The 963,043-nt window shown below is 51.7% G+C and overlaps 373 protein-coding genes across 373 annotated transcripts; 191 read left to right on the top strand and 182 right to left on the bottom strand.

Moving 5' to 3' along the window:
- Window positions 1–2,961: 2,961 nt before the first annotated feature.
- EDD37DRAFT_615019 (minichromosome maintenance protein 10) lies at window positions 2,962–5,502 on the bottom strand. Its single transcript, XM_062815571.1, has one exon. It carries the CDS (start codon window positions 5,312–5,314, stop codon window positions 3,020–3,022), a length of 2,295 nt encoding a protein of 764 aa, XP_062674590.1. The 5' UTR covers window positions 5,315–5,502; the 3' UTR covers window positions 2,962–3,019.
- A 124-nt stretch (window positions 5,503–5,626) lies between these two features.
- On the top strand, window positions 5,627–7,366 carry EDD37DRAFT_17124 (ribonuclease H2, subunit B). Its single transcript, XM_062809862.1, has one exon. It carries the CDS (start codon window positions 5,674–5,676, stop codon window positions 6,976–6,978), a length of 1,305 nt encoding a protein of 434 aa, XP_062674589.1. The 5' UTR covers window positions 5,627–5,673; the 3' UTR covers window positions 6,979–7,366.
- Window positions 7,367–8,323: 957 nt separating this feature from the next.
- On the top strand, window positions 8,324–10,414 carry EDD37DRAFT_17100 (uncharacterized protein). Its single transcript, XM_062809860.1, has one exon. It carries the CDS (start codon window positions 8,683–8,685, stop codon window positions 10,390–10,392), a length of 1,710 nt encoding a protein of 569 aa, XP_062674588.1. The 5' UTR covers window positions 8,324–8,682; the 3' UTR covers window positions 10,393–10,414.
- Window positions 10,415–11,036: 622 nt separating this feature from the next.
- EDD37DRAFT_670591 (ABC drug exporter AtrF) lies at window positions 11,037–15,885 on the top strand (the record flags this gene model as incomplete). Its single annotated transcript, XM_062819371.1, has 5 exons — window positions 11,037–11,116; window positions 11,153–12,177; window positions 12,224–12,831; window positions 12,884–13,159; window positions 13,210–15,885. The coding sequence occupies 5 exons, from the start codon at window positions 11,037–11,039 to the stop codon at window positions 15,883–15,885; spliced, it is 4,665 nt and encodes a 1,554-aa protein (XP_062674587.1).
- EDD37DRAFT_17063 (Isochorismatase-like protein) lies at window positions 15,580–16,924 on the bottom strand. Its single transcript, XM_062809859.1, has one exon. It carries the CDS (start codon window positions 16,642–16,644, stop codon window positions 16,000–16,002), a length of 645 nt encoding a protein of 214 aa, XP_062674586.1. The 5' UTR covers window positions 16,645–16,924; the 3' UTR covers window positions 15,580–15,999.
- Window positions 16,925–18,871, bottom strand: EDD37DRAFT_17017 (uncharacterized protein). The gene is made up of 3 exons (XM_062809857.1): window positions 18,205–18,871; window positions 17,633–18,150; window positions 16,925–17,575 (listed from the first exon to the last, which is right to left on the bottom strand). Exons 1-3 carry the CDS (start codon window positions 18,649–18,651, stop codon window positions 17,206–17,208), a joined length of 1,335 nt encoding a protein of 444 aa, XP_062674585.1. The 5' UTR covers window positions 18,652–18,871; the 3' UTR covers window positions 16,925–17,205.
- Window positions 18,872–19,308: 437 nt separating this feature from the next.
- EDD37DRAFT_689468 (aspartate-semialdehyde dehydrogenase) lies at window positions 19,309–20,825 on the top strand. The gene is made up of 3 exons (XM_062819979.1): window positions 19,309–19,586; window positions 19,634–19,873; window positions 19,925–20,825. The coding sequence occupies exons 1-3, from the start codon at window positions 19,532–19,534 to the stop codon at window positions 20,728–20,730; spliced, it is 1,101 nt and encodes a 366-aa protein (XP_062674584.1). The 5' UTR covers window positions 19,309–19,531; the 3' UTR covers window positions 20,731–20,825.
- Window positions 20,826–20,970: 145 nt separating this feature from the next.
- On the top strand, window positions 20,971–22,070 carry EDD37DRAFT_670586 (40S ribosomal protein S4; the record flags this gene model as incomplete). Its single annotated transcript, XM_062819370.1, has 4 exons — window positions 20,971–21,078; window positions 21,130–21,458; window positions 21,532–21,826; window positions 21,879–22,070. 4 exons carry the CDS (start codon window positions 20,971–20,973, stop codon window positions 21,936–21,938), a joined length of 792 nt encoding a protein of 263 aa, XP_062674583.1. The 3' UTR covers window positions 21,939–22,070.
- A 131-nt stretch (window positions 22,071–22,201) lies between these two features.
- EDD37DRAFT_644482 (uncharacterized protein) lies at window positions 22,202–22,738 on the bottom strand (the record flags this gene model as incomplete). Its single annotated transcript, XM_062817519.1, has 1 exon — window positions 22,202–22,738. The coding sequence occupies one exon, from the start codon at window positions 22,736–22,738 to the stop codon at window positions 22,202–22,204; it is 537 nt and encodes a 178-aa protein (XP_062674582.1).
- A 310-nt stretch (window positions 22,739–23,048) lies between these two features.
- EDD37DRAFT_614989 (checkpoint serine/threonine-protein kinase) lies at window positions 23,049–27,604 on the top strand. The gene is made up of 2 exons (XM_062815569.1): window positions 23,049–24,139; window positions 24,269–27,604. Exons 1-2 carry the CDS (start codon window positions 23,147–23,149, stop codon window positions 27,389–27,391), a joined length of 4,116 nt encoding a protein of 1,371 aa, XP_062674581.1. The 5' UTR covers window positions 23,049–23,146; the 3' UTR covers window positions 27,392–27,604.
- Window positions 27,605–27,786: 182 nt separating this feature from the next.
- EDD37DRAFT_16923 (uncharacterized protein) lies at window positions 27,787–30,293 on the top strand. Its single transcript, XM_062809843.1, has 3 exons — window positions 27,787–29,218; window positions 29,272–29,792; window positions 29,872–30,293. The coding sequence occupies exons 1-3, from the start codon at window positions 28,182–28,184 to the stop codon at window positions 30,009–30,011; spliced, it is 1,698 nt and encodes a 565-aa protein (XP_062674580.1). The 5' UTR covers window positions 27,787–28,181; the 3' UTR covers window positions 30,012–30,293.
- A 719-nt stretch (window positions 30,294–31,012) lies between these two features.
- On the top strand, window positions 31,013–32,154 carry EDD37DRAFT_16910 (uncharacterized protein). Its single transcript, XM_062809838.1, has one exon. It carries the CDS (start codon window positions 31,181–31,183, stop codon window positions 31,949–31,951), a length of 771 nt encoding a protein of 256 aa, XP_062674579.1. The 5' UTR covers window positions 31,013–31,180; the 3' UTR covers window positions 31,952–32,154.
- Window positions 32,155–32,739: 585 nt separating this feature from the next.
- EDD37DRAFT_16917 (uncharacterized protein) lies at window positions 32,740–34,281 on the top strand. Its single transcript, XM_062809842.1, has 2 exons — window positions 32,740–33,087; window positions 33,293–34,281. The coding sequence occupies exons 1-2, from the start codon at window positions 32,962–32,964 to the stop codon at window positions 34,175–34,177; spliced, it is 1,011 nt and encodes a 336-aa protein (XP_062674578.1). The 5' UTR covers window positions 32,740–32,961; the 3' UTR covers window positions 34,178–34,281.
- Window positions 34,282–36,912: 2,631 nt separating this feature from the next.
- On the top strand, window positions 36,913–39,564 carry EDD37DRAFT_16898 (uncharacterized protein). Its single transcript, XM_062809837.1, has one exon. It carries the CDS (start codon window positions 37,210–37,212, stop codon window positions 39,454–39,456), a length of 2,247 nt encoding a protein of 748 aa, XP_062674577.1. The 5' UTR covers window positions 36,913–37,209; the 3' UTR covers window positions 39,457–39,564.
- Window positions 39,565–40,271: 707 nt separating this feature from the next.
- EDD37DRAFT_16883 (putative fungal-specific transcription factor) lies at window positions 40,272–42,702 on the top strand. The gene has a single exon (XM_062809833.1). The coding sequence runs from the start codon at window positions 40,385–40,387 to the stop codon at window positions 42,590–42,592; it is 2,208 nt and encodes a 735-aa protein (XP_062674576.1). The 5' UTR covers window positions 40,272–40,384; the 3' UTR covers window positions 42,593–42,702.
- Window positions 42,703–43,503, top strand: EDD37DRAFT_16886 (uncharacterized protein). Its single transcript, XM_062809835.1, has one exon. The coding sequence runs from the start codon at window positions 42,813–42,815 to the stop codon at window positions 43,344–43,346; it is 534 nt and encodes a 177-aa protein (XP_062674575.1). The 5' UTR covers window positions 42,703–42,812; the 3' UTR covers window positions 43,347–43,503.
- Window positions 43,409–45,681, bottom strand: EDD37DRAFT_16881 (uncharacterized protein). Its single transcript, XM_062809832.1, has 2 exons — window positions 43,665–45,681; window positions 43,409–43,607 (listed from the first exon to the last, which is right to left on the bottom strand). The coding sequence occupies exons 1-2, from the start codon at window positions 45,365–45,367 to the stop codon at window positions 43,472–43,474; spliced, it is 1,839 nt and encodes a 612-aa protein (XP_062674574.1). The 5' UTR covers window positions 45,368–45,681; the 3' UTR covers window positions 43,409–43,471.
- Window positions 45,682–45,903: 222 nt separating this feature from the next.
- EDD37DRAFT_689459 (chaperonin 10-like protein) lies at window positions 45,904–47,809 on the bottom strand. Its single transcript, XM_062819978.1, has 4 exons — window positions 47,181–47,809; window positions 47,032–47,126; window positions 46,314–46,979; window positions 45,904–46,260 (listed from the first exon to the last, which is right to left on the bottom strand). The coding sequence occupies exons 1-4, from the start codon at window positions 47,349–47,351 to the stop codon at window positions 46,077–46,079; spliced, it is 1,116 nt and encodes a 371-aa protein (XP_062674573.1). The 5' UTR covers window positions 47,352–47,809; the 3' UTR covers window positions 45,904–46,076.
- Window positions 47,810–50,375: 2,566 nt separating this feature from the next.
- On the top strand, window positions 50,376–52,280 carry EDD37DRAFT_16837 (MFS transporter). Its single transcript, XM_062809823.1, has one exon. It carries the CDS (start codon window positions 50,600–50,602, stop codon window positions 52,091–52,093), a length of 1,494 nt encoding a protein of 497 aa, XP_062674572.1. The 5' UTR covers window positions 50,376–50,599; the 3' UTR covers window positions 52,094–52,280.
- EDD37DRAFT_16836 (uncharacterized protein) lies at window positions 52,281–54,010 on the bottom strand. The gene is made up of 2 exons (XM_062809822.1): window positions 53,197–54,010; window positions 52,281–53,136 (listed from the first exon to the last, which is right to left on the bottom strand). The coding sequence occupies exons 1-2, from the start codon at window positions 53,645–53,647 to the stop codon at window positions 52,469–52,471; spliced, it is 1,119 nt and encodes a 372-aa protein (XP_062674571.1). The 5' UTR covers window positions 53,648–54,010; the 3' UTR covers window positions 52,281–52,468.
- Window positions 54,011–54,793: 783 nt separating this feature from the next.
- Window positions 54,794–56,261, top strand: EDD37DRAFT_16775 (MAGE family-domain-containing protein). The gene has a single exon (XM_062809818.1). It carries the CDS (start codon window positions 54,991–54,993, stop codon window positions 56,062–56,064), a length of 1,074 nt encoding a protein of 357 aa, XP_062674570.1. The 5' UTR covers window positions 54,794–54,990; the 3' UTR covers window positions 56,065–56,261.
- Window positions 56,262–56,523: 262 nt separating this feature from the next.
- EDD37DRAFT_16686 (uncharacterized protein) lies at window positions 56,524–59,318 on the bottom strand. The gene is made up of 2 exons (XM_062809813.1): window positions 58,066–59,318; window positions 56,524–58,018 (listed from the first exon to the last, which is right to left on the bottom strand). The coding sequence occupies exons 1-2, from the start codon at window positions 59,177–59,179 to the stop codon at window positions 56,562–56,564; spliced, it is 2,571 nt and encodes an 856-aa protein (XP_062674569.1). The 5' UTR covers window positions 59,180–59,318; the 3' UTR covers window positions 56,524–56,561.
- A 470-nt stretch (window positions 59,319–59,788) lies between these two features.
- EDD37DRAFT_16753 (acid phosphatase-domain-containing protein) lies at window positions 59,789–60,729 on the top strand. The gene has a single exon (XM_062809816.1). The coding sequence runs from the start codon at window positions 59,917–59,919 to the stop codon at window positions 60,619–60,621; it is 705 nt and encodes a 234-aa protein (XP_062674568.1). The 5' UTR covers window positions 59,789–59,916; the 3' UTR covers window positions 60,622–60,729.
- A 538-nt stretch (window positions 60,730–61,267) lies between these two features.
- EDD37DRAFT_603601 (SIT4 phosphatase-associated protein-domain-containing protein) lies at window positions 61,268–64,724 on the bottom strand (the record flags this gene model as incomplete). The annotated part of the gene is made up of 3 exons (XM_062814665.1): window positions 61,268–62,008; window positions 62,051–62,743; window positions 62,796–64,724. 3 exons carry the CDS (start codon window positions 64,722–64,724, stop codon window positions 61,268–61,270), a joined length of 3,363 nt encoding a protein of 1,120 aa, XP_062674567.1.
- A 1,221-nt stretch (window positions 64,725–65,945) lies between these two features.
- EDD37DRAFT_644466 (Snf7 family) lies at window positions 65,946–66,648 on the top strand (the record flags this gene model as incomplete). Its single annotated transcript, XM_062817518.1, has 2 exons — window positions 65,946–66,011; window positions 66,067–66,648. 2 exons carry the CDS (start codon window positions 65,946–65,948, stop codon window positions 66,646–66,648), a joined length of 648 nt encoding a protein of 215 aa, XP_062674566.1.
- Window positions 66,649–66,661: 13 nt separating this feature from the next.
- On the bottom strand, window positions 66,662–67,687 carry EDD37DRAFT_16662 (GINS complex subunit 3). The gene is made up of 4 exons (XM_062809812.1): window positions 67,483–67,687; window positions 67,370–67,434; window positions 67,120–67,309; window positions 66,662–67,027 (listed from the first exon to the last, which is right to left on the bottom strand). The coding sequence occupies exons 1-4, from the start codon at window positions 67,591–67,593 to the stop codon at window positions 66,848–66,850; spliced, it is 546 nt and encodes a 181-aa protein (XP_062674565.1). The 5' UTR covers window positions 67,594–67,687; the 3' UTR covers window positions 66,662–66,847.
- Window positions 67,688–67,814: 127 nt separating this feature from the next.
- EDD37DRAFT_16647 (trimeric LpxA-like protein) lies at window positions 67,815–68,950 on the top strand. Its single transcript, XM_062809811.1, has 2 exons — window positions 67,815–68,599; window positions 68,648–68,950. The coding sequence occupies exon 1, from the start codon at window positions 67,873–67,875 to the stop codon at window positions 68,530–68,532; it is 660 nt and encodes a 219-aa protein (XP_062674564.1). The 5' UTR covers window positions 67,815–67,872; the 3' UTR covers window positions 68,533–68,599; window positions 68,648–68,950.
- Window positions 68,951–69,241: 291 nt separating this feature from the next.
- On the top strand, window positions 69,242–72,296 carry EDD37DRAFT_16642 (uncharacterized protein). Its single transcript, XM_062809810.1, has 3 exons — window positions 69,242–69,372; window positions 69,441–71,964; window positions 72,028–72,296. The coding sequence occupies exons 2-3, from the start codon at window positions 69,509–69,511 to the stop codon at window positions 72,176–72,178; spliced, it is 2,607 nt and encodes an 868-aa protein (XP_062674563.1). The 5' UTR covers window positions 69,242–69,372; window positions 69,441–69,508; the 3' UTR covers window positions 72,179–72,296.
- Window positions 72,297–72,776: 480 nt separating this feature from the next.
- EDD37DRAFT_644462 (uncharacterized protein) lies at window positions 72,777–77,399 on the bottom strand (the record flags this gene model as incomplete). Its single annotated transcript, XM_062817517.1, has 1 exon — window positions 72,777–77,399. The coding sequence occupies one exon, from the start codon at window positions 77,397–77,399 to the stop codon at window positions 72,777–72,779; it is 4,623 nt and encodes a 1,540-aa protein (XP_062674562.1).
- A 1,094-nt stretch (window positions 77,400–78,493) lies between these two features.
- EDD37DRAFT_16532 (LMBR1-like membrane protein-domain-containing protein) lies at window positions 78,494–80,895 on the top strand. Its single transcript, XM_062809802.1, has one exon. The coding sequence runs from the start codon at window positions 78,637–78,639 to the stop codon at window positions 80,701–80,703; it is 2,067 nt and encodes a 688-aa protein (XP_062674561.1). The 5' UTR covers window positions 78,494–78,636; the 3' UTR covers window positions 80,704–80,895.
- A 1-nt stretch (window position 80,896) lies between these two features.
- EDD37DRAFT_16541 (SUR7/PalI family-domain-containing protein) lies at window positions 80,897–83,842 on the bottom strand. Its single transcript, XM_062809803.1, has 3 exons — window positions 83,292–83,842; window positions 81,760–83,236; window positions 80,897–81,712 (listed from the first exon to the last, which is right to left on the bottom strand). Exons 1-3 carry the CDS (start codon window positions 83,476–83,478, stop codon window positions 81,001–81,003), a joined length of 2,376 nt encoding a protein of 791 aa, XP_062674560.1. The 5' UTR covers window positions 83,479–83,842; the 3' UTR covers window positions 80,897–81,000.
- A 1,592-nt stretch (window positions 83,843–85,434) lies between these two features.
- Window positions 85,435–88,095, top strand: EDD37DRAFT_16552 (potassium channel, subfamily K). The gene is made up of 4 exons (XM_062809806.1): window positions 85,435–85,822; window positions 85,876–86,746; window positions 86,794–87,355; window positions 87,401–88,095. Exons 1-4 carry the CDS (start codon window positions 85,524–85,526, stop codon window positions 87,994–87,996), a joined length of 2,328 nt encoding a protein of 775 aa, XP_062674559.1. The 5' UTR covers window positions 85,435–85,523; the 3' UTR covers window positions 87,997–88,095.
- Window positions 88,096–89,076: 981 nt separating this feature from the next.
- EDD37DRAFT_16512 (cyclohexanone monooxygenase) lies at window positions 89,077–91,299 on the top strand. The gene is made up of 3 exons (XM_062809800.1): window positions 89,077–89,323; window positions 89,379–90,842; window positions 90,901–91,299. Exons 1-3 carry the CDS (start codon window positions 89,247–89,249, stop codon window positions 90,989–90,991), a joined length of 1,632 nt encoding a protein of 543 aa, XP_062674558.1. The 5' UTR covers window positions 89,077–89,246; the 3' UTR covers window positions 90,992–91,299.
- A 138-nt stretch (window positions 91,300–91,437) lies between these two features.
- On the bottom strand, window positions 91,438–93,956 carry EDD37DRAFT_614954 (uncharacterized protein). The gene is made up of 2 exons (XM_062815568.1): window positions 92,722–93,956; window positions 91,438–92,627 (listed from the first exon to the last, which is right to left on the bottom strand). Exons 1-2 carry the CDS (start codon window positions 93,815–93,817, stop codon window positions 91,681–91,683), a joined length of 2,043 nt encoding a protein of 680 aa, XP_062674557.1. The 5' UTR covers window positions 93,818–93,956; the 3' UTR covers window positions 91,438–91,680.
- Window positions 93,957–94,533: 577 nt separating this feature from the next.
- Window positions 94,534–98,299, bottom strand: EDD37DRAFT_660741 (uncharacterized protein; the record flags this gene model as incomplete). Its single annotated transcript, XM_062819118.1, has 9 exons — window positions 94,534–95,239; window positions 95,289–96,418; window positions 96,468–97,339; window positions 97,399–97,514; window positions 97,574–97,770; window positions 97,822–97,894; window positions 97,956–98,006; window positions 98,059–98,091; window positions 98,172–98,299. 9 exons carry the CDS (start codon window positions 98,297–98,299, stop codon window positions 94,750–94,752), a joined length of 3,090 nt encoding a protein of 1,029 aa, XP_062674556.1. The 3' UTR covers window positions 94,534–94,749.
- A 1,276-nt stretch (window positions 98,300–99,575) lies between these two features.
- Window positions 99,576–100,557, top strand: EDD37DRAFT_16259 (histone 3). Its single transcript, XM_062809759.1, has 4 exons — window positions 99,576–99,712; window positions 99,843–100,013; window positions 100,066–100,248; window positions 100,297–100,557. The coding sequence occupies exons 2-4, from the start codon at window positions 99,857–99,859 to the stop codon at window positions 100,407–100,409; spliced, it is 453 nt and encodes a 150-aa protein (XP_062674555.1). The 5' UTR covers window positions 99,576–99,712; window positions 99,843–99,856; the 3' UTR covers window positions 100,410–100,557.
- Window positions 100,251–104,040, bottom strand: EDD37DRAFT_16183 (DNA polymerase phi subunit). The gene is made up of 2 exons (XM_062809744.1): window positions 102,952–104,040; window positions 100,251–102,902 (listed from the first exon to the last, which is right to left on the bottom strand). The coding sequence occupies exons 1-2, from the start codon at window positions 103,895–103,897 to the stop codon at window positions 100,705–100,707; spliced, it is 3,144 nt and encodes a 1,047-aa protein (XP_062674554.1). The 5' UTR covers window positions 103,898–104,040; the 3' UTR covers window positions 100,251–100,704.
- A 239-nt stretch (window positions 104,041–104,279) lies between these two features.
- EDD37DRAFT_655141 (Phox domain-containing protein) lies at window positions 104,280–104,871 on the top strand (the record flags this gene model as incomplete). The annotated part of the gene is made up of 3 exons (XM_062818742.1): window positions 104,280–104,357; window positions 104,463–104,787; window positions 104,843–104,871. 3 exons carry the CDS (start codon window positions 104,280–104,282, stop codon window positions 104,869–104,871), a joined length of 432 nt encoding a protein of 143 aa, XP_062674553.1.
- A 527-nt stretch (window positions 104,872–105,398) lies between these two features.
- On the bottom strand, window positions 105,399–107,507 carry EDD37DRAFT_16180 (uncharacterized protein). Its single transcript, XM_062809743.1, has one exon. It carries the CDS (start codon window positions 107,269–107,271, stop codon window positions 105,493–105,495), a length of 1,779 nt encoding a protein of 592 aa, XP_062674552.1. The 5' UTR covers window positions 107,272–107,507; the 3' UTR covers window positions 105,399–105,492.
- Window positions 107,508–109,964: 2,457 nt separating this feature from the next.
- Window positions 109,965–113,746, top strand: EDD37DRAFT_16043 (uncharacterized protein). Its single transcript, XM_062809731.1, has one exon. It carries the CDS (start codon window positions 110,235–110,237, stop codon window positions 113,652–113,654), a length of 3,420 nt encoding a protein of 1,139 aa, XP_062674551.1. The 5' UTR covers window positions 109,965–110,234; the 3' UTR covers window positions 113,655–113,746.
- A 1,059-nt stretch (window positions 113,747–114,805) lies between these two features.
- On the bottom strand, window positions 114,806–117,125 carry EDD37DRAFT_603584 (P-loop containing nucleoside triphosphate hydrolase protein; the record flags this gene model as incomplete). Its single annotated transcript, XM_062814664.1, has 2 exons — window positions 114,806–116,529; window positions 116,579–117,125. 2 exons carry the CDS (start codon window positions 117,123–117,125, stop codon window positions 114,806–114,808), a joined length of 2,271 nt encoding a protein of 756 aa, XP_062674550.1.
- A 4,909-nt stretch (window positions 117,126–122,034) lies between these two features.
- On the bottom strand, window positions 122,035–123,520 carry EDD37DRAFT_15911 (uncharacterized protein). The gene is made up of 3 exons (XM_062809716.1): window positions 123,341–123,520; window positions 122,288–123,292; window positions 122,035–122,238 (listed from the first exon to the last, which is right to left on the bottom strand). Exons 1-3 carry the CDS (start codon window positions 123,405–123,407, stop codon window positions 122,090–122,092), a joined length of 1,221 nt encoding a protein of 406 aa, XP_062674549.1. The 5' UTR covers window positions 123,408–123,520; the 3' UTR covers window positions 122,035–122,089.
- On the bottom strand, window positions 123,501–125,805 carry EDD37DRAFT_584994 (beta-xylosidase; the record flags this gene model as incomplete). The annotated part of the gene is made up of 6 exons (XM_062814444.1): window positions 123,501–123,866; window positions 123,924–124,242; window positions 124,294–124,600; window positions 124,650–125,211; window positions 125,289–125,448; window positions 125,500–125,805. 6 exons carry the CDS (start codon window positions 125,803–125,805, stop codon window positions 123,748–123,750), a joined length of 1,773 nt encoding a protein of 590 aa, XP_062674548.1. The 3' UTR covers window positions 123,501–123,747.
- Window positions 125,806–126,142: 337 nt separating this feature from the next.
- EDD37DRAFT_15882 (flavin-containing amine oxidoreductase) lies at window positions 126,143–128,761 on the bottom strand. The gene is made up of 3 exons (XM_062809712.1): window positions 126,812–128,761; window positions 126,453–126,755; window positions 126,143–126,370 (listed from the first exon to the last, which is right to left on the bottom strand). Exons 1-3 carry the CDS (start codon window positions 128,531–128,533, stop codon window positions 126,344–126,346), a joined length of 2,052 nt encoding a protein of 683 aa, XP_062674547.1. The 5' UTR covers window positions 128,534–128,761; the 3' UTR covers window positions 126,143–126,343.
- Window positions 128,762–129,391: 630 nt separating this feature from the next.
- EDD37DRAFT_15880 (DNA repair and recombination protein RAD52) lies at window positions 129,392–131,432 on the bottom strand. The gene is made up of 2 exons (XM_062809711.1): window positions 131,188–131,432; window positions 129,392–131,138 (listed from the first exon to the last, which is right to left on the bottom strand). The coding sequence occupies exons 1-2, from the start codon at window positions 131,193–131,195 to the stop codon at window positions 129,524–129,526; spliced, it is 1,623 nt and encodes a 540-aa protein (XP_062674546.1). The 5' UTR covers window positions 131,196–131,432; the 3' UTR covers window positions 129,392–129,523.
- Window positions 131,433–131,459: 27 nt separating this feature from the next.
- On the bottom strand, window positions 131,460–133,886 carry EDD37DRAFT_614914 (NUC169 domain-containing protein). Its single transcript, XM_062815567.1, has one exon. It carries the CDS (start codon window positions 133,844–133,846, stop codon window positions 131,510–131,512), a length of 2,337 nt encoding a protein of 778 aa, XP_062674545.1. The 5' UTR covers window positions 133,847–133,886; the 3' UTR covers window positions 131,460–131,509.
- A 119-nt stretch (window positions 133,887–134,005) lies between these two features.
- Window positions 134,006–135,718, top strand: EDD37DRAFT_614913 (uncharacterized protein). Its single transcript, XM_062815566.1, has 2 exons — window positions 134,006–134,280; window positions 134,330–135,718. The coding sequence occupies exons 1-2, from the start codon at window positions 134,103–134,105 to the stop codon at window positions 135,655–135,657; spliced, it is 1,506 nt and encodes a 501-aa protein (XP_062674544.1). The 5' UTR covers window positions 134,006–134,102; the 3' UTR covers window positions 135,658–135,718.
- On the bottom strand, window positions 135,719–137,206 carry EDD37DRAFT_614911 (minor allergen Alt a 7). The gene is made up of 3 exons (XM_062815565.1): window positions 136,788–137,206; window positions 136,639–136,724; window positions 135,719–136,571 (listed from the first exon to the last, which is right to left on the bottom strand). The coding sequence occupies exons 1-3, from the start codon at window positions 136,812–136,814 to the stop codon at window positions 136,070–136,072; spliced, it is 615 nt and encodes a 204-aa protein (XP_062674543.1). The 5' UTR covers window positions 136,815–137,206; the 3' UTR covers window positions 135,719–136,069.
- Window positions 137,207–137,673: 467 nt separating this feature from the next.
- Window positions 137,674–140,874, bottom strand: EDD37DRAFT_15741 (DNA polymerase theta subunit). Its single transcript, XM_062809693.1, has one exon. The coding sequence runs from the start codon at window positions 140,615–140,617 to the stop codon at window positions 137,807–137,809; it is 2,811 nt and encodes a 936-aa protein (XP_062674542.1). The 5' UTR covers window positions 140,618–140,874; the 3' UTR covers window positions 137,674–137,806.
- A 2,272-nt stretch (window positions 140,875–143,146) lies between these two features.
- On the top strand, window positions 143,147–148,388 carry EDD37DRAFT_603575 (bromodomain and PHD finger-containing protein 3; the record flags this gene model as incomplete). The annotated part of the gene is made up of 2 exons (XM_062814663.1): window positions 143,147–143,873; window positions 143,926–148,388. The coding sequence occupies 2 exons, from the start codon at window positions 143,147–143,149 to the stop codon at window positions 148,386–148,388; spliced, it is 5,190 nt and encodes a 1,729-aa protein (XP_062674541.1).
- A 260-nt stretch (window positions 148,389–148,648) lies between these two features.
- On the bottom strand, window positions 148,649–150,803 carry EDD37DRAFT_614904 (Leo1-like protein-domain-containing protein). The gene has a single exon (XM_062815564.1). The coding sequence runs from the start codon at window positions 150,546–150,548 to the stop codon at window positions 149,100–149,102; it is 1,449 nt and encodes a 482-aa protein (XP_062674540.1). The 5' UTR covers window positions 150,549–150,803; the 3' UTR covers window positions 148,649–149,099.
- A 40-nt stretch (window positions 150,804–150,843) lies between these two features.
- On the top strand, window positions 150,844–152,201 carry EDD37DRAFT_15138 (Mob1/phocein). Its single transcript, XM_062809665.1, has 4 exons — window positions 150,844–150,957; window positions 151,108–151,388; window positions 151,439–151,553; window positions 151,602–152,201. Exons 1-4 carry the CDS (start codon window positions 150,935–150,937, stop codon window positions 152,149–152,151), a joined length of 969 nt encoding a protein of 322 aa, XP_062674539.1. The 5' UTR covers window positions 150,844–150,934; the 3' UTR covers window positions 152,152–152,201.
- Window positions 152,202–152,795: 594 nt separating this feature from the next.
- On the bottom strand, window positions 152,796–154,888 carry EDD37DRAFT_670534 (major facilitator superfamily-domain-containing protein; the record flags this gene model as incomplete). The annotated part of the gene is made up of 3 exons (XM_062819369.1): window positions 152,796–153,517; window positions 153,572–153,836; window positions 153,889–154,888. The coding sequence occupies 3 exons, from the start codon at window positions 154,886–154,888 to the stop codon at window positions 153,211–153,213; spliced, it is 1,572 nt and encodes a 523-aa protein (XP_062674538.1). The 3' UTR covers window positions 152,796–153,210.
- A 1,075-nt stretch (window positions 154,889–155,963) lies between these two features.
- On the top strand, window positions 155,964–158,054 carry EDD37DRAFT_670532 (protein-tyrosine phosphatase; the record flags this gene model as incomplete). Its single annotated transcript, XM_062819368.1, has 3 exons — window positions 155,964–155,966; window positions 156,042–156,108; window positions 156,165–158,054. The coding sequence occupies 3 exons, from the start codon at window positions 155,964–155,966 to the stop codon at window positions 157,715–157,717; spliced, it is 1,623 nt and encodes a 540-aa protein (XP_062674537.1). The 3' UTR covers window positions 157,718–158,054.
- On the top strand, window positions 158,042–159,553 carry EDD37DRAFT_15079 (uncharacterized protein). Its single transcript, XM_062809661.1, has one exon. The coding sequence runs from the start codon at window positions 158,305–158,307 to the stop codon at window positions 159,424–159,426; it is 1,122 nt and encodes a 373-aa protein (XP_062674536.1). The 5' UTR covers window positions 158,042–158,304; the 3' UTR covers window positions 159,427–159,553.
- A 126-nt stretch (window positions 159,554–159,679) lies between these two features.
- Window positions 159,680–161,722, bottom strand: EDD37DRAFT_644437 (permease for cytosine/purines, uracil, thiamine, allantoin-domain-containing protein; the record flags this gene model as incomplete). The annotated part of the gene is made up of 6 exons (XM_062817516.1): window positions 159,680–160,463; window positions 160,586–160,715; window positions 160,763–160,964; window positions 161,015–161,376; window positions 161,442–161,475; window positions 161,540–161,722. 6 exons carry the CDS (start codon window positions 161,720–161,722, stop codon window positions 159,680–159,682), a joined length of 1,695 nt encoding a protein of 564 aa, XP_062674535.1.
- Window positions 161,723–162,195: 473 nt separating this feature from the next.
- EDD37DRAFT_15526 (amidase signature domain-containing protein) lies at window positions 162,196–165,151 on the top strand. The gene is made up of 2 exons (XM_062809685.1): window positions 162,196–163,797; window positions 163,854–165,151. Exons 1-2 carry the CDS (start codon window positions 162,541–162,543, stop codon window positions 164,775–164,777), a joined length of 2,181 nt encoding a protein of 726 aa, XP_062674534.1. The 5' UTR covers window positions 162,196–162,540; the 3' UTR covers window positions 164,778–165,151.
- On the top strand, window positions 165,119–167,926 carry EDD37DRAFT_15084 (transcriptional regulatory protein). Its single transcript, XM_062809662.1, has 4 exons — window positions 165,119–165,192; window positions 165,258–165,862; window positions 165,956–166,063; window positions 166,144–167,926. Exons 2-4 carry the CDS (start codon window positions 165,525–165,527, stop codon window positions 167,708–167,710), a joined length of 2,013 nt encoding a protein of 670 aa, XP_062674533.1. The 5' UTR covers window positions 165,119–165,192; window positions 165,258–165,524; the 3' UTR covers window positions 167,711–167,926.
- Window positions 167,926–169,757, top strand: EDD37DRAFT_15436 (MFS transporter, MCP family, solute carrier family 16, member 10). The gene has a single exon (XM_062809684.1). The coding sequence runs from the start codon at window positions 168,142–168,144 to the stop codon at window positions 169,591–169,593; it is 1,452 nt and encodes a 483-aa protein (XP_062674532.1). The 5' UTR covers window positions 167,926–168,141; the 3' UTR covers window positions 169,594–169,757.
- On the top strand, window positions 169,685–170,740 carry EDD37DRAFT_15200 (uncharacterized protein). The gene has a single exon (XM_062809670.1). It carries the CDS (start codon window positions 169,922–169,924, stop codon window positions 170,603–170,605), a length of 684 nt encoding a protein of 227 aa, XP_062674531.1. The 5' UTR covers window positions 169,685–169,921; the 3' UTR covers window positions 170,606–170,740.
- On the top strand, window positions 170,693–171,502 carry EDD37DRAFT_644433 (rho-like protein rac1A; the record flags this gene model as incomplete). Its single annotated transcript, XM_062817515.1, has 4 exons — window positions 170,693–170,732; window positions 170,833–171,092; window positions 171,155–171,387; window positions 171,442–171,502. 4 exons carry the CDS (start codon window positions 170,693–170,695, stop codon window positions 171,500–171,502), a joined length of 594 nt encoding a protein of 197 aa, XP_062674530.1.
- Window positions 171,503–171,823: 321 nt separating this feature from the next.
- EDD37DRAFT_644432 (uncharacterized protein) lies at window positions 171,824–172,753 on the bottom strand (the record flags this gene model as incomplete). The annotated part of the gene is made up of 1 exon (XM_062817514.1): window positions 171,824–172,753. One exon carries the CDS (start codon window positions 172,751–172,753, stop codon window positions 171,824–171,826), a length of 930 nt encoding a protein of 309 aa, XP_062674529.1.
- Window positions 172,754–172,993: 240 nt separating this feature from the next.
- Window positions 172,994–176,287, top strand: EDD37DRAFT_15045 (AP2-associated kinase). Its single transcript, XM_062809659.1, has one exon. The coding sequence runs from the start codon at window positions 173,194–173,196 to the stop codon at window positions 176,137–176,139; it is 2,946 nt and encodes a 981-aa protein (XP_062674528.1). The 5' UTR covers window positions 172,994–173,193; the 3' UTR covers window positions 176,140–176,287.
- On the top strand, window positions 176,288–177,660 carry EDD37DRAFT_15046 (transcription factor subunit Med10 of mediator complex-domain-containing protein). Its single transcript, XM_062809660.1, has one exon. It carries the CDS (start codon window positions 176,436–176,438, stop codon window positions 177,564–177,566), a length of 1,131 nt encoding a protein of 376 aa, XP_062674527.1. The 5' UTR covers window positions 176,288–176,435; the 3' UTR covers window positions 177,567–177,660.
- A 723-nt stretch (window positions 177,661–178,383) lies between these two features.
- Window positions 178,384–180,159, top strand: EDD37DRAFT_614881 (peptidase M24, structural domain-containing protein). Its single transcript, XM_062815563.1, has 2 exons — window positions 178,384–178,467; window positions 178,654–180,159. The coding sequence occupies exon 2, from the start codon at window positions 178,698–178,700 to the stop codon at window positions 180,072–180,074; it is 1,377 nt and encodes a 458-aa protein (XP_062674526.1). The 5' UTR covers window positions 178,384–178,467; window positions 178,654–178,697; the 3' UTR covers window positions 180,075–180,159.
- On the bottom strand, window positions 180,160–181,693 carry EDD37DRAFT_614880 (acetylornithine deacetylase). The gene has a single exon (XM_062815562.1). The coding sequence runs from the start codon at window positions 181,369–181,371 to the stop codon at window positions 180,184–180,186; it is 1,188 nt and encodes a 395-aa protein (XP_062674525.1). The 5' UTR covers window positions 181,372–181,693; the 3' UTR covers window positions 180,160–180,183.
- Window positions 181,694–182,737: 1,044 nt separating this feature from the next.
- On the bottom strand, window positions 182,738–183,865 carry EDD37DRAFT_603558 (2-methylbutyraldehyde reductase; the record flags this gene model as incomplete). The annotated part of the gene is made up of 6 exons (XM_062814662.1): window positions 182,738–182,771; window positions 182,822–182,937; window positions 183,015–183,293; window positions 183,323–183,476; window positions 183,524–183,749; window positions 183,811–183,865. The coding sequence occupies 6 exons, from the start codon at window positions 183,863–183,865 to the stop codon at window positions 182,738–182,740; spliced, it is 864 nt and encodes a 287-aa protein (XP_062674524.1).
- An 824-nt stretch (window positions 183,866–184,689) lies between these two features.
- EDD37DRAFT_14991 (chalcone-flavanone isomerase-domain-containing protein) lies at window positions 184,690–186,237 on the top strand. Its single transcript, XM_062809658.1, has one exon. The coding sequence runs from the start codon at window positions 184,766–184,768 to the stop codon at window positions 185,981–185,983; it is 1,218 nt and encodes a 405-aa protein (XP_062674523.1). The 5' UTR covers window positions 184,690–184,765; the 3' UTR covers window positions 185,984–186,237.
- Window positions 186,238–186,606: 369 nt separating this feature from the next.
- Window positions 186,607–187,789, top strand: EDD37DRAFT_644425 (uncharacterized protein; the record flags this gene model as incomplete). Its single annotated transcript, XM_062817513.1, has 2 exons — window positions 186,607–186,746; window positions 187,081–187,789. The coding sequence occupies 2 exons, from the start codon at window positions 186,607–186,609 to the stop codon at window positions 187,787–187,789; spliced, it is 849 nt and encodes a 282-aa protein (XP_062674522.1).
- Window positions 187,790–189,363: 1,574 nt separating this feature from the next.
- Window positions 189,364–190,782, top strand: EDD37DRAFT_14908 (uncharacterized protein). The gene has a single exon (XM_062809652.1). The coding sequence runs from the start codon at window positions 189,543–189,545 to the stop codon at window positions 190,473–190,475; it is 933 nt and encodes a 310-aa protein (XP_062674521.1). The 5' UTR covers window positions 189,364–189,542; the 3' UTR covers window positions 190,476–190,782.
- Window positions 190,601–191,875, bottom strand: EDD37DRAFT_14925 (uncharacterized protein). The gene is made up of 5 exons (XM_062809653.1): window positions 191,714–191,875; window positions 191,256–191,666; window positions 191,130–191,211; window positions 190,965–191,076; window positions 190,601–190,917 (listed from the first exon to the last, which is right to left on the bottom strand). Exons 1-5 carry the CDS (start codon window positions 191,719–191,721, stop codon window positions 190,727–190,729), a joined length of 804 nt encoding a protein of 267 aa, XP_062674520.1. The 5' UTR covers window positions 191,722–191,875; the 3' UTR covers window positions 190,601–190,726.
- Window positions 191,876–192,382: 507 nt separating this feature from the next.
- On the top strand, window positions 192,383–194,714 carry EDD37DRAFT_684368 (uncharacterized protein; the record flags this gene model as incomplete). The annotated part of the gene is made up of 10 exons (XM_062819870.1): window positions 192,383–192,684; window positions 192,753–192,795; window positions 192,843–193,087; window positions 193,151–193,404; window positions 193,455–193,591; window positions 193,647–193,745; window positions 193,789–193,931; window positions 193,986–194,095; window positions 194,151–194,371; window positions 194,427–194,714. 10 exons carry the CDS (start codon window positions 192,383–192,385, stop codon window positions 194,682–194,684), a joined length of 1,812 nt encoding a protein of 603 aa, XP_062674519.1. The 3' UTR covers window positions 194,685–194,714.
- A 102-nt stretch (window positions 194,715–194,816) lies between these two features.
- Window positions 194,817–195,826, bottom strand: EDD37DRAFT_614869 (uncharacterized protein). Its single transcript, XM_062815561.1, has one exon. It carries the CDS (start codon window positions 195,546–195,548, stop codon window positions 194,928–194,930), a length of 621 nt encoding a protein of 206 aa, XP_062674518.1. The 5' UTR covers window positions 195,549–195,826; the 3' UTR covers window positions 194,817–194,927.
- Window positions 195,827–196,054: 228 nt separating this feature from the next.
- Window positions 196,055–197,145, top strand: EDD37DRAFT_684367 (putative short-chain dehydrogenase; the record flags this gene model as incomplete). Its single annotated transcript, XM_062819869.1, has 5 exons — window positions 196,055–196,104; window positions 196,164–196,488; window positions 196,532–196,535; window positions 196,606–196,936; window positions 196,990–197,145. 5 exons carry the CDS (start codon window positions 196,055–196,057, stop codon window positions 197,063–197,065), a joined length of 786 nt encoding a protein of 261 aa, XP_062674517.1. The 3' UTR covers window positions 197,066–197,145.
- Window positions 197,146–197,384: 239 nt separating this feature from the next.
- Window positions 197,385–199,412, bottom strand: EDD37DRAFT_14895 (putative amino acid permease). The gene is made up of 5 exons (XM_062809651.1): window positions 198,977–199,412; window positions 198,756–198,923; window positions 198,349–198,698; window positions 197,570–198,292; window positions 197,385–197,499 (listed from the first exon to the last, which is right to left on the bottom strand). Exons 1-5 carry the CDS (start codon window positions 199,227–199,229, stop codon window positions 197,440–197,442), a joined length of 1,554 nt encoding a protein of 517 aa, XP_062674516.1. The 5' UTR covers window positions 199,230–199,412; the 3' UTR covers window positions 197,385–197,439.
- Window positions 199,413–200,021: 609 nt separating this feature from the next.
- EDD37DRAFT_14888 (phytanoyl-dioxygenase family protein) lies at window positions 200,022–201,699 on the bottom strand. The gene is made up of 4 exons (XM_062809650.1): window positions 201,004–201,699; window positions 200,605–200,917; window positions 200,468–200,542; window positions 200,022–200,407 (listed from the first exon to the last, which is right to left on the bottom strand). Exons 1-4 carry the CDS (start codon window positions 201,474–201,476, stop codon window positions 200,303–200,305), a joined length of 966 nt encoding a protein of 321 aa, XP_062674515.1. The 5' UTR covers window positions 201,477–201,699; the 3' UTR covers window positions 200,022–200,302.
- A 410-nt stretch (window positions 201,700–202,109) lies between these two features.
- Window positions 202,110–204,385, top strand: EDD37DRAFT_670524 (copper amine oxidase; the record flags this gene model as incomplete). The annotated part of the gene is made up of 3 exons (XM_062819367.1): window positions 202,110–202,710; window positions 202,772–204,195; window positions 204,237–204,385. The coding sequence occupies exons 1-3, from the start codon at window positions 202,319–202,321 to the stop codon at window positions 204,383–204,385; spliced, it is 1,965 nt and encodes a 654-aa protein (XP_062674514.1). The 5' UTR covers window positions 202,110–202,318.
- A 121-nt stretch (window positions 204,386–204,506) lies between these two features.
- Window positions 204,507–206,418, bottom strand: EDD37DRAFT_644416 (uncharacterized protein; the record flags this gene model as incomplete). The annotated part of the gene is made up of 3 exons (XM_062817512.1): window positions 204,507–205,350; window positions 205,413–206,306; window positions 206,360–206,418. The coding sequence occupies 3 exons, from the start codon at window positions 206,416–206,418 to the stop codon at window positions 204,507–204,509; spliced, it is 1,797 nt and encodes a 598-aa protein (XP_062674513.1).
- A 288-nt stretch (window positions 206,419–206,706) lies between these two features.
- EDD37DRAFT_14857 (fungal-specific transcription factor domain-containing protein) lies at window positions 206,707–208,673 on the bottom strand. The gene is made up of 2 exons (XM_062809647.1): window positions 207,760–208,673; window positions 206,707–207,712 (listed from the first exon to the last, which is right to left on the bottom strand). Exons 1-2 carry the CDS (start codon window positions 208,408–208,410, stop codon window positions 206,879–206,881), a joined length of 1,485 nt encoding a protein of 494 aa, XP_062674512.1. The 5' UTR covers window positions 208,411–208,673; the 3' UTR covers window positions 206,707–206,878.
- Window positions 208,674–208,720: 47 nt separating this feature from the next.
- EDD37DRAFT_614857 (fungal-specific transcription factor domain-containing protein) lies at window positions 208,721–210,635 on the top strand. Its single transcript, XM_062815560.1, has 4 exons — window positions 208,721–209,279; window positions 209,326–209,612; window positions 209,668–209,801; window positions 209,849–210,635. Exons 1-4 carry the CDS (start codon window positions 208,760–208,762, stop codon window positions 210,579–210,581), a joined length of 1,674 nt encoding a protein of 557 aa, XP_062674511.1. The 5' UTR covers window positions 208,721–208,759; the 3' UTR covers window positions 210,582–210,635.
- A 485-nt stretch (window positions 210,636–211,120) lies between these two features.
- EDD37DRAFT_603545 (uncharacterized protein) lies at window positions 211,121–211,765 on the top strand (the record flags this gene model as incomplete). Its single annotated transcript, XM_062814661.1, has 3 exons — window positions 211,121–211,378; window positions 211,412–211,528; window positions 211,607–211,765. The coding sequence occupies 3 exons, from the start codon at window positions 211,121–211,123 to the stop codon at window positions 211,763–211,765; spliced, it is 534 nt and encodes a 177-aa protein (XP_062674510.1).
- A 2,197-nt stretch (window positions 211,766–213,962) lies between these two features.
- EDD37DRAFT_614843 (rhamnose mutarotase) lies at window positions 213,963–214,705 on the top strand. The gene is made up of 2 exons (XM_062815559.1): window positions 213,963–214,240; window positions 214,319–214,705. The coding sequence occupies exons 1-2, from the start codon at window positions 214,093–214,095 to the stop codon at window positions 214,555–214,557; spliced, it is 387 nt and encodes a 128-aa protein (XP_062674509.1). The 5' UTR covers window positions 213,963–214,092; the 3' UTR covers window positions 214,558–214,705.
- Window positions 214,706–214,831: 126 nt separating this feature from the next.
- Window positions 214,832–215,883, bottom strand: EDD37DRAFT_644413 (uncharacterized protein; the record flags this gene model as incomplete). The annotated part of the gene is made up of 2 exons (XM_062817511.1): window positions 214,832–215,622; window positions 215,685–215,883. 2 exons carry the CDS (start codon window positions 215,881–215,883, stop codon window positions 214,832–214,834), a joined length of 990 nt encoding a protein of 329 aa, XP_062674508.1.
- A 401-nt stretch (window positions 215,884–216,284) lies between these two features.
- Window positions 216,285–216,668, bottom strand: EDD37DRAFT_603542 (glutaredoxin 3; the record flags this gene model as incomplete). The annotated part of the gene is made up of 2 exons (XM_062814660.1): window positions 216,285–216,442; window positions 216,518–216,668. 2 exons carry the CDS (start codon window positions 216,666–216,668, stop codon window positions 216,285–216,287), a joined length of 309 nt encoding a protein of 102 aa, XP_062674507.1.
- Window positions 216,669–217,215: 547 nt separating this feature from the next.
- Window positions 217,216–219,330, bottom strand: EDD37DRAFT_14735 (uncharacterized protein). The gene is made up of 2 exons (XM_062809636.1): window positions 219,152–219,330; window positions 217,216–219,083 (listed from the first exon to the last, which is right to left on the bottom strand). Exons 1-2 carry the CDS (start codon window positions 219,239–219,241, stop codon window positions 217,542–217,544), a joined length of 1,632 nt encoding a protein of 543 aa, XP_062674506.1. The 5' UTR covers window positions 219,242–219,330; the 3' UTR covers window positions 217,216–217,541.
- An 864-nt stretch (window positions 219,331–220,194) lies between these two features.
- Window positions 220,195–222,757, bottom strand: EDD37DRAFT_14586 (uncharacterized protein). The gene has a single exon (XM_062809616.1). The coding sequence runs from the start codon at window positions 222,288–222,290 to the stop codon at window positions 220,332–220,334; it is 1,959 nt and encodes a 652-aa protein (XP_062674505.1). The 5' UTR covers window positions 222,291–222,757; the 3' UTR covers window positions 220,195–220,331.
- A 3,759-nt stretch (window positions 222,758–226,516) lies between these two features.
- EDD37DRAFT_584971 (protein phosphatase) lies at window positions 226,517–229,981 on the bottom strand. Its single transcript, XM_062814443.1, has 3 exons — window positions 229,774–229,981; window positions 229,224–229,709; window positions 226,517–229,167 (listed from the first exon to the last, which is right to left on the bottom strand). The coding sequence occupies exons 1-3, from the start codon at window positions 229,804–229,806 to the stop codon at window positions 226,891–226,893; spliced, it is 2,796 nt and encodes a 931-aa protein (XP_062674504.1). The 5' UTR covers window positions 229,807–229,981; the 3' UTR covers window positions 226,517–226,890.
- Window positions 229,982–230,364: 383 nt separating this feature from the next.
- Window positions 230,365–233,160, bottom strand: EDD37DRAFT_14221 (tyrosine-protein phosphatase). The gene is made up of 2 exons (XM_062809574.1): window positions 233,071–233,160; window positions 230,365–232,917 (listed from the first exon to the last, which is right to left on the bottom strand). The coding sequence occupies exon 2, from the start codon at window positions 232,770–232,772 to the stop codon at window positions 230,520–230,522; it is 2,253 nt and encodes a 750-aa protein (XP_062674503.1). The 5' UTR covers window positions 232,773–232,917; window positions 233,071–233,160; the 3' UTR covers window positions 230,365–230,519.
- Window positions 233,161–234,933: 1,773 nt separating this feature from the next.
- EDD37DRAFT_603537 (uncharacterized protein) lies at window positions 234,934–235,371 on the bottom strand (the record flags this gene model as incomplete). Its single annotated transcript, XM_062814659.1, has 1 exon — window positions 234,934–235,371. The coding sequence occupies one exon, from the start codon at window positions 235,369–235,371 to the stop codon at window positions 234,934–234,936; it is 438 nt and encodes a 145-aa protein (XP_062674502.1).
- Window positions 235,372–236,463: 1,092 nt separating this feature from the next.
- EDD37DRAFT_603536 (uncharacterized protein) lies at window positions 236,464–239,295 on the bottom strand (the record flags this gene model as incomplete). The annotated part of the gene is made up of 1 exon (XM_062814658.1): window positions 236,464–239,295. One exon carries the CDS (start codon window positions 239,293–239,295, stop codon window positions 236,464–236,466), a length of 2,832 nt encoding a protein of 943 aa, XP_062674501.1.
- Window positions 239,296–240,061: 766 nt separating this feature from the next.
- EDD37DRAFT_14334 (Metallo-dependent phosphatase-like protein) lies at window positions 240,062–241,816 on the top strand. The gene has a single exon (XM_062809595.1). The coding sequence runs from the start codon at window positions 240,442–240,444 to the stop codon at window positions 241,636–241,638; it is 1,197 nt and encodes a 398-aa protein (XP_062674500.1). The 5' UTR covers window positions 240,062–240,441; the 3' UTR covers window positions 241,639–241,816.
- EDD37DRAFT_14269 (acetylornithine deacetylase) lies at window positions 241,666–243,254 on the bottom strand. Its single transcript, XM_062809583.1, has 3 exons — window positions 242,344–243,254; window positions 242,062–242,269; window positions 241,666–241,967 (listed from the first exon to the last, which is right to left on the bottom strand). The coding sequence occupies exons 1-3, from the start codon at window positions 243,146–243,148 to the stop codon at window positions 241,694–241,696; spliced, it is 1,287 nt and encodes a 428-aa protein (XP_062674499.1). The 5' UTR covers window positions 243,149–243,254; the 3' UTR covers window positions 241,666–241,693.
- Window positions 243,255–243,400: 146 nt separating this feature from the next.
- On the bottom strand, window positions 243,401–244,682 carry EDD37DRAFT_14202 (cysteine dioxygenase). The gene has a single exon (XM_062809567.1). The coding sequence runs from the start codon at window positions 244,385–244,387 to the stop codon at window positions 243,653–243,655; it is 735 nt and encodes a 244-aa protein (XP_062674498.1). The 5' UTR covers window positions 244,388–244,682; the 3' UTR covers window positions 243,401–243,652.
- A 734-nt stretch (window positions 244,683–245,416) lies between these two features.
- On the top strand, window positions 245,417–247,187 carry EDD37DRAFT_14204 (ribosome-interacting GTPase 1). The gene is made up of 2 exons (XM_062809568.1): window positions 245,417–246,570; window positions 246,626–247,187. The coding sequence occupies exons 1-2, from the start codon at window positions 245,608–245,610 to the stop codon at window positions 246,764–246,766; spliced, it is 1,104 nt and encodes a 367-aa protein (XP_062674497.1). The 5' UTR covers window positions 245,417–245,607; the 3' UTR covers window positions 246,767–247,187.
- An 8,617-nt stretch (window positions 247,188–255,804) lies between these two features.
- Window positions 255,805–257,173, bottom strand: EDD37DRAFT_603530 (uncharacterized protein; the record flags this gene model as incomplete). Its single annotated transcript, XM_062814657.1, has 2 exons — window positions 255,805–256,267; window positions 256,470–257,173. 2 exons carry the CDS (start codon window positions 257,171–257,173, stop codon window positions 255,805–255,807), a joined length of 1,167 nt encoding a protein of 388 aa, XP_062674496.1.
- Window positions 257,174–258,294: 1,121 nt separating this feature from the next.
- On the bottom strand, window positions 258,295–259,704 carry EDD37DRAFT_644400 (PXA domain-containing protein; the record flags this gene model as incomplete). The annotated part of the gene is made up of 2 exons (XM_062817510.1): window positions 258,295–259,124; window positions 259,182–259,704. The coding sequence occupies 2 exons, from the start codon at window positions 259,702–259,704 to the stop codon at window positions 258,295–258,297; spliced, it is 1,353 nt and encodes a 450-aa protein (XP_062674495.1).
- A 178-nt stretch (window positions 259,705–259,882) lies between these two features.
- Window positions 259,883–261,284, top strand: EDD37DRAFT_13992 (DNA glycosylase). Its single transcript, XM_062809538.1, has 3 exons — window positions 259,883–260,133; window positions 260,199–260,206; window positions 260,255–261,284. The coding sequence occupies exons 1-3, from the start codon at window positions 260,061–260,063 to the stop codon at window positions 261,275–261,277; spliced, it is 1,104 nt and encodes a 367-aa protein (XP_062674494.1). The 5' UTR covers window positions 259,883–260,060; the 3' UTR covers window positions 261,278–261,284.
- On the bottom strand, window positions 261,285–263,059 carry EDD37DRAFT_14054 (adenosine deaminase/editase). The gene has a single exon (XM_062809550.1). The coding sequence runs from the start codon at window positions 262,603–262,605 to the stop codon at window positions 261,292–261,294; it is 1,314 nt and encodes a 437-aa protein (XP_062674493.1). The 5' UTR covers window positions 262,606–263,059; the 3' UTR covers window positions 261,285–261,291.
- Window positions 263,060–263,906: 847 nt separating this feature from the next.
- On the top strand, window positions 263,907–267,290 carry EDD37DRAFT_655117 (fungal-specific transcription factor domain-containing protein; the record flags this gene model as incomplete). The annotated part of the gene is made up of 1 exon (XM_062818741.1): window positions 263,907–267,290. One exon carries the CDS (start codon window positions 263,907–263,909, stop codon window positions 267,288–267,290), a length of 3,384 nt encoding a protein of 1,127 aa, XP_062674492.1.
- A 384-nt stretch (window positions 267,291–267,674) lies between these two features.
- On the bottom strand, window positions 267,675–269,099 carry EDD37DRAFT_614798 (cation-dependent mannose-6-phosphate receptor, variant). Its single transcript, XM_062815558.1, has one exon. It carries the CDS (start codon window positions 268,693–268,695, stop codon window positions 267,805–267,807), a length of 891 nt encoding a protein of 296 aa, XP_062674491.1. The 5' UTR covers window positions 268,696–269,099; the 3' UTR covers window positions 267,675–267,804.
- Window positions 269,100–269,240: 141 nt separating this feature from the next.
- EDD37DRAFT_13909 (delta14-sterol reductase) lies at window positions 269,241–271,252 on the top strand. The gene is made up of 2 exons (XM_062809530.1): window positions 269,241–269,580; window positions 269,631–271,252. The coding sequence occupies exons 1-2, from the start codon at window positions 269,513–269,515 to the stop codon at window positions 271,039–271,041; spliced, it is 1,479 nt and encodes a 492-aa protein (XP_062674490.1). The 5' UTR covers window positions 269,241–269,512; the 3' UTR covers window positions 271,042–271,252.
- Window positions 271,253–273,539, top strand: EDD37DRAFT_13906 (major facilitator superfamily domain-containing protein). The gene is made up of 4 exons (XM_062809529.1): window positions 271,253–271,711; window positions 271,764–272,171; window positions 272,224–273,036; window positions 273,101–273,539. Exons 1-4 carry the CDS (start codon window positions 271,463–271,465, stop codon window positions 273,335–273,337), a joined length of 1,707 nt encoding a protein of 568 aa, XP_062674489.1. The 5' UTR covers window positions 271,253–271,462; the 3' UTR covers window positions 273,338–273,539.
- An 80-nt stretch (window positions 273,540–273,619) lies between these two features.
- EDD37DRAFT_644393 (3-oxoacyl-reductase) lies at window positions 273,620–274,745 on the bottom strand (the record flags this gene model as incomplete). The annotated part of the gene is made up of 4 exons (XM_062817509.1): window positions 273,620–273,888; window positions 273,948–274,185; window positions 274,260–274,356; window positions 274,414–274,745. 4 exons carry the CDS (start codon window positions 274,743–274,745, stop codon window positions 273,620–273,622), a joined length of 936 nt encoding a protein of 311 aa, XP_062674488.1.
- Window positions 274,746–275,092: 347 nt separating this feature from the next.
- On the bottom strand, window positions 275,093–277,013 carry EDD37DRAFT_584964 (4-coumarate-CoA ligase; the record flags this gene model as incomplete). The annotated part of the gene is made up of 3 exons (XM_062814442.1): window positions 275,742–277,013; window positions 275,546–275,682; window positions 275,093–275,440 (listed from the first exon to the last, which is right to left on the bottom strand). The coding sequence occupies exons 1-3, from the start codon at window positions 276,916–276,918 to the stop codon at window positions 275,093–275,095; spliced, it is 1,662 nt and encodes a 553-aa protein (XP_062674487.1). The 5' UTR covers window positions 276,919–277,013.
- A 385-nt stretch (window positions 277,014–277,398) lies between these two features.
- EDD37DRAFT_660687 (alpha-methylacyl-CoA racemase) lies at window positions 277,399–278,605 on the top strand (the record flags this gene model as incomplete). The annotated part of the gene is made up of 2 exons (XM_062819117.1): window positions 277,399–277,435; window positions 277,518–278,605. 2 exons carry the CDS (start codon window positions 277,399–277,401, stop codon window positions 278,603–278,605), a joined length of 1,125 nt encoding a protein of 374 aa, XP_062674486.1.
- Window positions 278,606–278,628: 23 nt separating this feature from the next.
- EDD37DRAFT_670474 (cytochrome P450) lies at window positions 278,629–280,577 on the bottom strand (the record flags this gene model as incomplete). The annotated part of the gene is made up of 4 exons (XM_062819366.1): window positions 278,629–278,951; window positions 279,001–279,990; window positions 280,038–280,118; window positions 280,194–280,577. The coding sequence occupies 4 exons, from the start codon at window positions 280,575–280,577 to the stop codon at window positions 278,754–278,756; spliced, it is 1,653 nt and encodes a 550-aa protein (XP_062674485.1). The 3' UTR covers window positions 278,629–278,753.
- A 611-nt stretch (window positions 280,578–281,188) lies between these two features.
- Window positions 281,189–284,709, bottom strand: EDD37DRAFT_644389 (SNF2 family N-terminal domain-containing protein; the record flags this gene model as incomplete). Its single annotated transcript, XM_062817508.1, has 11 exons — window positions 281,189–281,209; window positions 281,264–281,362; window positions 281,457–281,607; window positions 281,693–281,881; window positions 281,939–282,830; window positions 282,880–283,076; window positions 283,125–283,155; window positions 283,207–283,418; window positions 283,495–283,572; window positions 283,627–284,198; window positions 284,332–284,709. 11 exons carry the CDS (start codon window positions 284,707–284,709, stop codon window positions 281,189–281,191), a joined length of 2,820 nt encoding a protein of 939 aa, XP_062674484.1.
- Window positions 284,710–287,767: 3,058 nt separating this feature from the next.
- EDD37DRAFT_660684 (cytochrome P450 oxidoreductase) lies at window positions 287,768–289,782 on the top strand (the record flags this gene model as incomplete). The annotated part of the gene is made up of 6 exons (XM_062819116.1): window positions 287,768–288,164; window positions 288,232–288,323; window positions 288,416–288,679; window positions 288,737–289,360; window positions 289,411–289,545; window positions 289,594–289,782. Exons 1-6 carry the CDS (start codon window positions 287,936–287,938, stop codon window positions 289,780–289,782), a joined length of 1,533 nt encoding a protein of 510 aa, XP_062674483.1. The 5' UTR covers window positions 287,768–287,935.
- EDD37DRAFT_13835 (class I glutamine amidotransferase-like protein) lies at window positions 289,644–290,936 on the bottom strand. The gene has a single exon (XM_062809517.1). The coding sequence runs from the start codon at window positions 290,739–290,741 to the stop codon at window positions 289,860–289,862; it is 882 nt and encodes a 293-aa protein (XP_062674482.1). The 5' UTR covers window positions 290,742–290,936; the 3' UTR covers window positions 289,644–289,859.
- Window positions 290,904–291,820, bottom strand: EDD37DRAFT_644386 (Clr5 domain-containing protein; the record flags this gene model as incomplete). Its single annotated transcript, XM_062817507.1, has 3 exons — window positions 290,904–291,102; window positions 291,153–291,259; window positions 291,305–291,820. 3 exons carry the CDS (start codon window positions 291,818–291,820, stop codon window positions 290,904–290,906), a joined length of 822 nt encoding a protein of 273 aa, XP_062674481.1.
- A 1,957-nt stretch (window positions 291,821–293,777) lies between these two features.
- Window positions 293,778–294,653, bottom strand: EDD37DRAFT_603516 (SUR7/PalI family-domain-containing protein; the record flags this gene model as incomplete). The annotated part of the gene is made up of 3 exons (XM_062814656.1): window positions 293,778–294,033; window positions 294,089–294,587; window positions 294,644–294,653. The coding sequence occupies 3 exons, from the start codon at window positions 294,651–294,653 to the stop codon at window positions 293,778–293,780; spliced, it is 765 nt and encodes a 254-aa protein (XP_062674480.1).
- Window positions 294,654–295,479: 826 nt separating this feature from the next.
- EDD37DRAFT_603515 (RAVE subunit 2/Rogdi) lies at window positions 295,480–296,577 on the top strand (the record flags this gene model as incomplete). The annotated part of the gene is made up of 3 exons (XM_062814655.1): window positions 295,480–295,545; window positions 295,606–295,791; window positions 295,846–296,577. 3 exons carry the CDS (start codon window positions 295,480–295,482, stop codon window positions 296,575–296,577), a joined length of 984 nt encoding a protein of 327 aa, XP_062674479.1.
- A 75-nt stretch (window positions 296,578–296,652) lies between these two features.
- On the top strand, window positions 296,653–299,176 carry EDD37DRAFT_13673 (uncharacterized protein). Its single transcript, XM_062809500.1, has one exon. The coding sequence runs from the start codon at window positions 297,118–297,120 to the stop codon at window positions 299,014–299,016; it is 1,899 nt and encodes a 632-aa protein (XP_062674478.1). The 5' UTR covers window positions 296,653–297,117; the 3' UTR covers window positions 299,017–299,176.
- Window positions 299,177–301,564, bottom strand: EDD37DRAFT_13582 (fatty-acyl-CoA synthase). The gene has a single exon (XM_062809483.1). The coding sequence runs from the start codon at window positions 301,275–301,277 to the stop codon at window positions 299,337–299,339; it is 1,941 nt and encodes a 646-aa protein (XP_062674477.1). The 5' UTR covers window positions 301,278–301,564; the 3' UTR covers window positions 299,177–299,336.
- Window positions 301,565–302,166: 602 nt separating this feature from the next.
- On the top strand, window positions 302,167–303,848 carry EDD37DRAFT_13505 (acetyl-CoA acyltransferase). Its single transcript, XM_062809475.1, has 3 exons — window positions 302,167–302,463; window positions 302,513–303,524; window positions 303,586–303,848. Exons 1-3 carry the CDS (start codon window positions 302,353–302,355, stop codon window positions 303,726–303,728), a joined length of 1,266 nt encoding a protein of 421 aa, XP_062674476.1. The 5' UTR covers window positions 302,167–302,352; the 3' UTR covers window positions 303,729–303,848.
- Window positions 303,849–304,119: 271 nt separating this feature from the next.
- On the bottom strand, window positions 304,120–304,971 carry EDD37DRAFT_644380 (RmlC-like cupin domain-containing protein; the record flags this gene model as incomplete). Its single annotated transcript, XM_062817506.1, has 5 exons — window positions 304,120–304,212; window positions 304,281–304,538; window positions 304,630–304,654; window positions 304,771–304,812; window positions 304,859–304,971. 5 exons carry the CDS (start codon window positions 304,969–304,971, stop codon window positions 304,120–304,122), a joined length of 531 nt encoding a protein of 176 aa, XP_062674475.1.
- An 82-nt stretch (window positions 304,972–305,053) lies between these two features.
- On the bottom strand, window positions 305,054–307,352 carry EDD37DRAFT_614756 (beta-glucosidase). Its single transcript, XM_062815556.1, has 4 exons — window positions 306,925–307,352; window positions 306,214–306,875; window positions 305,576–306,161; window positions 305,054–305,527 (listed from the first exon to the last, which is right to left on the bottom strand). Exons 1-4 carry the CDS (start codon window positions 306,990–306,992, stop codon window positions 305,389–305,391), a joined length of 1,455 nt encoding a protein of 484 aa, XP_062674474.1. The 5' UTR covers window positions 306,993–307,352; the 3' UTR covers window positions 305,054–305,388.
- EDD37DRAFT_614755 (major facilitator superfamily domain-containing protein) lies at window positions 307,353–309,992 on the bottom strand. The gene is made up of 2 exons (XM_062815555.1): window positions 309,165–309,992; window positions 307,353–309,115 (listed from the first exon to the last, which is right to left on the bottom strand). Exons 1-2 carry the CDS (start codon window positions 309,742–309,744, stop codon window positions 307,659–307,661), a joined length of 2,037 nt encoding a protein of 678 aa, XP_062674473.1. The 5' UTR covers window positions 309,745–309,992; the 3' UTR covers window positions 307,353–307,658.
- Window positions 309,993–310,062: 70 nt separating this feature from the next.
- Window positions 310,063–310,970, top strand: EDD37DRAFT_614752 (uncharacterized protein). Its single transcript, XM_062815554.1, has 4 exons — window positions 310,063–310,419; window positions 310,471–310,528; window positions 310,638–310,730; window positions 310,778–310,970. The coding sequence occupies exons 1-4, from the start codon at window positions 310,382–310,384 to the stop codon at window positions 310,853–310,855; spliced, it is 267 nt and encodes an 88-aa protein (XP_062674472.1). The 5' UTR covers window positions 310,063–310,381; the 3' UTR covers window positions 310,856–310,970.
- Window positions 310,971–312,374, bottom strand: EDD37DRAFT_614747 (succinyl-CoA ligase subunit alpha, mitochondrial). The gene is made up of 5 exons (XM_062815553.1): window positions 312,040–312,374; window positions 311,906–311,983; window positions 311,767–311,854; window positions 311,626–311,716; window positions 310,971–311,577 (listed from the first exon to the last, which is right to left on the bottom strand). The coding sequence occupies exons 1-5, from the start codon at window positions 312,271–312,273 to the stop codon at window positions 311,070–311,072; spliced, it is 999 nt and encodes a 332-aa protein (XP_062674471.1). The 5' UTR covers window positions 312,274–312,374; the 3' UTR covers window positions 310,971–311,069.
- Window positions 312,375–313,144: 770 nt separating this feature from the next.
- Window positions 313,145–314,925, top strand: EDD37DRAFT_13216 (uncharacterized protein). The gene has a single exon (XM_062809441.1). The coding sequence runs from the start codon at window positions 313,417–313,419 to the stop codon at window positions 314,761–314,763; it is 1,347 nt and encodes a 448-aa protein (XP_062674470.1). The 5' UTR covers window positions 313,145–313,416; the 3' UTR covers window positions 314,764–314,925.
- On the bottom strand, window positions 314,926–315,764 carry EDD37DRAFT_13215 (uncharacterized protein). The gene is made up of 2 exons (XM_062809440.1): window positions 315,471–315,764; window positions 314,926–315,407 (listed from the first exon to the last, which is right to left on the bottom strand). Exons 1-2 carry the CDS (start codon window positions 315,556–315,558, stop codon window positions 315,088–315,090), a joined length of 408 nt encoding a protein of 135 aa, XP_062674469.1. The 5' UTR covers window positions 315,559–315,764; the 3' UTR covers window positions 314,926–315,087.
- Window positions 315,615–317,833, bottom strand: EDD37DRAFT_13200 (uncharacterized protein). The gene has a single exon (XM_062809434.1). The coding sequence runs from the start codon at window positions 317,510–317,512 to the stop codon at window positions 315,971–315,973; it is 1,542 nt and encodes a 513-aa protein (XP_062674468.1). The 5' UTR covers window positions 317,513–317,833; the 3' UTR covers window positions 315,615–315,970.
- A 658-nt stretch (window positions 317,834–318,491) lies between these two features.
- Window positions 318,492–319,239, top strand: EDD37DRAFT_644373 (endothelin-converting enzyme; the record flags this gene model as incomplete). Its single annotated transcript, XM_062817505.1, has 3 exons — window positions 318,492–318,686; window positions 318,746–319,012; window positions 319,066–319,239. 3 exons carry the CDS (start codon window positions 318,492–318,494, stop codon window positions 319,237–319,239), a joined length of 636 nt encoding a protein of 211 aa, XP_062674467.1.
- Window positions 319,240–319,346: 107 nt separating this feature from the next.
- Window positions 319,347–320,620, bottom strand: EDD37DRAFT_13211 (uncharacterized protein). Its single transcript, XM_062809438.1, has one exon. The coding sequence runs from the start codon at window positions 320,478–320,480 to the stop codon at window positions 319,443–319,445; it is 1,038 nt and encodes a 345-aa protein (XP_062674466.1). The 5' UTR covers window positions 320,481–320,620; the 3' UTR covers window positions 319,347–319,442.
- A 328-nt stretch (window positions 320,621–320,948) lies between these two features.
- On the bottom strand, window positions 320,949–322,860 carry EDD37DRAFT_13388 (cercosporin toxin biosynthesis protein). Its single transcript, XM_062809467.1, has one exon. It carries the CDS (start codon window positions 322,650–322,652, stop codon window positions 321,417–321,419), a length of 1,236 nt encoding a protein of 411 aa, XP_062674465.1. The 5' UTR covers window positions 322,653–322,860; the 3' UTR covers window positions 320,949–321,416.
- Window positions 322,789–324,747, bottom strand: EDD37DRAFT_13312 (major facilitator superfamily domain-containing protein). Its single transcript, XM_062809454.1, has 2 exons — window positions 322,967–324,747; window positions 322,789–322,909 (listed from the first exon to the last, which is right to left on the bottom strand). Exon 1 carries the CDS (start codon window positions 324,515–324,517, stop codon window positions 322,982–322,984), a length of 1,536 nt encoding a protein of 511 aa, XP_062674464.1. The 5' UTR covers window positions 324,518–324,747; the 3' UTR covers window positions 322,789–322,909; window positions 322,967–322,981.
- A 403-nt stretch (window positions 324,748–325,150) lies between these two features.
- EDD37DRAFT_13169 (T5orf172 domain-containing protein) lies at window positions 325,151–326,916 on the bottom strand. Its single transcript, XM_062809432.1, has one exon. The coding sequence runs from the start codon at window positions 326,536–326,538 to the stop codon at window positions 325,198–325,200; it is 1,341 nt and encodes a 446-aa protein (XP_062674463.1). The 5' UTR covers window positions 326,539–326,916; the 3' UTR covers window positions 325,151–325,197.
- A 582-nt stretch (window positions 326,917–327,498) lies between these two features.
- EDD37DRAFT_614735 (uncharacterized protein) lies at window positions 327,499–330,491 on the bottom strand. The gene has a single exon (XM_062815552.1). The coding sequence runs from the start codon at window positions 330,218–330,220 to the stop codon at window positions 327,761–327,763; it is 2,460 nt and encodes an 819-aa protein (XP_062674462.1). The 5' UTR covers window positions 330,221–330,491; the 3' UTR covers window positions 327,499–327,760.
- Window positions 330,492–330,734: 243 nt separating this feature from the next.
- EDD37DRAFT_614729 (uncharacterized protein) lies at window positions 330,735–332,765 on the top strand. The gene is made up of 2 exons (XM_062815551.1): window positions 330,735–331,398; window positions 331,450–332,765. Exons 1-2 carry the CDS (start codon window positions 331,180–331,182, stop codon window positions 332,479–332,481), a joined length of 1,251 nt encoding a protein of 416 aa, XP_062674461.1. The 5' UTR covers window positions 330,735–331,179; the 3' UTR covers window positions 332,482–332,765.
- Window positions 332,766–332,877: 112 nt separating this feature from the next.
- Window positions 332,878–335,862, bottom strand: EDD37DRAFT_13007 (uncharacterized protein). The gene has a single exon (XM_062809420.1). It carries the CDS (start codon window positions 335,509–335,511, stop codon window positions 333,274–333,276), a length of 2,238 nt encoding a protein of 745 aa, XP_062674460.1. The 5' UTR covers window positions 335,512–335,862; the 3' UTR covers window positions 332,878–333,273.
- Window positions 335,863–338,293: 2,431 nt separating this feature from the next.
- On the top strand, window positions 338,294–340,422 carry EDD37DRAFT_12984 (uncharacterized protein). The gene has a single exon (XM_062809418.1). It carries the CDS (start codon window positions 338,520–338,522, stop codon window positions 340,041–340,043), a length of 1,524 nt encoding a protein of 507 aa, XP_062674459.1. The 5' UTR covers window positions 338,294–338,519; the 3' UTR covers window positions 340,044–340,422.
- Window positions 340,423–342,132, bottom strand: EDD37DRAFT_12983 (uncharacterized protein). The gene is made up of 2 exons (XM_062809417.1): window positions 342,022–342,132; window positions 340,423–341,889 (listed from the first exon to the last, which is right to left on the bottom strand). The coding sequence occupies exon 2, from the start codon at window positions 341,720–341,722 to the stop codon at window positions 340,802–340,804; it is 921 nt and encodes a 306-aa protein (XP_062674458.1). The 5' UTR covers window positions 341,723–341,889; window positions 342,022–342,132; the 3' UTR covers window positions 340,423–340,801.
- A 177-nt stretch (window positions 342,133–342,309) lies between these two features.
- On the top strand, window positions 342,310–346,151 carry EDD37DRAFT_13015 (uncharacterized protein). Its single transcript, XM_062809424.1, has 3 exons — window positions 342,310–342,905; window positions 342,954–343,254; window positions 343,304–346,151. Exons 1-3 carry the CDS (start codon window positions 342,411–342,413, stop codon window positions 345,865–345,867), a joined length of 3,360 nt encoding a protein of 1,119 aa, XP_062674457.1. The 5' UTR covers window positions 342,310–342,410; the 3' UTR covers window positions 345,868–346,151.
- A 2,307-nt stretch (window positions 346,152–348,458) lies between these two features.
- EDD37DRAFT_614726 (uncharacterized protein) lies at window positions 348,459–349,053 on the bottom strand. Its single transcript, XM_062815550.1, has one exon. It carries the CDS (start codon window positions 348,777–348,779, stop codon window positions 348,483–348,485), a length of 297 nt encoding a protein of 98 aa, XP_062674456.1. The 5' UTR covers window positions 348,780–349,053; the 3' UTR covers window positions 348,459–348,482.
- Window positions 349,054–349,319: 266 nt separating this feature from the next.
- Window positions 349,320–349,853, bottom strand: EDD37DRAFT_644362 (uncharacterized protein; the record flags this gene model as incomplete). The annotated part of the gene is made up of 1 exon (XM_062817504.1): window positions 349,320–349,853. One exon carries the CDS (start codon window positions 349,851–349,853, stop codon window positions 349,320–349,322), a length of 534 nt encoding a protein of 177 aa, XP_062674455.1.
- A 1,127-nt stretch (window positions 349,854–350,980) lies between these two features.
- On the bottom strand, window positions 350,981–352,420 carry EDD37DRAFT_644361 (2-dehydropantoate 2-reductase; the record flags this gene model as incomplete). The annotated part of the gene is made up of 1 exon (XM_062817503.1): window positions 350,981–352,420. The coding sequence occupies one exon, from the start codon at window positions 352,418–352,420 to the stop codon at window positions 350,981–350,983; it is 1,440 nt and encodes a 479-aa protein (XP_062674454.1).
- Window positions 352,421–352,822: 402 nt separating this feature from the next.
- On the top strand, window positions 352,823–354,306 carry EDD37DRAFT_12058 (Sas10/Utp3/C1D family-domain-containing protein). The gene is made up of 3 exons (XM_062809329.1): window positions 352,823–353,121; window positions 353,171–353,343; window positions 353,396–354,306. Exons 1-3 carry the CDS (start codon window positions 352,935–352,937, stop codon window positions 354,059–354,061), a joined length of 1,026 nt encoding a protein of 341 aa, XP_062674453.1. The 5' UTR covers window positions 352,823–352,934; the 3' UTR covers window positions 354,062–354,306.
- A 245-nt stretch (window positions 354,307–354,551) lies between these two features.
- On the bottom strand, window positions 354,552–356,084 carry EDD37DRAFT_603490 (uncharacterized protein; the record flags this gene model as incomplete). The annotated part of the gene is made up of 1 exon (XM_062814654.1): window positions 354,552–356,084. The coding sequence occupies one exon, from the start codon at window positions 356,082–356,084 to the stop codon at window positions 354,552–354,554; it is 1,533 nt and encodes a 510-aa protein (XP_062674452.1).
- A 1,684-nt stretch (window positions 356,085–357,768) lies between these two features.
- Window positions 357,769–358,116, top strand: EDD37DRAFT_644358 (uncharacterized protein; the record flags this gene model as incomplete). Its single annotated transcript, XM_062817502.1, has 1 exon — window positions 357,769–358,116. One exon carries the CDS (start codon window positions 357,769–357,771, stop codon window positions 358,114–358,116), a length of 348 nt encoding a protein of 115 aa, XP_062674451.1.
- An 11,257-nt stretch (window positions 358,117–369,373) lies between these two features.
- EDD37DRAFT_644356 (syntaxin 5) lies at window positions 369,374–370,509 on the top strand (the record flags this gene model as incomplete). Its single annotated transcript, XM_062817501.1, has 3 exons — window positions 369,374–369,623; window positions 369,674–370,422; window positions 370,474–370,509. 3 exons carry the CDS (start codon window positions 369,374–369,376, stop codon window positions 370,507–370,509), a joined length of 1,035 nt encoding a protein of 344 aa, XP_062674450.1.
- A 516-nt stretch (window positions 370,510–371,025) lies between these two features.
- Window positions 371,026–371,578, bottom strand: EDD37DRAFT_644355 (reactive mitochondrial oxygen species modulator 1-domain-containing protein; the record flags this gene model as incomplete). Its single annotated transcript, XM_062817500.1, has 5 exons — window positions 371,026–371,158; window positions 371,210–371,300; window positions 371,362–371,391; window positions 371,447–371,473; window positions 371,545–371,578. 5 exons carry the CDS (start codon window positions 371,576–371,578, stop codon window positions 371,026–371,028), a joined length of 315 nt encoding a protein of 104 aa, XP_062674449.1.
- An 874-nt stretch (window positions 371,579–372,452) lies between these two features.
- On the top strand, window positions 372,453–374,615 carry EDD37DRAFT_558787 (uncharacterized protein; the record flags this gene model as incomplete). The annotated part of the gene is made up of 2 exons (XM_062813764.1): window positions 372,453–373,460; window positions 373,509–374,615. 2 exons carry the CDS (start codon window positions 372,453–372,455, stop codon window positions 374,613–374,615), a joined length of 2,115 nt encoding a protein of 704 aa, XP_062674448.1.
- Window positions 374,616–375,434: 819 nt separating this feature from the next.
- On the top strand, window positions 375,435–377,267 carry EDD37DRAFT_603485 (NADH dehydrogenase; the record flags this gene model as incomplete). The annotated part of the gene is made up of 3 exons (XM_062814653.1): window positions 375,435–375,627; window positions 375,681–376,604; window positions 376,660–377,267. 3 exons carry the CDS (start codon window positions 375,435–375,437, stop codon window positions 377,265–377,267), a joined length of 1,725 nt encoding a protein of 574 aa, XP_062674447.1.
- A 1,055-nt stretch (window positions 377,268–378,322) lies between these two features.
- On the top strand, window positions 378,323–379,246 carry EDD37DRAFT_644352 (uncharacterized protein; the record flags this gene model as incomplete). Its single annotated transcript, XM_062817499.1, has 1 exon — window positions 378,323–379,246. The coding sequence occupies one exon, from the start codon at window positions 378,323–378,325 to the stop codon at window positions 379,244–379,246; it is 924 nt and encodes a 307-aa protein (XP_062674446.1).
- Window positions 379,247–379,409: 163 nt separating this feature from the next.
- EDD37DRAFT_12072 (uncharacterized protein) lies at window positions 379,410–383,664 on the top strand. Its single transcript, XM_062809330.1, has 4 exons — window positions 379,410–380,013; window positions 380,062–381,992; window positions 382,092–383,300; window positions 383,352–383,664. Exons 1-4 carry the CDS (start codon window positions 379,778–379,780, stop codon window positions 383,426–383,428), a joined length of 3,453 nt encoding a protein of 1,150 aa, XP_062674445.1. The 5' UTR covers window positions 379,410–379,777; the 3' UTR covers window positions 383,429–383,664.
- Window positions 383,664–384,659, bottom strand: EDD37DRAFT_11823 (uncharacterized protein). Its single transcript, XM_062809297.1, has 2 exons — window positions 384,433–384,659; window positions 383,664–384,370 (listed from the first exon to the last, which is right to left on the bottom strand). The coding sequence occupies exons 1-2, from the start codon at window positions 384,505–384,507 to the stop codon at window positions 383,900–383,902; spliced, it is 546 nt and encodes a 181-aa protein (XP_062674444.1). The 5' UTR covers window positions 384,508–384,659; the 3' UTR covers window positions 383,664–383,899.
- Window positions 384,660–385,153: 494 nt separating this feature from the next.
- EDD37DRAFT_689357 (glyoxal oxidase N-terminus-domain-containing protein) lies at window positions 385,154–388,296 on the top strand (the record flags this gene model as incomplete). The annotated part of the gene is made up of 3 exons (XM_062819977.1): window positions 385,154–385,686; window positions 385,812–386,570; window positions 386,785–388,296. Exons 1-3 carry the CDS (start codon window positions 385,453–385,455, stop codon window positions 388,294–388,296), a joined length of 2,505 nt encoding a protein of 834 aa, XP_062674443.1. The 5' UTR covers window positions 385,154–385,452.
- A 501-nt stretch (window positions 388,297–388,797) lies between these two features.
- On the top strand, window positions 388,798–389,358 carry EDD37DRAFT_603480 (uncharacterized protein; the record flags this gene model as incomplete). The annotated part of the gene is made up of 1 exon (XM_062814652.1): window positions 388,798–389,358. One exon carries the CDS (start codon window positions 388,798–388,800, stop codon window positions 389,356–389,358), a length of 561 nt encoding a protein of 186 aa, XP_062674442.1.
- A 900-nt stretch (window positions 389,359–390,258) lies between these two features.
- EDD37DRAFT_644346 (uncharacterized protein) lies at window positions 390,259–392,037 on the bottom strand (the record flags this gene model as incomplete). Its single annotated transcript, XM_062817498.1, has 1 exon — window positions 390,259–392,037. One exon carries the CDS (start codon window positions 392,035–392,037, stop codon window positions 390,259–390,261), a length of 1,779 nt encoding a protein of 592 aa, XP_062674441.1.
- Window positions 392,038–393,089: 1,052 nt separating this feature from the next.
- EDD37DRAFT_12046 (uncharacterized protein) lies at window positions 393,090–395,926 on the bottom strand. The gene is made up of 5 exons (XM_062809321.1): window positions 395,364–395,926; window positions 394,588–395,317; window positions 394,298–394,543; window positions 393,231–394,249; window positions 393,090–393,123 (listed from the first exon to the last, which is right to left on the bottom strand). Exons 1-4 carry the CDS (start codon window positions 395,651–395,653, stop codon window positions 393,362–393,364), a joined length of 2,154 nt encoding a protein of 717 aa, XP_062674440.1. The 5' UTR covers window positions 395,654–395,926; the 3' UTR covers window positions 393,090–393,123; window positions 393,231–393,361.
- A 924-nt stretch (window positions 395,927–396,850) lies between these two features.
- EDD37DRAFT_655102 (cytochrome P450) lies at window positions 396,851–398,429 on the top strand (the record flags this gene model as incomplete). Its single annotated transcript, XM_062818740.1, has 3 exons — window positions 396,851–397,195; window positions 397,245–398,060; window positions 398,109–398,429. 3 exons carry the CDS (start codon window positions 396,851–396,853, stop codon window positions 398,427–398,429), a joined length of 1,482 nt encoding a protein of 493 aa, XP_062674439.1.
- Window positions 398,430–399,712: 1,283 nt separating this feature from the next.
- On the bottom strand, window positions 399,713–400,228 carry EDD37DRAFT_603476 (uncharacterized protein; the record flags this gene model as incomplete). The annotated part of the gene is made up of 1 exon (XM_062814651.1): window positions 399,713–400,228. One exon carries the CDS (start codon window positions 400,226–400,228, stop codon window positions 399,713–399,715), a length of 516 nt encoding a protein of 171 aa, XP_062674438.1.
- A 978-nt stretch (window positions 400,229–401,206) lies between these two features.
- Window positions 401,207–403,962, bottom strand: EDD37DRAFT_670432 (uncharacterized protein; the record flags this gene model as incomplete). The annotated part of the gene is made up of 2 exons (XM_062819365.1): window positions 401,207–402,041; window positions 403,649–403,962. The coding sequence occupies 2 exons, from the start codon at window positions 403,960–403,962 to the stop codon at window positions 401,414–401,416; spliced, it is 942 nt and encodes a 313-aa protein (XP_062674437.1). The 3' UTR covers window positions 401,207–401,413.
- Window positions 403,963–405,823: 1,861 nt separating this feature from the next.
- Window positions 405,824–408,169, bottom strand: EDD37DRAFT_11706 (amino acid permease-domain-containing protein). The gene is made up of 3 exons (XM_062809295.1): window positions 407,639–408,169; window positions 406,891–407,582; window positions 405,824–406,839 (listed from the first exon to the last, which is right to left on the bottom strand). The coding sequence occupies exons 1-3, from the start codon at window positions 407,813–407,815 to the stop codon at window positions 406,023–406,025; spliced, it is 1,686 nt and encodes a 561-aa protein (XP_062674436.1). The 5' UTR covers window positions 407,816–408,169; the 3' UTR covers window positions 405,824–406,022.
- Window positions 408,170–409,480: 1,311 nt separating this feature from the next.
- On the bottom strand, window positions 409,481–412,363 carry EDD37DRAFT_11687 (DEAD/DEAH box RNA helicase). The gene is made up of 11 exons (XM_062809293.1): window positions 412,231–412,363; window positions 411,567–411,945; window positions 411,459–411,516; window positions 411,274–411,409; window positions 410,860–411,220; window positions 410,734–410,813; window positions 410,525–410,676; window positions 410,276–410,469; window positions 410,155–410,226; window positions 410,024–410,100; window positions 409,481–409,971 (listed from the first exon to the last, which is right to left on the bottom strand). Exons 1-11 carry the CDS (start codon window positions 412,280–412,282, stop codon window positions 409,580–409,582), a joined length of 1,953 nt encoding a protein of 650 aa, XP_062674435.1. The 5' UTR covers window positions 412,283–412,363; the 3' UTR covers window positions 409,481–409,579.
- A 182-nt stretch (window positions 412,364–412,545) lies between these two features.
- On the top strand, window positions 412,546–413,245 carry EDD37DRAFT_603471 (uncharacterized protein; the record flags this gene model as incomplete). Its single annotated transcript, XM_062814650.1, has 2 exons — window positions 412,546–412,676; window positions 412,762–413,245. 2 exons carry the CDS (start codon window positions 412,546–412,548, stop codon window positions 413,243–413,245), a joined length of 615 nt encoding a protein of 204 aa, XP_062674434.1.
- Window positions 413,246–413,724: 479 nt separating this feature from the next.
- EDD37DRAFT_11624 (40S ribosomal protein S3) lies at window positions 413,725–415,154 on the top strand. Its single transcript, XM_062809286.1, has 3 exons — window positions 413,725–414,128; window positions 414,182–414,495; window positions 414,555–415,154. The coding sequence occupies exons 1-3, from the start codon at window positions 413,975–413,977 to the stop codon at window positions 414,873–414,875; spliced, it is 789 nt and encodes a 262-aa protein (XP_062674433.1). The 5' UTR covers window positions 413,725–413,974; the 3' UTR covers window positions 414,876–415,154.
- EDD37DRAFT_11608 (beta subunit of phenylalanyl-tRNA synthetase) lies at window positions 415,014–417,070 on the bottom strand. Its single transcript, XM_062809285.1, has one exon. The coding sequence runs from the start codon at window positions 416,919–416,921 to the stop codon at window positions 415,113–415,115; it is 1,809 nt and encodes a 602-aa protein (XP_062674432.1). The 5' UTR covers window positions 416,922–417,070; the 3' UTR covers window positions 415,014–415,112.
- A 589-nt stretch (window positions 417,071–417,659) lies between these two features.
- On the top strand, window positions 417,660–420,191 carry EDD37DRAFT_670426 (protein phosphatase 2 regulatory subunit A; the record flags this gene model as incomplete). The annotated part of the gene is made up of 5 exons (XM_062819364.1): window positions 417,660–417,701; window positions 417,779–417,884; window positions 417,939–418,090; window positions 418,141–419,331; window positions 419,382–420,191. 5 exons carry the CDS (start codon window positions 417,660–417,662, stop codon window positions 419,730–419,732), a joined length of 1,842 nt encoding a protein of 613 aa, XP_062674431.1. The 3' UTR covers window positions 419,733–420,191.
- On the bottom strand, window positions 420,139–422,283 carry EDD37DRAFT_11544 (glycosyl transferase family 90-domain-containing protein). The gene is made up of 2 exons (XM_062809271.1): window positions 420,371–422,283; window positions 420,139–420,313 (listed from the first exon to the last, which is right to left on the bottom strand). Exons 1-2 carry the CDS (start codon window positions 422,152–422,154, stop codon window positions 420,262–420,264), a joined length of 1,836 nt encoding a protein of 611 aa, XP_062674430.1. The 5' UTR covers window positions 422,155–422,283; the 3' UTR covers window positions 420,139–420,261.
- A 134-nt stretch (window positions 422,284–422,417) lies between these two features.
- On the bottom strand, window positions 422,418–425,104 carry EDD37DRAFT_614657 (L-ascorbate oxidase). Its single transcript, XM_062815549.1, has 7 exons — window positions 424,988–425,104; window positions 424,411–424,928; window positions 424,100–424,353; window positions 423,366–424,031; window positions 423,037–423,300; window positions 422,775–422,980; window positions 422,418–422,721 (listed from the first exon to the last, which is right to left on the bottom strand). Exons 2-7 carry the CDS (start codon window positions 424,684–424,686, stop codon window positions 422,555–422,557), a joined length of 1,833 nt encoding a protein of 610 aa, XP_062674429.1. The 5' UTR covers window positions 424,687–424,928; window positions 424,988–425,104; the 3' UTR covers window positions 422,418–422,554.
- A 1,611-nt stretch (window positions 425,105–426,715) lies between these two features.
- On the top strand, window positions 426,716–428,075 carry EDD37DRAFT_11453 (uncharacterized protein). The gene is made up of 2 exons (XM_062809258.1): window positions 426,716–426,811; window positions 426,863–428,075. Exon 2 carries the CDS (start codon window positions 426,983–426,985, stop codon window positions 428,018–428,020), a length of 1,038 nt encoding a protein of 345 aa, XP_062674428.1. The 5' UTR covers window positions 426,716–426,811; window positions 426,863–426,982; the 3' UTR covers window positions 428,021–428,075.
- On the bottom strand, window positions 428,076–429,673 carry EDD37DRAFT_11461 (15-hydroxyprostaglandin dehydrogenase). The gene is made up of 2 exons (XM_062809261.1): window positions 428,553–429,673; window positions 428,076–428,498 (listed from the first exon to the last, which is right to left on the bottom strand). The coding sequence occupies exons 1-2, from the start codon at window positions 429,280–429,282 to the stop codon at window positions 428,131–428,133; spliced, it is 1,098 nt and encodes a 365-aa protein (XP_062674427.1). The 5' UTR covers window positions 429,283–429,673; the 3' UTR covers window positions 428,076–428,130.
- EDD37DRAFT_11480 (uncharacterized protein) lies at window positions 429,580–431,049 on the top strand. Its single transcript, XM_062809265.1, has 2 exons — window positions 429,580–429,895; window positions 429,949–431,049. The coding sequence occupies exons 1-2, from the start codon at window positions 429,877–429,879 to the stop codon at window positions 430,989–430,991; spliced, it is 1,062 nt and encodes a 353-aa protein (XP_062674426.1). The 5' UTR covers window positions 429,580–429,876; the 3' UTR covers window positions 430,992–431,049.
- Window positions 431,050–431,583: 534 nt separating this feature from the next.
- EDD37DRAFT_11458 (uncharacterized protein) lies at window positions 431,584–432,440 on the bottom strand. Its single transcript, XM_062809259.1, has 2 exons — window positions 431,659–432,440; window positions 431,584–431,605 (listed from the first exon to the last, which is right to left on the bottom strand). The coding sequence occupies exon 1, from the start codon at window positions 432,311–432,313 to the stop codon at window positions 431,756–431,758; it is 558 nt and encodes a 185-aa protein (XP_062674425.1). The 5' UTR covers window positions 432,314–432,440; the 3' UTR covers window positions 431,584–431,605; window positions 431,659–431,755.
- On the bottom strand, window positions 432,441–434,519 carry EDD37DRAFT_11437 (uroporphyrin-III C-methyltransferase). The gene has a single exon (XM_062809256.1). The coding sequence runs from the start codon at window positions 434,291–434,293 to the stop codon at window positions 432,569–432,571; it is 1,725 nt and encodes a 574-aa protein (XP_062674424.1). The 5' UTR covers window positions 434,294–434,519; the 3' UTR covers window positions 432,441–432,568.
- An 825-nt stretch (window positions 434,520–435,344) lies between these two features.
- EDD37DRAFT_644330 (elongator complex protein 3) lies at window positions 435,345–437,072 on the bottom strand (the record flags this gene model as incomplete). Its single annotated transcript, XM_062817497.1, has 1 exon — window positions 435,345–437,072. The coding sequence occupies one exon, from the start codon at window positions 437,070–437,072 to the stop codon at window positions 435,345–435,347; it is 1,728 nt and encodes a 575-aa protein (XP_062674423.1).
- Window positions 437,073–437,448: 376 nt separating this feature from the next.
- On the top strand, window positions 437,449–438,747 carry EDD37DRAFT_11417 (uncharacterized protein). The gene is made up of 3 exons (XM_062809253.1): window positions 437,449–437,923; window positions 437,980–438,302; window positions 438,356–438,747. Exons 1-3 carry the CDS (start codon window positions 437,564–437,566, stop codon window positions 438,456–438,458), a joined length of 786 nt encoding a protein of 261 aa, XP_062674422.1. The 5' UTR covers window positions 437,449–437,563; the 3' UTR covers window positions 438,459–438,747.
- On the bottom strand, window positions 438,481–439,234 carry EDD37DRAFT_644328 (uncharacterized protein; the record flags this gene model as incomplete). The annotated part of the gene is made up of 2 exons (XM_062817496.1): window positions 438,481–438,580; window positions 439,074–439,234. 2 exons carry the CDS (start codon window positions 439,232–439,234, stop codon window positions 438,481–438,483), a joined length of 261 nt encoding a protein of 86 aa, XP_062674421.1.
- A 237-nt stretch (window positions 439,235–439,471) lies between these two features.
- On the top strand, window positions 439,472–440,535 carry EDD37DRAFT_11378 (protein-S-isoprenylcysteine O-methyltransferase). Its single transcript, XM_062809248.1, has 2 exons — window positions 439,472–440,378; window positions 440,434–440,535. The coding sequence occupies exons 1-2, from the start codon at window positions 439,604–439,606 to the stop codon at window positions 440,520–440,522; spliced, it is 864 nt and encodes a 287-aa protein (XP_062674420.1). The 5' UTR covers window positions 439,472–439,603; the 3' UTR covers window positions 440,523–440,535.
- EDD37DRAFT_11391 (uncharacterized protein) lies at window positions 440,468–441,538 on the bottom strand. Its single transcript, XM_062809252.1, has 2 exons — window positions 441,308–441,538; window positions 440,468–441,227 (listed from the first exon to the last, which is right to left on the bottom strand). The coding sequence occupies exons 1-2, from the start codon at window positions 441,364–441,366 to the stop codon at window positions 440,549–440,551; spliced, it is 738 nt and encodes a 245-aa protein (XP_062674419.1). The 5' UTR covers window positions 441,367–441,538; the 3' UTR covers window positions 440,468–440,548.
- A 671-nt stretch (window positions 441,539–442,209) lies between these two features.
- EDD37DRAFT_559378 (ubiquitin thiolesterase) lies at window positions 442,210–449,817 on the top strand (the record flags this gene model as incomplete). Its single annotated transcript, XM_062813788.1, has 2 exons — window positions 442,210–442,524; window positions 442,564–449,817. 2 exons carry the CDS (start codon window positions 442,210–442,212, stop codon window positions 449,815–449,817), a joined length of 7,569 nt encoding a protein of 2,522 aa, XP_062674418.1.
- Window positions 449,818–451,127: 1,310 nt separating this feature from the next.
- On the top strand, window positions 451,128–452,177 carry EDD37DRAFT_644324 (uncharacterized protein; the record flags this gene model as incomplete). The annotated part of the gene is made up of 1 exon (XM_062817495.1): window positions 451,128–452,177. The coding sequence occupies one exon, from the start codon at window positions 451,128–451,130 to the stop codon at window positions 452,175–452,177; it is 1,050 nt and encodes a 349-aa protein (XP_062674417.1).
- Window positions 452,178–452,497: 320 nt separating this feature from the next.
- Window positions 452,498–454,600, bottom strand: EDD37DRAFT_557877 (uncharacterized protein; the record flags this gene model as incomplete). Its single annotated transcript, XM_062813729.1, has 1 exon — window positions 452,498–454,600. The coding sequence occupies one exon, from the start codon at window positions 454,598–454,600 to the stop codon at window positions 452,498–452,500; it is 2,103 nt and encodes a 700-aa protein (XP_062674416.1).
- A 1,129-nt stretch (window positions 454,601–455,729) lies between these two features.
- On the bottom strand, window positions 455,730–456,707 carry EDD37DRAFT_603455 (DHS-like NAD/FAD-binding domain-containing protein; the record flags this gene model as incomplete). Its single annotated transcript, XM_062814649.1, has 1 exon — window positions 455,730–456,707. One exon carries the CDS (start codon window positions 456,705–456,707, stop codon window positions 455,730–455,732), a length of 978 nt encoding a protein of 325 aa, XP_062674415.1.
- Window positions 456,708–457,349: 642 nt separating this feature from the next.
- On the top strand, window positions 457,350–459,080 carry EDD37DRAFT_644321 (uncharacterized protein; the record flags this gene model as incomplete). The annotated part of the gene is made up of 1 exon (XM_062817494.1): window positions 457,350–459,080. The coding sequence occupies one exon, from the start codon at window positions 457,350–457,352 to the stop codon at window positions 459,078–459,080; it is 1,731 nt and encodes a 576-aa protein (XP_062674414.1).
- Window positions 459,081–459,302: 222 nt separating this feature from the next.
- On the bottom strand, window positions 459,303–461,618 carry EDD37DRAFT_11362 (uncharacterized protein). Its single transcript, XM_062809245.1, has 5 exons — window positions 461,476–461,618; window positions 460,638–461,425; window positions 460,400–460,585; window positions 459,930–460,353; window positions 459,303–459,877 (listed from the first exon to the last, which is right to left on the bottom strand). Exons 1-5 carry the CDS (start codon window positions 461,579–461,581, stop codon window positions 459,525–459,527), a joined length of 1,857 nt encoding a protein of 618 aa, XP_062674413.1. The 5' UTR covers window positions 461,582–461,618; the 3' UTR covers window positions 459,303–459,524.
- Window positions 461,619–461,991: 373 nt separating this feature from the next.
- EDD37DRAFT_614636 (50S ribosomal protein L6) lies at window positions 461,992–463,045 on the top strand. Its single transcript, XM_062815548.1, has 2 exons — window positions 461,992–462,488; window positions 462,551–463,045. Exons 1-2 carry the CDS (start codon window positions 462,209–462,211, stop codon window positions 463,036–463,038), a joined length of 768 nt encoding a protein of 255 aa, XP_062674412.1. The 5' UTR covers window positions 461,992–462,208; the 3' UTR covers window positions 463,039–463,045.
- Window positions 463,046–464,526, bottom strand: EDD37DRAFT_614633 (3',5'-bisphosphate nucleotidase). The gene has a single exon (XM_062815547.1). It carries the CDS (start codon window positions 464,401–464,403, stop codon window positions 463,102–463,104), a length of 1,302 nt encoding a protein of 433 aa, XP_062674411.1. The 5' UTR covers window positions 464,404–464,526; the 3' UTR covers window positions 463,046–463,101.
- Window positions 464,527–466,078: 1,552 nt separating this feature from the next.
- EDD37DRAFT_11246 (uncharacterized protein) lies at window positions 466,079–468,196 on the top strand. Its single transcript, XM_062809233.1, has 2 exons — window positions 466,079–466,215; window positions 466,654–468,196. Exons 1-2 carry the CDS (start codon window positions 466,201–466,203, stop codon window positions 467,935–467,937), a joined length of 1,299 nt encoding a protein of 432 aa, XP_062674410.1. The 5' UTR covers window positions 466,079–466,200; the 3' UTR covers window positions 467,938–468,196.
- On the bottom strand, window positions 468,194–470,090 carry EDD37DRAFT_11238 (mannose-1-phosphate guanylyltransferase). Its single transcript, XM_062809232.1, has 3 exons — window positions 469,831–470,090; window positions 469,724–469,780; window positions 468,194–469,650 (listed from the first exon to the last, which is right to left on the bottom strand). The coding sequence occupies exons 1-3, from the start codon at window positions 469,897–469,899 to the stop codon at window positions 468,451–468,453; spliced, it is 1,326 nt and encodes a 441-aa protein (XP_062674409.1). The 5' UTR covers window positions 469,900–470,090; the 3' UTR covers window positions 468,194–468,450.
- Window positions 470,047–471,655, bottom strand: EDD37DRAFT_614624 (uncharacterized protein). Its single transcript, XM_062815546.1, has one exon. It carries the CDS (start codon window positions 471,261–471,263, stop codon window positions 470,529–470,531), a length of 735 nt encoding a protein of 244 aa, XP_062674408.1. The 5' UTR covers window positions 471,264–471,655; the 3' UTR covers window positions 470,047–470,528.
- A 20-nt stretch (window positions 471,656–471,675) lies between these two features.
- EDD37DRAFT_11235 (major facilitator superfamily domain-containing protein) lies at window positions 471,676–473,669 on the bottom strand. Its single transcript, XM_062809231.1, has 2 exons — window positions 473,291–473,669; window positions 471,676–473,237 (listed from the first exon to the last, which is right to left on the bottom strand). Exons 1-2 carry the CDS (start codon window positions 473,456–473,458, stop codon window positions 471,855–471,857), a joined length of 1,551 nt encoding a protein of 516 aa, XP_062674407.1. The 5' UTR covers window positions 473,459–473,669; the 3' UTR covers window positions 471,676–471,854.
- A 2,300-nt stretch (window positions 473,670–475,969) lies between these two features.
- EDD37DRAFT_644313 (uncharacterized protein) lies at window positions 475,970–477,781 on the bottom strand (the record flags this gene model as incomplete). Its single annotated transcript, XM_062817493.1, has 4 exons — window positions 475,970–476,012; window positions 476,074–476,107; window positions 476,159–476,221; window positions 476,272–477,781. 4 exons carry the CDS (start codon window positions 477,779–477,781, stop codon window positions 475,970–475,972), a joined length of 1,650 nt encoding a protein of 549 aa, XP_062674406.1.
- A 148-nt stretch (window positions 477,782–477,929) lies between these two features.
- Window positions 477,930–479,757, bottom strand: EDD37DRAFT_614616 (pyruvate dehydrogenase E1 component subunit alpha, mitochondrial). Its single transcript, XM_062815545.1, has 3 exons — window positions 479,517–479,757; window positions 479,325–479,458; window positions 477,930–479,273 (listed from the first exon to the last, which is right to left on the bottom strand). Exons 1-3 carry the CDS (start codon window positions 479,646–479,648, stop codon window positions 478,313–478,315), a joined length of 1,227 nt encoding a protein of 408 aa, XP_062674405.1. The 5' UTR covers window positions 479,649–479,757; the 3' UTR covers window positions 477,930–478,312.
- EDD37DRAFT_614614 (non-specific serine/threonine protein kinase) lies at window positions 479,758–481,683 on the bottom strand. The gene is made up of 2 exons (XM_062815544.1): window positions 481,171–481,683; window positions 479,758–481,114 (listed from the first exon to the last, which is right to left on the bottom strand). Exons 1-2 carry the CDS (start codon window positions 481,429–481,431, stop codon window positions 480,143–480,145), a joined length of 1,233 nt encoding a protein of 410 aa, XP_062674404.1. The 5' UTR covers window positions 481,432–481,683; the 3' UTR covers window positions 479,758–480,142.
- Window positions 481,684–482,342: 659 nt separating this feature from the next.
- Window positions 482,343–487,390, bottom strand: EDD37DRAFT_11200 (uncharacterized protein). The gene is made up of 2 exons (XM_062809219.1): window positions 487,272–487,390; window positions 482,343–487,222 (listed from the first exon to the last, which is right to left on the bottom strand). The coding sequence occupies exon 2, from the start codon at window positions 486,954–486,956 to the stop codon at window positions 482,358–482,360; it is 4,599 nt and encodes a 1,532-aa protein (XP_062674403.1). The 5' UTR covers window positions 486,957–487,222; window positions 487,272–487,390; the 3' UTR covers window positions 482,343–482,357.
- Window positions 487,391–489,201: 1,811 nt separating this feature from the next.
- EDD37DRAFT_11069 (glutathione-dependent formaldehyde-activating GFA) lies at window positions 489,202–490,290 on the top strand. The gene is made up of 2 exons (XM_062809209.1): window positions 489,202–489,567; window positions 489,617–490,290. Exons 1-2 carry the CDS (start codon window positions 489,467–489,469, stop codon window positions 490,047–490,049), a joined length of 534 nt encoding a protein of 177 aa, XP_062674402.1. The 5' UTR covers window positions 489,202–489,466; the 3' UTR covers window positions 490,050–490,290.
- A 368-nt stretch (window positions 490,291–490,658) lies between these two features.
- EDD37DRAFT_660621 (uncharacterized protein) lies at window positions 490,659–492,007 on the top strand. Its single transcript, XM_062819115.1, has 2 exons — window positions 490,659–491,045; window positions 491,168–492,007. Exons 1-2 carry the CDS (start codon window positions 490,913–490,915, stop codon window positions 491,818–491,820), a joined length of 786 nt encoding a protein of 261 aa, XP_062674401.1. The 5' UTR covers window positions 490,659–490,912; the 3' UTR covers window positions 491,821–492,007.
- Window positions 492,008–494,832: 2,825 nt separating this feature from the next.
- EDD37DRAFT_644307 (uncharacterized protein) lies at window positions 494,833–495,985 on the bottom strand (the record flags this gene model as incomplete). The annotated part of the gene is made up of 2 exons (XM_062817492.1): window positions 494,833–495,532; window positions 495,594–495,985. 2 exons carry the CDS (start codon window positions 495,983–495,985, stop codon window positions 494,833–494,835), a joined length of 1,092 nt encoding a protein of 363 aa, XP_062674400.1.
- A 129-nt stretch (window positions 495,986–496,114) lies between these two features.
- Window positions 496,115–498,217, bottom strand: EDD37DRAFT_614597 (uncharacterized protein). Its single transcript, XM_062815543.1, has one exon. The coding sequence runs from the start codon at window positions 497,946–497,948 to the stop codon at window positions 496,293–496,295; it is 1,656 nt and encodes a 551-aa protein (XP_062674399.1). The 5' UTR covers window positions 497,949–498,217; the 3' UTR covers window positions 496,115–496,292.
- A 187-nt stretch (window positions 498,218–498,404) lies between these two features.
- On the top strand, window positions 498,405–499,119 carry EDD37DRAFT_644305 (50S ribosomal protein L7/L12; the record flags this gene model as incomplete). The annotated part of the gene is made up of 2 exons (XM_062817491.1): window positions 498,405–498,677; window positions 498,790–499,119. The coding sequence occupies 2 exons, from the start codon at window positions 498,405–498,407 to the stop codon at window positions 499,117–499,119; spliced, it is 603 nt and encodes a 200-aa protein (XP_062674398.1).
- Window positions 499,120–500,092: 973 nt separating this feature from the next.
- Window positions 500,093–501,261, top strand: EDD37DRAFT_10863 (CTD kinase subunit gamma CTK3-domain-containing protein). The gene has a single exon (XM_062809186.1). The coding sequence runs from the start codon at window positions 500,288–500,290 to the stop codon at window positions 501,062–501,064; it is 777 nt and encodes a 258-aa protein (XP_062674397.1). The 5' UTR covers window positions 500,093–500,287; the 3' UTR covers window positions 501,065–501,261.
- Window positions 501,245–502,772, bottom strand: EDD37DRAFT_644303 (histone acetyltransferase 1; the record flags this gene model as incomplete). Its single annotated transcript, XM_062817490.1, has 2 exons — window positions 501,245–502,695; window positions 502,751–502,772. 2 exons carry the CDS (start codon window positions 502,770–502,772, stop codon window positions 501,245–501,247), a joined length of 1,473 nt encoding a protein of 490 aa, XP_062674396.1.
- Window positions 502,773–503,075: 303 nt separating this feature from the next.
- EDD37DRAFT_614590 (DNA repair protein RAD50) lies at window positions 503,076–505,441 on the bottom strand. Its single transcript, XM_062815542.1, has 4 exons — window positions 504,902–505,441; window positions 504,707–504,807; window positions 504,454–504,647; window positions 503,076–504,358 (listed from the first exon to the last, which is right to left on the bottom strand). The coding sequence occupies exons 1-4, from the start codon at window positions 505,079–505,081 to the stop codon at window positions 503,136–503,138; spliced, it is 1,698 nt and encodes a 565-aa protein (XP_062674395.1). The 5' UTR covers window positions 505,082–505,441; the 3' UTR covers window positions 503,076–503,135.
- A 531-nt stretch (window positions 505,442–505,972) lies between these two features.
- EDD37DRAFT_10795 (mitogen-activated protein kinase) lies at window positions 505,973–509,151 on the top strand. The gene is made up of 3 exons (XM_062809183.1): window positions 505,973–506,534; window positions 506,582–506,609; window positions 506,882–509,151. The coding sequence occupies exons 1-3, from the start codon at window positions 506,095–506,097 to the stop codon at window positions 508,766–508,768; spliced, it is 2,355 nt and encodes a 784-aa protein (XP_062674394.1). The 5' UTR covers window positions 505,973–506,094; the 3' UTR covers window positions 508,769–509,151.
- Window positions 509,152–509,533: 382 nt separating this feature from the next.
- On the top strand, window positions 509,534–510,508 carry EDD37DRAFT_644300 (uncharacterized protein; the record flags this gene model as incomplete). The annotated part of the gene is made up of 1 exon (XM_062817489.1): window positions 509,534–510,508. One exon carries the CDS (start codon window positions 509,534–509,536, stop codon window positions 510,506–510,508), a length of 975 nt encoding a protein of 324 aa, XP_062674393.1.
- Window positions 510,509–511,012: 504 nt separating this feature from the next.
- Window positions 511,013–512,628, top strand: EDD37DRAFT_10797 (ZIP zinc transporter-domain-containing protein). The gene has a single exon (XM_062809184.1). It carries the CDS (start codon window positions 511,197–511,199, stop codon window positions 512,439–512,441), a length of 1,245 nt encoding a protein of 414 aa, XP_062674392.1. The 5' UTR covers window positions 511,013–511,196; the 3' UTR covers window positions 512,442–512,628.
- Window positions 512,629–513,160: 532 nt separating this feature from the next.
- On the top strand, window positions 513,161–516,117 carry EDD37DRAFT_10643 (F-box and WD-40 domain-containing protein CDC4). The gene is made up of 4 exons (XM_062809180.1): window positions 513,161–513,391; window positions 513,435–514,194; window positions 514,247–515,587; window positions 515,649–516,117. The coding sequence occupies exons 2-4, from the start codon at window positions 513,646–513,648 to the stop codon at window positions 515,802–515,804; spliced, it is 2,046 nt and encodes a 681-aa protein (XP_062674391.1). The 5' UTR covers window positions 513,161–513,391; window positions 513,435–513,645; the 3' UTR covers window positions 515,805–516,117.
- Window positions 516,118–516,756: 639 nt separating this feature from the next.
- On the bottom strand, window positions 516,757–517,729 carry EDD37DRAFT_558152 (MC family mitochondrial carrier protein; the record flags this gene model as incomplete). The annotated part of the gene is made up of 3 exons (XM_062813744.1): window positions 516,757–516,808; window positions 516,872–516,995; window positions 517,054–517,729. The coding sequence occupies 3 exons, from the start codon at window positions 517,727–517,729 to the stop codon at window positions 516,757–516,759; spliced, it is 852 nt and encodes a 283-aa protein (XP_062674390.1).
- Window positions 517,730–518,306: 577 nt separating this feature from the next.
- EDD37DRAFT_10436 (uncharacterized protein) lies at window positions 518,307–521,694 on the bottom strand. Its single transcript, XM_062809139.1, has 3 exons — window positions 520,902–521,694; window positions 518,765–520,852; window positions 518,307–518,703 (listed from the first exon to the last, which is right to left on the bottom strand). The coding sequence occupies exons 1-3, from the start codon at window positions 521,445–521,447 to the stop codon at window positions 518,608–518,610; spliced, it is 2,730 nt and encodes a 909-aa protein (XP_062674389.1). The 5' UTR covers window positions 521,448–521,694; the 3' UTR covers window positions 518,307–518,607.
- An 843-nt stretch (window positions 521,695–522,537) lies between these two features.
- On the top strand, window positions 522,538–524,344 carry EDD37DRAFT_660609 (RNA polymerase II-binding domain-containing protein; the record flags this gene model as incomplete). The annotated part of the gene is made up of 2 exons (XM_062819114.1): window positions 522,538–522,992; window positions 523,045–524,344. The coding sequence occupies exons 1-2, from the start codon at window positions 522,895–522,897 to the stop codon at window positions 524,342–524,344; spliced, it is 1,398 nt and encodes a 465-aa protein (XP_062674388.1). The 5' UTR covers window positions 522,538–522,894.
- Window positions 524,345–524,656: 312 nt separating this feature from the next.
- EDD37DRAFT_10448 (mannosyl-oligosaccharide alpha-1,2-mannosidase) lies at window positions 524,657–527,018 on the bottom strand. Its single transcript, XM_062809140.1, has one exon. The coding sequence runs from the start codon at window positions 526,772–526,774 to the stop codon at window positions 524,969–524,971; it is 1,806 nt and encodes a 601-aa protein (XP_062674387.1). The 5' UTR covers window positions 526,775–527,018; the 3' UTR covers window positions 524,657–524,968.
- On the top strand, window positions 527,019–528,297 carry EDD37DRAFT_10714 (mediator complex, subunit Med20). The gene has a single exon (XM_062809182.1). The coding sequence runs from the start codon at window positions 527,262–527,264 to the stop codon at window positions 528,000–528,002; it is 741 nt and encodes a 246-aa protein (XP_062674386.1). The 5' UTR covers window positions 527,019–527,261; the 3' UTR covers window positions 528,003–528,297.
- EDD37DRAFT_10399 (thiamine pyrophosphate enzyme) lies at window positions 528,159–530,546 on the bottom strand. The gene has a single exon (XM_062809133.1). It carries the CDS (start codon window positions 530,055–530,057, stop codon window positions 528,315–528,317), a length of 1,743 nt encoding a protein of 580 aa, XP_062674385.1. The 5' UTR covers window positions 530,058–530,546; the 3' UTR covers window positions 528,159–528,314.
- Window position 530,547: 1 nt separating this feature from the next.
- Window positions 530,548–533,636, top strand: EDD37DRAFT_10452 (uncharacterized protein). The gene is made up of 2 exons (XM_062809143.1): window positions 530,548–531,068; window positions 531,122–533,636. Exons 1-2 carry the CDS (start codon window positions 530,780–530,782, stop codon window positions 533,473–533,475), a joined length of 2,643 nt encoding a protein of 880 aa, XP_062674384.1. The 5' UTR covers window positions 530,548–530,779; the 3' UTR covers window positions 533,476–533,636.
- Window positions 533,637–538,661: 5,025 nt separating this feature from the next.
- On the top strand, window positions 538,662–539,857 carry EDD37DRAFT_644290 (homeobox KN domain-containing protein; the record flags this gene model as incomplete). Its single annotated transcript, XM_062817488.1, has 3 exons — window positions 538,662–538,796; window positions 538,846–539,682; window positions 539,741–539,857. The coding sequence occupies 3 exons, from the start codon at window positions 538,662–538,664 to the stop codon at window positions 539,855–539,857; spliced, it is 1,089 nt and encodes a 362-aa protein (XP_062674383.1).
- Window positions 539,858–549,274: 9,417 nt separating this feature from the next.
- On the top strand, window positions 549,275–551,200 carry EDD37DRAFT_603424 (reductase; the record flags this gene model as incomplete). Its single annotated transcript, XM_062814648.1, has 1 exon — window positions 549,275–551,200. One exon carries the CDS (start codon window positions 549,275–549,277, stop codon window positions 551,198–551,200), a length of 1,926 nt encoding a protein of 641 aa, XP_062674382.1.
- Window positions 551,201–552,039: 839 nt separating this feature from the next.
- Window positions 552,040–556,140, bottom strand: EDD37DRAFT_644288 (ubiquitin thiolesterase; the record flags this gene model as incomplete). Its single annotated transcript, XM_062817487.1, has 1 exon — window positions 552,040–556,140. One exon carries the CDS (start codon window positions 556,138–556,140, stop codon window positions 552,040–552,042), a length of 4,101 nt encoding a protein of 1,366 aa, XP_062674381.1.
- Window positions 556,141–557,154: 1,014 nt separating this feature from the next.
- EDD37DRAFT_655079 (deoxyhypusine synthase) lies at window positions 557,155–558,344 on the bottom strand (the record flags this gene model as incomplete). The annotated part of the gene is made up of 3 exons (XM_062818739.1): window positions 557,155–557,223; window positions 557,289–558,071; window positions 558,129–558,344. 3 exons carry the CDS (start codon window positions 558,342–558,344, stop codon window positions 557,155–557,157), a joined length of 1,068 nt encoding a protein of 355 aa, XP_062674380.1.
- A 1,332-nt stretch (window positions 558,345–559,676) lies between these two features.
- EDD37DRAFT_670387 (nuclear receptor co-repressor 2) lies at window positions 559,677–565,740 on the top strand (the record flags this gene model as incomplete). The annotated part of the gene is made up of 2 exons (XM_062819363.1): window positions 559,677–563,366; window positions 563,413–565,740. The coding sequence occupies 2 exons, from the start codon at window positions 559,677–559,679 to the stop codon at window positions 565,738–565,740; spliced, it is 6,018 nt and encodes a 2,005-aa protein (XP_062674379.1).
- Window positions 565,741–566,096: 356 nt separating this feature from the next.
- EDD37DRAFT_614548 (uncharacterized protein) lies at window positions 566,097–569,770 on the top strand. Its single transcript, XM_062815541.1, has one exon. The coding sequence runs from the start codon at window positions 566,477–566,479 to the stop codon at window positions 569,516–569,518; it is 3,042 nt and encodes a 1,013-aa protein (XP_062674378.1). The 5' UTR covers window positions 566,097–566,476; the 3' UTR covers window positions 569,519–569,770.
- Window positions 569,771–570,586: 816 nt separating this feature from the next.
- EDD37DRAFT_9679 (pyridine nucleotide-disulfide oxidoreductase-domain-containing protein) lies at window positions 570,587–572,190 on the top strand. Its single transcript, XM_062820392.1, has 3 exons — window positions 570,587–570,936; window positions 571,040–571,277; window positions 571,328–572,190. Exons 1-3 carry the CDS (start codon window positions 570,788–570,790, stop codon window positions 572,138–572,140), a joined length of 1,200 nt encoding a protein of 399 aa, XP_062674377.1. The 5' UTR covers window positions 570,587–570,787; the 3' UTR covers window positions 572,141–572,190.
- Window positions 572,191–573,348: 1,158 nt separating this feature from the next.
- On the top strand, window positions 573,349–574,753 carry EDD37DRAFT_603418 (3-isopropylmalate dehydrogenase; the record flags this gene model as incomplete). The annotated part of the gene is made up of 2 exons (XM_062814647.1): window positions 573,349–573,626; window positions 573,703–574,753. 2 exons carry the CDS (start codon window positions 573,349–573,351, stop codon window positions 574,751–574,753), a joined length of 1,329 nt encoding a protein of 442 aa, XP_062674376.1.
- Window positions 574,754–575,185: 432 nt separating this feature from the next.
- On the bottom strand, window positions 575,186–576,047 carry EDD37DRAFT_644282 (calcineurin subunit B; the record flags this gene model as incomplete). The annotated part of the gene is made up of 5 exons (XM_062817486.1): window positions 575,186–575,196; window positions 575,251–575,585; window positions 575,636–575,709; window positions 575,760–575,812; window positions 575,915–576,047. The coding sequence occupies 5 exons, from the start codon at window positions 576,045–576,047 to the stop codon at window positions 575,186–575,188; spliced, it is 606 nt and encodes a 201-aa protein (XP_062674375.1).
- A 968-nt stretch (window positions 576,048–577,015) lies between these two features.
- EDD37DRAFT_644281 (enhancer of polycomb-like-domain-containing protein) lies at window positions 577,016–578,842 on the top strand (the record flags this gene model as incomplete). The annotated part of the gene is made up of 3 exons (XM_062817485.1): window positions 577,016–577,165; window positions 577,277–578,071; window positions 578,126–578,842. The coding sequence occupies 3 exons, from the start codon at window positions 577,016–577,018 to the stop codon at window positions 578,840–578,842; spliced, it is 1,662 nt and encodes a 553-aa protein (XP_062674374.1).
- Window positions 578,843–578,989: 147 nt separating this feature from the next.
- On the bottom strand, window positions 578,990–580,784 carry EDD37DRAFT_9667 (SET domain-containing protein 6). The gene is made up of 3 exons (XM_062820391.1): window positions 580,544–580,784; window positions 579,907–580,493; window positions 578,990–579,851 (listed from the first exon to the last, which is right to left on the bottom strand). Exons 1-3 carry the CDS (start codon window positions 580,692–580,694, stop codon window positions 579,138–579,140), a joined length of 1,452 nt encoding a protein of 483 aa, XP_062674373.1. The 5' UTR covers window positions 580,695–580,784; the 3' UTR covers window positions 578,990–579,137.
- A 1-nt stretch (window position 580,785) lies between these two features.
- Window positions 580,786–582,267, top strand: EDD37DRAFT_9687 (glycoprotein endopeptidase kae1). The gene has a single exon (XM_062820394.1). The coding sequence runs from the start codon at window positions 580,998–581,000 to the stop codon at window positions 582,045–582,047; it is 1,050 nt and encodes a 349-aa protein (XP_062674372.1). The 5' UTR covers window positions 580,786–580,997; the 3' UTR covers window positions 582,048–582,267.
- Window positions 582,122–583,997, bottom strand: EDD37DRAFT_9788 (regulatory beta subunit of 5'-AMP-activated protein kinase). Its single transcript, XM_062820409.1, has 3 exons — window positions 583,032–583,997; window positions 582,297–582,879; window positions 582,122–582,247 (listed from the first exon to the last, which is right to left on the bottom strand). Exons 1-3 carry the CDS (start codon window positions 583,820–583,822, stop codon window positions 582,197–582,199), a joined length of 1,425 nt encoding a protein of 474 aa, XP_062674371.1. The 5' UTR covers window positions 583,823–583,997; the 3' UTR covers window positions 582,122–582,196.
- Window positions 583,998–585,271, top strand: EDD37DRAFT_9850 (uncharacterized protein). The gene is made up of 2 exons (XM_062820416.1): window positions 583,998–584,619; window positions 584,671–585,271. The coding sequence occupies exons 1-2, from the start codon at window positions 584,173–584,175 to the stop codon at window positions 585,070–585,072; spliced, it is 849 nt and encodes a 282-aa protein (XP_062674370.1). The 5' UTR covers window positions 583,998–584,172; the 3' UTR covers window positions 585,073–585,271.
- EDD37DRAFT_660592 (aarF domain-containing kinase) lies at window positions 585,089–587,692 on the bottom strand (the record flags this gene model as incomplete). Its single annotated transcript, XM_062819113.1, has 2 exons — window positions 586,495–587,692; window positions 585,089–586,432 (listed from the first exon to the last, which is right to left on the bottom strand). The coding sequence occupies exons 1-2, from the start codon at window positions 587,488–587,490 to the stop codon at window positions 585,089–585,091; spliced, it is 2,340 nt and encodes a 779-aa protein (XP_062674369.1). The 5' UTR covers window positions 587,491–587,692.
- EDD37DRAFT_9693 (urease accessory protein) lies at window positions 587,686–589,028 on the top strand. Its single transcript, XM_062820396.1, has one exon. It carries the CDS (start codon window positions 587,813–587,815, stop codon window positions 588,710–588,712), a length of 900 nt encoding a protein of 299 aa, XP_062674368.1. The 5' UTR covers window positions 587,686–587,812; the 3' UTR covers window positions 588,713–589,028.
- On the top strand, window positions 588,826–589,247 carry EDD37DRAFT_9714 (uncharacterized protein). The gene has a single exon (XM_062820401.1). It carries the CDS (start codon window positions 588,939–588,941, stop codon window positions 589,149–589,151), a length of 213 nt encoding a protein of 70 aa, XP_062674367.1. The 5' UTR covers window positions 588,826–588,938; the 3' UTR covers window positions 589,152–589,247.
- Window positions 589,028–591,453, bottom strand: EDD37DRAFT_9784 (uncharacterized protein). Its single transcript, XM_062820408.1, has one exon. It carries the CDS (start codon window positions 591,369–591,371, stop codon window positions 589,344–589,346), a length of 2,028 nt encoding a protein of 675 aa, XP_062674366.1. The 5' UTR covers window positions 591,372–591,453; the 3' UTR covers window positions 589,028–589,343.
- A 261-nt stretch (window positions 591,454–591,714) lies between these two features.
- Window positions 591,715–593,958, top strand: EDD37DRAFT_557871 (E3 ubiquitin-protein ligase BRE1; the record flags this gene model as incomplete). The annotated part of the gene is made up of 2 exons (XM_062813727.1): window positions 591,715–591,903; window positions 591,973–593,958. The coding sequence occupies 2 exons, from the start codon at window positions 591,715–591,717 to the stop codon at window positions 593,956–593,958; spliced, it is 2,175 nt and encodes a 724-aa protein (XP_062674365.1).
- Window positions 593,959–594,550: 592 nt separating this feature from the next.
- Window positions 594,551–595,768, bottom strand: EDD37DRAFT_644273 (short chain dehydrogenase; the record flags this gene model as incomplete). The annotated part of the gene is made up of 1 exon (XM_062817484.1): window positions 594,551–595,768. The coding sequence occupies one exon, from the start codon at window positions 595,766–595,768 to the stop codon at window positions 594,551–594,553; it is 1,218 nt and encodes a 405-aa protein (XP_062674364.1).
- A 721-nt stretch (window positions 595,769–596,489) lies between these two features.
- On the top strand, window positions 596,490–597,612 carry EDD37DRAFT_9586 (1,2-dihydroxy-3-keto-5-methylthiopentene dioxygenase). The gene is made up of 3 exons (XM_062820382.1): window positions 596,490–596,712; window positions 596,790–597,161; window positions 597,241–597,612. The coding sequence occupies exons 1-3, from the start codon at window positions 596,683–596,685 to the stop codon at window positions 597,370–597,372; spliced, it is 534 nt and encodes a 177-aa protein (XP_062674363.1). The 5' UTR covers window positions 596,490–596,682; the 3' UTR covers window positions 597,373–597,612.
- Window positions 597,613–598,078: 466 nt separating this feature from the next.
- On the top strand, window positions 598,079–599,910 carry EDD37DRAFT_670367 (uncharacterized protein; the record flags this gene model as incomplete). Its single annotated transcript, XM_062819362.1, has 3 exons — window positions 598,079–598,513; window positions 598,581–599,068; window positions 599,116–599,910. 3 exons carry the CDS (start codon window positions 598,079–598,081, stop codon window positions 599,855–599,857), a joined length of 1,665 nt encoding a protein of 554 aa, XP_062674362.1. The 3' UTR covers window positions 599,858–599,910.
- EDD37DRAFT_9592 (uncharacterized protein) lies at window positions 599,789–601,443 on the bottom strand. The gene has a single exon (XM_062820383.1). The coding sequence runs from the start codon at window positions 601,262–601,264 to the stop codon at window positions 599,963–599,965; it is 1,302 nt and encodes a 433-aa protein (XP_062674361.1). The 5' UTR covers window positions 601,265–601,443; the 3' UTR covers window positions 599,789–599,962.
- A 984-nt stretch (window positions 601,444–602,427) lies between these two features.
- EDD37DRAFT_644269 (uncharacterized protein) lies at window positions 602,428–603,057 on the bottom strand (the record flags this gene model as incomplete). The annotated part of the gene is made up of 1 exon (XM_062817483.1): window positions 602,428–603,057. One exon carries the CDS (start codon window positions 603,055–603,057, stop codon window positions 602,428–602,430), a length of 630 nt encoding a protein of 209 aa, XP_062674360.1.
- Window positions 603,058–603,265: 208 nt separating this feature from the next.
- Window positions 603,266–604,603, bottom strand: EDD37DRAFT_9439 (uncharacterized protein). The gene is made up of 4 exons (XM_062820378.1): window positions 604,130–604,603; window positions 604,018–604,062; window positions 603,935–603,967; window positions 603,266–603,877 (listed from the first exon to the last, which is right to left on the bottom strand). The coding sequence occupies exons 1-4, from the start codon at window positions 604,257–604,259 to the stop codon at window positions 603,474–603,476; spliced, it is 612 nt and encodes a 203-aa protein (XP_062674359.1). The 5' UTR covers window positions 604,260–604,603; the 3' UTR covers window positions 603,266–603,473.
- A 345-nt stretch (window positions 604,604–604,948) lies between these two features.
- Window positions 604,949–606,876, bottom strand: EDD37DRAFT_603402 (thiamine diphosphate-binding protein; the record flags this gene model as incomplete). Its single annotated transcript, XM_062814646.1, has 5 exons — window positions 604,949–605,429; window positions 605,518–605,529; window positions 605,586–606,516; window positions 606,566–606,731; window positions 606,790–606,876. The coding sequence occupies 5 exons, from the start codon at window positions 606,874–606,876 to the stop codon at window positions 604,949–604,951; spliced, it is 1,677 nt and encodes a 558-aa protein (XP_062674358.1).
- EDD37DRAFT_9363 (alpha-acetolactate decarboxylase) lies at window positions 606,739–608,112 on the top strand. The gene has a single exon (XM_062820375.1). The coding sequence runs from the start codon at window positions 607,230–607,232 to the stop codon at window positions 607,932–607,934; it is 705 nt and encodes a 234-aa protein (XP_062674357.1). The 5' UTR covers window positions 606,739–607,229; the 3' UTR covers window positions 607,935–608,112.
- Window positions 607,892–608,956, top strand: EDD37DRAFT_9474 (uncharacterized protein). The gene is made up of 2 exons (XM_062820379.1): window positions 607,892–608,178; window positions 608,231–608,956. Exons 1-2 carry the CDS (start codon window positions 607,989–607,991, stop codon window positions 608,911–608,913), a joined length of 873 nt encoding a protein of 290 aa, XP_062674356.1. The 5' UTR covers window positions 607,892–607,988; the 3' UTR covers window positions 608,914–608,956.
- Window positions 608,791–611,596, bottom strand: EDD37DRAFT_9385 (uncharacterized protein). Its single transcript, XM_062820376.1, has 3 exons — window positions 611,130–611,596; window positions 610,787–611,078; window positions 608,791–610,739 (listed from the first exon to the last, which is right to left on the bottom strand). The coding sequence occupies exons 1-3, from the start codon at window positions 611,465–611,467 to the stop codon at window positions 609,000–609,002; spliced, it is 2,370 nt and encodes a 789-aa protein (XP_062674355.1). The 5' UTR covers window positions 611,468–611,596; the 3' UTR covers window positions 608,791–608,999.
- Window positions 611,597–612,045: 449 nt separating this feature from the next.
- On the bottom strand, window positions 612,046–613,166 carry EDD37DRAFT_614484 (uncharacterized protein). The gene has a single exon (XM_062815540.1). It carries the CDS (start codon window positions 612,954–612,956, stop codon window positions 612,237–612,239), a length of 720 nt encoding a protein of 239 aa, XP_062674354.1. The 5' UTR covers window positions 612,957–613,166; the 3' UTR covers window positions 612,046–612,236.
- A 333-nt stretch (window positions 613,167–613,499) lies between these two features.
- Window positions 613,500–614,255, bottom strand: EDD37DRAFT_644263 (uncharacterized protein; the record flags this gene model as incomplete). Its single annotated transcript, XM_062817482.1, has 1 exon — window positions 613,500–614,255. One exon carries the CDS (start codon window positions 614,253–614,255, stop codon window positions 613,500–613,502), a length of 756 nt encoding a protein of 251 aa, XP_062674353.1.
- A 2,210-nt stretch (window positions 614,256–616,465) lies between these two features.
- Window positions 616,466–617,280, bottom strand: EDD37DRAFT_603397 (uncharacterized protein; the record flags this gene model as incomplete). Its single annotated transcript, XM_062814645.1, has 2 exons — window positions 616,466–616,565; window positions 616,622–617,280. 2 exons carry the CDS (start codon window positions 617,278–617,280, stop codon window positions 616,466–616,468), a joined length of 759 nt encoding a protein of 252 aa, XP_062674352.1.
- A 3,179-nt stretch (window positions 617,281–620,459) lies between these two features.
- Window positions 620,460–622,230, top strand: EDD37DRAFT_7513 (ferritin-like domain-containing protein). The gene is made up of 2 exons (XM_062820238.1): window positions 620,460–621,125; window positions 621,201–622,230. Exons 1-2 carry the CDS (start codon window positions 620,589–620,591, stop codon window positions 622,047–622,049), a joined length of 1,386 nt encoding a protein of 461 aa, XP_062674351.1. The 5' UTR covers window positions 620,460–620,588; the 3' UTR covers window positions 622,050–622,230.
- Window positions 622,231–622,410: 180 nt separating this feature from the next.
- On the bottom strand, window positions 622,411–623,409 carry EDD37DRAFT_644260 (glucan endo-1,3-beta-D-glucosidase; the record flags this gene model as incomplete). Its single annotated transcript, XM_062817481.1, has 1 exon — window positions 622,411–623,409. The coding sequence occupies one exon, from the start codon at window positions 623,407–623,409 to the stop codon at window positions 622,411–622,413; it is 999 nt and encodes a 332-aa protein (XP_062674350.1).
- Window positions 623,410–623,603: 194 nt separating this feature from the next.
- EDD37DRAFT_7077 (uncharacterized protein) lies at window positions 623,604–625,273 on the bottom strand. The gene has a single exon (XM_062820206.1). The coding sequence runs from the start codon at window positions 625,035–625,037 to the stop codon at window positions 623,709–623,711; it is 1,329 nt and encodes a 442-aa protein (XP_062674349.1). The 5' UTR covers window positions 625,038–625,273; the 3' UTR covers window positions 623,604–623,708.
- Window positions 625,274–625,611: 338 nt separating this feature from the next.
- On the bottom strand, window positions 625,612–626,286 carry EDD37DRAFT_603394 (uncharacterized protein; the record flags this gene model as incomplete). Its single annotated transcript, XM_062814644.1, has 1 exon — window positions 625,612–626,286. The coding sequence occupies one exon, from the start codon at window positions 626,284–626,286 to the stop codon at window positions 625,612–625,614; it is 675 nt and encodes a 224-aa protein (XP_062674348.1).
- A 757-nt stretch (window positions 626,287–627,043) lies between these two features.
- On the top strand, window positions 627,044–629,089 carry EDD37DRAFT_7048 (uncharacterized protein). The gene has a single exon (XM_062820198.1). It carries the CDS (start codon window positions 627,266–627,268, stop codon window positions 628,754–628,756), a length of 1,491 nt encoding a protein of 496 aa, XP_062674347.1. The 5' UTR covers window positions 627,044–627,265; the 3' UTR covers window positions 628,757–629,089.
- EDD37DRAFT_603392 (coproporphyrinogen III oxidase) lies at window positions 628,949–630,064 on the bottom strand (the record flags this gene model as incomplete). Its single annotated transcript, XM_062814643.1, has 1 exon — window positions 628,949–630,064. The coding sequence occupies one exon, from the start codon at window positions 630,062–630,064 to the stop codon at window positions 628,949–628,951; it is 1,116 nt and encodes a 371-aa protein (XP_062674346.1).
- A 1,129-nt stretch (window positions 630,065–631,193) lies between these two features.
- On the top strand, window positions 631,194–631,664 carry EDD37DRAFT_603391 (microtubule-associated protein; the record flags this gene model as incomplete). Its single annotated transcript, XM_062814642.1, has 3 exons — window positions 631,194–631,283; window positions 631,345–631,577; window positions 631,631–631,664. The coding sequence occupies 3 exons, from the start codon at window positions 631,194–631,196 to the stop codon at window positions 631,662–631,664; spliced, it is 357 nt and encodes a 118-aa protein (XP_062674345.1).
- A 1,989-nt stretch (window positions 631,665–633,653) lies between these two features.
- Window positions 633,654–635,649, top strand: EDD37DRAFT_644254 (uncharacterized protein; the record flags this gene model as incomplete). The annotated part of the gene is made up of 2 exons (XM_062817480.1): window positions 633,654–633,892; window positions 633,945–635,649. The coding sequence occupies 2 exons, from the start codon at window positions 633,654–633,656 to the stop codon at window positions 635,647–635,649; spliced, it is 1,944 nt and encodes a 647-aa protein (XP_062674344.1).
- A 951-nt stretch (window positions 635,650–636,600) lies between these two features.
- On the bottom strand, window positions 636,601–637,758 carry EDD37DRAFT_655072 (beta-lactamase; the record flags this gene model as incomplete). The annotated part of the gene is made up of 1 exon (XM_062818738.1): window positions 636,601–637,758. The coding sequence occupies one exon, from the start codon at window positions 637,756–637,758 to the stop codon at window positions 636,601–636,603; it is 1,158 nt and encodes a 385-aa protein (XP_062674343.1).
- Window positions 637,759–638,497: 739 nt separating this feature from the next.
- Window positions 638,498–639,851, top strand: EDD37DRAFT_6776 (Phosphoenolpyruvate/pyruvate domain-containing protein). Its single transcript, XM_062819610.1, has one exon. The coding sequence runs from the start codon at window positions 638,756–638,758 to the stop codon at window positions 639,674–639,676; it is 921 nt and encodes a 306-aa protein (XP_062674342.1). The 5' UTR covers window positions 638,498–638,755; the 3' UTR covers window positions 639,677–639,851.
- Window positions 639,852–640,453: 602 nt separating this feature from the next.
- Window positions 640,454–642,623, top strand: EDD37DRAFT_6778 (uncharacterized protein). Its single transcript, XM_062819618.1, has one exon. The coding sequence runs from the start codon at window positions 640,651–640,653 to the stop codon at window positions 642,553–642,555; it is 1,905 nt and encodes a 634-aa protein (XP_062674341.1). The 5' UTR covers window positions 640,454–640,650; the 3' UTR covers window positions 642,556–642,623.
- On the bottom strand, window positions 642,586–644,355 carry EDD37DRAFT_6876 (uncharacterized protein). The gene is made up of 2 exons (XM_062819945.1): window positions 642,709–644,355; window positions 642,586–642,657 (listed from the first exon to the last, which is right to left on the bottom strand). Exons 1-2 carry the CDS (start codon window positions 644,024–644,026, stop codon window positions 642,617–642,619), a joined length of 1,359 nt encoding a protein of 452 aa, XP_062674340.1. The 5' UTR covers window positions 644,027–644,355; the 3' UTR covers window positions 642,586–642,616.
- Window positions 644,356–644,848: 493 nt separating this feature from the next.
- On the top strand, window positions 644,849–647,405 carry EDD37DRAFT_6781 (uncharacterized protein). Its single transcript, XM_062819629.1, has 3 exons — window positions 644,849–645,007; window positions 645,063–645,170; window positions 645,223–647,405. The coding sequence occupies exons 2-3, from the start codon at window positions 645,063–645,065 to the stop codon at window positions 647,317–647,319; spliced, it is 2,205 nt and encodes a 734-aa protein (XP_062674339.1). The 5' UTR covers window positions 644,849–645,007; the 3' UTR covers window positions 647,320–647,405.
- Window positions 647,406–649,108: 1,703 nt separating this feature from the next.
- On the top strand, window positions 649,109–650,586 carry EDD37DRAFT_6785 (uncharacterized protein). Its single transcript, XM_062819648.1, has one exon. It carries the CDS (start codon window positions 649,240–649,242, stop codon window positions 650,473–650,475), a length of 1,236 nt encoding a protein of 411 aa, XP_062674338.1. The 5' UTR covers window positions 649,109–649,239; the 3' UTR covers window positions 650,476–650,586.
- A 394-nt stretch (window positions 650,587–650,980) lies between these two features.
- On the top strand, window positions 650,981–653,651 carry EDD37DRAFT_614444 (tryptophan synthase). The gene is made up of 2 exons (XM_062815539.1): window positions 650,981–651,408; window positions 651,460–653,651. The coding sequence occupies exons 1-2, from the start codon at window positions 651,273–651,275 to the stop codon at window positions 653,538–653,540; spliced, it is 2,217 nt and encodes a 738-aa protein (XP_062674337.1). The 5' UTR covers window positions 650,981–651,272; the 3' UTR covers window positions 653,541–653,651.
- On the bottom strand, window positions 653,606–656,116 carry EDD37DRAFT_660563 (MFS transporter). The gene is made up of 4 exons (XM_062819112.1): window positions 655,346–656,116; window positions 655,143–655,243; window positions 654,646–655,065; window positions 653,606–654,590 (listed from the first exon to the last, which is right to left on the bottom strand). The coding sequence occupies exons 1-4, from the start codon at window positions 655,725–655,727 to the stop codon at window positions 653,844–653,846; spliced, it is 1,650 nt and encodes a 549-aa protein (XP_062674336.1). The 5' UTR covers window positions 655,728–656,116; the 3' UTR covers window positions 653,606–653,843.
- Window positions 656,117–656,375: 259 nt separating this feature from the next.
- Window positions 656,376–657,890, top strand: EDD37DRAFT_6741 (uncharacterized protein). The gene has a single exon (XM_062819495.1). It carries the CDS (start codon window positions 656,805–656,807, stop codon window positions 657,648–657,650), a length of 846 nt encoding a protein of 281 aa, XP_062674335.1. The 5' UTR covers window positions 656,376–656,804; the 3' UTR covers window positions 657,651–657,890.
- EDD37DRAFT_6742 (uncharacterized protein) lies at window positions 657,891–658,692 on the top strand. Its single transcript, XM_062819501.1, has one exon. It carries the CDS (start codon window positions 658,131–658,133, stop codon window positions 658,593–658,595), a length of 465 nt encoding a protein of 154 aa, XP_062674334.1. The 5' UTR covers window positions 657,891–658,130; the 3' UTR covers window positions 658,596–658,692.
- Window positions 658,693–664,591: 5,899 nt separating this feature from the next.
- Window positions 664,592–667,352, bottom strand: EDD37DRAFT_684317 (uncharacterized protein). Its single transcript, XM_062819868.1, has 9 exons — window positions 667,140–667,352; window positions 666,910–667,084; window positions 666,682–666,860; window positions 666,234–666,492; window positions 665,801–666,179; window positions 665,544–665,750; window positions 665,336–665,444; window positions 665,255–665,286; window positions 664,592–665,198 (listed from the first exon to the last, which is right to left on the bottom strand). Exons 2-9 carry the CDS (start codon window positions 667,073–667,075, stop codon window positions 664,625–664,627), a joined length of 1,905 nt encoding a protein of 634 aa, XP_062674333.1. The 5' UTR covers window positions 667,076–667,084; window positions 667,140–667,352; the 3' UTR covers window positions 664,592–664,624.
- Window positions 667,353–667,524: 172 nt separating this feature from the next.
- EDD37DRAFT_6690 (CoA-transferase family III domain-containing protein) lies at window positions 667,525–670,023 on the top strand. The gene is made up of 7 exons (XM_062819334.1): window positions 667,525–667,928; window positions 667,983–668,020; window positions 668,099–668,948; window positions 669,018–669,060; window positions 669,124–669,206; window positions 669,275–669,353; window positions 669,436–670,023. The coding sequence occupies exons 1-7, from the start codon at window positions 667,627–667,629 to the stop codon at window positions 669,793–669,795; spliced, it is 1,755 nt and encodes a 584-aa protein (XP_062674332.1). The 5' UTR covers window positions 667,525–667,626; the 3' UTR covers window positions 669,796–670,023.
- EDD37DRAFT_6700 (fungal trichothecene efflux pump) lies at window positions 669,801–672,105 on the bottom strand. Its single transcript, XM_062819351.1, has 4 exons — window positions 671,188–672,105; window positions 671,037–671,111; window positions 670,308–670,977; window positions 669,801–670,232 (listed from the first exon to the last, which is right to left on the bottom strand). The coding sequence occupies exons 1-4, from the start codon at window positions 672,010–672,012 to the stop codon at window positions 670,135–670,137; spliced, it is 1,668 nt and encodes a 555-aa protein (XP_062674331.1). The 5' UTR covers window positions 672,013–672,105; the 3' UTR covers window positions 669,801–670,134.
- Window positions 672,106–673,469: 1,364 nt separating this feature from the next.
- On the top strand, window positions 673,470–674,892 carry EDD37DRAFT_6683 (15-hydroxyprostaglandin dehydrogenase). Its single transcript, XM_062819322.1, has 2 exons — window positions 673,470–673,761; window positions 673,834–674,892. The coding sequence occupies exons 1-2, from the start codon at window positions 673,717–673,719 to the stop codon at window positions 674,644–674,646; spliced, it is 858 nt and encodes a 285-aa protein (XP_062674330.1). The 5' UTR covers window positions 673,470–673,716; the 3' UTR covers window positions 674,647–674,892.
- Window positions 674,893–675,357: 465 nt separating this feature from the next.
- On the bottom strand, window positions 675,358–677,260 carry EDD37DRAFT_670344 (uncharacterized protein; the record flags this gene model as incomplete). Its single annotated transcript, XM_062819360.1, has 3 exons — window positions 677,017–677,260; window positions 676,802–676,950; window positions 675,358–676,739 (listed from the first exon to the last, which is right to left on the bottom strand). Exons 1-3 carry the CDS (start codon window positions 677,235–677,237, stop codon window positions 675,358–675,360), a joined length of 1,752 nt encoding a protein of 583 aa, XP_062674329.1. The 5' UTR covers window positions 677,238–677,260.
- Window positions 677,261–679,230: 1,970 nt separating this feature from the next.
- EDD37DRAFT_655063 (acyl-CoA dehydrogenase family member 10) lies at window positions 679,231–680,622 on the top strand (the record flags this gene model as incomplete). The annotated part of the gene is made up of 2 exons (XM_062818737.1): window positions 679,231–679,545; window positions 679,603–680,622. 2 exons carry the CDS (start codon window positions 679,231–679,233, stop codon window positions 680,620–680,622), a joined length of 1,335 nt encoding a protein of 444 aa, XP_062674328.1.
- Window positions 680,623–681,357: 735 nt separating this feature from the next.
- Window positions 681,358–681,669, bottom strand: EDD37DRAFT_603373 (uncharacterized protein; the record flags this gene model as incomplete). Its single annotated transcript, XM_062814640.1, has 1 exon — window positions 681,358–681,669. The coding sequence occupies one exon, from the start codon at window positions 681,667–681,669 to the stop codon at window positions 681,358–681,360; it is 312 nt and encodes a 103-aa protein (XP_062674327.1).
- Window positions 681,670–683,618: 1,949 nt separating this feature from the next.
- Window positions 683,619–686,147, top strand: EDD37DRAFT_644236 (flavin-containing monooxygenase; the record flags this gene model as incomplete). Its single annotated transcript, XM_062817479.1, has 10 exons — window positions 683,619–684,378; window positions 684,433–684,557; window positions 684,613–684,783; window positions 684,838–684,934; window positions 684,985–685,056; window positions 685,112–685,150; window positions 685,200–685,207; window positions 685,314–685,556; window positions 685,622–685,892; window positions 685,945–686,147. The coding sequence occupies 10 exons, from the start codon at window positions 683,619–683,621 to the stop codon at window positions 686,145–686,147; spliced, it is 1,989 nt and encodes a 662-aa protein (XP_062674326.1).
- Window positions 686,148–688,274: 2,127 nt separating this feature from the next.
- EDD37DRAFT_644235 (malate dehydrogenase, NAD-dependent) lies at window positions 688,275–689,571 on the top strand (the record flags this gene model as incomplete). Its single annotated transcript, XM_062817478.1, has 6 exons — window positions 688,275–688,340; window positions 688,400–688,517; window positions 688,579–688,728; window positions 688,778–688,872; window positions 688,926–689,466; window positions 689,519–689,571. 6 exons carry the CDS (start codon window positions 688,275–688,277, stop codon window positions 689,569–689,571), a joined length of 1,023 nt encoding a protein of 340 aa, XP_062674325.1.
- A 298-nt stretch (window positions 689,572–689,869) lies between these two features.
- EDD37DRAFT_603370 (uncharacterized protein) lies at window positions 689,870–691,023 on the bottom strand (the record flags this gene model as incomplete). Its single annotated transcript, XM_062814639.1, has 3 exons — window positions 689,870–690,236; window positions 690,282–690,418; window positions 690,472–691,023. The coding sequence occupies 3 exons, from the start codon at window positions 691,021–691,023 to the stop codon at window positions 689,870–689,872; spliced, it is 1,056 nt and encodes a 351-aa protein (XP_062674324.1).
- A 669-nt stretch (window positions 691,024–691,692) lies between these two features.
- On the top strand, window positions 691,693–693,707 carry EDD37DRAFT_614412 (uncharacterized protein). Its single transcript, XM_062815538.1, has 2 exons — window positions 691,693–692,574; window positions 692,628–693,707. Exons 1-2 carry the CDS (start codon window positions 692,013–692,015, stop codon window positions 693,527–693,529), a joined length of 1,464 nt encoding a protein of 487 aa, XP_062674323.1. The 5' UTR covers window positions 691,693–692,012; the 3' UTR covers window positions 693,530–693,707.
- Window positions 693,708–694,925: 1,218 nt separating this feature from the next.
- Window positions 694,926–697,121, top strand: EDD37DRAFT_557698 (P-loop containing nucleoside triphosphate hydrolase protein; the record flags this gene model as incomplete). Its single annotated transcript, XM_062813720.1, has 1 exon — window positions 694,926–697,121. A coding segment is annotated over one exon (2,196 nt), but the record flags the coding sequence as incomplete, so codon positions are not given.
- Window positions 697,122–697,313: 192 nt separating this feature from the next.
- On the bottom strand, window positions 697,314–698,320 carry EDD37DRAFT_655061 (short chain dehydrogenase/reductase SDR; the record flags this gene model as incomplete). The annotated part of the gene is made up of 2 exons (XM_062818736.1): window positions 697,314–697,607; window positions 697,703–698,320. The coding sequence occupies 2 exons, from the start codon at window positions 698,318–698,320 to the stop codon at window positions 697,314–697,316; spliced, it is 912 nt and encodes a 303-aa protein (XP_062674321.1).
- A 591-nt stretch (window positions 698,321–698,911) lies between these two features.
- EDD37DRAFT_6178 (uncharacterized protein) lies at window positions 698,912–700,590 on the bottom strand. Its single transcript, XM_062815767.1, has 2 exons — window positions 699,813–700,590; window positions 698,912–699,754 (listed from the first exon to the last, which is right to left on the bottom strand). The coding sequence occupies exons 1-2, from the start codon at window positions 700,332–700,334 to the stop codon at window positions 698,984–698,986; spliced, it is 1,293 nt and encodes a 430-aa protein (XP_062674320.1). The 5' UTR covers window positions 700,335–700,590; the 3' UTR covers window positions 698,912–698,983.
- Window positions 700,591–700,851: 261 nt separating this feature from the next.
- Window positions 700,852–704,872, bottom strand: EDD37DRAFT_614405 (uncharacterized protein). Its single transcript, XM_062815537.1, has one exon. It carries the CDS (start codon window positions 704,623–704,625, stop codon window positions 701,116–701,118), a length of 3,510 nt encoding a protein of 1,169 aa, XP_062674319.1. The 5' UTR covers window positions 704,626–704,872; the 3' UTR covers window positions 700,852–701,115.
- EDD37DRAFT_614404 (Dopey, N-terminal-domain-containing protein) lies at window positions 704,873–710,362 on the bottom strand. Its single transcript, XM_062815536.1, has one exon. The coding sequence runs from the start codon at window positions 710,049–710,051 to the stop codon at window positions 705,024–705,026; it is 5,028 nt and encodes a 1,675-aa protein (XP_062674318.1). The 5' UTR covers window positions 710,052–710,362; the 3' UTR covers window positions 704,873–705,023.
- A 314-nt stretch (window positions 710,363–710,676) lies between these two features.
- On the top strand, window positions 710,677–712,470 carry EDD37DRAFT_655058 (trafficking protein Mon1-domain-containing protein; the record flags this gene model as incomplete). Its single annotated transcript, XM_062818735.1, has 1 exon — window positions 710,677–712,470. One exon carries the CDS (start codon window positions 710,677–710,679, stop codon window positions 712,468–712,470), a length of 1,794 nt encoding a protein of 597 aa, XP_062674317.1.
- Window positions 712,471–712,525: 55 nt separating this feature from the next.
- On the bottom strand, window positions 712,526–714,603 carry EDD37DRAFT_6172 (tyrosine decarboxylase). Its single transcript, XM_062815713.1, has one exon. The coding sequence runs from the start codon at window positions 714,154–714,156 to the stop codon at window positions 712,582–712,584; it is 1,575 nt and encodes a 524-aa protein (XP_062674316.1). The 5' UTR covers window positions 714,157–714,603; the 3' UTR covers window positions 712,526–712,581.
- Window positions 714,604–714,608: 5 nt separating this feature from the next.
- Window positions 714,609–716,784, bottom strand: EDD37DRAFT_614402 (uncharacterized protein). Its single transcript, XM_062815535.1, has 2 exons — window positions 716,085–716,784; window positions 714,609–716,030 (listed from the first exon to the last, which is right to left on the bottom strand). Exons 1-2 carry the CDS (start codon window positions 716,492–716,494, stop codon window positions 714,839–714,841), a joined length of 1,602 nt encoding a protein of 533 aa, XP_062674315.1. The 5' UTR covers window positions 716,495–716,784; the 3' UTR covers window positions 714,609–714,838.
- Window positions 716,785–717,138: 354 nt separating this feature from the next.
- EDD37DRAFT_5286 (beta-N-acetylhexosaminidase) lies at window positions 717,139–719,456 on the top strand. The gene has a single exon (XM_062813643.1). It carries the CDS (start codon window positions 717,272–717,274, stop codon window positions 719,156–719,158), a length of 1,887 nt encoding a protein of 628 aa, XP_062674314.1. The 5' UTR covers window positions 717,139–717,271; the 3' UTR covers window positions 719,159–719,456.
- Window positions 719,457–719,551: 95 nt separating this feature from the next.
- EDD37DRAFT_6031 (cytochrome P450 alkane hydroxylase) lies at window positions 719,552–721,581 on the top strand. Its single transcript, XM_062814625.1, has 4 exons — window positions 719,552–720,102; window positions 720,160–720,172; window positions 720,231–720,576; window positions 720,628–721,581. Exons 1-4 carry the CDS (start codon window positions 719,944–719,946, stop codon window positions 721,481–721,483), a joined length of 1,374 nt encoding a protein of 457 aa, XP_062674313.1. The 5' UTR covers window positions 719,552–719,943; the 3' UTR covers window positions 721,484–721,581.
- A 1-nt stretch (window position 721,582) lies between these two features.
- On the top strand, window positions 721,583–726,299 carry EDD37DRAFT_5235 (uncharacterized protein). Its single transcript, XM_062813640.1, has 2 exons — window positions 721,583–724,962; window positions 725,015–726,299. The coding sequence occupies exons 1-2, from the start codon at window positions 721,953–721,955 to the stop codon at window positions 725,998–726,000; spliced, it is 3,996 nt and encodes a 1,331-aa protein (XP_062674312.1). The 5' UTR covers window positions 721,583–721,952; the 3' UTR covers window positions 726,001–726,299.
- A 26-nt stretch (window positions 726,300–726,325) lies between these two features.
- On the top strand, window positions 726,326–729,608 carry EDD37DRAFT_6021 (ATP-dependent RNA helicase). The gene has a single exon (XM_062814622.1). The coding sequence runs from the start codon at window positions 726,598–726,600 to the stop codon at window positions 729,208–729,210; it is 2,613 nt and encodes an 870-aa protein (XP_062674311.1). The 5' UTR covers window positions 726,326–726,597; the 3' UTR covers window positions 729,211–729,608.
- A 220-nt stretch (window positions 729,609–729,828) lies between these two features.
- Window positions 729,829–731,256, bottom strand: EDD37DRAFT_603356 (uncharacterized protein; the record flags this gene model as incomplete). Its single annotated transcript, XM_062814637.1, has 1 exon — window positions 729,829–731,256. One exon carries the CDS (start codon window positions 731,254–731,256, stop codon window positions 729,829–729,831), a length of 1,428 nt encoding a protein of 475 aa, XP_062674310.1.
- A 1,859-nt stretch (window positions 731,257–733,115) lies between these two features.
- On the bottom strand, window positions 733,116–735,298 carry EDD37DRAFT_557412 (phosphoenolpyruvate carboxykinase [ATP]; the record flags this gene model as incomplete). The annotated part of the gene is made up of 3 exons (XM_062813702.1): window positions 733,116–734,456; window positions 734,917–735,193; window positions 735,249–735,298. 3 exons carry the CDS (start codon window positions 735,296–735,298, stop codon window positions 733,116–733,118), a joined length of 1,668 nt encoding a protein of 555 aa, XP_062674309.1.
- On the top strand, window positions 735,176–736,245 carry EDD37DRAFT_5469 (uncharacterized protein). Its single transcript, XM_062813668.1, has one exon. It carries the CDS (start codon window positions 735,423–735,425, stop codon window positions 736,077–736,079), a length of 657 nt encoding a protein of 218 aa, XP_062674308.1. The 5' UTR covers window positions 735,176–735,422; the 3' UTR covers window positions 736,080–736,245.
- EDD37DRAFT_5259 (peroxisomal biogenesis factor 11) lies at window positions 736,158–737,527 on the bottom strand. Its single transcript, XM_062813642.1, has 3 exons — window positions 737,179–737,527; window positions 736,637–737,123; window positions 736,158–736,574 (listed from the first exon to the last, which is right to left on the bottom strand). The coding sequence occupies exons 1-3, from the start codon at window positions 737,243–737,245 to the stop codon at window positions 736,412–736,414; spliced, it is 717 nt and encodes a 238-aa protein (XP_062674307.1). The 5' UTR covers window positions 737,246–737,527; the 3' UTR covers window positions 736,158–736,411.
- A 616-nt stretch (window positions 737,528–738,143) lies between these two features.
- On the top strand, window positions 738,144–740,132 carry EDD37DRAFT_5221 (4-coumarate-CoA ligase). Its single transcript, XM_062813638.1, has 3 exons — window positions 738,144–738,347; window positions 738,396–739,327; window positions 739,382–740,132. Exons 1-3 carry the CDS (start codon window positions 738,251–738,253, stop codon window positions 740,006–740,008), a joined length of 1,656 nt encoding a protein of 551 aa, XP_062674306.1. The 5' UTR covers window positions 738,144–738,250; the 3' UTR covers window positions 740,009–740,132.
- Window positions 740,133–740,982: 850 nt separating this feature from the next.
- On the top strand, window positions 740,983–742,580 carry EDD37DRAFT_558385 (major facilitator superfamily protein; the record flags this gene model as incomplete). The annotated part of the gene is made up of 3 exons (XM_062813751.1): window positions 740,983–741,150; window positions 741,207–741,614; window positions 741,666–742,580. 3 exons carry the CDS (start codon window positions 740,983–740,985, stop codon window positions 742,578–742,580), a joined length of 1,491 nt encoding a protein of 496 aa, XP_062674305.1.
- Window positions 742,581–743,918: 1,338 nt separating this feature from the next.
- EDD37DRAFT_5095 (uncharacterized protein) lies at window positions 743,919–746,314 on the top strand. Its single transcript, XM_062813591.1, has 2 exons — window positions 743,919–744,385; window positions 744,436–746,314. Exons 1-2 carry the CDS (start codon window positions 744,190–744,192, stop codon window positions 745,938–745,940), a joined length of 1,701 nt encoding a protein of 566 aa, XP_062674304.1. The 5' UTR covers window positions 743,919–744,189; the 3' UTR covers window positions 745,941–746,314.
- A 1-nt stretch (window position 746,315) lies between these two features.
- EDD37DRAFT_4961 (putative isochorismatase domain-containing protein) lies at window positions 746,316–748,143 on the top strand. The gene is made up of 5 exons (XM_062813399.1): window positions 746,316–746,587; window positions 746,769–746,784; window positions 746,883–746,936; window positions 747,024–747,055; window positions 747,167–748,143. Exons 1-5 carry the CDS (start codon window positions 746,392–746,394, stop codon window positions 747,652–747,654), a joined length of 786 nt encoding a protein of 261 aa, XP_062674303.1. The 5' UTR covers window positions 746,316–746,391; the 3' UTR covers window positions 747,655–748,143.
- On the bottom strand, window positions 748,144–749,624 carry EDD37DRAFT_5104 (uncharacterized protein). The gene is made up of 3 exons (XM_062813603.1): window positions 749,503–749,624; window positions 749,163–749,449; window positions 748,144–749,102 (listed from the first exon to the last, which is right to left on the bottom strand). Exons 2-3 carry the CDS (start codon window positions 749,383–749,385, stop codon window positions 748,633–748,635), a joined length of 693 nt encoding a protein of 230 aa, XP_062674302.1. The 5' UTR covers window positions 749,386–749,449; window positions 749,503–749,624; the 3' UTR covers window positions 748,144–748,632.
- Window positions 749,625–750,537: 913 nt separating this feature from the next.
- Window positions 750,538–753,096, bottom strand: EDD37DRAFT_5068 (nucleolar complex-associated protein-domain-containing protein). The gene has a single exon (XM_062813551.1). It carries the CDS (start codon window positions 753,028–753,030, stop codon window positions 750,985–750,987), a length of 2,046 nt encoding a protein of 681 aa, XP_062674301.1. The 5' UTR covers window positions 753,031–753,096; the 3' UTR covers window positions 750,538–750,984.
- A 192-nt stretch (window positions 753,097–753,288) lies between these two features.
- Window positions 753,289–753,855, top strand: EDD37DRAFT_644211 (60S ribosome subunit biogenesis protein NIP7; the record flags this gene model as incomplete). The annotated part of the gene is made up of 1 exon (XM_062817477.1): window positions 753,289–753,855. One exon carries the CDS (start codon window positions 753,289–753,291, stop codon window positions 753,853–753,855), a length of 567 nt encoding a protein of 188 aa, XP_062674300.1.
- An 830-nt stretch (window positions 753,856–754,685) lies between these two features.
- Window positions 754,686–756,816, top strand: EDD37DRAFT_4405 (Alpha/Beta hydrolase protein). Its single transcript, XM_062812747.1, has one exon. The coding sequence runs from the start codon at window positions 755,101–755,103 to the stop codon at window positions 756,727–756,729; it is 1,629 nt and encodes a 542-aa protein (XP_062674299.1). The 5' UTR covers window positions 754,686–755,100; the 3' UTR covers window positions 756,730–756,816.
- A 617-nt stretch (window positions 756,817–757,433) lies between these two features.
- Window positions 757,434–758,804, bottom strand: EDD37DRAFT_644209 (uncharacterized protein; the record flags this gene model as incomplete). Its single annotated transcript, XM_062817476.1, has 1 exon — window positions 757,434–758,804. One exon carries the CDS (start codon window positions 758,802–758,804, stop codon window positions 757,434–757,436), a length of 1,371 nt encoding a protein of 456 aa, XP_062674298.1.
- Window positions 758,805–759,456: 652 nt separating this feature from the next.
- EDD37DRAFT_603345 (biphenyl-2,3-diol 1,2-dioxygenase, variant) lies at window positions 759,457–759,888 on the top strand (the record flags this gene model as incomplete). Its single annotated transcript, XM_062814636.1, has 1 exon — window positions 759,457–759,888. The coding sequence occupies one exon, from the start codon at window positions 759,457–759,459 to the stop codon at window positions 759,886–759,888; it is 432 nt and encodes a 143-aa protein (XP_062674297.1).
- A 3,034-nt stretch (window positions 759,889–762,922) lies between these two features.
- On the top strand, window positions 762,923–764,759 carry EDD37DRAFT_670307 (velvet factor-domain-containing protein; the record flags this gene model as incomplete). The annotated part of the gene is made up of 3 exons (XM_062819359.1): window positions 762,923–763,308; window positions 763,361–763,609; window positions 763,658–764,759. 3 exons carry the CDS (start codon window positions 762,923–762,925, stop codon window positions 764,349–764,351), a joined length of 1,329 nt encoding a protein of 442 aa, XP_062674296.1. The 3' UTR covers window positions 764,352–764,759.
- A 1,860-nt stretch (window positions 764,760–766,619) lies between these two features.
- On the bottom strand, window positions 766,620–768,068 carry EDD37DRAFT_603343 (uncharacterized protein; the record flags this gene model as incomplete). Its single annotated transcript, XM_062814635.1, has 1 exon — window positions 766,620–768,068. One exon carries the CDS (start codon window positions 768,066–768,068, stop codon window positions 766,620–766,622), a length of 1,449 nt encoding a protein of 482 aa, XP_062674295.1.
- Window positions 768,069–768,198: 130 nt separating this feature from the next.
- On the top strand, window positions 768,199–769,273 carry EDD37DRAFT_4375 (YEATS domain-containing protein 4). Its single transcript, XM_062812720.1, has one exon. It carries the CDS (start codon window positions 768,495–768,497, stop codon window positions 769,230–769,232), a length of 738 nt encoding a protein of 245 aa, XP_062674294.1. The 5' UTR covers window positions 768,199–768,494; the 3' UTR covers window positions 769,233–769,273.
- Window positions 769,274–770,745, bottom strand: EDD37DRAFT_4374 (D-amino-acid oxidase). The gene has a single exon (XM_062812719.1). The coding sequence runs from the start codon at window positions 770,380–770,382 to the stop codon at window positions 769,315–769,317; it is 1,068 nt and encodes a 355-aa protein (XP_062674293.1). The 5' UTR covers window positions 770,383–770,745; the 3' UTR covers window positions 769,274–769,314.
- Window positions 770,746–774,389: 3,644 nt separating this feature from the next.
- Window positions 774,390–775,792, bottom strand: EDD37DRAFT_614335 (SYF2 splicing factor-domain-containing protein). Its single transcript, XM_062815534.1, has one exon. The coding sequence runs from the start codon at window positions 775,692–775,694 to the stop codon at window positions 774,669–774,671; it is 1,026 nt and encodes a 341-aa protein (XP_062674292.1). The 5' UTR covers window positions 775,695–775,792; the 3' UTR covers window positions 774,390–774,668.
- Window positions 775,793–775,912: 120 nt separating this feature from the next.
- EDD37DRAFT_603339 (uncharacterized protein) lies at window positions 775,913–776,838 on the top strand (the record flags this gene model as incomplete). Its single annotated transcript, XM_062814634.1, has 2 exons — window positions 775,913–776,022; window positions 776,070–776,838. The coding sequence occupies 2 exons, from the start codon at window positions 775,913–775,915 to the stop codon at window positions 776,836–776,838; spliced, it is 879 nt and encodes a 292-aa protein (XP_062674291.1).
- Window positions 776,839–777,363: 525 nt separating this feature from the next.
- On the bottom strand, window positions 777,364–778,114 carry EDD37DRAFT_644202 (Tim17/Tim22/Tim23/Pmp24 family-domain-containing protein; the record flags this gene model as incomplete). The annotated part of the gene is made up of 2 exons (XM_062817475.1): window positions 777,364–777,414; window positions 777,467–778,114. 2 exons carry the CDS (start codon window positions 778,112–778,114, stop codon window positions 777,364–777,366), a joined length of 699 nt encoding a protein of 232 aa, XP_062674290.1.
- A 224-nt stretch (window positions 778,115–778,338) lies between these two features.
- EDD37DRAFT_4285 (phosphatidylinositol glycan, class A) lies at window positions 778,339–783,401 on the top strand. Its single transcript, XM_062812639.1, has 4 exons — window positions 778,339–779,473; window positions 779,535–780,612; window positions 780,663–780,867; window positions 780,919–783,401. The coding sequence occupies exons 1-4, from the start codon at window positions 778,465–778,467 to the stop codon at window positions 783,295–783,297; spliced, it is 4,671 nt and encodes a 1,556-aa protein (XP_062674289.1). The 5' UTR covers window positions 778,339–778,464; the 3' UTR covers window positions 783,298–783,401.
- Window positions 783,402–783,765: 364 nt separating this feature from the next.
- On the top strand, window positions 783,766–784,759 carry EDD37DRAFT_4337 (uncharacterized protein). Its single transcript, XM_062812700.1, has one exon. The coding sequence runs from the start codon at window positions 784,063–784,065 to the stop codon at window positions 784,678–784,680; it is 618 nt and encodes a 205-aa protein (XP_062674288.1). The 5' UTR covers window positions 783,766–784,062; the 3' UTR covers window positions 784,681–784,759.
- A 450-nt stretch (window positions 784,760–785,209) lies between these two features.
- EDD37DRAFT_614327 (sorting nexin-41) lies at window positions 785,210–787,811 on the top strand. Its single transcript, XM_062815533.1, has 5 exons — window positions 785,210–785,456; window positions 785,508–785,767; window positions 785,815–786,081; window positions 786,135–787,322; window positions 787,378–787,811. The coding sequence occupies exons 1-5, from the start codon at window positions 785,363–785,365 to the stop codon at window positions 787,471–787,473; spliced, it is 1,905 nt and encodes a 634-aa protein (XP_062674287.1). The 5' UTR covers window positions 785,210–785,362; the 3' UTR covers window positions 787,474–787,811.
- Window positions 787,812–793,061, top strand: EDD37DRAFT_614325 (ubiquitin thiolesterase). The gene is made up of 2 exons (XM_062815532.1): window positions 787,812–791,933; window positions 791,984–793,061. The coding sequence occupies exons 1-2, from the start codon at window positions 788,156–788,158 to the stop codon at window positions 792,760–792,762; spliced, it is 4,557 nt and encodes a 1,518-aa protein (XP_062674286.1). The 5' UTR covers window positions 787,812–788,155; the 3' UTR covers window positions 792,763–793,061.
- On the top strand, window positions 793,062–795,212 carry EDD37DRAFT_614322 (actin-like protein 4). Its single transcript, XM_062815531.1, has 2 exons — window positions 793,062–793,298; window positions 793,388–795,212. Exons 1-2 carry the CDS (start codon window positions 793,244–793,246, stop codon window positions 794,743–794,745), a joined length of 1,413 nt encoding a protein of 470 aa, XP_062674285.1. The 5' UTR covers window positions 793,062–793,243; the 3' UTR covers window positions 794,746–795,212.
- EDD37DRAFT_4263 (uncharacterized protein) lies at window positions 794,850–795,335 on the top strand. Its single transcript, XM_062812620.1, has one exon. It carries the CDS (start codon window positions 794,955–794,957, stop codon window positions 795,213–795,215), a length of 261 nt encoding a protein of 86 aa, XP_062674284.1. The 5' UTR covers window positions 794,850–794,954; the 3' UTR covers window positions 795,216–795,335.
- Window positions 795,336–795,975: 640 nt separating this feature from the next.
- On the top strand, window positions 795,976–797,511 carry EDD37DRAFT_4189 (S-adenosyl-L-methionine-dependent methyltransferase). The gene has a single exon (XM_062812556.1). The coding sequence runs from the start codon at window positions 796,117–796,119 to the stop codon at window positions 797,197–797,199; it is 1,083 nt and encodes a 360-aa protein (XP_062674283.1). The 5' UTR covers window positions 795,976–796,116; the 3' UTR covers window positions 797,200–797,511.
- Window positions 797,512–798,574: 1,063 nt separating this feature from the next.
- On the bottom strand, window positions 798,575–802,284 carry EDD37DRAFT_644195 (cortical protein marker for cell polarity-domain-containing protein; the record flags this gene model as incomplete). The annotated part of the gene is made up of 2 exons (XM_062817474.1): window positions 798,575–798,810; window positions 798,858–802,284. The coding sequence occupies 2 exons, from the start codon at window positions 802,282–802,284 to the stop codon at window positions 798,575–798,577; spliced, it is 3,663 nt and encodes a 1,220-aa protein (XP_062674282.1).
- Window positions 802,285–803,729: 1,445 nt separating this feature from the next.
- EDD37DRAFT_614318 (N-glycosylase/DNA lyase) lies at window positions 803,730–805,297 on the bottom strand. Its single transcript, XM_062815530.1, has one exon. The coding sequence runs from the start codon at window positions 805,217–805,219 to the stop codon at window positions 803,918–803,920; it is 1,302 nt and encodes a 433-aa protein (XP_062674281.1). The 5' UTR covers window positions 805,220–805,297; the 3' UTR covers window positions 803,730–803,917.
- Window positions 805,298–805,371: 74 nt separating this feature from the next.
- Window positions 805,372–807,337, bottom strand: EDD37DRAFT_684296 (amino acid/polyamine transporter I; the record flags this gene model as incomplete). Its single annotated transcript, XM_062819867.1, has 6 exons — window positions 805,372–806,106; window positions 806,155–806,229; window positions 806,281–806,400; window positions 806,447–806,484; window positions 806,541–806,826; window positions 806,876–807,337. The coding sequence occupies 6 exons, from the start codon at window positions 807,335–807,337 to the stop codon at window positions 805,486–805,488; spliced, it is 1,602 nt and encodes a 533-aa protein (XP_062674280.1). The 3' UTR covers window positions 805,372–805,485.
- Window positions 807,338–808,239: 902 nt separating this feature from the next.
- EDD37DRAFT_603328 (fungal-specific transcription factor domain-containing protein) lies at window positions 808,240–809,851 on the top strand (the record flags this gene model as incomplete). The annotated part of the gene is made up of 2 exons (XM_062814633.1): window positions 808,240–808,333; window positions 808,434–809,851. The coding sequence occupies 2 exons, from the start codon at window positions 808,240–808,242 to the stop codon at window positions 809,849–809,851; spliced, it is 1,512 nt and encodes a 503-aa protein (XP_062674279.1).
- Window positions 809,852–811,244: 1,393 nt separating this feature from the next.
- EDD37DRAFT_644191 (Gly-Xaa carboxypeptidase) lies at window positions 811,245–812,953 on the top strand (the record flags this gene model as incomplete). The annotated part of the gene is made up of 6 exons (XM_062817473.1): window positions 811,245–811,492; window positions 811,548–811,653; window positions 811,700–811,987; window positions 812,035–812,179; window positions 812,236–812,490; window positions 812,586–812,953. 6 exons carry the CDS (start codon window positions 811,245–811,247, stop codon window positions 812,951–812,953), a joined length of 1,410 nt encoding a protein of 469 aa, XP_062674278.1.
- Window positions 812,954–813,624: 671 nt separating this feature from the next.
- Window positions 813,625–814,158, top strand: EDD37DRAFT_644190 (YkoF-like protein; the record flags this gene model as incomplete). Its single annotated transcript, XM_062817472.1, has 2 exons — window positions 813,625–813,796; window positions 813,986–814,158. 2 exons carry the CDS (start codon window positions 813,625–813,627, stop codon window positions 814,156–814,158), a joined length of 345 nt encoding a protein of 114 aa, XP_062674277.1.
- Window positions 814,159–814,458: 300 nt separating this feature from the next.
- EDD37DRAFT_3975 (uncharacterized protein) lies at window positions 814,459–816,271 on the top strand. Its single transcript, XM_062812296.1, has one exon. The coding sequence runs from the start codon at window positions 814,730–814,732 to the stop codon at window positions 816,110–816,112; it is 1,383 nt and encodes a 460-aa protein (XP_062674276.1). The 5' UTR covers window positions 814,459–814,729; the 3' UTR covers window positions 816,113–816,271.
- Window positions 816,272–816,590: 319 nt separating this feature from the next.
- EDD37DRAFT_1742 (mitochondrial import inner membrane translocase subunit tim-17) lies at window positions 816,591–817,575 on the top strand. Its single transcript, XM_062809895.1, has 3 exons — window positions 816,591–816,769; window positions 816,820–817,163; window positions 817,212–817,575. Exons 1-3 carry the CDS (start codon window positions 816,691–816,693, stop codon window positions 817,260–817,262), a joined length of 474 nt encoding a protein of 157 aa, XP_062674275.1. The 5' UTR covers window positions 816,591–816,690; the 3' UTR covers window positions 817,263–817,575.
- Window positions 817,546–821,845, top strand: EDD37DRAFT_1737 (ubiquitin-protein ligase E3 A). Its single transcript, XM_062809883.1, has one exon. The coding sequence runs from the start codon at window positions 817,889–817,891 to the stop codon at window positions 821,654–821,656; it is 3,768 nt and encodes a 1,255-aa protein (XP_062674274.1). The 5' UTR covers window positions 817,546–817,888; the 3' UTR covers window positions 821,657–821,845.
- A 510-nt stretch (window positions 821,846–822,355) lies between these two features.
- EDD37DRAFT_644186 (histidine phosphatase superfamily) lies at window positions 822,356–823,276 on the bottom strand (the record flags this gene model as incomplete). The annotated part of the gene is made up of 1 exon (XM_062817471.1): window positions 822,356–823,276. One exon carries the CDS (start codon window positions 823,274–823,276, stop codon window positions 822,356–822,358), a length of 921 nt encoding a protein of 306 aa, XP_062674273.1.
- A 646-nt stretch (window positions 823,277–823,922) lies between these two features.
- On the top strand, window positions 823,923–824,232 carry EDD37DRAFT_644185 (uncharacterized protein; the record flags this gene model as incomplete). The annotated part of the gene is made up of 2 exons (XM_062817470.1): window positions 823,923–824,049; window positions 824,114–824,232. 2 exons carry the CDS (start codon window positions 823,923–823,925, stop codon window positions 824,230–824,232), a joined length of 246 nt encoding a protein of 81 aa, XP_062674272.1.
- On the top strand, window positions 824,028–825,449 carry EDD37DRAFT_614291 (PLC-like phosphodiesterase). The gene has a single exon (XM_062815529.1). The coding sequence runs from the start codon at window positions 824,257–824,259 to the stop codon at window positions 825,349–825,351; it is 1,095 nt and encodes a 364-aa protein (XP_062674271.1). The 5' UTR covers window positions 824,028–824,256; the 3' UTR covers window positions 825,352–825,449.
- EDD37DRAFT_614290 (uncharacterized protein) lies at window positions 825,450–827,735 on the bottom strand. Its single transcript, XM_062815528.1, has one exon. The coding sequence runs from the start codon at window positions 827,410–827,412 to the stop codon at window positions 825,550–825,552; it is 1,863 nt and encodes a 620-aa protein (XP_062674270.1). The 5' UTR covers window positions 827,413–827,735; the 3' UTR covers window positions 825,450–825,549.
- Window positions 827,736–827,747: 12 nt separating this feature from the next.
- On the bottom strand, window positions 827,748–829,104 carry EDD37DRAFT_3203 (uncharacterized protein). The gene is made up of 3 exons (XM_062811436.1): window positions 829,019–829,104; window positions 828,341–828,967; window positions 827,748–828,287 (listed from the first exon to the last, which is right to left on the bottom strand). The coding sequence occupies exons 2-3, from the start codon at window positions 828,758–828,760 to the stop codon at window positions 827,988–827,990; spliced, it is 720 nt and encodes a 239-aa protein (XP_062674269.1). The 5' UTR covers window positions 828,761–828,967; window positions 829,019–829,104; the 3' UTR covers window positions 827,748–827,987.
- Window positions 829,105–830,447: 1,343 nt separating this feature from the next.
- On the top strand, window positions 830,448–831,400 carry EDD37DRAFT_614287 (60S ribosomal protein L30). The gene is made up of 3 exons (XM_062815527.1): window positions 830,448–830,658; window positions 830,726–830,880; window positions 830,969–831,400. Exons 1-3 carry the CDS (start codon window positions 830,583–830,585, stop codon window positions 831,065–831,067), a joined length of 330 nt encoding a protein of 109 aa, XP_062674268.1. The 5' UTR covers window positions 830,448–830,582; the 3' UTR covers window positions 831,068–831,400.
- A 239-nt stretch (window positions 831,401–831,639) lies between these two features.
- Window positions 831,640–832,760, top strand: EDD37DRAFT_614284 (60S ribosomal protein L10-A). Its single transcript, XM_062815526.1, has 3 exons — window positions 831,640–831,836; window positions 831,886–832,049; window positions 832,102–832,760. The coding sequence occupies exons 1-3, from the start codon at window positions 831,780–831,782 to the stop codon at window positions 832,550–832,552; spliced, it is 672 nt and encodes a 223-aa protein (XP_062674267.1). The 5' UTR covers window positions 831,640–831,779; the 3' UTR covers window positions 832,553–832,760.
- A 1,016-nt stretch (window positions 832,761–833,776) lies between these two features.
- On the top strand, window positions 833,777–835,393 carry EDD37DRAFT_644179 (uncharacterized protein; the record flags this gene model as incomplete). Its single annotated transcript, XM_062817469.1, has 1 exon — window positions 833,777–835,393. The coding sequence occupies one exon, from the start codon at window positions 833,777–833,779 to the stop codon at window positions 835,391–835,393; it is 1,617 nt and encodes a 538-aa protein (XP_062674266.1).
- A 560-nt stretch (window positions 835,394–835,953) lies between these two features.
- On the top strand, window positions 835,954–838,169 carry EDD37DRAFT_644178 (Man1-Src1p-C-terminal domain-containing protein; the record flags this gene model as incomplete). The annotated part of the gene is made up of 2 exons (XM_062817468.1): window positions 835,954–837,479; window positions 837,587–838,169. The coding sequence occupies 2 exons, from the start codon at window positions 835,954–835,956 to the stop codon at window positions 838,167–838,169; spliced, it is 2,109 nt and encodes a 702-aa protein (XP_062674265.1).
- Window positions 838,170–838,714: 545 nt separating this feature from the next.
- EDD37DRAFT_603315 (uncharacterized protein) lies at window positions 838,715–839,717 on the top strand (the record flags this gene model as incomplete). The annotated part of the gene is made up of 4 exons (XM_062814632.1): window positions 838,715–838,939; window positions 838,980–839,046; window positions 839,105–839,331; window positions 839,364–839,717. The coding sequence occupies 4 exons, from the start codon at window positions 838,715–838,717 to the stop codon at window positions 839,715–839,717; spliced, it is 873 nt and encodes a 290-aa protein (XP_062674264.1).
- Window positions 839,718–840,552: 835 nt separating this feature from the next.
- On the top strand, window positions 840,553–841,750 carry EDD37DRAFT_1758 (uncharacterized protein). The gene is made up of 3 exons (XM_062809907.1): window positions 840,553–841,300; window positions 841,358–841,442; window positions 841,495–841,750. Exons 1-3 carry the CDS (start codon window positions 840,719–840,721, stop codon window positions 841,659–841,661), a joined length of 834 nt encoding a protein of 277 aa, XP_062674263.1. The 5' UTR covers window positions 840,553–840,718; the 3' UTR covers window positions 841,662–841,750.
- Window positions 841,751–841,838: 88 nt separating this feature from the next.
- EDD37DRAFT_603313 (uncharacterized protein) lies at window positions 841,839–842,432 on the top strand (the record flags this gene model as incomplete). Its single annotated transcript, XM_062814631.1, has 1 exon — window positions 841,839–842,432. The coding sequence occupies one exon, from the start codon at window positions 841,839–841,841 to the stop codon at window positions 842,430–842,432; it is 594 nt and encodes a 197-aa protein (XP_062674262.1).
- Window positions 842,433–842,552: 120 nt separating this feature from the next.
- Window positions 842,553–844,553, bottom strand: EDD37DRAFT_660496 (NCS1 nucleoside transporter; the record flags this gene model as incomplete). The annotated part of the gene is made up of 8 exons (XM_062819111.1): window positions 842,553–842,706; window positions 842,764–843,007; window positions 843,062–843,186; window positions 843,236–843,305; window positions 843,360–843,509; window positions 843,560–843,658; window positions 843,715–844,117; window positions 844,272–844,553. 8 exons carry the CDS (start codon window positions 844,551–844,553, stop codon window positions 842,553–842,555), a joined length of 1,527 nt encoding a protein of 508 aa, XP_062674261.1.
- Window positions 844,554–844,619: 66 nt separating this feature from the next.
- EDD37DRAFT_2877 (uncharacterized protein) lies at window positions 844,620–845,863 on the top strand. Its single transcript, XM_062811103.1, has one exon. It carries the CDS (start codon window positions 845,096–845,098, stop codon window positions 845,846–845,848), a length of 753 nt encoding a protein of 250 aa, XP_062674260.1. The 5' UTR covers window positions 844,620–845,095; the 3' UTR covers window positions 845,849–845,863.
- On the bottom strand, window positions 845,864–847,394 carry EDD37DRAFT_3462 (chitin deacetylase 1). The gene has a single exon (XM_062811717.1). It carries the CDS (start codon window positions 846,983–846,985, stop codon window positions 845,879–845,881), a length of 1,107 nt encoding a protein of 368 aa, XP_062674259.1. The 5' UTR covers window positions 846,986–847,394; the 3' UTR covers window positions 845,864–845,878.
- Window positions 847,395–847,651: 257 nt separating this feature from the next.
- Window positions 847,652–849,383, bottom strand: EDD37DRAFT_551055 (transcriptional activator protein DAL81; the record flags this gene model as incomplete). Its single annotated transcript, XM_062813686.1, has 2 exons — window positions 847,652–848,019; window positions 848,075–849,383. Coding segments are annotated over 2 exons (1,677 nt in total), but the record flags the coding sequence as incomplete, so codon positions are not given.
- Window positions 849,384–849,559: 176 nt separating this feature from the next.
- EDD37DRAFT_614271 (protein btn1) lies at window positions 849,560–851,518 on the top strand. The gene is made up of 3 exons (XM_062815525.1): window positions 849,560–849,874; window positions 849,956–851,323; window positions 851,468–851,518. The coding sequence occupies exons 1-2, from the start codon at window positions 849,760–849,762 to the stop codon at window positions 851,182–851,184; spliced, it is 1,344 nt and encodes a 447-aa protein (XP_062674257.1). The 5' UTR covers window positions 849,560–849,759; the 3' UTR covers window positions 851,185–851,323; window positions 851,468–851,518.
- Window positions 851,519–854,209: 2,691 nt separating this feature from the next.
- On the top strand, window positions 854,210–857,323 carry EDD37DRAFT_1648 (histone deacetylation protein Rxt3-domain-containing protein). The gene has a single exon (XM_062809792.1). The coding sequence runs from the start codon at window positions 854,514–854,516 to the stop codon at window positions 857,133–857,135; it is 2,622 nt and encodes an 873-aa protein (XP_062674256.1). The 5' UTR covers window positions 854,210–854,513; the 3' UTR covers window positions 857,136–857,323.
- A 154-nt stretch (window positions 857,324–857,477) lies between these two features.
- Window positions 857,478–859,677, bottom strand: EDD37DRAFT_614266 (NADH-ubiquinone oxidoreductase 51 kDa subunit, mitochondrial). Its single transcript, XM_062815523.1, has 3 exons — window positions 859,123–859,677; window positions 858,082–859,069; window positions 857,478–857,995 (listed from the first exon to the last, which is right to left on the bottom strand). The coding sequence occupies exons 1-3, from the start codon at window positions 859,474–859,476 to the stop codon at window positions 857,826–857,828; spliced, it is 1,512 nt and encodes a 503-aa protein (XP_062674255.1). The 5' UTR covers window positions 859,477–859,677; the 3' UTR covers window positions 857,478–857,825.
- Window positions 859,678–859,771: 94 nt separating this feature from the next.
- Window positions 859,772–862,551, bottom strand: EDD37DRAFT_614265 (uncharacterized protein). Its single transcript, XM_062815522.1, has 2 exons — window positions 861,466–862,551; window positions 859,772–861,411 (listed from the first exon to the last, which is right to left on the bottom strand). The coding sequence occupies exons 1-2, from the start codon at window positions 862,098–862,100 to the stop codon at window positions 859,911–859,913; spliced, it is 2,136 nt and encodes a 711-aa protein (XP_062674254.1). The 5' UTR covers window positions 862,101–862,551; the 3' UTR covers window positions 859,772–859,910.
- Window positions 862,552–863,014: 463 nt separating this feature from the next.
- EDD37DRAFT_644167 (beta-alanine synthase) lies at window positions 863,015–864,497 on the top strand (the record flags this gene model as incomplete). Its single annotated transcript, XM_062817467.1, has 3 exons — window positions 863,015–863,744; window positions 863,795–864,380; window positions 864,431–864,497. The coding sequence occupies 3 exons, from the start codon at window positions 863,015–863,017 to the stop codon at window positions 864,495–864,497; spliced, it is 1,383 nt and encodes a 460-aa protein (XP_062674253.1).
- A 157-nt stretch (window positions 864,498–864,654) lies between these two features.
- Window positions 864,655–866,048, bottom strand: EDD37DRAFT_1542 (mannan polymerase II complex MNN11 subunit). The gene is made up of 2 exons (XM_062809683.1): window positions 865,534–866,048; window positions 864,655–865,481 (listed from the first exon to the last, which is right to left on the bottom strand). Exons 1-2 carry the CDS (start codon window positions 865,841–865,843, stop codon window positions 864,676–864,678), a joined length of 1,116 nt encoding a protein of 371 aa, XP_062674252.1. The 5' UTR covers window positions 865,844–866,048; the 3' UTR covers window positions 864,655–864,675.
- EDD37DRAFT_614256 (enoyl reductase) lies at window positions 866,042–867,439 on the bottom strand. Its single transcript, XM_062815521.1, has 2 exons — window positions 867,317–867,439; window positions 866,042–867,267 (listed from the first exon to the last, which is right to left on the bottom strand). The coding sequence occupies exons 1-2, from the start codon at window positions 867,354–867,356 to the stop codon at window positions 866,384–866,386; spliced, it is 924 nt and encodes a 307-aa protein (XP_062674251.1). The 5' UTR covers window positions 867,357–867,439; the 3' UTR covers window positions 866,042–866,383.
- A 239-nt stretch (window positions 867,440–867,678) lies between these two features.
- EDD37DRAFT_670252 (fatty acid oxygenase) lies at window positions 867,679–871,319 on the top strand (the record flags this gene model as incomplete). The annotated part of the gene is made up of 2 exons (XM_062819358.1): window positions 867,679–868,770; window positions 868,954–871,319. Exons 1-2 carry the CDS (start codon window positions 868,152–868,154, stop codon window positions 871,317–871,319), a joined length of 2,985 nt encoding a protein of 994 aa, XP_062674250.1. The 5' UTR covers window positions 867,679–868,151.
- A 995-nt stretch (window positions 871,320–872,314) lies between these two features.
- EDD37DRAFT_614252 (E3 ubiquitin-protein ligase HUWE1) lies at window positions 872,315–884,454 on the top strand (the record flags this gene model as incomplete). Its single annotated transcript, XM_062815520.1, has 3 exons — window positions 872,315–872,362; window positions 872,415–884,260; window positions 884,313–884,454. The coding sequence occupies 3 exons, from the start codon at window positions 872,315–872,317 to the stop codon at window positions 884,452–884,454; spliced, it is 12,036 nt and encodes a 4,011-aa protein (XP_062674249.1).
- Window positions 884,455–884,907: 453 nt separating this feature from the next.
- On the top strand, window positions 884,908–886,598 carry EDD37DRAFT_614249 (60S ribosomal protein L7a). Its single transcript, XM_062815519.1, has 5 exons — window positions 884,908–885,053; window positions 885,352–885,426; window positions 885,480–885,562; window positions 885,616–885,844; window positions 885,901–886,598. Exons 1-5 carry the CDS (start codon window positions 885,051–885,053, stop codon window positions 886,297–886,299), a joined length of 789 nt encoding a protein of 262 aa, XP_062674248.1. The 5' UTR covers window positions 884,908–885,050; the 3' UTR covers window positions 886,300–886,598.
- EDD37DRAFT_660483 (armadillo-type protein) lies at window positions 886,575–890,191 on the bottom strand. Its single transcript, XM_062819110.1, has 3 exons — window positions 889,999–890,191; window positions 887,078–889,891; window positions 886,575–887,022 (listed from the first exon to the last, which is right to left on the bottom strand). The coding sequence occupies exons 2-3, from the start codon at window positions 889,814–889,816 to the stop codon at window positions 886,996–886,998; spliced, it is 2,766 nt and encodes a 921-aa protein (XP_062674247.1). The 5' UTR covers window positions 889,817–889,891; window positions 889,999–890,191; the 3' UTR covers window positions 886,575–886,995.
- Window positions 890,192–890,260: 69 nt separating this feature from the next.
- Window positions 890,261–892,240, top strand: EDD37DRAFT_614245 (nuclear distribution protein PAC1). Its single transcript, XM_062815518.1, has one exon. It carries the CDS (start codon window positions 890,715–890,717, stop codon window positions 892,038–892,040), a length of 1,326 nt encoding a protein of 441 aa, XP_062674246.1. The 5' UTR covers window positions 890,261–890,714; the 3' UTR covers window positions 892,041–892,240.
- Window positions 892,241–892,945: 705 nt separating this feature from the next.
- On the top strand, window positions 892,946–896,016 carry EDD37DRAFT_936 (uncharacterized protein). The gene is made up of 3 exons (XM_062820374.1): window positions 892,946–893,587; window positions 893,664–893,809; window positions 893,870–896,016. The coding sequence occupies exons 1-3, from the start codon at window positions 893,188–893,190 to the stop codon at window positions 895,988–895,990; spliced, it is 2,667 nt and encodes an 888-aa protein (XP_062674245.1). The 5' UTR covers window positions 892,946–893,187; the 3' UTR covers window positions 895,991–896,016.
- Window positions 896,017–898,794: 2,778 nt separating this feature from the next.
- Window positions 898,795–900,953, bottom strand: EDD37DRAFT_1205 (uncharacterized protein). The gene is made up of 4 exons (XM_062809323.1): window positions 900,343–900,953; window positions 900,135–900,289; window positions 899,558–900,082; window positions 898,795–899,507 (listed from the first exon to the last, which is right to left on the bottom strand). The coding sequence occupies exons 1-4, from the start codon at window positions 900,835–900,837 to the stop codon at window positions 898,928–898,930; spliced, it is 1,755 nt and encodes a 584-aa protein (XP_062674244.1). The 5' UTR covers window positions 900,838–900,953; the 3' UTR covers window positions 898,795–898,927.
- A 2,357-nt stretch (window positions 900,954–903,310) lies between these two features.
- On the bottom strand, window positions 903,311–904,497 carry EDD37DRAFT_557941 (ribose-phosphate pyrophosphokinase; the record flags this gene model as incomplete). Its single annotated transcript, XM_062813733.1, has 3 exons — window positions 903,311–904,173; window positions 904,259–904,350; window positions 904,427–904,497. 3 exons carry the CDS (start codon window positions 904,495–904,497, stop codon window positions 903,311–903,313), a joined length of 1,026 nt encoding a protein of 341 aa, XP_062674243.1.
- A 333-nt stretch (window positions 904,498–904,830) lies between these two features.
- EDD37DRAFT_614234 (40S ribosomal protein S6-A) lies at window positions 904,831–906,165 on the bottom strand. The gene is made up of 4 exons (XM_062815517.1): window positions 905,965–906,165; window positions 905,838–905,894; window positions 905,509–905,768; window positions 904,831–905,437 (listed from the first exon to the last, which is right to left on the bottom strand). Exons 1-4 carry the CDS (start codon window positions 906,106–906,108, stop codon window positions 905,179–905,181), a joined length of 720 nt encoding a protein of 239 aa, XP_062674242.1. The 5' UTR covers window positions 906,109–906,165; the 3' UTR covers window positions 904,831–905,178.
- On the bottom strand, window positions 906,166–908,365 carry EDD37DRAFT_614232 (anthranilate synthase component I). The gene is made up of 2 exons (XM_062815516.1): window positions 908,235–908,365; window positions 906,166–908,186 (listed from the first exon to the last, which is right to left on the bottom strand). Exons 1-2 carry the CDS (start codon window positions 908,235–908,237, stop codon window positions 906,612–906,614), a joined length of 1,578 nt encoding a protein of 525 aa, XP_062674241.1. The 5' UTR covers window positions 908,238–908,365; the 3' UTR covers window positions 906,166–906,611.
- A 17-nt stretch (window positions 908,366–908,382) lies between these two features.
- Window positions 908,383–909,750, top strand: EDD37DRAFT_698 (uncharacterized protein). The gene has a single exon (XM_062820169.1). It carries the CDS (start codon window positions 908,643–908,645, stop codon window positions 909,627–909,629), a length of 987 nt encoding a protein of 328 aa, XP_062674240.1. The 5' UTR covers window positions 908,383–908,642; the 3' UTR covers window positions 909,630–909,750.
- A 103-nt stretch (window positions 909,751–909,853) lies between these two features.
- On the bottom strand, window positions 909,854–912,102 carry EDD37DRAFT_603290 (WD40-repeat-containing domain protein; the record flags this gene model as incomplete). Its single annotated transcript, XM_062814630.1, has 5 exons — window positions 909,854–909,880; window positions 909,928–911,694; window positions 911,749–911,897; window positions 911,952–911,968; window positions 912,023–912,102. 5 exons carry the CDS (start codon window positions 912,100–912,102, stop codon window positions 909,854–909,856), a joined length of 2,040 nt encoding a protein of 679 aa, XP_062674239.1.
- Window positions 912,103–912,990: 888 nt separating this feature from the next.
- EDD37DRAFT_701 (eukaryotic integral membrane protein-domain-containing protein) lies at window positions 912,991–914,475 on the top strand. Its single transcript, XM_062820189.1, has one exon. It carries the CDS (start codon window positions 913,203–913,205, stop codon window positions 914,295–914,297), a length of 1,095 nt encoding a protein of 364 aa, XP_062674238.1. The 5' UTR covers window positions 912,991–913,202; the 3' UTR covers window positions 914,298–914,475.
- Window positions 914,476–915,020: 545 nt separating this feature from the next.
- Window positions 915,021–916,367, top strand: EDD37DRAFT_703 (ribonuclease T2). The gene is made up of 3 exons (XM_062820193.1): window positions 915,021–915,249; window positions 915,306–916,042; window positions 916,112–916,367. The coding sequence occupies exons 1-3, from the start codon at window positions 915,150–915,152 to the stop codon at window positions 916,256–916,258; spliced, it is 984 nt and encodes a 327-aa protein (XP_062674237.1). The 5' UTR covers window positions 915,021–915,149; the 3' UTR covers window positions 916,259–916,367.
- A 998-nt stretch (window positions 916,368–917,365) lies between these two features.
- Window positions 917,366–918,022, top strand: EDD37DRAFT_644149 (uncharacterized protein; the record flags this gene model as incomplete). Its single annotated transcript, XM_062817466.1, has 1 exon — window positions 917,366–918,022. One exon carries the CDS (start codon window positions 917,366–917,368, stop codon window positions 918,020–918,022), a length of 657 nt encoding a protein of 218 aa, XP_062674236.1.
- An 873-nt stretch (window positions 918,023–918,895) lies between these two features.
- Window positions 918,896–920,771, top strand: EDD37DRAFT_603286 (uncharacterized protein; the record flags this gene model as incomplete). Its single annotated transcript, XM_062814629.1, has 4 exons — window positions 918,896–918,968; window positions 919,024–919,093; window positions 919,148–919,368; window positions 919,429–920,771. The coding sequence occupies 4 exons, from the start codon at window positions 918,896–918,898 to the stop codon at window positions 920,769–920,771; spliced, it is 1,707 nt and encodes a 568-aa protein (XP_062674235.1).
- A 1,225-nt stretch (window positions 920,772–921,996) lies between these two features.
- On the top strand, window positions 921,997–923,788 carry EDD37DRAFT_568 (uncharacterized protein). The gene has a single exon (XM_062814175.1). The coding sequence runs from the start codon at window positions 922,123–922,125 to the stop codon at window positions 923,659–923,661; it is 1,539 nt and encodes a 512-aa protein (XP_062674234.1). The 5' UTR covers window positions 921,997–922,122; the 3' UTR covers window positions 923,662–923,788.
- On the bottom strand, window positions 923,789–925,961 carry EDD37DRAFT_503 (uncharacterized protein). The gene is made up of 2 exons (XM_062813508.1): window positions 924,615–925,961; window positions 923,789–924,563 (listed from the first exon to the last, which is right to left on the bottom strand). Exons 1-2 carry the CDS (start codon window positions 925,585–925,587, stop codon window positions 923,917–923,919), a joined length of 1,620 nt encoding a protein of 539 aa, XP_062674233.1. The 5' UTR covers window positions 925,588–925,961; the 3' UTR covers window positions 923,789–923,916.
- Window positions 925,962–926,761: 800 nt separating this feature from the next.
- On the top strand, window positions 926,762–927,740 carry EDD37DRAFT_301 (uncharacterized protein). Its single transcript, XM_062811209.1, has one exon. It carries the CDS (start codon window positions 926,807–926,809, stop codon window positions 927,332–927,334), a length of 528 nt encoding a protein of 175 aa, XP_062674232.1. The 5' UTR covers window positions 926,762–926,806; the 3' UTR covers window positions 927,335–927,740.
- A 460-nt stretch (window positions 927,741–928,200) lies between these two features.
- On the bottom strand, window positions 928,201–928,542 carry EDD37DRAFT_603282 (uncharacterized protein; the record flags this gene model as incomplete). Its single annotated transcript, XM_062814628.1, has 1 exon — window positions 928,201–928,542. The coding sequence occupies one exon, from the start codon at window positions 928,540–928,542 to the stop codon at window positions 928,201–928,203; it is 342 nt and encodes a 113-aa protein (XP_062674231.1).
- Window positions 928,543–928,584: 42 nt separating this feature from the next.
- EDD37DRAFT_614200 (nuclear protein 96-domain-containing protein) lies at window positions 928,585–935,715 on the bottom strand. The gene is made up of 6 exons (XM_062815515.1): window positions 935,295–935,715; window positions 935,114–935,230; window positions 931,348–934,865; window positions 930,898–931,125; window positions 929,131–930,843; window positions 928,585–929,075 (listed from the first exon to the last, which is right to left on the bottom strand). The coding sequence occupies exons 1-6, from the start codon at window positions 935,401–935,403 to the stop codon at window positions 928,974–928,976; spliced, it is 5,787 nt and encodes a 1,928-aa protein (XP_062674230.1). The 5' UTR covers window positions 935,404–935,715; the 3' UTR covers window positions 928,585–928,973.
- Window positions 935,716–938,671, bottom strand: EDD37DRAFT_614197 (acetyl-coenzyme A synthetase). Its single transcript, XM_062815514.1, has 4 exons — window positions 938,284–938,671; window positions 938,206–938,234; window positions 936,673–938,146; window positions 935,716–936,621 (listed from the first exon to the last, which is right to left on the bottom strand). Exons 1-4 carry the CDS (start codon window positions 938,323–938,325, stop codon window positions 936,154–936,156), a joined length of 2,013 nt encoding a protein of 670 aa, XP_062674229.1. The 5' UTR covers window positions 938,326–938,671; the 3' UTR covers window positions 935,716–936,153.
- Window positions 938,672–939,367: 696 nt separating this feature from the next.
- On the bottom strand, window positions 939,368–940,367 carry EDD37DRAFT_689177 (uncharacterized protein; the record flags this gene model as incomplete). Its single annotated transcript, XM_062819976.1, has 3 exons — window positions 939,368–939,445; window positions 939,505–940,102; window positions 940,192–940,367. The coding sequence occupies 3 exons, from the start codon at window positions 940,365–940,367 to the stop codon at window positions 939,368–939,370; spliced, it is 852 nt and encodes a 283-aa protein (XP_062674228.1).
- A 266-nt stretch (window positions 940,368–940,633) lies between these two features.
- EDD37DRAFT_286 (3-oxoacyl-reductase) lies at window positions 940,634–941,846 on the top strand. The gene is made up of 2 exons (XM_062811076.1): window positions 940,634–941,467; window positions 941,529–941,846. The coding sequence occupies exons 1-2, from the start codon at window positions 940,926–940,928 to the stop codon at window positions 941,761–941,763; spliced, it is 777 nt and encodes a 258-aa protein (XP_062674227.1). The 5' UTR covers window positions 940,634–940,925; the 3' UTR covers window positions 941,764–941,846.
- An 83-nt stretch (window positions 941,847–941,929) lies between these two features.
- On the bottom strand, window positions 941,930–942,720 carry EDD37DRAFT_603277 (centrin-2; the record flags this gene model as incomplete). The annotated part of the gene is made up of 2 exons (XM_062814627.1): window positions 941,930–942,385; window positions 942,442–942,720. The coding sequence occupies 2 exons, from the start codon at window positions 942,718–942,720 to the stop codon at window positions 941,930–941,932; spliced, it is 735 nt and encodes a 244-aa protein (XP_062674226.1).
- Window positions 942,721–943,079: 359 nt separating this feature from the next.
- On the top strand, window positions 943,080–944,917 carry EDD37DRAFT_644139 (DNA polymerase iota subunit; the record flags this gene model as incomplete). The annotated part of the gene is made up of 2 exons (XM_062817465.1): window positions 943,080–943,426; window positions 943,480–944,917. 2 exons carry the CDS (start codon window positions 943,080–943,082, stop codon window positions 944,915–944,917), a joined length of 1,785 nt encoding a protein of 594 aa, XP_062674225.1.
- A 1,210-nt stretch (window positions 944,918–946,127) lies between these two features.
- EDD37DRAFT_644138 (uncharacterized protein) lies at window positions 946,128–946,931 on the top strand (the record flags this gene model as incomplete). The annotated part of the gene is made up of 1 exon (XM_062817464.1): window positions 946,128–946,931. The coding sequence occupies one exon, from the start codon at window positions 946,128–946,130 to the stop codon at window positions 946,929–946,931; it is 804 nt and encodes a 267-aa protein (XP_062674224.1).
- Window positions 946,932–948,603: 1,672 nt separating this feature from the next.
- On the top strand, window positions 948,604–952,754 carry EDD37DRAFT_94 (uncharacterized protein). The gene is made up of 4 exons (XM_062820377.1): window positions 948,604–949,091; window positions 949,152–949,562; window positions 949,612–951,055; window positions 951,108–952,754. Exons 1-4 carry the CDS (start codon window positions 948,825–948,827, stop codon window positions 952,676–952,678), a joined length of 3,693 nt encoding a protein of 1,230 aa, XP_062674223.1. The 5' UTR covers window positions 948,604–948,824; the 3' UTR covers window positions 952,679–952,754.
- Window positions 952,755–953,637: 883 nt separating this feature from the next.
- Window positions 953,638–956,521, top strand: EDD37DRAFT_614175 (Metallo-peptidase family M12-domain-containing protein). The gene has a single exon (XM_062815513.1). It carries the CDS (start codon window positions 953,781–953,783, stop codon window positions 956,292–956,294), a length of 2,514 nt encoding a protein of 837 aa, XP_062674222.1. The 5' UTR covers window positions 953,638–953,780; the 3' UTR covers window positions 956,295–956,521.
- A 142-nt stretch (window positions 956,522–956,663) lies between these two features.
- On the top strand, window positions 956,664–958,560 carry EDD37DRAFT_614164 (aminotransferase class I and II). Its single transcript, XM_062815512.1, has 3 exons — window positions 956,664–957,067; window positions 957,148–957,338; window positions 957,408–958,560. The coding sequence occupies exons 1-3, from the start codon at window positions 956,781–956,783 to the stop codon at window positions 958,358–958,360; spliced, it is 1,431 nt and encodes a 476-aa protein (XP_062674221.1). The 5' UTR covers window positions 956,664–956,780; the 3' UTR covers window positions 958,361–958,560.
- A 59-nt stretch (window positions 958,561–958,619) lies between these two features.
- Window positions 958,620–960,563, top strand: EDD37DRAFT_13 (ATPase). The gene has a single exon (XM_062809419.1). It carries the CDS (start codon window positions 958,775–958,777, stop codon window positions 960,428–960,430), a length of 1,656 nt encoding a protein of 551 aa, XP_062674220.1. The 5' UTR covers window positions 958,620–958,774; the 3' UTR covers window positions 960,431–960,563.
- Window positions 960,563–961,373, bottom strand: EDD37DRAFT_24 (Mss4-like protein). The gene is made up of 2 exons (XM_062810589.1): window positions 961,153–961,373; window positions 960,563–961,100 (listed from the first exon to the last, which is right to left on the bottom strand). Exons 1-2 carry the CDS (start codon window positions 961,216–961,218, stop codon window positions 960,696–960,698), a joined length of 471 nt encoding a protein of 156 aa, XP_062674219.1. The 5' UTR covers window positions 961,219–961,373; the 3' UTR covers window positions 960,563–960,695.
- Window positions 961,374–961,645: 272 nt separating this feature from the next.
- EDD37DRAFT_603270 (uncharacterized protein) lies at window positions 961,646–962,440 on the bottom strand (the record flags this gene model as incomplete). The annotated part of the gene is made up of 1 exon (XM_062814626.1): window positions 961,646–962,440. The coding sequence occupies one exon, from the start codon at window positions 962,438–962,440 to the stop codon at window positions 961,646–961,648; it is 795 nt and encodes a 264-aa protein (XP_062674218.1).
- Between the last annotated feature and the right edge of the window lie 603 nt (window positions 962,441–963,043).

The raw sequence follows: 963,043 nt of genomic DNA, 5'->3' as shown, positions 1-963,043 counted from the left end.
ATGGGAACCAACCTACGCTGCCGCTGCGTTGTGAGGGTACTGATATCTGATGTAGGGCGATTTCACAGATGAGATGGAACGCTACCCTCATCAAAACATCGAATGGCCGCTCGAGCAAGCCAATGAGTTCGCAAGCCCGTGGGAATAATCGGTGAAAAACGGGTATTGGAGAGAAGTCTGATGTTGTGTCCCATCACCAGTAGCGGCCGACGCACTCCGTGACGCATTGCAACAGATCACCGGTGTCGGGGCTGCGATTCGGCCGCGGTTATGTGTTCGGATGATAGGCCTTGACGAAACACACACAAGTCCGGCACTATACTTCGAGTCCCATGCAAGAAATGTGGTGTCCCTTCCCAGGAAGTTCGACGTGGCAGGGTGCACCACTGGTATATATATCGAGAGGCGTCCTCCCGCATATCGACATGTGGTTCGAGGAGGTTTCAACCTCCTATAGAGAGGCCATCGTTGTGAGATGTTGTGACGAGGACCTACCACGGCGCGGCACCGTGCTTGCCTGCACTTCCTGAGTCCAAAGCCCAAGAGGCAGATTATCTTGTGCACAATGATATTGTGGACAAGGACGATAACGAGGGGACCGCTTCTTATCAGGTACTCGCCGAAGCGTATACGTACGCTCTCTCAACTCTTTTAACGAGATGTTACCTGAGAAGACGCATAAGGAAGTCTGGAACTTTCAAGGAAAAGAACAACAACGTGGAAAGACTGTCACAGGCCTGATGGCGCGTTCCCCGACCAAAGTCGTCGAGGAGGGTACTAGAACGAGACACCTCTGTCCGGTAACAAGCCCATGGCTGGCCCCTAACAAGATGAGGGCCGCGCATCTCGTCCCATGCGCACTTGGAGAAGGGGTGACAAGGCCGCCGGCGAAGACAACGAGACGGTGGATGACGATGAGGAGGACGAAAACGATGAATACGAAAACGATGAAGGCAACGAGGCTGAGTCGACCTGGGACTGGGTGATGAGTGTTCGAGAACAACAAGAGGTGTTGAATGAGAATCGAGGGGGACCATTTTACCTTGCAGAGCCTATGACGGTTGCCATCTTAGACACAAGATATCGTTCTCGAGTCATTGATAGTGCCAGCACTGCCAGTGACTCGGATGAGGATGTTGGCCACCAGCACAAAGGACGAAAGCGGTGGGGAAACCGATGCGGATGAATGGGTCCAAAAGATCATGGTGATCTTGCCGATTCTCGCGAGTGCGGATCGCTGTTGCGACGGTGAGTGTGATCCGCGGATCAAAAGTCTCTCTTGGACGTCTCGAAGCCTCTAGATCATCTGCACGGCAAACGCTAGGCAACGAGATCGGCTGGAAGGCATTGTTCACCATCAAAGACGACGTAACCCTCGAAAGTCCGACCCAGCTGAATCGCGAGCAGTATTGTCAGAGTTCCTTGTTGTCAGCAAAACAGCGTCGAGTCTCAGCACAATTCGAGGGTATTGGTTTCTACCCTCCAATACTTGATTCATCAATATTTCTGCATAGTCATTCGTCTTTGGGATTCGCATTATTTCCATCATCATCAAACCGAATCCGATCACTTGATTTATCTTCTGAACGTCTGTCGTTTCTCCTGTCGCTCACGTCTGATCCTCATTGCATTTTGACCGCATCCTTAAATGGCACAAGCGATCTTTACACGAGCTATATCAGCCGTAAAAAATAGCAAATATACAAGAGATTGTAGAATGGTCTTCGTCGCCTCGGTCGGAGCTGAAGTCACACGTCGCACCTAGTCCATCATATTTCCTCCGGAGTCCGATGACATCTGATAAGATACACTTAAGAAGTTGGTCGAAGCAGAACACTAAATGGCTATCGTGGAGAACATCAGACGACATGAAGCAGATACCACTCGACATAATTAGCTGCTCGAGCGGCTGGATAGACGCGACAACATATGGCCATGGCGATGGCTATGGGCTGATGCCCAGAGTCGTGCTGAGAGAGAGTAGCTCGGCATTTGAGCCTGTGATGCTATTCAGTGGTCAGAATGTCAAGCCAAGTACTCCGGTGTATATATACAGCTACAAGGACGCTGTAGACTTCACGCATGCACTTTGGATCATGAACAAGGGCCCCTTTGCGCACGGAATGCGATACAATCTCACCATATCAGCTTATCCCCGATACAAGCATGTGAAAGAACAGGACGACGGCCAGGTAGCCGGTCAGAGCTCAAGGCAGCGAGCAAGAGACCCAAACCTGTCCCCAGGACCGGGCAGGGCACATATCCATTCTCCCCGACGATGGTCCACCACTTTCGAAGTTGCTGCTGCAGCATCCGAAGGGTCCCGAGTCGGTCCCAGGGTTTCTGCAACACCCATCGAAGGTCATCGTCGACCCAGCTACGACGCTATGAGGCTACAAGGCTGTGGGCATCCAATTTAGATAGGGGAGGATGTGATTATTCAGCCACCTTGGCCCTGCCAAGGAAGGTAAAGACGGTCAACGACCGTCAACTGACTCAACAGGGGCGTCGTACCAGTTGTACGACCCTCGAAAACCTATATAGTCTGACAGGCCCCTACGGCCCTTGAGTAATGACAAGTCCTCCGTGAAATCACATCAATCCCCATGTCCGAGAGCGACTATGAGTCAAGAGAAGTCGCCGAAATCGACCAGCAACTTTGATGTGACGATACAGCGTCTCCTCGGCATAGCGCTACAAGTTGCATGCATTTCCCGGTGGGGCGACATTGTACGAAATCAACGGTACCGTGCTTCTTGAAACGACGACCCAAACAAAGAAAAAGACTTTCATGATGATGGCTTTGGGTGCGGGAGTCTTCAAGCCACAGCAGTACAAGAGACGAGGTCCCGTCCGGAATGTTTGTTGCATGCGGCACAAGGAGACGCTATATATACGAGAGACGACAAGAGTGCCGGGTGCACGGTCTGCTCAATCACGCGGTTGTATACCATATGCTCGCTGCAGATCCAAGATTGGCATACAAGCGGACATAATAAATCTATTCATTAGTTGCATATCATACAATTTCCAAGTCGTCATCACTCTCATCAGTACGTCGACGTCCTACCGCGACGCCCAAGCTTTCTCTGCCTGCTTCGCGAATACCTCTTTCCGTAACGAACCGAGTCTTTTTCACTGGAGACAATCGTACATCTTCCGCCGTACGTTTCCGTCCATTGCCATTACCTCTGAGTGCACTCGACGGCGCGCCAGACAAGATGCTAGCAGTGACCTGCGATGCTGTCGTGCGCTCCTCATCCATAACCCTGGACGTACGCTCGCCCTTGGCCGTGGCAGTACCTGTGCCAGCTCTTTGTGTATCTCCAGTCTTGACCTGTAGTTTGAGATATTCCGCACCAGCACTGCCAACTCCAAACCCCTGCCCATGCCCTGCAGCGCCCAATTTCTCGGCGATTTCACGTTCCTTCTGTCGCGCGACCATGTGTTTTCGCACACGTGCCTCACGGTCGCGAGACAGGTTTCCCTCAGGGATAGATGGACCGCCGTCGAACATGCCACCACGGTGAGCACTTCCACCTGTACCTGTAGCTGCACTAGCGTTCGACGTGGCAATGTAGAAATGGGATCCGGTATATCTATCGAATTTGTGCCCATCCTTGGGAAGCAGCCCATCTCTGCCGCCAGACTTGTCGAACGCCTTGCGCGAACCGGTCTCGCCGAAGCCATTCGTGCCAGTATTCACGCCCATACGCTTCGCCCTCGTCTTTTCGAGTTGGGCATTGAGATGCCATTCGCAGATTTCTGTCTTGGACGCGTTGAGCCAGCTGCCGCACGGTTTTCCATCCTTTTTCGTGGTCTTGCAGTACCCTAGATCACGAGCCGTACCGATTTCGAGAACCGTTTCATCGCCATTGCCCAGATTCAGACTGAATGCACCGGTGTCGGTCTTACCAGACTTCGGTGGCATGATGCCTGGATTGAGAATGGCGACCACAGTTCCGGGCGTGAGGCGGTGGTAACGTGGTACGGCCGTGCCGAAGAGATATAAGTCGATGCTCCATTTGAGATCAGTGAGCGTGAAGACCATGAAGCGCCGCGAGTTCTGCGACCCGTCTTCCCATTGGCGTTCCCAGTCCTTGGTGCTGGTAGTCTTGGTGTCTGGAGGAGCCTTTTTCTGGTCCATGGGCGAAGACTTGCTGGCGATCACGCCGAAGACGACATAGTCGCACACCGAGTCCGGGAGGTCGAACGAAGGAGAGGTGATATTCTTGAGGAGATCGGGAACACGGTAGATTGTGAATCGATCGGTTGGAAGGGTTCGTTTGAGGAAGGAATGAGGGAGGACACGCGAGGAGAGATGCAAGCCGGAGAAGCCTTCGAATAAAGAGGCATCTCCGACCGGAGCGCTCAGATTGTTGCTATCTTGTGAAGATGACCTAGAATCGTGTAGGTCGGGCATGGTGCGACTCTTCTCAAGAGGTCGTGTGGCGGTATTTGCCTCGGCGGTCCCATGGATGATTTGTTCACGAGTATATCCTGGTTCAGCGGGTGGAGTGGTTGATTGCGCCGGTTCTGCAGCGAGGAGACGGTACTTCTCGAGTTCTGCTCCATCTAATTCGAAGCCTTTGCTACGTTGACGATTCTTGTTTTCGCGCCTCTGTTCGTGGCTCTTCTCTCGATCGCGGGCTTCGCTCATCCGCTCGCTGAAGGTCTTTCTGCTCTCTGTGGAAATGCCTGTGCGAGCTGATCCAAATACCGCTGGTCGTAAGGGCTCAGTGGATGAGAGATTGCTTCTATGGTGGGCGTTGCTGGTGACAGATTTCGCCCTACGGAGAGAGATATCGGTGCCCCTGACACCTTTATCAATCCCTAGCAGGACTCGAGATGGTGACTTAGGCTGTGACACAGGTGCCGGTCGCCTCATCGGCGATTTCGGTACTTCAACACGCGGAGGCGGTAGTGTAGGCTCTTGGTACCCGAACATAGACTTGGAAATGGTAGAATTAGGACCATGCGACGAATTGGGTCGGGAGGAAGTTCTGTCTGGAGTGCCAGCTCGGGCCTTCTTTTGTTGCAACTTCTTCAATTTCAGCTTGGCTTCAATGGCAGCCAGCTGCAGTTGTAGTGTCTCTTCATCGTCGTCTGCCTCGTCTTGAATCTCGATGCCTTCCACTGGTACGTCGTGGCCTTTACGAACCGCTCGCAGTCTATCGACAAGGCTTGGTGTTGTTGCTGATCGCTTGATCGGTGATGAGGAATTTTTGTATGCTTCGTATTTCTTGCGTCCGCTGGGAGAGCTCAGAAGCGCGGCGTGAGGCGACACTGGTGGCCATGATGCATCATGCGACATGTCTTGAGGTTGTTTTGATTGAAGTTAAGAAATCGGGATGGGGGTTATTGCGTCTGCGCCTGCGCATCTGCCGCTGCGTATTGTTTATCAGTGGTAATATCTGTTCACATTATTACTCTGCCGTTACTCGTGCGCCTTTCGTGTCCTAAGATGCCATTGCTGTCCTTGCTGGTCGTGGGCATTGGACGAATATCGAAGTGTGGTTGTAAGGAGCCTTCCCTTCTCCGATTGGTTTATGAGCACGCGTCAGGAAAAGAGACGCGTCTAAATGGGATCAGACTGCGGCACTCATCAATCAACTCTCCATCGCCTGCCTCAATGCCCGCTACAGATACTACTGCAATATCGCAGCATCCAACATGGTTACAACGACACGCTCTGCTACGAGCAGCCCTGTGAAAAAGCAGTCAAGCAATACTTCGATCAATGATAGCAAGAAGCAGATAGAACCCCTCACACATTTTATTATCCCGAGAGACACTTCCGGTCGAGCACGATTTGTCCTGTTGAAACATCCAAGGGATTCGAGCATACGACGTTTCCTCTTCTCCCCAGAAAAAGGCCTCTATGAATTTACCAAACTCTCTACAACCTCCACAGATCCCAGAAGCCTTTTCTTCGACGGGTCCGAGCAGGAGAAAGACATAACTGGATCGGCAGTAGCAACAGAGCAACCCAATGAGACATTTGGACCCGGATATATCAGCAGGAGCGCGGAAATATTTGTAGCCACTGCATTCGATGTCGCCTTTCTACTCATCCCACTTGTGCTACCGGTCAAGGCACAGTCTGGGAGGATGCTCTTCCAGCCCTTGGACGACATCTTTGAGCAACACGTAGAGAACGACAAGCATCTACGTTATATTCTCGAAAACGGACGGGACGTGGTCGAAACAGCGATGTCAAGATTCTGTGATACAATGGAGGCTGGAGACGAGCAGATGTATCGGCCAAATGAAGATCAAACATTACGAATGCTACTGCAAAAGGTTGACAGTGCAATTGAAAAAGGGTTACCCCCAAGTATGGAAGAGAAGTTTGTGGCAAGAGCATTGGAAGCACCCGTGCTAAGTGTCAAACGGGAAGATACCATCATTTCTACTACGAGATCGGAGTCACTTGCACAAGAAGAGAACGATGCTGCTTCCGACAGTTTTGACTCGCAGTCCACCTCAGCCAGCTCCGCCCCATCAGCAGTCTTCTCGGAAGTGTCCGTTGCCAGCTCGGTCAGCACCGTGGTTTCAATATCAGAAACAGTATCTAAAGAGCTGATCGATCTACGAAAGCAAAGCATGATTCTTGATTTCATTCTGGCATCATACCTGCCGACATCGATAGCAGACCGCCTAAAAGCCCGATTGAGTGCCAAGGACTCGCCGATCAACTTAGCACCGCTCGAAGAGCACATGAAGTCACTTGCTGCCCTGAGGGCGGAGGCGATGGCATCCAGGTCAATTGGAGACTTTTCTCGGAAACGAGGACTTGACGACGAGGAAACAGCAGATTTCCGAGCCGAGAAGAAGCGCAAACAAGAGGAGGAGGATCGAAAGAAGAAGTTGAGTGAGTCAAGAGGTGTCCGAGACCTGAAAAAAGTCAACGTGTCGGGCATGAAGAAGATGAGCGATTTCTTTGGCAAGAAACCTGTTGCAAAGGCCAAAGGGTGAACATTTGTGGATTGTGGCATCTTTCCACTTATCGAGGGACGGTGTGCTTTACCGAGAGGACTTTCACTCAGTTTGCGAGAAGCCCATGAGCGGACGATGAACCCGTGCATCCAACGCCAGCCATGGTGGTATTTCACTCCATTACATCTTCGACATCGCGGCTTCCGCCTCACCCTGTAGCACCGATACAGGAAGTGCACATGCTTGTCTGCACCCCAGCAAGGCAGGTTCCTCAGGCCTCAGGATACCGGCCTGTGGTAACGGAAGCAACTCCATTTGCACGATGGTTCAGCCTTCCTCGAGCCCGGGAGTTATTCGTCGGGTCCGAGGACTCTCCGGTAACGGTTTACCCTCGTCCGGATAATCCACCTGTCCAACTGAAAGGGCAAGGAAATCTGGGCCGCGTCAGTAGATCACATCAGCGCAATACGGCTAAAGGCAGAGCTGAAGGAAAACGTCTCATCGCTATTGCAAGAGAACTGTTGAGTCATAGTCATGAAGAAGGACGGTTTTTTTGGAGCATCGCATTGACCACTTCTCTCATCATCTCCGGAGATTGCGGCTCTCGGCTTCGGCTTCGGACGACAGTCTTGCAATGATTGGTCAGAGCGGCGATAACAATAGGGTGGTATGCAAATGCTCCCAGTCTGACTTTCATATCCAACTCGATATTTAATGTATCGCCTTGTTCCGGGCCCGTGGTTTTCTGCTCAAATGCATACATATCGTGTGTCCGCTAGTCCAAGCACGATTTCGGCCGAGAACACTTCTCAAACATGCCACGACCGTTGGGTTGGCAAAGTGATCGTCCAGGGACAGGGATCCAAAGACGTAGAAGGCCAGCACACAGTTGCGTTGAGTGTCGAAGGAGGAAAGTAAAGGTAAGGCGATACATCAAGCTGGTTTGCAGAAAAAGTGGCATTGTCTGATGGAGAGTACATCGATCGATGAAACTCCGAACCCCAGCAGGTTGACAGCCGAGCATGGCACTAGTCTTGATTGAACAGTGGCCTCCTCGGTATCATGTATGAATGGTATGACCATGCACGGAGATCAGAAGCCGTCGATCAAGTTCATCCCATTGACGTGACGAGCCACGCGACCAGACAATACCACTTTTCTCTGGATGCCGACTTCATATTCCATGTTTTCACAGTGCTTCACGACTAACAGCTATAGTGCGACAGGCTTCAGCCTTGCAATCACTGTACCTCTTCGAGGAGACCTAAAGCATGCACCTATACCACCCCGTTCACGCAAGAGTCTGGGACGCGACAGCAGCACGTTCCCTCCAGTCAGCCCTTACAGCCATCCTACCCAAGCCCGGAATCAGCCACTGGTACTGGGATTAAGCCAGTGCACCTCGCACAGATACTGGATGGAGCCAGTCGCAGTCCGCACGAGTCGGTGCAGACTAGCACTGCTCAGACAGACAATCAGGCAGGAAGCCAGGCCACGTCAGCTCGGTCCAACGACAACAGCTCCGACTTCTTGCTGGAGCGCATCGAAAAGCTGGAACATTTGTTCTCTGCCTCCAACAAGGGGCCCGTCGACTCTTACCTGGACCCTCCAACGCTCCATGAGCTTCAAGACGGCCGGGCATTTCTAAACAAAAGCAGAATATTTGGTCGGAGTCATTGGACATCGACTGTGCACGCGGTAGGAACGATCCGTTTCTTCGAAGGCACCTCAGAGTACTAATTGATGCAGTTCAAATGGGAGAAAATGCGGTTCTGCGTATCGCAAGATGCAGTCGACATAACCGGCAGCGGAGAACTCAAATCCATGAAACTGGAGGTACGGTCCCTACTACAGAAGTGCAAGGTCCTTGCCAAAACGACCAAAGTCTGCCGGCCTAGTCGCTGCCTCTCATGTCCTGAACTCATGAATTTTTCGCGTCCATCCAGAGACATGGCAGATGCGTTTACAAGGCTATACCTTTCCAAGTTCGAGTCGTCATTTCGCATAGTGCATGTGCCATCATTCTGGTCCGAGTACGAGCAATATTGGATCACTCCGACTACTGTGTCTGCCGGACACCAACTCAAGGTGCAACTGGTCATGGCCATTGGATCTAGCCTCTATCGCTCTGAGGGCGCAAAAGGATCCATCCGTGCAATGGCCTCCAATAGCGTGTATGCTGCCCAAAATTGGCTGGCGGGACCTCTGGAAAAAGACCGCCTCACCATGGATGGGCTACAGGTACATTGCCTGCTTATTCTTGCTCGACAGATCTGGTGCGTTGGTGGTGACCTGATCTGGGTTTCCATGGGTACCCTAATCCGCACCGCAATGGTGATGGGACTCCACCGCGACCCTAAACACTTTCCAGAGATGTCTGTGTTGCAAGCTGAGACTAGAAGAAGATTGTGGGCGACGATTCTGGAGATGACTGTACAGTCCTCGGTCGACTGGGGAATGCCGCCAATGCTCTCATTTGAAGACTTCGACACCGAGCCACCGTCCAACAATAATGATGACGAGATGGATGATACCACCAAGACCCTACCACAACACCCAAAAGACATAGCGACCGACACATCTGCACAGTTAATTCTACTTACTTCTATGCGCTGTCGATTTCGAGCAGCTCGATGCTGGAACGGTCTCGGTTTGGATATGCTATATGATGAAGTACTAACCATCAGCACCGAGATTGGACGAGCCTGCCGCGAATGCAGCGTTCTCGCAGAGAAACGTCAACCTTCAGATTCAGCCATATTTCACCAGAACATGACCGACTTCCTACTACGTCGCTTCCTGCTTCCCCTACATCGACCTTTCGCCAATCGTGCAGCCACGAATCCTCTCTTCTTCTTTTCCAGGAAAGTCAGCCTGGATACCGCCATGGCCATTCTTTCCCCAGAGCCAGACGAAGATTTCTCTCGTCTGTCGCGACTCAGTGGTGGCTTCGTCAAAGGATACATAATTTACGCTTGTTTCGCGCTCGCGATTGAGATTGCAACAGAGTTTGAAGATGAGGGGCTGGAAACGGGCATGCAGAGGCGGAATGTCCGTCAATCATTGATACGTGCTCTGAAGGGTGCTATTTCGTTGGCATCAGACCGCATACGTTTGGGAGAGACCAACGTGAAATTGCACTTGATGCTCAGCGCGGTACTGGGGCAAGTCACGTCTTTGGAAAGTGGCATTCCCATGGAGCTGAGCGTCACACAAGCTGCAAAAAAGGCTCTGGAGGAGTCTTATGGAATTTTGCAGGCGAACCTCTCTTCCAACTCTGACCAATCAGTCAACAACGAGACCGACATGACCTTCTTTGATATGGGACAGGAGAATATGGACATTGATTATCGTTTTGATGATCTCTTGATGGATGCCGATGGGATGAGTGGGATATTTGAACCCTTCCAGCTCGGCATCGACATGGGCAGCAGAGGTCATTTCAATGCCTGAGTTATCAGGTATCCGTAAAATGTAACATCAATGTAGACTCTTCTCAGTTCCGGATGATGCCGCTGTTGCACGGATGAAGACGTACTCGGCGTATTCGTATTTTGGGGTGTATGCAGATGGCAAGGATGGTATTTGTAGAAGATCCATATAAAGAGGAGACCAAAGTCGGAATCGGTAGAAAAACCCTCCGAGGACACACTAATTGAATTTGGATCATCATCATAGATTGATGCTTGTCTCCCTTGTTGACTGCACGAACCGCTTTTTCCCTCCAACCATCACACAGTAAATCTTCCGTGATGCCGCATCTGCCAGATCTGAGAGGCTTTTGATTGTCAAGCAATGCATGTGATTTCCGGAGCTTCTGTCGGCCGTGTTGTGCTATCCAAGTGACATAATGTGTTGGGTCTATCTCAAAGACTGTCTCTTTCCCAGCAGTTTTTCCTATCCTTCTTACCAGGTGAGAGGTGATCTCTGATTGCAACAACTACAGGTATCAATATGCTCGTATTGTTCACGATTCACCCCACTATGGCCGACGTCCCCTCGACGACTGTGTAACCTCCAATTCAGTGGCCATTTAAGACTTCTAGTGCCGCGATCACGTCCGTGATTCCCTCTCGGAGCACCGTTCATCATTCAAGATGGCAGAACATACCGGATCAGCAAACACCAACGGACTGGGAGGTTCAGGAGCGTCATCCGCTGAAGCAAGCGACAAGCTGTTCACCCATCATGGAACTAACGCCCATTCCACCAGTGCCAGCACTGGAGATCAAGCTGTGGCTCCATTCTACGACATAGTAACAGCATCAACACCACATGGCGAAGTTCCTCCCACTACTGGCTTGGATACCACTCAATCGCCTAGAACAAACGAGAGGTCTTCTATGTCCTCCGGTACCGACATCTCCGAAGACTCGCCTGTCGCACGAAATGGCTCCAGATTCGAGCCCCTCAAAACAGTCCCTACGGCTAGAGATGAACGGCCAGAGTACGTCACGAGGAAAAGTATCCAGACCGACGACGATCTATTCAGGGTCTTGTCCAAGCGACGGACTAGCGCTTCAGGAAAATCCCATGCCGAACTTCAGGAGGAAGACGACGAGATCGAGCGTCTCATGTCCCGCATGTTCGGTAGGGCTCGCCAGGAGCACAGTGAAGAGGAGAAGACACGCCACAGTGGTGTTGTCTTCAGAAATCTTACTGTGAAAGGTGTTGGTTTAGGAGCGAGCCTTCATGCTACCGTCGGTGACCTCTTTATGGGATTACCTCGCACGATAAAGACACTTCTGAGGAGAGGTCCGAAGGCCGCTTCCGGAAAACCTCCCGTCCGCGACCTTCTGAGCAGTTTTGATGGTTGCGTTCGTCCTGCCGAAATGCTACTAGTTCTAGGAAGGCCAGGCTCGGGTTGCTCAACCTTCCTCAAAGCTTTCTGTAATCAGCGAGAAGGGTTCGAAGCGGTTGAAGGAGATGTCAGCTATGGTGGAACCGATGCCAAAACAATGAAAAAGGACTTCCGAGGTGAGGTCATCTACAACCCCGAAGATGATCTGCATTACGCCACTCTCACGGTCAAACGCACCTTGTCGTTCGCGCTAAAGACTAGAACGCCCGGCAAAGAGTCTAGAATGGAAGGCGAATCACGAGCAGACTACATGAAAGAGTTCCTGCGTGTTGTCACCAAATTGTTCTGGATTGAGCACACACTGAACACCAAAGTCGGTGATGAATTTGTGCGAGGTGTTTCTGGTGGTGAAAAGAAACGAGTCAGCATTGCAGAAGGCAAGTTCCCTTTTGCCAATGATCAATCCAATACTGACTGTAGCAGCTATGATCACGAGGGCGTCAGTCCAAGGGTGGGACAATTCAAGCCGAGGTCTCGACGCCAGTACAGCCTTGGAGTACGTCCAGTCCATTCGAACGTTGACCAACATGGCGCATACCTCGACGGCGGTCTCCCTGTACCAAGCCGGCGAGTCTTTGTACGAACTGGTGGACAAGGTCCTCCTAATCGACGAAGGGAAATGTCTTTACTTTGGTCCATCAGACACCGCCAAACAATACTTCCTCGATTTAGGATTCGACTGCCCGGCGCGATGGACGACGGCTGATTTCCTCACTTCTGTCACCGATGTACATGCCCGATCAATTCGGGAGGGCTGGGAAGACCGCATTCCGCGCAATGCAGCCGAATTCTCGGCTTTGTACCGCAAAAGTGATGTATACCAGCGCAATCTGGAAGACATCACAGATTTCGAATCGCAACTTGAGCAACAGCGTCAGACCCGGGCCGACAACACATCGAAGAAGAACAAGAAGAAGAATTACACGATTCCGTTCCACAAGCAGGTCATTGCTTGTACAGAGCGTCAATTCCTGGTGATGATTGGAGATCGGGCTTCCTTGTTTGGCAAATGGGGTGGTATCGTTTTCCAGGTAAGCTGTTCACGCAGTTTTGCAACAGAGATACCTCTAACGCGAGCTACAGGGTCTTATCGTCGGAAGCTTGTTCTGGCAAATGCCCAAAACGTCAGCCGGTGCTTTCCCACGTGGTGGTGCCATTTTCTTCGTCCTGCTTTTCAACGCGTTGCTGGCTTTGGCCGAGATGACTGCTGCTTTCTCCTCGAAACCTATCCTTCTCAAGCACAAGTCATTCTCGTTCTATCGTCCTGCAGCATACGCCATCGCTCAGACCGTCGTCGATGTACCTCTCGTGGCCATCCAGGTATTCCTGTTCAATGTTATTATCTATTGGATGGGCGGAGTAAGTTGTTCATTATTGATTTCCTCGCAACTCTGCTAACCCCGATATAGCTCGCTGCATCAGCGTCTCAATTCTTCATTTCATGTCTGATCATCTGGATAACGACCATGACTACCTATGCATTCTTCAGATCGATATCAGCCCTCTGCAAGACTCTCGACGATGCTACGAGATTCACCGGCGTTTCGATTCAGATCCTTGTCGTCTACACAGGCTATCTGATTCCTCCGAGTCAGATGCATCCGTGGTTTAGCTGGCTGCGATGGATCAACTGGATCCAGTACGGTTTCGAATGTCTTATGGCAAACGAATTCACTGGACTGAGCATGGCTTGTGAACCACCTTATCTGGTTCCCACCGGCGTGCCAAATGTCCAGTCTCAATACCAGTCCTGCGCATTGGCCGGCAGTGTCGCTGGCCAGACCAATGTGAGTGGTGCACGATATATCTTGGAGTCGTTCACGTACACTCGCGCCCATCTATGGCGGAACTTCGGCTTCATCTGGGCATTCTTCTTCTTCTTCCTTGCCGTCACCGCCTTAGGTATGGAGATCATGAAGCCGAATGCCGGAGGAGGCGCTATTACCGTCTTCAAACGTGGCCAGGTCCCGAAGAAGGTTGAGGAATCAATTGAAACGGGCGGCCGAGAGAAGAACACCAATGCAGATGAAGAGTCGGCGGCTGCTGGGACCAACGAGAAACTGACCAACACCAGCAACGACAGCAGTGGATCATCCAGCACGAAACAAGAAGACACAACCATGCAGCATGTCGCAAAGAACGAAACGATCTACACCTTCAGAGACGTGAACTATGTCATTCCCTATGAAAAGGGCGAACGGAAACTTCTATCAAATGTCCAGGGCTACGTCCGTCCGGGCAAGCTCACCGCACTAATGGGCGCCAGTGGAGCCGGCAAGACCACCCTCCTCAACACGCTGGCTCAACGCATGAACTTCGGTACCGTCACCGGCGAGTTTCTGGTCGATGGCAGGCCTCTCCCCAAATCGTTCCAACGCGCCACCGGTTTCGCCGAGCAAATGGATGTGCACGAGCCAACGTCCACTGTTCGAGAAGCACTTCGCTTTTCGGCCCTCCTCCGTCAGCCGCGCGAAGTGCCCACCGAAGAGAAGTACGCGTACTGCGAGACCATCATCGACCTCCTAGAAATGCGCGACATCGCCGGCGCCACCATCGGCATGATCGGCGAAGGTCTCAACCAAGAACAACGCAAACGTCTGACAATTGGGGTCGAACTCGCCAGTAAGCCCGAACTACTCATGTTTCTCGACGAGCCAACCTCAGGTCTTGACTCGGGCGCAGCCTTCAACATCGTCCGGTTCCTCCGCAAACTCGCCGACGCAGGGCAAGCCATTCTGTGTACCATCCATCAGCCGTCCGCCGTCCTGTTCGAACACTTCGACGAACTCCTACTGCTCAAATCTGGTGGGCGGGTGGTCTACCATGGACCATTAGGTCAAGACTCGCAAGACCTGATAGGCTACTTCGAGGGCAATGGCGGCAACAAATGTCCCAAGGACGCCAATCCGGCAGAGTACATGCTCGAGGTCATCGGCGCAGGCGACCCCAATTACAAGGGTAAAGACTGGGGCGACGTCTGGGAGAACAGCCCGAACCACAAACAACGCGCGGACGAGATCGCAGATATGATTTCCCGCAGAAAATCCACAGAACAATCCAAGAACATACGGGATGATCGCGAGTACGCCATGCCCCTGACGACACAGACTGCAGCCGTTGTGCGCAGGGCGTTTATCTCCTACTGGCGCACGCCAAATTATATCGTCGGCAAATTCATGCTGCATGCCATGACTGGACTGTTCACCACCTTCACATTCTACCATCTCGGCTATGCGACCATCGATTTCCAGTCGAGGTTGTTCGCAGTGTTCATGACGCTCACGATTTCTCCACCACTGATTCAGCAGCTACAGCCTGTCTTTTTGAACTCCAGAAATATCTTCCAGAGCCGCGAGAATAAAGCCAAGATCTACAGCTGGGCCGCTTGGACCACGGGCGCGATCGTCGTCGAGATCCCGTACTCGTTGATCGCGGGCACAGTGTACTACTGCTGCTGGTGGTTCGGGTTCCAGGGCTACCGCCACACCACCACCAGTTTCACCTCGGGATTCTTGTTCCTGTGTATATGTCTGTTCGAGCTATACTACGTCAGTTTCGGGCAGGCGATCGCCTCATTCTCACCGAATGAGTTGCTGGCCAGTCTATTGGTGCCGGTGTTTTTCCTGTTCGTCGTGAGTTTCTGCGGCGTGGTGGTTCCACCGGCGCAGCTGCCTTATTTCTGGCGGAGTTGGATGTATTGGCTTACACCGTTCCACTACCTTCTCGAAGCGATGCTCGGGGTCATCATCCACGACCAACCCGTACAATGCAAGGGTAGCGAATTCGCGCGCTTCTCCGCCCCACCGGGCGAGACGTGCGCGTCCTACGTTGACCCTTACATCAAATTGGCAGGAGGGTACGTGCAAGTCGCGTCGGACGGGCTCTGCGAGTTCTGCCAGTACGCGACGGGCGATCAATTCGGAGAGGGGTTTAGTATCTATTACTCGCACAAGTGGCGTGATTTCGGCATCTTTTTGGGCTTTATCGCCTTCAATTACGCTGTTGTCTACTTTGCGACGTATTTGAGGTTCAAGGCTAAGAATCCGGTGAGCAGTCTGTTACAGAAGCGGAAATCGAAGGGCTAGACTTGCTATGGACTGGGTAGGACAGGCCAGATACCAGGTATCGTTACAGAAGTCAAGTCACGGGGACTTATTCTTATGATGCGAGGGGGAAAATGTTCAATCGTCGAAGGCTATTCATAGAATCCTCCATGCATCACGCACTTCACTGGCCGTCGCTACATGTGCGGTGGTGGGCAATACATGATTGACCAACATCCCATGCAGTCCTGGGACTGGGTCGAAGCAAGCGTCTTCCACCACCGTGACGATGAAGCCTTGATCGGACGCTGCCCGAGTAGTACTCAGTACAGCTCCCGATGTAGAAAGTCCGCATATGAGGAGCGACTTGATCTGCTTCTCGTACAATTCTGCTTTGAGCCCTGTGGATTCCAATGCCGAGACGATCCCTGGCGTTCGGAATGCAGTCCTTTCCAGCAGGTTTGTTCCTTTGACTGCCAGAACATCTGCCTCGTCGCCTAGAGTGGGCATAGCCGCGAGTTTCTCCTCGTACAGTCTCCAACGAGTGGACATTTTGCTGCGCATAGGAGGCTTGACGCCGGGTCGCGTGTCGATGAGACAGTGATATATGGGCACGGATTTGGAGATTGCCCAATCGCGCATTTGGCTGGCGACATTTAGAACGCTGGGTGCTGCATCACCGAGACGGGGGAGGATCAGGTTTTGGTAGTCTATCAGTAGGAGTGCGGTTTCTGCTGGTGAGATGGATAGAGGGGAGCTAGCATCGCTTGGGGAGAAGGTGGCCTTGCCGGAGGATGTCATTGTTACTGAGTGGATGGCAGAGCGTCCTTGTGGATGTGTCTCCTTGCTACATGGTCCGAAAGACACTCTGTATTAAAAATAATGTTCTCAAGCTGCTCTGGGGGAAGGTAGGTATGCCCAATATCGATATATTGATGCCGGAGATAAGCTTGGTCAAAAGCCATAAGGCCGGTATCGGATTGCATAGCGGGGCTTTGGATGCATATGCACGAACCAAGTATCTTGTACTGAGTTTATGCATTGCTTTTCTTCGGTCTGGAGATAACAGATAGGATCTGAGCAACTACGTCCAGTAGAACCGCTCTGAAAATTGCTTAGGACGTGGTAGAGGGCGGTGCTAAAATGTGTGTAGGTCGGGAACGGCCGCGCACTGACGAAGTCAAACAGGTTGGAGGAGCTCGTCCCGGACAACCCTGAGACGCCCACTGCTGCCAGATAATGGTCGTGGTTGTCTGGGAAGGAGGCCTTTCGTTCTAGACGGCGGATGGAAGAGTCTTATATCCATATAGGAACGTTGGCTCCCTGGTCGTCCGGTGATTCCAGGGCGGTTAAGGTGCTACCCTACTCTGGCTTCAGTGCAGACTCCAGTGCTCGTTCGAAGGCAGCATCCAGATCATCCTCCCATATCCACTTCATTCTGCCTATCACTTTGTCTTTGAAGACAGGCAGAGATTCTTCGAAAGAAAGTCCTTTGTATTCAGGGGAATGAAACTCGTAAAGATTACCAGCTTCCCTGGAGGTGACTTGGACCCGTTGAGCTCGTGGGAGCCGGACGTCCTGATAAACAGTCATAAGGCGTTTGAGGAGATCGGGTGGAGGCTCAGCGACATTGCCACCACTGCTGCCGTATGATTTGATGGTTTTGAGGTATTGTTGTAGACTTCGGGCCAGAATATAACCATCTTCGATAGTCTGACCAGCTCCTGCACCTCTTTAAAGCGACAATGATTAGTGGTGTGACATACAATAAATCCTTGGAGGAGCTTACTGATGTGGCACCAATGCGTGAGCTGCATCTCCCAATAGCACCACATGGCCGTCAGCAAACACCCATTGATCAAGTGGATTCCTGTCGTTAATCTTCCATTTGTCTATCACGTCGGGTGTCAGTTCAATCACTCGTCTGGCATCTTCACAAAAGTCGGCCATATCTCTCAGGAATTCCTCGCGTCGGCCTTTTGAGGTCCAGCTTTCCCCCAAGGTACCTAGTTGCTCTTCAGGTACGGTGACAAAACCGACAAAGGTCAATAACCTATCTCGACTGATCGGATACACGAGGAGGTGGGCGCCTGGACGACACCACGCAACCGAAACTGGTAGCTTCCACCAAGGCTTGATCTTGTCCATGTCTATTACGCCTCGGTAGGATATCAATCCACTGTACAACGCTTTGTCGCTGACGTACGTTTCCCTGACTGCTGAGTGAATGCCGTCGGCGCCAATGACAAGATCAGCCATGGCATTGGAGCCATCACGAAAATCGATTCGAATGCCGTTGTCGGTTTCCTATGATGTGTGTGAGCAGGACCAATGATAAGTTGCCTCCAGAGGTCGTCTCACCGTGACGCCAGCACATTTTTTGTTCACATGGAGATTAGCAGCATTTCGTTCCTGGACGATCTTCACTAGAACGTCCAAGAGCTCGGACCTTAGCACGGAGGCTCTTCTGATCTCTCCACGAGCAGCATTGGGGACTCCAACTATTTCACTGCCGTCATCGTAGCGGCGGAAGCTGATCCAGATGTCGTGATGTTCGTCTCCCCTGTCAGGACCGGATCCTCCTATATCGTTAAGCCGTTCACCAAGCCCGAGGCGATAAAATAGCTTCGCTGCATTCGGGCCCAGTCCGAGACCGGCGCCAATCTCACTGTACTGGCGTGCTTGCTCGTAGACGTCGACCTGCAAGTCGTAGTCCGAACAGAAATGATTGATCGCGATGGCGGCGAAAAGTCCTCCTATGCCTCCACCCACAATGGCAATACGGAATGGTTGAGACGAGGAACCCATCGCAACAATTCTTTAGGAATGACGAAAGACCGATCCTGATTCGCGAATTGTGCTGAATCACTGTCAAGGTTATGGCGTTCAAGAACAACGAGTCTCGGGTTCAAGCTCAGCAGATGAACTTGAGGTATCAGACGCACGAGCGAGGTAAGGACCGAGGCTACCAAGGTCGCTCGACGAATATGTCTGCATCATTGAACTTACCGTCAAGCCTCTGTTAGAGGTCGGCAGTTGGCCGACTGTACGCATCCGAGCGGAGGCAGCCCCAGACAAGGTAGAAACAGCCGCAACACTTTTGCCATCTTCCCCGCAAGGATCGCCATTTCTTCAGGCGTTGCGCGTATCTCCAACATCACGTACGAGTATGGTTCACTAAGCCGTGCCTGCCTTCAAAGTACAGTAGAGTGCAGGAGACTCGGAACATCTTGCAGCATCACTTCTCTTGCCGTGGCTTCGACCTACACAGCGAGCAATAAACATGATCCAGAAGAGATGTTCATTCTGCAGCTGTAAAGGGAACTCATCGCGGGCCAGTAAAAAGGCAAGGACAATAGGCTTCGGGGTTGTGCTTGGCATCAGCCGAGCCGCTTACATAACAACTTACATAACAAGGCTGTCAGTCAATGCTGTGAGTCAAAGTTTTTCCATCTATCAGACCGACAAAAGGATAACTCATCTCGAAAGCAATCCTCCGGTCTGTCGCTCACGCAAAGGAACCCATTCGACTGTGGAAACTGATTCAGTGTTGTCATTCCGGTGTCTGCTCAGAGCCTCCGGCGTTTGCTCTGGTGTCTGCTCTAGGAGCTTCAAAATCCTACATTAGACGCTCACATATCCCATACTAAGCCAGCAAAACCAAGTCACACTTTACGTACGGCACAACATGTCAACGACAGAATCCCAGAGCAAGAAGAAATGCGCGGTCCTGGGTGCAACAGGTATGTCAGCTTGGTGTTCGTTGACGTTTCAAGTCTGATGAGAACAGGATCTGTCGGGCAGAGATTCATCCTCTTGCTTGCTGATCACCCCATGCTCCATCTACAAGCGGTGGGCGCCTCGTCAAGATCCGCTGGCAAGCAGTACAAGGATGCTGCTCGGTGGAAACAACAGAGGCAAATGTCTAGCGACTTAGCCAAGCTGGTAGTCAGGGAGTGCAAAGCCAGCAACTTCTCCGATTGTGATTTGGTCTTTTCCGGTCTGGACAGCGACGTTGCTGGAGAAGTTGGTGTGTCCTTCAGTTCACCTTTGTCGACGCTCTGTACTGACGTGGCTCTAGAAATGGAATTTCTCAAAGCAGAAATCCCTGTCTTTTCCAATGCCAAAAACTATAGGAGGGATCCAATCGTACCATTAGTGGTACCCACAGTCAACATCTCTCATCTAGGACTCATTCCTCACCAGCGGAAACACTTCGGCCTCAAGAAGGGTTTCCTCGTCTGCAACTCCAACTGTGCAGTGATTGGCATTGTCATTCCGTTTGCAGCATTACAGGCCAAATTTGGGGAGGTCGAGGATGTAGAAGTCTTCACGGAGCAAGCAGTATCTGGAGCAGGATATCCTGGTGTCCCCACTATGGACATCATGGACAATGTTATCCCATATATTGCCGGAGAGGAGGACAAGTTGGAAACAGAAGCTCAGAAGATTCTGGGCTCGATCAACTCAGAAGCAACAGCATTTGAAGAGCAATCAGGTCTTACAGTTGGCGCCACCTGCACGCGAGTGGGAGTTACCGATGGTCATATGGCTTTCGTCTCTCTCCGATTCAAACAAAGGCCTCCACCAAGCGCCGAACAGGTCAAGCAAGCTATGAGGGACTACGTGGCCGAAGCACAGAAGCTGGGTTGTCCATCAGCTCCCGAGAAAGCCATTGTTGTTTTCGATGAACCAGATCGACCACAGCCACGACTTGACCGGGACATTTCAGGTGGCTACGCCGTCAGTGTGGGAAGGGTCCGGGAGGCTGCCAAGGGGTCACACTTCGACATCAGGTTTGCTGCTCTGAGCCACAATACCGTGATTGGAGCAGCGGGATCTAGTATACTCAACGCAGAGGCGGCCATCATACAAGGTCTGATATAAGATGTATGTGGTAGTAAGATAGAAATGTAGATTAGTCTAAAGATGCAGCTGAAGATACTCCGACTCTTCAAATGACACGCCATCTGTCTTTTGAACCGTTCATCCCAAATGAGGATTAGCCCACAATCAATTCGGAAATCTTGGCGAAAGGTTGCACTTTCCTCGACTTTGCAAATTCGAACCTTCTCCAGTCGCAATTGAGATCAACTTGTTTCCCATTCTCTACAACAACACTTCAAGATGGGTCGCGGTCCGAAGAAGCATCAGAAGCGTCTCAGTGCGCCATCGCACTGGCTGTTGGACAAGCTCTCGGGCGCCTACGCCCCGAAGGCGTCCCCTGGTCCTCACGTCGGTTTTCAATATTCTCATGCTCAGGGCGCAAAGCTGACGAACTAATAGAAAACACGAGACTGCCTTCCTCTGATCATCTTCCTCCGAAACCGTCTGAAGTACTCCCTAAACAACCGCGAGACCACCGCTATCATGATGCAACGTCTCATCAAGGTTGATGGCAAGGTCCGAACGGATATCACTTATCCTGCCGGTTACATGGATGTCATCTCCATTGACAAGACTGGTGAACACTTCCGTCTGGTCTACGATACCAAGGGCCGTTTCGCCGTCCACAGAATCGAACAAGCCGAGGCAGAATACAAACTTGGCAAGGTCAAGCGTGTTCAACTTGGAAGAGGCGGTATCCCATACTTGGTTACGCATGATGCTCGCACGTAAGTCGCCTGTGTCTATCAGCCGTTGGGCCAAGATTTGGTTGGAAAAATCAGGAAGCTGATGGGTTTATAGTATCCGATATCCCGACCCGGCCATCAAGGTCAACGACACAATCAAGATCGACCTGACAACTGGAAAGATTACCGACTTTATCCGATTCGACACTGGTGTGATTGCCATGGTTACTGGTGGTCGTAACATGGGTCGTGTTGGTGTCATCACTCACCGTGAGAGACACGATGGTGGTTTCAACATTGTCCACATCAAGGACGCCATTGACAACTCCTTCGCTACCCGGGAAAGCAACGTCTTTATCATTGGTAAGGAGAAGCCATGGATCAGTCTGCCCAAGGGCAAGGGTGTCAAGGTACGTGAATCGAGTCAAGTATCCTCAAGGGTAATGCTAACCTATGTCACAGCTGTCTATTGCTGAGGAGAGAGATCGTCGCCGTGCTGTCCAAGCTGCCAACGTGCACTAAATGTATTCGTTACTGGAGGCTAGCACGATGCACATGATCATTGCCTTTTTCGAGAAGGAAATTCGGCGCCCGGGAATGCAAGAATGATGTAGATGTGAGCGACGTTCTGCGACACGTTAGGCAAGAGATCTAGCTGTTGCAAGCCCACAGTTCCCAGGAGCTCAGGGCCTCTCTTCGCCTTGCTGGCAAAGATGAGAAAAATTGAATACCCAGAATGACCAGAGATTGTGCTGCGTGCGATGTTTTTTTTTAGATCAGCTCTTCTATTGCTTCTTTCTGCCATCACGGGTAAGGGAACCAAGTTTTCCAAACGCGCCGGCAATTGTCAACCACCTGTTGATATGCAGAAATGCACTGGCTCCAATGTTTCCATAAGCCATATCGTTCCACTGTGTCGGGTCCCAAAAGGTACTGTCACCCAGACCACGATATGCAGCATATATATGACCCAGATCCGCGAGTGCAACGACGATTAAGTATCTCCGCGACATTTCTGGATGGATAGTCCAGCAGCAGATGATGGCGACAGCAGCCAACAACAACAGGACATTACCCAGCTGCAGGGTCAACGAGAGTGCTTGAGAGGTGAAGACGAGTTTCGACAGCTCAGCGTTCGGAGTCTGATCGGCATAGTACTGTGCTGGACTACGCAAAACCGTTATGTAGCCCCATATACTGCCGACCGTCAGCACAAGCCGTTTCTCGTAGGCCCAGAAGACACGAAAATTTACACACAGCGCAACAGGTTCGAGTATGCCGAAGAGGATCAATGGCCAAGTAGGGAGGGCGGAGTAGGCCATTGTGGTGGGTTGCGGCATGTTCAGGCTCTGCAATGCTGTGAAGCTGAATTGCTGACAGGAGAATATGAATGTCGCCTCAAGGTTACAGACTCTACGGACCTACCCAGAGAATGCGACAGAGGGTGCCAGTGCCATATGCGCAAAGTACTGCAATGCCTTCATTGACCGCAGGTGGCCCTAGGATGGTGCACAGCAGCTAACGTTAGGCGCAACCTTAGAGGCCGTTACCGCTGCCGCTTAAACTTCGGCCCTGGCAATTGTTTGTTGACGCTTGTTACCCGATTCGTATCATTTCTTTCACAGATTCATTGACTCTTCTCTTACTCAATTACTCTGTCGCAAGTCTTTTGGCGGTTCGCATCAGCATGTTAATCAGACAGGAATAAGTTACAGCGAAGTAATACAGCAATGGCAGACCTCATTAATTTCGACATAATAGAAGACCACAAAGAGAACATACAAGCCCTCCCTGGTGGACGTTCCGCAAAGCAGCTCGCAGCGATACTCACACCTGTACCATCGGGCAGGCCTGGCAGAGATTCAACACCGACTCTGAACGAGACAAAGACTCTCAACGACGCGATACGACAAGAATATGAGATTGAATTGCAGTCGATAGCAGAGGCGGACGACCCTTTAGACGTCTACGACCGATACGTCAGATGGACACTCAATGCCTACCCTTCTGCACAAGCAACACCACAGTCACAGCTCCTGCCTTTGCTGGAACGCGCGACCAAGGCTTTCCTCACATCCACGCATTACAAGAATGATCCCCGCTATCTCAAGCTTTGGCTGCACTATATCCGCCTGTTCTCTGACACCCCTCGAGAGACATTCGCATTCCTGGCTCGACATGGTATCGGCGAGGGGCTCGGTTTGTTCTATGAGGAGTTTGCCGCCTGGCTAGAAGGTGCAAGTCGGTGGGTGCAGGCCGAAGAAGTATACAAACTAGGGATTGAAAGAGAGGCTCGACCAGCAGAAAGACTGGTTCGGAAGTACAATCAATTCCAACAACGCTTTGAGGCAAGACCTCAGGTCGATAAGGAGCCAAATTCACCTGCTCTGCCAACAGTACGGCCAGCCCTTGCAGCAAAGATTGATCCCTTCGCATCAGCACACCGGAGTGACGAGTCCCAGGCTCCCCGGCATCAGCAAGCAGGAGGAGGCTCTGCACCAACATCGCGTTCAGGCAAGCCCAAGATGGCCATATTCTCGGACGCCGACAGCGCTGCGCCACCGCCGGGAACATCAAGTGCCGGCAAGGGCTGGGATAGCATTGGCTCAATGAAAGAGCGGAAGAAGGAGAACACAATCGAGGCTCGTCCTTGGGCCGGGGAGAAGCTGAAGGCAGGAGGCAAAGTAGGCACGGTGCCAAAAATGGAGATATTCAAAGACTCGGTATGATTGATCTCTTTGTTTGCGCCTAGCTCAGGGTCATATTCAATGCCAATACCCATTCAAGTCCATCTTCCTGGTGCTCCTTGCCTTCCTTAGGTACGTGTATGCTGACCAGTTTTGGGTGAACAGGTATCACAAGGAACACCAGCAGACAATGGCTCGTCCAGATCTCAGGGCTTGTCCCAGCCGGGGGATGTCGTCAACCCACGGACGGGTCGCGTTGAGCGTGTCTTTGTCGACCTGGACGCCATCTATCCTCCCAGCAGCGACCAAGAATTCAGCTTCGAAGAATTGCGAGCCATGTCGAGAGGATGGTCGCGAAAGGATTGGAGACCACAGCAGCAACACTCACCAGCAAAGCCACCGAGTCCGCTCAAGGGCACAAGTGGAAACACACGACCGTCATCCACAGCACAACCTAAGGCCACCAAATCCGAGCCGGAGGACATCGAGAACTTGAGTCAGTCATTCCAGCAACAGATTGACCTCAACAACACATCCAGTGGCAATCTCAGTATTCATGATGTATCAACACAATCTATGGTCGGCATGCCACAATCGCAGATGCAGCCACCGGCACAGAAGCCGAAAGAAAAGAATATCAAGATCAGAGAGGTCAAACAGGAGACCCAGACAGTCAAAACGCGCCTTGAATCGCCCACGGGCAGAAAAGTCAAGAGGAAGAATGCGACCGCTGAGCCCACCATGACTTTCCATTCCAAGGCTGCAACTAATGATATCTACGACATGTTCAATCAACCACTCCGTAAACCAGAAGTAGCACAAGATGACACGCAAAGTGGGGAAGAGACAGATTTTACCGAAGAAGTAGATGATGGATATAGCACCACGGGCGATGGTGAGAGTACGGGCACGGGGAGGGTGTCCGCACCTAGTAGTGAATTTGGTGACGATACATTGTCCTCAAATCGACACGATCTCACAGAAAACCGAACACAAAGCGAAAGTCGGCCAGACAGCCTTTCGCCCTGGTCTGACTTCACGACAAGCAAGCACGTTCCTCATCTGGCTCCTCCAACCAAGGCTTCTAGCAAAGGCTCAAGAAAAGGACAGAGGAGAACAAAGCTTGAACACAGACAAAAGCATTCGCTGACTGCTGAAGACGTGACAGAAAGCATGGATTCGTCAAGCCGGGACGCAACTCAATCGCCAGGTTTTGATGACGGCTTTGATACTCAGGCTATTGCTGCCATTGCCAACGGCAACTTTGACGACATGAATACCATGGCAATTGCCAGGATCGCTGGAGATGTCGACGTCGACGACGATGAGCATTCAGAGGGCGAGGGGCAGATCACTGATGTTGTGGGCTCAGAGGCCGCGGGCGCGGGCGCGGTCCAAAACGAAGAGGAAGAAGAACAACAAGCCGCGGGCCACAACAATCACAGACTCACTCAAGAAGAACTTGCAACACCTGTCGACGACGTCTTCAGCGAGCATGGGGAGATTCCACACAAGACATCCTTTGTCCCAATCCTGCCGGAGGATTATGAGCCCACACCAATGCGACCGTTTCGAGACCCAGCCTTGCTTGCACAGAACAAATTGCCCTTCATGACACCGATTGTGGAGAGAACCGAGAGCTCAATGGCCCCTTCAACCATCTTCCAAGACCCGGACTACTTCAATTCCAAAACACCGAGTAGATTGGCCAAAGGCAAATATGACAGCCCTTCGAAGTTGCAGCAGCAGCTGGACGAGTTGTTGATGAGCACTCCCGAGAAACAGAGAGGCACTCCATTGTCTTCGATCAAGAGAAAGCTAGAGCTGGCTGGCGCTACGGAAGAACAGATTTTGACTTCGTCGCCAAAGCAGAAGAAGGTGGCTGGATCTAGACCCGCTGAGCTCAACTCACCCGTCACCAAGTCTCCAGCGCGTGCAATCCTTCAAGAGACCACGAGACACAAAGGGCCAATCGTTGCAGACTTGCAATGCAACCCGTGCGATGATACCATTCGGCAGCAGATCTTATCGGCAGTTCACCCACCGCTTTCTTCGCATGCCGGCTACTATGACCACTCGAGCCAGGTCCTGAACAATTACCCTGTCCTGAAGTCGTACGCAGAGAAGATGGCAAAGACAAAGAGCAAGGCTAGTCCGAGAAAGAGTCAGGGTGAGAAAGGATCGAAGGCTGTGCCACCGCTCCTCAAGTTCACTGGAACTACTCGAGTCTATGCTGTGAAGCGAGAACTCGGAGCAGGCGCATTTGCACCAGTGTACCTGGTCGAGAGCTATGATCCTAGCGAGAATGCGATCGATGACGAAGAACAAGACAAAGAGAACGTCGCTCCAAAGTCCTCCACGGACATTGTAGATCGTCAGCAGCTCGAGGCCCTCAAGATTGAGTCTCCACCTGGCACGCTGGCTTGGGAATTCCACATCTTGCGACTTGTGCGTCAACGCCTCGGACATGCCTCGCGAACCATGCAGTCAGTTATCATGGCGCATGAGTGTCACCTGTACCGCGACGAAGCGTACATTGTGCTTTCGTACAGTCCACAAGGCACGTTGCTCGACCTAGTCAACCTTGCTAGAAGTGAGAATTTGAAAGCTGGAAAGCCTGCTGAAGGCCTTGACGAGATTCTTGCAATGTGGTTCGGCGTCGAGTTGCTCCGGACCATGGAAGAATTGCACCGCGTTGGCATCCTGCACGGCGACTTGAAGGGCGACAACTGTCTTGTTCGATTCGAGTCTGATGTTGAGGTCACTGGCCCGTATGACCCGGAGGGCACACACGGCTGGAGCGCGAAGGGATTGAAGGTGATAGACTTTGGACGTGGAATTGACGTGAAGATGTTCAAGCCCGCGGCTCAATTCATTGCGGATTGGCCTTCATGCCCACAGGACTGTGCGGAGATTCGCGAGTGTCGACCTTGGAAGTGGCAGATTGATTACCATGGAGCGGCGGGCGTGATTCACAGCTTATTGTTTGGCAAGTACATTGAGACCGTGCCCATGAGCAGTGCATTGGGACCAGGCCAGAAGAAGGAGTGGAAGTTGAAGGAGAGCCTGAAACGATACTGGGAGAAGGAGATCTGGGGAGATCTTTTCAGTGTGTTGCTCAATCCTGGATCTGTTGCTGATGGAGAGATGATGCCGATTCAGGGAAATCTGAGGAGAGTGAGAATGAGGATGGAGAAGTGGCTCGTGGAAGAGGCGGAGCGAGGTGGAAGGGATTTGAGAGGAAGTTTGAGAAAGATGGAACGATTGGTGAGTTCCGGCAACAAGTGAGCATGGACTTACCTTTACCAAGGCATGTGGTTGAGATTGGAAATTGGCGATTGAAGATTGGATATGGATACCTATTGGATTTGCCACTTCGGTTCAGCGATGGCGTTGGAGGTGTTTTGAGTATGCCACCATGTTGTGTGAGGATCTCGAAGCTATGGAGTGCGATAAGACGGATTCATTATTGTCGCTATCAATCAGACCAAAGAATTCGCAGTACTTTTTCTTGGCCTTCTTTCCATCGGTGGTTGTCCACGCTGACGACCAAGGATCTTACGTCAAGTATGGTCTTGGGAGACAAACCCATTCATACAAAGTTCCTCTTCTGAAATGCTTTGACCATTTTGCATTGGTCACACCGACTAATTTACTACATCGCCGAACTCACGGCTCCAGCATAACGTCTGTCCAGCCTTGGTCAAGCAAAGCAACGCATCACGCCAGCGGACTAGTCTCAACACCTTTGGGCGACCTCGGGGGTACCTGACCCGGGATTATGTCTATTGAATCGCTAGCCACCAGTGCGTAGCATGGGCAAACAGCACTAGCGTTCAAGATATGATGTCTAATCCAACTCCGCAAAAAGTCTTTGTTGAGGCTGGCCAGACCTACACAGGCTCTCTTCCCCTCCCAGTTGCGGCACCGTCTGGCAACGAGACCGCGAATCCCAGTGTCAAGGCAACCCCATTCCTTGCCGCCGTGTTGGTCGCAAAGACCTCAACAACTAATGAAAGTGCCACTGTCGTGGACTGTGATCCATCTACGGTGCAGCTCATAACCAGTACTGTATCAAATGACACCATATCTTGGACGGCACCAGATGACGGTACATACATCCTGGTGGCAGCTTATGGGCGTGGTACCGGACACCATCCTGTCAGATGAGCTTGGTGCTTATGGCGTGACATGGAGGTTTCTCTTGGGCACATACAACTTGGACGCGTCGTTGAGTGTCAGTCAAGGCGTCATTCACGGGTTCCCTTATCGAGATTCTCCTGATAGCCAGTGGCCAGGATTCGCACCTTTCACTCCCCTCGGAACTTCCAACGGGTTTGCCGACGCATGGGGACCTCGACAGCCGCACTGGTTGTTTGCCAACAATGCAAGCCTGTACATGGCGAATGCCGCAAAGCTTCTTCAAGACGGCGGGCCTTCGGTTGACATCGCCATCCTCAACCAGGATTGGGGCGTCACAGCCACATGGGCTGATACCTCTCTCAATGACGGAGGGTATTCCTACCAATTCCCCAGTCCAGGATTGCTCTCCAACAATAATGTCACAGTTGATAATGCTCGACTGGCACCCAATGGGCCTAACTACAGGGCATTGCTCGTCAACGAAACCGCAATGGATGTCAGCACAGCGGAACTATTGCTGTCGTATGCCAAGGCAGGGCTACCGATCATCTTCTTGGACCAGCTCCCAAACACCACATTTTCCTTCTATTCTCAGCAGGAGACTGCCGATGCCACTCTGGCTTCCGTACTATCGCAGATTCAAGGTTTGTCGACCACAAAGCTGCTTTCAAACACTACCAGCCTTGTCAGCATTTTGAAGGGACTGGGAGCTCCGCCTTCCGTGCAATACACGTCAGGTTACAATGTGAGTTTCATCACCCACAGGCGGACTATGGACTCGGGCTATCTATATTGGATCTACAACAACGGAGATGGCGAATCCACCCAAAGCGTCAGCCTGGAAGGCACAGGATCACCGTATGCTATCAACCTATGGACTGGAGACGTGGAGCCAATTGCCTCATACCCCAGTGTTGAAAGCTATGTCACGCTCAATGTCACTCTAGCGGCTACCGCGGCTGCTGCCATCTAGTGAGTTGCACCTTCGCGAGAACTTATCCCACTGTGTACTCACTGCCTCATAGTGTCGGAACCACCAAGACATTCAATGCACCAACCCTGCAACAGTATCTCGTCTCGACAGATTGTGGCAACTATGTCGACGGCACTACCATTCACTTGATCTCCAACGTCAGTTGTTCGGCAACTACATCTGCTGGTAAGACTGTAAGTGTTTCTCCTCAAGTTGAGGAGCCTGTAACTCTCACGGATTGGACTTTGGTAGTGCAAGACTGGGGTCCAGCTGCTATCAACGAGACCGGCTTGAACTCATCACTTACTGTCAAGACGACACTCCCGGCTGTATCTCTCACATCGCTGGCCGCCTGGCCGAATATCACGGGCCTTCAATATGCCAGTGGACTTGGCTATTACAACACGACGGCTTCTTTGAACCTGTCCGGCAGTGACGTTCGTGTTCTCTTCGGCATTGGCTCCGTGGACGGTGAATGGAGTCTCACCATAAATGGGAAGTCTGTTCCTGGCATCGATCAATTTAGCAGTGTCCCACTTGATGTGACGGACTATGTGGTAGACGGTGACAACAGTAAGTGATGTCCTGTTGTCCTCTAGAATTTGATTGCTATGGGTGTGTATTGTGGGAGACTAATTGTACCCATCTCCAGATATCGAGATCCTGGTTGCGACCACGCTCTGGAACAAACTCATTGAGGTCTGGCCGGCGATTTATGGCACCTTTGAAGAACAGCTTATTGGCCTGCTTGGACCGGTCACGCTCACGTACGTCCAGGACGTGACTGTCTAATCAAGCCACCTCTGGCTCAGATAATCGTGGTGATACTGATGGAGCGGCTTATGTTCTGTCCATACCCTCAGCGGGTTGACTAAGTGGCCTGAACTGAGATATAGGGATCGGCTGAAGTCAACAGGCAAGGGTCGTTCTCGATGCAAAACGGTGGAGATCGTGGTCCGATGGCGGCCGCGTAGCTCCAATTCAATTGGTGGTCCGACTACGTAGTGCCTGCCTTTTCATAAAAGTATTCTGTCTAGATGACATTCGATCTTTGACCTACATTGATAAGCAGCGCCTCGTGCCAGTAAGGGGGCCTTGCAAAACTCGCTTACGGTTCTCCTGGATCGAATCAAACCAGCCTACAATGTGATGCAGCGAGAGGGGCACAGGTCAGTGATGACTTTTGGGGGCCATCGAAAGCTTCATTAGGTAAGTCGCTGGGACAGACTGGAGTAAGAGATGCACTCCACGTCCACCCCCTTCAGGTTTATATACTTGCTTGCTCTTCAATTCCTAGCCGTGCAATGCGGCCACGCCAGATCTTCGCATTTCGTGGACGCTTTCATTACCTGCTGTGGCATCAAGGAGCTGAGGACGAAATATGAAAGGCACCATGGGCAAAAGCGCCTTGTCGCGTCTTTGGGTGAGGGATCACCCCTCGCTTATGATGGCTTCAGCCTGTTGTCTCTCGCAGAATTGACACTTTCTCTCTGCCCTATCCCAGATATGGCCTTTGCAGCTGTTCGCCAGCCTTCAAATTGGGGGCCGCCGGCCACCTTTGGTGGCGTACCGAGTTGGGCTCCTTCTCTATTCGCGACTAATTCGTCCGCTCAAGTTTGCCCACGCTACGAGTGTGACATTTCGACTGATCTGCGCTCAGCCTGACCGGCATTGTCGGCCAGCCACTGGAGCTGAGCCTCTAGGACGACGCAAGATGCAAGCCCCTCTTGGACTCGCACATGAAGGACAGAAAGACGGCGATTGCAATCTGATCATTTCCGTGCTGGTTTCTTCCTCTTAATGCAGACATATCCTCTCGCAAAGCTTCTTCCTTCCTCTCGGAAACCAGACTACTACGCCCCAACTTCGCACCTTCTCTCTAAGGACTCTGCGAGCCTCGTGCCGGACTGTCCAATATCTATTTCAATCGGACTATACAGTGTCAGGCTCAGCCTTGGAAAATGAAGCCCAACACGTATGAGACGGTTGCTGCGATGGACGATCCAATGCGCCGAGCAGGCACTGCTGGAAAGGAGTTATATCGTGTACCCCGAACGGTCATACTTCTCATCCTGGCTATCGCTGCATATGGCCTGGTATCTGTGGGATTCACCATCTATATACTCAGATGTCCAAGCGAAGGTGCAGCCTTCCGCGTGCTTCTTACCGGTGGCCAACCCCAGCTGCAGACTGCACTTATGTTTGATTCACGAGCGACAAATCCCAACGAGCTCCGAGTGCCACTACTCACAGACTACAACAGTATGTACGGCCTGGTAGCAGATTCGATGAACACTGTGGCCTCCGCTGGGTATTACGGTACGGCCACAGTCCCAACAAGAGGTAGTCGACCATACCCAGTGTATCTCCTCCGCACCTACATTCTCGCGGTCGTCGTCGTTATTTTGGTCCTGACGCCGTGCCTCGCTGCCTTGCTGATCTGTCTCACCCACTTCATACTCCGTGCAACGCTCCGCCGGACGACTTTCTTGACTATCGCCAACGCTGTCCGCGGACCTTGGTGGGATGCGACTCTATGGGGTACTTGTCTCATGTCTCCAAGTGAGCTGAGAAACGCGGTCAGGGGAACCAAAGTCACGTTTGGCAACACCGTGAATGTTGATTCGCAGGACGAAACCGAAACTCCAAACAAGCATTTTGGCCTGGCGCAGCACGTTGTGTCTGTGAAGCATGACCAGAAATACTTTGGCACCAAAGTGAAATCATTATGAGAATGCGCGACCAGAAAGAGGCGATCCGATGGCTGTGACTGCGATTGACTTCGAAGCACATTAGACGAGGTTGGTAGGGATATGGCAATGACGACTGTATCATTCCCAGGAGAGGCTTTGTTCGATAAGTGAATAAATCTTCCTGTCACAATCCTTGATCGTCATTGTGATGCTTCTTCCTGAGCAATAACTAGTAGTAATCATAGAGGTGTAGTCATTAGAAGATACAAGATGATCATCTATCTATCTTATCGTGGCCGTCAAGAGTGGAGTGTTGGGGAGAATGGCGATGGCGCAAGGTGACAGGCCGATCTAACGCATCAAGACTCGGCACAGTCGGTAAACCTCGTTGATGGCAAATGCTTGATTGATTGACTTTCAGCCGCCCACGAGATCACCCTCGTGAGTGGCACTGGTAGTGGCGCCCGCGGTGGACTGCCCTGCCCGATCGTACTTGCGTGAATCCCACCGGAGAAATAGCGAGAAGCGAGAAAGCGATGAGTCGTGTGTCAGTGTCATGATTTATTGCATCAGACGGACACACGTTTTCGGCAATCGATCGCATTCAATATATCACTTCCCCCATCCCTTCCTTTCACATTCCTTGCAGGATTCGTTAGGCATATCCTCCACGGCTTGTCAAACTTGATCCAAGTCGTTGAGAACTCCTCCGTTCCCTATGCGTCGCGAATCCGGAAAGTGCTGACACTGACTTGCACTCCGCTGATCCGATCAGACACACGAGGCCTTGAACGTGACTCTGTCATACTCTTCTGCCTCTGACTTCCGTCCGCCGCTCGCCTTCGAAGCAACAAACAGTTTAGGGTGAATTGCGTGACTACCCGGACGAACGCCGTCCTCCATCCAGACAACCTACGTACCGCCTTCGAGCGGACAACTCCTACCGCATCAATTCGGATATCATACACCGATATTGACGGGACCACTTCAGAACACAAAAGCCAAAGGTTTAAGAGCAGGGAGGAATAGACTCCTGCGAGACTTATACCATGGGTGACGCAGGCCCGCCCTCGCCGCCGCCATTTCTGGCTGGGGGCGCAACTGCGCGGAACGCAGTCGAGGCGCAAGATGCACAGCCGCCGAGGGAGGTGAAGGTGCTTGTCACAGGCTTCGGGGTAGGTCATATCTTTTCTTACTCTTGACGATGATGTGTTGCAAACCCAAAGGCAAGGCAGAAAAGAGTGCCCGTGACAGACACGAGAGGAGGTTCGAGCCTTGAGCTTGCTTTTCAGCAAGAGCCATGTTCACATTCTCGTTGAGATATGCCCAACAATCATAAATGAATACATGATCCCATACTGATATTGACCAATTGAGCAGCCCTTCAAATCCTTCCTCATCAACCCATCATGGCTGATCGCCTCAGCACTACCCGACGAACTCTACCCTACCACAGAATCTACAGGAAAACCAGCCTACAAGATAAAACTAATAATACACCCCTCCCCCGTCCGCGTATCCTATAGCGTCGTCGCGGAAACCATGGCAACCCTGATTGCGCAGCACAATCCCGACTACATAGTGCACATCGGCATGGCCGGCGGACGAGATTGCTACTCGCTGGAAACACGTGGCCACCGGGACGGGTACCGGATAAAAGACGTCGACTGTAACGACGGGTTCCTTCCTGGCGAAGCTGTGTGGAAGAAAGAAGGTGTGCCCGACGTGCTGAGCGTGAGGTGGGATGAGGCAGATGTCTTGTCGCGGTGGGAACGAAGTGTGAAAGAAGGTCTCGAACAGCGAGGTTTTCTGGGAAAGGCGCCTGGTAAGGACGATGAGACGCCGATCATGCCGGGAACGCCACTCTTTATGGTCACGATGAGTAGGGCCGAAGAGAATAAACGAAAAGCGGTGGTCAAGCTGTCGCGTGATGCGGGTCGGTTTTTGTGCGAGTATGCACTTTTCACGAGTCTTAGTCGAAAGTGGCTTGACGCGAACCCCCAAGCTGGCGAGCAAGAGTCGAGTCCGGAGGAAATGGACAGTCAAGACAAAGAGCTCGCACAGGAGAGACTGGGGAAGGTAGCGTTTCTGCATGTGCCGGGCTGGACGGGAGTGGAGGACGTCAATCGCGGCGTCATGATTGCCGAGGAAGCTATACGGGCGTTGGTGGGCAGTTGGGAAGATGGACGGAGATCGAAAGCTGGTGGTGACGGTGCTAAGAGCTTTACAAATCAGCACTCTGAGCTTGCAGGCGTGAGTCGATGAAATGGTGCTACGAGGTGCTAGGAGCAGTACAAGGGCTGTATATAGGCAGAGTTGCTATGGGTGTGAAGACGACGAACGGGGCACATGAGTATCGCGGTATGGGGTCAAGCGGTATTGCGTACGGGCACATGAGTTGCCGATGCATGTGGTCTGCAGCCAGCATTGTCTCAGTGGAAGACACTATGTTCTGAACATCATTATCGATTGTCAGTGGAGCCTGACGTGCTTTTGACTTGTTTGCGTTGCATAGCTGGCTGTGGGCACTATAGAGCGATAGAGATATGTGGACGGACGCGATGACAATGCTAGATGAAGTGTAATCACATTGAGCACATAAACTGTCTCGAACATTCACCCCGGATCGACATCTGAGCTGTATGAAGCATGCTTTGGATGGACGACTCATGGACTGAATGTATTGAACATTATGACGACGAGCGTAGTTTCCAGCATTTCTCTTATATTGGAGCGACAGTTTGGGGTCAGATACTACCCTGCGCAAGTGAGTACCTTAAGAGCTTGCAGTGTCAGTGGTGTTCCATGGAACTGGAAAAGTCGAAGACGATTTGAGTTCCAATTCGATTGGAATACATGACGGAAAGTCATGCTGGTCCCATGGGGTCTGCAGCGTGCACAGTTCAATGTCAGGCAGTTCACTGCAGTTCTGATCCCAAGACCCGAGTCCTCGGTATCGACCCTCGTCATGGATCATGGCAGGTTTGTTCCAAGTTCCTGTTCTGATCAAAATCGAGCCATGAAAATGGGCCCAAGCCTGAAGTGTGGCGTCCTTGGTTCCCGACGATGCTGAACTGGACCATGCTTGTTCCATTCATAGACACGAGATCTGCTGGGATATTCCATTCAAGGAGCGAACCCAGTGTCCTACCTTGTTCATGAGGCAAGGGGAATGATACTTCCAACAAAGACATTGTAACTCTCTGACTCTCCCTTGCGTGTCATTGTTTGTTTACACTCTTAAAGAACGTGTCTTCCTTCGAGGCCAACACCCGTTATGGAGTGTTTCAGGTTGGCGACATGAAGTCATTTGCAAACAATCTGTCAGGACCTCGACGGGAGCCGAGGAGAGAACGGCGGTGGTTTCAAGGCAACTTTGATCGAAGAGATGGAGTTAGTCCATTAGATGGATATCCTGGTCAAGGCTTTTTGGATGGGGTCAATGCAAGGCATTTCTCGGTGGCTCAGCCGAACAGACGAGCGATTGGACGATCCTTGACGGCTGAGGCGCAATGGCAACCACTGGATTTGAAGTTCGCTTGTTTTGTTAGCGTGTTCTGTTCGCGTTTTGCAAAGCTTGACGCGTCGTAGTTTCCTGATGTCAATGAGCACACGACAGCATGACAGCCGCCCAATAGCCCAAAATAACTGGCCAGAGAAAGTTGGCTGTGTAGAGATCAGCTGGCAGCTATATTGGGCTTCAACTTGCAGGCCTCGTCTTGCTGCAGAGGAGTGGATGAAGCCAGAACATGTGGCTCTTCAATAGCCATAGGGACAAACAGGTCTGGTATAGCAACCGTGACAGTCTGCACCTACTTGTACCCTGCAGTAGACTATGACGACAGTAGAATTGAAGGAAGCAGTGAGGAGCAAACGCGGCTCGAGACGATATGGCGCAATGAAGCGAATCCCATGGGGCAGGACTTTGCTAGCCAGTGGTTTGGGTGGGTTGAACAAGGTCAGGCGAGAAGAAGTGAGAAGCACAGTTGAATCCACTCGAATGCAGGATGCAGGTGAGACAGTAGTTGTTGATATAGAAAAGGCGGTAGGAGTTATCGATAGATGCACGTTGTCTATCGATTGTGATGATTGTTGATCCCTTACTTTGCGCGCGCTCATCGCAAAGCTGAAGTTGAAAGGCAATAGTTTCTACAGGTGCGCCTGAGGCCTGAACTCACTAAAAAGAGGCCTTACCAACGGCCACCCTCAATCTATCCTCCTTCAATTTCACCTCACTTGCAACCTCACTTCAATCTCATCATCTCATCTTCTATTCTTCATCTCTATCATCTTTCCTTCTCAAAAGTGATTGTTTGTTTGTTGTGACTCCGCCTGTCAATCCCTCCCCTCCTGCGAGTACCATACTTTTTCCCACACGTCTCAGACATCTTTCGCCGCCGAGTTTCCACAGACTGGGCAGTGATAGGCGCTTCGGGTCTTTCACGACGCGCGCACAGGCCTCGTGAACCGAGTCGCTCTCTCCACTGTGCTGGCTTCCAAACGGGGGCCAGTCCACTGAGTCCAGAAGTGAAAAAGAGTGCCCACGAGTGCCCTGGCACAGCTGCAGCCCAGCTTTCAACTCCCGGGCCCTCTCCCTCTGAAGTCTCCTCCCTCCTCCTCTTATTCTCAGATCTACCCACACCAAGCCAACACCCTCACGCTTCGACATCCTCTCCGCCCACTTTGCAACATTCCAGTCCATCCACCTCCCGCAACAAACGCTTCGCCTTCTCCTTCACTTTCACGTCAGCTGTAAACAAGCAGAAAGATATTTCAACAATCCTTCCTTTTCATACTTGTACCGCCTGGACGCTCAAACGAACTTCGCTCATTTCTCGTCAAGCAAACCCTAGCCGCAGTCGACCCTGGTCCCCCAATTTCGTCCCCTGCGTCTTCCCAGCCACCATCATTTTTCCACCTCTCGAACTTCGACTACTGCACCCTCCCGACTGACAGGTAGCCTGCGCGTCCGGCACGTCTCTACTGTCGCAACTCACAATCGCGCCGACAATCACGTCGATACTCTCTGCCGTCCTTGACAGCACTCTTTCGTAACGGATCTTACGGACAATTAATCCGCAACGCGCTCGGGCGCTGTCAGTCAATTCTCCTCGCGCATCTCATCAGCTTCGTCGACCACAGCACCTCACAACCGACCAACGCGTCTGCAGCATGAGCCGTTGAACTCTCGATTCAAACTCGACCCAAGCCTACACTGTTCAGGTGACTGCGCAGTTCGTCGCCGTCGCGCCGCCGTTCTCGGCCTGCTCAATCAGGAACCGCGCGCGCTCGAAAACATGGACGACCGCGAAGCTTCTCCCACACTCATGGCCTCGTCGGCGCTGCGCAAGCAACAAATGTCCATAACCCTTCCTCGAAATTTCGCTCCTCTACGCCTTGACGGAAGTGACAACCCAAGGACGCCCGATCAGACCTTTGCTGAGCTCAAGCTTCCACCTCCACCTCATCACTCCACGGTTCGAGTACGACGCAGCAGAATTACCACGGACAATTTTCAAACGCGTAACAACGCCCTTCCCTCCGCCCTCTTCGCGTCAGATATCCCAATTCCCTCCAGCGCTCAGTCTGTACAAACCGAGTTCAACATGGACGCCGACGTTCCCATACCTACAATTGAAGCGCCATTCCTAAGTACCAGACCACAATACACACACAGTATCACAGATCCATCACCGAGCGATAGATTGAAAGTGTCCGCCTTCAGAGATCTCCAGCAGCCAAGGACTCCAATAGGACAAACCAATGTGGTCTCTTCAGAGTACAAGAACAACGTGTGGGATATGCACCGTTCTTCCTCTGAGTGCTCTATCCGGTCAGACTCATCAGAGTCATCTTCTGAGACCTTCACCACGCGTCCAACATCGTTCAGTGGCAGCGCGACCAGTCCCGATTTAGATTCACAGGACCCATTTTCACCTGCGAAGGTCAATATCATCCCAGACACGCCTTCACGAAAGAGCAAGAAATTGAGGATCAACACTTTCACGTCCAAGGCCAATGTGCAGTGGAGTATTGAAATGGACAATCACTTGTTCAATGTCTACCAGATGTATCTGGCTGATCCAACCGTGACGCCTTTCAAGACAGTCCCAGGAAGCGTTCCTCCTACAGGCGTATGTCACCGTGTCGCCCGAAAAGCCAAGGAGACCTGGCCGAAAGCAAGTAGAGTTGCGAGGCCGATCGTCCGCCGATATAAGATGCGCAACGTCATTGAGACTCGCAACTTCATTCGAGACACAACGCCAGAGCCTAACGACTTTTTGCGGACCGACAACAATGATGCGAGAACCGTCTGGCCCTCTGAGTCTGCTACACGAAAGCGCCTGAAGCAATTGTGCAAGGAGAAGTTCACGATTACAGCTCACTATCAACGCTTGCGTGAGTCCAGGAGCCCGTCACCCTTCCACGAGCAATTCAGCCGCCGGCCGCCGTCGAGAGTGTCCAGGTCAATGTCACGTCAAGCCGATCCGGATGCTTCCACTGCGTACGCTACACGAGAGCTTGGTATCTCTTTGGTCGCCAGTAGTGCTACTGCTCCTTTGGCTCAGCTAGTGACAGGAGACTCGCCCTTGGCGCAGCAAATGTCAGATGACTGGTTCAATACTCCGCTGACCACCTCATCCGATGCCATGTCGCTCTCAACACCTTCTGCTGTGGCTCCGGAGACGCAGGTGAGCAGGCTCAAAGTTGCCAACGACATCCCCCGGCTGGCATCGCCATTCAACTACAGCACTTGGAATGGATCCAGCAATTCGAATCACAAGCATCGTCGCGGCATGAGTCATCATCAATTTGACACGGTACATGCTACAGGGTCGAGGTTGCTGTCACCGTTCAAGATCGAGCCCGACGTGTCACTCAACGTCAACAAACGACGCGCTCAGCACAACCTGGAGGATGAATTGAGTCCTAGCGGCAGCAACATCAACAACATGAGCGCCATCCCGGACCTCAAAATTCCCACACCAAGCACGTTCCACCCGGAGTCCAAACCCCGACCGGAGCTTGTATTTACTGGTGCTGGTGACATCAATCAACGTAGAATCCGGGTCCGCAACCGGGGCGCGACATTGGGTGCCGTCAACAACCGGGAGACTCTCGAACGCTTCTTTACACCACCGACTATCAATGTTCCTTCCGCGGATGGTTCTGATGAGGCGGCTGGTATCCCTCCAGTTCCTCCATTGCCGGCGTCCCTCACGTCCTTGGCGAACCCTCACATGAGAACCTTTCCCTCACGTTTGGCTCCGCCAGAGCCAGACCCAACGCAGAAGCGACTTGGCAGTCCATTCGAGCTCGACCCAAACAAGCGAAATTATCGTGTCAAGAGTCCCAGACACGTCCCGAGTCTCAGCGACCCTTTTATCAACACTAGTGCTTTTGCAACGACACCAAGTCGTGGTCACGGTCATACTAGCAGTATGAGTATCGGTGAAAGATTGGCCATGTTCAGTACTTTTCACCCAAGTCATTTTCAACGAAACGTGCCAAGTCAACAGCCGAGGGATGATCCTTTCACATGATCAGAAGATGCACAATTTCACTTATCTGGAGTATACAGGCCAATATCAAGGAGTTCATCGGTGTTGAATAACGAATTGGATGCTGTTTGCATTTATCATGCATGGTTGCTCTATTCACTTTTGGTCGAGGTCTTTTGACCTGGCAGTTTAGTGAAGCGGCGAGCTGGCGTTGTCGGTTTATGGCTGTGAGAGTCTCGCCAACATCATTTTTGGCGTCAAGAATTTTTGCGATGGTGCACATCAGGAAGCAAATGACTGGAGGTTACAGACAATAAGTGACACAGACTTGGCACATGAAAAGAGGCAGGGTGATACAGACTAGGAGTCGGCGACTTCACAGTGCTTGTTGCATAGGAGTTGGACGAGTAATGACAGAGGGCTATCTCGATTGCATGGGGCTGGCCATCTGTTGCCACTGCACAAACGGAGTTGATATGAGAGCTGACATGACTGGGAATTGAGCATTCAGTACTAGTAGAGCTTATGAGAGGGGTGATCATCATTGACATGTTAACGAGACCATGAAATCAAAATACGAGAATGAGAACAAAACATTGAGTAATCTGTTTCTTGAACGTTCTGCTCTCACTCCCTCTGCTCATGTCTGTCGTCTGTTAAACATGATCGTGGGCAGCATATGACTTCCCCAGACTCCGCGGTGCCCCAATATTTTGAGCTAGCATGAGTATGGCGTGATTTTCAAGATAGAGTACGGGACCTCGGCGTGTTTGTGGTCAATGCTGAACATCTCCCCGCCTTATAGTGAGCTTTGGAAGGAATTTAATTGGTGTTCTTTTGGGTCACATTTTCACTATTTGACATCCCGAGTACGACTTCTTCTACTCTTGCCACTCCCTTTACTCGACGCTCATGGCTTGTTGTGCTAACAGGACATTTTGCGCCCACCTGCACTCGTCTTCGTTCCAGAATGGCCGACGACAACAAGCAGACGGCGTGCGATCGCTGTCACAAGAGAAAAGCGCGCTGTGACAAACTCCAACCAGCGTGTTCCTCATGCATCAAGGCTGAAACATCATGTGTCTATACCACACGCGATCCCGCCATTCGCCGGCAAGATCTAGAAAAGCTCGAAAGAAGATTACGCCAAATGGAGGCCAAGAATGAGGCCTTGACCAGTCAATTGAGAGACGCGAACTATCGTGCAACTCTCAATAACTCGGCAGGAGCTGTTGGGGCGGCTTCCAGCAGTCAACCCACCAGTGCACTATTGGCCAACGGCAGCAATAACAACACCACTTCGAGCAACAATGAAGTCGCGAGTCAAGTGTCGTTTCTCAGTTTGAGTGCTGGCGGAGAGCGACAATTTCTGGGATCTGCCAGTGGTTTACTTCTTGCCAGCCTACTGCAGGCCGACAGCCGGGCTAAAGGGCGAGGTGCTATCCAAGACGAGGATCATCACAACGCCACACGCCGGTTCAGCAGTACTGTTGCTCGTCCGGGAACAATGACACCAGACGTTACTGCTTTGCCCCCTAATATGCTCGCAAGAAGTCTTGTCTCTGCATATCTTGCTCACGACCATCTGGCGTATCCATTCCTACATGCAGGAAGATTACTGCAGATCCTCGAAGCGGTCTATAATGACGATACATTCTACAGAACACATCCATACGAAGCGTTCACTTTGGACATGGTTTTGGCAATCGCAACTGCTCAAGTATCCAAATTCGACTGGCAAGTCATGCCTGATGCCGAGACACATCACGATCGTGCTATGAACAGGCTCGGCGTGGTGCTCGGCAGCGGCGGTAGTCTGGACGCATTACAGGCTATCTTGCTGATTTGTCAGTACCGAGTAGGAAGTGGTCTTTACGACGCATCGGCGAGCTTATGGCATCTCGTCGGCATTGCGGCAAGGATGTGCTTTGAGCTTGGCTTGCACCGCGAATCTGTTTATTACTCTCCGGAGGATGGGGCCTCGGGGCTCGATGAAGCGGCACTGGAACGGTCTGAAATGAAGAGGAGATGCTTTTGGTGTGTTGTCGCCATGGACAGAGTCACCAGTATCACACTTGGAAGACCACTCGCCATTCACCTCGAAGACTGTGATACGGAGCTGCCTCGCGCCGAGGCAAACATCGTCCTCAGTCCGGACAACAGCTTGTCTCCCACGGAACCGATCGGCAGTCCGCCCTGGCAGCTACGCACCGCGATCTTCGTGCATATAGTGCGCTATCGCCTGCTTTGCGGCAAGATCCTGAGTTCATTGCACAACGTCATCAAATCAAGGATGACCGCGTCATTTGACTATGAGAATGTGCGTCGACAACTCACAGAAGAGCTTGAGGGCTGGCGCTCAGATATCCTCAGCCTGCCTCTGGGCGCGTTACCCACGGAATCGGACCGCTCGAGCTTTAGGTCTCGCGAGTGGTATGATCTACTGTACCAAAATGGAATCCTGATGCTTTACCGGCCATCACCGTCTTTGCACGAGGTCTCCCTGAACAACGACACACTGCAAAGGATCTTTGACGCTGCGCAGAAATCCATCAGCATATACGCCTACCTGCACAAGTCGCGGCGTATCAACTATTCGTGCATCACATTGCACGCCGTGTTCATTGCGGGTTTGTCATATATCTACGCCGTGCGCTCGCACTTCCAGAACCGCCGCCGCCAAATGCGTGGGTCGATGGACCAGCCGTCCCTCCCTGCTTGTCTCGCCACAGACCCAAGCATAAATCAAATCGTCAACACGACACGAGACTGCTCGAATGTCTTGGTAGCTGTCTCCGAACGCTGGAGCACAGCGCGAAACGCGCACCAAGTATTTGGCCGGCTTAGTGACGCGCTGCTCACGGATGTAATTGAGTTCCAGACCCAAAGTCGCAATCCCTACACCGCAATGACGCCCCAGCAACAGTATACCGCTCCCATGGCGCCTACGATGCCCACCATGAACGGTATGACGACGACGCCCACGATGCAGCAGTCCTTCCCATCGGTGGCATCTTCACATGACCTGGATTTCAGTTATCAGGAGTGCTTTGACGATCTGCAGAATCTTTACACTAGTTATGATTTTGGGAATGTGTCCATGATGCAGGCATCGCAGGATTGGCTCTTTGAGATACAGTCTTTGGATCAGAGCTACCCAACACATCTGGGACAGTGAAAAAATTTAGCTGTACCACGGGAAGGCCACCAAAGAACTACAGAACCATGGTTGATGCTTTGGGAACCCAGTGTTCGCCTTTGGTTCACACCGCCACCTGCACTTGGCAACTGAGGACCGGGGAGTTTATCAGGTATAAAACCATGACGGGTGTCTTCCTCGAACATCATTCAGCACACACATTCCCCGTTGCTGGATTTACCCCCTCATCAAAGCAATCATGGCCAACACATCTGCCAGACAAACTGCCGCATTAATGGCCCTGCGAGATGCCAGACAAATTGCACAATGGACTCCGGTAAACAAGCCGAGAGACGAACACGAGATGACTCGACCAGAGGAGAACAACGCCGCTGGAGGCGAGACCAGGCTTTTAGATGTTAATCCACTGTTGGAGAATGTTGAACGTCACCCACGTGACCACGAGAGAGCGCTCCGAGAGGCCAGACAACGACTCGACGCCATTGACAATCGACCCCTTTCTTTCGCAAAATCCCTCTTCTGGCTCTTCGTCGGTCATCTCATCGCACGATTACTGGTCCTTGGGCTGCAAGCTTTCATCACAGTTGGTCTGCCTGCTTGGGTTGATTTTCTTCGGGGGATCATCCTTCTCGTGGTCTCCTTTCTCTGGATCAACGTCTCTCCTATCCTCTGCTTCGCTGGCGGAATGATAGCCATCTATGGGGTGAATGCGTTGTCTCGGCGTTTGACCAGACTGACTGGGGGCACTCCACTTGGTGCCGCGATGGACTAAATTGATACGCGACCCGCGTATCCTGTTCACAGCGCGGCTGGTGTCAAGACCATATTTTTTGGCTGCGGCGGGAGGCCTGCTGGTATGATCTGGGACCACCTCCTCAGTTTTCGTAGGTAGAACCCTCAAATCCAAACACGCTCCAAGAATTTCGTAGGAACATCAACGTGCCTACTTCTCAAGTATTCACCGATGCCCTTACCCAGACCATCGATTCGGTCCGACGAAGCGATACCTCCATTCAGATTGTCTAGCACACGACTACCAAAAGAGATTAGTTTCCAGGCATCACACTCGAGTCGTGGGAGAAGTACTCACAAATGCACAGCAAGAATATTCGGAAACTCGACCCGTTCCACCCTCCGATTCGGATCGCACTTGAACCAGTCCTCGCCGAACAACTCCTTGAGTTTCTCGACAGTCAATAGTGTTTTCAACCAAGGATACTCATCTTCATGGCGCACGAAGAAGCCTATGTTCGAGTTATCCGCTTTATCACCTGATCGTGCATGCACGATACTGCCTAGCGGTGCTTTCATCGTGGGACCTAATGAGTCCAAGGTGATTGGGTCGGCGGTCTCATACGACGGTCTCACGGCAGGATACTCAGCCGTCTTCTTCGCTGTGGGTATCGAAATCGTCTTGCTCCCGCCAACATCGACGCGGTGCTGGATCACAGACAGTGGAATTGTTGCTGGGAAAATCTCCATGAACGGCTTGGGGTCCATGGTCCGGAAGTCCAAGTTCATGTGGTATCCTGGGTAGGATTGCATGCGCAGCGCGTATATTGGGGTCTTGAACTTTTCGGCGACCATATCCTTCTTGTCACGGGCTTGTGCGAAGACGCGTAACTGGACTGTACCTGCTTGTTGGGATGATGGATTTGAGATCTCGGTGCCGTACAGCTCGATGGACAACGTGGAAAAGTTGTGGTTGCGGAAAATGTGCTTGAGTTGGTCACGCATCATGCGCGCTTTGGCGTCGACGTCGAGCCCGTTGATGAAGAAGGTTGCTTCGGCTTGGTGGCCGCCTGGCGCCGCGAACATGACTTTCGTTGTGGCCGGTGGAGGAAGGCCTGTCATTCCGGAGACACGCACCCTATTCTTGCTGTCTTCATCTTCGGATTCTGGCTCGACGCGGATTTGTGACAGGTCCGCGACGACGTCTGGGTTCAAGTACAAGTGGCCTTGCAGCTCATACAAAGTCTGAGCCTTGACTGTTTCGGGCGTGACTCGACCGCCGCCCTCTGCCGTTTTGGTGATGATGCATCGGCCTTGACTGTCGATTTCGGCGATGGGAAAGGCCAGATCGACTAAGGGGTCGTCGAGGAAAGGTTTGAAGCCGGAGAAGTTGGCGCCAACGACGTAGGCTCCACACTCGATCAAGTGGCCTGCCGTCAGGGCGCCGGCGAGCTCGTCATAGCTGGAATCCATGTCCCAGCCGAAATACCAGGCCGCGGCGCCCATGACGGGGGAAGCATCGGTGCAGCGCCCGCAGATTACGATTGACGCACCCGCGTTGAGGGCCTCGACAATGCCTCTGCAGCCAATGTATGCGGCACCGCAGACTGGGGTCAACGACCATTCATCGAGTGTTTGGTCGGTGTGGTCTAAGTGCGGAAATTTGAAGGCCGAGCGTTGGTCAGGATTGGCTAGGAGGTCGGAGATGTCGTCGCCCAGGACGGCTGCGACGGTAATGTTATGGCCCTTGGAGGCGACGAGGGCGCGAACCTTGCGGGTTAGACTGGCTGTGTTGAGGGCGCCGGCATTGGTGACGACTTTGATGTTTTTGGCTACGATGTCGTCGAGGCACGATTCGAGTTGTGTGTAGAAGCCGTTTTCGTAGCCCAATTCGGGGTTTGTAGACTTGGTGATGGCGTTCCAGGCGATGTTCATTTCGGAGAGCCAGTCGCCGGTTATGATGTCGATGTTAGGCTCGGCGACCATGCGCGACATGGCGGTGGGCATGTCGCCTGTTGCGCCGGAGACGTTGCCTACTCTTAGGGGGCGTTTGGATATCATGATGCCGATGTTTGAGTAAGATGGTGTTAGTTGTGCCGGTATGAAATCAATTTGAGATCATGCAGTCTTTGCGGTGCTGCTGGGTTTGTGGGACGTCGAAAGTCAGCCTCCCAAAAGAGGCTTGCGGTGTTGATGGGCCGGACGTGGCCCAGGACTCCCTAGGAAGGCTAGACGGATAGTGCCGGCAGATACTGTAAGTGGCAGTTGAGTCGGGCAAATACTGAGTATGCCTTGTATCATCAGGGAGCCCTGGTGAAGGCTATAAGCATGTCTCCTGCGGGAGATGATATGCCGAAGGAATGCCAGGGCCAGAGGACAGTTGTGGTGTTTCGGCTCTCCCTCCGATGCCGCATTATGTATCGGCGCCGGGCTGTGGCCGGGTTGGCAACTATAGTTACTAGGTATCTAGGACCACCGTGTCAGATGTACCTAGGTACCTAGACACCGAACAGGTGCTGTTGTGATCGTTTGTCGCATTGTATGCTCCGAAGGTTGTGGAACGCCGGACTTGACTGAGGTTGTCATGCCTCGGTGGTGCCAATAGTTCCATGCTTGCTGACCTAAAGGGCTTTGTATGGAACTTGAGTGGGATGGCAGAGAGGCTGTCGGACAAAATCCGAATTCTATGCACATGGTACAAGTTACGTCTAGACTCTAATAATGGCTAAGTATACATGCAAGATTCCACTCAGACACGAGGGATCGACGGTCATTGTCCTGGTATCAAGATGACCTTCCGAGCCTGCTGTTTCTCGAAGATGTCGTATCCGTGTGCTGCTTGAGACAGGGGTAATCGATGCGTTATCATACCGGACAGTTTGTCTTTGTTTGCGACAACCACCTCGAGTGCTTCGTCGTACACTGTCCGTACTGGAGCCCGCCCCAGATTAATGCTAGAGCAGGTGTTAGCAGTGTGCGTGAGAGCCAGCGGGAGAAGATAGCTTACTTCAAGTTCTTTTGATAGCACTCCAGAGCCGTAAAGGGGAGGTCACCCTGGTGGAAACCCAACGACGATAATACGCCGGCAGGGCGGAGGAGATCAAATGCTGATCTCATAGCAGTAGTGTTGCCAACAACCTCGATAACGGCGTCTGCTCCGCGCCCACCTGTGGCTTCTTTGATAATAGCTGGTATATCATCTCGGCCCAGTTTCAAGGGGATACCACCAAGCTTGGCTGCTTGCTCGAGTCGGTCATCAACGCTGTCCACCACATATATCGTCCTTACACCCTTGGAGCGAGCTGTGAGGATAGCGCAGAGGCCGACCGGACCACAACCAAGACAAACGAAGATGGCTTTGTCTAAAGTCTGCATCTTCAAGGAGAGAGCAGCGTGAGTTCCAGAGTCGCCGTTCAGTTCGCCGGATGATGATGATGTTGGGGCGAAATATTCGATTGCTCGCATTGCTCCATAGTAGCCGGTAGGGAAGATATCGGACATCATGATCAAAAGGTCTTCGGGCACCGTCTCAGGAGCAGGTTGAAGGGTGCCATCAGCATATGGCACGCGGACGTAGTCTGCTTGGCCACCCGCCAGACCCTGTGTGCCGAACGGCGCTGTTCCTACTGGACAGCGATTGGTGTATCCGTTCTTGCAGAAGAAACAAGACAGACTGACATGATGGTCAGCAGGGTACATCTAGTGTCGGCGCAAGTGAGGCATACCAAACAGGCGAGAATGTGCAGACCACTTTCTGGCCGATCTTGTAATTGGTTACGGACAAGCCAATCTCTTCGACATATCCTACAAACTCGTGCCCCTATGCATAAGTGTCAGTCAGGTAGTCCATAGCGGGAGATAGTAGACTTCTCACCATTATATGGCCTGTAGCGGTTTTTTGATGACCTCGATACATGTGTAGCTCTGAGCCGCAAACGCCGGCGACGGTTACCTTGACGATTGCATCGGTAGGTTCGAGCAATGTTGGCTTCGGGCGCTTCTCAACGTCGATCTTGAAGGGACCATTGAAGATGACTGCGTCCATTGTGATGATTGAGCAATGTGAGATAGCTTCGAATCTCCTTGCGGTAGAAATATGCGTTCCAGTCGTGAGTAGTGCTGGGGCTCAACAAAAGATGTCTTCCACTTGGTAAGATGTTGTTTGCAAGGCTCGCTAGATCCCGGACAGACTATATCGTGAAGGCACAGAACCAGAAATGTCACTTACCTCTGACGGAATCACAATCGCAGTGTTGGCCGGTCCTGCCTCGGTATCATTCCGTGGAACAGGAAGAGCAGAGAACAGGTCACTCTCATCAACTGCTCCAGTCCGCATTCGAAGATACCGTGGATTTGGTCACCACTCACACTCTCAATCTGAGCGTCAGCGGAGCCTCAGCCGCGGCCATGTGCGAGGGAAGAGCCAATGTAGACGTTGGTATTGTTAAGAGTGGTACCTCCGTACCATAGGGAATGATGACGGCGGCAGTCATCGCACTTTCTCCCACGCGGCACAACCAAATTCGGAGCGGCTCCCGACGCCGAAATCATCTTCAACCTCCCCCATTCTCGACCCATACACTTCTCCACGAGCCTTCATCGCTCCTCGCCGTCAACGCCGCAGATATACTTCTTTCCACGGCAGATGTGGTGAACGACTTCGGCCACCGGAACGACCGAAGTCTCACGCCCCTCGGCCGGTGCATAATCGTGAATAAAAATGGCTTCACAGGCATCCGGCGGACGCGTCAACATGCAGGGAGACGTGCTGATCGACTTGATCAAGCAGTCGAAAATCCCGAGATTCGAGAAAGTGCCCTGGCACGCTGGCCAAATACCACGTTCTCCGAAACCAAAATGATTAGCTTGGATGCCTCATGCGTCTCACTTCTGAGCAGCTGGTTGACCCAGCCATGGAGGATCTCGAGACAGGCGGTCTCTTCTGGACACATTGGGGGCTTCGTCAAATAAGGTGCCACCTTTCTATCGAAGACAGCTTGAACACAAGATGCTGAGCACAAGAGAATCAATCAAGGCAAGAGGCGCCGAAGGGTGAACTAATACTCAGGGAATACGAGCTGGAAAGTAGCGGGCTCGATCTGGTGACTAGCTCGTAATCAATACCCAGGCTCGCCAGGCAGGCAGCCGAGACATTGGTCTGGACCTATGGCCCTGTCCTAGGATATCGCTCCCTAGGACGACGTACTCAGTAGGGTGTCAACAAGAATGATCCATGGCAGGTCCAACGTCTCTGACCTGTGGCCGTGTTCACAAGCAAAACGCTGGACGAGATGGGGCGCCGTTGGCCGGGGTCTCTCCATCGAACACTCATGGAATACCAAGTGACTACGATCAGTAGCTCCATCGCAGAACACTACCGATATCAAGACTATAACACCGGATCAAGGCATTAACCTCATTGCAGGAGGTCTCTTGTTGAGCACTACTGGATGAGCCCATCGATTTGCTCACTTCATGGAGGGTGCTGATCGAGTACGAAATTCCAGGCACTATTAAGAATCTTCAGATTCTAATGCTAGTATGTCAATGGACGAGCTTCAGGCCGTCGTGGCCAGGCTAGCATGTCGTTCCCAAGTAGGGCCTAGACGGATCTGTGGAAACCCCGTGCTGGCTGTGGAATATGCAGGTCGCAACCCTCCGCCGCCGACGATCCACGTGTTCGAGCACAAGGTGCCCGTTTCTATGTTTGCAGTGAGCATCACCACGTGCACGAATTCAGAGTCTTTGGATTCTCCCTCCCCATCCGTGCGTGTTGTTCGATTTGAGACAAGTGGCTCGAAGATGCGAAAGACAGTAACTCATTATTTATTCGTCACGATCATGCCGCTTACCGTGTCTGGAGCCGTGTGAAGTCTACAATTCTACTTGCAGGGGAGCGGATATGAACTTAGGCTCCACAAGAGCCGCTCACACCATTCAAATGGCGGCACCAGTGGTTCGTGTACCATCGGCAACAGTTCCTGCTGCCGGTCAACAGGTCCTACGGCCTTGTATTCAACTTGCGCTCCTCTGCAGGACATGCTTTCCTGGTCTGTACGACGCGTCTTCGACGCGGGAAGCACAGTACGACCATTCCTCCGGTCTAGTTGGGTACCAACGACTCGACTGACCTCGGCTCATTCAGTCTTTCAACAAACAACCTGTTCTGCACCGCAGGCCGACGTCGCTCTCGTCATGTCCCGGGAGAAAGGCCCAAGATGCATTTCAGTGTAGCCGCACTCCTATCGAACAAAGGCTCAATTTCAAGAAAGCCGGGCAACTCTCGATATCTCGATTTGAGCGAAGGCCAAATGCGGCGTATGGACCCCGACTTGATCTCTCTGTGGTCATGTCTGTAACCATACTGGGGACCCCAGTATTCCACCGGACCGATCTTTGCTTTTCGAATGGCCTTGTTTGGACCATGGGGAAAGACTCGAGAAAGCAACCTATTATCTCCTCTCCAGTATCACAGTGGGAACCCCGGCCGGCAGGCCACCCCCACGTTAATCAGATAACTGACCATTAGGCGGGGACACCGAGAAGTTGGCACCCATACGGAGTGTTCCGCCGGAGCACTTTTCCTTGCCACCTGACCATGAGGGTGCCCGTAGCGGGAAGCTTCGTATCACTCCTTCAGACCACCAAAAATTCGCTCTGCATCGTCTCCAACTGGGCTCCAACTGGGCTGGAGACACATGGAGCAATTCCCTCAACTTGGGACACTATAAAAAATGGGAGAGGAACCGGGTCCGCTCTTGGTGCGCGTGGGCGATGACCGGATTTCAAACTCAGAGACTGACAAGCCATGGCCCACCGGACCAACTCAACCAGATACCAACCCATATCCTGATTGGCACAGCACCTTTGAATCGTCCACCTTTGGCAAGGCCGTGCTCCCGTCTAGATGTCCCCCATCGGAGACAAAGACTCCGCATTGGTTTCTCCAGGGGATCAGGATTGGGCCTGTGCATATGGGTCTCCCATGGCGTTGCCCACCGTCTTCGGTTCCAAAGGCCGGCCGCCCCAGCGGCATACGCTGCCTCTCGCAAATTTTGTCTTCAACGCACACACGTGAACGGGCTCGAAATTGGAAGCCTCGGTCGACAATTCGAATACTGCCAGCCCTTGCAGTCCCACAGGTCTGGTGCTTGACTCGACTCTAGTCGTATAAAACTTCAGTCCCCCAGGCCCCCGGGTTTCCCCAGAGATTCTTCTCTTCTCAATTCTTTCTCTCTGTCGCATACCATAGTTGACATTGGGCAGACTCTCAAGGTCCAGCAACCCACCACCATGGCGCTCTCTCCATCAGTCATCCGTTTTGTGATCGTCCTCTTCGTGGCCCTCGGTTCCCTCACCTACGGCTACTGCAGCAGTATCATTGCCACAACACTTGGCCAGCCCAGCTTCCTCACTTACTTCGAGCTTGACACTCGCCCCAATGCTACACAATTGGAGGGCGCAATCAATGGTCTCTACCAAGCAGGAGGTCTCTTTGGATCTCTCTCCATGATCTGGTTTCCCGATTGGCTCGGTCGACGCAAGGCGCTCCTGCTGTATGCCATTATCACCATCATCGGTGGCGCGTTGCAGGCTGGCTCGGTCAACATTGGAATGTACATCGCCATGAGATTCATCACCGGCTTTGGCATAGGCGCTCTCGTCGCCTTGGTGCCTTTGTACCAATCAGAGATGTCCCCGCCCCGAATTCGAGGCTTGCTGGTCGGCATGCACGGTGTCATGATTTGTGTCGGCTACACCTTTGCCAGCTGGATCGGCTTCGGCTTCTACTTTGTCAACGCCGGTGGCGCGCAGTGGCGTTTGCCCCTGGCTATTCAGTGCTTGCCACCATTATTGCTCGCCTTCGGGGTCCTCTTGCTGCCCGAATCGCCTCGTTGGCTCATCGACCACGATCGTGTGGAGGATGCGTACAAGTCTTTCAAGGCTGTCCGCGCTGAAACAAGTGACAACATCGTCCACAACGAAGAAGCCATGCAAGAGGAATTCAGGCTGCTTCAGGGCCAGATTTTGCACGAGCGAACAGAGGCTGTCTCGTTCTGGGATCTCTTGAGACTGCCTCACTTCCGCAAGCGTTGCATCGTCGGTTTCCTAATTCTGTTTGGTTGCCAGGGAACTGGTACGCTGGTCATCAACAACTATGGCCCTACGCTCTACAAAGCCCTGGGGTACGGCACCGTCCCCCAGCTTCTGTTATCAGCCGCCTGGATTACGGTCTGCCCATTCGGCAACCTGATCAATGCTCTGCTAGTGGACAAGGTTGGCCGCACACGCATGGTCATGTTCGGGTACGCGGGCTGCGTCATCGCTTTGATTGGTGAATGCATCACGGTCAGCCAATTCAACAAGACCGGAGACAAGGGACTCGCCAAGGCTGCCGTCTTTTTCCTCTTCCTGCACATCGGCTTCTTCTCCTCGTCCTGCGATGCCACTTCATACATCTACGCGTCCGAAATCTTCCCGACTCCAGTCCGAGCCAAGGGCCTCGCCATCTCGGTTTCAGGCCTATTTTGCGCCACCATCATCTTCTTGCAGGCTGCGCCTACCGCTTTCGCAGCCATCGGCTGGAAATATTATATCGTCTTCATCGTCATCACCACCCTCATCGGCATTGTCGTCTTCTTCTACTTCCCGGAGACCAAGGGCCGCTCGCTTGAGGATATTGGTGAGCTGTTTGGCGATTCCGTCGAGCCAATTATGGATGATAAGAAGAACGTCCATCCCACCGCCGAAAGGGTTGAAGATATGCCGTACAACGAGATGGAATGAACAACGACCGCTGTATCATGTGGCGATGGCCAGGATCAATGGTGAATGGCAACTGGTCTTTTAGAACCGAGGATCGACATGATCATAGACCCACGACATATATTGTATATTGGTCTGTCTAGATTAGACTGCAGACAATTTTGATGCTTGACTGCTTCTTTCAGCCACTACTCCACGTTTTGTTTCGGACGCTTCTCCCTCCATTTGACGCCTCGTAGATCAGGTCTTGAAGTGGACTAGGTCTTACAGCGTCGGAGCATGGCCCGGCTACCGATATCAGCAACGGGGGACATCAAAGTTAAACAAGACCGTTGAGTAATTATCCCACCGACAAAAAGGAAACAAGACTAAAACAGGCATCTCTTGCCCACGACATCACTCTGTGAAGACCTTCCCAGCGGTAATGACATCGAAAGCCTTGTTCGTATGAGCCCACACCTGCTCCCTCACTTCATCCTTCTGGATTTTCTCATACGCCTCGTGCACATCCTTGATATTGCTCTTATGCCAGAGAGAGTACACACCGCTCCCTGCCTTCCCGTCGAAACCTTCCGCCACTTGATCACCACTGGCGGTAGCCGCCCCACGTGCCGCAAACTTAGGCGTGGCAAGGTACAGCATCCTCGCGCCGGCTTCTTGCGCGGGAACACCGATCAACCAGATCAGCGGCCTGCCTATAATTGGGAACAACACTTTGAACCAGAAAGGCAACTCGGGGTTCTTGAAGCCAGGCGTGAAGACTAGACCGGGGAAGACGTGGCAGAAGCTGATTTTGCCGGGGTATCGCGATCCTAATTTGTCCATGAACAGCGATTTCATGTACACCATGTGCGAGCGCGCCGTGTTGTAGTCGAAGTGTCCTGGCTGGCGGAGCGATAGGTCCTCGGTCCACAGTTTGTCCTCTGAGCCCGCAGCGTAGATTGAGACAATGTGCGCGCCTGAGGATATCTTGGACTCGAGGAGTGGTGGGAGGAGGTTGACCACGAAGCGCATGCGCGAATAGTACATCAGTGCCATCATTTTGTCGAGGCCTTCTGTCGTGTCTGTTTTGATAGTCAGCTACAGTGTCCGGAGGTTCAGCTCGGGAAGAGGATATCACAGACCGTGTCGCACGCCAGTGATTGCACCGGCCTGACTCATGTACAGAAGGTCGACCCTGGGGGCTGTGTTGGGGTTTTCGGCCTTCTCTAAGCTGACAATCTCATTGCAGACTCGGTCGACATCTTTGATCAGTGAGAGATCTTCGGCCTTGACGAAGGTGAACTTGGCGCTGGGCAGCAGTCTCCGGCAGTCGGATATGGTCACGTTCGCAGCTTTGGCGTTGCGGCCGACGATGTATAGCCGGAGGTTGGGCGCGTGTCCATTCTTTTTGCTCACGGAGGCTGTGGTCGATACTAGAGCGCGAAGAGCGTACTCACAGATACCAGAGGTGCCGCCGACGAAGACGCCGACAATTGGTTCAGTCAGGGATTCGATGAAAGCGGCATTGGACGCTTGCACGGCAGGTAAGGATACTGCTCGGCTGGGGGAGATGAATTCTTTGAGCGCCGACATGGTGGGTGAAGGTTTGTAGACTTTGTGCAGGAGAGAGGGTCAGGTTGGAGGGTGAGCAGGTCCATTAAGTATGCAGCTAAAAGTGCCGTTGAGGCTCATCGTTCAGCAGACGGGGCAACATGGCATCCGGATCAGTATTCGTGTATCACATTCTTGCTGTGCTCGGGGCCGACCACCCACTCGAGATTTCAGGATCCTCAGTTGTGATTACCTGATGCCCGGATGGAGAACCAGGATATCGAGCCATAGATAGTGGTAAACAAGTCCGTCTAGCCACAGATCGTATAAACAGCTGTTCATGGGCTAGCATGGCATGATTTGACTGGCTGTTTATGGTCTAAGACGCCCAGGGGCCCTTTGCATATTGATCCGAGCTCCGTAGAGACTAACCTCTTCTCGTATTCATGATAGGATGCAGTAAGGTATAGGCTAGCCTTGACAGGCTAATGGCACAATGACGTCTTCCTTAACGAAAGTAAATACTAGTATGCTTCTGCGTGCATTACCACTTCACACCTGGCTGGAAGGAGCCTTCAAGATGAGGCGAGCAAGTGATCAGTCGTCTTTGGCGGATTGCAGCTGTCCTCTCGGTTTGGGCAAGCGCTGTCCCATTGCGGCGGTTCTCATCAGAACGCCCTTGCGCAGCATTTCCCAGGCATCTCTCATCAGCGAGATGGCAACGTATATATTGATACATAATAGGAAAAGCCACGTGCTAGCTAAGCCATGCAAGGCATCACAAGTCAAGGCCAACGATTCTGGGAGAGCCTTGTTGCACAGCGGTCAGCCTTTACTGCCGCACCGCACAATACGTACTTTATATTCCGGTCACCGCGACTTTCCTTTCGAAATTGACTGAAGGTAGAGGCTCAACTTGATACTCAGCCCTCAAGCCCTCGTGGCTAAATGGGTAAGTATTTTGAGATTCCCCCTTGATAAGTACTAGTAGGTCAATTCTCAATAAGGGTTGTTGGTGGGCGGGGCCTTCTATGGGCTTGAAAAAGTTGAGATAATATCTCGAATGGGAATCCGTCAAGACCGAAGGCATGATCAGAGCCTCGTCCGCGCAATCTTTTTGCAATTTCAAAACCCTTGACAGAGATGGATTTTGTGGTGTGCTATATGTGTAGAGGTGTATGTTGAAGGAGGTGCGGCAGTATTTATGCTTCTAAAGGAGGAACCAAGTTTCCCCAATCTACGCGTCGACGCGTTACTGCAAGGCTGAACGTCATATTTCGTTGCACTGTCCCTAACTTCGTGACCATCAACACTTTCTTCTAAAGCTGGCTAATCTCTGTCTGCTATCTCTTCCCGCTACGGCTGTCTTCTACCTACGCCTCACCATGCCTCTCAAACGTCGTTCTGATGCGATTTCGCGTGACCAATCCGACTCTGAATCGGACAACGTACAAACCCAGACCCAACGCCGCCGCCAGCGATCCTCGTCAGCCTCATCCGCGCAGTCGTCCGCATCCTCCGTCGGATATGAAGGCGGCACTCAGAACCAAGAACAAACCCTCATTAAGAAACTCGTCCGCCTTGCCTTATCCACCGAATACTCGCGCACACCCCTCCGCCGCGGCGACATCTCCACCAAAGTCTTCAAAGAAAACAACTCTTCCGGACGAGGCTTCAAGGCGGTATTCGAAGGCGCACAGCGCATACTACAAGATACATTCGGCATGCAATTGGTGGAACTCCCCTCAAAAGAAAAGACCGCTCTGAAAGACCGGCGGAACCAGGCTACGCAAACAAAAGCAACCTCAGGCAGTTCATCCAAGAGCTGGATATTGATTTCTATACTCCCCAACGAACTCAAGACGAACCCAGCCATTGCGCAACCCGCGAGAGCCCCCACTCTCGAAACAGAGGCGTCATATACCGCACTCTATACCTTCATACTGTCGCTAATCTACTTGAACAACAATTCTCTCACGGACCAGAAACTAAATCGCTACCTGAAACGTGTCAACGCAGACACTTATACTCCCTTTGGCAGTCTGGACAAATTGCTCCAGCGGCTAATCCGTGAAGGCTACATCGAGAAGAGAAGAGACACAAGTAGCGGCGAAGAGGTCATTGAGTGGGTGCCTGGTCCCAGAGGGAAAGTCGAAGTCGGTATGCGAGGTGTTACGGGGCTAGTACGCAGTGTATATGGATGGGGTGCAGTCAGCTTGTCTAAGGGACGCGATGACGAAGGTCAAGGTGGACGCCTCGTTAAGATCGAGGAGGACGAGCTAAACGCGAAGTTGTCGAGGAGCTTGGGGGTCAAGGTCGGAGAGAAGACGCAGCGCGATCCAGAGAAGGACGCTGATGAGGGTGATGTTGCGGAAGTAGATCAGGGATCGTCGAGACAGCAGCAGCGGCAACCTACAAGAGCTCGAGGAAGACGTGCACGAGATGAGGATGAAGATTAACTGAGTTCGCGATACTCCTGAATGGGTCTGGACGAAGCGTGTGCAAAATGGCCACTATGGAGGAAATCCGCTTCATTGTCTAAGTAATCTGGTATGCTGCCATGCGACACGAGAAGGGCTTTTTGACCGTTTCCCATGTTCCCGAGAAAGAGTAAAGACAGAACGAATTGCAACCTTCGCCAACACCAGGCGCTATGCCATGCCATGATGCAACGGATTAGAAGCTGAAAAGAGAGATGGCGAAAACCACTCCCAACCTCATTCCGTTTCTCGAACACAACCTCGATACATTCTCCTCTCTTCGCTTCGGCATATGCAGATCTCCCGCCAAGAACAGACCTCGTCCTCAGGCGGGAGAGTGCTCTTCTGACCACTGTCGACAGCTAAAGTTGTCTCGAATGGTCGTTCTGCGCCTCAGCTGATCACCTGTATTGTTCCAGGTCTCCGTCTTCTCAGAAGCTGTTGCGCTGCCTTCATCTCAGACGGCCATCCCACGATCAACCAAAAGGCGAATAACCACCTCGGCCACCACCGTTTTGGAATCTAAACCCACCACCTCCGCCTCCACCAAATGGACTGCCACCGCCGCCACCACCGCCGCCGCCGTTCATCATATTAAACAGCATCTCCGGGTCGATCTGCATGCCACCGCCGCCACCCATGCCTCCCATGCCGCCGAAGCCACCCATACCACCAGGGAATCCTCCACCCATGCCACCCATTCCGGGCTCCATGAGGTCCGCGCCGGAATCGTAAATCTGCCTCTTCTGCGGATCAAGCAAGGTCTCTTTCGCCTCCAAACAGTCCTTGAATTCCTCTTCTTTCACCTTGTCTCCCTGCGTCTTATCCGGATGTAGCACGGCAGCCCTACGTTTGTAAGCTCGTTCAATGTCCTTGTCACCCGCGTCCTTGTCCACGCCGAGGATCTTGTAGTAGTCCTTCCGCTTGGACTTCTTCAATTCAAGCTCGGCGTTGCGCAGCTCTTTGCTTAATTCTGGGTCGCCTGGGTTGTCCTCGGCGAGGGACTTGTAATCCTTGACTGCTTGCTCCCAATCACCAGACTCCCCAGTCGCTTTGGCACGAGTCCGCCGGGCCTTGCTGTATGTTGGGTCGAGTTTGAGAGCCTGGTCGCAGTCGGCTTTCGCTTCGTCAAATTCTTTGATCTTGATCCGAGCCATGGCACGGTTGCCCAGCAGTTTGGCGTTGGTGACTTTGTTTGAAGGATCAATGGTAAGAGCCTCGGTATAAGCTGGCACAGCATCCGAATATCGTCCTCTCTTGAACATATCGTTGGCCTCTGTCCTGGCTCTGTCCAACTTCTTCATTGTGCGCAAGCAATTTCGTGCATCAGCGTTGTCTGGGTCCAGCGATAGAGCTTGTCTGAAATAATCTTCGGCCCGTTCGTAATCGCTTTTTCCATGTCGGGGCTTGTCATCCTTCAGGTAGAATGCTCGGCCAGCAAGCGCGATAGCCTCAGCGTCCATGGGATTCTCCCGCATCAGGCTCTGTGAGATAGCTTGTACCTCACCCAACGAATTAGCAGTTGCGGACTTGAGGTTCGCTTTTGCTCTCAAAATCTGCCAACTTCTCGGTGTTGGTGTGCCTGCTCCCAGTGTCTGCTTCGCCTGATCAATGCTCCATAGCGCCATATTGCCGTTGCCATCTTCCGAGTTGATCTGTTTCTCTGCCATCTCTATTGATTGCAGTGCCTTTCGAGCGGCCGCGGTGTCGGTTGCCGAGGCATTTGGAATTTTCGCATAAGTATCCAATGCATCCTGAGGGCGGCCCAGCGATGTGTATATTCGAGCAAGACGGTGCAGGATTTTATCGTTGTTGGGGTCAAGTCGGTTGGCTTGTAATGAATCGCCGAGTGCTTGACTGTATTTGTTTGCTGAGATGTATGCCGCAGCTCGGTTGGACAAGTAGGTAGGATTGGAAGGTTCCGCATCGACAGCTGGGGAATGTCAGCTCAGATTCCATGGAGTACTCTGTAAGACATACCTTTTGTGTATTCCGCAATTGCTCGGTCATAATCTTTGGCTTTGAAGAATTTGTTACCTGCGGCTTTGCAGGCCTCGGGGTCTACCTTTGGTGCGGGTGGTTCTTTATGAGGGGGAGGAGTAGGACTTCGTTCCTCATGGCCATCAGTGGTGCCATTGCTGGCGACATTTGTGTCTTCAGGAAAGGCTCCTGGTGTATCTTGTGAGGGCGTGGCGGGTGGTGATGACCCATTTGGCACTGCATTATCATTGTTTGCCTCTGAGAGGTCTCTGTCCACAGACATGGACTCTCTGTTGGCTTCAGCCTCTTGTCGAGCCATTTGAGCCTGCAATTGGCGCAATTGGTCTGGAGGCAGGTTTAGAGGATGTGTGTCTGGATCGAGTTTGGCCTTCTTCTTTTCCTTATCCTTGTCGCTCTTTTTGGGATATTTTGACTTCGGCATGGGCGACGATGGACGGAATTTTGCACCAGTAGTCGTTGCGGCGGCTGTGGGTGGGGCAGAGGCACCGAGACTGACACTGGGACGGGATCGTGCGTGGGCGTGGGCGTAGGTGGTAGTCTGAGATCTGCTCGGCGGCTTCGTACTGCTGCCGCTGCTACCCTCCTTGTTGAGGGAGCGCAGTAGGTTCCGAAGGTTGGCCTCAGTTAAAGGTGCAGGCTCGGACTGGTCACGATTAGGCTTTGACGTTTCGGCGAGAAGCGGGAGAGGCGCCGTATACGACGTTGATCGATTAGTAGTGATTGTCGACTTCGTCGGACGAGGTTCTTGTGCTCTGGAATTTAGCGATGAAACTCGATCTCTTTGCTGATTATCGTTCTGTTCGAATTTTCTCGAATCCTTGTGGCTTTGAGCGGGACTTTGGTTAGAGCCGCCGAAATCTCCTCGCGGGTCTCTAATTTGGTGATTTTCGGGGCCGTTGTTCTTGTCGATAGGCGTACTTGACCCCTGTCGTGCCGGACTTGGGTGTTCTTCAGCCTTGACTGGTTGGCGATTGCCTCGAGGCATGTTGTGGTTGCTCGCTCGTCGTTTCGCTTGTGAGATTGTGGATTCTTCAGGCTCTGATCCATCAGCAAGTTCAACAGTACATGACTTTCTCTTTTTGCCGTGCGACATAGTGAACGATGAGTGCGCGAGACTAGTTATAGCTTCTAGGCCATTTAGAGCGCGACGTCGGCTTGGTTACAAACGACAGAGGCTGTGTGCACGATCAAGCAGTGTGAACGAAGGCGGACAGCGACATCAAGAGAAATTCTGCCAGACCGCTCAGGATGCAGAAAGCATGGCCCGTTATGTCTGCTTCAGAGACATTTGTCTCCGTGCTTCACGTTCTCAATTCCATGAGCATCGTTATGCAAGCCTGATCAGCACCATCATGCAAGCCTGTTCAGCGCTCAGCATGCATTCATTCGTTGAGGCTTGCTCGACGTCCCATGCCGGCGAAGGAGCCTCCTACTGGCTAGAGTGCCACCTGCTGTAGACGTCCCGCATGAAGCAGACATCGAGCAGTATGACAAGGCTTCACGACACCACTGATATGATGGCGCTGTCGTGTGCCAGATCATCTTCATACCCCAGATTTTCGTGCAAGGCTCCATGTTTATCTCTACGTGACTTCTCTTATCTCAACACATTTCGTCATCAATCTCAGAAAATGTTCAGCCTCGTCTCCTCAATGACAATCTCGCCTCCATCATTCTTCAACTTCTTCCCTCCCAACACCCTTCTCACCTCAATCCTTCACCATTCCTCCCACCTTGAACCTCACCTTGCGCTCTTCCATCCCACATATACTCATCCTCCTCCTCTGTATAGCCGTGCCCCTCCTCATCCCGACATACCCTCCATCAATCATGCCTCGCTCCAAATCCAAATCACAACCACAAGACCCTCAACCACCCCCTCCCATTTCCGCACCCTCCACATTCACCGACTCCCTCCCCCTCCCCACAATCATAGTCTTCGACCTCGATTACACCCTTTGGCCCTTCTGGGTCGACACCCACGTCTCCGCGCCCGTCAAACCCGCGACTCCCCCTCCCGCCCACAACACCCGCATGCTCGACCGCTGGGGCGAGTCCTTCGGCTTCTACTCAGATATTCCAGGCATTCTCGCCTCCGGCCACGAACGGGGCATCACAATGTCCCTCGCTAGCCGGACCCACGCGCCAGATCTTGCAAGGGACATGCTCCGCGGCCTGACCGTACCCTCAAACAGCGCTGCCACAGACTCCTCCAAGGCCAAACCTCTTCGCGCGATAGACTTCTTCGTCCACGCGCAGATATATCCCGGCACCAAGACCACGCATTTCAAGCGGATACAAGCGGCCACCGAAAAGGCAGGCAGCGAAGTCCCGTTCGAAGACATGCTGTTCTTCGACGACGAAGGGCGCAACCGCAACGTCGAGACCGAGTTGGGCGTTACATTCTGGCTGGTCCCCCACGGTGTGACCAAGGACGAGGTTGACAACGGTGTCTGGGAGTGGAGGAAACGGAGAGGGATAACCAGGAAAGATTTGCCTGCAAAAGAAAGCCATGCTGCCGAGTTAGAAGGTTGAATGGCCGCAGAAGACTTATAAACCGGATTTACTATAAAGAGGGGGTTTCGCTTTTAACTTGCTTTTTGGAGCAAGAAAATAGACAAGATGCGTGGATTTGACGAATTCTTTTCTAGCGAGGCGTCTTGGGACAACCGTGTCAGCATTCCTCGTTTATATCACAATAACCATAGACGAATTGCAAAAGTGTGGTAGATGGCGTCACACCATGAAAGCATTACAGTGGTTGAATTGTCTTTAGACCTTCTCTGCTATTCGTTATCGTACACATCGCCGAACCCCAAGACACCTCGTCTCCACGAGTCGGTCCACGATCCTGACGGCTCCAGTGAACCGTCACAAGACAGGCCCCCCGAAATATTAATCTTCGCCCGTGTCCAAGACTGCTTTTGGTCCTGTTCAGAACCATAGTCTTCGACCTGAAAAAAAAAGGGTCGTACACCGCTCATGTACTGCAAGTAGGTCGTCCCCGAACCAGGTCGCCCTATGCCGTTTCCCTGTACAGTACGGCTGCATTGTTGGGGTATCAAGAAGATTCAATAGTTGTACAAGTGTGATTCGTTTCCCCGAAGTTGAGCGGCTTGTTGATCAACCATCGCCAGCAATTGTAACGCGACGATCGATGTCCGCCTGTCAAGTGATCCTCTCAACCTCTTGACCGTCTCTTCGAGCTGGCGGGCATCGCGATTTCGACAAGTTGGTCTCCATCGTCATCATCATCGTGATCGTCTTGACCCGCGAACTCTGAGGACTGTTCATCAGGATCACTCATATCAAATGTACCGCCCAACTTTTCTTTCTCCATTAGACTCAGCACCTCTTCATCCGAGCTGTTACTCTCCTCGGTTGGCGCCACCATCTCGCCCATCTCTTCATCCTCGAAAACTTCCAGTGGGCGTCGTTCAAGACTGGTTCGTGCCTCCAAGGGCGGATTCTCGGGCTCGGCATCTGAACCTGAGTCGGACGACGAATCATCTATCGTCCCGTCGAAGTCATCGTGCGAGGATGAGCCATGGCCATCGTGATTGGACGTCGAAAAAAGACTCGTCAGACCTCGACTCATCGAAAAGGCATGGTGATCCCCGGTACTCTGATTCAATGTGTTGGCATTGTTTCGCTTACCAAACGTGGTGATATCCTGCTCTTCTTCATCCAATGAAAATGGATCACCAGATTCATTGTCATCCGCGTTGCCTAACGCAGCGAATGGGTCGTCTGCTTCCGATCCAAACTCGGATGCAGCAACTTCTTGCTCAGCGTCTTGCTTGTGTCTTGCTAAGCGATCGGCCAATCGTCGACGAGCACGGGAAGGCTCAATGTTGAGTGGTGCTGGTGGAGGTGGTAGTAATGGTACGGGCTGGTCAGACTGTAAAGCAACATTATCAGCCTAAGAAATGAACAGTCGTCGCATTGCATAAGTCGCACTCACATTCTCCGATACAAGGCCGGTATCAGCTGCTGCAAGCTGAGTAGCCGCTCGGCCATGCTCGTCATCTTCTGCATCATCCATGTCCTCGTCTTCATCATCGGATGAGCTTCCGAACCCACTCGAAAGTGATCCATTCGAGTTGTACCCTGCACTAGTGGCACTTCCATTATTCGACAGATCGATGCTGTCTAGGGCATGTTGACCAGCACCCAATCCGGCGGCAGCCAGACCAGTCGAGGCACCAAATGTCTGACCAGCATTCACAGCGTTCAGTACAGCCTGCCTAGGGCCGAGACCGTTGTCAGGTCTAAAGCCTCCCAGGATTGCATTATCTCGTTCTCTGGTGTCCGCAAGTGTCTTAGTAACGTATTCTTCCCAGGATTGGGAATAGATGGAGTCCTGGACCACAGGCGACAGTAATTCTCTGGGATGACGTTCGCCGAATTTGACGACTTCTTCAGCGACTAATGTCAGGTGACCCATGTAGCCAAGGCGCATATTCTTGGTCTGCTGCTCCTCATCGCTTCGTCGTTGACCTTCGATGATGGCATCAGTGATCCGACCTGTCTCAAAGAGATCAAAGGCCAGGGATCTGTTCTGGCCTCTGTCCATAGGACCATTGAAAACTTGTTGGACAACATCATATACAACGTTGTGCAGAAAATTGTTCCACGGAAAGCGGAAGAAGAAATTCTGTATACGGGTTAGGAGGGAAATCTTCGAAGCTGGGTCAGTATGTACTTACCAGAATAGTTGGTACCACCTTGTTCTCGACGAACATGACCTTCAGGTAATCTCCCACCACCGGTGATTCTCCGCTCTGCTTTTCGAGTTCTGCGACGTGCATCGTGTCATCTTGTGCAGTCTGGAAAGAGTCTCCGACCAGCTGGCTACTTTCGCTAATTTCACTCGTCTGGCCCTCGGAAGAGCTCTTCGTGGGTTCTGGACTGGTTGCCGTTGGTGTCTTGTTGGGATCGGAAGCTTGCGAGAATAGCGGTGCTGGCTTGTCTTCTGTGCGAGAAGAGATATCACCAGGCGGAATTGCGGATGCAGAACTGGATTCGTGTTGCTCAGGGGAAGAGGTCATGACGGTGTCCTCGTTGTTATCCAGGCTCAAACGTCGCACAGTTTCATCCAGATTCCCTGTGGGTGTGGTTGGCTCTTTAGAAGTCGAGTGAGGTTCTGAGCGGCGAGGAGATTGCGGTTGTTCCGCACCGTCATCTTTTGGAGACTCTGTCACATCGGAAACGCCTACTTTCTCAAACTCGTCTTCGTCACCGAGGTTGGAGATTCGCAGCTCCTCAGTAGACGTAGACGCCGAAGGAGTGAAAGCATTCTCGAATTTCGAGGAACTGACCGAGATGTCGACCGCCGATTCTTCCGACTGTTTGGTAGACAGGAAAGCTCCTTGTTGTCTTAATCGTTCCCGCTCGGCATCTCTCTGTTGAATCAGCTCTTCACTACCTGGTTCGTTCAATAACCCCATATTGCTGCAATGCAGCAACTCAGCCATCAGCTCGCAAGTCTTGAACCGGTCAAAGCCCAGAGGCTCAATTTGGGTTCCCCAAGCAGACTTCAAGTGGCCTCGTTCCTCTACGCTCGTCGTTTCACCTTTCGTGACTGTGTGCTTTGAGCTGAGGATAAGGTGCATGAAGTCGGGGACATATTGAGCAAATAATTTCAAGAGTGTGCCGAGGTAGATGGGATCGTGGTTCGTGGGAGGGGTGTCTGAGCCATGACTTTGATCGGGATCGTAGTCGGAATTGTTCTTACGGATGACTTCGATCACAATACCGACACCAACCGTGAGTGGATTGCCACCCTTGAGCATGTACGAAATGAGCTGTTGGATACACTTCTCAGAGACAAGTTGACGCGTAAGACTGTTCGGGCCGATACAAGATTGTTGATCCTGGGCTGCATTTGCTGAGATGGTGATGATGGCCTTCAAGAAGTCACCAGCGGAAGTCTGAGTCGAGGAGTTGCAGTCCGGAGACAGGTTTGAAAGCAACATTGGTATCAGATCCTGGTCGTGCAACCAGTCCACGATTCCCATACCACCATCCGACTTTTCCAGACTAATGATCTTCAGGAGCAAGTCCATGACCATAGGGCAATCCACATGCTGCAAAATGGCTGGCACAATGCCTGGTAGCGACTTGAAGAAGTCCAGCATGTCCTCTGTTTTCTTTTCCAGAAGTGTTTCGTTGACTTTGGTGAAATACCCGGCCTGTAATGGATCGAGTGGAGCTGGTTGACGAAGGAAATCCCAAAAATCGGTCAGATAGGGCGTGTTGGCCATCAAAGACTCGGTGATGGACCAGGTCTCGCAAGACAATATCTCACAAGCCACAAAGGCATATTTCAACCTCTTCTTCTCAGCCTTCTCTTGCTCCTCATCGGATGGCTTGTCGGCATCCCGGGCGTCTTCTTTGACTGTTTCGTCATCTTCATTGTCTTCCGACTCCATCGACGGCCCTGGCGCTATCACATATTTCAGGAGAGTATGGAGGTTGTTTTCTTCGCGCAGAAACTCTATCAGCTTTGTGTGGTGTGACTTGAGCTCCTGAATGAGGTCAGACTCCTCCAGCAGGTCCTCAAGTTTAACATTGGGCTTGTCGAGAAGGGTGTCAATTGTTGATATGTTGGAGTAGCCTCCAAAGCGCCAGAACATTTTCACAAATTCCTCTTCAATGAGGTCGGCGATTTCTTAGTAGTGGTACAGACGTGAAGGTGTGTGATTGTGGTATAACAGGCCGTAGGCAGTCGTGAGTCGTAGTTCGAAGACTAAGCAAGACATAGAAATGCGGTCCAGGGCTACATTCGCTAAAGTCAGCTGGTACTCTTTGTGCGGCGAGACAAAGATAAGAGGGTTGAAGTCCAATCCTGTTCGATGCGCGACAGCAGGTCTAAGAGATAGGCTCACCTGTTTGTTGAAAGGAGTGACTGGAGTAGACGTCAGATGACAGGGCTGAGGCTGCGATATTCGAGCCGGCGCCTTTTGTTGTGCAAGCAGAGGTGAAGTCGCGCGTGAAAGAATGGCGTCAAGGCAGTTGTTGGATGGAGGTGTGCATGCGGTGGACACGAGATGCTGCGAATTGAGTGCGTAGCCTACGGAACTGCGGACTTGACCTCGGGCGGCTGGATGCGCATGCGCTGTTCAATCAATCCGCCTGTCGGGTACCGAACACAGATGCCTGGCGAAGTTATGTTTTTCTAGCTGGCACTCTCATAGCAAGATCTCAGGTAGGCTTCTAAGAATAAACTAGATTGTGTGACGCGCAATATACCTAAATTACTACTTGAGGTTCCGGCAAATACAGTTCGATCTAGGAGGGCGAATAAACGCTGCTTTAAGCAGTACTTCATCTGTTCAAATACCTAGATATCACATTCCGGCAGGGCTGGATGGATTCAACTACATTGATCGTGCCCATCCGATAAACCTTCATACATGGCGACCTTGGCTGACGCTGCGGTGGACAGATTGTGTTGGCGTTCTGTTGTGGAAAGTACGGCCTACACGAACGAGGCCGTGCCACGAGGCTCCCTGAGCTTCCGTCGGTAGTTTCAGCCTCATGGCGATCAAGAACAATGAAGATCAGCTTTGGGACGATACCTACGTTGCGCATGGACATAATTAAGAAGACGGGATCGTCTTCGCGTAGTAGATGCCAGAAAGGTTCTTGTTGACCATGACTGCAAATTGGAACAAGTCAGCCTTGTTCAAGCCGTACACGACATCTTTACCGGCTAAACCTCGGACGTAACTGATCATGTTGTTTCTCTGGCGGGAATGACGCAGGCTGCCTTTCTTTCATTCTTGCAGACAAGAAGCATATCCTCAGAGATCGCCTACTCGCACCGGCTATAGACGAGCCACAACATCGCAAAGATGAATCGGCTATTTGGGTCCAAGAATAATGCTCCAAAGCCGACCCTGAACAGTGCCATCCAAAATGTACTGCCACTACGTTCCTTGTCCAGACCCTTCCCATATTCTAACGATTGAACAGGTTGAGACAAGGATCGATTCAATCGACGTCAAGTTGGCCAAAATCAATGCCGAGCTCTCCACATACCAGCAGAAGCTGGGCAAAATGCGCGACGGACCGGGCAAGCAAGCCATCAAACAGAAAGCCCTCAAAGTACTGCAACAGCGCAAGATGTATGAGTCGCAGAGAGACCAATTACAACAGCAGTCGTGGAACATGGAACAAGCTGGGGTGATGCAGGACAACCTGAAAAATGTCATGACTACGGTAGACGCAATGAAGACCACAAACAAAGCACTGAAACAACAATATGGGAAGATCAATATCGACAAGATTGAACAGATGCAGGATGAGATGGCGGATCTGATGGAAGTCGGCAATGAGATCAACGAGAGTATAAGTCGAGCATACGACGTACCCGAAGATGTAGACGAGGCAGAGTTGGATGCCGAACTTGAAGCCCTTGGAGAAGACATGATGTTTGAGCAAGCAGGCGCGGAAAGCGCGCCAGGCTTCTTACAAGATGAAGTCGCGCCACCCCAGTTTGTTGATGAACCTCCGGAAAACACCAAAGTCAAAGAAGCCGCTGGTGGCGTTGGCTAAGAAGACATCGCGCCAGAAGGAACCATTCCTCCACATTATGAAGCTTTAGCGACTGGGCGGATTCTCTCCCTACGAGAGATCTTGTTGTATTTGTTTTCTGGTTTCAGGCCAGGCGTCAGGGTGGGTGTGGCGTCGAATAATTCAATATGATACCGTGATGCAACTCAAGTCCGTCCTCCGCAAAGAACCCCTGCCACTCTCATGAATTCTTCTTCTGATCCTGCGTCCAAGCCTTTACGGCTTTAGGTCCCTCGTGGGCCGCTTTGAAGAGCTGGCGCTCGGTCTCATCCAGGCCCCTCAGAAACTCAGCACCATCTCCGAGGGCACCTCGCGGGTTGTGCGCTTGATCAGCAATTTCTGACGCTCGTGCTTTGAATGTCTGATAATGTCGTCAGCGTCGCATCTGCCGTAAACAAGCTGCACCAACAAAACCGCAGAAACTCATTGAGAGACTGCCCGTAAAGTACTTACATCCAACAAAGTGTCTAAGACAGCTTGATCATCAAATAACTCCATAATACGAGCACCAAGCGCGTAAAAATGTGGTGCTTGCGCTCGTAGATCGACCGTCTTCGGGTCTGCTTTTAGAGCATTGATCACCCGCTGCTGAAGCGGCGTAGGGAAGTTGAGGGTGACCAGCTGGGATGCTCCGGGTGTAGCTCTGAGCGACATCGTCAGTCCCTAGATAGGCTGAAACCATGAAGCTGAAACTATTACTCACCCAGTCGAGACTGCAAGCATTACTCCTAACCACATTGGTAACTCTATAGTCGTGCCAGATTTGACCTATGGAAGTCTCAGCGTTGTTTCTCGGAATCCAAAGTTGATACTGACAGTACCGCCGGCATTGCCGTCCAAATAGCCCAGTCCTGGTACATCGAGCTGGAAAGTACAAGGCAGTTTCTGGGTGTCGGTCAAGATGGCGTCAATATCGTAGTAGGACATTGCCCTTTCTTTTTCATCTCGAGTGCTTCTTCAATGTAGCTTGACTCAAGAAAGATACTGACCGCTATATCATTCTATGGTACGGTACAAGGAACTAAGTGAGTATGAGAGAAAGGGAGTCGTTCCAGAACAGCCAATCAACGCGTCAACCTCAGCCTTGCCGACGCGTCTTTACATTGATTGTCAGACGAGGCTGCGCTACTCTTCCTTAATCTTGTACGGTCCAAACATCTGCTTCATCATCACCAATGTCTTCTCCCCTTCGTTGTTATTTCGACTATGAGCACTCAAGCTGCTCAACCAGCTCCGCAGTCAACCTCGTCGTCACGCCCACCGGTATCACTTGGTCAAACCACACATCTTGACCCGGGTGCCTACGTTCGCGGCAGTCACGCTATCACACTCGGTGAGCATAGTCTGGTACATCCACGCGCTCACCTTGTAGCGATTCATGGTCCAATATCAATCGGCGACGGGTGCATCATCTCCGAGAAGTGCGTGATCGGTGGTCCGGTGCAAGGCTCAGCTAGTCCAGGACTACCTCAAAGCCCTGAGACTGAGCACAACGAGTCTGATCCATCGAAGACCACAATTGGTGCAAATGTCTACATTCAAGCAAATGCACAGATCCATGCGGGAGCCACCATTCAAGATGCCGTGCTGATTGAGGCACATGCCGTGGTTCTGTTAGGTGTCACTGTCGGTTCGCATGCCAAAGTTTGCGCAGGAGTTACGCTAGAACGGGATCTTGAGGATTGGGCAGTCGTGTATGGCCATGGAGATGTCAAACGATCGAGGAAACCGAGTGCCGATGCTGGCGCGGAACAGGCAGATCTCGTCGAGACGGTGAGGCTAAAAGCTATGGACAAAGAGCGGGAAGGTACGGCTGCTATCTTGAAGTTGGCTTCACGAATGGCCAGTGTGGCAAAGAAGAAATGAGCGGCCGCATAATCCTATCATCCATGAGCCAGAGAGATCTGAAAGCACTTGGTGTTGTGAGTCTAGGGTGCGCCCAGTCCTTCTACGACTTCCTGGGCGCAAGTGCTGACCGAAGCTCGCCGCTTTCTTTTCAAGAGGAGGTCCACCATCAACACGTCGAGTTTGCCGCACCCATCACACGGTGTCCCACAGACTTCTTAGTCTGTATGAAATCAACTTTGTTGGCCAGGCATCAGATGGCTTTGTCTGATGTCGTTGAGGAGATACTCACATCTCAGATCCAGATCCTTCGGTTCTATGACCGTGCTATATGTCGGCAGAAAGACTTCGCGGTCAGAGCGGTGCTTGGCAGCTTGCAGGCGCAAAGTAACAGGGGCATGAGTACGAATGCGGTTCTGGATCAACGCTACACGAGGTTGAGACGCTCTTCGATCGAGAACCAAGACAGCAGAACAGACGTACGGCGGATCCGCACCGAGGGACGTTGACTCGATGCACGCGTTCGCCATACTCGGTGAGAGACGTCCAATATAACGGAGCTACCAGTACTGAGTATGTTCCTGTCAATGTCTAGCTCCTAAATTGACTCGGCCATGCTGTTTCGAGCACATGGTACCATGATCCTACAGAGCGACGGGTCTCTACTAGTCAAAAGCTGACCCAGAAGTGCCGAGGGCAAGTGTCCCTGCAAAATTGTGGACGAAAGCGGTGAAAACTCATAGTAGCCATGATGCAGTAAAATCTACAGGAAGTAAACCTTACGACATGCGCCTTGATGGTCTTTTTGAGTGAAGGACAGGGGTGATTCGTTGTTTGTTTACTTTGGCTTCACCTAAACGCGTAAGTGAATGCCAAGCCTCTCCTGCAAGCTACCCTCCGCAAAACATCACTCATCACTCCGCATACAGCTCCTTTAGGGTTAATAACCCTAGATCCATCCTTCCAGAGGTCATCACCAGCGTCAAATACTCTCATCATGCCACCTCGACGAAGTGCACGCTCGGTGAGCAGAAGGAGCTCTCCTCTCTCGGCTCGGGTCGCTCTTCCAGCTACCAGCAATGATGCGACGCAGAGCCAACGAGCCACAAGATCCTCAAGTCGCGAAGTCAACACTGCACAACAACAGCTGCAGAACATCACCAATGTCCTGCAACCCGTCAGTGAAGATCTTGAATCGCAGGATGTAGATGAACTCGATGACCCCGACGACCCCGACGATTCTCTTTCGCGGGTAACCAGTTCTTCGGGGACGCGGAGTCAGCTCGCCGACCTGGACCGGGAGGCCATAATTGAATTCCTCGTGGACCTCTATGACGATTCGACAAAGCTGATCGTTCTGTTTGAAGGCCTCGATGACAACGAACTGCGAGAACAATGCGAAAGAATACGGCAACCACAGTCAATACAGCGGCGACGCTTCGAAGGCCGAGAGAAACACCTGCTGACCAGCGGAGAGCCCTACGTGAGCGTCGACTTCATCAGATTCGATCACATCCTCATGAAGATCGCTGAACTCGCTCGTTCAGATGATCTGGAAAGTCTGGGCGATGGCGACTGGCGACCGGATCCGGTTCTCTACCTTGCAAATCTTGCTGTACAATTGCTCAAAGTCTTCAGCCTGTCACCTGATGATCGCGCTAACTACGTCCACTACATGTACCAGAGCTTCCCAAACCTATTTGCAGGCAAACGGTCCTTCCCCATCGAACCAGAGCTATTCGATAGTACTGTCGACCTGAGCATTGATATTCTTACCCAATTCTTTATACAGGACGCAGCTGGAAGTGCAACCGAGGCGGCATTCGATCCGGACGAACTTGCGAACATGATATTTTTGGGAGTTGATGAAGAGCCGAGTAAGGCCTTCCCACACACAACCACCCGGGAAAGGTCCGTGAAACGTCTGCAGTCGATCAGAGAGCATTTCAGTACGGATCCACAACATGCTGTGGACTTCGGCGCTCTCAGGCAGCAGTTCTCTTGGTCTGACTTTCTTTTCTCCGTGGTCAAGTGGACAGTCGCTCGCAAGGCCCAGATACAAGAGGCCATCAAGGCCAGGGGAGGCGTCGAGGGGATTCAGGAAAGGCTGCGCTCCGGGGATTTCTTGCATGATGCAGACTTACTGGCAGGAGCTAGCCCTGAACCTGGGTCAGCTGCAAGTACAGGCGAAGATGACGTGGTTGTTACTGGTAAGGTGATAGAAACACCGCTGCGACAAACAACTTGGAAAGGTCCCGCAACCGGCAAATCCCTGCGACTCGAGTCACATAGACTCAAGGAGCTTAGACAAAAGTGGGCTGCCCGCACATCCGGCCTCAGTGCCGATCCCGTACTGGACGACCCTCCGGAGACCGAACGAGTAATACCCCAATCACCTACGCCGGTCGAGCAAGCTGAGGACGAGCCCGCTGGTGCAGACGAGGAAGTTGAACAAGTGGAAAGGATAGAAGAAGTGCCTGCAGACGCAGTATATGGGGATGGCGAAGCCGAAGAACAAGTGGAACTGGATGAAGGGAATGACGAGCCCGAGGAACCGACTGTGAGACCTGCTGAGGAAGAGATCGTTCCCACACAACAGACACAAATAATCATGGCAACACTTCGTAGGCAGCAAGAACAAAGCGAAAAGGAGAACAAGCAACAAGGACCCATGGCAAGTCAAAAATCAACACAGCCTTCCAAGAAACGTTCTTTGCTTGACCGCCAGGCGAATGCACAGAAGGTCCCATGGAGCGAAGTACCTGAGGAACCATCGCCCCCTCCTGCTAGACCTCACAAACGTCTAAGGACAGGGTCTTCGCATTCAGAGGATTCAGAGGATGACGACTTTCAAGTAGACACGCGTATAGCGCAAGTCCTCCGATCCAGCGCAGAAGGTAGCACCCGCCGAAGACCAGCACCGCTCAATCCCATCCGAGAACGACTACGACCTGCTGTCGAAGAGAGTATCCACCGCGCTCTACCACCACGAACAGCACTCTCATCGAATCCTCAACGACACACCACCCTACCATCAGCATCGCAACCATTGCAATCACGATCCAGCACACAACCACAGAAAGCACAAAGACCGGTTCAATCAAGCCGTCCCACTCCCGAAACCCGCCTGCCTGCTTCCACTGCTCCAGTACACTCTCTAGCATCAGCGCCTCGATCTCCACCTCCGCCGAACGTTGACTACGAACGCATCAATCGCGAAGCAAAGCTCAAGACCCAGCAATACAGAATGTTAAAGGGACCGAAGATCCAAGCCCGCAAATTCTGGGAAGTGGATGAATGCCAGCGTTTGATCGAGCTCATCGAATTGTGCAGCACCAGTTATTCGAGGATCTTGAGTGAAGACTTGGCTCATCCCGATGGACCGCTATTGCAGTCCAGAAATCAGGGCCAATTAAAGGACAAGGCGCGGAACATGAAGATGGATTATTTAAAGTACGTACTCATGCACGTCATACACTTCATTGAGTTGTGTTACTAACACAGCCTGTTCTTCAGAGCGCGACAACGTCTCCCGATAAACTTCGAGCACGTCGGCATTGGCCAACGACTGGTCGACCAGCTGAAGGAACAGGGTATCGACTATGTCCAGGGACGATTTGAGGGTCAAACCCCCCAAGACGATGGTCTGGAGGATTTCGACGAATAAGAATTGTCCTCACTATTGTCTTTTGATGCTTCAGGGATAACGGTTGGCCTCGGAAAAGGGACATGTTTGCAATAGCGGGATAATGTTGGACAGCGTAGGCGCAGGAGGGATTGCTTCAAGCCAGCAGGGGACGTGACTTAAAGGCTGTCTTTGGTGCCTTCGTTGTATACTACGGATGATGACTGGACGTGCCGCAGTCGAAAGAACTGTTTAACGTCTGAACATCAGTACAACGTATGATGCCGCCGTCTCGACGTCCAAAATATTATTTGGCTGCCACTCCGGTCACCCGACGCGTTGCATACAAGCTATCAATATCGATGGGCTACTGTTGCTTCGAATTCCCATCCCCTAAGGAGAGAAAGATCCAAGATGTTATACAAGTCGAAACAAAAGTCGGTGAACCGCCTCCGCCATCATAGATAGTCCTGAGCATGCCAGCTCCAAAACCAGGGTCATCATCAAGTCATAAGTGTGAATGCAACAACCACAACCCAGGTCGCATAATCCAGGACGCCATGCTGGAGACGACTTGGGAAAGGGGCAAGTGTTCGTACCCAACGATAAAAAGAGAAAACTCTCAACGCCAGCCGCTTGTTCACGAATGTAGCAAAAAGTCCGCCAACTCCTTGTCCGCTTCCGACCAGTTTCCCGGATTGTCAACATCCAGGCCCATATGCCGTGCCATGCGCTCTCCCGCCGACATCTTCTTGTTCTCGACAGCCTCGAAAGGAGACCCGTTGTCGCCCATCACGACATCCTGATCGATTTCCTCAAATGGAGACAAGTCCTCGAGATCGAGACCATCAATGCCCTCGAGACTGACCATCCAAGGATCATCCTCTGTGACCTTTTCCGCCGTGGCTTGTTGGTCTTGCGCTGCGGGAAGTTCCTTGTCGCTAGCAATCTCTGGACTCTTGGATTTGTCGGTGGATGTATCGGTAAGATGGCCGTTGGGACCTTCTACTATCTTTCTCCACCTGTCGCTCGTGTTGCGGTACGCCTCGTAAAACTTCCGTTGTTCTTCCTGTTGCTTTTCCTGCGAGGCGAAAAGCTCGTCCCATTCGTCACCACCAAAGATGACACTTAGTTGATCAAGTGTAATATTGCTATGTCTCCAAGGATCGCCTTCTTCTTTCACTGTAGATTCATTGATTTTTGCAGAAGCACCAGTCGCGGTCTGGCTCGGAATCCTGGCCATATCAGTAGGAGTGGCTGCACCGCCTTCGCCTTTGACATTGGCAACCACTGCGGCTTTGCTCTCTGGCTTTGGTAGAGACTTCTTGATCTGCTTGAGGTTTTCATCCAAGTTAAAAGCAGACCGTAAAGACTCATGCAGAAAAGCCAGAGGGTCAGTGACTGGCTCCATATCCAACTTGTGTGCGAGATTGTGGTGCTGATCCAGCTCAACTTGCGTGGTAAAGCCTTTAAGTTGATGCTCGCAGCCTTGCACAGAACACTTGAATACCTCTGCTGGCTTTGGAGCTTTTGCCGCCTGTGGGGAAGTAGTGACCGAAGGTGTGCCAGCAGCACTAGGCGCGGTGGGTTGAGTCTTCTTACGTCTCTTCGGGTCCGCTGGAAGCTTGAGGTCTTCTTGTTTGAGTCCCGCATTTCCGTACCAAGCCGGGGCTCCTTGTCCTGGTTGAGCCCCAAGTTGAAATGGAGGCTGTGAGGAAGTTGGAGCAGGGGGAACCTGGTTCCCAGTTGATTTCTTGCGTTCTTGATCCTGCAGAAGGCTCAAGTTCTCTGGAGTCAATTGTGCAGGCTGTTGACGTTGTTTGTTGGGGATTTGTGCCATGGTCTGCTGAAATCTGGCAGTGATATTGTTGATGATCGCCTCTACATTATCAGCGGTGATGCTGAAATGATCTGCCAATTCAAAGGTCCTGTTTGGCAATGACGACTGCTTGAACTGGAAAAACAACTGGAATTTCTGCAGTTGAAGTTGTTTGATGGCCCCATCATCCGGTTCCATACGATAGATTGCCATGAGGAACGCATCGAACCTTCCCAGCATGTTCTTGACGTTGTCGGAAGTCAAGATCCTGGCAATTCGTTGTCTACTGGCCGCGTCCATATTCGTGATTGGGCGCAGCTTCGGCATGTTGGCCCTAACCTCGTTGCCCAGCTCAGCTACCTTCCTTGCCGCCGCCTGCTGCCGCTGCAAGTTGATGAATTGTTGCTTCTTGGTCGGATCCAGGGCATTGAATTGCTCCTTGCTCATTTGTGATGGCATCTTGTTGGCATCGATCTGTGGTTGAGATTGCTTGTTGATATTCGGATTAGGCACTTCCATCAAGTCATCATCGCTTAATCGCTTTGCTGCTTTGCCATCCGGCAGGCCCGGCGTTCCTAGAGGTCGGGTTTGCCCTGTTGCTTGGGCTGAAGCTGGCCGTTGCTGCTGTTGCTGGCCTTGCATAGGAGCACCTTGGTTCTGTGGCTGTTGTTGTTGCATTGCAAATTGCTGGCCCTGTTGAGATGACGTGGGTTGCATCGGCTGAGTCATTCCTTGGGCCGCCTGCTGCTGCATGGCTTTCTGTTGCATTTGTTGGCGATGACGCTGCAGGATCATTGCACGAATTTGGTCGTCGGAATGGTTTGCTAGTTTGGGGTTTGCGAGTCGAACCTTCTGTATATCTGCTTGAGTCGGCATACGAGGCTGCATTGGACCAGAAGGACCAGAAGGAGCAACAGGCGCTTGGCCAGGAACGCCTTGCATTGGCATTTGTGGCGTCTGTTGCATCTGTTGCATCTGCTGCATCTGCTGCATCTGTTGCATTTGTTGCATCTGTTGCATTTGTTGTGATTGCTGGTTCTGGCCTTGCGGCGCGTTGTTCTGTTGTTGTTGCATACTTCGGGTCTTCATGATATGGGCGAAATGAGTGGCCTGGATGTCAAGAACATGGGAGACTGGCCAATTTTGCACGGGGTTTTGAATGAGCCACTGCTTGAGTTGATACCATGTTTTCATATCTGGCAAGGGTGTATGCTGTCTGATGTTGTTGAACACCGCAGGGGGCACTGGCTGTTGGTCCATGATCTTCATCTGCGGTTGAGTTAACTGTTGACGAGAAGCTTGAGGTTGTCCCTGCTGGTTCTGCGGAGGCGGCTGCTGCTGCTCCTGTTGTAGCTGCTGTTGCTTCGACTGTTGCATCTGCATTTGGCGTGTTTGTTGTCTCATCATGTCTGGGGCTTGGGGGCCTAGCATACTCATATCTGGGGCCATCTGCGTCGTGGCACCTTGGGACAGTGACTGCGACATAGGCAAAGCACCTGGAAGGAAAGCGCCTTTCTGCATCTGGGCCATAGGCTGGGGCTGCTGCTGCTGTTGAGGCTGTTGCTGTTGCTGTTGCTGTTGCTGATGTTGCTGTTGCTGTTGCTGATGTTGCTGTGGCTGCGGCTGTTGTTTTTGCGGTTGCATACCTTGAGGCTGTTGTGACAAACTTCTCCTCATATTCCCACTCTGTTGGAACTGTTGCAGAATATTACGCCACTCACTTTGTGGTTTCTGGCGGAGGATCGCTTGAAGTGGAGCAGGGAAGTTTGCCAGAGCTTGCTCTTTCGAATTCGTCTGTTGTGGCTGTTGTTGTTGTGGCTGCTGCTGCTGCTGTTGTTGTTGGCCCTGCTGTTGCATGGCATTGTTCATTGGCATTTGCTGATTCATCATAGGCGTACTCGAGGGTGGACGAGGTATTGTCTGAGGACTCGCTCCTGTAACATTGGGATTGACCGGGCGGTTGATGGCTTGAAGAGGGGTGCTCGTCTGCGGTTTACCTTGTCCTTGACCACGTTGTCCATTCATCTGTGCCTGCGCAGCAGCAGCTTGAGCCTGGGCCTGGGCTTGAGCACGCGCCTGCGCCTGCGCCTGATTTTGAGCTTGTAATTGTGCTTGCTGCATCTTCGTCGCTTGCGCTCGTTGCAGATGTTGTTGCTGTTGGAGATATGCCGGGTTCATAGTGTTCTGACCTTGCTGTCCCATTCTTTGGTTGGCCATCATCTGTTGTTGGATACGCAGTTGATCCGGCATCATGCTCTGACTGGTGCTCGCGGGGACAACGAGTTCACCTGTCTCTTGAGATCGCAATCCTTCTGCTTGCTGTCCCTGGAATCTGCCCATGTCTGTCAGAAGCCCATTCGCATTTCCATTCATGCCTTGACTCGTCGCGTTCTGAGGGGTTGCACTCTGTTGCTGGCCCATCATATTGGCGTTGTTATTCATCTGTGGTCCTCCCATCCCTGCTTCCATCTGCTTTTGTCTCCTAAATTCTTTGGTGGCAAGCATGCGGAAATAGTATATGATAGGATCTACCGACTTCTGAGTCAAACTTTGACGCAACTGCGGATTCATCTTCTCGACAATGTTTCGCATCTCGTCCTTTGCTGTGCTCTTAGCTAGTTCGGCGGCTCTAAGGTTGATAGTTTTGTTGTCTTCCGCTGTCAGTTCAGGTACTCCATTCTGTTGCTGCTGTTGCTTTGGTTGATTGTTTGCCTGCATCATGCCGGCTTGACCTTGGTTCATCTTTGGCATGCCTTGGTTCATCATCATTTGAGGTTGATTGAACATTGGCGAGCTTTGCATCTGCTGTTGCATGTGTTGAGGCATGCCCATGTTAGGGTTCATGTTCTGTTGCATTTGCTGCATCTGCGCGAAATTCTGGTTGGTCATTTGCATGTTTTGTTGCATAGGCATCTGCATGCCCTGCATCATAGCGGCGGCGCCCTGGTTAACTTGCTGAGCTCGTTGGTCCCGTATCCTGCCCAACTTCTCGCTGCATTCTTTCACGTAGTCTTCTCTGCTGGCGCTTTGCGTGAAACATTTACGTTCGAATTGTAGAGCAACCTCAATTGCACGAGGTAGTTCGACAGGAGGTCTGACCAAACGAAGCGAGTCGACCAGCAACTTGATCTGTCCGGCTCGATCTCTGATACCGACATTGGCCTGCCATCCGGTGAATGGCCCTTGACTATTCAGCATGTCAAAGATATGCTGCTGAACCGAAGGATGGCTTAGGCTCATTTGTCCGCCCATCTGCTGAGACATTGCCCTCGGCATCTGACCTCCCATCTGGCCAGCCATTTGCCCGCCCATCTGCCCTCCCATTTGCCCGCCCATTTGACCATTCAACTGCCCTCCCATCTGTGGTCCCATTTGGCCAGCCATCTGCTGAGCCATGGTCATCTGCTGCATGTTATTTGGCATCCCACGACCCATGCCCGCCATATTTTGGAATTGTTGTGGATTCATGGTTTAGATAGAGTCGCCGTGGCGGCCAGAACGTGCCTTCTACGGCATTCGACCTTTCCGAGCCGGACTATCACTTGGTAGACAGGGCGTGACACACCTCGAAGTCCCGGCCAGCCGGAATAGTGAAGTGATCGCGGCGAGAAGCGAACGCAGGTAGGGAGGTAGTAGTAGGGGTCTGGTGAAAGTCACACAACTCGTACTCCAAAACTGAGTCAGGCTGAACGACGAAAAGGTCTTGGTGACACGATCCGCGACCAGAAGTCGAGCACGGACTAGGCTTGTGAAGAGGGTGGAGGCCGGCGAGATCTCGAGGATTCAGGCATAAGGATAGGAAGAGGATATCTTCAGGCAGGATAAAATGGGTGAAGGGATAGTCGGACTGCAGTCAATACTGGACTCGAGGCTTAGAGCAGCTGGAGTAGAAGTATGGCGCCTGAAGAGTCAGATGTGATGTGGTTGGGCGCCAGTAAGGCGCGTCGTATAGAGTCAAGCCAATGTTTCCACGATATTTTGACCGGTACTGGTGTTTTATTGGTCTCGTGGTTGGAACTTTAGCGGGTAAGGAAGTGATAGGTATTGGGTTGGCCGACGTATAAACAGTACAAGTTGTGGTAGAGTCAAACAGGTGAAGGTGAAGAGTTGTCAATGCGAAATAGTTCGACTAACGACGCACATGTAAGTATAGGTATGGAGTTATGGATTCTTGCAGGTGACGAGCGCAGGAAGGAAGAAGCCACGGGAGGGTGGGGAATGAGCAAGGCTCGACTAAGTTATCCATCTTCCCAAACTTTCAGGCTTTGCTGGCGTTCGCCTGGCACGCATGGGGACAGGGTTTATTACTTTAAGGAAGGACGCAATTCTAACTTAGGGGCTAACGGGGTTAGAAGATCGCCTAGCGATTGCCCTTCCCAAGCCGGTCTAACTTAAGCAACGTCACTCAACACCTTGCAACACCATTGCTGTACAGTAAAAGTCGCGCATGACCACTCCGCAACCATCCGCGCACTTCGCTCTTCTGCGATACTCGCATAGAGAGTTGAAAGGGGCACAAGAGCCGCTCGTCACCGATTACGAGTAAAGGGCTGCGACACTTCTCCCTCCTTATCCTTGTCGCACCATTGCTTATTGACTCCGGACGTTGCGACATGATCAATCACCCTTATACGAGCGACCATTGACGGGCTCTCCTGGTCGCATTTGTACAACTAGCAATATGGCCTCTTCGGTAGGCTCAGATGTGTTTGCGCTGTTGGCATTCTTGATGATCTCGATCGCGGTCCTCCTTCTTCTACGACATTACCTTCCTCTACGAACGACTCCTGCGTTCCTACTAGTTCCGATATACCTCGCCCTTGTCCTTCCCGTCAGTGCTATCCTTCTAGTCCCGATCGACCTCGCTTCCAGTGCGCATGAGCAAGAACATGGCGACAAAGGGATATGGCTACCAGCCAGGGCGGTCCTGGTTTCGTGGAGGATCGTATACTGGCTGACCTTCATGTTGACATGGGTGGTGCTGCCTCTCTTAGCAGAATACATGGATGCTGGATACCGCGACCCTAAGGCTCGCATGATATACTCTCTACGGTCCAATGGCAAATACCAACTCATCGTCATCTCATGCGGTGTCGTCGGCTTGATCTACATGATCTTCTCCTACGGATTCGACTTCACGGCCATAAGGGGGTTGGTTATGGCGCTGGCATATGTATGGGGCTTGATGCTTGCCATTTACCTCATGGGTCATGGTCTCGTCGCGATACCCAGGAAGATGTTCCGCAAAGCAGACATTGCCGGTAGTTTGCGCCGTGTGCAAGCCCAGGCGCCTAAGGTTCACGAAAAGTTGGAAGAAGCCATTGTCGCATTGGATGAACTGGAGGCGCAAGTTATGCAATTGAAGCAAAGGAAGACGGGAACAGCTCGCGACTTTCAGGAATGGATAGACGAATTGGTCGATATGACCGGTCAGCCCGAGAGTCGAATTTTCGCAAACCTGACCACCATTGACGCTTCGGCCAAAGTCCCAGCGGTCATCACGGAACGATATCTAGCCGACCTGACTCGAAGGCTCGTACGAGCACGACATCGCCGAGCCAGATACATCCATGAATGGGACAGCATCGTCCAGACAGCGTCCGATCTACAAACGATCATGGACTCCAAAGCCTCCAGAAAGTTGGACTTTGGCCGATCATCATCGCGCTTAAACTTCATGACGCCGTTCATGCGCTACCACCTACACGTCCACATCATACCAGCACTTCATATCGTCTTGGGAGGCATTTTATCCCTCGCCTCCGTCGCCGTGATATGGTCCGAAATCATCAAATTCCCAGCACCTCAACTCTCAGTCGTCAGTCTGACAGTCATCCACCACCCCAGCAACAAGAACTACCTAATCGGTCTGGGCGGCCAACTCCTGGCATCCATGTGGATCACATACATGTGCGTATGTGCCCTCAGCAGCGTCAACGACGTTCCGACCTGGAATCAACGAGCCCTCGTCAAGCGCAACACATACGCCGAGTCGGCATGCTGGTACGCCGGACAAATCGCCAAATTGACAGTGCCATTAGCCTACAACTTCCTCACTTTTCTGCCGGAAGACGTTCAGAAAGCATCCACATTCTACCAGTTCCTCGGTCGACTGATCAATTTGACTCCGTTGGGGACATGGTTCGACTATTTGTTCCCCATCTTCGTTTTGATACCCGTCTGTGCCGCACTGTTCAACTTGTACGGCCGAATCAAGAACGTTTTCGGGTTTGATATTCTCGAGGACGACGAGGAGGCCGAGAATCCATCTGGTTATGGGACCGGCGGGTGGCGTGAAGGCCGCGACCTGATCGCGCGTGATCTTCAGGGTAATCGGACGACAACACTGGGTCTAAGCGACTCGCCGCGGCCGTCGCTTGACACTGCGCGACCTTCAGGGGCACCGACGAGATGGGTTCCGCCTGCACAGCGCAGTGCCGCCATAGGGGGCGCGACGTCTTCCAGACCAACTGCTCGAGCGGCGCTCGATCCGGAGCCCGACGAGGAGAACTTCTTTACGCTTTTTGGCCGCAGAGTCAAGAATACGATTGACACGATCGACACGCCGAAATGGATGCAGCCTTCTTCCCGGTCCGGATCAGGCTTCAAGGTGCCGAAATGGATGGGCGGATCTGCATCTGGGAATGCTGATAACGACTCTGCGCCTTCGAGTAATCAATCTGGTCAGAGTAATAACGTCCTCGGGCTGTTTGGCTCGCGGAATGCTGATGGACGGATCATGTTATAACATTTGATATAGAGATTACTTTAGACATTGTGCAGCAATACTAATGATTGACGTCTTTCACATATTCAACAAACTTCTGGCTTCTGACCAACACGATCATCATCTTGAGTACTCCTTACTACAAGCTTGAGATCATTACCTGTACATTGTACATTGTGGATTGATACTGCAACCCCTTAGCGAAGACCTAATGAAATGTCAAACATCAATCTCGCATAATCGTAATCTCATTGTTTGTTATCCTCCAGAAGCGTTATTAATTAATCTTTGGCCGTAGTTACATACAATTCATCGCTATTATATTTCTCTCATGCCACCCGTTAGTCCTGGTGACTCTGGCCCCATTGGGTATCTGCCATCCGCTCCCGCTCCAACAGCGCTGGCGGGTATAGGCCGAGGAGGCCCTCCACCCAGGCCACCTCTCATACCGGGTCCGCCTCGCGTCCGCGGTCCTGCACGGGGAGCACCACTCATGCCGGGGATTTCAAAGTCGGGATTTCCTGCAAGCAGGACATCACGCTTCGCCTGGTGTTGCCGTCTCGCGGGACCAAGTGAGCTGAACTCCCCACCGTTACCTGGTCGCCAATTGGGATTGACTCCTCGCTGGCTGACGGAGGTGAAGTTACTGGCTTCGCTCTCGGCAGGCGACCGAGCGCCTGGCAGGTCTTCGTAGGAATTTGTTTGTGGCAGTCTGGTGACCGAGTCCGGTCGGTATGGTCCAGGTGTCAAAAGAGGAGGCACTCTTGATTGGTTTTGTAGCGGAGGGTTTTGTGGCATGGGTGGCATGGTATCGGGGTCGGAGGCAAAACGCGGGTCGACATCTTCATAATATACATCACTCTGACCACCAGAATTTACACGGTTCTTTCGGGGTCCGGGGGGGTAGCCTCCCACGTGGCTTCCACTGGTAGGGAGCTCAATTGCAGACCCTTGATAGCGCCCTGGAGACCCGGGCTGAGCAAAGTCGTTGGTGGACGTATTGTTCCATGCAGCACGCGGAGGAACGTATCTGCGAAAGTCAGTTTCAGATAACATGCTTGACCGCTTCTCACTTACTGATCTTGAATTTGTGATCTTGAATTAGACTCTCTCGAAGTGCTCGGCAACTCTGCAGCTTGAGATGGAAGAGGGGGCATGGCTGGAGGTAAAGAAGGTTGACGAGCAGTTCCACTCGGAGACTGCAGTCGGCTTCCGTAGGATGGCATCCGTTGTCCTCCGGGAGACTGTGCGCGGGCGCCGTACGGAACAGCTTGCTCTTCACCACTGGTCACGGTAGTATATACAGACGGACTGATTGTGTCACCCCTGTTGGGCGATCCGTTTTCGATGTATGGTGTCGAATTGGCAATGGGCCCGAACGGTCCCATTCTATCCTGATAGTCCTCGGGTGGTGTGACTCTGTCCGGTCCATTGCCTCTGTAACCTGGCGGAGGACGACCTTGCCCACCTGCCATCATTGCACCGGCTGCCATAGCTCCCCCAACAGCGCCAGCGGCACCCGGCGGAGGATAGCCACCTCTACCACGTCCGCCATAATTTCCTCTCATTTCCGTCGAGAATCCACCGCGACCAGGGTAGCCTTGAGGTGGTGGAGGTCCCCTGGGACCATAACCGCCACGTTGAGGGTAACCTCCCCGAGAGGGATGGCCACCCCTGCCACGTCCGCCGTAGGTTCGACTACCCGGTGGAGGGACCGAGCCGTCGCGGTAAGGACCTTGAGGAGGTACAGAGCCATCGCGGTAGGTTGCTGGTGGTGGGACGGATCCTGATCGATAAGCACCACCGGGGTTTCGTTCTTCTCCGGATCTTCTGCCTTGGGGAGTCATCGCGGCGCCGACAGGAACTGGAGGAACGTTTCCGAACTGATCTGTCGGTCCGCTGTAAGGGGGTCGACTGCTTGCTCGAGAACCAGGAGGGTAGAAGCGTTCCGAAGCACCGTCCCTTGTGGTCGCTCCATCGGTAGACAATGCTTGTGATCTCAGGGGCTGAAGTTCTTCATCAGGCCTATGGTTCGCGTCATATGTCGCAAAGTTTGGCAACCTGTCTCCGCCAGGAGCACCATTGACCATGGGCATTGTGGGCTCTGCTGTGGTGAAGGTATTGGTCTTGCTCTCCTGCGCCTGTCTGTTGTAGAAATTCTCCCCGCTCATTTCGGCATTCTCTGCGATTCTCTTCTTGCGCGCCTTGCGCGAGACCAAAGTTCTCCTCATGGCACAGGTGACCACCCCCGAAGCCGCGATCAAGATTGTCGAGGCGAGCACGATCCATCCTGCCCATTGTAAATGCGGGACAAACAAGAGGATATCAACCAAGAAAGCCAGGAGTGTGACGAGTAAAGTTGGCAGCAGGAGGATCAGAAGGCCCAGCAAATATCGGGCAGAGTGCGATGGAGAATGCAAGTGAGCGGCTGCAGCCAAGGCAAGGCAAACCAAGTTCATGAACGCAGCGACCGGGTGGACGATGAGGAGCGACGATAAGGAATGCCTGGTGCTCGACGGCAAGCTGAAGTCTGAACTAGAGCTGGACAAGTCATCTGCAGGGATGTCAGTGATCTTTTGTGCCATCTACGGGTCAGAATTGGTCATTACCCGTTGTATATCCCACTCTTATACCACTGCATCCTGTGGTAGTACAATAACCGAAGACACCAAAGTTGACACCCTTATAGGTTGCGATAGGGATTCCTTTGACCACGGGAGTGGATATGACGGAGAGGAGTAGAAGGACGAAGGATATGAACAGTAGGACCGTCAGAGGAGTCGCGGGTTTCAACATTTTTGGAAGTCGCAAAGTGGGATGCCGTTGGAGGATGCACGGGTGCACCACAGGATGATTTGTTCAAGTGAATGGCGCGATTGCGCCGAGTCGAGTAAGGAGAGAGGTGCGCATGGATGAATGGTGATATGGAACGAGCGAAAGTGGTGGGTGTTGAGAGTGAGTGCAAGTATAGCACAGAGGCTACAAGTTTTACTGTGATAGACTGTACTGTACAATAAGTGAATGGATCGGCAGCGTGGAGAGAATGAGGTGGTGGTGGTGGTGGTGGTGTTGAAGCGAAAGAGGCTGTGCAGTGGTGCAGAGTGCATGCGGTTTTGAGATCCAAAACCGGGAAAGGAGTGGATTTCTGGGTTTACTGTGGCCCTCCACTGGGTCACTGGGAGGCTGCTTCAGATTGGAAGTTGCGTCTACCAAGTGGAGGAGAATCGTCCAAGACTCGTCGACATTGTCCGGCCGACAGTTGAGCCACGGACCTTAGTAGCTTAGCACTGCTTAGGTTGATGCGTGGGAAACATGGTTCAAAGTGTAAAAAGGAACAGACCAGCCCCCAGCAGTATGTCCGTCCCATTGTGTGTAGATGTTTGGATACCTCAAGATGATGGCCTCACGCACATCATGATACATACAGTACATAGTCTCCGTTGTCAATGACTCTGATGCTGACGTTGACAGTGAAGAAGGACAAACGGCTTTCGTGGGTCAAACATGTTTCGAGGTCCCCGTCCACGTCCACGTCCACTTCAACTTCAACACGCGAGAACCTGGAAGATTACAGCGCGCAATCTCCTCCAAGGAAATTGGTCACGTGTAGGCCGCGTTGGTGGCATGATGATTGAAAGAACCAGCTTGGATCTGTGGTACTCTACACGCAAGAGCCATCAACGACATAGTCCGTATTTTCTATTCAAAATGCAGTCAGTTATTCAATGGGAGATCTAGGGTCCGTCTCGAACCAGGGTCGAACCTTTAACTCCGAACACTTAAGGGCTGATGGCTTTATCTATCAAGATCAGTGACCTGTTGTCATTGTTGTTGGCTGTCATGAACATGCTGAAATCCGACGTAATATTGACGATGTTCTTCCCGCAGAACAGAATCAATTCATGCCCTATAAGAGGAAACCCGCTCGCCAAATGCCAGCCTGTGAATCCATAATCGCTCACTGTACAGGGAGCAACAGTGACCATACAGCCAAAGTGGTGGTCACTCTCGGGAGTAGCCCATTGCAGATGATTCGAATATCATGCGCGCAAAGCATCCTCTGAGCACACCACCTTTTCCATGGATGCTCGGCGGTCCGCAATGAACTCCCAATGTCATGGGAACCATAACTCAGCACGAGGGAAGGCCCCCAGAAAAAAGCGGTAGTGGTTACCAGGTCAGTTCGGTTCTCTAACTCTTCTAAATACAACTACCTAGTCAACTAGCCCAAGGCATTGACCATATTCTTCTTGGCCCGAAAACGAACAATTCGCCGAACCATATGGACAGCGGGGTCTGTATGCATTCATTGCAAAAGAGATCAGGCAAGCAGTACCCCGTACATCTTGATTAATGCGCTACCCAGGACTCTGCGACGAGGCATCTCTAGGTTACAGTCGCACGCAAGATTCGTGTTCTTGTCCTGGGACAAACTTTTCTAGGCGTGCACCGCTTCCAGGTTATTTCGATAAGCGAGCCCAATCGCTATGGGCACGGGGCCCCTATAAGCACGGTGCGACGTCATTCCGTAAGATCTGGGGGGCATGACAAAGACAAGGATGGGTTTTTGGGGCGTGGATGCCAAAAGCATGGGTACCCCTCCTCCGATTTTCGATCTTTTTGACATCTGCAAGACATATCTTTCCCGCAATTCTACGAGCATCAACACTGCATTGCATGTGGTTGATTTTCAAGCCTCACTTTCTTTCTTTGCTGCGCTGCTGACCACCACTGTCGTTCACGACCGTCTCTTACTACTTTACTCAATAGCAGTAGGAACAAGGGATGCGCGCGTCGAGTGTGAAAGAGTCACTTCGCACTAATCCTCCCCCAACGATACAATGAACGACCCTGGCCTTGATGGACCGATCGACGATGCCTACGATCAGGTCAGAGAAAATGTCATCGAAGCCAAGGATAAAGAGCATCCTCAGGATGACATGGATGAGGAAGAGGAGGAAAGAAACTTCTTGATGCCTGCAAGATGGTGGTATGCGTCGACCGGATTCCCTCTCGTTGCCGGCACGTTCGGCCCAATGGCCAATGCATTCAGTGTCTGTGCCTTGGTAGAGAATTGGAGAGTCTCGATCCCGCCAGGTGGCACAGAGGAACACGGTAAAGACATAAAGGACCCAGGATGGTATGCCACCCATCTCTCCTTTGGCGCCCTATGGCTCATACGTGACACTACAGGCTCATTGCTGTGAACGCCGTCTCACTCGTTTGCGCCTTGATCGCCAACATGTCACTCCTCCTTAACATGGCTCGCCGAGTGCCCTTCAAGATTGCCCAACCCATAACCATCCTAGGCTTCTGGTTTGCCTCCGTCCTCCTCATCGCCCTCGTTGCCGTGGCCGCTCACGACTTCCACGCACCCGGGGTGAAAGATCAGGCACTATCCCAAGCATATTACTATGCTATCTTCGCTGCCGGCCTATACCAGATCATCTCCTATCTGATGTGTTGTACCGTGTACGGTGCTTACAAAGGCTACTATAGCAGGGAATTCAAGCTCACCGTCGCTCAACGCACGTTGATGCTGCAAACCATTGCATACTTGGTCTATCTGCTTCTGGGAGCACTGGTGTATTCCAAAATCGAAGGGTGGAGGTTTTTGGATGCTGTGTTTTGGGCCGACTTCACCACTCTCACTATCGGCATTGGTGATGATTATACTCCGTCGACTCATCTGGGTCGAAGCTTAATCTTTCCGTTCGCCATTGGTGGTATCATCATTCTGGGTCTTGTGGTCGGGTCGATCAGATCACTCATTTTAGATAGAGGAAAGAAGAAAATGTCTGCTCGATTGACCGAGAAGAGCCGTGCTCGACTGGTCAAGGAGATCGCGAAAGCCACGCAGAGGAGAGACAAGCAGCGCAAGACCATCATGGGTATCAAAGGAGATACCGCAGCCGCATTGCAGGTCAAGCCAGGCGAAGAGAAAATTGCAGAACTCGACCGAAGGGCTGCCGAGTTTGAGGCCATGCGGAACGTCCAGGCCCGAGCCGCTACAGAACGCAAGTATATGAGCCTTGGGATCTCCGCCTTTGCATTTACATTCTTGGTATGTTGCACAATCAGCCCATAGAGGCGTTGGCTGACCATCTGCAGTGGACCATTGGGGCACTCGTTTTCTTCAAGGCAGAGCGGAATCAGGACTGGAGCTATTTTGAGGCTTTTTACTTCTCTTACACAACCCTCTTGACTATCGGATATGGAGACTTTCAGCCTATCAGCAACAGCGGCAAACCCTTCTTTGTGTTTTGGTCATTGCTGGCCGTACCCTCTTTGACGATCTTGATATCCGATATGGGCGATACTGTTGTCAAAACCATCAAAGACGTCACCATCTGGTTGGGTGAGATTTCTGTCCTGCCTAGCGATGAGAACAGCACGAAGGAGAGGTTGAAACATGGTATCTACAAAGCCACCCTGGGAAAGGCAGCTTCGCCTCACGAGGACGTCGAAAACGGCGCCGACGAGGCTGGTACGTCCGGATACCAAGAATTGCACCCCGGCTTAACGAAGCTGTTCAAGAGAGGTGGAGGAAGAAGGCGGCAACCAGAATCTAGAAAGGATCGCGCCAACCAAGACCACATGGCCAAAGACTTTGAGGACGCAGAAAAGAAAGACGAGGGTGAAGCTCGCGACAAAGGAGATCGCTGGGAAGAGGGTAAGAGTACTTTCCCTCCAGAGAATTGACGACTGACATACGTAGATGAACATCATTACCGACACGTCCTCATCAGTGCAATCCGACGAGTCTACGAAGACACCACAGCATCGACTCCGAAGGAATACCGATATGACGAATGGGTATATTTCCTGAGGCTGCTGGGCGAGGATGAGCACGATGCATCGGCCCACCGACATGCCGCGGACATTGAAAACGATTTTAGTGGACATGATGATGATACCACTCAGGCAAAAGCATTGGAGTTGAGCGGACAAGAAGGTGCGTTCGCATCGGGGACTGACAAAGCCCCGAACCAGAAAGGAGAGAAAGTCAAATGGAGCTGGATTGGCAACCGAAGCCCACTGATGGGCGACAAGGAAGAAGCTGAATGGCTTTTGGAAAAGTTGTTCATTCGACTGGAAGAGAGTCTTCGAGGAGAAGGAAATGAGAAGGAAGAACAAGTTAAGGGCGAAACAAAGAGGAATCATCCGCAAGAGGACGGGACGAACGAGCAGAGAGAAGCGACTGAGAAGCACATGCAGAGTAAAGAACAGGACAAAGATCCGGAAGAAAGGAAGAAACACGAGGAAGAAGACGAAGAAGGCTCGAGTGAAAAAACTGTGACAGGCGACGAATAATGGCTAGGGTGGTGTTGAGGCAAACAATGAAGAGTCGGACAAGGCTGACGGCGTTTGGATGTTCCCATTTGGGAAGCTTTTGTCGCTAATGATCTCCTTTTCTGGTTGGAATTGGGTAACACACAGGTTTTGAATTTAGCGAAGGCGTCGGAGGTCTTGTTTCGAAGGCATTGAAGGGCCAAAATCTGCATATCGGTATGTTTTTGGCTATTGGGAAGCATTGCCGGTCTTTGAGGCTGGATACTCAGGTGTCGATATCCATAGTCGTATACTGTACAAAGGAAGCACGAAGACTATTACGACTTACCTGGTAGGTATGCATTGTTCCATTCTCCCGTAATCAGAGTATCTTATCTCTCGGTATAAATGTACCCCGATAGTAAGTCGTCATCAGGCAGAGACCACCCCCAAGATCTCACGCCACCGCCGCATACACCCCACCCCGCCTTGCATCCCTCTCGCTCTCGAAAAGTCCGGGGCTACTGTAAGTCGACGTAACCGAGGTCACTCGATACGAGGACATCCCCCAGCATTTCCAACTCGAGGAGTCTTCACCTAGAGGCATGTAGATACGAGAACCTCGTACTCGCACCTGACCTTCTATCAACTACACTCATGGAGAACGCCTAGATATGATGTTCATAGGGAGGGTTCAACAAGTCCTGCGAAGGCCAGCCTATCGCGAAGTGAATCATCGATAACTGCCTGGCATTCCAGATTCATATGTGCGAGACGCACCTCGGTATAACTCGAAATGTGCTGGTGTTTGCCTGACATCCGGTTTCGCCGCTCGGTCCATCTCAGGTCATCACTGCAGCATCACTCCACCATTCACAAATCCTGGAGTCTGTCGCCAGTCGACTCCGGGCGGCTCCCCACCCCATACTTACCTATGGACACACCTCACTGACAGCGCTTGAAATTGCTCGAATTTATAAACATCCACATGTCGATCACTTCCGCCACCACCCCCATGTGTTTCAACCAGGATCATGTCATACGTGCAACACTCCTTTGGCCCGCCTACGAACCCCTCACGAGGCCATCGCACGGACTTCGGAATATGATCCGGTGCCTTTTGCCCTTGGAAACCCATCCGGGGGAAATCGAGACGCGGGGTTATAAATACGCACATAACGACTTGCATATGATCTTGCGAGATCGGCACATCTACCTCCGTTGCACGTTGTCCTTTGTTGTTGCTTCAAAAATCGAAGGCATAAGCTGAACAAGGCCAAAATACCTGAAAGATGGGCTCTCATCAAATAGAAGAGGTAGATGTCCTGCTCGTCGGGGCTGGATTCGCTTCCTTTACCCTGCTAAATCGGTAAGCTCGAGGCCCCAAGCAATACCCACCTCACGAGTCCGCTAACATGCCACAGACTCCGCAAGCTCGGATACTCTGTGCGTATCTTCGAAAAAGGTGCTGCCAGTGGAGGCATCTGGTACTGGAATTGCTACCCAGGCGCTCGTGTCGACACTGACACACCTATCTACCAACTTTTCGACAAGGAATTATGGGAAGACTTCACCTTCCACGAACGGTACGCCGGCTGGAAAGAACTCCGGCGATACTTTGACCACGTCGAGAAGAAATGGCACGTTCGAGACTACACCTCCTTCAACAAGAACGTCGACAGCGCCGCCTTTGACGAAGACCGGCAACAATGGCTCATCGAATGCGCGGACGGCACTGAGATCTACGCACGCTGGTTCCTGCCGTGTATCGGCTTCGCAAGCAAACGATATACACCACCCTTCCCTGGTCTGGGTAACTTCCGAGGCGACATTTACCACACAGCCGTCTGGCCCCAGCACGGCGTCAACCTCAAAGGTAAGCGTGTTGCCGTTGTCGGCACAGGCGCTTCTGGCATTCAATGCATTCAAGAGCTGGGCGATATAACGAAGGAAATGACGATCTACATGCGCACACCAAACATGTGTCTGCCCATGAACCAACGACAACTCGACGAGAAAGAGGAAGAAGAAAAGAAGAAGAACGGCTGGTACGAGCAACAAATTGAAGCCACACGCCACACCTTCGCCGGCTTCACATACGACTTCGTCCAGCGCAAGACCTTCGACGACACCCCCGAAGAGCGCGAGAAGTTCTACCACGAGCTCATGGTCGAAAAGGGCGGTTTCAACTTCTGGCTCGCCACATACAAGGACATGCTCTTCGACCTTAAAGCCAATGAAGAAGCCTACAACTTCTGGCGCAAACAGATCCTAAAACGACTCAAGGACCCTGAAAAGCAAGCGCTGTTCGCGCCCGAGGTCCCGCCTCACCCATGGGGCACGAAGCGTCCATCCCTCGAACAGCGGTTTTACGAAGTTGTCGACCAGCCGCACGTCAAGGTCGTCGACGTCAATAAAGCGCCCATCGAGGAAGTCACGGCCACCGGCCTCAAGACGAGCCAGGGCCAAGTCGATGTCGACGTCATCATTCTGGCGACAGGCTTCGACAGCGTCACTGGATCCCTAGCCCAGCTGAATATCCAGGGGACCAAGGGCGGGACTATAGCCGATCACTGGAAAGATGGTACAAAAACGGCAATGGGAATCGCCATGCCCGAGTTTCCTAACATGTTCTTCCTTTATGGTCCGCAGGCGCCTACCGCGTTCAGTTCGGGACCAAGTTGTACGCAGTTCCAGGCTGAGTGGGTGGAGAAGGCGTTTAAGATAATCAAGGAGAAGGGTATCACGAGACTGGAGGCCACCCAGGAGAGTGAAGATGACTGGTGTAGACGTTTGAGAGAGGAGTGGGATGCTACGTTGTTTCCTATGGCGAAGAGTTGGTATCAGGGTGCCAATATCCCTGGACGGAAGGTTGAGCCTTTGAATTGGTGAGTCTTTACTTCACCCTTCACTATATCACGAAAGTATCTGCTAACAGAAAGACAGGGCTGGTGGCATGGTTGAATATGTGGGTACCCTGAATCGGAGTCTGGAGAATGATTTGCAGGGCTGGAAGGTTGAGACTGGCAAGTCATAAACTCGACTCCTGTTAGCCTGTAGCATGATGGTTGGCGACGCGTATACTGCTCCGCTCAGTGTAAGGCAGTTGATGGGACAGATTAGCGATTGATCTACATCGCAGGTCAGAAAAAGACAAGACAAGATGGGATAAGACGGCGCGCTGGTTTGGTGTACCTCAGGACGAAAGTATTGCAATGTGACTGAGTCATGAAATGGTGAAGAGGGACTTGGTATCACAGTTACCCTATATCCTCGAAATCGAAAAGACTGTTCGCATTTATGGGTTAGCCTTATTCGAATGGTAAATATTGACTGTCTGCCTCCCGACGTGGTATTGGTAAGAGTAGAAACAACAATTTCTTGATCTCATCGGAAAGGGGCGCGCAGCCTTGTATTATGTAAGCAACCCCTTTTCATCATTCGGTGCACTATTTCAACGTCATAGGCGTCCTCCCTAGTTCGATCCAGTCTGCTGATGATCACGGACGCCGTTGTTGCAAATCTACTCATACTGAGTGTTGGTAATTGATCTACTCCTAACGTCAATCAGCCTCTTGAAGGCCGCCATCCCAAAGAGGCACGCCCAATCATCCGGTGACTCGTTGGCTCATAGACTCCTGCCCGCTCAAAATGATACACAGCACACTTTCGCGCCTCGCGGGCGTCCCGACATCTTCATTGTCTTCTTCTTCGAACATCAATTTCTCAGTCGATCCAGCCATCAGTAGCTTGTCGTTGCTTCTTGATTCGTCTCCGCGCCGCGTTCTTGCAGGACCGACAGTTGATGACGCCGCAACGTGAACATTCGAAGGCCTGCTTCTCTTTGGCAACCTCTCTTTCTGGAGACTTGTTGACGGCGGAGGTCTCAACCTGGACGCTGATCTTGCCGTGGCCTTCGTTCTTCTTGTTTGCCGAACTTCCATCCGAGAGCCTCGCCTTCTGGAAACAAGTCATACATTCAACCTCGACGATCTCATCTTTCAATGGATCGACTCCAACGAGCCAGCGCTTCGGAACTTCTTCCCTGTCAAGTTCGCGAAAGTGATGGGTGCAGCCCCAGACATCCCAATTCTCATCAGTTGGCTCCTCTCCAAAATCAACGGACTGCACTTCCCAGTCAATCTCGTGAGGATCGTCCAAGTTTGCAGGAGCAGTAACGGTAGGTACCGCCTCAGCCTCATTTGCCTCAGCAGGGGCAGACACTGGAGTGCTGCCGATAAGTGTGGAGGCTGCCTGGACAAGGTCGACTTCCGCAGGATCGACAGAGTAAAGCGCAAGGGGGCCAGCTGTAAACTCGGTTCCTGAACTCCCACCAATCTGTGCCACCAGCTCACCCAAGCGGTTCAGGTTCGCACTCTGCATTTCCATGGCTGTGAGAAGCGCCGCCATGCCAGGTGCGTGGGTATCGTCGACAGTCCTGTCTCCAGTAGTCGGGACAGGGTCAACCTGTTGTTGTGTTTCATCCGCATTGATTGGTTCGACTATTTCTGGTTGTTCGATGGATTCCCGTGGTTCATTTTCAGACTCGACATCGCCCTCCTCTTCCCCTTGAGACTCCTCGCCGTCCTCTCGAGCAGCGCTGCAGGGCTTCGATCGACATACCTTAATGGCTCGACCACACTCCCAGCAAAAATGCGCACCACAAGGGCATCCTGTCAAAGTCAGAAAGCTGTGTCGGTGAACACTGGGACAATGCAAAAGACTCGTGCTTCAATGGCATAGGTTTTCGCTGGAAAGGATACTTACTGATATGATCGCAACCATACATTCTCATTACGCCGGTACCACATCTTGGACAGGGTCTGTAATCGAATGTGTCGATGATGAATTCCCGCCCAGCATCTTTTGCGCAGGTGTGGTCCTCCGCGGCGAGCTGCTTACATTTCAGACAGATGGAAGCCTGGCAGACGTGGCAGTTGACTCTGGTGGCGTCCGCCTTGAACATGCGACGAGGTATGAAAGTTGAGCAGGTTGGGATCGGGCAGTAAAGCGGGTTCACGTCGTTCACTTCGTCCATTTTGGATTTGTAGATTTCGAGCTCGGCTGCGGACAAGATACCTCGAGCAACCTCGTGGTGTACGACTGTGCTACAACATTTGACAGGGAACCGTGTCATGTCGTTCATAGCATGCTGGAAATCCTCTTTGAGACAGGTGTAACAACATGGTTCTTTGCATCGTCTGCAAGGTGTCGAAAAGGGCTCATTGTTGGGGAATTCACAAAAGCAGATTTTGCAAACTGTCATGCCTGTCATTGGCATCGTTTTCGCACGCTTGCGAGGTGCCGTATCAGAATCTCGAGCAGGTTCCGTGACATGATATCGAGGATCACCAAAATCGCCATCGTGAGAAGCAACAGGATAAGATCGACCGGCGATAGAGATTTCGGGGTGTGTGCTAAGTGAGTTTGCCGCATCTGCGGCGGTAGCGAAGTGGAAAACAAAGTCTTGGATAATTCGTCCGCGCCTCTCAGCTCTTGTTCCCGAAACCGTAGCGCTCAGATATCCTTCCGAGGCCGAGAAGTGCCGTTCAATATCGCCCAGCGAGGTGACAGGGTCGAAGAGGACGCCTTGGACTATGAGCGACGTGGGACCTTGTCCGGCCATGGTGTTCAGGAGGCGTAGAGTGTCGTTGTCATCATGTGGTGGTGTTTCTGTGAGGGTTGGTGCTTCGTCTGATTTCGAGGTGGTTTCTTTTGATGCACGAAGGCGGCGCAGGAGAGTGAAGTGATGATGTGAAGTGTTGGGCGCAAAGGCGGTGGCAGAAGAGGTGTGGTGGATTTGGTGAAGACGTGGGGTGAGATGAAGGCCGCGAAGGAAGCGAGTAATTGACGCAGTGGCCATGGTGAAGTAGAAGGACTCCCTGGTACTGTATTTGGTAGCCAAGGCTGAGGGTGATGAGTATGGGATCTGGGGTATGATATAGGCAACCGGACTAGGCAGCTGGGACTAACAACCCCCCTGCAGACAATGTACTTACTGCGCAGCTCTCAATCAATGATTATCTACTGATCAAGTAGATATCTCTGGCTCTTTATAACAGTTTTAGATTGGATAAAAGAGTCCGTTCACCAGATATTGTATTTGAGTCATGTTTGCTGGTAGGTCAGCCTAGTGGATATGAGGCTGTACGATACTAGGCCACACAAATGCAGCGCTGCCTAAGTCCATCATGCAGGAGATGCTTATTGGTTCGCTTACGGATTGTTTGAATGCATATGACTCCCAAATGATCTATGGCCACGAGTTTCACATATCATAAAGCAAACCGGAGGTTGAAAGAGAAACATCTGAATCATATCAAAGGATTCAGCCCCGAAGCTTAAGACCTGCCGCGGCAAGCAAGATGATTGGCTGATACATGGTATCAATAGGCTCCCATCAGTCTGAATATCAGACAAGTTTGTCTCCAGTTCCGACGCAGAGTACATCAAAGCAGCAACTGGGGGCAACCTTGAACGCCTGGAAAGTCGTTGGCAATGATCCCAACAACGGCGTCATCCTGAACTCCAACACGTTCACGTTCACCGCAGTGGAAGCCTTGACCGCAAAGCACTAGATGATACTGATAGGAATGCTGGCCTTCCAAGTGTCATTGCTCTAAGGTACGGCCTAATGTACAGAAAACTCCAGAAAGCTAATAAGCAGTTATATTACAATGTACTTGACAAGTCCCAAGAATCAGACAGTGCCACTTTTGCTAGAAACCAGCTTCAAGGACAACGCAGTAACTCATCCTGATGCACCATGCCCATCAACCACCAGTCATCAACTCATCAATCCTCCTTGGACCTGGCAGCCGCCGCACCCGCAACAGGCCCCGACCCAACCTCCTTCTCGTAGTCTCTTTGAACGACATCCAACTCAAAGTCAGCCTCGCCCACCAATTTCTTCGCATCGGCCAACAAATCCGCCAAATCCTCCGCCAACATAGTCGTGGACACCTGCATCACAGCGAAGGCCGAGTAGCCCGGCTCACAAACGTGTCTGGTGTTCAGGATATCCGCATCTACCGAAGTCAACATTTCGCCTAGGCGATACCGTTCCGGAGCCCTCAAGTACGGAGGTAATGGCTTCCCAGTGCCGATCGCACCAGAAAGTATAGCGAGCATCGACGTGACGTGGTGAGAGGTGACTTCTAGCGATGCGACAACATTCTTGAAGTCCTGAAGCCATGTGTTCGCGTCTCCCTCCACGTGCGCATCATCAGGTAACTCTTTGAATGTCTTGGTAACGTACGCGATCATGCCCGTGAAGCGGAGCATGCTATGATCTCTTGTCAGCATAGCACCTTGACTTGTTGAGCGAAACTCACTTCTGCGTATGATTGAGCAACCTCTCGTACAATTCCTTGGGAAACCGACCACCAAAGGTAGGCTCCCACTTGATGAAATGCAGATGATTCTTCATCGCTTGGATCAAGATCAGTTCTTTGGCGAAGAGCTTGACGCGGACCTTCTCCACCCGTCGAATGGGACTGTGCTTGTCCTGGACGTCCCCCTCCAGGCCCTTCAACCGAAGTGCTACCGACTTGTGCGTGAGACTGTAGTAATGGCCAAGCAAGTACAAAGTATTGCCCAAGTCCCTTCGCATCTCGCTTCTGGCAGTCGTTACCGACGGGAAGTACGTCAGAAGACAAGCCACGCCGACACCACCAAGCACACATGCCAATCTGTACGGCGCCAACTCGTAGATTGGATGAAAGACCTGCCCGTTTGATTCCGAGATTGCCAGTCCGACCTGTTTGACTTGGAGTTCATACCCTACGATCAGGCAGACGGTGATCATTCCAATCATTGGTATGACAGGGTCATCTGGCTTCGTGATCAGAAGATAGTGGTAGAGGAACATGGTGACGCCGAAGAAAACAATGACTCCAGCAGTATCGCCGTTGACGATGTACCAGTCGATGTACGAGAAGACCATGGCCAGAAAGGTGCCGAACACCCTCATAGATTGGCCGTACATACCTGAGCCAGCGGTCTGGGTCATACTGATTGCAACCACGAGCGCTCCCCATATAAGGCGCTGTTGGATGTAGAAGTGTTGCGAGTTTCTGAGGTAGGCTGTCACTGCGATGAACATGGTGCCCGTGGCCACTTTGAAGCCGAACCATGATTCCTTGGAGCCGAAGATCTTGGGGATAATCCGGAAGTAGTCGGTAAATTTCTCCCACCAGCTCTCAGGAGGTAGATGCTCGGGATCTCTTTCCACTCCTAGAGCGTCGCCTAGGTAGACGGTCGGAGTGCCACTGCGGTAGCTGTATGACTGGTAGTCCAGATTGCTGTCTTCTCGCGTGACCAGTGACGCAGCCCAGTTTCTCAGAACTTTCCACGTGGGCACAATAAGGCGCTTGTGCTTCATTGTCCCGTCTTCGATTTTCGAATCTGCAAACCGGACAAGATCAAGAATGGCTTGGGCGGTCTTTATGAAGGAAAACTCGAACTGCCCTATTCGTCAGCATCTTCCTCCTAGTGACAGACAGCTTACTCACATCGAGAACAAGATATAGCTGGGAGCGCTGGCGCTGAAAACCCATTTGTCCTGAAGAATGTTTGGTGAGGCTCTCCAATCCATTAATCTGGCACCATTGTCTCAAGGGTGCTTCCCGTGCCTTCAAAAAGTCGTCAATGGACTTTTCCAAGTATCTGGCAAACCCTTTCCCATCCGGACACTCGGCTGCCCGTGCTTCGAATTCGGCCTTGGTGCTAAACATCGGCTTCCGAGTGAACTGTAGAGTGAGAAATGCGTAGTCAAGACCTTCAACCATTGCAGCCATCAAGGTCAGCAAGGGCTGCCTCAATTGTCCAAATAGCCAGGTCCATGATTCTTTCTCGTCCGCAGGCTCGCCAAGAGCTGAAGCAACACCCTTGGGCAATTCCATGGCTGACCATCCTCCCATCTTCTCGACACGATTACTGGCTTGAATGATGGTCTCGACACCACCTAATGGAACCAGAATATTTCGCAGCATGTTTGTCACACATTCATAGTCTCCTGCTCTCAGTTTACTGTAGGCAAACTCCCGTTTGACATAGCGGAGCTCCGACTGGATCTTGACCTGACACTCGGTGGCTGCTGCAATGGCTTTCCTCCACATACTCGCTTCCGGCCATGCTGAGTTCGCGTCTTCAGAAAGGTTGCTGTCACTCTCGCTCCCAACAACGCGAACGTGATTGCCACCAGTCTCACGAGAGGGGAGTGAATGAATAAGCTGGGCTTGTGCGTCCAGGACCGACTTAAGGTAATGCAGATATTCGTTCAAGATAAGACCAACCAGATCTCGTGATGTGACCGGTAGTACTATGAAATGCACGGCAGTTGCAATGCCGAAACCGACAAAGAAAGTGTCAAGTAGGCGCCTAGCTGCACGTTCAAAAACTTAGCCTTCACATTTTGTAGTCTTGGGGGAAGATGCGTCTTACTCAGAGTGTACGCTTGTTCCATCGTAGGGAAGACGCAGCCGTACGTTGCAGTGATGTTGAGAAAAATTGAGAAGACGATCAGGGGCAGGAAGTATTGAGGCCTGTATGCACGGAAGCTGGAGTCATTTCGTCAACAAGTGTACAATGCAGAATTTGGGTTGTTGTTGAAACATACGTGTTGAACGCCCACAGCCAGAAAAAGAACCAGACTGCCAAACATGCGCTGGCTGCCGCATTGTATGGGACTACCTCGGCGCCAGGGACAGGGCCACTGCTTTGTTGTTCGGCCGATAAATGGGTCGTGTTCTCTCGAGCCTTTATCGCAGTCCACATGAAGAGAAGTGAAATAGCAGCAGCAAAACATGTCAGAAACTGGAGCCCCGATCAGCTGCAGGCCAGCATGACTGGGCGATGAATACAGACACAAGTGACGAAGAGACCCTGGAGAAACCTGGCTCGGGGCATGATCGGTACGACGAATATTGACATAATAGGGCTGTAGACCGTCAGAAGAGCTTCAACTCGTTCTAGGTGCAAATGAAGTCAAGAAGACTGACATGAGATATCCGATGGTAGAGTAGTGATTTGCGACACGGTCGCTCTGATATCTGCCCATCAGTGAGTCGATGATCCAATGGAGACGTGTAGGATCGTGCATACATTGCAAGACCGATCGTAGGAGCGACAGCACCCCTGGTCAACGTCGTCAGCATATGTACAGTACGGGAACCATGATATGCGAAGCAGTCAATGGATAGGTTTGGGAGTGATACCCTCCATATGCGCTGAAGGGTGTAAAGAGAACATACTTGGCCATTAAAAAGATGGTCGGGAGGTTCAACTTCAACCCAAGTCTGTCCATGATTCGCTTGAGCCTCGAGGGTCGCTTTGATTCTGCCATTATGTCGCCTGATACTCGAACAGCTAGTCCTCGTTGGCCAGTAAGGTGTGTTCGTCAAGCTGTAAACTGCTTTAACCAAAGCGTGGACAGCCTGGGACTTGGAGCGTGGGCCACTATAAGACAGCCAGGACACGGAGAGTAAGCCTGGATAAGAGATACCAGCAGAACTGAAGGGTTTCCAAGTCCTCAATACCGCGAGTCCAGAACTGAACCTTCAAAGTGAGCATCAGGTTAGGAGCGCAGGAAGAAAGAGTAGTCAAGGAGCACAGCAGAAACATTATCGGAAGGTTAGCTTGAATCCATACGAAATCAGACGGTCAACACCAAGCCTACCCCGTATAATGATAGATGCGTCTGTCTCAGGTAAGCCATGCGCTAAGCATAGTGCACGTACTGAATTCGGCAAAGGCCGGACAGGCTTGCCCACAAGAAAAGTGTTCATGCCAATAATGTCGTCTCGCTTCCAGTCCACAGTGGTATGATTTCTTCAAAGTCAATGGTCCATTCGCCGGGGGGTCGATCACATAAGGATGAGAAGGGAAAAAGGGCGTCCACTGATTGAACAGTAAGCAGTTCCACCTAACCAATCCGGGCATAGCCCCTGATGAGTCACCCACGAAAGACGAACAGTCCTCAATAATCCGCCTTGACATTCATGTCAGAATAAGTAACATTATGCACACCTTCCCACTTCTTCATTGGTATCATATCTTCGGACCAAGCGTCGAGATAGGCGGCCATAACCTCGTCCTGTTGATCGGTACCTATCTACCAGGTACATGGGACCCGTACGATTTTAACCCTTTAGCGATGGCGTGCACCCGTTGGACAACAATGCGAATTCCTAGACGATGTTACAGCTTATTTTTCCGCCATCGAGGTGCACCGTTCGCCCGTGTCGATGACAACGACATATCTGCTTCGATTTTCAGCTCATCTCATCCCTTGTTTTTCCCGCTTTCTAGATATCTCGTTATGCTGGGTGCGCTACAACGATATATCGATGACATTATTTCGAATGGTCTTGGTGCCACTTCTCGATCAGCCGTTCTGCGCGATGTATGGCTTTCTCTGCCTCCTTTTTCTTCCGGTACTGCTCACGACTCTGGACAGTCTGCTTCTTGACCGAGTATTGGTCGAAATGCTTTGCACTTTCGATTGGCACCACTTCCCGGTCTGCGGCCTCGTTTCTTGGGTCCACCAAGGGAACAGAAGCCATAAGGGAGATATTAGGATTGAAGTAAAGTGAAGTGAAGTGAAGTGAGGTGAAAATGAAATCTTGAAACCAAGTGAATACAGATCGACATTTTCACTTCTCCTTCGTCCATATCCCGTACCTGGATTGTCTTCATCTCTTAATGAGCACAGCTTCCCTATACACCATCTCACTTGCCCTTTAGCTCGGATCAATCGGTAAGCATCTCCCAGTCCCTTACTTGATGTGCAGCCTTGTCTTGTCGCACCGCAGATCCGCTCACCTGCACTCTTTCCTTGCATTTTTGGAGTATCTCGCTTTGAGCCACAGCCACTGACAGCTTTTCAGATCTCCTCATCGTCATGGCTCGGACACAGGCGACTGCTAAGAGCACCGGTAGCAGGCGAATCAAGCTCGCAACCAGCAAAGCTCCAACATCAGCAAGCAAAACGAAGGCGAGGATGCCAGCCAAGATCAAGAGGACCAAGAAGTCAAGCGGACGTGACTACAAGCCGGGCGGTTCGTCTCTGCTTGTTACAATACGTGTTGCAATTCTGACATACTGCTTTAGCTGCCGCACTGAGAGAAATCATGCGTTACCAAAAGAGTGCAGAACTGCTGATAGACAGGAACGCATTTGGCCGACTTGCCCAGGAGATCCTTCAAGACCGGAAGCCCGACTTCCGTTTCCAAGCATCCGCCGTAGGAGTCATACAGGAGTTCGCTGAGGCATTTCTTGTTGGGCTTTTTGAAGGTAGGTCTCACCTTATCGTCTGAACTGCTATCACTGACCCAGTATAAGACACGAACCTGTGTGCCATCCGTACCAAACCGGTCACCATCCGTACCAAACCGGTCACCATCCAGGCAAGAGATATGCAGTTGGCCGTACGTCTTCGGGCAGAGAAGGAATGAGATTGGAGAGTGACAATGCAGTAGAGTTGCTGATTTTGCCCCATTTGTGGCTTCCCACCCCAAGAAAGCATGGGTCTCGGCAATACAGGCCAACAGAAATGAAATGGGGGAGCACAGTGGAAGACGAGCAGGCAATACATGGACCGGGAAGCTGAAGATGGGAATATGTATTCACTGGGTATTATGAGGAAATCGCCCAAGGACAGGTAGCTTCCGTGCCCAAAGAGGTCGGAAAAGTCATACTGCACAACATTTTCTTTCCGCAATGCGGACAAGGCGTTTGCTGGGCCCATCATCACCCAGCAATCTTCCCTCTGGCAGTCTGACACCAGTTGTTCCAGTCCGTAAAGAACCCTGGTAAGACGCGGCACTTTTGATCGGTCAATTGTCTCAGCCTCGTTGCCGCGTAAATCTCAATGATTGATCCGATGTTTGCCGGCTCATATTCAACGAGTGTCTTGACGAGGAGGATGCTCGTATGACTGGTGGCAGTGGAGTGTATACTCGATGACTCCATACATGCTTCGTCATGGACGGATTGCAGGATAGAAATGGCCTCTTGAACTTCGGAATCTGTACTCAGCGTTGGCACGTTGGATCCTTTGCAGCGACTCCAGTATTGTTGAAGTGTGTTGAACCCGCGATCTCCAAGCTGCTTCGTCTGGGTTGTTCTGATGAGCCCGAGTAATGGCAGGATCAGATGAACACACAAGCCATTCTGTTGTTGATGCTTCAAGTACGATTCCATAAGGTCGAGAACACGATTTTTGAAGTTGACGACGTTCTCCTTTGCGTCTTTCGCTTCTTTCTTCTTGTTCTTCGAAGACTGCTCATTGCGGCCACGGAATACTTCTGCAAGTTTGGAGTCCAATTCCATCATCTCATCATCGTCCATATCAGCGTCTGACGACGATTCGGACCCGTCATCTGCTGCTTCGACATCATTCTGATCCAGACGCCGAGTGCCTAGAGCAGATGCAAGTGCAGCATCGAACGCGGCAAGCTCCTCGTCTTCATCTGCGGAACCTTCCTCGTCACTCGAGGCGTCTGCAGAGTCCTCGTCTGAGTCTTCTGATGATGATGCCGACTTTGCCTCTTCCGAGTTCGATGCATCGGCGGATATCGATTCAACTTCCACAGCAGAGTCCAAAGACTCCTCGTCCTGGTTGGTGCTCGCATCATCACCATCTTGCATGTCAACATCCTCTGCCTGAAACATTTCCTGCTGACCCTGCGCATTTTCCTTCGTGGCCAATATGCGGCTCAGAGACTCTAAGCCATTGCGAGTCACGTGAGGTGCAAAAGCGTCGAATATCTGAACTGTGATTCTCTTCAGAAATTTCGAAGGCCTTGATGCGAAGCTCAGGATGATCTCCATCATGGCATCGGCAGGGTCGGCCCCCTCCTCATTGGCCACCTTCTTCTCCTTACTCTCAGTCCAGCGCGCTTGAGAATCGAGCAGGTCCTGCAATATCTCGACAGCATCGTGTTCGCCTGTGTATATCTGGAACAACACCAGGCAATACAGCAGACATAGGCCGTCAGTAAAAGTTGGAAAAGGCGCCTCTGCCGATTCACCGGCCGTATCGCTGCTCGCTTTCCCTGGTCCTGACTTTACAGATGATGTTTCAGTCGTGGCGTCGAAGGAAATTGAGAGGCTCTTCAAACGCTGCCACGCTTGTCGCACCAAGTCGCTCACATCTTCCTCGAACAAGGTGGACGTAAGTTTGTGCTGCTTTTCCATTGAGTGTAGTTCAAGCACTGTATCCCGCAAAATGCTGCACCCAGCTGGCCCTAGTCTTAGCGCTTGTTGGAGTCCCAAGGTCAATCGTTCCTTCATGAACTCTCGGCCGTCACTCATCAACTTGGGCGCGAAGTGTGTTTTGGCAGCCTTGAGCGATTCCGAATGCGCAGAGATACAAGCGTCCCGAGTCCATACCTTCATGATGGAGCGGGCAGTCGTTGCCGTTTCACCCTTTCCCGAAGCTTCACTGTGCTCCGCATTCCGGAGAGAGGTTGTGACCACTTTATATTGAAGGTTGAGTAGCGCTTTTTGACGAGTAAGTAGCTGCTTGTCGTCCTCTTCTGGAATAGTCTCGGCTGCAAGAGACATCAAAGTCGAGGCGATGACCATCAATACGCCTTCGTCATCGACGTCTGTCAAGCTTTGCATAGTTTTCGATTTTGTGATTAGATCAAAGTCACCATAAGAGACACTTTGAAGGAGTGCCCTGATGCATGCACGTGTGAAACCTTGAAAAGGCGCATCTGCGTCGGTAGCCGCCAAACGAGTGTGGAAGGTCTGGGAGACCTTTACAGCATGCCTCTGTAAATGCCGTTCTGAGCTTTTCAGCGAGTTGGAGAGACAGGAAGTAGCTTGTGGTGTAAATGTGCTCTGCAACAACTCTCCTGGGGCCACCTCTAGAACCTTCTTCCACAGCGCGAACCCCCAAGCTTTGCGTTCCGTGCTACTAGTAGGTGAGAAAAGGCTTTCTAGAAGTCTGTTAGTGACGAGTGCGATCAAAAGGCAAAGCGCACTCACCATCCACCACCTTTTTCCAGAATATGTCGAAGGTTATTCTCTCGTTCTTTTTGGTTCCGTTGGTGGCATTCTTGTTGCCGTCCACAGGAGGGGAAGACTCTCGAATTAGTTCGCCCAAAACAACATCCCAGGCGAAATGCAGACTGGCTGACCATCGAGCAGAACCCTGGGCTTCAGAGTCCGAATCAGCTTCGGGCTGAGTCCGTGCATCCTTGAGGATATCTGCGAGAAGAACAACGTCCTTCTTGGCTAGAGGATCACCATGCTTCCAGGTTGACTTGGGCAGCTTGGCATGAGGAAAGACTCTCACGGTCGTCAACCAGATGGCCACGCCTTCCGGTGTCCGGATCAGTTTATTGGCGGAGAGTGTCTCGATAGCATCAACAGCGAATGCTTGTGCAGTCTCGCCGGAACTCGAAGCGATGCAAGTTGCTAGCAGCCAGCCACACTCTTGTCGGAGCCATGGTTTCCTGATTGCCAACGCACAGAGTATTTCGAGCATACGTAGCCACTGATCTCGCTGAGGCTTTTGAAAGAGCATGCCAGATTTGAGAACTGCGTCAGCAGCGAACACCCGTCCAAAGTAGTGATCACGCTCATCCTGGCGCGAAGTGCCACCTTCCGGCACAGTCTGGGACTCGAGGATGTCAACAATAGCAGAGGCAGACAGTTCTTCCCCAATGGTCGGTTCCGATGATAGTTGTGAGAGTAGTTCCGTGAGGGCAACCGAGAATCCGAGACGGGCAGCCTTGCGACCACTACATAGCCCGCGAAAGAGACGAGTCAGGATCGTCCTGGTCTGTTCATCGCTGGTGACGCCTGGTTTGAATATTTTCGACACCAGGGTATGGGCTGCTTTCAGGCGGGTAGGTTCATCCTCATCCGCCAGATGCTCATACACCTGTATAAGTTCGACATCGACTTCTCTCTTCCGCTTCTTCGACATTTTGACAATTGGTTGGAACGGAGAATCTGCACTGATTACTTTGATGTGAAACTTGCATGGAACTTTTTTTCGATGCCAAGAGATGAGAAGCGGGGTGCAGCTGCCTTCAGAAACGGGTACAAGCCCCGAATTAGAAAGCGCAGCAATCAGGTGCTGAACAGGGAAAGTTCCAGACTTCGCAGACGCCAGAAGATCGTCAAAGCAACATTGAACATATTGTCTTCACTTCTTCTCATCGCCTACTCGATCCTACAACCTCGACTACAACAGCAATACCTGATCGCCTCCGTTAAACACCTACACACCTCGAAACTCGTAGTTCTACCAGCGCACGCGACTGCTTACCTCGTTTCTACCCTGCTTGAACCCCACCATCGTCGCAATGCAGGCCCTTCCCGAGTCACGTCAACAGACGTTTGAAGAGATCTATGGCGCGCCCGAGAACTTCCTTGAAATTGAGGTATGTTTACGCTCCGGCCGAGCTCGAATACCTCCAGCTCCACAGCTGGGCTCTCCGCGCTGGTATTTTTCTCGATTCGAAGGGCTCGGCTAAACAGCAGCACAGGTGAAGAACCCACAAACACATGGCTCCTCGCCTCGGAACATGTATACCTCATACGAGATTCACACACGCACGAACATACCCGCCTTCAAGCTGCGCCACTCCGTTGTGCGCCGCCGCTATTCAGACTTCGAGTATTTCCGAGATATCCTGGAACGAGAGAGCGCAAGAGTTACCATACCTCCACTACCAGGGAAAGTGTTCACCAATCGGTTCTCCGACGATGTGATTGAACACAGAAGGGAAGGTCTGCAACGATTCCTCCAGATTGTGGTAGGCCACCCGCTTCTACAAACAGGCAGCAAAGTGCTCGGGCCATTTATACAAGGTAAGATCTCAAAGCAGACTCATTGAACGCTATCATGTGTTGACAGCGTACGCAGACCCCAATTGGGACCGCAATGCGTGGTAAAGAAAGCGAAGACGAGCTTGTCGACAATTTTCGCGATCGACACCTTGGAAGAGATGTGCCACGACAAGACACGAATTAACGAGCAGCAGCATCCTGGTGGACGACACGCATAATAACGTCTTTCCTTTCATCCACGGCCATTGCCTTGCCAAAATGTCTGAGCGTATTGTACCGCGGACGCACGATCCGGGCGATGAGAGCCGAGGATCAGGCGAAGAGGATTTCTGGATTCATTATACGAGCTGCCTCGGATCGCGGCAAGACCATATCGATTCTGACTGAACTTTGGGGTTTGCGACCGCATGGAACGACGAACGCAATTGAGTCAAATGCGGGCAAAGAGACAGAACGAGAATTCTTTTCCATCACATTGCTTCAGCATACGCCACCAGGATGCGAAAAAGCATGCAATTACAACAGAGGGTATCACTAAAAGCTTCGATAACATATAAGAAAGCGCCACAACCCTTGAGCAAGGGGCCTCAACACCAGCTCCTTCCACGGACGCCGTTCCCATCTGGTCTGATCTGTCAATGATAACCCACTTCTATCTCATCGATGTCCCGAAGATGCAAAGTACGCCCGTAGATCCGACATGCATTGTTAAATCCATGTTGCTTTTCAGATTCCAACGTCATCCCAATCGTGAACCGGAGCAAGAGTGTTATTGCCCCAGTCCATGTCGTCCACGTCCAGCGTGAAACTTGGCAGTGTTACGCCAGGTTGATCCTTCTGTCTGTCCCTTTCCCTGTCTTTGTCGTGCTTGTCCCTGTCCCTGGCGTCGTCGCGATCACTGTCATGGTGGAGCAGCATCGTCATGGTTGGACGGTGGCTGTACCCATCAGCACCTCGATCAGGAGTAGGCGTGCTTGTATTTGACTGTGCGGACGCCTCTCCTGCCAGAACGGCACGAGTGTCAGGAAGTTTGACGGGCGTTACAGCAGCGGCAGTGTCGACTGAAGGAGCCCCAGATGGAGAGACACGGCGCTTCCCTGCCTTTTTGACTTCGGATTTCAGGGGCGCAGTTTCAGCATGTCTGTACCCATCCGGGAATTTATTGCGGATTCTGTCGCGGAGGTCGGTCGCACGGCGATGCCGAAGGTCAAGTTCAGGGTCATCGTGGATGGCTGTCCATTGAAAGCCATGCTTCGCCACGCCTTTGAGCAAATTTGTGTCCTCGTAATCGGTCCAAGCACGACGTCTGCGTCGCTGCTTCTGGCTCAGACCTTGCTCGGTGGGCGACGTTGGTGCCGGAGCATTTTCAGACGACGTGGTGTGCTGTGAAACTTCGACGAGCTCGCTTGTCGCTTTCGACTCGGCATCAGGCGGGCTGCCATTTGGTGAGGAACCACCGAGTCTCGTTACATGGTTGTTGTCTGTACAGACTTTGTAGCGATACCCACATACTCTGTAGCGATCTTTGAGGTCGACTGAACTTCGATCGGGTAGATGAAACGAGGGATCGTCTAGTATTTGCTTCCATTTGCCTACACCGTACTTCTTCACGCCAGCGATCAGTTCCCTAGTCTCTTCGTCGGTCCATTTCCGCCGTTGTCTCCGGACCTGCTTTTTCTCGTCCCATGCTGTTGCAGATGTGTTGATCTCCGTATCGGCATGAATTTCTCCTCCTGGGCGAGCTAAATGCGAGTCAGCGTCAGCCTTTCGTGTCGCCGGCTCTGGTGCGGGAGCGATATGAGGGAGGGTTGTTGATGGTGTCCTTGTATTGCTCTCGGCAGTGAGAATGTCCTTGACGTGGATCTTGGAAGTTGTGCCAGTCCGTGAGATGGTAGGGCGTGATTCGACATCGATGGATGGTAGCAGGGCTGCCGAGGGAGGCGGCTCATGTAAGCCCGTGACCATCGCCGGCAAAAGCGGTGCTGGTCTGTTTGGCCGCTCATCTTTCTGAGCGGGTCGAGGTAATCTTCTGATCAAGTCCAAAGATATGTGATCCGCTTCGACATCGAGTCTAGAACGTCTTTGTCCCTGTGAATATTCCAGCGATGTGGGGGCCTGAACAGGAGACTTTTCGACCACAGACAGGCTTATGAATGAAGGCAGATGAGTCGGAGCGAATTCTGGACCATTGTTGGCATCAAGCAGCTCACTGATGGCCAAGTGCGGCTTCTTTGCTTCTCGAGCCAGTAGAACATCGTTTGGTGTGATCTTGGGACCCCGTTTCCTCTCATTATGGTCTTCACCAGGCTTCTTGCTCTTGCTACTTCGACTGTTGTTAAGGATGTTATCTGTCAGAGGTTCGAGAGGTGATGGGACATTTGCGTGACGTGTTGGGGCAGGGTTGCGCAACGGGGCAATTTGAAAGTTGGTCAAAGCAGGCAGATCTGTTATCTGGAACTGGGGATCATCAAGGAGGCCAGGTAACGGCTCCGTGATACCGTTCATGGTGGTCGTGGACACTCATTGCCAACAATGTTGGGCAATAGCGCAGAGATGGAGGTTGTAGCAATTGACGCTGAAGTAGGTAGGTGATATCATGAGGAGAGCAAGCGCCCCAGCGTGCAAGTGCAAGATGGAGCGAGTGGAAGGCCACGATATGACCTCTCGTGATGGTCGGTCCTCGAGGAAAGATTGTCAGTATCATTAAATGGCTCGCAGGTGATATTCGTCGAATGCCCCTCAGATTATAACTTAAAACCTATGGAGGCCTCTAAGTTAAGGGCGATCAGGGAAAAGGTTTATTCTCCAACCACTCTTCGACCTAATCTACCTACCTAACCTCTCTGTATCAAAGTCTACGCATTGCGCACATGGCTTGATCCGTATAATTTACAATTGGCCACTGGACGGCATCAATGGTTTCAGTAGCCATGCACGACTCTTGATCTTGGGACGTCTTGCCGCGATTGTGCCAGATCATCCCAGCAACTACAGTGGACCGCGTTGTAAAGGCCACGTCCAGCAAAGACTAATGAAGAACGAACCGGACATTGACGTAAAATAGCATGCGTCCTGATGCTGCTATCTGATCTCGAGTCTTGACCAGTATCAGTGCAAGAGGTTGCAACGTCAAGAGTGAGACCTTGCCATTAGGTTCATTGTTGATTGATGGGCGGCGGACGAGTGGCATGCTTGATGGTTAAACCGAATCCCAGAGAAAGTGGTATATCAAGTAGCGAGCATGTTTGCCACATGACATGATTTTCTCAGAAGATATAGACAGCGGCTGCATGGCTTCAATTTAGTAGATGCATGTTGTAGTTCACGGCCTTTTGAATGTCCAGGAGATATACGACGAGGGTATATTGGGGATCCGCAGGCATACTAGGTACCCAGATACATTATATGAGGATGACAGGCTCCCAAGGTCAAACAATGCCAGCTTCTCTGAGAATCAGCTTGCCGTCCTTGGGTGGCTTTCATCAGGCCGTCCTCTACGAGAGAAAAGCAAGAAGTACGTAGCCCTCGACAAGGCTGTAACTCCAAGAACCCCACCACGATGCTCAAACAGAAAAACCTTGCTGTGTGTCATAAGCCTCACTAGCCTGTGGTAGCTCTTGCATGCACGTCCTCGCATCAGTGGACTTGTTACTGCATTCTCTTTCTCATCGTTGGCATAAGTTACTTGACTGCCTTTCCAGGCTACAGCGAATTGTCGTTAAACCTCGTGGAATCGTTCTCGCAGTCATCCTAAGTCGCAATTCAGACGACATGAGATCGCCCAAGCCCGGGGCGTTACACCTCACTCTGTGATAATTATGCAGCTGCAGAAGAGCGGCAACTTAACGCGCGTCGTCAGTGATGTGATATGCGAAGAAGAACGCCGTCAGGTCCATGGACGCCAATCGACAACTGCAAAAAGGCCTGACAAGGAAGTCAGATGCAGCTTTCAGGGGCATTTTGGGTCAGCAGCCAGTACGATCCCCGCAAAACGGGAAGTATAGGTAAAATAGCAGGGCACAGACGCGCTTTTTCTTCAGCGAGTCGCGTGCGTGAATGTCAAAGTCCGATGTGTCGATGCTTTGCGAACGGTGGAACCCGGTTGGTCAGGCCAGTGTTTCAGACTTCTGTCACCTCCAACAGGACCAAAAGTCTCCAAGCCAGGGATCCTGGACCTGGCAAGGCACAACCCGACTCCTCTGTGCAGAGATTTTGTGGAAAGCTGAAGCCTATGATGATTGAAAATTCTTCGCCGAAATCTCAAAATCAGGACGATGGCTGAAATTGAACATCATGGGCAACAGACAGAGAATGTTTCATGCGCACGGGTAGTCGTTTGATACCAGCGGAATGCTAGATAGCCATAGGTCGCCCTGCCAGTACCTAGGTAGAGAACCAGACCGACTAGACAGTATCCCGGTCGCCCTCCCTGGGTATGTGTCTCTCCGGCAAGTTTTGCAACTCATCTGCTGCAAATGGCGGAAGCAAGGAATAATGACCCAGATGGAGGTGATAGGTGTGAGCGGCAGTCCCTTGCTCGAGGTGTCTGCGACGCTGCCGCCCTTATGAAGTGCTTACACAGTAAGCTTGGCAGGAACCGTCACTATTATACCTAGGTAAAGACGAAGAGCATGCATGGATGAAGCAAGTAACATCAGGCTGGCTCTTGTGCTGGGTAGATGATACTATTGGAAGTTATGAAACGCTGCAGAGAAGCCCAAATAGAAATGCTTACCTAGGTATGGAGGCTCCCGTCACCCCTGTCTCGATTTCCATCGTCCAACGCGCTGCTCTCCCGAGAACTCTTTCTCCACGCTCCATCATACACTAAATAAACCGCCCGCTGCTCTAGCTGTACGTGACGGATGGGATCATACCGTACTCGATTCAACCTGCACCTTTCACCCCTAACCCAAACCCAACCCATTCTTCACCTTCTCTCTAATCCTTTTGCAATTCCATACTCATACTTGCTCTCCTAATGTCAAATCAGCCCTGGGGTGCTGTTTCAATTCTCGGTCTCTCTTGTGTTATTATTCCAGGTCAACGACTCTTCACACCGATCATGTCCATCGCCCACTAAAGTAATATCTTGTCCCTACCACCGTCGTCATTCCTACTCACCGAAACTCGAACACTTGCGGACGGACGACCACAACTCCTTCCTAGTACCTTTCATGCAGCGAGAATAAATCTCTTGCACACTTCGAAAGTCCTAGGACTGAGCGACTGGCCGGAGCCCCCTAGCAAACCCTATAACAACGGCGGAACCGACATTGATCGAACGATCTTTGAACCTGTCCCTCGCACGACTTTAATACAGTTTCTGTTCTTGCAAGAGGAGGGAATCGAGCTTCAATTGCATACTTTCAAGGACAGCAAGCCTAGCTTTTCATGAGAAGCTTCTTGGGCATAATCCTACGACACCCTCTCACACGAAAGCTCACCTTACTCGACAGTCACCGAATATGGCGCCTACACGGCCAGAAGGCCAGCTCAATATCAACCTGTCTGGACTGGGCACAATCACTGAACCCTCTTCCATTCCCACCACAAAGTCTCCGTTTGGAGCTACCAAGTCATCGTCTGCCCTGACGGGCTTGTCAAGTGCAAGGGTCGGAGCTGGCTCCCCTCTGCACGAACAAGGCTCAAGACTATTTCCCAAGCGCACTCGAGAACTGCAGTCGCAGAACACCTTGACCTCGAACATCTGGGGCCCACCCACAAGCGGGACTTCTACGCCTCTATTTGAGATACCGGAGTCTCCCTCGCAAGATGGCTTTCCAGATCTCGTTCCCTTGACTGAGACTGGAATCAACAGTCCTGCCAGAAGAGGTCGAGCTGGCACACTGCCGTCGAGAATTTCCCCAGTCGGCACAATCAACGGTGTTAACGTGCTGACTTCAAAGACGTCCCGCCCAACTCCAACTACAAGTCCATTCCGGCCCAGTTCTACCTCTGCGGCCGAGTCAGCATTCTATTCGACATCTTCAACCACCCCTAACTCTGGGAATGCCGCTCTACTGTCCAGGCTTCGCGCAGGTAGCATGCCCCAGCGTGCAAGCCTACTAGGCTCCTCCACGGGCTTTGGACAGAATGCCTTCGGGGGTTCGAGTTGGGGCAATAGGTCTCGTGCTGCCACTCTGACAAGTATCAGTTCCGCCGAGGACCCTACGTCCCCCAACCTTTCTGGTTTCAAGGACGGAATGTCAGATTCTGGCGTACGGACACTCGACTATCTTGGTCTAGCTGAAACTCCGCAACAAGCAAGACTATCCGATCTGCGTCCTGGCAATGATGATTCTCATGGTCAGGAGCCCAGTCTATCTGACGTCCTCACGAACCTTGGTATTCGCAACTCGAGCCGATTTAGGTCTTTTTCCGTCAACACAGAGCCCAAATTCGGGGCAGAAAATCAAGATCCGGCCTATCAAATGTTCTCTAGTGGCACGTTGACGCCAACAGCGGCAGCGGCTCTGGAGGCAGAGTATGAACGTGTTCAAGAGAAGGTCCGGCTGCACAACCAGGCCGTTCAGGCTTTCGCCGTGAATGCAACTGCTGCTCGGCCACGCGCTCGAACTGCCGGTCTAGTCGAGACACCACAACGCTCTTCCCTTCGTAATTTGGTTCAGGCCACCCCGGATTCCATGGATTTCAACTTCGACATGCAAGGTGGCAACAGTATTGACGAGCCCTCCTTCGCTGAAGCACTGCATAATCTCAACATTGGTGATAATGCTCACCTGGGATTCGAAGGAATGGACGATCCTGATAACCAGGTCTCGCGATCTCTGTGGATAGGGTCTATCCCAAATTCGACTACGATGTCATCCTTGGATGCCATATTCAGTCGCTACGGCCACATCGAGTCCACCAGAGTCCTCACTCATAAAAATTGTGGGTTTGTCAATTTCGAGACTGTCGAACATGCCGTCCGCGCTCGGCAGCTTCTCAATGGCAAAGAGATATTCCCAGGTGCGGGGCCCGTTAGGATCGGGTTTGCTAAAGCTCCGAGTGCCTCCGTCTCTTTGACTCCTATCGACAATGTCACACCTCCCCCAGGCGTCAATGGACATCAAGATCCGTTTGCCTCTTTCCAGCCAAAGGATGGCAATGCGAGCCCCAATGATCCGGCGAATGGACAACAAGGCCTGAACATGCCGGAAAGTCTCGCGGATCTACAGTCTGACATCCTACAAATTGTGGCTGATTTTGGTGGCCAACAGGCCGATCTGTCCATCATTTCCACAAGCATTGACAATTCGATCAATTATCAACAACTGGAGAATGAAATTCCTCCTATTCCCGAGCCATCTGCTACCAGGATGTACGACGCACCCAGATTACGAGATATCAGGAAACGAATAGACAACGGAGCTTGTGGTCTGCAAGAAATCGAGCAGACTGCCATTGATATGTTGCCAGAGATCGCCGAACTTTCCTCCGATTATCTCGGAAATACCGTGGTCCAAAAACTTTTCGAGTTCTGTTCAGAACAGACCAAGGAAGAGATGCTGAGTTGCATCTCGCCTCATCTTGCTGAGATTGGGGTCCACAAGAACGGCACGTGGGCTGCTCAGAAGATCATCGAAGTTTGCAAGACTGAGAATCAGACACGCATGATCATCAATGCTTTGCGCCCGTACACTGTTCCTCTGTTCCTCGATCAGTATGGAAATTATGTCCTGCAATGTTGCCTTAGGTTTGGGCCACCTTACAATGACTTTATCTTCGAAACCATGCTCAGCCAGCTGTGGGAAATTGCACAAGGTCGATTTGGTGCTCGGGCCATGAGAGCGTGTCTGGAGGCTCATCATGCTACCAAGAACCAACAGCGGATGATGGCTGCCGCTATTGCCCTGCACAGTGTTCAGCTCGCACAGAATGCCAACGGCGCACTGTTGTTGACTTGGCTTCTCGATACTTGCACATTCCCAAGACGGCGTTCTGTTCTCGCTCCAAGACTCGTGCCTCATCTTGTCCAGCTTTGCACTCACAAGGTTGCTTATCTGACTGTGCTCAAAGTCATCAACCAGCGCAATGAGCCCGAAGCTAGGGATGTGGTGTTGAAAGCTCTGTTTTTCAGTCCCGAGGATAGAGTACTTGAGCAGATCCTTTGCGATCAGACATCAGGGGTTACGTTGATCTTCAAGATCTTGACCACGCCATTCCTTGACGATAATATGCGGCCCGACGTTGTACACAATGTCTCCAAAGTCCTCACCAAAATCAAGGCTCAACCTAACCAAGGCTACAAGAGGATAATGGATGAAGTAGGCATGTCATCCCGACCTGGTCCGCCTCAAGCACAAACGTATTCTTCTCACGCGCATCCCATCAATGACCGTGGACACCAGATGTCCCAGCCTGTTAATGGAATACAACAGCAAGGCTATCAACGCTCGTACAACACCAACTTTGTGCCCAATGTCAACACGAACACTTATGAGAACGGCATGAGCCCTATGCGAAGTGGCTCGGCTGATTCGTTCGGTTACGCTTCTTACAATCCCAACAGCTTCCAACCACAGCAGTCATACCCTCAAGTACCCTATCATCAAATGGCGCAACCACAATTTCAAAACTATGGTACAACACAAAGAGCCAACAACGGCTTCATGAATAATGGATATGCGGGTTATGCAACTCCTCCTTCGTCTGTCGACCCTTTCCGCACCATGCCGAACCCATCAGCATCGCCTATCTCTTTTACTACGCAGATGAGCCCTGTCATTGGCTCTGGAGGGTTTGCGCCTCAAAATTACCCTCAAACTATGCCCAACAACATGTACAACTATTCGCCGCAACAGCAACAGCAATATTTCTTTACGCCACCAATGCAGAATGGCCATCCTGGTGGACGTGGCCGAAGAGTAAGCAGGACCTGATCATCGTTCTGGTTCGGTACTAATGCGTGCACAGAGAGTCATTTCTTGAGTCCATCTACATGGTACAACTATAAGTCGACTGTGCGCGGCTGAATTGATGGTCTTTATGTGCTCTGGCATTTCAGCACGAGATCGATCACCACATTTTGCTTGCCATGGGGTCGATGCTGCCATCTCAACGTTTTATGTCAAACATGTGGCTGGTAGTTGCATGAAGTGCCAAAGTTGATCTTGGACTGGGGTGTATATGATTTCGGGAGAAAATCGGGAAATGGCATATATGGGCGTTGAACCCCTAAATCCTGAGTAGTAACGGCCTTCTTTCAAAAATGTCTTGATACTCATATTCAAAGAGGTAATGCAGACAGCTAGACGGGACAAACCTGGGAAAGGGGCATTGGCGCAACATGTAGCATTGAACGAGCCAGGCCTTGACCGTCCAATACAATAAGAATCACGTCGATGAGCAAGAAGTGGGAATCTTTCCTTTCGCTTTGGTCCTCCTCGTCGGTAGCATGATGGCACGGCGCCTGTGCTCGTGGCGCATATCTCATCCTTCCTTCGCATCCTTGTCTCTATACTTGTTCAGCAACATTTTTGATAGGCCACGTGCTGGACGCAACATCATGATATGGACTTGACCTGCGCCATCGCTCGCCTGATGATCCTCAGAATGAACGAACAACCCCCAAACCCTGATCTCAAAAGAAGACACGCCTCCCGACTGCAGATATCATGCTGCATTCCATAGCTGTCCTCAGAATGTGAAGTTTGCAGAATGCAATTGCGAACTAATGACAGCATCAACATCACTTATCAATTTGCCATAAGGATTCAACAGTCTCTTGACACCGAGCTGGCCTTTAGAGAAAGTGGTACCGTCTGAGCGCCGAGGCCTCCTCAAAGTCCAATAAATATTGTACCTTCTTGTCACACCGGAGTCCTTCCCTCATAATAGTATAACGTTAGCTGTCAAATGGGAAAAGGCCTTGAGCTTCAGCGTATGTCCAACTGGCCCGCTATCAAGGCACCCGCTATTGTGAACCTGCTGAATTTTGAACTTATATCGTCGACCTGCCCCCTCTTAGACGGAGCCCCTTTTTCTGGAGACGGGTTCGACACCTCAATAATACCATCTTCGCCGGGGTTCGTTAACATGATCTATTACTCCTGTGCTGGAAAGTGATGTGTCGGCAGCGTCTCCCAAGTCCAGCTGCTGAAGGTTGTAGCACACCATTCGCGTGTGATAATGCTCTGGTCCCAGTGATTTTTGGAAGCCTTCGAGCAGCGCCTGCGTTGCCTTGCTCAGCGTTTAAGAGTCCCAGATTGTTGAGCACCCCTGAAACGAAGTAATGATGTCTCCCCTGAGCTACAGTGATCCCAGTCAAAGCTTGTTCGTAGAGTGCTTCGGCTTTTTCCAATTTACCCTGCTCACAGTAGAGATTGGCCAAATTGTTGAATGCGTCAAGGGGGTCGATGTGGTTTGCTCCCAATGTACGTCTGAGCCCAGAAACTGTATCGTGGTACACACTCTCGGCTCTGGATAGCTCTCCCCGTAGACAGAATATAGTTCCAATGTTCATGAGAATCACCAGTGGCGACCGGAGGTTCAAGCCGAGCTCCTTCTCCTGGCCGACTAGTGCTCGTTTATACATCTTCTCCGCTTCGTCCAGCCTCCCTTGGTCACGATACACATCACCGAGGTTCTTGACGGAATCGAGCGTAGACTTATGTACCAACCCCAGTGACTTCTCCCCCGCGGCTAGCGCTCGTGGGTTCATCGTTTCCGCCTCGCCTAGCTTACCTTGAGCAAGATATATCACACCAAGACTGACGACCGAACTGAGTGTCAATCGGTGGTCTGGTCCCAACAAATTCTCCCTTCCAGCCAGCGCTCGTAAGCACATCGTCTCCGCCTCTTTCAACTTACCTAGATCACTATAAAGCATACTGAGGTTATGGACGACGAAAATCGTCGATTCGTGGTCCACTCCTAGTACCTTCTCCAGCCCGACCAGCGCTCGTATGTACATCGTCTCTGCCTTGCCCAGCTTACCTTGATGAGTATAAAGAATCCCAAGACTATGGACGACGTCGAGCGTCGACGCGTGAGCCACCCCAAGTCCCTTCTCGTAATGCTCCAGTGCCCACGAGTATATTTGCTCAGCTGCGTCGTACTGCACGCGCTGCAAAAGAAGGTGTCCTAAATTCACCATCCTGTTCAATCGACTCTTGATGAACCGCTGTTGGAATGCCGCGGCACGAAATCGCGGGTGCACCAGCCGCTTGGCGTGCCCAGTGAACCGTAGATATCGGATCGAGGACAGATCGTCCCAGTGGGCATTGTCAGTGTGGTGTGTAACGCAGTCAAACGCCAGCCAGTATTGCGTCGTGCCGATCTTATAGTTCAACGCATTCAGCGTCCAGTCGTGTACGCACGGGTGTAGACTATACGACCCGGTCTGATGACACGTCTCCACGAGGCAGTAACGGGTGAGTGTCTGCATCGCATCCTCAAACATGAACACGTCGCCTTCGACTTCGGCGAACCATGCAGGTCGGGTTCCTGCTCGCCCGCAGTGTAAGAGTTCGAACCAGATGTCTCGATGGTCGAGATACGCCAGGAATCGCAACAACTTCGCTGCTCTCGGGTTCTGTTGCTCGATGTGCATGAATGATAGATACCACGTGCTGTAGAGCGTACGAGAAGGGTAGTCGGGCAACTCCTCCATCGCATCACTGATAGTCCACCGCTCTTCGTATCGTCGTAAATACTGACCAAAGCTGATCGCAGACTGACTCAGAAATGCTCCAGCCGTAGCCAGTGCTAGCGGGTGGCCGTCCAGCCTCTGAGCAAGTCGTGGAGCATCTGGGTCTGCCAATGATTAGACACCAACGTGCAGCATTTAGTAGGTATCTCCCACCTGATCCCACGTTCTCGCGTTCTGACCGACGAGCCAAGATACGAAGGCTGTCGTCCTCTTTGCTTAATGATCGCACCCGGACCTTGTCCCCAAGGACGCGATCCGGTTGTCGCGTGGTGATAATGACTGAGCCATGTGCCACAGATGGGAGATATTTGCACACCGAGTACTGTTCTGGATCGTCGTAGTTGTCGAAAATCAGTAGCCATCGAGTATTCTGGTCCTCCGAGAGCCAGTTGGAGAGGTAGGATGACATTCGCTCATCGTCAAAGTCGCCAATCGTGCTGGGAGGTAATGCTCGGTGGGCCACGTTGCGTAACCTCGTCTTGAGGCTCAGTTCAGAAGTGGCATCGAGCCAGAAGATAGACGTATAGCTTGTACGATGTCGTTTGGCATAGCTAACCGCGAGTTGAGTCTTGCCAATCCCACCCATGCCGCCGAGGACGAGCAGCTTTCGGCTTGCGCCGAGAACGTCTGACAGAGGTTGCAAGATTGATTCCATCTGTTGGATCTCGGCCTGTCGACCACAAAAGAGATCGTCGCCCATATCAGGGGCATCGTAGAGATTGAGACCACGGTTATGTTCTAATCATCCTTTAGTATTTCTGTACAAAGCAGGGAGTCAAACATCGTGTCGTCAAAATTCTGCATCCATCCGGCAAACCGGTTCCAGAACAAGTGGGACCATTGGGCAGGGAGCAAATCTCCTCATAAGCTGGAATTCCAGAGCATATTGACCATGGGAACCCGGGATTCAATCTAACATCACCACGCCTTTGGAATAGACGGCCTTCTTGATGTGTAGGGTGATTTATCCGACGTTGTAGATGAAGAATTCCGCGGAGACATCAAGTAGGTAGTACCATCTAAGTCCGACGGGCTCCCAAGGTCAGACTGTGTCACTTTTTCTGATAACGGGCATGCCGGGCATCGAACACAACGGGCTCAAGGAGATAGTTTACAGGACTTACTCGTCGCCTCAGTGGCATGTTTCACGTTGGTCACCTCTGCTGTCTTGACAATTAAAGCAGGCAAGAGTACCATTGGATACTGGACATCAGCCGAGCATCTCGCTACACTGCACGTGACCGCATCCAGAAACGGTAGCTGTACGCTCTTACCTTCGACAAGCCGTGCCTTACCTGCCCTCGGCAAGGACTTACAGATAGGATTGAGGTTGGACCAGACAGGTTTGCGTCAGAGAACGCCCTGGAGACAATCCCATAGGAACAAGAAGAGGGGAGCAGCGGTGTAATTTCACTGGGGGCATACTGTTCTCTCTCTCTTGGTGTCGTGAAAGTGTCACAGAGAGGAATGCACTAGGCAACCGTGCCGTAGAAATACTCTGTCAGAGAGGCAGGCTGACTTTTCTTTTGTAAGCTTCCCATCTGCACACCGTGCTTCTGGTTTTAGTCCTTCTCCAGGGTTTTGAGCTGCCTTTCCTTCAGCGAACGCCGACGCAGCTGGGAGCTAGCACATTCATAGTGGGAAAGAGAAAAAAAAGCAGCAAGGGAATAGCGCTATGCCAGAAGGCAGGTCTTCAAGGTGAACAGTGTCTCGCAGCTCTTGACAGCTATGTCGGCATTGTCACTCGCAGTAAAGAGGTCGCCAGCGAGTGGGAGCAAAGAAGGCAGGGCTCCTTACGGCCAACGAACGCTGCCACTTGACAGATAGGTCAGAAGAAGGAAGGGGATGCACACTAAGTCCGTGAGAGTGCCGGATTCCGATCTGGCGAGTGTTCTGTTTCCGATCTTCCTTCAAGGCCTCGTATCGATGCCTGTGCATCAAAGACATCCACCGAGATGACCCACTCGCATTCCTCCCAGCCTCTCAAGGCTGTTCACTTGACGTGTCACAAGCCTGCACTCGGTTTGCCATGTCAAACCCAGTCGTCGAAATTGGATGGTCCCTTCGTATCGAGCTTCAGACAAAGAAACGGAAAAAGCGCTCGGAGGGCAAGCGACAGTGCGTGGTGGCGCAGAGATTCGGAATTGAAGGCTAGATCGAACGTCTGACAAGTTCAGCTACAAGCCCTGCGGATAGATGAAACTCGTTTTCCAGGGTTGTTCACACCAGCAGGCACTCGTAGTCAAGGCCGGCCAGGATTGTGGACGCTCAAACCATGTTGCCATGCTGAGAAAGTCGAAAGTTGCGGCCTGTGCTGGTCCTGATCAAGGAGGCAGAAGAAAGTGCCTTTCAATGTGACATGTGCTAGCCTGGATAAGTGTTTTCAGGTTTCGGCGACTTCTAAACGCTGATCATATCGCAAGGAGCTGCGTATTCAACTCGATTGCCCCGAATAACAAGGGTGCAGGGTGTGACCTTCACATGAGCAAGGAAGAGAACAAAGAAAGGCAGAACTCGGAAGAACTAGTCTTCCTATCCACAACTCCACTGTATGACTCGAGCAGATGCGATCAATGGGTCGGCCTTAATCGCATCAACAAAAGTGCGCAGAAGACGTGGATTTGAGTTCTTGTTCATGGGCTTGTGAGACCAGATGTCCATTATCGCTCTCGCATTTGCGACAGTCGTATCCTTCCGATGCTCTGATAGCAGTCGTGGTAAGGTTGCTCTGTATTGGCATAGCCAGTGGCATCCTTGATCTGAAGACGATGGGACCCACGCACTTGTGGCCAACCCCTCTCAACGGAAGATGCCGTTTCTGATGGTCAAAGGGGACAACTCTGGCTCTGTACGAGTACGAAGGCAAGGCGGCTGGCAGAGGGCAACCAGATAATCCGTCATTCGTTGCATACAGCTTTTCTGCTTTCGACCAGAGATGACCAGGTGAGAGGCACCTGAAGAAGCAGGCCACGCTTCTGATTGCGTAGTGACAATCTTCCGCCCAATCACACTCTTGTTCGAGGGGTGAAAGATCCGGGCAGAACTTGCTGTGAGTAGGATGTGTGAGGCGGCCTGTGCAAGACTTATTCCAATAGTACGATGATCAGGTGCGTCTCAACTTCCCTTGCAGCAGTGATGGGCGATTTCTTCGAATCGCAAGTGAGGATGAGTCCCAGTACCATGGTTCGTCCAAATGGTGCAGGACGTCCATTTAATACTCCCTTCTCAAACAAGGGAGGAGGTTTGCCTTCATGCGGCGCTAGCGCAGCCACCTTGCAGGGGAGTGATCCGATTTCAGCGAGGGTCCGTGCTCTAGACTTTGGTGACCGTTGACAGGAACAACGTAGACGAAAGTACAGCTGCCAGCCCCAACTACCACAAGGAAAGCCCTTGCTTCCGCTGACAATCGAGACGAGAGATGGGGCTCTGATTGCCTTTGACTTTAGCTAGTAAGAGACTAGAACATGATCCGTCACGTCCGTCCGGGTAGGGCAGATGTGACTGACAATGACTGAAATAATGTGTACGATCGAAGTCCCGGTGCTTTACCGGCGATCTATGGTCCAGGCACACCAGCGGCATTGATCGTGAATCGAATCGGCGTAAATTACTGCCGAGGGACACTCTTTCTTCACCTTAGATATTTGCGCCGATTGGGACCCCGGATTGGATCCCACCTGAATCGACTTTCTGATGGCAGCGGAGGACGTCCTAGCCATGGAAACCTATGTCAGAACGCCTTTGTCAGTCCTGACTTTGGCGACAGGGGTCTCAAGGGCCCTTGTCAAGCTTTATCTTAGCATGTACAAGTAAATAGACGTGTGTACTCGTATGATGAAACGCCGTCACATTAAGCTAAAGTGATCGACTCACAAGGTTCGACTTCAGTGATCTGGTTCTGGAACGGGCCCGAGCTTGCCAGCCGAGCAGGAAGTTTCTTTGGAGGATCTGAGAAGGCATCTAACATCTTGAGCAAAGGCGAGACTTCTGCCATTGAACTGTTGGTCATCATGTCAGAAGCTGTATTTGACTTCAAACTCTGTCCCAAAGTAACCCTGCGGAACACATGCGAAACAATAAATCAACTGATCATCGAAGTTAAGGCTCCAAGCAGAACTGGCGCTCACATGATAGGTATTTCAAGTGGGCGGATCGGGAGTCAGAGCGTTGGATCCTGGCAGGAGCACGGGTGTGTTACACAACGTCTCTACCCCTTGCCCCTTTGATGATTCGTTGGTCGTTATGGCCTTTTTACCACATTGATTAACATCCACCTTGGACCTTCGAACAACAACCCACCATCGCGTGGCGGAGATGCCGAAGATCTCGGATTTGGCCAGGATCTGCCACTCCTCTTCTTCATACCTAGATTGGGGATCTGGACATTCTGCGGAACTGCCCCATGTTTGAGCGGCGTCTAGCACCGTTCGGTCGTTAGGTGTGGACGCAGTGAGTGCAATGCCCTGTATGAGAACGCTGGTTGAGTGGCTCCGACGTACTTCTGCAGGACTAGTGTCGCATACCCCAGTACAGAGGTGCATCGCGAACCGTGTGAACGTACGTCGTACAAGTTGCTCCTTCTGACTCTGAGATGCTTCCATCAGAAGCATATTGCGCTATGCCTTCCTGGCGTTATCCCATGCTGCGACGGGTCATCGTCCCGACAGGCCCCAGACAGTTGTAGGGACGCCACACCTGTACAACCGCTTTCCAACCACGAACAATACCACGTCAGGGTCAAGGTCTTGTCATGGTCGTCCTCAGACAGCGGAGAGCAGGAGACATTTCGGATTGGAGCGAAGATCCGTATATATCGAACCAGCAACTAACCTTTTGAGAGTGGCAGGGATAGTCACCAGGGTGGTCCGCGCCATGCATCCATTTCGATTGTCCATACACCGTATACCTCTCTGCTCTGAATGAGTGTAGTATATGTTGTAGACTGTGTATCGCGCCCTTGACTGTGAACCAGACTGTCGGGTCAAGCTGGGCGGTATTTATGTCCACTACTTTCTGCAATGGATTCTTCTCATCATCTGTCTCAATTCTTCACTTGTACTGCCGATTTCCAAGCCCCTTCGAGCTGATTTGCGTCGAACTTCAATCAATCGTCAATTCCAACATGGCACAAAACTTCAACCACCTTTGCCGGAATCTCAAGTTTGCAGACGTCATGAGGATTTCATATGTCCTCAATGACGATCATCACTCTTCAGCAAGTACATCTGCCCGGCAAAAGTACCAAGACGAGCAAAGCTTCTTTATATGGTATCATCGTACAGATTTGGGGCTCCCATGGGATCAGGTGATGGAGATGTATCGACGATATTGGAAGGAGGACAGGGAGAAGAGTGGTTTACAATGCAAGTTTTATCGCATTTTAGATCAGTATAATGTGGACAAGGTACGGAAGCAGACGAAGATGGGGCGGTCGAGTGCGAGGGAGAAGAAGGGAAAGTTTGGTGTGCTCCAGCGGACAAATCGAAGATTTCCCTGGATGAAGCCTGATCATTTGGGTCATCGTCGAATGCCCGTACTGCGGGCCAAGCTTTGAAGACCATCCATGTGGAATGTTGTGGTCTAAACATGTATGATTGTGTATTTCTGTCGGCGGAGGTCTTGAAAAAGCTCGTCAGGGATGTGAGGTCTATCGCTAGGACAGGGTCACCATTTGCTGGTACCGTCGGCGTCTTCGTCCTCGTCAAACGCCTCGTCATCGGAAGCTTGGCGACGGTATTTGTAGGCGTTGTATCCATACTCATCGTCCGAACTGACTTCGTCTTCCGGATAATCATTTGCCGGATTGTCCTCAGCTTGACATCAATTAGCATTTACTTGACAGTTGGAGACGCTTTGCCCTACCATTAGAGTCTTCGTCGTCCCAGTCTGAGTCGTCGTCACTGTCGACATATTTTAGCCACAAATCCTCATCTTCCTCGGTGATAACCAAAACGCCAATATTGTTCGGGGACAGGTCTAGTGTGTGTTGTGTTTTATCGTCGTAAGGCACACGAATATAAGTTTCGTAAATGTATTCATCTTCTCGGTCTGATGAGGTCATCACAGTGTCCGTCGTGTTCTTCAGTGGTGTTGGAGGATCTTGTCCTTCAACCTTGTGTTCTACTTCAGGGTCGAGCTCCATTGCCAGAGCTGCCAACTCATCCGCGAGTTGGTCTGACTCCTGATCCCAGGTGCTTGGATGATCCATGATTGAAGTGCCCTTCTTCGCTCCCTTCGCCGTTGCTTGGAGGAAAGTGTTGGTGGCATTCCGATGAGACGTGCGCAAGGTCTCCAAATCTGGATCTTGTACGCCTTCAGATACTCCATTTTTCAAGTTTCCAACCTTGCTTGTGTCCAATATTTTGTCCACAGGTTCGCCTCGGTATAACGGGTTGTTTTCATGACTGAACGTGGCACCATGTTTCTCTACGAATGTCGCAAGTGGAGGGCGAATTCCGCTTTTCTGCTTTCTTATGCCACCGGAAGAGTTTGGGCTGAGTACAGACGAGAGGTTGCGGGCTAGATGGAAACGCCTTGCAGCTTGCAGGCTTTCGGTCGAAATGGGAGTCGCTGGCGCAGACTGACTGCCCGTGGCCGCATCTTGGGAATGCCTCGCATTGGTGCCTGCGGTATCTGTGTTCGCTTGGGCTTTCAAACTTGCTTTCAACTTCTCATAATCCCGTTTTTCGTCCCCGGGAGATGTCCATCGGACTGTAGGTACACCGGGAATTACGCGTGGAGATGCTTTCGGAGGTGGTTCAGTTTTTTCTCGAAGTGATATGGGGGCGATCGTGCGGTCCCGAACTCGTTGGAAGTAGAAGTCTGTTACTCTTCGCTTTTTGACCACAGCGCTGCCATGTTCAAGATCTGTAGAAAGTCAGTATGGTCAGTGGCCGTGGGAAAGATGAGGTATACAAAGAGTCTCTGGCGGAAGATCATTTCTCTTGCGCTTGATCGAGATGCGTTCTGGAACAGAAGACATCTTGAAGGCAAGATGCCGTAGAGAATTGTTCAAATGGATTCATGTAGCGCATAAGTTCAGATTGAGTTTACCGCATTGTATGGAAGTTTCACACCAGTTTAGTTTCGATTTGACTTAACTGACACGCGCGCCTAAATTTCCCTAAAAATGACGTACATAGGCAGCCCTAGCCTCGCCCGTGGCCCCGCAGCCTCAGCCTTGCCTGCCAGTCTTTGGGGAGACGGTCCACAAGCAGTCTTACATTTGTGACATTCGATGGAGCACGATATTCATGCACGTCTGAGGAGCTGCAATGGCCCAATACTACCACGTCTTTGGGAGAATCGACTTGCTGTACCTCCTAGCTCATAAACTGTCCCTGAGGTGTGTACTTCCAGTCAGAAATGTATGCTGGAGCGCCTGGTGACGAGGAGTTGACAATACGTCCATTCGTAGTGCCATAGACACCGAGCAGTGTTCCTGAAAACTTGTATCAACCAAGTTGTTCAAACATTCCAGAGATTTAGCTTGACTTACCAGTAAACCCAAAACTAACATCCGCAGCAGGAGCAGTCCCGATCGTCAGCAGGTCCGACATACTCTCAATTGGTCCGGCTGAGAATGCATAATGGGTAAGGTTGATGGCTTTGATTTCCAGATACAAGTTGAGCGTGGTGACCGACGTATTCGACAATGACGTATAATTGGGATACGATGCGTGGACCGGAACCAACAGTGGTGGCGGGACAGTGAGATAGGACGTTGCAGAGAACCGGAAGTACGGCACCAACGGCTGTGGTGATGATGACGATGTTGTGTTTGCCAGGAGAACAACCCCAAGATCAATGTGATGATTCTGCTTGTTTCAGTACCAGTGATAGTTACTCCATGTGCAGGACTAAAATACCTGTGTGAGGAAGACACTGACTCCAGCTTCATCGCCTTCTGTCTGAGGTGTGAGCTGCATGTTGACACTATAAGTGAATAGTGTATCTGTTTGACGTCGTCCCACAAACGTCTGTCCCTCAGGACCAGCATAATTGCCATCGTAACCGGTCAGGTTAAGCCTTGACGGACTCAGTCGGAGAGTGTTAGCATAGCCAGGCGGAGAAATAGTGTAGGAGGTGTTGATGGGAATACGCCAATGGACTAGATGTATCGGTAGACTGGAGTTTGGTGGGAAGGTGATGTGGTCGGCGGCGTCTGTGAAAGGGCTGCGCGCCGATTCAGTATATGCGCAGACGGTGGACTGCTGTCACTCACCCTTCTCCTGCAATGCTGAGGTTGGTGGTCGGCATCTGCCATCCACTCATTTGTCCACGGACAGGTTGCAGTATTGGCCAGTCGCCAGTCTGCCAGGTGACAGGAAACATCACAGTTTCCCGTCCCATAGGATAGACCAAGAACTCTGGACCAGAACGGGTAGAGAGACAAACACCCCACCAGCTCCCCGAAGGATCCTGAAACAGATCAGCATGACCTACTGTTTGGAAGTATTGCGTTGTATTAGCATTGGTGATGATCGGGTTGGCGGGATCAGGCATGTAGGGACCACCGATCGTTTTCGATCGCGCGAGAGTCTCCATGTGGTTCAATCCCGTACCACCCTCAGCTATCATGAGATAGTACCAGCCGTCCTTGTTGTAGATATGAGGCCCTTCTGGTGCTTCACCGCCGGTGCCGTTCCAGATATAACGTAGGTCAGATCCGACGGCTCCTGTAGTCAGATTGACGGTGGTCTGCGTGATGCCTGGGGTAACCTCCCACGGGTGAGAGCCAGTCACATAGACAGTACCATTGTCTGCCCAGTATGGAGAAGTATCATCTGAAGATAGTCAGAAAAGGAGTAGAACGAAAGACTCGTGCCCTCGTGGCACAGTCTCTCGTGACAGAACCACTGACAGCCAGTAAAGTTGAAGTGCACTGGGTCTGACCATGACGAAGATTCAAAGGGATTTGTAGACTGGAAGATCATATTGTCCCAACGGGAAAAGTTCGTCTGAGCCTGGTCGTCAAAAACCAGGGTGGTCATGATGAAGAATATCCCTTCATGGTATCGTATCTGTTGTGTATGAGTACCACACGGTGATCAGTCGGCTTCCGCTGCACTTACTGTCGATGCCCAGATACCGCTGGTAGACTTGTTCGTAATAGCCAAATCTGGCAGCTGTTCGGGTCTGCTTAGGACATTGCTAACCAACCTCCAGTTCGCTAAATCCTTGCTGGCATGAATAGGGATTCCGGGGAACACCGAGAAGGAGCTGGAAGCACAAAAAAATGTGTTGTCCCATTCTGGAACGAAGATGCAGCTTGGGTCAGGGAAGAAGCCAGGGAAGATGGGATTGGAATAAGTGGAATTTGCAGCATTCACAGCCAGGGGAATGCCGAGGGCAAGCGCCCAGTGGCCAAACAGAGTCATCAGCATCTTACCAAGTGGTCTTACCTTGAGCTCTTTTCAGCTCCCACAGAGCTTCCGCTCGCCCTTATAAGCCGTCACTTCATAGTAAGTCATAGAGTGAGTGCCAAAGAGCCTGGGGTTCTCCGCAGAACGAACAGGCTAAATCCTAGAAAAAGATCGACAGGAACCGAGTAAACGTGATAGGATGAGAGGGGTACTATGCCGGCTAAAACATCTCGAAGCCCCCCTCAGGTTCGGTGCAACTTCTCCCGAATGTCGCAGACTGTAGCTGCGGTGGTCTTCAGAAAAGTTAGGGAGAAGAAGAGAAGAAAGAGAAACGAAGAGAGAGAAGGAATTCCGATGTCAATTCCTCAATCTCGTTAAGGCTAAACCTTGGGCCGGTCAGGGCCGCCGCTAAGCATGTTTAGGTCTTTTAAAAGACCCAATCGAGTTATTCTCGACATTACTCAAAAGAACGACAAACTACGACAGTAAGATATGGCCTGTAAGGACATCTCTGTATATTGTGGGTGCCAAATTCACGCCTAGAAGAGACACCTCAAACATCGATCCATCTCGCCATCCACTAGAGTGAAGGTCAGCATCATCACTCCCTTAAACGGCACTTTTTCCCCACGCGGTCGGGCGATATAAAGTGAACGACTTACCTTGTCAACGACAGCCTTAGCTTCGTCCGCCAAACCCAGCTCAAGCAACAGCTGGGTAGCTGCTCTCACCCCACTCTCAAGGGCACTCGCAATCCAGGAACTCGTATAACTCGTTCCCTCACCACTCATAATGATACCTTTCTCCGTCTGAAAGAAGGCCGGGATGAACGCCTTCCTCATACCAGCATCCGGACTCGCCCAGCTGATCGTCTCGTACTGGTCCAAGATCCAGCACCGGCGATTGTAATTGCCCGTATACTGGTCGTATACAACTTGACCATGAATTTCGGCCATGGCGTCAACCTTTATAGCGGTCAGCAAGACCAGACCCAATGCCTAGACAGATTGAACAAACTTACCACATACTGCACGTGCACGTCTTCTGGGATAGACGCCCATCTCAGGCCGTCATCCGACGAGGTATAACTGGCCAGCATAACCCCTTTTCCTGTCGAATTGATATCGTAGCTCGGATAGCAGATACTTCCTATTCCTGGAATGTCCGTAGTAGTGCTACACGACCCGTATATCGGAAGGGCAAAGTGCTCCCAGAAGCGCGTTTCGAACTGCAGAGCAACTTTACACACCTGCGAGTACGGGTAAATGTCGATGGCGGTCGTCAACGTATCCGAGAATCCTGGCAACCTCCACGTCCTGACGAGTGGCATTGGAACTGTCACGATAGCAAAGTCGTAACTTGCATTCTGAAAGCTCCGATCGAGAGGCTGCGCTTTCCACTGCAGTGTGACTCTTTGCGTACTTTCGTTGAATTGCACCCTCTGGATTTTGCGATTCATGTAGGTGACGCTGTCAACCAAAGGGTGGAATGCCGAAGGAAGTCGAGTCAGCCCGCCATCGATCGTCCGCCAGTCTGTAGCAGAGAAGTACATTGACTCGTACAGATTATCCCAAAAGGATTCGCTACCGGGATCACCAATCGCAACAAAGCTATCATTCAAGGCATATTTGAGATAGTTGTGCACGTAACCGAACTCGGACCAGTCGTCGCCACCGAGACCACCGAGTCCCTGATCCAAGAATGTCTTGTGTGCTTGATATACATTCTTCGCCATTTGTGTTATGAAGGATTCGTTGCCAATGATGTTGTCGATGGTAGTGTCGAGCGCATCGAGCGAAGGATCGTCTTCGGTAGACGAGGCGCCTGCCAGAGAGGCATTCGCGGTGACTTGCGACACTGTTGGGACAGTACCATTGGCGAAGCGAGAGCCGTTGACATAGTAAAGTCCATTGGGATCTGTCTGGTACCACTTGATGAAATTGACGGTGAAGTTGCTGTTATTCCCGTTCAGGTTATTGACTTCGTCGGCAAGTTGGAAAACAATACGGTGATCCTGAATCTGCAGTGTTTCATTCGTTTCAGAGGACGTGATGGACAGAGGGAAGCGCATGGGGCCCATCTCCTGGTACTGCCTCTCGCTCGGGTCTCCAAAGTAGGCGGTGTGAACTCTACCACCCAATCTCTGGCCGGCTTCGATGATTGACAAATTGGTCATTCCTGATTGATTTAAGGCCAACCAAGTTATCAAACCAGCCATCCCAGCTCCAACGATGGCGATCTCCTTGGCCTTGGCCTCCTGCGCATTGACGGCACTGATCTCCTTGTTCTTGAGGAGGGCAACTCCATCGTACCAGGGGCCTTCAGCGTCGATGCCACTGGAATTGTCCATCGGGATGGCGAAGTCTTGTCGCTTCTTAAGGCATCGTCGAGTAGTCCTGCCATTTGGGGTGATAGCTATCGGGGCGCTGCGACCTATCAAGCTCTGCTTGCTGTCCCAGACTGAAAGACATTGTCCTGTTGGAGCATAGTCGGGTACTTTCCACAATAGCCTGTCATGGTTGCAGTCCTTTGCACGACCGACAAGATGATGAGCCTCTCCAGGAGACTTGGCCTGACAAGAACCGTATGTAAAGACAACTTCAGCATGGACTGGCTCGTCGTAGGACACATGGATGTTAGCAAGTCCCGAGTCAACGGCACGCCTGACGTGTAGGTTGACTGGCAAGCTTACTGCAATAGCCGAAGAACATAATAATGCTGTTATGATGGCGCGGCAAGCCATAGTGATAGACCAGTCCACTGCCTGTAGATATGAAAGAAGGTGATGCTGGCGAGCTCGCCGTCAAGCCAAAACATTTGAATTACATTCATGTTGCGCTTCCCTAAGGAATCATTCGCAAGCTAGGCTGCACCATAGACTCTGCGTTATGCATTCGTAGAGCTTTTCTGGGAAGAACGTCGTCCAAGTCCGACATCCAACAGCATTTGCCATTCGTCAAGATTAGCAGGTTACATGGAGCGTGAGTTTGACGGACATGGACTGCCCAATATGATTACAGCCAAGACTGCGTAAGACGCAGATCAATTCTTAGCGACCTGATACCGACAGCGATGTGCCCGAAAGATTGAACTTGCGGGACCATCGGGTGCAGCGGATGTTATTTTGCTTGCCAATGCATACAAAAGTCTTGATGTACTCGAATTAACAGCTAGATCAAGGATAGCTTTTCTGGCCATCTCAAGTGCTCACCTTGAGTTCGGGTTTGCCGTGCACAAGTGCGGGGGAGACGCAAGGGAAGGGAGCTGCCGCATTCCCTGAGAGTGGACATGTTGAAGTCTTACTTGCTGCTTCGTTCATCCTGTGGAGAGCGTCTGATGATACTTGCAGCATGACTGGGGCCATTCGGATCGCTCTGAGGTTCTGCCTGCCGGAGAATGAACGATTTTCGCAAGTTGTTGAAAGGGCGGACGTCGGTTCATTGATAGCCGAGAAATCATCAGAGGACATTGAGTCGCACTACGGAGAACAACACTCTTGTTCATAACATAGCTAGCAAGCGGTATCAACATGACCATCCTCGTCCATTTTCATCGTCAAGTCAAAGCCTTTGCCTGGTGGCTGGCACTCGAAGTTCGCCGAAAGAACAAGTTCAGGAAGAATGCTTCGTACCTCATAACTCCACGCTATTCTACTGATGCTCATCCGCATTATTGCCCAAAGAAAATCGTCGTTCAACAAGTGTAGCCTGGCTCTTCTCACAAGCAACCGCATTTAGCCACTGTTCTTGTTTTCGTTTACCGGACCATTTCCTCCCTCGTAGCCAGGATCCAGCACTCTTTGCCTTTTCGCATCTGCACCATCGACAGTTACAGCCGTAACACTATGCTGGATGTTGCTGACATCACCGAGGGGCATTCTTCTGGCTGCCTGTAAATTCTGCTCTGATCCGCCATCTGCAGGACTCTGTATAGTAACGCCCGTCATTTCAGGACCTCGCCTCGTAGGAGGTCGATATGAAGATGTGCCACCACGTATGCCTCCAACAAGACTGTTTGGACTCGGTGCTCCGACCTTGCGACCTTGATCCAATTGCGGGTTGATGACATTGGTCGTGACTTGAGAGGTATCTGGTTTCAGATCGCGCTTTAGAGGAACTGATCTATTGTGATCCACACCCGATGTCTTGCGGATCGATGGACTTTCTGCATGAGGATTGAACTTGAGTGCGGTTGGAGGAGCTGCAGCGGTGATATTGTTGTGTTCATCAATATTTTCGGCAACTCTGGCTGAGTAGAAACCAGTGGGCCGAGCTGACGGTGCTGTTGCTGGGCCATTCCTGCCGGATGGCTGTTGAGGGAAGTGCTCGGAAGGTACATGGGGAGATGGCGGCCGAGAAGGTTCGACGGGAGGCATTCGGGAATCTGTTATGGGGAGGGCTTTGGCAGTTTGGGCCGGCAGAGCCTGGCCACGCTGCCCGGGTAGTGGTTGAGGCACAATGTTTGGAGCAGTGGCTGAGGCCGATCTTGTCGCTACAGGTCGAGGTATCGGCACGGGCGGCTTGGACGGTGTGGTCAGGTTTGTCCTTGACGGTGGTGGCATGCGTTCAGCAGCGCCATTGACTGGTTTCCGTACCGCGTCTTCTAGTTCTGCAGACAGCGATACCTCGTCAGGACCAGCCATCTCAATGGCATCGAAGTCTTCCAGCTCAAAGTCGTCCACGTCGAAAGTATCGTCGAACTCATTTGAAACTTCTCGCGCTGGAGCTGACAGATTGCGTCTGACTTCCTCTTCTGGCTTCTTGCTGGCGAAATCGTGATGGCGGTGCAGCTGGTTCGGATCCCATTTCGCAGGCGCAGTCTTCATTTTCGTGACGTTGGCCAGGTATGTTTTGTCGTATAGGCAGTTTCCGAGCACGTTGCCAAAATTTCGCAGCGTTCGTTTCAATGCATCTGTGGTGCCCTGCTTTTTCGCCTTCTCGAAAGCCATTGCTTTTCCCTTGACGTTCTCGGCTGTCCCATAGCCAACGTCTTCATGATAAGTTCCATCTTTCAAGGTAACTCGTACGATCACTGACAGGCCTAATGAGACCTTTCCAGTCTGTGGGTTCTCGTCCACAAAGTCGATCTGTATGTTTTGTATTGAACTGCTCCAGCCATTGAACCCGAAGACATCGTTTGCAAGACTGATGACCTTTTCGCCCGGCAGATATGGTACTTTCGAGCCACCAGGCCCTGCCCTTGTCAAGATATATTCGGGTCCAAGCTGTTTCTCTAGTCTGCTCTGCAGTGTTGCTATTTCTTGTGCCGTATATCCTGAGATAGTGTGTTTGTGGTCTTCGAACGGGTTTGCCGTGCTGCTGCTATTCGGCTTGTGTTGATCACCGACACTGTTTAATTGTCAGAAGGAGTTTCATCAGATAATACTGTAGCACTTACGCAGGCATTTTGTCAACTTCTCATGATGACACTCTCCGGAAAAGGATTATGGTGTCGATTTCGAGCACGCGGAATGGAGCGTGTTAGAAGCTGCAGCCTTGCCTTCGTTGTTGCACGCGTCCAAGTTCACAAGCGGAGCAGCGCGTCATGTTGAAACGCGAAAGTCGCATGCATGCACGTGACGCTTAAGGCTTACTCAGCATGGACATGAGGCTTACACTGTGGGCTGAATACTTCTCCTTCTGACTAGATGGGAGCGAAGAAAACTGGGATCGTGATAATGTTCAATTTTCTTTCCTCTGTACAGGCTACTTCCAAGACTTTAAGAAACCCATAATCTACAAGTTCCGTCGCCGCCTGCACTTACAAGCCATGGATGTTGAGGATGCCAATCCAGGTCCATAACACCCAACCCACCGGTAATCTTGTGTCCACGGAGGACTTTGAGAGGCACTATCTGAGCGTTGCTCATCATGTCACTCGTGACCTGCCCATGGAAGACTTGTATACTTCCGTCGTCGCTGCCGTCGGCGAACAACGGGTATTTGTTGGTGGCAGGGTGAAACCTGACGGATCTGATGGCCTTCTCATGGAAGCGCAAGGTCTTATATGGTCGAGGGGACAGATCCAAATCCATCCACAGCAGTCTTCGATCGTAGGAACCCACGATGAGATTGTCTGAACCTGCGGTTGAAGAGCTTGTCGGGTGAACGTCAAAGCTGCTAATCCATCGTGCGCCCGGCTGAATGATTTTCAGCAGTGTTTGCTTGGACAAGTCGTACGCCCGAATAACTCTTTGGTTGGCAACGAACAGAATAGGCTTGCTCGGGTGGAAATGTGCGTCTTGTGATGTGCCACCACCCTTCAGTCGCTTTCGGAATGGCAGTTGTGTCTGGTGCTTGGCGATGGTGTGTATGGCAATCGCCTGAGACGCCGGCACCGTAGTGGCAGAACATATCGTGACGAAGTGGTTACCGGCTGAATGGAAAGACAATGTTTTCGCGGTGTGTCCAAGGCTAATAACAGCTGCGACACCTCTATCTCGTTGAGTGGACGAAGGTCGGCTCCATTTAACACTGGAAGATTTCGACGTGCTGCTCTCGGATGCAGCATATCCCCACCCGGCGTCAAGGACGGTCTGAGCTGCTTCTGTCTCTGGGCCAGATTCTGTGCCCAAGTGAGGCACACAAAGATAGATGTCATCACCGGCGCAGACAGCGAGGACTGGAGCGTCTTTCCCAGGTCTCCACCGTACCACGTTGACGGCGGAATCAGATGACAACGATACTGACCAGATCTCCCGTTGAGGCTCGATCGTCCACACTCTTGCTGTGCCATCGTCTCCGCCAGTCGCCAGATATTGTCCGGTAGGATCAATGGCCAGAGACCGCACCCTGCCTTTGTGACCGTGGAACCGACCAGCTTCATGCGTGGGGAATGGTCGTAGCTCGTCGGGACTTGGCAATTTGGGCAACAGTGATTCAGGATCGATATTGAGTTTGATCCGACGGACACGAGGAGCCAGGTAAAGATCCAAGCAGCGGTCGAACTTCTCTTTGACAAAGCGATCATAGCCTGGAACCTTCCGTAACGCAGGGTAATCTGCTGGAAGAAAGTCCTTGTCTCGATCTTCCTCGTCGGCCTTCTCCCAAGTCTCCTTCTCTTTCTTGTCTGGCAAGTATTCAGCCGGTGGGTGATAGCTTTCATCAAAACCAGGCGGTGGAAGTTTTGGTGCGGGCATATGCATAGCGTGATCTGCTCTAGGCTGCTCATCAGCCCATATATCGTAATTTGGAACATCTTCCGCATCTTCATCTGCCTCCTTTGGAGGTCTGTATGGCAGAATGCGCCCTTCTCGTATGGCCCGGACGATCTTCATGACACGCTTGGCCTCGTGCTTAGATGGCACGAATCGTCGTTTTGGTTCTGGTGCACTGTTCAAAGGCATGGTCTCCGTCTTGCTGGTGAACCACTCAACAGTTGGTTCGTATGGATCGTAACCATCAGTGGGTATCTCGTTCATTTGCACTTTCTTCAACAATTGCAACTCTTGGCGAGTGAGCTCCAGGGGTTTCCCAGTCGCCGGATCTGTTAGACCAGTCCAACCTTTGGGCACTTCGATACTGTCAAGGAGTGCATCGAGAGCCTTTCCAGTCGCCGGCCTCATGATCTTTTTTCCATTGATGTTGTAGCCGATATGAGGGTAAGAGTCGTAAAATGACAATGGTATTTCGCCAATGGTATTGGCTTCGTTGTCAGGGACAGAGTAGTCGGAGTCATCGCCGGGATCGATCTCGTCGTAAACGTATCTGTCGTTTCCGTCTGCACCTTTGACCACTTTGTAGTTCGGCTTGTCCTCTTCTTCTCTTGATACGGCGCCATCTCCCACTGTTGTATCAACTTCTCGTGCCGTCTGAGCATCTTTCGGTTTCAGGAAGTCCTCCTCATCTTCTGAAGGCACCTCATCACTTCCGATTGAAACAGCATCGCTCTGATCTTCTCCACCGCTTGACAAATCCTCAACATCACTGCCACTTGCAGATTCGTCGTCGGAGAGAGTACCGTCCAGTTGGCCAAAATCGAACTCGTCTCCTGAGACCACAGCCGCGTCTGCATCGACGTCTTTAGTGACGGCCTTTCGCTTCTTTGAATCGGCCATTGTGTGGTGAATATATAGTCCGAAACCGTAGAGGTTTGCGAGGAACAATTATTCTGAAGCGCAGTTCTCGAATTTTTTTGGAATTTTGATCGGGGTTAATTATGCCGTGCCTCCGATCGGCAACTCCACCAGTACCGCAACTCCAACTGACTGCGACGTCAGGCGCCCACCGCGTACCGTCTGTAGATCTCGACTCACAACAGTCTCAGGAAAGTGAGATGCAGAGGGAAGTAATACACTTGCCCCTTGAGCAACAATGGCGTATTCGGATATGGCTGCCAACATGATAGCAGCATACGGCAACTACCCCGTCGCAAGCACATTCTCAATGACCGATACAGTCCCTAACCTGCCTGACTCTGAAGTCCCCTCCTACAGTGCCGCCTACGATGCTGACCCATCCGCGAAGAGACATGCAGCGTGTGACGAATGTCGTACGTGACAACCAATATCGCGACCTATACAAGAGTTGACAGTTCCTAGGGAAGCGCAAGTTGAAATGCTCCGGCGACCCCACTGGCTGTGGGCGATGCATCAAACAACACCTAACATGTCACTACTCGGTTCAGTCCAAGATGGGACGTCCACGGAAGCGACAGAAGACAGATACGACCCCTGACCAAGACACGCAACCTGATCAGCCTCGAGATCAGCGTCAACACACCCCTACGCAGTCTGCGCCCGATCCTCCCAGACAGAAACAGTGTCAGAAAGCCATGGAAAGAACCGAATTCGAGAACGTCTGCAATGCACCCATGGCCCAGTCCATTCGACGTACAACCGCTCTCAGCCACTCCGCGAACCTGAATACTCAATCCTCGAACGACTCGTCGTCGTCCGATGCCTCTCGCACGCCTTCAGATCGCGACGTGGCGGCCGGTGTCTCTTACCCAGTAGACGTGGCCCAATGGCCTGACTTTTCCGATTTGACACAGCTCCCCATGTTGGTGCAGGACAGCCATGAACACGAAAAGCAGATGTCATCAGATGTGAATCAGTCGAACGGCACCATCGATCCAAACCTTTACACCTCGCCATACCCCAACGACCTCGGCGCCCATCCATCCTACCTATCCCAGCTTCCTGCAATACCTGCCTGTCCCTGTCTCCCAAATTTATACCTCACTCTTTCCACATTGTCCACGTTGTCTGCTTTCCCTGTTTCCTCCGGCACGATCGAGTCACTTCTCAATGCGCACCGCACCGGCCGTGCCGTCATCTACTGCAATGTGTGTCCGCAAAAGTTTCAAACTGGGTCACAGAACGTCATGCTGTCCAGCATGCTGATCACGGTATTGTCGGACCATTGGCACAGGGTAAGGAAGGCCACAGCGAAAGAGTTGAAAGCCGGCTTCACCAACGAAAGCACAAGCTCAGTGCCTGAATCTGGGTCAACTGCGGAATCGGGTGGAATGTCACCACGAGAAGATCTCGAATGGCGCACGTTTGGCTATCGAGTCGTCCGCGCATGCGTGTACGGCGAGGATTGCGTTCCTAGCACCCCAGGCACGAATGGCGGACCAATTTGTACGGAACAACCATACACACTGTCCGATCTGTGCAGTGCGCTCGAACGGCGGCAGAAACAATGGCATGAGGTGGAGCCTACGACGGGTGAGTTCCCTGCAAGGATGCAGGGTGATTTGGGTCACGGGCCTACACTGGGCATGACCTTGGATGAACTCGACAAATGCGAGAAGGACGCGCGCACACAAGGCGACGATGGACTACTGTGCCTGCGCATCGTCAAGTATGCGAGGCAAATCATGTCGAGTCTCGATAATGGCCCTCCAAGGCTGGGAGTTCCCTGAGAAAAGTATGCATGTCAATGGTGTGAGACACTCTTGACCCCGCCGGAGTTTCAATCAAACGATCATGTTCTCAATGCAATTCATTTCATATCAGGGTGGTATCTAGCGCTATCCGGCTGCGTTCTATATGTGAACGTCGCCTTCTTTTCTTGAGTTTCGTATTTTCTTCCATATCTGGTGCCCTCCTGCCTTCATGGGATTATAGGATGACACAGTTCTTAGGCAATCCACAGGGCCCGCTCTTCTCTTCCTTGTCATCCGTGTTCAAAGGCTGACTGGGCTGGCCGGCACTGGCTGTGGTTGCTGGCTTCGTCGTCGCAGGTGTAGCTGATGTTGTCGTGCTTTGTGTCTGTGTCTGCGGCTGCTTCTCTTCTTTTGCTACCGCCGGCTTTGCTGCTGCGCTGCCATCTAGTCAAGCAAAGTTGACCTTGCTAACGTGCTCGTAGAAGCCCTTGCCCTGGGCCTGCGCGAGCTCGAGTTCCTGGGCGCTGGGTTGACGAGAACCGTCACCGCCAGAGAAGGTGCCCGCACCCCAGGGCGAGCCACCACGCACCTCGTCGAGCCCAGCCAACAAGCTGAATGTAGTCGCGTAGCCGAGGGGTACGTAGATCATGCCCTGGTGCACCCAGCTGCTCAGGGCGTTCATGCAGGTCGACTCTTGCCCACCTCCCGCGGTGCCCGTGCTGACGAACATGCCGAAATATTTGCCGTACAGGGCGCCGGATTGCCACAGTTGGCCGAGGTGGTCGATGAATGTCTTCCACTGGGCGGAAAAGTTGCCGTAGCGGGTGGGGATGCCGAAGAGGAAGGCGTCGTAGGTCTTGAAGATGTCCGGGGTGATGAAGGGGACGCTCTCGTCTTGAGGAGGGGCGTACATCTTGCTGAGGACTTCTTGGGGGAGGGTCTCTTTGATCCTGGGCGTCCTGTTAGTCTGCGGTCACTGGCTACCACGGATCAGGGTGAGGGTTGAGGTAGGCTTACTGGAAGAGATCCGCCTTGCCGCCGGCTTGCTCAATGCCTTTCAACTCGGCTTGGGCCAGCTTGGCGACGTGGCCGTACATGGAGTACTATTTCGCAATGTTAGTAGGGTGCTGGCATTGGAAGCGTGGACGAGGACTGCCAGAACGTACGTAGACGATTGCGATCTTGGGAGCCATGGTGATTGAGTTGGGTTTTGGATGAGCAACAGATGGGAAGGGAGTGTAAGATGGTATGAGAAAAGGAAAAGAAAGTCGAGCCGCAGAAGGTAGGGGGTCAGGGAGTCTTTTGTATCCGCAGGTTCACTACAGGTAAGTTACTCCGTGAATGCAGATGGATAAATGCACCGCGATAGGCGAGGCGAGACTTTGACCAGACAACCATACACACAGAAACCCCGCTCCAGTCTCTAGTCTATTTCATGACGCATTCTTAGCAACGCAGGACACTACTGTGTTGCGACAGAGTACAATGATTTCGAATGTATTAGCAGATGATTACCGAATCGCGGTCAATTCACCATTGTTGCCCGGGCGTACACCTTGCTGGATGGCGCATAGGAGAATGAGACCCAGCAGGGTCCATGGTTATCCTATTGGAGGGGCTTCACAGGTACAAACGCCAACGGTGTCCACCACATCGACCCCGCTAGGCCCTGAGCTTTTAGTGCGCATCCAGAGCAGTGTGAGCTTATCAAAAGCTGACAGAGAATTGTCAAAGCATACCAATCGTGAGGCTCCACCCACTTGCCTGCGCGGAATGGTCCCTCCCCTTGTGGGACCATGCTTGTCATCCCCCGTCCTCTTTGTCAGCGACATTTTCTTCGACAACACAGCTCTTGCTTCACATGGATGCTCGTTGAATGACCACGCGCTGGCTCTCCTTGCGAAGTGGCATCATTTATAAGCTTGAAAAAAGCTAAACTCCTAACAGTACAACAGGGCGGCGACGGTGACAGATAATGCGACCGGCCATCGGCCGGTGCCGTGGTAGGAGAGCAGAGAACGGGCACCCGCTGCTTGTTTCCCTGCCATTCCCCTTACGAAATTGATGCAGACTATTACACTTGAAGTTGCTGGCTGGATTGAGCCAACTGATTTCCGTGCGAAGAGAAATCGTTTTCTTTGGGCCGGGCGTGGGCAGCAGGGGAGTATGAAGAGCACCGTCCATATCATTCTTCTTCCCACTCAACAATCTGCTGTTTCTCCCACAGCCTGCTCGCACTACTCACGATGATCTCGGCTTTGGCCAACAGCTTCGCCTTGACCCTTTCAGCTGCTTCGCCCTGCAACTTCATCTTGCGGGCTTGGGCCTGCAGCATAACCGGCACCAAGGTTTGAGGATCGGCCTCACTGAGAGCTCTGACGGTCTTCAACCCATTCTCCCAGAACATTCGTGCCATGCGGCTCTTGACAAATGCCACTTGAGCCATGTCAAGCAGATCCGCCCTTGCGCCAGCACGAAGACGATCAAGCATATGCTCTAACACAGCAGAGAGCATTCCCCATCCCATCTTCTCGCAAAATTTGATCATCCCCGCCGCAAAACCATGACAAGTCTGGGCGAGGTTCTGGATTTGTCCTCGTGGGACCGAATACTTCAGACTGACCTCGTGGACGGGCATCTCATTGCATAGGTCTCTTAGCTGGAATGCAGAATATGCTCTACGGTAGATCCGGGCCAGCCGAAGCTCGTCAGGCGTATTTTCCTTGAGTTCTGCACCACTGTTGACGAGCCGATTGACGAAAGCTGGATTGACCCCGACCAGTTGCAAGGCTCGTAGACCACTCTCGTCGAGGCTCTCGACCTGGTTACGAAACGTCAACCAAGATATTTCACCCAGGCCAGCGGTCTGCACAGGAGTGAAGAGGTAGAAAATGTGCATATCACCATCCATGACGAATGATTCGAGCGCTCGGCGCAACTCTGAATGGACAAAAACCCCATCTTCGGGACTCAGGCCAGACGCAACGACCGCCATGCCCAGCTTGGTAGGTTCGAGACAATTTTCGAATGCAGTTGTTTGGATGAGCTCGTTTGCAAGCAAATCCCGAAGCGAGTCCTCCACCATTTCAAACACAATCTGACGGTCCATGGTGTGCCAGAGCAGAGATGACTGGACATATTGATCCACTGCGCTCCGACTCGAAGCCATACGGATAGCAACAATCTCCAGTAGCGCCCTTTTGATGCCTTGCTTCTCCGGAGTCAAACAGCTTGTAACCGGCGGCAACTCAGCTTCGAGTAATTCGGCCACCGCCTCAAGGTCGGGCTTGTGACAGCACAGGAAGGTCTCGCCAAGTTCATCCTTGCCTTTCCGGCCAGCACGGCCACGCATCTGTCGCAACATGGCGGGCCCGACCAGATCCCGACCCATGCGAGCTCCATTCAAAATCACCCTGCGAGCCGGAAGATTGATGCCGGCCGCAAGACTACAGGTAGCCACCATGACCTTGAGAATTCCAGCATCGTACGCCTCCGCAACCAGGTTCCGTTCCTCTATGGTCAGCCCGGCATGATGGAACCCAACACCACACAGTATGGTCTTGGAGAAAGAGGCCTCGAAGCCTCCAGGCAGCGCACGTAATGAAGCAATGAGGTCTTGTCGCTTTGCATGCGCGTCGTGATCGCAACAGTCAAGGGGCATGGCATCACTGATCAGTACAGCAGTCCTCTCCACGCCCATCCGGCTGCTACAAAAGACCAAGGCGCCATGCCCGGATACAGCAGTCTCGACAGATAGTGCGACCACAGCGTTGATCATCGGATTACCCAGGTCCTTGTGGTCTGATTTGGTGATGGTTCTGCATGCTTGAGGCCGAGGTGTAGAAATAGAGTCTTCAGCGGTTAGTTGGCTGGCTGTCCGAAAGAACTCTTTGGCACTGGCTGTGGGATATATCTCATTCTCGTAGACCAGGTGTTCCTCGATTGGTATGGGCCGGTATTTCGCAATGTAGAATTTTGACTTCAGCCATGTAGCAAGGAGCTGCGGATTCGGTAACGTCGCGCTCATTCCCACAATCTGAATACCACAGTCCAAGGACATCAACTTGGTTGCGAGTAGTTCCATGAGATATCCACGGTGCTCGTCATTGATCATGTGTAGCTCATCAAGAACGACCACAGCGATTTCGCCGTGTTTGCCCTCCTCGATGGCCGAGTTGACTAGAGAGTTTGCCTTCTCGATTGTGCATACAGCCACGTCGCAGTCCGCCCACTGGACTGTGGGTCTGCTGCCACCGAAGAATCCGGCCACCCGGATCACGGGGCTCGGTCGTCGCCAGGTGGGGTTGGGAGGTTCATCGGACAACTCAACTTGTTTGCTTACTCCGTCTGTCAAAGCTCGCAACCACTTCAACTTTTCCTGGACAAGGGCAACATAAGGGAGAACCAGAATTGACTTCTTCTGCGGGTTCTCGATGATTTTCTTGAGCAGCAAAACGTCTGCGACTAAAGACTTTCCACCGCCCGTTGGAGCGGTGTAGACAAGGTTTTGTTCTCCGCTCAGCAAGCCCCTGCCTAGGAGACACGACGATTGCCATGGGTAGATGGATCGCACTCCAAGCGATTCTAGGTTGTCAAGCAATTTGGTGGGAAGATCGTAACGCGAATGTCGAAGGGTAAGAAGAGGATTCTGAGATGGTCCTGGAGTTGATGATATGATCGGAGGTAGTGGGTTCGGAGGCACATATCCAGTAGGGCGACTGTGACCGGAACCCTCAGCCGGTAAAATGCAGCTTGCTTGAAGACGGGGCGGAGGTGGTGCTGGAGGCTTCTGCTGGTCGACACCTGAGTTTGCTAGTGGCGGTTGCCTGAACGACAAACTCTGATGAAATGGCCGTTGGTGGTGGAATGAGTCGACGTGACCGTAGGGACGTTTGACGCCGGCCAGTGCCTGGACGTTATATTTCTGATTCTGAGCGATATCGACAGATGTGGCAGGTGCATATGTGACGGCTGCACCTGGCCATGAAGTAGCCATGGGAAAGTTGGATCATGCCGTCGTTACAGGCAGAAAGGGATTGGATCAGTTATACAATGATCCTTGCATCACTCACAAAGCACAGAGACAAGTTGATCTGATGATAATTGTGCCGTTGTGCCGGTAATAGTGGTGGTGATGACTGATGAGCAGGGTACGATTATGCGCCACGCACGCGTTGGGATGTAAATAGCCGAACCCCAGAAAGGGAAGGCGCCAAAACTCATTCTGGGCCCCTACCTTTGGGTTCGCCAAGCCAGCGTTGACTTCACTCGGAGAAGAGGTCCAGCTGCAAGGGAATGATCACACAGCAATAAGAGTCGACTCAATGCAAGACAGAAGAAACAGCGGAATTCTTACCATGGATGCCCCTGATGAAAAGGTTGACCGGTAAGAAGCTGGAAAGTGTGGTTGCTGACATGCAAGCGTCGGACATTTATTGGTGAAGATCGACTTGTGCGGGAATATTCAGTGAAGGGCAACAGTGAGAACGGGAAGCCTAGAAAAGATGATTTTAGGGTGATGACAGGTTGAGTGCGATTAAGAGGCGACGAGTGGGGGAGGAAGATGTGGCCTGGAGCTGGAAAGCTGTCGTGCTGGAGGTGACGGGACTGATCGATGCATGAGACGAACACGAGATGAAAAGATGAGATGCATGCACGATATCAACCGAAATCTGGTTTTCGAATGGAAAGAAGTTGATCCTGCATACCCTGACCATCTTAATTGGGCTTGGGCCAAAGACGCGGCTGTTCTGGGCTATCGATGGTCCAAGTCACCGTGCCAGAATTGAGATGTGGTTGATTTTAGAGACAAAGAGCATCAAGGGCATAATCAGGTGATCGCCAAGGCTGCCGGGCGCTAAGACAAGCCTAGTGGCCCATGTGGAGGCTAGGAGGCCCCTGCAGCCCGTCCCATCCACGACTTTCGACCTCACTCGACTCTGGCCAAAGCAGAGTATGGACAAGCCTCACCCAATACCACATGATCCAACGGCCGATGAATCATGACAGGCATATGCTTACCTGTCCCAATAGGTTATACCCGATTTGAAGAGGTTTGCTCAAGACTTCAGTGCTTGTCGTGGCATGTTGATAAGGCTGATTCGCAGGAATGGGAGTTGGTTAATGCCACTTAATGGGGGAGAATAGTCGGCGCTCGAGGGAGAAATAACCCGACCTCCACGGATAATCGTCTGCAAGATTTGACACCCGTTCAAGAGCATATCATGGGCTCAATTATCACTCCCACAAGGATACTTATCCAGCAATTGAGCTCGAACCAGTATCTGCCTTCTCTTCCACTTCCCTCGCCTTGAGCGACGACCAAGACACTAGCCTCGCTGGCACATAGCTAACTTGGTTACCTATTTGGTCCCCGACCGTTGTCATTTCTTGCCTTTGGTCTTGTCTTTTGCCTTGCCAGCATAGCATCATCATCATGATTATTATTATTATTATTTGCACGCAATGCATCCTGCCAGTCATTCCGTCTCCACAAATTCCCTTTGTTAAAGATTTTCCTTTTGTCCTCGTGTCTGGGTGTCCACTATTTCCTGTCGGTCCAACCCTACCGCCCTCGTTCGTTGGTGTTCCCTTTCCCCTCTGGTCTGGTGCCTCCGCTGCCTGACAAGAGGAAACACACTCACTGTAATTAGCTGCCGGTCTACTGACTACGCGACCTGACCTTACGTATACCCTGCTCTTCGTCGCCTTGTCCATTCTAAGCCGCCCGCCTCCCACTCTCTCCTCTCTTCAACCTCTCACGAACAGGGCCAAAAGATGAAACTCGCAGTAACTTGATCATCACTCCTAAGTAGGTAGTTTTAGACTCGCAGTATTTCGGCTTGTCATCCGGTGTCCGCGTCCATTCATTCTTCTTGGTAAAGGGACAATCAACCTGCCACTTTGACTAGTATGACCTATTGCTAAACCTCGCTACTACCATCGACTACTTGACTAGGGCCACATTTCTGGCACTTCCTCCTGCCGATTTCTGTCCTTCCCCATCTTTTCCCTTCTTCACTTTCTTGTCGTCCATCCTTCCTTCACTCTCATTTCTCACTATTTCACCATATCCGTACTCTTTTGGCGATCTGATTGATTTTGTCTGCTTACCTTCTCGATATTTCCACCACCTTCCTCCTCCTCATCACTCCGAGTTCGGTCCCTTGCTGGCAAGCAGCGGCTAGTACATTGTAACCCCCATCGCACAGGCGCGTGCCTTTCAGATATCGCCCGGCTCGCCGCCCACGCCGTTTGCCTCTCACATCGTAGAATCATCATCTGTGCCGACGATCCCCACGACTTAGATTTCAACGAGATTCACCTCCATAACGACGCCGGCCGAGTCTGCACTATTATTTGTGCTTTTTACGACGCATCTCAGGTGACTGGGTTGGCTGATCCAAACCTCGGAGTAGCCGTCCCTGGCCCAGCCGACGCGGCTTCCACGTCTACGCCCGCCATGCGATAGAAACAAAGCTCAACCATCCCGACTGTCATCGTGCGATCTCGCCTTGACAAAGTCATGTCGGCTACCGACAATTTTGTACAGGCAAAGGCGCGCTCGAATTCTCCAGTCGAAAAGCAAGTCGATGCCCCCTCAGAGAACAAAAATGGTGTACCGCCAAGCGGGCCGGCAAACAGCACTCCTACGACTAGCGTGGAGGTATCGCCTGCTCCCGAGACTGCGCTCCCCCTCGAAACGCCTCAGTCGCAGCCTATGACCGCTACCGCGTCTTCGTCCTCACAAAACCCTCCCCAAGAAAATGGTGGCGCTTCTGCTGCTGGTTCATATGGGACTCGATCACGACATCGTACAGGTACACGTCCTAACTATGCCGAAGACAAAGATTTGGACGTAGAATTGGATGCGTCGCCCAAAGTCAGTCGTGCGAGCAAGAGATCATCTGCAGCGAACGAGCAACACACCACGGCCACGTCGTCAGGCTTTGCAGCCATCAACCACTCCGCGAGCGAGAATCCCTCCGACAATGTGCCAACGGGTGGTACGTCGACTCCTGTCCCCTCTGCGACCCCTGCGTCTTCAAAGAAGAGGAAGCACCCTGGTAGCAGTCACCCTGTTGCCTCCACACATCACACCATGCCTGCCAACGCGCGCTCTAGACATGCCGTTTCGGTACCCTTGAAGGGCTTCGTCGAGACGAACATGATGAGCTTCAACAAGTGCGGCCGCAAGCTGAATGCGAAGAAGCAATTGGTGTCTGATGACGGGTCCACGGTGCAAGCAAATGGTATGTTGGGAGCCAGCTATTATGTAGCATGAGCCGCTCTAATCTCTCCTAGATCACGTCTATATGGTCTGCGAACCACCCGGCGAGCCCTACTACCTTGCGCGCATCATGGAATTCTTGCATGCGAAGAACGATCCCGAAGGTCCCGTCGACGCGTTACGAGTGAATTGGTATTACAGACCGAAAGACATCCAACGCCGCGTGCAAGATACTCGCGTTGTGTTCGCCTCGATGCATTCAGATACGTGTCCACTCAACTCCATACGCGGAAAATGTAATATTCAGCATCTGTCCGCTATCTCGAATATGGATGATTACCGCAGTCAGCAGGATTCCTTTTGGTTTGACAAACTATTTGACCGGTACATGCTCCGTTATTACGAGGTCATTCCAACTACAAGAGTCGTCAACGTTCCTCAGCACGTTAAAGCAGTCCTCGACGAGCGATGGAAATTTGTTCTTGTCGAGATAGGACGAGGTCGTGAATTGACCAGCGAGAGTAAGAAGTGTACAAGATGCGAGCAATTCGCCAGCAACCATGACTCGGTCGACTGTGCAGTCTGCAAAAGAACATACCACATGCAGTGCGTCAGACCTCCACTGTTGAAAAAGCCTGCTCGGGGGTTTGCTTGGGCTTGTGCTGCATGCAGTCGGGCGCAAGAGATGAAGATGGATGCTCGACATACACCTGCAGGCTCGGAGGCTGCGCACGGTGATGACGACGATTTCATGGACGAGGATGACGACGAGCCCGCGAACAAGGCTCAAGAGACTCGTGAGAGCAGCGTCGCACACGAGTCGCATCCACAACCAACTCCGGCGCAAATCGCTCAGGCAAATCTGTGGCCATGGCGGTATCTTGGAGTCCATTCGCGTCCCGAGGATGCATTGGACTATGATGACCGGATATATCCCCGTGCGAGTTCTCGGTTGGGTCCTCGTCATCAAGCCAACATCAATGTCTGGCATGGTCGGCCTGTCGAAATGGTGAAGCCAGCGGAAATCAAGAAGAAATACAAGAACACCGACCGGAAAAGTGGCAAGTCATCCAAAGATGTGGCAGCCGATATCGATAAAGATCTGCGGCTTAAGCGTCCAAAATGGGTGGTCGATGAACCAGTAGGGTATATTGCTCGTGGCCATGATGAAGCCATCGAAATCAAGGGCAAGAAGGAACACACTGCGCAACTCATCTTCAAAATGCCAGATCAACTCGAAATGTCGGAAAGAGGGACTGACGACGTAGTACGACCACCAAACGCCGAAGAGCTTGTGGACGAGTTCATGAAGAGGGTCAAACCTATTGCAGCGCAGTACAACTTGTTGGACTCCTCGGTCGACTTCCTGACAAAAGCGGTAGAAAAGTTGGAGGAAAACGACTTCAACATTGACAAAGCTCTGGACGCGATGAAGGGATTGTCGTTGAGGGCAGATTTGAAACAACCAGACTTGAACCGAGAAGAGATCAAACGCTTCGAAGAGGGTGTTTCAAAATATGGAAGTGAGCTACATGCAGTTTCTCGTCATGTTGGATCAAGTGTCAAAGAATCCCGAATTGTGCGTTATTACTACATGTGGAAGAAAACTGACAAAGGCCGACAAATCTGGGGCAACTTCGAGGGAAGGCGCTCGAAGAAGGAATCAAAGCGCGTTGACAAAGATGGCAACGTTATCAAAACACTCGATGACGTTGCAGACGATCAAGACGATTCTGCTTTTGACGAGGAGAAAGCGGCTCAGAAAAAACGTGGATTTGTGTGCAAGTTCTGTGCCACACACCACTCGAGACAATGGCGACGCGCACCAGCCACGCCTCCTGGCACGCTCGTACCCAAAGATCCCAGCGCGAAGAATAGCAAAGATAAAAGCGGTTGGCTTACTCTGGCATTGTGTGGAAGATGTGCATACCTGTGGCGCAAATATGCCGTACAGTATGAGGACATTGAGGAGGTTTCCAAGAAGATCGCGTCATCGGGCAGCCGTGCTGCGAAGCGAAAGGTCGATGAGGAATTACTGCGCCTCATTCTCGAAGCGCACCAAATGTCGGGAGATCCAATACCTCCACGAGCGGTGGATGAGGTCAACAAAGCTGGTCTCGAAGTGCCTCATAATATCATTCAGCCCGACGAGCCTCCAAAGAAGAAAGGCAAAACAGACAAAGACGGTGCGCACGGGACACCGGACGTTGTGCCAGAGAAAAAGAAAGCACCCGAAAAGCCCCAGGAACCTCCCCCAATCGAGCCAGATCCACCCAAGGTCAAGATTCATCCCTGCGCAGTCTGTCGTGTTATCGACGTTCCTGGGCAGGAGCTACTCAAATGTCGTGATTGCAGACTACACGTACATGGCTCTTGCTATGGCGTTGGCCCCAACAATAACACCAAGCCTTGGTTTTGTGACATGTGCCGGAACGATCACAACCTTCAGGTCTCAACCACCTACGAATGCGTCCTCTGCCCTATCAAATACACGGCCCAAGAGCTCATGGAACCGCTCAGGCCTACTCACAAGAAGAAGACGGAGCGAGATCGCGAAAAAGAGCGAATCGAGCGCGAAATCATCCAGGAGGCGAGCCGTCGATGGAGAATGGAGCAAGAAGCCGCTGGTCGTCCGGTCAATCCCCGAGAAGCACTCAAGAGGACCGCATGGAACAACTGGATGCATATCACATGTGCGCTATGGACGAAGGAGATCAAATTTGGCAACGCCGAATTATTGGACGATGCTGAGGGTGTTGGCTTTATTCCGGCTGAGCGGTTTGAGCCACCTTGCAAGATCTGCAAGCAAGCAGGATACCCGACCGTAAAGTGCCAGCAGTCAAACTGCAACAGCTTTTTCCATATCGGCTGTGCTCATCAGTCAGAGTACGTCTTCGGCTTTGATGTGGCTCCAGTAAAGAGCAGCCGACGAGATTCAACGATCGTTATGAAACTCGACTCAGAAGCCGGCATCGTCACCGCAGGTATCTGGTGTCCCACTCATCTCCCGACGACGTTCGTTCACAACATCCTGGAACCGACAGAGGCAGGCTTGACTGCCATGCAATTGTTTGCTCGAACCTATAAGCAAGTTGACAATTCTGTCACTGGGACAGTCCGCCGGGCAGCCCAGTTCACAGCCAACTTACCGACTACAGCAACAACAACAGCAGTCCAGCCAGCTCAGAGACGCGATTCGCTGGTGAATGGACTATGCAATGGCACAAATGGACAAGTCGACAGGATTACTGATGCAAATGCCGCTGAGTCGCCTCGCGAGCTGGAGGATGAACCACTTGAGTCAAGGCCCGTTCAAAGCACAAGCAAGAAGACGTCTGCTCAAAAGAAGTGTTGTACTTGTCTAGTTGATGTGAGCCCTCGCTGGTGGCCTCTGGAACGCGCAGAAATGGCCCCAGCAGTCACGAATGGATTTCGCTCTGAACCAGGTGCTGAGCATGGCGCATTGGACGCCTCCCAAGACGTTGTGATGACCAACGGCATCGTCAAAGCCGAGCCTGCAGACACCAATGCGCTTGGAAGTATAAGCGAAATCAAGGATCGGGTCATGTGGCAATGTCATAAATGCCACATCCTGAAACGAACACCACCTCCATCGCCATCGCAGGTCCGACCTCGTCAGCTTTCACCGGAACGTCTTCCAGAGCCTGTCGCCTACCAATCATCCTATGCAGTACCCCCACCACCGGCATTCCCTCTCAGTCGACCATCAATGGACACAGCATTACCACCGCCGCACTCTCACCCACCTCCGCTTGGGGCGCCTCCTCCACAGCCTCCTTCTTGGCAGAACAATCCTGGCGGCTGGTCATCTTCTTCACTTAGTAGTGGACGTCGACCATCCCCTCCACCTCTTGGGGGAGGATATCCGTCCGCTTACAGACAACCGCCTCACGATGCTCCGGCATACAACAGACCACCACATCATTCCTGGAGCACTGTTCCCCCTCCACCTCCACCACCACCTGCTGCCGGACATTTGGCTCAGCATTCTCCACCACCCGCGCCATACGGGTCCGCAACTCATCACCACCCTGCTCCCGTGCCAACAGCGCCACCGGCAAACCGTGGGCTTTCCCCGCCGCGGTATGATCGAGTACCGATGCCTTCACCACATCTGGGTTTGCAGCAGTCGATCCTGTCTCGATCTTTTGCACCTGAACCGCCTCGTCAACCAAGCCTAGGCTCGCCCGTCAATGGCTACGCAGCACCACATTCGACAGCACCAAGACTTTTCAGTCAAGCGCCTCCACCTCCTCCACCGCCATCCTCGCTAGCAAGACATTCGCCCTCGACCCAATCATTAGCTCACATTGCTCAAGCCGCTGCTGACCAAGGTGGACTGACGCACTCGAGGCAGGCTAGTGTAGATGGTACGCCGAGATTCGGAGCCAGAGCGATACCAGAGAGTCCTCAGCAAAGACCGATCACTCCTGCAGGACCGCCAGCGTTAAAGGAAGAGAGGAAGGAGGGACCTGGTGCAAGTGCTAGTCCCAGCCTGAGGAATTTGTTGAGCTAGTGAGGCAGAGAGCGAGACTGTACGCCCGGTTCAGGATGATGTGGATGCGGTGTCACTGTTCTACGTGGAAGGGTCTCGAACAGTCACAATATCTATCCCAATGCCTTATGTGGAATGATGAGACGTTATAGCAATTGTGAGGGCTCACAATTTTGAAAAGACCATTATTATGCTCTTAGCCATAACAAGCAGGGCATGAGAAGGAAGTGTATGTGTAGAATACTGAGAAAAATGAGATCATTCACTAGGCCATGATGTTGTTTACTGAACTCGTTGCATTGTTACAGAGTATGTGTTTCTGGGCGCTGCCTCTTTTCGATGAGCTGGCGACGAGGAACACTCTTTGCCAATTCCCTCGTTGGAACTATGGTCGTGTCAAGAGCAGCAGCGGCGCTGAAGCTCCGTTGCGATGACGAGCACGCCTATACGAGTTTGTCTCACACTAAATGCGCTCCGATCCAAACAGCAGCAGCTGCCCGATCCTCGAATGCAGTTGTCCTGGACCAACAGCCAGGACACAAGGGGGGAGATTGATCTGACAGCCATTTGCTCTCGTTGTCTGGTCGAAATTTCCCGAAAGCCATTTGAACCCACGGTATCGTGACGAGTGCAGCAAGAAGCTGCCCCAAGCTATGCGACCATAGTAATATCCTGTGTGTGAGCTCTTCCGTCCTGGAATCATGCCGTAGCATGTCCGATAACGGGTCGTGTTTACTCATCCTCATCGTCATCAATAACACGTCTCTTCTTCCTAGCCTGTGGAGTGCCCTGCGGCGCAACTTCATCGTCGTCATCCGTAGCAGCACGCTTCGGCGTCGAATCTCTATCGCGATCTCGTTGGCCTCCTCTCGTCCGGTTATTGATGACCGTCTCACGGCCTTCGATCTCCAGATCGTCCACGTCGGGGTCATCATCCTCTTCGGCCTCCACTTCCGCACCACCCTCGTCATCGTATATCTCGGGCTCCTCGTCGCTGTTGGCAAGGAAGCCATCGTCGCGATCGTACTCGTCTTCACGGCCACGACCGCGTGGGTAGTCTTCGTCCTCGTCGTCCGAGTAGATGTCGCCTCTACGGTTGGGTCTGCGGGCACGGGCTTTGGCCTTGGTTCCGCGCGCGGAGGGCATGCCGTCGTCGTCTTCGAGGCCGGCAAGTGTGAGACCGCCTCCGCTGCGACCGAGACCGGACCGACCGAGGACTCTGTCTCGGCGTATGAGTAGACGGTCTTCGGCACCTTCTCGCTTGCGTATCGCACGTGACTGCTCTTTCTCGAATTGTTCTGCTCGTTTCTTCGCATTTTCGGGATCTTCCTTGACGCTTTTGATGGTGTTGAGAGGGTCGTGGGTTTGCGCGGCTGCTGCGAGGGATTTTTGGAGTAGGAGGACGGACTCGTCTGCCAGATCACCTGTGGGTTGGATCTTCATGGACGCGTCGAATGGGGCGACGATTTCCATGTCGACACCGACTGTGGAGTGACCGACTGCGAGGTAATTGTGTGTGTCTCTGTTGGGGTCATAGTCTGGTTGAGGCTGGCCGGGCTTCTTTGGCCAGCCTTGTCTCAGGGCGGTCGTGGATATTCGGTAGTGATCTTTGGGCGATGAGGCGATTTGGAGGGTCAAGCTGCCGTCGGACCAGCGGACGAGGCGGGAGTTGGACTGGAGGAGCTCTGGGTTCTTGGGGTCGCGGCGCCAGAAGAATTGACTGGCGGCTGTTGAGAATTGAGAGAATTTGACGGTTGGGTCGATAGCTGGGTCTCGCCCGTCGTGCGGCTTGTTGGGGATCTCGTATGTGGCTGGGTTGAAGTTTTGATGTTTGATGCCTAGGAAGGGAGGCATGTTGAGGAGGTAGAGCTCTTCTCCTTCTGGGAACTTTACTCGGTGCATGTCCACGTCAAGTAGTTTTAATTGTTTCTGTTCTCCGTAGACTTCCTCCTCGTCCTCCACTGTCGCCGCAATCCGGTCTGCTCTGCCTTCATCGTCTCCGGAGTCGAGTTCGGAGTCGTCTAGTTTTTTGTTCAGGTCGTTACCCTGGTCAAGCTCTTCGTCGTCATCGTCGCCGAACAAGTCTCCATCATCGCCGGACGCGTCATCTCCGTTCAGGTTGTCTGGGATATCGTCTCCGAGGTCGCCATTTTGAGGTATTGATTCCACCTCTGCAGACATTGTGAGATGGTGGTCGGGGTGTAGTGTAGTCGAGCGAAGGAATGCTGCGAGGAGCGGACAAAGGGAAAAGGATATCTGAAGCTGGCCTGGCTTCCAAAATCACGCGTGTAGCCAACGTCGTTATGTGGAGCGCTCAGGTACACGGTGAGGGTCAGTAGCCCGCTGTGAGGTGGACAACAAAAGCGCAGTTGTCGAGAATCGAAATAGTGAAGATTACCTGATCGGGCTAGTTCAGGGTCGGCTATGTTGCCTCAGGGGATTTCAATGCATGTTTCAATGCCAGTGTCTCCTGCCAGATGAAGTGAACCTCAACTCCTTTCTTAGTGTAATTGTGATATTGACTCAGTTGAAAACGAGTTGAGAGGTCTTGTGCAAAAGTTCACAAGATGGCGACGTTCTTCCAGAGCGTGTAAGTTGCCCCTACTTCACTCCACGGCTTCGATCCCGTTACCGCTTGAACACGCAGTCCACCGAGAGCCCCCTGCGTGCGACATGAAGAAAGCAAATTCGAAAGCTCAATGGTCTTTTAACGGTTTTCGGTTGCTGACAAGTCGTATAGTCGTCAAGGCTTCACCAGAAGCAACACGAAAAGCAATCAAAACCTCAGAAGCCAACACAATGGCACTCAGTCACCAAACCAGCAACATGCTCCCCCTATGCCCCCGTTACCAAGTTCACCTTCGCTGTCCTCCACCTTCAGTCAAGAAGGCGCCTACCAAGAACAAGAGCCCAAGAAGTTCTTGAACGAGAAATACGTAAAATGTTCGGTCAAAGGAAACTTCTTGACTCTGGCCGCACAGCCGAAGAATGTTGAGTTGGGAGAGTGGCTGGCGCATCAATGTGAGCGGCGTTGATCGAGATATGCAGGGAACGGCGCTAACAGGCTACAGTGGTCGAGATGAATAGGTTACTCACGGCCATGATTCTGGTCATTCAAGAGGTGGATATGAATACTGGAGCGCCTTTGTGCAATGAAGTTAGCTGCCCTACAATGTCTGCTGGACGGTATGTAAGCTTGAGTGTCTTCCTTGATGCATGTCTGAATGTGCATAGTCTCACATATACCTGGCTCGAGAATGGAAGACCGGCTAAGATCCCAGCCCCGTCCTATATCGTTCGAGTACAAAGATGGATTGTCGGCAAGATCCACGACGAGAAGACCTTCCCAACCGTACCGCCACCCAACATCGCCAACACGGCCTACGCATCTGGAGACACCGATGCAACGCCAACATCAGCATCTACTCCAATCCCAGCTGGCCCTACCAGTCTCAATCAATCCCTGACTAGTTTGGCGGGTCTCCAGGATGAGTGGATCGGGAAGTCATCTGGCTTCCCTCAGCACTATCACCAGGATGTCAAGAGTATCGTCAAGCAGATGTTCCGATGCTACGCTCATCTATACCACAACCACTGGGACAACCCGTTCTGGCATATTAATCGTCACCTGGAACTCAACAGTTGTTTCGTGCACTTCATCACGGTGGCCATGTACTATGACCTGTTGCCGAAGAAGGACATGGAACCACTTCAAGGACTCATTGATATCTTCACTGCGCAAGGTGTTGTTCCCAAGGAGGCGGTGCAGCAACATGTCAGTTAGGCTCTTGAAGGCACTCTCGCAGTGACGATTGACCAGCAACCATGATTACGGCAGCATTACGAATTAAAGTGCATGCATTTAGCGATGATGACAGGCGTTTCAGGGCGGATACGAAAGGAGACAGGCACGATATGTGCGTTGAGTCAAGTTACAGTGAGCATTGAAATCGTGTGGACAATGAATGATATTGATTATTGCTTGGGGTATGACTGAGCTTGACAATCACTTACCTTGTGCTTTGTCTCATTGTTGCCGACTTACCTATCTGAGCCCTTGACTCTCTTTGTGGCCATGCCGACAAAGGACTTACCTGATCATTGTGTACTGTTGTCTGACACGTGCGAATCTAGGAGAAGCAAGCTTCTTCTGGATCGTGACCATCACCGCAGTAGGGACAAGTGGACCAACCTGGCTCTTTCTCATTTGTCATTGCCTTGATGGTAGTGGTAGTGGTAGTGGTACTCTTGATGTTGTTGGCTTTGAAGGCTGCTTGGTTGGAAGACTGATGAGCTGCCATAGCCGATGATTTGACTGGAGTGCACATTTTGATTTGATTTGTTGAAGAATGTATTTGGATTTGTTGAGTAGTTGAGTGGAAGCTTGTCTTGTTGTTAGCAGATTGAACTTTTGGGTTGTGGTTGTCTGCTGTGGATAGTGTTGTTGTGTGATGGAGAAGAAATTACGGAAAGGCATGATCCTGGTGGCCTATTTGAAGGCCTTCGAGCAGCAAAGCTGCTGTAAACTGCTAAGGCAGTCTGATTGTGACGATGAGACACGATATCTTTGCCCGATTATGGCACTGAGACATGCCATCTTTGTAAGGCATGTTTGCTATGGACATGCATAGCAAACTTGTGAAGGGTGAGGTCGAAGGTTCAATGGGGACAAAGAAAACCTGAGTGAAACATTCGGCTTGGTGCCTTTGTGGAAGCAATAAGCCTTTGTTGGGATATCTCAGATTGGAAGGCATAGGTCTACACGACTCATTTGAGTGTTCGCGACAAAATTGGAATCTCATTCTAGCATACTCGATTGTGAAAGAGGAGTAGCAGCATTTCCCTACTTCTCTCGTGCAGCTTTCCTGTCTATCCAAGATCCTCGGGCCCAGAAGATGATGCTGACAACCAGTCCCGCACCTGCGAGGCCAATGCCCAAATACAATGCTCCTCGGTAGCCTCGCAAGACGTCATCGGGCGTCTTCCCTCCCCTATCAACGTTGACCTCAACGGTACCGGCAAAGCCGAGGCCCAGAGATATACTGTAGTTGACCACGGTGTTGATCAGACTTGCTGCTATACCCTGATGTCGCTTCTTGACGCTGTTACTTAAGATGATTGTCGCGGCTGGGAAGGACATGTCCATACCCCTGGATAGAAGGTCAGTTGGCGGTGTACGTAATCAGCGGCAAAGAAGAACTTACCATGGGATGACTATTGTGCACACAAACGTCTGAGCCCAGTACGATTGGTTCACAGGCGTCGTTGCGATCAGGATCTGCCCAACGGTGAATGCTGTGAGGGCAATAGTCATCACGACCGCCGGACGAAGCTTGGACAGGATAAGACCTGTACAGATCGAGGCGCAGGCTCCTGACACGGCGACTGGACTTAGATGCGCCACTGTGAGTAAGGGAGAATTGCCGCGTAGATTCTCCATGAAGCTGGTAGTGTAGTAGACCCAGATACCTTATGATATTAGTTTTGGTTTGCTGAAGAAGAGGATTGTGGAGAAGATTACCAAAAGACGACCACCCGCAAGCTATGCATGCGATAACAAAACCAACGTCGGCAGACAGTGCGTCGAATGGCACGAGGGGTGACTTGGATACGCGCAGTTCGATGTAGAAGAACACCGGGACTAGGAGTACGCCGATGATCAGGAGCACATAGACGTACGGCTTTCCCCATCCCACAATCGGCGCTTGGTTCCAGGCGAAGTTGAAGAGCACTAGTGCTAAGATCCCAACAAAAGCACCGGGAAGATCGAGCATTTTGATCTTGTCTCGGACGGAGAGGTTCTCACGGGATCTTTGTGGCGGCTCCGGGATAACGTAACTCGCGACGACGACGATGACCGCCAGAACGATGGACAGAGACCAAAATGTCCATGGCCACCAGGCTAGGGCGAATAGTCCGGCGAAAGCACCTCCCACTATCGAGCCACCTGGAGCACAAGCACCGAAAAGTGAAAACACCATGTCTTTCCGTTTGCCGGGCGCGTATGTGGCGCCCAACAAGGCCAATCCATTAGGTAGGGTGATTGCTGGTCCGATGCCTTGGAGCACCCTTGCGAACACGAATAGGACATGGTTTGAATAGACTGCTAGGCCGGCGACCATTGACCAGATCGAGAACCAGGTGAAGCCGATCATGAGCATACGCTTGTAGCCGAATAGATCGCCCATACGACCGGAAAGGAGGATGAAGGTGCCCACGGTCAAGCTGTATCCGGCGATGAGCCAACTATAATCGCTGGGATCGGTAAGACCAAAACTTTTACCGATGATGGGGAGAATGAGTAGTGTTGAGCCCAGGCCGACTTGGGTGGTGAATTGAGCAAGACATATTATGCCGACGAACATTATTTCCTTGCCCAGAGGCATCTGTTCGGCGATGGAGGACTTTGTTTGCTGTAATGTGACACCATTGTCGCCGGCGCTCGTTTCCTTCTCGATGGCGACTTCATCGTTACTCGCGGGACTTTGGGCTTCCTGGTCGCTATGAGTAGGATCGGCCATGGCGGGATAAGTGGCGGCTTCGTCGAATGCTTGCTTTGCTGGATTCGGTGGTGGTGTTTTGGTAGTTATGGTGAATAAACAGACGCCATGGATTGATAAGATGAGATTTGCCTCACCGGTACATATCCTGGAAGAGTCTAGATGGAAAGAAATGTCTGTTCGTACGAAGAAACCATTTTCAATCGTCGAAGGCGGACGTCACAAGGGAAGCATTTGACAAAAGGCCTGTGGAACCGGCAGATCAATCCTGAGTGCAAAACTATGGACATGTCGGTGGAGCAATATCTCGTCTGTCAAGGTCTTTCAGACTTTTAGTGGCCTCCTTGGGCGAGACGGTGCCCGGAAATGGTGATCCATCTTGTCAGACACCACCTGTACCTAATAGTACAAGTCTCCGCTGCAAGGGTGCTAATAACGATACCGATGGGGCCGGTGGTGACGGGCTTCGAAGTCATGCCGTGCTTATTCAGAAAAGAGCCTTCCCGCAATTGCCGCTGACCTAGCACGCGGAAGAAGCCCGCAAAGACTAGTAGGTGATAAAGCACAGGCACATGCTGTACAAGTTGCTCTTTCATACTCGTCTGCAACGCCGAATCCCTGTGCGATCGTTGCGCTTGATCGGTGATTTGGTGGTGTCAAGACCATATCTTTCTCCGATCGAGGCAAGTTTCAGAGATATTCAAGGGCATCCCCCGCATCAACGCGGAGGGGCTGGAAGCGGATGTGACGGATCATCGATAGGTATCTGTGAAGAAGTTGTGTATGCCACATGATGGATGAGTAACATATAGGCTATGGCATCCAACAACTTGACCATGTTAGGCTTGCCCAGGATCTGCGTAGATGCCCATACTGTGATGTTTTCTGCATGCTTATGGTGGTGACGTCAAGGCCTACTGTTTTGCGGGTGCATGCGCGAAAGGTCTGGATTCAAGGCCTGGGCGAACTCATTTGCTCCAAAATGATGTGGTTGCAAAAGTCCCTATTTTGAGTTGAACTACGATGCATTGTGAGTTCCAGCATTCGTCCATGATCATGATACAGTAGCACATATCACATTGTTTGTGAGCGGGACATGGTGAGTCCTTGACCTGCGATGTGTTGCATGCACGACTAATGGAGTCTACTTCTTCAGGCTTCACTCTTGCGGCAGATAGTTGCAGGACCACGCGCCAGACATCCTCAAGCCGGCCTAGACTTGTGCTATGTGACCGATTACAGTGAGTCAGATTTGACGTTTTTGGGGATTTCCACGATTATGCTGACTTTCTCTCAGTCGTCGTCACTTCAGGTCCTAGCGGAGTCTGGCCAAAGAAGGCATATCGAAATCCTTTAGATCAACTGGTGGCATGGTTGGATCGCAAACATGGGCAAGATTGGACAATATTCGAGTTTCGAGCAGAAGGAACAGGATATCCAGACTCCGAGGTGTACGGCAGGATTCACCATTTTCCATGGCCTGATCACCACCCTCCGCCTTTTGCGGTCATGCCAAATCTCATGGCCGCCATGCGCAATTGGATCCAACGATTAGACGAGGCAGGCGTTAATGATACCGAGAAGAAATCAAAAAGAGTGGCTGTTGTACACTGCAAAGCTGGCAAAGGGCGGAGTGGCACTGTCGCGTGCTCCTACCTGATCAGCGAGGAAGGCTGGAAGAGAGAAGATGCTCTGCAGCGCTTCACCGAAAGACGTATGCGCACTGGTTTCGGGCAGGGAGTAAGCATACCAAGTCAGCTGAGATACGTCGGTTATGTGGATCGTTGGACAAACAGTATGGGCAAAACGTACGTCGAACGCCCGGTAGAAATACTGGAGGTCCACATCTGGGGTCTAAGAGATGGTGTGAAAGCGGCGATCAGGGGCTTTGTCGACCACGGCAAGAAGATACGTCAGTTCCATACCTTTACCCGCGAGGAGAAGCATATCGTCGATGGAGGCGATATAACCTCCAAGAAAACACACCTATCAGACTTGAAGAAGGAGTCCAACGTTCTCAGCACTCCTGATCACGTCACACCGAACTCTTCCACCTTCAGCTTAAACAGCCCAGCCAGCAATACTCAGACAGTCATTCTCAAGCCTTCTAAGCCAGTGATATTACCGACCAGCGATGTCAACATCGATTTTGAACGACGGAACAAAGCCACTGCGGGCTTCACTATGGTCACTAGTATCGCCCATGTATGGTTCAATTGCTACTTTGAGGGCGGGTACGAAGGTCACGATTCTGGTGTCTTTGCCATCGAATGGGAAGCTATGGACGGCATCAAGGGAAGCTATCGAAAGGGCACCACGTCTTTGGACAGGCTGAAAGTAGTCTGGAGGTACGCAACGACGGACGGAGATGCTGCACCTCTTGAGCAAGTCATCACCGAGCCTGCAAAGGGTGAACCTGTACCTGAAGTTTCGCCTCCCAATTGGCGTGGCGAAGAAGACCCAGAGAGCAAGCCTACCGATGGCTTTGACAGTGGCCGATCTGGAGGCTCAGCAATCACAATGGGTGCCATGATCAATTCTGGCGCCGAGTCACTGGGCAAAGAGTTGGGTTTGAGGAAGTCGCGACCGGACTCAGCCAACGTTAGCCGAGCGTCGAGTATCAAGAAGGAGGATCATGAGGAGACCCCTGCCTGTGCGAGCGCAGATGTGAAGGAGGCACAAGCATATGACTCCAGTGAAGAAGGTGTCAAAACGTATGGTGTACAAGAAGAAAACGAAGCAAGGCAGGATACCAAAGTTGGGCATGCGATGGAGACTGGCCTGGCCAAAGCCGCTCATGTCGTGTCGAAGATGAAGCGTGACGGTCACGATGGTGATCACCAAGGCTGAGCGGAGCCAAGAGCATCTGGCATGGAGTTTATGGTGCATAGCATTGATACCCCCGTTAACGTTGAGAGGCATTGATGATATACGCATCGCACCCCAAAGAACGCGCTTAAGTTTATGAGCCGAGGAGAATCCGGTCCTTTTTCTCGGGGCACATCAAACCGAGTTCCAGGCGAGGTCCAGCGGGCCATGTGCCAAGTCCACCAAGCTGTACCACCTACGTACCTAGGTAGTGTTGCTCCCCAGGATAATCACGCTGATTTTCTTGTTTTCGTTGTGCATATTTCGTGGTTGCAGCTGCATTGCTGACCGCTGAACGTGACAGCACGAGCGACACATGCTGTAGATGTCTCCGATTTGATGAGTTCACACCAAGAGATGCAAGCATATCAGGCCACTGCTTGGTGATCTCAGCAAGCCTACCACTGAGAAATCGGACTAGTTAACTTGCCGCCTACTGGAACCGTGTGAAAGCTGGGTGAGGACGGGACGGCACCATCCTCCCGGTGTGGCAGGTTAGCGGCATATATCACGAACTTGCCCAAATTGCAAATGTTCAGGTTCTCAATCGTCATCTGAAAGACCTCAACATGCCGTCACGCGGAGGTGATCGTGGCTACAAGGTGGTCTATTCTAGTCGAGTACGGGAGATCGATGATGCCGACGATCACATCACCCGTCAAAGGTCGAGCCGCGACAATAATTACAACGACGACTCTCGCAGCTCTCGCGATGATCGAACAGAGGTTGACAGAAGCAGTCGAGCAAGTGATAGCCGGAGTGACCTTCAGGGTAACAGCAGCAAGACGACATACAAAGTTGGTCGGAACAGAGACTCCAACGCCTACGTGAAAAGGCCCGATGCTTCCAGTTCTTCTGTCACTTCCATCACCGAGCGGCCAATTGATCGTGGGCGCTCAGAGTATGAGGTCCTTCGGCCTCAAAAGAGAGACGACGGTGTCTACGTGGTGGACCTTGGTGCATCGCCAGACTACGGTGACCGTGATTCAAACGGCTATGGCGCCCCACGTGGTTCACGATATTACGATACTGAGACTCGATCTAGACGAAACGAGGACGTTGTTTACGACACATCACGCTCGGTTAGGGATGATCGATCCGCCAGGAATCTGACCTACAAGGACGTCCAGGTCACAGAAGATGTTGATGAAGAGACCAGCTACGGACGTCGTGGTCGAGGGTCAGAAGCCTACAACGAAACTGCACCTTCCAAGCGCCACCGAAGCGCGATGAGGGGTAGGAACAATTCTCCTCCGGAATTTCACCAACGCCGGAGAGAGCAGAGCGTGGGCTTTTATCGCGATCAAATCAGCCATCACGACGCCAGCGAGAGCCGACATGAAAAGCCAGGCGCGGAGGCACATGTCGCCGGCCGATACCTTGTCGATCATAGAGGAGAGTACGTCGAAATCGACGAGGAAGAATATAGGAGCCGCCCTGGGAGACGATATGCCTCACAACAAATGAGTGATTCCCGGATCAATAATCGAGAAGAACGCGATGACGACAAACGGACTTACACTGGAGAAACGATGCGCAGTTATGAGTATGAGGACGACCAACGCCGAAAGCCTTATCCCCCGCAAAGATCACGGTCCAGAAGGCGGCAGCGCCGTCACGATGATGATGATCGACGAAGTTATTCTGAACATGAATATGAGACTCGAATGGTCCGGGAGGAGTACTACTGATGCTTTACGATTGTCACGACATGTCAATTCACTTTCACCAGACAAGCAAAGGCCTTCTTAGCCTTCGACGCTCTCTTTGCTACATTCGACATATCTCGTTGCATACAATCAACAGCCTATCTTACTTGCCTAAACTATCAGCGCCTGATTCAATTCGCCATCAAAAGAGGCAAAATTCACCAAAGACATTCGTCAGTCGCACAAACGCAACCTTTCGAGTACTCCACAGCAAATCCTCCAGGATGTTCCTCCATCAGACATTCAACTCCTTGGCTCCAACAGCGACCTCGACACCTCCAACCTTCTCTCCATATACATCTTGCTCAGAAGCTGCACTCTGGACTTCCAAATCTCCACCCCGTGGCGTGGATGGCGGATACACTGCTTCGTCGATCATGGCGGATCCGAGACCTGACACATATGTGCAGGTGACCCAGTATACCAGTCCTGACACAGTGAAGCCATAGAGGCAGGAGAAAGTATACACCTGCCACACTTTGCCCAAGTTGAGGTTGTTGTTGATGCTTTTTGCAAAGCCTGGTACCAAGGGAGCAATGGCGACAAAGAAGGCAAAGAATGCTCTCCAGTTCACGCCGATCTTGTTGTACCGGTAGATGCCGTCTCCGTTGTACATTTCGTGGATGTTCAGCTTCTTCTTCACGATGATATAATAGTGACAGCATACCACGCCGCAGATTGCTCCCATGAACATACTATAGCCTGAAAGAAAGGCGAGTAGTCCGCTGGCGTTCTTGATGATCTGCCATGGGTTCGAGACGACACAGAAGACGGAGATAATCAAGGTCGCTCGGAAGATGTTGATATACTTGGGGCAGAGACCCGAGACATCGTTCGAAAAGGGGTATGTCCCAGCTGCAACCTGGTTCCCAATGGTCGCAAGGATGAAGCTGAAGGCCGTGAAGAACTTCGCGGCACGGGAGTCGAATTGTGCGATGACGGCCGGCATATACCACTGGAATGTTCCATGTTGGTAACTGTGTGCTGCGGTGACAAAGATTGGACAGAGGGCGCCCAGACTGGAATTCTCAATTGTCAGCTTTCATTCAAAGGAATATGCAGCAAAATCACATGCAGTGAAGCTCCCTGTCACGTGACGAAGGGCTCTGGGAATTTACAACGCTCAACACAGCGCACTTACGTCCCAATGATCGGAAGAGCAAACACTTGGTTGTAACCGGCGAGGTTATTCTTGCTGAAACGGCTGAAATCGGCGAAGTTCACGGCCATTGATGAGAAGAGGCCGATGATGCTGTTCAAGGCTGTCAAAGCTTCGCAAGTCAGTACTGGAAGAGGCTCAAGAGGGTGGATGAATTACCTGAGAAGGCGGTGTTCATGTATGGACTGGTCATTTTTGATGGACCGGTGACAAGCGGACCACCACCATGAGTGACAATGGCACCCCAGAGGAAGAGCGCTGCAAACGTGGGAGGAACGACTATCCCCTTGATGAGGAACAGAAGACGCAACTTTCTGATCGGCATACAGGCCAAGATGGTCTGGAAGATCCAGTACAGCATCTGGAGGCTTTGGTCAGCGACAAACCATGTGACAAGAGCTTTGAACTTACAAAGCACAAGAGTGAGGCCGAAGTTATACCCCCACTTTCTGGAAGATGGTTGGGAAAGTTTGCAAAACTCGGCCAAATGGCAGTGATGCAGTTGTTCAGGAAGTCTCCTGCTTGAACACAAAGCAATGCCGTCCACATGGCAGCGACGAAAGCGCGAAGCACAATGACTGGGTAGCTGCCGTACATGCCGAAGATGGAACGGACCAGAACGGGAAAAGGGATATGATATGTGGCACCAATCTTTCCCGTCAATGTCAGAGCACCCGAGCACAAGAGGAAGCCGCAGAACGTGATGGGGATTGTCTGACGGGCGGTGAAGCCCAGACTCATGACGGCGGAGATGGTGGATGCTAGAGGTGGTGCTGCAGTGCAAAGAGGTCAACGTCAACCTGATCCTTGGTCAAGTGAACTGTGAAGGGTCACTCACCGAGTAGATCGCTGCACCAGTACGCCCAGTAGTCCTGAAAGGAGCGGAAATTAGTCATGACGGACACAAGCAGCGAGGAACATGGCTCGCAGACATACCAACGCACCCCATGTGCGATCCTCTGGCTTGATGGGATCCAAGTCCGGGTTGGACCAACGCGGATCTTTGTACACCCCTTTCTCCATGGGGACTTGCAAGTGCAGTTGAGGCTCGATCCTAGCCTTGATGCGACTGGGAGAGAGGCGCTTTGGGGAAAAGCGCTCGGCTGAAATGTTCAACATTTTGGATTGGAGTCTGGGCAGCGAAGATCTGGAAGAGAAGAGTGTTGGACAAGTTGAGGAATCACTTGATACCCCTGGAGGTACACAACCCTTTTATAGACGCAGTCTTCAGCTCATGATCCAAATCTTTGCATATCATGAGGCTGGACCCTCGGTTTGATAGAGGAGAACATGCAGAGATAATCTTGATAGACAGGGATTACCACGAGGAACAGGGAAGATAGGCACGACGGCGACGGTCGAAGGCCCGCCGCCACGTTTAGAGCCAGGTCGAGACCGGGGAAGATGATCTGGAGCATAGTTTCAGCGACCCATCATGGGGGAAAGTTACAGATACACTAAGATAGGGCACATATTGGTGTGATAGTGCCGGAGGCATAGTCAGCGTGCCGACGGCGGCGCCTACGATATTGGGCCACGTGCCGTCTCATCGCTTACAACGCTTACAATACCGCCGACGGCGCCCCAGCCAAAATGGTGCCTACGGTCGCCGGCCCATGAAACGATACTGCAAAAGTGGTACGGAGCTAGCCAGTTTGGAGTCTCAGTGCCTATGGCGTTATCTGTTTATCAGCTTGCGCACTCAGTTGGGTTCTTCTCGTGTAATGCAATGCTACCGTCCTCATCATCTCTTGCAGACTGGAGCCTCTAGTGGTCTGGAATGGAGAATGACCGAGGAGAGGAAGGAATGATCGCCGACCTTCGTTGTTGCTACATTTGATGGATATAAAGGCATGCGCTTCCCACGGAAAGTGTAGGTCTCAGCATCAACATCGCTCTGGTTACTACATTGAGTGACTTCGACACCAAAGACAGTCATGGGCGCTCTCACGGATCAAGCAGGTGTCCTCACCATCGAAGCAAAGCCTTACCCCTTCACATTTCCCTTGAAAAGCACAGCTTTACTTGTCATTGATATGCAGCGCGACTTCATCTTACCCGGAGGCTTTGGAGATATCCAAGGTGGAAACCTTGAAGCTGTTCAGGCTGCAATCGCTCCTACCAAGGCTTTACTTCAAGCCTGCCGCAATGCAGGAATCCATATCTTCCATACAAGGGAAGGTCAGGTACCTTCGTTGGCTGATTGCCCTTCTTCGAAACTCATTAGGCAGGCCGCTGCTCCTGGCAACTCTCAGCACTTCAAAGTCATTGGTGACAAGGGCGAAATGGGCCGCTTACTCGTTCGTGGAGAATACGGTCACGACATAGTTGATGAGTTACAACCTCTGCCTTCAGAAGTGGTTATCGACAAGCCAGGAAAGGGGTCTTTCTGGAACACGCCCATTCTGCACAAGCTGAAAGCAAAAGGCATCACTCACATGCTCGTCTCGGGAGTCACGACCGAATGCTGCTTCTCGACTACGATCAGAGAGGCTAACGACCGCGGTTTTGAAGCCGTGGGCATTGTCGAGAGCACGGCCGGTTACAACCCGTCGTTCAAGACTGCTTCCCTTGACATGCTGTCCTGGTCACAAGGACTGTTCGGGTTTGTGGCAAATCTGGAACCTGTGCTTGACGCGCTGGCTCCATGGCAGAGGCAGACCCACGGCGTCAGTACACCACCACAAACCCCACCTGTCTGGGACGGCAAGTTGGCGATCCCCAACCTGCAGACTTCTTACCAAAAGGGAGTGTCTCCACTGGTTGTGGTCAATGAACTGTTTGACCGTATCGAAAAGTACGATGCCATCGATGCAGCCGTTTGGATCAAGCGCCAATCAAGAGAAGATGTTCTCAAGGCTGTTGAAGAGTTCGTGCAGCGGTATCCAGACAGGAATGCACTACCGCCGTTGTTTGGAATACCTTTCACGGTGAAGGATAGCATCGATGTGCAAGGCATCGAGACGACCACAGCTTGCCCGCCACTAGCTTTTGTAGCCACGAAGTCTGCAGCCTGCTATCAGAAAGTTATCGATGCAGGTGCCTTATACCTGGGAAAGGTTAACCTAGACCAGTTGGCGACAGGATTGAGTGGTTGTCGATCTCCCTACGGAATCACTCATTCAGTGTACAGCAAAGATCATGTGTCTGGTGGTTCGAGTTCGGGAAGTTGTGTCAGTGTTGGCGCAGACTTGGTACGTTGTCCGTGCGACTTGTGGTAGTAGTGTCATTTTACTGACCGTATCATCAGGCCACATTCTCCCTTGCGACAGACACCGCCGGATCTGGACGAGTTCCAGCAGGACTCAACAACGTGGTAGGCTATAAGCCAACTCGAGGTTTGGTATCCTTTGAAGGAATCACACCCGCTTGTCTTTCCCTTGATTGCATTGCTTTCACCGCAAAAACTGTTGAGGATGCGAGAACACTATGGCAAGTGTGCGAAGGTTTCGACCTCAACGACCGCTATGCAAGAGACACATTTCCCGCCGAAAGGCACGTCAACTCCCTGGGGAATCAACGAGAGGCGTTTCGCTTTGGCATTCCTCCACCGGAGATTCTCGAGGTCTGCTCTCCGACTTACCGCAGGTTATTCAACGAAGCAGTCCAGCGCTTGCAGAGCATTGGTGGCATCTTGTGCCCTGTCGACTGGACTCCCTTCCAAGAAGCAGGAGACCTACTTTATTCGGGCACGTTTGTGTCTGAACGACTGGCGAGCTTACCTGATGACTTCGTCAACAAGAATCGAGAGCACCTGCACCCGGTCATAAGGGAATTGTTCGACCAAGTCATAGCCAGGCAGAGTACGGCAGCGCAGGTATTTCGAGAGCTCCAAGCCAAAGCGCTGTATACCCGACAAGCGACTGCGCAGTTCGCATCTGCAGATACCGTTGGCATCGATGTGTTGATCGTCCCCACAACCACTGAACATCCGACGATCGCAGCGATGCTGGAAGATCCCATCAAACTCAACGCCAAACTCGGTACATTTACGCATTTTGCGAATGTGCTCGACATGAATGGTATAGCGGTGCCTTCCGGGTTCTATTCAGCGGGCGAGGCTGGCCCCCGGCTACCTTTCAGCATAACCTTATTGGGGGCTCGATGCAGGGACAGTGAAGTCCTCCGAATAGCTTCCCATTACCAGCAAGACGTCATTGCGCATGATAGCTGATTCGAGATGAAAGATCCCCATCACACCGCTGTTTGACGGCGATAGGGACGGCTTGACTGTGAAGGTCTGAAGACCTGATCCATTCATTACCTTATATTTCGGTGATATTTATGACATGCGACAATGAGGGTTTGGATTGATAAAGGAATGCCACGGACTGATCACAACGAGGCCTGCCCCATTCAGCCGCACAAATGATAAAATCCCACCTTTATCGTAATCCGAAAGGGGCACGGCCTATCAGACGGTTGTTCCTTATCTTCGCGGACCCGAGAAGCCTTGCACTAAGACCTCTTCAACGACACACGGTGGTAAACTCTTACTCAATCAATTGCTGCTGCTTAAGTGACAGTGACCAGGATATGGTTGAGTCCCCTAGTAGCTGCACGGATCATCGTCCAATTTGAGACTACTGGTATTCCCCGGGCCATCATGTCCAGATCTGCCTCTACCACTTTCAGGTTAACCCCGACTTGTTAGTTGTTACCGACAACATCCAACACAAATGAGAGACGCCTATCTTTATCTTCGACGTGCCTCCGCCGACGCCGACTCGACAGGCCTTCGCATAATCAGAAACGAAAGCCACACTCTGTACTCCGCCCATACTTGGCCTTCGGACTATCAGTCGTGATGCAGGCAAAGCAATAATAAGCAATCACTCCTCGGTACTGATATGCTCCCGCCTGGACTTATCACCTGTGGCAGTCAAGGCCATCATTCCCGGGCCAAACCCACATAATAATCATGCTCTCGACGATGTCGCATTCCTATCAACCCGAAACTACGTTTCCAGGTCTCCCAGGCACTGGAAGCGGCAGTCTGAGCGCTATGTCATCTCCCGTCTCTGGTCGCGTGGGTGACAATGGGTCAGCGACCAACTCCGTGGTCAGACCTGATCGGCCTTGCGATGCATGTAGACGTCGCAAGAGTCGCTGCGTCATCAATTCCGACTCGACCGCCTGTGTGATGTGCCAGTTCCACTCACAACCATGTACCTTTATCGAAGAAGCAGCTCCGAGGCGACGAAAACAGACAAATCCTGGTGATAACAGTGCCGGGTCCATGTCTCGCCAGAGGCGATCGTAAGACCCCTCCTCCCTTTTCGAGAATATCGGTCTACTCCATTTCTGGATATCTTTGGCATCTTCCTATCAATCAAGCTAACCAGATAACAGAGGCTCCGATGGCAACGCCCCACGACGGCCATCTGCAGAAGCTGGCCCTGTTATCGTCGACGATTACGCGAACTTGGCTGGTGAATCGCTACTGAAAAAGACTCTTGGGTACGTCTATCAGCCGTTTGATATCTTCTAATGCCCTTTTTAACCTCTCCCTCCCCATGGCTGACCATGTCTGGCTGCAGTCTTCAAAACCACCGATATGCAAAGTATATCGGCCCGACCGACGAACATGACTTTGCTTTATTAGATCTAAGGTTATATGACGACCTCAGGAACGAAGCACCTGCAGATCTAGGGTCGTTCCGCAAAGTCGGGCCGAACGAATTCTTTCATCAGTATGCCGATGCGGATTCTCCCAGTTATGTCGGCGAGGTCGAGATACTCGACAGGATTGAGCGTATTGTCGCTCCCCATGGTGAAGCTCTGATCAGACTTTATTTCAGAATTGTGCATCCTAGCTTTCCCATCTTACACAAGAAGGTGTACCTAGAGAAATATGGCAGGACACATCGGGAATTTTCCCCACCATTACTCGCCGCCGTCTACATTTTGGCGCTGAACTGGTGGTCCTACAGCTCCGAACTCGCAAGGTCGGCCAAACCGGATGTTGCCCAACTTGAAGACATTGCATACAACACATTGCAAGATGTCTCCCAACGAGCAAAGTTGTCGACCGTCCAGGCAGGTCTTTTACTGCTTCAACGACCGGGCAGCAACCAGGCCTGGCAACTCACATCCCAGCTCGTCGCCATTGGACAAGATCTGGGCCTGCACCTCGATTGCACAAACTGGCGAGTACCAAGCTGGGAGAAAGGACTTCGAAAACGGTTGGCATGGGCACTGTTCATGCAAGATACTTGGTCTGCTCTGATCTATGGCCGACCGCCGCACATCTCCGAGACGAACTGGGCCGTCCAGCCTGTCATCGGCAGCGACTTTCCGGAGAGCGCCGCAGACGAGGACGAGGAAGAGGGAAGCACCGAAGTCGACAAAGGTCGCACGCTGTTCAGTGCCATGATTGCGCTCACGAAAATGCTGGCAGAAGTGCTGGAGAAACTCTACTCACTGAAAGCGGAAACTGAGGTCAAGAACTCGTACGATACAACCAAAGCCATCCTCGAGAGAGCCAAGCCTATCCAGCTAAAGCTAAGGTCGTGGTATGCTGAGATGCCGGAAGCACTTCGAATGGATGCAACAAGAGTGGGCAAGCTGAGTTCAGTCGGCTATCTGCACCTGGCGTATTTTGCGACGGAAATCACTTTGCACCGGCGCATCTTGCGCTCTTTGTCGCACAACACCGACCCATATCTAGTTCAGATATGTCGCTCTGCAGCCAAGGCGCGACTCATCAGTGCGATGGACTTTTTCAATCGCCTGAAACCCGAGCATTTGCAGTCGTTCTGGTACTTTGCCTCCAAGTTCAACTTCGCGCTCATCGGCACATTTGCCGGACTATGTTTCGTCACATCGGTGAGTCAAGAAGAGGCCGAGTTCTACCAGAGACGACTGCTAGAGTACCGCTGGACGCTGAGGGTGTCGAACAAGAGCGCCGAGTTCCTGGAGATTGCCAGTGGAATTCTGGAATCAGCGGTCGGGTCTTTGTTGAAGGCTGCCGACTCAATTGACAGTCGGGGCTTCTCGTTTCCTATGCTTCAACCACATGCAGAGGATGGAGACGCTTCCATGGACCACGAGAATTTTTCTCCTGTTGCTGAGTATGGTTACTACGATACTCAGATGGAGCCCTGAGATGATCAGGTGAAAGCATCCTTAAGACGACCTGGTCACGCTCGTTCTTTCTTGAACGACCGAACTGATCTTGGATGAGAGTTGATATCCGGCTGCGCAAGAACTGGTGGAAGGGTTAGGTAGGTGTCAACAGCATTGTCGCTATCGCTACCACCGTCTCTTCTCAGTGCGCGGACTTGACCGGCAGGATGCCTAAGAGCCTCCGGAATTGATACCCGCGGCGCCAATCCGAATGAAAAGGGCACAAAACAGCCAAGCAGCGACTTACATACGCCCTTTGACGTTAGAAATCGCAAGTCCTTTCTGGGCAGCGCGAGTCATTTTGACATCATTGCTCTTCTTTGTCAAATCTTTCAACACTTCTTCTCTCAAACTCCGCCGTTCCTCAGACGTCCACACAGGGGCAACAGACACAAGGCAACGCGATCAAAATGTCCACGACAACACAGACCCAACTCCGGACATCCCTGCACTCAAACGATTATGATTTACAGCCCATCCCGACCGAGGGACTCTCATCAATCAATCCAACCCCCCAGGAAGCATCTTTTGCACTATCAACTGCAGATGCAGACACAGAAGCCGACCCCGAACCGACCAACGTCGCCAATGTCGCCCCAGACGGCGGCTATGGCTGGGTCGTTGTCGCCTCCTCTGCCCTCTTAACATTCTGGTTCAACGGCATAATGGCATCCTGGGGCGTGATTCAAGCGGCCTTGCTCCGCTCCAACCTCCGCACAACCTCAACATCGACAATCTCCTTTGTCGGCACACTCGGCCTCGCCGCAACAGTAGCCTTTGGGTTGTTCGGCGTGCGCGTAATGCGCCTATTGGGCGGCAGAACAACCGGGCTCGTCGGCGTCGCGTTCCTCTCAATGTCGCAGATCCTCTCAAGTTTCACCGTCGGCAACATCGGCGGGTTATTCGGCACGGCAGGCGTGCTCATGGGCCTGGGCTCATGTCTCTGCTATTCCCTATCCAACACGATCCCAACACAATACTTCACGAGTAAACTCGGTCTTGCCTCTGGACTAGTCAAATTTGGAGGAGGCGTCGGTGCCGCGGTTCTGAGTGTCGCGCTGAACGCCATGATCGACCGCGTCGGCGTTGCCTGGACGTTCCGTATCCTGGGCTTCATGATTCTGGCGACAGGTGGGCCAGCGGCCTGGTTCATACGAGAGCGTGTACCGATCGGGACTGCCGCCTTTCTGGATCTGTCTATGTTCAAGAACCTACCGTTCACGGCGGTGTTTTGCGCCGGCGCAATCGGCACGTTCGCACTGTTCGTTCCACCTTATTTCCTGCCTCTGGTCGCGCAGACTATTGGCCTGAGTTCTACGACCGGCGCATCGCTTGTCGCCGGGTTCAACGGGTGCACTGCCATCGGACGGCTATTGTCGGGATGGGGCTCAGATTCCGTGGGACCAGTCAATATGTTTCTTTGCACTTTGGTGCTCAATGCCGTGAGTATGCTTGCTATTTGGCCTTTTTCGGATAGCTTGGCACCGCTGATCGCTTTCGCCATGCTGAATGGACTGGCGAATGGGGCGTTCTTCACGCTGTATCCTGTTGTCGTGACGAGCACGGCGAGCAGGATTGATAGCAGGACTAATAGTCCGGCTGTGGCTATGGGCATGGCTATCACGGGCTGGACGGGTGGGTATTTGCTGGGTGCGCCGATAGCAGGATATCTTCTGCAAGCGGAGGGCGTGGGCATTGGAGCATTTTCTGCGAGTGATGCTACAGCTGGGAAGGACATACCGACGTCCATGGACCCGTTCCGCCCGGCCATCTTTTACGCGGGCGGTGTTATGCTCGCGGCTGCAGGCTTTGTTCTGGTTGCTAGGATGAAGTTGGGCCAGGGGTTGAAGCAGAAGGTCTAAAGCCCAGGGTCAATGAACGATATCTTCTGGTATAAGGCTACAAATCAAGGCCGTAGTGAATATAAAATGAGACCAACGACCGATACATATCGTCTTGTTGTCGGTACCAATCCCGCATACATGGCGCATGTCGTTGTCTTGCGGCCTTTGGTAATTCCTGTCACGATTTGAACGCCTATCAGTAATTCCAGACTCATCGGTGTTCTCAGCAGATGAGCAAAATGTAGGACAGTGCTGTCAAAATGCGACAATCTGGTCAGCTGAACGCCGAGAGACAGGTGTAGAAACGCCAGAGTTAGTCGCTCAAGCCATCATCGACTCTTGCCGCATGTGGCACATGTTTGTAGCACCAGTGGAGATGGACTTGGAGAGATTGGTCGCTTCAGAGTTTGAAGAACAACCCATGGGCCATGGCAACAGGTCGAAGGGCTCTGCATATCGATTGGTTCCAAGTCTGTCACATAATCCAAACCCAAGTGTGTCTCAGGAAGTGCATCACATACTCCGTACAGTAGTAAGAGACTACTCCCGCAGCGAGTGTGCTGCCGCCGTCGCGCCTCAAAGGTCAAAGCGGCGGCCACTGCCGAACAAAGAGGATCCCTCCAAGGCTTCTAAGCTTCCTATGGACCTAGGGTTCCCACCTGCATGGGCCCATTATTGCTCTCCCGCTGGGTTCTCTAGCCCCTGGGACCCCGAATTCTCATCGCTTTCCCTTCCATTTGGCTTTCTGTACTATATTGCATGCGTCTGCGTCTGTTCTGCAGTCAGTCTTGCATCTGCACCACCATCCTCTCACCACCCGATTCCCGAGGCACTGCCTGCTGTTGCCCAGCTTCGGACAAATTGCTGGACCTGCATTTACCTGGTACAACATCGGCCCTGTGGGCTTGTGCTTGTCCAACTTCACCCTTGGAGAACGCGCCCACCGCTGGACACGGTTCGCGTCGTTTTTGAGTCAACACTTACCGCCCGTTGGGGGCTGAGACAAAAGAATATCAACCAGCGCCGTTAACCTCGGACTGCAACGAGGCTACGATACGGGAACCGCTCTCCAGTCAGAGGCTGAGCAGGCAGCAATATAAGTCGGTGTGCATAAGAGATGGCGCAGGCAACCCAGTCTATAAAATGCGTGGTGACAGGTTAGTCCTCCGGCGCCAAAAAAATGGCCGCCTCATTCGATTTTGGGATGGGGGAAATCAAGATCTTCAGGCGTCATGTTATTCTGACACGGTGCACTAGGTGATGGTGCGGTGGGAAAGACCTGTTTGCTCATATCCTACACGACCAATGCCTTCCCTGGCGAATACATCCCGACCGTTTTCGACAACTACTCTGCGAGTGTCATGGTCGATGGCAAGCCTGTCTCTCTCGGTCTATGGGATACGGCCGGTCAGGAAGATTACGACAGATTGCGCCCTCTCTCCTACCCTCAGACCGATGTCTTTCTGATTTGTTTTTCTATTGTTTCGCCTCCCAGTTTTGACAACGTCAAAGCAAAGGTAAGCGAGTCTCCATATGTACACACAACGAGCAACCAGACTGACGTTCCGTGTCGGAATAGTGGTACCCCGAAATCGAGCATCACGCCCCTGGCGTACCCATCATCCTGGTCGGCACCAAGCTTGATCTAAGAGAGGACAAGGCTACGGCCGATAACCTGCGGTCGAAGAAAATGGAGCCTGTCTCATATGAGCAGGCTCTTGCAGTTGCCAAAGAGATCAAGGCAGTCAAATATTTGGAGTGCTCGGCGCTGACACAACGAAATCTGAAGAGTGTCTTTGATGAGGCCATTAGGTGAGGCACACCGCAAAAAGTACTGAGTACAGCATGCTGAACAATCTTCGTTAGGGCCGTTCTCAATCCTCGCCCGACCACGACCAAGAAGAAATCGAAATGCACCATTCTCTAGGAGGTTTTTGACACAGGTGCTGATTTTGGAGTTCGCAAGCGGTCACAATCGAATGCATTGCGGAAAGCGGACGTAGACTTCCACGCTTCGCTGCCTCTTTTCCCCATCAGTATGCTATTTGTCGGCAATCGACACATATGCAGTTCAAGGTCGGATTGCGGGAAGATATCCCTCACACGACTAATCAAGCTGCAATTGAGCTGGGAGATGGGCGTTTTATACATGGCATGACCCAAAATCTTTCCAACCATGCATCACTTTTCAGACAAAGTAACAGGTTCTCAAACCCGCGGGTCAATGCTGATCCACATCAATGAGCGATCAATGTTGCATTTGCCTCAATCGACTTGGGTGAATCGCACCGTTGCCTGGACCGCCTGACTCGCTCGCTCCAGCAGCATTTGCACCGGTGCCAGGAGCTGCTTTCTTCTTGTGTGCCGTTTTCTCCTTCTCTTCCTTCTCCTTGGTTCTCTGTCTCGCCCTCTCCTCGTCCAGCTTTTCGTTCTTCGTTCTTATCTTCGCCTTACGGTCTTTGCTCTTCCCTCCTCCTCCGCCGGCCGTCAGCTCGACATTGATCTTCCTGCCCTTCTTCCTCTCGTCGTGCGTCGGCTCCTGACCGTCCTCATCGCCAGTTTTGCCTGACGGGTCGAAGATCGAATGGTGGTACAATTTGAGGCACGTCTTCATTTTGTCGTAAGCATCAAACTCCAAGAACGCAAAGCCTTTGGAGCGTCCGGTTTGCTTGTCCGTGGTTAGCCGCACACTGCTCGGTGCAATCTTGATGAAGTGTTGCCGAATCTGATCTGCCGTCACATCGTAGGGCAAGTTGCCAACGAAGACGATGAAACGAGCCTCGGCCTTCGGTTTCTCCTTCCCACCTGGCTGTTTCTCCTTCTTTGACTTCTTCTTGGTTGCGGGTTGCTCTACTATTGGTTGTAATGCATCTGCGCGCTCTTGCTCGTTGCCCGCTGCGTTCTCGATCAAGTTACCCGCGCCGTCGGCTTCATCGGCTTCCTCGGTGTCCTGGGTGTCTGCATCAGGCTGCTCTTTCGTTTTCCGCTTCTTGGTAGATCTTCGTTCCGACCGCTCCTGTCGAGACTGGCCTTTGGACTTGGACTTCTTTACAGGCTTCTGGCCGTCGGCGGCTTGCGACGCTGAGCCTGCGGAGGCTTTGTCGCTCGTAGGGGCCGGTTGCGACTGTTCAGCAACATTGTCCGATTCAATCTGGTCTGCCTTCCTCTTTTTGGCCATGATAGTATTCAGCAACTCACTCAGCAAGCGCAACAATAAATGCAATGATCATAAGAAGACGCAAATGGTCGACCCAAAATTTTGGTCCGAAATGGCTTTTCTGGGAATGGTGAAAAAGTATCTGCGGCAAGTCGGCTGCTGGTGCACGTCATGCCCCCGACGAGTCCGATGGTGGGTTTTGGGGGCGCTAGTCAAGGCCCAATGCAGCGTCCCATGTTGCTGGAGACGCCCCGAGATCGACTTCGACCACATACTCGACTTCAGCTTTGGAGGTTGCCTTGGCCTTGTGCCTCAAACACCAACGTGTTCTGAATCTCCCAGCGTATGCCTGTCGCTTCTTCGTTGCTTCACCTCCATTCCCAATATGAAGGTGCGATAGGCCACATTTCCGCACCACCCCCCACGTACGAGCGGTGCTGCTCCCCTCCCGCGACCTCATCATGGCCGTCTATGCCTCCCAACTCGGGGCCAAAGGGCCATTCGCAACCACTGCTCCTCCCACGGTGCCGACCCATGCGCCGCCTGCCGGTACATTCCTCCCTGGCACAAAAGTGCAGGTTGGTGGTCACAGAGTCATCATCGACCGGTACCTGTCCGAGGGCGGCTTTGCCCATGTCTACGTTGTCACCCTGCCGCGCCCCGTCGATGGCAATACGAAAGCGGTACTGAAGAGGGTGGCAGTCCCGGACAAGGACAATTTGGCCAACATGAGGACAGAGGTTGAGACCATGAAGAGGCTCCGGGGTCAGAAACCAATCGTGAAGTACATTGATTCTCACGCCTCTCAGTTGAAGGGCGGAGGCTATGAGGTCTTCCTTCTCATGGAGTTTTGCCAGGGTGGAGGTCTCATCGACTTCATGAATACAAGATTACAGAACAGGTTAACCGAGCCGGAGATATTGAAGATATTCACAGATGTGGCCGAGGGAGTGGCTTGTATGCACTATTTGAAACCACCTCTGATGCACCGAGATATCAAGGTCGAGAACGTGCTGATAGCAGGGGTGGGCTCATCCAGGATTTTCAAGTTATGTGATTTTGGTTCAGCGGCCGTTGCTAGGCCAGCTGCGACAACCGCTGCCGAAGGGCGTTTGATCGAGGATGATATAAATCGACATACCACTCTTCAGTATCGGAGTCCAGAAATGATAGATGTCTACCGGAAACAACCGATCGACGAGAAGGCCGATATATGGGCTTTGGGAGTATTCCTCTACAAGCTCTGTTATTATACTACGCCGTTTGAAGAGGCTGGACAGATGGCTATTTTGAATGCGCGATTCAAATTTCCAGGCTACCCTCGCTTCTCAGATGAGCTGAAGCTATTGATCGCTTCTATGCTCCGTGAGAAACCCTCGGAACGACCCAACATATACCAGGTGTTACAAAAAGCATGCAAGATGGATGGTCGCGAGCTCCCTGTTGACGATATCTATGCACGACGGACACAATCGGAAGGTCGCAAAGACAAAACCCTCCCTCCGCAGCCTTCGAGCACCAAATCCAGAGCTGGTGCAACGCTATCTCCGCCTAAGCAAGACGCTGCTCCTGTGATTCCTCAAATCGAACCTATGCGTCGCGGACGACCGACAAAACCTGTATCCCATCATGGATCAGCCAAGCCGAGCCCGTCCCCTTTACGCATCATGGACACCGCAGATCCTTTTGCCGTTTTGGATGGCAACAAGCCTTCGGTGGAAGATGAACTTTCTCATCGCTTCCCAACGCTGGATCAATTTTCCTTGATGACCGACAAGGGCCAGAATTTCGCATTCGACCCCAAGACCGAAAAGAAGCCTGATCCTCTGGCTCAGAGAGTGACAAATGCTCTGGCCGATGATGCTTTCGCCAGGCCGCCAAGTCCAGTAGAAGTCAACGCAATGGGCGAGAAGCCTGCTACAGCTGCGAAGTCCCAGCATGTGCTAGAACACAAGAGGTCTCTTGAGTCTCAGAAAGTCTCGACACGGACAAATGTGCCTCCAGTGGCAGCACCGAAATCGTCCATGGTGTCTCAAGGAACCATGACGTCCGATTCAGCTGAGGCGCCGAAAGCAAAACCATATACGCAACGGCCTGTTCAGCAAATTCCTCTTGCTGACCATCCTGCAAGATCATCCAGTCTCAACCAAAATTCGGCCCGGACCCAAAAGCCCGACACAAGCCAAAGCGGCTCGAGGTTGGCGAGCCTCCTGCGAATGGACGCCTATCGATCCCAACTGGCAGACGATTTCGAACCCAGATCTCCCACGTCTTCTCGACCATCACTGGAAGGCGGTCGTCCTTCTGCTCGTGATCTTGGCTCCGGAGTCCACAGGTCTCAGTCATTGAACATGAGGAATCGACCGGTCAGCGTTAATATTGGGGCAGGGCCGACGCATATCAAGGACCGCGAAATCAAGCCGCTTGACTATGAAACGATGTTTACCAGTGCGGAGCCTGAGATGGCTCCGTTGTCACATGCAGAATCGGCGACGAACATTACATCTGACGTGGATTTCTTGAGAGCTCGAGAAGAGGAAGAGAAAGAACGCAAGCATCACCATAAACGACTGGGTAGTGGGTCTAGACACAACAAACGTGCCAGTCTTCCATCTATAGGTATTTCTGGTACAACGAAACTCATAGCAGGCAAGTTTGGAGATGCGTTCAAAATGTTTGAGAACAACGATTCGAATAATCATCATCATCGACAACGAAGCGACTCTCCGTCCGGAGAGCCTATCAATGGCCTGACGCCGATTGCTGGCTCCGAGGCTACAGACCTTAGTGATGATCGACAGCCATTCGACGAGACCGAAGATTTGTCGCCCGAGATGAGGCGCGAACTAGAGAAGCGGAAACTCGAAGCAGAAGAACGCAGGGTTACCAATGCTGCTGCAGAGTACAGACAGCGCGTGGCCGCCCGAGGAGGTGGAAATGCCGGACAAGCCAAAGCTGCCTCGATACAAAACCGAGTGCAGTCGTTGTTGGGCGAAGGTGACAGGCCAGCCCAGAAGACTGCCACGGGGTATGGCCGATACACAGCGTCTACAACGCCGCAAGAAGGCCTGGGTGAGGGACCACCGGGTTCACCATATAAGGTGCCTGGTGGTCAGGCCAGTGCACTTCACCACAGTGTATCTGCTCCAACATCCGTTGTCGATCTTTCACAAACCACTTCCCGCACTCAAAGACCCATGGCACCTCCCAAACCAAAGGTGCTTCGGTCTACTGCTGGCGATGCCGGCAGTATGAGAGCCAGCCAGGAAACTGCTGCTGGTCCTGTGGATGAGGACTGGGAGGCGAACTTCAGCAAAAAGTATCCCAGCCTTTCTGGACTTGAGATGGTGGAAACATCATTGACTGGGCCCAGGCCGACTCCCACTATACGGACGAAGGAAGTGTGAAGTGAATTGATATGACGTTCGACAAATGTAGATGTAAATATATGAGTATACCTTAGGCATCACTTGGTACAAAGCAGGTGAAGTGAAAGTGAAGTTGGAAGTGCTTGTTGGTATGGCAGTATTCGCGCCTGCTGCCTACAGAGACCGCCTCTCAATCTTTGTCCTGACTTCAACACCGTCACTCATACAAACCTGAGCCTCACTCTTCCTACGCTTGTGTCTACTGTGCAATCTCTTCAATTTCTCGGTTCTCATAAGGAGATACTGACAGGACAACGATATCAAGGTTCAAGAACATGGCGCCGAGAGGCCGTGTCATAATTCTGCGACGTGGGGCGGCCACTGCGGGCGATCGTGCAACCAGCAATAACCACGACGAAGCCCATGCGCCACAATCCAACGGCAATGCAGGTCCGAGCCGAATCCTTAGCCGTGGCGGTGGGGGAGCCAGAGGACGGGGACCAAGACCGAGAGGCCAAAATGCTCATTCTCAAAATGTCCATCAACATCAACAACAGCTATCCACCACTACCCAGCGCTCTACCACAATACACCTTTCTCCCGAAGCACTGCGAGAGTTCCCCCCAGGATCCTGCGGCCCATTCATCACACTCAAGCTCAAGAAGCGAGACCAGCAAGCAGTGCCGGGTTTTCGCAAGTTTTTCTCAGAGTCACCACCAGTTTTGTCGTCAGGCGATACATCGTCGCACACAGATCAAGGACCCAGCCCAGAGACTCCAGCTCCGGATCATTCCTCCCCTGATTTCGTGCAGCTGGTTGATCCTGCGGATACAGATACGGCGGATCATCAACCTTCACAGCATACTGTCGACGTTGAGCCCCCAGCAATCGTCGATAACGACAACGGCAACAGCCTTGTACAAGGATTTGCGACTACCGGTACTGGCGAACCCGACCTGGGTCCCCAGAACTCGGCAACCACAATGGCCCCCGTCAAAGATACATCCAGCGTCCACCTAACCATCAAAGACATAATCCAACATCTCTCGGATATCCAATTCCAAACGCACGGCTATGTCCCCGAGACTCAGGATCTGATGGTCGATAAAATGACCGACCTCGCACAATCACTCGCTCGTCTACAGTCTTTGACGTCCACAACAGCAAGCCCGAACAATCATGTCCACAGTATATCCATTGCGCCTGAGATCGTGGACTATGTCGACGATGGACGCAACCCCGATATCTTTACTAGGGATTTCGTGGAGAATGTCCAGCGCGGAAATGCTGTGATCAATGGCAAGCAGCAGGCTTTCAGGGATTTTACGGAGATATATGCGAAGGCGCTGAAGGATGGTGTGCCGGGTGTGAGGAGGCAGGTTGATAGGGTTATGGAGAATGCTGGATTCGAGATTGAACACGGCGATGCGGCGAACGGGGCAGGACAGGGAGAGTCACATTCATGAATGGAACGGATGGTATGCTGCGGACTAGTCTGTTCTTCAGGAATGATTTAGTTGACGAGGAGTATTGGTCAAAACATGCATAGCGAGATGAAATCGTGTGCTCACGAGTACGGCGCTGTTAGGGTGATTGGGTCTGGGCATGGCGACATGGGTGTTTATCAAGAGTTGCTCCGGATTCGCAATGGCAGTCATATTGCTTTCTGCTCTTCTACTAACACATGATCAACGGAGTACGATTCAGACGAGGCTAGGGTCAGACAGCCAATATCGGAAAGCGCAATAAGGCTGGGGGACAATCCGTTGGTGGCAGGAGCGCGACGGCGTGGGCAGTATAGGCAGCGCCGTCGTGCAACCGGCCCTAACAGGCTAGTAACAGCCCAACCCGTCGAGCTTTCTTCGTTGAGTTGCCCCAGACACGCGTGAATTGAATTGAGAGTCGAGAACCGAAAAGAGTGTCCAGTCCGCGTTTCTTGCCTCAAGAACGGAATACTGCGTAGCCTCACCATTCTTCCTTATCCGTCCGACCTGCGGGCTGTACCGGTCACAGCCATTTACAGTAGTTAGTGAAGAGTGGTCCCCCAATCCCTATCTATTAGGGACTAACTTAAGCTTCAGGTAAGCGCGTAATTGTGGTTGACGCCCTGCAGCAACCCGCTGGGTCCTGCCAAACCCGTCAACTTGTCCTTGGTGCGCCAGACCCCGCACTTATCAGTCGGCGAGTGTCGCTGGCTCTTGCTCAATTCAGAGACTTTGGAGTGCCGCAGTCATTACAACCTGGATTCTGAAGCTTTCCAAGCTTATCTTCATGCCAAATTCACGGTTATTCGGGGCACTATCAGTAAGAACAGCGTAGTCTGCCGTTACCGATGGCGCGAGCAGGCAAGGAGAGTTCTATGCAGAGGTGGGTAGAATGCACATCTCCGAAGCCAGGTGTCGTAGGTTCGAGCAGGGACTACCGGAGTTCTTATGAGGGCGCATTCGCCATATTCACATGGATGGCAAGTCCCAACGACGCCCCAGCTGTTTTATAAGACACCGGACTGGACTTTGCATGCATTGATAACTCTGACAATCAAGTGATTCACAGAGAGAATACACAGTCGTCAACGTCGAGTCAAACCAATCGCGAAAATGGTCGAGGTCAAGACCCCCCAGCCTTTCAAAAAGGCCCTTTGGTTCTCTGAGGAAGAGTTCGCTCAGCGACGACAGAAGGCCTTGGAGCTCATGAAACGAGAGAACCTGGATGGCTTCTTGATAACCAAGCAAGAATCCATGTACTACTTTACCGGCTATGATACCACTGGCTTTGTCTTCTTCCAAGCCATGTACTTCCACAACGACGGGTCCTTGAAATTGATCACTCGACTACCGGATCTCCGCCAGGCTCTCTACACGTCCGTCTTGGAGGAAAAGGACATCGTGATCCGGTCGGACGATGCTTCTGCGAACCCAGTTTCCTTGGTTCCCGAAGTCTTGAAAGAATACGGCATCAATTCTCCTTCCAAGCGCATCGGCTATGAACCAGATTCAGTCAGCTTGCCTCTACGCGTTGGCAAGTTGCTGGAAGAATCGGTAGAGGGAGTGTGTACCTTGGTCGACCATAGCTTCCTGTTCTCTATGGAGCTGCGCCTCGTCAAATCTGAGGCCGAGTTGCGCAAGATCCGGAAGGCGGCCTATCTTGCCGACTTTGCACACGCTCGCGCACTGAAAGTGGCCAAGGCTGGGGCATACGAAGGTGACGTGTGGCGAGAGCTCGAGGGTACCGTCTACGAAGGCGGTGGTGATAGTCCCTCTATGCGAAACGTCCTTGTGGCGGGCAACAAAGCCGTCCTTACACGATACTCGACCGGCCGAGACAAGATCGACCGACAGCTGACTCTCGAGCACGCCGCTGTCTACAAGCACTACCACTGCTGCCTAATGCGGACTACCCACTACGGCGGAGTGACCAAACTGGCACGACGAATGTTCGAAGCCAACGTCAAGCAGATGAAAGAGGCTATGGAAGCACTCAAGCCCGGCCGCGAACTCGGAGACGTGTTCGAAGCGTATGCTCGTGTAAGCGCTGAATACGGCTTCGAAGATGGACGACTCAACGCCTGTGGATACAGTTTGGGCGCCACGTTCCCGCCCAACTGGATGGATTACCCCATGTTCGCTCGAGGTCAGAAGATCATCGCCAAGCCTGGAATGGTCTTCTTCATCCACATGATCCTGTTGGACAAAGCCACAGACACGGCCACCTCGTTTGGACAGACCGTCGAGGTCACTCAAGACGGGTGCCGCGCCCTTTCCAAGTTGGCCCCATACATGACGCGGAAACAGACCCTCGCGGCCTTCAAGAAGATTCGAAAGGAAGACTACGGCTTCACCTCCGCCGAAGAAGACGAAGGTGAGAACATTCAAGACGTTGAGTTGTCGGACGGTGATGTGGATGCGGACGATTACGAGATTGAATATGACTTCAGCAACTACCAGCCGGCGGCAAACCCAAATCTGAAGGCTTAGACCTCTTAAATATAGTGATGGGGCAGCCATAGTCCCATGTCGTAGACACTTGAGACTATAACGAACAATGGAATCGACATTTTTTGAACACTGATCCCGATCGATACCTCTAACTACAAAACTCTTCCATAGTCGACTTGAATGCGTCACTGAGTTGGCGCAGCGACTCGACCTCCACCCACTCCTTCTCCGAGTGCAATCCATATCCCCTGGGACCAAGGATCACTGATGGAATATCCACGTCCGACAACAAAGCTGCATCCGTCCAATACTTCTCTGCTCGGATCGTGATCGAGGCGCCGCCCATCGCCGTCGTCAAATGCCCCTCCACCAACTTGATGAAAGCATGGTCGCGTGGGAGATAGTAGGGCGGTCGGAAGAACGTGCTGCGAAGCTCGTATTTGAAATCCGGCACCGTAGCCACCGGGTTCTCGAGGATGACTTCCAGCTCCGTTGTGATGCCTTCTTGCGTTTCGCCCGCAATGTTTCGTCGTTCGATGTGGATTGTGCATTTGGCCGGATAGGACGCCACTTCCTCGCGGCCCTTGATGATTCCGCAGTGAATGCTAGGCGCACCGGTCTCCGGTGGATTAGCCTCTTTGTCGAAGCGACGTTGGAGCTGGTGGGCGAATTTGTCTAATTCGACGAGGAAGTACCCGGCTTTGGCGATCGCGTCGATCCCTAGGTCTGGTCGTGATCCGTGGGAAGCTTTCCCATGGATGTCGACTTCAAAGAGCGCGAAGCCCTTGTGCGTGTTTATGATGTCCGTTCCCGTGGGCTCGGCAATGATAGCGGCGTCGGCGCGCCATCCTGCTGCCAGCAGCTGTTCGGTGCCGCGACTTTCGGATTCCTCGTCGGCGACGGCCGCAAGAATCACGTCGCCTTTGAGATTGAGGGTCTTGGCGTGGAGGAGTGCCAGCATAGCGGCTGCGAGACCACTCTTCATGTCGGCTGTGCCGCGGCCGTACATGTTGCCGTCGATGATTTGGGCACCGAGGGCATCGCCATCGTAACCTAGTAGAGTTACGGTGTCGATGTGGCCGTTGAACATGAGGCTCTTGCCGCCACCGGAGCCCCGTACGATACCGACGACTGAAGGTCGGCCCTTGGTCTGCTCGATCCAGTGAGTCTCAATGTCGCGGTGTTGAAGCCATGCGTTGATGTACGTCGCGATCGCTGTCTCACCGGGACCGCCAGTGGAACCAAAGTCTGGGTTGGAGGAGTCGATCTGAACAGGCGTTTGAGTCAAAGCCACGACCTCTTCGATTGATACATCCTTAGGGGCTTCGGCAGGCATGATGAGGTCGTAGCGTGCGTGAGACTCGATGTCGAGTGATGAGGGCTGTTAGCCTTGTAGATACTACAGTATGTGAATGTTTTGATGTCCATGCCTGACTGAGTAGCCTCGTGAAGCTAGCTCGGCCATTCATGGTCTGGTCCTCTCAGGCCTGTTGGACCCTCTGAGGCGGCCAAAGACCTCGTCAGACTCTCCTGGTTGGTGCTCCTTGATGAGAGAAGTGTGGACACGCACGACGTGCAGCCCCCAATCCAGAACCCAGATGGACTGAGGATGGAGGCTGTTTGACGATTGAAATGACGAAGTGAGACTGAGGGACGACAGACCTCAATCAGCGGTAATGTCCAGGGGCTTATCATTTCATGGAAAACTCCGCACTCTGTGATAGATCTGCGCAAGACGAAGCCGTCACACGCCGTCAAGTCCGGGATTTTCCATTCGTGCCTTTACTCTCTTTTCCCCAATCGCTTCACGGCAAGCCGGTTCCTAGAAAAAGTGGCACCGCCTGAAGGGCAGTACATCGACCATTCAATTGAAGTTTTGCAGGTTCGCGACAACGGGTTCCTTGACAGCAAGCCAGTAGCGATACACGATAGAGCTGATGGCCTCCTTTCTGACAATGCATAAAGCTCTATCGTTATGTGCGAAGGACTTCGAGACGACAACAAGGAACAATACTCATTTGCACCTGACGAGCGACACTGGTCAGACCGTGCCACTTTTCTGGAAACAGGCTCGCGACCAAGGTTGAAGTTCTGTGGCAAGAATGTTGTTGTGGAGGGGGGATGCTCAAGTCTGCCACGCTCCACCTACGTGTGAGCTGGTTAACCAAGGCCTGGAGAAGCCCGAGGAGCCTGAGCTTCCATCCCCAGACACGAATTCATGGGCATGCCCAGCTCTTTCACCATTGGCTTGTGCCACCGCCAACAAGGACTTGAGTTCGGCTTTGCCCGGCCACAACTCTACCACCCAGTTTGGTCAGCACTCCATTGTGTGCCTCTTGTTGTTCTAATGTGATGTGGGATCCCAGACGTTTGGAGAGACTTCAAGAGCGATATGTGCATAGTGAAAGTAAGTCGCGCTGAGGCTCGGCGACGTCTTTTTCCAGTCGCCATCAGCCCCTTTTTCCGCAGCCTTATAATCTTGGAGTAAGGACATGTTCTCTGAGTACGCCTGGAAGATAGATTTTGTTTTATTCTCGTCCGTCGCGATGCGTAACAAGATCCTGTCTCCTGGGTTATTCGCTATGTACACAATATATAGATACCTAGGCTGACTGTGGCCTTCGCCCAGAGAGCTCCAGGCTGACGAGACGTCGATACAGGGGTGATCTGACCATCAAATACCATAGTCCCTATACCAATCATCATGACTCGTCGAGAAAAACACCCTTTGCAGCCCTAGAAGAGGTCAGTCTGCCATCTTTTACTGAGGAAGAGAGAGAACATACCAAGCCGGCGTACAATAACGTTTGGGCGCCGACAATCCAACATCACGGATAGCTTGCATCTCTCCTTCTGTCAGATCGACGAGTTTGAGATTGTCGGTCATTCTTCGGGGTGAAGTCTATCATCGACAAATGATTATCAGTCCACTGAACTCGCGATTTGTCTCTTTCCGAGCATGTATTGACAAGAACTCACCGTCTTCGGAATGACTCCATAGCCCCTTGCCAAAGCCCAGTTGATCAACAAGTTGGCGACGCCGATGCCATTTCCTTTGCTTTCAGCCAGTGTTTTCAGCTTTGGGTTGGTCAAAACCGTGCTCTGCGGACTTCCCAGTGGACTATATGCCACGACTGCGATATTCTTCTGCCGGCAGAATTCGATTACCTTGTCCTGCGGCAGTTGCGGGTGGATCTCGATCTGGTTGACCGCAGGGACCACACTGCCGGCCTCGAGGGTTGCGAGAGATGCCATGTGCTGCAATTGGAGACGCCAATCGCGCGGACTTTGGATGGATATTTGCGAAACGCACTCTCCATTGATAGCCACGTGTCTACAAACGTGAAAGGCGAGGAAGAAGTCCCAGTGTAGTAATCGGGGCTGCCATCCGGCAGCTTCGGGAGTTTCCAGTCATTTCCTTCGGGGTTCAAGGGAACGGGCCTGCAATTATGAGCACACAATGCCCACATTCTGAGCTTCTCACTCACCAATGCATCAGCCAGAGATGCCGATAGTCGGTCCCCAACTCTTCGAGAGTTTCTTCAAGGGCCTCCTCAGCCCTCGTATGCCTTGTGCTGATTAACTTGTCGCACAGGAAGATCTCAGATCGAGGAACACCGGATTCTTTGATCCCCTTTCCAATTGCACCTCCATTTCGATATTGCCAAGCGGTATCGATATGTCTGTAACCCAACTGCAACGCCGTTTTTACAGCTAGTCCTTGATAAGCCAGGGGATGTTGTGAGATCAGTGTTAGCCATGATCATCAACATACCTTCACTGGCAACTTGATCGGTCGCCGTCCACGTCCCCAGGCCCACTAGCGGCATCCGGGCGCCGGTGTTGAGCGTCGCTGCTGGTACTTTCCCCTCATCATTCCTCGAAGATTGGGAACAGGTCGTCTGGCAAAATAAATGCAACACTGAAAAGCAAAACGTCTGTTAAGAGTTCATCTCCTTGATGTCGCAGATTGAAAGAGCCTTGCCGCAAGGCCATCGGCCTCACGAGGCTAGGCACATCGAAGCCGATGCTAGAGGTCGGATTTCCCCGAAGACTGGCTTCGACGGTCGGCTATCTCCAAGCGGACGGTAGGTCAAGAAATAGTTGCCCTCCGATTTGCTGCTGCCCATGGGGACAAGAAAGGGTCTTTTAATTCATATTGATATGCTCATTATGTAAAGCCGGAGAATATGAGGGCGGTCTGTGTCTGTCATTGCAGAATAGGAACCGTTGGTGACAGAAGGCGGACTTGAAAGCAGTTCTGGGAAAATGCACGAACGTGGCCTCACTTACTTACGCTTCTACTACGGATAGAGCCAGAAAACCAGCAATCAAGCAGACGGCAAACGGTCCTTGAGGGACATTGCGAACAGCCAAGCTGGTAAAGCAGGAAATGAGGCATTCTCAAGATATATACCAGGCAGTATCTGTCGCCAAAGTCTAGGGGAAATGGGGGGTTTGTTGGTGCAAGCCTACACTATGGGCGGTCAAGGCCATTCTTATAGGGGTCAGGCCTGGCACACGAGGCCTACACTAGCCTAAACGCGCAGGGTGGTCTTCCATGCAAGCAACTTTCAACTAGAGCGAGTCGCGGAGCAGTTTTCCCCGACCTTGGCGTCATCGAGCTCGGCGTTGCGTGATCCATCTGTTGCACCTCGAAACCTCACGTTAACATCAGTCACTTTCCCTGTGCCAGGAGACATTTCTCTGGACAGAAGGGCATCTTCATAATGCAGGCTTCACCACTTCGTACCCTCCTTTCTCGGCGGCTGTGTTGCTGCCAGCCGTCCCATCTACCATACCATCCTAGCTCGGTTGGCCGCCTTCTTTCAACCAGCACCAAGTCCAATGCCTCCCAAACCGCAACTCCTTTGCCGACCTACGGGTCATCCGAACTGCTAAAACGCCGTTATCAGAAGCGAACCACGCCGCAAGATGATGCAAAGACGGAGCGAGCACAAACCATAAAACGCATGAAATTGTCCGGTTTGGGTATCGCATTCTGTACACTGGCGATCTTTGGCACAATCGCCCTCTATCCCCAGGAGGGACAGAAGAAGCAAGCATCAGAAAAGACTGGGGTTGTTCAACTCGACGCTGCACCTTCTATAGCAGGCACTGTCGAGATTCCAAAGGACGCAGAAGGAGAAACAGTTCCGACTGGTACTTCCACAATTCCAACCTTCCCCAAAACCATATACATTTCGACCGACGCCCCCAGGTCTACCCCTGCTGCGGCCAACGAAGGAACACAGAAAGATGTCGAGTATCACTTGGTCGGTCTGGGTGTTCGTACAGTGTCTTTTATCAGCATCCAAGTTTACGTTGTTGGATTGTACATTGCGGTCAGCGACATTGCAGGTTTGCAAGAAAGACTAGTCCACGCGGTGGCTGATCCTGTTGCGACGACATTGGTGCCAGGCGAGAAGGGCCAATTACGAGAATTCCTGCTGGATCCTGATCACGGCGAAGAGATATGGAATGACATTGTCAAGGACGGCCAATTGCGAACGGCCTTCCGCATAGTGCCCACCCGCAACACCGACTTCATGCACCTGCGCGATGGCTTTACGCGAGGCATCACGGCACGCAGCTCTCATTTCGCAAAAGACAAGCAAGATCTTTCCTTCCAGGATGAGACTTTCGGTAGCTCGCTCAATGACTTCAAGCAGGCATTCGGTGGCGGAGCCAGGAAAGCCCTGAAGAAGGGAGAAACCCTGCTGCTTTCGCGAGATGCTCAAGGCAGAATGACAGTGTGGGAAGAAGACTTGAAAGGTGTCCGCTTCAAGATGGGAGAGGTCGCTGATGAGAGAGTGGGAAGACTACTATGGCTAAATTACCTCGCCGGCAAGACGGTAGCCAGTGAACCCGCCAGACAAAGCGTGATTGACGGTGTTATGGAGTTCGTTGAACGGCCGGTCGGCACAGTCGCTACGCAGGTGCTATAATGTGTCAACCCAAGCAATCAACAGCGTACGCGAAACGACTTAGCAAGGAAATCCCCAGATGCTTTTGTATGAACAGGATTGCTGTCAAACATCTTTCAGTCTGTACATACTTTCGGACCGCTCAAAAGTTGTTTTGCCAAACAACTGATTCTGGTTCCTGGGGTCCGGAATTGCGCAGCAGGGCCTACTTACCTCACATCTATTGTCTTCTTTGACTGTGATTTTATCAATGATACTGACAAACAATCCCCATGGCTATATAGCTGGGACAATCCTCCCAGGTGAGTTTTGAGGATCACGCATGCATTCACTCTTCAGCAAGTTCTGTTATACATACATAGGTCGAGGCAGTTGTTTCACTGCCTCTCTTCTTCCATTATTGTTGTGTACACCTCCTGGTGAAGTGTTTATAGGTTTCAATGTCTGTGAGGCAGTGTGGTGTGACCGAAATGATATTCACTCTACATACCATCACATATCTATTCTCAGACAGCATGCAGGATCACAAGCAGAAACCATTTCGATTTCTCGATTGCAATCCGCCATTGATTAACAAGTGTTTTGAAAGACCTTCTGTTTACCCCCGAGCTACGACGTCCGCTACCGTCCTGCTGCAGATTACGATGGCCGTGATCCAACAAGATTTCAACCCACAACCCGACACAGACCTCTTCTCTTCCCCAGGCACAAGTGGATCCGCGGAAAGACAGACCGACCTGCAAGAAGAAGTTTCAGGCTCCGAGAGCGATGATGAGCCACGAAGGTACGTCAGGTTTGAGTAGAGACCATTCCTTCTTGTTATGGCGGAGTCCTTGGCACACAACGATATAGCTTCAGCTCTTGACAGCGGGAAGGTCGTCAGTTCTACCATATGATCCTACCAGGCTTGGAGTCAAGGTACGCGCTGTCACGAACTTGCTGGGCCATGGACTCATGTCGTTGATGTCTCCCCGTCAGAGGGGGTGCCAATTTTTCTGGAAACAGGCTCGCAGACTAGTGTTTTGTGCAGCTTCACAGCAGATCCCGTTGTCACCGTGATCGTTGGCAGCAAGCGCAAGATCTATACATTGCACCCACCGAAGCTTACTGTTGAAGAGTCCTTTCTTCGCTGGGTGCCTCACATCTGGGATGCGCGAGCAGCAGAACCAGGAAATTGTTTTGCCAGAAGACCAGTGTCGTGGCTTTGACTATGTTGCCGACTGGATCTACAACGAGAAAGTCCGAAGTATCCCAGCAGGAGACAAACGAGAGCTCCATTCAGGAATCATTGCCTATGTTCTGGCCGACAAATACTGCATGCCAGCATTGCAGAACGCATTAACCGATGAGCTTGCTGATCACTTTGCCTGGACGTATTTCAACCCTGACAATATCACATTGCTGGCAAAGCTTGGGGTTGAGACTGGCCCCCTTTGTGATCTCATGCTCGCTAAATTGGCGTATGACCTGGTCAATTATCCGTCGACATATTACCCCCGCCCGGATGATGGTGGTGAAGAAGTGAGACACTCTGACTTGGAAGAGTCAGAAAGTTCAGACGGTCTAAGTGACTTGGACGATGGAGACACCATGCCAGGTTGGCTCGAGGCACTTGAACGAGTTCTCGCTCATCCCGCACTATCGACGAAACTATTGCGCAATGCGGCGAGAACCAAGAAGTTAGGACCGAATCCAGCAGAGTCGTCGACACAGAGATATCACGTTGCTGTTGACGCCAACCTTGGAAGGGGCCAGAAGAGAAAGGCGGACGAACTGCAGAATGGCTCGAACGGTAGCATTGAAGGAACATCGAATATGGACATATAATTGGACAACAGCGGAATATGACGTTGTCAACATTGGTCGTTGGAACAGATATGACTCAGAGCACCAAGGCAAAGGCGTTGGGTATGTGATGGTTGGGTTGATGCACCACGACGTGTATACCAAAAGTTTGTTCGAGTATCACGGAACAGGGGGGATGTTTGCAGATCATAGCACACAGGGATACCATACATCATTTTCAAATCTTTTCGCGTTCCGGAAATGTGTCTCTGGCTTATCAACACATGATACCTCCCTTGCTCGGTTCACTGGCTTCTTCAATGATTACCAAGGATGAGGATACGAGCGATACGAGAATTCGACGTCCAGCTGAACCTCCTATACGGTTTCCAATACGAAATCTTCGATCGTACCTTCGTGGATAAGCAGTCGTCTCGTAAAGATCTCGCCCACCACAGCCTACGACTTGAGAACATAATAAGCGCTCTCTCGTTGCGGCAAGGAGCACCCTCCTCAACCTTTGTTTGCGTCCAAGTGTGCAAGTTTCGTTGATCCAGCATTGACCCAGTAATTACTCATATACATAACATGGCTGGAGCTGGTCCCCTTCCTGGTCCTAACCTGCCGAGGATATATGGTTCAACTGGTTCGAACTCACGCCGGTAGAGGTAGAATATAATGAACTTAAGGTATACGTACCAATATGGGCTTTTGGAAGACTATTTAAGAATAGTAGATCGCCATTGACGAGGTTGATTGTGGAACATGAATCCAGTGACGATTGAACGTGCTATGGAAGCGAAAGGTCTCAGACGCCGGGACGCCATGATTGAACATGTCGTCGACTCACTACCGTATGGCTACCGCTGTACAACAGGCCGCCGATGCAGGATTTCTGGGTCTCATGAGGCTTCTCTGGTCTCTGCAGAATATACTGTACCTACGGTACTTCGATCAGACTGGAGACTGAAGACATCGATCTCTCCAAAGTAGCCATTCATCAACAGATGCAAGCCTGACACCCTGCTCCGTTCGTAAAAGCAAGATAGGGTACATTGATTCGACATATATTGACGGTCCTTCATCAATGTATTGAAGTGACCGCCACTCACGTCATGCCTAGGCGGTACTACAGTATTTATCCAGGCAGAAATCAATCCCGTCTGTGCAATCATGCGTGTCACAAAATCTTCGGATGAGGATTTGGAGGTTGGGATTACAGTACCTAAAGACCAAGGTCGAACCACCAGGTGAACTTAATGACGTCTTGCTTCGTGAAACACTTCTACCCCGTCTTACTCACCAATTGACACCCCGTCCTCCTACTGTATTCGGCCTTGACATGCCTTTCCCAAACTCGTGCTGGGTTGCTCGTTCCGCTATCTTTGGGTCTAGCATTGCTCTGTTTGGCGGCAATGGTTTTGCGGGACGACGATGAACCGAGTCCTTGGACTGTGAATGGCGGGCATGATCGGGGAAATGCAAGATAAGCGCGATACAGCACCAAGAGCGACAGGTACGCGGTGGCGCGGTGCGCGCTCCTTATCGCAGCGCCGCAACATACCTGATTGGGAACCTGCCTTGCCTACGGTTCGCTCTGGGTGCCATTACGAGTACTCGTACCCAGAAATCCAACTCGACCACACATAAGCTGCAAACCACCACATTTGATCTGGTCGAAGCTGGTGGCCTTCCACCAATTGCAATGGCCTACACCATAGCGTACAAAAAGTACTTCTGGTTATGACAAAAAGGTCTCATCAAAGACTTTCAAGCACGCACAGAGACCGGCGTCATGGCCACCTACCACGAACAGTTCTCGGTTTCCGTGCTAGGCATGGGGTCCATGGGATCAGCAATTGCCCGAGTTTTCCTCAAGCATGGCTGGCGGACTACAATTTGGAACCGAACCACCTCCAAAACTGTACCCCTCGTCGAGCTTGGTGCGAGCGCCGCATCGTCCGCGGCAGAATGCATAGCAGCGAGCAAGTTGATCATTTTGCTCCTAACCGACACCGAGGCCTTCCAGCATGTCGCCAAAGGCCTAGAGCCCAGTTCGTGCAGGGGTCGGGTTCTACTCGACTACATGACAGCGACGGCATCGCAGGTCTCAGAGACTCAGCGTACAGCCAGGGAAATCCTTGGCTTCGACGCCTACGTGCACGGCGCCATCATGACCATGCCCCCTTTTGTGGAGGATCCCACGGCCATGATCTTTTACAGTGGCGACAACAAGGCCTATACCGAGGAGGATCAGACGGATGGCGCAGCAGGAATGGCGTCCGCGGTGAAGTTGATAGGAAAGGCTATCTGGATAGACGATGACCCGGCGTCTTCGGCTTTGCAGGACGTGATGGTCTTGACGCATTGGTACACGTTTGCGTCAGGCTTTCTCCAGACTGCTGCGCTGCTCAAAAAGACCAAGCAGTTCAAGCCCCATTCGAAGTCGATGCAAAGATTTTGGGCCGATTTTGTGAGACCTTTTTACGATGCACTTTTCATGCAATTTGAGGATGTTGCGAGGCAAATTGATGAGGAAGATTATGTTTCACGAGGCGATGGAGCCTTGATCAATCTGCACCTGCATGCTATCGAAAGCCTCATCAAGGCATATGAGGATAAGAACATATCAGTGGCTCTGCTTACACCAATGAGGGATCTCTTTGCAAAAGCAGTCACTAATGGCCACGGTGACGAAGAAATTGGTGGGATCCTCCCCCTGTTGTAGACGATACACACGTCACAATGGAAATTGAGAGACAAGAAACCATTTACTGGCCCATTGATTCGGGCATCACTTGCTGAACGTGAATTTTCGGCGAGATGTAAGCACGCGTTGGTCATCGCATGGAAAGCTTCGAACTGTCGAACGGGATGGGATTGGTTGTGGACATGCACACTATCAAATTGCCAGAAAGTCTTACCAGTGTGCGAACTTGTTCACATGTTGTCTACCACTCACTTAAATTGCGTGACAGACTACCACTGACTTTTATGCACGGCGCCCCCGTCTATCAGGACATCCACGCCGTTGACATAGCTTGCTTTCTCACTGCAGAGAAACACGACAACCTCGGCAATTTCGGCCGGGTCAGCCCAGCGGCCTATGGGAACGGCGTTGCTAGGTCCTTCTTCGCTGTATGTGCCTAGCTTGAGCTGTTCTTCGATAACTTCCGAGATCAGCCACTGAATCAGAGGAATGAGTACCAGGACATACGAGGCGTCTTGACAGCTCCTGGCAAAACAGAATTGACACGAATACCGTCTCTTCCGTATGCTATCGCATCACAGCGGGAAAGGCCCACGACTCCTGCCTTCGTGGCCACATACTGTTGACGTTGGTTAATATCCACGCACAAAGTCACCGAAGGGAAGCACATACTGCCACACAGCGCGGATGAGCAGCCTGCGCGAATATTGACGACATGTTGACGATGGCTCCTCTCTGGGGAGGCGTGCGAGACCTGACCAGGTCAGCATGATCTTTGTAAGCAGTGTAGTGACGGACCGTGGCTGCAAATCGAGACCCTGTTTCAACATCTGTCTGAGCTCTGCTCGCTGGCAAATCCATACTCCTCGCAGGTTTATGGCCTGCACGCGGTCAAAGGATTCGACCTCAAGCTCATGGGTTCTGAGTTTCGGGCTGCTTGGAATGCCGGCATTGTTCACACAATAGTGTATTGCGCCAAATGCTTTGACCCCTTCAGCTACCATCCTTTCGACATCAAGTTCGTTCGAAACATCGCAAGTGACGAGGCAAGTCTGTACAGCTGAGTCGAGTCCCTTCAACTCCTCCGCCACCGTGTTTAAGCCATCGCCATTCAAATCAGAGAGAACGAGTCGCGTACATCCTTCAAGCACAAACACATGCGCCACTGCTCGGCCAATCCCAGACGCAGCTCCCGTTACCAATGCAACACTAGCGAATCAGTCACAATTTGCAAATCCTCCTCGTAGAAGTCTTACCCTTTCATCCTGCGAAGCCTGCTGCCTTTGCGTAGTTTCTTAGTTATCGACACTGGAGGTGCTGACCTAAATCAAGAATTGATCACATCTCTGAGGTCAAACAACACGCCGCGGTACGTCTACCAAAACGGCCTAGTACGGACACCGACCTTTCAAAACGTGAAGATGGGGATCAATCCAGCGCGCTTCTTACTATGGGGTCACCACGTAATGGACTGGGCACTTCCGATGAGAAATTGTCTTTCTTGTCGAGTGCCACAACTCCGAAAACATTCCGCTTCTCATTGTCCTCCCAGATTGACTGAAGAGTACTAGTCCGATCAGCGTGCCACTAGTTTTCTACATGTACATAATCTTTCGACATGCGGGACACAGCATCGGTGCAGCCGTCATGCGGCTCACGTAACGGAGGCGGGCCCGATTTCATAAAAGCCCCCTGGTTGTACACACGTAAGTAAACTGGGGCCAGACAGTGACCCACACTTCGCCAGACCGAGAGAGGCTACGTAGCAAACAGTGACCAGGAGAGAGTGAGGTTGGATCAATACTGCCAAACACATCAGACAGTGGAGGAGGTGGGTGTTTGTTCGCATCAGCTTTCTGAAGACTGGAATTTCTTTTTTGCTCCTCCACGACGTTGCCATCCCCTCTATCTCCATTATCACAACCATGCCCGTAGCAACTACTCACGAAGGGCAGCACCGGCCGGCACATGCCGTTCCAACATTGGTTGGCCAATTGCCAGATTTCGAGAAGAGCCCTGATCTATATGGGTGGCCACGTCAGAACGCGCAAGGTTACAGAATACAAGAACAGCTCGTCGGTTCGTCGAAGCCTATCAGGGTGATCCATGTTGGAGCTGGCATCTCGGGGATTTGTCTGGCCAAGTTCTTGCCTGAGCGCCTCATCAACGCCACTCTCACCTGCTACGACAGGAATCCCGATATTGGAGGAACATGGCTAGAAAACAGGCATGTGGCTTTCCTCTTTGCGACAGAGACTGAGCGTCGTAACAAGATGGCTGACCTGGACATGACAGATATCCAGGATGCGCGTGTGATATCCCTTCTGTGAACTATCAGGTGGGTGACTTGCTCTCTTTCCACAGTATATGACTAGACAACACCAGTACACCTGGGCGAGAAATCCAGATTGGTCGAGATTTTACTCCTACGCCCCCGAAATCTGGCAGTACCTTCGAGATGTTTGCGAGCGGTTCGATCTCTTGAAATATATGAAATTGAATCACGAAGTCAAGTCTGCGGACTGGGATGACGAGTCTGCAACATGGACGGTGAGGGTCGAGGACCTTTCGACAGGAGAAATTATCATCGATACGGCAGAAGTCCTGATCAATGGCACAGGAATTCTCAAGTAGGTTCTATGAGATCGACATGCAAGGAAAACCTTGGATACTGTAACTAACTACGGGAAAAGTGACTGGAAGTGGCCTGAGATCGAAGGCCTACATTCATTTCAAGGATCACTGAATCATACAGCCCGCTATGACACTTCCCTCGACCTAAAGGGCAAGCGAGTCGCAGTGATAGGGGTTGGGAGCAGCGGCATACAAGTTACGGCCGAGATTGCTGCACAGGTCGGCCAGCTCTATACCTGGGTCAGATCACCAACATGGGTCACTGCTGGCTTCGCTCAGAACTATGCAGGCCCAAATGGCGCCAACTTTGAATGTTAGAGGTCTTTATCGTGGTCACGGTGGACGCTGGCTGATTCCATTCAGACTCTACGGAGCAAAAGGCCAAATTTGCCAGTGACCCAGCGTCATATCTGCAATATTGTAAAGAAATCGAAAGTGAGCTGAACCGACGGTTCAAGTTCATTTTGAACGGAACTCAGGAAGCCATCGAAGCCAAATCGGTATGTCGTCCAGGACCAGAACTGGCCCAGACCATGCTATTGACACGGGTCGCAGTTCGCCACCAACCAGATGAAGCAGAAGCTGGGTCACAAGCAAGATCTCATCGACCAACTAATACCCACTGGCTTCAACGTCGGCTGCCGACGACCAACGGTATGTTTATACTTCTTAAGGCGAATCCACTAACCCTCTTCAGCCCGGCAATGGCTTCCTGGAGGCTCTGACACGGGACAACGTGCACACGTTCACCACGACTGGCATCCAGAAAGTCACTCCACGCGGATTCATGAATACGGACGGCCAAGAGTATGAAGTGGATGTGATCATCTGCGCCACTGGGTAGGTATCTCTGCTACTAGCCTCCATCTACCATTGCGCTAATCCAAAGCGGAGGTTCAACACCAACTGGGTGCCTCGTTTTCCGATTGTCGCGAATGGCAGGAATGTCCAAGACATGATGAAGCAGGAGACACTTTCGTATCTCTCCATTGGTATACCTGGAAGTAAGTTTTTCTCTGGTCTTTGAATTCAAGGACGTCCCGCTTAAATACAGCTCAGTACCTAACTACTGGATGGGAAACGGGCCGTACGGGCCTCTTGGCCATGGCTCATTCATTCCCATCGTCGAGCATTCCCTGTCGAACATCCTGCAGGTGATCAAGAAGATGCAACAAGAAAATATACGGTCACTTGCTCCACGCCGGGAGGTTTGCGAGGCCTTCGCCGAGCATGCGGACTTGTTCCTTCAAAGAACAGCATGGTCTGGGGATTGCCCCAGCGTAGGTTTATCGTTACTATGATCGTGTCCTTTAGGGTTGCTAACATATGTCACAGTGGTTCAAACAAGGTACCAGGGATGGCAAGTTGACGATATGGCCTGGCTCGCGGCTGACCTACTTCGAATTGCTCAGGTCACCGCGTTACGAGGACTACTCCATTGTATATGATCAGGACAATCCATTCTCGTTTCTCGGCAACGGATTCAGCACCCGGGAGTTTGATGGTAGTGATTTGGCATACTATCTCGGCTCGATTGAGGATCCAGTTGGCCTTCTACCAAGAGCGGCAGATGGCGGAGAGAAATGCAATTAGCTACTTGAAATCCAGAACACAAGAAGACGATGCTCTACTCGGTCAGCCACATGATGTGGTCCAATGTGGTTTTTGCGATGAAGTAGTTTGGATTTAATTTCGCCCTAGGACTGGAAAATTGTGTGTTCCGAACAAGTTTCTCATTGCGAGCTATAGGAGCCTACCCTGGACGAAAGATGTTCATACTCTGCCATCTATCCCAATGATGATGTTCACAAGAGAAGTCCGAACCCCTTAAAGTCATCAACTGTTGCCACTATCGGGAATGAGGTTCTTTGCGTGACCGAGGTCCTCTCCGAGAACCTGATTGCTAAGCTTGATTGGCTTGCTGGCTTGCAAGACGAAGACCATCCTCGCCCATTCGGACGAACTGGCGTTTTTCCAAGCGTGCATCGTCCCGCGCTGGACCGCGATATCGCCTCGCTTCAAAGTTTGCACCTCACCCGAATCGAGGTGCAGTTCGATCTCGCCTTCGATGACGATACCGTAGTCGAGAGATTGCGTTCGGTGCATGAGACTTGGGCCAAGGGGCTTGAAGTCAACCGTCCTGCAGACCGTCCCGTTGGGTCTGACCAATCCAAGATTTCCACCCGCCATGACCCTATCGTGTTCGCGAATATCGGCATTGTTATGCATGTCGACGAGGAACTCGGAGGTGGTGAAGCTGACCGTGTAGAAGTTTGTGTTTCGCACAAAGTGCCATTCGGCTGGCTTGATCGATTGATATACGGCGGTGCCGTTCTCGGCATTGTGGCCAGTCACATATGTTTTGGTGTCTCGGAGCGGCGTGCTTGCGGACGAGGTGTGTGTGCTGACGGGGTCGTCTGTGGCCATCATCTTGCTGCCACCGAGGCCTTTGTCCATTGAGCTTTGCGACGAGGAAGCGTCCGAGGAGGAATGAGGAGAGACGGATAGACAACTACTCCCCGTCCACTGGTGCTCCAACTTACGTGATTCGAGATCTCTTCCTGTACATAATGGCGGGGACGCTGACGTGTTTGAAGGTCCCCCACGAGGAACTAAGGCAGACCGATCGAGTAATCCACCTCCGATGTTTGCGTAACGCCTCCTAATGAGAAGAATTGAGGAACGATAACGTACTATCAATGGCAATAGTGCAATTTGCTTCACGAGGAAAGGAGTACAACGATCCAACCCTATTCGGGAAATGCCAGCAGCGGCGAAGCGCGCTCTCGGGACCAAGAGTGGGCCACTAAGATAGGCACCGCGGCAAGTCACTCCAGCTAGCGTGATGATACTCGACATGTGCCGGTTGTTGGTCTACTACAACCAAGGTCAAGGCATTCAATCGTACAAGGCTTGGAATATTCAGGATTGTGTTACAGAACACCACCGCAAGAGACAACAAAATGACTCGGGATTTCGCAGGCAAGACGGCCATAGTTACAGGCTCTGCAAGGTAAGATGATTCCTTTTGACACTGTGTACGTCGTCGACACTGACCGTGGCCGAAAAAAGAGGTATTGGAGCCGCCATTGCTATCCATCTTGGCCAAAGAGGTGCCAACGTACTGGTGAACTACACCAGTGATCGAAGCAAAGAAGCCGCCGATCAGGTCGGCAGCAAAGTCAGCAACTCCGGTGCCAGAGCTGCTGTGATTCAGGCCGATGTATCGAAATCAGAGGGTAGAGAAGCCATGGTGCAGAGAGCCCTGGAGCTTTCTGGGTCCGAGAGGAAAATAGACATCCTTGTCCATAATGCTGCTGTAGGCGATGATTGTGGTCTGGCAGACCTTTCGGACGAACTTTATGATCGAATTAACGACACCAATATTAAAGGCAAGGTAACCCCCTGATTAGAACTTGTTATTGGTATATCGACGAGAGTTTAGTGGGCCTAACTATATGTCGACGAAATGCTGAGGAGGGATGATAATTGCTGACACCACTATCTCTTCCAGGCGTTGCCTTCCTCACGAAAGCAGTCTTACCGCATATCGCCAGAAACGGCAGGATTGTCTTAATGTCCTCAATATTTGCGAGACAGGGCAATCCTTTGACATGTCTCTACTCGGCATCCAAGGCCTCGCTTGAGGCGTTCGCACGAGTCTGGGCCACAGAGCTCGGTCAAAAGTACGGAGTCACCGTCAATTGTGTCAACCCTGGCCCAGTCGCCACGGATATGTGGTTCTCGACCGACAAAGAGCTCCTTGATGCTATGCAGCCGACGATTGAGGCCACTCCAGCTGCACCACGAGTCGGCGAAGTGGAGGATATTGCTCCCATTGTCGGGTAAGTTTCATAATTGGCCATCTTGATGCCATGTGCTAACTCGTGGTGGGCAGATTCCTTTGCTCAGAAGAAAGTAGATGGGTCACTGGAAATGTTATCTGTGCCAACGGCGGAATGTTGTTCCACTGAGAAGGCAGTTCTGTTCTCAGGTGGCTACCAAAGCAATCAATGCCCATGAATAGAGTCATATTATCATCTATGTAGTAAACAACCAAGCAGATGACTAGAACGAATGCCCTATTGAAGGGTCATAACCACCGTTGCATGATGAGGGAGACGCTTGGCATATGCCTGCCAATTGAAGGGACTCACGTCCATTCTCTCTTTGCTACTACAGAAAGATTACCCAGAAAAAATCAAAGATCAAGTGATGATACACAATTTACTCGGTGAAAGCCTAAGGATGTTCCTTTGTCGCCCCCAAGTAGGTCCAACTTCCGATCACTAAATAACACTTCATCCAGAGAATAAGGTCAGTGGTACAGCTGCATTGACCTCGACAACTATTTCTCCTTTGTCGTTGTGGTAATTTGAGTCTCGGCTGGCTCGATACCCTGAATGTGCTAGCATAAAAGATACATCAGCAGTGGCCTTTCCTTCACGTTGGAATATTCCGATGATCAAGTTACTTACCGGGCCTGTGAAAGTCTTCCTTTTGCCGCCGTACCAGGCGATCAGGATGAGTAGAATGATGCCAACCGCAACCGGACTGAGATAGTTCATGTCGCCGGTGGTGGGAGGGATGAAGATAGGAAAACAGAAAATTACACTGTAGAAAGCAACCCATAAGAACGAAAACCCATTCACAAAGTTTCCAATCCGGTGTCCAAGTCTGAAAGACCGAGCCGGGAGAACCTTTGAACGTCCTCGGAGCAGCACTATGCCCTGTGGGATAACATAGGTGACGTTGAGGGCTAGGATGGACAACGAAATGATGCTGTTGAAGGCAGTTGTGGAGCCGATGTATATCAATCCATAGAGAACTTGGAACACCAGACAAGCAATTGTTGCCCTGATCGGGGTCTTTTTGGTTGGACTGACTTTTGCAAAGAATGGGGAGAAAGGAATCCCATTGTCGCGAGCGAAAGCCCAGACCAACCGGCCGACGGTCGCCACGCAACCGATGGTAGCACCGAAGTAATTCAGCATGATCCAGATCGTTAGAGCCGCCGTTGCAGCTTGGTTGCCTGTAGCCTGTTGATATAACGTAAGGATCGGTAAGGATGAGTTGGCAACAGCTTCCAGATCGGTCGCTGAGAACATGATGACCAGCAGATAGGGTATCGTGGATATGACGCCGATCACTGGAGTGAGCCACATTATTCTGGGGATGTTAAAACCTGGATTCGGAACTTCCTGGAGATCTTGTCAATGTTGATTCGAAGCGCATTTGGGAAAAGCGTGGACTGTACCTCTGCCAGATGAGTGGCTGAATCTGTGGAAACAAAAGTGTACATGCTAGTTCCGATGCCAATGATGAAAGCGAATCCGTTGCTCCAGCCCGTAACATTCTGATCTTCGACAAAGATTACCCTAGCCGGTTGTTTGGGGCCACTAAGGGCACCAATGACGATGGTACTGATCAGACAGGCTAGAAGGCTGCTCCATAACGAGATCACTTCGATCTTAGGAAGAAGCTGGGGCGCCACGCAGACAATCAAAGTGGCGAGGGTATTGATCGCAACGAATAGCAGATAAATCTGCCAACGTTCGAACACGAGAGTCTCGTCGAAAAACGTGGCAATGCCTGCGATGAGCTGGGCTGCCAATGCAGTTAGCAAAGTCCGATGTATGACTTCCGTTCATGTCCTCGACCTACCGACGTAGACTCCTGCAGACACTGTGACCAGTCCCCACGCAAGGGAGCTAAGCCAGCCCATCACGAATGCGCTGGCAGCTCGGTATTTGGGTGACGATACCATGAAAGTGAAATGATACTGTCCACCGGCCGAGGGGTAAGCAGATGCTAGTTCAGCAAGTCCGATAGCTAAGCAGCATTGGGTCAGCAGCATAAGGACGCTTGGGTTGTGATAACCTCACTGATGATGGAGCAAACCACGAAAGCAATAATGCTGCCCCAAAAGACTCCCGGACCGCCACCAGCCAGCAACGCTGTTCCAAAAGTTGCAGCGAAGCCTACCCAGGAGTTGGTGATAACAAATGCGAGTGATAGCACCGACAGCCTTGAGAAACGCCGTGGCAGCTCGGGCTCATGGCCCTGCGCTCTCAGAACCAAGTCATCGTCGGTTAGTGCTGGCACAGCCGCAACTTCGATGGTGTCGTTGTCTGTCATTGTCGGAGAATAGCACAGTGCGGATTGTGACTGGATTCTCAGCTCTGGCTAGACCTGATCGTGATATGTTGTTCTTGGGAAAGGGTCGGGGGCGGAAGGCGACACTTATCTATCCCGGAGGTGAGAAAGTCAAGGCCTGATCAAGGCTCCTGGCTCGACCCCCTTCGATATCAAATTGCTGGAGAATGAACGTAGTGAGCTTGTTCTTATCTCGCTATCTTGGTTGTTCGGTGATAAAGCAAAACTACGTTTCTGCACGGTTGTGGGCAGCGGTTGACTTTTCTGCATTGGGATAGCTTCATCGCGCTCCGCACCTGAGATAGGCCTCTGCGGGGCTAATCGCTGACCCGACTTAATTTGATTCCATCACGCCCCATTCTCTCGAGATAACGCCTGCCGGACTCTGTAGTACCCTTTACGTGGCTGTCCGTAGATGCAATGCAGCACACGTAAATAGAGGGGGGAGCCAGAAAGGTCCTTGCCGCATGACTTGCCACATGACTTGCGCATTGTGTTTTCGGGGCACACCATCAAGATCTCTGACAAAGTGGCGTAGCGTCAATCTTTTTTAATCATGCTGCAAGTGCTCGACTACCTAGATTGCTCATTCCGGATAGTGCACGAGCAACGTCGTCAGATCCGGGAAAGGACGGGCGAGGACCACGCGGTGGCGACTGGCTTTCAGCCCGGACATGAAGACCACTGCGTCTGGGCAAGACCGCGCCATCACGAGGAGAGATCAGGAGGAGCGGGAGCCTTCTCCAGTAATGGCACGTCAGATGGGTCTGCTCGGCTCAGTCGACTCGAGACGGGTGTAACAGTACGAAAGTAAGCATCAACGATCCTCATCTTATTGCCTACAGTAACAGACTATTGATTGAGGGCAGTGGCGGCTGTAGTAGCAGTAGATTCAGCAACAGTAAGAAGCTCGAGATTAGTTCCAATTCCAATATGTCATTCAATACCGCCGTCTCCCTTTCAGAATGTTGCTAGTGTACTTCCAATGAAGGTTGAAACAAGTGAGTGAACAAGCGAGACAAGCTCATGCTTAACAGAAGTTCTCTGGACAACAACTAGAACAAATCTGTGTTGCTGGGAAGATCTGGGTAGAGCAACTTCAATGGGTGATGCTGGTCAACCCAACCAAGGAATGGAGAGCTGAGATTCCATCCGATGAGCTGCAAAGCTTGTGTCAGCACATACAACTCCAATCGGCGAGGAAGAGATGGTCATCATACTTTCAAGATTTCCATGTCGTTGTTATACAACTCTTTGAGCACCTTCCCGTCATTGGCGAGGTATTGATTTTCTTCCTGTTCATCAGAAGAAGTATCATCAATCTCAATCCCACAATGACTGGACGGAGTTTACTTACCTGGCGTAGATAACCACGAGTCATGAAAGAACAGTATACGAGACGTTCTTCATCCTTTGTTGTGTTGGCGGAACCCGCGTGATAACACGAAGATAACATCATGAAGCAATCGCCTGGCTCAAGCTCCGCATAGAAGGCAAGGGACTCGTCTGGCGGTATCTCAGAATCCCAGAGGTGAGATCCTGGAATGTATCTGGTGGCACCATTGGCTCTGGTCGTCTTCTTACCAGCCACGAACCAGCCAATTCCCGCTTCACGGGAAAACGTCCATTGGTCGGGAGTGATGTCCTCGGAAACATAGTTATGGTGAATCCTGGTAAGCTTGATTAGCATTGAGTCCATATGTGGGCTTACAGGGGTGAGGGTGAAAGGGCCGTTGCAAGACCCGAGTCGACATACATATCATCTCGATGCAGATCTTGAGGCTTTGCCCCGGGTCCAATTGAGAAGATGACCGTGGTGTTGAGCTGCGGCTTGGAAACCGTCTCTTCTCTCTTTTGGCCCACCCATGGATAGCTGGTCCTGCTAAGGATCCTGTCGCAAGCCTGCTGGTAGATAGGATGCATGACGAAGGACTTCATGTAGGTCGGCGACTTCTGTGCGAGTCCATGTGCGCGACGAGTTTCCCTAGGGAAGAATCCTCCCTCTTCCCATGGCACGTCGGCGTCGAGCCAGGGACGCACGTCTTTCTCAATCTGGTTGACGTCCTTGACTGGGACGGCTCCACGAATAACACATCCCCCAGCAACTCGAAGGGCATCGATAACCTCTTCAAGTTTCACACTGTCATTGTGAAATGCGGGTACCTCAGGAGCGGTTCTTTTCCCGCTAACCGGTGGGTAGGTTGGATCTTCCACTCCTATCGAGCCCATTATAGTGATATGAGTCTGATAGGAATGATCAAGTGTCGGGATGATACTGGCCAACTTAATCTAGAGTCGAGGAATAAGCTGTGTTAGAGACTTAAGTTGGTGCAGGCTGAGGGAGCAGAGCGATCTGTAGACTTTTATAGCCGAACTTCACAAGACTGTAGGTGTTTCGAGTGTTACTTCTGCGCGGTGCGAGCTTCCCGACCCGGGGCGACCTCAGACAGTGGCGCGCTGCTTGTGTGATAGATAAGGCAGGCCAACGAAAATCTACTGTATGCAGGATGGTTTGATGAAACACGCTTCGCTCAGACTGTCAAAAGCCCTTGACTAGTCGCATTTGGGAAAGAAGACGAGCAGCCACAAACCTCGGCGGGCTTGCCTGCCCTTTTGGGATGTTGGACGCAAGTACAATTCATAAACACGGATTTACCAGAGCATTTTGTACCGCATCAAGCGCAAAAGTCTAGTTTCGAGAGTATTCTCCGCTTGAAGCTTGGATTAGCAAGATTTGGTAAGATACGTGTACCGCGGTCCAGGCGACAATATTTCGGAACTAAGGTATCTTCGAAGTCGTGTAATGCATGCTTACGGGGGCATGTGGGACATTTGGGGACGTGTTCGCGGACGTGAGCTTGCCATACTGTCCATAAACGGAGATCCATTGATATGACAGAAGCTGTGGATATGGGTGGACGTGCTTGGTCGCTCTGATCTGGGGACTATCTTGTAGAAATGCAGCTCTCTACACATTAAAGATAGTGGTTTGCATCCAAGGGTTGGATCTCATTTCTTTGATCACACTTTTGGGTATTCTTCAGGTCGATAATTGGCATTCCAGGTCCATCATGGCAGCCATACATCCTCTCGATCCTATACAGCCGCAAGAGATACGAAATGCTGCATTACTGTTGCAGAAAAGGTTCCCACAGGCCACGATTCGCTTCAAAGTCATCGATATGTTTGAACCACCCAAAAATGAGGTCTTCGCTCACATCCAGATGGGAAAGAAGCCCAGTGGCTCGTCTGATCGTCGAGCTCAAATATATTTCCACCGCGACAAATCCTCTGTGATGTCAAAAGCGATCGTGAACGTTTCACAGGCCACTGTGGAAAAGGTCGAAGATCTACCAGACGTGCAAGGTCCAGTAGATCTGGAAGAATGGGAAGCTGTGCATGATGCTTGCAACAGCCACCCAAAGGTCCAAGAGGAGATTGCGAAATTGAGGTTACCACCGGGGTAAGTACACACGCTTTTTTCCTGTCCGTGAATGTCCAAGTGAAGTCTCATGAATTCGCAGAGCCAAGGTCATCAATGACCCATGGGCATTTGGAACCGACAATGTCGAGGAACGAAGACGTCTATTTCAATGCTACATGTACATTGTGCTCAGCGATGACCCAGAAAGCAACCACTACTCGATACCTGCACCGATATCGCCTGTTTTCGACGCAAATACGCTCGAGCTTCTCTGGATCGATAGGCTTCCTCTGGGCTCTGGTTCCGAGGCAGACCAAGAAACTCAACCATGGCTCCCAACCAAGCCTATCGAATACAGTGCTTCAATTCTGGGCGACGCTTACTTTAGACGAGATCTAAAACCACTCCAGATCGTTCAACCAGAGGGACCGTCATTCTCTGTCGAGAAAAACATCATTTCCTGGCAAAAGTGGCGATTTCATCTAGGTTGGACACTGCGTGAAGGGCCTGTTATTCAGAACGTTACCTACGACGGCCGCTCCCTCTTCTATCGAGTGTCCATGAGCGAGATGACCGTACCATACGGTGACCCACGAACTCCATACCACCGAAAACAGGCCTTTGACCTCGGAGATTCCGGTTTCGGCATTATGTCCAATAGTCTACGTCTGGGCTGTGACTGCCTCGGCCTGATCAAGTATTTCGACGGCTGGAGATGTACGAGCAAAGGAGAGCCCGTATTGATGAAGAATGTCGTCTGTATGCATGAGGTGGACAACGGCATCGGCTGGAAACACACCAACTATCGCAACGGAGAGACCTCGGTCGTCCGTGACCGACAACTAGTGATTCAATGCACCGCGACGCTGGCCAACTACGAATACATACTGGCCTTCGTGTTCGACCAGGCTGCCAATCTCCGTGTCGAGGTCAGAGCGACAGGCATCGTCTCTACAATGCCAATCCGCTCCGGCATTCACTCAGACTGGGGCACCGTCGTGGCTCCAGGCGTCCTTGCCGTCCACCATCAACACATCTTCAGTGTCCGCATTGACCCTGCTCTTGACGGACAGGCGAATTCTATCCTTTACGAGGATTGTGTGCCGCTTGCGGATCCCGAATCTGATCCATTTGGATGCGCTTTCAAAGTCCAGAGCAATACCATCACGAAGCCAGGAGGCTACGAGCTCGATCTCACCAAGGCGAGAACCTACAAGATTGTGAATTCAGCCTACCATAATCCCATCTCCAAGAAACCGGTCTCTTATAAGCTTCATGCTTTGCCTTCACAGATGATGATGATGGGCGAAAAGGGTTTCAACCGTAAACGAGCTCTTTTTGCTACTAAGCCCATATGGGTCACCAAATACGGTGACGACGAGTTGTACGCGGCCGGCGAATTCACGAACCAGAGCCGCGAAGACACGGGTCTTGCGGTCTGGACGAAGAGGCCAGACCTGGTCAGCGACGAAGACGTGGTACTTTGGCACACATTCGCCATCACCCATGTTACCAGGCCTGAAGGTACGCAGCCCACAGTAATGTTGAGAAAGGCACTTTTTCAGCTAACATGCACCCCTTCTACGCAGATTTCCCCGTGATGCCCCACGAAGGCATGTCAATCATGTTGAAACCAAGCAACTTCTTCGAGTCGAATCCCAGCAACGATGTTCCCAGATCCAGCCAGGCTGTCCACCACTCGGCCCGTCTTTGATGTTGTGCAAGGATGGCGCTTACACTAACGCACGCCGACGTGGGTGGCCAAATTTGTCATTGTCCATAATAACTGGGCAGCGTTCCACTAGATGAGCAGATGAAGTCTCATCCTGTACCACTTATTCAGCTCCTCCATTTGCTCCCATATCAGTCTTGCCGAGTATCATTTTGTAGTTCAGAATGGCCTTACGACTCAGCGCTTTCGGGCCCGGGACTTCGCCCGCGTAGCCCCGCAACGTACAATCAATCCCTCGCGCAATGATACTCGGGTCATCGCACAACTCGGGATGAGCTGTTGCGAAAAGCGGATCCAGTTTCATGGCTCTGCGATCGTCCATGCGAAGTAGTCTGAACAACCTCAACGCGGTCTGAGGATTGTGGAAGATGTCCTCGAGCGACATTCTCGTGCACTGTTCGTCCTGACTTGGCGTTTCCGTTCCAAAGGGGTTGGCGTCCCCTTCAAATACGTCTGAATCGTCGCAGGTCTCGTGGCCGAACCAGGCCGTTGTAGTACTTGGGCCGGTTGCCGAGCCAGAGACCAGGTGGTCTCGACGCGAAATCGTTTGCACAATGTCCCAGACATGAAAATAACCTCGCCGACTTGGGAAGTGTTCAATGTCTGTAATGATGTTGTCCAAGTCGGTTTCAACGACGTAAGCTTTGACAAGCTCACGTAACAGATCATCCAACTGCCAGCTCTGTGAGTATAGCTCGATCAGCTTGTCGCGGACGGATGGGAAAAATACCCAGTCGATAACCGCGGGATGTGCTGTACACATCTGCAACGCGGTGGGCCGATGAGTGCTCGGTATGGCCTGGTACGTCTCCAGACACTGATCGAGTTTCCAGCACAAGAGCTTTTCCACCACTCTCGACGATTGAAAGTACGTCCACCATGTGCGGTTCTCGGGCCAACAAGTGTCGACAAAACTATGCACCATTGTGGTGACAAGTTTGGCAAATCTAGCACCACGAAGATCAGCCAAGACCTCACAACAAACCACCCATGCTGGGACAAGGCTTACGCTTCCTTCCCACCAGATTGTCGTCGGTCTTTATAGGCTTGATTATGCTTTGCAAAGAATTCGCAAACGGCCAAATGTGCCGAGAAGGTCGATGGAAAGGATGGAGTTCCTGGTGGATAGATCTGCTTCATCCGATATTGGTCATGATTTCCCTCGTCGGACCGCGGAAGAATCCTGGGAGGCCACGGTCCAGACGTGGGTGCGCAGAGGACGTCTGCAGAATCGTTGGGCCCGAGCCATTGCAATGAAACTTGGTTCTCGTGGACTGGGTGAGGCAAGTCGGAAGTCTGAAAGAGGTTGGTGGTATCCATGGCTGGTGGGCATGTTCCGACACTGGTGAACAAGGACTGAATGTCGAGGGCATGACTAGTGTCTTGCTCGAATTGAGTCCAGTCATCTTGCGGCTGATGACCTAGATCAAGGGCAAAATCCTCGGCAACCAGCACATCCTCCATTGTCGCCATTGAATCCCGCAGTCCTCCAGCGTCAGACCCAGCTGTTTGAGGAGATGGATCAGTCCCATAGTGACTGGACTGGGAGGTGGAAGTTGGCAGATTAGCCAACGATTCCGAGTTGAGACTTGACGATACCGTCTCGGATGCACGGTCTTCCATGGTCGCTGAGGCTTCGGGTCTCGGATCAGTGTGATTCTCTACCGTTGTTCCAATCGTTTGAGCAATGTCAGTGGCAAGGCCAGACAAGCATGAAACGAGTCTGTCGATACGCCTCTGCGCAGCGGTTACCTGTTCGCGTAGTCGTTGACATTCATCGTGAGAAGGTTTGAGTCGAGCACTTTCGTCCTGCCAGGACTCCGCTACCTTCCTCTCCAGATCTTTTAGGTAGCGTGCTTGACGGTCCCGGAACGATTTTTGAGATATGCGATTACGAGCCCTCCTATAACAAACGTCAATATTCGCATTTGGCACCTGGCTATTGAACAGACGTACCTCTTTGCGATGGCCGATTGCGTTTGGTCTTCGCCGCCTTGCAGCATGAACATCGCCATTGACTTCTCTGCCCTTACCTTACGCGGAGACCAGGATAGGATCGCAGGACCAGTGACTATCAAACGCACGAGTATGAGGAGCGAAAAGAGCCAACCACGTTGATGTAGGGTTGTCATCGACTCAAAGGGACCAACACAGGGGCCGTCTTTTGCGGGGAAGTCTTTGGCGCCTTCTGGTACCTTTCTGGGTTAGCCAGTTCTCGGTTTCGGTGCGCGCTTTAGCTGCTCTTGGCCTTTCGGACCCCTAACTTTGTCAGAAGCTGGCGGTGGCGCTCGCCCACTGACTGTGGCACGGAGTGTTCTGCCCTCTTGTGAACACGCCGACCGAAATCCCGGTCCAAAGCTCGTCGAGTGAGCGCGCCTAACCGCACAAAGGGCGTCCATATGTCGCTTGACCGCGCCCGCGCGTTGTTCTCAAAGTTGTATGAGGAGACCGTAAGTGGACCACTCGGCGTAGCGTTCAAGTAAGTGGAAAGACTCGACCTTTTTCACTCATAATCTGCTCGAGATCCCATGCGTCCACATACGCCTCGCTCGTAGATTCCCAGATGTTTTTGATCAGGCTCAAGCTGGAAGCAACGCTGGTCATCTTGATCCTTTCAAACAACGCCTCCAGGTGACGTTGAATGGCTTCTTGGTGTTGGGTGTCTCGGGCACTGATCCCTAGTATGACAAGTGGCCAAACCGTGATGGTGGCAATTGGACCGTCAGCTGGCAAGAGTCTAAGGGCTTGCATGGCAGCGTCGATGCATCTATGAACGAATGGCCTCAGGTGGAGTCTTCGGTATAAGACGTGGTCATGCCTTCGAAATGCGGTTTCCAGATGCACCAGCAACGCCTGTCGATATAACTCACCACACAGTACGTCTTGCTCGTTGGTGACGCCGGCGGGTACGCTCCATTTGAGGATACATTGCCGCAGAGAGTGGAACCGGGACAGACACTGCGGCGAGCATGTCCCCAGCGCTTTTTGATCCAGTTCTCGTTCGGAAGCAAGCGACGCCACGGAATGGATCAACGGAAAGAGATCCTGATGGCTACCAAGGAGGAATCCAGCACGGCGATGAGCGAGCACGTTGGTCGTATATAGTTTCGAGTCTTCGTCGTTCAGCAAATCCACCCAGGTTGGATTCGAAGATATTCTGTAGGCTGATGCGGTGTAGAGATAAAGTTCTGCCAGAAACCCGACGGTATCTGAGTCTGCTCTGCTCGAGGGTAGGCTGAGGAGTTCATTGAGCAGTAACCTGGCACCTGCGAGGTGTTGCGCCATATGATTTTCATTGGGATTCGTGTTCTTTGAGTCAAGTCAGCGGAAAGTAGAACACGGTGGCAGGCACCCACCTCTGTCAAGCACAGCATCAACGTTGTCGCTAGTAAGGCTGTGACCCCGGATCGATCTCCTTGGATGTATCTCTCAACCCCCGATCGAATTTCCGAGATCGCTGTGGAATAGTGTGTCCAGATGACAGGGCTCATTTGCTTGTTGGTTCGGATCACCAAATGCTGCCCACTGAACGCGAGAACGGCATGCATCAAGCCTCGATTATCCTGGGCGATGGGTAGGATCTCGGTAACAAAAGGATTGATAGGATCTCTCCTCGTCGTCAAGCACTGGGCTGTTTCGTGGATGTAGTGTTGCAGTAATGTTCTCGACAGAGGTTCGGTCAAGATTCCGCCAAAATTGGGAATTTGAAGTTGCACAGTGTCTTTGTGAATCTGAATGTTGCAAGACAGTGGGAGGGAGATGGTGAATGGCGACGGGCAAGGCATGCTAGACTCCGGCTCAGGTTCAGTTTGTCGGCTGACTTGATCTCCCTCTGGAAATCCCCCAGAGGCGTCAGGTGTAGACATATGCCGCTCGGATGACCAGGTGCAGGCCAAACTGTTCCTCTGGCATGCAAGACAAGTCGTCTTCCTTTCATCGCACTTTTTCCTGCGCCGCCTGCAGGTCAGACAGCCTGTCTTGGTCCTGCGGATCTTGGAAGCGATCATTGAGAGACGAGCGGCGCATGCACTTTCCCAGCTTCGCACAATGTATGTGTAGAAGAATGAGTGTCTCTCTGGGCAAGATGGCCCTTACCCCGGCAGAGATGAGACGTCAACACGCTGCCAGGGACGGAACTGCCAGATACTGTAGCTGCTATCTTTCAGCCCAGCCCTGGTATCGCCCTTGTTGCGGGGTAAAGATAAGCACATCCCTCGTATTAGTGGCTCGCCAGCGCCAATGGCCGACGAAGTAAAGTGCCTGGCCGGTGCCCAGCCCAGCCCCATTTTGTGATAAAGATTAATAAGTCCTTTCACAGGCACAAGGTCTGTAAGATCGGAGGGCAATTCGCCCTTTATGACTTCTCATTCCAACCATGTAATAATGCCAACCGTTGACCAACCTGGTAATATTGAAGAACTCCAAACCTCAACGCGGGGACCTGCCTGCTTCGGATGTCGTAAGCGATCGAAGAAATGCGACCGAGCCCGCCCTGAGTGTCGCAACTGCACGGCACGAGGCCTCCGTTGCGAGGGTTACCCTCCAAAGTATAGGTTTCGCCTGGAAAACGCCATTACCCGCAAGACGCCACAAGAAGTTCTTGCAGGTCGTGCAGCGACAGCAACAGCAACAATCCTGCCGCCCTCGGAGAGCTTGCCTAACTCTTCATCTCGCGGGGAAGGAGCCCCCTGCAGGAGCACCTCAGATGACGACAGGCATAGTGCTCGTCAGGCATCGGAAGCCACCGATTGGGAACCGACTGAAAGTCCGCGAGATGAGAGGCCGAATCTTCCCAAAACCAGCAACTTGCCAGCCTTCATTGCGCCAAAGGACGAGGTACTGGCTTTACCACAATCGCAAAGGCTTCTTTCCTACTGTGAGAGATGCCACACGCATGCAAGGGCTATATTGACCTCCTGTAGACGACGAGATCGTCTGTGATGCGGTCGTCATTGTAAACGATCGGACTCTCAATCCATTCCGAGAGCACATTCTTCCCCTTGCCTATCAAAATGCGGCAGTGTTGCAGTCGATATTGTTGTTGTCTGCACATCATGAGCTGAAATGTACCACGCACGGTATAAGCACCGATGTGGCACACAACCAGGGTCTTGCCGACATGGGTGAAGCGCTTTCGAGGTCACTCCAAAGCACTTCGCCTGATGACAAGACTATCCTGGTCGTGACGTTGCACCTAGCTCTCGACGATGTGAGTGTTTCTCTGCTGAGTCAACCAGGGCAAGCCTAATCCAATGGATATGCAGATGTACGGCACCGGCGTCGCAGCTGCAGAAACAAGGGCCTACCTTTCCCAAACCAGCGCGGTATGCGAAAAGCTGGCGGCCAAGGCGAGTCTTCTAGATCCATGCGAGGCTTTCCTCGTCGCCGCTCATACATGGTATGCCATATCATATGCTCGAACGATGTCTTGTTCACATGTTCTAGGATCCGGACGTTGAGCTTGATTTTCGCCTTACCGAAAACGACCGTTACCCGCGACCCCTGCACCAAAGTGATATCTTTAGACAACCAAAACATTGACGAGCTCACGGGCTGCCCCAAGATGATCTTTTCATGGATTATAGACACTCTGTGGGACAAGTCAAGGTACTCCCGCGGCGAGATCTCCAGAGGAATGCTCCATGAAGCTCTCATGGAGCGTAGACATGTTCTCAAGACCTGGGATGTCCTAGACGGTTTTACCTCAGGGCCGAAGACAGCTTTGGAAAAGTCTTTCCAACATGCTTGCCTGCTGCTTATCTTAGGAATGCTACCTCGTCATGGCCTCGAAGGTGTCGTTGTTGATGAGAATATCGACGTGGCGGAGGAAATCATGGTGTCCATTTCCACGATACTCGACACCGCAGCGAGGATTCCCGAGAATTCGAGTTCTCACAAAAAGGTGCTGATACCGTTATGTATTGCGGGCTTCTACACCACCATCCCACACCAGCAGCACTACATTGAGCTGTCCATCCAGGAAATCGCCCAGCAGACAGGATGCAGCGACCACTTACTCTGGAAAAGCGTCGCTCAAGATCTTCACGTAAGAAGGGATGCCGGCGGGTCACTCTCAAGTACTTTCCAGTGGCAGACATCAGGGAATCCTGGACCATGTCGGTCTTCTGATGGGCAGCACTTGAGCACTCTAGACGAACAATTGTATATCACATTTTGAATGCTGCACAAAGACTCAGTCACTGAGTAGTGAGTAGTGTGTGGTGCTTTTGCTCCTGTATGGTTGCCTTCAGCATCACGTCATGCCTAGGCGGTGCTGACTTGACTAATTTAGTTAAGGTCGTAGTCTTGGGGGTGTGGTGGGCTTGGTGGGCATACTTTTACCCCAGAAATCTGGGAGGAGGGGCAACAGGTCTTGCAAGTCGTCAGTGACCTGGTGGGGAAGATATTACTGTGACCATCGCCCAATACTGCAGCAGTCTGGTACTGTAACAGTCCCTCCTCCTCCTTCCCTCCTTACACCCACGAGATACACAGTACATTATCGTCCTGTCCTGTTCCATCCCTGCGCTAAATCCGCTTGACCTCAACTCATTCAGCTCACCACCGCCACCACCATCACCACCGACCCAGGTCATTGCTACTACCATTGAGCCCTCCCAAATACCCTGACCCTCTGCCGCGATCTAGTCCTACCGTGCCCTCCCAACGTTACCCCAGATAAGTCACCTCCACAAGGGCAACCCAAGTCATCTCATCATGTCCTCACCATCATCCTGGCAAGACCGCCGCTTCATGTTCCCCGCCGGCCGCGAAGTCCACCAAGGCAGCCGTCGGTACTCAGGCAGCAAAGGCTCCGACACGGATACGACTCTCTCGCCAACGACCTTAAACACCGCTCCACCACCGCCGGCCCCGACACCGATCGCAGAGGAACCCCCAGCGACCACCACGGGTGGCATCGTCCACCCACCCTGGGAAGGAGACCGACGCTTCATGTTCCCCGCCGGAAAAGAAGTGCATCAACCCGCTGTCCGACGTGGCTCATAGTCGTCGGGCGATAAAACAACCGATGCCGCCGCCACTCCTGTCCGCACCTCAGGGTCGCCGCCCGCTTCATCAGGAGGAGGAGGAGGCATTGCCGCTGCTATCGCGGGAAGAAGACGGGTAAGCATGCATGATCACTCCTTAAACACTTTAAACAAAAGTAACTAATATATACTGATGAAACCCTCTTCCATATAGTCCTCCGTATCGAGCCAGGGCGTCTTCAGCGGCCTCATGGGCGCGCGTGGCTCGGAAAGCTATGAACAACGCCGACAGGGTTGGGAAGATATGAAGTCGCCCGGCGGCATTGGCGGATTCCTTAGCAATTGGGTCAACAAGCCGGCGGAGAAGAAGTGAGGCTACCTGGCATTATTCTTGTCATGATGAAGTGATTGGAAACGACTCCCGTACGGTCTGGAACCCATAATAAATGCTTGATGACCGTTGTCGATGAGAATGACGAAACTGAGGGAGACAAGGTGTAAAGGAAAGGCTGACGATTCAAGGTTGGGTTTCACGAACCAAGATGGCGCTCCATTGGCCTGTCCTCTAACCCTTGCTATTCACTTGCAAGCGCTAGACGGCAAGAATCCGGAGTTGCACTCTCCTTCGACATCCTCCGATGAGGTGATGGAAAGCCGGAGTCATTATTGATGGAACAGGTGGAAGAAGGAAAGCGTCGGGTTAGACCACAGTTGTCCTATCCGAGTTCTACTCTCGACTCTCCTAGGACTTTTGACCCTGCTTGAGACTGGTTTGAGTTGAGGCGATACGAGGTGAGAAGCGATACAGACCGAAACGATGCACTGGATGATAACGATACGAGCAAGGCGCCTTCTCCCGGCCAGTCTGGACCATAATAACCTTTTGTCTTCAGCTGAGGGTGCCGATAACATGGTTCTGGCAAGATACGCCATACTGGGTGAGTGGCACGTACCCATGTGAGGTTGATTCGTGATAAACGACATGCAATCAAATTCCCCATCTCAATGGGCATATCGTTTTCTCTGAATCACAGTCAAGAGGCCAGAGTTTGAGGACCAGCGAATTGCGTAGGGTGTGGAAGCGACGATAGCGAAACATTAACTTGGTTGGTTTTCCTGAAAAGCCTGATTCAATTCTACTTCGAATATCCGTGAAGAGGCTTGGGTACCCGACATAGCATAAACCCGCAGCCAGAGATGGACCACAATGTAAAACTGCACCCTCACCATAAGCATGTTTGTCCGGCAAAACAGGAGTAATGTCTCTCGCATTGCCAGCGACTCGATATCGGCTTTGCGCTGGACCAGTATTGTCGAGGACCTGCTCTAACATGCGAGCTGCCTTGGAGCAAAGCGAAACTTTGATGGTCTGTAGATATGTATTGCCCTTGCTTTTCTCATACGATCAACTCCTAAGATTACAAGGCCTGCTCTTCCCTATCTCTTCTAATGCTCGTGATGTGGTTCGCCGTGGTATTCGACAACCTTGAGTCTTCCAAGCATTTCACCCACAGTAAAGAAACCTAAAGCCTCAGCAAAGACGATGCCCACGGTGGTCAACTGTCGTGAATTGACATTTCGGACGCTGCTGAGGAATGATTCAGGGTTGACGGAGCTCGCTAGGGAGCTGACGCTTGAACCGATCGCTCGAGGATTCCGGAACATATTGATCAGAGGTTAGAAGTAGGATTGAAACTGTGATAGAGGCCTAATATCCATTAGTCACAAAACATTTAACATGACTTAGTTATACTTACGGAGGTGCTATGTTCTGTCCCTTGAAGACAATTCTCGTAAGCTCCAATCCGACGCGGGAATAGTAAACAGTAGGAGATATTAACGCTAAATCACTATTAGTTTCGTGTCTAAATCTACTGGCTGTTATCTCTCTGCCCTGTTCACGTTGCTATATATCCCAATCCCGGCAAAGAAGCCCGCACCCTCGAAGTGGCAAAGCAGCACGCCGAACAAGTCAAGGCCCACGAGCCATGGATCTCCTTGTACCGCGTGGTAGCCGGGAAAGTTATCGACGGCAAACCCGAAGCTTATTTCGTTGTTTCTCGGTTCGTGCACGTCTGTTCTGCATGTTGGGTCGAGTTCCGCTGATTGATGTCGACAGGCTGGACGACATGAGTAAGATACACACGCGCAGGGAAATGGAGCATCACCAGGTCACGCTCAAAGCGATCCAGGATGAGGATCTGCTTAGGGAGCCGCTGAAATTCTCCATCTTGGAAGATGTGACGGTGTGGATGAGATGAAGTGCTACTTGACACTAAGTAGCTTTCGCGGAATGGTGATATTTGGGGTCGGCTTCACGTAACAGCAAGGTTCCAGATGGCAATGTGCTGCCTACATGTCGATTCAAGTACTTACTCTCGAAACTTGTCCTAGAGCGGTCGTGACGTTGATTATGGCTTCAGTCCACTTCCCATGAGAGTTGTAGTTGGTTGAGACATGCCATTGTGATAATGCAATGCTGTTCCATCCTCGTTGCCGGTCACCATTGACCCGAACCGCCGAAGTAAACAATATATTTTGTCTCGTCATAACTCTACGGCATCGATTGTGAATACTCACCAAATTGACTCTGCAACCATACCCTCTTAATATTTACAAGTCTATCTCGCATCCCGGTTCAAATCACAGTACACCATCGTAGTCCGCCCAAGTCTTCATAAGGTCCCTGGGACAAGCAGCATGACTTCATCAACCATCAAACCCGCCGCGAAAAGAATCCACCAAATCATCAAACTCAAACCCGAACACTACGAAGCATACAAAGACTGCCACGCAAAGGTCTGGCCCGAAGTTCTCCAGCGTATCAAGGGTTCACATATTGAGGACTGTGTGTGACCCTCTTTAACCAAGCATCAAGCACAGATTGCACCTGCCCAGTCACAAAGCTAACTCGGGGTGTTTTGAGACTCAATATCCTACGACTCCTCAACAGGTATCCTCTTCGCCAGTTTCAAGTACACTGGCACCAATTTCGAAGAGGACATGGAAGCCGTACGCCAGGACGCCAAGACTAGAGAGTGGTGGAAGATGACGGACGGGTATCAGGAGAGTTTGAATCCGGGGGCGGTGAGTTCGGAAATGGGTGGTGTAAATGGGACGCCGGCGTGGTGGAAGGAGTTGGAGGAGGTGTTTTATATTGCTTGATCTCAACCTCGTGCTATGGGCTGGTATGACGAGATAAAGGATCAGGCAATGCACTGAGACTAAAAGCACGCATGATTGTGGCATAATGCATGATGGTAGTGGTGTTTTATGATACAATATCCAAAAACTTTTTGTTCCGCATGGAACATAACAGCTCGCCTTGCCACCACAGGGCTTCATGATAGCCTTAACCTGCTTCAATATCCAGGATTCAGGACGCCATATTTGCCGCAATCTGTCACGACATGGTTTTCGCTTTCACCAGACCACATATTCATTTCCGTGGTTTCTTCTTGTCTTTCGCGCCATGTTCCAGCTCATCCGCCTTCCTCTTGTGATTCTGGGTGTTCTCATTTTCGACAGCGACGTGATACTTGTGGGGGGATTTTGCTGGTTTCGGTCCTCCCTTCTCAATCATTGCTACTTTTCTTAGTAGGTCATATGCTAGTCCGGGACGTGCAAGGACTTGGTCAAGTGCCTCTGCCCAATCGCCAGTACTGTCCGGGTACTCACCTCCACCATGGACAGAGCACTGAGCATCACCACTAGTAGAGCCTTTTTCGTAAACCCAAGTAGAGTCTCCATCTTCATCTTCACTGCAGTTATCGGAAGACCGTGCGTAGGCATCAGGGACCTTGATAAGGTTGTAGACCAATTGATCAAGCATAAGCTTGTAAAGAGGGCAACTCTCATTAGTGAGCTCTGCCACTACTACCATATAGGTAGGGTGGAGGAACCATACTTCCCAATGTGCAGCAAGCTTGTCTACCAATGCATTTTGTAACTCTGGCATGCCATACTTGTCGGCCATCACATAAGCGCAAATACTCAGCCCAATGTCTTCGTTTGGCGTGATTTCTTGGACTTTTCCGTAGTAAAACCAGTCGGCCAGGATGTCAAAGGCGCCACATAAATCTTCAGGCAATACTATCTCGCTTGTCTCCTGCTCGAGCATCCCAGAACTTAGGCATTTTGCAAAGAAGGGACTCTTCTTCACGAGAAGACTTCGATGCAGCTTGTAGAGCTTTTTCTGCTGGCCAACAACTACGTTGACGATGGGACTGACTGTGAAACTGTATATTGTATGAGATTGATATCGCGCATCTTATAGGGAGTGATAGAGTTACCTTTCACACGTACAGCCGCTCTCGTGGCCCAAGGAGTCGTTCGCCATTTCTCTCTCGGTCTGAGATCGACTTGTGTCTGGTGAGAGATGAGCCATACAACACTGGCAGCTAGAGATTGGTATAGCTGACCGTCGAGATTAGTGAGGGGTTTGTCGATGCTGTGGTAGGTCAGCAAGAGGGCATTGTCCGAACGGTCCATGGTCCGGATAATAGCTGAAGTCAATATTAGAAGACTCTGGCTCGGGAGAGGTTTCGTGATGGACTTCGAGTTGGAAGTGAAAGCCAAGTGAAGAGAAGCTCAACCTGACCTCAAATTTGCCAATGATCATTTGAAACCGCAGTCACTTTAGTGTGCGGTAAGTCCAACAACGCCTGGATCCCAGGATATAGAATAGTGACAGAACTGTCTCGAGTAGGGGCTGTGAATGCGATATGCAAGTAAACTTGGTAACGTATGATTTTTTCATTCAGGTGTGGTGATGACTTGTTGAGGGACTCCCACCCCAATGAACCTGCGTTCTTATATCTGATTGAGGTCACATATGTGACTTGCTCTTCCCATCAGACGGCGGCTACCGGCCCTTGACCCAAAAATCACATCTAGACAGCACCAGCGCCCTGCAACAGCCCATCAAGCTGTCCCTTCTTGCTCTGCAAATCCGAGTTTCCACCAATATGCTTGTGTCCGATGAAAATGTTAGGCACGCTTCGTTGGCCGGTGATCTCCTCGAGCGCATCTTGGATCGCGGCTCCGTCATCTACATCACACACAGCAACGTCAGTCCACATCCCCATCCGTCAAGAACACACACTCATGGTGCCGGGGTACATACCAACTTCATCCAGCTCCAACAGGAAGTACTTCGCGTGCTTCTCGTTCAACAGCGACTTTGTAGCGCGGCAATAAGGGCAGTAGGACTTTGAGAAGACGACGACGGCATTGTCGTCAATGATTTGCTGGGCCTTTTGCTTTGCGGCGGACATGGCGGCGGGTGAAGTTGGAGAAGACCAAAAGGCGCGGGTGATGGTACGGAATGGGGCGAAGAGTGAGGAAGCTATGTTTGCGGTGTTGTGTTGGTATATAGGAATGAAGGAGGGGTGCGGGCGATGGAGGGTTCTATTATATGCTTGCCGACTGAAGGACGAAGTCTGATGGCAAAAAGTATTTGAATACCGAGGGGTCACTAGACGAGTATGGCGCAGCATTGACAAATCCTCATGGAGAAGTGGCCATGGGAAGCGATGATGTGATCGTCTGCTACCTAAGTTAGAACGGCGATGGATGACCTCACCAGGGTCTCGTCACGTGACATATTATTATGTCAGAGCAAGACATGTGAGACGAAGGGTTAACGATGAATGTGCTCAAAGATGTCGTTGCTTCATCAACGATGAAACTTGACACAGCCTGAGGCCTAAAAGGCTGCTATATTCCTCCCGACCGCCGTATCAAAAGGGTTCCCGGTCGGCCAGGACGAATGTTGCTGCTCTCGACCACAGCTCGGTACCTGCTGACAAGGCTGTGATGCTGGACGAAGTATCCAGTCTATCACCCATCCAAGCGGTTTTGCCTGTGTTAGCCTCTGTCCAGTCTAAAAATGCTGGTCATCTTGTCACCCTTTTCCAAGTCACTCTCATAGACCGTCCCCTTGAACAATACCATCTCTGCAAACCCTCGGCTGTGGGTTGATCCAAGCCCAATACACCATCGGCCATCCCTAATGTAGACGAATACAACAAACCAAGTCAAGCCCGCTAAAATTGCATCAACGAAAAAAGGCTCATCCTGGCACAAATGAAACAAAACGCTCTGTCGTGTACAGAAGTTCATGATCCTCCTCCTTCGGCTGCTGGTGCTTACATCACAATGCAGCACCCGCAGCTCTTGTCCTTGACTTTTTCGTCCATATCATTGTGTTGCAGTCGCCGAACTTGCGGATTGCTGGGTTGAGTCGGGGTGCTGGATATATTTCCCATTCTCGGACTTTGTATGATGGCTGGACTTGTGACTCTCGGCATCGTGCTGTAACCCCCATTCGTGCTGCCACTAGTTCCGGGTCGACCATTGGCAGAATTTCTTGCACTTGGTAATGGTCTCAATGGCCATGAAGTGTTATCCTTGCTACTGTCTGGCACAGGGGATGAAGGCGACGGCAACACTGGAGACGCCCCCTTCACAACACCGTTGCCCGTGTGAATTGCCAACGGTGAGAAATTGCGATCATATGTTGTGGGAACCTCCCCGGCATCTTCCCATTGCGCCTGTTGCTGCCGTCGAGCATGAGTTGGGATGATCTGTTCATCCGGCGGCAGCATTGGATCTGGCTTATACATGGTGGCCAGCCAGGGGGGATCCACCTCGGGTCTGTTGATGGCGGTCCGAGGTCGGTCCAAGTCCCCAGACCTGGTCCCAGGCCTTTGATTCGGTGATGGAGTTGCCATAGCTTTGGTTGTGGTGGACGATTTTCTCATGGATGCAGTCCCTGACGCCTTTCTTCCGGCAGATGTTCCAGGTGGTGATGAGGGTGCTATTTTCGGTGTAGTCTTCATAGGTGCTGGCTGCTTAAGGGAAGGTAACCTGGTATCATTTGTGATTCCAGGCGAGTCACTTTCGTCAAGCAATTGCGTACTTCCCGTGCTGCCCTTCCGCAGTCTCGTCTTCAAGACAGGCAAACCCTCCTCGGGGCTCATGGAATTGCTGACAGCGCGTTTCCTAGGCAAAGGTGTGTCTCGTTCAATCCGTTCGTGTGGTATTGGTAGTGGACTTGACGTCAAGACCGGTATTTTAGAGCCCGCCTTTCGCACCACAGGGTACGAGTAGGACTGTGGTGGTATGGGGTCGGCGGCAATCTCTTCTGGAGTGCGCAAGTCCCAATTCGATCGCTCGTCTTCCTCTTCAACGGCTTCTGGCCTGTCGTCGTCAGTCTCGTTTCTGCGAGCGTCCGGCGGACTGCGTTCCTCCCTTTGTCGGCCCTGGCTCGTATCTCTCTCTGTACTCTTGTTTGGGTTGCGCCGCGCACTGGCGAGGTTGATTCCTGCAGCTTGCAATTCTTCACTTTCAATCTTGGCCAGTTTGTCTCTGTGGATCCATCCTGGATCGTTCCGATCAGGTCGGTACATGTTCTCGGGGATGTCATTGTCGTTGTCCTTGGATTGCTCGCCAGTATTCGGACCGCTGTCGTCGCCCTTGTAAAGATCAAGCAGGCTGTCTGCCTCACTGTCACTTCGTATCAGCGGCTGTCTTTCTGTTTGACCCAGTTCCTCCACCCTGCTGTGAGTGACGCGACCGGTGCCATTAGTGTCTTTGCGGTTTGGGGCGACGCTAGATAACGGGGCGCGACTTGAGCTCGTGGCATTTTGTCGAGGGTCGGTAGGAGTTCGTTTACTTGAGATCGGGTTCTGATGCCATCATGTGTCAGTACTCGGCGCCAGCCTTTTTACGTGACGTGTAACATGTTCCAACGCACCTCTTGACTAGAAGATCCCGCCACGGCATATCCGATGCCTGAGCCGTTGACGACAGTTGTCGCTGTTCCTGCAGAAGCCACTCCTGCCATGTCCACCGCTGTCAACTTCCAGACCTTGACGGGGTTCCCCTCAGTTCAGGGTGAAAACGCCATGCATGCCGTGCCCAGTGATCAGAGCCATCCAAGTCAGGACGCGCCGATGTTCTTTTGGAGATCACTGGTAATGCCTTTCTTTCCTATCGTCTCAATCTCAGGCTACGTCCGGGGCGATGTGCAGCAGGGGGTCAGCCGCGAAGCTGGCAGAGGAGCACGCTGGGGGGCAAAGGTGTGGTACAAATCGGAGAATGCCTGCAACAACGTCGAACAAGTCGGAAGCACGTCGTCATCAACATACAATGCTAGGCGATTATGGAATGGAACAATGCAGATTCAATGAACAGGGAAGTATCGATTTGGAAAAGTATCGTGCTGAAACGTGTAGGGAGATGCAGCCATGTACTGCTGTAGATTCGGGTCCATTTTCGCTTAATGGGACTAAGTCCATATCCATGTCAACAAACCGTTTCCAGCTTGGCGAGTTTCCGGCAGTTTGGACGTTCATGAATGTACAGAAGTATCTTAGATCTTGTTCACAATTGCACATGAATACATTTATCGTCGTGTCTGGGAAAATTCATGAACAAGCGAAAAGATGATTCGTCGGCAACACAAGTTTCTTTCATTTCATTATTCATCAATTCCTCAGAGGAATGGTATAGCAAAATGTACAAATCAGCCCCATCTTCGAGGAAGGCGAGATGATATATTCGTTTCTGTCATGAGAGACCATACGCTCTTGCGTAGGTCTTTGAAATGTTGTCCTGTCGACCTGGGTTCACGGTTTCCGAACCGACCTCAGATGCAATGATATTAATGTGATCCTTCCAATATCACCCGATGCTCGTTCTGCTGCCACACCAGGTCATGCAGAGACTCCAACGCCCACAAACCGTTCTCTCCAGGCAATACACCATGTAAGCTCCGTGTCCCTAAGTGATAGTAGAGAATTGAATGTAGTCATCTCCAATATGTACGTAGAGGTTGTGCCAAAAGTCATGACAATCAACTCGGATGGCGAGGTCAAAACGTCGATATCAAACAGACAGATCCCCATGATGGCATCGTAAGGATCCCAATGCAATCAGTATGCCCCCACGCTAACAGCTGAGGGTCGTCTGGTAGTTCGATGGCCGTCACGCATACGTGGGCTATAATCGCTCTCGCGGTACTCAGCCGGGTCTCGTGAGTAGTTGGAATACTGTGGTTCCCTCCGGGGGGTAATGTGGACCTTATCCTCAGAATAAGGCCGGCTGTATCGCGAAGCCTCACGCTCGTCTGGCGACATCTCACCGAACAATTTTTCGCGGCCACTATTGTTACGTGTGACGGGAGGTGTGTCTCGCGGAGAGCGAGGCGAAGGAACGTCCTCATACCGCCCCGAACCGCTTCGTCGAACAGGAGTTGGAACGAATTCTTGCATCAAAGAAGCGCCGCGCGAAGACTGTTTGCGTCCTGAGTCAAGCGTAGGACGTTCGGGCCTCTCTCTAGGACGGTCGGACTCTCGGGGTAGTGGTTCTCTTTTGATGGCTTCTGGACTGCGGTGAAGTCCCCTGTCATACCGGGAGGGTCCGTAGTCGTCGTTGATCTTGTTCAGCCGTGGAGTCCTTGAGAGGTCCTCGTCATCCATGTCTGGGTTAACACGATATTTGGTAGAAGTAGTCGAAGGATACCGAGTTTTGCTAGGCCGTGACGGACTTTTCTCTCTCGTCTCTGGAGTGTGTGGGCTCGGACCGCTGCCATAGCCAGAGTCATGCATGTGAGTCTCTCCGTGCTTCAGATTAGAACCTTTCGCGGGTGCCGTGTCCTTCTTGGGCATCTTGAGAATCGGTGTGGTTTCCGCACGACGCAAATTAGGAGGCACCCCTTTCCGATGATCGCGATCTCTTTCTCGGTCGCGGGAGCGCGGCCGGTCCCGATCGCGTTCACGCTCACGCTCGCGTGTTGTTCCCACGCTAGACCTGGGTGCACGTTCCTCGACATGAGCATTGAGAGCGCTCGGGGAGGACGTGGACTTGGCGAAAGGCGGGGTGAAGTAATCTTCGGCCTGTGTGCGACGGCCCTTGGACGAACCAGGTCTTCGCTCACCGTCCTCGTCACTCCTCCTGCCACCGCCTCTGGCTTCTCCATTCCAATATTGGTAGGCGTCAGATCCAGTTCGTTCAAGGGCGGGGCGGTTAGCAGCCTTGGAGATGTACTTCTTGCTCTCCTGATGATGTCTTTCCCACTTTTCCTCGACACTCTCTTCGTCATAATCGCGGGATTTGGAAGTTCGTGGAGAGGACCTTCGGGCGTATTCTGCACTGGACTCGAATTGAGAGGTCGTCTTGGAGCGAGCGCTGGGTTTAGGCCTTATCTCGGGAATTTCAACTTCACTGTCACTCTCCGCATACGTCCGATATTTGTCTCTTCTATCGCGTCTCTTCTCCCGATCTGTCATCTTCTCATCTGCTTTGCTCGTCTTCGTCTTGTCCGCTTGGACCTTGGACTTTGCTCCGGCCATGGCTCTTTCCCAAGCAGCCGACGGTTTCTTTGATTTCTCGGCTGGCCTAGGAGGCGGAGCAGGCCTTCTCTCGTAATCAGTATTCTTCCGAGCATTCGGGCGTGGGATTGGCTCTTCATCGTATATGTCTCGATATTCGTATGCTGAAGCGTTTCTTGGTTGGCGGACTTCCTCGAAGAAATTTCCATCATCGCGATATTCCCTCGTAGACGTCGGGGCTGGTTGCGGAGCTGGTCGCATGGGATATGACCTGGTAGAGGAAGGTGGCGGTGGTTCTCTCATCATGGCCTCTTTCCGAAGCTCTGCTAGTCGGACACGGTCGTCATATCTCGATCTCCGTACAGGATCACTGAGGATTTCGTAGGCTTGCTGGATCTTTTGGAACTCATCTTTGCCTTTTTCCCGAAGCGCCTCGTCCTGGATTCGATCGGGGTGGAATTTGAGGGCGAGTTTTCGGTGAGCGCTGCGGATGGCTGATACATCGGCATCTTTGGACACACCCAAAGCTTGGTAGGGATCTGGAGGTAGTGGTGATGCCATGAGTGATCTCTAGTACACAGGAAAGGAAAGGAAATTGTAGGTGGCGGGTTGAGTTCGTTGTTTTGTACAGGTCAACAGGTGGTGACCGTGGCGTGCATTTCTGCTGGCCTTTCCCGGGGGTCGGACTTTGTTGGTTCGGTGGTTGGTAAAACCGCAGTTGCCAACGAACGAATTAAGTAAGATATGCTTGGAAGAATAACAACAAGTATGCAATCGTTAGGTCGTTTGACGGGTGCGGACGGACTAAGCCGCTGACGTCTGGTGTTTTATTCAAGAATTGAAGGAGGGTGATGCGGAAGAATAATGCTAAAGTACTGTGAACCTGTCACTGCAGGCCCCCAAAAAAGAACTCGTTGCGGTGACTCCGAATTCGTTTTTTGATTGCGAGGGATTATGTAACTTGGGTTACTAGGGGTTCTCTTTGTACGAGATAGGTTTTGCGGCAATTCTCAAAACTTGAGATGTGTCGGGAGAGTGAGTGGCACCAGGCCGCGGAATCATCTGGGGGTGTGTTGGCGGTGTTGGCTGTGAGATTTGATATAACCAGACACCACTGCCACAGGTACAAATGGAGAAGAAGATGCGAGGTCAGGTCAAGTCAGGCCATCCGTTGGCATACGGCAGTGGATATAACAGACTGTTGATCTCTCGGACAGTTCTTGCAAGCGACCAGCGACTGGTGGTTTTCCACCTCCCCATTCCGTGACTTTCAACTGTCACGAGTTACCGTGAGTGAGATGCCCTCCACCCAAGAGATTTCCTAACCTCGATTTGGGGGCCTGTTGAGTTTCCATTCGGGTGTGCTGGAGACTACCCGTACGACGCCTAAAAACCAGGCTGTCGTCATTTCTCGCCGCTTGCCGCATGCCGCTCTCTGGGGGCTGACGAGAACCCGTCGTAATAAATGGGGCCTCTTTAGCCCGCCCAAAAAGCAATGCAGCATTTCGCTCTAGGCACCAACCGGCGCCTACCGTACCGAGCACTTTTGCCCCCTTCTTTCCTCGTTGTTCCTGACACTTCTTTGCTTTTTGCAATGTTCTTCCGTCTTTCCGCAGACGAAACGTGGCGTGGTCGATCAGACAGACTCAAGACATGGCACCACTTCCAACATTTGTTTCATCAATTTGTTACCGATATCGACACAATTAAGCCATGATTCGTACATCTGTACGAATACTCGGATCCCAATTGATGCCTCATAGATGCACCCGCACGAGCCTCATTTGCTCTCCCCACGCAACTCATCTTTGTCTGCCAGTTGCTACCCAGCCATGTCAGCACCAATCCACATGATGGTGACCTCAGTTTCCACCTTGAGTGACAGAGTTTAAAGATAGCATAGGGAAATGTCCACCAGCCGGAGAGCGTTCCTGTCGTCACAGCCAAGCTGACTCGTATTCAATATCCTTATTTTGCGCGGGCGTTCACCAAAGAGTTCGGTTCAACTGGCGGTCTCCACCCATATCTCAACAGACCCAGCTACTTCAAGCCGCCAGGCAGAATCCAGCCTCAATTCCTTCAAAAGCCCATTGTCCCCGATCAAATACGCGCCTTGAGTTGCCTACCAGCATAGAAGTGTCACGCTTCACATCGATCAAGGTCATTTAGTGGTAGGCTGACCTCCATCTCAACATCCACATATGCAGGAGAAAGAAGTCGTCGTGCTGGAATACCAATGATCGAGATGCATGGGGATGCATGACCTGGATTCTACTCGTCCACGTCGTGCCACCACACCCATTGTCTGGCCACTGAAGCGAGGCCATCCAGAGCCGTGGAGAAGAGCCTGCATGAGTCCACTTGGGGAACGCGAGCACGGTATTGGGCCAGACCGCTCCGCTTATACCTGGCTCGGCCATAGTTTACAGGGCGCAGTCAACTTTGTTCAACACTACTATCAGACAACTTACACCAACGGGATAAAAATGATGTGATTCGAAGACCGTTTTGCACAAGGGAAGATACTCTTGGTCATTGTTCGCTTCACCCATCTGCAAAGTCAGACCCTCATGCGGCCTCGACGGTAGCTTCGACGGGGACAATGGTCTGTGCTGGCCGTATCTGCTCCACCAAAAGCCAACCGCCGGCGGACCGCCCCCAGACCCGACATCTTAGTTTGCTGTATCCACCAAAAGTCAATAACGGCACCCCTCCTGATGTTCAGATCGGTGGAGGACATTCCCGACTCGAAAGAATTCTGCACAACAAGAAAACAAGGAAGCTGGCATCCGTCTGAGGCCACTTATCAGCGTGGACAAGCTGTCTATGATGGTCAGGCCATGATGAAACGAAGAGAATGTGACCCATGATCGCATCCAACCCCGCACTATCAGGTGGCATGCAATCGAGACTATTGCTGCCCAAGACTTGGCAGGCATATCTTCTTTGTCCAATCTAGATGAACCTGGAACAGCTTCTCGAATCCTGCATATATTATTCGCGAACAAGGTTGCTACACCCAATTACCATCCACCCATCAAACGACTTGCCGCCTAGTCATTCCCAGTCTCGCACCCTTTTCGGCCCTAAAATCACACAACTAATGCATATGTTTCAGGCACAGCAAGGCATTCGTCTATAGCGACCGTGAAGATGTGACTGAACCATCAAACAAGAGATGTAACGACAGCACCGCCTGATCGAGGTGTCATTGGACACCAACAGCGGTGTTGTGGATGATGTCCTCGTTCCACATACTCTCGTGTCCAGATCCACTACTGCCATCAACGGAGACTCCAGTATCACAGAGTATATTTCGAGGGTTCGTTGTTCCCCAACCCATGTGCATCTGATTCGATAAGTAAAACGCCCGACCCAAGCCCAGGCATCTATACGTGGCGGTGCTACACAGCATTGCATGGCGAACACAGCTTGAGACACCTCAATGACGCGTGGTACAGATCTACTGTGCTACGATGAACGACATATTGTTCGAACGCAATGTATGAGGACATGTGCTTACTTGACGGGATTCGTCCCCTTCGATACCGAGGCATCTGCTGCCATGCGAGCTGCTGTCGAACTCGAAATTTTGCCGCCGTAGGCGTGGCTGAGTCGACTCGTGCATACGCTATGCACACGTCTATCACATTCGGGACAGTAGAAAGCACAACAGGGCACAGCGGCCGTGATCGCTTTCCCAAGGCCGTCAGCCGGCATATCCATACCATGCATCCCTACGCGGCCCTTTTGTGCCTCTTCAAGGAGCCAGGCAGACAATGTAGATCGGTTCGAGAAGTTCTCCGAGTACAATCTATCACCAAGGGGCAATGCCAGTCCCAATGGATGGCGGATCTCAATCACTATCCGTGGGATTCCTGATGTTAACGAATGGAAACAAAAAGTCAATATGCACCTCGCACGGGACATCTCCATAGGTTTCATCTGCACACGATCCATGACCTTTCAGTCGTGACAAGGACCCTGGTTCCACACATCCTTCTTTCGGCACGACTCGCACAATTAGCTACCATGGTTGGCTGTACTTTGGACAACCAGCCAAATATTTAGTCCCTCAGGCACCGCGCGTTGGAAGACGATCCCTCACATCATACGGATCATATCTCCTTTTCAAAGTTTTTCTCTCCAAATCGCCACCACCATTTGTCCACGAATGACGAAAGGTCTGATGTTGCTTTCTTTTTCATTGCCATATCGGTATATTCCCTTGTGGCTTCCCTTGTGGCTTTCAATTGGTCGAGACGAAACCATTCATGCAGACATTCGCCCCGGGGATGGTGGAGGGGCGGCATAGGCAACCAGCGCCATTGCCTCTTTTCCTCTTTGATACCCTTGCTCCGCAACATATGAATTTCCCCCCGCCATTCCCTGGGTTGGATCTCCGCTGGTATCAGGGGTTGTTCGGGACCACATGTAACAAAAGTGCTCGGCATCCCAGCCTCATGGCTCCAGGTTCAAGTGGGAAAACTATAACCTAAATCGACCAGAAGCGCGAGGGTACTTGTGGCCACCGCAGTGCACAGCCTTATCCAATGCGCACACCAGCAAGGACAGCTTGGACTTTCATTCTCCGAAGTGGCAAACACTGAACCTTGCACCTCTCGGCATACTGCTATGCGATGCTTCTGCAAACAATCTAGGTAAGTCTCGTCATATCGAGAAACATAAGACACGAGGAGGCGAACTACGTACTCGTATCTACGAGGCTGTGGCGGATCATTTGCGAGCGGTACGTATCCGTACCGAAGCCTGCCCTTTACACACCTGTTAAGTTTCCTCGAGTCGAAGCAATGCAAGCAAAGAAAGCAGATATCACAGCGGACTAAAGTTTTTTCAATGTCTCTTTGGTGCACATCCTCAGTGCCGGTGGCGCTCGCTGTCCAAGCTCTAGCTATCATTTCACAGCTGCATCTTGCAAGCTGCATCCCAGGGATTGGACCCAAATCCAGTATTCATAACATCGTGATCAACGCAGACAAGATGGGTGTGCTGCAAGGTGATATTGACACCCCGACCCGGACCTAGGGGTCTAGCCTTGAAATACTCGAGCCATCCATGGGATGAATGGCATGCAGTAAGGCGGAATCTCCTTCTCGTACATTTCGTATCATCCCATCTTCCAAGCTCAGTTCAGTTCGCTTCACTTCATCAACAGTTCCATCTGCTCGCGCCTCCTCTCCATCGCGGTTTGCGCCCGTTTCGACTGAGATACGTGGTCCTTAACTTCACCTATCCCAAGTGGATCGAGGTCATCGGCCCACGCTTGCATATCATCTTGTGGTGTAGCCTCTGTCTCGTTGATTTCGTGTGGTTCATCTCGAGGGACGTCGTGGACTGCGTCGTTGCCGTTCGGAGTAGTCTGCGTCATTGGGTCATCTGCAGCGTCTGCCTCAGCATTGCCAGCTTTTGCAGTCTCTGCGCCGTCTTCTGAACGCTCCGGAGGCAGCTCTGGCTTCAGATCTATCGGCATCGTATCACCGCGTCTGTCGAACTGCGCTAGTATCGGCTGGGACGTTTTGATCCTAGCCATCTGTTCCGTTGGCCATTGAGGATCCTTACCAGGACTGCCACTTAGGACGAGCGTCACAGGCGTTCCCATCGTAGCAGAGTCCTGCTCGTGCGATTTTCCAGGCGACGTCAATCCCACGGTCGCTTCGTGAGTTTCGACGCCCACAAGCACCGGCGTTCTAGCTCTAGACACTGGCATCGAGGCCTGGCCAGATCCGGTTCCGGACTGCGACTGCGACTGCGACTGCGACTGCGACTGCGACTGCGACCCAACGGACGTCCACAACTCGGTCTCACCATCACTCACACCATTAACCTGAGCTTTGGACCTGCCATTCATCTCATCATCAGTCCGTCCAAATAATTCGTTCCACCACCGCACCTCCACTGTCCTGGGAAATATCAATCTCTCTTTTCCCCGGACATTATCATCCACGACCGGGTCGTACTTCGGATTGAGAAACTCCTTCTGCCGCGACTGGAAGTAATCCCAGACACTTTTCGTGCGGTCACTCAACCTCGCTTCTTTCCGCTCCTTTTCGCTGTCCAGCAGGAACGTCCCGTACTGGCACGAATACAAATGATACAGTAAACGTCGTAGAAACCTCTCCGTGAACTCAAAACGGGTGGGATGCTGGTGCAGAAGCTGGTACGTCGCGTCGAGGAATTGGTGAAAAATCGGGGCGGTCTCTTTGACCTTTGTAATCATCTTCTCCTTCTCCTTCTTGGGATTGCCGGAGACTATCCGCCGTGCCACCTGGGATTCAGAGTCATAGTTGTTGCCAGTTGCATCGGCGTCGGACTCGACATTGATCGACTCTCGGCTGTCATTGTGTTTAGCATTCGAGAAGAAGCCCTTGGCGCTCAAGAAGGCATTCTCAAACGCCTTTTGAGCTCCGGACATGGCGCCATCTTTTCCTTCCACGTCTTCACCAGTGCCCCTACTGATCCGCTCGTTTTCGATGTGGAACCACTTCTCCGAGCTCAGAAATCCGGACCGGTGCTTAAACATGTGTCCGAAACTAAGCCAGTCTTTTTCGACGAGCACGATGAAGCCTTCCATCGTTCTGTAGTAGGGATCGAGACAAAGTTGACTCAAAGCTGACAATTGGCTTGTCCTGTCCCATCCATCGCTACAATGGATCAGGACATGGCTGTGTTGAAGTCCGACCTGTCGAGCAATCAAACCCACTCCATCAAGAACGTTGGCGATATGTTTGAGCCAGTCGCTCTTGGCTAGTAGCTCTCGATTTGGGCCTAACGGCGTCAAATCCGAGTCTTTGAGTGCTTCGATGACCTTTCCAAGACTATCTCGCATAACGTGAATGTTGTCAATTCCAAGGTACACCTTGGTGGCGAACTTGTAGTTACTCATATCCTCGGATCCCATGCCCGTGGCATGATTTGCCAAGGCGTTGATAGAAGGTCGTGCGTCGACAATCATGTTCCGTTGCTGAGCGCCGTATACCATGGCCGGTTTCTCGTTGGAATCTTGCGACTGTGACAGCTCGTCGTCGCCTCGCATTTTCGATATGACGGCATCTTCGAGCGCTTCTGGGTCGGTGCTTTGAACGTCACTTTCTAATGACGACGCAAGGTTGGACATGTTCGTGTCTTTGCTCGATCCTGAGTCTTCTCGTTCTGGCGGTGGAGAGATGAATGCTGACAAAGGCCGTTCGGCCCTGGTGGTATCGAAGATCGCCGCCAAAAGTTTCTCATCCTGAATGCTTCGATTTCCTCGCACTCCTACGAGAGGCTGCGACGAACGAGAGATTGAACAGTCGTTGACCGGGTGGAGGTACGTCAACACCGGTATCCGGGCTCTCGACCGGTAGCTTTTGGCGTAGTTCAGCGTCGCATCTGAAATCGAAGCAGGCACCGGCAACAGAGCAGGATATGTCGGCGAAAACTGTCAACTAGTCAGCCTTTTTCCCGTTTTCCAAGCACTGACCGAGGCCAACTCACCGAGTAATCCTGGTTTATGGTTGATATCCTCCACTGCTGCTTCTTGCTAAGGTCGCCGATCCCCATCCTCCGCCATTCCCGCATTGGGTCATACAACGCCCATCCCTTTGGAGAGACATCTTTTTCCGGCCCTTGTGGCTGGTACGAAAACGCATACAGCTTTTCAATCCCGCTCAATTTACAAGTCCAAGCCTTGATGCTGTCATACATGTCCCTCGCCTTCCGGTCGTCGCTGAAGTAGAAGCAGACAAAGGTGAAATCGCGACAGCGTAGACGAATAGAGCTGGGTTGACGAGATGCGGCAGGGGTTGGACGGAGAGTACATAGTTGAATGATAGGGTATGTTATCCATAGCTCGCGCGGACGGACTGGCTTGCTGTTCTCGTCGTCTGCGGGAGGATTGTGGACGAAGATGAGATGGTGAGGCGTGAGATGAAGTGTACCTGTAACGTGTTCGCCGCGACGCGAGAGTGTGACATTATCAACCTGACAGTCCCCTGTTAGTATTCTGTCTAGCAACGTCTCGGCGTTGTGTTAACACCCAACTCACCTTCGCGATACGCGTACGCTCCATCGCCGCCATTGAGCGGTGACTTGTGATCTCAAAACACACGCCACTTTCTCACGCGAAGCTAGATCATGACTAACGTCGGTCAAGAAAGAGACCACTTCATTCAACGACAGGTTGAGACAGTGTTTGTATGGTATAAGAAGTGCGAAAGATGAGACTGTAGTGGGTATCAAAGGCCAAGTGGGATGATTTGGTTGTCAGTTCAAATCTACGTCAGACCGAAAACGCCGCAGTTGCCAATGTCTTACAGGTACTAGTGCAGCCTTGTCCGGCCTTTCTTCATACTTGTCCGGTCCATGTCAGCACTTATGCCATTATTCAAGAAGATACGTGTGAGGATTGATTTACTCTTGTCTTGGAGCGAGCCAGAGACAATGTCAGCTATACTAAGACAATGGCTGGCCCGTCTGTCCATCTATCGTCCTTACACAATATGGCAGCTAATTCTCAGCCCGTTCCACCAATGTGCACACAAGCCCGTTTCATTTCGAGCCAGTCCTGTATGTCATCGCCCACCAAGCACATCCATTCATGACTATTGATACAAGTCAAGTCGACTGTTCATGTTCCATTTTTCCTGGTCACAGCAGATTCATGCAATGCACTTCCATAAACATAATTCTTCTTCCCAGAACGCCATGCTGTATTCCCAAGAAATGCTTCAATGTCCATTTCATTCAGACATTATTCCAAGTTCCATGCTCGCTACTACCCATAGGGTCGTCTTATAAAAAGTCATCAATGTTTCTCAATATTTCTGGAGCTTCCCCCTGTTGATGAGGGCTTCTTGGATCAATCCTCGTGGGTATCTGATCGTCTGTCGGGTCGGATGGCGGATCCATCACCCGCTGGAGAGGAACAAGTAGACCCTTCGAGGGCTTTGATTTGAGGCTGGGTACAGCGAGATCTCCTGCAGTGGTAATGCCGAAAGGCGAAGCCATGAATTCCGTGGCTCGTGGCGAAAAAAGTGATGGAGTTTCCGGTACATCGTGCATGGCAAGGTCCATTCGTGGTGAGCTGGTCAGAATGCCGAGATTTGTAGGCTTTGATGGAACAGATGTCGGCTGAACACTTGATGGCATATCAAAGCGTTCGCGGAATGGAAGCGGTCTGGGAGACACACTTCGAGAAGCACTGGTCGATTCAGTGGTGGGCCGCAACTCTGATTGTGCTTCCTGCTCAGTATCTTGCTGTGCAATGCCTCCTAGAATACCCTTCAACTTCACAGGTGTAGCCAGGGTATCGGCTTGATCCTCCTTCGGGAACAGAGGCACTGGAGGCAGGATCTTGTGGAGCCAAGGCTGCATCTCATCCTTCATCCCAGGTATTAACTCGGGTTTGCGCGATTCGGTGAAAGCACTAGAAGTCTCTTGCTGCGGCGCAGATTGCTGCCGCAAAGGTCTTTTGGCGACTGGAGTGTCCATGACAGGAGACGTTGATGCCTGTGACTTCCACCACGCTGGGGGAGGGAGGTAAGAGTTCTCAGCATAGACGCCTTTGACCACCTTTGACCGGAAGTCCGTCAACTGATAGATCAGACTCATGTTGGGTCCAACCCATTGGCTCCTCTGCTTGACACTCATGTACATGGAATGAAAATCAGGTTGGTAGCCCTTGTACAGGCCATAAGCAATCACCAACGAAGCTGATCGGGACACACCCAGCTGACAGTGTATCAGGACCTTTTTGCCGGCCTGGACTCGTTCATCGATGATCCGACATAATGAGTATAGATCCTCTAATATCTCGGAGTTATGATCCCAAGGTATATGCAGGTACTCGGGTTGTTTCTTCTGATTGAAATCGCCGGGCTTCGGTGTGGTGGGTGTTGGCGTCTCCCCTGCTCGTGGCCACTCCCAAGCAGACTTGAAAGACATTTCCGAGATGGCAGTTTGTGGTTCTGACACCGCCGGTTCCACAATGATAGTTTCAAATGGCGTTTTGATTTCCTTGGCCACGTTGATGACAGTATCAAAATTACTGGCCTCTTCAGCAGTCGGCTCGAGATACAAGTACACACCGCTGTCATATATCAGCACAGGGCCTTTAGGATACCCTTTCTCCTGTGTCTCTTGTGACCTCTGTGGGCGAAACTCGTCTTCCTCTTTCAATTCCGGAAGTGCGCCGTTAGCAGAATGACTCGAACTGCTAGAATCAGAGCCAGATCCGGAGTGCAAATCTCCATTTGGGGGCAAACGAAGGAATAACCCTTGTGGAGGAGGTTTGGCGGGAGATGCTAGCGCAGCGAGAGCGGGTGAAGACTGCATGTGGTGCAATGATGGTCTCGAGCTGGGTGTTGGAGGCACATCCAGTGCTCGAGGAAACGACAGCTGCTGGAAGCCAGGGGTTCTGATGGTGAGGTTGGCGGGCTTCCTTCGTCCTGTTCTGGGAGTATCTTTCAACGGTGAGGTGGGAGCAGAGAAAGCATGCGAGATCTCGAGACCTTTCCCTGTCGCCGGACGAGGTAGGACTACGGCATTGATGTTAAGTGAAAGATTCTTGAGATTCTTGGGAGACTCGATAGGGCCCGTCGGCTCCGCTGAGTTGTCGGTTGAGGTTTCAAAAGGTTTGGAATTTTGTTGTTGTCGGTCTGAAGGCAAGACCTCAGCATGAGATGCCATTATGTTCCTGAAAGGTGATGTCGAAGGAAGAGATGTCGCGGATTCTGGTGAAGAGGACGGTGAAGGGTCTGACAACAGTGGGGAGTCAAAGGTGGAATTTGTAGTTGTAGGTGATGATTCAGTCGAGGCAGTCGTTATCGAGGTGACACTGTCTCGATGGTGTAAGGACTGTGTAGGTGGCTGCAGTGTTCTAGAGGGAGGTTTGGCGTCTGTGACTAGTATCTGTGTATCGCTTTGTATCGAATCTGGCATGGGAATCTCGTCCATATCCTTCGTAATGCGCCCGTCGCTCTCCCCAACAATTGACATCAGAGATGGGAAAGGTGTAGACATGATCGCGCCGACCCCGATCGGCATACTCGAGTATTTGATCAGCGGAGGTCGTCTCTTGTTGGAATCGGGGCGGAGGCGATCTATCGACGAGGCTGAGGCCGTGTGATCATGGCGGCGCGGGCGTTGCAAGGCAGTCAGGTGCGGGTTTTCGTTGACAACGTCAAAGGATCTTTTGCGCCGATGTGTGTCAGCAGTACTTCTTGATTGAGGCAGCATTGTTCTGGCTTGCGATACAGGACGATTGCACGCCTGTCGCCATGGAGCACATCCAAGGCGTTGCGAGTGGGAGGACAAAGGAAAAGAGGTCTCGGAATCCACGCACCAAGATCAAAACAAACCAGAACAGAGATGCCGCAGCGCATGCGACAAAGACGAGGTGATGCCTGCTCGAGGGGCTCCTCTCGCAGTTTCAGATAAGTTATGGCGCGTATCCAAGGTGCGGCGCAGTAAAGTCGCCTGAGGCTTTCGTCCGACCCAATGCTCCACCACTGGAGTATTGCGAGGTAACACGGATTTTGGAATATCGAATTCGATGCGAAGGGTACCCTGCTCTTGCGAGAGCTTGCGCACAGGCTGGAGTATGAACTCTATATCGTGTCTAGTAGGAGAAGTCGTAGAGAAGAGTCGGTCGCGGCGGTGGCAGCGCAGATGAAGGTAAGGTCTGGTTTGCAGGCTCGAGGGATTCGAGTGGGAATGCGGAGTGGGCTCTTAGGGTCAAATGAAAATGGATCGAGAGGCGCGGGATATTGCGCAATGAGAAGAGCGCCAGAGGGAATACAGTATGAAAGCAAAGACGGTGTGTGCCAGTGTCCAGGTGTATCCTGGACTGGACTCTGCGTGTAACAGAATAGAGAAATTGAGTAAGTAGTAGGAGTGCAAATAATGGATCAATGTTCCTTCGCAGCGTCTCCCTCCCTGGGCCTCCCCTTGGGCGCTTTGACAGAAGTGCAAGTGCCTGGGGGTGGTATTGGTTGCTGGGCCTTTCTGGGGGGCTTCATCTGTGGGATGCGATTGGTGACAGGCCTGAAGTCGCCTACCGATTCTGAAACCATGCCAATGCTGCTATAAATAAGCCTTCAACGCTGGACAAGGACAAATTTGCCGCGCGCATCCATCCACCAGATCGACGGGGACTGGGCCCGAGGCGGCCATGGACCAGACCATCAGACGAACCCAACCACTACCACCATTTCCTTTCAGCCATATCATCAATGCAATGCTGACTGTTGCAGATGACAAAAACTGAAGTCGATATCTGAGTACGGTCGACTTGACCATTTTCCTGCTTATACAAGATTACCTGTACATGCAGATCAGCATGTCAGAGATGAATGGGAAAGTGCCCCCAAATTGGATCGCGTTTCAGATTGCTACACCAAGTCGACACGTCAGTCCGTGCGCCACTCAAGGCACAGGCAGTCAAATAAAGACTTCTGGCCGCCCACGGACGGACAGCCCAGAAGAACAATCAAGCCATGTTCCCAGCCACAAGCGTTTTCGTACACCACACTACCTTATTACACATCTTCGGTTCCTCCGAGTTCATGGGTGGGTGAGATCTGTTAAGATGAACACATATCGTCTCCTCTGGCATTCTCACCATGATTACACTTGTCTGGCACAATGTCACATGAAACCACAAGACGCACAATTTCTGACCGACAAAAATGTTATTCATTGCCCATAAAAGGGCTGAGTGGTATCAAGTATTGTGAACTGTCTGCAGTAGGAAGCCCCTGGCAACTGCTGTACTGTGACTGAGGGATCCTTCCATCCATCAAAAAGGTATCCAAGAATAAGTCATCCATCACTCGGCTCGCAGTAGGCCGTACCCGCACATTGAACGCCGGAACTTTTGTTGGAGGTGCGAGGTGTCATCCTCAACGCATGACCTGTGGTACGCCTTGCCCAAATCCCCCTAAATTATGATGCGGCCCAGTGTCGAAACGATGGTGATGATGATGATGATGATGATGATACCGCGAGGCTGAACCCTTATGTACTGGAAAAATCCCGCTTCGCCTGGCCATGGCGATGTCGTGAATGTGGAGAGAAGATGTGAAGATGAACAGAGAAGGAAACCCATGAATTATCCACTATGCGCCGTGTCCGCTATGCTTTCGTTGCGAGTGCCCCGTCCTCTTCAATATTTCCGTGCGTCAGCCCTGTTCTTGACGTATAACTCTCAAATACCCGTCCTCTGCTTGTTCACTTTGTTCCGAGCATTGACGGCGGCGGAGTAATGACTGAAGGAGAAATTTGACCAATCTCGATAATCTCGGGTAGGACTCGACACCTCGACCACCTTGGTCAGCTTCTTCTGAGGCTTGTCGTACGTGAAGATATCCTCAAAGTCGAAGTCCTGTGACGACAGGTCCAGGGAGTCGAAGTTGGCCTTGTTCATCAACTCCCTCTCCACATCCGAGAAAGATATATCAAAACTGGCTGTCCGGGCATAGGGCACCAGTTGGACTTTGGGAGCCAGCCCAGGAGACACGGGTGCGGATGACTTGGTGGACATATAGGAGTACTTCCGCTCGGCGGATGATCGACCGGAGTCTGAATCCACGGACCGGGGGCTATAAGCAGCAGGTTCGGAGACTTGTTTGTCGTACGAAGGCATGGACGATGGACGATGGCTTTGTCTGGAAGGATTGAGGCTTGGACAACGACCGAATGAGCAGTCGAAGACGAAGTTGATGTGTCGAGAACGTTGAACTCTGAGTCACACAGAGGTTGCGTGATTTTATGTATTCTTTCGATGATGAGAATGTCGTAACCTGGTCGTGCTCAGTTGTGCACCCAGAGGTACATAAGCAGAGGTTCCCTTTGATGTCAGTGATGTTTCGGATTGTGCTGTGACCTCTGATTCGGTCGTGCACGCGTCCTCCCGGTCTTACGTGTACAACGGTTCCTTGTATGAGCAGGATATTTCGAAGGCACTGTGGGAATCTCGATTGCTTATATCGTGGCAGAAGGGTAAGGGCAGGGAAACACACATGCCATCTCTATTGGTGATGGCGACATCGCACGGGGCGAATAAAGTTAAGGTACTCACTGCGGGTTAAGGTGCTCATTGCTCTTATTGCCCAAACATGATGGCAGATGGCGTCTTCCTGGAGTGTTCCCACCTGGCACAACTAGGCAGGGCAACACACACCTGGCAAGACTGGCAAATATGCCAGCCGCGGACCACAGAAAATGCGTGATTCCGCAACGACTTGCGTGGTTGTTAGTCATTGGAATCCTCCGGATGCTTGCGGTGGAATGATGTAGATGCATAACTGGATGGTGGAGAAGGACAAGACGCAGTGTTGGCCTCTTGATGTGGAAAATTTCGACAGCACGTGGTTTAGGCCTCTGGCGCCATAAGGGGACTTTTACGAGGAATATGGCATCAAATCACCGCAGACAGCCGCCATGGCCCGTCATCTACTAATCAGCATTCAGCATGTAGGGAACACATAAAAAAGGAGGACAAGCGTGAAGACCTCAACACCATACACATCATCGGACACGGACACGCGTGCGAGACCGCTTTTTCTGTATATTTTGGTCCAGTCCAGACGACTCCGTACGTGTCGGCAAGTCTCCTTTTCGCGTCAACACCTGCGAGTACTACTCTTCGGGAGGATGTCTCAATCCAATGTCCTCCTAATGACTCACAAGTTGTATACACATACATATGATACAAGGGCTGCTGGGATTGGCGTCATCACGAACCCGAGCTTTGTCCTGAATCTTGCCTACCAAACGCCATATTATCCAATTCTTGGTCCGATGGTGCAATGTCTCTAGGTGACTCCATACTATCTCTCATGTTCACATTATTGCGCTCTGCCTTGACTGCTCGTAATCGACTGCTGACACTGCTGATTCTGCTCGCGAATCCCATGCTTCTTCGTGAGTTGGACGGACGTAATGACCCCTGACTCTCGGGAGTTGCTTCGATAGGACTGGACGTGGCAGCAGGAATGATCGAGATCCGACCCCAATGTTCTTTTGGCGTCACTGGTGTCCGTTCGTGCGTGCCCATATTGCTGGCTGGCGACGTGTGTTTACGTCGTGATACAAAATTCGTGCTCACATTCGAAGGCATGGAGCTCCTGGTCGCATTGCTTGGCTCATGTGGCGAATGCCTCGGGTGTTGTGGCAGTGGGTGTTGAGCGGTGTAATCTCTGGAATATGCGGCTGGGTCTCTGACCAGGAGCCGGTGCGTGCCCAGCTCGGTCATGGCTCGACTCAAGGGCCGCGCCGAAGGACTAGCAACCTCTTCATCAGTAGTCCCATCTAATTGTCCTGGTATTCTGCGTTTGCGCGTCAACGTGGATGTGCGCCCTAATCTGGACGAAGACGTTGTCTGAATTTGCGGCAAAGCCGTGGGCGACGACTCCTGACCGCTTCCAGGCGTCGCCACATGTGTGCTGAACGTGGTACCAAGCCCAATGCTGGTTCGTCGGTTATCAAGCCGTGACTGCACTCTTGAGCTCACTGGAGGACGATCACTGGTCTCGTTGCTGTACCGACGACTGCGCAGACCTACGGAGGACGAAGCGTAAGCATCTCTACTGACCGGTCGAGCGGCAGATGATGGTGCTTGTTTGCTGTCAGCGAGCATCGCAATAACCAGCTCTGTGAGACTTCTGCACATGCTTTCCGTGCGCCTACGGACCTGCCGTTCGGATAACGAGGATCCACCAACAGTACTGCCAGTATACCCTTCGGGGCTCATCATCACGGAGAGCTGCAAGGCATCATGCGCAGTAGCCTGCAATTTCTGGTAGAGATCATTACTGACCACTGCTTTGGCAGTGCCGAGAGCCTCGTGTAAATTAGGATGAATTGTGGATGGAATGCCTTCAATGGCGGACTGCAGTTGGACAGTTGCCGGCTTGTGTCTCGGAGAGGATGAGAGAGTCGTTGCTGCTGTTGTTGCAGTCTTCGGTCTATCAGATGTAGCCATTGCCGCAGCAGAGGACGGCGGAAGCTTTCCAGTCAGCTCTAATTTGCGGATCCTCGACTTCAGATCGTCCAATTCGTCAAAAATAGTCGAAGGAGCAGTCGTAGAGATCGTGGACTCGGTTGCATTATGTTCCAACGGCGGTCTTGTTCGTTCGGTGAAGCCAGCTTCTGACACTAAGCGACTGTTGCGGGTTGTACTCGGTCGCTGCGAATGTCGAGCAGTTTCGGCAGGATTGTTCGTATTTGTATTTGAGTAGCGTCTTGAAAGCGCTGCTCGAGGCAGATCGCCATTGCGAATACTTCGACTGTCTTGCTGGAGACCAGCATCTCCGGCTCGTAGCGTGTGTATTGTGTCTTGCGTATATGCGCGTGACAACGCTCCAGGCACATGCCCACCAAGTGATGCCCGCTTGCTGTAGTATCTCAAAGCCTCTGAGCGGCCAGATACACTCGCCGTATCAAATCTGTCCTGAACAGGCGATGATTTGGTGTAACTCGTAGCTGGTCGAGCACCGGAAAAGAAGGGTAGAGAAATCCGAGATCGTCTTTTGTCTATTCGCGAAGGTGGCTGACCGACTTGCGAGGCGTCTGTCTTTGCGATATTCAAGAACAAATCCTCGCTCTTCCGCTCATCGCTACTTGAGCCCTTACTCTCCTCGTCGGTAGGCAATGACAAGTTTCTATCGTCATCTGGGCTTTCCTGTTCCGCGTAGATGCGACTCGAGGCCATGGCTGGCAGTTTTCCCACGGTGGGCGAGTGCAAGCTATTTGAACTCTGTGTATCCGGAGTCGTGTCTGCAGTTTCGGGGCTGGAGGCCTCCACAGTGTTGGCCTCGTCTGCCGACGACTCGGTACTCGAGGGAAGGGAAGTTTCGTGCTCTAAGGGCGCAGTCTGGTTAGGTAGTCGTTGGAAATCTTGTATCGGGTCATTGAATCTATTCGAAGACGCGTCGTGTGTGTTACTGCTTGTTCCTTTCTGACCAGGCTCCAGGTAAAGATGTCTTATTTTATCCTCGGATCGAGTTCTTTGAGTGCTGTACGAAGGAGGCGGTCCGCAGGTTGTTTCAACGCCGTGACTGCTGTGCGACTCAGGAGGCCTTTTGTGCGAGGGAGATCGTTGTAACGGAAGAGAGTCGGTGCGTTGCAGGGGTGTCGGAGGCTGGCTGACAACGTTCGTGATAGGGAGAGGACTGAGGGCGCCGAGGGTGTTGTTCGAGGAAGGTACGCTGGAGACTTTGGTGATGGCTGGCGACTTTGACATGCCAGTGTTCAGTGAATTTTCCTGCGTTCTGACGTCGAGGGCCGTCGTGATCAATTTGGGCTTTTTCCGGAGTGGTGGACGCCAGGATGTCAAACCGTCTTTGACAGGCGGATGGCTATCGATGATGCGCACGTTGTAGCGATGCGGGTCGCCCGAACGCGTTGGCAATGCATCCGACGTGTAAGCAGCAGGATCATGCCGGTCCGAGGCTGAGTATGGAAAAGAATAGTATGGGAAAACAGTCCTGTTGGCCGCTGAGATGGGATGTGGGAGGACGCGATTCGGAGATGGAGGTGAAGACCAGATCCTCGACGTGTCTTCCATGTGCAGTGGCTAAACACTCAGGACCACGACCCCTTGCTAGTCACTTCTCGCTTGCCAATGGTGAGGTATTGGCTTCCAAAGGCGACCAGTACACCTATACTCCTCTTGTTCAAAAGGTCGAGTACACGATAGTATCCTCAATGCTTCGACTACGAGGACGCAGAGAATGAAGTCTACATTGCGTTATGGATCCTTCATCCTCATAATTAATCCACTAATGGCTGATGTGGTTCTGGTCTGTGTGATCTGCTTCTCCTCCCGTCCTTAGCAACTAAAAAGCTCGGGAAGAAATGTGATGCCCACAGCCATATACGCCCTGTGGCCGGGTATGATGTTCCCCGGACGGTGTGCTGCTCGTTTCCTGTGACCCCTCCGGCTTCAAGCATCGAAACTCATGAAGAGGGGAGGGTTAACATGTTGAACGATTCGACTCGTCAAAAAGAAGCAACTTCAACGTTACTCGTAAAAAGAGTTGTTTCATTCACCTCGAAGCACTACGCTATGCCTACGCAAGCGAAGCGCAGTTGATGAGGAGCAACTCTGATGCTTAGTGACCCCTATCGCTGCAGGGCTCCCTAGGCCCGCTTCACTGTTGAATGCAGATCCAAGATCATCACTTCTATGGGTTTTCACTGTCTGACACCATTGAAGAGTCTCCAGGCTGATGGTGTCCGAGTGTGGTCTCTGAGTCTCCCATAGAGTTACCAGTGTGCCTTGCTGCGATTGCCAATCGCCCAGCAGAGGGGCATTCGCAAGTCCAATGCCTACCTAAGTTAGGTAGGTAACCTCAACGGTGGCTGCACCGGGACTTTCGGGGTATGCGCAACTAAAAAATGTCCTAATGCAAGGGCCCAAGGCTAGCCCTGATGATCATTCACTCGTACACCGATGCATCGATTTGCGTTAGCCTAGCTACACTATTCCTATGCTGACTTCACGCACAAAGTGGAACAAGATCAAAGTTCTAGCTTGGGAAGTATCAAAGATATAGGTAAAGATGCTCTTGGGGAGGCAACCGCCATCCGCAGGTGGCCTCAACCACAGGCAGCAACGCGGACGTGACTCCTCGGTCAACGACCTGAACTCACTCAACTCGATGTCAGGCATCTTCTTCTCCATTTACACACCATCATTACAGACACAACAATGATGCCGACTAGGCGTACGCGAATAGTTTGCATCTCTGATACGCACAACCAGACGCCAAAACTGCCTGCTGGCGACATTCTCATCCACGCAGGAGATCTCACAAATCAGGGCACCTACTCGGAACTTAGGAAGGCGACCAAGTGGTTACAGCAGGCAGACTTCAAGGTCAAGATCGTCATCTGCGGGAACCACGATGTCACTTGCGACATTCCCTTCTACCAAGAACATGGGAAGTATTTCCATAACCAAGACCTGGAAGATCCTCAGCAATGCATTGCTCTCCTCCAGTCAGATCCTTCTGTTGTCTACCTGAAGCACAAATCAAAGCATATCCGCTTTACTCGTGAAGATGGTGCTGTGACCTCTTTGAAAGTGTTCGGGTCTCCATACTCACCTGCAAGAGGATTGTGGGCCTTTGGATATGCACCAGAAGAAGCATTGGGGCTCTGGGACAAAATACCCCTCGACTCAGACATTGTGGTCACTCATACTCCGGCCAAATTTCACCGCGATGAATGTAGCGAGCGCGGAACCGCTGGCTGCGAAGTACTTCGGGAGACACTATGGCGAGTCCGCCCTCGGTTGTTTGTTTGCGGACATGTACATGAGGCTTACGGGGTTGAGGTTGTGGAGTGGGACTTATCGTCCCTAAATGTCGGCTTCAAAGAGGCAGAAGTCCGGTATTGGGATGACCCTCAGGCTTCAACGAAGAAGCAATACACCGTTGACATATCTTCGAGGGCAAGGTCCGTGGCTCTACGAAACGATGGCAGCGTTGGAGATCTGGTCGGTACCGGACAGCTTCCCCGTGTTCGTGGCATTGAGGTTGATGGTCCCGCGGATGATGTGCTACATGTTCCTGAAGGGAGGAAAGCTACGCTGCCGAACCCCCCAGAGCCCTGCCAACCACCTTTCCGCGACTTTGAGAAGGCACAGATTCCTATATCTGCAGAACCGGAACGTATCCATATCAAGCAACTCGCAACTCGGGGGCACGGCGGTCTGGCCTCGAGTGCTCGCTCTGACCAAGAAGCAATTTCCGGGCGGGAAGGAAGGATCGAAAGCTGTATTGTGAATGCAGCTTACATGGCGAACAATTGGCCTCACAAAGCTGGAAAGAGATTCCACAAGCCTATCGTTATTGATCTTGAATTGAGTACAGAACCTCCACCTTCGCCACAAGCTAGAGATTGAAGGCTCTCACCATGCCTGGCAAGCAGGCGATTATCTCAATGAGAGGACTTCCACCCTATATCTCCTCGACTCCGCACCATTCCGCAATGAACAGTGCAATTGCTGTTGTCGTTCTTTTCAAGCTTTCGATGCTTACCCACTCATCAACACCATGGATGTTCCCCGACACATTTCCGTACACCAATGCTGGAATTCGGTCGTATAAGGTGTGAATCCGGGCATCAAGATAAGCAGTCGATGTCTGATACTCGAGCTCCTGCCCGGTCACCTTCTGGTGTGCCTTGCGGAGGAGTTCTTCAGCCTCGGTGCCCGGCTCGAGCACATAACCCCTGCAGTTGTGTCAGGAAGATGTCTGATTAACGAAAACGGCCAATTATAACGCGTTTTCATACTTGGACCACCGTGAAGCGCAGGGAGACTTACTCAGAGAAGAAACCATTCCACGTCAACTTCGGAGTATTCTTGCTTAGGAACGCATCTGCACTCGCAAAGTCTGCCACCTTCTTCTCTATCTCATCTGCAGCCGATTTTGCACTGACACCAGGAGCGATTGCGATGCGACAATCGAATCGGCACCAGGAGGGAACTGAGCTTGCCCAATCGCCGCCGTTCACAATAGCAACATTCAAGTCTATGAGAATGGTGTTAGTCAATTGTGACTGTCTTGACTGCTCGACACTGGCGTGGGAGAAGGGGGAAACTTACTTAGAGGATGGGGTTCCTTCTCGAAGTATAATTTTCCAATGTTTCTCTTGTTCCAGTCTTCCTCCAACTCTCTCAACGTACCAACAACCTTCCAACAAGCATCAATGGCGTTGACTCCATTGGCCATCTCTCTCACGTGCGTTGGTCGCCCGCGGACCTCGACCTGGAACCATAAAACACCCACATTTGCCCGCACCAACTTCTCCTGAACCGGCTCTGGTATCAGAACAGCGTCGGCCTTGTATCCTTTCAGATGCGTCATCAGTGTCCCGTTGCCCGTGGATTCTTCCTCCACGACGGACTCGATGATGACTTCTGCGGCGGGCTGGAGCCCGGCTTGATGCAATGCACTCATTGCCCACAGCATCGACGCATGGCCTCCTTTCATGTCACCACCACCTCTACCGTAAATGCGATCTCCCTCAATATGGCCGCTGTACGGATCCCGAGCCCACATATCGACCGGTCCAGTCGGAACCACATCGATATGCCCATTCAAGATCAAGCTCTTCCCTTTCGTTGTCTTCGGTTTGTGCACGCCAACCACAATCGGCGCCCGGGAGTGTGTGGGGCTGAACTTGCCTGCCCCAACGTGAGCCGCGAGTGCTTCCTCGTCCATCTCGAATTTGACCGGATTCCACCCTTTGTCGGCAAATTGCTGAAAAATGAACTCTTGGATCTCCGTCTCGTCGCCTCGCTGCCCCCCAAATTGGATCAGCTTCTGGGTGTATGCGACTTGCTGATCGAAGCCATCCGATACGGATTTGGTGATAGCCTCGACTATGTCACTTGATAGTTCTGGCATCGTGAGATTGGGTTTCCTTCGACGGCTGTGTTAGATTCCTTTCGAATCCGAGTGATCCCTCTGGCGAGCTCAGCAATACCAGAAGATCAAAACAGGAACTCAAAGCCTACACCTCTGAATGAGACGATCAATTGGGTTTATATCATTTCGTCGGCATCCAGGTCCGTCTCCGCACGGGCATCTCCATGCCAATCCTCCACCTTTTAGGTTTGTCAAGGCCGGTCAACGGGCGCTTGTGTTGCTGATTCGTCGACACCCTGCCTTCTCAATGGGGCAGAGAAGCTATCAATTATCTGTGTGAGAAGAATGCAGACCATAGCCGTTGGATTACGGGTGATGAGGAACGTAGAATGGTATCTCGAGTCAATATATATCGTGTCGATGCTTAGATGAGACTTTCGCATCATATTAAAAGACATGGGCACACCCGTAATATCAATCCGAAGCCCGATACGCCTGTCGCAATGCATTCTCCCAGAGTCACTCACTGACCCTGTGCCACAATCACATTGGCCCAGAATTGTGTTTATCACAAACTTGGCCTCGATCGGAGTAGAAACCTGCTTGATGGATATGCGTCGCTTTCCCAGTCTTCTCGTCAAAGAGATTGAAGCCAAAGTTGGCGGCGTGCGGTGGCGTGTACAGATGTAGCGACACCGCGACTTCGCTCGACGATGGGTTGAAGACTTTATGCAGGCCAATCTTATCGGAGACATACGTGACTTGATTCTCACTGTATGTGCTCTCTCTGACTGGTTGTGGAGGCGTCGAACTTCTCTGCGTCTCTGTCTCCACCTCCACTTGGGTCTCTGACGGCATGGCGTATAAGGTCTCCCTGAGCGTTCCTTTGAGGATCTTCATTACACAGTGGGCGTTGGCGTGGTCGTGGATCGGGCTGCCTTTGCCGGGATTCCATACAATGACCAAAAGATTGGATTTGGAATTACCCTCGTCGACGAGATTGCGTGTGTAGTTTCGGCTGGGGTCGGCGAAGGCATATTGGTGCCATTGACTTTCATCGGAGATGTATCTTTCCATTAGGCGGATTAGGTCGTTTTCGTCGACGTCGTCTGAGTTGATGCCCGAGGATGGGCCTAGGAGGTCGGACAGAGACCGGATGAGATGGTGGAAGTCATCGGATCGGTCGATTGAGTGAATCTTGGCCTGGTGCTGGGCTGGATAGTGCTCGGGACGGAGGTGTCGCTCGACGATGTGCGGCGATTGTTGGTGGGATATCATTTCGGCGTAAGACGGGGAGATAGGTGTTTGAAAGGCCGAAGTAGGAGTTTGAGGTTGTTGGAGTAGAAGATCGAGAGAGTATTTGAAAAGGATGGTATGAAGGTCAATCAAGCGATACGTGACACGAAGTCTGCGGGTCTTCCCAGAGTGCCAATATAAATTGACCACGCCCTTCGATGGCGGTGTACGTGTACACCTGATCTTATCACAAGGATGCAGTTTCTGGAAAATAACTTGCGAGGTGGTGAAGTTAAGAATCCTCCAATCACCACACTATTGCCTACGTAAAGAAATGGTCGTATTGACTCACGGATTGGACAATGAAGCCTGGTGTACTGCTAGTGTTGATATAAGATCCTTGATCTGATCGGGCTTCTCGGAGTCGGGGATCAAAGAAGAATTGTATATCTTGAGATTCTTGACCTCGACGCGTACGTGAGTGGTCTGACTTGCGGCTCAGGTAGTGTTCCATAGATAAGGACAACAATCAATGCGATGTCTTAACTAGTATCCTCGATGGCGAAGCGTAAACGTGCTCATCAGCGTCGTAGTATTGTACTAGAACAGATTTTTCCAGCCTGATGGAGCCTCAGGGCACAAATAGTGAGAAGTTATGGCCTGCACGCGCCACGCAATGCCACCTTAGCGAGTCTTTAGCTTCGTTTTGAGCCTTAAATAAAGGCTCTCCAGGCACCCTGGACTTGGTCACGGGACTTGGATCCAGGTTTGACCATCACCAAGGCGAGTCCAGCAAATTAGGCTAACGGCTCCCCTCGCGTTTAGGTGCCCAACGTCCCTGAAGCACTCAGGACCGGCTTTCCCCTGCGGCGATGACATTCATCAGGCTTTCCACTCCGTACCTTGCCTCTGGCAATGCGGGGCAAATCTTTCTCACAACTTTTCTCGACAACACTCGCCTGCAACGCCCATCATCATCATTGATTATCCCAACACACCGGCGCCATTACCAGTCCTCCGTCACACAAACTATCACAAAGGCTGGTTACACAACGGCAAACATAGTCGACGTACCTCTCACTCTCCGAGTCATCCCCCTAACCGATCCCCAGGGAAGGTTGTCTCGACCACAACCACAGCCACGGAAAATCGAGATAATCCAGGGCCAAATCCACCAGATTTTCCCTTCGCCTAACCGTCCCGTCCTTCTCCTCTCCTCATATTCATTTCTCCCAACTCGGTAACTACCCCCTTCGGACAAGATGGCGACCACCGTGGACAAGATCAAGGACATTGAGGCCGAAATGGCCAAAACTCAAAAGAACAAAGCCACATCGTTCCATCTTGGTCAACTCAAGGCAAAATTGGCCAAATTGAAGAGAGAGCTGTTGACGCCCACGTCATCCGGCGGAGGCGGTGGCAGTGGCTTCGATGTTGCAAGGACCGGTGTCGCTTCGGTGGGGTTCATTGGGTTCCCTTCCGTGGGCAAGTCCACCCTCATGAGTCGCTTGACAGGCCAGCACTCCGAGGTCGCAGCCTACGAATTTACTACGCTCACGACCGTGCCTGGTCAAGTCATGTATAACGGCGCCGCCATTCAGATGCTGGATCTGCCCGGTATCATTCAGGGAGCCAAAGACGGCAAAGGTCGTGGTCGTCAAGTCATTGCCGTTGCCAAAACGTGTCATTTGATATTCATCGTCCTTGACGTGAACAAGCCACTCACAGACAAACGTGTTATCGAGAACGAGCTGGAGGGCTTTGGCATTCGCATCAACAAAGAGCCGCCGAATATCGTGTTTAAGAAGAAAGACAAGGGCGGCTTGAACATCACCAGTACCGTCCCTCTCTCTCATATCGATCATGACGAGATCAAAGCCGTCATGAACGAATACAAGATATCATCGGCCGATATCGCCATTCGATGCGATGCCACCATTGACGATCTGATCGATATACTTGAGGCCAAAAGCAGAAGTTACATACCAGTCATATATGCCCTCAACAAAATCGACGCTATCTCTATCGAGGAATTGGACCTGCTTTATCGTATCCCCAATGCTTGTCCAATCAGCTCTGAACACGGTTGGAACATTGATGAACTGCTTGAGCAGATGTGGGAAAAGCTGCAACTCAGACGTGTATACACCAAGCCCAAAGGAAAGCAACCAGACTACAGCGCCCCCGTGGTCCTCAGAAGGAACGCATCCACCGTGGAAGACTTCGTAAGTCGATGTGTTTGGCCTTTTGCTTATGCAACCTTGCTAACATCCCTCTCAGTGCAACCAAATCCACAAGAGCATCGTCGAACAATTCAAAGGGGCCATCGTTTATGGTCGCTCTGTTAAGCATCAACCGCAGAGGGTCGGCCTATCCCACGAATTGGCAGACGAAGACATCGTCACCATCATCAAAAAGTGATAGATCCAACTGATGCTCTGCACCTTTTGCGGACAAGGACACGGCAATTCGCAAAGTCCAGAACCTATCATCGCCGTCGACTGCATCGCTCGAATCGATTGAAGCACGCTCAAGGTTTCAATCCGTTGCATGCCGGACCCGTTTTCGGCTCAATAAGGCTTAGATGGCTGGACTTCCGCTGGTCCCCGCGCCCCTGCAGCCAACTTCCTATCGGTCGCCCTAGCACTGATCTGCACCAGGGGCTTTACAACATTGAAAAAAGCAAGCAAGAAAAGACCGTGCACCGAGTGTTGAAAGCCCTTTTCACTCGATTATTCGGTTACTGGGCCTGTTGGGCTGAGTCAGGGTATCCGGTGCAAGGCGCATCTTTTTGTCTGGCGGCTAGGCGGTTCTACTTGTCGTGCCACCAGCCTGGACGGAAATCGAATTCATTTTCCCTCCCGTCCGCGTCAATGCTCATATTGACCGCGTACGAGAGACTGCTTGATCTAGTCCTGGTACCGGTCGTGGCACTTCACGACTTGAGGAGCCTCGGTCTTTTGGGTAGCTTCAAACATGTCGGTCAAGCTGAAATGAAGAGGTACGAGACTGCTCGGGCGCTCTAGCAAGATGCATCAAGTCTCAGGAAATCTTTCCCTTGTGAACTATCGATCCGTCATGCCTGCAGCATTTATGTTACGCTTGCGCTTCCGACGACAGGCATGAAAAAGATTGGGAAGAAATGAACAAGCTCACGGTACAACTACGCGCTTATTGGCTGCCACGAGAAAGACGGTTTGGCGTGCATAAGGCGAGCAGCAGTCTTCGTGTCGAGGACGTTATTCTTGTATGTTGCAAGCCAGATGTGCGCCACAAGGAACACTGCAGCTGTCAAACTCGTGGATGTCGTGGATGGGTGTACGACATGTGTCAACTTTAACGAGCCAGCTCCCCTCCGGTCCATCTGGAGACATGTGGACTTTGGTGGCTTGACAATCCTTGCTGATAATAATGTCGGGCATTGTTTGTCAAATAACATCGCTCTCGGCTGGTTGATCCAAAAGCCCCTCCAGCCTGCTGCCAATAGGCGTTCTGACAAGAACCGCCCGGAGGAACCCCGTCAATGGAGTTTCGCACATTGCGATGCCAGGTTCCCGACACTATGGAGAAATGCAGCTTTACATTTGTCGCTTCGCCATGGTTGAAAGAAGTAGACAATAGAAATACCATCAGCAAAATAGCGGCATGGCCAGGTACAATCCAGGCGGTACGAGTAGTGTCAGCCTACTTATGGCAAGTCCACCATACTAGTAACTTAATATGATCGCAAGCAACAAATGAACAAAGATGAAACATGTTAGCTTCGTAGCTGCAGATGGCAGGTGTCAGATCAACAACCCGCGGCGGGAAGGTGCAGTGGTCAGTGCCTCTCGACATCGAATTCCACCATCATTGACTGACGTTAAACGTCTTTGCAAATGTCTATTTTCCCCTCTTTCAACTCACCCACCGAGATTTGATCACCCTATTTCTCCTTCTGCATTATATCATGCGCAGCGAATGACGGCGACGTGATCAAGCACATCATGCAGTGGCTTCCTCCTCTAGTTTCAATGCCCGAGAATTTACTCGCGTGCCGAATTCGGCGTCTTCATGAGACAATATTCTATCTCGAGCTAGTACCCTCCTTCTCGTCCGATTTGTCCTTGTCTCCTGTCTTGCCGCCGACCATCAACCATGCTCCCCAAGCCTCGTTTCGACTCGCTCGTCTAGCTGCCCCTGCTATCCCCTGTTCCTGAACGCCCGCCATACTCGCACGAAGAAACTTGCCATCCCTCCCACCACAAGTCGCTAACCAGAAGAGGGCGCCTGCGGTCACTCGAGGTACAAAGGCCATCGACACTAAGGCATAATTGGCCTAACCAGCACTCCGACCACGGCGAGCACCTCGACCTTTCGCCTTGTTCGTCCAGCGAGCACCGCCCAACGCAAGCCAGACAATTGGGCTTGCTACCCCTCGACTCATGCATATTACTGTTGCACAATACATGGTGGTTGGCATTGTGGACTGTGGCTCTGACCATGGATTTTCCTGGACCCCCACGACGGAAACATACCATGGTACCTCAGATCAGTGAAACCGTACGGTCACCTTGCGGATCCGTAATTACAATACGTACAGGAAATCTTTAGCACGCGGAAAGGTCAACAAATGGCTGGCAGACCATCCACTGTCTGGCACGAATACCATGTCCTCCAACGTGCCGTGATTTACCCCAGTGTTCTTTCTTCATGCGATTTGTGCAGCTGAGAGATCCTGTGGACCGAATGATCGCTGCGAAGCCTAAGATCACCCGCGTCATTGCGTCGGCTGGGGGCGGTCCGCCCAGAAGGCTAGACGGCTCGACGGGAGGCCGAAGCCTCTCTTGCTAGGCCTCGATAGACTCGAGACCTCTGCTGAAGCTTCTGTCTAGATTGGGGTTGCCATTCGGTGCTGTCCGGCCTACGCTGCATCATCTGCGTGGGGCATGTCCAATACTAGTTGTACTTGGATGAAGGAGGATAAAGCAAGATAAGTCCAATAGGGGGGTCTGGCGCGAAAGGGCACTTCTACATTTGAACAAAACAGTCCCTCGCTTCGCCGTTTGTCTTCCTCACTTTATCTATATTTCCCTCCTTGGTCTCGACCAGTCCGCCATTATTGCGACCCAAAGTCCTCGACCTGCCCAAGGCCCAAGGGTACCGTGGTAGCCGACATTCAAGGCAAGACTCCACGCCTCACACAGTGACGATCTGGACCGTAACTGCCAATTTCTGCCGACGACATATTTGAGCCAACAAAAAGCCAGTAGTGGCTGCCAGGGATCAACACATCAGGGCGGGTCCTTCGACGAGGGAGGACTTGCTGACAAAACGGTATGGTTCACCCGATATCTGTTCATGATTTTAACAGTGAGCGTTCTGACGGTAACCTAATGAGGTGCTAATTGAATGAGCCTTTAGGAAGTTTAGGGCCGTCCCTCCTACCTGCCGGCCACTAGTCTCCCCTAAGCTTCCCGCTTCATAGGCCCGACTGCCGCCCGTTGCTCTTAGCACCCACACCCACATCCACATCCTCACACTTACGAGTCTTTACCTCGAACACGAGTTCATCTCGAAAACTGGTCTCTCAAGAGAACCATCTGCCGGAAGACTCTCGTCAGGATCAACGGTTCTGGCCGAGGCACGAGCAGAACTCTTTGATCTGTCGCTCGTCGACATTCTCCAACCCCAGCTCGTCCTCCATTGAAATATCGACCCTTCAACCGACCCTGCTTCGACCACCTGCAGCCTAAGCTCACAAAGCAAAGCCCCTCACGCTCACACCCAGGCCCTTGTCGAGCCCGCTTTAAGCCCTGCCCGACCTGGCCCATCGAACCACCCTGGTCTAGCATTTTGCTGCCTCAGGTCGACTAATTCGGCGTGCACAAGAATCTCTGATTCGTCCTCAGACGTCGGTCCTGCATCCCGCATACTCCACACCACCCATACCTGAGACGACCGTTCTCTTTCATATGCTCTTTCCTTTCTCTCAATTCGAGACTGTGGTAACTACGACCCCATATTGCCGCCCTTTCCATTCCAACCTTTCCTAAGTCTTGAAGCGTTTTGAAGATCAGAGCTTCCGGCCTTGGTGGAGTTTACATTGAGGCTGTTGCGGGTACTTGCATTGCTCAGCAGCAGCGGCGCCACTTTGGCATGTATCTGCCAGAGCAGCTGGGCATTTGCTTGACTACAACGGCTCCCAGGACTTGAAGCTCAATGCAGGTCTTGATGAATATGCCACCAGATCAGGACTCACACCATTCTGGCTACGGCCAGCATGGCTGGATGAATGTCCCTGGTGCATACACCTCCAGCCCTCAAACGTCCATGTCGCCGATGCACGAGCTGCCTGGATTCGACTATCATCCGACCACCCCGATGCCAATGGAGCCAGCGTACAATATGCATCGCCCATCACCGTTTGCTGCATCGCATGCGCAGATGCCACCGCCGTTGATCATGCCACACAGTGGTCTGTGGCCCAGCATGTTGGCAAGTCAGCCGCAAACGGCCTTTCAAACACCCATCCTGCCTGCTGGGCCACTGCAAACTCCTTTGTCAGCCAGCACGGGCTCTGACATGACACCGACCAGCGCCAAAACCACGACTTCTCGCCGCAAATTGACGGATGATGAACGCCGTCAGATGTGCATCGAGGCCGAACAGAATCCGAACATGAAGCAGACTCAGATAGGAGGTATGTAACTGTGAATTCGCAACGATCTAGTCTGACCTCTTTGTAGCCAAGTTCAATGTGGAGAGGAGGTGCGCCATAGCTGCCGGATTTGTTGGTTTATGCTGACATGTCACAGCACTGTATCGAAAATCTTGCGTCAGCGGGACAAATATATGCATCCGCAACCGAAGGAAGAGAGTGCGAGTCCGGGGAAAAAATCCAAGGCAAAGCTACCAGACTTCGAAAAGACCCTCACCAACTGGGTCAGAAATCAGCAGAAAAAGGGACTGCCCATCACAGATGAAGACCTTCGGAAGCAGGCCCAAGTATTCTCCTTCAGCAGGAGCGACCAGGTCGTAGTCTCCAGCATTGCCTGGCTTGAAAAGTTCAAGCGCAAGAACCATCTCGCTGCTGCATCTAAAAGCGACGGGAATGGCACTCTGCCAGATTCGAGCAATGCTTCAGCAGCGCAATCGCCTCTTGAGGCATCTCCAGGCTCCTCCGACGGCCTTGTGTCACCTCCAATGTCAACGATAGATGAATTGGGACACGATGCAGCTACGAAATCCGAACATACACAGGACTTTTTCGATTTTGACAAAGCAAAGGCATCGTTTGGCCATTCTCCAACTCTGGACCAGGATTTCCAAGACAGTCTGGAGCAAGCAAGCGAGAATGTTCTGTCTCCTATGTCGCCCGAAATCGTGGAGAGCGCCTTGGCATTGTTAGATATGCCTGAGGGTGCTATTGGAATACCCAGTCGCCAGAGGAGCCAGACCTACCCCCATGTCCCAAGCTTTGGAACGAGCTCGAGTCCGTCTTCGTCGCATCAGAAGGCACCAGCCTTGCCTATGCGATCTTTGACATCTGTATCTGAGACTGCGCCATCCGCGATTGACCCTCGACAGATGATGAAGAGGCATAAGAGCGTGCCGGACATACACTATCCTGAGCAGCCACGCTTTTCCTCTATGCAGCCGCCTCCACTACCAAGGTCCGCCGACACATCGCCCGTCGGCGATCCTCTATCACCATTGGAAGATGATAACATCCGGGCCCTCAAAGCTATCAAAGAGCTTTTGCAACGGAATCCCAGCGTGGCGGAACCGGATGACTACATGGCTATTGGAAAACTGATGGAGAAGCTCAGGATTCTCCGACCAGCTGCAGCGACGCTTCCAGGTGGGATGCATCCTATCGATATGGTGGACAGTCCCAGGCTCTCCAAGAAGAGGACTTTTCTCGGCATTTCGACATAGGCTTATCTGTATATCTTCGATACTTCGAGGCATTCCACCCATCTTTCCTTGACACAATCCTTGAAACAGATATCAATGTTGAATGTGGTTCGGTTATCCACAAGTGACACGACGCAAATGTCATATATATCCAGGCCAGGTCCCAGGAGAAAGGGGTCTTTGGACTCGCAAGAGGTCATGTGGTTCCCTGCAACGTCAATGGCGTGGTAAGCACAGGGAAACAGCATGAACAGGCAGTTGCAATCTGCCTGATCCGATTGGACTCACCCCGACGGTGTCATTTTGGAAGAGCCTGTGGGCTCTAGGAATCTTTTTCAATTCTTCGGTCACAGAACGCACCAGCGATTGCAGGTGATGATCTTTTAGACATACCCCAAGCCTCGTGGCAAAATCTCCTTTTTCTCTTTACGAGGGCATGTCTGCATCAGGGAGAGAAGGACAGAGCGCAAGCGGGTGAGAGACCGATATGATCCGAGAGGCTTTCTCTCTCGTTTCGAACTACTTTGATCTGTGTGAAGATTGTAGGATAATACTGGGATTTCCTTTCTCTTTCTTTGTATGAGCTTTGGAAGACAGGCAACGATGCCTGATGGGAAATGCCGGGCAACGTGTTGGACGTTGTGGTTCTGGATTTACGAGCATATAGGGGTTCTCTTTCTTCCTCTCTTTTCCCAGGACACATGTTGGACCATGTGTTTCCTTGATGGGCTTCTGCATGACTTTCTGTAATGGAAAACGATTCGAAGTATGAATGAACTGTGTCTGCGCAGGACACGTACGGCCTCGGCAGAGAACGTCTGACATAAAGGCATCTACTTAGGCCTCAGGGATGAGTCATGGTTGCAGGTTTTGCAGTCAGCAGTCCAAGTACAGTAGCATGGTCCTTCTGGAAGAACATTGCAGATGGAGATTTTCTTGTCGAGGCGAGACAATTGCAAACCTCGCCGATCGGTCGACCATTTCCGTATAAAACGTCCCGGGGTTGGGCTTTCCCTGTGGAGGAAGTGAGGCTCGCGAGATCTCAAAGCAGCCAGGATTGACGTCGACGTACCTGCCGATCAGATGAGGCAAAAAAGACCTCAAACACCCCAACGAGACTTCCCTTCTGTATTCTGACTCTTTGTCCACCTGTCAATTTCGCATCATTCATGGCGTCCTGGTCGATCAGAGTCTACTGCACTGTTCTAACGGGTATCCGACGGGCTCTAGGCCCGGGAGGAATGGCATGTTCCACCATTTGTCACCTGTGAGTCTAGCTGACGTCCCGTTTCACCTTGATGCCCAACCACATTCACCGCCGAGCATACTGCACGAGCAATGGTTAGAACGAGATTGCCCAAGAATCTCTCCTGCCATCATACACAGGTCTGTCGCATCTTGCCACGGAATCACTGCCCTTCCGTGCATTTGTGCTACCAGACTCCTGAACGCCTCCATCAGGGTGGCTGACTGCTCGCCACTGAACAAGCACCATTCAGCTTCACTTTACCAACAGAGGAACTTCACGCAGCTTCTTTTTTCTTGCCTTGCTTTTTGATCATCTTGGCTTTCCCTTGTCTCATACATACTGCAATGCAGGCTATCTCCTTCGCGATCAGCCTTCTCCCTTCAGCGGTCCCCTGTCATCTCCTCTCACAGCCAATATCACACTGTGGATCTATCCCACGCAGCTTCTGGGTGGAAGAACGGTACCCGCTTCCGCTGCGCCTCGCGTTGTCCAAAAGAGCTAGGACCTTCGGAACAAGAGCAGACAGGACTGACAGACTAGGGGAGACCAGTTCTCCACGGCGATAGCTCGAGGGACTGGCAGAAGGATGCCGGGTATCTTCTCCCAGCTGCAAAAGGCCCATTCGGAAAGGAACGATCCTTCAATCAAGCTAGTGGTGGGCCACACATGCCTTGCGGCCGTGGGGGGACTGGAATGAGACCGTCACTCCTGAACGAATTCCAGAATCAGTCTCGCCTTACTCTGCCAATTTAGAGGCATCCTTACCTCGATACAATGTGCAGCAGGTGGTCAAAAATGCACGAGGTACCCCGCGAGCCTGTTTCCAGAAAAAGTGGCACGGTCTGACCAGTGTCGCTCGTCAACTGCAAAGGAGTGTTGTGTCTTATTGTCGTCTCGAAGTCCTTCGCACACAACGAGAGAGCTTTATGCATTGTCAGAAAGGATGTCACCAGCTCCATCGTGTATCCCTACTGGCTTGCTGTAAAGGCACCCGTTGTCGCCAACCTGCAGAAGTTCATTTTAAATGGTCGATGGGCTCCCTGTCAGACGGTGCCACTTTTTCTGGAAATCGGCTTGCCTGTCAATGTCATTCTGACCTGGTCTCTGCAGACTTGTCCTTCACCGTGCCACGCAGCTCTATCCAAATCTACCCCAGCCTGGCAGAACCAACAGTCATGTGGCCTGAGGTACGGTAATCGTACAGCAAGACAATATCACTGACACTCGAAGGCTCCTCGTTGGTCCTGCTGGTCCACAAGTGGGCGCGGAAGGCTCCGGTTGGACGTTCGATGTCAAGGATCGTATCATGCGAGTGAAGCTAGAAACACGCGCACTGATGACCCCAGGGCTCAGGGACTCAGTGGCTGCAGACCATCTCCGCTAGGAGACATGCAGGTATAGTAGGTAGATACGTAGCAAGGCCTACCTGCACGATAGACATGCCCACGTCGTATGCACACATGTGTCTGCATTACGCCCAAGGTGGCAGAGGGCTTGTTCTTACAGAGCACCAAGGAAAAGGGCTGCCGCAAACATTGCCATTGGCAATCTAACAGGCATCCATTGGATCAATCGCATAAACATCAATGCTGCTGATACGTAGAGCCGACCGAACGTGTTCTAGCCCTCCTGTCATGCTCATGAGCTTGCATTCGGGCAAGATCCTGAGCGAAGCTCTACCCTAGAACGCAAGGATTGACACGTTGTCGGCCCTTTGGACAACAGATAATCGTAGCAGTACAAGGATATGGATTGCCATCGAAGCCAAAATTCCCATCAACAATGTGGCTCGACAGGACTGAGCACAGTAGTCTCTTTGCCTGTATTGCTGTTCTGTATATACACTTTACCACATCTTCCACCATCTTCTGTGCATTACGACACTCTTCTTGGTGGTGGTAATCTGTAGTTCGTCGACCGTTAAGACGCGGAGGCTGGGAGGTTCATGCTCATCTCCTGGCAAGGCCTCTAAGTGATCTACGCATGATGCGACAGTGAGGCTCGAAAAGTGGGCTGTAAAGAGACCACCGCCATGGATAGCAACGCTACTCAAACGCGCCAGGAGCTCTTAAGCTTCTCGTAAGTTAAAGAAGATAATTCAGTGACTGGGTGCTATGTGAGCAGAACCTTGACGGGGGTTGCCTATATGCATGAGATCTTGTACAAATTATACAGAGCAAGCAAAGAGACAGGCACATAGACAAATGGCGTTGATCAATTATGAAAGAATAGAGGCAATAGACCAGGTTGTATTCGGGCACTAGGTTGGACTGGTACTATGCTAATGACCTTGTTCGCTGCAGAGGACTCACTACTTTTCGCCATTGATAGTGACTACTACGTCTTCTCCAGCGGCATCGCCACATACAAGAACACCCCTTTCAGCCAAAAGCTCGCTGGGGGTCTTGTGCTGCATCTCTGGCACGAGCCTTACCAAGACATGTTCAAGTATAGAATACACAAGATACTTGTTCATTTCGACATCGCTTGTCCAAGATAGCATGCTTTCCTCGATTTCGAGACGCATAGCTCCATCTTCGTCGTCTCGTGCATGGGAAACAGCTAAGAACACTCGCGCAATGGGTTTGGGAATGATCGACAGTATATCGCTGGCGGCCTGGCAGCGGATGAGTCGCGCTTCTTCTTCTGTTGGTGGTGGAGGAGCCGCAGGACCGAGTGTGTTATTTGGAAAGAGTATGGCTCGAGTCTGTAGGAGCAAAGGCGGCAGTAGTGAGGATGGGAAGACTTGCGTGGCAAGAGTGTTGTGTAGAAATCTGTACGAAGAACATGCGTGATTAGCATTCTCTCAGCACCCGAAATAGATGTGCTCATGGTAAACACGCGCGAATGCAATGCTAGACTGCGCTGGAAGCGGCTCTCAGGACTGCCGCAAAGAAGCGTGCTTCGTTGTGGCAGCTTGCGACAGCAAGACGCCTCCCAGGGTTCTGCCAAACTTGCCCCGTCTCAGGCCATTACATTGATGCCTCTTCTCTCTCGAAAGTGCCCAACTTGCTCGCCACCGCCCAAGATTGTCCATTGTTCGGACCTGGATTGCAAGACTCAGTCCAACCCACGTGACTCGGTGCATGTGTCTGCGCAGATTCGCGCGAAAAGCCTTGCGGGAACTCGTGACGGCCCAGGTTAGGCGGGTAGAGTACGCAGCCGTGATCGAGAGCATGTGTTCGCCAACTGGTGGGAGCATTGTCCGTTGCAAGAAAGGTAGTCATGCGAGGATAGGGCCTCCAAAACGTTCTAAATTGTAGGCACGTTCTGGCCAACAGGCGTGAAAGGTAGCCCCGAAAAGGTTGCAAACCAGACATCACTATCCCAGGATCAAGGTCTTTGAACGACAAGTGCAGAATATGCAACGACCCATGTTGTGGTGTGAAGATTTCCACCCAAAGGCTAGACAGCAAGTCAAGTCGAACCTCGAAGCGCCACTTGCGACAATGATCAAGTTTAGAGGCGAAGTTCACCACGAGATGTTGGACAACTTTGTCCAGGCCCAAGTTGGAAAGCTCAAGGACGGTGTTGAGTCCGAGGACGCAAACTAATGAACGTTGTAGGCCTGTTGGAGTAAGACCGGAGAACCCGCTTGTGCAGTCCACTTGGAGGCATGTTCTTGAACCAGCAACCGAAAGATAACGGGACCCCAGAGGATCACCTGTCAACGAATCCATGGTTGATGTAACACTCAGGTGACGTAAAAGGATAATGTACACATGGTGATCATCTTCAATTGCGGAGCCCTTGTATTATCGGCAAGCCCCGTAGGATGCTGGCCTCGGCCAAGTGCATGGGAAAGGTCTCGAATTCGGTCATCAGACCAGCAAGTCATGAGCAGAAAACAAGTTGTCGCAACCAATAGCGCGGAAGAACCGGTCGATTTTTCGAAAAATGCCGCAGCCTGGTCAGACCATTGGTCCGTGATGCTGAATTATCTGCTTTTTTTGGGAATTTCCCGCTGGCTGAGAGCTTCACTCGTTCCAAGGCGGAAATTGAAGAGCTTCGAAACCACGAAAGTCATTACGTCGGGGTGGTTGGTCGAGAATGGTCGCAACGCTCAAGACTTCAGGAAGCGGCACCTCGTGGAGGCACAAAGAAGCGAGGGCGGGGCCAATCCTTGTCGCCTCCTTCTTGCTGTTTGGAAAAGTGAAAAGTCTCCTTGTCCGAAGAGAAAAGTGTGAATTTCCAGGTGCTGATTGGCAGCATCGCTGGTTGCTTTTTCTCCTTCTGCCATATTTGCCAACCGATTGTCGATGGGGCCGATCTTAGACAAAGATTTCTGACGGCGAATTGGTGCCCAGAAGACCACGACGACTTGCAGGCCTGGTCCACCCTTCAAAGGATGATGGGGCCGATGACCATGAGGACAAGTGTAGGAGGTGCAAATCAGTCGAATTTGGCAAGGCGCGCATCAAGGAGCGTGTCCAATGAAATGGTGTATACACAGTCTTGACAATACAGGGGCCGGTACTTGTCATGACCTGTAACAGCTGTCATTGGTCGAGGCTGGAAAGTCCTAGTGTTGCTCGAGGTTCCACACCCTCCTTGACTCGAAAGGTGCATGACGAACGAGAAGACTCTCCCCAGCACATGTCTGAAACATGGCTGATAGCATGGGCCATTGGCTGGACATCTTCTGCACCATATCATATGACCATATGCTGATGCGACTTGACTGATAACATATTGTGGAATACTCACCAATCTGTAGAGTTTGTGGTACGGGCAAAAGAGCATGTATCTCCAGTAGAAAAAGCAATGCGCTAGGCCAAGGGTAAAAGGAAAGAAGTGGTACTTACTTGTCCAAGGTCGAGTTCGTGGCACCGTAACCCCCCGGGCCCGCGTTGAGGACGTGCTGCCACCAAGCCAACGAGCTCGCCAGCCACGGCATGCGTGTGGACAGATCGAGGACAGCTGAGACGCAGGAGAACACCCTATAATTGATTACCGCTCTTGGGGATCGACCTTGGGCATCCGGTGCACTCGGTGATGCGACAAGGGGCGGCTTCTGTGTGGACGACAATGAAGTGGAGGCGTTGGCCTGGCGATGTCGGATTCTCTGGGGCAAATGGTGCGCGTGAACCATGCCGACGAGCATGAAGCGCAAAGACTGGTACGCGATGTAGGCGTACTGAAGCAGTCCCCAAAACCACGCACTAAGCGTTGATTGGTGACGCGCCGACGAATGATGCTCTTGATCAGCCAGATTTGCAGATAATAGGCCAAACTTTTCAAGACGACTCTGTCGGTCCCTCTCGTGAACGGATGCCTCAAGGTCGGCGGCGTGCGAAGAATTCGATGTCACAATCCCCACCAGTTTTGAGACAGTGCCGTGCAGAAACCATGGCTGGCATAATTTTTCAGCCAGTGCCTGACCCAAGATTAGGTCGGCGATGATGTCGGTCACCAGTGTTCTGAGACATGTGTTCGCAAGGTCTTCGGTTGGGAGCAGCACCGCGAGAGCCCCTTGGATCAGCAGCTGTCGGTACGCGGCTTCGTAGTCTTGTCGCTCGGTCCGTGGAAGGGAAGGATCGAGAGCTGGGTGTGGATTCAACGAGTGGTAGATTCGTCGGGGGCTTTCTCCGTATTGCAAAACGGCTTGAGCCGTTGTAGCTGTCCTGTATGCTGTGGCGGAATTTGGTCAACATAGAACGACGGCAGTTTCTTTTATGCCAAACATACCCTCAATGTGCCTCTCGACCAACACTGGCAGCTCATCCAGTATCAATTCTGTTATGTCAATTTGTCTTAGTCTCTGTTCGAGGGCCCGACTGCAGTGAGCAATAATCTGGATCACCTCATCCACGAAAGCGTGGTCCGGGGTTATTTTGGAATACCACGAATTGACAAAGTCTTTGATGACGATGGCGACGATGGCATAGAGCTGCACGTCTATCTCGTTTGAGCTAGTGAGTGGTGGTAAGATCCCTTCGATTGGCGCGGGCGTCGCTCTCAAGTCTGTTCCGTTCCTTCCATCTGCCACCAAAGTCCTCCTGATCAGGGAGAGAGTCGCTCTTTCCGAGGTAGCGTCTTGGGCTGTGCCATCCTGACGCGAAGTACTGTTCGGAGGAACCCGCGAGGAGGTGCGAGGTGCGCAAGTGTTCTTGTCGCTGGCGATGACGTTCAATCGAGAAGACTGAGCGGTCGACGAAGACTTGGTCGCTATGGTGGGTAGAGGTGGTCTTGACGAGGAGGAAGTGGTCATTTCAGGACCACAGCAAAGAGCAGCATCGCGCAGATCTTTGTAGTCGTCGTAGGGGATGTCTGCCACTGCCACGCTGGCAATGCAGGGGGCAGCGAGCAATTCTCACCGGTTTGTTCGACGAGCGGTGTGTCAACGTATGATTGGCTCGTCCTTGTCAATTGCTCGAGGCTGCGCGTGTAACGACGAGGATGTTGGACGATTTGGAGATGCGCCAACTAGACTCGGAAAAGTTTCCTTTACAGTCTTATCACAATCGTCCATGTTAGATACGGGTTGAACGATCAATATCATACAACTCCGTGTCTGATGAATATCTTTTACTACCTGCTATAGCATTAGCGGCTGGATGCTAGCACATGATGGAAGACGAGTTCGAGGAAGAGCTGCAAGACCCTTCGAAAATCCCCATATGGCTTGATTGCGATCCAGGTATGAGAATTCCTAGTGACACGTCCTGGTTGTTTACTTCCGCTTACTCATGACCATCCCAACAGGTCATGATGTGAGCTTGTTGTTTGGAAGATTCCGAATTGATACTCACCTCTTCTAGGATGCTTGTGCCATTCTCCTAGCGGCATATCATCCTGCTTTTTGCCTACTAGGCATCTCCACTGTGCATGGTAATGCTTCCTTAGACAAATGCACATATAATGCCCTCAGCGTCCTCGAAGGAATTGGAAAATCCCAGGTTCCAGTCTTCCCAGGCTCGTCACGGCCATTCTGCCGGATGGTACATACAGCGTCTGATATCCACGGAGCCAGCGGACTGGCTGGAACATCTCTCTTGCCTCAACCAACCCGCTCCGCTCTGGCGCACTGCAACGCCATCCTGGAGATGCGCGATGCTCTTCTCGCACAGCCAAAAGGCAAAGCCTATTTGGTTGCCACAGGTCCGTTGACCAACGTTGCTCTTCTTTTCGCCCTGTGTCCAGATCTCGCCAGCCACATCGCTGGGCTGTCCATCATGGGTGGTGCCGTGGGCTCTGGTTTTACCCATGTGTCTATGGGACCAAGCTACCTGGACCCGAATGGTGTCTCGCACGACCGCATTGGCAATTGGACTCCATTTGCAGAATTCAACATTTGGGCCGATGCCGAATCTGCTCGAGCTGTACTGAGCAATCCTCTCCTAAGCCCCAAAACAACGCTCATCCCTCTGGACCTCACGCATCAAGCTTATGCCACGCCGCAGATTCAGAACATGTTGCTCAACCATAGACGTCCAACACGGCTGCGCACAATGTTCAATGAGCTGCTGATGTTCTTCGCCCACACATATGCGGAGGTCTTTGGGCTAAATGAGGGTCCACCACTGCATGACCCGCTTGCCGTTGCTGTCTTGCTGGACAACCATTTCGAGTCTAACGTTGCCATTGCATTCAACGATAAGGGGGGTGAGAGATGGAATGTGGACGTCATCCTTGAAGGCGAACAGATAGGTCGCACAGTTGCCACCAAGTCGGAGACCGGAGAAGGAATACGGATACCAAGAGCCTTGGACCTGGAAAGATTTTGGCACACGCTAGAATCCTGCATGGCCGCAGCAGACGAGGCCACAGGTTTTGAAAATTGAACGAGGTTGTCGTATCAACTAGAGGGCAATTGTGTCAAACCCCAAACACCATCGCCGTCATTGCTGGTCCAGTTCCCCATAGTATCAGTGATATATCCCTTCGTTGCTTGACGATCCTGCCTTAGTGATACGGATTTTGCATCGGCATAACTGGGAGCCGATAATGACTGACGCACACCAAGCGTCCAAATTTCGTCAAGCATTTGTGGCTTCACATCTCCACCATTGTTTATGCCCTCATCCGACATGGAGATGTCGATGGTATAGGCGAGCTGCCATAAATTCCGTCGAGAAACGACGCTGGCCTTTGCCGTTCGTGTGTCCCATTGTTTGAAACCTTGCTTGACTCCATTGATCAGGACTTCGAGAATGTCATTTTGGCCTGCGGTACTCTTTATCCACAACGTCGAGATATTACTTGCTTTGGCCTTCAGTCGGCCCTTTGTGTCTGGATTTGGTGAAGTTCTCTCGAAAGAAAATCTCGGAAATGCTGTAAAAAGCTGTTGGATCTGGAAAAACCGACCAGAGCCCGCAACAGCAGAAAGCCTCCCAGAGGACCCGAATGCACGCTCGTACCCAGTGGAATTGAACTTGTCGGCATATACTACCACACTTTCGATGTGTGCATTGATGGTTCGTTGAACAAATAGGTCAGCGGGAAAGGATAAGATGCTGGTGAACTGCTTGACGGATAATTTGTCAGTGCAAGATTTAGATAGACTGGGCTCCGCGTCTGCCCGAGCTGGTTTACGCCGGACATAGCCCAGCATCGAGAAATGACCTCGACCTTGCAATGCTGTGATGTCTGGGTGGTCGGTGGGCCAAGGTTGGGCTTCACCTGTGGGCAAAGATTCCATCAATATCTCCATGGATGCATCACCACAGGGAGCTTCTGTGGTGAAAAAGTGGACGGAGACTTGGCTTTTCAATCTGAAAGGTGCTTGTGATTCGTGCTGGTGATTGTTGGCCGAGCCCGTTTCGAAGGCTGCTTCAAGAAATGGTGATTGATATGCCGGATTAGCCAGAATGGCTTGCACTTCGCGAAGCAACCAGTGGTTGAAACCTCTCAAAGCAAGGACTTCTGCATGAGAGTCGTGAAGAACCAAACCTCGACATTTAGGCAATGCGGAGGCAGCCAGGCATTTTGTTCCCGTTGCTAAAGATGCGCAGGTCAAGTCGGCAGGTCCATCTCCTGTCGCCAGGACCACAGCTGCCATAGGGGTCCATTCTCTCCTGCCGTCTTCCAATCTCCGAGGTTTGCATCTTGGTGGCAGAGCATCAAATGTCGAGAGGGCAAGATGGGCTATGCCTTGTGCAAGAGTGGTCATGAAGGGAAGAAGGATGCGGACACAGCAAGACCCTCTCCATAGCCAGACAGCAACAGCTAGTCGGAGTGAATGTCCAGATGTCGAGCACAGAAGAGGTGAGATTGTTCGAAGAGAGACAAGCAGGGTTTGGAAATGCAAAGATGTCAGACAGCGACGATACAGTGGGAAAATGGATCATCCGCAATTGTCTTTTGTCCGTCATTCAACTGTTTTTCCTGCGGAGAAGAATGTGCCGAGATCAGGGCAGGTTTACCGAGTACGATGGTGCACAAGCGCTGCTTTGACTTGTTGGGCGGCGCATAAGTACCTGAGTTCTGTGAGAAGTTTCACAGCGCATCGACTGTCATATAGCCGTCGTTGAGGAGGGATCGGAGCCATCAAGCTAACTTAAACAAGACATACGTACTACAGAAGGGGTGGACAAGTCAGACTTCTCTTGAGCCTTGACATGTATCGTACTCCTTCTAGCCTCGGGGGGCTGTTTTTCCTGTGGGAGTATTATCAATCATCCGTGCGCGGAGGTTTGGCCCAAACAGGCAGGTCCTGTCTTTTTCTCTTTTTCTCGCCATCATCACCAGCGCCATCATCGACGACGTTGTCTCTCCCATATTCGTACATGCTATCGCATCGAGGCGCTTTGAAGGACTCCGATTGAAATCTTGACTTGCAAACCGCATATACTTATCCGGCATCCCCGCCCAAGAGCTGCTTGCTGACTTGCCAACATCTCCGCCGGTGGGTGGTCTGAACGCCACACATCCATCATTCGTCAGATATCTGGTGGTGTCCAGTGTCCTTGCCCTAGGCCCAAATCTCAGGAAGCTTTCATTCAACCGCTGTACCCCGGGTTTTTGCCGCTACTCACCTTTCCCACAATCGATTCGAGCTTGGCCGGCCGGACTCCAAATCATCAACCTCAACCTCCACCTCTTCCGCCGTCATCATCGTCGATTTTACAGCCTTGTCATTGAACTCAGTTCCTCGAGCACAGGTGTAACCACACTTTCACCAGCACTGGTAATTACCAATTCCGCTTCCTGTCACGGCAGCACCATCCCTGTACCAATCCTGTGGGCGGAACTGATAGCTATCGGGTTTTGATTATCTCCACATTCTTCAGTAGCTGTCATCCACCTTGGGGTCATGAAGTTCACCATCGACCTGCCATCATCAATTGCTTCGGCAATATGACCAGCTCATCCAATCAGAATGGACTGTCCATTGATGACCAGCGCACCACATCGCTATCAAAAGCTGGATATGTTATGCCAGATGCGCGCAATCCCCGGATTGAGTCATTGATGAATTCCCAAGCTCAACCCTCGTCGTCAAACCCGTCGGCATTCGACACTTCATCGCCAGGATCAATTGACTTCAATTTTCCTTTCGCGGGCAGCCCGCATGGGAGCAGCAATAGTGGTATTGACGTCCCTCCAGACTTTCGCGCGACCCAAGGTCAGGGTTTCGCCAATCGAGGTTCTGGGCCGGATGCTGCACGATATGCTCCTGCCAGAGTCCCCAGTCCGCAGCACCGGCCTAGTCTAGCCAGCATTGACTCCGCCTTTGATCGCGACCTGTTTGGAACTGCGGCACTGAACCAATGGACTCCAACCACCTCAGCCAACCAGGCTGTCAGCAATGCAGATTCTTCACCAAAGCATGCAAGCACCACTGACCCGGACAAGAAACTGGTGCCAGACGATGGGAATGCTCCAGCATGGAGTGAGCTGAAAACGAAGGCTGGAAAGGAAAGAAAACGCCTACCCCTGGCCTGTATCGCATGTCGACGCAAGAAGATAAAATGCTCGGGAGAGAAGCCCGCTTGCAAGCACTGCCTACGCGCGAGGATCCCTTGCGTCTACAAGGTCACCACCAGGAAAGCAGCACCACGAACCGATTACATGGCCATGCTGGACAAGCGATTAAAACGAATGGAAGATCGAGTCATTCGCGTGATTCCAAAAGAGGAACTGCCAGACTTTGCCACTACCGGACGCGCTTCCGTTCGCCCGCCAATACCTGGGTCCGCGGTGAAGAAGGAGAAAAACCAACCCAAGAAACGTTCCGCCGATGAAGCCTTCACTCAGGAATTGAGCGACTGGAGGAGTTCCCGGGAGAAACAGACTTTGCTCGACCCAATAGCAGGGCTCAACCAACAGCGCGAAGGCGAAAACAAGCTTTTCATCGAAGGCTCCGAGTCTCTCCCACCTCAGCATATCCAGGAACATCTAGCGGAGGTCTTCTTTGACTGTGTCTACGGGCAATCCTATCTGCTCCTCCACAAACCGAGCTTCACGCGCAAGCTGAAAGCGGGCACAATCCCACCTGTCTTGATCCTGGCCGTCTGCGCCATCTCAGCTCGATTCTCGACTCATCCACAAGTCAGCACTGAACCAGCCTTCCTCCGTGGCGAACAATGGGCAACACCTGCCCGTCGGATTGTAGAAAAGCGCCATTACGAGCCCAACATCACCATCCTCACCGCCATGCTCATGCTGGGCTTGCACTACTTTGGCACATGCGAGGGCGGTTTATCCTGGTCTTTCGGTGGTCAAGCAATGCGCATGGGTTACGCCTTACAGCTCCACCGTGAACTCGAGCACGACCCTCTGGGTCGGAGCCAGATCGCCAACTCGAATGACTCGAGCAAGAGAGGTCCCAAACCACCCGAATTGTCCTTCACCGATCGCGAGATCCGTCGCCGCACAATGTGGGCATGCTACCTGATGGACACGTTCAACTCTTCCGGCACCGAACGCCCATCTTTCCTAAATGAAGATTACTACCAGATCCAGCTGCCGATCAAAGAGTCGCATTTCCAAATGGAAGTCCCCGGTCCGACCGAGGACCTGTACGGGAACATTCCCATGTCGAACAAAAACTCACTTGACAACACCGGCGACGATGCCGCCGAAGCCAAAGCCAACATGGGTGTATCAGCGTATATCGTGCGCGGCGTCGTCCTCTGGAAACGCATAGTCAAGTACCTCAACTTAGGCGGCAAGGACAAAGACCCACACCCAATCTGGGACTCACTCTCGCAATTCGCGACGCTGCAGCGGCAGATAACCCAGCTGAAAACATCATTGCCCGACGATCTATCCTACACGCCCGAGAACCTCGCGGCACACGCATCAGAGCGTCTCGCCAACCAATTCCTCTTCTTGCACATCGTCCTGGCACAAACATCGCTATTTCTGCACCGCTTCGCCATCCCGACCGTGCCATCCCGCCGACCACACCACCACGCTTACACGGCGGCTGGCATGCCCAAGACATTCCTGTCCAACAGCGCCAACACGGTCATCGAGGCTGCGAGCCTCATCTCCAAGATCATCGCGGATAGCGCAGGGCACACCCTCACCGTGCCCTTCGCAGGGTACTGCGCTTACGCCGCGGCCACAGTCCATGTCTGGGGCATCTTCAGCAAGAACCCCGGGCTCGAGAACGCGTCCAAGGAGAACCTGCGGCACAACTATAAATACTTGACCCGCATGAAGCGCTACTGGGGCATGTTCCACTACATGGCAGAGAGCGTCAAGGAGAATTACCGCGCGTTTGCCGACGCCGCGATGCGTATGCGTGGCAATCCGTCAAATGGGCTACGCTCAGAGATCCTCCTGCGTCACCAGGGGTCTGGGTCCAACGAGATCAGTATCCCCATGGACCTCGACGCGGTGCAAGGCTCGACAAACCCGCCTTCACGCGCCGAGACGCCCGGTGCCGATCCCAAGCACGGCATGACTTCCTCTGGGGGTTCCAGCAAGGCCATGTTCCAGTACGGCGACTGGTTCGACAAGTACCCGCACGGCGTCAGCGAGAGCGAGTGGGAGAAGTCGCACCTCGAGTATCGTCGCGAAGCGGGCACCGCCGAGGCCGTCATGAGTCAGCGCAGTGATCTACAATCTGTGGAGGAGTTCTTTGCCAGCTTGAGTCCGCCGAGTAAGGCCGACGACGGACCTGGTGCGCAGCGAGGCAAGAAAATCGCACGAAGGCGAGGAAAGAGCGTGGCGGACAACAAGAAAGACGCGAGCAAGAATTCTTCAGCTATTGTTACTTCAGCCGGTCCATCGACTGCGGCTGGACCATCGCAAGCCCAATCTGCAACACAACAAACCAAGCCACTATCAGGTGCAAACGTGGTTCAACCATTCAACCCGGCCGACTTTGACATTACATCGCCGACATTGTACCAAACGCCACAGATCGGTGGGCAGCAGTCATCACAAGCAGGTGACCCCTACACATTTGGGGACTCGACATTGCCGTACGGGCCTTTCAGTTGGATCAACACTCTTCCAGCCATCGACAGACAAATGGTCTTCGGTGCCTATACCGGCATTGATCCTTCAAATGACTCCAACCAAGGCGCTTCCACCCTGACCAATCTCAACCATGATTCGCCTACTCTGGGAAACTTTGGCAGTACAAATCCTTGGGACCAGTTGGACCTCAATGGATTTGGTTACAACGACCCTCTTGCCGGCGGGACTGCTATGATGGACACAGGTTCTTCAGCCTGGATGTTGCCCTTCAACGTCGAGCCGCCGAGTTTTGGTGGTGGGCTGGAAGACTTTGGGAACTCCGCGCTGGATGGCATGGATTTCAGCGACATGTCTGGAACTGGAGGCTTAGGAGGTGGTGAGACTGGTAGTCAGTTCCCAGACCAGAAATCGGGTTCCTGAAGGCCTCTCCGAATGTGAAAGCAGAGATGCTCGTATAGTGTTGCACATAGCTTCAACAGGATTCTTCCAGTACAGATTGTCCCTGGTTACTTCTTTGTGGTTGACATAGCATGTCATGGAATGCCGTATCAGCATTGAAGTCATGATGGATTTAAACTCCTTGTTAGACAGGATGTTTAGGCCCAAAAGAAATCGCGGGTAAGTCCCGACTTGTGTGTTTCTAATCTTCCCACTCTTCGTCCAGTTGATCAATCAACCTGTTCTCGTCGTCGGGATCGCGTCCCTGATGTGCAGCAGCGCGTGAGTCATCGGTGCCCACACGGTGATAGCCTCGTCGACCGGCGAAAAGTTGAGTAAGTCCTGGCATTCGCTGAAAGCAGGATGAAAAGAGAATGATAAACATGTCCTATATAGCCGAGATGAAAATGTGGAGTCAGCGAGGCAATGGCAAGGTGGGTTTGGCATCGTAGAGTCCTGCATCGGAGAATTTGCGGCGACGTTGAACGCAAGGCGCCTATGGAGAGCACAGTGTGTAAGGGCATGGACAGTAGATTCTCGGAGATCTTTGTGAAAAGAGCGAGGAGAGGAGAAGACTTACCGAAATGAAACTGAACAGTCCCGCCCAGACGGCATAGTTGGGTACTTGTTTCCACCCTCGCTGATGCATGACGTTACGCTGGTAGACCACACCTCCGATCAGGTAGACCAGCAGAGCGATGCCCAGGATGACACCAAAGACGCCGCCAGGTCCTAGTGTGCCTTTCTCTTCTGATTGCGTAGTACCACCGCAAGCATATCGCGAGCGTACTTCAAAGATGTAGGTGCAGTGGTCAGGAGATCCGAGGAAGGAGATGGCGGGCTTCGTCGAGAGCAGTGGAGAGGTGTCGCAGATGAAGGACATGAGGGTCGATTTGCGTCGTTGGGGGACTTTGCGGGCCGCGAAATCCGAGTCAATGGGTACACCGTCTTCGTCAAGTTCTGGACACGGCGAGCCATTTGTATAATTCAGGAGCAGTTTCTTGCCTCGGAATATTGGCTGGTCATTCTGCTGTCCGATGCTGTAAAGCTCCCCCTTTTGGTTCTTGTAGAATGCAGATATGTTCGCAACTCGGTTTGATGGAATTCCATCGACGTCATCGAGAGTCTCAACAACTGAGTCACAGAAGTTGATGGAGAAGTTGGCAGGGTAGTCGTACCCTCGAGCGTGGAAGGACTCATTGACCGCGGATTGATATTTTGAGCCGTCCAGCGTCAATTGTAGCGGCCGCAGGTCGAAGAACGAGCCAGTGGTTGTAGAATGGATCGTACATGGCTTTAGAGGTGGCCTGGTCGTTTCTGGTGCAGCAGAGAACCCGAAAGGTATGGAGGAGAGGAAGAGCAGCGTCAACGCGGTGGGCGTATACATTGTTGTCGTAGATTGAGGGTGTACTCGAAGAGGCTGTTGACTTCTATACACTGGAGGTTTTTGAAAAGGGGAAGCAGCGAACGAAAGATCTCAGGGCTGAACAGTCAATGTCGTGCCTGATGAGAAGTACGTTACAATCTGATGAAGAAGGACGAAGAATAGTGTATAGGATGATGTCCTCAAATCTTTGGGAAATGAATGGAGATAAGGATCTGCTGTTCACAATAATGAAATGGTGCAATGGTACTGTGCAGTCTCAGCTGTCAACGAAATGATTTTGGTGGCGCCGGCGATGCTTTGGGTGGTTCCTGCAGGAGCATCGATAGGGACCACGCTCTCAGGCTGGTTGGTTAGGTGGGCATAATTGCGTTGTGTGCCCCCGGACCGGTTTCGCCGGGTTTGCAGCTAATCAATGATAAGGCTGTTTAGCGCCTCTAAGTTACGAGTAAGCTCCGGGTCATTTATCGGTTGGTTCCATCGACGAGATTCGGATAAATTCGTGCCGATTCTTGCAAACGCGATCAGAAACACGCGCGAGAGCGACGCGTAAGGACAACTGCGCAGTAGCTTAGCAGTCGACTTTGTATGATCTCACTCGGCTGGTGGATCCTCCGAACAATCGTTCTGTGACAGCTTTTGTACATCAATGATGCGCAGCCAACTCCAGTCACAATGTAAAGAATCACATTATTTGTCTTACCCACTTTCTTTTCGGATTTCAAAGGTTTCTCTGTGCGACTCGGGAAATACGGGTTGATCAGTTCGTGTTCAGGACAAGCTTGATCACGAACACGACGAGTTTGTTTCAACTGCAGAGATGGGCATCAAATCTGGGGAAGCACCAAGTGCGGCTATCGAGAAGCACGGGTATGAGTTTGGAGGCCCGTAAGTCGTTTTGTGCGATGCGACACTGTCAAGTTGCTGACAACCAGCAGTCTGGGTGCCGCTGGCATAGTCTTCGGCCTGCCTTTACTCGTCTACACGACCGTCTTCCTTTGCAACGACGTTTCAGGATGCCCAGCCCCAGCTCTTTTGAACCCAAAGACCTTGACCCTAGCGAAGTTGAAAGCTCAAACACCATGGCCCGAGGATGGTCTGTCAGGGCTGTTTGATGTCCAAGTCATCGCATGGACGCTGGCATACTATGCACTGAGTCTGGCGTTACAACTTTTTCTGCCGGGAGAAGAGGTTGAGGGCACAACTTTGCGCAGTGGCGGCAGACATCACTACAAGTTCAATGCGTTCAATTCTGCTGTGCTCATATTGGCTGGCCTGGCTATTGGAACTGCAATCCAAGGCTCTGATTTTGTGGTGTGGACATTCATTTGGGGCAACCTGCCTCAATTGGTCACGGCAAACCTGCTGGTCTCCTACGTCCTCGCCATCTATGTTTACCTAGCCTCTTTCGGTGTCCCTCGTCACGGTCAATCAAACACTGAGAATCGCGAACTGGCGGAGGGAGGAGTGAGTGGCAACATATTGTACGACTTTTTCATAGGTCGTGAGTTGAACCCTCGCATGGCTGTCCCTCAATGGGTTCCTGTCGCTGGCGGTCAGGTTATTGACATCAAGGCCTTCATGGAGATGAGGCCTGGACTCCTGGGATGGTTGATCCTTGATCTAGCCTTCATCGCTCACCAATACAAAGCGCACGGCTTTGTCTCGGACTCCATCATTCTGATCACGCTCTTCCAAGGGTTGTATGTCCTCGACGCTCTCTACATGGAGCCAGCCATTCTCACCACGATCGACCTCATCCAAGATGGCTTCGGCTTCATGCTTTCCTTTGGAGATGTGGTATGGGTGCCCTTCATCTACAGCCTACAAGCACGTTACCTCGCGGTCTACCCACTCACATTGGGCATCACTGGCGTTGCTGGTGTTCTGTCGATCCAGGCCTTGGGTTATTACATTTTCCGGTCGGCCAACAACCAGAAGAACAGGTTCCGTACGAATCCCAACGATCCTCGCGTGTCAGACCTAGAAACAATCACCACGGAATCTGGCTCCAAGCTGCTAGTTTCGGGCTGGTGGGGAACGGCTCGACATATCAACTACCTTGGGGACTGGATTATGTCATATAGCTATTCTTTGCCGACGGGCATTGCAGGATACATTATCCACAACTATCAGAACCCCGTCACGGGTGCTGTGACCCGGGAGGTTGAGCAAGGCCAAGCACGTGGCTGGGGAATGCTGTTCACCTACTTCTATGTGGTATACTTTGGCGTTTTACTCATTCACAGGGAGAGGAGAGATGATGAGAAGTGTCGCAAGAAGTACGGCAAGGACTGGGAGAAATACTGCAAGCGAGTCCCTTCGAGGATCCTGCCTGGTGTATACTAGCACTGTCACCTTGTCGCTCTGAAACCATATCCGGCCGAAGGTTTCCTGGCGCAGGATGGGAACCAGATATTGATCTATCTCTTTTCTAACCGAGAACCAACAAGGGCCTAGGCCCGATCACCAGACCGTCGGTACCAGTAGTTCCCCACTACTGCCCAGACTTTCATATCCCGTCGGGGCCCCCTGTTCTCCGGATAAAGCCCACCTGAGTTGCTGTGGTGCCCCGACCTTGGTGAATGCAAATTTCCCCAATATCCTGGGGAACCAGCCCCATGGAACACCCAGACCACGTTTACCCCTCCAAGCTCAACTCAAAACTACAAATGTCCTGGAAGCTCCGGGGGTCTGATCTTTGTCTCCTGCTTCCCTTCTTCTTCTTCAACCCCGATCAGCCTTTACATTGTGAACACACGCAGCAGTAATGGGTCTTGGAATCCTCGAATCGTCCACCCCGGGCCATGTCCCTGGCACAGTCCTGCTTGATCAAATAGCTGCTCATTCTGAGCAACAGACTGGTCGCCTCAAGCATGGCAGTGGCAAAGCTGCAAATCTCGTCCTCGCACCTCAGCCGTCCGAAGACCCCAATGACCCCTTGAACTGGTCTAGCTGGAAGAAGCATATGGTCTTGGCGGTCATCTTCTTCGGTGTCGTGATTCATGGTTGTGTGCCCGTGAGTATTCGAGCGTCTTCCATTACTTGGTGTCCCTTCTAACGAGGTATAGTCTCCACTCCTGAACGCTGGTGTCGTCGAGGTGGCTGCAGATCTCAAGAGAACCCCAACGGCCGTCGCCCAAATCTCTGGTTATATGCTCCTTTGCACTGGTGCCGTTGGTCCCTTTGTCTCTGCTATTGGTCGAAAGTATGGCAAACGACCTGTCTACGTCGTCTCATCACTCTTTGGAACCCTCGGTATCATCATCAGCGAAAGCGCCAGTGGATACAGCACACTTTTGGCAGGTCGCATCTTGCAGGGTGTAGGCATAGCTGCATACGAAGCACTGGTAATCGCGACAATTGGCGATATCTTCTTCGTGCATGAGCGCGGACCTCGTGTCGCTGTTGCCATGTTTCTTCTGGCTGCTATTTCCAACGGTGTGTCCATTATCGCTGGCGTCATCACCGCGAATCTGGTAAGTCATCCTCCTACCCCTACTATCCGAGCCTTGCTAATGTCTTGTGCAGGGGTGGCATTACAACTTCTATATCTGTCTGCCATTTGGAGCTCTGCAAACTATCCTGGTCATCCTCTTTGCACCTGAGACCATGTACAGACGCAGGGCAATCTATGAAATTGATACCGCTGGTTCAGAAGAGAACCTTGAGAAGCTTGCTCAAGTCGAAATGCGCCACGTTGAACATTCCAGAGACATTAGCCCCGACGGCGAATCAAAAGACATCGAGAGAACCACTACTGCCATTTCTTCTGTGGGTTCCATCCCAGCCAAGAAAACTTTTGTCCAGGAGCTTGCCTTGTACACTGGAACATACGTCGATGACCCGCTTTGGAAAATGGTTGTGGCATCTGTCGCTATCCTTCTCAACGTTGGCTGTCTTTACCAGATCGTTATGACCGGACTCATCATCGCTTGGTACGTCGCCGTTGCAATCACGTCCGGCGTTATCTTTGCCTCTCCACCCTATCTTCTCGGTTCCGCGACAATCGGCTATATGTCCGCCGGTCCTCTTATTGGGGGCTTTTTCGGCGCCTTGTTTCCATTCTTCACAGCGGAACCCCTGGTCAAATTCATGACCAAGAGAAATCGTGGCGTCTACGAGCCAGAATTCTGTCTCTTGCCAGTCATGTCCATTGGTATGGTCTGCGCTGTTGCCGGCCTTGCGGGTTGGGGTCGAGTTGTGTCCCAAGGTGCCTCTATTTACCTTGTCTGCTTCCTCTGGGGAGTCATGCTCTTCGGCATGACTACGATTGCCTCATTCTGCACACAATGGTCGCTTGATGCATATCGCCAACACAGCACTGAGTTGTTCATCATGAACGTGAGTACCCCAATTAATCCTTTGATCGATCTTCGAGTACATGCTGACATCGTGGCTCTATCAGATGGTCTTCAAAAACTTTTTCTTCTATGGCTTGACAAACTACGTGATTGATTGGTGGGTCAAGGACGGTTCCATGGACATGGCAGGTATTATGGCAGGCCTTACTGCCGCTCTATGCCTCCTGTCCGTCCCAATTTACATCTTCGGAAAGAGGTACCGCAACTTCTGGCACCACAACAATCTCCTGAAGAAACTTCACCTGGAGACGACCAACACCGAAGCCGTAGGTGGACATTGAAGGAGCTCTGCAGGCCGATGAACAGGAAGGTCTTGACATGGAGTGGTCGTTGTCGAAAGAGTAGTGGGTGTTGACTGGAAGTCTTGTTACCTAAGGCTCGGGGAGGCGAGTGGCACTGAAATATCTCTTACGCTCTCGACAAGTACATAAACTCTTTGCTCTCTTTGATCACGCTTTGACCTCGTGCATGTTCAATCAACATGATTTGACAAGCTCAGAGAGATCATGAGGTTGATTGTGCAATTCTGAGTCATTGAATTCTTTTCGTCGCACTCGTCACTATCAAGGCTCGTTCTTATAACCCTCCAGGAAGTCGATCTTGAGCGTGTACAAGAAGTCCTTCTGCAGTTTCTCCCGTCCGACAGCCTGTATCCGCTCAAGGTCTTGCCTGCAATCTATATACATGCCCCTCAGCTCCTTGGCCTTGCCTGCAGCGAGATACGCCGCAACAGCACCGCAAAGCTCCGGAGGGTCCTTGAACAGATTTTTGAAATCAGGAGTCGCCTCTTGCAGGGAGGGGTACTTTTTCAAGATCTCCGGGTTCATCTCGCCTGCCATTGCCATATCATCAGCGCGCGGCTTTTGTTTTCGTGGGAGAAGGGAGACTTACGACTTGACATTGCCGTGGGCACGCCGCCGGGATGCAAAGCATACATTTGAACATCCAATTCGTCGAGGTCAAGCTCCTCCTGCAACGTTGACGTGGCTCTCGTAACGGCGCACTTACTGGAATTATAACCGGTAGAGAATGGAAAGTCCACTGTCGCAGCACGAGATGCAATGTTGACGATGACGCCGGACTTGCGCTCTCGCATGCCTGGCAGGACGGCCCAGGTTGTGAGCATATGCTAGATTGTTCATCTCATGTCAGCAAGAGCGTCATGAGGTCCACTTGACGGACGTGGGGCGGACAAGGACCTACGCTTTTGAAGTTGATCTCGATGGTCCGCCAGAACTCCTCAAAGCTTTCCATCCACTGAGGCTTGCCAGGTGCGACGCCGGCATTGTTCACCAGGATTCTGCGCAGCAACTAAAGTCAATGTATGCCCAGAATGTGAGGTTGATAGGGGACTGACTCGATGGGGCCCAAATCTTGCTCGACCTCTTTCAAGATGGCCGTCAAGCGCGCAACGTCCGTCACATCACAGGGGTAAGTCTTGACGGTAACACCATACTTCTCGCATATGGACTTCGTCTCCTGCAATGGGTCGGGAAGGAGGTCGATGATTGCCAGGTTTGCTCCTGAGTTCGCAAGATTCTCAGATATCGCACGGCCGATGCCTCGTGCTGCCCCAGTGACTACGGCGACTTTGCCCTTGTTCGCACCTTTCAGCTTCTCAGGCACGATCGGTCCATACGGTGCATGTTTGAGTGGCACAGACGAGATGCCGTACTTTGCTGGATCCATGATTACTTTTTATTTGTCAATTGAATGTATTATTGTCCTGCCGCGTATTTCCTCGAGGGACAGCCTTCTTGACTTATCACAACATACAAAGTTTGGATCGGCATTGCACCTCCCACCAGGCTCGTCTGCGTTGTCCACACATGAGTAGTGGTCCTCCATAACCCCACATTCACCTACACGAACTGGAGATTGAGATTGTGGGGTAGGAGGCCGGCACGGACAGTCAGCCTGGCTTCTCCAAATCGACCTCTTCGAGATACCTTGTGGGTAAAGTCTGGTTCCTGCCACCGGTGAAAGTCTGTCTAGAAGGAGGTCTACCATTACATGCCAGGTGACGGATATTGAGTTTACAGCTTCGCCCTGCCGTTATTCTGGACATCCTTCTCGGCCCACTCTTTCAAGACATTCCGCATAATCTTACCGTTATGGTTTCGTGGAATCTCCTTGACAAAAGCAATACCGGCCCTTAGACGCTTGTACGAGCTCACTTTGGGATTCAGGAATTCATGGATGTCCTTCTCCGTCACTGACCCTGGCTGGCTGGTCTGTGAAATGACGACGTACGCCCGCGGCAGATCATTGGCATTACCGTCAGGAACGCCAATGATGCCGACATCAGCAATACCAGGAAATAAACCCAGGACGCCTTCCAACTCGGTAGGAGATATCTGGTGGCTTTTATACTTGAGAAGTTCCTGTACCACAATCAGTAAGCACGGCTCTGCAACACTGTAACAGTACATCTTCCTCGAAACGGGAAGTAGCAGAAAGCGCACGGTAAGCAGGCTAGCACCACTTACCTTGGAACGTCCGACAATGAAAAGTTTCCCATCTTCCGAGAAATGCGCGACATCACCAGTACGGAACCAGCCGTCCGGTGTGAAGGCACTCTTCGTAGCTTCCGGATTCTTGAAGTATTCACGAATGATATTGGGTCCTGCAGCACCACGGATTAGCATTTCACGTCCTTTCGCCCAAATATTTCATCATGCTCACCCTTCACACACAATTCTCCGTCCTCATTGACTCCAAGTGTCTCTCCGTTACCACCGAGAATAACTGCCTGCAAGTTCGGCAGCAATCGCCCAGAACTGCCCTCCGTGTCGACTTCTGTAGGCGCAGGCTGAGCCGCACCCGTCGTAGTCTCCGTCATGCCCCAGTTGACTCTGAGCATGACACCCTCAGGCAGCATCTCCTGCACCTTGAGTTGCAAAGGCAGCGGCAGCGGCGACGCCCCACTCATGCAGAATCGAGATGACGCCAGATCTTCCTTTGAGCACTCATTCGATATCCTGTTCCAGACGGCAGGAACCATAAAGAACGTGGAGAACTTGTAGGTGCGTATGCACTGAATCAGATAGTCGAAGTCGAATTTCTTGAACATGTACACTTGTATGCCGCACTGCAAGGCCATCATGGTCTGCACGGTAATACCGAGGACCACAGCGTTCTGCATGATGCCAGGCATGCGGAGATATTCGCCTTCCGCGATGGCTTTGCCTGCGAAGTGATCGAAGTGGTAAGCCATCTGGCATAGGTTGGCCACAATATTTGACTGGGTGATTCGTACACCTTTTGGCACGCCCGTAGTGCCACTCGAATAGACTAGGCATGCCGTTGTATTCTCCAGGACCGATGGGTCCGTCATCCTCCGCCATTGTAAATGTTTGTCACTGATGATGGACTTGCCGCTCGCATCCACGATATCTAACGACTCCGACATCATGACAAGAAGTTTGATATTGTTGTTGCCAGCTTGCGATATCGCTTCCTCAGCGACCTTTCGCGTCTGTGGTGAGCATATCAGAATCTTCGGACCGCTCAGCTTTATTTGCCGGGCGAGCTCGAACGCCGTTGCCGTCATGGGACATGTCGCGTGGATGCCTGATGCACATAAGACGCCAAATGTGGTCGGCGCAACCATAACTTGGTTCTCAATGTACGAGAGGACAATGTCCTCGCTGCCATCTTTGCTCCCGATACCGAGGTCTCGGAGACCCTGGCCGATACGTTGTGTGAGCTCTTTGGCTTTAGCGAGTGTCACGTTGAGTTTTGGGTTGATGGCGTCGAGCCATATCGGGTCGTTGTTCTTGAAGGGCGTCTTGGTGAATAGAAAAGTGAGTATGTCCTGCTTAGGGATGTCTATTTGATAATCTGAATTAAATATCGTCATGGCTTGTGAGAAATCTGTGGTTCAACGGTCCAATGTGACAGACAATATTCGAAGTGACTTCCGGAGGCACAAGGCTGAGCCTCGGCGGTGTGTATATTGTTCTTAGGAACAAATGCCAGAGGTAAGCAGAAATTGGGGGACGAAATTGTCCACTCACCGAACTTTGCTTGGTCGTCGGGAAGCATATCGTCTGGAGATGTCTCCATCTCATCCCACCTGTGAACTCAGATCGAAAGCGGTAGTTTGCCTTACTCCATAATCTCCACACTTGGCGAGAGCTTGAAAGTCGGGGAAGTGGAGGCATGGCTGCACACACATGTGGGGCGGTCTGGAAATTGGAGCTCTCGTGAACGTGCACGGGGTAGACCTACAAGGCTCAGGCCAGCATTGGGGCCATGCCGTGGCAATGATTCAAGGTAAGAAGGTGTGAAGGTAAGGAAGAACGTGAGTATCTGAGCAGGAATCCTCAATTGTGAGCTGATGGCGGCAAATGTTCCACCCTTGAAAGGGCTCAAAGGTAAGTACCCCCGACTAAAACCATGTGACATCAAGCCGGAAGGCTACTTACCGTATGCAAGACTGACGTTTTTGATATTCAGTCCTCGAGTTGGGAGGTCTCGCACCCTCACCATTCGCAGGTCTGATTTTAGCCGACTATGGCGCCGACGTGGTCAGAGTCGACCGGCTTGTCACGCCATTCGGCCCTCCTCGCGACACACTATGTCGTCACAAACGCTCGATAGTAATCGATTTGAAACACGACACCTCACGTCGCGCATTCTTAGAGCTCGTCAAAGTTGCCGACGTGCTCATCGACCCATATCGCCCCGGCGTAATGTCCCGTCTGGGTCTCGGTCCTGAGACGCTGCGGCAAATCAATCCCAGGCTGATCTACGCACATCTACACGGCTTCCGGCCGGACGGCATGTATGGCAAGCGAGCGGGCCACGACATCAATTACTTGGCCGTCTCTGGGATATTGTCTCTCCTGGGACGAAAGGGCGAAAAGCCTGCGCCGCCGTGTAACATCCTAGGCGACTTTGCGGGCGGAGGTCTCGTCTGCGTGACGGGCATCCTCATGGCGCTACTTCATCGCTCGGTCACGGGCCAAGGACAGGTTGTCACGGCAAATATGGTTGACGGGAGTGCTTATCTTGCAACCTTCCCTAGGCAGCAGTTGGGACACACCAATATGGATAAGCCGCGGGGCGAGAATCTGTTGGATGGCGCCGCGCCGTTTTATGAGGTATATGAGACGAAAGATGGCAGGTTCGTCGCCGTAGGAGCACAGGAGCCCCAATTTTTCAGTCTGCTTTTAGCCGGGCTAGGGTTGGAGGAGAAAGATCTGCCGAAGCAGTGGGACCGGGAGAGATGGCCGGAGTTGAAGGCTGTTTTTACGGAGGTGTTTGCTCGGAAGACGATGGTGGAGTGGCGCGCTGTGTTTGATGATACCGACGGTTGTGTCTCGCCGGTGCTTGAGATGGGCGAGACCGAGAGGCCATATAAGCCGCTTGTCGAGATGTCTGGGTCACCGAGCTTAAATGTCGATGTGCAGGAGGATTACCCTGAGTTGAAGAAGGGGGAGGGGTGTCAAGAGGTCTTGCACGAGTGGGTACCGGGGCTGGAGAAGGCCATGGACGTTGATGCTACGTCGAAGTTGCTAACTCTGGCGAGGGCCAAGTTATGATCATAAATATAACATTGCTTTGACACCTCAGACATTACGTGTGAGTAGTGAAAGCGAATGTCTGCACATTGTCATGTTACGCCGTCATTCGAAAGCGCCTCCAACATCCATGTCAATTAAGCGGGCTCCGTAGAGTTGAGTGCCCACCTCAAGGTACATTCTCCATAGTCAACCTCGTCTCGCCGTCGAAAACAGTAAGTTCTTTCCTGGCACGAGTTGCCTCTTTCAGAATGATCTCCGCAATGTCTTTAGATCTCGGGATGAAACGTGCCTTGAAAGGCTCAGCTCTCATATTCTCACTCTTGGTGAACGCATCAATGCTGGTGTCCAGCTTCAACTCATTTCCCTATCGAATAGTTAGTATCACCACATAGTCTGGCTTTGGTCGCACTCACATTCTCATCCAAACCCGGTCGGATGTCAAACGCCCACAAGAGCGTAGCGATGGTCATGAAGAGACCCTGCTCAGCGAGTGGCTGGCCGCTACATACACGTCGACCCCATCCAAAGGCATTGTGACCCTGCTTGTTGGGATACGGCCGCTCGAGGCCGCCGAGAAATCTTTCCGGTCTGAAGACATCGGGCTCCGGGAAGTCTCGTGGATTACGATGGATAGCCCACACATTCCCCGTGATAGAAGTCCCCTTGGGGATTGAATACCCGCGATATTCATCATCTTGGATTGGAGCGTGCGGGATACCACCAAGAATAGTGACGGTTCTCCAGCGGAGAGCTTCGCTCATGATGGCTTTGACGTAAGGTAGCGAATTCTCATCATTCCAGTCTGGAACCCTATCCTGGCCAACCACCTTGTCGAGCTCTTCATGAGCCTTTTGCTGGACATCCGGGAAAGCGCACATGGCCAGAAGGAAAGCGATCGTGGTACCACTGGTCGTGTCGACGCCTCCACCGATCAAGTTAGAGGTCAGAGTCGCTATTTCGGCGTCATCCAGCCCGTTCTGTTCCTTTTCCCTGTACAGCCGTTTCGCAAAATTGTCTTCGAGAGCTCCAGTACCCTCCTTAGATAGCGCGGCAAAGTATCGTTGTACATGCAGAGACAACTGGAACACTGTTTGTGGCCAGGGATAGATCCAGTTCAACAGCTTCGGAAGTCGCGCCAGCAGAGGTATGGACTCTATGATAAATAGCCCCGGAATGATCAAGTCTACTCCCTCCATGACTTTCAGCGCCATTTGTCCGACGTAGTCGTTGATCTTGTCAATGCGGCGACCCCAACCGATGATCGAAACGACCGAGGTAGAATACCGCTCGATGGAGAGGACATAATCATCGGGCTTTTCCATCAGATCTCGGACCAAGATTTTCGACTCATGAGCTTGAATGTGCCGTATTGGTCTAACAGCCTGCGATCCTACAGCTGTGTGCTTCAAGGATTAGTCGGGTAGTGACGAACATATGAGATCATGCATACCATGAGACGCCGGTGCAGCCGCCAACGGTCACCATACACGAGACAGACTTGGTTGTTCTCCGTTGCATTAATTATGTCGCCCTGGGCAGAGTGTTAGCACACTTGACCGCTACCATCATCCAGAAAATGACCGCTATGATAGAAGTGGGGTATTACCATTGCGATCATCCTTGGGCGACTACTATAGATGTTGGCTCTCTTGTCCAACAACTCCGAGATGGTCCAAGCATCGTTGCACATAATGGTAGGGCGATGACCTTGCCAGATGGTGGTCATGGGGTTGTTGTAATACTGAGCCCATTGTTCAAACTGAATCCAGGGCTTGTACTTTGAGATGGTGAAGAAATTGCCAAAAAGTGGTAGAGGAAAAGGTCCGGGAGGCAATTTTTGACGGAGTCGAAGAACCCGAACATAGTCGATGAGAATCCAGAGCAGAGGGATGGCAACAACACCCAGTACGGAGAGCTTCACAATGTCAAAGACTGAGAGGGAAAGTTTCCCGCCTTGTTCGGCGTCCGAGATGTCCTGAAGTACGCCCATTGTTCATACGGTATTCAATAGATGTATGTAAAACCTGTACCTATGTTGGCTTTGAGAGGTTGAAAAGGATTGTGCCTCGATATCATCACATCAGACATGTAACACCGAAAGCGATGTGACGGGACGGAGTACAGAGGACGTTATAGCCGACAGATTCGGGCACCACATGTGGGTTTTCCTCTGCGGGTGTGCCTCTGTGGGTGTGCCCCAGCTTTCATGTTGGGGAACACCCCAAGCCGAGCCGTGCTAGCTACAGTATTAACATTCTTCGGCTCGCCCGGCCTCTACGGTACGCGTCGATTAGGCACCCCGGAGAGTTTCCGAATACCTGAGGCTGCACGTCGTGCACGTACTACAAAGTACCTTCCCGTTAATGTTCCAATGATGATACCCCCCACGAAGCCGTACTCGTTGGCGTAAGGAGGAAGTATTGGACCGCGATGAGTGCCAGATTTGTCCTTCAGTCGTAGGTAGCCACTACTTCTGGGACAGACTGTGTGAATTCGCGTGACCCTGGGGTCGAGCTGAGAAGCAACTGACCACATGTTAACCGGGAGGCGATTTCGGCCTGGATGGCCATGACCTCCTCCATGCTAATCATTGTCTCGTCTCTAGAAAGCATCCCGGAACTCCTGAAATCACAAGGTCTCAGCACTACAGACTGTTCAGGTGATTACTGTCCTTACCTGCAGCCGACTCGACTTGCTCAATCCACTGGCTGGCAAATCGCTGGAAAAGGCACCAGCCGCGATATCCCTCTTCATATCCTGGATCATCGCCACTTTCTACCTCACAGTTAGTGTCTCGATCGGGGACGCAGCAACCTTCAACCTGCACGCTTTTGTGGGCTGAGTTCGGTGGGGAACAAGCATAACTCACCTCTTCGAATGAATTGCGGACGCGGTATCTGATCGTGTTCACTTCTTTGGTCTGGCCCAAGCGATGGATGGGGGAGAGAGCTTGTTCTTCGATCATCGGGTTCCACTGGGGCTCAAGTAGATATGCTCGCGAAGCAGCTGTTAGATCGAGGCTGGAAGGAAATGTGTCAGCGTATACTTTTAAGCCACCCAGGGCAGAACATCTGCACTGGGTCCTGAGGGGCGTGCACAACATACCCAGTTCCACCACAAGTGATGGAGACCAAGATGACACGCACAGAGTCATCCGTCTGAAACCGCTGGATTGCCTGCTCACGCCTAGCCCCCGAAAGGTTGCCATCGATTCTCGCATATGGAATGCTCGTATGTTGGCGCAGTAATGACTCGATGATGTCGAGTGTATAGGTCCAGAACGAGAACACCACACTGTAACGTACGTGTCAATGACCTGTGCAGGGTCACCATGGGCAAGGCCAACAATACCTTTTTTCTGCCTTTTCATGCTGCTTAAGGTCCTGTAGAAGCGTCCTCAACTTGGTCGAGACTTTCTTTTCTTCTATCGTGGGGAGTCCAGCTTCCGCAGGTCTATTCGAGGTTTCTGGGGCCCAGGACACTTCGGCTTTAGGACAGGCCGGGTTGCAGCCGCATCCTGGGACTTGCTCACCGTTCAAGCGATTCTGAATACAAGAACTGCAGATGACGGTCATGCATCTGGATAGTGATGGTTTGGAATGCTCGAGACTGTCGGCCTCACCGGTCCCGGCTGCCATGTTGGCCTGACATAGTTTGCAGATCGCCGAGCCGGCGTCCACCAAAGTCGCGAAAGCCTGTTTCGCTTTTGTCTTGTTCCAAGGTCCGGCCGAGGACCCTTTTTTGAGGACTCCCTGCCATTCTTTCCAGGGGTGCATCAAACCATGGTTGCAGATGAGACGTAGTTCATTCAGCCATTCCAATGCGTTGAGATACATGCCTGGGGCGACAGGACTGTCGGATAGAGCTTCGTCGAGCTTTTGGATGCTGCGATCTCTGGCCAATTCATAGAGCAAGGCCTCCTCTTGCCCAAAATCGATGTACTGGATCACATCTCTGCAACGAGGGAGGTCGATGATCGCTTTCGTGCGACACAGAGACAAACACCTGATCACTCTCTTCAGTCTAGCTGTGTCCTTGTCGGCCGATTTCAACCAAGGCTTCACCACCTCCGCATCAAAGACCTTAGGGTCTTCGAAAGGCTCGATATGAAGGAACTCGAGAAGGCTCCCAAGATCGCTGGGTTTGTTCTGAATTAGTGTCCCCGTCATGGCCCACCGTCGACTTGCTCGAAGAGTGCAGCAGGCTTGTGCGATTCCACTAGACCGATTGCGGATGATGTGCCCTATGGCACAATGTCAGCAGGTTGTATTCCATGGGCAGCCCAGACCTACCTTCGTCAAGTACAATGCGATGCCAGGCAAAGGAGAATAAAGTGCTATCAGTCCACCTGGGGTCCTTGTGCTTTTTCAGCTGGCCCATCAATGTTTCATAAGTCGTGATGACGATATCATAACTGCTCAAAGACAGTAGTTTGCGCTTCTGAGAGCCATGAAACCTGAACCAGGATAAAGAGTTCGGTTTAAGATGTCTAGAAATGTTAATGATTGGCTATCCGCCAGGCTGTCGAGTGCATTACCGTCGTAGCTGAGTGTCCCAAGTATCCAACACTGCCAATGTGAGCACTGTTCGACCGCTGATCACGAAGAAGGATCACTCACAAGAGAATGGAACAATGATCAAGGTCGACTTGATTCGGTGAATTATTCCTTGGGACGTGAATACGAGCGACGCGGCAAGCTGAGCAGGATTTAGCGCAATGAGCGAGATCATAGTCAGTGTTTTGCCGAGGCCCATCTGATCAGCCAAAAGACCGCCTCTGGATTCTGAGGGTTCATGGCTCTGGGACTGTTGTGTGATCAAGTTGGTGTACCTGGCAGCGTTAGTTTGTAAGAGTGTTATGCTAGTGAAACCAACACCAGATCTCCCATGTTCCCCCCGTCTCTCACCCAAAGACTGTCCGGGGAATCCTCGAACGACCGGGCTGCTCTTTCTCCTTCATGAACGTCAGGGCTTTCTGCTGATGTCTAGTCGGGTCAGTATTTTGCGTGTGGTGCATCTCCACTTCCCCCAAAACTTACTTATACAAACCGGTACAAAGCTGATGGGGTGGGTCGGTAAGTTGAAGATGAGAATCGTCGCAGATCTGGCTGAAGAGATCCTCCGGAGCGTCCACAGTTATCACCTCTTGGCCCCTTGACGGTTCTTCAACTTCGGCTTTGAGCGACGAGGTCATGACCACTTGTTCTGTACGTGACAGCAGGTGCGGATTAAGATAAGGGACATCTCGATCATACTGGATTGGATCTTGGAGGAACATCTTGCACTTTGCCAGATAGTCGCCGACCCCCCGACCAAATTCTCTCGGTCCGTAGATGATGACATTCAATAAGTATTGAAGGTCGTTTTGGCCACTTTGTGGACCTTTGGCAGGTTTGTTGTTTGCCCGACGAGTGGTGACATTGCCATACATCTGGTATGTGATGCGGGGTTGAGCTGCCATAGTGCCAGAATCCCTGCGGTCCGCTCTTCGAAACAACCAAATGCTCTGCCCGTCGACAAGAGGAGCAGTGAGTTTGGAGGTTCGCAGCGCAGGTCCAATGATGAAGAGGTCACTGTAGATAGGCCGGTTCGGTGGGAGGTAATTGGGATTCTTGGCAGCTGATTGGTATTCTTAGGTCAGTTGATATGCTGTATACATGCGTATGAGAGTCTTACCATCCCATAACAGTAGGACAATTCAGTCGGACAGGCGCTGTCACAAGTCACCCAGTCCGCTCTCTCACGATCATCTGATGTTCTTCAATCTGCGCGTTGGGGTAAGTAAAGTTATCGTGCCATTCAATGCTCGGAATGGATGCTCCAAAGTCAAAGTCGAAGCTTTCCGAAACGTTCCTCATCGAAGCTGTGCTGGCTGAGAGCGTGGGCGCCCACGAGGTATTCGCCAAGCTCGTAGCAGTCGAGTAGAAATCATGTGTCTCCTCATTACTCCACACCGCGTTGTCGCGGATTGGGTCGTAGGTCGTCGCCGGCGAGGCTGCGGAGACGTTATGGTGTTGGCCCTGCAAAGAGCCGTTATACCTTGGGTCGAGCTTTTGGCGCTTGTGATGGTACTCGATGACAGCTGGCTCATCAAACCAGTTCGAAAAGGATTCGAGCTCCATGAAGCCGATAGCCTGGTGCCGAAACTGTACAATCGACAGGCTTGCCAAAATTGGACCTGCCCGGCCGCATCGACTTGGTACAGATTGACGGATGTGTTTCCTACCTTCGCTGCGTAGGGCGACAGATGCATTTCATGGGCAGAATGATGTCGTGACTACTGCAAGCATCCACTAATGGACAGTACAGCGAAAGCAGATCATCATCCGCGGAGAACGGCCATCGTTGAGACTCATCAGCCCGCTGAGGCTGAGATCTTTGTGCGATCCTGGCTAGAGCGGCTGTTGAAAGGGCGGTAAGGCAGACACAGCACTGGGTAATTAGGACTGCGAACCATGCAAGGCGACTAGAGCCAAGGCACCTGAGTGCCAACCTGGAACTCATTGGCACATATTCAACTCCGCCTCGCCAGGGAAGGGAGGTTTGCCGCGGCGCCCTTACTCGGCACCTAACTTAACCTATCATAGACAGGGCGCAGGGGCTACCCTAGGCGGCAGGCGACTGCGTAGATTCAACCCTCCAGCCGCCTCAGTTGTGTCACCTTCATTGATTAATTCTGCCTTGGTGAAGCTGCACCAGGCAATTGATTCAGGCCTATGAGAAGATTGGTCATGTAAGTTTTGACTAGGGGATCTTACACTGCTTCCACACGATGCACTTGTGGTGAACATAAGGCCGTGGACCGTCAGGCTACGGAGTACTGCCCATCATGTCTGCACATGGCCCATTGGGGACAAGCTGGATTTCACTTGTGATGTTGGGGTGATTTTCAGTCCCTCCTGCTTCAGTCGATTACCGGTGGCCAAAGATTGCCGTTGCGCCGGGCCTAATTCACCTCCAGAACCAAAATGGTGGCCAAACCGTGCTATCGCCTTCCGCCGATCAAGCTGAATCGTTGAAGCCTTCCTTCAGATCTCAACCCGGTAACGCAGCGGTATCGTGCCGGAAGCGATCAATCAATGCTCCGCTGAGATTTACCCCTTTTCGATGTTGCCATATGGTCTAGTGTCACTGTCGTTACAAGCATCCAACCCCTCTGTTTCTGATGGTCAGTCTGAGAGAATATGACGGCATCGCAGACACCTGAATCAATCTTGGAGGACGCGTTTCGCCGCTTGAAGGAATCTGTATTTCCCTCCGATGCTCTCATGTTCCAATTGACCGAGCTCAAGGACGTCTGGGATGCCGCGGAGGAGATCCAGAAGACCCAGCGGCAACGCCAATCCTTAAAGGCACTCAGTCGCTTCAGACCACTGCTGGAAACACTGGAAAATTATTCGAGAACACAGTGCGTTTGTATTGGCGACTTCAGTTTGCATGGAGTACTGAATCGGAACCGCCCCCTCAGCAAAGAGAGACTTTCCTGCGGTGTGATTGGACGGGCTCAAACCCTGTTCAGCCTACCATGTGAACGCGTTCGCAGCAGTCTCGTACATCCTTTGGTCAATCGCACATGCTCAATGCCTTTCGTCGTGCTACTCTGCTCACAGATCTGGAGAGCATCGTGGGCTCTCTCTTGAATGGCTGGGCGACTTCATCTTTCGAGATGGTGCCTACAACGGACCACTACGACCTCAACGTAAGGGGCCCATGAAGACTGGTCGAAGCAGGGCCACGGTGGTAGGTACACATAATCGACGAGCTGCGACTATGCACCGGCCACAAAAGTGGTCCTTAAGATACTCCGGTTGGACTGAGGAGACTGGATTTGGAGGCCGCTTTTCAAGAGACACAGTAGCGGAGCTCCCCAGCGAGACTGAAATCTGGGCAACCATGTCTGGTGCAGAGACATTTCAATAGTCGTGTTTGGATTATCTTGCACTCTCAACCTGTGAATGTTGGCAAAAGCAAGCAGATGATTCCCCGAGGCGCATTTTGTCAGCGGATGTCGGACCCCTTGCATGATGCACTGCCCAGTCATGTTATGTGCTGCTCGTCGACGGAGAAAGTCGCTTGTTGGAGGCCAGATTTTGGAGGCCAGACCACGTCCAGGACTATTATAACGGGTCTTCCCCTTCCCAAGTTTGAGAGTCAAAACTCCAAGTGTTCTCCTCTGCCAAAGCAGCTACGTCAAGTCATGATTGGTCAGATCATTGATGGCCTTATGCACTTGTTGGGAGAGTACAAAACCCAAGCCTCCTCCTCTGTCAAGGCAAGTCTCGTTGCCCAATGATTGGTCAGATCTATCTACACGCATCACTTATTAGGCATAGACTTATGTGAACTTCGAGCCTTACCGAGTTTTGGCCGCCCAAGATTCTTTTGGGTAAGTGGACTCGTACAAAGGTGCTTGCCTGAGTGAGTATGTTCAAGTGCTTTGTCTAGAACGCCCACTATCAAGTCCGTGCTAACAAGCTGGCTGTCATGTCAGCAACGACCGAAACGCACGAGACAAAGTCTTTCGAGCATATTTGACACGACAAATCTTTTCAGCTGTATTGACAAAGGCAGAAGCATGTTGCATGGCGGCCGGCCGCCGTCACTTAAGCTGGTCGTGCCTAATTGTAAGGGAGGAGAATCTGCTTTGGATATGAGAAACTTTGTGAGCGCGGAGCGACTATTGTAGCACTTGATAGTGTTGTTGAATGATTGATTGATTGGCAACCACCTGAGAGTGCTCGAAATGGGTGCAAGTATCGAAGTGCAATCTGAGGCAGCGCTAGTCCCAATCGGGACCGTGCAACAACTATGACAAGGCTCGCAGAAGCCACTATTAGACAATCCCCAGTGGACGCTCGATTTTAAGCCAGCCGTTGGTGGCATTGTCGTGACGACAAGCCATAAGTTGCGCTGCATTGTATAGAGCTGGCCAAGGTGAGAATTGCTGAACAGGACGTCAGATGCCCCGGCATCGTCCCGAGAGCCAACATACATAAGAGGTGAATATTTGCAGCAAACTATGATACAGTTCGATTTCACACCAAGACATCCCCAAACGACCCCTCACGATGCAGGAAACCCTAATCCTTGTGTGTTCTCGACCCCGGAAAGTCCCCGGATAGTGGAGGTCTGTGCGCCGGGTAAGTACCAAGCGAGGACCCCTTGGGGCAATGTCATGTACTCCACGGGCGACGTCCACGAACCTTAATAACCCCATCATTACCACGTTCGGAAAGAGAAGACGAACCGCAACGAGAAGCATGTCTTTTGTTCTTCAGCCCGTGCAGGCCCAGCAGTACACATGCAGGACATACTGTTGCGAAGCCACACGGCTATCTCAGTGTCACCATGGCACAATTGCAGAGCCTCATCACTAAGGCGACACCAACGTCTGCCCTACTATTGACCGCCGGCTTGCTCGGGCTATGGGTGGTCTTCCAGCTATTCTCTTACCTCCGAGATCCATTAAGAGACATCCCCGGACCATTCTGGGCAAGATTCACCCGGCTGTGGTACCTCAAAGAAATCGCCAATGGACAATTCGAGAAGACCAATATCGCATTGCACAGGAAATATGGTGCGTTCTCACCGCAGAAACGTCCCCAGACGAGTATCAAAGAAAGACAGTGTTGACCGTTCTCCAGGCCCAATCGTGCGCATCTCACCTCACTACTATTCCATCGATGACCCCGAAGCCATCAAAACCATATACTCGCATGGGTCGAAGTTCATCAAGGTGAGCAGCCCCACCGTCCTCATCTTGCTCTAGGAGCCGAGCAGGACTATCAACGTGTCGCAGTGCAAAACAGCTAACCTCATCAACCGCAGGGAAATTGGTACACCTCTTCAGCCAACCCTAGCAACAAACAGCCCGATCTGTTCACGGACCTGAACCCCGAACGCCACGCCCTCAACCGACGGAACGTCGCATCGCTGTACTCAATGACGAGCCTGGTAGGCATGGAGCCCAACGTCGTGGATTGCGCGGCACTCCTGTCCCAGAAGTTCAACGACTTCGCTGTCAACGGCACACAGTTCAATCTGCAAGTCTGGTTCCAGTACTTTGCATTCGACACCATTGCTTCCATCACCGTAAGTCCCATGAGCCCCGATCCCACCCTCAGTCGACTTATCTGACAAGCAATAAAGCTGAGCAAACGCTTCGGCTTCCTCGACACAGGCGCCGACAACGGCGGCATGATTGCAGCTCTGCACTCATATCTCCAGTATCTGTCCAAAGTCGGCGTCATCCACGAATGGCACCGAACATTCATGTGGATACTCTCCTTCTTCCCCGCAGGCGGGATGCGCTACATGGGCGGCTTTATGATGGAGCAAGTCCAGGAAGGACAGCGAACGAAATCGAAGAGCGATCTCGAAAAGGATGAGTCGAAACCCACGGACGACTTTCTCACCAAACTTCTGCGCATGCACGCGCTGCAGCCCGAAAAGTTCCCCATGGACGCTGTCTATTCGACCTGCGGGACGAATATTGGAGCCGGATCAGATACGACGTCCGTCAGTCTAGCGGGCATCATGTACTGTCTCATGAAACATCCTGAGGCAGTGAGGAAGTTGAGAGAAGAGATTGATCAAGCCATCGCCGAACGGGGGTCGAAGGAGATGCTCACATTCCAAGAGGCGCAGAAACTGCCATATCTTCAAGCTTGTATCAAGGAGGGCCTTCGTTGCCATCCTGCGACAGGCTTGCCCATGGTTCGGGTGGTGCCTGAAGGCGGAGCCACCATTGCAGGCAGATATTTCCCGGCAAAGGTGAGTCCTCATGACGATGACGTGAGAGTCACGCTGACTGATAATGGCAGACCGAAGTGGGTGTGAACAGCTGGGTAGCTCACGCCAATCAAGAGGTCTTCGGTAAAGATGCCGGAGAATTTAGACCAGAGCGTTGGCTCGAGTCGGCGGAGAGAGCATCGGAGATGAATCGCTATATCATGACAGTAGGTATAGCGCCCACGTGAGATATTCCTCGACTGATTGTATTTTAGTTCGGCGCAGGTTCAAGGACGTGTATCGGGAAGAACATCAGCTTGTTGGAGATATCAATTCTTATTCCGGAATTGGTGAGACGGTTCGATATCACGCTGGCAGACCCCAAACAACCGCTCGAGACGGAAAACGTGTGGTTCGTGAAGCAAAAGAACCTCGATTGTTATGTGTCATTGAGGCAGGAATGACTGAATGCTCTTCATTGAATTGGCGGATAAGCCGGGCGAAACATGATCGAATTATCGGTCCACTAACATATTATGGCTCATTTTGTCGGGTCTCCATCTTCACAATCAGGTAACAGACCTAGCAAGAATTGCAAAATCCATTCTTGCATCATTAACGAGTCATGTTTTCCTTTGGTACCCTCTATCCATGCGTCGACTTCTTCTTGGGGAAACCCTCTCTCCGGCGTGAACAAGTATGAAATTGACTCCGACATGATGAATGAATCAAACTCCCAGTGAGGTTGTGAGGTGAGGACCCTGCCTGGCTCGAACAGGCCTTGCACATGGCAATATTTGGTGCTGCCAAGCGACATCCACCGTCCGGTGAGATTCTGTGGCGCCTTGGGAAGAACGACATGATCCCCGTGGCCCAACTGCAGGTGTAATTGGGGAGCTTTCGATGTGTTGTCCGGCTCAGCCGTCGCTGGGATATACCTTTCGAGCCCAGGGAAGTACGCTGTCAGCTTCGGGTTCATAACGACTGTCTGCAACCCAAATTCGAAACCTCCCGGGTGCTTCTCGACCAGGACACCCTGTTCACCGCAAAGAGTCTGGCAAATGATTTGGTGGCCAAAGCAAACGCCTGATATCCGGACATGGGGATATTCTTTGTAGACGAGCTTGATGAAATCGGCAAGAGGTTGGATCCATGGGAAGGTGTCATAGGCTCCGGCCATTGAGCCAGTGACGATGAAACCATCGATTTTGCTCGGATCGGGATATTGTCCTGCAATAACGTCGTAACCACTGATTTTCACAGACGAGGGAAGTCGAAGTCGCTCAGCAGCACCTTGTAGGACCGGGATGAAGATCCCGCTGAAGTATGGGCCGTATACTTCCTCGACAACGGGGACATTACGTTCACAATCCAAGATGGCGATGTGCCGAGGTGATACCGTAGATGCCGCTGGAAGATGCATGCTCGTTCAGATTTCAGAAAGAGGATCAAGAAGGTTCTCCAAGGGACATCACCAATCTGGTTCGATGATTGAAAGTCTGCATCTCGCAGCAAGTGTGGCAGCATGACAAGACATGGAGAGCTCAGCCTTGTCTTATCAGAGTGTGAGTTTGGTAATGGCAGGTCATTCATTCCTGAAGGGGAAGGCAAGATTGTGGAGCCGGACTTTACCGCACCCTTTGTCTTTGGCTATACTTCGTCGACTATACTCTCCAGAACGATTGAAACCGGGAGATTCGCGCAGATAACCAGGCGGCTCGTCAGGTAAACTACGGTCGGTTGAGGCGGCCCGAGAAGTGTCCAGATTTGGGACAGATGAAGGACTAAAGCGCCGTTACAAGTGCTCCTGTCATGTCAAACTCCGATGAATCACTGCATCCGCGCCTCTCCACTATCCTCCTTCCAATACCAGTCCCGCAGTTCAGTGTCAAGCATCATTTGCATTGCCTGTTTGATGTGGGTGAGGGTTTCGTCAAACATCTGACCTGGTCAGCAACGGCTCGCTCCAGAGAGAGCTGCACATACAATTCTGACGAAAAAAAGAGGTTCACGGTCGAGTGGTAAGGAAAGTTGTACGTCTGAGATTTCATCTGCGTGCCAGATATGGTTGTCGTTTGAGGATGTCTCTGTGATATTTTCTATCCTAGGATTGTTCCTCGTAGATGCCTCCCACGATGTTGAAGCACTATCAGAAGTAATCGTGCCATGAGGTGCTATCTTTTGACCTTGCCTGTGGCGGAATCTCTGGATCTTTCTGTTGGTCACAGTGTACCGGCTCTGGATTTCCACAATTCGAGCTTTGTTGCACGATCCGTTAAGTATCACTTCCATGGCCTCTGCGGGAATATTCTTGCGTATACCCCATTGAGCTAATTGTCGTTTGTATTGTTTGTCCGTTGCGTGAAATTGATACTGACGTTTCATGTCCTCCATCAAGTCTTGAAGACTCATTTTCTCGCCCATGTATCGTCGTTCAATGGGTTCACGAAGTCGATTCCACTCGACTTTCGGGATGACGGGCGCTCTTGGGGCTGAAGACATTTTTGACAGACTGCTCTTCAGTCACAGAATTTACAACCCGCAACGTGCGCAATGAGATGGAGATGTTCGGGAGGAGGGATAGTCGGTGAGACTTATTCCTAGACATGCGCTTGGATTTATCCTGCAACCAGGAGATATCGAGGCCCTTTCTGACGCAAGGATTTCTGGGAAATCCACAAAACTAAAGTTGCAACTTTGGCTGAGCTGGGGAGGGCTTGTTGATAAGGCTGTCAGATCAGCGCCCACGAACCCCGCGTTGATTTGATGCGTGGGAGCCCAGGACAGCATCAGCAGGTCTCAAAGTTGCAACTTTGGTCTTGGGGAAGCACATCTGACCGCGGACTAGGTAGTGCAGCATACATTTCAGGGACAACATTCGGGGATTCTATTGGCGCCAGCAGAGCCCAAAGTTGCAACTTTGGTCAGGTTGCGTTGCCGAAGACATGGATCCCAAACCCAGGATCGAGCGACAAATCAGTTTGAGGATTGGGCGGCGCCCGGATGTGTAAGATGATGCCGCTCGTCGATGTTGCTTCTTCAAGCTGGCTTTGCGGCGAGGAGTCTGGCCCCCCAATTGCCGAGACGTGCTTCTCGGCGGCGGAAGCTCACCTACCAAAAGCGCCACCGATACCAATCCGACCAAAGTTGTTGCCTAGCAGACCAATTGGGCGGCTAGACTTTGCAAGGGGTTGCGCGTATCACCTGGCTGGTTGAGTTACCGTATAATGAGGTTTCAAAAGTTGTATGGACTTAGCTGCAACGGCATCGGTAATGTCGCATTAAAAGCCTTGGTCAGTACCTCGTCACGCTGAACTTCGCAAACCCTGACAAAAGTTGTTGACAGCTCGAGACCGACGGCTAAAAGTCGTTGTGCGCGCAGCCTACGGAGTACTGCACCGACCATCGGTCATTGGGGCTGGGTTCGGACTCGAGCAAAAGTTGTAGAAGTCGCTGCACTGGGATATAAGTATTAGTCCTCTTACCTTGACCTCAGGATGAATGATTCCATTCCACTAGAACTCTCAAGTCCAGCATCTCGGAACATCTCGAACTGCAAACATACTTTTCCTGGCTTTCCTTGCTGAAAGAGAATCACCAAGCCGAAAGCGGTCTTTTCTAGATTAGTTAGGCTGTCGAACATCCCAAAATATTGACGTGATCCTGTTGGCGCTGCAGCCTGAAGGACAGCCTAGCTTACCCCACTCATTGCGACAAATCAACACCCAATGGCGCTCTCGGCCGATGTTACTGTGTCGGTCATATTTGGGCTGTTCATGGCCATCTTGGCCCTGGTTGCCCTTTGGCAGATGGCGTACTACGCCTCAAGGGGTTTGCGGAGTAAGTCATACCCCTTTTACATCCGGCATAGTCTTACCAAGAGAAGCACAAAACCCTCGGTCGGACAGCTTCGAGCTTGAAGCATAGATCAGCACATCCCGAGGGCTGCAATACAATATCGAAAGTGCCTTGTTGTGAAGGAAGTCGATGGATGATATTGGGAGAGTCGTGCGGTGTAGACTGTGGTCGATATAGAATATGGAATCATTCAGGTCCAATTATTATTAGACTTTGCTGGTGGTGACGGTTGCCCGTCCACCAGAAGGACAAAGTTTGCAAGTCAGTCCGAGATACCATGTATAGTCAGCAATAGGAAAAAGGTGTACGATCATGTGCGGGTCCTCATATGACAGATACTACATCCATAGACAATACAAGGATATAACATTATATTGCAGTAAAAAACATTAGAGTATACACTACATGTAATAGTCTTTTCCGGGACATGTCATCAACATGAAGACGAATATTGTCCTGACGACCTTTGCCCAAACTCCATAGAAGAATCGTTATAAAACTGGTTGATAGCAGGCCAAAAAGGTCTGTACAAATGTCACGGTTGATTTCACATCTCTTTCAATGCTCTCAACGTATTAACTCCAAGTGTTGTGACCCGGTCTCACGATCCGTACTCTTTGTCATGGACGAAGCTACCACGGCTCTTCGTGCTCCTTGTGCTCTTGTTTCGTCGACCTCCGAAGCGGCGGCCTGAAGAAGCGCCCTTATCTCGTCCGGCGGCACCGCCAACGCAGAAGAGGATCATCGAGATGAAGAGGCAGGCGAAAGCAGCCCACTCAAAGCCGAAAGCGTACTTGCCAATCTGCGCGGTTTGGCCATTCTGGCGGAAGTTGTTGCGACCCTTGACGTAAGCAGCACTATACACGTGTTAGTCAATTGATCAACCTAGAACGAATCGCCGAGAATACTCACGTCATCAGAGTCGCGTTGGCGCACTGGAAGAACGCCGCGATCATGGTCATCAGTCCGCTCATGAAGCTGCCGATTCTGGTGCACAGGGCAAGAACTCCAGTCAAGAGCGCCATACCGCTGAAGAAGAGCGCAATGAGCATGAACGCGAACATGAAGCGGGTCATGTAGTAGTAGAAGGAGTGATGTTTGATGAAGTCTGATGGGACACCGGTGGTAGTGTCGAAATTCCGGTGCGACGCAGGATCCAGTGGGAATGCCGGATGGATCTTGGAAAATGATTTGGCTTTATTACAGACAGTGAGTCCGTTCTGCACGCCGCAGACATTCCAATATCCCCATCGTGAGGTCGTAGGGGCACCAGTAATCTTACTTGTGCTCGCCTCGAGTAAGTAGAATTTGTTGACGGGTGAATGATTGAAGACGCCGCCAAAGATGATGAAGAACATGAAGACCAGGGCACCTGCCACCAGGATCATGGAAACGAGAGGGAAAACTGAGCCTGCAAAAGGAGTGTTAGTGACTGCCGGACCTAGCTCTTGACGGTTGTTTACTTACGACCAGCCATGATGCGCGAAGGTGAGCGAACGGTGAGAGGATGTTGTGAGGGCCGCAAGGGTTGCTGTTGGAAGTATATCAAAGATCGAAAGGCCGAGGAGGTCGAAGGTGTCGCAGTAGGCGAGATCCGGGAGAAGGTGTGTCGAAGCGCAAGAAAGGTGCCAGGTGCGAATGTGGGTTGTTGGCAGAGAGAGTGGCTTCTTGTACGAGTAGTGGTAACAAGGCTTGTGATGTCTTGGATGAGGTCACCTTTGGGTCATCAGCCACTGCTCCACAAGGTTGCTAGGAACAAAGAGGAAGAGTGTTGACGCTTGGTGGAGCGGGCGACGGGATCAAGATGAGATGACAAGAAGATGCGAGAAAGGTCCAATTAGTGAAGGGGGAAGTTTGACGCCAGCTGGACAGGGCCAGTTGGACTGGGGACTGTGGACTGTGGACTGGTGGTACCTCTAGGAGTTGTGTACCGTGGGTGTGTGATGTGGAAAAATCAACAGACGGGAGAGCAACAAGCGCAGAGCGCAGGAGAAAGAGCTTGAAGCAGAACCGCCATACACGTCATACAACAATTGCCAATTCGGAGAACTTCAGAGCAATTCACCTGACAATCAGGAAATGAGGAACAACTAATCCCAGAGTAGACTAGCTGCCGAAACTAACCATACAATAGCTTCAAGTTTATTTTGCAACACCAGAAAATTGAATTGTGGCGGATGATCCGACACTGGCACCCGTCAAATCGTCCATCGATATACACATAACAACGGTAATACATCATATATCCCGATTATCCTTGAATCAACCATCTCTTTGCCGTCCGAGTCCATGGTACTCCTGCCATGTCGACATGGGTATACCCTCCCATACCTCCAGATGAGTTGCGCAAGGCCGAGGAAGAGTCTCTGGTAGGATTGCACCTGACACAAACATCCCGTGTCGCATTGTATTGACGCTTGGGACAATAGAAGCTCGAGCTTCAGTGGCTATTGAAATCACTCCAACACTCGTTGGGCCCTTTGAAAGAGGGTCTGGAAGAATGTGCAGCCTTACTGGCGGCTAAAGAACCCGGCTCGACCTTGGTGCTGTCGTCTTTACGATCCGAGAGTGTTAAAGGCTTTGTTACAAGAGTCGGCACCAAGCTGGTCAAGGGGGTGAGGTGACACAAGGCTCGGGTGCCTGTTCTACGATACTGACTGCCCTGCAAGGATGTTCACCTGCGTCTTCTCACCCTTCCGCCAAATACTCCTAGAGGCACCACAACATCTACGCCGTCCACGCGATTGATATTTCATTCTTCATCCTCGTCATCATCCGATATCCTCCTCCCTCAGTTGCAATCCGTCAAGTCACTCATCAATGATTCTCTTGATATCATCGACGTCTCCAGATGGACCGGTCAATCCACCGATTCATCCTTCATGGAAGGCCAAATGAAACTTCTTCATGACCATCTTCGCGATGCAAAGGCATATTTGAGAGGGCCTGTAACGGGAGCGGAGTTTGGTTCAATCCCTGGTGCGGAATGGTGGACAAACAGCGCCGATGAGAGCGTCTTCCAACCGCCCCTCGGTGATCGTCTCAGCTTACATTTTACAATCCAGGACGCCAACCTCGTCCTCACCATCAGGACATTGACTCCAACATCTCCCGGTGGTACACCAAGCTCTGTTCCCGACAACTCATTCTCTCTGTCTGGTTTCAACTTGAGAGGCAAACTACTAGGCCTCGGACCAAAGCCGCCCAATCATGATGAGATGGGCGAGATCTTTGAATGGCGTGGTAAACAGGACGTCATTGTCCGTGAAAAGGTACGGGTCGAAAGTGGTGACCCAAGCTTGATGAGTATTGCAGCCAAGCTCAGTGCCCTAGAACATGAGGTGGCCCGATGGCGTATGAATCTCAGAATCATCTTGACGGGAAGCGTCGAAGAGGATTGATATCTACACTCTCACCTCAGACTCTTGTCGGCTTGACTGCCACCAGTGTTTCCCTCCCCACGGTCCCGCCATGGTGGGGTTAACTACAGTTCGTTGCCCTGAGACGAAAGCGAAGAACCGGGGACACCACGTGATCCGAGATGCCTGACTCTGAACTCTGCCAAACTTTGGCGCTTGGGGCTTTTCCAATTTGGGCTTCGCCAATTCGGTCTAATCTCGCCAAAACATAGTTTTTGCCCACACCTCACATCCCTGATTCACGCCAACCCTTGCACGCGTTTGAAGGTGTCAGGATACCGAAATGTCATTATCTTGAGTCTAAAAAGATGACATTGTTTCCAACGACAATGATGGCCACTTGCTGCATGTTTTCTGATTGACAAAGACGACAAACAATGGGTGCATCAAGGTCGACAATACAAAGGATTTCTTCCCTGAATTCCTTTGTTGCTGCACATGAAGTGGACTGCTCGACTACCTTGCCCGCAATTCGGGAACGTCTTGTAACACAACATATTCGCATTGCATATCATCCCTACAATGGCTCGACTATTGGGAGACGCGGACCTCTTCTTATCCGTAAAAGTCCAAAGTAAAAACAACGTCGAATCACACCCTAAAGTGATCGAAGTCCTGCCAGCAACTCCTACGATGGTCCATGATACCAATCCGAAATCGGCTTCACATGTGCCGGCACAACCTCTTCGCCATAAACGTCGCTTCACAATAGGTGGTCCTAAGATTTCGCATCCAGTCAGCACAGAGGGAAAGCAGAACGATGTTCCAGAGAAAGGACTCGAAGCAACGCCGGATCACGTAAAGCCAAAGTCCACAGTAACCATCTCTCGTTCCCATTCTCGGCTACAATCAGGCCAGTCTCGACATCCAGGGTCGAGGCTACGAGATGACAGCGCTGTTGGAAGAGATCCAACTCGGAAGGAGCAAGAACGGCCAAGTGTCCAGCGTTCTATCACTGTCCCGGCTAGTCGAGATATTGCTGTTGACCACAGTGTTTCGAGGGCCAGTTCAATCCGCTCGAGATCACCCGATAAAGCTCAATATCCGCCGAGCAGCTGGAAAAGCCCTCCGAACGCCGAATCCCCAGTTCACACTATTCAAGAGTCAGTGACTACACATCAGAATCCACGCAACGCTGCGAGCCTCTGGCAAGGACCGAAGCTTGGGCAGCCGCGGCACACAGAACCAGCACTCAGAAGTCCGCTAAAGGAGCAGAAACTTGCAGGAATACTTCTTAGTGAATCCAAGTCGCGACGACGGTCATCTTCCGCAAGACCCCAACTCGACGACAGATCACCATCCTCCGACCGAACAGCAAACATTATTGCTCCTGTACAACCGATGTATATCAAGTCACGTCGCCGAAATAGCTCGTTCTCTACATCCACTTACACGAGACGAGACCAACCTGTCATTGACACCAGCAGAGACACCGGGACACAACCAATTAACAAACCTGATCTACCTGAACCTGAAATTGCGTATGGCCACACCTATCATTACACAACCTGTGAACACACTTCTCCTCCGCTATCCAGGCCACTTAATGTGCAACCGACTCTGGTGCAATATAGTGATGATCTCCTGGCATACCCACCGTTTCATCTACGCAGTCTTCTGGAAAGCCCCCAAAAGTCCATACCCAGCATATACATCATCGACGGTTCATGCTGCAATTGTGATCTATCAGAGCGAAGGAAGGCTGAATCCGCGGTACTGGAAAAGTATACGACCAGATTAGACAATCTGTTCTTACAGTTGAACTTGTTGCAGGATGATATGGATGCAAAGGCTTCACGTGCACCAGATTTTTTACGAAGCGATACGAGTCCGTCATTGTCAGATGTATCTCCGGAGACGATTCAATCGATTATCCTTATGGAACACCAACTCGACGATGTGGTACAACGACGCGACCGCGAGGTGAAGTCGATCTGGAAAGGATATACAGAACGTTGGGGTCCTGCAACAGTGGGCATCCATCACGAAAATGACTCGATCCGAGATAGAGGCCGTACTCATGCCATCAGTGAGAGAAGCGCGAATGGTGCTGACCAGTGGACAACTTCTTCGGTGTCGGACGTTGACACTGTTGCTGGGAGGACGTCGACAATTGCATCAACTGTGTCAAGTCGCACCACTCACACTTTATTTTCAGCCGCTGGTCGTCCGAAATTGAACGCATCGAGGCAAAGCAGTTTTACCACCTCCGTGAACGGTCCACAGGAACGTTACTCAGACGGTACGCGATCGGTCATGGCGACTTCTTCAGTTGACGGCGTGAAGGGCGATGGCCGTATGATGGTCGAATGGATCCGACCTGATCGAGGCAGTGCAAGGAGCAGAAGCCAGAGTCAGAGTCAGAGCCGCAGCAGGTCAACGACGAATCGGACGTGGCGTTTGGACGATTCTTGTACATGAATGTAAGATAGCGGGTACTTGATTGGGGTCTACTAAAAGTATGGTGTTACCGGCGCGTGATCTGTTGTCACAAGGAAGACATGGAAAAGGGAAAAGGGAAAAGTTTTTGCAGGCGTTATCGAAGGATGCAAGAAGCATATCAGGATGCATGTGTGAGGCATGTCAATGGGATGTTATACGAAGAGCGTAGATCAATCTAAACAGCCCTGCAAGCCGTGCTCAATTTGAGAGGTCCAAACAGAGAATAATGATTTCTTTGATGACATTCCTTTTCCCCTCCTTGCGATTTATTTATTGCGCTGCAAGTTACTACTGTGAAGTTACAACTTCGCTCTCCCCTGCTCAATGCTCGACCAACTTTCGGGATCCAACCTCTTATACCTCTCCTCCTGCAAATCAAGATAATACTTCCTTCCCAGCCCATCACCACCAGCCCAATCGATATTCTTAACCACATTCTTAGCATGCTTGAATGTATCTCCCACATCGACCAACTCATCCCGCACCATCACCAGCCTGGGCACCGCATACCTCGGCACGCCCTTGCCCCTAAGCTCCTTGAACAAGCGTCCCATAAACACCACCTCAGTCATACCAGATCCTTGCTTCTCATCTGCAGCATCAAGCACGATCAACGCCGTTCCCGCCTGGCCATCATACTTCTCCAGCCTTCTCCCCACTACAACCGCATCCTTGACGCCGGGTAACTCAGAAATGAAACCTCTCACCTCACCAGCAGACACATTCTCGCCCATCCAGCGGTACGTATCGCCAATGCGATCCACAAACTTCACCCACCCATTACTTTCCTGCACCAATAAATCGCCACTACGCTGCCATACATCGCCCTTCTCAAAGACATCCCTCAGTAGCTTATTCTCCGTCGCCTCCACGTTCCCATGATAATTCGTATACGTCGCCATATCCCGGATCTTGGCAATCGCTTCCCCAGGCTCCCCTCTCGCCGCGACCACACAGAAACCTGTTTCCGCATCTCTCACAGGATTCTCAGTATCGTAGTCAAACCGCACAATAGCCTGCGACCCTTTATCAAAGACCTGCTTGCGCAACACGCCCATATATCCTACCCTTCCTGCCCCCGGACGGCCCCGATAGTGAATATTGTCGAACTTCACAAGACCTTCGGTGGACCTATAAAACTCGCGGATCTCCTTGACGTTGAAACGACGTTGGAAATCGACCCAGACGTCCTTTTGTAGACCGTTGCCCGCTGCCACCAGGACATTGTGTGCTCGATCGTACTGGCCTGGTGAAGTCGCGAGGATGAAGCGCACTAGTTCGCCGACATAGAGGACTCTGGTGGCGCGGCATTCAGAGACTTCTTTCCAGAAATTGCGGGCGGAGAATTTGCGGCCCACGCAGAAACACCCGGATTGAGCTGTGGAGTAGCATAGGCCGGTGAAGAATGTTGTGCCGTGGAAGACGGGCATGCATGAGTACGTGCGAAGCGGGTTGAGGTATTTCTTGGGGTTGGCGGCGTCGACAGAGGTGGTGTTGGAAACGACGCAGACTAAGGCGTTTTTGACGCTGCATGCTTTGGGTTTGCCTGTTGTGCCGGACGTGTAGATTAGGGCTGCTGTTGAGGCGAGGGTTTTGGGTGGTGTTGGAGGGAGGCTGGATGTGCGTGATGGGTCGGGGAATGGGAAGTCAATGATGTCTTGGTCTAAGGACAGAGGGGTGGTGGTTGTTGGTCGGAAGGAGCCCACGTTCAGACGGACCGTCTTGATGCTGTCGCTGAGAGACTTTGCTGCTGATGCGGCGTGCGTGGCGAGATCAGGTGTTGTCAGGATGAGAGAGGATGCTGGGAGTCTGACACAGTGGAGGAGTGTTTCGTCTCGGAGGGCATTGTTGATCAGGGCTGGGGCGGCGCCGAGTTTTGTCAGGGCGTAGACTGTGAAGACCATTTCGGGCGAGTTGATCATGAAGACGGCTACGATGTCTCCGTTTTGGACACCGAGGTCGAGAAGGCCGACTGCTAGTTCGTCGACTTGCTGCTTCATGGCGCGGTAGTTCCATGTACGGCCTTCGAACCATAGTGCGTCGGCGTTGGGGTCGGCTTGCTCGAGCATTCGGTATAAATGTGGTGAGTCGGCCCCAAGTTTGGCTAGGAATTGAGGGAAGCGTTTGGTCCAAGAGGCATCGAGACGATATTGTTTCAGGTCTTTTGATATTCCAAGGGAGAGGTTTGCATACAGGAGCAAGCTTGCTGCTGCTGCCGTGGAGGCGGCGACGGTAGTCATTTTGGCGACCTTTCAGGACTGGTACACTACCTTGATGGTAGCAATGATCGATTCCAGGATCAAATGGTTTTTGGCAGCAGAGCGGAATCTGATGTATACAAGAACAGTGTTGGTTGTTTTGGATAAATTGGATCGACAAGCTGTGATGCCGCGGTGAATATCTGGAAACACGATATGCCGACTCCGTGTTCAGTTGCCGTGTTTTTGTCACGCCTCGGTACTGTAAGATTTCGGCACTCAATGGATGAGCTCCCTCAATGCGACAACACTTTGTGTCGAGTTGCTGACAGCTATCTTGGCGAAGTAATACCCAGATTGTATGCAGCTAGCTACGTACGCTGTGTACGGGCGTAGTCCTGTGAAAGTGCTGACGTGGTATGCTACGTAGAGCCGTACTGAAAGATGCTTAGTCCAGAAGACCAAGTTCACGGTCCGGGGATGTAGCGGAAGAAAAGGCTAGGCTGTCAGAGCTTGTCCACAACCCCACGAAATCTGAATGGTGGTGAGTCTTCAATCAGAAATATAGTCGTCCTTGGGATACGTGTTATCGAGAGTGCTGAAGTTCAATATGAATCAAATGCTCTCCCATGAAGACACAGATCCAAGTGGCTTGTTGAAGGCCTTGAAAGGCTTACCAACGCCCTGCCGAAGATTCTTGCGGGAGGAAGTTGTGGAGGTGGGGCTTGGGATAGGGGCTCCAGGAAGATCCAGACAGACGCTGGTGAAGCCTTGACTTGCCCCGGTTTCATGTTCCGCAACACTGATGGGTGACCCGGGAACACATCGGCTGCATTGGAGGTCAATGCCCAGAGTTTCTGTGGTGGCCTCACTAGCCCTCAGTGCGGCGAAGCGGATGGAGGACCCGGCAGTTGAAGCTGACGATCAGAAGTTGAAATGTGCCGAGGCATCTTGCACGTCCTTCAACATCCAGCATTACCTTACCACATTAAGACATTTTCTGTATCACTGAACAAATATCACTTATCAAAAGGCTTTCACGAGACATACACATATATCTGATCCAAGCCTTGCATTCGCTTCCTTCCATCTGTACATATTAGAAACATCTCTCAAAATGAGTGCTCAAGAAAGACTGCAAAACGTTGCTGGCCACCTCCACTCCAGCGCCACCACAACTGTATCTCCAGGTCTCAAGAAAATCCTCGAAAAGAACCCCGATGACATTGTACGTATGCTCACCATCAAATTCAGCCTTATCTGACCAGTGACCTAAGGTGATAACATGCGCCACACGCACAGCACTCACAAAAGCCCGTAAAGGCGGCTTCAAAGACACACTCACCGACGAGCTCATGATCCACGTTCTAAAAGCCATCAAAGACAAATCCGGCATCGAGCCCAATGTCGTCGACGACGTCTGCATCGGCAACGTCCTTCAACCAGCCCCAGGTTTCGCCGCTCGGAGTGCCGTTCTGGCCGCTGGTTTCCCAGTCTCCACCTCCGCCAATGTAGTCAGCCGATTCTGCTCGTCCGGGTTGTTGTCTATCCAAACAGTAGCAGGACAAATCGCGACAGGCTCCATCGAAGTCGGTATCGCCGTCGGATGTGAAAGCATGTCAAGCAATGCCGATGCCCCACCTAAAATTAGCGACGAGGTCATGAATCATCCCATTGCAAAGGACAACATCCAGCCCATGGGCTGGACGTCCGAGAACGTGGCGCGCGACTTCAACATCTCCCGCCAAGCACAAGACAAGTACGCCGAGATGTCGCATAATCGTGCCGAACACGCTCAAAAGGAGGGCTGGACAGCCGACGAGATCACGCCCGTCACGACGCACTGGACCGATCCTAAAACTAAAGAAACCAAGACTATTACCGTCGACAAGGATGAGGGCATCAGACCTGGAACCACGTTCGAAGGACTGCAAAAGATCCGCTCAGCATTCCCTCAATGGGGCCCGACTACCACCGGCGGAAACGCCAGCCAAGTCACTGACGGTGCGGCGGCGGTGTTGATGATGAAGCGCAGCACGGCCGAGGCGCTCGGTCAGCCCATTGTCGCCAAGTATGTTAAGAGCACTGTCGTCGGTCTCGAGCCGCGCATCATGGGCATTGGACCGTCGTTGGCGATCCCCAAAGTCCTGAAGCTCGCTGGTTTGGAAAAGGAGGATATCGACCTTTTTGAGATCAACGAGGCTTTTGCTTCCATGTACGTTTACTGTGTGGAGAAGTTGGGCTTGGATGTCGAAAAGGTCAATGTACGGGGTGGTGCTATTGCTATTGGTGAGTCAACATGTCCCCTCAGGTTTGGTGTTCCGGGTCAGTGCTAATTTTTGATATTCAGGTCATCCGTTGGGCTGCACTGGTACACGACAGGTTGTTACCGTCTTGTCTGAGTTGAAGCGGAGAAAGGCCAAGGTTGCGCTTACAAGTATGTGTGTCGGTACTGGGATGGGCATGGCCGGCATTTTTGTGTCAGAGCAATAGTCAATTCAGCAAAATGGATAACTGTGAGCTTGTGACGAGCTCCGGGCGTACCGTCGTCGGATCTGGCTCTCGCCAAGGGTCAACGCAGGTTGATCTGGGACAAGCATATTGCGAGAACTTGCGACAATCGATCTGCCTTCGATCTGCCTTCGACAGCCTTCGACAGCCTCACCAGTATCACATCGATTTTCTCAGCATTGATGAAGCATGTCCGACAGCTCTTCACGCCGTTGAGGCAAGATGCTCGTGTTGATATCTCAGTCTATCAGGTCCAAGAGACCATCAGCCCTATTGACACCTTTAGACGGTCAATCGTCCATACTAAGCCCATTCACGGTAACCCGATGCTTGTTCTGCACCTATCTCATTTCATGCCGTTTGATTCTCCTTCTCACTTCTTCTCCGCCTTCGCACTGCCTTTCCCATAGAACTGCTCCCTGTCCACCAGCATCTCATCATCCGCCACACCAATCGTGGCAAAATACTACTCCGAACGTGGTCAGCCCATGCCATACATACCCAATTTGCGTCCCTCCAAGGGCAAAGACTCACCGCCATAGCCCTCTTATTCGCCTCCGGACTCATTGGTTTGCCAGCCTCACTCATCGTCGCCAACAACTTGAAGTAATTGATATAGAAAGCCGGGGTGTATGTGTTGAAGAACTTGGCCTCCTGGTCGTAAGGATTGCTGAATGTGTGAGGAGATCGCGTGGGAACCGTCACGTAGTCTCCTGTTGCGGCATCGACGGTCTGGCCGTTGAGCGCGTGGAAGCGCAGGGTGCCTTGCGTTACGAGAAAAGTTTCGTCATGCTTGTCAGCCGTTAGTGCTTGACACCCACTACCAATCGCCCTTCGGAGAATCTCATGTCGACTCTGTGACTTGACTTGAAAGTCGACATACCATTTCATGCCAGTGAGGTGGCGGGCTGTCCTGCCTGTCAGCACAAATGGCACCCTATACCTAGGGTACTCGGCGCGGATACCGATGAAGCCAGATGCTTCGGCGCCGTGAGCAGCTCGGTTTGATTTCTTGTGGACTTACCCAGATGTGTGAGGTGGCACGGTGAACTCGGCGCTGCCTATCCTTTCTGCGTGTCAGACGGTGACCACCAAGCTGTCAGGGGATGTACCGATTATCTGTCCTTGATCCGTCCTCCATGATGCGGATGGTGATGGTCCCAAGTTTGAAAGTCTCACCGCCTGTGGCTGGCACAAAGTTGATGGGGACGGTTGGTGTTTCCATTATTGCTCGTCGAAGAGTAGACTGTATGTCGTGTGAGTCTTAATTCTCGTCCACGGGCATGGCTCCTAGAATATATGTATACATATGTCTTTCGAAGGTTTCTTAGAGGTCATGGGTGGCCCGAACCTACGTCCAGACGGAGCGAAGCCTCGCCGATAACCCCGGGATCCCCAGATCCTTGAACCGGCTACTTTCTCGACCAGCGGAACCGAACAACATGTTTCCAGCTCATTTGCCGCTGTGAGTGAGAGGTCAAAGGTGTAGAATAGCTGTCTATTCCTATAGTGTATGTGCCTGACACCTTCCTCACAGGGTCTATCCAAGACAGGCTATGTTCCAAACCAAGCCATTCATTTCTTATGCCACCAGATACTATCCCATATGGCCACACAACACTGCATCAGTAAATTCCAACATCTAAACCTTCCCAATATATTGATCGAAAATGTTCTTCAACTCCAAAGCACTCTTCTTCGGATACCGGTGCTGGCCATTCTCATAGTCGACATACGTGACACCAAATCTCGTCTCATATCCCTCGGCCCATTCGAAATTACTATCGATCGTTAGCATATCATCCACTTATCGAACGCAGAAAACCCACTCCATAAGACTCCAAGCCATATATCCACGACAATCACAACCATCCTCTGCCACCGCCTCGGCCATGGCCTGAACGTACGTCCGGAAATACTCGACCCGAAACTCGTCCTCGAGAATCTCTTCTTTCGGCAAGTCATTCTCGCCTTTAACACTGGTGCCATTCTCAGTCACATAAATCTTCGGCCGCCCATACCGATCACTCAACCACTTCATCAACTTCCTGAAGCCTGGAGCGTGCGGTCTCAGCCACGGACTTTGGGTTATTGGACCGATGCTCTTGCCAGATTTGTCTTCCAGCAAGATGTCCACATTGCCCGCGAAATCATTCGGATCAGCCGGTCCGTTGCGGTGGCGGATGTAGTTGGCGCAATAGTGGTTCATGCCATAGAAATCATTCGAGCCTTTCACCAATGCACTCTCCTCTTCGGTGAATTTGGGTAGGCGGTCTCCAAGTTGCTTGACCATCGAGTCCGGGTACTTCCCAAAGTACACTGGGTCGCCGAACCAACATATGGAGAACTCGAGCTTGCGCTCACATGCTATACGATCTTGTCCGTCGTTCGGGTCCCATGGTTCAACCCAGTCACCTACGCACCAACACGTCAGACAAAGCCAGAGGAATGAACAATGGCCACTTACCATTCAAAGTGATTCCAATCTCGCCTCCATTGTTCGGCTTGAATTCTTCGCGGTAGATCTTGACGGCCGTGGCGTGTGCGATCAGGATATTATGTCCCACGATCCACGGTTCCGTGCTACTGTCTCCGATGGGGCTCTTGTTGCGGTTGCTTGTGTGTCCCGGCGCAAATTGGCCGACACTATATCCCAAGACGGCACTGCAGAACGGTTCGTTAAACGTGATCCAGTGCTTGACTTTCGGTAGAGCCTCGAACATGACGCGAGCATAATTGGCAAAGTCGGCGACAAACTCGTCCTTGTTCATGAACCCGCCGTACCTCTTGTACAGCTCGTCCGGTAGATCCCAGTGGAAGAGAGTGACCATAGGCACGATGCCGGCTTCGAGGAGGTCGTCCACGAACTTGACGTAGTGCTGCAGACCGGCTTTGTTGACAGTATCTTTGCGGCCTCCTAGCGGAATGACGCGAGACCACGAGATGGAGAATCGATAGGCTTTGGCGCCGGTCTTATTCAGCAAGTCGATGTCCTGGGCCATCCGATGGTACGAGTCACAGGCGACGTCCCCGGAACTGCCGTCCGCGATCTTGCCGGGAATCTTGCAGAAGGTGTCCCAAATCGAGGGTCTTCGGCCATCTGCTGTAGCACCACCTTCAATCTGGTACCTGCATGATGGTCAACTTTGTGGATAGGACTGCAACAGGAAGCACTTACGCTGCAGTCGCAAAGCCCCAAAGGAAGTCAGCGGGCAATCCCGCCTTGGGAGCGACGTCCTTGACCATGACTTGATGATATCTATAGCAGCTCTATCGCACACATATGACTTGTTGCTGTCCAGTATCACGAAGGTTTATAGTGATATAGATAGAAAGTACTGTTGTAGATCAATCAAAAGTGGATGAGTGAGGACCTTTCGTCACCGTTACCGTGCCCCGTGCGTCGACAAGATCTATCAAGGGCAGTCAACCAGAAAGAGGTCCAGAAAGGCCATGGCTCTGGATACTTGTACCACATTTCCATTCCGGCTGGAGACATGCCACCCTGAAGGTTGTTCTCTGGCGGAAGAAGACTATCCTAGGGAATTCTGCCGGATTGGTTGCGGAGATCGTGTCCAGGAACATCTGCCGCTCTGGATCTGTGGTTGGAGACGCCGAAGATGAGCCTAACAGGCTATATTACTACCTAAAATATGAAGGCATGGTAAGAGGCCGAGACCCTGAAACGGCTACACCTCGGCGCCTCTATCACAATGGACGATGCATGTTGCCACTTTTCGTGTCTCTTACTCCTCCAGTAGAGCCGCAGGTTCCTGTCCTCCTTGTACTAATTGTTCAGACTTCTATCCCACCGATACTCCTGCGCAACGAAGCCAATGCCGTGATAGCACCCAGAAAAGCACAACCTGCACGCGCTGGATCTGTCTGACATGCATTTGCCGACCATGCATCTTACGGATCTGGTTCTTCCTCCTCACTAGGCTCTTTCATCCTCCAAGTTATGAAGGCGGAGATCAAAGTCGCAACTCCACCAATTCTCAGTGTCCATCCAACACTGGTATCCCCTGGCACATTGCGTGGCTTCTGCAGCCCCTTGAACACAGCACTGCTGATCAGGGTCGCTATGATCTGTGGAGCACTGATAGCAACGTTATGAAGGCCAAGAATGATACCTGCTTGATCATCCTCTTCATCTTCCTTATCATCGTCCTCTCCATCTCTTCGTCGCTGTCTTTGCTTCTTGCGACGAATCTCGTCACGTTTTGATATCTCTGCTGAGATCAAGGCGAAAGGAGCCCAAAGTGTCAATGACCAAGATACTCCCACCAAGGCTGTCATTATAGTGGCAGCGGTGGGAGTTTTGATGAAGAACGTACTAAAGGTACACAAGGCGAACAAAATCTGGGAGAGCAGCCACGCTCGTCGTAATGTGAGTCCCGGGATCGAGATTGTGAAATTGGTAAGCCACGCTTTGACGCCGGTCGGGTTCTCTTGCAGAGTGGGATCGTTCGCAGCAGCAACTCCATCTGGACGTCCGAATGATTTGACGGATATGTTACTTTGTGATCTGCTGGCTAGCGGCCTGCTAGACTCGGGTACATAAGAGAAGTATTCTTGATATCTGGTGGCTCCAACAGGAGAGATCGGCGTGATCGGTTGACTGTACGCTCTGCGATGCCCAGGTCTGCGAGGTCCGTTCTCGGAGGAGGCGTTCTCTCGATATGGTGTTCGAGTGCCAACAGGAGTAGTAGGAGTGATCGGTTGATGCCATCGCGGCGCGTCATCTTCGTCATCGCTCTCGTCCTCGTCGGGTTCGTTCTGGTATGTTGGCTGCACAAGGAACGGAAGAACGATGTTGGAGGCGAATGCAGTTATGGCATAGATCAGGAGGGCAAACGTCCCTACTCGAGTTGCTTGGGCCCAGAGCTGGTCAACCTCACTGTCAGGTATGCCTGGGTGGAGACGTGGATCAACGTAGAGCTGACCAATGTAGGTGGTGATGTAGAAGAGGAATGGGAACCAGCCTATCCAATGGAAGAACTGGATCTCGCAGACTTTGCGTGTCTGGGGTGGTAAATGCTTGATCGAGTTGAAGACTTGCTTGAAAAAGGCCACAAATCCTCCGTTCTCAAAGTCGGTGTTCGATGGAGGGTCAAGCTGGGGGTTTCGTTCTTTGATGGTCAGAAGACTGGTCAAGACAGTTATAGTGAGAAAGAAGGACGCAATGACGACCAGAACCTTGAATTGAGAATTGCCGAGGAAGTGGAAGTACTTTGGGAGGTTGAGATAGCCGAAAACATATCCAAGCACATTGCCGACGCCCGTCATTCGAGAGGCCCATGCATTGGCAGACTCTTGCTGATGAGATGGGGCATTATCCACAATGAAGGCTCGAATGGCTGCTTGTACTGTAATTGTGTCAGCTCAAGGATGTATGGTAGTGCTCATGACACATACCGGTATTAATAGAGAAGTCAAGACACCACATCATGACTGTGGCCAAGACGATCGTGCCAATCCGGTAGCCTCCGCCATATGGCGCATCAACATCCTTACGTCCGATGACCCGTACAATGTCTCGGGCATAGGCTAGAATCATGGATGTGACAATGACTCCAAGAGTGCCTGCAACCATGAATGGCTTCCGTCTTCCCCAAGAAACACGACATCGATCGCTCCGAATGCCGATATAGGGCTGCACCAAAGCTCCCGTCAATGGACCTGCAAGCCATACAGCAGCGAGGAGGGCTTTGCTCATGCCAAGCGACAACAAGTAAGGTGAGCCATTGGAAAGTTCGACAGACCACACGATCTGAAGTCCACCGATGCAGATGGTCAGTAGAATCATGTAAAACCAGCTTTTGTCCTCCAACACAGACTCGGCGAGGCTGTCTTCTCGGTCAGGGCTCTCGTCGTCGGCAGAGTCATTGTCGGACAATAGCCGGGCTCGTTGCTGAGGGCCATTGTCCTGTATGTTGACCGATTTGATGAGCGGCGAACGCTCATCGCTGGCTGAATTCTGATTTCTATGCGACATGAGGAGCTTTGAGGTCGGAAAACCCGACGGCTCTCACTTTGGTTCGCTCAAGGAAAATTCTCCCAAGAAGGTTTATAGATGTGACGCAATGACGATGGTGGTGTTGAACAGGGAGACCGCCTCAAAGTGGTGTGCGGGCGTATTATGACATGGCTGGTATAAGGTGAAGTATGGAAGAAGTGCGAGTTATGCGCAAATGGTTGCTGAGAGGTCGATGTGAGTTCGACGGGATCAGCAGCGGAAGAGGGAGGAAAAGTAAGAGGAATGAAAGCTGGACAGTGGTTGGAATGAAGTTGTGACCTGGTCAGGCGATGTCATGGGTCTTGCCCAGTTGAATTCTCATTGGTCAACACCGCCTCGTGGCCCTTTGACCTGCGCAAACTGCTGCAGGACAAAGCAACTTCATTCTCCAAGGCCTCCAACGATACAAACTCTCACACGTTTCGAACATCAGGCACCAACTGTCGCCTCATTCCATTCAAAAGGACCTGCAGCTTCAATTCTCCGAGAGCCAGCACATTGGACATTTGGGTCAGTCCTGCAGCCTGACCCCGAGCTCATTGCAGGCGAACGAGCTTGACGACCCCATTACCTTTCCGCCATCACCACACAGCTCATCTAGAGAGCATCCGACAATATGAAGCCAGTTGTATCCGCTCTCAATGCGTGGACATGGTCGGTATTCGGGGATTCGAAGACTTGAATCTGCTGCTAATAATCTGATAGCACTGTTATATCATGCTTCGCCATCGTCATCCTATCGGTCATAGGCAGCCTCTTTGCGGTATGACCCCGTCGCATCCCATGTCCATCCTCTCCTCTGAGAATATCACTCTCGGGGTATCACGATCACCTCTTGGCCGTTGTTGTACTGATGAGTATTGGCTATACAGAGAGATCACCACATGATGATGGGACTGGAAGAAGATCCTGAGGATCATACTGCAGTCGCCACAGCTGTCTTTATCAGTGTAGCTGTCTATGCAGTGAGTGCGCTTTCGATCGATTGGAATGCAAAGACTAACGCACTCAGGGTTTCCTGGTATTCTGCGGTTTCCAAGCGTGGCTGCATGTACGAGCGAGTCGAAGAGGGGCAATATCCCTACAATGATAGATGATGCATCAAGAGCGATTACAATATTTTGAGTCATAGTGTTGGCGTTTGGGAAGAATCAGGCTTGCTCAATGGAGTCCGTTATGAGAACATCGAAGCACGACATGCACCATGTTATCAAGTGTGCCCATTCGGGTATCAAAACTACAACAAGCACTTCCTGCAAACATGACCATCCACTTGCGCTTGAAAGATCTAACCCACACGACGCTCAAATGAGATCCCGGCTGACGAACTGGTGATGCAGAGCCTTGCCCAATGCCGCAGGGCTTCTCTCCACAATCACACCAGCTGCTTCCAGAGCCGCAATCTTCGAATCAGCACCACCCTTTCCACCGCTGATGATGGCACCAGCGTGACCCATTCGTCGTCCGGGAGGTGCACTGATGCCAGCGATAAAGCTGACTGCAGGCTTGTTCTTCTTGTTCTCGCTCTTCAAAAACTCGGCGGCATCCTCTTCAGCGCTGCCTCCAATCTCGCCAATCATGATGATTCCTTCCGTCTCGTCATCTTCCATGAATACTTTCAAGCAGTCGATGAAGTTGGTTCCGCTAAAGGGGTCACCTCCGATACCGACGACCAATGATTGTCCCAGACCAACTTGTGTTGTTTGGTTGACCGCCTCGTATGTCAAAGTTCCTGATCTTGACACGATGCCAATGCGTCCTCGTTTGTGAATGAACCCGGGCATAATACCAATCTTGCATTGGCCAGGGGCGCTGCCAGCGATCAGCATAATGCCACCCACGGATCTGCTGTAGACTTACATAATCCCTGGGCAGTTGGGTCCGACAAGACGTGTCTTGCTCTGGGTTTTTAGCATGTTGGTTACCCTAACCATATCGTGTTGAGGAATGCCTAGGCGACTCATCAGATAGAGTATAAGCGTCTCTTGAAGTGATTCAAACCTTCTGTGATGCAAACGACCAAAGGAATCTCTGCCTCGACAGCTTCGATAATACCGGCAGCGGCCAATGGAGGAGGGACGAAGATGACCTTTCACAATCAGTGTTCCCTTCCTACAGAATCTTACACCGAGGCACTCACACTGGCGTTAGCACCCGTCTCTTTCACACCTTCAGACACATTTTTGAACACAGGGAGGTCGAGATGTTTTGAGCCGGCCTGACAGTAAAATCAGTACTAATGCACCGATTGAGTCTGTCGAGAGTTGCAAGTACCTTCTTTGGATTCGTGCCGCCGACAACTTTGGTGCCATATTCGATTGCTTGCGTAGCATGGAATGTACCTTGCTTGCCAGTAAATCCCTGAAAGAGGACTTTCGTATCCGAGTTGATTCTCAAGTTGCTAACGGTCTGCTGATAGGGAGTTGCAGAGGAGACACTCGCATAGCCTCTAGTCGATTTGGAAGCCTGGCGCACCGCCGAGGAGGCACCCGTCTTGAAAGCCTGCATGGCTGCGAAGGCTTAGGGACGTATACCGGGGCCAAAATTACACTCGTTTCGACGATTGAGTAGCAGAGTGTCAATCGAGACCTAAAAGTGAGCTCGCAGGCGGACCAGGAGCTGGGCCGAAAATGCGACCCAGACCGAGGTGCTGCTGCTTAAATCAACTGACACGTTTCTGGCTGAAATCTAATGCTGCTTTAGATGGCCGCACTTGCATCATTTTGACTCGACCTTCTAACATGAACGGCTGCTTCTTACATTTCGAATTTCCCTGTTCTGCTTTTGACAAAATCTTACCATGCACCTGACATCTTGTTTTATGCATCATGTCCGCCGTTGTTTGTCTTGCTCGAGCTCGAAAGGAGTATTGCGCGGCTCTTTTTCCGTCCAAGTCTTGTCGCGTCTCTTCATTGCACTCGTGGGCCATTGCAGAGTCGAGTAGATTCAGAGGTAGGTTTCATTTCGTTTCAAGGATGTACAGTCCGAGAACTACTCGTACCAGTTCGGTATCATAACCATGGCGGCTATTTACCACATCGGTCCAGAGTTTGGCGTACACCTTCCCCAAATCGATATGCTCTCCGAATCTGGGACGGGATTGACTGACAAATGCGTGGTGGCAATCATCCACCCGCATTCTGGACCAGAACCAACAAGCACGGGTTCTATCAGTCTCGGCTGAGACTTTGATGTCTTGTTGAGCCTTATGATACGACACTTGGATCTCTCAGGTGCTCTGGGTAGGAGGCCTGAAAGCTGCACGACTGCCTTCGTTGACCGGTGTTGATGTCACCGCATTTCTAAGCTGGTACTTCAAGCGCAGGAAGTACTTGAATAAAAGGATATCTATCTCGTGTTCTCAAATGCAGGCGATTCCTGTGGTATCTGAGAGGTCGCCGGAGTTCATTCTGGAGACCAATTCGAGTCTGTAACAAAACAAGATATCCGCTCATCCTGTATCGAGGGCTGGCCTGCGGTTCGACGGCGTATAGCGTACACATACAGCGCCACGTATATCGAAACCAGCAACCAGGTCAGGAGCCTGCAAAACACGATTGGTCGTGCGCTGCAAGCTGGCTGCCACACGCACCACCCTTTCGCCCACACTGACATTTGGACACATATTCCGTACCAAGGGCAGTCTAAGGGATGCCATCTAGAGCCTTTCACCACAAGAACCGACATGGCTGTAAAACCTGCAAACAAAGGCGGAAACGTTGCGATCAAGCAATACCAACATGTGGCGGATGTGCCAGACGGAGGACAGAATGCGTCTATGGCGACACTCTTCTCGAAGCTACCCCGATGAGCATGTCCACTTCACTTTCTATCCCACCAGCGCCTTCGACGTCTTGGGCCACTGTTGATCCTCTGCTCCGGGCAGTCATCGCCCCTCAAATTAGCCATGTAGAACCAAATGAGCTTGAGCTCATTCATCACTACTCAGCCACCAATTCCACGGCATTCACGACGATACCAGGACTCTTTCCATTGAGACGCGTGGACATTGCAGGACGCACCCCAGAATACCCGTACCTTTTGCATGGCATACTTGCGGTGTCGGCTCTCCACTTACAATCCACGGCCGCAGATATGCCCCAGTCAAAACGCCTTTACTACGCAGAAAAGGCCAGCGTACACCAACAGGAGGCACTTTCGTCCTACATTCCCACTTTGAACAATATCAACAACCGGACATGCCACTTCGTCTTCGGGTTTTCTGCCGTTCTCGCTGGCCTCGGATTTGGCTTTCTCTGTACCTCAGAACGAAATGCTATTTCCGACCCAGAGGAATTCATAAGCAGAATCACCACCATCTTTGACTTACTTCTTGGTACAGTTGCAGTCGCCAATGCGTCCAGCAACTGGATCAAATCCTGCGAGTCATTGGTGGTTCCATTCAAAACAATTCTAAGCCGACAGGAGGTCCCTATCGAGGCTGAAGTACAGAACGCTTTAGAAGGGCTTTTCACAGGTATTCAGTTGGCAAATGCTCTCGAGGTCGAGAGACACGTTCCGCATGCACATATAGACATTTCGGTCATATTCAGTTCCGCAATACCGGATCTTCACAAGGCGTTTCGTTGCATTGGGAGAAAAGAGCCAGACAATTTCCTGGGAGTTATCGGTTGGCCTGCATTCGTCGACAGTTCCTACGTTGCACTCGTGAAACAACGCCACCCTGCAGCCCTGGTCGTCCTGGCTTACTATGGCGCGGCACTGCATGCATTGGATCATGCTTGGTGGCTTCGTGGAGTTGGCTTTCGCCTGGTTGAAGCTGTGTCAGCAATTGTTCGTGCTAAGCATGGGGAGATATGGCAGGATTTGTTACAATGGCCATCGAACAGGGTCTGGGAATCCGTGCATGGTGCAGCTTCCACAACTCAGCTTCGCCTGACAACCGATACCGACATGACCAGTCACATCTCGGAGGCTCCCACACCTTTCGAAACAGCCTTCGTCTACACCTACGCCAATGACTTTTCCGAGCCTTAATATACGGGACCTCTGTCCCTCCATCTTCGAGCATCAAACTCAGAGATCGCCTGGAGCTACTTGAGTCTGTTGGCAGAAGTAGCATCACCTACCGTATCTGGTCATACCCGAGGTACCTCCTGCCAGGTTCTCCTGCCGGGTCATCTGCGCGGTGTATCTCAAGCACATTGCGAAAAGCGTACAAAAAGTATGGCAAATATAATGCAAGAATACATTGAGACGGGACCAGCAAACGTGAGCAAGACGATACAAATACAGATCCACTCTACCCAACGAGTGTTCCTCCCCTTAAAGCCAAGACTATCAACCTCTTGTCCCCCTTCCTCAATAGTACCAGACCTCACCCGCGCCCTTTCGTTCCTTGATCATTTCTTCATGCGTGTCGAGGCTATTCCTGGCCAATGCAGCGAGCATATCTGGAGGCGGGGCGTGAGCAGGCGTCATCATATGCTCGTTTCCAGGCTTCGTGCGAATGGGCCTCATCCATGGGAATGAAGATGCCCCAGGCACGGCGCGAGCTGCGGCAAACTCCTCGGGCGTGAAGATGCCGCCCATGAAAGCACCCGCTGGTTTGCGGTCAGGAGACTCCAAGAGAGCGGGAAGACCGTCGGCCAAAGCCTCGACACTTTCAAAGATTTTGACGACTAGAGAGTGACAAAGGGATCAGTATCAAGGGCTTAGTAGAGTGGATCAGACGACACACGAACCTTCATACTCAGGTTTGAGCGCTTCAGTGACAGCGCTTTGATCAGCGGGAATCTTGCCGAGGATGATAACTGGGATTGGCTTGGACATAGTGACGATGACCTGACTGGGTTGTCTGTATGATATTGTTTGCTTGCTTGGTTGTTTGTCGGGATGATGCTATGAGCGATGCAGACAGAAGCGAGATGTGGCCGTGCCTAACTGTCCTTTTATACATTGAGGTGCACGGTACAGGATGACTACTTCAAACTCTACGGCCATGGTACTTGGTAAGCCGTCGTTTCGTGAGCGCGAGTCTCGCATCGTTGCAACGCCGATAGACCGATAGCCACGGGGGACGGTATGTACCTTCACGGCAGAACAGCATCTGATTCACAATCTTCGCCATGTGTGAACGGAACAGGGTCCAAGGAGAGTTCAAACAGAGTTCAGTCGCTCATAGTGAACGCCATAGCCGATTTTAGCCGTCCATAGCCCGGCTATTCAATTGATACTTCATACTTCAGTCTGTCATATACGGAGCACGTCGAGGCGCATCCCGATCAAGGACATTTCGTACACCCCTTCGGCAATCAGGATCTCCCCAGCGATGATCGTGCATCTTAGCAATACTCCGCGCGATTTCAAATCCGCTCCGATCAGCCACTTGGTTCAGCAATCGGCAAAGCCACTGCGCCTCGCGCGATCTTGGCTGGAACGTTCTCCTTGCCACGGCTGCGGCGAACAATAAATGAAAAGGAGCAAGGACCTCCCACTTGTCCGTCTCGTCAAAGTGACAATGTAAGCTCCGACAGATCTCCCCAGCCAAGATGCGCGCTTCGACCATATCACCCATATCCTCTTTTGATGTTGTTGGCGACTGACAGTCTGGATGCTCGAGTTTGTATTTCCACTCCAGTGCCGTGACTTTGAGGGACCGGTACATGTTCAGCCCCAGCGCAGCTCTCTGATTGGGATACTGAAGAGAGCTTTGGAACACGAGGCCGTTGTCATCGGTGTAGAAGGCCTTCCTCTCGCCTTTGAGGGCTTTTGCAGTCGCCTCGAATTTGAACCGAGTGATCCATGTTTCTTTCCAGATATCGAGATTAGCTAGCAGCTGTTGAAGTCTCGCGGAAATGTCTCGGTGCCGGTCCCAATCCAGATCAAGAATGTCATCTTTCATGAAGTTCGATATCTCAGATGTCACCCTTGTCAGAACGCAGAATGCATCTTCGAGCTTGACAAACATCGTTGACATCGGGTCTAGATCTGACCGCAGATCACTCCACTCCTTCTTTTCCAAATATGTCGGCCGGCGGTGGAAGTACGCCTCATGGATGATTCGAAAGCGATTCGATTCGAGGATGAGCTTGTTAGGATATGTGCGAAAGTGCTCCGGCCCAGCAAGCTCAATGACTCGACTGATACCGCTTGCATGCCGTATCCAGTTGTGGTTCATCGTGCCAATAACGAGTTCGTACCGGTTGAGCGCACTGGTGGTGGCAAGGATGTCGAAGAGATCTTGTCCCTCTCCGTGACTTTCTAAGGCCAAGCGAAGAGCAGCAAGAGCTTGTCCATATTTGATTGCGGCAATGTCGCCGGAGGTCTTGTGGTGGTAGCGATTGCGGTAGAAGGCTGCAGCGAGAGCTTCTATTGCAATATCCGCTATAGGGTACTCACCATGGTGCTCCAGACAGTATCCAACCCATGGTTTGTCACGCTCGTTGATTTGCCAGCGGAGGTGGCATATGTGAGTGTCCGGGCTGCTCTTGTTTGCCCAGTCGAAGCCCCTTCGTATAGGGGTCAGGGGACTGACAGGAACATCCAGTACATAGTAGGACGATCTGTCAATCGTGATCTCCGTGGACTCTTTGCTCCCTTTCCGAGGCTTGCTCTTTTCCAGCGCACACAAGTCTTCGGTGTCTTTGTTGACGAAGAGGGCACCTTGTCTTGGTCCGTTGCACTCGATTTTCCGTTTCTCACAGTTCAGACAACGCGGTCTCCTTTCGTCACATCGGACACGACGAACGACGCAGTTTCGACAGCCAGAAGTGTGTCTCGCCATACTTTGAGTGCACTAGCCAAGGCTTGAATCTTTGGACATACAATTGTTTGGGGTCTGAGGTACAGGTTGCCACAGACCAAGACTTGAAGTCTCTTAAGGCGGTCGTGTGAGCATGTCAGAGGGCGGCATTGCTTGCACAAATACTCTCGCAAGCACAACGATATGTCCAGTATAGGCCATAACGGGTATAAATCTCGGCTCCGAACGAGTCTCGAAACATGTCATGCATCATAATGCATGAACCTCGGCGCCTATTAACGGATTCTGGGTGGCCTGACAAGGCTAGTGAGGCTCAGCGTCGGGGAGTTTTGGTCTCCGGCAAATGGCATCTCTGAATCCCATTACTTCGTTCTTTAGTTAATCACAAAGGAGAAGTGCGCAGGGCGTTCCAGAGGCACGGCACGCACTGCTTACCTTATGATCGACGGCCTGGGTCGTAGCGCATCAATCATGGCCATGAATCAGCAGTCAAAGGTGACGCTTGATCGAAAACAGTTGTCTTTTCGAGATTAAGTATCCACAGACCGGCGACTTTTGTATGATACCTCAGGTTGGGAGGATGACTGACGCCTTACGAGGCACTACTGGTCTGCATCTCGGATTCGGGTGCCTCCTGGAGATGACCGCGTGGAGAGAAAGACATCATTGGTAAAAATGTGCGAGTACGAGAAACACGATCAGTGGTTGATGAGTGCTCTTTCTACACAACCATGGCCAGTTGACTAAGCAGCTTCATGTCAATTGATACGGTGAAGCATGTGATTGAAGTAGCAGTCTGCGTGAACCTCACTGTGGTTCGACGTGAATTTTGTTCCGCTCTCAGGCGCAGACAGACACCAAGTCGTCGACCTTCTCCCTGGAGGAAGTCCTTGACTTTTCTTGCAAGAGTCAACGTCGAGTGGCGGAAAAGGCTGCCGTCGGCTCGAACTCAGCTCACCAATATTCCTCTGCGCCGATCGACCTCACTTTGACCACAAACATGAAAGAGAAAGAACAGGACATATCTCTCGCATCCTTCTGGGACGAGCGCTACACAAAGTCCAGCGGAGAGACCCCGATGCACGAATGGTTCAAGACGTTCGATAGCCTGAAGCCTTTCTTCCAGAAACACCTCCTCGATAGGAGATCCCCGGAGACAAGTCCTTGTGTTCTTCAACTCGGATGTGGTGATAGTGTGAGCGCCGTCTAAATACATGCGGTGAATGGACGGCGGCTGACTTTGGTGGTTGACAGACTGTGCCTGCTGATCTATGGAGCCTTGGGTACAAGAACCAGATATGTATCGACTTCTCCACCGTGGTAATTCAGAAAATGTCGGAACGCCACGCGGACAAAACAGGCATCAAGTGGCTGTATGGAGATGTTCGCGACATGCCGGCAATACCAGACGCTTCCGTGGATGTTGCTGTGGACAAGGGCACGCTCGACGCCATGGTGTCAGGCAGTCCATGGGATCCACCCGAGGACGTCAAGGAGAACATCAGACGTTATATCGACGAGGTTTGCACACGACATGTGGTGGCAGATAAATATTTGACTGACTTGTTTGGTAGGTGACTCGTGTGCTCAAACCAGGCGGCACTTTTCTCTACATTACTTTTCGACAGCCTCATTTCATGAAGTCACATCTCCTGCGGGACGGGATTTGGGATGTGCAGGTTGAGGAGCTTGACGACGATAAAGGGTCGTTTGGCTATTTCGGTTTCGTGATCGAGAAGAACGCCTGATTTGTTGATGCTCCAATCAGCTTTAGGGACCGGACTATGCTCACCGATCCGCTTCGTACTCGCAAGAGCTCATAGGCACAGGCCCCGTCCCAGGTACGTAAGTTTCCAATTCGACATCATTATTATCAGCTGCAGCCCTATGTACAACTATGGCTGACCTCAATAGACCTGCCGGTCGGCACCCACTTTTTGCCTCCCACGGCTCAATATTCATAAGGACTATTCTGTACGGCTTCATAAACGTACAGTGTCGAGTTATGCTGGTCGGGCAAGAAGTACAGACGCAACTTGCCGTTCACAATCGCCACATCAAAAGGATTTTCCGTGATGGGTGTTCCCAGTGCACTGACCATTGTCAACGGCACCTCAGAATAAGGCACCAATGTTTCCGTATCGACAATGGCAACGGCACCGACGGTCACGTTGTTCGAGTAAGTGGCCACACCGCTGCACATCATCACAGCACGGTAGTCGTACGTTTGGGAGTGCCCCAAAAACTTGCAATCCTGATAGTCAACGAAAAAAGTTGGGTTGTGGACCACGGACCTGGGCTGACTGAATTGAGGGTAAGGATCTCTTTTGGCTGTCAAATCCCAGACCGTCCCATTGCGGGCGCCCCAATTGAGGGTACTGAGTGACTGGTTTTGGATGTCATGCACGATACCACCAAGATGGTCATTATAGTGAATGAGGTCCTGGAACTCCAAGGTGGTGGGATCCACACTGATGATGCTTGCAGTGGTGTTGGGTCGATACTGCGCGATGGTTGCCCAGATAACCTGGCCGTCGTAATCAATGCCTCCGTTGTGGTATTCGAGAGCACCAGTTTCGGTCAAGGTGGCAACCGCAATGCGCTTGCCTTGACCGTCAAAGACAGCCAGATAACCATATCCAGCTCCAGGGGTGCGGTCTGTGCCGTTGATGATGGTGTTGTTGCCATATGAGACGGTCTTGTTGGTGTACAGACCGCCACTGACAATATATCGCTCCTCATTGATGTTGACCATACCTTCCGGTTCGCCATTGTCTCCTTCAAATGGGATCTTCTTGACCAGATTCCACACGGTTGAGCGACCTAGTTGATTGAACTGGTTGATGATGGCGTCGAAGTTGCTTGCCGGTCCTGGTGCCGGGAGAGGTGTTGGGACAAATGATACATTCTGTTGGTAGATGGTGATGTTTGCCGCCAGTGCGCTGGAGAGTAAGCAGCTTGCTGAGAGCAAAGCAACGGAAAACATCATGCTGCGGGCTTAGTATCGTTGTTTTGTGAACCTGAGCAAGCTTCCCAGCTACATTTGACCCGGTCTGGCGGTGCATTGAGCTTATGTACCTCAGCGTGCCGCCGCTGACCATTGCAGTGGTACGATAATTCGAACTTCGATGTTGCCTCCATGCCCCGGTCAACATCGGATGCATTGCAGGTCGACGAAGCTAGACTAGACATGGGGAATGACCATCACGTGGAGTGATACAAGCCTCGAGATTGGTTCGAGGGAAAGCGGCCATGACGGAAAGTCTTGCGCTACAAATGACGAACGACCCATACCATCGAGTGAAATCGAGAACATGTCCAAGTTTGCCTTGCAAGGGAAGGTGAGCAGATGTGTACCTGCAGGTTGACTGTCCGACTACGGAGTACAGCACACTCACATCTACCAAACCACAACCCGATTGCCGTAGGACTCCGCATGGTCGACAAACACGTAAGCCTGCGAAGAAACCTTATGATTATCAGCATCGCACGGGCGACCAGATATTCATCCCCACGTGGGAGCATGCAGCGATGGTATCTGTCAGCCTTGTCAAAGCGCTGCCTACATAGCCGGACCTTAGACGCGTCCATGGGGTCAAGAAGTCTACTGTTTGCATAACCCGGAATATGCCATACAACACGGCGTTGACCTTGCTGAAGGTAAGCAGAACGTACGGCCCGGCTATCGACAAATATCGAACATGTGAATTGAAGACGTGAAAAAGGCGCAACGCAAGGTAGTATAGTACAAGTCTAAGTACGCACCTGGGTATCTCTGTTTAGACTGAAGTCCACGCCAACCAATCTCACGGAGCAACGGCCTCTCATTGCTGAAGGAGAAGAGATGACACCGCTAAATGCCGAGCAGAGAGTCCGGACACCACCAATTGCCTTTCTCGCCGCAACAATACCAAAATCTGCAGGATCACAGAGCGAAAGACTTCAACTCCTCAATCGGTCTCATCCCAAACAACTTGGTCGAACCCGCTATGCTCATCCCCAACCACCCGCTCGCCCGATCACGGACAGTCTTGTCATACGCCCCGATCGCCTCATCCCCAACCTCACCCTGCCCAAGAACATCAGCGAGCTCAGCAGCATCTTCGAACGCTGAATTCGCACCCACCCCGCCGAGCGGAGGCATCGAATGCGCCGCATCCCCAAGCAACGTAACCCTCGCATCCGTCGGCAATGTATCCAAATCCGGCCTCGCCATCAAGAAGAACAACGCCGACGCAGCGTCGGGATCCTGCTTCGTCACAATAGTCCGATCACTCATGTTCCACGCCTTTGTCAATTCTTCAGCCAACTTCGCAGATTGCTCACCATTGTATGTCATCAACGTTTTGTCGTCGACCTCGGTGCGGGTTTTCGCAAAAGTAAGGACCCAGTATATATAGTCGTCCGGCAACTGCACTGCCTCTGCAGGGGAGGTATCTACCCCGTGGTCGAACCTCATCGTATCAGAGAACAACACCGCTCGTCCATTGGAGTTCTCCTCGGCCGTCACATTCATGCCCTGGGCAACTGTATCCCTGATCGGCGGCGGGATACCCTCTGGAATCGGAGTCTTGCCGAAGATAGCACGCATTTCGGTGTCGAGCAAGGTGTGGCCAGGCACAAGTTGTCGTCGAACATGCGAACGCACGCCGTCGGCGCCGACGATCATGCGTCCGGTCGCTGAGGTTCCGTCCGCGAAACGCGCTGTCACGCTCTTGTCGTCGGAAGTGGACTCGGATGCGAACTCATACCGCTCAAGCCGTTTGCCGAAGTCGATGTCCTTTTCCAACCCTTGGAGAAGGACATTACGAATGACAGTCCGATCAACATTCCAGTTCGGACCAGTACCGCGTTGTGGTCCTCCACCGCCGAAGCGAGCCTCGCTTTTCTCGCCAGTGAGTGCGTCGAATCGGTGACCGCCGCTGACCACGGGCGAAGATGTCTTCTCAGCGAGGTCGAAGAGTGGACGTGGGAGTAGCTTCTCGAGACTACCAATGCCCCTTTCGTCCAGACGGATGCGGTACCCCTGGGCGCGGAAACTGGCGGCGCCGTCTCGCTCGAAGATCCGGAATGGGATGCCTTTCTTCTTCAGGCCCTGGGCGAGGCTGAGGCCGCCTAAGCCGCCTCCAATTATGAGTATGGGGTTTGATACTTTTGACATTTCGCAAGCTTATCGATTCCTGGTGAGTGATAGTCAGGTACCCAGCATTGAGCAACACGAACACGAGACATTATCACAACATGTGGCCTGCCTTATCTTTATAGTCGATACTCTTTCCGGTAACGTTCGACGATCTCGGTTCGGACATGATATAGGTACCCGCGTTCATGCGACACGTGATCAGCTCGGACCTCGTCCGGCTCCGAACGAGGCTGCATTGAAGCCGAGATGCTCCTGGGGAACAGCAAGATCAAGGACTGGATTTGTTCCATCATTGACGTTTCATTAATTTCGTCGATCACATATATACGTACAATTAGCTATAAATTTCAGACTTCACCTATTGAAGAGTCTGAATCCACTCTTTTCTCAACCACCGCCTCCTTCATAAAGGGGCTGCGTGCTCTGAGCTGCCGTCCCCATATCAGAATGCACACCGGCGCGAATGAGAGCCCCAGGGCCAGGAATCCCAACAGGCTACTTGCCCACCTGAAATCCAAGTTCGAGTACATCGGCTGGGCGGCAAGCGGAAGGAAGGCCGAAAACAGGTTCTCTCCCAAGACCACCGCAGCGACAGCACTGCCAGCGTATCTGGCATAAGCGTCGATGACATAGTCGGCGATGGCCAGTACCACCACGTCAATTCCGGCTCCCACCATGGCCAACCCAATGGCCGGTGCAATCCAAGGAACCGAGGGGAATGACGTCCATCCGTAAACAAACATACCACCTGCGACGCCCACAAAGCTTCCAAAAACGCTAACATACAATCGTGCCTCGGGGATTGGTGTCCCTGGAGATTCCGTGTTTCGTGACGCCGACCCAAAGTACAACTTTGCTGAAAGGAGAACTCCTGTCCATCCAACAAGTTCGCCGATCACAATGGCCGCCTGTAAATACCCAGCTTGCGAGGCGTTCCAGCCGTATAAGCCGGAAAAGACTTGTTCGACTGATTGCGTGAAAACGAAGACCGTACCCACCATAAATGATGACCACAGGGTGAAGACAAATAGTACTGGCTCCGTGAACAGCATCCTCAGCGGTCGCTTGGTGCTCAGGGCCATCTTCAGCGCAAGATTCATCTTGGGTCCGTCCTGTGGTCCTCGCACTGCTTGACCGGCCTTCTGCAGCTTCCGGGCCCGTTGCTGCAGGATCACAGTGCCCCTGCTTTCTTGGAAAAAGAAGAAGTAGACTGGAAAGAATATGGCAAGCCAGATTAGCTGCATGTAGGACAGCCAGCGCCAGGAAAGATTCTGAAGAATCACACCCCCAATGACCGGTCCCATACTGGCTCCTGCCAGGTAAGTCGTGACGAAGAAACTCATGGGGATCGTTCGAGCGCGATCACCTTCCCAGATGTTCCCAATCAAAGCGGCAGCCGTGTTTGACAGGATAGCAGCGCAGCCGCCTGCGAAGAACCGGGTGACGACCAAAGTTGCGAAGTTCTGCGCCACGGCTTGCGGAATAATGAAGAGAAAGAAAATAATGTATGTTGTGAGGAAAGCTGGTCGTACGCCGAAATCCTCCATAAGTGGGAGAATTATTAAACATGATATACCGCCGCCCAGAGACCAGGTGGTGACGGGCCAGTATGAGTTTGGAAAGTTGGCATCGCTAACATTGAATTCTTGGTTGATAGCATCGGCGGCGACTGTGATCATGGTTCCGTTCATGGTCGTGATGAACGTAGCCAGTGTAGCAACGGCGGTGATGATCCATTTCCGACTCAAGGGCCAGTTGTATGGGTTCTCTGGGTCGCATGGTCCATACCAGTCAATCACCTCGGATCCAGCAGTCTGGGCGACATCGTGCCCATCAGGTTGGATGGGACTGGCATCCTTTGGCTCTGCATCGAAATCGGTCATGAGAGATTCGATAACGTCGCCTCTTGCCCAATCTTCGCTATAGTCAATATGAAAGGTTGCGAGAAGTCAGAATTCATCTCAGCAGGCCATATCAGTTTTATTTAACGTAGTTCGATCTTTCCGAGGAGCGCGCTCGGGGCGGACCGTGCATCATCTTTTCGTAACAAGGTGCCTGGAGATGACTGGAGAAAGCAGGAGACGACCGGACATGAGCGGATTCGAGTCTTTTGCCTTGAGCATGACGCGAACAAAAAGAAAACTTCACCAAACTTTTACCTAATTCTTTGATCCTTTTACGCTCTCATGTGTCATCTCCAGAATCTTCTTATGTGCGGAAGCATCTCGCCGGAGCAATAGGAGACGAAGTGGACTCTGATGAATTGGACAAAATAAGCAAGAGAGAGATGTCGACCTTCATGATGCACGTCGCTTCTTCGCTTGACCAGGTACTCCGTACGCCCCCCTGTTCCATTGGCCCCTGCCAGCCTCGCCTCCTTCCTGTGGAAACTGCATCCCCAGTATGTCAAACCTCAACCGGAACATCCAACGCCGTCAGCATTCCCTTTTCGAGGGTCGTGATCTCGTGAACGTGTGTACACTGCAAGCTACGCAAATGGAATCAGTGAGCCATCATGGATCCAAAGGTCTTTCACCGCAATCCCCAAACAGCTGTCGGATGCTCACGATACCAGCACGCCCATTGGCATGACTGGTTGTTCAATCTTCGGCCTGCGATCAACCGAGGTATACATTCGTCTGTCCGTAATGAGGACATCCAATAGCTGCCCAACCTTGCCTGATCCCAGTAACAGCCTCATAGCCTGGTCCAGCGACGATACATCCTTCTCAGCAGCTGACAGCTCGGATTCAAACTCCGTTTGCGCCACGATCTCACTTTCCGTCTTGATCTTGGGTATGGCTTTTCTCTGACTACTGTCGATCGCACCCATCCGTTCGTGAGAGGTAAGGTCGTCGTATGCTTCCAACAGGTTTGCTGAAGTGACCACCACGTCTCTCTTCTCCAAGTCGCAGATGATGTTTCTCCATTTCCTCGTAAGGAAGCCGTGCTCATCATATGGTCTGGCCAACCTTATCCATTGGGCCACTCTCTTGATTGTCTGCGCTGCTGTGTCGACATCGATCTCAAACCATTCCCGATGTCCACCGGCACACAGCGGATTGTGCTTACACCTCGGCTCCCTTCGCCAATGCTCTGACAGTTCATGATGAACCAAGGCTTCCGCTCGTATGACATGCGGCACATCATCGGCAACAGCAACAAGCCATGGCTCGTAGCCGCAACGTCTCTGCCAGCTTTCCAGGCGACCAAACACCTTGCCTGTCGTATATCCGATCTTCACCATGCCTGGGCTCGAGGTTCGGGTGAAGGCATAGATGGAACCTTGCTTTCGCCATTGAGGTTCTCTGTTCCGGGATGCTTTGGATGAGGAGGCTGGTGGTAACGGCCGCAATAGCACCGAGACAAACGTGTTCGAAGGGCCTTTGACGTGAGGCACAAACTCGGGAATCAACGATGCGGCGCCCGTTTGGTGGCATATCTGTCCTGTGTGGTTCCTGTCCATTGATCTCAGATTGTACCTTGGCGTCGATTCAGCAGGTTCGGAACGAGGCGTATCAGCCTGTACAGATGTCAAGTTCGGGTCTGTATCTCCTCTGTCCTCCTCCTTGATCTGCGTTGCTGCAGGTATCTCCCTAACATCGTCTTCCCATTTCTGGCAAAGCTCATCCAGAACACCTAGCTCTTCCAGGCTCTTTCTGTGGACCCTCTTACAACAGCTCAGTTCGGCCAATTCTTGGAGATGGCCAGTCAAATCACCAGTCAATACGCCGCCCAAAATCTGTACCTGGATACGAGATGCTTCGGAACGATCAAATTGGTTGACACGATTTGCACAGTTCCGTTCTTTACCGATCAGAGGATAAATGCAGGTGAAATGTGGTTGCAAGGGGTCAAAGTCACGGAGGGACGGGAAGGCTTTCACGTCCGGGATATGAACCATGATTGAACAAGTAATTCTCTTGCTTCAGATCTAACGAGACGACGCTGGGTTGTTCCGCTCGAGGAGAAAAGAGCTTGAGATGGCATTTTCTTCCTACTTGTGATCAGAGCCTACTTATGTGTTCTACCACCTCCAAGGATTCTGGCATTGGCATGGCCATAGATGCCTGATACCAGTTCGGTCACAGACCAGCTCCGCCTAATGGGGGCTGTTGTTTTGGCGAACCTTACCCCAGTCGCAAGGATGGCCGTCATCGGGCAAGTTGGCGCCGACCCCAGGTTAACGTGCTGCGCGAGGCTGAGTCTTGGCCGCAGCAAAAGTACCTACTCCTAGGTGACGCCATCAGCTGGAGTTGAGTTGCTCGACAGAACCTCATACCTATATTCTCCTCTATCAAGAGGGGAAGGACCAGGAAACCCCTTGAAACGTCCGCGGTTGCGATTGGCATACAGTTATACCACTGGGTATATTACCATTTGGCACAAAAGACAGAGATCTCAAGAAGAGTCATTCCTGCTGAAGCTCCCCTGTGCTCTCGGCTCGAGAGTGTCTCAGAGCTGCGCTGAGGTGCATTAGCTTGTAACTGCCTTGGATGCCAACGCCTGTTCGGTGATAATCACGAGATCAAGGTAGGTCCTTTCATCCTGCTGCGCCCTCAATAGCGTTCTAATGTTAGTCTATGCTATCAGGTGGAATGTTGGATGACCAGCGATGCAGGGTACAACCACTGGTCTCGTAGGCAGCATAGTGCATTGCGCCTTGCAGCTGCATGGTCGGAGAGTGAACTGTGACAAAAGCCCACTGGACCTGCTAGGTCCAGGAGCATCGGCTGTTCTGCGTCCATCCAGGTCGAGCGTTTGCAAGGCGACCTTCATATGACATTTGAGTCTTCACCACCTCTGGGAAAGTTGCATGGAGATGTTTACGATTGAAGATTTCATGAATCATATTATTGATTACTGCGCCTTCTTCTGCCCTGGATTTTTGGCGTGAACCGTTGTTCTGGTGTGTGACATTTCCCGTCTCGCAAGATATATCCATTTCGCATCGCCTCATTCACGAGCTCTCTCAGTTATACTCAATCCTGGGGCGCCCATCCGTCCATACCCATAATCTCATCGTATTGTTGAAGTCATTGCCGTGTGCATGAATTCCATAGGCGTGGTATGTACAGTGCACCGCACGTCGCTGTCGTCAACTTCATCATCATTAGTAATTCTCGCTACCGGGAAGGAGGCACCACGAGCATCTCGCGACTTCCAGGCCTCTGAAGTCGGTCAATGCCGAGATGCTCCAGCCCATCTCGTCCCACAAATATGCCAAAGGCAAAACGCGGCACATGCCCACCCACATGACGCACTGGCCTGAAGGCTTGGCCCCGTTTCTCGTCTTTTGCTCCATCTCCAGTAAGTGTTGCTGGAGATGAAGATGATCTGGTCAATCTCTCTATGAGTTCTCCTTTTGTTGTAACATTCTGCAGAGCGCTGTCACCCAGCAACGGGCTCGCATATAGCCAACTCAACAAAGCTGCGATGGTATTGATGTTGTGTGGCAGGTACCGCTTTCTTGTGGGCCAGATGACCAAGTATGACAATGCATAAATAGTCACAAGTACGCAGAGCGCAATGTATCCAGGCATGCTGGCGACAATTCTGACCTCGTTCTGAGTGGTGAAGAACTCCGCGGTGAATACTCCTCCAGCTAGGACTGGGATCGACAGTGATAGAAGGGCAATGAAGCTGATATATGCCACCTTGTAGTCGTGGTTTCGCAGAGCGAGAAGGATCACAGAACTCGGACCTCGAGCCGGGTATGACAGCAACAGCGAGTGTCGAGCATCAGCACCAGAAGGTTGAGAGAGGTTGCAAAATGGCTGAACAGCACGGAAGTACATTGCGATGGGTTGCCACGCAAGAAAGAGGATCATTCCGAGTAACGCCGGGATGAAGCTGTAGAGGAAGTTCGCTGGAGAGAAACCTCCAGCACGAGTCAGTGACGGTAACAATGGACTGAACCCGTCTTGTACTGCGTGGTTGACAAAGCTGACCACCAAAAAGGCAATCACAAGTATGAACGCTGCAATGATCCATGCCAAGACAGCCGAGTCTCGAAGGAACCAGACGGTCCATCGATACCGTACATACGGTGAATGGATATTGCGTGAGAAGACTGAACCATAGGAATGGCGCTGCTGAGCCTCGGTGTCAACGGTGTCGTTAGGATGAAGCCGTAGACCTGAGGGTTTCTCCGTTGCTCTTGTCTGCTGCATCGAAAGGCGTTTGATCGGGGCGTATTCCACACCTACTCCGTGGAAAACGGCAGGTCTTTCGGAAGTCGTCCAAAAGCCTAATCGACATGTCTTTGGTGGAAGTTGTTGGCCGGGATCTGGCGCAATCTCGCTCTGCTCGAATCCAGACCCACCATTTGAGCGACGAAAGAGGCAGACCAGGTCGGCGATTGAGCGCGGATCCCACATCAAGTTCGAGTTGCGTCGCCGAAACCGCACAATGCAGTACAGAATTGCTAGACACAGTAGACCATACAGCGCGACCAAGGTCCAGCCCACGCCCTGTACGGTCGTCCAGCGAAAGCGTGCGGGACCATCGTTTGTGATCCACTGCGTTTGATAAAGGCAACTGAGGAGAGGGACGGTGAAATTGCTCAGCCAGAATATCAGAAATGCCACTCCAAGCATTTGCTCTCCCGTACGGAAGAAGCTAAAGTCGGGAAGCAGATAGTTCGCCGGCAAGATCCGCATGTTCTGTAGCACCCAGGGATTGCGCTTTCCTGAGTTCATACAGAAGTAGGGCAAGCATCTGTACGCTGCGGCTTCGATGACAAAAAGCCATAGTAGCAGGATGATGCCCAGAAGTTGTGGTAGGTATTGGAAGACAAAATACCGTGGTGTGGAGTTTCCGTCGTAGTCGAAGAGGGCATGATTCGTGGAAATGAAAACAAGACTGAATATTAGGCCGGCTATGATTGATAGGCATAAGAACATGAAAAGCGCGAGGATGGGAAGTCGTAAGGGTGTTGGTACAAAGCCAAGTTGTGAGCGTAGGTCTTTGGACAGATCAACAGGGACCATGACCTCTTGAGGTACAGGCTTCCGCTGAATCTGACGTATTGGCTGTGGAGGAGGTTGCTGTGGTGGCGTTGGTGGAGGAGGAGAGGGTGTAGGAGTTTGACGGCTGTCGACCGATACTGGTCTTGCTAATGGCAGAATCGGAGAAAGAGGATCATCCACGGGTGATGCTGTGCTGTATCTGCCTTGACCAAGGACATCCTCATCTCTTGTCAATTGCTCAATCGCAAACCGAATGTATGGTGTATCGTCAACTCCTGGGGTTGGCGGACTCATCTCGTCAAAACTGGACAGCATGCGCATTGTCTGTGACGCCTCATACCGAGTATTGAGAGGTGCCGGCTGTGTTGCGCCGGCTCTACTGGGAAGTGTCATCTCCGAATCAATGAGTTGCTGCTGTACGGGTGGTGTTGATATTCTCGAGGGCGGTGTTTCATAGCTTGCTTTTGTATCGTCGGATTTTTGGCTGGCGGTTTCAGAAGCATAGTCTGAGAAATATTCGTTCGAGGCGACGGAAGATTTCAACGAATGACTGCGGATATATTGAGGAGTGAGGCTCTTGACTGTCTGAATATGAGTATCGGGAACCAAGTTCATTACTCTGGGGAAGTATTATCAATGCGGAAACTCAAAAAAAAATGTCAAAGCGGAAGCACGTTGACCAGAGTGGAATAGACATGGAGAGCATGATTGAAGACGCATTTCGAGAATATGAAATGGTGGAATTGAATACGAGGTTGGGGTTGATAGTGGTGGTTGGGATCAGGCCGGCGCCGATGAGATTCCCAGCCACGCAGAAGGAACACAGAATGGAACAGAGTGAGACACAGAACGGGAAGTTGGTTGCACGAGGGCAAGAACTTGGATGATCATATGTTTGCATTGTAGGCCAACGAAGAGAACCAGGATTGATGCACGATCGCCATTGAATATGGAGTAATGCTGTCAAATGAGGTCAATGAAGGTGTTGATGGGCAGAGACTGCGCCCTGCTTTCTGCCAAGACCAGGCTCGGACCGTTCAGCCTTGCCGTCCGTGAACAGACTAGTGCAGCCTCGTGAACCTAAACAACAACGACCTAACAACAACTTCCAAGGAGCTCAATGCCGTACTGAAGGAAACCTTTACAAACGAGGGCTCTTATGGACGCGAAAACAGGCAGTGGACAGCTCATGCCTTTGCTGCACGTTGTCATCTGGCTTCTCGCTTGCCACATGTGCCTGTTCTTCCGAACACCTTCCTTCCCATGAACTGTGCTCACTTTCCGTTGTGGATGGCGGCCTCCTGTTTGCCATGTGCTGGGTATTCACTGCTCACAATGAGTGTCGCACCTTCTGGAATCAGTGAGATTAATGCAGGTGTATCTTTGCAGCAAGTGCACACATCGCAAAAGGGTGCGGTACTTCAATGAACGCTAACAACCGCTCACTTTCGTCGCACTTCGACCGCCCTGTACAGCTATCTCGTCACTCATTCTCTTCTTACAATAACCTAATTCATCGTCCTTTTCACTAACTCCTTCTCTCCATATCTTCGACTGTATTGTACACGCTCAAGATGAAAGTCGCGACGATGTTCCTCATGAGCCTGTCGCTCCTCGCGTTGGTTGTTGCTGCGCCGACCAAGATCGACGCTCCCATGGCCGATCTGTCGCTCTCGCGCGGTGCTCTCGGCACCTTCGAGCAGCTGTGCTCGTCAATAAAATGTCTCTTCGGAAACGCATTCGTCGAGCCATCGTCGGGTTTGTGCGTCTGTCCTGACTGGCCCAAAAGACTGGTAAGTGAGATTTCGCGAAACGCATGACCAGCAACTGACAGCACGAAACAGACTAAATTCGCTTGTGAGGACCATGTCTGCGACGGCGACACAGAACCATTCTACTCTTTCATCGAACAAGCCTGCTATTGCAGCTCTATGGAAAAATGGCGCGAGCTTGAAAGAGAAGTCCTGGAGTCTATGTCTGAGCCGGACGATGACAACTCATTTGAGCTTCGACGTCGTGAAATGCCAACTAGCTCGAGCGCATCTGTACGCAGCGCGATACCAACATTCATCCCTCCACCAAAGCAGACCATTACTCCAGCAGTGCTCAACCAGTCCTTGACTTCACAGCCGCAGGACAATGCAACAGTCAGCTCCATCATCCCATACTTCCAGGACGATGTGCTGAAGATCTACCTGCAATTGAACGGCCTGGTTGCCGATCTACTCGAGGTCAATGCAAGCGCTTCCTTCCCTTGTGGTACCATTGGATTTGATCCTAAACCGAATCTTGCTCTTGTGCCCAAAGTAGTTCAACAAGGTCAAGGACAGTCTCAAGTTGTGATTGCCGACTGTCAATGCATAGCTGTTAATGTGTACACTCCCACTGTCATCAACTACTGGGTCCAGAAGCAAGATGGCACCATCTACTCAGTCGTCGGCAGCAATGAGGTACTCGGTATCGACAAAATGGACATTAATCAGAGCACGGCTTTGAGCATCGTCACATTACCTGTCAACGCCACAAAGCGCAGCATTTCAGACACGATTCAGTATGTTCAACCAGTCAAACGACAGATTTTCAGCATCGACTGCGACAAATCGTGTCCATTCTACCACATGCACCTGATCAAAGGTGGTGATGGCTACTGCGGGTGCATGTTCAACGGAGCTGATGAAGAGATGCACCTTGCTGCGAGAGGCATTGTAGCACCAGATGTCAACACTGCGACCATGACGGAGGCTGCTTGCAAAGCTATGACATGCTTCAACAATAACAACAGTCCAGCCGTCTTCAATCCATTCAGTCGTACTTGCTGGTGCAACACCCCGGCTTACATTGAATCAAACCCCAGTGCTTGGAATCCAACATCCTGAATATGATGTGATATGAGAAGGCTGTCCAAAGACTGCAGAGAACAGTGTATCAACATCCACAAAAGAACACGGCCACATGTTATGCCCACACTTCCAACTTGGTCTACCTTGACAGGGCAAAGAACGCCACATCCTTGAGTTGGAGAAAGTCATTGTGAGAATCGGTTGGCTACGATTGAGAGGCCGATGAGAACGATTGGCCGAGTGTCATCGAATGTTATTGCCCGCCACAAACTGGAGCATGAACATGAACCTTCGTAGACCTACGTAATTTCGACTGAGAATGAAATAAGAATTCTTCTTGAAGAAGGTTCCTGGAGCTATTAGGCGACGTAGAGTGCTCAACCGTTGTCTCGCTTGTTTGCTTTCGAATCCAATTGACTCAAACAACCCTTTTGCGCCTTCGCTTGCTATGTTCACAGTTCACACAATCTAACACACGGCACAGAAAATTACCTGATAAGGTACACCGGTTTTCCTTTTGCTCTCCGACATACACACTCCGTACTCAAAACACCCTATCTTCGACAGATTGATCTAGTATGTCGAATTTGGAGCCCACATCCGTTGAATGTGCCAATGCGGCCAACACTCTCAATGGTGTGACAGAATACCGTTGCGTTGCCTTCTGGCTTTCCGAATATTTGCAGAACCCATCCCTGCAAACCTTTGTACAGTGTGCAATTCCCTAAATCAAGCTTGATCCACATCCGCCGGGAGTCAACTTTGGCAACACATTCTTCTCATCCATATTACAAGCCAACACATTGACGATTGAGAAGAACATGTCTATCACCGCCGGGCAAACGAACTTCCAGCACCACCAGAGCCGTCCCCAGGCAACGGTCCCGACCCGCTGATATAGCTTGTCCGACTCGGACTCGTGCGCGATGCTTGTTCCTCAAGAATATCGCTCAACCTAGTCGGATGGCGATGGCGAGTCAAATCCTCCCAGTTTGTCGTCGCTTGCGTGACGACGGGCGGCGCATCGTACCCTTCACCCTCGTACTCGGCCGGAGGCGCAGGGGGACGACCTTGCGGGATACTTGACAGCGGGCCGGACGTTGTCCGAGGGATATTCGCAGCCGTTGTCGTGGGTGGTTGCTGCTGTTGCTGCTGTGGACGGTATTGCGCAGTGTACATACGCTCCCTTTCAATGTCGGCGGCGTGGTCGTCATCTTCTTCAGAATATTCGCCCTCTTCGCCTTCGATGTCGCTTAGCTCTGCGGAGAGCCCTGAAGGACCCGGGCCGGTGCCGACCGGCTGGTGGTATGGGATCCGTCGACCCTGCGTGTCGCGGGTGTAGCTGCCGTCGGGGTTGATGTGATATTCCTCCTCGGAGGCACCGGAGGCGCTGGAAGCCATGTATGACCGTCCTGTGTCACCTGTGCCTTGACGGACTGGCGGTGGTAGAGTTCCCGACATTGGTACATTGGTGGTTGCGGTTTGATAGAAGCGGAGTTCACTTCGAGGGGCTGCTGATGGACCTCCACTTTCTGCGGCACGACTGGCAGCGGTGGTGGCGGCAGTGGTTTGAGGTTGCGTTGGGCGTGGAGGAGTTGCATAGAACTGTGTGTCTGGTGAGCGACGTAGTTGGCCTTGTGGATCTCGCTGTTGAGGCGACTCGGTGAAAGGATCGGTGACGGTTGGTGAGTTCCCCGTGTCAGCTTGATATGTGAACTGCCGACTTTCTTCACCCGGAGAATCAAGAGAGGTTGTTGTCGTCTGACTCCGAGAAGGTGGTCGTTGAGCCATCGAAGGTTGCTGACCTGACATCGTAGACGGCCCTGCACCGCCAGTGGGCCCTTCTCTGGCTTGTGGTCGGTGCGCTGTGCTTACTTGTCGGCTTGGAAGGCCTTGCATGGGAACGACCTGTACACCGCCAATAAGGGTGGGTTCGCCACTTCGCAAAGCGATGGTCCGCTCTCGCTCCTCTTGTTCTCGTCTGCCTAGCTCTTCCCAAGCCCTTCGAGCTTCCTCCTTGCTGATCTGCAGCTCTCGTCGCATCTCTTTGAGAAGTTCTTCGGTTCGGGTCTTTTCCGCGCGGACCGCTTCGATAGAAGTGGAGCTCTGCGTCCGAGCTTCTCTTTCCGCCCGGAGCTGACGCTCGAGCTCCGCCTGTCTTTCTTGACCTTGTTCTTGCTCGTGCCGCGTCTCAAAGAACCAGCGCTGAAACTTCCGTTCGGAAGAAGCTCTGAGACGTTGCAATTCAACCACAGCATGAAACAGATTTGCTCCAGCTGCGGATAAATCCTCAATTTGACGAGCCATCTGGCGTTCTATTGACTTTCCCGCAAGTTCGTCGGCATTGTTTTGCATACGATGAATAAAGGACGACACAATACCTTCCCAGTGTGCAGACAGGTCTTCCCATCTTTCAAAGGCATTTGGAAAGCGGCTACGTCCACCAGCGCCAGAGGTTTGAGGACCAGATTGAGGAGGAGGTTGCGTACCAGCCTGCGGCCTCGGTTGCTGAGGCTGCTGAGAGGTTCGTTGAGTCTGCTCAGGTGGTACTGCAGGTCTAGCCGTGGCTGGGATATTCAGATTCTCGTAGGCTTCTGTGCGATTCCGCTGCGCCGTTGGTGATATGGCAGGATCTCGGGCACCACTTTGCGCAGGCCGCGAGGTCCTCGAACGGTCGGGCTGAGGGGGAGCAACATTCTCTTGTCGTCGAGTCGACGGTCCAGGTGCAGGACCGGTGGGTCCGCTTATGTTGTAGGTCTGCGTGGGCTGTGGTCTGCCGATTGATGTTCGTGCTGTTGCTCGAGGCATCTGATCATCCCCAACGCCGACAACTTGCTCCTCTTGTCCAGTCCTTCTCTGGTCTTCATGCCGTAGTCTTGCAGCCGCCTCTTCTGCCCGTCTAGCTTCCCGTGCTCTTCGCTCTCGCATGACATCGGTAGGCGTACGATACCGAGGTGGTTCGGTCGATATAGGCCCGGCACCACCAGCTGCGGTTGTGCGTGGTGCACCCCCATTCTGTCCTCGAGCAGTGGTACCGGGCGGATTGCCCCTTACCAAATCTGACATTCGAGCCTCTTCTTCGAGCAGATCTGGAGTCAAGGGCTGCGCATTGACACCACTACCTCTTCTGATAGCTTCCAAGGCAAAAAGGATAGCGTCGTGGGTATGTCTGGAGATGTGTGTCGTTCTCCGTGGCCAGTATGAATCGTCTCCTACCAGGCGTTGGAAGTGTTCGGGGCTGGTCGATCCAGACTCCTCAAAGAGAGATGTACTTGAAAGGACTTCTCCTCTTCTGGGTCGCTCAGGCGATATGACCTCGACCACCGGCCTGACCTCCGTCTCTTGTAGTCTTGGGGTTCTTCTCAGGGATCTGACACCACTGGGTGTTGAGGAGACGGATGGTCTTCGTTGAGAAACGGGTGTGGATGAGTGTTGCTGGCGTTGGGGTGGGGATTCGCGTTCGGGATCGTAATACTCGTAAAGGTCGTCAAAGTGAGGTTGCTCGGGTTGAGACACTTCGACTGTAGGGTATGCAGGAAGGGAAAGAGGATGACCTCGATGCAACTTGGGGTATGCGCCTCAAAGCGCGAGGCCGTCGGGGTTGGGGTCCTTCGATTCAAGAGCGAGGCTGCCAACGCACGCACGAGCTCCAAAGGTAGAATATGGCTAAGCAGGGTTGAAGTTAGGTGTCGAGAACCTTGGGTAGTAACATTGATCTTGCGCAAAAGAATGTGTGGTTGTGGTCGTATTAGTGAGTGGCTGGTCCAATGCTGAAATCACGGTGGTTGGGTTTCGCCTGGATGTGCGCGACGACTGCTGCGGCGCAGTCGTGTCTCAACACCTCTCGAGAGTCTGCTCTGTTTATATCGATGCATGAAGTTTTGTTTCTTCTCATAAAAAGTTATGGGTGTGTGTGCGCAGTGATCGAAGATAGGCAGGTTCACAATGTGGTGGGTGCGGCGAGATTCAACGTGGAAGCATCATACAGGGAGCTTTGACCTTTGCACAAGCCGCTTTGCGGGGAATTTTTGACAGTATGGAAGCTGGAGATGATGCGTGTCAGGCTGTGAAGTACAGGTGAGCGATACTCGATATTCGTACTAGGTGTGAGAGCATTCGGTGGTTCTCGATATTGCAACCTCGATATTCGCGCGGAAGCGCAGTCTTGGTCTGGTGTTGACCGATTGCTACAGGTGCCGGCGGGCAAAGGACCGCTGGACCCGAGAACAAGGCCGGAGAATTGAATGTAGCCCTGGAGGATTGTTCCTCAGACGGTTTGCCATTGTCCAAAATGGGTCTCATCGATGTGGACAGGTTTCTGTGTGTGGGAACTTGGAAATGGAAATATTGAGGAGGCTGGACAAACCGCAATCTGCGCCTGCGCCTGCGCTGCAAAAACTGCGCTGAGGTGCTTGGCCAGACAGAGAGACACTGCACCACTGGCAGCGAGCGATGAGTTGGCAACATTTCCACCATCGTCATTTGCACATTGCCCACCGGCGCCTCATCATCCACGGAGCTGATCCCTGCTCATTCTTCCCTACTACTATCGATACTCATGGTCGTCGATCTGATGGGAGTGATGGGAGACCGAGTGAAAAAGAGACCGCGATGATGAACCTTTCTTCGAACACTTTTTGCCTGGCACTTCACCCCCTTCAATCCAGGAACCAGGCACCATTTGGCCCCTTTGTCGCCCGTCAGGGTCATGGGATTGGTTCTTGTCACGAATCAAGCAGTCTGAATCACCACCACTCATCTTGCTCGATCGCGGCCTGCACGGAATATGAAAGCGCCTCCCCGCCATGCCGTCCTGGTACTCCATATTCCGTACTCGTACTGGACTCGTCCCCTTTCAGAGCCAGCAGAGTTTGGATCTGGGCTCGCTTCTTCCCGTGGCTGGCTTTCGTTTGGCCCCGCGCCGAGCATCCACACTTGACGTGTGACCTGTATCACAGACCGGACATTACTGACTGGTGTTCCAGCTGAGGTAGGCTACCAGGGGTTTTCACTTCTATGCTTGTCCGGCCTAGGATGAACATTTTCGTTCATCTCTCTACATCCGAACATTCGAAGAATCCCCCTGCCAGTCTAAAGCACCAGAGGGTTTCGCAAAACCGATACCTAGCCGCCTTTACTTCGTAACTACACGTGCCTAGGATTGTCCATGCCACTTTTGACTTCTGCCAGTATGTCATGTCCATCACGCGCGCAAATGGCTGCGCTCTCCAGGACGACCACCGTTTCTGTCAGCTACACAGCTGCCTCTGGTCGACGTTGGGATCTCAAAGCAAGCTCCGACAGCCCGACATCAACCTATGAGCTCATTTCTGGCGGAGAGGTGGTGTGTTGCCGCATGGTCTAATTGGCGATAGCCAGTCAAGGCATCTTTCCGACAGTTTTGACATGGTATGCACGCACAGGCCAACATCCCTTCACGTTGCAAGCTTTCGATCGGATGGACGAGGATTCATTGTGACTGCATCGCCTCCGAGGCAGGGGCCGCCTTGCCCTCCTACGTTTGTCTTCTCGGATTCCGAGGCGAAAGCTCCCTCCCTTCCTTCTTTCGGCTGCCCTTACCGCATGGCGTTGACCAATCGAAGTGTTGATCTTATGGCCTGATACCTGAAATGGTCTTCAAAGTATAGGGCACAGACACTCAGTCCATGACCAGAAACCACGCGTCTGCCCTGTGGGGATTTGCTTAACTCGAGATACATCCATGAAACGCCATCCCTGGCTTCCCCGACATCACCATTTTCGGTCCTGCTTGCATCCTGCATCATACCCTGGCTTGCACAGATTTTGACACGCTGCAGACGTCGAGATTCGGGAGTAACTATTCCTCTTGCAGCAGCTCTGGCCCAGCCAAAGATCCCAATTCGGAAGCCACAGAAAACAGCCCTCTGTGTTTGTCCGGAAGAGTTTTCATATATTGATGCAGTACAGCCCTCGACTCCAATATCCATTCTTTCTCTCAATGTGGATGATGTATGTGAATTTTCCCTGCTGTGACTAATGGCGTGAAGTGTTTATATTTTGTTTTGCCTTTCGTGGTCTGGATTGTTGACGACATGCTTGAGAGCTATCATCTTCTACCTCAAGAATTCAGGAACATGTTCCAGACTCCGACATCAAAGGAGTCGACAATGTTCCCTATGGCTCCCGACTTTACATTGCTGGGAGACTCCGTGTCTAAGGATCCTTCATTTTGCTCCAATCTTTACAGCCTCTCAAATGCAGCTACCTTTGATTCACATCTACTACCTCGAGTACCATCTCCATCTTTACCGTTGGAGGAAATGTTAAGGTTGTGGCCATCTGGTCAAGAACATTTATCGTCATCGATGGATAAGGGAAGCGGTGTTTACCACGTGCAGACACGTCGTGATTCTCTCACCACTTTGATGAACTTTGGTGATTGGGTTTCGGGACAATCCTGGAGTCGAGCTTCAAGCCTTCTTCCGCCAGCACCACTGTTTTACCGTGGGAGGCCATCCCATCTCGATCATCCAGACAGGGTCGATTGCGACTTGTTGTCGGCACCGTCAGCTACAGAGACTCGCCCAGGACGAGAATTACAAGCCGCATCTGGTAAACGTGCTACGCCAGAGCACCCAAGCAGACCATACTCCCATTTGCATGAGGCCAGACTCGACACCGGCAACGCGTCAAGCTCACATACCAGACCGACAACCCCAGTTCCGTCTCTAAGTCACTCACATCAATCCGCTTCATCTCTCTCAACGATTGATCAGGCCTACGAAGTCAGCAAGGGTACGCACAATTCGCCGGGTCGACTGGCTCTTGTTGATCGCAGTGGAGCATCTATGCATAATTCCAAGGCTGGCAAGTCGACCACCAACGTACTTAGCATGAGGCCTAGCGATGGAATCGACTGCACCCTTCCAGACCTGCTGGAGGCACATCCATCAACCTATCAACCTGAGGTGTCATATATTGAATGGGACGACGGCGATGGTGCTCGAGCACAGTCACGACTTGCACGGATGAAGAAAAGCTTCGCAGACCTTCGTGCGGCCGAACGGTACATCTCGGAGGCATACACGAGCAGCAAAACACCACTACTGAAACACAAGAATGATACTGTCGGTACTAGTCGCGCAGCAATGTGCCCGACAACCGATGAAGGCACGTCGGAATTCTCGAGACAAAAACAACTCGAGCCGAGGAATGATGTTCATGGAGAGTGGAAGCCATTGATTCCGAAGCCGCTGGCTATCGGCAATGTCGAGATGCCCGCCAAACTGAGGAAGCAACCTAGTACAAGATCGCTCTTGAAGAAAGCTACCAAGCCCGGATCACCAGTCACTGGTCATCTCAAACGTGACCGACGAAGAACTGTGAGTTCAGGGCTAGAAGGTATATCACCACTATCTCAAATTAGCGTTGAGCCAGGTCTCGCCACGACCTCTGCCCGGTCGTCAGCTGCGACGTCGTCCAGCACCCGCAAGAGAAAGAGGTTTGGCACGGTTTTCGTTAGACCCAACCGGAATGAGAAGGAACCAGCCAGGCTAAGCGTCACTGGAAAATGGCTCAGGCGGGTGCTGGGCTTCAAAAGAGAGCGGAAGGATTAGTGGTGCATTCAGCTGCTGACACGGGTGATGGCTGGAAAGGCTGCTTTGTGGTACAATTTCGGGGTTGCTTGCGGGTACGATCTTTTTGTGCACTGGGCTGGTATGATTGAATGAAAAAGTCTTTACGTGACATGAATGGAATGAGTGTTATGCGAAGGTTCGGACATGTGGGATCGAGTATCTAGACGAAGGATGGCGATGGGCATGAATGATGACGGATGACGAGAATGAAGAGCCGTGTAGCAGGTCTACAGAGGTTTTGGACGGATGAGATGCCACATGCAGCTCGTAGATGCCATGTTAAAGGCCCGCGACTTTGCTCCTTCCAGTGTGGTTGGAGAAATGTGTCATTGCCGTCAAACCAAAGTCAAAGACATTGACTTCTGATGAACTTTGCCGATACATCCCTCTTTCCTCGATTGGCGTTAAGCTGCACAAATCCTTTCATCTGCAACGAAGGTATGAAGCAAGACTCTGATGTCTATCAACGTACTTGGTGCGATGGCGCCCACCTGGATATTGATTTGTCCACACCGACTGCAGTCATCTCGTGTCACTCCCCACAACCTTCCTGTGCACGGTGCACCGCAGGTCTCCTCCTTCGTCCAAGAGCATCTCTTCGCGTCTGACAGTGACGGCCAGATCTTGCTCCCTCTTGAGCCAGGATCGATACACATATAATCCAACCTTCTGTACCATACAACCTCGATGTCATAACTGGGGTGAGTGGTGACCTCGCTGGTGCGAAGGCAGCATGCTTAAGGTTTGACTCCGACCGTGGTTTTATGGAAGTGGCTCAAAGTCGCCCTTACGTGGTAAACCGTCAAGAGGAGTGATACTGCGGCCAGCACTCCTACAGCAAACAGCGGCACAAGGATCGAGAAAACGGTGAATCCATAGCTGGCTGCATTGAATGCCGCGTTGTTTTCCAGCTGTCTCGTTGCAAGGCCCACCTGCATGGCCGTCAGAACAAGTGCAAGGTATGCAAAGCCTGCAACCAGCCAAGCAAAGTTGCGTTCAAGGAATCCCTGGTACGTCCGGCTACCATAATGATATCCACGAAAGAAGTACTTCAGCTTGAGTTCCGGCAGGAGACGATACAAAATATTGATACGGCTGAGGCGAAGCTCGCCGTAGGTGTATCTGGGGGCGAAGTTCGAGGGGTTCCGGTCCAAGCACAGGGGAAGGAGTCTATCTTGAACCAACTCAAGCCATGACGACCATGTGAGCCCTGCTGGAATGAGATTTAACCTTCTGGCGATCTCGAAATCGCATTCATACGCGACAAGGTATGCATACGTCCTCATGAAGCCATTCGCGCGTGCTTGGAGCCGAGGAGACGCGCGAATGTGCTGCTTCCAGATGTCTCCGTCCAGAAGCCAGGCAGGGAGCGGTTTGATGAAAATGGTCTTCTCGATCCACAACAGATGAAGATCTGCTTGCTCGGTCAGGTTCACTTCACGACCCAGCACGTGCTGACGATGCAAAGGATGCACATTGCCAACCCTGCCGACCATCCAGAGATGCGCAGCTATGCGATCAAGGCGCGAAACGTCCAGCTGGTGTTGTGCAAAGGCAATAAATTCTTTGCGAGGCTGAATTATGGAGCCATCAGGTTTCCGGAGTATGCAGGGAAGATGATGGTCGATGCTGGCTGATGATAGCGACACCACTGGCATAGTTGACACTCTATTGAGATGCTGCAGACAGACGTTGCGAAGACGCGTTGTCCCGTGCAATGCTAGGCAGGATCGTTGGACGAGGCTGAGTACGGATTGCCCCTCACTTAAGCGCCAATCAACTCCCCCTGGCCTTTCAGGTCCCGAGCCTCACGACCTTACCTTGCCTCAAAGTTGACTTGTTCATAAGTGTGCGGGAAGAACTATGGTGTCCGCTGATGGCACCGGAGCCGCCAACCTTCCGCCTACGGCGGATACCCGCTGGAGTATCTGGCCTCAAACTTCAAAGATTCCTTTGCCAGGTCGTACCGGGCCTCGAGCTGCAGCAGCTTCACATAGCCTCACTTGCGCCAACCCCTAACGACCACACCAAACCACAAAGCCAGACCGCAACTCTTCAGATATATGAGCTGTACCGCCTTCTCTTGCCTTCGATGGCAATGGAGAGTGTACCTTTCAGATACCCGGTCAACGGCATCCCCTGATCTTCGACACTCATTTCTTAGGATTTACCGTTTTAAATGAAGTGGACTCTGGAGAACACTCTTTTGAATATTGCATCCTCCTCATGCCATGCATAACTCTCTGACGTGACAGTTTGATCGCTCTCTCTGGCCTTGCCAGTCATCCCTTCGGTTCATGGAAAAAGCATGCGGCTAACGCAGACTTGATCAACCTGGCCTCATTCATGTGGCTTCGCGACCAGCTACCTTCCGATTTCCCTAACGTTCGCGTTCTGATATATGGCTATGACACTCGATTACTCAAAAGTGAATCATTTCAGACTATCGAGGACCTTGCAGTATCTCTCATTGCCCAATTGAGGGGTATCGGGAAGACTCAAACATTCACCAAGCCGTTGCTGATCTTCGCTCATAGTCTCGGCGGCCTTCTAGTTAAACAGGCCCTCTGTTTGCTTGCGCGTTGTGGTGAGTCAGAGGCATTTATGCTTGATCAAGTTCGTCTGGTGGTGTTGTTCGGTGTACCCAGTGCGGGTATGAGAATGGAATACCTACTGCCCATGGTAGATGGTCAGCCAAATCAGTATCTAGTCGAATGTTTGTCGCAAGATGATCCTCACGGATTTCTGCAAACATTGAATGCATCATTCCACGGCATTTCACGTTTGCGCCGAATACGGCTGATTTCGGCTTACGAGACTCAGCGGACGCGTACAGCTAAGGTTCGCGTGAAGCCATACTGTTGTCTCTATGCTAACGCAAGCGTCTAGGAAACTTCTCCCGGTGTCTGGGCTCGTGTCGGGGACCCAGTCATCCTTGTGCCGCGAGAATCTGCCATCCAGAAAGGATCGCGAAATCCCGAAGACGTCTTCCCCATTGATCGTGACCATTCAAACCTTGTGAAGTTTAGTGAAGATGATATCCATTATGTTACTCTGCAGAGATTCCTGCGTGAGATTCCAGACTCGGCACCACGGAGCGACTTCATGGGCACCATACCTCCGAAGATCCTAGCCGTCCCTGACTCACAACTTTTGAGGTTTGATGGCGGCGAAGGCACGGCAACTCAAGGTATGGCTTACTTTTCCGTCGCTTCCACTTGCAGCTAACGGTGCATAAGGTGGTCTAAAGAGCCTCTGGTTTCCGGAGATCAATTACCGAGAAGAGCACATTGTAACAGCTCACGACCACTCTTATGGCTGGCTTTACGATCCCAACCTGAGGTTCTTTGAATGGCTGCAAAGTACGAGACGTCTTTACTGGATCAGGGGTAAGCCTGGGTCTGGCAAAAGCACGCTGATGAAGCACCTCCGCAAAGCCACGGGGCTTTGGAAAGGCTCTACAGGACATGGATCCGCCCTCCATCAGCAATTCGAATACCTATGGTTCTTCTTCAATGCGCGTGGCTCATACAAACAAAAGTCATTCGAAGGTCTATTGCGCTCAATTTTGTTCCAGTTGGGTTCGCGATACCCAATTATTGCGCAGGTAATCGAGGAAAGACACAGAGCTAAGCAAACTAAGAATAAGGATGTATGGACTGATGACGAATCGTTGAGGCTTTTTGAGCATGTTAAGTGCAAGGCCAAGATTGGCCGGCAGGTAGTGCTTTTTCTGGACGCTCTCGATGAGTTCAACGGTTATCCAGAGGTAATAGCAGAATTTCTAACCAGGCTCAGTGCCAGTCCGAACGAGATCGCCAGCCTTGACATCAGGATATGCTTCTCCAGCCGGCCATGGGACGCATTTGTGGAGCGCTTCGACACATGCGACGGTTTCAAGCTCCAGGATTGGACTCAGTCAGATATTGCACGCTACACAGGATCTCGGCTTGTTGGAATGCTCCAATCACAATTCCCCACACTCGATTCGGAATCGTCGCGAGCCCTGGAGAAGGATGTGGCGGAGTACATTCGACTTCATGCGCAAGGTGTGTTTCTCTGGGTTACCATGGTCCTCGATGAGCTTGAAAGGGTATCTCGCCCTCACCAATCACCGACACTCCTTTACAAGCAACTGACCAAGCTGCCTACTGAACTTGAAGACTATTACGGCCTCATCATCGATAGGATCGCTCCCAAAGATCGGCTAGAGGCGTTCATTTTGCTGGAGCTGGTGCTTCGCGACTCATGGGGTCCCACAGAACTTGGGAAATTGTTTCTCGCATCAAGATGTGCCGGGGGAAATACACTCGAGGCCTGTGAGCAGCTCCTCAAGTCGGCCAAAACCCAGTTGCTGGAGGAAAAACACATGGATGTGCATCTCAAGGACCTTTGTGGGGGCATGCTTGAGGTCGTGGAATCAAATCGTGAATCCGTTGTCCAATTCATGCACGAGACAGCGCGAGACTTCATTGAACGTCCCGAGTTCAGACAACGTATCCTGCCCCAGGATGGTCCTAGTCTAGACTGGCTGGACGGCCACGTGTTTTGGATCAAATATTGGTTTGCCTTTAGGATTCCAAAGCAGGACATCGGAAAGGAGTTATACATTTTAAAGGTCGACAGGATGTTTGAACATGCCTACTCCGCGGAGCACAGAACTGGGAAAAGTCTCGCAAACTTCCTGGACAGCGTGCCACAAAGCGTTTTCTCTTACTTTTCGGAGCCCCTTCAGTGGCCAAGACCGTACTTCGGGTTCTATTCGAGTCTCTCATTCGCAGTGCTCGCGGGACTCGAGTTGTATGTATCACATCGCCTGTCAATCGCGGCCACCGAGGGTCCACAAGGTCGCTCAAGGCTACTGAACAGAGATTCAGATGGGACACTCGCTCATGGGCTCATTCAAGAAGTCTGTCTGGGGTACAGAAGCAGAAGCAGAGACAGAGAACGCTCTCTAGGAGCAATGACCCAACTGCTCGTGGACAGTGGTCTGAACTTCAATATGCGGAGGTACGATATGGCGGGGTACGAGTACCTGCCCATCCAGGTGCTCTTTCAGGACCCCGACCCACATCGGCGGCAAGGCGGTGGGGTGCATGACGAATGCGGTCAGGTCCTGGATATATTATTGAAAGCGGGCTGTGATTCCAACACGCGAACTACTTATGCACGATCAGCGACTCTAAATCCATTCCCAGAAGAGGACAATGTTCCGCATCGTCAAGATCAGTGTCGTTTACTCCATGTCAGCTGGGGAATATTGAGCCAGACACTGCTCGCACACGGCGCCAACGTGAATGCGTACGATAGCCGCGGGCATACTCCGCTGGATGTATGCATTGGTGTAAAGTTCTGGCTCCTCGACACCAGAAGTGCGCGCCAGGCTCTGGAGACGGCGACGGCGCTTATTGAAGCCGGTGCTCATCTGAGCCAGTATGGACACAAACATCTCCAGAACCGATCTTCATGGAATGACTTCTCGAGAAACAAGCGCGAGGAAACCGAGCGCCGTGAAAAGACAGACAAGCGATACATAACTGGAGCCTTTACCGAGTCGGACAGTATGCGTGATTTTCTGGGGCTGCGGGACGACCATGGCGTTGCAGAACCGTCCGATGACGCTGAGTCGTTGCATACAGAATTCGTTGATCTTATCAAAACGGCTCCTGTACTTCCCACGCCGGCAACCCGCAGGGAATTGAAGAAACTCTATCCCAAACGCATTGGCAAGCCAGACGCTTTCGGGAGTCTGCGGGCTCTCTTTCGACGCTTGAGTGAGAATACGAGGATCGGCCCTGGCTGAGGCCACGGTCAGTCCTCTCCATCGGGAGCTATCAGAGTCAGTACGAGAGGCTCAACGCACACAAACGGAGCTTTAATCGAGGAACTCTCGGCGTACCGAGATAAATTGACTGTCATGCCCAACGTGTCTCCAACCCTACTTGACGCTCCATAGCCCCATCAAGGCATGCTTCAAGGTGAAAGCTGGTCGGTGTTGTTCAGTTTGGCCTTTGGAGCAGCCTAGACGGAGGATAATGATGATAATGATAAAGCACTAACACGTGGTTGGTAGCGACGGCACGGGGCCGGCCTAGAATAGGGAGCTTTGGCCGGAAGAGCCAGGATTTCGATTACCGACGCAAGGTTGGCAAAGCATTACCTACCGTTGATTTTGAAGAAGCCTCCTCAGCAGGACAGCAGCATGCCGACATGATTATGATGTGTTGAAAGTTCACCGCCCGGCTGGCGACGCAGAAGATTCACAACAGCCACATAGGGTACTCATCGAGTACAGCCAAACGTTGATCTTCGTGACCTGCGTGACTCCCAACACAGGAAGTATAGCTGCCGACAATGAATTGACGATATGAATGTATATATCTCCATACTCCCGGCACGTCAACATTTCGCATAACCCTGTACTTTACCTCTGCGGCAAAATTACCAGAACGTCCATGTCGTGGTCAAAGCTCTGCATAGCAAATTCACCAAAAATTGCTAAACAGTCTGTGCGTTCTTCCAGCTTCCGTTCGGATACCTTACATGAACATTTCGTCACGAGGCCTTGCTCGAAGCTCGACACGAGGAGGATGAGGGCGTCACGATAAGCGACCCGGTCAAGGAGGCTGGGAGACGTACTCCGTACCTGTATAAGTCACTCATGCAACGCAATGCAAACGTAAACCCTCGTCATGCGCCGTGATTGACGTAAATATTGCGCAGAAGAACAGCAAAAGAACTTTTCCATGTCGACTCAGCGCAAGAACGCAAAGTTAAGGGGAGCTTTGACCCTGCGTCACGCATACTGTGCTGCATATTGATGTTGTTGACGGCCTTGGCCTGGCCTACGACCAATGAGAATGTGCATTGTGACAGCGGTCGACAGCTGCGCAACAGCAACGTGACCACGACTTTGGGCGTCCGTCTTCAAGGCTATTGGATGTTGATTCGAGATGTCGTGGTTTTGTCAGTGCGTCGGAATACGAAGAGTTGACATGCAGACTGCAGACCTGCAAGACATGATACCTCGTATAGATGCACATTCTCGTGCATGTGTTTCATGCCACTATTCAGCTGAATTGTATACGAGACTGTGGTAGCGAAGGCATGCTTGGCAACGTCATGACTGCTGACCGGCTTGTTTTGTACGTCAGACTTCCCGGACTGTCGAGGTCGGTGTTTCAAAACCTGCTGCCCTCGGCCTGCAAGGACGGCTTGCATGCAGGTCAACTCAACGTTCGCCGGAACTCAGTTTCTCAGGGTAACTTGCACGTGCAATTTGATATCGGATGTCCTCGCCACCTGGCACTGTAGTCACCCTCGTCGAGAGCGAGCGGTGACGGCATTGAACGATCTCGCTCTGTCGTCCTTACCATCATGCTGGTGGAATGCTCATAGATCTTCACTACAGATTCATCAATCTCAAATGGAGGAGGCAGGAATGAAGCCATTGAACAATAAATCCTGCGACCATCCAAGTGTTATTTATTTCTCACGTGCTGGTGCAAGTATCTTGCTTTACTGGCTTGAATCCTAAATTCCCTGCCGCCGAAGTCGCCATGTTTCAACAACTACTGTGTATTTTTCCTTGGTTTTTGCCCTGAAAAAAGCGCCTAGGTAGACATAGATAGTAACATGAGGTAAGGTGAACAGGGGGAGGTTGGGCACTGGGCACTGGGCAGGGCTGGGCCCTGAATATCCCTGTTTTGCTGCAGAATGATCAACCGTTAGACGGAAACTAACCACTTTCGGTGATCGCTAAACATATAAGGTTCATTTTAACCTTCAACTCTATTATACCTTGCTCAAGGCTTCAGCCATTAAAGTGCCACTAAAGTCTACACTATCAGATTCACCACAGTATGTTTTTAGTGATTCCGCAACCCCCTCAGTAGTGGGAATGGGGAACATCGTTCGCCTCAAACAAGAGCCTACCTGGCACAGTAGTGGCTGGAGCTGAGAGGGCTGGGCTGGGGTTCTCCAATAACTACCGTAACTAGTAACTACCTGTAGACTGGGTATGGAGTACTCGTCTTGTGTTTGTCCATTGCGTTCTAGAAACCTTTAAACAAATTGGTTCAGCACAGTGATCTTCAGCCAGTGCGTAGGGGAAATTACTGTGTACGCAACACTCGGTGGTGACTGTGCGCAGTAGAGATCTCGTCCAGACTCCCGGATCTCGGCACCGGACGGGTGCTTACCAGATGCCCTTCCCACGCCTACGGGTTGTTGCCGGTTGGCAGTGGCACTGTGTCGTGGATGGTCTGAGCTTGAACAGGTCCGATCCGGCGCAGAAAGGAAGCACTGACACACTGGCAGATCAATAAAGCACAGGCTATAAACAAATTTAAGATGTGGTCATGAGCACACTTTGAAGATCAATAAACAGTAAATGTCAATTTCCATTGCCGGCAGTGATTATCGATTCGTATATTCCCAGCATTTGTGGAATCGCATCATGAGGGATGAGGTTTTTTCACGCGACCACCCCTCGGAATCTCGCCCACAATTATCTGGAGTCTTTGCGCGCAACAAGATCCCTCGATCGGAACTCGAAGTGGGCGTAGATAAACAAAGTGGACATGTGGACACATATCTTGTCATCGATTCATCGGGTCTCACCTCACCTCTAAGACATTGTAGATTTCTAGCGCAGCATGTTTTCCACCACAGTATCTGGAGACTGGCTGGGAGTATTGGGACCACTAAGTCCATCCGGTCCTTTGACGTCGGGCGACTCGCTCGCTACTAGTCTTGCCCTTGGGGAAGAATGGGGGGACTGGCTGACCTGAACCTCGTAGGCGGGTCAGTGCCGCTAATGCAAGAAAATTCTTGCATCCCAAAAGTACGGAAGCAGGAACCGCTCTCGGGTCTCAAACTCTCACTGCTCATGTTCGATGCAGGGGCTGATTGAACACGATATCGACGTGCATAAGCGAGTTCTGATAGAGACCATCGCAGACACAGAAAGCACTCAAGCATGTGAATTTATGAACATATCAGGACAATCGTTTTCATCAGTTGTTTGATGTATGAAAATATGTAGAAGAAATTATGAATAAAAGTGTTTTGGTTGCGTCATTTCCACCGTCACGCAATGCAATTAATGCATTAATGCCTTTTCTTTCAAGAAACCCGTCGGGTGCCATCCACAGTCTTCTTGTCCGATGACCATGTCCCCCACATAAAAAATGGTAGTAGGGAACACAAGTTCAAAACGCCACGCTATGACCCAAAAATCACACAACACCCAATCTACTCGCTGGGGTAGGTGACGGAGCCACCGATATCCTCCAACCAGGCGATGCTGTTGAATTCGGTGTAAATGGTCTTGATTTGCCAGGTGTCGGCTTGACCGGCCGAGTTCTCGGTCTTGAGGATGGTGTTACCCTTGATTGTGTTGGGTGGGAGAGGGACGATCCATCGGAAGGCAATGGTGTCGCAAGTGTAGGCCTCGATGGCGACTGTCTCCCAGGGGACGGCCTCTTGAGAACCCTGGCCTTCCTCAAAGGCAGCCTTGGTGGGGAAGGTCGCCGTGCCAAGTGCGGCACCGGTCAGTTCGTTGATGCTGTCTGACCAGTCAACCAGGTCATCGGCCAAGATGGCGTTGGCAACAGTGGCGTTGTAGTCTGAGATCAAGCTACCGAAGGCAGCAACGAGATATGTGGCGGTTGCGTTGTCCATGCATGTGGCTGGGTTGGGACCGGTCCAGTCACCCCAACCGAAGGGAAGAGCAGCGGCAGATGAAACGAGGGCCGCAGCGGCGGCGATGGTAGCGAAGGATTTCATGTTGACGGAGTGAGTGTTGATTGAGATGTTCGGAGAGCGAGTGACTTTTGTGTGTGGAGGAACGAGTGTCTGTCAACTGGTGATCCTGATGCTTAGCTCTGAGAGGAAAACTGTCATGGAGCTTGGGGGCTGCTCAAGAATTATATAGACATGACGCTCGTATGGAGACAGGTCGAGACCATGGTAAAAGTTGGTAACTAGTAAACAACTTGTTGTTAGAGTTCCCATGGGCTGCCTGCATGTCAAGCGTCACTAGCCAGTAGTAACATGGGGGAAGACCGGGCACTCAGCCATGCGAAAAGCACTGTTGTCAACTTCGTCGGAGGATTGCGAGCTCTGACTTCACAGCAGCTCCGCCCCCAGCCACATGGTGCCTGTTTGGGGTAGACTAAGATTAAACACAATTTCTCCATTGTATTGACTTCATTGATAGATGGCACTTGCTCAAGTTTTGCTGGCATTTTGCCTTTGCCCAGGTGGGAGGCTGGTCCGTGTCGACTCTGTTGAGGATTGGTCTCGTGTGGGCGTGATAGACCCCCTTTCGGCTATCTGCGACAATTGAGCCACTCGTGTGGGAAGCTAATGCAAGGCGTAAAGTCCAATCCTGGACTAATCCATAATCGTATTTTTGGCAAGTCATTCCTCTTTGAGTTTAGAAGACGTTTCTTCTTCATCCTCTCCTAGCCACTCGTCATTTCGAAGGTGCCATACCCTGATTGGAGACAGAATGATCAAGGCAGGTACACGATTCTTCCTTGCGAGTTGCCCTGCATCGCCTGCCTCGCCTGCCTCATACCTGCATGAGGCGAGAGTCTAGTGATCCCAACCTACCTAGACTCGGGGGCTCTCCTAAACCAGGTGATCAACAAGTGTTGAAAATAGTGGCCAGCAAGAACCGAGGCCATGGTGATGGGCAGAGGTCTCGGAAACTCTCCGTTCGATAGAAATGGCATATAAACATATAGTAGAAAGTTATCAACAATTCCCTGTCACTTGTCAATACAAAGTATTCATCGTTGCGCTCGGACGAGATCAACTTTATTGGACGGGCACGGATCTCCCCTCCAAATTATCATCTTGAAGCACGTACTTCAATATGGCACAACAAATAATCGTCATTCTTCTCATTATTGAGCCCTGGCCCTTGAAGGGTTTGGAGTGGAATCGTCTGACAGGGTAACCTGATCGGGTTGGCCGAGATCAACCGCACTCGTGATCTTTTTGGTCCCATAGGGTACAGCATGTTCTCGAGCTCTCAAGGTGTCTTTGCCTTTGATTAGCTGCATCATCATGAAGTTGAGAACGCATTTGATGCCTTGCTCCTCGCCACGCTTGACAATGTAGCCGTTGATATAGTCAACTTCTGGTTTCTTGCCGTGTCGGAGATCTTCCCGCATGCTGCTGGAGTTTTGTGCTGTGCGGCGAGTCACGCTTCTGGCCAACTGCTCCAGTCTTTCGGCTGAGAATCGCATCTCGACATTAGGGATGGCTTCCAGCTCAGGCAGATTCCGAATCACCAAGGATACCTCGGCAAGTAAGAGCCTCTGTACCATCGAGATTTCATCGCTGAGAAGCAATGCACCATTCGGCACGTCGAGAAGCGCAGTAAGAGGATTCAACACCACATTGGCTGCCAACTTCTCGAGCTGCAATTGAAAAAGGTCCAGGTAAGGGAATGCCGCGCATGCTAGGACGGGTGACCTCGTCAAAGTGCGCAGGAGATATCGTGAGGAAAGGTTGGCAAAGAGATCTTTGTCTGTTGGGTAGAATCTCTGGCGTTCGTCCTCGGGCAGCTCCGAGAGATTTCTTGCAGGGTACTTTCCGGGAAGCGGATGTCTGTCTTGATCTCGACAGATGCCCAGCGCCACCGTGCCGTAGCCAGCGTGGACGACCGAACATGGGCTCGTCATATACGAGCCATGTGAGACGATCCCGAGCATATATGTTGGACGTGTTTCGGGATCGGTGAAGACCTCTCGGTTGAGTTCTTCGATCTGTCCCAGGCCATTCTGCATGAAACATATGGTTGTGCTTGCATCGACACGGTGTTTTATAGAGCGCAGTGCTGAGACGGTGGCATGGCCTTTGACCGCGACAATCAATGAGTAGATGTAGAGTTCTCCAGACTTCAGTCTCTCCGCCTCTTCAATCGGATTCGTCTTCTCCCTGAAATTGCGCTTGTCTTGAAAAGCAGGTTTGAAGTGCCATGTGTACCCCTCGTTTGGTGTTTCCTCGAAGAGGTCCACGTCGTAGCCACTTTGTGCATCATTGATGGCGTTCTTCTTGTCAATCAGAGTCACCGACCGGCCCACCTTCTTGAATTCTTCGTACTGTTGATGCTTGTGCATCATCAAGGTGATGGGAGGCGGATTCGGCAGACATCGCAGAGAATGAGCTACCAACGTCCCAATACTTCCAAGGCCGAGTATGTGTACACGCCGAGTCAAGACTTTCTCTTCTTCAGAATCTGCTATGGCGGCATCTTCAAGGGGTTTCGACTCGAAGGAAGGAGCCGGCTCTCGTTCCCTCTTGGCTGGGCCTGACCACCAGCTTTGAGATTGCGCCATTGTACGGAAAGCGCGACACTGGTTGTTATGAGTTCGAAGAGGAATGATCAAGGGACCAGTCCACCGAGCGCCTAGCCATCTGCCAACTGCTCTGGTGAGCTGGCGAGGATAGAGTCGTTGCGACAGTTTGAAGGTCAACGCGAAATGATGGTCTCATAATATGACAGACTGCAACAAGCCGAACGCCGGGGAGGGATGTGGACGAAGATACCCGGGTCGTCGGCTATAGAGCGTGAGGGGTTGTAGACTGGGGACCTTTGGTTTCTTGGTACGGATTGCCTGGGAAGAAGGTTAGACCGCAATGTCGCAGGAGTGAAGTGTCGAAGGTGCACAATCACGGCAATGCACATCGATACGTCGATGATTGCGGCACGCGCCGTGCGGAGAAGTTTTTGAGATCTCAGATTCTTCTCCAACTCATTTTCTTCCTCCGCAATTTGATCACGCCGCCCCCGATTGCGAAAAGTGACAAAGTCCTGACTGTCCCGATCTGCCTCTATAAGAGACGACGGTGATGGACACGAAATCTCTGCTGGCCGTGGTGGAGCAACTTGAGGAGAACATTGAGGATCTTGAAGAAAACTTCGAACCGTTGCTTGAACGCGAAAGTGATTTTGTGTCCATCACAAAGAAATTACCACTCTTGGACAGAGCGAAGCTCAATGTTCTGGTAGTATACGCGATCGAGTCGCTGTTGTTCTGTACGTGCTGTCGAGCCTGCCACGGAAGATCGGAGACTAACCTTTGCAGCCTATCTCAAACTACAGGGCGTCGATGCCAAAGAGCACGCAGTTTTCCGAGAACTGGCACGAGTCAGACAATACTTCGAGAAGATCAAGAACGCCGAGCCTGGTGCAGTTACCGCTCAACCCTCCGTTACTCTGAACAGAGAAGCCGCCGAACGAGTCATTAAGCACGCATTGGTAGGATCACCTGGTTCTGCCAGGTTCAGAGGTTATGCTAACGAGGATAAAGGCCGGAAACGACAAGTACGACCTAGAACGTGCCGAACGTGAAGCCCGCGAGAAATTCCTTGCGAACAGAAAGCTGAAGACTTTGGAAGCCAGCATGAAAGAAAGGGCAAGAGCACAGACAAAAGAAGAAGAAGACGCCGAAATGTCGGACGCACTACAACTAGCAGCTCAACTTGCGGCAGTTGCGCAGCCGGCCTCATCAGAAACGTCATCTTCGTCCGAGGACGACAGTGAAGAGGAGGATGATGACGATGAAGACGACAGCGACGAGGCTGATGAGGGTGTTCAAGTACCCATGGACGAACCACAAGAAGTCTCGACCCCTGCCTCCGTGCCTACAGATCCCGCACGTCAGGACAACCAGCACCCAGTTGGAGAACAGGCTTCGCCAGAACAGACTCCGCAATCACAGCGCGGGAAAAAGCGAAAGGCACCACCATCTGAAGAACAGAACCCAGCCAAGATGTCTAAAAAGGCGCTAGGCAAGGAAAAAGCAAAGGCTCATAGGGCCGAGATGGCGAAACGCAAGGCAAAACGACAGGCCAAAAAGGAAGTCGAGAAGGTCGAACAGAAGGCCAAAAACATGAAAGAGATGAAGCGGCAGGAAAGCAAGAAGGCAAAGAAAGATGCAAAGAAGAAAGCTGCGGCCAATGCTGATGACGGCTGACTTCGATGGTAATGGCTCTAAGATGAGCTGACAGCATGAATTATGACATGAGATCGACCTCTAGAGACGACCTTGGAGAATAACGCTGTTCTTGCTCATCATGCTGCCAACCCTGCTTTGCATCCTGGGCGACATATTGAGGTTGGAAAGATAACAAGATAATGCGAGCATTGTCATGGTTTCCGAACCCTCATCTCACAAGAACACGCTCCGGGACGTCTAGATCAGGTCCATCAGCAGGCGGGATTGCCCCGACATGTACCATACCATGCTTGACCGGGACTGGCGCCTGAGCGGTTCGGTCAGTATTAGCAGGAGAGGATGACCTCAGGTGTCGTCTTCAAGTAAGTGCCTCATGACGAGGACTTTCGATACCACACGATACGATAGCATAGACAGCTCGACTCTGGTAGCTAGTAGGTGTTTACGCCGAGTCCAGCTCTGTGCTGGAAGGCGTTGGCTATGATGATATTTAAACCCAGTCGTCCAGTCACCCTCGGTCCATGAACTCATCGACACGTTGCTCAAGACCGGCGCTCTTTGCCGCTGTTCTTGGATTAGCATCAGCTGGGAGATCTCTCTTCAGCTTCTCCAAAGCATTCTTGGCCAGTCTCGATATCTGCCTCCATCTTTGCACGCACATTCTGTGTCTCAGCCGAGCCTGTCCACTCTTCGTCCGCTGCAAATCTTGCCGCTTCGCACCTTGTGCCTCGAGCGCGGAGTCCTCATCCACAAAGTATCGTACCATCTGGTCCGGCGATGCCAACGACAACAGACCTTCCAGACTTTTTTGGGCCTCTTTCTCAATCTTCTCAATCCAAACGACCTGTTTCCGCTTCGCCCTTATAAGTGGACTCTCCTGTACGGTAGCCGTAGCATCATCTCTCTTCCGCTTACCATCCTGCAAGCTCCCCGGAAATTTCCCAGGCTCCAGCTTCCCCTCAATAAACCTATACCATTGATTCTGAGTCAACACGCCCAAGTAACTGACCACCTCGGTGCGCCAGCAGACGCCGGCCTCGTCACCGTCCGGTCGGAGCCAATACTCGCCGAGATACTCTGCCTCTTCGAGCACTTTCCGCTGTGCGTCAGTCAAGGTCGACAGTACAATCTCATCCAGCCTGAGTCCGTCAAATTTGTTGCGGTCCATGGTGAACCCGTACTCCGTCCAGAGCATATCATTCCCGTGTGCACCGTAATTCAGCAACACTTCCTGTCCGGCTTCGTACGCTTGCTCGGCAGTTACATAGTATCCTCGCTTGTCGTAGGTAGTTTTACAGCCTGCGTCGTCCGTGTGATTGAAAAGGTCCATGCCCGGACACAGCGCCATGGCCTCGTTGCTGTCCTTGGGCGGCCGTTGGCCTGCACGCACGTAGTAGAAGCATCTGCTGTTGACTGCATTCCAGTTGTGTATGAACGACCAGTGCGGAGGGTCGGATGGTGAGAGAAGTGCGCCTGCATGGTCTGGGAATACCCGTCCGACGGCGTGCACGTGCGTTTCGAATTTTGCGAGCTGCTCGTCAAGCACTTTATGCTTTGTCGTGTTCTTTTGCAAGTCGCTCGATGTCCATGATCCCGTCAGAGACGGTGGAATCACACAAAACTCGTGGTGCTGCACTTTTAGTGGCGTCCGTAGTCGTTCAGGCCAGAATATAGGAACCGTCCACGTGAAATCGGTCAAGCGCGGCCACGTCGCCATCCATCTGGCGTATCCGTCCTTCTTGGCCTCCGAAAGGCCAAAGGTCAGGTACGCGGCAAGCAAGGCGTGAACAGGGATGTCCTTCCTGATTTCTTTACTGGCGAAGCTATGGGGGACGGCAGTTGTGGTGAGCAGCGCGGCTGTGGGGACGTGCATGAGCCGGTCGCCTGGGTTGAGAGATTGTGTGGTGTACACGCCCAGACCTTTGCCGGGGACGCGTCGAATAGAGACATTGGGTGAGATCTCGATTTTGTGCGCGTCGCAGTAGGCGAGGAGGTCGGCTAGGATAGTGTCCTCGGACGAGGAAGATGAGAGACTGTTCATGGCTTTCAAGGATGAATCTATCTCGATGGGAACACTCTGGTCATATCGACGTTGACAGGTGTTACCGGGCCATAAGCGATAGCATGCGGGTGACTGGTGGAATGAGCGTCTGGGAATGCTGTTCGTTCGGCATGATGGTCACCGCTGTTCAAGGCATCGACGTTCTGGTAGATTGTAATCTTCACGTTCACGAGACAGCGAGCTGACTAGGGCCGTGTGTTTGTTTCGTCCCCATAATGAGCATAAGAACAGTCAAGTCTTCGCATCGATAGAAAAAACGCCCCCATGGATTGAAGTGTTGTTGAGGATGGAGTTAGTAATATCCGGGAAAACTACCACGGTCCCGGTTATCGCCAAGATCAGATGAATATAAACATCCTCCCGTCCCAACCTCATTGTTTTCTGACGCAACCTCTGTTCAATAACGGTTTTACTTCTTTCCGTTCCGCCACAGCTTCGCCGACATCGATCTCTTTAGCAAGCTAGAGTCAAAAGCGACCGGCACACAAGCAGAGCGGCCGATGTCCGGAGAGCCCATGGGGTAAGGTAACAGCGCTCGACTCTGTTACTCGGAGCCCGTTCGCTGGTAGTCCTTGCTTTGACTGCACTAAGCACTGTTTGCCTGATGCGGCAGAACATCAGTCGCCCTTGACTCTTGAAGCATCACATTCGGCAGCACTGTTTTTACCCCTTCAAGTCTCTCAAAGATCCTCGATCACAGGTTGGAAGTCGGAGACTCCCTCTAGCACATATCTTAGGCGTCGTCATCCACGGAGTGACAGAACATACTTGCGCGCCGCGCTCAAGAGATCCCAGCCACCAGAATAGCTGTGTGAGGGCTTTTTGCACAAGAAACCGACCTCATGATGATAAGCTGATTCGTACACCGGAGTATCAGGTCACATGGAGGTCCGCACTCGACGAAAGACCACGTCGACAAGGGGGATTTGCATAGACAAAACACCCCAGCCTCGTGGTTTCTGACGGATGTGGAGGCCCATGTATTCAGCTCAGCGACTTTCGCTAGTTGACTGTTTATTCAATGTATACGAAAATTCGTGCTCTTGATGCCCAAACGCCATTTCTCTTTCCCCCATCATGATTCCGAGCAATCTTCACCTCATGTTGTCGTATTAACCGTTGATATATATTTCTAGCATACCGAGTAGCTTTCAGCGCGGCCGTGGCCCGAGCCAGCGGTACGCTTGGACCACGTTGGTCACGGTAACTTATCGACAACGAGCCCGGTCCAACTCTACAGCTTTTCACAGACCACAGTATGGCCAAGCTACCATAAATCGTCCTATCATACAATCCTCAAGTGCTCAGACATACAGCCATTCTCGTCATGCGAGAAGGTCCCGACCTCCCACGTCATATGGCCACACCATGAGACAGTTCTGCGCAGCCAGTTGCTCGTTCAGCACGGAATGTCGGACACGAACGACACGACCTGGCACTCAAGAGACGGTCGGCTGATCCAGTGCACAGGCCATGCACTTTGCCGGGCCCCAACCCTCGATGAAGATACGTATATAGAGACTGCTGATCTTTCCAGCCAGCCTGTCGATCAGCAACATGATCGAACCGCCCTGGAATGCAATATATACCTTCGATCTGACGATATCACATTCCTCCACACCAGTGGTGATCTCACCCCAGATACTGCATCGATCTTGACAAGATGCTCGACCTCACAGTCAGGATATTCGCCATTGTACTGTGCGTCGTGGGGATTGCTTCATGTGCCTTCATCAGTGACCAAGTCACCAGAGCACAACTCCTTGACGTCGCCCCAGATGCTGAGAAGGCAGCAACCGGCAGACCGAGATTGAGGCGGAACATCGCCTTCAATTCACAAACCGGCCATCGCTTCCAGTGCAATATGCTTGTCTGGGACATCATCGTCGCGAAGATATCGACACTGTTCACCGCCATCACACGGCATGCGATTCCATCCGGCCTGTCCAAACGCGCCGACTATCGACAGCGCATGGTCTCAAGATGGCAGATCCACCATGCCATCGTTTGACCTTTCTCGACCAAAAAGGCCACCACCTGCGAGAGCTTGGATCTATCACTCATTTGCCAACATCGGCTCGATATTTCACATAATGTAATCCACCGAACAAGGACATTCCGCTCTTTGAGAGGCTGGACCCGATACCTTTTACGCTCTTCACGACATACTGACTTGGAACATCGCCCATACAGTCATCACAATTCTTGCACTAAAGATCGAATACCAAACTGCTGAACCACCACTCGCTCATTTGAACACAATTCACGATCCAAGCCTCTATAAAGTCCGTCTTTTTCGTTCTGGCTTGACATGGGCTTCAGGAGAAGTTCCCACGCTCCTTATCTTCACTATCAGTCGCTCGACAACAATGGCAGCTACTCAAATGCCCTACCGCATTCTTTTGACAACTCAACAACCCTGCTTCAAGAACGAAGACTACGTGGTATACACATGAGACACACTCCTACAGACAATGAGCGTAAGTACAACGCTTATGCAAAACCACGCTCATTTGAACCAATGTACTTTCTGCTGCGGATGGACCGCTCCTTCAACGCTCTCTCACATGTCCAAGGTTCGGGTTCATGATCAGCCACGCTCGTTGGACACCCGAGCAACCAAAATTGTATCCTCAAAAATGCAATATCACAACTTCCCTCATGCTAAAGAGGCCAAGACAACACAATCCTTCACACCAAGCCGAAGTCTGATATCAAGATGACTCCTCGCCGTCTACAATCCACACCACTGTTAATCAGTTACTTGAATCAACAAGCTCTTTCAACGCCAACCAATGGAGCCAATCTATCCTACTTTGAAATGGTCCTTCCCGCCATGTTCCCTTCGATCCTTACCAATACTCATTCACAACACCTACGACGAACCATTCAGCCTCACCCATTCAGGCACAACCACTATATAGACACCAGACAATGTTAACCACACGTTCCCTACTATCCATCGACCAACCTCTAAGCCACGAAGTTGCGACACTCCTTCACTTCACAACCACTTCCAATCCTTAGCTTCACCAATGGACCAACTTGGGCAACGCTCGTTCACTGCTCAACGACATGGAAATCCATCTCGCTCCTTCAGCCTCAAGGCTACTCCTCATATCCGATGTCATGAGAATGATGCCACGAACCGCAGTAATGATGTTATGATTTTCAAGTTTGGATCATTGCTTTCGTACTTTGTCAGGCAGTACAGCGTGGAGTCTGAATCGTTGCTTTAGCATGTTTGATGCACCTGCACTACACCTGATACCAGTCATCGCATGTTTAGTATTAGCTTAGTCAATTCATTAATTATCACCATTATCTGATCATCCGAGTATCTCATTACTTCCTCCACTTGTTTTCGTATACCAAGGAAGTAACTCGCTGAACTCGCTCAAGTCGCTTCATAGACAAATCAAAATCTCAAAATTATGTGCTGTGTTGCTGCATTTCCGGGAAAATATGCATGAACGCTGTCAGAATTTCCCAAATCAACTCGTCAAAATCGAAAAGAGACCCAAACATTCAAACCGACAAACGATCTTTCCGTTTTCCAGTTCAATAAACAGTCCCTTCCCCTGACCACCTCTCCAACATCTCCATGGTGAGGTTTTTAGTCATCCCATCTCCCATCCCCAACCATGACCGGCATCCACTCCTGCCCAGGATACGCCGTCGCACTCATCGGAATCTCCTCCTCGGACTCATACCCCGCTGCTTTGGAGCCCGGCAACTCAGCAATAAACCCTTTCGGGGAAGATTTATCCCTCGCCTTCGAGCGTCCCGTCGGACTCGGCTCGCGTTTCGAGGGATCAAGGACGCTCACATTCCTATCGAGTCCCTCACCCTCGGTCGCGTTCTTACCGTGCGTTTGTGCCCCCTGCGCCGACGATTGAACACTAACCGGCGTATCACTCCTTGCAGGGCCCTCAATCTTATCTCTGAGCCGGCGCTTGCGTTCATCTTCTTCATCCAATCCCGGAAGGGCGATAGCGAAGGGTCGTTCCTGATCACCGTCGTCACGGGGTATACCTGCTGTGGGACTGATTTTCTTGGAACTAAATGTTCCCAACGTGGTTACTGGGTTTGTTTGAGGATTTGGTGGTCGTCGGTTATTAAAGTCTTCATCTGAGGACCGACGACCAAGTCTTGGTGAACGTGAGCGTTTGTGGAGATCGAAGACGTGATCTTTGGAGGTTGGTCGGGACGTTTGCGTTTGCGTTTGTGTCGCCGGCGCCGCGCTTCGAATTGCCGGACTGCCAGTTCGAATCGCGGGACTGCCGGATCGTGTGATATCAGTGGTGCTTGTATTGAATGGTCGCGGGTCACCCTGGTGTGAGTGCATTAATGCACCACCAGCCGGCGCTGTAGCGGGCACATTGTACGAATTCCTATTGGATCCTCCGCTCGTATCAATGCGCAAGTCCGCTGGGCGTCGTGGTTCCGTGCTGTTGCGTGGAGGCGTCTTAGGTGTTCTTGGTCGATATGGACTCTGAGTTCGTTGGAGGTCTTGAGGTGGTTGGGAGTCCGGGTATGTGGCAGCTTGGCTGAAAAATGCACCTGGAACTGGGGGAGGCGGTGTGAATGGTTCTTGTGGGAACGACTCTGACTCATAGTGTGAAAGTGGCCGTTGAAGTTGGGACTGCGAGTGCGAACTCTGAGCGTACAAGCTCGCCGGGTAGTGTCCTGCGTCCATGTCCATGAATCCACCGGGTACATCCGAGAATTGCCCATATGGCGTTTGCGCCGAGTACGGTTGGGGTGACAAGAACGTCTCAGACGCCATCTGCTGTTGACCAGGCCCCTGGGTAGACACCGCAGGCAATGTGGACGCCTTTGACGCGCCACTTTTGCCAAAAAGACCGCCTAGTCCGGAAAATCTCTTCTTTTTGGTCTCCGTCGGCTGATCCTTTTGTTCAGACGTGGGACCTCTTAGCAAATCTCGTGAAAGACGTCTGCTGGTGCGAGGCATGGCATTTGATGGCGGCACCTGTTCGTGTTCCCCATATTGACTGCTCCGTTTGGAAGATATACTGTCATGCCGACTATTTCGGCGGCCGAACAGGCTTGACCGTTTCTCTCTTTTCTGTGCCTTGGTACTGTCTTCAACTGGTGTCTCCACAGGGTCGGTCTTTTGCAATTTCGTGCGCGACTTGGAACCGAAGAATCCGCCGAATGTGCTTTTCTTCCGACCACCAGGAGTAGTTGGAGTTGGGAGAGGAGGCGGACCCATCGATTGTCGCTGAGATTGAGCCGCGGGCTCTTGCTGCGGAGATACTGGTCGAGGTTCGGGTTTCATGTCAAAATGTGCTTCAGCAGGATACTCGTAGCCTTGGTCGCGTCGCTTTTCGTCTTCTTGTTGTCTGCCAAAATAGGATGTCCGCTCGCCTTGCGTGGTATTCGCAAAGCCGGGCATGGTCTGATTTTGCGATCGTCTGGCACTGGGGAGTGATGAACCCCTCGGTTCAATCTGGACGGGACTTTGTCCAACCTTAGGTGCAGAGATCTGTTTGGGCGATCTGTATTCCTGAACGTACGGACCAGGAATTCTAAAACCTCCAGGCCTGGCTGATTCAGTGTATGAACGCTGGTCAGGTTGGAACTGCTCCCTTTGCTGACGCAATCGATCCAAATCTTCTTGTCGTCGTTTCGCGCTTGGGGTGTCGGGCGCGTACATCTGTGCTTGGTCCATGGGTGGTTGCTCTGGTTGAGCTGTTCGCAATGCAGGATGATTCCGTACGTTTGGGTCAGTAACGAACGGCCTCGAGTATGATTTTGATGTCCGTTTGCTGCCTCCGTTGGGTTGATCAAAAACTTCGTCGACACTGACTTGTGACATTTCCTTGCTTAAAGGCCGGTTGCTGAGTGTCTGGCTGACAGGACTCATCGGTTGGGTGGGAACCTGGCGTAGTTCATCAATACTCTCCTGTGATCGATGAACCTCGCCGATGCCTTCGAGGCCTGCGTATGAGAATGGGCGAGCCTGCGCTGGCTCGTCTTTGTCCGCCGTTTGGGGTACCTGCTCATGGTCTCCCGGGACATTCTCCACTGTCTCAGCCGTAGGCTTGCTGTCCTCGGATGGTCTGGACGGTTCATTCATACCTGGTGTTGGAGCATCCTCAGGGAAAGCACCAGGGATAGGATCCTTCGCAGGAGCGATGACCTCAGCGATGGGTGAATTGAGGTTGGCCGGTGCTGAATCTTGGGGCGGCACTTCAATGGCCGGAGCTTGGGGATACTCGGCCTGTTCCGGTTCCGTTGTGCCATATGCCTCATCGGCAGGTGATACACTTCGTTCTAGACGATCTCCTGAGGCCTCTGACCCAGGTCCTGGACTTGCGCTAGAAACTCCTGAGATGATTGATCTGCGGCTGACGTCCGGAACATTCAGACCTCCACCGGCAATCTGGGCCTCTGGCTTCAGACCGTCGCTCGCTCCGATGGGAGATCTGGGGGGTGTGATTGTGTTGGCATCGGACTTTTTGCGTTCAGAGACAGCGATGGAAGGCTGCTCAAGCGAGTCTTTTCGTTCTGCAATTTCGTCCTCGATCGTCCGATGGGATGGGTCGATCGGAGAATGCTCAGCTGTAGGTCTCGTGATCTGACTGATGGAGCGACTTGGACCATCGGCATGTTCATGTTGTTCACTGTCAAGAGCGGATATCGCAGGACTGATAGCTACCGCGTTTTGTGCTGCAGTAACCATCGGTGTACGATTTTCTGGTTCTTCCTTGTCATCGTTGACGCGTTCTTCGTCGTCCTTAATAGAGGCAATCGATGAAGCTCGTGCTTCTGGCTGTACAGACGTTGTAGTGGTCTCTGGTTGTAAAAACCTCGTAATACTTTCTGGCTGTGCAGACTTTGTTGTGCCAGTGCTTTGCTCCCCGCTTGTGGGTGCTGAAAACCAGTCGGTCGGCGACACAGGGGAGAGTGTCAGAGGAAGCTGTGGTGGAATCTGTGGTGGACTGTCCACGTTTTTGGTCTCTCGAGTCTGTATTGGCGAGATGCTGTCTTCGAACTCAGGTTCGCCGGGTGTAGGAGTAGTAGACGTTCGACGCGTGGCAGGTGATCCCTAGAGAAGAAGCGTCAACCCACAGCTCGACAATAGGATTGTAACAAAGGAACAAATAAGGGTTGTCTTCAATTCATTACTACTTGGAAATCCCGAGACAAGATTGGTGACTGTGGTTCCCATTGACAGGTCTTGACAGCCTCTGACAGCCCTTCATGACCCATCACAAAACCCTTGCATAGCCCTCGTAATGAAGAAGAAAGGAAGAAGAAGAAGTACTATCAAAAGAAAAGGGAAAGGTCAATAGGCTACCTTTTCACCAGAAGAGCTGACTTGGCGCATCTTCTCTTTGCCCTTGGCGAAGAGACCTTTTGCGGCAGTCCCGGCTTTTCCACCAAACTTTCCTGTTTTTGCCATTAATCGCTTTCCCCCTTCCTGCACCTGTCTGGCTCCTGCTGACTCGGTCAGCGTTCGTCTCGGGGGTGTTCTGTGAGGCCGGTTCTCTGTCAGATCTTGTGACACACGACTCTGTTGGTCGAAAACGTCGGAATGTTCTGGACTTCTCAAAGATGTCAACCAATTCTCCAGTTGCCCATCAGAGGTGGCATATGCAGCCCTGGTCTCATGATAGGCTCTGATTCGTTCTTCAGGAGAGTTGAGGCTCATAATGCTGCGTAAAGAGGCTGGTTCTGCAGCCTGATTGTTGTTCTTGGGTGCCGTGAAAGAAGAATATTGAGACATCGCCGGCTGTTGCTGCGTGGTTGGCTGTGTACCTACATTGAAAGTACCAGAACCTTGAGCATAAGGTTGTGTCATGCCCGATGGTGCAGCGTTTTGAGGTATGGCCAGCTGGCCGCTGGGGGTACGGGGTGTTGGTGCAATCTGAGACACTGGAGGACTTCGGGGTTGCGGGCTGTCACTCGGTTTGGGAGTTGGCACCCCAGAAGGGACTTCGCTAGTGGTTTCCCAAGAGAATCGTTGTTGTATAAAAGGCCTAGTCGCAGTCGAGGTGCTCTCTGCGGAAGCTTGCCGAGTCTGTAGGCTGGGCGTATCCATATCGTTGCGTTGCGAGGTGAAATATTCCCGGGGTTGAATATCAACGGAATTGGTGGTCGGCTCTGTCACGTTGGCGTACAGAGGGCCTCCAGTTGGCGCACCTGTCTGTCCTCCTACGGCTGTTGGCCCAGCCTGAGCGAAGGGTCTAGCTGAGCTGGTTATTGCCGACTGTGGTGATGGGCCTCGCTCAATCGCTGCTACAGGGGCTGATGTGGATGTAACTGGACCAGTAGCTTGTTGCTGAGGGACGATGTTTGGTTGTGCGGTAAATGATGGCGCCTGAATCTCGGACACAGGAGGCTTGGGTAGTGCAGCCGATCTCTGCTGAGGACTGAATACAGATTGTACGCCCATTGCTGCTAAGGATGTTGCTTTGCCAGATTCTGACAGTGGGGTCGCTCTTTGCTCAGCGGTAACACCTTGTTGTGTATCTGGCCTAGGTTGAGCTGCGGCTACGGGTGATTCTAATGAATTGAACCTTCTGCGTTCGATGTCTGGGCCTGCATGAATATCCGCCTGTGGCGCCGTTGTTCCCGGGACTATCGAGGAAGACTGCGCAGCGATTGTTGGTGCAGCCTCCGAGGGCCTTTGGTCCACTGTCTCAGCGTCGAGCGCAGTCGCTGGGCTTGCCCGATCCTCCCGCATGATGAGAGCTTCCTGTGTTCTCTGCGACGGCTGGAAGGGTACTGTGGGCGGCGATAATCGCCCTGCACGCGTTGTCATAACAAGTTGAGTATTGGCTGCGGGCTCCGCCAGCGAAAGGGATGGTTTCTTGTCGTCTGTTTCAGAAGGAATCACGGCCTGATCCCTGAGTGCTTGTGATGCCAGCCCTGGTTGATAGTCTTCAGCTTCGGATTGAGCTTGAACTGGTACCTTGATCTCTGCAGCAGCTTGTTCTTGAATACTAAGAGGCATTGTCCGGGATGCAGCAGTTTGCACAGGTTGTGTGTCAGGCGAGAGCTGATCTGTGCCTGGAAGTGAAACTCCAGTCTGACCTGGTTCGATTGGAACCGCCCAGGTATCTAGTGCAGGTTGAGATCTCGCTGTGGGATTTGTCTCTGGGTTCGCTTCGGCTACCGATGTACCCTCGAAGCTCGAAGTAGCCTCACCTACATCCTCGGAACTATCAGCTGGTGCAGTGACATCTCCATAGAACGTAGATCTCCTTGTTGGAGTTAGGCTCTTTTCAATCTCTTGCTGCAATCGCTCGTTGTCTCGCTCGCCTGGTGACCCTTGTGGCGGCGAGACATTCACCACTCTAGGGCGCTGGCCAGAGCCATCAAGAAACCTGCCCGTTCGTAGAGGTGCAGGCATGTCGACGGTACCCGACCCTGACGTCTCGCGCACTGGCTCAATCTTCTCTAGACCAGGTGTTGTCACGGGTGATGGCCTTTCTGACGAATAGTCAGCGCCGGAAGGCATGCCCAATACAGGACTTTCTACAGATCGATTGTGCTGGGGCTCGATTCTGCCTTCTCGTGGCGTCTGCTCATCATCAGACTCAGCCTTCCCGTCCGAGCTAGAAGAGTCCCACTCGTTCTCGCTTGAATCTTCTGAAGGTGCTTGGGAATCTTGACCGCTTTCGCCGAGTCCATGGCCCGAGAATGCATTAGCGAGAGCACTGCCAGCAGAAGCAGCAGCAGCAAAAGCCTTCTGTGCTACGCCATTGTCCGACTCCTTGGGAACCCTTGCAGTGGGTATACTTTCGGTACTGTCAAGCCGTTGTGGCGCGAATGGAGGCAGATGCTGAGATAAGCCTCCGGACGGTTGCTGTAGTCCAGGAGTGCCGAAGCCCGGGGTCTCCGCACCTGTGGTAGAGGTGTACGATTGCCAACCTCCTGGGAGTGACGGCCGGAAGCTTTCGAACCGCTGCTGTGGCGCCGGACGTTGTTGCTCCATAGTCGGCAAGGTGGCTTGAGGTTCGCTGTTGCTTGGTGTAGACCTCCCTGATTGTGTTTCAAGTTTGCCCGCTAGCTCACGAACAGTGCCTTTCGCCGGCGTTTCTGAGCGGGTTATGGGCGAAGGCACATGTGGAGTGACCGGTCCGCTATCTGGCAGGCCCGCCTTCGCATTGAACAGCTTCTTCTGAGCTTGCCATTCTTGCCACTCCTCGGATGTCGTCCGCTCACTAGGAGGCGCAGGAGGGCTACTGGACAGACTTTGGATGGATGTATGCTCTAGGGACCGAGGAGGCTCAACTTCAGCAGAGCTTTCGTCTTTTTCGTCTACCATTGATCCTTGTTGTGGCTGGATGGAAGTTGGGAGCTCGACACTAATAGGCCTCTTTGCGGGACTATTGTCATCCCCGGAGGGGCTCACATCTCGGCGATAGCCGGTTCGAAGGGCGGGAGGAATTGACGCATCACCCTGTGATGACGGCGAGTCATGTGCTTTCAAGGTTGCTTCTGATGTTGGGCGCGTCCGGGGCTGTGATGGCTCTTCGGGAATCGATGGCTGTGTGTTGTCAGCGGGAGGGTCTATTGAGACAGCCGGCTGTTTACGATCGATGATTGGGCTGATGCCCAGGGTTGAAGTGCTGTTCGACCTGTTCACAATATCCGGATTGGCAGGAGAAAAAGGTGTCAACTTTTCGCTTTCCTCAAAGGCTTGTTGCACCATGGATCGATAACCAAGGGATGGCTGGTGATGCAGCGAGTGCGCGCTAGAGTTGTCACCTTGCTCAATGGCCTTCAGCCTGTTGTTTTCGGGATTGGATTCTGCCCCATTTCCGCTTCCATCCTTCGCGAGCAAGCCAAGATCCATGCCGAAGCCAGACATCCTGTCGATGGGAGGTAGGTTGAAGGTGGGTCGACTGGGAGACTGGTTCTCATTCTCAAGGCCTCCGTCGTTGAGCGAAACACTACGCGAGACTGAGGAAGCAGACACGGGGTCTGGACGGTCGGTGTAGACTGAGGAGGTGTTGGTACCATGCCTTGAAATACTAGGAGCGTCGGCGCCAACTGCCGTCCCCTCTGTTTGCTGTGGACTTGCTAGACTAGTCTCTGTCGTCTTTTGCGGAGGATACGCTGCTTGGTTGAGCATATTATCGAAGCCGTATTCACTTTTGCGTTCTGGGACTGTGTCAAGAGCTGTGGGCTTCAACCGCCGCGCGGAGTCGGGCTCCTCGACAGGAAAATGCGTAACGGTATTGGAGTCGGACGTTATTGAGCGTGTTCCGATAGAGTCTCCTCTGACCCGACCAGTCTCAGTATCTATGCTAGGCCGCGAAGACTCCTGCGACTTGCGGGCCATTTCGTCTGTATGGCGCTTGTAGATGTCTGACGGCCGAATAAATGCCGGAACAGGTCTGTTATCGTTGCTGCCATCACCATCCGTGGCCGACGGCTGTCCCGCTGCATCAGCAGGGCGAATGAAGTCCAATGCTGGCGCATGCGTCAGGCTCTGTTTCCGTGGTGGGAACTGCCTGGTCGATGTGGTCGAACCCCGACTATCAGGTCTCCTAGGACTGTCGTGTCGTGGATATGGGTCACCCGGTGGCGGCCGACTACTCGAATCGTGCCTACCATGCTGGGGGAAGGGGCCCATTCCAGGAGCATTCTCATACGGCGAAAAGTTTCTACCTCTTGAGCTGGGACGAAAGCCGCCAGCCTGCATCTGCTCTTGTCCATGTGTGTTGACACGCAAAGGCGCAGGTCCATTGTAGTTTGGAAAGGGAGGTTCAAAATCATGTGGTGGACCAGGGAACGGTTGTCGCTGTGTCTGGGGATATGGGGACTCGAATGCGCCTGAGGAGAATGTCCGCCTATCATCACCGTGATCGAAGGACAGTCGTCCGCCTGAGCGGGAGGGTGATGGGTTGGTCACGCTTCGGTTCGAGGGTAGCGCAGGCGGTTGAAAGCCCGGACCTCGTTGATATGAAGTTGGTGCTGGAGCATACGCAGACTGATCTGGACCATAGTCATCCTCATCCCCCCAGTCATCTCCTTCATAACTGATCTGTCCAGCGTCTCTCCATTTCTTTGTGACCGATCTACCGACGTTGGTCTGGAAGGAATATGGACCCTGTCCGGCCATGACAATTGCGTCCCTCGGTGGATGCACGTCGCGGACTGCAAGAGGTAGAGAGGAGGTGAGATTGAGAGGTGTTAACTCAAGCCGATGGAAGCAACAATGGTCCTGGACGTGTCACACAACACATTGCGCCAATTGACGGACTCCCGAGAGGTGTAACAGACCACAATTGTGTCAGAGGAGGGTACCGACCGCAATAAGGCTGGTGGTGGGAATACTTGAGGGCCGGATGAATAGGCGAGGGGAAGGCAGGTAGGTAAGCAGCAGTAGATGCAGCCAAAAGGATTGTCCGTCAACACCTCAATTATGAGAAGTGGTGTAAAAAGGCCAAAGGTGAGTGAAAGGAATTGTGTACAACGCCAGCTGCAAGGTGCTTGCAGACGCGGCGAGGAATTGAAGAATGCTTCGTTCGACGCTACGGAGTCAAGATTTCCTCCACCTTGGTTGCTTGCACTCGGACACGGACAACGATCGACATGCGCGTCACCTTTTCAATGCAGTGCTGCGCCACAGTTGTCCGGTTTGTGCTGCAGTGGTGCTGAATATCGTGAAGCAGGGCTCACAGTAGTTCTGGGAAAGATAAGGTGTATTTGAATCTCTACAGGCTCTATCCATGGGTGTCACACTCATGTCAAATCACAGCGCAGAAAAGTTGGAAAGAGTTCAGCCGCAACCATGGTTTCGTGGCACCAACTACGAGAAGCCCGCATCACCATCAACGATCACTCACTCACTCCGCTTCTCGGCTGTTACAAAAAAATGCACAGATGCAGATAGCGATGGAGATGTGGCTATATCGCCAGTCTCTGTGGCTGATGCATGAATTTCAAGGTTGCGCCACCGTTTCATAGTTCGACGCTTTCGGATGCCCTGCGACTTCGACGTTAGACCATAGTTACCTATCTCAGGTATCCTGTTGACATAAACTGTTGAACTTCATCAATTCTCTTCTGCCACAGTACATAACTTCTTTCTTCTTCTAGTGCTTCTCGCTGTTTGTTGCGGCAAGCGCTGAGTGTATTACCGCCCGACGACTTGAACCAGAGACGTCTTCCGAAAGCGACAACCTAGTTTCATACACGGTCTGCTTACAACAACAATAACCAATACGAACGCACTCGTCGATTCTGCCGCGACTCCTTCTGTCACAGCCATACAAGGCAGAATGGTTTCGACTTCGATACAGGACCGAACGAACGAGTTCCGCACTATTCTGGCCCAAGCGCAGAAGCGACAGTCTGCTACGAAAGGGGGTCCTCAACGGCAATCCCTCCTGAGCGAGGCGCAAAAGAGAGAAACAAACGGTGCTGCCAACGGGCCTACAAGAGGTGCGCGGTCAGAGTTCGCTCGCAATGCAGCGCAGATTGGCCGTGGCATTACGGCCACGATGGGGAAACTAGAAAGACTGGCGCAACGTAGGAAGAAGAAGATACCTGTTCATCACGTATATCTAACAACTCTGCAGTTGCCAAACGAAAAGCCATTTTCGATGACCGGCCAGTCGAAATCTCCGAGCTCACATATGTCATCAAACAGGACCTAGCCGGTCTCAACTCACAAATCTCATCCCTACAACAACTCACCCAGACTCAACATCCTACCGCCTCACAACCGCGCTCGGCAGATCAAGAAGGTCAGCATAACAAGAATGTGGTGCTCATGCTACAAAACAAGGTCACGGATGTGGCAGCGAACTTCAAGGATGTGTTAGAAGTGCGGACCAAAAGCATCCAGGCTTCGAGGTCGAGGACGGAGAACTTTGTGTCGTCGGTCTCTGCGCGGTCACAACCACACTTGGATGATACAAGATCCGAATCTCCGTTATATCAGAACTCCGGGCGGCAAAAAACACCGCAGGCCTCCACCAACGATCTCTTGACCCTCGAGCCGTCCAATACATCAACGTTAATGAGGAATGGTACTCACTCAGACCAACAGTTACTGCTGATGGAAGAAGCACAGCCGGCGAACACGTATATTCAAGAACGTGGTCAAGCGATCGAGACGATAGAGAGGACCATCAACGAGCTAGGTGGCATCTTCGGCCAGTTGGCAAGTATGGTCTCGGAGCAGGGCGAAATGCTACAACGAATCGATGCCAACACAGAGGATGTGGTGGATAATGTTCAAGGTGCCCAACGGGAGTTGTTGAAGTACTGGAATCGTGTACAAGGGAATCGGTGGCTCGTTGCCCAGATGTTTGGCGTGCTCATGGTAAGTGCTATGACTTGAACCGTCAGCAGATGGGTTGCTAACATCGCATAGATATTCTTTTTGTTATGGGTGCTAATATCGGGGTAAATGGTTATGTGCACGATGGTTTAGGGTTCTAATCGACACTGCTTCTTACGGCCAGCGCCGTCGTCAACAAATCAATCAGTCTGACAGATTTGTATAATGTGCGTCTCGACAGAGGACAAAAGACATATTGGATAAGCCCTCACGCAGAAGGGTAGTGTAAGAGTATGGGTGATAGACTCTGGTCAGCACAAGCTCTGGCTTCCGAGCCTTGCAGCATGAGGCCGCAGAGGTAGTGGTAGGGACGTGGTATTCCGTGGGCAGCGAGTATCTAGATACCTCGGTCGTCACAGCATGGGAACATCAGTTGCATTGCCTCTGCAGTTATATCGCCGCCAGCTACACAAGTGCACCTAGAGTAGAGCATAACATTCCAGTGATGCCAATCAAGATGACCTCATCAATGGCTATTAATTCTCACATATTCTTCGTGGGTATCGCTGGCTGCAAACAACTTTTCCTGTTTCCCCAGAGGTTCTTATATACATCGTGGCACATGTCGTGCTGGCTCAGGGCCATTCATCGCTGCTTTGGAGCTGGTAGTCGATCTCTTCTCGGGTGTACTAGAGGTGGGTAATGCGATCGGGCCCATACTGAGGCGCCCTGGCGAGTTGTATCCGTGCGAATGATGCTGCCGATGCCCATGAAGACGCTGTCCACCGTCAGCACAGTCCTTGTCGCAGTTCCCATTTGCCTGGCTTACCTGAATGTTGCTCCTGAGCCCACCATATATTTGCCCAACGTTCGCATGACGCCCGCTTGTCCTGCGCCATACTGGAAGATAGTGACGGTGCCTGGAAGGCAAAATCATCAGTGAAAGGTCCTTACGCTGCGCCGAGAGGAATTGTTGCGAACCATAAATGAACCCCATTATGCCTCCGACAGCTAGTCCTCCGTTAGTCCCCATTCTGCGTGTCTACTCTCATTGTCGTTGACTCACTTCCTCCCATCAACATTCCCATCTTCACTGCGTAACTGTTAGCATGCCGGCAATGAATGAGCGTCGATGCTACGTGCATTTATCGATCCATGATGGACCATGCCGTTGGGCACTGGGCGGCATCGGAGGCATCTTGCCTGTGACTTTCGTGGGAAGTGCAAGTCGACTGATGTGAAGGTAGGTATGGGTGCACTTTCGTGCTCTGCGGCAACTTGAAGGTGAACAGTGTGGAGGAGCAGCAAGTTCGCCGAATGGCCGAAGCGCGCTTGGAATTTCAGTTTAACGACTAGTACGTGGTACTGCCGTGTGAAAGAGAGCGCTAAACCCTTTGTGTCACACCCGCTCCCCATGAGCGTCAATTCGAACTGCGCTCGCTGCCCTGGAACCACGAGTCCGCAGTCTCACAAAACAATCCAACACCATCGACCGACTCTGAACACGCCAGACTACACGCAAATGCCTGCTCACTCGTGCCTGTGCTCGTCCATCACCGATCACTGCTCATACCGCACAGGTTTCATCGAAAGGAGCTGAGTGGCCTGTCTTCGATCACTTCTCACGATCCCCACTGTCTCGACCTCTGCACGCGAGCAACCAATATTCTTCCTAAATCAATCACATCGATCCTTGTATGTCCTTAGCCAAAGCAGTCCTAGCACGTTTCTATCCAAGCCAGCAATCATCTCGTCGCGATCGTGGTATATTGACTGACGCTATCAAAATATCAGGCCGGCTACGATCTCGAGTCCTCGATTCCGACCCATGACGAATCTACCACACGGCGGTCTTTTGTTTTTATCCTTCTCAACCCCCTGTTGTCTTTTGTTGTCGTTGCTGGGTCTATCTTGTTAAGACAAAGGACGACAATTGAGCGCTTGATAGCTGTGCCATCCTCTGCCCCGACAACTTTCCGATGACGACCGCGGTGGCATCACCTCCCAACTTTCAAAACATCTCTAGACTCAACTGGAATGGTGTAAGCAGTACCGGGGGAGGGTTTTCTGCCATGAGCACTGACGAAGTGTCTCGGATGTTCATGCCTCAGCGCAAAACCGTGCAGCGGAGCAATTCCTCTTCATCTTTGTCTTCAACCAGTTCTTCCGGGTCCACCATCACCCTGACACAAAACGAAGTCAGCGGAGAACAACCACAAGGAGGCAAGAAGAAGGCAAGAGGAGGATTCTGGCCAGTCTCAAAATCAGAATCTACCGCCAGTGTCTCAAACGCCAGAGCAAATGGATCGGTACAAGCTGCTGGTGGAAACTCTCTGGTCGGCAAGAATCAGGTCCAGCCTGCCCTACCCAGTCAGAATGGGGTTAGTCAAGCAAACGGTACAAGAGTTGTCGGTGGACAATCCAACGCCGAGCCAGCCGCCATACTGGCGTTGTTGCCAATGAACGGTACCTTCGAAAGAAAACAAATCAACCTGCCTTTCTATCCAGATGTGCTTCGGATCGGGAGACAAACGAATGCAAAGACTGTTCCCACGCCGGTCAACGGATACTTTGATTCGAAAGTGTTGTCACGCCAGCATGCCGAGGTCTGGGCCGACCGGAATGGGAAGGTTTGGATCAGAGATGTCAAGTCATCCAACGGGACCTTTGTCAACGGACAACGATTGTCTCCGGAAAATCGAGAGTCGGAGCCGCACGAACTTCGTCAGCATGATACACTTGAATTAGGTATCGATATTGTGAGCGAAGATCAGAAGACGATTGTTCACCACAAAGTGTCGGCCAAAGTGGAGTATGTCGGGCTCCCTGGGACCACGAGTAATGTGCTGGATCTCAGCTTCGGAGATCTTGATCCATCTCATGGAGGAGCACTTCTAGCATCACCAGTCAGTTCTCCAATGATTCATTCACGCAGCCGGCCTGGTGGACCGGTCACAAACGGACGACTATCTGCACCTTCAAGCGTAGCGGGAAGTCAGATGAACTCGGTAGCTCAACAGCGGCAAATGAATTTCTGGGGAGCACCTTTGAACGTCGAGCAGCTTGTCAAGTCAATATCGGTAAGTAGAGGAAACCTCCTCGATCGTGATTCGTCTAACATGATACAGAATGAAATGCGGGCAGCGAGACAACAGGCTGAAGACCTTGAACAAGCCGGTACATTTCTCACGTCCATAATCACGCCTGGCAGCGAGGCGGCCAAAGCTCCACCAGCTCAGAAGGAACCCGCACCACAAAGACAGTCAAATGGACGGTCCAAAGGATCAAAGATGGAGCATGTGGCACGTTTTGCTGAACCTCCAGCTCCGCCACCACAGCAACCTTTGCCTGAGAAGCCTGACTCCGCCAAAGCCAGCCCCGTCACGAACTCATTTACGAATCTCTTAAAACGAAGTGACACAGCAAAGCAGCCAAACAACACAACCAGTTCCCCAACAAGCACCCAAAGAAGTGAGATATTATCCTTGATGGAGAAATTTAACTCCACCAAGCAGGAACTGGATTCACAGGTAGCAAGGGTCACACAACTAGAAAACATGTTGAAACAAGAACGCTTAGCCAGAGAAAAAGCAGAAGAAAAGGCACGGAGACTAGAGCAGCATACTGCATCACGACCTGTCTCCAGTGTTGAAGAACGATCGGAAGGCCTTGCTGAACCAGATCTTCTCGACACAACAAATACTGAAAGCACGTTGAATGTTCACATCGATGACGAAACAGACGATCGAACGAGGAACTTGCAACAGCATCTCGATCAGGTACTCGGAGACATGCAGAAACTGAGATCCGATGTGGATAAATTTCAACAGCGTGCCGAGAGTGCCGAGGCAGACGCTGCAAGCGCCAGGAAAAGCCTTGCTGAGATGATCGAGAAACTCCGCGAAGACGATGAGGAGGCTGAGAGACTACCAAAGAAGACTCGACAACGCCGCTCGGCCAGAGAAAACGCCCAGGCAAGCCGAGAGAGCACTGAGGATGAAGACGACCCAAAGAACAAAACACTTGTTCAGCGGCCAAAACATGCTAATGGTCACATCCGAGCACCGAGGCTGCCTGAACATCTAGAGCAAGCGGTCGCAACCATCCTCCAAGACAAGAATGGCAATGGCGATTCATTTGCTCAGTCTGCGCCATATGTGTCCATGTTAGGTGTTGTGCTGATAGGAGTCGGGTTGATGGCCTACCTCAACTCTTTCCAGCGGACGGAGAGATGACATGTCGGTACAGGATAGGGTTTACTTTTCGTGAAGATATTAATTTCCACCAATCTTGTCACTCGTTTTCTCGCAAGCGTGGCATATAAGCAGGGCGTTACGGATTGATCAAACATGGTACGGGTCGGAATAGGAGGCACCTTCTTGAGCATAGGCAGCGTGCTGAAACGAAGAGCTGCAGGGCGTCAAAGGCCATTTGGCCACATATTGGAATGGTTTATGGCCAGGAATGACTCTGGCCTGGACGTTTTGTATATACGTTGAAACATGGATTGCCACTGAGGCAGACCAAGGAAACATGGCACTTTGTGGTCTGCCATGAAATGATGATACGAGCCCGAGAATGACAAGAATCCGATCAAGCTCCGCAGCTGCCGTAGGATACGATGATATTCAGGCGCAGGGCGCGTGTCGCGTTCCAATTCTTGCAAGCCTCGACTATGGTGTGGCCTTCCATATCTACATCGGCACAGGTCGGCACTGACAGCGGAGCCATATCCGCTGTGGGTGGATGTGTTCCGGCAACTCTCGTCATTGTGTATGTTCTTTCCCAAAATGCTTCTCCTCTGACTCTTCACATGCTGTGGATCTCATTAAATGACGCGAAAATGTGTTCATCCGCCTTCATCCGCTTCCGGATACTTGTGCGGTCATGTTCACTGTCTCGTTGATGGACATGTTGAGTTTTGCAATGTTGAGATTTGGAGGCTGATAGCATTGAAGTCATTCCACAATGGTGCACTCGTGCCACTCATATTGTGAAGTCAAATAACGGAACAGGAGAAATGATTCGGTTGTGAGCGAATACTGTGTCGAACTATGAGACCAATCAACCTTCGCCTTTTTGGCCTGCCGAAATGGCAGCGGCATTTTGAAACAGTACTTGGGACAACGAAGCACGAAGTACGCCGTCACAATCAAAGACGATGGTACGCCACCCCCGTTACTGTCACGGACGAACCCAAGCATGACGGTAGAGAGAAGGTGGTGATATTGGGCAGCGGATGGGCAGGTACGTCTTTGCTAAGTCTGCATTCCTCCCAGGTTTGTCTTACAGATGCATAGGCTACGTCCTGTCACAACGTCTCGACACCAAGAAATTCAGAGTGGTGGTCATCTCGCCGCGCTCATACTTTGTATTTACACCCCTTCTCAATGATGCTTCTGTCGGGACACTCGAGATTCGTAATGTCATGGAGGCAGTCAGGCGGAGGAACAGTCCTGTGGAATCCCTCCAGGGCTGGGCCGACGACGTCGACTTCGCCAATAAAACTGTATCCGTCGAGCCGTCGGTCCTAGACCCGAACGTCGGCCATGCCTTGACCGGGCCACGAGCACCCAACGAGCAACAGACGACTGTAGGCTTCTTCAAAGAAACCCCGGCGGACGTACAGCTCGGCGGGACGGGAGAGACCAAAGTCCCCACGTTCCCAGTCAGTTACGACAAATTGATTATCGCGGTCGGCACGTACAGTCAGACCTTCGGCACCAAAGGTGTGCGAGAGAACGCCATGTTCCAGAAAGATGTTGGCGATGCCACGGCTGTACGCCGGAGGATTCTGGCGTTATTCGAACTTGCGAGATTTCCATTCATATCTGAAGAAACGAAGAGGTATCTGCTGCATTTTGCGATCGTGGGTGGTGGGCCTACAGGAATGGAGTTCGCTGCCTGTCTGTCGGATCTCATAAGGCAGGATATCTCGAGGATTCACCCGCAACTGATGAAGTACATCCGCATCACTCTGTATGATGTTGCGCCAAAAGTGCTGCCGATGTTCGACGCGACGTTGGCCGACTATGCTGTCAAGCAGTACAAAAGGCAGAACATCGAGATCAAAACGTCACATCATGTCGAGGAGTTGAGAAAGGGGTTCCCCAATGACGAGGATGCACGCGCGAATCAGGACAAGCAACCTTCCGGACGAGTCTACACGCTTCGCACCAAGGAAGAGGGCGACGTAGGCATCGGAATGTGTGTATGGAGTACAGGTAAATTGAACGATCTCACTTGTACAAAGAGCTCTTGGTAACGACCGTCGTATAGGTAACATGAACAATCCATTTGTCCAACGCGCTCTCGATCACGTCCGTCGCCATCCAGCAGACAGTGCTGTTATCACGGAAGGCGAGGCTGAGATCAAAGACCCTACAGATCGGAAGTGGATGATCCAGCGAGACCCCAAGAGCGGCGTTATTCTCGTTGATGACCATTTCCGGGTCAATCTGGATGCCCATGGCGCAGACGTTGGTGATATTGCAGCAAAGGCATACATGAAGGATGTCTTCGCGCTGGGTGACACGACGAAATTGAAGTCCGGTGCACTTCCAGCGACGGCACAAGTGGCTAACCAGCAGGCGCTTTGGCTCGCAAAGACTCTCAACAAGCACCCCGACCCAGAGTCGTTTGGTAAAGTGCATGGATTCACGTTCAGAAATCTGGGCGTGTTGACGTACGTCGGAGGTGCGAAAGCGGTTTTGCAGGGACCTAACACAGATCGCGAGGGGATGGCGAAGGGACTGAAAGGCTGGATCGCGTTTCTAATATGGCGTGGTGCGTATCTTACTATGACGTTGAGTTGGAGGAATAAGTTCCTTGTGCCGATACAGTGGCTGGCGGTGCGAGTCTTTGGACGGGACATTTCGAGATTCTGAGAGAGCAGTATCTTAAAAGGCTAAGGTCAACTATGGTACACTACCACAGAGACATCCATCCTTTTCACAATAGTTACGTAAGCAAGGCTGACTTCTCCTGGCCGTAAAGGGATGACGAGTCCATCAAGGACAACTCGAAAACAGATTCATGCGAGACAGATAAATGATCAAGGACTTCTGTACAAGTTTTCCTTGCTCGGCGTAACAAAAGTTTTGCAGAACAAAAACTTTGCCATGAACCCTGTTGAGTAGGGGTCATGGTAAGTGAAAACCGGGTTCGCAGGTTTTTTCCGATTGATTATCGTCGAGACCCGGGTTCGCAGGATCTGAAGGAGAGGTAGTCGAGGTCTTAATGCCTTCTAGCCCGGTGCTAGTTTGACCGGATAGGACCTAGGACTTGTCGTCGAGAAGTTTTTGATCGAAAAGTCGACTTTTTGGTCGGGTCGGAGGGAGGATCGAACTCGAGTATCTGTCGAACAAATCGTCACTGACACGCCTTCTAGCCCGCTGCTAGTTTGATAGTTCTCTTTGGTCGGAAAACCCAGAGCCAGTGAGGACTTGTTGACCAATTTTTGGCGAGTTTGGTATATGAAGAGGCAATTTTTGGCATATACCACACCGGGTGGGGAGACCGCCAAAGGAGAGAGGCGGTCGTATATGAAGCGGCACAGCCTGGGCAAAGCTCTAAGGTGGTAAGGTGAGGTATGGCAAGGCTGGATAATAAGTAGGTAGCAGTGTTTCGGTGCACACAAACATATTCAAGAACAGTGATACACTTCAGTCCATGGCATTGATTGTGCGTTCCTCCTCCTAACGCCAATGGGTGACAGTGTTGGATAGGCTGTGAGTGATCATATTGTCCTATTCCACAAGATCAATAAGTTCAAAACGTGCAGTCGACGCATCGCAAACTTCAGTGCACTATTTATTCTCTTGTCGTTAGATTTTTCACCTTTTGTGTTCCACCTCCCACTCACACTTTTCCTTTCTACCTTGCTTCGGCATTGATGAGGCCGTGCCTGACCGCATGGTCAACAGTCTGATCCGAGGGCAAAATGGCAGGCAGCACACACTCAAAGGTCAAAAGCCACCAAGATACAGCAGTAGCTTTGGGATCGACAGCAGCCCTTCCATTCAGAACCAGACAACCAGGAAAAAGACCGTCTGAGGAGGCAAGCAAGAACAAAGATACCCCTCTCCTCCTCGGCCTACCTTTCGAGATCCGAGAACAGATCTATTCATACATTCTCAACTACCAATCAAGCAAGAAAAGAAGGAGGGGTGAGAAGCGTAAAGCTATCACCACCAAAAGATCCTTGCTCTCGGTCTGCCATCAGATCAGCGACGAGTATGGCCCGTTGTACTACCGCCGCCACCCACTCCACATCATGGTCCATGCAAGATACCTGAAGGCAAAAATTCTCTGGCGACCGCGTAGATGCAGCCCCATCGACTTTGAAAACCTTTACCTTAGGACGCTCGCTGAATACAGGTTGAGAAACATTCGGCAACTGACCTACAACGCGACAATACTGGAAACGCCTTGCCTGCCTGATATTTGTACCTCCCCAACCAGGATAGATTGGTCGGGCTTGTCGCACTTGACTGGGATACTGCGCAAGTACGACGGTATCCTCGAATCGTTGGCAGAGCTCAAGGTCTATGTCGAGCCGAACGAATATCTTGAAGAATACAATTACTTCAGATATGATGGAGAATCAGTCTGGTGCATCGCCACCCAGTACGGGCCATGGGATGAATTCGAAGATGAATTAGTCAACGATGGAGGCCCTCTTAATGGCTGGGAGATATCGAGGAACGTGCGTGTTAAGGATCAAAGAGGCACTGGCGACCGAGGGCGGATACTCGTTTCCTTCGGCAGTGAGTTCAGAAAGGTCTCTGCAACTCCATCTGTGGACGAGGACGAGGACAAGCAATGGACTCCGCCAAAAGTGACTTTGAAGTTGGAGTACTACTGAATAGGTACGATGAAGGGAATTAATGAAGTCAAGTCGAGGCTACTAATAATGTTATGCCGGAGCCAAGGCCGAGACAGGTGGAAAGCCTGAAAACGAAGCGTTGAATACGAAGGAGCGAGCAAGAACGGGAGCAGCGGGAGAGCCAGACCACAGAGCAGGAACCGTTCGGCTCCTTTACCTCCGACTGCAGCTTTTGTTAGTTGGTACATTTCGTAGGTCATCAATCAGCCAAACACAAATTCACTCGACCCAACTTGGCCCTACGGCCTCCTGCATTTCTCCAGCGTCATCCTGCAGCGAACTTGCAATTCCAGAAAGATCGTCATTGTGTACGAAAGAATCACAGCTGTTCATCCTTTGGTCTTCACCGGAGGACAATCTCAACTCAATCGTGTTCCATCTGCGCCCTCATTAAATTTCCGGGACGCGTCAATCCGATCAAATCTACAACAATGTTGCGACAAAGAAGATCATAGCAATTCGGCCCGTCCATGACGGCGCATTCCACCAAAGCCCTACACATTCGTCGCCATGAGCTCCCTTCTCCATCCTCTTCATAGTGTGAAGCAGAAGTGTCGCCCAAAGCATCAAGTGTTGGTGCTGAAATGTTATCCTCAATACCAGAAGACTGTCCAGGAAGTCAAGCCGAACTCGTCCGAACTCAGCTATCTCCTATACTATGCCAGTACGCGACGCAGCAAGCTGCAGAAGGTTGGCGCATTCCTGGAAAAGAAGTGTGCGCACGATGTCTGGCGAGGACGACTTGGGTAAGCATCGACATGGCTTCTGTCGCGACACCCACTAATTGAGTCCAGAAATGTACAAGTCACTCTCCAGATCCTCACAGCGGTGATTGAAAAGGCTCCCCGCGACCTATCCCTCTATTCACATTCCGTCCTGACAATCCTCGGCACCGTGCTGCGCTCGAAAGATATTAATATGGTTGAGGAGACACTTCCTACATTCGAGGCTTATTGTAAGCATGTGGACTCTGCGCACCTGACAGCAGACCAAGAACGCGTGAAGCAGTACCTATCGCTGGTGCAAGTGTACGCCGGGTTTGCGGCGAAACAACAACCGACCGATCGAAGGAACGGCGACTCTATACCACTCTCGCTAAGATGGCGCACCGTCGGCTTACGTGCCATAAAAGCAGTCGTCTCTTCCGACGCCCTAGGTACAGACTCGAATCAACAACTGAACCTTGTCATGCCTGTGATACTTGAGAACATGTCCCTTGAGGAGGAAGACATTTTAGTCCATCTGCAGGAAAGAGCTAAGACCATCGATAGGCTGGACGGCGATCTTGCAAGAAAGAGGCGGACGAGTCTGACTACCATAACAACTGTGGACACGGTCGACGGCGATCCGGCCACAGCTGTCGAGACTACGGCGGGAGCTGACAAGGTTGCTGAAGAGGAAGTCCGGGCATTGGCACTACGCTGTCTGAAGCAGATCTTCTCGGTGGGCATTGGCAGCACAAGAGGCCAAACGAGATTGGCGACAGCATTGACACTCAAATTCATCGCCTCGAACAGCCCGCCGCATACCACGCCCGAGAGTGCCGACCAAGGCAACTGGGCAACCTCATTATTCGAAGCCATTGCGCGGTGGACGCCCGTACAGGATCGATTCATCATCTTGGTCACGGCGATGGAGACCCTAGTCCGCAGCCCGATTGTTGAAGGTGTCCTGGAGAAGCAACTCGTCCTTGCGACACTGATTGACTGGCTCTTGAGCTCGTCTGTGAATCTTATCGGGTTAAGTGTTATGGATGTACTACTTGGGTTCATTCAGCATATGTTACTATTGCTCCAACTCGGGGGGCCGAACCCGCGCATCCGAGCGCCAATCCAAAATGACACACTGGGAATATATCGTGAAGCAAAAGAGGCCTTCGATCCGAGCACGGTCTTAACGGGATCTGACCTCAAGCGAACTCCATCCAAGATCGTTGCGGCAGCCTCTCCAACTCGACAAGAACTATTGCTGAGGTTGAAGGAATGTATCGCCTCACTTTCTAATCATATTTACTACACTGATCAAATCAGCGACATGCTTACAGCAATTCTGGCGCGTCTGAAGCCATCTACTCAATCCGAGGTCCCATCCTCAGCAGCTGCGATCAATGATCCAGCAGCGGCAACGAGAGCGATTGCCGAGTCAGCGAGCATTCAAGAGGATCCCAACACATCCGCGTTCTTTTCGTTCAATACAGCCAGGATCACGGCAGTCCAAGTCATCAAGGATATTTTGGTTCGCGCCAATAGCAAACGGAACGCCACAGGTGGCCCGCTTGAAGCACGTGCTCGGGTCGGGGTTCAGGTGTGGGAAGGCACCCAATGGCTTCTCAAGGATGAAGAAAGAGAAGTGCGGTACGCCTACATCGACGCTCTTTTGACTTGGCTGAGGCTTGAGACCAATAAATCCGACACGCTGCTGCCTAGGGATGGTTCTCGGAAACATGCGCAAAGTAAGAAGAACCTTCAGCAGGAGGCAGCTGAGGTCAATTTGGCTAAGCGGGCTGTCTCAAGTGCGTCACGGAAGGAATCAAAGCCTGCCAGGTCGAGCTTTCTTGCCTTATTGCATCTGGCAATTTACGACGGCATTCTGGACGATGCTGAGAGTGAAGCTAATATCCTCCTGCTATATCTTCTGCTGACCAAGCTTGTCGAGCGCTTGGGAGTGAATGCTGTCCGAAGCGGACTCCCCATGATATTGAGGTTGCAGGAGACTGCTCTCAATGGTGAGGTCATTTCCACTCGTGGGAGAGTCAATGTTGCTAGTGTTGTCCATGGTTACTTGTGGACCATGGCTGAGAAGTTCGATTTTGAGGACAGTCAAGTCGGCCACGAAATTACCACCGAGATCGCCCGCAGAAAACGATTTGAAATCTGGAATCATGGGGTAAAATTTCCGGCCGCATCTATGAATGAGATCCGAAACAGACCAGCTGTGAGCGAGAAGCAAGCTGTGCATGTCGACGAAGCTGTCCAGACCATCAAGCCGTTCCTATCCGTGTCAGACTTGGTAGATGAGGTTGCCACAGCCTACAATGAAGCTCTTGCCACTCCTCCGACATCCGCACCTTCGTCACCCGGTCGGGTCTTCTCTGTGCCTACACTAGGATTTGGCTACGGGTACGGTGCAGCTCCAACTTCGAAACCATCACGCGAGGATCAGCTCCCCACAAAGGTCAAGGAAGAGATGGCTGCGGGATGGAGCAGAGAAGCTTGCATTGCAGCGATTGAGAAGGAGAGCGCGGCTTCAGTGACTGGATCAAGAACGGGCGCCTCTTCACTTCCTCCCAGACACTACTTGAACTCTAATGGTGTTCGCGGACCTGGATCTGCGAGTGGCCAAGAATCGCCCGTCAACGCTAATGGCAGTACGACTCCAGTACAGGGTCTTGGTAATGGATTGGGCACTCTCACCAAAGCCAGGAGGCCAAGCGCCAATGGGTCACCAGCCCGAGGTCCTACTTCATCTAGTCGAGACTCTACGATGAGGGTGACGGATCTCAAAAGAGCGCTCACCGGTGTTGCCAGTGGCAGACGGCGCAGCCCGTTGAGACAACCAATGACAGCATCCAGAAGAAGTACAAGGAGCAGTATGACCAGCAGCATGGTTAGTTGGGACGAAGCAGATGACCGTAATGCATCGTTCCTTGACGTACGAGCATCAGGTGTTGCAGCCGACTCAGCAGAACAGTTCACGGACGGCAAAACACCACAGCAGTCACTTAGTCCGTCAAACAACACCGCAGCCGAGACAAGCCGGAGTATCTATGATGCGGTGACAGTGCCTTCAGTCACGGTGGATCCAAGTCAGAATGCGGACATCCCTCCTGTGCCGAAAATACCTTCCACACTCAATTTTCCAGGATCATGGCCGCGGGATGCATCACCCGCTCGGTTTGACCAAGCCTCGCCGCCAAAGACCGCCTCTCCTCCGGAAGGAATCGAAGCTAGTCCACAATCGCGGCGAGTCACAAGTGGTGCATTTTCCACGTCATCGAAGGCCACACGACCTACCAGCCGACGCGGTATTGGGGGTGCGATGGGCTCAGCAGACGAGAAGTTCGACCTTGGCTCACTGTTGGCAGAGATACCGGCCGGGAAAGGAGTCGTTCAAGGGGACAGAGAGAACCGAGCTAGTCGCTTGATTAGACCACCTTACTGATAATGTATTTGGCGAGGGACGGGCATGTACGCGACATGAGATTAATTGATCCATATGTAATTGACGAGTGTACAATAATGAGGTGAAGGTGATGATGTTGTACATGAGTTGGGGTTGTATAGTATCTGGTCCTGAGTTGTAGAAAAGGTGTACAAGTACAAAGTTGTATCAGAACGCTGGCTGTTCAAGTCATTGTGATGGCCTTTGGCAGGTACAGTGGAAGACCGTCGATAACAGGAATGTGGGAGAAATTGATTGATTAGCTAAGACATGGAATGTCATTTGGGCGTCGTCTATTCGAGCTGACCCAGGACAGTTTGATATCTAGCATGCGCAGAAAGTGACTGCCTTGTCGTCCATCGTTCACCATATCCGACTCCTTGGTTCAGCCTTGGATCAAGTCACTAGCCAGACCGACGGTCTCACGGCGATATTATCGTGCAATGACGTTGGCCGGTCACCTTATTCGGATCAAATGTAACAAATGAATTCTTTGATTGTCAAGTCCAGCTTTCCACAGCCGTTGCAGCCTGCAATCCGACAGTTCCTGGAATATCTGCATCGTGTGCCCACGCAGGCGAATTGGCGAACATTCAAATCCTCCGCTCCAGAAACGGCAGCCTCGCTCTGGTCTGGAGACTGTGTGAAGTCGGAAGCAGGTGGGCGGATTGACGCAGGAGGGTCAAAGATTTGTTCTGGAAACGTGACATTGTGGCCGTCGACACCGTCCCAGACCTCAAGTAGGTGCTGATACGATTGGTTGCTAATGAATGGGCGGTTTACCTGCGCTGTTTCCATGAGATACTCGTTGGTCAAGGGCGCGTAGTCGATGACTGTTCCGTTTCCAGCATAGGAGCGAGCCACACCGTCGTCAGCGAAATGCACGAAACCGAAATCGTCGAGTTTGAGACTGCTCAAGATCTCTGAACGAGTCTTAGCATCCTGAATGCCGGTCAGCATCTGCAGTGGAGGTTGTAATGAGGTAAAGCATGAGTAACAAATACCTGAGCGGTGGTAGGGGAGGCTGAGGACAAGATGCTCGCCGTGAAGACAGCGATGAGGATCGACAACCAAAGCATTATTGCTGGCTGCTGGTGTTGAAACTGTGTGGAGTGTGTTGAGCTTTGCGGAACGACGCACGAGGAAGGGAAGGATTTGTGCGAGTAGTATGAGAGAAGAAGGAACGTTGGCTTGGGAGAGAGAAGGGAAGATACTTATGAGTCCCAGGTTAGGAAGGGTCTGTCCAGAACTTCGCTGCTGGCTGTCACTGTTGCCAAGCCGAATTCGCGCTAAAGCTGAAGTGAAGACTTCGACGCGCAGGTGAAGGCTCAGTTGAATAGTAAGATGAAAGCCTTCGGCTCGAGGTTGATGAGCTGCATCATCTTCACATCATCCGTTGCATGTCTTGAGGATTAGTGTGGATGGCAAATTGTCCAGACATACCTCATCATTGCTGCGCAGTTCAAATCCAACTCAATGGCATGGCACAGGTATGAGAGGATATCTGCGCAGGCGAAGACCATCAAGTCGCAGTAGAGGTGTTGGATGTTTTCCGTCATGCAGTCTCCTGGGAACATGCGAATCGAATTCGAACAAAACACGAACGTCGAACGCACGCGTTCAATGTTGTGCTCCGCGGTATTGTATATACGGTGAACCATTCGGAACACTTGTTCAAGACATTTTATCGACTCAATCATCAAGATCACTCTTGATCATATCTGCAGTCGCCATTCGATAGTCATGTCACAGCGGCACTTCGTCACATAAGTCAGATTCAAACTTGATGTGTGGGTGACTTACATGCATGTGGCCGTCACCAGACGGGGCAGCAATCACCTTACGACATGCTCTAGACACTGGCGTGGCCCATTACCTTTCAGCCGACATATAAACTCGCCGAGTTGTCTAATGGAGTTCAGCAGATTGCGGTTGATGTCTACAATCTTTCATGACGAATCATAGAAGTTCAAATTGGAGGAACTTTTTCTGACGACTTAGTCAGACATGCTTCGACTGGCAACATGGCAGATTCAATTGGTGAATACTCGGTCGATCCGATCAGAGCGTCGACTCTGTTAGATCTCGAAGGTTGGGACGCGTCTGAGGGCTCAACGACTTCAACATCACCCGAGGCAAGGAGGACTGGTCTATGGATTAGAGGGTTGGACACGCGTTTCCGAGCTCTTTGGCGTGGCGGAAGAGTCATTGGGATTGGAATGGCTGATGATGTGGGAACTGCTGCCGGTCAAGGAAGGGTGAGTGCACACATCGATCTCCGCATAGCCCCCATATCTGGTTGCAAGTTGCGCTGGGTGTGAGTACAACAAGAGAGGGTGGCCAGCAGCCAGGAGATGAGCTAACATAATGAAACATCCTTTAGGCGTCTTTATCCCTCCATTTACTTGCCACAACGCTGCTGGCCGACTCAAATCGTCTCCAAGCTCTCAAGGCACAGAGCCTTACAGCCACTCCAGAAGCCACGGAGCCAGATTCAGCGACCGTCTACATTGTGGCGCCTCACACCTATCAGACAATTCCCATGCTTCATGCTTTGCTGGCAAAAACACTCTCGGACTCACCCATGGCCATCGAGCTTCTGAAGGGAGTTCAGCTCTTGCAGTACTTTGACTTCGCTGGGCTCGCCGAGGCTGTTGCTGAGATCAGTGACGCCGTGTATCGGAGGACGCCAAAACACAGCAAGACTCGTTCGGCTCACGTACCAACCAATGATATCGTGCTTGTTCTGGGGCTGGGCGAGACAATGACAGCCACGCAGAGGCGAAGTGGACATCTACATGCCAATGCCCTCCTTGCTGGGCTGACCAGAAACATCGGGCAATTGTCAAGGATATCCAGTGATGTCTTGGTACTGGTCGATGCTCCTATTGAAGTTGGCGTGGTGCTTGCAAATGATGCAGGCCAACAAACTCCTCCGGCAAAGCGGTTTGCCTCAGGACTTGAGCTTTACTCTGCGTTCACAGGGCCTAGAGGTGAGAGCTTGAGACTTGTCTGTGGCAACGAGACACTGTCACGGACGTTGGATGACGTCTTTGACAGCATGGTTGTGGTTCATAATGGATTTTCAAGGGTGAAAAAGCCGAACAACGAGCAAGGTAAAAGCCACGAACAGATTATTGAGGTGATAAAGGACAGACTCGGCGACGCGATGGGCTTATGGGCTGTTTGGACATTGATTTCCTAACTTGCCCGCCGTTCCTGCCTATATCTGAATCACCATCCCATTGAAACGCTCCTTCTACGTCAAACACCCATGGTCCATTCGAGCCGAAGCTCGAGTCATCAATCACAAACATCCAACATGCTCACTACTCTGACTTATCCTCCATGATTAGGTCTATCGCATCGCCATCATGGATTTACTCAGCATACTTTTCCTTCTTAGTTGCCTAGTGGCACATATCAAAGCACGCTCTCACCTTCACGAGGTGAACACAAGTTATGAGTATTTCAAGGTGGTTGGGAGTTCTGGCGTTCCAGCCATGCATGCCGCAGTCCTACCACCTACGGGCAAAGTGGTCTTCCTAGACAAGGTCGAGGACTATTCCGAACTTCGTCTACCAAATCAGCGATGGGCATACTCCTCCATCTACGATCCGGAAACCCACAAGCTGATCCCTTTATCAGTCGCGACAAACCCATTCTGCTGCGGTGGTTCGTTCTTGCCCGATGGCAGACTGCTAGCGGTGGGAGGCAATAACCCCCTACTTTGGCTGGACCCAACTGTGGAAGACGGCTTGGACGGTATACGGTATATCTCGTCAGAGAACGGCAGCTACGAATGGAAAGAGCCTGGAAATAAGCTGGCATCGAAGAGATGGTATGCTTCAGCACAGACGATGTCTGATGGAAATGTGTTTGTTGCGGCCGGCATTGTGAACGGAATGACCCAGAACAATTCCAGCAACAACAATCCCACCTACGAGGTACTTGATGGGAACGGCACCACTCAAGGGCAAAACATACCAATGGATATCCTGGTCGAAAACATGCCGTATTTCACGTACCCCTTCCTTCATCTTCTGCCGGATGGCTCGCTGTTTATCTTTACCGATCGGTCATCAGAGATCTTCAATGTGACGGCAAACAGCACAATCAAGTCCATGCCTAACATGCCGGGAATGCACAGAACCTACCCCAACACCGGAGGAAGCGTAATGCTACCACTGCACAAAGGCAATAACTACGAACCGGAAGTCATGATTTGCGGTGGAGGTCAGACTCAAGCCATTGACAGCCAGTGTGATCCAACTTGTGGCAGGCTCCGACCAATGAGTAGCAACCCAGAATGGCAGATGAGCTCAATGCCAGAGCCTCGAGGGATGGTGGAAGGCGTTTTGCTCCTCGATGGCACGGTCTTGTGGCTGAATGGTTGTCAAAGAGGCGCGCAAGGATTTGGCCTGGCCACATCTCCAGCTTTGCAGGCATTGATCTATGATCCAAGGCACAATGCTTGGAATGTTTCAGGATGCACCACCATCGCAAGACTCTATCATTCAGTCGCCTTGCTCCTCCTGGATGGAACAGTCCTCGTTGCTGGTAGCAATCCGAACGAAATGCCAGTCATGCAAAGCCAGGTCGAACCCAACAACCAATACAAAGCATTTCCCACCGAATTCAGAATCGAAATATATACACCACCGTACCTGAGGGGAGACAACGCGACGAAGAGACCCACGAACATCACCCTGTCAAGCCTTGAACTCAATACGACTTCACAGTTGTCTGTCGACTTTGACTTGGAGAACGTATTGACAAGCCTGGACGTTATCTTGTACGCTGGAGGGTTTGTCACCCATGCAGTACATATGGGTCAAGTGCTGGTTTACTTGGATAACTATGGCTAGGAGACATTGAGCGGAACTCGGCGACGGGTTGAAGCATGCATGCCAGAAGAAATCAAACTTGCACCTGGACCTTATGTGGTGTACATTGTGGCGAATGGTGTCCCAGGGATCGGTCAGTTTGTGACACTACGTACTTGACTGCATGTGTGCCTGTCATTCTTTTCGACCTGTTGTGGTGTTCAGGAGTCTGACTGACTGCGAGAGGCTGTAACCAGAGGGTTTTCGATATCCTGTGTCCGGTAGCCCACCTTAGAGGTACGATGCTGTATGCTTGTTTATTAGTGTTTCAGGCGATGTTCAATTTCCAATCAGTACCATGAGCAGTAGGTACAGCACTTTTCAGTCAGTCCATCATTCTTCACAGTAGAAAATCGCCATGTTCGCAAGGATGCTTCACCGTACATGACATACGGCGGAGTATAACCGTTCATCGGAGTTCGACGTCTGATGTTTTTGTGCCCATTTCCAGTCCTACTCCCAAAATACTGCATGGCAACCGACATGTCGTCAACGGTGCTGCCTGTGCAGACACAGGTTGACGCGCCGTCTGATGGTCCAAGGCCCATGCAACAATCAGACCTTGTCATGGAATCTGCAGCGCCCACGGTTCCCGCGCCAGCACCGGCATCAGTACCCGCACCAGCGACCGAAGATGTCGTGATGTCGACCTCGCCCACCACAGCTGCCGCCGTACCCAGCGTCAGTAAAGGCACGATCCCGCTCGACTCTTCTCTACGTACGACACCTATTCATCCATCTCTTCCGGGGATCAAAGTCTCTGGAGGCGCCTCTCCCAACACGAACCCTCTCACGCTGCAACCTTTTACCGAAGCTGAACTGGCGCAGCACGGCTACACTCAACTGCGGACGCAATTCACGCCCGCGGACAAGGAGGAATTGGCCCGACTGCGCGCCGAGACGGCCGCGCTGCTCAAGCAGAGACTCGACAAGAGGGAGAGTAAAATGCGGGACATTCAGAGGGAGATGGATGAAAAGGAAAAGATCCGCGAGGTCGAGAGGAAAGTGTTTCGGAAGAAGTTAGATGCCATGAAGGGGAAATGAAGTGCACCGCAACGCAACTGCATGTTGTCAAAGATATGTCACACATATTCGTTGTGCATTGATCGGCTTCCTTGAGGGCAGCATGCTCCTCTCTGCACATCAATAACGATACGGCCTATACGATGCCCGCCGCCGACCGGCGCTACAACCGTACATCGACCCGGTTTCGAGACACAGTGTCCTCAGCAGGATCGGCGGCAGATTTTGCTGAGCCAACAAATTAAATCCGAGGCAGCCTGAGCCAAGAACGACAAGCAAAGGCGTGGTATCAACGGTCACGGCAAACAGCGTTGCTACAGAACACGACTGTCTTGTTTTTTTGGTGGGCGTTGAGGCCCTCTGTTATTAGAATTTTCTTCTATGAGGGACAGTGGCTCGCCGGATTGTAGCGTGGCGTCCCAATCTATTGAGGGTCTGACACTGGATTTCCACACGTTTGCGTCGTGGAACTCAGAGCAGCCAAACCAGAACAAAAAGCAAAATTTCGTGAGTCATCTCCCCTGTACAACCACCCAAAAACTCCGCCTGCGAAGAAACGCGGTAGTGAGGGAGCACGAGATCAGTCTCAGCAACTTCCGACTCTCAACTTTCTGCCTCCTCGCAAAGATCTCCGACCTCCCCCATCTCGTCAATTTTCCCCTCAGGCCCACGTCAACCACATTACAGCCCTTTCAGCCAGCGCCATCCACACCTGACACCGCTCTCAACGCCTCACTCGTCGGGGCGCCTGCGCTCCGGACCTCTGAGGGGGGTCAGCATCTGATCCTCCGCAGTGTTACATCAAAGGGGACACGTACCACAATTTTGAATCCATTCAGTGGTATACTGATGTTCACACCCCTCACCTCTTTCTGGTCTCCCGTTGTGTGACCTGACCAGACCGTGGACGCCTATGGGTGTTTAACCACAGAGCGTCAACTTCAAGCTGGCACCCTGGGCGCAATCACGCTGTTGACCCCAGTCGTTCCAGACATTATAAGCATCCTTGCAGAACTCATCGCCAGGCTGGCATCGTACGGCAACACAGTTGCCCTCGGTCAACACGTTGCCACCGGACATCGGGGTCAAAGTCATGCCGTGATCGGCGAAGGCATGCTTGACAGCAACTTGGCCAACGTAATCACCATAGCCATCGGCATCTCCAAAAATCTTTCCTGAAGCATTGGGGTCCGTGTACGCGATCTTGCCGGCGTCGATCATGCTGAGGTCGTACCATGTGCGGCCCTGTTCCGGCACGTAAGTCCACTCGAACTGGATGGGGGAGTGGTTGGCCACGTCGGTGCGCCAGACCTTCCAGCTGATGCCCATCTTTGGGTCGTGGCTGAAGGCGTGGGTGGCGGTCTGACCTGGGGCAAGGACGCTGAAGATTTCTTCGGGAGCGCCGGCGACACCTGGACGTGGAGCGTGGACAATGTTGCTCTGGACGGAGAAGGGGCAGGCGTTGACGACAATGGCCTCGCCTACACCACCGTTGTTAGTGTTGCCACCACCGTTGTTACCGTTGTTTCCGTTGCTTCCACCGTTGTTGCCGTTACCGTTGTCATTGTTGTCGGGCTTGCCTGGACGGCCATGATGGCCATGTTGGCCACGAACTTCGACGCTGGCGGCGTTGTTTTGGATCATATCGTTGTGTTCTTTAGGACCTGCTGGACGACCAGTCGGCGCCGTCATGTTACCACTGTGGGTATGGCTGGTGTGTGGTGGAATCAGGGGATGTGCCGAATTATATCTTGGACCCTCCTCACCATGGGCGCCGTGACCGGGGCGGGGTATGCCAGTTGGTACTGGCTTTTTCATGGTGCTGGTATGACTGTTGTGGGGTCGAGGCAGGATAGATTTCCAAGCCTGCTCACTGTGGTGTCCCATAAGCCCAGAAAGATCTTCACCATCCTCACCGTTGTTGCGTTTGCCGTTGTGTTCTTTGGGACCTGTTGGAGCAGCAGTTGGACTATTCTTGTCCATGCTGTGGGTACGTGTGAAGAAGCCTGGTGGGTAGATGAGAATTGTTTCACTGGTCGTTGTTGTTGTTTCACTGGCTACCTCGCTGTGGGTATGGCTGGCGTGTGGTGGATGTATTGGACCCTCTTCACCGCGGTACTTCCACGTAGTATGTCTTGGACGTTCCTCACCTTGGTTGTCGTTGCCGTTGTGTTCTTTGGGACCTGTTGGAGCAGCGGTTGGGAAATTCTTCCCCATGCTGCAGGCGGCTGGATATATCCACCTGTCTTCACAGGACATTGTTTTTCTGGCTACCTCGCTGTGGGTATTTATGGGAATTCGTGGTGCATGGACGGACACTCTTTCCGCCCTGGCCTCGACAGTCGAGTTGCCATCGATGGGGATGGTGGGTTGGATGCCGGTCAAGTTCTGGGGAGTGGTGCCGTTCGTACCGGGGACCAAGGTTGGGAAAGCAGAGGTGGTGGTCGTTGGTCGGACGGCGACAGTGCGAGTGGTGCTAGTCACGCTGTCGGAGGAGACTGGAGGGCAGTGCGTGGGTCTGACAGCGCCAGGGGTGGGAAGTTGCGGCTTATCCACAAGGCAGTTGAAGTCCCATTTTCCGTGCACTGGATCCCAAACTGGATGCAACGATGCAGCTGGAGCAGCGTGGCCACTGGTGATGAGCATGCTCATGGCGAGGGCCATGAGGCCGGCCTTGAGAAGAGTGCTGAAGACAGACATCTCGACAGTGAGGTGCTGCTGATGGACAACTGTTGATGATATCTGTTTTGGGGAAGAGGAGGTCTTCGAGGATCAAGATCTTAGTACCTTTGGTGGTGCTTGGGAGAGCAACAAGAGCAAGGCTAGTCTTATTGGCTTCGAAGAGACAAGGCTTCGAACACTAAAGCTCCCATCTACAGCATGAAAAGAGGTGTATATATACCCTTTCGACGATTTGACTTTTCTTCCGGTTTCTCAACAAAATCTCTGCTCTCCCCTCAGTTCATGGCATTCTCTGGCGCAACAGGGCCTTTTCTTTGGTTCGGAAGCAAGCCACCACCGTCCATCTTTTGCAGATAAGACTTGAAAGAATTTGGCATCCAAGAATATGCGATGCCTAGTTGGCGTAGCCCTCGTCTGCACCCGAAGTTTATCCACCATACCCGCCAAAACCACTGTCTTGCACTGTTCTTCCTTCCAGAATGGGATAGCCCCTTTTCCCGAGAGCCTCGTCCGTCCATTTTCCGCACAACAGAATTCTGCACGGGTCATGGTCTTGACACCTGTTTAACTAATCCTTAGCTCGGAAGGATAATTGTCTCAACATGCAACAAGCTTCCATGCCTCCATAGCGGCCTCCATTCTATGGTTTGACCTGGTATCGGCGCCTCGCTGCCCAAGACACTTCGTCAATATCGTGGCTCGTTGAGGGCCAGTTGAGCCCTACCGTCCATGTCGTTGAGTCGTCGGGGAATCAAAACAGCCAATACCACGCTCAGATAGAGTTGCTGAAGCGCCCCATCCAGATTCTTCGAATGCAAATGTCCCACGTACCCCGAAGAGGCGTTGGCGCGGCATGCCGATCGCGAATTCTTCATCCAAGGCCGTACGCACATCCTGAAACATCATGCGGCAAGGACTAACGTTGTGGGGAATCGCGGAAGTCTCTAGCTCTTGACCGAGTTCATCGTGATGCCTGGCTTCTTAGCAACTCGTTTGACCAGCAATGGTGCGATCTGATTGGGCTAACAGCGAAGGTCGATACCGAGACGGCACCCTGTGCCACCAGATGGGCTTGAAGAGTTGCTAAGCTTTTCAGCGCGGTGTCTTCTTTCCCATGATAGCTGTCAGGAACGCATTTTGATCGCATTCAGCCTTGAACATTGCGACTGTGGCATTTCGCATGCCTGGAGAGATTTTTAAAGCCCACATACCTCTCCGGCGCTAACAAGTCTGCATGGGCCGTGTCGAAGAGCTCAGACAGAAAGCGGTTCAGTAAATGTATCGCGAAGATCTTTGCGGCCATCTCGTCACTCCTCTCACCGCTTTGCACGGCGAAAAACCTTCACATCCAGGAAGGCATCCCAAAAGAGTCGGAAGATTCTGTGAAGACAGTGTCGCCCCAGTCCAACCACTGAAGACTGTTGATCGGTTCCATGTCCAGTTGACCATAGTCAAATTGCGGATCAAAATCAGCAAGATCGTCTGAGACGTCTTGATGGCCACTGACGTCTGTAGCCGTGGCGCTCGATGACCGCATCCCCTCTGACTGACGATGTCTGTCCTGCAGAATGCCAAGGCGGATCAAGTGCTGCCTGGGAGGGGCGAAGCAGCTCCATAGTCGATCGGCAGACTCGGAGGATGCTCGATGTTGGTCAATAAGGTCGAGACCCATCTGCATCTCCGAGCTATCCGTCATCAGAACGGGACCTGGATTTTTGACTTTCTGATTTTCTGCATCGTAGGCAACCGCCAAAAAGAGCAAGGCCAGCGCAGAAGACAAGAAGTGGTGCAAGATCACCTGTCTTGTGTTGTAGAGGTCCACATTCTCCGACATCCTCTGAAGCACCCGGATCGACCTCTTGGCTATATCAACAGCTTCCACAATCAGCTCGGGGCTATTTTGGGCTGCTTGATGATAGATCAAAATAGGTCGTAAGATCAAAATTTGAATCTGATTGCATCTCAGATACAAGAGTGCCTTGATGTACAGGCTAGCTTCGTTGTCAGAACTCACGAAGAATGCGTCGTCTGATTCTATCAATGCGGCATCGAAGCGAACTGAGTGGTCCATATCCCGATGCCATTGATCAAGCTGGTAACGGAAGTAAGTCACGGCCTGTCCCGACGGCCCCTTTCCTAAGGCAAGGGTATCTCTGTTCACTATGGTATTCCAAGCATGAGCTCCAAGAATAACATAGTGGGACATGGCGGTGAGGTACGGAGCGTCAATCTGTACAGCTATCAGAAGCGGTCAAAATGTATTTGGTAAGAAACTCACGGGCAAAGGCAGATCAACGTCACTGTCACTCAAATGTTGTGGCAAGCCAGCAGCGAAGTTGAATTGTCTGTCGAGGACAAACAGGCTCCAGAGAAGGCGGATCGTTGATTCCCTTTGTTGCTGGTTTGGTATGCTGTTGACCAGTTTCTCCCTGCGGTAGAGACCTTGTTCCACCGCTGTCCGAGCCGCAAACATGATCGTCCGACACCCAAGGACGAGATCACCGTTTTCGAATTGATAGATGGCCTGGAAATGTCAGCAAACCCCCGTCAGTGGCGAGATGAACGCACCAGCAGCAGCAGAAATGTTCGGAAATCATAGCTGATCGTCGTGCAGAAGGCAGCACCAGATGCGACGGGTTCGACACTTTTGTAAAGGGCTCGGGCAAGATCGGTCTGCCCACCGGATTGTGCTATCAGGCTTATTGCCAAAGTGATTTTCAATATTTCTAGAAGTCCACATTCTCCAGGTCGGGTTGGCTGAGTCCACAAAGATCTTTTAAGGGCACGGAGGAGGATCGAAGCGTTCAGTTTCAGGCTCTCCATTTGTGCAAGGGGGTGGAGAACCCCAAAGATCGACTGAAACGTGTCCAACAACTGGGTGACAGTGTCGACACTAAACGTCTCTAGGTCTTTCGCATTATGTCCTTGGTTGGCGACGGGTATCTGAGGGTCTAGAGGACTCGACAAGAGGTTCTCGCTCTCGTCGGCTTTGATAAGGTCGCCAGGCGTATCAACAGAGACAGTTGGTTCGCCAATGCTCGACAGGCGGGCGTCGGCAGTGTTCATGCTATAGGCGAAGCTCCTCGCATCGCCATAGACGTCTAAAGCCCTCGACTGTGACTGTGGTGTCGAGCCTTGCTTGTCCCTGGTTCTATTTCGTACAACGTCAGAGGGCACAGTATTGGTCGATGCGGGAACTGCTGCTGGTTGTGGTATTGAGGTATGGCTCAGCTTTGATTTTAGGTCTTTCAATTGCCATTGAAGATCATCAATTGTAGCAAAAAGCGTGCTCGAATCGCTGCGGAAGTAAGCATTGAGAATAACAGCCTTCGATCTAAGCTTACGATTGAACGTCTAAACTGACAAGCGTTGTCTCCGAGGCAGGCTGATGGCGATCAGGCATGTCCTCGACGGGGTAACTGCAGGAGACATGATGCTTTTGACAACGAGAGCAGGGACGGTCACCAGAGCACTTCAACTTCCTACCGTGGCAAAAGTCGCAGGCGGCAGCCACGTAGGGTGCTCTCTTTGGACCATTCTCTCTCGCTCGCTTCTTAGGCCGTGCTTGACTGGCAGAGGGTGCAGGAGGATGCCTCGAAACATCAGAGACAACCTGGCCAGACAAGAGCACCATGAAAACAAGTTGCGGAGGTGGGCTGTGATCTGCAACCTACACAAAATAATAATCAGATGTCGCGATTCAAAGCGAAGGAACTCTGAGGCTGGGAGGAAGCACGAGGGCGGGGAGGAGGGGAATAGCCGTTTCCCCCGTGCACTTTGCTGATTCAGCACCCCTAACTTAGGGCGTATAGGCTCCCTAAGTAGGCTGGTGCTACTCACTAACTTCATAGGTTAGGGACCATTATCAGGCAGAATCCGTCCCCGTCCGGGGGTAAAAGGCGCTAACATAATTACCTCTACTTTGTCACGGCAAATCACTCTTTCAGCTTCCACAGTTGGTTTCATCAGCCGACTGGTACAGCCACCACCCTCATGTAAGCCTCGAGCAATCATGATGGCGTCGTATTCCTATCACGGAGCGGGGATGGTAAGATGTCAGACGCGCATTGCAGACACGCGCGACATTCGCACGATTGACGTCCAGTGATTTTCAATGTTCATCCGAGCCAAACTTGCTCCGAGTGATACTGCCAGCATGGTAGCGGAGAAGTCTACATGCCATGTTGACCCAGTCTGGAGAGCATACTCTGAAGCATACTGACTTCATGTCTCCAAGAGACAATGGCACGAGCCATACTGCATACGAGGTCCCACCACATGTACCTCGAGGCGGAGAGTGAAATAGCCAGCCGTGAGCACTCCTAAATGTCGCGAAGACGATTCGAAAAGATGATCTGCCATGATCAATCAAAGTGTTCATCATCTCGATCTGACTGATGTCCCGACTACCGAGATGGCCGTTCGAGCCATGCTCGCTGGATTTTGACCCTCGGAATGGCCAAAGTGTCATTCCGAGGGCATTCCGATGCTACACCACCGGCCTGTTCGGCCAAAACGACATCAATTCTGTGGGGTCCCCGGCCTTGGACACTGCACAATCGGACCAATGAAGGCGTTGGCATCATTCAAGAGCGGAAGGCGAACTTAGAAAATCTGGTCATTGACACAGTCCTGTGGCTATCTCGGTGTCGTTGTCCCGGTCCTACGGGAGTACAAAGAGTACGTACGTACGAGCGACTACGGTACGGATGCGCGAAGGCCGTCGCCATGGATATCTCTAACCCTTATAAAGATACGGTAGGTTCCAGAGCTCCTCCATCCTCCTCCAGTCAAATGTCGATGGATATCGAACCTCAGTCTCCGATCCGACATGTTGTCTATCTACTCAATACTCCTGCTGCTTGGACTTTTCGTGGTCGCCATCGTGCGCAAGCGATGGTTTCATCCGCTCAGCAAATTCCCCGGGCCATTTTTGGCTTCTCAGACAGACCTATGGAGAGTCTACCACCTTTGGACTCGGCGTATGCCTGAGAATCTGATCAAACTGCACGAGAAATACGGACCCGTCGTGCGATACGGGCCCAATGATCTGAGCTTCCACGGTGTAGCTGCTATTAATCCAATCTACAAATCAGGACGGAAAGTCTCCAGGAGCAACTTCTACGACGGATTCACGACCTTCCACCCAAACCTATTTGGAATGCGCGATGAAGAGGTCTGATCGAGATACATCTTATCGTTTTCCAACACTAACTGTACAACAGCTTCATGCTAAGCGTCGACGACAGATGGCCCATAGCTTCTCGGTGGCTTCTCTGTCACAAATGGAATCGATCTTCCATCGTCGTATCAACCATCTCGTTGATGTCATCGACTCATACGGGCCCAGACCATTCGATCTCAAAGAGCTCTTGGCATACTATACCTACGATCTGATGGGAGAACTTATCTTCAATGCCGAGTTCGGATCCATGGCAGCACAAGACCCAGACAATCTACCTCCTATCAATGAGCACATTTTCCTAGGATGCATGTACGGTATGCTTCCCTCGCTACTGCCTTACAGCATGCAACTCGCTCCACACATTCCTCTTCCATGGCTGCAAGACCTTTTGAAGAGCAGGAAGACCTTACGTGACCAGACGGCAAAACATGTGGCCGAGGAGTTCGCAAAGGAAAAGAGCGAGGAAAGGCATAATATCCTTGCCAGGCTGATGGAGGCTCGTGACCCAGAAACAGGGGAAGAACTCACTGAAGCCCAGATCAGCTCGGAAGCATTTGCATTCTTGGTTGCTGGCTCTCACACCACATCGGGTACACTAACATTGCTGTTCTACCACTTGCTGCACAATTCAGTATCTGCGAAGAATCTCACAGAAGAACTGAACACGTCACTTCAGCTTCCTGCCACCGGAAATAAACCGTTGCCGGCATACTCGCGGCTGGAGATGCAACTGCCATACGCCACAGCTTGCATCCGCGAAAACTACCGCGTCACTCCTGTCTTCACAATGCCATTGCCACGTGCGATCATTGAGCCCGGTGGTACGGTCATCGACGGCCATCACGTTCCCCAAGGTGTAAGTCCGCCTCTATATCTCTAGATTGCCATTGCTGACACGTCCTAGGCAAATGTTGCTATCGTGAACGAGGTCCTTCAGCACAACGCATCTGCCTGGGGCGAGGATCACGATAATTTCCGACCAGAGAGGTGGCTCGACTCGGACAACAAGCTCTCTCCAAATGATCTGCTGCCTTTTGGCGCCGGCCATCGTGCGTGCATTGGACGAAATATAGCCAGTATGAGTGTACTCAAGGTCCTGACAACGCTATGGAGACGATACGAGCTGGAGGCTGTGGACCCGGCCGAGGAGCTGATCGTCGAAACTGTAGGTATTGGCGAGAAGAAGGGATCTTTGATGGTTAGGGCGAAGCTCAGGCCTCAGTAGACAGGGGTCATGGCAGAGCGTAGGGATGTGGCATCACAGAGACGTCACACTCCTTGCTGGATAAGCCCGAGCTACAACCTCACGCAGACGTAGAAGAAGTGCAAGCGTGAGAAGATGGAGTACATACCGCGGCATCATTAAGGCTGTTTCAATTGACATTGCGCTACGGAGCAGACTGAACAATCTCCTCGGCGCCACAAAACCATTCGCCCTAGTGTATATATATGGTTCGACTTGACTGGAGTGCACTAAGTCTCGCCGCCTTCGAAGGGGTGGTTGTTTCATCCTCAATTATTCACACTCGACACTGAGTGCACGTTCTTTTGGCCTACCGCCGGAACTAGACCCACTCTTCTCAGTCTTCTTTTATCATGTCCCAATAACTACGATCTCTATGCTTCTGCTCGTTCGACTGCACAACGAGCTCGAATGCTCCGCATCATCGTCCAGCTCTCGCAAGCAGGTCAATCTGTATTCTGTTAGCGGATATGTGTATATCACAGGTGATTAGGGCGACATACGGCGTCAGAACGTGCAGCACGACGACCAGCCTCGTACTGCCCAACTTGGGCCACTTGCGTTCTGGACGAGCAATGGCGAATAATCAGGAACGAACTCAACGTCTCGTGCGTTCAGCCCTGCCTCCCAACGTACCGCTGCAAGAAGACCGGGAGTCGAGGTCGAGTTGGTACATCTGATCCAGGGGATAACGGGATTTCGTGCATGCCGAAAAACCTGATTCTTCAAGAGAGCCGGATCGATCAGATACGAGTTGTTCAGAGGGTAAGTGGAGGTCGTCTGCTGAGAACGAGTTCGTGCCCTCATAGATGAAGGGATTTTCTGCCCATCGAGATTGGTGTAGAGGACGACTGTGACGGGAGGTTTTGGGTCTGAACGCTGTTAGATTCAATGGTCAGAATCTGGAAAGCATTGTACTTACCGCCCTGAAGTCTTCCAATTGGTGCGAAAGCCTCCCTCTCTTTAGAAGTCTAGCTTGAGCTACTACACAAGCCGCAAGACGTTCTACATGGACAGCAATCGAAAGTTTCTTTCCGAATAATGCCTGGTATAGCCATGTATGCTTCGTGGGAAGCCCCGGGTACGGGGTCACATACTCTGATTTTGTGCAGCAACTCGGAAATGTCCGGATAGTAGCTTTCGTTGTAGTCGAGGTGGAAGGGATTTTGTTTCGGGACATATATTGCTCCAGGTCGAAAAGACTTCAGACAGTACTGGTACCGGCGGGGACGTCTTAGGCTTCTTGAAGGTCCAGAATAGGGTGATCATGAGGTATAATGTTCCTCTGGGCGAGCTCTTCGGTACAAGGATGAGTAAGAGCCACAATAAGACCACACCCCCAGCAGCGTGGGAGCATATGCAGAGCAGATTTCATTTTCTGGCTTAAGCAGAACATAGAATTTGAGCTGATCGGGTTGGGTATCTTGGATAGGGGTGACGACGTACACAGTGGGGTGTTCATCGTCCTCCCAGAGAAGGACCTCACTCGGTCTATGGAGACCGACAATCTGTTTGGTGACGCCAGGTTGCGAAGTTCTGTACTTCACCTTGTCGAGATTGGGTTTGGCATAACCAACCACGAGGTAACGTGCGGTGCCAACTTGAGGGGCTGAATTCGAGCTTTGCTCTCGTAAGGTGAACTCTATACTATGGCGAAAGAGTGGCGGCTCTTTGGCGTTACCAGTCTTGTTCTTCTTGATGATATCAGTCCACTGAGTGGAGCTGGGAGTGCGGGCGACGATGACTTGATGTTTCTCACGCTCGCCGCTCTTGTCTTCCATGGCGTCGCCATAAGGTTGAAAGCTAGGTCTTGGATCTGATCTCGCACGGCCGCCTTGCCTTCTCGTACTTCGTCTCTCGAACGAGACGCGGAGGGAGGCGTCATTGCTCGATGTCGACGCCGTTGATTCGTGTTGTACGAAGGATTGAAGGAACAAGAAGAAGTGACCGAGTCAGGAACTGCAGGCCCGATTTGAGATCGAGAGATTGGGATCGGTGTAGCCCAATCGAAGAAGCTCAATATATAGACATAGTAAAAACGCGCCGAGCGGCCACGCTGACTTCAGCAGTGGCTCGGGAGTAGCTCGGGAGTGTCGGCATCAGAAAGCATGCCTACCTCCATTATTCTGGAAGCCATATTCCCCGGATATGGCCAGTGTCAACGACCATACAGTTGACTGCTCTCCAGTATGGCTAGCGTAGACGTGATAGAACCGTCAGCCCGGATGATTTCGAAATCGTTCAGTGTCGGGGGCTACCACAGCAGAAGTAAACCCTTCTCCGGGACCTCTTCCAAATCCATCCTTGCCATATGTGAGAGCCCAGAATCGCTGATGAATGCACTGATTCGATGTCGCTTGATGGTAAGGTCTTTTCGTTGAGCTAAAGCTATCTTTTAACGCGGTGACCTCCTTCCTCTTTGAATTGCGTAAGCGAAAAACCTGCTGCTGACTGTTCGAGAAATTGGTATACTTCGATTCAAAAGAAATTCGAACCCCGGGACCGACATTGTCAAAACGCACATCAACACGAAGGATTGAAGATCTCAACATCGTTTGTGGTAAGAACTATACTGATGAGATTCTGGCCGTGGACCCCGGTAGGCTCGGTTTGTCTAGTGAAGATGACGCGGAGCTCCTTCTGTGGATGTGGCTGAAAGCAGTCACTGGAAGTCGGGTCCGTTGCATCCGTCACCCAGCAACGGCCTGACCCACTGCCGGTGGCAGGGGAGCCTTCGAGCTTATCGAAAGACGGCGATTCTCAAGCTCAATTAGCAAAGTCCCGATAAACCAGCAACACCGAGCAGCTCTGAACACATCCGCCCTAACCGGGCCACAAGCAGGGAACGAGTACTGACGACCTTGTCCGGCCACCGTGTATCTGACTCCTCGACGTAAGGCAGGAAGCACTCTTGGTCGGAGGCTGGCTCGATCCTCCTGTTCACGAATGGTACCATCGTCTAGTGATCATCTGCGAAGGCCTGGAACATTCGGACCTTGCGGCGAAGCCACAGCAGGTTGATTTCGCTGTGTCGAAATGCCTAAGCCTGCATTTCGAGAAGATTGAGAATACACATCTGGCTGTCGGCCAGATGATTGTTGTTGAATCGCGTGCCGCGATTGTTGCGAGGGCCGAGATTGCGTAGGCGCCGGACCAGCCTGAGCCTCTAGAGAGCCCATGACTGGAGTTGCAAACGGTGCCTGAGTAATCGGCGGATAAGTCTGCGAACCTGGTCTTGGACGATGCGATGGACCTCGGGTTGGCGTATCTTGACGCTCAACCGTACGCTCGACCGACGATGGGCGACCATACTGTACTTCCGGCGACCGATATGTGTGAAAGGAGACTGACGATGGCACGGAAGAACCACTTGCAATCGCGTTGGCCATGTTCCGAAAGAATGTGACCGCATCCTTCTTCGTGAAGAATCTGGGTTGATCGGCCCTCCGAAGGTCGAATGCAGCAACCATACCACTTTCGTCTTCGAGAGCCACCTCGCCAGCGACCGCCGAGTTCGGATCCGGATCAGGCGTGTACGACGCTCGATCACCATTGTCAAGGTCAATCACTTCAGGACGAGCTCGCTTCTTGATGCTGTATGGTTCGCAAGCACGGGGACATACCCGCAATCGTTACTGTCGATGGTCATCCTGGTGATTCGAGGCCTGCTGGTATATCATGCGGCAAATGTCGTTACAGGAGACATTCTGATAGCATCGGAGGATGGCTTTCTGAACGTATGTACGATTTCATAGTCGCCGTGAAGTGATAACCATGACGGTCCTGAATCCGGTAATTAGCGCGTGTTGGTGAACAATATTGGTCAGTGGCTCTTGGAATTATTGGTGCAGTCCTGAGTATGATTTCGGAAGACGGGAGATGGGTAAGAGGTAGCATCGGAAGTCTTGGACCTCCAACGCGATACTCCCCATTATCGAGGCCGAGTGTACCGAAAGGCATCGTACTCGAGCGCCCAACATTCTTCAGGGGTCCGAGAGTCTTATCTGTCGTATAGGCTTCGGAGCTGCTGCCATCTTGCCTCCGCCGTGGTCCCGAGAACATAATCGACGGACTGGAAGGATGGAACGATGCTGGGGACTCCATCTTGGACCACCATGAATCCGTTTAGACCGGCGCAGATGGCTACACATGTTTTAGACGATGTCATCAATACTAGAGCATCGTGGTTGGACAAACCTTGTCTGAAGTGTATTCCATCAGCACTTCTCAACGACCTTGTACCCAGCCACAGTGTTGTTCTCAAAGACAAGCGGCAACCAATACGGACGAGCAGTTTGGAGTAGGGTTTCCGGAGTCTGGCAGCTTTCTCAAATAACCCAGACGTAGTCTTCAACGACCACATCGTCTCCGGTCCGATCGTTGTCGGCAGTCGTGAAGTCGGTGTCCTCCACCCTAGCCAGATCGGCTTGTCCATGGCGCTTGACTCTGAGACTGCGGGCTAAGCGACAGGACATGTAGTCTGGCTTCTTGGTCAGCCCGAACCTTGACTTGTCGCCCGTGTGGTGTGCCGTGCTGCCTGCAGTTCCTTCACATGGTTATCGTCTGGAGTATGATCACTGAGAGTGCTTTGTCCCACCACACATTCGATAAGTTGTGTCCACGGCCGCTCATCTCGCCGCTCATCCAAAATTGGTGAGATTTCTTCGTATGAGGATGGGCTAGCGGAGGAGTCAGTTTCACCAGCATGTCGAAATCTTGCATCCGCGGTTGATGTCGGAGGAATGACAACGATGCTGGACCAACTCGAAGTGTGAGAGGCCAAAGTGTAAGAGGCCATCTTGACAATGACGGTGTGTGTTTATTTTTACATATCTTTGCGTTGGCGAGAATTTCGAGAATGATGGCTCCACCGAATGAGCCGACACCAAAACCATTACCTGAGCAGATGCTGGCACCCAAGTATGGAACGCACTCCATAGATTTTCCCCGTGGTCAATAGCTGGAAAGTCACACTCCGCGTCCCCAAAACTCTGCGCGATAGAGCCGAAGAGATAGCCTGTGATCTTTACTCAGAACCATGACGCGTGCTGATGCTTCGAGAGTAAGTGCGTGATTTCTCATTATGCAGGTTACTCTGTAGTTGTTGCGGGAATGGTCGGTGCAGTCAGTCTTTCCTCGGTTGTAATGCGTCTGAGCTCCGCTAGGTATCTATTGTTTTGCGGTGGCAGAGAGGCGCATACCGCTGTCGCGAGGTCTGAAGCTTCTGAAGTGGGCTCCATATTGCACCCACGGAGCTTGTAGATGATGACACCCAACATTGTTCAGGCAAAGGTCCTCGGCAGGTTCGGAATGTCGGTATAGTCGGTACTAGATCAAAAGCTCTGTCTTTGTATGTGGCGTCATTGTTGATGACTGCCTTGACCGTGTCGATAGTGCTGCCCCAATCCTCGTCGCTATCCCATTTGATGCATAGCACGACTTCGACTCCTCGTTCCTGAGCCGCCATTCCAGACTTTCCAGCGCCACAGAAGAATTTGCAAAAGCTGTTGGCCATGAGGTATCAGGCTCTCCAGTGTTTCCAGCCTATCCTTCCTGAACATCCATTTGTTGAGGGCAGCCGCAGCGTACGCGCGTAGACCAGATCGACAGTAATAGCTGCTTCGGCAAATGCGGCATCCAAGTCTCGTTGGATATACGTGACAGACACCGATGATTCAAGCAAATTCTCGCGACTCACGTCAACCGGGTCGAGACTCCCAGTCTGGCAATTGCATTCTGGGCCGGACCCCTGTTGAGATACGGAATGAACACTCGCAACGGCCAAACACCGTGCATCGTCTGGTGGTATCGGTAACAACGACGCTGGTGGTTGCCATTTGTCTGCGTGTTGAAATGATGAGATGAAGTCATTATATATATTCGGCCTCCATGGCTTCGGAGAAGCTTAACCTCTAAGTCTCTCTGATTGGTTTCCGTCGCCGCTCCCAGACTTGCTTCGAGTGCTCGAGTTCTGTGTTCGGATTACCAGAAATAAGAAAATTGCGAGTATCACTGAACCCAGTAGGTTCTCGGAGGAATGTGGGCGCGAATCGAATAGATAGTTGTCCTCGATCAGGTATGCGACCTGTCCCTCTTTGGGTCCTTCGCGTCCTTCCACCAGATACCGCGGAGGTTCATAAATCCGCCTGTGACGGCTCCAATGATCGCAGCAACGAGGATGTTGTCAACAGTTCGATTCATATCTGCATTGTTCCGCAGGTCCTGCGGCGCCAGGAATTTCACGTTCGTGGATAGGCTCTTCGCTGTCGGTACCGAGAGCTCAACACGCTTCCGCAGTCTTCTGGCCAGTCGAGCCGTGAGCCTTTCAGAGAAATGCGATGTTGTATGTATCGCAGAAAGGGTGGGTGCCGTCTTCAGTGGTTAGCGGTGTAACAACTCGAAGCCTCTATCAGGCATGGTGAACTTGTTCGAACGGCATAGAAGTTGATGATAGGATCCTTCGGCAAGAAGACCCTAGAGTTGTGCGGAAGACGAACGGCAAGCGATGCCTCAAAGATATGATATATATAGAGAAGTCCTCAAACCTCCTGAGCAGACCTCGTCTAGGCCATGTTGGGAAGCTCAAAAGATGGCAGCTGGAGGTTTGCAGCAGCTGAGGAAGGCATGTTTTTATATACTGTGCTCCAAGGCCCAACATGAGGGAACATGGTGAAGGCGTGATGCTCGCGGCAATGACTCACGCTTCTGCTTCAATGCGTAGCGTAACAGACCGCACCAGCTGGAACAGCGAAGGGGACTGACCTGCTAAACGGTGCTGAAGCATGGAATTCACGTGCCTGCAACAAGCCAGGGTGTAACATTGCTGAACATAGGTGATGGACTCACTGGGAATGCAGCATGGAGTTACAGGCAGACTCACCTCGGAACGGCATATTAAATGGTTGACTCTTGGTCGCACCAACCCTCGCTCCTGGTGACAAGGACTTGTGATGGAGTGCAATCCTTCACACCAGGTTCAGGTCGAGAAACCTGGCATGTCTCAATGATTCATTCCGCTCAAACGCCAGACATACTTCGAGTGTCGCAGTGCAGCGAGACTTCAGGGGGTTCAGTTTGGGAAGAGTCAACGACGGTGAATGTCCAACGTTCGGTGAGAGCTCCGCTCGCTCAAGTCACCTTGCTGGACGTCTTCGGCAGACGATATAGTAGGTACGAGCACGATCGTTAGGTCCTTCGGCAGGTGTCCACATGGGATCAGCGAGAGGAGAAAGGAGAGATTGACACAGATAAGAGAGATACATTTCATGTCCACGATAGGAAATCAATTCCAGGCGTTTCATCTGCCGAGGTACAACCAAGCAGGTAGCGGAGGCCTCGATTCCACCAAGAACTACAATAACTGTCCTAGAAAACAAAGCGACTCGGTAGAATGGGTATTATGTCGTTGATAATTGTACTAAATAGCTAGAATAGATATTGAAACATTTTTTTGCAAACATGTACCCCAGCCCGTTATCCAGAGCGTCCTAGATTGCGAATAGATTGCTGTTCAGAAACGAAAGACTTGGCCGACAGCCTAACCAGATGATTTTTCGTCCATTTTGATGACTATTCTCAAGCCATAACTCCGGGTTCTCGACCAGGCACGGTATCCTTTTTCTCCTGATCCGATAGTGATGGTGAGCTGTTCACATCTTCCCCGACCTCAGCTTCGATGATAGGACCTGTGTAGTATCTCTTGCCACCGGCATACCAGAAGACAGCAGCGCAGAGCAGGATAAAAGCCAGGAAGATGATAGCGTAATTCATGTTGTCAGGCGTAACAGGTCGAATAGTTGGCATGAGGAAGATAATGCTCACGAACAGTGTCCAGATGCAGGCCCAAGCGTTGACGAAAGGTGATAATTTGCCCATGTGCCACGGTCCTGGTTTGAACTTGCCAAAGATCAGCTTGCACATGATGGGAATGACATATGACCAATCCAGCGCGATGGCACAGACGTTGAAAACACCTGCGATGGCGATATAGGAGCCGAGTGCGATCAGGTTGATGGCAATGCAGAAGAAGATACTGATCCAGACGGCGTACAGCGGTGTTCCGGTAAGCGGGTTGATCTTGGTCCACACCCGCGAGAGTGGAATCAACTTGTCCCGAGAGAAGGCGAATACGGTTCGTGCCAATGCCTGGGTCGCAGTCCAGCAGACGAACTGGAGAATCAGAAAAGCGGACACGGTGAAGAAGATACTGGCGCCCTTTCCAAGTGAGTTGTAAAAGATTTGCGCGACTGGCTGGTAGATAGGCGAGGCGAGGATTTCGGTAGGATCGCCCATGCAGAAGCACAGAACAATGTTGAAGAGCCATCCCAGGACGTAGGTGCAGAGCATGGCAGTGAAGATTGCCCAGGGTGCCTTGACCTCAGGTTCCGAAATTCTATCTCCAAGTTAGCAAAAGAACCTGCAATACAATAACTCAGGAACATACTCTTCTGTGATATGTGCCGTCGCATCATAATCGGTCATCGTCCAGGAGACAGACAAGAAACCGAACAAGAATGACCATCCGACTGGGCTCCATCCAGCATCTGCTTGAACATCTGTGAAGACATACTTGGCGTTGTGCTTGTTCTCGGTTTTGGCCAGCAGAGCAATCGCGCAGGAGATGAGGACGGCGAAGTGGAAGATGACGTATGTCTTGGTCATCTTCTCCATCCAGTACGTGGAGAGCGAATTGACCAACCCACAGAGGACAGTCAACGCAACCATGACTCCGACGGTCTGGTCGGTAGTGGGCAACCAGTTGAAATCGCGACTGATGGAAACCGCAGCCAGCAGAAGTTGGGCAGCGCCGTACTCGGAGGAAGCGACACCGGCAACTTGTCCCAGAAGGTTGATCCAACCAACGACCCAACTGATCGAGGGAACCCATTCTCTTGGTGCCAGTCGAGATACAGTGTAATACAGTCCACCACACGTTGGGTATGCAGAAACCAGTTCAGCCACGGAGCAAGCGATACACATGCAGCCAGCGCCAGAAATCAACCAACACCATACTGCTGAGGCGGAGCCACCAGCCTCAAGCGGGTAGACGAAGGTTGTCGCAGTCGTCGCGAAAAGGCCCGAGATGCTGACGGCGAAGGAAAAGGTCGAAAGATAACCGAATTCACGTTTGAACACCTGCGTTGCAAGATTAGCTTGGGCTTCAATGAACAACATGGGATGCTGTCACGTACAGGTTTGTATCCGAATTGTGCAGCCAAAGCCCTGTCAGCCTCGTTCAACTCATCCAGTTGTACGGTTCTTCGCCTTCCGCGTCCGTCCGTAATCTCAACGGTTCCTACACTACGCCTGCGCAGGTCGCCCTCATTGAGGGGGCCAGTGCCGGTAGCGGTATCTTTGACGGCGGCCATTGTGGTGCGACAAGGTAGTCGTGCTTAATTATTCGGGTCAAAGGCAGATATAAGGGATTTCACCTCCACTTGCGATAGCGAACGACCCGTTTGGCCGACGTACAGTAGAAGGACTGTTTTTCCTCTTGTTCGTAGATCGGCATGTGAAGCCTGTTGGTGATGGACGGGTGATGATGGTCGGTGACCAGTTCTCGCGTCGTTCGATTCGAGGTAAACGGAGAGAAGGGGGTAGGAAGGCGAAAGCAGGATAGCCTCGAGATGGTCGGGGTCTAGCAAATGTACTTGTAGGATTCTGCGATTGGGATGCTTCCTCGCCCTGCCGCCATGTTACGTCGACAGTTTGGATCTTCTCACCTTTGGTGTGGGGACCCATGACTGCACCGCTGGGGCCCTCAGGCTGGCAAGCCAAGCGGGCCAGAGGGGGCATATCATGGCGACCAGGGCCAAGGATTGGCTAGGTCGGCAGAAGAAAGATGTCAAAAATCCGAGGCCAAAGCGTGATGGACCAGTGATAGACAGACGATATCGAGTGGATGATGTGGGTGACAAGGGAGGCCGGCCGGCTATCTTAGGGCTTTAACCCCTCTATCGAATAGCGGCAAATGGACGTGAAATTGTCTTATCGACGCACCTAGGGCCGCCAGCCTTTTCTCAACGTGGCAAAGCGTCAGCGAGGGCCATTCGCTTGGTTGATGTATCCACGAGACCGCAAGATCCCCCAATCGTCTGACAGCGTTCGGGCGTAGAACGCAAAGAAGAAAAAGAGCCCACTTTGGAAAAGCTTCCATCAAGTTTTTCAGGCTTTAGACATGGATAAGCGTTGCAAACGAACGAACTGTTGATTAATGATTAATGAAATGAAAAATCAAAAGACAAGGATTAATTTTCCCTGGGTGGAGTTGGTTCTGGGGGGGATGACAGCGACACTCAGCGACCATGATTATCAAAGATAAAAGATAAGGATCGATCATGCAATACCTACTCGAATGCTCGTCCAACTCAGCCACCGACATATTCCTTCCCGTGAGTTAGCTGATGAAGCGAGATAACGATCTTGATTATGGGGTAGTATGCAACGTACAGGACCTGCATCCATTCACCCAAACAGGGCATCTTTTGCTGCCTCTAAATGCTCTGCCTCGTACATGCGTAAGCAGACGCAAGCTAATCGTCGCGATCAACCAGGAGGGTCAGACTAAAGTCGACACGCGACTCGGCCATGAGTCTTTATCTAGTTTAGCAACCTATCCCCATGCTTGAGAAGCTCGCTAGAACCAGAAGAGCACCTGAGTCTCCATCACGTCTTTGATGCTTTGCGGCTGAGTACTACTCATCATCTCTCAAGCGCCTCGAATCTCGCCATCATGTCTACCCCTCATCGCGTCGACTCCTAGGCTTGATTGTTTATATTTGGTTGTCATGCTTGATTTCCGAATAAGATGTGGAAGACGAGTATCTTGAATGCATTGGCACTATCTTCTACCTAGTAGGCATCTCGGCGAGGAATTGACAGCGCCAGAACCAAGAGAGACAATATGGCCGGATGTATTCGCCATTGCGGCTTGACCCCCTAGCTTTGTCGAAGAGATCTCATCTCGTCTCTGAATAACATCATTCCTTTGTTCACAACTGTTTCAGTACCAGTCTTGAGCATGATACCAAGACTCGGTAAGCTCTTCATAAGGTGATAGTGAGATGGCTGTTGGATGGACCACCTGATCCGCATGCCGTCAACCATGAAGGCCATCTCAAGCCGAATGGAGCTTACCAAGCTGCACCAGTACCAGTACCACTGTCATTGCCGGCACCCCAGGTATCAGTTGGAGCTGCGGCAGCGTCGTTTCCACCACCTGAGCCCCAAGCAACACCACCCGCAGTGTCACCACCCGCATCACCGCCGCCGTTGTTGGTAGCGTCACCACCCGAGCCCCATGCAGCACCACCATCTGGACCTCCGTCAGTAGTCACCATGCCTGGATCTTCTTCTTCTTCGTCGAAGTTGAGGACACCATCCTCAGGCTTGAATTGTTCCAAAAAGTCGGGAACTTCCTGGTTGGTTTCCATGAGAATCTTGGCGAGGAATGGGCCCATGCCTTCGTCCTTGTCGTTGTAGAAAGAAGTCGCAAGACCTTCGTTGCCGATACGAGCAGTACGACCTGGAATGCTGCTTAGCCACAATTTCGGTACGAATTGTCTTACTGCGCTCACCAATGCGATGAATGTAGTCAGTCTGACCGCCGTAATCAGCGAGCGGAAGGTCGAAGTTGATGACGTGCATAACATTGCTGTAGTCAAAGGGTCAGCCAATACTGATATTGTCGTTGAACCTTCACACTTACCGAATGTCGAGACCGCGACCAGAGACACCAGTGGCAACAAGAATGGGAGACTGTCCAGCCTTGAAAGAGCGACTGTTACTCATTAGCTTGGTATTTCGAATGATAGTGGAGGCCAACATACAGTGCATCCTCACGTTCACTCTGAGTTCGATCAGAATGAATTGAGGTGGACGGCAAACCCAAGTTGAAGAGGTAGTCATCAACGAAGTCGGCGGTCTTCTTGGATCTAACGAAGACAAGAGTGCGAGATGGAGGCATAGAGATGAGCAAGTCATACAGGGCCTTCATCTTCTTGTCCTGATCGGCCCACATGATCTAAATCTGGTAAGTGACAACATCACATGGCGTGTTTTATCAGAAGCCAACTTACATGCTGCTTGACATTGATGTGGGTAGAACCAGTACGACCAATGCTCACGTGAACATGATCGGTAGCAAGGAACTTGGCAGCCAACTTCTGAAGGCGCTTGGGGAAAGTAGCCGAGAACAGGAGGTAGCGATGATCACCGTCGGTGTTGGCGTCTGCAAAATGTTAGTAGTTGTTTGGCTGTGCGACATGAAACGACGAAGGCAACATACCTCCACCACCCATGATCTTTGCCATCTCCTCTTCCCAGTCGTCATGAAGCATCTCATCAGCCTCGTCGATGATGGTGTATCTGTATATCTCTTAGCTGGAATCATTCGACCAGATGAGTCACTTACCGAACTCGCGACAAGGAGAGCACGTCAGGACGACTCATGAAGTCAAGCAAGCGACCTGGAGTGGCGACGAGAAGGTCACAACCACGAGCCAGCTGACTGATCTGATCACGAATGGGTGCACCACCGTATGCGACACATGGACGCATCATCGAACGATAGCATAGACGACGTGCTTCGTCGAAGATCTGGCAGCACAGCTCACGGGTTGGCGCAACGACCAGGATCAATGGCTCTGCGCGAACACGATCACGAGTAGCATCGAATCCAACGGAGAGGTTGGGCCGAGGTGCAGCGAGTTTCTTGACCTTGCCCATAAGCTTGGAGATGCAAGGGACCAAGAACGCCGCAGTCTTGCCAGATCCTGATCATAAGTCAGTATTACTCGGCAATGCTCGTCAACCATCGACAACATACCGGTCTGCGCAACGCCGATCATGTCGTGACCGGTGATGACTGCCGGAATGGCATACGCTTGAATGGGAGTAGCGAATTCGTATCCGCAGAGAGCAATATTGTCGAGCATAACCGGGTGCAGGCCAGCGTCCTTGAACTGTGTTTTGGTCAGTGTGGAATCTGTGATCGTGATGCTCGGTGCTTACATTGCCAATCGGGTCAACACGAGTCTTGGACTCGACGATGACCTCAATGCGGGTAAGACTACACAACGTCAGTGTGCTGAACAAAAAGTCCCTCAACAGGCAACTGACTTTGCAAACTTCTCACCAGCACGATTGATGTGATCACCCTGGAAGAGTTCTTTCTCAAGTGCATCATTGCGTGGACCGACATCGCCGTACTCTTCCTGCCACTCATACTTGGCGGCATCGTGAGCCCAAGTGCTGGTCTGGTGAACGCTCACAACTTGCTCTTCCTCATCAACTTCGGGCACGTCATTGGTAGTATAGATGTTGACGGTGGGAGCAGTCGCGTCATACTTGTACGACTGTGGTTCGACCCATCCAAGATCTCGAGCACGCTTCGAACTCTCTTCATCACGCTTGGGGGCCTGGGCACCAGTACCGTTGGTTGCGTCGGTGATGGCGGCGGCCATGTCAGCGGTATCGAAAGGAGCCTCAGCCATGTTTCCTGATAGAACAGAGTCAGTCAAGGCAAATGTGGTAACGTGGGAGGAATTTAGAATAGGATGTTGTGGCGCGGTCAACGAATGAGTAATGTTTTGAAGATCATTGTTGTGTGCGGCAGATCAAATTCACCGACTTTTCAGATGAGTAAACCGTGAGGATTGGTGAGGACTTGGGGGCAAGATGCAAGAGAAGCTTCTGTCGATACTATTGATCTGAGGACAGGTTTGCGGGTGGGAGGAAGGTGTGCTTGGGATGGATCATGCACAGAGAATCACAAATTGCGTACCTGGAGCCGCAGCTGGAGGGAAAGAGTCCTGAGCAGGGACGGACCAAGACATAGCTGTCGTTCAATAAGCAGGATAGCAAGACTGAACAAGGACAAGGTAGAGGTGTTGTTGTTGAAGATAAAAGAAGGAAGAAAGTCTTGTGGGAAGGGAGGGGAGAAAGTATTTGAGGGAGAGAAGGTCACGGAAAATCCGGTCCTGCGGCCACGTTTGGACCAACGCAAGATGAAGCAACAGTGAGAGATCTTCCAGGAGACTTTCAAGTAGAATATGCTCGTCGCTAGGGTAGAAGGTGTGAAAGTGGTGGAACAAAGAAAATGAGGCGAGACGACCACAAGTATTGTGTTTCCGTCGGCTCAATCTCCCTTGTTGTTGACGATGACCATGATCAAGACAGAACAAGACCTCACTCCCAAGTCTCCTCAGCGTGCATTGCCTTCGATGCCAAGTAAGTCCTTCCTCGGCGCGCGAGAATGCCGAATTAGCTGCTCGTTAAGCGGTCAACGTCGAGGTTGAGGCACTGTACAAACAAGACCTTTCCTGGCCACCTTACTCACACAATATGTCTACCAGGAACGCATTCGTCAATCGGTGGCTGAACAATTTGCAGTCTGTCCTACTCAACACCTCGGTCAAGTCCAGACAAAATCATTCCAGCTGTTGATGTCCCTAACATATCCAATCTTGAATCCAGGAACACGAGTATCTGACAGCACAACGCCCGGCCCTCCAGACCTCTTGATTGTCCGCAACCTGCCCGAGGACTCGATGGGATTCTCGAACACACGAGACTGTCAGCCGTGCGGACACAAGGCCATTGCTTCCCCTTCGAGAGAAGGACCACAACCGAATTGGACACTGGGAAAGAGAAGAGCCCAGCTCGTGACCAGATATGCCGCCAGACGCCGACTGCCTGCTTGTAAGCGGAAGAGATGCACCAGCGCTATGCCCTGTTCTTCCTCCAACGGAGCGTGGCAAGAGCAGCAACGACACAGGGCACCTCTTGTTTGGGTATAAAGTGGAATGCACTCACTTCATGCTGTGTCCGAACCATACCACAGCCTTATCGATTGCGACGGATGCGATGACACAATATGCAGGCTGACAGGGGCGAAGACCATATTTACTTTGGACTGGCACTGTTCTTTCACAAGAAAGCCCGACACCACTCTTGACGGCCTTACACACGCTAGCAAACTCCGACCTGGCGACCCGTTCGCTTTTCCGATACTGATGAGCAGGGCAACATATAAACGGGCATGCGATGGTCGATCTGGGCGATATCTCATCATCTCCATCGTGGTCCAGAGCTCCGATTGTATGACCAGATCCAGGAAGCATCGTGGCCACGTACAACATCTATCTTCCCATGCCTTCAATGCCCAACCCAGAGAGTCGCCAGGCTAGCGAAACAGTCTCGAAAGCTCAGCACATTCTTCTAAACAAGTAGCGCGAAAGGACTTGTATTTGGCAGGACATGAGCTGAGTGGGCGAAGTTGAATCGTAGTCCATGCGGAGTCCATCGAACTTCATCCGTATTCAGAGACAACCAATCAGAGCATAGTCGCTATCATATTCACACGTGACTTTTAAATCGCAGCTTCCTGTCAGTGGCCCACGAAAAATATCTCTTGGCGTCGAAATTGACGGGCTTCGCATCCCACTTCTAGCGGACGACAATTCACAAAAGACTGCGACTTCGTACCGCTTCGTCAATTCCCATCGACTCGACTCCATACCGCAATCATGACGACTACACAGGGAGCTATCTCCAAGCGACGCAAGTTCGTCGCCGACGGTGTCTTCTACGCCGAATTGAACGAGTTCTTCCAGCGCGAGTTGGCCGAGGAAGGTTACTCTGGTGTCGAAGTCCGAGTTACTCCTACCGTCACCGATATCAGTATGGCACACAATGCGAAGGAGCTACGAGAAAAAATCTGACATGTCGTACAGTCATCCGCGCCACACACACCCAAGAAGTCCTGGGCGAGCAGGGCCGACGGATTCGAGAACTCACCTCCCTCATCCAGAAGCGATTCAAGTTCCCCGAGAACAGTGTCTCTCTCTATGCCGCCAAGGTCCAGAACCGTGGTCTCTCCGCCGTCGCTCAATGCGAGTCCCTCCGTTACAAGCTGCTGAACGGTTTGGCCGTGCGAAGAGCATGCTACGGTGTTCTGCGATTCATCATGGAGAGCGGCGCCAAGGGTTGTGAGGTGGTTGTCTCTGGCAAACTGCGAGCTGCCCGAGCAAAGAGCATGAAGTTCACTGTAAGATCACACTTTTCGAGATTCGCAAACAGGACTGGTATATTGACAATTGCTCGCAGGACGGCTTCATGATCCACTCCGGTCAACCGGTCAACGACTTCATCGACACTGCTACCCGTCACGTCCTCCTCAGACAAGGTGTTTTGGGTATCAAGGTCAAGATCATGCGCGGCAGCGACCCAGAAGGCAAGGCCGGCCCTCAGAAATCCCTCCCCGATACCGTTACCATCATCGACCCTAAGGAAGAGCAACCTGTCGTGCAACCCATGTCTCAGGACTATGGTGCCAAGGCCATGGCTGCTCAGCAAGCCGCTCAGGACGCCAGAGTCTCTCAAGAGAACGGCGGCGAGGGTGGCGAGGAGACATATGCTGAGGAATAAAGCGTGGGATATGTGGGCGTTTAGTGATTCACTTAGCATATCATACCTGTTTTCGCGGAAACGAAAAGAGCGAATGAGGCATTTTCAGGGCCTGGCATTCGGGAGAAGCGTCATGATGAAGATTACTCCATGGCATGAATGAAAAGAATGCATCAGACTGATCTTGAATTTCGTCACACTCTGGTCTGTCTATTTGGCCGCCATCATTTTGTCTGCATGCAGTTTCCTCAACATTTCTCACAGGAAGACCTCCACATTGAATTCCACCGCGCTCACAGGATACTTGAGCTCAAACTTTTCCAGCACGGTAGGATGCAGGATACCAAAGCTGCCGATCATGAGTTCCTGGCCCAAGATCCTGGCATGGATACTGGCACCATGGCCAGCGAAGTATGTTGGGTCATCAAGCTCCTGGATCCAATATTGCATCCCCTTCGCATGCCCGTTCTTGATTTCCAACCCCTCCTCGTGCGTAACGAACGCCGTCTGCAACATCGCCATGACACGATCTAATAGACCATGAACGACCTCGAAACCGGATGTTTTGCCGTACCACGCCGCAGCAAAGTGTCGCTCATTGCGGCTCTTGCGCTCAAGCGACTCATCTTTGAAAGCGACATCGCTGACCTCGAAGATTTTGATCGGTATCGAATGGTGCTTGTTCTCACGGATGGTCTTCAACAGACCGGGCAGCAACGTCGTCCGTACAACCTGGTATTCAGCGGTCTTCGGGTTTGCGAGTTTGACCGCTGTCTTCCCGTCGTCTTTGCGGTTCAGCCAGCCGAAGTTCTCGTCATGCGAGCACAGAATTAACGGTAACACTTCAGCCCAGCCGGCCATCGCTGCTTCAAGGCGTAAAATATCAGAAAGCTTGTTGATTGCCAGTGGGGCTGCGATAGTAGCGGAGACTTTAGGAAAGGCGCGCGGTAAATTGTTGAATCCATACGCGATGCCCACGTCTTCCATGATGTCAGCCTGGTGCAACACGTCTGCACGCGTGATCGGAACATCAACATCAATCAAGTTGGGATCAGATTTCGATGGCCTCGCGGTATAGCTCATTCGTGTCAGGAGGTTGCAGATGTCTTCCGCGGAGAGGGAGAGACCGCAGCAAGAATTGATATAATCTACCTCAGCCTGTGTGGAACGAGGTGTCAGGTCAGGGGCCTGTCTCGATTCGCCGTTGTGCTCTGAGATGATTTGAATGGGCTCGACCGTGAATTCTTCTGAGGTATATTGGGAAAACATTGCCACCATAATGTTGACAACTATCTCTAGCTTGGTTTTGTCGGTCGCCGTCACCTCGATAAAGACGTTCTTTGTGTCGAGCGAGATTTTGCTGAGATTGCTGTTGATGATCGGCGGTAATGAACATACTCTGCGTTTCGAATCTAGGATGAAAGGGTACACGGGCGAGTCCCGGATGATGTGTAGGTATCGGCCCAAATGCTTGTCCTTTTCGTAGAAGGCCATCAATTCCTCCCCGTTCATTTCCTTTGACTGGTTCAGCGGGATGAATTTCTTGTCCTTGGGAGGTAGTGCTTCGTATGTGAATGGGCCTTCAATGAGGTCGTAATCATGCGTACCGATGGAAACAAGAGTCCGCTGCCTAGCAAGGTTCTGGTGGAGTTTGTCTTGCAAGTCGATGAAAGATTCGTATCTGGCCTGGTCGAACTTGATGTTCCGTAAGATGGCTCCAGACACGTAGGGCCGTACAGTCGCAGTTTCCTTCGTGACTGTGATGGACTGTATTTCACCCTTCGGTGGCGCTTTCAAGACATACTTGGGAGCTGGTATTCTGCGGTTGAAGATGTTGAGCATAAGTTGAATGCCCTCGTAACATAGCATGTCGTATCGATTAGCTGGGATCTCGATCTTCAATTGTGGTGGTTCTTGTTTGCCATCGACAATCGGTCTCTCTGTGAGAGAAGTATCCTCATCCAGTTCAATCCCGAAGTCGAAGCAAAGCTCGTCGAACTCATCTGTCGTGTATTCTCTGCCCAATGCCTTGAACAATGCAGCCTTGTCCACGGTAATGGTAGGCATTTTGAAATATTTTCACGAATAGATTGCAGGTGCACTGCTGCCCACAGTTCCACAGGTCGCTTCCTGAGAGCAAAGTACCAGGCCGACCTCGCCTGGACAAGTAGACCAATTGTATTCTTCTAGGCGCTGCTATATAATTTCGTCTTCCATCAAAAACGATGCTTCAAAAGAGAATCGTCTTCAAGCTTGGCATGGGAAACAGCTGCGCCACAGCTGCCACATTCAACAGACGTCAAGCCACACCTTGTTGCTTCGCAGCCCAAGTCACTTTATGACGGAGCTCAAATCGACGTGTGATTATTCCACCTTGCATGAAAACACCACGATACCAAGTCTCTATACTATTGAACAGGATCATCACTGAGCAAGACCCCCGACTTACGAGACCTGGTTCTGAACCGCGACGCTCTTTCCAGTAAACGCATCATTGTACGTGGTACCCGCCAACCCTAACTCTCTCTGCCTTGTCGTCAGTCAATCGCGCGCGCCCGAAAGCAAACGGCTACTCCTGTCTCTGCACCTGCCACCTCCAAAAATTGAACAAAACTAATGCACATGACAGTCAGATATGCATTGGAAGTTGAATTGAGCCTTGAGGAACCGCGATACATCCACAACCGATCTAAAAGACAGTCACCCTTAATCTCGCCGGCAACCCGTTGCCCCCAACGAATACCATCTGCCCTCCTGAGGAGTGTAAACAGTCAAAAAGACATCTATCAGTGAAGTCGAGTCAGTATGGAGGGTCAAGACAATGGCGATGAGCTCTATCCCATCGCCGTTCTCATCGATGAGCTGAAGGTACGGCGGAGCCACGGATGAAGAATATGTTGTGCACTTGACTGACCGTTCAAAAGCACGATGATGTCCTCCTTCGCCTCAATGCCATTCACAGACTCTCCACCATCGCCCTCGCACTAGGTCCTGAACGTACAAGAGACGAACTCATACCATTTTTGGACGGTAAGGCTCCTTGGCCTTTGAGAAGCCGAAAGAATCACTAACAACCGACGCCAGATTCCGTTGAGGATGAAGATGAGGTCTTGACAGCCCTCGCTGAAGAGCTTGGGAACTTCATTGAGTACGTGGGAGGACCAGAATATGGTCACGTGCTCCTTGCACCGTTAGAGAATCTCGCAGCTATCGAGGAGCCGCTTGTGCGGGACAAGGTACGGAGAACTGGACTGAGACAGGATACACATACATCTAACAAGTCCAGGCTGTCGAATCGCTGAACAAAATCTGCGAACAATTGTCAGAACGACAAGTTGAAGACTACTTCATTCCTCTCACAATCCGACTCTCCAAAGCCGATTGGTTTACATCCAAGATATCAGCCACGGGTCTGTACGTTACACCCTACAGGAAAGCAAGTCAAGCTTCACAAGAAGGTCTCCGCACGCAGTTTGGCCACCTCGTTCACGATGAGACGCCTATGGTACGAAGACAAGCTGCAAACAACCTTGCCAAATTTGTCAAGGAAGTACCTGTATCAGTTGTCATCGAAGAGATGATACCGCTGTTCCAGCACTTGGCTAGCGATGACCAAGACAGCGTTCGACTCCTTACAGTAGAGGTTCTCATCTCCATTGCAGAGGTCATTCCAAAAGAACAGCAACCCAGCCACGGTGTGCTATTGACGGCTTTGCGAAGTCTGTTCGAGGACAAGAGTTGGAGAGTTCGATACATGGTTGCGGAGCGGTTCGAAAAAATTGCCAAAGCCGTCAATGAGGAGGTCGTTACTCGAGACTTGGTACCTGCGTTTGTCAAGCTGTTGAAGGACAGCGAGGCGGAGGTGAGGACAGCGATTGCCAGCCAAATCCCTGGCTTCTGCAACCTTCTGGATCGCGAGACACTGCTCAACGAAATTATGACGAGCATTGAAGATCTGGTGTCAGACCCTTCCCAGCACGTCCGAGCAGCTCTAGGAACGCAGCTCAGCGGATTGGCCCCCATTCTGGGCAAAGAGGAGACCATCTCGCACCTCCTCCCCATGTTTCTCCAGATGCTCAAGGATGAATTCCCTGATGTCCGCCTACACATCATCTCCAAGCTCGAACTTGTTAACAACGTTATTGGCATTGACCTCCTTTCGCAGTCTCTTCTACCCGCCATTGTTCAATTGGCCGAAGACAAGCAGTGGCGGGTACGTCTCGCTATCATCGAGTACATCCCGTTGCTTGCCAAGCAGTTGGGCATGAAGTTCTTCGACGAGCAATTGGCCTCACTGTGTATGGGCTGGCTTGGTGATACGGTCTTTTCTATCAGAGAAGCTGCAACACAGAACCTGAAGAAACTTACCGAGGTGTTTGGAGTTGAATGGGCGAAACGATCCATCATTCCCAAGGTCATTGCTATGAGTGAGCAAGAGAACTATCTCTACAGGATGACCACCTGCTTTGCTATTACGGTGAGTCCACAATCCTGTTGCGTCCTAACCAGAACTGACACATCATCTAGACGCTTGCTCCAGCCGTCTCGCTCGAAATCATCCAAGACAGCGTTCTACCCATGATGAACAGACTTGTCTCCGACCCTATCCCAAATATCCGCTTCAACGTGGCGAAATCTTTCGCCGTTCTGATCGACGTTGTCCGCCGCCTCCCAGCACAAGGCACGCTCAAAGACCTCGAGGAATCCGGCTCCACTCAGTCGCAACCGACTCCGAAAGCCGAGGAATTGATCAGCAGCGAAATCATGCCGAATCTCGAGAAGCTGCAATCGGATGATGACGTGGATGTCAGGTATTTCGCCACGATTGCCGCCGGCGGAACCTGGAATGCGGGCGAGAGGATGGATATGGGACAGTAGTGCTTTCACCCTCGCCGCGTGCTTCCGCACACCGTCCGGCACCGACGTCAAAAGAGAGTGACGTTTGGGAGGCCGCTAGAAGACCTCTTCTGAAACCAACTAAAAAGGGCAGGCTAGGCTTTAACTGGTGAATGTTTTGAGTGATACCACAACGGTCAATGGTCAAGGTGTAGAGATTAGGAGTCCGAGTTCTGTGTGTATGTGCATCAACCACGGGGGAAACTAAGGGGGTAGGTAGTATCCATCCGCAAGCTTGGGTCTTTTGGGGAAAACGATACTGCATGCATGCGCATTACTACTCGTCTTGACACCTTGACGGAGACATACTAGATATGGTAGACTACAATCCAAGAGTCCAGACACTGGTCGCGCGTTCGGTCCCTAGGATCGTTTTCGCTTGACAAGATTGATGGACGCTCTTTCTCGCGGATATATTTACAGCTATGTGCATTTTGGTACAAAGGGCAAGACAAAACAAGGTACTCAACCGCAAGACGCCGGCTGAGTCGTATCGACTATATGCAACCTCTCATAGACTAAAACCAATATTGTACCTGTCATCGTCGATCAGGCGACCATACCTAATAAAGCACGTCAGCTGATTGTTGTAGAGGGTAACAAACAGGGTGTAGACTTACTCAAGCAACAACCTGAAATACCAGACCTCCAAGTCCTCGTTCCTGAGCACCTTCTGAGCCCATTCACGACTCTGACTTGCGATCCTCTTGCCCTCGACCTTCCCACTCTCTTCTTGATCGAAATAGCGCACAGCCTCGGCGTACTCGTCCCCTTGCAACCCAAGCGGGACATAGTGCGCCCATGGTCGCAGCCACTCGTCATGCCACTCACGGAAGACGGCGAGCTTGTACACAAGACTATTACTGAGGAGCCAGGCGTAGTATCGACCCGAAAAAGCGTTGCCGTCAATGTCCAAGAGGTACCGCGAGGCGAGCGCGTCGAACATATTCACTGGCTCCACAGTGCCGAAGTACTCGCGTTGGGCGTCGCAGTCGCCGGGGTCGCATTGGCCGATGTACGTGAACTTGACGTCGAAGTATTGTGAGACTTCTTGTGCGGAGATCTCTTTCTCGCGCCACACATCTTCTGTGGAGGATGAGTTGTCGAGTTCGAGGACCTTGGCTTTGTTTAGTGGCTGAATCTTGGTCAAGAATCGTTGACGATGCTGCCGTCTCCAGCCACCGTCGCGTGAGAAGCCTCCTGTGGTGCTGCCACGCCAGTACATCGTGGGCGCTTTTTCTTCCCAGGGCATGTCCCGCTCTTTTTCGTACTTGACACGGCCCATGTAATACCACGGCGATGGATAGAGGATGTCCTGGAAACTGGAAATCTTCGACTGCGAAAATATCGGAAACAATTCGTGAGTAACGTCGAAAGCGTTGGGTCGGTCGAAGAAGCCGAACGAACGCTCCATGCTGGGAGAATTGCAGATGTCGGAGTAGGCGGTGGTGTTGCGGATGAGATCTAGAGGAAAACCCGAATATGCTGACGTATTGTCCGGACATGAATCGTTCAGGCACGTCCGAGCTGCGCTGTCGGGTGGACAGGACAGTCTGGACTCACTCCATGTAGGCTGATGCGCGAAGCGATTGAAGCGGGTCGTCTTGTATTCCTTGATCCGTATACCCTCTCCTAGATCCCCAGCCCTCGGTGACCATGCATTCTTGAGGCTCTGCGCGGTATATGCCCTAGGCATGTTTTCGTCTGTGGCGACCTTGACATGGTGAAGCAGATCATCATGCTGCATGACTACTCGAGGTTCATCGTGGATGTTGAACATCAAGTCCATGTCTGGAAGATATTTGATGAACTCTTTGAGCATGATAGGTGTTGCCTCTCTTTGCCACGCGTACATGTCTCCGCCTCCTTCGATCGTTGTAACTTGTCCGTTTCGGATCATGACCGCGATCATGGCATTGTCAAAGCCAATGGCCTCTCTCGTCCTTTCTCGAATGACTGCGGGCTCCAGCGCCCAGAAGGGCAGAAGCTGGTGATATATCGTGTCATATTCATCAATCAATTCAACCCCTCTCTTTTTCGCGAAGTTGTACCACTTGTCGAAATGAGGCGGAGGAGGTATCTTATACCGCCTGCGATACTCGGCTACGGCATCGCTAAGGGATCGTGACTGGCGCGCACGCACAGTCTGGAAGTTACCCTCCGCTTCTGAGATCAGCTCGTGAATAGGGTGTAGAAGCGATGCCGCCGGGAGGAGTGGTTGGTTCTCTTCGTGTGCATGGTGGCCGTGGAAGAGGGAGGTCGGCTCTTCGAGGTTGAGGACTTTGGGACGTCGTAGCAGGATCGTAGTGAATGCGATAGTCGCAATGAGACAGATTAGGGCCAAAGATCTCCTAGATCTTATCATGCCATGCACATGGCTCTTGCTGGGGATGCGTAGATTCATGCATGGATCGATGGTCTTGCAGCCAGTCTCAGGATCATAGTGGTCTGGACTGCTAGCGGGATGCGTGGACAATTGCGGCCGCTACGCACAATGAGTTTGAGTCTTCAAGAGAACGAGATGTTTTGTACGGACGCAGTGTCCATACAACTGTTGGAAGTTGCGGACCACAAAGCCTGGGGAAAGGCTGGGAAACTTAGCCGAGAGGGTGTTCTTCACCCCCTATCTGTCTGTCACCATACGCCTACAGTATCTCTCTGATCTCATGACACCTCTATCCTCCTCAAACACATTCAGTGCAGCAAAAATGTCTATTAGCTATATGTCTCCCTTTTGATGTGCTCTTGGAAAGATGATGCATGCTCGTCATTACATGGATGGCGGGCTACTTCGCCCCGCGAGTTCATATCTTCGTCTGGTTCTCAGAAGCAAACAGATTGACAAGCGGATCGTAAGTATCATTTCCAAATGCATCACCTCCATAATTCAAATAGCCATTCACATATGGTTGTGTGGGAAATCTCGCCAGGATCGAGCTTGTATTACCAAACACCCAAACTGTCTGCATGCCTGGCAGGAGATGTCAACATCCACAATTTCGAGGTCAAGGAAAGAGTGCTCACCCATTATCATATGCTGCAATATATGGCAGTGCATCATCCATGCGCCAACATCGTCCTCGGTGATCCTTATACGCCACGCCCGCCATCCTGCGGTGGTCTCTGGTACGCCAGAAGTCGCGTAGCGGTAAAGCATGGTCGTATCGCGCCTTGCTGGGGTATAGTTCCCGAAACGTACCTCATTGGCAGTGGCATTGTACGTCCCGTTCCTGCAAAGCACTAAGTGAGCAGACTGGCGCCTCCATTTGGGAAAGGCATCACTTACCCAGAGCCTAAGTCGAAATAATGCTTTCCATGAGCGTGCATTGGATGGAAATCCCAGCCTCCCGTCGGACCGTTGTTACTCAGCCAGACAATGTCGAGAACCTCACCAGGCAATGCGGGAAAAGCATTGCTGTACGGATCCCAGCCTCCATTCTCAATGGCGGCTGTGTAATTTGGTGTTTGGCCCGTAAGGTACACTTGTACCAGATATGGCAAGCTGTTGTTGGATTGTCGCACTTCCGTTTGCCAGATGAGATCGTCTTCTCTGCAAGTTGGGAATCATGTCAGCAACATGCCGGGGATAGGCAGGCCTTCAAGAGGACGACTCACTCCCATTGCAATGTGCCATTGATTGTACCGTTCTTATATGAACCCACCTTCATAACCTGCTGCATGGTGATGTAGACTGTCCTCGTGACATCAGAAAGCTTTGGAAACGCTTCGAGTGGTTTGAGCGCTTCGAGCGAGTATTCCGCCCAGCTGTTTACGTCTTGCGGAAGAGTAACCGGAGAGTTCGACGGTAAGTCGGAGGGAAGGCTAGAGCCACTGGTGTTATAGTGCAATAAAGCATAACCAGTGACATTTGTGGGCCGATCGCGACTCTCATAACGAATCCAAAAGCTCGTCTTATTGAGCGCCTCAAGTTCCGCCTGGGTCTTCGCCTTGAAAAGAACACTAAAACGTTGTCCACTGCCGAGCTGAAGGTGGTCAGTACTCCATGGCTTCGTATACTCGCCGTCTGCTTCGATGATTGTCAGGTTTTCATGATCTTCAATGCCGAGTGTGACGAGCGAGAGTGCGGTGGCACTAATAAAACGTAGTCTGGAGGTTGATCCTGGGGCCACGTTGATGACATATGGTGTGCAAGAAGCATCGGAGGCATTCGTGAAGGAAGAGTTACCGCTCAAGCCATTGATCTGTATCGAATATGGTTCGCCTGACCATTTGAACGGATTGGCGACCAGGCCTTGCTCTATCACGGTGTCATTCTTGGCACTGCAGAGCGTCAAAAGCTGGTCAGGTATCCGTGCAGCCAAATCATCAGCCAAATGAAAGCTACTTACAAATAATCCTGGATCAACAAGCTGGTATCCTGACTGTAGTTGTATGGCACGGATTCCAAGTCTTCGACAATAATCACCCCTTGAGCGGTATTTGCCTGGAATCCCACGTGAGAATGGTAAAAGTATGATCCAGCGTCGCCTATCTCGGGCGTGATTGCGTAGTCAAAGTACTCGTTGGATGCGATAGGCCATTGTGAGACTTCCGGTGTACCATCGGAGAACGGAGAGGTTCGTTGACTCAAGCCATGCCAATGCTGACGCCAACGTCAGCTTCCATCACATGCAGCCAGAGGCGGTCTTCTGTCACGTACCACAGTGAGATTCTGATCCTGTATTCTGTTCCAGACTCTGACCCATGTCGTGTAGTTCTCCTTCATGTACAGTGGCGGTCCAGGTGTGGTGCCATTGAATATGACAGAATACCGCGTTTGGCAATTGATAGTAATGTTCTGTGCTGTAGCAACGAGCTCATAGTCCGGACGATATCCGCCACAGGGGACAACAGAAATTGCTTGCTGCGCCAGGAACAAGATCTGAAGCAAGATCGGTACCAGCATGTTGACGACAAGCGGCATGCAAGATCGCATGAATCAAGTCGAGCATGAGACAAAAGACCAACGGACGCCTTATGAGGGCCCCGGACAAGGGAGGCCTGGTCTTTAAGACCATAGCTGTTGCCATGCTCTGATGCCGTCATCCTTGGTAGGTCCTCAATGACTGTGCCATCAATAGCCTGTCAACCTCAAAGGTAAGGCTGAGGTCCTCCCGTACATGCGGATTTGAGTGGTGCTACAGGCGGGGCTCGTATGCTAGGGCGAGGACCTGGTACCTTTGATGGTCAGGCCCCCCGAAAATAAATGCAAATCCACGAAAAACACGGATGCGAACCTTAACTTCTCTCCTTCAGCATGACGGTAGGGACGCCCATCACCATGTAGAAGCAAATAAGCTTTGAAAATGTTCCAAGGATAGAGTATTTCCAATAAGTGCCAACTGGAACTGGGGGCCAATGCAGCTAGGCGGCCATCTTCGCCTATGTTGTAGACTATTAGTAAACTGTCTGTGCACATCCAATACGCGAGCGTTGCATTGTGCCTCAAGCGGAATATCGAAAATGGCGTCTCCACAAACGGCAAAAGCCCACGGGCGGAGCCGCACTGACCTCTAGTAAGTCCAGAAGCCATCACGATCAATCTTGCGAGCCTTGCGAGCCTGCAGGGGTGTTCTGAAACCTGCCCGCCTAAAGTCTACCATGGGCACGATAGGCAGCTGGCGTACCTACCGGAGATAAGTTGTTGTCATGCCTGCAGGCATTCTTTCGATAGTCCTTCTTGAAACATACTATACAGTATGTGAAGCTGATGGGATTGATGCGAGGTAACTTTCAGGTCTCGACTCTCACATTCGCCAGATGGCCAACTTCCATCGGTACCGATTCACCAGGTGATGGAATCGATATAACGGCTCATATCACAAACCTGTCGACTGGGTCTCCGGACATGATACGGGGTCAATAAAGTGCTGATCTTGGCACGTTCGATACATTCTCGCTACAGCAGGAGGTGTATGGCAGGACCATGGAGGCAAGCCTTCGCATCATGGCTGTGATACCGTACATGGAGCTGCTTGTGTCGTTTGATATACGCGCATAAGGCTGCGTCATGTTGTCGGCCTCATCTCCAACAAACAGGACAGCTCGTCAATCTTCTCGCCTACGGCACACCGTCTCAAGCAGGACTGCGGCCATACTCGTTTACCAGGTTTTCCGAGTACCCAAGTTGAGACGACGTGGCCACTACTCGGGTGGACAGTAATATACTCACTACTGTTCTGCACCATGGGCCGAGAGATGAGCACCGTGGTTGCAATGTCCTCCGCTGCTTTTCCCCGGGGAAAAAACAGTGCTTGCAGCGCCGAGCATCGCCCAACAGTGCCACCACGGGTCCGGCACCAATACCTGCCCACATCGACGCTGGTCACTCACAAGGCGAGTTCTTGCCCCGAACACCCCACGAGCCGAGAACGTGGCACCTCAAGAAGCCACTAACCACGGAGATCGAAGAAACTGCTCTCGCTTGTTTTGCCCCTCGATGCTGATACTGTGGAGAACAGTGGTCGTGGTTGGGCGGAGAACAAGACAAAGAAACCAAATGGCTAATCAGGAAGCGAGTTCAGGTACCTTACAGGGACTGCGTTGGCTGAGATACTTGTCGATCATCTTGCCCGGACGTCGATATCGGCACTCGTAGCTGCTTGAAAATGAGTGGGAAACAGTATCTTCTCCCCACGGGGAAGTGGTCCCGAGGACTTACTGCCTCGCTAGCTATCGTCGTACGTAAACTACGGAAAAATTGAAGAAATCTTCCCTGTCTAGGGCTAAAACGTTCGGATGAAGACATGCAGATTCGACCAGCTTGCGCGTCGCGCCGACAGCCGGGGACTTCGGTGCCCGCTTCAACCTGCCTGGACTTTTGTCATCCCCTCCGCAATACTAGGCATATCTCGATCCGAGATGCGGGGTGACGCAAAGCATCTTCATTCCTAAATTTTCACACCAGACACAAGGTCACTCTGGTGCCTCAACTATCACTTGATCGAATGCAGCAAGAGACTCATAGTACTGCGCTTCAAATACTGGAGCCTATCGTGGAGCCGACACGAACGAGCCGAGCTATACGGCCTTGTTCGTGATCAGAAATTTTATGGCGACCTGTAAGGAACGAGCAGTCCTACGGACCACCATGTAGTGCTCATTATGAGCAGCACGCGGGACCTCATGTAGAAACCTGGGGTATAAAATGGTGGCCTTTGCCGTCTAACACGTTACAGGAAGCATCGTCCTGATATCAACAGGCTCTCTCTTCTTACAGTTTGTAAGTCACCATGCACATTCCGAGCTCATCCAGTATGATGCGCCTATCTCTAGGCCTCGCGGTGGCCGTGTTCGCCATGGGTGGAGCATCTAGATATCTGCCAACTGCCCCTGCTCTGGTCGAACGAGGTGCATCGACCGGTGAATGCACTCGGGACTCCATGACGGCCCTCGTCACCGAGATCCTGGATTCCATGGTGGCGCACAACCCTTACACCCTACCCATGGCGACGTCCTACGTGGCGACGGAGAACTCGCATGCAGCAGCGGTCGGCATGATGACTTCATGGCGCACCATCACCAAGGCAGGCCCACCCAGCCTGCTGGCAATCGATACGACCAATTGCACAGCGTACTTTGCCCTGGACATTAGCGAAGGCAACGACGCGGTGCAAAACGTCCTTCGAGGCCGCATCGCCGTGGTCGACCAGATGATCACCGAGATGGAATTGTTCATCAACCGCAACCGCGGCGACCACGGCTTCTCGTTCTCGGCCGAGGAACTCCCCACGAACTACGCAGCACTGATGTCGCCGCCAGCTAATCGGACAAACCCAAGCCGAGAGACACTATGGGAACTCAGCCAGGCCCTGTTCGCAGTAAGCTCCTCCTTCGAGGTCGATGTCGCCGACGACTGCCAATTCACGGAACTGGGCTGGAGAGTCATCGATCCTGGTCCGGATGGAAACGGTTCGACCACTCCACTCGGTTGCAACTGGCCCTCTTCACATCCTACTGACGAGAACGCACGAGTGGCCTTGGTTATCGATGAGGAGTTGGGCTTCGTCCTGACCAGCGGCATTGTTCCAGGCAAGGTCTACGGCTACGGTAACGTTTCGGCCTTCATTCCGAACACCATGACCGATGCACAGGAAGCGCAGCAGGTGTGGTGGACCGCGAAGGAAGCCGAGGGAACTATGCCGCTGCTCTATCCCACTGGTTCCACCGGTGACACCCTCGAAGTGCTCCAGTATTACAATGGCGAGCTCCAGGCCATGCAGATCAATGTCTACCTGAGTGGCCCGAACATGACATCGGTCTGGTTGTAGATGATGTTGATGCGATGTGACAGGTTGTTGACCCGCAGGGGATGTGGTATTGTATATAGTGGCTAGTCATTCCCTCAAACTTAATAAGTTGGTGCTCGACACCGAGCTTCTTAGTATCCCAGGGCTTTCCACGTAGCACCAGACACCTTCCTAGCCACGTCACTAACGAAGCCAGCCCATCCTTTCGCTTGGGTGATCAGGTTCGTCACTCCGATAATCCTTCGAACAAATAGATCCGACTGTGCAAAGTCATCGGCATGGACATCCCACACAGCTTGATCCTTAGTCTGCAGCTCGAGACCCATGGCTCTCGCATCCTCCGCAGACGTCTTGGACCCTATAGCCAGAGCGCGTCCGATGATGCCCTGATCAGCGACAAGGCGAGTCGTTGCCTCAACGACATCGGGAACCGTAGCCATGCCACCGCCGGCTAGCACTACAGCTCCCATTGGACCCAATATTGGGGTGTCGACGAAGTCTGCAGGATATATCAGCACATCATTCATACCTGTAAGGCAGCGCATGTACTTACATGGGTTAATCATATTGATCCTGATACCATGCTTGATAGGTGTTGTCACTCTGAGAGCCCGGAAAAGCCCTACAACGCCATGCTTCGCAGCCGCATATATCGGTTGCGACGGCAGACTCGCGAGACCTGCAATCGAGGACACCAGTATCAAATGCCGATCCCGCGTTGCAGTGTCTTTACCAATCTGACATCTCTCACTGCCAGGATTCCTGCTGAGGTAAGAAAGGGCAAGATTCGTCGTGTACATGACCCCGTTGAGATTGGTGTCCAGCGTCCTCATTGGCGGCGCAGCTGGACTGTCCATCGTCGAATAGTCGGGCGGCTCCTCGAAGCCCGCATTTTCTGGTGCAATGGCAACGCCAGCATTGGCCATCACACAATCGATGCCACCATGGGGACTGAGGCTAGCTGCTTGCTTGAAGAAAGAAGCTTGACTTGGCCAGTCCGTGACGTCGAGATGAATGAAATGGTGGTTGGGATTGTTCGTTGAAGCTCGCATTCGAGCCACGAGTTCGGTTCCGGCTTTGTCATTGATATCGCCAATAATGATGTTGGCTCCATGGCTGGCCCATTCTTCGAAGCAGGCCTTTCCAAAGCCGCTGGCGCCGCCGGTGATTACAATAGCCTTCCCCTTTAGATTGCTTCTGTTGATGGGCTTCGAACAGTCAACTGAATCTGAGTGTATCACAGTCGAGTCAAACGGGATAATCCCTGGCGCCGGATCATTCATAGTCACGCTCCGATGCAAGGACCTCCAGTGGAGAATCGTACAGGATGATGTTCTAGGGTTACATCGTAGGTGGTATCGACAGCAGGAAGCTTGGTGCCCATGTTTGAAAGGGAGACATCAGAAGAAGCATGGTGAGAATCCTTTGGCGATAGATTAGCCGAGGCATCTTGCAGCTGGCGACAAGGAACGATCTGGACGGCCCATCAATCAAGGTTAGGGGTCAACAGGTTTCATCGTCTTGAGTGAACGACGGCACGCATTGGTCAGTTAATCAGGTACTTTTGCTTGTATCTGGAGAACGAAACCGCTTGTGATTGAAATAGGATCGTTGTACGCCGACCAAACACGTAAATTTTGATTTCGGCCCCCAATTCGGATGGTTTCCGTTGACACGTCGGGCGAAGCTTCGATATCTTGATCATCTGGCACACCACTGCAATCAATATTCTTGAGTAACGCAACAAGTTTGAAACTCGGACCCTTCTCATCGCACCTCCTCGGTCTTTTCACGTTGTCGTTGTCGACGAACATAACCATGGTTGACCTATTATCGGCGCCTTGGGGAAGGTCCTCACCTCTGAGCCACCAGAGTTCATGTCTATCATCAACCATGGTTTGTCCATCGTTGGCGCCTGCGCGATGGTCCTCACCACTGATTCACCGGAGTCTTACACGAGCCAGGTCCTCAGGACCTGGCGATAGGCAGATATATATATGTTCACTCACCATGGATCATTTCATATCAAACAATAATTCACTTCCACCTCTCCAGACCAGCAATCATGGTTGACGACAAACACCACCTGTCTCAAGAGCTCGCGGTCTTCGAGAATTCTCCCCGAGACCAAGAACAAGCGGTGCAGGAGATACAGCATGAGAACTCCGGGAGCATAGAAGTCCTACAGCCTGTCGCGGAAATACAGCTGCGACACCCAGCAAGGCCCTTGGTGACCATCGTACCGCGGGAGAACGCTCTTCTCAGCTCCCAAACAGCAGCTCGTCTCCAGCCTCACTTACCACCATACGAATGGTCGTTCTGGACAGATGCTTCCCTCCCGAGTCATAAGGTGGCTTATGCGGTTAAGCTTGCAGGCTGCGGCTTCTGCGTTGTACACCGTCGTCTCGACAATAGCAAACCCAGTGATCGAGATTTTGCTACCACATGGTGGCAAAGCTGCTTTGTGGCACGCAATGTGCATAGAATCGGAGATGGTGAAATGCTTGCCGTGGCGCAAGCTTTGGCAATGGCCGTCGACCAGTGCAAGCGCATCTCCGTGACTGTTGTCAACAGTGCCACGAATGAAATGCCGGGATTGATGGACGGAAGAGAGCGCCAGGCAGCTAATGATTCATGGCCGATGCCAAAGGTAGTGAATATATTCACAGATGATCGGAAGGTCTTGGACTCCATCGATACGTGCTGGCTTTCTGGCAGAGAGCCAGGCCCCCGGTCACCGATGAGGCATGCCAATGCCATGATTAGGGCGCTTAGCGATTTTGGTGTCAGAGTGCATCTTCAGTTGGTTCCGGGTCATTCCACCGACGTCCATAATCGCTGGGCTCATGAAGGAGCTCGAAATGCGCTGCATCCGCAATATCACGTGCAGAAAGTATGCACGACAGAAAGAAAACCGCGGCCGCACCGGAGGCCACACAAGGATGAAACTTTGCAACGAGCCTTCAAGACCACAGTTGAGGAAGGAATGTGAGCCTACAGGACAATAGCGTGAGAATTACAAGAATTGGTACACCTCCAAATTCATTGAGGAAGAAATCGAATTATACACTCTCGGCTTGATTTGGTGATGGGAAGTTCTGGTGGATTTAGCTTAGGAACACATTCCTCATGTTGGGAAATGTCATTGCAGCTACATTATCTCCACAGACAGTATGGAGTACATCCAAGACACAACCACACACCACCAATACCAACCAGTCAGCAACGCAGGCACCCAATTGATTGACTGAAAACCACCCTCTTGCAACACATGTCATACTTCGAATGGCCCAGAGGAAGCTGAACGGATCGAGGAGACCTAGAGACGATGGAAAATAAGGGGTCAGTACATTGACTGAGTGAGGGCCGACAGATCGTCGGTAAGATCAAGTGGACTTGACCGCTTTTAAGCAATACCCCCATGAGCCTTGACGGGATTCGAACCCTTGTCGGTAGCAAGTCATGTCATGCCCCTCCTCCAACTCCAGCGGAAGGGTATCCCTCACCTGAGTATTGACAACGAGATGTTTCTTCCAAGCAGTATTGTTGTGATGAGCGGTAAGGAAGGTACGAAACCGAAGGTTGGAACCTCGAGACATGAGGAGACTATCGAGCAAGGATGGTCAACAAGCTGTCCCAAAGGAGTTGATAGCACATACCTCGTCCACGTGGGGCGTACAAAGAGGCCGTGGGATCTGGGCTGACTGTTGGAGCAGTCTATGGTGAAGACATCGTGGATGGCGTACTAGTCATACCTCAAGGGTAAGTGGAATGAGGCAAGTTGTCGTTGTTGTTGATGATGCAAGTGGTATTGATGGAGGTGATGGAGGTGACGATGATGATGTTGATGGTGGAGATGATGGACATGATGGACATGATCGAGATGATGATCGAGATGATGAGGGAAAGATGTGGAAGACTGGAGGATTGTATGGCCATGAACCAATGCAGGTGATGGAGGGCATTCGAAGACGGCTTGGGTTGAGCAGGATGATATGGAAGAATGAAGAAGAAGAATCGAGGAAGAAGAGGGAGAGCAGCATATTTAAGGAGTGGAAACTTGGGTGGGTGGGCGTCCTTCCTTGATAGGAGAGGGAAGCAACGTCGAGGAAGGAGCAAGAAAGAAGCAACACACTGGGTAGGTACACTAGGGAAGGAGCAAGAGGTAGTCGGCATCACGCATACAGCATGATATGATTGAGGTGACGAGGTTGCCAACGCGTCATAGGCAACACCTTCTCTGACGGCAGCTACGCTTACTGAGGAAGGCATTCCGTACATTGTAAGCTCGGCGGTGGGAAGAATCATCATCATGATACAAGAAAAGGCACAAAAGGCAGGAGCAGACGTGGAAATCTGCTAGACGTAGCAATCAAACAACAACTGTACAGTGCGAGGCTGAGCTGCGTGAAAGATATCGAGTTCCTCCTGCGTAGACGATCTTGTCGGCTTACAGCGGGTTTTGCAAGTGATATATCTGCTCTCATTTCCACGATCTCGCCTGTCCCTTCCGCCGACTCCTTTCGCTAAAAGACCTGGACATGCAAGTGGATGGAAGTCGACTAAACGTCAACAGTCGCTTTTCACAGACACGTTTTCCAACTCCTTCAAAATGTTCAGTTCGCCAACAGAAGACCCAGCAGCGTCTAGATTCCGATACCCTTCTTCGACGTTCCACCTCTTGTCTTCGACAGGCTTATGCAGCACCTCACAGGCGTGGCCCACCACAAGTAGTCCTGGAGGTCTTGACCCCCCCTCTTCAACCGCCTGACACACATACTCCAACGTAGAGCGGATCACTCTTTGATCGGGACAGCTTGCTCGTTCTATCACCGCACAAGGAGTGCTGGAAGGCCATAACCTGCGAGCATGCGGTGTTGTCGTCTCCGGATCGTCAGACACTCTTGTCAAGGTCTTGACCAAACTTTCCAGTCTATGCAAAGCCATCAGGAAAACCACCGTTTTACTCTTGCGATACGAGGGAGGCTCTGGAGCTGCGCCTTTTCGCCCGGTGCCGGTACAGATAACCACTTGGTCCGCCACAGCTCTGTGGGTGACAGGAATCTCTGCGAACATAGGTGCTGATAGAGCGCTTGTGATGCCCGGTATCACCCGGACTTCGTAGCCTCGTTCTCGGAAAAATGATAGCTCTTCAGCCCCACGGCCATACAAATATGGATCACCCTGTTTCAGGCGAAGTACATCTTTCCCTTGTTTCATTGCGTCCAGGCCAAGTTGCAGGAGCTCTTCTTGGGCAGCATCTGCATTTCCCGGGAACTTTCGCGCAATATGTACAGGTGTTCGGCGTGGGATCAGGTCAAGGATCTCGGCTGGTACGAGCTTGTCGGCAAGGATGAAATGGGCGCTCTCGATTGCATTTCGAGTGGCGACGGTCAATAACGATGGATGTCCGGGGCCAGACCCAGCGAGTGTGATGGTACCTTTCTTGGCCGGTAAAGCGGGAGCAAGGTCGCATGGCTCATTTGAGTCCGGTGCAGGCGGCTGTGCGGAGGCCTTGTACGCACCAAGGATTGCCGAGACATCCGCATCAGTGATCGCTGCAAGTCGACTCAATGGCCAATACTCGCAGATCTGAGAAAGCCATCTCATTCGGCGCGTTCGGAGAACTGCAGGGTCTCTGTCGTCCTCCTTCACGAGCGCGTTGAAGGTGTGTCTCTGACCGGCAGCTTCCTCATCTTCAACTTCGGCATCGGCCACGTCCGTAATGTTCTGCGATTTGTAATCCTCCTCCCATATCCGCCTACGCATTGTTCCTAGCCTTTCCACCGCCGGGCCAAACTTTGGTGGCAATGCAGAGGCGATTTCGCGCCGTATGCGGGAGGACAGTTTGCAGCCGTTGCCGGAGGTCGTAATCCCAATCTGTAAAGGCCCATCTGAGTAGGTGGATAGCAGGGTGAATGTGCAAAGTTGAGGAGCATCGACCACATTGACGGGTATGCGCATGCGCTTGCAGAGATGCGAAATGTGGATGCTTTCTGGTGCTTTGGAAGGCAATGTGACGAACACAGCATCGACATAACCATCCACCTCCTCTCTTCCGAGTGTACTCAGATCCTGCTCTTGAAAATCGCGCTGCACCCATTTTACTCGGCCATCCTCGATTGCTTTCGCCAATGTGAAGTGGACGTCGTCCGCTTCTGGACTCACGACCACAGGCCGAGCACCAACTTCGAGCGACTTGGCACATCTGGATGCTGCAAGTGGTCCAGAGCCCAGGACAAGATGCACATGGTCGACGCAGCTTTGCGCCGTCAAAAGGGCAGGAATAGTCATGGCGACAGCAGCGATGATTCGTGGCGTCCAAAAATAATTATTATGGGTGATAATCTCAATGAGTGTTCCGGGTCAGCACCTCAACGCCATGCCTATGCATACAAGAAAAGAAAGAAGAGAAGATTAAAGGTAGATAGACTGGAATTGGAAGATCACTCCATATCAGTGGCGCTGGCGAAGATGCTCGGAGAAAGGCAGATGAAGATCTGGAGAAACCACGCAGAAACAGAAAAAATGACAATGACGCGAGCTTGCAGGGATCGGCTTATCCTTATCGCTGGCCAATAACACCCTTCTATTCTCCAATATTGCGGGGCCGCGGAGCCTTGTCTGCGGGCGGTATCAACCATCGATACTGTTATAAATATGCCATACATGTATGATGTGGTGGAAGTACTTCAGAACCTCATCCCCCTCGACGCCCCCATCCCCCTCGACGCCAAGGTGCAATATTTCTGCCCGCCAGAATTCGTGGTTCATATATTATTCTCCCGAACTTGTACTCTGAAATTGACCGAATGTAGAGGCTCAGCTTGGTACTTGGTAATCTAGCCTTGTGGCTTAATCACATACAAGTATTTTGAGATTCCCCCTTGATAAGTACGTCTCTTTCAATAAGGGTTGTTGGTGGGAGGGGCCTCAATGGGCTTGAAAAAGCTGAGATATATCTCAGAATGGGAATCCGTCAAGACCGAGGCATGATCGGGCTCCTCTGCTGCAATCTTTTTGCCATTTTGAACCCTGGTGTTATGGAGGTGTTTTTGTTCGTGTAAGAGTGTGGCAGAATTGCTACTTGGCAGATGGCTTCACTGCGCAAGATCTGGCAGCCGTATCGGGCAAGGAAGAATCACCATTATTTGCTCAATTCCCAGCTACAGCCACATCAATGTCCTCGCCAGTCACAATGGGGCAAGCACTCTCTTCTTTGAGCCCATCAGACTTGACGTCGAAGTCTGCTCATTGAATGCCTTGCCTAACGTTTTGACCCATCGGTTTCTCAGCCTGGTCTTCTCCGCGGCAACATGTCGATATCCGCTTGCAAGCAGGAAGCTCATACCTCCGCGTCATCATCATCAAAACTGAGCGTCTTGCTCATGTATGGACCGTCGAGTGAGTATCCAAGGCGCTCATAGTAGCTTCTGACGCCAACGCCACTAATAACACTCAACTTCTCGCTGCCATGCTCGTCGCGAGCGATCCTCTCAGCTTCCTTCATTAACAGAGTTCCATACCCTTGGTGCTGGAATCTGCTCTTCTCTCGTCCATGAATAGGCACGGCAAGGCCGTAGACATGCAGTTCTCGGACGATACTGGTTGGTCGACCTGTGAGTTCTGGCCGGAAAGTGTACTCCTTTGTGCACTTCCGAAGTCTTAACATGCCAATCAAAATATCTTGCTTGGGATCCTCATAGGCTAGGAAGGTCTCCCAGCCATCGTTGGCCATATAGTCTCTGCGGACCAGTTCCACTTGCGACGGTCGGATTTTGTTCTTCACCTCGTTTATACCAACTTCTCGTGTTCGAATGTCTCGAGATGTGGTGCCAAAGTCTTTCATGCGGGAGAGGGCCAACTCCCTGAGGTTGCCATTTTCGACACCGGAGGTGACGAGGGGCATGGGAATGTCACGTTGGACTCGGTAGATCCTCGTCCAAGGCGGTACTAGAGCCAAAATTCGTGCGACCAAGTCGACCAGAGCATTGGGAGTATAGTTCTTGAATCGTCCTGTCCGCCAAAGTTCGTATAGGCCAGTACCTCGAATAACAAGTGTCGGGTAGATCTTCAGGCCATCCGTTCGGAAGTCTGGATTTTCGAAGTATTCTTCAAATTGGAAAATGTCGCGCTCCATACCAACATTAGGTAAATCGGGCATCATGTGTGAGACCACCTTGAACCCTGCGTCTTTGCAAAACTTGAATGACTCAACAACGGCTGCTACCGTGTGACCTCTGTTCGAGTCTCTTGCCACATCTTCGTACAGTGACTGCACACCCAGTTCGAGCCGAGTACAGCCATACCGAAGCATGTCAGATAGGTGGTCGATTTGGCCAAAATCCGGACGAGTCTCTATCGTCAAGCCGACGCACTTGATGCTGGACATTTCTCCAGCCGCAACCGCTTCATCGACGTTATCTGTCTGATATCCGGAGAGGGCGTTGTGCAATTGAGCAACGAAGTTGTCACGATATGCCTTGTCGAGAGACATGAACGTGCCACCCATAAGGATGAATTCAACTTTGTCAACGCTGTGTCCCAGAGATTTGAGTTGATCGATTCGTCCTCGTGCCTGCTCAAACGGGTCGTATCTGGCCCGGATGGCTCGCATAGACGTGGGTTCATATCCGGTGTAAGATTGTGTGGAGTATTCGAAGTCGGAATCTGGGCCACCAGGACAATACACGCAAGCGTGTCCTGTCCAAGCGATGTGAGGGCAGCGATGAGGTTTACTCATGACAGCAACTACCACAATACCGCTGGCACTTCGCACGGGCTTAGCAATCAGTCTCGGTAAGAGGGCCTTTTTATAGTTCTCAGGAACCGCCGCGAGGATGCCTGTCAACGGTGGCTGGGTACTGAGTCGGTGCTTTTTGGCGACGTCACCCCGTAAACGATTGAGGTTGATGTCTTTCTTCGGTTTGCTGTCATCGAAACTAGCCTCGTATTCTTGAATCAAGGCTCTGGCGATGTCGTTGCATGCCTGCATGAACCGCACATTCTCCGGTGCCAGATTTTCATGTTTTCCGGTCTTGACCTTTGTCCTGATCACCGTCTCGGTCGCCATGATGACATAGTCTTTCGGGTCGATATGGTGAGAACGAGGCGAGAGGATGTAAGTTTTCGAAGTCATAGAAATCTCGATATCACGTGGCGATTAGATAAGCTCTTGGCGTCATTCGCAACCAATTTGACGGCGTTCCCGTCATGACCTCAGACAATAACAACACCAACACCGACCGTGTTATTTCGAGCTTGCCTCCATTCAATCCAGCTGCTTAGTCCAAGGAATCAAACCTGGATCACGTTGTCTGATCTAGCAGATTGACGTCTTGATTATTGGCACAAAGCGCCGTGCGCGCCAAAGCCAGATGTGTGTCTCCGCAGTCGGTTTGGTTTTCAACCGAGCCGGGCCGGCTCTTGTGAAATCGGAGCCGCCGCAACAGACAATATGCATTATATGAGCCTCCAGACTCGCTATTGCTCTATGTAAGTATTCTGTTTGCACCTCGCTCGCGAATCGTTCTCTGCTCTTCATCGTGTCTTGTATTGCCAGCCATGACTACCAAACCCTCAAACTTGACCCTTTTCCGGGGGTGGCTTGAGAAGGGGAAATACACATGGTCGCCCTTCGTCACAAAGGTGGAATTTCGCTGTCGTCAAGCTGGACTTCCCTACACCGTCGAAGGTGGAGCCCCCAAATATGGACCAAAAGGCAAGATTCCTTATGTCGACCTCAGCCCGCTTCTGGCAGACGCCTCAGCAGGCCCATCTTTGTTTGGTGACTCGACTTTCATCATTCAACGGTTGCGAAGCATGGGCTATTTGCCAGACTTGAACGGCAATCTCGCCCCGGAGCAGCGCCTCCATGATCTTGCGGTTCGAGCTCTGTTGGAGGACAAGCTATATTTCTATCATGTCAGTACTTTTATTCACGAGACTTTTCGACAGGTACAAATACTGACATCTGGCAGACGCGCGAGAGATGGATCGATAATTTCTATGTACAGCGTGAAATGGCTTTGTCGTCTATGCCATATCCTCTCCGCGTCATGGTAGGCTACGTTATTCACCGAAGTATCACACAGACCTTGCATGGTCAGGGCGTCGGGCGGTTGAGCGACGAGGAGATTCGAGTACTCAAGACAGAAATCTGGCAGTCTTTTGACGATATGTTGAAAGAAAGATTCGGCCCAATGACGACTGAACAACCAGTGTGGTGCTTGGGTAACGCGGCGCCCACAGAGGCTGATGCCACACTCTTTGGCTTCATTGTTTCTGTGCTTGTCAGCGAAAGGTGTGCATTTTTCTCCACATTTACTGATCTGCTTACTCAAGTCGTGATTGCAGCGCACCGGACTCAAAGAAGCTTGTCAAGAGCTTCCCTCACGTCATTGAGTATGCAGACAGGATTCATGACCGCTACTTTCCCGATTATGAGAAATGGACGTGACGACCAGACCCGGTAGCAAGGTCTACTTCTCGGCAGCGTTCCTCATGACGGTCTCAGCACCCTGAGTCGCTCCCTGTTCCAATGGCGCTGCAACATCGGATGAAGGATCGATTGGAAACGTCCTGTGCAAGAGTCAGATGGGTGTATCAAGAGGAGACAGTCTGACTACCTTGGTAACGACACTGCCATCGCCAAGGGTGCTGCCTTTCCCAAACGTTATGCCAGGTAGCACGATAACATTTCCACCAAGCCAACAGTCGTCGCCGATAGTGATCGGCTTACCCAGCTCAGGACCTTCAGTGCCATTCCTCACGGCCAGATGGAGCGGGTGGCTGGCGGAGTGGAAGCTGCAATTCGGCCCTACGAGCGTCCTCGCGCCAATACCATCGGACAGGTATCGACGAAGGCGGAATTGACGTTGAGCTGCGATCCTTCACCAACGATGATATTGAAGCCGTACTCAGCTTGAATGGGTGCGCCTATCAACGGCTCCTTGACAGAATCTGGTCGTCGGCTTCAGGAGTGGACTGGACAGGTGGAAGGGGCCGCGTATCGTTGGTTATACTGTGTATGTATTGTCAAGAATATGTACAAGAGTAGCCGTGGGCTTCATACGCTCTCCATAATTCCACCTGGCGTCGACGAGTCAGGTCAGTAGAGGCGTTGAATCGGTTGGTGGCCTCTTTGCACAGATCTCGTGCAGCGATGAGTTCGGGAATGAAGGCGTGGTAGAGCTCGCCTCGTTGGGCTTTCTCCCATTCTGGATTCGTGATCATTCTGATTCTTAGTGTCAGAAGTTGCAGAACGAAAGAAAGGTGGCCTTGCTACCTCTGCCATACCACTACGTACTTCAGGTATCCACAAGGCAGCCAGAGGATTCAGCATCGTAGACCTAAGTATAGTTCGGATCGGGGAAACTTTGTTGCACAAGCCACGGTCCGTGAACAGGCGTCACGTCGCGGGAGAGTTGACGTGTGGAAGTTCACCTTAATATTGTTCTTCAAGTTATGCATCTCGCCTTGCCATCTCCTTGATTCACTCATTTTTTCTTTCAGGTAGCGAAAAGCATTATGCGTTTGTCGACCGTTGGATCTCGCTCCAAGCTCTGCATACTAGCTTCCTAATCTTGAGATCACAGAGGGAAAATGTCCGATTCCTCTGATTCAGGATCTCCAGGCATCGTTCACGAATTCCCACGCGATCGAATTGAACTTCACCAGCAAAATGGCGCGGCGGCATATCCGCCAACCTCGTACATACCCCCAGCTTACTTGCCTGGAGGGCGACGATCTCTCTCAGGCATCTCTATCCGGGCGTTTGCACTAGGAATCGCAGTGGGATCTTGCCTACTCCTAACGATAGAATTGCTCTATTGGGGCTACGGTCTATGGAGGGCGCCATGTTTCGTAGCCATCCTCGCACTGTTTCACTATCTGGAATTCGATATGACAGCCAGGTACAACCCTCCTGACGCTTCGATCTCGTCCTATCTGTTGCTGTCCAATGGAATGGCCTATGCAGCGGCTCATACGGCTGCGATGCTGGAACTGCTTACCCGACACTGGCTTCAGTCGGACTACAAGCCCCAATGGCTGACTCTCCCTTTCCATGCGCCCTCCGTCTTTCCAACAATACCGGCTACCCTGACCGTTGGTATTGGTTTGGCATCGGTGGTAGTCGGTCAGCTTGTTAGAAGTGCTGCCATGCGAGAAGCAAAGACCAGCTTCAACCACATCGTGCAGTGGACCAAGCGGGCAGACCATGTCCTGGTGACAGACGGTGTCTACAGCTTTTCTCGACATCCCGCCTACTTTGGCTTTTTCTGGTGGGGACTCGGGACGCAGGTACTGCTTGGGAACTGCACTTGCTTTGTTGCATATGCAGTTGTGCTGTGGAAATTCTTCAGTACCCGAATCAGGCGTGAGTGACCACGCCGTGCTTTTTGGAAATGGTCATTGCTGATATACAGATCCAGATGAAGAGCGTCACCTTGTCTCTTTCTTTGGCCAAAGTTATCTGGATTATCGCGAGCGCGTTCCTGTTCGGATCCCCTTCATTCCGTGAAGGATGTTGGAACATTGCAACCATGCTCAACCTTCGTCTGTCCTCTTCCTCTTCTGTGCCGGAGCCGTTGAGTCCGGCTTCGCTTTGGCGGTTGTCTCGACTGTTTCGATATTCACTGGGAGATATGGAGTGCTTGCAGCGTGTTCCAACCAAGGCACCTCAGCAGCCTCAATATTCTCCGTCACGAACTGCACCAGAGTCTCAAACTCTTGAGCGTTCTGTTCCAGACCAAGCACCCCGAGTCGTGGTTGGTTCAACGCTTGTGCTAGCTTCGCTTCAGACTGCTTAGACAATTCTACCAAACGGGCACGTGTGGTTTTGGGAGAGGAGGTTGCTAGCAGCAACGGTATCGTGGAGGTCATAATGTCGGGCAGGGTTTGTCGGCACGCAAATACGACTGAAAGTTTTGGGCCCGGGTGTGGTGGCTCTTCATTGCCTGTTTCCTGGGATAGTATGGCAGGCTTGCGGCTTTGAGCCAAAGACTCTAGCCTTCGCACTGTGCTGTTGAATCCTATGGTGAGGTGGTCGTAGATCTCGGGCATCCACTCTGGCATCGCCTCAGTGTGTATGATCTTCTTCGGCTTTCCAGCTCTTCCTTTGCCTTTTGACCGTGCAACATGCTCGCGTCTGAAATTGCCAATCGGTTGTAGGAGAGGTAATAGAAGGGCGAGGATGGCCTGTTCGTGGCCTGCAGATACATGCGGCCTGTTGGAAAATTAGTGTATGGTTCCGCGGGCGCCCACCTTGTAATAGCATGTGCAGAGAATTCGTGGGCAATAGTGTACCATTGATTGTCTGGATATGGCAGGGACAAAGCATGGATGGTTTTCTTTTGTTTGTCCATGTCGCATTTGTGGCCGTACGTGTAGAAGTAGTACACGATGGTAGAATCACTGCAGCGTGCCGATCATACAATTTGTGTAAGAAATGACGCTGGTGACGTGGATGGAAACGACGAGTAGCGGGTGCAGTAGCAATGGCTAGCTTATAGACATGGCGCCCCTCATTCGCGCGCCGCGACGCGTAGGAGTCAAGGGAACGGAAGGGTCTTTACCTAGGGAGGCTAGAAAGGCAAAGGTGACGGCCGACTTGAACTTTTTGCCCCATTCCGAACCATCCAAGTTACGGTTACCGTTGAACTGCAGCCTGGTCAAAACAATCAGACCTCACCACATACTCGCATTTCCTTAATCCATCCTCAACAGGTCCAGATCTGATCTCGCATCCAGCAAACTATCAACAGGATTATCCCAGTCTGCTACAAATTGCCCCTCGTCCGGCTGATTCACATTTGGTACCCGGAGCAAACAATTCACTTCCTGCCCCGCCTTTCAACCTATTCTCCCTTTGTCTCATACTACTAGTACTCTATCTAGACACCAGAGAAATGGCGCAGGCGGACATCTCTCCATCATTCACCTTTCGACTACGCAGCCACTGAGTCTCCAGCGCTGTATTGGCTGCCTCAAAAAAAGCAAATTCGGACCTCTCAGTCAGCCATCGCCCTGTTTGCCTGGTTCCTGGACGGTGGCCTTCTACAGCCGCGCCAAGACCTGTGACTGCCTGTACTATTCAACTTCCTGCTTCACTCACTCACCATTCAGTCTGAGTAACGTTCACCGCCTCTGATCCTTAGTTTGCGGTCTTACCGCGACTATCAGCGATCTCCAGATGCAATTTTTCTAATATGCCGTCCTCACTATCCGACCCTTCCACCCGCAATCGAAGCGACTCCAATGAAGGTTCTGAGTTGCCTGAGCACGAGCATAAGCGTCCAAGGCTGAGCGAGACTAAGCCTGATGGAACTCAGGTCATGTCCGATCTCCAGCAAACAGATGCCCTCTCCGCACCTTCCGTGGCAGCTATCGATGCAAACAACGGTAATGAGGAAACAAGTACACTTCAGACTCCACCACTGCCTCCTCGGTTCCTAAACTCCGCTGCCGTCATGTCGCCGACAAGCAAGGTCACGATTAACACTCGTCCGCTGTCTTCTCAGTCTGTTACACAGCCAATCACAGATGTTGGACAAAATGACAAGTCGTCCAATGCTGCTGCTGGCCATGGTCTGAGTGTATCTGGGGATGGAGCTCAAGATTCTAGACCGACATCACGTCCCGAGCCTCAACAAGCAGAAATTCCAGAAACCATATCCATCTCGTCCTCACCCAGCAAGAGCCCTGAGATCGAGATCGCAGAAATCGAAGACTATGACCAAGACCCTTCAGAGACAAGATGGACGGGCCGAGTCGGCGGGTTTGTGCGACCCTCACAAGTCAAGCTAATTCCATCTCACTATGTCCACCGCACATTTCCCTACGCGCAGGAACTGGTTGCAGGCGATTCCCGTCGCGCTCTTGCTCACATCGGTGATAAATTTCAACATACTGGTGCTCAGGACGGCGACAACTTTCGACAGGTCAAAAACTGGATGATGGAATTTGTGACAATCTGCCACGAGTTTCCATCGAGGCTCATTGAAGAAGATCGAGAATTCTGGCTTCGCCTTCCCGAGCTCGTGGAAGCCCTGCTGAGGAGAGACTCAGGTCCACCCGCCCAAGCACGAATGGAGGATCTTATCGACTTCTTTGTCACTTATGCTCGGATTGCGAAGATGCTGATGGATTATGATGTGCGGAACCTACAAATTCTCTCGTCTGAAGCCGACGCACGCAGCATGAAGAATTTCACCTTCATGTCTCAACCATATCTTCAACCGCTGGTATGGCTGCTCCAACCAACTGGAATCCCTTTCTACGATGCCCTTAGCCGGACAACCAACTTTGAGGTATCGGGGTTTCTTTCGCTGCTCATTGACAGATTGGGAAATCGTCGCACCGTGGCCTTGCTTCCGTCAATGTCGGCATTGTCCTGCGAGATATTCCCCTTGCTTTCCAGGAGAAGCGAACTCTTCAGATTGCTCAGTCAATTGATGCAGATCACCTCCTCAGTGATAGCACCGCTTGGGCCTCCGGCTAATGGCGAGGACTTATTCCACACTACGGCCTTCACACAGCTTGATGCCATTCGTGAAGACGCTGCAGACCTTATACTCAAGGTGGACAGTGCTGTACAGCAAGCAATCGTCAAGCAAGCTCCCTGGCTGAATCTTGAGACTGCTGGCAAGGTCATTGAGAGTCTGGGTCGACTGGTGGCGAAAATCGCTGTCGAGATCCCAAAGATCGGACAAGACATCATTGCCTCGGCTGGAGTAGGCTTTCTCGACGCCGATCTTACAGACCTCCCGAGCACCATGCCTCAAGCTTGGAAGTTCAAAACACTTCGAAAGTTTGTCATGAACGGACGGATGGAGTTGCGAGTATATGGTGTCGATGCCATGTCCACTGATCTTGTTCAAGTGTACCGCGAGCGCATCGACACCAAACCACCGCCGCACACAGCCGACCCTCTGGTACGGTTTCTGGTCAAGTTCATCAGAGAGAACCAACTTATTCGCTACCTTGTTGGTGTGGATTCTCACCCTCAAATCATTCGCCGAAGTCACAACGTGGTCGGGTTTCTATGTGTTTCCGGCACATACACAGAAGCTGACACGGACGATATCTGGCAAACTATCTCAAGCAGTCAAGACCCGAGAACGGTTCATGAGGTCTTCAACCTTATGTCGAACGTGAATGTCTATGACCTGGATGCACGTCATTATATCTGTCGGAAGCTTTCAGAGTATCCATTCGCCCGATTCGATGCCCATGTCTTACAATTCACGGTCAACCTCCTAGATAATATCAGGAATCAGATCGGTGTTTCGCTCCGAGAAGCAACTGACCCTATCACGCGTCGATTGTGTATCCGACTGTTACGAGAGGCATCAAGGAAAGAAAATGTAAGACTCGAACAAGCAACTCTCATTCGACGAGATCTACCCCGGCAACTCAGCCATGCCCTCTCGCTGGGCCTTGGCGAGCCTAGCTCGATCACTATTGACGACGAGGAGCTGAGTCAAATCATCAGTGAAGCTGCGGAGAACCTCAAATCTCACAGCGAGGATGCTACAGGCGATCTTATCGTTCTGCGTTGTGTGCTGCATGTTTTAGGCAGGGAGAAAGTGCCGGAACTCGTTGAAAAGTTCGACCTGACAGGTTTACTTGTGGCTGACTTCACCCACCTGCGGGACGAGTTCGACCTTTCCATGCAGAAAAACGAGTCGTTTTCATACTTTGAAGTTGCTTATGAAGTGCGATCCTGGCTCCTCAATTTCTTCATCGTGTTCCTGCCAGGGACATTCTCAGACGAGCTGGTGGAATCATTGTGGACTTCCTACTTCACCTCTCGACAGCTCCCTCCTTCGATTCGAGCCGGAGCATGGGACTCTCTAACGCACGCCTTAAAACTCAAGCATGCAAGGGATGGGAACCTTGTCGTGGACTCAATCATCGACAACTACTTGCAACGACTTGGTTCCCAGGACTATAACGAGAGGTTGTTGGAGTTTCTGAAGACATCTGTGGCTTACACCATCGCGCGCTCTTCAGACGCTCCTGTAGACTCGAATAATGTCGTTGTCCTACCAGGAATCGACAGAATCTGGCGAGTCATGTTGGAGGCCCCGCCCAATACTGTTGAAAACCAGGCAACGGATTTCATCATCGGACAATACTTGGATCATCAATTGATTACCAGCCGGTCGAAGGCTGTGGTAGATGCGACGCACTCCTGTCTCGTCGACCGTTGTGTGCAACAGGTGATCGCTTCTGCGTCGAAGCTGAAGTCATACAGCGACGGTACGATGAGTGGTGAAGATGAGCCTATGGTAATCATCGCATCTGACCAAGAGATACGTGCTGAAGAACTTCGCTTCGACCGATCACTCCTGTTTCTCAGGAAATTCCTCGAGGGAATGAAGGCACGGCCACGATACAGTCCTACTCCGGCACAACAAGCACAAGACTTGCCGGACTTCGCCAACAAGTTGGGTGATCCCATCGAAGTCAGTCTTCAGGTCTTTGGTAGCAAATACGTGACCTCAGACTTGCAGAAAGTCTCCATTGGTGCTGACAACACTGGGGATGAGCTGTGGAGGTACATTTCTGATGCTAGTGGCTTCACTCAATTTACGGTATACCATCTTGGTCGAGAGGCCGAGCTTGCCGGACAAACCGCCACACTGGTGGAACTGAAGGTCTCTTCAGGCCTTCTGATGATTCGGAAAACTGCCGACTCGCGAGAGAGTGTGCCCACGAATGCAGCGTGTGCTGCGACAACAGTGGACAACAAGATCATGCATCGTTTCGATGAGCTTTACGACCTTCTAGATGCTGATGAGCGTCTCTCGAGGGAAGTTTATGGTTTCTTGAGCCTCTTTCCGGCCCAGGTCGAACTCGTCCGTCTTGTCCGGTCAATGCAGGAATCGCCCATGGACTTGCTGGCTCCGAACAAGCCATACAAGTTGTTGTACTGTGCAAGAGCCCTTAGATCTTGTATTGAGGATGAGTCTTTCAGCGCCAGTCCCGATACGCAGTTCTTGGTCTACGGCATCCGAACAATCGTGACTATTTTACCGAGTCTGGACCTATCAAACCCCAACGATCCACTGCAGATGGCCATTGCTTGTAGTTTGATCGAAGCACTCCTCCTTGGATTCCGAGCAAAAGTACCATCGGAGACTTCACGCGAATTTATTGAGGATCATCAGGAGTTTTCGACTCAGACATTGCGACTTGTTCTCTTCACTCTCGGAAGCAAGCGCGACACCACGAACGAGGTTAGTGCAGCAGCAATGATCAAGTTGATCTTGGAAGCTTTCATAGAGGCTTGCCTGCATGATGACCGCGTCTGGGACCATGTTGATGAAAACAAGAACTTTACAGAACTGATTGTCCTTGCATTCATCATAGATGGTCGTATGGACGTGCGACGCTCGCTTCTTGAAGTTGTTGTTGGTTTGACAGGGGCGATTGGCACAAAGTTGCATCTCAAAATCAACAATCCGCGGGCTCCCCGGTCTCGATTTTCTGGTGAAGCTGTGGAAGCCTGTTTGTCACATCTTTGGACAGCGTTGGTGAAAGTCCTACCTCTCGCTTGTCAGCAATTCGAACAATGCAGTGAAGTTTGCGAAACTTTGCTTGCCATCATGAGGAGAGTGGGCAAATCATTCTCCGTCGAGTCTCTGCGCCAATATCTTCAGGAGTGGGGCACCATTCTCCTGCAACATGAGCATGTTGAAGTCGTCGGTCAACCGCCAAAGGATCATGTCGTCGCCTGTCTTACGAAGCTCTTGCTGGAATGCACCAGATGGCTGCGAAACAACAATGCTCTCCCTCCCAGTTATCGTCTCATTGATCACATCATCTCTCGTTTCTTATTCCCTCCTTTATCGCAAAGTGGAGAGGTCACGGAGGAGAATATGGTACTGCCCGTTTTGGATGGCACTGTGCGCGAAAGCCTTTACAACCTCGTGCTTGCACTGAGCCAAGGACCACAGGACATGGCCACCATTGTGACGAAGCTCAATGACGATTTGCTGCCTAGAGACTTCTTCGAGCCGATGTATACACACGAACGTCAAAGCCTCCGTTCAGAGGTTGGCTATGCAGGTCTACGCAATCTCTCCAATACGTGCTACCTCAACTCACTGTTCACGCATCTCTTTATGAATGTAGAGTTTCGTGCGTTCTTCTTGGACCCCGCGAACCTGGATGACTCGAATCAGAAATTGGTGCTCGAGCTTGCGAAAGTCTTTGCACACATGCAAAACTCATATGAGAAGTCCATCGACCCTTCTTTGGCGGTCGAAGCGATAACGACCTACGAAGGCGAGCAGATTGATGTCTCGGTGCAGATGGATGTTGATGAATTCTTCAACTTATTGTTCGACCGGTTGGAAGGACAAATTCCACCTGGGGTAAGAAACTCGTTCAAATCCATCTACGGCGGTCAATTGGTACAGCAAGTCAAATCTAAAGAATGTGAGCACATCTCCGAGAGACTGGAGCCGTTTTCAGCGGTGCAGGTGGAGATCAAGGGAAAACTCCGACTCGAAGACAGCCTCCGTGCATACGTTGAAGGAGAAGTGCTTCAAGGGGAGAACAAATACTCCTGCACGTCTTGTGGACGTCATGTCGATGCTGTAAAACGCGCATGTCTCAAAGAAGTCCCCAACAACATCATTTTCAACCTCAAACGCTTTGATTACGACATTATGACTGGGATGCGGGCGAAGATCAATGATGAGTTTCAGTTTCCCGACACTCTTGACATGGCACCATATACACTTGCGAGACTGAGTGACGAGTCAGAATCTGGAGAACCAGATTACTTCCAGCTGACCGGTGTTATCGTCCATTCTGGTACAGCTGACTCCGGACATTACTATTCTTTCATTCGCCAACGACCATCAATGAAATCGGTGCAAGAATCCTGGGTGCAATTCAACGATCAGGATGTGACCGTCTTTGATCCAAGCCAGATGCGGGACAATTGTTTCGGAGGAAGTTCTGACGCAGGTTTCTATCACCTGCCTAAATTCTACAGTGCATACATGCTCTTCTACCAAAGATCGTCGAGTATCCGGAAGATCGAAGAGCAATACCGACAACAGGACGCTGTCAATCCTATCCGCCTACCGCTTCCGTTCCGCATGGAGCAGTACATCGCTCAGCAAAACGAGCTTTTCTTGCGATCCTATTGTGCCCAGGACAGCTTCCACGCACACTTCATCCGCCAGTTGCTCGAGCGCTTGACGCAGGGAGCTGAAAATTGCAACGAGGATCACATTCTTGAATCTAGCACGATCGAGATGGTTCTGGAGTATGTGCGTCAGATCTCTTCTCGGTGGAAAGAACTACCTGCGGTCGAAGACACTGTCAAACTGCTTGCGCAATACTCGGAGAAATGTGTGGAGTGTGCCAAAGTCATTGCGAACTGGTTCACCCTGCCACGCGTTCTCGAAGATGTCCTTGTCCGGAGTCCTTACCAAGTGGTGAGAAAGTCCTTTGCCTACTTGTTCTCGGTAGTCTTTACGCAGCTACACATGGTTAAATCCTCCATGAACGCAGAAGACGATGAATATCTGCAGTTGATGAACGATTACAGTCGCTGCCTTCGAGAGGCTGTGCTTCAGCTGGCCAAGTTGTGGGACATGGTCACAAAGAGTGGCCGATGTTGGACCGAATACTTCGGCGTGCTGAACAACATTCAAGCTCTTGGGGACGATGAGGTGACTTTTTTGCTGGACGAAGAATATCTCGAAAAGTGCATCGACATTGTTATGATCCACTTGAACAACACCGACTTTCCGCCCCCAAGGAGATTGAAGGTACGGTACGGTGCCTACTTGAATGCGAGGGAGAAAAATCGACCTTTCAACCATGGCGCTCTGATGGGGTTCCTGGTCAGTCTGATCTTGCGAGTCGATCTCCACCACATCCCAGATGGAGACTACCGCCTCTCTGACAAAAAGATTGGCTTGACTTTGAGTGAGCTTGATGTTCTTGGTCTATCAAAATTACCGGCAAACTTGGAGTGGATTCGACGCCTGATTGCTGGACGTCACAATGAGTCGGCAGTTGTCGAACTTGTCACCTACTTTGCCAATGACCGAAAACTAGCCGGGCCGCTAGGAGATATACTCTTGAAAGGTCTGAACGATAGGATGATCAACATTGCCACCAGCTTCCTCGGTCCTGCATTGGTCTTTAGCGCCAATTGTCGGTCGGAAAACCAGATAGTTGACCTCGTTCAAGCTGCGCTCGACAGCATTCAGACAGTGGGCGTTGAGTACGGGCGCGAATATTTCGAGTTTGTTGATGCAATGCTGAAGCTGGAAAATCCGTTCATTGGTGCCGAGGCCGGTTTTCTGCAAGAGCATGTCCTGTCGACCTTGCCTCGTTGGGCACCTACATTCATTCTGGCGCCTGTTGATGCTCAAACCAACATACGGCCAGCGACGGTGGACCTGTTGAGGAGACTCTTGTTCAATCCCCTTCAAAGAGCTGAAACTGCAGATCCCCAGTTATACCGACAGTTGCGAGCAATTGTTCAGGAACTTGCGACCGACGCACAAGAGTATGCAAAATCGAACTTTCTGCGCAGAGGCAATTCCAAGTTCCAGCCTGGGCAAGTCAATCAATTTATTGATGTAGTAGAGGCTTGTGTGGACTTCTTCGACACCGACGATCATCTGGAGGCAGAAAAGGTTCGCACCATCCGAAACACGATGTCTGCACTACGAACAAAAGCGGAGGCTGCGGTTGAGACATTGAGCCCCGACTGGCAGGAAAACAGTAGTGAGTTGGCCGAGCTCAGCACGGAGGATTATGATGAACTCAGTCCGTAGTAAGTCCCACAGGAGAGCGCGGTTTGGCGTTGAGGTGAGGAATCACTATTAATGAATGAACACCATAATGTGGAAGGTGTTGGGATTGGTTGCCCAAGTCAGAATCAGGCAATGGGCAGGGAAGAAAGGCGTTTTCAGGATTCACGAAGCAGCAGGAGCTGCACTTACGGAGACACGAAGGCATGATTACATGAACGACTATTGCGAGTCAGCGGAAGGAACACAGATGGTGAGGAAGAATAGCGTCCATCATCTGCCTCAGATTCAAGGGCAGCTTAGCTATCGTCAACGGAGGAATCTGACGATGCAAGAGTGCATGTGTTCTTCCTCAGGAAAGCTTCGGCACGAACCTACTTTGATGACAACTGCACCTGGCATCTATGTTCATTTTCCGTTGCTCCCTCGTTAATACCTCTCGCTCCCCTTCCCACGTGAATTCGAATGGCCATGGCCGAGCGCTCCCTGTTCAGTGTCGCGTACTGTTCCATGCTTTCCAGGATCGTCTTTGGACCACAGAGCCTTGATCGTATATGTCGAGGACACTGACTCACGGACAAATGAGAGCTGAGATTCCACAAGGCGTCCGTGTGGAAACCCCCGAAAGTACTAAGATTACTTGCCTGGCCCCCAATAACTACAGTATCCTGTCTTAGGCGTTCCTGGTGCTCTTATCATCGACTGGCGGACCACCACGGCCACTTCGAAAATAAAATCTTTGCTGCGTCTTTGACGGGCATCAAAACTCAAGTCCAGTCCAGTCCAGCCCAGCTGAAAACATGGACCTGCAGGCCACGCGTGCAGGCGCTGGATGCCTAACCCCCGGTGTGACGCTATTCTGCATGTCTTTCATCAACCGAGGCCATACAACAACTCATCTTCTACAGCAGTAAGCAAGCCTCTCAGCCCTATTGCCGGTACAACTAGCCATGATGGCTAAGGGCCCAGAAGGCGCAGCAACCCTTGACATTTTCCTTCAGCTCGGATGCCAATCACTGCTCATCAGTGCAGAATGGCCAGGATGCTGAACACGAGTACTGCACATAACTTCAAGACCAAAGGTTTGGATGAGGTGAGGCGCCCAGGACCTTTTCTGCATATCCACGAGCTGTTGTGCTCAACGCTCGTATCAGTTTCTACTTCCGATGCAGACCAGACGTTGGTGAAATAGTGGGCGTTCTGATAAAGCCTCTGATCTAAACCCAGGCTTCACGCTTCAATCCTGCATTTGCAGTGTACTTAACAGCTTGTGAAAGCTTACTCGAGGAAGTCGCTATTACACTCAAGCATACAACGTACAGTCTCACACCAAGATGGCTTTCAATACGCTCGCCAAAGCCCTTGCGGCATCTTTGTTCTTGTCAGCAACTGTCCTGGCCAGCGATGTCGCCAACTCGTCGCAGAATGTCGTCCCCAACACTATGGACCACGAGAGCATCGACCCGTCGCAAGTAGCGCACTACAAGAGTCTGTTCGATGAGCTGGCGCAGGCCCCAATGACCACGCCAGCCACGCAGGTCGATCCAGCAGTCTTGGACACTTACTTCAAATGGACCGATGTCGTCGACGTTTCAGACAGCACCGAGACGTGCTCTCAGGCATGCTTTGCCTGCGCAGCAGGGTGCAGCCCAGCCTGCTGTGTTGGCCGAGGCAGACCGGAACCACTGATCCCACCGATTCCATCGGATCCAGATTCGGGTACAGGTACGAACAGTGGTCGGAGCGGTGGTATCCTCCCTTCTCCTCTGGCGTGTCCCTGCACCTGTGGCGTCGGTTGCCCTGTGGCCATCCAGGACGTTTGCTGTGTGGGAGGTGGATCGAAGGACGCCGCTGCCGCCGACCAGCAAAAACCGCTAGGAGGTGGCGCGACAGCTCACGAGGACATTGGGGGTAAACCGCAGGCTTGCCCGTGTACCTGTGGCGTCGGCTGTCCTGTGTACATCCAGGACGTATGCTGCGTCGGTGGTGGCTCGAAGGCGGAAGAGAAAGAAGGTCCAAGTCATGGTCTCGTCATGCAGACCACCTCAGGAGATCCCGTGTCGGTGCTCGCGGCAGTCAATCTGACGGTCGAACAGAGTTTCATCACGCTAGATCTTGTGAGAGGTCTGGAGAGAACCGGCGAGATCGAGTATGTCAAGAAGGTCGGTGCTCACGGGCATTTTGAGGTTGTGCTGGACGTGGTTGCGGGTGAGAAGACTGTCAAGCAGGCTTTCCAGGTCATTGATGGGGCGAAGTTGTGGGAACGTGAACAGGTTCTGCTAGGACTGTTGTTCGTGGCGAGGTTCGAAGGGCTGAGTGTGAAGGAGGATGTGCATAAGGAAGTGGCGGGACTGTCCGTCTTGACGGGGACGAGGAATGAGTGATAGAAGACGAACATTGGCGGTGGAATCATGTGAATTGAGTGTCAACAGTGTAGGAGAAGGGGAAGACAAAGCAATAACATCGATCAACGTTAGTCCGAGCAGGACCTGGGCCCATAGGCCACCGTAAACCTATCTAGCCAACTGTCCTTCTGGAATACAATAGTTTGTCATGGCGTAAAGCTAGGAACTTTTCTTCTCATCTCTCATATCGAGGCATATAAAACTACAGTACAATCCACACACCTTGTCCAGCAAGGTCCCAGCCTCCTAGATCCCACAAGCCTTGCAAATGTCCACATGTGCACGTGGAATACAGCTTCTCACACCAAACTCTTCAGTACAAACCCATTCGCAGGCTCACCCTCAACAGCAACCCTGCTCGTCTCACTTCTGATCTTGTACTCATCGAATACGCGATGTCCGGCAGCGTCAACCTCGGTCGCCGTATTCTCTGTCACCACATCCCGGAACGCCTGTAGTCCCAGCGCGGACAGACTAAATCGAAACGCCACATCACGGACATCGACCTCGTCGAGAGCGCGGTAGGCCAGCACTGCACTCACGAGGCCAAACACGATATAAGCGAGGCACCCTGCCACCAAGATGGCGAGTGGCGCTTTCGGCACCTTGGCCACGAGTAACGGTGTGCGCACTTGTTCCTGCAAATTCATCCTGCTAGACAGAAACGGACCGATCACGCTCATGACGCGTATGGAGTAGAAATTGGCAAAGTCATCGGCCATGGATTGCGGGTCAGACTGCAGAGCGGACTGGAGGAGGTCGTCTGACAAGTCATTGTCGAACGCGGCGTAGCTGCCCGCTATATTGAACCCGTGAAAAATCTCGGCAAGAGTGCCATTTGGAGATGGAGTAAGTGAAGTGATGCGGGCGGTGGAATTGACCCATACGTAGTCAGCTTCGTAGGTCGCATATTGGCAGCGAAGGACAAAATCGAGGTTCTGTGTCGGACCTTGGTGAACGCCCGGATCGCCGGACATGTTGACGCCTGCTCGTTGAGCGCTCGAAATGACACGGGCGGCGACGCCGAGGTAGACGGGATTGATGAGCTGCGAGTCTTCGAGGACAGGACCGTTGACACCGGTACTGTCGTATGGGGTCTCGAGGTCTTGGTCCATGAAGAATGAGTATTGAAGGGCTGAGCCCGGTTTGAAGCCTAGTGGAGGCACATTGGAGTCGTCAAGCGCAACGCCTGTGTCGGTGAGGTTGGGTGCCATGCCGAGAACGCCGTAGAAGTTACCACTGCAGTTGAATTGGCTGTAGAGGTCTTCCGGGCCCCAAGTTTTCCACTGACACTCGGCGCTAATGGGCGTGCAGGTCGTGACGACTGCTGCGGTCGTGGCGCGGTAGTCCTGGTACGGAGAGACCTTGGCTGTTTGGGGAAGAAGAATTACGGCCATGCCATGTTCGCTTGTTGGAGGCTGGTTTGGTGCTAAAACGAGACTGACTTCGGAGATGTTGGATAGGTCATGCTCGAGAAAAGTGATTTCGTTTTGTCCCTGGTTGAAGGCGTAGTAATTTGACGCAGCCAGATCTGAGTTGCGTGAGCACGGGAGGCCGAAGTTCTCGGTGCGATTTAGGATGAGGCATTCTTCGGAGAGACCACGGCCGTAGGTGTGCATCTCCGAGACTGTTGAGACTTGGTCAAAGTTGATAGTGCTGGTTGTGTAATGCAGAGCCGTGTCGGCACCGAAAATGACCACGGCCAAAACTAGGGTCACTGTCATTGTGCGTGCAGCTCGACGTAGGACTGGTGGAATGACAATTCCATCGGTTCTTGAGTAGGAGAAATATCTTTTCAGTCTGCCTACTTCCGCTAAGCAGAGGCCAATAAGTAGGCTGTACTGGTAGGGAGTCGGTAGATCACGTTGTTCGGTACCCGACGAGGCGTGGAACATTGCTAGAGCACTTTGGAAGCTGGACAGATTCATGACAAAAGTTGCTAACAGTGGAGCAAGTGTTGATGCCCACGAGGCCACGAACGCGATCCTCGTCGCCGAAAAATGGACCAGCACAACAGCATAGTTACTCAGCGCATCAGAGTTGGATACTGCGGCGAACAAGCTGTCCTCTGATCTGACTCGGTAACCAAAGATCAATCCCAGTAGGCCGGCGACCAGAGCAGCCATCGGGAAGACAACGATGGCTGTGGGAAGAGCAATCGTCTTCCATAGTGTCATCCGAGGACACCTCGAGGCATGTCTGTCCATGGGAGTCGAATAGTACTTCTCCGTCGAAGGCCAGTCTCTCGATTGAGGGGACGATGAATCGTCGAGACTCGACACTTGAGCACCCTTGGATGTGTCGTAGGTGAACGTCGCCTGGGACCAGTCGCCATCTGAGGGTGTCTGAAGCTGACTGATATTGTCTTGGGAAGGAACATGAATGGGGACGCCATGTGCCATTTTCCCATGCCAGCGATCGGAAGGAGTCTGAGGCATACTGCTACTGCTAGATTGAGGGGACGAGGGATACCAGAATGGTTTGCCAGAGGGAGACATTGTTGTCTTGTCTGAGGACGCTGAAAAGACTGGAAGGATGTGTTCGCAATTACATTATCTAGGTACACGGCTCGCTTCATCCCATGGCTCGGCCGCTAGCTATGCAGGCAGCAAGCACATGTAAGGCGAGACCGTGAGTAGACGGATGTAGTTAGTAAAGCATGGTGGAGAAGCGATGGTTTTGCAGAACGCCATGATCGCGAGAGTTGCTGGTTGCCTTATTGCCACCTGAGAACGAATCGAAGAGGCTGGACAGTGGTCGAAATGCTGCAGATATGATTTACAGAGACTCACTCTGGACAATAATTGGTACGGGGCCTCGAAAATTCAGCTCAGCCGCAGGGGTAGGAGATCGGGAATGATTATCAAAAAGAAAAGATAGGAGAATATGCAAGTGACAGACTCGTCTCGTGTTTTGGACCTTGCGTTGAACCAGGTCGTCGGAATGGTGCAGGAGGGAATGAAGGCTAGAGAAGCAGTGCTGACATGCTGTATGTGCGGCTGGTTCTTTTGCTGTTTGTTAGCTTACGGCCCCCCACGGTGACACCGTCATGACACAGCTCCTCCAGGTATGCTCCATGATCCCGCCAAGAGAACAGACGGCTCGACCGTCTCATGTCGTCGGTGCCGTGGCACTACAGTGTCCCGCGTATCTGCAGCTTTCCTGACAACTACTGCTCACTGCCAGCCACGTAGGTTATCCAATTGCGCCCCCAAAAGTCCGACCCAATCTGATCAGCCGTGAAACGCAGGATGATGCCGCCTCTCAGCAACCACTTCGGACACCGACCTGTAAGATCAACGCTATGCCGATGTGACGCATTTTGATTATTCAGCTCTTCCAAAAGACTTAAGAAAGAGTTCTGAACATTAGCTTTGATATGCTTGCCCATTGCCTTTCGTGATGTGACCTTTCCAAAGAAAGTCCCAGATATGAGAAACAGAGTATGGCTTGCGTCCAGCATGGTTGAGATGCAGCTTTTGCATCTGCCCGACACTTGCAAACCATGCATACTGTGAGAGCATCGTATCTTTAGGGTGCTGGACCTTTGCTCTCATCGAACTCCTTGATCTCGCCAATCACGCTCTGCAACATGTCGGGAACGATGACTGCTGCATCTCCTTCGAAAAACCAGTCCTGCTTGGTCATTTCTCTGGCATCGCTGCGATCCATGTTGATGACTGCGACTCGTGCTCCTTTAGCGCGTGCCATGTTGATGTATCCTGCCGCCGGATAGACCTTTGCGCTTGTGCCGATCACCAGCATCAAGTCGATCTTCTCAGGCGACTCGAAATATTCCTCCACGTCCTGCATGACATCTTCCGGTAGTGCTTCGCCAAACCACACAACTCCTGGTCGAAGCAAGTTCTTCTTGCATTGCGGGCATTGTGGCAGATCTTCTCGTTTCAGTGCAGGTAGCTTGACATTGATATCCGAAGTGTCAGCTCCCCGAAGGAGTTTGTGCTTCTTCTGCTCCACAGCCGCTTTGAGTTGTGAGTCAGGAGCGGTATTTCCATACTCTGGAAGTGCCAAACCAGGAACAATAGGGTCGGCGAAGTCATTCTTCCGGTAGTAACCACAACTGTGCTCATCCCAGCACTTGACATCGAAGAGATTGCCGTGCAATAGTTTTAGTTGCTCAGCAGGATGACCGGCACGCGGACCTAATCCATCGACGTTCTGCGATAGTGTGACGAAGTTTGGATTTCGACGGGCCAACTCTGCCAACGCAAGGTGGGCTCGGTTTGGTTTGGCATTGAGAGCCATGTGGCGTCTGTAAGAATAGAATTGCCATGATAGAACGGGATCGGCCTGAAATGCTTCGGGCGTGGCAAGCATTGTGGCCTCATAGGTCCTCCATAGTCCACCAGCACCACGAAACGTCGGCAGACCACTGGAAGCCGAGAGACCAGCTCCTAGCAAAGCAACGATACGCTTGGAGGAGTGCAGATGTTGCACGAAAGAACTGATGTCGGTCAAAGGCATTTCTTCGGTTGCAGGAGGAGCCATCTTCAGTCAGAATATTGAAATATGGGGTTTGAGTTCGGGCACAAAGGTTGAGAATGCATCATTTCGAAGAGATCGGGGTTTGTTTCCTGGGGCACGCGATCAAAAAGTGATGATTTGAGGTGTCACCATGTGCCCAAAAGTGAATATGTATAGGCAATTGGTTAGGCAGTATTGGAAAGAAGTGACAGTGATTGGAAAGAGTGAGTTTAACCCCGAGAATCAATCAACAAATCGGAGAAGAAGCCGCAACTCTGAAATGCAATCACTGAATGCCACATGAGAACGTGATGATAACGTTCCATTCATTCAATTCCTAGAAATCCCTCCACCTTTGCGCATCCCATCAATCAATCCATCTTCTGATTGATTCCCAGACATTCACTACTCCAGGTTTCTGGAACTCTTTACCGAGATATCCATTCACACCGCCTCATATATCGAACCACATTTCACATGTCAGACCACCTTCATACGCGCATCGAAGTCACTCGCCGCCGTACAAATATCCTTTGATAAGCCCTCGATACCGCTCGTGTCCGAAACTTCGCCACCAATGTCCCCCCAATTTTCCCGCGTTACAGAGTTATAACAGGCACTTAATGTGAAGACGAGGAGGGATTGATGCACAGAATCTATCACAATATGGGGGTCACGACGCGATCCCGCCTCAACCGCAGGCGAGTCAACGCTCTGGTCTTCGTCACGGACAAGATTGGCCCTGAAGTCCTCCCTTTCCTCATACAAAACCCAGACCTCAACCTGCGAGTAATATCAGACACTCCCAAGGCCGAATTCCAGCAGTATATGAGTTCTGGTATCAGTCTCGACAAAGTACAATGGTTCGACAACTCTCCACAAGATCCCTATCGAAATCAAGCCATGATGCAGGGACATAAATTGGCAAGATGGGCAGACCTCATGTTCATTGTGTTGGATGCAGGCATGATTTCCATGATGTTGAGTGGCTTCACAACCGATGTGATCTTACATACGCTCAGGTGCTGGGACGTATCGAAAAGGATTGCTCTTCTACCAGAGATGAGCGTGGATCAGTGGAAACACCCCATGTGGAAGAAACAATTATCCAAACTCGAGCGCAAATGGGATTGGGTCCATGTTCTCCGGCCTGCACTTTGGGATTACGCTCAAGACCCTCACAACCACACTCAGCCAGGCCCTGACCCCTTGGGCGAAGAACTCGAGATTGAATGGCAATGGGATGGCCCGGAGGAGATCATTGAAGCCATCGATAGTGAAGCCCAAACCATCTTCCGCTCGATGCATTCCAAGTTATCCTCCGCTATCCCACGCCTTTCGCCCGCGAACCCAGCCTGCTCCAAACCACGCCTCCCCGCCGAAATATGGACCATCATCCTGGACGCCTTAGGTGATTGGGAATTGGCCACCGCCCTAGGAATCTACACCCACATCCGCACACCGCACGAGTGGGAGACTCTCGTTCCAAAATCGGGATCCAAGAAGATCCCGTCTCTTGAATACACGATCCTCACGCAGCCACTCTCCCAAATAAAGGCCTACTTCACGAACAACACATCATCCCAGCTCTCCCCTATAGCAACTCGGCTCATCTTCCGTTTCAGCATGACCGATCTCCTAACCTACCTCGCTCTACAACAGAAAGATATTTTCTGGACGTCCTTTGGCCTCGCCCTCCTCCCACACAAGGCCTCACTGATCTACAACTCACCCACCATTCTGCAGTGGTGGCTCGACTGCCCGGCCGTCATCAAGAAGGAGTACGGCCCCGAGGCCATGGATGGCGCATCGCGTGCCGGCTTCGTCGAGGTTCTCGACTGGTGGCTCAACTCAGGCCTGAAACTGACGTACACGGAAAAAGCGCTCGAGTCGGCGTCGGCTAAGGGTCACGTCGAGGTTCTGGAATGGTGGCGCATCAATTCCCTCAAGATGGCCGGTACCGAGCACGAGATGCCTCTGAAAGTAGGCAAGTCGATTTTACTGGCCGCCCAGTCCGGCCGCGTCAACAGCATCGAGTGGTGGGAAAACAGCCAGATACCCTACGCGCACGAAGACGGCGTTGCAAGGCTCGCCTCGCAGCACGGCCATGTCGCTGTCCTCGAGCTCTGGCATAAGTACAAGGGCAGTAAGATGATTTTCGACAACCAGGTCCTGGTTGGTGCTACCAAAAACGGTCACGCGGGCGTGCTGCAGTGGTGGAAGGACGTCTCGCGCAAGACTGATATCAGAGTCGAGTATAAGACCTGCGATATTGAGGAGGCTATGGAGGATGCTGTCGGTGGTGGCGGCGAGGGTGAGGTCAGGGAGTGGTGGGGAAGGAATGGGTTGAATCTAGGTGTTGGCACTGGCGAGTGGATGAGGGTCAAGACATTGTGAGCATAACTTTTGCGTATTTGCTGATTGTCGCGTGAGCTGGTGCTCACTTACTTGCAAGGTGTCTGGCGAAGAGCTTTAGCTGCCGAAAAAGGTCTACAGGACTGAATGAAAGGTTGAGCTTTATCGAGAACATTTTTACCCGCAGATGTGTGGCATTTCGGTCAAATATCATCAATTTTCATCTCTGCCTGTTAGGCAGTCATGCAACTATGGGGACATCTTTATGTGCAACTCCGTGCTAGCTACTCCATGCCGCTTTCAGAGCAGACATTCCATACTTCTTCTTCCTGAAATTCGTCCAGCCCACTCCGGCCTGACAGAGAAACAGCGAGGTTTTTCAAACATAAGACAAATCTTGAGCCCCTGAGTTCAGGGGCATCAGTGCATCACCAGGCAAAGCTGTCCGTATGTCTCGACCGACAAACCAGATTATCCACCAAAGTGTCAGCACACAGTTGCGGCTCTGCGGAAGCGGTCCGGTGAAAGAGCACGCAGGCGCTTGCCACTGCGCAGACGATGTTCGACGAAGTGTCCCTCGGCGAATGTGTGTCCACTCAAAGGTTTCAGTGTCGAGAACTTGGAGCGGATCTTAGGCTTCTCGGCTTGAACTTTGATGACAAAGAAGCAGCAGAAGACCAAAAAGACCGATAAGGCTGTGAGTGTGAGGATAATGTGGTGGTTCAGAAAGTCAGAAAGCCAGCTTGAGAGAGCTCTAGATTGACCTCCGAGCAGGCCAAAGGAAGTCAAAATGCCTGACTTGTATTCCGTGAGAAGGGATATAAGGCTTTCCAAGAATACTGCGCAATGTTTAGCCAATCAGGACGCTCATGGAAACCATACTGCACGTACCATAGACTGCCATCAGGCTGCAGGAATACTTTCGTGGTTTCCAGAAGAATAGCACAGTAGCTGGCATGAGAAACATGGCCAATAGTCGGAGGTGAAGATAGCGCGTCATCTGAGCAGGGATTGTAAGAAGGGCAAACAGAGTGCTCAGAATGGCCGATGCTCTCTCAACCTGGGTGAGTGCTTGGTTGACTTTCTCGAGTCTCCATGAGACACTACCAGCAACCGCACTGGCACTGTCAAGATGAGATGCGAGCGATAGCGAAGACTCTCGCATCTCCTCGCCCAGGGCCAGGTTGGCCGTCTGAGCTTGAGACAACTCAGCACTCATCTGCAGGTGATGCTCGGCATTTGCTACTTGCTGAGACTGGGCTGAGACAAGTCGACCCAGTTCGCCCTCGACTTGAGAGAACAGGCCGTTGATATGCTACACAACATCAGCGAGGCTATTAGAGGCATCGGGCTGTGCATACCTGGACGGCTTCACTTGCGTGAAGTTGTGTCAAAGCTTCCGTGGTAGCTACAGCCAGCTCATGGACACGCTGCACATCTTTGGCCTGGGTTGCAGCGACCTGTGCGTTGTTCCTGCTTGTAGTATGGGCAGCATCGACCAGGAGTGCTTGCAGATTTGCGAAATCGGACAAAATCTTCCCCAGTGCCTGTATTTGTCAGTCAACTTTTTTTCAAGTGTAGCAACTCAACTTGACTCACTTCTTGTGTCTGGCTGACACCCGAGCCTGTCTTCGCCATAGATCGGTGTAAAGCTTCAGATACACTTTCCAGGTCCTCTTTGGCAGCACTCATCGCATGCTGAAAGGCACCCATCTCCGCCTTGTGCTGTTCCTCGACTTCCGCGCGGTTCTTCTGCTGCAGTTCAGTGATGTCCTGAGCACTTTCTTCCTGTTGTTTCAGAAAGCTCAACCACTGAGTTCGAGTCGAGGACAGGATGTTGCGAAAGTCTGGGAGCAATTCGGCCAGCTTCTGATAGGAATGTAAAGCATCCAGCCTGCTGGCCTCCAGGCCTCCAGCCTGGCACAAAGTGTTCGCCTCCTGTCGATTGTTGCTGTAGCTTGTCCAGTAGTAGTGTTCGGCCATCATAGCTTCGAGACAAGATGCCAAATTCTTGCCGTTGACGACCTCGAGGTCACCCTGCAAATGCGGAGGCATGCTCAAAACCAGCTTACATGCTACAGGCACAGCTGCACGGCCTTCCCCAGTCTCGCAGACAGCCACTCGCACGGCATAGGTGGATTTGGTACGCTCCAAGAACTCGTGTCTTCCCGGTCCCAGTTTCGAGTCCTTTCCAGCAGCTTTGCATGTTATCAGCAACTGAGCTGCCGCCTGCTGGTGACAGGTTGACTGCGTTGCGAGGCTGTCGATGACATGCATCGCCTTTTCAAAGACCGGATCTTGATCAAGGTCTCTGTAAGCAAGCAGATCGGTAAGATCCGGCTTCAGGTCGTCATGTGCTCGTCGTAGCCCTTTCCAGCTGAGATCGGCTACGACTGTTAGAGTATGTCCCGCCGTAGCCAACGACGTAAGAGCTTACCTTTCAGGAACGACTTGGCCTGAACACGGGCTAGAAAGAGCAGAATGATAACGACAATGACGTGAGTAAGCCAGAGTCGGCGACAGTTTCTTGCTGAGGACGACATGGTTTAACAGCCGATGGTCGCCGACGTGACGGAGTGTAGGAAGACAAGTATGGCAAGATGAGTAAAGGAGTAGAAGCAGATATGAAGGTATGGAAGGTTAGATAGTTGTATGAAAGAAGAGCATAGGGGGAAGACTCCTTGAGATGTGGAGATCGACGAGGTTGTGTGGTGTTGAGTACGAGGCTAGAAGGACTTATATCACCCCCATGTGAAAGTTATTGTGAACGAAAGCGGTAAGAAACAGGGAGTTATCCGCGATTTACCGACCTCACCTTTGAGTCAGGTTGACAGTCCAGTACAGATCCACAAGATCTTGTAGCATTGTCGAATGGCTTATGCAGTTGCATTGATGGGTGATAGGAATGAAGCTGGAAGAGAGAATAGAAGAGCAGGAGCGAAGTGAGTGAACGATCCGATCTTGGCCACGTGACTTCAGGTATTCTCCAAATCTTTGGCTCGGGCGCCAGTCGATCTCTAACCACAAATTATTGCTCGTCCAAGACAGCATCGAAGCGCAACCGAAACTCGAGAGACTTGCTGCACTTACAACATGAGGTGACCTGTAATATCTGACACCATCTTGCGCTCTTCCTTGACGCTCACCACGCGGAGTCTATACTCCTCGACATGGCCTGCACCAGTCTACACAACTCCCTCCGCCAGCTCGTGCGCGATGCAGGCCGCTCACGAGAAATCCCATCCTTCCTAATTCCAGCAATCTCTCAACCACGACAAACCAGACACAATGCTACGCTCGCTACTGCTGCGCCGCAGTCCCGAATTGGTCGATCTCCCATCACTGTACCTCCCGAAGTCTCGCTGCGATTTTACGACCTACCCAAGACGAATTCGCGGAGTAGGAACCCAGACACTGCATCTACGGTCGTCGAGGTGACCGGTCCTTTAGGTACGAGACAAGGGGAAATCAAACATTGGGAAGCAATTTCAGACTGACGCGATTGACTTTAGGAAAACTGACTGTACCATTACCACCATACCTCAGGACAGAACTCGATGAAGCTGCGAATAAGATTAATCTCAACGTCAACGATGCATCAGAACAGCATCAGCGCTCGATGTGGGGGACAATGCGCGCCCTTATACAAAATACCGTTTCCGGTGTGTCGGAAGGCCATCTTTGCATTATCCGAATGGTGGGAGTCGGTTACCGTGCAACGATTGAAGATACAGCCATTACGAAAAAGCCGGCCTACCCTGGCCAAAGATTTGTCAACTTGAAATTGGGTTACGCACATCCCATCGAAATGCCGATACCACAGGGCGTCAAGGCAAGCGTGCCGCAACCGACGAGAATCCTGCTGGAAGGTTGTGATAAGCAGGTCATCAAGCAATTTGCGGCAGAGATCCGCGTATGGCGGAAGCCAGAACCGTACAAGGGAAAGGGTATATTTGTCGACGGTGAGACGATACGGCTGAAGGCGAAGAAGATCAAATAGAGCGAGCGCTATCATATCGTTCTGTTTCGGCTGTATGTATCAATGCTGTATCTCTATACCATTTTATGATTTGGTGGCTAGAACCTCCTGCACAGCCTTAAGCACTTCGGCGTGCACATTCGCCGGCGAAGCAATAACTCCCTTATTCTCAGTGAGCGTCCTGCCGAGACTAAAATTCAGCCGGTTGCCCTTGATATCTGTGACCCGACCACCAGCTTCACGCACGATGAGGTCTCCAGCGGCGTGATCCCAGATCTTCTCAATGTAGTCTTTTCGCACGGGTAGACGTAGATACAGGTCTCCTGCACCACGAGCAACAGAGCCATACTTGGCCTGACTGTCCATCTGCACCGGTTTGCCAGTGATACCCAATTTCTCCGCGATCAGGGCATTGTCGCCCTTGGAGCTGTGCCCGGCCTCGACGCTCTCGCACATGACAGCCTCGCTGACTTTGGTGATCTTGCTGACGTGGATGGACTGGCCTTTGGTGACAGCGCCACGGGTGAGTTGTTGGGAAGTGGCGCCTTCGCCTTGCACAGCTGAGAAAAGCACGCCCTTGCCCTCGGCGTCGCTAGCCGCCGTGCCGATATCCTCGGCCAACGGGGCGCTATCGTCGACAGGGAGGTTAGGGCAGCCCAGCACACCGACCTTCACGTCACCGTCGACCATGAGCGCGAGACAAACGGCGTATTGTCCGCCGCGGAGGAAACCTTTCGTCCCATCAATGGGGTCTAGAGCCCAGATGCGGCCTTTGTTCCCGCCAGCGCTGTTCCCCAGGTCGATGGCATCGAGCATCTCATTTTCTGACTTGATTGGTCCACCTAACAGAGCGTCGCTTTCAGAGTCGTCGAGTTTGACATCCTTGACGAGGTTCCAGATTTTGGAGGAGAGGTCTTTCTGCTCGCGGAGCGATGAGGCTTCTTCCTCGCCGACAACTTCGTCAGAGGGAAAATTGTGTTTGATAGCGGCGATGATCAGGGCTTGGGCTCCAAAGTCACCTATCGTCACCGGTGACTTGTCGTCCTTGGACACTGTGCCTTTAGCCTTTTCGTGGAAAACAGATTTGGTAAGTATGGCGGCACGTGCCACTGCCAATTGGGCGACCTTGAGCTCCTTCTCGTATGCCATGCTGTGATTTGAGCCTTTCAAGGCGTTGCTCGAGAAAGAAGACGTGCTATTGAGAGGTTTGATGCCAAGGCCTGCAGGTACAGAGCTTTTGGTGGGGGAGTGGAGTTGAGAAACGAGCGTACTCAGGCGGGACAGTGTCGACGATGAGGGGCGGCGAGGTGCCAGGATGAAAGCAATGATCACAACGACAATTGTACAGAGAAGATTCAGAAGAGATCGACGGTGCAGAAGTCTCATATACTCGTGACTGTTGCAGAAGTATCACTCACCGCCAAAACGAGGTTGTCAAAGTTGACTGTAGTTGAAGTTCTGATGCAACGCATCAAAGATGGTCGTCATGCTTGGCGGGTTCGTAGCAGCACAGCAGCGTACGCATTTCTTCCCTCACACACCGCTGGCCAAAAGGACGACATCAACCCGAAACCATGGTAGAGGGTGCAATGTTCACGCCGAGGCAAAGTGAAGAGCTATTGGTCTTTCCTCCTATACTACTGTAGTACCATTAAGTATCATTCGGTCTGCCCATGTCTGATGTGATAACTACAGTGGTACTTTCGTATTATAACGCCATGCAGAGTCTCGAAAGGTCCAAGCCTGGCCAGCCCCGGTTCATCTTTTGTCACCTGTCGGGGACTTCTTTAGGCCAGTGTTGTCCTTGTTAGGCGACGTCCAGAAGCTTTCACCGGTCGATCATCAAGCCCGCAAGCCACGACGAATCCTACCCGGACCGAGCTTCTAGCGGTGTGTCAAGTGGTGCGTGGCTTGAGAAACTAACAACAACAACAACCCAAGGCTGCTTCACAAACATCACCTCTACACTGTTCCACGGAATATCTGTGCGGAGGAATCTACTTGATTTCCTGATAAACAGATCAACAGATGACGAATCGCAAACATGGCTCCTGCTCAAGATAGCACCTCGATTCCTCGAACAACTGTTCGTTGATATTTTGAGAATGACGCAGTTCGAATTGGAATCTCCTTCGGCTTACCTGTGAGCATAGACGAATTGTCACTCCTACCAGCGCCTGGCCCCATTCGAGGCCGACTATTTGTGCCACATATGTGAATCCCGTAGAGACATGTAGCTCCGGTGCTTCCTTCGTTCCTGAGATGGACCTGATCCTCGACTTCTTCTGGATCAGTGAACTTGTGAAGGCGGTGAGATCAGGCAGAAGGACGAACCACAAGAGAATACTCGAGCATGTTGATACAGATTCAGCTAAGCTAATCAGCAAGGCTGCCCCTTTTTAGGCCACGCCACTATCGCCCGGCTCCCTGCTGGGTTCGGCTGCATCCTGCAAGATACACACTAGGCCTTTCCGCCGCGCTTGGTACCTTGCTTCCGGCGCTTGGATCCAAGCAGGCCCCAGAGCCGGGCTCCGAATGGGTTTGTGGGAGGACAGGGGCCCTGAAAGGATTTCTACATATGGCTTGCATCCGGCTTGTGATCCCGACGGGAGTCAGCATTCGCACAGAACAGACTGAAATAGGTCAGAAATGGTAACAACAGTAGTACTGATGTAGGAGGTCACTGGGACGAGTCATGGGATACCAAGTACCAGGCCGAGAAAAGGCGCCGAGAGAAGCTCTGGTTCCGGGCTTTCGGCTCAGCTGTCGCCAAAGCCTGCGCAATCTTGCTGCAGGACGAATGACGGCTTCTTGAAGAATGGAGTTGGCAGCTGGGCATCAAGGATTGGGAGAAGTCAATCTTGCAATAGCCGAAGCAAGAAGGAAACCGAATGTGTGGCGATGGCGCTGCAAATGGCTGGCGGATATTTGTTGTTTGCTCCTTCTGGGCTTCTAGGCGGTTGAGTTCCAGGTTACTTTGGCTCCGTAACTTTGGCGAAAGTGACCAAACTAAATCTGGTCGGACAAGGAAGCAGCTGTTGTACTGTTTCCCCGTCCAACTGTGCAACCCGCATCCGCAGCCCACGCACCGTTCACTCAATGCTCATTGAACCCCCCCCTTCTGCGATTGCGAATTACGAGTTCACACGCCGCTTCCTTTCTGACATATAGAGCCTCGTAGCCATGTTTTCCGCCTCGGTGAGTCTTTGCTTTTCCTCCTGTTACATTCTGTGCTGCTTGGATCCCATCTGAACGACAACCTATCCTTACCCCGCCATGCCTTCCATCATGAAGCCCAGCATGTCTCTACTCTTTCTACACGCCCCAGCTTGTGCACCTGATGCCGGATTCTCCGACTTTCCCAAGCCCGAGGAACCAGAGCCAGCAGATTCTTACGAGCTGGAGACGCTGTTGCATCAAGAGACACATGAAAACGAAGTGTGTGACTGTTGTGCCCGCAAGAAACGGCGGACGTCCTTCAACGCCTCTCCACAACCTCCAGTCATCTCTCGACGATCTCTGCCACCGGAACTCCGAGGTTGCAAGCGCCTGGTTGCTACGCTTCTGCATTTTGCATGTTGTGCTCGTCAGCGCAGAAGATATCAGCTAATAAACCGCTATCGTTACCATAAACAGAAGAAACCCTTCTCCGCCATCTCTGTCCATGTCGAGACCTACACCTCCGAAACATACGATGAAGACGATCTTGCCGGTGTCCCTGACCTGCTCGAAGTTATCAAGCTGCAGAATACTGGTCCGCAGGAGGTTGCTCGGGCATTGAGGAAGAAATTGAAGTATGGCAGTGTACATCGACAGCTAAGGGCCCTCACCATTCTCGACGGCCTTTTACAAAATGGCGGGACAAGAGTACAAAGAGCACTACTGTCTGACGGCCCTCTGCTGGAACGACTGAGGATTGCTGCAGCCGATCCAACTTCAGATCCAGATGTTCGAACCAAGTGCAAAGATCTCTTTGGACAGTGGGTCGCCAGCTCGAAAGACAACCCCGGACTGGAAGGAGCCAAGTCATTGTACAACCAACTACCAAAGACACATAAGCCGGTCCAACAAAGACGGGAGCAAAGCAAGGTGCTTCGGGAGACCGAAGAGGACGTACAACGGGAGCAGGAAGCAGAGATGGCGCGGGACCGATCAGACAGCATTCCTAGAGCGGGTGAACCCTCGAGCCCCAACATGCTACGAAAAGCGAGCTCGCCCGTCACGCTGGGACAGTCGTCACTGTTCGCTTCGAAAAAGGTCAAGAAAGACAAAAAGGGCAAAGTAAAAGCATTCAATCTGGAACGTGAGAAGCCATCCATACTACAATCAATCGCAGCGTCCTCGGTGGCTTCTACCGGACTAACCAATGCCCTACGGCTGGTCAACCGAGAAAATGAGCGCGTGTCTCACAACGCAGAAGTGATGAAACGCTTTGAGACTTGCAAGCAGCTTCGCCGCCAGATCCTTCGCTACATTCAGCTAGTTGAGTCGGAAGAGTTTCTGGGAGGTCTGATTCACGCCAATGAGGAGTTGGTCAACGCTCTGATGGCCTTCGAAGTCATGGACAAGGCTGTGGACGACGATTCGGACAGCGAGCTTGAGGAGGCACAGCACCGCAGCCGAGAAGCGGCTAGAAGCGAACAAGCTGCTGCTAGGGAGGCCGAGAAACTCGTCGCCGCGATGAACATATCCAGTCCAGCGAAACCTCCGCGGCCCGCGCCAGGACATATCGCCATGCCACCACCTGCGAGGGCGGCACGATCAGCCAACACAAATTGGAAGGCGAAGCAGATTGAGAGTGATAGCGAGAGTGAGACGGATGTAGATGACGACGAGGACAATCCTTTCGGCGACAAGAATGCCATGAAGACGCCAGACCCTGATCTGGGAAGGAGGGGATATACCTGGAAAGAAGTATAGTGTTCACTCCAGGAATGGATGCTGGGATGTGGCACTGGGTTTGGCGTGGGCCTGTAAGCTTGCCGCATTGGCAATTGCGCCTAGCGAGGACGTTGTTATCCTTATGAAGTTATGAATTTTGATGAGTTCTGGAATGTTGACGAACCCTACCTTTGATCAACTGTTGTCCCGGTAAATCCTTCTTCGTTTCAGCAAGTGCACGGCCTATAACCCAGGTATCTCGTGCTGAAATACCCTATCGTCTGAGAGAAGAAGCGCTACGGGGACTGGTAGCCGGTTGAGAGCCTAGAAATTCAGCTGCAATTCATTACCCGGTCGTCCTAAAGATGTACAGTATTTTCTCTGTGTTGTCACCCATACTACCAGCCAAATTGATTTTCTCTATGACCCCATCTGAATCCATCCGTAGTATGAAGACCTTGCGCACAGAAGACTGCCAATCTGATTGTTCGCCATAATCAATGCTCATCCTTGTTCCATCCATGATCAGTCCACGAGGAGACCGTTCTTTCTCTACATGATGACCTCATTCGAAACATCGCGCTTCAACTCCTTGTACGGCAAGCAAATGCAGTTCTGCACGCGGACCTCATCGCCAACACCGCACTCCTTGCCCAAGATAGTAATGCTCTGGACCTTGACGCCGTTCTTGATGATACTAGTAGTATGGCTTGTGACTGGGGTCGGGGTACCTTCGACACGAGCCCAAGCGCCGACGCGAGAGTTCCAGCCGATAATGGCGTACAGGACACAAGCGTCGTGCTTGATCTCGGCCTCCTCGAGCACGATGGCTTCCTTGACACGGGCGCCCGCACCAATGATTGCCTTCGGACCAACTGACACATTTGGACCGAGTTTTGCAGTCGGGTCGACAGTGGCGGTAGGGTGGATGAAGACTGGCGGGACGATGTTGGCGGACGGCGTTGCGATTTCGGGCGATTGCGACTGGAAGGCCTTGGCCAGATACAAGGCGTTAGCGGGCACGGCGGATCCAGCGGTCTTGATTTGGCGCCAGAAGTCCTTTGTCTCGTGGACGAAAAAGCGGTTGCTGTCAGCGAGATCCGACAGAATGTCCTGCTCGAGACGCAACACTTCGTTCTTCTCGCCGTCCTCTTCTGGGTCCGCGACGTACGAGGTGTCCAGGTTCTCGGACGAAGGGTACGAGATCATCCGCGGGCGCTCGGTCTTGCGCTTGATGGCGCTCCGAATCGACGGGAAAATGCACTCTGTCGCGAACAGGTAGACACCGCAGTTGATCAGGTTGGAGATGTGCGACTCGGGCTTCTCGACGTAATGCAACACACGTTTGGAGTGGGCGTCGGAGACGATACATCCAAAGTTCGAGGCGGCGTCGTTGCTGACTCTGGTCCCCAAAATAACGGCCTCGGCGTCTTTCTCCTCGAACAGCTTGAGCATGGCCTCGAGAGGGAACGAGCAGCAGACGTCCGAGTTGAGCACGAAGAATCGATCTGGCTTGCCCTTGAGGATGGCGTCGCGGAAGTGGTACAGACCGCCTGCCGTACCGAGGGCCTGGTACTCGCGGAGGTACTGGATCTTGATCTGGGGGAATTCTCGGGATGAGTCCTTGATGAAGTCACGGAAGACATTCTCGTCGTAGTAGCCGATCAAAATCACTTCTTTGAGTTCGGGGACTTTGGACACGGCCTTAAGGCAGTGCCAGATGATTGAGTGGCCGGCGACTTCGAAGAGTGGCTATAAAAAAAAGGGGAAAGTAATGGTTAGTTATTTTGCTGCGGTGTACAAAGCCGCGATGATGATTCAATACCTTTGGGACATCGAGACTGAGTGGTCTGAAGCGAGTTCCTCTAGACGGTCCTCCGACCTATTTGTTGTCAGCAAGATAAGTGAGCGGTTCATGATTTGTAGACTAACCAAAATGACGGCCTTGGTCACAGCATTGGAGCCAGTGGCCCGATTACTGCGCGAGGGGACCTTCAACATGGTCTGGTCTCAGTCTGGGTCTGTGATTGAAAGAATATATGGTGTCGATCTATTTGTTATCAAGAGCTGTTATCTTGACAAAGGGTGATTGATGTCGTCTTGTGTAAAGGTGCAAAGTGAGGCCACGGTTCACCGATTTCAGATTGACCGCCAACCAACAAAAAGACGCTCTCGACCCCTGTCACGTGTGTCTCCTAATTACAGGTACTGTACCGAGCTGCCCCGCCAAGGCTCTAGACCAGATCGGTGTTTTCCCCCTGCGAAATAACGATCTTTTTGACCCGGAGTGGCGTTTTGGTTTCCTTCACTTCGTCCAGCCATTTGGTCGCACGTGGGACCGCAGCGGATATCAGTCTTGCAGACTAATCTGCACACTCGGAGCCTTGCCGGTATCACGTTCAGCAGTATTTCAGCTGCTCCAGAATTCTGAAAAACAATATCGAGACCTCCTTAAAATATGCGACAACATGCTTGACACCAGCTAACTGGTTCATCGCTGAGAACTATGGTATTTCAATATGCGACGGCGGAAAGAAAGGATGCCATCCTGGTGATGCATCCATCGTCACTCTCCGAGGACGCCGGCGAGTCACCCCTACTTCTCCAGACACCCTCGCCGGCTTTGATTCTCAGACCCTCTCCTTCTCAATATCACTCCCAGTCAACTCCCTCTGCGCACCCGTCTGGGCCACGCTGCCCGTCAATGCCGCCTGTCCGACCTCCTTCATGAATCCCAGCGTGCTGACCTCCTTCTTCCAATAAACAATATGCTTCGACTTGACCTCAATCAAACTCATTCTCGGGTCCTTCCACGTGCCATCATGAACCCCGTCCTTGAGATCGCCGAACCAAGCACTGACTGTACTACTATAAAGTTCCTTGATCCTCGGATCGTCATTACTCGCCGTCGTCGCCTCGCCAGAAATACTGATCCAATCCTGCGTTTTGGTGTCCTGGAAAACAATCTGCACTTCTCTGTTGGATTTCAAATCCTCGAATTTTTGAGAGTCCTTGTTGGTGAGGTACAAAATGTCGGGTCCCGAGCGTTTGGCAACGGCCATGGATCGGCCCACGAAGCCGACGTTCTTGCGGTACGTGCTAAGCATACCGATCTTCTGGCCGTCGATCAGGTCGTAGAGTTCTTTAAATTGAACGTCCTTGGGCGTTTCACTGTCGAATTGCTTTGTGACTGCGGGGTCATTGCCGGCGTCGACTTCGCCTTTCTTTAGTGCTTCGGGCATTTTGAATGAGGTGCTGGCGTGGATGTTTCTTCCAAATACGTGAGGATGTATGGACAAAATTGATCTGGGTTTGCTTGATTTGCAAAAGGCCCGTAGTATGGATGGGTTGAAAATGGTGGTCATTGTAGTATCTCAAACCAGATCAATAGAACAGAGGTGAGGTCGTCTTATACTCGTAGAATACCTGTAGGAACAAGCGATGAAATCATGCTAAAGTTAGCTCATATGACGGAGACGCAAGTGACAAGATGCCTTGTCTTCCAAGCAGACGCCAGAGCCATGACTCGTACATGCACCATGTCTTTGCTAGCAAACACCATACGATTGTGGACGTGATGTTTCCCCCAGATCCATGCTGAGACAGATCCGATCTTGTGAGTGGGTGGGAAAAGGAATCCACAGAAAGTGGTGACGACACAAATTTGTCCTTCGACATCTCACAGAACAATCGCATCAGGACCGTCTCCAAATGTGACACGGGAATCGGGAGAAGATGAAACCGAGATACAGAATGGATTGTAGAACCTTGTTTATGGTACAAGCGTATTAGGTAGGATGCTCGAATCAGACCAAATGCATATGCACTTCTCGCCTTTTCTAGATCAACACCTTCACACAACATATCCCGTAAGTCCATGGCGCCCTTCAATGCTCGTAAATCGTCCATCATACATTTCCTCATATCATCCACCTTGCCAAAACAATCACGACATCTTAACGTCCTCCGACCTGCTTCTTGGAGAAAGGTGGGATCCAGCAAAGAGCCAAGTTCATGGCGATAGTGATACAACCAATGATCCAGAATGATTTGTCGTAGGCATTGTACCGGAAGATGACGGCGAAGATGACACCGCCAAAGTTGCCAGTAGCACCGGTCATGCCAGACACGACACCGTTGGCGTGTGGGTTGACGTGAGGCACCAGGGAGAAGTTGGCACCATTACCTCCCTCCAAAAAGAATGCCAGGCCAGCAATCAAACCAAACATGGTGTGCTGGTTGTGGGGGTTAAGCACACCGATGACGATGAGGAAGACGCCAGTGATAACACCACAAGTGTGCAACAACGCCTTCTTCGCCCAGACTGTGTGAAGATTTCGGTACAACAAGTCGGAGATGATACCGCCGAGGGGACGGGCTACCACATTCAACAGTCCGAACATGGCCGCCCAGTCTCCTGACTCACTCAGACCAAGCGTCTTGAAGTTCTTCTGGTAGTAAGTGCCGAGAATGGAGTTGATGGACAACTCTGCGCCGAAGCTGCAGAAATAGCAGAAAGCGGTGACAAGGGTGTGAGGTGAGAACATGACGCCAAAGACCTGCTTGGCAGTCGGCTTTTGAACAATCTCTCCACGCGCCGTGTCAAGCATTTGCTGCTCGCTCAATTGTGCCTCATGATCAGCGTAAGTCGACGTCTTGCGGTCGCCTGTGGCGTCATATTGTAACTTTTGATCGCCAACGGTCGATGGCGGTGAGTTGGTGCCCTCGGTTGATACCTTATCGGTGATGCCACCTGTAGGTGCATCAACGAGCCTAGCCTGCACACCATGTGCTGCGAGATTTTGCTCGGCATGAAGGTGACGCTCGCTCCACTTGCCGACAGGAGTGTCCTCGCACAGTAGGATAAGGCCAGCAGTGACGAATAGAATGATGATACCGGGGATCACGAAAGACACTCGCCAGGCTTCGTGGGGCTTCAAGCCCCGTTTGAGGAAGGACTTGTAGATGGCGGGCATGAGGAAGTAGGTCACACCACCACCAGCATTGCCGAATCCGGCAGCAACAGCATTGGCCGTCCCAACAATGTTCTTGTCGAAGAAGCCGGTCGACCATACCTGGCAGGGCACAAAAGAACCGCCAAGGATACCGATGAAGAATCGAAGAGCAAAGAGTTCGTTTCTGGTGTAGGCCGTGCCGGACAAGAACGTGGGAATAGCACCAATGAGCAAGGTTCCCGCGAACGTGTAACGAGGTCCGAAACGATCGCAGCAGGGTCCAGCAATAAGACGCACTATCAACGTCGCACAGAGGGCGATGATGTTCGAGTTAGCGACATCGATTTTGGTCAACTTGAGATCCTTTTTGATGATGTCGTTCAACTGATACCAGTCAGTGCCATGAAGCTTGAAGCAGTGTACGGTGGAAGACTTACCAGTGGTGGGAAAGCATACCAGGACCAAAAGGCCACGAAGAAGCCGAACCACGAGAAGAAGAACACTCGCCCATAGATGTTGACGATGTTGAAGAAGGGAAGGGTCCGAGCCTTGTGGGTGATAGGGTTGACCTCGGGTGCCTTGAAAAGCGTAGCAGGATTAAACATGATGGCGGTGGTATACACGCTGCTGCGGTGGAGGTATGTCGTAGATGGATACTCGTCGACTGGGTCGATGGCGACCTGCTCGAAGTGTTTTCGAGGTTGATGAATAGCGAGAACAGGGATGCGGATCGCGAGGGTACATATACACAGAGCTAGATCTCCCCTCCCACGATGTCAAATACCATAAGATATTGTGTAGATATGACGTTGGTGTCCTTTCTCCGGGGATTCAACACAGACGCGGTTCGAGGCTGGGGTCTATGCAGACCAGCAAGTCCGCGGCCGATCCTTTCCAGAGATCGGATGCCCAGTGAACGAATCAAAAGGATCGACTATACAAGCCACCTCTCAAATGGGCCAAGTCGTCGCTGATAAGGGAGATTTATGGGTCCTGGCGTCCTTAGACAAGACCCAGTCGATCTGCTATGAGCTCCGAGGCGGAGGTCTCTGTGTTCAGACGTAGTCAAATACCTGGACACACTCGTTGTTGCCTTTGTGTCCTCGGAGTTTGTTGCTCAGCCTTAAAAGATATATTGTTTGATGTTCCAGCCTTGTCGAGGTTTTGTGTGTGCCTGCTTCTGCACGTCTGGTGTGTTGCAAACCACCTCGCTAGATGTCTTGTTTACAGCCTTCGACCCCTAGTGATCAACTACGCATCGTTGCGTAGCTGTCCCAGTCTCGAGACTCAGTGACGAAAGTGTCGATCTGTGATGTGAAAAGCTGATAGACGAACCAGTGAGGCTGGCCGATCAATCTGACATTCGAGGATGCTTTTCTAAGCAGGGGAGTGCGATTGGGTGTGCCGGAGGGCAGATGCTAGGCAGACTTTGGCTCTAGGATCGAGGAAAGATAAGAAAAGACAGAGTGCCCATGTCCATGACAGGCCTGAGAAGTGAGTCTAAACCTCAGTGGTGCACGGTAGTGAGAGGTTGTGAGGATGTGGTTGGACGTCGGACGAGGCTTATCTGTGCCATGTGCTGTTTTGGTGTAACCAGGTGGATCCTCCTTATCGGAATTCGACGACGTTCCCGTTATTAAGTCGACCTCCTTTGATAAGAACGAGGCTCCTCTGGCCACATTTATATCGATTTCATATTCTCCGCGGGATACGTGTTGAGCCAAAATGTCATACTTCGACCTGCGATACTGAACTTGTTGGATTCATGTTGCGCTATGCTATGAATAGAGTTTATCCATTTGACATTCCGGTGCTGATATGCCAATCGAAGACTCCGTGAGATGCCAGTCTTTTTTTCGATCTCAAGCAGATACACTTCCGTCCGGCCAAGGCAGATGGCGTCGACAGTATGGCGATGAGAATGTCGCTCTACGACAGCGCAACAACGTGTGAGATAAGGAAAAATTTGGGTATCACGAACCAATGTGCCTTCCCGAATAGGCGATGTCTTGGCATATCAGGTATGTTGGCCACGTCGGCACTGACAGGACCGACCTAAGCATGACCTCCTAATCTTCGTCCCACCACGTCGATGGTCTTGTCCCTTCCGATGAACTGCTTGCATGAACAGTGTGGACATGCTGGACCACTTGAAGCCCCTTATAGATTCTCCTCGGAGCAATGGCATTTTTCCATCATAGCCAAGTTCCTCTCGTACCAGATACCCCGGTGTCTGCTTCTTTGCTTTTCGATCTGAAAGGGTACGAGTGCCTGAGACGCAGTCCTTCAGTCTCGAGATACTAGCTTTCATGTTCAACGATGGTCCTGGCCAGCTATGAGTCTCCTTTTTCCGTCCTGTTTGCGTTATGAGGTCCGGATCCAGTCGTCGCTCATGGTCGCACTCGCACTCCGCAGTGCCTTGCCCGGCAGTAGCAATAGCATTCCATACCCTTCGTTGCGAGCTTCCTCTTTGCAAGCGATTTCTTGCCTTACCAAGCATCTGTTTCCCACTTTGCAAGATCCATGGCAGCACGTTGAACGTGATTTCAAGCTTCAGTTCGATGCAACATCGGTCTGCTTGCCGAACGAGCGGTGATTGCTCATAATCCACAGGCGTTGTCTCTCGAGAAGGTTGTCGAACACATTGAAGACGCAGGCGATGAAACAACGAAGCATCTCTGGCCTGAGAATGGTAGTCTGGCGACCAGCAAGACGAGTCAGATGGTTAGGAGGGGAAACGCGAAGAGACATCTGATAAGGGAATGGCTAGGTGCGCTGGACACGGAATGTAAATGTATACATACACACAGGTCTGGTTTTGAGCCATCACATAGCCCTCTCGCCTTGCGCTGGTACTTTGAGGTGAATGACTATAACCACTTAGAGCTTCCATATCACCATCCGCTCGACGCAAGCTGCAATATCACAAAAAGAATTCGTCCACGGCATTCAGGACTTCGCTTTCCCTACAGAATTCCACCAACGCCCTCGCTCATCAATGACTTCCCCCTTTTCCTGACAGAGAGGGACAGATTTAGACCGCATGTTTGAGGCAACGTGCGAAGACTGCGGAGAATGACGACGGTGGAAAGAAACGTCTTGAGACGCTTTCAGACTTAGTCAACGCCAGCGTAAAGGTCGACAACGATGTTGATCGCACTGTAGAACGGATATTAGCAAGACAGCACAAATTCATCATTTCCGCCGAAGGATGACTTACGCAACCAGAATCTCTGCCGCAATGAGGACGATCACTACAAGCGTTAGTTACCCTGCCAAAGAACCAGATGAATGAGCATCCCTACCAATCCATTCCAGCACTTCGCCATGACGCCTGCTTCCTTGCTCACGGAGTACGGCCAGCAGATCTGTATCACTTTAGGATCCGCAACCATATCACAGCATTCGTAAAACTCACCAGCAATGACATCAAGTCTCTCAGTCAGGAGGCCCACACGCTGCTCGATCTCGAGATAGCTTCGAACAGCGGCATACACAGGCTCCAAATGCGGTTCTGCCCACATCAATTCTGGGCTGTCCAGGACGCTCCCCTGCAAATGGATGTTGATTCTGAGAATAAATAACTCTCCAATCTGCATATTTAGCTGTCGTCGGGTCAAGTTGACGCTGCCCGTCTGCGCGATTAGTGCAGGGAGCGGGCTCGTCGCATCAATCGTTTCGCCGACCAGATCCTCAAATAGACTCGTCTTCACGCTTTGCGACAAAGCATGGCTGATGGCCAATTTGATCATGTGGTTGCGTGGTTCCCGGAGACTGATAAAGTCATTGTAGATACGAGCCTGGTACTCCTTAGTGTAGTAAAAGTTGAAATTCTCGGTCTGCACGCTCTCCGTCGGCAAAGGAGCATCGCTAAACTTGGACATGTCGTTCAGGAATCTCTGCTCTTGCTGTACGGTCATGCCCCAAATGACTACAGTTCCGTAGTCGAAGATGAAAATTTCCGGAGTGTGGACGGTAGTCGAAAACTCGGAATTTGATTTTTGGTGTTGACTTTGACCTTCGGAGTGGTCAAGATCCGTATCAGGTTGGGTTGGGGCCAGAGCGAGCTCATTAGAGTCTTCTGTACTGATGGCTGGAGTTTCCAACTCCTCCTGAAAGTCGATCAGATCGTCTCTTCTCTGCTTCTTATTGTCCTCCACCTCAACCGCACTGTCAGAATATCTCCTCTCCCGCGGGGATATTCTCGGACTGGCCATGACCCTTGCAATTCTCTCCTGGACCGGACTGCTACTCAAGTCGTCCACCTTGTTCTTGTCACTTTTCTTCGTATAGTCGTAATCGTAAGGGCTGTACAGACATTCGTCAAATAGCTTCGGATTCGCTCCTCTCGTCCTTGCTCTTGATTTCATGAACTTCATGATTCCTTCAAGGCGATAGCCCTGCGCAACGCAGTATGCCGTCACTCGCGGAAGCTTGTCTCGGTCCGCTCTTCCCAGTCGCGCGGCATCTCTTCTAGCTGTAGGATCTTTGATTCGGGTGAATTGCGCATACACATCTCTGCCACTCTCTTCATCCGCATCTTCTTCTCCTATATCGGGATTCGGCAGGATCTTCAACTTTTCAGTAGTCTTGGTTGTCCTCTGAGCGCCGAGTCTGGGTGCGGGGGTGAATGGTTGTGTGGTGGGCAGAGGTGCTCCATGGCTGTTTCTCCGTCGCAGTTTCGAATTGAGGGCACTGAGCATAGGTTGCTGTCCAGGTTTCGCTCCAGTTGCAGCTCCAAGGGCCGCCGAAGGACTCTGCATCGGTCTTAATGAGCCCGATGCAGTTGCGCCAGATTGTGTGCTCACGGATGTTTTGGGGTTGAAGGTTACAGTTCTGGCCTTCTGGAGAACTGGACGTGAAGGAGAACCAGTCTGAGAGGTATGTTGCGGCAATAGAGGAGAATTATCGTCGGCGGCGGTTGCCATGATCCGGCCTCGATGAGGATACCGTCACACACGTCTTACACAGGGGAGAGGAAAGTGCTGGGCAGCTCAAGTTGATGGGTTCAGTAAACGCTACAACGAAGTTCGTTCTGCTTGGAGCAAAGGCCAGGGTCGGTCGGTTCGGTTTGGCTCGTGGTTGGCACAGTTGGCGTCATCGCCTCACTAGCCCTATAAAAAAGTCGCTTATTTAACGTAGTACGTACCCACAGCTTTGCATGCCACATGCACACGTTTTTCCCTGCTGTCAAGCACAATGCAGTCTATCAATCTGACAGCTACCTTCTAGAGACTATACCTCTCATCTATCAATCGAGAGTACATAACTAAGATCTCAGGCTTTTACACACGTGGCCTGATACGGCGATGGAAAGAAGTTCTATTGATCCAAGGACAATGCATTCCCTGCAGTTCCCACGACTATGCTCCCGCGATAAACCCAGGATCTGCCAAATATACAGAGCTTGAAACCCGCTTGTTTTACTTCTCCCGCTGAGATACCCAGAAGTCACGTCATCAGTAGTAATAAGTCTCCTCGGGAGTCCGGCCGCGCAGGTACTTGGGTTCGCTGCCACGTACGTAGATGTCTTCGTAGAGAATCTTCGGCACAGCATCAGGAGCCGGCATCTTCTCTGCCTCGGCCACTTCAGCATCCACAAGTTCCCTGGCCTTCTTGTCAATCGACTTGAGCTCATCTTCTGTGCAGACGCCCCAGTCTAGGATCTTTTGCTTGAGGCCTGCGATTGGGTCATTGGTAGATCGCATCCGTTGGATTTCTTCTCTGGTTCTGTAGGTTGTGCCAGGATCGGACATAGAATGACCACCGTACCTGTAGGTAACGAATTCGTACACCAGAGGCCCATTGTCGTTTGCGGTGAACTCCTTTCCATGCTGCACAGCAGCTTTTACAGCGAGCACATCCATAGCATTGATCTTCAATCCAGGGATATATTGGCCTCGCTTGTAGTATTCGGTTGACGCGGATGACCGAGCAGCTGAGGTTCCCATACCGTATTTGTTGTTTTCGCACGCGAAAATGATAGGGAGTTTCCAAAGCTTAGCCATGTTGAAGGCTTCAAAAACCTGGCCCTGGTTGGAAGCACCGTCACCATATAGAGAAAGAGTTGCCGTCTTGCTGCCGGTGTATTGGTGGGCAAAGGCGATGCCAGCACCAACTGGAACCTGGGCGCCGACGATACCGTTACCGCCATAGAAATTGGGAGCAAACATGTGCATGGATCCACCTTTTCCGTAGGCAATACCTTCTCGCCGACCCAGCAATTCACCAATGATGGACTTGACCGTGCCACCTCGCATGAGAGCAAAACCGTGGCATCTGTAGGCAGTGATGATAGCGTCATGCTTCGTGATGGCATGTTCGATACCGACTGCGACGGCTTCTTGACCTGTTGAAAGATGGCAGAAGCCTCGAATCTTCTTTTCTTTGTATAACCGATCCGCGGCCATCTCCATTCGTCTGCGCTGGTATTAGCATATAGCTGCAATGTCCTATTCGTCCTGCACTGACCGAACCGAGACCATATCGTGGTACATCTGCTTCAACTCTTTCTTGGTGGTGTCGAGGGTGTACGAGGGAGGATCGAAGTTGTAAGTCTCAAAGCTCTCGTCGGAGAGCTTGACTTGGAAGGGCTTGTCATCTTCCTGTAAGACAATATCAGCACTTGTGCATGACCGGCTGGAACTCTGGTGTCGAACGTACCTCTGGCACATCTTCTTTCTCAGCGTGTGAGCTCGCAGCATCGGTGGTGACGGTTCTGCGAGCGAGCTGGTATGCCTGCCTCTTGGGTAGAGACTGCAGGCCGAAGCCTCTGAGACAAGCCTTTGACAGCATTGCGCATTTGTCGGTGGTGAAAGAGAAGGTGTTCCAGGAAAGACCGCAGAGTGATAATTGATGGGTGCGTCTTTCTTTAGCTTTGGCGGTGTTGGGAGCCCGAAAGTAGCGCACGGAGCTCGAAAAAATGTCCCGACATTACTGTCCGGTCCCGCCGGTTTAACGCTCACCCTCCTCCCAGCACTCTCGTATTGACATTGAAGGGTCTGTATGAGTAGGAGGTACTGTAGGTACCCATGATTCAGATACTTTTCTACTCTCAAGGGCTCAGAACAAGATAGAAGGCCTTTGCATGTAACGACTGAAGCCTTAACACCATGTTTATGCCAATACGTTTTTCGCCAAATATGAGGGTATCACAATTCCTAATTCGGTTCCCGATGCTCTGGGACTTCAATGCCGTCCTTCTCTTCAGGCTCATTGCACATGTCCGCACCCCTTGTGCCTGTCTCGTAGTCGTTCAACGCTGCGAAAAGTTTTGACCATCAAGATCATCAATAGCCACCATGTCCCACCATACCAGGCTGTGCGCCATATCCTCCGACTCCTCCTCCTTGATGAGCCAATTGTTGTGGTTGATGCATAGTGGCACTGACCTGAGCCCTGCCTTGACCAGCATAGTTGGGCAAATCCTGAAACCATGGATGTCTGAGAGAATCCTGTGCGCTAATACGGTTCTCGGGTCTCAGTTGCAGCAGTTTGCTCAACAAATCGAGTCCCAGTGAGTCGATTTGCGGCAGGAGAATGCCGAGTGACTGCGTGGCGTACGAAGGAAAATTGCTCTTGTACTCCGGCAGTTGCGAAATTCCAGGCCATGTCCGTTCTGACGGTGTGCCCATCAGCCGGAAGATCTTCTGCAGTTGGTCTTCATTCGTCGTTCCGGGAAAGAGAGGTCGACCAGTGTACATCTCGGCCATGATACAACCTGCTGACCAGATATCAATGCTAGTGTTGTATGTCCTGGATCCCAACAGCACGTCCGGCGCCCGATACCATAGCGTCACCACTTCGTTGCTAAAGGTGTTGACTGGGATGCCGAACGCTCTCGCCAGACCAAAGTCAGCCAACTTTAGCTGGCCCTTAGTGTTGATGAGCAGGTTCTGGGGTTTCAGGTCGCGATGGAGTACTCGGTTCTCGTGGCAAAAGGCAGTTCCTCTCAACAAGTCCTGCATGAATCTCTTGATTGTGACCTGATCCAGCTGTCCTCGATCTCCACGTGCATCCATGTACTTTTTCAGATCTTTGTCCATATACTCAAAGACCAGCATGAGTTTGTTCTCGGTGTGAATAACATCATATAACGTGACAATATTCTCATGTTTCAACTCTTTCATCAAACTAATCTCTCGGATCGCAGTCGAAGGTGTGCCTTCTTCTGAGTCAAGGTGAATCTCTTTGAGTGCGACCAGTTCACCTGTCTGGCGATTTCGGCCTTTGTATACCGTGGCATACGTCCCCTCACCTAGCTAATTCATCTGTCAGTCTCACGCAACCGAGTTGAGGTCAGTGAACCGTCACATACCTTCTCCAACTGCTGAAAGGAGCTGGGGTGCCTCCTATCCATCTCCGTGTACTGTCTGCGCACTTGTGGTCTTGGAGGCGGGGTAGAGCCGTACTGGAAGAGGATCGAGCGTGGAGAAATGACCCGGTCTGCGAGTTCTTGTGCAGTGAGTTTGTGAGGTTGTTGTGGTCGTGGATGTGAGTGAGACGACTGTGAAGGTGTCGAAGAAGTGGCCGATGATATTGAAGTTCGATGTGGAATGGATGTGGAGCGAGAAGACATGACAAGGAACAGGCTGGATGATGGTCGAGATGGCCGCCGGCTTTCCTTAGTAGTGGACGATCTTCGCCTTCAGCGTCTGGCCAGGCAAAGTTCCAACGACATATGAGACGCGCATTATTCGCCACGAGCGGCTAAGTATTTATTGCAGGGGACAGATACGAGTACTTTGTGCCTGGCCACGTCGGAGAACATATGAAACACCTTTTGGATATACTGCTATTGTAGGAATACGCCTCATTCCTCATTCGACCATGTCACGCCTATGCTCAGAGAAATTGTCAACGGGCGCCTGCCACCTGTTGCCCCGCCATTCACTGTGAGACATTGACCAACCTTGTTGCCTCGCTTGATCTAGCTGTACACGAGGGACGGACTGACGACGCTGCTCGTGCACGTACAAAGCGACCTTTTTTGGCCCATTGAATAGCCCCGAAATAACCGCCTGGTACCTCGGCGCCTACTTACAATACACCCGCCTCTTGCTGTAAGCAGGTTCTTGCAATCGCAAAATATCTCCGGCACACTTCCTTGTCAGATTGTTTGACTATGTATATGTATGATTTATAAATTATGGCTCCTTCATGGATAGCTGCCAGCAGTCTCCCATTCCAGGACGCTTATATCTTGTTTTGAGGCTCGCGCCATGCCAATATCTCGAAGAGGCCGTACTCGGCCATCGCTATGCATTGAGCAGGAGTCAAACTTTTTGGTATATCGACATGCCACTTTTTGAATCGACAGAAACTTGGATCGCTTCAAACATCATTCATGGCGTCACTCGTAAGATGGATATGTTGTCCACACAATTATTCATATCCTCATCTCTTTCAGATCATGTCGTGCTAGTCGTTTCGCATCGTCCATTTCGTCTGACCGCCAGGGCCGTTTTCTGTTGAGGCATGCCCGTCAGCTTCAACAGGAAGCCCTCATGCTGTATTAGATCCACTCGCCGTTATCTGTTTCTGCTTGTGTGCTCCTGCTGTCGCCATTGCAGAAACAGCAGACTCGCTCATGGTACGTCGTCTCGTTTCGAAAACAGGGCGCTGGGCATACGCTATAAGCATTTTGAAACTCGAACCGCGGCTTCTGCATTCGCCCAAAACGTTCTTGCTCGCAAAGACGCTTGTTGACAGGTTTCCATTGGATATCACACTGGCCTCGAAGCAGTGCTGCCACCACGTCCTGGCACTCCGAGAGACGATCTTTCCGATCTTTGCGTCAGCATTGTCTGAATGGTCGGCAATGAGGTCGTTCAGAGATAAATTCGCTCCTCTGCGGCCCTGACCGAATGACATTCGTGGAGAGGCCGTTGCGTGTCGCTGATCTCCTGACCCAGGTCCTGCAAATGGATCGGATCCGCCGCTGGAACGTGACGACGAAGGTGAATCACCCGGCTTAGACGGGGGCCCGGCTACCGGTACGCCCACCACGCATCGACTGATATTGGAAAACCCTCGAGCCCCAAGGACGTTCTGAACGTTGTCAATGATGGGCCTAAGGCTGATGTGTTTGTCCGCAGTCGTCATCTTGAATTTGAGCTCGCGAACAGCTCTTCGAGTTTGGACGCCCATGTTGACAATGTCCAGGTCGAGGAGCATGAGCTCAATATAGCCGCCAGGCTGCAAGACCCTCCTGCATTCTGCCATGAGATTCTTCAATTTCGCCTCCGCCATCGCTGGCGGAAATCGAACGACAACCGCACAGAAATAGGCAGATTGGAACGGAAAACGCTCATGAAAGCTAGAGATTTCGGCTCGACGATGGTTGTTGGGTGCGTGCTGCGATGTCTGCGATGGAAGTGATCTTTTGGTGCTGATCTTCTCTTTCAGATCATGCACAAATACTCTCTGTGCTTCGTATTCAACGGCGCAATAGATAGACCAATCCTCGTTGCCTAGTCCGTCGATGACCAGCACATGTCGGTCAGGTATCCTCTGAACCTCATCATGGGCAGGAGAGAAGAGTACCCGGCCAAACGAGAGCCATTTGGCTACCATCAAAGAAGCGTAATGTAATTCAGATTGCCCCACTGGGTCTTTGCCTCGCTCAACAACATCGAGAAGAGCAACATTCTCTTGATGACGGGACTCGGTCTGCATCTCTGGTGCAGCTTTTTGTACGCGGTCCAATGAGCGTCCACCTGACGAAGTACTTCTGTGCCCAGATATACGTTGACTGCTCCTTGGATGATTTTCATATTCGGTTAGGAAATCGCGGAAAGAAAATGGTGATGTAGGTTCGGTCGAGGAGTGCAGAGCCGGAAAGATTCCCGGCAGGCTTAGCCTAGTGTCTTGCTCTGCATCGTGGGTAGACCCTGGAGGAGGCGAAAGTGCCACGGAAGATCCTGTCGAGGGCAACATGCCTTGGTCCTTTACAATGGGTCGTCTTATATAAGATGCAGCGAGTCTTCTTGGGCCTCTGTCTGGGGTTTCGAGCCGTGATCGTAGCGCTTCCCTATCCCATAGCCTCACTTGGCCTTGATGAGTGGAATGGTCCACCGTCATTGTCTCTGTGTCGCCTTTGGCACTTCTTTTCGCCTCGGAGGGTGACATGACGTGATCAATGAAATCGTCATACTCATTCCAGACCTCATCGAGGATGGGACTTTGCGGCACGTATGCATCTGGCTGTCGAACGCCTCTCACCGGATGGTTGCCACCGACAATGCCCAAAGCCAATGGAGGTTTCAGGATACTCAGAAAGCCGTCAGAGCTGCTGGAAGCGGACCTTTCGGAGGTCTGCCTCGAAGGGAAGCGCAAGAACTCGGGTGCCTCAGGAGCTGGGGTGGTTCGCGGTTTGCCACCGTCTAGGCTCGGGACGAAGCCTTTTCGGGCTTCATTCTGGACCACTGGTACCAGGCCTGGTATTTCGTAAGGCTCGTTGGTAGTCTCCCGGACAAGGACTTTTGGAAAAGGCTGTGAAAATGAGGAAGGGCTGGGATGATGCTCTCTTTCTGTCCTTGATACGACGGGCGGTATCCTTCCTATGCGAGCGAGTCGCGGGGCTTTCTGTCTCGTTTGATCGGTCGGAAAGGAGGCCTCTCTGTTAGGACTGTGTAATGGCACCGTTATGGGTGCTCTTACAAAGAAGTGAGGTGGCGAAGATGGAGCAGCAGGCAGGAACACTTCGTCGTAGTAGCTTTCTTGCTTCTCTTCGATATCCGCAGTCTCTGTCTCATAAGGCCTAACGAGGGGGCTGGTCTGGGGGTATTCGACGACTTCCATCAAGAGATCTCCGGGACGTCCACTGGTATTGACTTCATTCTCAGATTCAATGATAGCATAATAAGGTGCTAGCCGTGCTGATGGAATTGCAGAAATGGCAACCGCCATCCCCTCGGGTGACGCAGAAGAAGGCATGGCTGTTCTCTCGGGCTTCACTTCCGCTTCTTTCTTCCGGAAGATGTTCCAGCGCAGCTTGCGTGACTTTTTGTCTTTTATACTAGTGTAGACATCATCCCCACGACTGAAGTCTGGTGTAGTGCTGGGAGTAGACGTAGATATCGCCAAGGCAGAAATGCCGCCCTCGCTCTGACTCGTGACATAGACAGGCGATGACAATTGCTCTGTTCGGATGGGGGTCGGCATACTGAAGGCTTCTGTCCCTGTCTCAAAGCGTTGAGACCGACGAACGGCCAAGGTCGGTCTTCTCCCTGGATTCAAGATGTCTTCTCTCGATGTGTGACTATGGTCCACAACGTATCGATTGAAAGAATGCTGAGACTGCTCAGGTGTGACCAGCTCGTTCATGCCTGAGGTTGGGGGTGAAATCGTGCGGCTCGAAACATCGCTTCCAACACCAGAACCAATCCTCATATGGGTCCCTGAGCCGCCCACAATTGGGACGGGCCTCATCCGAGTAGCGGCGAATTCGTCAAGATCCGACTGACTGCCACGTTTCTGGCGGCTGCTGCTACGGACGACACCTTTAGTGGAGAAGAATGGCGTTCTTCTCGTGCTGCTGACAGACCGTTCGCTTTCGCTACTGTTCGCCGAAGTATTCTCTTCTGAGGATTTCCGTCCTCGCCTGCCGTATCTACCATATCCCTCGTGACCGGTACCGGCGACCGGGCCTCGGCGCTGAAGTTTGCGTGGACTTCTTTCCACATCTTTTGCTGGAGACTTTGTTCTCCGGCCAAAAATGGCGAGGCGTGAAAATTTCCCAACACGACCGGGTGAGCTCTGAACGGCCGGTACTGAAGATCCAGCGGTGTCATCACGGCTGTCGAGGCGACGGCGGTCTCCCTTCCTTTTCGTATCGTCAAAGGGCATGGAGAGGATATCACTGCTGGATGTTGCGAAAGCTTGAGGCGCCGCTGCGAGCACCGACCGTTCACCATCGCCGAAAGAGTACGAAGTCTCTGACGAGGCCTGATTTGACGACGACTGCTCCAGTGACTGTTGGAGCTGACCATGGGCATGTGCAAGATGATTCCGCCCAATTGAGTCGCCAACATTTTCTACGTGTCTCCGTGTGCGCCTGGTGAGTGGACTTCTCTCCATTTCCGACGACGGTGGTGTTGGCTGATGGGGCCTGTGACTTCGACTGCTGCTTCGGCTCAGTGACCGTTTCGCAGATGAGGTACGTGAAGGAGGCGTAGGTGCCTCTGTGTCCAACGGCGTCCTTCTTTGGCCGGGAGGCCTCTTCGGAATAGGGGTTCCAATGGTGGCGGCGGGCAGTGAATATGACACTGGGACAATCGGTACATCTGGTGTCTCTTCCCGTGTGGTCATTCGCACAGGTATGGCGTGAGATCTCTTCCCAAGCGTCTTTATAGGCGTCTGTTGCACGATACTAGGTGAAGCGGATGACCATGACATGGGAGTCGTTGTTGTGGATACACTCCATGGGCTCGTGGAGTTAGAAGGCCAGGTCGAAGGGCTGCTTATCGAGCTGCCTGACTTATTTATCGCTTCTGGAAGCCTGGTAGAGGCAGCAGCAAGCGCCTGCAGCTCAGGTATAAGGCGAGGAGGGAGGTCGGCTGGTCGACTGGCAGAAGTGCTGGGTGGCATGACTATGCCGAAGATGGCATCACTTTCACCGTCCAAAGAAGTCATGGCGCTGCTGGAAGATTGCCAGGGCCGTGCATTACGTACGGAAGGCAGTCGATGAAGCCCTCTAGTCTGGACTTGAGGAGGATCCATCAGAAGCGGGACTTCTTGCGACGATGAACTCCAATCCGATGCCAACTTCTTCGTTGTTGTATTAGAAGAGACACTCGAAATCGGAGCAGTGACCTTGCGCGTTAGAGGCGTGGTTGTCGACCGAGGGATTGCTGTCAGTCTCGGGCGAGAGAAAACGCTGCCACTTTGCGTCTGATCCATCATCACGAAGTTTGATCGCAAAGTCGAATCTGTGGCCGTCCGAGTAGGGGTCGGTCTCGCCTGATAACCGGGCTGCCTTGAGGTCTGTAATGTGGCCCCTCGTGGCACAGTGGCATCTCTGGGTCTAGGAAGACCCTGCTGGGTGTCATACGTCTGTGATCTGTACGACATACCCACAGCTTGTAGACCCCTCGCTTGCATGTCCTCCTAGATTCAAAGTATGTTGATCGAGGTGGTGAAGTCATTCCGATCTCTTGATTCAATCCCGAACGTCGAGCGTACTGAACTTTCCTTCCCTGCTGTAAATGGTCGTAATGAAGAATGAATATCGCAATTGTATTGATGCTGTAAATATGCCGCCAATTTAATGCTGCTACCGTTGCGGCGCTCGAGTTTGGGTCGCCCCAAAATGTCTTTGTCGTATGTTGTACAAGTCGTTTGCATCCGAAACAAATATATGAATTGAGCTCAAGAGGACGTCAGTAGGAAGTGGGCAAGAGAACATTCATAGTCCACACTCATGCGGCGCCACAACGACTGAGTCGGCGTGACCGAGGGCAAAAATAGTAGCCAGGAACCCAGCACGTGACACAGCGGCAACACGCTCTCCTCGAGGCAAAAGTAGCCTATAATGCAGGACGCGTAGACGGAGAAGCGAGAAAGCAAAGAAGCGAAGGGGAAACTGGGCATATGCAGATGACTTCTGGGATAATAACCGCTGAGAGAGATATGGTTGCATGGGTCTATAATATAGGCGCAGGGAATCTTGCAGGCATCAGTAACGGCGGCAGGGGAGGTCATTAGTCGACACGAGTCATATACTCCATAAATGCGGCACATTCAGAAGTCCATGGCTTGCTTGCTCGCCTCGACAATAATGGATGGCGCACATGAATGTCCCGAGGCTTTCGACGGCGGGGCCGCTAAACAGCGCGCATACCTCGTATCCCAGTGCTCGACCCCGATTCACTATGCCAGGGTACAGGTCGAGGTCAAGTCGCCTTTTCGCCTTGCAATTCGGTCATTTCGATTCTGAATCTATGCGCCGGTATACATTTTGAGTCTCCATACGGAGGTCTCCATGATGGGTACTCCCGCGCTCAGCTTCGGAGAAGTCACGCCAGGATGACAGCTGACTTGATTCATGCTTTTCTTGGACACGTGGGGTCGGATTCTCGTCAACAGATTTCCGTGTCATGGCCTGGCCGAGTGGGTGGACTGGGTTTGGAGACTGTATGTAACTCGCTGCATAACCTGCGTATGAGAGCTTGTTAGACGCTTCTGGAAGGGTCATGCGCGAGGGGAAAAGGTCCAATGCGGATGGCGTCTGGACGGAAGACTGCATCATAGGCAGCAGTCATCTTGCGAAAGCGAGGCAGACACCAGGCAGGCCAAGTAAACAGTGATAAGTGGTCGTTACTCGTTTGTGCAACAAGTGAAAAGTGGAAAAGATCCGTGGCAAATAGTTGAGTTGATTTGGCATTGAAGAGTTGCAAAATCAGCCACAATGACTGGCACCTTCGTATTGATGGGAAATGGAGACCTGGCTATGAGTGCAAGGGTCAGCAAAAGACGATTGTAAGGATTTGCTTTTGTCGAATCGCACTCGTTGGAAGCGGAAGGCGAGAAAACGTGAGCACCAGTCGTGGAGGTAGAAAGATACTTTGAGCGTAATAAGGTGCCGCGGCTTGTGGGTTCAATGCGTCGTGGCAACGCCTAAAGCTGAGGCCTTTTGCGGGCATTGGGGGCGTTGGGTCAAGTGGGAAGTAAGGCTAAAAGGCCCGAGCCATGCTCGCCATCTTTCCGTTGGTGCGCGGAGAGACCTTTTTCCTTGGAGACTTTTGCGCCACTCATTCCTCATCGAATAAAAAGTACCATGGCCATATTCTGACAATCAAAACTAGGCATGACTACGTCAAAATCCACCACTTTTTGCAACCGGTCCAAACTCACAGCACCGGAACACTGCCTGGGTGATACTTCTGGGCCGGCGCGGGAGAGATGGTCTTCGATCTCAGTGATGCTCTCCACAGAGATGACCGTTGATTCCGCCAAACTGCTTGCTGAACTGTCATCAGTCAATTCTAAGAGGACAGACTTCTGCTTCCACATGAAATAGATACCAGGTACACTCCTTCGTAAGCTGACGCAGCTGTTTGAGAAAATGCGTTCGTCACTCATACCACTTTTGATATCACAATCCTCTGACTACAGACTGCAATGCCACGCCAAAGACACATGCTCGAAAGGACCTCCACCCATGCCGCCCATGCCATATCTGCAAGCCTCTCAAACCGGCAGCAATTAGCGTGACAGAATTACCCCATTTTTCCACTTCGATTTCCTTTTCCGCCTCGTTGCGTCGACCTCTTTTTCTATCGACACCCAATTGAATGCTCTATCTTGATAAAAGACAGCTTTTTGGCTGCAGATCTTGACACAGGGATCAAAAGCCGCCCGAAAACCCCTGCATTTTTCCGTGCCCTTCATCGGCTGGCACAAAACATCCCGATCGTGAAGACCTTCAGTTGCATCATCCAATTGAAAGACATATAGGGGGCTCGACGCATGACAATAGGCAGACTTCGTCAATCACATGACGTTTGCAAGATAACATCAATTCACTCATACCATCACCGACGCTTGCACGCCCAGGAGCGTCTTGCAGGGAAGCCGAACTTGCGATCGTCCCAAACCACTTCCTCCCAGTCATGGCGCCACAAGAAGCTGCAATTCCCCTGGAGGGTGGATGTGATTGTGGAGAAGTGCGGTATAGGATGGAAACAGAACCAATGATCGTTCATTGCTGTCAGTGAGTGAGGTGTTCGTGCGCAATTGAATCTTACACTGAAACTGCAGAGCTGCCGCTGGTGTCAGCGGGAGACGGGCGCGTCATTCGCTCTCAATGCCATGATTGAGACAGAGCGGCTGAAAGTGCTGAAAGGTGAACCAGAGTGGATCAAGGTGCCGAGTGCGAGCGGCGCCGGTCAAAGCATTGCACGCTGTCCACATTGCCGAATAGCTCTCTGGAGTATATATCTGCAGAATGTTGCTAAAATCAAGGAATCTATTTGGATAGTGCGGGTTGGCACCTTGGACAAACCAGACTTGCTGCCACCCAATGCTCACATCTGGACGTCAGAGAAGCAGCCTTGGATCGTCCTCTCAGACGACGCACCCGCGTTCAAGACTGGCGACTATGACCGGGAGAAAGTCTGGTCCGTACAAGGTTTGCAGAGGAGGCAGCGAGTAGCAGAACTAGAAGATGTCCAGAAGGGATTGCTGGTGGAGTGAGTGTCATCTCTGGAGCAGTATCTGTACAAGAACATACTCGGACTGCAATGGCTGGCGGAAGATATCTGGGAAGCGCCATACGCTTGCAGCATAGCTGATAAACGCACGGTTAGGACCGGCCAAGCAGCGATTTTGCAGCTTGTAGAGTCTACAAGGGTTCGAGACAATACTAGTAGGGAGTAAATCTTCAGCCTTGCCTCCCATCAGCTGAACTTTCAGCCCTCATATCGTTAGCCACGGGGTTGAGGATCTGCGATGGGGAACTTCTCTCTCGCCTACGCTCGCTAAAAGGCAGTCGATTCGATCTGCAAGAACGCGACCAGACGAGATCGGAAGAAGCATCATCAGTCAGCCTTGTCACGGCAGGCGCAGGCTAAATTTCTAGCAACTTTGCAATCCCTGTAGCATCTGCAGATGTTGTAGACTATCCCGGCCAGCAAACCACGAGGTATCTATATGTGTATGATCATGCAGATAACCAGCGCGTGGTGACAAAACGAGGATATTTGATCGTGTATGAAACACGTAAGGTGAGTACTCCGTAATGTACCTAGTATATACATACCAGGTAGATGTTCGCTTAACTCGGTAAACGATGCGGCTACCAGAATTTAACAGGGTCTACGTATGGGACAGGTAAATTCCAGGTAACCCTGCGAAACGAAACGCGCCGATTTCGCCGACAGCCATCAACACCAGCATACAGTATCCTTTCAATTGCTGCCTACTATCTCTCACGCTTCGCTATCTAGTTGATTCCCATTGGTGTCATCCTCAGTCAGAGCTCGAAGCAGGGATCCCTCTATTGCTGACTTTGCGCAACCCAACGGCGCAATTGACGCGACCTCCATCAGGTTCCAATCATGGTCGACTATGCGAAGAAGACAGTGGCAGAGCTGCAAGAAATACTGAAATCGCGGAGCCTGTCGCATACTGGAAAGAAGGCCGAACTCATCGCAAGACTCACTGAAGCCGATGAAGAAGCTGCTCAGAACGGTGCGTACCCCAGTGCTCACAAAATCCCTCCACTCCCAGAAATCCACCTCACCTGCCCGAAAACCCTGCGCATATACGAAGCTCGTAACTGCGCAACATCTACTGATGCCATGTGTCTTTAGAAGCGACTAAAGCCCCTCCTGCCGAAGCAACCAGTGCGCCACCTGCGCAAATACCAGAACCTGCAGAAGAAGCGGCCCTAGAGCCAACAGCGGCATCCCAAGATGCTCCGGTAGCTGAACACATTGAAACGACTGGAACTGCTGCCGCTGCGGACACCGAGCCAGCACCTGCAGCTTCAGAGTCGTTTGCGCTTCATCTACCCACCTCAGAGGTCGACGCGGAGCTAGCCAAGCGCAAAGCCCGCGCTGAACGATTCGGTGTTGCGAACGGGGATGTAGGCGCTGCTGGTACAGAAGATCCAGACACTGAAGCAGCGAGAGGTTTGGAACGTGCGAAACGTTTCGGCACCGGACAGACAGCGATGGGCAAGTTGGACGAGGCTTTACCATCAGAGATTGGAAGAGGTGGTAGGAAACGTGGCAGGACAGAGGAGACCAGTGCTATGGACGATCCTGCCCTGCGGAGAAATCTCAGTGGACGTGGCCGAGGAGGAGGTCGCGGTGGAAGGTTCCGTGGAAGAGGACGGGACGACTCCAGGAAGAGAACGGGAGAGAGACCTACTGGCGTGTCCAAGTCGAGCAACATTTTCTCTTCAGAGGCGGATCGTCAGGCGGCTGAAGCAAGGAAGAAGAAGTTTGCGTCGGCGACGTGATCCGATTTTCGTTTGGGTTTGTACAAGAGCTTTACATGGTTGGTTCTGGGAAAGGAAGACGTTCACAGGCTTTTAACAGTCGCAAAAGCAGAAAACTCGATACGAGATGGATATCACTACTGTGTACTTTATTAGGCAGAGGTGGACATTATCAGAAAAGATATCATTACGACACCTATTCCGCATGGCGGACCGTTCATGTTCCTGTCGCCTCGTCTTTCGAACACGAATTTTGACTCGGCGGATGTGAAAGCATGAGAATTAAGGAGATGTCAACCGGCAAAGCAGTATGTTTGGCTCCTGAAGATGCCGGAACTCTTTGGATCGAGCACTGGCTGACGAGATATAGCATTGACCATTACACGGTATGTAAGCGCTTACTTTGCGGTTCATGGTAAGTACATAAAGGGTCAATGGGAAACCACATTTGCAGACGAATGCTCTTTGGCATTTCTATCTGTGTATCTAGCTAAAGGACATGGACTTTTTCCTCCACTATGTACGTGCGTCACCATCCTTTTGTGGATGGTGAGCCTTCTATCAACACCTTCTGATCACTTTGACAGTGAGACAGCCAGGTACAACAACACCACACATCACTTCTCTCAACAACTCTTCCAAGATGAAGCCATGCTTCCACCTGCCAACATCAACCCACATTCAACCTCCCAAACACCAATCCCATGCTCCATGCCTTCCCACAACTCTCCATCAGATCACATCCAGTCCATGTCCTGTCCAACACCCATGCCAACACACCAAGCCACTCATCCACGGGCCACATTCGCCTCAGCCAACTGTGCTAATCTGAAATGACAAATGAAATGCTATCCTAATCTTCTGTTGCGGCCTTGTTTTCTTTTCTTTCTTCCCTTCGAGGGGATCGGCCTTTTTTTGTTTTTGTGGTGTGCAACTCATCTGATGAGATGCTGCTGAAGTGACAAAAGAAATGTTGACTGAGGTCGAATGTTCCCAACTCGATGCTCCGGACACCCTTCATCACTGACAAGCCTTCGACAACCATTTGCATCGCCATGCAATACCGCCAAACTAGCTAAGCTGAACAGAAATTTCTGATTCCAGGTCATGATCCTTGAATCAATGACCTGGTTGGCCTTCCTTGTCGGGCTCTTTTCTTTTTTTGTTTTTTTTGGGTTGCTTGAGCTCTTTTGCTGGCTCAGTGTTTTGTTGCTAAACTGAAAGATATGAAACCCCTGTTCCCCATGTTGCTCCTTCATTGTCCTTCTTTGAAACCTCTCAGGCACGTATGCAAGAGAGGGGGTTTGAGCTTTTGAAGGCTCAAGTTGTCCTTGACCACCCAATGCAAGCATTGGAGGTCGAAGGCGTGAGATGGTAAGAGTGCAAGAGAGGAAGGGGAAAAGGAAATACTTATACCCAGAGAATCACTCGCCAAGCCAGAGGCTCTGAAGACTTTCTCGAACTGATCTCACCTTGGCGGAGGGCGGTGATAGCGACTTGGCAGAAAGAATGTGCCTCACCTGCCAGAAGTTCACGAGAGTGGTTCAAGTTGTTGGATGTCACCGCTTCAGCGAATGCGCCAAATGATCTGGGGGCTGGGCAGATGCCGACTTGAGTGTTTCTCGGCAGGACAGCAGCAACGTTGCTCTTTGGGCGGCAACCGGAGATATCAGATGCGCATGGAGTTCTCTACACCGAGATGCCCGGTCTTGAGAACGGATTCAGATTTGATACTAGCCTTTCCCATGGCAGCCTGATCACGTGATGTCCTGCCCCTATTCTCCACTATTTCAACTGCATAAAGAGCAATGCTTGGATGCCCTTTACAGGTCTCTGGAACTGTCTGGTATATACTACCAGTGTGGAAAGGGTGGGAAACAGCCGCATCACGTAGGTACCTGCACAAATACTGGAGGCATGAACTTGCATTGGCAGGCACTCCAATGGTTCTACAGCAGCATTGGCTGGTAGCCATAAACCCATTCTTCGGAATGCCTCATCAGTGGCCAAAGAGTGTAGAAGGTCCATTTACAGGCAGCATCGTTCCAGAGTAGTTCGTCCGCTCGCATATCAGGTACTCTCAATGTGTCCGCTTCTCAGTGAAGCAGCCTTGCCAATTCTTCACCTCAGCCTCGTCACGTCGCGTGAGTGGCAAGAGACCAAGATGCCTCATTACTGCCTGACCCAGACTCCTGCAAAGTCATTTCTCAATTATGATTCACTTCCGATCGACTCACCGCCAGTGTCACCGCCAAGATCAATCGTTTCCCAAGAGTAGAAGTATCTGCTCTTTCCCCCAACTCGTCCTTACTTTTTCTTCTCATTTTCAAGTTTCCCCAGGCTGGTAACGGGAACGAAAAATAAAAGTCTTCAACCACACCAACACTAAGGTTCTCCTTCTTTTTACTAAAGAGGCCTTTGTTGCTGCCATTGAGGTTTTGGGTGCCAGCAGACTTTCGAGTCTTGTTCCAGCCGATAAGGGTGTCAATGACTAGGTTCTGCGTTCCGCCTTGCCGGCGGCCTCTTCTGAGTGCGTCTCTATAGTGCTGCTGTTTGCCCTTCGGGGGATTCAGCATGCCATGAGACAATGCTGCCGATGACTGTCATGGCTCGTTCCGTTCGTTTGGACAGGGGGTATCCTCGAGGATGGCAGTCCAGGAATATTCTTCGGAGTAGTTCCTTGCCTAGAGGTGCTTCTGACTGTAAGGCATGCATCTTGATCTTGCATTTTGTGAGCAGACCCATGCTTCAATGGCTTTTTGGTGACAGGTTGATTGACTTGTCGGACACCTACCATCTTGGTCTTGGTGGTGTCTGTGTCCTTTTACAACTCGTGTCTTTGGACACTTTTCTCTCTTTTTCATCGTAATATTGGCCTTGTGCCAGGTTACGGAGAAGAAGATTGATACTTTATGAAATGCCCTCATAAACAATGATGCCGTGTTGATGAATGCCGAAACAGAGCATGTGGGCGGCTGAGAAAAATCCTGCTCGATGCATGCCCTGTGACCAAACAGTGGTTTCTCCTAGACCCTATTTCTTGCCTGGACCTGAAGCTTGTTGTTGCTGAGTCTGCGCCATCTTTGCTCTTGCACTTCTGCTGCCGCCCAATTTCGGTCCTTTGGCTTCTGCAGCGGCACCAGCCGGTCCCTTGGCTTGACTTGCGGGCTTGCTCTTTTGTCTCTCTGCCATTGCATCCAGAAAATCCTGTCGGAACTGCTCGGCCAAGCGTTCATCAGCATCACTACCGTCTGATTCCTCTTCGGCATCTTCGGCTGCGGCTTGTCGCTGTTGCACTAATTGATCCGCATCGTAGAGGCCAAGTTTGTTCTCGCGCATAAGTTGCTCAACAAGGGCGTCACGAGCAATGTCCTCGCTATTCCTCCCTTTGCGTGGCCGCGGTCTCATTGGTTTGCCGTCACGACCTAGTCGTGGCTTACGCGGCTTCTGTGGTTTAGATTCTTCGTCTAGAGGAGGGAGGCCTAGTCTGGCTCGTTCCAGTGCTAGTTGAGTACGTGCCAGATTTCGTTCTTGGGCAGAGGAACCCAGGTCGATCTCGGCCAGCTGATGGTTGGTGGCTGGATCAGCTTGGGCGGCTGTTTTCGGACCCTCCGACCCGGGCGCTTCTGGTGCTGGCAACATACCCGTGGCTTGTTGAGGAAGAGGTTGCGGAGTATCGGAACTACCAGTTTGATATCGTCTTCTAGCCAATTCGGAGTCTACGAAGTCAACCCTTGGATGGTTAGCAAGCTGTTCCTTCATTTCAGGCATATACCTAGGAGGGTTTTTCCTACATATGTCGATCGACATTGACGACCTGCCCTGTACTGCTGACAAAGCGGCTGGTGATGTCCATGGGTTTTTCTGGAGGCTGATCGGTCCTGATTATTGGAGATTCAGTGTTCCGGGCCTCATTTTCCGGCAGACTCTTGGTGTTCGAGAAACGCACGCCTGCAACATGTTTCCGATGGGTTTTCCGCGCGCGGATCAAGTTCGTCACCTCGACTTCGTCATCGCCATCGCCATTGCCGACATTCCGCTCTTCGAGTACTGGTGCCACATATTTTGCGTTTTCGATTCCAGAGGATGTCGATGTCGCTGGAGGCGCGGACTCGAGTGAAGCCTCACGGTGTGGTCGTGCAGTTTTCCTTCGTTTGGTTGCACGGAAGACCGCTACTTCTTCCATTGCCTTATCGGGAGAATAGCTTCGAAATGACCTTACAGCATCTAAGTCGTCTTCGACGAGTTTAGATTCACTCAATATCTCTAAGCGTATCAGGTAGGCGAATTCAGACGATGAGCTAGAATCAAAACAGTCCGAAGATACAAGAAATGAGATGTCGTTGTTACAAGCTTCATCGGCCACATGGCAAGTCCGACGATTACCCGGAATGACTTCCTGAAATCAATACCACCGAATTTCCATTAGCATGCAATTTTCGGCCATTGAGATACTACAACTTTGAGACAACTGTCGCTGAAAGGTCAAAGGGCTAACCCCATCTTCTCAGTCTTGCACGATTATAAGCAGCCTCACTCAGTCTGCTCCAGTCATATCCCGGATCTGATATGTGACGAGGACTGGCTTGCCTCTTCAATTCATTGCTTTTTGGCGGTGCATCAAAGCCTTCTTTGAATCCCTGAAATTCACAATCGCCGGCCAAACTGCTGCTCAATATGCCTGACAAAGCGTGTGGACTCTCGAAGGTCAGGGAACACAAGTCCAAGTCAGAATAAAGTTGGATTTCGCCCTCCCCAGTTTCTTCGCCTCTCCATCGAAAGCTGACATTCTGATTCTTTGAAGACGGAAGCGCAGCCTTTGAAAAGAGAAATTGTGTGGGCGTAGAACCTTCCTCTTCTGACTCATCATCATCATAACCGACTTCATTCTCATCAGAGTCGGTATACTCCTCCTCTTCGACAAGAGTAGGAGGTTTTGGATTGACGAACCGCAGAACACCAGTGAGTGCAACAAACTCGAAAAAGCCGAATAGTTGAACTAGGCCATCCGGTCGAGGCTGAGTAAGGCGTATCACGAGATTGCAACCCTGATCACTTCTATGTCCGTACTGCTCTTCAAGGTGAGGGCAAAGTACCTTCCATGTACCACTCACATCCCACTGTCCTTTCGACTTCGTTTCCTTCGATTTGGCGAGATTGAATTGCGTGTAAAACTCCTTGCGAGTTCTCGCTTGCTTGCTTTCTCCCTCTTCCTCCTCCTCTTTTTCTTCGTCCTCCTCTTCTTCTTCGTCCCCTTCTTCGTCTTCGTCCTCTTCTTCGTCCTGTTCCTTCTCCTCACCGTCCTCCTCCTCTCCCTCATCATACCCGTCCTCTTCTGTGAAATTGGCCCTCAAAGCGGCTCGTCTCGCGTATCTATCTATCTCGGCAGCCTTGAAAGTGACTGCTTGCCGAGTAGTACCAGCCACAAAGATACAGTCGGTCCCAATGAGTGGCTCTACAAGTGGCGATAGCGTCAGGAAACGCAGATCCAGTTGAAGGCAAGCCTCTCGAATACCGTGGCCCCGGTCGTCCAGTTTCACGGCAATGGCATCCTCACCAGCACCAGTCTGGGGGAGCAGAGTCTCACACAAGAACCTCCTGGGCCACTGCTTCGCCTTCTCATCGCCACTTGCGCTACTCCAGTTTCTTTCGATGGCTCTTATATTCTTCAGCTCATACTGACGCTTCATCTTTTCAAGGAGTTCTTCCATACTGCTGCTCATTCCTGAACCTGGGTGTCCACGAATACGAGCCTGGAGGTCGCGTATGCTTCCGTCGTTTGGCAAACCACGATACCTACATTGCGCCTTCCACCAGTTTAGCGACTGCTCAGGAATGGTTGATTGTCGACCGACAACCTTCTCTGCCTTTGTGGTCTCTTCTGTGAGCAAGGGTAGAAAGTGTGCAATATCAGCTTGGTATGTGGTGCGGTCATTTGATTCGTCCCAAAAGTCGAAACGAGGGCCTGAATCGATGTCATCCCTCTTGCAGTCCAGATCAGGGTATTTGGGTTCCAACATCAAGTAGATGTCCTCTGGTCTAGGTTCGACCCGACGATAGTAATACTCCTGACCCGATAGTGACGTCTTGATGCCGCGCATAACCGGTGGTGGAGTGCCATACTCTTCTCGAAGCTTTTGCTCATCCATAGGGTTGATGTTTCCTAGTTTGCAAGGATTCCACAAGTTGCCGTGCCTAGAGGTAGGATGCAGCCTTAGGTACGCTCCTCCGTCTTTCCTGGGTCTCACCTGGAAATGCGGCCGGGAATCATCATGCGAGAACACTGTCTTGGCTTAAGAAAAGGTGCCTGCTGGCCCCAGGTGCCTTTCCGAAGATAGTCTTCGGGTTCCTTCATGAACTTGGAGTTCTTAACGAGTTGTGCCAATGCGAGTGTCGTACGAGGAAGCTCTTAAAAGAGGGAATCATTAAAGCAGCAGCATGATTCCTGCCCGGCAAGGCTGAGAGCTTTCGATTTTATTTCTCTTGGCGCAAGTTTACCTTCGAATCCAATGCTCGCGCGATCATCTCAAAAAGTGTCTGTCCATCTCGCCTCTACTCTGTCCAACACATAGCTCGATCCCTTTCCCCATCGAGCCGCACACAGAATGTCCGCGCCTATATCCTCCGCAACATACCGTTGCTGCCAGCTTGCAGCTCGAGCACAGAAACGAAGCCTCTCCTCCCAATGCCTGCGCCTTTCCTCCACAAGCTCTCCCGACCAAGCAAGACGGCGGAACAATCAAACCATCTCGAGGGCGACGAGGAGATGGCAGTCGACCGATGCGGCGGCATCAACAAATCCTAAGATTACTGGTATTGTGGACCAAATATCGCAGTTGACTCTGCTTGAGACTGCGGATCTAGTTGCGAGCTTAAAGGTATGTCCATCATGGCGTTACCCATCTGTCACCCATCTACTTGTGTCTCTTGGGCTATCTCGCTTACCCTGCGCACAATGACAATCATGAACTCGCGCTAATTCTTACCCAGTCTCGACTGAACATTCCTGATATGGCTTTCGCCGCACCCGCCGCCGCTCCTGGTGCAGGCGGTGCTGCTCCCGCCGCCGTTGAAGAGGAAGAAGCCGCCCCTGCCGCAGCCGAGAAGACCATGTTCGCCGTGAAACTGCAATCGTTCGAGGCGACCTCCAAACCGAAGGTCATCAAAGAAGTCAAGAGCATGCTCGGCCTCAGTTTGGTGGACAGCAAGAAATTCGTGGAGAGTGCGCCAAAGGTCTTGAAAGAAGGTGTCCCCAAAGAGGATGCTGAGAAGATTGTTGAGACAATGAAGGCTTTGGGAGCTGTGGTCACTATGGAATAAAGAATGTACATCGACCTCCCGAGATCGATGACGTGGATATAGGAGGGAGATGAGCTCCCTTCTGGTTGTTGATGCTTTGCATTCAAACACTATGTGCGACACCGAGAAGACACGAACAGACCTCACAGACTCGAACACATAGAATCTGAGGCGCGATGCATAGGCGCAACACGTGGTACATGAGTGGAGTCGATCATCAACGTCCTGCACAGCTTGGTGTGCTCTGAATCCTTCTTGAACAACACGGTGTAACTATATTTGAGGCATGGGAAGAAGGACCATTTACGAAAATGTACAATTTTGACACATCACCTCGTGGCATGAGGCAAGGAACAACCATTTGTGTAGAGTTCGGTCGAAATATGCTTACGGTTTGAAGAGGCCAAGCTGCTGGCGCAAAGAGGTACTGTATCTCCAATGATCATGACATGTGGGCAACGTCGCAGACACACAGGAACGCCATTACCATTCCCAAGCTCCTTCATCAAAAGGGACATCTTTACCGCGTCTGGAATCTTGTGATCGATACCAACAACACTCTTACCCGACTGAGACGCTGCAACAGTAGCCTGGTTCTCACTCTTCTCTCAACGGTGCACTTGATAGGGTCATCCTCAAGCACCAGTAGTCCAGCAACGGTACACCCGCCAGGCGTTCGCGCCCGACCTGACACCTCCCACGAGGTGCCAACGCGATAGAGATCCCGTGATGAACGCTTGCCTTCATGTTCTGTATTCGGGGTAGTCTTCCGGTTCACTCACAGCATATTGCTTTGCAATTAATCCAGAAACATCCGGTTGCTCATCTGAGTGACGAAGTAAACATGTGGCATGCGAGATAATAGAATTATTTTTGGGACAGGCGTGAAAGCCCTTAAGGAATGGGCAGATCCACGCTGCAAGGCACACCAATCGGGGTTCATCTAGGCTCCGGCAAGGCTGGCATTGTCCCGCTCATCTTTGGATCTTTCAGATCTACAGTTCCGCATTCACCACAATGCTCTAGGACTACCGCACAGAGAAGATATTTGCTTCTGACCACGCCGCTACGGCGAAGAGTCCTTTAGCCCACAAGGACTTGGTCCATCCACGCTGACATCGACAATGTGAACAACTTCGCACACCAATTTTGTCTGCAATTGCGAAAATCCACATCCTCATCCGCAAACATGGCAGACCCATTCGAAGTGCGCATGCGCTTCACGAACCTCCTCACGCATCTGTCTGCGTCAGCAACAGCATCGATCAAGACCGCGCACTATGCCCTCAAGCACCGAGACATGGACGAGGATCTGCACTCCTGCATCATCGAAAACCTCGAGAGGGGAAACAACATGAACAACCGAGCAAACATAATGTACTTTCTCGAGCACCACGCCGACGTCAACTCGAAGGAAGGCGGCCACGAAGCCTACGTCGATATGATCCGGCGGGACATCCAGCGCATCGTAGACGCAGTCGCCCAGAGCGGTGCCAACGTCAAAGTGGTAAGGCGAGTGGTCACCGGACTGGGCGAAAAAGGCGTACTCACAACAGAGGTACTCAGCGTCATCGAGACTGGCCTGAAGGACAAGGAAGAGAAAATGGGGAGACTACTTGGCGACGACGATGGTCGAGCGGACGGAGAAAAGGATGCCACAACCAACGCCGCCGAGGGCGCAGCTGAGAGTCATAGACCAACGCCCAAAACAGGATATTCGGGGAAGCCTAATGGCGTATCGCGTATGGACAAGCGAGCGATTGAGCAGAGAATCGAGGAGGATCGAGAACGAAATAAGAGGCTACGAGAGAGCGTCTGGGCGATTACAGGTGACGACGATCAGGAGCTAGAAAAGATGTGGGAAGAAGGAAGTTCCGTTGGTGAAGATGAGCATGTTATTGCTGACGAAGAGGCTGAGGAGCGCCTTCAATTCGTCCGATACCATCAAGCAACGCTGGGTATCTGAAAAGGGCATGACATGAGGCTGGTACCGAAACCCCCAACAGGCGGCTCCTCGTTTGGAATGGTCTCTCGGAGAGACCGCCCTTGGTGCCTCAAGATCAACTGCATTTCGGATGCAGAAGTGCGTGAATTTTACACGCGGATCTTACGCCCTCCACACAGCAAAGTCTAAAAGAGCGCACCCTCAGACTTTCGCTTTCTTAGACGCGCCGTTGGGCTCATCCGGCTCATCTTCATCGTCCGACTCAATAATCTTCCTCTTGCGAACTGGTGCAGACGCCTCTCCATTTCCATGTCGATCAGCCTCCTTCTCTCTTCTCATGGAATAGGTATAGATGAGGCCTTCATACTCATCCTCCTGGCCCCGAGCGCTATCCTCAATCTGTGGAAGGCGTTCTTCAAGAGGCACCTGCTGAAGGATATCTTGGTTCTTCTTCATGATGCGTTGCTTCAGCAAGAGCCGCCACCAGTAATAACTCCTGTCATGTGCATTGGGAGCTCTCGCACCTCGGATTTTGAGACTGGTGAGGGATGCACCTCCTAAAGAGCGGTGCGACAGTGGAATCTCAGCTAGCAGGTACATCTCAACCATACGAGCAAATTGCCGGCTGGCGATTTTGTTCTTCGCGCGAATATCCTGCAACTTCTCCAGAGGGAGCAACTTTGTGGTTGGCACAAGCTTGAGTCTTCCTCGTTCGACAGTCGTGAAGGGAGAGGTATCAATTCTGAGGTCGACAGCATCGAACTGAGGTCTGAGCACATCAAAATCATTCATGTCGCGCAGCTTGTCGAACTCTTCACTCGGATCTTCCACTGTCATTTCCACTATGGTGGGATCGGCCATGACCTCCTCGTATACTGCTTGGTAAAGGGCAGAACCGTGGCCAGCACTTTGATAGGGAGGTGTGATCAAGAATTGTGATAATCGTAGTCGAGAAGGCAGTTTAGTAGGTGTGATTATTTCTGACGAGGGAAAGGCGAATGAAGATTGATGTTCTTTTGGTTTTTGGATCTTGTAGAAGCGGTAGGTCGTTGCGTAACCGACAAATGAGTACCGCGAGGCTGTCGGAGTTGGAGCCTGAGCTGCTTTGTGGTAGGTGAGATACACCCTCCATCTGTCCAACGTCCAGTCCGGATCTTCCAAGTTGATGAACTGTCCACCTTCAATGAAGAAGACAATCAAGATTTGGATGTTGTCGACGAGTGTCCGCATAGCCATGTCAAGTAATGACCCGGCCCAGACCTCATATTGCTGTCCCCCTCTTGTGTACTTCTTGACGAGGGTTCCAGGAGGTGTCCAAATTGCCGCCTTCGCATCGTTCTGCACTTCTTGGTCGAAGCCTTGTTCAAATGCAATCGGTGGTAGGAACTCGCCCAATTTTTGGTTCAGATCGAGTGCGCTAGTGCTCCCGATCGTGTTGAACTTCTTTTGATATGATATTTTGACATGCGGACGGAGGTCATGGGCTGCAAATCGGATCTCAACGTCTAATCCTTTGTAGCCGAATATCTGTTCGGCCTCGCCGACAATTGGGTAGGTGAATTTGGGATGGAAGTCATGCCGGGTTGTTAGTTTGTTGTTAGGCCCGGGCTGAACTATCGCAACGTGAACAGCGTCGTTCGCGTTGACAGAATCTGACCATCGTTAGCAAGATGCTTGAAGATCTGCCGCAGGCCCTGGACAACTCACATTCCTCCGCTTGCGCAGCCATGATCGGCTTGTTTTGCGCGACCGTTTTCTGGTTCAGTAGTGGTACATAGCGGGTGGGGGGAAATATCGGACTGATGGCAGTGTTCTTAGTGATAGGGTCACAGATATTCAATGTAGCAAGTGACTATTGAAATACTGGATGGTGTCTGAAGTGATGTCGGTCATGAGCATGGTGTCCTACGAGTCTTCACTTTGCGATTGCTCCGGCGCGACGAGCGACACTTTACGCGTCGAGCATGTTGGCTGAACCTTGCCACTATAAGCATTCCTTAGGCACGATAAAGCGGCAGAAGCCATTTTTGTAGCAGTACATAGAACACTCCACGACACCCAAAGCCCTACCTGTATCTTGCCATTCTTCTCCTTACACTTCCTCGCTCTGCTGACTCTTTTCCTGTGCTGTATCATCGCTCTTCGCTTTCTGCTCCTTTTTGACACTCCTCCATTCCATAGCTACAGACCCAAATATCGTAGCACTCGCTAGCGCTGTCGCCAGGTAGAAGGTGCTTCTTAACGCCTCATTGTAAGCCACCAATACCCGGGGCAACATGCTCGCCGATACTATCGATCTCAGTTCTGTCGCTCCTGTTGCAACAATGGAAGCCACATTGAGCCCAGAAATTTTCGCAAGGTCTTTGGCAAACCGAGAATCGAAGACATTGTTGCCAACACTGATGAAAACAGCGCCTCCCAGCATCTGGGAAAACATCATCAGTGATGCTCCAATCGGGACATCTTGACGAGCAAGTACTGTTTGCGCTCCAACTGAAGGCTGTTGAGATCCAAGGCCAAAACCAAAACCGGAAAGGGCGCCCGCAGTTATCCACACCGCATGACCGGTATGGACTGAGAAGGTCGAAGTCAGCCCGGCGCCGATTGGCGTTATGATTGACGACAAGATCATCCATTGTGTGAAATAACCGGTCTTCTTAGTTAGGATGCCTGCCGAAACTGATGCAATCACCAATCCAATCACAAGGGGTAGGGTCATGACACCAGATTTGATCGGAGATGCCCCCTTGATTGCCTGGAACCAGATCGGTAAGAAATAGAGCATTGTTTGCATGCAGGCACCATTGTAGAAGGAGAACCAAACACCTGCGAGTATGCTTCGGTTGAGAAGTATGTGTCCAGGAATGGTAGCATCTTTGCCCTTCCACCTTTGGATCAATACAAAGGCGACAAAAAGGACTCCCGCGAGGACAAGGAGGACAACGACACGGGCATTGGACCAGCTGTAAGTCACACCACCCCATTGAAGCGCTAGTATCAAGCAGATGATGCCGGGCAAAAAGCAGGCAGTGCCCAGCCAGTCAAGTCGAGCCGCTTTTTCTCTCAGTGTTGATGAGTTTTGTTGAAGCATTCCCGCGGGAATGTGCAAAAAGAGAACAATCATGGCGATAGCCACAGCTCCGCAGGGTAGGTTGATGTAGAAGCACCATCGCCAGCCAGGTCCATTGGTCAATGCCCCTCCAATCAACGGGCCGACGGCGCTGGAAAATCCGAATACGAGCCCGCCGATGCCCATATACTGCGGCCGTTTGTGCAGTGGCACGACGTGAACCATGATGATGATGGCGCCTTGGACTGCAAATCGTCAGAAAGTTGTATCGGTCTACACTGGGATAAAGCAAAAGACTCGTGCTTTGATGGCACAGTCTTTCGCCAAAAAGGATTCTTACAGAGACCAGCACAACCCAAGCCTGCAATAGCACGACCGACAATCAGAGCCTTCGAGTTGGGCGCCGTGCCGCATACTGCTGACCCAATCTCGAAGACAACGAGCGCAATCAAGTACACCCATTTCGGGTTGAACATGGTGTACAACCGGCCGATGAGCAGCATCATGGAGCAAGCAGTCAAAAGGTAGGCAGATCTGGTACATCGTCAGGACTTTATGATTTCAAATATGAAGAATGTCAGCGATAAACATACCCATACCATCCGACATCTCCAAGCGAGTGGAATTGATCGGTGATCCGGGGAACAGCGACGCCAATGACGAATCTGTCGAGGGAGATCAAAAATGCGGTCATCTGGGAGCTGTCAGAAAGCTGCATCGGTGAGATGTAGGCATGCGGAAAGACTCGTTCTTCGATGACACAGTCTTCCGGAAAGAAAACCACTTACATAGAGGCCTGAAATGATAGCGATCACCTTGCTTGTCGGAGGGTAGGTCTGCTCGACTTGACCTCCTGGGTTCTCGGCTACTTCAGACGTGCTTCCCTGAGAGGTCGACGGCGGAAAGCCTGGAGGCCCGTTGGATCCCATGGCTTTCACTCCTCTAGCTTGAGCTGCGGTTTGGGTCATGGTGTAGGATCTACTATGGGTTCTGTATGGTTGATGTTGCTGCGACGACTATGGGCCATGGTACAGGTCCAGCAACGTACCTCGCCTTTTTTATATCTCTGAAATGTGTTCGACATCATTGTCAATAATGGTCTAGCATGGGACTCCATTCTTTGACAATGTGTCTCGCTGCTTGCAAGCTCGGGGTCCCGAACATGAGTTTGTAATTGTTGCAAGTTCAATCGCGCCGATGCACCACGACGAGGCTTTGGGTGACTCGGGCGAGATGAAATTGAGAAGCTCCCGAACGCTCGGAGTGGGTCGCTATCCATTTGACCCGAAGGCTCGATGCCCATAGAAATTGGCATCGTCTGACCACTGTAGCTGGTCAGGTTCCAAGTACCTAGGTAGATATCATTCTTGTTGTCATTACGGAGTCCTTGACACACAACGATATAGTGTTGGCTTTTGGCATGGGGGAGGCCATCAGCTCTACTGTACAGTGCTTCTGTCTTGCTGTCGAGGCTTCCAGTGTTGGGAACCAGCTTGACTTCGAACTTGTGTCGTAGAGATACTCCCTGTCAGACGGTGCCACTTTATTCAAAATGACCTCGCGATCTCGGACTTCTGTGCTCATGGACGCCCGAAAACACCCCAGGAGGCCTGAGCTTCTTGCAAACAATAACAGGCATTATTGGTCGAACTAAGATGCACTGCTCATCAATAACTCTCTCTCCTAGCCTCCGCGAACCAAAGTCTTGTTTCTCCAGACTCATGTACAGATCCTAGCACGGTCCCACGTTGTGGTGTGCCGTTTGTGGCTGTTGTGGATCAAACTTCTGCAAGGCTTCTCATGCGCTAAAGACATGTGGTCGCGCAAGATATGTCTCTTGGGCCTTCGTCTTGCATCTTAACAAGACTACATTCGGTGGTAGCTCGAACCTCTCATCTCGCAGATCGGGCAGAAGACAGCAGTTTCTCGTCTTACCTCTTCATCATTTCGTTGGTTGAGCCACCACAAGCAATTACCAAGTATGGATACAGTGGATACAGATCCGCCGTCGAACAGACCCTCGCTCAGCTGCATTCGGTGCGCCGACAGAAAGGTCAAGTGTGATCGACAGGAGCCTTGCAATGCTTGTATCAAGCACAAAGCTCAATGCATTTATCGTCAAATTCCACCGCCACGAAAGAGACAAAAACGCGCCAAACAGGAGATCCTCTCCGCACGAATCAAGCATTATGAAGCGTTGCTCCAGGAGCACGGAATCAATCCAACACGGCCTGCACAGAGTGTTGGATTTGGATCGCGCCATATCAACACTGATGAAGAATCAACACCTCCAACAGCTAGCAAAGAGCAGCCCCCAATCCCAACGCCAGCGTCGACTATTTCCGAATCACAACGATCCCTTATCGCGTTATCTGAGACACAATTGATACAAGGGCGAGAAGGTAGCCAGTTTGTTGACAAGTAAGATCCAATGATGCATCGTCTCTCTCATGCTGATTCCTCTACAGTAGCTTGTGGACAAGAATGGTTGAAGAGGTGAGTAATCTCGAATTGCTATTTCAACGAGAACGATGAAGCTCCTAAGAATTTAAAGAGTTTGTGAATCCGTAACGCCTGAGTGTACCTGTGTGCTTCTTCAGGATGAGGTGTTCTTCCAGACGCCAGCACCTTTAATTTCCAGATTGACCTGAAGCGGCCTCCCCTGGCAGGCTGGCAACCACCAGCATTGAACCCGCCCATGAGCTTCGTCCGTTCCGTCGCTTGAATTGATGCGTTGATGCCAGTGCATTAGCTAACAACGCTTCCAGTTCCACAGTCCCGAGGATGTTTTGGAGACAGCTTCAACATCTGAAGCAACAGATGATGCTGATGGGTTCGGAGACGAATTCGCTTTCGTGCTGGGAACCACTTCAAAGATCGACATGGCACGTCTTCATCCACGCCCTCCCATGATGCTCGAACTCTGGCAAGTCTTCGTTGAGAATGTCGATCCTATTACGAAGGTGGTACATGTGCCTACTTTGCGGCCGGCCATCGACAGGGCAGCAGCTGATATCGCGAGCATACCAAAGAGTGCTGAGGCTCTGATCTTCTCTATATACGCGATTGCCATTTTTTCACTCAAAGATAATGACTGCAAACGAAAATTCGGTGAGCCACGCAGAATGTTACTAGCACGTTATATCTCGGCGACGAAAGCAGCACTGTCGCGTGCGAATTTCTTGGGGACAAACAGCCTTGTCGTCTTGCAAGCCCTTATGCTCCATCTCATGGTTGTGCGGGACGTCCATGAACCGCGGTCTGTGTGGGTCTTGACAGGGGCTATTCTACGCATCGCAGAAACCATGGGTTTGCACCGTGACGGGACGTCATTACGGTTGCCTCCATTCGAAACCGAAATACGGCGACGGATCTGGTGGCAATTGAAAATGCATGACTTCCGCACAGCCGAGCTCTGCGGTATTGCCAAATTTCGAGCTTTGGACATGGAGGACCGCACATGCAAGCCGCCACTCAATATCAACGACGATCAACTCTGGCCAGGTATGTCGACACCCCCAATAGCATCAGATAAGCCGACGGATATGATCTTTTGCGTCATCAGACCCGAGCTGGGCAGTTTTGCGATGGCTCATGCGGCGAAAATGGGCGAAGACGGGCACCCTGTCAATTGGGACAAATTTGGGGGAGCAGACCACCCTAAATTGATGGCAGAGTTTCTCACGAAGATTGAAGAAATATTGGAAACCAAATATCTGCGATTTTGTGACCCTACACAGCCGCTGCACCTCATAACAGTATTGTTTGCTCGAACAGCTCTGAATACGGGCCGTTTTCAGGCACATCATCCACGGAAATGGGGGAGCCTAGAACAGATCCCTGAGTCTGAGCGGCAATATGTCTGGGACCTCAGCCTCAAGCTTCTGGAACAAAACCACATGGCGCAGTCAAGCCCCCACCTGCACCAATTCGCATGGCACGCAGCCTGGTTTCTGCAGTGGCATGCACTTATACATGTTCTGGATACTCTGCGAAGCACCCCACTCATGCCAGATGCCTTGAAAGCGTGGCAACTTGTTGGTTTCACATACGAAAATAATCCAGGCATGGTCTGGAACACCAAACGGCCTATTTACGTTGCTGTAGGGAATCTCTGTCTGAAAGCTTACACCGCACGCGAGGTGGCCCTCAGCAAATCAGGGATCAGTGTTCCCGTGCCACCGCCTTACATTGCAACGTTGCGTCAACAGAGGGAAGCAGCAAGGCTTAGGAAGCAGAGGCAGAATGCAAGGGGCAGTGTTCACAGGACAGGTCCTGACTATGGCCATCGCAATGCTGCCCAACAGGACATGACAGCCACTCTGAGCATGACAACCTCGCAAGCTGATATCGAGTCTGACGATCGGCAGCTGGCACGACCGCAGCCGCCCAGCTACGATATACCAAGCAACGCGTTCATCGACAGCAACGGCGTTTACGATGGCATCTTTTCGACCGCCCCAGTGAATACCGACACGGATTTCATGTTGGCATACGACCAAGCTCTCGGAGATGCGGCAAATGAGACTGTTAACTGGACACAATGGGACAATTGGTTTGGTGATGTGGGCATGACACAGGAGGACAGCTGGCTTACCGACTTCGACGCGACGCAAGCTAACTTCAGCATGGATGCCCAGAATGTGTCTTCATAGAAGGACGTCAAGACATCTGAGGGTGCGACATAATACGAATATTGCATCATGATTCTCATCTCGATTACGTGAGATTTGCGAGATCTCGAAATACTTACCATCGATCGGGACCAGCACTTGCGGAGTAAGCGAGCAGTATATCATCCGCCAGTGTGATACCTTAGAGCGTCTCGGTGTCGTAATCTTCGATCCTTGCCTTCCGTTGATCTTGCCACAGGACAGATGCTGGAAATCAAGATAGGCATGTTCTTGCAGACGACTCACCAGAATCTGTCATCGGCCCTAAACTTCATGTCACAGAGTACGAGTATGCAGATTGCAGATTACTGCTTCGTCCAGAGTTGAGGATCCGAGCCACATTCTGTGCCTCGAACGACGCTACGGGAAATTCGAGCCTAGGATCTGCAGCCTCGGGACGCCGGAGGGTGTGCTATGGTGACCAGCATAGCCATCCCCAGCGAATAGATGCCCTCAAACAGGACACCCCAGGCGGCCAGGCCGGGACAAGGCGAGCCGGCTCGCATCTTTCGGACCCAATGACCCATCGCTTAGTAACTGTACAGCTACGGACTCTGTCCCTCTCTTCGCGACTTTCCCGAGGTGGACTTCACCGTCTTTCAGGACAACATTCGCGCCTTCTTCTGTTCTTCTGCTTCATATGCAGAATAATGGAGGAACCGACGACCGTGTTAATGTGATGACGGCAGGCGCACGGTGTGTGACTGAACGCACATCAGCACCTTATCCTCTCCATATCGCAACATCATGTTGGTCTCTTCTCAAGAAGCACGAGTGACAGGCTGGGTATGCGCCGGGCTTGCTTTGGTCATTCTCATTGTCCGAGTCATTGCAGCGAGGTTGAGACGTGGTTCATTCGATATCAGCACGCCTATCTGCACGACTGCTATCCTGATCATTGCCGCTCGGGTAGCCGTCAATCAGTTTGTGCTGAGTTATGGGACCTCGAACGATACCATTAACGGCAAAGGGCAATACTTCGATTCTGACGACCTGGAGAAGATCAAAGTCGGCAGCATTCTATCATTGATCGCGAGATTAATGGTAACGACGGTCTATTGGCTGCAGTCAGCCCTGCTACTGTTGTTTTACTGTCGCATTTTCGAGGTTCGAGCACAATCGACAACCGCGCTCATAAGAATCTGTTGGGTCGCGTTGCCAACGACATATATCGCCGTGGTCCTCGCCACCTTCTTGGAATGCCATCCTTTCAGCCTTTACTGGCAAATCGATCCAAATCCTGGAAAATGCATAAAAGCATACATTCAACTGCTTACCCAAGGCATCGCCAACATCGTACTGGATCTCCTGCTGCTGATAATTTCATGTCCTCTCATATTGGTGCGGAATCGGACTATACTCGAGAAAATACGGCTGGCAACTTTGTTCTGTCTCGGATTCTTCTGTATCATCGTCACATGCGTTAGGATAGCCTACATCTATGCCGAGGACTCTTATCAGCCCGTACGCAGTTTTTGGGCATCGGTTCAGATGCTGGTCTCATGTTTCGTCGCAAACGCTCCAACGATATATGGCAGTTTGCAGCTGATCAGGCGACGGAAGACAGAGCAGACGACACGTCGGGGAAGTCGTCCGGAGCTGTGGCTGCATCTGCACACAGCCGACGACAGCACCGCAATCCCTATTGCCCCAGTCCTGGATCGACAGGGGACAGGGTCGTCCCATAAGCCAGAGAAAACGTGGTCACGATGGATCCCATGAGGAGTGCTTTGGACGTCCGATGCTCTGATAAGAAGCAAGTATCTGGCAAAGTGCCGGTCCTCGGGTTGGTATGAATAATGGCAAAGACGCAGAGACCAGACGGGGGGTTGACTGCCGTGACCACCCGGGCTCGTTCATCCTGTGAGGCGCTGAAGTTGGTTGGTATATATCGGTTAAAGTCAAAACGTCGACATAACAGGCAATTGGATCAGTACACATTCACTCCGTCAATGCACTCGTCATCGTCAGCACCAACGCGACATGCAGGGCCTGCCGTCTCCTATCACTTCGGTAGAGAGGACTCTACAGGCGCTGGTGTGGAAGGAGGCCATGGCGATGGTGGGCAGACGGGATATGAGAATTTGAGGAGTTGGACGTACGCGTAGCCCGGTGCCACCGGTGTCCATCCAGCGTCCACAGGAGCGCTGGGGCGGGCACGTGGCCCGGGGCGATAAGCCTTCTTATCGGCGGAAAGGGGGACGAACTGCAACTTCTGGGTTTCTGCAGCTGTCTTGCTGGAACCTGCATTTCAGGGGACTTTTATTGACATACCATCGTCTCTAGTTCACCAGAGTAGTACAGAGTTCATAACATCATCTTCGAAGAGCACAGAGAACATGTCGACACAGACTCTCTTTGACCATCACATTCGCTAAGATTTGACGATTCTCCCCGACTCGTCGCAGCCATGGACGGCCTCTTTACCCTGCTCAGTTTGAGCGTCGTCATGGCCGTGGCTTCTTTTCTTGCGGGCATCCTACCTCTCTCCTTGTCGCTGTCGGCATCACGATTGCGATTGATTTCAACCATTGGTATGGGTGTCCTCGTTGGGACTTCCATGGTCGTCATTATCCCAGAAGGCGTGGAAACATTATACAGCGCCTCGGAAGTCGGCCACGTACATTCACGCGCCGCGCGCCATGTCCTGTCGGCGCCGAAGGAGCATGCGCAATGGCTCGAAACTCGCACAGCCGAGACCTGGCATGTCGTACCTGCTCGCAGCGCTGCGCAAGACATCAGTCCTTTCGATGTGCCTGGTCCGGTCATACCAGCAGATTTGGAGGCACCGCCGCGCACCCCTACAGAAGCTGGAGTTGTTGGGATCATGGACGTAGAGGACGGGTCCAAGAAAGAGTCAGACAAGGTGGATGGTACACACGAAGATGGCCCTGAATCTAACCATGCATGGATTGGAGTAGCCCTCTTGGCCGGCTTCATGCTCATGTACCTGGTCGACAAAGTACCTCAATACTCTCAGCCAGCGAAGGCGAAAGCGAAGACACATCACATCGCGCTGAACAACCTGGGTCGCAGATTCAACTTGACCACGTCACTGGACCGAGAAGAGGAAGCAGATACATTCCTGGACTCCTCGGAGGGCTCCCAGATTCGGAATCGGAGCTTTGCGACCACCATCGGCTTGGTCATACACGCCGCTGCCGATGGCATAGCCCTTGGAGCTTCTTCTACGGCTACCAATTCTGGATTGAGTTTCGTCATATTCTTCGCAATCATGATTCACAAAGCACCTGCTGCGTTTGGCCTGACTTCCGTCTTAATCAAGCAAGGCCTCACCAAAAGAGCAGCACGAGGACATCTTGTGCTCTTCAGTCTAGCTGCTCCTGTCGGTGCCATCCTCACATGGATACTTGCGAAAGTTTTGGGTGGTGGTCGCACTCACAGTGCGCAGACAACTACATGGTGGACGGGAATGCTCTTACTGTTTTCTGCCGGCACGTTTCTTTACGTGGCCATGCACTCGATGCAGGAGACGTCGAACTCGCATGAGCAGCCAATGAACGGACAACCCAATGGGTATATCGACGGACGTGAAAACACGCAGATTGAACCGAAAGCATCTTGGAAGGATTTGGCAGCGGCATGTTTTGGAATGATTTTACCGCTGTTTCTTCAGGTTGGACATGCACATTGATCGTCACCTATTTCTACCTGTTCTGGAGTTACAATGCTTCCCAAAGCTATGGCATATAGCTCGAGATACATAGGAGCGGCTTGGAGCACCTTTGCCAAAATGCAAAAAGAGATATACTGGTAATATGATTCGCAGATGCCAGTGTGCGGAGAGATGCACGAACACCTAATGGTGATGCCTGAATTTCGAAAATTGTACAAATTCGGCCAATAGCCTCTATCGAAACACAAGACTGGTTGACTCGCTGTCGTTCAACATTTCGACTCGGTCATGGTTAGGCAGCATTGTGCCTGAGGCTTTCGAGCATGCAGCCTGCAAACCTGGGGTCCGCCCAAAGATCATACGTCAATGGCTGGTACCTGTAGCAGACTCCATTACCATCCAGATGTTGAAACCACTTTGTATCGTTGCATGCTACTTAACGCCAACGAGTTGTCACTGGATTTCGAGTCGATGTAGAGGGAGCCCTGCTTCCACACCATCGATATGCGCGGAGTAGTTGGCAGTGGTCTGTGCGCAAGATCCAAAAGAGATATAGAGGACATGCACAGAAGGAGAACTCCGTGGTGAAGGTTTGGCGGTCTAGATGGTAAGCAATAATGACAATCGTAACCTAAGTTAAGGCACCTAAACCAAGTGGCGGGTTATCAATATTGGGTATACCGGGTGCCCCTAGTAGTGTCTAGTCAGGCCCGTGAGCCCCTCTCCACTCTTTCCACCGAATAATGACTACTCGCGGTCCGTGTGGTCTGTTGGTCGGTCTTCAGGTCATAAAACCAACTCCTCAGAAGTGTAATGTCGACATTGCGTGCCACTCACTCAGAGCACATAGAAACAGCCATCTGACATTCTTCGATACGATTATCATCTTGTCCACATACACTCACCGATCGCTGGCGAACATTCTATCACTCTTGCCACCACCCTACCTCCTATTTCGCTGCGACAAAGTACATTCTCCGCTTGGGCTAGACCCGTCTCTCATGTCATAAGCGCTCCTGTCAACCACAAACTCGCAGTCCAACTGAAAGTCCCCCTGTTACAGTGCTGACAATGGCATAATCATACGGCGACGATTCCAAGAGGAAAGGAGTTTGTTGGGCTGGTCTCTCAAGTCATTTCCGTACCTTCATAAACCCGTTCCCATTCTTCCTCCGCCCTGCCAAAACTGCGCCAGAGCCAGACGTCACTCGGCCAGAAAGAGATGGACATCGACGGGGACAACCAATCTATGTCGCTGGACAGACCTCTCTCACCAACACCCTCCAGATCAGTCTCGATAGATCCCAATCAACTGGCCAGTCGCTCCTATAATGCCAGAACCACTTCCCTCGACCAAGACAACGAATACCCCTTCCCTCCCTCTCCAGCCATCCCGATAGACCCATTACGATCCTCCAAAACCCGCCATAACATGTCACAACCGAGACCCAAACGGTTATCGACGTCCAATAAAGCCGGTATGCCTCTGAGTATACTACCCTCTGCTCCGGCATCTCCTCCCACACCTGCACCTTCTCCTACGCCGTATCAGCGCGCTCCTAGTTGGACCTCTGCGGGCGAGAACGAAGATGCGTTTCTCCGGGATGCTCGAGGACATTTCGCCTGCCTCAATGCTGCTGAAAGAGAGAGGTATCTGGCCGAGTTGCTCAACATGTGCGACAGTCATCTCTTGAGTTTTGTCCACCACTTTGTGTCTCCGAGACTAAAGAAGGACCCGTTCGAGCATTTACCGGATGAACTGTGCTTAAGGGTAAGTACATTGCTGTTTGTCGAGGCTGGGCTGAAGCTGACCCTGTCTGCAGGTTCTGTCATATATCGATGATCCGCTAAGCCTAGCGAGAGCGTCGCAAGTATCACATCGTTGGCACAAATTGTTGAATGATGACATGCTATGGAAGCGGATGTTGGACAAGCACGCCTGGCGGAAAAACTCGAGCGCTTCGTCTGAGGAACCCGAGGCTTTCTCTCTGCCGCAATCCGCTCAAGGGCCATATACTTACAATACTCGGTCCCCGAAGCGGAATATTGATGGATCCATTGTTGGACCGTCAAGCAGTGCACCCAACCTAACTCTACCCACTGGCTCGAACAGCCTCTCGTCAAGTCCCCGAGCGCGGAAGCGCCAATCACAGTCCCACTATTCGCACTTCAGACACAAATATATGATTGAAGCTGCATGGAGGAAAGGCGGCCACAGCATTGTCAAGCACATCACACCAGATCAGGGTGTAGTAACAAGTCTGCATCTCACGGACAAGTACATTGTGGTTGCAATGGACAACGCCAAAATCCACGTCTTCAACACCATGGGCGAACATCAAAAGACTTTGAAAGGTCATGTTATGGGAGTATGGGCTATGGTGCCTTGGGACGACATTCTTGTCAGCGGCGGGTGTGATAGGGATGTTCGCGTCTGGGATATGTCTACCGGCAAAAGCATACACACGTTAAGAGGACATACCTCGACAGTAAGATGTCTAAAGATGTCCGACGCAAACACTGCAATTTCTGGTTCGAGGGACACGACTCTACGAATATGGGACTTGACCACCGGGATGTGCAAGAACATCCTTGTTGGTCACCAAGCCAGTGTACGTTGCCTAGCCATCCATGGTGATCTCGTGGTTTCCGGCAGCTACGATACGACAGCGAGAATCTGGAGCATTTCGGAAGGGCGGTGTCTCCGGACGCTGACCGGACATTTCAGTCAAATCTATGCCATCGCCTTTGACGGGAACCGAATTGCTACTGGCAGTCTCGATACCAGTGTTCGGGTCTGGGACCCAAGGACTGGTATGTGTACTGCGATCTTGCAAGGACACACTTCGCTCGTTGGCCAGTTACAGATGCGAGGCGATACGCTGGTCACAGGTGGCTCCGACGGCTCTGTTCGCGTGTGGTCACTGTTGACCAATACGCCCATCCACCGCCTGGCTGCGCATGATAATAGTGTTACAAGTCTGCAGTTTGACGAGAATCGAATCGTCAGCGGCGGTAGCGACGGCCGCGTCAAGATCTGGAGTGTCGAGACTGGTCAACTTGTGCGTGAACTCAGCCAGCCTGCTGAAGCGGTCTGGCGAGTCGCATTCGAGGAAGAGAAGGCTGTCATTATGGCTAGCCGGTCGAATAGGACAGTCATGGAGGTATGTATCTTCTGGGAAGCGATAGATTTGAGCAAGGATTCGGTGCTAACTTGACGTTTAGGTTTGGTCCTTCTCACCTCCCGAGGACGAATGGAATCGCCGCTCCGAAAGTCCAGTCAGTCTTCCGGATGTCACACCGACCACTGTCGAAGATGAAGAGCCGACACATTTCCAGCACGATCTCGGTGATGTCGACGCTGCAATGAGCGATGTGTAGCCGCTTGATAGAGTCGGGTTTGACATCCAGCGGATGTACACACGCCGACACGACGAACATGAAGGCGGCATGGAACGATACCCCTGAGCTTTTCAGTCTCATCACGCTGCTATGGAGTCTTTCTTTGGGCTGCAGCAGGTTGCGGCATTGCCGCAACGATACCTGTTACCACGCGAGGAGATAATCCGGCGGATGCTTCTGTTTGGAATTCGAATGCCAATTGACCAACTTTTGGCAGCAACTCGCATATCCTTACGGCTACACCATATTTGCTTTGATTGGCGGCATGGAGCTTGAGGAGTTTTGGCATCGCTCTTTTTCTTATTGACACGGAAAATATTTGGTACCGTGCCCAGACCGCGAACTTCGCTATAGTCTGACGACGAGAGGGAGAACCATGGAAGCACGTCGCAAATCGATATATTGGTTGCTGAACATCTTGAAAGTCATATCATAGCTACATGCATAGCTATGGCAGCAAAATGGTTCCCTGACCAGTTCTGTCGCTGGGCCAATGGACAATATGGATAAAACCTAATGAGATCGACGTTCTAGACAATGGCTTTTTTCATTGTGATATCTATTCAATTCCTCTCATCAGGAGACCCTCCAAGTCTTCTGTCTCTCAGAAGCTACGCTTTGGCGCCCTCTGCCCAGCTAATATATACAGCCCTTGAGAAGCATCTAGCGCAAGAGGACCGAACTGCATTAGTCGTGATTGTGATCGCCTTCCCATAGCGCCTCCTCTGCTCGACAGAAGCAGCTCAAGATAGATCAGCTTCCCCTTCCCATGTTGGCCAGATACATCGATGGCATGGCAGAGGATTATTTTCAATTGACCACGACGTCTCGTCCACATACAGAAACTATTGATGGAACGCCGCTCAGGAGGCACGAGTGGTCTCCAGAGCTTCGCGCTTTCAGGCGTCTTCATTGGTCATGATGTGAAGATTTAATGGCCACCAGTCGTGGGTAGTCCGAGATAGACTTTGAAGGAGTCGTAGCTAGGGTCATGTTAGCGACGTGTTCTTTCATACGGAAATGAGCAAATGAGTGCAAGCACGTACATTAGCCATTGGAACGCAGTCAATGTTCCGATCATGAAGATTCTGACAGGAAGTCCGTTCCACAGGCCCGAGAAGCCGATGTTGCTGTATATGCGGCCAACAGCTTTACCAGCGGACTCACCAGCTGAAGCACACATGTTAGTTGACACTCGCTTAGCTGAATATGGAGTGGGTTGACATACGTTTGCGGTCGGAATTCAGTTTGCTAACCATAACATCTGCCGGGTGACTGACAACGGCGCAGGCAATACCGGCGATATAACCACCCAAGAAACTTACACCAGTCTGCTGGAGCTTGTTGTAGCTCTCCTTGGGCTTCCCAAGCTGTTTATAGATGACCTTGACAGTCTCCTCGAATGTTGCGAATTTGCACATAGTGTATGGGATCTGACGGGCCCAGAGTGGGGCGATGCCCTTGTACAGACCAGCAATGCCTTCTTTTTCCACGACTTTGCTCCATCCTTCCCGCAGGTTGTGAGCATATGGTGGCATTGTGGTTTGCATGCGGACCTTGATAGCTTCGAAGGGGCATAAAAAGATGTCTGCGAGGAATTCTGCACTGGCACTGGCTCCCAGGAAGACGAGCGTGCGGTTTGCGTTGGGAAAGAGGTTGTCGCCATATTCGTGCTTGAAGATCTCGTAGAAACCATATTTGCCCAAACCCTGGAAGCTGTAGCCTACGAACGTTGGAGCCCAGCCGAAGAATACACCACGAAGACCATCACCGGCGTAGATTGTCCTCCATGCCTTGAAGTTGGAGCTGTACAGCTTGGGATCGACTTGACGACGCGTTTTGACCAGATCAAGAGGCGTGACGGCTGTGTGAGTTGGACCACACGCGACGATACCTCCCAGCATACATGCGGCGAAGTATTTGGTCTGTGACAATAGTGTCAGCAACTGATCTGTTCAAAGAGACAGGTAATATGAAGTTTTGCATTGATGGAATAACGAAGTCCATGCCCACTGCATGTTAATCGGCGTCTCGCGATCCCCGTGACAGGGCTGTGCTTGTGTATACAACTTCTGTGCTTAATCTTGTACGTACTGAGTATGGGTCGATCTTGCCAAATGGAGACGTTTTCAGTGTGTCCACCGAAGGAGGCTTGAGTCCTGTTGAAGATGTCCCCGACATTATGAATGTGTTGGTTATGAAGAGCACGCGATCTCGGGGATACAGGAGAGGCGGATGCTCGAAGGAACGATGGAGCTGTGGTCGACGAAGTGTATATTCAACCTGCGAAGTAGGTCTAGTAGCTGGAAGCTATGCAGTAGGACTGGATTTCTAGAGGCTTGTAACACAAGAAGGACGGCGAGGAAAGAGAGGAGATTGTGTCAATGACCTGTATTGCTTCAACACAGGGTGTTACAGCGAAGCTATATTGCAAGAGAATAACAGCCCGAACCCGTGAAATTGTGAAATATAAAGAAGCAAGACTCGCGACGACAGAGAACCGAGATATGGCTCAGTGATAGCCGCGCATGCCGTACGGTGTCCTGGCGGCAGGGACCATGTCACTTTGGGAGTTGATGCAGGAGCTGCACTGACGAGTGGAAAGCTACAATTACGCAGTGGCAGTCCGGGAGATCCGCCTGTGTCCGCCAATCTACTTGGTGACATCATGCCCGAACAAAGCTTGGATTGACTTCATCTGGATGAAGCATGGTGCGGCCTCCTCCTGATGATTCAGCAGCCCATGCATCTGACTCAGCCAACCAGATAGCAGTTAAAAATACTACGACAACCCATGGCCTAGAGTATAGCCAGGTCCAACTCCTTCCAGAGCCGAGGTTACATTAGTGTTGGGTGGGAATAGCTGGTCCCATTCCGCCTGTACACACCGCAGTTAGCCATATACTCGGGAAAAAGATATTGAGGATTCTGTGACTTACCCAGTTGATGTCCATCATGACAGAGTCACCTCGTGGAAGACTAGCCGGGTACTGTGGTATGTTGACTTGATCATTCGGAAAGCCCGAATTGAGCCCATAAGGATTGCCGCTTTCTGGCATGGGTGGAAGTCCAGTGGTAGTCATCCCATGCATTGAGTGCATTGTAACCACAGGCGGTCGTGTGTCCGCAGGTCCCAATACCGTCTGCCAGCCTACCTGATCGGCACTGATGAGTGGCGGCCATGATTCGTTTGTGCCAGAGTCACTGGGACTGTTGAAATCGTTCTGTAGACCCGGAGAAGCTTGCGTCGAGTCTGGCCAGAACGGCTGCTGATGCTGTTGTTGGGACGTAGATGGTCTCTTGAAAGACTGATGCTGGGACATTGGTGGACTTGTGGATTGCGAGAAGCCACTGCCACCTGGCGCCTGGGTGGCTGCTTGGGTGACGTAGAATGTCGACGGTTTGTCGAAACTCCACGAGTTATCTGCCCCAAATGCCGTACTGGCCGGCATCTCTTGTTTCAACGATGCAGGAGGCATGGGTTCGAGAAGCTTGTCGACACGCGGACTGACAGACGTTGAAGTGCCTGAGGTCTTCCTTGTGTCCTCTGAACCAGCCTCCGCGACTTTTGCGAGTGTCGCGTCGGCCGTCGCATTCTTCATGCTGGTCGGAATGCCAACTTTCCGTAGTTCTCGATAAACCGTGGTTCGGTCTCTAATCGCAGCAATGATGGTCCTCGCCTTCATCGCTCGTGACAGTGACAAGTCGGGTTCGAATACATAGTCGATGATATTATAAACTCTGTCGGCTTCTTGTATGTCAGGGTCGGCATAGATAACTGACAATAGCAGGAATGCCATATGCCACTGCTGATATGCTCCATTGTACCACGTCCACTTGGAAAGTCCAGGTATTCGTTCCAGCGACATTGCGGTTTCGCACGCCTGGACGGCACTCCGAATGGTGAGCGATTGCAGCCTTTCCGGAATCCGATTGCTTTGATTGTGTAGATAGCGGTGCAGTATCATGATATACAGTCGTTTTATCATTAAGTTCATGACCAGTTGTGCATACTTCTGGATTGGGACATCGAGATCAAAGATCTTGTTGTACTTGGACTCCATAGCTCGACGGAATGACTCGACCTTCCCAAGAAGATGGGTCAGAGAGATTTTCTTCTTTTCCAGTCGGATGCGATCGTGCCACACCACCCGCTGCATTTCGATACATTCAAATCGAATGCGCGAGACCGTCATATCTGTCCACGTATCCTTGGACTCTCTCGGGTTCGGCGATAAAAGCTCTGCATCGTTGATGTTGAGTGGAAATTTTGTGTCATAATCCTCACGCTTGATAGCAGGTCTGGGCCCATGGCCTTCGCAGGTACGAAAGTCCAAGTGGCAGAGCTGAAACCAAGCTATTCGACGGACATGACAATCGACCGGAGATAGACCGTAAGTGTCTTGTGGATCTCGATGCAGTCCCATACATTCAGCCAAACGTACTGCCATCCCGACCAGGACGGAATGCGCCCTAGAGACCTGGTCCCGGCACATCGGAATCAGGTAGATGATCAGGGCTTGTAGAGTTTCGAGCTTGGTTGCTCGCAGGAACTGTGCCTTGCTGAGTGCTACCTCTGTTCCCAGTTGGAAGTTTGCGAGAATCGTGCTCTGCGGTCGACCGAATATCGTTGTGATGTCCGCCTCCGGCACGCTGGCCACGGCCGAAAAGAGTATCGAGAAGACAAGCGATTGCTGCCAAGGTGGTGGCTCGAGGCCAGCGAGCACAGCGATCCAGAAGTTGTCGTAGTGCAGTTGAAAGCTTGGCCAATGCACCACACGGGCGATAAAATGGACGTTTTCATAGTACTTTCGCACCAGAATGTCGGCCGCCCCTTTCGCAGGGAGAAAATTGATCAGCGATCTTTTGCTGCCGACATCACCAAAGAGAAATCCGGAACCTGGAGCGATATAAGAAGGCCCAGGTGCCAGGAAGTCGTAGGTTTGATCGGGAAACGAGGTCGCTTCGGATTGCCTTTCCTCAGCCGTGCGCCTGTCGCTTGCTGCATCATTTAGCTGGCTTGACAACTGCATATCAGTTAGTGACATATCCAGCGCAATAGTCTTGAAAATGTACCTCTTCGCCTATTCTTGGTCGGAAGAAGCCTCCGAGTCTCTCGTTGAGTCTCATCTTCCCCACCCTGACGCCGAGATCCAAAATATCGTCGTCGGCATCGTCTGCATAAGCACCATCAATGACCGCCATCGGTGTAGGCTCCAAGTCTTTCTCGTCCTCTGGTACAGCAGCATCGTTGTCTGAGCTACTCGACTCGCCGCCTGGGAGATCGGCGGAGCTCCTATGGCCACCCTTTTGTGTAGAACTGGATGATGATTTTCCTTCTCTACGCGCCAGATCTTGTTCAAGGACTTTTTCGAGCGACCCCATCTTCTCCTTGATCTCATTAAGTCGCTGTTGCGACACTGAATCCAGCGCAGGGGCCAAGAAGAGGCAATCGCGCGAAAACTTGCTGCAATTGGTACAAGGGTGTAGTTTGTCGCATTTGAGCTTGCGACGACGGCACTCTAGACATGACGTGATCATTCGATTCCTGTGTCGTACCCGACTCTGCCCTGACGACTTGGATTTGTCGGCATTGTCTTCAGAAGGCTTCAAGTTATCCATGATGGTTGTCGCTGGACCTCAAGAAAGAGTGACCTGATAGTGGTCTATGATGTCGGAACGCAGATGAGGGCAGCCTTGCACGTTACTCAGTAGTGGGGTAGACCTAGTCCCAGCAGCTATGAACCGCATAAAGATTGCGTGTATTCAATCGGCGACAGGAGACCTTGGCAAGATCAGTAGCTTGAGGATGTTGTGATGTTAGATAGGCGATTGTCAAGGTGTGCTAGAACGAACGTGTAGAAAGGATGATTGGAACAGTCAAGGCTGGAGTGTGGAAAGAAGTGCGTGGTACCGGAACGGGACACGGCACGTGCATACAGCACATGTACGCAGGGCGAGCGGAATTAGTAGATCGGCGTCGATTATTTTGTTCGTATCCCAACGTCGTCGTATCTGACATCGGGCATCATTTCACACAACGTGCCGAAGACCGTCATCATCCTATTTTAAATGGTCCCCGAGAACAACATCCTATAGGCATCTCTCCAGGATATGTCACTACGACGCTGAGTCAGGCATGTCGCGACTCCGGGACAGGGCTTAGAAAAGCTCGCTACCTCTCCGCACCCAGGCTTACGACACAGGACCCTAGCCTGCTTGTTCCTTGGCTTCTCTTGATTAAATCTCCACCCAGCAACGTCTTTGCCGCGATAATCCATTGACATAGCGTTACCACCACAAGTACCATTGAAAGCTAGCCACGGTCCGAACAACTTATGATGCGCCTCTACCAAAATGAGACCATGAGCCAATGCACACTCTTCACAGCTAGGATGATGATGTCGTTTGGGGTTGCCGCCGAGACTAGTGCTTATAGCCCCTTCACTTCTCGATGTCGCATAACCCAGAATGTCCATCCCACAGTATGTCGACTGTCGTCGCGATCGGCAGTTGACGTGATGGGTGAACCTATATCAAGCGCTGGCCGACTTTTAATCTTCGCTGCCGAATTTCCGTCCTAAAAGCAGATTTATGTATTCGTATCTGGGAAATGCCTCGTATAGAAAGTACCAGATACTTTTGTGACTGATGACTACACAATGACTAAGAAGATGATGACAGCAGATCTTGGGGCTTCTCACGTGACTAAGTCAGTCTGCTCCAAAGAAGCTTAGCTTTGCTTGGCATCAAATACGACAGAAACGTCTCATCGGTTGAAGCTGTTTCCTTCACACTCGACAATCTGTATCACAATCTGTACAACATTCGGGAGAGCATCGTGGCGTCGACCTCGACTCTAGACTACTCGTCTGCGCATATCTGTTCCTGACATCAGCTACAGAGTCGTTCGCCTCTTATAGCTTGTAGCTTAATCATCGGCGCGTGACCCCTGCTTCCTTTGCGAAGCTCAATCTGCACCGATCATCAGAAAGTGTCGACTAAGAAGTCGAGTCCGATTTCTTAGCAGAGACCCTCGTGGCGTCTTGTAGGACGGTCCCTGCCCAACATGTCATTCAGCGATGAGGCTCTCAAAGCCAAATTGTCCACCTTGAACGAGACTCAAGATAGTATCGTCTCGGTCTCACAATGGATCATGTTTCACAAGTACGTGCAATGAACAGGAGAGTGAAGGACGGTCGGCTGACATCAATTTCAGGAGACATGCAGATCGCATTGCCAACTACTGGCTCACCCGACTGCGAGATTCTCCGCCTGCGAAGCGCCTCAACTTCATCTACCTGGTCAACGACATCGTCCAGAACGCCCGTGCCCGCAAGCGCAGTGAGTTTCCAGACGCCTTCGCGCCATTACTCCCGGAAGCAATTCAGACGGCCTACCGCTCTTCACCGCCCGAGATTCAAAGCAAGATCCGACGAGTTGTCGAAGTCTGGCGCACACGCAATGTCTTTGAGGCGCCCATCTTGCAAGCCATCGAAGCTCGGGTCGACGAGATCGATAAGTCCAAAGGCTCAGGAGGCAAGAAGACTCTTATGGGAAACTCGCTCTTCAACTCCACTTCATCCACCGGCATGCCCAAGGAACTCGAAACCCTTGCACCACTCCAGATCGCCGTCACAAAGGAGACCATCTCTGCCCGCCCGGCCATTGACACCGCTCAGACCGAATACACCAAACTCAACGACCCGTCAGCAGTCCTGCCCAGTCCACCCGTCCACGCCGCACGGCTGTCCAGCCTGATCAAATCCCTCGCGGCAGCCGAGTCCGCCGTTTCAGCTAGCATCAAAGCACGAAAGGCCCTGGTCGCCGACCTCCAGCGCATCCTCGACATCAACGTCTCATCACTGGCCAAAGACGAGGAAACCTACATGCAACTCGACAGCCGCAAGACCAGCACCGAAGCCAAAAAGCGCGAGGTCGAAGACGCCATTATTCGCGGTCTGTCTTCCGCCGAACAAGCCCCACCCGATAATACCCTTGGTGCCGGCAGTGTCGGTGAAGTTCTCTCTCCAGGTCTTGATAATGGCACCGGTGCAGATAACAGCGGTTTTTTCTCCTCCGAACGGCCCGAAGTCGAAGCCCTCACGCCCGAACCAGACGAAGATGATTTTGGCGCCTTCTACCAACCTCAAACACCGCCACAAACAGAGCCCGTTCAGCTAGCAAGCAACCCCGCTATTGCCGCAGCGTTGGCAGAATACTCAAGCACGGGCAACAACGACTACAATCCTCTCGGAAACGACTTTGGTGGGATCGGAAATGACTACGGTAGTGCTGGTCTAAGCCGCGCACGCTCCAGCAGCGGTCCAGGCTTAAACGGATCCAGCGCGAAACGACAAAAGATGTCACATGGTGACGAAGAGGCGGTGCCTGATCTGGGTGAGATGGGCATGGAAAGCTTTGGCGATACAGAGGCTGCAGGTGGTGAATACAACCCTTTGCAGGATCTGGACGACGACGTGAGTGAGTTATTGAGGCAGGAGGGTGGTGGTGCTTAGGAGAGTACCTCTGTATCGGCATCGCATTTTGCTGCTTTCCGGGACCGAGACGACGACGTGAGTGGGTTATTGAGGCAGGAGGGTGGTGGTGCTTAGGAGAACACCTCTGTATTGGCATCTCATTTTGCTGCTTTTCGAGATCGACGTTAAGAAGGTCTACTGACCATACTGTACGAGTAATGTGAGGAGAAAGAGGTAACATTCTTCACAATTCGAGTCTAATTCTGGATTGGTCATGATCGTTATTGATATGGACCTCATCTCGAGGTCCCGGGTCTATGTACTTATCCACGTCGTACTAAATTTCACGAAAGCCGCCGGCCAGCAGCGGTCTCCCAGTCTCATTCCCTGCTCGGGCTTCATGTAACCTCTCGAATGGTATTGTTGTGGCCCTTTAATATGAGCTCCCCAAGTAATAGAAACCCCGGCAATTGCGGAGAATGTCCTCGACCTGTTGCAGCTCGGTAGTGGAGATACTTTGAACAGCTCAGGAGCATGGACCTTAGAGTCGTTGTCCAAAATAGCTAGTTGCAAGGTTGAGGACGCACTTCTTGTGTCACAGCTGGGCTTCTAATAGTTGCCTCGCGAGGCAACATGCCTAGGTCACATCATCCCATTTAGCACTCAGCTCGTCGGGCGCTTGAAAGGGTGCGCCTCAGTGTTCAGAACCCAGTCATCCAAACTGACAACTGATGGGTCACTGAAAATCAAATAGAAATACTTCAGCGTCTCGGCCAGCCAAAAACTCTCCATGCGGTCGCTCTTTTCTGGAATCTGCTTCCTCACGTCGTAAACGGCAGCATGCGCAATTGGTGTTTTGGTCGCGACATCGATAGCTTGGAACATCCTCCATGCGGCGTCTTGCAATTTTGTGTCGCCAGTGATGCGATATAGGATGAAGACAGATTCAATAGCTTCGGGGCGGAGGATGTACCGATTATCACCATGCTGCGTAAATCCAAGCACAAGTTCGCGTTGCTGTACCAATGTTTTGCCCAGCTCTATCGGGGTCATCTCCTTATTTTGGACCGGAGAGTTCTTCCTGGAGATCGCTTCGTACCACTTTTCGTCGCTCCATTCACAATCATTGGGCTTGGGATCATCGACTCCAACATGACACACTGCCGTGTGGAATATCTCGGGCATCAGTCCTGAGGGCATTGCGTCGTAGGCCCATATGCAACCGTCAACAAGTCGGCGGGCGACTTGCAAGTCTTCAGGTCGGTTGAATATCTTGCCTGATATAGCTACCATGCCGCCGATGAAACAAGCTAGATGTTGGCCCTGAGGGTCAAGGATTGACGTAGGAAGCGAGTCCACCGTGGTGGCGACAATGTTCCCGCTGAAGAGGATGTCCTCCCCAGAAGGGGTCAATGGCCGGAAGAAGAGATGTCTCTTTGCAATGTCGATAGCTTGTTCGTACATTGTTTGATACCGTTTATCGCGTCCTCCCAGCAACATGAACTGCTTTGGTAGGTATTCGTAGGTGGAATCTGCCATCCCACCCATTGTGAAATGATTGTAGTCAAATTTCAACTCCTTGCCGTTTAGGATTGTCGGCCACAACCCTGGCATCTTGGTCTGGTTCTGAACTCGTTCCATTTCCTCAGTCAAACGTTGAACGACATCGAAGTATTTCAGGTCGCCTGTAAGTTGACTCAGTCGCGTGAACTCCAGAGTCAGACTTCCGATCTCTGCAAGAAGCGTCTGGGTGCTTGGCTCGATCTCGCCACCAAGCGCGGTTTTCTTCCATGACCAACGAGCCATCGGCACATGGTTCGGTGTATCGAACGCAGAGTAGAGTATTTCGCCGAGTTCTTGTGCTTTGGCAAGCAGGATCGGGTACTTGGCCTCAGAGAGATCGTAAGCCGCAAGAAGTCCACCGAGATATCGTATGGTCGTTTCAAACACGTTGATTGTTTCCTCCTCATTCGTGGTGAAGTCGATCTGCGCTACGGCCTTTACACATTGCGCAAACTCGTCCTTCAAACCCATGATCCATAAAGTATCCATCGTATCGACCAAAGTTGCACCCCAGCCGCCGAAACTCGTACGTGGCATACCACTGATCGGTCCAACCTCATCACGGCCCCAAGCATGTTTCTCGTATCCATTCCATGCATGCACGAATGCTTCTTTTACAACTGCCAATCGCTTTTCTCTCGTCGACTTCACGTCCGATGACTCGGGACTGGAAGCGAAAGTGTACTGTATCCGCGGCATCGGCTGCAAGGGCCCGGTAGGGTATTCGCGGAACTGCTCGATAGGATATCGCTCAGGACGCTTGGTCCAGTGAAGCTTGCTATCGACGCCATTGGAAGGGTATGATACTTCGGGTTTGATATTATCGCTGGGGTTCAAAGAGAAGTAGTATACAATAGTAGCGATGAAGAACGCTGGAACCAGCCAGAGCCTTCTGATACGGATCATGATTGTTGTCAACGGGGTCGGTTAGCCCAGGCGCATCTTAGTACGCAATAAACAGCCGCTTCTCCAAGTCGGACTGTTGCTACCTTGGGATTGAAGGCATGATTGTGAGAGCGGCAGCAGCGCCCAGGATCCCCAAGAAATGTCAGGGGCTCTTGGGTCGCGACAAGAAAGAAACCGCCAAGCTGCATGACTGCACCTGGTGTTTAGATCGGCCCTTCGCGTAAGAGTTCCCGCAGGCACAATTGGCTCTTTGACAATTTTCCCCAGATCTACTGGAACTTTAAGTTTATAGGGCACTATAGGGATTAGGGATGCCGCGGAGCGCTAACTTAAGCCTATCCGACACGGCCACAGATCTCACTAACTTAGGCTCTCGGACAACAATCACTTCTTGAGTCTTGACACCTGCACCTAGACTGCCTCATTCGACAATCAACATGAGACAACCATAGCAGTCAAGGCAGGACCTGTTTACACTGCACCCAGCATGTCAACAACAGGTCTCTTCCTCATTCCAATCCCTCCCAACCAACAATCCCCAGCGTCGAACCTGATCTCATATATTTCTCGCTCAGTCCGTGCGGACCTTCTACCGCCCTTCTACCTCGATCATCGGCTGTTCGTCGATACGTCCTCACTGCTCCCGAACACAGACCTGTCCCAGCGCAAATTCACGAGCATACTGACGCTGTCACACACTCCGTCGAGCACATTCGTTGGCACGTCCCTGCCAAAGGACAAATCCGAACCTGCAGAACAAGCCTCTCCTGTGACGCTGATTACCATCCCTACCTCTGCGGCCGACACATTCACCCAGCTCATTGGCACGAAACTGCAACCTCAATGGGCGCATCGACAATCCCTGGTTGTGGAGAATGGCACGACCTTGTCCGTAAAAGATGGGTACCTGATCGTCCGTATCGGTGACCTGAAGACACCCAGTCGCGCAAACCAGCCCAGCACTCTTCGAGCCATGGCGTTGGAAATCACATTTAAAACGAGGGCAGATGTCGCTAGTGGTGGAAACAGTGTTATTAGCGCAGCGGACGAAACATTGATTCGAAAATTCAGTGAATCCATGGTCCAAGGAGCCGGCATCTCCGTGGGAAATAGCCGTTCATTGTTCCGCAACACCTTGCAAGTGCCCAAGAGCGGACCGACTGCTGATACGGTAGACTGGGATCTCGCCGAGCTCTATATGGACATGCTTCGCGGTAACAGAGCCTGAGCAGAAATCGAGTGGTGGCCGAGATAACCCATGGTCCTGATCTTCGCTACCATGGAAGTATTGATGTCCGTCAGACACGACTCTGAGGGGCTCTTTGATGCATAGCCAACATAATTTGCAGGTAAGCCTGTTTGCCGCATGCGAAAATTATGAACAGCGTCCCTGAGGAGAACCTAGGACACGTTCGATTATCGCTACAATGCGTCAAGTAGCAATATCAGCCTTCGGCGCGTCCGGATTGAACGTATTCCTCGAATGCATTCAATTGAATGTGGCAATCAGAGCATAGGCAGATACAGACATGGTTAAGGACTAATCCGCCTTGTCCTTTTGTTTGTTGAGCAAGTCTACTAAAGGTCCGACCGGTGCATCTTCACGATCCAAAAACACTTCTACCATCCTCAGTCCTTTCGCATCCGTCAAGCTCTTGTCTTCCAGAACCTGCTTCAGCTCTCCATAGGTCTTGGCCGAATTAGTATATGTATTCTCTGGCGCACCAAAGAACTCAGGCGCCTTCAAATACCGCCATGGCGTGATGTCGTTGTATCCTTGACGCAGTCCATGGATGCATCGCTCGATCGTGTATCCATCATTGTTGATGAGGAAGATGACGACATTGAGATTGTGGCGGATGATCGTTGCCAGCTCTTGTACCGTCATCTGGAAGCTCCCGTCGCCAATGAGTAGGACTGTTCGTGCATCTTTGATGCCATGGTAGTTTGACGACGCCATGAGTTCTCGTTGGGCCAAAGCCGCGCCTTGGCTCGCTGGCAGCATGTATCCGATAGACAGCCACGTCGTAGGTGTGAAGAGACGGGTGTGCGGAGGTAAGGACATCTCACGGACTCCGTAGCCTGGTGTACCGGTCTCGCCCATGAGGATGTCCCCGGGCTGAAGAAAATTTCCTATGAGGCGCCAGACTTTGTCTTGCTTGATTTCTTGTTCGTCTGACACATCGGAAAACGAAAGATTACGCTCACGAGGGAGGTCAACGTCGGTTTTTGTGTCTGCGTTCAACTTGGCGAAGTCCAGATTGTTGAGAAGGTAGTCAAGTACCTGTTTGGCGGAGACGTCACGGTACATGTCGCTTGCAACCTTGATGCCGCCGAATGTGAAAGATATCGTAACATCTGTTCTGGGCAATGCTGTCAGACTGTAGCTGTTGGTGGTACTCTGGTGTGGACCAAAGAACAAGACCAGGTCTGAGTTGTCCATGACGCTCTTCGTCTTGGGCGCGGCGAAGCGCCCTTGATAGATACCATAGACGTTGGGTAATGTCTCGTCGACGAGGGACTTGCCGGATGACGTGGTGAAGGTAGGCCACCTTGTAGACTCGATCAGTTGCCGGACGCTGTTCATCAGGCCAAGCGGTCTTGTCTCACAGTCCACTAAAATGACTGGTTGCTTCGCAGCGTACAACCTTTCTGTCAGCTTGGTTATTGCAGCCTCAAAAGCCGGAGAGGGCAAAGACTGGGATATCTGAATGTTGGATTCAAGTCGATCGGTTGGTACTGGGACTGCAACAACATCCACAGGCACTTCAATGTAAACTGGCCTGCTGTGGAGGATGCATTGCTCTAGGGCGTCGTCAATTTGCTTGGGCGCAGTCCTTGGGTCTAGCAGATTAGCTTGTGCCACTGTCACATGGGCAGACATTTGAGCGAAATGGCTGTAGTCGCCGTCGCCCAGAGTATGATGGATCATCTTTCGCTCGTCTTGAGAGTCCCGCGGCGGTGTCCCGACAATGTGCACGACTGCCGCTCGCTCGGTGTATGCGCCCGCAATTGCATTGATTGCAGAGAGCTCACCGACCCCAAAAGTCGTGATCAGCGCACCAAGACCTTTGATTCGGGCATAACCATCAGCAGCATAGCCTGCATTCAGCTCATTGGTGCTGCCAACCCAGAGAAGGCCTGCGGGCTCAATGTAGTCCAGTAGAGTGAGGTTGTAGTCTCCGGGAACACCATGGATCGCGCCTACCCCAAGCTGTTTGAGCCGCGTAAGAAGATAGTCTGCGAGGGTAACTGTGTTGTTCTGGGGATGTGATCCGTTCATGGTGAAGACTGCACAAGACGTTGGCTATAGAAGAGCCAAGATGTGTTGCAATGATATCAGGGATCGTGAAATTGTCTCTCCGAATCATGCGTCACGTTGTATCTTGCATTGCAGCAGAGGGCTTTCGCAGATGTATCGAAAGAAGACACGAAGGCACTATCGTCCTTACCAAAGGTAGTCGACTCGGATCAGAACTCGGAGCGATGCAACATTTGCAGCAATGCAGGTACGTAATAATGTCAGACAGTGTGTGAGAGATGCGCCCTTCGCGTCAATGCAGAAGAACAAAAGCATCCCCACGCCGCATTCCTCGGTTACCCCGTACTGCGTACTCGTATCCCGTACCTTGATGCCAGCACTTTCAAAACACTTCTTTCTTCTATGGCAGAGGTAGAATAGCGGTGGTGACTATACCTTCCCATAAGGTTCTCGGCACAGAGAGTACATGGCTACCGCATATAGCTAGGTTCACATCGACAATGATAGTTATTGTAGGCCCTTGATCAGTTGTCTCAATAATGAATGTTCCGAAACTCTGCCGGTACAGTATGAATCGTGATTCCTGGAGATGGCCGCTACCAATGACTCGAAGTTCCTTCTTCTCCTCGCGCCAATTATCTCAACTCCAATTCGGCTTCACAGCTTGTCGTTGAGCGCACACGAACAACTTAACTTCGGTGAGCATCGCGCACCACATATACTACCCTGGCATTCCAAATGCTATGCCGAAGGGCTTGACTGCAGCTCGCTGCATCCCACATCAGACTCCACGATCCGTATGGGTATCGGACGCATTGCTAGCGGAAACATTCACTCGGTTCTGTCACCATAGACGACACGGCAGCAATGTCCCAGGGCCCTTGGAAGCTCAGCGTCGCGCTGCCCGCCGGAAAAATACAAATCTCGCACACTCCGGCTGTCCCCCCGTATCGCTTGACCCTGCCATAGTCTTTGGACGCAACAGAAACAGCGACTGGTGGCAGTCTCCCACAAACCGCGGGCCCGCACAACGTGAGTGGCTCCTTGATGTGATGCATGTTCGCAGAACTAACATTGACATATAGCGACTGCTTCTCGCCTCCTACCGTCCTGGTTGTTCCCTATATTAGAGGCCGAACCACGACCAGTTCCGCGTTCTCAGGATGAGTCGAAAACAATACCCAGGCCACCGGACAGAAACCGGGAAAGACGCCTGTCACAATGCTCCAATCTGCAAGACATACGGGAGTGGCTGCAAGAGACTGGCGGCAGTATAGGCGAATCCCCGGCTCTCAGCGCTGCAATTCAAAAACACATGTTAAAGACGGAATTTCGTGGGGAAGAAATTGCGGCATATATTTGTGATCCCAGCTTTCATCCTCCAGGCACATCATTCATCAGGCGACTCATACCTGCCATCTTCGAGTGCACCTGGGAGGTGCATTGTTGGCAGGCTCTACGCGCCGCCATTGGCAAAGCTGCTGAGTTGGGTCTCATTGGAATCTCCGACATACAAACGATCCTGGACTTTGCGACTGCTTCCAGACCGATAAAGTTACACCGACCCGATGGCAAGATTGAGCAGGTGAAGAGTAGAGAAAGGATGCACCTGATTCGCATAACCCTGGATTCCCTGGCTCGATCAAAGGTGCTAACGGTGGCCAACCTTGAGGGAGACTTTTTGTCGAACCTTTTCTGCAAATTAGCGAGCCTCAGTGCTTCACGCCTCACGAGTGATAGTGTGGGCGCGTTATGGAGACTCATGCCTTGGGCAGGCGTCCACGACGCGCCTGTAGTAAGTCGGCTCATTTTCAGAAATCTTAGGGATCGCTGCCGAGACCATGCCGATGGAACCATAGGAGAGAAAATCGCACAACAATTGCAGATTGTTGACGTTGCACTTCTACGGTCTGCCATACTGCATACCACTGCCCAACTGGTCGAAGACACACAAGGTCAATCAAAAAGTTCTCACCGCTACCTACTTTACCATTGGATGGGTGTCCTGCAGACATTAGGCTCGACAAGAAGCATGGTTCAGCCTACAATGGAGGACTGGGCGCGCTTCAAATCGAACACAGTCGAGCCGGATACAGACCGAGCTTTGCTAGTCTTTGCATGGACCTCATTGCATCTATCTCGGCATTGGCGACTATCAAGCTCCTTGTCCGACAGACTACAGGCTTATGACCTGTTTAGCGAGAACATGCTCTCCATCCCAGAATTCGTGGCCGAGGGATTCTTGGACCGTGCTCTCCCAGATCTGGAAACCTTGCCTCTTCCGAACAGGGAAGTCCTCCTCCGTGATCTCACCACGATCGCAGGACAAGTCGGGACAACATCGAAGTCAGAAGACGCAACAAGCTCGAATGTCAAGGGAGTAAACGTGCGGGGTTCGCTGATACCGATCGAGGATGGCTTGTACAGAGATATGCGAGGTCGATATAACGAAGCCCTCGCCGAGTTGTCGGACTGTCTTCTTAAGGACCCGCTAGCCTTTCAGACGGTCTCGCGACGTTTGATCTGGAAGAACTCGACTTCATTCACAATCATCTCCCGGATCCTGGACAACAACACATCACTTAAACTTGCGTTGTCACGGACTGCACAGCATCCTCGCATCGTTCCAGAGCGAACACGTCCTCACGATCATGCGACGTCCATACACGACGTTCGCAAGCTGCAGGGCGACGGCGAAAATCCCGGACTCGGGTTGGCAAGCACAGTCCTCGATGTCGTCAACCATCTCGCAGTGTCCTGCGCGACTTCTCCAGTCGTCAGCCCTCGCGAAGCCCTACGAAGAGTCCACTGGTGCTATCGCTTCCTGCATCGCTACGGCGCACCCATAGAATCCACACTTACAAAAGCACTGTGGCATGCGGGCGTCGCTCGGTACGCGGAACACGGCTACGGAGAGTTTGGCACGGCCAAAACACTCTTGAGATGGATTCTGTCACAGATCAAGATGGCAGAGGGCGAGGACGTTGCAAGGCGTCTACTCTGGAGTCCCGCTTTTCGCGCGCAGCGGCGTCTGGAAATGAACGAGTTGGCAAAACTTAAGGATGTCGCGTCGTTTCTGCCCGCCAAAAGCGAGGGTCAAGATGCGCATGACAGCTCGACTAACATCACGACTAGCCTGGACGGGCTGCGAGAGCTTGGCCAGGCTGAGAAAACGGACTTGTCTGCAGATATGGACCACGCCATTGAAGATCTGGGTTGCGACTTCCCAATCAAGCAGCAGGCTATGATCAGCATCATGTCGGACTTAGAGATCTGGCAGAAGATCCGCCATGTAAACACGGTGCCGCATGCTTCACCGTTCTGGCATGAAAAGTCGGTAAGGAAGGAACTGTGGGAGAAGGCCCAGGTGGCGAAGCAAGCCGGACGTGGAAGCCAGAGTTCGTATAGCGGGCGATCGGATTGCGGACGAAATGCTTGATGAATGCTAGTCTTCACAGACAGCACTTTCCGCCACGCTCTAGATATTAACTACTTTGATATACTCTGCACCAGCAGATCCTCAGACTGGACGGCAGATCGTACGTCAGTATAATGACAATGATCATGATGACAACTGTGGTGCTTTTTCCTGCCTCGGGCGATCTGGACCGCGCTACAGAAGTCCAGAAGGCTGTAAAAGGAGGGCCAACCAACGAAGCTCGGCTAAGATCACCTCGTGTCCCTTTCCGGGGCCCGTCGACCAATTTCTTACTTAATTCGCAAAACAAATTGTACTTCTGTACATGGAGATTCAGCAAGTATGTTGATCAAGGACGTAAATGGCAAAAAGTTCACTGTCGTGGCCCAGGGCTTAGTGATGGTAAAATGGGTGGTGTTAGTAATTTTGGGCAAAATCAAGAAAACGGGCCCATCTGGAAAGCCATGGCATTACTGGACAGTGGAAGATCTTCAAATCCCGTGGTACTGGGAGATTCCTCTTCCGCGGGATTCGCCCGCGTAGTACAACCGGAACGTGGTTGCACGGGATCCTCTTGATCAGTTGTGGCACGAGACTCTTCGAACGACATGTTCGTTAGTTACATCGTGCAGGGTGATCGACCACTTGGTGAAGCCTCACTTTGAGATCTTGACGGTCCAATCAGTCACCGTCAAGGTAGCGGTCGCTTCAGGTCTACGACCTCCCCAAGTTTTGTTACTGTGAGAGTCACGGCTTCGAGGCTCGGCGCAATCTAGACAAGACCCTCTTCGGCTTGTTTCGTCCGTGGCTGGCAGGCGAGGTGTCTTGGGCGAGGCAGAAAGAGCGTCGAGTGCCCTCAGAAACAAAGGAGCCCTACCTGCTATCTCCGCTGCATGACCCGCCTTGACGTGGCTGTCCGCTGTGGAATGGCATACCGCATTCGATGACTGACAGTGTGGAAAACCCACCAGGGACCTCCTCCATGATTAACGTCAGTATCTCGTGATGCAGCCCAGCGGCGAGCATAGTCGAAGGTATCGTTGGCCATGAGAGGACATGGATGTCGTTTCTCGTGTCCTGTCTCGGCTTGGAGAAGTAAACCTTGCCAGCAATGGACATTGGTCTGGCGGAAGCGGTCATGACGGACACATTGCTTGACACAGAGAAGGGGCTTCAAGGGCGGACGTAGTCAAATTGATGCGGTGAAAACCATCATCAAAGGGATCCCTGTTCGAGCATCACCACGCCAGCGATCGTGATCGGGTGCGTTCTGATCTGCGCCACGTGTGTAGACACACACACTTGCTTCCATCATGGGATGAATAACACGTCCGGGTTGCAGGGAGTTCCAGGAAAAAGATTCCCTCTGCGTATTATTGATTGTGCATCCGAAGAACGACGCACATCATGCACATGCAGAACATTTGGCCATCCACCTCTTGACAGACTCACGAATCGTACGGCCCCGTCACACATATTGAAAGCCTGCGAATAGCCAGAGCCATGGATGTAAGTATCTTCAGTCCTCAGGCTGGTCATGAAAGGGCCAAGGGTGGTGACTGAATTTTTGACGTGTATCATGAAAATCAGAGAATGCAGCAGGGGGTCTCGGGTGGCATGCAGCTGGCATTGGACAGGCGGGGGTTAGATTCGGTAAAGTTCACTGCATGTTGTTGGACAGCTTCTCAGGCGAGTGAGAGCGGAGACTTGAGCCGGTGGACATTCGCGAAGGAGGCGGTCTGCATGGGTAGAGGCGCATTTTTCTCGGAGCTATTGACCAGTCAGATAGTCGTCCAGCAGGAAAAAGGGATCCATGCTTTAGGAACTTCCCAGAGATGGGGCAGCTGGTATGTCGCACGGTAGGGGAGATGTAGGACAGAAAACGCAACAAATCTCGGTGCGGGTGATTGATGTGATCTGAGTGACAAGAGAAAGACAGTTGAGTATGGTGACACGGGGCAGGAACAAGACAACACATGTTCCTGAAAAAGATTGGAAAGGGCGGCTTGAGAAGGGTAGACCCGAGAGTCTGGGTCACCAATGGAAGATTGAGACCACGGTAAGCGACAGCAAGCACGGCAACCATCGAACCATGTTCGACATTGTTGTGGAGGAGTGGATGAAGCAAGTGTTTGGTCGTAAGCAAGGGGCCGATGGGACTAGTCGAACAGGAAAACTGCGAGGCTATAATCTTGTGTAACCCGCGGACTCGTCGGCGGACGTTGGGGCGATCGCAGCATTTCGGAAAACTGGGTAACAGGGTGCTAGCCTACAAGACACCACACCAATGATTGCGACACCCTTCTGTGGCGGTAGTGGTGACTCGACGCCACGCTACTCCCCTCTGTGGGCCGGGGAGTGAGATGAAGCAGCTGGGAAAAAAAACCTGCAGCTAGACTAGAAGCAAGAATGTGTTGGAGACAAGGAAGAGCAAGTCTGAACAAGGAGCCAAGAGTGGAAGGCGAGAAAACAAGTTTGCAACATTGCAACATTGGCAAGCAGAAGAGAGGGGGAAAGTGATATCTCAGCAGATCAGATGAGATACTGAATGACATCAACTTCTATCATTTCACTTGCCCGTTTGGTGCGATATGAGAACATCGTGACAGAGTAAAAGAAGGAACTTAACTCCATAGAGGTTTTCGGAAAGGGGGCAAGTGATATAGCGCCAAAGCTACCCGTGAAAGGGACCTGATAAAAAGCTGGGGAAGGGGTGATGAGCGGCCCGGGCTGGCTGATTCCGTCTTATCAGAAGTGAGCAGTCTACAGTGTGAGCCATGAAGTGCCTACACCCAATACCGAGGACTTATCAGTAGTCCATAAGTTATGCCTACTGTGGTTGTAGGGATAATATGGGAAGAGGGCATAAGCTATCTATCTAACACCAATTAGTACAATATCCGGTAGAAAGGCCAAGATGGTCATGGACCATGGTCCTTGGGTCACTGGCAGTTGGCTGCAGTGTTCCGTAGTTAGTCCGTAGTAAACTAAACTCGATACAAAAAATGACATGATGATTGGCGTCTAGAAAAAACGGCCATCAAACTTCGGAAGGGGAGAGTTTAAGGCCTCTGGCTGAAGGTAAGCATCCGTTTCATTTCCATCTTGTCCCAGAGTGGTCAAGACTCGTATCCCTCTGACGTCGACCTTTTGTGTGTTTTGCTTGAATTGAATCCACCCCGCCTTTTTCTTTCTTTCTTTGTGTGTGCTCCTGATCACTTCAATCTCGATATCGAAATCAGTCCTTGCACCAAATACAGTCGATCATTTCCCATGGCCAATTAAACATGGCGTGCATATGACAGATCGTCCTTCGCTACTCATACCTCCCTGTTCCTTTTCTGTCCACGAACGCCCGCCGATCCGGATTGAAGCGAGACCATATGACATTATCAAGCCTCAAACCAGACGCCACCAGGACCCTCCCCATGGAGTACACGGTATTTGGACACCTTGAACTTGTGTACGAGTCCTTCATCAACCGAAACTAGTCGCCAAAAACTAACGTATTGGTGGATATCTGAATTCCAGTAGTGTGCTCCGCAATGCAGAACACTAATACTCCTTACGACGCGGCCACTTGCCCCTCGCCTTTTGGCCAAGGGTTGAAGGGACCTGCCTACAAACAGCTACTGCATGACCCGACCCATGTACCCCTTCATCAAATATGTATATCATGATAAGATAGCCAGACGTCCTGAACCCTGCATTTCTCGGATGTCTCTTCAGAGCCGGGCTCCACTATTGCGCACCAGGTCAGCACTCTCTGTTCTTTCTCCACCACCACGACTCAGTCAACATCAGATGGAGTCAATTAGACTTTGTCAGTGTTGCCTCCGACGACAACGCCTGTCCTTATATCCAACGGGCGGGACAATCCTCCCGCTGTCTGGCAACGACAATATGCCAATTTTGACTTTTAGCCTCCACTGAAATCCACCTTTGAATTACTTCATCCAGTCTTTCAAGAGCTGTAAGGAGGCCAGCTGTTCCATCACAGCGCGACCAGTCCAGTCCCCTCGGCCATGGCGGTCCAGTCAACCGTCATGTCTATGCCTACGGCCCCCACCGTTTGGCCCTTGTTCTCCGCGATCCGACCTGTTCAGCACTCTTTCCAAACCTTAGCCAGCTTATTTACCTCTTTTGACTCGCCCGCCTATCGACTATGCCCTACAAGTCTCAGCCTTTTGACGCCATTAAGTTTATTCAATAATGTTCGTGCGCGTTCAGGATCCTCCTCATCAAAGACTACGCTAGGGTCTGCGTCTGCCGTCACTCGCCGTATACTTGTGGCAAGGAGCCTCTCTCTCTTATCATACCCTCCATCCGACACGCTTCAGCTCCCGGCGGCTCAACGGAAATTTGATTCGCCTCTGTACGCCATTGTGTGAACCCCAGACCACCCTTGCCTTGCTTGCATCTAAGGCGCGCCTTGTGTCTCCCTAGCATCTGACAGATCGCAGAATCCTTGTCGGGAGCTGTGGCCCAGGGTCTCAAGCATCCCTAGTCCTAGCCACTTGCCTCATGCTCACAGGGTCCCACAAACCCTACTGTCCTCCGTCAATATCTGTCCTGCACGCAAGTCCATGCAGAAATCAACTCATACCGGTTCCACCTCTCTACGCCACTTCAGTTCGCCAGGGTTGAACTTTAAAGGCATTAGACGATACCTCTATATCTGACGGTGCAAGTCCAGCCCTTGTGTCCAGCCCAACTTTGGTTTTCTCCTGCTCACGCCGTTGACCACATTTCTTCCCGATACCGCCAGAGAGGAGCATCATTCGACTAAAGTCAATCAGTGCTCGGTGAAGCCGCATTCTAGATTGCGAAACATTGACGCGTTAGGACTTTGGGACCTTACCATGTGAGTGCCAATTGTTTTTCCTTCTGCCTGTCTGAATTCAAGCGTGCCCCTTCTGTGGAGGCATGTCACTTCGGCTGTTCAATGAGGACATGTCAATCCTGTCATGGAGAGCATTTTGACATTGATCCTCAAAGGCATGCATATCTGGCATTTGGGTTATGCACAACACGGCCTTCGCCCCTTCATTGTCCTCCTTCGTCGTGCCTGCCGGTGGCACAGCGCTTCATGGCTCGAACGCAGGTCATCCTGGTCTGAGAGTGTTGACGGCTGACTCTTAATGACTCTTCCTGAACGTCTCTCAATATGCCGAGAGACCGTTTCTGTTCCTTTCCTCCAAAGCTTCATGGATCCATATGCTTCTTATACCTACTCGTCTAACTATGAGTCCCTTAGAAACGAACGCTCAGATTCTGCACCTGGATCGTTACCAACTGCCGATCATCACCACCAACCGCAGCAACTGCCGCCTTTTAGAGAGGTATTTGGTTGTATCTGGCGATCCACCAGTCTCTTACTAATTGTACCAGATTCTGCAAAATCATCTGCAGCCAACCACTGGTTCCGCATGCGCTGTACCTGCCGAACAGAGCTTGAGCATGACAAGGAAGACGTTTTCCTACACGCAGGCGCCAACATCAGCGAGGTCAGAACCTCAATCACCTATAAATTCGCAAACAGGCAATAGCGTTGAGGGCTACGAGACTATGTCCGTTCAGAGCATCGACTCAGGATATCCTTACCCTGAGCGTCGCGGCTCCTCGTATGCTCCACAATATCCAGACCCCAGCGTTCCCTTCAACCCGTCACAGCGACTGTCTTACCAGTCACAAGCTGCGTTCAGTCCTTCCCGCGAAAATGCCAGCTTGCCACCTATTCGAGACATTGATCGCATGGGGGGTGCTTACGATTCTCCTTACTCTCCACCTTCTAATGGATATCAACCATTTGGGGCGGTGGCAGCACCGCCCAATACTCACGATACTTATTCTCTGGGGAATGAAAGGCCTGCATACTTTGACCCGACGAATCGACATGGGTACGCTTACCCGCCACCGAGTAGACCGGCACCGCAAGCAGAATACCCAAGATACGCGCCTTCTCCGTATGGCTACCGTGCTGGCGCCCCTTATCCGTCACCCTATGGCCCAGGTGACTACCTACCCTCGCCAACGAGTTCTCACAACGCAACTTCACCGACTGTGGCGATGGACACGGACAGTCGCAACAGAAAGCGGAGGGGGAATCTGCCGAGGCAGATCACCGACGTCTTTCGTGCTTGGTTCTATGACCATCTTGATCACCCTTATCCCACGGAGGAGGATAAGCAGATGTTTTCAGAAAGAACGGGACTCACGATGGCCCAGGTACGTGTTTTAGACATCCCCATGACGTCTGAACTCGTTTCGACTGACCTTATAACAGATTAGCAACTGGTTCATCAACGCCCGGAGGCGCCAGCTTCCTGCACTGCGACATGCGAGGGATAGGCAAAGTCAGAGCGTGGCCACAGAATATGACCCAGAACATTTACGCCGGTGAACACTTGCGGTTGTTTTCGGTATGCAATGAGGTCAACCTGAGATTTTGGCATAGGGTGAGTTGGCGCGGTTGCACGAGCAAGGGCGTGTTGGCGCACAGTATTGATACCCTTCTCGAAGCTGGTCAGGACGGCGAGAGATTTTTCTTCGGCGGCAAATCGACATGCAAGCGCTTTAATATGGATTTTCGGATTAGTAGAGCAAAAGTCTCGAGCGCGCACTTGAGGGGAAGGAACACTGCAATATGGTCTATAAATTTCTGTTGCTATTAACGGCAGGTTCACCTGTTACAGCCCTTTCCTGCCGAGTCTTGCAGATTAAATGTGTGCTGACACAGCACAGTACTCGTGGTGGCTGATGAATTCGCAACCAGCACATGGAGGCAAGCTGCTCGTACCGTCTGGGTGGCAGATGGCATACCTGCGCGTGGGACCAGTCTTCACCGATGAGGAATACTGTGTCACCACTGGCAGGCGTTCCCATAATCACGAAAGCAGTATTTTTTCCTGTGATAGGCAGTCCCGTGGTCCTGAAGCTTTGCAAATCGTGATCTTCAGGATGGATTCCATGACATTGCAAGTTGGCAACCAGTCACATGCAAAGTGTAACAAACGTCACTTGATTGAAAAGAAGGGAACGATTGCAGATCACAGTGAGGGATGCGCCAGGCACGAATATCTAACTCCGTACACTTTTTAATCTTAGGTCGCTGCCCGACTGTCTAGTCGTACGCCATTATATCATCATCAGTGCCTAAACTAACCTCTTCCTTGGACTGGTCGTCGAGGGACTTCAGTCGTATGTCCTGCTTATGCTCAGCTGCTCTCACAGTATCAATATTGTGCATTATTCGATAACTCGTGGTGTCCACAACCAGACATTCATCTACCATGTTTACCACCGGCCACCAAAAAAGTTGTCTGAACCTTCCACCAGCTCCAATGGTCGTCCTTGCCCACAAAGTACTGAGATCCATTGGTACAACCATAAGTCAGGCCAGGATATACTTTTGCCGATGAGGATGCTAATATCGACTAACAGAGAAGCTAGTTCTGCCCAAACAACACAAAACGGACCGGCAGCCGATTCCCACCTACGATCCACTTATGACAGCGAAGCGTGGTCGACAGCTGGCTAGCTGGTCTAGGTCTGGCAGCTGACAAGTTGACGCACTTCAGCCTGTGCCAGAGCCCAAGACATCCTCGGCGTGCTGATCAGATATAATAGGAAATGGTTTGGAGAAGCAATGTTCTTCTGAGTATGAGCATATGATATCAGCCGAAGATCAGCGACCTGTCTAAAGACCCTGCCAACGACACTAGCATGAGCATCGCTGGTCCTCCCTGAGCAGTAGCAAATTCTCCATATGTAGCGATCCGAACTTTTACACTGATGCTCGTCGCCCGAGGCCTTGCGCTGCTGAATAGGGACCGCGTCTGCTCAACCTGTACCCCTGCTCAAAACCGGCTTGGGCATGGTGAAGATCAGACTTTGCGCTTCGCGGAAAGAGTATGCGGCCAATTAACCGAGATCTTTCTTACTCCAATAAATCGGTAAAAGGTTGATGCGTCCTGACCATCATACCCTCACCTCTGCACCATACTTGCAACCTCGTGTCTTCTGCAAGCATAATCACGAGCATGATGACAGACCTCACCGGTAAGGCATGTACTAATATGCAAGCACCTCTGTGCCTCCCTTTAGCGTCGATCCAAAGGCCTCCGCAAAACCAAATCACCATGAAACAATGACGGAATCTTCGCACAGAAGTCATCTAGCTGTGTGCAAGAATGCCATCCACGGGCAGATCTTCACCTTTCATGTTTCGTGGACAATATGGCTCGTTATTTCCACTTCGGTTAAAATTGACCTACGAGAGGCGGGCATGTCAGAAGGGAATAGGGATACACGGGAGAGCCGGAAGAATTGCAGCCAACTGGGCGGACCTATGCGAAGTCGACGACCCCTTGTCTTGACCACCTCTTGCCCGATTGAGCTTTCATGAAGTTCATCAACATCGAGCGGTCCTAACCTACTGGTCGAGTTTCTTATCTGGTGTTTGATCAGTCGCTCGTCGCATGTTCTAAGACGGCGAAAGCCTCCCAATTGCGCATCGATTGTGACCGGAGAGAACCGGGCATCATCTGCGTACCTGTCATCTCAGAGTGGGAACACATAGGGGCCGGACCACTGGCACCGAAGTTATGCCCTAAGCGAGACGACTTGCAGAGTTCGGTAACAGCATTGATCTCATACTCCTACAACAACAGCACAAGGTCTCCAGCATCGCCAAGGTCCACTGCACATGCCAGAGCGGTATCGCGATCCAAGCTGAAGTTGCTGTGCCTGCACCGTTGACCGGCCTGGACGCGAGCGGTGATTGACTTTCGATCTTCTTCGTTGGGCATGCTGTCAACTAGCCTGCTTTCCTTTGGCAGCACATATGTCGCTTTCCAGGCTACTGTTGTATGATCAATCTCGATCCGACAAACTTCCAGGTGTCCAGGCTGTCACTATAGCCGAGACGACATAACGACACTTTACGTCTCTGTGAATGGAGGGCTGATGCCGTTGCCGGGAACATCTCACAGTGACTGAAGAAAATTGGACGCCCTTCACTGCTATAGGTACCTATTATGTGCCGATCTGCTCAAGATATCCGGCTATCGTAGGCCTGAAATCGTCAGCTAATCTGCGCATCAAACATTCTCAGGATGCAGAAAGGTTTCATGACCCCTCCACCCAAGGACATTTGGACCAATCGATCAAGTCACTGGGGCTGCTTTTTAAATCGTGTTCCGTTTTCATCTGCACAGGAACGTGCTTACAAGTCTTCTGTAAGTTGTGAGGAACGCTGAGGTGATGACAGTGTAGCCACACAAGCAACCACGTCGCTCCTACTGACAGGTCAATCTTCTTGCTTCGCGTGTCATTAAACCTTGACCCCGGGTCTTGGACGAGGCTCCATAATGACCCTTGTTTAGGCAGCCCGACATTGATGGTGACAAGGCTTCAAGCTCCTCGATTTTCGGTCGATATGGAGAAGGCTTGCTCAGTGGACGTGGTACACGTGGAAAGCAAATCAGCCTATTATCGGAATACTACAGGCAAAGCTTCTTGACCTTCGATAAGGCGGGTTTCAATAGTAGAGCGGGATGAATATGTCTCGCGCAAGTCGCGCATAAGTCTCCCTTGCGCCTTCCTTGCGGTGGTTCATATCTGCCTCTGTTTCAGGATTGCCCTTTTTCGCCAACATTGGATTTTTGAAGACACCAGAGGCCTGAACGAGCAAGTGATGTGGCACCTCACCACGCTTTTGGTCTTAATCATAAAATCCCCATTGGAAACTAGGTTCAGCTGAAATTAGGGGGGTTATATTGACTTTCCCAAGGACCCCCAGGACACTGACAAAAGCTAACTGCGATGGCTCTCTGCCGCAAGAACGCCCCTAACCGCTCCATCTGGGAACACCACCGACAAACACAGAGCGAGAGCCCCTACACCTTGCATTGCTCATCAATGTTGAAAGGTTCAGGCTATCAACCAGTCATGAGCCAGAAAATCATGAAACCCTCGAGGTTTGAGTGGAATAACTTACACGGCAGGAGTGATCGGTTCTTGCACAATTGTACTCATCAGACCATAAGCGTACCTTGTATGGCTCAAACGAGCCTGAAGGATTTCTGCGCCCCGAAACTGCTCATGGACACCTCTACCTTGGAGGAGGAACCTTGCAAGAACCTGTACAGCCACTTCGACCACTCAGCCCACGTGTTTTCCCGAAGGGCCATGGAAGCTTAGAACTCTCAAGGTCACTCGTGCTCCAGTATGGTCGACTATTGACCCCTCTGAGACTACCTACAGGCCAAAAAGATTGATGAAGAGTCTTTTCAGAGTCTCCAAGGTTGCAAAAACCTTGTGTTAAGTCCCTATGGGTCTTGTCCAGGCCGAAAGTCTGGGTCCTTAACCCAGAGCCGCGCCCGGAACTTTCTAATGATGTCTGTTTTGTAGCTTTTCATGAAGATCCGGACGACATCCCCTAACCTGGAAAACTTACGGTGCAGAGGTGAGCGTGAACAACCTGAACTGCGCCTTGCTGAGCCAGCTATCAAGGTGTGTGACTCTTTGGAACCTCATGCAGGCGCAATTTTCTTTGGCGATGCAGAGATGCATACACTCCTGTAGCAAAGCCCCTTGTCCCAAGCTCCTTAGAACCCTGTCATACGGGACTCCCAGCAGTATGGGGATGTTTTCTGATTGAATTCGGACGCAGACAAGCCGGGTTGACCTTCCTGCCGCAGTCTATAACGACCATCCCTACGAACCTTACAATGTCTCCAAGCTGCATGAATCATGAGCTGGACCGGCTTTCCTAGTGCAAAAGCAAGCTATCAGGGGAACACATTGGTCTGCGACAGACTCAACTCTGTGCGGTTCCGAGGCTGGGTGGGCAGCGATCTTCTCGTATTCATAGTCTTGAGCGAACGACGAAAGGCCTGACGAGCGAGCATCATGTCCAGCCATTACATTCAAGGGACTCGCTCGAGTATTGCAACCAAGAAGCAGCATATACACGACGATCATACCCAGATGGAATGGAGCGCGGTCCAATGCCTGGGCGCATCAGTCTGCCTCTGAGTGACTGCCGTGCCAGTCGCTCTCTGGAGCAGGTTGTGAACACAAAGACATCTAAACAACACAAAGATCTTCGGACCCTCTCATATCCGCAGAGGCAGAACTGCAGGACTTTAGGAGCACATACACCAAGAACACTGCATAGCGGCCTATTTTTGACGGCAAACACGGGCGCAGGACATTTGAAGTCTACAATAAGTTGTACTACGCGTGGCCTACCTGAGAAGCCATACGGCTGTGGGCATCTGATTGTAAGGATCCAGCACCCTGGAAACTCTACAAAGCCTTTCGAGCGTTTGAAGTCTTACCCTCTGCCTTCTTTGACGAAAACAGAGGTCTGCGGGCATTGTTCCCACGAAGGTTCGGCACCCTGGCAGCCCTATAAACCTTCTTGGGGGTCAACTTGAACCCTGCAGGTGTCGACCTCGTATTCGCAAAGGGTTGACTTTACTTGACCTCTTTCTACTGTACGACTAAGTTCAAGTGCGGAGAGTATGACCCCTAGTCATATATGTTGCCTGCATATGTCAATGTGACACTGTGATCCTTGATATATTGCATGCGCGTGACCTTGCCGACGATCCGACATGGTGATCTTTGTCTTTTTCCTGTCAAAAAGTTGAGTTTCGGATGTCCTTAAACTTACAAAGTGACAGAATCATTAGCGGAAAAGGCAAAAGTCCTGTGTCAATGACTGACTCGAGTGTCATTGGACGGGTGATCTTTCCTGTGTTTTTGGGATATGGTATTTCTCTCTTTCTCATTTCCCAGAATGGCAGGCCCACGTAATCAGGAAGTATGATCCATAGAGACACGGGAAGGAGATTCCCATATGCCAAGGGTATGGGATTCTTTCGTTCTCAGATGGCAACCTCATCCGTCCAACATGAGCTTGGACTAGAAGGTGCTTTCGTGATATTTCACAGCAGAATCAAGCTGGAATATAGCTGTGCTTGCAGCCGTGTCAATGATTGTGAGGGATGAGTCAAGCAATGACGGTCGCCGTTCACTTCGTCTTACCCGCCTGCTATACCCGCGAAATCCGTATATCACATATGGAACACCGTTCCAACATCAAGTCCAGACATAAGCCAAGAAGAGCGGAGCCGCGTTGCATGTTCTTGGCCAGGACTCAAGGACGATGTCCTTTTGTCCACGGTAATCTTGCTGCGTCACCTATATTGGCAGCAGAAGGTTCGGGGTGGCCGAGTGACTTTGATCCTCCTCTTGGCGATCACAGGCGACCTAGATGGTAATCATTTTCTGCGTCAGTGTAAATTCGGTGAACAGCCTCATCGTCCTCTGGGACAAGATGGACAGGTAAGTTCCATGTCTTGGGCCGACGGCACGCGGAACTTGTCAGGCCCAGGCACGGCAGAGACTGTCAACTGACAAGTGTGCGGGCCTGCGGCATGGTATTGGCATTTGCAGGTGGCAAGGCTGACCTGACATAGAGTGTGAAGAAAGAAGGTTCAACTTTCTTTCGTGCAGTGAGTTAGAGTAAGAAATATGCTTGACAGTTGACATTTTGGCAGTTTGGGTCTTTTTTATTGCTTTGGGGGCGGTTCTGTGGCTTACTTAACCTTCCAGGCGGGCTAGTGAAGGCTCGGTGGCGAGGCTGACTGTCGACCTTTGACTTCGCAGCGCCGTTTTGGCCATTACAGCTCCGCGTAGGCCTCAATCAGGTCTAGCCGAAGCCTATAGGCGCCGTCGAAGTCTTACAACACCAAGGTTTAGGCGACAGCAAGGTTTGCAAGCTATACCAAAAACAGGCCTCCGCGGAGGTCAGGAGTGGAGTTGCAGAACGCCCCTACTGAGTCTTTGGGAGTAAGTTGGTTCAAGATACTTCTGCCTGACGTGCAGGCTGGACATATGGCGGTAAGTTCCATGCTGGTCATGAAGGTTTGCTGGGTGGAAACGAGAACAAGTCTTCCTTGCTCGGAGGCTGCCATCTGTGAGCACTTTGTACTGGGAGATCCTATGCTCAATGCTTGGCTCGAAATCTGTGATCACTATCTGTTGGGGCCAAACTTCGACTTGGAAGAAACGACACAATGCTTGATCCAGCTGGTCAGCACTGCTGAAGATACTAGTCTTACTGCCCAGAAGTATGGTACTGGGTGCACACAAGAAGACGAGAGAACAACTGGCGAGGACGGGAGTGCATGATCGATGCCCACTGTCAAAGGTTGCCACTTGAATCCTGAGCTCGTCACTCCAGTAGGGACGATGAGGATGAGGACGTGGATGGGAACGAACGCGGCCAGGCGGAAAAGGAGGTGAGTTGATAAGATGGTGATCAGATTAGATGAAGTGATAAATGTCCAGGATCGACAAGGCAAACCCCATTGTCTTTAGAAATTGAATTCCATACTTCTGCTAGTGGAATCACGCAAAGATCTCCAAGATGACCATGAATGAGTTGTCGGACAATGAGACCTTCTCTTACAAGCCAATCGCCCGGGCCATCATGCTTGCCATACTGGACATGTTTTGGTAGATTCCTCTACCTTCTCTCGCCTGTACCTCCTCTGATCTCAGACACTGCAATTCAAGTCGAAGATACTCAGCTGCACATGCGGAGACAGTTGAAGACCCGGATCAGAGCCAATGCGCCGCATGTGAGTCAACCGACGCCAACCTCTGAAGCATGGGAAGACTCAGAACCAGAGAGGAGCAGGCTTGCTCGCCGGTTAGGTGATCTGTGGAATCATGGTAGTGGTCGTAGTATTGTTTGTAGATACGCCGAACAGAAAGAGGTGGCTTGAGCAGTAGACTGGGTGGGGTAGTTGATGAGGTCGTCAACGACTTTGCATTTGATACCTCGTTCCGCAGGCGGACACCTGCTGGCACTGAGACTGCAGTGAGAACGCAGAGTAATAGATGCATCAGAACGCCAGAAAGCATGGTCACAATCATGGGGCCACAGGTTATGTGAGAGAGCGGAAAGCAGGATCCTGTACCATTGATGCACCTACTGTTGCAACGCAGTCTTCGACTCATCGTGTCTTTGGTCCAACTCGCTCGCAGTGTTCTGTTTCACCTACCAACACCAATTTATCGTGAGGCGAACGGCCTGATGAGGCCTGGCGGTCTTGGAGCAGGCTGAATCTTGGCCTGACAGGACTATATGAGGATTGGTCTCTTTGGTATGCCGCAATCTAGCGGAAATGAGCAAAGCTGAAAGCCATGCAGATTCTCATGGAAAGGTTCTGCGATGGTATTGACGGGGTTTCAAGTTGTCGACTCTTGGAATCGGCACTTGCAAGGTTCACTTCTGCAACGTAAGTGCCCGAGTAGCAGAAGTCCACATCTAAGATATACCTTGTCGGCAACGCCGGCGATGCTGATATTGCACTTCACAGTCAGATTCGAGCTGGGAGATAGTGAGTGAACTTTTGTTCATTTCCATTGGGTGAAAGATTAGCTTGGACGTGAAGGGGGTGGTTACGCTGATGGCCAGTAGTCCTGTTCAATGATCGAATTGTTAGATGGTGAATGCCGTTGACACAGGCACGTTTTCGCTTCTTTTTGGGGACATGTCGGATATGTGCACATGACAGATGGCCTCTTGACGATATGCCGCATTGCCGGTACGGGTATCGATGCCCGTAGCTTACCCGATCAGATAACAGCCATGCCTAGACCTTCACCCACAGACTCAAGTTGAAAATTGGTTTTAGAGTACATGATGATGTTATGGGCAAAGCCGTGGATATACTGAAAGAACCTGCTTTTGAGGTAGATCCTTCACCTCAGTGATATCTCTCGTCAATTTCGGACCTTGCATCTGCCAAGTAGAACAAGGGGGCACGTTGCAAGGGGTTTGTGCTTAAGAAGCCTTGGAATGTCCGACCTCGGCAGGGGTGGAGATGCAAGATCAAATTTCACCATCAACTAGTGCATCATATCTTATCGATCCATCTAATCAAATCAAAGGAATCAGTGGTACGACGCTGTACAAGTGGGGTAAATCAATGTCGTACTCTGATCTTTCACTTTTCTCGGGAGGCCACCGATGAAGTGGTCGGGAAGACACCGCACCCTCTCGCCACTCTCCGGATGCCACAGGATAAGAAGATGAAAGGATGTACGCAAGATCGGAATGAACATGCTCGGTACGAATAGGATATAAGAGAGTAATATAAGTTAAAGGAAACAGCATCAGTCCAACCGTCAGCCCACTACCATCGATCAGCGTAAGTTTTAGTTGACTTGACAGTTCATGTCAGTGGGCACTCTGGTGACTCTGGGCATGCCCATCATAGGCTAGCGACCGATATCTGCCGACCTCGCATTCCCATTATTAAGTTACCCATAACCCTGTTCAAAGAGCCTCCCGGTGCTCGTTCCCCATCATTCTTTGATTTCTCAAACCTCACCACCTAAGTTACCCACGGCAAATATTGAACTCGAACACTCCCTCACCTTTGCACTACACCCCGATGACGCTGCACTACAACATCCTCAATTGACTGACGCGCTGGTATCTGTCAAGAATCGCAAGTGTCAAAGTGCCTTCACGCGTCCGAGGCTGGTCTGTTCTGGCCTGCGCCGCCCACCATTATCTAAATTCCGCACCACGTTACATCATCCACCACCGTAAGTCCAAATCCCTCTCCACGGTTTCAATCATTCAATCTATTGCTTGGATAATGCTGCCAAATCCTCTCACGAACATCCTGCCTCAACTTTCCGCATGGCAGGACCTCCAGTGTTCTTATAAACAATTACTCACTCTCTTTACTGCACAGGACCCTTCCATCTACCTACAAAACCCAGAATGCAGTCCACCACCGCCATGACGGCAACGCACCACATACCCACCACATCCCATTCTCATCCTAATGACCCCATACCCGAAGACCCTACGAGAAAGCTATCAATGAGTGTCTCACAAGTCAGCCAGTCGCCAGTATCAACCGCCACTATTGGCACATACTCTGACGACGGCTCAAGTATAGACACAACTCCTACCACGCCTTCAGATCACCTGTCGGAAGACTCCTACGATGAGGAACAGAGCAGGAAAGCCTCCAATGATCAGCACAAAAAGAGACGAGCTTCAACGGTGTTGGTGTCGGAGGACTCCGAAGATGCTAGACGGTTTCTAGGCGAGGCAGGTACTGCCACATCTATGATACAAAAGGCTTGCTGTGGCGGAGGCTGTTGCATGCTCCAAGAGTTCAAGTCCAAAAATGCATCGCAGGGGACAATCCCTGTTGGGGAACCTCAAACTCCCGCATACAAAAGTCTCAAGCTCAAGCTTGGCCTACTCGGCCTCGACAGCGAATTGACGGGAATCGTCGACATGCCACCAAAGACCGTCTCGCTCGAACCATTATCCACATCCCCTTCCACCACATATGCAGCGCCCACGAAACGGCCATCGACAGAAGTCTTGAGAAACCCTCCCAATTTCGTCACTCCCCACCCGCCCTATCAAGTATATGCAGCCCCTCTATTCCACGCTCGCGAATTGACGAAGCCTGGCGCCGAGAAGAGAACATATCACTTTGACATCGATGTCACAGATTACCCTACAGAAGGTGGGGACGTTGATTTTGTGGTGGGCGGTGCGATCGGTGTCTGCGCCCCTAATCCAACTCATATGGTGGATCAGATCTTCGATCGCCTCGGCGTTCCCAGTTTCGTACGGGACAAGCCAGTGCTACTAAAGACCACGTCTGGACGGTGGCCGACCATTTGGGGCGACGAAACCTCCAGAGAATTGGTCACCACAAGAAGGGAACTTCTGACATGGTGCTCAGACATTCAGAGTTATGCACCCACCAAGCAGTTGTTCCGAATGTTCGCCGAGTTTGCCGAGGACGAACACGAGAAGAAGATTCTCATGTACCTATCTTCCGCCCAGGGTCAAGGCACCTTCTGCGATTTGCGAACTGGGCCATACACTACCATTCCACAGCTCATGGATGCTTTCCAATCCTCAAGGCCTCCGCTCGATTATCTGCTTTCCGTACTCAATCAGCTCATGCCGCGATTCTATTCACTTTCTCAAGACCCACAAGTGTCCTGCCTACGAGATGGCACAGACTGCCGAAAACTGATCGAAATCGCGGTTACCGTGCACGAGGCCGAAGATTATGCCACTGGCAAGCGAACAGGTGTTGGCTCAGGATTTCTCGAGAGACTGGCTCGACAACTTCTTAATGCTGAAAAGGAAGGCAAGGATCCTAGTACCCTGGATCTCAGAGTCCCTATATTCCGCGGCCTGATGGCAAACCCTCTCGCCCGAGAGTTCGTCAGTGACGGTCCAATGCTTCTGATCGGCGCTGGTGTGGGCATTGCCCCGTTCCGTGGCTTTGTCCACCGAAGGCTAAAGTCAGCCAACTGTGCCAACAAGGTCTGGGTCCTGCAAGGCATTCGTGATAGTCTTGTTGACGAGCTATATTCTGGAGATTGGGGCGTCCACGAAGACCAAGTCAAGAAAGTAGTCCAGTCTCGCAAAGGGAAAGGTCGATATGTGCAGGAAGAAGTTCGACATCAAGCCGATTTGGTGTGGTTCATCATCAATGCTCTGGACGGACGAATCTTCGTCTGCGGAAGCTCGAAGGGCATGGGTGAAGGCGTCGAGGAAGCGCTGATAGACGTTGCTGTGGCCAAGGGCAAGTTGAATCATGACGAGGCGAAGAGTTTCTGGGCCGAGAAGAAGGCTTCCGGTCAATACATCGCTGAGACTTGGTAAGGCCGAATGTACAGAGTCTTTGGATGAGGAATTCACCAGAGCCTTGTGCTGATGGAGGCTGTTTGATTACATTTTGGAAAGGCGTGTACAGTTTAGCGAGAAATAACGACATGGACTCGGCGTTTTAGTGGAACCTTCTGCCATGCAGAGCAGGAAGGGTTGTGTATTTTGGGTACCATGGGAAGGCATTGTCACGAAAAAGCTGTCTCTACCTCAAAGTCAGGAAGGATTCAGAACCGGCGTTATATAGTGATTAATGCTTCGCTGGCGCTGTCGCCAGATACATGCACATACAGGCAATAAATCACATATGAGACCGATGTTTTTTGGAAGACCTTGATGAGTACATAGAAAGTGGCACTGGTCTGACTGCTGTTGCGCCGCAGGTCCAAATAGATATTGTCCCTTGTTGTCAGTCCGGAGTCCTTCGCCTACAAGAATATAGCTTCGCTTTTGATGGGGGTGAAGGTCATCACCTCTATCGTACATGGCCCCTGTCTTGCTGCCAAGGCACCCGCAGTTGTGAACATGCTATGACTTCAAACTTGTGTCTTCGATATACGCCCTGTCCAGTGGTGCCGTTTTTTCTGCAAACAGGCTCGATATTTGTTGCTGTACCTCTAGAACTTTGAATGAATGAGTGGTATATACGCTTCACACTAGCTGTTCGCATGCCAAAAGATCAATGCTTCGATTTCTTTCAGAGTCATACCATCGTCACCTTGTCGTTGAATCGACGTTGAGCCCTAAGTGCCCGTTCCATCGCACCAGATACTGACTACCTGGTACCTTTACTCAGCATGCCCATACCAACGCCCCTAGATTCCGTATCCAGAAACCTATGCTCGGAACATCTTAACCACTTGCTTCACCGTCTTTCTGCAAATAGGACAGATCTCGCACTGTTTAGCGCACTCGACGCATGAGCACACATGGCCACAGTCGAAGAATAGCGCGTCAATGTCCTGTTCGCAGCAGATCTGGCACAAGTCGGCCTGTTCGTCCGCGACCTGCCAGTAGGTCGTGCCCATGCCCCAGCGCTTTCCATACTCAAAGCCGCCGACGTATTTGTTTCCGGTCCTCTTCTCGACGAACGTCCCGTGACCGTGTCGCTCGTCTTCATCCCAATTGCCTTCGTAGGTGTCGCCGTTTCGATAAGTCATTCGCCCTCCCTTGCCACATTTCTTGTTGCACATGAGCGGGCCTTGATACATGTTTCCGCCCGAGCTAATCCATAGGCAGTCCTCGCCGTGCTTACGTCCATTGACGAGTGGGCCTTTGTAGTAGTCTGTGCCAAAATCGGCCAGCTCGATAGGTTCAGTGGTGGTCAGAGATCGGACCGGATGTTGTCGATCCACCATGAGGAGGTACTGTGACAGCTCGAACGGATCCGAGAATTTGCCCTCTTTATGGAGACTCTTGACTTCAGACTCAGAAATCTGTTCACCGACAATCAACTCACATCCATCAGGCAGATCACGGTCTTGGAATGTATCACCTGATGCAATCGAGCACCCGTGAGCTGCTGAATCTCGGTACCAGACATTGAAAGCTTGATCTGCTGTAAACCCCATGCGCTGCTGGACGAATGGCTTGATTTTCTCATCGCATCGGGCAAAGAATGTTTCTCGCACCTGGAAACTCTGCCTTTCCACGTCAAATACCTGCAAACAGCCGTACACGTTTTCCGGCGGTCCTCTTGCTGCTTGTGCGGACTGAGACGACTCAGTGGATGCTTCTGCTCGGTCAGGAACCGGAACTGTCGAATAATATGCGGAGATATCGACCAAGGGCTCACCGGGTCCAGTAGCTCGAGCAATGGCGTCGGCAATGATATCTTGTTCAAGCGATGACAAAGTACTGCCAGGTTCGGCTGAAGACTCTTGTGTATCGTCGTTGCCAGTGGTGATCTCCATTGCTCGGGGGCCATCGTGCGCTGCTGCGTCTATCAAATGACCGTGTGGTACATTGGCATGGAGGCTTTCCTCAGCAGTTGGCGGTGGAATGTCCATTTGCATGGGAGTGTCGGGATCCTGCATCTCGGTCACTTGGGAGACAGGTTGCTCGCTTGTGGCCGGCATCCTGGCAATATCTGCGGCGACTGCCGCTTGGATTGAAGCTTGCTCTGCGTCTGCATCTGAAAGTTGCTCATCAGCCCCGTCTTCCTGTCGTGAAGCCTGGGATTGTCCGCCTTCTTCCATTACTTCTTCGGGCAATGGGCGATCATGGTGACCAAAAAGCTCGACATCGCTCTCGTTCTTCAACACCGCAAACCATAGGCACCGAGGTTCGTCAAATCTCGCGTTGTACCTCAAAGAGACATTCAGGTCAATTGGTCGCCGCAAGCACGTACGCAAGTGATGCTCTAGACCAGTGGAGCTTAGGGTGAAGAGTCGTAACTGGTTCTCGTCATCAATTTCCAGCTCTTCCGCAAGCCGTTGTCGTAGATCCCTGTAAGTGGACCCTTCGGGAACGCTCATAGTGTAGTAGCACATCCGTTGTTCCTGGGCGTGCCTCTTGAGATCAAACACATCAAGCAGTCCTTCCCGTCCAATCGTACACTCGTCGGAATACAGCTCCACCGTAACTTGCCGAGGGTCTGCAGGCAACGACTCTGCGGGCAACGACTCCGCAGGCAACGACTCTGGAGCAGACGCTCCACCAGAGCCGTGAAACTCAGAGTGAGGGTGCACAGAGTTGTAAGGCTCCAACTTGCCAGTCAGATACTCCCCAAGTCGGCTTGTCTTGATATACATGACCATATATGCTGTCTCTCTGGTAGAACTGAAGTCCTTGAGTGCTTGACCTTCAAGTCCCTCAAAGCTCCGAATTCGCTTTTTCGTGTATGAGAAAACTTTGTTTCCGTCGCCGTCTTCGAAGGCGAGCCACTTGGTGCCTGGACCGCCAGGGCGCAGGACAGTATAGAATTTCCCGGAGTTTCTTTCGCCAACATGAACCATGAAACCGTACAGAGTATACTTGGCGTGGTCGTTACTGAGACTGAAATCGGACATATCCAGCGTTTCATTGAGGGAAACGCGATTGTGGAGTAGTTTCCATTCCCGGGACTTGGTGTCGAAGCGCTCGCGAGCCAGCGAAAGTGGTAGGAAATCCGGCAACTGACCGCTGAAGCTTTTGTCATGGAGAACTTGTGCCAATCCCTGCTGGATATCGTTGACGCCTTCCCCAACAGGCAACGATGGTAGGGACATCGGACCATCCGGCGTATCGAACATTGCAGGCAAGGATTTTGAGAAGTGGGTGCCTTTCAACTCCAAGTCAATGGTTCTGCGGAATACTTCCCAGAATGTCTTCACATCGGTATAAACCTCTCCCAATTCCTTAAGTGTCTGAATTGCGGGATACACGTCCACGTAAGTTTCTCTCTCTTTCTTCAAGTGGCGCATTAGGTTGAGGATCATCTGTAGCTGGCTGATGAACGGCTTAGGGTTTTGGCGCCCGTCACCAGTATCGACCTCCTGGAGGATCTTTCGGAACGGAGCCAGGAGCAGCCAAGCAGTCATACCAGCTACTGCAGGGCTGTGGTAGAGGGGAGGTGTGCCCATTGGGAAGTAACCAGTCAGCGATTTGGAATCCCAGTGGTTTTCTGCGTCAGAAGAGTGCCACCACAAGGCTTGTGTAGGGTCGTCGAAGATACGAATGTAAGCATCAATGGCGATGGTATCATTTCGCAGTAGAGGCGCTCTTTGCAAATGTCCACGCGTCTGGACTTCGCTCCAGGGTCCGACAAAGTTCGTCCATCCCCAGTCATCGTTCGATTGTGCGAACTGGTGCTCGGAAGACATAACGTGACAGGTGCGCGGCTCTTCTGGATTGTACATGACCATACCGAGCTGCGCTGGAACACGCCAATCCTCTGCCTCCTCCTCGCCTTCGGCGGACTTGATATCTAGAGGTTCCTCTTTATCCGCCTGTGATGAATCCGTGGAACCTTCGCCGTCTATGCTGTCTTGTTTCGAGCTGTCCGAGGCTGAATCGGACGATGAAGAAGTGTCGTTCTTGCTCTCACTTGCAGTGCTCTGAGTGTATACTGTGTGACTCGGGGCAACGTCATGACGAAGGTCAGCGTCTGGAGGACCTTGCAAGAACGAAAAGCTGCCGTCCGGATACTCGATGTCTGATTTGGGAGGATGTCGGCTGCATTTGATGTACGCACTAAGCGAGACGGACTTGTTGCCTCGAGGGTAGAACTTGATCTGCCAATAACTGCCATCCACCTGTGCAGCTGGAGACATCATGACTCTGGCATTGTTCGGCTTTTCTCGGATACCACGGACACCTTTAATGACCCAGCTCAGCCGTAGCTTCTTGACTGGTCGCTGCTCTGGATCGTCGACGTCTTGATAGATCCGCTTCTCCACACTGGGCACGTCCAAGGCATTTAGTTCTTGGCCTCTCGATTCCCTCAACCTGATCTCAGCCATTTCATCTTCTGTGGGTGTGGATAGGTCATCTTCCCAGGTCGTCCATTCTGGAGGACGGTCTTCCGGCACAGGTGTAGCGGGAGACGTTGGGACTTCTTCACCAGATCTATCATCGATGGGAGGTTCCCCTTCGGCTTCTTGAGAGGGGGCTTCAGAGACCGCACCTCCAGCTGGCTCTGCTTCGGTGGGTCGTTCGAGATTGCCTTCCACCGGCCTTGAAGGCACCTCTTGTTGTGACTGTGGCTCAGCCGCCGAAGGAGGCGCATCTACCATAGGTGTATCCACCATTTCTAACGTAGATGTAGGAGGTTCGCTTTCGGTTGGGGGCTGATCGGGATGTGGTTGAGGTTGGCCTGCGGGCTCGGAACGAGGTGCCGTTTGTAGGACAGATTCCGGACTGAATGCTGAGATTGAGACGACGCTGACTTCTGGAGACAATCTGTGTGCAGGAGAGGGCACCTGGATGAGGATTGGAGAGGTCTGCGTGCTGGCCATGACTGGCAAGAGGTGAGACTAGGAGTCACTCCGCAGGGCAATGGGTCGTGATGATAGAGTGACAGAGCCAACGACCGGAACTTCGATGGATTTTGAGGTGGCTGTCAAGTCCAACGACCGGTATTTTGATGGATATGGTTGAGGTGGCTGTCAAGTGAGTCATCAGAGGAGTACGGCATTACATGATCAAGCGTGTGTCAGAGGTGACCAAGGCAAGGTTGACGATGTCAATATGGGGGAGTTCGTCAGATGAAGCAAGCAAGATGCGGAGAAGAGAGATGCGGACGGATGAAGGTAAATATGATATTTCGACGCAAGATCAAGTGTCTGGATGCCTGTTCAAAAAGAACAGCAGGGGTCTGAGGGAAGGATGAGTAGGTTAGCTGGTATGCATGCATCTTGCGTAGGTAGAATCGCAGGCAGACAATGGCCGGTGAGGCTATAACGAATGTTTGGAGGCGAGCGATGGGGTCCTATCGGATGCCTGGTACTAAAGATCCCCTGCTGATCCAGTTAAAGTCCCCCACGCGTCCCAAAGCTTCAGCCCACATCTTCTCGGGGGCCTTCCTCTCATTCATCCGTGCTCCGCTGGCTGCCTCATGACTGGTTGCTTTCCGCACCGGCGTGAGGCTCAGCGCCACCCCGCCCAAGACCTGATCATCTTGCACCTTTCATGACTCCCAACTGCCTAGGCATCAATGGACTCTTGACCAACCTTCAATGTGGACGCCACGCATATCCATTGCACCATTGGGCAGTGACATCTTGGGAGCCTGATGACCACCACAAATGGACTCCTTTCGACTCATCGCACAGAGGCATCAGCCTCACCTTGGCTCCACAACGGCATGAAGCTCTGACACTTCATCAGCTCATCATGGTAATGACACAGCCCATAGGATTTCCCCCGCAATGGCCAAACCGTCGATGCCACCCGAGGCATGTGAAGGATTATTCATGACTGGAAGTCTGGCGAAAAGATTGTGGCCTAAAGGCTTTGGTTCAATGCTGCTGTCACGAATCAGGTTTCGCAAAAGTGCCGGCCACAATGAGAGGGAAGGCAACCGTTGCCTCCACGTAGACCTGATCACCAATATTAGTATGAATGCAACATGTTCCAGCACTGAGCAGGTCCAGCGGTGTCTTACCTTCACACTATCTGCATCTGCTTTGATCTTTCCCCAGCTGACTGCTTCGTCTGGTCTAGCACCAGCGTCACTGCCGTCGAATTCCTGAGCGGTGTTGATATACACCGCACTTTCGGCACCATTCCGCATCAGGCAAGCATTGGCAATATGATGCTTCACAACGCCGCCACCCAAGATGATCATGCCGGCCCGCTTCGCCCGTACGGCGATGGTGTTGATCTTTCGAATATCCTTGGCAATGTCGACACCGAGGTGTAAAGGCGAGGCTTTGAAAGAATGAAAATATATCATATCTCCTAGGCTGCCGTCGGTCAACGCCGGGCAAAACACGGGTATGTCGTTTTTGTACGCCCAGTAGTAGACTGAGCGCTCATCGTTGATCTCTTTGCCGAGTCGATGGATGATGTTGCTTGGGGTCCACATGAACCGTTCGCCAGTGTTTTCAAACTCCTCTTCCTGCTCGGCCAGCATTTTGTCCAGGATTGGAATTATCCAGTCTTCGAACGCACAATAGTTGTTGTTTGGGACAACCAGATTTCCTATACGATTCAGGCCCTTGGCTCGTAACGACGCCCCAGGTGTGGAGAAGGATCCCAGATATGTGGGAGCCAGGCATTTGATGAAATCTTCCTCAATGCCGCCAGCAGTCGTTACGATGGCCGACACGTGGCGGTGCTGCACAAGATAGCGGAAAGTCTCGCGCAAACCGGAAGAGATCATATTCGATGTGTAACCCAAGAATATGGTAGTCTTGTCGCCTGTTTCAGGATCTCGCCAGAATCTCTAGAAAAGGTCAGACCTCGTTTCATGACCCCAAACAAAAGGAAGGGCGTGACCAACCATATTATTGATGATGCGTATAGCATCGCCTATGGAACTCGATTGGAAGCCTTGTCCCGCAACCTGATCGACGAAGGCTGAAATGATCGTTCGCTGTTCTGCAGGAAGTGCCAGCCAGTCAATGCCCTTGACCTGTTGGACTCCTTCCGGCACCGGTTCTGACGGAACCAGGACTGCATCTGTGGCTTTCGCAGGCGGTGCGGAGTGGGAGTCCATGATAGTCTTCTCGCAGTTGAGTGGTCTCGTCGGGATGGCTCGTAAAGGTGCTGAAGTCGTGACTAGGACAAAATGTAGGGATTTTTTAATTGCTGTATGGCCAAACACGTCATTTGTCACAGGCTTCTGCAGCCTATCAGAGTTGTAAGGGGTACAACTTAGGGTGTGTTTTTACTTGTAATCGGGGCGTCTAGGCATGCTTAAAACCGGGGTCATAGTCGCTTTGCTGACTTCGAGATTCACTTTTGCTTCTTTTCTGAGGCAATGGCGATGGTAATGAAAGTGTTTTTACAAACAGAATTTCAAACTTCGGCGACCCATTCACCTGGGTAGACCGCCCGTTGGTACCATGTAATGACCGTCTCTGGTCGTCGTTACCGAAACGAAGAGCAGTCTATGAAAAAGGTCCCTCCTTCTAGGGTCGCATCTGTGCGCAACACAAAAATCTAGCTCTACGTTGCGGCCAGATCGGCGGCTAGCCCAATAATGCACTTATGCACTCTCTTGTCTTTCGGTTGCCTGACCCTCTCTTTTCGTCTCCTTCACTCCTGGCCATCTCCATTCTTCACTCCAACATATTGAACTTATCCAACGGCATCCGAATCCCAATCACATAGCTTCACGACTGTCAAACTAAGGTGTACCATCACGTTGTCGCATCTATTTGTTTCGATTATTCGTCCGGCGATCACTACGCGCTGTGCGAAAACGTGATCCTTCGAAACCCAAAACGTGTTATCTGGTTTGCGGTCTCACTTACGGCCATATTGAATCGACTCTCAACGCGCCGAATACCGCTCAGCGCCATTGGACTGGGTTCTGCTGCACCATTTTTCCGAACGTACTGCATTGCACCTGCTCCAAGCATTGCGCGCAAGATTGACGACGTGTTGAGGTTTGTCGCGGCAGGATTGACTTCAGGAGGACTTTCGGCTAGACGTCACGCTGCCTGAGTGCGTTTTGAAGACAACTCATCATTTTCATTTCCAAGGCCAGGCTCGGTCAGGTCTACCAGTTCCCAAAGCCGAAGCTGCAGGTCAGCCTGACGGAGGTTGTGGCTGTCGATATTGTTTGGGGTGCCTTGCGGTAGTGGCAGACAGCGCAATCACGAAAAGACGAAACGTTAGCCTTGCTTCTCCAGTTGCAGGCATTAATTCGGCGACCAGTCAAGGCACAAGAGCGAGCGTGGCACTTCCGGACCCGATCAAATAATCACTCTGCGCCCAGACCCTTCAGCGACAGATCTCATTACTACTCCACACTTCGCCTGTTGGAGTGAAGGCCTACGCAATTGTCGGCATCACGTGATGTTGGCTTACCTCATTTCCATTCATGTCGTCCAGATATCCGCCGCCAGCCAGAGATCGTTCTCCACCTCGGTACGATCGTAGACCTTCCGGCACCTACAACGCAGGAGGGTCCTCTTACAGGGGACAGGCGGACTCGACGCAGCTTCCCTCGGACCGAGCCCCTCCTCGAGGCCCAAAGGCTGACTTTGGGCGTGGCGGTTTCTCTCAATTCTCTCCCGCTCCTCGTGGTCGAGGCGGCTTTGCTGCTCGCACAGGTGATACCTGGGACCGGGATCGTGAAAGAGATCGTGAACGGGATCGAGACCGTGACGCCAGACCAGTTGCGCAGTCCTACCGAGGAGGCCGCGACGATGATCGACCGGAATGGTCGCGGCGCGACCGGGACTTTGGCACAGCTGACCGCGGCAGAGAGCCGCGATCCTACGTTGCCAGGGATCGATCTGCATCGCCAGTTCGTGCACGAAGAGACTCACGCGAGTCTGTGCCTTCCGCATTTGGTAGGTCGTCAGATACCGCCTCGTCCTACTTTGCTCCTCCAGCTCGAGGCGGAATAGGTCGCGGCAGAGGCAGAGGCGATTGGGACCGAAGCAGAGGAAGGTCATCTTTTGTCGGTGAACGGGACCGAGATCTCTTTCCGCCAAGAAGCCGGTCACGGGAGAGTTGGAGAGACCGTGAGCGCGACTTTGATCGTGGGCGCCCAGCAGGTGCCGACGCCGATCGATTCGAGAGACGTGGTTTCGATCGCAGCAAAGAACGAGAGGGTAGAGCTCGCGACCGCGAGCACGATATATGGCCGAGGGATCCATCGCCTGTCAAGAGCTCTGTGGCCAACACTGGGGCTCCACTCCCCACTTCCTCATCTTTGGCGACCGATCGGGCACTCAAATTTGATAGCGATGGTGGCAGAAGGGCCTCCGTTGTGGCTACTCCAACAAGTGCTTTACGCGATGTTAGACGCGATGGAGAGCCTTCAGACTATTTTGGGACGCGGACCGACACGGCTCGTCGGGATCAACCTCCAAGCGCCCAACAACCATCTGCTGCTGCAGGACTCGATTATGGCCCTCCGCCATCCCTTCCGCCTGCGACGACGCCCGCCTCCGAGAAGCCCGCCCAACCGAAACCGCCAGGTCCCAAGATCGAGACAAGCGCCCAATCTTCGTCGACGTTTCAACCACCAAGTGCTCCCAAGGCTGCGAGGACGTCTATGCTCACTAGTCTCATTCAAAACTCGAAGAGCACTCAGAATGAGGCCTGGTCACGACCTGAGCCCACGTCCCGTCCAATTCGACCTTTTCAGCCTAGCGACGTAATCACGAAAGAAGAGGAACCTGCAATCGATCTCAAGCCTCCTGCAGCACCAGCCGCTGATCGTCAGATGCCTCCCAATGTACCATCAGGTCCAAGACTTGGCAACGCGCCACCTTACAAACCACGACTGCCGTCCACTGAGCCTGCCTCTCCTGCTCAACCTCCTAGCGCACCACGGGAAGTGCCCAAGCCACAAGCATTGGACAGCAGGTCTCCTAGCATCCCAACAGGCCCACGTTTAGACAGAGAAGGATCGAGGTCCCTGCCAGGGACAGGCTCCAAGATATGGGTTTCTCCGGATTACAAGCCCAAGCCGTCAATCATGAATACCATGAACAAGCCATATCAGCCAGAACCGCGAGAGCGTCTGGGATCGATTCCGACTGGTCCAAGAGGACAACAGATACCGTTTCACAATTCAGGAGAGAAGTCTCGAGGTCCTCCGCCATCTTATTCATCTATAACTTCGGCACCTTCGGGGCCCAGGCCATCGGTGCAGACGAGTCCTCGAATTGAAACCAAAATCACACTTCTTCCGCAAAAGCGGCCGTTCGAACCGCCGCTCGAACAAGAAGACGTGGAAATGTCGGCCCCTGCTTCCAGCGAGGATGAAGATGAGGAGGAGGAAGAAGAAGAAGAAGAAGAAGAGGCCGAAGACGACTCGTTTGATGAAGACTATTTTGCAGAGTCAGAAGAGAGGTTCCGACAAGAGCTCGAGTTGCTCGAGGCCAGAAAGCCTCCGCCGATACTGGAAGATGCGGCTATCGTGTCTCTTTTGTTCAAGCTGCAGTTTCTCGAGATGATCATGCAGGAAAACAATCCAATGACGGTGCGCTCGCCTATTCAGGCCACCATTGAGCAGCTACCAGCTCCTGATTCCGTTCCCACTGGCCTGCCGTCTCCTGAGCAAGCTCCCCGAGAGATGGACAGCAAACTTGAAGACGGGAAAGAGAAAGAACTTGCACCAGCTCATCCTAGAGGCAGGCCCTTGAAACAGGCTCCGGTCAATCCTATTCCTACTCCACCTATCGAAGACTTGCCTTATCTTAAAGTGGAAACTCCGGAGAGGGCTGTCTTCGAAGACTCCGATAATGAGATCGAACATGAAGCTGTTGCTATCCTCTTACAACAAGAATTCGAACGCAGTGCTTGGGACTGGAGAAGTGATCTCGAAGACATGCGCGGAGAATTCAGACGCAAATATCCTATCTGGAAACAGGAAATTACACAACTGAACCATGAAAGGCGTGAAACACAACCCAGCCCTGCTCCAGCATCCCCTGCGCCATCTGCGGCTCCATCAGTAACCCCATCCTTGAGTCACGAGCGTACAAGAGGTGCTCGAAACACTACAGAGGCAGACTTACAAGCTGCCATCCTCATGTCTCAGCAGTCTCTTAGGGAAGAGGAGGAAAGGAGGGAAAGGGAAGCGGCTTCCAGCTCTTTGCCAAACTACGATACCGAGGCAGTGGTACCTCCGATGCTCAAACCAGCGGACGTAGAATTGTCGGAGTTCAAAGACACAAATCGTAGTGTCTCGAAGGACTTGGCTATTGACGTTTTTGCTTATGTGCCCCCCGAAGACGACTTCAATGAGGAGGAACAAGGCCTCTTCATCACGGCATACTGTCAAACCCCTAAGAAGTGGGGTAAAATTGCAGAATCAATCCCGGGAAGAACATATCAAGATTGCATTGTTCACTATTACTTGACCAAAAACCAGGCACATTACAAAGACCTCTGGAGGCGTTCCCAACCTAGGAAGAAACGGGGCAGGACTGCAAACAAACCTCGGTCCAATGCTCTGCTTGTATATGGTGATGATGGGGAAGTGGCGCCTGTACCTGTCACCGACAGTGGCAGGCCAAGACGAGCAGCTGCACCGACTTTCGGAGACGCTCCTAGCGAAGTTGACTCCTCAACTCCTGTGCCGCAATCCAAGAAAGTCGCGTCCGCCTCGAAGGATGGCAGTGCAGAACCAGCTGCGACGAAACCAGCACGGGGTCGCAAAGCTGGAATCGCAACCAAGACCCGAAGGACCAAAGCTCAGATGCAAGCTGATCAGCAGGCGCTCCTTCTTAGCGGAGCCGACCCGCCGTCCGACAAGCTTGTCATTGGCGTCAAAGGTGAAAAGGCTCGACCACTTCTTCGCCCAGAAGTTGTGCCGGCGAGAAATGATGTGCCAGCCCTCGAACAGATTCCCGGACCTCACGATGCTCCTCTAGCACAGTACACCGGGTCGGATATGTCAGCGGCTGCGCAAATGGCAAACCCTGTAGCATCTCAGGTCACGAGCTATTGGTCCGTTCCTGAACAGCACAAGTTCCCCGAGTTACTTGCCTACTACGGTCGAGATTTTGCGGCGATAGCAGATTTCATGAAGACCAAAAGCGTGACTATGGTAAGTCTGGTCAGTCGAATCTCATTACTTCGCTAAACATTTCCAGATCAAGAACTACTATCTGCGACAAATCAACGATGGCAAAGGCGACTTCGAACGGATTGCTCAGATGGGCGACCAAGTTCGAATGGAAGGCAAGACACTTGGTCAACCCCCAAGTCCGATTGCTCCTGCCAAACGCCGTTACGAAGCGTCCCCGGCAGTGCCTTCCATTACTCGGCCTATCCACCAAAACGAGCATAGCTTTGTCGACTCCGAGCCGGCTGGTCATGTCTTGAAACCCGGTGTCATTGAAGAATTTCCTCGCAACACAATTGAGAGGAACGCAAGTGGCGAGATTGTCTCTAAGCCCAGAGTGGTCGGAAGAGAGGCAATTCGCGAAGCACCCTTGCCTGGGACGGTCTCAGCCAAAAGTGAGGAAGTATCCAGATTTTCAGCAGAGCGGACGTCACTTTACGGGCCGAAGCCCTTACATGGGCCGAGGGCAGGCTTGTTTCAGGAAGAGGCCATTGGATTCCCATCTGCTCGTCAAAACTTACGTCCTTCAATCGACGAGCGTTCACCTCAATTGCATCCACAGCGACCTCTGACTGATTTCCCCCGGAACGAGCTGAGCCAGCCATCTCCAGCGCCCGGCGTTGGGCAGAGTATACTCGCTCAACGGGAACGAGAGACAGTGCCACAACCTCAGAGTCAAATACCTTCCATGTCATTGGCACGAGGAACGCCCATGCAAGTGGACAAGTATGGTCCGCAGCAACCAGTCTTCCGTCCTGGGCACAGCCGGAATGGAAGTCTAGCCACCTCTAGGCCTGGTTCCTCCGAGCCTTCCCGTGACCTAGCCTCTTTTCGTCGCCTCGATAATCAGCGTCCTCTGTATAGTGGTCTAGGTGCTGCAGGTTCTCCTGCCGCGATTCCTGCAGCCACTCCCGCATCCCAGCATTCCAGGCCTGAGGTCCTCCAGGCTGCTGCCGCGCCTCTGGCAGGTGAACCTCCGAAGCCGCCGAGCAAGCGTAGCAATCTTTTCGGCCTGCTCAATGACGATTCAACCGATCCACCACCCAAGCGACCATCATTGGAAGCACCCAAGCGGCAGCCTGTCCTCTCTCCGCAAGTCGCACCTGTTGATGCACCCCGGTCAATGCTGCAGCAAGCTAGCGGCCAGATCATACCCGGTGAGACGGGCGCAAACAGGCCATCCCTGATGGGGCCATATCGTCCGCCAAGTGGAAGCGTGCACCACACAGGCTCTGGTCCACAGCCGACGCCAGAATATCACGGCGGATTCTCCGCAACTCCTGCCAAAGATCCCAACGATCCCTGGATGGCCAGGTTCGATCCGCGTAACCAGGGCGGTCCTGTCGACCAGCGGGCACAGCTTCACTCTCCTGCTCCGTCCCTTTATTCTGTTGTACCTCCAAACTCTCAGCCAAACAGTGCCGGCTCACTTCACCCTGGACGAGCCGAGACTCCAAGGAGTTTTGATCGGGCTGGTCTGGATCATCGACGGACATTCCTAGGTGGCATTGCACAGATACCACATGCTCCATCGCCACCACCACAACAGCCGTCCCAAAGCCTACAGCAGTATCGCTCGGCGTCCGGTTCATCACAGCACTCCCGAGTGTCTTCCGTCACGTATCCTGCTGGATCTGCCCAAGCAGCTGCACTCGGTCAGCAACAGATGCCGCAGAGTCTACCACCATCCGCCAGCTCGACTCCCGTACCTGGCCTTCATCATCAGCGTACCCAGTCTTCGGCAGAATACCCGCAGCGACTGACGATCCAACAACACATGGCTCAACAGACCCAGGCCAAACAGCAGGAGCAACAGCGCGAACATGAGAGACAAATCCAGCGACAAATGGATGTAGATATGGCACAACGTGAGCGGGAGCGCGAGCGCGAGCGTGAACACCAACAGCAGCAGCAGCATCAGCAGCAACAACAACAACATTTACTCAGACGAGACCCGTATAGTATTGATCAGCATCACGCAGGGGGAGCATCTCGACAGAACCAGATGAGTGTCAACTCAAATCAAGGCCATATGACATTTGGACCGCGTGAGATTCCCCGTACTTTCACTCCTCCTCATTCACATAGTCACAACCACTCCCCGTATCCGGGGCCTGGTAGTGGCACAATGGGACACACACATAACTTGTCGCAGCAACATCAACACCAGCATCTGCAACAGCAACAGCACCAGCATCAACCTGGACCGGGTCCGAGTCAGCCACAGGGAGCAAAACCACCTGGTCCTAACCAGATGCATCATCTCCATCAACAGCATGGCCTCCATCCCGGATCTGCTGGCCATTACCGGGGGTTGAGTCAAGGTGGGGAGCCGAGACGGGAAGATAGACGTTGAACATATGTGGCTTGATCTGTGTGATAGACACTGTTTTCGATACAGGGCAAAGGGGGCTTCTTGGGTGAAGTTCTACAGACGAGGGGGAAAATGATTATTGCTTGTACTTTTTTGTACGATAGATATTGACACGACTGTGCATGATGGCATCAGGTGTTTGTACATGAATTGTAGGCTTTGGGGCTGGCCACTACTCTTTGGAATGGCGATTTCGAGCCATCTGAATGGCGAGTTTTAAAGGTGTTGCCTACCTTAGGGTCAATAGATGCCACAGAGTGGTACAGTACACAGCCACACCTTATCAGCGCTGTGATACTGCTAGTTTCAGGGAAGCTGGTCGGCGCACTGCGGTGCCTGTGGTACGTCACTCTACTTAAGTGCGGGCAATGGCAATAATAAGTGCATGCCACCGCATACAAAATAAACTTGCTGTAGCAGTACTGTACGATCAACACCAGAAATCCCGTTGCACACACGGCTTACACGGTCTGGTCGGCCAGCCACGACCTTTGATCTCTACAATATAGACACACCAGTCCGGATTATTTCGGTCTCTACAGACTTGCCTCTCATACCTGTGATGAGAACGAAAGCAAATCATCGTGGCATCAAGGCGCACTTCATCGCAGGGCCTCCCAACGCCATGTGAAGCGCAGGCAGCCAACTTACTACCAGTCCGACATCTGACCGCTTGTTTACAGTTTATATCCGGTGCGCTCTGCGACACTCCAACATCATGGTGTCGCGCAAAACTAGTCTACCGTACCCAGCGAGCTCGTCGTCGCAGGCTGACACCCCTCCTCACAACACCGGCTTCCATTCGAACCTCATACCCGACTCTGCTGACCTGCCCCCTGTTACAAGGTCTCCCAGAACCTCTCCCAGAAGCGCGCAAGGCAGTTTTCAGAATACTGACAACCCGTGGTCTGACGTCGGGACACAAGATTTGAGGTCGGATCGACCGTTGCCTGAGATTTTGAGGGCAGGCCCGAGACCCCATGAGAATAATGATCCACCACTGACACAAAATAACTTGTCCAATGTTCCGCAGGCGCTTCGAGTCGGTCAGCCACGAGAGGACACGCCCAGGTCTTCACTGGACAGCGATAGGTCGAAGGGTTTCTGGGAAGAGTCGGACGACGAGGGAGAAGAGAGAAGCGAGAGCCCAAAGAAGTCGCTTGTTCCGCCAGAGGTCGACGCACACAGCGATGCTTGGGTAAATGTCGAACCGCTTGAGAAGTCTCAAGGGATCAAAAGGAAGCCGGTGGCTATAGGCATGTCGCCGCAACCAGATCAGCCGCCGCCAGCTCCGCCTTTCGCGTCTAACAACCCGTTCAGGCGACCTTCGCAGCAAGTGCAAGCAGCAGAGGATCTTCATGGGCCGGACTGGAGTCAGGACGCGGTTCGATTGGACAAGGGAAAGGCGCCTGTTCGAGAAGACGCTGGACCCCCAACTGATTACTTCAGAGGCGTGAGCTTGGGAAGCAGTACGGTCCCTGATCTGTCGTCCTACAACGGGCAAGAAGGCCCTGAGGCTCCGGCGGAGAAATGGCAAAACGAGAAGCTGACGGTACAACCTCCTATGCCACAAGCACCTCCGCCCCCTCCGCCAGCCGAACCCTTTTCGCCCTTTAGCAAGCAGCCTGGTCTGATCCCAGTCTCACCACAGCCAGCTTCTATAGAGAATCCCTGGTCTTCCAACGTCAGCCTTGCCGCGCCAACTCCATCACCGATACCATTCTCGCCCTCTCAGAAAAACGTATCAGAGTATAATGATGGTCTGCTAGACCGTGGGCAGCGCACCGGAGTTGTGTCTTTGAAGGACGAACTGGAAACATTGCCGAATGCGGCAGAGAATCCTGTGCGACCTCAGGATGAACCGTCACTGCTGGAAGATGATGTCGGCCCACCTTTGCCAGTCAGGCCAAGTCAACAGTCTGGTACCGATTATTTCCAGCCACCCGCTGGACCGCCTCCTTCCAAAGCGCCGCGCCCAACTATACGCACGACCGTTCCATCAGAAGAGGAAGTGGCCCGGATGGTCGAACAGCGGAATGAGACATATCAGATCAAGCACTTCAACTGGTTCGATCATAGCTCACGGAAGTTGCGAAGATCGTCTATGTTGACACAAAATAAGAACGGCCCTTGTCCTTTACTTGCCCTAGTCAATGCTCTCATATTAGGAGCACAGAACGAATCTCAAGCAGTGTTAGATGAAGCACTCCGATCCAGAGAACAAGTGACGCTGGGCCTTATTATTGAGACCCTGATGGACGAACTTCTCTCAAGAGGGTACGAAGCCGTCGGAGGAGACTTGCCGGATGTGGACGAGTTGAACAGCTTCTTGATGCGCTTACGGACGGGCATGAATGCAAATCCTAGATTTGTGCCTTATTCTGCGACTCCCCCTAACCTGATGGACGACGATGACTCCATGTTGGATGGATCTCAGCGTCAAAAAGCGCCGCAACGGCTCGGAACATTTGAAGCCACCACAGATATGAAGCTGTATGGAGCTTTCTCAGTATCCCTGATACATGGCTGGCTTCCCGACCCATCTACAGACACTTCAAAAGCTTTTGCACGGTCTGCTCCCACCTACGAAGACGCTCAAGCTTTGCAGTTTGGCGAAGAGGAATTAGAGTATAAAATGTCACGTCAGGGACTGACACCGGCAGAACAAAACATGTGGGACGACATCATGGCAATCAAGGACTTTTTCAAGACCTACCCAACACAGCTGACACCGACTGGACTGGAAGTAGTGCAAGAGACCATCGCACCTGGCACCTTTGCAATTATGTTCCGAAATGATCATTTCAGCACCGTGTACAAGCATCCCGAGAGCGGTCAGCTGTTCACTCTCATCACCGATGCTGGCTATGCGGATCGAGATGAGATCATCTGGGAGAGTCTGCTCGACATCAGCGGCAAACACAACGAATTCTTTAGCGGAGACTTCATGCCCGTCAGCCATCACGATGGCGCAGACGACTCATCAACGCATCCTGCATCACGGCGAACTTCACAGCTGCTGACCGTGAACAATCCGGATGTCGCGACTCCACTGTCGCCGCAAGAACAACAAGAACAGCATGACGCTGATTTCGCCATGGCCTTGCAGCTGCAGGAAGAAGAGGAGCAGCGACAGCGAGCAGAGAGGAATCGGCGCAGAAGCAGCGCAAATACACCCAGTGATAACAATAACAACCGCAACAGCAACCCGCGCAGATCGACAGGCAATATCCCGATAACTCTGTCGCGACCACAACCAGAAGTGCGCCCGGCCATTCCACCTCGTAATTCACATGCGCCTGCCAGTGTCGCTGTGAGCAGGCCCGTCGATCCAGCAGACGAGGCGCCTCCACCGCTATATGAAGAAGCCGTCAAGGGACAACCTTATATCCCACCACTCGGAAGTCCCCTGCATCCGTCGGCGGAGCCCAGCCCCATGAATTCGAACACGCAATTGACAGGGACAGTCAGCAATACTTCGACGTCAGCGATCGAATCCACCAACTCGCATCAGTCAGGGCCGCCTCCTGGAGCTGGCCCCGGCGTCCTCAGAAGACAACCTGGCAGACGAGCGAGTGCGTACAGTGAAACGTCGCAGTATTACTCGCCGCACCAGCAGCGGATACCTGGAGGGTACAGTTATGCTGCGGCTCAGGCGCAGGGGTTTGGCGGCCCGTCGAGGCAGACCAATATGCAGCGCATGCAGCAGCAGCAGCTACTACAACAACAGCAGCAGGATAGGGACTGCGTTGTCATGTAGCCGAGCTTGACCATGGAAGGGAGCAAAGAGGTGGTGGTTTTTTCTTCTATTTGGTTGTCCTCGACTGCCTGTCGGAGGGTATTTTGACCACGGATATAATGTACGCGTTTTAATTTTCATTAATAGTAGGATGTAATGAGATTAAAAGTAATGCAGTCAATGAGATTGCCCACGCAATGTTGAGAGCCGCTGTCGGCGATACCTCATCAGGTATCGCCGGCGGGGTCCCGCACAGTCAAAATCGAAAGAGTCCAGGGGATGTGAAGGCTTGTGAAGGCTTTTTCAAGCGTTTGCCCTATCGTGGATATGGTGGCAAGTCTACAAGTCAGCCGCAAAAGCCAAAATGTGCTCTACGGAAAGTCTCGTGGCAGTTTATTACTCATGGCAAAGGCTTCAGCACGCTTGATCGGTCGTCGTACCGAGCCGCGTCCTCATGTGTCAGGTGTTGGGCAAGTCCACCCTATGCACGAGACGAGAAACGTGTACTGTGGGCTGCTTGCGACTGCTTCATCAAGCCCTGATCAGTTCATAGCGCAGGGCAAGCCGCCGAAGGAGTAAAGGACCTGCCAGGTTAAGACAGGGACATATGTCAGTCAAACTCGGCTCCGCCTGTTGTACGTGTGTACTTCAGGGCACGTTAACATGTAGAACCCCCACGGTTCACTGCTTGGGGGTCCTCGAAACCCCATGGATGGTGGGTTCCATAGGCTTACGTGTCTGATCGCGACCAACTCACATACTCAATCGGTAGTGGGGACGTATTAGTCGTCGACCATATGGTGCAGAATGCTTGGCTCGCTAACACGCGTCCAATGGCCCTTCAATCGCAGGGTGTATGGACTACACAAGTCGGCCTGACCTGTTGAAAGCAGGGCCCTTATGGAGGTGTCAATATGCGGTAACACGGCATAAAACCGAATCACAGAACTTCAGTCGGTCAGGAATTTGGGCGGTGTCCATTCACAAGGACAGCAACGTCCCCGTTTCGCGGGAAGTCGGTTGTCGGACAGCATTTCACATGTGAGATAAGAGGTGCAGGAAGTTGAGTTCTCGTCTGGGCAAGGGTTCGACCCGCTCCCATAGCGGAGAGGAGCGAACGATAAGACCCAACAGTAGAGAGGGACGTGTGAAACCCGGCACCGCTTCAATCATTAGTGACTTTTAGTGCCCGGACTCAAAAGGAAACCTCTTCTCACAATCGGCTTCCATTGAAGAATCTGATAAGAAATAAAACTCGAAGTGATATAGAAAAACAGCCACATCAACGCCATGTTTGACGCTGTCGTAGTCGGAAGCGGGGCTGCAGGTATAGCCACCGTGGGCAACATCCTCGAATGCCATGAATCCGCGAGTATCCTCTGGATAGATCCAGAGTTTAACGGCGGAAGGATCACGAAGAAGTATCTGGACGTCTCGAGGTATGCAATGCTCTTACCAGTCTCGTTGAGAGCCATGGCTGCTTCAGCAATGCCCCGGCGTGTGTATCAGACAAACGCTAACCACCGCTGTCTTGATGTGCAGCAACACCAAGGTTGCAGTCTTTCTGCAGTTCGCCCACGCTCTTGAGCCCTTCCGTGAGATCGTTCGGTCGACTCCGAAGCCGAACGCAGTCCACCATCTTGAATGTCTCGACACGAACTCAGGCTGCGATCTGCAGTATGCCTCCGACATGCTCTTGATGCTCACCGATGGACTCAAGCAACTTCCAAACATCCAGCCGCTGGTCGGCACTGTGATTGAAGCTACCTATGATAGCCAAGTGAGAGGACTTCATCCTGTTGTTGACCATCAAGCTAACGCCACGCGCAGTCTGAGGTCTGGTCGATTCAAGCGCAGGACGACGAATCCTCGTCCATCATTCACGACATATACACACGCAAGCTTGTTTTGTGTACAGGCTCATCACCTTCAGTGTGCGACGTCGGTCCAGCTGGCCAGGTACTCAAACAGATTGATCTTGATGTAGCTCTGGACCGACCAACGCTGAGAGAGAAGTTGTGGTCCGAGAATGGGGCGACCGTAGCGGTCGTCGGATCTTCGCACAGCGCCATCGTGGTCATTATGCACCTGTTCGAATTAGCAACGACAACCCATCCACGTCTCAGGATCAAGTGGTTCACACGTAAGCCATTGCGTTACGCCACTCAAATGGAGGGCTGGATCCTCCTTGACAACACCGGGCTCAAAGGCAAATCCGCCGAGTTTGCACGCAGCCACCTCGAGGATGACAAGATCAAGCTGTCGCCTGTAGGCCAATACCTTGAGAAGTTCGACTGTTCGGTGAAAGAGAATGAGGTATACCAAGCCCAACTGCCTCAATGCACACATGTGGTGCAAGCCATCGGGTTCACTCGAGATCCCGTTCCACCTCTTCGAATGGGCCTTTTGCCTCTTGACAAGCTCGCGTACGACAATCGGACAGGCTTGTTCCATGACAGTAAAGGTCAACTCATCCCGGGATTGTGCGGAGCGGGCATTGCATTTCCTGAGCGAGTTGTAGACCCGGCAGGGAACGCGGAGTACGCGGTTGGCTTCTGGAAGTTCATGAGGTATCTGCGAAGGGTGGTTCCAGAGCACTGGGGCATCAGCAAGCAAGGAGAGATGGTTCGAGTACCAAATTGATACTGGTGGGATTCTGCCAGAGTTGACAGCATGGCGAACATAGATATTCTTAGAGGCGTTGGCAAAGCATTCATGGTTGGCAAATGTAGGCAGGTATCGTTAGACACAACTCATGCATGACGAGCACCAAGAAGGCAGATTCCTAGCGAAGGGGCAATTGCAACGTGGAAAATCACCCGTGCAACAGCAGGTGCAACTGCGCCCTACATGAAAAGACATGTAGAAAGGTGTGAGTAACGACGGGCGTGCTGCAGTCTTATACCATGGCGACATTTCCTGGGAATCCTTGCGACAGATTCACAGAAATCACGCCATACGAGCTTTATCTGAGTGATCAGACAGAAGCCACGACTCATCCAGCATCTGTCTTATCGTGCTGACAGCCAAGAGCCATTGCTTCTGTGTGTCCGTCTGGTAGATCTGAACAATTGCAGCGTGCACAGTGTCGATTTGCTTCGATAGCACCAGAAATAAAAGTATGGTGTTTTCTCCGACCTCTTCAAAATGAGTACAGTACGGAGTACTGTACCTAGGTACCAATCCTGCCGGCTAGGGGCGCATATTGCAGGGCAATGGGAGAGGCGCCATGCCGACGCCGGACTTACTGGGGGCCTCGTTCCTGGTGGCCTCTCACGCTGCACTCAAAGTCTCCTTGATGTCGATGTTCCAGGTACTGTGCTCTTAAGGCGGAGATGACATTCAGGGCTGCTTGATCCTCACTGACTCGGAGTCCCTAGCCCCTAGCCTTCCGTGATCGGACCTCAAAGGCAACGCTTCGTGCTTCCGGACTGTGCCACCTCCATTAAATCGTCTCCAACACGGCTCCCTAGGTTTGACGGATACACTGCGAAGAACTGCGATAGGGCAGTGATGATGTCGCCTCAGGGACCTCGGAGTCTGATGCGCCGATTATATGAGGGGAACACAGGCAGGTATGAATCAAATCTACCCTGAGTTGGGCTTTTGACGACTGCAACGAATGTTGGCCTTAGGTAAGATTCTGGCTTTGAGCTTAGCACCATTAGAACAGGTCGGAAGACAGACTCAGCTTTGCATTGCACATCAAGTCCCTCCTGAAGAACAATAGATCAATCGCGGGAACCCTGTTCCGAAAATATTAAACGTTGGAAGTCCCGCGAAGTCTCTACACGCTCAATTCAAGATCATCATACGTGTACCAAGCATTTCATCCAGAGCAGCTTGTCGCGATGGCAGCTCCAGTCCTCCCTGATTCGGACTCGCAAACGTTTCGCGTTCTCGTCCTGCCAGGCGACCACGTCGGTCCAGAGGTTATGACCGAAGCCATTCGAGTCTTGGACGTTGTTCAAGCGAACTCGGAAGGCAAGGTCAAGTTCGAGTATAACTGGCAGATTGCAGGCGGTTGCAGTATCGACAAACACGGTACGCCCATCACAGACGAGGTCCTGCGTATTGCTAAGGAAGAGTCCGATGCTGTGTTGTTCGGCAGTGTTGGCGGGCCTGAATGGTGAGTATATATCGTTCCTTACCCAGTCACGACGAAGACATGAACAAATACCATATGTGCTAACAATGCTCTTCAGGGGCACAGCCCAACCCAATCCTGAGTCCGGCCTTCTTCGACTACGCCGCCACCTCGATGCATTCGCCAACGTCCGTCCCTGCACATTCTATTCGAAATCCCTGATTCCGTTGTCGCCCTTGAAACCTGAAATCGCCGAAGGCACCAACTTCATTGTTCTCCGCGAGAACTGTGGCGGCGCCTACTTCGGTGAGAAGGTCGAGGAAGCCGACCACGCAAGCGACTCGTGGGCGTACAAACGGGACGAGATCGAGCGATGCGCTCGGGTCGCCGCAGCCCTAGCAACGACAATGGGCAAAGACGGCCTCGGCACAGGTCAGTGTCCTGAAGGCCCGGCGACAGTATGGTCCAGCGACAAAGCCAACGTCCTCGCATCAGGCAGACTGTGGAGAAAAGTCACCACCGAAGTCTTCGAGAAGGAGTTCCTTCACATCGACCTCAAGCACCAGCTCGCCGACAGTTTGAGCATGCTGATGGTGAAGAATCCGCGTGGTTTCAACGGGGTAATTCACACGGACAACACCTTCGGCGACATGCTCTCAGACCAGGCCGGCGGTGTTGTCGGTACGTTGGGCGTCCTTCCTAGCGCCAGTCTATGCGGTATTCCCGACGGTGGTCGCTGCAACGGCATCTACGAGCCTGTCCACGGCTCCGCGCCCGATATCGCGGGCAGAGGCATCGTGAACCCTACAGCTCAGATCCTCTCCGCGGCCATGATGCTGCGGTACTCATTTGGTCTCGCACAAGAAGCGACGGCTATTGAAAACGCGGTCGAGAAGGTCCTGGACGGCAAGGACATTGGCGGTCTAGAGATTCGCAGTGGAGATCTCGGTGGACGTGCTACCACCAAGGAGATGGGAGACGCGGTGTGCTCGGTTCTCGAGCTAATTTTGAAGGGAAACAGCACTGGTGTACCCAAGGGCACGAATGGCAATACGGAGAACCTAGTCTCGCCTGTCCATGAGACGCACAGCCAGGAGAACAAGAAGTGGGAGAAGCTGTTGAAGAAGGAACATGTGCCGACCGGACCCCAGGAGAGTCTCGCCTTGTAGTGATTCATTCGATTCTTCAAAAAAGCAATTGTTTCCCGATTCAGAAACCCGTGCATTCTCGACTGTGTATTCCCAATTGTGGCACAGGACGACATGAAGGTTTCAGATTGTCATCAGATAAGATCAAGCACTCCAATGGAACATCAAGACAGTCATGCATAAGCAGTTCCTGTGGTTCAGAGAGTTGTGGTTCGAAAGCAGTATTTAACCAAATCTGAAGCTCAGTGGCCATGATTCTCAATGTTCATAACATCGTAGCGACTGCAGGAATACAGATATGCGGCCATTCCGCAAGCTCTATAACGCCTCACGGCTCCTGCCGAGCCTTCAAATGCCTTGTGCAACATACCAGGTGCGACACGACTGCCGGATAAGGGCCTTCCACAGCACTCCACATCAGATCATCTGCTTCACGAGCAAAGGTAGCCAGCACTAAAACTGATCTGTTGGGGTTGTCAGCTCTTGGTCATAATTTGAAGGGGCTTGCTCGAACTCACCCAGTGTCATACTCATGCTCACATCCGTGTTCTCCACCATTTGCGTAAACTCCTCAAAGCTGATCTTGCCATCGCCGTCCTTGTCGGCCTCCATGATCGTCTTGTCCACAATCTGTTGTAACTGCTGATCTTTCAGGTTGCTTCCCACCATCATCTTGAGCACGATGAAGAGCTCTCCATTCGAGATATATCCATCACGATCTATGTCATAGACTTTGAAGGCAAACTTCAGCTTCTCTTCTTTGTTGCCTTTAGAGGAGAATGCAGAAAGACCGAGGACGAATTCTTGAAAGTCGACGTCGCCACCTCCATCTTCATCGAATATTGCGATCATCCTGCACACGTCGTTAGGGAGCACAGATAGGTCACGTGGGGTGTGTGGTACCTCGTCGCCAGCGGGTTTGACGACACCTGTGGCAGTGACAGGAATTCTTCTCTCTCGATAGTACCGCTGTTGTCCTGAACGCTCATGTCAGACTGGGTATGACTTCTTGAGTGGCCCGGCTTACCTTGTCCAACTTCATGAATCTCTTTCGTAGTCTGTCCACCTCATCTCGATCGACTGTAATCAGTTACGGTCAGCGTACGCTCAATCTGCCACGGCCACAGGTTTTGGGGTGCGCTGGCAACTGTGCCTGCACGCATGGCAAAGACGTAGCCGTACAATTTGACCCTGACACTATGTTGTCGAGGATCTGAGTCCCAGGCACCGTCTGCCGCCGTCGGGCGTCAAACAGGGCTGCATTATTAGGCTCAGCCTTAGAACTAGCCTGGGCGCCATACGCCGGTGTAGCCATGAGGAAAGATGTAAAGGATCACTAGGGTCGTGGGGTAGTGAGAGAGGAGGAGACCGGGCTGCGGACGGGGAAAATGTGTATCTCAATAGGTCGAGCGCAGGTGATCTGGTTGGGTGGCTGTTTCTTGGTGAACGTGGACTAGCTGAGAGTCCCGTAGACGGTTGAATGCTATTGTCGAGGATGAATGACTTGAATAAGTGAAAATGTGTTGCAGTGAGACAGCTGAGAGTATATGGGGCCGAAGAAGAAGTGCTGGTGGACTAGTACTCAGTACTCTGTACTCCGTACTCCGTACTCGCGCAGTTGCGAAACAGTACGGAGTAGGTCAGCCTCACTAGCCTCACTAGCCTCACTAGCCACCGTCAGCCACATTCATTGGCTTATTTTAGGTATCATCATGACTAAGCAGATATTGCTGTCCAGAGACACACGTGACTATCACTGTGGCTGATGAGCATACTGTGGCTCGTTCGTTGCAGTTAGGCAGGTGCAGGTGGTTTTGGGTCAAAGCTGCTCTTGTGCCCGATTATTATTGCCCTGAAATCAATGCCTGGCCGCAGTGACGATTCCTACCCGTCCTTCACCACCCAAGTGAAAGCCACCCGCCTCTAGGCTGCTGCGGTGCCCAATTTTCCCCCTCTCGTCCTCACCCCTACTCTGTTGCTCTCTGCCTCCCTCTTCCAAACCTGCTCTTTCAGCGAAAATTCTTCAACCTCAACCCGACCACGAAAGAGCCCAAATATCATCACAACACCACAACCACAACCTAATTCATCCATCTGAGCGATTCGCTGACTCCCTACGACAACTACTAATCACTTTACACCAAAATTAATAATTATTCGACACCGGATCGCATGATTTTGCACGCGACTTGACTTTTATTTTGCCACCTATTTTTTCGTGTGGTGCTGGTGCCCTCCGGCGGTTTCCTCTCTCCATGAGATTGTCACCACAAGCGCGGATCCATGTCGCGGGCACAACGCACCACTCGGCCCAAAAAGTTAGGACCCAAAGTCAGCGTTCAGATCTTTCGTGAAGATCAAGTCGACAGTCTTATCGATTATGATTCTCAACGTGCTGCAATAGAAACTGGTGTTGAAAAGGCTGAGGAGTCGGTATGTTGCCCTTGTTTTTGCCCTTCTCTTCACCAATCTTTCATCTTGCTGTCATCTTCTCATCTCCGGTCCACCCTTTTTCTTGGCACAAACTGACGGTCCTTTGCACAGGAATACCATCTTCAACAGGCCATCAAAGCGTCTGAAATAGCAAAGGTTGATGCAAAAATCAAAGATGCATACATTCCCACCCCACCTACCATCGCCAGCGATGTTCAATATGATGTCCTCTATCCAACGGGGTTTCAACAACCCGCCACGTACATCCGCTCCTCTGCCACAGTCGAAGATTGTGCAGGGGTGGCGTATTGCATGGACGAAGAGGATGAACTTGCCTTGAAATTGATCAATGGAAGGTTACCTGCTGGCCAGGAACCTTGTACCGAAGACCAATTTGAAGAGGTCATGAACTTCTTCGAAGAGACCGCTCAAGCGAAACAACCGTTTGCTGTCGTTGATAGTCCGCCCGTCCTACCTTTAGAGGAATTGCAGGAACAGTTTGATGACTCCACTCCCGCCTACATTCGCACCTTTTCCAAGTACCTGTACGACCATTGGAGTTCTCGGCGCACCGCGACTGGTAACCGTGGTCTTGCTCCGCGGCTGAAATTCGAGACGGGTCAAGAGTCTGACGACTCCGATCCATATGTGTGTTTTAGAAGACGAGAATTGCGACAGATTCGCAAAACTCGAAATCGCGATGCTCAGAGTGCCGAAAAACTGCGGAAACTCCGCCTCGAGCTGGAGACGGCACGTAGCATGCTGTTGATGGTCAAGCGAAGAGAACTGCTCCGTAAAGAGTGCCTCGAATCTGATCGTCAAGTGTTTGAACAACGCCAGGCACTGAGAGACACCAAGAGGAAGTTGGGCATAAAAGGCGACGAAGAACTGCTCATCAACCAAAAGGTACGGCTCGATCACCAGAGCAAACAAAAGAACATCGTACTGACCTTGTCACAGAAGCAAAAGTTGCCTCCAGGCATGACCCCGAATCAAGCCGCCCTTGCCCAACAACTCCGTATGCCCATGGCTCCAGGACCTGGCATCGAACTTCGCACATTGGAAGACGTCACTACCGCTCGCGAACGCGAGATCCAGAAGGAGATCCAGATCAATGTCGAGAAGCATATCAGATGGAATGAAGGGTTCGTCGACAAGACAATGGCACCACTTACCCCCGAAGCTGAAGACTATCCATCACCGGATGGGTATTTCCGACAGGCCATGGCTGCCACAGAGTATCTGCCGACGCCGCCAGCTAGTATCTCGGATGATGAGGGGCAGTATCCACCTGAAGGCGCCGACCTCGTGATGAAGGATGCGTCTCGCTCATCGACACCTTTCCGCTATGCCAGTCCGGCAGATGATGACAGTGTCGAAAAGATGCCGTCTTTCAGACGAAGAATAGGTCGTGGCGGCCGTATCATAATTGATCGAAAGCTTCCTCGCGTCAGACAGGATGTTTCTGATGACAGATTCAAATTCGATTGTTCGGATAATGATTCGGATATCGATTCGAACATCGACATGACATATGCTCGCATGTCACAGCGAGCATACCTTCTCGGCAACAGTGCAGGTCAAACTGTCTCGTCTCGACGTGCCACAATTGAAGGCGGCGGTCCTAGTCAGTCGCCGTCGGGACCACAAACACTGCCAACCCCTGCACCTTCTTGAATTGTTTGATTACTTCGGACCCTTTTTTTCTTCACCATGTCATTGAGAGCACAATTTCAAAAACTCTCATCTCTCGATCCAGCCACTGAGCTTGTTGCGAGTATGGCAGCCGCCTCGGGCGTGTAATATGGTGCCGCAAGTTGGTTGGTGGTCAGAGGTTGACTAGCCGTAGAAGTGGTGGCTGTGGATGGCAGTGTCGGATTGTATGACTTAGCAAGGCCAGCGCCTTTAGAATCACAAGAGAATATTGTGAAACTCCTTCTCGTCATTGGTGTCATACTTTTTCTTGCAACCCTCACCTTCTTTTCTTCGCTCGTGCTTGCTGGGTGGTCTCATCGGATCGTTTCCGTTTGGCTGTCGCTATCTCGGCAGACATCCGCTCGATGTGCTGCTGACAGAAGCTGATCAATTGCTGCAAGATTTCTTTTTCTCCCATCCTGACCTGTAGCGCCATGGCAAAGCGGCGTGCAATGCAACCTTGGGGGGTGGGATGGTGGCCAGACTTTACTGACTCCCACGTTGCCCGATCCTGCGAGTACGTCGTACTGTACTCAGACAGTCTCTTGGTGAGCACCGATTGAAGCAGAGCAGCTTCTCCAATGGACACGGCCTCTTTGGGCTTCTTTGGTGTCTCGTCCTGCTCATGCGCGCACAACGCCCGCAAAAGCATGTGGACTTGGCCTGGTATGACATCTTCCAACTTTGTAGCAGTCGAGTCGGGGCGAGGTATTGAATACCCATCATCTAGGAGGCCGAGCTCGTCAAGCTGCTCTTCCCGCTTCAACCACGCTTTGTTGTTTTTGTCATGTTTCTTGCCCGCGACTTCCAATATCAGGTCGTGCGAAAACTCGACGACATCGTGCTTAGCATACTTGTCTGTCACATAACCATACATGCGTAGGAGGTCGGATCGTGGAAGCGGTCCGTAGTCATTGAAAATCTGTTCGCCTGCAGCTATCGATTTGGTGGCTTTCATGATGAGGTAGTTCTCTTCCTGGAAAAGTCGAGCCTATCGCACCAGGTCGTCAGCCAAACTCGTCAAAGATGGGTGAGTTGGCACTTACGTTGTTTCTGTCGGCATCGGCGTTAAGCATATCGGCGAAGGGCACCATACCTTTGAGCGGTTCATCCTCGTCGTCTTCTTCATATTCGTCTTCTGAGACGCCATCCCGTGGTCGATCGTCATCCTCATCCCGGTCAATATCGAATGCGTATGCCATGATCAAACTCCCAGCCATGTGTGCTAGCTTGATCAATTCTGCAGCACGATCCGAAGCAGCGGCCCCAGGTATAGGGAAGAGATCAGGATGCTCCAGCATTATTGGGATGATTGTGTCTTTCCAGGCCTGCTCTGCTTCTGCTCTGCCAATCTTGTCTGTGACTGCACCTGCCTGTAATTCTGCAAGTTCTGCCTCATTCCAGAACATGAGGGTGTCGAAGGTGGTAGGCAGGACTCGAAAATATGGATACCACGGAGACGATTCTTTACACAGATACTCGTAGATGATGGTGACGATGAGAGGAGGCCACGAACCGCTCTCAGCAAGCGGCTCCAGCACCGATGGTGGGATGCTGGAAGTCGAGGTCATCAAGACAAGCGGGTGAGGGACGGCGAATAGTTCTTCATCCTCTGCGATGTCTTCTTTGGCGACTGATTGACAGGTGTTAGCACAGGCATTCCCCGCAATGAAGAAAGCATACCAGCTCCTCTGCCCGCACCCTCGGCGCTCAGATCCTTCAGTTGGATCTTCGTACTGAGGCGAGTGCCATCAACCGCCGAGAACCATTCGATGAATTGAGCGCTCGCCTGGTCGACGCCTGACCGCGCAATAGAATTTCTGTCCTCAACCATTGTCTGCGTGGCCGCCAGACCAACGATATCTCAGAGAACAAACAATCAGGAAAAAATCCTGAAGCACACAGATGTGAAGTTGTGTGAAGGTCGATAGTGGGAGAGGCAATACTCAGTAGGAACAGCCTTATTCGCGCCAAGTTTACTGTGATTGGCCGACCGATATTTCTTGCATCGTCAGAATTCACCATGACCCACCTCGAGTCATGATGCCTCTCGAGCCTTGTCTTCGATCGCGAAGAAAACAGCAATAAGTGACAAAGAATACCCTCGTGTATTGGATTCCACACGGTCTGCTTCGCAATGATTGCACTCGGTCTCGAAGGATCCGCCAACAAATTAGGCGTTGGTGTAATACTACATCCTGCCAAAGGTGGCCCCGCACAGATACTATCCAACATCAGAGACACATACGTCTCGCCGCCGGGTGAAGGATTTCTACCCAAAGACACCGCCATTCACCATCGCACCCATGTCACAGATTTAGTCAAGCGCGCCCTGAAACAAGCCGGCATCACAATTAACGATGTCGACTGTATCTGCTACACCAAGGGTCCCGGCATGGGCGCACCATTACAGAGCGTGGCGCTGGCCGCCAGAACGCTAAGTCTGCTATGGAACAAGCCACTGGTCGGCGTCAACCATTGCGTTGGACACATCGAAATGGGCCGAGAGATCACAGGCGCGACGAACCCGGTAGTCCTGTATGTGTCCGGAGGCAACACACAAGTCATCGCCTACAGTTCGCAACGGTACCGAATATTCGGCGAGACGCTCGACATCGCGGTGGGAAACTGCCTCGACAGGTTTGCGAGAACCCTAAACATTTCAAATGATCCTGCACCGGGATACAATATCGAACAGCTCGCCAAAAAGGGCAACGTTCTACTTGACATTCCGTACGCCGTGAAGGGCATGGATTGTTCATTCAGCGGCATCCTCGCCCGAATAGATGAGCTTGCGGGACAGATGAAGGCGGGCACCCTGAAGGACCCTGCCACAGGCAACGCTATCACGCCTGAAGATCTATGCTTCTCTTTGCAGGAAACTGTTTTTGCAATGCTGGTGGAGATTACTGAGAGGGCAATGGCTCATGTTGGATCGAACCAAGTGCTTATTGTTGGCGGAGTAGGCTGCAACGAGCGGGTTCAAGAGATGATGGGTATGATGGCCAAGGACCGTGGTGGCGGTGTCTATGCCACCGATGAGCGGTTTTGCATCGACAACGGCATCATGATCGCACATGCTGGCCTCCTCGCTTACCGCACTGGCTTTGAGACTACGCTTGATGACAGTACCTGTACACAGAGATTCCGGACCGATGATGTGCACGTTGCCTGGAGAGAAGATTGATTATACGAAGGACGGCGCTACCTATGACATGCGCACATCCCGCCAGCGGCTATAGCGTCATCAACCGTTCATTCATGACATCGTTACAGTTTGAGATGTGAGCCAACTTCCAGACTTTGCGAGGCACTTGGAAGCACCAAGCTTTACTATCAAGACTGCTGAAACCTCGGAACGGGCTTGAAGGAGATCGTCGTCACATACTATGCGAAAGGTCAGTTCGGTCATTGAACAGTGCAAGGAGTAACCAACCTTCTTCTTGTACCGGGTGGTCACACTCGTCGCCAGAACACCATTCTTGACGCTGCTAGTCATAAGATGGTTTAAGACGGTATGATTCGGCAGTGTCAAGACACTATTATCATCCTTGACTGGAAGCATACCATTGAGAATCGAGCGACTGAGGAACATTGGTAGACTTGGTGGGCAGCCAGAGTCTTGAATGACGCGAACTGCATCGTGGTATCTCTGGTCGTCTTCTGGCAAATCAACATCGACCAGAGCTTGCGGCATGAGCGGGCGGAAGTCACCCGGTGGTATTTCTTCCGCTCGGGGCTCTTCAAGTACAGGTTCTTCTGGCGTCTGGGATCCAGATCGACCTTGGACCTGCTCTTCAACGGTGAGAGCCGTCGATCGACCACCCGGTTGGGCACTTTCCCTCCTCGGTTTGGTTAGGTCTTCGGTCGCAATCTCGAGATAGTTGACCAGGAAGTTGTTGAAATCGACCGCAGTTGACAGGTCAGGACTGGTGACCATTTCACCATCCACCACAAACTTCAGGTGATGAGTGCCCGATGGAAGGTTGATTGTAGTGAACATGCCGGGAGCATTCTTCCTATAGAGTGACTGTTAGCATGTGGGATACTGAATTTGGGACAGTGAAAGTGTCTTGATGCTTGGGGATGCTAATGCCGAATGGGTGTTGGATCGGTTGGCATTGAAACGAATACGTTCCAGACAGACAAAGAATGACTGGGAAGAACATACCTTGGATGAAGCCGGTATTTCTTTTCCCAATTGGCAAAAGTACCCGTCACATAGACTTTATGTCCACCGTGATTCCACTCGATAACGGTCGGAACCGTTTGTGCAGATGCTTGCTCCACCGCGAATGGCTGCAATTCTTCCCCAACCTCTTCCTCTGACTCGGTCGTGCTGCTCATCATGGAGTTTTTTCTTTGAGGTTCGATGGCCGAGAGAGGCTCATCGGTCTCGAAGATCGGGACATCTTGATTTCCTTTGTCCACAGGATGCAAAGTGGGTGATTCTGGTATAGGCACATCCGCGATTGGAAGGGGAAGACGTGGTGGACGAAGTTGGGCAACGGGAGTGTACCGTCGATCTTGATATGCAGTGGTGTGTCCTTCAAAATGCTCATCAACGGTATTCGTATCGTTTTTGCTCTTGGACATTGGAACATCCATGGGGCCTGATGACTGCGGCACAGGCATTGGTGCTTGATGTCGTGGTCTATGTTCCAACTCATCTCGCTTCTCCCGAGAGGCTTTTGAGGTCGACCGCTCCACCTTTGGAACTCTTGCGTGACTTTCAGGAGAGGCCGAGCCTTGCAGGTATTGTTGTAGGGCAGGCTTTTCGAAATGCTGAGAGGTGGGTTGCGCAACTGCAGTGTCTTTGGTAGCCGATGGGTCTATGGGCGTGGCCCGACCTTGAGCCAGTGCTGGAATCGAGACCCTGCGGTGTATCTTTCGCTCTTTGTCGGCTTGAGGTGTAGCCGATCTTGACCCCGAGCTCTTTTCTGAAGACTGTTGTTGACCCATTATGAAAGGCGTAGGCTGTTATTTCGACGTGAATCTTTGGTGTCGTGCGACACTCTGCAGGACTTGACCCGAGGAAGGCCTACGTCAGGGAGATAGGAAGTCCGAGGAGAATCTCGTGGGCTCCACGCAAATTAGCATCCGGGGGTCTGAAGTCGAAGTCCGCGAACAGTGTTGGAGAGGGGTGTGGGTAGAGCGAAACGAGCGCTTTGCCTTCAGCCTCGAAGTCAAGGAGAGAGATGAATAATGCGGGTTGTGGTTGAAGGAGATATGGAGTACCGAAGCGCCCAAGCGGCTTATTAGTAGTGATAATTGAAGATTGATGGACGAAGAGTGCGCTAGTGCAGGGCGGCATGTCGACTAACTTAGTGACCTACCTTACCTGTAGGTACCTGCGGGGGAAGAAGGAGGACCTCTCACAAAGAATGACATCGCCAAAGTCCCGGCTGCGACTTCCACCCTTCTGGAGCTGTTCAAATCAATTTCTCGACGACCTTGATCAGTTTCACAACATCAGACCCAGATCATACCACTCGCCTTTCCTCGCGAAACCTCATTTCCAGCCACTCGGGCCTTTCTCCCACCATGACCAAGTCGCAGCAATGACAACCGATCCAAACTGGCCGCCGCAATGGCTCACTGTCACGATCGTAGTGCTGTATTATGTGGTTTATCCAGTGTATCTTGTTCTCAAGGTGCTATGGTACATTCTTCTACTTCTTTCCAGTCCCTTTATATACATAGGGCACGCTACATTCAATCTGTCCATGATCCCATGGCGCATATTTGCCCGTTTTGAGGTATGTCCGGCACAGATGCAAGCAATAGCAACGCTCTGATTTACAGAACAGCCGATCTGGTATTTTATTGGTACCGCAGTCATCCTTGGTGTGCTGCTCGGTCTTACCCTCCATTTCGCCATGCGCGCCTTCGTCGTCGTTCTAAACCTCGACCACAAGCCTGCGCAGAAGCCTATCCCGGCCAGAGGACATGATGCCGTATCCTACAGAAAGGCACGGGAAGCAAAGAAGCAGAAACAAATGGATGAGCAAGAAAGGCTCAACGCTCAGGCTCAATTGATCGCATCGCAGCCGTTAATTCAGGAGGCGGTGCGAGAAGCAAGGAAGATGCCACTCTCTGGTGCGCCTGTCAGTCCGTTGAGCCCCAATGTCTCTGGTGCCAGGACGCCCGGCCTGCTGCAGCAGACGATCCTTGAACATAGTGATGAAGACGATGATTCCTCGGTCTTTTGACAAACTAAAGCCGGGTTCACCGCAAGCCAGCTTTGACGAGAGCTTGTTGGAACATGTCCTTGCACTTGACTCGGCTGCTCAGTCTTGCACATAAGAGGAATGCGCCACTCAGTTTGCGATGTAGACTGTATGTCTCCTCTGGCGGTGGAGCAAGCCGTTCTTTCAGCATCACTGGTATCAGACCACGCACACGATCAGTAATCGTCTGGTTCTCGAAATTATAGAACTCGGGAGCCGAGTCCATGAAAGGTTCGGCCAGAGTCATGACTGAATCGACATGTGCATTCAGCATGGCTTTGGATTCATATCCAGTGAGATATCCAAGCTGGACGGAAAGATCTTTGCAAGCATTCCTGTCTTTCCTTGCGGCAGCATCGAGGACTTTCACATAGAGGTCGATGAAATGCGCCGGATATTCTCGAGATGCGCCGAAATCCAACAACTCCAGTTTATTCGTTTTGGCATTGTACAAGAAATTCGTCCAGTTTGGGTCGGTCTGCATGTATCTGAACTCGGTGATCTCTCGCAGACATAGTCGAAGAATCTGGGTACCGATCCAGTCTTTCTGCTCCTGCGTGAGGTTCTGAATTTTGGTCACGGCAGTACCTTCCATCCTCTCCATGGTCAGCACTTGCTTTCCTGAGGCTTGATCCACAATTTCTGGGACCGAGAAAGCCTCTTGATCATCTGCCAACAGCTCGCTGAAACGTTTGGCCCCTTCCGCCTCACGAATGTAGTCGCATTCCCATGCAAGTTCAGTGCGAGCGTTTGCTATGGTCTTGTCGAGGTATAACCCTTTGGGCAGCAGACGAGAAGCAGTAAGCAGCAAAGACAGATTGTTGAGGTCCGACGAGATCGAATCGGCGACACCAGGGTACTGGACTTTTACCGCGACTCGCTTTCCTGATTTCAGGACAGCTCCATGAACCTGGCCAATCGAGGCGGCGGCCATAGGACGGTCGTCGAATTGCTCGAACATGTCACGCCAGTCTGGGCCAAGGTTGGCGGCGATCACTGCATCACGCTGTGAAGCTGGCATGTAGTCTGCGCTGTCTTGGACACGTTGCAACACGTCATGGATGGGCTTTGGCAGCATTTTGGCATCTTGGAAGCTCATCATTTGACCTAGTTTCAAGGCGGCGCCTCGCATTTTGGACAATTTGGCAACCAGGCGTTCCATGTTCGCAGCACTCAGCATGATTGACCCTTGGGCACCGCCTGAACGGGTAATGCTTTCACTGACAGCTCCAAACGCCATCGACGCCGCTAGCCCTCCATACTCGACAAAACGTCCGAATCTTGAAGAGGGTACCCGCGATTCGCGCATCTGGTAGGGTTGTGCACTCTGAGCTTGTGGTGTCTAGGTTATCTGTCAGTTGATCAGTGGAGTCCACTTTGAGCGTAGTATGGATCAAGACTCACGTTGTTGATCCTTTGAGCATCCTTGGCCATATCTGCTGCGAGCTGCTTGATGCTAACCTCGTCTGTATTTGAAGACTTTTGCTGAGCCATCGTGGACTGATGGAATTGTCGCTTGGATGGAGGAGTCCAGCGACCTTTTCCACCCATCAACTTCGTTGCATGCCTTGGGTTATGGAAGAGCTGCGACAGTTGTTCTTCGCTCGGCTCCTCGTCTACAACCCCGGCGTCCCTTTTCGACCCGGAATAGTACACATCTGCATTGATGCCGGGTGCAATATGAGAATCTCCTTCTTGAACGTTGTTTTCCGTCTTGGGCACGCGAACTCGCGGGAGAGCCGACAGGACCGGCTTTACGCTATCTGGAGGCTGGTAGAAGACATCTTGTTCTTGCTCAATGCCAAACTCTTGCGTTGCTTCCCCTGAATTTGGAGCTTCGGCCGTATTCGCAGGTATCTGGTCTTCGTACTGGCGTTGCAGCTTTCGGGCTCCATCTGGAGACAGAGAGCTACTGTGTGTAGGATCTGGTATGGTCGTTTCTCCCGACGACTTCACCTTGAGATCCGCCGCACTGTCTAATCCACCTGGACCTTGTGCCGTCTCTCCATCGGGTCTCTTGTCATAGCTCATTCCGTCCCCTGTCTCTTGTTCAATCGGACTTCCTTCTGGTGGCACCGACCCATCTGGGAGAGGAGCCTGCGTAGACTCGGCCTGGGTGACATGTATATCATTCTCTGAAGAAGTGTTGGTGGACGAGTTTTGTTCTGAGCGGCTGTAGTGATGGTCTTGCTGTATGTCTTCTTCGCGTGATTTCGATGAGGCAAATCGCGAGACAGAGGTGGCTAATATTGGAAGGGCTCGAGTTCTCAGTGCCTTGACAACAGACGACGACTGCCCGTAGAGTTTGACTTGTGATAGCCGGATGTCGAAGTGCTTGGATGCAACTTTCCGAGAGACATTGAAGAGCGCAAGTGCGTCGAGGATTCTTTTGCCAGACATGATTCAAATTGGGTCACAGACCCTTTCTGCACAATTAGCACATAAGGACACCCTGGACGAGTTCTATCATCAAAGACTCGCTTCGTGTCAGTATAGCAGCGAGGATGGAGTGGGAGTCGTTGACCTGCTAAGATTTCCAAGTAGGAGACGATCTTCTGTCTGCATCGGAGCTAGCAATTTTTCTCCGCAGTTTGAGTGAGAACCCCACAATGACCAGCTTCCATCACTCTATCAGTATCACGCCGTCGCGAAAACATCCAGATCCTGGTAGCTCGCACCTGACAGCAGCTGCAAGGATCGGCAGGTCGGCACTGATGATTCTATGAACGCCCACGATGTCGAGGCCCTCCGCGAAAGGGTTGGTGACCTCGAAGCTCAATTACAAACGAGCAAGGCTTTACTACGAATTGCAGAGGGGAAATTGAGCAACGGCACGAGCAGCAATGCTTTCCACCTGCCCATCTCATTACCTCTGGGTCCTTCTGTTCACAACTTGATGCTCTTGTCAGATTCAGCGCTACCTCTGGGATCTTTCGCTTTTTCCAGCGGGTTGGAATCCTTCTTGGCTCATCACAAACCACTTCCAGCTGGCCAAACCAGTCTATCTCTTTTCCACAAGTTTGTGAAGCTGTCTATTCAGTCCGTGGCGTACACCAACGTGCCCTATGTATTGGCGGGCTTCCGAGACCCGCTAGAGCTCATGGACCTGGACAATGACCTGGATGCCTCGACACCATGTACTGTGGCACGTCGAGCGAGCATTGCGCAAGGTCGAGCTCTGTTGAGCATTTGGGAGAAAGCCTTTGCTCCTTCAGCAAAAAGCCGACTCGAAGAAGAATCTGAAACCGTCATTGTCATAGACACATTCGCCAAAGATCTGAAGATTGCAGCGATTTCTTCAGATCCCCTGCCCGTCAATGGTCATCTTGCACCGCTGTGGGGCGTTGTGTGCCTGGCTCTAGGCTTGAATCTAGAGGAAGCGGGCTACCTGTTCTTGCTCAACCACGCGAAAGCAGTCCTTAGTGCTGCGGTCAGGGCATCGGTTATGGGACCGTACATGGCGCAGACTATACTTGCAGGACCACAATTACAGGACTTGATCCGTCGAAGCCTGGAAAGGGTTTGGCTGCTTCAGCCGGAGGACGCTGGTCAGGTGGTGCCGATGATGGATCTGTGGATTGGGAGGCATGAAATGCTGTATAGCAGGATCTTCAATTCTTGAGCTGCTTTTTGCGGTGAATGGGTCTGCAGTATGTGAAAGTGAAGACTCAGCAGGGAAACAGCAGCCAAGGGCTGTCACGCACCATGGACTACCCATGCAAGATGCGAACAGGCTGTAGGTCTCTGTGGTTCTCGCCTGTTATCAGCATTCTCAGACCAGGACGACGCTGGGGGACGACCGTGTCGACACCACAGCACGCGCAACCTCGATCGACCAACGCGACGCTATGAAAGGCATTCTTGCCTTGCTGTTATCAATACTCATGTTCCTGGTCACAAAGAGCAATGCAGTCCGTGGCGATCAACGGCCAAACACCGTGATAGGGGTCTTCAAGCCAACCATATCCTGTCACTGCGAGCTGGTCAATCGAACCGTCAACGTTATGCCTGAACAGTGCTTCGATTACTGCATCTGGCGCTGGGCTTGGTACTGGTTCTGATGACGAATACTCAAAAGCGAAGATGCACCAGATACGACGTTCGATGCAGGACAATAGGACTTGTACAGAGACCAGGATGGAGAGCACGAAGCAATTCTTGTTCGGAGTACTCTAGTCAGCGACTGACTGTGCTGGTTATGCGCCTCATCGGGCTTTTTGTTTTCCAGCACTATGATATGATACAGGAGCGCTCTAACGCTCGACTTCATCGATAGGGCCGATTCTCTCTTCGACACCTTCGATCGCTCCTCTGCCTTTCTTCGCTTGTCTTCCACGGCCGACAGGCTCTTTGGTCTTTCGCAGTGCTTGCTTCCTCTTCGGTGCCACAGCGGCCGCAACGACTGTCTCTGCCAATGATGAGATGCGATCTCTCCGGTCTGTATTCGCTGTTTGAGCAGGTACGCCTGCTTGACTTTCCTCCTCAACAGCGTCCTCAACCCCATCGTGATCTCTTTCAGTAGACGGCAAAGGAACATCCGCTCCCTCAAGAACATATCCTTCATTGGTACGCCTCTGTCGGTCTTCCTCACGCAGCCTCTTCTCGTCAGCCGCCAACTCGGCCATGATCTTATCGGGATCCTCGTATTCCTGGTTCGTCATCCTCGAATATTCCTCAATGTCCACGGGCTCTTTCGCCGCCACACTCTCCCGCACTCGAACAGGAACTTCGCGCTCCTCAATAATGTACTTCAGCTTGACCTGCTTTCGGTCCAGACCAGGAAATAGATTTGCAATCATGGCAAAATCGGTTCCAAACATCCGCAGACCTTTGTAGAATAGCTCTGTCTGTTCATCATCCCAGCGTGTCCCACGCCGCCGGCCAGCATGCTTGCCCAGTGTGCCTTGGTTGACATACTTGTAGATTCGATCGTCTTCCAGCGCTACATCAGCATCCTCGATAACTGCTTGCTCCACGCCAGCTCCAAAAGCGACTTCTCGAGATTCGTTTGTGACAACGATCTTTCCATTGACAACGATCTGCTGCGGTACCACTGCTTCCTCCACGGGAACGTCCTGAGGGGCAACTAATGCTTGTCGACCATGTCTGCCTTGTGCGGCCGCCTCCCTTCGTCGCTCAATCTCCTCTTTCCTGCGTCGCTTGATTTCCACCCAATTTTCCTGCATCCTGTTCTCTGTTGTGGATTTCCTCCCTATCTTGTTATCTTTCACCAGGTCGCTCATTGAGACTTCCTCGGGATCAATCTCCATTTCTTCAGCATTTTCAGGGGTGGAAAGTCGTGATTGCCGACGACCTTTTGCCCCACCACTTACAGCGTCTTCGATCACTTGCTGTGCTAGAGCTTCAATGCGCTTCGCCCGGGATCGCTTCTTTCTTGCGGTTTTTGGCTCAGGAGTGTGATCTGCTCCATCGGCCCCTTCCTCTCCCTCTCCATCCTCCCCTGATTGTGTATATGAAGGGCGTTCAGACCGGGGCCTCAGAGACCTGGCTCCGCTCTCTATCGAGTTCGCAAGTTGCGAAACCTCGGCAAATCGACTGGTGACATCCTGCAGGAGAGCTTCGGAAGTCTGTGACTCACTACGTCTGCTCCTTGGGCTGGCTCTTAGCAGAAGCGAGGTCTCGTCCGAGGGAGGTGGTGTAGCAGGCAGTGGTGGTTCGTTGTTCTCTCGAGAGTGTGTGATCTTCCGCCTCTTCCTGGAGTCCACGGGAGAATGGGTCTGTCCCTGTGGTCCGTCGCCCTGTTCTTGAGCAGGCCCGTCTAATTGCGCGGTTATGGGTTCGCTCGTACGCTGACTGGTTTCTCGTACAACGGGAGTGCTGGAGGTAGCGATAGTTGGGATCGCGTTTGAAGTGGAACTTGGTCCATTAGAGTGTACTGGATGTAGGATGGAGATCCCTTGACTGGTGTTGCTAGGGACAGTCACTTCCACAGACACCGGTTGCTCGCTGCCAGAGCGCTGTTCGGTGGGTTCTCTCGCGGAGGTTTCAAGAGGAGCGGGTAGTGGAAGAGACGTTTCTATGGATTGTGATGTTGATGGTATCTCGGTCGACTCCAGGACACTCTGGACTGGTTCTTGTACATCTTCCTGACCTTCTGTACTCTCTTCTGGGCGTTCAACACCGGGGCTCACTGTCCGACTCTCTGGAGTCAACGATGGTGGTGCTGCATGTCGGGTCGCTCTCTGAATGTTTCGCCTTGGGGCTGTTTTTGGGGTGATTTTCTGGCCCGGTTTTCGGACAACAGAAGAAAAGGTTGACATTCTGTCAAATACTGCGGTGTGCGCCCACCTACCCCGACCCTGGTGTTGTTGCTCTGGTCTGAAAAACAATGTTTCTTTGTTATGGATTCCCCACGCTACAAGTTTGGGGTCGCAGGCGGCACCGGATTCCGCCAAGACTAACGATTAGGCTGTTCCCAAAACGTGTTAGCCCAATTAGACTTCTGAGGTTTCAATTTCTTGCCTCTGGGAGTTCTTTTACTGCAATTGCTCACTCAGCGAACAACGCCTCTCGACGTGACGGCCTTCATTTGTCTCAGCCGGTCCAGGGCACCTTTCAAAATCTTTATCGCCAGGGAGCATAGCCCTTGGGTGACCAGGACTGATGACGGCCGTCGAATCTCTCCCCCTTTCCCTCTCGCAACAGAGTCTAGTCAAGATGGAAGAGCGCAAAAGACCCAGTCCATATGACCAGGTCGACTCAGCTCCTCCGTCGAAGAAACAGGCGACGTCGGCCAATGGCGCGCCCAAGTCTCACAAAGATGACGATATGCCTTGGAAGGATGACCTTGAGGTAAGCCCTTGATGATCAGAACTGCGCCTGTCGAATGGACATCATTTCTGACTTTCGATTCACGAACAGAGATTCCAAAAAGATGCGATCTACCGGCAGATGCAAGAATACAAGAGGGAGAAGAACACTCTTGAGTCACAATTAAAAGAGATGCGGAAAAAGTCCCGATATCACGATGATCACCTCCGGATCATTGATTCTTGGTTTCAGCAAGTAATTGACGAAGTCAAGTCTCTTGCTAAAGGCGATGATGATGTAGATATGGATTCCGCGTCGTTACCCTCTTCCCTGCTCTTTACGGACCAAGAACAATTCGAAGAGCACCTACGCACCCGATCTAAGGAAATTAAAGCCGTAATATCGAGATTGTTCGGTCCAAACAAACCAGATTCGTCAGACGTGGCAGAGCTGCAATCCAGAATCTCCCGATTACTCGCTGCAGAAAAAGGTCACGTGGTCGAGTTATCAACATTACATGCGGAAAAGGAAGATCTGGAGACTCGATTAGAAAATGCATCTTTGCGGTATATGATGGCAGAAAAGAAGATCGATCGCGCGAAAAGTGTGACCGTCGCAAAGCTCGAGAAACAAGCCTTGCTGGGCGCCACAAAACCTGCCGCAGAGGAAGGAGGTGCAGTCAAGAAAGAAGACAGTATGGCCAATGGAACGATTGATAATTCTGAGGAGCTTGCCGAGTTGGAACGTGAGTTGAACAAAACAGCGTCAATATCGGAAAAGCAGAAAGAACAACTCGAGAGACTGGAAGAGGAAAATGCCAAGTTAAACACCCAACTCACGGAGTTGACCACAAAGTCGGCCATTCTGACCGACGAGGATTATGCAAAAACCGAGTTATTCAAGCAATTGAAATCGCAGCATGAGGATGTTATCAAGAGGATAAACAACCTTGAGGCCACAAACACCGAATTGAAAGAAGAAGCCAAGAAATTGAGGTCTGAGAGGACGACCTACCAGACTCAGGTCGAGAAAGAGGCTCGGACTGCTTTGCAGGAAAAGGAGTCACTTCTGGCAGCGTCTGAGGCTAACCTGGCAAGGATTCGTCACAATCGGGACGAACTGTTAGCCGACCAGGCCATGAAAAAAGCCACAATGGAACAGGACCAAGAGTCGTCCAAGAAGATATCAGATTTGGCTTCGGCCCAGGAAGATCGAATCAAGGCGCTGGAATCCGAAAACGAGCGGTTAACGGGACAGTCGAGTGCGATGGCTGTGGATAATGCAGAGCTGGATTCTCTCGATATCGGAGACCTGCGGGCCAGATACTCTGATCTGGAGAGAAAGTACAATCTGCTGAACTCGGAGCTGGCCTCGATGTCGACGGCATATCAGAAGACGTCAAAAATCGCCAGTCAAAAAGTTACAGAATTCGCCGTTATGGAAGAGAAAGTCCTGCGGTTGTCAGCGGAGAAGGCCAAAGCTGATCAAAAGTTCTTTGCCGCCATGAAGAGCAAGGAGACACGAGACTCGGAAATTCGGACTTTGCGTTTACAGAACTCGAAATCTGCAGAAGCTGTTTCTCAGCTGAAAGAGGCCGAGAGTGCATCAAGGGCACTACTGGCCACTATGGAGAAGCAATTGGCAGAGCTGAAGGATGCTTTGACATCGAAGACAAACGAGCACCGAACCATTCAACAACAAAACATCACGCAAGGCCTTGAAGTTTCCAGGCTAAATACCCAGTTGACCGAGTTGAAGAATCAGTTGATGGCAAAGGACGGTAAATTTGCCCAGACGGCCAATTTATGTCGGGCGGCGGAGGTCGAAGTTGAAGAATTGAAGGCATCTCTCAAGGACACCCGAAGAAATCTCGAACAATGGAAGAGTAAGAGCGGACAGTCCGAGCAGTATGAAATTCTGCGACAATTTGCATATTGCAACATCTGCAAACGGCAATTGAAGAATACTGTGATCAAGACTTGCGGGCACACTTTCTGCAATGAGTGTGTGGAAGAACGACTGACGTCGAGATCGAGGAAGTGTCCCAACTGCGGCAAGTCCTTTGGCAGCAACGATCATATGCGGATTACGCTATAAATTCTCCTTCTCATTCATGTACCCGTACAACACGTCCGCCTTCATCTCCTCGCGACTCCGCGTCAAGCCAAATCGGTGGACCCTTCTCAAAATCACGGCGCTTTGTGAGCGTTCTTTTCGTTATATGTACAACTACCAATATCTCAACGGCATGAACGTTGGCGGCCTGGGTCGGCCAGTTTTATCAGCATTCATCCGAGAATTGAGCGTTGGAAATCATGCTGGAGGTTGACAAATCCGCAAAGGGATTATATGCGAGAGGGGTAAGAGGGTGGATATTCATCCATTGGCTGCCCTATGTTTACCGTCATGGCATGCCAAATGGCGTCCTCTATCGAGTATAACTCGAGACGAGGTACGAGGGCATCTTCCCTCGAAAGGTCCAGCTTGGCTATGTCAGTGATGGAAAGACCCGACGGCCCGGTCGTAGTCCCCTGGCACGCGACATTTGGGATCCTTCCCATTTAGATAGCAGACCTCCCTGCCAGCCAACCGTCTCCTCGGTCGCGGTACCTCGAGTCGAGACCGGCAGCAAGATAGCCGAAATGAATTCCTTGGGAAAGTCGTTTCTTCATCTTTGCATTTATCGGTGTCAGCCGTCCACATCCATTTGTGTTTCGTCCTTGATATCTTTTGCTTCTTCATTTCCAGCATTCTTCTGTTGCTCATCACCTTCGTCGCCCTCCACTTCTTCGTCCTCAGGGTCTTGTTCCTGGTCATCCTCAACATCCTCCCCTTCTGCACCTTCTCCATCGCCATCTCCTTCATCGGGCTTCTCTTCCATGCCTTCCAAAGGCGGGAAATGCAAGTGTTTCCAATCCTCAATCTCCTCGATGATACTTTTGAGCCGGTCCCGAATACTCTCGACGGCAAAACTGCCCAGAAGTAGTCGGAGGGGCGGATAGCGACAATGACCCAATTGCCAGACCAGCTCCGCGGACTTGACAACGCTGGTAGGCTGATTCTTGCCCATCCAATGTAACGTGCGCTGGGCGTGCGCCGCGGGTGCATCCTTACCCATGTATGGCTCGGAGGCTTTCGCGACCTTGAAGTGGCCGAACAGCGGCAGCTTAGCACCATCTGTGTTCTGGACGTGCTCGTCGTCGCGACGCACATGACCCGGCTCCACGAGCGTGGCTTTGATGTTGAAGGGGTCGACTTCGTACAGCATGCTCTCGATCAGTCCTTCGACCGCGTACTTGGTTGCGCAGTAGGGTCCTAGCCCTGGCACGCCCAATGCCCCGCTCGTGCTAGAGAAAATGAGATAGCGGCCCTCCTGGCGTTTGCGGAAGTATGGGAGTGAAAGCTGGATGATGTTCAGAGTGCCCATGAAGTTCGTCTCGAATTGGTTGCGGATCTCGTGTTCGTCTTGGTCTTCGCAGGCGCCGATGACACCGTAGCCGGAGCAATTGGCTATGATGTCGATGCGGCCGAATTGCTTGATTGTCTTTTCGAGTGCGCTGGATACGCTGGGCCGGATGCGCACGTCGCAGAGCAAGGCTAGGTACCGGTCTGGGTCGTCGTGCCAGGTCTGCATGGACGAGAGGTCGTCCTCAAAGGATTGACCGACAGCGGCGATGATGTCGCCGTGGGAGAGGGCTGTTTTGGTGACGGATCGACCCATGTGGCCTGTCGCACCGAAGATGAGCCATACTTTCTGCTTGGCTGGGTTGGATCGCGATGGTGGATCGGTCGTGGCGGGAAGTGAAGGTCGACTTGAGTCGGATTGCGGATTGGGAGAATGCTGTGCTGAGGGTGACCCAGGACCTCCTGCTGGATCGTTGGAGGCTGTGCGTCCGAGGACGTCCATTCGTGGCGAATGGAGTGTATATCGAACCTCACCTTGGGCCAGCTAACAAGGTGTTCTCACCGAGTTTGATGCTTCGGGCTGGTTGAGCGTCCAACTGTATTCTCAGTTACATGCTATTCAGTCTCCAGGCCAGTGCCATGTTGCCTTTTCTCAGGATGAGGTGATCAATCGTAGGTAGATATCCTGCTTCCTGCTTGGTGCCTTTGGCCGAGAATGTGTACGTAGTCAAGCACACAACCAAAAACAGATCAGTGCCGGAAAGCTTTGATAGTCTCTGGCAGACAGCGCAAGACCGATTCTAGACCTCTAAGTGCCGGTCAGAGTGGCGGTAGAATTGAAGCCGTAGGAAAGAGGTCGCTGTTGTACACAAATCCCCTTTAAAAAGATGGAAGAAGGTTGTACCTGAAGCCCAGTCTGAATGGCCCACAGATTTCTACTGTAAGCCCAATCCAAAAGTCTCCTAACCGTGCTGACCTGCTTAAACTGCCCTGAAAGATTGATCTTTATGGGGCGCTGTGGTTGGTTATGAACCTGCAGGATTATCATTGACCTCGGTGACCTCCACAGGTGTCGAAAACTACGAGGAGTGGGTGGTTCTGATCATCAGCAAACCCCGCACCTGTGGCACCCACAGTGTGGTACCCTGTTGCCTCACACCCATTACGATTGCCATCGATGGCGCAAGAGGCGCCTGTTGGAGAGGAATAAAAATCTTATTCCAGTTGAACCAACGGCGGGTTCGGTTGCCTCAACGTGCTTTTCCCTTGTGCCATCCTACCTTATATACCCTATAGACCTTATAAACATATATCTTCTCACTGCTAATCCCCAGTGACACTCGATAACTTCCCCATTCCTGATCTCACAACCCATCTGCTTGTAATCCGCACCAACACCCACAACACTCCTTGACGATGAGGGCATACTGGTTCGACAACGAACAGGTAAGGCCACCACCATTTCACCTTCCAGCATACCAGCAAAATTCAGGTTGTAGCACTTGCTGACTCTTCACTTCCAGGGCGACCAACGTCTCCCCCACGACTCCAACCGCGACGTTGAACCCTCATACCTCGCCCAGCTAGGCGTCCTGTACTACCACCTCCCCGAAGAATCCAAAGTCGACACCATCGCGAAAGAGCGCGACTACAAGAACCGCGATGTCATCACCGTCTCGCCCGACGCCATGGGCGCCATCTACGAGGACAAAGTCAAGTCGTTCTTCCACGAACATCTCCACGAGGACGAGGAAATCAGATACATCCGCGATGGCGCAGGCTATTTCGACGTCCGTAGCGAGGACGACGCCTGGGTGCGCATCAGGCTGGAAAAGGACGACATGATTGTCTTGCCGGCCGGGATTTACCATCGTTTCACGACGGACGAACAGAATGTAAGCACAGCATTTCCACACACCGCGTGAACCAAGGCGTGAGTTGGACCCTATGGAAATGTACTGACACATATCCTAGTATATCAAAGCTATGCGCCTGTTCAAGGACGAGCCGAAATGGACGCCACTGAACAGAGGCAACGAGACCGACATCAACGAGCATCGCCAGAATTATCTTCAGTCCAGAAGTGCTCCAGTTTCGGTCGCATAAAGAGCGAGCAACGACCCTGCTGCTTTCGATAAAATAGTTCGATGATGAGCTTGTTCATGAATGATGAGTACCTTGTAACAAAAAAAAGTTTCCTCGGGTTGAAATTACCGTGCTTCATGTCTTCTGTCATATGCTCTGGCTATAATGTGATATATATGGGTATGAAGTAGTGTTGCGTGGACTGATGATGCCCTTGTCGCTTGCCTGATCCTTCGACCTGAGGTGATCAGACATAATTCCATGCCTACAAGCACTTGTTTCACCAGATTGTTTTCGCACCATATTCCTGGCTAGTGCGCCGGCCTTAGTATTGCCCAGGTGTCCCAGACGCCTGATGTAAGCACCAGTCTTACCGAACTCCAGCACGCGCAGAGTAATGGTGCTAAATGCAGGACGACCTACCCTAAAATTGAGATCTCAACGAATCCCGTTGGGCGGCGCTATTTGCCCAGTCGGCAAATGCCCTAAGACTGCTTTACACTAAGCATGGTGGAAGGTGTGCCCAATAGAAGCGGGTCTCATATGCAGAGGCGGAGGATTTATTGCTGGCTAAACCGGAGTATTGCAAGGAGCGCGGTGGCTTGGAAATAGGTCTGGAGAAGGCTTTCTTTTGCGGCTGAAATTTATGTACACGTTCTTGACTTTGTTATATAATGATTGGAAGATTGCTAGATTTGGTTCGAGCTGCTGAGTGTGCTTGTCCGACATGGCCGACGTAGTCGAAAGCCAGTACATGTTCGTGGAGTATGCGGCGGCTACCGTGCCTTCGCCGAACGGGAAGAGACGTCGAGGTGGTCCCACCGAGGTCAGGTCGCACATCACCAGAGAGTTCCATCGGAGGACAAAGATAAAGCGTTTGAAAGCTTGCACGGGGATTACAGCAACGCCGGAGCTGAAGCTACAGGCACGAACAGGAGCAGCTGAAGAAGACCACGATGCCAAACAGGTTGAGGAATCCCAATCACCTGAGAAAGATCCGGAGATGGGTGCAGCGTGGAACCGATGTTCGAGCAACGATATATCGTTACAACAATCAGATGCCCACCGAAGCAATGTTTTTCTGGGAGATGGAGGATTCAATGCTTTTGACATACTAACAGGTCAAAGAATGCCGCGGTACATCCACCTAGTCCTGGATCACGTATGTCCCAGGCGCCATGAAGGTGTGCCTTCAGTGCAACAGACAGCTGCTAATCACCTGTATTCAGGCTTTGCAAATCTCCTGGCCGAACACCCTTCCGGTCATGTCGAAGGCCGTGGTCAATCCAGTCAAAGGTGCCTGGCTCAAGTGCGCCATGCAGTGGCCTGTTGTGTTTCATGCATTCATCTATGCGACAACACTCCACCTCTTGTGCGCATACAATGGTCAAGAACTGATCGAGTCAGGGCCGCTGATGCGGTTGTCTCACAAGACCGAGACGATCAAACTGGTCAATGAGCAGCTGCGCAGCTTGAAAAGTCCGGCCTCTGATGCTTTGATCATGGCTGTGGTCATCCTAGCAATCCATGGTTCAAGAGATGAAAAGGAATATCCGAAAGTCCACCCACCTTCACCGTTGGCGTCTGCACAAAACCTTCATGTCTACGGAAACATGGTGGCCGATGAGCAGCATACTCAAGCAATCCTGTTATTGATAAAGCAGAAAGGCGGCCTCGAGGCCTTTGAACTGTTTGGCATGGCAGACACCATGGCTTTGTAAGTGAGACCGCGGTAGAAAGGTGACACTGCTCACGATAGCGTAGATGTGACCTGTATTTCTCCACCAAGCACATCTGTAGGCCGGCCTTCTCATTGCGACGTCCGCCGCAGTCGCTCGTCGTTGATGGTAAACATGTGCTGGATTCTCGGGCCATAGAACTTGACTCTGAGCTTGGCACCGGATTCAGGTACTTTCGATCGAACTCTACCAGCTGCGAGCTGTTGGAAGTGTTGCAAAGCTTTTCAGAGGTAACGAATGCACTGGATCACCATGCAAGAGGAGGCTCAACAGCGCCAGAGCTTGTTGACCTTATCGAAGCCCGCAATGCATCGCAGCATCGTCTTCTCTCAAACTTGCCAGAACGAGTGGACCTGACAGATGCTGAGTCCTGTGTCCAGCAAGCAACACGACTGGCCACCCTGATATTTAGCGACATGGTGGTTTTTCCATTGCCGCCGACGCAACGGGTGAAGCCGAGGCTGGCTCGAAATCTGATTGACATTCTTGAGGCATGCGATTTGTTGCGCTGCTGGGATCTGCATGGGCAAGTGCTCATGTGGGCTCTTACGCTCGGTGCGATCGCGGCAAGCTTCACCCCTGAACGGATATGGTATGTCGATCAGCTCAAATACCGCTGCTCGGTTTGGAGCGTCGACGAGCTGCCTTTGCTCGAGTCAATCTGCTCCAAGTTCTTGTGGTGGGGAGAGGTTTGCGGCGGACCTGTTCTGACGTTGTGGAGTGAGGTTCAAGCCGGATTTCCGGCAATCCACATACTTGCGGATTGATCTGCGATAACTGACGGTAGAAGTCCCCCTCAGGTGGGAAAGCCATCGAGTGGTTGTCAAAATGGTGACTCACAAGACGCAGAATTGCTGGATGTGGTATATTGCTCAAGCTGGTAGAGCTCCAGGCATCATCCTAGTTCCTTGCGGAGTGGGCAAGTCCCCGTCGCTCTCAAAGACTTGGCTGTTCAATCGGTCATGGCCTGTACGGAACCTGAGGCCTTCAAATATCCTTTCCGTCTCTTCTTGAGATGGCAAGCTGTCCTCTGATCTACGCTCTCTGTGTTCGACAAAGGAGGAAGATCGATGTTCGTCTTGAGTCGGCGGTCTTTCATCATCTTGGCCTTCCCTAACCCGAACTTTGCCCATCCGTGGCCAAAGACCAGGAAGAGGAACAACTTGCACTCGTGGTTCCACGACCCTCTCTTCGAACCATGCCTGGGCTCGTGCTTCGATTAGTTGTGCAATCTTCGGCACATCCTGCAAACGAGTTCGAGAGCCAATGAGGCTTCTGACGGAGAGGTCAAGTCGATAATCGGGGAGGAAGGAGAATGCGAGATTGGTCTTCGGCTTGCCCGACACAGGGGCTGGTGTGTTCATCTTCGCCGTCTCATCCTCCGAATCGTCTTGGATTGAGGGGACGAAGCTTATTGATAACGTGCCGGAGAACCGGACGACAGAAACAGCCAGGGCTACAGGCAGAACAGCCGAGAATGGTTTGGGATAGTTGAGGATAAGCGCCGTCTCTATGGCCAACGTCAGATTGTCGTCCGCAAGATCAACGTCCATCAGAGCCTGTAGCCTTCCGCCAGTAGCACTTGATGCGTCATCATCAACCGTGGTTACCCGCACGTTGCTGAAGATAGGAAACTCCTCGCCCATTGATATTTCCGTAATTTTGATCTTGTCCATGTACGAGGGTCTCTTGGTAGGATCATTTATGGCTTCTTCCAAGCTCGCTAGGATCGTGGGTGTATTGCCAGAGCCTTCTCTGAGATTGTAGGCTGTCTGGCGGTATTGTGCTATTGTTTGAGCAAGCAAGACATTGAACCAATCCAGGCTCTCCGGTTGATGCGTCGAGTGACTGCTATTCTTGACATGGCCGCGGCTGGGGATCTGGTAGTAAGTTTTACGCAGAATGGAAGCAATGTCCGTAGCAGTGTTGGCTACAGGACGGAGGACGTTGCTTGCACTGGCCTTATTGCGTAAAGACTGTGAAACAGCAGTCTTTGAAGAGGCAACGCTGTGAAGGGAGGGGGTGCGAACGTGCTTCGGAGCTCGACTCGAAGGACGAGAAGGAGGAGGAGGTGCTTCGCCGAAGATGAAGAACTTGATGAAGGCCGCAATGAACAGCGCGACCGAGAGTTGGCCGATGATGAGGCCTTGAGTGAAGGTCAAGTCGGAGGACATTTTGACGGATGTGGATGGAGGTTTAGTCGGTTTGACGCTGAGTATTGAGCTTCTGGTGCAGACGAGGCATTCCGAAAGCTGGGAATATTTGAAGCCTTCTGCTTTCAGAGGCGGCAAGAGCAAGCAACAGTGTCAAGGCAAGATTTGAATATATGCACGCGTAGTAGAAGGAGCCAGGGTGCGCGCAGAGAAATGAAAATAGTGTGGGGAAATGGTTCTTTTGGCGAGTTCATTCAACGTCATTTCGTCGACGTCAATGCGCATCTCAGCCTGATCATGCCCCCTAGACTTTTCTGTAAAGCTATCGACACCTCTTACGATAACCAGTGATGACAAGGTGCATCAGCTGGGAGTCGTGTCTCTTCGATCTGCTAGACCATGGCATCCCATACTGGAAAGAAACGTCTCTGCCGTCATGTTCTCTTTTCCTGCCGCACAGCAAATCTTACCGCCTTCCCATCCCATCACTTCCCTCACATGACCAGTGACCACCCCTATTGACCTTGATATATTGTACTTCCTCATTACTGTTCAACAATCAGAGAATCAAAAAGATTCAAGGACGATTGTTTAGATAGTATAACCTAGATAGTATAATTCCGGTCTCCCGGGCTCGAGAAAAACCACCCTGAACAAGGTTGTTTAACTTCCCTCCCAACCAGATTGAACATAACGTTCAAATCTGCTTGGAGGAAAAAGTTTTTTTGGTCATCTATGAGATCTGATTGCTAAATTCGATTGCGGACTGCCTGTAGTGAAGTGAAGATGAAGGTGGTGCGGCAGTATGGGAAAGTGAGGCAGAAGCCGGCAGCGGTGGTACTGGTATAGCAAACCGCACTTCGGCTTTGACTCATCACCACATTGCTCTCCCATTATCAATTTGCGAGGCGACAGCTAAAACAAGTGCAGATGTGTGGGAGCGAGCATAAAGATCACGAATGCTGCTCGAGTGGCGGGATGGGAATCATACATGAAAAGGGGTTCGCAGCCTGGCGGCCATCAATACTTTCAGTTTCAATTCTCAGCACTGTCCATTGCTTACTCGTATCTAGCACAGTTCTTCGCTCTTGCTACCAATCCACAAGATTGCTGAAGCGCCACTCAGGGACCTGCCCGTTGTTACAGCACTCTACCCTCGCACGTCCTGCTCCCCTTGCCCTCATTCATCGACCTTCTCCAAGTCTTTCCTCATTTGTTGTGAGCATGGCGACGACAGCATGATGAGCAGAAATCAGCATCGTAGCCGTCCCCATATACTCGATCGAGGCCCTGCCAGAGATGGTCCGAGATTCCTCCATCATACCCTTCTTCTTGTCTGAAACCCTTCCCCAGCCCTTGGATGTGCCCTTGAGTATTACCTCCGTGACCTTCAGACAGCTCTTGGTTTTGCGCAGCTGGAATCGATCTTTCCGCCCATGCAACACCTTGAACTCCCCCAACAAATGTAAGAACCCTTCCATTACCTCGACCCTTTCTACCAGCTCCTCAGCGTATCCTTGTTCGATTTGCTTGAACGTGTGCTGATTGGAGGTTATTTTGTATCCTAGAACATCAAAGTCGTCCTTCCAGATATCGAGTTGGAGTGGGCGCAAAAGGAGGAAATTTGTCGCCGTAGCGTCCGCGATTTCATGGCGAATCTTGCTCAGGTCTGTGGCTGCTTTCCGCAGTTCTTTCTGGACGTCGTCAAGTGTGCTTATTTCCGAGCGCAGCTTGTTGATCGCGTTCTGCATTGGTCTTGCTTCTGTGCGTAGCTCAAGGAGTCTCCCTTGTGATTGTTCCTCCATTGCGTCCATGATATCTGTCTGTTGATGGTAAGTGTGGTAACAGAAAGCTTTCAGCCATGATTTAGATGTATAGATGCTGCGAGGCGAGGCGGTCAGTGAGGCAGTTGGTTTGTGACAGACCACAGGACGCAGGCTTCCGAGCAGCCGCAACCATTATATGTGACAACCACAACTTTGCTGCACTGCCTGACTAAATTCAATACAGGACTTCACGTGCTTTGTTGTCCAGGGGGGTGCCACCTCATTTCGTGACTGTGTCTTTGTTTCAGGGTTGTTGTACGCCTGTTCCATTGTGGTCTTTGACGAGGCTGCGTCCGCCAAGACAAAAAGGAGATCTCAGCCTCGTCGTTGCAACGCTCCATAGTCGTACTGAACTATTTATTGCACTCCGGCGTACGCGCCATTTTCATTGTCCCAAGAGGAGTTCACTCATCCACAATCACACCTTTTCCAATAGTCGCTAGCACTTTGCAACAGCTCAAGGTGAGCACGGCCAAATTCTCCTCCATCTCCTTTGACAACTTGATATTATCTTCAGTGACTCTTGCCACAATTTCATTGACCTTTTCAAGTTGCTTGATAGCTCTGTCCATTGTACGTTCCCATTCTCTGCTTGACAGGTTAGTAACTCCAATCACTCCAAGTATAACGGTCAAGACACACTGTTCTCCTGACTCATCCTGTTTGTCAATAAATGGCTCAGGAGGTTGTGGCCGTAGGCGTCCTGGGACCCGAAGAACGCGCGGCGCCTCCACTCTCACTCCCCCGTTTGCAAGTCTCTCTCGACTATGCTCCAAGTATCTCTGTGCACCGATGATTGATGCTTCTTCTAGGCCGGCAGATGTGTCAGTTCAGAAGCCTATGTCTCCATGTAGAGGCAGCATACGAGATCGATCATCGAACGGCAGTGGGCTCGACTCTGGAGCCAGTCAGTAAGAGTACTCCAAAAGCCAACTCCATGGGCCTTACCAATGAAACCATATGTTGCTACAATACCGTTCCTCACAATAGAAACTGTAGTTTTTATGTCAGTAAGCAATATCGACGACGCATCCGGAGACCAAAGTTGCCCGTGACTGACTTCTTGGTGCATGATCTGGGGCCTTTTGAGTCCTCCTGAAGCGCGAAAGTACTCGTTGAATCCAGGACAGAGCCATAGCGAAGTTGCTGAAGTTGACTGTCTCGATTCGACGGAGTTTATCACTTGTCATTGATGACTGTGGAGGCCATAGCAAGGGTTAGGTGTATTGGCAGAAGATTTCAATTGACAATGAGGTCAATGTCTAATTGGTCGTCGCCAAGTGAAGTAGACTGAAGACATAGTCAGCATTTGCTGTAGGCGGCGTGGACCTGAGTGGCAGATTCCCAAGCTAGGTGGCCGAGTCAGCATTTTGGTCTCCCGAGGTGCACAAGGTGTCTCCAGGCATTCAGTTTTGATATGCTTAATATGCTTGATCAGCGCAGTCCGCACCTGTCCTTCAAGACCTTCCCAGGCGTCCTGTGATGTTGTTGAATCGCCCGGCAGTTCACATGCACTAGAGCTGGTCAAGGTGAGAGGTGAGAGGAGCGTGAAACAATGGATGTGGGGCTCGGTCAAGAGAACTGGGATGAAAGGATACGGCCGCCGCGAAGGAGGACAAAGAAGGTGCGGATAGGAAACATAAGTCATCAAGGATGACGATGACAAACCCAATTAAAGGAGGTGATTTAGGCGGGAGACTGAGTTATTGGCGATAGTGCTTGTCGGCTGCACTCATGCTCATAACACGATTTTAGGATGAGGGAGCGGATATAGCGTTCACAATGACTGGAAGACGTGATGGACTTTTTGCCCTAGTATGCTCATCATTTATCAAGCATGTGACCCGCTTTCAGGTATCAATGCAAGTCATCAGTCTCATTAGTTCCACTGGTCTTGGGCGATTGTCTTCGCCAGTTCAAGGTTCTGCGAGTAGTCGATACTCACATCGACCAGCGACACGCCTTCATGTGCGAGAGCCTCCTTGATGACACTCTCGACTTGCGATGAGTCCGAGATCCTGAAACCTTTGGCACCAAAGCTCTCAGCAAACTTGACAAAGTCGACCCCTCCCAGCTTGACACCACTTGATCTGTTGTACTTCATGATCTCCTGGAATTCAACCATGTTGTATGCCTGGTCATTCCAGATGAAGTGTGTAATGTTGCAGCCTTGCTGTACGGCAGTGGACATTTCTTGAGAAGAGAACATGAATCCACCATCACCACTTACGGAGATGACCTTTTGCGAGCAGGGTGGGTCCTGGACCAGAGAGGCAGCTATCGCCCAAGGTAGACCGACCCCCAAAGTTTGCTGACCATCGGAGCAGAGAAGTCGGCGAGGCTCATAAGCGAAAAAGTACCTGCGTAGAGCAGTTAACGTTAGTCCTGCATTACCCGGCAATAGCTGTTTTGGCATCGAAATTGTGGACAACCGTCGCGCAAACTCACCTCATGAAGTATCTATTCCATGTTAGTATAATCTCTCGAATCAAATTACAGAGAAGCCAGGAACGTACATGTAGACCGATCCGACATCGACGCACACTGTTGTGTCCTTTGACACAAGCCCCTGAAGCACCGTGATGAAATGTAGTGGATGAATAAGACCCGAGGATCGTTTGACATCAGGTAACTTTTGCCATGAGAGGTACTCGTCGTGGAGACTCTTACACTGTTCCGATATGGATGATTCAGGAATGTGCTGGAGGTTCTGGGTAAGGTATTTCAAATTCTCCGCAATTGAGCCCACCAGCTCATGCAGAGGACGGTAATGTGCTCCATAGTCCGCAGGTGAGACATCAATGTGTATAATACGACCATCACCCTTGGGATTCCAGGCATTTGGATCGTACTCAACAGGATCATAGCCCACGGACAGCACAAGGTCGGACTTGGTCAGCAGTCTATCACCCACTTGGTTCCTGAAGATGCCTACCCTTCCGTAGAAGTTTTGCACCAATTCTTTGCTGACAGCTCCTGCAGCCTGGAATGTCTCGACTGTGGGGAGAGGAAATTTGGAGAGTAGAGTGCGGACCGCTTCGACAACCCTGGGACTACTGGCTCTGAGTCCCAGAAACAGGACCGGAAGCTTTGCGTTTTGGATCAACTTGATGACCTCGTCCAAGCGCGAGGTTGGAGCCGTTCCGTAGGTGGGAGGTCGGAAGGCTTCACTCTTGAAAGGCAGAATTGAGGTCTTGCCTTTCGAAACGTCGATAGGTATTGAGACGACGGATGCGCCTCTGGGTGAAGAGGAAGCTGTTCGGAAGGCGTTCAAAATGACCTCGGCGGCTTGGTCTTCGACGTCTATTGAGACTGCAGTCTTTGCTGTTGGTCCGAGAATGTCGAGAGCTCTCATACTCTGATGAGTTCTGTGCAATGCCATTGCTCGTGGGACGCTGCCGATAAGGGCAACAACAGGGTCGCATTCCGTATTGGCGGTGACCAGTCCTAAGCCCGCTGTCAGTCTCCAACTGAAGTCCTATCGTGGTCCGAATACCTGTTGCTAGGTTTGAAGCGCCTGGACCGCTCGTGGCTATGCACACTCCAGGCGTGCCGGTGATACGGCCCACTGCAGCAGCCATGAAAGCTGCATTCTGCTCGTGTCGGGCAACAACGAGCTTGATCTCGCTGTGATCTTGTAGGCAGTCGAAGATTGCGTCTATCTAATGCCCAACGTCAATGATGAAGCATCACCAAAGGCCCTCCACTCCAGAGGCTTACCTTTGCTCCTGGCACGCCAAAGACGTAGCGGACCCCAGCATTGTACAAGCTGTTCACGATGACTTGGGCGACAGTGTCTTCGGCCATTATGGTCTTCTTCCTGTCAGAATCTGTAGAATGTGAGAATGATCATCGTGGAGACATTGTTGTTAGAACAATGAATGGTCTTTTCCGATTCCTTCAAGGAGAGAATACCTTATGAAGTGCATCCGGATGACGTAATCATGAACACATCCGAAGGTAGCCGGCACTCACCGTCATTCATACCGGACCGTCAAGCCATCGAACACTTCAATCTTTGTCAGTCTGTTTGTCGCCTTTGAGTAGTTCAGAGATTGTTCAAAGGAACAACATCTCATCCGCTTGGAGACTCGCCAAAAGACAGCTTTGTAGCAGCAAACGACACTGCCGGAACACCTCTCCACGAAGCTACCACAAAGATGGCCGTTAACGAGCTGTACCAGTACAGCCTCGTGAACGCCCTAATGAGCGGCGTCTCCGAGTCCGGCATCACCGCCAAACAACTGATCGAAAAGGGAAACATCGGCCTAGGCACATTCGTCAAAATGCAAGGAGAACTGCTCCTCCTCGACGGCAAGGTCTACCAACTCCTAGCCGGAGGCAAGATCAGAATAGCAGACGATACCGACCAGATCCCATACGCTGTCTGTACCCGTTTCAAACCTCAGAGTACCGAGACCCTCACTCTCGAGAACAAAGACTCAGTCGATACCGTCCTGGAGAAATTCAATGACCACGCCAGCAACTTGTTCATGGCATACCGCATTGAAGGACGTTTTCGCTATCTCAAGTGCCGTACCGTCAAGGGTCAAGAATACGACGGCCAACCACTCTCGGAGCTGGGAAAGAAGCAATTCGTTGCAGAGTATGACAACATCGAAGGAACTATCGTCGGATTTCGCTCGCCCTCTGCATGGCAAGGCTTCTTCGTGGCAGGCGAACACATGCATTTCATCGATAAAGATCTGAAGGTTGGGGGCCATGTTCTGGACATTGCGGACGGCGAAGTCTCGATGGGAGTGGCGACTATCCACCAGATACACTTTGAGTTGCCGACGAGCGAGAAGTTCAATTCAGCGAAGATGTCCACGGATGATGTTGGGCTGAAGTCGGTCGAAGGTTGATCAGGGCTTGACCAAGCGCGACCGAGACACGTTTGGCATTCCTATTCTGCGTCGATGAGTCTGGTACAAATGCAGGACGTGTTCCAGGACCGCTTTACAATGTCACCGTGGCGTGCTTGTGCTCGATGCGGTTTCTCAATCTTTGTCGCCCACAAAACAATTTTCAATTCTCCCTTTGTCTTGCATCTACAACGCCTCCTAGTCGAGACAGAGTCCTCCGTTCGTCCCAACGCAGACGACATGGGTATGTCCTCCTCAAGGTCAAGACTGTCCATTTTACTGATGCTACAATGAAGCTACACCGTCACCATCGCAGAGAATCGCCGAGTTGTCCCCCTGGCCGCTATGGGGGTTCCTCAACCCTCAGCGATGGTTGCCAGAGGGCTTCCCCCAAGTCCCCATCGTTGTTGAGGACATCGACCAGCCCGATATCTACGGGATCTACGCGCGTCTTTCCTGTCGATGCGATATCGACAAATCGGTCGATGATGCGGTTGAAGACTCCCGAGACCCAGCCTTGGAGCGACAACAGAGGGGCAGGGTGTATGACCCATGGGGCGACTCAGAGTATGTGGCACTCCCTTCTCATCAGCGACGTCGTACGACTTGCTACGGACAGACTCCTTACGCTTCAAGTAGATCAACATCGTCGAACGAGCCGACCGACCCCTATGAGCTGAGCGTAGAGTACTGGCATCGTATGGGGATGCAGGCGGAGCTCGACATCGTCAAGGAGCAGCTGGAGCGCACCCAGGCGTCATTGAAGACCCTGCAGGATCAAATGGTATTGAGAGAACTGCAAGAGGGATATCTTGAGAACGTCATACAGCTCTCCAGCCTAGAACTCGAGCAGAAGATCAGAGCTGAGTTGGTGCCGCAACTCAAGGCTGAGATCAAGGCCGAGCTTGAGGAAGAGCGAAGACCCGAGCCTGAGGAAGAGGAAAGACGGAGAAGAGCTCAAATCAGCATGTACATCTAGCGACAAGGAAAGGCACGCGCAGAGCTCATCCACGAGTGCGGAGAGGCCAACGAGCAGAACCAGTACAGCGTCCTGAAGAGGCGTTGCTAAACATCCCACAACCACTCTTCCCTCTTGACATCCCCAAAAACGTCCTTGATCGCACTCTTAGCCTGCTCGATACACTCCCTTTCATCCTTCTTCCAAGTCTCAAACCGTCCCAGTTTGCGCCCATCAACAATCCGATCTGCACCCGTGAGTATCGCGCTCGCGAAACAAATGCAGTTGATCCCACGTTCCTCTGCTCCCGTGTGCGTCTCATCCGAAAGTCTCGAAACGACGCGCACGCACCGCTCAAACACGGCGAACAAATTCAGCCGCGCGATTGGCAGGCCATTACCAGCAGCATTGCCATCTGAATCAGTGCATCCATTGAACATGCTCTGGGCTGTCTCGGCTAACCTCAGCAGACGCTCTCCCGGGCTCAGACTCGCGATTTTGAGGGCTTTCGACGCAGTTGAGTTACTCCGTCCTTTCACCGCCGTTTGCGACGACGCAGCGCTTGCGCCCGCAGCCCCGCATGCCGAACCGCAGCAGATATCTTCCCACAGGTCCTCAGCGACATGGTAGTCGCGCTGCTTGACCTGAAACAACAAACAATTCGTGGCTGACTCCGCGCCATTCTTCTCTCCAACACCCAATCCAGCAGCCCGTCTCGCAGCATGCGCAGGGACAGCCATGCACCAACTATCCCGGCCGTTCCTATTCTGGTTGCGGTTGTGCCCACCCTTCTTGTTGAATTTGAGTCGCGCACCAACATACCTGCTCCAACACGCGCGGAAGCTGTTTTTCGGTTGTGTCCCACCGGGGAAGAAGACCGAGCTGAACTGTTCGGACAAAGCGTCAAGAATGGGAATACTCTCCTCCAGTCCTCCAAGGCGGCGCAGGACATTGTACGAATGCAGCACTGCACCAACATAGTGTCTGTAACTCAGCAGACGGATGCCGTAGTAGTGACACAGATCAAGCATCTCCAAAATGTGACTCCCGCACACCCACGGAGCTTGAAAATACATGTCCCAGCACTTGTGACGTGTGTACGACTGCAGGTCCGCTTCCAGGTTCGCGAGATGGTATGCCAATGTCTGCGTGCAACGGCAGGGGAAACATGTCTTGTCGCTGATTAGTCTGGTGACGTGTGATGCTGCTGTCTGTGCGAGGCGTAACGCGGTCAGACGGCATAGAGACACCGAGTTGGCACACTCCAAGGATTGGATGTACGCTTTGTAACCGCTGGTCAAAAAATGGAGGCCTTGGACTGCCGACCACGATTGGCTTTTCTCGTCGGTGCGAGTTACGAAGTATCCCAGGTCCGCGTAGACAGGGGTACTGGTTCGGACGATGTTCGGCGGCGTGGTTGGGCTGCTGACAAGGTGCACAATATTGTCGACCACGGCCTCGACGAATTGGGGTCTTGCCGCGCCGTTGTCGTTTGCGGCTGGTTGGATGTACTCTGCTGTTTTCTGAAGACACCCGGCGCAAGAAGGGATGATGAGTTTCGCGTGGCCTTCGCGATAGTGCAGGAGAGATTGTTGCATTGTTTGCAGATCGCTTAGAAGGATGTGGTCGGTATTCCCACCAGCAGTCTCAGAGCCCGCCCGAGAACAGATGACTTGGTGCAGTCTCGAAAGATCGAGCTGCTCGTCATGCTCCAGCAGCTCTATCCCGACTTGTCGTACTATGGAGAAGGCCACGCTCGTGGTGAAAGCGGCTACCGTGAACGAGAGCTGCCCTTTGGCGGCTAAGTGCCAGCAGTGGTTGGCCGAGGAGAATATGTCTTGCAGACGCTGCACTGGTTATGACATGGACATGGATAAAGTGAAACCTGACGTACCTGTACGGCTGCTGTTACCTCGAGGAATGTACCGAGTTCGTCGTCAGCGAAGTGAGGTTCAGTCTCGTTGCACGTTGGCGGGATTGCATCGGTGCATTCTGGACAGGAAGCGAGTGCAGCATCTTCGGCAATTACTTCTTCATCGTCATTGTCTTCTATGTGCTCTGCGTTTAGGCTAACGTATCGATTCGCAGCGCCATGTGCGAGCTGTGCCCGTCGCTTCTTCCGGTCTTTTGCAGCATGATCATTCCGCTTACAGCAAGCACACAGGTCGCTGTAGATTTCGGCAAGACTAACATCGAAATGTCAGGCAGTCCGCATCGGGCGTGGTAATGGGTCATACCTTGTAGTGAAATGCTCATGATTGATTGTGTCTGTATCAACAGGAGCTCCATCGGTCTCGGCACGAAAGTATTTGCTCAGTCGCTTTCGAGCAGAAATAGTCTCACGGAAGTAGAAATGCACTGTATCTGGCAAAGACCGTATGTTCTGAGAGGCGAGACTGGCAAGGTATTGAAGTTCCTTGATTGGGAGACTTTTGGCCCGCCGAACGGGCGATGGGTTGTACTCCGACAACCATGCAACCAGCGCACGACTACCTTTCTTGTATCTAACATACGCATCTAGAATGTCCGGTGGAAGGCCGCTGTAGGTGATCTTGTGGGAGGGATTGAGCAGCATCTTGCAGGATTTGCTGGTATTGGGAGACTACCAAGGGGAAACGGAGGTCTTGCAGGAGGAGATCTGTTATAGCAAGCAGAAAAGGCAAGAGCTTTGTAGTATCTGACGCTGAAAGAGCCAAGGTAGAACTTGCCTGAAGGTCAAAGAAATGAGGACAGCGTCTTTATAAGACCACATGCCAGAGTGAAGGGATACTGTGGAAGAGCATTCCCTCATTGGCATTGGAAATGAGGACAAGGGCCAGATGACCCACCAAGGATGTTCGATGGGATAGAATGCTGCCAGTGGTTGATCGCACGCCATCATTGGAAGGTTTGCTTTACAAAGACGGCATATGAACTTCATCTTGACACATTTGTAGCGATGATTGGTGAGGATGAAGGAGTCAACAAAGTGAGGACCTTAAGCAACACAGTGAGTGACATTGAAGGAAGTCCATGTCATGTTGGAAAGACGCCATATTATGTCATTCGGCGAACCTTCCTCACGAGGTACGTCTACACGTGACTCATGTCCACAGCAGCATCATGATCACGTGCATTGTTTTGTAAACATCCATGGATTGACCATGACGAAGGCAATAGCAAAATCATAGTCATATTGTCATAGTAAAGTACATATGGCTGTACCAGCCGAAAATCATTCCCTCATAATCATTGTCATCATCGCCTTGTTGCTTCCAGCGAAAGTAATCCTTCATGTCCATCCGTCCTTGAAACCTCGTCCCTCGAATTCCTCGTTTCCGTCATCAGTCCCTCTGCCTGCCTTGCTATGCGCTTTCCTTCTCGTCGATGATCTGCTCGTAGCAACGTGAAGGCAACTTCCTGTTGCGACCACTCGTCGGCAGAGAGGACTGTCTGACCTTGACAAGATCCTCAAGAGACTTGGTGTGCCTGTGTCGAGGCTTCTGAGGCTTCGCTTGAAACAGCGAGAACTTCCTACCCGGCAACGAGGACTTCCTCGCCGGAGCGTTCTCATACTCGTGCATAGCCCGGCTACGCAACTCGCCAATGTCGAGCTCTGCGACGTTCTTTTCCTCAATCAGGGGATCCAAGCCGTCCTCCACAATGACGGAGGGACGACGGTCCAGCGGGCAGCGGCCGTGGTCGGTTGATACTGAGCCAATTGAGAAAAGCCTCGAGAGTTTTGACGGTGCCGAAAATTGAGCTCGAAGGTCGTCTTCTTGGATGTACATCGACCAGAGGATGTTGCTATTCTGTCTGGCCCAGTCGCTGGTCTTGCGGCGTGGAGTGATGCCTAATTCGGTTGCTATAGAGCATCGCCCGCTCGATCGAGGTGCGACGAACCATTTCCAAACCCTGCCTACTAGCACAGTCAAGCCAACGATGACTACTGCTGATAGGATGATCAAGATGACGATAATTCCTGTTAGAGCATCTGGTGGGAGGTCGCGAACATGATACCAATGTGATGATTTGGCTGGGGCAGTCTTGTGGAGCAAGGAGTCGATGAATGGTAGTGGTGCCATATTGAACACAGCAGACAACTATGGTGAGTGATAAAACAAGTCGTGTGAATGAATGGACAACCCAGCCCACCACTGATCAGCCTTATTTGAGAGACAAGGTGGACACTGAGAAAGGTATGATATGGCAAGGTGACCAGCGGACTCGGGAATTAAATAACCATTCTGGAACCCATGTGAAGATGCAGCACAGAAGGTTTCGTGGAGGCTGGAGAGCTTCCAGCCCTACTTGGTCCGTGCTGAACGCTCCGTGCACATTCCAGAAACTCGGGCTTGCTGGTGGCAGGGAGTATTTTTGTGCTCCCAAGGACCTTGTCCAACCTCATTAACATGAGATCTGGAACTTCCCATGGTCAAAGCAACCCAAGTCCATCTGACCACGGGTCATGCGAACTTGGAAGAACCGATTGAATGGATTGTTCCTTGCAGAAGGATTTGAAATAGTCCCACTTTCAGCCGTGGTATGGCACGTGCGCCGCGCCTTTAGCAGCAATGCGCAGCGCTCTTGGGTGGTTTCAACGTCAAATAGCTTACTACTGGGAAGTTTCAGCCTGGCCGTCGCAGCAGGGGGTGGTCTAGAAGGCTGTCAATCGTGACATCGCCATTCGATCGCCTGAGCGCAAGATACTGAAGATCGACAGTGTTAATCGATGATATAGGAGTGGGTGCCTGGGGAAGCGCGATAGCGGGAACTTCCACAATTCCTTGTCTGGTGCTGCTGATAGAGTGCTTCATTGTATTATTAGGGTCATACGCAACGTATTGCCGCGGGTCATACTGCCGGGTGGCATGCATTCTACGATATGTCTGCGCCTTTGTCGCATAGTCTTGGTTCGTTGTGGGCTGTGGTGGTGGAAAGTATGGAGGCGGAGGATCGAGGTATTCTGGAGGTAGAGCAACGGCAATCTCTACGCTCATATTCTTATCTTGGTCATGTGGTTGTATCTTTGGCTTGGGTGCGATAGCCTTGGGCGGCCAAGGGGTATGGACTGCCCGTGCAGGTCGGCGGTTGTATGTCTGCGACGTATTGGGGTAGATGGTGCCGCTAGTATCGACCCAGAGCTTTGGTCGCGAGGTGGGAGCGGGCGACGTTGTCCGTGGCCGAGGATTTCCTGGCAAGTGTGTGTTGAACATTTGAGCAGACATTTCTTCACTGCTTCGTCCTGGCCCATAGCCTACTGGAGCGGTCTCCCAGTATACTGTCCGTGGCCGAGGTGCGGGCGTAGCTGACAATTGCATATTGGATCGAGACTGTCGAAGCTTCGTCCGCATGTGATTGAAGAAATCATGTCCCGAACTCATCCTGAATAGTAGTGTGGTCCTCTTGATGATTAGACAAACAGTCCCAGCCTGCGGCAGGAGACTTATAACACAAATTCAATATAGGTGTGAAATTTGCGACCAAGTGTTAGCTAAAATGCGAATACAGATATAGTAATCGGGGCGAACCTAACAACACCGGAGCCTCACTGTGATGGGGTATATGCACTATATTAGCACTTCTTCAAAGAACAGTGGGCAACCATAGATTGCCTATAGCATTGTCAGCGGCGAAGCAAACACCGTGACATACCCTTGGCATAGAACTAAGGTGAAGGAGGCCGTAGCATCACAGACCAACAGAGGTCCCGCCTAGAGAAGACTCGTAGTAAAGAACAGCGGCAACCGAGAGGGCAACGATAACGACGGGCAGTACCGCTGCGGCCGGGTCGGTGATCGACCAAAGCAGTAACAAATGTGGTTGTATTCTGGTGTAAGATCAAATGCAGTCAGGACGGGATGGAAGGGGCGAATTTGGCTCCTGCTTTAGTTGTTGCCATATTTGAAGATGGTGAGCGGTCCAAAGCATATGAAGGAATCCACCAGTTGGCTGTGCAAGGCCACTTTCGTTACAGCAGGACATATATGTTATCCCTTTGTATGCTCTGGCATCGTGTCGACCGGTGTGGGAGGCGTTGAATACCTACAAAAATTCAATGTTGCTGTGGTGAGAGCTCTTCGTATACGAACGTGGCCGCTCAATCTGATCGATTTGCTTGAGAATACAACAGCCGTCTATGAGGCAGCTTGACGTGGAGGAGGATGACTTTCAGGCCCGAACGAGCTAGGACTTTTAGTGAGGTGAGGCGGCTATGCAAGCTCGGAATCGGTCACCACAGTCATGAACTATGGTGAGTAGGGTATCTTAGCGATGTTAGTCTTTGGGGTCCAAAAGGCCCGCTCAACATCGTAGATTGGGGTCGGTTCAGAATCGTTGCAATTTTTGGCGAGTTCGGCACGGTCATGCTGCTCATGCACTCCATGTCAGGCATCGCATGATGTTGCCTTGATGATTTATCATACTGTGCTTTTCTGCACTCGCCAAAACCTGCAAAAGGATGATTCAGAATCATGAGGGAAGAATGCTGCAGATTCGTCAAGCATGCTTTTGGAAGCCTCAGCAATGGTCGCGTGTTCAGCACACAACACACATGGTAATCGTTGGGAGTTTTCCTCTGAACCTGCTAATCCAGAAGCACCGTGAGAGGAATTTAAACGAGGCTTGCCCCCAAACGGTGGTATCGTTGCTGGTATGGTTGCGCTCGTAGGCATTACCACAGGTACAATAATGACTGCTTGACCTCGGTACGACTTGCTCCTTGCGATCTCGGTCGTGAGAAAGCCGAAGAGAACTCAGATTTGGGGGCCGTCCTGCTTGAGGCATGCAGGCGCGTGATAATACTCACAATGAGCGAGGTTGGGAGAAGGAGACGGGTTTTTCGCACGCGGAAAGACACGCGAACCCGTGCACTGCTCAGATTAAGGTCCAGGTCACATCATCACCGACTTTTGGGAAGAGAGTTTGCGAGGTGGGAGGACGCCATGAAGTGACATGTTTCAGGCGCCAGAAGCGGCAAGGATCACGGGGTCAAGATATCAGGATGCAAGAAGGACAAAAGTCAGCCACGAAAGAGGTGCCATGCGAGGTGGCTTGGGCGGGAGGAAAGGCAAAAGGAAAAGCGGCCAACGCCCGGGAGCTTGGGGTCTTGGGGTCTCGTAAACTTGACTCTTTAATTTCCACTGACTGGTGACAGAAGCAACTCCGCTGCCCGCTCCTTTCGCGTTTGTTTCTCCTGAACTTTTAGGCGCTTGTGTACACCACCGAGAGGGCGAAGCTCGCAAATCTACGAAGCGAATCATACAGATGTACAAAGGAAGAGAAAAAGATGGCACAGCAGATCCGGTAAAAGAATAGGGTATTACACACGCGATGCTAGCTACTGTGTCGCCCAGCCAGCATGTCCTATCCGTAGATGTCCCCCAAAATGTATGCAAGAAATATTCCCTCCAAACATGCCCATGTGACACTGCATTTGCCCAGATTTGTCCATTTTCTGTTTGGGTAATCACAAAAAACAAACTTATTCGACCCCGACATCCCCAGATATGCTTGTCGTGAACCCGGGAGAACTTGTTGCGAAAGCGGCCATGTGAATCGTGACAAATGATCAAACGCGGAATGAAAAAGGCGTTTATGCGATGACAACAGCAACAGCGGCGGCGAGACCGGCAAGAGCGAAAGAGCCAGCGTTGACATTGGCAGCACCAGTGTAGGTGGCAACGGCAGCGGAGCTGTGCGAATCGTTAGCGGACCATTTGATAGAATCGGCAGACTGGAAAATCCTTACCTTGTGTATGATGACCAGGCGGCAACGCTGGTGCTGCTGGCAGACACGGCAGCAACTGGGGTGCTGGCGGCGGTGGAAGTGGCCCAGGTCGAGGTCGAGGTGACTGAGACAGGGGAGACAGGAGTGCTGCTCTCAGAGGTGCTGTACGTGTAATAACACCAGTCAGCTGGGGCTCCAGAAGTCCAGGCAGAAGAGAAGGAGCTGAGATCAGAGGCTGGAAGAAGAGAGAACCACGCCGGAGCAGTGGTGGCAGTGTATGTTGGGCAAAGAGAAGTGGTAGTGGAATCCAGAGGAGAGACTGACCTGGTGCTGGAGGCGCTGGCGCTGGACCAGTCACTCCACGATCCGTCCGAGGTCGCAGTTGAGGCGGGAGAAACGGGGACGCTGCTGGTCGACGAAGCCCAGTCGCTCCATGAGCCGTCCGAGGTCACAGTGGTCTCGGGAGAGACAGGGACGCTGCTGGTGGTGGTGGTGCTGGCGCTGGACCAGTCTCCCCAGGTCTCGGTAGAGTCTCCGTCAACGGTCGCAGTCTTGTAGGGGCAGTTGGTGACGGTGGCGCCGCATGAGGTGACGGTGACATCGACGGTGGCCGTGTCAGTGTAGGTGGTGGCAGACGCAACAGCAGCGAGGCCGGCGAAGATGGCGATGGAGGTACGCATTTTGGTGTGTGGTGGGTATTTGTCGACTGTTGGGCTTTACCGGAGTTGCAAAAGATAAATATCTTTGAAAAGGCGAAGAGGTTGGTTATTAACGAACGTGGTTGGAGCTGAATTCGAAAGAGTGGACGACCGAGGTCAAGGCTTTGTAAGATACTAAAGTCACAGCTTGAGTGTACAAGAGAAGAAGCTCAAGGCTTTGGGCACTTTGAGGTTCTTGTACTGCTCCCGGGTGGCTTTGGGAGATTAGGCTGTGGACGAAGCCTGTTGATGGGCCCCGACGTGGAGCTAGAGTGGGCGGACATGTCTCGACAAGGTGCATCTTGATGGCTGTGCTTGGGGAGATTGCACTTTGGCCGTCGAGCGCGACTGAACATAGCAAAGACAGGGGTTGATAGGAGACGCCGCTGGAGCTCCAAGGCTGTCGACACTCGGTCAAGCTCAAATTAAGGCTGCGGCAGGCTTGAGTGGGCTGACAGACTTGCGCAGGTACCGGGTGCTTTTGAGCCAGTCAGAGGCTGTTACAGGTGCCACTGGTGGCCACATGGACAGCTTAAAATCTTGCTGACGGCTGGTTTTAGTTAGGGGGTTAGTAGCGCGATCGACGCGAAAGGTGATTCTTGGGGTGTCACCATTCACAGGCGCCTGGGCAACGGGGGTGCGAAGTGTGGATAGAAAGTAAGCAATAAAAAGGAGAGTCACGAGAGAGTGGACAAAAAGACTTCGTCTTTACCATAACAAGCTCTTCGCGTGATAGAGCGGGGTCCTTTTTCTGGAGTCTTGTCTCCTTTTCCCCAGGTGATCTTGAATTGGTAGTAATTGAACCTCGTATGCGATAGCCGAATATACATGGTATGGTCTTAGCAACGGTTCGACCTGGCGAGCTGCGTTCATCAAATGCTCGTATATGTGAAGGTGATTCCAAGACCTTTCTGAAGATCAATCAGATCAAGGTTACGCCGATTCAGATGAGAAGGAAGTTGGAGAGTTTCAAGTTCGATCAGATGGAGCGAATCCATCATTCAGGGGTTGGTTGGAGTTTTTTCCCATTGGGTATAACGACACCATTTTGGCAGATCCTTCAGAGCTGATCCCCAGTTAAACAGCTCACAGCTCACAGCTTTTACTCCGTATTATCCGGTCCATCAGGTGTTGCGTATGCCTCTGAACCACAGTTATTCTTGTCTCATCGATATGTGGCTACCATACCGCAGCTCACTATAGCATTGCATTGCGGCCTTCTGAATGTTGAGACCTCATGTTGCTTTCTTGCAGACTTCATCCAAGTTCACCATCACGTATTGCTGATTGACGCCGCTCTCAAACCGATGCATGTCGAGCCCACCAGCGATCAATGGCTGGAGCAGCGCATAACATGTGCCCATTTCTTCATCTGTTCTGACCTTTGATGTTTTGTTCTGGCGTACGGAGTACTCACCTCTATGTACCCTCTTTGGTGACCCGCTTGTGGTACCTAGACACGCAAGCCCAATAATGAATGCTCCTCTTCAACGTGATGTGCCAGGAGGGAATTTGCCAGACGTCAACGGTCAAGATGAGGAGCGTACCCCTGGTGACGTTGCGCTGAATGAACGTCGCATTCGAGGACCGTGCTATCTGTGAAGGTAAGTCAGCATGTCAAGCACACGTCTCCCACGGCAAGAAAATCGAGTTTTTCCTGTCACAACAGCCGTATGACATGTCGCCGTTGTCAGTCTCCTGTCCGTGGCAGAGGTCATGTTGCGCGATCACCGAGTCAACAATCTTTAAGAGCAAATATATCAACGGTCTTTGAATTGATAAGGCTATTTTTGAAGCTGGATTGTCGCGTTGTATACAATGTGAAATTTCTACTCTCTGATGAAACTGCCCTCATAACCACGGACCTCCCCTCCATGGCCCTAAACATTAATTTATCGATCAATATAACGGCTCGCACTGGCCGTGCTTCTCAAGCAAGGCAACAACAAATCACATGAGTTTCGGATCCAAAGCCGTCTGCTGGGTTTTGGACTTCCATGGAGTTCTCTGCATTATCTGCTGATGGACTCGAATTTCCAAAAGCTGATCTTTCCTTCCGCGCCTCGACCAGACATACAAATCGATGAAGTGCTACTCAGCTTCGCGAGGCTCGTATTCCCGGACATGACGTGAAGTCGACCTGGTGTTTGGAATGAAGCTCGCTCGCCACCCCCGTATGCGGTAACGGCGTTGCTGTCCTGGGGAAGCTGCAAGTTACCGTTGTACATGCCGAGGTGCAGCGTGGAGCAATATGATTTACTAATGACTATCTCGCTAGGCTCGCTTGCGCTCTGCATGTCTTTTCACCTCCTCATCTTTACGAGTTGAACCTGGTCATCCTCGTCAACTTCCGCTGCTACTGTGGTACAACTGCAGCCAAGGTACGAGTAAAACATGCGCTTGGCACTATTGGACGCCTCCTCACTCATCGAACCATCTGCATTCGACGGAAGTCCGATCCAATCCTGTTTTGCGAGTGAGTCGCTTGCTGCTGTTTTAGTCGAGAGATCAATAAACTGCTCGGGATTGAACTCAATATCCAGATTCATTGGCTCTGAATCTTTCCGACTGAGACTGTGGAGTATCGCGCCCGCAATATGATGGCAACGTGCATCATAGATCTGGAAACCTCATCCGGCTCAATGACGAACAAGAACTGGGACTGACTTTGGACCTACTACACTATTTTGCCATCCACAACTCCCTCTTCGGTTCCTGTTCCGCCTGCATATTGTACGATCGTAAGGTACTGAACAGAAATGGTATTTCCGTGGCGCCACTAGTGGTGATTATCACATTTTCACCGCTACGGGAATGACAGCCTCGCCCGTCTTCATTCGAGGCATCATCGACTGCGTCACAATTAACGCCGCGTCATGACTATCCCATTACCGGCTCAAACGGTATGGCAAAAAGGCCAGCGGATGTCCACGCCGGCATCGCTCTGGAGTCTGTCCCTGCCCGGGCAGCCCGGCAGATCATCCCTGCGGACACGAGGCTCGATTCGGAGGATATTGTGGGCAAACTACTGAATCCGCCACTGACCATGGAGAGGAGATATGATGCAGACTCGTACTGAGGTACTGCCGACCTCCACCGACTGGACGAATCTGGCTTGAATCGTCCCTCGGTGCGGATGTTTTGGGTCGTGGTGAGGTCATTCGGTTGAACAAGCTCTGCCTTTTTTCACAACAGAGCTCACAATCCCCCAATATAATGGGCAGAAAGCTCCCGTGGTAGGTTGTTCTTCTTTTTCGTGTTTACATCGACCTTTCACAGCGACAATCACCATGAAGTCCTACGCCAGCATCCTGCTGGGCTTCGGCGCTCTTGCAGTGGCCGCCCCTCAAGTCACCCTCACCCCCGCTAGCGGTCCCATCCCTCCAGTTCGAAGCTCCGAAGTGACTGGCGCGACCTCCCACGGCCCATACTCAGGTCCCGCGCCAACAGTTACTGGTGCGTTGACTGAGCCAGCGCTGGCAGCATCCGTCGCACCGCTACCTGCCGCGACGGTCACATACAACAACACCAACGGCCTGCTTCAGGCTGGATACGAGCCGGTTCCTTACCAACCAGCTGGCGGTCAGGGTGTGAACGGCACTCAGCCATACTATCACCCATTGTCTGACTTCGACTACGAGTCACTCACTCTTGCTCTGTATCAAGAATGGATTGAGCTGGATCTCTTCCACAACGGCTTGGCGATGTTCTCTGCTGCAGACTTCACCGCTGCTGGTTTGACCGCGGAGGATCGATTCTTGATTGAGTTCATGGCAGACCAGGAAGTTGGTCACGCTACCTTGTTGTCAAACATTTTGGGCGTTGCTGTAAGTTTGAAATCTGTCATCCCGCGCATCACGTGAGGCGCCACTTGTATGAGCATATGTTGACCTTCCTCCCAGGCCCCCAAGCAATGCACGTACAACTACCCTTACACCACTGTACGAGAATTCATCGACTTCTGCCAGAAGCTCACCCGCTTTGGTGAATCTGGTGTCTATGGTTTCCTCGGACATTTGGACTCCCGCGAGTCTGCCACCCTTCTCCTGCAATCCATCACCACCGAGGCTCGTCAGCAATTTGCTTTCCGCCAGATGGATGGCCTCTTCCCAATGCCAGTTTGGTTTGAAGTTGGTGTTCCTCAGAGCTGGGCATGGACTCTTTTGGCTCCATACATCTCCAGCTGCCCTGCCAATAACACCCGCCTCGCATGGCAGAACTTCCCCAATTTGACCATCATCAACCAGCCCAACGTTTTCAAGATCAACCCCAACTTGGGCGCCAACTCGAGCGCTACCGGATCGAACCCAACCAATGACACTGGCATTGCCACCAGCAACGCATGTTACAACTCGACCATCATTGGCGAGGATTGCTCTCCAGCTATCAGCCGCAACCGATCGACCCCTCTCTCGTACCCTGGCCGCCCAGTCTACTTCTCGTGGGGCAACGTCAACGCGACTGTTGGACCCAACAACAGCTACGTTACTTCTCGATCTGCTCTGGCTGATGCTCCTCGCTATGCCATGTTCGTCTCTCAGCTGAACGCCACTTATGTTCCGTTGATGAACATCAGCGGTAACAGCGCCTACGCTGTCCAGCCCAACATGAGCACTTTCGCCGGTGACCCAGCTGCCAACGGAACCATGTTCATCGCTCTTACTTCTCAAAACCCATACCTCACACCATTCAACCTCAGCTTGATCAACCCTTACGTCTATGCTGGCCCTGCCCTTTACCAGGCTGGCTAAGCTAGCAGCTTAAAGCTGTGACCACCCTACGACGGACAATATGATGAGGAGCGAGATGAAGATGCATAATACCTTCGAGACGCCGATGATGACCATTGCGGTGTTTGAGGTGTATTGTAATAATAATACCCTGACCGTTACAAAAGCCGTGTGCAACTACAAATCTTAATACCAACGTTCATTACGTCAATATTTCATGCTCCCAATGTTAACGACCTAATTTCTATGTCTTGCATATTTCCAACTTGATTACGTGCAGCCAGTCATTAATTCCACATCGATAGGTTCGATCTTGCGTTTCCATGTTGAACGGTGAACACCTCAAACTCACCAAGGCAAAAAATAGCATAATCTCGATATATCAAATCCTATCACCTTCCCTTACCTTCCGCCAGTCCTTCTCAAACTTCGGCCACCCACCATTCTCAGGCTCCTCCAACATCTTCATCTCGTGCACAACAAAATCGTAGGCTCCCTCCCTCGGCATCTGTCCCTGACACACATTTCCGCCCATCGCAATATTAAGCAGCACCACAAAATCAGCCATGCGCCTCGTCTCAGCCGGCATCGGCGCCTTCATCACAGCCTTTCCGTCAATCCACCATACTAACCGTCCCTGATTCGAGTTGTCGTCCTGCCACCACGCAAATTCAAACATCACAGGCCGTCCGCTCTGCATGCCGGTCACATTCGTGCCGACGACACGGTGCTTGTCCGTGTCTTGGGGAGTGTAGAAACCCCAGTGCAGACAACTGTGGTTGATACCGTCGCCGTTCCACGTCTCGGCGATGTCAACTTCGCCGTCTGTCGGCCATGAGAAGGGCTCAAACGGTAAAAGCCAGAACGCCGGCCAGATACCGGCGGCGCAGGGCAGAGTCAGGCTGGCGACGAGACTTCCTCGGGAGCGGGAGAGGCGCTGTCTCGAGACTAGTCGGGCGGAAGTGTATTTTTGGGATGGGTCTGGGTGGTTGGGCAGTGATATGGCGCGGAGGATGAGCTTGTTTGAGGCGTGGAAAGAGTTGGTGGGTGAGGAGGTGTAGTTTTCGATCTCGTTGTTGCCCCAGCCGTTGTTGTTGCCTTCTTTGTGCTCCCAGTCGGTGCTCACTGGGTTGGACGGGTCGAACAGTGGTTGCCAGTAGGTAGTTGAAGGTTGATTGGACCCAGGGTGTGTGCGGTGCGGAACAGGAGGAGGTCCTCCTTGATATTGCTGGTGAGCTCCTGGGTAATCTTGTTGAGATTGACCTTGTTGTTGTTGATTAGTCTGGCGATTAGATTGGTATTCATTGAGGTATTTCTGGCCTTCTTGTTGGAGATCCTTGAATTGGGATTTCAGTTGTGAAAAGGTGTTTTTGAACGGCATGTTGGGCGTAAGATATATCAATATAATCAACACTGTTAAACCTAAGATCTTGATTTTCCAGCGCATCAGAGTAGAGCAGAATTTCCAAAACAGCTTCTTCGATATTGTATGCCACTCGGCGACTATACTATGAAGCCCCAAAGAACACAGTGCAAACAAATGTGATACATATTCATTGACGATTGTTGAGGCTGATGGAAATGACGTCGACCTCGCTAAATGAATATCCGGAATAAATGCGAGGTTGGTATCTGTCAACACGGTCGACCTCATTTTCACACACCATTTCTGTGACTGTCTTACATCTCCCTCAAAATCCCCTGGACAATCGTCCTGATCCATTCCACGTCCCCTTCCTCCGGCCGTGGTCCTTTGATGACCTGTCTGATGTCGCTTCTGCCCACAGTTTTATCACTGGACACCTTGACATCGCGTTCATATATCTTGGCCATCTTCTCAAGCAGAGCTTTGATTCTCTGGACCCTCCTTTCGATCTGCGTCATCGTTGAAATTGAAGGGGCATTGGTCTGATGTGCAAAGCTGCGAGAAACCTTCAGATCTGTCCTTGGCTGCAGCTCCTTCAAAGCCGACAGAGTCTGCTTGTATATGACGCCCTGCCAACCATGACGCTTGGCCAAAGAGGAGGCGTACGCTGAAAGCGCATCGTATGCAGTCATCTTCCCGACATTGTTGGAAGTCCAACGAGCTCGAGTCCCAGTGAACGCCGGGTATTCCACCTCTTCCGCAATGGTTGACATGCGCAATTTACTGACACCGCGCGGTTCTCTGGGAGTTACCTCTCGACGTGGTGGTGGTCCGTCTGGATCCTCTGCACCAAAATGCTGCTTTTTCAACCCGAACATTCGTCCGTCGACATTAATCAGTCGCGCTCTGGAAGTTATTTCTTCCTCAGACGTAATGTGGTCTGCGATGCTAAACCTGACAGGCACTCTGACGGCTATAGCTCGCTTGCCATCCACGCCGAAACGCTCTGGTGCTGGGACCTCGCATACAAAGGTGCTCTCGCCAGGGAAGTCTCGCGCAAAGGTAAGTGACTGTCCTTCCTCTGCAGCTTCGTATTTCTCTATGGCTCGCTGGACGACTTGCCTCATCACCATCACCTTGAATTGCCAGCCTTCGCGTCTAGCATCCCCGGCTTGCTCGATGATTTTTCTCAAGTCCTTCACAATCTTGGCCCAATACACTTGTGGTCCGTCTGATCCATACACAGCGGTGTAATAGGACAAACAGGGCTTGAACCTGGCGTATGTGCGCTGGTCGCACAGTTGAGGTCGCGTCGAATGAGGACAGCAGGCACACTGTGGAACAACGAAGGATTTGTTCCATATTTTGTCGACTTGTTCCTTGACGCCTTTCCGGTAGCGCTTGCGCCGTGCTTGCGGACTGAGTTGAGGGCGTCGGGGTGTGTCTGGTATAGTATGATCTAGCTTCTGGCGTTTCTTGCCAGCGAACAGCGTTGTCCATGAGCGCCTGTAGTAACTCTTGAATGGTGGAAAGCTCACCAATCTATGTTTAGGGGGGTCTGGGGAGAGAAGAGCCTTCAAGCTTTCGATCGCCGGTGATCTCAACTTTGAGAGCCCTGTTGAAGAGGGTGTGTTGTCCGCCATTGCAGAAGCTCTGTGTGAAGCTGCTTGCAAGTAATGGGTGACAGAATGCAATCAGGGTCAGAGAAAGACGACGACCCAGGAGTTCTTCTTCCCACGATTATGTACCGTGAGAACGTTGTGTGGTGGACGGGCTCTCGGCACAGTGAGGACCCATGGTGTAATTGTGACAGGCAAGATTTCTCTGGGCATTGTTCAACTTTTCGGTTCAGTGTGCTTTAGTTCGACACCATGGCTGGAACCTGGTGTTGAACCATGGAAAGGGCGTTGGCTTCGCCACAAACCTTGGAACCAGACTTTGCAAATGGTTCGCAGCAGAATGACATCGAGGTGACAGCATGCGATGGTGTCGGAGCTTCTCGTCGCTGTCATCGTTGCCATCGCAGGCGATGCGGTTTAGGATCATCCCGTTGAAGATGGTGCAAATGGCAACAATGCGTTATGGAGGAACTTCAAGTGCATCGATTACAGGGATATGAGGGGAAAAACAGGTGCTGGAATCGTGTGTATTAGTCACTCAATGGTGACGGAGCGCGCGCTCTCTCTCAACGAAGCTATTCTATCATCTTCACTCTCTTCAGTCCGAGTCGGACTCCACCTCCACCACACCCACAACCGCGCCCTCCTTGGCCTTCTCCTCCTCCATCTCCCAGGCAGGCTTCTCTGGTGCACCGCCCATGCCCTCGGTAAGAAGGTATGGCTCGCGAAGCACAAGCACCTTCAAACGGTGGGTGACCTCTCTCATGAGGACGCACGTCTCGCACTTCTTCTTCTTCGCACCCCAGGGGTTCTCGACGGTGACAGTGCACCAGGTTCGTCCACTCTCGACGTACTCCTTGCAGTAGTCGTACTTCTCGAGCTTGCAGTCCTTGCAGAGGTATTTGAAGCACATCTTGGTCGAGTAGTAATAGTGATCGTGCGGAGTGTGAGGTGTGTTGACGCGTTGAATTTGCGTAGAGGGCTGTTCGTGTGGAGTTTGGACTGCACGGAGCTGTCGTCGTGTCTTGAGGATATGTCTGTGCTTGAGAATAGTCTTAAGAGGGTTCTGCGAGTCTCCTAAAGGATCTTGAGATGGTGTGAATGAGTCTTCGTGCTTGAGAAAGACCAGTTGTGATGATGTGTTGTTTAAAGGAGATTGTTGACGGGTTGAGAAAGGATTTGGGTGTGTCAACCACTCCTGCCAAGCGGCAGCGAGGTCAGCATCGTTGCCCTCGTGACCCTGGGTCCGGTATGTTGAAGACCTGTCCGTCATACTGCCAGGAATTGAATTTGAGGACCTCCTTAACGACAGCGACAATGATAACTTGTGACGGAGAATGCTGTCCTCTGTGTGAGTATGTCTAGACGGAAGCTGGCTTGAGGACTTACGATTCGACAGTCTGACTCTGCGCAAGGTGCTTGAGGGACAGGATGGAAGAAGGGGAAGGAGAAGAGAGGAAGAGGATTGCGAACAATTCTTCAAACTCCAAGGAAACCTTTCAATCATCGTGGGTTGTCGGCCAAGAGGTTGATCGCCGAGAGAACCTGTGTGCGAGACGATTGGCCGACGACGACGAGGGTGAAGATGAAGACCCGCGCATGATGATGTCGTCGCCAGCCAAAGGCGACGTGCCAGAGGCAGAGAGGGTCTGTCGCAAAGATCATTCGCAGTATATCAAAGTGAGGTCTTGCTCTCACAAAAACCGCTCGTAGCGACAAACATTCTTTCAGCGCGGACAAGCCTTTGTTGCAGTCTCCTCAGACACAGAGAGCGTTGTGAGCGACCTTCTTACGGGATTTAGCGTGAGCTCCAAAGATGGACGAGCCCCATCAGATGAGAGATGGGCGGGAGCCGCTACAAGTCCTAAGCCGAGCAGCATTCTCCCTCGCTGTGAGTATCTCTCGAAGACGGAACTGTCGAATAATGACACTGATACTGTTATGCACAGCACCGGGCCGTAGACGTTTACAACCAAGCAAAGCAAGATGGACAGAAAGAAGAAGAGAATCAAGGGGTCGAAGTGACTACGGTGAGTGTATCCCCTTTATGGAGACATGTGGCGCAGTCAACATTATTGGACGCCATAGTCTGGGCATCACTGCCACATCTGTTCCGACAACGACCTCTCCGTTGCACCACCATCAATGATCCCATTGAAAGATACTGATTTGCCATGTCTGCGAGCATACTCTGACGGCTACAGCGTTCTATCTCCATTCCTCGAAGCCCTCCAGTGCTAGACTTGGCCGACATGGCAGAAACCGAAAACCACTTCACTGTCTTCATCCGGCTGCCCTTCAACCGCGGCGACTTCATCGATCCACCGCCTGTAGCATGGTCTGCAGCCAAGGAAAGTGCACTATGGAACATTATCTCTCGACAAGCGAAGGGAAATGAGCCCGACTGGCGCGCTCTATCGGAACAGTTCGAAGTCAGCCAATCTTTCCTCCTTCAGCAAGCCGCATGGCTCTACGAACGTCAACTATCTCAGGTTCGGGCTCAGATGCGTCGTGTCGGTTCCAGACAATCTGCAACACCGTCACCCATACCGGGCTCAGCCACCGCCAGCATGGTTGGAGGACAAGCGATGAAGAGAGCCGGTAGCGGCGGATCACGTGTTCCATCTCGATTGTCCACCCAGGCTCTTGGAAGTCCTGTCATTGCCTCCGGAGACAGTACACCCAATACGCCAGCGAACAAAAGATCCTCCATGACGTTTCGGAGCACCTCAGGTGCGAGCACTGCACTTCCTATTCAAACACGAGGCGTTCAGGGCACATCGAGACCAATCTCACAACAGTCGTCCAAAGACGAAGCACCCACTCATGCGGCGCAGCCCAGGAGAGGTAGTATCCAGCACCAACTAGCCAGATCCCCAGGACAGACACGAAATCCTCAACCTCAATCTTCCGACTCCGAGGATGAAATGACCCGGTCTCGGATCCAAGCGCGCCGCCTCAACCCCTCCTCCATCCACCGTCGAGCACTTTCGCAACGCCAATCTCTACGTGGCAATGTGAGCACTTCCACCGACTCCACAGCGCAGCAGATTCAGCATACACATCACGATGATGACGACGACGAAGACGAGCCGTCTTTCCTGCCATTCGCACAACCCGGCAGCACCTCATCCTCCGCCCGGCAAGATCCTGGTGCGACTATCCGTCCCAGCTTGAATACACAGCAACCTCAACCAGGAGGCCAGAGTTCCCGTCCGAACATCCCTCGCCGCACCACATCCGAGCGCATAGTATCCCCAAACGTCGAACCCCCTACGCCGGTAGGAGTACGATCAGAACGAGCTCAAGACCTTACCTCCTCTACGTCGTCCCTATCACCACCTACACACCCATCACGCCCGTCGAGCAATAACAATAACCCCTCCAATCCAGCCCAGACTAACAGCTCCGGCTCAAACGTTCCGCGCTTAACGAACCCATTGTCCCCAACGCACCGCGCCCTCTTGCAGTCCTCACCACGACGCCACACCGGTGCCGGCTCCGACACGTCTCCCAGCATGGGCTCTTCGTTTTCAGACCTTGACGACGCGAGTGTGACTCAGAGTGCACTTGAGGAAGCACTTCTCAGCGGTATGGGAAACACTACGATGACGATGCCAGGCGGAGGTGTTGCTGGTAGAGTCAGCGGCATCAGTCAGGCACTACGTAGTCGATACTTCGATGCGAGGGGAGAGGGTCAGGGTCAGAACCAAGGGCAGAGAGGTGGTGTGAGTGAGAGGTGAACATGGACACGAGGAGGGTAGGAGATGTGAATGTGTTGGAGTCCTTCAGATGAACAGCATGGCTAATAGCTTTTTATCCGTTGGGTGTACATCTCAAGATACAGTAATTTTTACAGGGCTTGCCAATGAACATGCAGTCTGTCCGACATGGCGTGCTTCTCGGCCGCGAGATGCTTCTAAGTGCTGATTTGATCATGCCCACTCTTTCGGATTCTTGAGAACATCCATGAGCTCTCTCTCTTTCTCCTGGTCACCGTCCTCCTCCTCGGGAATCGCGGCAACGCCGGTACCACATACTGGGTGCGCATATTCCCAACGGGCGGTCAAGGGCAAACTCATAAGAATACTCTCGACTCGGGCTCCGGGTGTTCGGAGGCCGAAGCTAGTTCCACGATCATAAATGAGGTTAAATTCGACGTACCTGCCACGTCGGATCTGTTGCCAGTCTTTATGTTGCGGTAGAAATGGCATATCCTTCCTCTTCTTGATGATAGGAAGATACGAAGGTAGGAATGACTCAAGACCAGAGACAACAAACTGGAACAAATCTTCCTGCGGGTTCTTGGCGTTGGGTTGTGTGCTGGCATCGAGGTCGTCGAAGAAGATGCCACCAATGCCTCGCGATTCGCCTCGGTGTGGGATCTTGAAATAGTCGTCGCACCATTTCTTAAACCTGGGGTAGTAGTCCTTGTCATGCTTGTCACAGGCAGTCTTGATCGTCTTGTGGAAATGTTTGGCATCCTCTTCGAACAGATAGCTTGGTGTGAGATCCGTGCCTCCTCCGAACCACCAGTTCGTCTGGGATGTCCCTGTAGCATTGACGGGGTCTCTGGGATCTGATGTCTCGAAGTATCGGTAATTGAGATGGACGGTAGGAGCCATGGGGTTGTATGGGTGCAGGACAAGAGAGATGCCTGCTGCGAAGAAGTTCAACTTCTCGACATCTGAGTCAACGAAGGACTTGTGGTCCGCTCGCATTTTCTCAATGGCAGGACGAGGAAGTTCGCCATAGACGATACTGGTATTGACTCCAGCTTTTTCAAAGACGTTTCCGTCCTGCAGGACGCATGATGTCCCTCCACCACCATGGGGTCTCGTCCATTCATCCCGTCTAAACTTCTTGCCGTCGATATTTTCCAATGCGAATACTATGCGGTTTTGATGTTCTTGTATTAGAGCCTCCATACGCAAACGCATGGGCGAGCTGCGTGATATTTTGGTCTTTTTCTTGGTTACCTCATCAACCTCCGCTAATGAGACTGTTTGGATCGGAGGCGAGTCGTTGGATGCTACGTTGCCCGTGGCCATTGAGTATATTAGGGCGCTGATGAAGACGACTCCGAAGGTGATTCGCGCGTAAGACACATATATATGCCATTTGGGTGTTTCTTCTTGACGATCCCGTGGCAGTGGACGAGGAGCTGAGCGTCTTGAGCTCGTAGAGAAGCGACATCGGGACAGTGGTAGGGTGTGGTGTCGAATGGGTTGTGATCGGAATAGAGAGGCATGGAATGCTCGTAATGAGCTCGAACACCTGGCTGTGGACATTGCTAGCGACGACGAGGTCCGACGACCTCACTGCAGATGGAGTGACTGCGGAGCAGAACAGTTTGGAAAGCTACTCAGTCATTGTTGTCAATCTAAATTCTTCTGTACGAAACGGGCCCTTGAGCCTTCAATGATCCTTTGTATTTTTCTCGCAGCATCACCTGCGCATACAACGGCCCTGACGTGATTGGTCAGACCACCATTCATGTATCGGTAACAGCGCTCATGGGAATGGAACAATTCGTTCTGAAAAGAGGGTCTTGAGATCGGACCGGTGCGCAAGGTACTGCGGCTCTGCAAATTGGCGCAATGTAGACAGTGCTTGATGACAGCAGCTTGAGAGTAGAAGACTGGGCTGCATATGGACAAAGGCACTGTGTACAGTACCTAAGAAAGCATCGAGGGCTTGACAAAGGACGCGTCCCAGGCGGCGAATCATGCCTACTGTTCTCTCTACCTAGGTATGTACCTTTGTGCCGTTCTTGGAGTCATCGGCACGAGTCATTCCCCAATCATAGAGAAGGAGGAGGAACTTGAGAGTCATCGCGTTGCTACCTTGTGATCAATAGTAACAAGTCATCAGCCTCAATTCAAAGCTCAGCATCGCACGGTTGTGAAGTTGGGCGTAGTGAATGCGGGGCAATTAACCTGCACCTGAACCCCAAAGTCCAAGTCCAGTGACTGGTGCCAGTGATTGCGAGAGTGACGCCTGCAGCCTGCGCCTCGCCCTGGCGCCCTGACCTCCCGCCTCTATCTCACACCGACCAGCCTTCTAGTCTCATTGCCATCTCTCCATCCGCATCAACCTCGTCACCTATACGCTGCGATACGACTCGATACTCACAAACTCATCAAGCCTCACACATCTTTCATCCCGTACTCATCCAACATGCGTTCCAAGTTCAAGGACGAGCATCCCTTCGAGAAGCGCAAGGCAGAAGCCGAACGTATTCGTCAGAAGTACGCCGACCGCATTCCCGTAAGTCCACTCTCGCCATCCAAGTATGTCCAGATGCAGATGCTGATAGACTCCATTCTAGGTCATCTGTGAAAAGGTTGAGAAATCCGACATCGCTACCATCGATAAGAAGAAGTACCTCGTCCCCGCAGATCTGACCGTCGGCCAATTCGTCTATGTCATTCGCAAGCGCATCAAGCTCAGCCCCGAGAAGGCCATCTTCATCTTCGTTGATGAAGTCCTTCCTCCTACTGCTGCCCTTATGAGCAGCATCTACGAAGAGCACAAGGACGAAGACGGTTTCCTGTACATCACGTATGTTTCGACCCCGCCACGTCTTCGATATGAGTTGGCTGACATACTACTAGATACTCGGGCGAGAACACCTTCGGCGAATACTAAACGATCGAGTATCTCAGGGAAGCCCAACGTTGGGGTCCTCGAAGCGTATGGCAATCTATCAGTCGAACAACCGGCCCGGTGATCCTTTTCCTTACATGATGGCGTTTGGTCTACATCTTTCCGAGTGTTACTGCGGGTGATGATCGAAGTGAGACTGACGTGGATGCGAAGGGATTGAAGGAAGAGGCGAGAGCTCAACATCCTGATGGCCTGACGGATTAAATGCTCGTCCCTCGAAACATACAAATGAAACATGACTACCACCCCTCTGGCTTGCTGGTGCTGTGCTTTGCGCTTTGCTCAGTCATTGCTATCCTGGCGAATACGTCTTCATCAGATAATGCTGTGGTTTGAGGGTTGCATAATGGTGCCGTCTTGAACTCGGATGCTTGCAATGGCAATAGGGTCGATCCCAGCATCAGGCGTCTAGATAATGCCCAACAAGACAGCTATCGAGTCAACATCCCACGAGCTCCGTACTTAGCGAATCATCCCCTCTCCCGGGGCAACAGTGACCTCCATCGCCCGCCATCTCTACGTCTGTATGACTTGATCATATCGCTCCTTCGCAGCGCGATTACCCAATTGAGTTATTTGATTGGAGCCTAGCCAGCTGACTAATACATTCGTACTCACTCAACATTCAAGGCAATCAGATTGGCCACGGTGCTTTCGACCGCCAGATTTTTCGCTCAGTAACCCTGTGCGGCGAGTGAACCGTACAAAGGTGGCGTAGGCAGAGAAGGTCTGCGGTAAATTCATGAATTTGCTCGAAATGCCACCGTCGCACGAGGATCTCGCAACGATGAGAGCACAATTGCGGATCCCGACACGATCGATCCCATCTTGCATGGGCATTTGACTGAAGACAACTGAGCCAGAACGATGAAACGCTGCAGCCACCTTACCAAACCTTTAGAAGGCATAGACCTCATGGAAGCGATTATCCGCAAGTTGTGTGGCTCTTGAGTTATGTGCGGCTCTCTCCAGCAAAAGGAATTGAGGACACAAGTTGCAGCCTTAGTCATTCTTGACAGATGACCAAGTACAGAACCAAAACAAGTGCCCAACAAGAGGACAAGTTTGAGGCGAGATCCTTTAGGCCTGCATAAGCAAAGGATTGACAAGCACTGCCGACCTCGACCTGAGGCTCTTCAGGCCCTTTGTCGGCGCCGGTGAGCGGAGTAGGAGTCTGCGAAACCACAAGTAGTTGATGGCTTCTCGGGCCACCAAGGGGTTCCTTTTCAAGGTCACTGATGACTCTCCGAAAATCCGCATAATGAAAAAAAAGTATAGAGTAAGCTTTGATGCAAGTGATTTACTCAAGCGAACAAGTAGGCTTTCATTCCGACTACTGCTTTGGGATCATCCTCTAGGCACAGAGGCTGTCTACTCGTACCGTGCTTACCGAGTCTCGAGAAACAAGAGTCTGATGCGCCATAGAAAAGTGAGATAAAGTGAGATAAGATGTTTGGTTACTAAACACCTAGACTGAAATGAGGAATTCTGGGGCGCATTGCTAACCTAATTCTAAATGATGCGATAGTTACAGGTGGTAGTGATTGTTAAGCTAGTGCCACCCAGAGCCCGAAACCGAAACCAAACTGAACTCCGGAATATGCCTAGTACCTCTAGTAGTAGCCTAAGTAAAACTTCGTGTCTTTTCTCTACTAGTACCTGTAACCTTCTTGGCCGCCTTGGGAATTGAGGCCTGTTGCACGGCCCTCAACGACTGTGCTTGCTTACTCGACTCAGACTCATTCGTCTTCTTTCGCTCTCATCGCAATTTTTGCTTCTCTCATCCGAACCATCTCTGTAACAACCTCGACTTTGTGTGCCCTACAGAGTCGCTCTTCTATCCGATCTCACTACAAGTCGACGTAACGTTGACGGCCCCCACGCCACCCACCGACTTCCGGTCGGCCGAAGTTGGTCGTCCTTTTGCATCCAAAGACGCCGATAGTTCCCTTCCATGGACGAACAAGAATAATGAAGAAACGTGCGTCCGACGACAAGAGCACTCCGGTATTCCTCTTCGTTAACAAGACCCAAAAATCAAAATCCCTGTCCAAAAGTGATGGGGTCATTGCCAAACAGATTAATCGCCATGCCCAAAATTTCCGGACACGTAAAATCGAGGCCCAAAGGATCGACTCGGCCTTAACCAGCTCCTCTTCTGCACGTCGAATTGCGTTGGATGGCTGGAATAGGAGAGAATCTGGGGAAAGGTAAGTCCCAAAGCCTGGGTATCTTATCAGGCATTGATTGAGGGATTCCTAGTGCGAGTAGCGATGAAACGTCAGAAGAGTCCTCACCTCAGGACAAGTCGACAGCCGCACCGGCCACACCTTCGGCAAACACACCCTCTGACGACGGTGTGGTTTCTTCCAACCTGAGACCAGATCAACCGCTTGCACAGTCACGACATGGACACTCTTCCTCTTTCGTCGCCCTGATCAGTGACCGGGATGGGGGTGCCCAAGAGAGTTGGCCCACTCGCTCTGTTGAAGGACAGGCAATTGAGCTCAACTCGCCAGTCTATCGGGCCAACTTTTCGTCTTACGATTGTGTCGACCCATTTGGGAGTACACCAATTAAAATCACTAACAAGATTCACACTGTCCTTCAGTACACCCTTCGGATATATGCATACTCTGGCAACAACTACAAGTTGGCTTTCTTACCTCCACACGTGAGAGCTACCATCTCTCAATTTCCTATCGGGGCCGTGGTCCAGCGTAGCGTCTTCAAGGAACACCATCTATACGCTCTGATGGCTGCGATGACTGCGCGACTCAAACACGTCTTTGACGTGTCCCCTACTGGAGAAGATCCCCAGGTGATTCGGGCTGCGGCTTCACATTATCTGAGGCTGGAGTTGATGCGCTGTGCTCGATCAGGAACGGTCGACAAACAGACCATCTTAGACATCTTGTATCTCGCCGTCAACGAAATGCAATATGGTCTGTATGAAGATGTGCGAAAACATCTACAGATTGTGGGCAAACTCTATCACCTACTCGACCTGAACGAACATCTGGATCGGTGGATTTCAGAAACTGCAGCTCACGTGGACAACCAACTCGCCCTCTCCACCAACAAGCGACCAATTTTGGCCAGCACCTTCGACCCGGGCCCGATGTTGCCCGAACGCATGGCTATACTACGGAGAGAAGCCCAACTCCTCAGGCAGAGCGAATATTATCCCAACCCGACCAGACTAATTGTGCCATCTGGTCCTAAAGGTTCTATGGGGCTTAATGATGCCATGTCGGACATCTCACGTACACTGGACGTCCGGATGGGATCTGCTTTCATGGTTGGCCTCAAAGCTGGAGCGTTTACTGGAGAGCTGAGTCACGTTGTGGCAGACCTCGTCGATTGCATCGAGATTGCCAAAGTCGTTTGGCTATCTCCTCTAGCCGTCTGCTTTGATGCAGAATGGCTGTGCAGAAAGGCCCGGGCGGTCTTGCGCGCCTTGCTCGCTCTGGCTCCAGAAAACAATGTGGGGCCAGTGGACTTGGCCAGCAAGTGTATGGAGTGCGCAAGATTGTGCCTGATGGTTCTGATGACTTATGCTTGCACCTTGATCGGACCTCAAACAGCCAAGCTGAATGTTAAGAGACAGTTACTCGCCAAAAAGGCGGCCTTGGGACATTGGTGTCCTTACATTGGATGGACAGAAGAGTGTGTCCCTGTGGATCCCAAAAGGCGGCTGACTTATCTCGAGGAGCTGCAAGCCGGTTTTGTCTTTTGGTCAATGCTGACCTCAATCTGGTCTTGCCAAGGGGCTTCGGCGGAAGAAGAATGGTTCATGGTACGAGCTGTCAACATGTGTCGATACTTCGGCTATACTACCTACGAAGACTTGCACGACCACATGTCACAGTATCTGTACTCCAAAACTCTGGCAGAGCAGGCTCTTCGGAGAGTGGCAGATAAAGTTCAGACGGTACCGAAAAACCGGTTCTACGCCGCGGCTTGAGCATGTCAGCATTTGGCACATTTTGGTAACCTGGCTGATTATCTAATCGGCTATCGGCAACAATGACTGCGGGGTCTTGTGATCTTCAGTTCACTAGGGCTCGAGCTGTTTGTCAGTCCTCGGCGACGCTTGGACGTGCAGCTGCGATGATGCTTGCTGGAACGCAGGCAGGTATCCGACCCCTTTGCAGTTCAAGCGATCTACGCTGAACTGGACGTCTGAAGTGTCTGAGGCCCTTTCAGAGTGACGGCCACCAGGCTTGCTATGGTCGACGTCGACCAAAGACTATTCACACCGCCCCATGCAGATACCCCAAGGGACTGCTTCTGCGCCGTGTACCGCGTGACGCGACGACATCCAGCCAAGCATCTCCCGCACCTCACGTTACCACTTCTGTAGCGTGGCGCACTTCTTCCAGCAGCATCACCTGGTCGAGCGCCACAGCTGACAAGATGTTCGGCTCGACAGGCAGAGACGCAGTCACAGCAGCCTGACACGAAGATTGTATAAAACCTCCACGATCTGACTTCGTCATATCAACAATATAAAGCAACCTAGGAGGGGGACCATCTTCCAAAGATTGGAAGAAATAGAGTTCAGAGGCTCAGGCCGGGAGCTCCACAGCTTGTCGATGCTACAAAGAAGTTGGATGCTCTCTTGTTGGCCGACATGATCGACCATACCGTGTTTGGATTGTGAGACGGCCTGGTGCCTACCCAAGGGATAAAAGGCAGGGTATGGCGCCTGGTGATACATGTACTTTCGATCTTATTGTTTTTCATTGATACCCAGGATATACGGTTTATTCAGCAACTCCCAAATTTTGCCTGCACAACAAAAAGACATTGTACAAAGTCATATTCTCAATCCGCATATATGGATCTTTTCTCTGAAGATATCATCGCTGGTGAGCCTCTACAGCGTGTACTCAGGCGGTCGCCCTTTTACAGGTCAATATCCATCCACACCGAGCGCCATATACGCAGCCCTTAGATAAGCTTCGGTTCTCTCACTTCCTACAATGCCGCTACTCATTTTCTGCATCACATAGGAGAACGTCACTTTTCGATCAAGGTCCATGACGATTATGCTTCCGCCCCAACCACTCCAGAAGCAAACTCTGCCTTTTGGAAGCCAGGGTGCGGTCTGAGCAATGGCGCCTTCGGTCAATCCGAACCCGATACCAAAGGTCAGGGGTATACCTACGACCAGGTCCGTCCCATCTGCCTGCTTTTGAAAGATCAAGTCAATCGTCTCGGGCGATAGCAGCGTGACTCCATCGACCGTGCCCCCGAGAGTGATGGTGGATAGTATGCGTACAAGAGATCTCGCATTCCCGTGGCCATTGATGGCAGCCATATCTGCGCGCCGCCAATCCGCAGTGTTCGCTCGTGTCGCGTCGGGCGGTGGATTCGCAAATGTCTTGACCGTCAAGCTATTTGGGTCCATCTTGGTCAAGTCGATGGGCATCGGTGGTGGAGGTACCACTGCGGCGATATGTGGCCAGTCTTTGTCCTGGGCGCCAATCTGAAAGTCCGCGCCGAGGGGCCCTGAAATCTCCTCTGCGACAAATTGCTTCATGGATTTCCCACTGGTGCGTCTGATGACCTCGCCGATGAGATGGCCCATGTTGTTGGAATGGTAGCCGGACGCGGTCCCGGGCTCCCACCAGGGTGCCTGCTCGGCCAGTCTTTCAATCGAGCTGGGGCCAAAGACTTCTTGCCATGTGATTGGCCCCTCCCAGCCTGAGACGCCTGAAGTGTGCGAGAGGATGTGGCGGACCAGGACTTTGTCTTTGCCGTTCTGAGCAAACTCGGGCCAGTACTTAGCGACGGGAGCGTCTGGATCTAGGATACCTCTGGAGATGAGGATCAGGGCTGCTAGAGACGCAACGGTTTTGGTGGAGGACCAGACGTTGGTGATGGTGTCTTTGGACCAAGGCTGGGTTCGTGCTTCGTCGGTATACCCGCCCCAGATGTCGACGACGTTCTCGCCGTCGATGTTGATTGCTATGGCGGCGCCCAACTCGTCTCCCGAGCTCAACTGCGCTGCCAGTGTTGCTTTGAGCTGGTTGAAGCGAGGATCACAGTGGCCCTCGACATTTGCCATGGCGGACGTTGCCTGGGGTGCTGGAGTCTGGAGAAATACAAGAGTCTCAAGTTGGTTGTTCTCTTCAACGCTATGCCGTGAATCTCTATGGCAGCGAACAGGCAATTCGAGGGTGGATGAGGGCATGGCAATGTTATAACTCCGCTTATAGGGCCGCCTGGCCGCCTGGCTTCACAGGTATGACCGTTTATGATTACCGTCACCGGGCGAATTGTTGCCATTACCAGCATATCGGCCACCTGTCTAGAGCAGTAGTAGAAAACTCGCAGTAACTGCGGCTGTCTATTAGCAGCATGTTTCTCATCGCAATGTGTTCCAGTAATGGTTTAGTTCCAGGCCGATATAAAGACCCCTACTCCGCAAACTGATCACTGCGCAGACCATACGTGATCGGGGTTGAAAGGGGCATGGAATGGATTTGATGCGCCTCCTCATCTAGCTACACCTTGGGCTACAGCAGTTCAAGTCCTAAAGTCCATCCGAGTATTGACCATCATTCCACATAGCAAATAGTGACTTTGGCTTCAGCCGACATCCGGGTCCTCCAAGGGTACCGATGACTACGAGCATGCTGTAAGAAAAGGCATCCCCACCAACCTTGTCAATGACCATGCTTCAAGTTGATGGGATTTGCCATCAAAATTGAATTGCAGGTACAATGTTACTATGTCTCGAAGGTGATGCCCTGTTCTTGCCGCCCTCTGCCGTGAAGGCAACTCCGAGCTCGGACACTGCAAAGTCTGTTGGTGGAACTCGTTCAAACCTCGGGATTTCGAGAGGTGACAAAGGTTCCCCGCCCGCCCATCATAATTGTAGCAAGGGACAGGGACATCACAGGCCAACAATGATGGCGACGTCGGCGAGTGATTTTTTTCGGCATCGCTCCCTTTGGAGACCATTCTCCGTGACGGATTGCTCGTTGAGGTAAATACAAAACCTCAGGGTCGAGGAGTTTGTAAGTTCCCTTCCTTCACCAACCTGATCCAAATCCGACATCATGGGCTCTACCGGCATGAGTACTCGTGTGTCTAAAGCGACGCAACGACTCCGAGAACTTCTCGCCGACACAAACAAGATTATTGTCGCACCTGGTGTGCACGATGGCATATCAGCACGGATTGCACTGTCCATGGGCTTTGATGCCCTCTACATGACGGGTGCAGGCACTTCAATGTCTCGTCTGGGATGGGCAGATATTGGACTGGCAACGCAACAAGACATGACACAACAGGCAGAAATGCTTGCCAACATCGACCCATCAGTGCCTTTGATCGCCGATGCTGATACTGGCTACGGCGGAACTGTGGCAATTGCACGGACAGTATCCAAATATGCCCGTGCCGGTGTCGCCGCCTTCCACATCGAAGACCAGGTCCAGGAGAAGCGATGCGGCCATCTGCTAGGCAAAGAGATCGTACCGCGAGAAGTTTTCTACAGCCGGATCCAGGCGGCTGTCAACGCCCGCGCAGAACTAGGGCTTGATATTCTGATCATTGCCCGCACAGATTCTCGGCAGAGCTACGGTTTCGAAGAAGCATATGAGCGGTTACGACGTGCTGCGGAGATCGGTGCCGATATCGTGTTCCCTGAGGCTATGACTTCCAGACAAGAATTGGCGGATATGATTCGACTTATGGGTCAAACACCATGCTTGCTTAACATGGTCTCAAAGGGTGTAACGCCGGACTTGTCGGTTGACGAGGCTAAGGAGATGGGTTTTCGCATCATGATCTTCCCTGTGGCTGGCTTCGGAGGGGCTATCAAGGGCATCAGGGAGTCCTTCATGGCTTTGAAGAGTACTGGTCGGGAGGCCGAGGATCTTGTTGGTGTTAAAGAGGCCTTTGAATTGTGCGGACTGGACGAGTGTATTCAGGTTGACCAGAGGGCTGGCGGAAAGACTTTTGCTGGGTTGAGATGATCTGAGACGTCTACTCGCCGACAGCGACGAAGATCTCGCTCGAATGACTTGTGGCTGGGGAGCGAGTTGTCATTGTCTGCCTCGTCAACCAAGACATTCAGCGTGCCGAATCATCCACGTGTGCATCGAGATGGTCAGGTTCGCAGTTTGCAGCTGTCTTGAACAATCGTGAAAGACGCAAAGGTCGCGAAGTTGACTTTTTGGGCAAATCGGACGTTCTGAGCACCGTCAGGCTGAGAAAATCGGACAAGATTCGATCTGCCAACACGGTGGACGCCGAGAGTCCTCGGTTCAGTAAAGCTATGAAATGAAGGTGGCAATTTCACAACGCCATGGGCCCGCAGAGTGATTTAGTCTCTGAGCACACCACCACTTATCCCTTCAGTCGTGTGATCCTCGTCTTTGACGGGACCATTTATGACGATAGGGCAAGTGACATGGTCGCCGATCGAGAAGTCCTCGACACCAGCGCCAACTTGTGCAGTCTCACTGGCCATGTCTGAGCATGGAAGGACACGGTCTTGGGTTGTCAGTGGGAGTGAGCCTGGACATGTGGCAATGTCTTTATAGTTAGTTCGACACCGCACATATAAGATAAGATGTCGTATATTTGCAGAGAAGAAGAGCATACCCAACTCATAATCGCTTCACTTCAGCAATGGTGGTACTTGTATTTGCCGGTATGAATCTAGGTTGATGCAAGGCTGTGTTTCTTAGCACGAGGCTGAAAAACTAGGTTTGGCTTAGGTAAGGCAGGCCGCGACGACTGACAAGTCCAGATAAGTTAATGCTGGTCGGGGAGTACAGATTGCGCAACACCACATCCACAACAGCAACGCAGGGGGTACACGTCCCAAGCGATCCTTTTCACCATGTTAACTATCTTGGTGCAATACTCCTTGTTGCGAGATCAATAGCATACACTGTCTTTTCCGTTTGACGTTTTAGCACTCGTTTCTGCGTACCACCACACCATGCCTCCCCGACACTTCTTGAGATACATCTTTGTCGGCGTGGTATTGGTTGTCGGTGTTATAATATTCACTACCACTTCAACACCGCCCAGCGTCATCCTGAATGACAAGACTGGCTACACCGACGCCCTACGAGAGTCCTTATCGACGTTGAATGTCCCCTTTCGCTTCAAGTTTCATCAAGCAGCTCACAAACCACCCGATCAAAAGAACAGTACCCATGGCGACAGCTCTTGGTACAGTGACTGGAAATGGATGAACCCCTTCTCCTCAGCAGTCACACTCGATCAAGAACGTATTGTTCTTCCTCCCCTAGCCGAACGACCTCCAGTCTACACCTACTATGATACGACCGTTAAAAGAGACGAGGCTACTCAAGAAGTGGACAAAGAGCTGCTGTTGACGTGGCGTCGAGCGTGGTGGGCTCATGGCTTCCGTCCAGTCGTTCTGACAGAAGCGGAGGCTATGAGCAATCCACTGTATCCAACTCTACATGCGAAAGGGATGCCATTGGCATTAGAAAACGAGTTCAGGCAGTGGTTGGCATGGGCGCACATGGGAACAGGGCTGCTGGCTAGCACTTATTGCATCCCCATGGGTGCATATGATGACCTCTTGCTGTCACATCTACGACGAGGACAATACTCGCAACTCACCAAGTTCGAAGGTCTAGGATCGGGTCTATTCGCTGGCGAAGAACCCCAAATCAAGGATGCCATCAAAGCAGCCCTTGATAATGTTAAGCTGAGTTCATTCAAAACTATTACGGAGGCTATCGCATCAGATCGGTTCAAGGTCGAGCAGCCAGCGTCTATCGCCTTTTACGATTCTCAGACAATCACCTCCAAATACCCCAAGCTCGCCGAACAACTGTTGAAGGATCCCGACAAAGGCCGACAGTCTCTCAATCAGCTGATGATCGCTCATCTACACACCATCTGGCAGAACACGTTTAGCAGCGGGCTTGCTGTTTTACAACCACTAGCTGCTCACACCTTTTCGCTGGTGAAGCCTGCTAAAGATCTGGCCCATCTCCTGACCGAATGCCCCAGCTCAATCCTGCAATCATCTTGTCCGCCGAACCGACCTAAATGCAGTCCATGCATAGGCACCAAGATGAAGATAAACGTCGCACCATCCTTTCGAAACACTTCGTCGCTATATACGATCGCCATCGTTCCGCATCCCTACACCTTAATAACGGTCACCAACCAGTCCGATGCCATAACGGTTGCCCACATCAGACGACATACCGAACGGGACCCGTGGATAACCGCCGTGACACGCGACATTCTTGGAAACTCTAGAGGGGGTCCAAGCAGGGTCGTGGGGATAAAAGATGCTGTTGCTTCGGAATATGGTAGTAGCCGTTCGTTGTGGTTCACAACCGAACATTTTCCTCTTTCTTTTTGGCCACCTCCACCGCCGCCCACATCTCCTACCAATGATGCCCATCCCCAGGAGGAAAAGGTCTCTCCCTTTCCTGAAGACTGGCTCCAGCATCTCGACTGGCACTTTGGGTTTCCAGTCCCTCGAACGTCAGTTTCTCATGGTGAGTCTCTTCCTCCAGTGCCAGGACCTGAACGATGGGCCAAATCCCCTGCCGGTCTCCCCGCCGAGCGTAAGAAGAGCTCCGATCCTAATCCACCTACAGAAGAGCAGGCGGCAGTAGAAGTTGAGCTATTACGCAAGGCTGCGGAGACTGTGAGCAGTAAGGACCCAGAAGTGCTCAGAATTCGGAACGTTGCCGAGGCTTGGAACCTAGCCGATACTGAAGCATGGAAATTTGTCAAGAGTTTCCGAGCTCGTCAGGTTGTTGAGATCCTCACGTTCGAAGAAGAGGAGTCGGCCTATGGCACTGGAGGATCCGCACGAGGAAAGACGCGCTGGTGGGGTTCTTCATAAGATATCACGGGAAGCCTTACTCGAACAATGACACATCGAACGTTCGTCATGCCACACTCAGTCATCGTGTCCTGCTTTGGACGACATATTCTTTATTCGGCCGGGCAAATCACCTATGGAATGTCATCACGACAGATCAAGAGAAACGCCAACCATCATCCAAGATTCCAAGACACCTGCAGATGAGTGCTGTCAAGGCTGCCGCCAGGACCGATCCGAGCATGTGTGTTGTTCTTGACAGACCTGGCGTCCCTAGCCGATTGATCTCGATTCCCCACCAACGCCCAAGTGCTCCCCGAAAAGCCGCAAGTGCGGCACTGACAACATGATACGCACCAAGCATTGTACAAAACAGCATAAACAGTCGAGGCCACGTCAATGAACGCAGATACTCCTCCGGCCAGTGGAGCTCAGGAAACGAGCTGAGGAAGAATGCCCAGTACAATAAGACAGTGGTCATCTGGAACACGTACCAGAACGCGGATGCACCGTCCATGAATGCAATGCTTTGACGGCACCACGTTACTGGCATAGGGTCACCGGTCTCATTTGCCGCAACGATCTCGACGGCTTGACCTGTAGGACGCTCGTGCAATGACCGGTTCGATCTGGCAGACTTGAACGAAGCCGAACTCGATGAATTGGTGGCCGACTTTGCTGAGGCGGAGTTTGTTGGGTTGGACGCTGGGTTCGATGGATTCGAAGCCAAGTTTGACGGGTTTGGGGAGCCGTCCTTTCTAACGTAAGAACCATCCTCGTTTGAAGACCACGCGAACGGTGGTGATTTGGGAGACAGTCGAGTTCTTTGCGATCCTCGCGATCGGGCGCTGGAGTTGTTTGACCGGGATGCCAGGCTTGCGACGGCCGCCGCTGCTGCTCGGAATGTGGCTAGGTATGCTGAGGGGGAAGCTGGATTACGATTCTCCTTATCCGAGCCATGGGAAGAAGTGCCCGAGTCCGCGACGTGTTCTCTGGGGCATGATAGAATCTCCGGCCAGCTACCTTGCCACAGCATCTCTGCGATCCCTCTAGCCTCGCGCTCGCTCCTGGTCCGGCATTCCGTGTTGCGCATGACCGATTTCCTGCCTCTGTTCTGTATGGCAAGCTTGGAGCAGATCATCTCATGGTCGCAGGGAATCCACCCCTGTTCGGTCGGTCTGTTCCAGTGACCATTAGGCGCCAAATCATTCTTGATCAGTGGCACATTGTTGTTGAGCACGACTTCAATGATGTTGGCGACATCTCTTTCATTCATCTGTGGCTCATCGTCCGGGAAAGTTACATTGTGTGCAATGGCAATCGATGTGAATGTCAGGATTGTGGTGAGATGGTACCATAACACGAAGCGGGTGTCTCGGGGTGTCCACTGGGAGCCCTCAGGATGTGGCCTCAGGCAGTCCACTACGAACTGCTGGGAGATTCTGTCGTAAGTCAATTTGGGCTTCGTTCGCTTGGTTGAACGGGGCGCCATCGGAGGTCATTGTTGAAGATCAGGAGTGTAGTAGTTTGGTGGTACTGTGGAAGTACAAGACGACCTTTTGCTTCCAGGAGTCATCGTCTTAAATGTGTTGATGGTAGAAGATTGGGCACATTCCGTCCGGCATTGTTGGCATAAAGGCTGGCATTCCAAACAATGCGGACTGATTGGCGGCATGGCAAGGCTCCCGATCGGACCGCTTGTGAAGGGAGCGGGATCGGTTCAAGGGAACTGAATTCCGGACCTACGGTACTGTACAACAAGTACTTACCTAGATACCTGGGTTACATTGGTACCACTTTCCCAGCAACGATCTCGAGAGCACCATAAGGTGATAAGGTGCAACGAGGTAAGCACGATGATCAGTGCGAATGTCATGGTCGCGACGGTCCGTGTTGCGACATTAATGCAGGTCCAACAGGCAAATGGTAGTTGAAGAAGTCTCATCATCCTTGCCAGGCGGCTCTTGGCTTATGGGTGGCCTCAAGCCTGGAAGGGTTTGGGCTATCTCGCCTACGCGCCTCATGCTGAGGTTCTTTTTTCCCATGCCTATTAGGAGCTGGTACAAGGCAGGAACTGATCCACAGGAATCTAGCCCGGTGGGATCCTGTTTCACCTATGAGCCACAGTCAGCAGCCTTCATACATTTGCTATGACATCGATTGCCCCTTCGCGTGAGGAATTGGGATTTACAAAGTTGTTATATTTTCATCTGGATTTTAACACTGGCAAGAGGAGTCTGATCAGACATCGTAACCATCTACCGAATCATTTGAACCGTGCGGTCATATATTCGAATATGGAAAGATCAGATACCCAGAATATCGTTGATTCCACTGTTTAACCACGCCCCTACGCACGGCCTGCCGCCCGCCGCGGGCCACTCCTGATCTCCCGGGCCCTCTCCACACTAGCTGAACGGAGTACTTGCGCCTTACACATTTATTTACTTCCCCTCCCACTCAATACCACCTCGTAAGAGCCATTTCATCTCGACTGTCCGATCTGGCTAATTGCGAGATGCACTCAGATGTCGACTTCAGAACTTGTGGAAGGTCCTAGCGCCAATGCCACTATCATAAGTTTGACCAAGAGAATACGAAATCTCGGACGATTAGGGCCATGGGTGAAGGGAGGAGTAACGTCTTTCCCATCTCAAGAAATGCGTGCTTCAGCTGACACATGTGCAGGATGCTCGAATCCCGCCAGAAGAGTCCTACCTTTGTGATACCTGCCTGCGTCTTGACCTGAAAGTCGAGTCGTTCTGTGTACAACCTGGAGAACATGAATTCGCGAAGCAGCACAGAGTTCCCCGATACTTGGGAAAACTTTCCATGATCCGCACGCGAACTTATTGTCCCTTCTGTCGGCTTGTACTCGCCATAGCAGACCGACCATTCGACCAACGAACACCCAGTCTACATGCGGGCGACGATCCAATATGTTGGGCACGATGGGTAATTGACGGACAGGAAGACTTGGGACCGGATCCCAACAGACCTGGAGAACACAATTTCAGACCTCGAACGCGGCGACTTCTGATATACAGCGAGCCACAAGCCTTCAAGGACGGCTATATAGTCCTACTTGCCGACGATGCGCCCAGTCGCGAGTTCTTCGGACGTCGCATCACTTCACCCGACCTCCTCGATCCGCAGATTATTCGCAAATGGCTACATCGTTGCGAGACGACGCATGGCGAGGACTGTGAAGAGTCGCTAGTACACCCAGACCTACTTGGAGCGCCCAAACATATCTTCCGCGCGATTGACGTGGATAATATGTGCATTGTGGAAGTGCCACAGTCCACCAGATACGTTGCGCTGAGTTATCTCTGGGGCAAGGGATTCATCCAGCTCTTCACGACCTCTCAAAACCTTGCAAAACTGTGTCAACCAGGAGCATTGGACAAAGAGAAGCTACCGCGGACAATCAAGGATACAATCAAGCTTACGAAAATGCTTGGAGAAAGATATCTATGGACAGACAGTCTGGCATTGTTGCATGACTCTGGTTTCCAATACCATGACGACTGGGTCTATGCTCGCGCCGCCATCACTGTAGTGGCTGGTTCCGGCAAGGATGCCAATGCCGGTTTACCAGGTGTCAGAAAAGAATCCAGGACATTTCATCAAGATATCGAGGTGGTCAGGCCTGGCTTGCGGCTTATGGTTTCGCATCTTGCGGAAGACTACATCTCTACCTCACAATGGGATTCTCGAGCATGGACTTTTCAAGAGCGGATGCTGTCACGCCGGTGTCTGCTGTTCGTCAATAGTCGTATCTACTACCAATGTCGACGAACCACATTCTGCGAGGACATGGAGATGCCGCCAAGCAACGGGTGGTCGTTGGACTCGATTGACATGCCGACCAGAATATTCCGGGAGAAGCCGTTTGTACAATTCACGTCGGCGGTCGAATTGTATACACGCCGGGAGCTGACGAATCCCATGGACATTCTCAACGCCTTCGAGGGAGTCCAATTGGTGCTGGAGAAACGCATCGGAGCAGGAATCTATTATGGTGCCTTAGAGACCATGATGAACACATCATTAATATGGGAATCCACTAAACGATTGACGCGTCGTCAGGGGTTCCCAAGCTGGTCCTGGTCAGGATGGATCGGAGAGATCCAGTGGAAGTTCACAGAAACAGCGCGGTCATGGATTGAGTGGCATGCCGACCAGGTTTCTGGGGTTCACTCGTTCCCAAAGCAGGGATGGGAGCTGATACCACCACCTGTACAGCGTCCAGGCGATGCAGGGCCAATGTCTCGCCACAACATGTGCTCGACATTTCCTTTGTTGCACTTCCGGACCATCACTGTGCAATATACACTCACCTCGCCGGCACTTATACACAAATCAGTTATCTCGCCCCTAAGAAAGAGGCTGACCGGTCCTAGCGCCTTGTCAACAGTCAGGCCAGCACCGGCAGACCCAGGCCTGATTCGAGCTGGCATTGCAGACCGTAACGGACTGTGGTGCGGCACGATTGACCTGGATAAGGCATGGATGAGCCGAGTTGGGCGGCCGTTCGAATTTTTGGTCATGTCGAAAGTCCATCACTTCACGGACGACGAACTTGCAATTTGGGAAGGCACGTTACCCGACGACATTGAAGAAATGTTAAGTCGATCACGGAGTTACGGTGTTTATAATGTGATGTTGGTCTCCCAAAAGGATGGCATCTACTATAGGGAAGGTCTGGGGCGTATATTGACGGCAGGCTTGGACAGGGCCTTGGAGCCAGGACCTGTATGGAAGGACATTGTCCTGGGTTGAAAGCATCTGTCTACGAGATCGATGATCTACCAGGGCCAGCATCAGCATTCTGGCACAATAGCTTGTGCACAGACCATTGAGAGTGTATATACAGTATCCGGAGATCACTATCCGACTATTACAAACCCAACCACAGAATAATCTCCGCGATGCCAACGCACGAGCCAAAACATGGTCCGAACACTACCAACCTCTCACTCAACCTCGCCTTCCAATCCAAACGAGGTATGGTCAATGAGACTTCTATCACCCTCAAACACCAGATGTCGTGAACTATTGATATTGCCTGCTAGGTACCGAGACTTATGGGAATCTATACAGCTTTCATACCAATATTTCCCTGCCCTTTCCCAACCATGCACCATGGAAACTTCACCATGTCCTCGACACTATAAGAAGATTGAAGATTCATGAAAGAACATGCTTCCTTCATCATCCAACACAATATCACTTGCCTTTGACACCATTAAGTCAAGAGATCAAATACTGCTCATCCCGTTAACACATCATGTTTTTCTCGGCACATATTCTACGCGCGCTCATCGATATGAGCTTCGCCTCTACCAAGGTCGATGCATACACGGTCAACAAAGCTCACTCGATTGAGCCTGTCGATACAGGCGAAACATACGCGACCTTGTCACCAAGACTGAATTTACCTGGAATGCCATCAATGCCTTCCAGCAATCATGTGGAAGAGCACGGATGATGGCTCTATCACAAACGTTCAACCTTTCCTTGCTTCTTATTTGAGCTGAAGGCATTCGCATCGAACAACAACCAACCGGGATTGCGCATATCTACAAAAGATGTGGACGCGAATGCCACGGTACAACCCTTCAAGAAGTCAATCTCTCATGTCACTTGTTGACCGAGATGCACAACACTCGCTCGCAGTTGCCAAATACTGCGAACGCAGAGAGTAACAGTCCACATGTGGTAATGGAAAGCCACTTGTGCGGCGGAGACTACTCCTGTTGGGCTCTTGCAATCTCTAACAAGTAAGTAACGGCCCACGCCTTCTGGTTTATGTTGCACTTGCTGACACTTGCCTTCTTAGGGATGCTCGAGGAAGTCGAAGAGTCTGAGGCTCTGCTGCTGGATGGCAGAGCTGAACGAAGCCTGGTTTATCCATGGCATTGAGGGAGGTCAGCATGCAGCATCGTCACTTCGGATTGAGAGTCTGGAGTTGGCCTTGCCAAAGCAGCCGTGCAGGAGGCATAACCCAGGAAGAGAGATGGGCCATTGAGTGTCAACAATGTTTTGCCATGCGTTTTAGCGATGCGATGCGTTCCAGCGATGTGATGCGTTCCAGCGACTCTGGCAGATGCTCGATACTTTCAAAGGTCTTTTGGGGGGAGGATCCCCGGGGAGAGCGAGTGCCCTCAAGTGCTGAGGCGCTTGTTGACTCCTGACGAGCTGGGTATCGAGCATTTTGTTCTAGGGCTTTGTCTGAGATTTAGCTACTGTTGCTCCATCATGAGATTGTTGTTGTACAAGCGTTTGTTGTAGCAGATTGAGAATATGGAAGATATTGAGTAAATTCTACCATGGACCGAGGGTTTCGTGTTTTGTTCCCTCCATCTCGTGTTTCCTCGCGTACTCGTATCCCCACCGGCTCAGGTGGCAGTGTTGCCCTGGGGTTGCAACCCTCCATCAGGCCTCCAATGAACGACGATCTCTCATCCTTCTTGTCATTATCTAGGTGAATGCACGACACCACCGGCTTGTCCCCTTTTCCACTTCGCTCGGACCAAGGCACCGGATAGCGAAGAATGAAGTATTATCGAAGCACCATGCAATCGACTCAATGCATCGTACGTGCTGCTACCAACACCTCATGAGCAAGAAACCTGCTCGGACGTAGCTTGGATGCGATGATTCGAGTGGTCGCAACCAAAATCTCCCGAGTCTGCGAAAATGTCTACCAACGCAACGATCTGGGACAATGATTACGGGCATGTCAGCCAAGTCAACTGCGTATACCCAATCTCTGGAACATATGGCCTGCTCCCACGAATCTTGTACTATGTCACCCTGGTCTTTGCCATCTTCGGACGCAGCAAGGAGTGGCTCATCATCGGTGCGCTGGTCAGCGCTTTGACCTACGCCGGCACCGCGGCAATTCACATGATGGCTCTCGTCAGGAACCGTAGAGGTGTCTTCGATTTAGACATCGTGGCAGCCTGGGCCGTTCTGAGCACCGGCGCATTGGCATACATTGGCATCATCCACTGGAGCTCGACGCTGCGCAACTCGCGGGCAAGGGTTGTCATGATCACTTGGGGGTTTTTGATCGGTACGGCCTTGATATTTGGACGATCGTTACTGTTCACCACGCCGCTGGAGACGCCTGAACCGGCGTGCTATTCTTCCCGGGGGAAGCTGCTCGAACAACCGATCGAGTTGATGAGTCCCGAGTTCAATTGCACGTATAAGTGTTTCTCGGTGTCGAGACCGATGCGACACCGCTATGAGATCCAGGTGATCCCACATCACTATTTGGCTAATCAATACACCAAGCTGGCTTTCGTGCTGGTTGGACCGATCCAATTCGCGGCCTACGCTGCTGTAAGCATTGATAGCTTCAAACATACGCCGTCGGTCATGTGTCTGCGGTATATTATGAGTCGGTTGATCCAACCCAGACATCCGGATAAGTTGACGAATGTGGTGTACAAGGCGTCGATGGAAACGTGGTATGGGGGCTACTTTGCGCTTCTCGGATATATGCGCCGGGTCAGGTGGTCGTGGGTGAAGCTGTGGTGGGCTTCGTTTCTGATTCCGTGGTTGACCATCAGCTTCGTAATTGACGTTACCTGTCTTCCGCTCATGATTACGAATATCGTGCTGAACGAAGTCACGCTGTTGGCGGGGAACCTGCCTACCAACGAGTCGAGTATGGCCATTGGGCAGTGGGGTCCTATTGTGGCTGCTACTTTGGTTGTTCTTGCTGCTTGTATCAACAAGGGATTGGAGCTGCGGGAGAGACGGCAGAAGGTCAAGGAGCTGGAGAGTCACGGTGCCGCTGAAGACGTCGTATCTGTGGCAGATGACGCGGACGAGGGCGGTCAGACGACCGGGATCGAGAAGCCAAAGCTCGCCCACGTTCAGACCTTGCAAGATATGGAGGACTCGATGAACCGGCCGAAGTGATGGACATCAGGTGGTCTGTCGTCTTTGTGGTGTGTCGTGAGGGCCACTTCGCGGTCGGAGTTGGTGCTCAACGAGATTGGCGTTTTGGTCGGACAGTCTGAGAGATCACTTGCAAGGGTATATATGAGTCACAAATGCGTCGGAGGAAGGTGTAATCTTACCATGCTTGTGTACACATCAAATAGTATATCATCCGCGGCTGGCGGATGCCGCCCGGTACATTACCCGACATCTGCTGCGATTGATCTCTCTTGATCTTGTGCCAGAGGCTCTGGATAGCCTGCCAGTCTTGAAATCCTATTGTTGTCGTAGAGAATGAAGTAGCACAAGGTGTCCCTTTGCATCTCCGTAGTACTAGATACCAGCGATAGTAGTGGCTGGGACCAACAGGCCTGGTGCAACAGGCGGCAATGGGCGCGAATTGGCTTCGACGTGCATAGATATTTGTTGCGGACCGCCGTAGTTCAAGGTGCAGTTGCCGCCGATAACGGCACAGACGGTGTGGGGTAATAAGGTAAGCTGGCCCATTGCTGGCTACTGCAGGGGCTTTTTAGCTTATTTGTAGCTGGGGCCTCGATCATTGAGTGGCGGATCTTTTCTGGAGTGCGGCTCATACACCGTCCAATATTCAATTTTCTACATACACTCGCCCAAGACACAACAAAGCGAGATACATTGGCCGCCGTATGACTCACTGTTCCTGGATCCCGGTCTGTATAAGTTCGCTCCGTCCAGATTGTCGAGTTCTCCTTTTGTTCTCCTTTGACAACATCCTCCGAAACTCATAACTCGCCAATATGGAGGCTATCAAGGCGACTTTTGCACAATGCAAGAAGGAAAACAGAAGTGCCCTCGTGGGTTACTTCACAGCTGGATACCCCACCCCAGAAGAGACGCCAGACATTATGCTGGGATTACAAGCTGGTGGTGTTGGTATGTCTATCGAACGTTTGCCCTCGTGCTCGTTCTGACCGCTTTCCGCAGATGTGATCGAGCTCGGTCTCCCCTTTACAGATCCTATTGCAGACGGACCGACGATACAGAAATCGAATACTGTGGCTCTTCAGAATGGCGTCACTGTGTCCTCCTCCCTCCAGTTCGTTCGAGACGCACGGAAGAAGGGCCTCAAAATCCCCGTGCTGTTCATGGGTTATTTCAACCCTCTCTTGCGCTACGGTGAAGATCGCATGTTGAAGGACTGCAAAGAGGCTGGTGTGAATGGGTTCATTATGGTGGATCTGCCCCCCGAGGAGGCGGTCAGATTCAGAAACAACTGCACAAAAGCTGGACTGTCATATGTGCCCCTAATTGCACCGGCTACGTCAGAAAAGCGCATGAAACTACTCTGCAAAATCGCAGACTCCTTCATATATGTCGTCTCTCGTATGGGTGTCACTGGCGCAACCGGCACACTGAACACGAAACTCCCGGAATTGTTGGAGAGAGTACACCAATATTCCGGCGGCGTGCCTGCAGCTGTAGGATTTGGTGTCAGCACAAGAGAGCACTTTTTGAGTGTAGCACAAATCGCAGAGGGTGTGGTCATTGGTAGTCAAATTGTGACGACTTTGGGCAACGCGAAGGAGGGCGAGCGTGCCAAAGCAGTGTACGAGTATACTTCACAAATCACTGGCCGAAAAGTGGGCGAGTTCAACAACACAAACGGTCTGACGAGGGAAGTGGGAATGGTCGAGACAATGGACGCTGCAAAAGAGCCGAACGCCACGACCAATGGACTGAACGGCCACCAGGTACAAGTCGACGAAGTCATCACTGACGCAGATGTCCCTGACGAACCGGGACTAGCAGACCAGCTCGACGCTCTCAATTCCTCCACAAATGGCACCGAACCAAACCCAGAGGCTATTCCTGCTCAATTTGGGCAATTCGGTGGACAATACGTCCCCGAGTCTCTGATGGATTGCTTAGCAGAGCTTGAAGAAGGTTTCACTGCTGCTAAGAACGATCCTAAATTCTGGGAAGAATTCAGATCCTATTATCCCTACATGGGCCGGCCTTCATCGCTACACCTGGCTAATCGCCTGACGGAAAAGGTTGGTGGAGCGCAAATCTACCTCAAGCGAGAAGACCTGAACCACACTGGAAGCCACAAGATCAACAATGCCCTGGGCCAAATTCTAGTTGCTCGACGTTTGGGAAAGACTCGAATCATTGCCGAAACTGGTGCTGGACAGCATGGTGTCGCCACCGCAACTGTCTGCGCCAAGTTCGGCCTGGAATGTGTGGTCTACATGGGCGCCGAGGACGTGCGGAGACAAGCCCTGAACGTCTTCCGTATGAAGCTTCTTGGCGCAAAGGTTGTCGCTGTTGAGGCTGGATCACGAACACTCCGTGATGCCGTAAACGAAGCTCTCCGTGCGTGGGTCGTTGATCTCGACACCACGCATTACATCATCGGATCAGCTATCGGCCCTCATCCGTTCCCAACCATTGTCCGAACGTTCCAGAGCGTGATTGGGCAAGAGACGAAGGAAGAGATGCTCGAGCTCACTGGCAAACTTCCCGATGCTGTGATTGCCTGTGTCGGTGGAGGTTCGAATGCGGTAGGCATGTTCTACCCTTTCAGCTCGGACACATCTGTCAAATTGATTGGTGTCGAAGCTGGTGGAGAGGGTATTGAGACTGGCAGGCACTCGGCAACGCTGTCTGGTGGTTCAGTCGGTGTCTTGCACGGAGTGAGGACGTACGTGCTGCAGAACGAGCACGGGCAGATCTCCGACACGCACTCAATCTCGGCTGGTCTTGATTACCCTGGTGTCGGACCCGAGTTGTCAGGTTGGAAGGAGACGTCGAGAGCGAGCTTCATCAGTGCCACCGATTCGCAGGCTCTGATTGGTTTCCGTACACTGAGCGAGAGCGAGGGTATCATTCCTGCCCTGGAGTCGAGTCATGCTGTCTATGGAGCTATGGAAGTCGCCAAGACGATGAGCAAGGATGAGACTATCGTCATCTGTCTCAGTGGCAGAGGTGATAAGGACGTTCAAGAGGTGGCAGACGAGTTGCCACGGTTGGGACCTGGTATTGGTTGGGATTTGAGGTTCTAGATGTCTGCTCTAGATGATATGTGCAATGCTGCGTTGATGGTGTGCCATGTTTGACTAGAAAATCATGAGGTGTAGCAAGATAAGCATAATATATCTGGAGTTCTAACTGCACATTTAGTAATCTTCCGCTTGTCTAGTGTCCTCGTGTGTTCTCTTCGCCGTCCAAATCTCTGTGCTTTTACATCCCAGGCAGGATAGGGAGAAACAACCCGGGATTGGCAAATCCAGGGTTATCCCTATAGTGTATGCTGGCCGCATGTACCAACAGCAGGGTTTGGTTGATACTCCGCGACTCGTCTTACTTCACACACGAGGGACAGTCGCGTTCTCAGCCTGCACAGCGCCAACCTTCTCCTCAGGTACCTCGACTTCAGCAGCTCCGTTGGCAGCAGCACCGCGGTAACCTTTCTCACGGACGATACCACCCTCAGTCTCAATAAGAGCCTGCTCCGCCATTCTCGCCTTCTCCTCGGGTGAAGCATTGTACCAATGACTCGCGACATGAAGATTATCTCCAAAGACGTCGCCAATCTCCTCGAGTGTTCGCCCTTTAGTTTCCGGGAACATGAAGAATATGACGACCCAATAGAAGGCGCTGGGGATGATTAAAACCAAGTAGAATTTCCAGCCGATCTTGTTGAGAGCCACCGGTGCGCCGACGAGCGTGACTTCGCTGGCGAGATAGAACGCCGACAAGCCCAGTGCCACACCGTAGGGGCGGAGATGATTGGGGAAGATCTCCGAGACGTACACGTACTGCGTGGCGTCGATGAAGAAGCACCACCAGAAAATGTAGAACCAGACGAAGAACACGGCGGCGTTCAGGCCAGCTTTGTTGGTTGTGTTGAGGAAGGATGCGGTCAGGGCGCAGAGGCAGATCAGCGCTGTGATGCAGCCGGCTGAGCCGATGAGCATGAACTTGCGCCGACCGAAGCGGTCGATGAACAAGGCTGTCCAGGTGTTGCCGATGATGGTCAGGGTGGTCCAGCATGCGTTGAGGAGGAGAGGGATCGAGCCGCTGAGACCTAAGCTTTCGTAGATCAGAACACCCTGTGATTAGAGTTAGCCTATAGGTCTATCGTCAAGAGTCCGGGGACTGGCGCACGTAGTTTGTCATGACGAAGATACCTAGGAACTGATCACCCCACATCAATACACAAGCCATCAAAGCTCGTTTCCTGTTGGCAGGAGTCTTGAAAAGCTCAAAGTGTCCGAAGTTCATTTGGGCGTCCATCTCATATTGCTTCTCCATGAGCCAGAACTCCTGTCGTGCCTTGGTATCTTCCGGGTCGGCGGGTGACTTGTGCAACCTCTTGACGATGTCGAGAGCCTCTTGTCGACGACCCTTGGACAACAGCCAACGAGGACTGTATGGGATCAACTTGCTGCCGGCGAGAACCACGATTGGGAAGAAAATCTGGAATGCTAGTGGGAAGCGCCAGGAGAACTGAGCTGAAGGGTCGCTGGCTTTCATGTAGTAGCAGCCGTATCCGACCCAGCCTGCAAGGCTGTACCCAAAGGCGTACTATGAAATGTCAGAAGGGTGTTCTGCCCAAAACGAGCCACGAATGTAGCAGGATATTGGAGAAGAGGGAAACGTACCATGATTCCAGTAACACAAACCATGGCTCCTCGAGTCTCGGGTGTCGAAACTTCGGCTTGGTAAATGGGGACGACACAGGCAAGAATCCCAGCACCAATACCTAGGTAGTGCTTCGTGTCAGAATACGTGACGCTTTGATATACATAAAGTTCTCCGTTTAAAAGCGAATAAGACGGCACTGAGTTTGGCGCGGAGCACTAACCTGCTACGAACCTTCCCACGAGGAACATTGCGATATCGTACGCACCGGCACACAGCGCGCCTCCAATGATCAGAATGAAGCAGCCAATCTGCATGGTGCGTTTGCGGCCATGGTAGTCTGCGGACCAGGCTTGGAAGATGCAACCTGCTATAGCTCCTGCCGAGTTGACGCCGTTGAGAGCACCAATGATGTTGGTGGTATGGGCATAGCCTGGTTCACCGGCCGTGGCCAGGTTGAAGTAGGTGTAGAAGTTAGGCTGGCCTACAGTAGACCCAATCACGGCCAGACCGTACGCTGTGGAAATGGTTCCCAAGGCCACGAATATAACAAGCCATAGGTTGTATTGGTTGACAATGAGTTTAGACAATGTGTTCTGAGCCATTCTGGCGGTGGGAGAGGAAGAACAAGCGAGAAAAGGACGGGACAAGAGTGAGGGAGATCAGGATTGGAGAAGAAGAGAGTTTGATACAAAGTACCTGGACCTACCTTGAGGATTTGTATCTTCCCATGATGCAATCTCCAACTCCTGAACCCGAGGTAATGAGATGTTGTGCAGAAAGTGGCACGATTCCGAGGTGTCCATATTGAGGAGGCGTTACGTCGATCGTATACCTGGTAGAGCTCGTTATCAGCTTCACTATTGGTTGTTTTGGGGTGTATCGATTCGGCAGTTTCTGAGTCAGGCCAGCTTTGCTCCATATGCAATCTTCGAGATCCACCGGAGCAACTCCATGGGGCAAAGAAAACCTCGGGGAAAGTGGACAACGCTGTGCGGGGACGACTTCAAAAGGTCGTTGTCAGCATGATATGATAGAGGATAAGCATCGTGAAAAGTGGTCGGCTGTGGCCTGGTCCGGTGGATGGTTCTTTCCAGCATGAATGCAATGCACAAGGTCGGTGTAAGCCCGTGTGTTCTCCGACCTTAGTCGAGCAGGGAGCGGTTACTCTGTCCGTATGTGGCGACCAGTCAAACCACGCAGCTTGGCCAGCTTCCTTTGATATCACAGAGCCTCAAACTAATCTGTCGCCCCCTAAGTGTGACATTTGTTGAGATATCAGGAGTTCAATACAGATATGGAATCAAAAAGAGCTGACTTCCCGCCCAAAGCCTCAATTCCAGGGAGATACAGCACGAAGCCGTGGGTGCGGCGAAGGATGTCTTTATGTTGCTGGCCTTGTCACCCCTCTTACACATCCCGTCCCATCTCCCCACGCCTGGCCAAAGGACCCTTACCGAGGATCAGAAAACTACTGCACTTCTCCATTGTCGTACACAACTGCGGACATGTTTGCGGGGAAACCCTCCCGCCATGGAAATCTATGGTTGTCAAGCCATCTTGCATGCTCACTGCACGTCATGTACGAGACGTAACTTTCAGAATAACAGAGTAACGGATTCTGTTTGACTCTGCTTCAGTACATCAACACCAAGCCACTCAGTGTCTCTCACGAGGACAAGATGTCGGCACAAGATGCCCCCATATACCCGGACCTGAAAGGCAAAGTCGCTTTGATAACCGGTATTGGCCAAGATGGCGCAGCAGATTCGTCAAACTGGGGCAATGGAGCCGCCATCTCCCTAGCTCTAGCAAGGAATGGCGTCAAGATATTCGGCTGCGACATCAGACTTGACGCCGGCCAGCGCACCAAGTCGCGGATCGAAGCTGAACTCCCCGATGCCACCATCGACGTTGTCCAAGCCGACGTGACTTCCTCGTCCTCCGTCGAGGGTTTCGTCCAAGAATGCATGCGGAAACACAACCGCATCGATATCTTGATCAACAACGTTGGGCGCAGCGAAAAGGGCGGACCAGCAGACATGTCCGAAGCAGTCTGGGACTCCCAGGTCGACATCAACCTGAAAAGCGTATATCTGACATGCCATTCGGTTTTGCCGATTATGGAGGCTCAGCGGGCGGGCGCGGTCGTCAGTATCAGCAGCGTTGCCTCACTCCGGTACATTGGCAAACCGCAGGTCGCATATGCTGCCACGAAAGCTGCTCTCACACAATTCACCAAGCACACAGCCGTCATCTATGCAGACAAGGGGGTGAGGCTAAATGCTGTGCTGCCGGGGCTAATGTTCACGCCACTTGTCCAGGTCCTCGCTGAGAAGTACGCGGGCGGTGACTATGAGGGATTCGTGAAGACGAGGCATGCCCAGGTTCCGACCGGGCAGATGGGGACATCGGAGGATGTGGCGCACGCAGTCGTCTTTCTCTCGAGTAATGTTGCAGCACGATACATCACGGGAACTGAGTTGGTGGTCGATGGGGCTATCGTGCAGAGTACCGGGAGGACTTGAGGAGTCCGTTGTCAAGCATATAATGCACGACATGCAATGACCTTAGACCCTCAATCCGTACTACAGCCATGTTCTTACCACTGCTGCAACCAGAAGAGTGCTATGTCCATGCACTGAATGTTCTTGCTCAGAGCCATTGGCTACTTTCCCTATGATAATCCTCGTAGGCCATCAGTATCGTGACAGTCCCATCACCACGTTGAAAATGGAAATCTACCAGTACCGGCCATCAAAATCGTCGCTACGCGACTATTAAAATGAGCGCCTTCGGCAAACAGTTACAGGGAACGCTCATCGAGGTCGATCTCGACATCCCTCCCAGATATGACGCGATATCACATGTCTGGGGCAGCTCCACGCTCGACCTGGCTTCGCACAGCTCGCAAATTCCTGTTCCCCGAAACTCGTGTGGAATGACGTATCGACGTTGTTTGTATCGATCAGTCGCCGATACCGGAACGAAGCTAACAAGTCGGCATCATGCACGAGATATATTCGCGAGCGAGAAACGCTTTGATTTGGCTTGGTGAGGGCACGGAATACAGCGATCGGGTAATCAGTCTCCTCGAATACCTTGCCTTGCGGCCAATGCTACCCAAGACCATGGGACAAGAGATATCCGACCTGCAACTCGGACGTGGAGCAGGCACAGGCTTCCTTGTCAAGGACAAAGACGCCCTCATAAAGGCCTTCGATGATCTTCTCGGCCGCGCTTGGTTCTGGCGAACATGGACAACCCAAGAGGTTGCGCTCGCACCCAATGCCAAAGTTCTGTATGGTCAAAATCAACCTCGTGGGCATGATGGGACTGGCAATGCCTTTCTGGGAACAAGTCATGAGTGCAGCGCCCGTATGCTCGCTCCCAAGCACTCCATGTCGATAATGCGAGCTCACTGGTCGGCTTCCCGAGACATCAAGATTTCAAGGGAGAGAGGACCATCGTAAAAAAGACCGTCTAACGGCGCAATCCAACATTGGAAAGTCTTCTCGAAGAGAGCAATGCAATGAAGGCCACCGCTTTGCGGGACAAGGTGTTTGCGCTCAACGGGGATGGCACGATTCTACGGCCTGGAGACGGTGCAACCAAACTACGATGAATCTTTCTCTGCGGCTAAAGTGTTCACCTTCACCACAATGATTGCGCTGATTGTGATCAAAAACAGAATCGGACTGTCGATACTGTATCGCGTGGAACCGTCAACCATGGCTGATCTGCCTTCTTCGGTTGCGGACTGGTCTCGAACTGCCCGGCTTGCCGTCATGCACCACAGCGATTTCCAGGCAGGGGGAGATTCGAGTTCCTGCTCCTCGATGTCTTGGGGTGACCGAGTATTGAGATGATTGGGCGTCTCCGTCGATCGAGTTATTTTTCTCAATGCTCCATTCCGAAGAAGTTCCGCAAAACATGATTGCAACCTTGCAGGAATGGACAGAGCTCACTTTAAGACTTGCGAGCTACCCAGATGGTGAAAGCGTTGAAATCGCCTGCCAAACGCTCATTCAGGATGAATATGAAGCTGAGATCCACAACGACAATCGCTACAACGAGATCATCGCGTCGCTCGGTCTGGCAACGTCCCCTTCTTGGGAGATCAGAATCTTCTCGAGCCCCCAAGTAACTACTACAAGCCTTTTTGTTTTGGCATTCCGTCATCATGGAGTGTGCCAACCCGCCAGTCGAATGTATCTCTTGCGAACGCGACACGGAGCTGACCGCGACAAGAACCGTCGACGGAGATGATCAACTCAATTTCGATGGACTGCCAGCAGCACCATGGAAGACCTCGAAGCATACGCACGTGCGGTGGGCACCACCAGGCGTGGCATGTGCTTCTTCCTCACAGAGTCCGGCTACTTCGTGACGAGGTATCATGATGCCTTATCTCCAAAAGACGACGACATCATCGTCCTCCTTAACCGGCTGAAAGCTTCCCTTCATTGTTCGCCCGAAGGCACATGAGCGACTTTTCTACGAGTTGGATCGATCCAGCATATGTCCATGGGATGTTGCGTGGCGAGAGATGGCCATACATCACGTACGCCGACAGCAAAGAGGAGTGGAATGTAGGTTGCAGGAACTCCTCTCCACACTACCCAGGCTTTGCAGCAAAATCGACTATCCACAGAACGAAAAAGCCTTACAAACACCGTCAAAGGCTGTGCAATACCCGTCGTCAGGATAGAGGTGCCTCGAGTAGTGGAGGTGGGCAGAACTGCTAAGCCGAGGCGTCAATCGTGTCGGATGCAAGCGGAACTGCGTCGCAAATTATGTGCGAGGACGAATTAGAGCCGGCTGTTGTGGACATCGCACAGGTGCTAGACGAGACTGGAGACAGCTGGGAAACGACTGACTCGGACTCGGACTCGGACTCGGACTCGGACGACTCGATGTCCTCCGGCGACGACTTTTTCTGGCTCCGCGATGAACTCAGAAAGGCTTCTGACCGGAGCAACCCTGCCAAGGACACTATGGGCGAAGACGAGCACTGTGGCTGTGGGACTCTCATGATGGGCAAGAGGAGGATGTTCAGATTCGTCTGAGCCGATTTGAACTCCTGTGACTCGGGCATTGAGGCCCAAGAATTGATGTGTCTCGTCGTGGCAAGTTATGCTCTTTCGAAGATAAAGGCTTACTAATTCCGATATAATAAGAGTAAGCTTAGTCTTTAACTTCGCTCTTATATATACTATAGCTACTAACTAAATATAAACGCTATTAAAATCCCTATCACTATAGTACTCTAACGAACGAATATACAAGAAAATATCGAGTAAGTTTAGAATAGTCGATTAAGAGTTACGAAAGTTCTAAACTTTAGTTCGAATATTACGCCGTTATTAAGAGAAGATAATTAGCTTAGATTTACCCTTAATGATTAGCTTCGAATATTATTAAATAAGCGATATTAGTAACTAGAAACTAAGGTAGAATACTAATTCTTATTAGAATAAGTATCTTAATAGAAGAACGATTCTTTAGATCTCTTATAATCGCTTCTATACGTCGATACTACTTTATATATAAACGATAAATATTAAACGATATCTTAAGCTCGTATAATAAATAATCGAGACTTAGATTAAAGATTAAATAACTTAAAAGATTTTAAAGATAATTAAGATAGAGAATAGATAATAAGAAAGAATAATTATCTATAATAGAAAAGAAAGAAGATTAAGAAGAAAGAAGAGATATATATATATAGATATAAGGCTCTTATATACTTAACGATAGCCTTCGAAGCTATATTACTATTATTAGCGATACTCTATTAATACGACTACTTAATTAATCGATAATAAGCTTCGAAAATAAATAACGACGAGATATTTATCGTCGTAATATATAACGATTAAGTAAAGTAAAATAAAGACCCTTAAATATAGAGATAAGACTTTAAGTAAACTAAAGTAAAGTCTTAAGTAAATCGAAACGACCTTGACCAGGTCATGACCAGTCAGGATACTCCAAGACCTAGGAAGGTCTAGCGAAGCCCGCCTAAGCGTTACGTGATGACACGTGACTGCTCTGTTGACCTGTGTGCTCTGTAGAACAGAGCAATAGATCATATAGATTAGCTATACTCTATTACTCTATATACTCTATGGGACAGAGCAACGGATCATACAGATCAAACCAGAATACTACGGCTATATAGGAAGAGTACTTCTTATAGTTATAGTTCGTAGTTAACTTCGTTAACGATCATACCTATACGTTTAAGTATTGATTAGTCTCGCTCAAGATACTCGACGTGCTCTCTTACTACTATACCTTAATACTTCCCTCTGCTTAGGAACCCCTGTCTCGTGACACCCTAGTGGAGCGATTCATAATACTTTAACTACCCTCTAAAGAACGTATTAGCACTATGGCTAGCTCTAAGTAAACCGTTCGTTCGCTATCACTAACAGGATCGATTAGATCCTCGGCTCCATAAGGAGCTAGGATCTATAGAGATAATCGTAAGAAGAGTAACCTTAAAGTAAAGTACTTCTATAGGGATAGGGCTAAGCTCGGTATATTCCTTATATAACTTAAAGTAGTGTTTACACTATAGCGAGATAAGTATAATATATATACCGATAGGGTCCTATACGCCGGACTTTATATAAAGGGCTTAGCCTTCCACTGGTTTAAACTAGTCATAGTGGATTATCTTACGACTTACTCGGACCAATAAGATAAGGAAACCAAGACTATCTTCGATAACTTTAATATTTTCGAAGCTCGACTTAAATAGATCTTTGGTATACTAGGAGAGAAATAAGTAGTAGCCCAATATATTTAGTAACTCCGATAGACTAGGTTAGTAGCCTAGTACTATACGTTGTTTTAGAGGCTTGCTACTAAACTCGATTAGGAATCGAATGCCTTTGTATTAGCCTATTACTTAGGACTAAAGAACTCGATTAAAGATAAGATAGGGATCGAGCGACCAGACGAATACAAGAAACTGGTCGCCAGATCTATTAAGATTAATAATTAGCTTTACGAACGAGCGATAGAAAGAAAAGAGTGTTACGAACCAGGCCTTATACATGGCCGCACCCAAGCTGTGACGACAGCCAGACCACAAAGGAAAGGTCAAGGGCACGTGAGACACCATCACGTGACCTCCGTGGCTCTGCTGGATCCCGTGGCTCCCAGCGCTCCGTACAGAGCCACCAGAGCCATAGAGATCACCAGGGAGCCACCAGAGATATATATACGACAGTCATTACATAGCTTTCCTTTGTAGTCAACTTCGTTAACGATCATACCCATACGTTTGAGTATTGATCAGTCTCGCTCAAGACACTCGACGTGCTCTCTTACTGCCATACCTTGCTCAGGAACCCCTTGTCTCGTGGACACCCTAGTGGAGCGATTCATAACAAGAAGGATATAATTATTTAGCTACCTTAGCTCTACGAAGGGATATAAAGACGGCCGAAGGCCGCCAACTAACTTAGGAGGATATCGTATACGATGTACGACCTCCGGATAGGTATATAGTCTGACGGGCCCCTACGGCCCTTGAGCAATGACAAGTCCTCCGTGAAATCATAACTAGCCAAGGTAAATTTCACGTGATTTCGAGTCCAATTTGTGAGCAAAAGTTCGTATGCTGTGGAAGATAGCTGCACTTCGAAAACTATAGTAGACAGAAGAATATTTTCCTTCCTATCGATATCAAGCCGCTTGTAGTCCGGACATAATGGCCAGCAGCCATTTTCAAAATGTCGTGTCACCCCAACGGAGTATCTCGCACAAAGCATTCACAATAAAATATGCTTTCTATAACAGAACCAGTGTCGTAAATCTGAACAGGTCCTTGAATGACCTAGGAGAGTCGACTTTGAGTCAAAATCGAGTAGACAACGTACGTACCGTTTCTGCGAGGGAACATCTCCTTCCAAGATAGAATTGCCACAGATGGCCCTCCACGCTTCAGCTCGGGTTCACAGGCATCTCCAGATCTTCGAGTAGGCATAGTTCCACCATCTTCTTATGGGACTCTCGTGCCAGGTTCGACAACTTCGTCAATCCAGCTATCGACCAAGTTGCGGTACTGGATCTTGGTTTCCGTAAGACTTTTGGATCTCCAGGTTACAGAATAGCGCTCGTATTTGCGAAGCATAGGGACAGCTGATTGAGTGATGCTCGCTAGTTCACAACTCATATGCTGGCACTTCAAGAAGATAATGCAATCTGGTTGAATCGTATGATTGATGGCCTCAATTCTAGGGGCTGGGGCAATCGCGGCAACGAATAGCTCTTGGTGTGTATTCTACGCCGCACCTTGGGTGGAGACAGCACAGGTACTAGCTTAGGATGTAAACAGTAGGGCCACGGATGCAACAACAAACCCATCGCAAACTTAGTGTGTTGTGAGAAGGCCAATATCGGGTCGACACGTTCCTGTGCTTGCGGAGTAAGGTTGTCCTTGTGAAATCGATGGACCTGGCACCTGCGCGGCTGGGCCAACAACGGCCGTGACCTCGACGTCGCGCTCCAGCACAACCTGGGTCTGGGCGGCGCCGTCGTCGTCACCGTCTACAAGCGCGCCGACGGGCGCACCAACACCGCCGTGTCTCAGAGCGCCGAAGAGATTGCAAAGTTGTCCGGTCTGGGCTACAATCCGGCCGTCGAGGCCCGTAGTGTCACGCGTGAATTGGCCGAGACGGTGAGGAGCAAGACGGCAAAGAACGACTACGCCCTGGGCGAGACGGCCGACAAGTTGCAGGCGAGGTTGTAGTGTAGTAACGCCCAGAAGAAGCTGGCAAGGCCGCGAGCAGACGGAAATCCCATTGAAGATGGCTGTTACCTGGTCGCTTATCCAGGAATCTCCTTCTTGGATAACCCCCTTACTTTTGGAATGGGAAATTGAGATTTTGTGGCATCCGCACCGTTCCTTCATCCAGAGTTTCAAGCCAACCAGCACTCGGCGTACCCATGTCAAGAGTCAAAATACAGCCGTACCGGCCACAATGTAGGCCGTATGCCTTGCTACTCCACGGTATTGGGTGGCTCCCGAGGTACTTTGTAACTTTAGTTGGCTGTCAAAGTTCTCTGGTTTCCAGTCTGGCCCGTGTTTCCGCTTTCTGGCTTGGTCCAATCATGCCTCAGCAGGAAGACGTTCTTTGCAGGATGGTGTGTGAACGCCGCCCATCTGGCACCGTCGGCGCGCGCCGAGGAGAGACCTCCACGTCAACTGGACGGGATCAGACACAGTGCAGTGGGAAGACACCCGTGCTTGCATCGACGATATCTTTGGTAGGCGGCCTACACGCCACAAGGCCTAAGAGGGAAATACGACATTTTGGTTACTTCTTGTCCGTAGCACTCCCTTGAGGTGCAGCAGCACAGACAGGGGGCGCCGGGCTCGGGGAAGAAGAGAAGCATTTCACGATCACCTCAACTTATCTGCTCTCATGCAGCGAGAAGGTCAAATCTTGGGTCAATTCACTCATTCCCATCTACCGGTCATCTATTCCACCGACCTGACCTGTGTCAGGAACTTCTTCGGAATATGCACATACCTAGCGCGAATAAACTCGGCAAAGGCCTTTCCCAAAGCATCAAGCCGGCTAGATGAACTGACGCCACGACCCAGAGGCCCATAAATCACAAAATGCACCGCTTTCAGGTGAGGGAACTCGACACGCTCCACAAAGTAGTCAGGCCTCCAGTCCTCGCCCATGAGCTGCTGGAGGCAGTCCGTGGTGAGAAAGCTACGAAGCCAGTCCCATTCGTCGTCGGTGTGGACGAAGAGGCCGATGTTGACATTGGCGCCTTTGTCGCCGGAGCGCGCAAGGGCCACATCCCCCAGGGGCCGGAACGCTGTCTCGCCGAAAGAGGAGAGTGGTACGGGCGAAGTAGGCTGGTAGTTACGACGAGCAGCCAGTTCCTCGTATGCAGGAGGATGTCCGGCGTCGAATGATTTGGGAGATGCACCGAGGAAGTGAACTGCTTCATGGAGCTGGGATTGTTGGACAACGCCTGGGAAAAAGGCTGGGAAACTCAGGGGGGCTAGGGTTCGGATATCGTTGGAAGAGCAGAATCTGAAACGGGATTGTTAGGAATTCTGAGGAGAGCGTCGAGGCGGAGGACTACTTGCCCAGCAAAGTGTTGCATCATATAGTACCAGTACTAGACTTGAATCAGCCCTTGGAAATGCTAATGTGACTTGAAATCTTACGGCTTTTGCGACGAGACGCAGAGGCTCCTCTTCTAGGGCTTGGGCAAACATTCGGAGGTACGTCGTTGCTTGCAACTGGTGGCTGGGGTTTTTGGCTGGAATCCCGACTCTGTGACTTAGAATTAGTTTAATGTAGCCTTTGACAGCTCCATCAGAAGACCGATGGGGGCGCTGTGGACATGAGAAAGAGGGAACTCGTCTTCCTTACCTCTGGAACTCAAACACATCCAGCTTGTCAAGAACGCCGAGCTCCTCCAACTTTGATTTCATCTGGGCCTCGAATAAATCGTACTTTCTCGACGTAGCGTACCCCGTAGCATTGATCGTAATCTCGCACTGGTAACCGCCCTGATAAAACACGGCAAATTTGGTGGTCGGAGGAGGGGGAAGTCCTCGAACACCCTTGACATGTACACTGAAGCTTTGTAAGCCCACGATTCTAGCAGCACTGTGGTGGACCCCTACCGGTTTTCAGATTCTTGCTCAACGGAAACCTCTGACAGATCAGCTTTCACACAGCTGTTGAGGTATATATCACCTTGGAGCTCGTAGAGGAGCTGACATGTGATGACATCTTTGGTCACATAACCCCGAAGCTTCTCTGCTTTCGTGATTACAGCTTCGCCTTTTGCATCGATCTCGGCAACAGGAGGACTTAAGTCGAGCAGGTCTTCCGTCGAATATTTATAGAACCCAGCAAAGTTGCCGCCCGTAGAATAAGTGGAACACTCAATTAGATGACCCGCGACTAATGCACCTGCCAATTCATCATAGGATGTATCGGACCAGCCATGCCACCACTGCGCAGCACCAATCACAGGGGATGCGTCAGAGACACGGCCACCTTTCAAAGGTCAGCTATATCTTCTGAAGACATTTCGTCCATAGTCCTACTCACAGATGACGATATCAGCTCCTTCTCGGAGACCCTTGGTGATAGCGCGAGCTCCTAGATACGCATTGGCGCTGAGGAGTGGCTGGCTGAAAACGTTCTGCTTGCGATCGTTGAGGAAACAGAGAGTCGACTGGGAAATCTTGATATCTGGGTTGGTTGAATCCAAATGATTTGCTTGCGTGGAAAGGAGCTCATCAGCCCTGTGGAGGAGATCATCTCCAGAGACCCAAGCAATCTTTAAGCTCAACCGCTCGCTATCAACCTTTGGGACTGTCAGTTACGATCGGGATAGTATGTCGCCAGCGGCGACGGAGTCGAGGAGGAGAGCTCCTCGCCATCACGTTGAGCAGTCGCCCTCGGAAATTTCCGTACAAGGACGTCAAAGCCCGTGAAGGAGGTCCAAACTTGAGGGGCATAGATCCTTTTCGACAAATGCTGTAAATAGACCTACCATTTCCTGGATCCTCTCCGCGAGACCCTTGGGATTCAACGCTCCTCCGTTTATAACCACTTTGATGCGCTTCTCGTTCAACCCCTTCAGACTCAAGGTCAGTCCTCCCAGAGCCGTTTCCTCATAGCCTGGGTGCGTTCCCGCCTTGAATGCTGTTGCGTTGGAAGCCAGGTTCATCTCTACCAGAATCAATGGTCCACTCAACAGGCCCAGCAGGACATAACTCACCGGCGAGGTAATCCCCAGTAATGACATCGGCATTGCTATACAGGGTCTGGTTGAGCATGTGAATACCCGAGTCGGGCTTCGCCCCAGCGCAGTTCGCGATCCTGATGGGCCGTCGGACAGTTTCAGACTCCGTGCATTGCGGCGATATCAAAGTTGCGTCGCCCATATTTGTAGACTACAATGTGAGTGATTGATGTGGCATGGAACAGCTGTACGAGACCAGCACCTACGGGAAGCAATCAAATGTGAGAGACGTGGCAAGGCTTGCAGATAGATCTCTGTGGGATGGACGAAAAAGGTCGAGACAAAACAACTGGCAACAACGCTAGCGTATCGACTCTAGAAAGACTGCTTTGCATTTTTTGTCAATGCGTCAAGGTTGGAAGAGGAAATAGGTCTAAAGATCACCCCTGAGTGCGGGACTCGTGGTATCCCGTTTCCCGCTATTCGGGTGAGGCGTTGCATGCTGTAAGAAAATCCTTACGCCGAGCGATAGTGCAAGCAATGATGGTGGAACCGGCAGTAACCCCAACCCGGCATTTACAATCTGTCAGCTGTGAGCCCGGCCTACTATCGGGCCCCGGACTCTCTCCCCAGCTTTGATTTTATATAACAAGCCAAGTGACTGAGAATGCCAACTCCCTAGTTGAACCGAGCAGCTCTGCGAAAGCTTACTCTGCAGTCTCCCTTCTTTCCTCCGCTTCAACCCAAGACATCATGGGGGTCGTCAAAGTCGCTGATTACCAGGGGGATGCCGATTCATACTCGGTTCCCGAGCAGACTCGGAAAGTCTTTGAAGAGGGCATCCTTCGGAATCCCCTGAATGCGAACGACTTGCCCAGAGGTTACGAAGAGTACTCCCGAAAGATTACCTTCAAGGGCTCTGACTTCCCCAGCCTTGCAATCAATTGGAGGTTTGCAGAGAGCATCTCCGCCTTGAAAGGCTTGGAAGCTGTATTCTTGAATGCTCTTCTGGTCGAAAAATATGGCGTTGAACCACAAGAGATTGTCGTTGATACGTTAGTGTTTTGAAAATTGATCTGGCCGGCCATGGCAATGCTGACCAAAGCCAGTGACCATGCACAACTCTTCGCCATGTCATGTTTCTTTTGTGAGCACTTCAAGGTCCTTGTGGAGCCGAGTCACGTTCTCCCTCTCAAGGCCTGAAACTGACTGAATGTCCCCCTAGGGACCATTGACCCCCATGGCGAGAATACGATCAGTGGGCAAACCCTTGGAAAGAAGGACTCTGCACAGCTCTACCCATTGTTCAAGAATTGCGACTATCACGATTGGTTGCAACCACTTCACCGCGGGCAAGCAACCAACATTTTCAAAACAAAAGATGGACGCTTCTTCCACATCCATGGGTCGTTGGATCCCGTGCCGATGCTGGATTTCTTTGGCTTCCCCCACCACAAACCAGAAGTCAAGACATTCGAGGAAGCCATTGTTCCCTTTGCTGAAGCCGTGGCTCAGTATGACAGCGAAGAGCTCGAGAAAAAGGTCAGCAAGGAAGTCAAAGCCGCCGGGACTATCTGTTGGACACCTGATGAGTACGCAAACAGTGAGCATGGCAAGGCAAACGCGCATGTCGGCCTGTACGAGATCTATGAGACGCCCAATCCTGCACAAAAGCCAGTTTGGTGGCATTCGACTCCGCAGACAGGAGTAGCGCGACCTCTGGCTGGCCTCAAGGTAGTTGACCTCACTCGGGTTATTGCAGCACCGGCCGTCACTCGTGGGCTAGCTGAGTGGGGTGCCAGCGTCATGAGGGTCACGGCACCGCACGTGCCTGATGCCTCCCAACTTCATCCTGACCTGCACTGGGGAAAATGGAATGCTCATCTCGATCTGCGCCACGAACAAGACCGGGAGATCCTGAAGGGCCTGATTTTGGAAGCCGACGTGGTAGTTCAGGGTTACAGACCTGGTGTCATGGAGAAGTACGGTTTCGGTTGCGCTGATATCATTCAGCTTTGCAAGGATCGCGAACGCGGTATCATCGTCGCGAGGGAGAACTGCTATGGTTACCACGGGTAAGGCGCTGCTCTCCCACCGATTACTGACCTGACCCTTTTCTTTCGTACGTACTGATAATTTTCTAGACCTTGGTCCTTCCGGTCAGGCTGGCAGCAGATCTCAGACGCCGTAAGATCTTCCAAGTCACGGCGAAATTTGCCTTGGCAGATACTGATACTGACACACCTATAGAACTCCGGTGTGTCCATGGAGTTCGGGCGAGCCATGGGAAACGATGAGCCCGTCACTCCCGTGCTTCCCAACTCGGACTACTGGTAAGATACCGTCTTCACCATCCCCGTCTCTCGGCCTCTGCCATTTCTAACATGCCACCCAACTCCAGTACCGGCGTCGCCGGACTCTGCGGAATTGTGGATGCCATCATCCGTCGCGGCCAGAGGGGCGGTTCCTGGCAAGTAGACGTAAGTTCCCACCGACGACCGTTGCCCTCCCACTCAACATCACCCTCCATGTCTTTCCCACTCACGCTGTGTCTCGATCTAGATCGCACTGAATTACTACTCGCAATGGCTCGTCAATTCGGTCGGAACATACCCGCCTCAGGTATGGGACCGCCTCTGGACGCAAAATGGCCGGCCGGTCTTCCGCCACTACCACAACATGTTCCAGATCATCCCAAGCTACATGCGGCAGTTACGCGAGAATTCGGCCGACAAGCTGTTCAAAGACGAGTTCTTTGTCGAGAGGGAGAGCGGCGCGATTGGCAAGACGGTGCGGTTTGTAGCGCCCATCTTGGCCTTTCCCGAGGGCAAGGTGAAACTGGGGTTCAATGTGGGCACGAGAGGGAACGGGGTGGATCAGCCGAGATGGCCGGATGATTTGATGACCGAGGTTGTTGTGTAGTCTGATCCTGGAGGGACAGGGCTAGTTATATGGCCGCTGGCTCACGCCGCAAATTAGAATGAATCATAGCATCAATTGCCAGACCACCCATGACCTTTCAACGTCGCTGAAGTCCCCTGTGGTACAGGTTCTGAGCCGGGAGTCGCTTACTGCCAACGCTGGTACAGAATCGTGTCTTGAACAGGCATATATCGGGTCTGTGGGGTCCCAAATCTTGGACGAAACTGTGTGCTCTTGAGGATCTAATCTGGGTGCATCAAATCCATCCATTCTTCTCTGAGGTGCTATCTGGCCCCGGCCACCCACTCCCAACATCGAACCTCTCCCACTCATCCCACATCAGTGGTAGACATTCTTGTCGGCATTCTTGTCATTCTCAAGGAAGACCTCGATCTTCGCGTTCATCTTGGGTCCGATGTCGACACAGAAGCAACAGGCTGAATAAGAGATTCGGGGTCAGCACTCGGATTTGTCCAGCCTGGTGGCATGCCGTGACGGAAGATGGAACTCACCAATAATCCCCACCACACCAAATGCAATCGAGGAGAGAGCCATGACTCGCAAGCCATGCACGTAGCTCTGCTGAAACGCCGCCCCGCCAGCCTCGATGATTGCCAGCGTAATGCCGGGGACCTTTTCCAACGCTGCAGCTCCCAACGGCAGCGCAGATTCAAAGGCCGCGACCGACGATGCAGGCAAGCCGGCTGCTCGGACGGCAGGAGGAATCAACGACGCCGCGCTCGAGCTCTGAGTGTTGACCAGAATCGTCGTGTAGACGGCAACCGCGATTGAGGCCCCGCCGAAACGGGCGACTCCGGCCAAGCCGCCCGAGATGCCCAGCTCGACCTGGTCGACTCCGAACTGGATGTACGTGATATTGAGGTACTGTGCCCAGCCGTACGCAACTTCGCACAGGAAGACGCATGCGATCATCAGGGCCTTCCTGTCTGGATTGCCCATGGCGAGGAGTCCGCCAAAGAGGACCATCAGCGTGAAAGAGCCGATCATGCTCCAGCGCCAATGGCCGATTCTAGAACCGAGAACCGAGAGGAGGACAGAGCCAGTTGCAAGCCCCAGACCTTGTGGCAGTGTCAGGATGATTGCCTTGGTGAAGGAGCTCGTCGCGTTGGTATAGAAGACGTTGATTTGAGTCGGCCAGATGATGTTGACAGAGTTGAAAAACTGGAGTTTGGCTTGTTAGCAATCGCAGCCGCCGACTCGTGAGAAGGCAGTCTTCTCACCATTGTAACAACGAAGCCCGCTATGAAAGGAGCGGTCAGATCCCGTCCCTTATTACGAGTGAAAACTCGAGTCGGCTATAGCTCTTGTCAGCGATGAACAATGGCTCCGAGGCGGCCGATAAGCACATCGAGGAATGGGGATAGTACTGACTGTTAGTGGCTGCTTCAACGAAGCAAATGTCTCCCACAATCCAAAGACGACCAGGGTTACAAAGCCAGCAACGAGGGTTCCAATCACCCGTGGGGACGAAGAGCTCTCGACGGTTGTGTAGATAATCCCGACCAGGATCAGGGTGATGGAGATGATGAAGAGAATGGCGCCAAGATAGTCGAGCTCCCGGAGCGCTTGCTTGAATGGGATTCCTCGGGGATGCTTTGGCGGATAGTAAAACGCGATCAGGCCAGCAAAGGAGAAAGCGACAGCAATTGCAGGGCCATAGGCTAGCCACCGCCACGCACCTCCATGTCGGACGCTGTAGCGCCCTGCGATAGGTCCCACAATCGTGGCGAAGTAGATTCCCAGGTCCGCCAGAACAACACCGATATGGCGCCATTTGTTGGGGAGAAGCTCGGGCAGAGCGAAAGCGGCGAGTTGGGCGTTGCCTGCGCCGAAACCGATGACCGCACACGAGGCGATCATGGCGGTGTTGTTTTTGGCACTGCCCATGACGATGTAGCCGATGAAAAGCAGGACATTGCCGCCAATGATGAACCACCGGCGGCCAAACAGGTCAGAGTTTGCACCGCAGACCATGAAAGCGATCGTGACACCCGTCGTGTAGATGGGAATCCAGAACGCGGAGCCAGAAGGATCACCAAGTTCTGTTGCGATCACGCTTTGGACCGAGCTGAGCGTGGGAACGATCCAAAAGGAGATGCCGTAAGACAGGGAGAGAATCTGGGGTAGGCTCTTAGTAAACTGCCACTCCTCGTCATAGTTTGAAATCAACCCATGCTTACCCCGACAACAATCCATGTCTTGAACGTGACAACGTATTCCTCGTCAGTGGTAGGAATTCAGGTGTCGGTGGCCTTTTCCTGGTCCTCCTTTCTGTCCGGGGCCTCGAGGTGGGCCGAATTTTCCTGGGCGGAGTCGGTCCCGCTCGGAACTGCGTCGTGAGAGACGTGATATTCTCCTGGTTCCTGGCCCATGATGTTTGATTTAGAAGCGGTTTCTATGAGAAGAGGTCCTTGGGAAATTTGAGGCCTTCACTGATGGCAGCCGTGGTCGTCGGTCTACTATAAAGGCTGATTCTCCATCTGCCCCTAAAAGTAGGGATGGCGGGACAATAAAAACCCTTTGCACTTTGTGGAGAAGAGGGTCTCGAAGCCAGGTAAAGGAGCCATGAGAACAGCCCGACATCTCGAGCCTACTGTAGTGCCATCTTGGAGCATAGTAGCGAAATCTGGGGCAGGCAGTGGCAACAGCGGCGACGACTTCAGGTGAACAACTACACTGTGGAGGCGTGGGAGAAAAGGTCGTAAGCAAAACATGACAGCCTGAGTACATCTGCGAGCGACGGCCGCTGTTGTAAGCGGTCCGTGCAGAAAGTCAAATGGCCTCCCCCAATAGGTGGGAATCTTGAGAATTTCTTTATGACAGGGTTGGGGACAGGCTGGGTTGCCCACCGGAGTTGGACTGCACCACAGGGCCGGTTCAAGGCTCAGGAACGTCAACCCACAAAAACCCCGCTTGAAGTGGCCTGGCCATACCGTTAGCCGAGGCGCTATCGCCGGCCAGGTCGAAGGAGGAAATAACACAGTAAGGAAAATCTGACAATGCGAGAAAGCGAAATCCGCGCTTGGCATTACATGAAGAGTTTAAGCCCTGCTGAATCCTTCACCTCGGCGAGTCACCAGCACGTTTTGCGGGCAATTGCCCTTAATCTCCGCGTCACTCCTCTGCTTCTGGGGAATGTCTCGGGAGCACGAGGTGTATATCAGCACGAGTAGACACAGACTTCTTATTGGTCCATTTTCTGTAGCATAGAAGCGTCAAGGCTTCTGATTAGGTGCCTTATATCGTGAGGTAGTTACTGTCCTCTGATTAGCTGATATCTTACTACGTTCCAACAGCGCGCGCTCTGAAAGAGTAGGCGTCCGCCCTTTGTTGGTAAATTTGATGGATTTGTGTGTACGGGCGAAAGAACCGCCATATAACTTTGCTGTGAGTTGCTTCGCCCACTCGTGCTGATATCCACCTCGTGCTCCCAAGACACCCCCCTGGGCCCTTCTGCGGGCTTCTGGCCTGTTCCTTCTACATTGGATTGAGGTTGACACAACTTCAACCCCTTGATTTGGCGGGCTGGCCTCGTCCTGCGAGCCACCAATCTCCTTTCGTCGTGTGGTCTGACCTCAACAGAGAGAACGCTACACGCGGAAGTAAGACTTCTCTTACTCCAAAGGCCTAGAGGAACAAGCCCAGCTAGTTGAAGCCGTGTCTACATACCTCTCTTATCCGTCCTCTCCACCTCTTCCGTCTTGTGACTTTCCGTGAGGACATGACCAGTTGTTCAGTACTGTCCAAACCGAAAGTGTGCCATGTCTGTTGCCTAGCGCCGCAAGGACCAGACTCAAACAAAAAACATCCCTTCCAAGATTTGCAGAGAACTTTAGTTTGTTTGGCAATCCAGCACAAACGTCTGTCCCGTCAAGTCTCCAATCAAACACAATAGCAACGATGAGTTTGGCTGAAAAGCGCGTTGCCATCGTCACGGGCGCCGCGGTAGGTAAACCCTCCGCCTCTCCGCCACCAATGTGTACACCACCCACGCTAACATGTCCTGGTCTCTGATAGTCCGGGATCGGAGAGGCTCTGGCTACGGAACTCGTCCGAAGAGGCTGGAGAGTCGCCCTCGTCGACATGAACGCAGATGCCGGCGAGAAGCTCGCGACTGTCCTCGGCCCCGACGCCCAATTCTTCCAGTGCAACGTCGCCAGCTATCAAGACCAGGCCAACATGTTCAGCCGGGTCTGGGAAACGTGGGGACAGATCGATGCGCTCTGTGCCAACGCAGGGATCCTTGACAGAGGATCCCTGTATATCTTCGAACACCGACACTCGGACACCATACCCCCCGAGCCAGATACCCTCTGCACAGACGTGGACTACAAGGGCGTCGTCTACGGCGTCCAACTCGCGATTCACTTCATGAGGAAGAACAAAGTCCCCGGGGGCCAGATCGTCGCGACATCGAGTGTCGTCGCGCTCTATCCCCTTCCCTCGTACCCGGAATACTGTGGCGCCAAAGCCGGGGTGCTGGGTCTGGTCCGGTGCATGGCACCGGTGTTGAAGGCGAAGGAGAATATCACCATCAACGCCGTCATGCCTGGCATTGTTCCCACGAGTATCATGCCGCAGGAAATGCTCGACGCCGTCTCTGAGGAGTGTTTGACGCCCGTGACAACCATTGTCGCCGCGTATGTGAGACTGTTGGACGATCGCGAATTGACTGGCCAGGCCATCGAGTGCTCCGCCTATAAATTGCTCTTCTCGGCGCAGCCTGATTATTTGAATGGGTGGATATCTAAACGGGCGGCGACGGTGTGGGAACCGATTTTCAAGCGAAAGCATTCCGAGTTCTCTGAATTGCCAGACGCAATAGCATGAGACATCCTAGAGATTTATATGATGCGGGGCTACTTTCTGCTCGACCTTAGACTCTCAACTGTACCATATGGCGCTTCCACGGGACCCGTTGCGCTCATTTGTTGCGAACGACCCAAAGTACGCCTTTTCTCGGATGATAGAATTGTATCACCCCTTCCTGTTCATAGCCACGAAAAGGAATGAAAGCACATGTTGCAGCCACCAGGAACACCTACTTACCACGCTGAGGGGTACTCAGACAAGAGGGACGCTTCGTGGGTGATCCAAAAAAGTCAGTCAGAATTAGCTGATAAGTCGGGTAATAAATGTCAAGGGCAGTGAACCCATCTGACCCAATCCTGGCAAGCGATTTCAGTTGTGTCCTGCCTGCTATTCACTTATAATATCTTCGCTCGTACTCCGTTGTGATGAGAATTGGAGCTCCAAGATTTACATAAAGGTGTTCACCGTCCATGGCAGAGGATAGAGAACACCTAGGCGACGCCGCGAAACCTACAGCATAGGAACCCCGGGAGAGGCACGGGAGGCTGAGAGAGGTCGGATCGTGAACTCGACATACGACAGAAGATGGAGGTTTGTATGATGACGATATGATGGCGATATGATGGCGATAAGATCACTAAAGATCCGAGAGGGTCCTGGAAGAATACATTGGCAATGATGCGGTCACTAGACGACAATGCGTAAGTACACTCGTTCGAAACCTCGACATCAGGGGAAGTGAGGGAAGAAGCAAAATGAAAGCGTACCTCCAGAGCAGTCCAAGAATAGATGCGTGGCCGCAAATTCCATACTCAGCTTCCGCTGCAAATATTTATCGAGGCCCCAGACGGTCGCAAGGGGTTGCTTGTGGCTGAGTCTTTGGTAGGGCCATTGCGAAAGGCTTGAAGGATGAGAGGGTTCGACATAAGGCATGGATTGCATGCGCAGGCCGATCCTCTGAAGGGTTGCTTGAAGGCTGTAGGGGGCTGGGAGGGCCGGCTCATCAATCTCAGCAGAATTCGCGTTTTGAGCGAAGATGTGTGAGCAGAACGTGTCGTGGACGCTGATCGCTCCACCCAGTCCCGCAACTTCGATCACGGTGTGCTCGACGATGTCTGAGACGATACTGGCTAGGTCGTAGGTCCCGGCTTGTTCGATGAGCTGGTCACGAATGGAAGGCCAGGTGAGCGTGTCAATGACGGCGCAGTATGTATTGCGGCTTGCCAGTTGAAGTGGCGTAGGGCAAAAGGGTTCTGGGATCGCCTGGCGGTTTTGTGGGGTGGGAGATATCCTCCAACGAAGGATTTTCTCCATGTAATCATTGACTCCAACCCCATAAATATAATGCGCGAGGCCAGAAGATTTTGATATCAGCTCAGTCCCAATCCGAACTAAATTGTCAATAACGTCGCCTGCTAACGCCGACCTTCCGATGTGAAGTCTCAGTGGATTCCACTTTGCGGGATCTGAGTGCAGCGGCCCCAGGCCCCGGACAAAGCCAAGTGTTGAGTGCGGCAGATTTGTGTCAATTAATTGTGCGAGGTACCGCATGCATGCCTCTTCGACCGTCCAATAGTCAGTTGTATGTAAGGTGAAGGATCGTTGAGTGAGCTCGTCGCTGTCGGGAACGAACTGCCATTGGGGCACAACATGCCGCTGTTCTTGCACTCCGTCCGGATAGAGTGCCGCTGGTGGCATAGTGGGAGCTGTGAAAATGAAGCTATTTAAAGACAGAACACCCTGCCTGCTACCGCTGTCTGTGAAGCCTGGATCATCGGGGACGACGTGGACAGTAGCAGTGCTTGGCATTGACATTGCTGCCATTGGCCACAGAGCGCACGCAGATTCTGGCGAGTCTTGTGGGGGATCATACAGGCCTGCAAAGTCCAACGCATCCAGTTCATTGACAGCTAAGCCGCTGTTAACATGGAGAGATGTGTGCCGGAGGACTTCTTGCATTGGTTCGCCTGGCGACGGAGGGTTTCCTTCATGAACCTCCCCCGGAGCCAAGTTTGTCTCTGAGGCTCTCTCGATTCGCTCCGTTTGGTGGAGGACCTCGGACCCTGTGGGTGCACTTCTTTTTAGGAGTAAATCAACGGCTGCTGGGTCATCTGAAATCACGGGTCAGGACGGGTGTGAGAACAGGATCCATGTTGTAGGCCCGCAAGCGTACCTGCGGCAGCAGTAGCTGCCGAGCTGAGCGACAGCAGCTTCTTCCGCATCTTGAGCAGAGCATCCCTCAAAAGACTATTCTCCTCCATCAAAGCAAATTGCTTGTTCAATAGGTCTTTGTATTGCTCTGCACTTGGGACTATTGTGGAACTTTGTAAGCCGGTCAGTGGTAGCCAAAGATATGAGGCTGGCGCAGGTGCACCTGGACGAACTTACTCCGCGGAGGATTTGATCAGCTCTCCCAAAGTCTCGAGTTGCTTAGCACGGACACGGTTCTTCTCCCGAAAGCATTGCTGGGAGAGCCGGTTCTGGGCCCTCTTCCGGCTGACGCTGTCGCGCTGTCTGCGTCCATCCTTTTCTGTGCACTTGGCCGTCAGGTCTGCGACGGGATCCGCTGGCCGGTTTCTAGGATTGGTAGAAGGCTTGCGAACATTCATGACGAGATGACACGGGGCGTTGATCAAGGGAGCGGAGGCACCGAGAGGAAGAAGAAAGGAACTGGAGAGGCGTTAGCTTTTACTCCACGCGAGGCCGAGGGCTTGAGGCTTGGCGCCGGTCCCCAGCTCCAAGTTCAGAACGAGACGTGGGGCAAGGCTGCTCCACTATGTAGACCGAGGGGACTCCAGCAACGTTCCTTATAGGCGGGGGAAGCGGCTGGCAACACGCTGATAGTTCCGGAAGACGATTTCCCTCCAGTCTGCCTTGTGACCGCTAAACCGACTATACTGTCTGTACCTATTCGTGGCAGCGGCTTCGCGACGCAGAATTCGACGCTGAGACCGACTATTTCCATCCCTGATGCATCCAACTGTCCAAACCTTGTCGACAGCACACACACTCTCTTGGAGCTTTCTTTTGGTAGGCCGAAAGTCCAGGTTCCAGGCCAGATAAAGGAGTTGCCGCCCATCTGTTCTCCCGTAGGGTGATCAATACGCCCCGAATTGCCGACCCACGCGACTCAATGCACCCCTGGTAGGGATCCATTTGGAGAGCAGGGTCTTTGCCCTCCCCAAAGTACAAAGTCCAGGCCCCACAAGTGCTCAAGCCCATGTGGACGAGGACTCGTACTGTACACGAGATGGTGGTAGAGCCTGTCCCAGGTTTTGGTTTGTCCTGTGTCACAGTGTCCTCCTTATGCAACCGTAAACCCTGGCGCCGTCCCCATCCCGCAGGCAATAAAGCATTCTCATCGCTGCTGAGGCCCTCCCTGCGGAATGACAGAGGCAAGGGCATTTGCAGCAATATCTCTTACAGGTTCGGCTGGATATGCAGCAGTTGTCTCTGCAAACACCACAATGTACCTGACGAACACGAGGACGTTCATGACTTGGCAAAACCCAGGTTTGAATGTCAAATGTGGAAGAGGAAAGAGATGATGCCAATCGAGAACCCATGACAAGTAAATTGGGTACTCACGATACTAGAACTTCCCAGCTGGAAAGTTGAATATGGGATCTAGGACAAGTCCTCAGGAGGAAATGATCACGAGTCGACTTCGAGTTACCAACTCAGTCGAAACTGGTGACCGTCCTCTTGTGGCCATACCATCGTTCAGTCTCCCTTTCCATCTCCTCGACGATGCACTCCCGCTGTTTCAGCCACGTTTTTATGTCCCGGTATTATCCTTTCGTCGCGGTTTGGCATCTTGAGAGCTAAGTTGTCCGAACCGCACAATGAGGCTGCTGCGATCTTGAACAAGGATCGATTTGGCGCTGTGCCTTTTGGCGCTGCCTCGGGCACTGGCAGCTCGCTTGCGGCGATGCTCTTCAACTTCTGAGAGTCTCGACCTCGCGTTTCATGCCTCACCAGAAGCTGGTCATGTCGTGCTCGGCATCGAAGGACTGGTTCCTGGTCAGGCTGACAAGGTTGGCGAAATGGAGAAGCCGCAGGTAGCCGACAAGGGTCGAAGGCTGAGCTTCAAGGTACATGTTAGCGGCTGCCTGCAGCTGAAGCTCACCCTCGTGATTCAAATGTTTCACGTCTGTGCCAACCAATCTTGAAAACTGTGGTGTATGTTCACAATGTTGATTTTAGCTATTGTGTGAAGAACAGAGTTCGAGTATCTCACATCTTAATCGAGGGCCTATGTACTTCACGGCGGAGCTTTCCCTGTCAAAGGAAGGCTTTCGGGCCACAATCATGGCGTTCTTCCCGGCCAGCTTCCCCCACTTACAACCGTATGTTGCAATCTGCTGCAGACTCGCTGACGGGGACCGACGTTGCGACGAAGCTGTGGTAAGCAATTTCTGACACAAGTGTTTGAGCCAATAGGACCAGCGGAATTGATTCACTCTGTTTCTGCTGGACGAGTCACCATTGCCAAAATTCGAAGTCTGCCCCAACATATCATGAATTCTTCTCGCTCTGAATTAATCTATTGTGGACTGTCGACATTCGTGCCCTCCATTCAATCGATCAAACGCTCGAAAAATGGAAGGACCTGCATTCCAATGCCTCCCTCCATGGGTTAAAGCAAAGCTCTCACCAAAGGCAATTGAGTGCATTCAGAAGGTCCACGACTGGGTTGAGAATGAGTGTATTCCAGCCGAAGAAGTTATGAAGGAGCAACTGAAGAAAGACCGATGGCAGACTCCGCCGCTAATGGGCGAGCTGAGACGTAAAGCAAAGGCGAGGGGCCTATTTAACCTATTCCTTCCACATCATTTCAAAGAGAGCCCCGGGCTTACGAACCTGGAGTATTCCTGCTGCGCAGAAATCATGGGGAGGTGTTATTGGGCTGCACAGGTAAGGTGTCCTTCCACTAAACCCATTGTCCAGACTACTTATCTGAGTGCGTGCTAGACCATGAATTGCCACGCTCCAGAAACAGGAAACATTGAGCTGCTTGCGAAATATTGTAACGAGGAGCAGAAGAAGAAATGGTTGCAACCCCTGTTAGACGGCACCGCCTCGTCAGGATACTCCATGACAGAGCCAGAAGTCGCATCTTCTGATCCCACACAGATCGCGTGCCGCATGGAACGAGACGGGCGAGACTACGTGCTCAACGGCCGGAAAATCTTTGGAAGCTCCTTGTCTAACAAGGACCTCACCTTTTACATCCTCATGGCCTGCTCGGATCCCGAGAACCCCAATAAATGGGCCCGCCATTCCATGGTCATCGTCCCGGTCAACACGCCTGGTATCACACATGTCCGCAACCTAGATATCATGGGCTACGACATGGCCCCGGAAGGCCACGCAGAATGTGTATATACGAACGTACGCCTCCCTGCAGAAAACATCATACTAGAAGAAGGCCGGGCCTTTGAAATAGCGCAGGGCCGCCTCGGGCCTGGCAGGATCCACCACTGCATGCGTCTGATCGGGCAATGCGAGCGCGCGTACGAGCTCGCGCTGATCAGAAGTATCGATCCCCGAAAAAGGCCACGGGGCAAGCTTATCGGCGAGTTCGATTCCAACATCGAACGGATCGCGCAGATGCGGCTTGAGATTGACTCCTCCAGACTCGTTGTCCTGAATGCGGCCGACACGATGGACATTTCTGGCAATAAGGCGGGTAAATACGTTATCGCCCAGAGCAAGATCTTGGTACCGTCTATGGCGGCGCGTGTCATCGATGAGTGCATGCAGTTGTACGGTGGTCTGGGCTTGACTCAAGAGACTTTATTACCTGAGATGTGGACGTATGCCCGGTTTGTCAGACTCGCCGACGGACCAGACGCCGCGCATCGCTATCAGGTTGGGAGGGCGGAGCTGCAGGCAGCTCCGGTGTTCAGGGAGCAGCATCAACGATATCAAGACAAGCGGAACGAGTTGGCGAAGAAGCATCGTTTGCAGTCCGGTCGCGCTCTTCTGTAATCACCTCAACCAGCCCTGTAATTCGAAGCGTCTCTGGGGGTCAAAATTCGAGGTGCTGGCGCCCTTCAGTATCACATCACATCCCCAGCCCTGTGAAGGGTAGTGAGGGCATAGAGGCCCAACGCAAGGTGTACAATGCCCTGAGTGGCAACGATCCGGTTGGATCCGGTTGAAGGGAGTGAGTTGATGGACAATTCGAACGATAGTTCAGGTCGGTTGTATACGAGCTACAGCGCACTCAAGCCGACCTTTCCAAGGTTGTCATGCACGGCTTCAAGTAAGGTATGACGCTCTAAGATGCTGTAGCTTTCCTGAGAGGATGGGATATAGTAACAGCTGGTCACGTAAAAAGGACAGCACTTGGAAGCGAAGCTATCGGTACTAGGTACCTAGGTACTTCTGTGATCATCTCAATCAAGGCCTTTGCCTTGTATTCGAGTCTGTAGTTCCACACGCCGTGGTCGAGCTTGCTCTAGTCTGTTCAACAACCCTGCAGTTGTCTGAGTCAAACTAGTCGGGTCGATCAACGTAATTGGCTCTGGTACCCGTCTTCCTCATCGGGCGTCTTGACGACTCCGTTCAAACAGCAAGTGCGATATGAGTTCTCCGGTCCATAGGATCGTAGCGAGTGCCGGATCCAGGACTCAGTCTGGCAATGGTGAAGCGTTGACCGAAGTCACAGTCTTTGTTCTTCACATTACCACTGGTCCATGCCACAGTCCGCTGAAACCCTCCTCACTTGCAAGAGCCGGACTCAACTCTCCCGGAATCATCCTGTTCCTGTTCCTGCCCAGTCTTCTTCTCCGTCTCCATCCCCAACTCCTTCAACATCTCATTCACACTCCTCGCCCTACCCCCAGTCCCGTCCTCTCCCAGCGTCTGATTGTGTTCATCTTCAAGTCTAGAGATCTCAGGCCTGCCTCTTTCCTTGTCTGCACGTTCATCCCTCTCCATCTTAATCACAGCCCAGCGCACGTTGAGACTCGCATTCCACCCCTCTGCCTCGTCTGACCAGGCCCACGTCCTCGGTCGTTGGTTCGTGACCATCTCTGCTCCAGCATACGCACGAGTTCAGGCGAGCGAGGCTCGAGAAAGACCAGCTTGGTGATGCGATACCAGCCAGCGAACTTGAATGTGCGAGCCATGAGGCGTTGGTCGTGAGCTCGTCCTTGTGCGAAGATCACCCTCCTTCTTCCCTCTGCACTCATTTATTGACGCCTTGGCTGCGTCGGATGCAAGATTGACATCGGGTCCGGGGTCCAAATTATCAGCAAGTCCAGCCGGGAGCAAGTCTAAATTCGACTTTGTAAAGATGATGCCCTCTTTCTCACAGCGTGGATTGGCGTCATTGAACAGCAGCATGTAGCTGACCACATCTGGGGTCTTTGAGGAGGCATGGAGCGTGGACTGCTTGAAATCCTTGAAGGAGTCATCAGTGATGCGGGACAGTATTGAGCAGTTTTTCTCGTTCTTTTCCCCCTCTCATACAAGATGGATTCTATCTTCAAAGCATGGCCGGGCGACAAGACAGCTCGGGCAGTTCTCCTTGCATTATCGCACGCCTCACGATATTCATTGGCGTTGCCGCAGAATAGGGGGCACGAGTCGAAGCCGTTCAGCGAAAGTAAAGGCGTCTCAACCACCATCTCCTCCGGCAGATGAGTGCGACCAAGATACTGCCAGCAAGGTCGTGGCCGGTGGTCCCATTCGCTCTTCAGACAAGGTCTAGTGCTTCGCCGAATTGAAAACTTGGATCGATTCACGTTTGGCTTAGATCTGACCAACTACTTCGTCTTGAAAGGCGATCTATCGTCAAAGGAGAGCGTCTACTATATCAACTTATATCACTGCCAACTCTTTCTTGACCCAGATTTCTCGCAGCTCTAAGGTGCAGAATTCGTCCACATCTGTACAGATCATTCATGAGAGCTCTCCCTCTTCTCAAAGTCGTCAAATTCCACCCGCAGGTAGCGCCACGATCTCTGCTGGCACGTGGACTTTATGTCTTGGGGAGGGGCTCTGTTTCCCCTTACATATTTACCCTCGGACAGATGTTCATCGTTTCGGGCTCAACCTTCTATTAGCAACTTTGGTGAGCAACAATGCTTCCAGAGTGAGAGCCTTAAAACCCGGAGTTAGTGCAAGGGCGTGAACTAAGGTCAATTAGTTCCATCTAAGCGCAAAGGTATCAGGTCAAGCTCCATGTTTGCGGTCGACATCCTCAGCTGTGCTTATTTAGATGCCTACGAAGTACCTAATCCCAGAGTGCAACTTACGAAAATGCTAGATGATGTCGGCAAAAGGGGTTCTGTGTAAGTTATGCCTAAAACAGGGAATTGTGGATCTGTGACATTCTGTCAATTCTTCGACGACAGCCTGATCGGGTGGGGTTCCAGCCCTGCACCTGCGCGCATATGATTTTTGCAACGTTCAGACTACGCCGAGAATGCCGGGAATCCTCTTCGTTTCCGAGAAAAGTCATGGTTCCCTATATGCATATGATGACGGAACAAAATTATCACGGGCTCAGCCTTGAGCCAACACAAATCAAGGGGCGTACCAACTCGGTGCTGGCCATGCGGTCGTGAAGAAGCTGCCGAAAGCGAATGAAGATCTCGTAACCACTAACCCTTCAATGTATGCTAGCCAGCGGTTCGATCTTACCGCGGCGAGCGTTGCATGACTGCTTACCTCTACAAAGTGTATAGTATGGAATCTTTCACGAAGGCGGGTGGCCTAGTCCCGTGTTCCGCAGCACTAAAGAATGAAGCAGAACGCGGCAAAGCCAGGCTCGGCTTTGCTCGAGGGCGAGGCTGACATATCACGCATTTGGGATGTTGGTGGAAGATCATCAGAACAGGTAAATCCTAAAGTCTGCCAAACGTCGATCAATTTGTTGCCAAAGAAACGTTGATCACCTGGATTATCCTTTGCAGCGCACGAAGTGGCACTCCACAGTATTCAATAAGATGGCAGTGTTTATGGAAGAGACATCCATGGATAACGTAATTGACAAGGTTGAGGGCAGGAACAATCTTGTGGTTACGGATCAAGAGAACGTCCTCCGGGCTTCCAAGGAAAAAGCTGCCTTCAAGCGAACACCCAAATTTCCACTGGAGAACGTGCCCGGCAAGCTCCCTCACGCACGCATACCCGACGATGTTGACGTGGCCAGTGTCGCGGCGAAATGCGTTTCCAACTTGAACACACTGCAGTCCAGCTCCTTCGCCGACGGCGCAATCTGGCGAGACCTTTATGCTCTGACTGGTCTGCCTAGGACCTTCTTCGAGCGTACTCAGATACTGCCGGTATGGAAGGAAGTTGGGGCATATCAGCGCGCTAGAGGTTTCTCGCTCGTCCCAGGAACAGCCCGTGTCATTTCCTTTGGTCCTGAAATTGGATGGATACAGGCGAGCTATCGGTTTGAAACGTCGGGAATACCGGCAGCAATGTGCTCAGGTTTGATAGGAGTGATACCCGATGAAGAAGGACAGTGGAAAATCTGGCTCCTGACAACGGTTCTGGAACACTTGAGAGGCTTTCCGAGTCCAGATCGTTTCCCTCAAGCTTCAGACGCCAACTATGACGTTACTCAGATCAAACATTCTGATCCTTATGAGTGTGTTGTCGTAGGAGCTGGCTTTGCAGGCCTCTGCATGTCGGGCCGTTTGAAAGCACTTCACGTACGATATCTTACACTGGAGAGGAACGCGAGAGTTGGTGACAATTGGATGAAGCGATACGATTCGCTAAAGTGTAGGTCGCCTGGTGGTTACAAGCTGAACTCGTGTTGACCTTGAATTCTCACAGTCCATACGGGCCGTGACTTGAGCAACTTTCCGATGGACAGGATATTTACGGAAGACGACCCGTACCACCTGACTCGAGAAGACCTGGCCCGAGGCTATGAGACTTTCGCGAACAGGCATGAACTTGTAGGTTATTGGCTGGCTGACCATCGGATTTTGCTTATACTGACATGAAGAATAGAACATAAGGACGAAGTCCACTCTCAAAGCTGCCTCGTATAACAAGGAGCAGGAGTTCTGGACCCTCCAGGTAGTCCAAGACGATGAAGAAGTGCTGGTCAAGACACGCCATCTTGTCTTCGCAATGGGTAGTGCAGGGACCACTCCTGTCATGCCGCAGCTTAAAGGCAGGGTGAGGCTCATTGCCGTATGTTCTTTTGGTTCGAAGACTGACCAATATTGTCAGGAGCTGTTTAAGGGCACTGCAATCCATTCAGTAGAGTACAGCAACTCTGACGCTTTTGGAGGGAAAAAGGGGGTAGTTGTTGGAACGGCAAACTCTGGTGAGAATAAGTGATCGTTCTGCTGCAATAGAGTATTGACATGAGCATAGGTCATGATGTTGCGGATGATATGCTGAGGGCAGGCCTCAGTTCCGTAACCATGATACAGCGTGGCAAAACGCGTACGTCTGCACTCTGCTCCAGCCCGGCTTGATATCATGCTCATGTCGTTGGCAGAAATATACCCAGCTGAATACAACAGCGGTTGGAGTGATCGTGAGTCACCAAGATCGCTGTGTAAATGAGGGGACTGACAAGGATCTAGCCATATATGTACGTTCTGCATCGACTGTTCTCGACGCGAAGATGGCGATTCCATTGCCATTTTCATCCGCTAGCAACACGATGGCCCGTCACTGACAGCTAGCAACCATCACAGAACAAGCACGTACCTATAGAGGTAGCGGATCGAGCGGCGATAGGTCTGCCAAATTCCATAATCAGACAGATGAATAAGGGTGGCTACAAAAAGCTCTCTGCTCAGGAACCTGAAAGATATGCAGCTGTGGAGAAGGCAGGTTTTCGGATTGAGAAAGATGTCGACATCTGGCCTTTGCTTTGCGGCAAGCAGGGCGGTCATTACGTCGACGTTGGAACTTCCAAGAAGATTGGAGATGGGCTGGTACGTTGCAATCGCTTCGTGAAATGGTCGATGTGTGACAGGCTGACCTCATGTGATTGCTTCAGATCAAGATCAAGAACGACGCCTCGTTGGTAGGCTTCACCGAGTCTGGCCTGCTGTTCGACGACGGAAGCACGCTCGAAGCAGATTTCGTCGTGTTCTGCACAGGGTTTGCGAATGACGCTCGAGACCTAGCCATTGACATTGTTGGTCCAGAAGTTGGCGAACTGCTTGACGACTACTATTTCGTTGACGATGAGGGTGAAATACGTGGAGCATGGAAGCCTCAAGGCCGTGAGTCACCCATCACCCACTCTCCTTACATCTCGCATGATCGTGAGCCGCGCGGACAAACAGGGATCACTAGACTGACAATCCTTGTTGGTAGATCCTGGTATATGGTATACTGGTGGAGGTGTACCGTTCGCCCGATTCTTCTCGAGGTTTCTGGCGCTTCAGATCAAAGCGGACATTATGGGAACACCTTTGAAGCTTTACAGAAAGAAAGGCTCAGAGATCACAGAGGGAAGAACACCTGCATATAGGTTTGCGTTGCCACAGAGGCGCACGGGGAGTTCAAATTGCATATGATGCCCTGTTGACGGACTGTGGTATGAGTGACTTTTCATGTCATTTGCTACCTTTACATATCTCGATAGCCCTGCCGTACACCGCCATTGTTGATGCATCTCTCTCACAGAGCTTCGAATCGACATTGGCATCTATCATTTTCATCGAAATGACTTCCACAGGAGTAGCAGAAGTCGGCACCACACACGCACTCCATGTCGTTACAACCGTCGACACGCTCAACCAGATTCAAGCATTTGGGACACTGTTTCCATTTGTTTTGATGCCCTAAATCCTTCAAAGCCTTGAGATCGGCATCATCGACTGGACAGATCAGTCTGTCGCGATCTTCGCCCAAAGAATGCCTAGAAAACTCATTTCTGCAACTCAAGCATGTCAACTTGGCACAATCACCACAATAGCGAAGCTCATCACTGATCTGGTTGTTTTCCGGAATGAAAGCCGAGCATCTCTGGTCGGCGCAATACAGTGGTCGGTCTGCGTTAGATTCCTCCTCGATCGCCTCGTAGCGTTCGACAACTTCTCTGTCTAACAAATTGCTCCAGATGTATATGTGCAATGGTCTGCCGCAGCATTTGGGTGGAAATGACGCTTTCTTCGCACAGCCAGCGCGGAAAGGTCGTTCAGACATTTTTGACAGTAGGGACATCGGCATTCGAGATATTGTAATGAGTTGATGTCGAACTCTTCCCTACAAGCTGTGCAAGTACCTAGGCGGGTTTGAAGTTGAGCAGACTGTTGTGTGCCCCCAGAAATTAGAGCCAGCATTTCCAAAAAGAGTGTGTGTTGGCCAGGGCCGCCAGGCTCAGCCAATGCTTCTTGGAGGAAGGAAACTGGTGGGGTTTGGGAAGGTTCGTGAGTTCTTGAGCGGTTCTCAGCATTCTCATCTCTCGTAAGAGCATCGTCATCTTCGTCCGTGGGCGATCGTGCAGAAAGAGACGACATATTCGTCAAGAGGCAGTCGATCGAGGGAACGCTCCGGTGTATGGCACAGGCATGAATGGATCGGGGGCGTAGATTGCGTCGAAGGCAGTCAATGAGGTTGAAATCGGGACTTTTGACGGACGGAAAAGACTGAAAGACTGTGGATGACGCTGTTTCGATGTCTTCCCTCGCTTGCTACCGCAATCAGAGCAGCAGAAGAACTTATGGGGCGTATGAGGCCGCTGAGCAAAGCTGATGAGTATCAAACATGCTGAGAAGAAGATTTTGAAAGCAGCTCGGAGGTGACTGCTATGGACTGTTGCGATGATCAAAATGTAGACTATCAAGGCTTACCAGGGCGCGGGCGCGGACAGGCCTGATGCACGTACAAGCTGCCCATGCGAAACGCATCATCGACGACATAATCGACAAGGTAAAAAGACCTGCTAAGCCAAGAGGGTCGCGCTCTGTGAAAGAACAATCCGGAAGGAGTTGGCTGACCACTCTCGTCGATCTGCGCGAGGTGCATTTTCAATGTCTTGTACACTTGAACAAGTTTGACGAGACCATAATCCGCAACTGGTACCGGCGGCTGCTCGCATAACAGCTAAAGCCATCAATTGCACAAGCTAGACGAGCAAAAGAGACGGTTGATCCCTGAGACGGAATCTGTGCTCCTCCTAGTACCTCCATGGATCGGACACGAGAAAGGAGGGTCGCCCTCCGACATGATCAACGCACATGAAAGGCCCAGAAAGGGACATTGTCACTCCCAGTCAAGCGACAGATATCTATATATATTAGCTCTTGTTGCATATGTTGTTATTGGGATTGAATCTGGTTCAAAGCCGAACCTCATAAAGAGACCAGGCTGGACAGTGCTTTGGGAGAGCAAGGAATGGAAGCGGCGCGAGGTGACTGTCGCGATGTGACTGTCGCGATGGGGTCCTTCACCAGGACAGCCGACCAAACAAACCATACAAGCCAAGCATCCAGTCATGGGGACGACACGTGAGCGCGAGATTGGCGCAGTTTCTCCGAGTCGGACAACGGAAGCTTTCGGTCAAGGTTTGGAGCTGGTTGTTGTAACTCCTCATTCTTCAAATCCCCCATTAACAGCTTTTTGATCTTCATTGATCATTTTCAATTCTATTCTTCCCAGCGTCAACCCTCCCTTGTTCCTTCGATCATCTTACAGCCAACATGTCTTTCGCACGACAGATGTTCGGACAAGTTCAGCGCCGGGCCTTCACGGTCTCGGCTAGACAGGTGAATACCAGATCCTCCAATGCTCCATGAAATTCTGAGCTAATCATCATGTTCGGTAGTCCTCCAAGGTCACCGTCCTCGGTGCCGCAGGCGGTATCGGCCAGCCGTTGTCCCTGTTGATGAAGCTCAACCCCCGCGTTTCTGAGCTCGCTCTCTACGATATCAGACTCGGTCCAGGTCCGTTCATCCGCAGACTATAGACAAGATCAAAGAGGATTGACGAATGGTCGATGAACAGGTGTCGCAGCTGATATCAGCCACATCAACACAAAGAGCACAGTCAAGGGCTACGACCCAACTCCATCAGGTCTGCGGGAATGCTTGAAGGGTTCTGAGGTCGTTCTCATTCCGGCTGGTGTTCCCCGAAAGCCTGGCATGACCCGTGACGGTATGAGAAAGCTGCATCACACTGGAAATCATGGCTGATAGAGTCCTAGATCTGTTCAACACCAACGCCAGCATTGTCCGCGACCTTGCAAAGGCTGCTGCCGACGCCGCCCCAGACGCCAACATTTTGGTCATCTCAAACCCTGTATGCTGCTCTCCAGGAAATGGACATCTCATGTTCTAACCACAGAATACAAGGTCAACTCGACTGTCCCCATTGTCCGCGAGGTCTTCAAGAGCAAGGGAGTCTACAACCCCAAGCGTCTCTTCGGTGTCACCACTCTAGATATCGTCCGAGCCTCGCGATTTGTCTCCGAGATCAAGGGCACCGATCCCGCTACCGAGAACATCACTGTCGTCGGTGGTCACTCCGGTATCACCATCGTTCCTCTGCTCTCCCAATCTGGAGCTGGCGACATCACTGGCGAGAAGCTCGATACCCTGATTAACCGCATCCAATTTGGTGGTGATGAAGTCGTCAAGGCCAAGGATGGAGCTGGTTCTGCCACCCTCTCTATGGCCATGGCTGGTGCTCGCATGGCTGAGAGCTTGTTGAAGGCTGCACAGGGCGAGAAGGGTGTTGTGGAATGCACTTTCGTCGACAGCCCATTGTACAAGGACCAAGGTGTTGACTTCTTCTCTTCCCCGGTTGAGCTTGGCCCAGATGGTGTCCAGAAGATCCACGGAATTGGCAAGATCACCAAGCACGAAGAACAGATGTTGGAGGCTTGCTTGGGTGGTAAGTCTCAACCAGACCCTACACTATGGCAACATGGCTAACGTGATTACAGACCTCAAGAAGAACATTCAGAAGGGTGTTGACTTCGTCAAGGCCAACCCATAGATGAACATCTCTACTTCATCGTGGATGAATGTATGTACTAGAAGCGCGGGAGTTGCAGCATTTTGGACAAGTCATGCTAGGTGTTCATCGTCTGGGAAGATACCATCTCAAGCCTGACAAATCCGAAAAACTCCATATCCTGCACTTTTAGTCCGCGCCCAGACTGGCTTTCTTTCTTGCTCTGTGCGAGTATGTAAAATACGGACTCATTCGAAGTCCACTTCCTCCATCCCATAACAGACGTCATACCATTCACCAACAAGTTACCTTCGTTCAGGAACACTTGCTTTCCCAACGCTCACGGATCCGCTATCTTCAGAATGCTTTTCCCTAGATTCTCACCCTTCAGCATACCCAAAAATCCATCGATCGCATTGTCCATGCCGTCAGTAATATGGTCTATGGACTTTAGCGAGCCATCGGCGATCCACTTTGAGACATTGGCATCACGCTCCTCCTGCCATTGCCTGATGTTGGGGTCCAACACGATGAACCCCTGATACCGAAGACGCTTTCGCACTACGGACCCGTAGTTCTTGATGCCGTAGGGCGTGGTGTTGCTCCCGTTGTTGTATGTGCTGATCGCGCCGCAGGCTATGATCTTGCCGAAATCTTTCATGTTGGCGAGGGCTACGTCAAGGAGTTCGCCGCCGACGTTGTCGAAACTACTCAAAGTCAGCATGTGCAGTGCCGGGCGGAGAAGCACTTACTAGATATCCAATCCGTCTGGCGCGAGACGTTTGACAGCATCAGACATCTTTTCGGTTTTGTAGTTGAAGCCTGATGTGAAGCCAAGCTCTTTGGTTATGAAGTCGAGTTTCTTGTCGTCGCCGACGGAGCCGATGACCTTAGGTTGTGGTTAGTATTGGAGAATCATGGGTAGCATGGAATGAGACGTACATGAAGACCCTCGCGGACAGCGATTTGGCCGACCATTTGACCTACAGCACCAGCGGCGGCAGAAACGAGTATCATATCGCCCTTCTTGGGCTGGCCGATCTCGTGAAGAGACCCGTACGCCGTCATTCCGGTCATGCCTAGCGGTCCCAGATAAGCTGTCAGCGGGACGACGGTTTTGGGGTGGATGATTTGTGTTCTTTCGACCTCGGATTCATCGACAGCTGAATATGACTCGGTGTAGTGGCTCCACAGGATCACGGTGTCGCCTGGTTTGAACTTCGGTGTGTCGCTTTTGAGGACTTCGCCGATCACACTTACGGAGACGACGGGTTTTCCTGGCTGCATGGCCGGCGAGTACGACTTGATGCTGAGGTCTCGCATTCGTCCTCGCTGGCTCGGGTCGTATGCGGCATAGAAGTTCTTGGTGGTGAAGCCACCCTTGGGAGGTTCGCCATCTTCATCGAAAGTGATGTCTTCGACTGCTAGGTCTTTGCCGGGGACGGGCCACCCATCTGGGATGGACTTGTAGATGAAAGCTTTGTTTTGGACCATGTTGACGGACGAGAACGATGGACAGATTTGGACAAAGCGTGGTCGATGTTGATGGATGTCTGGGTAAGTCCACCGGGGAAAATTAGCAACTTTATAGGTGTATAACTTGAGCGGCTATATAGAGGGTATACACGGTCAATTCGAGTGCACTGTAACAGGCCCAGCAACAGTCATCAGGGGGTTTTGTAAGCAGTTTAACCGTCAACAACTCGGCGATAACTTTACTAACGCCTCGGCACGTTGACTGGCCGCTAGGGTTTATTAGTAATAATGCTTTTGTGCATAGTAATCTCAACGCATAAAACAGTATCGCCAACGTAGGTGGTAGATAGAGTGATAACGGGAGTTTGGGTCTTTGGCTGCTCGTTGTTGCTGACAATTTGAAAGTATGTCTAGGAATGTTCAATGGTCTCCATCAGCAAAGAGGAAATCCCGTGCGTGTCTCACTCAGCGGGCTAAGGCCGCTATAGTCATCATCGATAGGGGTTCCCCGCACCTAGCTGGACTGGCACTACTGGACATGACCAGTGCCTGCCAGTCTTCCCCAGGAACAACTAATGAAAATAATTAATTAAGTTTATTGATAAACCACCAGGCTAGGCTGCTGTACATACACGGAAAAATTATTAATAAACTTGTATGTCCTTTGAAGAAGCCCTTTCTAAGTACTTTTCTCAACCTCGACCTGGCTGCAGTTCCATGTTTCGTCTAGCCAAGTCACGTTTTCTGGCTTCAGTCACGGTAAGCTTGACTCAAATTTCTCGCTAGCCGCATGCACTCCCACTCCCACTGCCTCGCAGCAGCTGCACTTTCAACGAATTTGATCTTATCGACCATTTGGGTGGTTGTTTTGAACTGTCTCACCACTTCGGCCGGTTTGGTTCTTGTTGTCTTATTTGTTGCATTCCAGCGTCTTACCTTGCTACTTCGCCCTCGACTTCAACAATTTTGTTGTCCTTGTTCCATCTCTACCCGAAGATCTCACAATCATGGCTGTGCTTCCAAGTCCCCATGACCTCCAGCAGCGTTTGCACGACTATCGTGCATTTGATGAGGCTCGACAATCCGAGTTCGACTTCCTCGTTCAATCCTGTTTAAGATTAAACACCGAGAGATCTACACTGCAAAGTGACTTGGACGACGAAAGAAACACGCGCCGCTCCTGGAAGAAACGTGCCGAAGATGCGGAAGCCCTCCTTCAACGCAAGTTTGTCGTGGTTCTCGTTGACGGAGATGGCTACCCATTCCGCAAAGCCTTTTACGATGCCCTTGCGACTTCTGGAGGTTCCAAAGCCGCCAATGAGCTATACAACGAAGTAATGAACAACCTTAAGACCGCCGAAGCTTTTCCAAGTATCAATGCTGATTGCGACGTACTTGTCAACATCTATGCCAACAAGAATGGCCTGGCAAGAGTGCTAACTGCCTGCGACTATATCAATCACCCTTCTCAAATTGATCAATTCTTCTGTTCTTTCACTCAAAGTCGAAGCCTGTTCCAATTTATCGACTGTGGTCATGGTAAAGAAAGAGTGGACGCAAAATTAAGAGGTGAAGGACAAATTGCAACTCTACCAATAGCATGATATTGACGATCTTTGCAGATACCTTCCGATTCTATGCCTATAACGCACAGTGCCAGCGCATATTTCTGGCCTGCTCTCATGACAACGGTTATATTGCAGAGCTCGACAAATACCGTCATGATATGATAGTGGTGCCAAAGGTCATGCTAGTCCACGCAGCCCAGACACCGTCAGCTGCCAAAGCCTACGCACACCTACCGTTCAAACACACCAGATTCGATAAGGTCTTCGAAACCACAGCGCTAGATATTACCACCAAGATGGATGCGGCTTTCTCAGCAACTCATTTGAGTGAACCGTATGTGGATACAGCAAAAACGCAGCAGGCTGTGAACGAAGCAACACCAATTCCAACCAGGTCGACTCACTCTTCCGATAACAGTGCACCAGGCTTGCAACCGTTGACACCGGTGAACTTGAATACGAAAAGCACCTCACAGGTCGCCTCCCCGCCCCCACCAGCCGAGGTAGCCAGAACTAAACCGCCTACTCCAGCTAATTCAGCTAACGGCACGGCTGATACTAAGAAATCGATTCCTATCAATCGCTTTGGTCAGAGAATCGACCTAAAACTTCGCATGCCATCAACTGCGGAGATGGACAAGTTCGAAAACCGGATTTCCAGACGCAAATTGTGCAATGAGCATCATCTCCGAGATAACTGTGAGGCGTACGGTTGCCGGTTCGATCATGACCCAATTGATGCCAGCATGAGAAACACTCTTCGATACAAAGCCAGAAGCATTCCATGTGGTCAAGGTTCCAAAAGCCGCCGGCTAGACTGTTTTTATGGGCATCAGTGTCCTTGGGGCAACGACAACTGCTTTAACCAGAAATGCGGCTTCATCAAGAACGGACTCCATGACATCAAGGATTTAGAGATTGCTCGATTCGTTCCAGCAGCGACAACGACTTATTGATGGATCTATGTTCAAAAGACCAACTGTATGGCGGAGGACGAGGAGCTGCTGAGATACGAGACGCTCTTTTCTCCACGATTGAGGGCGGCGAGGACTGTAGTGAGCAAGCGATGTAGAAATGGAAGATATTAAACCTTCAATTATATGATCAGTCATGACCAAACACATGTGACTCGTTATGAAGAATGAAGGTACCTAGGTACTTATCCATATCTGCCCATGGGAGGACCGCGGATGGGAGATATATGTCTCATTGTAGTGTTCAAGGGTCTCCCCCGGATCGACACACGTCACGCTACGCGTCCAAGCGAGCGAAAAGGCAAACTCATCCTCGTACTTCTCCACCAATTCATTCATCCATCAACAATGCGATCTCATCATTTGGTCTCGTACCACCTCCTCATGCGGTCGCAAGGCAAATCGACAGGTACAAGACACATTAATTGCATGCTAGGCATCTCTAGGCATCAGGGACCCGGTATCGTCCCGTTCAGCCTTACTGCTGATGTGGTATCAACCACGTTATGTTTGCCTGCTCAAAGAAAGCATCAGGCTTCAGAATCTTGAAGAACGGTCAGATTGACTCACATGCTACTTCTCATTCTGCCGGACCTTTGACCGTGACTTCCACTTTGATTCACTTGCTCCTTCATCGTCACTGCCTGAATGAAAACTGCTCGCGCCCACCAATTCTTCCGTCAATTCCTCCCTCTCTTTCACCATCACCCTCCACATTGGCCTCTTCACTATTTGTTCGTTGTTGCATGCATAGTTCCTTTCCTACAACATGGATCAACCTACAGACCTACCGGGCGCAGAGGAAGCCTCAAAATGCTCGGCTGAGAAGGGCGAGCCTTCCCTTACCATCAACCTCGCTGCTGACAATAGGCTTCAGAAGGCTGGCAAGAACAGTCACAAGTCCAAAACCAGTCAGCCTCCGGATCGCAAGCGACTCAAGCTTTCAGAAGATAACCCAAGCGATTCGATCCACTCGTCGGACCTTCCGAGCAATGATAGCTCTACTTCCTCCGACAGTGATGCCTCTATCGATCCAGATGCCGCGAAAGATCTTGTGAAGAAGTTGAAGGCCAAGTTACGCAAAGCAAAGGTGAAAGAGGCAGAAGCTCTGCGTAGAAACAACGAGAAAAAGGCTGGGAAGAAGAAGGCCGCAGCTCAGCGATCATCAGACACTGATGGAAGTGAAGATGAACCCAGCGTCGTGAAGTCTTCAGCCAGTCCAGCAGAGGCAGGACTACGTGATCTCCAGACGCGTCTAAAAGATCTCAACTTTGGTCTCAACAATTCTGATGTCACACGTATCTTGTTTGACAAGTTGCCCGTTTTCGAGAACGGCAAAGGCAAGCCCATCTTGGAGAGCTCCTTACTACCGGAGCCAAAAACAGTCAAACCAAAGAACAACAAGAAGCCTTCCCAGCTCAAGGTAGCATACAAGCGTGTCGATCAGCTTTGGGATGAGACCATTCACAACTACAAGCTCACCAAGACCGTCAAGAACACTGGGGATTCTGAATGGGATCAATACATCTTCACCGTCCGTCGAAGATTCGACACAGAGCACAAATATCTGGGGACCATCGTCGACATCAAATCGAGACCGCTCAAAGAATGTCTACAGGTCGTCTTTGAAGGCATTCAAGGTGTTAGCCTCCACGACTTCAAACCCCAAGTCGACCCCAATATGCTCTTCCTGCACCTGGAAGACATGCGGTCGTATGTGGATCTGTGCCAGAACGCCGCCGTTAATAGCGACCGCATTGGGGGCAAGGAAGACCTCGTTGATGAGCATTCGACCAAGGCAAAGCATCTAGAGGTGATGGTCAAGTACCTCGACAAGGACTATGATGAGACCAAGAAGAGCCTCCGCATGCTGGAAAATGGTCAGATCACCTTTGACCTTCTCTGGGCTCTGTATAAGCCTGGAATCATTGCCTACTGTGCGACCTACGGCGATCACGAGGAACCTCGTGCTTTCAAGATTGACGCCGCGACCAAACAGACCCACTTTTCGAAGGGTACCTGGTACAGCGTCGAGGGGAGATACCTCGACTACGATGGCAAAACCTTTGGAATGACAGGCTGTCTTGATGAAGTGCCCATGTTCGAAGGAGCTCGTGATATCACAGACTTGGAATGCTATCCATTGAAATACCACAAAGATGCCGAAACCCTCGAGGCCGAGCTGATCCAACGAGGCAAACAATTTGTGTCTCTTCAAGGCATGAACTACCGCTACTACAACAGCATGGCATACCAGAGAGTTAAGAAGGGCGTCATGAAGATCAACATCGATGGTCGAATCATGGTTGATGCAGCGGTTCATCGTCGAGTCAATCCTAACTATCGGAGCATTCCTTTCAAACCGAAGACCGGCGCAGCTCCCCTCAAACTTGTCGATGCAGAGGAAGGGAAACTTGAGTCTGAACAGGAGAGCAGCACTGACGAGGTTGTTGATCGCCCCAGATGCAAGGTACGGAAATACCGATTTCTTCAAACGGCGGACGGCAAACGAGTTGTCCTTGACATTACCGGTGACAAGAGCACCGTCATTGACCGGGACTTTGTCGCAGATCCGAAAGAAACGATGCATGAATTCACCTCCGAAGAACTCATTGTCGCCAGTCCCGTGGTTCTAGGTTTTGCTTTCGCCGAGAAGCTTTGGTTAGAATTCAAAGTCTCTGCTATTTCCGAAGTGGTTTACAATGCCGAGGCCTTCGACTCACTTGTCCTTCCGGAGAGTCAGAAGTCACTCGTCAAGGCTTTGGTGTCAAGCCACTCCTTCCAGGGTCACAAGAGTATCGATGATATTATCTCCGGTAAAGGTCGTGGCTTGGTGGCGGTGCTGCACGGCCCTCCTGGCACTGGAAAGACTCTGACAGCAGAAGGCATCGCAGATTTGCTCAAACGCCCATTGTACATGGTCAGTGCCGGAGATTTGGGCACGGAGGCCACCAGACTGGAAAAAGAGCTGCAGAATGTTCTTGACGTTGCTCACAGCTGGGGTGCCATTCTTCTCCTGGATGAAGCCGATGTGTTTCTTCAGGAGCGCTCCATCCACGACATCCATCGCAATGCCTTGGCGAGCATCTTTCTGCGGCTGCTGGAGTACTTCCAAGGCATTCTTTTCTTGACCACCAATCGTGTCGAGACGTTCGACACTGCCTTTGTCTCCCGAATCCACTTGTCGTTGCGGTTCCAGCCCCTGACAACAAAGGCCAAGAAAACTGTATGGAAGCTTTTCATCGACCGTGTCAAGAAGCAAGAAGGGATGGAAGTTGCAGAAATTCGGGAGTCAGATATCACAGACTTGGCTCGACGTGATGTCAATGGACGACAAATCAAGAATCTTGTCCGGGCAGCTCAAGCTTTGGCGGTTTATGAGGACGTTCCCCTCAGCATGATGCACATCCGACGGGTTATTGACGTGGTGGAGAACTTTGAGGTGGATCTCAAGGGAGGAACTGGCTTTACAGATGCGATGAGGAGTGAGTGCATCTACTCTAGTGCTCATCATGACTTTGCTAATACGCGAAATAGGTTACACTTGAGGAGTTGGACTGCTTGGACATCTTGAGGACATCCATTTGTGCACGGCATGGGTCACCAAGTTTTGGACGCTGCAGGTCGTTGGGGAGAACAGGCTCACATCTTTCATTGTGTTGGCGGTGGTCCTCGTGAGCAATTGGCGTTGGGCCGTGTGACATTGTTTCTTCTCCTCATGGCGTCTGACATGGAATAAAAACATACTGTACACTTGTACTCAGCTTTACTGCGCGAGATAACCCCCGTCTACAACGATGGACGTTCCCGTGATCCAACCCGCACCCTCCCCAGCAAGAAACACCGCTGCCCTCGCAATATCGTCAGGTCGTCCTGTCCGCCCCCAAGGATGTAAAGAGCTGAGCGTCTGTCCCACATTCTCACCACGAGCATACATATTCTCGAGCAGATGCGTATCCGTGAACCCCGGTTGTATAGCGTTAACGTGAATCCCGTCCTTGGCATATTCGAGGGCCGTGGCCTTGGTGAGTTGCATCACCGCGCCTTTGCTGGTGCTGTACTACAAAACGTCAGAAAGTTGTGTCGGTCAATCATGGGACAAACCGAAAGACTCGTGTTCCAATGGCACAGTCTTTCGCGAAGAAGAATACTTACGGCTGAACCGCCTGCCAGTCCGACACTGCCTAGGATGCTGGCTAAATTCACGACCCAGCCTCTGTGTACATCGGAGCCTGACCGGCCAAAGGTAGGATGCGGCTCTTGAGCCAGAAATTGCGCGACAGCATGTTTCGTCCCAAGCCAGACACCTCTCACATTGACGGCGAGGGTCTTGTCCAGGACAGAAACGTCGGTTTCGTGGATCCGTTTGAAAGTGCCGTCGTAGGAAGGCGATGAAGATTCGGCAGATATTCCAGCGTTATTCACGATGATGTCCAGGCGTCCATACCGTTCCACGGCAAACTTCACGGCCCCTTTGACGGACTCTTCATCCGTGACATCGCATTTGACATAACTTGCCCTGTCCACATCGGGCTTGGTACTAGGGTAGTTCTTGTTGACGAGGTCGACGGTCGGCGTGGTGTAATCCGCCTTGTTGATCTGCTCTATAGTCGGGGCGGCGGGTGGAGTCGGACCCAAGTCTGCATTGACGATGTATGCTCCCGCCGCGGCGTATGCTTGCGCGATAGCCCTCCCCAAGCCGGAGGAGGCGCCTGTTATGAGTGCGATTTTGTCCTGGAGAGAAGCGATGTTACCTATTGGTGAGTTTGCCATGGGCAGTTGAGAGACTTGTGGTTGGGAAGTGCCGTTCTGCGCCATGTTCGTAGTCTGTTGTCAGTGTCAAAGAAGAGGGAGCAGTAACGAATTGCCGCGATGATATCTCAAGGTCTGAAGGTACCGTGTGGATGTTTGTGTGTAATTAGGAAGGATCCAGGACTGCAGCAGCAAAGGAGCGGGCAAAGGGGATAGCCATGGGCGGGGGCCGGGCAGAGACTGATATATACTTTCTTGCATACCCTCCGGTACGGCGGTACTTGACCGACATGTAAGCCACGCGCTCTCCGTGCTATGGTGTTTCATAGTGGAGGCATGGGCTTCGGTAAGAGTATTCTGACGTTCCGAGCAACAACAGAAAGATTTGCGGGGAAGACACAAAAGCCGCGTTTGACCGAGGCTGAAGAAAAAAAAGGTAAATGTCAGAAGATTCGATTCTCTGGCTTCCTAGGAAGTGTTTCGCGAGTCAGGTCGATCCGACAAATTCAAAAAGCCTTTCTGCCTGCACAAAATTCCTGAGATGCAATGTGCCGGTGTTCTTCGACAGCCACAGACAAGCACAAAACTGTACAAAGGTCATCATCCATCGTAGCCTCATTGGGCTTGCAAATGTGCTCAATCAGATATTTCCCCAACGCCAGATACTCGCCTAAATGCTAGATGTCATGTCGAAACCGATGCTGTTATCTTGCTTTTCTCCGCGAGTCTGAAAGCCTGTTCCAATTCGTCGTCACTGTCGTCGGACAGTTCGTCCAGGATTCGATCAATCAGAGCTGCCTTGTCGATCGGAGGCCGTCCATCAGAAAAGGCAACCTTCTTGGGCGAAGTCATCGAAGTCTGACTAAACTGATTCCTAAGCGGTGATGTTTGTGATGATATTGGAAAAGGGACCGATCTTGGTAGTGATGATTCCTGCGACGAGTGTGTCGAGGGATTGTATCCTGAATTACTGGGACTGGCCATGAAGAGTAAAGTCTCGACAGCATCAGCTTCCATGGCGGCATTTTGGCTTGGCGTCCGTTGACTTGTGGTAGGTCTTGAGATGTGCATGTGTCTAGCGTGTACTCCGGGCCCATGCACGCCGTTTGGTGCACGTCTACGACGCGAAGAACTGGGAAGGATGTCAATTGGTGGCGCCAATGCCCGGCGCGCTGCGACCTGAGGACTTCCCGACATGTTGACCAAACCTCGACTCTCGAGGGCGACTGTGCTGTCTGAGGAGTCGCTCTCGCTCGATTCGCGTTGATATTTCCTCGACATGGCACTGCGTGGAGAAAGTAGGGTTTGTGTCTTGGGTGAATGTTGAAATCCTGATATGGTCGATCGAGGTGACTGGGAAGCCAGCGACTCGACCTCGTCAAATGAACGCGTCTGCCAGCCATTCTGTACTTTGATCATGGCGTATTTCAGCTTGGTGCGGAGTTGCTGTGAGAGCTGCATAATGTTAGCCTGTTGCTTAACTTCAGTCACACAACTACCCGACACGACTCACCTCAAGCACATTCCCACTCGTGCCGCTTGATACCATACTCGAAGTCCTAGAGTGACTGGCGCCGTTTGCTTGGGTGACAATGTCCGCCAGACCATTCACACTAGACCTCTTGTGTTGACCACTTGCCGTCCTTTTCGTGCCTGAGAGACTGTCTGGCAGAGGACTCTGAGAACGTGATGTTGACCTTTGCTTTTGCGAAGGATCCTCCCCTACCCCGTCTACAGAATGCTCCTTCTTCTCTGACAACCCTGGAGATCTTGTACCCTGAGAGTCAAGCTGACTGGATATGGCAGAGGTGGGTGGTGTGTATTCCTCTTGTTCTTCATGGTGGACTTTGGAGATTGCAGCAGTAGAAACATCGCTGGTAGATATGTTTAGTGTTGTCGGTCGTGAGGATGAAGATTGTGATAGACTTGAGTCTTGTGAGCTGCGCGGAGGATGGGCATGATCGCTCGGTGAAGCTGCAGACGTCAACGGTTGTGGATCCAGCATGGTTGACGCATGCGCGGCGGCATGTTGCATGTTCGGTCAGTCCCGTTGGCCGATCGCGTGTAGGACTTTCGGGGCGAGCGATACAGGGCGAAGAGTGGTGAGAATATTGTGTTGTGAGTATGATAAGGAAGAGGAAGACAGGATATCGGTCGGGCGAGCCAGCAGGACAATGATGAGAGTGATCACGAGGGTTTAGTCGCGCGTTCCAAAGCAGGTCGTGGACTCGTGGACTCGTGATGGTGCGTGCTAGACAGTGGAGTTCGGGTTGTTACTCGGTGTGCTGGTGCTGGTGGGGGCTTATTGGGAGGGTCCCTAGGCACTTTATCGCTCCTTTAGGCTGATTACGACGTCCCCCGGCGCGTGAAGATAGGCGTCATACTGGTGATGGGCGTTTCATGGCAGACGCGTTGTTGTGTCAGTTGTCATATACTGTACAGTGGTAAAACGGCATCGACGTGTAACTGTAGTAAGTGATGGAATACAAACGCGTATCATGGATTGAAAGACTTCAGAAATGATTCTAGCAGTAGTTTAGAGACGCGATGACTGCTCTTTATTGCTTCTTATTGCTGCACGCGCCTTTTATTCCCTGCCGTGTCGGTCAACTCCTCGGTGCAGTGCGCGCCCAGCCTTCAAATTTTCACTCGCTAACGACATGCATCTACTGCAAAGGACCGTACCAGGAGGCGACCAACAACAAATCTCATCACAGAATGCACTTCAGGCCAGTCAGCAGGCTTGATACTCATTGAGAAAGCATTCATTACATCCTTTTGGGGGTATCATATCTACCACATGCCTAAACAACATCTCATGACCGTCTCGATCGTTTCCCTCCACCACCATCCTCTCCACCTTTACGTTTCCGACCTTCTTTCTGCCAAAACTCATCGCGCTCTCTCTTCTCACGCTCTGCTTTCTTCTCGAGATTCTCAGCAACTTTCTTACGGTACACTGCCCGACTCTCCTCCTTCTTCTTGGCACGCTTCTCGGCCTTCTCAACCCTCAACGTCTGCAGTTTCTGCATTAGATCTCGTGCTCTCTTTTCTTCGCCACCCAACACAACCGCCCGCTTCTGTAGGTACGATGGAGCCTTTCGTGCTTTCTGCTGCGTGATCTGTGATTTGAACGGAAGGTCGGCGGCAAGAGCACGAGGTACTCTCAAGGGGTTGAAATGCCGTGTTGGTCGTTCAATCTTGGTGTAGGCCGAATCCTTGACCAGCGGAGTCTGAATGCCCATGGCTGCTCGAACAGCACCGGTAAGGCGCATGGCCTGCCATCCGCCTGATCCATCGTCCACTCGCTGTCCTTCCTCCAAAGTCGAACTAGGAGGAGCATCGAGGAGGTTGGTGACGGGGTTGTAGAAGCGGTGTGGCTTGACCGCAAACCAAGCTCGTAAGAAAACAATGTCCGACATGAGAATCTTGTCTTCAAAGGTTGCTCGGAAATGTCCCTCCGGTTTGGCGAGAGCTCGCTTGATTTGACCTCGGATGCCAGAAACCGTCTTGATGCTGGCCCCTTCAAATTTGGCAATTTCGAGTGATGAGTTGAACATGTCGCGAATGAAGGCCGTGTTGCGGAAAATCTTGTAAGGATGGCCTGTAAGCTTGAGCTTCTTGACAATTTCGGTCGTCTCATCCACATTCAAGACAACGCCCGTAGCTGCTATTCGAAAGCCAGGGTTGGAATTTGAGAATGACTGCACGCAGCAAAAGCCAGTATTGGGCGCCACAAGCGGTCCATAGAACGTGCCAAAGCAGTGCATGTGTTCAGGCGTGTATTTGAGCATTCGATTTCGGGTTCGTGAGTCGGAAATGGAATACATAGGCATGGTCTGGAATCTGCGCCAACCCAACGAGAAGATAAGAGGGTCGTTCGTCTTCAGAATCTTCTTGTGCCATCGGTGTCGCTTGATGCGGATCTGCACGTATCCAAACCGATCCTCCGTGGGTGCCAGCCCTCCCACTATCACAGGAAGCCTGGGATTGAACGATCGAACAAACTCGTAGGGAACCTTGTCCAGTACAATTCGTGCATATGTTCCAGCTTTGAATCCCTCTGCTCTGGCCCTAGCCATCGGGTCGAGGCTGTCGAACTCTGCTCGATTGATGTCGAGCTGTTTCTGAAGCATCGCCTTCTGAGCATCGTACCAGTCGTCCTCTCCAAATTCTTGCTCCGTGGCTTTGACTTCACTTTTGCCATTGGCGAATCCCTCGCGATCTTCTTCTTCAAACCGCAGCTTGAGCTCTTCTTTACGTTTGGCATTTCGTGCGCGTTCTTCTTCCAAGGTCACCTCAGATTTGTCCGTAGAATCTTCTTTAGCCGCTGCCTCCAGATCCTCGAAGTCACCATCTCCCTCGTCTGACTCATCGCCTGCATCTTCGTCGAGGTCATCATCATCATCACCTTCGGAGTCGGCGTTCGCTCCTGTGGCAAGTGACTTTCTGGTGAACCGGGGCATAATGGTTTGGATGTACTCTTCATCTTCCCATTTCTTAGCCAATGCTGCGTAATCGTATCGCGGTGCTTGTCGGTCCTCGGATTCTTCCTCTTGCTCGGTCTTCGATTTCTTGAAGAAATTGTCTTCTTCGTCGCCTTCCTGTTCGCCAGCAGTGGAGACGCGTTCTCCTCGCCATTTCGAGAGCACCTCTGCTGTGGCCAGCGTCGTGTTGTACATGAGTTTGGAGAGGTCCGCAGCACGGAATGCAACCTTGCTAGTATGCAGCTTCCGAGCGTTCTCGGCAAGATTCTCCTTCCATCGCAGTCCACCATCATCTTCTCCATCGTCGTACTCGGAATCGTCAGCATCCAAAGCTGGATCGGCGTCCTCATCCCCAGATAGAGACCCCATATCAGAGTCACTCTCGGCGAACTCCAAATCATCTGCGCCTCCGTCGCCCAATTCTTCCTCTTCTACGATACCAGGTCGACCAGTATGCTCGGGAAAGTCGTTTACATCGTCATCTGCACTATCATCATCTGCAGCGTCTTCTCCGCTGACAAAACCTTCGTCGACGTCGTCTCCATCGGCATCGTCAAAGTTGTCATTCTGGCCGAATGACCTTATCCCCCTCTTTGCAGTCCGGCCCATATCGTTCTCGCCATTCTCGACGCCAGTTAGTTCTCTACCGCCTTGGAAAAGCCTAACGCCCTCTTCATTTTCTCCCAACAGTCTTCTTTCCCCTTGAAGACCCATTACGAGTTGTTCGCCCAAACCTCTTTCCTCGGCGTCTTCCGCATCCCGGTCGAACGTGTTTGTTTTGATATTGATGTAGACGGCATCTTTATCCACCAACACTCCACCAACGTCAGACATTGGTGCAAACAGAATTTTCTGCTTTTCGCCCAATTTCCGCCGTGATGTTTTCCCCGTTGCTTTGGCAATAGCTTGATCGAGGAACGGCGTCGGACACGGATCGGGTAGTGCTTCGATTTCCTTGACCGTCAGGTCGCCCACACCGGGTACGTGAACTCTGGCTCCTTCAGCAGGGAAGTTAGTCCCCCTCAGATAGCCGTAGAGTGCGACTTGTCGATCACATTTCTCGTTCTCTTCAATCTGAGTTGGAGTTGTCACATCGAGGAACCGGTCTGCCAGACAATACGGGTGACTGTTCCTCCAGATCAGAGGTCTGGGGTTCTTCATGACTGACAGAAACCGCGACAGATTGTGAATCTCTCGATCCGGATACCGTCCATTGATCACGCCGGACAGGTAGAATAATTTTGCTCCTTGGTATAGTTCCGACCAAAACCTATGCTTTAACCTCTTCTTCGCCATCCGTAGTGTACTTTGTTTCTTGAAAAGATCCAAATGCGTCAGGATGCCAAAAACATTGCCCGGCATACCGGACACACTGAGGGCGTTGAGGAACTCCATCGTCTCCATCTCGAAACCGTAATTTCCATCGATCATAAGTAGAACAATGTCGGCAATCTTCGCGACGTCAATCATGGCCGCAAGTGAGTCGGAGGGACATTCTAGAAAAGTCAGACGTCGTCGTTTCGAGGTCACTACAGTCAGAGGTCCGGTAGGATGCGAGAGGCTCTGTTTGGAGTATCGTTTGATGAGACTTTTGATGAGGGTCGTCTTGCCGACACCAGGGGGACCGACAACACCGACGACGATAGGAGGGGCTTCTTCGGGAATGCGGTCGACTTGAGGCACATGGAGTCTTTTTTCCTTGATGTCGCTCGATCGGACGGCCTGCTTTGCCAGGCGGCCAGGATTGGCAACGGCAAAGGCCTTGACATTTTTCTCGCCCCTTTGCGGCTTCTTCTTCTCTTTCGAGGCCCGATGAGGGCGATTCGATTGTGTCTCCATGGCTTATAACAATCCAAAACCTCCTCCACCGCCAGCGTTTGGTAAATGCGAAATTTCACAGAAACTGCGATACTCCAACAACTGCGGAAAAAAATGTTTTGGAGTGGCGGCGGAGTAAATGGACAAGCGTCCGATTGGGCTGCACAGGTAAGATGGGGAATGCCTCTGGGGAGACACTACGGGTGGTCCCGAGCGATACTTATCACTTGAGATATACAATGCCGAGGTTTACTGGTGTATCAGGACTGACCACTTTAAGGGTGCTCGTAGGCCCTCATGCACAGTATATACTTAGGTGCTCGCTATGTCTAAAATCACCAGGTGCCTTCCACGTTTGGGTATCATCTCTATGAGATTGCTTGACAAGTGATCTATCTTTGCCTATCATCGTGGTCATCTCAGTCAACAAATAAGTCCGCCAGCAGGTCGCTTCTACACGCTTCGAGATCCACAGCCTGGAGACTGTACGTATCTTCGAAGGCGTGAATGCTCAGTTGACGGAAGAAAGGGCGCAGTAGTGCCTCGGGGTTGTCCATCCGTCGACTCATGTCAGTGCAGAGCCAGGGCCGTCTAGCTTCATCATCAGATACACTCGGGAGCTCAATCTCCTTTTCCCCCTTGGTCAATGCAATCAGATCCGCTATGGCAGCTGACTTGAAATTCTCTGGTGGGTACACCGCGTCAACGGTGTCGGTCACGAACAACCATTCGTGCAGCTGGAATTCTTCTGGTTTCAAGAGGAGGAGAAGATCTAGAAGCTTGGCTCCTTGTAATTGTGAGTAGCCAGTAAATGTCGACTCTTCTGCCTTCTGAATGCTGGTGAATAGATCACGAAGCTCTGCGTCAACAATAGGCCACACCGATACAAGGTGGAATTGGGAGAATGCCAACGCCATCGCCCGAAGCACAATATATATGTCTGCGCGTGTGTTTGATGAGGGCGAAGAAGACGGCGTTGCTGTCAAAAGTTCTTCCAACTTTCGGATGATTTGAACCAAGTCAGACACGAAGGTGTCCCGATCACATGCTATCAGTAATAGGGCAATGCGCCTCAATGTCAATTGCGTTCTTCGGTCAGCCTCTGTGCGTGCAGCAGTAGCACCAACTCCAAATACTATACCTGCTGTGGTTGGCGGTGTCAATCTCGAGACAAGGTCGGTCACAAGTCCCTTGTCAGACAGACAGACTTGCTTCAGAAGTGGAATCCAGCCCTCCTCTGCAATGGAAGCAGGCGACTGAAAGAACTTTTCGTGGTTGAAAACCTCGAGCAGATCCTTCTTCCACGTCTTGTTGTTTAGTTGGGACTTAGCCATGAGCAGGACTAGCCGTAAAATGTCATTATCCACCGTCTGAGGGAACTGCTTCGACCGCAAAGCAGGGCCAGTAATGTGTAGAGCGATTCCGGAAAGCGTGTTGTTTAGCCTATCAAGATCCCCTAACGCATTGCCGATTGTAGGCAGAGAGTCGCAAAGAATTCGTATGGCGTTACCCCCTGGCACCTCAGACTTTCGACTGCCAGGTGTCGCTGGTACCGCCGTTGCGTCTGATATTCTTTGTGCCGTCGAGTCAAGTCCGGCAGGTCGAATGGTGAAAATCGCTGTAAACAGCCGCGCGCATAAGTCGGCAAGTTCACGCCGCATCTTGGACACTTCGCCAAAGTTGGTGTTCTCCATCTTTTGGCAGACGACAGCCACGAATTGTAACAGCTTGAGCAAGATCTGACGATGTGGCATTGGGTTTGCCAGAACTTCTCGAAGAAACGCCGTGCAGTCGGTCCAAATCTCCTCCAACAGGTCATCTTCTAGCGCTCTGGTGTACGCTATCAGGAACGACATCAGCTCAAACGCAGTGACATCGACGGACAAACTCGACTTCTGAGATTGATCAAGAGCCGACGGATTGGTCCGGTTGTAGATCGCATTGAACGTTGCTGGCATCATGAACTTCGGTCGAGCCCCATCAAGACTTTGCATCAAATTTAATGTAACGTCTTGATCATATTCTCCAGAAGCTGCGGTCACCCACATTCCCATCAATGTTTCGAGACACTCTTGCGGCTCGGCATCGGCCAAGTGCTCTAGAATCCTTCTTGTTCTTGTACGTAGCCTTGAAGACAGGTAAGCGAAGGACTTGTTGTCTATTATGGCGTTGGCTGGCCTTTTCTGAATCCTCCATGCCCAAATGTCTCCGCAGAGTTTTATCGTATCCTGCATACACAAGACAACAGTCAGTCGGTTGTTGGCGACTGAGCGTGACTGCGAAAGCTCTGCGGTACTGGCAATAGGCTGCTCGGTCCCTGGAATGTGGTCTGCCAAATGAGTATGTGCTCTTGCCAAAATGTACTCTAGCCCTGCGAGTAGATTATTGATTGATCTCTCCGGATTCTTGGACAACAAGGCAGCATTCACACCATCGAACTCAACCGCTGTCGTCGGCTTTTCGCACAAACGTTGCAAGGTTTCGAAATAAGACTTGATACGCTGGCAAAAGCAAGCCGTCAACTTGAGCATATTTGCGAACAGTTGTTGGGTAGAGTATAGTGGTATTATGTTGCAAAGAAGCGTGATCCATTTCTCAAGCGTTGCATCAACGGTGGCCGCAGATATGCCTGATATCAAGATTGTCATTAATTCGGTGGGCGGAGGCTCCGACTTCAATTTCGCAAAAATGACTTGCAACGTGTCAAGAACGTTCTCCTGAACATGACTGTCCATTACGACCTTGTTCAATTGCAGTAGCAGAAGATTCACCAAAGTATCCGTCCGCGTGAGAGCGGTCTCTTCAATTATTATGCGCAAAATCCATAGTGTCATCTTGAAAGCCTCGTTATTGATCGGCTCTGAAGCAATGTTCTCGATACACATATCAAGAAGCATTGCGCAGAAGCCGTTGGGATCAAACATTTCCTTTCGATGTGTGCTGTTCTGACGTGCAATGATCACAGCTTTGTGAAGACGATGAAGACCGATCAAAGATAACTGAGTATCCGACACTCCTGCATGTTCACTGAAGATGATGCGGCATACCGGGAGTATTGTTGAGAGATTGCTGAGCCACGTTCGGCGTGGATCGTCTGTTTGCGACAGTTCCAAGCCGTCTACGATGCTAAGCACGGGATGCCGCAGCATAGCCCACGGAACCTCGTCATCTTCTATGCGATGATTTGCAGAGAAGAGTTCTGCGTTGACTTCCGGAAAACGAGTGTGGTTCCATAAGGTCTGAAAGCGTGAAATTTGATCTGGAAGATGCCCTTGCGACTCTGCGCACATCAAGTCCATGATTTTGCTATCGACCAGCAACAGATGCCCTGAGATTGGGCGGAGATTCCAGATCTGCTCTACAGCTTCGACGTGGAATTGAGGGGTGCGAGGAAGGAGGACATCCCAGAATTGGTATACCAGTTCGGGAATGAGGCCAAAGAGATGTTGATCTGTCAGAGTGACTTTGGAAGAATCAAAAGCATGAACAGTATCGACCACTCTCGTGACTGTCCTCGCGACTTCATACTTGAAGGCTGTCGTGTTTGCATGCATAGATGTCAAAGCTGCATGTAGGTGATCTCCCAGGTCTAGCTGTCGAAGTACCTCTAGTGAACTAGTTCTGGAAATGATCTTTGCCAGAACATTGACCAAAGGTCCCAAGGCATTCTGCCGGTCTTCGAGCCTCATGCAGTCAAGAATGATCACAGTAACGTTCCTGAGCAGGAGCTGTACTGCAATATTCGGGCGGACCGTGTCAAGCAACGTCTTCTTGGTCTGGGAAGATTTTTCATATACTGCACTGAGTCTTTCCATCCATCCCTCTGTTGGCACGTTTTCTAGCGACTCGACAGGGCCATCGCTGGGCCTAACAGGTGACAAGCTGAGAAAGGCATCAAGAAGGTGGAAAAGTCGTTGCTCATGCGCACCATTGACCCCTATTTGGACAAGATCCTGCGAACCTGTAGCCCATTGTGCCAGGATCCAATCCGAGATTGCCAGGCATAGCATAGGCACATGAGTTGTCATCATTTCTTCCTCGTGGAGGTTGAAATTTGCAATGATGAATTCGATGAGGTCCAGATCTCTCACTTTCAGCAATCGAAATAACTGCCCACCGGTGACTTGAGGCTCTATTGCGTCAAAGAAGACATTTGCGCTTCGGAAGACCTCATCAAAAGATGCTTGTGACGGCGCCGTCGTCTGGTACTGTTGCAGATCTCGTATGATTGGAATGAATAAAGCTTCCACCGAAAGTCTGCCAATGATCCAGCGATCCATTAGAGAGAGTAAGATCCGAAATGGCCGAGCCCGGTCGACTGGCGAAATAGATTGCTTTCTCAACATACTTTGAAGGCTTCTGGTCACAGACTCCAGTCCATAGGCCGCAAAGTATTCATGCCTATTCGATGGCGGTGCGCTTTGTTTCGCTGGCAGAGCTGACTCGGGTGTCGTTTCATGGGTAATGTCCATGGAGCCCTCTCGCTTGTCCTCTCTGCCGACAAACCACGTCCACAGGCGCCTATTCAGACTCATATCCCTTCTGAGCACGACAGACATTGCTGAACTCACAAGAACGTCCAAATCTCCTGGAGAAACAAGATCCTGCAGTACTCCAGCGTTGAGGGGAAGATGGGAGACCAGAAGATCAAGGAATCCGCGTTGAACAAGTGGCTGCTCATCCTGAAGGCCAGTAGCAAAGCAGCGAACAAGTAAGCCGGGCTCGGGTGTTGTTACCGCTCTTATCTCCTCGCGAAAGACTCCAGATGGTTTGCCATCTGTCGTTTGTAGTGTTGATGATTGTACAGGCTTGGGTCCTAGTCGTGGCAACTGTCTTGTGAGGTAGACCAGGGCTCCAGGTCTTTTGCTAACACTAGTGATGGAAGCCAGGAATAAGCTCTGCCAAAAGAACTCCTCTGCGTCATCCTGGGCAAAGATTTGTCGAAGACGGTTGACTGTATTCAATGTATGGTCGAAATCTTCACTAGTTTCCTCTTCCAGCCCCGGAAGGAGGGATAGGACGATAGCTCTAAGTGCAGGCCTCAACACGTGGCTGGGCAATCTTAGAAGGTGTTCATCATATAGGTTGAGGAAAAGCGGTCTCGTGGTCAACGAAGCAAAGGTGAGGGTATGTGAGACACCTGGCAACCAAATAGCGAGATCGCGAGATAAGCCATCCTTCCCAAGCAGAGTGAAGACAAAGTTGTAGACTTCTAGGGCCTTTTGATGGACTCCAGAAGGTAGAGAGGGCTTAAGGCAGAGTGCCAGGTATTTCGCCAGGGTTGGTTTGAATGGGACGGCCGCACCAGGCGGAGATGCTTGAAGAGCTTTTCCGAGTCGGCTCAGGAAAGCGATGTAATCGGCCCATTCGTTTGAGGCATCAAAAAGCCCGAGTGCTCTTTCAACACCTGCTTGATAGCGACGAATGGCCTTTGGGTCGGTGGACATGGTGCTTGAAACGCTGGACCTGTCGTTGTATCACCCCAAAGACCATGGCCAAGGCCGTCTGGTGGGAAAACAAAAAGTTGGCCTTTACTTGAGGCTCCGCGTCAAAAGTCTGCAGACACCTACTTGCAGAGCAAGGCTGTGGGCTATGCGCCCATATCGAAGGTGTTCATGTCGATGCTCGGACCGTTTGATGTGCTATCGAACTCTCTAGGCCGAAGGAGAGTGGCGGCAAGATACAATGTTCTTTTCCTTAGTGCGTCTTTCGGTGTATGGCGCTGTCGAACGTTGTCAAAGACACGGTGGTTCTTGGTGAGGAATCTCCGCCAAGGCATCCGTCAATCAATGTCAGGAACAGCCCGAATTTAGGTGCCAGTGCTCGGTACAAATCTCCCCGGCCTCCAACTTACGTATGGATGTCAACAAGACCCTAACTCCCATCAACGTCATTACCGACTTCGAAACATGCGACGCTGCCTCTCCTGCTGTCATGCAAGCCATGCGCAGTGAGGGCCGCCAGGGAAAGAGCGTCCATGATGGAGGGTGAATCCCCATCACACACTGGACAAATATTCGATCGTCCAGCATCGTTTTATAACCACAGCTGTCTGCGGCGCAGTCATCCACAATGGAGAATAGCACGGAGTCGCTACGTGCGGAAGCGAGGCCACCTCTGCCACCAAGACCGAGCGAATTGAATCTCATGCACACCAGACCGTCAACAAGCCATGGGGCGCGCGGTCTCACAAGACCCGATCTTATGGCGGGCGCAACGACTATGGTCTCTATGACGGATGTCAACAGTTACAACCGTCCTGATGGTTCTAAAGAGCTGCGCACTGCCCCTTCCCGAGTCTCTTCGAGTCCTTCGATCCGCCCGTCCACGAGCAAGGGAACAAGTGAGTTCGGAGAAGATACATCTAGCATCAGGAGCTATGCACCCTTTGGACGGCAGGTACAAGAAGCTGGGAGCATCTTTGATGGAGACCTACGAGAAGAGCAGGGATTATCGTCACCCGCAAGCGAAGGTGGCCTGTTCGGACAAGACTCGGACGACTTTGACGATGAAGCGGACGTTGACTTTGGTAAAGAGTTTGAAGACATTGACGACGATACTGTTGGTGAAGATGTGGCTCACTCGCTGTGGAAGGCGAAGCGAAAGCATTTTATCATTCTTTCCGCGGCAGGAAAGCCCATCTATACGAGGCACGGATCAGACGCCGTCATTTCCAACTACGTCGGCATCATTCAAACAATCATTTCCTCATTCGAAGAGAACGCGGACCAGTTGAGGAGTTTCCAGGCCGATGGAGTCCGTATCGTGATTCTTTCCCAGACAAATCTGTTTCTGGTTGGAATCACCAGTCTCCCTGAGAGTGAGGCTCAAGTGCGTCTTCAGCTAGACGCTCTCTACATGCAGATACTGTCGACTTTGACCTTACCTACTTTGACACACATATTCTCTGTACGTCCTTCCAGTGATTTGAGGCGACCGCTGGAGGGCACAGAGGTCCTGCTCTCATCACTCGCAGACAGCTTCACACGTGGCTCTCCTTCAACGCTGCTCTCAGCACTTGAATGCTTGAAGATCCGCAAATCATATCGCCAAGTAATCAACAGCACTATGATCAAAGCTCGCGTCGATGATCTGCTCTATGGTCTTGTTGTTGCCGGAGGGCGACTTGTCAGTGTCATTCGACCGAAGAAGCACTCTCTTCATCCCAGCGATCTGCAATTGATATTCAATATGCTCTTTGAGGCAGAAGGGATCAAGGCCGGTGGTGGCGATTCCTGGGTTCCGATCTGTCTCCCAGGCTTCAACAAGACCGGCTACCTCTACATGTATGTCAGCTTCCTAGACATGGGCGGCGATCAAGTACGTGAGCTTGACGCAAACGAACGTATAGCTCAGGAAGACTCTGTGGCTATCATACTTCTTAGCGCCAATAAAGAGGGCTTTGAGGATCTACACAGCATGAAGAACTACCTGGTACACGAATTTCGCCGCAATAGAAGCATGCATATCATTCATGCAGCGGTACAAGCTGGCCGGCCCGCACCGACAGACATCATCGCTGGCACGGTCCTCAGGCATTTTCTTTACAAATCCAAGGGCAATGTCCAATTCTTCATGCCCTCATACTCACCCAACTTCGAGACGTTGAAGCAGCGTAGGCGACTGTTGTCGCTGTATCATAAACTGCATGCAGCTGTTCATGCGAAGCATGCGGCTGTTAAGGTCGTCCATAGCATCAGTACGAGTGCAACGGCGCTTGCTTGGGTGACACCCATGTTTGAGCTTTACTGCGTGGCCGGTCCTTCGGCTTCCAGGAACGCTCTGGCTCAAAGTGCCAATAAGGTAGTGCAGTGGGTGCAACGCGAGGAAGAGCATATATTCATCATTGGCGGTGCCGTATTTTGAGCCTCCAATTGGAAAGGGATCAGTTGTCGTGAGATGGTGTCCACGAGTATGACGTGGTCCCACGATGTCCACTTCAGTATGCTTTGGATGCAGAGCAAGCCATCAAAGGTCCTATCCAGCAGCTTCTTCTAGCACGTCCTCAATCAAATCCCCGTCTCTCTGCACGTCCACCTGCCAGTTACTCACCGCTATCCGTGCAGCAGGCTTGCCGTCCCAGACTGTGCCACTAAGATATATGTTTCCCGTGGCGTTGACTCTTTTGACGAAGCCTGTGTTCCGTACCGGATCTTTCACTCGGAACAAAACTACCATATATGTCTTCGCCAGGATCTCCTGGTCAGTCCCACCGACAGGAAGGACCTCAAACTTATCGTTGTCAAGCAACCACATGGTCACTCTTCTAGCAAGACCGATCTGCCGCTTCAGCATATCAACGTAGCCTTCACGTCCGTATGCTATGAGCGTACAGTACGCCGGCAAAGCACGAAACCGTCGCGAATTTTCTATGCCAATGTTCAGCGGCGATTGTATGGCATCACCGTCGCCTAATGCGCTTGTCAAATAAGCGGCATTGCCATTTCCAAAGACATTCTCGCTTAGCGTCTTGTGCCTGGTGAAGAATACGCCAGAATCGTACGGGACATTGAGCAGTTTGTGACAATCGCCTGTGATGGAGTCGGCCAGCTCGAGACCCTCGACACCACGCACGATTTCGGAGAATTCCTGGTCGGAAGTAGGCAGAATGCGACCGAACAGCCCAAACGCGCCGTCAACATGGATCCATATCTTATATTTATCGCAGATCTCGCGCAACTGTTTCATCGTGCTGAGCGAGGCCGTGGCAAACCGACCTGTATTGACCTCACCTGCCGAAATGGCCAGAATGTTGAGGACGCCTGGTCGCCTTGCCTCGATGTCTAGCCTGGCCATGTCGATCTGCAACGGATGGTTGTCTGTCGCAATTGAAATGAAATTTTTCCGTCCTATGCCGACGATACTGGCCGCCTTGGCGAGACTTGAATGCGGCAGCGTGCTGAGAACTTGGATCGTCTGCACGCCAGCTTGGATCATCGACTCTGCGACGCCAGAGGCACCGCAACTCCACTCGGAACCAAGACCTGCCCTTTGCACGGCCTCGCGCAGCACGTACTCACGGCCCAGTGCCAGGCCGAGGACGTTGCTTGCCGTCGCACCCGTGGTGAATGTGCCGCCGCCAGGACCGGAGCCGCCTATCGTCCATTCCGGTGCGGGAAGGCGGTACAGCTGCACTAGGAGATTCAGTGTCGCGATTTCGAGAGTCGTGGCGACAGTTTCGGCGGGGAGATGGACATGCACGTTCTGATCGTAGATCGAGGCGAGGAAGTCGCCTAGGAGGGCGGCAGGAGTGGCTCCGCCGATCACGAAGCCGTAGTAATTTGGTGAGAGGGATCCGAGGTTCAGATACGGAAGGACCTTGCTGGATAGGTGTTCTGCGAGTGCGGATAGGTCGGTCGCATTGTCGGACAGTATGGTAGAGGATAGATCGACATGGGACTGAAGCTCGGCCAGATTCGGTGTGCCTACGGGGAGTATGGGTTGAGACCCGATGGTATCGCCGGCCTGAGCATGTGTCTTTCTCAGATTCGATGTCGATAATAGGTTTTGTAATTGCGCAACAATGTCCTCCAGGCTGGTTTTCTGGTCCATAGCTTGGGCGGTCCGCTTCTCGATGCCGCGATGTGGTATAACAATTCAGTCGGTCTGGCACATATATGCTCGTATATGACTCATGAGTGCTTAGATCTATTAAAGGAACCAGCTTCAAGAAGGTCTGTAATCCTGGCTTAGCGCTTTGTCGTTTCACATACTACAACCACGTAAGGAATATGACTCTCTCAGAATATAAAGCTTTTGCTGCTCCACGGAAATGTGGACGGCACATCAGGCGGGTTAGTAATGAATTGCACAAATGTCACCTTGCGTAATGGCGTTGATGGAAGGTCAGATTCTGGGCAGTAGTTTGCGAGGTTCTCTGGTGGGACTCGTTTGTCTCCGCAACTCTGTGCTCGAGATTGACCTGTCCTCAACAGTTAAATAAACAAGCATCGTTCCGATAGAAGCGAGATCACAATGCAAGACGGCAATCGAATGAAAGAAAGGTAAAAAGCACCAACATCCAAATAGATTCATTGTTCCCGGAACACCTGTTTTGATTCAAAGCCTCTTGGCTTGTGGGATATCAATGGCATCCCCTACACATAAGAGCCGCATTCATGGCCTTGGCCATGGCTCACCCAGATGCCTGGGAATCATATTGTACAGCTTCGCTGATGAATTCTGCATCAGTAGTACCTCGACTTCCACCCTTCGATCCACGTAGACATTGCCATTAGGTAATGATCTCTTCCTTTATTCCTGCATGGCCATTGGCCTCTTCCGGCTTGATGAGTTCCTCTTCTCCCGCTTGCTCGTCCACGAATTTCCTGTCGCTGACGTGTTCTGTATCATCCTGTTGATTTTGTTTGTCCGGTGTCCAAGTATAATCCGCCAGACTAGTAGCCTTCTGCTGCCCAGGCTCGTGCTTATACGGACATCGCAGGTTCGTACAAGGATTGAATCGGCAGGGTATTTCTAAATGCGTAAAGGTGCAATTCGGAGTTTTGCAGTTGGAGCCGAATCGACATAGGGGAGCTGTCGGGTGCTTGAAAGCACAATTGGCTTTGGTGCAGTTGGGGAAGAATTTGCAAACTTCTTGAGCCTGGTGTGCTCTGATTTGGGCAGGTGACGGATGCTTTCCAACACACTTGAAGTTCTTGCAGGCCGCACCAAAAGTACATGTGTCGGACATGTCAACGATAGTGCCTTCTGGGGCAGCCGGTCCCTGGTGAACATATATGCAGTCTTTGTTCGTGCAGCGGAGGTTGAAGTGGCACATTGTGTTTGATGGATCTTGTGGCTTTCGCTCTCCCTCGACCTGCTGCTCGGCGTCTGTTGATGTTGACTGAGCTGGCGTAGCTTGTCCATCGCCGTCCATCGCGGTGTCGCCATCGCCGACTTTGCCGGCAGTCTTGATATGGCCATTCTGGTTGTGGCCACCTCGTCCTCGTCCTCGAGCTCCACCACGGCCACGTCCGGGCTCGACTCTATCAAACAACGATCGACCCTGACTGCCTTGTTGATTCATACCTGGTCCGAAAGCGTTCGCAGGGCCCGGCATCATGCCGGTGAATTGCGCAAGCATGCGTGTCTGCTGTTCCATCATCGCCATGAACTCCATTTGCTGCTGAGGAGTCATCTGCATCATGTTTTGACCCTGTTGTGTACCATTCATCATCATTGGATTTTGCATTCCCTGAGCAGGCCCAGACATCCCCATTCCATTGAGAGCTTTCTGCATGCCAGGACGGACATCACGGTTCGAGCGTGGCCCTTTCGGTGCTCCGCGCATGTTGTTGCTATGCGTGTTTATCCGATCATTGCCTCGAGTTCGATGTAGGACTGAATCACCACCCTTGTTCGCTCCACCGCGGCCACCTCGGCCAGCAGATCGTCCGCCATGGAGACCTTTAGGTCCGCGAGGCCTGCATATAAAAGTCAGTTATCTTTGACAGAGTACGAACATTGTGTGAACTTACGCATTTTCGGGCGCGTTATCTGCCATATCCTGGTCATATGCGGCAGGGATTGCGGAATCTTCATTGTCCGCGAATGTTGAAGCGGCAGCATCCGGCGCGACTGTCTGATGTATCTGTTGTGATGATTGCGATGTCTCTGCAGGTGCAGGGCCGGTGGCGCCGGAGGATAGGATGTTGACCTGGTCAAATAGCCACTGCGCAAATTCCGTCGTACCCTTCGCGTCTTGTAATAATTCGCCTGCGAGCTCTGAAGCGATCTGGTCCTGAGTTTTGCCATTCGCAAGCATGAGAACGATGTACTCTGCTAAAGAGGTATCATCGTCCTGCGTCCAGCCTTCTTCGACGATCTTCGAGTGCACAGCACTGCTCAGCGCCTCCGCGAGCGGCGTATCCAGTGCAATTGAAGACATCGTAGCGAATGGTCGAGAGAGGGGAAGCAACAGATATAGTGGCAAGGCTAGGTCTGCCTGCGATACCCTGAGGCAGAGGGTCGCGCTTCGAGATTGTTTGCAGTATCGATGAAAGTTTGACTCTGAAGTCGGTTCAGGCGGTATAGGTTGTACTGTGAAACCGTGACAAGACACTGCGTGTCAAATGCAGTCAAATGCGCGGATAGACTCGAGGTGGATGTTGAGAGGTCGAGTAAGGCGTTTGTTTGAATATGCGAGTACACAGGTGGGAAGAAGGATGTATCTGCAGCGACCAGGCGCAATTACAAAGTGAAAGTGAAAAGCGGCAACTTGAAAGTGAAAAAGCGGCGCCACTTGATGCCAAGAGAGCTGCTAGTAGCTTACATAACACGTCTGTGTATGACGATCGTCTTCCATCGACGAACTGTCTCACTTCCGCATCCCATCCCTTACTGCGACGACTGCATTTCTCCTTCACATTTCTGTCGTCCACTCCGCGTTGTCAAAGTTGACTCTGGCCCAAGATCCTAAAACAATCCACTTTAGTGCCCTTCAGTGTCACGGTTCCTGCATTCTGCTGCCCTCACAAATGTTCTGAACTCAACTCTCCAGAATCACGTCCTTCACTTGGGAGGTTTCTGAGTCTACCATGATCAAGAGCATTTGAGAGTGAGTGAATGATTTCCATTGTTTGTTCCATGCCAAAAGAATGAGGGGGCGCCTACAATGCACTCGTCGTTTCGTACTGATACATTTACTTTGTAGCAGTATTGGATCATGCTACTGCACATACTTCTGGTTGCGTCTTGCATTGCAAGCTCATGTGCAATATGGCCTCAGCCATTAAACCAGTCAAAAGGTACCGATGTACGGTGGCTAGATCCCGCTGTCAAAACGACTCTCCATTGCAATGGAGCCATAGCTCTCTTGTACTCTCACGATTCATCTGAATATCAATTCACTGGTCTAATCCATGAACTTTCCAAGATTAGCCAGGTATTCTTTGGCCATTTCCAGATCTTCACAGGTAACAAGAGCCGGCATGAGACACCCAACAGCTTATCTGAGAGTTTCCTGCTGCAGGCCGCAGCTCGCGAAACGATTGCCCAAATTCATAGGTCAGGATTTGTGCCATGGAAAATGCACAAACGGCACTCCGCCTTTGAGCCAGACGCTCATGCGCCTCGCCAATATGTATCGGCGGTTCAGATTCACCAGATGAAGTGTCCTGACTCCCATGACTTCGCACCCGTGTCTTTCTTTGATGGAGATGAGTCTTACGAGCTTACTATCACCAATGAGACGGCTACAATCAAGTCTAATCATACAATTGGCAGTCTTCGAGCATTGCAAACTCTGCAGCAGGCCTTCTTTGCACACTCAACCTTATCTGGGTCCTACATGCCAGATCTACCGCTGCACATTGTCGATCGACCAAGATGGCGCCACCGAGGCCTTAGTATCGACATTGCGCGAAATCCATTTCGACCCGAGGATTTGATCAGAACTCTTGATGCCATGGCTATGACAAAATTGAACCGACTTCATATTCACGCTACAGATTCTCAAAGTTGGCCACTCGATATACCCTCACTCCCAAAGCTTGCTAGTAAAGGTGCCTACCAGCCTAACCTTATCTGGACGGTCAATGACCTTAGTGAGATTCAAGCTCATGGGGTAATGAAAGGCATATCAGTATTTGTGGAGATCGACATGCCTGGTCACACAGCCTCGATCGCTCATTCCTACCCGGATCTCATAGCTGCGTTTAACGAGCTCGACTGGTCAACCTTTGCAGCTGAGCCACTCAGTGGACAGCTCAAACTAAACTCATCCGCCGTCAATGAATTTGTATCGACGGTTCTCCTGGATCTTTTGCCTCGAACACGTCCATACACTTCATTGTACCACATCGGCGGTGATGAGGTCAATCTGCAGGCTTACCTATTGGATGAAACCGTGTCTAGTGACGACCCTCATGTGCTGCAACCTCTCTTGCAAAAATTCGTCGACCGACTGATCAACATCACCATCCAGCAGGGTCTGCGGCCCATCATCTGGGAGGAAATGCTCCTGGACTGGAACTTGACGCTATCATCTGCAGTAGACAAGGAAAACACTCCTAGCACTTTGGTCCAGGTATGGCGGGATAGCCAACGTATCGAGGAGGTTTTGAAGAGGGGACACCGAGTCATCTTTGGAGATTACAAGCATTGGTATCTTGATTGTGGTTATGGTATCTTTCTCGACCCATATCCAATGGGTAAGTCGCCTCACGGTGTGCCCTTTAACACCTCCGGAGGGATCCCTAGCAAACTCCACGTGCCTTATCTCGACTATTGCGCCCCATTTCACAATTGGCGCCATATGTACATGTATGACCCTGTGGCGAACATAAGCAGCGACCTCGTCGACGGCGTCGAAGGTGGCGAAGTCCTCTTGTGGAGTGAGCAAACCGACTCTATGGACCTGGATTCCAAGTTGTGGCCTAGGGTCGCCGCTGCTGCAGAGGTTCTCTGGGCGGGTGTCAGGAATGACACAATGCTTGAGGATGCCGCCAGAAGGTTGGGGGAATGGAGAGAAAGAGCAGTCACTGATCTTGGAGTGAGAATGTCACCTGTCCAAATGACTTGGTGCCTCCAAGAAAGGGGTTGCAATTTATGACGATATGGGGTTACTGTCCACCACAAGAGCAATAAGATGCACCAAAGCCGACCAGGGCAGAGTTCTCGAGTTGCCCTCTAGACGCTGGTGCGGCAGGCATGTGCCATCTATTCAGGCTATCGCACTGCAAGCGTATCATCGTATTTCGTATTCGGCACAGAATACGGGCGGTAATGGCCCAGAACCGCGCTAAGTGCATGATCACTTCAGGTTCATTACTTCCGTCTTACAATCATCAGACTTCTTCCAAACCATTGCATTCTTGCACCTTACACTGGGAAGTTATTGGCAACATTTGCTGCTGGTCATGACCTCCTGAGGCCGTCAGTATCGCGCGCCTTCAACTTGGAACCCGAAGCCCTCTCTTTCACCGATTGCCTTCGACGTATCACCTGTGAAGGGACGCGCAACAGCATTTGACGCATAGGGTGGCCTATGTAACGTTTTCTTGTACACTCAAACCTCATCAGAACATCCGTACTTTCGAAGGAGCATAGCCTGAGCCAGGTCAAACCCTTGTCAGCACGATTGAACTTCGTGTGCAAAGTACAGATTGCTAAAGGTTTCCCTTGGTCTCGTGAAGAAAGCCTTATCATTATGATGCCGCAACTCCCGTTCTGGCAGTATGTCGCCGCCATTGCGTTTCTCACATATGTTGGCTCTGTGTATGTCAGGAGGTATGTCAAGTTCCAGAAGGTCAAGAGTCTCGGGGGAGAGTCACCCAGAGTCACTACAAGATTTATCTTCGGTGAGTCTGTTGTTCGTTCCGTGATGACCAGAGACTCATGGATCTGGCAGGACTTGACTTCCCGCTACATTCCACAAGGGCCATTGTCAAAAATGAGGCCCTCGAATTCTGGCAGTGGATGTTTGACCACACGAAGACCGGAACTAGCGGGAATGGCTCGTATACTTGTGAGCTGCACATACTGGAGAACGAGAGAGTAATATTCTCTGCCGATCCGGAGAACATCAAGGCTGTGCTCACCACGCAATTTCAGGAATTTGGCAAGGGCATGTACACCCGGCGCTAATTGGAGTTGTCACAAGCACACCACTGACCATCACTTAGGGCAACAATTTCACTCTGAATGGAAAGATTTCCTAGGTGACAGCATATTTACCACAGATGGACAGCAGTGGCACGATTCGCGACAACTCATCCGACCAATGTTCATACGCGAAAAGGTCGCTGACCTCCCACTGATCGAGACTCATGTCCACAGTTTGATCTCGCTACTAGGTCCTGGTGATGGGCGGTTGGTGACGCTAAACCAACTACTCCACCGCTTTACTCTCGACGCCTCAACACATTTCCTGTTCGGCCATAGTGTCGGCAGTCTGCAAACAGAGCAGTCAGAGTTTGCAGCTGCCTTTGACGAGGTGCAGCGAGTTCAGTCGCTAGAATCACGGCTAGGGTAAGCTCTCCACTGTGCAAAGGTTGCGGCTGTAGTTGACACCGCAAACAGACCATTCAGACATTTCCATTCTAGGCGCTCTTTCTGGGAATCATTGCGCACTATGGAGGCCTTCATCGAGCCGTTCATCACGGAAGCTTCGGCGTTGTCTCCTTCTGAGCTGGAGTCCAAGCTGTCTCGATCCGAGACCTTCATCCACGCCTTAGCTGCGCATACTCGCGACCGTAAGGTAATGCGTGATCAGCTGACCGCCCTGCTTCTGGCTGGGCGAGATACTACAGCTGCTACAATGTCGTGGTTGTTCTTGGAGCTGGCCAAGAATCCACGCGTTGTCGAGAAGTTGCGGGCAGAAATCGTGGACTTCTTAGGAATTTATGGCCGCCCACCCTCCTATCAGGAGGTCAAAGACATGAAGTATCTGACCTATACCATCAACGAAACCTTGCGACTGTACCCGGTCGTACCCTTCAATGTCCGATGCGCGCTAACAGATACGTCGGTGCCACGCGGAGGAGGCGTGTACGGCAATGGCCCTGTCGGTTGCCCGAGTGGTACTGCCTTCGGCTACAGTCCTCTTATGATGCACCGTCGAAGAGACCTGTATCCGCCCATATCAGAAGCATTTCCTTATGACCCTCTTGAGTGGGTGCCGGACCGGTGGGCAACATGGACTCCAAAGGCGTGGAACTTCATTCCCTTCAATGGAGGACCACGGATCTGCATAGGGCAGCAATTTGCGATGGTCGAGATGGGTTATACTATTGTCAGAATTCTGCAAGAGTTTGATCAGATCATCGACTATGAGAACGACCGCAGTATGCACGCAGATATCATTCTAACACCAGCGAACGGTGTCAAAGTCGGGTTTGTCAAGCATGGGGCGCATGGTGGTAAACGGGAAAGGTGACTGGAAATGTGTGCATTTAATTATGATAGTCTTGCCTCGGGCGAATGCTCTAGAATATAAAAGCCAGACGATGTCGGCGATGATATGCGTACTTTGCCCCTTTGTCACTGAATCCCGGGTCGAGGTTATTCCGTGCCGCCATATTTCCTGGGGCGGGCGCCGCTGAAGCTAGACTCTCACGAGGCACTCCACACTTACAATTAAAGACACTCAAGCATAATTAACCTCAACTGCGACTCTCTTTACCCAACACTGCTATTGTATTCACAGGTTCATCTTGTGTCCCAACGTCACCGCTCGTCTGTGACAAGTCATATCATTTTCTCTCTGCTTTACTATTCGTATTGAAAGCTCGCTCGGGACACTTCATGGTGCTCGCTCCATAACTTCCTCCCCCGCGGTCGTTGTCTCATCCTTACGGTCTACACTCTACCGGTTTCTCGAGACTTCTACGAAGTCAAACACCATCATGGCCTCTGCAACCACCGATGCACCTATCGATGCTAGTTCTAGCTCGACCAAGACTCCCGCTCAATTGATGCAAGAACAACATGAAGCTGCCGAGTCACACCATGTGACGGTTGAAGACGTTGTCGACGAGGAGGATGTCCAACACCCTCCACCACCTCATCATGAAGCTGAAGAGTCGAAAAATATTCCTAACGGCACAAGCGATGCTCCCATGTCCGCCAAGGCTGCTGGCAAGCAGAAGGCGTCCGACAAGCCAACCGTCCTCGATACCCAGTCCGAAGAGGCCTTCCCGGCTTTAGGAGCTTCTAGCAAACCTGCTGCGGCACCTACTTCACGAGCTCCTGGCTGGGTAGCCAGTGCTTCTGCGAAGGCTGCGCCCACAAACGGTTCCCCTGCATTGGCATCTCGTCCAACTTCCTCTGGTGCTGCCACCCCATCAACTCCTGGAACAAGGACTCCCGCCTCAGCAGCAGCTGGTGCCCGTGCAGGTGTCCTGTTGCCAGGAAGATATCGAGACACCTTTGAGATTGACAACTCGGATCTTGACAGGAGCAAATCCGTGAAGAGAGTCATTGACGATGTCAAGAAGAAGTACAATGTGGTTGTCACACCGAAGTCAACCAATTTCGCAACCAGGACCCAATTCATCGCCGAGGGCCCTAAGGCCCGAGTTACTGAGGCTCTGATGCATGTCTCCAAGGAGCTTACGATCGAAAAACAAGTTAAACTTGAGATCCCCTCGAACGTTTCTGCCCAAGTCATCGGTAAAGGTGGTGCCAACATCAAGAAGCTTGAACAGCAGTTCAATGTTCGTATCCACATCGATCGCGATACCCGACCGCAAGCAAGCCCCGAGGAAATCAGAACCGACGTTGTTGAGATCCGCGGAAACGCCGCGCAGGTCCGCCAGGCGTATGAACACATCTCGAACCAGGTCAAGTCTCTCCAGCCAAAGATTGACCTGCCTGTTCGCGGTGTACCACCAGAGTTCTACCCATTTATTGCCGGTCGACACGCAGATCGCTTGCAACAGCTGGAACAAGACCGTGGTCTGCGCATCAACGTGCCACAGTACCACACATGGCAACAGCAACCTCCGCCTCGGCCTACTGAGACTGAACAGCGCCCTAACTTTGTTCCTCATGGAGATCATCACATTGTTGTCTCTGGCGAACAGGCTGCTGTCATGGAAGCACGTGCATTCCTGGAACAATTGGCCGAAGAACTGCAGAAGGAACTTTTGCTGGAAGAGCTGGCAGCCGAGCAGATACTACACCCTTACATTGTTGGCGACCGCGGCATGGACCCCCTGAAGTTCTTGGAGGAGACAGGCTGCGTCGTCATCCTTCCGCCGCCGGAGCATGAAACCGAGGATATCAACATCATCGGCCCCCAGGACAAGTTGAGCGCTGGCCGCAATCTGGCGGAAGAACTCATGTCTAGGAAGCACAACCGTGCGGTCGACATGCATAAACATTTTAACGACGCCCCACAAGGGCCCGAACGACATTCTCGTGCCCTAGCTCAATATCTGCAGCAGAAGGCCATCGAGCGAGAATTCATGAAATCCCATGGTGCAGAAATCGTCTTTCCGCCTAGCTCAAGCGCCTCAGCAAGCTGGAATGTCATTAGTAACGACCCTCAGAAGGCTCTATCTGCTCGCAATGAGCTGTCTAAGATCACCCAAGCATATCCTTCCTCCAGACTTCAACTCGTGGAGGTTGACCCCTTCTTCCATCCTCATCTTGAACAGATGCATGCTTCGAATCTGAAGGGTAACCTCGGTGTACATATGATAGTCCCCGAAGACGGCTCGGATCCGGTGGTGCTGGTATACGAGGGTCCTTCTCATGATGAGCCTTTCACAGTCCCTCGCACAAAACCTTCACAATCAGAGGTAGCCAACTTTGAAAAAGCTCTTCAGGAGGCACAAGCACAGTTGCTGAGCAATATTCCTCACCAAGGCATTTCGGTGCAAGATATCCATGTGCCAAAGAAGTACCACGACAAAGTCAGAAGATTCGTGAACAACGAGCCAAAGCCGACACCACCAGAAGCATTTCCAGTGCAGATAGACTTTGGTCGAGCTGCGGGAAATGTCAGACAAGCAGCAGGTGTTTCACGAGGTTTGCCTTCCGAGCAGATTTTCCTGAGAGGGCCAAGTGAAACGGACATCGAAGATCTACGCCAGAAGATCGAGGAATTTCTCCGAGAGGCGGAAGAAGACGAAAAAGAACGTGGTTATACAACTACCTTCCCATTCCCTGCTCAATTTGCCAAGAATCTCATCGGCAAACAGGGCGCTAATATCAAAGCGATGCGTGAAAAGCACGACGTGGATATTGATACGCGTGAAAATGGTCAAATCACCATTCAAGGGCCTCAAAAGAAGGCCGAGGCATGCAAAGCCGAAATTCTTCGTCTGGCAAAACAATGGGAAGACGAGGTCAATTTCGCCGTCAAGATTGATCCCAAATATCATGGCATGCTTGTGGGACGAAACGGAGAAAACCTCCAGAAGATCCAAAGCAAAGTCGACAACGTCGTGAGAATTGATTTTCCGAAAGCGTCCAGAGCTAATGACGATGCTTCCGCTGCTGACAATGCCAGCGAAGTCGGCGGCAACAAGGGCCAGCCACAGGATGAAATCAGGATCCGTGGACCTCGCGCGAAGGCCGAAAAGGTGCGCGACGAGCTCCTGAGTCTCCATCAATACTTGGTCGACAACTCCCATACCGCCACCGTCTCCGTTGCACAGGATCAAATTGCATCGCTGATTGGCAGACGGGGAATGGAGATGGAGAAGCTTCGAGCTGAGACAGGGGCTCAGATTGATATTCCTAAGTCTGACGGATCTGAACGCGTGACTATACAGATCAAGGGCACCAAGTCACAGGTCGACAAGGCCAAGCAAGAGCTGCAGAAGCGAGCCAAGGCATTTGACGCTGTTGAAACACGCACATTGAACGTCGACAGGAAGCACCATCGTGCATTAATTGGTGCTGGTGGTAAGTCATGAGCGGTTTTGATGCGTTTGATTCACAGCTGACACTTTTACAGGATCTAACATCCAGAGTATCGTCTCGAAAGCGGGCGGTACAGGGACTAGTGCTGAGCACGTGCGCTTCCCTCGCCAAGGTGACGAATCGAGCGAGCTTACCGTCAAGGGCACCACTGATGTGGTCGAGAAAATTGTGGCAGCTATCCAGACCTTTGTGGATGAAAGAGAAAACCAGATCACAGAAACGATAGATGTGCCCATCAGTCAACACCGCGAGCTAATCGGACCTAATGGAAGCATTCGGAAGAAGATCGAAGACGACTTCACTGTCAGTCTCAACGTTCCTCGACAAGGATCAGGTCAGACAGGAGTCAAAATTAGTGGCCGGTCAGAGCACGTATCGCAAGCGAAAGAGCACATCCAGAGCCTGACCACGAAGCAGCAGGGTGAGACTATCATGGTCCCGAAAGCCTTGCACCATGTGGTCTCGAAGAATGGTGCTCTTTTCCGGGAGTTGTCCAGAGACGGAGTCCGCGTCGATCACAACGGTCACAAGCCACCGCCAAAACCAAGAGGTGCCGGACGTGGTCCTCAGCGGACCACAAATGGCGACATGCCCTTGATCACAGATCAGCCCGCTGAAGGGTCCCACACATGGGACATAGTCTCGAATCAAGCTGCTTTGGACGGCGACGATGGAGAGATCCCATGGGTACTTCTTGCCGGAAAGGACGTTTCGGAAGACGCCGTCACGAAGGCCAAGCAGAAGATCCAGTCGTCCATCGAGAAGGCCAAGGAACCGCAATTTACAGGCTACCTCATCCTTCCTGATCCACGGCTGCATCGACACATTATCGGACAAGGCGGTTCGACCATCAACTCGATACGAAAGGCGTCCGGTTGCGACATCCAGGTTCCGAACCGCAATTCTAGCAAGGGCGAGGAAGGTGAAGCCATTACCATCGTTGGCAAGGAGGACGGTGTCTTGTCTGCGCGTGATTTGATTCTCGAGGAGATCAAGCGGGCTCAGGCGGGTCGTGCATAGAGTGCATACTGAGGTTTGACGGACAAACAAAAAGTTTTGGATGGACACGGCCATGTAACAGTACCTACTAATGCGTGGTTGACATCTGAGTTGATAGGGAAGATACCTAAAAAGAAAGACCTTGTCCTTATATGTTCACTGATGGAAAGTCATGCTCCTGGATGGACAAAAAGTATTCAATATAGTAGTGTATACGACTGGTGAGCAATGTTATCCGATAATATCACCACGCAGAAGTTTGGTACGCTTTGAGAGGATTACTTCTCATGACCGATGTGCTCGCCTCGATATATACATATATATCTCTGGTCCAAGATGGCCATCATCAAGTGATGTCAGACTCTGAGTGTATCGATACATTCGGAAGCAAGGGTAGGTATAGGTAGTACGGCTCGAGTGCCAGACGAGGCTGAAATGTCGCCAAGCCTTGTGGGGAATCTCAAAGTCTAAAGACGAGGCTCTGTCTAGCAGTTTTCCGTGACCGGAATATTTCCTCACGATCTTGCCACTGATTCTGCCTTTACGATATCAGGGATCTAGAACTCGCTGTGAGGGTCGGTGCTCCCATGATGACAGGGTAGTGTACTTCTCAGAAACATGTCGAAAGAAAAAGGTGCAAATTCTGCACTGGGATCATCCCCAGTTCAACAAAGTCCCAAGGAACCAAAAGGATTGAAGAGATCCGCAGCAGAGGCATTCATCAACAAGCCTCATTTAGTCGGGAAGAAGTTGAATGCTCATCGTCGCGATGCTGCGCGTGGGGTATCGGTGGGCAAGACTGTCCTCTTTCATGAGTCAGGCGAAAACAAGCATGAGGTTGCTCTTAGCCAACAGCAGAGATCCAAGCCGAATCTGAGGGAAAGAGCCCGGGATTTGCTCTCGGTCAGGCAACAATTACCGATCTATAAGCATGCAGATCAGATTAAACAGGAAGTCAGAGAGCATGAAGTTTTACTCCTTGTCGGAGAGACGGGTTCCGGTAAATCAACTCAAATCCCACAATTTCTGGTGACGGAACCGTGGTGCAAAAGGAAGACGACCCAGGGAGGCGCGAACGTGGGCGGGTGCATCGCCATCACTCAACCACGAAGGGTCGCAGCCATCTCTTTGGCTCGACGAGTTGCAGAAGAAATGGGAACTCCGCTGGGCAATTCCAGTCCGGCTTCGCAGGTCGGATACTCGGTCCGATTTGAGAATAGCACAAGTCCCTCAACAAGGATCAAGTTCTTGACTGAGGGAATGTTGCTACAGGAGATGTTGCGCGACCCCTGGTTGAAAGAGTACTCCGCGGTGGTTGTTGACGAGGTCCACGAGCGCGGTGTGAACGTGGACCTGGTGCTCGGCTTCCTCAGGAGAATGCAAGATCTCAAGAGCAAAGAAGATGGGAGAGGCGGTATCGGGATGAAGGTTGTCGTCATGAGCGCAACAGCTGATATGGAGAAGATCAGGGATTTCTTCAACTCTACTTCTGCTGAATCTCCGGCTATTCAACAGGACGACCGTGTCGAAGAGGACTGGTCCGGATTTGCTGACGGCGACAATGACCACAATGGCCAACATGCTTCAAACACAACGAGTGGCACTCTTCAGGGTTCTGCCCTTGACAAGAAGCCTCCGAACGGTGTGGCCTCAGAATCCGCCATAAGAGCGACATCCCTTTTGATCAAAGGTCGCCAACACCCCGTCACAATGAATTATGCACCATCTCCAGTCCCCGACATTCTGGACGCCGCGTATCAACGCATCATGCACATCCACTCCCACACTCCTCTGCCAGGCGACATCCTGGTCTTCCTGACGGGTCAAGAAACAGTCGAATCCCTCTCAAGCCTATTGACATCCTGGTCCGCATCGATTCAAAAGGACGCAACCCTCTCAAAGGCTCTCCCAAAACTGCTTATTCTTCCGCTCTACGCCGCCCTGCCATCCGCAATGCAGCAGCGCGTCTTCCAAACCACCCCTCGATTCACACGGAAGATCATTCTAGCAACTAATATCGCCGAAACCAGCATCACAGTTCCGGGAATTCGCTTCGTAATCGACACAGGCAAAGCCAAACAACGTCTCTTCCGTCCATCGCTCAACCTCGACACTCTCCTCACCGTCCCCATCTCCCGCAGCTCCGCCAACCAACGTTCCGGCCGCGCCGGTCGAGACGCTCCCGGCACAGCATACAGACTGTACACCGAGTCCGATTTCTACCAACTATCCCAGGACACCGAGCCAGAAATTCTCCGGTGCGACCTAAGCCAGCTTGTCCTCACCCTGAAAGCCCACGGCATCGACGACCTCCAAGCATTCCCATTCCTGACTAGACCGCCTCGCCGCGCCCTCGAGCGCGCAATGATCCACCTTCTGCAACTCTCAGCCCTTGACCCCTCCACTGGGCAAATCACCACCCTAGGCCGTGACATGAGCGTCCTCCCCCTCCCCGCGAGTCTCGCGCGCGTCCTCCTAGCCAGCGCTGATCCACAATTCTCCTGTACCGACGAAATCATCGACATCGTCTCAGCCCTCAGCGTAGAGAGCATCTTCCTCAACGTCCACCAAAGCCACAAGTCCACAGACACCTTACAGGACCCACTCGCACTTAGATCCGAATCCAAATCCAAAACCTCCGACGCCTTAGGCGACTCCGAGAACGAACACGACTCCCGCGCAAGCCAGCAAGCTCAAGCCCGCCGCGCCCTCTACCGTCGCGAGGGAGACCACCTCACCCTCCTAGCAACAATGCAAGCCTACGCCGCCGAACCCACCGACCGCAAAAGATGGTGCGACGACCACGCCATCTCGCACCGCGCCATGACCGGCGCCCTCGACGTCCGCAAGCAACTCACCGGTATAATGCAGCGGCGGCAACACATGGGCTCCAAGAGCACAAGCCTCACGAATGATAAGGATGATCACGACAATGACCCTACCACCCTGCCCCAACGAGTCCTCAAGTGTATCCTAACAGGCTTCCACCCCAACGTAGCCCGCCTCTCGAGCGACGGGTCTTACCGTACTCTCCTCACGAATCAACCCGTGTCAATACACCCGAGCAGCGTGCTCTTCTCTGCTCCATCGTCCGACGGGTCACCAGCCGGAGCGCCGCGCAAATTCGAGGCCATAATGTACAATGAGTTCGTGTATACAGGGACAAAGGCCTACGCGAGAGGTGTAAGTGCCGTGGAGATGGGTTGGGTCAGTGAAGTGCTACGTCGTTAGCACCGTGGAAGAGACATTACCCGCGCGGATCGAACAAGAACATATGATGGACTTGATCTCCTTATGAATAGTGGTTGACGCGCGACTCGTGCGAGGATCAGCTATCACCAATTCTGTGGCATTAAATCAATCCTTTCGAATTTGAAATCCAGACGCTCTATGTGCATTGACCATCCATAGACAACTCAGAAGGTGCCCTCTTCATCACCAACGGGTTGCAGGAACCCCACTGCATCACCGTCATCTTCACCCACAAAATGGATGGCACGCGTGATCGTGAACGACAACATACTTCCGGAAAGGACAGATATGAAAACACCAAACCAGAACTGCTCAAACCAGGGGCATGAGGCCTGGCGACAAAAAGGTTCCCTTCCACTTGAAGGTCACGGCTGCAGCAATCCAGGGTCGCACGGGAATAAACTCCATCGGACTAGATTCTGCCTCTTCTGCCATGTCCCTTTGCCTTGAGCACCCCCTTACTAAATTCCAGTCACTTCAGGACTCCATAACTCTGTGGTATCTCAAAACGTAGTACATCATAAAATCATAAACTCTTCTGCAGACAAATAGTTGTTTTGCATGTTTCAGTTGGAAGACGGTCTTCTGGACTCAAGGTCACCGTACCCAGTCCTCGTCTTCCTTCTCGTCGTCCAGGATGAACTCTGGATTCGACATATCGGGAGCCACAGACCACGAAGGGTCGTCGGCCATACTCGTTGGTGCCATGGCTGGCTTCGGCTGATTTTGTGATCCATTGACCATACTATCCATATGTGCGTACATCTGTGCTTCGTTTATCGTATATGGATGTTCGCCACTGCCGGCACTGCCTGGTGTCGATATGCTGGGCGTTAGGCCTCGGCTTACACTGGGTACACTCGGTATGCGTGTTTGTTGAGGAAGCTCTTGCGAGGCCATATTCATTTGTGCCATTTGCTGCTGCATTTGCATACGCTTGGTCTCTGCCTCAGCTTGTTTTAGATAGTCGTCGATGTCAAGGCTGCCAAGATTGTCGCGAGCTAGAACGTTGGCCTGAGGTGTGCCATAATATGACGATGCCGAACTCAGTCTGTACCTGTCAGAAGCATCGTCACCTCCGATGCTGCTGAAATCCGTGAAAGCCTCTGGGTTAGGCTTTAGATCGTTTTGAAGAGGCTGCTCATTACCCCAGCGATTCGACGAAGGAGATTGATCCTCGATTTCGGAGGCCTCGCCACTAGAAGACGTTCTTTGGACCTGGTTGATTTGCTTGGACACATCGAAAGCCTGATATGGTGCCTGCTGCCCAAGATAGGGTGAGTTACCCTGGGTGTTATTTACCATCACGTTATTGACATTGAAATCGTTATTAGTCTCCAAGTTGTAATTAGACCAGTCAAGAGATGCAACGTCAGGATATTTCGGCGGGTCGTAGTCATGGGCCTGCTCGTATGACATGAACCAGGACTCTGGAAACTGTTCCGGCAGGGTCAGGTCTGTCTGGCTTGCATTCTGGCTATTCACCAAACTGTTCGTTTGTGCTGGAGGGGTATCAACGCTGAAAGGCGAGTAAGAGTAGGCGTTTGGATCGAACTGAGGTAGATTTAGGTCTCTGAATTGTGGAGGATTCGCAACGTTCTGTGGGCTTAGTATTGGCGAATTGTGTTCTGATCTGACTTGCCGTTGAACAATCTGCATTGCATCAGTCATGGAATTGTGCAGAGGCGATTCGTGGTATGGCTTTGTAGATCTGGTAAGTAGGAGGTTATCTGTAGAGCGCTGGGCGATGTCGCGGTGGCCATGAAGGGAATTCGAGCGGGAAGGTATCTTATAGGGCGTTCCGAGTTGGTTGTGAGCATCATTGAATTTATGCACCGGCTTATGATGACCGTTTGTGAAGACTGTCGCCTTAGCTTCGTGGGAATTGTGATTAGGGCGTGGTTTGTGTTGTTCTTTCGGTTGGATCAGCTGAGGAATGTCTTCGGGAACGGCGTCGAGTTCCTTCTTGAGTGAACAAGTGCAGCGGGAACCATGTTGACAACAGCAGGTATTCGGCTCTAGCATTGTCGTTAGAAAGGGTTGTTGAGGGCATGGAGTAAACGTACCAGTGTTGCCCTCGGCCTTCTCATGAGGGCAGTCTTCTTTCGAATGCGCCTTGTCATGGCATTCGCATTTCACATGCTGGGATCGAGCCTTGCGCAAACCTCGGCAGTGTTGGCATTGTGAGACTGGCCGGCCCTTTTTGTTGACATGGACGAGGGGACGATCTGAGAGCAGAAACAATCAGCATCGCGGCTCCTGGACTTATGAAATTTTTGGTAATGTCACGACACCTACCTGAGTGATGGCAAGAACTAACGCGATGGCCCCTTACACATGCCTCGCAGGCGAACTTTTCTCCGTTGATGAGCATCTTGGACAATGACCTCTTCCAGATTCTCTAGCCTTGCGGACTGCTGGAATTGTATATTGTACCGATGCAAGTAGTGGGGTGAATGCTGGGCCGGGTATGAAGATCGACGAGACTGGCGAGAGGAGACGATGGTGTCATAAACCGTCGGACGATGCGGAATGAATGGGCTCGATCAAGGCGACTGTGGTCGCAAGCATTCGAAGGCGAGATAAGCCAATATGCCGAGCCAAAGGCGGTGTGTTTGAGGGAGTGGTGGGATAGATAGACTTGGGAAGACTCAGAACAGTGTCGGTAAAAGAGTTCTAAGTATTGGAAGCCGCCAGACGCCGGAACACAGAAAGACGAGAAAGAAACACTTGATGGATGCAAGATCAGTAGGGATCGGGATCTGCCATGTTTCCACGATGTTCAGCGACGAGGATGCTGAGCACAGCGCAGGTGGGAAAGATGAAGTCGCAGCGTGGGTGGGTTGGTGGGTGGAAGAAATGCAAGTTCGAGAAGAAGTGAGAGAAGCGAAAGCGCAGTTTTGACGGGGACGATCGTGTCGATTCAGTTAAACTTAACTTGACCTAGCTGGGGTGTGTTCAGGGCTGCGCCAGGCCACTTGACCTGCCAGTGCCCGCCCTATGCCAGTAATTCATTGATTAAACTATCGCTAGGCTAGGTACGGAATATTTATTCAGGGTCTTTTAACCTACAAGCATGTGTGTTACAGTTTACTCCCCTTACGTTGCCTCTTTGCCCGGTTCAGGTATTCCGCCGTCCCGCTCTTTTCGCTCTAGGTCACAACCCTCTGCAACTGCGCGATACCCGAGAATGATGCGTATGTTGCCGTCTATATTTATGGCAGACAGGTCGTATTCGGGATGGTGACGAAAGACAATCCAGTTGCCCAAGGCAGAAATTGGAGAGGCTCCTGAAGCGCAGCAGCAAGGTCACAGGACCGTACCAACCTCCGGCCGCGCAATCTACGCTTGATTGGTACCTGAACATTCCGCATAGTCTCTCATCAGCAAGTCAGATTCCAATGTTGCTAATTCCTCATCCGTCCATCTGCATGGTGGAGACAAATCCCACGCCTTTGATCCGAATTATCGTGTCGTGGTGGACGATGGCTGATGACTTGCCTACGGCAAGGTCTATCACTCATGAACTCGTTACAAACTCCCAGAATCAATTCTTCCGGAAAATAGAGCTCAGCTCGTTCATTGTATCCAAGATATAGACTACAAACACATTGTTGCTGTAAATATCCATCTCCCAGCTCTTTTGTAATATAGCAGGCATATTTTTCAAGCCCAGCCAAACCCCATCTGAGGGTGGCGGTCATGACATTGTCGTTCGTTGCATCGTGATGCCTCTCGCGTCTCGCGTTCGTATTGTTGCTGTCCACTTCAGACAATCGAACGCTGCTTTCCAACGCCTCTTTCATGCAAATCCAAAATTCAGCGCATTTCTGTACAAGAAGCCCGCAGCAATGGGGATAAAGCACAGCTCAGCCTTGACAGACTTACGCAGCCGGTCCAGCCTTGATAACCTCCTCGGTAGCCTCATCGGCATATTTCTGGAAGTTCTCGTTAAACAGCTTGCCCAACTTGGTGACTTCTTCACCGAAATCGGCCGAGCCAGTCCAGCTCTTCTTGGGGTTGAGCATCTCATCGGGAACATTAGGGCATGTCTTGGGGACACTGAGGTTGAACACATCATACGTCTCGTACTCCTGCTTGGCAAGCTCGCCAGAGTGAATGGCATCCAGGATGGCTCGGGTATACTTCAATGGGCAACGCTTACCACCAGTGGCCGCTCCGGCACCAACCCAGCCAGTGTTGAGAAGCCAGGCATTGGCATTGTGTTCAGAGATCTTGTCTGCAAGCATCTTTGCGTAGCGCATAGGGTGAAGCGCCAAGAATGGCTGGGCGAAGCAGGAGGAGAAGGTGGCTTGTGGTTCTGTAACACCATCCTCTGTGCCGGCCATCTTGGAGGTGTATCCAGAAATAAAGTGGAACATGGTCTGAGCAGTGTTGAGCTTGGAGATGGGTGGTAGCACACCGCGGGCGTCGCAGGTAAGCAGGATGATGTTGGTTGGGTGGTTGTTGCTGAGGCAAGGAATCTTGGCGTTGCCGATATACTCGATAGGGTAGGCGCATCGAGTGTTCTCGGTCAGGGTGGAATCATCGTAGTCGACATCGCGAGTCTCGGGGTCGAAGACGACATTCTCCAAGACCGAACCGAATTTGATGGCGCCGAAGATATCGGGCTCCTTCTCGGCGGACAGCCCAATGCACTTGGCGTAACATCCACCTTCGATGTTGAAGACGCCCTTGTCACTCCAGCAGTGCTCATCGTCACCAATGAGCTTTCGCTTGGGATCGGCCGAAAGAGTGGTCTTTCCAGTGCCCGACAGGCCGAAGAAGACAGTAACGTCACCCTTCTCTCCCTCGTTGGCGGAAGAGTGCAGGGTCAGGACGTTGTGCTTGACAGGCATCTCGTAGAAGAGGACCGTGAAAACACCCTTCTTCATCTCACCCGCATACTCGGTACCAAGGATGACCATTTCTTTCTCGGCAAAGTTGATGGAAACGCTGGTGGCGCTGGTCATGCCGGTGGTGTATCTGTTGGCCGGGAAAGAACCAGCATTGTAGATGACATAGTCAGGGTGGAACTTCTTCAACTCCTCGCGAGAAGGCCTGATGAGCATATTTCGCATGAACAGGGCATGATAGGCACGTGCGCAAACCACTCGAACGTTGATGCGGTATCGTTCATCCCAGCCAGCATAACCATCGATAACATAAATGCGGTTTCGAGTGTTGAGGTAGTCGATAGCTCTCTCTCTGTTGATCTTCCAGACCTGTTACACCAAGGCATGTTAGCTGTGCTTCTTGTTGCAATCTAGTGGCATTGATATCGCTAGTGCAGGATAATTGATAAGTGATGTGGGGCTTGAACAGGAACACCAGTTCTGCTGCCGAACACACCCGGTAGCCAAGCATTCTTTAGCCGCGGCATGAGGCAGAGTTGCGTCACGTTCGATTTGGGGCAACGCGGGGCAATAATTCTGCATCATGGATGCCATTTTGGTGCAGTGCCGTTCGTCCACATGCAATCAAAATACCGGCCACAGCGGGGATGCTAGGTCTTGAGACCTGATAGCAAAATGACGCTGCCATCCCCTCCACACTGCTTCTATTGCAGCATGGAAGAGTGTGGACTGGGCGTAGAAGGCTAAGAGATAGCACGCTCGGGTCGCATAGACACCAACGTGGGCATTGATAGGACCAAGGGTAGACAGAGATGAAGAGTATACTGACCTCTGATGACATGGGCTTGTTGACAGGTCCCCACCATATGTCCTTCTCAGAGCTGGGTTCCTTGACTACACGCTTGTCGAGCGGAGAACGACCAGTCTTGCTACCAGAGTAGGCACTCAAGGCACCGGAGGATGTAATGGCTGTGCCGGTCTCGTAGACTAGGGCATCTTCATAAAGGGCAGATACTGAGGGGTTGGCAACGATAGCCACGCGGTCGTAGTCGATGTGAGCAGTAGTGTAAAGTTCTTCTTCGAGTTCGGTGTGTTCACGACCTGGCCTAAGTATGCCTGTTAGTGGACTGAGAAAACGAGGTACCGTCGACGACAACTTACTCGACACCACCAGGGTGGAGGGCGGTCTTGTTGACTGAGTGAGAAACCATTCTGGGAGTGAATGCCCGCAGGTTGGTTTTGGCTAGGTTCGAACGAGCTGTACCGGAACCAGGAGAGGATGATTGAGGGCGGATGGAGTGGAGAGCTTGAAGTCGAGTAGAATATTCGGAAGCCATGAAGACGGGACTGAGGCCTGTTACTTGTATCTTTCTGGCGCTGGGGCTAAGCCGCTTCTCAGGGACGCTTCCGAAAGACCAACGGGACAGATCGGAGGACGACAGTGGTGTTTCGCGGGCACGGCTCGTCCGACTCTTTCCGGGGAGTGTTGATTGGAGGAAATCCAACTGCCGTGGATATACTCCGTCAAACGCTCTGGCAATTGGAGAATCTGAATTGCGGAGCAGGCGAAAAATGGTCGCGATGATATTCCTTCAACTTATTATCGTGCTTGGTTTGAAAAATATGAAAAGACTTAGAGAAGTGGTGAAAAGTGACGAAAAGGTAAGACAGCTACGACACAAGACAAGGTGGGAGAAGCAAGGACGAGGAACATCGACGGTCACCCAATGCTGCAGCATCCCCCGCTTCTCGTCGCCATTTGCCCTCTTTGGCATTCCTCTTACGAAGACACGATGGAGCCACAAGTCATGCTGCATCTGTTACTGTGTTTACCCCAAGTACCCGTACAACGCCACTAGATTCCGCGCTTCGGAAGGTCAAACACAAAGACCATATGCATTTCTCATTTCCGCAATACCCACTGCTGCTTCTGCCGAACGTCCAGCAGAGGCCACGCAAACAAACAGGCTATGTGGCACTGTGAACGGATGATTTTTCATTTTGGACCGTGATAAGGTCAAACGGAGAATTGCCAAAATAACGCAGTCCTCATCACTCCACAAATGTCATTGCTGGGTGGGAAAAAGCGGGGGATCGCTAAAGGTGACCAGATCATCATTCCAACTCTGATCTCAACAGCAAACAGCCCTACGTGTTCGCACCCACCTACATCATCGCGCTTCAAACCGGTCAACCGCTCCATCCAAACAACCCGTCCCTGCGTTCGATCTGCCCAGCCAGGCCTGTACACCATGACAATGCATCATAGTCCAGGTTGGGAGGGATCGAACAGATGTGTAAGAGCTTCGCTTGCATCATGTCAATCAAGCCGTCTTTTGCCAGGCTCCGTATACTCCAAGCAAACTGCTCGTTGTCCCAGCCAGACCAATGATGCCCTCGTCAAAGGTGGTATATCCAAGCGCGGTGCTGGGAACTGTGAGGTCACAGAGATCAGAGATGAGTTGGATGTTGACGGCTCGTTGTTGTCTATTGCCAAAAGTTAGTCCCATTTTGTCACAACGTATTCCGCTTTTGACGTTGTTACATACTTTGCGATCTTCACTTTCTCAACTTTATCTTCGGCGTCTTTCTCATCCACAGTCTGCACTCTCTGCCTCAACTTGTAGGTATTGTAGATGCCAGCCAAAGCGCTGGCAACCAGACCAGTCAACCAGAATCGATAAGCGGTAGCCTGGGCGCTCTTCGCTTTGGGGTCTTTCCTGACACCCATGGCGTCCAAAACCGTCATCGTATCGAAGGTCAAGTACCCTGCATAACCTATCTGTCGTAAGATTTGCAGGTATTGCGTGATTTTGTCGCCGTTGCTCGACTTGATGGCAGCATCGTATATTTCTGCACCAGCTCGGATGTGCTCAACAAATTTTCCAATACGCAAAATCTTTCTCGTAAGCCCGAATTGATTCTTGAGGACAACCCATGGCTGGATGGTACTCGTAGGGTTATTGGTGCGGTAGAGGTACCAGGCGTAAAATCTGCTAAAGTATTGGATGGTACGGAGCACCTTATCACGACCAACTGCAGAGAAACCATCATTTAGCGTATACGCCTTCAGCGGTCGCATTGAACTCACCTGTAGTCGCAACGTATCTGAGATAGTGGGTCACCGCGGGGTGATAGACAAGAGCGTCGGCGACCATAATTGCGACAGGGGACGCCGAAAGGTGCGTAGAGCAGGTGCGGTCAGGTAAGGGATGGGAATGTCAACAATCGGCTCGGATGCGCTCTTCTTGAATCAGCGTCGCGACAAGGGGTACGGAGGTCGAGTTAGTCCTCCAGTGTTGGCTTGCAACAGATCCGGAACAAATGAGAGATCAGAAAAGAAAGAAAAGGTGGCTGTTCTGGGGAGTCAGAGCCAAGTTATTAGAATACTGAGAAGATGCGGGTGAGCGTTCGCAGATGCTCCCGATACCCGGTGACTGGGACTGGAAATAAGAGGAAAGCTGACATGTGACGGGGACCTCGGCATCTTAGCCCTCTTTTCGGCCACACCTGTACATGTCAGGACTCCTGGCTGTCTACATACAACTATTTTCGGTCTATTGCTCCTGCTGAACCTTTCAACTATACCGACAAATAGTTTGCTATCCTACTTTCCAGGATTTATACACATAAATGTCGTTGGCTAGAGATGTGGACTCTAGAGATTGTCTTTAACATCCCACAATTCCAAGAGTAAGTCCAGGTGTCTGGAGCTCTCTATCAATATTTGATGAGTAGTCTGGGGCACCAGCGCGGTGAACAAGACTATGGCAATCATGCTCACTCGTTATGTCAGGATGTCATCTCCCACAAGTTTTTCTATGCCTCTGAAATCTTCAGCCATAATTTCTCCCGGTGGAAAACAGTTCTCCATATACAGTACCGGCACAGCAACCGAGGCTTTCTCGCCGTGTCCCGCCATCTCCACGTTTACCACAGCAATCCCCATAAAGAGATGATGCCATCGAGCTTAGGTAAGTCAGGTGCCTCAGCTGGATTCTATGAGCACTTGATATCCGCTGCTATAATTTCAATACGATTCCGAGATTTTTAGGGAGAGTTGGGCTGGACGGCCGCGATTTTGTGATTCTCCAGACATTCGTCGCATTGGTTGGTTTTGGAGTAGCTCAACCCCGGTTTCTTGTGCCACCGCGCAGCCCAATATGCCTACAGCGTCGTCATTTCCAGAGATACAAATCCCCAATGTCGACCTCTGGGGGCTCATGTTTGAGCAGCCTCGAGACTTTCCTGACACAAAAGGTGAGTAGCACGCTGGACAAGCATGACTCTCGTTGATCTATTGGGTAGTGATATATCGCACCGTTGATTCTTCTCGTCAATATACATGGGCCGAGGTCAAGGAAGCTGCGACAGATTTTGGTGGTGGCCTCCGAAATCTATGGGACTGGCAGAAGGGCGATGTGCTAAACATCTTTGCACCCAACGATATTGACTTCGCCGCCATTGTGTACGGAGTCTTCTTTGCTGGAGGCATCGTATCTCCAGCCAACCCAGCATATTCGGCGGACGAGCTGTCCTTTCAGCTATCCAATTCCAATTCTCAGGCAATTGTTACGACCAAGGATTTCCTGCCGACAGCGTTGAAAGCCGCCGAAAGGTCCAACATTCCCGCAGATCGTGTTATACTGCTTGGGACCGGGCGGGATCCCACCCACAGACACAAACACTGGACCAATATCCGCAAGACGAGTGGTGCCACTAGGTACAGGCGACGAAAGCTGGATTCGGACAATGATTTGGCATTTCTGGTGTATAGCTCGGGCACTACCGGTCTTCCCAAAGGCGTTATGCTAAGCCACCGCAACGTCGTTTCGGACCTGCTGCTGATCAAGGGAGCAGTTGGGAAATGGTACTCGAGCGGCAATGACAAGATTCTTGGGGTGTTGCCGTTCTTTCATATCTACGGACTGACAGGATTAGTGCAGCAACCTTTACACAGAGGCATTGAGCTTGTGGTGATGCCAGCATTCACCCTTGAGGTGTTCTTGAAGGCCATCGAAGAGCACAAGATTACGTTCATCTATGTTGCGCCTCCAGTAATTGTGCGACTGGCGCGGGACAAAATGGTGGACAAGTACAACCTCAGCAGTGTCAGAATGATCACAAGTGGCGCTGCGCCTTTGACGCGAGAACTGGTTGATGCCCTACACAAGAGGCTGAACATCAAGATCAACCAGGCTTATGGGCTCAGCGAGACGAGTCCCATGACCCATACACAGGTGAGTAATGGCCTTGAAGAAGCGCTCACAGTTGGTTCTCTGACCGCATTCTAGCCTTGGGATGAATGGTATAACTCAGTTGGAAGTGTCGGCAAAATGTTCCCCAATATGACAGCCAAGTATATGTCTCCAGACGGCGAAGAACTCGGGCCTGGCGAGATTGGAGAACTATGGCTTGCTGGCCCAAATATTTTCAAGGGATACTGGAAGAATGAATCAGCGACAAAAGATGCAATAACGCCCGACAAGTACTTCAAGACAGGTGATGTTGGTTTCCAGGACAAAGATCACAATTTCTACATCACCGATCGAGTCAAGGAGCTCATCAAGTACAAGGGCTTTCAAGTCCCACCCGCGGAATTGGAAGGTAAACTCATGGACCATCCTGGCATCGACGATGTAGCTGTGATCGGGGTGTACGATGACCATATGCATACAGAAGTGCCTAGGGCTTATGTGGTCGCCAGTCAGGACAAGGCTAGTGAAAAGGACGCGGATGAAATTGTCCAGTGGCTGCAAGGCAAAGTCGCCAATCACAAGAGACTCCGGGGAGGCGTGCGCTTCATCGACGAGATTCCAAAAAGCGCAGCAGGCAAGATCTTGCGGCGAATACTGAAAGATAAGGCAAAGGAAGAAGAATCGTCGAACAAGGATGGACGGCAGGTCAAGGCCAAATTGTGACCTCGTACCGATATCTGTTGGCTTGGGTTCTGGTACGGGCATCCCTAGCGTGGCATCCTTCTTCGCAAAGGCATCGATAGCTCCTTTGTTGTCTGCTGCTGCATGGTTTGGTCTGAGAATGCAGGGTATGTCACCTACAATTCTTGAAAGGATCGCCAGTTGCCGCTAGGCAAGGGGGGGTCCTACTACTGTACACAGTATGTAATCGGCCGATATCAGTTGCGGTCATCATGCATAGAGGCTGCATATGAGCCCGGAAGTCAATCACGAACAAGCACTCGTTGCATGCAGAGCCAAGCATTCATCGCCAAGCGACTCGTGCTCAATTGTCGCTTTTGGCCGTCATCGAGAGATAAAACAGGTTCGGAGTCAGAAGACTCTTTCCTCTCATTTCAATTTCGATGATTTTGAAATTCAACGCTATGGATTGAAGAAATTTGAACCTCGTGCATCTCCGGACAGCTGGTATGATGCATCAAGCATGAAGTTTTCATGAAGGCGACCAATACTCTTCTCTATCTCTATACACGTGTTAAACTGTGGACAATGTGGGCATCATTAACCAGTCCACAGGGGGGACCGTGGGTTACGCGGCGTGCAGTTCATTCAACTTCATTGATCCTTGCCGACCACCTTCACTTAAACACCCAGGCACGTGCCGCTTAACCCGGTGGTGTACCGTGCACGGCGAGCCCGAACTAACGTTGACTTATCAGCCCCAGGACCATTGGGGGCTTGCAGGGTTGCAACGAAATCCATTGGCCTGACCCTTGGAGCGATCCCACCTCAAGTGGCACCCCATCTGCGTAGAATTGCTTGTTTAGTCCGATGCGATCATACTTTTTCATTTTCAGCCCTGGTCCATGGGCACTTCGTAGAATCTATATCTACCCTGGACTCTCGCTCGGACCTTTCTGAATTCCCTTCTATGAGCACAGCTGCAGTTGAACTCGCAACAGACTACAGCCATGGAAATGGAGAACGAGAAAAGGATTGACGAAGGCTATGCGCCCCAAGACGTCGACCGTCGGGTATCGGTCCATGCAGCTCCCCTTGACGCCACGCCAAAGACTAGGTGGCAACGTACTTGGCCGACCATTGCTTGCGGTGCTGGATTGTTCTCGGATGGCTATCTCAATGGCGTATGTCATCTCAGCCTTGTGGCTATGAACAACCTCACTAACACCAAGTTCCACAGGTCATCGGATCTGTCAACACCATACTCAAGCTCTTGTACAAGGACGAGTACACGAAATCCGATGCCCAAAACAACGTCTCCTCGATTGCATTTGCTGGAACGGTGGTCGGCCAGTTGATATTTGGCTACCTCTCCGATCACTGGTCGCGTCGCAACTCTCTTCTGATCTCGACCCTCATTCTGATCGTCTTCGCTGCCCTTGGTGCTGGCTCGTACGGTGCCGGCGGCAGTATTCAAGGCATGTTCGCTGCGCTCACCGCATACCGCTTTCTCCTGGGTATTGGTATTGGCGGTGAATATCCTGCAGGCTCCGTCGCCTGCGCAGAAGCCACTGGCGAACTCAAACGAGGTCACCGTAACCGCTGGTTCATTGCGTCCACGAACCTCGCCATTGATCTTGGCTTTGTTGTAAGCATACCTCTCCTACTTGCACCATTGTAGCTTTCTGATGGATCCCAGGTGGCGTCTATCGTCCCTATGATACTTGTCCTCATCTTCAGTGAACATCACTTGCGTGCCGTCTGGCGTATGTGTCTGGGCCTGGGTGTCATTCCACCCCTCTCTCTCCTCTGGCTGCGAATTAAATTGCGAGAGCCCGAGGAGTACAATCGCAACAAAATGAATCACTACCCGTATTGGCTGATCGTCAAATTCTACTGGTTCCGCCTCGCTGTCGTCGCTCTGATCTGGTTTATCTACGATTTCAGCTCCTACTCCTTCGGCATATACTCCTCGTCATGGCTCGCCTTCCTGCTCCCATCGGATGCTCCCTTGTGGAAGACTTTCGGATGGAACACCGTAATCAATATTTTTTACTGCCCTGGAGCACTGTTCGGAGCCTTCCTCTCTGATTGGATCGGCCCCAAGTACTGCCTCGTCGTCGGCGTGTGGCTGCAAGCCATCATCGGTTTCGTCATGACTGCACTTTACGGACATCTCGACAAGGGCTCGCAAGTGGGTGGTTTCGTTGTCATCTACGGTATCTTTTTGGCTCTTGGCGAAGTCGGCCCTGGAGATAACATTGGTCTCATCGCTTCCAAGACCTCGGCCACCTCCGTGCGAGGCCAATACTACGGCATTGCGGCCGCTTGTGGCAAGATTGGCGCTTTTGTGGGCAACTATGTCTTCCCAGATATCATCGCGGCTGCCGGCAGCAACGTCATCAAGCAGGGTCAATATCCTTTCTACGTCTCCAGCGCGTTGTGCGTCTTCAGTGGCTTCATCGCCCTATTCTGTCTACCAAATATCGGCCAGGACACCATCACCGACGAAGACGAGCGCTTCCGCAAATACCTAATCGATCATGGCTACGATGTTTCGACCCTGGGAACAAAGGAGTTCCACGAGGCCAAGGCTCTGGACAACGGCGCTTGAAGAGGTCACCTCACTGACTCGGCGTTTAACATGCTTGAACTTTGGTGACCCGGAGCAGATGTTCAATTCTGGCTACTTTCTTTTGGCTTGAAGTGTGTTTCGTACACTGCTGGCGTTTCAGACGTCGTGCGACCTGGTAGCAGATAATGAGTCGTCTGGAATGTTAGAGATGTTACATAGTACTATGATGAACGGCCTTCAAATCTGTCTCCTTCCCTTGTCTATCGTCAAGTAACCGTAGGCGTTCTGGAATCAGTAATATCGCGCTTGCTTTGTGATAGTTGCTCAAGCTAGATGTCGTGACTTCATATGTCTCGCGATCATGCCCAGCTTCCTGTCACATATCGACATGAGGGGAGGGGTGAAAGCCCGGCGCAATATCCTGGACTGCCTACAACACTCTTCCACATTGAGGAGAAGGATTCTGGACGCGACATAGACAATCACGGGACTTCTCGTGGCGTACTCGCGGCATTGAAGGTTGTGTTGAAAGCCAGAGCCTACATGACCTGGAAAGACTTTCTCCGCTCTTCTGTAGTTGAACAGATGCGCTTCAGGGCACGGTTCTCACAGACCACTCCATTGAATTTTGACAACACGCCTGTGATCTTGCGTGACCACTGCAAAGATCAAGTCTAAAGACCTGACTTATCTTGATCTTCCATCCATACACAACCTACTCGCGCTCCGACATCGTAAAGGCGCGAGACACATGTCTACCTTCATCGACAAGCTATTGTCCTCGTCTCGTGATAAGACTGTCGATGGTTTCATTGATTGTTTGTGTTGTCATGAACAGCGTCACAACAACTCCAGGTAGGTGAGTACAAACTTGCAAGACAGCAAAGATCAACTCGGCACAGTTTCCCTGTCTTGGAAAGAAGACAGCACTTCATGACACCACGCGGCTCCGTATATCTCCGGTCGGCTATAAGTGCCTCTATGGCACCAAAACGTTTGCTCCGAATCAGCAATGAGATCAATGTAAGTGCTGTCTCTCAATTTACAAGCCCACCATCATCGATTTCAAAAGTCCTTCGCGCCATCGAAAGTCGATACCAAGGTAGAGACTGTACCGATCGGTCTTCTTCAAATCATTCAGCGTTGCTGTCGAACCATTGTGGGCAGTTGAGCACCGATTTCATTATCCCTTCACATCCCACTCTCTGTACGGACTCGATTTGCACAGTGCCACAGCAGACAACGAACACCTTCCCTCCTACGTCCACTGTCGCCTAATCACAACAGACATTGTCTGCCTCAAAACTCTTGGGATCAACCTTAGCTGCCATCACGCTTCTCTTGTGCAGACTCCGGCGCATCCTTTACTAAACTTCTCTTCCTCTACGACTTTTCAAAGACCCCCAGACGGCGATTCATGAGGGTTTGAAGAGATAGATATTGGACAATCGGCTTGGTGGAAGGGTTTGCTAGGGCTGGCGTGAGCCAGGGAAGAGCAGTGTGGTGTTCTCATTACTGAGGAAAGCAACCCTTCTTGGCCCTCCATTCATTGACCTAGCATCAGAGCGCATGAGCCTGGAGGAGGTTCCCCTGCGCGAGGCTTGCATTTCAAATTCAATGCCTCTACGAGCCAATTGATTGGAAAGATATGGAAACGCGCGAGTTTGCGACTAGAGAAGAATTGTGGCGCATCCACGAGACGCTCAACGAGCTCTCCACGACGCAGGCCGCACACTCGGAGAGAATCATGCGTTTGGAACAGAAGACACCGGATGGAGGTAGATCCAGGAGTCTGTGGGGTTCTTCATCACCATTCCCAGGTGTTCTTGGTTCATCACATCATGGTGAGTCCAGCATGGCTTACGAACTCCAGGCTGTTACTAACAGGAATCAGATTCCACCCTCAATCCTGCGGCAGAAGCCTTCCGAAACTTCGATGCGGAACCTACGACAAGCATGATGAGCTCATTGACTTTGGATGCGAACGATGATTCTAGACGAGTGGCAGCGTCCAGAGCCAACTCGGTGCGGTTCGATGAAAGCGCAAACAATCACTATACGTCGTCCAGACAGTCTATCGACCTTCCAGCACGGACGGGGAGTGGACTTGGTGGTCACGCGCTTTCTGAGAGATCGTTGTCGCATCGTTCCGATGGAAAACCCACGACTGCCGGTTTTGGTCGTACAAATAGTTTTGGACTGGAAGGAAGTCGCCTCCTCGGTTCTATCCACAACTCACCCAAGGTGTCAGGCAACCCTCCTCCGGGCTTTTTTGTCTTGGGTCCATGCCCGTCAATCATCCGCTGCTGGTTGACCCAGTCCTTCTCCAACGATTCGCTACTCTATGCTGCCATTTGCACCGGCTCCTCGATATCGTCTGTCAGTCATGCGCTCATAGACAAGCTCGACCTGAATGAATCGATATTTGACGACGGAGAGTATCGTGCCATCCGACTACCAGTCTACTTGACTGAAGCAAAGATACATTCACCGGCCGTCAGATCAGCGAGTCCAGTACCTCAGATACCGACCTTGATGGTGAAATTCTTGGTCGATGATCAGCCGGTGAAGGACGCATCCATACAGATCATCTTAGGCAGCGACGTTTTGAGATCCCACAACGGAGATATCCTGTTTTCACAGGACAAGCTTATGATCTTTGATGAAGAGCGAAATCAGTTGTCGATACCACTGGTGCGACCTGAAGACGACTCAACCTACAAGGATCTGTGCACGGTTTCCCGCAAGCAATCGTCGTCAATGGAAGTTGTCTTACCGCCTCCAGCCTCCCCAATCGGGGTCATTGGCCGACCTGGAAGATCAATTTCCTCGGCCCAAGGAGTGGCTTCTCCGCTTGCAGCACCATCAAGCAGCATAGCTTCTGCGACGCCTTCTGAACCCGGAGATATGCGCAGAATGGATCAGCAAACTGAGCCGTCGACCCGATCGAGTCTGGACCTTACGCAGTCAAGACCAGCAGATGATTCCAAATCGACTACTGGCAGTGAGAAGTCGTTCAGTACGCCAATGTCGAAATCTGCTGGCTCAGGAGTGTGGGCCAACTCGTGGCGCTCGGCATCCGCATCCGCACAGAATGATTCGAATCAGAAACCATCCTCGAGTTATGCCCGGCCTAGCGCATCTCGACCCATGAAGATTCTTCGACCAGCCAAAACCATGGCAAATGCAACCAGATCCGTCTCCACGACTGCGGCAACTCCTAATGGGGCAGAGAATGCGACAGGACGATCGGAGGCTGATGGACAAGCCAGCCAGAACGATTCGAACGGGAAAGCTGGACAATCAACAACGACGACCAAGTCGAATCCAATTGGTTCTGGCACTGCTTTTGGATGGCTAAATACTGGGCCGCACCGAAGAACGACCGCGAACGGATGAAAGGTTAGAATCGATCAGTGGCATTCATCAAGGAGATCTGCATATCGATGTGAACAATCCCGGAGCAAGGCTCGGACGATGGAAGTGTCCTGGGACGTGGCTGATGTTCTGTAACAGCAACTGGAGAGCCTCGCCTGATCTTTGGAGGTGGGGCTTCTAAAACGCGACTTGTATTCTAGATTGGGGCTATGAACCTTGCAACGAAGCGAGATCTGTGAGACAAGGTGCAAGACAGAGAAAGGTATTCCAGACAGAGAGACAGAAGCCTCAAGGCCACATCAAAAAGAAGAATATTGCAACAATAGGTATCGATCAATGCCGACACGCGATAGCCGAGCAAGATTGATTCATCCCCACACTTTTTGCCCATATTTTATCCGCATCGCGGCTTCGGCCAATCTCCCGCTGGGCCGGCTTCCTCTCGTCTCGCCCATTCCCCGGAGACGTTTATATGCCTATGAGGACTACTTCGATCTTTGCTCATAGAGGTTCACACATGTTAATTCGTTATACAACAACCAGACTTTTCGGTCGCAGTCCTAATCCTGCTGTATATTCGTTGTTACATACTCCCAAATCTTACAGAACGCGTACATCGAGGTTCGAATCCTCAATTTCAAGAAACATGGCCTCGACTGGTCGGATAGGTAGGTACTATCTCTGTCTCTTACCCAGTGCCCACCCGGGTACCAAGTTGTCGTAAGGAATATACCGGCAAATTAGGGTCAACTTGCCCTCCGCGGGAGGACGTTACGGCACAAGATCGGACATCCTGACCACGCGATATGTTCGGAGAAATGATGCTAACACTTTCGCTCCTTACTCCAGTAAACCCGGTCTTATTGTACGTTGTATCTCCATTACGTCGTATTCGAAGCGATGGCGGCGAGGTTACTCCTATCTTCCAGCGAAAGCTCATGCTGACATTGACCGGCCATCCAGCGTCTGCGATGTCCAGGAGAAGTTCCGCACGGCGATCTGGGAGTTTCCCAAAGTGTACGTCTATGTTCCCGTCCCCGTTGACGTCCTTCACAGCGGCCACCATTACGCGCTGCTCTGTACTAAACCACACTGAAACTGTAGAATCTCCACAAGCGCAAAAATGGTCAAAGCAGGTAACGCTCGACACTCCCCCTTCCTCCCTGTTTACGACGCACTGGACACAACCACGACTTATTGTTTCCCGCTATGCTCACAAGATATAAATGAATCTGACGATATTGAAGCCAAAATCCTTAACATCCCCATCTTCTGCACAACTCAGAACGCAGCACGCCTTGGGGCCACAGTCCAAGAAATCACATCTCTCCTGCCAACCGACGAGAGCGCCAAAACCGAGGTCGACAAGACCGCCTTCTCGATGATGGTACCGGAACTGCAGGCCCAACTCCCCACGAACCCCACCGCCGCGTTGAGCGTCATCGTCGTCGGCATCGAGACGCACATCTGCGTGACGCAGACGACGCTAGATCTACTCGCTCAGGGGCATAGAGTGTACGTTCTGGCTGATGGGGTGTCGAGTTGTAACGCGGGTGAACGCCCTATAGCACTCAACCGATTGGCTCGCGAAGGAGCAATCGTAACGACCAGCGAGAGTCTGCTGTTCGAGTTGGTTCGCGATGCGAAGGATCCGAATTTCAAGGCTATTGCTGGCTTGGTCAAGGAGACGAAGGACGAGACGAAGGTTGCGGTGGAGACATTTTGTAAGCTGTGAAGATTGAGTGGCATTGCAACGGACAGGCTACCAAGTCACATAGTCACAGATGGACACGAACTGTAAAGGAGGTCTTCCCAGCATCAACATATCATGCTCTGTCCATTGCTTGTTGTGTCTGTCTAGCGCTCACTGGCCTTCTCGACCTCGTTCAGATGGGGCTTCTTCAAAACCACATTACCGACCACCACCACCAGGGGCTCGGTTGCGACGTCGTCGGCATCGCCTACTTCAAGAGCTTTTCCACCCTCGTCCAGACCCGTCTCCACCATGGCTGCCTATCCTCCACAGTTGGTGCCTTCCTGAATTCTCCACCGGCCTTGCGGTAGCTGACGCCCGCCTGCTCCTTCGTTCGTGCATTGCTGTTCGTTCCTGCATTACTGACGACTCCGCCAGGCTTGCCTTGGCCCATGATGCTCGCTTGTAGGTCGTGGGATGATAACGTTGAGGAGGAGGGCTGACGGTTTGTGGGTTTGGGAGTCAGGGGGCACAGCCTTGTTGCGCACGGCTTGGGAGGAAACGCAGAAGGGTTCGTGAGCTTTCTGAGGCTCAAATCAAGTCAGCTTCGCGTGTATGTTTGTGGTCTTTGCTAGACAGCCCTGGGAGGATCTGTGAGAAGAGAATCACGAATTCTCATTTCGTAGAAGGCGGACAGAGCCCTCTGGGATTAGCGTGTGCATCTCGCCGCACCGGAATGATAGTGCAAGCTTGTCTGGACACTAAATATGTTTGAGTATGGCAAGAGAAAGAAGATTATTATTTTGTACCATTAACCTGAAGCAAGACAAACAGTAAGCAGTGAAGAGGCCTCTTCATGAACAAACAAGCTGGACTGTGAACACTTGAACGGAAGGAAATGACCGATCCTGCTATCGACGAAGGAAATATGCAAATGCCACTGGGACTGCGACTATCGCAGCCACCAACAAGACACTGTGTGGAGTCAGCAAGGTATTCAGTGCCGGAATATGAAGACACTCACTTTTGCAAGAGACCTGATTGTTTAGTCTCTGGTGCGTTGGGTTTTGGTTGGCTCTCCTTCGGCACAACAGCCTGGGGAGACATCTTTTCTTTCAGAACTCCGACGATGTCTGGCATCGACGGAATCTGAGCATCTGTAGCAGCCTGGGCGGCAGCATGCTCCTCCACAGAGTAAGGCGGTGGCGCAACATCGGGAATGGGATCCTCCTTGTGGACATCCAGACCCTGTACATCCTGCGGTCCATCGTCTGCTCTTACCTCCAGCTCGTCTTCTACAGCAGTCACCATGTTATGTGTGCTCAGGTTGGGGATAGAGGAGTCGACCGCATCTGGGGCAGACACGGTAGCCTGGGCTGGCTCTTCAGCAGGCGTTGATGGAGATTCTGTGCTCTTTTGTGCTTCGTTTTCGATTTGGGCTTCGGCTTCCACTGCAAGGACATTGTTGACATTGCCAGCCCCGTCATTCTCTGTGTTCGAGTCAGACGTCCACAACTCGGGTCAACAGTACCGGTTGCATGCTAACTCACCTGTCGAGGTGGATTCATCAAGAACCCACCAGTCACCAGGTCCCAGGCGAAATTTGTACTGATATTTGCCTGGGTTTAGGTCGGCAGTATATGAGAATTTGTTCAATCCGGAAGCTGTGCTTTCACAGTTCATCTCAACTGGAGACCATTCTGTGAAGCTGCCAGCCACGTAGACTGGTCCTTGAATGTCGGGTTTGCTGAAGGTAATGACGGTAGACACCATTTTGACGTCTCGGGAAAGAAATAACGAATATGTTGCTCGAACAAGGTGAAATTAGGATTGTGATCTGGCAACAATCATGGTCAGCAAAACCTCATGAAGGACAGGGGAATACGCCACAGAAAGCATGAAGGATGTACAGGTCGAGGGAGGGAAGATGGCATGAGTGGCGCCGTGAAAGTGTGAGTAGTGTCGTTCTTTCCAACTGCACTCTTTAGCGCTCAAACAGACTCGAATCAATCTTCAGTGTCTGATCTTCAAACGGACCGCCAACACTTGATTGCAAACAGTGTTGCGTCTGCACCTGCTTGAGTCACTCTTCACATCACGGTGGAAGCTTGGGCCTATCCAAGCGCAACCGCCTCTCTCCTGACTCATCGGACCCATAGCGACATGATACCAGAAATGGAGCTGTTCACTTACCTTTTTTGTGTACACTCTTGTCCAGGTATCTAGACTAGTCGTCTTACTACCTGCGAGCGTGATTCAAGACTTTTTGCAATGACAGATATTCTTTTTGTTTTCTTTTTTGAACTTCAAGCGCACAGCGCTTTTAAACAGACAACGACCTTGATCAACAAGGATGGATCTGTGAAGAGGTCGTTAGCGTATGTTCGAGACAAGAACGTCCCTTAACAAGTAGACCCTTGCAACGGGAAGACATACTTCCTTCCCTTTAACAGGATTTCAACAGCACCGGAAAACGAGAGGATGAGGACAACAACGGAGGTGGCAAGTTAGTCCTTTCTCTCGAGACTTATATCTGTTTAGCAACACAACAATTATTTCAAACTATGGTCATAGCTCCCGGATGATAATACACAAGAAGCATCGACTCAAAATGCCGGGGAACAAAATTGCAGAAATATGTCAGTATCCCGCTGTCACACCACAAATCCAAGTTTGCCGATGGCTCGAGCCTCCATCTCCAGATAGCATTCCCCAAAATATGTGGTGATAGGTTGACATGGGCAAAAACCTGTCCAAGCGCTCCGCGGACCTCTTGGTCGACAGGCATAGTGCAGGTTTATGCATGAAGCTGGAGTCGCGAGGACCATTTAGCATGTGCTATATGGACGGGAGTTGGGCCACAATTGGCAGAGGAAGTCATCATTGACTTTGTTGGGACTTCGATCCAACGATGTGCCTAAGACTCGCTACGATGCGGACCCAATCGCTGGCGTGCACGGGGAAGACGTCCATCCCAAGCCACAGGTGGCAATAGCCCCTGACAACACCTACAGGGCTACAACGCATGGCTGATCACCGTGTATCGAACCTTACAATGATCAAGCATGCATTTGAAGAGCTTTGACGAATATATGCTAGCTAGACAGATCCGATGGAGCTTTGACGAAGCTCTGCCGGAGAAGCAAGGGCCAGGAGCTGCGCACTACAAACACTGCCGAAGAAAAATTTAGCGTAACCGTTGTCTCCCGTACCTGTACGCAATCAACAGCCGTGACGAATCGACGATGCAAACATTTGCACCCCAGGATGTTAGCTGCACGGACTACAGGGCCTGCCTACACGGCATGGCATGTTATGCGGTATGGTGCCTTCATAGAGCAATGCGTCTCAGCGATTGATCGCCCGATGTAGCTATCTATGTAGTCCAGCAATGACCTTGTCGATAGAGGCCACCTGCTCTCTGACCTTTGGACAGTAGTGTCTTCTTAACAACTCCGTCTCCCACACTCCACTGCCAGTGGATAGTACATTTGTACCTTCTACAGTGTCGGCTTCCCCTTTGAAGACTCCGTCGCCTTTCCTTTCGTCACTGTACCAGAGTGCTTCAATCTTGCGGGCATGCTTGTCGGCGATCTTGGCCAGAAGACTCAATACTGCTAGTGCTGATTTCTCAGGTAATTGTACCGATATCGTCAACAGGCGCTTGAAGAACGAAGCAGCTGCAACTGTCGGCGGAGGTTGAGACGGCGTGAGCAGTATGGAGGTCAGCACGCGGGCCAGGAGCAAGATCGGCGTCGAGACGTTGACCTTGTTAGCCGCTTTTTGTGACGACTTTGGTACATGAGGATCTGGCAGGTGCACTGATTTCGGACCAAGCTCGATATCCGCATCGAGGGCCAGCGGATACAGTGAACGGTATGTATGCGAGGTGAAGTACGAAAGGTCCAGGTGCAGACTCGAGGCAGCCTTGGAAACATCTTGTCCCGACAGGAGCGTGAATGCCGTCTGTGTCGCAAGCAGGCTTTCGCGGGTCCGGTTGCGAATTTCTTCTCCATCAACGTCCAGCAGCGTGCCAATCTCCTCATCATCCAGGTCCAGTTCACCCTTCGAGGCTGCGTCGGCTTGGCTGATGATGTCCTTGAGGGCCTCGAGGATGTCACCGAAGAAGTCCTGGTTGATGAGATGAGCGTAGGTGGCTAATCCTTCGAGCACCGCGCCCATTAGCTCGGGAACCCTCGCCTTCAGGATGCGGAAGTATGTGACGAAGACCAGCTTCAGGGTTTCCGACTGCATTTTCTCCCGCTCTTCATAATTGACCGTCGCATCAGCCTCGCGCATATCTTTCTCGACCGCCTTTCGCTCCTTGGCAAATTTTTTCTCCTTCTTGGATCTGTGCTCCCACATCTCCTTCTTCACTTTCCTCCCACGCATCTTTGAGGCGTCATCTTCTGACTTGTCTGTCCTGGTAGTGGAACTCGTAGCAGAAAGTTCTGATAGCAAGCGTAATTGGAAGAAGGTGTTTAGAACTTCTTCCCGCAAACGATACTCTTTAGCCTTCATTATTTTGGTAAGGATGCCGACAGCTTCTAGGGACGGCGCGCCGTCATCGTCGTCTGCAAATATCTTTTCAATGGTCCCGATGCATTTCGCAAAGTCCGGCGTCGCCTCCCTGCTGGCGAGCTCTCGTGCAAGGACGTTGAGCAGTTCGGTGCGGAAGTTGAAGTGCGGCACGGAGAGAAGTAGCGTGCAGACGCAATTGATCGCAACGCTTCGAAGAGATCGCGATTCTTCGTCGCCTTTTCGCACCTTTGCAAGGTTGGCCAGATGCTTGACGTAGGCTTGATATCCTGCGACAAGCGACTGCTCGTATTGTCGCGTCTGGCGCACCTCCTTCGACACCTTCGTCCCAAGGTCTTCGTCCTTGTAAGCTCTTATCCGATAGCCCGGTATCACATCTTTGTAGACCGCCGCTTGTGCCGCCAACACCAGCTTTTGCACGGGAATGGGCGAATTTGGCCCACTGATCTGTGCCAGCTTTTTGAATGCTGAAGCGTGTTCTTCCGGGTCTTCATTGAGATGTCCGGCGAGACGGGCGATATCTTCTTTCGCGGAAAGTATCTGTTGCTTCACCGGGACTTGTATGGCAGGTTCGGATTCTGTTGGAGGAGTGTCTGGCTCATTGTTGGCCTCGTCCTCGGAGCCAGATCCTAGAAAACTGTCGGAGTCATCCCCGTTCGCTTCCTCTTCTACCCGTTGGACTCGGCCTTCTGCAGTCTTGATGGGTAATCTGGTAGGCTCTTTGTTCTTCTTACTTCTATTCTTCTGCTCGTATGCCTGCTCTAGGTCCCAGTCGGCCGCTCGAGCGAAAAGTTCAGACGACTTAATCGTCTCCGAAGGTCTATCATCGTCGAGCGGCGGTGTAATGCGCCTGCGCTTCGCAGGGCGGCCATGAGGCATTGTCCTGGCAAGTCTTGTACAGGGAAACGGCGCAGTCTCTTTACAGGCTGTCAATGATCCGAAGTCAGAGCCTGCGATCGCCAGACAAAATTGTGTACTGTAACTTTTTTCTAGCGGGGAAATACCAGCCGGAGATTAGCCGCGGGCGGACAATTTTCCAAAAGTTTTGGCTGCCGACGAAATTTTGGGAAACGACTTTGTTGCCAGGATCTCAGCAATCGCAGGAGACGAGACTGGCATCCCAGGTCGAACGTCAAGATGAGGCCTCTTACAGACGTAGAAACGCAGACACTGTTCACGAAACTCGCCAATTACACAGGTCGTTCGCTAACCCAACTGATCGCACCGAGCGACTCTTCCGACGACGATAGTGACCGCCATGTCTTCCGCCTGCACGAGTCTCGAGTCTACTACGTCCGCCTCTCCCTTGCGAACTTAGCTACGGCTATCGCCCGCGATAACCTTCTGTCTTTGGGAACATGTGTTGGCAAATTCACCAAGACCGGCAAATTCAGACTGCACATCACAGCGCTGGACGTGATCGCGCCGCATGCTCGGTACAAGTTGTGGATCAAGCCGAATGGTGAAATGCCCTTTCTATATGGAGGCAATGTGGTCAAGGCGCATGTTGGCAGATGGAGTGAAGACTGTCCCGAACACTCAGGCGTGGTTGTTCTTGCGATGGACGATACACCCCTTGGTTTTGGAGTTACGGCCAGGTCAACCGCTGAGGCGAGAAAGCTTGAGCCCACTTCAGTTGTTGCGTTCAGACAGGGCGATGTGGGAGAATACTTGAGGGAGGAAGACAGCTTATTCACGACTTGAGGTGAGCGGGATACATGGAGTATCAGAGCCGATCAATAATGCAGCGACGATGGTGAAGTGCCATGTGTACATCGCGGCCCGGTTGCGCTCGCTGCGACCCGCGAACAGGGTCCAATGCAATGGTCTGTCGCCGACATGGACGACCGATGCCCTAGGGGGCGAAACATGCACATTCCTCGAAGCATGAGTTGATCTCACCAGGCCCGGACTGCCAACATACAGACAACACGCGAGCCAACGGATATGGGCGGTTATTGATGGGGTATCACCGCCTCGCAGAGGTCCATGCTCCGGGCGAGATGGGTAGCAAACCTTCAGGAACGATGAGCCGCCGCCGGTCATTGAACCAAGGCTGAGCTTGGGGTTTGGAGATGCTACCACTTCGACGGACGAATAACGGGTAGCTTGTTATCGAGGGCAGAAGGAAGATGTCGGAAGTCGCCACATGGGTTTCGCCTACTGTCCCACTGAGACAGTCGTGAGAAGCGGAGCCATCCTTTGAGAGGGTGCACTCGGTGTCAGGGATGGCAAGACCAGTGCTTGTTATGAAGATGAAATAGACTGGGTTGGATTACACAACGCGATTCTTTCCTCAGTGCCATATGCGTTCCAGTTAGTTATTGTCGTCTTCTTTGTTTGGTGTGGTAAAAAGGGTTTAGGCCGTCGGTCAAGATCACAGTCACCCAGTTATCAGCGTGTAGCTCTGCTACCCCGGACCATCTCATGACCCATTTTATCGCCTGCCTATCGATAGGGCCCAGGGGCTCCCCACTACTGACTTAAGTTTAATTCCCCCTCAACCGTGCGTGCTCTTTCTTCCGCTTCACACATCCATGCCTTGCAGTTACCCTGCGCCGAGGAAAATCGAATGTAGCAGGGGTGTCCAGATTAGGTCAATATGATCAATCGGTCGGACTTCGATATGCAGGCCTGCTGCGCCCGACCCTAGTCGATACCCGACCACACGTCACGATTGGATCCTCAATCGTGGCGCAAGCATCGAAGCGCCGATGTCCCGAGTGGGTTACAGATCATAATAGAACGTCGACATCAGGCGACAAGGCAAACTCGGGAACAAGTACTGGTCTTCGAAAGGTTTGTGAACCATTTTCAAGTGTTTCAACCCGTCACCTTCTGAGCAAGCTTACATCGAAGGGGAGGACAGTATGCGAAAGCTCCGTCTTCGTTGATATGAGATAGGCACCTCCCATCCGCAGTTGACAAAGCCCGCACACTGGTGGTACAATGCCCTTCCTCTTCAATGGAGCGATAAAGCGTCGAAAGGATGCGGCTGCCACAAACGCCTGGTCACCCGAGCCTTCCTCCAGCCCTCCATCTTACCCTTTCAATGCCATAACTGCTCTTGGTCACCAGCCCCAATGGACTCCGCAGGCTGACCCTCACAGCGCGTTGCTGCCGGCCTACACGGCCGCGAGCCTCCCTGTCCGAAACCATGAGATATACCCGGACAACAGACTTGAGGCGTTACAGCCTCACCATACCTGGTCGCATCCTCAAACATCACATTTCACACTTTCGACATCATCAAGAGCGGACTTGCACGCAAGGATCGAAGACAAATTGGGCGATGTCATCTCTCTGATCGACGAGGAAGCCTTTAATGGTTCGGAGCGAGATCTTGAAATCCTCCTACCGGAGTCTCCCGCTCCCGAGTACAGCGAGATATATTCCCCCGAACGAGACATTCACAAGACAAACGCAAGGCAGCAAGACGCTCGGTCTAAGCCCAAGAAATCAGGGCAGGACAAACACGTCAACGTTTTCTCCAAGACCGACCTGTACATGAACTCTCGATTACCGGCCACGCTCCCACCTCTTCGCGTATACATCCCAACCTACCCACTCCTGTGCCTTGCAGCACAGTACTCAGCCAGCGCATATTTGCCCCCTAAATCCCCTTCGGAACGCAAAGATTTCGTTTCCGCGGACAATCGCCAATCCACCAAAGCCATGCTGATCAAGTCGATTCCATGTGACGATAAGAAGACCATCGTTTTCGCCATCCGAGGGACCAGCATGCTCAGTCTCCGCGATTGGGGCGTGAATTTCAGTACCGATGCCGTGTCTCCTGCTGGGTTCCTCGACGATCAAGGCAACCTTTGTCACTCTGGCTTCCTGAAGGTCGCAAAAGCAATGGTCAAACCCATTGCGGCCAGACTGCGGCAACTCTTGGAAGAAAATCCAAACCGCTCAAGCTGTTCGCTCCTCATGACTGGACACAGCGCTGGTGGAGCGGTGGCGAGCCTTCTATATACTCATATGCTTGCCTCGACTGTCCAGTCCGACCTCAATATCCTGACGGGATGCTTTAAGCGAGTTCACTGTGTAACGTTTGGCGCTCCACCTATCAGTCTCTTGCCCTTGCAGAAACCCGACCACGCTGACGGACGACTTCGGAAATGTCTGTTCCACTCGTTTATCAACGAGGGCGACCCAGTCGCCCGTGCGGAAAGGGCGTATGTCCGGAGTCTCGTTGATCTGCTTTCCAAGCCTGTACCGTCTATGCCAGTGGGCAAAGACACGACGTCACCGCTGACGACGCTGGGCGCGTCGAAGTCAAGGCTTGATCTTTCGCTTCCCAAGATATGTTCAAAGCCAAAGAAGACGCTCGTTCCAACACGGAGTCTATGGTGGCCAGTCCCGCCCGCCACGTTCTCAAATGCTGGGCGGTTGGTTGTCTTGCGGGTACCGGACGCTGGCACGGAAAATAATGTGACAGCTTCTGTCGTTACAGACGAGCAGTTGCGGCAGGTGATGTTTGGCGATCCTGTAGCGCATTCGATGGACCTGTACGCCAGTAGGATCGAAACACTGGCTGTTCGAGCCGTGACTGGTAGGGCGGGAGCGTGTTGACTATGAAGACGACAACAACGACAATAGATGATAATGATCAAGACATGTATTCATACACGGAGGTATAGTTCACAGTACAGTTTACAACCCACCGACGGCGGGCGCTCATTTAATGGTAGCATAAACGTCTCATGAACAGGGTTTGGATATCATCATTGCTATACGGACAAATTTTACACGTACGTCTGCAGCTTAGAGTAGAACGCTATGCTTGACTGTGACTTTAGTGGTACATGTTTGAACAAGTGTGGCAATTTTGCTTCAATCCACGGTGAAGCTGAGAGTTGTGCACAAGCAAAAGCACTCTCACAAACGGCTGTGGAATTTGGCTCCTGGCTTCGAAACTCTGGCATTGCTATCTGGTGATGTACAGTCGACTTTCTACCAGGATCGAAAAGACCCTTTCCCCTTCGTAGAAACGTACAGAACCAGTACAGCTGCTTTACTAACCTAGAAGCTCCTATCTGGAGGTTGTAGGGGAAAGACTTTTGCATGTTTTGATATCATAACATCAACTGTTCCTGGCATCACAAGTCGTGACTTGAGCTGCCAGTGCGTGCCCATGTCCTTCGTACCTAGCTGATCGGGTCATAGGCTGAGGTGAGGTTTCTGCAGCCACCTGTCACGGAGATGGAACTCGAACAATTAAAATTGAACATAACTGTGGGGAACCCCAAACAGGTTGAATTGTATCGTGGTCAATATCAAGCACCCAGGAATTTGACCTTTCGTTGTCCAGGGGCGCCCCAAGCGGATGTCCGTGGATGCCGATCGAGGATGCGATTGCGGTAGGCCTCTAGAGATGATGTGGCCTTTGGCTTTTGTCCTGGACGGTGCCCGCGGAGGAGTGCGACGCGTTCCTGGGGGCTGAGGTTGGAAGATGAGGGTTTCGAAGGCTTCGAAAGCTTCGTTGGGCGGTTGGGAAGCGAGGAGCGAGAGTTAGGTCGATGTCGTGATTGTGGTTGTGGTTCTGGCGCACGTTTAGCGGTAGACTTTGGAGTCGATGTGGTGAGTTGCGAAGATGTGTGATTGAGAAAGGCGTCTTGTGTTTCAGGAATGGTTGGTGATGCAGAAATATGCTCCCGAACCGTGGACGATGCTAGGTCATTGGGCGCGGATTCTTCAGATACGCTCTCTGGCTGAGCTGCGGCGCTCGTTTCTTCTGGGATTGTAGGGTCATCGAGGGTGGCGTGGTCAGTCGATGGTTCGGCTTCCGGTTCTTCTGTTGCCGTTGGAAGGACTGTAGTAGGCGCAGTTTCGTCGATGGTTTCACTGGCGTCATCCACAACAGGTGCAGGGCTCTGAGTCTGATCCTCCTCATCAGGTTTCAGAGAAGCCGTCTCGACTATGATCGTTTCGCTCACGGTGATGGTTTGGGGTATGCTTTCGTCTTCGGTCTGGACAGATGGAACCTCAGCCTCTGACTGATCGTTAACGATAGTGTCGTCTGTCTCTTGCTCTTCGTCTTGGTCTGGCTTCTTAGCTGGCGTTGCTGGCGTGCTTACAACCTCGATTGTGTCGGACACAGGCACTGGCTCTGCGGACTTCTGGTTCTTTGCTGTCTTTCTGCGTTTGTTGCCCGGAGTGCTCAGACCGCGACTGCGCAATCCTCGGATTTGCGCAGCGGCAGATTTGCTGCTGACTACTTCTGGGGCATCATCGTCGTCGTGCTCCTCCTCAATTTGCTCAGGCCTACTTTGAGGGTGCTCCGCTGGAGTTTCGAAAGTGTCTAATGTCGAATCCTCGAGCTCCTCGCTGGTGAAGCGTTTCCGTTTGTTTGCTGGAGTCTGTGCTGGAGTGAAGAATGACTCTGTTGGCTTTTGGCGGATTGGTACTGTTTTGTTGTTGGCCATTGGCGTGGCATCGTCGTCGAGGAGCGAGGAATCCTCTGTCCGAGCAGACTTTTTCAGTGACTTTTGTGCGTCTACATTCTGCGTAGCTTTGGTTCTGGGAGTACTGCGTTTCTTTGAGGGGTTAGATGGAGTTTGCTGTTCTGTATTTGTAGATAGGTCGACGGCTGTGGACGGTTCCGGTGTGTCGTGACTTTTCTTCTCTTGTAACCGTGTGGTCACCATCGTGATGGTGGGCTGACAGTGGGATGAGAGTCGAAAAGATCCTTCCTCCCAACACGATTACCGAACCTCGAACCGCACGATAGATGATAACGCGTTTAATATTGCTGGTGATGATGTGCTAATCTGGAAAAGTGATGGGAAAATTTATGTATTGGAGTGAATTGGACTGATCTAATCGTATCTAGTCTTATCTAATATCCCACGCCCTCATTGGCTCTGGTCATCGTATCTCACAAATCTTGAGATCGAGATGGTCATGTACCTAACGAATTGTAGCTGACTCTAGGAATGGGACAATGATGCAACAACTTCCCTAATCAGATGAAGCACTGAAAGCTTCACCCAGGACTCTGGCCTGGTTGCTAAACCTTCCCAGACGCGAGAACGTGCTGAAGCGGAAAGTGGCCGAGAACTACCGTCCTTCCTCGGCGATTGTCGGGTATGGCATTGAGATGACGGGAACATCATCGTCACTTCAGACGAATACGTTGATCACCATTTTTCCGAGCTCCAGAGTCGTCCAGACAGACTCAAGCAACCTGAGATGTTGGTACGAGGACTAACACGACCTTTGCTGGGAAAGATCGACTCTGTCATTAGCCCAACCCTTTACATCTCAGCCAAACGAGCCTTTACCAGCTCCCGAGTCGATATGGCTGCCGTTGCAAGAGCAAAGTCGCTTGACCATCTTGTCTTGACAGTCAAAGACATAGATGCCACTTTCAAGTTTTATGAGCAGGTCCTGGGCATGGAGCGCACCTCCTTCATCTCCCCTACTGATCCCAGCATGCAACGTCACGCGCTCAAGTTTGGGGCACAGAAAATCAACCTACATGTTAGTGGGAAGGAGTTTGAACCCAAGGCTGGTAGTGTACAGCCTGGAAGTGGTGACTTGTGTTTTCTTGTGGAAGACAATGTGGACGAGATTCTCCCAAAGCTGAAAGAGAAAGGGATCAACGTGCTTGAAGGAGGTCAAGTGGTGGGGAGAACAGGCGCACAGGGAAAGCTGCGCAGTGTCTACGTCCGTGATCCTGACGGGAACCTGATCGAGTATGACTCCCCCATAGACTTCTCTTTGCGTTGACTGCTGCGGCATATCTTGGCTCGGCTAATTCGTACTGGTATAGGTTGTCAAATATGGTCGAATCATAGAGCATCCGGATGTCCTGATCGCATTCGAGGAGAAAATATCATCAGAATCTGGGATGACCTGGTCTTGGGCACAGGCGTTTGCCTCCTACCGGCTGCACTGGGCAAAATACATGTCCGTAGGGATGGTTAAGGCATATTGTTGCACTGAATGACTGGATTCAGGCCACCTGGAACCTGCAGCTCCTCTCGTCAATAAGTTTTCGTAACCTGCCACTTGGCAGACCCTCTGTACGGCTCCTCATCCATCCAGTAGTCTGGTTCGGACCACGCCGCCGGTTACCGCAGCGGATAATAAGCAAAGTCACCGACCGGCACTGAGTGTTGAAAAAAGACCTTCCAAATGTTGCGGCACCGCGTGAGTGGCAGTAATGTCAATGTGTCTCATCAAAACGTTCGGTGACTATCAGAGTGATCGCGGATTGCGAGGTTGTGCCGACGGTGGCCCTAAGTCGGAGCCGGACGGGATGGTGATCTAGACCAGAACCCAAAGGAAGTAATGGAGCAACAGACATCAACACATACCCGAGGACCCAGAGCACAAAATGTCATGCCGCCGGTGGAGAAAGAACCCGCAAGTCCCAAACTCTGCATTGACAAGCCCAGTCCAGCCGTTGGCAAAGGTTATGCAAATGGACCTCTTAGTGACTTGAGACTCGTGAGGATCATAGGGAAATTTCTCTGAACCGCTGGCATCTTCAGCACTGAACATGCAGTATATTGTCCATGAAATCAACAGTGCGCCGAACGTGCCTCGCATTGGTATTTGGGAGGCCTAGAAGTTTGAACCAGGAGCAAGCATCAGCAGCACGTTGACCTTTGAAAATTGAGCGACATTGCATCCCAACGTCTGGCCATTCAAAGCCGGTAGCTGGATATGTTCCAGACACTTCGTCTGGATGTTAGCGGCTCACCCCTGGCAATAAGCTTGAGTTTTAACTTGACATCGGAAACTACTTACCTAGTACTTTTAATGTTGCTACAGCCCTGAGGATCACCGGCGCGGACTCGGTCGTACGCGACGCTGCCTTCGTGGCGTGACTGATCATCCACCATGGCTTTTCCGTCTCCAAAAAGTCAAATTCTGTCCCCGTGGTGGTGTCGCTGCATTCTTCGACAGGTGAAGAACGAACAACTGCAACGTCGCACTTCTTATTTTGGTAGTATCGGCAAGTGGACTCTTATATGGGGCTTCTCCGGCAACAAACATCGAGTGAAACGGATTGATACACATACCGTAAAAGGATTACCTCTAGGCAAGCTTTGTTGAACCCGCTCACGAGTCCGGTTGCTGTGATGTTTGGAAGAAGGTTCTTGGGCCTTCTATTCTGGTGATCATGATGTTGATCGTCAAGCACAGATCATATGGTAGTCCCACGCGACTTTATGGTTCAAGTTGGCACGTTTGTGAGGACGATCATGGACGATCATCTGTGGTAGCTCGCAGCTGCGGGTTGCAGCATCCGATGTCTTTTTCTCCTCAACCAGTACCCCGGTCCGACGAACCAATGCAATGGCACGGATATGTCTCTAGGGAAAACGTTATATGGAAGTGCCTTTTTGCTTTTGCTCCACTTGCGTGCATACCGCTGATACAACTCCACTGTGTCTTGGTGGTGAACTGTGGTGGTATACGATGTCCAGCCAGAGGAATCAGAAGCATAGAAGCTTATGTCTGATCGCCGTGCGTCAACCCAGATCGAAGAACAGGACGAAGGACGAAAGATGCAGGACAATGTCGGCGTGTGGCCCTAAATTAAGCCAATTATAATGGCTGGATTGTTTGGCCCCTTTTCTTGCGTGGCATCTCGATTTTCTCCTCCACTTTCTTTTTTATTCCACGATCTGCTTTACATGATTGACAGCTTGATTGACCGCCGTTAGGCAGCAATCTGGAGATCAAAGAATCGATGCTCGGCTCTCCATGCCATACTTCCAACTTACACATCAGCTAACAGCTGTCATTACTGATCCCCTTTCCTTTTCTTTTTCTTCCCGGGCCGGACACAGTACCCGTGCTTCGGATTCCCTCACCCCTCGTACAAACCTTCGTTGCTCAACAAACACGTCGCGTTACCCACCCTTACCTTTTCGAATAGCACCATGCACCTTGCCGCAAACCACTGAACCTGCTGTGACGATCCCCTCTTTCGACGACTTGTCGGGGCTTCGCTTCACAGCAGGTCGAATGACATGGACATTAGGCCAAAGTCCCTGGTCTCTCCGGGGACGATCGTTGCCCTCTGAAACTGCCTCACCGATCCTTGAGATGCTGATATGCTGTCAAGCAGCGATCACATTTCAGAATGGCCGAGTCGTGCCCGACGCCTGTACCTCGTCTTGAGCTTATGCATTTCCAACTTATCTTTCACGTGCAAGATCCAGATCCAACCTTGGAGGTCCGGGAGTTCTTTTGATGGCGCTGAAAAATCTCACCCATTCTGCATGGGCCGCTAAATCAGCCACTGGTCCACGGATCTGCCCTTTCAGCCTGAGCGGGTCTCTTCTCTGGAAAGGGACGCACCTCGTACACACCACAGATTTCCCTATTCAATATATCCACAAATGCCATCGGGCTATATCGCTGCAAGCCGAATCTCGATCATCTCCTCTCGATTCATCCGGCACGGCGCGTGCTATCATCTGCACTCGTTTCGATCCCAGTACGTCCCTCGTTTGCTTTTCTGTGCTCTGCGACCAGTCCGGCCCTCTGTCCGCCTGTCACTTTTGTCACGCCACTTAAAGACCATCCAGATCGTCAACTGTGCTGCTCCAAATCTCTGCGACACAGGATCCCCTGTACCCAGATTCAATCAACTCGGTCCTTGACTAATGGCGCATATGATGCTAAGCGCGCCCGTATCCTTCATATTCGTACCTCTCCACGTACGTCGAGAGAAATACTTGCCTTTGAAATGCTCGTAGACAGCCACAGTTACCATTGAACTGGGAAGATTTCTACATGTATCATGACCGCTGCAGTGCATCTGTCTGTTGCTAACAACTCGACATGCGATGCGTTTCGACCTCTACTTTTCTTATTGACGTCAAATGAATCGCCGCGCCAGGCGATGCACCCCCATCAATCTCGGTCTCTCTTTCCGGAAACCACATTTAGCGAAAGCAATCGAGATGCTCCTTCCACAGTTTCTGGGTTGGCCACTGGACTGCAGCAAGTACCACAGCTCCAGCCTTCAGACCCCGTGTCTCTATTTCCTTCCAGATCGTCACAGCCTCGCATACACGCTCCATATCCTCCTATACCAGAGCCGGGCGCCTCACCATCTTCTCAACCTTCTGAGCCAAGGTCTACTGTGCCGACACCGGGATTCCAGTTTCACAGTACTGACTCGAGGTATGTCTAAAACCAATTTACTGTTGTGATTGAATGACTGAAGAGTTATTAGGCCGACCTTGGGAGCGCCAACTTCTCTCCCGGCTGCTGGCACGTCACACACTTTTCCAGCATACTCAACACTGAATAGCCAGAGTTCAAGGATCGATCCAGTCGCTCACCGTGGTGTGCGGTCGGACCCTGCACCCATGGGAACTCTCCAGACCGCCCAAACAAGTACAAGCAGACGAAAGCGATGCTCACTCTTCATCAGACAGCAACCACGAGCTGCTCGAGCTGGTCCAGACGGAAAAGACAGAAGGTACGCTTGTTCAGACATGATCTGCGGAGTAGCCCTGACCTTGTAAAGACCTGTTGATCCACCCCCAATACTTCAATTATTGATGGACGATTTCGACCCCACCAGCGAAGAGGACGTTGCAGAGATAAGAAGCCAGTGGTGGGTTGTGCATTGCAGATTGGTAGGAGCGGAGTCCCCTGAGTTGGATGTGAGCACATTGCATTACTTCCGAGACGATGGACGGAAAGAACTGCAACGACTGCTTCTCGGTACCACGGTGGCCAACCCCACTCCCACGCAGGACGATCCGGATCCAGAAACAATGCCTCAACACCCTAGGACACCACCTGCGCCTCCGAGCCCAACGTCAAGATTCATACCCAATCCCTCTTCGAAGCTGCAAGACCCGCCACAAACCTACGCGGCTCGGATACCTGGTTGTTTCTTCATTTTTGCTGATCTGTCTATTCGTAGAGCAGGCGATTATCGGCTTCAGTTCAACCTCATGAAGATGGACCCAACACTCCTGACGCCAGGGTCACTTGTGCACTCGATGGATTCGGTAACCAGTGCTCCTTTCCGGGTTGTGAACGCGAAAGACTTTGATCAAATTCAGCCTAGCACCAACTTGGTAAAGGGTCTTCTGGAGCGCGGCGCAGGCTTTCCATTGAAGTTGAAGAAAGGGCAAAGAGAAGGCCAAAGGCGGAGGAGGCAGCACTCTGGCGACGAATCTGACGAAGACTCTTACTATGATGAGAATTAGTGGACTAATGTGAACAGGCGCAGTTAGTCCGGGGAATGTGTTACGCCAACGACTAGCCACGAACGAACAGAGAGCCGAAACAACAGAGGACTCGGGGTCAATGTCAAAAAAAAGTTGGACAACCAAAGCTACGTTGGTAAAGGGTTTTCTTACCGAACTACTCCAGCATCGAGGCTACGACCTGGTTGGTTTCCAATCAAGTCTTTCGCATCACCTGTACATGATAATGATTGTGCAAATTTCACGGCGATGTCTGTTGACAGCCATCGCGCATGTGAGGGCCAGCACTGGAACGTCCAACGACGCCGACTTGTGGCGCGTCAGCCTAGACTATTGGACATGATTGAACCACAGTAAGGCGGTACCGAGAATACGAGACAGCTTGTCCGACCCTGTCACACACCACGTGGCAAGCCGTTTACCATGCAGCAGATCGTGATCAGGTTTTTGAGGAATCCAGGAGCACCCTAGACTAATGGGACTGGGTTATGGTTGGATTGAGAAGTCCAGGCTCGGCTTGCCGTCTGGCTGTGGCATTTTCGGTTGGTGAGCATCTCGATAGTATCCCACCTAACACCGTCGTGTGCAAACATGAGTGCCACACTTTTCGGAAAATGGAAGAGATGTGTCTCGCGTATGCAAAGGATTTGTCAGAAACGAGCGAGTGTGGTCTCTGAACCATGGACTACTGGGCACAGACAGTTGCAGGCGCACATGGATTGCGGAGCAAAGAACATGGGTAAGATAACATCAATCTGCGCAGAGGTCTGTTGGGAAGCACAAGGTTTCAGGACTTACTAAGAAACCTTCGGACGGGCTTTTTACAAGGCCCCCAGGGAGTGCTGTCTGATTTTTCAATTTTGACATCGAGAGTGCAACCGACGTGATGGGAGTCAGGCATGGCCCGACAGGAGAATATCCCCTTGGGGGTGATAAAAAATGCTCTAAGCGACCTACTGTGAACATCATGCTTCCCCTTCTGAGGCTCTGCAGGATGCAACAACGCCATCAAGTTTCGAACTCAGTTCAGAAGGTACGCCAACAAACAGCGACTCCTCCTCGTCTCTGTTACATACCAAAAAGGTGGTGTGAGGTTGTGAGTGTTCCAGAACTATGGGCCCAGACGGGAATAGGAGAGTTCTAGACCGATTGTCGTCATTTTTGAGGCCATCTCTAGATCGACCAACCGGCGGGCCTAGGCCCCTTAGCCTAGTGAGCCCCCATCAGCTCCTGCCAATTAGACCCGACATCGCCCAACGTCTTTTGGCGTCGTAGAAAACTTCTAAGCGAGACGTCGAAAGCGGGCGCACGCGGGTGATGCACCGGATCCTATTTTACCACGATATTATTAGGGCCACGTTTTGGGGGATCGACTGAAGGCATGACATTAACTTTGACTAGATCCGAGTTGGCGACCAAGGATTTACTATGTACTCCGTATGGGATGGATCATTGATCATCAGACTCCATCTGATAATCCCGGCCCGCGTTAGAGCCGTACTGCATGCGTACAAGGACAATACCCAGCAAAAGATGCTTGTACGTCAAACCCATCAGCCCTCCTAGCCTCCTAGGCGATGCGTGCCTACAGTAGTTCTCGGGTTTCACGGAAGAGCTTGACAATAATGATCAGCCTCGCTTATATAGAGTTTTGGCCGGAATGGCTTGGCCATGATCAGCCAAGAATTCACGGAACGTACTAGTACAGACATACACCTGTCTCAGGATTCTGGGCACGCACAGTAGCGTCGAAGATCGCAGAAAGAGCTTGCGGTCAGCTTTTGGGGCAGCTGAAGGGAAGCTGGTGATCGATGGTGCACTGGCCGTTTCCGGAGATATACACGGTACCTGATGTTTGAAACACCTCGATGTACGTACATAGAGACTTTGGGGGAGGTAAGTCGAGCATGGCTGTAGAACCGTATGGAGTACCTCAGACTAGACTAAAGCCCTTTCTGTACTTGTGTCGCTGCCTGACGAGGCATGGGCGGCTCTCTTACATGGGAAGTTTATGCCTCAGGCTCATTGCGGCGCCGGGTTCGCATCCACCATGACCAGGAAAGTTACTCGAGGTCGCAGCAGCGGTCGAGCCACACACCATTTTTGCACTCCTGGCCATGAAGTTCCTCTGGGTGGCACTGTTCCTGAACGTCTGGCGGGAGCGTCGCCATATGCTGGCCAAGATAGGGCAGAGTCAGCTGCCACTGCGAGAGACGGTCTCGACAGCGAAAGAAATGGAGGATCTTTTCGTATAATGTTGACCCCGCCTCACCCGTCGACTGTTTCCTTGGCTAGCGACCTCGCGTACTCCTTGTCCAGGTAATCGTAGGACTTGATTTTCATCATGGAGTCGTCTTCCCAGTTGTCTGTGAGGAATTTGAGCTGGTCGAGTCCAAGCCGCATTTCAGGTCCTGCTGGACATGCCCCGAGGTCTCTTTTGGCGGCTTCGATCCATTTGTAGGCCGTCTCTTTGTAGTCATGCTCCCTCAGCAGGAGTATCATCGCGGTGTACCTCGACGCCATGTCATTGGCATTGTGCGTCGCCAAAGCCGCGCTGAGACTGAGCCAATATCCGCCAAGTGAAGTGTTCGGATCGACTTTTCCTTTGGCGCTGCCAGGGCGCCACCAGAACCATCCCTCTTCGCGCAGTAGATGCACGGCGAGCCGATACGAGTGCAAGATGCTGCCCGCCATGGCGGACTGCGTGGTGAGGGATACCCAGCTTTCCGACCCCTCAAGAATGTCACTTATGTCTTTCCCTCCAGCTGTGCGCTTTTGCCGTAGAAGCTCCTCGGCGGCTTCGGGGTCTTTCCATTCCTCGACACCGGCTTGGAGGGCGTTGTCCAGATCGGCTTCTACTTGCTTGCATTCGGGACTGTCTGGGTTTTCGTTCTGTAGATGCCACAGGTAGTGGTCTGCCGCTCTGAAGACGAATTTCCATGGAGGAACGTATTGCTCTAGGGTTGGCATTCTGTTGATGATCCGATCACCTGGCTCAAGCATGGAATCCAACTTCTTCGCCATCAGGTAGTTTTCCCTTGCGCCGGCCTTTGTGTGGGTCATCTGCGTTGCTCGGTGTAGCCACATGGTCATCGCACGCCAGTCGGTCATGTTGGCTGCCCTTCCACGTAGGGCTTCCGCTGTTTCGCGTCGGATATCTCCCTTTTGCATTTCGAGCAATGCCGTTTTCACTGTTGCGTCGGTGTTGCCGGCCTCGGAGGCGACGAGAAACGAGTATTGACCTAGTTTTCCCCATCTTCTCATGTTCTGCCCGTGGAAGTCGCATTCACCGAACGCTTCGAAGACTTGACTCAATGTGTTGGGATCTTGCATCATTTTGAACTCCGAAGAGGGGAGAGCTTCTTCGTATGTCTCGATCCATTTCCTGCTGGTCGCCGCTATTTTGATCGCTTTGTTGCTGGCGACTTTGCCACGTTCAAATTCCGCTCGTTGATGGTTGAACAGCTTTGCCACAGTCTGCACATTACGGAAGCCGAGCGCTTGCAGTCGCCTGGCGAGTTTGGCAGTTATATAATAGTCTTCCGCCGACTTTGCTTCTTTATCCAGCGACTTCAGACGATCAAAACTTCGATATGCGGGCTTGTAGTTCCTGGGCTTCCTGGCGGAGGTCGACGCTAGCCGATGGGCGACATGTATATGCGAGGATGATTGGCATCGCGGCTTGCTAAGGATGCCCCAGTATGCGCCCAGTCTCATGTTGGGAGGAGCTGCGCCTTCGTGCTTTTGGAGACTGCTGCAGTTCCATAGATATCAGTCCGGCCAGATTCTAATTAGTCGCTGTCATCGTATCAAGTTCGAGAGCAGCACACAACGACTCTGCCGAAGACAAAGAGAGGCGAAGAATTTCCAACTCCGACTGTTGTTGGTCGCACCGGATAAAATTCGGTAGACTGCGATTTGTACGCCGACAACAACTTTCAGACTGCAAATATCGACGTGAACATTTCAAAAACAAGGCGGCAACACATCGACAGCCGCTTTTCATCCAGTGCACCTTACAGCACGGTATCTGCCTTGGTTCCCGCATAGATGGTCTCATAGGAGCCTCGCCGGCGTTGCAGTCCCGCACCACGTACACATCTCGACTGCATCTCAAGTCTGGGCTGAACACCTTCACTCACAATGCCTGCTCCCGCAGGAACTAAGCGCGTCCGTGGCGTACAGATCTACCGCCCTTTCACTTACGGTACCGAAGCCATCCCTTTCGACCCTGAGAATCGCCCGAAAGATGCACCGCCCGATCACACACATAGGTGGAAAGTCTTCGTTCGCGGGGTTAACAATGAAGATATCTCATACTGGCTGAGAAAGGTCCAATTCAAACTACACGACACGTACGCAAACAGCGTGCGAATGATCGAAAGCCCGCCTTTTGAGGTCGAGGAGACAGGCTGGGGTGAGTTCGAAATTGCGATCAAGTTCTACTTCGCGCCCGAAAGTACCGAGAAGCCCCAGCAAATCTGGCACGGCCTCAAGTTACACCCATACTACGGAGATGTCGAGCAGCAGAAGCGGGATAGGTCCATGGTCACTAGTGTCTGTTACGAAGAAGTCCTCTTCAACGAGCCGGTTGAAGCGTTCTATGACCTTTTGACTGGGGGTGCACAAGTGACCAAGTCCAAAGGAGGCAAAGGCGCCAAAGGTCAGATCAAAGCGCCACCAACTGCCGAGATCCCTCTGAAGAGCAGCGGAGCAAACAAATTCAGCAAAGAAGAAGAAAACAAAGAACTTGATCGGCTAGGTGAAGCGGTGAAACAAGTGCAGAAACTGATTGCAGAAGAGAAGACCAAACTGGTCAGCGAGGAGGCAAAGCTGCAGGAGTTGGAAAAGACCGAGGGAAAGCCAATCAAGAAGAAGTGAGCACGGATTGTGAAATCCTGCTTCGAGGGTCATATATCGATCATTGCTCGCGCCATGGCGGCCTTTTCCAGGGGTCATCCAGCTACAACCGGGCATTTGCAGGTACCGATGCCGCCACGAGTGCTACTATCTTCTCAGCTGCGGCCCAACTCAGCTCATAACCTCGACCACCAGCACCATATCCGTGCACAATCCTTTTGTCGGGACCAACCGACTCGGTCTGGAACCTATAACCACCCTCCCGCCACGGTCTCCTGCCGACATTGTCTTTCAATACCACGAATCTGTCAATCGAATCCACGAAGTCGGGAAAGAAATCAACAGCATTGCGAAGGAGTTTCTCGCGCGCCTCAGGCCTGGGTTGCTCTTCAGGGTCACCTATCTCCTTGGTGCCTCCGACAATGGTCCCACCTCCTCGCGGACGCGGGATCAGGAAAGCCCAACTGCCATCGCGACACTGCCGAGTCACCGTCTGATGGTGCTGCTGCTTGACCAGCACGGTCTGTCCTCGAATGATCTTCGTCTTCGGATCTTGGTCGAAGTTACGCCCAGAACAATTCACGACTGTTGAAACCTTGCCCAGCCCAATCTTTTGGGCATACTCGAACGCCTCCTGAGCGTCCGATAAGCGATGCTGGATAAGCCGACCACCCTTCGACATGAAGCGGTCGAGAAGCCATTTCAAATATACCGAAACGTTGACGCAGTAACAGCGATATTCGCAGCCCCATTCCACACCAGTTGGCAGCTCCGTCTGGTCGAGCACGCGGAAGCCATCCTCCGGTCCGGCGTAGACATCGCCTGTTTTTATCGAGGAGAACTCGGTGGGTGGATCTTCCAGGTACTCGACACCCTGCATGAATTCGACCCCGGCTTCGGGGTGGTCGTGTGCGATCCGCTTCATCCTTCCGGCTGTGCGTACGGCCATGTCGAATTCCTGCTTTAATTGAGGTGTCGAACCCCGTGTCGGACGGTAATGCGCGCCTGCCCACATTGACGCATAGTCCGCCGTGGGTGAATGTCCTGTCGGTATTTCGGCGGCGATGATGGTGAGGACTGCGCTTGGGTATTCGGATTGTAGGAGTGTTGCCACTGAGAGGCCTGTCACTCCACATCCAACGACGATGATGGATTCGTTTGATGGAGACATTTTGTAGTCATCGACGAGGATCAGATAGATGTGGGTGCTGCCCGTCCTTTGACCGATAGTCCTCAAGTTTCAAATAGACTTATCAAAGGTCAACCTGAGACCGTTCCAGTTCTTCTATCTTATCCCAATGATTCCACCGTCGAGTAGAAGCACCTGCTGTGCTTTATGCCGGCGTTAGATATCGTGCTTGCAAGAACCTCCAAATGGTCAACAATCTCAGTCTAGATAGAAGATTTCTGTAGAAGCGGGTAGCTATAGGCAAATTCTTTCAGTGCCTACATTTATTCTTAGCTGGTAGATACTGTGCCTTGCAAAACTCCATGAATTGTCAAGTTTACCGAGGGTGTTACGACAACAACTTTTTCAACTAGCGGTGAGCTTGAACACGTATTTACTTAATAACGACGTACATAATTACATATCTTTTTGATACTATTATAATCGTCGCTCTTTGCGCTCTCTATTGATATAGAAATCGCTATTTTTATCGTAGTAGTTATAATATCGTCGAGGCCGAAGTTCTCCGCCGAAGTAAAAGAAGCGGTCGAACTTATACTTAAGATAATAGCTATATAGAAGGAGATTAGTAAGTCGTATAGAGTCTCTAAGGCCTATATTACTAAGATAAAGAGCTAAAAATATAATAAGAAGCTTAGTCTTAATTAGTATTACCCTAAAAATAGGCGTCCTCCTATTCTTTACGATATCGCTATCGCTAGCCTAAAGGACTTCCTCGAAGACTAACTAATAGTACGTCTTAACGAAAGCTATAATTTCCTTCTCGAAGAGTACGATATAAGTATATCTATATCTATAGTAAGTCGAGTACTAAAGGAGTATAAGATTACTTATAAACGTATTACTCGTATTAACGCTAGGCGAGACGAGAAGTTAATTATAGTATTTATAGCCGAGATAGTCGACTACACTACTAAGTAAATCGTCGCCGTCGACGAAAGCGTCGCTAACGAGAGAACCCGAGATCGTAAGTTTAGGTAGTTATTACGAGAGGTATCGTATCGTATACGTCTCCTAGAGAGACGTATAGAGCGATAGAGTATCCTATCTACCCTTACTATCGATAGATAGCTTGACTACGACCTCTTCTAAGGCTTATTCAACTCCGAGCGATTCGAGGCATTTATAGAAAGAGTATTATTTATAATAAATCTCTTCCTAGGGAGGCACTTAGTATTACTCCTTAATAATACGATAATTTACCACTCGAAGCGAGTTAAAATAATATATCGAGAGAAGAGCGTAATACTAATCTTCTTACTACTTTATTCGCTAGACTTTAACTCGATCGAGATAGCCTTCTATAAGTTAAAGAAGTAGATAAGAAGAAATCATAAAACGACTTACTAATACGCGAAGAGCTTCGAGACCTTTCTTTACCTAGTAATAATATTAGTCTATAGCGAGGCGACGACGAGAGTATATTTTAAAGCGTACGGCTATAGAGACTTTATCGATTAGGCCTTATACTATCGTAAAGAGTAAGAGTAAGTAGAAGAGTAAGTAAAAGAGTAAGTAAAAGAGTAAGTATAGTAGTAAGTATTCGATTAAGTATATAAAATATAACTACGTAGAGAAATCGATATTATATAAGTCTTTTTATTACGTATCGATATTTCTCTTATAGTAATTACTATATATCTTATATATCTATAAAAGTTCGACTAGCTATAGCTATATTGTATCTATACTTAATATCTTTTAGCTATCCTAGTATTTAGTAACACTATAAATTCTTGAAATTCTTAAATTAAAATAGTAATCTTAGTACCCTCTTAGCGCTTACGTAAGTATACGTAAGCGTACGTAATAATTATTATACTAATTAAGTAGTAGCTCTTATACGGGGTAAACTCTAATTAGATCTCCGTACTACCTTAAAATCTAGAAATACCTCTAAGAATATTAGCCTTACTTAGCCTTACTATAGAATCAAGTTAATAACGAGCCTACGGGACTCGCGGTATCGTCTAATAGGCGAGACTATACTATAGGAAGATATACGAAGTCCTTAAGGTGCTTCCTAATCTTTATAATAAAGTCGAGAAACACTTCTATCTTATCTCACTACTTATCCGTATATCCCTTAAGGTCTAAGAAGCCCTAACTATTCTTCGTAACTACGCCCTTAATTTCGAGAAACCTAGGACCGTAAATAGGAAATTTAGTCGCTAGCTAATTAAAATAAGCTCTTATATTATTATTATTATCGTCGTCGCGCTATAGTAGGCTTAAACGAGGCTCGATAAGTACTACTATAGTGGAAAATACGGCCGTACTAAATAGATATTATTATACGCTAATTAAAGGCGCCCCGATATAAAAAGTATTATACGGCATTATATAAGGCGAGTTTTACGGTAGATTTAATAAGGAAGTATACGGCGACTATTACGCCTTTTCTTTCCGATTCTTTAGATTTACTATAGCTTTCAAGACGATATAGGGAGGCTCTTCTAGTATTGTCGTACTACGAGCGATCGCGTTAGACTATATCTTAGAAAGAGATATTAATAACGCTAAATAACTAATACTAAGTTAATCGTAATATATTCGAGAGTTATTCTTATAGTTCTAGCGTAGATATTTATACCTCTTACTTAGTACTAACTACTAATTCTCGAACTCCTCGAGTACCTTAGCCCGTTAAGTACGTTATTATCGTTATATTTAAATAGTAGACGATACCGAAGTTTTACTCTTTTTACTTTTAGATTTACGTCTCTTCTTATCTTTACGACGACGACTTTAAGTACTATCCTTATATCTCGACTATATAGAACTCACTCTATTCGAGCCCGACGAGGTCTACCCTAGCGATAGCGGAGAAGTAGGGAGCGCTATCTCTTTATATAAGAGTATAAGCTATATAGTTATCTTGTATATAGTACGCTTAGGTTCGTAAAGAATATCTCACTACTTTCTATATACGATTTCGAAGTCTCTTTAGTAACCGATAGTAAGAGCGTAAGGTCTCTTTATCCGAGAGGCGTTAATCGTAAATTCGCCGCTAAAGGGGGGGTTATCGATTAACTTCTTCTTTAGCCTTAACCGTAAGAGGAGCTCGCCGCGATATTCGTCTATTATATCATTATAATTATACGACTCGAAGTTTACTTCCTTACTAAACGCCTTTATCTTCCTTACGAAGACTTATACGTTAATTAGAAAGGAAACCTTACTTAAGGAGTAAATCGAGGTAGCCGACGTATTAGACGACGAACTACGAGATATACGTCGACGTAACGTTAATACCTTATTACTCTTACGACGTTTAGAGATATTCGACGATAGTGTCTATATAGAGAGAGAGATCGCCGACTCTACTACCTCCTCCTAGTCCGACGGCGTCGAAGACCTCCCCGGAGGAGAAGAGCCCTTCTTCTCTTTATTAGGGACGGCGTTACGAGTCGTCGCCTAAGTTTATTAAATTAACGCTATTCTATTTACTTCGCTAATATACCCTAAGGAAGGAGTATCTCTAATCGCCTCAATAGTTAGAGACCGCGAGGAGATAGCGACTCTACCTCTATCTTACGTAGCGCGTTACTTGCCGACGATGAGCTTTAATCGTAGCGTCGTCGTAGAATCCGATAGTAAGGAGATAGGGGAGGGAGTACGAGTACACTTACGGCCTCGCTAAGATTTAGTGCCCTCCTCGGCGGTACGTACTTCGATAAGGCGACGGGATAGAGTGCCACTACGTAGAGAACGACGCTGTATATTGATTCAGTGCCCTACGGAATGCGATAGCATAGTTTACGATCAATTTACGTAGTGCTATCGCTAATTCATTCTACTGTACACTGCGTCAAAGTGGCGGTGAATGCGCCTCGGCAAACTTGACAATTCATGGAGTTTTGCAAGGCACAGTACCATACTGATGTGATTTATATGGACCTCGAAGGGCGCGAGATAGTCCGACAATAATTACCATATGTGGACATGGATTTCTTGCGTGCTTGTTGTTGGATAGATTCAACTCAATCTTTCAACATCGATTGCATCTTTTTTGTTCGCTACTACTCGCAAATTACACGTCACTCAAGACTATGCAGAGTGTAATGTTTCATGGTATATGGAACGGCGAGGAAAGCCTGTTTTTGTGGAGTGATAGTGTGCCAAAACCACACCCGTGATCACAGTGGCTACGAGGATGCTCATCAGCGACTTGGTCATATCCCGCATGCATTCAGGCACTTCCAGAAGATGTTTCCGATCCGGTGTCTATGAAAGTGGCATTAAGTCGGACCATGACTGCTTCATCCTCAAATCGCTGTTCCTCTCTCAAAACTTTCGCGTATATCCGTGGTATACCGATCATAGAACCTCGCCAGCTTGTTGTTAAACTGCTTGTTCTTCTCGTTGATGTAGGTGACATCTCCTCCATCCTCGTCGCGACCCCTATCACGCCGCTTCTTCATTCTCGCTTCCTCCGCCTTCTTCAAGTCATCGACTAACCGATCCACATTCTCCCGCTTGGGTTTCTGTTCGACGAAACCCGCACTGTCCTGATCCGCGTAGAATCGTCCATCCTTGTCGATCGCAACGAGTTCGCCATTTTCCATCTCGACTATCTCAAGCCCGCCAGTGCGAGCGGCATTCTCCAAAATCTCTGCTTTCTGTCGTTCGTACTCTTTTCGATTCCTCCCTCCGTCTTTCAGAGCACTCTTCTCCAGGTCTCGCATCTGACGATCATACATTTTGGCGGCTTCTGCGCTGTAGTCCTGGAAAGCATTGTTGTTACGGGCTGCCTTTTTCCGCGCGACTCGTTCATCCCACTTCTCGCTCTCCTCGATCGTGTAGTCCCACGCGCGTTTGCGCTCAAATGCGCCTGTGCCTCCCTCTTCTTCGGTGTCCGCTTTCAGTAGGTTATGAGATGCGATGGCCGATTTCCTGCTGAGACTCGCGAGGACACTGGGGTCGATCGCGGCGCGGGTGGCTTCTGCTTTCGCTTCGGCAAGATTCGATTTTGCGGAAGCGGATGCTCGAGATTTTAGAGCGGCGAACCGGGCCAGTCTGTCGTCGGCTGCGCTTGATGGAGCGGATGTGGTAGATGAATTCTTCGACTCTGAGCTTTCGTCCTGCAAGTCTACCGGTGCGAGATTGTCATTTCCTGATGCAAGCTCCGCTTCCTGGCTCTCCTCTTCATGTTCTGAGATCCGGCTATTTTCTTCCGCTCCCCCGTTCGTAGCTGGAGTCTCCTCGACCTCAGGGCTGAGTTTGCGTCGCTTTGCGGGAGGCATGGTGCTATGTGTTTCTGTTGCCTGATATTGTAGCGTCGAAGTGCGCATGGAAAATCAGAAAGTCGGGACTCGCTACACCTTCCTTTTGCACAGCCTCCGATCTACGACGTCAGTGTTTGGTATTGACGCCAAAAAGTTCCTGGCGATCAGTCCACTTGTGTGGACAATGGAGCTGTGAATCCAACGAAGCCAGGAAACACAAGATGACACGGTGATAACATACTGTTCTTTGCTAAGTTGTTGCGCGGTAAGTTTCTGCGCTAAGTATGGCTCAAGCAGTCAAGAAGAGGATCGTTGTCGCTGGTGGGAATGGATTTCTTGGGTCACGCATCTGCAAGTCCGCAGTCGCCCGGGGTTGGGACGTTACCTCCATAAGGTACAGCTTGTTCAACAGTATTGTAACGCACTACTGACTGTGTAAAGTCGTTCCGGAGAGCCAACGTGGTCATCGGTCAGCTCAGAAACTTCTGCCCCGTCATGGTCCCAGTCAGTCACCTGGGCCAAAGGTGACATCCTAAAGCCTACTACCTACACACCGCATCTCAAAGATGCCGACGCGGTTGTACATACGATGGGTATACTGCTGGAGGCAGACTACAAGGGCGTTTTGTCTGGGAAAGAGAGCGTGATTTCCGGGCTGTCTAGAGCATTCAGCGCCTCGAAGCAGGGTAGTCCCAACAACCCTCTCGACCGTCAGCCTGGTGGTGAGTTGGGCAAGGGAGAAAAAGACGGGCAGATAACATATGAGCTCATGAATAGAGACTCTGCCATTGCTCTTGCGCAAGAGGCTGAGACGGAAGGGGCGAACACATTTGTCTATATCTCTGCTGCGGCGGGCGCACCCATCCTACCGACCCGATACATTACAACCAAACGCGAGGCCGAAAACACGATAGCCAATGAAATGATCAAGCTGCGGAATGTCTTCATCAGGCCAGGCTTTCTCTACGACAATAGTCGCAAGTTCACTCTGCCTATTGCAGCCTCGGGCATGGTTGGGAGCACAGTCAATAGTCTTGTAGGAGGTAGCCTGACTAGGGTCTTTGGCGCTGCCGTGGAAAAGCCGTTGAAAGCGGACTTGGTGGCTGATGCTGTTGTGGAAGCCATCGCGGATGACTCGACCAAGGGCGTGGTGGACACAGCACTTATAGAAGCACTGGCTGCAAAAGCATGGCGTCGAACAATGCTTTGAGTTTGACCTCGACGGAATTCATGTACAACACACCCAGAGTTGGCTCTTTTGCTGATGGTCGGAAGGGCGTTATAGAGGGCATGGCGATTCGGAAAAAGTCATGGAATGGATTCAATATCTAGCTCATCCACCAGTCTCTGTCTTTCGGGCTGCGCCACCTTACGGTGCGAGCTCTTGAGGTTGTATTAAGCTGTCGCCCCAGTTTCCCACCGTTGAGAAGAAGAGGTGGCCACCAGCCACAGTTCCCTATGTCCACGACCATCGTCGTAGATACAGCAGGTTCATGGAGTCCTGCATCGACTCTATCATACACTCTTTCTCCGGACGCCGTCGATTGATTTCCAAAATCCCGCTATGCTAATCACATTTCTGAGTGAAGATTGGTAAAGCACCGTCCACAGTAAGTAGAGTCATATCTGCCCACACCACATGGTGGGCATCGAATGACAAAGTTTGTACACAATTGGGGCTCTGGCAAGCACCCATTCGTTCTGTCTTGCCATATATGGGCGTTTTTGCGAGGTACTAAAGGTCGACCTTCTCTTCAGGAAGCTCGAAAAGTACTTTACGGGTCAACTGCACAATGTGTGAGTAAGGTCCAGCATGCATATTCAGGGCGGCAACTTACTGCCCAAGCCCCTGCGATTGAGGCCACGATACCACCAGAGATCATCATAGGCTTCACGCCTCGTGTGCTTTTGAAGAGCATGCCGCTCAAGGCGCCCGCCACCATGCTATTTGCGGCATCGTGCTTGCCCCGGTAATAGCCAATTGTCGAGTTCACCCCGTTGTATACCATCGCGACCACCCCAGCGGAGTTACCGAGGAATGGACCTCTCCTTGTAATGCTGTTCAGGACGCTGTTCAATCGTAGTTTCGGAGGAGCCGAGGCCGGTGTCCGGTTCAAGCCTTCTATTAAACCCCATGCGCCACCAGTAGTCAGAGCTGTGAGGTACACAGTTCCTGTTCCGTAACATAAATCGTCCGACCAACCGCGAGAAGGTAATATCGATCGGGCTCCAGGGAGATCTGATAATTGGGATTCGTCTAACGTGAGGTAATCGAGTGTCTGTTGATTCAGTCCAGCTAGAGGGTGTAGCTTGGACGCATCTGGAAGAGAAGCGCTTCCAAAGAAGGATGCGACATCTTGTGTAGCGGCCGCAGGGTCAAATGGTGCCGGTGCGAACCCTCCGGCAGAAGGCGCTGTATCTGCGTGCTGTGGCTCTGAGGACTGTCTCGTCTGCTTTCTGCCAGAGAAGGCGTCCCAAATGGACATTTTGAGTGACTAGAGACGGATGATGGACGAGAATAAGCACAACGACAGTATGCCAACGTGGCGGCTGAACCGGTGTTCGATGGTATAGAGGCGGATGATGTCTGCGGAAAGAAAATGTTCGAAATGCGGACGATAGACGACTCCGAAATCGACCTTACCGGATTGGGATTTCGGCTATCATTTTTTAGAAGCGAACGAGCACCACTCTTATATTTACGTCTCATCGAAAATCTACTTCATCACGATTGCTGAAGGGAATTAGACTGCCTCAAGGCGTGGACGGCGCGGTATATGTTGTGAGAGATGGACTCACGCTGGTAACAACCAATTTCAGTGGCCTAGTGCCACAAATGCCCACGCCCATGACAAGGATGGATCTGATGTCCACGGCACTGGAGGCCGAGGTGCCCCTGCCGATCTCGATTGTGTCTGATCTGGGCAGAGGGTACCTCCGCCAGATCTTTAAGACGCCTGATGAAGACCAAGTGCGTCAAATCATTGCCCTTTGGCCTAAATTGGTTCTCACTGCCAAAGCCCCCCAAGTACTCGACAAACATGTCACGGCGGCCTCCAATGCCTTATGTGTCTATCTCAATTGTGGCGTTACAAGCAATGTGCCTGCTATTCAACACTTGGTTCTGTCTAGGGAGGCATGGTTTGATGCTCTGCAATGCGCCCATAAAGCATTTGACGATGGCAAGACAAAACCGGCCTTCCAGATCATGGAGACATTGTGTGATGTACTTAGGAAGATGAGTGATCAACAGAGTATTGTTGAGATTCTCCGGTATGCCACACTACCATTGATCAAAAGCATTCTTTTATCATCACCCCAGTCTGAAGTTAAGAAGGCTTGCTTGATGATCTCGTGCCTGCATCGAAAAACCCCTATCGGCGAGAGCCTCGAATCGTTCACCCAACAGTCGACAGCAGAATATTCTACACGCTGGAATCAACGGCTGGTACAGCACAACATCGGCCCTGCTGACGTGTCATGCATTGACAATGATACCATGGCATCCCTATTCCTGGCTTTGATATTTGCGAGCGTCGACGTCGATACAAGAAGCGCCGCTATGAAGCTATATTCTCTCCTATGTACTAGCAGCGCCGAGGCGCCGGCCAATGCCAGTCTGCAGGTTACTGCAGAACGAGTCATCGAGCTCTATCTCGAAAAGAACCATGAAGCTCTTGGGGATTTTGCTCAAAACGTCCTTCCGATGGTTTTGTATGACAGGGAAAGATTCATGGCTTTTATAGAGCCGCGTTGTCATTCCTGTTGCGAAAGTGAGTCGACGCTTGCCCTCTTTCTTTCTTCTTTGAGGGTCGGCATTCAAAAGAATCTGCTATCAGACAAAGGTATGTATCGTTCCGGCAAGCTTGATCAAGATTGAGCGGACTAACAATAATCACGGAGCAGATGCCCTGATCTTTGTCAATTCTGCCTTTACAACAGCGTCAAATCCCAGATCCCGTAAGGAAGACCGGTATTATTGGTTTCGATATATATTCATGGTAGCGAGCTCAGAGCTTCGAGTGTTGACATACGCTCTGCTGACGGCCAACCCCTCCACAAACGCCGTTATTGACGTGGAAACTCTAGACTGCATCGCCTCGAGTCTAAGGTACCTCCACGAAGATGCGGACGCTCATGAGAGAGGGGAGATCCTGAGCACTACCAAAAGACTTCTAAGCAGAATCCAAACGAGTTACACGTACATTTGCAGAAAATCAACACAAAACAACGACGATCATAAGACCGATGCTCTTCTTCGTCAGTACAGGTCGTTCTCAACCTGTTTCTTCGACTTCCTGAAGGAAGAGTTGGCTGCCGGTATCTCCTACCCTCGCCACATACTCAGCCTCCAGTCTCTGAAGTACTTCTTCAGCCTAGCAATAGAACCCCATACCTTCGATGATGATCTTGTCCTGACAAGGTCTTTGTGCAACCTTACCCTCGACCCATTTGAAGAGGTTCGAGTTCATGCGGCTGCTCTATTGCGAATCCTGTCTATGCGCAGCCCAAAGATGGTTTTGCGTGTGGCTGGTAGCGATTTCCTCCAGAAGGTGGAAATGCTAGCGGTGCAGACTGTGCGAGGCGATCACGCTGACGGTATGGGGAGACTATTGGCGGTCCTGTCCCTACTCAGCGACACTGACGATTCGGTCAAATCCACCGTCGAAACAGCAGTTCTGAGAAGCATATCTCGGCTGGAACATACGACTTCAGAACCTGGCAATCTGCGACCTGGATCAACTTCCCCCGTCCATGGATATCTACTGACCCTCTACTATCAACTTCAGAATCTCCAAGGCCACGCTGACCAGGATGTGATAGCACATCGAGTCTTCTCTATATGCTACAGGATCTGGGAAGAAGTTCAACCACAACTATGTGTTGACTCACCAGAGACAGCCACAGAGCTAGCGGATGACGAAGGGACTGAAGGTCCCAAAGATCTCCTTGCCTATTCATGGAGAGCCTTACGCGACTCAAGGTAACTTTCAACAATACTGCCGTGCCACGGGAGATGCTAACAAGGTATAGTCTTGTTATTCAGGCTCTATTGACGGGTTTCCCTCCTGATCGCGAGATGTACTCCGTTGCAGGAAGGCTATGTATGGACCAGCTCATGTCTCTGCGCCACAGGGGAGCCTTCTCCACAGTTGCACAGACTTTCCTTGCATGTTGCAATTTAGTCCGTGGTGCGACTCAACCAGCTATTCGTGGACTGATCAATGACTGGTATAAGGTAAGCAAGCACCCGGATAATGATCAACAGAACGCGAAAGTAACGCAGCAGATCGCTCTGAATGAGATCGACGAACAAGCCAGCCGCCTCACGCGTCGCTCCGCCGGTCTACCTGCGATGATGACGGCTTTGCTCAGTCCTACTGATGGTGGATTCTTCTCTTCTGCGGTTTGTGATCTCATGGCTATTGCGCGGCTATCCAGCCAAAAGACGGGGTATGATGCAGGACAGTTGAGGTTGCCACAAGTGCATGCGCTCAACTGCCTGAAAGACATCATGACTAGCTCTAGGTTCTCAACCGTCATCACTCAATTCTTGTCATCAATTCTGGACTTGGCCGCATTTTGTCTCTCGTCCAAAATCTGGGCTATCCGCAATTGTGGCTTGATGCTTCTACGCGCTTGCATCGGCCGCCTCAACTCGACAAGTACGAGTGAGCAGCATGTCCTGAAGGAGCCTTCGGCTGAGGTCACTCGTGACTACGCCCCGACAACAGTTGCTTTACGTCTTCTCGAATCAGCACGAAACAGTCGAAAATCCGACCTATTGGACGGGATTACCGAACACGTCTTTGCAGGCCTAGATTTACTCGCACATGCTCAGCAGGGTGAAGCCAACTCTGATTCTCTAGTTACGACAATTGCTGGCGAACTGTCAAATCCAACGTGGGCAGTAAGAGATCGAGCAGCGTACCTCATAGCCAATCGTCTGTCCAGTCTCGGTCCATCCCTGGCTGCCCGGACCATCCTCGAAATAGTGGCACCGATCCAGTCTGAGAACGAAGCACATGGTGTTCTCCTCTGCTGCAAGTATTCACTGATTGAGACAAGGCAGTCCATGACTGAGCCAGAACTCGACGGTATCGTAACGTCGCTAGCGGGCGCGCTTGCGACATCTACAACGGAACACTATCCCTCACCGTACGTCAGTGCGGCGTGGCTAGATGTCCTCAACGAAGCTGCCGTGTTCATCTGGGACAATGGCTGGTGCTTTAAAATCATCGAGAAGCACTCTCCCGTCAGCCAAGAGAAATACGCCGTGAAAAGCAACTCCGTGCACGGCAAATACTTGTCACAAAGGGTTCTTCTCTTGCAAGTCTATCGTCAGCTTATGCAAGACGAACGCGCGCTCTCAGGGGACGAAGTCACCACTCGACTGGTCCGGGATCTGGTCGCCAATTCCGAGGGATTGAGCTTCTGTGTTAGGATTGCGAATGAGAGGCTGTCTAGTAAGCCGCGGCTTTCTTTGATCACTCTTCTGATCGGTCTGATCGCTGACGTATCTCGAAATGGAACAAGTCAGCAAGATGTTCTTGAGCAAGCTTTCTGTGGGCTAGAACAATGCTTGAGCCGTGGTGTCAAGCCCGACTCGCGATCATTGCAAATATTGAGTCAGCAAATCATCCTCGACCAGCTTGGAACCACTAGGGATCTGTTCAACGCAGCGCTCAAGCTCGAGGCGCAGATTATAGCAGGATTCGTGCTTCCGAATGAGAATTACATAGCCGCTTGCAAGCGAGTCACAGTCTGGGTCGATGCCGTCAAAGATGCTTCGAGGGACGCGTTGGACTTTCCTACGAGGCTGGGCGCAGCGACGGCACTTTCCACACTCACCGGGCATTTCCAGTCTTTTCGTGACGACGAGCTTGGTCAAGGTGTCAAAGTGAACCTGCTGTTGGTCCTTTACGATTTGCTGAATGACGACGACGAAGAGGTCCGTCACGAGGCCGTTACTGCAGCTGCTAAATTGCACCTGAGGCATACACCTGCAGTTGGCGGTCTCGGGCTGTGCGTACTTGCTGCAAGAGAGAGGCTCCTTGAAGAGATCATCCTTCAGTATGGACAGACATCATTACTGGCAGAGGCAGCCTTACTCAAACTTATGCAGGTTGGACAGGACAACAAGAGTGATTTCTCTGACAATGGGCCAAGCAGGCTTTTCGAGACGTCGGTTGCATCGAGAATACAGGAGATTCTCAAGTCAAAGAATGACCTATTCGCTGAAGAGAAGCAAAACCTTTATATTGACGACGTCCGGGAGATCAAATCTTGGACCAGGGTTCTTTCACGGTCGGCAATCCAATCGTTGTCGCAACAGCAGTTTCAGGCTGCGATCGACTGGACTCTTGAAGGACTGAATCAAACCCTCTCGAGTCTGCCAGATTGCTACAAATCAGAGCAGTCCGCCGGTTCAATGCTTGTACATCCACTGGGCGTTACCTACGACCACGAACTACTTGTAGTCTTTCTTCAAGTCGTGAGCCTTGCGGGTATCCTATCGGTTTACGATCAGGTCGACAATGCTGAAGGACTCACACTCGTGTGCCAAAAGTTGGAAAAGATGGCGTCTGTGCTTGCTGACACGGCAGGCAATGCCATCCTTGCCGATGCTGTCACGAACGCACTAAAAGGAAATCCTGGTGAAGACTAGCATGTTTACTACGGAAGGTGAGGCAGTGAAGTTAAACAACACAAGATAGCCTGACCACCAACATCCCATCTTCGCGTCCAGCCTTCGGGGCCGTATCCTCACCCAACCAGTCTAATAATCATTCGCTAAGAACATTCCATGACGACGTTCTAGATTCAATATCATACCAGAAACAATCTGTAAGTCAGTCTGCCAGGAGTAACGACGACTTCGCTAACCTACTATTGATGCCAAAGCACGATCCAACTATCACCCGTGTGTCAGCATGAATCCTGGTTTAGGAATTGCCCTCTGCTTCCTCCTGATAACGCCCTTGTGCATATATGGCGCCTGGAAATTTTGGATGCCAATGATGCAAGATCAGCTGGTCATGCTGGAAGCGGGAGAACAACGTGCAGCTGAGGGTCGTCCACCGGCCGTGACTGGAAGATAAAGAAATGTCGGACAAGGACGCGCTGTTAATTGGGTCGGCGGTGACTAAAGATTCTTTGAGTGGGCGTGTCAAGCATTCTGATCTGGCCAACGTGTATATTGCAGGAGCTGGTAAATGCACAAGGACCTGTCTGGTGCGCATTTGCTGGGATTGACTAGTACCATTCTCCATGTGCCATATGCCATGGACAGAAAATTAGGGCAGACTCAGGTATTGACAATTCACCTAAGCACTCAACCTCGTGGGAGCCGCTCCTCCCGCTCTCTGTCCACAGAATTCTCACCTTGCTCTTGCCACATCGCCATCATCACACAAAGCATCGCCGTCCCATCATGTCGCTCGTCACACAGACAATAACTGACACCACCACCGCACTTGCTTCGACAGTGATCGTTGGCGCTCTCACAACGACCGTCACTAGCCATATTTCCACCACAGTACTGGCAACGTTCGGTCAAACAGTCACCATCACCTCACCACCAGCATCGCCACCACTTGCACCGACCACCAAATACACCCCAAGTACTGTTGCGACCGAGACCTCAATCGTCACGCTCACCGAAATTGACATCTTCCTTCAAAACACGCAAGGCAGCATCTACTCAACATGGGTTGTACCGTTCACACCTACCTCAAATGCAGCCGGACCATCCTCGAGCCCAACGGTTATCGTGTATGTTGTAGAGCCAAAACAAGGTGGTTGGCATACTTGGTCGGCGGGAGCGAAGGCGGGTCTGATTGTTGGAGTTGTTCTAGCAGGTTTACTGCTTTTGGGGATGCTCATATGGTGCTGTTGCCGGAGGTCCAATGTTTGGTTCGTTCACGGTTGGCCATGGTCGAGGCCGCTTGATGCTGCGCCGCCACCGAATATGGGCCCTTCGATCGTGCAGCCTACCATGGTCAATGGGCCTCTCATGCCATACGTCCAACCTCATCCAGGATACGCATAGGGCTATGGAATGGGGCTAAGAGGAGGTGGTGGGAATCATGAAGACTGAGAGCAGTTTGCACAAGCCGGAGGGGCCGTTTTTACGCTTGGGCGCTGCGTAGGAAGCATGGCAAGACCACGTCGAGCCGCAACACATACATCTAAGAGGCTCGGTCAGAATTATATTCCTAGAGGATTTTCTGGCATAACAAGCGAGCTGCGGTCGTGGCTAGACAAGAGCACTGAAAGGCTACGCATGGAGCTTAGAGGAGCAAGACTTGTGGCATGTTGTGTATCGGAAGGAGCTGGGGAAAATGTGCTACAAGTAATCGTCGACACTATCATTGGTACTTTCAAGTGCCTGGGGATATTCAGCAAATTTCTGCTCAATTGTAGGATATCGACGAGCACCAATGTGAGTTCTTTTGAACGTGAAAACAAAGTTCATGGATTGTCGTTACTTGTAAAATCTGTGGCCCAAGCGCTTTGGGGCCGATCGGCCAATGACGCCGCAGTATGGAGACATCACTGCGCATTCACCTTGCAGGTCACTAGGCTACTTCGCATGCTTCAGGCATAATGTTGAACGAATCTTGACAGACACTTGAATTTTCAACGATCGCACCCATTCCTTGCACTACTCTGCCATTGACTTGACTCGAACGTCGGCCTCACAGTCTGGTCCAAAAGTGTCATTCGGAGACATGTGGCAGGATGATGAAGACAACAACCCATACGGGTCATACAGCAACCAGGAATCTGCCGGCGAACCTACGAACCCAGGTTTAGATACCACCTGTAGGTGCAATTGCGTAGCACGAAGGATCAACCATTGACTCAGAGTACCAGATTCAAATCAGCCCTCAAGTCCAGATACCTCGCAATCCTCTCCTACACAGCCGACGCAATATGGGTCCCAGCCCGACCACCCTGAAGATGACGATGAAGACTATACCGCCCACACAGAGGCAGGGCATATTCCGCCAAAGGGCGGTTATCATAGTAGAGTACAGCAGATACTTTACGAGAACCCCGACTTAGATATCGTCATTACCGACGCCGGAAAGAGTTCAGATGGCGGCTATATCATTTACAAGATCCGTACTGGCGTAAGATGTGGTCCTAGGAAATCTGGTCCTTTTGCTGATCAAGACAGGATATTGAGGTTGCCAGGAGATACTCGGAGTTCAGTTCTTTGCGTGCCGCTCTTGTCAACCTTCACCCAACACTGGTAATTCCTCCCATACCTGAAAAGCATACAATGGCAGACTATGCCGCGAAGCCTACCAAAGCCAAGGAAGATGTTGGTATAATCGATCAGCGAAAGCGCATGCTGGCGGTGTTTCTCAATCGGTGTCGGAGGATGAAGGATGTTGTTGAGGATGGCGTCTGGTGGAGGTTTTTGGATCCTAATTCCAGCTGGGTATTTCGCGTCTACTCTACCACAGAATCCTGTCAATGTCTAACGCCATACAGAACGAAGTCCTACATGCTCACCCAGTCGTATCAGTACCTAAAAACAACCTCAAGGCCCCTCCTTTGGATCCTGCCAATCCCACTCCTGCACACAATTGGCTTCCTGTGCCTGCTTCGTCTGCCAAACTCAGATCAGGAGGGCCAACGTCGAGTAGCGGTACGCCCATCTCTCCCCCGGATCAGACCTATCCATCAGCCGCTGCACACACGATACCGGGACCCCAAATCTTTGGCCGTTTCCCGGTCGCTTCCGACAAGTTGAGCGAGACAGATCTCGACCCCTACTTCATTAATTTCGAAGCCGCCACACGAGAGCTCGAGCTTCTATTGCAAGGTAGCATAGAAAAGGTCAATCGGCGAACGCTCGAACACCTGACCAAGCTCTCTTCTGACCTTGCCGAGTTGGGAGCACGTTATAACGGCTTTTCACTCTCGGAACAGTCGCCAACAGTTGCGACCGCGATCGAAAAAGTAGGTCAGGCAGTTGACGGCACTTATATTTCCACGGAGGAACTGTCTCTGGGTCTAGGAGCTACGTTCGCAGAACCCATGCGGGAAAGCGCGCAATTCGCCGGAGTTGTGCGCAATGTCTTGAGATATCGAGTCCTCAAAAGAGTGCAACAGGACATGACCAGGGAAGAGCTGGAGAAGAAACGAGGCCTCCTTGATGCTTTGGAGCGCAGCGAAGCGGAGTCGAAGAGGATTGACGCATATCTGGCCAGCAGCGTGCCGACGTTATCAAGCCCACCAAGACGGTCAACCTCGAGTGCTTCAGCACGAAGTCCTCCTGACCGCCAAGGACTGGGTAGAGAGGGCCACGAGGAGACAGAATCTGTTGACTCTGATTTCCCACCCACTCACGGAGAAGCTTCATCATCATCACCTCCCTCTGCCGCGCAGGGCCAACCTAACCCGTCCACCTCCCCTACCTCTCACAGGAAATCTCCAAGTGGAAATTTTGTGACCAACAAAATCTTCGGCAGTTTTAGACACGCAGTGAATGGCTTCGTGGACGTTGATCCGGAGAGAACACGCCGGGATCAAATTGGCAAAACCAGAGAAAGCCTCACACAGCTTGAGCAAGCGCTCGAAGTGTCTGAGAAAGATGTGCGAGATGCCACGCAAGGCGTTATGCGAGACCTGAAGAGATTCCAAAAGGAGAAAGAAGACGATCTTCAAAGATATATGGTAAGCTTTCTTGTTGTTGTTGAGTATTATCTCTGTGACTAACAAATTATATCAGGTGGCCTATGCAAGATGTCATATTGAATGGGCTCGAAAGAACCTGGAGTCATGGGGGGAGGCCAGAGACGAGGTCGATAAGATTGTTTCACGGTAGTCTGCAGAGAGCACCATCAGAAAGGAAATGCACCTTGTCATGTTATGCGCGAAGGAAGTGAAGGAGATCTTCGCTGGAAGCATAGCAGGCATGCATGGAATGTCTATTCGGTGGACAAACGTGAATCCTTAATAGCGATACCTTGAGGCAGCGAGAGCCTCTTAATAAAGAGAGGAAACGACGAAGCTCCCAGTATTTGATTGTCGTGATGTGTGTTTTGAGGTTGCTATACAGTAAAGACCTGGTGGTCCAAACTCCAGTGTGACGCAGGGCAGCCGCCGTCAACAAATCTGCGGGTCACCTTAGCGGACGCAGGACGATTTTTGAACGTCAGGTACAATTTTCAAGCAACAGCAAGTCTGTAAAGTCACCTCTGGACTGCAATAAAGAATCAGAACCAAACTTTCGTTCACTTTGAGGTTGGATCGCGGCGCCTGCCCACTTCTTCGGTCATTCTGACATCGGGATTGCTCATTCACTCAGTCGTTTGGCCTCGGTGGGGAGCCTGCACTTACGCTGGTCCGCCGCAACATCAAAGAAGGCGGCCCACCTTGCCTGCCGTAAATTCAAACCCTCACTATCCCAATCTTTTCCTTCGCCTTTTCCCTACCGCTGCAGATGGTCCTGGCATAGGCTTCGGACCTCATCCCTCCTGCACTCTCCGAGCAATCCCTGCCGGGACATGCCCGCACCTCAAAAACAACAACTCTCACAGTCCAAGGATGATTTAGGCAGGCATTTGCGATCCGCATCCCCAGCTGTAAAGAGGCCGGCGTCTGACATGGGAGCCCAAGAGCGGGAGACGTATCCAAGTGACGTGGAGATGGACGACAATCAATCTACCGGGTTCACGCCCGTCACCACGGACACGGCGTCGACCACAGACTCAAAAGCAAAACAACAAGATACGGGACTGAGACATCTTGACAAGTCAGCCCTTGCGCATAAGAGTGATCCAAGAGCGGTGCAGCAGTCTGCGTCCGACAACAGTGGCAGTTCGACCTCCGACTCCCTCATTCCAAGTTCGTCGAACCAGTCCACTGCGGCAACGTCTTTAAACACCGACATGGCCCCTACTGCGACCTCGATCCCTCTCATAGACGACCAAATCGCGAAGGTCACACAAATTGTGGAAGCAGAACTGCGCGAGGGCGAAAAGGGCTTCTTGCTATCAAAAAAATGGTTTCAAAGAGTGCAAGCCCGTGCTTCGCATGGCAAAGAGAATGGGAAAATGGAGAAGGCTGCCACCGAAGGCGAGGTTGGCCCTGTGGACTGCTCGGATCTTGCAATGGTGATTGAGGAGTCCAACCGACTTCTCGACGAAGCAGGAGAACCATATGTTCCACTCCGACCCGGCCTTATGATCACCGAGGATTTCATAGTGGCGCCTCAAGAAGCGTGGGATTTGGTTATATCTTGGTACGGCCTGGCGAAGGACTCTCCGGTGATCACCAGGTACGCGCATAATGAAAGCATGCCGGACTCTGCCCCCCATGTGATCTGGGAGTTGTCTCCTCCAATATTCTCCTTTCTCAAAATTCCGGCCGAGCATACACCAAGAACTCAACGTGAAAAGGACCTTTCACCACAACGTATGCTCGCATCGAAAAACACACCCTTCATGGAGTGGTTGAAGAAGGGGAAGGAGTTGGTCCGTATTGATATGAAAACCAAAGTACGAGTATGGAAGATACTGGGCGGTTTGAAGAGTACAAGTGCTTCAGGTATCCTGACACCCGCTGCTTCCAGGAGTGCATCTCCCGCACCAGGAGCAGAACTCGTTGCTAGTGCGGGCGACAGAATGCTTCTCGACGTCAATACCTTTGCTCATCTCACTGACGGTGAGCAACGTGAGCTCCTCAACCAAGCAGATCTTACCGCAGATGCTAAGTACAACGGGAAGTCTACCCTTGGGTTTCTCGGGCTTGGACGAGACGAAGTGATTGTCTTGGAAGAACAGAAACCCGGCAAAGACGAATGGCCTAGCGAGAGTACAAAACTCAGTCTAGGCAGGGGACTCAAGAATACCGCGAAGAACCTCACTCCAAGTGGCAGATCCAGCCCGGCTCCTGGTATGATGACCCGAGGACGACAAAAGAGAGACGGAAGACCGCGCGGTATCACTGGATTGAGCAATCTCGGGAACACCTGCTACATGAACTCAGCCCTGCAATGCATACGGAGCGTTGAAGAATTGAGCCAATACTTCCTTCATGACCAGTGGAAGAGGGACCTTAATGTGGACAACCCCCTCGGCCATCATGGAGAAGTTGCCAGAGCATATGCTGGTCTGGTCCATCAGATCTACGATGAGAATGCAAGTTCTACGAATCCTAGCAGATTCAAGGCTGTTATCGGTAAATATGGGTCCAGTTTCTCGGGCTACCAGCAGCAAGATTCACAAGAGTTCCTACTCTTCCTCCTTGACGGTCTTCAAGAAGATCTCAATCGCATCCATAAGAAGCCTTACATTGAAAAGCCTGATTCAACCGACGAGATGGTGCAAGATACGGCCGCGCTCAAGGCTTTTGCCGACAAGTGCTGGGACATCTATACAGCGAGGAATGACTCCGTCATTACAGATCTGTTTGCTGGGATGTACAAGTCAACATTGACCTGTCCTGTATGCCAGAAAGTGAGCATCATTTTTGACCCGTTCAATAACCTCACTCTGCAGCTGCCAATTGAGAACAATTGGCAGAAAGAGGTCTTATACTTTCCACTTCACAAACGTCCCATCAGGATCGATGTGGATATTGACAAACACTCGAGTATCAAAGCGCTGAAAGAATTTGTTGCCACAAGGACGCATGCAGATGTGACACGAATGCTGGTCGCAGAGTCTTACAAGAACAAGATCTACAAAATATTCGACAACAACACCATCATTTCAGAAGCCAACATCCAAAGCGGGGACGTCATATGCGTCTATGAGCTGGAAGATGTTCCTACCAACTACAATCCTGATAAGAACAAGAAGTTTTCTCTCTACACGCTTAGCCGTGATGCAGAGGACGAGTTGGTGGAAGCAGACAGTCCGGAAGCAGACCGCCTGCTGGTGCCGCTGTACAATAGATTGGTAAAGAGTCCGGGTTCCAGAGTATCCTCGAAACCATTCTTCGGTCAACCAACTTATCTTGTTCTCAGCCGCGAAGATAGAGCAACGTATGACGGTCTTCTGAAGAAGATTCTTGAGAAAATTGCTCCTATGACGACGAAGAACATATTTGAAGGCGATAAAGGTGCATTCGAAGACGGTGTACCCACGCCTGAAGAGTCTGACTCTGTGATAATGACGGATGACATGTCAAGCTCTGGGTCGAATCTACCTGTTGCTTCGTCTGTACAAGGAGAAGATGGACTGGTGGACGTTTCTATGCGCGATGTCAGTCAGGCTCCCGAGACGAATTCTCAATCACCAGATGCACAGAGCTCGACGATCCCTCGCCAGCTTCGACAGCTATTCACCGTTCATGTGACAGCTACGGGTGAAGGTATTCCCACTGGCTGGAACCAGATCTCCGAATCACAAGAGTACGATCTTATCGATACACGTATTCCGAAACCTGTCTCGCGTCATGCCAAGTCGAACTCATCCTCCGCGTTGGGCAATGGAGACAATGGCTCTATGACTAGCGAAGATGAGCTTGCGGATAGCGAACACGATGACACTGCTCCCGACAGCAACGATTCGGGCTCCGACTCGAACTTCAGCCCCATCCCACCTGCGGGGCAAGACTCGGATTCTGAGCTGCCCCCCTTACATGATTTCAAGTCTCGAAACCCCAAATCGAAGAAGGCTCAAAGACAGTCGAGGAGGGGCAAAAAGTTCGGGAAGCGCATTCCACGGCGGACACCGCCGCCCCCGCCACAACCACTGCCCAAGTCTACTGGGAAAGAATTGATTCGACCAGGTGAAGCTATTGTGCTAGACTGGAATCTGGATGCGCATGACGCATTGTTCGCAGGGACGGAGGAGGACGAAGACGAGATGCGTGGGGCCCCCACGTGGAAGAGCGTAGAGCTCCTTCACGATGAGGAATTGGTGGCAAAACGTGCCCAGCGGTCAAGTCGCAAGAAGAACGGTATCACGCTGGAAGACTGCCTGAATGAGTATGGCAAATCCGAGACATTGTCTGAACAAAACGCATGGTACTGTCCCCGATGCAAGGAACACCGTCGTGCTGAGAAGACGTTTGAGTTGTGGAAAGCCCCAGATATCCTGGTTATGCACCTGAAGCGCTTCAGCTCCAACCGAAATTTCCGCGACAAGCTGGAGGTCAAGGTCGAGTATCCCGTCGAAGGGCTCGACCTTTCTAGTATGGTCCGAGATCAACAAGACGGGAAGAGCTTGATTTATGACCTGGTCGCGGTGGACAACCACTACGGTGGCTTGGGAGGGGGCCACTATACGGCTTACGCGAAGAATTTTTTCAACAACGGTTGGTACGAGTATAACGGTAAGCACAATGACCTCGTTTCGTTGACTTTGCTCTAATTACCCCACTAGATTCGCACGTTTCAGCCAAACAAGACTCGCGGTCGGTTGTCACTAGTGCTGCATACCTTCTGTTCTATCGCCGACGGTCGGAACACCCTTTAGGGGGCGAGAAATTACAGGAATTGTTGGAAGCCAGCAACGATGCAGAAGCCGACTCTGAGGCGCCCCGCGGCTCACGCGAGCCATCACCAGTGGCGGGGGAAGGTCGGCGTCTCGGCGACTCCTCCCACTCTGGGTTGTCGAGCGCTTTCGTAGTCGGTCCAGGTCACCGCGTGGGAGTGGGTGGCTCGGCAATGGAGGAAGAACACCAGGATCAAGATCTACTAGCCGGCAACGAAAGTCCGCAGAACTTGACCGTGTCAGCAATGCAGGCGGATGATATCCTGCCGCCATATGACGAAGAAGACGAAGGAGTGTCGCTGGAATCGCCAGGCCGAGTCAACACATTTGAGGCTAGCTGGGGTTTTAATCGACTCACTCAGCGTGCCCCGGCACCATCAGAGGACGGCATGTTTGGCGACAAAGGCAGTTCGAATGACAGTACGAGGGTAGAGGGTCTGGCAGGAAGTCCTGCAAGGAGTTCGCTGGCGGAGGAAGGAGATCTCGTGTACAGTGAGGCGGTAGAGCCTGGGGATGATTATGCCCCTCGTGGGCTGCGGGAGAGTGCGCCACCTCCAGAGGTTCCTGGGATGGAGATGGATTACGATGATGACGACCCTCCTGTTGTGGAACTCAAAGCTGATCCAGCAAACAACGATGAACTCACATTTCATCCGGCAAAGAAATGATGTGGTGGCTCTTTGGGCTTGGTCGCATTTGGGGCCAGGCAGCATGGTCTGAGGGCGTTGTTTGGTTTGAACACGGAAGATGAGGATGGCTGCCACTTGTCCGTGGTCAATGACGAGCCTTATTGTATTGACGAGCATTGGATGGGAGCCAGATCCTTATTGTCGGTGTCTCAGGGCATGATATGCGCTGTATTAAGTTCATGCTTGCATCAATAGAGCTCAGCATGATAGACTGACAGCATAGGCCCCACTGCGAAGTACTCCGTGTAGATAGCGAATAAACTTCAAAACATGAGGTGGAATTGGAGAGGCAGCGCAGGCCAGGTTAGGCTTGGCGCCGTGTTTGTCGCGTTTGCGGCCTTCACTTTTGAACGAGAAGCGTGTTGGTTTCGATACGTCTCCTCAATTTGACTGACGGAACCTTTCGGAGTGATTGATGCTTACCTGAGTCTCTTTGTTGTTTGGGGAGTCTGCAGGCGCCATGGCGACAGCCTTGACATCGAGAGACGAGCCCAAAGCGGCCGAATATGCTGGAGGTATGAAGTTTCCCATCGTGACAATGCGCCGACGGCCCTGGCAGCGTGCTGGTGCTGCAAGACCTCAAGCTAACACAACGTGTACACAGATGAAGTTTCTGCGCTGGTGCTCGACCCTGGCTTTTCCAGTGTGCGCGCCGGCTTTGCAGGAGAAGACACACCCAAATCGATAGTCCCTACATTCTACGCATCTACCGGATCGCAACGCTTATTCGGGGACCATGTCATCGATGTGCCGCGGGAAGGAGTTGAGATTAAGAATCCTATGAACAAAGATGGCATAGTGGAGGACTGGGATGCGGCGGAGGCGCTGTGGAAATTCTCATTCGCACACAAACTCACAGGCGTCCGACCGAATCGCGCTCTACAAGAGTGGCTCAACGAGCCGAAATCGGTGCCAGATCTACAAAAAGCCATGGCCGATGCCGTGGACACGGAACGATGTCTGGAGGACCACCCCTTGTTCATGACGGAGCCGTCGTGGAACTCAGCTAAGGCTCGGGAAAAGTGTGCGGAAATCGCGCTCGAATCGTGGGCCGCGCCAGCGTTCTATCTGGGCCGAACGGGCGTGATGGGCGCTTTCGCTGCGGGCAAACCTACGGCGCTGGTGATGGATTTTGGAGCCACGCAGGTCTCTGTGACGCCGGTGCACGACGGGATGATTTTGAAAAAGGGCGTAACGAGGGCGAATATTGGTGGAAACTACTTGTCGAGCCAGGTGCGGAGTATGCTTGCGAGCAACGAGTCTGGAGCCATCAATATCACGCCACATTACCTTGTGCAAGCGAAGCAGCCGGTCGACGCGGGACAGTCGGCGAATGCGATCTTGAAGACGTTTCCCGAGGGGTTCAAGGCGCCAGATGCGAGCTTTCGACGATACCAGGAGGCGAAAGTGGTGCTGGAGTTCAAAGAGATTGCGCTGCAGGCATGGACGAACCCAAATACCCCATTTCGAGGACAAGGAGAAGCACTGGCGCGGGAGCAACAGTTTGCGCAACCGTTTGAGTTCCCGGACGGATATAATCAGACGTTCTCTGCGGAGCGGTTTAGGGTCGTGGAGAGCATGTTCGACGGGCAGTGTTATTACGATGGCGGAGACGACACGTACCCGGCGCCGGATGCTCAGCAGACGGTTCCCGGATTGGTCAAGGCGTCGTTGAGTCAGGTGGATGTTGATATTCGACCGTTTTTGCTGGGAAATGTGGTGATTACGGGGTCAGGGTCACTGATTCGTGGACTGCCGGAGCGGATACAACAGGAACTCAGCAAGATGTATCCGAGTGCGCGGGTGAGGATTCAAGCTTCGGGCATGCCGGTGGAACGGAAGTTTGGGAGCTGGATTGGAGGGAGCATCGTGGCCAGTCTGGGGACGTTTCACCAGATGTGGATATCGAAGAAGGAGTACGAAGAGCATGGGCCGAGCATTGTTGAGAAGCGGTGCAAGTGAACGGAACTCATGGGTTGGGCGTGTGGTGTTTTTGTTTTTGGTACGGCGGGTAGCATTAAAGGGTAAACTGCATGGCGGGATCACAAAACAAGGCTGCTCACGTCGAAGATCAAGAATGCGATCATTTCTGGGGTCTGGGGTGATCTACTACTGTATGGCATCCGTGGTATTGCCTGGGAACCAGACACAGGGTCTGAAAAACGGAGAGAATGCAATGCATACCGAAGATACAGGTCCGGTGGCCTTGCATTAGACTAGGGATCACAGCACATCGTATTCTATTGTCCCTTGTAACATTTATGAGGGGATTGTGGGCAGCGGTGAGAAAGACATGGACATGGATACGCGTAACATCGTTAGTTATCGATCATCGACATGGATGCGCATTGGAGTGTGGTGGAAGAGGGAATCCATTGGCCGACGGTAACATGCAAGTAGCATGGGCAGTGCATGAGTTTACCAACACCTGAAGCATTCTCCTCATTTTCATGCAAGCCACAATGAGATCCAGAACATGGTGCTTGGTAGGTGAACCAGAGTGCTGGGTCAGTGATGGGAGGAAGTACAGAGTAGTACGAGTAATCCTTGTGAAACACACTGCACTGGCAAGTCTGTTTTCTGACATCTGCTTATTTCTTTCTTAGCATCGACACTGGTGCATTTTCCCATTTGTTCTCGCTTGGGTTTGTTCTTCCACATTCATCCACATTTCCTTCTACCACAGCAAGTGGTGTTTCCCCCACCACACATGCACTGCACCTGTCAATCCTTTTCCACTATGCAGTAGTTCGGTTCAGTTCCAGTCCTTCGGTTACTGTACGACACGCTAGATATTGTGTACCTACCTACTGTGGTTATTCCTCTTCTGGTTACAACTCCTCCTTGTCCAATGCACATGATACCACTTGACAATCCATCTATCTCACTCTCTGTTTTAGCCCTGCATTGGAAACCCCTCTTCTGCCTCACTCCGACGTCTTTACCGAAAGCACGGTTCAGGACCAGGTTCACATACAAGTATACCGCCGATCCCATCCAACCTCGTACAGTACTGTGCCTTTGTTGTCTTTTATGCCGACATTTCTCCATCCTCCTTCGCCACCTTCACAAACTTTTTTCAAAAGGACATCTCATGATCGATCCTCATCCCTTAAAAGGTCAATGCGGACTTGTAAAGCTTGTCGCCACCACAAACTCTAGCATTGCAAACTTCCTGTCATCGAACAACGCCAAAGTCTAAACCCACCCCTCCACTCGTGCCACTCACCCACTACCGGATTCGTGCCTCGGGTGGCAGCCCTGTCAGTCCTTTCCGTCGGTATCTCCATCGAGATGGGAAATTGTTGAAAAAAGTCGCTCAGACAAAAAGACATGTCTGGCTCAGGTTCTCCCTCCGAACCTCCTCCGCCCATCATATCCCAGACAATGGACTCACCCATGGTCCCAGATTCAGCCTCGAGTGGCTCGTCCAAAGACATCGACAGTTACGACACTCGTTCATTAACCGACAGCATAACCGACTATCCAATGTACTGGGGTCGACGGTACCACCGCTACAAACAAGACAGCTATCTGTTTCCTAACGACGAAAGCGAGACGTCTCGTCTCGATGCTCAGCACGAAATCCTCAACAGGCTGCATGCCCGTTTATACTTTTCCCCTTTAGATCCAGACATTGTCCGAACAGTCCTCGACCTGGGCACCGGCACCGGCACATGGCCCATTGAACTCGCCGACTCCAATACTCTTCCAAATGCCACCATCACCGGCACCGACCTGTCGGCGGTCCAACCACTAGACGTCCCCAGTAACGTCCACTTTGAAATCCAAGACTGTGCCGAGGACGACTGGGTCCGACCGCTCGGCAGCGTCGACTACTGCCACGTCCGCTTCCTCGCTGGCTCGCTGATCTCGTACAAGGACATGATCCAGACGGCTCGGCAATATCTCCAGCCCGGAACAGGATGGTTGGAATGTCAGGAACTCCACCCATCACCTGTATCAGACGACGACACCATCCCCGAAAACTGGCCGCTCAAGACATGGGATGAGAACCTCGAGTACGCATCCAACGAGTGTCTCGATCCGCCGCGCCCGGTACGTATCGCGCCGGAAATCAAGACCTGGATGGAAGAGGCCGGATACGTGGATATTCACGAGCATATCTGCAAAATCCCTCTCGGTCCCTGGCCCAGGGATAAACGACTAAAAATGATCGGTGGGTGGTGGATGAACAATTGGATCTCCGGCTTGCCTGGATTCACGTATAAACTGTTCGGTCCCTACGGGTTGCAGTGGACCCGAGAGGAGATCGAGGTCATGCTGGCTGAAGTCCGCAAAGCCGCGACCATGAAGGAAGTCCATTCGTATCAAAAGTATTATGTGATTTATGGACGAAGGCCGTCTAAAGAAGAAGAGAACGAGGATCAGAGGTCATGGCATGGACACGGGTGAGACGACGGCTCTTGTTTGATGTATTCAACACGAATGATACGACATAACGAGCCTTTGCAGGCGGCCTTTGAGGGGCACCGCACGCTACTTCTACGTTTGTGGTGGTAAAGAACGAGCGCGGAGGGCTCGCCCACAGGTAGTGGCTCCGGTCTACGGAGCCGCAGAACATCCTGCGCAACGCTAACCAGGGTCCTTGGGAGGCCACTTTGAGCTTCTACAACATGAAGTGCGACGCTCAGAAGTGAGACCAACCACCATCGACCGCACGAATACGCCAATGAAGAACAGAGCACCTCGGACGGACGGTGGACGCATGGTTCTTGACGAACTTTCACTTTTCAAAAGGCATTTACGAAGTTACGACGGCACGACCGATTTCGAAAGACCAGATGAATGACAGATGTACACAGTAGTCGCATTCGCAGCGTTGATGTGGGATGACAGAGAGAACTGGGAAGACAACGGACCATAAGGAGGTCGGAACATCGATACAGACGAAGGGTATGGATGGGACCTTACACTTCATTCGGTGGTGTTGTTGTTCGACTTGTTATCTTCTGTGAGTAGAGCAGAGCAGACGTGGACATGCCCAGGGAGAGGCCATTTGTATAGGCAGACTCCTGTGATGTTTCAAACCGCTCATGAAGCCGAGATTACCACATGGAAAGCCAGCTCCAGATTCGTACTGAGATGGGACAAATTCTTGAACTTCGAACCACATTTCCAAGAGATAGATCGGATCTCGACTTCAACCTGCCTTATTAGAGGAAGAGGTGTCTTGAACAAGGTCACACGTCCAAGTCTTGATGGGAACAATTACAATTACATTCCTCTACATGCAAACCACTCTACGCACCACAGTGGTTCATGGTCTCTCTATCTCCCCTATTATCTAGCTCCGAGTCTTTCCGTCTCTTCAGCGAAAGAAGGTGTCGAGACCCATGTATTGGGACTACTGCAAACAGCAGCGTCTCGTACTCAACCAACCTTCCCTCCCCGATATCCATTGTCCCAGCCTTGCCCAATTGTTCCGGCCCCCACATGTCTTTATCCCATCCCAAGTCAATTGTACAATTCGGCAGAGTTCCCGACCATCAAGTCGTCAAGATACGCCACAGCGCCATGCAATAGCGCTTAAACAAGAAACATAGAATTCCCGCCCAAGTATTAATAGCTGAGACGCCAACAGATACATACAGCCGAAACATCCTCGATTTGCGGTGAGAGGAAGGTCGTTGATATCGTTTGGCCGAACCCAAATATCCTCCTTTTCCATGGAAAGAGCGTGGCCGTCCAGTTCGTAAAATCATCATGGGTATCATTGGCATCATTTCATTTCTCCTTCTCCTCCAACTGCATCGCTCTATTGATTATCTCACACTCGCGGGACACTCGGATTGGAGCCCATATGCCCGAAAAGAGCTTCCGGTGGCACTCGGTTGATGTTCGAATGTTTGTCCGCATAAGGCACGCTCGGGACGGTTTTGTAACCCGCCCGACGTCGTTGGATGCGGTTGAGGATGATGCCGATTAGTATCAAAAGGAAGATCGTGCCCAGTGCTGCACAAAGAGCAACGAGTACGGCGATGCCTTTCGAATGCCGGAAATGATCTGGGAAAAGTTAGTCTTGCCAAACAAAGCGTCCTTGAAGCACTCACTACTTGATTTGAGAGTGTTGGTGTTAGATGTGAACACTTGGCTGATACTTCCAGCATCTCCGTTGGAGGTTGCTAAAAGCAGAGGTGCCATTGCCGTTCCATTGTAAATCGCTGCGGCCACGTCACCAAAGCCCGTGATGTTTAGCTGTCCAGTGACCAGTAAGGCTTGCTGGTTGTTGAGCAGTGGTGTTGAACTGTGACTTTTCGTCAAAGACATGACCTGTAGTCCCTCGATAGTAGTGCCAGTGCCGAGCACATCCACAACTGGTCGCACATTGCTTCCGTCAATTTCAATCAGGAAAGTCGAGCCATTGGTAGCTGTACCTGCCACCCACATATGATCTGCGTTACTTGTCGCAGGCGCGAAAGCTGTAATAGGCCCAGGCACGCCGGCATTGCCAGTCGCCGTCCACGTCTGGGTTTTTGTATTGTAGGTCGCCATAGTGGTCGAGTTGGTTCCGATAGTAAGGTTACCGGTGGCCAGGAGGGTTGTACTGGAAGTCCAGAAGAGGTACGAGACTGTGCCATCCAAACCGGTCCCTACTGTGTTCCATTGACTTGTGGCAGTGTCATACATACACACAGCAGGACAAGAAAGACCCTGCGAAGTCTGGTCGAAAGCACCGCCAACATAAACACCTGAGCCACCAGATTGTGGAACAATTGCATTGACCAGAACATCAGATCCCTGAAGGGAGGCCGGCTGGACTCCGCGATATGCAGCAATGCTCATGTCGTACAAGACCAAGCCCTGAACGTCGGCATTATTGATCTGACCAGAAATTCGACCACCAATGAACAAAAGATTGCCTGAAACAGTAAGAGCGGTAACACTTGAGTTCGTGTCGAGTCCGGACGGAGCCCCTGCCACATTATTGTTGTTGGAGGCATTCCAGAACATGAGATTTTCGATTGTAGATCCATTTGTTCCGGTGGCGGTGAAGTGACCTCCAAAGATGGTTACGTTTTGTGAACCTTGAGTATAGTATCCCACACTCGAGATACCAGTGACATTCTGTGTCTGAGTTACAGCTCGCTTCTTGGAGCTGCTGCTGCTGGAAGAACTGCTTGAAGTAATGTCAATGGGCAATTGCTGAAGTTGTATCTGATTGGATTGCGATCGCATGCCAGCGGCTCCGCTAATGGCCAACCCCTGAGAGCTCATGCTTCCAGCTCCGAGCCAAGTGTTGTTCGGGAGAAAGGTTGCAGCAAAAAGTTGTCCTTCGAGGGACTGCTGTTGAATGCTGAGCGTTTCGAGCCAGGCCTTCTTCGATGGGACCCAGATAGCCAAACCCTTCGCAGTTGTTGCCGAAGTCGATCCAGAAGCTTGGATCTGATCGAATGAACCACTGAAGGCTATCACGGTCTCTGCGCTGGAGCCGGAAACGTTGACCTGCATTGGGACAACTGCTTCAACGGGACCATTCAAGCCATCACCCAGTGCAACCCAAGCATTCTGCGAGTATTGATATGCTGCAATGTTGTTCAGGCCGTCCACACCTCCTGAGCTGGTATTTGTAAAATTACCCCCGACATACAAGAAATCGCCCAGGCTATACATGGCTGCTACAGCGGCATTCAATCCACCATCAGGTAGAGAAACCGTGTTGTTGTCATTGAACGCCATGATGTTTTCGAACACACTGTCAGAGAAACGACCTCCGACATATATGGTGTCATTATGGGTCGTGAGAGCCAACATCTGGGCGCCTGCGTCCAGCTTCGTGCCAGCACTGTTAATAGCAGATGTCGAAAAATCCGTGGTGACGAAGTCGCTGGTCGGGTCATAATCAAATAAGCCATTCAAACCTCCAGTGGTTGAAATGAACCCGAATTGTATGCGGGACGCGACGACAAGTTGATCGTTCTGCAGGCCTGATGGTGTGAGTGTCACTGACGGTCGGAAAGCTGTACTGGCGGCGTCGATTTTGCCTTGATACACTTGATCATATTTGTCGAAATTGTTGGTCTGGTAGATCAAGGTGCTGAACGTTTGTTCCCCATCACTTGTCAGGGTGCCAGAGACGTTAACAATAGCACGCGCCGAGCAAGAGCTGTCTTGTATACAACCGGGAGTGTAGACAATGACGGAGTAGTTGCCGCTCCCCTGAACATCTGGTTGAAAGATGACCGAGGTGGTATTCACGGTGGTTGGTCCGACCACAGCAGTGAGATAGTCTGAGACACTCGAGCCCGATGAAGTTTGATACCACGGACCGGTAGCAGTCGATTGTGATCGGAGGCTGGAAGTCGCGTCGCAGCTCGGCTCATTGAACGCTTCAATAGCATACGAGAAGATCTCGCTTTCGAATATCTCAACGCCAGCCATTCCTGCACCATCGCCGTACCAGTCCGAGACGTCGATGGTGAAGCTGTTCATGCCCACCAGGTTGACGAACTCAAAGTCTTGGTATGGTGTTGAGCCATTTTGCGCCAGTGGGCAAGTAGCATCACAATGCGCAGTATCACCCGTGGCAGGGTCCGTGTAGGTAAAATTCATGATTCCATCAATCGGATGAGCTGTGAAACGCCAGGTCTTTGTGCCTCGGCCATCGGTGTTTGCGTTCCAGAGTCGTAGCTTCGTTGGTTGAAAGCCAAAGCCAAAGGCAGCAGTCCACGAACCTGCGGTGTCGTCGGCGAACAGGAAGGTTGTGTTGGCGGTTGAGCTATTTGAGGGACAGACGACATTATATGGGTCCCCAAGGCCAGCTGCTGTTGTGTTGCCCACAGAAGTGATATTGGCGTTGGACAGATTGATGACTTGGATCTGCTCACTTGTCAAAGAATTGGTCGACGACACATTACCCAGGCCCGTAAAGGAACCACCAAAGACGATATGCCCATTGGGTGCTTTGGTTATTGAGTCGACTGGAGCATCGAAACCAGCGAATGGCAAGCTTGACCAGTTTCCAGATTTCCACGCAATGGCGTTGCTCGAAGTGCCTGCCTCAAAAGCACCTCCAACATACACCGTCCCTGTGGAATTATCGCAATAGAGTGCCGAAACTGTTCCTTGGATTCCAGTCATAGCCTCCACCTGCAGGGTAGTAGTGTTCAACAAGGCGGCTGATCTTGCCGCAACACCACCAATACTTGTAAAGTTTCCTCCAACAACTATGCCTGATAACGAGCCGTCCTTCAGCACTAGCGGGCACATGGCCTCAATGCTGGCATCGGTGGAGGCCAGGATGCCAAATGCGCCGCTGGATAGTTGTGATAACACCGACTGCGATCCATTGTTGCTGTAACTTTCCGATTGTGACTGATCTAAATAGACTTGAATGGCGTCGAAGTTGCCCGCAACAGTGACCTCACCGAGGGAGGAGAGATCGAGATTAGGCGAAGGAACTGTCTGGCACACTCCTTGCGTAGCTAGCAATAATAAGGCGGCCGACGCCTGAGGGCCGAACCGCGACAACAGATGCATCTGTTCGTTGCGTCTGCGCCGCAGCGACCGACGAGAGCTGTGTGTGTTATCGCCTCGATGTATCTAGAGACATGTGTAATGGACAGTGTCTTTTTTTCCTCCTACTTGTGACCTTCTAAAACTGGGTATCGACGTCGGGGTTTCGTTTCGCGGTGGGAATCTTAGAGCTGGTCAAGATGACGGACACGCGCGTGCAGGAATACCTTCCGAGGCAGGGATCCTTTGAAACCGTACGGGTAGCGGAGTAGTAAGTCGGATATGCTCCCAGGTAGCAGTGGTGAGGTTGAGTTGCGTTGAATGTGTGAGTGAAGCGAGGACGACAGACGACGGGACGGAAAGAGCGACAGTCGTGAATTGACGGATTGGGATCTTCGGGAGGAGGCTTGAAGATCGGTTACTCTATTCAACTCGCAAAGTGACGAAAAGGAAGAAAGCGTAGGTGTGTATGAGCGTGTGTGGCTTGCATGAGAGAGGAAGTGCGTGTCGCTGTGACTCGCTGGAAGGAAAACAAGCCAGGCCACACAACACGATGCGAAGGCACGGAAGATGAAAGCTAAACGGGTTTAGGACTGGGGCGGGCGAGAGATGCATGGTGTGCCTGAGAGGATTCTCTTTTAGAGGCTAGAGCCCTGGCCTAGAGGGGGCTTCTGGTCAGTCCAAGTCCGTAAAGTGGTTGCTCCCCCAGTCGCTGCCGCAGTCCAGTCAAGCAACGCAATCTTGCAGCTGCTCTTATTACCCACTTTCAGGTGCCACCAATCACCCGCTTAACATCAGGCATTCTTCCACCACAAAGTCCGATCGACTGGACAACGAACGGTCAAGAGAACATTCTGCGAATTCGCCACTGTTACATTACAATTTATTCTTTTACGAGAGCATCAAGCCATCTTTGAGGGTTATCTAGGAAATATACATGGTGTATGGCGGTAACAACACCACCCACAGAACCGCCATTCTACTTGTACTCAATTAAACTCTGCCTCTCTGACACTGCTTGATGCAATTTCCCGCTTAGGAGTTCGAACCCGCTACGGTGGCTGGGTGTCGGGTTGAAGCCAACTTGAACTTAACTTGGCTTGTCGAAGAGGTTCAATGACTGCATGACCGAAATGTACCATGACAAGTCTACAATACTACAACAGTACAACCGAAAATGTCTCTCGGTTCTCTGTTGGCAACAATGTTGTTTATGGTAACAATAACTTATGCTTTGAATCAAGACCAGATGCCTGTATGTTGACATCATAACAACATCACCCCAATCCAGCCTCCCCAGTCTTTTTATTATGGTACATCGCGATTTACAAGTAAGCATGTATACCTGCTGGTGAACATTTCTTCATCACTCCGCTCTATCAAACATGACATATTTCGAAACCCTCAAGCCTCAGGGGCATGCGATCTCTCTCGAAGATGAGGGCACGTCTCGATGCAATACTGACACATGTCGCCCGCCATCATCATCGATCTGCGACACGTGACGCTTGAAACGCGGTCAAGTGAGAATGACGCAAACTCGACTTTTTTAACGCGGTTCCATCCTCGTGTTCGGCCTTTATCCGTAGTATCTATCATTCCTTGTCTGTTTTGGCACATTCAAATACGAGGTACCCTCATCCTGAACATAAATGTTTCATCTACCTCGGGTACGTCTCCTCCGTTTCACCCTCTCACTGCTGTTCATCGCCACTTCTTCCATCTGAACCAAAGTCTTGGGCTCGATCTCATCCCTCTCCCGCTTGATTGCAACCCGCTGCACCGTCTTTTTCCGATCAATCCTAACCCTAGCCTCATCTGCATCTTTCTTTTGTTCGACTTCTTCTTCTTCTTTCTTAACGATTGTTTCGACCTTTGTTGTCAATCGCTCAGCAAACGTCCTCAGATCAGCCGTGAAGAGAACACTGTGCGCCCATCCAGCCTCCTTCCCCCAGAGTTTCCGGAAATGGTTGGCCACGGCATCATACGTAGTTTTGGTCAAGCTGCTGTGCTTGCCTTTTCCGAACTTGTAGTCGCGCTGCGCAATCTGCCAGACATGCGTGTCAACAGGGACAGCCTCTCCCCAGCCCAAGCCCATCAAGCACACGCAGTCCGCCACTTTAGGTCCAACACCCTGTAGGCTGAGAAGCTTTTCATGAGCTTCTCGATACCCATCTCGTCCCTCAGGTTTCATATCACCCGCGACTGAGGCTTTTTGACCGTACACCGGACTCTCAGGGTTGCGCAGGCCGTCCAACCATCCCTGTTCATGTTCTTCAGCGACCATTTTCGCCGTCTGAGCAATGTATTTCGCTCGGTAGCCGAATCCCAAGTCCCTCAGATGCGCTTCCACGTTCTTGCCCGTCAAAGCGGCAGGCTCGGGGAAATCGTGGTAGGGACGGCCGTCCAGCGTGGCAATGTATGCGCCGTAGTGCGTACATAGCTTGTCCACCATCTGCGATATGCGAATGATATTGTTGTTGCTACTGCAGATGAAGCCCACCAGCGCTTCCCATGCATCTTGCCGTAAAATTCGGACGCCCGTAAACTTGGGCGCCTTCTTCTTGAAATTCGGGTCCGCGGCTGACCATTGTGCATAAAGACTTTCAAGATTGGGTTCGAGGTTCAGGTAGTGTTGGAGCAGGCTTTTGGTGTCGTCGCTTTCATCTGCTTCGTCGACAGTCGGTGGAATGGAGGATGGAGGCGTCAAGGGTGCTTCGGGGACAGCAGCAGGCCATATCGACCGATACTTGATCTGGGATTGATCTTGCGACAGTTGTACAATGCGGCCTCGAAGTGTACATGCCCACGTCTGATCCTCGCATTGCCGCCATCGAAAGGATTGGCCACATCGCAATGTTGTTGCGAGGCACAGTTCGTTCAACGATATGGGCAACTTGCGCCATTCAGTCATCTTGGGCATGTTCCTCCTCAGTTCAGGTGCTATCCGGCTCCGCATGCGAAAGACTCTCGAAGGTGTAGTTTTGAGAGACGGTCCCACCCGTGAAGGCGCTTAAAGTGGCCCGTGCAATTTTCCCCAATACGCGCCACGGGTGAGGAATTTACGCGTCAAGATGGTCATGATCGGCGGCCTAGTGACCCTCCCCAGATCTATAGTGAAGGCCGTCAAGGCCTAGCCCGTATGCCCATTCGAGTGCTTTAGATGGAAATATAACATGCAGCATTACTTCAGCTTGTATTCAGTGAGTCCACCTCCGCATCACCTCAGAGCTCTTCTCGTTTCTCAGTGGACGGCTTTCCAAAAGTCGTCGCAGCATCCCTTCCAATGACCCTCGCATCTCCATGGACCACAACGTTGTCATCGAGGATCGAGTTGCCGAAAACCAGATACTCATATCTGCCTTTCAGTAACCAATAAACTCCGCCAAAAAGTACCACTCCACCAAGAATGGCGATGGCCCAATTCATGTTGGCGAGATCCCCGACCACGGGCACATACTGTGGGAAGATGTAGAACAGAAGGACAATAACACTCCAAAGCAGTGAGAGAATATTGACCGTGTAACCCCAGCGACCGAGGTCGAAGTGTGGACGCGGAGGGAGGTGTTTCCGACCCCTGAGAACGACGCACAGGATCGGGACGCAGTATGAGACTTGCAGTGCGACTCCGCCGCCCGAAATGATGGCGTAAAAGGCCAGATCACTGCCCAAGACCAGTAATCCCACGAGCAAGTTGATCACGATAACGGCCATCATCGCTCGAAGAGGCATCGTGAAGCGCCTGCTGACATGGGCGAAGTAATTCGAGAAAGGGAACGCCCGGTCGCGTGCCATTGACCAAGCTAGACGAGAGCCGGCGGTGTTCATGTTCACAATAATGAGATACTGAGACGTAATCAGCTCCATCCTCTAGCCCGGGTTGTTCTTACTCACATTCAAGCCCATCATCATTACTGCGCACCAGATGCCTCCGCCGTAAGTTGAATCCAGTGCATCCATGAACCATTCCTGAATCATAGTCAGCGAAGTCACGCCAACATTGACTAACACGAGCCTTACCACGTATGATGAAGTGGCCTCAAGATAGTCCTCCCATTTTGGTCCTACTGTGAAGCACATGACGATGGCCGAAAGCCAAGCTGTAATTCCAGCCCATACCATTGACCACACCATGACACGCTGTGCACCATAAGCACCACCCAATCAAATGTGAAGAGTAACTTACAGGGGCGTCACGAGAAGCATTCTTCATCTCTTCAACAACTACATCGGGGATTAGCCAGTCCATCGCCGAACATTGGGAATCGGATCCGTCTTACGATGCATCACCCCGTCCGACCCATACAGTCCGTATATGGGGACATACATGGAGAGTATGAATACCCAGCCTTTTGACGTCCAACCTGAGCTGTTGAGGAATTCTGTGAAGACGAATCTGCCACTGTTCTTCTCTGCCATCACCAAGAAGACAATTGCCCAGATCAATCCATTGGAAATGTTGAAGAAGGCGCCGAAGACCTGCAAAGCTGGAAGATATCTCGGCAGCAGATTTGAAAGGGCAGGCGCCACAAGGAAGCCGGTGTATATGAGGAAGGTCATGTAGGGCTACACAGGTCAGAAGATGTTAGAGCGGAGATCTCGCAATACCACTCACCTTCCAATCAATCTCTGGGTGAATAATTTCAACCAATGCAGCCACAATCTCTGCACTGTTCAACGCACAGCTGCTGCTTGTCGAGATCTCGCCTACCAACACACACCAGCCAACGAGATAGGATAAGAATCGTCGAGATCCTTCTGGGGCCACGACTTGGGTATAGAACTGTTGGCCTCCGGCAGTGGGCCATATCGAACAGTATTCTGCCAAAGATGACATGACAAAAAGTTGACCGATTGTTACCAGGACAGTCCCCCATACAAGACAGACAGGGCCACCTAAAGTGAAAATGTAATAGAACATGACAATGTTGCAGGACCACGAACACAGAATCGTCGTTTGATATGCCATCAAGCTCCAGAAAGTGTAGGTCCGTTTGAGCTCCGGCTTGTGGCCGAGACTGATGAGTCTACCTTCATCGTTGTTGGCGCTCACCGAGTCGTCCTTTGAGGTCTCCATCTCGCGATCACGACTCGATTCAGACATACCATCAAATAGACGTTGGTCGTAAGGCTTCAGCATAGATTAGAGGACTGCGAGATGATTCGAATGATATGGAACACACGCAGCGATCGCGGAGATTCTTGTCGGAGGATGTGTTATGGTCGAGATAGTCGTGCTGAAGTGATTATCTTCTCTCGTATTGTGGCCGAAGAGAGTTTAGCTGCGCGGGCTTATCAAGGTCGTTAACAGGGTTGCTCAAGGCCGGGCCTTTGACGACGAACTTGGCGGGACAATACGAGAAAATGATCCCGAGTAGATATGCCCCTTGGGCAATTGGAAGCCGAGAGTGCTCGACGGCCTCAATTCTGTGTTGCTGCTTGCATGGATGGGCGCTCGAACGAAAGTGTAGCGAGCTTCAAAAGCATCGTTCCGGGCCCTCAGCCAAGCGGTATGGGAAAGGTTGGTTGATCATGGTCTCGGCATCACAGAAACAGCCGAAGTCCTCGTATCCGGACACACGTCTGCCTGCTGGGTGCTGGAAGGTTGGAACCAGCAAGGCGTGAAATGATCAAATGTCGGTCGCTTAGAAGATATCGGCAAGCCTTTTTGGTAAGGTTTAATATCTCTGAATTACCCCTCCGGAGTTTCGGTTTTTCCATCACAGGCTGCTTGTGATAGAGCGCTTCATTGGTCGATAGGCTCCCTCTCTTTCAGCTGAACCCTGAATGCTAGAGCAACGTCCTGGTCGAGACCATTTTGATAAGCTCATTGTGCCTTTCCCCCATCATTTGCCAGGAACAAAACCATCCAGTGCACATCCCAGAAAGTTGGCCTGGAAAATGTGCCGCTGCAAACCACTAGCGTTGTCCGCAGTGAAACACAGGCGTTGACCTCACTATGCAAAGGGATACAACATCATGGCTGCCAACATGACGCCACTGAAGGTTGAGCCTCCAGAGGCAGATGGAGCAATACCTCCAGTACCCAGTGCCCCAGCCATTGGACCACAAGGTGAGACAAGGCTCCCATCTGTCGACAGCGTCACTTCAGCAAGCTAACTAACCAAAATACTGCCCGACATGCGTTCGGCGGCGTATTCGTTGCGATAGAGGACAACCATTTTGTGTTAAGTGTTCCAAGAAGGGTCTAACATGTCCTGGGTATGGTCCACGACTGCGGTGGGCCAACGGCATCGCCGTCCGCGGGCATCTCAAAGGTCGCACGACGCCAAACATAGAGAAGCCCATCAAATCCAGTGCCTCTGTCAAAGGCTCGACATCTCCCAGGTCTACCAGATCAGCTGAGAGTGACAGCCTAGCCAGGACACCGTCAGTGGCAGACCCACTCGAGAAGTTGTTTCCCGACCTCCCAGATGCAGCTACCAGAAGCCACCTGCTTCACCACTATGACCGGAACATCGCCGGACTCATGGTGTGGATTGATTCTGATAAGAACGAATATCGGCGTTTGGTCTTGCCGCTCGCAGAACGTCAGCCAGTGCTGCTGCTTGCAATCCTTGCCGTTTCAGCACAGCACTTGACTGGTATGACCAAGGTCGAGTCCCATTTCCCAGCACGTGCGCGGGACGCTGCTGTCAACATGATATCAACACAGATTCGACAAGTAACAAGCCGCCTTGCTGCCGGATATGACCTGGAGAAGGAGATAGACACAGACACTGCAGTTTGGATGCTGGCCTCAATGCTCACATTAGCCAACTACGAAATGGCCGAATCAGAGGGAGGCGCTGTTGCAGCTGACTCCCATCGTCAAGCCGCCCGTACTTTGGTGAATGCTCTGGCCACCACCCACCGTGAGAATAACGACCTGTTCAATTTTCTCCGGAATCAGCTCTCCATCTATGACATTTTGGCGTGTACAACCTCATTTGACCCGATGAGCACAGGAGATGTGATACTCCCCGCGCCTGATCACGCAAACCTCATTTTCTCGGAATTCTTGGCTCTCCTGCACCAAGTCACGATATTGTCACGTCAGGCGTACGATCAAAGAACCGCAGGAGATACCATGTCCGGAAAGCCCCCAATCTCTCCCATCGAGGTCCGGGCCAGATTCGACCTAGCTCGAGGTTCAACCCTCATGGCTGCCGGCTCGTTCGAGCTGATTCGCGACGAACGTCGGCGAGACTTCATCCGCATCGTCGACATATACCATCATGCGGGGCTGCTCTATACTTACAGATGTGTGTTTCGTGACGAAGTTCAAGCGCAAGAGGTCGACGCTTCTGCCACAATTTTGTTCGAGCGACTGAGTCAGCTTGAAGACCGATCCTCATGCATGCAGAATCTGCCCTGGCCCATGTTTATTGCTGGAACTGAATGCTGTGGTAATCGTGAGGCCCAGAGCTTTATAGCCGACTTGTATGAGCACATCGCCGCAGATATGGCATTCAAGCACTATCTTGAAGTGCTTCACTTCTTGAAAGATCTCTGGGCTTTTGAAGGCGGCGATTGGCTTCAATTGGCACGACAGTACGGTGCCAGTGGAAAGCAAATCCTGGCTGTTTGAAAGCATAGGCTCCGACCTTGTAGAAGTCCAGTTAAGCGTTGGAGGCCTCGTCTCTTTACGGGGCAACCCTGGACTTCTCTGGGAGCAGGACCCATCTTTCATTGTGGTGAATGGTGCAACATCCGCAAGGAATCGATTGCTGCGAACTTCGCGGTCCAATTGAGCCGGTAAGGTCTTGTCCGTGCCCAAGAATGCCAACTCAGGTGGTGCGTCCGCTGTGCTTAGGCGGAATTCACTTCATGCTTGCAGCAGTCACCTGCATTGACTGGATTGTACTGAAAGTCGGCGCATCCGGAAGAACCTCCCCGTCGTCCACCCACGGTGGCATTATAGGCAACAAATTGGTCAGGGCAATGGGATTGGCTGCCTCTTACTGCATTGTCTCTTTCACAAAAGGGCGAGCAGCTTGACGCAAGCAAAAGTTCATGTCGACTGCTCTTTGCCTCAATGGGGGCAAGAAACTCTTAAAAGAGAGCATTGCATAGGGCGGGGCATACAGGATCCTGTCCACGTTTGCTTACAAAATCGATAAACCTGAGTGTTGGGCCTTCCACGCTCAAATTCCGGCAGAACCACAAGGCACTTGTTGTCAAAAAAGGTAATCTTTTGTCGACAAATGTACCGCGAGCCAGCCAGGCGGGCGCCAGTGAGGTTTATATGCACTCGCGAGTCCTATAGCGGAAGTGTCATATATCAATGACAGATACGAAAACGAAACACTTCCAAAACAACTTTTAACGTTGTCCCTAATGCACTGCTACACTTTCCTTCTTGGTTTGAGGAATGTACTTACGTACGCCAAATGTTATGTATCTCTATGACGTTTGATATGATCAACCAATGGCGTCGCCCTCTGAGATTATCACTAGACTTGAAGGAGGTACTCGGTAGAGAGTCTCTGTCGCCTGGTTATGGGTTTTGGAGTGGGACAGCATGATCCCGCCCACCTGCTCCATCGGGAACTTCACCTGAGAATCCTCCCATCTCCAGGGTACAAGACTCTTCTGTCGAGGTGAGAGACATGGATTAGTTCTATGCCATGCTTTACCTCATACCACATGAACCACTGCCCTCAAGCCCATCGATTCTCCACAGTTCAAAGCCGTTTGGAAGGCCCGAAACCCTTCCGTTGATCCTCCAGAAACATGTTACACTCACCTCATCGACGATCTTGTCAATTAAATGATTATCGATGCTTTTCTTTCCGGACCACACGAAGCTGCGGAAGGACTACACTATCGTGCCCTCAAGGTTCTCAATACCTTGTCTGCTGTCCCTGAGATTACCACTACTTTGAGTACAAGGTTTTGCGACAAGCACGATAACTGCAGGCAGAACTTCAATGTGCTGAGGAAGTGCTATCGTCCATTATCAGAGTCACGACTATGTGAACATGGTATTGAATCGCTGGTACTATCAAATTCCGGTAATGCAACCTCGAAAGCGGCAAGACATCACCCGCCAAAATGTGGAAACGCTGTTCATATCTAAGGACTTTCAAGATACTCTCGCCCATCGCCTGGGCGGGGCTGTCCAGATTCCAGCAATAGCTTACGACGATATGGGACTCGTTGGGAAGGATCCTCGCTGGGAGGTGTTTTACCAGTTCTCGGATTATCTCACAAAGACATTTCCCCGAATGTGCGACGGTCGAGTATTCTGCAATTCATTCCGGCCTCGCTGACATGGCGGATAGATACGAGGCACTTAGGGTGGAAACAGTCAGTACGCACGGGCTGCTATACACCTGGCAGGGGTCCGCGCAGGATCTGAAGCCGCTTTTATTCATGGCTCATTCTGATGTAGGTAAGAGCTGCGTGCCATAGGATCGCTCACTGAGAACCCCAGGTCGTTCCTGCTGGCGAGTCAACTTCCCTACAGTGGACTTATCCTCCTTTTTCGGGTCACTATGATGGAGAGTACATCTGGGGAAGGGGCTCCGAGGACGACAAATCCAACCTTATCGCTATGCTGACCGCGATCGAATCTCTGCTTGGATGCGAATTCAAGCCATGTCGGACGCTCATTTTGTCGATTGGGTTCGATGAAGAGGGTGGGGCCGATAGAAGTTATGGCGCTCGGTGTCTCGCAGACACCCTCCTGAAAAGATATGGCAACGATGGTATTGAACTGATTGTGAGTCAATGCGAGTAAGCGGTGTGGCAGCTATTGACCAAGCACAGTTCGACGAGGGCATAGCTGGGATTGAGAGGCGGTTTGGGACAGACTTTGCCTTGCCCGCGACTGCGGAGAAGGGTTATGTTGACGTTGACGTCAAACTTGATGTTCCTGGAGGGCATTCTTCAACACCACCCGATCATACTGCAAGTACGTGCTTCATCTTCTCTGTAAACAGAAGTCAAGGAATGCTGATACTCTCAAAGTTGGCTTTCAGGCACAGATCATCAACCTGATCGAAGACCACCCTTTCACTTCTCAGTTGATCCGGCAGAATCCTACCTTGACGTTCTTTCGACAGGCAGCCGTCCTGTCGAAGAGTATGCCACAGGAGCTGCGAGACGCCATATTGGGGAAGAAGTCGTCGGAAAAATTTCTTGAATATATGGACAGGGATCGCGAAAGGCGTGCCATGGTCAGGACATCCACAGCCATTACCATGGCTCAAAGCGGCGACAAAGGTGAGTGCCCACTATGTCGAATTGTGCTTTACCAACTCTTTTTACTATATGTTCAAGGCCTGTCATGTTACGGCTTCGAAACTGACTGACACCAGTGAACTCGCTACCGGAGACTGCTACTTTTGTCATCAATCATCGGATTGCGCTTCATGAGTCCGCACAGGCAGTGAAAGACTACTACATTGCATTGCTTCGTCCGTGGGCGAAGAAGTGGCACTTCAACTTTGATGCCTTCGGCGTGATGGAGAGAAATCGAGAAGACTCTCAGACTCGATCCAATGACAACAACGACTGTGGCGACCTTACACTTACCGCTCAATATGAGCTCGAACCGTCACCTATTTCAGATACCGAGGACCCGAGGTTCAGCTGGCTTGCTGGAGTTATCAAAGGCGTATTTGGCGAAGATGTCGTTGTTGCGCCGGAGCTACTGACTGGTGTGTACATTGAACCACTTCATTGATACTGATGAGCTAATCCTGAGAGGCAACACCGACACACGGTACTACTGGGACCTTTCGCCACAGATATACCGCTGGTCACCGTGGCGTGCGAGTCATGATCCACGTGGGACACGGATGCATACAGTTGATGAGAGAATGCCCATCAAAGGACTGGTAGAGATGGTCAAATTCTATCACGAATTCATCCGGGTCTTGGATGAGGTACAAAGGTGACATACCGAGCTTTCGCGATCGCATGCTCGTGGTCCCCATGTTTTCAAAGAATCTTGGATTCTACAAGCAAGCGACAGGCATCACTTGGCTTAGATGCCTGCTTTCGTATATTGAGATACCCACTTCAATTTATTGGCACTGGAAAGGGGCAAGAAGGAGTTGACACTCTGTAACTGCTACGGTTCATAAAGTCTGGCGGCGTTTGAAGAGCAGAAAACCGGCATGGGAAGCATTTGAAGAATATCCTTCACTCCGGGTGGAGATTCGTAGGGGAAGAGCCTGACCGCGTGGAGGCGGCAAGGACCAACAAAATCCTACTACTGTAAGTCAGCCGGCCGGATAGAGCCTAAAATCTTTACTTAACCTCGAGTGCCTCGGTTTTTGGCATTGACTGTTCCTCCATATAGACTTGTTTAATATCCCTTTCCAGATCCTAGGACACTCCGTCAGCATCAACATGTCTACAGACCTGAAGGATCTCGCCACACCGGCCAAATGCACAGCAGACTTCTGTCTCATCCCGCTAGGGACACCGACTGCTTCTGTGTCTGCGCAGATTGCCGATGTTCAGAGATTAATGAAGAAAAGCGGGTTGAAATACAGCATGCATAGTGCTGGCACGACTGTTGGTGAGCGATCTTCCTATCCTACAAGTCAACAGCGAATCCCCAGACATTGGATCCGATATGGTCGGCCAGAGTAGCGAGTGGCGGTTCTGGTCGGCTGTGATCATTGAGATTTACTTGAGCAAGGCCATATGGCCTTGCTGTTACACTACCGTACATGACCAAGTACTGACGTTCATCTCCTTGCAACAGAAGGCTCTTGGGATGATGTGACCCGCTTGATCGGACAAGCTCATAGTATCCTTCATGAGAAAGGGATCGTTCGGATACAGACGGATATCCGGATTGGTAGTCGAACGGACAAGTCGCAGACCATGGAGGATAAGGTGGCCGCGGTAGAGAAACTACTTTCAAGCGACTCCTAAGCCGTAACAGAAGAGATGAAGACCTCATTATACGATTAGCAGAACCAGCAGGGCAAGAGTTATTCAGCTGGCATGATCAACATGGTTCTACGTTAATCTACCTTCGAGTGTCGGCCACTTGACGATCACAGCCACAGGACCGGACTGGATGTCAGCCACAGTTGTGGCTGAGTCCAGTGTCTACGTATTTCGCCGCAGGGAATATGCAGGATGATCCAGGGCCATTGAATGAGCAGCACGCAGCCCAACTTGTGACGATGTCCTTTCTCATTGGAGACAAGGCCTTAAAGACTGCCGCCCAGCTTTTCTGAAGGCGTTGCAATAAAGACAAGTTCTTTGACTCGATCCTTTGATCATCTCCTGTCTGTTGTGAGTCTGTCTTTGTTGACCGCCTCTTTTCCAGCCATGCTATTTTCGTGAACAACCCAAGGCAAACGTTGTGCAAGTGCAAAGCACCACGAAGCTCTTCTCTGCCAACTCTTGCCCTGTTGAACCTTTTTGAGAACGAAATTACGGACCTGCCTCGCGAGTTCTTAATCGAGTACCTACTAACCCGGGCTTGTTACCGATAATGGCGGCTATTCACCAGACCATCGCGATCGTCGATAAGTCGAACAAGGTTGTCAGTACATCCAAACAGTTGAAGAATGTCTTCAAGGAAGCGAAACTTGCTTATCTCGAGCGCAAGGCCGAGATAGTGGCAGAAAGGAGGTTAAAAGAAGACAAAGAACTGAGAAAGGCAATGAAGGCTGTGGCATTGGCTGAGGATGACGCTCGATCGCAAACCTCTCGAAGGCCAGGAAGACACCACTCTCATGGAAGAGACCACGGTCAAGATCGACGGCGCCCGTCAGCAGGCGGCCAGTATCACTCTTCCGAGTCGGTAAGAAGGGAGAGTCACGCCCGCAGGCCTTTGGTCCAAGAAGAATCAGAAGACTTTGCTGTTGGCCCGCCTGGACATCCCGGTCTTGCACAATTCAATGAAGAGCTGTATGGTTCCCACCGCTCGGCGCCAACCTCCCCAGTCAACCACTATGGACACCACGAGCTCGTCCGTCGAACAACTGATCTTCCTTTGGAACACACCCGCTTACACCGACCACCACCAGTGCGGTCCCACTCAACGTCAGAAGTAGACGATCACATTGACATGGATCTAGCATACGGAGAATTCCACCCGGAAACCCTCATGCTTGATCCAAAGGTAGAGCAGCAACTCCAAAAGCAAGAAATGTCGAGCCTGGTTTTGAAATGCAAGCTACTGATGGATGAGGCCGATTGCGCACAGCACAGTATTAGGGCGACTATTGCCCATCTACAGAAGAACCCCGACGCTATGGCAGCTATAGCTTTGACTTTGGCGGAAATCAGCAATCTGGCCACAAAAATGGCACCCGGCGCGCTCGCAGCTTTTAAGACCGGAGCACCAGCTGTATTTGCCATACTCGCAGCTCCAGAGTTTCTCATTGCTGTGGGTGTGGGTGTTGGAATCACGGTGGTCATGTTCGGTGGTTACAAGATCATCAAAAAGATCAAAGCCAGGTCCAACCAGAAGGAAGACCTGGCTGTGGACGAGATGATCGATGTCCACGAACTTGACCGGATTGAACATTGGAGAGGTGGAATTTCTGACGTTGACAGTGCGAGTGTGGCCACGAGCGTGGAGGGAGAGTTCATCACTCCGATGGCAGCCGTGAGGAAAGGCCATCTGCCTCTCCCCAGAGATCGCATCGAAGAGAGTCATAGGAGTTCTTCGAGAGAGGAGAAGAGCAGAAGGGGCCAGAGGCTGATCGAGGATGATACCGATCGTACTCTCGTGGGAAGTGAAGGGTCAACCAAGCCGTGGAAGCATAAATCGGCGAAACGGGAAAAGGTCACGGTCAAGGTTAAGAAGCCCAGTCCGCTGCGGAGGATCTTTGCCAGCAGGGACTCGGAGACGTCGTCAAGGAGATGATCCGAAGTGGACGTAGGGGTATTTGTGAGCGATGAGCCTTAATCTGCCTTCACACAGGAGCTACCGTATATATGAGAATGTTTGCTACGAGTCACGATTTAATGAAAGCTATGAAATAGTCATGATCGCAATTGTATATATGTTGAACGGTCAATGAAAGCAGTACCCTTCGCTCATTGTTTAGGTCGTTTTGCGTCGACTTCTAGATCACATGATTTGCGGCGAAATTTGGTCGTTGATCTTTCATCCGGAATCTTTGTTGTATCTATTCAATCCTCTATTCACCATCTGCGACTATCGGTCGGTCATCATTTCCTCTGGCTCTTGAGGTGCTCACTGGCCTTGTCACTTTACCGAGCAGCATCGAAAGCAACCTAGACCTTCGCCTACCGACTTGTTCAGCTGCGGAGACGTTTTGTTCCGACAGAGTATCTCTGAAAGTTTTTGCCTGCGCCATCGCCGTCTGCCATTCATCGGTCCTCATTTCCTACGCATCTGGCGCATCCTGCACGACCACAGCGAACTACTCCGAGCGGTTGTCCCTGCGGCCGGCTACTATTTGACATACCTCCTCCACGATGGATCATTCTCGAGACCCATGCCCTTGGGTAGCGCTATCAGATTTTGGTGGAGCTTTCTCCATGGGCGCTTTGGGAGGTAAGATATTGCAGCAAGAGTATGGAGACAGGTGGTTGACATAAGGCCAGGCACGTTATGGCACGGCATCAAAGGTTATAGAAATTCGCCATACGGAGAGCGACGGATAGGCATGATTACAGCCATTAAAGCTCGAGCGCCCGTGACAGGAGGCAACTTCGGTGTATGGGGTGGCCTATTCAGCACATTCGATTGCGCTGTCAAGGGTATCAGAAAGAAGGAAGATCCATACAACTCGATCATCGCCGGGTTTTTCACTGGTGGTGCCCTTGCTGTAAGAGGAGGCTACAAGGCTGCGAGAAACGGCGCCATTATGTGCGCTATCTTTTTGGCTGTTATTGAAGGTGTGGGCATCGGTATTCAGCGACTGATGGCCGAGAACACCCGACTTGATGTAAGTCTATCGCAGGCGGAACCTGTTACAGACAACTGACGGCTCCAGATCCCTCCTCCTGGAGCAGCACCAACGGAATCTCGACCTGTGGCTGCATGACTGGAAATGGCCACTACTCCACATTTCATTTAGGAGGTTTCTTGGATTTCTCCTCAAAGCGTTGAGTCTGACTTACTCGGTTCTCTACTCCTCAGCTCCCACCTTCTCGTGGTCCAAGGGTTCTTCTGTGCATAGCGGGCGTTACGGAGAAATGGGCAAAGAGGTGCCACAGTCGCATCTGCAGAGGTACAAGCACATGAAGGAAGCTCATCTCAGCAGCCTGACGCGGGTATCTAGAGATACGCTTTCATGAGCGGCGCAGCTTGGCTGTGCTATATGCCAAAGCCGGTTTGAATGTCTTGCTTCAAGGCTGTAATATATTGTATGGGTACTATGGAACATGACAGGTGCTCTGCTGTGCTTTCCACGCAATGGGCAGTGTTTGTAGTTGATGTCGATTGCCTTGTGGGCGCCGGTGATCGAGTAATCGAGAAAGCGCGAATGACGGGTGACAAGGCTGAAGGCGACAGGCGCCTGTCGATCCTCCGCATCTCACTTCATGGGCTCGCGCGACACTCATTGTTGTATATCCACATTCTCATTCGGTGCTTCCCAGTATGCATGCATAGGGCGTTCTATTTAATCGCATCTGATTTTCATCTTAACTATTGAAACCCATTTGCCAGATGCATCATGCAGAGAACGCTACTAGGAGCAGCAGCCTGGAGGACTCGAGTCCGGAACGACTCGATAGGCCATCCCGCCTGAAGGCCACCGACAGCACTCTCGTACCAGAAGACGTTCTACCTGATATAATACCTGTCCCAAACTCGGCATTGCTCTATTCGAATATTCATGCTCAGCGTGAGCGCCGACTTCGCCTGCTGATTCGTCGCTATACCAATCAGATCCAGTACGGCTGCAGGGATATCAACTGCACGACGCCAACATGCCTGAGTTATAGAAAGAGAAATACCACCGGTCCTCTGAGGCCATATACAGACTTGAGCACAAGGACGCTGGCATGTCAACTTGTCGAAGAGTCTATGAAAGGTGGTAAGGGACGGGCTTTGCTCTGTCCGAATGAGCCAGTTGTGCCATGGTACCAGGATCCTGCAACAGCTAAGAGAAGACGCAGAAGCCTTGACAAGGCCAAGGGGCAGCGCGATGAAGGCGCACCTATAGCCAAACAGCAAGTTACAGACCATGGCAATGGGGAGGCAGGCAGTCACGTACAGAGAACCGAGCATGTGTCACACAGGCCGAGCCATGACAGCCTCGTTCAGGCACGCAGACGGTTCAAGGAGTGGACAAAAGAACAAGGCGAAGACGATGCCAGCGAAGGCACTGTGGACCTTCTCGATGCACCGTTGGCTCAACAAACTTTTGACCAGGTACCATCGGCCGAAGCTCCCACGAGTGATCAAGCCGGTGATGTATCCAGACCTCCGCACCCCTCTGAGAAGAAAGACATTGCCTCTTTCACTCAGACACTGTTCGATCTATTGCCGCTGCGACTGCTCGCCTTGTTACCGGCGAGAAGTCAATCTCATCCGTCTGATACCGTCAGCCCGACCGCCCAGCATGAAACAGAGACGCACCAGGCTGCCTATGCCGACACCTTGCAAAATGGCAACGCCCCTGGTGCCACTCAAGGCAACAATGATCAGCATACAGAGCTAGAAAATGACGCCGTGGATCTGCCCGCACAATTCCTCACAAGAAGAACACTTCGCACCTTGAGCTGGCGTTCCATTCACTGGCTGCATCATGTGCCTCAGAGCCATAGCACCGATACTTGCAAGATCATTTTTCGACCCTTCATCAAGCAGAGCTTTGCATACTGCTTCAGCGACCCTGATCGCCTCGTCAATTCAGTCAGAGATCTTCAGCAGAGTTTTGTGCCGCGATACGTTGCAATACACTGTCGGTCCAAGCCATGCCCGCCTTACACAAGTGTCAGTCCAAGCGCGTGGCCACAAGTTGCCACAAAGACATGGTTGGATGTGACTGCACTGGTAACAAGCCTCGCCTTTCTGGACCATTTTGCGTCGCGAGATATAGTTCTCGGCAGCATGTTTACGGCTTTGCAGCGCTCGTATACTCTACCTCACCGTCTGCGTAACCGGACGACGGGAAAACGTTGCCGGTCGAGTGGCGAGAGTGGAGAGAGAGCATCAGCCACGGGCCCGGAAAGCTTTTGCGATGACACCCATGCCTTGAGAGACATCATGAGAACGAGCAAGTCAGTAAAGGAAGAAGATGATCACTTGCCTCTGAGCGACGCCCGAGTTGCAGAGATGTGTTTTGTGGCCCTCATGTCGATCGCTTCTATGGCGTTCAGGGCTCCCTTGGGTGAAAGATGGGAAGAAGCCATGTTGTTTGATCAGTTCTCGCGGTTGAGGAATCGTGGCGGCGCTCATACGAGCTGGCGAAAGCGTTCCAACGACGACACAACCGACTGGCGCGGGCCCTACCGCTATGGACAGCAGATGATCAAGGTTGTGGACGTATTTGAGTCCTGGCCTGTTCTTCATCTACTTTATGCTGTCACAGATGTGATCAGCCACCGACTCCTTGTGACAAAATGGTCAGAAGCTATGGAGGGTTCGAGGCCTGCGTCGAAGCAGAGAAAGACCGTGATCGAACTCTCGATCGAATGCTTTGACCGTGACACGCTCGAAAGTCGGACCGCCGACAACAAACAGCCAAGGAGCTGGGTCGGAACGGCCTTGGTCGAAGTACTGAGAACGGTCATGCTTAAAGCTTGGGACGGTCGTGCGATCATTCAGCGTGCAGGACCAGTAGGTGGAGCTCTTGAGCTTCTGGCTGGTATTTATCGTGAGCGCAAAGGTCTAAACTTGGATCCAGAGATCTTCCGCATGGGCTTTGTTGAGGAGACGTTTGAGGGGATGTCTATGGCCATGGAATGGCTATCGTTTCAAGCAGACACTCGACAGACACATATCTTATCCTACTCATTCTTGTTCCAACCTAGGATGCTTGTCCAATACTTCAGAGCGATCAACCTCGACATAATGCGCAAGTCATACGAGAATGCCAAGCTGGTGTACAACGATACTCGGCAATACGTATTCCTGCCTAACATCCCGGTCTACGGAGTGAAAGAGGTGCTGACGCAACTGCGACCTCATATGGCCAGGTATTTTGTCCTTACAATACGAAGGGACAGTATACTGAGTGATGCGATCAATCAAATATGGCGCAGACAGCGAAGAGAGTTAATGCGCCCTCTGCGAGTACGTATTGGTAAGGACGAGGGCGAAGATGGAGTTGACTACGGTGGGGTGCAGCAAGAGTTCTTCCGCGTAGTGTTTGCGGAAGCTCTCAGACCCGAATATGGCATGTTCACGGTTGACGGCACGACGAGAATGGTGTGGTTTCAGCCTGGCTCATTTGAGCCTCTCTACAAATTTGAAGCCCTTGGTATATTGATGTCGATTGCTGTTTACAACGGCATCACCGTGCCGGTCACATTTCCGCTGGCATTTTATCGCAAGCTGCTGGGTCTTAAGGTGAAGAAATTGGAGCACATCGTTGACGGCTGGCCCGACCTCGCCAGAGGCCTGCAGACTCTATTAGACTGGTCCGAGGGAGATGTCGGGGATGTGATTGGCAGGACTTACGAGTTCAGCTATGAGCTTTGTGCGAACAGGGTGTCCGTGGACATGGAGAAAGCTGGGCGTGATGATCTATGGCCAGCAACAAAATCGCGTATGAGCAAGAAAGGCAAGGAGAAGGCGAAGTCGACATCCTTCGAATTGCCGATCGAGCCTTCACTTACTCCGCCCATCCAGTCATCACCGGACCTCAAACCAACAGTGGTTCCTGTGCTGAGACGATCGTCGTCGGTCGACCTCAAAGGCATCTCCACGCCCCAGAGTCTCGACAGTGACTTACTCGAGGATGAAGCTGCGTTGGTCACCAACGCCAACCGTGGACAATATGTGAAAGACTATGTCCTGTGGCTGACGCACAAGTCAATCCAAGCGCAGTACGAAGCGTTCGCCAAGGGCTTTTATACGTGCTTGGACCGTACGGCGTTGTCGATATTCACGCCTGAAGCTCTCAAGACTGTGATTGAAGGGCATGTCGAGATCGATATCGACGAGCTTCAGAAGACGGTCCTGTACGAGGACCCATATTGCGTCAATTCGTCCACGATCGTTGATTTCTGGCACGTTGTACGCAGCATGAGTCCGGAACAACACCGCCAATTGCTGCTATTTGTTACGGCAAGCGACCGCGTGCCGGTGAATGGGTTGATTAGTATACAATTCCACATCCAGAAAAATGGGGATGATGATAATCGTTTGCCCCAAAGCAGTACGTGCTACGGCCGGTTGTTGTTGCCGCAGTACTCGAGCCGAGAGATTCTGAGGGAGAAGTTGACTAAGGCTATTGAGAATTGTTTCGGGTTTGGAGCGTTGTAGACCCAGACGCGCAGGACGATACGGCATACGGGGCTTAATCAAGGGCGTTCTACATGCATACCTAGGTATGGACATGGTGGGTTGAATAATTATGCTTTTCCAGCGGCTGGAGCGTTCAGCGGGCGAAATCGATCTCTTTCTGCTTGCCTACAGTTTCAAAATATCCATTCGCGAGTCTTAAGATTCGCGATCATACAAGCAGTGCTGAACTCTTTCCTTATTATTCTGCAACCTGATTGCCGGTCTATGTCGTAGGTATCTTTCATCTCTCATTTCTAGGTCTAATCGGGGCATGATTCGTATCCAATGCATCAAAGCCTGTCTTTCTGTATCTATCGTCTCAAGCACGCTGTGAACCAAGGGAGGTCCCCTCTATCTATTGTCTAACCTTCATGCTCGTCTAACATCTTGCACCTTGCTTCCTATCGACCAAGCCATGCTTTCCCACCAACGCTTAATATGTAATCTCCCGATCTGTCGAATTTGCCCCTTGTACCAAAGCCATGTGAAGGTCACTGTGTGATCATAAGGGTTGGACCGATCGAGGTCGAATCTGCTTATACCAACATCCAGGGGTTGAATCTGCAACTGTACCATAGACCCATCGGAGTCAAACGTGCAGTTGCAGCGCAACGTAAACGGGTTTGACATTGGACACGGCAAGCCGACAGCGTTTTGAGCCGAGCAGGAAGACACATTTCATGCCATGACTTCAACTTCGCCGGTCTTCTTGTCGACATACATGTTCTTCGCCGCGGGTTCCTGGCCAGTACGCTCCTCCTCGTCAAGAGGTTGGCTGGCCTCGTCCTCGGCCGGCAATTTATCTGGTCGTTGTAGGCCTTGGTCCTCCCAGCCTTGCATGCACAAGTTGAATAGCTCCGCTTGTTTGTCGTGGTTGGGCATAGGGTGGGAAACACCACGTCGTTTCCGCGAGTCCATGGTCTCGGTGAACCAGGCTTGCTCGTCGTCTGCGTTGACGTCGCCCTCGAACACGTACGTGCGGGTTTCGCAGTTCTCCCAGCCTGTGCCGGAGAGTTTGTTGGCGTCTTCCCAGTCGTCCGTCAGGTAGTGCAGGTATCCGCCGTGCGCTACCAGGACAATCTCGACATCGTCGTCACCGTTAGCGGCAAGCGCGCGGGCTTTCTCGCGGAGAAGTCGGCGAGTGTCGCGGGCGCGAAGTTTAATGGCATCGCTGGCGGGGGAGTACCGGTTGTTGCGTGTCTTGATGTTCCATCCCTCCTTCACGAGACTGAGATCGACTTTCCAGTTTTGGTCGGCGCAGATCTTTTGCAGGACGGGGACATCGCTGCCGGTATCGCACGGGTAGTCGCTTGTTTCTTGGGCGTCGGGGACAGCGAGGATGGAGGGCTGGCATTTGCCGTTACTTAGGGCCGGTTGGAAGACAAGCCATGCTGTGTGGAGGGTGCGGCATAGTGGAGAGGCGGTTACGAGGGAGATGGTGCGTTGTAGGGATGGGGGGAAGTGCTGTTGTTGTAGCTTTGCGCATTGCTCTTCGCCGAGCGGTGTGAGACGGGGGTCGGGGAGCGAGTGGAATTCAGAGCCCAGATTGTGGAAGCCCTGGGCGTGGCGGACGAGGTGGATTCGTGGTTGGGATGGCATTGTGATGGGGGGTCAAGCACTGGTTGTAGAGGGTGGGGTGGAAGTGCAAGGATGAGGCTTTTGGTAGAAAGAGCCCGTGGTGCTGATTATGACGGAGAGTAGAAGTAAATCTAGGAAAAGAAGGAAGATCTATAAGGGAGTAAGGATGTGTTATTATATTAGGACTTGGGAAGTGAAGCAATGACTCGGAAACCAAACTAGTCACAAAAAAATAAGTGACGCAGATCCGAGATGGGAAAAACATCCCCGCCTTTCACCGCCGGAGCCGCGAAATGCCTCAGTAATGCTCGGAAATACGTCGTTTGGGGTTTTCCGTAAACACAGTGCTGCGAGACAAGATGCGTACAAAGGATTCTCGCACCATTTCCTGGGTCAGAACATCTATCTTGTTCGCATTTCTATCAGACCGTGACAGATGGTCTGAACGTTAGCCAAAATACAGTAAGTGTCAGACGCTCTCATCGCACAAACACCAGTTCGATGCACAGACCCGAGTATCGAACCTACCATGAGGTTGTGCCCGACAACGAAACCTTCAGTAGTTGCTCTATCGACGACGAGGTTCTAGACGTACGTTTGAGACCTATATTATATAACAAGCACTCGAAGGGGCAACAATGGACAGAAAGACAGAGCATTCGGCAAAATGTCTATATCAACAAACCTGTCGATTATCAACTTTACCCCATATGAGTGGACCTACGTTGGGAAATCAAAGACGGCAGGAGCCGCAGGACTGACAGAATGGGTTTTCCCAAAAACCCTCGCATCAGGTACCGTAACGCCTAACTTTATGAAAACGACGCGAGTTCCCAGCACTCACGCGGGTCTTATTAGGGCATACATTTGAAGCTGAGATTATTGTTGACGGCCAGGCCGACGCCGTCGCCGTCGCCGCCGTGCAATGGCCGTTCACCTGGGACGGCGGCGCGGACCCCGTCATCAACCTCAAATAGGCTGTCTCTGATGGCTCGTATTCTATGCAAGCCAAGCTCGACAAATATGGCATTGAGAATAACGCCAAAAGCTCGGTCATAAGTATTCCCTTAACCGATGAAGCATGGTCTCCATTTATCCTCGTTGGTAAGGAGAAGCAGCTAGTTGGCAACAACCCTCCAACCGACTGGATGGCCAAAAATCTGCCATATATCGGATGTTTAACACTACAGGATATAGTGATGCCCGGCTCGCACGACGCAGGAATGTCTGAGATCAATAACGCGCATTTAGGAGACGCTGCCGACACCCAGACTCAGACGTTGAATATTACTGGTCAACTCTACGCAGGGGCTCGATGGTTTGATATTCGTCCCTCGATATCTCACGGCCAATTCTATACGAACCACTATAAAGACAGGCTCGGTGCTAACGGCGAATCCATAGCCGATATTATCTCCGATATCAATCGATTCACGGCCAAGGGTTATAAGGAACTCATTATTCTCGAGCTTAGCCAGACCCTAAATACCGACGCAGGGTATGAAGCCTTTACTGACGCTCAGTATAGCAGTTTACTATCCACATTCGAAAAGACGTTGAAGCATCTATATACTGGTCATAGCCATAGCGTTATCACCAAGTTACCGCTTTCTGACTTTATCAGTACCGGTCCGGCCGTGGTGATCGTCTGCGACGAACGGGATACGAGCTGGCTCAAGACTAACGGGTTCCAGGGCAAGGGTTTCTACTCGAGCACGCAGTTTCCCGTGTACAACAGCTACGCCGACACTACGGAGCTGGCCACTATGCAGAAAGACCAGTATACGAAACTCATCGCTCAGACCGCTAAGCCGGATAACTCGGCACAATTATTTCTTCTATCTTGGACGCATACTATGGGCACGTACGAGATTTTCGAGTCTGCCTTTGGCGGGCCAACTCTAAGGGAATCAGCGGACTACTTCAATCGTTTCCTCGCCCAGGCCGGTGGCACTGTCCCGTATACTGGGCCTATCACTTGGGTGGCAGAGAAGTCAGGACTACCAAATATCATCATGATTGACAATATTGCTAGTGACGACTTCTTGACGGCCATGGCCATTGGATTGACCAGGTTCTATAACACGCAGTGTTAGGGATTGTTATATCGAACATGGAAAAAGTGTTAATATGTCTTGGGATTGGCTTATTGCATAGTAGGGACAGGGGGACTCAATTGTGAATGAATGAAAGAATAAGCTTCTTCGCAATGTATCTGTCTATCTTGTCCAAATTCCGTACAGTTAACGATGTACGGGCTTCCAGCATAATGGGTATCACCTGTGAACCAGAATCTATTCGTTTTGAGCCTCGATTGTGCTCCCTCGCAACCAGCCCATCCAACTTCCCCGGTGCGCCCGCTTCATCATCTCCTCCTCCTCGTCCTGCTTTTGTACGAGACGTAGTGGACGCAACTGGCTCTGCTTCATCACTGCCCCAGGGATATTCGCCTGATTCTGAGGCGTCGCGGCCGTCACAGGCGCAACGGAGCTTCCATCCGTGTTCGACTTCTGCTCGTCGCTGTGCTCACTGGTCACGCTATTGGCGGAACTACCATCACGTCTACCAGCGGACGGCGTACGCGGTGGAAAGTAGCCTGAACCACGTCTTTGTCCCAGTTGAGGACTGAGTGGTCGGAGGCCTGGACTCAGTGGCCCTCCAGAGGTAGTGCGAAAGGTTGACGCCCGATTCATTTGATGGACAACTGCAGCCGCCGCCATGTCGGTCTGGGCTTGATCAGATCTTGCCCGACGGTGTCCTCGCTCTCGATTGATCGGTATTCTCGGCGCGGTCACGGGATTCTCATTTGCTGAAGGAGGTGGTGGTGTATGTCCGGACGGTTGTGCGTACGACATTGGCCGCGCTTTACCCCCACCGGGTCGTGACACTACCGACCGAGCTCGCTGCAGGAATCCGGTCACACCCACTGATGGGTTTGCTGCAGCAAAATCTGATGTTTGCTGGTCTGGCACGGCAGGAAGTGCCTTTTCCACTGTAGCGGGTTTTGTAGGAGGTGTGGGTGCTTCGTCCTGATCTGTGAAGATATGCTCAAAGCCCGGTTGGATGAGCATGCGACCGATGATCTTGTCGATGTACAACTTGAGGGCATTCTTTTCCTCATGCAGAGCCTTGTACTCCGCCTCAAGTTTTCTGTATGAGTCGGTCTGTCCTTCGGTAGCCTCTCCGGAAGACTCAAGTTCTTCTGCGAGACTACTCAGACCACTGATATCTTCTTGAGCATGTTGGCCGTGCAAAAAGTCTCCTTTTAGCGTCTTCTCGGTCAGAAGCATCTGGAAACTTTCATTCTCTTCCACAAGTCGTGCGTTTTGCATCTTAATCTCCATGATGGCCTTCTCCATGGCTTGAAGGCGACCGTCACCCATGTGCTCTTGATCGGCCAGCCTCAGTTGTGCTTCCGCGAGGTCAAATTGGAGGGCTTCAATCGCCCCGTCTTTTTCTTCCAGGATGCGATTCAAATCCTGGCTTGAGTTGTCACCACTGAGGGTACCGACATTTTCACCTGGCATTGGCGCAATAATATCTTGGTCGTCCGAGTCGGCATGTCTCGAACCCAAGCGACTCGCGGTCAGTTTGTCTGCGCTCCGAGTACGCAGTGTCTCATTCAACCTGCTGATGACAGACTGGAGTTCTGCTTCTCTGCGGGCTTGCCTTCCTCGCTCTTGCAAGAATGTATCTTTATCTTCATTATATGTCACCTCCAGCTCTCGGTATTGTCTTTCAGAGTCTTTGATCTGTGCTTTCAGACGGTCGAGGTCCGTTTGGCGCTGGTAATCGCGCTCTTCGGCAGTTGTCTGCTCCGCCGCTACCTCATCAAGACGTTGTTGCATGACCTCCAACTGTCTTCTGTATTGCTCCGAGGCTTGTTCGGCACGATCAACCTGCTCTTTGAGATCCGCGATCAATTGAGCATTTGCCGATTTGGCTTCTTCATTGTCTGTTTCGGCGTCGCCCGCGGGAGAGGAATTGCTCATTCGTACAGTCGGTTTGCGGAGCGGTCTCGTCTGTCTGACGGAGGGAGAGCGTGCAAGACCTTGACCCGTAGCACTTGGAACCGACGGCCGTCTGGGGATATTCTCATTGGGGTCGCGGGTAGTAGAGGAATTGAACAGTGGTTTTCTAGAATTCGCAGTCGACATTGTTGATTGTAATGATTGTATATTGGCTGCGAAGGGCGCTTTGACTCGAGGAATTTAAAAGTGACATGGGGTCGTGGCAATGATGACAGGATAATGTTGATGGGCAATGATGATTCTCAGCCGTTAATTAAATAGTCCTGGACTTGCGAAACAGGTTCCAGCTGAGAGATTAGCCAAAATGTGGGTATTGAGTTCGTGGAAGCGAGGCTGTGTCAAGTAACAAGTTTGGGTGTGCCAAACCCGAGGATGCAGGAATCGCCGGAATTGGTGGGGTCTGTTATGATCGACTCCCTAGAAGTTCAGTCGACCGTTGGCATTTGGAGGTACCTTTGGCTGTTCCTGGTTCCGTTATGTCAGGAATTACTAAGCATTACTGTCGTTGGGGTGCCCGGTATTTGGAAAATACATGCAGCCAGGTTTGTCCCCTGAACCCTTCCATCCCTTCCGTTAATCCAACTTGCAATGTATGGTCATCGAAAGCGTCAGCCCACAACCGCATACCCACTGTGTCTTTAGAGAGTTCCCGCCAATGATGTCCTGTAATGAAGCAACATCTATCTCAACTCATAGCCACCTCAATCGTCATCTGGGTAGTGCGTGAGGATCTGGTATCCATGACAAACAGCTCCGAAAGCAGCTTTATATTCTGAGTCTTGAGTCTGGATCTTGTCCTTGTGCTCTGGGAGAGCAGAAGCGATAGTGGACGAGATTTGCGACATGGCCTTGGGGCTCATCTCTCCCACTACGATGATAGCTGCAATTTCGTTTGGAGGCCCTCGCCACGTCGGATTTGCGCGATGTTCTTTGAGCAGTTCCTGGATAGCATTATGCAGGGCTCCTTTATCTTGGTTTGTGTTGAAGTCTGTCATGTCCGGCTAAGGAACAGAGTTAGTGCGCTAAATCAAGGTACGGTGCGTCTGATACCTACTCGAGTCTGAACAACCTCCTTATATCTTTCAAAGCTTGCACCGAAATCTGAAAGGTCCACTGTTGCAACCTCAAAACGATGAGCATCACGGTTGACGACCAGTACAAAGTATTCACCACCTTCGTCTCCTCGGTATGAGTGCTTGGCGATGCAGTGTTCTGGAATATAGCCGGTTGCAGCCATGGACATGTCGTTACGAAGCAAGCCCCGATCTCCGAAAGCGCCACCGACTTCGTGTGACGCGACCGTGATGGAGTTCCAGGTTGCCCGATTGACACGGTGGGGTACGGCTATCACACCAATCTTGGTGGGCTCGCCAACAATCTTTGCAGCTGTCTGCGTGACATTTCGAAGGACGTCGGCGAAGAGATATGCAGCAAGTTGTTTCTCTTGCTCATCGGGAGCAAGCTTGGGTGGCATGGGTCCACTCCATAGTCTGCCAAAAGCATACTATCAGCATAGCCCGACATGGCAACTCTGAAAAACTTGGTAGGCACGTCGAATGGTACTCACTCAGCATGTTCCGACGAGTCCAGTGTGCCCGACATGTATGCCTTGTAAGCTTCATTGCCCTCTAACCGTGCAATAGGCCGCGGAATATCATGCGTGTCCATACATGCGACCGTCCTTCACGGAAATGATCAGCGTGTTCTAGACAAGGCAATCAGGGAAACTTACACTTGAGTCATTCCCAAGTTGACACCCAGAACGACATTCCCTCCGTGAGAGCGCAATTGGCTTTGACAGAGCACCACGACCACACCAACAACTGGTACAGACCAAAGAATGCGATGATGAGGAAAGGCCATATGTGCCGTGATAAGCGCGCCATGTTGTAAACGTGGAAGGTAGAGGATCTAGTGGACTCGAATCGATATGGGCGGAACCGGCCGCGTTGAGGTCGCACAGAAAGGTTTGACGTCGGATAAGATGGACTCGGAAGAATGAGACACGGTTCGCAATGTTGTTGTATCTAAGGAGGAGAAGATCCAAAAAGTGCAAAGCTGTATGTCACCAAGTGCATTCTGTCAGGGCAGTAGCACTTCACTGAAAGCCTGATGTATTTTCTTTCATTGATCTTGGACTTTTTACTGCGGAGGCCGCTCTGGTCACTACGGAGGCCATTGTGTTGGCTTTCTCCTAAACTGACTGACCTAACCCATTATAGTCCTTTCCATGATCGGGCCGCAGATATCTCGAAAGAATCACTCAACATTGCCTCGTCATTCGAGCTCGATCCGACCAGGACATCAAAGGTATCCTTCTCCATCAACCAGGAGTCCTTACGTTCGTCCCAGAAGCTAGTAGCGTATTTCAAACTCAGCCGCACCTCGGCCGTCTTCTTCTCTCCTGCCCCGAGAGCCACCTTGGTGAAGCCTTTCAACTCTTTGTTGGGTCTTTTCACCGACGGTTTCTTCTGCGACACATAAATCTGGACAACTTGAGCACCACTGAGAGTGCCAACAAGACAACAGGTGCGGAGTTGTGACAAGGCTTAAATTGGGATACCACCATCGCTTGTTGATGTCTCGGATCCGTGGTCAAGATCGGGCTGAGCAATCCAGAACAACTGGTCTGGACACATTGCATGATCAAGAAGGGGGACCGGTGAGGTTCGGAGAATTTGGAGGGGTGGAAGGCGCACAAGAACATTTGAATATGTGGCAGAGCCTCTAATCTCGATTTCTCGCAGTCTAAATATTCTTGTCTTTCTTAGTACATGATGAATGCGAAGTTCCCTGTAAATTAGTGGCACCCGAAACTACCTCTTTCATAACATAAAATCAAGGCTGAAGCTGACAGTGGGCTCGTCAACAGGGTCCACTGGTCGCAGGGTCATGACGCTGAATAAGCCTGATGAACATGGTCCAAGGACAGTCCTGTCGAAGTTCACAACGGTGAAACCGGTCTTGGTCAGGGAGCAGGCGCATAGCAAAGTCGCAGTAGATTTGGGACCGTCAAGACAAGGCTGAGTTGAAGAGAGAGGTGAGAGCAGGGGTAAAAGGTTTCAAAGCGGCATGGTCTGGCTGGCTGGGTGGTCACTGGGTCCGCGCAGCTGCCAATTCGACCAATAGTACCAACAACAGAAGCGGCCGTCAAATTTGCCAAGACTTACACACATTGATCACGATTTTGACCGAAGAGACTTCCAGCCTGCGCCCGACTTCTCAACATCAACCACATACCGCCGGAGCGCATTCAACCACACATCCTACTTACTTACAACAAGTAGAGCGCAACGATGGCACCAAAGAAGGCAAAGAAGTCTACCGACTCCATCAACTCGCGCCTGGCGCTTGTGATGAAGTCCGGCAAAGGTTGGTCTACTGTCCTCCCAGACGCAGTTGCGGCCTTTCCTTGAGATTTACTGACTCCTGCTTGCAGTGACTCTGGGATACAAGTCGACCTTGAAGACTCTCCGCAGTGGAAAGGCCAAATTGATCATCATCGCTGCCAACACCCCGCCCCTTGTCAAGAGCGAACTCGAGTACTACTCTATGCTCTCCAAGACAAACGTCCATCACTTTGCCGGAAACAACGTGAGTGAAAACAAGCACAAGACCCTGCGAAGAAGCTCTTCCACGCTTTGGAGGGATTACGGCTGACCTGTGATACTTTCTCGTCTAGATTGAACTCGGAACTGCCTGCGGAAAGCTGTACCGATGCTCTACCATGGCTGTCCTCGATGCTGGTGACTCGGATATTCTGGGTGCTGGTACCTCATGAGCAGACCAGGGTCCTCCTCAGACATATTCATTATGCTGCGATTCATGCGGTGCCTTCGATGCATAGGTTCGAGGACGACCAGTCGCAAGGAAATTGCAGACCAGTGTGGTCCTTGTGACCATCAGCGGAGGCAAGTCGTTACGGAAGAGATGGCAGTATTCAGTCAAATTCAATGAGCATGCTTCACTCGGTCACATCAACCATGCAATGCTTTTCTTGCCTTACAATTGATTATTTGTGAGAGACTAGACGTTCCATGTCCTCTCTGCGGAATCTCTATTTGGTACTCTCCTTTCGTCCTTACGTGAACAGCCAGTAATAGTATTCTGTGGAAGCGTCCTAAGTGCTTCCACAGAAAGCCTTTCTGTTTCCCGAGGATTTTAGACTCCCACACACTGAGCATGACCTAAATGACTTGTATTCTGGAGCCAACCTCGCCCAACCGTTCAAGGCGCAGAATCGCGCGTCTAAGACCGATGCCACACGTGATCATCCCCACGGTTGCCGGCTTTATTTGATGCCGATTTCAGTGGTTGACCAAAAAGGGAAAGTAGGGTTTGCCTTCTTGCGGCTTGGCACTTTCGTGAGTTCTGTGGATTTCTAAGCACTGAACTGTGAAGGCAAAGCCACCTTAAATCATCCTCTTGCTCAACTTCTTCCTTCATCACCATCATCGTTCGCAAGAAGTGCAGGATCTATCACAACCGTCAAAATGGCCAGAAGACCTGCTCGCTGCTACCGTTACTGCAAGAACAAACCTTACCCGAAGGTATGTACTTCATTTCAGACCCTAATCAGTATCTACTAATGGCGACAAGTCTCGATTCAACCGTGGTGTCCCAGACCCCAAGATCCGAATCTTCGATCTCGGACGAAAGCGTGCCAATGTCGACGAATTCCCTCTTTGCGTGCACATGGTTTCCAATGAGTACGAACAATTGAGTTCCGAAGCCCTCGAGGCTGCGCGTATCTGCGCCAACAAGTGCGTATTACTACATGACAGGAGGGTGCAAAAATCATTAACAATACATCAGATATTTGGTCAAGATCGCCGGCAAAGAAGGTTTCCACATGAGAGTCCGAGCCCACCCCTACCACGTCGTCCGAATCAACAAGATGTTGTCTTGCGCTGGTGCCGATAGACTTCAGACTGGAATGAGAGGTGCTTGGGGAAAGCCACAAGGAACCGTCGCCCGTGTCAATATCGGTCAGATCCTTCTGTCCGTCCGAACCCGAGACACTCACCGTGCCACCGCCGTCGAGGCTCTCCGACGATCCATGTACAAGTTCCCTGGTCGCCAAAAGATCATCGTCAGCAAGAACTGGGGTTTCACACCTATTCGACGTGAGGAGTACATCAAGTTGAAGACGGAAGGTCGCCTTCTCCAAGATGGTGCCTACGTTCAATTCCACCGTGAAAGAGGCAACATTGAGCAGAACCTGAAACGATTCCCTGGCGCTTACGAAGTTGCCAGCGAGGCTTAGATTGTTCAATGTCTGGAATGAAACGGGAAAGGCGCATCTTTGAGTGATGGCATAGCTAGCATACGGAGATAGACGGGCGAGGGATGTCATTTTACATGCCTACAATCGACCTCGTCCTGAATGAGAAATGCGAAGTTCCACCCAAAAAATCAATGTATTGCATTTTATCCGGACGCACGGTTGTAACGAATGGGAAACATCTGCGATCGCCCAACTGCAAGTCATGGATCACCACAGGTACATTGCAAAGTGACGAAAATGATCCGAAGTCTTGCATTGCATCTTGCCAGGCTAGATAATAAATGTTCCGGTTATGAGTCAAAGTCGAAAACAGTGCATGCCATAATTCAGACGTCAGATTGCGTGCGCCATATTACTGCTGCAATTCATTGTCTAGCAGCGGTAATAGTATTTACCAAAATGCTGCATGCATCAATTATAAGCCTCATTGCCACGAAGATTACAAAGAGCGAGATAGATTGCCGCAAGCTGTAGAGTAAACGGGCGTGTTACGACGCCAAATATAGAGAGGAAGTGTTACTTAGTAAGAAATAGGCCGCCCCAAGCCCTAAGTCCGTAGGCGAACGATGATGCGGAAGATAGATCATGGTTGGGGGCAAGTTTAGATAGGAGATTCGCTCCGTTAGGCTATGGGGGGTGGCCCCTTGACTGCGCGCTGCACGGTATCTCGCATATGAGCGTCATGGGTAAATGGGTCATGCTGCGGCTGCGCATCCCGAGCCAGGCCCCATCACCCGTTTACAGGGACAGTCACGGATTACTCTGGTTGTCAACCATGTCAACTGATAGAACCAATTCAACAACAGGCGCATAGGCCTGTTCTTGTTTCATTCAGCTTTCTGCCCAACATTCTTCATCTTCCAGCTTTTACTTCTATTTCTCCTGTTGTCACTTATCTTGTTTTTGAACGATCGCGAAAACCCCCTTACTTTGACTTCAGCCTCCTCATCCCCACCCGATCTTGTGACCGTTGACCCCGAACTTGTCCCTTCACACCTCCTGGATCGGAGCAGGACTTCCACCTTTGAAAGAGATCAAGAGCTTTGGGCATGCAAGACAAAGACGACAAAGGTTGTTGACGGACCGAAACCGTCCTTTAACATACATCCTGATTCTATACCTCTCTGGTCTCACAAGACGCGCCTCTATACCTCGTGCTCATCGTAGCACGGCCCACCCGTACGTTCACGGGTTGGGAACGTCATGGCCTTCCAACAGTCTGCAGCACCACGTCCCATTGCCATCAATACAGCTCAATCTCAAGTCTCATCATCCCATGCACAACTGCGGACGACGGTAGAGGATTCGCAAGAATGGATCCTCTTCACCCCTTCGAACGCGGAGTCCACGATAACCGGAACGCAGACAAGTCACACTGCAGGTGTTTCTAGACTCAGCGATCTATCCCTCAACACAGCGGGTAGATCGGAGAGGCTCGAGGATGACGAGGAGGCAACCGAGGACGGTGATCTCGATAGCCTTGATGATGGACTACATGCTTTCAGGGAACCGCCCTTGTATCCGACCACGTCAAATCAAACGCAAGGCCCTGTCTTACCGGCTCATGATGGGTTAGGGACCTTTCAGGCTTCGAGTGCGCCAGTCCTGGAACAGCTGTGGCAGCACGAAGCATACAATCCAAAGCGAAAGCATGATGGTCAGCATCGCCGACCTTCGAGTATACAGCGACGGCTTGATACAATCGATGAGATTGAGTTGCAAGCCAGCGAAGAGAAGAGGATGCGGATCGAGAAATGGCGCATGGAACAAAGTCAGGCGTTGATGGACGAGGTGGAACGAGAAACTCGCAGAAGTTTGCGAAGAGGATCCCGCCTATCAAGCTACCAAGAGACTCTTGCGTCGGCGAACGAGGATGTCCTTGGATCGACACCAAGACAGAGCGACTACATCTCGAGAACAGCAGGGGAGGCTGAAGAGTCGGAACCATTCTGGCGACGAATCACCAGAAAGTTCATCCGCGATGTTATAGGCATTGACGAACCCCTTCTGTCGGTGATCTTTGGCGAATCTCTTCCAGAGGAGGTTGAGAATATGCAGTCTTCCAGCAGTCCCCTTCCGACAATTCCAGAGCAGATGCCAGAAGGTGATGTGGATGATCCTACATGGAGGGACAGACTACTGCAACGCATTGCAAGAGAGCTTGGAGTACTCGTGCATCAACTATCGCCACACCCCGGCGGGTTCACGATCTACTCGCGGAGCCCTGACTACGCTGGAATGCCAGTGAGCATGCCCCAACCGAAACCTCGTGCAGTTGTACCCCCATCGACTACGAACAGCCAGGTTAGAGAGACTATTACATCGACACTAAGTCCCAACTTCCCACCCACGGTCAGGGATCCTGCCCATGCTGAAAGCTGGGGTTTCGAAGAAGATCCAGCCTCTAATTCTTCACCGCTCGATTCGTCCTTGAACCTTCAGCGCGAGAGGGAGTACTGGGAAAGAGAGCTTGACCTCAAGATGGTATTTAGGTATCTGAGAGACAAGTTTGTCACACGACCGACTACTCAGCCGTCAGAGGCCGCCAACCAGAAGGTGGAAGATGCGGCGACGCGAGCTGCCATAATCCGCCAGCACCATCCGCTTGTCGCCCGGGCACAACGTTCTCCCGTAAGGCTTCGACGAGAATCGCGAGCTAGCGTACGCAGACCTACCAGCAGTTGCGCAAGTGAAAGTGTCCGGAGCAGCAGGAAAGCCTCTCTGGTCAGGAGCGGTTCGAGTCGCAACTATTGGGACATTGGGGGCAGCGTTGGCAGTGGGAGTATTCTGGCGAGTGGTGGTGCTTGGGGTGAAGTGTAGCATTTTCATAGCATCGTCTTTGGAGCATGGGCTTGCAGGATATCATTTGGATGGGACAACTCCTTTCAAGAAGGGAATGACTGTATGAATATTGATCACGACTTACTTTATTTGGGCATATGTCATGGGCTGGTAACAGGTATAGACTCTGTCGGGCTGCTACGAGCGAGTAAAGAGTCTGGAACTCGTCTCGAGAATACATGACGTTCATCGCCACACATTGCTGCCTGTTACTTCTTCAAGATCGTCGCTGCCTGGGATATTGTGGTATCTCGCCACAGACGGGACAGGGCAAGTGGCGTCGTCAAAACTGTGTGGCGCGTCACGTGGCCATGTGGGCCTCCTTAAATAAAGTGCCCGCTTCTTCTCTTTGTTTACTTTCGCTGTCTAGCGGCACAAGAGTAGGAGAGGAAATTTGTTCTCTTCCTCTTTCGCAAACTCTCTTCTCTTCTCATCTACTTCAGAGCCTCCTACCTTGTTTGAGCAGTCAATTGCATACTTGGGGGTCCTCATTCTCGTCATTTCTATCAAGAGTCGCCGAGGTGCAGGTCGCTGTCGTCATGGCCGAAGAAGATGAGCTGTACTACCTACAGCCTGGATTTGATTACAACACTTTGACGGTTCCGAAGATACGTTCTATCCTCGTCGCGCACGACATGCCATACCCTTCGGGCGCCAAGAAGGGACAGTTGCTGGAGGTTGTCGAGCAGGAACTATTACCCCAAGCGAAGAAGTTACTCAAGGCGCAAGCACGAGTTCGGCGTACCAGCAAAGGCATAACAGACGTTCCAAGCAGCCAGGAAGGAATGGTAGACGGAGATGGAGAAGCAGAGAAGACGTTGATGCCCCCGCCCAAGACGCCGCGCAGCAGAAAGAGCAAGGCAGACCTGTCAACTGAGAATGCTGTACCATCCACCACAAAACGAACCAAGACTCCGAGTCGACGGAGCACGACAAGAACACCACGAGTGTCCGACACTGAACCGGAAGTGGAGGCGAGTACACGCAAATCACGCAAGAGTCTACCTGCGCAGGCAGTCTTGGAGCCCTCGGTCAAGATTGAGGAGCCAGATTCTCGACTGAAGCGAGAATCGTTAGAAGCAGGAACAAGCCCTTTTTCAGACGACAATCCGTTCCAGTCAGGGTCTAGTCCTCCCTCTGGCGCAGATCGTCGCAAATCTGCATCACGATCACGAAAGTCTCTGACAGTGACGAGTACGAAGAAAAGTCCCACCAAGCGCAGACAGACAACATCACCGTCTATTGACGCAGAAGAATCCGCACCTTCCCGTACGAGACACTCGTTCCCAATCTCCAGGGTCACATCAGATGAACCGGAGGATGGAGTCGCAGTCACGGAGGAATTCACACCTGATGCTGCTCAAGAGCTCGCCGAAGAGGAGAGGAATGGACAAGTTGTACCGGCTAGATCATCCGCGCTGGTTCGGCGAAAAAAGAAACAGCCAACAAGTACAGTCGCAAAAACCGCTCCCTTGGCTGTGCTTACGACCGTCCTGGCAGCACTTGGTGGATGGTACAGACAGGAGAAGATCAATGTGGGCTACTGTGGCGTGGGTGAACCGCATTGGTCTTTGGCCGCCAATCCGCATATTCCCGCCTGGGTTCATCAGAATGCCGAGCCAGCTTGTGAACCATGCCCACAACATGCCATCTGCTATCCGAATATGGAGGTTCAGTGTGAGACCGACTTTGTTCTCAAACCTCACCCATTGAGCGCGAATGGCCTGGTGCCGTTACCACCAACTTGCGAGCCAGACAGCGAGAAGCAGCGAAGGATCAAAGCCGTGGCAGATAGGGCCGTCGAAGAACTACGAGAAAGAAGGGCTGCCTATGAGTGCGGCGACGACATCTCCAAGACGCAAGAAACTGTGGCGTCGTCAATTGCAGAGACCAAAACAGTTGCCAAATCGACGAATTCTAAGCTGGAAATCAATGAGGAAGAGTTGAAGAAGTCAGTATCAAAGCAAAGAAGGAAAGGCATGAGTGAAGATGAATTCGAAAGTCTCTGGCGTGGTGCCCTCGGAGATGTCATGGGCCGAGAGGAAGTCGAGGTCAAGCACGATAGGTAAGTTTTGATCTCTTTTGAGAACATCGGTATTGCCCAAGCCGGTGTTTACATCTTCGACGTCTTGCGAATCGCTGACTGACCAAGCGTCACTGTTTCGACAACAGAACCGGGAGACTCCTCCTCACAAGCTCCTCCCTCGCAAGACTACCCCTCGGATGCGCCATCCGACGATCGCTACTCCGAGCGGTCACGCAAAATCGACTCCCTCTTTCAATTCTGATTTTGATTGCTTCGAGTCTATTCTATGGTCGCATCAAGCTGGTCGCGTATCAGCAGGCCACAGCGCAGATTCCTGGATTGGTTGCGACTACACTGGACAGACTGGCGACGCAAGCAGCCTTGAAAGAGGAAGGTCGCGCAGCGGAACCTTTCATCAGCGTGGGCCAGCTCAGAGATGATGTTCTGCGGAATGTGTTTAGCGCATCGGAGCGAGAGCGAGTGTGGCAGAATGTGAGGAAGATTGTGGAGGGCAATTCGAATGTCAGAGCGGCGACGAGGGAGGGTGGGAAGACCGGTGAATGGAGTCGCGTTTGGGAGTGGATTGGCCCAGTGGATTTGGCGCCTGCTTTGGAGGGACGACGGTCTGGGGGATTGATCGAGGATGGGAGAAATGCGAGTGCTGAAGGCACGCCGGATAGGTCGAATCTGGAGGTTCGGAGGTGGGATGAAGGACGACCGATTTATTGATTTTGATGGGCGTGCTTTCAAGTTGGTCGAGATGATGAGGACTACGGGACTTTCTTGCAATCATTCTGCTTTGTCGGAGTCGCAGCATGGGCTCCTCCTGGCGGCCTTTTTTTTGATTCTGTCTCTTTCGTGGAGCCGACCATGGACCTAATGACGGTACGTCCCTTTGGTCTATCCACAATATTGTGCGACTACGAGCTGCGTTGCAGGTGTGTCATATGAAATGTGTGACATTGAATTAAATACAGTGCTTTGCTTGAACGATTCTCCTTTCCCTCATTGGACTGATCGTTCGATATTTGTAGAGGCTGCTGATATTTGGTAGAGGCTGCTTATCACATGTAGATGAGTACCAGCTAGATATAAGATATAGTTATTGTATACCCCAAGGAGGCCTATGGGCGTCATACAATAAATAGTACAGGACTAAGTACCTTTCGCGAAAGTATCCATTTCAGCCTTGCGACCTCCTTTTACTACGTCATACCCATATTACAATATTTAAACCGAGTGATCAAACATCAGGGGGTGTTTCTCGCGTTTCAATGAAACCGCCGATTGCCAACGTCAATGTTTGTCTTCTTCCGCGTGATCACCACGGATATACCTGGCTGCAAAGGGTGCCATGTGAGGCATCCAGCAAGGGGTCCAACGCACCAAACCAGGATTCGCATTACCATGATCAGAGTGAAGGATTCGAATGGTTGGGCTACATGGCAGCCGGGAGCAGAGAGGCGCGGCCCACTGGGACACAGCGCATGGTGATCCTGGTAAGGCTGAATCCTGCGTGACACCGTTTATGAGACGCAGAATTTGAATAAATTCTCCGATGCGTCTGCTCCGTTTGAAGTCTGTGGTGGTATCGGTCAGTATCAAAGTGAGTGCAGTCCGAGCAGCGTTTGCTTGTCGACAACCCAGTACTTCTGCGACTACAGACCCGATTATTACGATTACTATCGCTACATTACCGACGTGGCGATCTCTACTTGCTCTTCGCAAAAGAAGAAACAACCTGGTCGGATCTGATGCAACGCTTCGAAATGGCCTCCGATCCCCACGACCCGGCGGGCCTCCGCTGGCTGGAGACACTCATTCCCGGGCGTATACTTCGTGTCCACATTCGGCTCGCTCATCACATTCACGTCGACAGTGGGCATCTTCGGTACGCCGCGACACTACTACTCCGAAATCCAGGTCTTTATCGCGCTGAGCTGGCTTTTCTTCACGCTTTCGCTAGCCCTAGCGACGCTGAGTTCTATGGCGCTCACATTTCAACGTCACCATGTTCGCGACGCTTTCGAGCGCGGGTACAAGAGTTGGCGTGGCGGGGCGGGGACCAGGACGGCCGGCGAGAGGGGCGTTGTTTTCGGCATTGTCGTGCTTGGCTGCGGGATGTGGTTGATGCTGCTTGTTTGTTTGGCATTTGTGTTCTTGAGCTTGAGCGTCGCCAGCTATTGTTTGGCCGTGGGCTGGATCAGCTTCGTGGTCAGTGTGGGCATGATGGTTGTTGCCGTGCTGTTTTGGGTGTTGATGATTCAGAGGGATTGAGGGGAGACCACCATTAATTTGCGTCCAAGACAGTCACCAGAGGATGGTGGTGATTCAGATGGCTGATGGTTCGAGCAGACTGTTGCCCTCGCTGACCACGTTGATATCTGCCCGGAGATTATGCGCTCAGGTGTCAGTCTCCGTAGGTCAAACGAATTAGGCTGGGGTCACGAACGCAGAGCCCACCTCTTTACGAGCCTTGAACCGTGTCGGTCATGCTTCTGGGAAGAGAATGGAGTTGAGTAGAAGTTCGATGGACAACTGAAGATTCTCGAGGCTAGCACAAATGAATCGGCCGGAGGAAAAGGGTTGGTCAGAGGGTCGTGATGATGATGAAATTCAGCGCATAGGATGATGTATTTTGGTAGCAAGGTTTCTTCAGGCCACCTCAAACAATCAACTAATTGCTCACTATGTGGTAGTCCAATTTAACTAAGGCTTCGGGTGATGAACGGCCGATTCGAGCCGCCGTCCCGCTCCTGCCGTCTGGAATCTAGTGACTTCTTGGGCCTTTTCATTTATCGACCTTTTCCCTTTCTCTATCTCTGCCATCAACACATGCAACCACCACCAATGCCATTGTTATTCAAGCGAAAGATCCTTGCAGACAATAATCATCGCGTAGGACAAGGGAGAATGTCGAGACTTGTTCGTGTACCAGGCTGCTGAGGACGAGATCCTGTCCAAAGTTCATCTTGGCTACATGAAGAAGAGGCTATCGATATGCAAGCCCCCAACCATAAGAGATCGCGGCCGTCCTTATTGGGCATGATTTGCCAGGGTAATCACCCACTCACGGCTGAAACCCTCGTTCAGCAGCCCTCTTCAAACTTAGCAAGGATGGCGCTACTTGCTATATGTGCCCACCTGAACCGCAAGGTTGGGGCTGAAGATGCCAAAGTTTACTTTCTCTTGTCTCGCCGCCGACTGCTCGGTGTCTCAAAACGCGACGAAGCAAACAGTTGCTTTGCCCACTAGTCGCTACCCGGGATTCTTGCGCAATGCATTGGATCAACAAGTTCTCCAATCTGCAGCTGGACATTGTCGGTATAATAGCAGTCCTAGGAGAAGGATCCGTCACAAGAAATGCTCAGGTCACCAGTTTGTCATGGTGGTCGATGCTGCCCCGTTTCCTTCCAGCCCCTCAAGCGTTACTGGAACATGACCGGAAATACAGGCTTCCGACGGCCCCTGGAATTGTCGCAGGAGCATACAGTGGCACTGTCAAGAAGGAGATCAACTTCTTTGCACAATTGTTGCACCAAAGGCCCCTCGATGACTTTGAGGTCGAACTCGTTGAAGTCGTGCGCATAAAGCAGGCTAAGGGACCAAGCTTTGGACCACGTCCGTTTGGACCGCTGTTCTGGGTCACGCTACTCGGTTGCGCCATGGGTGCAGTCATCATCATACTGTCCGCCTACTACGATGACGGGTTCGCTCTGTTTTCGACCATCATGCTCTCAATGGTGAGCTGCACAGTGGGAATCGGCACGCGGTGGGACTTGGCATTCAGAGAGCCCAAAATTCAAGCTGAGCGTAGAGGTGCACTGCCTCGATCAGATGTCGTGATATACTACCCAAATGTGAGAGGACCAGTCTCGTGACCTCCTTGTACTGGACATTCGCTAAGCGAAACTTAGGGCGCCATGCGTGTGGTCCGCGTCGAACATGAAGAGATTGCGCGACTGTACTTTCAGACAGAACATGCACAGTACAAGATCGAAGGTGGGCATATTGTCATACAACCCGAGTTTGAGGCTGACTTCGTCATCTGCAGATACTCCGTACAGAACTCTCGCTGTGCTGTCCACAATCATGTTGATGGCCGGCGTGGTCTCCCTGGCAAATGCCTCAAACATCCTACAAGCTGCTTTCACTGCCGCTTACATTGTCTTGAATGGCATCTACTGGACAGTCTCCGCCCTGAATCCGTTCAGGCACTGACGACACGCCTACCAAACCCATGTCCTCAATATCGCCCCACTGCCTTTGCCGGGAGGGCAAGACCACCCGATAAAGAACAAGAGTCACGTAAAAAGGATCATCAAAACCCTTCGTCATGAATGGCATCGTTTTCAGATCTCCTGGGGTTTATCCGACCCAGCAAAACGTGCCCCAACTATGGCCGACCCAAACCCAGCTGGCGCTAGGAACTTCACGGCGGCCCTGTGGACAGCAATCGTGTTAACAGGAACCTCACAGTGGCTCAACGAAGCCACAACAATAGCTCCCGTGAACGACGCGTGGAAGCAATGGCTCCTCGAAGCCGGGGCAAAGGCCCAACCCATTGACGAACACGAGGGTCGCTTCGAAATGCGTCGGACTTGGGGTATCTCCCATAGTATACAGCGTATGCCAACTGGGACCGACTGGCGGTTCATTCGCGCGGCAGATACTCCTGAGGCGAATCATACCAGGCGGATCATCATTCGCCGGCAGATCGGCAGCTGGGAATACAACAAGCGACTAACAGAGATTCTGGCCGAGTATGCGCCCAAAACCAGGAAGCCATATCCAGATGAGACGGACGAGACCATCGAGCCAGTCGCAGCCAACAGTGCGTCGGCACAGGGGCCGTCATCCGCCGTCGAAGCCCTCCCCAACGCACTCAACCTGGCACATAGGGTAACAGGCCTCACTGTCAGGACAACAGCAGCTTCAAGCGCACAAACATTTCTGTCATCTTCGGTTGACGTAGAAAAGGCCCATGCATAACCATAGTTGGTGCTAACATCGCGAGTGACTGTCAAGGCAGGACCATCGAAACAGACACAGCCGACCATATGATACGACATCTACCAAATGCCCTCATATCGACTGCCAGATCCTCCACCCTTAGATCTCTTTGGCGGCCACAACGTCAGCCGGCTTCCCCTCAGCAGAGGTGTCCCTGACACTTTCCTCATCTTTTGCTTCAACAACAACATCAGTTCCTTCGACCGTGGATGTCGCGAATGGAAACGCCAAGCATAGCAAGTAATAAGTGATGCTGAAGCGGATGTCAGTATGAAGTCTTCGAACAGCATGGTGAGACAGCGATTCTTACGCTGCGATGACCAATCCATCGAGCCAGCCGAGTGTGTAAAACTCCAAGATGCCTTTACCCATCTTGATGTTGGGGTTGATATTGTAAATCAGGCCCGGCAGGAGTGGCGTCACACCAACCATCCAGGCCGTTAACGCGCGGGGATTGCATCCCCTCCAGTACCAGTACAGACCGTTCGTTTTGTATAGGTGGAGCATGTTGTACGGCTTTGCCTTGCGAATGATCAAATAATCACAGAGGATGACTGCGGGGAGTGGCTCAGCAACAAGTAAATTGCGCATGTGATAAGATTACTTACCACCAACAAGGGGCCCCAAGAAGATCGAATATCCTCCAACGAAGTTGAAGAAACGAGAAGCTCGTGCTTGAATGACCCAGGGGTTCATGGCAAAGCCGAGGATGGCGCAGATGACTTGGCCGCGTCTGAACTCCAGGTTAGTGGCGGACGCGCAGGGGGAACCACTGGCCTTACCGAACATTGAGGTACTTCGGAAAGATTCCCATGATATCGTGGGCGAAAGGAATGCTGTTGCCCGTGATGTCTGGGAAGTGTGAGTAATCATTGCGCCATTGTGGTGCTTTGGGTCTTATCTTACTTGTGGCAATGGTAGCAAACGCAAAGAGGAACCCGGCAAAAAATTTGGCGGTCCTGTTGTTCCAAAGCAAGACGATCGTCAGGGGATTCCACAGGACTTCGCCATAAACGACTTGAGCGGTGGCCGCCATGAGTGCTCCTAGCAACTCGACTAGTCGGAAGATTAGCTATGGTTGTTCTCTAGGACCTGAAATGACTTACTCATGGTGATGCAGATTGGCAGAGCAAATGCTTGGGCAATAGCAGAAGTGCGAGGATTCTTGGCATAACGAGTGATATCGGCCATGTTGACGGCGAATGCTGGAATAGATGTCAGCCTCAGGCATCCCTCCTGCCCCAACTGGACGTCGACCTACTCGCATTGCCTCCAATGGTCGCTAGAATGGTGGAACAAAAGACATATCCGATCGACCACCCACTTGTGATCTTGTTTGGGATGGAGAACAAAGGTCCAACGCCGTTTCCTGCGGTGAGAGCCCACGTGAAGAGCGCCACGTAAAAAAAGGGCATGATGACGATCTTGACAGCGAAGAGCCAGCGCAGGGACGACAGTGGGACAAAGAGCAGTGGAAAGGACGCCAGCCAGAATAAGGCAAAGCAGAGAAGGTCTGGAGCCGTGATGTCTGCGCTCGCAGGCAGGCTGTTCACGTGCCAATGTGCGAAAGAAGGCCAGATGGCTTCGAGCATGCATCGCACGGCGTTGCCGCCCAGACTCGCCTGGACGCCGTACAGAATGACGCAGAAGATTCCGCGGATGATCTGAGGGAGCGTGTTAGTCGCCATCATTTGCACGCCACTCAGACGCCAGAGAACTTGCCATGGCCCAGTATGCACCGATCATGCCATATGCCGCTCGAGCGATGACGGGAAAAGGTATCGAGTACTTGCTCCCAAGCCAGCCCACAATACAGACTGGTCCTGTCACCAGGAGATTACCGATCAAGCACGCCACCATTGCCAGACCTGGATTGAGGCCCAAGGCAACGGCGCTCGAGGGCACTTGCATTTGAGCAGGATTGAAGCCTTCGGCCAACCAGAACCCCCCGACGTGCCACCAGCTCCATGTCTTCTTGTTTGCAGGTACAGGGTCGAGGTCCCTGTTGCTCCAGCGAGCGGAGTCTCCTTCGGCAGTTAATGAGCCGGGGTCTGGGTGGAGGACGACATGCTTGTCATGAAATTGGCGGAGTTTGTCCATTCTTGTTGATGTGCAGGACTAGGAGGTGCTTGAGTCGGGCTTCAATTATATCTGCTCGATATTCTCTTTTGCATGAGACACACTCCCTCTCCTCGGCGGGTGTGGCGATGTTCATAAATAGTAGTGTCCGCCATGGTGTATTCGACTTACTCAGTGTATAGAAAGGTATCCAGAAGAGATACACAAGTCTGCAGCCAATTCTGGATCGCAAAAGAGATAGTCAAGATGGGGACCGATAAGCCCGTCAGAATTTCAAGCGGCCTTATCGTTCAAGAGCCCGCGGGCCCGTTTAACAATCAGATAAAAACCAGTCCCTGGAGAGAAGTCTAATCGTTGGAGAATGACAATTGCGTATTTGATTCGTCAAATAAAGACGACAAAAGAGACGATACTGCGCATGATGGATTAGATCGACCCTGTAGGAATGCCCAGTACCTGGTGTCTACTAGGTACCCCGTTTTCGCTAGTTGCTACCACTCCATATCAAGTGATCAATACCTGTCCCGGTGCCGTGTGCGCGGTGCTCGCGGGCAGGGTGGACAATGTGCCCGAAATCCAGCCAGACTCTGAACTTGCTGGTAATCAATCCGAACGGCTCTGAAGCGGTAACGAACCTTATACAGTCCGGTATCGACCGTTATACGGGACCAAACACTGTCACCACATACTGGACGTGCCCAAACGGACCAGCCGTTTTGCAGAGTCAGGAAGATATCGACAGAAGCACCGAGGCATGTCTGGGGCCATTGGTCCAGATCCAGGATCGCAAACGATACGATGCATTCCTGTTGGCTTGCTATGCGGATCATCCCCTCGTTGCAGCCTTGCAGGGCCGACTGGGTTTGCCTGTTGTGGGCATCTTCGAAGCAAGTGTTCATCATGCTCTGGACGTCCTTCAGCGTATGAAGCGTTTTGCAATCTTAACGACGGGAAAGGCATATGAAGAGCAATTGAGCAATGGTGTCACGAAGCTGCTTGACGTCGAGGACGTGCCGCTATCGAGGTTTGCGGGCGCGGTGGCAACGAGCGTGGGATGGTCTGATTTGCAAAAGACGGATGAAGGAACGGGGATAGTAAAGGCGAAGGTCAGAGAGGGAGTGCGGAAAGTTTTGGGTCTGGGAGACATTGGGGTCATTTGCGTTGGAGGCGTGATACTCTTTGGTATGGAGGGATGGATTAGGGAGATATGTGAAGCAGAAATGGGACAGGAGAATGGTCAGAAGGTGATCATTGTCGATCAATTACAGGCCGGTGTCATGGCTGTAGAAAGGGCAATTGAGAAAATGCTGGATTGATAGACCCAAACGTAAGTGTACTTGAGTCGACTATATCCGGGCGTAGACGGTATTGTCTGAAGTCTGGAGCTGAATAGTAAGAGGTTCCTCTTCGGGCACAGTCTCTTGCTCTTTGCTCCGTATATATGGAAAGGTCGTCCTCCAGTGCATAGCAATATCTTTCCGGGTTGTGACCCATACACCAGGCTGTTGTTGGATGTATTTGACGAAGGACTGTACCGCGGCAAAGCGACCGGGCTTGCCACTGATCCTGCAATGAAGACCGATGGTCATCATTTTAGGCCGCCCTTCCAGCCCTTCGGCATAGAGCACGTCAAAAGAGCTTTTCAAGTACTCCAAGAAGGCGCCTGATGAGCCCCATGTACCTGGAGCTATCTGATATTTCAGGTCATTGTTGTCGTAGCTGTACGGCAGCATCAGCATACCCTTCGGGTTTGAGAGGTGTTTCTCCGCTGGGACATCAGTCCAATAAGGTAGGTCGTCCGAGAAGCAATCGGCCCCGTATAGTAAAGGCGCATCGAGCTCCTCATGCACTTCATGGATCAATGCTTGAGTGTGAGGCGAGCATCTACCGACAAACCATCCGACAGGGTAATTTCCAGTGGTGGCTTTCAGAGACTGCATCTGGCGGTGAATGTACAGCTTCTCTTCGTCTGGGGACATGTTGTGATATGGAATCCAGCGGTAGCCGTGACTGGCAATTTCATGGCCGCCCTCGACAAAGGCTTTGGCTAGTGGTGGGTTCTTCTCAAATGCTTGACCAACTGCATGTACTGTTGTTCGGATATTGTGCTTCTCGAACATGTTGAGAAGCCGCCACACTCCAACACGGGAACCATAATCGTAGTCGCTTTCGATTTTTGGATCTCTTGACCCAATGCGTGCCGCAACATGGGGCTGTTCCCAAAGTACATTCTCGGTTTGACTATCACCGTTCAGCAGCGACCTCTCAGCACCCTCTTCGTAGTTTATGGCGAAGGAGATTGCAATCTTGGCATCATTCGGCCACTGAGGATGAATTGAATATCTTCCGTAGCCGATGAGATCCCTTTCAAAATCGTACTTCGTGCCATGCAGCGGATCGGCATTTGGAGCATCCAAACTGATGGCAACATGGTCAACTGCTTGTAAAGCCATGGATGAATGACGCACACTGAGCAGTATGATGTTATGAAGACCGTTTTACGAGTATACTCCTGGAGGTCACCGTGGTGTTTCTTCGATATCTCGAAGTCGAAGAAGGAAGTGGTAGTAACAACCAAACCGGATGCAATTACACGTGACGCGGGCAGGTGGGTGGGCAGGAGAGCCCGTCTGTGCCCGCCTGAGTGCCCGCGGGCAAATTCCGAGATAAGACTGTCATCGGATCTGTGAGGCGTTCGCTTGGGGAGCCAGAGCTCGAATATGCCGGCACATCATGTGCACATCAGGCCGGTTCCTGAAGACACATCTGGATCGCCTCAATCTTTCATCGGCTGCGCAGGCTCGATTCCTCAGCATGCACATCAGGAACTTTTGGCCACCTCATGTAGGCTGTCCGAAATCATTGATGTCGTAGAACCAGTACTGATCCAGGCCTGCACCAAGTAAGGATGGGGAGAGCTGATGGTTTTGTTCAGCGCCTTGAAAGGCGCCGATGCCCGGCGTGTAGGCCGTAGTTCCAACATTGCCTTCGGCTCTAGGTTGATGTGCCAATCGGCTGCGATCAACAGAATGAGGAGTGGTCTCCTCGCTTTCTGGAGATGTACCATTGATGCCTTTGACGTCTTTGTGTGGACGATGGCTGGAGAGAAAACTTGCGTTGGCTTGCAACAAATCGACGGCAAGTTTCATGAAGTCAGCACTTGGGCCATTGATGTTAAGCAGCCATCGGAATTCCGCAATCTGAGAGAAAATATCCTTGGTTTCGCGCGGATCCTGGCTCGTTGCAAGTAGGACGAGTGCAAATGTGCTGATGATTGCCAGACAAGGCTCGGATGCAGAATGCCAAAACCCTTGCATATGTTCGGGTTTGAGGCGTTTCAGGAAGTCAATCACAGACTTGAATCTCATGATTGCAGCATCACGGGTGATTTTACGCAAAGATGGCTCCAATGCGTCTCGCATTTCGGATTCGAGAATAGCTCGATGTAAAGTGGCTTCAGCAGTCAGGTATGCAAGATACAAATGACCTTGGATCGCAGAGTCAGTCTCACGAAGTCATCCGGCGAATGACTGGGCACTCACCTGTCGCGGATAGCTTTCTTGGTTGTGTAGAATCAAATGCCAAACATGAGGGCAACTGAGAATACCAGGACTTCAGCTTTAACTGCAGTGGTTTGACTGCTTGGAGCAGATCGAATGTGCCTCTTTGATTTTTGGCCGCTTTCAGGGTGAATAGGTCGTCGATGATGTCCGAAAGGATTTGCGTGAGGGAGGCAAGATGCATAAAAATAAGTATACCCTTCTCCACTTCGGAGCTACCTTGCTCTGCGTCCTCGTCCTCGATGTTCTCTGGAAAATCTCCTATACCAAGTGGCAAGACCTCCCAGTTGTCCGCTTTGATGTGCGAGGGACGGCCATGCACAAGAGCCCCCCATTTGTCCTGTATGAACAGAGCCCAAGCTGTTCTCTTGCGCGCGCCCTTTTCCCAATCCGGGATTTGCCAATCGGTGCAGTCACGATGTAAGCCCACATCTTCAGCCATCGCAACCAACTGAGCGGTCAATCTCCAAGAGTCTCTCTTGGGTCGTTGTAGCAATAATAAGCCAGCTTGAATGTCTGAAACCTTGGAGATCTTGTTGTAGACCATGAGCGAAGGCACCAGCTTCTCAAGCTCGCTGATATTCGGTTTTGTGAGGTGGGCGAGCTCAATACTGTAAGACCACCAATTTAATGCTAGCATGTAGACGGCAGACAAACACGCTGGCGCGAGTTCTCGATATGATCGACCATGCTTTTCCAGGAAGACATCCTTATGGAGTATTGGAAAGCTAGGATGTACAATGCGGAAAAAGAGGTCCACCAGTGCCGGACCATGAGGCTTGATGAGGGCTTCGATCTTGTCCAGTGTCTCAAGCTGCTCGTCAATGGCTGCCTGCTCATCTGGTAGAATGAGGAAATAACCATCACTGCCAACGCGACGGACCTCGGAATCAAGGGGTCCAGCATGATATTGACCGTGACGGGACCGCTCAGCCAAATCGAGCAGTACTCGACTTGGACCTGACGTGGCACCGATGTATATGTTGGTACGAAAATGTTGATGACCCAGGGTTTGCCTCAACAAAGATGGTGCTTCAGGATATGCCGAATAGTCGTGCGGCGATTCTTGGTGGGAGCGCGCTTCTGGCGAAACACCTACCACTGCCACTGGGCTGACTACATCGGATTGCTTTCGTTTCTTCTTGGGTGGTCCCTCGAGGAATGTGCATGACTGCCCATGAGACCGACACAGCGCGCAATCATTCCCCGGTTCAACCAAGCATCGAATCTTCCGCCGGCGGCAATTATCGCACGGTCTGTCAGGCTTTGACAGAGTCGTCATGGAACCGTTACATATTCCAGAATACCATTGAATAGATTCGACAATGTCTGTTGCTTTGGTTGTGGTGGGAAATCAATCACAATACACACCCGACCTACCAGGTAGTACACGATAAGAGAAGGCTGTACTTTAAGTGCCGGCGTACCGATTGTGGGCACGTGTCTCACTACCTAGGTGTTTATTTCCCTGCGGCGTGACGTGCAGTCCGCGTTACTCTGTTCAGGGTCGTTACGCCTATATCATCCACGAGCATCCTGCGTCTGACTCGCTACGCACCCGCGATTCTGCTTCTTCCTTCGGCATAGGGCTGAGTCTACACAAAGAACCATCTGGTCTGTCTTGACCATGGTGACCACCGCGATCACCACCAGATAACGGCTTGAGCATGGCCATTCCTCTCCCAGGATCCCCGTCGTCGACCTGGGCCATGTATCGCGAACGCCTCAGGCTCTCTTTCAGCGGTGCCGACCCAAGGACATGCATAGCTTTCTGGCTGTTCGGTAAGTGTCTTCCCGGAAACGAGTCGATTAGCATTGTATCGCGACATTGGCCGTGCGCTGCTAATTGCAATACGTACCTAGGCTTGATTAACAATGTTCTCTATGTCATTATCCTCTCTGCCGCCCTGGACCTCGTGGGACCAGACGTGCCCAAAGGGGTCGTCCTCCTAGCAGATGTCATACCGTCGTTCTTGACCAAACTCTGCGCTCCCTACTTCATCCATCTCGTCCCCTACCCGATCCGAATCGTCATCTTCGTTGCCTTGTCCTCATCAGGAATGCTCCTGATCGCGTTGACTCCGAGCTACACCGAGGGAGGCTCGATTGGAGCCAAGTTGGCGGGCGTGTTACTGGCCTCTCTCAGCAGTGGTGGAGGAGAGTTGAGCTTCCTGGGACTCGTGCATTACTATGGACCTTTCAGTCTGGCTGCTTGGGGAAGTGGAACAGGCGGTGCTGGACTGATTGGCGCAGGCGCATATGCGATAGCAACTACGTCCTTGAGTCTCAGTGTCCAAAGAACACTGCTGGCTTCTGCCTGCTTACCTGCAATTATGCTGGTAAGCTTTTTCCTAATCCTGCCGCGAGAACCGCTTCGTTTGCACGGAAAGAAGCATGACCATACCACGAGTCCTGTCATAGATGAGGATGTTGATGGCGATGACATTGACGATGATCAACAACGAGGACTGCTTTCTCCTCCCGCAGCGACGAAACCAGCGCTCGACTTGCGCAGCGGCAAGCATTCGACGTGGTCAATGTTCAGACAAAACTTGGCCCGGGCGAGAGGCCTATTCCTCCCGTATATGCTACCTTTGCTGATAGTGTATGTGGCGGAATACACCATCAACCAGGGTGTCTCCCCAACGCTCTTGTTTCCTCTGGGACAGACACCGTTCAAACATTTTCGAGCCTTCTACCCGACCTACAATGCCATCTATCAAATCGGAGTATTCATCTCGAGATCTTCGACACCATTCCTCCGAGTTCACACCCTGTACCTGCCATCGATGCTACAGGTGGCCAACCTGATTTTACTGGCACTGCATGGGGTCTTCAACTTCATTCCTAACATATACATTATATTTGTTGTCATATTTTGGGAGGGTCTGCTAGGTGGTCTTGTTTACGTCAACACATTCGCAGAGATAAGTGACAATGTATCGAGGGAGGATCGCGAATTTTCACTATCGGCTACCACGGTAAGCGATTCTGCGGGCATTTGCATTGCTGGGTTTATAAGCATGGGCTTAGAAGTGATGCTGTGCAATTGGCAGGTCCATCATGGGAGAGATTACTGCAAGAAACTGTAACGCAGACCAAAAGCAAGATCATGATGCAATACAAGATCCCCTGGAGGAACACCCTTGACGACCTTCCTAGCCTGATGTTACCCATTGTGTGAGCAGGCGACCTGAGATGGTTGACGCGATGATAGTTTGCTAGCGACAGGTAAGCTACCGAAAGACATACGCCCTCTACGTTCCCAAATGCTCAGGCATCATGAGTGTATCGGTGCAGTGCTGTTATCTGTATGGACAAGCCACAACCGCCCAATCAAATCTGGCTTGAATGGCAGCTGACAAAGTTGGGGAGTTGATCCGATATGCTGGTAGCTGCCGAGCCTGTTTCCAGAAAGAGTGGCACCGTCTGATGAGGAGTACGTCGACGAGACAAATTCGAAGCCCAGCAGGTTCGCGACGGTGGGTGCCTTGACAATAAGCTGATTATGCTATACGTTGCAGCTGATGGTCTTCCTACCGTCAGAAGCGGACGCTATATCGTTGCGTACGAAGCACTCTAGATTGACAACAAGGAACAATATCTATTTGGAGGGTGAAGAGGTACACCAGTCAGACGGTGCCACTTTTTCTGGAAACAGGGTCGCTGTATCACTATACACATCTAGGGATGCCGACTAGGTACCGATGCATGACCGGGAGAGACGGTCGTTGATACCGCTGTACATTTGTGAGGATCATAGGCCGGAAAGGGAGATGTCTTCATGGCATGACCGACATGAAGTGCATGTGCGGTGAAAGTAGTGGCTCAAGACGCGCGCGCATCGGGGCAAGCCTGAAGAGTCCACTCACATGCAAGCCATTTATCGCGCCTATTGTTCCTGAATGCAATTCCGAAGAATGAAAGAGTTCCGGATAGGCACCGCAATTCAGCAGTGACAGTGTGACACAAAGTTTGGGGCCTTTGAGTTTGGGCTAGGCACGAGGTACAAGCAGCCTTGCAACCTTAGGACACTAGGTTACCGTACAAGTCCCCTACCTAGGTAGGTTCATCAAGCACGAGTCCCCGTGCACAGCGTGCAGCAAGTGGCTCCAAAAGCAATCCACCTGCACTGCTTCTTTTTCTTTTTCAGGCCAGTTTGTTGAGGTCTTTCGTTTGCGCTCCTCAACTTGAATCTTGCCTACAAAAATTTGAACGAGAAGCTATTCACCTGAAGTCGGCTATTCTTGAGTTATGGCTTAGAAGGCTTCCTTCGGAAACCCTTCTCGGACAATTGATCCTTGATCGCCAGGAGACCTCCCCACCAATCGCCAACGTTCCGAGGCTCGCCGCCAAAAGTGAAGATCGAGCCCTACCCGTCACAGCACGTGCGCATCCAACCACAACAGAGACTCCCAGCGAGAAAGGATTCAAGAGGCAGTGGAAACAGAGGGTCAGCGAGTACATCCATGTTCAACTACGCAACACGATCTTTCTGGCACAGACAGATTGAAACCATCCATCTTCCAGAACTTCCATCATGAAGCCGAAACAAAGCCACCGAACCGCCTCCGAAGCCAGCCACAGAATGCTCTATCCCGCCGATGAGCACAACCAAACAACTTCGCGCAGCCCCTACCCATTGCAACCCAACCAGCAACATCAGCAGGCACAATGGCGCGAAGCATGGATGGGAGAAAGGGAAGATGTCTGGATGCATGGCGGCCATTGGCAGCCTCAGTCAGGAAAAGGTATGTACAAATATCTCATTTGGTTGCCGTGAGAGTTGTCAGCACGAAGATCGATTTACATGGATTGGATCGAGCATGTTATATTTGCATCAGGATGCTTGCCCACCTGAAGTCGCACTCCCCAATCTTGTATGCACCCTTTGACGATCAGCTGTTTGTAAGCGTGCATTGGTGCGCACGAGTAGCGGCCATGCCACCAAAACTCCCACAGCAACCAGCCTCAAAAGCAAGAGCAAGAGCAGGCCCAGCAGCAGTAGAAAGGTGGGTGAGATGATCGTTGTATCATAGCCACCAAGCAGCAGCAATACTCGAGGAGCATCAGCAATATTGCTATACGTGCACAGACGGGCAGGCAACAAAAGAGTGAATCACTGGTGAATAACTGTTCCGGGATGATCGACGTCATGTTTGACGGGTTTGACCGTCGAGCTTTCTTCCACTAAAGTTTTGCATGGGGCTGACCCTCTGTTTTTGGCGGCCGGGAAAGGCGCCCGTTGGACTAAAATCGACAAGGGGCGGCGCCTAAAAGGAGGACCCTCTTTTACCACAAATTTTTGCGGGAGCTCAAAAGCGAAGGGAAAAACAACAGCGGGCAGCACCATCTCCCTGGATCAGACGACTTGCAATCCTGGCTTAAAGACAATGGGACAAAATCCAGCTCGAAGTGGATGATCCAGCTCCAATCCACCAACTGCTATACTCTTCCGAAACCCTGCTTTCAGCAGTGGGCGATTCGACCAGTGGAAGACAGGTGGTGCCTTATGAAGAGGGGGGAACGCCAGGCCTAGCGGGTCCTGATGCTTGATCCCGAATCTGCCATCACATCAAATGATCGAATGCGCCCATCATCGACCATCCCTGGCACAAACTTAACGAGACCACCAAAGCGGGCCACCCCTGGTTTATCCGACCCTTTCGAGTGGCTGCAACACGTCTGTGTGTCATACCCGACCGGCTGTCTGTCTGCTGGCCTGCTGGCTTGTTCCTGCTGGCTGGTGCTGGTCCTTACTGCTGCTGGGGCCAAACTGCCCCGGAAAGCTGTCCACGTCGACCTTGCCTGACAATGCCTGTGACCCGACTATTTGCAGCGCATCCGCAAATCCACACTGGCACCTTCTGCATATCCCATCTCATGTCCACGTCTTCTTACCTTTTCACACCCTGCATCGTCTGACAATACACATTTCTCCCTCTGTACCTGCGCTCTCCTCGTCGACAATTGTTGCTATACTTCAGCCACCTCGATGCATCGACGCCTGCTTTCATTTGCACAGTCGTTCTTACTAACCTGCAATCTTCAAAGAATCGGCCGCGGGAGGACTCGTATCCACTGTTGAGCAGCCTCCGCATCACTTTGCTGCATTCCCTGTTGATCATCCCGCATTCCACCATCCTTCTCTACAACAAGCATCGCATCCTCATCAACAGGCGTCTGCCATAATGGCAATGCCAGGACGTTCTCCGTCATACAACGTTCCTGCCAGTCCTCCACGATCATTCTCTGGTACGTTCCTGCCACTATCCTGGTCGCGCGATGAAACGAAACATGCGCCTGCGCATCATGATTTCACTTCTGCGGCTCCCAGTCCCCTACACTCACCACATCCAATGCATGGAATCGCTGCTAACCCTCGAGTCCAGGTTATCCAGATCCACGGGATCCTCCTCCCATGTACGGACTCCATTCCCGACCGATGCTGCCACCATCCCCACAACATTTTCCTCCGAGATTTTCGCAGCCTCCACTACCAGGCCCTTCGCCTGCAATAGCTGCCAATAACGGACCGCCACATCCACCGCAAAAGAGACCGGGAAGCAGTATGTCGATATCTTCGATGCTAGGCGGCGAACCAGACAGACCAATACAAGACCAATACCACAACCATGGCTCACATTCGAGGACGCCTTCGCGACAGGCCTCAGGTTCCATGTCATTGGGCACTGTCATGTCACCTCCGCAATATACCACAAAACCAATGGTTGGAGAATACTCATACAAGCCTAGGTCCAAGACCCCTGATAGATTCGCTGGCCCTGAGACATCCTTTGGCGCAAGACCCCATCGTTCGAGTTCAGGTACCATGACACAGAGGCCCGGACCTTTCTACGAATCACAGCCGCGGCAGGGGTCTCTACAAGGACCATATCCAGAACCAAGATTTTCGCCCCCTTTCGGGCCTGCTTTGCCGGCAAAGGATGAGTTCGATGATCGGACACGGCGCACAAGCATTAGTGGTATTCTTCAGAGGCCTGAGAGTCAGCCACAACCAGACACAACATCGACATTCCCTCCAGCACACCATCCACCCGCCCGTCCCGAAAGTATCCCCCCGTTGTTTGGGCAGCATGACCGATCAGGCCCACCCCATGTCAACGGCTCTGATATCTCACGTCCAAATGGTCTCGTGGGCTCGTACGATACTCGTCCTCCAAGCGTACCTAGACCAGCCGAACGACCAGCCCCGCAGTCCTTGTCGCCTGAACTGCGACGGCCACTGTTGAACGGCAATGAAAGTCGTCCATATGCAGCCTTTGGTCATGTTGGTGAGCCAGCCATTGGTAGCCATAACATGATGAGACAAGATTCGGTGCAGTCACAAAGTGATCGCTCAGTACTGGGGAATCGCCTGCGAAATCGACCGTACTCCCCTTTTGCAGGCTCTGTGGCCTCGCAATCAGGACTGCTGGATGATTCCGTTCGAAAAGGTAGTGATGAGCTGTCCCAGCACAGAGCTATTCTAGGCCTGGCAACCGAGTCCAAGCGAGGAAGGTATTCGCCTCTCCCTCAAGCTGTACAAGGTGCTCAGGCACAGACGCCTGTATTAGACACAGGCATCAAGACCGAGCAAGGGCGTGTTTTCTCGGGCATTGGAAGTGGTCTGGGTACAACATCTGCCAATCCCACCCCAACGCCACAGCCTCCGTCCGCAAGTCCGTTCAAGCAAAATGAAGGAGGTGCTCGTCTAAGTGAGGAGAACCTCATGAAGATGTCTCGGAGTGCTTCCGGCATGAGTAAGCGTAATCGCAAGACCTTCGACGATGAGGCCCGGGCCGAAAGTGATGTGGGCGACACCAAGAAGACCGCCACGGGACGTGGGAAGAGGAGCAAATATCAGCACTCGTACAAGCTTGATTTGGAAGAAGCAGCCTTGAGCCAGCGCAAGACCACATTTGGAACGTCAAATCATCTCCGGCGTACCGGTACTCCAACGTCTAATCCTTCACAACTCACGAATCATCCCATATCACACCGTCAGTCTTCGCCAGCAGAAAAAGTCCCTCAGTTCAGACCCAAGAAGACCATCAGGATATCTCCGGTCGTTGCTCAAGCCCGACGCAACCCGCGCCGCCATCTGGGCTTTTACAAATACGATCCCGAAGTCACTCCTGTCGATATCACCAAAGCCACAAATCAAAAATTCGATGTCTCGATACGACCCAATCTTCAACCTGCGTTCACAGATGCAGATCACGTCAATTGTACATACACTATACGTGTACCTCGTATGTGGCTGAGACACAGGGAAAGAGGCTTGATCTGTGCCGAGCGATATTTTTGGGGCTCAGGGATCTACACCGATGATTCTGATCCAGTTGCCGCTGCCATGCACTCTGGATTCATCTCGTCGGTGCACCCTGCTGGTATCGATGAGGCCTTGCTGGAGAAGGTGATTGAGGAGCAGAACCCCAGAATCGAGGGCAGTCCTGCCCCAGAAACACCACAACTAGTGGACGAGAATCGAGATCTCCATATAACACTTCTAGTCCTACCCCAGTTGGAGAGTTACGTCGAGAGTGCTCGCTTCGGAATCAAGTCGCGCAGTTGGCCTAATATCTCTGAGCCAATGACATCGTCCCCAGATTTGCACAACACACCTCACGATGGTGTAAGTTTCATGGTCCTGAAAACCGAGTTTGTCGATGACGGCATCGAGGTCAAGCGTGTGGGACGTACGGGTAAGGAGAAGCGGGAGAGACTGCGAAGGGAACTGATGGAGCGCAAGCGAGCCTTGGAGCTGGAGAAGGAGAAACTCGCCAAAGCAGCCATTCGAGTCAAAGAAAGAAAGGACGCGATGAGGCGGAAGAATTATGCGAAGAAGTCGGGCTTGAGTGCGCTGGAGGACTCGTCGACTGCAGGCAGGAATGGCACTGGTTCCGGCGATGACAAGCCGTTGAGTGGTGCGGCTGAACAGGAGAATGCCCCGGTTGTTCCAAGCGACAAGAGGATGGAGTTGGATGTTGGGCAAAGTCCTGGCGATTGGATCCGCCAGCTTGCGGTGGCGGCAGCATAAGAACCAAGGCCAGAGGCCCTTGGAGGAGGATGATCTGCATTTTGTATCTCTGCTCTTTGGCGTGATATGCAACTCCTGTATGACTGAGCGAAAACGTGCCACTCAATCGGTGGACGAGTTTAGTGATTCGATGCACCGTCACGATGCAATGTACAAATTCTTCTCTTCAGATCTTCCAGTCCTTCCAGTCCTTCCAGTCCTTCCAGTCCTTAAGAATATAGTATGTCCGCGTGAAGCAGGAACACTATACATGAACGCCACGCCTTCAACAATAGTCAAGAAGTGTCTTCTCACTCTGCTCCAGGATGCACCGCAACACGGAGACGGCGCTCTACGCAACAAATTTGGTGGGTGTCCATATTCTTATGAATATATCATGTCTGCGTCAAAGCAAAGAGAATATACATACAACGCCACGCCTTGCATCAACAATCAAGAAGAAATGTCCTTTCGGTTCTTGCCTTGGCCGTGCTCAGAGCAACTCAGCCAGCGTCCATTCGTGCCAGACTACACAATCCGCAACATAGCATGCACACTGTCCCCCACTTCCTGGCCCTCATCCTGTCCGTCACAACGGCAAAGCCTCGATTCCCTCCAGCCTTGCCTCTTTACAACGAGCGGCAAAGTCATCCCGGGCCACGGGGGACTTGTGCCGCAGGCTTTCGTCGACACACAGTTTGGGAGGTCTATCTACTGGCCAGGGGCGATCAGAAGGCCCTTCTTCGCAGCATCGGGCTCCCATCCACCGGCAAGAGCCTCACCGCCGTTCTGCGTGGCGTAATCCTTGATTTTGGCCTCAAGTGCAGGACGGAAATGTCGGATCAGACCTTGTATAGGCCAGGCGAAAGCTTCGCCGAGAGCTGCGACACACACATACAATGTTAGCTTCTCTTCCTGCTGTCTTTCAAGGGGAAAAGGGAGATGAAAATGGGCGGGCGGTACTTACCACAAATACTATGACCCTCGACTTGCTTCGTGAGTTCCTGGATCATATCAATCTCGCGGGCGCGGGCCTGGCCCTTTTCGAAACGCTCCATCATCTTGGCCGTCCAGGCGCTGCCCTCGCGACAGGGTGTGCACTGGCCGCAGGATTCATGTTTGTAAAACTGAGAAAGTCGGGCGATCATGCGGACCACATCGGCGGATTTGTCCATGACGATCACGGCGGCAGTTCCCAAGCCGGATTGGCTGTCCTTGAGGGCGTCAAAGTCCATGAGTTGGTCATCGCAGATGTGTTTGGGGAGGATGGGGGTGGAGGAACCACCGGGGATGATGGCCTGGAGATTGTCCCAGCCACCTCTGACGCCGCCACAGTGTTTCTCGATGAGTTCGCGGAGGGGGATCGACATTTCTTCCTCGACTGTGCATGGGTGGTTGACGTGGCCTGATATACAGAACAGTTTGGTGCCCTGGTTGCGCTCACGACCGAAGCCAGCGAACCATTTACCGCCGCGGCGAGCGATTGTGGGAACGACGGCGACGGTCTCGACGTTGGTTACTGTTGAGGGACATCCGAAGAGACCTACCGCTGCAGGAAACGGGGGCTTCAGTCTAGGTTTGCCGGCTTTGCCTTCGAGCGATTCGATGAGAGAAGTTTCTTCGCCACAGACGTACGCACCCATGCCACGGTGGAGGTACACGTCGAAATCGTAGCCAGAGCCGGCTGCGTTCTTGCCGATCAGACCTTCCTTGTATGCTTCTTGGATGGCGCGCTGGAGGACCGTCGCTTCGTGGTAGAATTCGCCTCGGATGTAGATGTACGCGGCCGAGGCGTTCATGGCACGGCCGACAACTAGACAACCTTCGACGAGCTTGTGGGGATCTTTGCGCATGATCTCTCGGTCTTTGCAAGTACCGGGCTCGCCTTCGTCGGCGTTGACGACGAGGTACCGTGGCCGCTTGTCTTGTTGCCAACCTTTGAAATTCATGAAAGACTATAAACGAGTATTAGAGCGGCCGAGGGAGTGGGATGGATCTGGGGACGCACGAATTTCAAACCAGATGGAAACCCGGCACCTCCTCTACCGCGAAGACCGGAGGCTTTGATCTCGTTGATCAGCCAGTCATCGCCTTTGAGGACAATGTCCTTCGTTCTGTGCCAGTCTCCATATTTCATTGCGCTCTTGAGATCTGAGCCATGGTGGCCGTAGAGGTTTGTAAATATTCTGTCCTGGTCTTTGAGACCGCCATATCTTCTCTGCTGTGGTTGTCCTTCCTGTACGGTTGCATAGGAGCGGGATTGGAGGGTCGAGGAGCTGGTGGCGGCGATCGGTCGTGATGCTGAAGCTGTTTTTGTGGCGGCTTGGGCCACGCTTCGAGTAGCAGAGGATCTGACGATCATGGCGCCAAAAAGCCGTCCGAGGACGATAATTGAGGGATGGAGAAGGTGGTGAGGACGAAAAGCGACCGACACAGAGAAGAGGAGAGGCGAGTTGTATGCGCAGTGTCTATTACTATGAAAGAGTATGTCGTCTTGTATCGAAATGCGCTGCGGTTGATTGGCTGGGAGCTTCTCCTCGCCAAGGTATGATTTCCACAGATTGAACCGCCCGAGTGGTATGCTTCACCGGAGCCAGATTCAGCACAAATCATCTCAAAATGGCCTTTACATTGATTTCATGCAGAATATAAGAAAGGGTTTCCGAAGTTGTCACTACTGCGGGATTTCGGTAGGTTCTTCCAGTCGAGGGCTTCTCGCAGATTGGAGCATTCGCATTTAAAGCGCAGGATCAAGGTCAATCGATCGCCGAGACCTTGTTAGGGGTTATCATATGCCTAGTATCTCTGCCAATATAATACAATCGAGCTGTCCCCCTGCACCACATCGTCCGAGAGACCCTTGTGCGCCAGAATGCTACTGGGAATCCGTACCGTCTCTTCCTCCATGATATTCCAACCCCAGCACAGTCTTTCCGGCCTCAACCATCGTTTGACTTTGGATTCTGCTGGGAATGTCGGAGAGAGGGCTGCCCTTGCTGCAAGGAGCATCATCAACTCAGCTGGAGGTTCTTCTCCCGGGGCCCATGGCCCCGGCGTGGGGACATACGCCCAGGAGTCGCTGTCATGCGGATACCAGTCAGCTAATTGTTTGAGCCACTGAGTGATTCTGTGCGGTAGTTTTACACCATGCGTGTAGTCACTGTACAATACTGCAAGAATAATGGCGATCCGGCTCTTTTCAAAATTTGCTGCTGACAATCCGCCTTCATTGACAATGTTCATGTTGGTCTCGAGCTCAGATATGCATTTCTGCAATGATGTCGAAAGGTCATCAGGGAGCATCTCCATGATGGCCAGGGGGTTCAGGAGCTCGGATTGGTGAGTCAATTGCTTTGAGTGCCGCGCAAGTAGTTGCTCCAAGCCGTCAAAGACGGAGGTGGAGAGTGTGGGACGTAACCGGTCAAGAACGGCCTCGTGTGTGCTCTCGCTTGTGGCAAAACTCAACACATATTTGCACACAGCTACAGCCGTCTCCACGATACTGAGCTGACTGTCCCGGTACACCTTCGCATTGCGCTGTTTCGGGTTTGCTGGGGTGACAGGGGGATGAGATTGTGCCGGATCTGTTGCCCTCAGTCTGGCCGCTCTGTTGGAGCATTCGGTCAACAATTGGCTGAGTGTTGCCAGAATGAGTCGACCATCTTCGAACTTAGACTCTGGGCCTAAACAGTAACTCATGATCGTCTGCTGTCTGGAAAACATTGTCTGCAGTTCGCGTTCATTGGCGCAGAGAACTGATATGCTGTCCAGTAGATCGAAAGAGAACAATGATGTCTCTAACGTAGTTGCCGTTTTTGATTGAGGATGACGATGGTCGAAGATGAAGCATCTTCTTTCCAAATCGGACCGCAGATCTTGTTTCCATCTTCGAGTTGTCGCTAGTGGAGAACCAGGAGGAGGCTTGATGCTTATTACCAGATGATCGAATGGGTTATTAGGGATTGTGAAACCATATGCCAGAAGAAGACCTTCGTTGTCGCGAGGACCGTAGTTGTTGCAGAGCTCCTGACCAGACTGATAGTTCTCTAAGATCTGAAGACCGACGAAGCTGTATCGGGCTTGCCATTCGACTTTTGCCCCAGGCTTGTGATTCAGCAGATCTAACAGTGGAAGAAGCACTCCGAACCTGTCGGAGAACAATTTCACGAGATCGCCAGAGTCGTCATCCGATGAACGGTATCGTAACCGAGCCAGATCCGCCGGAGGAGTGTCATCAAGGACTTGTGAAGTGAATGAACGACTACCGAATATCGAGGCGGCCCAGCGAAACTTGACCCTGTGGGGGCATTTAGTTGTATACGTGCAGGATGGTAGGATGATTCGAACATACCACGTATAAGATCCGTTCAGCGCGTTGGGCCACTGTGCTTGCTTCAGTTGGCCCATGCCTTGCAGATACATCTCCTTCCATTTCGCGCTTTGCGCTGAGATACCTCCTTTGAGATTAGTGCCCTCCAACCAGACAACGTCCGCTTCCACCTCGAACTGCATATCTGTTATGTCTTGAACAGTGGGTAATGTGGCAATGTATGGCGCCCACCATGAATCCTCTCCAATGACAAGCTGCTCCATCAGGAAGAAAGCTTGCAAAGACTCTGTCTTGTACACTTGATTCCGCAGAAACGATTTTGGAAAAGCAGAGCCATGACTCGAGAATGGGTCAATATCCAGAGCATTCAAAAGGGATATGGTTATTGGCACAGGACAACTGGCAATGCGAGCGCCGCTGAATAGCCTCTGACCATCAGCAACAACAGCATGAAAGCCCTTCCGCCCGCTGAAAGCAATCTGAGCATGGGGGTGAAAGTACCCATCATTGGCAAGGACCCAGTCGACAAGGCGACGGTGTTTGTCAAAAATGTCAGTCGTGGCATGAGTTTGTTCATTCATGCGCAGAGGAGGTGTTGAACTGTTAGATCGGCTCTCGTCAACAACGCCCCCCAACCTGGTAGCGTCGGGCTCCATGACTTTGTTGTGTGACGTGCCCCGAACGTAGTCAACCCATGCGCCGGCGGAACTTGAAAGGCGACCAGACCCAAAAGTGCCTAAAGGAAGAGCTGTTACAGCCGCTACAGCTGTAACGGTTGACCTGTAGCAAATAAACAAGACAATATCGAGAAGTATGGGTTACCGTTGTGACGTTGTCGATCTAAACACGGTGAATGGGAACACATGGGAAATCAGAACCACGGAAATATTGAAATTATTGTGTGGTTCAGTCCGCTTTGTTGAGCATACTTTGACATCTGTGCTCCTTCTCAGCTGACCAAGATATGGTTTCAGCCCTCAGCTTGCCTGCTATGACATGTCAATATCACATTGCGTCTTGATAGTATTGAACCTCTGCATGTTCGCAGGAGGACGTGAGCGGACAGGCTGTGTTGTGGAAGTAGAGGTTGCTCGCATTTCAGACGTCTTAGCACCTAACGGGGACACTATAAATTCTAATCACTAAACACCCGCCGGTGCAAATAGACACTGGAGAGCCCTCTACTAAAAAAATTTAGTCAGTTCTCTTACCGAATGACTGCGGGGACGAAAGCCAAACAGGCGATATCGGATTTGTCCAACATACGGCGACCATTGCGCCTATCGATGAGAGCGCACAACTCCTTCGGCCTAGCTGCACGATGGGGTTCTGGCCGGCGTGGGTCAAGGCACTTTGTTCGCCGCCCACGGCGAACCTCCGGGGGACAAAACGTGACGGCTAAGACCTCATTGATGTCTCCGTTATCCTGCTGGTCTTGATCCGCAAATCTTTGCCCATGTCCGGAGCCAGCCTCTCTTCAACGTTGTTACGACCTTCGAGCATCATCAGATCGCTACGAAGTCTTCCTATCTGCAAAGCTGGGCCATCCAAGTGGTTAAATTCTAGAGCGATGGCAGTAAATGGAGTCAACGGGGTCAATGGTGTCAATGGCAGACGGTCAAAACATGACTTCTCTGCTCTGAAGGTGAACCAGTCCAGGTTGTTAGACGCCATTCATTCTGGGTGTGAATATGGCGCCGCTCATCGATATGGAGATCATCCGACCGAGACGGGAATGGCCAGACTCAGTCTGAACGATGCGGATAAGCAGGTCCGTGACTGGTTCATTGCCACGACAGAAGAGTTGGGCTGCAAGACGAGTGTCGACCAGATGGGAAATCTCTTCGCCGTCAGACCGGGAAAGAACTCCAAAGCGCCACCAGTTATGATGGGCTCGCATCTTGACACGCAGCCCACCGGTGGAAGATACGACGGCATTCTGGGCGTTAACGCTGGTCTAGAGGTTCTGAAAGTTCTGCACGAGAACAACGTAGAGACCGAGGGTAGTATCGGAGTGGTCAACTGGACCAACGAGGAGGGCGCTCGATTTCCGATGATGGCCGTCTCATCAGGTGTCTGGGCGGAGGCTGTGCCTCTTGAGACGGCATGGAACTTGGCCGAGGTATCGCCTGACGAGCACGGACATCATCGCACAATGAAGGAGGAGTTGGAGAGGATTGGATACTTGGGAGAGCAGAAGGCATCGTATAAGGCTTTCCCCATGGCTGCACATTTCGAGCTTCATATCGAGCAAGGTCCCGCTCTGGAGATGGAGAAGAGAAGAGTTGGCGTCGTGAAAGGTGAGTCGGCGGAAAAGCCGTTTGTCCTAGCCCAACTAACAACAAATAAGGTGTGCAAGCCTTCAAATGGTTCGAGATCACGGTCAAGGGTCGCGATACTCATGCAGGAACGACCCCTTTCCCGGCACGCATGGATTCGATGCTCTGCGCAGCCAAACTGATCGTCGAGTCCAACCGCATAGCGAAGGAAGCCGGTGGTCTCTCGACAACCGGCATATTGACTGGCCAGCCAGGTTCTATCAACACCATGGCTCATACTGTCACTTTCACGCTGGACATCCGCCACGTGGAAGACGAGAAACTTGCAGAGGTTGAGAAACAATGCCGAGAGGCCTTCTCGAGAATCGCCGAGAAAGAAAGTGAAAAAGGATGCACGGTCGAGTGGAAAGAGCTAGTGGATAGCCCTGCAGTGAACTTCCACCCTGACTGCATTGCCGCCGTCGAAGCCAGCGCAAAGGAGGTCGTCCAAGACTTGCCCATGACAGCAGAGGATGGAGAGCTCTGGAGGTACATGATCAGCGGAGCTGGTCATGACAGTTGCTACACGAATCGGCGCTGTCCGACCAGCATGATCTTCACGGTAACGAAGGATGGAGTTAGTCACAACCCTCAAGAGTATTGCAGTCCCGAAGATTGGTAAGTCCACCCCCCTGTATGGAGTATGTGCTCGCTGACCGGTCATACAGTGCAATTGGGGCACAGGTATTGCTCGGCGCTGTGTTGAGATATGACAAGACGCGCACCTTCGCTTGAAGAATCCATATGCCAGAACCCGGGAGGCAGGTGGGAAATGGTGAAAATAGAGGCGAAGACCTTGTGTCATTGCAGGTTGACATTCAAACAATCAGACATACCATATTCATATTGCTCTAGCTTTGATAGCAATTGAACCCAAACCCCGTCGCTATGCCGATGACCGAACATGTCCATTTCAATCACTCTCATGCATGATATTCGCTTTTTTGCTCCCTTCCTTTACAGGCTTCGGAATGGGTTTGGGAGGTCCAAGGTTGTGCTCGGGTCGCTTCCCGTCCAACTTTTCCACCTCTTTCTCCCATTTAGTGAAGTATTCCCACATCTCTTCCTCGCAGCCGCGCTTGGCGCCCTCCCTGCAGTCCTTCAGGTTCACAACAAAATCTCCTGCTTGCCACATACTGTCATGTGTACGAAGTGAACCTGTCTCGTCTCGAATTGGCGGAGTCGCAAAATTGTACGAATTGAAGCGTCGCTGCTCAATCAGCACCAGCTTGGCAAGGACTGTAGGATGCCACTGTACGAGATGCTCCAGCGCGTGGTTTTCGGCTTTCTGAAATTGGTAGGCACGATATAAAGGATCAAACCAGGCATCCAGAAAGTACTGAGCCCAATTGTCTGGAGTTGCGGTCGTGAAGGGGGTATTGCGTAAAAGGAGAGATGTGTGAGCCAGATTGTCCATATCTTGAGACAAGATCAGGTGCGTGCGAGACGGCTTCAAGTGGGAAAACGTGTGTATGACCGAGTCGGGTGGTACGACTGGAATGTCCTTGAGCATGAGGGACTCAAGGGGTTGCAGTATATGCGACTCGAGTGAGAGCGAGGGGTTGGTGATGAGGGCATCCGCAGACAAGAGCCAAAACCACGTACTTGACAGATGCGCTGTCAAGGCATGCCGTAATGCTGGTATGACTGACCATGAAGGGGGAGCGGGCTGGATGAGGCCGTGGTAGGTGGTCACATTGGTGTAGAAGTTCTTGTATCCTGCCATCTATCTTAGCATCATATACCTCAGGAGTCTTGATGTTGTGGGTACCATGGCGTGCAGCATAATCTTCCCGATTCGCTTTCACAAGTCGTATGTAGTCCTCGCTCATGGTATTGTTGTCGAAGACCGTAACGACCACGATGTCTTGACGACCCTCGATCGCAGCGACGCCGTCTTCGATCTCTCCCGACGCAGTCAGATATAGTATTGACTTGAGTGCGAGGTAGAACGTTAGCAGTCCTAGTACCACGCAGCCAACTACTTGGACCTGCTTCTGACGTCTTAAGTTTGCGGACGCGGCGGTACTGCCACGCGCATAAGGGGGATGAGAGGTCTTGGACGGCAACGCGAAGTGCATTTTGTATGGCGTAGACGGGGAAGACTTCTCAATCGGCAGACCTGGGATGCACCATCGTTTTCTTTGAGGCCAGTTGTGGCATGGAATCGGTGTCTCCTGAGTCCAGGAGAGAGGAATGGAAACTTAATGTGACGGACACCTGCACCCGACCGCAGCCAAAAGAACCGCCGCTACTTGACCTGTCAACAAAGTGTCCATTCATTTTTCAAGCGGCACGGGCTACCCAAGAGTCCACCCTTTTTAACAATCATATCTTAGATTTTGGCATGAGGCAGATGAATGAAGGAAATGTGTTGGTCGTGATCTACTTTGTTCGGCCTAATGTCGAACCTGCCCACGCAGAGATGGTCCCTATCACGCAACCCTTTAGGCACCTCGAAACAGATTCCACCTCGTACAGGTACAGTGTCCCATGATCACATGGTCGCGTCCAATGGCGAGGAATTGAATGGCCGTGGTCCCCCAATACAATGGATGGACTTTCGTATCTGGTCATACACGGTTTCGACTCCTCTAGTCCCGCGCTAGCGCCGGCACCTTTTACCAGATGCCTGGAAACATCGTGTAACGCTTCTTCTTATACTTGTCGCCGAATTCTTTGCGATACCGGCTTTCTTTCTTCTTCGACCACTCTGCCATCTGCGCCACACTCACAATAGTAAAGATGAGGACACCCCAGCTCAGCCCACTGACAAGATACACGCCAATCCATGAAAGCGTCTCGGTCAAATAATTTGGACATGTGACCAGCTTGAAAAGAGGGCCTTGCGGGATACCACGCTCTGATCCGCCCGCACTCCTGAGACCCATCAGAGTCAGATGAGCTTGGAGGTTTCCAAGTTCACCAAGGGCGAAAAGGGCAAGCCCAGGGTACAAGAGCAGGGGATTCGCTTTTCGCGCTGCAGCCGAAGAGGGCGAGTAAATGAAGGCCGCAATCAGGGCTCCGGAGAGCACCCAGTAATGGAAACTATTTTTGAAGACATTCCTGAATGGCATAGTGGCCGCAGAGAAACGATGAACGAACAGCGTCTCCAGCTCTCTCTTGGTGAAATGCAGGCAAATGAGCCAGCATAGCAGCTTCTGCAGTGGGGATGCTTCCTGGGTCGCCGAAGGATAAATGTATGGGCGTAGTGCAAGCCACAAGGGATGTATCAGGATCGGTCCAAAGTATTCGATGATGAACACTGTCCGCCAACCAATCTGTGTCCCAAGATCTTTGACATGTATCGTGCTCTGATCCCTCAAGCCTGTCGCATGCACAGAGGTTTCTTGAGCATTGGGGACAACGCTGCCGTCGGAACCTTTGGTGACGCGGAGCTGATGGACGGAGAATTTAGATCGAGCTGCGAGCTCAGCGTAGAGGTCGGCAGAAGTGGCATTGGGACCCAGTTCGAGGGTATCGGGCAGAGCCTTTATGGGCTTTCCTGGAAAGGCATCAAAACCTGCCGTATCGAAGCCCAGAGTCAGACTTACCACGAGGACGGATTTGCAGAACAACAGGCTTGGACGCCATCTCGACCAAATGTAACTCTGTAGGTGGTGTGGTAGCAAAAACACTCACGGTAGAAGAAGGAGGACAACAGACTTTAGTACCTGGGAGCAAGCGTACCTAGGTAAGATCGATTATTATCCACTGACGTAAAGGACGACCTAATGTTGAGGCGTTGTGGGCCTTCCCTAGCCTGGCGGATGCCGCCAATGCCAACCACGGAGAAGATTTTGTTAGACCCGGGCGGCACCTAGGGATTAGGGTGGCGGAGCAAGCACCCAATGAGGCTGACTGTAGCTTATCTTTGAGAGTATGACATCTGCTCATTCCCTGAAGAATGTCAATAACTTCATCGTGTCGTTGTCATCCTATCTCATACAGGCATCGACGACGTCCTGTTTGACCATGTGTCCGAACGATCATCATCACCTCCAGGTCAATAAAGCATACCTGCACGGTCGAGAGCGTCAAAAGGCATACCACATTTCGTTGCAGATCGTTACGCTGGTGAGGCTTGTAGGCTTGCAGCTGAACGGACACTATTGGTGGTGTTTCCACCAGACACATCAGCCGTAAAGGTAAAGGGGCTGCTGGCTGGTATGAGTTGGTAAAAGAGCTATCGTGCCTTCCTCTCGATCTGCCCTTGATTCTTGCCCTGTCGTGTGTCTGTTGCTTGCACCTGACCTGCCTTCCCGTCGACACCTGCGTTGCGAGGTGCAACATCGTTATCGCGCAGCGCTTGATAGTGTCGAGCACTAACGCCTGCAGGCCTTTGTATTGCTACTTCTATTCCTGTTCACATCATATATCGAGTATACAATGCAGTCCCCTCTTGCTAAGCTCCAGCGTCTACTATGCATCACCCCAAACCCGGGCCCGAGTATTGAAAATGGAGCCGGCAAGCAACATACAGAGGCTCAACCCATCGATAAGGTCGACGGACAAGATGGCCGACGATCTAGCGACACGAGCAACTCCACAGCAACTACCGAGAGCATGCATTCCAACCATATTATCAACGTCCTCAAGGCCTTCAACTTCCGCAACCTGAATACCCTCAAAGATGTTGCTCTCGTCGGAGTGGACGGCGAGCCGGTCGATGATAGGACGTATCTAATGGAACGCATCGTTCAACTGGCAGCTGACCTTCCTGTCACCAGCAGGTCCAGTGCTACATTGACGAATGCATTCCTCAATCAACTATGGACAGACCTCCAGCACCCACCTCAGTCATACCTCGGCAACAACTTCATCTTCCGGAAAGCTGATGGAAGTGGGAACAACATTCTATGGCCCCATCTCGGTGCTTCTGGTCAACCCTACGCCCGTACGGTGCGCCCGACACTCATGCAACCTATTGCGCGTCCAGATCCTGCCGTCGTCTTTGAAAGTCTGATGGTGCGCAGAAGATTCGAACCACATCCGAATAGCATCTCAAGTGTGCTATTCTACTTAGCTACAATTATCATTCATGACATCTTCCACACCAGCCATGACGATTTCAATATCTCCGAGACCTCGTCCTACCTCGACCTTGGACCATTATACGGCAGCTCCGACGAGCAACAGAAAGCCATCCGAGCCATGAGAGATGGACAGCTGAAACCCGACTGATTCTCAGATGTGCGCATTCTTGGTTTCCCGCCTGGTGTGGGTGTTCTTCTCATCATGTTCAACCGCTTTCACAACCACGTCGCGAAGGCATTGGCGCTCATTGATGAAGGTGGCCGTTTCTCCAGGATTCTGCACCCTCACAGCGGCTCGCAGAAAATCACGGATCCAGAGGTTGAATATGATGAAGCGCTGTTCCAAACAGCTCGGCTGATCACGACTGGTTTGTACATTAACATCATCCTAAAGGATTACGTCAGGACGATTCTGAACCTTAACCGGGTGGACAGTACTTGGGACCTGGACCCGAGATCTGAGGAAGGCAAGGCTATCTTTGGTCACCAAATCCCCGAAGCCACTGGAAATTCAGTATCTGCCGAGTTCAACCTCATTTACCGTTGGCACTCTTGCGTTTCACAGAAGGATGAGCAGTGGACGCATGAGCTCTTCCAGAAGCTCTTCGGAGACCAGGAGCCAAGAAACATTGGTGCCTTTGTAACTGCACTTACTGAGTGGGCAAAGACTCTGAGTCCGGATCCTGTCAAACGCGACTTTGCTGGTCTTCAGCGGCAACCAAACAACATGTACCCCGACGAGGAGCTGGCAAAGATCTGGACCGCGTCAGTATCGGATGTTGCGGGCAGATATGGGGCCAGTCATGTACCAGCCATCCTGAAGACTGTGGAAGTACTGGGCGTAATCCAGAGTCGTTCCTGGAATCTGGCCAGTCTGAACGAGTTTCGATCATATTTCAAGCTTCAGCCACATAAGAAATTTGAAGATATCAATCCGGATCCGGAGATCGCAGAACAGCTGCACCGGCTTTACGGTCACCCCGACAATGTCGAAATATACCCTGGCATCGTCGTTGAAGCGGCTAAAGAACCCAAGGTACCCGGCAGCGGTCTCTGCACTAGTTTCACGATTTCTAGAGCAATACTGTCGGACGCTGTCGCCCTCGTCAGAGGCGACCGATTCTATACTGTCGATTATACCCCTGCCAACCTGACAAATTGGGGTTTCTCACAAGCTGATTACGATACTTCAGTCAACTATGGCTGTGTTTTGTACAAGTTGGTTCTCAATGCGCTTCCCAATAGCTATCGATCAAACTCCATATTTGCACATCATCCATTGGTTACCCCGGATGAGAACAGGTCCATTCAGTTGAAACTGGAGAAAGCGCATCTCTACAATTTTGATGCACCTACACAAAGTCCTCCTCCTCAAATGCTAAAGTGTATCGAGGCCTGTCAGCAAGCACATCACGATGCGGATGCTTTTGGGCTTACTTGGGATCCAGCTGTCGTCGACCCCTCCCAGCGCCTAGCAAAGAACACGCAGACCAACACCTTTACGTTAGCTCGGATGCTATTGGAGATCGAAGGGTTGCAGCACTCCGCAACAGCAATGTACCAGGAGATACTGTCGGAGCTGCTCGAAAGTGAATCATATCGGATGGCCGGCAGCCGCCAGGTAGACATGGTGCGTGATGTGTTCAATATTGCGCATGCACGATTTGTTACCAGTTTGTTCCTCTTGCCACTTGGTCGAAAGGGGCCATCTCACGGCCTCTACAACGAGGTTGATATCGGATCTTTGCTGTCGGCTATATATGCCTGTACAAGCCTAGAGTCGGGAGCCGCACACCGGTTCGTCATCACAGCCAAACGGCAAAGTGCAATACAGCAGCTAGCAAAGCACATTCAAAGCGAGGTCACGGAAATCATCAAAAGCAATGGTACGACCCGGCCACAGTCAAAGGGCGAGCTCCGGAACTTCATCGTCCAGGCTATCTGCAAAACATCTAAGGCCGGCTTCTCGCCTGAACACATTGTGTGGCATCAGATTCTTCCCCTGGCCGCCATCAGCTACGTCAATCAAGCACGTAACACAGCTGAAAGCCTTGATTATCTCCTTGGCCAAGGACAGGCACAGCTACAGCAAGTGCCGAAGCTCTTAGACTCTGGTGGCGCAGTTCGCCGTGAGACGATCAACACGTATATCCACGATATTCGAGGCAATTTACCGCCGGAAGTTCTTACAAGAGAAGTCCTATCGACTGTGACCATCGTTGACGATGGCCGTCAAATGGAGCTCAGTGTCGGCCAGCGTCTTATGTGCATGGTGAAACAAGAAGAGGCAATGCTGACCGCGTGGGGAGGTGAATTATCTCTGAGGGCTATGCTCAGCCGCTCGGCCTTATCCGCATCCCTTCAAGTCTTGTGCGGTCTTGAGAACTTGAGGAGGACCCCGGGTCCAACAGGTAGTCTGCGCCGATTGAGGCAGGGATATCTGACCACATATCTCAACGTTGAAGAGAATGCGAGTTGCTCGCATCCGGTGTCAATGAAAGTCGATTGGGATGAGCGATAGTGGACAGAGTGTCTGATGAGATCAGACCGGGCGGACATTCCATCACGTAGCCTCTTCGGAGACAGCAGTCCTGCAATGTGAGACGGAGGAAGGTGTTTTGAAAGCAGAAGGCTAAGATTAACTTAGAGGCTGCCGTCAACAAACTGATCACGGAGCCGTGCAGGTCAGAAGCTGACGGTATCACAATGCGCTGACCATTCAGTGGCTATCTAGGTATGATGCAACCGTCATTAGGTTATCAAGAAGGAAGGAAGATATCATTCGATGCTGGCCGCTGTGAAAGCTGTATTTCTCTTGGATGCTGTGTCTCGTATGGGTGACATGGTGTCTTCAGTTCCTTGATCAATATCGTGTCAATTGGGACATGGTACCACGGTTCGCACGCTCCATAGTAGAGCGTGCTTCGCAGGCAACAGTAATGGACTCTTTGTGACAATAAGCAAACAGCGGCCTTGAAGGAAATAGACATAAAGAGTGACTTTTCAATTATAAGCGGGTGAGGGTGAGGCAGTATTGGTAGCCTAGCCGTGGCCGATCGAAAAGGACGTCATTTTCAAATTTGGCGGTGCCGACACTGAACCGTCTTCACTCCATCGTCTTCACCAAACTAATTAATCACAAGCTCAAATCTGTGAGGAACGACTTGTCCTTTTCTCCTTCATTTCTCAGTCACTGCCCTTGTACAACATCGCATCTGCAACTACGAAGAACTTTCCTAAGAGCAAGGAGTTCTGGATCAGTTGATCTAGCCGTTACCAGCTGTCCACCATTCTCCGTTCTCATTACTTCGGGGTTCATGCTCTTGCGGTAAATTGAGCGCGAACATACCCTAACCACCTAAGATCATCGGACACTTCGCTATCCTAAGACAGTGGAGCGTTCTCCTACGACCTCCATATCGAGATCTTGCACAAGTTTGACTGCGCTGGTGAGGCTGAACCGAAATACCTCCTCCTGATGCAGCCTATGCTGCAACAGTACGGCGTTCAGTGAAGATGGGGAAGGTTACGAAGAAGCCACAGGAGAAGCACAAAGTATCTCTGGTAAGTCAAGGTCATACATATTCGAGGACTTTGCTGACTTCGCTTCTCGTAGTCACCTGCGGTATCAGACCTCGTCAACAAGGTTTCCACCGCACATCTCGCAGATCTTCCGGCCCTCTTTACGGCTTGGTCGCAAAGATGGCCATATCCTCGCGGCGACCTCAACAACTGGATTGAACCTCTTGATCGTTTCGACACTATCTTGGAAAAGTTTAACACAAAATATGGATTGGACAAAGGCCCTCAGACGACACCGTTTGGCACATCATTACTCCTCGAAGGCAGCCCCGGAACCGATGAGAAGAGATTGAAAGAGCTGGGTTTCGGTCCTGAGGGTGACAGAGAACTAGTAGAGGCCATCCTAGTCTTCTCAAAGTTGCTGGTGGAAAAATGTGCAAATCGTGCAGTCTACAACAGCACCGATCGTTTGAATGATCTGCTGAACACCACTTCCCTTTCGTTGCTGCACACCACATTGCGGATCACCTTCTATCTGGCGCAGAGATATGCTGAACGCACACATACTTCGCATCACCTAACTGTCAAGTTCTACGATTTTGATCATGAGCGGCTCCAGAAACTTGCTGCGCCGTTCGGGCAGCCCTTGTCCCCTACGAAGCGTGGCACAACATCGCCGGTCAAGGTTACAAAGTCAAAAGAGAAGTTAACCCCTTCGGGTAAACCGAGGCGAAGCTCTACAGCGGTCAATCCCAACGACTTCCGATCTCTCTGCAAGGAGACAACGAGCCACAGCGACCGCAGTAAATCGACTGCTTTACCAGACCGCGATTGGCAAACCTGGGCACATGTGAGAGTGTCGTGGTCGCCACAGCCCGCTGAGCAGAAGCCTGCAGCTGGCGAGTCGTCTCAGTCTTCTGATACTCCTTCGACTCCGACGCCAGTCAGACAGCAGTCCTCAGGGCTTAGCAGGATGGACACGAACGGCACATCCAGCAGCAGCCCCAGCCGCTTGGACACCACGCAGCACGAAGCTCAGCCGGAACTGAAGCATGTCGAGCTGTCGCCATCAGACCTGTCAAACACTTCCATCGAGTCCATCCTCTTGAGTCAACCTGAAGACATGCCGCCGAAGGTGCGATACGAGCTGCTGCACCAGCTCCGTGTCGCCCATGGCTTAATGACATCTGCCAAAACCCGAAAGGAACTGCTTGCCATCCGACTGCTATCCATTGCCAGCCTCGCAAATGTGTTCAATGAGTCTGAACTGTCCCAGAAACTCTTTCCCGTGGATCAAGGAGGTCCGAAGCCCCATGATCTAATCTCGCAACTTGTCAGTCTGATCCACGACTCCAAGAAGGGCCAGCCGCCTGTCTCCCTATACCTCCAGACCATCGCCATGGAAACGATGAGTGTCCTGGCTCGTTTCAAGATCTTTGCGTCGGACATCAATGGCGCCCTTGGAGGCGGATCGTCGCAAGGACTTCTGTCGCAGTTGATTCTGAAAGGTTTAAGCGACATCGGCAAAGACAATGACAGCACTGACACACCTGTTGGTGACGACTGGAGAGAAGCAGTCTTCTCCATGCCCAGAACTCTGATTCAAGCAAGTGGTCATCATGGACGTTCCAGCGAGGCAACCATGGCCTCCAGTTTTATCACTACTTACTTGGCCGGCTTCAATGTCACAACTGGGAAAGCGCTTCGAGTCCATCTGCGGATGCTTGACTTCATCAAAACGTTCTTCCACCACTTCAAGGATGGCCTGACAACGCTGCTAGCGAGCAACGCATTCGAGTCCATCAGCGGCCTTCTTGCCAAGTTGGTGAACAGCGCATGGACCATGCTCCAGGCTGGTGATGGTATTCCTGCGCAGTACAAGACCCGTGCCACCGACTACGATATTCCTTACATGCACCAGCAGATCATTAGATCCATCATTGACATGATCAACGATATTAGCACTCATCAGGGCACTCAGGCGGACCGAGTGTTACGGAGTTTTGTGGATTCTCCAAACCTGCTCCGCTCCTTTCGACTCATTACCGACCATCTGGCTGCCTTTGGGGCGCATACGTGGAGCGAGGTCGTGAAAGCGATCTGTGGGTTTCTTCACAATGAACCGACCAGCTACACAGTCATCTCGGAAGCAGGGCTTATCCAAAGTCTCCTCGAAACGGTAAATGTTGGCCAGACGTCTACGGTAGATCCGCAACAGTCGAGGTCCCTATCCTCAGAGCCTGAAGGTCGTGTGCAAGGAATACCACCAGTGATTGATGCCATTGTCAATATATCACAGGTGTTTGGCGCGGTCTGCTTGACAAATGCTGGCTTTGACTATTTCAAGGCATCTGGTGCTCTGGAGAAATTCTTCGAGATCTTCGAGTCACCAGCCCATGCCAAAGTCTTGAGCGATCCCAATGTCCTGGCACTACTTGGCTCGACTTTTGACGAGCTTATCCGACATCATCCCAATCTACGGACTTCTGTCCTGAGCGCGGTCATCGTCATGATTTCTCGGGTTCGGCATATAACCAGATCACTTGCTGTCGACTACGGTGCTGGACCGAAAATCTGGGTAGGCTCCGAAGGTGCGTTCTCACCATGTGGCGGGGTGGATGCCCTGTCTCTTGAGATAGTACCACCTCCTACCACGGTCGCAGGAAGTCCAGTGCCAGCTAGAACGATCGACTTACCGAATGGCGACAAGCTGAGTCTTAAGGACTCAATAATGCCGCCAAGCAGATTATCTGGAACCCCCTGCGATCAGGATAGCCATGGCCTCAAAGCTAACGACTATGCGAGACCTGCCATCGGCTTCCTTGTGACGTTCTTTGAGAATCAGACTCTTTGCAACAGCTTTCTTGACCACGGAGGTTGTGATCTGGTATTGGACTTTGTTACAATGCCGAGCTTGCCAGCTGACAGCCAGCCGCTGAATAGAAACAGCGGTTTGTTGGTGGAGTTGGCGGCAGCCGTCCATATGATGGCTGAGTGCAAGCCTCACGTTGTACTTCCGACACTGGCTGACCGAACACGCTATGCCTGTGCTGAGTTGAAGCATTTCAGCCAAGGCCAACCCAAGGACTGGTCCTGCTATTTCCTGCCAATGGTCAGACCTGTAAAGGCAGGCAGAACTACGTCAGATGTTGCAGATTCTGACAAGGCTGAGGTTGAACTCGCCGGCACCAGAGTGGCAAAAGCTCTAATGGCCGTTTTGTGCCTGGGCCATGTTCTGGCCGAGGTCTTCAACGCACCCATGTACAGCACAAGAACAACCCAGAATACTCTCTTCAATCAGGTCAATCTGGCCGATATCCTTGCAGATATATGCAAGATGATGGGAACTATCTCAGCGGCCTGTTTCCGTGAGGACATTGCTATTCAACGTGTCATTCCGCAGGGTTGGGCATGGGAAACCCGAGCCCGAGACTTTACTTCCGGCGACGACGAAGTTGACAAGATTTGGATGAGCGTTCGTGATAGTAATGCGCGTCTGACGGACGATTCCACGCCTAGTCAAGACGAGAACACCGTCAGTGACAGCACCAAGCTTGAGGACGATAAGCAGACGCCCTTCTTCAAAAACGTGCAGACATTACGCTTCCTCTTCGTCGAGACTCCTGCGGCCATTACGGAATTTTTGGAACGCTTGGGACGTGGCATCACCGGCCGGCGACGATCTGATGGCTTTTCTCGGCAGAAGGCTGCTTTGGTAGCAAATGCTCTTGCTTCAGCCTACCTCACTCAGCTGCAGCCATACTTTCTCGAGACTGAGAGTACTGAGAGTACTACTAGTGCTACATCTGAGGATGTTGAGTCTCGTTTCACTTACTTCGTGATCGCCCTCGATAACGTCCGTCGCAGTTTTTACGACGATGGCCATCCTCCAGCAGGCCCTAATCCCATGTCACACCCTGGTCGGCAGAGTTTTGTGGTGGAGGCGTTTCGGAAAGTGGGCGGCGTCAAAAGTCTGACGGCCATCGGAACAGAATTCTTCGACAAGTTGAAGTCCTGCAAAGTAGAGCATTCTATGTTCTCCGCTAATACCGGTCTCAAAATCTGCCTCGGAATCTTGGATGACTTCACCAACTCCAAGCTTATCATGGAATCAGCTCAGGCGAACATAATGAGAGTCACAGATCCGACGAAACAAATCTGGTTCGTCCCCGCACAAGTTCTTCTCAGCCTGCGAACAGAGGCCCTGCCCCTAACGCGTTTGGTATGGGAAAGCGACTATGCGGACCAGGCGTCGAAGGATGTGGTTCAGAAGCTCGTATCTATCTTGAAACATGTTCTGACGGGCGACCATGAAAACGAAGCTGTCCAATCCAGCAGCAGTTATCCTGCTCTAGCACCTTACTCCCCGAGGAAACTGTTCATTGACTCCCAGAAAGTCAGCCTACTCAAGGACAAAGGTTATGATGAGGAGCTTGCGAGAGAAGCGCTATACCGCGCAAGCAACCAGTCATCAAACAGCTTAACACCAGCGGAAGAATATTGCAAGGCTTTCTCGTCTAACCCTTGGCGTCGAAGACTTCCAATTCCGTACGAACAGAGTGAACTTTCTGCGACAACTCGCGATACTCCAAGCGTCACTAGTCCTCCATCTAACTCGATTCGACACTCTATGACTGCTGCTCTCTTGGGAGTTCCTTCCGCTGGTTCGGTGGAAGCGGCGCTTGCAGAATTTGCAAATAACGCTGCAGATCCAGACGAGATGGAAGATGTTGTCCAGACCCCTGACCCACCGAGCTCCGTGGCCCCGAGGCCTGCAGGAACCGCCTCATCCGCTATGGATCTCAACAACATACTGAATAACGAAGGAGATTTGAGGGAAGACTTACCACAGTCTTCACAACACGAGTCCACCACAACTTACTCCGTTGAGACGATCACAGAACAGAGAGCAGAAATTCGGGAGGATCTCGCGGACCGTTGCAACAATATCCTGAACAATCACCAAAACCTGACTTTCGAGCTGTCCGATCTCATCATCAGTGCAACTAAGAAACTGCCGGACGATCTTGCTAAGGACTACTGGAGGACAACTTCCGATCTACTGGTCAGTTCGTTACTCTCCATGCAGGTGGAGGAGGATATCAACGAAGCTCGTGGGAAGAAGATTGCGGCGGCGGCACATCTTGTGGCTCTCCTCATCCAGGATGGTGATGTTTTCGACGAGACACTCAGTATTTTCCAGGAGTCATTTGCTGGCCTACTCTCGTATCTGCGTTTGCCAGCCTCAGATGGTCGTTCGGCGGAGGACTCATTTCCTTGGATAGCACCTGTCCTGTTGATTGTCGAGAAGATGCTTTCTAGAGGCAGCGAGCCCGCCGAAGTCAAATGGAATCCTCCTCATGACCTGGATTCGAGCGGCAAGGCGGAGCTCACTCCCATCTCTGTTCTTGATCAGGAAGAGAAGCTAGAATTGTTCGAAACACTCGTCAACATGTTAACCCGAGTCGGAAAGGACAAGACCATGGCTGTCGCAATCACTCGAGTACTAGTCATCCTCACCCGCTCGAGAGACGTTGCCTCTCGGCTGGCCGAGAGGCGAAACCTACAGCGACTATTCCTCATGGTGAAACAGCTTGCAAATGGCGTCGGTCATCGATTGCAGAGCTCCTTCATGATTGTGCTACGACACATTGTAGAGGACGAGGAAACGGTCAAGCAAATAATGCGCAGCGAAATCAAGGCCCACTTTATCGCCCGTGGCTCAAAACAAGTCGACACTACGAGCTACGTTCGAGACTTGTACCACCTCGTCCTGCGATCTCCCGAAGTCTTTGCCCAGATAACAAACGAAATGGTCAAATTATCATCGTGGCAGCAAAGTGGAGGTGGCTCCATCGGTGTCGTGCTCCGAGAGACGTCTGATTCCACGTCAACCGATGAGAAGAAGACAGAGCAAGCACATTCCTCAACGGAGCCGAACGAGTTTTCTATGGAGCCAGCAGCCAGTGTCGAGCCACCGGAAGAGTCTATCGAAGATCGGAACAAAAGCAAAGCTCTGGAGCTTAGAGTACCGGTTGTCGAAAATCCAGACGGGGTAATTCACTTCATACTATCGGAGCTCTTGAACTACAAAGATGTCGAGGATAAAGAGGTCGGCATAGAGACGCCCGCCAAACCAGACGAGAACTCTAAAACTGAGCAGAGCCCGGTTCCGGAGAGTTCTGAGGACGCGCTCGATCAACCACCGCAGCCCAAACCAGAAAAGCCGAAGTTCAAGCCCGAAGATCATCCCATCTTCTCCTATCGGTGCTTCCTGATGTACAGTTTGACCGAGCTGCTACATTCTTACAATCGCACAAAGGTGGAGCTGATCAATTTCTCCCGGAAGGCAGATCCCTTGTCCATGACACCATCAAAGCCCCGAGCAGGCATCCTCAATTATCTCTTGAACGGACTGATACCGTCTTGTCATGTCGAAAAAGAGGAATCACTGCAGTTCAAGAAGAAACTGCTCACAAGCGATTGGGCAATCCGGGTTGTTGTCGCCTTATGTTCCAAGACTGGAGAATCACGACACACTCCTGCGCAAAGATTCTCCGCGCAAGCTCAAGTCGACGATGCGGACAACGAGCCGGATTTGACGTTCGTGCAACGATTTGTCCTCGAACACGCCATTAAGTCATATAAGGATGCGATGTCCTCCAATGAGGTACTTCAGATGAAATACAGTCGCCTATTGTGTCTTGCTGATATGTTTCATCGCCTTATTTCGAAGCCAGTTGTGCCTGAAGGGTCTGCTGGATCCCAGAACACGTCTTACAAGGTCCTCGCCCGGATGATGTTCGAGAAGAACCTGATAGCAGTCTTGACCAACTCTCTAGCAGACATCGACCTTGGGTACCCCGGGTCGAAGAGAGTGATCAAATTCATCCTGAGACCTCTGCAAGAGCTCACCACCTTAGCTAGCCAACTGAGCATCACTGATCCTGATTTTGCCAACTCGGTCGCAGGAAACACTGCAGACGATATCATATCTTCGGCCTCTTCAGTCTCTGACGTTGACGAGGAGCGTGAAGAGACTCCCGATCTCTTCCGCAACTCGGCACTTGGGATGCTCGATCCGAACAGAGATTCTGAGTCGGATTCTGAGGAACAAGATGAAGACGAGGATGAAGAGATGTACGACGAGGAGTACGATGACGAAATGGAATATGACGATGGCCTCGTCGCAGGCGGACCCAACGATGACGAAGCGGTCAGTGACGACGAGGTGGACGACGAGATGGGTCCTGAAGGAGAGATCGAGGGTCTGCCTGGCGATGTGCCCATGGACATCGAGTTCGTCGTCAATGATCCCCATATGGAAGTCGACACAGACGATGACGACGAAGATAACGATGAGGATGACGACAGTGACGATGACGAGGATGATGATGACGGGGATGACGAAATAATTGTGGAAGAGGACGAAGATGACGATCATCCAGACGAGTTCAATGGAGACGAAGAGAACGATAGTCTCCATGGCGGCCAAGGTGACGAGGGTGAATGGGAAGATGAGGAAGAGGGAGACGAAGATGACGCAAGTGAGCATGAAGACGATATTGAAGAAATCACTTTCGACGGTGACGACATGCCAGTGCCTATGGCCGGAGGGGGAAATCTGACACAACCCGGGGTTCTGAGCAGTCTCCTTCGTGTCCTGAATGATCACGATATCGACGGACCTATTGGCATGCCTCACCATGTCCCTCCTGAGCTTATCGTCCCTGGCGCAGACCATGTTGAGCCCGACGACGAGGACGATGAAGATGAAGAGGATGAAGATGGTGACGAAATGGACGAGAATGACGAGATGGACTACGGTGATTTCGACCATTTTCTAGCTGGAGGTGGGGATGGTGATATCGTGGACCATACTGACCCTCTTCTATGGAATGGTCTTCCCAACATGCGCCGAGCTCGACATTTCCGTGGTCCAGGTGGACATATGGCCAGCTTCGTTGGCCGACGCGTGGCACATCGTGATGAGTTCATACCTATGGGTCGTCCACGGCTGCCACAACACGCGCGGTCTGGACTTGATGACGGAACGAACCCGCTCCTACGCAGACCACAACAAGACACTCCTCGTCCTTCACGACTTGATGCTGACGGGCCACCACTCGATATGGAAATACTTCGTGAGGGAGGCGGCTTTCCGCCCTTTCCGGCCACATTCCAGACGGTTATTCGCAACGGCGACACCATTGAGGCTGGTGGTCACGGAGCCATGTTGGATGCTATTCTGCAAGCGCTTCACCGTGGCGAGCGCGTTGGTGATGGACGTATACAATTTTCCATGACTGCGCCACTCTCAGAGATAGGGGATGTCCTGAGACCGCCTATCTCAGTGGTCAGCCATCGTCCTCATACCCGCGAAGAATCATCACGTGCCGGCAATTTCATACCTGCGCTGACCATGACCAGATGGCAAGAAGAGGCTCGCATTCTCTTCGGCAACACCTACTTTGAAAAGGTTCAGCGTGTTCAATATGTCATTATGTCTCTCCTTGTACCTCTTGCGCAGCAGGAGGAAAAGGAACGCAAGCGCAAGCGCGAAGAGGAGCAGAAGGCGGAACGCGAGGAAATGGAGCGACTGAGAGTAGAGTCTGAACGTCGCAAGCAAGAAGCCGAGGAACGTGAAGCAGCGGTAAAGGCTGAAGGAGAACGCTTGCGCGCAGAAGCTGAGGCCGAGGCTGCAACCAGAAGCAGAGATGAGGTGGCCACTGAGCATGACGATGGCGATACCGAGCCCATGGAAGACGTGCAAGGCACTGATACACAGGAACATGCGGATTCTGAAGGCGAGGTCGATGAATCCCAACCTCGCATCTTTACCACCATCCGAGGACGTCAGCTTGATATTACCGGACTGGACATCGACTCGGAATACTTGGAAGCTTTGCCGGAAGAGTTGCGGGAAGAGGTCATCATGGCACAATATGCCACACGTCGTGAACAGGCGCGAGAGACGGGCAACGATTCGACAGGAATTGATCCAGACTTCCTCAATGCTCTCCCAGAAGACATTCGAGAAGAAATCCGTCAACAAGAAGCTCACGCTCAACGTCGACGTGAGCGAGAAGCGGCTCGTCGACAAGTCGCCACGGCTGGCGGCCCAGCACAGGCAGAAGAAATGGACAATGACACCTTTCTGGCGACATTGGACCCGGCTTTCCGTCGTGTGATCCTCGCCGAACAACCACCCGAGATTTTGCGACAACTGGATCCTCGACATGCTGCTGAAGGCCGGGCTCATGCAAGACGTTTCTTTCAGTATGCCAACGCTGGTGATCGTGACGCACGGGCAACCGATGAAAGTGCACAGCGGGACAACAAGCGACAGATCGTTCAGATGGTTGACAAATCTGGTGTTGCCACTATACTACGCCTTATGTTCCTACCACAACAAGGATCCCTCCGGACAAACTTGTGGCATGTCCTTCGCAACATCTGTGGCAATCGACAAACCCGCTTTGAGGTCATCAATCTTCTGCTCGTGGTTCTTAAGGAGGGATCGACAGATGTCAGTGCAGTTGAACGCAGCCTTGCAAGCTTGTCCCTGCGTGCTAAGGCCACGGTCGGGCAAAAGACCCCCCAACCCTTGAAGCGTACGATTTCGATGCAACCTGCGAGGGGCATCAGCGAAGATGTCACACCTCTTGTGGTTGTGCAACAATGTCTGTCAGCTTTGAAACAACTGTGTCAGAATAGTGTCCATACTCGAACCATCTTCCTGCGTGAGGTCGATGTCAACCCGGCGGTTAGAAAAGGCAAGGGAAAGGCAAAGGAAGCCAAAATTATCAAGTATCCCATCAACGACCTGGTTGGCCTTCTGGATCGCAAGTTGATCGTCGAGAGCTCATCTTGTCTTCAGTCTCTTGCAGAACTACTTTCGGCTGTAACTCAGCCGTTGTCCTTGTTGCTGCGAAAGGACAAGGAGAAGCCTTCGGACGAAGAGAAGCCTAATGAGGGCAGTGGAAATGAAGAGTCCACCTCTGCCTCACGGCTTCCGACAGAGCAGCAGCAGTCTGAAGAGGAGCGTGACATCGAACTCAGAGACGCGCCGACTACAGCGTCGCAGGGCAACCCATCCCATGCCAGCAGTGTGGTGGCTGAGCAGGGTGGAATCACAGATCCTGCAACCAAGCCCGAGACCGGACAAGTCAATGGCGAGGAAGCAAAATCCAAGAAAGCCTTTGAACCGCCAGAGATCTCCGAGCACAACTTGGAGCTCGTTGTCAGCATCTTTGTGGCACCGGAATGCAACAGCGACACTTTCCATTCCGCTCTGGAGACGGTTTCAAGCCTATCTAACATCCCTGGCACTTCGGTCACATTTCGCATAGAACTGATCAAGCATGTCAAGAGCCTATCTCAGTCAATCTGCGCCGACCTCGACGAGCTAATTCCACAATTGAGGGAAGCCCAGTCAATCACGGACCTACATGCACTCTCGTCGTCCAAGTTCTCTCATGGAGGGTCTGACCAAGTCAAGCTTCTCCGTGTTTTGCAGGCCCTGGATTACCTTTCAGCCTCCAAGAACGACGTTGAGGAAACCGAGGACCAGACAACCTCATACGACAGCCTTGCACTGAGACCGCTATGGGACAAATTGAGCGAATGTTTGACGACTGTTCGGGAGAAAGACAACATCACCAGCTTTGCCACGATTCTTTTGCCTCTTATCGAGTCGCTTATGGTCGTGTGCAAGAATGCCTCTCTCAAAGACTCAGCATTAGCCCGACAGATCAAGGAGCAGATGCAAGGAAGCCCAGCGCCGGAAGTCATGGATGACATCCAAGAACTTTTCTTCAATTTCACCACGGAGCACCGCAAGATTCTCAACGATATCATTCGTCAAACTCCAAAGTTGATGCAAGGCAACGGCAGCTTCAGCCTCTTAGTGAAGAATCCCAAAGTGCTGGATTTCGACAATAAGCGCACATACTTCACCAAGCAAATCCACTCTCGTCTGCACCAACAGCGACACATCCAGCCGCCCTTACAACTCAACGTACGTCGTGACCAGATCTTCCTGGACTCTTACAAGGCACTGTATTACAAGACCGCCGATGAAATGAAGTATGGCAAACTCAACATCCGTTTCAATGGTGAAGAAGGTGTTGATGCCGGTGGTGTTACACGAGAGTGGTTCCAGGTCCTTGCTCGTGGCATGTTCAATCCCGACTGGGCTCTTTGGCAGCCAGTCGCTGCTGACCGTACTACATTCCATCCAAATCCCCTCAGCTGGATCAATGGAGAACACCTTCTGTACTTCAAGTTCATTGGCCGCATTATCGGCAAAGCACTCCACGAGGGCCGCGTCCTTGATTGTCACTTTAGCAGAGCTGTCTACAAACGCTTGCTCGGCAAGGAACCCAACCTCAAAGATCTCGAGTCCATGGATCTTGATTATTACAAGAGTCTTGTGTGGATCTTGGAGAATGACATCACTGATGTTATCAGTGAAGACTTTTCAGTCATCGAGGAGCAGTTTGGTGAAGAGAAGGTCGTCGACCTGATTCCGAATGGACGAAATATCCCTGTCACCGAGGAGAACAAGAAAGAATATGTCAACGCTCAAGTTCGCTATCGCCTCACAACATCAGTTCAGGAGCAACTCGAGAACTTTACTCGAGGCTTCCACGACATCATCCCGGCAGAGTTGGTTAGGATCTTTGACGAGCAAGAGCTCGAATTGCTGGTCTCTGGACTTCCGGAAATTGATGTGGACGACTGGAAAGCTCATACCGAGTACCACAACTATACGGCCAACAGTCCACAAATTACCTGGTTCTGGCGCATTGTCCGAGGCATGAGCAACGAAGAACGGGCGAAACTGTTGCAATTCGTCACAGGCACCAGCAAGGTTCCCCTCAACGGTTTCAAAGATCTGGAAGGAATGCAAGGAAATACCTTGTTCAGTATCCACAAGTAAGTATTCTTCCGCATGTAGACCGTGAACAGGCACTGACTGCTCTTCCAGGGATCCAAGTCAAACCCGACTTCCAACGAGCCATACTTGCTTCAACCAACTTGACCTACCTTCTTACGATGACTACGAGACACTGAAGAGCAACCTGATGACAGCGATTAACCTTGGTGCAGATTACTTCGGATTCGCATGATCAAGCTTTGTTTCTTTGGCACGGTGGAATAGCCGTTGATGCCTCATGGGGTACACTTCGAGGGCAGGCACCTTCAAGCGGCGTTGAGAGGTGCATAAGGTGGTCCGAGGGAAATGTTGTTGCTGGTGAGCAATAACGTGCATACAAAACTGGCTACTTCGGCGGGGTATGTTAACATCAAAAGTGTGTAGACTGTAGCGAATACGGAGTTTGGTGAGCATGGACAGGTACGGGAGAGGGGCCCTGGGAAGGATGTGCAGATCTTGACCCATCGCCAGTCTCCTACAATCCATAGCTCTCATGAGTAGCATAATTAGTCCATAGATGCATCATCAATGAACGTGTGATGCGAATCTGCGTACTTCCCTCCAGCGGACAACTTGAGAGAAGCCATTCATGCGACTCTGGCGAAACCCTCTGTTCACGTGACATAGATATCACAAATTTTGCCAAGCCAGCCTTGTCCGCTTCCGACTCCACCACCGCCGACGAAATTCGCACGGTCAATTTTGAAGCGCAGGTTGAACTTTTGCACTTGACTTCCTTTCCTCAAGCTCGTTACTCCTTTCCGTGTCGACCACCTCTTCTCAGTCAAAATGGTAAGCTAGCGATACCTCCGATCCATCTGAGGACACGACTCTCTCGCAATTTCGAGCTGTTGCCGTGAAAAGCGACAGCGCAAAGAAATTTCCGCCGAACCATGGAATTTGCGGTTGTCAAGTCTGAACTCTTCATTGAGGCCTCAACATGACACCGCATTTCTCGGTCGGCGTTGATATGGCTGGAGAAGATCTGGCGTGGCGTGTGTGAAAACGCGCCACCTCATCATCTTCTCCTTAGAGTCAAAAGATATGATCATTGAACATGTGCTGATGATCTTTCTTTTCTCAATGATAGCCACCGAAAGGAAAGAAGCCCGCGCCTGCGCCCTTCCCTCAGGGAAAGGCCGGCACAAGCAAGAAAGCCGCAAAGGTAAGTCATGATATTTTCTACAGATGGTAGTGGCCCAGGCTGACCGTGACCAGAACCCTCTTCTCGAGAAGCGACCCCGAAACTTCGGCATCGGTCAAGATATCCAGCCTAAGCGCAACTTGGGACGTATGGTGAAGTAGGCACACCGGACCGCTATATGCTCGAGGACTAGGCTAAAAAATCATATAGGTGGCCAGAGTACATCCGTCTCCAACGCCAGAAGAAGATCTTGAACCTGCGCCTCAAGGTGCCCCCTGCGATTTCCCAATTCTCCAACACCCTCGACCGAAACACCGCCGCCCAGACATTCAAACTTCTCAACAAGTACCGACCCGAGACTAAGGCCCAGAAGAAGGAGCGTCTCCACCAGGAAGCCACCGCTGTCTCAGAGGGCAAGAAGAAGGAGGATGTTTCCAAGGTAAGAGCACGACGACTCTGCAAAGCCGCATCGTGGTGACTGACGTCTCGCTGTAGAAGCCATACACCGTCAAGTACGGTCTCAACCACGTCGTTGGCCTGATTGAGTCAAAGAAGGCATCTTTGGTCCTGATCGCCCACGATGTTGACCCCATCGAATTGGTAGTCTTCCTGCCCGCTCTTTGCCGCAAGATGGGTGTCCCCTACGCCATTGTCAAGGGCAAGGCTCGTCTTGGTACGGTCGTGCACAAGAAGACCGCCGCCGTCTTGGCCTTGACTGAGGTTCAAGGCGAGGACAAGTCTGAGCTGAGCAAGCTCGTCGGCACCGTCAACGAAGGATACATCAAGAAGTACGAGGAGCACAGACGTCACTGGGGCGGTGGTATCATGGGCGCCAAGGCCGTCGCCAAGCAGGAGAAGAGAAGGAAGGCTGTTGAGAGCGCCATCAAGATCTAAGCCTGTTTACATTCTGCTTGGTATTGGTGGGGATTGAAGGAACGCTGTATCCGTGCGGATGATGAATCGACACGAAACGAATCGAATCGTGAGCAAGGCTGAGGAAAATCCGGGCTTAATTGAGCGGAGGTTCCTTGCCGCATGCAACAACACGAAGGATGTGCTGGCCGTCAGACGCTTGCATGTCCAAAAAGCTGCCAAGATAGTGAATAACTCGATGTTGACCTGCAGTCACCAAGACTGTCCAGGAACGGGTTACGCCCATTCACAACCATGAAATGATATCATATGCTTCTTCATGTAATCTTTTATACGTGACCTCTAAAGTCTCTTCCAAACTTCTCTTACCTCTTGTCAACCACGTAGTATCGCGAATTCGAGGCCGGGAATAGCACCGGCATCAGGTGACAAAGGGGCAAAGTTGAAGCAGAGAGCGTTGACGGTGAAGGTTCGGAGGGCATATGAGGAGAAATCTTGTAGCATTTCCAGATTAACATATACAAATGAGGGGGTCCACCAAATCAGGCGGTAGCTGCTTCACCTACTGCCTTGGACCATCCGAGCTCCAAACAAGAAACAGAGGTGGTATCTCTTTCAAATGCAGGATGCAGTTAACGCCAACGAATGCATGCACATCGAAGCGTCTCAAGCTACCAGGTACTCCAACATCCCTTTGTGGGAGGTGCTGTGTCATCGTCAATGCCGGGTCAGACCCTGTCGTGCCTGCGGTCACTTGTTAGCATACGAGTCGCGCTGCCTCATGGAGAATGTTCCTCACCTTCATAGCCTCAATCCTGGCCTTCAACTGGCTGGTGACTTCGGCGGCTCTCTTCCAATTCTCTTCGGCGCGTGGCTCTCTAGACCCCACACTTCCAGACTCACTTGCCTCTCTACTAGCAAAGGTCGGCCGCTGAGGACTACTCATACCACTTCCATTCGTCATGCCACCAACAGGCGGACTGATCTTCCTCCTAGCAGTCAAGGGATCAAAGCCTCCATTTTCTTTCTCCTCGCTGGGACTGATAGGGTTGTATCCACTTTGAGGTCTCGGTTTATTGCTCAACGCCCTGCCGCTTTGTGAGCTAGCTGCGCTTCCGGTCCTCTGTAATGTGCTGTTGACAGGCCTTGACGGCTGCGCATCGCCATTCGGAGGGTATCGCTTAACGGTGGAATCGTCGTAAATCCCCCCTGCCTCGTCGTCCGTTCGTCCACGAATCACATCTTCTCGTTCTCGTCCTATGCTTTCACGGCCTAACCTGGAGACCTCGCGCTTATAACGCTCACTCTCCTTTCGTAGACTTTCAATCTCGGACTTCAGGACGTCACACTCCCCTCGCGCTCTTACCAACTGAGTCTCTTTTGCCTTGATCTGCAACACATCACGCGTGTGGTCTTCTATGAGCTGAGCATTCTGATTCTGAAGTTCTGATATCTCGGCACTCAACTTGGCATTGCTGCCTCGAAGACTGTCTGAAAGTGCTGATAGGCGTTCTCTCTCTGCACGTAACTCTTCGAGCTCAGCGCGTTCGATAGCCGACAGACCGTTGGCGACAGAAGGCGCTGAGGGAGGCGACAATGGAGCTGTGGCTGGTCTGGACAATGGCCGTCCCGCAAGTCCTCCACGTCCCATACCAAATTTCGAAGGCGATGGTGCAGCGACTTCGTCGTCACCATCGTTGCTCATTGGAGGAGATATTACCCGTCTCTGTGGACTGTTAGTGGCACTGGACAGAGCACCTGCACCAGGCTTCTTCAGCCCACCAAGTCTGAGAGCTGAAGGCGGCGCAAGACCGGGACGAGCCAGACCTGGCTTAGGAAGAGGCTTTGCAGTTGATTTGGGTTGCAGAGGCGCTGTGTCTTCCACGGGTGGTGCAGCTGCCGACGCCGGCTTTTTTGCCACAGGCTTCTTGGTGCCGCCAACAACCTTTTTCCCAACAGCAGGTGCGGATTTCGCAGGAGGAGGAGGAGCGGCTTTTGGTTTTTCCTTTGCCTTGACTTCTGCGGTGTCGAAGAATTCCTTGATTCTGACCTTCCGTATGTCGTCTAACCCGTCGAGATACGGGCCCATGGCACGCTCCCCAATGATTTTCATGAGCGTTCCAAGGATCTCAGCGCCACCGGATCTGATTGCTTCGGTCGACTCCGTTAGGAGCTTTGTTGCGGCATCAGCGATCAGCTTCTGCTCGGGCTTAGACGGCACATCTCGAGTTGTTCGCAAGCACCTGACCAGGAATTTGATGGTCTCAGCCTTCACGTTGGGATTCTTATTCTGTAAGAAACCCAATGTCTCTTCGAGGCACTCTGAGAGAGATGTAGAGGTGAAGACGGCATCCAGTGCTGCACCAAGAGCATCGGCAACGGACTGTTTCTTCTCCTTGAATCTTTCCAGCATAGGTGACATGATCGAAGATCGGTATTTGGCAAACCCTCTCCTCAGACCCTGTGCTAATTTCTCGACACAATTGGCAGCAATCGTCACAACTGCAATATTGGCATCCTTCATAGATTTTGCAAATGCCCGTATCAGCTCGTCAAAGGGGCCTTCCTTTATTCTTGGAGTATTGAGAATGTTGAAAAGGGCGTCGAGTGCTTCTTTGCGTTCTTTCCACTTTGTCGATGCGATCATTTCATGAAAGTTGGCGGGTATCTTGGAGTAGACGTCCACTGGCTCTGCAAGGTCAAATGCGTTGACTTCGGCCTCCTCCTCTTCTTCCTCCTCGGCACCGTCAGCCCCTCCAGCCTCCCCACCACCGGATGCCGCTGGTGCTGAAGCTTGTGCAGCTTGTTGTGACCTCGTCAGTCGCTCTTGTTTCGGCGAGGGTTCTTCTTTAACCTTTTCGAACAGTTTCTCCAGGTCTTGCTGTTGAACAGGTTTTAATTCACCCCAAAACACAGGCTTCATAGCCTCTTTCAACCAGCGGTACAACTCCACGGTCAAGGCTTGCGCCTCCGCCCTCACATTCTTATCTGCATGTCCAAAAACCTTTGGTAGTGCCTTGAGCACTGGTTTGGGCTCAACAATCTTGACCCCGTAATTGTGGTAAATAGCGGTGATGGCGTTCAGCGTCGCAGCAATAACCTTTGGCTGCTTGTGCGACAGTGCCGGTAACAGTTCTTCGATAACGGGTTCGGACTTGTCGAGCTCAATGTAGAGCAGAAGGGCTTCCAGGGCGCTGGCCTTTGCTTGCGGTCTGGTCGATGAAAGACCTTTCTCGTATATCGGCTGCAGGGTGAAGTTTCTTGACTTGGTCGCCGCCTGTTGTCCACCATACTTCAAGAAGGCGCACAGCGCAGCGAGGCCTTCTTGCTGTGCAGCGACATTCGAGTCCCCAGCAGCTGACTTCCAGAGACTCGGGTCCGACAAGAATGGTCTAAACGCGGGATCTGATTCGTCTGGGGTAAGTTCAAATTCCTTCGCCGAAGCCTCGTAGCCCTCTTTTCGCACTTTCCAGTTCTTGTGCGCGAATCGATCGGGGAGGGGAAGCTGAGAGAAGTCCTCTTCTGGGCCGTCCGCCATCGCAGGGGGGAAAAGATTCGTCTTATGGTTAGGAACCTCGCTGACGGCTTGTCCTTGGAGGGGCGCGCGAGTGGGCTGTCAGAAAACATTAGTATGACGATCACATCTCAGATTATTGCATGGGATGGGTCAAGAGCGTTGCGACGCGCATCTGTATTTCATCGGAGTTGTCATGCGCTCACCTTCGTTAGGTTGCGTTCATGTGGTTGCGCAAACAGAATGCAAGAAAGACGGAAGGAAGGTATGACCTGGAGCTGTTCAAAGACGCTGGACTCTAGACACAAAGATGTTGGGCGCGTCCAAACACGATTTCTCAATGCTACAAACAATAAGTGAGCAGAGGGTGAGGGTGCTTGTGGTTTGTATGGATCGTAGGTGGTGGAGTGGTTTATTGGGGCATATAAACATTGGCGTCTTTGTGTTGACTAGTATGACAACACCATACATTATTTTCCCCCTGCGGCCTTTTCATGGCCTCTCTCCCCTTCTCTCTTCAGTGCTTCTGTCTGTGTTTACAACGGGTCCGCTGTAGCACGTTCTAATACTCGACTGCATGGCTTAATCGGAGTGCCCTAGCGATCTGGACTTGTCCGGAGTCCTGAGGGTTGCACCATTGCGTCGTTAGACGACCTGGTTACGGTCCTCCCCGCAACCATCGCAAGACTGCGCAGAAGGCCACCACACAAACCCACCACACTTTCTCTGTCAGGGTGGAGCAGAACTCTGTGGTGATCTCAGCACAGTCCAGAGGTTGCATGCCTGTAAAAGCAGTGCTCTCAGGGCTTGAAGCCCAATCGGCCGAAAATGAGCCAACTCCTCACCACTCGGCAAGCAGAAGAACTGTGAGTCGTGTTGAAAGAGATGACGGGATCTTGTTGACCATTGCAGGCATAAGTCTATGATTGCTTACCTGCTCTCTGTGGGCATGAACGATAGTGCGACAGACCTTCGCCGAGAATCCAATTTAGCAGACACCTTTGACGATGCAACTGCGAAGAAGTATGAGACTCTCCTCGAGAAAAAGTGGACGTCAGTCGTTCGGTTACAGAAGAAAATCATGGACCTGGAAGCGAAGAATGCTGCCCTGCAACAAGAGATCGAGACCGCCACGCCACTATCCTGGAACCGCAAGATTGACCCGGTAACGTGGCTTCCCAGAAGTCCAGCCAGACACACATTGCAAGGTCACCGTCTTCCCGTGACCTCGGTCGCCTTCCATCCTATATTCTCCTCCTTAGCGTCGGCTTCGGAAGACTCCACCATCAAGGTTTGGGATTGGGAGCTGGGCGAGCTGGAGAGGACGTTAAAGGGCCATACGAAAGCAGTGCTTGATGTGGATTTTGGGGGTCCAAGAGGGGGTACACTGCTTGCGAGCTGTAGCAGTGATTTGACAATCAGATTATGGGATCCTGGCGATGAGTACAAGAACATCCGAACACTGCCTGGTCACGACCACTCCATTTCCTCCATCCGATTCATCCCCTCCGGCGCTGCTGGTGCGCCTCTTTCGGGGAATACGTTGGTGTCTGCATCGAGGGACAAAACGCTACGGATATGGGATGTGACCACGGGATACTGCTTAAAGACCCTTAAAGGCCATACGGAATGGGTCCGAACAGTGATACCATCTATTGATGGCAGGTTTCTGTTGAGCGCTGGAAACGACCAAGTACCTCGGTTATGGGATGCAAGCTCTGGCGAGGTCAAGATCACATTTCTAGGTCATGAACATGTGGTGGAGTGCGTGGCATTTGCGCCAAGCGCATCTTATGTCCACCTGGCCAGCCTCGCCGGTTACAAGAAGCCACCGCCCCCTAGCAGCAGTGGGGAATTTTTGGCGACAGGAGGTAGAGACAAGATCATCAAGATTTGGGACAATCGGGGCACATGTCACAAGACGCTGGTCGGCCACGACAATTGGGTTCGAGGCCTCGTCTTTCACCCTGGCGGACGATACCTGCTCTCAATATCAGACGACAAGACTATTCGGTGCTGGGATCTGTCACAGGAGTGCAAATGTGTCAAAGTGGTGGACGAGGCTCACCAACATTTCATCAGCAGCATTAGATGGGCACCAGATGTTCCTGTACAGCCAGTTGCCAACCGCGAAAGCAACGGGGTAGCAGCATCTACCAAAAAAGAAGATAGTGGAGGACCGGGCAAGATTCGCTGTGTCATTGCCACTGCCAGTGTCGATTTAAACGTACGGGTCTTTGCTGGCTAAGATGTAGGCTGTAATCGGATACTATGTTGCGGTCATCTCCAGCATTCTGTAGATGGGGAAGTTTTGGATGTCTGGAGGGATGCATAGAAGGAGTGGTCGATGATTGTACGAGTATGACTTACGAGACGACATGACCGAAAGTGATTTGTTATTTCGTTTCCGTCATTTTTCATAGTTTCTAGTTCCGTTCATCAACAACCACCACAATCATAACTACTCGCCACCAGGCTTCGACTATGTGACTCCCACATCTCCTGCCGCTCTGATGCTTTTGCAAGCTCCGACTGTGCCTCCCCTGCCTACATGGTAGGAAATGTAGTTGCCTCTCGCAGTGTCTAGAGCCAACCACCCAACATCACTTCGGCAACGACGGGACTGTCCACAACACCAAACGATCCTTCCCGTCGGGATGCTATGATCCGTTGCTTGGCTTTTGACGGATTCCCAGAAAATGGTGTCTGCCGATATGAAATGACCCACAGCCGTATGGTACAGTCAGCTGCACAGGGAGTTCAGCACAACATTAGTGGAAAGCCACGACAGCATGGCGTACTGACCCTGAATATGCCACTCACCAGACTCATTGTGGCAACGAGACAAAAATATCTAGTACCACACGCCATCATCGTTGAACGTAGGAATCGATACAAGAGAAAGGACTGATCCGTGACAGGCACATCAAGTTGAGAATCAGGCTGGTCTTATGGCAATCACTTCAGCTATCTCAAACTTGACTACGCCTTTAGCAGAGAGCTTCCACAGGCCCAGCAACGGACGCTCCATGAACGAGGCTCCACCTTCGTCACACCGTCTTGAGCTTCATTCTTTGTTCCATCCCACATTCCTGCTGGTATTGTTTCGGGCGCACGGTGATTGGTACCGCATTTCCCGCATTAGCACCAACTGGAAGACAAAGCAAACCAGGAACATCTCACTCCAGCCTCGTCGTTGCATTTCGTCATGGCTCATGCTGCGACAAGATTATCAAGACCAAGCAGACAAAGGAGAAGAGAAAAGGCTGGAATGGATATGCTAAGCGCTCTGTTTCCCTCACAAAGGTCAGAATGCCCTTTTCCCCAAGGATTCGTCCATCTGCGCCATTCAAGAATTTGGATGGCTAGGGTCAAAGAATTCCTTTCTCTGCGCTATGACTTCTGGCAACCCAGACCCCCCTCCACCAGCATGGTATCGTCGACTTCCTAGACCTCCAACTGAGTATAATCCTACACTGCGCCGTTCCTCATTGCTGTCTCAGCACCGTTTGTTCCATGCTGGATCTTCCGGCCATGATACGTCGGGAGATGGACTGCCTGGGACCACAGTGCAGCTCCCTGAGAGTTCCAAGTCAACGGAGATGTCGACAGAGGGTATAGGAAGACCGCTGGTAGCGATTGAAGAAGGCCAGCCTGCTTCGCATGCGAAGCCATCTCAATCTTCGAGCATGGCGGAATCACAGGCACAATCCCTGAAAGCATTTGATAGTTCCAAGCCCAGAGAGCATCTGTGTCTGTGCCCGTCTGAACCAAAGATCCCAAGACCACGAAACTGTAAGGCATCCGCCTGATTTCCTTGCATCCCACGCCCATACGTCGTTTCCTGGTATATGAGCTAACGATATGACAGCATTTATGCTGTTTCGACAACACCAGCAATCCAGTATCATGGCGCAAAATCCTGGCCTTCCTATTCCGGACGTGTCAAAGATTATTGGAGAACAATGGAGGAGTCTGTCAGCAGAGGCCAAAGAGGGATGGAATTTGCTTGCGGAAGTGAGTTAAAGAATACCATGGCCCGGCACAAGGCCCTTTGTTCTGACTTCTTGACATTAGGAAGAGAAGACCCGTCACCAACAACAGTATCCAGGCTATCGTTATCAACCACGTCGCAGCGGCAGGGCAAGTGTTCAATCTTCTGCAACCGCACCAGCGTCTACAGAGCCACAAGAGCTTTGCATCAAGTGTGGTGGCAGACCGATGAACGGTTATACCAACGCAAGCCCGATATATACTCCTCCAACGACCGGTTCTCAACAGCCTATGACAATGCAGGTTCCCGCAAAGCGAAGCTACATCGTTAGCAGCGGGCCTCCTCAGCGATATAATGGACAACCACCTACCTCGCCCGAGCCCATGCCTCACCAAAAGACCTTTATCGACGCTTACCCTTACCAGCGAGTTGACTCTCGCCTAGTATATGCCGTCACTCCCAATCAGCCTCTTCCCACCCCTGCGTCAGCGGATTCCCAGGATGCAAAGAGACGGCGGTTCAATAGCAACGGCGTGTATGTGCCGGCTCGGGAACCTTACCCGGAAAGTGCCTACACATATGCCCATTCTCCGATCCGTACAGCTTCGTATGCTCGACCTGAAGTTGTTCGTCTCCACCCTACGCAGGTGTCTGTTCAGCATGTCCCCATGGCCAAACCTGCAGTTGTTTCACCACCTCGAGCGGTTTACCCTCGTCCACCACAACTCCAGCCTGTTCGCCCACCTCACCCGCATCAACGAGCTAGGTCCACAGTTGCACTGCCGCCGATAGAGACATTGGTGTCCCAAACGCCGACCAAATCATCATCAATTCAATCACAAAGCTCTGGCGTAGAAGCCATGATTATGTCGATACCAGTCCTGAACAAAATCAAGGTTCTTAACCAGATATCAGCGCCTCTTCCCACTCCCGGTCCGATGTCTCCGAGGCCAGAAGTGCGTGGTGCCATCATCGCCATTGAAGGCATGGATTCCGACACGGTCAACAGCATGACCACTTCACTGGCCGAGCAGTTGGAAAAAGAAGGCAAATTCGCCGTCCGAATATTTGGCGGTCCAGACCCCTTCTCCATTATTGGGGATGCACGAAATCGAGCAAACGCTCAGGTTAAGCCTATGACGACCGAGGCGTACTTGAGCATGCTCAGTGACTGGCACAAAATCAACAAAGAAATGGTCGAATATATCAGTACAAGACCTGGGATGGATGGATGCCAGTCATCACCTATGTCGCTCGACTCTACGATCTACGATCGGAACCACCTGATGAATGGTTACCATGCATCCAAAACTCCGGACAAGACCGTGCGATTCTTTGACGGAGGGACGGACATGGCTCATGACGCTGCAATCAGTCCCAAAACCATGAGCAAGACAGCCGACTTGTCCATAGTGTCACCACCAACCAAGGCTCGAAGTCAGAGTACACCCGGCCCAGGAATGGATGGGGGGTGCCAGTACAGCATTCAACAGCAGACGTTCACATTCCCACGCCCTTTCAATTCGAATCGTATCCCTCCACCTCCTCCGACACCGCCTCCTGCCACACCGCCGCCACCACCACCAGTTGCACAAACTTCCTCCAGAATTCCACCTCCTCGTACATCTAAAATACTTCCTGGAGCTTCCCTATTTGATCACATTGTCCAAGACAAACAGTCTCTGACAGGGCCAAATAGCACAGCCATCCCCATCGCCTTGGTTCCGCACTTTCAGCTCACTACGGTCAATGCTGCCTCCATCTCAATGCCAATCAGCGATAGCTTTTCGCCACCCGCTCACTGGCAATGGTTTGCTACTTTGTGGCGCGGCTGCATCGGTCCAGATATTACCGTGGTCGTCAAGGGTGTCGATGACGAGTCCGAAGCTGCCGAAGCCGCCAGGGCATCTGTTAGTGCTGCAGCCAGCACACCTATGGGTGTGCGGGAGAGAAATTCCAGCGCAGGATTGAGTTCTACTGGTGGACATTCCGGCGTGGAGATCCGCCTGAGTGATTGTCGGGCGGTCGTGGTCAAAACTGCTATTATAGGCATGCCTACCACCGCTGCAGACGCGGATGATCGTGTGCAGGAGGATCCAGTGAAGAAACCAGTCGACCCGACTCATCAGGCAAAAGAGATGGAGAACTGGGAGAAGGCAAAGCGGCGGGTGGGATTTGAGGTTGAGGAATTCTTGCGCAGATGATTGGGTCACGAGCAGGACATTCATGCGTGGTATCGTTGCTGCAGTGAGTGAATCACAAGATACCAGGTATATAGTCCGCTCTGTCTCTTCTGGGAGTGGTTGAAGCTGGACTTCGCTTATACGACCGGCATCTGGGAGGCCATATTGATTGAGTATCAACCATAGAAACTAGACACCACAATGTGGCAATCACAAATTGTATGACCTGATTGAGGTGCTCATGATGCCCTTCCGCCATGAGCTGACAGGAGTGCTTACTCCTGTTCTGTGTTCTTCCACGGTCCAATAGTCCCTTGTCATGTACTTCGTCCTGCCCACTGGTTTCTGGGGTCAATTTTCGGTACAGAAGTCAATTGGATCAATGGCAGTTCTCTCAAAGGTCCTGTGCTTGATATGCCAGCATGCAAGCATAAGTGCCGTTACATGCACAGCCGCGTCGGGACCATGGAGGAAAGGGGTTCAAGGTGTATGACATCGTCGTTGCTGGACATCGTTAGCCGCATTCTTTCCTGGGCCTTATCTGGCTGCCTTCGCCACATTTCATCTATCTTTTCTTTTGTGTCCTCACTTTTTGGCTCACTCGACTACGAAGTAAGTTACATACCTTGGCTGATCATTCGTCCTTTTGCCGGCGTTGCCACCGGGGGATTTACTTCACACAAAGTGCCGTCCTCCCGTTGTTGACACCAAGGGGGAGGGATGGCCTGTACGCACCTTGTCCCTCCCTCAGCATAATGGACTGAGACTCACATTGAGCTCACATGCTCTCAGCACCTCCTCCTCACCCTTCCAGAGCGTGCAGGAAACACTCTTAAGTTGATGAAAGCCAATGAAGAAGCACAACGGTATCAGGATGTGTCGCTGTCAACTCCAAAAGCACGCTAATCCTTCGGCTGAACTTCCTCTCATTTCACGGCGATGAGGCTGAGTTTCCACCTCATCACTACTTTGCAGTACATCCATCGGCCCAACATGTATGGCCCGTTTGCCTTGGTCGTTGATGAAAGCTCGCCTGACCAACGACTCTCTCAAAACAGTCAACATCCGGGTTCAAACTCGTTCATCGAACAGATCATCAGATGCAATGACGACCTTTACAGCCGCTTTTGTATGGACGTTGATTGATCGGTCAATGCAGCCTCGACACCTCACCGGAGTCTCACCCTCCTTGACATTGAGTTTCAGAAGTTGAGATGGAGGCGGCCCTCGAAAGCAGGCAGAGGAGCCCGCACTTCAAGCAATGTCTTGCCTCCTTATTGAATGCCCTCATTGCGAGGCACCGCAGAAAGGTCTGGCTGAAACCAACTCATCCACGGCGATGCAGGGAATGTCTCGGGGCACCAAACATGTCACCAAACCCTGACAACGCGAGGGTAGAAAGATATATATGAAAGATTTCCCAGCCACTTCCGCCCTGGCGGGCCTGCCGCGGGTCATCGAAGCCTTCCGCATGGCGCGGGAGTCCTCACCATTCGAAGATCGCTCGCCTCTTCGGCCGTTTCAACCCCTGGACCATGCCTGCCGGTACCTGTTCCCGGTCCATGGCAAATAGCCCAAACCCAAGTCGGCGCTCTTTGCGGCCGGAGTCGTCGTCTCCAGAACCAGAAGAGGATTCTGGGTTTCTGCGATAAACAAGCTAACAATGAAGTTGAGGAGAATTGACGAGGCCCTGACAACCTTATCGACATCAGGAGGCCGATGGAGCTTGCCACGATGAGAGATCCTGCGGAGAGCCTCAACTTTGACGGCACCGCCGTGGCGCTCCTTGGTCGAAAACACTTCCTGCGAAGAAGATGGGCATCACGTAGCGATGAGGGTGTGGAGAACCTCATTTCTCCTTTCGACTTGAACTTATATAGACGAGAAGTCTTTCGGGCGGGTTTGCCTGTCCTTTGGCTGGACGAGTGGTGTGCCCCCGACGACCACTACGATGACCGGGAAGATGGCATGAATGTCGTGTTTGGAGAATCTCAACTTCAACGGCCGTGCTGTTTGGCCTGAGCCACCCCAGACGATGAAGATTCTGCCGCACCAGAAACATCAACATTTGAGTACTGGGTCGTCGGTCCTCGCTTATGTCGATGAAGTCAGACTTGACAGGACATCACGAGACGTGATGAACTTGATTCATGGGGGCGAGGGTAAGAGCCAAAGGATACTTAGATATCTCGAGTAGCTTTCATTTTCACACGATAAGACATATTAGATTCCACAAAAATCTCGTCCTGAAACATCAGGTCTTGTAAGTCCCATATCCTGACTGTCGAGTGCAGCTTTAGCTCGGCCTCGAGCGAGGTAGGGACCTTGACATTTTTGGCCATTGTTCTCAGGTGAGACGCGTGGCCGTCTCATTCAGCGGCCACAGCTTTGAGGCAACTCACCATACCATGACACATTCAGGGAGGAAAAGCAACACGGCTCAATTGGAGATAAGTGTTTTGAATACTCTTTTTTGGCCTCTTGTTACTTCGTCGGTCAATTACGACTACCCGCGACTGCATCTGCGAATGCGCAACCCGCTATGCATCATGATAACAAAGACACTTGCTCGACCTCTATCCTCGCTCTGTTTTCGCCTCTGTGCTGCGTCTTTTCCGCGCCAGCTCTGTCGTGACTTGATCATGTGGCCGTGGTGGGGTATCATTGTATCGTGTCGCTCGAATAGGACCATCCTCGTCGAAGAGCTTGTCTAGATAAACGGTTGCCGAAGAAAACAGTGGTTAGACATATTTTTGGTGGTTGAAATCTCTGACTAGGAGGGCCCCTGCTGCTCAAGAAGAAAGTCGGTTCAGTGCTTCTCTTCAAAAACGTTCTTGTAGACAGGATACCGGTCCAATTCGGAATTCAATCATGGGCATGGCATGTATGGGTGTTGTCCTTGCCAAGGAGATATGCTGTATTCGCCTTCTCTCTCCGAGGGCTTGTGTCAATACTTACTTAGCTTGACGAAGAGCTCGACGACGAAGGCGCACCCAAGCTGAATTGATCCCACTTCTCGACCAACATGTCGTAAGTTTCTTCGGCGATCCCGGCTTCACCGAACTGCGTTGCGTCACTGGCTGTTGCGACACCCACATGAGGAGACAGCACACTAGCTTCCCAGTGATCGCTTGCATCCTTGAACAAGTTGTCGACGTCCTTGGCGGACATGAGTCGACGTTGTCGTAGTGTCAACCGTAACATGCGAAGCATACTTTCGGCGGCGACGGAGCGACGAGATAGACCATGAAGAGCGACTGCTAGCTTGACAAAAGGGGATTTGCGTTCGGGAGCCTCCATATCACCTATAATGACTGCCAAAGCTGCGTTGATGGGTTCGAGAAAACTGATCGGGATGTGGTCGACGCCCCAATATACGGACTGCAGATGTACGAGATCCGCAATAGCAAGGGCTGAGGTCATGTGTTGCGCCCGAACGACAGGAACCAGGAGTTCGACGGTGGCATCATCTTCGTCATCGGTTTGCAATGTGAAATTCAACTCGGACAACACCAAAACAGCCCAGTGGTATTGCGCACTGAGACCGTTAGCATGACCAAGAGCGCGTTGGATGACAGGGGAACTCACTGGACACTCAGAGTATGGGGTGCTTTGACTCCTGCAACTTCGAGACAACCGGGCAGTTCGCCGTACCATGTTGTCAGGTCACGATGAAGCTCTTCTAGTGCGTCCCGCGTGGTCGGACTTATCCTAGGCCCGTCTTCGACAAAAAGACATTGACTGATATTGTAACATATCTCGAACAAAGTGCTCAAATAGTGAAGATGACAGTCGGAATGCGCTGAGACTGGTGGATGTTCGCGGGGATAAGGCAACCATGCTTCACCAAAATCGCCCTTACATACAACAGGCTTGTCTTTCACAGGAGGTTCCATCAGTGGATGATTACGCATGGCGAATGTGGCTGCTGTTGTTGACACAAAGGCGGCCCAGCTAGTATATCCCAAGATCCGTTGCGCACCCGAGACTCGTTCTTTCCCGCGTCTCGTCTTCGGCTTCTGCGATCGGCTAGGTTTGTCATACTGTCTGAGAACATAAAGCATTTCTTGCATGATTGAGGTTGCCAGCCTCTCGATGCCGCGGTTTTGCAAGCTATGACCACGTTAAGACAGATGTACCTTGTGTGAACAGAGAGGCGACTCACTACTGCCACTGAATCGCCAGGAACTGTATCCACGGCAGTGAGACCTTTGTTCTTGTAGATTCTGCATGGCGTTTTGCTTCCTCATAGAACAGGTCTTGCAGGGATTTTTCCATTGATGGGTTGATGTTGTCCTCATCCAGATTATCAAAATCAAACTGAGACCAGGTCAACAAGATCATCACGTGCCGAGGGAGGAGGGGTTACTGACGCATGCATCTGCCAGGATCATGTTGACCAATGCTGGTGTGCACATATCATCATCTTCTTTCCCATCTTGCATGGCTGAGATCAAGGCGTCGCGGTCGACAAAGGGGTACCACCAATGGCGCCATGTGAACCATAGTGAGAGCAAATGCGAGACTAGCACATCATCATCGGTTATCGTCGTCCACGGTTTTGCCGGCACCGAGTATATTGGGACGCTCGATGCCTGGAAGACTCTCGAAGAACGACTCGGCTGCGATGAGGGCGATTGCTGACGGGTGGAAGCCTTGCTACGAGCCTCGTCCTCCTCAGCGCTGGTGACGGTCCCGGAAAAATTGGCGGCAAGGTGGCCGACCAGTTCCTCGTGGGATGTGCTACTTCGGATGAGGTTTATGAGGCTTTCCACCTGGTTGTTGTCGCCAGTGCGGATTGCTTCGATCAACTCAGGCAGTAGTCTCTGGTCTGACTCGAGCTCTTCGACCTTCCTCTTCCATGCCATCCTCCGTCGACCATCTTCAGCTACTTCGCGGATGCATTCTGTGCGCTTCGCAACGCATGCTGCACATGGTGTATTGTCATCACACTATTGAACGCCAGGACAGGTGAGCGCAGCTCAGTGGCAGGATCGGTCTTGGATAGGAGGATGTTCGACCCAGCATTGGTATCTCGTGACGCAGTCTGACTGGAAGCTTGACACCAACAAAGCAGCATGTTGTATTGATGTCCTGCAGATGACGCTCCATGTCATAACTGCGTCTCGTGTTTCTGAACAGGGGGTGGTGGGAAGGAGCACTGAGCGATACGTACCTTGGTACGACGTTTACGACAGGCCCTACAGGCTGTGGTGATATTCCTGCGTTGCTTTGCCGGCGACTGAAAGATACTAGGGCTAGACACGACAGCAGGGCCTACAGGAGTTGCTGGCGCCAAAGGTCTCTGAGGCTTTTGCGACATTGGCGAATATAAGGGTCACCTATCAGGTTAGTCACAACATTGTCCAGCTGGTGTTAAAGTATGCGTGAGTACGCACCTGTTCGGCGGACGCTACGCGGAATAGCCTCAGGCGCTCGTGCAGTTGTGTTGTCCAAGGTCCTGCTGTTGCCATCTGCTTCGTGCCGTCCTCGCCCGCAATCTCATGTTGACTGACGTTGATGGAGGGCGTTCCGAGGAAAGAGCAAGGGAGAAAAAAACTATTGTTCGAGCACACGTGATGGAGTATGTGCCAGAGAGGTCCTGATTTGATGGGAGACAGGAAATCAGATCCGTCACACAGAGATAGACTTGACCAGACTGTGGCTGGATGTCGAGGTTGAAACCAATGGCGAGGGAGGCGATGGCGCAAGGCGGCGGCAGCTGTGGCCTGCGGTGGGTCAAAGAGGTGATGGGAGGCGAAAGCGGTCGCGATTGTATTTCCTGACGGTGTATGCGGTGGTTCGAAAATTGGAAGAAAGGCAAAGACGGACAGCTAGGTCCAAGAAGATATCGTCGCCGGGCGCAATAATATGGCTGACAGAGTACTGTGGACTGCACTTAAACCGGCCACGAGCGTCATGTTTTTACGGAAACAAATCTCCAAACCTTCTCATTCGTACAGTATAATATTCTTTGGCCCGCAAATATGAGGGACGGTCCTCAGCGGTGGCCAATCTCGGAGCATCCGTGCAAACTTCCAGATGCCTGGGGACGCTCACCAAAAGGAAGCTGAGTCCTGACCGGACTCTCGAACGTCGAGAATTCCCAAGTGTAGGAATGTGTGAGCTGCCGGCCATGGTCTTCGACGTCCCAAGAAGGACAATGAACCGTCTTATAGACAGAGACCCTGCGCCGAAGCTTGACGCGGCGGCCAATCTCCCCGCCAGACACTTACCATCGAGGTCAAAATAGATTGAAAAGACACAGCCGGATCCATATTCCTGAAGGTCGACGACGGGCGCAGGCCAAGAGAGGTGGGTTGACGGTGTGAAAGTCCAGTACAAAAACTTGTGAAGGTCGATTTTGCCTTTCACCTCTAGCGTCGCCACTGGATCTTGACGGAATTAGTTTGCGGTGTTTCCTGCTCTGTCGATTGGCTTGCTTAACCTCATCTTACCGCAAGGAGATTCAATCCGGTATGGTTTCGAGTACGCGTACTGTAACAGCGCGCGCGAGTTTGTAAGCCGGTTCTAGGATCATTCACACGCTTCCCTATGCTTGAAATGAAGGGAAAGCATGTTTACTGCGCAACCTTATGGCGACAGGAAAAGGCAGGTTAGGATGAACGCCAGGAGATCGGCAAGATGTACGACAGAAATGGCTAGGGACTGGTCTAGACCGTCCATTGAAGGCCCCAGGAGAACTTGCATAAGTGGAAGTAAAAGGCACAAAGGATGGGCGAGAAGGTTTCGATGATCGGTAATCGACGCGCAGACATAAATTGATTGCTGAGGTATATCGCCGAGGGAAATGCATACTGTGGTTTCCAGAGGTTCAAACCCGTGCTTACCTCAAAATTGATCTCCATTTACTTCTCCAGTAGTGGTGTCTCGACCTACGTGCTCTCCAGTCAATTTCTAGTTGTATACATTTTTGGGTGGTAACCAAGGCATTGGCGCGAATTGCAATGACCTCCTTTTCCTCCTATCAGGCTTTGCCCAACTGTTGATGGACGGACATGCCTTTTCAAAGCCCCTCCTACTGCGACTCGTCCCCTCGTCTCCTGAGACGTGAGAATGATGTGGTTCGGGTACGCCGACCCACAGTGCCACCAGCACCGGGTGCGATGCGCTGCGACGCTCATATCATCCTTTGCTTTATACCTCGAAGCATTTCCAGCAGTCGGTTGCTCTTCATCAAGGTCTCCTAACTGAGGCGAACGCCAGACTGTCATGGTGTCCAGAGGACGTCACCCATGGACTTCGCGCCTCACTTTTATAACCGGTGAACGCCAGACATGCATTGTTTTTCGTATCGGAGAAGAGCAAGTCATCAAACAATCATGACACAGGGTGATTGAACAGATAGCTAACGCTCTCGCCGTTGTGTGTTCTTCGGATTGCTTCCGCTAAAACGGGAGCAACATCGATGAATTCCAATCTGCACCCCTTTTGGCCTTCTTCAACCCTCAATGCCTCAACCTTTTCCTCGGGCACAGGAACGGTGTTGGTGATCACGAGTCTGGAGAGAGAGGAACCTTTGAGGATCTCCACCGCTTTACCGGATAGAATCCCGTGGGTGACAAGAGCAACAACATCTTTGGCACCATGCTTGATAAGAGTGTCTGCAGCCTTGGCCAAGGTTCCACAGGTGTCTGCCATATCATCGACAAGAATGGCCACCTTGCCCTCGACTGTGCCAACAAGGGTCATTCGACTGACTTCGTTGGGTCGCGATCGCTCCTTGTGTATAAGGGCAAATGGTAAATCCAGCTTGTCCGCAATGGACGTGGCTCTTTTCGCACCGCCAGCATCAGGACTGACAATGACACAGTCTTGTTTCACTCCGTTGATTTCTGTGTTGGTTTCCGTTGCATGCATCAGGTTTTCTCGAACCCATTTGACCGAGTTTGGTTCAGCATACAGATTGTCCACTGGGACATTGAAGAATCCTTGAATCTGGGACGCATGCAGATCCATTGTGATAACATGGTTGCACCCGGCCGTTTGCAACATGTTTGCCATTAGTTTTGCGGTGATCGGTGCTCGCGATTTGTCTTTCTTATCTTGTCGCGCATAAGGGAAGTTGGGTAGGATCGCCGTGACTCTTCGAGCAGACGCAGTTTTGCAAGCGTTGCAGATTATGAGGAGTTCCATGAGGCCATCATTGATATCGTTCGGTCTGGTTGACTGGAGAATGAACACTATGACAACCTCAGAGGTCAGCTATCATGCGACGGCAGAGGCTCGTCCCGGCGCAGGACACGAGGATAAGGAATGGTGCCGTACCATCTTCGTCACGAACGGATTCACCAATTGTGACACTCGTTTCCTGGTTCGAGTATTGCAGTACCATAATCTTTGTGAGCTCAATACCGAGTCTAGATAGTGCCACCAGTCAGAACATACGCTTCGTCGTGTTAAGGACGGGCTCCTGCAGCCCAGATAGTGACGAACCTTTTAGCAACTGCTTTAGCCAGCTCGGGATGACTGTTGCCCGTCAACAGCTTGATCGAGTTTGTCGCCATGGCTGCGGAGTTGAATGCAGATGTGGTCACCGAAGAAACATTGTGCCGAGCAGAAGAGAAGACGTCGTTGTTGCTGGTCATTAAAAGTTGAAGGGACCCCAGGAAAAAATTTATGACGGAATACGAATGGCCCCGCGGTAGAGACAGATGGCGCACTCGCAGACAAAGAGTTTCGGTTAGGGGAGTTTAGGCGAACACCACTTCACGTCGACCACCACTTCACGTCGACCACGGTGCCAATTCGCAGGGCTGGGTTGGCTCAGTGCTTGGCTGCGAAATCACGATTCTCATAAGGCGCAAAAATGCCGCCCTGCGAAAATTGGCAATGAAAGAAGAAAAACAAATGGCAGGAGAATGCGACACGTCCGATCGATGTGTGAAAAACGGTATGATTTGTCCTTTTCTATCATGTGCCCTTGAGAGCCTGAATGTGTAGGACTCGAACTTTCATCGATCGAGTGGTCACATACAGCGACACAAGATTCCTCCGTCCTCCAGTCACAGAACAGTAAGCGGGCAGGTAGCCTGAATAGCTGGCGCGCGAGAGCCTCCATTCTCTGTTCTCCTCTCGTAGCAGCTTGACTGCCACGTCTCGTGACCTGGAATGGGGTCCAATTCTTTGCTGGTTTCCGCTCCGAATGCTGATGGCTTGCTCTTAGAGTAAGACCATGTCAAACCCATCTATTTTCTCATAGAGGAAGCACGTCTCTTCCTCAGCTCGGTTCTCTTCTCACGCTCCTCGTGCACACGCTTAGCCAGAAGCTGAGCGTACTCGTTCGCAGCATCCTTGGAGGCCTCAGCGCGTCTTCGCTTGAGCGCGAGTCGGTGTCTCTTGTGTTGCATGCGCTGAGGAGTAACGAGTCTCTGAATCTTGGGGGCCTTGGTGTATGGTTTGGCGCCCTCCTTCTTGGGGACGACTTCACGTCGAATGACGAATTTGCTGTAAACGAAAAGGGTCAGCCGCTCCGTCTTTTACACACATAGATCCTGAGCTGAACATATAGAACGTACCGGACATCATCTTGCTTGCTCAGGCCGAAGAATCGTCGAATCTTGGTAGCACGCTTGGGACCAAGACGCTTGGGGTTGACGACGTCGGTCAGGCCTGGAATATCGCCCTCGCCTTGCTTGACGATGGACAGAGCCAACACGGACAGATCTTGAGCGACGATGCAGCCACGGACGGACTTGCGCTTGCGTTCACCAGTTCGTCGAGGTCGGTAGCAGGAGTGGCCGTCGGCGAGGAGGAGCTTGACGCGGGTAGGGAGCATCTAGACAAGTCTCAGCATGTTGATTCATGTGCTGGCGCTTTCAGAGAGCAGAGTGATTGGGGTACGTACGACGCCCTGCTTCATAGGAAAGCCTTGCTTGTCATTGCCGCCGGTGATGCGGACAATCTGGTAAAGCGAACGTCAGTATTCTGGACACAAAACCCTTTCACTGTCATCGACACAGGGATAGCCATACGTAGCCTTTCCATTCATCACCCAGACTGTCAGCTGGCACTTCATTGCCCATGCGCTTGTCCATGAAGACACGCAGCTTGCGCTCATCTTCGACTTCGACGAGCTTTTGCGACCCATTGGCAGGGTAGGAAATGTTCAACTTCATCTTGACGGGATGTGCTGATCGAAGAATACCAGCAATTGAAATCGTCGAGAAGAAGTAGAGGCGGATCAATTTTCTAAAAGTGCGGGTGCTTGCCAAGAGTGCATCAGGGCTAGTCTATACTGGGGGCTAGTTTAAGACTTGTTCAAAAGACTCTGTTTTCTCCCTCGATGAACAATCAATTCTGTCTTTTGAACTTCACGCACCTTCAGTAATCATCGACCGTGTTTCCAGCAAGTTGGCACCGTGTCACAGGGAGTACGTCGACAATATAAGTCCGAGTTCCAGCAGATTTGCGACAGCAGGTGCCTCGAAAGCAACCCACTAGGAAGGAGTACACGGTAGACGCGATGACCTTACCCTTGTCAAAGGCTAATCCAACATCGTTATTTGCGAAGGACTTCGGATCGACAATAAGGAACAATATCTAGTTGATCCTGAGGAGCAGCAGCGGTCAGACAGTGCCACTTTCTCTGGACATTGGACTTGTCGTGCATTATTGGACACTATCTAACCCCGTTGACGTGGTTATTGCCAGTCTTCTCTAGCGCGAAATACTTCTTCTCGGCTTCCTCGATAGTTCTGATATTCGCACGGGATTTGTTCATGGTCTCAATCCACTCTTCCTCCTCCACGCTGTCAAAGACAATACCGCCGCCCGATTGCAGGTAGGCGATGCCATCCTTGACGACCATTGTCCGTAGTGCAATACATGTGTCCATGGCGCCTTCGTCCTCGATCCTGGATCCGTCTGTAGACACCCTTGAGAAACCAAAGTACCCCACAGCGCCAGCGTAGACGCCTCTCTTTTCACCTTCCAGTTCAGCAATAAGTTCCATAGCTTTCACTTTGGGTGCGCCTGAAACAGTTCCCGCCGGAAAAATGCTTCTGAATGCTGTAAACCTGTTTTCGCCCGGCCTTAGAACACCCGATACCTGACTGACGAGGTGCTGGACATGACTAAATCTTTCCACGGTCATCAACCTATCTACTCGTGTCGACGATGGATCACAGACACGGTTGACATCATTCCTTGCCAAGTCCACAAGCATAACATGCTCCGCTCTGTCCTTGAGGCTGTTGCGTAGCTCATCGGCCAGCTTTTCGTCCTCCTCTGGATCCTGGCCCCTCTTGATTGTGCCCGCAATAGGGTGAGTAATGATGCGACCTGCCTCCTCTTTGACCAATAGTTCCGGTGATGCGCCCACGATACTGAAATCCGCACAGTCAATATAGAAAAGGTATGGAGATGGATTCACTGTCCGCAGATGGCGGTAGATGTTGAATGGATGTAGTGTCGTTGGTCGAGCTATACGATGGCTAGGGACCGTTTGTATGATGTCTCCTCGGTTGATATGCTTCTTCAGCCGGATAACAAAGGCTTCGTAGCCTTCCTTCCCAGCATTTGACTTTGACGGCTGGTTCTGGGTTATCGGAGGCTGATGTGGCAACGGAATGTGTTCTGCTTGTAATGTCGAGACAGTGTTCTGTAGGATGTTGCGCGCTTTCTCGTATGCAGCCGATAGGTCAGATTCTGACCCCGAGGGTGGTACTCGTAGGTACGTAATGACTTTGCAGACGTTGAAGAAATGGTCGAACGCCACGATCGTGTCATACAGCATGAAAAAGCTCTCCGGCACCTTCAGCACGTCCTTCATAGGTCGAGCCGTCTTGGGCTCGAAATATCGTACGCAATCGTAGCCGATATATCCTATGACTCCCCCTGTCAAAGGTGGTAGTCTGAGAGAGGGCACGTTCGCTACTCGATATTGTGACAATTCTTTTTCAAGCCGTGGCAGAGGGTCTTCTTCCGGTCCATGGCCAGGTCCGGTCTTGAGAACTTTTAGTGGATTTGCGCCAACGAAACTGTACCTTCCTATGGTCCCAGTCGTCGCGGCACTCTCGTACAGGAAGGATAGTTTTGAACCATCGGACACTTTTAGGTATGCTTGTGTGGGTGTGAAAAGATCGGCGGGAATCTGGGCGCACAGAGGCACCAGGTTTGGAGGGAAGTTCGAGGACGAGGAGTTTGCTTTTGCTAGGATGGAGGTAACCTCCTCCAGTGAAGGTTGTATCTGAGCCTAGAGCGTGTTAAGGAGAGGGGTGGACGTTGTGATGGAAGACCTTACCATGACAAGATGGTCGGGGTGGGCGACGAGGAATCCAAGACGCTCAAATCATGTTGACCACGGTGTGCTTTGCTTTTCCATTTAGTAATGGCAGTTATGAGTATAGTATCCTATTTTGAGTCACTGCGACTCCAACATTTGGACAGGATCTTGGGGAAAATGGTTGACCGCGGTACTCTGTTACGCCTAAGCACGTGATTGATACCACCAGCCACAACTATTCCAGCCACCTGCGCAGTCCGCATTGCCCTCACTCACTCTGATCCAGGCCGCATTCAATCAATCATACAAGATAATTTACATGATCGCCAACCAACCACTTTGCACGGAGTACACCAGTCGCACAAGGGCGAACACTTTCGCAAATGACCTAATATATCAAAGAAAACATACAAACATCGCCGAACCATGTCGTTGACCACCCACGAGCCCCGGTCTGGAGCAGGCACTCCAACGCGCCCCAGTTCGGCTTGGACCAACAACTCGGTTTTTGCAGATTCGGCCATTAGCCTCAGAACTGGCACTCCCGCTCCTGCTGAAAAAGAACTGGACCTTTTTCACGCTGATGATGGAACGTCATCTCGAGTTGGATTCGCGGATCGCCTCAATGGCCTGGTTTCGGAGATTTGGGCCTGCGAACAGGACGGCGCGATACGCAGGGAGAAGAGTCACAAATTCGAGCGCGCCATACAACAAATCGAGGCCGCCCTTGATGATGATTCATCCGGCGATAGCGACCTCTATAGCGCCCTTCCTTCACCCGCGACCATGCCGACAGATCCTGCCACCGTTTCGGAAGACGACTTCGCGGCTATCCGCGCAAGTCTAGCCTGCACAGTCGAATCAATGCGCATGAGGCAACAAGAACAGAGACATCTCCATCAGCTGGCGGTCGAAAAGCTGGAAACGGTTGCGCAGCGCTGCATCCAGCAGGAGAGGCGATTGAAGGAATTCGCGCAAGAAATGGTGTTACTGAAGCAGGAAAATCGCTTGCTGAACGAGGAGCTCAACCAAGCTCATACCGAGTCGGCAAAGAAGCACGTCGCTGTCGACGCCATGTCAAGTGCTGTCGCAGGCCTGGAGGGGTGGATTAATGGTACTCCCACGCCAGATCGATCCGACAAACGAGTAGTGATCAGAGGCAGAGGCAGATTTCGTGGGCGGTATTATGCGGATGAGCCAATGCAAGCACCAGTCGGGCAGGGTTCTGATGGTACATCTGATGCGAAGGCTTTCCACGAGGGCGTTACCGCTTGGCTTCGCGGCTTCCGAGACGTAGAGGAGGAGTTGAGAATGTCGCAGAAGACGAAGGCTCCTGGCTGGAGAGAATCGCAGAATCCTGCGACAAACACTGACGACGAATGGGGTGATTTTGAAAGTGCCACTGGAACATGATTAATTGGTGTTACTCCATTCAAAGCGGGTATCATACAGTTTTTCGACATTTCAACCATCATTCTATGCCAATGCCTCGGTCCAGAATCCGACCATCGCTCTGCTAAGGGCAGGCATTTCTTAGCCCGCGGCAAACACACTCCGCGTGGCTATGTCCACAGCGGTGGCAAAGCTTGAACAGCATGGAGCTAGCCACACATTGGCTGTGGAGAGGTCTGCATGGTTCAACGTTGAAAGTCGATTACGGCGATCTGCCTGTGTTAGTCAAGACCAAACAAGATATGGAGATAAGCCTTACCTGGACCCCAAGACCAAAGGCGAGCTTCGTGCTATCAGCGTCCCACGTCAATGAGTGATCTGCGCTGGTCTGGAGATTGTCGCCATTTACGCTCGAAGCACCTCCAATGCTCATCATATCATCGTCTCTGAGTTGTGAGCCTGACCACGCAGCTGGCTCGCCTTTCCACGTTGCCATGTGCGTATAAGTATGTTCTGCATTCCAGATACGGATAGCATCATAGCTAGCGCCAGCCAAGCAGAAGCCATCGGGAGAATATGAGAGAGTCATCACGGGCGAAGCGTGGGCGATAATGAGCTTGCAAACGGAAAGGATCGAATTTGCGTCCGAATCAAACCTCCATATCTTGACGGTGCCATCCATCGATGAGGTAGCAAATTCTTGCTTAAGGGACAAATTGTAGGAACTCGGCAGACGAGGGCGTATTTCGAGGCCTGTAATGGCGGCATCATGTGCACCTCTTTTGAGGAGGTTTTGAGCGGGCACCCACAGTGATCCAGAGTCGGCTGACGCAGCCACCAGAATAGCATCCGTGGAATCATGCCAGGCACATCTTACAAATGTCCACTGGTCGTTTTCATTCGCATGCGAAGTCCATTTCTGCTGTAGGACCAGGTCGAAGAAGGCTTGACAGTGATATACCGCACGCTGGCCTGCCGCGCAAACAATGCCATTGCCATTGAAGAAGGCGCAGTCCATGTCCACAAGGATTTCAGGAACCGATACCGACAAGGGTCCGGTAAAGTTTGGCGACCGCGACAAATCCCACATAAGGATAGATGAGCCTCCTGCCTGAGTGGAGCCTGATGCTTCTGAGTCGTAGGGAGCAATGCCCAATAGACGTAGACCCTGGCTCTGCCACTTCAATGACGTGATTGCTCTTTGTGAAGCTGGCAAAGTTTCCATCAGTGTAAGTTCTTGGCCATCAAACAAATGTATTTGACCGGCTTGATTGCTGTAGGTAGCAACAGCAAACATTTCTCCATTGGGTTCCCACGCCACGGCACTGACAAGCGTAGACTCGGTGGCCTCAACGAGCTCTTGAGAACGAAGTGGCTGCTCAGGATCGGTTTGCTGTTCGAACATGTTCCAGACTTTGCAGTAGTTATCACCCATCGCGGTCACAACCTTGCCATCGGTAGGACGCCAGGACACTCGCGCCAGGGAGGGCGTTTCCTCAGAAGGTGCGACATTGTCAATGCGTAAAAAGGTGGTTGATGGCGCTAGATTTGCGACCTTGTCAGGTACGACTTGGATCCCTATACTCGATCCATTGGTCAGGGTGTAAATAGGAGGTGGCACAGCTTTCACGAGTGCTTCGTGGGGTTGTTGGTCTGCAGTGGGTGATTCTTCATCGAGCTCCATGCGGTCGTCATTTCGAGCGCCATTGATTAATGGTCCATTGTCCTCGACTCCTCCTTCGGTCCCGGAAGGTGATCTCGCGTCGGTGACAGAAGCTGGATGGCCATTCGACATTTCGTGATCTGCCCCAAATTGGTTGACTGAGCCCGAGGGTTTGCGTGCAGCACCTCCATTGCGATCTGAGCCGGCTGCCGTTTTACGACTGCGCTTGGCAGCTGGCTGGACAGAAGGCTCTGATAGGCCATTCGAAACACTGTCGCGCGCGACTTTCCGTGTTGTGGTGCTTGAGTCAGCCGGTGACGGGACTGACAGAAGCGGTTCTTCTGGGAGTTCTGGTGGCCGTTCATTGCTCTCGGGACCAAAGAAGAACATTGATGCGTCAAGTTGTCTGGAAGGCCGGCCATTCTGAAGTGGGATTAGCGCCAGTACATGATTGCAGCAGGATTCATTGGCACGTACCTCGTCAATGGTTAGTGAAAGGTGGTGATACCTCAATCCCTTTTGAACCAGGCCAACAAGCGCATGTCCTCTGATGTTCTTTGCGAACGGCAGGTTCTCGGCATCGACTTTCCAATCGCGTTGGAGTTTGACAGCTGCTTCGGCGTAGCCTAGATGGAAGGTTAGAATGGAGCAAATTGTGGATCTTGTGGACGGCAGCCTACCCGATTCTTGGAGGTACCTGTAAAAACTGATCAGTAAACGATGCAACAAGCAGAATGCAGAAGAAGCGCACCTCCAAATGAGATAGTTGAGTTGGTCGGAATTTAGTGGTGGAGGCTTCGCATTGAAAGTTGACGCATTGTCGGCTTCCATGCCGACATTCCGCTTGAAGAAACGGGCTTCGGCAGGGGTTTGGTGGTCGTCAGGATCGAAAGGTCAAGAAAGCCACGATGAAAGCGCGTTTGCGGCGGCGGTAGGTAAGATGCAAGACGCAAGTATGACAATCAGACGCGTCTGCGCTGCGCCAGTCGGTTTTCGGGTTTTTGGATTTGTAGGTCGATGGCGCACGTCGACCTGAAGCTGAACTCCTAAAAGCTGTACCAGGTGTTCGCGATCGAAAACAATCGATATCAAGAATATGATGATCAATAAGTTCAACTGGCAAGGAAGCGCAAACGACGACGTCGCGTTGTCGATAGCGTCAAGACTGGTACTTTGGGATACTGAGATCTGAAGATGGAGAACGTCGAAACAAGAAACAAATCATGAATCAATGGAGATGGTGACATTCATTGTAAAGTTGGGAAGAGAAAGGTGTCGTGGGTCAAACACGCAAGTCACCTGGCGAGTAGGTAGTGGAGCAGCCCACCAAACAGCCAAGGCTAATAACTTAATCAGAAAAAAGGTGCTTTTTGCAAGTTCGGGGGGATCTGCTTGCGTCGTTTAGGGCTTTGACGCACTACATTAGCCGTGCCCTGCGAGCCTTAAGCCTACAGTAGCGACCTCTATCCATGATGCAGCCTCGGGCACTCCACGGGCCCTGGTAGCCTCATTATTTGATCCAAGGGCTGTAACATGAACTGATGTTTTGTCAATGTGGTTGAAAGTAAAGCAAAAACACTTCGTGTGCATCAATATGGTCAGCTAGATCACTTCTTTGCTCTGGAAACCCCAAAGACGATGCTTTCCGTGCTGCCGCCCCGGAGTGTGATCTGATCTCTTCTCACGGTCGTGGCGCAGGCACCTACCTGGTCCTGGTCCAAAAAGGCTAGACTCGAGCTCCCACCAGCCTCAATACTGTTATTCTCTGTATTTCGCTGCAGCCCAATCCATTCCGTCAGCATAGGAGAGCACCAACGTCTTTCTCCGACTGAACCTGTGCTCATCGTCATTCTCCCAGCGCCCATGTTTGTACGGCATTGAACAAGACGACAAGCGCATTAGGACATGCTTGGAAAGGGATCCTTTGCGCCATGGCTTTCAGAATCAATATCCCACCAGTCACCCGAGCCCTTCTTGCCATCATCATCGCCTTGACCTTTCTCTACAACGTCGCGCGATGGAGGATCCTGCAGGAAAGCCTCGGAGAAACCACTCCGCCAACAGAGCCCCTTCCTCGACTCATTGTCCCCTACCTAGCCCTCATACCATCTCAATCCATTCGGTACCCTTGGACGTTGCTTAGCTCCGCCTTCGTCGAGCAGAATGGCTTCACACTCCTATTTCAAGGAGCTGCCGTCTACTTTGGTGGGAAATATCTTGAAAGAGCTTGGGGATCACGAGGCTTAATCTATGTTGTTCTCATTGCCACCATAATACCCAACCTGTTGGCTATCCCTACATACATTTTGTGGGCTGCCGTGACTGGCAATCCTGAAAGAGCGTCCACACCCATCAATGGAGGCATCACCTTGCAGGCAGCATTCCTTGTCGCCTTTAAACAATTGGTGCCCGAACATACCGTCAGCATATATAAGGGCATGATCAAGATGCGAGTCAAGCATTTCCCAGCCGTCTTTCTTGCAGTGAACACCCTCTCCGGCCTCTTCCTCGGCACCGACACAGCACTCATTCTCGCCTGGTACGGGTTGATCACAACATGGACTTACCTACGATTCTTCATGCGTCAACCAGATCTATCCGAGACGACCACGGACGGCCAGGGCCTCAAGGGGGATGCAAGCGAGACCTTTGGGTTTGCGACATTCTTTCCGGACGTCATGCAGCCACCCATTGCGGCCATGTGCAACCAAGTATTCCTCGTGTTGTGCAACCTTAAGGTATGCACACCTTTCTCGGACGAAGATATCGCAACGAGCAATGAGCAAGCTGCTGCCAGAGGTGAGGGTGGTCTGCCCAGTTTCAACAAACAAGCACGAGGAGCGAGAGGGCTGAGCAAACGGGAAGAGGCGGAACGACGCAGGGCACTGGCACTTAAGGCGCTGGACGAAAGGCTCAATGCTGCTAGCAGTCGGCCAGCACCCCTACCGGCAACGCCAACGACTGCACCCAATCTGCCTCAGGGGCAGGAGATGTTGGGCCAGACTGATTATCGACCGGATGCCTGAGTTGCTTTTTGTAATTGGTTGACGCTTTTGCGACCTGGGAGGTTGTTTCCATATATATTGGCTTGGGCCCTTGATGGCTGTTTAATCATTGCTAGCCGGCTGGGTGTCCGGCGCAAACATCCTTTCGTATGAGACTTTCCCCCGGAGGCCCGGAGGGATTCTGAGGTTGCATCCTCGCCTTCGAGAAGCAACAGAACGAAATGCATGCTGCCCTGAAATGACTGGGGTCCGGCCGTGATACTAGCGGGTTAACCAGGTTGTTGACAAGGTCGATCTGAGCAATCCCGAAGGGCTCCCGCTATGTTTTACCGTCTCGGCCAGATCCGCACTCCGGCATTATTACCTCCTGTCCCACAATGATGATGTCGATGATGTGGGTGGCCTCGATCAATCAAGAAGGTAGTGAGACCTCTCCGAGATCCTCTAGTCATTATTCGTCGTTGCACATATCGCCCGCCAATCAGTCTGGCACGAGCAACCACTCTAGTGCAGGTACATCGTTTGTTCGTGAAAAGCTTCATACCTCATACCACCCAGACCTTGTTCACCACATTCCAGCTATACCTGCGTACTCCGTATGTCCAGACTTTTGAATCTCTCGCTTACCGGGCAGGTGCTTCAATCCAGGCATTTGACTCGTTCACCGCTCCGCACTCTCCACTTGATCGTGGAAGCGAATATCCATTTCTCGAAAAGCGAAGCTCTGAAAAGCATCATGGATGCACAGCGACCCATCACAGTAGGTGCAGAAGCCCTCAGGTAAGGTATAAGGAAAGTAGTGTCCGCATTTCCTTTCGTTCCTGAACCATCAATGCTTGTCTGCCTTTCAATCTCACCACATTCGCAACGACGATGGCCTCGATCAAATATGCAGCACTGGCTGCCGCTCTCCTAAGCTCGGCGCAAGCTTCGCTCTACGGCGAGAGCAATGTCAACCACACCTGTGTCCTAGGTAAGACTTTTCCAGCAGTCAATAGTTTCCCTCCCGTACTAACACCACATTCTCAGAACCTCAAATCTTGTCGTGTTCATCAGGAGCTAATGCAGCGACCGCCGACACCTGCTGCACCGAGACCTTCGGCGGACTGGTTCTCTCCACGCAATACTGGCAAACCTACACTGGCCTCGAGTCGCAAGGCCAGCTCCTCCCGCCCAACACTTGGACGCTGCACGGACTGTGGCCTGATTTTTGTAACGGCTCGTACACGCAATACTGCGACCTTTCACGCCAATTCGATCCAGCCCCTTCACCCAACACCACCAATGGCCTTGCCAACGGCACCGTTGTCCCCCCGTACAAGGGCCCCGGCGTGGACACCTTCATCACGAATTTCAGCCGCTACGATCTGCTCAACTACATGAACACGTACTGGACCAACCAGGGTGCTTCCAATGAGGCTTTCTGGGCCCACGAGTTCTCCAAGCACGCTACCTGCTACTCGACCTTCGACGTCCCCTGCTACGGCCCCAACTACGTCCAGCACCAAGAGGTCATCGAGTTCTACGAGACCGCAATCAAATACTACCGCCGCCTCCCGACATGGGAGTGGTTAAACGAAGTCAACATCACCCCATCCAACACCACCCAGTACACCCTCTCCGACATCCAGGGCCAATTGGCCAAGAAGTATGGCGCGACCCCCTATATTGGCTGCAGCGGCCCCAAGTACAACGCCACCGCTGCCGGCAAAAATAGCACCGACAATGGTGGCACCGTCGTCAGCGAGGTTTGGTACTATCAACATGTAAGTTTACTGTTCCCGAATCTGCGCCAACATTCTTGATATGGAAATGCTGACAAGATGATGAAATAGGTTGCTGGCCGTCCTCAAGAAGGAAACTCCATCCCAGTCAACGCCACTACCCCCAACACTACTTGTGCGAAAGCGGCGAAGGCCTTGTGGTACTACGAGATGACTCCTAGCTCTGTGCGTAACACTACTATTCCCGCGCGGAAGTAGACACAGCTTGCAGAAATATACTTAAGCCATATATTGACAGACGTAAATAAAGATAATGTAATGGTATTGTACTTGTAATTATGACCTTTTGCCATTCACGCGCAATTCCGTGGACGAGTGAGTGCTGCATAAGAAGAGGAGTTTACCGATTGCCGTGGCAGAGAATAGTGTGCAGGACATCAGCATAGGTGGATAACCAAAAATCGCTCTGCGAAGAGATTGACGTGGATGATCACGGTGGGCGAGATTTTCTTCCACGCTGGTAAGATTTTACAAGAATAGAAAGAAGAAAGAATCGACTTGTATTCATCAAATAACCCAATTAAGACACAAACATAAGGCCACCCTGCCTGTCTCTACAGCGCGCGTCGGGGGTAATAAAAAGAGAATCGTTACGACTCATCGGAGGAGGCATCACAAGTAACGCATTCTCAACTGTGTGCTCGTGGACGCCACACAGTAATGGAAGTTCCTTGAGAGCGACCTCGCCAAAGCAAGGAAGAGGCGCATAGAGGAGTAACCTTGGGAGGCCGCCGCCACTCGCATTGACTCCAGCAGGAAAAAGAAGATGGGATGGCAAGGCTGCAGACAGACTAACAAGTGAACGGCGAGGCGGGCAGCGTTGCTGTGTAATTGCGTGGTATGCCTGACGCATGAGCAAGATCAACAGCCAGGATGTGTCAGCGTCAATGACGCCTCGGTGCGAGATATCGTAACTCATGCGCTGAGAGCTGTAGAGGGGGTTCACCGTCTCTTTTCGCATGTCTTGCCTTCTGCTGGATTTGAGAAATGGGTGACCAAGCCTTGGTCGGTATAACTCGTTCCAATGTTGGTGTATCCAGGTATATCCTTGACTGCTCTGTTCACGCCTGAACCTCTCCGACAAAAGAACCAGGATGCATGTGGATACTTCTGTGCACTCCTTATTGGTCGATGAGCCGTCAGCGTCTGACTCAGGCAGAGGATGACGAACCTTGAGACTATCAGTCGACCTCAATGCACGTATGCTTGCTGTTCAGACTTGTACCCAGTATCAACAGCTTGAGGGTAAACTCTAGATCGTCCAGACGTATTCGATTTCATTTTGTCCCACCGTTCTCTTGTACAATGTCGGTAACTGAACTCGCACTTCTTCGGATCGACCCGGGCACAGATGTTTCGTCGCCAACACTCCTTGCGAACTTGTCCGAGGCAAAAAGTGTGATGGAAAGGGCCAGCGGCTTCAAGTTCCACTTCTACCATTGCGTGGAAGATCCCAGCCTGGTGTTTATACTTGGCGCATGGCCGTCGATTGACTTCCACATGAAGGAGTTCATCCCTGGCGAGGCCAACCAAGAAATACTAGACCTGCTGAAAAGACAGCTTGTTGTTGAATGGATGTTTCATCTCGATGTCGACCAAGCAAAGACTGCTCTTTCTTTGAGCGAGAAATTCATTGCCATTGGGCGACATTTCATCAGGGAGGGAGAGGAAGACGTATTTCGATCGACCTTCAAAGCCAAAAAACATGAACTTGAATCTTTTATTGGAGGAGCTGGTCACGTTGTCGGAGGGTTCAGGTTAGATGATGGGTTTGAGCCGGCAACGGAAGGAGACAGGAAGGAGGAATTCGTTCTGTTCACGGCATGGAACAGCGTCGAACATCACTTCGGCTTTGCTAGAACGGAAGGTTTCGAGAAGTATGGTCAGATCAGAAACCACATCGAACAAGCAGACATCAAGCATGCCACAAGGCTCAATGTCGACGAGAAGACGCGAGTGTAGATGCGAGAGGTTGACACGGCGACCTATTCGAGACTTCGTCAGTCAGATGCATCTGCCGAGGAGGTGTAAGGCATCTTGTAGAACGTATCCTGCAGGGTTTGTGGACTACTGCATGTTATTTGATATGCATCTCACACTTCTCTCGGGAGCGTCGGGTGAGAAAGAGAGGACGAAAGGGACGAGGTTGCCAAGAATGAGGGTTTGACGCGGCTGCTGTGGCGGTGACGTTGAAAGAGTCGCAGCTGATGACCACAAATCGAATCGAATCGACCCCTCCCTTTAATCTGCCTAATCGTTTGATTTGAGGAAGGCATTTAGACTGCGTCTTTCCGTGTGGTTTGTGATCGAGTTTTCGCAAGAACAATTCATCACTGCCCTCACAACCACGGCATCGTCTTCAATTACAGCCACTGTTCTGCAGATTACGCCACGCCAGCAGCATTTCCACCATCAGCAAGGCCTCCACCAACCGCCCCCCGATAAACTGACCAGCACGGGCTCTGTGGATACGATTGCCCTGCCCTGCCCTGCCCTAAGAAACCAACTTATCCACCTTACGTTACCTCACTGCGAGCTTGTTCGGCTACTGACCTCAAGGCTACTCCGGATTCTCATACATCCGCCGACCTGGCTTTCTTCGCCTCACCTCTTTCCTTTCAAACCATCCCTACCCGGCGAATAGTGACCGATCGCAACGGACGCAGCTACTCGGTCGCTGTAACGCCTAGCCGCTCGTTTGATCATCCATCATCTCGACGAAATACAGTTGTCGGCGTTGCCAACGAATTCCACCCTGCCCAAGACTCTAGCAGTCAAGAAACATCCGCGAACGTCTACACACGATCCTCCTTTGAGACTGCGCCGATCATCAAGATGTCGAAAGTCGTAAGAAGCGTCAAAAATGTCACAAAGGGCTACAGCAGTGTGCAAGTCAAGGTGCGGAATGGTAAGCAGAGACTGGAATCGGCAGTCTGCGCACCCGCGCTAATGATAGGCGATAGCTACCTCTAATGATCCATGGGGCCCTACGGGCACAGACATGGCAGAGATAGCAGCTCTGACCTTCAACAAGTGAGTTTGCTCTGCTCCGAATGATGGCTGACGGGCCATTGACACATTCTGTAGCCCCAGCGACTTCTACGAGATCATGGACATGTTAGATAAGCGCCTCAACGACAAAGGCAAGAATTGGCGACATGTTTTGAAGTCCCTCAAAGTCCTAGACTACTGTCTTCACGAGGGGTCTGAATTGGTGGTGACCTGGGCACGGAAGAACATCTACATCATCAAGACGTTGAGAGAGTTTCAATATATTGATGAAGATGGAAGAGATGTCGGACAGAACGGTATGCACATTCCCAAGTACAGGTCCATTTTAGTATGATCAACTGCTGATTTGTTCCCAGTCCGCACATCTGCCAAAGAATTGACCTCACTCATCCTGGACGAAGACCGACTGAGAAGTGAACGATCCGATCGAAAACTGTGGAAGACTCGTGTCCATGGCGTTGAGGAGTTTGCCCCTCAATCCAGCGCTGGGCCTGCGCAGCAGCCACGCCGTAGGGAGACGCGAGGAAGTCGCGTCGACGACGACTTCGAAGCACAAACTCAGGTGGCTATACAAGAAAGTCAAAGAGAAGCCGAGGACCAAGCGCGCAAACAACGGCGTCAACCTGAAAATGACGAGGTAGATCCGGAATTGAGGAGGGCAATCCAACTCAGCAAGGAGGAGGCGGATCTGCGCGCCCGTCAACTTGAGGATCAAAACGCTGCATCCTTGTTCGACGACACTCCAGCACCATCCCAACCTCAGCCGACCGGTTACAATCAGGGCTATCAACAACAACCAGCGGTTGACTGGTTTGGAAATCCCCTCCAGCAGCAGCCCCAGAGTACCGGGTATTTGAACAATCAATATGCTCAACCACAACAGACCGGCTATCAGAACGGCTTTGGCAACGGCTTCCAGCCTTCCCAGCCAACCGGTTATGACCAATATGGTCAACAGCCATTCCTTCAGCAACAGAACACCATACAGCCGCAACAAACTGTCTTTCCCACAAACAATCCCTACGGCATGCAGTCCAGTGGCGACATATTTGGAGCGCAGTCTCCGCAGCAGCCCAGCCTTCAGACTGGTACGAACAACCCATGGGTAACGCAGTCCCCTCAAGCCGCCGAACCACTCCAACCATTGCCGACGGGTTCAAACAACCCTTTTGCGCAAAGAACACAACAGGCATCACCGTCTCCTTTCGCACGCACAACCCCTCAACCCTCGTTGGGTACTCTCTTTGAATCACAACCGACGACGCAATTCAGCCAGCCACCTCAGTCAAACCCTATCATGAATTTTCAGTCTCCACCTCCACAACAGCCTCAGCAGCAACAGAAGCTTGTTAACCCACAACACGCCAGGCTGAATGCTTTGTTAGCTTCTGGTGAAGGTCAAGATACTTTTGGCAACACGGGCGACTTGCGTATTCCTGCTCAACATACCGCCCCGGGCACATTCGTGAACTCAGCTGGCGGAGGTATAGATCGTCTTCGAGCAGCGCAAACTGGTACCAACCCATTCTTTTCGCAGCAAGCCACAGGTTTTGGTCCATCGCAAGGTGGCCTTGGTCAACACGCACCTGCTCAGACTGGACCAGCAAGCGGATATGGTGGTGGATATGCTCAACAAAACAGCAATCCTTTTGGTGCAAGACCGGTCGGACAGCAAGGTGGCAGCCTGATTGATTTATAGTTCACTTGGATAAGCTCGGGAGGGCCTTCGTCAGGAATGTCAGAATTGTCATTATCCAGCGCCGGTCACTTTATGATACAGCTTTTGTCCCTGAGTTTAGCTGCTTATATACCATCATTGCGTCTGCTCCCTTCCTGTGGGCATTTCATAACAGTACCTAGTATATTTCTGACCACACTGCCTGACTATCTTCTGACAGGTGCTTAGAGGTTTAAATGATTCCGACGTGCTGGAACCGTACAATTCCCAGTCTGGCCACCTATCAGTTTTGCCGTTCCTCAATTCTTTTCACCTCACTATTCCGGAATCCAAGATTCTAGTCAGCCAGCAGACATCCCATCAGCCAAATTCATGGGTCAAGGACAGGAAGAGTGCGGAGCATGGCCGCAAAGGACCTTTCTTTCGGCCCTGCGATATAGGTAACGTTGTTCGAACGGGCAACAACAAGCACAATGCTGCGAACCTACGTCTTGTAATTATATTCAGAGTCGCATCCAGAGTGTACCATTGATGCCGCAGTCCTGTCGCTTTATGCTTTCCAGGACAGTACATGCTAGTCGGACAGTTGGCGACATGGTTACTCCCATTAGCGATGATCGACGGTGCCAATGATCTCGATTTGCCGAGAAGGTACCTCCTACAAGGCTACAACTCGCCAACAACCCTGGACAGCGAAAGCGTTAGAGGTCCTCCCGACTCTGATGGCCAATGAGGTTCATCCGAGATTACGTTCTGATGCGGCTCTTCCAGATTGCCCATTCGCACCCGGGCCGCGCTGGCTTCCCTACCTACACGCCCAATTCCGGGAGGACATGAGGCTGTAGGTTGCGTTTCACAGCAAGATCATGTTCGGCGGCTAGCGGCATCCTGCACAGCCCTCATGGAACGAGCCGACCACAGCGATTGCCCGGTTGAATCTGCGGCTCACATCTGCTGCAGCATGCCTTGTCTTGACAGTAGCGAGCGTACCACGCGTGTTCGCAACTACTTCTGCCTTGTAAAGTTGCCGGCGCTTATTGTGCCTAAATGCTCTGATACCACTCACCGAGTCTGCTCTACAGTTGATCAGGAGAAGTTTCTTGCAGTAGGCAGCTTCCATCTACCCTCATGCGCCGCATGGCTGCCCGTCCTCAGTCAGTTCGAGACAAGAATGGTGTGGCCAAGAGAAAGCGAGAGAAAGCCCCGAGTGACAAGGAGTGGTCTCGCATACGGCCAGAAGTCGAGGGACTCCACAGAGATGGCAGAACTCTCAAAGAAATACGTCAAGAGATGGCCAAAGAGCATAAGTTCGAAGCCACGTGAGTACGTGTTGTGTCGCTCTTGAATTGTCTTTGACAGCGTCAGTGAACACATGTATAAACCTAGGCTTAAGAGCTGGGGGTTGAGGAAATACTTCAAGAAAGAGGAACATGAAGTTGCTAGGGAGGCAGTTGATGAACGTACAGGTCAAGGGCCTTCCTTGCCCGTGGACGTGATGGTCAACGGCCGACGGCTACCTTTGCATCGTCTGAGTCGCCAGTTCAGGGCAGATCCTACTTTCGCAATCGCTTTAAACCAAGGTGCTCGCCGCTGGGACCAACTTGCTTTGACATATCAGTTGCAAGCCTGTACAGCAGAAGATCAGATCGAGCTGATGCTTCGTCATATCAAAGCACACTGGTCCATCACCATCAAAGGTAATCATGAGACCATGCCTGTCTTGAAAGCGAGACGGGCAAGGATGGAGGTAACCTCCCACCCAAACGATGTCAGGAACAGGTTGTTAGGTGGCCTAGCTTTGGTTCGCCGCGGCAAACCGGCCAAGGGATGGAAAGAGATTCATTACGTCTGCGAGCAAATTGGCAAGGTCTTCGAATTGGGAGAGCCCAACCTGCTGCCCGAGATGATCGCGGTGTTCTCCAGTGTGGTCTGGAATGACCATGCCGAATTGTTCGACCAGATCGCCAGACATTTCGCGTACATGGCAAATGAGTATCTCGGCTCTCAACATCCGTTGACAAGAATAATGATAATCGTCGTGACTTTGGTTGAGAATCTCGACGCATTCCAGCACTTCGCGGAGCGTGCATTCACTCTCATGATGAAGACGCTTGAGGGGGACTGCGGCAACACCAACACCAAGCGCTGGCGACGGGTCAGACTGCAGACGGAGACAGAGATCATTTCGCGAATGCAGCATCATCTCACACCCCCGGAATGTCGGGCGATGATTCAGAACAAACTCTCTTCGTACAAGCACGATTTGGGGCCCAGGAGCGCTCACACCCTAAATTTGGCGTTCCTTCTGGGCACGACCTACGAGAGAGAAGAGTCCAAAACAAAAGGTGAGGTCCAGTGTAGAGCTGAAGCCCAGTATCTTTGGATCACCGATCAAGGGAAACGATTCCGACAGGATAGCTGTCGCATTGGGTCGTACCCCCTAGCTGCTCGGCGGTTGGGGCAGATGTACTTCCGTCGAAATGACTACACGAAGTCACAGGAGTATTATTGCATCGCGTGGGTGTGGGCTGCTGAAAAGCTTGGTGAGCACCATCCATTCACGGATCTGCTCATACGAGATTTGAGCGGTCTGCAGTTGATGTACAAGAAGGGTCTGTTTGAAAGGACCACGGTATATAAGTACAACGGGTCGCGGGTAGTCGTGGCGTGGAACGACAATGGGGAATCAACTGTGGTGGACGAGGTCTATGTAGGAGAGGATGGCTCCAGGGATGCGGCTGCCATCGTGGAAAGTGATGGTATCCCCTTGTCAAATGATGACCAATGCATGGATTTCGTTAGCCCCGACAAAGACATGGAGCTGGATGCAGCATTGATGAATGTACAAGCTGGTGATGGCGACGAAGAATATCTGGATGACTTCAGCTGGCTAGCTCAATACCAGGAATAATGGGATGCTGTAGATTGATCTTTACCAGGTCAACTCTGCTCTCGATCAACAGTGGATATCCACAGAACTATCTGACCACACCAAAAGTGCTGTCACAAAAGGAGAAATGTACACCATCAACTATCTCATTCTCACCGCTACAGCGTTCTGGAACAATGACTGAGTCACACTGAAGCTATGGTAGACTGTGATCCCTTGGCTTGCCTCATTCAATTCCTAGTGATACAGCTGTCAATTTGGTCAAGTGCCCGCAGCCTAAGTGCAAGAAGTGATAGTCATGACCACAGCGGAAGTAGTAGCCGTAGCAGCGTTGACAGCAGCAGTAGCCACCGCCGAAGCAGCAGCAGTAGCCACGGCATTACCGCCAATAAGAATGCTATTGAACACATCCGCCGCAGCCTGGTTCTGGGTCGTAGCAACAGCGGCAGCCGAAGCACTTGTGCAACTTGCCTGGACATCAGCAGGAGCATCACAAGGCGAGCCCAGCCTTTGACAGATAAAGCCCGCGATGACGGCGATGTTGAGGGCGGAGCCGTGGTTGTAGTCCGTCTGGTCCTGCGCGATGAACGCCTCGGTGTTTCGGCCGTCGAGACCCGCTTCAAACAGGATGGTCGGGTTGCCGCAGGAGCCGAAGTCGGTGGCGCGTTTCACCTTTTTGGTCACACCATCCGCGGCGTTACATGCGTCTTCTTGGGTTTCACACTGCGCTTCGCCGCCGGCCAAAGCACCGCTGTTGGCTGCGTCGGCGCAGGCATTGTGCTGGACGGAGCAGGAGCGTTGGAGAGCTGCGGCGGCGTTGACGAAGGTGTCGCCGTTGACCGAGAAGGGGCGGTCGCCAGAGCTGGAGATGACTGGCGGTGGGGCGCCGCCGAGGGTACCAGTGAAGGTTTGCACGTTAGTGCCTGATGACTGGTTAGTGGATGCAAAGGGGCAACAGATGTTGGAAGACTTACCAGATGCAGCGGACGTCTCGACAGCGGCGGCGCTAGTCACGGTGGCTAGGGTGGATGCAGCGGCGGCGCCGACGGTGGTGGTGATGACGGTGCAGGAGCTGGTTGATGCAGCAGCAGCGGTAGTTGTGGCGTCTGCTGCTGCTCCGCATTCAGTGGCAGCGGCTGCTGTGGTAGTAGCTGCAGTGTCACTGGTTGCAGCGACGGCGACGGGAGCGGCCGTGGCGTCGGCAACGGACAAGGCGGCTAGGTCGACGTCGGTTGCGCTGATGCCCCCTGTTCCAGTGAAAGTCAGGGTGATTGTAGCCACGGCCGAGCTGATCTCGTCCTCGGAGGCATCGAGGACAAGAAGATTCTCGCTGAAAATGCACCCGGGCTCATCATCCGAGGTGTCGCAGGTGTTGCCCGCTGCGGTTGGGTCACCGATTGTGCCAGGGGCGAAAGTACCGCTTTCGAGTGCGAGAAGAGGATCGGCTCCAATGGCAGCCAACTGTTGAGCCAGTGCAATAGTGATGCCCTTGTTGATGCTCGCGGCATTCGTCGAAGCAGGATCCTGGTGCTGACTGAGGGCTCCAATCTCGGCATTGACAGGAGTCTGGGTGCAGAGAACGCTGACTAGACCGACGCTGCCAGTGTTGCGCTCTAGGGCTCGATACACCAGAGCGCCAGCCATGCCAGCGAGGTCTCCGGCTGCCTTTGCATTGGTGAAGGCCTGGTCTGCCGTTGCTTGCTGCAAGCAGTCAAGGTCAGTAACGTCGCCAGCACCACCAGCTGCAGCAGCGTTTCCCAGCAGACCGAAGACTGGGTCTGCGATTTTCAGTGGGTTGTTGGTATCCAATGAAGTGCGGACAAGATCAAGGAACTTGTTGTGTGAGTGCTCCTGAGGGACTTCACGAGCTTTGTGTTCCTTGTGGGGAAGAGCATGTGTAGAGGACAAGGCGAAGGCCAAAATGGTGGCGGCAATTTCGTACTTCATGGTGACTGTAATGACTGAGTTCCCTTGGAAATGCGTTGCTTTTGTAAAGACCTGTTTCAAGAATGGACGACTGAGGGTCAGATAGTAAATAGGACCAGCCTAGAGAATTGCAAGAAGGGTTGCAGAAAGAATGTAAATGGTTCGCAGAACCTTGAAAGAATGGAAAGACTGGCGAATGAAGCAGTTGTGGATGAAGAAGATGAACGACGAAGGTAGGAATGAGACGACCTTTAAATCTTGGGCAGCGGACACGCTGATTGCCCATGACAGGCCTCGAGGACAGCATAATGCGCTCAATGGCACATTCTGCAACAAGTTCCAAGCACTGTGTTGCACTTCATGATCCAGAAAATGCCCTAGATGAAGATGGAATCGTGCACTAAGTAGCTAAACGACGAGATCCAGGAGGCGAGATGGATGGAGATCTCCCATGTATCCGATGCGTTTGCGTGATTAATGTCTTCGTTGGAAGGCAAGGCTGAAGTGTCTCGCAGTCCAGACTCCTGTGTAAGATGATGCCTTGATGCGAATTGTCTCAAGACAAGATTGGGGCAGTAGGGGAGGTTGACTTGGCACATGTTGGATAATTTCGGCCGCACTGTGGACGAGGCTCCTTGAAACCATCATCGACCGGCCACGTGGTGTTGAAATATGCCCCCAGTTGAATCTTCCCTAGGACCGGGGAGCTTCAAGCCGGGGAAGATGAGCTCATATCGTCTGAAATTTCTCAACTGGGACCATATGCGGCATGATAACACGCTTCAACCCACAAGTCGAAAACTCGGGCCGTCCGCCAACGTCTCAGCTTAGTGGCTGTTCGGCGACAACCGCTGTCGGACCAGTGATGACTCTAGTTCATGCGCTAGAAGGTCTGGCAACCCCTCGTCCGAAGTCTGCAGTGAGGCAAAATCTCTTCTGTAACCATGATCCGAGGTCAAAGATACCCATGCCTGCTGGCCTTAGATGTGGACACGGGTAACGTCCATGCGACAGACGAAATGGTGGATAGGGGTACTACGGTCTCCGTATGAAGTATCTACTACTTACCTTGGCATGTAAGCACGTGATGTAATTCGATTAAAGTGCTTCCAGTTTTCGCGCCTTGGCGACCCACTTTCTCCGCATTTAGTCCTCTGACATCTCGAACCTTTTCTCATTCTCCAACAGCGAGTCTCGCGACAGGTCCACAGCCGCAATTTTCTCCACTGACAGATACGCCATGGTCAAATCAGAAGTGGCCAATGTTGGGGTCATCCCTGACAAGCCGCGCATACAGTTGAAGGACGATGCACCTGTATCTCGCCGCGAACGCAAGCTCAAGCGCAATAAGCTTCGAAGAAAAACGAAACGGGGAAGTCAAGGCGTACCGACTATTACTCCAGCGGAAAATCCCACCACTACTACTACAGTCAACAGTCATACTACTACTACGCCCACAAAACCTGCCACTACTACGACCACTCCTACGGCTACGAAAACTACCACCACCACGAGTAACCTAAAGAGTTCCACCACGCCGACAGCCATAAATCGTACTACTACTAGGATTAAGAGCCCTCCTTTGCCCCTAGCCAAGACTCTTCAAGAAGTGATCGACGACCTGACAAAAAATCGTGAAGCCGAAGTAGAGAAAGCTATAGCTGATGCACATGCTCGAGAGGAGGCGGCAAAAGCAGCAAACAAACCTTTCACCTTCTTTGAGATGGACGACTCCGATGAGTCCGAGAGCGACAGCGACAGCGAATGACTAGTACACAGGTCTAAGGGATGATCGAAGAGCAGATTGTGCCGGTCAGGATGATGGATAAATTGACACGAATGACCTACTTGGTTGAAGGGACTTCGTTGGAACGCGTTATTCATGGCCAAGGTCAAGCGAATGTGCCAAAAGAGCATTGTCATAGAGTTTCCTATTCTCCTTGCTACTTCTTGCGTTGTCACATCCGACCTAGATGTGAGCCTGGGAATGAAAGCTGGGAGCAAAAGTTGTTGCTGCAGAGGCCCTGATAATATGGCCGATTGAACTCATCATTGGTCAGATGCAAAAGTTGTTATGCAAGATGGGATGGCAAACTCTCACTGCAGCCAATCGGTCGCAATGATTCAGATATGGACCACAACCAACTTTTGCAACCTATTTGAGCAGGATGGCAACCATATCAACTGGTACAGCTTTGCCGTTTTCTTCCCTTTCGCACGCGACGTGGACCTTCTTGTGCAATCGTCCCTAGCTATGAATCAGTGAACCTTGAGATGATGATACACTATGATCATCCTCGACCGACTGCCTTGCATCAGGCTGGAACTGTGAAGAACACGCCGTCAAACTTCAGATTCCCTTTTTCATTTGATTCGAACACATCAATCACAATCATGGCAGCTGCAAGCCCTAGACGAAGGCTTGCTCCTAGTGAAGGGGACAACTCCTCGACTTGAGAGAAGCTTAGCCGCCCCGTGCATGGTATTCTCCTGACGGGTCGATGTACTCAGCAGCATTCTTCGACATACCCCATGTATTCTCCGCCATGCCACACACGATCCGGTATCGCTTGAGCTTCGTATGCGACTGCAATTGGAGGCCGTCACGCTTGGTCCCTCGGTTTCTAGATGGTTTCATTTCTTCCACTCGACAGGCATCTCCATTCCCACCCTCCTAGCACTCAACCTCACCCGTTCCTCCTCATCCATCCCCATCCCCGGATTGTACCGCGCCAAAAGCGTGTTGTACATCCTCTGCGCCCGCAGATACACAATAAACTGCTCGATTTCCTGCCGTCTCGCGAGCATATATTCCTCTGATTGTTCCGTCTCACCAGAGAGTTTCGAAAACTGCGACCGTATGGATTGGTGGATCGGACTGCGTGGGTGTCTGTGCCGCGGGCTAGGAAGGGGCGGCAACTCGCGGAGGAGGCGTCGATATAAAGAGCGCGTTTGTGATATTGCTTTCGTAGTCATGATGTATTGCAGTAACAGTTGACGGGAGAAGGCAAATGTCAAGAGACGGTCAATGGTCAAGATGAAGTTCACCAAACCCCCAAATCTTGGCGCAGCCTCGTTGTCGTGAGGCTGGAACTTTCTTTCCCCATTCAATCCTACACCACTCTGTATCAAGGAGAGACAAACAATACCTACTCAATCTAATGTATTTACAATCCCACGCGCGGTCAGGGAAACGATAGGATGATAAATGAGATGAGTCATGACTATGGAGGTCTCTTTCCCAGGTCTGTATCATGCATCTCACTATTTGCCATCAATCATGGGTTAACTCATTGACGACCCACATGAGCCACCACTGTAGCATTTTCTTTCATAGTCGTACAGCGTCTGCGCACTCATTCAATCTTTAGTAGGCGCGGTCGAGTCTTACCAACCAGTAAAACCTATCACCTCGCCATAGCCATCACGCCACGATAGTAATCCACCCCTAGCGCTCGAGCGTGACTCAACCGCGCGTCCGCGGTCAGGGGGAGATCGAGTATCGGTTTCTGTACCATATAAGTCAGCGACGGCCACTTCCTCAAGCGCCAGATTAGAACATACCTTATCACCAAGGCCCCTCTCCTCATCCAGTTCCAACGCCCTCGCAACGGCCCTGCCCATCTCACACAAGGCGACACGCTGCTCCAAGTTCTCCTTATCCTTGGCCAATGACCCGTTCGAGCCGCTAGCCTTAGCCGCATCGACGAACTTTGCATTCATGCCAGTCAATGCACCCTGCAGACTGTGTAGCAGCGTCTTGCGCGTACTATCTGCCTCAGTATTGCTTGGACGGCGAGCTAAAGACTCCGTAAGCTCCACAAGCGTCACAAAATCGGTATAGACGCCTCCACCAGATTTCCATCTGTCGACGTTCTCTTCAGGCTTGTCACCAAACTTGGTCAGGACTAAATGGAGAGTATCCCAGTCTTCGTCAACAACAAGTCGCGGGGCAACACGTTGCAGTAGACATTCGTGGGCTTCGCTAAAATCCTGAGCAAGAATCAGATAACTCAACTCTTCCAGGGACGCGTTGGTCGACCGAGCAAATAGCGCTTTTGCACGGCAGATCCACGAAGCAGGGATTTTGAGAGAGCCAGTCAAATCGGACCAGAGCTGCACCTGGGCTTGCGAGTTCATTAGATCGACGTCCGGAGGCGAAGGCAAGGCTGCAGCATACTTGTTGAGCAGATCGCGAACGAGGGCCGACCGCTTCGCCGAAGCACCAACGTGAAGAAGCGCATAGACGGCGCCAATAAGGTTGCCACGCGCAGATTGTTCGAATCCCAGAGATATTGCGAGCGCGTCTGTTTTGTCTTGATCAACCTTGATGCCTGACATTGCTGCAGCAATGGCATGGTGCAGGCGGAAGGCGGTCTGGGAACTCCATGGTTGAGAGAGTGAGGATAAGGCCTGAGGGAATATCGGCGTCTCGATCCCGGAACCTGCTTTGCCCTTGGTCCTGCTGGCAAAAAGCTTCAGCAACACCCATAGAGGGTCTTCGTCGCCATTTTCGGCGATTGGACTGGCCGACTCTTGCTTGGTCGCCAGCTGCTCCTGAAAGTCCTTAACTGCGTCGTAGATGTCTCCATTCTTTTGCTGGCCATACCACAAACATAGACAAAATGCTTGAATCCAATCGAGCTCAAATTTCTCCGAGATAGAGATTGTAGTGGCTTTGTCTTCGACTGGCACGGTTTGTTTACCTTGAGAGATAGTGGTATTGCCCGCAAGGATTTCGTACAGGGCACGAATCTCTTCCGTCACTTCCGAGATGATGCCCTGCTCATGCCACGCTGCTATTTGGTTGGCAATATCGCTCTGGAATGTCTCGTCGGCCTGCTCAATCTGCGATACGAGGAGCATCAGATGAAAGTTCTTGTCTTTCATAAGCACATCACAGGCGGCTTTGACGTTCCTGGCTGTGAGATGCAGGACTGCGGCAGTAGCGGCGCTAACCTTCTCAGCCGCCTTGATTTGCTCGCCATGACGTCTCCAGACGAGTGCCCCAAGATATTTCGAGAGTCGGTCTTTGTAAATCCGTGTCTGAAAATCTTGTTTCTGTTGTGGATTGAGACTGAAGCTGAATTCATCCTCGTGATCGTCAAAAAGCACATGCGCAAGTTCGTATATGTCAAGTTCATCGGTACCAGGGCCTCCCTGGGCAACGTGCTCTTGGACACGGGAAAAGGGTACGGCACTGTGCTTGACAAATGGGACTTTGTCGACCAGTTTCACCTCAACGTCAATGAGGAGTTGCTTTGTATCCATGGCAATCTGGATCATGTCAATGGTGAAAATGCCAGAAGGTTTGAATGGGAAAGTACTTACTCTAGTGGTAGTGCCTTCAAGTGAAGTCACCTCCACAGTGCCGTTTTCACTTTCGACTAAGACATCAGTGGTCCACCCAGACTCAGCCTCCCTCGTAGAGGCCAACTTGTAAACCAACTTGTTCGTCTCGGTAAAGCGAGGCTTGAATGAAGCATGCCACAGCTTATCGTTCTCAGTCATGTCGGCTTCATCGTCGTCGAAAGTCTTGGTGCGTTTGGCATAAGGAAACTGGAGAGAAACACAATTTTAGCAATTTGTTTCATTGTATAACTACCTACATACTATGTGAGACACTCGATGGGAACCCTGGGACATCCTCTCCGCAAAAGCTGGGAGCAGCTTTTGGCATCACAAGAACAATTTCGTCGTATGCATACAGAGCAACTTCCTCAGGGTTCAAACACCAGACACAAAAGGAGGGGGATTGAAAGGAGATGGGGAATGTCACACCTCAAGATCCGGCCCTGCCTGCCCATTCCTTCCCTTTGCCATTCGTTCTTCATGTCTGTTGAACAACGAGTTCATGATGTCGATGCTAGTCCGAAAATCTTTCTTGCTGTGAGGTTGTGGCTTGATCGGCTCGTATGCACGGTCGAGGAGAATTACGCTTTGGCGATTTCGGAGTGCCTCTCGATCCTGCTTGCGTGGACTGATTGTTTGTTGAAGCTGTTCTGCCCAGTCGCCCTCCAGACTGATAAGGGCTTTTCCAGGCGTGGCCGTGCGATTCGCCTTCAAGATTGGTTTGGTTGGACTCTCCAAAGGACGCACACCACCAGGCCCAGGAAACGAGCCAGCCATGTCGACTTGGTTGTCATTATCGGTTTCTTCATACTCGGACTCGTCCGCCATTTCAAAGTCTGGCCCTTCTTCCTCAATACCCTCTGCTGTAGGGATGTCTGCATCATAGTTGATAGCTGATCGTCGACCAAATCCGCCTGGGACGCTCTTCTGTTTGAAAGCAAATGTGTCATCTTCATCGTTTTCAGCGTCATACTGCCCATCACTGTCGACCTCCATGGCCGAGACGTTTCCAGAATGCGAGCCATTGAGTGACTCGGGAGGTGCAGAAAACTGACTCTGGCCAAGCTCCTCATCCTCATCATAGTCCAAACCATAACGAGTATAGTGAGGAACCCGGAAGGTCCAGACACCTGTCGAGACTTCGTAGTTGACGAATTCAGTGCCATGCATCTTCTTGAGTCGGTTGACATGCTTTTCAAAAACAGGTCCACTTGTGGCAGACGATGGTTGACCACGGGAGCGAGGCCAGGAATTCTCAATGGAGATTGTCGATGGCACATTGAGCCCCTTTCCTACTGGTGGTTTGGAACTGGCGTCCGGATACACCGTCACTGATCGGAGTCGGATCTCTACTATCTTCTCGTACAAATCATCAAGGGGTATGGCAGTAAGGTCGACAGGACCATTGAAGACGACCTTGCCACAGCCCTTCCGTCCGGCCTCGAAACCAGTGAATCTCTGCAACTTGTCTCGCGGCAATTTGCTCAATTCAGCCCGTGTTGGTTTCATCCAGTAGTCGCCAGGTTGAGGGTCCGATTTGGCGTGGACACTTGACTTCTGAGGGGACACATGATCAGACTCGCGATCTTCAGGTACTGCTTCGAGCTGGTTGTCCCTGCTTGGTTCAGCCTCAGGAGTCGCAGTTCCGTTGGCTGGTCCCCGATGTCCAGATTCGATGTGGTCGTCATTGGTCTCGGTTCTCACCAAAGCTCCTGATTGGCCATTCAGAGCGCCTTCCTGACCGCCGACGGTACCTTTGTCGAAGCTCACACGCTTCTTCAACTTGTTGGCCGGTTCGGTCGACGAATCAGCACCATTAGTAGATGGCTCAGCATTATCGTTCGCAGGTCTCTCGGGGGCATTGGTTGGAAGAGTAGGTAGCGATGAGCGGCTGAAAAGGTCGTTTCGAATGCTGCGATCAATTGTAAGGCGTCGCATGTTGCCGCTTGACCATCTGCCGCTGCTTGTTGCAAATGCGTTGGGACCCAGGACACTTTCCCCATCACCAGAGAATTGAGACCGAAGATTGCTGGCAGAGGCACTCTTTCCGAACGAACGGCCAAAACTACCGCCGGTGAAACTTCGGCTACCATACATGCTGCTGGCCAGACCGCTCCCGCCGGGTGTGCTTGCGGCACTGTTGGGTGTGCCATAAGTGGAGTAAGAAAAGCCGAAGCCTGAGCGACGAGGAGGTGTCATGTAACGTGACTGACTGAGTCTGAGACTGGGGGGTGGTTTTGCCTGACTTTCCTTCATCTTCTGAGTTGCTGACAATGGGGTGAAGAGTGGCTTTGCATTTTCAGGGGTGGGCACTGGCAGCCCTGTCCAGATCGATGTCTGACCATAAGGGTTGGGATCATTTAGCGACGACTGCTTAAAGTCGGGTTGCTGTTGTCCGGACTGTTGATTGTTTTGAGCGTTTCCAAAGACACTGTTGTTTCCACCGGTTGAACCAAAAAGACCCCCTTGCTGCTGGTTACCGGTGTTGCCGAAGAGTGATGTGGTCGCGGGTTTGTTCGTAGCATTACCGAAGGAGAATCCGCCGCCACCCTGCTGCTGGTTCTGATTGGCGTTGCCAAATAGGCCGCCACTGGTGTTAGTATTGGTATTGTTACCAAAAGTGCTTCCCCCAAACAGGCCGCCTGGTTTAGGAGCATTGTTGGCATTGTTATTTCCGAACAGTGAAGTACCTGTGTTACTGGCTGTGCCGCCAAATAGTCCAGTGCCGCCGCCTGCATTCGTAGCAGGAGTATTGCCAAACAGACCTCCGCCGGTAGAACCAGTATTGGAACTGCCGAACAAACCACCTGAAGGCTGACTTTGCGTAGTCGATGCACCAAACCCACCGGTTGCATTGCCAAAGAGAGACTTCTGCTGACCAGTATTGCCAAAGACTCCCCCGGACTGTTGCTGTTGCTGTTGCTGTTGACTGTTGTTGCCGAACAGTCCGGTCCCTGTGTTGGTGTTTGTTGTGCCAGCATTGCCGAACGAGAACGAGGGAGCACTGGTGGCGGCAGTATTGCCAAACAGACCGCCTGGCTTATTCTGGGTCTGGTTCCCGAACAGGCCACCCCCAGACGCAGGTGCAGCGCCAGACCCGAAGCCTGGAGTTCCTGAACCAAACCCGCCCGTGCTCGCGCCAGCAGTACCAAACAATCCACCGGAGGAGGTGCCGGAGGATTGCTGTTGTTGGCCGAAGAGTCCACCAGCAGCTGGCTTATTGCCGAATAGACCACCACCACCAAAGCCTGTCGTTGAGGTATTGGAAGCAAACCCCGTGGCAGAAGATGTGGTTGTCGAACCAAAGGGATTGGTGGAGGCGGTGTTGTTATTGTTTCCGAACGCTGGAGTGTTGCTGGACCCAAAGCCACCGAATGTACTAGATCCGAAGCCGCCTGCGGTCCCTGTGTTGTTGCCAAATCGACGTCCAGCATTGTAGTCGGCCAAACGCAATTCTTCAAAGGAGTACTTCTGATACGGAGCCATGAAGTTTATGCTCTGGTAATTGTTCGACTGGCCTGAGGCATCTTTCTCCAAGGTCGCAGTGAATGGTGTGGCAGCAGTACCGTCCGACGGAGGGACCGGCTGGTTGCTCAGAGCAGTGCCGGTGCCAGCAGCACCAAATGTTGATGAACCAAAGCCGCCTGTAGTGCCCGAGCCACCTTGACCGAAGAGAGGCGTGGACGTGTCTGTAGAGCCAAACGCGGGCTTGTTGGCAGCATTTCCGAAGCTGAATGCCGAGCCACTTGTGTTACCACCGAATCCTCCTCCTGTAGTTGTGTTGCCGAATCCGCCTGTTGTTGAGCTCCGAAAGCCGGCGTTGTTTTGAGTAGTAGAGCTTCCAAACAAGCCACCTCCTGTATTTGAACTTGCTCCGAAAGGATTCGACGCGGGCTTGTTGCCAAAGAGGGAACCGGATGTATTGGAGTTGGTGTTGTTACCAAAGCCTATTGCGGGGGTTGTTAGTTCGTCCATGTGTGAAGCTTTTGAAGCAGAAGGTGTCGAAGCCCAAGCAGCGCGCGGAAGAGGGTTGAGACGTTTTCGTTCCGAGGAGACCATGTTGACATATTAATGGCACTGTAATATTTTGAATCGGACGAAGAAAGAAATTGCACAGTGGATGGGACTCGGCATATATACACGTTCAAGGCAGTGCGCAAGTGAAGCTGCAGTGAGAAGTGATTTGGTCACTTACCTCCAGTATTGGATCCGAATGTGCTGCCACCATTACCACCACCACCACCACCACCGAAAGGGTTAGAGGCAGCGGTATTAGATCCAAAGCCTGTGTTGCTCGTGTTTGCACCGAAACCTATGTCGCAACCAAGTGTCAGATCCCGACGGACATGAAAACATCAAAGGCAGTCATGACTTACCTGTGTTAGGTGTGGTGTTAGTGTTGCTCCCGAACCCACCAAAGCCAGGGCTCTGATTATTGTTGGTGTTCGAGCCAAAAGAGAAACCTCCTCCAGTGCCGAACGACATGCTGGCGGGTATGGAGGCGCGTCGTTGAGCAATTTCGAATGTCTGAGTCGATGGAACTAAGCTATGAAGGAGTGAAAGAAAAAGAATAATGGTGATAAAATGTGGTCTAATGAGTCCGTGACGCGCGCCGGAAGCTGGACGGTCGATTCGACGGAGGATAGAGGAAACGCAGGCAACAGCTGGATGCAGATCCGTGAAGGACTTGAACCCTCAAAGACTCGACACCCCAATTGCGAGCCAGGCACCGGTCGAGCTGATGGTAAATGACAGCTTGAATAAAAAAGTTGACGCGCCTGCGATCGAATTGAACCGGATGAGGAGGGTGTCTAACAAGAGGTTGATCAGACTGCGCTTGCCGCATTGGCGTTTGCCAAGGCACGATGCCGTGAGAACTGAGTCAGCAGGGAAGGCCTTCCTTTGATCGCCGTGCCTTGTCTATTCAGTCCAGTAACGTTGACCTTCTACCCTACATTGATGGACGATTCCGTTCTTCGAACGATCAATGACTGGCTGCTTTTGTGGAGACTGGCCCAACCCCCAAACAGGCACACTATGGTACAACCTGAAGCCTGACGGTCATCTCAGTCAAGGCCGAAGCCGAACTCAGGCAGCAATATGGTTCATGTGGAACAGGATCAGATACATTTCGATATATTTTGGACTATGGGGTTTACAGATGTTCTCCCGGACAAGGAATTGCTGAACTTATGAGGGTATATCGACACTCCAGCACTCCTCGCTCCCATTCAATTACTTCTTTCTGGATCCCTTGACTGTCTCAATGATCTTGTCAACAACGCTGGGGTCGCTAAGAGTAGACACATCTCCAAGGCTGTCCTCCTCACCACTCAGAATCTTTCTCAGAATTCTTCTCATGATCTTACCCGATCGGGTCTTCGGAAGGTCGTCGACAATGAAGATGGCCTTAGGTGCCGCGAAGGGACCGATCTGCTTGCGAACCTGCAGAATCAGATCTTTGCGCGTTGCCTCGCCGCCATCCACGCCATCTTTGAGGGAAACAAAAGCGTTGACAGCCTGACCAGTAAGCTCATCGTTAATGCCGACAACCGCAGCTTCGGCAACACCATCGTGTTCGATCAAGGCTGCCTCGATTTCGGCTGTTGACAAACGATGTCCAGACACATTGACAACATCATCAACACGTCCACGGATCCAATAGTATCCTTCATGATCGCGGCCAGCACCGTCACCAGTGAACTAGACAGTCAGTCAGAGAAGCACCCAACAGATCAAAGACAGAAAACTTACATAATATCCCTTATAAACATTCAGGTAAGTGTCCATATACCTCTTGTGAGCGCCCCAAACCGTGCGTGCCATACTCGGCCAAGCCTGTTTGAATGCTAGGACACCTTCAACGTCGTTGCCCTCAATTTCTTCACCGGAGACCGGGTCAATGATGGCAGGCTCGATGCCGAAGAAAGGCAGCGAAGCACTACCAGGCTTGGTGGGTGTGACACCACCAAGCGGAGTGATGACATGAGAGCCAGTCTCTGTTTGCCAGTATGTGTCCACGATATGTGCCTCCTCTTTCCCAACTGATTCAAAGTACCACTTCCAGACTTCGGCTGCGATGGGCTCCCCGACTGAGCCGAGTACTCGCAGTTTGTGCATTTTATGGTGAATGTGTTCATCGCCAGCTCTTTTCAGCAGCCGGAGTGCGGTAGGGGCAACGTAGAACTGGGTCACGTTGTGCTTATCGATGACGTCCCAATACCGCGAGAAATTAGGATATGCAGGGGTACCCTCGAAGACAACGGTTGCGACACCGAGAAGTAGGGGGGCGTACACGACGTACGTATGTCCTGTGATCCAGCCCACATCACCGCCGCAGAAGAACACGTCGTCGTCATGGATGTCAAAGACATATTTACCCGTTGCCGCTGCTCCCAGCAGATAACCTGCTGTTCCATGCATAACACCTTTTGGCTTGCCGGTCGAGCCGGATGTGTAAAGCAGAAAGAGAGGATCCTCCGAGTTCATGGACTCTGGCGCGATGTAATTAGGGTACTTTTCCACCTCTTCGTGCCACCAGAAGTCCCGGCCTTTGGTCCAAGGAACGTCCGCCCCGGTCCTCTTGTATACCAAGACGCGAGTTACTTCCGGGCACTTCTTGAGGGCCTCGTCGACAATCTTCTTAGTGCCGATGACCTTACCACCACGCTTACCCTCGTCTGTGGTAATGACCACCTTGGAATTCGCATCGATGATGCGATCAGCCAAGGAGCCCGAGGAAAAGCCAGCGAAGACCACGGAATGAATTGCACCAATGCGTGTGACAGCCAAGAAAGAGATGAGTGCCTCCGGAATCATGGGCATGTAAAGGGCGACGGTGTCACCCTTTCTTACACCCATCTCCCTGAGTGTGTATGCAACTCGGGAGACCTCACGGAGAAGTTCGCCATAAGTCAGAACACGGCCTTCGTTCGGTTCGTCCGACTCGTATATGATGGCGGGCTTGTCAGGGTTCTTAATGGCGTGGCGATCCACGCAGTTATAACACGCGTTCAGACGTCCTTCCAGAAACCAAGCACTGTCACCATTTTTCAGTGTACCGTTCTTCACTGTCTGAAAGTCTTGCTGCCAGTCAAGGAGCTCGCGGGCCATCTTTCCCCAGAATTTGTCCGGTTGTTCGATCGACTCCTTGTACATGGCGTTATACTCGTCGAGATCTTTAATGTGGGGCTTGCCTGGTCCTTTCTTGAAGAAGGCTTTAGGAACACTACAAGACAGGTCAGCAAGGCGCTGTCTCGGTCGGCATGAGCTTCTTTTGGCACATACTGGTAGGTGTCAACATCGTGGGCCTCCGCCTGAATACAGTTAGTGGAGTGTTGGCTGATGGTCGGAAAGCTTTCTTACCACTACGGGCCCCTTGGGAGGTTTGGTGTCGCCCTCAGACATGTTGACTTATGAAGAGAGGATCGAAACTTGGGCAAGGAAGACGTGGGTGCTAAGGGGGTGGGCAGTATGGTGGTGTTGGTATGCGCACAAGCACGCTCTGGTCGTTTGCAGGAGGGCCAGACCAGGATGGTGGGCACGTCAGGAGGATATAAGGAACGGCAGCGGTGGATGATGACGAGTGAGAGACAAGACAATGCGGAATAAGGAAGGAGATGAACCGTGGAGAGGTTCCCGAAGTAGTGGTGGAGGGCAGGAGAGCGCAAAAAGTGATCGAGTGACCTGCCAGGTGCCCGTCCGTAACGAGGAAATCACGATTGGTTTGGCCCGGGCGGGCGCTGCTCCTGCGGGGAAAGCTGGAGCTTGTAGAACTTGCTGCCCTGCGACTCGTCAATGACAGGACTAATTTAGTACGTGCTACCCCTCCATTCTCCTTTTACCCGGGAGCCCTGGTAAACAAATGCAGTGCCTCAATATGGTGTCTATGACCCCGTGGTTTCCGGAGGTCCTTTGGTGACCAACTATTGGTTCTTCTATTTTGCATCGAAGATTTGAGATACTGGTGTACAATGTCCATCGGAGTCTCGCCATGTCCACCCACTCGTGCTGTGTGAAAAGCCCATGGCAACGACAAGGACGAAGACCATGTTTCTCAGCCTCCAGTGGCGTGTATGGTCGACTTGCATGAAACCTTCCCGAACTAGACCCTGCTCCAAGGTCCGAGGCCCGAAGCTCTTGATCCCAGGCACCAAAAGCCAAAGGAATCATCCCCATGTCTCTGCCCGGGTTTCCGAGCAACTCAGTGTCTCCGCCTCGTACTGGACCATCCTCGGGGGATTCAGATGCGTGTGCCACCCCCAGACAGTGGTCTGATAGACTTTCCACTTCACATGTCCATCATGCATAATTTGATCAAGGGCAGTCCTGTTTTGCCTTCAAGGCCTGAAGACTTGCAATTAGGAAGATTCAACCGAGCAATCAGCGCAGAAGTCAATAGTCCTTCGTTCAACGGCCACAATGCCGAAATTTGTGTTGCGTCTTGAACTCAGGTTATATGCTTCCCTTCCACCAGGACGCTATGCCTAACATGAATACTGCGATTGCTCCATCTCCGACAAATTCCCTGAGTATCTGTATCCATAGCCCCAGCCCGCTTTTACCCGAATAGCCACTTGTACCTACCCTGGTCCCTTGCACAAGCAGCTCACCAGTCAAGAACACCACAAAGGGATTCTGAAAGGTCGCCGGACGCGGTGGATTCTCGCCAAACGTTTCAGTCGCTCGCGTGACGGTAAACACAAGATAGAGCCCTGCTATGAGCGCGAAAATGACATGCAATGACTTCCACAGCCTCGTCGCTTGCAGTTCGGCGTGGCTAGGTGGCGCCTTCTGACCTCCCATAACCATGTTTGTTAGGAAGGACGGAAGTCCTGTCGCCTTCGAGATGTCATCGGGGGACAGCCCCGGAAGGCCTCCTGGGAATCCAGCACCACCAGGAGTGTTTGGATTAGATGTGCCATCCATCGCTCCCATCATTGTTTGTAGCATTTTGAGCATAGGGTCCTCAGGTTGTTGAGATTGGTTCTGTCCTTCTTGGGGTTCGGGTTGTCTCAACAAAGCTCTTAGGTATTCTTCCTGCGCCTTTTGTTGTTCAGGAGTGGGTGCAGCGGTGTAGTCGGATCCCGGACTCGGACTTGGGACTTGTGACGGTGTAGATGAGCGAGGTGGTGTTGCGACAGGCGATTCAGTTCGCACTGTAGCACTTGAGGTCAGTAATCGGCTGGAGGTAATCCCGAACACGAGCTAAAATCACTCTTGTATGCTTAATCCATTCTGGCAAGCTGGTCTCTGCAACCAAGAGAGGCATACGAGCAGTCTCGCAGTGCGAACGTTGCACCGGGGATCTTACAGCTTTCTGGCGTTCTACCACTCAATCTTGTAATCTTGTCGAGTCTTTCACTTGCAGCGCCAGAGATTTTCGCTTCTCGTTTCTGACGGCGGATCCTTGCTTGACGCTGTGCCGGAGTTTCTTCTGCATCGGCCATCTTGGGCTGGACGGTACACGAACGCTTTTGAAAGTGCTGTTGGCTGTGGGTCGGTGGTAGAGCATCAAAGAAAGGATAGCCACGAAGCCGGGATAATCTGAAATGCGGCTTAACGCAGCCTATCCGGAGGTATCCCCGCGTCAAGACACGCTGTGGTGATGTTGAAATGCGGGAGAATTGGTTCAAGGTCCATGCACTGCATGTAAGAACAAATGTTTGCTTCTGCCTGTGATATGACTGTTCATGAAGGAGTTTGAGGTATGCCGATCAGAACGCATTCTGCAGTTTGGCTTGTCGGGGATCTTTCTAAACACTCCCACAGCTAACAGAATGTAAAGTGACGTAACTGGTGTCTGGATACGCGAAACAAATCAAACAAGCCAGAAATTACGCGATCTTAGGGAGCAAAGACCACATACTCCCTGTTGAGTCTTCCGAGATCTTGCCATAACGTCGCTTGATATCCAGTCGTCTCAAGATTACAACGGGCCAGTGAAATCCAGAATTGCCCCTTCTACCCTCTTCAACAAACCATATCGTTCTCTTCTCCACCCTACTATGCCGTCAACATTGATCGTAGGGGCAACTCGCGGCCTTGGAAAGGCTTTGGTCTCGTATTATGCCGAGCATCTCTCATACGACGTCTTCGCGACATGTCGCTCGGTCAATCCGCCTTCGGACCCCAACTCAGTTAGCATTACTTGGATCCCAAACATTGATCTGTCCAAGCCCAGTTGTGGCCATGATCTTGCAGCTTCACTGACAGGGAAGAGCATCCACACAGTGATCATTACTGCTGGGTATTTTGCAACGGAGAACTTCGGCGAGGCAAACTGGGATGAGCAAGTCAAGATGTATACCTTGTCCTCGGTAGCCCCGATTTTCGTGGTGCAAGAACTGGTGAGGTCCTCTGTTCTGACAAAAGGGAGTAGAGTCGTCCTGGTATCTTCCGAATCTGGGTCGATTACACTGAGACATGAGCAAGAAGGCGGCGGTAACTTTGGCCATCATGGATCAAAGGCCGCCTTGAACATGGTGGCTAAGCAATTGTCGTTCGATCTGAAAGACAAAGGCATAGTTGTCGTATCAGTTCATCCTAGGTAAGATTGCTCCCCTGAACTCCGCCACTTTGGCCCGCAATCTGACTGCACATAATTGTAGCTTTATGAGGACTGAAATGACCAAAGGCGTGGGTTTCGACAAGTTTTGGGACGATGGTGGCGCCCTCAAGCCCGAGGATGCTGCTCGAATATTGAGCGACTGGGTAGAGAAAATTCTCTCCATAGAACGAACAGGAACGTATTGGGCCCCGAGAGGCACTGCCGATATCGGGAATTGGGATGTTGTGATGGGCAAAGAGACCGCAAGAGAAGGCCCTGTCCAACTTCCATGGTAGTCCGCCCAATATTACAGGGTTTGTCGATTTGAACAACGACCCGTGCTCGGCAGGTTGAATCAGCCGCATGCTTTCACGATCCTTGATGAACTTGGAACCCAAACTCCTCGTCCACATTGTGGCAAGTCTTCGCCTCATGTTCCATGGCACGGAATACTTCACATGGTCATTGAAGACAAATAGCGTAAAATGCCTCTTTTGCGACAGTCCCTGTGCCATCATAGTCGAATTCTTCGATCATGGCCTGTATTTCCTCATCTTCAAGACCAGTCTCCCCTAGATCCCGGGCGACCCTGCGTACGTCCTCGACCTCAATGTAACCCCTTTGTTCTGGGTCGAAGAGAACTAGTGCGCGCTCGACTTCGTCTGTAGGGTCGCGCTCAAAGACTTTTTGGGCTGCAATGCGTTGGAACGCGACTTGCGGCACCAATAATTGACTGGCATGATATGTCTGCTGGCCTCTCCCAGGAGGTCCTCTCTTAAACTGCGGTTTGGGCACGCCATGCGTCTGCATTATTTGCGATACTTCAGGTTTTGGAATTGAAAATCCCAAGGATCGCATAGCGACACGTAACTCATGGTAGTCCAAATGTCGATCGCGGTCGAGGTCAAAGAGGGAAAACTATGGGCGATCATGTCAGTACTGCAAATTGATTAACAAGAACGTCCGGCGCATACAGCTTCATTGATCTCATCCCGTTGTTCCTCACTTAGTTCGCTCAGCGCATGCGGCTCCTTCTCCATGCTTTGCCGTCCGCCTAAGGCGCCATGTTGCTGTTGAGTTGCTGCAGACTGTCCAAACTGATATGGCTGCGTGGGTCGCTGCGCAAACGTCGACTGGGAATATGTTTGCGGAGCCGCAGCGACTCCAAGTGGTTTGGATGCAGTGCGATCGGGTAATTTACTCGAGGAAGCATATACGGCTCGACCTGGGAAGGAAGGGTTTCCTTGAGACATTGACAGTGCTACGGAATGGCGCGAAGAGCCCTTGTCAGCTCAAAACACTGCGCCAATGATACATTTGGAGTGGTGTTGATATGTAGAAGATGAAGAGCAACAGGAATCTGAATGTTTATCGAACAACTGGAGCGCGTGTTTTCGGTCGCGACGCGATCAACCGCTGCCAAAAATTCCGTGGTTCTCCGCCAACGGGGCGCATTCTTTGCTCCAGACTAACCGTACCCTGCACCCTGCAGGCACTCTTCATCTCAATGTTTCCGGCTACGATCTCGCAGAACATCCACCAATAGCTTTGTTTATCGCAATACTTCTCCGGTCGAAAGCTGCACTGGTGTGATCATGGTCTTGCGAATACTATGCAGAAGACCAGGAGTCTGCAGCGAGATGACAGCAGGATAATCATACACTTCGATTATGACTGTTTTTATGCCTCTGTCGTTGAAAACGAGAACCCTGCCCTGAAATCGGTACCTCTTGCCATTCAGCAAAAGCAGATCGTGGTGACTTGCAACTATGAAGCCCGCAGGAGAGGTTTGCGCAAGCTGCAGCTCATAACCGAGGCCAAAAGAGTATGTCCTGAGGCAGTCATTGTCCTTGGGGAGGACTTGACTCGCTTTCGTGATGCATCGAAGGAACTTTACAATTTTCTTCAGCAGCGTATCTGGAGTGGAAGAGCTGAACGACTGGGATTCGACGAGGTCTGGTAAGTCGAATCTCTTTCCTGGGGATGCGGAACGACTCTGACCAGTATTGCAGGCTAGATTGTACAGACATGATCGACTACAACCTGGACTTGCTAAACCACAATGACCTATCCCATTCATTTTTCTGCTTGAGCAAAGATGATCCCACCATCGGCTTTGAGTACAGCGCTTTGGGCGTCTTCGGTCCAACCTACCCTCCACACACGCTGAAGTCTCTTCAATTGACTGAAAAGGAGAACCGCTTGCAGCAGCGGCTTATCATTGGGTCGCATTTAGCAAGGTATCTGCGCCATGAGCTAGAGTCACAGAAAGGGTACACCTCGACTGTAGGAATTGCAACCAACAAGATACTCTCGAAGCTGGTGGGCAATGTGAATAAACCAAAGAACCAAACAACCATCATCCCACCATTTGAACCAGTTGGAGACACAAGAACAAACATCAACGAGTTCCTTGACCATCACGATATAGGCAAGATACCAGGAATTGGGTTCAAGTTATCGCAGAAAATCAGAGCGCACGTATTGGGCCGGCAGGCCGACTTCTCTGATGGCCTGGTTTATGGTGGCACGAAAGAGTCCGTGATTGTTCTTGACGTTCGTTCACATCCTGCCATGGGTCCGGACCTGCTTGAAGAGATACTTGGTGGTCCAGGGGCGCCTAAGGGCATCGGCGGAAAAGTCTGGGAGCTGATACATGGCATTGATGACAGCGAAGTGGGCAAGGCCAAGCGCGTTCCATCACAAATCAGCCAGGAAGATTCGTATATGAAGTATCTGCGAACGTTTGAACAGGTGAGGGAGCAATTGCATCTTTTAGGTGAGCGACTCATCCGTCGGATGCAGATGGACCTCATGGATGAGGCCGAGGAGACCAGCGAGATTGGTGAACCTGGGCATCAACGACACTGGTTGGCGCACCCGAGGACATTACGCTTGTCAACCAGACCTCGCCCGGCCCCTGGCCCCGATGGAATTCGAGCAAGAACATTCCATCGGATCTCGAGATCTGCACCTATGCCCAATTTTGTCTTCAGTCTAACAGAAGCACCTTCTGTCCTAGCTGAGCGTTTGGTAGACGAAGCTTTGGTGCCAATGTTCCGCGCACTGCACCACGAGAAATCTGGGTGGAATCTTAGTCTGGTCAACGTTGCGGCTACCAACATGGCAGAAACGGCAGCAGATAGCAAAGAGAGTGAAGGCCGTGATATTGGGAAGATGTTCCGGCGGCAGGATGAAGTGCTGAAAGATTTCAGAGTTACCGTTGCACCAGATGCCACCGACGGCCAACGTGCACCCTCGCCAACCACAATGGATGGTAAACCACATGAAGATGAATATACAAACAGTGATCTCGAGCTGGGGAAAGCTGCAGATTGGGATTCCGATGCGAGCGAGGATGAAGTGCTTGAGCGTTGCGACGTTTGTCGGAGTGCCATGCCGTCGTTTGCCATGCCAGCGCATCGAAGATACCATGAGTTGAATGACTAGGTTCTTTTTTGCACTCGTTCTAGTGGACGGGGGTGGTCATTCATGACACCGGGGTAACTGTCCAACAAGACTGTATGGACACGAGGCTGAACGAGGCTGCAATTTCGTGCCACTTCCAAGTTTCTTCCCAAATCCCAGCGCTACTCTCGGCTGATTACGAGGCGCGCACCCGCCGCGGGCCTCAAAGTGCTATTTTCATCCCTCGCCTGTGTTTTTGACTTTCCCCATCTCTCCAGCTCCAATCACATCATCCAGCTCGCCCTCTGGGAGACTGGGGGAGGTTCGCCAAATGTCATTCTTTTTCTGGCTTTCCCACTACAAAATCCATCCCTTGATTTGTTCAGAGTCTGTGGCAGCTGATTCGTACAGCACTATTGGGCGTCTAGGCGAAAAGTCATTGCTGAAAATAGAGCTGAGCGGTTATGCAATCAAAATGCCTAGCTCCCTGCCTATCCCTGGCTTAGGTTCCTCCTCTCATGCGTTCCTGCAGCGGTCCTTGGGCTAACTTAGTCGATTTTCCCCAGCTCTCAACGTATCGATCCAACAATCAGCTACTGGAGCCCCGTCGCCTAGATACGATGTCCAGGTGGCAAAGGACCTTAGAGTGGTATGTTCGAAGTCCGCCCCAAGTCCCAAATTGGAACCCGTCCATTACGGCATTGAATGGCCGTCGAAGACGCGTGTTGGCGGCAAAAGGACGTATCCCTGGCTTTTCCCCGAAGTGACAAATGATCAATACCAACCAGATTGGACCACCTTCCGTCTTGTCATTCGATTGTCTGACCTATGCTTATGGAATTAGGAGAGCTTTCTTGGGCTATGACCGTTCCTTGGTGACTTCAACTGGGTTCCTTGGTCCGGTGCGGGAGGCCCAAGGCCACATAACAAGGCTGACTTCTCTTGTGCTTACTTCTTTCATGCTTATGTCCCGGCGGGTTCATGCTGAAATTCTCACTTGAGTGAGCCCTTGCCGAGCACCATCTACCGCCTGGAGCCGAAGAAGACGTTTGGAGGGTTTACAATATTGGCAAAGAGGGCCATCCTTTCGTGTCTGATGAGCAACCTCTCGGCAAAATCAGAATCCGGAAGAGATACTGCGAGTATGCTGGCGACGTCGATAAATGCTGCAGCACCTCATCTTCTATCAAGGACCACCCTCCAGAATTCGCCATCTATCTTTTGCTCTAAGGATGTAGGATATATAGAACCCATGTCGTCAGCAAAGCGGCCAAAACTGTCACTACAAACCTCCAATCTGACTCCGACCTTCATGGGTGCCGATGGTGGTCGGAAAACCATCGTGAGTCCACACACTGCCACGCCGACCAGGCTCAATACATTCAGCAATGCTTTCGATCTGACCTACAGGTCGTCGCCACTGTCAACTGTCTCATCACCTATTACACAAGCACAACTGAAGATAACAGGTCGCGCATCTTCACCTGCACCGCAGAGAGGTGTCATAACTTACAGCTTGAATCTGCCATTTGGTGTGCATCCCATCCTTAAGAATACGTCGCTGTCGCGGGATCCTCGCCGGCTTTCCGCCACCTCAGCCAGCGCAAGTCCCAGGACATCCGGCAGACGGGTTTTCTTTCCAGCATCCAAAAATGTCAGCTTCCGGGCAAATCTGGAAGAAGAGATTGTCACAAAGGAGTACGTCATGCGTCATGCAGACCTAACTACCTCGGAAGATGAGATCGATATATCCGAGCCGGAGGAGTCGAGCAGTGCCTGGACGAATGAGGCGAAAAGTGGTCAAGCAGACCGTATCATCCGCGTAGACGAATATGCGACGCGTGGCAGGAGGAAGAGGAAGACATTGACTGTCTCCGAGTCATTCTCCCAAGATGTGGATGGTGGTAGAGAAGAGAAGTCGCGAAGTACATCGACACGGAGGAACAAACGCAAAAGACGGAAGTGGGAGTGGACGATCGGCAACTCCGTTCAGCCCAGGCTGCAAGCTTCTTTAGGAGAAACAGAGGAGTCCCAAGAGAGGTCCACAGGCTGCTAGGAGACAGATCTTGGGCGTGATGCCAAAAGCAGGCCTGTGGCGCGCGGGTAAGAGACTGAGGCTGTGGAAGCCTTGACAAAATAGTTATTCCAACGCCAAACGTGATTCCATGACTTATTTACCTCGACCTGCCGTTCCTAGCCCTACAAATCGAGACCTGGCTGACCTGCCACATCGTCTTGTTCTTGCCTGTAGTCGTTATTCTTATGTCCAGAGAACCGTGCCTTTCTTGTAGAAAAAATGGCTTTCCGCCCGTTGTTATTCCTCTTACGTTGTTGTCGACACCATCCCTTGCAATTCACACTGTCTGTATAGGATTCCTTCGAGACGACAATCGTTCCCCTCTGGTGCAGACCTGCTTGGCGCTCATGCTGGAGGGTCCCTTGTCAATCCATCCAAGAAAGGAGCACACAGTACAATGTGTTTGCAGAAGCCGAGCGAGATAATCATCCCGGAGGTGTATGGAGGTGAGAATCCAATGGACACCATAATAAATTACGCTTGCACAATGCTTGCACCGGAAGTGCCTGGCTCGACGGCGGTTGTCACACACCTGTAAAAAGAACATCCTAACATACCTGGGTAAGGATTTTGCTGGGTCACTCGGCAGTTCACAGGTGAAGATGGACTTGCGGCTCCAGAACTAGGTGCACACGCGCCGACTCATGTCCTCAACGCTACGAATTCTCTATATCACAGAAATCCAGGATTACCTGGACTCGTAGCCACAGGTAAATGCTGCTACTCTGTCACTCCTGACGGAGTCCATCTGCATCTCTCCGTATTCAAATTGTGCATGTGGGCAGACCCTCAGGAGTGCGTCTTCAGCACGGATAGCATTGAGCTTCCCGGTCTCGCCCCATGGAAATCATGCTGAATCGGCAGATTTCGACGAAGCGTCAAATCAAGCAATGCAACTAAGTCACAATCGAGGGCACAGATACGCTGGTTGGGAGCTACTGTACGCTGAATGAATGCGTCCGCGTCGCCGGAGCCTTCACAGGCTGTTATCTCTCCGAGGCATTTCGGCGCATGACTGAAGCCCTCGCTGACCTGATGGGTACGACGTGGCGAGGAAGCTGGCGCTAGACAGGAGAGCAGATTTTGTGATTCTCGACGATGATTTTGTGATTCTCGACGATGACGGCAGGGTCCAGGAGACGTGGGTCAAGGAGTCAAAGTGTGGTCTGATTTATAGTACGACGAGCTGTACTGTGCCACTCTAGCTTTTCAAGTTGATCAACAACGAGTGTATTGTGACCGGTCGTTGTCCGAGTGGAAGCGAGAAGCGAACCTCGGAGCAATGGCAGGTGGAACCGAGCATACCATGTTCGAAACAAGGAGACTGTCAAGCTTGGTGAAGCGACAGATATCATAAGCGGATCTCTAGGGGGGATGGCTTGTCTTGGAGTGAAAGAGACGATGAACTGCGTGGCTGAAGATTAGGCGTGGACTGGGATAATGATTGCGGTAATACGGGCACTAAGAGATCCAAGAGCTTTAGAGGTTCATCGCTTGACTCGCCTGGAGCCTAAACTGCCAGTGAACTTTGCCCAAGTGAGTTGATGGGGCGGGCGACGCAGCACCAAATCGTGGCACGGCCATTTACGTCATTGCACTTCTGGAGATCAAGATCAACATGGGTGCATGCAGCCTTCCTTTCCACGAGACTGTCAATTTCCTCAATCCTGCCCAACCCTGCCATACAACTTTCCTGTTGTTTCTCCCTTTCCTTTTCATTCCTAACATCCCCCCATCTAAATCCGAGTCTCTCATTACTTCTGTGCTGAAGCTCCGTTAAGACGCGGGGACCGCGGGTCATACTCCTTTCTCACTTGCGCTTACCCCTAGCAAGCTCCACGTTGATTCCACCGAGTCAACTTCCGGCTCACAATGGCCGAGCAACAGAAGGCAGGAGGGGGCAAGCCATGGAGCGGTACCAACAAAATCCCCACTGTCAATGAATTCATATCGAGACTGGACAAAAACAAATCAGAGCGAGACAAGGCCCTTGAAACACAGAACTCCGATACTGCAACTGCACATCATAGTGAGAAGCCAAAACAGGGAGGCAAGACAGTGACAGATCCTGTGACTGGACATAACGTCGTTATCGACGATGTGGGTAAAGAGTTCATGGAGCGAGCAGACAATCCCCAGGTACTGATCATTCGCAATCCATCTTGGTAATGTAAGCTGATGAATTGACTTATCTTGCAGCTATCTGTACCAAATGCCAACCTAGGCAAACCTACAACAGTAGCGACAGACGCGTCTATGAAAAACCCTGAGTACAAAGAAAAGCAGGACATCACAGCACCTCCCGATCCCATTGCTGAGGGCAGCACTTCCGACGTGCCTATCCATGGCGAGAAAACCAATATCTTGTTCCATCCTACTCCATCAGTCAGCTATGAGCCAATGTTCGAAGCCCTGGAGAAGCGTGCAGGTGGTCTTTGCATTGCCATCCTGCTGTCCATTGTCATCCTCGGAAAGACGTTTGGCGGCTCCCTTAAAGGCTTGATACCCTTGGGTATGTGTCTAGCTTCAGGCGTGTGGTTATGGATGAAGGAGGTTGTCAGGAGCGGTCGCGAGGTTGAATGGTCTAGTGAACAGAGCAGAGGCGAAACAGTATGGTCCGATCTTACCCACTTCACGCATCAATCACTGACCACCGCAGGCCGTTGCCAACCTTCTGCCCGAATCTGTCGAATGGATGAACACGTTCCTTGGCGTTGTTTGGGGTCTTATCAACCCTGAAATGTTTTCTGCTGTTGCAGACACACTCGAAGACGTGATGCAAGCCTCGGTTCCTAGCGTCATCAACAACGTCAGAGTAGCTGAAATCGATCAGGGGAATAACCCTATCCGCATCCTCAGCTTGCGAGCACTGCCCGACTCGAGAGTGGAAGACCTTAAGCAGAGTATACATGAGGAGAATAAGAAGACCAAGGATCCGCAAGAAGCTGCAGCTGACGAGGAAGGTGGTGACTATTACAACCTCGAGATTGCCTTTGCCTACCATGCCAAACCTTCCGGAAAGAGCGCATCCGCCCGTGCAAGAAACATGCACATGAACCTTGTGTTCTACCTGGGTATCAAAGGACTGGTCGGCGTGCCTCTGCCCATTTTCGTCGAGCTTCAAGAACTCGTCGGGACAGTTCGTCTTCGACTGCAGTTGACACCCGAGCCACCTTTTGCAAAGAGTCTCACGTTCACTCTGATGGGAGTGCCTCATGTCCAAGCGGGCTGCATTCCAATGGTTAAGCATGGGGTTAACATCCTTAACCTGCCTTTGATTTCCAACTTTGTCAACTACGCCATAGGAGCCGCCGCCAGCATGTATGTCGCACCAAAATCAATGCAGCTCGACCTCAAATCCATGCTGCAAGGAGACGACATCACCAAAGATACCCAAGCCATGGGTGTCATGTGGATTCGGATCCATCGTGCGATTGGACTGAGCAAGCAAGATCGTCGTGGCAGTAAATACGGCGGCAGCGATCCCTATATCAACCTGTCCTTCAGCAAATACGGCAAGCCCATGTACTGCACACGTGTCATCACCGACGATCTCAACCCAGTCTGGGAGGAAACTGCGGCTCTGTTGGTCACACCCGAGCTGATCAAGGCTAATGAACAACTCAGCGTCGAACTGTGGGATTCGGATCGCAACTCTGCAGATGACATGGTTGGCAAGATCGAGCTCTCCATGCAAAAGATGATCCAGCATCCAGGCAAGATGTACCCGCAAATCTCCAAGCTCTCTGGCGTGCAAGAAGGAACTGATATGCCGGGCGAGCTACATTGGGAAGTAGGTTACTTTGCCAAACCTAAGTTCCGCCCAGCACTTCGTACAGATGGTAAGGACAAGAATCTGCCAGACAAACTTCAGGACGACGACCAGTTTCAAGACGAGAAGGGTAACTTGGATACCGAAGATGCAGACGCTGTCGCGCATACTCCTCCCGACCCTTTGTGGCCCAGTGGCGTTCTGAGTGTCATTGTCCACCAAATTGTCAACTTGGAATTGGAAAATATCAAGGGTAGCGAAGGAAACCGAAAAGGCAAGGAATTCGAGCCCGCCAAGCCGTATGGAGAAGGTACCGATGAGGAGTCTGATGGTAAGTTTTCCTTCTCGATGATGTTCAGGTCTACTTACGCTAACAACCACAGAACTACCCACTTCGTACTGCACGATCTTGTTCAACGATGCGCTTGTCTACCGTACCCGAGCCAAAGCGGTGTCTAGTCAACCCATCTTCAATGCTGGTACCGAACGCTTCATGCGCGATTGGAGATCTGCCCTGGTCACCATCACCGTCCGTGACCAGCGCAACCGCGAACACGATCCAATCTTGGGTGTCGTTCCTCTTCGTCTGTCCGAGATCCTTACCACCAGCTCTCAGGTCACGAGGTGGTATCCCCTTGATGGTGGCATAGGTTTCGGTCGCATGAGGGTTTCTCTGCTGTTTCGAAGTGTCGAGACTCGACTTCCTCCAAACATGGTTGGTTGGGAGGTTGGCACGTTCGAATTTCTCTCAAGCCAGATTGTTGCCACGGGTTGGTCCTCAAATTCCAAGATCAAGCTCCGCACTGGTGGTAGCGTTGCTAAGATCTCTCGAACCCAATGTCATAAGAATGACGGTGGTGATGGCGTCTATTGGGACGTGTCTCCTGAGAACAATCATCACGTCCGCCTTCCAGTCAAGTATCGATACCGATCACCAGTCATCTTCGAATTCCACGTATCAGGGAAACGCGGTGCAGCTGCATATGCATCGATCTGGCTGCAGAATCTGGTCGATAATGAGGAGGTACCCATTGACATTCCAATCTGGCAGACCAAGAACGGCAGTCGGTTGTGCCAGAACTACATCACCGAGGAGAATTCAAAGGCCTTTATCGACAAAGGTCTAGAAGACCTCAAGGTGGTTGGTCGACTTCAATTTCGAGGTCGCTTCAAGGCAGGTATGGACGAATCACACCGCGACTTCATTGTTGACAACGACACACGCGAGACGTTTGAGACGTGGGAGTGCTGTTTGACTGAGGGTGTCAGGGACCGCGTGGTCGAGGCTGAGGTCCCCGAGAACATCCAGCAGATGCACGAGGCTTCTCTAGCGGAAGGCCGCGACGTCCTCAAGCAAGAGCTTTCGGGCCGAGACAAGCGTGTATGGAGAAGTAAGAGTGGGGAGGATTGGTCTGGTGCATTTGGCCATGATCCCCGAGCGTACACGAACAAGAACCATGACAAGATTGCTGAGCCGGGGAAAGACGATCCACCGCATGACCCGTACGCTCCTTCAGACAACGAAGAGAATGACGATGTGGATTATGACGATGATTCGGATGAGTCGTCTGATCTGGGCATTACTGATGCCACGAATGCCCCGGACGGGGGATTTAAGAAGAACGCTCAAGAACATGTGGATAACCATGCAAATGGCAACGGACATCCACGACAGAGCATGGACACGATGGCGACGAATGACACCTCCTATACCACCATGACGGAGGGGTCAACTAACTCGGTCCAGCCAGTCACTAGGAAAGACTCCAAATGGGAAGCCAAGGCTGGAAAGCGTGCAGAAGAACGTAAGCATCGTGGGTTGTCACAGTGGAAGCCAGCAAGAAACGTCAAGTTCGCCAAGGACGAAGCCAAGATCGGAGTGAACAAGCTTAAGAAGAAACTTGGGATGGGTTCGTTGAGTGGAAGAGAGCCTGGAATTGAGACTGAGACATAGACTCAGATGAGTTTGCTTTTCCTATCCTACCTATACCCTATAGTGGGGGCATGTCGCGGAGCAGAGGCGACGTGGGATGGATGCCCTATTTGTATCAGCAACTATTGATGAAGACGGCGGATGATCACCGTGTGATATGAGTACGGTGGATATTAATACTCTTGATCATATTCTGCTGAACATTGCCCCGTAGGTGGACCTCGTGAATACCGCTGCAAACTCTGTCGTGTCTCGCCATCGTTTGTGGTCCTGCCGAGACCCAATATGCGTGGCAGTCCTGGGCGTTCCTGGGCAGACCAGCTGACCGGCAGACTGCTCGGAATTGCGGTTGCAGTGATTTTTAAACTCGGTGTATTCAATAGTCCAATGTACGCCGTTAATGTCAGTGTCAGTGCACAAACCTTCATTATGGGGTTGTGTGTGGAGGGGGGTGGTGGGCTTGCGGTGTTCGGATTGCGTTTGAACAGCGCGGTGGTTGGCCTTGTTAAAACATTCTGAATATATCATGGCAAGGTGAGTATGCCTTAACTTATGTAAAGATAGGTGAGCCACGGAACGCGGAGGTCGGAACCAGAGCAGCGCGACCTCTCATTTGACGCAACCCTTGCGTGCCACAAGGATGTTGCGGATGATGAGCATGTTAGCGGCGCTTGGCTTGCTATTTCTCCTCCCCGGGTTGGTGTGTTGCATCTTGGTTTGTTCTTGGTTGTTGCTGCACAGCCTCCGTGTCCGGTGTTTGCGACTGGAACTCCAACTTCAACCAACTCTGCCGCTACTAGCATTCATAGTAAAAGTAAGTATCCTACCAGTCGACTATTACACTCGATTGCGACGGGTGACGTTCTTTATCCCGATTCTGCTTGTTTTACCACCAACAAGTCCCCTCGCTAGACCCACCTCGTGCCTCTACACCTATCGCACCCCAGCCTGACACTGCTCCTGACCCTACTATCCTGTAGTACCTCGGACTGTCGCTCGCTTTCGATACATTCTATCACTCTCTGGCGCCATCAATACTAGAACAACATTCGCGTCATTGAGATTGCCGCTCTCATGAAAGGCTCGACGACTCAGCATTGAATAGCCACCCACCTCCGGCGCAATGCGCCTCCAGCAACATTTCGCTACCTTCGCGGTATCGTGTTTCCTCCTGATCCTCGGAGCTGATGCTGACTCAAAATCCCGCAATCCCCTGAATTACCTGTCGTTACTTGAAGATCCTCGAATTCATACTCCGTCACAAAGGGTTCATGCGTCTTCTCACTTCGACCTCACCTTCGATCTCCACAGAAGCTCGGAACACATTCGGTTGAGTCTGGAGCCAAACCATGACATTGTGCAGGAAGACTCGTACATTGAATATCTGGATGAAGATGGAAACGTTAAACACGCCGAGAAAATGCAGCGGGAGGACTACAAGGTTTACCAGGGCAAGTCGTTTGTCGTGGACGAAGACGGTCTGTCAACACATGTCGGCTGGGCACGTATTGTCGTAAGACGGGATGGCATACGACCTTTGTTTGAGGGCGCTTTCACTGTCATGGGCAATCATCATCATATTCAGATGAAATCAACTTACACAGCGACAAAGCATTTGCTGGACCCTCAGCTGGCTGATGACGAAGACGAGTATATGGCTGTATGGCGAGATTCAGATGTCAGCAGGCACTCGCAGCGTGATTTGAAGCGTGATGTGGGATTGACCTGTGCTTCCGATAGACTGGCTTTCAACACCGACCCAGCACATCCCATCTTTCAGGACTTGGTACTGAAGCGCGATGACGGCTATTGGGGGTCCATGTCTGTGTCAGCCCTGCTTGGAAAACGTCAGAGTATCGATGGTGGCGGCGCTGGTAATGGTAATTCAGCTGGCGTCAGCCTCAAGTCAACCATCGGTAGCACGGCCGGGTGTCCGACCACGCGCAAAGTGGCTCTGATTGGGGCTGCCACTGACTGCACGTACACTGCCAGCTTCAATTCGACGGATACTGTGCGACAGCATATCATCACCCAGGTTAACACGGCTTCCGATTTGTATCAGTCGACTTTCAACATTACTCTCGGACTCAGGAATTTGACGGTGTCCGATGCTGCGTGTCCTGGAACAGCAAGTTCGACGACCCCATGGAATCTCGGCTGTACAGGCAACAATCAGACAATGGACTCTCGACTGAACCTCTTCTCAGCATGGCGAGGAGAACGTGGCGATAGCAACGCCTACTGGTCGCTCTTCACAACCTGCAGCACCGATGCCGAGGTAGGTGTCGCCTGGCTTGGGCAATTGTGTAATACCGGTTCCACATCTCAACAGGATACTAGTGGTACCACGCAGAGCGTGACTGGTGCCAACGTGGTTGCAAAGACTTCGACTGAGTGGCAGGTGTTTGCCCATGAATCAGGCCATACCTTTGGAGCTGTACACGACTGTGATTCATCAACCTGTGCCGACGCGAACACTGTCAACTCGGGACAATGCTGTCCTCTGTCATCATCAACGTGTGACGCAAATGCTCAGTACATGATGAATCCGTACGCTTCTTCTTCGATCAGCACCTTTTCACCCTGTTCCGTTGGCAACATATGCAGTGCGCTGGGTCGTAACTCTGTGCAATCTGGATGTCTGACCGACAACAAAGGCGTCGTTACCATCACTGGCAATCAATGCGGAAATGGCATTGTCGAAGAAGGCGAGGATTGCGACTGCGGCGGCACGGAAGGCTGCGCCGGGAACACTTGCTGCGATGCGACCACTTGCAAGTTTAATTCGGGCGCTGTCTGTGATCCGAGCAACGAAGGATGTTGCACAACCAGTTGTCAATTCTCATCTGCAGGCACGGTCTGCCGCGCGAGTACCGGTTCTTGTGACCCTCAAGAAGTCTGCTCCGGTACCAACGGAACCTGTCCTGCAGACAGTACGGCCAAGGATGGAACCGGTTGCACGAGTGGCAACTTCACTGGCCTCGCATGCGCTAGTGGCCAATGTACCAGTCGAAACCTCCAATGCAAGACTTTGATGGGCAGTTATACATCTGATAACGACACATATGCTTGTGACAGTGGGTCATGTACCATCAGCTGTGCCAGTCCCAGCTTCGGAGCGAATGTCTGTTACAGTATGCAACAGAATTTCTTGGACGGGACTCCTTGTAATGGTGATGGAAAATGTGAGAATGGCGTCTGCAGCGGAAGCACTGTCGGAGGTGAGGTGAAGTCCTGGATTGATAACAACAAGACACTTGTGATTGCATTGGCGAGTGCACTTGGTGGAATCATCCTCCTTGCGATCCTGGGATGTTGTGTACGAGCATGCAGAAGACGAAAACAGCCCAAATATAATGGAAATGGACGAAGACGTGGAGGGGCAGCGGCGGCCACGTCAGCGCCGCGTGGTTGGGATGGACCAGCGATTCCACCTCAAATGAGGGCTCGCCAGTATGGGATTAACTGGCAGACTTCGCCGCAACAAACTCAGGCTCCTCAGCAAGGCTGGGCTCCTCCACAACCATCAATGATGCAGTCTGACTCGAATTGGTATCCTTCAACGCCACCCCCAGCTTATGCAGCTTGGGCAAATGGAGCCCGGCCAAAACCGGTTAATAGTGTTCGGTATGCATAAAAGAAAGGAAACGGAAGAGAAGGATCATGTTGTACAGCCTCATCATGCCTCCTCAGGTTGTTTATCTATGCTGAAAAGGATGTTGGGGTATTACTACTTGTGCATGAGGGCTGGCATACCTTACTTGGGTATAGTGGAGCTGGAGGCTCTTCCATATCATGACCGTGATGACCCTGATCAAGTGAAAGCGTTGGTATAGGTATATAGCATTAAAGACTTGCACTGTACTCTGTAGCATTTTCTGGATGTCCATGCAGGAGTATTTGAAGCTCTGCTCTATGTGCACTGTCAAGTATCTGTCGCGATGATGCAAAATGCCTTCAATATAAGTTGTTCCTCGGCCCCATTCCGATTGTAAGCGATGGCATCATTTTCCGGGCGTCCGATTTCGCAACCCTTGAGAGGTCAATCAGTACCGTATGCTGGACATATTTTGTTGCAATATTCTATTGTTTCTCAGGGCGTGCGGACAGGTCCTTCCCACTCATGAACTGCTACTCATTAGCAACACCGGCATTACGCATAACCACAACCTCAGCTTCTCGTCAAATCCTCGCCCTACGCTCAATAGAATCGCACATCCCCGCAGTCTGTTGGTCGACGACGTTCCGTGGTCAACACCGCCGCAATCTGTGTCGGTCTTCCAGGATGGACGCCAAGTTTGCCCCTGCGAAGCGCGTCGCAGGTCAGAAGCAGGATGTTTGGAGTATAGTCAACGAGGCGGCTGCCGCGTCTCCTGTGCAGCCCATTGTGAATATGGGGCAGGGGTTTTTGTGAGTCCGCGAGCCTGCGCGAGCCTGCGAGGTCTTATGCGTCTGTCAAAGATATGCTGACAGAACGCTTCGCGCATTAGTGGTTATAACCCTCCTCAATTCATCCTCGATGCTGCAAAGTCGGCACTTGACCGTGTCGATTGTAACCAGTACTCCCCCACGAAAGGCAGACCGAGACTGAAGAAGGCCATTGCCGATGCTTATTCACCGTATTTTGGTCGGACTCTCAACCCCGAGACGGAAGTCACTATTACTACGGGGGCCAATGAGGGTGCGTGCGAGCCTGCCGGGTGTTGCAGATTTGAGAAGATGAGGAATGGGAAAAGCTGATAACAGGCAGGCATGCTAAGCGCATTCATGGGCTTCATCGAGCCAGGCGACGAAGTGATCATCTTTGAGCCCTTTTTCGACCAGTACATCAGTAACATCGAGATGCCGGGCGGGACGATTCGTTATGTGCCCATGCAGCCGCCGAAAGACGGCGCAGAGCGTACATCGTCAGCGTCGAACTGGACGATCGACTTTGACGAGCTGGAGCGCGCGTTCAACGACAAAACGAAAATGATTGTGTTGAACTCGCCGCACAATCCTGTGGGCAAAGTTCTGAGTAAAGAGGAACTTACGCGAATTGGAGATCTGTGCCTCAAGCATAAAGTCATTATTTTGAGTGATGAGGTGTATGATCGATTATACTACGTGCCGTTCACCAGAATTGCTACTTTGTCGCCGGAAATCGCGAAGATTACATTGACGGTGGGGAGCGCGGGCAAGAATTTCTACGCAACGGGCTGGCGGGTTGGTTATTTGATCGGCCCACCAGAGTTGATCAAGTATGTCGCCGCGGCGCATACGCGGATCTGTTACAGCAGTGTTAGTCCCTTACAGGAGGCTGCGGCGATTGGTTTCGAAGAGGCGGATAAAGTTGGATTTTGGGATGCTGCGAAGAAGGAAATGAAGGGCAAGATGGATCGGTTTTGCGAGGTATTTGATGAGTTGGGCATTCCCTACTCGGTGCCCGAGGGCGGGTACTTTGTGCTGGCGAACTTAAAGAGGGTGAATTTGCCAGAGGCATACTCATTTCCAGACCATGTCAAGGATCGGCCGCGGGATTTCAAGATGTCGTGGTTTCTGATCATGGAGTTGGGGGTTGCGGCAATTCCGCCGACCGAATTCTATACGGATGAGAAGGCGCATTTGGCGGAGGATTGGATGAGGTTTGCAGTCTGTAAGAACGATGATATCCTGGAGGATGCGAAAGGAAGGTTGAGGGGATTGAAGAAGTATATGGCTTGATCTGGGGACAGGAGTGGGTGCACGTGAGGGAGCTGTGTTGTAGACAAAGTCGATAGACACGTCAAGGGGCGATGTAAGACTAGACTCCATCATGTCAGTGCTCATGTACTTGCGTGCCGTGCTTCTGAAATCGCGAGTGGTGGAATGAGTACTGACTTTGGAGCGACGAAAGGATCTAGCTACATGCTCAATAATGATCGTGGGTGGAGCAAGATGCTCAGCCTTGTCGCGGGGTTCGAATTGAAGCGTGGTGAGACGCGTCTCATCCTCTGCAATCAATTTATTAATCTGGCAAACAATTGTTGCAGATTAACCACCAGCTATCGGGCTGGTCCTTATCGCCTACCTCCTTATTTTCATCGTTTCTGATAGAGCCATACTTTCTATCCATTCGTTGGTGATGGAGCTCGCAGAATGGTCGCCTGTCCTATCTGCGGCAAGCCCGTAAAACAATGCAACATCAACAACCACATTGACTCCAATTGCGTCGACAACATTGAATCAGAAAATGGCGCAACACCAGTCTCGTCCTTCTTCAAGACGCCCATCGGCAAACGCGATGCCCCCGCGTCGTTCTCCTCGTCCTCTCAGCCCGTCCAGTCTCCGAGCGACTCGCGATCGAATACCTCACTGAAACGATCATTCGATGCCATCGCCTCCACGCAACCGCAATCACAACCACAATCGCTGTCCAACGGCCACAGACCTGTTCATCAACAAAGTGGCACTGATACACATACGCAGGCTCCGAGCAAGAGATCTAAAACAAGCGCCTTCGAAAAAGCCGCCCCTTTAGCCGAGCGCATGCGCCCGAAGACCCTTGACGACGTGTACGGACAGGAACTTGTAGGCTCGGTCGGCGTGCTAAGAGGTCTAATCGAACAGGACCGCGTGCCGAGTATGATCCTCTGGGGTGGCGCAGGAACCGGCAAAACCACCATCGCACGAGTCATAGCGAGCATGGTCGGCTCTCGCTTCGTCGAGATCAATAGCACGAGCTCTGGGGTTAGCGAATGCAAGAAGATCTTCGCCGAAGCACGCAGCGAGCTTGGCCTGACAGGTCGCAAAACCATTATCTTCTGCGACGAGATCCACCGTTTCTCCAAAAGTCAGCAGGATGTGTTCCTGGGTCCCGTGGAAGCCGGGCACGTCACGCTTATCGGCGCGACGACCGAGAATCCTTCATTTAAAGTGCAGAATGCACTGCTCTCGCGGTGCCGCACGTTCACTTTGCAGAAATTGACGGATGACCATATCTGTCAGATTCTGACAAGGGCGCTCGAGGCCGAGAGGGACACGTACAGTCCTTCAGATCTGGTGAATGACGAACTGATTCAGTATCTGTCTGCGTTTGCGGACGGGGATGCGCGCACGGCGTTGAATCTACTGGAGTTGGCCATGGATTTGTCTAAGCGCGATGGGATGGATATGCAGACTTTGAAACAGGGCCTGACGAGGACGCTTGTGTACGACCGGGCAGGCGATCAGCATTACGATACGATTTCGGCCTTTCACAAGTCTGTCAGGGGAGGTGATGCGGACGCTGCGCTGTATTATCTTGCTAGGATGATTCAGTCGGGCGAAGACGCACTGTATATCGCGCGTCGGATGATTGTGATTGCTTCGGAGGATGTTGGCCTCGCGGATCAGACGATGCTGCCGCTTGCTACGGCCGCGTATACGGCGGCGCAGGTGGTGGGCATGCCGGAGGCGAGGATCAACCTTGCGCATGTCACGGTTGCATTGTGTCTGGCGCCCAAATCAACGAGAGCGTATCGAGGCTTGGGCAATGCGATGAGCGCATTGCAAGAACCTGGTATTGCGGGGTTGCCTATCCCAATTCATTTGAGAAATGCGCCGACACGGTTGATGAAGGAGCTTGGATATGGGAAGGAGTACAAGTATAATCCGAATTACAAGGATGGAATGGTGAAGCAGGAGTACTTGCCTGATGCGCTGAAGGGGCGGAAGTTCCTGGAGGATGTTGATCTGGGTGAGAAGATTGATGAGGATCTGCTGCTGGATGAAAAGCTGGAGAAGAAGATCAATGGTAATGATCATGCTGGTTGAAGTGGGGCCGTTCTGGATGACACTGAAGATGGACGGCACACACGCAGGAGTCTTGGAGATCCAGTGGACGCCATGTTTGAGCCCGAAGTGTTCGCCGACGGGGGCACGCATGGCCGACAGGTATTGACGACGCATGAAATGTCGTATAGAGGCTAATATTGAGCACGGGCCAGAACCCCTCGACGGTAAACTAATGACATAGCGGTACAGCAACACTCATGTGGACAACGTCCTTTCCGAAGGCCGTCGGCACTACCAAGAAGACTCATTCAAACTCCTGGCACTGCTTCGCCCTCTCAAGCTCTTTGATCCACGGAAGTCGATACTTGACCCACAATTCAGCTTGTGGCACTCCGAGCTCTTCTAAATCACTACTGTCCAAACACCCTCCGAACAGGATCAACACCCCCAAAAAGGGCCCGTTAGCCCTCTTGAACAGCGTGCTCGGGCACTTGCTGCACCCGTAAAACGTCATGTCCAGTCCGACTTCGTGCACTCCAGCGCTCTGCTTGAGAGGCGTGTCCGTCTTAGACTGGAGTTTGAAGTCGGTGAATTTAGGTTCTGGCGTGGCAGCTGGTGACGCAGAGACTGCGTCGGGGTCTGGGAGCAGGAAAGCGGTCGCGTATGCGCTGCCTGTCACTTTGCGGCAGGTGAGGCAGTGGCATATGGCCTGAGCACAAGAGTTACTATGCGGCGAAAGAGAAGGACGGAAGGGGCCGCACCTTCATCAACGGCTCTCCTGAGAAGGAGTAGGTGATGTCGCCGCACAGGCAGGATCCGGATGGCATTCTTGGCGCTATGACTCTAGAGGCGTGGAACAAGGCGGGAAGTGGCTGGAGCGACTTCGCTTATTGAAACTTGGAGGATGGTAGACAAGAGAAATAATCCCTATTAGCATGGCGGCCTCACGTATTCATATGAGTCATGTCATGGGACCTCTTTTCAGTGACCTCGTATTGCAAAGCTCAGCCAAACACTAGAGCCTCGTGAAGTTCGTGTCAAGGCAAGTCTAGAATCCTGTCTGGCTCGCACCACCATATCATCAAGTCTTTCGCTGGCATCTACGATGCCAATACGAGCATTGAATTCACGGACTGAAAGATGAGCGCACATGAATTATAGCCATATGCTCATCGAGGCACAAAGAGCCTATCAAGACTTTCTGGACGGCAATGTGCAGGCAAGGCGGATGTTTTGGTAATATCGGGCGGCATATCAAGGCGGTGGACGGAATGTTTCCACATATGGCATTTCCGCTTGCCGAAGAGGCAACGGGACCGTGGTGTTTATGAACCATCGTCCCACTCTCTCACCTCGACTTAGCTGTTGTTCTGTCAACTCTTGGACGACTGTAGTGACAATCTCGCTTTGCCATAACGGATTCTGGATTGAACGAAGCTTCGATAGGGCCCAATTAACGTCAGCCCGTGTCCGGCTCTCAGCGGCATGCAGAAACAGGGGCCAAATGAGAGCAGCATCTAGGTGCTGGTTTGTCGTTGAGGTGGAGAATTCCTCGAAGGCTTGACGCATTTGTTGCATGGACTGCTGTGCGTCTGATCTTGTAGAATGGTCTTTGCTGTGGGCCCTGTCAATGTAAACAGTCTCGGCGAAGTAGCATATCCTGCAGAGCGCCACCAGCAAATCGCAGGCGGAATCACTTGTTCCGGTAAAATTAGCGTTGTGTCTCGGTGTAAGACACAAAAGGCGCGGACGAGCCAACCAGAGGATATTCAGATGATCCGCAATATTTGCTGAGATTCGTTGAACCCCAGTTTCGTCCGCCAATGTGCCTCTAGGGCGATGGTGTCTGTTGAGGGCCGACGCCTGGACAGAAATGTCTTGCAGCTCATCATAGAAGTGGAAGAGAGCTGTTGTCGTACACTCTGACAATTCGAAGCCAGGTTCATGCGGTTGGTCGTCGAGGAAGAACAGTGAGGGCACGGGATGCCGTTCGACCGGCAGAAGTGCACATAGTTGCGGGCTTAGAATGCCACGTCCGCCCAGATGCATAGCTTTTGTATGAAACCATCGAAGCCAGACAGTGATACGGCGTGCAATCGGTGGCCACGGCTGCACATTCGTCCACGCCCCAATTTTTGAGACGAACGTATCCTTCCCCTTCAAAGTGTGGGGGATGGTTTCTTGTTGCGCCACAATCTCGAAACTGCACAGCAGGAATGTCACAATCAAAAGAGGTTCCAGGCCTTGATCGTCGCGTCAACTAGTCGAGAGGGTCAACTGGTCGAGAGGGTCAACTGGTCGAGAGGGTCAACTGGTCGAGAGGGTCAACTGGTCGAGAGGGTCAACTGGTCGAGAGGGTCAACTGGTCGAGAACTTTGTCCTGGGTCAACTGGTCGAGAACTTTGTCCTGGGTCAACTGGTCGAGAACTTTGTCCTGGGTCAACTGGTCGAGAACTTTTGACCGGGGCGCCTGAAGCACGGGCAACGCTCCCGGGCGTAAACAAAGGTAGACATCGGGTATAGAAGGGGCTGTATAGGGCCTAGGTACCCCCAGAGCCGCGAAGATCGCCCAAGGGACGTGGGTCAACTGGTCGAGATTTTGCCCTGGGTCAACTGGTCCAAATTTTGACGGGGCACCCCTGGGTCAACTGG

Source organism: Exophiala viscosa, assembly GCF_022695815.1.
Source record: "Exophiala viscosa unplaced genomic scaffold EDD37scaffold_1, whole genome shotgun sequence".
In the NCBI taxonomy this organism is placed as follows: domain Eukaryota; kingdom Fungi; phylum Ascomycota; class Eurotiomycetes; order Chaetothyriales; family Herpotrichiellaceae; genus Exophiala; species Exophiala viscosa.
Note: the sequence above shows the minus strand (reverse complement) of the source record. Positions and strands in the feature narration are given on the sequence as shown.

Coding starts and splice junctions, on each gene's coding strand:
- EDD37DRAFT_698 (XM_062820169.1), top strand. CDS start 908,643: ATGTCGTTGACCACCCACGAGCCCCGGTCTGGAGCAGGCACTCCAACG.
- EDD37DRAFT_614175 (XM_062815513.1), top strand. CDS start 953,781: ATGCGCCTCCAGCAACATTTCGCTACCTTCGCGGTATCGTGTTTCCTC.
- EDD37DRAFT_614444 (XM_062815539.1), top strand. CDS start 651,273: ATGGAGGCTATCAAGGCGACTTTTGCACAATGCAAGAAGGAAAACAGA. Junction 651,409..651,459: donor ATTACAAGCTGGTGGTGTTG/GTATGTCTATCG, acceptor CGCTTTCCGCAG/ATGTGATCGAGCTCGGTCTC.
- EDD37DRAFT_10452 (XM_062809143.1), top strand. CDS start 530,780: ATGCCGAAGGGCTTGACTGCAGCTCGCTGCATCCCACATCAGACTCCA. Junction 531,069..531,121: donor AAACCGCGGGCCCGCACAAC/GTGAGTGGCTCC, acceptor ATTGACATATAG/CGACTGCTTCTCGCCTCCTA.
- EDD37DRAFT_614756 (XM_062815556.1), bottom strand. CDS start 306,992: ATGGTCAAGGACGTCGCTCCCAAGGCGGGATTGCCCGCTGACTTCCTT. Junction 306,876..306,924: donor TGGGGCTTTGCGACTGCAGC/GTAAGTGCTTCC, acceptor ACCATCATGCAG/GTACCAGATTGAAGGTGGTG. Junction 306,162..306,213: donor GATTGGAATCACTTTGAATG/GTAAGTGGCCAT, acceptor GTTGGTGCGTAG/GTGACTGGGTTGAACCATGG.
- EDD37DRAFT_614590 (XM_062815542.1), bottom strand. CDS start 505,081: ATGACCCAAACCGCAGCTCAAGCTAGAGGAGTGAAAGCCATGGGATCC. Junction 504,808..504,901: donor CTATCATTTCAGGCCTCTAT/GTAAGTGGTTTT, acceptor GACAGCTCCCAG/ATGACCGCATTTTTGATCTC. Junction 504,648..504,706: donor GGAGATGTCGGATGGTATGG/GTATGTTTATCG, acceptor ACGATGTACCAG/ATCTGCCTACCTTTTGACTG.
- EDD37DRAFT_15138 (XM_062809665.1), top strand. CDS start 150,935: ATGGCGACGTTCTTCCAGAGCGT. Junction 150,958..151,107: donor GCGACGTTCTTCCAGAGCGT/GTAAGTTGCCCC, acceptor CAAGTCGTATAG/TCGTCAAGGCTTCACCAGAA. Junction 151,389..151,438: donor AGAGTGGCTGGCGCATCAAT/GTGAGCGGCGTT, acceptor AACAGGCTACAG/TGGTCGAGATGAATAGGTTA.
- EDD37DRAFT_5235 (XM_062813640.1), top strand. CDS start 721,953: ATGGCCTCTGCAACCACCGATGCACCTATCGATGCTAGTTCTAGCTCG. Junction 724,963..725,014: donor TGCATTAATTGGTGCTGGTG/GTAAGTCATGAG, acceptor ACACTTTTACAG/GATCTAACATCCAGAGTATC.
- EDD37DRAFT_16886 (XM_062809835.1), top strand. CDS start 42,813: ATGGCCAACACATCTGCCAGACAAACTGCCGCATTAATGGCCCTGCGA.
- EDD37DRAFT_16512 (XM_062809800.1), top strand. CDS start 89,247: ATGGGCTCTCATCAAATAGAAGAGGTAGATGTCCTGCTCGTCGGGGCT. Junction 89,324..89,378: donor TCCTTTACCCTGCTAAATCG/GTAAGCTCGAGG, acceptor AACATGCCACAG/ACTCCGCAAGCTCGGATACT. Junction 90,843..90,900: donor AAGGTTGAGCCTTTGAATTG/GTGAGTCTTTAC, acceptor ACAGAAAGACAG/GGCTGGTGGCATGGTTGAAT.
- EDD37DRAFT_584971 (XM_062814443.1), bottom strand. CDS start 229,806: ATGGCGGCGATGGAGCGTACGCGTATCGCGAAG. Junction 229,710..229,773: donor AGCGTACGCGTATCGCGAAG/GTGAGTTGGGTG, acceptor GGGGACTGTCAG/GTTGATAATGTCACACTCTC. Junction 229,168..229,223: donor CCATAAACCAGGATTACTCG/GTGAGTTGGCCT, acceptor ACTAGTTGACAG/TTTTCGCCGACATATCCTGC.
- EDD37DRAFT_6742 (XM_062819501.1), top strand. CDS start 658,131: ATGCACGAGATATATTCGCGAGCGAGAAACGCTTTGATTTGGCTTGGT.
- EDD37DRAFT_614327 (XM_062815533.1), top strand. CDS start 785,363: ATGTGGCAGGATGATGAAGACAACAACCCATACGGGTCATACAGCAAC. Junction 786,082..786,134: donor TGGATCCTAATTCCAGCTGG/GTATTTCGCGTC, acceptor AACGCCATACAG/AACGAAGTCCTACATGCTCA. Junction 787,323..787,377: donor ACGATCTTCAAAGATATATG/GTAAGCTTTCTT, acceptor AAATTATATCAG/GTGGCCTATGCAAGATGTCA.
- EDD37DRAFT_614747 (XM_062815553.1), bottom strand. CDS start 312,273: ATGCAGGCTTTCAAGACGGGTGCCTCCTCGGCGGTGCGCCAGGCTTCC. Junction 311,984..312,039: donor GCGGCACGAATCCAAAGAAG/GTACTTGCAACT, acceptor TTTTACTGTCAG/GCCGGCTCAAAACATCTCGA. Junction 311,717..311,766: donor GGTCGTTTGCATCACAGAAG/GTTTGAATCACT, acceptor TGAGTCGCCTAG/GCATTCCTCAACACGATATG.
- EDD37DRAFT_614290 (XM_062815528.1), bottom strand. CDS start 827,412: ATGTCGACTGCGAATTCTAGAAAACCACTGTTCAATTCCTCTACTACC.
- EDD37DRAFT_614318 (XM_062815530.1), bottom strand. CDS start 805,219: ATGCGGAGCCGGATAGCACCTGAACTGAGGAGGAACATGCCCAAGATG.
- EDD37DRAFT_14334 (XM_062809595.1), top strand. CDS start 240,442: ATGATGCCGACTAGGCGTACGCGAATAGTTTGCATCTCTGATACGCAC.
- EDD37DRAFT_614412 (XM_062815538.1), top strand. CDS start 692,013: ATGGCTGTGCTTCCAAGTCCCCATGACCTCCAGCAGCGTTTGCACGAC. Junction 692,575..692,627: donor AGTGGACGCAAAATTAAGAG/GTGAAGGACAAA, acceptor CGATCTTTGCAG/ATACCTTCCGATTCTATGCC.
- EDD37DRAFT_301 (XM_062811209.1), top strand. CDS start 926,807: ATGGTCAAATCAGAAGTGGCCAATGTTGGGGTCATCCCTGACAAGCCG.
- EDD37DRAFT_614266 (XM_062815523.1), bottom strand. CDS start 859,476: ATGATCGTCAGATCCTCTGCTACTCGAAGCGTGGCCCAAGCCGCCACA. Junction 859,070..859,122: donor TTCCATCTGGTTTGAAATTC/GTGCGTCCCCAG, acceptor ACTCGTTTATAG/TCTTTCATGAATTTCAAAGG. Junction 857,996..858,081: donor CGAGGGTCATAGTATTTGTG/GTAAGTACCGCC, acceptor TGTGTGTCGCAG/CTCTCGGCGAAGCTTTCGCC.
- EDD37DRAFT_16923 (XM_062809843.1), top strand. CDS start 28,182: ATGACACCATATCTTGGACGGCACCAGATGACGGTACATACATCCTGG. Junction 29,219..29,271: donor ACCGCGGCTGCTGCCATCTA/GTGAGTTGCACC, acceptor ACTGCCTCATAG/TGTCGGAACCACCAAGACAT. Junction 29,793..29,871: donor TGTGGTAGACGGTGACAACA/GTAAGTGATGTC, acceptor ACCCATCTCCAG/ATATCGAGATCCTGGTTGCG.
- EDD37DRAFT_13007 (XM_062809420.1), bottom strand. CDS start 335,511: ATGTCAGATTTGGTAAGGGGCAATCCGCCCGGTACCACTGCTCGAGGA.
- EDD37DRAFT_14204 (XM_062809568.1), top strand. CDS start 245,608: ATGGCGACCACCGTGGACAAGATCAAGGACATTGAGGCCGAAATGGCC. Junction 246,571..246,625: donor CATCCACCGTGGAAGACTTC/GTAAGTCGATGT, acceptor CATCCCTCTCAG/TGCAACCAAATCCACAAGAG.
- EDD37DRAFT_9667 (XM_062820391.1), bottom strand. CDS start 580,694: ATGGTTGAGGACAGAAATTCTATTGCGCGGTCAGGCGTCGACCAGGCG. Junction 580,494..580,543: donor GGGTGCGGGCAGAGGAGCTG/GTATGCTTTCTT, acceptor CCTGTCAATCAG/TCGCCAAAGAAGACATCGCA. Junction 579,852..579,906: donor CCGATGCCGACAGAAACAAC/GTAAGTGCCAAC, acceptor CTGGTGCGATAG/GCTCGACTTTTCCAGGAAGA.
- EDD37DRAFT_15079 (XM_062809661.1), top strand. CDS start 158,305: ATGCCGTCACGCGGAGGTGATCGTGGCTACAAGGTGGTCTATTCTAGT.
- EDD37DRAFT_684317 (XM_062819868.1), bottom strand. CDS start 667,075: ATGGGCGACGCAACTTTGATATCGCCGCAATGCACGGAGTCTGAAACT. Junction 665,751..665,800: donor GAGCAAGAATCTGAAAACCG/GTAGGGGTCCAC, acceptor ACAAAGCTTCAG/TGTACATGTCAAGGGTGTTC. Junction 665,199..665,254: donor ATGATGCAACACTTTGCTGG/GCAAGTAGTCCT, acceptor ATCCCGTTTCAG/ATTCTGCTCTTCCAACGATA.
- EDD37DRAFT_5095 (XM_062813591.1), top strand. CDS start 744,190: ATGGAAACGCGCGAGTTTGCGACTAGAGAAGAATTGTGGCGCATCCAC. Junction 744,386..744,435: donor TCTTGGTTCATCACATCATG/GTGAGTCCAGCA, acceptor AACAGGAATCAG/ATTCCACCCTCAATCCTGCG.
- EDD37DRAFT_14895 (XM_062809651.1), bottom strand. CDS start 199,229: ATGACAGACAACGACACCATCGAAGTTGCGGCTGTGCCAGCACTAACC. Junction 198,699..198,755: donor GTCTGCAGGAGTCTACGTCG/GTAGGTCGAGGA, acceptor CTGCATTGGCAG/CCCAGCTCATCGCAGGCATT. Junction 198,293..198,348: donor CAGCCACTCATCTGGCAGAG/GTACAGTCCACG, acceptor CAAGATCTCCAG/GAAGTTCCGAATCCAGGTTT.
- EDD37DRAFT_614249 (XM_062815519.1), top strand. Junction 885,427..885,479: donor CAAGCAAGAAAGCCGCAAAG/GTAAGTCATGAT, acceptor GACCGTGACCAG/AACCCTCTTCTCGAGAAGCG. Junction 885,845..885,900: donor AGAAGGAGGATGTTTCCAAG/GTAAGAGCACGA, acceptor GTCTCGCTGTAG/AAGCCATACACCGTCAAGTA.
- EDD37DRAFT_614200 (XM_062815515.1), bottom strand. CDS start 935,403: ATGTCGTTCGGCACTGGAGGAGGTTTCTCTTTTGGCTCGAACACCAAC. Junction 930,844..930,897: donor TTGAAGGCACTACCACTAGA/GTAAGTACTTTC, acceptor GACATGATCCAG/ATTGCCATGGATACAAAGCA. Junction 929,076..929,130: donor AGAGGGGCCTTGGTGATAAG/GTATGTTCTAAT, acceptor TATATGGTACAG/AAACCGATACTCGATCTCCC.
- EDD37DRAFT_614164 (XM_062815512.1), top strand. CDS start 956,781: ATGAACTGCTACTCATTAGCAACACCGGCATTACGCATAACCACAACC. Junction 957,068..957,147: donor AATATGGGGCAGGGGTTTTT/GTGAGTCCGCGA, acceptor TTCGCGCATTAG/TGGTTATAACCCTCCTCAAT. Junction 957,339..957,407: donor TACTACGGGGGCCAATGAGG/GTGCGTGCGAGC, acceptor GATAACAGGCAG/GCATGCTAAGCGCATTCATG.
- EDD37DRAFT_614843 (XM_062815559.1), top strand. CDS start 214,093: ATGACTTCATCAACCATCAAACCCGCCGCGAAAAGAATCCACCAAATC. Junction 214,241..214,318: donor GGGTTCACATATTGAGGACT/GTGTGTGACCCT, acceptor GGGTGTTTTGAG/ACTCAATATCCTACGACTCC.
- EDD37DRAFT_10399 (XM_062809133.1), bottom strand. CDS start 530,057: ATGAACGGATCACATCCCCAGAACAACACAGTTACCCTCGCAGACTAT.
- EDD37DRAFT_16541 (XM_062809803.1), bottom strand. CDS start 83,478: ATGTTGAAACCCGCGACTCCTCTGACGGTCCTACTGTTCATATCCTTC. Junction 83,237..83,291: donor AAGAGTGGGATATACAACGG/GTAATGACCAAT, acceptor ACATCCCTGCAG/ATGACTTGTCCAGCTCTAGT. Junction 81,713..81,759: donor AGATCACAAATTCAAGATCA/GTAAGTGAGAAG, acceptor TGACTTTCGCAG/ATACGTTCCTCCGCGTGCTG.
- EDD37DRAFT_13909 (XM_062809530.1), top strand. CDS start 269,513: ATGGGCATCAAATCTGGGGAAGCACCAAGTGCGGCTATCGAGAAGCAC. Junction 269,581..269,630: donor GGGTATGAGTTTGGAGGCCC/GTAAGTCGTTTT, acceptor GACAACCAGCAG/TCTGGGTGCCGCTGGCATAG.
- EDD37DRAFT_9687 (XM_062820394.1), top strand. CDS start 580,998: ATGATTGCACTCGGTCTCGAAGGATCCGCCAACAAATTAGGCGTTGGT.
- EDD37DRAFT_16532 (XM_062809802.1), top strand. CDS start 78,637: ATGGCCTCTTCGGTAGGCTCAGATGTGTTTGCGCTGTTGGCATTCTTG.
- EDD37DRAFT_16642 (XM_062809810.1), top strand. CDS start 69,509: ATGCCACCTCGACGAAGTGCACGCTCGGTGAGCAGAAGGAGCTCTCCT. Junction 71,965..72,027: donor ATGAAGATGGATTATTTAAA/GTACGTACTCAT, acceptor CCTGTTCTTCAG/AGCGCGACAACGTCTCCCGA.
- EDD37DRAFT_614484 (XM_062815540.1), bottom strand. CDS start 612,956: ATGGCACCACTACCATTCATCGACTCCTTGCTCCACAAGACTGCCCCA.
- EDD37DRAFT_14054 (XM_062809550.1), bottom strand. CDS start 262,605: ATGACCACTCTTGCACAAGGCATAGCCCATCTTGCCCTCTCGACATTT.
- EDD37DRAFT_6690 (XM_062819334.1), top strand. CDS start 667,627: ATGGGGGTCGTCAAAGTCGCTGATTACCAGGGGGATGCCGATTCATAC. Junction 668,949..669,017: donor AACTGCTATGGTTACCACGG/GTAAGGCGCTGC, acceptor ATAATTTTCTAG/ACCTTGGTCCTTCCGGTCAG. Junction 669,354..669,435: donor GCGGTTCCTGGCAAGTAGAC/GTAAGTTCCCAC, acceptor GTCTCGATCTAG/ATCGCACTGAATTACTACTC.
- EDD37DRAFT_14269 (XM_062809583.1), bottom strand. CDS start 243,148: ATGCCAGAACTATCAAGTGACATAGTCGAGGCTATCACCAAATCCGTA. Junction 242,270..242,343: donor GAAGGAACCCCATCCTCTAA/GTAAGTTTCCCC, acceptor CCATTCTCATAG/ACTTGAATGTTGCTATTGTG. Junction 241,968..242,061: donor TGGAATGGTTTCTTCTCTGA/GTAAGTCTCCCT, acceptor ACACAACTGCAG/GGGTTATGTGCTCGAGCCGG.
- EDD37DRAFT_614857 (XM_062815560.1), top strand. CDS start 208,760: ATGACTTCTCATTCCAACCATGTAATAATGCCAACCGTTGACCAACCT. Junction 209,613..209,667: donor TGCACCTAGCTCTCGACGAT/GTGAGTGTTTCT, acceptor ATGGATATGCAG/ATGTACGGCACCGGCGTCGC. Junction 209,802..209,848: donor CTCGTCGCCGCTCATACATG/GTATGCCATATC, acceptor CACATGTTCTAG/GATCCGGACGTTGAGCTTGA.
- EDD37DRAFT_13906 (XM_062809529.1), top strand. CDS start 271,463: ATGGGTCTTGGAATCCTCGAATCGTCCACCCCGGGCCATGTCCCTGGC. Junction 272,172..272,223: donor GCGTCATCACCGCGAATCTG/GTAAGTCATCCT, acceptor TGTCTTGTGCAG/GGGTGGCATTACAACTTCTA. Junction 273,037..273,100: donor CTGAGTTGTTCATCATGAAC/GTGAGTACCCCA, acceptor TGGCTCTATCAG/ATGGTCTTCAAAAACTTTTT.
- EDD37DRAFT_9714 (XM_062820401.1), top strand. CDS start 588,939: ATGAAAGGCATTCTTGCCTTGCTGTTATCAATACTCATGTTCCTGGTC.
- EDD37DRAFT_4405 (XM_062812747.1), top strand. CDS start 755,101: ATGCCCTTCCTCTTCAATGGAGCGATAAAGCGTCGAAAGGATGCGGCT.
- EDD37DRAFT_614548 (XM_062815541.1), top strand. CDS start 566,477: ATGGTGTCGCGCAAAACTAGTCTACCGTACCCAGCGAGCTCGTCGTCG.
- EDD37DRAFT_614755 (XM_062815555.1), bottom strand. CDS start 309,744: ATGTCGCATAGAAATCAGAATTCAGCCAGCGATGAGCGTTCGCCGCTC. Junction 309,116..309,164: donor TGACTTCTCTATTAATACCG/GTATGTGTCATG, acceptor ACACAATTACAG/TACAAGCAGCCATTCGAGCC.
- EDD37DRAFT_14202 (XM_062809567.1), bottom strand. CDS start 244,387: ATGATATCCCACCAACAATCGCCGCACATCGTCGAGCGACACCTCCGT.
- EDD37DRAFT_614954 (XM_062815568.1), bottom strand. CDS start 93,817: ATGGCCACTGCGTCAATTACTCGCTTCCTTCGCGGCCTTCATCTCACC. Junction 92,628..92,721: donor GTATGGTTGCGATCATATCA/GTAAGTATCCTT, acceptor TGACTTTGACAG/GATGCCCTTGTGGTGCGCAT.
- EDD37DRAFT_13992 (XM_062809538.1), top strand. CDS start 260,061: ATGATGGAAGACGAGTTCGAGGAAGAGCTGCAAGACCCTTCGAAAATC.
- EDD37DRAFT_10863 (XM_062809186.1), top strand. CDS start 500,288: ATGGCAGACCCATTCGAAGTGCGCATGCGCTTCACGAACCTCCTCACG.
- EDD37DRAFT_7077 (XM_062820206.1), bottom strand. CDS start 625,037: ATGGCGGACAACACACCCTCTTCAACAGGGCTCTCAAAGTTGAGATCA.
- EDD37DRAFT_11458 (XM_062809259.1), bottom strand. CDS start 432,313: ATGATGATGATTCTTCCCACCGCCGAGCTTACAATGTACGGAATGCCT.
- EDD37DRAFT_11378 (XM_062809248.1), top strand. CDS start 439,604: ATGTCCGATTCCTCTGATTCAGGATCTCCAGGCATCGTTCACGAATTC. Junction 440,379..440,433: donor CTTCAGTACCCGAATCAGGC/GTGAGTGACCAC, acceptor ATACAGATCCAG/ATGAAGAGCGTCACCTTGTC.
- EDD37DRAFT_6741 (XM_062819495.1), top strand. CDS start 656,805: ATGTCGGCACAAGATGCCCCCATATACCCGGACCTGAAAGGCAAAGTC.
- EDD37DRAFT_11238 (XM_062809232.1), bottom strand. CDS start 469,899: ATGTTGAAGGTCCCCTCGCGCAGTAATCGGGCCACTGGCTCCAATGCT. Junction 469,781..469,830: donor TGACCAAGGCCGTCATTTTG/GTTAGTCTACAA, acceptor GACAACAAATAG/GTCGGAGGACCGTCTAGAGG. Junction 469,651..469,723: donor TCAGTCTCGATGTCCCAAAG/GTATTGAATCAT, acceptor TTTTTTTTATAG/CCACTCTTCGAAGTCGCCGG.
- EDD37DRAFT_6178 (XM_062815767.1), bottom strand. CDS start 700,334: ATGCAACATGCCGCCGCGCATGCGTCAACCATGCTGGATCCACAACCG. Junction 699,755..699,812: donor CGAGTGGGAATGTGCTTGAG/GTGAGTCGTGTC, acceptor AACATTATGCAG/CTCTCACAGCAACTCCGCAC.
- EDD37DRAFT_6776 (XM_062819610.1), top strand. CDS start 638,756: ATGGGCTCTACCGGCATGAGTACTCGTGTGTCTAAAGCGACGCAACGA.
- EDD37DRAFT_614726 (XM_062815550.1), bottom strand. CDS start 348,779: ATGGACTTAGTGGTCCCAATACTCCCAGCCAGTCTCCAGATACTGTGG.
- EDD37DRAFT_12072 (XM_062809330.1), top strand. CDS start 379,778: ATGAGCTCCCTTCTCCATCCTCTTCATAGTGTGAAGCAGAAGTGTCGC. Junction 380,014..380,061: donor GTCTGGCGAGGACGACTTGG/GTAAGCATCGAC, acceptor AATTGAGTCCAG/AAATGTACAAGTCACTCTCC. Junction 383,301..383,351: donor CAGCCGACGCGGTATTGGGG/GTGCGATGGGCT, acceptor CACTGTTGGCAG/AGATACCGGCCGGGAAAGGA.
- EDD37DRAFT_614624 (XM_062815546.1), bottom strand. CDS start 471,263: ATGACCACCATTTTCAACCCATCCATACTACGGGCCTTTTGCAAATCA.
- EDD37DRAFT_14735 (XM_062809636.1), bottom strand. CDS start 219,241: ATGGCAGGAGTGGCTTCTGCAGGAACAGCGACAACTGTCGTCAACGGC. Junction 219,084..219,151: donor CGGGATCTTCTAGTCAAGAG/GTGCGTTGGAAC, acceptor TGATGGCATCAG/AACCCGATCTCAAGTAAACG.
- EDD37DRAFT_6700 (XM_062819351.1), bottom strand. CDS start 672,012: ATGGATTGTTGTCGGGGTAAGCATGGGTTGATTTCAAACTATGACGAG. Junction 671,112..671,187: donor CGTTGAAGCAGCCACTAACA/GTCAGTACTATC, acceptor CAAGAGCTATAG/CCGACTCGAGTTTTCACTCG. Junction 670,978..671,036: donor CGGGCTTCGTTGTTACAATG/GTGAGAAGACTG, acceptor GCCAAACTCCAG/TTTTTCAACTCTGTCAACAT.
- EDD37DRAFT_4374 (XM_062812719.1), bottom strand. CDS start 770,382: ATGTCTCCATCAAACGAATCCATCATCGTCGTTGGATGTGGAGTGACA.
- EDD37DRAFT_14888 (XM_062809650.1), bottom strand. CDS start 201,476: ATGGGCTCGATAGGAGTGGAAGATCCAACCTACCCACCGGTTAGCGGG. Junction 200,918..201,003: donor GATCTGCATCGAGATGATAT/GTATGTCGACTC, acceptor CAAGCTTACCAG/GATTCACCATAACTATGTTT. Junction 200,408..200,467: donor ACGACATGGAAATCTTGAAA/GTATGATGACCA, acceptor CAAGCTTTGCAG/CTCATCGGATGGAATCTCAG.
- EDD37DRAFT_11417 (XM_062809253.1), top strand. CDS start 437,564: ATGACTACCAAACCCTCAAACTTGACCCTTTTCCGGGGGTGGCTTGAG. Junction 437,924..437,979: donor ACAAGCTATATTTCTATCAT/GTCAGTACTTTT, acceptor GACATCTGGCAG/ACGCGCGAGAGATGGATCGA. Junction 438,303..438,355: donor TCTGTGCTTGTCAGCGAAAG/GTGTGCATTTTT, acceptor TCGTGATTGCAG/CGCACCGGACTCAAAGAAGC.
- EDD37DRAFT_11069 (XM_062809209.1), top strand. CDS start 489,467: ATGGCGCCACAAGAAGCTGCAATTCCCCTGGAGGGTGGATGTGATTGT. Junction 489,568..489,616: donor ATGATCGTTCATTGCTGTCA/GTGAGTGAGGTG, acceptor GAAACTGCAGAG/CTGCCGCTGGTGTCAGCGGG.
- EDD37DRAFT_614402 (XM_062815535.1), bottom strand. CDS start 716,494: ATGTCTTCAATTGCACTGGATACGCCGCTCGCGGAGGCGCTGAGCAGT. Junction 716,031..716,084: donor GATAACGCGCCCGAAAATGC/GTAAGTTCACAC, acceptor TTTTATATGCAG/GCCTCGCGGACCTAAAGGTC.
- EDD37DRAFT_6031 (XM_062814625.1), top strand. CDS start 719,944: ATGGATCTGGCAGGACTTGACTTCCCGCTACATTCCACAAGGGCCATT. Junction 720,577..720,627: donor TCGCTAGAATCACGGCTAGG/GTAAGCTCTCCA, acceptor CACCGCAAACAG/ACCATTCAGACATTTCCATT.
- EDD37DRAFT_16647 (XM_062809811.1), top strand. CDS start 67,873: ATGAGCACTCAAGCTGCTCAACCAGCTCCGCAGTCAACCTCGTCGTCA.
- EDD37DRAFT_16836 (XM_062809822.1), bottom strand. CDS start 53,647: ATGTCGGCGCTCAAAGAATTCATCTCCCCCAGCCGAGCAGTATCCTTA. Junction 53,137..53,196: donor AATCACTGGCGTGCGACACG/GTCTGTGATATC, acceptor CTATCAAAACAG/ACACGACAGAAGGCCTCGAC.
- EDD37DRAFT_9439 (XM_062820378.1), bottom strand. CDS start 604,259: ATGACAAGTGATAAACTCCGTCGAATCGAGACAGTCAACTTCAGCAAC. Junction 604,063..604,129: donor CCCAGATCATGCACCAAGAA/GTCAGTCACGGG, acceptor TAAAAACTACAG/TTTCTATTGTGAGGAACGGT. Junction 603,968..604,017: donor AGCAACATATGGTTTCATTG/GTAAGGCCCATG, acceptor GACTGGCTCCAG/AGTCGAGCCCACTGCCGTTC.
- EDD37DRAFT_5104 (XM_062813603.1), bottom strand. CDS start 749,385: ATGGTGTCTACCGTCATTACCTTCAGCAAACCCGACATTCAAGGACCA. Junction 749,103..749,162: donor TGATGAATCCACCTCGACAG/GTGAGTTAGCAT, acceptor ACTCGAACACAG/AGAATGACGGGGCTGGCAAT.
- EDD37DRAFT_10643 (XM_062809180.1), top strand. CDS start 513,646: ATGGACATCGACGGGGACAACCAATCTATGTCGCTGGACAGACCTCTC. Junction 514,195..514,246: donor CGGATGAACTGTGCTTAAGG/GTAAGTACATTG, acceptor CCCTGTCTGCAG/GTTCTGTCATATATCGATGA. Junction 515,588..515,648: donor CGAATAGGACAGTCATGGAG/GTATGTATCTTC, acceptor CTTGACGTTTAG/GTTTGGTCCTTCTCACCTCC.
- EDD37DRAFT_13211 (XM_062809438.1), bottom strand. CDS start 320,480: ATGATGTTTTCCGTTGCTTTGCTCTCAGCAAGCTGCTTACTCTCCAGC.
- EDD37DRAFT_9850 (XM_062820416.1), top strand. CDS start 584,173: ATGTCGACTAACTTAGTGACCTACCTTACCTGTAGGTACCTGCGGGGG. Junction 584,620..584,670: donor GCATATTTGCCCGTTTTGAG/GTATGTCCGGCA, acceptor TTTACAGAACAG/CCGATCTGGTATTTTATTGG.
- EDD37DRAFT_2877 (XM_062811103.1), top strand. CDS start 845,096: ATGTGCCCGAAATCCAGCCAGACTCTGAACTTGCTGGTAATCAATCCG.
- EDD37DRAFT_6785 (XM_062819648.1), top strand. CDS start 649,240: ATGTCTACCAACGCAACGATCTGGGACAATGATTACGGGCATGTCAGC.
- EDD37DRAFT_1648 (XM_062809792.1), top strand. CDS start 854,514: ATGTACGGACTCCATTCCCGACCGATGCTGCCACCATCCCCACAACAT.
- EDD37DRAFT_16910 (XM_062809838.1), top strand. CDS start 31,181: ATGAAGCCCAACACGTATGAGACGGTTGCTGCGATGGACGATCCAATG.
- EDD37DRAFT_5286 (XM_062813643.1), top strand. CDS start 717,272: ATGCTACTGCACATACTTCTGGTTGCGTCTTGCATTGCAAGCTCATGT.
- EDD37DRAFT_614636 (XM_062815548.1), top strand. CDS start 462,209: ATGGCCTGCACCAGTCTACACAACTCCCTCCGCCAGCTCGTGCGCGAT. Junction 462,489..462,550: donor CGAGGTGACCGGTCCTTTAG/GTACGAGACAAG, acceptor GATTGACTTTAG/GAAAACTGACTGTACCATTA.
- EDD37DRAFT_16183 (XM_062809744.1), bottom strand. CDS start 103,897: ATGTCGAAGAAGCGGAAGAGAGAAGTCGATGTCGAACTTATACAGGTG. Junction 102,903..102,951: donor CTGGAAAAAGGTGGTGGATG/GTGAGTGCGCTT, acceptor ACAGACTTCTAG/AAAGCCTTTTCTCACCTACT.
- EDD37DRAFT_614287 (XM_062815527.1), top strand. CDS start 830,583: ATGGCACCAAAGAAGGCAAAGAAGTCTACCGACTCCATCAACTCGCGC. Junction 830,659..830,725: donor TGTGATGAAGTCCGGCAAAG/GTTGGTCTACTG, acceptor TCCTGCTTGCAG/TGACTCTGGGATACAAGTCG. Junction 830,881..830,968: donor ATCACTTTGCCGGAAACAAC/GTGAGTGAAAAC, acceptor TTTCTCGTCTAG/ATTGAACTCGGAACTGCCTG.
- EDD37DRAFT_16180 (XM_062809743.1), bottom strand. CDS start 107,271: ATGAACGGTATCACGGAGCCGTTACCTGGCCTCCTTGATGATCCCCAG.
- EDD37DRAFT_15046 (XM_062809660.1), top strand. CDS start 176,436: ATGGCGCCGAGAGGCCGTGTCATAATTCTGCGACGTGGGGCGGCCACT.
- EDD37DRAFT_13200 (XM_062809434.1), bottom strand. CDS start 317,512: ATGGCGAGACACACTTCTGGCTGTCGAAACTGCGTCGTTCGTCGTGTC.
- EDD37DRAFT_1205 (XM_062809323.1), bottom strand. CDS start 900,837: ATGGCATGGAAGAGGAAGGTCGAAGAGCTCGAGTCAGACCAGAGACTA. Junction 900,290..900,342: donor TGATCCTGGCAGATGCATGC/GTCAGTAACCCC, acceptor ACCTGGTCTCAG/TTTGATTTTGATAATCTGGA. Junction 900,083..900,134: donor CTGGCGATTCAGTGGCAGTA/GTGAGTCGCCTC, acceptor ACGTGGTCATAG/CTTGCAAAACCGCGGCATCG.
- EDD37DRAFT_4189 (XM_062812556.1), top strand. CDS start 796,117: ATGTCTGGCTCAGGTTCTCCCTCCGAACCTCCTCCGCCCATCATATCC.
- EDD37DRAFT_6778 (XM_062819618.1), top strand. CDS start 640,651: ATGCCTCCCCGACACTTCTTGAGATACATCTTTGTCGGCGTGGTATTG.
- EDD37DRAFT_614265 (XM_062815522.1), bottom strand. CDS start 862,100: ATGGAGCCCGACGCTACCAGGTTGGGGGGCGTTGTTGACGAGAGCCGA. Junction 861,412..861,465: donor CTGAACGGATCTTATACGTG/GTATGTTCGAAT, acceptor ATGCCCCCACAG/GGTCAAGTTTCGCTGGGCCG.
- EDD37DRAFT_17124 (XM_062809862.1), top strand. CDS start 5,674: ATGGTTACAACGACACGCTCTGCTACGAGCAGCCCTGTGAAAAAGCAG.
- EDD37DRAFT_614597 (XM_062815543.1), bottom strand. CDS start 497,948: ATGGATGAGCAAAAGCTTCGAGAAGAGTATGGCACTCCACCACCGGTT.
- EDD37DRAFT_10714 (XM_062809182.1), top strand. CDS start 527,262: ATGTCAACAACAGGTCTCTTCCTCATTCCAATCCCTCCCAACCAACAA.
- EDD37DRAFT_3975 (XM_062812296.1), top strand. CDS start 814,730: ATGGCGGCTATTCACCAGACCATCGCGATCGTCGATAAGTCGAACAAG.
- EDD37DRAFT_703 (XM_062820193.1), top strand. CDS start 915,150: ATGGCCTCGATCAAATATGCAGCACTGGCTGCCGCTCTCCTAAGCTCG. Junction 915,250..915,305: donor CAACCACACCTGTGTCCTAG/GTAAGACTTTTC, acceptor CCACATTCTCAG/AACCTCAAATCTTGTCGTGT. Junction 916,043..916,111: donor AGGTTTGGTACTATCAACAT/GTAAGTTTACTG, acceptor ATGATGAAATAG/GTTGCTGGCCGTCCTCAAGA.
- EDD37DRAFT_10797 (XM_062809184.1), top strand. CDS start 511,197: ATGGACGGCCTCTTTACCCTGCTCAGTTTGAGCGTCGTCATGGCCGTG.
- EDD37DRAFT_1737 (XM_062809883.1), top strand. CDS start 817,889: ATGCATCATGCAGAGAACGCTACTAGGAGCAGCAGCCTGGAGGACTCG.
- EDD37DRAFT_614271 (XM_062815525.1), top strand. CDS start 849,760: ATGGCCATTCCTCTCCCAGGATCCCCGTCGTCGACCTGGGCCATGTAT. Junction 849,875..849,955: donor CATAGCTTTCTGGCTGTTCG/GTAAGTGTCTTC, acceptor ATACGTACCTAG/GCTTGATTAACAATGTTCTC.
- EDD37DRAFT_1542 (XM_062809683.1), bottom strand. CDS start 865,843: ATGCACTTCGCGTTGCCGTCCAAGACCTCTCATCCCCCTTATGCGCGT. Junction 865,482..865,533: donor AGATTATGCTGCACGCCATG/GTACCCACAACA, acceptor GATAGATGGCAG/GATACAAGAACTTCTACACC.
- EDD37DRAFT_689459 (XM_062819978.1), bottom strand. CDS start 47,351: ATGGACGCAGTCATCTTCAATGGTCCCTTCAAGATCGACGTTGAGAAG. Junction 47,127..47,180: donor CCGCTACAGGCCATATAATG/GTGAGAAGTCTA, acceptor ACTTATGCATAG/GGGCACGAGTTTGTAGGATA. Junction 46,261..46,313: donor TGCTATCAAAAGAACTTGAA/GTAAGCTATCTT, acceptor CACCTGCTCTAG/CATTAATCTGGGGCGGGCTC.
- EDD37DRAFT_701 (XM_062820189.1), top strand. CDS start 913,203: ATGGCTTTCAGAATCAATATCCCACCAGTCACCCGAGCCCTTCTTGCC.
- EDD37DRAFT_15882 (XM_062809712.1), bottom strand. CDS start 128,533: ATGGCTTGCCGCGCCATCATAACAGCATTATTATGTTCTTCGGCTATT. Junction 126,756..126,811: donor ACGTGCACGTGCAGTATGTG/GTAAGTTTGTTC, acceptor ACCGCTATAAAG/GTTGACGCCATGGCCGAAAT. Junction 126,371..126,452: donor CTAAGGCTGTCGTTGACAAG/GTAAGTCGTTCA, acceptor CCTTCACTCTAG/TGGATGGCGAGATGGATCGA.
- EDD37DRAFT_503 (XM_062813508.1), bottom strand. CDS start 925,587: ATGAAGTACGAAATTGCCGCCACCATTTTGGCCTTCGCCTTGTCCTCT. Junction 924,564..924,614: donor CGAGACGTCCGCTGCATCTG/GTAAGTCTTCCA, acceptor ACCAGTCATCAG/GCACTAACGTGCAAACCTTC.
- EDD37DRAFT_11608 (XM_062809285.1), bottom strand. CDS start 416,921: ATGCCTACCATTACCGTGGACAAGGCTGCATTGTTCAAGGCATTGGGC.
- EDD37DRAFT_14991 (XM_062809658.1), top strand. CDS start 184,766: ATGCAGGCTTCACCACTTCGTACCCTCCTTTCTCGGCGGCTGTGTTGC.
- EDD37DRAFT_15911 (XM_062809716.1), bottom strand. CDS start 123,407: ATGTCTTCTGTTCCAGAACGCATCTCGATCAAGCGCAAGAGAAATGAT. Junction 123,293..123,340: donor TCTTCCGCCAGAGACTCTTT/GTATACCTCATC, acceptor GACTTTCTACAG/ATCTTGAACATGGCAGCGCT. Junction 122,239..122,287: donor GGACGACGAAGACTCTAATG/GTAGGGCAAAGC, acceptor ATTGATGTCAAG/CTGAGGACAATCCGGCAAAT.
- EDD37DRAFT_286 (XM_062811076.1), top strand. CDS start 940,926: ATGCCGTCAACATTGATCGTAGGGGCAACTCGCGGCCTTGGAAAGGCT. Junction 941,468..941,528: donor GTCGTATCAGTTCATCCTAG/GTAAGATTGCTC, acceptor ACATAATTGTAG/CTTTATGAGGACTGAAATGA.
- EDD37DRAFT_15436 (XM_062809684.1), top strand. CDS start 168,142: ATGTCCACGACAACACAGACCCAACTCCGGACATCCCTGCACTCAAAC.
- EDD37DRAFT_16898 (XM_062809837.1), top strand. CDS start 37,210: ATGGACGACCGCGAAGCTTCTCCCACACTCATGGCCTCGTCGGCGCTG.
- EDD37DRAFT_14908 (XM_062809652.1), top strand. CDS start 189,543: ATGGCCACCTACCACGAACAGTTCTCGGTTTCCGTGCTAGGCATGGGG.
- EDD37DRAFT_614616 (XM_062815545.1), bottom strand. CDS start 479,648: ATGCTGTCAAAGGCTTGTCTCAGAGGCTTCGGCCTGCAGTCTCTACCC. Junction 479,459..479,516: donor AGAAAGAAGATGTGCCAGAG/GTACGTTCGACA, acceptor ATTGTCTTACAG/GAAGATGACAAGCCCTTCCA. Junction 479,274..479,324: donor CACGATATGGTCTCGGTTCG/GTCAGTGCAGGA, acceptor ATACCAGCGCAG/ACGAATGGAGATGGCCGCGG.
- EDD37DRAFT_1758 (XM_062809907.1), top strand. CDS start 840,719: ATGCATTGGATCAACAAGTTCTCCAATCTGCAGCTGGACATTGTCGGT. Junction 841,301..841,357: donor TCGTGATATACTACCCAAAT/GTGAGAGGACCA, acceptor AGCGAAACTTAG/GGCGCCATGCGTGTGGTCCG. Junction 841,443..841,494: donor TGCACAGTACAAGATCGAAG/GTGGGCATATTG, acceptor CGTCATCTGCAG/ATACTCCGTACAGAACTCTC.
- EDD37DRAFT_614234 (XM_062815517.1), bottom strand. CDS start 906,108: ATGAAGTTGAACATTTCCTACCCTGCCAATGGGTCGCAAAAGCTCGTC. Junction 905,895..905,964: donor GTGATGAATGGAAAGGCTAC/GTATGGCTATCC, acceptor TCGCTTTACCAG/ATTGTCCGCATCACCGGCGG. Junction 905,769..905,837: donor TTCCTATGAAGCAGGGCGTC/GTACGTACCCCA, acceptor AGACTTGTCTAG/ATGCTCCCTACCCGCGTCAA.
- EDD37DRAFT_5068 (XM_062813551.1), bottom strand. CDS start 753,030: ATGCCTCATGGCCGCCCTGCGAAGCGCAGGCGCATTACACCGCCGCTC.
- EDD37DRAFT_5469 (XM_062813668.1), top strand. CDS start 735,423: ATGAAGACGGGACTGAGGCCTGTTACTTGTATCTTTCTGGCGCTGGGG.
- EDD37DRAFT_5221 (XM_062813638.1), top strand. CDS start 738,251: ATGCCTACAGCGTCGTCATTTCCAGAGATACAAATCCCCAATGTCGAC. Junction 738,348..738,395: donor AGACTTTCCTGACACAAAAG/GTGAGTAGCACG, acceptor TCTATTGGGTAG/TGATATATCGCACCGTTGAT. Junction 739,328..739,381: donor GTCCCATGACCCATACACAG/GTGAGTAATGGC, acceptor ACCGCATTCTAG/CCTTGGGATGAATGGTATAA.
- EDD37DRAFT_16775 (XM_062809818.1), top strand. CDS start 54,991: ATGCCTCTCAAACGTCGTTCTGATGCGATTTCGCGTGACCAATCCGAC.
- EDD37DRAFT_16881 (XM_062809832.1), bottom strand. CDS start 45,367: ATGATATCCAAACGCCCCCTAAGAGTAGGCAACGTCTCCGGCGCAACA. Junction 43,608..43,664: donor AATATTCTTGCTGTGCATTT/GTGAGTACTTCT, acceptor CTCTTTTGGTAG/TCGTGTGCTAGACAATCTGA.
- EDD37DRAFT_9474 (XM_062820379.1), top strand. CDS start 607,989: ATGAGTCTGGTACAAATGCAGGACGTGTTCCAGGACCGCTTTACAATG. Junction 608,179..608,230: donor TCCCAACGCAGACGACATGG/GTATGTCCTCCT, acceptor GCTACAATGAAG/CTACACCGTCACCATCGCAG.
- EDD37DRAFT_11624 (XM_062809286.1), top strand. CDS start 413,975: ATGACGACTACACAGGGAGCTATCTCCAAGCGACGCAAGTTCGTCGCC. Junction 414,129..414,181: donor TCCTACCGTCACCGATATCA/GTATGGCACACA, acceptor CATGTCGTACAG/TCATCCGCGCCACACACACC. Junction 414,496..414,554: donor CAAAGAGCATGAAGTTCACT/GTAAGATCACAC, acceptor AATTGCTCGCAG/GACGGCTTCATGATCCACTC.
- EDD37DRAFT_16917 (XM_062809842.1), top strand. CDS start 32,962: ATGGGTGACGCAGGCCCGCCCTCGCCGCCGCCATTTCTGGCTGGGGGC. Junction 33,088..33,292: donor TGCTTGTCACAGGCTTCGGG/GTAGGTCATATC, acceptor CCAATTGAGCAG/CCCTTCAAATCCTTCCTCAT.
- EDD37DRAFT_4375 (XM_062812720.1), top strand. CDS start 768,495: ATGCCTGCTCCCGCAGGAACTAAGCGCGTCCGTGGCGTACAGATCTAC.
- EDD37DRAFT_14586 (XM_062809616.1), bottom strand. CDS start 222,290: ATGGCATCACCACTACCTCCAGATCCCTACCAAGCTTTGGGTGTGTCC.
- EDD37DRAFT_15084 (XM_062809662.1), top strand. CDS start 165,525: ATGCTCTCGACGATGTCGCATTCCTATCAACCCGAAACTACGTTTCCA. Junction 165,863..165,955: donor ATGTCTCGCCAGAGGCGATC/GTAAGACCCCTC, acceptor ACCAGATAACAG/AGGCTCCGATGGCAACGCCC. Junction 166,064..166,143: donor CTACTGAAAAAGACTCTTGG/GTACGTCTATCA, acceptor GTCTGGCTGCAG/TCTTCAAAACCACCGATATG.
- EDD37DRAFT_13505 (XM_062809475.1), top strand. CDS start 302,353: ATGAGTGCTCAAGAAAGACTGCAAAACGTTGCTGGCCACCTCCACTCC. Junction 302,464..302,512: donor AAAAGAACCCCGATGACATT/GTACGTATGCTC, acceptor CAGTGACCTAAG/GTGATAACATGCGCCACACG. Junction 303,525..303,585: donor GGGTGGTGCTATTGCTATTG/GTGAGTCAACAT, acceptor TTTGATATTCAG/GTCATCCGTTGGGCTGCACT.
- EDD37DRAFT_11235 (XM_062809231.1), bottom strand. CDS start 473,458: ATGTTTAATCCTGCTACGCTTTTCAAGGCACCCGAGGTCAACCCTATC. Junction 473,238..473,290: donor GGTATGCTTTCCCACCACTG/GTAAGTCTTCCA, acceptor GACTGGTATCAG/TTGAACGACATCATCAAAAA.
- EDD37DRAFT_568 (XM_062814175.1), top strand. CDS start 922,123: ATGTATAAACCTAGGCTTAAGAGCTGGGGGTTGAGGAAATACTTCAAG.
- EDD37DRAFT_614256 (XM_062815521.1), bottom strand. CDS start 867,356: ATGGCGTCCAAGCCTGTTGTTCTGCAAATCCGTCCTCGTG. Junction 867,268..867,316: donor TCTGCAAATCCGTCCTCGTG/GTAAGTCTGACT, acceptor ATGCCTTTCCAG/GAAAGCCCATAAAGGCTCTG.
- EDD37DRAFT_11391 (XM_062809252.1), bottom strand. CDS start 441,366: ATGGACAAACAAAAGAAAACCATCCATGCTTTGTCCCTGCCATATCCA. Junction 441,228..441,307: donor CCATATCCAGACAATCAATG/GTACACTATTGC, acceptor ATTTTCCAACAG/GCCGCATGTATCTGCAGGCC.
- EDD37DRAFT_16043 (XM_062809731.1), top strand. CDS start 110,235: ATGGCGCCTACACGGCCAGAAGGCCAGCTCAATATCAACCTGTCTGGA.
- EDD37DRAFT_13582 (XM_062809483.1), bottom strand. CDS start 301,277: ATGACTACCGTCGCCGCCTCCACGGCAGCAGCAGCAAGCTTGCTCCTG.
- EDD37DRAFT_6683 (XM_062819322.1), top strand. CDS start 673,717: ATGAGTTTGGCTGAAAAGCGCGTTGCCATCGTCACGGGCGCCGCG. Junction 673,762..673,833: donor CCATCGTCACGGGCGCCGCG/GTAGGTAAACCC, acceptor GGTCTCTGATAG/TCCGGGATCGGAGAGGCTCT.
- EDD37DRAFT_12046 (XM_062809321.1), bottom strand. CDS start 395,653: ATGGTGCTCTTGTCTGGCCAGGTTGTCTCTGATGTTTCGAGGCATCCT. Junction 395,318..395,363: donor GTCAGTTTAGACGTTCAATC/GTAAGCTTAGAT, acceptor TTACTTCCGCAG/CGATTCGAGCACGCTTTTTG. Junction 394,544..394,587: donor GAACATTTCTGCTGCTGCTG/GTGCGTTCATCT, acceptor TGACATTTCCAG/GCCATCTATCAATTCGAAAA.
- EDD37DRAFT_9592 (XM_062820383.1), bottom strand. CDS start 601,264: ATGTCCTCCGACTTGACCTTCACTCAAGGCCTCATCATCGGCCAACTC.
- EDD37DRAFT_6781 (XM_062819629.1), top strand. CDS start 645,063: ATGTCGACTTCAGAACTTGTGGAAGGTCCTAGCGCCAATGCCACTATC. Junction 645,171..645,222: donor GGCCATGGGTGAAGGGAGGA/GTAACGTCTTTC, acceptor ACACATGTGCAG/GATGCTCGAATCCCGCCAGA.
- EDD37DRAFT_14857 (XM_062809647.1), bottom strand. CDS start 208,410: ATGATCGCTTCCAAGATCCGCAGGACCAAGACAGGCTGTCTGACCTGC. Junction 207,713..207,759: donor TGATGCTGTGCTTGACAGAG/GTGGGTGCCTGC, acceptor CTTGACTCAAAG/AACACGAATCCCAATGAAAA.
- EDD37DRAFT_660483 (XM_062819110.1), bottom strand. CDS start 889,816: ATGGCGGACGGCCCAGAAGAGGACTTCTCTCAGCTTCCCCTCCCCGAT. Junction 887,023..887,077: donor CCAGGATTGAGGCTATGAAG/GTGAGGAACATT, acceptor AAGTGACCGCAG/GCACGACAGGGTCTGACCCG.
- EDD37DRAFT_16552 (XM_062809806.1), top strand. CDS start 85,524: ATGAACGACCCTGGCCTTGATGGACCGATCGACGATGCCTACGATCAG. Junction 86,747..86,793: donor CCTTTGCATTTACATTCTTG/GTATGTTGCACA, acceptor GACCATCTGCAG/TGGACCATTGGGGCACTCGT. Junction 87,356..87,400: donor AGGAGATCGCTGGGAAGAGG/GTAAGAGTACTT, acceptor TGACATACGTAG/ATGAACATCATTACCGACAC.
- EDD37DRAFT_3462 (XM_062811717.1), bottom strand. CDS start 846,985: ATGGCTTTACAAGCAGTTGACCATGTTGCCATCAGTTTGGATGCTCCA.
- EDD37DRAFT_614657 (XM_062815549.1), bottom strand. CDS start 424,686: ATGCGATCTTGCATGCCGCTTGTCGTCAACATGCTGGTACCGATCTTG. Junction 424,032..424,099: donor TTGTTGATCCAGGATTATTT/GTAAGTAGCTTT, acceptor GACGCTCTGCAG/TGCCAAGAATGACACCGTGA. Junction 422,722..422,774: donor ATTGCAGCATATGATAATGG/GTGAGCACTCTT, acceptor ATCTCCTGCCAG/GCATGCAGACAGTTTGGGTG.
- EDD37DRAFT_13312 (XM_062809454.1), bottom strand. CDS start 324,517: ATGACCGATTTCGATGCAGAGCCAAAGGATGCCAGTCCCATCCAACCT.
- EDD37DRAFT_614881 (XM_062815563.1), top strand. CDS start 178,698: ATGGTCGAGGTCAAGACCCCCCAGCCTTTCAAAAAGGCCCTTTGGTTC.
- EDD37DRAFT_6876 (XM_062819945.1), bottom strand. CDS start 644,026: ATGGCGCCCCGTTCAACCAAGCGAACGAAGCCCAAATTGACTTACGAC. Junction 642,658..642,708: donor TCTTGGAATCTTGGATGATG/GTTGGCGTTTCT, acceptor GGTGATTTGCCC/GGCCGAATAAAGAATATGTC.
- EDD37DRAFT_9586 (XM_062820382.1), top strand. CDS start 596,683: ATGAGGGCATACTGGTTCGACAACGAACAG. Junction 596,713..596,789: donor ACTGGTTCGACAACGAACAG/GTAAGGCCACCA, acceptor CTTCACTTCCAG/GGCGACCAACGTCTCCCCCA. Junction 597,162..597,240: donor TCACGACGGACGAACAGAAT/GTAAGCACAGCA, acceptor CACATATCCTAG/TATATCAAAGCTATGCGCCT.
- EDD37DRAFT_13388 (XM_062809467.1), bottom strand. CDS start 322,652: ATGTCAAAAGTATCAAACCCCATACTCATAATTGGAGGCGGCTTAGGC.
- EDD37DRAFT_614245 (XM_062815518.1), top strand. CDS start 890,715: ATGATTGCTTACCTGCTCTCTGTGGGCATGAACGATAGTGCGACAGAC.
- EDD37DRAFT_13169 (XM_062809432.1), bottom strand. CDS start 326,538: ATGGTTCATATCCCGGACGTGAAAGCCTTCCCGTCCCTCCGTGACTTT.
- EDD37DRAFT_15200 (XM_062809670.1), top strand. CDS start 169,922: ATGTGGCACATGTTTGTAGCACCAGTGGAGATGGACTTGGAGAGATTG.
- EDD37DRAFT_14925 (XM_062809653.1), bottom strand. Junction 191,212..191,255: donor GGTCTCGATTTGCAGCCACG/GTCCGTCACTAC, acceptor TGACCTGGTCAG/GTCTCGCACGCCTCCCCAGA. Junction 190,918..190,964: donor AGGAGCTGTCAAGACGCCTC/GTATGTCCTGGT, acceptor TGATCTCGGAAG/TTATCGAAGAACAGCTCAAG.
- EDD37DRAFT_614197 (XM_062815514.1), bottom strand. CDS start 938,325: ATGTCTGAGGGCGACACCAAACCTCCCAAGGGGCCCGTAGTG. Junction 938,147..938,205: donor CACGATGTTGACACCTACCA/GTATGTGCCAAA, acceptor CCTGTCTTGTAG/TGTTCCTAAAGCCTTCTTCA. Junction 936,622..936,672: donor ATGTTTATAAGGGATATTAT/GTAAGTTTTCTG, acceptor CTGACTGTCTAG/TTCACTGGTGACGGTGCTGG.
- EDD37DRAFT_4285 (XM_062812639.1), top strand. CDS start 778,465: ATGCCCACGCCCATGACAAGGATGGATCTGATGTCCACGGCACTGGAG. Junction 779,474..779,534: donor GAATCTGCTATCAGACAAAG/GTATGTATCGTT, acceptor ATCACGGAGCAG/ATGCCCTGATCTTTGTCAAT. Junction 780,613..780,662: donor AGAGCCTTACGCGACTCAAG/GTAACTTTCAAC, acceptor AACAAGGTATAG/TCTTGTTATTCAGGCTCTAT.
- EDD37DRAFT_11362 (XM_062809245.1), bottom strand. CDS start 461,581: ATGTCGTCCTCAGCAAGAAACTGTCGCCGACTCTGGCTTACTCACGTC. Junction 460,586..460,637: donor GTGTCAGCCAGACACAAGAA/GTGAGTCAAGTT, acceptor TGACAAATACAG/GCACTGGGGAAGATTTTGTC. Junction 460,354..460,399: donor ACGCAAGTGAAGCCGTCCAG/GTATGCACAGCC, acceptor GATGTTGTGTAG/CATATCAACGGCCTGTTCTC.
- EDD37DRAFT_4337 (XM_062812700.1), top strand. CDS start 784,063: ATGTCGCTCGTCACACAGACAATAACTGACACCACCACCGCACTTGCT.
- EDD37DRAFT_614325 (XM_062815532.1), top strand. CDS start 788,156: ATGCCCGCACCTCAAAAACAACAACTCTCACAGTCCAAGGATGATTTA. Junction 791,934..791,983: donor CGGTTGGTACGAGTATAACG/GTAAGCACAATG, acceptor TTACCCCACTAG/ATTCGCACGTTTCAGCCAAA.
- EDD37DRAFT_614322 (XM_062815531.1), top strand. CDS start 793,244: ATGGCGACAGCCTTGACATCGAGAGACGAGCCCAAAGCGGCCGAATAT. Junction 793,299..793,387: donor AGCGGCCGAATATGCTGGAG/GTATGAAGTTTC, acceptor ACGTGTACACAG/ATGAAGTTTCTGCGCTGGTG.
- EDD37DRAFT_614913 (XM_062815566.1), top strand. CDS start 134,103: ATGGCGTATTCGGATATGGCTGCCAACATGATAGCAGCATACGGCAAC. Junction 134,281..134,329: donor TGCAGCGTGTGACGAATGTC/GTACGTGACAAC, acceptor GACAGTTCCTAG/GGAAGCGCAAGTTGAAATGC.
- EDD37DRAFT_614735 (XM_062815552.1), bottom strand. CDS start 330,220: ATGAACTTGGTTCCCGATACTCATATTCAGACAGTCAAGAGCCTCACT.
- EDD37DRAFT_9693 (XM_062820396.1), top strand. CDS start 587,813: ATGAACGCCCACGATGTCGAGGCCCTCCGCGAAAGGGTTGGTGACCTC.
- EDD37DRAFT_7048 (XM_062820198.1), top strand. CDS start 627,266: ATGGCAGAAACCGAAAACCACTTCACTGTCTTCATCCGGCTGCCCTTC.
- EDD37DRAFT_614911 (XM_062815565.1), bottom strand. CDS start 136,814: ATGGCTCCCAAGATCGCAATCGTCTAC. Junction 136,725..136,787: donor CCAAGATCGCAATCGTCTAC/GTACGTTCTGGC, acceptor ATTGCGAAATAG/TACTCCATGTACGGCCACGT. Junction 136,572..136,638: donor GGCAAGGCGGATCTCTTCCA/GTAAGCCTACCT, acceptor CAGGACGCCCAG/GATCAAAGAGACCCTCCCCC.
- EDD37DRAFT_614989 (XM_062815569.1), top strand. CDS start 23,147: ATGGCAGACCTCATTAATTTCGACATAATAGAAGACCACAAAGAGAAC. Junction 24,140..24,268: donor TGGAGATATTCAAAGACTCG/GTATGATTGATC, acceptor TTGGGTGAACAG/GTATCACAAGGAACACCAGC.
- EDD37DRAFT_11437 (XM_062809256.1), bottom strand. CDS start 434,293: ATGACTATTCCTGCCCTTTTGACGGCGCAAAGCTGCGTCGACCATGTG.
- EDD37DRAFT_9788 (XM_062820409.1), bottom strand. CDS start 583,822: ATGGGTCAACAACAGTCTTCAGAAAAGAGCTCGGGGTCAAGATCGGCT. Junction 582,880..583,031: donor AAATACCGGCTTCATCCAAG/GTATGTTCTTCC, acceptor GTCACTCTATAG/GAAGAATGCTCCCGGCATGT. Junction 582,248..582,296: donor CCACCCGGTACAAGAAGAAG/GTTGGTTACTCC, acceptor CCTTTCGCATAG/TATGTGACGACGATCTCCTT.
- EDD37DRAFT_615019 (XM_062815571.1), bottom strand. CDS start 5,314: ATGTCGCATGATGCATCATGGCCACCAGTGTCGCCTCACGCCGCGCTT.
- EDD37DRAFT_13015 (XM_062809424.1), top strand. CDS start 342,411: ATGTGGCTTCGCGACCAGCTACCTTCCGATTTCCCTAACGTTCGCGTT. Junction 342,906..342,953: donor AGCGGACGCGTACAGCTAAG/GTTCGCGTGAAG, acceptor GCAAGCGTCTAG/GAAACTTCTCCCGGTGTCTG. Junction 343,255..343,303: donor CGAAGGCACGGCAACTCAAG/GTATGGCTTACT, acceptor ACGGTGCATAAG/GTGGTCTAAAGAGCCTCTGG.
- EDD37DRAFT_9363 (XM_062820375.1), top strand. CDS start 607,230: ATGGCCGTTAACGAGCTGTACCAGTACAGCCTCGTGAACGCCCTAATG.
- EDD37DRAFT_94 (XM_062820377.1), top strand. CDS start 948,825: ATGGCCGAGCAACAGAAGGCAGGAGGGGGCAAGCCATGGAGCGGTACC. Junction 949,563..949,611: donor AACAGAGCAGAGGCGAAACA/GTATGGTCCGAT, acceptor TGACCACCGCAG/GCCGTTGCCAACCTTCTGCC. Junction 951,056..951,107: donor TACCGATGAGGAGTCTGATG/GTAAGTTTTCCT, acceptor TAACAACCACAG/AACTACCCACTTCGTACTGC.
- EDD37DRAFT_614880 (XM_062815562.1), bottom strand. CDS start 181,371: ATGCCTGCCGAAGCCCCTAAGGATGTATCAATCGAAGAGGTCGTGGCT.
- EDD37DRAFT_15526 (XM_062809685.1), top strand. CDS start 162,541: ATGGGCGCTCTCACGGATCAAGCAGGTGTCCTCACCATCGAAGCAAAG. Junction 163,798..163,853: donor TCAGTGTTGGCGCAGACTTG/GTACGTTGTCCG, acceptor CCGTATCATCAG/GCCACATTCTCCCTTGCGAC.
- EDD37DRAFT_614404 (XM_062815536.1), bottom strand. CDS start 710,051: ATGTCCACCGACCCAAAGGCCATTCGTCGCTATCAAGCAGGTGTTGAA.
- EDD37DRAFT_10448 (XM_062809140.1), bottom strand. CDS start 526,774: ATGATCCGTATCAGAAGGCTCTGGCTGGTTCCAGCGTTCTTCATCGCT.
- EDD37DRAFT_614904 (XM_062815564.1), bottom strand. CDS start 150,548: ATGTCTGCAGAGGTGGAATCAATACCTCAAAATGGCGACCTCGGAGAC.
- EDD37DRAFT_660563 (XM_062819112.1), bottom strand. CDS start 655,727: ATGGCTCAGAACACATTGTCTAAACTCATTGTCAACCAATACAACCTA. Junction 655,244..655,345: donor CGTGGGAAGGTTCGTAGCAG/GTTAGTGCTCCG, acceptor AGCACTACCTAG/GTATTGGTGCTGGGATTCTT. Junction 654,591..654,645: donor TCTTCGTCATGACAAACTAC/GTGCGCCAGTCC, acceptor CTCTAATCACAG/GGTGTTCTGATCTACGAAAG.
- EDD37DRAFT_16837 (XM_062809823.1), top strand. CDS start 50,600: ATGGCGCTCTCTCCATCAGTCATCCGTTTTGTGATCGTCCTCTTCGTG.
- EDD37DRAFT_614284 (XM_062815526.1), top strand. CDS start 831,780: ATGGCCAGAAGACCTGCTCGCTGCTACCGTTACTGCAAGAACAAACCT. Junction 831,837..831,885: donor AGAACAAACCTTACCCGAAG/GTATGTACTTCA, acceptor AATGGCGACAAG/TCTCGATTCAACCGTGGTGT. Junction 832,050..832,101: donor GCGCGTATCTGCGCCAACAA/GTGCGTATTACT, acceptor ACAATACATCAG/ATATTTGGTCAAGATCGCCG.
- EDD37DRAFT_11823 (XM_062809297.1), bottom strand. CDS start 384,507: ATGCTTTGGTTGTCGATCCTCATCGCTGTCTTCACGGCGAGCATCTTG. Junction 384,371..384,432: donor CCTCCCCTACCACCGCTCAG/GTATTTGTTACT, acceptor ACCGGCATTCAG/GATGCTAAGACTCGTTCAGA.
- EDD37DRAFT_16259 (XM_062809759.1), top strand. CDS start 99,857: ATGGCTCGGACACAGGCGACTGCTAAGAGCACCGGTAGCAGGCGAATC. Junction 100,014..100,065: donor ACGTGACTACAAGCCGGGCG/GTTCGTCTCTGC, acceptor ATACTGCTTTAG/CTGCCGCACTGAGAGAAATC. Junction 100,249..100,296: donor TCTTGTTGGGCTTTTTGAAG/GTAGGTCTCACC, acceptor ACCCAGTATAAG/ACACGAACCTGTGTGCCATC.
- EDD37DRAFT_11453 (XM_062809258.1), top strand. CDS start 426,983: ATGCACATTCCGAGCTCATCCAGTATGATGCGCCTATCTCTAGGCCTC.
- EDD37DRAFT_614869 (XM_062815561.1), bottom strand. CDS start 195,548: ATGGACAAAGGCCTCGGTGGCAGCAAGATGATGGCCACAGACGACCCC.
- EDD37DRAFT_24 (XM_062810589.1), bottom strand. CDS start 961,218: ATGCCATCCGGATCCTGCCTGTGCGGCGACATCACCTACTCCTTCTCA. Junction 961,101..961,152: donor CAGGAGAGCCGTTGATGAAG/GTGCGGCCCCTT, acceptor TCTTGTGCTCAG/GCCATATGCCACTGCCTCAC.
- EDD37DRAFT_660621 (XM_062819115.1), top strand. CDS start 490,913: ATGGTCGACTATGCGAAGAAGACAGTGGCAGAGCTGCAAGAAATACTG. Junction 491,046..491,167: donor TGAAGAAGCTGCTCAGAACG/GTGCGTACCCCA, acceptor ATGTGTCTTTAG/AAGCGACTAAAGCCCCTCCT.
- EDD37DRAFT_11461 (XM_062809261.1), bottom strand. CDS start 429,282: ATGAATGATCCGGCGCCAGGGATTATCCCGTTTGACTCGACTGTGATA. Junction 428,499..428,552: donor GATCAATATGATTAACCCAT/GTAAGTACATGC, acceptor TATATCCTGCAG/ACTTCGTCGACACCCCAATA.
- EDD37DRAFT_936 (XM_062820374.1), top strand. CDS start 893,188: ATGACTTCTGGCAACCCAGACCCCCCTCCACCAGCATGGTATCGTCGA. Junction 893,588..893,663: donor GATCCCAAGACCACGAAACT/GTAAGGCATCCG, acceptor ACGATATGACAG/CATTTATGCTGTTTCGACAA. Junction 893,810..893,869: donor GATGGAATTTGCTTGCGGAA/GTGAGTTAAAGA, acceptor TCTTGACATTAG/GAAGAGAAGACCCGTCACCA.
- EDD37DRAFT_689468 (XM_062819979.1), top strand. CDS start 19,532: ATGTCAACGACAGAATCCCAGAGCAAGAAGAAATGCGCGGTCCTGGGT. Junction 19,587..19,633: donor CGCGGTCCTGGGTGCAACAG/GTATGTCAGCTT, acceptor TGATGAGAACAG/GATCTGTCGGGCAGAGATTC. Junction 19,874..19,924: donor CGACGTTGCTGGAGAAGTTG/GTGTGTCCTTCA, acceptor ACGTGGCTCTAG/AAATGGAATTTCTCAAAGCA.
- EDD37DRAFT_13835 (XM_062809517.1), bottom strand. CDS start 290,741: ATGCATCTTCCAGCGGCATCTACGGTATCACCTCGGCACATCGCCATC.
- EDD37DRAFT_614798 (XM_062815558.1), bottom strand. CDS start 268,695: ATGTATACGCCCACCGCGTTGACGCTGCTCTTCCTCTCCTCCATACCT.
- EDD37DRAFT_614752 (XM_062815554.1), top strand. CDS start 310,382: ATGAAGCCAGTTGTATCCGCTCTCAATGCGTGGACATG. Junction 310,529..310,637: donor TCATAGGCAGCCTCTTTGCG/GTATGACCCCGT, acceptor TTGGCTATACAG/AGAGATCACCACATGATGAT. Junction 310,731..310,777: donor TCAGTGTAGCTGTCTATGCA/GTGAGTGCGCTT, acceptor TAACGCACTCAG/GGTTTCCTGGTATTCTGCGG.
- EDD37DRAFT_12058 (XM_062809329.1), top strand. CDS start 352,935: ATGGACACGAAATCTCTGCTGGCCGTGGTGGAGCAACTTGAGGAGAAC. Junction 353,122..353,170: donor GATCGAGTCGCTGTTGTTCT/GTACGTGCTGTC, acceptor TAACCTTTGCAG/CCTATCTCAAACTACAGGGC. Junction 353,344..353,395: donor GAGTCATTAAGCACGCATTG/GTAGGATCACCT, acceptor ACGAGGATAAAG/GCCGGAAACGACAAGTACGA.
- EDD37DRAFT_614614 (XM_062815544.1), bottom strand. CDS start 481,431: ATGTCTTCTCGCTCCACATCCATTCCACATCGAACTTCAATATCATCG. Junction 481,115..481,170: donor CCTTTCAGCAGTTGGAGAAG/GTATGTGACGGT, acceptor CAGATGAATTAG/CTAGGTGAGGGGACGTATGC.
- EDD37DRAFT_6172 (XM_062815713.1), bottom strand. CDS start 714,156: ATGGACCAGAAAACCAGCCTGGAGGACATTGTTGCGCAATTACAAAAC.
- EDD37DRAFT_16662 (XM_062809812.1), bottom strand. CDS start 67,593: ATGTCCTACTACGATATTGACGCCATCTTGACCGACACCCAGAAACTG. Junction 67,435..67,482: donor ACGGCAATGCCGGCGGTACT/GTCAGTATCAAC, acceptor AGACTTCCATAG/GTCAAATCTGGCACGACTAT. Junction 67,028..67,119: donor TCTTAGACACTTTGTTGGAT/GTAAGTACTTTA, acceptor CGACATTATCAG/ACATTCAAAGCACGAGCGTC.
- EDD37DRAFT_17100 (XM_062809860.1), top strand. CDS start 8,683: ATGCAGTTCAAATGGGAGAAAATGCGGTTCTGCGTATCGCAAGATGCA.
- EDD37DRAFT_12983 (XM_062809417.1), bottom strand. CDS start 341,722: ATGCCAGTGGTGTCGCTATCATCAGCCAGCATCGACCATCATCTTCCC.
- EDD37DRAFT_16753 (XM_062809816.1), top strand. CDS start 59,917: ATGCCTCGCTCCAAATCCAAATCACAACCACAAGACCCTCAACCACCC.
- EDD37DRAFT_614729 (XM_062815551.1), top strand. CDS start 331,180: ATGAAAGTCGCGACGATGTTCCTCATGAGCCTGTCGCTCCTCGCGTTG. Junction 331,399..331,449: donor CTGACTGGCCCAAAAGACTG/GTAAGTGAGATT, acceptor AGCACGAAACAG/ACTAAATTCGCTTGTGAGGA.
- EDD37DRAFT_9784 (XM_062820408.1), bottom strand. CDS start 591,371: ATGTCAACCTTTTCTTCTGTTGTCCGAAAACCGGGCCAGAAAATCACC.
- EDD37DRAFT_16883 (XM_062809833.1), top strand. CDS start 40,385: ATGGCCGACGACAACAAGCAGACGGCGTGCGATCGCTGTCACAAGAGA.
- EDD37DRAFT_15045 (XM_062809659.1), top strand. CDS start 173,194: ATGGCCGTCTATGCCTCCCAACTCGGGGCCAAAGGGCCATTCGCAACC.
- EDD37DRAFT_13 (XM_062809419.1), top strand. CDS start 958,775: ATGGTCGCCTGTCCTATCTGCGGCAAGCCCGTAAAACAATGCAACATC.
- EDD37DRAFT_614633 (XM_062815547.1), bottom strand. CDS start 464,403: ATGAGACTTCTGCACCGTCGATCTCTTCTGAATCTTCTCTGTACAATT.
- EDD37DRAFT_17063 (XM_062809859.1), bottom strand. CDS start 16,644: ATGACATCCTCCGGCAAGGCCACCTTCTCCCCAAGCGATGCTAGCTCC.
- EDD37DRAFT_15741 (XM_062809693.1), bottom strand. CDS start 140,617: ATGGCTACTTCATGGCCAGGTGCAGCCGTCACATATGCACCTGCCACA.
- EDD37DRAFT_16686 (XM_062809813.1), bottom strand. CDS start 59,179: ATGTCGCACGGCAAAAAGAGAAAGTCATGTACTGTTGAACTTGCTGAT. Junction 58,019..58,065: donor AATTGCGGAATACACAAAAG/GTATGTCTTACA, acceptor GACATTCCCCAG/CTGTCGATGCGGAACCTTCC.
- EDD37DRAFT_614335 (XM_062815534.1), bottom strand. CDS start 775,694: ATGCGCACTTCGACGCTACAATATCAGGCAACAGAAACACATAGCACC.
- EDD37DRAFT_5259 (XM_062813642.1), bottom strand. CDS start 737,245: ATGGTCGCCGACGCTCTTGTCTATCACCCCGCGGTGACCCACTATCTC. Junction 737,124..737,178: donor CAGATACGTTGCGACTACAG/GTGAGTTCAATG, acceptor GTTTCTCTGCAG/TTGGTCGTGATAAGGTGCTC. Junction 736,575..736,636: donor GAGAAAGTGAAGATCGCAAA/GTATGTAACAAC, acceptor TTTTGGCAATAG/ACAACAACGAGCCGTCAACA.
- EDD37DRAFT_10795 (XM_062809183.1), top strand. CDS start 506,095: ATGGATACAGTGGATACAGATCCGCCGTCGAACAGACCCTCGCTCAGC. Junction 506,535..506,581: donor GGTAGCCAGTTTGTTGACAA/GTAAGATCCAAT, acceptor ATTCCTCTACAG/TAGCTTGTGGACAAGAATGG. Junction 506,610..506,881: donor GGACAAGAATGGTTGAAGAG/GTGAGTAATCTC, acceptor CAACGCTTCCAG/TTCCACAGTCCCGAGGATGT.
- EDD37DRAFT_9679 (XM_062820392.1), top strand. CDS start 570,788: ATGTTTGACGCTGTCGTAGTCGGAAGCGGGGCTGCAGGTATAGCCACC. Junction 570,937..571,039: donor AAGTATCTGGACGTCTCGAG/GTATGCAATGCT, acceptor CTTGATGTGCAG/CAACACCAAGGTTGCAGTCT. Junction 571,278..571,327: donor AAGCTACCTATGATAGCCAA/GTGAGAGGACTT, acceptor CGCCACGCGCAG/TCTGAGGTCTGGTCGATTCA.
- EDD37DRAFT_14221 (XM_062809574.1), bottom strand. CDS start 232,772: ATGCCGATCGGGGTCGGCGCGATCATGTCTACACCTTTCCCATCTCTG.
- EDD37DRAFT_13216 (XM_062809441.1), top strand. CDS start 313,417: ATGCCATCTAGAGCCTTTCACCACAAGAACCGACATGGCTGTAAAACC.
- EDD37DRAFT_17017 (XM_062809857.1), bottom strand. CDS start 18,651: ATGGGTTCCTCGTCTCAACCATTCCGTATTGCCATTGTGGGTGGAGGC. Junction 18,151..18,204: donor AAAAATGTGCTGGCGTCACG/GTGAGACGACCT, acceptor CACACATCATAG/GAAACCGACAACGGCATTCG. Junction 17,576..17,632: donor CACGCATTGGTGCCACATCA/GTAAGCTCCTCC, acceptor GTCGCTTTAAAG/AGGTGCAGGAGCTGGTCAGA.
- EDD37DRAFT_13215 (XM_062809440.1), bottom strand. CDS start 315,558: ATGTCCAAGCCAATCCCAGTTATCATCCTCGGCAAGATTCCCGCTGAT. Junction 315,408..315,470: donor GCTCAAACCTGAGTATGAAG/GTTCGTGTGTCG, acceptor GTCACTCTCTAG/TCGTCAAAATCTTTGAAAGT.
- EDD37DRAFT_4961 (XM_062813399.1), top strand. CDS start 746,392: ATGCCTATGAGGACTACTTCGATCTTTGCTCATAGAGGTTCACACATG. Junction 746,937..747,023: donor ATCTGGGAGTTTCCCAAAGT/GTACGTCTATGT, acceptor CTGAAACTGTAG/AATCTCCACAAGCGCAAAAA. Junction 747,056..747,166: donor CGCAAAAATGGTCAAAGCAG/GTAACGCTCGAC, acceptor ACGATATTGAAG/CCAAAATCCTTAACATCCCC.
- EDD37DRAFT_10436 (XM_062809139.1), bottom strand. CDS start 521,447: ATGGATAACTTGAAGCCTTCTGAAGACAATGCCGACAAATCCAAGTCG. Junction 520,853..520,901: donor GACCAAGAATAGGCGAAGAG/GTACATTTTCAA, acceptor ACTGATATGCAG/TTGTCAAGCCAGCTAAATGA. Junction 518,704..518,764: donor TCATGATGGACATCAACTGG/GTAAGTCACAGA, acceptor CGGTGTGTACAG/GCGGAATGGGACCAGCTATT.
- EDD37DRAFT_614914 (XM_062815567.1), bottom strand. CDS start 133,846: ATGGCCGATTCAAAGAAGCGAAAGGCCGTCACTAAAGACGTCGATGCA.
- EDD37DRAFT_4263 (XM_062812620.1), top strand. CDS start 794,955: ATGCAATGCATACCGAAGATACAGGTCCGGTGGCCTTGCATTAGACTA.
- EDD37DRAFT_7513 (XM_062820238.1), top strand. CDS start 620,589: ATGAAGTCCTACGCCAGCATCCTGCTGGGCTTCGGCGCTCTTGCAGTG. Junction 621,126..621,200: donor CAAACATTTTGGGCGTTGCT/GTAAGTTTGAAA, acceptor CCTTCCTCCCAG/GCCCCCAAGCAATGCACGTA.
- EDD37DRAFT_11687 (XM_062809293.1), bottom strand. CDS start 412,282: ATGTCTTGGTCCGTCCCTGCTCAGGACTCTTTCCCTCCAGCTGCGGCT. Junction 410,814..410,859: donor CTCTCCTTGTCGCGAGTTCG/GTAAGTGACTCA, acceptor AGAGATATACAG/ATACACCATCATCGACGAGG. Junction 410,470..410,524: donor ACATCAATGTCAAGCAGCAT/GTAAGTTGGCTT, acceptor TACCAGATTTAG/ATCATGTGGGCCGATCAGGA.
- EDD37DRAFT_11200 (XM_062809219.1), bottom strand. CDS start 486,956: ATGCAAGCGAGGGGTCTACAAGCTGTGGGTATGTCGTACAGATCACAG.
- EDD37DRAFT_614405 (XM_062815537.1), bottom strand. CDS start 704,625: ATGGAGACACAATCGAATCGCCCTCATCGGGCCTCGAAAGAGAAGAAG.
- EDD37DRAFT_13673 (XM_062809500.1), top strand. CDS start 297,118: ATGGCTCGACTATTGGGAGACGCGGACCTCTTCTTATCCGTAAAAGTC.
- EDD37DRAFT_12984 (XM_062809418.1), top strand. CDS start 338,520: ATGCTTGAGAGCTATCATCTTCTACCTCAAGAATTCAGGAACATGTTC.
- EDD37DRAFT_6021 (XM_062814622.1), top strand. CDS start 726,598: ATGTCGAAAGAAAAAGGTGCAAATTCTGCACTGGGATCATCCCCAGTT.
- EDD37DRAFT_3203 (XM_062811436.1), bottom strand. CDS start 828,760: ATGCCACCCAAGCTTGCTCCCGATGAGCAAGAGAAACAACTTGCTGCA. Junction 828,288..828,340: donor AGGAGGTTGTTCAGACTCGA/GTAGGTATCAGA, acceptor TCTGTTCCTTAG/CCGGACATGACAGACTTCAA.
- EDD37DRAFT_9385 (XM_062820376.1), bottom strand. CDS start 611,467: ATGCTGCTCAATCCCTCCCACAAGATCACCTACAGCGGCCTTCCACCG. Junction 611,079..611,129: donor CATGAGCATTTCACTACAAG/GTATGACCCATT, acceptor TTTCGATGTTAG/TCTTGCCGAAATCTACAGCG. Junction 610,740..610,786: donor AGGTAACAGCAGCCGTACAG/GTACGTCAGGTT, acceptor TAACCAGTGCAG/CGTCTGCAAGACATATTCTC.
- EDD37DRAFT_1742 (XM_062809895.1), top strand. CDS start 816,691: ATGGATCATTCTCGAGACCCATGCCCTTGGGTAGCGCTATCAGATTTT. Junction 816,770..816,819: donor CTCCATGGGCGCTTTGGGAG/GTAAGATATTGC, acceptor ACATAAGGCCAG/GCACGTTATGGCACGGCATC. Junction 817,164..817,211: donor CCGAGAACACCCGACTTGAT/GTAAGTCTATCG, acceptor TGACGGCTCCAG/ATCCCTCCTCCTGGAGCAGC.
- EDD37DRAFT_11706 (XM_062809295.1), bottom strand. CDS start 407,815: ATGGCCGCCGTCAAAGATACCGCTACCGGCACTGGCCCCCTCAATGAG. Junction 407,583..407,638: donor CACAATTCGGATACAAACCT/GTACGTGACAGC, acceptor CTTGCAACGCAG/GTGTTCAAACGTGAATTCGG. Junction 406,840..406,890: donor ACGGCACATATCACAGAAGA/GTATGTTCCTGA, acceptor ACTTGGAGATAG/AATTTCGGAACCTGAGGTCA.
- EDD37DRAFT_11544 (XM_062809271.1), bottom strand. CDS start 422,154: ATGAATCTACGCATCCCCAGCAAGAGCCATGTGCATGGCATGATAAGA. Junction 420,314..420,370: donor TATTTCAGGTTGTTGCTTGA/GTAAGTCTACAC, acceptor GTGCTTTATTAG/GTATGGTCGCCTGATCGACG.
- EDD37DRAFT_614291 (XM_062815529.1), top strand. CDS start 824,257: ATGCAAGCCAAGCTCGACAAATATGGCATTGAGAATAACGCCAAAAGC.